Source organism: Bos indicus, chromosome 1 (genome assembly GCF_029378745.1).
Source record: "Bos indicus isolate NIAB-ARS_2022 breed Sahiwal x Tharparkar chromosome 1, NIAB-ARS_B.indTharparkar_mat_pri_1.0, whole genome shotgun sequence".
NCBI lineage: Eukaryota > Metazoa > Chordata > Mammalia > Artiodactyla > Bovidae > Bos > Bos indicus.
The window spans coordinates 96,045,605-97,199,037 of record NC_091760.1 but is presented as its reverse complement, the minus strand read 5'-3'; the positions used below and the strand labels follow the sequence as shown (position 1 = coordinate 97,199,037).

At 41.0% G+C, this 1,153,433-nt stretch overlaps 6 protein-coding genes, 3 long non-coding RNA genes, 1 other non-coding gene and 2 pseudogenes across 28 annotated transcripts; 5 read left to right on the top strand and 7 right to left on the bottom strand.

The window, feature by feature from the left end:
* Positions 1 to 135,565: 135,565 nt before the first annotated feature.
* Positions 135,566 to 135,638, top strand: TRNAE-CUC (transfer RNA glutamic acid (anticodon CUC)). Its single transcript has one exon. It is a non-coding gene; the product is annotated as a tRNA-Glu (tRNA).
* An 88,787-nt stretch (positions 135,639 to 224,425) lies between these two features.
* Positions 224,426 to 228,864, bottom strand: RPL22L1 (ribosomal protein L22 like 1). Of its 2 annotated transcripts, none has more exons than XM_019959683.2 (4): positions 228,766 to 228,864; positions 226,880 to 226,972; positions 226,594 to 226,715; positions 224,426 to 225,333 (listed from the first exon to the last, which is right to left on the bottom strand). In XM_019959683.2, the coding sequence occupies exons 1-4, from the start codon at positions 228,772 to 228,774 to the stop codon at positions 225,189 to 225,191; spliced, it is 369 nt and encodes a 122-aa protein (XP_019815242.1). In that variant the 5' UTR covers positions 228,775 to 228,864; the 3' UTR covers positions 224,426 to 225,188. The 2 variants fall into 2 exon arrangements, with proteins under 2 accessions (XP_019815242.1, XP_070648094.1); XM_070791993.1 differs by having other exon boundaries at positions 226,880 to 226,969; positions 228,766 to 228,789.
* A 10,020-nt stretch (positions 228,865 to 238,884) lies between these two features.
* EIF5A2 (eukaryotic translation initiation factor 5A2) lies at positions 238,885 to 260,111 on the bottom strand. Its single transcript, XM_019959671.2, has 5 exons — positions 259,972 to 260,111; positions 259,113 to 259,306; positions 258,467 to 258,571; positions 244,579 to 244,710; positions 238,885 to 243,694 (listed from the first exon to the last, which is right to left on the bottom strand). The coding sequence occupies exons 2-5, from the start codon at positions 259,275 to 259,277 to the stop codon at positions 243,635 to 243,637; spliced, it is 462 nt and encodes a 153-aa protein (XP_019815230.1). The 5' UTR covers positions 259,278 to 259,306; positions 259,972 to 260,111; the 3' UTR covers positions 238,885 to 243,634.
* Positions 260,112 to 266,941: 6,830 nt separating this feature from the next.
* On the bottom strand, positions 266,942 to 267,611 carry LOC109562890 (PDZ and LIM domain protein 7 pseudogene; annotated as a pseudogene).
* Positions 267,612 to 312,903: 45,292 nt separating this feature from the next.
* SLC2A2 (solute carrier family 2 member 2) lies at positions 312,904 to 345,667 on the bottom strand. The gene is made up of 11 exons (XM_019959659.2): positions 345,541 to 345,667; positions 337,344 to 337,436; positions 333,811 to 334,067; positions 330,407 to 330,531; positions 327,211 to 327,326; positions 326,168 to 326,330; positions 325,506 to 325,693; positions 321,703 to 321,807; positions 318,075 to 318,176; positions 316,816 to 317,019; positions 312,904 to 316,730 (listed from the first exon to the last, which is right to left on the bottom strand). Exons 1-11 carry the CDS (start codon positions 345,553 to 345,555, stop codon positions 316,530 to 316,532), a joined length of 1,569 nt encoding a protein of 522 aa, XP_019815218.1. The 5' UTR covers positions 345,556 to 345,667; the 3' UTR covers positions 312,904 to 316,529.
* Positions 345,668 to 370,313: 24,646 nt separating this feature from the next.
* TNIK (TRAF2 and NCK interacting kinase) lies at positions 370,314 to 777,754 on the bottom strand. 9 transcript variants are annotated; one of them, XM_070803368.1, is made up of 34 exons: positions 777,314 to 777,753; positions 691,913 to 691,978; positions 545,706 to 545,762; positions 528,596 to 528,721; positions 507,481 to 507,591; positions 505,188 to 505,278; positions 502,537 to 502,667; positions 490,753 to 490,807; positions 488,473 to 488,551; positions 479,092 to 479,267; positions 474,087 to 474,153; positions 470,426 to 470,630; positions 447,613 to 447,723; positions 446,554 to 446,640; positions 445,289 to 445,477; positions 435,193 to 435,357; positions 431,154 to 431,393; positions 428,612 to 428,718; positions 419,814 to 419,977; positions 417,625 to 417,722; positions 416,623 to 416,646; positions 410,473 to 410,657; positions 402,035 to 402,164; positions 393,748 to 393,912; positions 390,207 to 390,318; positions 389,906 to 389,992; positions 389,229 to 389,399; positions 388,381 to 388,524; positions 384,466 to 384,600; positions 379,816 to 379,916; positions 377,435 to 377,584; positions 375,506 to 375,665; positions 375,120 to 375,259; positions 370,314 to 372,972 (listed from the first exon to the last, which is right to left on the bottom strand). In XM_070803368.1, the coding sequence occupies exons 1-34, from the start codon at positions 777,368 to 777,370 to the stop codon at positions 372,889 to 372,891; spliced, it is 4,170 nt and encodes a 1,389-aa protein (XP_070659469.1). In that variant the 5' UTR covers positions 777,371 to 777,753; the 3' UTR covers positions 370,314 to 372,888. The 9 variants fall into 9 exon arrangements, with proteins under 9 accessions (XP_070659469.1, XP_070659692.1, XP_070659515.1 ...); XM_070803591.1 differs by lacking the exon at positions 393,748 to 393,912 and having other exon boundaries at positions 777,314 to 777,754; XM_070803414.1 differs by lacking the exon at positions 416,623 to 416,646 and having other exon boundaries at positions 777,314 to 777,752.
* LOC139176190 (uncharacterized) lies at positions 569,365 to 574,481 on the top strand. Its single transcript, XR_011560670.1, has 2 exons — positions 569,365 to 569,648; positions 574,151 to 574,481. It is a non-coding gene; the product is annotated as an uncharacterized lncRNA (long non-coding RNA).
* Positions 640,645 to 641,280, top strand: LOC109558183 (thymosin beta-4-like). Its single transcript, XM_070767492.1, has one exon. The coding sequence runs from the start codon at positions 640,711 to 640,713 to the stop codon at positions 640,843 to 640,845; it is 135 nt and encodes a 44-aa protein (XP_070623593.1). The 5' UTR covers positions 640,645 to 640,710; the 3' UTR covers positions 640,846 to 641,280.
* A 113-nt stretch (positions 777,755 to 777,867) lies between the features above and the next one.
* On the top strand, positions 777,868 to 889,055 carry LOC139176153 (uncharacterized). 2 transcript variants are annotated; one of them, XR_011560621.1, is made up of 4 exons: positions 777,868 to 778,565; positions 784,341 to 784,455; positions 847,115 to 847,224; positions 884,704 to 889,055. It is a non-coding gene; the product is annotated as an uncharacterized lncRNA (long non-coding RNA). The 2 variants fall into 2 exon arrangements; XR_011560624.1 differs by lacking the exons at positions 847,115 to 847,224; positions 884,704 to 889,055 and adding an exon at positions 797,077 to 800,868 and having other exon boundaries at positions 777,918 to 778,565.
* PLD1 (phospholipase D1) lies at positions 836,095 to 1,119,599 on the bottom strand. 8 transcript variants are annotated; one of them, XR_011570916.1, is made up of 28 exons: positions 1,048,224 to 1,048,416; positions 1,017,750 to 1,017,940; positions 1,017,383 to 1,017,510; positions 1,012,661 to 1,012,806; positions 1,012,336 to 1,012,444; positions 1,011,228 to 1,011,293; positions 1,006,987 to 1,007,045; positions 1,005,801 to 1,005,893; positions 996,964 to 997,116; positions 993,046 to 993,195; positions 992,259 to 992,342; positions 983,395 to 983,476; positions 974,339 to 974,449; positions 972,068 to 972,268; positions 970,846 to 971,056; positions 970,139 to 970,252; positions 963,774 to 963,902; positions 962,900 to 963,018; positions 960,883 to 960,996; positions 949,749 to 949,859; positions 944,038 to 944,126; positions 927,381 to 927,494; positions 924,195 to 924,244; positions 913,463 to 913,597; positions 903,751 to 903,904; positions 893,615 to 893,732; positions 842,083 to 842,344; positions 836,095 to 836,660 (listed from the first exon to the last, which is right to left on the bottom strand). XR_011570916.1 is itself a non-coding variant. In XM_019959584.2 (27 exons), the coding sequence occupies exons 2-27, from the start codon at positions 1,017,907 to 1,017,909 to the stop codon at positions 836,631 to 836,633; spliced, it is 3,030 nt and encodes a 1,009-aa protein (XP_019815143.2). In that variant the 5' UTR covers positions 1,017,910 to 1,017,940; positions 1,048,224 to 1,048,416; the 3' UTR covers positions 836,097 to 836,630. The 8 variants fall into 8 exon arrangements, 7 of the variants coding, with proteins under 7 accessions (XP_019815143.2, XP_019815148.2, XP_070659958.1 ...); XM_019959584.2 differs by lacking the exon at positions 842,083 to 842,344 and having other exon boundaries at positions 836,097 to 836,660; XM_019959589.2 differs by lacking the exons at positions 836,095 to 836,660; positions 842,083 to 842,344; positions 1,048,224 to 1,048,416 and adding exons at positions 885,627 to 891,296; positions 1,119,466 to 1,119,599.
* On the bottom strand, positions 974,457 to 983,308 carry LOC139187381 (small ribosomal subunit protein eS6 pseudogene; annotated as a pseudogene).
* LOC109558154 (uncharacterized) lies at positions 1,039,036 to 1,046,158 on the top strand. 2 transcript variants are annotated; one of them, XR_011560617.1, is made up of 3 exons: positions 1,039,049 to 1,039,804; positions 1,041,827 to 1,041,982; positions 1,044,835 to 1,046,158. It is a non-coding gene; the product is annotated as an uncharacterized lncRNA (long non-coding RNA). The 2 variants fall into 2 exon arrangements; XR_011560615.1 differs by having other exon boundaries at positions 1,039,036 to 1,041,982.
* Positions 1,119,600 to 1,153,433: the final 33,834 nt, after the last annotated feature.

Sequence of the window (1,153,433 nt, the reverse complement as noted above, 5' to 3'; positions counted from 1 at the left end):
CTGCCCTCTTCTCCTTTTGCCTTCAATCTTTCCCAGCATCAGTCTTTTTCAGTGAGTTGACTCTTTGCATCAGGTGGCCAAAGTATTGGAGCTTCAGCTTTGTTGTAGGATGGGGTAAAGTGTGGAATGTGGGGCTGTTGTGGGGGGATGGAGTCAGTTTTACAGTTAAGACCACCCTGTGCCATGCTTGAAAATTGCCAGGCATCATTCTCTTCACTTAGCTCACAATTACTCTGCATCATATTGCCAGCTAGTGCTTCCTGCTCCTTTCCACATTTATTCATGAATGAAATACTTATCATGGAAGATTCTAATGACCATATTTGTTAGAAAAAATATTATAATCAGAAGAAGGTATGATAGTCACAGAGAAAACCCCCCTAGATGTGCATTCCCCACCTATGGTCCTGTGATGGGACCCTCTCCCCTCCTTCCTGCCCTCCTGTGATAGAGGAATTGTACCCTCCAGAGACTCATGAGACACTGTGAGGAGTCTGGGTGAGCCTCCCCTCTCACACTACCTGGGTCTCCCCTCTAAAGGCCTATACCTGTGCAGAACTGGGGCCCCAGCCGCTGTCAGCAGCTGCAGCACCTGCCTGGAGTGGAAGGACCTGGGAGACCACCACCCACTTTGTATCCAGCTGACTCAGCCCAGCCGCCTTGCTCGCGAGGACTCATTCACTGAAGTCACTAGGTCATGTCTGCACCTAGGGATTTCCTGTGTCGGACTAACAACTTCTTTGATTTCTCTTCCTCTCTTTCTTGTGATACACTAACCAAGACAAGCCATCTGAAGCTCTGGTGTTGTTTCCCCTTCAAAGTGAGGGACTTTGTTGTCACCAATAAGGCCAGTGCCTCAGGTCCCTGGGCTCAGTATATGGCTAGGGCTGGGGCACCCAGGCTGGTGGGACTTCCCGGCAACCACACGGCACCCCCAAGGATTCGCTATGACCCCTCAGCCTCAGCGCTCAGACATGACTATTACTGTCAAGCAGGAACTGGGCTGTGGGAGGGCAGAGGTCTTTTCTGATTCTCACCGTGATTGTGTTCGCTTGTCTAAACAGAAGCAGAAAGTTGCTTCTGTGCTTCACAAGTGAGAAAAGAAAACAAAGTGCCAGGATCCCCAAGGGCAGGTGGACGGCTGGCCTTTGGGCCTGGGCTTTTGCTTTTTGGGGACCGTCACTTCACTTCCCATCAGTTCGGTCACTATGTCATGTCCGACTCTGCGACCCCATGGATTGTGGCATGCCAGGCTTCCTTGTCCTTCACCAACTCCTGGAGCTTGCTCAAACTCACGTCCATTGAGTCAGTGATGGCATCCAACCATCTTATCCTCTGTCATCCCCTTCTCCTCTCACCTTCATTCTTTCCCAGCATCAAGGTCTTTTCCAATGAGTCAGTTATTCGCATCAGGTGGCCAAAGTATGAGTTTCAGCTTCAGCATCAGTCCTTCCAATGAATATTCAGGATTGATTTCCTTTAGAATTGACATGACAGTGTGAAGACTGCATAGGGCCTGACTTGCCCAGGCCTCTTCTCTTTTGCCACAAGACGATCAGAGCTGAGGAGGGAGGCTGTTTAAACGGTCCTCTGCCAGAGCAGCTCTCTTCATATAGGGCAGGCTGAGAGAATGGAAGAGCGAATGACTGACTCAGCAGGAACCCTTGCCCAGGGCCAGGCTGGCAGAGCCCACGGCTGGCGCCCCAGTCATTGCCGTCAGCAGGTTCTGTCACACCTCTGGTGAGGAAACTGGGGCCTCATGGAGGATGTCGCTCCCTGGGAGCCTGGAGAGATTGATGCCCGGCCATCCAGGAGAGGCTGTGGTGTTGCTGGAACTCACACAGCCTGGGACAGGGACTATCCTGCGGGGTTTGAGCTGAAGCAGGTTGGTGCCCGAGCAACATGAGTGAGGTGGTTTTTTGGCCTGGACGTGGTCTGGTGTGTTTGATGGCCCCTCTGCGGAGCTTGTGGCAGTACCACCGCAAGCTCCTGCCCTCCCCGACATGCTTGCTGTTGCTACTTAGCAGACAAGTCCTGGTTACTGAGGGCTGCTCACCTCCAGCCACATGTAGGCTGAGGGGCGCCGGTTCCCAGTCTACCATCACTGCTCACAGGACTTCTGCTCACCCCATCCTTCACCTCCACTCTCCTCCCTGGCTCCCTTTCCCTCTCCCCCTTGTCTTCTCTCTTTGCTGAATTGCACTTCGTCCATCTTCAAATTCTTTTCCTCTTCTTTTAAATTGACCACTTGTCTCTTTCTAGACTTTAAGTTCTGGAAAACGTTTATTTATATGTAGGTCAAGAATAAGGCGTCCTAAAGACACACAGATGGCCAACAGACATGGGAAAAGATGCTCAACATCACTAACCTTCAGTTCAGTTCAGTTCAGTTGCTCAGTCGTGTCCGACTCTTTGCGACCCCATGAATCACAGCACGCCACGCCTCCCTGTCCATCACCAACTCCCAGAGTTCACTCAGACTCATGTCCATAAAGTCCTTGATGCCATCCAGCCATCTCATCCTCTGTCATCCCCTTCTCCTCCTGCCCCCAATCCCTCCCAGCATCAGAGACTTTTCCAATGAGTCAACTCTTCACATGAGGTGGCCAAAGTACTGGAGTTTCAGCTTCAGCATCATTCCTTCCAAAGAACACCCAGGACTGATCTCCTTTAGAATGGACTGGTTGGATTTCCTTGCAGTCCAAGGGACTCTCAAGAGTCTTCTCCAACACCACAGTTCAAAAGCATCAATTCTTCGGCGCTCAGCTTTCTTCACAGTCCAACTCACATCCATACATGACCACTGGAAAAACCATAGCCTTGACTAGCTGGACCTTTGTTGGCAAAGTAATATCTCTGCTTTTGAATATTCTAAGTTGGTCATAACTTTCCTTCCTAGGAGTAAGCGTCTTTTAATTTCATGGCTGCAATCACCATCTGCAGTGATTTTGGAGCCCCCCAAAATAAAGTCTGACACCGTTTCCACTGTTTCCCCATCTATTTCCCATGAAGTGATGGGACCAGATGCCATGATCTAACCTTCAGGGAAATGCAAATCAAAACCACAGTGAGATACAGCCTCACACCTGTCAGAATGACTATTCTCAAGAAGACCAAAAATAGCAAGTGCTGGGTAAGCTATGAAGAAAAAGGAACCTCGTTCACTTTTGGAAAGATTTTAAACTGGTGTAGCCACTCTGGAGGTGCCTCAAAAAAATTATGAATAGAATTATATCCAGCAATATGATCGAACAATTTCACCTCCGAGCATTTACCTGAAGAGAACAAAAATACTAATTCAAATAGATGTATGCAGCCGTGTGTTCATTGCAGCATTAGTTAGAATAGCCGTGATATGGAAGCAACTGAAGTGCCCATCAATAGACAAATAGACAATGATGTGAGAGAGAGAGAGATATAATGTATACATATTATGTATATTAATGAAACATTACTCAGCCATATAAAATGAAATCTTGCCATTTGTAACATGTATGGATTAGAGCATATTATGCTAAGTGAAGTAAGTTAGAGAAAGACAAAGACTATGTGTTGTCACTATATGTGAAATATAAATAAAACAGACCAAACAAAATAAAAACATACTCATAGATACAGAGAAAAAAATTGGTGGTTACCAGGTAGTGGGGTGGGAGTGAGAGGGCTGGGAGAAATAGGTGAAGGGAATTGAAAGGTACAAACCTCCAGTTATATAATAAATAAGTCACCCAGATGTAACATACAGCATAAGAAATGTGGTCAATAATAACTTTATTGTAATAACTTTATATGGGGACAGATGGTTATGAGACTTACCATGGTGATGATCATTTCATAATGTATGCAGATGTCAAATAATTAGGTAGTACACCTGAAGCCAAAATAATACTAGAAGTCAGCTATATTTCAAACAAAAAAAGAAGCACTTGGGAAAGGCACAGAAAGATATTACAGAGATCCCTAGCTCACCTTACCAGTTTTTTAAAGCCTTAATACTGAAAAATTTCAGGTAGATTCAAAAGTAGAAAGAATAGTATGATGGTCCCCATGTACCCATCACTCAGCTGCAACAATTGCCAGCTCATGGCCAGTGCTGTTGATCTCCACTCCTGCCTCCACCCAGAGATTTCTCTGAAACAAATCTTACACATCACATTATTTCAGAGGTTTCAGAGTTGACTTTTGTTGGTGACTAAAAATTATCTTTCACTTTTCAGTGGTCCAGAAACCTAGATGAAGAAAGAAAAATGAAAACTTTGGTTAAAATTATTACTATGGTTAAGATGAATTATATAAACTTGTTATATCAACTGATCACTGCCCTGTCCCCCCAGCATACATCAAAAACATTTAAAAAGAATAAGGAAGTCTATGTCCTAGGAGCAAATCTGCCATTTAGCCAGCTGTGCCACTTTGGATAAGCTAGCAGCCTCCAGTCTGTCACATGGCCTATATGTTTATTTAAGTTTTAAAATATGTAATGAAAGTGAAAGTGAAGTTGCTCAGTCGTGTCTGACGCTTTGCAGCCCCGTGGACTGTAGCCTACCAGACTTCTCCGTCTGTGGGATTTTCCAGGCAAGAGTACCAGAATGGGTTGCTATTTCCTTCTCTAGGGGATCTTCCCAACCCAGGGATTGAACCCAGGTCTCCCGCATTGTAGGGAGACGCTTTATCCTCTGAGCCACCAGGAGAGCTGTTTGGCCCTTGTGATCTACCGACAGACACTGTGTCCCTGGGTCTAGGCCACCACAGCCATCTGGGAGCCAAAACTGCTTCTGTGCACAGCTAGCAGAACAGCACTAGAAGAGATAAGCCCAAGCGCCAGGCCTGACTGCATGTGTTCTCCAGTGGCATCTCTCTTCTGTTTTGACTTATTTAAAGGTAGCTGCTTTGGTAGGTCCTCTGGAAATCAGAGGGGCATGGAAGTATTTTGCCTCAGTTAACAGAATTGAGAGAAATGAAAGGGATAAATATACCTGAGGGGAACAGAGGGAAGTATTAGCCAGAATACTGGGGATAGGAGGACATTAATCAGATATTTGCGTGGCTGCGTGCTTGCTAAGTTGCTTCAGTCGTTTCCAACTCTTTGCAACCCCATGGGCAGTAGCCTGCCAGGCTCCTCTGTCAGTGGAATTTTCCAGGCAAGAATACTGGAGTGGGTTGCCATGCCCTCCTTCTGGGGATCTTCTCTACTCAGGGATTGAACCCAGGTCTCCTGCACTGCAGGCAAATTTTTACTGTCTGAGCCACCTGGGAAGCCCAATAAGATATTTAGTAGAAGATTATTCAACAGTGCTATCAACCCACCAATGCATATTTTATTGGTACATTGACTACACTGGAACCTGTCTGATGCTTTGCCCTCACTAAATATTGAAACCATGTGCTTGCTAGGCTAAGTTTTAGGATGGCCATGGCCAAGGAGTAGATTCCCTGCATATGGTCTGATGCTTGCTGTTAACACCAGTCACATTTGAGAATCAGACAGTCAGATCTGAGAATTTGAGAATCAGAGGACCTGCACAATGCCCTAGGATCATGAGTATGCAAGCCTCTTGCTTGTGCACATACAGATGAGGCAATGGCAACTGGAAGAGGGGAAGTGTATGAGGGCCCTGGTAGCTGAAAGGGAAAGGGGCCCTGGAAACAGACCCAGGCACTCGATGGGGTGGTGAGCTGGGTTGGGAATTTGAACATCCTTTATGGCAGTTAGAGCAAGGCATCCAAAGGGCACTGCAACAGTCACTTCTCAATAGCACAACCAGCATGCACGAGGTGCCTACTGATACATCGAAAGTGGAGTGGTCAGCTGATGAGCAGGCAGAGCTTGGAGATTCAGGCAAAATGCTTTAGGGACCTCTGATAAAAGGAGGAGGATTCATGGAAACTCCAATCTTAGAAGGCCTATGTGTTCCTGGCAGATTATTGAGATGCAGACTTAGGCTCAAGGGCAGGAACAAGGCAAGGCCCCAGATTCCAAGACTGAGGCATGCCAAGGGGACAGGACAGAAGGGCAGCTGTCAGAATTGGGACCCTGGCAAGAGTGGTTTGATTTTGAACCTTAGATCCTTCTATCAGCCTGTCAAGATTCATGATGAGCTCCAGAGACTTGAAGAAGTACGCTTGAAAATGGGAACACTCCAATCCAAAGCGGGGAGAAGGGAACAGGAACCAAGTGCTTCTGATTACTTACTAAACAAATTTCCTCAAAGCCTTCTCTCCTCCTTCTGCAGACCCACCACTGCCCTTGTTCAGATTCCCATGTCTGTCTTAAGACTAAGGCAATAGCTTAACTGGCATCACCTTCCCCATCATTTCCTCCCTCGTCTCTCTTCCGCCTAAAGCACTCAATAGCTCCTTGCGCCCACCCTCAAATGGCATATGAGGCCTTACTAATGGTCTCTTCCTCCTTTGCAGCCTCATTGTGAGCACGTTTGTGCTCCAGGAATACTAAACACATCATTTCTAACTTCTGAACTTGTGTTCACATTCTTACCTTTGCTTGAACTCCCCTTTATGTCTTATTCACCTGCGTGACTCATTTTCAAGACTCAGTTTGGCTTTGCCTCCTTCAGAAAGCTTCCATCTTGCCCAAGAATGGTCTGGGCCCACAATCCCTCTATCTATCTTAAGGGTTCTCAGCCTTGTCTGAGTGTCCAAATGGAGATTTTTTTAAAAAAACTACTTTTGTCCCCACTCCAGAACTTTTAAATCCGTAGGTCTCCTCTAGGCAGGCTGGTACTTTTAGCTGAGGTCGTAATGTCTGCACCTTATTCCCCAGTGGTTCAGAAAAAGGTATGTATATGTGTCATATTTATATCATGTATCTACCTGCCTATCATCTATCTTCATTTCTCACTTATCCAGCTATCTATCCAAATGTTAATATGTATATAATGTTTATTGTACTTTTTGGCTGTTTGAAAATTTTCTAAAGTTATTCTACCTTTTGGGTGTCTGAAAATTTTCAAAATAAAAATTTGAGAAAAATTATTAGTTCTATCCATTTGGTTGGGCCATCTGTCTTCTTACAAGCTCCTGAGTGATGCTGCTGCCCAGAGCTGGTGAGGACCACAGCACACTATTTAACAGTCTCTTTGATGTTTGTTATTTGACCTCTCTAGAAGACAGCCAGATCTTTGAGTTTGTCTTTCAGACTTTGGCATCTCCCTGTCCTCCAGCCTTAGCAAATATCTGATATGTAGTGGGTATTTAGTATGTATTAGTAGAGTATAACTGAAAGGAAGTTATATCCAAGGCAGATAGTGATTATAGTATTTATTATTCATTCATTCAATAATCCTTTCATCATTTATTAAGTACCTACCGTGTCATGCATGTCTGAGCCACAATGGGTCATAAAATGATCTCAGCACTATTGACATTTTGACTAGATAATCCTTTGTTGCTTGGGGAGATGTCCTGTGTATTGTAGGATGTTTGGAAGCATCTTTGACCTTTACCCACTAGATGCCAGTAGCACCTCACCCCCTGCCAAGCAATGAGGATCAAAAATGTCTCCAGCCATTTTCAAATGCCCCCTGGGTGGGGGATGCAAAACGATCTCCAGTTGAGAAGCACTGATCTTTAAGACAGATTCATTTTGATATTTGGCAAAACTAATACAATTATGTAAAGTTTAAAAATAAAATAAAATTAGAGAAAAAAAAAAAAAGACAGATTGTCTTTAAGAAACTTGAAGTGTAATGAAGAAAAAGCATGCAATGAAAGACAAAGTGTATGAAGGATTGTGATATATCATAGAGTGCTATGGCACTCAGGAGGGGGAAAAATTAACTCTATTTGGGGAAACACTGTTTGAAAGAACTGTATCTGGATTTTAATGGTCTTACAGATGGGACGCTCTGTCAGTGTAATTTCCTTTCTTAAGCTTCTGCCACCTTACCTGTTTACGGTCTGTGGTCACCCAAGTCACTTTCTGGTCCTCATTACAATCCTGCAAGGTCAACAGAGTACCTACTAAGTCTATTTTACAGGTGAAGAAACTGAATTTTAGCTAGTTTGGATAACTTGAGAGGCAATAAAGTAATCCACAACACAGACCCTATAACCAGCCTGCCTGGGTTTGAATCTTAGTGCCACCACCTTCCATCAGTGAGCTCTGGGCTAGTCTCTTCATGGCTCAGTGTCCTCATGTGGAAAATGGAACTCATAAAAGCTCCCATCTCACAGGATTGTTGTGAGACACTGACAAGTGTCAAATGCTTAGAATGGGGCTTTAACTATTAGGAATACTATAGACGTGTTTGCTACAACTACTGTCATTATCAGGGCCATGCAGCAAGTCAATGACCAGTATGAAATAATAATTTGGATCTGCAGTCTCTTGGTTCTATGTTTTCTCCTTCTCAATGTCTTCTTGTGATTTGAAGAAGAGAATCATTGATGGCTCAACCAGCACTGCTGAAAAAGCAGACCCCTTGACCACCATCCTCCATTTAAACTTTACTGACCAATGAAAATATCAGGCAAGCCACATATGTAACAGTAGATTTCCTAGTAGCCACTTAAAAAAAAAAAAGAAACAGGTGGAATTAATTTTGATAATCTATTTTATTTAGCACAATATGGCCAAAGTACAGCTTCCCAGGTGGTACAGTGATAAAGAATCTGCCTGCCAAAGCAGGAGACCCAAGAGACGTGGGTTCAGTCCCTGAGTCGGGAAGATCACCTGGAAAAGGAAATGGCAACCCACTCCAGTATTCCTGGCTGGGGAATCCCATGGATAGAGGAACCTGGCAGGCCACAGCCTATGCGTTGCAAAGTCAGACACAACTGAGTGACTAAGCACAGTGCACGTGCCTATCACCGCACATCCAAAGTATTAGCATTTCAATATGTAATTAACAAAACTGTTAATGAGACATTTACACTTTTTTACACTAAGTCTTGAAAGTCCAGGGGGTACTCATACAGCACCTTGAGAGAGTCATTTCCTAGGCAGGTTGATAGGGAGTCTAGGGGTCCCCAAGGAGAGAGGGGTCTGGAATTCTTAAGGAGGAAGAAAGGACAAACTTTTTTTCTTTCTCCACATTCCTCAGGATTATATAACAATTATGTATCCTGCCTAAGGACAGTCTTTGGATTAAACCTTCTGTTATCTTAAAATGTAAATTATGGGAGTAGGTCTGGTGAGGTCTTTACAACCTCCAGACATTCTTTGGATTCATTGGCGAGTATATAACTTCGTTGTTAACACTAGCAAGCGGGTACTCTTTCTGCCCCCTTCTGACGCCTATGTCAGAAGCTTTCTCTATCTCCTTTATACTTTAATAAAACTTTATTACACAAAAGCTCTGAGCGATCAAGCCTCGTCTCTGGCCCCGGATTGAATTCTTCTCCTCCGGGGGCCAAGAATCCCGGTGTATTCGCGTGATTCAACAACAACCTTTCAACCTCCACCGTGGACTAGCCACATTTCAAGTGCTGCATGGCTGCATATGACTTGCGGCTACCATATGGGACAGTACAGGTATTCTAAACACAGCAAAGGGCATCATTTTCAGTGGCTAGACTGTCATATTATTGCAGACTGTGTCCTGGAGAGGACAAATCAAAGCAAATAAGTGAGACTCTTCCTGAGTTTTACTTGTAGGACACTGAATCCTCTCCTTGCTTGCTCTTCTCCCAATATATAATTGGCTCCTGCTCAGCCAATTATACATATTTGAAACTCTGCACTCAGTGATTAACCTTTCGTTCTTGATTAAACTTGAGTACAGCTTTCAATAAATCATGCCCGGACAATACCAGACGCTACCCTTCAAGCAGTTCAAGTGCATACAACCTTAGAAGCCCCAAGATCCTGGCCAGACGAAGCCCCTCTGTGATCAGGCTGCCTTGCTGTTTCCTTCCATGGTAAACCCAGGATCACTGGCCCTGACTCTTCTGGAGGTGGCCTCATGTCACCTGCTGGTACCTCTTGAGCAGAATGCCATCACCCTTCCTCTGCTGTCCCTGGATGGAATGGAACGGAGGCTGAGAATAGTTAGTGACCTGACCTGTCTAATGCCAGGCAGCAATTTGTTACCACCGATGGAACACAAGCTGTCAGACGCCTGGGTGACCTCTTTCAAAGGTTTGCCAGTGCAAGCATTGCCCAATCTCAGCACTTTTATAAGAGCAGTGTCTGGGATGATAATAACTACATTCTCACCATGCTCGGTGCTTCGCTCATGGATTTAATATTCTCAGCAGCCCTCTGTGGGTGTTACTCTTATTAGCTCCACTTTACAGATGAGGAAACTAACACAGAGAGTTAACATGGCTTTCCTGAGGTCACAGAGTTAAGAGGCAGAGTCAAATTCAGACAGAACCCAAGCTTCTTACCATACCGCAGTGCCCCTTTTGCTGGGGCTGGCTCACCAGCATCTTCTTGGAAGACAGAGGCTTCCACTCTGTCTTCAGTACCTGGAAGGCAGCATGACACTTACCAGGTGTTCAGTGAATACCCACTGACTAGCTGGCTGTCACCTGTTTGCTGATGGTGATGTCCATCCTTAGCTTGTAACCACATGGAGGCAGATGGTTGCTTCACTTGATGCTTTTTGCCCTTGATTTGAACTGACTCTGAGTTCATGCCTTGCCTCCTGGGTTGTGCTTGACTTTTGTCTGTGGCCTCTCTCTAACTCAGGCTTATGCGTGCGTGCTAAGTCTCTTTAGTTCGTGTCTGACTTTTTGTGATCCTATGGACTGTAGCCCGCCAGGTTCCTCTGTCCATGGGATTCTCCAGGCAAGAATAGTGGAGTGGATTGCCATGCTCTCCTCCAGGGGATCTTCCCAACCCAGGGATCGAAACTGCGCCTGTGTTGGCAGGCAGGTTCTGGATTTACCACTAGTGCCACTCAGGTTAAAACAGATATAATCTTGGCATGAACACCAATGAGTCCCATTTTCCCATTTGCTGAATGAGGAGACTGGGCCAGATAATCTCAAAGGAGTATCCAGCGGCCCAGCCCATCACAGGTTGGGACTGAGCATGGAGGAGCTGGGGGTGGGGATATGGTAGAGGTCGACGGGCCAGGATTTCTGCAAGCAAGAGAATGTGTCCTGAGACAGGCTTCATGGTTGGCTGCAGCGAGCAGAGCCTCCACCAGCTGCCCATCCACAGGCCTTCAAAACCCAGCGTGCACATAGCGGGCTCCCATTTTCCTCCCTCTTCCCTGCCCAGGACCTGACTCAGCACTGCCTGACTCCAGGCTTCAGCTTGTTTCTGCACCAGATGATGGCTGCGGTTTGGGCCCGAGAGAAATCACCCTGGGCCTCCCCCTCTGCTCACCCACATACACCTCTGAATAACTGAATCTGAATAACTCCTGGTTTTTCTGAATCTGAGACATTGAGACCAGCAAGAGCTTCCTTGAATGGGAGAGTGTCAGAGGGGCAGGCTTGGGAGGGCCCTGGGGACAGCAGGAGGTCAACTTGCAGTCTGGGAACCTGCAGCCTAGTGACTTCATTGCTCTCTCTGTGCAGGCTCAGGTCCCCACCCTAGAAGGTACACAGACCCTTATAGACCCGGTCTGGGACCTTCATGCTCACGTATCCTGCTCCTGGTGGGAATAGGGGGCCTGGGAGAATGGGAGATCTGGGAGACATGCCTTGAACATTGTGGGGAGAAGCTGGAGAGCAGGGCTGTGAGTGGGAATGGGACACAGGGACAGCTGAACTGGGACTCAAGTTTTCTCCTTGACTTTGATACCATTTGATGCTCAAATGGGGAAATTTCCACGGTACCACAAGGCAATGTTTGACTGATTTCTTCTCTCTCTGTCTCTCAGTCACACACATGCACACTCCACCCTACATCTCAAATATGAGGCCCTCAGAAATATTATTCAGCCTTAAAAAAGAAGGAAATTCTGCTTTCTGTGATGACATGGGTAGACCTTGAGGACATGATGCTAAGTGAGTTAAATCAGACAAAAACAATCCTGCATGGTATCATTTATATGTAAAATCTAAGAAAAATGATGAACAGAGAAAATAAAGTCAAACTTACAAAAACAGAGAGTAAAAAAGTGGTTGCCTGGAGCTGGAGGAATTAGGCAGAGATTGGTAAAAGGGTACAAACTTCCAACTATAAATGAAACTGACCAGGACCCTCCTGGGTTCAAAAGCCCCTCTGTGTCCCTTGTTTCTTGTTTGTAGGGGAAAAGGTGTTAGTCTCCTTGGCCTTTCCTGAGTTCCAAGGAGCAGGCTCAAGCAGTTAATGCAACAATATAGTCACAGGATGACTAGTGATTCCCGAAGGGGTATAGATACTAATCTGATGCATGGTCCGTGAGTTGTTCTGTAGACAATAAGACGCCCACCAGGTGGAGTATGGTGACTCCATGCTGACCTCAACAATTAAGCCTCCTGACTGGTTGGAACCAGGTGAGATTCCAGAAAAATCATCCTGTTTCCTCACCACAAACTGATTAGTAGAAGATCACACACCCTGCAGCTCTCACCCCAAATTTTGCCTGTAAAAATGCTTCCCTGAAAATCATTGGGAAGTTCAGTTCTTTTGAGCAAGAGCCATGCATTCTTCTAGGTCATGTCCAACTCTTTGTGACCCATGGACTGCAGCACGCTGGACTTCCCTGTCCTTCACGATCTCCTGGAGGTTGCTCAAACTCATGTCCGTTGAGTCAGTGATGCCATCCAACCATCTCATCCTCTGTCGTCCCCTTCCCCTCCTGCCCTCAATCTTTCCCAGCATCATTCCCCTTGCCTGACCCAGTTCTGACTGCTCGGCTTGTTTGGCTTCACTGTGGGTCCAGCACATGGACTTGGATTCATCAACATAAGATGAATAAGATCTGAGGATCTAATGTCACACATGATGACTATAGTTGATTGCACTGTGCTGTAAATCAAAATTTGTTACGAGAGTAGAATTTAGATGTTTTAACCCCCCAAAATAAATAAATATGTGATGAATGGTGATGGATATGTTACGTAACTGGATGGAGGGAATCCTTTCACAATGTATATGTACAGTGAATTACCACAGCTGAGTGCCAAAGAATTGATGCTTTTGAACTGTGGTGTTGGAGAAGACTCCTGAGAGTCCCTTGGACTGCAAGGAGATCCAACCAGTCCATTCTGAAGGAGATCAGCCCTGGGATTTCTTTGGAAGGAATGATGCTAAAGCTGAAACTCCAGTACTTTGGCCACCTCATGCGAAGAGTTGACTCATTGGAAAAGACTCTGATGCTGGGAGGGATTGGGGGCAAGAGGAGGAGGGGACGACAGAGGATGAGATGGCTGGATGGCATCAATGACTCGATGGACGTGAGTCTGAGTGAACTCCAGGAGTTGGTGATGGACGGGGAGGCCTGGCGTGCTGCAATTCATGGGGTCGCAAAGAGTTGGACACGACTAAGTGACTGAACTGAACTGAACCCTTTAAATATTTTTTTTTTCAATTATACCTCAATAAGCTGAGATAAAAAAGGCATGAGGGCAAACCTCTCAGAGGATTTAATGTCACACTTCCAAACTTGATTAAACAAAGCCACCTGGAAACTCTCTTTCTCTCAGAGGCTGTTATTCTTTAACTCCCTCAAAAGCAAGGCTTTGTGGTGCTAAATGCAGAATGACATTTATCCAACTGAGTAGCACCAGCCCTGAGGGTCAAAGGCTTTCTTGGAAAAGCCAGTGTTTACCCCAACCACTGGAGACTGGATGTGGTTTGTGGCACCTTTGGAGTTCTAGATTGTTGAGTGCTCTTCATCCCTCATCCCTTCAGGGACAGTCTGGTCAATCACGACACAGACTTCAGACGGGTCCCTCCCTCACCACCGCCTAACAGCTCAATCTTCCAAAGAGCCTCAGTGCTTTCATTCTCTGCCCACAAAGACATCAAAAACTAGGAGACTCAGATACCTCCTGGATGCAGGAGACGCAGCACGCATCACTTAGTTTGTGGAAGTGGAGAGCTGGAGATGGAGCCGCGATGAGGACCATCCACCATGGATGGGGAAGCCAGGGCTGGGCTTCTGGAGAAAGTAACCCGGAGCCGAGTCTGGAGCTGACAGTCAAGTGTGTGGATGTGGTCAGCATCGCAGGAGGGTCAGGCAGGACACACCTGCAGCCCCTGAAAGAAGACATTCATGGAAAGCCTTGTGTGTTGTGATGGAAGCTTGAACTTCATCCTGCACGCAGTCAAGCAGCAGGAGAGGGTTTTAACTAAGGCAGTAATGTGGACAACTGTTAGTAATAGCTAACATTTCTTGAATGAATGTTTTTTATATGCCAGGCATTGTCTTAAGTACTTTGCATGTGATGGAGTCACTTAACCCTTAAAACAGCCCTTAGGACACCTACCACTATTATCCCCATTTCCCAGCTGAGGAAGTTGAGGCATGGAGTGCCTCCACAGTCACAAAGCTCCTAAGTATGGAGCTGCGATTGGAACCTAGGAAGTTTGGTTCCTGAGCCCAGCCTCTTTGCCACTCTGCTATCACTTACAATTTTATGGGCTTCTCTGTTAGCTCAGCTGGTAAAGAATCCACCTGCAATACAGGAGACCTGGGTTCAAGCCCTGGGTTAGGAAGATCCCCTGGAAAAGGGAAAGGCTACCTACTCCAGTATTCTGGCCTGGAGAATTCATGGATTATATAGTCTATGGGGTCGCAAAGAGTCAGACATGACTGAGTGATTGTATAGCCATCTCTTGTCAAAATCACTTTCAGATGATTCAAAATAAAACTGTGCATATGGAGAGTAAGCAAATTAAAAATAACATTTGAAATGAAAGAGAAAACAGCAACATGAAAAGCAAGGAGAAGTTGATGGCAAGAATCCAGGAGGGATAGTCATATATCCTAAGCCTTAGCCTTCTATTTGATCTTTCTGACAAGAAAAGCACAAAATGTGTCAGGAATCAACAACCCTCTTACTACTTGCTGGGTGAGGGGGGAACATACATATTTATCTGGAGAGATTCTGCTTCGCTGTATGGAATTCTAGAAGGAAATTTGTGGTCTAATCACTGATATTTTTTGATATAAGATATCAAGTTTATTAGTTTCTAGGATGACTGTAACAGATTATTGCGCATTTATGGCTTAAAACAACAGAAATTTATTTTCTCACAGTTTTGGAGTCTAGAGTCCAAAATCAAAGTGGCCGCCGGATTGGTTCCTCCTGGAGGGCTTGAGGGAGAATCCAAGCCTCTCTCCTAGCTTCTGGTGGCCACAAGCAGTCCTTGGAGTTCTGTGGCTTGGAGACACATCACTCAGATCACTGCTTCCATCTTCACGTGGCCTTCGCCCTGTGTGCCTCTGATCCCTGGGTCTTTGCATGGTCTTCCCCTCTGTGTCTCAAAACTGCCTCTCCTTCCTTTTCTAAGGACAGCAGTCATTGGATTTAGGGCCCACCCTTAATCCAGGCTGATCTCATCTTGAGATCTTTAACTTAATTGCATTTGGGAAGAAGTTATTTTCAAGTAAGGTCATATTCATATATACACTAGGGCTTTGACTTGCACGTAGCATTTGGTGGGGGCCCACTATTCAGTTCACTACAAAAAGCATTTAACAGCAATTCTGCCAACTAATTAGAAGTCTTTTAATGGCTGTCTCTCACAGTGATAAAAGGATAGTGTTTTGATTGCAATTCAGCCCACTTGAGGTAGGTAGCTTCATTTAATGGGGCCACCAAGGGGCTTTTCTGTCCTCCTGAAAGTGTTCCTGAATAGAATGTCTTCTGAGCTCTGTGTCTCTGTTGGAGAGAACTTCACAGTAGGTGAACTCAGGTGATAAACAGGGCTCTCAGTAGGAAGCAGAGTGTTTGGCCAAGTCCTCTTCGGAGGCCAGCTGATCAATAGAGAAGTTCCTAGGTAGGCGTGCACATGAGAATCACCAGGGAAATTTTTCTAAATACATGCATCACAGTTGCACCCAAAGAAAATGAAGCAGAATCTCTGACCTCTGTTGTCTTTTCTCTCGTATGAACTTTTTAATGGGAATCGCCATTTGGGATGGAGAGGTTGGGACAAACCATTCCAAGCTCTTGCTGGTTTCTTTCTGTCTAATAACACAGAGAACGGGAGAAGGGATTTGTGTGCTAGGTGCTTACATCATTTGTTGTGTTAAAACACACAAAGCATACAATTCACCATTTTGTAGTGAATATAGTGAATTCAACAGCGTGTAGGACATGCACAGTCTGTGCAGCCATCACCACCATCTTGCTCTAGAACATTTCCATCAGCACAGAAAGGCACCCAGTACTCATTAGTGTTACTGCCTATCCTTCCTTACTCCCGTGCCTTGGCAACCACTGATCTGCTTCCAGTCTCTGGATTTACCTATCCTGGTCACCATATATAAATGGGAATCTGTCAATATGCCTGACTTCTTCATTTACCATGTTTTCATCCATGTTGTAGCATGTATCAGTACTTCCTTCCTTTCTATGGCTGAGTAATATTATATTGTAATGGATAACTGTATTGTTTTTAATCCACTTATCAGTTAATGGACATTTGGATTCTTTGCACCTACTGGCTACTGTAAATAATGTCAGTATGAAGATTTGTTTACAAGTTTTTGTTTGAACTCTTTTTTTTCTGATTCTTTTTATATACTTTTAAAAGTAGATTTATTGATGTCTTATTTTAAAGATGAAGAAACTAGGTGATGGAAATCACACTTGTTGAAGAAGTCATCAAGCTAGTAAGTTACAGAGCTGGAATACAATTGCTGGTTTCTGTCTCCAGATCAGATTCTGGGCTCTTTTTACCATATTGTGAGCTGTTTCTAAGAAGTCAGACCTGACTTGACCCCTACTGTCACCTTGGAGTTACAGTTTCTTACTTTCTATTCTCAGCTTTGGATATTACTTTCAGGCAACCAAGACATGTTATTTCTGACACGAGCTTGTTCTTTCTTGATATCCCTGCCTCAGACGAGCAGCCAGGACTTGAGTTTATCAAAGGAAGAGATTTGAGTAAAAAGCTCCTTGAATACTTTATTATACAAGATGACCCCAAGTATAGTTATTTTTTTTTAATGTGTAAACATCTTGAATTGACATTATGATAAATAGTTCCTCCCTCATCATGATAAATGAAACTTATCCTCCTAGAATCAACTCTTTATTATGCTTATTGGAGAGGATGTAGGATTTATTATCACCTTCATAATCAGTTGAAGAGTAATGACAGAAGAAGACTCTGGAGTTACCAGCATCTTGAGACTTGAGGAAAATGATGCTGAATGATAAAAGGGGAAGAGAATGTGAAGCCTCTCAAGAAAGAGCCAGTGAGATAGGGTTTTCGAGATGCCTAGTAGGTACTGAAGGAAAGGGAGAAAACAGGGTCCCTGCTGAGAGTGATGAGGGTCAGCAAGGTTGGGGGCCAAGGCCAGAGTAATCTGTGATGCTTTGGGCTTGAACAGTGAAAGCCAAAGCTTGGGTTTTGGTGTTCTGCCGAAAGGAAAATTCTCAGGTGGACTGGGAAGAAGTTGTGCTTGGATTCTGGCCAGAAAAGCAGCAACTCTCTCAAGGGTCACATAGCCATCTGGGGCTTGAGAGAGGTGGGCCTGAATAAGCCAGACTTGGCTATTACGCTTTGCCAAGCATTTTGTCCAGTTTATCCACTGCTTCAGAAGAAGTCATCCTAAACAATGCTTTAAAACAAAAACATTTGTTATTTCTCATAGTTTCTGTGAGTCAGGAACTGGAGGACAACTCAGCCAGATGCTTCTGGCTCAGGGTCTCTCATACAGTTATGGTGAGTCAATTCTAGCCAGAGCTGGAACCAGAAGCAGCTGGGGGCTGGTCCCTTCAGGTGGTCTCAGGGCTTTTCTGCAGGGTCTCTCCATAGGGAAGAGCTTGGGCTTCCCCACAGCATGGCAGTCGTGGGCTTCTTACATGGCTGTGCAGTGTCCCAAGCTGAGTATTTCATGACAGAGAACTGGTGGAAGTTGCACTGCTTTTTATGACCTAGCCTCAGAGGGTCACAAAGCATCATATTCACCATATTCTATTTTCAGTTGAGGCAATCAGAAGGCCTGCTCATGTTCAAGCAGAGGGCATCTAGACTCTATCTTTTGGTGGGCAAGTGGCAAGGTTCTAGAAGAGTATGTGGGACTGAAAAGATTATTGCAGCTATGTTTGGAAAATGCAATCTGTTACAGTAACTAACAGACCATTTTTGGTAATTTGTACATTTCATTACTCTGTCTTACTTCTTCAAGATTCTGCACGTGATAAGAATGATGGTAGGAACCCTCAATGTGACAAGAGGTCAGGAGACCCAAATGCAGACCCTGATCATGATGCTATAGAATCAGAGTGTTTATTCTTAAAAAAAAAAAAAAAAAAAGGTTATATTTTTTAGAGCAGTTTTAGATTCACAATAAAATTGGGCAGAAAATACAGAATTCTCATAGGCCCCCTTGCCCCCTCACATGTGTACATATACATACATGTATACATATGCATTCAAACTAAGTTGTTTCAGTTGTGTCCAGCTCTTTGTGACCCTATGGACTGTAGCCTGTCAGGCTTCTCTGTCATGGAATTCTCCAGGCAAGAATACTGGAGTGGGTTGCCATTTCCTCCTCCAGGGGATCTTTCTGATCCAGGGATTGAACCCATATGTCTTATGTCTCCTCTATTGGCAGGTGGGTTCTTTACCACTAGCACCATCTGGGAAGTCTCCCTTCATCAATATATCCCACCTGAGTGGCACATTAGTTATGGTCAATGAGTCTATATTAACCTATTATTATCACCCAAAGTCCATAGATGCTTACTCCTTGGGAGGAAAGTTATGACCAAGCTAGACAGCATATTCAAAAGCAGAGACATTACTTTGCCAACAAAGGTCCATCTAGTCAAGGCTATGGTTTTTCCAGTGGTCATGTATGGATGTGAGAGTTGGACTGTGAAGAAGGCTGAGCACTGAAGAATTGATGCTTTTGAACTGTGGTGTTGGAGAAGACTCTTGAGAGTCCCTTGGACTGCAAGGAGATCCAACCAGTCCATTCTGAAGGAGATCAGCCCTGGGATTTCTTTGGATGGACTGACGCTAAAGCTGAAACTCCAGTACTTTGGCCACCTCATGTGAAGAGTTGACTCATTGGAAAAGACTCTGATGCTGGGAGGGATTGGGGGCAGGAGGAGAAGGGGACGACAGAGGATGAGATGGCTGGATGGCATCACTGATTCGATGGACATGAGTCTGAGTGAACTCCGGGAGTTGGTGATGGATAGGGAGGCCTGTCGTGCTGTGATTCATGGGGTCGCAGAGAGTCGGACACGACTGAGCGACTGAACTGAACTGACTGATCACCCAAAGTCCATAATTTACATTAGAGTTCACTCTTGGTGTCATACCTTCTATGCCTTTGAGCAAATGTATAATGATATATATCCACCATTATAGAATCATACAAAATATTAATAGTTTCACTGCCCTAAATATGGTTCATTTTCTCCTCCTCATCTGAAGGCTCATTTTTCTTCCTCTTGATCATCCATGGGATAAATGCTGTAAGTGGGTCTCTGGGATCATCATCACCCTTGTTGGTTTTTGCCTCTCCTTTCCTCAGCCATCAGTGAGCCCAATATTTTCCACTGCAGTGCCACCATGCATGCCTGCCCAGGGGTGGGGAAGAGAGAGAATGCAGGGATTAGCAGCTGTTCCTTCTCAAGCCGCCATCTCTCTAAGAGCTCATGGAGGGAGGCCAGACAAGGACATGCTCTGTGCATCTCCCATTTCCCATCAGAACCATCTTAGTTACCGGTGGCTTCTCAATCACAAGGAACCTGCCAGGTATAAAGTGGGTCACGAATGTCTCATTATGGGGGACCAGAGAGCAGAGCTACAGAATTCCAGTCTGGAAGCCAGAGTTTGGCAGCCATCCTTCTCAGATTTTCCAGAACACTTCCAATTTCATGCCACATAATTATTTTTAATAAAGATGGCTCATTACATAAGTAACCAAATGTGATTTAATTTTTATGCTATTTATAGGACTTTTCATTTAAATAAATCCACTAATCAGAAAAACAAAAGCCTTTGCCAGTGCCAAGGGTCTGCATTAGGCTTTGGAAATACATTCCCCTTGTTTGTGGATCATCTTGACTAGAAAAGTATCAAAGAGGAAGTTGGCTGGGCTCTGATCAGAGAGTTAGGGAATTGGAGTCACATGCCTACCCTGGCTAAATGAGGGCCATCATGTGTGAGTGTACAGGTTGTGCACTGTGCAAGGTTATCACATATAAGGGTTCTCTGCTCGTGAAGAGGAAAAGTTAAAATTTTATATCATTTCCTGCTTGTTCTGCCTCTGTAACTCAGCTTACTCCTTGCAAAGTCTGGATCACGTAGGTCATGTAGTCTCAGAAAGTGGGAACTTACAACACTAGGAACTGGAGTTTATCTCACTCACCCTTGTCCTGCTCTTTGCAATTGCCCAACCCCTGCAAACCTGCTTAATCATGGCTGTCCATGTAAGGGTCAGGCATCCCCCTCCCCATCTTGACCACTATTCCTGCATGCTCAAAACCCCTTAGTTTAAACCATCCTATTAACAGCTAGTGTTGCCCACTATAGTCTGTCTATAAAAACCCTGTAACCCCTTTGTTTGGGGCTCAGAGCTTGGAGTGTTAACTCCTCTGGGCCCGCCGGCGTAATAAACCTGAGTTCTCCAACTCTCCGAGTGTGGTACTTGGTTTCTCGATTACTGGTTTCTGCAACATTCACACTGTAGACATCATTGATTTGTATGTGTAGTACAGCAGTTTCCCAACCAGTGGGCAGATTTCGTTCCAATATAATCAGTATACAATATCAAGACAATTTCAAAAAGAATGAAGCAACATATTTTGAGGGAGGGATACCTGTTGTAATTTAACAATGGTGTCCTATAGCCTGCCGATGGTCTAGACTGAATGTCTAGTTCCATACAAGTCATGAGCCCAGGAGAGAGAAGCCCGGATTCAGAGCAATAAAAGGAAAGTGCAGTAGTGGTGGAACCCTGGTAACCCTGATAGTTGTGTAAATTAATACATCGTTTTTCAATGGTTCTCAAACTTGGCTGTGCTTTAGAATTTTGAAGGAAGGCATAGAAAATACCAATGCCAGGGTTCTACCCCTAGAGATTCTGATTTAGCTAGTCTGGGATGCAGCCTGGGCTTTGGGATAATTACACGTTCTTCATGTAATTCTAATGAGTTGCCACGGTTGAAAGCATTGCATTATTTATTGGATGGGTGACAGATGAATAATAAATAGATGGATGAGTGGATGAATGAGGTGCATAGATGCATGAGTAAATGAAGGAACCAGGACGTGGCCATAGACTTCATGGCTTAATATGGTTGTCATGATGTGGCTTCTGCCTAAGTCTCCAGACACGGTCTGTTTGATCATGTCCCAACCACTGACATCCATGCTCCAGCCATCCTGAATTTCAATCAGTTCTAATGTGGTAACTCTTTTGCAACTCTGGGCCCTTATCTTCTTTGTTCTCCTTAATTAGAATGCATTTCCTGTTTCTGTTTGCCTGCTAAACTCCTACTCACATTTCAGGCCTCTACTTAAAGATAATTTTATCCTAGATGCCTCTTAACCCTGGGTCAGATGCCCACCCTCTGTGCTCCCTCAACCTTTTGTCCTTCTGCATCAGAGCATTTATCACCTGAAATTGCCAGCTGGGCTCAGAGGGGGAGAAATGGGAAAACCCAATGGTTCATTTCTCCTAGCCCCATGTCGTGTGGCCTCACCCTGATTCAAGCATTAGAAGACAACTGCTTACTGTGGTAAAATTTGCACATATCCTCTGGGGGCTTAATAAAGAGCGTGATGCCTTTAGATGATGCCTCTTCCTCTCCTGCTTCCCTACAGTTGTCATTTAAATCTGTCTTGTGTCAACCTATAGAGCTAGAGCAGCTTTTTGTAGGTCCATACAACACTAATCAGGATGAGAGAATCTTGACAGTAAGAGCCAGAAGGGATGTTAGGAATACTCACATCAGATTCTGCATTGTAAAGATGAGCAAGTGGTTAACAGATAATCACTTGCCCAGGGTCACATGGTGAAAAGTGAAAGTGAAGTCGCTCAGTCATGTCCAACTCTTTGCAACCCCATGGACTGTAGCCTACCAGGTTCCACTGTCCATGGGATTTTTCCAGGCAAGAGTACTGGAGTGGGTTCCATTTCCTTCTCCAAGAGATCTTCCAGACCCAGGGACTGAATCCGGGTCTCCCGCATTGTTCAGTTCAGTTCAGTTGCTCAGTCGTGTCGGACTCTTAGCGACCCCATGAACCACAGCATGCCAGGCCTCCCTGTCCATCACCAACTCCCGGAGTCCACCCAAACCTATGTCCATTGTTGGTGATGCCATCCAACCAGGCAGACGCCTTACCGTCTGAGCCACCAGGGAAGTCTCATGGTGAACTCAAACGCAATTTCCTGGCTTCTAGCCGGGCTGCCCCAACATTCAAGTAATCTTTGGAAAATATCCCCAAACTCTAAAGTTTAGCTTCTTCTCCCATATTCTTCTAACACTGAGGCAATCCTACGTGAGTGAAGTCCTGCATTAAATTCAATATGAGGATGTGGAGAGAGCAGTCGGCAAGTACTCTTTCTATGGGCATAGTTACTCTCTGTGTGTGTGAATACTAAGTCATGTCCAACTCTATGTGACCCTATGGACTGAAATCCTCCAGGTTCCTCTGTCCATGGGATTCTCCAGACAAGAATACTGGAGTGGGTTGCCATGCCCTCCTCCAGGGTATCTTCCTGACCCAGGAAATGAACCCACATCTCATTATGTTTCCTGCATTGGCAGGTGGATTCTTTACCATTAGCATCACCTAGGAAGCCCAGTTACTCTCTGGGCAGCATTTAAAGATAAGATGTGCCTGTGGAGGGTGTGAAAGGGTTTTTCTTGAGAATTCCTTTCTTAGTAGTTAATTTTTTTAGGGATTTTAAAAGTTTTTAATTTTTCTTTCTTTATTTTTGGCTGTGCTGTGTCTGTGTTGAAGCACCAGCTTTTCTCTAGCTGCAGCGAGTGGAGGCTGCTCTCTAGCTGTGGTTCACAGGCTTCTCACGGTGGTGGTTTCTCTTGTTGCAGAGCACCAGCTCTAGGCGCGGGTACTCGGTAGTTGCAGGTCCTGGGCTCTAGCACAAGCTCCATAGTGCCCTAAGGACTTAGTTGGACTTCTCTGGTTGCTTGGATCAGAGGATCGGCTTGCGATGCAAAAGACACAGGAGACCAGGGTTCAATCCCTGGGTTGGGAAGATCCCCTGGAGGAGGGCAGGGCAACCCACTCCAATATTCTTGTCTGGAGAATCCCATGGACAGGAGAGCCTGGAGGGCTGGAGTCCATAGGGTTGCACAAAGTCTGACACAACCGAAGCGACTTAGTACACACGCACACAAGGCTTATAGTTGCTCTGCGGCCTGTGGGATCTTCCTGGATCAGGGATGGAACTTGTGCCTCCTGCATTGGCAGGTGAATTCTTTACCACTGAGCAACTGGGGGAGCCCCTATAATAACTTTAAATGGAGCATGATCTATAAAAATGTTGAATCACCATGTTTTATACCTGAAACTAATATAACAGTGTAAGTCAGCCATGTCTCAAAGAAAATGTTAAGTTTCACATGATATAGGAAAATTTGGGGCCACTGGCCTCATTCTTTTGAGGTCGCTGTAGCAGGGAGGAGAGCAGTGTCTGCCCCTCCAGACAGGGCTCCAGCTCCCCCCACCTGCTTGATGTCCCACTTGGTTTATTTTTTATTTTGTTGCTGTACTTTAGGTGTTATAGCCAAAACCTCACTACCAGGACTCTTGTCAAGGAGCTTTCTTCTAGGAGCTTCAGGGTTTCAGGTGTAGACCCCCTTTAAATCATTAGCAGCAGTAGTTCCCAGAAGTAATACATGCACAGGGTACAAAATTAAAAAGGTCAAAGTGAAAAGTAAGTCTTTCCTCCCCATCTCTAAAGCCGCTAAGCTCCTCTCACAGTTTCTGTTACCAGGTTCTTGTGTATCCTTCCAGAAATATAAGTATATAAAATATATGCATATAAATAATATATGTGTACTTTTAATGTAACATTCACATTGTTCTGCAGCTTATTTTTTTTTGCTTAATACACCTTGGAGATCTTCCACATCAGAAAGGCTGTCCTCTCTTTTAATGGCTGCACGATATTTTATCAGAGGATGTGCCATAAATTGACTTAACCAGTTTACTATCAATGAACATTGAGCTTGCTTCCATGCTCTTGCTTTTTTAACACTACTGAGATGCATACGATGTGCATGTTCATTTTGAAGACATGCATGTATCTGTAGGATAAATCCTAGGATTGTTGTGTCATGGAGTATGAACAGTTACATTTCAATAGATATTATCAATCCACCCTCCACAGAAGTAGGTGTGCATGCTAAGTCACTTCAGTCATGTCTGACTCTTTGTGACCCCATGGACTGCAGCCCACCAGGCTCCTCTGTCCATGGGATTCTCCAGGTGAGAATACTGGAGTGGTTGCCATTCTTTTCTCCAGGGGATCTTCCAAACCCAGAGCTTGAAATAGCCATAGAAGTATAATTCAAACTAAAACAGGTTTATTAAAGTTCTGTTGAAAATCTAATTCATCTATTCTCCTATGACAGAGATGTACTAAGTTTTCATGGTCTTTTTTTTTTTTTTTTCTCTGTTTTTATTCATTAGCCTGCCATCCCGATCTTGGAAGTAAACTACTAGAGTGGTTTGGAGAGCTTGTTTAGACAGCTTGGCATTTATTCCTTTCCTCCTCTGTTCAGAAGGTTTCTGAGAGAATTCTTTGGTCGTCTGTAACAGGCAAGCGCTGGGCTCTGACTGCAGCAGCAAAGTGCCAATGTCACAGAACGACTTCCATAGTAAGACAACACTTGAGCACATGACGTTCTAACCTAAACAAGACATGTTCTCCTAACACCTCTGCTTGAATGCTTTACGTTGTTAAATGCTAATCAATGAAGAATTTCATTTAAGTGAAAGAAAAAAAATGAAAGCTGTCATTCTTTAGAGTAAAGATACTGACTTACCATCACTGGAGCAGCAAAGAAGTGACTTGTTTCTTAGCCTCGAGTTAATCAAGGAGCAAACGCCACCATAAATTGAAACCAACTCTTTGGAAGGTCTTATACTGTGATTGCAATGACCCTGATCTCTTCCTTATCCCTTGTCATCTACCATGCCACCTCCCCTTTTTTATCTTTCAGATTAATTTCCTTTGTTCCCCGTGTAGAGGCAGAGATGATTACGAATGACATTCCAATTGATTTTCTTTTTCAAATTATCCTCTGGGGTACTTTTCAGTGTCTCTCACAAATAGAAGAAGAAGGGTCAGTCAAGGGCAAGGGATGGACATGGGCCCAGCAGCGAGCCTGTAGCACCAGCTGTCAGTATGTGATGCGGGGCCTAAGTTCTGTGAGAGGTTTGAGAGCTCCCTTTGGGACTCTGCCTCCTCTGGCCTGAGGGTAGGTGATCAACAGAGGATTCCAGAGAGCTGATTCCAGTCTGCCCTAGGGATGTGGGAACTGAGTACCTTCAGATTCATATGCAAAAGACCTCTGTGCAAAGGGAAAAGTCTTGTAATTCTGAAGAATAAGTATTATAAGTTTACAGTTTAAAAGCTTCCTTAAGTATTTTTTAATCTTGATACAAATTACTGCCCGGGATTGTGTTTTTTAAGTATTGAAATAGTTTAGGTATTTAAATCCCAGCCCTCACAGTAAGCTGTTTTTATATTGATTTTTATCTTTGCCAAAGTGGTATTAATAGCAAGTGAGGAAAGAGAGAATGTATTGGGGACCCACCAATATGGCATTAAGTCCAGTTCACCATTACTGTGTCTGCAGTTGCAGCACAGATTGGCCCAAAGCTGCTGAAAACATGCCCAAGGATGTCTTTCTCCTGAATAAGTCTCAATGGCAGGACAGTTTGGGAAAGGTTGGCCTAAAACTAAAAGCTTCTTCCTGGGTGTGGAAATGGGAGGGGAATTTTGCTATTAGAGCAACAATTCTTAACTTTGGCTGCACCTTGGAGTCATGTTGGAGCTTTCAGATTCCTAGTGCCTAGACTATACCCTAGCCTAGGCCAACTGAGTCAGAGTCCCTGGGGGTGGGCTGGAGTGGGGGCAGTTCCGGTCAGGGGGAGGGGGGCAGACCTGGGTGAGAACTACTGTGTTAGAGAATAAAAAGACCATTTTTGAATGTGTCCATTTCCCCCTTGCTCTAAGCTCAGTGAGCAGGAGGAGAATGAAAGACGTGAACAAGAAGATGGACTGCAGTCTTTAAAGTACATTGGAGAATAAACGTCCCACCCTTAGAAGCATGGGGGCTCGGACCCCACTAGTGGCAATTGCTGAGACCTGGAAATGGGGGTTCCCATCTGGGTTGAGTGCATCTAAGTAGGGGTGAGTCTTAGCTTCCTTTGTTTAATACATATATTAAACATATATTAATACATATATTAAACAAAGGAAGGATATATAATGAATATATAATATATATTTATATATTATACATATATATATTAAACAAAGGAAGCTGAGGTAAGACTTCCTTCTGGAGTAAGATGAGGATATATGCATATAGATGTATACAGATGAGGATATGTTTATATATCTGCATATTTATTTACAAAGTATTTTGTTTACTTATTTATTATTTCTGATGATATAAATAATGTAAATATAAAGAAGTGTGAGCCACAAAGAGCTCTAGCATATTCTGAGTTTAGAACAGGCAGGGGAAGCCGAGGCCAAGTAGTGACTCCAGTGTGTTTCCCTGGGTCTCAGGATGGAGACTTCATACAAGCATAAGGCCCAATGCCTTATTCTGAACACATGAGGCCGAGTGGCATTCTGGATGGATTGGTGGACACACCCATTCCCTACCTCTTCAACACATGCATACACACATTCCTTCACTTGCAGCAGAACAAAGATACACTTGTTCCTAAAATTTCAGCATTGGGTTTGGTTGTTTTCCCCATACAGCCTCCAGTTCTGATTCTTGCATCTTTCTCCTCAGGTCTGAAGCCAACCACATACATTCTGACATATATACATGTGTACAGAAGCCACAGTAGTCTTTGGCCCCATTTAGAGACCATTTCCTGCCCCAGGACAGGATATAGGGGTGATGATTTCTATCCTGAAACTGCTGTGCTCAGCACTTCTGCTGATTCAGTTGGACTTTCGGCCCCTTCACTGTGATGTACATACTGCAGAGCAGAGGTAACGGGGCAACAAGACATGAATGCCCTCTCTAGGGGCTTCTGACGGAGCCTCATAGACTGGCCCGTGTGCCTTTCCACTCAGGTACACACAGGGCCCAGGGCGAGACAACAGTGGACGTCCATTGCCATATGTCTGAATACTTCAAAGTGTTACATCAGGATACAAGACTGATAAATGAATATATTCCACCCTCCTACTCTCACAAATATGTCTTTATGAAGACCTGGGGGGCCGGGCTCAACTTTAGAATTCTTGGATTCTCAGAGCTCCTCTGCAGAACATGATGGCATGAAACGGGCAGCCCTGGCTCCCAGTCCCTGACAACGGCCCACCCGCTGGCTTTTCCTGTCCCCTGGTTCCATCCCATCCTGCAGGAACACCTGCATGTAGGCACCTGGCTTCCCTGCCCAAGTTCTGTCCGTACTACCTTGCCAACAGCTGGACTTACAGTGGTAACATGGTCCACCCTTTGGAGAATGGAGCCACAGGAGACCCCTGCCTAGGTTTGGGGAACACATGGGCAAGGAGTTACAGGGTTTCAAGTATCTGGACTGTGACAAGGAAGGAAAGACATGGGCCCTATGTGAGCCCATTCCCTTGGGCCTGTGAGAAGGGACATGACAGGATGAGATAGCTCTTCTTCCCCATTTATTCAATCACTTATTTCTATCCGTATGGATCCCTATGTGTATATTTTGTACTGTGGTTATAACCTGATATTATATTATTAACTTCTTGCTCCAATTGTTTCAGTTTTGGCCGTTGGAACCTCTTCTAGTTGGCCCCAAGTACTTTTGACTTGCTCCATTCTTTTGCTTTTTGAGCACTCCCTTACTTTCTGGGACTATAAGATGCTCCAAACTCATCCAGTATTTTCTCTGCCTCAGACTGGAATCAGTCATTTCTCTAAGGAGCCCTGGTTCCCTTTATGGAGGAATGGACTTAGAAACCAAGATCTGGATCTAGGTGCATTCAGAGCTACTGGAACTTAATCATGAAATAAGATGTTTTAAACCTACTGTTTTGATTCTGGTACTATTTGGAGCTTATCTCCCCTTTCCTATTCTTCTATTTAACCACAAAAGAAGGAATAAGGTCATCCTGCATATGCTAGCAAGAACAGAAGATGTCACTGACTGTTCCCAGATGTGTGATGACCCCATTTTTTCCTCTCCCTCATCACGTGCAAGAAATTCTTCATATTCACCTAGCTGGGCTCATCTTGATTCTGGGGTTGGGCATCATTTTGGCTGAGAGGATGCAAGAAACAGGCCAAGCTGATGGTGGATATTGGGAGTGACAAAAGACATTCTCAGTGAAGTGGTTAACATTCATGCCTGCTTTTCTCTATGTCACACTGAGCACCTGAACACTGGTCCTATGCATTCTTTCTTTCTTAGGCGCAGTGCTTAAGAAATGAGGTCGGAACTCAAACCTATTCAGGAACCAGGCAGATAATGTAATTGAAGTGAAGAAGTGGAAGAGTGGCCAAATAAAACATTCTCTAACTGAACTTGGCTCTCAGGTGCTTTGAAGGGAAACTCGGTGCCATGTAGGGTCATACAGGCAAGACTGAGGCTTGTCTTTCTGGACAAGAAAACCTTTTGCTGATGTTATCCACTTTTGATCTTAATGCAGGTCCTCGGCAAGGATTGCCTTGCAAGATCTAGATGGGGATAGCCTTCATGTGAAAGCCAAGAGCTCTGGGTCCCAGCGTTTACTCACTGGTCAGAGCTAGTTCAGCTGACCTCACCTTATCAGTCTCGCAGTTATAGTGAGGACTGCATGGCCCATCTATTTTCCTTCTGGAAATGGGTTATTGCCTATTGTTTACACAGGCCTTGTATCAATCAGGACAGGCTCAGTTGTGCCACAGTAAAAAAGAAAACAAACAGCCCCCAAACCTCAGTGACTTAACACAAGTTGAGATCTTGCTGGGATGACCATCCATTTTGAATTGTGCCTGTTGACGCTTTCACTCTCAAAATTGTTCAGTTTGGAATCCTAGTCCTCAATCATGCTACTTGTCCAAAACAAGTCAGAAGCAGGTTTAGCCCACTGTCAATGCTTGGAAACTCAAACTGGAAGAGGCATCCTCTGACATATGCTTTCATCATCAATCACTTCAACAGCAGGAAGGGATTGTGGCAAACTGCTCATTGATGTGTAAGGCCACTGCTCACCAAATCAGTGGCTGAGGATAATCACAGGACCACATCAAATCTCAAAGGAGAGGTGAAATGCAGTGCCTGAATTTGTGAATAGCACTAATGACTACCCATTACGATCAAAGGTTTTATCCAACATTCAGAAACCATCAATGAAGGTGAAATTTGTAAGTGCTTCATCTGATTTTGCTGTAAATGTTTAATTAAATAGATCTTGTCTAGCCCAATCTAATAAATCATGTTTCCTACTCCCCAAACTCTTGCTTGGTAGCTCAGTTAGTAAAGAATCTGCCTGCAACGCAGGAGACCTGGGTTTGCTCCTGGGGTCAGGAAGATCCCCTGGAGAAGGGATTGGCAACCCATTCCAATATTCTCACCTGGAATATTCCATGGAGAGAGGAACCTGGTGAACTACAGTCCATGGGGTTGCAGGAGTCAGACACAACTTAGCGACTAAATGACCACCACCAAATACTCACCAGACATTGGGAAGAGAAGGTGCTCTGGGATGTTCCTCCTATTTGTGGCCCCCAGTTTGGTTCTGCTTTTCCCTGCCATATCTTACTTGTGATCTTACCTTTCATTCAAATCCCTCCACTATAGTCCTTACTACTTCTTAAGCCATTTTGGCCTTCACCTAATCCTTAAGAGTAGCAAGTTGTCTCATCTGTGAGCTCTCTCTCTGGCCATGACTCTGCAGGCAGAAATGTTTCTTCAAATTTATCTAAGGCCCCCCAAATTCCTGTCTTTTAACTTTCAGATTTTTCTCAGTAGAGTATGATGATTTGTATAAATCACTGTACAAAATGTGTTTTAATAAACAAAAAGTAGGTCACTAACAAAGCAATTGCTATTAGATTTTATGCAGAAAAATGTAGTATTAAGATGCCAGAAAGTATAAATCCTGCTGCTGCCCTCTGCTTAAATGTAGTTGAACCCCCACATTAATTTTTTTGTTAATTTCAAATCACAATACTTTATTTTTTCTAAGTTCTAAGTTTTATTTATTTATTTTTATTGGAGTGTAATTGCTTTAAATGTTTGTGTTAGTTTCTGCTGTACAACAACGTGAAACTCCCTCCCACCACCCACCCTCATCCCACCCCTCTAAGGTTGTCAGAGTGCTGAGCTGAGCTCCCTGCTCTATACAGCTGCTTCCCACTTGTTCAGTCACTAAGTTGTGCCCAATTCTTTGCAACCCCATGGGCTGCAGCACAACAGGCTTCCCTGTCCTTCACCATCTCTCATAGTTTACTCAACTCAAGTCCATTGAATTGGTGATGCTTCCCAAGCATCTCATTCTCTGTTGCCCCCTTCTTCTCCTGCCCTCAATCTTTCCCAGCACCAAGGTGTTTTCCAGTGAGTTGGCTCTTCACATCAGGTGGCCAAAGTATTGGAGCTTCAACGCTAGCATTGGTCTTTTCAATGAATATTCAGAGTTGATTTCCTTTACGATTGACTGGTGTGATCTCCTTGCCCTCCAACAAGGAGTCTCAAGAGTCTTCTCCAGCACCACAGTTCGAAAGCATCGATTCTTTGACACTCAGCTTTCTTTATGGTCCAAATCTCACATCTGTACCTGACTACTGGAAAAACCATAGCTTTGACTATATGGACTTTTGTTGGCAAAATAATGTCTCTCCTTTTTAATGCACTGTCTAGGTTGGTCATAGCTTCCCACTAGCTGTCTATTTTACACATGGTAGTGTATATATGTTAATCCTGCTCTCCCTGTTCATCTCACCCTCCTCTTCCCCGCCTGTGCCCACATATCTCTATATCTAGAGATATGTTTTCTCTAGATATAGAGATATGTGGATATAGATACGATAGATATATGGATATAGATAGATAGATAGGATAGAGATATGTAGATATAGAGATATATCTAGAGATATATCTGTTCTCTATATCTATGTCTCTATTCCTGCCCTGCAAACGGGCACATCTGTACCATCTTTCTAGATTTGGACCCCTTTCTAGATTTGGATTTATAAGGGGCCCTGGAGAGCACCAGGAGAACAATGTCTAAGATTAGAAAAATATCAGAAATGTGGAATGTGATTATGAAGGAGACTGGTAAATTATATGAATACTAGTACAGTGCAAACCCCATAGAATTTATCATGACCCTGTCATGCAGTATCCAAAATGGCCAATGGAGTGCGGCAATACTGAGGAAGTCACTGATATTGATACTCTGCAGGTGGTACTGATATTGATTCTCTAGGGTGGTGCCACTACTAAGATTGTTCCTTCTATTTATTATGATTGTTGTTGTTGTTTCTTTGGAAGGGTTTTTTTCTGATTTCATTCAATTGCCTCATTGTCCGAAGTATAAAAAGAAATGAATCTTTAAAGGGCATGGAAATATTCCTTAATTGCTAACTTTAGCAGCTGATGATGAATGGCTTTTGCAGAAAATTAGCATGAGCTGTTTATTAAAAACGCATCATGAGACACGCACCCTGTCTGGCAAAGAGCCGTAATCTGACCCACAGAATTTGATTTTCAAAACCTTAGGGAAGATTTTACATCATGGATAAGAGAGAAGCTTCTTTTCTAAATCATTTATGACCTCTAACAACTGTGTTAATTTATGGTTATATACTTTCATGGTTGCTAGGCACGATCACCTTAGACTCAGAAGACTGGAAATCAGTCAAAGAGTTAGGCAGTGGATGCTGTCATGAACACAGACATATATTTTTCTCAGTAGAGTTGCTCATTTCCTGCTATGATTTAAATGCCAAGTGTGTAAATAAAAGGACAACAGGATGACATAAAAAGCGGTATCCTATAGTGAAAGATTTTCCTAGAGAATAATAAGCAATCTTACATACCTTGGTCTCCTAATCTTGGAAATCTGTCACTTCATTGCTTAGAATCCTAGCAACTATGGAATTATGTAAAGTTTTAATATGTTATTGGGAACGAATAAAAATCCACAAATAAGAAAATAAGAATCTCTTCTTTGCACCTTTGTCGTCCCCCTAGGCAGTCAATGCTTTTTATCAGGCCTAGTACTTGGGAGCAAAAGGAAATGGCTCCATCTGCTTTCTCAGTCCCCTGAAGGCAATGTCATCAAGAAGTGAAATAGCGAACCCGAAATAGAAAATAGAGAGAAATCACCCAGACCTGAAAAGTCTCTACTGTTGGATAGTTATGAGTTGCCTGTGGTGTAACCTAGCTGATCAATTAAGTCAACCAAACACCCATTTTCTTCATCTGTCTTTGTCTTGAAAGTTTCTTATCCTTCAGATTGTTTACCATTTTGAAAGAAACAGGCAGAGAAGAGGAATCTTGGAACCAGACTCTATGAGAGAAACAGGATAGCCAGATAACCAAGAGAAGACTTGAAGTGAGTGTGGGAGGTAAAACATTTACTACGGTGAATAGGGAAGCTGTGAGGTCTCCACTGGAGTTGCTGTGCTCTTACATGGATCTGCTCCCTGTCCTGATCGATTGATCAGAGGTGCGAACACAAATCAAGATGGATCAGTGAGACTCTTCCTAGCTCTTTCAGACTTGGGATCAAGAACATGAATAGTCTCTCTCTAACAGTTAAATGCTATTGAACACTCTGCTAGAGAAGCAAGGATGGTCATCAGAGAAAGAGGAAAAATGAGATTGCTTGAGATGGAAAAAGAGTTCTTGGCAGCATTCAAGTCCCTGGTTCCAGTTGATTTTGAGACTCCATTGCCCTTTTCAATACTTAGGTTTCCCATAATGAAACACCAATAAAATCCATTCTCACTTCAAGGCTAGTTCAAGTTCATCCTTGAAACCAAGGGTACTAATCAAGACAGTCACCAAATCCTGTAGAAGCATTTCAGTGCTGGGTCACATGTTCCTGGTTTTCCATTTCATCTACAGGGATGTGTCCCTGGGGGCAGAATGTTGCCTAGCTTATCTTTATGCCCCTTCCAACCAAGCACAGTGTGTGGTACCAAGGAGGCACGTGGAAAGCATGAGGTGATTTCCTGCAGCGCACCCCAGTGGCCCATCTGTGCTTCTTCACACTCTGGTTCAGAGATCACCCGTGTATGTCCTGTCACCAGTGATTTGTAGTGGAGGCTGGATTAGGATGTAGGAGCAAGTGTGTGATCTGAGGGCTGGGCTTGATTTTGGCTCTGCATCAGTCAGCTTGCCATCATCACGTTCCATCCACATGTCTCACCACTCCGTCCATGCTAACAGGATGAGGCAGTTTCTTATCAATCTGCTCCGTGCCTCTCTCCAACAGATTGTTTTCTTTGACAGCACAGTGAAAATAATCTTAAGCACAGAACCACAGCCTAACATGTCCTCTCAGCATGCACCTTGGGAGGAAGACAGGAAATGTGGGGAAAACAGGAAGAGCAGAACGATACAGGAAGGGTGGGCTCTCAGAAAACTGTTGGAAAGATACACATCTTGTACCCAGGTCTTCTGTCAGCCCCCTGCCTTCTGTTGATGAGAGTTCAGCCTTTTCTCTTCTCTGCTACTCCCTCCTCTTATTTTTCATCCCAGAGCATTCAAGCCCAGTGATTTGTTTTGGGAATGCTATCATTTGTTAGCTTAGCTTTCATCTCAGCTGGATGCCTTTCCTGTTTCACTGCTTTCCTTTCAAGGAGGCAGAGCCAACACTTGACTCTGGGAGTTTTATTCAACACACCCCTGTGGTTAGATGAAGCAAAAGAAACTTTGATTAACAAGCCTACCCAGGTTCCAGGATGGCCTAGGGAGTGTTTCTGCCACCCTCTGAAGCCTGAAAGAGAGATGAAGTGAATGGAGCTTCTGTTTTGAATGCTGGCCTGGTAAATAAGCCCAAGCAGGGTGGAGGCAGAGGACAATCTGCTTGTGTGTCTGTGTGGAGCAGCCGCCACCACCACCAAAGTCGTTACAAACAGTGACACTGGAGTTGCGACTTGATTTCCCAAATTTCTGTGCTGTCCAGCACTGTTTCTGATGATGTAAAGTTGGTGTTTCCAGGCAATGAAAAATTCCTCACTGGGACTCTGGGGACTTCAGAGATGAGGAGGGAACAAAAGGAAAGTCAGGAACACAGAGATGATCCCATCTTTAAATGGAAAAAAGTACCTACAAATGAATGGGCAAAGAGTAAGACTCTTGGGAATCTTGAGAAAATCATCATTGTTATCAACCTAAAACTTTTTGAGCAGTGTTTTTTAAAAATATTTTTTACAATTTATTTTACAGATTACTTTGAGAATTATTAATCCACTTGTTCTTGCAAAACCTTGAGGGCTAGAACTATTAAGGGATTAATAATCTATAAATGCCTTAGAAAGCTGAGGTCATCAGCCCAGGCTTATCATAGATGGAAAGGGAAGACTCTAAGAGCTAAAAACGTAAAAACTAAAGTGTCATAAGCATTGGAAGAAAATATAAGAAACTAATTCAGCCTCTTGATGGGAAACAAGGGCAAGTTTTGCTTATCAATTCACAAAATCCCATCAGCCCTATAGGAAGGCTTAACAGACTTTAAAAAAAGAAGATTAAAAGACTTAAAAAATACTGTTTTGTTCTCTATCTTTCATTACAAGGGTTTACCAGGTGTCTGGGGATCCTTGTCTATCTGCACTTGACTATGAACCAGGGGAAGAACTGATTGGAAACTGAGTGTGCATATAGTTTATTGACACTGAACTTTCCTGTTGAGTGAACTGGGTGGGTCATTTATCAAGGAATTCTCAAAGTCCATCTATTAATTTCCTTTTTTGCTGTAAATGAGCACACATTTCTTGGCTTCAAACAACACAAAGATGTTAGCTTACAGTTCTGGAGGTCAGATTCCTAAATAAGTCTTGCTGGGCTAAAATGAAGATGTCAGCAGTGTTGTGTTCTTTTCTGAAGACTCTGGGGGAGAATTTGTTTTCCTGTCATTTCCAGCTTCTAGAGGCTGCTTGCATTCCTTGCTCCTGGCCTCCCTTCCATTCTCAAAGCTGGCAGTAGCTGGTTGTGACTTTCTCATACTTCATTACTCTGATCCCTTTTCCTCCCTCTTCCACATTTAAAGACCCTTGTGATTACACTGGCTCCACCCAGATCATCTAGAATAATCTCTGTTTTAAAGTCAGCTGATGAGCAACCTTAATTTCCTTTTGCTATATAAATTTTCCCATAGCCACAGATTCCAGGGATTAGGATGTAAATACCTTTCAGTTCAGTTTAGTTCAGTTCAGTCACTCGGTCGTGTCCGATTCTTTGCAACCCCATGGACCACAGCACGCCAGGTCTCCCTGTCTATCACCAACTCCTAGAGTTTACCCAAACTCACGTCCACTGAGTTGGTGATGCCATCCAACCATCTCACCCTCTGTCGTCCCCTTCTCCTCCTGCCCTCAATCTTACCCAGCATCAGGCTCTTTTCCAATGAGTCTTTGAGAAGCCTTTATCCTGCCTATTACAAGTGTCTGTGCACTCTTATGCGTGTAAACACATAGAAAAAGACTGGAAGGACATATACTTAACTGTTGCAGGAATGGGGACTCCTTCCAGGGCCCAAAAGGGGGCTCTTGTCTAACACTCAGAAATAAATAGTCTGAGGGGACACATGTGCTGACAAAGCAAGAGACTTTATTGGGAAGAGGTGCCCAGGCAGAGAACAGGAGAGTAAGGGAACCCAAGAGGATTGCTCTGCCAAGCGGCTTGCAGTCTCTGGTTTTTTACTGATGGGAAGAGTTCCCAGGTTTTCTCTGGCCAGTCATTCTGACTCAGGGTCCTTCCTGGTGGTGCACACATTGCTCAGTCAAGATGAATGCCAGTGAGAAGCATTCTGGGAGGTAATGGTGTCTCCTTTTGATCTTTCCTGAACTCTTCCGGTTGGTGGTGGCTTGTTAGTTCTGTGTTCCTTACTAGGATCTCCTGTCATAAAATAACTCACACAAATAGTTACTATGATGCCTGGCCAGGGTGGGCGGTTTCAGTCAGTGTTTTCCCTAACGTAACTATACAGCAAATTAAAATACACCCATTGTCTCTGAAGAGGGAATGGAAGTTGGGGGAGAAATTAGGGAGAACAGTCATGTTTTTCCTGCTGATTGCCACATTTATTTTGGTATAACAAAACCAGCATTCTTGCCTTGAGAACCCCAAGAACAGTATAAAAAGGCAAAAAAATAGGACACTGAAAGATGAACTCCCCAAATCGGTAGATGCCCAATATGCTACTGGAGATCAGTGGAGGACTAACTCCAGAAAGAATGAAGAGACGGAGCCAAAGCAAAAACAACACCCAGTTGTGAATGAGATTGGTGATGGAAGTAAAGTCTGATGCTGTAAAGAGCAATATTGCATAGGAACCTGAAATGTTAGGTCCATGAATCAAGGCAAATTGGAAGTGGTCAAACAGGAGATGGCAAGAGTAAGCATCAACATTTTAAGATTCAACGAACTAAAATGGACTGGAATGGGTGGATTTAACTCAGATGACCATTATATCTACTATTGCAGGCAAGAACCCCTTAGAAGAAATGGAGTAGCCATTATAGTCAACAAAAGAGTCTGAAATTCAGTACTTGGATACAATCTCAAAAATGACAGAATGATCTCTGTTCATTTCCAAGGTAAACCATTCAATATCACTGTAATCCAAGTCTATGCCCTGACCAATAATGCTGAAGAAGCTGAAGTTGAATGGTTCTATGAAGACCTATAAGACTTTCTAGAACTAACACCCAAAAAAGATGTCCTTTTCATTATAGGGGACTGGAATGCCAAAGTAGGAAGTTAAGAAATACCTGGAGTAACAGGTAAATTTGGCCTTGGAGTACAGAATGAAGCAAGGCAAAGGCTAACAGAGTTTTGCCAAGAGAATGTACTGGTCATAGCAAACACCCTTTTTCAACAACACAAGAGAAGACTCTACACATGGACATCACCAGATGGTCAGTACCAAAATCAGATTAATTATATTCTTTGCAGCCAAAGATGGAGAAACTCTATACAGTCAGCAAAAACAAGACCAGAGGCTGACTGTGGCTCAGATCATGAACTCCTTATTGACAAAATCATACTGAAATTAAAGAAAGTAGGGAAAACCACTAGACCATTCAGGTATGACCTAAATCAAATCCCTTACGATTATACAGTGAGAGTGACAAATAGATTTAAGGGATTAGATCTGATAGAGTGCCTGATGAACTATGGATGGAGATTCATGACACTGTACAGGAGGCAGGGATCAAGACCATCCCCAGGAAAAAGAAATGCAAAAAGGCAAAATGGTTGTCTGCTGCTGCTGCTGCTGCTGCTAAGTCACTTCAGTCGTGTCCAACTCGTGTGTGACCCCATAGATGGCAGCTCACCAGGCTCTCCCGTCCCTGGGATTCTCCAGGCAAGAACACTGGAGTGGGTTGCCATTTCCTTCTCCAATGCATGAAAGCGAAAACTGAAAGTGAAGTCGCTCAGTCGTGTCAGACCCTCAGTGACCCCATGGACTGCAGCCCACCAGGCTCCTCTGCCCATGGAATTTTCCAGGCAAGAGTACTGGAGTGGGGTGCCATTGCCTTCTCCAAAATGGTTGTCTGAGGAGGTCTTATAAATAGCTATGAAAAGAAGAAAAATGAAAGGCAAAGGAGAAAAGAAAAGATATACCTATTTGAACACAGAGTTCCAAAGACTAGCAAGGAGAGATAATAAAGTCTTCCTCAGTGATCAATGCAAAGAAATAGATGAAAACAATAGAATGGGAAAGACTAGCGATCTCCTCAAGAAAATTAAAGATACCAAGGGAACATTTCATGCAAAGATGGGCACAATAAAGGACAGAAATGGACCTAACAGAAGCAGAAGATATTAAGAAGAGGTGGCAAGAATACACAGAAGAACTGTACAAAAAAGATCTTCACAACCCAGATAATCATGATGGTGTGATCACTCACCTAGAGCCAGACATCCTGGAATGCAAAGTCAGTGGGCCTTAGGAAGAATCACTATGAACAAAGCTAGTGGAGGTGATGGAATTCCAGTTGAGCTATTTCAAATCCTGAAAGATGATGCTGTGAAAGTGCTGCACTCAATATGCCAGCAAATTGGGAAAACTCAGCAGTGGCCACAGGACTGGAAAAGGTCAGTTTTCATTCCAATCCCAAAGAAAGGCAATGCCAAAGAATGCTCACACTACCACACAATTGCACTCATATCCCATGCTAGTAGACTAATGCTCAAAATCCTCCAGGCCAGGCTTCAACAGTAGGTGAATCATAAACTTCCAGATGTTCAAGCTGGATTTAGGAAAGGCAGAGGAACCAGAGATCAAATTGCCAACATCCACTGGATCATCAAAAAAGCAAGAGAGTTCCAGAAAAACATCTATTTCTGCTTTATTGACTATGCCAAAGCCTTTGACTGTGTGGATCATGACAAACTGTGGAAAATTCTTCAAGAGATGGGAATACCAGACCACCTGACCTGCCTCTTGAGAAATCTGTATGCAGGTCAGGAAGCCACAGGTAGAATTGGATATGAGACAACAGACTGGTTCCAAATAAGGAAAGGAGTATGTCGAGGCTGTATATTGTCACCATGCTTATTTTACTTATATGCAGAGTACATCATGAGAAACGCTGGGCTGGAGGAAACACAAGCTGGAATCAAAATTGCCAGGAGAAATATCAATAACCAGATATGCAGATGACACCACCCTTATGGCAGAAAGCGAAGAACTAAAGAGCCTCTTGATGAAAGTGAAAGAGGAGAGTGAAAAAGTTGGCTTAAAACTCAACATTCAGAAAACGAAGATCATGGCATCTGGTCCCATCACTTCATGGCAAATAGATGGGAAAACAGTGGAAACAGTGACAGACTTTATTTTTCTGCTGCTGCTAAGTTTCTTCAGTCATGTCCAACTCTCTGTGACCCCATAGACGGCAGCCCATCAGGCTCCACCATCTCTGGAATTCTCCAGGCAAGAACACTGGAGCGGGTTGCCATTTCCTTCTCCAATGCATGAAAGTGAACAGTGAAAGTGAAGTCACTCCGTCATGTCCAACTCTTTTGGGGAGCTCCAAAATCACTGCAGATGGTGACTGCAGCCATGAAATTAAAAGACACTTGGTCCTTGGAAGGAAAGTTATGACCAACCTAGACAGCATATTAAAAAACAGAGATTACTTTTCCAACAAAGGTCCATCTAGTCAAAGCTCTGGTTTTTCTGGTAGTCATTTATGGATGTGAGAGTTGGACTATAAGGAAAGCTGAGCACTGAAGAATTCATGCTTTTGAACTGCAGTGTTGGAGAAGACTCTTGATAGTCCCTTAGACAGATTGAAGACGGGAGGAGAAGGAGATGACAGAGGATGAGATGCTTGGATGGCATCACCAACTCAATGGACATGAGTTTAAGTAAACTCCAGGAGTTGGTGATGGGCCTGGCGTGCTGCAGTCCATGGGGTTGCAAAGAGTTGGACGTGAACTGAACTGAACTTAAAGATTTATAAACATAATAATAAAATATTATTGAATTTTAATTTATTTATATTTTTCAGTTGAACATAATGTATAAGATATTATGGTAGAGTAAGAAATAAATATTTTCGTGTTCATCCTGGGCTCTTGGCCAGAGTTTCTAAAATCCTTATAATTTCCTAAGGGTTAAGAGTGATGGGCCGAGAAGGCAATGGCACCCCACTCCAGTACTCTTGCCTGGAAAATCCCATGGATGGAGGAACCTGGTACGCTGCAGTCCATGGGGTCACTGAGGGTTGGACACGACTTCACTTTCACTTTCACTTTTCACTTTCATGCATTGGAGAAGGAAATGGCAACCCACTCTAGTGTTCTTGCCTGGAGAATCCCTGCTGTCTATGGTGTCGCACAGAGTCGGACATGACTGAAGTGACTTAGCAGCAAGAGTGATGGGAGCATGTTTTGTTAAAATATTTGGTTTTTGTTCCCAGTTCTGAAATAGCTCCAGATCAATAAATGTGAAAGAAACATCTTTTGTTATTCATAAGACCCTTTTAACCATACCTGAGTTTATGTTAAGGAAGTGATTGCTGGAAAACATCTAGGATGAAGGGAGTGCTGGTAGCTAGAGGAACCAATGGTGTGACTGTTGTTGTTATTCAGTCGTGTCTGACTCTTTGTGACCCCATGGACTGCAGCATGCCAGGCTTTTCTGTCCTTCAACATCTCCCGGAGTTTGCTCAAACTCATGTCCATTGAGTCAGTGATGCCATCCAACCATCTCATCCTCTGTCATCCCCTTCTCCTCCCGCCTTCAATCTTTCCCAGCATCAGGGTCTTTATCTAAAGAGTCAGCTCTTTGCATCAGGTGGCCAAAGTATTGGAGCTTCAGCTTCACCATGAGTCCTTTCAACGAATATTCAGGATTGATTTCCTTTATGATTGACTGGTTTGATCTCCTTGCAGTCCAAGGAACTCTCAAGAGTCTTCTCCAACACCGCAGTTCAAAAGCATCAATTCTTTGGTGCTCAGCCTTCTTTATGGTCCAACTCTCACATCCAAATGTGACTACTGGAAAAACCATAGCTTTGACCATATGGACAGTGTAATTAGAGAGTTAGAATTTTCTGCCCCACTCAGTAACCTCTGGAGCAGGGAGAGGCTGGAGGCTGAGTTAATGACCAATGATTTAGTCAAGGATGCCTACTTAATAAAGCCATAAACACCCTAAATGACAAAGTCTGGAGAGCTTCTGGGTTGGTAAATAAGAACACATCCACGTGCTAGGGAGGTGGTGTGCCTGCCTCCATGGGGACAGAAGGTCCTGTGCTCAGGACTCTTCCAGACCTTTTCCTGTGCATCTCTTCATCTGGCTGTTTATTTTCATCCTTTAATACATTGGTCAGAGAAGGCAATGGCACCCCACTCCAGTACTCTTGCCTGGAAAATCCATGGACGGAGGAGCCTAGTAGACTGTAGTCCATGGGGTCGCTAAGAGTCGGACACGACTGAGTGACTTCACTTTCACTTTTCACTTTCATGCATTGGAGAAGGAAATGGCAACCCACTCCAGTGTTCTTGCCTGGAGAATCCCAGGGACGGGGGAGCCTGGCGGGCTGCCATCTATGGGGTAGCACAGAGTCGGACACGACTGAAGTGACTTAGCAGTAGCAATACATCGGTAATAGTGAGGAAACTTTCCTCTGGGTTCTGTGAGCTGTTGTAACAAATTATTGAACCTGAGAAGTGGGGGTCATGGGAACCCCCAATTTATAGCTGGTCGATCAGAAGTACAGGTGACAACCTGGGACTTGAAATGGCACCTGAAGTGGAGAAGCACTTGCGTGGGACTGAGCCCTTACCCTATAGGGTCTGGGCTAACCTCAGGTAGTTGGTGTCAGAAGTGAGTTCAGAGAGGGAATCAGATTCTACTGAGAATTGGAGAGTTGCTTAGTGTGGAAAGACCCACATACTGGATGGCAGAAGTGTCATGAGGGTAGAGGAAACAGTTTTGTTCTACTGTACAGTCTCAGTTTTAACATAAAATCTAAGTCTGTAGTAAGCAATACTACACTTAAAGGGTTCAGTATAAGAGATCAGTGCAAAACTTGGGTAAAAACAGAGGTATAAGCATTCTGTTAACAAAATCTGACCCTTTGGTTTGTTAATAGTCACTATACAGCTGTGTGGTGTATAAAGAACTGTCTTCTCTGCCTCTGGGAAGTACACTTGTGTCAGATGGAATGAAAGGTGTGTGTGGTATGAGATCAACATTGACGTTTACAGAAAACTGACATATTTCCTAGCCCATTCTTGTACCTTGATTATAGGTTGTTCGTTACCAGTCTTTGGAAACTTCTGTTTCACTAGTCTTCGGGAATTTCATACCTTTTCATTTCTGACACACCTCCTTCTTCTGTCCTTTTTGTCTTCATGGTCTTTCCTTTTTTCAGGTATTCTTGTACTCCTTGAATCATTTAGACTTTTGATTAAATAAATACTCTAAAATACATTAAAGTATTTGCATAAATATATTCTCACCGATGCATATAATTATCAGACATACTTTTATGCCTTACTTTTAAAATAAGTGACATCAGCTTAAAGTTACATTTAGAGAAATTCTAAGCTAACTTTAAAAAATTAGCTTCTTGAACACAATTCTTCTGAGGACTACCCACCTTACATCTATCAAGGTAAACACTTGGAAATTGACAATGGTGGTTTTGTTTGATCACAGGATGCTTGAATGCTCATTGGTTAGAGTGAATACATGAAACATCACAACAGATTCTGCCCTAACTCTTTAAAAAAGGAGACATATGAGGTTTTTTTTCTTTTTTTTTTTTTAATGAGAGAGAGATTGAGACTCTCTCTCAATCTCAAATTAGCAGAGCTGGCATTTGCAAGGGATCAGTGCATGGTATAAGCATAGCAGAATGGCTTCCTGGCACCTAGCAGATCAAGACGTGGGGAGCAAAGGCGCTGGCTAACTCGGTTTGTGGAGGATGGTTTCTCTGTGTGGCCCTTGGCAGCCATCCAGAGGGGACACTGAGGAAGACCTGCAGCAGGGAACAACAGACAGGGCTGACTTAGGGCTGAGAGGTTAGAGAAAAATGTCCTGCAGGGAGTTTTCACTTCTGCTAAAGTAGAGAGAACAGGAGAGAGACTCTTCCATTTCCAGAAGAGTCCAACAGCAGAAACGGAAGCCTCCAAGGCCCTGTCTGCAACGGCAGGGAGGGGTGTGTTGGCAGTCCTAATAAGTGGTAAGAGTTACAGTTATGACCACAGCAAAAACTTCAAACTCTCTTGACTTCATGGCCCAAACCACCCACTGGTGTACCCAACCTTTGGCCTATTCATTCTGTAAATACCTCTTCCAATCTGCTTGTTTGCAGGCATGGTGTGCTCTTTGACAGTCTTTGTGCTTTCTCTATATTGTTTTCTATTTTTATGTTGTCTTATCCTTCAGGGATGAGCCTGTGTTTTTATAACTTCTTATGAATATGCAACACAGACCAAGCATAAAAGCTTTTTAATGGTGAGGATTAGAACTGGAGAAAGGGGGAGACTTCGCATCACATGCATTTGGGTAAATCTCAGAGAACTGAAATATTTGAAAAAAGTGAGAGGAAAGTTTTTGTTGTTGTATTACTATTTTCTTGGAGGAGGCAACGGCAACCCACTTCAGTACTCTTGCCTGGAAAATCCCATGGGCGGAGGAGCCTGGTAGGCTGTAGTCCACGGGGTCGCTAAGAGTTGGACAGGACTGAGTGACTTCACTTTCACTTTTCACTTTCATGCTTTGGAGAAGGAAATGGCAACCCACTCCAGTGTTCTTGCCTGGAGAATCCCAGGGACGGGGGAGCCTGGTGGGCTGCCATCTATGGGGTTGCACAGAGTCGGACACGACTGAAGCAACTTAGCAGCAACAGCAGCAGCATTAGTATTTTCTAATAAAGTATGATCCAGGGTATTCGAAGCGGGGACGGCGTCGGCGAGGATCAGGATACAATAGCTTCAATTAGAGATGTAAACAGTAATAGAATGAGGATAACTCCGTAGGAAAATTCAGTGGAGAAAAGAGGCTGAGTAGCTTGGTTTACGCGGGAGACCAATAAAACTTCAAGACAAGAAGTCTGCACCACTTATGTAGGCTGCAGGCGTGCTTCGGTTCTCCCGAAGGAGAGGAGACACTGAGGCCTCCCCGGTCGGATCTTAGAAGCCCAGGCATAATTAGTAAGCATGGCGGGTTCCTCGCTCCAAATGGAGACTCAGCCAGAGTGTAAGAGAGAGAGCGACATGGGGAGACCAGTATTTTGAGAAACTGATCCCAATTCTTTATTTTCCATGGTCTACTTTTATACACTGAGATGTTATGCAAAAGTCACGTGGGGTCAGCAGTCCTGACTTTTATCAAAGTCAGGTGCTTCATACAAATGTATACAGAGGTTTTAGGGGTGTTACATCATCTTCTGGCCAGGGGGCCTGCTGACAATTTATGACCCTCTCCTTGTGACAGCGGGCAGTCAACCAGGACACTTATTTCTCCAGGGGTGATTATTCTCAAAACAGACGCCACCCAAATAAAGTTACATTCCTATAGGGTGAGGGTATAGTGGGTTTTAGTTAAGGAAAGAATTTACTTAGCCTAAGGTCTAATGTGATTTATATCAAAGGTTAATACTTATTTCTTCTATATATTCATTAATGTGTGTAAGGGCAGGGGATGTGGAGACTTAGCAACAAACATTGGCTCAACAAATGAAAAACCCTTCACCAGTACAACTTCTAATCAGCCCACTATACTTATACTAATGGTTTTCTAACTTTTCTAAGGAACCTGTTTTTAGAAGGTTTAAAGCATCTCGTGCCTCTCACAGTTGGGAGGCATGAGCAATTACATGTGGCCGGACAAGCCTATCAGGCAGGCTAGAGAACCTTCAGAGGCGTTTGTAGGTTAAAACACTCTTGTCACGCCCAGGAGTTTTTATTAACTGGAGCTCTAAGTTAACTCCTTCTCCGAAAGATGTGGTGGGGGACAGCCCCCCATAAAGTCAGAGGTGTAGGTGAGAGCACAAAGTAGTAAAGTAGGCAGGCTCTGGTTATGGGGGTAGATGCTCGAGGATTTCCAGGGGGACTCCTGAGGCTCGATCCTGCCTTTGCATATGTGGAGCCTCCTTCCTCATGACCTTTGCCATGGGCTGAGTGCCTCACTCTGGCTCCCAACAAAAGTACAAGTCTTTTTGTATCCAGTATTCTTCAGTAATTTATTTATTTTGCATATGGCTGTGCTGGGTCTTCGGTGCAGATCTTCTCCAGTTGTGGCAAGTTGGGGCTACTCTCTAGTCCCATCCCAGTGCTCGGGCTTCTCATTACAGCAGTCTCTCTTGCTGCAGAGCAGGGGGGACACATGTATACCCATGGCTGATTCATGTCAGTGTATGGCAAAAACCACCGCAATAAAGTAATTAGCCACCAATTAAAATAAATTAATTAATTTAAAAAAAACTTCTAGGTTGTAAGGGAGTTTGTTATATATCAATAGATAACTGAGATAAAATAAGTGAGAGAAAGACAGGGAGATGAACTAAGAACTTGATGCTTATTTCCCCTAGAAAGGAGTTTAATGTTACTTGGTAAAACTATACATTAATATAAATAAAACAAATGTTTTCATTAAAACGTGGGGGGAAAAAAAGAAAAGAAATGGAAGCAACAACATTTTGGAAGCTAGGCAATTAAAGGATAAGTGAGAGATAATCTTAGCATACCAGAGAAAGCAGAATCCTGAGTTTGGCAGAAGGAAAAGGTGAAGAAGAAGAAAAAAAAAAAAAAAAGCCTAGCAGACCCCTCAAAGGGCTCAGGCTTTGATGGTACCAAGACTTCTAGAAGTGGGGGTATGTGCATCATCAAAGACAAGATTGACTGAAAGTGCATTAAAGAAGCACTTGGATCCTGAGATCCTCTCCTCAAATCCAAATGATTGGCATGTACCTCTCCTTCATCTTGGATGAAGACTGGAGGTCTATTCTCTACTTACTGTCACAGACAATCTCTGGCCTGGGGGACATTGCAGTTATTACTTCTGTATAATTACCCTCCCCCTTATCCTCCCACTCCACTCCCCTCTCCCCTGCAAAAAAAGAACATTTAAAAGGATAGAACAACTATTTTATTGCACTCACAGATTCTGTGAGTCAGTTAATTCAGACAGTGCATAATAGGACCACTAGTTTCTGTGCCACCTGTCAAGGAAGGTTAGCTGGCTTTCCTGCTATCTAATCTTTTTCAAGATGTGATACACCAAAAAATGAACCAACTTATGGTTTTGAAGGATTTGCTCACATCTCGTTACCACCAAAGAATCACAGCGTCATCTTCAGTGTTGGGGGATGACGTTCTTATCAGAGGCTGCTTTGGCTTCTATTCTTTTGTTATTTACCTATTTATTGTTGCGACGGGTCTTCTTTCCTGCACGCGGGCTTTCTCTAGCCATAGTGAGCAGGGGCTGCTCCCTAGTTGCGGTGCTCTGGCTTCTCATTGCTGTGGCTTCTCTTGTTGCAGAGCACGGGCTCCAGGGTGTACAGGCTTCAGCAGATGTGGCACGCAGGCTCAGTTGTTGTGTCGCACAGGCAAGTGGGATCTTCCTGGACCAGGGACTGAACCCGGGTTTCCTGCAATGACAGGTGGATTCTTAACCACTGGGCCACCAGGGAAGCCCTTGGCTTTGATTCTAACTCTGACGATTAATCCCGTAGGAGTCCCCATTTGACTTCCAAAATCATTTTTGCAGAGTCCTCTGTTCATGTCAATTGTCTTTAGAGCTCTATGGGAGTGGTTTTCCTTCAGTGCTTTAAATTCAATATTTAAGATGTTTTGGTCACTGTGAGTTTAACATATTATTATTCAGATAAGAGTACTTTTTATAGAGTACTTTTTGTCCTTTTTGTATTTAGGTTCCAAATTAATCACTTAAGAGTTTTGTCATTCCAACTCACTTACAAAGTGTTCCTGAAACTTGGATATCCCGATTTGAGGTTTCTTGAGGTTACTTTTAGTCAGAAGTAAGTCCGCATAGCAGGCAAGTGAATTGAGAAAGATACCTTGCTTTTCTATCCAGCCATAATCTTATCAAATATAATATTATTAAGATACATATAAGTACATTAAAGAACACTATATTTAAATATGCTCTTCCTATGGAGCAAGAAGGAGAAGGCAATGGCACCCCACTCCAGTACTCTTGCCTGGAAAATCCCATGGGCGGAGGAGCCTGGTAGGCTGCAGTCCGTGGGGTTGCTAAGAGTCAGACACGACTGAGCAACTTGACTTTCACTTTTCACTTTCATGCATTGGAGAAGGAAATGGCAACCCATTCCAGTGTTCTTGCCTGGAGAATCCCAGGGACGGGGGAGCCTGGTGGGCTGCCATCTATGGGGTCGCACAGAGTCGGACACGACTGAAGTGACTTAGCAGTAGCAGTATGGAGCAAGATGTTTAAAAAAAACACCTACATATATTTTTAGCATCTTATTACTAAGCTTCATTGATTATGGTTGCTAAAATTTCCTATATCTCTCTGTAGATTTCTCTCTGGCATTTCTCTCTCCTTTACTTAATTTGCATTGAAGTTTCTCAGCTTATCCGAAGCCCAGCTCTGCACTGGAGTACTGTGATTGTTCCAAGCGGAAGCCATAGTTACTGTCTGTTACTTTTGTCATGTTGCCATTCATTAATCTGAGGAAGAACTGTGAGCAGAGTGAGAAAAACATAACATCAGTCTCTTCTCCTCTTTGGAGGGGTGCCTCTCTTTTCCTTCCACAGAGCAAAAGCAGAAAAAGTGACACTGTGTTTACACTATACTCATATAGCAGTGTAAAAACCTTTTTTCAATCAGAGAAGAAAATTTGTTTTCTGAGAAAATCTCCCTCCTCCCCTGCATTCATAAACAACTCCTCCCTAGAGTGTGAGTTGATGCTTCCAGCGACTCCCATAATTTGTAAGTCAGTTTTCCTCCTTACCAAAAAAAAAAAAAAATATCTGTCAGTTTCAAAGCATGCAATATTTTAAGCTTGATTTCTGTTTATTTTTAAACATTATTTTAAGAACATTATGAGGGTTCTTTTAGACACTTTAAATCTCACCCTCCTCTATAGTTCCTCTGCTGCTGAGTTCTGCCTGGTTGATGAGACTTCCCTCTGGCTTCTACCTCTGCCCCACTAGGCTGCTCTCAGATGCTGGTCCCCCACTCCTCCCACTGTCACGTTCTGCCACGGCTTACGGGCATCTCCTGGATCTTTCCTTCCAAGCCTGTTTCCAGCTGCAGTACCACAAGAGGCAGCTTCCTCTCTGGTCAGGGCAATAAAGTGAAAGTGAAAGTGAAAGTTGCTCATTTATGTCCGACTCTGCGACCCCATCGACTGTAGCCGGCCAGGTTCCTCTGTCTATGGAATTCTCCAGGCAATTCTACTGGAGTGGGTAGCTGTTCCCTTCTCCAGGGGATCTTCCCAACCCAGGGATCGAACCCAGGTTTCCCACATTGTGGGCAGATTCCTTACCATCTGAGCCACCAGGGTGGAAACTAGAAGAGCCAAAGTGCCACATCTCTTAGTTTTCTGAGTTGAAATTAGCTGAGAGCATCTTCTCAGGCTCTCAGCTCACCATCCCATTGTGAGAATAAACAGGCTCAGTGGATACACCTCTGAAAGGAAAAATTAGAGGAATGAAGACTTTCTACTTGATCAAATCCAGTTTGGGGGTGATGATAGGCAAGGAGGTGGTGATGAACACCATCTGTTAGGGGGTTACCAAGGGACCAGGTCTGGAAACCCAAGGGGATGAGCTTCAATTCAGTGTGGACCAATGGTTCCGAACCCAGGCTCCACTGGGAGGAGATCTGATGATACCATTGACAGTCCTGCCATTGCCACTTTCTGAGATGTCCTCAGGGACACAGCGTCCAGGAGACTCTCAGACTGAGATCTGTATCTCAACAGGCTTTACAGCTTTAGCAGGAAGAATGCAAATATTGAGACACACCACTTGCATCTCACTTGGGAGCCAAACTAGAATCAGGAAAAATGAGTTCTTATTCTCTGTGCCAGGGCCACTGCTGGTACAGTAATGCTGATTAATTGGCCGGGGTGGACTGTGAGGGAGCAAATTTTTCCAAATTGGTTGAGGTGCTCCTCTTCTGAATTCTAGAAGCTCCCTGTGCCTGACTCTGCCATAGTCCTCACCATACTCCCCTCTTCTTGTCTGCTGCTTGCTTTTCTTCCCCCACTTGCCTGTGACCTCTATGAAAGCAGGCACCAAGTATAATTCATCTTAACCCAGTGCCTATGCAGGGCCTGGTCCAAGGCAGACACTCTGTCCATGTTTATTAAATGAAAACTTTGATGGGTGAAAATGAAAGAGAGTGAGAAAAATCTTTTACTCTAGATTTCGATTAGGCAGCTATCTTTGCTCCGTCTAGAGTCATTGATTTGTCTTTGTTTTCAAGTCAGAGTCATTGCTTTTAAAAACTATCTCCCTCTTCAAGTCAAGAGAAGATTCACCTTCATTTAGAAAGCCTGATCCAGGAATCTAGCAAGCCTAACCATGGGGTTGCTATTAGTCTTCTGCAGGACTTGTTCAAGACAGGCTTCACTTATGGGTTGACCCTTCATGGAATTGGGCGGCCTGAGGAAGAAGAAAGCCAGATGAGAAGATAACTGCAAATTGTAACAGGAAACTTGGAATTAAATCTAGACAGGTGAGTGTCAGACTGCCAGTCTGCCCAAGGTTTGTGTGCCTTTCTCCCTCTCTAGACTGTCAGCCTCTGGGGGCAAGTCATCGCATTCCCAGCACCAGGAGCAGTGTAAGCTGTAACCAGAAACATCCAAAGATATTTCATGTTTGGGGTCAGACTAAGAATGGGGATAGGAAGGCCAACAGGCAAGAATGATGAGCAGATAGGGTACTTTCCCAGATGACCCCTGGCAACGAGGGCAAATGGGGGAAAATTACTTTGTTGAGTGCTAACTGTATGCCAGACATTGCAGAAGGTGAGTGCTTCCAAAATTTCTGAGACTTGATTTGTCCCAGATTAACTATGTTTCTGATGTTTCAGTGTTTTAACTCCAAAGAGCAAAATAATATAAAAATAATTTTCCAAGTGTGATTAAAAAAAAAAAAACAAATTTTGAAATAGTTATGTTTCAAAAACTCTTTTATATTTCTACATCTTGCAAATCAATTAAAATAATGCAGTATGCATTGATCTTCATTTAGAAAGCCTGATCCAGGAATCTAGCAAGCCTAACCATGGGATTGCTGTTAGTCTTCTGCAGGACTTGTTCAAGACAGGCTTCATTTATAAGAGTTGACCCCATTCATTACTATGTCTATCATTACTACGCATTACTTTGCATAGACTAAAAACACTGGATGTATCTGAAAGGGAAAACAAAATTTCAGGTTATATAAAATCGTAAATCTCTAGGCACATAAGCATGTATACACAAACAATACATTCTATTTAGTATTTCTCATAATGAAAAACCAGAATTTGTAATACTTATTCGTCTTCTTAAAACTGGTGATATATACACAAAAAATAAATTTCCAGAGGGTAAAACATTTACATATATATGTGTAGATGTTTTATTCTTTGGAAAAGCTTGCTGATCTGTGGCAAATTCCCTCATCCTTGGGAGCTGGTATAATTACATCTGCAGAATCAAAGGAGAAGATGATGCAACGGCTCCTCTGAGAAGGTTGTTGGTGCCATCTGTTTCCTCCCGCAGAGCCTTCCTTTCCAAACTCCCCTCCCAGCTCGTGCATCTGGACTGTGTCCATGAAGTCTAGGAGGTTTTCCCAATGTCACAAGCTTGGGCAGAGCCATTCTGGCCCATCCGTCAGGGTTTCTTCCCCTCTGTCCATAAGCCGTGGTGACATCACCTTGCTGCGTACAAAGCCAGGGATGACAGCGTTACACGGTTCCTCTCTGGAAGGCGGCTCTGCTTAAATTCCCCAGGGAATGATCCTCTATTTTGTCCTACTCAGTTAGTAACTAACAGGAGTCGGTGAATGAAGACCCCAGGGCCCCTGTGCCTAGGGTGGGATATCCAAGGCATGTTTATACTGCCTCCAGTGGTTCTCTCAGGGCCTAAATCCCAGTCAACCACAGTGATACCTGGCTCAATCTGTGTGTGTGTGCTCAGTCATGCCTGATTCTTTGTGGCCTCATGAACTGTAGCCCGCCAGGCTCCTCTGTCCATGGAATTTTCCAGGCAAGAATATTGGAGTGGGGTGCCATTTCCTACTCCAGGGGTATCTTCCCCACCCAGGGATGGAATCCTCGGCTCTTGCATGTCCTGCATTGGCAGGCGGATTCTTTACCACTAGTGCCACCTCGGAAGCCCAATGGGCTCAATAGGCAACCTCTATTGGCTTTCTTATCTCACCTTACCACCCCTTCATCTTCAGATAAACCACTTGCACCTGAGTCTTTGTTTCATGGTGTTTCTTGGAGGAACTCAGCCGAAGAAATCAATTTACCAAGACTCTGAGGGAAATTTTGTTCTGGAGTTATTGGATTATTTTAGGAAGTTATATAAAAAATATGGAAGAAGTACTGAGGGACAGCAGGGGGTGGGGGAGGGATCTAGACGATCATTGCAGGTTGCCTGTGAAGAAAACTGCACAGCTTTCCTCAGGTAGGGCTTGAAACGGCTTCAGAGGTGTTTCTTATTAGGCATGCATTTCCTGCTCGCTCTATGTAAAAACACTGTAACAAATACAATCTGTTAAAACTGGAATGTAGGTAAGCATTTTTGCACATAGATATTTGAAGAAGTATTTTTTATAACAGTGAAATATTGAAAACAACCTAACTGAGGATCTAGTTAAGGAAATGATCACAAAATATGGTGTATCTACTAAATGGAATATTGGGCATGCACTTAAAATGCCTATTTTAAAATGTGAAAAATGCTAATAATACAGGCGTATGAAGGTATTTTACTTTTACCCACTGATAGGAGGAAAGGCCCTGCCTCCACACATTTCTGTTTACAGTCCCCTTAGTTCCGTAAGAGTGATGACTTCTGAGAGGGGGCCAGAAGAAGGTGCTGTTGGAAGAAGGACGTGTGTGTGGTCCATAACATGGATAAAACGGGAGCAAACATTACAAATTGAGGAAATGGGAAGGCAAACAGAACGAACTGCATTTAGGGAGCTCCACTTACCACTTCATCTCCTTGGGCTGTTTTTGCACCCCTGCCGCAACAGGAGAGGTTATGTATCTGTCATTTATTGTATCCTGACCGCACGCGACACACCATCCTAGCTGCTTTAGAAATATCATTCATAATATCTCTAACAACCTTCTAGGAAAATATCACAATCTCTACTTTTTTCAAATATGGAAAGTAAGAATCAGGATGGTGTAAGCAACCAGCCTACCATCACTCAATAGAATGCAAACTCTAGTATTTCCGTTGCTGAGGAAATCAGAGCTAGGGACAAAAAAATGACCTTTCCTACCTGATGGGGAAGTGATTAACCAAACTCTAGAATAAGACCAGGGAATGTGTAACTGCAGGAATTTAGGAAGACAGTTCTCCTAATCCATGCTGGGCTGACTCCTGGGGTGGTCACTTGCCAGGTGACCTTGTTCTCATCCTTGTTCTCTCTCATAATTGAACTGACAGCAGACTTACCACTAAATATGGCACAAAGGTTTGGCCTTTGAGCCAGTTCTCAGGGTAGCAAACAATCCCCAAACAGGAAGTCCAGCTGAGAGGGGTGCATCTAGCCGTGCACTCAGCCATCTGCCTCTCTGGAGGGATGTTGCCCTGGCTCCAGAGAGGTGCAGAGTCGGCTGAGTTGGTGCCTTGCTGGTGTGGAGAGCAGATTGTGTCCGTCTCCTCCCAACTCTGTTCAATGATGTCTTGAGTGCCGCTCGAAAGCAGCAATGGTGTGGAAGTCTGCACCACGGAAATCAGTCAACATTGAAGATTTTACTGCAGATGGCTTTTCTCCTGGACATCCAATTGATTACTGGGTGACAGCCTGTAAGGGCCAGAGGCTGCCCTGTAGACACTGCCATCTGTCTGCTGTGGCAAAGACAAGATGATAACACGCAGGTGATATCAACTGTGTCTGCAAACCTACTGAGGTTTTAGGGAGCCTGTAGATATACTCCTTTTCCCTGACGCAGTTTTGAACCAGTTGGAATATACAGAACAGTCAGGCACATGGAGTCCAATGTATCAATATCATCCCTCTTGCTGATAAAGACTAGATGGTGAATGTGGTTTAAGAGCAGCAAGAACAGGCTTCCAGTCCTGAACCCTGGGTTCAGGCAGACTTAACCATGTGGCCACAAGCTCATCTGGACAGCCAATAGCCCTCCCGCCTGCCACCCACCATATGGAGCTCTCCTACTAAAAAACAGAACACAGAGATTCAGAACACTTGCTATCTAGGAGCAGCTGACTTCCTAGATGAAGGAGAGAGGAAAGGACTGAGTTCCTATTGCCTGATTCCTCTCCCAAAGCCCCTGATAAGGGCTTTGATTCCACTTTGCAGGGTAATGAGTGAGGGAGCAGATAGGAAAAGCATAATGACTCACATTGAGTGCCCACCACAAGGAAGTGAATGACCACTATCCTATGAAAACCTAATAAAAACCACATGGGAAACTGATGAGAAATGTTAACTAGATTCTTTTTTGTGCAAGGTGAGTGTCACATTGAGTTGAATTAGCTTCTCCATTAGCTTCTCACATTGAGTTGACATTAGCAGGGGGAATTAACAGATGAGGTACAGAGAATTTATAATCCATATGTTGCTTTCACAGCTGGAGTGTTAGATGATAGCTTGAAGCATAAAACCATCAAAGCAAAACCTCCACACATGGCCAGTACACAATTTATTCTACCTGTGAGAGTATGAGTTGAAATATTTTTTAACATCAGTAAAATGGAATTGGGATCAATTTTTGAATCTGCCATAATTTTAGTCTCGCAAAAGGCACACATTCAACTGTACTCAACTGTTCAGCTTCAACTGTATAGCTAGCCTTCAGTATTGATGTTTTTAAAAGTATCAGATTGTCCTGTATCTTTAGGAATATATGGTGGTGTTTCTTCTGCATGCACACGAACGCACACCTTCCAACCACAACACTGCAGATGGTGTCTACAAAAGAAAATGCATTCTACAAAAGTGCTTATGGAACTTCAGAGTCCCCTTCAAGCCTGAGACAAGTGAAAAATTCTTGTGGGACCTGTCTCATTGAAAACTTTGCCTGTCCTTCTCTGTGGGGGCTTTCCCCCATAAGCCTCTGGGGTACCTGGCCTTCATCCTGATACCGCTGACTTTTCCTCTCTTCATGGATTGTGAGCTGATGCTTCACATTGGCTGCTCAGCAGGCTACATGAGAGGTAACATTCTGCAGTGAGTCTGTACAGGGTTTCTTTTTTTTAATGTGCATTTCCTCAGTTCTTATGTAGAAAATGTGGAAATCTGCCCTTATCAATCTGCTAGTATCCTGCCTGCTAGAGCAGTCTAGACCAGGGAAGCTTTGAACTGTGTGAATGAGCTGTTTCTGGACTTTGCTCTATTTCCATCACAGTGAAACTGTCCAAGGGCTGGATATCCCTTTGGAGTGATGTAAGAAATACAACTGTTTCCATAGACCTTGATTTTAGTGCGCAGGATAATTCCTAGTTAGTAGTTCTTGATGTTTTATATACTCATATCTCAGTGAATTATTATTCAGAACACTTACTAGGTGGCAAAAAAATCAATGATAATTTGCCATTTGGGACGTGAATTTGAATCCTGTGGAATTTTTCTCATGCACATTGGGTCATGATCTCAGGCTCCTCCCACTGGTTTTGTGAGTCTCCTTCTGTCATAAAGTGATCTTTAATCTCTTTCGGATCCAATTATGTTTAGAATGTAGTTTCTAAAGCTTCGGATTTCTATTAAAACCAAAATGAGAATACACTTTATATTTTATGGTTGGAGCCTTCCTGATTTATTATATTAGGCTGTTAATATCTCTAGAAGATGTTCTTATTTTATTGAACGTAAGTCTGGACTTTATACTAAAACTCAGTACTTGCCTGTTCATTACTCAACAACTCTTTATTAAATACCCATGATGTGCCAGGTTCTGCACTGGGCACCAAGAATTAATGTGCACTCAGGAAGTAGAATGAAAAGACACATTGACAAATTGTCACAATTTAGTGAGTGTTATAATGGTGGATCAGAGAAGGCAATGGCAACCCACTCCAGTACTTTTGCCTGGAAAATCCCATGGACGGAGGAGCCTGGTAGGGTGCAGTCCATGGGGTCGCTAAGAGTCAGACACGACTGAGCGACTTCACTTTCACTTTTCACTTTCATGCATTGGAGAAGGAAATGGCAACCCACTCCAGTGTTCTTGCCTGGAGAATCCCAGGGATGGGGGAGCCTGGTGGGCTGCCGTCTACGGGGTCGCACAGAGTCGGACACAACTGAAGCGACTTAGCAGCAGCAGCATAATGGTGGATGAATAAATGGTAGAAGGATGAAAGAGATACATAAGAATGTCTGGGTGAGTCATGAAGCACTTGAATGAAACTTGAAGAATTAAGAGAGATTTTTCCAGAGGACAAACAGAGGAAGAACCTTCCAGGCAGAGTAAAAGACTTAGAGAACAAGGTGTTTGGGGGAACTAAGAGAAGTTCAGTATTGCTGAAGTGCTGAGGGCAAGGGGAGCAGGGGGTGAGGCTTAACATGAGCCAGATGCTGTTAGAACAGCTTTATATTGATTATCTTGACTAATTTTGATAACACTATGAGGGTGGTATTGTTAACCTCATTTAATAGATGAGGAAACTGAGGCTTGGGGGATTATATAACTTGCTCAGGATTTCTAACTTAGTAGATGTTAGAGCTGAGATCAGACTCATTTGCAGATGTGACATTATTTATCACTATGCAACACTGCTTCCCCCATGTTTATCTTCACAGTCAAGCTCACAGACAAACTCTTTGGGGTTTCAGTCTCAGCAGGTAGCAGCCAGTGTCCCTGTTTATAATCAAGTTATTTTTATCTACAAGATCAGCAAAGATAGCTGGAGTGTGGAATGCACCTATTATATATCATCACTCTCTGACTACGAGGGTTGCAGAGCAAACCCCGTTCCTCCAAACACAACACTCACTGTGTGGCAGAGAAATTTCCAGTTAAAATATGAGACTCAATAATTATCAGATAATCAAACTGCAACTCCACCAAAACTATGGCACACACTTAGAGTAGCTCTAGCAGAGTCTGAGCTGTCAAGGGAGTCTTGGAGAGAACTGTTAGAAAGTAGTAGGATGCATGTGTTTATTAGAAAGCAGGAGAGGGACTTCCCTGGTGGTCCAGTGGTTAAGAATCCACCTTCCAATTTAAGGGACGCAGGTTTGATCCTTGGGCTTCCCTGATCCCCCAGTGGTAAAGAATCTGCCTGCAGTGCAGGAGACTCAGTTTCAATCCCTGAGTCAGAAAGCTCCTCTGGAGAAGGAAATGGCAACCCACTCCAATACTCTTGCCTGGGAAATCCCATGGACAGAAGAGCCTGGCAGGCTACAGTCCACGGGGCTGCAGTAGAGTTCGACATGACTTAGCAGCTAAAAAAAAAAAAAAGAAAAAAAAACAGGCAACTAATATCCCACATATCTTGGGGAAACTAAGCCTGTGCACCACAACTAGAGAAACTTGCAGGATGCAACAAAGACCCAGGGCAGCCAAATAAAGAAATAAAAAGCATGTGGAAGAAGAGGTGCCTTTGACACTTCTATCACTCTGCTTGCCATGAATCTCTCATTCTCCTAGTGCTCTGGCCTGGGCATGAAGAGCCAGGCTGGCACTATGGAAATGCCAGTGAACCTGCAGTCTAAGGTCTTAAGTTTGGTCTCTTAAGTCACTGTGGGATTTTGGGCAAGCAATGTTCCCTTTTTCACTTCCTTGCCTACATAGGAAAGTGGTTAAAAGTGCAGGGCTTGCGGCCAGACTTCCAGAACTCAAATTTTCCATCACCATTCCCAACTGTGTACCCCTGGGCAAGACGCTGAATGGCTTGTGCATTGGCTTCCACACCTGGAATTCAGGGATAGTAGTAGTACCTACGCCATGGGGTTGCTGGGAAAAGACACTGAGATGGTTTGTAGGAGGCGCCTGGAGTGGTGTCTGACAGGGAGGAAGACGGGAAGCGTTAGCTCTCATTCCTATTGTTTTCTTCCAGTTCTACACCTCCTTGCTGTGTTCAAGGCTGAATGCTCCTTCCTGGAGAAAATCCTTCTATCTCTTGAAATTCTGTTTGCACGTAAGGAAAGCCAGTGTGAACTCACGGGTATTCCAGGACACTTGCAGGCACTGCAGCAACCTGCAGCCTTGACTTGACACATCCAGCCCCTGGTGTCCTTCGGTGCAGCTCCCCAAGAGCAATGAGCATCCATTTAGTTCCAGAAAAACAATGGTGGCCTTATTTCATGTTGGTTCTGTGATGTGACTTATCGTCTCTTTGCCATAAGCAAACATTGTAATCTTTGAATAATGGAAAAACAAATATTGATGCCCTTTTTATTTGTTTCTCTTAATGAGGGGAAACCTACTATTTTAGGTTGACGAATTCTACTGGAAATGAATCATATTGCCATAGAAACCATACTCAATTACCACTGAATCATGGTTGCTACCCATGTTCTTTAAATGTACAATACATGCTCCAAGCATTGTGTTTTAGCACATATTTGACTTTCAATTCTGTTTCCATAGTGTTAGACTGGAGCCCATCTGCTAATTGCTTCCCCAGTGGTCTTTTAGGAATCCTTACAATGTTTGGGATGTTGAGTCATGTGGTGGAACCACAAAAATCTCCTAGTTAGTTCTGGCTATGCTACTTCTGTCCAGGTGTCCTGGACAAGTATCAAAGGAATAAGGAAAGCAAGAAGAGAACGAAGCAGATACGGAGGTTGTATGCAGAAACCCATCTCACTCCAATCCAGAGCTGGGATTCAGTTTCCCATTATTTATGAGATTTTTACAAGAAAATAAAGATACTTTTTAGCTGGTTCTTTGTAACTCTTTTCTTGTCAATGGATTCAGTGGTCTTTCTTTTTAAAACATCTTTAAAAAACTTAGAGATTGAATTTATAGCGAGTTATAATGCCTAGGGCAGTTAAAATGATCAAACATTTCCATATTTGCATTTCACAATAGCCACAAAGACACTGTAGAGATCACACTTAATTTTCAGCAAATTGTCTTAGGCAGTGATTCTCTTGCTTATGAATTTTGGAAAATGGTAATTTCTCTTAATGTTTGCCATATTTACTATAGTTAAAAGCTTATATATTTTTTTCAGTTTAAGTTTCCAAAAGCACAATCTGTATTACGTTGATGCTACATATAACGTATGCAACACATTTATAATTAAACCTATGTGCACTCTGTATATAAAACTCTACATTTTTAATATAGTTATAAATATGATATATTTGCTCTGAATATAAGGAGGACGAGAGCTGCCTCATTGAATAATACCGTGTTCCATGTACTGAGCTAGGTATTTTATATTTATTCCTTTAGTCTTTACAAAAGTTATGAGAGGTAAATTTACCTTTTAAGGCAATATCATTTCCTTAATTTCTGGAAAATTGTTACCTGGCCCTTTTAGCAGCCATTTCTAAGGGACAGAAAGCTTGTCAGGTGCTTGAAGTTGGTACCATCCTTTGTAGCTGCTGCCACTGGCCAGGAAGTAAGTAAAGTGAAGCCAATGGAAATGTCTCTGAGTTATTGTAACAATTTACTTAATCCTGAGCAGGATTAAAGTGGAACCAATTACTTAGAGAAGGTAGGTGCAATATATCATTATCAACTCTCTTCAGTCATTTATTTCTTTATAATTAGATACATTCAAGTATATATTTGCTTAGGTTTTAAACAGATCTCCTTTTCATAACCCATTTAGTCATCTTTACATAGGGACACATAACAAAAAAAAAATGTGCTAAGTCTGATTGAAATAGCAGGTGGTAAGGGGGATAGTCAAGCATATGTAGGAGTCTAATACATATTTCTTTCCTTCAGGAAACGTAAGTGAGGTTGGGAATGTATAATTACAGAGGAAAATAGCTATTAATTCAAGACAGCACTTGATATGGTATACGAAGGCTTAAAGCAATAAATAAAGCCGGCTGGTATATAGCAGAGGGGAACGATAACAGTCAAGGTCCTGGCAGGAAGCGGATGTCAGATTTAAACTGGGAATTCGAGGAGACTTTAACTTTTTAAAAAGACTCTTTACAAAGGGCAGTGTTTGTAAAGGGGAAAACCACACAGAGTGCAGTATTGGGGGAGTAAGGGAGCCGGCCCATGCCACTCACCTCCTGGGGCAGAGAGCAGGGTGGAGAGGCTGGAACACTCACCTCCTGGGGCAGTGAGCAGGGTGGAGAGGCTGGAGCGCGATCTGGAGGGGCAAACCGCACACTAGCCCTGAAAGAGCTGCTGGGTGCTGCGGTGTTCTGGCTGCAAGGAGGAAAAGATGGACCTTCTTTGAAAGAATGGAAGTAGAATGTACAGGTGCAAGAGGAGGGATGAGGACACTGTATTCAGAGTGAACACAGGACATCAAGGTTCCAATTTGGGAAAATGCATAGTTTGGGGTGACAAAGAGCAGAGGAGTGGGACATAGATTACAAAACAGTTTGGGGCCAAATTACGAAGGCCTTGAATACCAAGTCAAGGAATCTGTGCCTTGTCCTAACAACAACAGCCAGTGAACATTTTAAAATCAGTAATGAAGCTGGCATCTTAGAACAATTAATGAACACCGATAAGAAAACTGATTTGGAAGGAACAGACACAAGTGGCAGAACCTTCAGCTTAGACATAATAGCTTGATATGAAGTAATGGAGGGCAGTGGGACTGAAAAGGGGAAGAAATAGGGGCTGTAAAGAAGGAAGTCATGGTCCTCTTAAAGGTAAGGCTGAAAACCTGCTTCCGGGATGTTCTTGCCTCCCAACTGGGAATCCTGATTGAAATGTACCGAGAGTGAGCCAGGACAAATGTCCCATGTGAGCTGACAAAATACCCCTCAGGCTGGATTCTTACCAATCTAGGTCTGGTTAGGGTATGAGAATGGCTTGACCTGGATGGAGAAGATGGGGTCTGAATCACTGCTCCGCCAGTAGCAGCACATCACCTGGACCCTCTGAACCTCCAACTCACATCCTCAAAGTGAGACTCTACTATTTATTGCCTAGGGGGATTGTGGGAATTCATTCAGTGAGATTTGTGGATTGCAGAGAACCACAAGGAGGTGAGGACTGTGTAGGGGTGAGGATGGAGTCACTGTTACGCCTCTGAGGACCTTGTTTTCCTGGGCAGGGTGAGTGGAAAGGGAGCAGGCTCTTCCCAAACATTAAATTATACTCCACTCTCTTTCTGCTGTGTGCTCAGATTTGATTGATTACTATAAGCCTCAGACTTCCAATTATCCATCCACTGCTGAACAGGGCAGTACATTTTATCTGACAAGGTGAATTCTTTAAAAATCTTGGTTTATTTTCATTCTCCCAGCCCATGACTGCAAAAGGTTTTTTTTTATTGTTGCTTCCCTGAGTTTGCCGCAGATGCTAGTTTTGGCTGACGATAATTTCCCCCAATGCCTGGTACTTTTTGGCCTTAGTATTTAGCAACATGCTGATATACAGATTAAAGCAGTGAGTCTATTTAAATAAAATGGATGTGAAATTTTCTTGCTTTCTCAGCTTTGAGGTTTGTATGCAGATGCCTCTGTGGATTCCCCAAGGAAAATACAGCTTTCGATTTTTGGCAATTTTTACAAATAATATATTTTCTTCCCTTCAGAGAATGCCCACAGAACTGATAATAGCTATAAAATAATATAATCACACTGATATGTAGACATTAAGTAGCTGTTTAGTCTCACTCACCAGCTAAGACTCCAAACCATGAAGTCCAAATTCTTGCCTTCACTAATTACGAATGACCTCATGCCATGGAACTCTATGATTGGGTTGACTAATTGAAACCATGACTTAAATACCTCTAGGGTCAGGGATTCTCTTTAGTTATCCCAATGGCTTAGAAATAATTGTGTGTGTGTGTGTGTGTGTGTGTGTAGGGGGGTGTAGTTTATAATAGAAAATCTGAGTCTTGCCTCAATTTTTCTGTATTCTTCAATGACTGAACTTTCATGGAACACATTTTTAAACATAAATGAAGTCCCTGCTAAACCCATAGCCCTGTGCTGGGTGCTCAGGGAGAAAGACCTGTAAGACATGGCTAGTCTTCTCTAAGGGTTTGTTGGGGACATTAGACCTCGGTAATACTGATGAGTGGTTGTCCTGTCTCTCCTCAGTCACTTCAGTTCAGTTCAGTCGCTCAGTTGTATCTGACTCTTTGTGACCCCATGGACTGCAGCACACCAGGCTTCTCTGTCCATCACCAACTCCTGGAGCTTGCTCAAACTCACGTCCATTGAGTCAGTGATGCCATCCAACCATCTCATCCTCAGTCACTTATTGCATAGCCATACCCTAGACCTGGCCATTCTGTGCATCCCACTCTTAACTGCTGAACGTCTTTTCAGGCCACTTTCTGTAAAACTCTAAGTCCAGCAAACATTCAGTATCACGAGGTTGAGTCCCTCCCTGTCACTATCTCTTGTCTTTCTAAGATCTGTCCTTTCCTCCCTCTACTCTGCTTACATTCCACACCCATCAACTGTTTACTTGTGGTCCCTGTCCTTATTCCCAGTCCCTTACAGTCACTTTTCCCTTCTTGCCCTATGCCTGGTAAAACCATGCTTCAATTCAACTCCTGTCCACTCTTCACGTGTACCCAGCCACTGATTGTGCTGGAGAGAACCTCCACAGCCACAGTGACAAGTCTCATTTTATATTCATGATTCCCGACCTCAGTGCGTGGAACTGGCAGTCCTTCTGTATTATCAAGATCCACTCCATCTTCTACTTCCTTAGATCCCTATTTCACATGTTCTCTTCTTTCTTTGCACCTCCAGGATCTCCTTGATTTTTTAACCTCTATTTTATTGGAGGGAAAAAAAAATAGAGACTCCCAGAAGAGAACTTCCCTGTTCTCCCAGTTCCTACTTCTCCCACTGTATCTGCTTTCCGCTTGGTTCCCTGGATGACTTAGTTGGATTCCTATGTGAAGCCAAACCCTCCACCATGTTCTTGATTGCATCCCTTCTCAGTTCAGTTCAGTTCAGTCGCTCAGTCGTGTCCGACTCTCTGCGACCCCATGAATCGCAGCACGCCAGGCCTCCCTGTCCATCACCAACTCCCAGAGTTCACACAAACTCATGTCCCATCGAGTCAGTGATGCCATCCAGCCACCTCATCCTCTGTCGTCCCCTTCTCCTCCTGCCCCCAATCCCTCCCAGCATCAGAGTCTTTTCCAATGAGTCAACTCTTCGCATAGTTCCAGCAACCATCTCTTCTCTTTCCTGATCAACAATGTTTCTTTTTCTATGGAGTCATTTCCAGTAACATACAAACATGCTGAATTATCACTCATCTTACAAAAATTAAGCAAAATCTGCCTTGATCCCACCCTCCCCTCTAAATACTGGTCTCCTTTATAGAAAATCCCCTTGGATGAGCCTTCTAGACACAATAATTCCCATTCCACTCTTTACTAAATACACTTCAGTCAGGATTTCATTCTCAAAATTGCTTCCCGAAAACTGCTCTTATCAAGATCTTCAGCAAACTCCATCTTACCACATTAAATGATTGATTCTCAGTCTTCACCTTATACATCTTTTCTTTTTTTTTGGAGGGGAGGGAGGCTTTGTTCTCCTGACATGGATGAGTGGGTGAGAGAGGAAGGTGTGAGAACCCAGCTCAGAAGAGACTTTGGGTATTCAGTGGAGTCCCAGAACTGAGTTCTTCAAAGAAATGGACAGAGATTTGAGATGGAGCACAGAGAAGGAGGCAGAGGGGAAGAGAGGGCTTAATATTTTGGTGGAAGGCTGCATCTTCAGCTGGCAGATAGGGTCAAAGAATTATTTAAGTGCAGAAATTAGAGGTTTGAGGTGACCCAACTCTCCTTGTTATCTTAGATTCTTCATCTAGTCTACTTTATATATTGTGAGGGATGCTTTTAAGGAAAGGAAATCTATGTTTTATGTGATACAAGGTGTAAAAGGAACAGCCCATATGGATAGTGAGATTACTTTCTGCTAACTAATTCAGCTATGGAAGAAGATCAGAACAGATAGCAACAAGGCTGCTTTGGGGTCCTCAAAGATGTTAAGATGGATATATATCTTTGATCACTTGCATTCACCTTATTCATCTTATTGGCAGCATTTTACCGTTGACCACTTGCTTTTTATTCCCACCGCTTGGCTTCCAGGGTATCATTCTCAGTTTTGTCCCTGGTTGCTCCTTCTCTGTCTCCTTTCCTTGTTCCTTCTTATTTTTCCCAATCCCTGAACACTCTTGCAATAACCTCCAGTCTCACAGCTTTTCAAACTCTATTTACATGCTTTTCATTCTCAGATTTGTATTTCAAGCCTGGATGTCTTCCTCTAACTCCAGACTTACATATCCATCTGCCTAATGGGTATTGAATAAATAACTACTCAACAGATGCCAGAATGAGCATGAATCTCCTTCCACCCAAAAATCTACTCCTCCCAATATTCCTCATGCTCCCAGTTATGAAGACCAGAGAACTTGGAGTCATTCCTGACTCCTTTCTTTATCTCCTGTCACATTCAATCTATCAGAAAGTCTTTTTATTCCTTCTTCAAAATATAACCAGGCTCCATGTTTCTCACACCTCCATTATTACATCTTGTCTAAGTCACCATTTGCCTCTCACCTCTTACTGCAAAAGCCCCTTAACTTTGTCTTTTCTTCTGTGCTTATTCCTCTAAAATCTATTTCCAACACAGCATATGGAGTGAGCCTTTTAAAAATATAAGTAAAATTATGTAACTTCTCTGCTCAAAAAGCCTCCCATGGATTCCCAGCTCACTGAGACTAAAAATCAAAGTCCTTCCCATCACCTACCAGGTCCTGCCTTCCTGACCTTATCTCCCACCACTTTCGCTGGCTTACTCTGCTCACACACTAGTGTCCTTCCAAAAACATGCCAAGATTTCTCCTGCCTCAGGGCCTTTGCACTGACTAGACCCTTTACCCTGAAATGTCATCCCACAGGTTCCTCATGGCTCATTCTCTCTACTCCAATATTGCCTCAGTGAGGCCTTTCTTGACCATCTGATATAAAATAGTATCCATCCCACTCTGGTATCCCTTTTTCTTCCTGTCCTGTTTTGTTTTTCTTCAAAGAACTTATCATTATTTCACTTAGTACATGTTTGTTTATTTGTTTATTGTTATCACTCTCCTCCTACTATAATGTGAGCTCAGTGAGAGCGAGACTTTATTCACAGCTGTATTTCTAGCACCTATAACAGTGCCTGTTGCAGAATAGGGCACCCTGGAAATATTTGCTGAATAAATGACTAATTAATTAAAATTTTAAAAAAAATGAACATCTGTGGCCTTTACTGATGTTTCAGGGAAGGTAGAGTGCCACACACTGAAGTCAGAGAATGCCTTGATGAGAGGATAAATCTAGACACTGAAGGATGGGTAGAATTTTGATGAGGTTAAGGAAAAGCATTCAGGTGAGAAGCAGATAAATATTAAAAGTTGAAGACAGAAAACATCAGCAACATGTATGAGCATCTACTACATATGCCAAATACTTTACTCATTATCTCATATCATTCTCATGATCACTGTAGCAGAGAGCTTTTATTACATCTATTTTATAAATGAGGAAACTTTGTTTCAGGTATTTTTCCCAGAACCTCTAACTAGTAAGTTGCAAGCCATTCTTGCAGTTGAGGTTTAGCTGTATCCAGAGCACATTCTCTTTCTCATTTTTTAAATCATCATCACTATTACCAGTGCTATTCATACTCCTGACCTCTCCTCCTATCATCCTCCTTCTCACACTATATGATGAATGAGGATCCTTGAAAGTGTTAGTTGCTCAGTCATGTCTGACTCTTGGCAACTCCATGGACTGTAGCCCGTCAGGGTCCTCTGTCCATGGAATTCTCCAGAATACTGGAATGAGTAGCCTTCTCCCAGGGGATCTTCCCAACCTAGGGATCAAACCCGGGTCTCCTGCATGAAAGGCAAATTCTTTACCATCTGAGCCACCAGGGAAGCCCTCTATGAGGATCTTTGTTGGTATTTAATTAAATGATACATGAGAAACAGTGGTACTAACAGATATTCTCAAATCCTGCTCAATAATCTAGTGAAAGTTAAACATCTCTTAAGCTTGCTTACATCGGTAGCAGTACAATTTCTGTGTTGTGGACAGTATTTCTCTGGTGGTCATCTCAGCATGAAACATCAGTCCATTTATTTCTTTGTTGAGGCTGAATGGAACATTCCATCACTGGAAAGTAAAGCTTCAAGTTTAAATTTGAAATCTTTATTCCTATCTGGCAAGTTGGTGCTATCCTTAACAATTTGGAAAGTAGTGATGTTTTTGCTGCCATCAGCTACAAAGTGTTGGATGCTCACAGTGCAATTTATCAGATTCACTTAGATTCCAGGTGACTCTGAACCAGTGGCTATGAAGAGTGAGTATTCAGCTAACTGCTATTTTATCCTCCTCCATCCCCAATGTCTCTGACATTGAAGTAATTGAATCTGAATAGAGTCAGGAATTAAAACATTTTATTCACCACTGAAATTCATGGGACCACCAGGGACAGGAGAAAGGAAAAATTTTGTTGTCTTTTCTAAAACCTATTGCCTTCAGAATAAAGTTTAAAGAAAGTATCATTGTTCAGTTTGGTTGTGGCAACAAACATCCTCCAAATTTCAGTTACAACAGCAAAGCAATGGCTTATTTCTCACTTATGTTTCATGTTAGTCATGGGTCATTGTGGGGTCAGCTGTGGTTCTGCTCCGTGGATCACCTTCATTCCAAAACTCAGCTGAAGAAGCAGGTCCTCTATGGAATAAGCCAATCTGGTGCAGAGGGGGAAAAGCAAGACAGCTACTGGAAACAAAGACTCTTAAGGTTTCTGCTCAAACATGGCATATGTGGTCTATATGTCAGGGTCCAGGCAAATCACATAACTAAGCCCAATGTCAATGGGGCAGAAATGTATACTCCTCCTATTGGAGGCAATGAAAATCCCGGGGCAATGAATGGGGATGTGAACTTCTCTTGCAGGAAGAAAGAGTGGAAAGCCAGGAACCATAATAAAATATAACACACATTCCTTATCATAGCATTCAAAATCCATAGGAGGAATTTCCTGGCAATCCAATGGTTAGGACACGGCACGTTCAGTACTGTGGGCCTGGGTTTGACCCTGACTAGGGAAACTGCAACCTGAGAAGCATGGCCAAAAAACAAAAACAAACCAAGAAAAGCCATTGAGAATTCAGTTTCATGTCCCTCCACATCCCTCATTTTGTCTGTGCTCTGGCCTTCTGTCCCCTAACCACCACACTCTCACATGTCCATGTCTGTTCCCTTAGTTGAATATTCAATTCTCTCCATTTTCTGCCAACTGGAAGTTGCTCTCAGCCTTTAAGTTCCAGCTCAGATGTCATCTACTTTATAAAGCATCTCAATTGGTGGTATGTCTCTCTGGCTCTAACTTTATAATCTTCCTTGGCAAGTTTAGATAAAAAGATCCTGGAGGGGAGAACCCAGGAATTCTATGTTGGCATTCCTCTCTTGCTTCTTTGGGGTCAGAGTCTTGACCCTAGTAGTCATTTAATAATTTCCACTGAATGACTAAAATCCTACACATTCACCATCAAGCTAATGCATAATGTGAAATTTTAAGCCTTTTCTACAGGAGGCATAGGTAAGCAAACCTCAGAGAGGAATCTTTTGGGAACTTTTCTCAGTCAGAAACAGTCACAGAGGTGATTCTGTTGGTTCCACAATCTAGATTCTATCAGTTGTGTGTGTGTGTGTGTGTGTGTATGATGACCCCTACCTTTCCATTGATAAACATTATGGGCACCATGTTTTCACAGCAACATTGCTTCCCTTGCCAATGACTGCTGCATTGAGAAGTGGTGTTTATTTTCCTTCTTTTTCGCCGCAGTATTAGCTTCTCACCTTTGGCATTCCGCTTGAGGTACTTGTCCGTGGCCTCTCAGTAGGAGGGGTGGTGGAGAAAGAATGGGCCACAGGAGAGGTGCTATGAATGCAATGGAAAAAGAAAGAGCTGACAACCAGAGAAGCTAAGTTAGATCTGTCTCCACTCCTAACTACATTTGTAGCCTTGGGTGAGTTACTTGACTTGACTGCCCCTTCAATTTTCTTATTTATTAAAAAAAAAGAAAAGGATAATTAGATAGGAACAGATGTAAGGATATTGTATTAGCACTAATGTATGAAAAGAACCCAATATCATTTTGGCATATTTTATGCTTAAAAGTCAGTGCTACAAAAATCACTCGTTCCATAATGGGTTACTGGCACAGTTGGTGCCATTAGCAAAATGGTCTTGATGTGTCGCCAGTATGGAATAAGTCCTTGGTTCCCATCCAGCTTCTTCAGTCTGATCCCATCTATTTATCCTTGGCTTTGATAAACTCAGGGGTCAAATATGAATGTGACTTGGTGAGTCTAATCATGTGTCATGTGAGCATGGTAGTGAAAAATCAAGGCTAGTAACCCCACCCTTCTAGTTCCTGGGGAGGAAGCCAGACTCCACTGGGAAGCTGGGAAGGGACTTACAGGCTCCTGACCCTCTGAGCCATTTACATGAAAGCTGCCCACTCCACTTGATGGTTAGAATATGAAACCACCATGATTAGGGAACTGGGCTCTCACTTTTGAGCATGCTCTTTTCTTCTTTCTACTTAACAAATGTGCTGGGTTTTATGAAAGAAGTCTGGGTGTTCCTTTGAATAGGTAGACATGTGTATGCAAAACTTTGTTCTTCTGTCCTGAGTATGGGCAAAAAAATACCGGTTTTAACATATTTCAGAGGAGTCTATAACTATCCATTTCCAGCAACTCCATCTTTCTTTCCTCATAGTAAGTGTATTAGTCAGGATTCTTCAAAGGGAAATATAGAGAAAGAACCAACAGGAATGTATGTGTGTGTACCCATTCCATATTCTGTTGGATCTCTTTATGTATATGTTATAATTGATAGATAGGGAGAGAGAGAGAGATTTATTTTAAGGATTGGCTCACACAATTATGGAGGCTTGGTGAGTCATTCAAATACCAATGAAATGGGCTGGCAGGCTGGAAACTCAGGGAAGAGTTGTAGTTCAAGTCCAAAGGCAGTCTTCTGCAGAATTCTTGTTTTGTTTGGGGGAGGTTAGTTTTTGTTCTGTTAAAATCTCAACTGATTGTATGAGGCCCACCCCCATTATGGAAAGTAATTCGCTTTATTCAAAGTCCCTCAATTTAAATGTCAATCTTATCCAAAAAAGTCTTCACAGAAGCATCCAAAATAACATCTGATCAAATATCTGCATACCCTATTTACAACAGCCAGAACATGGAAGCAACCTAGATGTCTTTTGACAGATGAATGGATAAAGAAGTTGTGGTACATATACACAATGGAATATTATTCAGCCATAAAAGGAACAAATTTGAGTCAGTTGAACTGAGGTGGATGAACCTAGAGCCTGTTGTAAAGTAAGTCAGAAAGGGGAAAACATATCATCTATTAATGCATATATATGGAATCTAGAAAAATGGTGCTGATGAATCTATTTGTAAGGCAGGAATGGAGACGTAGACATAGAGAATGGACTTGTAGATACAGTGGGGGAAGGGAAGGATGAGACATGTTGAGAAGGTAGCATTGAAACACATATATTCAGATCAGATCAGATCAGATCAGTCGCTCAGTTTGCGACCCCATGAATCGCAGCACACCAGGCCTCCCTGTCCATCACCAACTCCCGGAGTTCACTCAGACTCACGTCCATCGAGTCAGCGATGCCATCCAGCCATCTCATCCTCTGTCGTCCCCTTCTCCTCCTGCCCCCAATCCCTCCCAGCATCAGAGTCTTTTCCAATGAGTCAACTCTTCGCATGAGGTGGCCTCAGTATTGGAGTTTCAGCTTTAGCATCATTCCTTCCAAAGAAATCCCAGGGCTGATCTCCTTTAGAATGGACTGGTTGGATCTCCTTGCAGTCCAAGGGACTCTCAAGAGTCTTCTCCAACACCACACTTCAAAAGCATCAATTCTTCGGTGCTCAGCCTTCTTCACAGTCCAACTCTTACATCCATACATGACCACTGGAAAAACCATAGCCTTGACTAGACGAACCTTTGTTGGCAAAGTAATGTCTCTGCTTTTGAATATGCTATCTAGGTTGGTCATAACTTTCCTTCCAAGGAGTAAGCGTCTTTTAATTTCATGGCTGTAGTCACCATCTGTAGTGATTTTGGAGCCCATAAAAATAAAGTCTGACACTGTTTCCACTGTTTCCCCATCTATTTGCCATGAAGTGGTGGGACTGGACGCCATGATCTTCATTTTCTGAATGTTGAGCTTTAAGCCAACTTTTTCACTCTCCTCTTTCACTTTCATCAAGGGGCTTTTGAGTTCCTCTTCACTTTCTGCCATAAGGGTGGTGTCATCTGCATATCTGAGGTTATTGATATTTCTCCCGGCAATCTTGATTCCAGCTTGTGTTTCTTCCAGTCCAGCATTTCTCATGATGTACTCTGCATATAAGTTAAATAAGCAGGGTGACAATATACAGCCTTGACGAACTCCTTTTCCTATTTGGAACCAGTCTGTTGTTCCATGTCCAGTTCTAACTGTTGCTTCCTGACCTGCATACAAATTTCTCAACAGGCAGATCAGGTGTTCTGGTATTCCCATCTCTTTCAGAATTTTCCACAGTTTATTGTGATCCACACAGTCAAAGGCTTTGGCATAGTCAATAAAGCAGAAATAGATGTTTTTCTGGAACTGTATTGCTTTTTCCATGATCCAGCAGATGTTGGCAATTTGATCTCTGGTTCCTCTGCCTTTTTAAAAGCCAGCTTGAACATCAGGAAGTTCACAGTTCACATATTGCTGAAGCCTGGCTTGGAGAATTTTGAGCATTACTTTACTAGCCTGTGAGATGAGTGCAATTGTGTGGTAGTTTGAGCATTCTTTGGCATTGCCTTTCTTTGGGATTGGAATGAAAACTGACCTTTTCCAGTCCTGTGGCCACTGCTGAGTTTTCCAAATTTGCTGGCATATTGAGTGCAGCAGTTTCACAGCATCATCTTTCAGGATTTGGAATAGCTCAACTGGAATTCCATCACCTCCACTAGCTTTGTTCATAGTGATGGTTCCTAAGGCCCACTTGACTTCACATTCCAGGATGTCTGGCTCTAGGTCAGTGATCACACCATCGTGATTATCTGGGTCGTGAAGATCTTTTTTGTACAGTTCTTCTGTGTATTCTTGCCACCTCTTCTTAATATCTTCTGCTTCTGTTAGGTCCATACCATTTCTGTCCTTTATTGAGCTCATCTTTGCATGAAATGTTCCTTTGGTATCTCTGATTTTCTTGAAGAGATCCCTAGTCTTTCCCATCCTGTTGTTTTCCTCTATTTCTTTGCATTGATCGCTGAGAAAGGCTTTCTTATCTCTTCTTGCTATTCTTTGGAACTCTGCATTCAGATGTTTATATCTTTCCTTTTCTCCTTTGCTTTTCGCTTCTCTTCTTTTCACAGCTGTTTGTAAGTCCTCCCCAGACAGCCATTCTGCTTTTTTGCATTTCTTTTCCATGGACATGGTCTTGATCCCTGTCTCCTGTACAGTGTCACAAACCTCATTCCATAGTTCATCAGACACTCTATCAGATCTAGGCCCTTAAATCTATTTCTCACTTCCACTGTATAATCAAAAGGGATTTACCATATGTAAAATAGATAGCCAGAGGGAAGTTGCTGTATAACACAGGGAGCTCTGCCCAGTGCTCTGTGACAACCTAGAGGGGAAGGATGGGGTGGGGGTGGGAGAGAGGTTCAAGAGAGAGGGGATATTTGTATATTTATGGATGATTTATGTTTCTGTACAGCAGAAACCAACACAACGTTGGAAAGCAGTTATCCTCCAATTAAAATTAAAAAATCTCAAAAATATCTACACACCATAGCCTCACTAAATTGAGACACAAATTTAATCATCACAATAATATAAAACAGCAAACAGCCCACTGATGTGAGAAGTAGAGTCATAGGAACTAAGAACAAAAGGAACCTTTGAGAACATCTAGTCTGACCTCTTTCACCTTGCAGATAAGAAAACCAAAGCTCAGAGATTACACACCTCCTTAGCCAGAAAGCTGGGACTTGATCTCAGGTCCCTGACTCTTTCTATGATTGCCAAATTCAGTATTGGTTGTTTAATTCAACATGAAATACAATTTAATGTCTGTCCATGAAAATTAGACAGAGTCAGGTTTAGATTTGGGTTATTTGTATGGCACCTGCCAAGCAAATTGCAATTAGACTCATGTTTTCTTCCTAAGACAATGTAAAAAAAAATGTAATTTGAGACAAAAACAACAAAAGGGGGATGGAGCTTGTTAGGAGCAGAGTTTTTGTATACTATTGAACCTAAATTATTATTAGTTCAACCTAGATTGTTACTGATTTAAGATGTTAATTGTAATCTGCTTTTTCTGAGGTAGCCCAGGTCATCCATGGAGGAAGCCAATGAGTGAATTCCCTGAGCTGGAAGGACTAGTCTAAATGTGTAAGAAAAAATGTATGCTTCAGTGAAAAATTCTGCCTTGTCTAAAGCACATGCTTCTGGGCTGTCTGACTCTGATTCCATGGAGCTATTTTCATCTGAGTACTGTAGATAACTGATAGCAATGCAAACCAACTCTTTTTATAAACACGAGAATGAATTCTCTGCATGGGAGGGACAGCACTTCTCCAATCCAAGAAAAAGGTGGTTTCGCCTCCATTTGCACATTTATTTCAACATTCCTTTAGTTGGTATGAATTTGGGGTATAAATCTGTGCTTCTTTGATTCTTCTTAATCTAGTTATAACAGCTGCCTGGTTCTCTCAATTAATGAGTCAAATAAAATCTTTAACATGTGCTCATTTTATAGCTCTATGAGAATGATGATTCTGCCTTTTTTGGAAAATTATCCTTTAAGGAATGTCATGTCTTTCCCAGCACATAAAAAGAATGCTCTGCTGAATCAAAATCTACCCTCTGTACCACATCCATTCAGCTTCATTCTGCTTTAAATCCTCACATTGGAAAAAAAAAAAGTTTAATTAGGTTTTCCCAGGATTTGCTGCATTCAAATCTACGGGGGAAAATCGAAGTGGAAATAGAGACTCTGGCAGCAAAAGAAAATAGATTGGAGAAGAGATGGAAGAACACATGGATTTCTTAACCACTTAGTTGAGGATCTGAGAAACTAGGCTGAGATAGGCGAAGGCGGAAAATAGGATAAATAACGTCTCAAAGCAATTGCCTCTGAGATCCGCCCAAATCATCAGTTATCCCTCTAATGGGCTGTTTTCCTCCACCCCCACGCTCCACATAAACTTCTAAAATGGCTTATTAGCAAGTATATTGGGCTCCATTCATCTCAGGAACGTTTTAGTCTGCACAGTCTGGGCTCCCCGGCTCCTAGGGAACAGCCAGGAAAGACCTCAAGAAGTTAGTTCTTCAGGTGAGTTCTTAGGAAGATGACAGAACAGAGGGGACCTCCTTGTCTTCCTCTGCTCCCTCTATAACCTGAATCCCTCAAAGCTTTATAAGCATGTCAAGGCAAGGGGACGTGCAGGACATACTCAGCAAGCTAAACCCAGGATCCCCCACCCACCCGCTTTGCCCAGAAGGTTCAGGCTGCTTCAACACAGCCTCTGCTATTAGTTTTCCTATTGCGTTTGTCCCTGCCAGGTCACTCTGTGTTCCAGCTTCTCCATAGCGTTGCTGGATGTCTGTTGGCCATGGCTACTACTTTTCCAAATGATCCCTCCACCATCAGCTTCATTACATTTGTCTACTTGCTTGAAGGTCCTGCTGCTCATTCCTTCCAGACAGTAGAGCTTTCATTGGATCCCAGAGGATACTCAACTCCTTAACACCTCACCATCTTCTCTGATGGGGAAAGTTCCTGGGGGTTTTACCTTACCTTACCCTATCTTACTTTAGCTATTCTCTCCCCTATGGCCCCATCAGTAGTCCAGATCCTTGTCTTCTCTTTTCTGGGGTATGCAGCAGTGTCCTAAAGATTGTATTAGGTTGGGGAAACAAACCCTGAAGTTCTATTGTATTAACATGATACACCTGCAGTCCTTGTTACCAGGTTTACCCCACAGCTCTCTTTGACCAGGTGGCGCAGTGGTAAAGAATCCGCCTGTAATGCAGGAGACTCAAGTTTGATCCCTGGGTTGGAAGGATCCCCTGGGGAAGGAAATGTCAACCCACTCCAGTATGCTTGCCTGGAAAATTCCATGGACAGAGGAGCCTGACAGGCTACAGTCCATGGAGGTGCAAAGAGTCGACACAACTGAACAATTGAGCACAACTGAGCAACTGTGACCACACACACACACTCCATTGGTCATAGCAAGTCACAAGGCTAGTCTAGAGTTCATGTGGGAGAGGAAGGAGACACCACCTCTTTATGGGGGAAGTAGCAAAGAATTTTTGGCCATCTTTAATGAGCCAAGTACAGTAAAAATGAATGATAAAAAATATTTGCGCAGTGCTTGAGAACTATGTTTACAAACACCTACTCGAAAAAGTTAGACTTTGTTTTTACTCTCATTTTTCCAAATTAAAAAAAAAAAAAAAAAAATGGCATATTTAAGTGACTTGCCCAATATCACTTGTCTAAGAAGTAACAGAGGATGAGATGGCTGGATGGCATCACCGACTCAATGAACATGAGTTTGAGTGAACTCCAGGAGTTGGTGATGGACAGGGAGGCCTGGCGTGCTGCGATTCATGGGGTCGCAAAGAGTCAGACACAACTGAGTGGCTGAACTGAACTGAAGAAGTAACAAAATGGGGGCTTATATTAGGTCTCCTGGCTTTTATATTATGCTTTTCCCTCAACTTCTCACTGTCTAGTTTTAGCTCTAAGGGAACATGGAAAAAGTTCCTTTCATTTTCCATTTGCTTTAATTTTGGTGACCTCACATGCTAGAGAAATAGAAGAGCTATGAAAAACAGACTAAGGAAACAGATTAACTGAAACATGTATTAATATTTATGACCCTAAACTGTAACTTCTAGATTTTACTGAATAAGTTAAAGGTGAAGAGGCAAAGCCCCGAGAAAGCTATTAATGTGTGTCATGAACATGGTTCTCATTTATCAAATAAATGATTACAGACATTTCGAGAGTGAGTCTGGGCGAAGTTTCCCTTGAGCTGATGACTATCACAGTTACTTACAAGTGTACACGTACTTACAAGTGTACACGTACATGCTATTCTGAAATAGCATCTTAGTTCCTGAGATGAGGCCATGGCAGCCACTTTAGCTGACAGTGAGAAAAAGTAGAAGGGATGGGAAGGAGGCAGGAAGCAGCAGGAAGGTGGAACAGCTTAGAGAAGCCCAGTTCTCGTTTAGCTACCCAAGCACTCTGCCATCCTCCAGCCCCAGAACGAGCAGAGCTCTGCCAGAGGCCGCCTGGGATATCCCAGGGCAGAAGAGAGCCCAACAGAGGGGCAAGTGGGAGCTGAAATCCTCCTGCATTCCACACTCCAACTAGGAGCTGTGAACAGACTGTGCCTACTCAGGGTGGGGCAGGGAGAGTTTCCTGTTCTACTCAAAGGCACATTTCTTTCCCTGTGTCATGAACATGGAGGAGGTGCATTTGTCTAATTGTCACAAAGGCACCCTGTGCCCCACAGCCGATGAGCTGCTTATTGCAATGTAGGCTTCAATTTCATAAATTAAAAAGCCCTACTCTAGCACTGCCCTTTCAAAAACCTGTCATCCCTGACCTCAACTCTCACGTGGTTCACACAGTCAGTGGCCTCGCAGCATGGAAACCTGCCCAGACTCGCGCGGGGTTTTTCCACTGGCTGTTCCTCAGGCCGTTTGTCAGGTCATCAGCTTCTCTTCCTCCTATTCTTTGAAATGAGGGAAGTGGACCAGATAACCTTGGTGTCCCTTCCTGGTCATAACATGCTGTGGCTTATAATTCAGTGAGTGAAAATAAGTCAGGGAGTGGGTCAGACAGGAAAGTCTAGTCTGGGCTTCTCTCTGGGTAGCTTTATTTTCTATTTTCTTCTTTCTGGCCATTTTGTTGAGTCCTACCTTATACTTGTAATCAGAGGACTACAGCCTTCCCAGGTGGCACTAGTGGTAAAGAACCCACCTGCCAAGGCAGGAGACGTTAAGAGACATAGCTTTGATTCCTGGGTTGGGAAGACCCCTTGGAGGAGGGCACGGCAACCCACTCCAGCATTCTTGCCCAGAGAATCTCACGGACAGAGGAGCCTCGCAGGCTACAGCCCATCAACTTGCAAAGAGTGGAACACAACTGAAGCGACTTAGCAGGTACAGGTATCCAGAGAAAAAAAGATTACAGCTTGAGATAAGATAAAGACCAGCAAATATAAACAAACATTTGGTTTCTTCCTCTCCCTCTGTGCACTCTCTTATCCAAGCACACATGTGTACATATACACACGTTGAGCTTAGGACAGACCTTTCCTCATTTCAATACAGGTTTCCCTAATGGCTCAGATGGTAAAGCATCTGCCCACAATGCAGGTAGACCTGGGTTCGATCACTGGGTTGGGAAGATCCCTTGGAGAAGGAAATGGCAACCCAATCCAGTACCCTTGCTTGGAAAATCCCATGGGCGGGGGAGCCTGGTAGGTGTACAGTCCATGGAGTTGCAAAGAGTCAGATATGACTGAGCGACTTCACTTTTCACTCTTCCTCATTTCAAAGCATAAACAATAAGATACAGTTTCCCAGATGTAACCATTTAATGCACTCTAAATTTATTTCTCTACAGCACAGAAACAACTAAAGTACAGAGAATCCATGCCCCGGGCATCTCTGTTTACACGTCTCCATATACAATTTTTAAAGGAAGTAGTTCATATTAATAAATGAGGTTGCCTGCCTTCCCAGGTCTCTTCTCATGGAAAGTGCTATCAAAAACCTCATAAATCATTCTGTGCCACCAAGGCTCATCTTTGTAACACAAAAGGAGCCTATTTCACTCTGAAATTTTTTACTTATCTCTTATACACTTCATGCATTACCATTATTTATATTTTTCCATAAAGCAAATGATTCCCCGGTGCCCTGAGGCAGGCAGATAGTTGTTTTATGCTGCTGGGTTATAAGGAGTGGGAGAGAATAGAGTGGAGGTGGAGAGGCTGGGTGGAGAAAGCCAGACTTGGTGGCTTATGAAACGTATGAAAATGAGGGAGAGGGAAAATTGGGGGCAGGGAGAACAAAGGGGTTGATCAATATCAGCTTAACACTTATCTAGCACCGTATATACCTTTGCCCACCTGGATGTCCCACAGACACCGGGTAATCAGTGAGTCCTGAATTGAACTCATTATCCGCTGCTGCACAGACACACCGGTCTGTCCCCCACACTGTGAATGACACCCCCATCCATCCGGAAGTTGCACATATTATCTCATTCAATTTTCCCTTCCCTCCGTACAATGGAAATTATTACTCCTAATTAACAGATGAGGAAACTCAGACTCAGGGTGGCCAAGCAAGGGCTTCCAGAACAAAGCACCATGGATTGGATGACTTAATAGATAGAGTAATAAACAGAAATTAATTTTCTCACAGTTCTGGAGGCTGCAAATCCAAGATCAACGTGCCAGCAATGTTGGCTCCTCCTGGGGCCCCTCCCCTTGGCTTGCCGATGGCTGCCTTTGATCCGTGTCCTCACATCGTCTTTTCTCTGTGTACCTGAATCCCTAATGTCTCTCTCTTCTTGTAGGGACACTAGTCTTACTGGATTAAGACCCATTCATGTGACCTCATTTAACTTTAACTATTTCTTTAAAAGCTCTCTCTCCAAATACAGCCTTATTCTAAGGTGCTGGCATTCAGTTCAGTTCAGTCGCTCAGTCGTGTCTGACTCTTTGTGACCCCATGAATCGCAGCACGCCAGGCCTCCCTGTCCATCACCAGCTCTTGGAGTCTACCCAAACTTATGTCCATTGAATCAGTGATGCCATCCAGCCATCTCATCCTCTGTCATCCCCTGCCCTCAATCTTTCCCAGCATCAGGGTCTTTTTAAATGAGTCAGCTCTTCGCATCAGGTAGCCAAACTATTGGAGTTTAAGCTTTAACATCAGTCCTTCCAATGAACACCCAGGACTGATCTCCTTTAGGATGGACTGGTTGGATCTCCTTGCAGTTCAAGGGACTCTCAAGAGTCTTCTCCAACACCACAGTTCAAAAGCATCAATTCTTCAGCACTCAGCTTTTTTTATAGTCCAACTGTCACATCTATACATGACTACTGGAAAAACCATAGCCTTGACTAGATGGACCTTTTTTGACAAAGTAATGTCTCTGCTTTTGAATATGCTGTCTAGGTTGGTTTTTAACTTTCCTTTCAAGGAGTAAGCGTCTTTTAATTTCATGGCTGCAGTCAGCATCTGCAGTGATTTTGGAGCCCAGAAAATAAAGTCAGCCACTGTTTCCACTGTTTCCCCATCTATTTGCCATGAAGTGATGGGACCAGATGCCTTGATCTTTGTTTTCTGAATGTTGAGCTTTAAGCCAACTTTTTGACTCTCCTCTTTCACTTTCATCAAGAGGCTCTTTAGTTCTCCTGCTGCTGCTGCTAAATCACTACAGTCATTTCCTACTCTGTGCGACCCCATGGACTGCAGCCTACAAGGCTCCTCCATCCATGGGATTTTCCAGGCAACAGTACTGGAGTGGGGTGCCATTGCCTTCTCCCTTAGTTCTTCTTTACATTCTGCCATAACAGTGTTGTCATCTGCATATCTGAGGTTATTGATATTTCTCCTGGCAATCTTGATTCCAGCTTGTGCTTCCTCCAGTCCAGCATTTCTCATGATGTACTCTGCATAGAAGTTAAATAAGCAGGGTGACAATATACAGCCTTGACGTACTCCTTTTCCTATTTGGAACCAGTCTGGCATTAGGACTTCAATATATGAAAGTGGGGGTGGATAATTCAGGCCATGACACCAAAGGATCCACTCAGCACAAGGATCCACACTCGGGTCCTTTCACTCCAATTTCAAAGCATCTTTATTTGTTTTCATTTACTAATGATGCAGAAGAGATGGTAGGTGGTAAATTCAAGGTGTAGGGAATTCCAGAGCTCAGGGGAGTTTGGTGTGATAAACATGTCATACTCAGGACAAGGATAGTGGTAATTCATTCATTTGGCCACAAAAAATGTATTACATGCCTATCACTGAAAAGTCCAGGCAATTTTTTCTAGACATAGATAATGTGATGAGGACCTTCCCAACCTAGGGATGAAACCAGGGTCTTCTGCATTCCAGGCAGGCTCTTTACCATCTGAACTACCAGGAGGCCCATAGATAATGTAAAACTGAACAAAAACAAACCAGGTCTTGGCACAGTTACTGTCTAACTCTTACTCTAAGTATTAAGTTTATAAATCAAAGTTTAAATTTATAAATTAAAAAGGTACAATACAGTACGAATTTGCTACCTCGTGGTGAGGCTGTGGAGCAGAAGCAGAGGTCAGTGGTGTGATGGGAGTGTAGCAAGGCAAACCTGGTCCAGGAGGCGGTAGCCGACGCTGTGATGCTTCTCAGCTCCCCGCTACAGGACAGATGACTCATTCCTCAGCTGCTGGCTTTGGTGTTGCAGGATCTTTGCTGAGTCCCTCTGCAGGAATTGCATTCAGTCAAAGGAAGTCTCCTAAGCCAAGGTGTCCCCTCCCACATCCAATGACTGATCCCTGTTGGAAGGAGGGGGATGTTAGTCATAAAGATCTGGCCTCCCCTCCTTACCTCCTTATGCTCAAGATGGACAACACTGAAGGGCTACCAGCTTCAGGATGACCGTGGACTCAGCTGAGCTCTGGATAGCAAATGCACTGTACTTCAACTCCTCTCTCTGCCTGGTCTCCTTCTGTGTTTCCCCCAAAGGTGCTGATCCTGGAGGCACTCCCAGTGAACTTTTTTACTGCAGATCTTCATTTCAGATTCTGTTTTCCTAGAAAAGCAAAATTTGTTTGCAAAGACTGCTATAACAAACTACCGTGAGCTGAGTGGCTTCAACAAGAGACAGTTGCAGAGGCTAGAAGTCTGAGATAAAAGAGTCAGCAGGGTTGGTTTCTTCTGAGGGCCAAGGGCCTCTCTCCTCATCTTGCAGATGGTTCATCTTCTCCTTATGAGTTTCCATATTGTCTTCTCTCTGTATCTCCATCCAGATTTCCCCTTTTGATAAGGACACCAATCTTATTGGATTAGGGCCCAACTTAAAGTTCTTATTTTAACTTGATTACCTTTGTAAAGAAGTGAAAGTGAAGGTCACTCAGTCATGTCCGACTCTTTGCAACCCCATGGACTATACAGTCCATGGAATTCTCCAGGCCAGAATACTGGAGTGGGTAGCCTTTCCCTTCTCCAGAGGATCTTCCTGACCCAGGGATCAAACCCAGGTCTCTCACATTGCAGGTGGATTCTTTACCATCTGAGCCACCAAGAACTTATCTCTAAATAAGATCATGTTATAAGGTACTGGGGATGAGGGCTTCAACATATCAATTTGGGGGCCACAATTCAACCAAACATTACCTAACCCAAAAGACTGGGGAAGTAGCGCCTGAAGAATGGCATCGACTAGGTGAAAACTGGAGCAGTAAGGCAGGATGGTGAGAGAAGAGTTTCAGGGAGAAGGAACATTATACACAAAGACTGGACGTGGGAAGGAGTAGGACACCGCTGAGTACAATTCATCGGGAGGAATTTCAGGCAACCAGGCTGGGTCTTGAACATTAATGCACAAGCCATTCACAGACCAGACCAGCAGGAGCTGATTGCCAAGGTAATCCCCAACAGAGAGTCCAAAGGCTTGCAAACCAGTGATGTCGTTCCTTGCAGAAGGTAGATTTGTTTCTGAGTTTGGCTGGGCCAGAAGAAATTAGCCTTAGGTTGAAGCCAAAGTATTCCAAAGTGAGTTTCTAAAAAATAGTTTATTTATTTATTTATATTTAGTTCTTGGCTGCATCTTGCATCATGTGGGGTCCCAGTTCCCTAACCAGGGATCGAATCTGCACCCCTGCATTGGAAGCACAAAGTCTTAACCACTGGACCACCAGAGAAGTTCTCCAAAGTGGGTTATGAACTCTAAGAATGTGTAGAGCTAGGCAGGGGTAAGGCTTACTCATGAGGAGACAGTGGAGAGCAGTGCTTAGAGGAGGAGCTGGACAAAGCAGGACAGTTTACAACTAAGGCTGGGAACACCAAGGTCCTCTACCCACCACAGCCCTGATGGAGGGTATGAAAGGAGGAGAGGAAGAGGAGAGAAATAAAGTTTGTTCCCCCTCCTCACAGTCTTGCTTTCTCTTGGTACCCACAGAAAGATGCCCTGACTCCAAAATAAGGGCTTTTAACCATTAGGTAATATGGAATAAGGGCTTACCAGGTGGCTCAGTGGTTAAAAACAAAACAAAACAAAACCTGCCTGCTAAGCAGGAGACATGAGTTCAATCCTTGGGTCAGGAAGGTGCCCTGCAGAAGAAAATGACAACCCACTCCAGTATTCTTGCCAGGGAAATCCCATGGACAGAGGAGCCTGGTGGGCTGCAGTCCATGGGATTGCAAAAGAGTCAGATGATTTAGCGACTAAACAACAATAACAACAATACAGAGTAAACTGTCAGCAGAGGCTGAACCAAAACTACCCAAATAAGTACATGACTAAGTGAGGGACTGAGTCTTAGCTTCATTTTCTTCTGAGCCTTTAGCATCCAACACAGTCAGGCAAATGGTAGGAATGTGAGGAATACTTGAGTATTCGTCCCTTTGGTTGTCTAAGAGGACATTCCAAAGATACCAAGAGTTGCCAGATGGATCCATGAGTCTATCCCCAGCCTTTGAGACCTTCATCTGGAAAGGAGGAGTTTATTGCAATTCACTACCTTTTCAAATATTTTCAATGCTGATTTTTTTTAATATTACTTCCCAAGGTGTTTTAATAAAGAGACTGAGATTAGGCAATGCACACATTACAGAATTTATTAGTTCTTCTTCAAGAAGGAAATCAAATTCTTTCCAAAATACATGGCTTAATTATACAAGGGGGTATGCTAAATAAAAATATGTGGTCATTTTTAGAGTGTGTGTTTTGAATTTTATGTTTTTGGCCTGAATAATTAACATTTTAAGCTTTTCCTGTTTTCTGCCTTTAAACTTGAAACTTCTTGTATCTTTGATGACGTTTGCCTAGAAGAGGACCCAGGATGCAAATATTCCCATCATTAAACTGCTACACTATTTATCAAAGCTATGGTTTGCTGGGTTTTGTATTGAGTGACATTCTAACATCAAGAAATTGCCAGGCAAGTGTGTCATTCACTCCCAAAGTGGCAGCTCTGAGTAAATGAATTATAGAGAAATATATGGGGGCCGTTAGAGTGAATTTTTTTTTTCCCTTTCTTCTAAAAGGTGGCTTTAGACAACCTTAGAAAGAAAGCAGAGAGAGAAGTGAGACCTGGAATTCTCCCAGAGGAGAAAAGGTCTAGTGAGTAGGAGCTGCCGAGCCCTCAGAGAAAGTGGCAGAGATGAGTGAAGGACACAGTGAACACCTGCCCGCTAAGCCGGGCATCCCTTGTGGCTCAGGTGGTAAAGGGCCTGCTGGCTCAAATGGTTTGTCTGCAACGCAGAAGAACGAAGATTGATCCCTGGGACAGGAAGATCCCCTGGAAAAGGGAATGGCCGCCCACTTCAGTATTTGTGCCTTGAAAATCCCATGGACAGAGAAGCCTGGCGGGCTACAGTCCATGGGGTCGCAGAGACAGACACAACTGAGCAATTAATACTTTCACTTTCAACTAATGTACACATATGTGGCCATAACGTGGCACAGAATGACCAGAACTGAGGACATGGATTGAGGAAGAGACATGCTGGCTAATTTCTGACTGGATGTTAGACACTGACAATTTCACCTTGTTGGGTGCTGGTTATTTTGAGGTACCTGTAAGCATTCAGAAGATTTGTACCATTATAAAATTAAGTTACCTAGACACACTTTGATTCTCCTGGGTCTTGATTTTGATGAGTTTTAGATGGAACCAGAGCAGCATTTATTATAGAGTCCTCTCTCTGATGCGGATTATGAGGTCTTCCACTCTAGCTGATGGGATCAGAAACTGTGCGCTGCTCTGTGTGAGCCCCGGCTATGTTCTCCACAATCCTTTTGGTTGGTTCATTTACTGGCCGCACATAGTTTCATGTGCCAATCAGTATGAAGCTGGAGACACAGCGGGGCCCTGTGATGTCTGAAGTTCTCTGTGTGCGACTTTCTCCTCTCTCCCACTCTTTCCCGGGAACACCAGCTACCTTGGCTATCCCAGATTCCCCACTTCATCTCCTTCACTCAGAGGGGCCACTGGGCCCACCTGTGTTCCGTCTGCCACAGACCCAGCTTGGACATTCTCTGCAGGCAGAAACTGCCTCTCCGTAGCATTCACTCTCTTTCATCACTGATCTCCAAGTTCATTGTTCTGGTTGTTTCTTATATTCTATCTAGGTTTTTTGGTGGGTTTTTCTTTTTATTTTATTTTTCCCAGGTGGGAGGGTAAAACCTGTCCTTATTACTCCACCTTTGACTGGAGTGGCAGTTTATTCGCTTTTATAAGCCAGTCCAGAACCCCACATGGAGCCAGTGTAAATCATCCTGCCTTGATAAAACTTCTTTATTCATAGCAGGTTTCACTTTCTTGGTGTTGCCTCATTTTTCTGTTTAGTTAATGGACAAAAAGTAGTCCACAGGATCACTGCTGATTATCTTTTCTGTCTATTGTGATACCCCTCCTGAAAAGATCAGAACTAGGCAGTAGTGTTTAAGTAATAAAACAGAGATGAAAGTGCCTTCAGTTAGACAAATCTGGCTTTCATTACTGCCCCTGCCACTGTCCTTATCAGCAAAACAGCAAGGGTGAGAGATGACATGTCTTAACAAAGAGATTTTTTATTTATTCTGTGCATACTTCCACATTCTGTTTCAAGGAAGATGCATTTTCTTGTAGTTTAAAAAATAATTTGAAATAACAAAACACCCAGTGAAGAATATCTGATCCACGGGGCCCTCATAAATATTAATTGAGATAATATGCATGATCAATAAAGTGGAGCTATAGTTTGGACTATTATTGCACTCTTCCATTAGTACAAAGCAGTCATACTCTAAACAGCCAGTTTGATTTCACAGATAATAAAAGTATGTCTTCTATAAATGATCCAGTTTACTTTCTTTCCCTTCTAAAAAGCCCTGGGAGTATTCCTCAGGGCCCAGTGGGGTTTTGCCAGAACAGTTTGGAATTCCTTAAATGTGTATAAACATAGCCGTGCAGATTTCCACTGAATGACCTTTGATTAGCCAAACCTCCAAAATGCTGGTGAAGGGAGACTTTAGGCCAGTTTTAAAATGGATGAAGGCTTGGATTCGCGATAGCAGCTAGCTGAGGAGAGATGAAGGAAGGAGGATCTAAAGCCTATTTAGAAAGAAAAAGAAATCAACTTGGTTATTAATATTTACTGCATGCATTTAATTTTGCACTAGTCACTATCTCCCACTCTTTGAGCTCCTGGGTCATCCCTCAGTTTTCTTCTCAAGCTTAAATCCTGTCATAATCTTTGAACAGGTATCACAAATGTATGGCACATGTACCACTCTTCCTTCCTCTTGGACAAACATTGCTAATCTATCATGGGACTTTTTCTATCTGACCCTTAAAATGGCCTGGAAACCGTCATGAGTTGAAATAGCTATCCAGGCAGACAGACTATTCATTCAGTCATGTTTGGCATAAAATCTGAAAACTCGTTCCCATCCTATGAAGATTTCAGCATTCATTTAGGAGATTCATCCAACAACTTAGCCCTGAAATTTCTAAAGCTCCTTATTTTAATGACGTCTTCTCCAGTTCAGCCCCTACCCTCACCCTAGAAACTGTCCTGAGGTGAAATAGATGCCTTTTTTAATGACCTTCCAAGGGACAAGTCTTTCCAAGGCTCTCATGACTCCACTTTTTCTGCCCTTAGTCTTGGACCATGGCACTTCCATTCTATCCAGAAGTTCTTTTCTTGGCTTTTCTTTCCAACACTGGACTCCATGGCGAGAGTCTAAACCACTCTTTGCCAGCACCTTCAAATTCCTGGTGACTACTCATTTGCCCTGTCTTTTGCTACGCCTATCCAGCAAAATATGGCACCTGATTTGGCACTGCAGTTTTCTTTTTCCTTGTCCAAGAAGTTAACTGCTGGTGGAAAAAATCCTGCAACCACAGATTCGTGCAACAGAAAACCCATGGCTTAGAACCTCAGTCAGGCTCTCAGTGTTGCCCTTTTATTTTTTAAATTTTATTGAGGTATAATTGATTTACAATGTTGTGTTAGATGTACAGCAAAGTGAATAAATTATACATATACATCTTTTCCCATATAGCCATTACAGAGTATTGAGTAGAGTTCCCTGTGATATATTGTATGTCCTTATTAGTTATCTATTTTATATTTAGGAGTGTATATGTGCCAGTTCAGTCTCCCAATTTATCCCTCATACCTATACCCCTCAGGTAACCATAAAATTATCTCAGCGTTGCTCTTGACTTTGATCAGCTCGTTCCTCTATTGCCCTCAATGGCTTTTCCAAATTTTCTCCATTTTCTTTAAGATCTTCTCAATCTCTCCATGCCTAGAAAACATTTGTGTCTGTTCTGTTATTGAGAAAAACAAGGAAGCAGTATTTTTCTGACCCCTTCAGTTTTCTGAAATTTCCCTGCAAATATACCTATAGTAATGCCTGCTCCACCATCAATATGCAGACCAAGATAAATGGCACTGTTCCATTTACATTTATTGTCATTAAAGTATTGTGTCTGCCAGAGAACCCCCAAAGCCTTGCTGATTGAATCTGCCCACATTCTTACTACTAAATTCAGCTGGACTTGGATGGCTGTCCACAAACCGTGGTATCTGCCTAGGGCAGGTCCAACTGTCTCAGGTGTCCACGGCTACTTTAGTATCTCCTACTGAGGAGGAGGGCAGGGGTGGGCTTTGATTCTCAGCCGCTTCTGTTTGACCCTCTCCTTTCCTTTCCTCTTGGCCTTTTCCCTTATGCCCATCATTGAGGAAGTAACCCCTTCCCTGTTAATCCCAGTTACAGGCAATCTTGCCACCTATGGTTCATAGTGCTAGACCTAATCCATCAATTATCTTCCTTTCTTTGTGTCTTCACAAAGTCTCTGAAAGTCTTACCAATAGAATAGAAATGTAATTTTAGCAATAAAATGTAAAATTGTAAAAATGTAAAATTTTACAATTGTAAAATTGTAAAAATGTAAACTTTCTGCCCCATTAAGCTACTTCATCATACCCTTTCCTTTCATCAGAGCACTTTTTGCAAGTTTTTACTATCAGCCTCCATTTCTTTAAAATCTGTTTTTTCCCTAAACCTTGAAAAGTGTGACTACTTCCCACACATTTTTATCAAAGGTTAACAGTATATAATCCACAAAGCCAAGATAGCTCTGCTATTATCCACCTGAACTCCACAAAGAAATATCTGTAAGTTTTTATCTTTCTCTTAAAAAAACTTTTAAACTTAAAAAAACTCTTAAATAGCACATGCATACAATATGTACATACCACATAAATACGCAGCTTGATGAACTGATGCCATGTAATCACTTAGCAGGGTAAGAAATTAATCAGTGTGAGCATCGGAGGAGTGGGCTGTGGCTACTCCAATTTATATCCCACCCTCCAGAGACAAACACTATCTTGACTTTTATGTCAGTTACTTGTTGGCTTTTGCTTATTATTTCACCACTAGTGTGCATCCATTAATTATTTGTTTTGCCTGTTTTTGAAGTTTGTATAAATGGAATCACACAGTATATACATCTTTGGATCTGGCTTCCTTTACTCAGCATATTTGTGAGATTTATCTGTTTCCTTGCATTTAGTTATAGTTCATTCGTTTTTACTGCTCTTACAGTATTCCACAACATATGCTACAATGGATTTATCCACTCTACTGTTGATGGTCCCTTGGGTTGTTTTCAGACAGAGGTAATAGGTGGCTCAGACAGTAAAGAATCTACCTGCAATGCAGGAGACCTGGGTTCAATCCCTGGGTTGGGAGGATCCCCTGGAGAAGAAAATGGCAACTCACTCCAGTATTCTTGCCTGGAGAATCCCATGGACAGAGGAGCCTGGTAGGCTCTGCTCTATGGGGTCACAAAGAGTGGGACATGACTGAGAGACTAACACTTCACTTTCAGTATGAATAATGCTGCTATGAACACCTTTGTATATGTCTTTGGATGTGTGGGCACACAATTCTTTGGGGAATATTCCTAAGAGTGAAATTTCTGAGTAAGAAAGTGTGTGTTATCTTCCACTTCAGTAAACTATGCAAACTGTTCTCCAAAGTGTTTGTCCTAATTTACACTCCCATGAGCAATATATCAGTTCCCACAGTTTTAAATCCTCACCAAAACTTGGCATCATCAATTTTATTAATTTTCACCAAAAACTTAGATATATGCTTTTAATTTGCTTTCGCATGATTACTAATTCGGGACCTTGCACACATTTTTGGATATTTGGATAACTTTTTAAAAGAAAGTACCCTTTCAGATCTTTGCCTGTATTTCCCCTGTGTTGTTGATACAACAGTTACACGTGTTACCAGTATTTTCTCTCCTCTATGCCTTGCTTCCTTACTCTTTTAATGGTTACTTTTGAAGGACAGAGTGTTTATCTGAATGCTAGTGACCTGTAATGGGTTTTTTTCTTTAAAAGAGTTCTATATGAAGTTTCCCTGGCTGCCCAGTGGTTAAGACTTTGCCTTCCAATGCAGGGGACGTGAGTTTGATCTCTGGCCCAGGCGCTAATATCCCACATGCCTTGTGGCCAGAAAATCAAAACATAAAACAAGCAATATTGCAACAAATTCAATGAAGATTTTTAAAATGGTCCACATCAAAAATAAATAAATAAATAAAAAGGTTATATGCATTTTACAAGGTGAGAAAGACTGGTTTCAAGGGTTAAAGTTACTGTGTTTTGAACCTTGTCTATGAAATGTATAACAAAACAGTAGTCACTATGTTAATATTAATGTAAATGCTTACTAGATTCTAAATTTTTTGAGCAGAAATGGAATTATATTTGTCTATCTTCACGACCCAGATAATCACGATGGTGTGATCACTGACCTAGAGCCAGACATCCTGCAATGCAAAGTCAAGTGGGCCTTAGAAAGCATCACTACGAACAAAGCTAGTGGAGGTGATGGAATTCCAGTTGAGCTATTTCAAATCCTGAAAGATGATGCTGTGAAACTGCTGCACTCAATATGCCAGCAAATTTGGAAAACTCAGCAGTGGCCACAGGATTGGAAAAGGTCAGTTTTCATTCCAATCCCAAAGAAAAGCAATGCCAAAGAATGCTCAAACTACCGCACAATTGCACTCATCTCACATGCTAGTAAAGTAATGCTCAAAATTCTCCAAGCCAGGCTTCAGCAATATGTGAACTGTGAACTTCCTGATGTTCAAGCTGGTTTTAGAAAAGGCAGAGGAACCAGAGATCCAATTGCCAACATCCGCTGGATCATGGAAAAAGCAAGAGAGTTCCAGAAAAACATCTATTTCTGCTTTATTGACTATGCCAAAGCCTTTGACTGTGTGGATCACAATAAACTGTGGAAAATTCTGAAAGAGATGGGAATACCAGACCACCTGACCTGCCTCTTGAGAAAGCTGTATGCAGGTCAGGAAGCAACAGTTAGAACTGGACATGGAACAACAGACTGGTTCCAAATAGGAAAAGGAGTTCGTCAAGGCTGTATATTGTCACCCTGCTTATTTAACTTATATGCAGAGAACATCATGAGAAACGCTGGACTGGAAGAAACACAAGCTGGAATCAAGATTGCCGGGAGAAATATCAATAACCTCAGATATGCAGATGACACCACCCTTATGGCAGGAAGTGAAGAGGAACTCAAAAGCCTCTTGATGAAAGTGAAAGAGCAGAGTGAAAAAGTTGGCTTAAAGCTCAACATTCAGAAAACGAAGATCATGGCATCCAGTTCCATCACTTCATGGGAAATAGATGGGGAAACAGTGGAAACAGTGTCAGACTTTATTTTTGGGGGCTCCAAAATCACTGCAGTTGGTGACTACAGCCATGAAATTAAAAGACGCTTACTCCTTGGAAGGAAAGTTATGGCCAACCTAGATAGCATATTGAAAAGCAGAGGCTTTACCTTGCCAACAAAGTTTCGTCTAGTCAAGGCTATGGTTTTTCCAGTGGTCATGTATGGATGTGAGAGTTGGACTGTGAAGAAGGCTGAGAGCCAAAGAATTGATGCTTCTGAGCTGTGGTGTTGGAGAAGACTCTTGAGAGTCCCTTGGACTGCAAGGAGATCCAACCAGTCCATTCGGAAGGAGACCAGTCCTGGGATTTCTTTGGAAGGAATGATGCTGAAGCTGAAACTCCAATACTTTGGCCACCTCATGCGAAGAGTTGACTCATTGGAAAAGACTCTGATGCTGGGAGGGATTGGGGGCAGGAGGAGAAGGGGACGACAGAGGATGAGATGGCTCGATGGCATCACTGACTCAATGGACGTGAGTCTGAGTGAACTCCGGGAGTTGGTGATGGACAGGGAGGCCTGGTGTGCTGCGATTCATGGGGTCGCAAAGAGTCAGACATGACTGAGTGACTGAACTGAACTGAACTGATGCCTTTTCTACAGTTCTGACCACTAATCTTTGCTTATAACATGTTCTCAGTAAATAGCTCAATCATGCAACAAATATCTACAAACATATTGCATGCGTGCGTGCTCAGTCACTAAGTTGCATTTAACTCTGTGACTGTGTGGACTGTAGCCCACCAGGCTCCTCTGTCCATGGGATTTTCCAAGCAAGAATACTGGAGTGGGTTGCCATTTCCTTCTCCAAGGGATCTTCCTGACCCAGGGATGGAACCCACATCTCCTGTATGTCCTTCATTGGCAGGAGGATTCTTTACCACTGGGAAGCTCCACAAATATCTTGATAACTATTAATTCAAAATCTGGTGCTCTGTCATAACCTAGAGGGGTGGGATGGAGTGGAAGGCAAGAGAGAGGTTCAAGAGGGAGGGGACAAGTGTCTGCTTATGGCTGACTTATGTTATGTGTGGTAGAAACCATAATATTCTAAAGCAATTATCCTCCAACTACTAATAAATTTTTTAAACCTCATATTTTTAACTTGTCATCAAGCAAAATTATTATTTATGATGTTAACTCATTCAAGCCATAAACCACCTTTAACCAGCCAAAGGGAGCTGGGCGGAGAAAAAGGGATGGGTCAAGGAGACCACTGACTCTGACGTCTTCCTGCAAAGCTATCTGCCCATGAAGTGCAGGTTGGAAACACTCATTCCTGGGAGCTAGAGCTTCAGGCTGGGGTACCGTAGAGTCTCTACCTTCCAGTTAGAGCTATGGGTGAGAAAGACAAGTGGCAGAAACAGTCAAAGAGAGAAAACCCTCAAGAACAGGGATTCTAGAAACAATGAGAAGTTGAGAAGGCCAGGATGGAACCCAGGAAGCATATGAAAATAATGCCTCAGCAGAATGCTCTTGGAGAAACTGTATTTACACTCTTGCTCTGTGCCAGTCTGTCTGCTAAACACTTGGCACTCATTTAATCAGTTAATCCTCACGATAAACTGATGAGGTCTGCACTATCATTTCCCCAACTTTATAGATCAGGAAATGAGCATTAAGGAGGTTCCATAATTGGTCCAAAATCACAAATCTGGCAAGTGAGAGCCTGACCCCAGAGTCTGAGTTTGAAGTCAGGGAGCCTGATCTCAGACAGGTTTGTGTCAACCTGTAAACAACACACAGGACCACCCCTTGGCTGGCCTCCTGGCCACACATACTTGTTTTCATCTGTTTCAAACAGCTCCGGGGACTCTTACCAGGAAGGTAAACTCCAGTCACTCAGGATACAGAAGTGAGCATGCCCATGCCCTCCAGGGCAACGTGGGGAAGAGGAGGAAGGAGAACAGGGTTGGGGTGTATTTTAGAGGCAGCCTAGAATAAGTCATATTCACAGGGCCTTAGAAAGACCTCCTAAGAAGTCTCTGAACATTGGTGGTTTCAACTCCAAATATTTTATAAACTCATATTGAGTGCCCAGCCTTGTGCTTAGTGGCGGTTTGCTCACAATTTTCAAATTACCCCAAAGATTATTGCAGCTCGGATGAAGTATATATGCTATCACAGATGAGCATGATGTGTTGAATGTGTAAAAGAGAGAGACCTGGGGTTGGATGGGCTAATGTTTATAGGAGCCATTTAGAGAACAATGAGGATGCTCTCCTCCTAGCAGCTGGTTCTACTGCCAATCTGTACATTCTCACTGAGAGCAAGCTTGGTGATGAATCAGTGACATGCATTTATATGCCTTTTAAGAGCATGTATTTAGAACCTACTAGGTACCTAATACCATATGCAGATTGCAGGTAAATAAAAGGCATCCTTCTCCTTTCTCCAGTTGTTGATGATACAGCTGAGGAGACATGAAGATTTAGGTTTACAGAACAACATAAACATTTCAGATTCAAAATGACACTAGCCATTTCCAAATGCTGTGATACCTGCAGACAAGGCTTTTGTGGATTATGTAAAGGAACTGGGCAATGGAATATTGGTGTTCCCCTTACTCTCCTTCCAAATCTCCCTTGTGTCTACAAAGCCAGATTAGAAGATATAAATCTGATTAAAGCACTCATCATTTTAGAGTTTTCAGTTCTATGGGACCCAGGATGGGCTAGCTAAAGCCTAAGTGTTCTAGGAACCCTGAGGGATTAAGAAATCAACAAACTTTGTCCTTGAGAACAAGGAGAATATGTTAGGGTTCCCATCACCTGGGGGAATGTCTGGCACTTAACATCACTTAATAAATGTTGGTTAACAAATCAGTGCATAGTGATAGAGGGACATCAGCAGCTTAGTAAAAGCAGTGTGGTGATCAAGTAGAAGATGGGGAAAAGCTAGGTGGCAATTGTCAGGAGCTCCTGATGCCCTGCAAGACCCCTGATTAACATAGATTCAAATTAGGTTGACTGGGCTCTGCCAGAAACCTCAAGCTCCTGCCTTCTTGTTGAAACAGGTGTCATCCCAGTCTCAGATTCATCTGGAAAGCAGAAGAATGAGATGTTTGCCCGAAGCCATTTTTAGAAGATGAGAGTCATTCCTGCCTGTCACTGCTGTCTATTCAATTTGAACAAGCAAGACTCAGGAGCGAGCAAACCATTAATGTAAAAACATAAAAATCAATGTGAAATGCAAACCCCTGTGTGATGTTTTGAAAACACCATTTGGATGAGACTCAAAACTGGTTCATATAATCATTATTTTGTCGTCCGCTTTGCTTACTTATCTTACTTTCTACTTGGAGAAAGTACTGAAAAATCTACTACTCCTCAAAGATTTAGAAGGTAAATATGAAAAGGAATTTTGAATATAAAATAAGATTTGACAAGGTATCTTTCCTCCTTTAGATGCAGAAGCAAATTTGCTTTGGTATTTATAGATTTCCTAACCTGTGATTCATGTTCAAAGAGAAAGCAGCAGCCCACCAGGGATTTGCTCACATGAAAAGTGCACTTATTATATTAACTCAATTAGATCCACATTAGAATCTGTTCTCCATGTGGAAAAAACAAGAACAATAGAGTATTAAATCACTGCAATTTCAGGTCCCAAGCAGCATCCTGAGTTTCAGAATGACTCACAGGAATATAACGAACAACCCAAAGCTCTTGGATTAAGACAAAAGTAAGATCTGCATAATTTTTTCAACTTGGTAGGGTAGCAAGATTTTGGATGTGGCCATCGAAATAACAACATAGTGACTAAGATGTGTGTGACATAGAGAACAAGTGGGAAAAACGGCCCACGATTCTTGAATCAGTTGGAAAGAGGTTGTGACACATCAAGTACAAATGGGGATTTCAAATCATCAACAAATGTTCTGAATTCTTTTTCCTATTACTCATTTTCTTCAGAATTTATTGATAGCATTCGAATAACTATACATACACCGTCAATAGCAAATAATAAATCAATGTGGGGAGCAATGATAACTACTCATCCTTTGCAAAAGTAAGCCATGTATACACGTATATAGGGGCTTCCCTCATAGCTCAGTTGGTAAAGAATCCTCCTACAATGCAGAAAATGCAGGTTCAATCCCGCCACTGGGAGAATTCCCTGGGGAAGAGCATGGTAACCCACTCCAGTATACTTGCCTGGAGAATCCCATGGACAGAGGAGCCTGCTGCTAAGTCACTTCAGTCGTGTCCAACTCTGTGTGACCCCATAGACGGCAGCCCACCAGGCTCCCCCGTCCCTGGGATTGTCCAGGCAAGATTACTGGAGTGGGGTGCCATCGCCTTCATAATTCACAAGGTCACAAAGAGTTGGACATGACTGAAGCAACTGAGCACACACACACGCATTCACATAAGTACACCTACTCTCTGCTCTACTCCGGTGTCTCCTGCATTTTAGGTGAATTCTTTACTGCTGAGCCACCGGAAGACCTACACATGTATATATTTGTATGTATATTCATACACATATATGTATATATTACAATATATCGTATTAATGTTGTATACATAATATATAAACACATATATGTGTGCATTTTTCTTATCGTTCCCTCTTCTGAATATACTATAGGGATAAATTGTCCTGGAGAGTCTCAGCACTTTGAAAAGATATACATACAGTGCCTCTGTTATCATTTCATTCAAGTTTTGTTGTCCTCTTCCCATAAGAAACTTCTGGAGGAATTGGATATGCAACCCCCAAATACCAAGAAACTGCTAATCATAAATAAATGGCCACAATGAAAGCACTCTGCTGTTGAACTCTGACTCTCTTGCTATCTTAAATGAAAACAAGAGAGTTGCATTAATGTGTTGGCTTTGCATTTTCTTCACGAATTATAAAACTCTTCTCTTTTCTTGACAGCAGATCTGAAACTTCTGCATGCCTAGTATCTAAATCAGTTTTCAGATTGCAATGAGTATAGACAAGCTCTGAGGCAGTTCTGTCCAGGTTAGAGTATACAAAAATAGTATTTTAGAGGGGTAAAACCTATAGGGTAAAGGACATCTTGGGGTATAAACTAGACATAGACAGGTAGACTTCTCAGGCAATCCTTGCAAAAATGAATCCAGCCTAATTTACTTTAGAAGGTAATTTTTAAGACTCCACAGAAGCAAAGTGTCAGACTCAGTTTTCCCACTGTTTTCTTGCCTGCCAATGTAAGAAAATGGAAATTTCTATGTGTTTCTCCTCTAGCTTTCCAGAGGCTATAGACCATACAATCACAGGGACTCTAGAGTCAGACTGCTGGTCTTAGAATCCCAGCTTCATCCCTTAGTAGCTCTGGGACCTTGGAAAGTCACTTAACGTCTCTATGCCTCGGTTTCTACATCTGTACAGTGGGACACAAACATCCTGTCATCTTCATGGATGTTATGAGTTGAATTGGGTCCTTTCAAAATTCATATGATAAAGTCCTAGCCACCCCCACAAGTATGTGACTTTATTTGGAAATGGGGTCACTGCAGAAGCAATTAGTTAAGATAATGTCACACTGGAGGAGAGTCAGCCCCTAATCCAATATGACGAATGTCCTTATGGAAAGAACACCATGTGAAAAGAAAGATATACAGAGGGGGGATGCTGGAAGGAGACAGAGGGAAAGAAGACAGCCATGCGTGAACCAAGGAGCGAGACCTGGAACAGAGCCTCCCTCGCAGTCTTAGAAGGGACAAACCTTGCTGACACTTTAATTGAGGACTTCTAGCCTCCAGAACTGTGAGATAATAAATGTTTGTCATCTTAACCACTTTGGTTGTGGTATTTTGTTACAGCATGTGTACATGCTAAGTCACAACCTCTAGCAAAAGGATACAATGGGATATCCTTCAGGACTCAGTGAGTTGCTACTTACAAAACTTCCAGTGATTTCTGGCTCTAGATAAGAAGCATAGATTTGAAAGCTGTTGTTGTTACTGATGCTGTCATTGTCAGCACACTAGAATGCTGGCAAGCGGAGTAACAAGGTACTCAATTGGATCTTCCAAGTACAAACCCCACATTTAGGCCCAAAGTAGTTTCAGGATGTTTTTTGATGCTCTTTTAATCAGAGAACCTCCTTGACCTAGCCCTTCTCACAGCTTTGTGGTTCATTTAGTTTATTTAAAAAATCAATTCATGTTTACTAAAGAAAACCTTAATTTCAAGAAAGACTAAAAACATAAAAATAATCTCTTCTAATTGCTCACCTCTTAGAGGCAACTAAAAAACCTATTGAAAAGCAGAGACATCACTTTACTGACAAAGGTCCATATAGTCAAAACTCTGGTTTTTCCAGGAGTCATGTACAGATGTGAGAGTTAGACCATAAAGAAGGCTGAACACCAAAGAACTGAGGCTTTCAAACTGTGGTGCTAGAGAAGATTCTTGAGCCTCCCTTGGACAGAAAGGAGACCAAACCAGTCAGTCTTAAAGGAAATCAAACCTGAATGAATATACATTGGAAGGGCTGATGCTGAAGCTGAAGCTCCAATACTTTGGCCACCTGATGCAAAGAGCCAACTCATTGGAAAAGACCTTGCTGTTGGGAATAATTGAGAGCAGGAGAAGAAGGGAGCAACAGAAAGTGAGATGCTCAGGTGGCATCACCTACTCAATGTACATGAGTTTGCGCAAACTCCAGGAGGTAGTGAAGGGCAGGGAAGCCTGGCATGCTGCAGTCCACAGGGTTGCCAAGAATCAGACACGACTTAGTGACCAAACAACAAGGGAGGGAACTAATTTTGCCATACTTCTTTCCAGCTTTTTTTGATGCTATTTTTATACAATCAGCTTTATTCTCTACATTCATGCACCATGGTGCCCTGTTCTGGGTCAGCATTATAAGTATTTCTCATGCCATTCATAAGAATAACTTTTAATACCCACATAACAGCCCATCTTATATGCAGTTTATTTTTAGCTTCCTTGTATTGTTGTTCATTTGTCAAGTGTTTTTAACTTCCAAACTGCTTTGTTTTTGTGCCTGAGGTTAATGTCTTGAAAATCAATTTTTTGCTCACTTCTCACACTCTTCCCATTAATGCCTCTCTCCCCTTCTCATCCTGCTTCTCCTAATCTCAGCTTTATGAATTGACATTTATAAGGTCTTTCCATTAATACCACTTTTGCACTTAAAAAGAGTTTTCTCACATTCTTCATCTTGTTTGGCATCCACAGACATCCTCAGGGACAAGCAGGGGAAATAGAAACTAAAATTCAAAGAAGTGATTTGTCCAAGGTCACTTCACCCAGAAGACTCTTTATTCAGTGTTTACTTGACACTGCTCTGTATGATAGTTCTTTTGGACACCTGTTTTAAAATGGTACACAAAACACACCTAGGTTTAGAAAAACAGCTTTTCACCATTCATTCATATTAAATGGCTCATGCATCTCTCAGCAATGCACTCACTTACAGGTTCTTCCAAGAGTTTTAAAAACAGTGAAAAACAAAATAATTGGCGCAGATGAAAGTTAACAGAGGCCTTCAGTTCAGTTCAGTTCAGTTGCTCAGTCGTGTCTGATTCTTTGAGACCCCATGAATCGCAGAATGCCAGGCCTCCCTGTCCATCATCAACTCCCAGAGTTCACTCAGACTCATGTCCATCGAGTCAGTGATGCCATCCAGCCATCTCATCCTCTGTCGTCCCCTTCTCCTCCTGCCCCCAATCCCTTCCAGCATCAGATTCTTTTCCAATGAGTCAACTCTTCGCATGAGGTGGCCAAAGTACTGGAGTTTCAGCTTTAGCATCATTCCTTCCAAAGAATACCCAGGACTGATTTCCTTTAGAATGGACTGGTTGGATCTCCTTCCTTCCAAGGGACTCTCAAGAGTCTTCTCCAACACCACACTTCAAAAGCATCAATTCTTCGGCACTCAGCTTTCTTCACAGTCCAACTCTCACATCCATACATGACCACTGGAAAAACCATAGCCTTGACTAGATGGACCTTTGTTGGCAAGGTAATGTAATGTCTCTGCTTTTCAATATGCTATCTAGGTTGGTCATAACTTTCCTTCCAAGGAGTAAGCATCTTTTAATTTCATGGCTGCAGTCAACATCTGCAGTGATGGAGCCCAAAAAAATAAAGTCTGACACTGTTTCCACACTCCCCACTTTCACTTTCATCAAGAGGCTTTTGAGTTCCTCTTCACTTTCTGCCATAAGGGTGGTGTCATCTGCATATCTGAGGTTATTGATATTTCTCCCAGCAGTCTTGATTCCAGCTTGTGCTTCTTCCAGTCCAGCGTTTCTCATGATGTACCCTGCATAGAAGTTAAATAAGCAGGGTGACAATATACAGCCCTGATGTACTCCTTTTCCTATTTGGAACCAGTCAGTTGTTCCATGTCCAGTTCTAACTGTTGCTTCCTGACCTGCATATAGGTTTCTCAAGACTTAGGTCAAGTGGTCTGATATTCCCATCTCTTTCAGAATTTTCCACAGTTTATTGTGATCCACACAGTCAAAGGCTTTGGCATAGTCAATAAAGCAGAAATAGATATTTTTCTGGAACTCTCTTGCTTTTTCGATGATCCAGCAAATGTTGGCAATTTGATCTCTGGTTCCTCTGCCTTTTCTAAAACCAGCTTGAATATCTGGAAGTTCACGGTTCACATATTGCTGAAGCCTGGCTTGGAGAATTTTGAGCATTACTTTACTAGCGTGTGAGATGAGTACAAGTGTGCGGTAGTTTGAGCATTCTTTGGCATTGCTTTTCTTTGGGACTGGAATGAAAACTGACCTTTTCCAATCCTGTGGCCACTGCTGAGTTTTCCAAATTTGCTGGCATATTGAGTGCAGCACTTTCATAGCATCATCTTCAGGATTTGAAATAGCTCAACTGGAAGCGGCTTCAGTCACGTCCAGTTCTTTGGGACCCTATGGACTCTAGCCTGCCAGGCTCCTCTGTCCATGGGATTCTCCAGGCAAGAATATTGGAGTGGGTTGCCGTGCCCTCCTCAACGGGATCTCCCTGACTCAGGAATCGAACCTGAGTCTCTTAAGTCTCCTGCATTGGCAGGCGGGTTCTTTACCACTAGCCCCAATTGGGAAGCCCAACAAAGGACTCAAAAAGGGCATAAAATAGTTTACATGTGGTCTTTCAAACCTTGTCAGCAAGTGTTGTATTGGTCTCAACATATAATTCCCCAACCTGCTTTGAACTGATCGCCACCGTTTTTAAAACAAGCAAATATTAATTTATTAGTGAGTACTGAGGACTGTCTCCTGTGACCTCCAAATATTAAGTTCTTTCCCTGAAGGGAAATATTATCCCTCGTAATCACCCCTTTAGCTCTCTTTCCAGGTTTAAAGAGCAGATTTGTTCAATAATGAGGTCAGAGTTCCCCACTTTATGCAAGTCATCTGGGGACCAGGGCTTCCTGAGGAATGTGAAGATAACAGATCACCTGGGACATCTTCCTTTCCCAGATGGTCTCTCCAAGACAATACCATCCCTGAATCTTCCTTTTGTCAAATTGAAAAATGAAACATCTTACTCTTTGTATAATTGAAGATTAAACCTTTGCAGCTTCACTTTGATTTTATCAGTTTTTCAGGACAACATTTTCAAAGCCACAGAGTATTTCAATAACTGTAATAATGCTAATATTTTCTGTTAATAATAGCAAACACATGCATGGTATTTGTCATGTACACTTTGCTGAGCAGTTTTCATTAGTTTGTTTAATCTTACAACATCCTATAAGATAGATCCAATTATTGTCCCATTTTACAGATTGGCAAACCAGGGCACAGGGTTATTTGCCTTGCCCTAAATTACACATACAGTGAGAGCCTGATGGGGAATTTGGAAAGGACAGTATGGCCCCAGTTTGTGCTCTTACTCTGCATTATGAAGACCTCTCAAGGACTTCAAACACATATTTAATTTTCACATGGTATAAAATACAGCTTTGCTGGTGGCTCAGACTATAAAGAATCTGCCCTCATTGGGGGAAATCAGGTTGGGGAGATCCCCTGGAGAAAGGAATGGCACCCCAAGCCAGTAGTCTTGCCTGGAGAATTCCATGGACAGAGGAGCCTGGGGAGCTACATACAGTCCATGGGGTTGCAAAGAGTCGGACATGACTGAGTGACTAACACACACACATATAAAGTTTATTATTACCTCCACTTTACAGATGAGGAAAACAAAGTTCACTGGGGTTAAGCATCTTGTCCAGATCCCACATTGATAAGCTCAGAGAGAAACAGATTTGCCTTCCTATTTCTCTGGTATGTGCAGAGAATGACCTGAATACTGATCATAGGATCTTCCTAGAAATAAAGTGTCACAGTGAATAAATAAAGTTTAAATAAAGCTGCTCCTGCAGTCCACTCTGTGCTGCTGCATTTCTCCTTAGGAAAATAGCTTTTAGCATCAGCACACAAAGCTAAATATGTCACCATGGAGCTGAAAAGCAAGGGAAATTGATGACCACCTGCAAACAGACACCAGAGAGAAATACTCTAGGGATGGGCTATTATTTTCACATTAGGTAGAAAAACAGAGGTGGGGAGGCAACATCCCAAGAGATTCTTTGTCCTTGACCTTAGGCAGGAAGTAAAATTCACTCTAAACACTTATTAAACAGTATTCCTCAAAATGGATTATATGAGGATCTTTTTTACTTTTATCTAGTTTGTTTCACTTTTTCTATTTCATATTCAGTGCTCCTATTTCATTTATATTTTCCAATTTCATCTCTTTTTTTTAAATGTTCTTTCTCACACATTTATCAAGTGTAGAAGGAAAGCTTTTGTACACATATATGTAAGTAATATGTATAATATATATATTTTAGAAAACATCACTTCTTGCCTAAAACTTTATGATATTTTGATTCTCTGACTCTATGTGACCCCATGGACTGCAGCATACCAGGCCTCCCTATCCATCACCAACTCCCAGAGTTTACTCAAACTCGTGTCCATTGAGTTAGTAAAATCACCCAACCACCTCATCCTCTGTTGTCCCCTTCTCCTCCCGCCTTCAATCTTTCCCAGCATCAGGGTCTTTTTAAATGAATCAGTTCTTCGCATCAGGTGGCCAAAGTATTGGAGTTTCAGCTTCAACATCAGTCCTTCCAATGAATATTCAGGACTGATTTCCTTTAGGATGGACTGGTTGGATCTCCTTGCAATCCAAGATATGGAAAATAATTTCAAAAATAGTATATGTATAACAGAATCACACACACACAAAAGAATTCTACTTTTTGAAACTGAGTAATGTTTATCTTTTTGCCAGTTTTTCTAAGTGTCCTACGGGCATCTAATAACATATGAGATGTGAAATTTTAAATATATTTGTGTAGGATATAAGATTAATATAAATTAATTAAACATAAATCTATCATATCTTTTTTAAAAGTATTCTTCAAAGAGGCCCAGACTTATATGGTTTTTTCAACAAGAATATTGCCCTTGTGGAAAACCGTTTTTTGGGGGGCTTGCACCCCACTCCAGTACTCTTGCCTGGTAAATCCCATGAATGTAGGAGCCTGGTGGGCTGCAGTCCCTGGGGTTGCTAAGAGTCGGACACGACTGAGCGACTTCACTTTCACTTTCAAATCATTTTGAGCTTGGCTATTAGCGAAATGGGGAGCTTCACTGGGGAGGTAGTGAGACCACCAAAGGAAATGAGAGCCATGAATTGAGGCGCAATGAAAGCATGGAGGCGCTGGTAAAGGCAAATGGTATTTGTGAAGTTGTGGGGCTGGGGAAAGAGGTGCAGATGAAGAGAACAAGAGGGAGGGCAACTCCTGAGCTTGGTAGCGGGAAAATGAGATTCTTAAGCACAGAGGAAATTTTTTTTAAAATACAACTTTACAAAATGGGGTTACAGATCATTTTTCAATTAATATCAGGAAAGGTTTTATGTGGCAGCAACTTCTCAGTCACAGCTGGAATCACATTTTTCAGAAGTACAGTGCCTTAGGTTGTTGCATTGCACCCTAGGGGGTGTTGTTGAAGATAACATGCTAGATTTCTTTATGAGCTCACTGGCACTGCAGGTACCTGGGCATGCAGTGTGGGACCATCCGTTCTAATAGGACAAGCAGGTAATTATGAATCCAATCCTGCAATTTCCTTTCTGTAAGTTTTCCTCCCAAGGTGTCCCAGTAAGTCGTACTTCCCATTCCAAGGACCCAGGAACCATCCCTAGCCAGAAATATTGACCCTTCAACACTTCACAACTGAGTCATGTCCCATTCCTCTCACTGGTTATGTGCTCGCATTCCAGTGTTCTGTCATGGGGTCCATCTGGGGCTACTCATTGGACACAGATAGAATGAAAGATAATGCTATACAAGACTTTAAGGTGGACGTACATCCTTGGGTTCCTGTAAAGAAGCAGCAGAATAACAAGCAGAGCATCTTCCATTGTGCACAGATTACTCTCCAAATTATCTGGAACCTGATATAAAGTCTTAATTGGTTGTAGAGATCTTTGTTTCTATTTCAGCTGACCCATTGTTTCCACTCTTACGGGGTCTAGTCAGCTTCTTGACAGATGTAATTGAATGATAACCACAGAATGAGAAAGCCAGAAATCTGATTTGAGTTCCCTGAAGAATGCATCGGCCACGTAAGTTGCAAGGTTTAAGTTTTTGATTTTTAGAAACACAGTGAGTCCAGGGGCACAAGCCAGAAAGCCGAGTCTCATGGAATTATAGCACTTGAAGCAGCTGAGGTCCTTTTATGTCCACCCTTAATTTTGAACTTGACCTTCAAAGCAGCCAAGGAGATAGTTCCATCCATTTCACAAACTTTATCCTCTTCTCTGGGGAAATTCTTCTTTATGTAAAATCTAAAATGCCAACTCTCTCCCTTTCCCTCCTCATCTCATTCTTCTTATCCCTTCTCCTGTTTCTTATGTTTTCTTTTTAATTTTGTTTTTCTTAACCTGACCATATCCAACATCTTGATACTCTTCAATATTTAGATCAACCGCTCCTTAATAATTCGATATTATTCTCTATATACACTACAGAAGATTAATATGTATTCATTTCTTCATTTTTGGCCCCATCCTGGATTCTGCAAATTTCAAAAACAACTTCATGCTATTGACCCTTATTTAAACCACAACTGTTTTCTATTATTCTCTCATTTCAAAGCTTGTAGTCTGGGAAGTTGCATTAGACATTGTTTCCAGTTTCAATTAAACTTTTTTCTGATTTCTTTATGGTCACCTATTCCAAATGGTGAGGAACCTAGTTGGTTTATTCTGGCATTAACAAACTTAGGATGTCACTTTCAATTTGCTTATTTAAGTACTTATGTTTTTAAAAGATGCTAGAACCAATACTTTCTCCAAGGATAGGCATGTGTCCCTTGAAGCTTAATATAGGCCCCAATATTATTATTTTTGCAGGAAACAGCATGTGAAGTGTCACAATAAAGGTGAAATAAAATTTTTAAAGCAAGCTGCTGCTGCTGCTGCTAAGTCGCTTCAGTTGTATCAGACTCTGTGCGATCCCACAGACAGCAGCCCACCAGGCTCCCCCGTCCCTGGTATTCTCCAGGCAAGAACACTGGAGTGGGTTGCCATTTCCTTCTCCAATACATGAAAGTGAAAAGTGAAGTTGCTTAGTTATGTCCTACTGTTTGAGACCCCATGGACTGCAGCCTACCAGGCTCCTCCATCCATGGGAGTTTCTAGGCAAGAGTACTGGAGTGGGGTGTCATTGCCTTCTCCTAAAGCAAGCTAAAGAACCATAAAGCAAGGAAGAACTGTGTTGCAGATAAGTTAACACATGAATCGTGCTTTAAGGAACATGTAGGGAAAGGTATGAATGGTCTATCAGAATTTACTGTGAATGTCAGCTGTCATCGCATTATATTCTAATAGTTGACCTTCGAAAAAGAACAATTGTACAGAAAAAAAAACCAAGAGATAAGAGCATTATCCTCTCAACTGCTTATGTGTTTCATCAGTGCTAATAGCTACTAATAATATGTCATGTATTTGACAATTGCTAAGAGGGTAGATCTTAAAAGTTCTTATCACAAGAAAAAAAGTATAACTATATGAGGTGATGGATGATAACTAAACTTATGGTGGTAATCATTTTGCAATATATATCCATATCAAATCATCACATTGCACACTTAAAACTAATATATGTCACTTATATCTCAATAAAACTGAAAAAATCGCTAACATTTATTGAGAACTTCCTACATGCTATGCATTGTGCTAACTGCTTTACATTCACGAACTCAGTGATTACAATAAACTTAGGTCCTAGGCATTTTATCCCCTTTTTACGAGTAAGATAACATCTTCATCAAGGTCACACAGTTAATAAGTGGTCAGGCCTGGATTCAGCCTCAGGTACGCTTGACTCCAAAGCACATTCATTTCACCACCAGGCTTTTAACTCCTATGATTTATGGCCAGTGAAATCTTTAGGAAACAAATATCAACCTACTTCAAAGAGGCCTTTCCCAAAGAAAACAAACCTAAGCTAAGCAGCTATCCTGTGCATCCCAACAGTTCAATGGGCATCCTGCCTCTTGCCTACCTAGGTGTCAGCCTAGTGAAGCCTGCCATAAGCCCAGCATGTAGACTCACATCACACGTTCATTTCCCACCAGCCCAGCCTGCCCGTTAGTCATCAAAGGCACAGACTTCTTAACCTGTTTCATTGTCACTTGCCTGGAGTCCCACTCACAACCTGCAGTGTTCAGGCCACCTGAGATTTCTACCTGCTGGGCCCCAGGAAATTCCTCCCAACATTGATGACAGTGCCTCAGGGAAGGGGATTCATGGTTGCTGAGCTCTGTCTATGCACCAATAAACTTTCTAGACAGATTGTCTAGGTAATATAACATATTAACAGTTTAATAGCTTGGTGGGTTATAGTCCATGGGGTCGCAAAGAATCAGACTATGGCTGAGTGCGCACACACACATACAAAGCACAAAAAGAGGGCTTCCCTGGTGGCTCAGTGGTAAAGAATCCGCCTGCCAAGCAGGAGACTCGGGTTATATCACTGGGTCAGGAAGATCCCCTGGAGAAGGAAAAGGCAACCCACTCCAGTAAGCTAGCCTGGAAAATCCCATGGACAGAGGAGCATGCCGGGATACAGTCCAATGGGGTCGCAAAGAGTCAGACACAGACTTAGCAACAAAAGCCCGGAAAAGCACAGGCTTCAGAGTCAGATGTGGGTTTAGATCTAGGCTTTGCTGCTTTCTAACTGTAAGACCTTGAATAAGTTAACTAATCTGAATCTCAACTGTAAAACGAGGATGATGGGGTTGTTTGAGGAACAAATGAAATGATATTTAAAAAAAAGCCCTTAACATTTGCCCAGCCCAGAATAGGTACTCAGTAACTGCTGAAAATGCAGGATTGAAAAATCAGCTAAAACTGAGATTTAAAAGACTTTTACTACAACACCAAGAGTGAATTGTTATGTAAACTATGGACTCTCCTTGATAAGGATGTGTCAGTGCAGGCTCAGCAACTGTAACTAATGGACCACTCTGGTGGGGATGTTGATCTTGGGGGAGGCTAGGGATGTGTGGGGGTAGGGGATATATGGGGAATCTCTGTACCTTCTGCTCCATTTTGCTGTCGACTTAAAACTGCTGTAAAAAAAACAAAGTCTTAACTGCAACCAAAAAGTCTTTCAGACCCCAAATCTCCTACCTGCAAAGATCTCAATTATACCTATTTTGGTTTTTGGTCAGTCTGGTGGCTCAGACGGTAAAGAATCTGCCTGCAGTGCAGGAGACACAGGTTCAATCCCTGGGTTGGGAAGATCCCCTGGAGAAGGAAATGGCAACCCGTTCCAGTATTCTTGCGTGGAAAAATCCCATGGACAGAGGAGCCTGGGGGCTACAGTCCATGGGGTCACAAAGAGTTGGACTCGATGGAGCGACTAACACTAGAGAACATTATAAATTGTATAAATAAAGTTTAGTTTGTAGTTTGTGTCTCTATATAGGAAAACTGTATTGAACCTTCACTATTTCTTTTTTACAGATGTTAGATACTCTCCCCGACTTAAAAATATGTGTATTTTCATGTAACACATCACATATTGTTTTCTGCTGGCCGATGGAAGACAAGAGTGGTTACCCAACCTGGGGAGGGTGTGGCATACACATCAGGACTTTAAAAAAATCTCCTCCAGTGATTCTAATAATTAGCAGCCAAGATTGAGAACCGCTGGTACAGAGAGGGCTTGGTGATAGCTCTGGTACTTGCCTCCTGAAAGGCCTGAGTAAGTCACAGCATTTCTCTGAGGCTTCGTTCTTTTATCTGTAAGTTGGGATAAAAGTAACTACCTGCAGGGTTGCTGCAAATTCCGTATGTGTCAAATATCAGTTAAACAGCAATTTCAATATATAATAGCTATTTTTAGCAGTTTCATTGAAGGATTCCAAATCATTTTATTTGATGTCACCTGTTTTAAATGTACCATCTGATGAGTTTAAACAAGTATATATAGCCTTGTAACCACTCCTGAATCATGACTTAGGTAGTCCTTGCTTTCCACAGTAATATGGAACTAAAAAATGACGGTGCAAAGTAATCTTAATAAAAAAATGGGGAAGCTTTTGATTATCCCACAACCTTCAAAAATGTTTGCAAAATATTAAAAAAAAAACTATCTTGCTATCAGTTATAAATGAATAGAGAAATTAAAAAAACAGTAAAAGAAATGTTTTGTACTCTGTAATTTTAAATATCTGAGAAATTGAGAACTAAGGTATTTATTTACTCTTAAAAAGCTTATCAAGAGTAGTTTGAACAGCACTTGCCCTTTTCTTGTTGTGTAGTTTAATGTACAGAGTGAGCATCTTTTCTACACCTTGGCAGATTGTTGTACTCCTTTCTAAGTCTGGATCAGCTTCCACTGTTGAATCTTCCCCAGTTTCAATGTCACACACCTCATGAACCATCTCTCTGAGAGTGACGGGGTTAATGTTGGTTTTTCCTCATTTATGTACACAATAAGTTCACCTTCACTGAGTTTCTCCACTGTTTATCTAGAATCTCTTGAATGATGGACATGTCAGCATTCCCATGTTTGGCTATTTCTTTTATAACTTGATTTTCATTTGATTTGAATTTCATTTCCAACATTATCATTTTTCATTTATTTGCTGCACTTCATCTTTGTTGGCCAGTTCCTTCTCACCATCATCCGCCTTTGTAAATGTCACGTGGGTTATCACTGGGAGACAAGGCAGGAACACAAAGGTGTCTATGAACTGGAGAACAGATAGCCAGTGACCAACAGTCAACAGACTGAAAGAAGTGATGTGGTCCATCACTGATCAAGATGCATTCCTGCTTCTCACATCATGGTCTGTGGACTGAGGAGCTAGCTGCGAAGTTTTTAACTTAAGCACTTACAGTTCAGATACTGTAGTAACTGAAATTTGAACTCTGTTGGTGGAGTTGTTCAGTTGCTCAATGGTGTCCAACTCTTTTGTGACCCCATGGACTGTAGCCTGCCAGGCTCCTCTGTCCTTGCTATTTCCCAGTCAAGAATACTGGAGTGGGTTGCTGTTTCCTTCTCCAGAGGATTTTCCCAACCCAGGGATCAAAACTGCATCTCCTGCTTTGGCAGGTATATTCTTTACCACTGAGCCACCAGGGAAGCTAATGGAGTCTGGTGTTTTTTAACTAAATGGTAATCACTGAAAGCACACACACCGAGGACTGCCTGTATTGAACACTTCCAAGCCCCCCAGATAGCTCCCTGATACCTATCTGTAGTTCATGCCCACCCCAACCCCCAGGCCCGGCAAACACTGATCTGCTCTCTGTCACTGTAGTTTTGCCTCTTCTAGAATTTCACATAAATAAAATCAAACCATTTGAAGTTTATCATGTCTGGCTCCTTTCATTTAGCATGATGCTTTTGAAATTCACTTATGTTGCTACATGTATATGATAGCTATTTTTCTTTCTTTTCTCTTCGACTACTAAACCAATCTTTCACGTTAAGTGACTATACAATGAAACAAAATAAATAGATGAATAAACCTGCTTTGATTTCACAGCCTCCCCCATCTCCCTCCTCTTTGTAACCAACTTTTTTGAAACAGTCATTCCCTTATGTGTTCTACTTCACCCCTTCCTCAACCCACATGGGAATTCCAGCCCTGCCAAACCTATAAAACTGCCTATAAAACTAACCCTAACCCTAACCCTAAACCCTAACCCTAACCCCTCTTTAGAAGGCCACAGCTTTCTTTCTGCTGCTCTTCACTGTTGGGGGCCAGAGTGAGGCACTCCGCCGGTGGCAAAGGTCATGAGGAAGGAGGCTCGACATACGCAAAGGCGGAATCGAGCCTCAGGAGTCCCCCTGGAAATCCTCGAGCATCTACCCCCATAACCAGAGCCTGCCTGCTTTACTACTTTGTGCTCCCACCTACACCTCTGACTTTACGGGGGGCTGTCCCCCACCACCTCTTTTGGAGAAGGAGTTAACCTAGAGCTCCAGTTAATAAAAACTCCTGGGCGTGACAAGAGTGTTTTAACCTACAAACTCCTCTGAAGGTTCTCTGGCCTGCCTGACAGGCTTGTCTGGCCACATGTGATTGCTCACAGCCTCCCAACCATGAGAGGCACGAGATGCTTTAAACCTACTAAAAACAGGTTCCTTAGAAAAGTTAGAAAACTATTAGTATAAGTATAATGGGCTGATTAGAAATTGTATTGGTGAAGGGTTTTTCATTTGTTGAGCCAATGTTTGTTGCTAAGTCTCCCCATCCCCTGCCCTTACACACATTAATGAATATATAGAAGAAATAAGTATTAACCTTTGATATTAATCACATTAGACCTTAGGCTAAGTAAATTCTTTCCTTAACTAAAACCCACTACACCCTCACCCTATAGGAATGTAACTTTATTTGGGTGGTGTCTGTTTTAAGAATAATCAGCCCTGGAGAAATAAGTGTTGATTGACCGCTGTCACAAGGAGAGGGTCATAAATTGTCAGCAGGCCCCCCTGGCCAGAAGATGATGTAACACCCCTAAGACCTCTGTATACATTTGTATGTCCCCACGTGACTTTTGTATAACATCTCAGTGTATAAAAACAGACTCTGGAAAATAAAGAATTGGGATCAGTTCCTCGAAAGACTGGTCTCCCCATGTCTCTCTCTCTCTCATTCTGACTGAGTCTCCATCTGGAGCGTGGAACCCACCATGCTGACTAATTATGTCTGGGCTTCTAAGATCCGACCGGGGAGGCCTCAGTGTCTCCTCTCCTTCGGGAGAACAGAAGGATGCCTGCGGCCTACGTAAGTGGTGCAAGCTTCTTGTCTTGAAGTTTTATTGGTCTCCCGCGTAAACCAAGCTACTCAGCCTCTTTTCTCCACTGAATTTTCCTACTGAGCTATCCTCATTCTATTACTCTTTATATCTTTGATGAATATTTAAATAGTCGCCTAAGCCTTCTCCCCTTCGAATACCCTGGATCAGCTGGGGCTGGACCCCAGCACTTCACCTTCATCCTTCTTATCTTTTCAGCCACACTTAATACTGTAATGCACTCCTCCTTCAAAATCTCCTGATTCTATTCTTCCCTCTCTGACTCAGCCTTCTCAGTTGACTTCCTCCAGCATGAGCTCCTAAGGTGTAGTCCTGGGACCTCTGTTGTTCTTCACTTGCATCCCCTCCCTAGATAACCTCAACTGTCCCCATTGTTTGCTCTAGCTCCAATCTCTTTCCTAAATTTCAGACAAATATATGCTACTAATAAACATCTGAATCTGAATGTCCCATAGATACCTTCGAATCATATATTCAAAATTAAATTCATCATTTCAATGCCTCCTCCTTCTCCTGCCCTTCTCTCCAAGACATTATTCCTCCATCTGTGTTCCCAATTTAAGTGAATGGTTTCAGTATCAACCATTTATCCAAACCAGAAAGCCAGCTTCCTCCCTCTCCCATACTCCCCGCCCCCCACATCCAATAGAACACCAAGACCAGTCAACGCCAGCTCCCAGCCTGTATGCTTCTCTCCATTCCCACTCCCATACTATGTTTCAGCCACCATTACATCTCCCCACCATCACTTTGATGCCTTGTAATGTTTCGATCACTGTGTGATTTTTCTAAAACACAATCTGATCTTCTATCTTCCTGTTTAAAACTATTCAATGTGTCTCCATCCCAAGCTCCTAAGGAAAAAAGAAAACTTTCGATACCCCCTGTCCCAGCTCACCACCCAGACTTTACAAATAATCAATATAATTTGTGTCATCACTTGGGGGAGATCATCTGACCCTTTGTCCCTTGTTTCTAAACAGTAGAAACTAGGAACATAATGAAGTGACAGGTTCTTGGCCATTGGCTGGGTCTTGGCAGAGGGCTGAGTTGCAGTTTGTTCTCTGCTTAGGACGGCAGGGTGGGGCCCCCAGCCAAGGGGCAGAGGAGCTGGGGCAGGCAGTGACACACCTTCCAAGGGAAGAGAAAGACAAGGGGAAGAGGAGAGGAACTCAGAGGCTACGTGTGGAAGTGTGGGTCTCCAGTGAACAGACAGCCTTCCGTGCTCCTTTCTGTTCCCCCCGAGAATCCTGCATCCTAGTAGATCAGAATGTTCCTAGTGAGGACAGAAGCATCCCTGAAACTCAGAATTCTTCTCATCACAGTTCAGAACATCTTGTTAATCAGCCAGTTTGGGTTTGGGCAAGGACTAAGAGAGCCTATGAGTTAGATGCCTGTTCCTTCCTAGTGGCCTGGATCCAAAGAAGCATAGGACATCTGAACTTGAGCTGGGACCATGGGGTTCAGTTTACCATTGGGTGTTTGTGGTTACTGTTTTTTTTCTCAGAATTCCTTTTTATACCACACCTCACACCCCAATTCCTTTCCCCTGAGCAGAGTTATCTCTTTGTGGAAGAGGATCTATTACCAGCAGGATCTTTGAAGAAATAGCAAACCCATCTTTCTACTGTTGAGTTAACCAGGAGGCTGAATCAACACATTCTGGCCTCCTGCAAGTCAAGGGCATAAAAAAAATGTTTTTAAAGAATTTGGTTACTATTTCCAAAAAAATGTCAACAGTCATTTGTAGGAAAAATGAGACCTTTATTGCACTTCTTAAATTTGCTTTATTGTTTCATAGTGTTTTCATTTTAAATTGTCTGTGAAGGCACACCAGAGAGGTTAGTCCAGGCAGTCCTGCTGCGTGATGTCTTCTCAGAGCCTAACCCACCTCTGAGAGGCCCTTGAAGAAGTCAGAGCAAAAAATGGTGCTTCTGAGCAAAGGTGGATTCCCTCTCATTAACTCAGAGACAGGGCTGGAACCATCAGGAGGCCCCTAGAGGTCATCTGACATCCCTCCCCTCATTTAGCGTTAAGGAAAGGGAGGGGCAGTGAGATTGGGTGCCTTGCCCAAGGCAGGTGATTGTCCAAGGTCAGATGGCCTCCCTGAGATCAGGTGACTTGCTTAGCATCACACAGTTAAGCTGATATCAAAGCCAAGACTGAAAACTTGGTCTTGAAAATACTCCAGGGTAGTATTTTCCGACAGTATCACAGGTGGCTCAACAGCAGTCCATGGCCCCTTCTTTGCCTCCACTCCCAAACAGCAGACACATCCCACTTTGGAACCTGCAAACTGCTTTTGAGTAACCAGAATCTGAGATTCTATGATCCTTGGCTGACAGAGTTGGGTCCTGTGGGTTCCTTCTGTTTATGGGAGTTGTGAGGCGGTGGGGGTGCTGATGACTTCACCACAGACCACGCAGCGAGTCAGGGACAGGGCCAACTTCCCAGCTCCCCAGTCCCTGCTCTTTCTTTCTATTTCTGAGTCAGCTGAGCTAGTCAGCTTCCCACACTGTAAACACAACACAAAGCAGGGAAACAATGAGGCTGCCTATTTAGACAAGACCTGCTTCCCTGCTGAGTGTCACTACGTGTCTCTTTTTATGCTCTTGAACAGTCTGTTCCAGCAGCTGGCTGCTAGGACAACAGGCAAGAGGTTTGACTGTGAACTAGTCCCTTAAAGGGGTTTGATCCATGTCTTCATGGACAAAAATAAGCCCTCTAGAGCCTCAGGAGAGCAGAGTTGAGCTGAAGTGGAGGCTATGGCAAGGGTCCCAGTCATTAGAAACATTTAGACAGATGCGTTTTCATTAGATCATGCTGCAAAAGATAACACAATCAGGAAACAGATATTACCTGTGCCTTGGAAAGGAAACTGTCATCTTTTTAATCAGATCAAACCCTGAGCTTGCAAGGTAGCCATGAAGGAGAGAAAGCTCTAATTCTGCTTAACCCTTCCCTTTAGGCAGTGTTTCTCAAACTGTAGTGAGCTCATCTTCAAAATGCATAGATTCAGGCCTCACTCCTCATTCCTCTGGGACTGACGGGGAGCCTGGGGAAGGGCAGGATGCCTGGGCATCTGCTTTTCTAACAAGTACATGCAGGACCACATTTCAGATGCCCTTCCTCATTGTTGCTGTTGCCACTGGGTAGCCCTTCCTCATTGTTGCTGTTGCTAATTCCCATTTATTGCTTTTACTCACATCTCCCCTTCCAAACAAGGCTGTAACATTTCAACAAGGCTGTAACATTTCAACAAGGCTGTGCTAAAGGCTTTGGGAAGGAAAAAAGTAAATAAGCAGAGAGTAGCTTGCAACATTTAGTTGAATTTGCTGAAATTTGGTAAAGAATTTGCTAAAATGCAGGAGACCCGGCCTTGATCCTTGGGTCAGGAAGATCCCTTGGAAGAGGGCATGGCAACCCATTCCAGTATTCTTGCCTGGAGAATCCCATGGACAGAGGAGCCTGGCAGGCAGCAGTCCAAAGGGTCGCACAGAGTCGGACACGACTGAACTGACTAAGCAGCAGCAGCAGCATTTTGCAACTAAATAATCAGGTTTATAAAAGGTGGTTTTCTCATCTTCAGTGTGGAATCCCCTACAGGGCTATCTTCCAGCTAGACTCCAACCTGTCCATGTAAGAAGATTTTTTTTTTTTTTTACCACCCAAGTGGGCATGCCTTCATGAATATGGAGATGCCTTGACATGGAGACCCAGGAGAGGAAAGCTCGGGAGGATCCAAGGGGTCCCTGTTCTGCCCACAGTTCATCTCCTGAACTTCCCTCTTCTATGAAATTATCCACCTCTTTCCTTGGCAAGTTGATTCTGGGAAAATCTTAATGGTCAGAAGTGAAGACACAATTCCTTAAACCCTTACAATTGTACTTAAGTCAGTGCCATTCAGTGAGTCAGGGATAAATGTCACTTCCAGAAAATAAAAACAAGAGGGAATTTGGGAGGGAATAGTGGTAGTAGAAGGGATCAATTTCTCTCAACTTCTTCCAGACAGATCCTTGGTGCTGGGATTGTGGTGACTGGAGAGGCTGCTGCTGCTGCTGCTAAGTCGCTTCAGTCGTGTCCGACTCTGTGCAACCCCATAGACGGCAGCCCACCAGGCTCCCCCATCCCTGGGATTCTCCAAGCAAGAACACTGGAGTAGGTTGCCATTTCCTTCTCCAGACTGGAGAGGCAGCAGCTTGCAAAAGAGGGCAGATCTGACATTTCAGTTTAGCCATTTGTTCATTCAGCCAGCAGTTTTTGAGAACCTGTTATATGCTAGATCCCAGGCTAGGCACTGTAAACACTGTAGAGCAATTAACAAGACAGACTCATTTGCAGCAAGATAGATGGACCTAGGGATTTTCATACAAAGTGAAGTCAGAAAGAGAAAGATAAATATGACATCACTTATATGTGGAACCTAAAATATGACGCAGAGGAATTTATCTATGAAACAGAAACAAATTCACAGACATAGGGAACATACGTGCAGTTTCAAAGCAGGGGAAGAGATCAATTGAAAGTTTGGGATTAGCAGATGCAGACTATCATATGTAGAATGAATAAATAAGATCCTACTGCATAGCACAGGGAACTGTATTCAGTATCCTGTGATAAACCATAATGGAATCACTTTGCTGAACAACAGAAATTAACACAACACTGTACATCAATGATACTTCAATAAAATAAAATTTTAAAACCCAAGACAGGGTCTTGTCTGTGATAGCCCAGCAGAGAAGATGACTAAGATAACTAAACAGGGGCCTCATCTGATGATCCTCAGGCAACATTTTGACCCACACAGCATGTTAAATATCAGGGTATTTCCCATTAAAAACTTGGATTTCTAACTTCTCTTTAAAAATCAGAAAAGATGGCAAAAGTAGGCTTGTGTACCCCAATGGCAATACTTTCCAGAATTGAGAAGTGGCTATCCCATACATACATGTGCACTACATACACGGAGTTCGTGTGGAGAAGCATGCACTCCCATTTACCACACTCTCCACCACTCCTAATTGTCTCAGATGTGGCGAGTTTCACCCTGTCCTGTCCTGTACCCAATGGCTCACCTGTCCTGTACCCAATCACATCTGAATTGAAAAGTCTTGAATGGAAGCCCAGGGCAGAGGACCTAACCTGGTCTGAAGAATGAAAAATGAAAGCGTTGCTCAGGTGATGAAGGGCAAGGAAAGGAGTAGGAATGTGAGGCAAAGGAAACAATGTATGCAAAGGTCCAGAGATAAAGGTTGGAGAGTCTGAGAGTAAGGGGTCAAGAGTGTTTGAGAAAGGTGGACTGTTGCTTACAGATAGAGCTCCAAGAGAGAGGAGAGAGGTGGAGCTGGAGAAAAAGTCAGAGTGAGTCATATTAAAAATGCTAGACTGGGGACTTCCCTGGTGGTCCAGTGGCTAAGACTCTGTGCTCCCAATGCAGACAAGCCCGGGTTCAATCCCTGGTCAGGAAACTAGATCCCACATGCCACAACTAAAAAAGATCCTGCAGCTGCAAGATCAAAAATCCTGCGTGCTGCCACTAACAGCCGCCACAGACAAACAAATAATTATTCTTTAAAAAATGTCTGACTGCATCCTATGTTATATGGTACAAAACACTGGAGGGTTTCAGGCAGGATGATGGCCCCTATCCAACTGTTTTTGGGTGGTTGTTTGTACTGCTGTGTGGGAAGCAGATCAGAGGAAGCAAGACTGAGCTGGACAGGTATTTTAGGGCATTCATAAGCAGTCCCCCTGTACTAAAGCCACTGGGAAAATGTCAAAAGATTGTGTCCTATCTTCTCTTCCTCTGAAATCCAGCCTCTATCGCACAACAGAGTCCTGGGCATGGAGCAGGGGCTCAGGGAAAAGTTCCAACTCAAACCTGGGGCAGAAACAGTGACGGAAATGTTTCAGTCCTGTGGTCCTTGGGCTTTGCACAAAGAGGATGCTCTGGATTTGCACAGAAAGGTCAGCTTTTCTCCTTGACCTTGGCTTCCAGGTGGCACTAGTGGTAAAGAATCCTCCTGCCAAGGCAAGACACACAAGAGATGAGGATTCAATCCCTAGATTGGGAAGATCCCTTGAGTGGGAAATGGCACTCCTCTCCAGTGTTCTTGCTGGAAAATCCCATGGGCTACAGTCCATGTGCCTGCAAAGAGTCAGAAGCAACTTAGTAATTTAGCACACACTTGACTCTACGCGAAGGGTAAATTTTTAAAAATAAAATCGGAAGCTATTCTAAAGTCACTGACTTTCTCTGCCAGCTATTGAGCTCATCTTTGATTTGGGTGACCCCTCTGGCTTAGACATGACTTTCTTGAGAGGGAGAACATCAGAGTCACCCAATCTCCCTCAGGTGTCCATCAAGTTTAAGGAAAAAACATGAAAATCTTGCAGGTTATTGACAGGGGTAAGGTGCATATCCAATTGTGCAAATAGAGTAGAAAAAGGATACAACCAGCTAGAAAAAGGCCCCAATTCCTATATCAGGTGGTGGAAGGGGAGACTATTTGAAAAGAAAATTTTTATTTTTCAGCCTAACACAACTGGGTTGGAGGTATAGATACATTAAAAATCAATTTAGAGAGACAGAATACTGCTTATTTCAAAAATACAGTTCCACCTTCTCAACTCTCCTCCTCCATCACAAAATGTCAGATCCCGGCATGGGAGAAACCCATTAGAACTCAGCTCTGTAGTGCTCATGTGGTCTTCTTGGATTTCATCTATTAGAATATTTACTTTGGATAAAATGCAAGTTCTCTGCAGCACTTGTGGGGGTGGGATGGAGAGTTACAGCGAATGGAACAAGCAAGGTGTTTTGCAGTTGAAACCAAACCCCAAGTGGGATTTTCCACTTCAATTAATTGACTCTCCCACATCTGTATCCCCCTTTGTCTGATCTTGGTTATCTGTTCTCTATTCTGTCTGCTTTGGGGTCATCTGTTCTCTATTCTGGGATCTCAAAGCTCTTTTTGAGCAGATACTTTTCTGTTCATGTTACTGCAAAAACTTAAAAGTGCTTTGCTACCAGTCAAACTGAGACATTCACTTATCTGGAAATGAATATTAAGGGGTGGGGCCCAGAGAACAGGGCTCCCAGTTGCTTTGCCTTACATGCATCTAACTAGTGTTTCCTAAGAACTCCTACCCATCCAAAGGCTCACAGCGTCTGAAAGAACAGCCTTTGGTCATTCACACTCCAAGCAATAGGTGTTCTCCATTGCTTATGATAATAGGAAGGAAATGGATCTGCCAGGAAGCATCTGGTGGTCTACAAATCATGAAGTGCCTGGCTTACTTAGCTCTGATGTTTTTTTATTTTAGCTGAAGACCACACACAGAGCCCTAATACCTCAGTCCCCAACTTAAGTGCTTTAACCAGTAGAGTAAATCCTAGAGGCATCAGTAAAGCTCCACAGAAATCTACATCTCTAATTTTCATTCAACAAATATTTATGGAGCTTCTGTGACGTTGCCAGGAACTGCTCTGGGGACACCATTGAACAAAATGGGCAAGTCTGTGCTTATGCTGAGTTTGCATTTTAGTGTCAGCAGGTGCAGGGGTGGGGCATGGAAATAAATAGACAATAAACAGATAACTACAGAATGTGGCAAGCAGTGATGAGTCTGTAGATGAAGAATAAAGCAGCCTAAGAGGGCCAAGGTCATCAGTAAATGTCTCTTTGAGAAAGGTGATCTTGTTTTTGTCTTTAAAATAGTAGACATTTCTTTCAGTGGTTTTGGAGTTATAGAAAAATGAGCAAGAAGTACTCAGGATTCCCAAATCTTATCCCAACCCAACTCAATATCCAATTTCCTCTATTAGCACCATCTTGCATTAGAGTGGTGCATCTGCTACAATGGATGAGTCAATGTTGATATCTTATTATTGGCTAAAGTGTATATTCTACATTAGGCTTACTCTTGGACTTGCATTCTATAAACAGAGGCTAAAGGGAGCAGGTCACATGAATCTGATGGAAGAGCTTTCCAAGATTAAGGAACAGCAATGACAAAAGTCCTGAGAGGCCTTTCTATAGCTCCTGCCCTGCTGTTTTACAGCCCGTGATGTAGAGTCATTCCACCAGCCCAGCAGAAACAAGTGCTGTCTTGCCCTCTCCTTTGTTTCCCTTGCTCCTTGTCTTTCCTTTTCTTCCTCCCTGCCCCAAACCTTTTTTTCCTGAATCAGTGCCTCCAACTCCTTTGCTCTGATGCACTAAGGAGTAAGTGCACTAAGCATGATAAAGCTCAAATGCCTTCATAGCAGGACATGTTTCCCTTTTCTGGAACCTGGTGGCTCCTGAGGCTGAGCGATAGAACGAAGGCTTTGGTATTGTATCTCAAGTCTGGGAGAGAAGCTCTCTGTTAGCAAGACAGGGTTACAGCTTATCCCAGAGGACGTCCTAGGAGGCATTGTATTTGTAGGGACATCTCAGGTCAGGATCTGAAGATGCATGTCCCCACCACGCAGCCTCACATGGAGCAAAGGATGGCTGACTTATTATACTGGGGATCAGATAAAAGGCAGGACCTGGGGAATGAGGAACAGGTAATGAAAAGGCTTAAAAGGGGCAAGTGTATGTGTATGTGTGTATGTGTGGTGTGAGGGAGATGTTCGGGAGGGCTGGGCTCTGCTGATTTAGTGCTTAACCAGCAGGCAGCCCCCAAGAGTCCAGGGTGAAGTCCATATATCTGAGGATGAACCTAGGGACAGGTGGATGGCATGAAAATCTACTTTTGAACCTCCATCAAGTTCCCCTACTGCATACCAACCCTCACACCCACCCCTTGTTGAATCAATGTGTATGGGTAGGCTTATCCCTTGAGCCCAAAAACTAAACTCAGAAATTTATAATTCTGTGCATTTGCTTGACTCACTGATTATCACCTTTTTTTGGTACTCATAACACCATCTCTTCTTTCAGCAATAAGGGACATAGTACATGGATTGCACTCTTTAGACAACTGGAAAGCTGGCATCCTGTTTTACTGGAATAGAGTGTGCTAGGGAGTCTTTGTTATTTTCTTTCTCTCACAGCTTCTATCTACATTTTTCCACCTGAAAAAAACCCCATATCTTCTTTTAAATGCTCTTATAATTCCTTCAGCATTTGTTAATTTAAATGCAACACCATTGTCACTCTTTAGTACCAGTCAAAAAAATAATTTTATTCACTTGACTGAGTGGTATATTTAACTTCTATGCAGAGTACATCATGAGAAACGCTGGGCTGGAGGAAGCACAAGCTGGAATCAAGATTGCTGGGAGAAATATCAATAACCTCAGATATTCAGATGACACCACCCTTATGGCAGAAAGTGAAGAGGAACTAAAAAGCCTCTTGACGAAAGTGAAAGTGGAGAGTGAAAAAGTTGGCTTAAAGCTCAACAATCAGAAAACGAAGATCATGGCATCTGGTCCCATCACTTCATAGGAAGTAGACGGGGAAACAATGGAAACAGTGTCAGAGTTTTTTTTTTTTTTGGCTCCAAAATCACTGCAGATGGTGATTGCAGCCATGAAATTAAAAGACGCTTACTCCTTGGAAGGAAAGTTATGACCAACCTAGATAGCATATTCAAAAGCAGAGACATTACTTTGCCAACAAAGGTTCGTCTAGTCAAGGCTATGGTTTTTCCAGTGGTCATGTATGGATGTGAGACTTGGACTGTGAGGAAGCCTGAGCACCAAAGAATTGATGCTTTTGAACTGTGGTGTTGGAGAAGACTCTTGAGAGTCCCTTGGACTGCAAGGAGATCCAACCAGTCCATTCTAAAGGAGATTAGTCCTGGGTGTTCTTTGGAAGGACTGATGCTGAAGCTGAAACTGCAATACTTTGGCCACCTCATGTGAAGAGTTGACTCATTGGAAAAGATCCTGATTCTGGGAAGGATTGGGGGCAGGAGGAGAAGGGGACGACAGAGGATGAGATGGCCGGATGGCATCACCAACTCGATGGACATGAGTTTGAGTGAACTCCAGGAGTTGATGATGGACAGGGAGGCCTGGCGTGCTGCAATTCATGGGGTCACAGAGCTGGACACGACTGAGCAACTGAACTGAACTGAACTGAACTGAGTGGTATATTAATTGCTGTCAACTGAGCTTCCTTTCACATCTTTACAACTTAACTGTAGTTAGGTTGCTGCTAAATTTGCATCCTTATTTCATCTATCAACCTCATAGCCATCAGCACACACATATACACACATGTCACCATACAGCTTCCTTGTATTCATTCAAGGAGTGAGTGTGACCACGGATTATTAGTTTGAGGGACACATGTGTGGCACATTCATGAGGGTCTTCCATGTAGTGTATAAGCTGATAATGCAGAGAACTTGGGCCAACCTTGAGTAATCCTTTGTTAATCTTGGACAAGGTGCATCTCCATATTGCCAGATGACATGCAATAGCACCATTACATGTTGGATGTCAGGATATCTCACCTAATCTGGTGTATTTGGATTACACACAATTTCTCCTGTTTGTTTTCTTTCAGTGAAAGGGATGACCCTTACCTGAGAGAATCCTTATCTACATGAGCACTGATTATGACCCTTCAGTCTTGTTTTCACTAGGTTAGATTACCCCTGTTCTGGCTGTTTTATTTCTCTTCCATTTATTCATTGTGGATACCTCTTTCAAGGGCCTCCATGCAGCACTTAATCTGCAGCGATCCATAAGCAAATGGCTACCTCAAAGTCTGTGATTTAAACAATGGGACACAGGTCAGTTGGTCACATAGCCAACTAAACTATATACCAGGGCTTTCAGGAATAGGTAGATAAATGGTCAACTTACTGTGCATGTCATCAGAGGCCAAGGTGGTTTTGTAGAATTCTTCATATTTGTGTGAAAGAATGTAGCTGCCCCATAGAGGGAATAGTTGCCCTTCCCTGGGAACCATACAAGAACATCCCAGTGACTATCTTTTCCACATCACACACACTCTACTGTTGCCCCTCTTCATGCTGAACCCACACTACATCCATGCCACTTGGAATCACTTTGTATAATGGCAGGTTTCAAAGAGTTGGACATGACTGAGAGACTTTCACTTTCACTGATGGGAACTTGTTACGTATATAAACCATCTGGGGGTCTAAAAGAAGTTGAAATATTAGAATATGGGCCAAGAAAATATTTAAAAAACTGAAATGGAGGAGAAACAGGTTACTCTCCCTTTACTGCCAAGGAATTTCAATGGATTCTACCAAACTCCCCTCTCTTGGGAGTCCACTAAGCTGATTAATGCCCCATCAAGTCCAAACTAGCCAGCTGCCCAGGGGAACACCCAGATATGAAGTTCATCTGTGCCCAGAAAACATCTTCCAAGACCATTCTAGCCCCAGTGTCCAGCCTAAATGTGATCCAACCATCTCTAGTAAAATAATAAAATCAGAGAGAGGCTGGCCAACCACCAGGGTGTGCCTAGGACTAAAGGAGTTCCTGGGATGTAAAACTTTCACTACCAAAATTGGAAAACTCTGGGCAAATCAGGATAAATTGGTCAGAGACCATGAAAGTGTTGTCATTCAGCTGTGTCTGACTTTTTGTCACTCCATGGACTGTAGCCTGCCAGGGTCCTCTGTCCATGGGATTCTCCAGGCAAGAATACTGGACTGGGTTGCCATTCCCTTCTCCAGGGCATCTTCCTGACTCAGGGACTAAATCTGGGTCTCCTGCATTACAGGCAGATTCTTTACAGTCTGAGCCATTATAGGGGTCAGAGACCATAATTATGTAAATAGTTAGCTTAGGTGCCATGCTTCCATTTCCAGTGTTATTCTAGCTCCAGAGAGATGCTTTATTTGGCGACAGATATGGAGAGCCATGGTATTCATGTGTATACTATGTACACTCTGAGGCTTATTTAAATTAAAGATATGTAAAGCATCTCCTTCAAATACTTGGAACTCAATCAGTGACACTCCAAAATTAGCTTTAAGTGATAAAATTTTATGTAATTATGACAATCATCTCTAAAATAAGTGATTAAGTGCTTCAATTATAAAAGGAATGGTCTGAAAACAAATCTCTCAGGAATTATAAATATTCTCTAAGATATTTGCCCAATTAGAGGTTCTCTGAGTCTTGTTTTTGTATATCTTGCCAACAAAGGTTGCTTAGCAACAGTCAGCCATCTCCTTTCTCTCATTAGTTTCCTCTCCCACCTTTGCAGTTCAGACTAAAGGGAAGGAAAGCTGCTGCTCTGTGGTGATCTCCTCTTCTCTGTTCATAAACAGAAAAATGAGGGTTGTTGAAATGTGATGGTCTGCAATGCTTGCACCAAGGTTTGTACAGTCAGAAGGATTGTTACTAAAAGAAGTTAAGTTCTAACGATGTCTTAACTCATCAAAACCCATATAGCAGCAAAAGCGGTCCAGGGACCAGTAATTCCAGAAGGTCCATTGCTCAATTAGCCTGCTATCTTTGTGCCCCAGAATCTTGACCCAATTATTAGTTGATGGAGAAGAATGGAAACTGCATTGCTGAGGACGAGCTTTGTGCCATGCCTTAACTGGGGGCTAGTTTAATTGGGCTTTTAGAATTGGACATGGGCTGGCTCAGGTGATTTTTGTTTTTTAGCTTGAGGTTTTTGTGGGGTGGGGAGGAAGGCAGGTAGGAATTCAGATGGAGGCAGAGACCAAACAGGACCCAAGAGCCCCAGCAAGACCTGGTCTCATGAAGCCTGGACCCAAATCCTAGCTGTCCTTGTGGATCTCAGCAGAAAGGTCTCATTCATTTTTTCTCTAGTCCTCCACCTTCCCAGAGTTCCACTGCTCTCTCTTCCTGCTCTTCTCCTTGTCTGGCTTATTGAGACCCCGTGTACAGCATCTCTCTGCCCTATATTCTTATTCTAACCAGAGAACTCAGCTTATTCTAAAATCAGAGTGGTTGCCCTTATGTAACTGGCTTGCTCAGGGGGCCCCTGCTACCTCAGGGAATCTCTCTGTGTTTCTTTTATGTTCAGCTCTTCCTGAAAACTGCCTGATTATCTCTAGATAGATTATCTCTCAAGCCAAATACCTAAGAGTGAAATTTCCAGTATAAGCAACATTCTAGACCAATTTGGCCAACTGTAAATTGTAATCCTGGCCCAGTCAGCTGGTACCAGAATGAAATAGGGATTGTAGGTCAAATTGCACACCTTCATAATTCATATGTTGAAATCCTATGACCCTCAGAATGTGACCTTATTTGGAGGTAGGGTCATTGCAGTGATTTGTTAAGATAAGATGAGGTCATGCTGGAGTAGGGTGTGAACCTAATCCCGCAGGACTAGTGTCCTTATCAGAAGGGAAATCTAGACACAAACATGCAGACAAGGAGAGAGCTGCCTGAAGAGACACAGGACATAGACAGTCCTCTACAAGTGAAAGAACAAAACCTGGAATAGATCACTTTTTCGTAGTCCCCAGGAGGAACCAACCCTGCCAGCACCTTGATTTCAAACTTCTAGGGTCTAGAACTATGAAATAATAAACTTCTGTTGTTTAAGCCACCCAGTTTGTTGTGGCAGCTTTAAAAAACTAATATACATTTTATTACCTATAACTGAAGTGCCGCGGTAAAAACACCTGAAAATATGAAAGTAGCTTTGAAATTGGGTAATGGGTGGAGACTGGAAGAATCTTAGGGTACATGATAGAAAGAAACCTAGATTGGCCTGAAAAGACCACTGGTAGAAATATGGGTATTAAAGGAGACTTATAAAGAAAAGAGGAGAGCTATAGAGAAACTCCACTCCAGTATTCTTGCCTGGAAAATCCCATGGACAGAGGAGCCTGGTAGGCTCCAGTCCATGGGGTCGCTTAGAGTCGGACACGACTGAGCGACTTCACTTTCATGCATTGGAGAAGGAAATGGCAACCCACTCCAGTGTTCTTGCCTGGAGAATCCCAGGGATGGGGGAGCCTGGTGGTCTGCTGTCTATGGGGTCACACAGAGTCGGACACGACTGAAGAGACTTAGCAGCATCAGCATAGAGAAACCACTAAGCGCGGGCGGCTGCGACCGGCGCACTAAGCGTAAGCGCGGCCGAGAGGAGCTACCCGACGTCCGAGGTCAAGGACAGAAGCTGGGAGGACCCCATACCCGAAGGGCGGCAGCCAAGAGGAGTTACCCCACCTCTGAGGCCAGGGGCAGCGACCGACAGTGCCAGGCTGCAACTGAAGAGCTACTCAAGTCCGAGGTCAGGGGCGGAGGCTGGGAGGAGCTACCCCACGTCCTAGGTCAGGGGCGGCAGCCAGGAGGACCTACCCCACGACCAAGGAGTGGTGGCTGCGCGGGCGCAGGAGGGCCTAGAGGAGTTATCCCATGTTGAAGGACAGGAAGGGCGGTGGTGAGGAGATACCTCTCGTCTAAGGTAAGGAGCAACGGCTGCGCTTTGTTGGAGCAGCCGTGAAGAGATACCCCACGCCCAAGGTAAGAGAAACCCAAGTAAGACGGTAAGTGTTGCAAGAGGGCATCAGAGGGCAGACACACTGAAACCATACTCACAGAAAACTAGTCAATTTAATCACACTAGGACCACAGCCTTGTCTAACTCAATGAATCTAAGCCATGCCCGTGGGGCAACCCAAGACGGGCAGGGCATGGTGGAGAGATCTGACAGAATGTGGTCCACTGGAGAAGGGAATGCCAAACCACTTCAGTATTCTTGCCTTGAGAACCCCATGAATAGTATGAAAAGGCAAAATGATAGGATACTGAAAAAGGAACTCCCCAGGTCAGTAGGTGCCCAATATGCTACTGGAGATCAGTGGAGAAATAACTCCAGAAAGAATGAAGGGATGGAGCCAAAGCAAAAACAATACCCAGCTGTGGATGTGACTGATGATAGAAGCAAGGTCCGATGCTGTAAAGAGCAATATTGCATAGGAACCTGGAATGTCAGGTCCATGAATTGAGGCAAATTGGAAGTTGTCAAATAAGAGATAGCAAGAGTGAATGTCGACATTCTAGGAATCAGGAAATGAAATGGACTGGAATGGGTGAATTTAACTCAGATGACCATTATATCTACTACTGCGGGCAGGAATCCCTCAGAAGAAATGGAGTGGCCATCATGGTCAACAAGAGAGTCCAAAATGCAGTACTTGCATGCAATCTCAAAAACGACAGAATGATCTCTGTTCATTTCCAAGGCAAACCATTCAGTATCACAGTAATCCAAGTCTATGCCCCAACCAGTAACGCTGAAGAAGCTGAAGTTGAATGGTTCTATGAAGACCTACAAGATCTTTTAGAACTAACACCCAAAAAAGATGTCCTTTTCATTCTATGGGACTGGAATGCAAAAGTAGGAAGTCAAGAAACACCTGGAGTAACAGGCAAATTTGGCCTTAGAATACAGAATGAAGCAGGGCAAAGACTAATAGAGTTTTGCCAAGAAAATGCACTGGTCATAGCAAACACCCTCTTTCAACAACACAAGAGTGCCAGGGTCCAGCCCCGGCTGATCCAGGGTATTCGAAGGGGAGATGGCGTTGGCGACTTAATTTAAATATTCATCAAAGATATAAAGAGTAATAGAATGAGGATAGCTCAGTAAGAAAATTCAGTGGAGAAAAGAGGCTGAGTAGCTTGGTTTATGCGGGAGACCAATAAAACTTCAAGACAAGAAGCTTGCACCACTTACGTAGGCTGCAGGCGTCCTTCCGTTCTCCCGAAGGAGAGGAGACACTGAGGCCTCCCCGGTCGGATCTTAGAAGCCCAGGCATAATTAGTAAGCATGGCAGGTTCCGTGCTCCAGATGGACACTCAGCCAGAGTGTAAGAGAGAGAGCGACATGGGGAGACCAGTCTTTCGAGGAACTGATCCCAATTCTTTATTTTCCAGGGTCTGTTTTTATACACTGAGGTGTTATACAAAAGTCACGCTGGGACAGCAGTCCTGACTTTTATTAAAGTCAGGTGCTTCATACAAATGTATACAGAGGTCTTAGGGGTGTTACATCATCTTCTGGCCAGGGGGCCTGCTGACAATTTATGACCCTCTCCTTGTGACAGTGGTCAGTCAACCAGAACACTTATTTCTCCAGGGGTGATTATTCTTGAAACAGATGCCACCCAAATAAAGTTACATTCCTATAGGGTGAGGGTGTAGTGGGTTTTAATTAAGGAAAGAATTTACTTAGCCTAAGGTCTAACGTGATTAATATCAAAGGTTAATACTTATTTCTTCTATATATTCATTAATGTGTGTAAGGGCAGGGGATGTGGAGATGTAGCAACAAACATTGGCTCAACAAATGAAAAACCCTTCACCAATACAATTTCTAATCAGCCCATTGTACTTATACTAATAGTTTTCTAACTTTTCTAAAGAACCTGTTTTTAGAAGGTTTAAAGCATCTCGTGCCTCTCATGGTTGGGAGGCTGTGAGCAATCACATGTGGCTGGACAAGCCTGTCAGGCAGGCCAGAGAACCATCAGAGGAGTTTGTAGGTTAAAACACTCTTGTTACGCCCAGGAGTTTTTATTAACTGGAGCTCTAGGTTAACTCCTTCTCCAAAAGAGGTGGTCGGGGACAGCCCCCCGTAAAGTCAGAGGTGTAGGTGGGAGCACAAAGAGTAAAGCAGGCAGGCTCTGGTTATGGGGGTAGATGCTCGAGGATTTCCAGGGGGACTCCTGAGGCTCGATCCCGCCTTTGCATATGTCGAGCCTCCTTCCTCATGACCTTTACCATGGGTGGAGTGCCTCACGCTGGCCCCTAACACAAAAGAAGACACTACACATGGACATCACCAGATGGTCAACACCGAAATCAGATTGATTATATTCTTTGCAGCCAAAGATGGAGAAGCTCTATACAGTCAACAAAAACAAGACCAGGAGCTGACTGTGGCTCAGACCATGAACTCCTTATTGCCAAATTCAGACTGAAATTGAAGAAAGTAGGGAAAACCACTAGACCATTCAGGTATGACCTAAATCAAATCCCTTATGATTATACAGTGGAAGTGAGAAATAGATTTAAGGGACTAGATCTGATAGATAGAGTGCCTGATGAACTATGGAATGAGGTTCGTGATATTGTACAGGAGACAGGGATCAAGACCATCTCCATGGAAAAGAAATGAAAAAAAGCAAAATGGCTGCCTGGGGAGGCCTTACAAATAGCTGTGAAAAGAAGAGAAGTGAAAAGCAAAGGAGAAAAGGAAAGATATAAGCATCTGAATGCAGAGTTCCAAAGAATAGCAAGAAGAGATAAGAAAGCCTTCCTCAGCCATCAGTGCAAAGAAATAGAGGAAAACAACAGAATGGGAAAGACTAGAGATCTCTTCAAGAAAATTAGAGATACCAAGGGAACATTTCATGCAAAGATGGGCTCGATAAAGGACAGAAATGTTAGGGACCTAAAAGAAGCAGAAGATATTAAGAAGAGGTGGCAAGAATACACAGAAGAACTGTACAAAAAAGATCTTCACGACCCAGATAATCACGATGGTATGATCACTCACCTAGAGCCAGACATCCTGGAATGTGAAGTCAAGTGGGCCTTAGAAAGCATCACTACAAACAAAGCTAGTGGAGGTGATGGAATTCCAGTAGAGCTATTTCAAATCCTGAAAGATGATGTGAAGCAGCTGTGAAACTACTGCACTCAATATGCCAGCAAATTGGGAAAACTCAGCAGTGGCCACAGGACTGGAAAAAGTCAGTTTTCATTCCAACCCCAAAGAAAGGCAATGCCAAAGAATGCTCAAACTACCGCACAATTGCACTCATCTCACAGGCTAGTAAAGTCATGCGCAAAATTCTCCAAGCCAGGCTTCAGCAATACGTGAACCATGAACTTCCAGATGTTCAAGGTGGTTTTAGAAAAGGCAGAGGAACCAGAGATCAAATTGCCAACATCCGCTGGATCATGGAAAAAGCAAGAGAGTTCCAGAAAAACATCTATTTCTGCTTTATTGACTATGCCAAAGCCTTGGACTGTGTGGATCACAATAAACTGTGGAAAATTCTGAAAGAGATGGGAATACCAGACCACCTGATTTGCCTCTTGAGAAATTTGTATGCAGGTCAGGAAGCAACAGTTAGAACTGGACATGGAACAACAGACTGGTTCCAAATAGGAAAAGGGGTATGTCAAGGCTGTATATTGTCACACTGCTTATTTAACTTATATGCAGAGTACACAATGAGAAACGCTGGACTGGAAGAAACACAAGCTGGAATCAAGATTGCTGGGAGAAATATCAATAACCTCAGATATGCAGATGACACCACCCTTATGGCAGAAAATGAAAAGGAACTAAAAAACCTCTTGATGAAAGTGAAAGTGGAGAGTGAAAAAGTTGGCTTAAAGCTCAACATTCAGAAAATGAAGATCATGGCATCCGGTCCCATCACTTCATGGGAAATAGATGGGAAAACAGTGGAAACAGTGTCAGACTTTATTTTTGGGGGCTCCAAAATCACTGCAGATGGTGACTGCAGCCATGAAATTAAAAGACACTTACTCCTTGGAAGGAAAGTTATGACCAACCTAGATAACATATGCAAAAGCAGAGACATTACTTTGCCAACAAAGGTCCATCTAGTCAAGGCTATGGTTTTTCCAGTGGTCATGTATGGATGTGAGAGTTGGACTGTGAAGAAGGCTGAGCGCTGAAGAATTGATGCTTTTGAACTGTGGTGTTGGAGAAGACTCTTGAGAGTCCCTTGGACTGCAAGGAGATCCAACCAGTCCATTCTGAAGGAGATCAGTCCTGGGATTTCTTTGGAAGGAATGATGCTAAAGCTGAAACTCCAGTACTTGGTCACCTCATGCAAAGAGTTGAGTCATTGCAAAAGACTCTGATGCTGGAAGGGATTGGGGGCAGGAGGAGAAGGGGATGACAGAGGATGAGATGGCTGGATGGCATCACCGACTCAATGGACATGGGTTTAGGTGAACCTCGGGAGTTGGTGATGGACAGGGAGGCCTGGCGTGCTGCGATTCATGGGGTCGCAAAGAGTCGGACACGACTGAGCGACTGAACTGAACTGATGGAGTAACTTTCTATTGTCCCAGAGAATACATTATACCATCATGAACAGGATATTTCAAGAAATTTGAGTGTTCAAGGTGCTTTTTATGAAGTCTTAGCTTGGCCACTGATAACAAAATACTATGAACTAGGTGGCTTAAACAACAGACATTTATTTCTTATAGTTCTGGAGACTGGGAAGTTCAAGGCCAAGGTATGGAAAGATTTGGTTCCTGGTGAGGGAGTCTCTGTATGACTTAAAGATGACTGCCTTCTCACTGTACTCTCACACAAGAACAGTCTCTTCTTATAAAGACTCTCCTCCCATCATGGAGGTCCCACCCTCCTGACCTCATCTAAACCTAGTTGATTCCCAAGGCCCCATCTCTAAGTACCATCACACGGGGGGGGGGGCAGATCATCAACATAATTCGGGAGAGGGAAGGGAACATGCACATTTAGTCCATAACAAGGTCACAGATGGAAATGTTCTTGGAAACTGGGGGAAAGGTGATCTTTGTTACAAAGTGGCAGAGGACTTTGCTGAGTTATGTTCTATTGGATAGGAGAACTTGTAAGCAATAATCTTGGATATTTAGCTGAGGAAATTTCCAAGCAAAGTGTTGAAGATGCAGCCTGCTTTCTCCTTGTTGCTTACAGTAAAACACAAGAGGAGAGAAATAAATAGAAGAAGGAACTGCTAAGTAAAAAGAAACCAGTGTTTAGTGATCTAGAAAATTCTCAGTGTATCCAGATGGCCTGCTCTGGAAACAGAGCCAAGGGTGTGTCCGGACAGCCATTTTCTAAAGAACTTTGCCCGGATCCAACAACCATCTCAGCCATTTTTTAAAGTGGTGACTCATGGATCCAACCAACCATCTCAGAGAAGTTAGGAATAGAGAGGCAGTTATCCATGAAAGGCCTGTGGAGGTTCTTCTTGTCTGATGTCTTGGACCCCCAAGAATTGCATAAGAGGCCAAGATGTTTTCTGAGAATTATTTATGAACAGAACACGACCTACTTGGACTGAAGGGCACAGAGGTGAGATGAGATGAAGGAAGAATGGCTTCGGGGGCAGGGCCAAGGATACTGAGGCTGGCACCATTGCAACAGCCACCCTGGTCCCAGAGGGCACAGCCTAGGGCCAGGGCCACCCCCTCCTCAGCTCCTGAGCGCGGGCAAAACTAACACAAAAGATGGTAGATTAAACATGGCAGACAAATCCCTGTTGGGGGATATTTGAACAGGAAGTTTTGCTTTTTAATATAAGGCAAATACCTGGACACAGGTGCTTTATATATTTTATGTAATTTAGTCCTTATAGATGATGTGGGCATCAGTTTTATTCTCCTCATTTTACCAGCTGGAGGCCTAACCCATTTTCTTGTGATCTCATATCTGGGAAACTGAAGAATCAGGATTTAAACCCAGGTCTGATCTCGAAGTCTTCAGTTTACTAGAAGTTGACATCTGGGACTTTGCAATGACAGCAAAGAGGTTAAGTAAAATTAACTAAACTCAATCCATGGGATGAAAGCTAAATATACTTTACTATTCTGATTACTAAAGCATTAGTATGTATGTATGGGCACGTGTGTGTGTGTAAAAATTAAGACAAAAATATAAGACCAAATATCTAATAGCCCTTCCAGAATGTGTATGTGTGCATGTGTGTATCTATATGATTTCTATATCTATATTCCTATCTGTATCCACACCCAAATTCGTATCCCTATCTATCTGTGTGTGTGTACATAAAACCAGTAACAAATAGCACTGACATAGTAATAACTTCCAACCCTTCAATCCTCTTGAACTAGGAATGTCTAAAACCTTCAGTCCAGGATGACCAAGGGAAATATCTCTTTTTCATTTACTGCCAATCTGTAGATTCTTTCTGAAAGCATTCACCACTCTCACCATCTGCATTTGAAATGGCTGCTTCCTTACAGCAGAGATGTTAATGCTGTTTTCGAGAATTCGCAAATCTCTTGGCAGCAATGATTTTTAAAGTTCATTCTTCAAGTTTTCATGGGCTGCTGGAATTTAAGATTTTTCCTTCCTTCATTCACTTTGCAATATGCCAGTCGGAGTTGCTTATTATCTGAAAAGATGTTTTGTCTCTCTTTTAAACGGTGTGACATATCTCTGCCCCATCTTTTTGAGCTTTTTTTACTCTGCTATGTTCTGTGTCGCTGTACATGAGTGTAGGGAACATTTTATAAACTTGTGCCTTTTAATCTGAGAGGCAAATTCTAGGCTGATCTCCTTTTAAAATAATATCTTAATACTACCTGTTCACCCTATTGAATAGCCTCCTAAGTGCAGAAAAGTAGCATTTTGCAGTTTATGCATTTCCTGGCCATTATTATATAGATCCTATTAAGATATAAATAGACAAAATAAAATTCTAAGAATTTGATATAACATTCATTTCAAGATCCAAAACTCAAATAATCACAGAAAATTGGTCTCTGCTATTACTGTAATCTTGCTTTTGTTATTTTGTTTCATTCTGTTTTGTTAATAGAGATTAGTATAGATCTCTTTTGTTTTTGTCTGTCTTCCAGGGTTCCTGGGCTACTTGAAGTGGTTTTTTTTTTTTTTTTTTTTAAATCTGTCCAAGTATATCATGAAGTGGCAGCTACAGTTTTTGCCCAAAGGTCCACAGAGACATCAGCTGGAGACCTTCTTATTTTCCTGGTGGAGATCTGACAATTAACTGTAGAAAGCTCCATGAGCTTTCTTCCGTGTTTACTTGTATATCCCCCATGACCAGAGAAGCACTTGGCACATAGAAAGTGCTAAATAAAGAGAAGAGAAATTAAAAACAAATTACAAATTCTAAAAATACACAGGCATAGGCTACAAACTCAGGACTTCTAATGAATTCAATTTTATGTGATTTCTATCAAAAGAAGGAAAAAATGTATGATGCAATTATAAGTGTACATGCTGTTTTATCAAATATATTCTTGATAGGAGAGAACTTCTAATTTGACCAAGTGTTAATGTGAATGGATTCCTTCACTTATAACTTTACACATCTGATGTTTGGAAGAATTTCCACAAACTAGCTTCTGGCTCTGTGTATTTCAAACAATGCGTTTTCTCTGCTTCTCTGCTATCTATTTCAAGTACTGGGTAGCAGTTGGACATATATGATTTCTGACACTGTATCTTCACGTCAAGATGTCAGGTAAGCTGGGCCAAAGTCCTATAGGAGTATTTCTGGAGCTATTTCTATATCAGAAGAGCTAGAACTATCTAAACCATACATGGAAGTCATAGAAAAGCATGTTAATATATCCCACAGGAGCCAAACCAAGTGCATACTCAACTGTCCCAAGACAAATGCCTATGGCTACTTGACATTGCTGGGCACAAGGGAAGTTGATGAAGGGGGACTCGGAATGGAAAAAGAGATGATTAAAATATTTGCTTTGGCAAATTTTACAATTTAGCTGCATTGGCTTCATGGTAAATACACCTTTGGTTTATTCAGAGGTAAGCATGTCACCCACAACTTGGGGAGAAGTTAGTTTTAGTTGCTAGTGGGCATCCTGGTCTTCCCTTGAATAGAGTATGGAGGGTAAGAGAAGGCATCTCCCCTTCTGCTGAGGTTGCTAGGCTGAAACAATATGATGAGGCAGCAGTATGAAGGCAAACAGGACCACAAAGAGGGAAAAAGCTGAGAGGGAAGAGGGGCAGAGAGAATGACACTGTTTGAGCTCTTAAACTGGGCCATGTGTGAATTTAGCTACAACTCTGCACCCTCCTCATCTGCTGATCTCCTGATCTCCTGCACTCAACAGGCTTCCTTTCTAACTCAAGCCAGTTTGAATTTGGGTTTCTGTCAGTGAAGCCAGGAATCCTCACTAAAATACAAAATGATCGGCTGCCAGCATTATTTTGCTAGTAGAAATCTGAGATAATCTCATATTGCAGAGGGGAAAAACTAATTTCAGGACATATGGGTAGTTTCCTCAATGAAGGTCTGGAATATTATTTTAGGCAGAGTTCAAGTACCCTCCAGTAATCGTGACAGTGATACTTTACATGTACACAGCATTCTGAAGGCTCAAAGTGATTTTATACACATTATCTTCTCTCATCTTCACAGAAGATATGCATTTTTCATCAGTCTTTCAAATGAAGAAACCAAAGGTTCAGAGGGGTTAAATCACTTGCCTAAACCACTTGTTCAGCTGGAACAGTCATCCTGCAGGCTCCTTGAGCACACCAGAAGACCCAGAGCCTCCCAAGCCCACCAGAAATTATACTTCTGGTCAGAAGATAAACCATCCAACACCTCTGGGCCAGATCCACTCCTAGTCCATGACTGCTAGATCCTTTGTCTTTATCACCTAACCTTCCAGATTACTGATCCCAGCAACTTTAACTTATCTGACTACTTTCTCTTAATACTTTGCCTAAACTCCAAACTTTTAAACTCCTTCCCATATCCTAACTGCCGAGAGCCACAAAGTTTCTGGTCTTTGTCTTACTAACTTGATATCAAGTCTTTATTAAAATTTTTGCCACCAAGATCTTTAAACATGATTTCTACCTTTACCTTTAGACACTTTTCTGGCTACTTTATAACATGGGTTCTTGATTCTTTGACTTACCTAACTTCAATCCTAATCCTTGTCCAGTGGCTCAGCGGTAAAAAATCTGCCTGCATTGCAGGAGCCACGGGAAATGTGAGTTCGATTCCTGGGTAGGGAAGATCCTCTGGAGAAGGAAATGGCAACCTGCTCCAGTATTCTTGCCTGGAGAAAAGAGGAGCCTGGCGGGCCACAGTATATAGGGTCACAAAGAGTCAGACAGGACTGAAACGACTGAGCATGCAATACTAATTATGATTGCTCTCATCTTCCTGAAGTATTCGACTCCCTATTGTTCATTTGCAAAGGAGGAGGTGGAAAGTGGGGCAAGGGAACAGGGAGAGAGAGAATGAGACACACAGTCATCTGGCCTGTGTTCCATCTTATGAGTATGGTTGGAAAACTAGAGACTATCAAGAGCTTACAGGTTCTATTTCAAGGGCTTTGAGGTGATACTTTTCCTTAGGAATGGAATACCAAGAAATAGCACAAAATTTCAGAGATGTCATCTTACTGGCAGAAAGAGCGTTGATTCTAGGGAACAATTCATTTCTGACCATTTCCCTAAATGATGGTTCAAATAGAGTAGTCTTCCTCTTTGCAGTTAGAAAGAACCAGGAGAAGCCCAGTATGAACTGGCAGGAGGTACCCAAAGAGGCTGTTCTGCAGAGCATGTCACTGCTACCTGGTCAAGGGGTCCTGCTCAAATTAGTTCCCACCTGAGAGAAGGGTGTGGCCTCTGCAAGCACTGGCCAGGAAAGGTCTTCATGAATAAAGGATTCAGCATTGCCTTGTGTCTAAAAGGCAAGATATTGTGGATTCAGTCAGGGTATCTTCAGGAATGGAAGAAAAGCTGAGACCAATAATCCAACAGGCATTTTAAATATCATTTCAGAAGGGACTTGGGAACTATAGTTCAAGGACCGTGAGAGTAAACACTGTGAAAGTTTTTCACAGTTTTGTAACTTGTGCATATTTAATTTTTAATATTGTATGTTTCCTACAATCTCCTATATAAAGACAAGGGTTGTATAATGAAAAGAGCTACACATTTGCATGAGGGATAAAAGAAACTGGGAACCCCAAAGCCACGAATCTCAGGGGATAGAGCGGGAGGTGGTAACTTCCTCCTTGGACGAAAGAAAGAGTAAGTAGAAGGTCTTCTCTTGAGACTTGGCGCTAAGACTTAGAAATACCTAAGAGGTTCTCTGGTGGAAGTGGCAATGTTTGTTGTCTCCCCCAAACCAATACCTAGACTCCCTTCTCCATACTGAGAGAGCTAGATTTTGTTTCACATCCTCCAGATGATAGATCCTGATTGGACTAAGCTAATTATGGTGGTGACATTTCCCTTGTCACTGATCAACTGGTGGTAGGCGTGTCCTGGCTAATGAAATGTGTGTAGAATTCCCTTGGAGAGCATGCACCTGGCAAAGTTTTTCCTGTTTGGGGATTTTTTTTAAGCTCTTAAAAAGATACACACAAAAGAAAAACAGATCTTATTTTATGGGATGTTGCATCTTCACATACTGGGTTTTAAGAGAAGTGTTGATAAATTTTAAATAATTTAAATCATATATAGTATGTTCTCTGATGAAAATGTAATTAAATTAGAAATCAACAATTGTAAGATATCTGGAAAACTCACAAGTATTGAGAAGTTTAATAATATACTTCAAAATAACCTATGAGTAATAAATAAATTGGTGGTTCAGATGGTAAAAGAATCTGCCTGCAATGCAGGAGACACAGGTTCCATCCCTGGGTTGGGAAGATCTCCTGGAGAAGGAAATGGCAATGCGCTCCAGTTTTCTTGCCTGGAAAATCCCATGGACAGAGGAGGCTGGCAGTCTATAGTCCATGTCATTGCAAAGAGTTGGACAGGACTGAGCAACTAACACTAAAACACACTAACTAATAAACAAATTATAAGGGAAAGTTGGAAATATTTCAAACTAAAAAATAATAAAAGTACAACATATCAAAATTTTGGATTCAGCTAAAATTATTCTAATAATTTTTAAATCCACAGTTTTAAATGCCTATATTAGAAGAAAAAAAAAAAAAGATATAGCATGAAATAAATGCCCTAAGCTTCCACTTTAAGAAGCTAGGAAACAAAGTGTTAAGTAAGCCTGAAATAAACCTAACAGAGTCAAAAAGGAGATCATTAAAACCAGAAGTCCATGAATAAAAACAGAGAAAATTAACAAATCCAAAGGTAGCACTCTGAAAAAAAGAATTTTTTTAAAGACAGAGAGCAAAGACTTATTATGAGTTTAGGAAATGAAAAGAAGATATATCACTAAAAAGTATACAGTCATTAAATGGATAATAATAGAATACTGTAAAATTTTATGCCAATAAATTTAACAGATTACATGAAATTAACAAATTCTTTGAAAAATAAAACATACCAAAAATGACAGAAAATCTAAATAGCCCTACAGTCGTTAAAGAGCTTGAATTTGTTACCAAAAACCCTCCCCCAAGGAAAAGTCCAGGCCAAGATTTTTTCACTGCTAAATTCTATTAAAAATTTAAAGATGAACTAATGTCACTCTGTCACAAATTCTTTCAGAAAATAGGGTTGGTAAAAATACTTCTGAACTCATTCTATGAGGGCATTCATGCTGATGTTAAAAACTGGAAAATACATCAAAGAGAAGAAAGGAAGGGAGAGAGAGAGAAAAAGGAAGGAGGAGGAGGGGGAAAAGAGAAAAGAAAATTACAGCTTCATAAATATAGGTACAAAAAATGGCATATAAAATATTAGCAAATAGAATATCTCTCCATATGATAAAAAAGAAATCTCTTAAGAAAAACCAATAGCTAGTACTTAACGGTGAAATAGTGTACCTCTCCCTCTTAAGATTGGGAATAAGGCAAGCAAGTAGGTTCATACCCCTGCTGTTTCATACTGTACTGGCCACCTAGTCAGTACAATAAGATAACAAAAAAAAAGATAAAAACCATAAAGATTGGGATAGAAAGAATGAAACTGTATCTATTCACAGACAACATGAATGCTTATATAGAAAATCCAGAGTGTCTATAAAACCACAATAGAAATAATGTTAGTTTATTCATATCAAGGATACAAAGTCAGTATACAAAGGATTCAATTGTATTTTTAATAAATAGCAGCAAACAATTTTTAAATTAAAAACAATTCCATTTGCAATAGTACTTTAAAACACATAAGATATTTGAGAATAAATTTAAGAAAACGTGGGTAAGACCTATATGTAAAAACTTAATGTGAGAAAATAAAGACCCAAATAAATGGAGAAATGCCATTTTACATGAATTAGAAGGCTCAATATTTTCAAGATGTCATTAACCCCCCAAACTGCTTTATGGGTTCAATAAATCCTGAGTCATTGCTCCATCAGGAGTTTTGATAGAAATTAATAAACCGATCCTAAAATTTATATGGAAATACAAAAAACTTAGACAACCCAAAGCAAATTGGAATAAAGAGAATAAAGTTGGAAGACTTGTATTGCTTGACTTTGAAACACTATAAAGCTACAATAGTCAAAACAACTTAGTACTTGTATGAGGAAAGAGAGAACAGTGCAACAGAAATGGAACAGAAAGTCTAGAAATAGGTCCATATATACACAGTCATCTAATTTTGAACAAAGCCACCAAAACAATTCAATGGGGAAAGGAAATCTTTTCAACAAATGATTCTTGAATAACTGGCTATACATACATACATACAGAAACCTCAACCCCTCTCTCACAACTCCCGTATACCATTCACAAAAGTTAATTCAAATGGGTCATACATCTAAACATCAGAGTTAAAACTATGAAGCTTTTAGAAGGATGCAGAAAGCAAAATCATTAAAAAATTCTTTAGTTTCTGTTTATCAAAAGATACTATTCATAAAATAGACAAACCATATACTGAGAAAAAAAATGTTAGCAGAACATATACATGAAAGAAGATTGGTATCCATTATGTGAAAATAACCCATACAACTCAGTAAGAAACTGACAAATCCAATAAAAGATTTGAAAAAACACTTCACAGAAGAAAGAGATAAAAGCGACATATAAGCAAATGAAATGAAAAGTGCTGTGTTATGGAAATGCAGATTAAAACCACAGTGGGACACAACATCCACAGCTAAAATAAGAAAGACAGCAACAAACATTGGCAAAGATGTGATGCAATCCTAACACATATATTGTTCGTGTAAGTGACTCTCAAACATTGTTAATAGAAATGAAAAAATTTTACAACCACTTTGGGAGATGTTCTGGCAGTTTCTTAAAAAGTAAAACATAATTTTTAAAAAATAATCATGAAATTCCCTGGTGGTCCAGTGGTTAGGACTCTGTGCTCTCACTGCTGAGGGTCTGGGTTCAATCCCTGGTCAGGGAACGAAGATCCCACAAGCCATCAGGTGCAGCTCCTCCCTGTGCCTGCCCCAAAAGAGTAAATTTAGTAAAGTAATACACATTAATTTTTTTTTTATAATCAGCAGTTCTATTCCTGACTATGTACCTGTGGTAAGTAGTACAATGCTCCCCAAAAGGTCAAGGTCCTAATCCCCAGAACCTGTGTTACATACAAAAGAGAATTAAGGCTGCAGATGAAATTAAGGTTGCTAAACACATTGTCCTGCTGCTGCAGCAGCAGCAGCAATGTAATTACAGGATCCTTTAAGGTGGATTGTTGTTCAATTGCAAAGTTGTGCCAACTCTTTGTGACCCCATGAACCGCAGCATGCCACGCTTCCCCCTCCTTCATCAATTCCCAGAGTTTGCTCAAACTCATGTCCGTTAAGTTGGTGATTCCATCCAACCATCTCATCCTCTGTCACCCCCTTCTCCTCTTGCCCTCAATCTTTCCCAGCATCAGAGTCTTTCCCAATGAGTCGGCTCTTTAGGGAGGCAAATGACTAGAGTCAGATGTAAGGGTGATTGCAGAAGAATGGTCACAGAATTGCAACACTGCTGGCTTTCAAGATGGGAAAAGGGGCTGTGAACAAAGGTGCATGGCCTCTAGAAGCTGGAAAATGTAAGGAAACATTTTCCGTTAGACTCTAGAAGGGAACACAGCTCTGCCAGCACCTTGCTTTCAGCCCAGGGAGACCTGTGTTAGATTTCTGACCTGCAGGACTGTAAGATGATACACTGTATTGTAACTTTTGCAGTTTGAGGTGCAACAGCAAAAACCTCTAAGTTTGTGGTTATTTGTTATAGCAGCAATAGAAAGCTAATACGGTACCCAAGGGAAATGAAAGCATATGTCTCAAGAATGTTCTTAACAGTTTTATTCATAATAGCCAGAGATTGGAAATAGCCTGGATCTCTACCAACAGGATAATGGATAAACAAACTGTGGTGTATTCACATAGTAAAATATTACTCAACAATAAGAAGGAACAAATTACTCATACACACAACGTGGATGAATTTCAAAACCCTGCTGGGTGAAAGAAGCTGGGCAAATCGATGTGATTTCTTTTATATAAAGTTCTAGAACAGGCAAAACTAATCTATGGTTTTAAAGAAAAAGACCTCTGATTTGCCTTTGGGATAGAGTGACTGTGAGGATTAATCAGGAGGGGACGTAGGGATCTTTTGAGCATTGAGGCAATGTTGTACAGTAGTTGTATAGTTGTATATAGTTGTATAGTAGTCCCCTCTTAGTGTATTCTAAGCCCAAGAATGCCAGGGGATACCTGAAACCATGGACAGTACCAAACCCTATATGTACTATGTTTTTTCCTGAAACATACATACCTTTGATAAAGTTTAGCTTATAAATTATACATAATAAAAGACTAACAGTGGGCGCGGCGTTGACCCCGCCACCCGGTGACTGAGGAATGGCCCCAAGAGCCTTGGGGCAGGCCTGGAAGAAAAAAAAAAAAAAAAGAGACTAACAAGATAATAATAAAATAGAAAAATTATAACAATATACTGAAATAAAAGTTATGTGAATGTGGTCTTTCTCTCTCTCTCTCAAACTATCTTATTGTACAAATTTAATGCTTTTTCCATCCTAAGGATTCATCACACACCGTGGCTGTACCTTTTGCAGTTTGAGGTGCAACAGCAAAACTAGCATGAATTTCTTGTTCCTTCTCTATAATTTCACAGACAGAAGATTCATTCTTATCATAGATCTTAGCAACCTCAGCATGTCACTTTTTTTCTTACCTTATTAAATCAAGAACTTCCACCTTTTCATTTATAGTAAGCATGGTTCAACTTCTCTTTGGCAGATCCAAACTGCCAGCATCACTACTCTTGCACTTGCTTCACTAAGTAAAGGAAGGGTTACTCGAACAGAAGCACTGCATTACCTGACATCTGACCGCTGAGCCGGCTACTAAGTGACTAATGGGTGAGATATGCTGGACAAAGGGATGATTCATGTCCCAGGAAAGGTGAGAGGGACAGCACAAAAACCTCATCACACTCTTCAAAACAGACACACTCTAAACATTTATGAATTGTTTGTTTCTGGCATTTTCCATTCAATATGTTTAGATCATAGCTGATCTAGATTACAGAAAAGGAAACTGCAGAAAAGGAAGGACAAGTATCTGTACTTCTGAAATCTCATGGAATAAGCTATGTGGGGAAAAGTTACCATGAGTTGAATTGTATCCCCCAAAAGATATGCTGAAGTCCTGATTCACATTACATGTGAACATGACTTTATTTGGGGAAAAAAGGTTTGTGCAGATGTATTCAAGTTAAGATGAGGTCATACTGATCTCAGGTGCCTGCAGTGGCTTGAAGCAGGATTTCAGTTCCCAGCCAGAGACTGAAGTCAGGCAGCAGTGAGAGCACTGAATACTAGCCACTAGGCCACCAGGGTCACAAGAGCAGTTGCCAGTGACAAGACCCTGGCTCATTGGTTCTGTAGAAATGAATTCCCATAAAGTGATGGAAAGTAGTAAAACTAGTGAAGTGTTTATTAGGAGGAAAAACAGTACATGTGAACAGACACATGGGTGGGTTCAGAGAGAGTCATGCCCTCATGATTGTTTGAATCACTTGGATGGAGCATTTCTTCCAGGTCTGCTTTGGCCAATCATCTTGCCTTGCCTGGTTCTGAGTCAGTATTTGGTTTTTCTCAGGATCCTCCCATGTGTGCATGCACATCTGTTATCCAGGATGGATTCTAGCAAAGAGGCCTATGCGTAGGTTGACATCACTTACTGTGGGGTAATGCCCCATCCCTTTTGACCTCTGAGGAGCCTTTCTGCTCATGTGTAGTCAATAATGTCTCCTTGACCTTGGGCATGAAAAATATGTGGTCTCTTGTCTGGGCAGGGTTCAGCTCCTCTCATGCTCCTACTACTATCTTCATCTTAGACTGTCTGTCCACAGGAGACAAACTCCGCCTGCTCAGCCCATCTATCCCCCTGCCTCAACACTGGATTACAGTAGCCTTACATCCAGTGATTGGTGTTTTTACAAGGAGACCATGTGTAGACACGGGTGCAGAAAAAAGACAGGGAGAACACCACGTGATCACAGAGGCAGAGACTGGGGTAATGTAGCTATAAGCCAAGGAACGCTACAAGAAGCTAGGAGAGAGGCTTGAAAGAGATTCTCTCTCAGAGCCTCCGAAAGAAACCAATCTTGCCAATGCCTTGATGTCAGATTAGTAGCTTTCAAAACTAAGAGAGAATACATTTCTGGAGTCTAAATTATAATATATATGTGAAGCATTTAAGCGTCTAAAACTAAATTTGAATTGTTGAAACTAAATAGTGGCTATATGAGTACAACATTATACAATATATAGTTCTTTAAACTTTTCTATATATTTGAAAAGTTTTGTAAAATGTTCGAGAAATAATTGTGAAACTTGACTCATCACTGAGGGGTAAAATCAATTTACTGGGTTAGATTAGCATTTTTCTAAAGCAAAATAGATTAGAAGGGAAGAGAATGCATATAATAAGGACATGTATTTCATTTCAATTATACATAATACATATGCTTATATATAAATGCAAAGGACCATGATATAAAACTATTTTCTTACCGGAGGCCAAGCCAAAACTATTTGAGAAATACTACCTTAGTCTCATAAGCTTCCCAACATCCCATACTGTGTGCACCGATGTTTTTACACTCACATCTAATCCATGCACCATTTACACAAATTCAGAGTTCTTGTTATGAAAATGCTTGTAGATCATCTCTCTTTGATCCATTATCGCAGTTAATGAGCCACATTCTCCCAGAGTTTCTTCCAAGGGAATTCACAGGGCTCATTGTGAGCCATATTTATACCTTCAAAATCCCAGGGTAGCTTTTAGTAATTTTCTGCATCATGACACTAAATGAAGCTTAAAAGAATTAGTAAAACTCTTACCAGATGCTCTTCATCATTTTTTGGAAGGCAAAGTGATCTAGCCCCTCATTGAAGAGTTTTGCCATAAACCCTGCCACTAGAGCTTAGCTCAGTCTAGAAATCATGTGAATTCACAGAATTACACCCATCATTTGTATTTAAAGATAACATGAGTCATGCTAGAGAGAATATTTTTTAAAAGATTATTAAGTTGGAAATAGCTATTTTAATCCACTATTGTGCTATATTTAAGTGTTCAATAATGTAATGAGTGTTCAGTTGAGTTCAACCAATATTTATTAACATTCACTATGTGTTAGGCAAATGCTCTCTCTAGCTTTGAGGATATGGTGATGACTAACACTGATCTCAGCCCTCGAGGAACTCACAGTATGGGAGAATAGGCACATAAATAGCTCATTTCAAGAGGCAGGTGAGTGCCATCCACAGGGCTCTGGAGGTGGACAAGTGTTTGGCTAAGCTGGAGTATTCAAGACTTCGGTTGAGCCTTGAATGATGTGAACAAGTTATCTAAAGAGGAAAGGCTCTGGGCAGAGGTAGGATCTCTTCCTGACTGTTATAAAGAGTGACTCTGGCTGACTATGGACATTGTATTTTCCTGAATGGGGTGCATACTATCAACACCACTTTCACTATTGTTCACACGATCACCTGGCTTGAAGTAGTGTGAGCTCGCCACCATAACATTTCTCTTCCCCACCCATCCCCTTCATCTGCACTCTGTGGAAGGTAGTCTTTATGTACAATCTGCACTTAAGGGTTGACTATCTACATAAATTATTTGGGATTCTCCTGCAAAAGGATCTACTTATTCTTCACCATTTATTTATTCAATCATTTATGTGTATCAGTATGGACTCCTAGACCGTCTATGTTTCAGGTTATAATTCAATACTACTTTGTTGATTTTGTTGCTCAGATTTTTCCAACTTTGGCCACTGAGAACTTTTTCAGTGGACTCTCAGGTCTCTTTGACATACCCCCATCATTGTGAGCTTTAATTTTTAGCATTTTCTAACATTTTGGCTCCTGGCATACCGTGTCTACTTTCTGCTCCAGTCTTATAAGCAGCCTTTTCTCCAAGGAGACCTGGTTCCTTTTATGGGAGAATGGTATTGGAAACCAAGATCTGGGTGCAAGATGTGTTCACTACTATTGGGGTGTCATTGCTTCTAGTCTCTCCTAGCCGATAAACCAAGGAGATATATGTGTGAATATATTTTCTTGTGATATATACATAACTATATGTACTGGATTGGCCAAAAAATTCATTGGGGATGTTGATAGTGGGGAAGGCTATGCATGTAACAGGGACAAGGCATATATGAGAACTCTCTGTATTTTTGCTCAATTTTGCTGTGAATTTAAAATTGCTCTAAAAATAGTATTTTTGGGGTCAACACATAGAAAATATTTGAAAATTATGTATCTGATAAAGATTTGTTCCCAGAGTATTTAAAGAACTCTTACAGCTCAATAATAAAGACAAATCAATTGCAAATGCACCAAAGATTTTAATAGACCCTTTTTCCAAAGAAGAGCTACAAGTAGTCAGTAAGTATTTGAAATTATGCTCATCATGATTAGTCATTAGGTAAATGCAAATCAACACTGCACCAAGATACCACTTCACATCACACTAGGATGGCTATACTAAACCAAAGACAGCATTTGTGAGCTGTGGAGAAATTGGAACCCTCACACGTTGCTCTGGGAATGGTAAAATGGTACAGCTGTTTTGGAAAATAGTTTAGCAGCTCTTCAAACGTCAAACAGAGAATTAGCATATGACCTAGAAATTCCACACCTGGGTATATACCCAATATAATTTAAAACAGGTGTTTGAACAAAAACTTGTCCACTAAAATTCAGAAACACTATTCACAATAGCAAAAGGTGGAAACAACCCAAATGTCCGTCAACAGATGAATGGAAAAACAAAATGTTGTATATCAATACAATGGAAAATTATCTGGGAATAAAGAGAAATGAAATATTAATACATGCTAGTGTTTTCAATGGATGAACATGGAAAACACTACACTAAGTGAAAGAAGCCAGACACAAAGGCCACACATTGTATGAGTCCTTTCATATGAAATGTCCAGAATGTGCAAGTCCTTAGAAATGAAAGATTGGGGTGTAAGGAGCTGGCTAGAGGGAGCAATAGGGAATGATTGCTAAAAACTATGGAGTTTCTTGGTATGGAGATGAAAATGTTCTGAAATTAGTGTTGAAGGTTGCACAACTCTGTGAATGTACTAAATATTACTGACTTGTATACTTTAAAAGGATGACTCATGATATATGAACTATATCTCAATAAAGCTGTTGTCATTGCTTCTAGTCTCTGGAAAATAACTGACTGGGTTGACAAAATAATTCAATAGCTGGACTGTGGTGATAGTTTATTAAATTATCCCAGAGATTCCAGAGGTTTATAAGATATTTACCTTTCTTAATAGGTATAGTCAAGTTAAAATAAATGAAGCAAATGCTTGATCTGTGTTTTTAAACAAATTGGAAGTCTACACCCCAGTTCTCTTAACTACACCACAAAAATTATTGTTTGATTTGCTATTTTGGCAAAGCTCACTACATTTTCCTTAATGAAGTTGTCCTTCAGACAGATCCTATCAAGCTAAAAATTGCAGAATTAAATTCTGGTTTATCCTCTAAAATCCTATGGAAAATTTAAATGGCCAAATTTCAGAATAGCTCATTCAAAAGCTGTCTAAAAGGTATAAAGCTATAAGACATAGCCAAATTAAGTGAAAAATTTCTCCCCACTGGATATTTTATTCAAGAACATAATTTAATGACCGGCCATATCCATGAGCTGGTCACTTTATCAATTGCCTCTGAAAAACCCCAGTTGGAGTATCGATCCCCAGTCTGCATCTACTCATCCCAGAGTCTCACTTCTTGTTGCTAGGATACCACTTCTTCGTAATGTCAACCTATTAGAATATTACAAATCTATTTCTAATCAACTTTTTGCTCTGCGTGGCTTTAGGAAAAGAAGAAAGCAAGGTCCATGCACACATAAAAGAGCTTCCAAAATGAATTTAAATCTTTGGTAATAATTCTAAACTAATTTTTAATTTAAAAATAGAAAAACCTGACTTTATCATTAAAATGGCAAATTTTAGCCTTGTGTATTAGTTTGTCTGTAAGTGGGAGGGGATGTCATATCACAGAATCCTTTTCTTCCTTCTAAAATGGCTGACTTTTTCCTCTCTCCCTCAAAGATGAGACTTCCAGGGTACAAACAAAGTCCTCCTTTAGAGGAGATTCATTTTCTTCTTATGTCTTTGGACTTCCTGATTCAAAACTAAAAACTGAAACAATCTGTTTTCCTGGTTTCTAAGACTGACAGATGAGAAGGTTTAAAACATTGATATTATTCAACTTATTTTTATTCCAGTTAATTAAATTCAGTGATGTGTATTGAACAGCCTCTATGCACAACTGTTACTAACCAATGTGGAGAGTGTAGAGATGAAATGGCAACAGTCACTATCTTCAAGACAGTCATAGATTAATCAAGAAATGGACATGTGCTCAATATCCAGGGTCAGTCTCTGAGGAGCAGGGACTGAGTCACTCCAGGCCCAGTGGGTGGAGTCCCAACGCCTGCTCTGGGGTCTGTGGAAACAGAACCTGCATTGGTTAGATATTGATCTAAAGAAGCAAGTAGGTAGGCAGCATCGTCAGGTATTAGAGAAGCACCAGAGTAACAGCTGGTCACCAGACAAGAGAGAAGCCAATGTGTGAAAATAGATTCACAGGACAGGGCACAGCTGGGCACTCCTAGGTGCTGCCTGTGGCCTCTGCCCTGGACACTGACTGAGGAGGCTGGTAGAGGAGACTATGAGCCAACCCTGACTCACTGATACTGTGGGGCGGGGCAACTCTATGCGATGGGAGACTAGCTGGGGTTCAAGAAAGCTTTGCCAGCAGCATGAGAGCTAAACTGCCCCACAACCTGACTTTCACCGTGGCTCATTTTAGAATCTCTGGCCCTGCCACTCTTGACCTGTCACTGCCTAAATGGATCTTGAGTTTTCGAAGCCCCAGTAGGTACATGATTAATTGAAATTTTAGCCCTTTTGATGCCCCACCCCCTTAGTCGTGATACCCATCCCACAACTGGTATAGTCCCCTTACAACTCATCCAGTAGTCTCTGGCTTCTTTTTACACCCTTCCCTCAAGTCCAAGCCCACCCAGCTTCCGTTCCTGGTTGTGAATATTTTGTCTATCTATTGCTACATTTAAACTTAACCTTAAATTTATTTTTTAAAGATCGTTTTTTTAATGTAGACTAAAGTCTTTATTGAATTTGTTAAAGTATTGCTTCTGTTTTACTTTTTGTTTTTTTGGCCACAAGGTATGTGGGATCTTAGCTCCCAGATCAGGGATCAAACCGGCACCCTCTGTATTGGAAAGCGAAATCTTAACCACTAAACAGCCAAGAAAATCCCTCAAATATGCCTTAAATTTAGTGACTTAAATCATCAACCATTTTAGATACCTCATTCTTTTGAGCAGCATTTGGCTGGGCAAGTCTTCTGCTCCACTGGGATTACTTGATGGTATTCAACTAGCAGCTGGACTAGCTTAGAGAGACCAAGACAACTGGAAGGGTGGCTCAGGGGGTCTTCTTTTCATTGCACATAGTCTCAGGGCCTCTCCATATGATTCCCCAGCAAATCAGTCATATTTGCTACATGAGATCCAAGGACTGCAAGAAAGCACAATAGAAGCTGCTAGTCCTTTTAAAGGTTAAGCCTGGCACTGGCACAGCATCACTCCTGCCATATTCTATTGCTCAAAGCAATTACAGGGCAGGCTGGATTCAAAGATAAAGGGAACAGACTCTAACTCTCACTGGGAGAAGTGTCAGGGAATGTCCATCAAATTTGTGAAGGTTCCCATATGTCTCACTGCCAACTGTATTCAGATTATAACCACAGACATCTTAAATAAAGCACTTTAAACTGCACCTTGTTATTCCTGATTTGAGAATCATCAGTTAGAAATGGAATGCTGGGGGACTTCCCTGGTGGCCTAGTGGATAAGACTCTGCACTTCTACTGCAGAGGGCACAGGTTCAGTCCTTAGTTGGGGAACTAAGATTTTGCATGCCACACAGTGTAGCCAAAAATTAAAACCAACAAACAGAAGAAAAAAAAAACCAGAAATGGAATGCTGAGAATCCTAGCAGGAAGACCAACACGGGCACACGGCTGGGGTGTCCACAAGCTTTGCTCTTTAGCTGACCCACTTGTCCCTGGACTGCTGTGCACAGTGAGGTCTCAGGCTAAAGCATCATTCTCCCTTCCAGGCATTAAAGTCTGAGTCCCTCACACCAGGAGGCTTATAAATCACAAACATGAGATTGGATTTTGCAACAGAACTGGTGTTGAAAATCCTTTGGCAGTGAGTCCTTCTCGCCTTGTCTATTTTTTTTTTTTTTCCAGAGGAGCATCTGTCAGGGGGTTGGGGTGTCCTTCTGTGCTTATGTTTGTTTCCCTCCTGGTTAAGGCCACGCCACTGCACCCCAGGCTGGCTGTGATCCTCCTGGAGCTATTCCAGGAGTCTGTGTCCAGGCCTTGTGCCCAGGGTTGCAAGAGGGTAAAACCACCATATAGAAATTCCCCTGGAAAAGTCCCATGGACTGTGTCCAGGAGACCCTCCTACTGAATTTCACTTTCTAGAGATGATTCTGTTGGTGAGGTTCCAGCTCCCACGTGATTTGTCACTCCAGAAGGCACTCATGCCATCTGTGTAAAATTGCCCAACTGAAGCACAGAGGGATAGAGTACATTGTGGGGAGAGGATTTTAAAGGACTCTGGACATATTACTGAATAATGTATGTTACTTTTATGCACATCTTTAAAGTAGAAAAATAGTAAGCTTCATTTGCAGCGCTCACACACACAAAGCACTTCTGCAGTTTAATCTCATGGGAACCTCACTTGGTACTTTGTGAAGTGAGGCCTATTGTGCAGTTGATGAAGTTCAGACCACACATCAACTGCTTAAGGTCACCCAGGTCTTTTGTAATCAAAGTATACATCATGGGGACTTCCCTGGTAATCCAGTAGTTAAGACTCTGTGTTTCGAGCAGAGGACACAGGTTTGAGTCCCTGGCAGGGGAACTAAGATTCTACATACTGCATGATGGAGCCAAAAAAAAAATTATACATAATGACTTTTAAGTAGAAAAAAGATAATGTTCTCTTTTTACTGTTTAACAGAAGCCTGTGCATCATAATGAAGAGCAGCTCCGGCTCATTGCAACTAGAGAAAGCTGGGGCACAGCAACGAAGACCCAGTGCAGCCAAAAAAAAACCCAAAAGGTGCCCTTAGGAAACAGAAGCTAAAGGACATTTACATTCAAGAGGAAAGTGATTGATTGAAGGATAAATAACAGATTCAAAGAGCTGAGGCCCTCCAACTGCAGAACACCTCAGCTGGGACTGACAACTCACAAACCCTTATCCCTCCTCTCCCTCTGAGGCCTGATTGAGCAACTATTCCTGGGGTCCCACAGGGCTTGGCCATAGGGCTGATGGTCCAATCCACCTATGCCCACAAAGTACCCTCACAATAAACCTATTATTTAAAATGGATTTAGGGTCGATTTTTTGCTTCCCAAGAGACTAACTCAACAATTGTAGCAAAAACTCACAAGCATATTTCTTACAAATCAAACATAAGATGAGAAAAACATCAATGCTCTTAAAAGCCTGGTTTATTATTATAAGGCTCCACGCCATTGTGAAAAGAGAGACTTAAGACAACACACATTAAAGAAGTGATCATTTTTACACCTTTTACTTAGCTACTCTAGTGATGCCACTAACAAGACCACGTCACCAGAATCAAGCCTCTATTTTCAACCCAGAGCCCAAGAGAGTGTTCTATATATAGGACACATTCGATTAATGCTAACCACTGCAGGTGATAGAAAATATTGACTATATAATCTACCAGAAATTATAAGTCAAGGGTGGTACCACCCTCTCAAAGGGCAACTGAAACCTAGTTGGGACACTTTTACTTGTCATTAGCTTCTTCTGTTGGCACTAAATGGGAGAGACTCAAGAATGCTAAAATTCCTGCTCACTACAATCCCACACAATGAAGAATTAATCTGATAGAAATGTATATCCTACTACCTTTAAGAAACACTTAGACCATCACACATATGCACATGGTAATCAACCTAAAAACTACAATCTGTGGCCTGATCCATGGTCAGACAACAGAACAGCACTTTTTTTAAACCATGATTATTCCAGAAAATTCATTTACTTGCTAATTTGGCTCTAGACCAGTCCCAGTACTTTTATTTGGCCTCTGTCATGAAAGATAGCACACTCCTTTCCAGGACTAGAGACAAGAAGACAAGTTTGTCAAGATAAGAAAAGAAAACATATTTCATTTAGCAGTTTGTTAGCTCCGTTTATTACTTGTGAATGCTGAGTCTCCTGGTATGCAGGCCTCCTGCATACCACATATTTAAAGTCTAATCCATTTGCCCTGTGACCCGGGTCCTACGTAAGTTAGGGGTAGGCCCGCTCACACCCTGACCTGCTAGTTTGGGTGTAACTAAAAATAAATAAACAAATAGAGCCTGTCATATGACTCAGAAAAATATTACCTTCCTTTACTTTGCATAATTTGTCTACTATTTATATTGTGTTCTCCTAAGGGAAACTGTGGAAAGGATCTCTTTTCCAGATCACACAGGCAGATGCCCTCACATCAGACTGGGGGAACTGTAGTTTTTTTTTTTTTTTAAGGTTTATACATTTTTCAGAGGTTCCTTGGAAATCTGTGCCTCTGCTTTTTAAATGTCTGCCTCCAATCCTGACTTGAGAAAACTAGTGTCTTTGTTCACAAGTGAACAACATGTTCCCTTATGTTTGATGAAATAGCTGCTTGACAAACATGGTTCCTTTTATCCCTCATACATTAAAGTACACAGATTGAAAGTCTAATCATTGCCTTGTTTTTTAGTGGCATTAAGAAAAGTTTCTCAAGTAAATTAAAGCTTGCTAACATTTCTATCACTTCATGGGAAATAGATGGGGAAACAGTGGAAATAGTGTCAGACTTTATTTTTTGGGCTCCAAAATCACTGCAGATGGTGACTGCAGCCATGAAATTAAAAGACGCTTACTCCTTGGAAGGAAAATTATGATCAACCTAGATAGCATATTGAAAAGCAGAGACATTACTTTGCCAACAAAGGTCCATCTAGTCAAGGCTATGGTTTTTCCAGTGGTCATGTATGGATATGAGAGTTGGACTGTGAAGAAAGCTGAGTGCCAAAGAATTGATGCTTTTGAACTGTGGTGTTGAAGAAGACTCTTGAGAGTCCCTTGGACTGCAAGGAGATCCAACCAGTCCATTCTGAAGGAGATCAACCCTGAGATATCCTTGGAAGGAATGATGCTAAAGCTGAAACTCCAGTACTTTGGCCACCTCATGCGAAGAGTTGACTCATTGGAAAAGACTCTGATGCTGGGAGGGATTGGGGGCAGGAGGAGAAGGGGACGACAGAGGATGAGATGGCTGGATGGCATCACTGACTTGATGGACGTGAGTCTGAGTGAACTCCAGGTGTTGGTGATAGACAGGGAGGCCTGGTGTGCTGCGATTTACGGGGTCGCAAAGTGTCGGACACGACTGAGCGACTGAAATGAACTGAACTGAAAATTTCTATCAGATGATAGGAGGGGAAACATTTTTTTCCCTTCCTTCAAGATCTTGTCTGGTGACCAGAAATGTCAATTTCAATTCTGTTTCAAACTCAGAGCAAATTTTTCTTTATGTCAGGTTAAAGCTTCCATTTCTATTTTCTTCCTCTGATCACCTTGAAGGTAAATAAATAAAACAATGTGATTAAATTTTCTTTTTTGGCTTTGAGCCTTAATTCATAGAATACTTTTCCTACTTCTTTAAAAAGCACCTAAAATAACTTTTTCTTTTTCTCAAAAATCTTAACTGTAGCTTCTACTCAGTAATTGTCTTAAAAAAAAAAAAAGTCATGTGTTGTTATGGCAATTGCCCACTTGATTTCAAACTGGAATGTGACTATTTCCTATTGTTTTCAAGCTGGAAAAAGGTGTCATGTCTCTGGTCTGTAGCTCAAAGTCAGAGCACTAGATTAGAATTTAGGAAACAGCTCAGACATCAGCTTGATGTGGGATCCCCTGGATTCTAGCCTCCTCCTCAGAGCAAGAGACTTACTTGCGTGGGGTCACCTCCAGCTCAGAAGGTCCAAAATTCCACAGGTTAGCCTCTCCAGCCTAGAGGAAATCTACAGAAAGTTTCAGAGGCTCAGTCCAGTGTATATATCAGGGAAATAGCTGTTTTTCTCCTGTATTACTCTCCAAGAGAGAGGTAAAGTCAGAATGAGATAAATACAGAACAAGATGATTTACCACAAAATCTCTTGGAAGTAGAGATTCCCTAATAATATGAACTACTTACGTATGCCCTATATGCCAGAAACTGTTCTAAGAGTTTTACCGAGTTGGCCAAAAAGTTCTTTTGAATTTTTCCACAAGATCTTCTGACCTTACGGAAAACTACGAATGAACTTTTGGGCCAATCCTATATATGGATTAACTCATTTAGTCCTCACCACAACCCTATTAGGTGGACAATAGTATTGCATTACCAGCTCACAAAAACAGAAATTGATATAACTGATGCTAAGTGACTTATCTAAAAACATTCAGTTGTCAGTGGTGACATTGGGAGTTGAACCCAACTTGACATGTGGTTCCAGAGCCCAGGTGCCACAGTAATCACTTTCCACCTATAAACAAGTAGACTGGAGTAGGAGGAAATGTATATTTGGAGTCTGAAAGTGAAAGTGAAAGTGAAAGTGAAGTCGTGTCCGCTTCTTTGCAACCCCACAGATAGTAGCCTACCAGGTTCCGTGGTCCACGGGATTTTCCAGGCAAGAATACTGGAGTGGGCTGCCATTTCCTTCTTCAGGGGATCTTCCCAAAATTGTGTTGAAATCCTGAGTCCACCATGTCCTAGTTCTATTATCTCAGGGACTGATAGCCTCCCACAACTTCAGCTATCTATCAGCAAGATCTACCTTCAAAGGCTAGTGGTAAGGTTTTAACTAGATAATGCATGAAAAAAATATTTTGTAAACCTTAAGCAAACAGTAACAACGAGTCTATCTTTGGTAGATAATACCTAAAAGTAGCAGTTTCATTAACCAAGCTTAAAGTCATAAGCTAAAAAGATAGGCTGTAAAAATATAGACTTCAATTTCTTTTTTGAAGGAGAAGAGATGACAGCCAAGGATAGAGAAAAATCATGCATTTTATGGACACTGAATCTTCCCAAGAGCCTAAAATAACACTACTTTGCCTGAACCAAAATAAGAAATAAAATGGCTTCCAAGTCACTTCTTTCAAATCATCTCAGTGCCATTAAATGAATTTGGACAGGACCCATGGATCAGTGCAATGGGAGGAGACTCAATCAAAAGCCTGAATCAAGAGTTATGAGACTCTAAGTGACAAAACACAGAAATATCCAACACTTGGCTTGGCCTGGCTTTCTGGTGGTCAGCTCCTCTCTTGACCTTCAAACTCACCCTAGAAATATCCTGTTAGTTGGCTTGTTAGAGTCAGGAAACCTTCAGCAGGCATTCTTCCATCTTCCCTTCTTTCTTTGTTTTTCTTTCCCAGGAGTCCCAGTGATTCAATCTGTTTTTCTTTCCACTTCAAGACTGTCCATTTTGTCTCCGACTCTGTCTTTGAGCTTCTTCTTCTCTTCAGAGAAGAGAAATGCTGTGAGGACTTCCCTGGGGGTCCAGTAGCTAAGAATTCACTTCACTTGTCAATGTAGGGGACATGGGTTCAATCCCTGGTCTGGGAAGATGCCACATGCTGTGGGGCAACTAAGCCTGTGCCACAACTACTGTAGCCTGTGTGCCCTAGAGCCTGTGCTGCATAACAAGAGCAGCCACTGCAGTGAAAAGCCCATGTGCTGCAACTAGAGAGTGGCCCTCACTTGCTATAACTAGAGAAAGCCCATGAACAGCAGTGAAGACCCAATGCAGCCAAAAAAAAAAAAAAAAGAAACGCTGTGACAGAGGACATAGTCTCCCAAGCCTTCCTTTCCTTTCTCATCCTCAAAGTAAACATTTAGGCCTCTTTCATCTTGAGAATTTTAACACTAACCAGTTAGGAGAAACAGTCATGGGTAACAAACAGATCTTAAAATTAGCTCATGTTACGTTGTCACTGATTCTTCCTGCTTCCCAAATGTGTGGGAACCTGCCCAGAGAGCTCACTTCTCAAAGACAGCACATGCTAAACTGGACCATGCACCCCAGGCCAGTTCTGCAAAGATTCTGGGCCCTGCAAGCCACTTCCAAGATTTGGTTTCCAATGCCAACCCCTTATCTACTTTCCAGGTAGATGGCTCTAATTTTTTCTACATAAGAAAAGTTCCTTCTCCCTTGGCTGCCCAGCAAGTATTCCCCTAGTATCAAGTAGGTCTGCCCCACCCTACAGAGTCCTCTTCCTCCTTCCCTGAGCTCCCTTTGTCTCAGGCTCCCACCTTCTCCCTAGTTGAATCCTTTTCTATGAGTTTCAGCTGCAACAGTCACTCACAGAGGACAGTTACATCTTATTTCGTTTAGAGTGGCCCTTCTTGGTTTCACCTGGAGACTTTTCTTTTTTTTACTTTTCTAAATTATAAAAGACATACATGCTCATTTTGATAAGTTAAACAATACAGAGAAGAGGTTCTTTAAAAACCTGTATTCTTCTCACCTTCTAGCTAATCCCATTCTAATGACCTAACCAATGATATCAGTTTGCTATGGAATTATCCCTCCCACCTTTCAAAACTGGATATTTTTCACATTTATAAATATTCTTAATTGTTTTGGAATCACAGATCTCTCTGAGGGTCTGATAAAAGCTATGGACACTCTTCCCAATGCCTGCATGAATGCACACACACAGGCAATTTTGCATTTAATTTCAAGGGGTTTGTGGTAATAATTCCAATGTTTCCAATTTCTGAGCTTTCTTGCATACACATACTCTCAAGCTCTAGTCCTGGGATCCTTGAAGCTTATGCTTATTCCCCCAAGAGTTGTAAAACAAATGAAACTTTTTGATTTGTCCCTTCTACAAGGAGATCTTCTCATTCTGGAACCTCTCCCTGGAGTCCCAACTTCTGTCTGAGGAAGACCTGTAATCTACAGCTGATTTTGAGGACCAGAAAAGGAGGAGAACTAAACTGAATACTAAACTAGTCCTAAAGGCCTTGGGAAGATTGGAAACAGGTACTGATGGGGTCCAATGAGAAAACAGTCGGGAACTTGAGGTGATAGTTCCCTGAGGGGAAGACGGTACTAGAAAGAAATCTGTGTGTTTAATCTAGGTTGGTGACTAGCAGCACTATACATAGTAGAGTGTTTAGGACTTGGAGTCAGATAAGCAACACCAGTTGCTTATCTCCTATGTGACTTTAGGTAGGCTGTTTAACTTCCCCAACCTTTATTTCCCAGATAACAAATTAGACATTTTAATAACCTACCTAGACTTTCCTGGTGTCTCAGTGGTAAAGAATCCATCTGCCAATGCAGGAGACTCGGGTTTGATCCCTGGGTCAGGGAGATCCCCTGGAGGAAGAAATGGCAACCCACTCTAGTATTCTTGTCTGGAGAATTCCATGGGCAGAGGAGCCTGGTGGGCTACAATCCGTGGGGTCACAAAGAGTCAGATAAAGAGTCAGAGCAACAAAACAACAATCATCAGTCAGTTCAGTTCAGTCACTCAGTTGTGTCCGACTCTTTGTGACCTCATGGACTGCAGCAGGCCAGGCTTCTCTGTTCCTCACCAACTCCTGGAGCTTGCTCAAACTCATGTCCATCGAGCCGGTGATGCCATCCAACCATCTCATCCTGTGTCATCCCCTTCTCCTCCTGCCTTCAATCTTTCCCAGCATCAGGGTCTTTTCAAATGAGTCAGTTCTTCGCATCAGGTGGCCAAAGTATTGGAGTTTCAGCTTCAGCATCTTTCCTTCCAATGAGCACGCAGGACTGATCTCCTTTAGGATGGACTGGTTGGATCTCCTTGCAGTCCAAGGGACTCTCAAGAGTCTTCTCCAACACCACACTTCAAAAGCATCAATTCTTTGTCACTCAGCTTTCTTTATAGTCCAATTTTCACATCCATATATGACTACTGGAAAAACCATAGTTTTGACTAGACAGAACTTTGTTGGCAAAGTAATGTCTCTGCTTTTGAATATGCTATCTAGGTTGGTCATAGCTTTTCTTCCAAAGAGCAAGCATCTTTTAATTTCATGGCTGCAGTCACCATCTGCAGCGATTTTGGAGCCCCCAAAAATAAAGTCTGTAACTGTTTCCACTGTTTCCCCATCTATTTGCCATGAATTGATGGGACTGGATGCCATGATCTTAGTTTTCTGAATGTTGAGTTTGAAGCCAACCTTTTCACTCTCCTCTTTCACTTTCATCAAGATGCTCTTTAGTTCTTCTTCACTTTCTACCATGAGGGTAGTGTCATCTGAGTATCTGAGTTTATTGATATTTCTCCTGCAAACTTGATTCCAGCTTGTGCTTCATCCGCCCAGCATTTCACATGATGTACTCTATAAGCAACATGACAATATACAGCCTTGACATACTCCTTTCCCGATTTAGAACCAGTCTGTTGTTCCATGTCCAGTTCTGTTACTTCTTGACCTGACTACAGATTTCTCAGGAGGCAGGTAAGGTGGTCTGGTATTCATATCTCTTGAAAAATTTTCCACAGTTTGTTGTGATCCACACAGTCAAAGGCTTTGGCATAGTCAATAAAGCAGAAGTAGATGTTTTTCTGGGAAACAACAATAATAACCTACCTCAGTAGAAGTGTTGTGAAACTCATAGAAACAATGTGTTCAGAGGAGCCCTGTAGTACTAGGAAATACTGAGGAAGCATCAACAGTGTTTCTTATTAAAATAATGCCAGAGAAATGTGCATTTCTGAATGGGAATAGCCCAAAAAGTTCAGAATAACAAGTTATAAAATAATCAGGTCTCTCTGTCAAGTTGGGTGATCTCTCTTAGAGGAAAGAAGGGTGCTCGGTTTTCCCCAGAGCTCCAGAGGTTCCCCTCAGGAAGGAGAAAAGAAATAGAAACCTTTCAATATCTCCTTCCCAAGCAAAAGGTTCAGAGTAATGACAAGACATGGGGGAGTCCAGGAAGGATCATAAATGGTGACTTCTATTCAACTCTTTTCCTTTCTGGCAGTACTGGTGTTCCTGTGATTAATATGCCTTTGTATTGTCATCCTCCAAGAAACAGCTCTGGGAGAGGCTCTGTTTAGGAAGCACATACATGAGCTTTCAGTCTTAATACAGTTGAAACCCAAATGCTAGAATGCTAGAGAAAAACTTTGAGACTTGCCAAGAATCACTGGACACAGTGCTCCAAACAGTACCATGTAAGTAGCAGACTCTCACAGTCGTGAGATTGGCCTATGCTTGTTTCTTTCCTGAGGAAGAGATCAATTGGGATTTCAATTCCAAGACTGAAAGCCTGTGGCTGCTCAGCCAGTCCTCCCTTTGGGGAGATCGAAGTCAGTGGCCAATTTGACTCTAAGACTGGATTTAGGACACCTCAGAGATGCATAAATACTGGACAAAATATATTTGAACACATATTCTATGGTCACGTTGGCTCCAGACTGACACCACAGAAACACTTGTGTCTACTCATAGATAAAGGAGACAGGACAGAGAGGAGAGGCAACTCAACTGGATGCTGAGCTAGTTGCCTGGTCCTATGGGGCTGGGCTGAGCTGCACACCAACAACCTGACCACTCCAAAACCCATGTCTCCATTTCAAAAATGGAATCCCTCCAAAGGATAGTAAATCAGAGACATCTACAAAATGGACCAATGCTTCTCAGGTGGCTCAATGGTAAAGAATCTGCCTGCCAAGCAGGAGATGCAGGTTGAATCCCTGGGTCAGGAAGATCCCCTGGAGAAGGAAATGGCAACCCCCTCCAGTATTCTTGCCTGGGAAACCCCATCAACAGAGGAGCCTGGTGGGCTACAGTCCACGGAGTTGCAAAGAGTTACAGCTTAATGACTAAACAGCAGCAGTAGCATCAAGTGGACTAATCATCCTGCAGTCAGGATTAAAAGGACTAACAGCCTTAGACGTGTAGTGTGCTCAGCCCCCTAGACATGGAACAATCATGGGGCTCTTCCAGTGTGACCCTGGATTCCAGCTACAGTCCTTCAATAGCAACTGGGCTTACCCTTGACCCCACAGTTGGCATGCCTGTCACTTCAGACACAGTGTCTTCACCATCTCTGCTCCCTGCTGTAAAGGACTCATGCAAGCCCTGGATGTCTTTTCATGAACCCTTATAGCTCCCTCCTTCAGACACTTGTGCAGCCAAAAAGCATCTGCCTCTTTTCTCCAAATGTCATTTCTCCATCTTCTAACAACTACATCCTTTCCAGTCTCACATAGACACAGACACAGACACACACACACACACACACACACACACACACACACACACACGGAGGGGGAGAGAAAGACAAATAAATTCCAGGGAAGTGTTACATATTTCAGGGTGGTGGTAGGATTTGTTATTGTGACTACATTCCCAAATTATAAATCCTAGGAAGAGAACAAAATTAAATCAGAATGTCTCTGTAATAAGTCATCAAGTTGGAAAAACACTCTACTGTTAATCTAGTGGAAGAAAAATGGAAGCAATCCACACCACGTCCCTAGCCTTGTTTTAGGTATGGTGTCTCGGGGAAACCTAGAGCCAGGCCGCCTGGGTTCTGCTATGGATTAGTTGTATCACACTAGGCAAGTTGTTAAACCTCTCTGTACCCCAGGTTTCATTTACAAATAATACTAAGTACTAGTACTAATCCACAGAGTTATCCTGAGGGCTGAATCAAATAACATCTCTAAACCACCTAGCATAGTGCCTGAGACACAATAAGCTCTGTGCGTAACAGCTCTTATTAAGGTGAACTTGGCTTCAGAGGTTGATTTGTTTCAACAAAGATAATTAAAATCCACTTGAGAGGGAGGGAGAACAAGATGGCAGAGGAGTAGGTGGACATGGAGTTCATCTCTCTCCAAGGATACATCAGGAATACACCTTCAGACACAGACGTGCATCCAGAACACCAGCTGAGAGTGGACAGGAGCACCTGACCAGTGGCAAAGAATATATAGAACCACGCAAAACTCGGTAGGATGAAGGAACTAGGGGGGGAAATGGGAGTGTTAGTAGGACTGGACCTGCCCTCAGCGGGTGGAGGAACTGAAGCAGGGGTCTGGTCCCCACAGTGGGGCAATTGTCTGAGTCAGAGGAGAAACATTCAAGGCAGAGACTGAAACAGCTGATCTGTGACAGCCTAAATGGAATAAGAATCAAACAGTCCTTGCCACAGCCATACATACCCTGGACAGCAACGCTGGTCTCCTGGAAGGGGCAGCGGTTGGGAGCTGGCAGCTTAGGGATTGTGAAGCAATCCCAGGGTGAGGGTTGCTGTTGACTGCGGAGAGACAGATTGAAGGGATGTGAGGGAGGAGATCATGGTGGGAAATGCTGGTGGAGGAAAGCCAGGCAGCCATGGAAGCAAGGCAATACTGCTGAGTCATGCATAGAGGGTGGAGCCATCACCATAGCCTCTCTCTGCCCACATGCCAGCATGAGCAGCTGAACAATAGAGAGGCTGACCCATCAAACGCCTGACGCACTGAACTACAGAGTAGGAGCCCACCCGGGGTGCCCCTTTAAGTGCCTGACATGCTGAACAACAGAGAAGGACCCCAGGCAAGGAGCCCTCTAAGTGCCTGAACAGGCAGAGCTACAGAGAAGGACTGGCCAAAGAGGCCTTCTGATCACCAGTTATAAGAGGCTCGAAAAAAGACTCTGATAGGGCCATAACTCCTGTGGTGGAGGCAGTCCATGTCCCTGCACACTTGGCACTGGCAGGGTCCCTACAAGCCAACCAGCTGCACCACCTTCACACTCAACTCTCACTGGGCCAGAGCTTCCACAGACAAGAAGTCTTGCATCTATGCCTGCAGGGTCACTTTGGTCGTGTCCAACTCTTTGTGACCCTGTAGACTGTGGCCTGCCAGGCTTCTCTGTCAGAGAGGGGGTTCTCTAGGCAAGAATACTGGAGCGTATTGGCCAATACTGGTGGCCATACCCTTCTGTGCGGTGCTTAGTCAGTCAGTTGGTCCAACTCTTTGCGACCCCACGGACTGCAGCCCTCCAGCCTCCTATGTCCATGGGATTCTCCAGGCAAGAATACTGGAGTAGGTTGCCATGCCCTTCTCCAGAGGATCTTCCCAACCCAGGAATCGAACCCAGGTCTCCTGCATTGCAGGCAGATTCTTTACCATCTGAGCCACTACGGATACCCTTCTAGGGCACTATATTACCTGCTGCCCTAGCCACAAACCCCCCTGAGTACCTGATGCTGCCAGAACCCCTGTGACCCAAGCAGCTGCACCACCTTCACACCTGGCCCTCTCAGGGGCAAACCCAAGCCCTCCAGGGCAGCCTCAGGAGGTAAACCCCAGTGGATAACCCACATGTAGAGGTGAAAATAAAACCACAATTGAAACCCAGGGGCAGTGTAGCTAAGGAAGAAGACCCAAAACCTTCCCACCAGCTGGACAAGCTGCAGATTAAATCCACACCATCAACTAAGCAGACTCTGTGTCTATGGAATATATAAAAGGCCATCAAAAGCGCCCACAAAAGAAAAGACACTAGCTCTGATAGCTGTGGACGTTGGAGGCAAGAACACACAGGAGTAGAATCAGATTCGAATCTGAGCTGCCCCCACAGCAGGTCCAGAGTTCAGCAGAGTGTTGGAGGGCATCCTAGGGAGTTAAGGTGGACTGTGACTACCAGTGAAGGAAAGGACTCTGACAGCAGTGACTCAAGAAAAACATTTATTATTCTTATGTTTTGACTTGTTCTCTAGATTCTTTTGGAATATTTTCTGTTTTCCTTCCCGCGCCCCCCCCCCCCCCCGCCCCGTTGTAGTTGTTGGTTTTATTGGCACTTAAAAAATGCAATGAAGTTTTTAAGCTTTTTTTTTTTTTTCCTCAGTCACATTTTTTATTGTTGTCACAAACCTCTGCCTCTACATTGGGCTTTTGCAGTTCTATAGAGTTTTTCTCTCTTTTTCTTCTTTTCTCTTTTTTTAATTTAAATTTTTAAACCTATTATTATTTTTTTACACTTATTCCTTTGTTTGCTTTTCCTACTGTTCTTTTCCCCTTGTAGTTAATCTTTAATGTATATTAAAAAAATCTTCATCTACCTCTGTTTAACTTTGCATATCTATTCTTTCTTTCTTTTCCTTCTCTCCTTTCCTCTCAATATATTTGTTAGCTTTATCTTCATTGCCTTATTCCCCATTTGGCACCTTACTTTAGTTTTATTTTCTAGTTTATGCTTTAATTAGTTTTGTTCTGGTAGGTATAAGTTTTGGTTTCCTTTGTTCACAGGGTCAATCGATTGCACTTTATTTTTGTTGGACTGTTTTGATTTTGCTTATGGATTTATATGTATATGTGTATAGTCAGTCACACTTTTTATTGTTGTTATAAACCTCTGCTTCTACATTGGGCTTTTGCAGTTCTGTGGAGTTTTCCTTTTTTTCCCCCTTTTTTCTTTCTTCTTCCATTTTTTAATCTATTTTTTATAATTTTAATTTTTTAAAACCTATTATATTTTTCTACATTTATCCCTTTGTTTGCCTTTCCTACTGTTCTTTTCCCCTTGCAGTTAATCTTTAATGTATATTAATCTTCATCTAACTCTATTTAACTTTACATATCTATTCTTTGTTTCTTTTCTTTCTTTCCCTTCCTCTCAACGTATTTGTTCATTTTGTTTTCATTCCTTTATTCCTCACTTGACACTTTAGTTTTGTTTTCCAGTTTGTTCTTAACTGGTAAATATAATTTTTTATTTCCTTTGTTCGCCAGGTCAATCTACTGTATTTTATTTTTGCTGGACTTTTTCACTTTGCTCATGGGTTTATATGTATATGTGTATATTCCATTATTTTAATTATTATTTGCCTGATTTTGTAACTGCCATTTGTCTGGGATTCCTCTTTGGTTTCTTGTTTTTGGATATTTGTTTTAATCTTGCTTAATGCCATAACAAACCACTTGTGGAATCTTCATTCCTGACCAGAGATCAAGCCCTGAGCCTTTGGAGTGGGAGCATTGACTCCAAGAACTAACCCTATAAGAGAACTAACCCTAGTTAGTTAGCTCTACCAGAGAACTAACCATAGGGAGTATCAACTAGTGAGAACTCTCACCAAGGAAACCACTTGAATACAAGACCCAGTAGCAACGTGTGCAGGATGCCTCATTTAATCAACAAACAAAACAAAAATACAAACCCAATCCTCAGCAGACAGGATTACCACCTCACTCAGCCTTGCTCATTGGAGGAAAAACAAACAAACAAACAAAAAGCACAAATCTCACCCTATACAAAGCTCACAAAAACCACTGGGCCAACCTTAGGAGGGCAGAAACCAAAAGGGAGAAAGAATTCAACATTCTTCAAGGAAATAATTCAACTTTTCTTGAAGCCTAGGAAAAGGAGACCTCGAACATGATAACTTAAAAAAAAAAAAATAGTGTAAAGGCAGAGAAATACTGCACAAATGAAGGAACAAACCAGAAACACAGAAGTCCAAATAAATGAAGAGGAAATAGGCAAACTACCTGAAAAAGAATTCAGAATAATAATAGTAAAGATGATCAAAAATCTTGAAAACAAAATGGAGAAAATGCAAAAATCAATTAACAAAGACCTAGGACAATTAAAGAATAAACATACAGAGACAACACAATTACTGAAATTAAAAATACTCTATAAGGAATCAATAGCAGAATATCTGAAGCAGAAGAATGAATCAGTCAGCTAGAAGATAAAATGGTGGAAATAACTTCTGAAGAGCAGAATAAAAAAAAAAAAAAGAATGAAAAGAACTGAGGATCATCTCAGAGACCTCTGACAATATCAAACACATCAACATTCAAATTATAGGGGTCTCAGAAGAAGAAGAGAAAAAGAAAGGGTATGAGAAAATATTTGAAGAGATTATAGTTGAAAATTTCCCTAACATGGAAAAGGAAATAGTCAATCAAGTCCAAGAGGCACAAAGAGTCCCATATAGGATAAACCTAAGGAGAAACACACCAAGACACATACTAATCAAACTAAAAAAGACTAAACACAAAGAAAGAATATTAAAAGCAGCAAGGCAGAAGCAACAAGTAACACACAAGGGAAACTCCATACACTTAACAGCTGATCTTTCAGCAGAAACTCTGCAGGCCAGAAGGGAATGGCAGGATATATTTAAAGTACTAAATGGAAAAAAACTACAACCAAGATTACTGCACCCAGCAAGGATCTCATTCAAAATTTATGGAGAAATAAAAAGCTTTTCAGACAAGCAAAAGTTAAGAGAATTTAGTACCAGCAAACCAGCTTTACAACAAATGTTAAATGGACTTATATAGTCAAGAAATACAAGAGAAGAAAAAAGATCTACAAAATTAACCCCAAACAATTAGAAAATGGCAATAGGAATATATATATATCAATAATTACTTTAAATGTAAATGGATTAAATGTTCCAACCAAAAGACACAGACTGGCTGAATGGATACAAAAACAAGACCCATATATATGCTGTCTACAAGAAACCCACTTCAGACCTCAAGACACATACAGACTGAAAATGAGAGGATGGAAAAATATATTCCACGCAAATGGGAAGCAAAAGAAAGCTGGAGTAGCAATCCTCATATCAGACAAAATAAACCTTAAAATAAAGAATATTACAAGAGATAAGGGAGGATACTACATAATGATCAAGGGATCAATCCAAGAGGAAGATATAACAACTGTAAATATCTATGCACCCAACATAGGAATACCTCAATACATAAGACAAACACTAACAGATGTAAAAGGAGAAATTGAAAGTAACACAATAATAGTAGGAGATTTTAACACCCCCCTAACACCAATAGACAGATCATCAAAACAGAAAATTAATAAGGAAACACAAGTCTTAAATGATACATTAGATGAGATAGATCTCATTGATACTTCAGGACAGTCCATCAAAATGCAGAAGCATACACCTTCTCACATGCCCATGGAACATTCTCCAGGATAGACCACATCTTGGGTCACAAATCAAACCTCAGTAAATTTAAGAAAACTGAAATCATATCAAGCATCTTTTCCAACCACAATGCTATGAAACTAGATATCAATTACAAGGAAAAAAAAGTGTAAGAACTCAAACACATGGAGACTAAACAACATGTTTCTAAATAACCAACAGGTGAAGAAATCAAAAGGGAACTAAAAAAATTTCTAGAAACAAATGACAATGAAAACATGACCTATGGGATGCAGCAAAAGTAGTTCTAAGAGGGAAGTTTATAGCAATACAATCCTACCTCAAGAAATAAGAAAAACAGAGCAGACAACCTAACTTTACACCTAAAACAACTGGGAAAAGAAGAAAAAAAAAAAAAAAAATTAGTAGAAGGAAAGAAATCATAAAGACCTGAGCAGAAATAAATGAAAAAGAAATGAAAGAAACAATAGTAAAGATTAAAAAAACTAAAAGCTGGTTCTTTGAGAAAATAAACAAAATTGACAAACCTTTAACTAGACTCCTCAAGAAAAAAAGAGAGAAGAATCAAATCAACAAAATTAGAAATGAAAAAGTAGAGGTTACAACAGACAATGCAGAAATACAAAGGATTATAAGAGACTATTATGAACAATGATACGGCAATAAAATAGATAACCTGGAAGAAATGGACAGATTCTTAGAAAAGTTCAATCTTCCAAGACTGAACCAGGAAGAAATAGAAACCATGAACAACCCAACTACAAGCATTGAAATTGAAGCTGTGATCAAAAATCTCCCCCAAAACAAAAGCCCAGGACCAGATGGCGTCACAGGAGAATTCTATCAAACATTTAGAGAAGAGCTAATGCCTATCTGTCTAACTGTTTCAAAAAATTGCAGAGGAAGGAACACTTCCAAACTCGTTCTACAAGGCCACCATTACCCTGATACCAAAACCAGACAAAGACAACACACAAAAAAGAAAACTACAGGCCAATATCACTGATGAACATAGATGCAAAAATCCTCAACAAAATTTTAGCAAACAGAATTCAGCAACACATCAAAAAGCTCATACACTATGATTAAGTTGGGTTTATTCCAGGAATGCAAGGATTCTTCAATATATGCAAATCAATCAATGTGATAGACCATATTAACAAATTGAAAGGTAAAAACCATATGACAACTCAATAGATGCAGAAAAAGCCTTTGACAAAATTCAGCACCCATTTATGATTCAGATCAGATCAGATCAGATCAGTCGCTCAGTCGTGTCCGACTCTTTGCGACCCCATGAATCGCAGCATGCCAGGCCTCCCTGTCCATCACCAACTCCCAGAGTTCACTCAGACTCACATCCATCGAGTCAGTGATGCCATCCAGCCATCTCATCCTCTGTCGTCCCCTTCTCCTCTTGCCCCCAATCCCTCCCAGCATCAGAGTCTTTTCCAATGAGTCAACTCTCCGCATGAGGTGGCCAAAGTACTGGAGTTTCAGCTTTAGCATCATTCCTTCCAAAGAAATCCCAGGACTGATCTCCTTCAGAATGGACTGGTTGGATCTCCTTGCAGTCCAAGGGACTTTCAAGAGTCTTCTCCAACACCACAATTCAAAAGCATCAATTCTTCGGCGCTCAGCCTTCTTCACAGTCCAACTCTCACATCCATACATGACCCCAGGAAAAACCATAGCCTTGACTAGATGAACCTTTGTTGGCAAAGTAATGTCTCTGCTTTTGAATATGCTATCTAGGTTTGTCATAACTTTCCTTCCAAGGAGTAACTCGTCAAAAAGTGGGCATAGAAGGAACCTACCTCAACATAGTAAAGGCCATATATGATAAGCCTACAGCAAACATTATTTTCAATGGTGAAAAATGGAAAGCATTCCCCCTTAGATCAGGAACAAGACAAGGGTGTCCACTTTCACCACTATTATTCAACATAGTTCTGGAAGTCCGAGCTACAGCAATCAAAGAAGAAAAAGAAATAAAAGGAATCCAGATCGGAAAAGAAGTCTTTTTTCTTCTTATGAGTTTCTTTTCTTTCTTCGGTGAGATAGAAAGCTCTCACTGTTTGCAGATGACACGATACGGTACATAGAAAACCCTAAAGACAGTATCAGAAAATTACTAGAGCTAATCAGTGAATTTAGCAAAGTTGCAGGATATAAAATCAATACACAGAAATCACTTGCATTTCTATATACTAACAATGAAAAATCAGAAAGAGAAATTAAGGAATCAATCAATCCCATTCACCATTGCAACAAAAAGAATTAAATATCTAGGAATAAACCTACCTAAGGAGACAAAAGAACTGTACATAGAAAATTATAAGACACTGCTGGGAAAGATTGAGGGCGGGAAGAGAAGGTGATAGCAGAGGATGAGATGGTTGAATGGCATCACCTACTCAACGGACATGAGTTTGGGTAGACTTTGGGAGTTGGTGATGGACAGGAAGGCCTGGTCTGCTGCTGTTCATGGGGTTGTAAAGAGTCTGACACAACTGAGCGACTGAACTGAACTGAACTGAACTGAATGAAAGAAATCGAAGATGACATAAACAGATGGAGAGATATTCCATGTTCCTGAGTAGGAAGAGTCAATACTGTAAAAATGATTATACTACCAAATGCAGTCTACAGATTCAATGTGATCCCTGTCAAATTACCAATGACATTTTTCACAGAACTAGAACAAAAAATTTTACAGTTTATATGGAAACACAAAAGACTCTGAATAGCCAAAGCAGTCTTGAGAAAGAAAAATGGAGCTGGGGGAATCAACCATCCTGACTTCAGATTATACTACAAAGCTACAGTCATCAAGACAGTATGGTACTGGCACAAAACCAGAAACATAAACCAATGGAACAAGATAGAAAGCCCAGAAATAAACCCATGCACTTACGGGTACCTTATTTTTGACAAAGGAGGCGAGAATACACAATGGGGCAAAGACACCCTCTTCAATAAATGGTGCTAGGAAAACTGGACAGCTACATGTAAAAGAATGAAATTAGAACACTTCCTAACACCATACACAAAGATAAATTCAAAATGGATTAAAGACCCAAATGTAAGACCAGAAACTATAAAACTCTTAGAGGAAAACATAGACAGAACACTTGATGACATAAAGCAAGATCCTCTATGACCCACCTCCTCAGTTCAGTTCAGTTCAGTCGCTCAGTTGTGTTCGACTCTTTGTGACCCCATGAATCGCAGCACACCAGGCCTCCCTGTCCATCACCAACTCCCGGAGTTCACTCAAACTCACGTCCATTGAGTCAGTGATGCCATCCAGCCATCTCATCCTCTGTCGTCCCCTTCTCCTCTTGCCCCCAATCCCTCCCAGCATCAGAGTCTTTTCCAATGAGTCAACTCTTCGCATGAGGTGGCCAAAGTACTGGAGTTTCACCTTTAGCATCATTCCTTCCAAAGAACATCCAGGGCTGATCTCCTTCAGAATGGACTGGTTGGGTCTTCTTGCAGTCCAAAGGACTCTCAAGAGTCTTCTCCAACACCACAGTTCAAAAGCATCAATTTTTTGGCGCTCAGCCTTCTTCACAGTCCAACTCTCACATCCATACATGACCACTGGAAAAACCATAGCCTAGAGTAATGGAAATAAAAACAAAAGTAAACAAGTGGGACTTGATTAAATTTAAAAGCTTTTTCACAGCAAAGGAAACTATAAGCAAGGTGAACAGACAACCCTCAGAATGGGAGAAAATAATAGCAAATGAAACAACTGGCAAAGGATTAATTTCCAAAATATACAAGCAGCTCATACAACTCAATACCAGAAAAACAAACAGCCCAATCAAAAAGTGGGAAAAAGACATTTCTCCAAAGAAGACATACAGATGGCTAACAAACACATGAAAAGATGCTCAACATTGTTCATTATTAGAGAAATGCAAATCAAAACCCCAATGAGATATCACCTCACACAGGTCAGAATGGTCATCATCAAAAAGTCTACAAACAATAAATGCTGGAGAGGGTGTGTGGAGAAAAGGGAATGCTCTTTCACTGTTGGTTGGAATGTAAATTGATACAGCCACTATTGAAGATGGTATGGAGATTCTTTAAAAAACTAGGAATAAAACCACCGTATGACCCAGCAATCCCACTGCTAGGCAAATACCCTGAGGAAACCAAAATTGAAAAAGACACATGTATCCCACTGTTCACTGCAGAACTATTTACAATAGCTAGAACATGGAAGCAACCTAGTGCCCTTCAACAGATGAATGGATAAAGAAGTTGTGGTGCATATACACAGTGGAATATTACTCAACCATAAAAAGGAATGCATTTGAGTCAGTTCTAATGAGGTGGATGAACCTAGAAACTATTATACAGAGTGAAGTGAGTCAGAAAGAGAAAGATAAATATCGTATTCTAACGCATATACACGGAATCTAGAAAAAAATGGTACTAAATAATTTATTTACAGGGCAGCAATGGAGAAACAGACATAGAAAATAGATTTATGGACATGGAGAGAGAGGAGGAGAGGGTGAGATGTATGGAAAGAGTAACATGGAGACTTACATTACCATAAGTAAAATAGATAGCCAATGGGAATTTGCTGTATGGTTCGGGAAACTCAAACAGGGGCTCTGTATCAACCTAGAAGGGTGGGATGGGGAGGGAGATGGGAGGGAGTTTCAAAAGGGAGGGGATATATGTATACCTATGGCTGATTCATGTTGAGGTTTGACAGAAAACAGCAAAATTCTGTAAAGCCATTATCCTTCAATAAAAAATAAATAATTTTTTTAAAAAAAACTACTTGAATGTAGAATAAAAGAGATACAGGTATGTGAAATATATGCAGGGCTTAGCACAATGCCTGGCACAAAGAAAAAATAACAAAGAAATTAAAACAATCATGGCATGGTTCAGTCAGCTGGAAGGCAGTACTATTGTAAAAAGCTTCATCCATTTGGGCACAGCTTCTGGAAAACTGCAAAAAGTTTCAGTTGAGAGGGAGCAATAGGTGGATCACATTATGTCACCCGACCACACACACCCCCCCCCCCACACACAAAACAATTTCACCAGTGGACACCAGTGTCCTGGTTTGTGAAGGTCAGCATGTGCTCTGGACATAGAACACTATTAAAATGACAATGGCATAATGCATCTCTCTAGAACATACACATTCCCTCCACAACTCCCTCCAATGTAATCAAGTTCTTTTATCATAAAGAATTCAATAAAAAATGCCAGGGCCATCATCAAATTGTGAGTCATATAATATCAAAAGGTACTTAGAGATGACCTCATCCAGCCCTACTTATTGGATGGAGGTGAAGATGAGAAAGATGATTGGCTGCGGGAGGATGGCTGACAAAGGAGTTGCCCCAGGTCCCATGACCAGCCAGGGACAGAGCTGAACTTAGAGGCAGGCTTCCTGCTTCCAGCTCCACACTGTGCTACACTGCCTCCCATTCCCACATCCTTCACCACCCTCCTCAGAATCCTGAACCTATTATGAAATCCAGCCTCTCTTCACATTGCTTTCTTTCCCTGAGATGCCCCACCCTCGGAGACTTCTAAATCCTTGTTGGCTGCTGCCACCTAGGGAACTAAAGTGAGTCCTCCTCCTTGGGCTGTTGCCTCGGGGCAGAGGCCATGCACCTCCATCCTGTTCAATGCCTATCTCCTTATCAAATCATCCTCAGTGTTCACTCACCAAATAGTAGAACTACTGGTATCCCAGATATTCAGGTAATACCCATCTGACCCTCATTGATGAACTCATCCTTTTATTTGCTCTTTGAAATATTGTTAGGGAAATTCTCACACCCTGAGTTAAAAAAATACTGCCCCAGGGAGTATTGACAAGTTCTGAGATCCAGTTTGATATCTGACCCTTTACAAGGTGTAGATAAGAAGGGACTACTCTACTTCGTCCCCAATATTGCAGGTAGAATAGCAGACCAATGGACTCAGGTTCAGTGTGTCAAGACTATTAACTCAAGTTCATTGTTAACCATACTTCCACTTTCCTTGGGTCACTCCCTATTATTCATTGTTTTATAGACAGATGCTAGTAGCTGACAACATAATAGCCATTCATTCCTTTGTCCTTGATTACCTAAGGCCTTCACTGATCCAGAAACACCAATGATCCCCTAGATCCTAGTGAGCCCATCAACTGGTGTTAGAAATGATGAAAGAGGCTCCTGACAAACAATAACAGCCCAGGCTGACTTTCTATGCAATTAAAGCCAGACTCCAGAAATTTCCAATTCAAGAACAGAATAAATGAAAATAATTATAGTTGATTATTTTTCTAAGCAGAGAAAGTTAGAAAGTATCCTATTTTAGCATGTAAGCATTTTTTTCCAGCTGCATCATTATAACATGCCACATAAAGACGTGAAAGTTCCCCTTTTCGCTAAGTACTATTTTAGATTTTTAAAAGATCTTCTGAATAGTTGTGCAGCCTGAGTATGTCTGCATTCACTTAGTATTTTCAAGATGCACAGGAAAGCACAGTGGTTTAAATATTTGAGCTTAGAGGCAGACTTGGGTTCAAATCCAGGCTCTCTCTTTCACCTACAGGTAGTGTGACCTTGTGCAAGTTTCTTAAAATTCCTAAGCTTCAGGTACCTCATCTCTGAAACAGTGATAATAATACTAATTTCAGTGTAAAGTCATCGTGAGAATTGAAGATTTGATGCTTAGCACATTGTGATGGTTTAGTGGCTAAGTCATATCTGACTCTTGAGACGAGACCCCAAGGACTGTAGCCCATCAGGCTCCTCTGTCCACGGGATTTTTTAGGCAAGAATACTGGAGTGGGTTGCCATTTCCTTCTCCAGGGGATCCTCTGGACCCAGGAATCAAACCCAGGTCTCCTGCATTGCAGGCAGATTTTATGATCTGAGCTATGAGAAAATCTTAGCACATTGCTTGGTCGATAAAAGTTAGCTAATATCATCATTATCATCATCACTCACATTGCCATTGCCAATACAGGATCTTCAGTTACGTGGAGAACCAGGAAAATAGAGAAGTCGTCAGGGGATTCTGGTAAAGTAAACAGTGACACTGAAGCCAAGACTGAAATATATATGCTAGTTCAGAGCCCAGATCCGTATGAACATTAGAAAATACTTAGCTTCTCTGATCCTCAGTTTTCTTATCTGTAAAATGGAGATAATAACAGAAAAGTCAGAGTGGTATGAAGATTAAATGAGATAGTGGCACTGAAAGGATCAAACCCAGTAACCTGGCCCCCCGGGAGCAAACTTTCCTTCCCTTCTCTACTAGGGCCTCTCGCCCTTGGTCCTACCTCCTGCTGATGAGGCGAGGGTGGCAATCCCCAGTGAGGATGCTGGCTTCATGACTCAGATCTTTTTGTCCCATAACCCCTAATATAAAGAAGGCTCTTGTTGGTTCTCTATTTAGTATATGAGAAAATATATGAGAAGTGAGCAGGTTACAGCAGCTGGGAGACCTGGAGAAGGCAGGCCCTAGGAGATTGAGGAATACCAGCAACTTCTGGCTAGGAGCCACAGATCTGTGCAGGGGGCCAGGATAGGACAAGTGATGATGGGGGACTGGGATCTAGTGTTCCTTGTGGTCAGCATCCCCAATTTGGTGACTCATATTCTTCTAGGCAGGCTAGGGTAAAAATCTACTATTCAGTGAAAATAAAAAGCTCTCTGAAATATGGGCAGCATTTTCTCTCCAGGTGTATTTTGAAAAGATGACATGATTTGGACACAAAAAATTTTCTAACCTGAAGCAATATTTACACACTGTGTTAATGTATTGAAGTCTGTCAGCATGTCTAGTTAGTGCGTGTGCATACAGTACTCTCCTGTATGGTGCACAGCACACACACGTGTCAGTTACCTTGAAACGAACTGTTATTTGTTTGGGGTATCACACCCTAGAACTTTCCACCAGCTAGACTATCATATAAGGTCAATAGATGTTCAGGGCTTCCCTGATGGCTCAGTGGTAAAGAATCCACATGCCAAACAGGAGACATGGGTTCTATCCCTGAGTTCAGACGGTCCCCTGGAGAAAGGAATGGCAACCCACTCCAGTATTCTTGCCTGGAGAATCCCGTGGACAGAGGAGCCTGGAAGGCTACAGTCTATGAGGTCAAAAAGAGTCAGACACTACTTAACAACTAAACAACAACAACAATACACATTGTCAGATCAGATCAGATCAGATCAGTCGCTTAGTCGTGTCCAACTCTTTGCGACCCCATGAATCGCAGCACACCAGGCCTCCCTGTCCATCACCAACTCCCGGAGTTCACTCAGACTCACGTCCATCGAGTCAGTGATGCCATCCAGCCATCTCATCCTCTCTCGTCCCCTTCTCCTCCTGCCCCCAATCCCTCCCAGCATCAGAGTCTTTTCCAATGAGTCAACTCTTCGCATGAGGTGGCCAAAGGACTGGAGTTTCAGCTTCAGCATCATTCCTTCCAAAGAAATCCCAGGACTGATCTCCTTCAGAATGGACTGGTTGGATCTCCTTGCAGTCCAAGGGACTCTCAAGAGTCTTCTCCAACACCACAGTTCAAAAGCATCAATTCTTTGGCACTCAGCCTTCTTCACAGTCCAATTCTCACATCCATACATGACCACTGGAAAAACCATAGCTTTGACTAGACGGACCTTTGTTGGCAAAGTAATGTCTCTGCTTTTGAATATGCTATCTAGGTTGGTCATAACTTTCCTTCCAAGGAGTAAGCGTCTTTTAATTTCATGGCTGCAGTCACCATCTGCAGTGATTTTGGAGCCCAGAAAAATAAAGTCTGACACTGTTTCCACTGTTTTCCCATCTATTTTCCATGAAGTGATGGGACCGGATGCCATGATCTTCGTTTTCTGAATGTTGAGCTTTAAGCCAACTTTTTCACTCTCCACTTTCACTTTCATCAAGAGGCTTTTTAGTTCCTCTTCCCTTTTCTGCCAGAAGGGTGGTGTCATCTGCATATCTGAGGTTATTGATATTTCTCCTGGCAGTCTTGATTCCAGCTTGTGTTTCTTCCAGCCCAGCGTTTCTCATGATGTACTCTGCATATAAGTTAAATAAGCAGGGTGACAATATACAGCCTTGACGTACTCCTTTTCCTATTTGGAACCAGTCTGTTGTTCCATGTCCAGTTCTAACTGTTGCTTCCTGACCTGCATACAAATTTCTCAACAGGCAGATCAGGTGGTCTGGTATTCCCATCTCTTGAAGAATTTTCCACAGTTTATTGTGATCCACACAGTCAAAGGCTTTGGCATAGTCAATAAAGCAGAAATAGATGCTTTTCTGGAACTCTCCTGCTTTTTCCATGATCCAGCGGATGTTGGCAATTTGATCTCTGGTTCCTCTGCCTTTTTTAAAACCAGCTTGAACATCAGGAAGTTCACAGTTCACATATTGCTGAAGCCTGGCTTGGAGAATTTTGAGCATTACTTTACTAGCATGTGAGATGAGTGCAAGTGTGCGGTAGTTTGAGCATTCTTTGGCATTGCCTTTCTTTGGGACTGGAATGAAAACTGACCTTTTCCAGTCCTATGGCCACTGCTGAATTTTCCCAATTTGCTGGCATATTGAGTGCAGCACTTTCACAGCATCATCTTTCAGGATTTGGAATAGTTCAACTGGAATTCTATCACCTCCACTAGCTTTATTTATAGTGATGCTTTCTAAGGCCCACTTGACTTCACATTCCAGGATGTCTGGCTCTAGGTCAGTGATCACACCATCATGATTATCTGGGTCGTGAAGATCTTTTTTGTACAGTTCTGTGTATTCTTGCCACCTCTTCTTAATATCTTCTGCTTCTGTTAGGTCCATACCATTTCTGTCCTTTATGGAGCCCATCTTTGCATGAAATGTTCCTTTGGTATCTCTGATTTTCTTGAAGAGATCCCTAGTCTTTCCCATTCTGTTGTTTTTCTCTATTTCTTTACATTGATCGCTGAAGAAGGCTTTCTTATCTCTTCTTGCTAGTCTTTGGAACTCTGCATTCAGATGTTTATATCTTTCCTTTTCTCCTTTGCTTTTCGCTTCTCTTCTTTTCACAGCTATTTGTAAGTCCTCCCCAGACAGCCATTCTGCTTTTTTGCATTTCTTTTCCATGGGGATGGTCTTGATCCCTGTCTCCTGTACAATATTATGAACCTCATTCCATAGTTCATCAGGCACTCTATCTATCAAATCTAGGCCCTTAAATATACTTCTCACTTCCACTGTATAATCATAAGGGATTTGATTTAGGTCATACCTGAATGGTCTAGTGGTTTTCCCTACTTTCTTCAATTTAAGTTACTATGTAAATAACTAAGTCTTTGACAGGTCACCTACCCTTCTCTCCTCCCCCGCAAAGCAAGACCAAGAGAGCTTCTAACCACGCTGATACCACACGGAATGCCCACCCCGACCACATCACAATTATGCAGATCCTTCCCTTCCTCCTCTGTTGATGAGAGGGAAGCCATGTGTGCCCCCTAGTGGCTCAAGGGCAAAACTGTACTCCCAGGCCTTTTCTCCCCGTTAAGAACAATTTTACCTGTCAGGCTGGGACCAATCTCAAGTGTCAAATTCAAGGACATTTTTCATGGACGGAGGAGCTTGGTAGGCTGCGGTCCATGGGGTCGCTGAGGGTCGGACATGACTGGGCCACTTCACTTTCACTTTTCACTTTCATACATTGGAGAAGGAAATGGCAACTCACTCCAGTGTTCTTGCCTGGAGAATCCCAGGGACAGAGGAGCCTGGTGGGCTGCCGTCTATGGGATCACACAGAGTCGAACACGACTGAAGCGACTTAGCAGCAGCAGCAGCAGTGGAAGCTTAATTGCAGCTAGTGAAGAGCTTAAAAGTCTTTGGGTCTGTGGAACATACAGGTTCCTGTGTTTGTGTATTTCTCCGTTAGTTTCCTTTTCCTCACATAGCTAGTAATGTGAGAGGGACTTGTAGCCTCCTCTTGCAACAACCCCATCCTAAAGGCTTTGCTCCATCCTCTCTGCCAAGTTTCCTGTCCTCTGTAACCTGTAGCTATACACATCGTGTAGTGTGTGTGAGTGGTTGTCCCAGATGGTCAAAACTGGAACCCCAGGAACCCCGTGTTTAATTTGGTCTAATTGCCCAAGTTCACTCCCAGATCTTGCTTTGGAGTTCCCAGAACTTCATCTCATCGATATTTTTAAGGGCTTCAATGTACAATTCTGCCACACCAAGAAAATAGCCCTATCCAGAATATTTGTGGAATTCGCTTGCTCAAGAAACCGTCATAGAAAAGTTCACATAGGAATTACCACTTAAAGCAGAGGTCTGATAGAAAACAAACTTATGGCTATCAAAGAGGAAAGCGTGGTGGAGGGATGAATTAGGAGTTTGGAATTATCAGATACAAACTATTATACGTAAAATAGATTTATGAGTTACTACTGTATAGCACAGGAAACTATATATTCACTTTCTTATAATAAACTATAATGGGAAAGAATCCGAAAAATATACATAAAACTGAAGCATTTTGCTGTACCCTAAAAAACTAACCCAGCATTGTAAATCAACTATATATCAATAAAAATAAATAAAGTAGAGGCCTGTTTTCAGTGGGGGCCACAGCTCACTGTACATCCCACTACCCTAACGGCCACAGAGTCAGTCCTTAATCTTTGTTACTGTATCAGTCGCTCAGTCGTGTCCAGCTCTTTGCGACCCCATGAACTGCAGCATGCCAGGCTTCCCTGTCCTTCACTATCTCCCGGAGCTTGTTCAAACTCATGTCCACTGAGACGGTGATGCCATCCAACCATCTCATTCTCTGTCACCCCTGTCTCCTCCTGCCTTCAATTTTTCCCAGAATTAGGGTCTTTTCTAATGAGTCAGCTCTTCGCATCAGGTGGACAAGTCACTGGAGCTTCAGCATCAGCTTTGACTACGTGGACCTCTGTCAACAAAGAGATGTCTTTGCTTTTTAATATGCTGTCTAAACAAGAAGCTTTTTAAGGCACAGACTGAAGCTTCTTCAGAAAGTATCCTTCACAGCACCCAAAACAGCGACCAGTACATGTTATGGACTGAATTGTGTTCATCTCAAACCCTAACCTCCAATGAGACTGTATTTGGAGATAGGCTTTTAAGGAGATAATTAAGGTTCAATGAGGTCATAAGGGACCCTAACCCAGTAGCACTGGGGTCCTTATAAGATGAGGAAGAGACACCAGAGAACTCTCTCTCTCTCTCTCCTTATGGGCACATAGGAGAGGCCACCAGAGGACACAGAGTCAGGTGGCCTCTGCAAGTCAGGAAAAGAGGCCTCACTAGAATCCAGTCTTGCCAGCACCTTTATCTTTGATTTCCAGCCTCCATCCAGAATGGTGAGAAAATTAGTTTCTGTTGTTTAAGCTGCCCAGTGTGTGGAATTTTGTTACAGCAGCCTGAGGAGACTAATACAGAAAGAAAAACTTTTTAACAAAATTTCCACAACCAGACCGTAACACGATTCTAAATTCCAAGGAAAGAGGGATGACAGAATTCATTAATAATATACACTGAGAGCCATCGTATGTGGCAGCTTTGTGCCAGCTGCTTCTCAAAGAAATTCACCAGCTGTCTTCTTATCCTGGGGAAACTTGTGTGCATCCATCCAAGCACCCGGGAGGGAAGACTTGCCCCCGGCGTTTCTTCCCCCAGAACTATTTCCCAGCTGCTGGCTGTTTGTGATTTCATGGGTGTGTGAGCTTGGGATCAACTGTTCACTAGGTGAGACAAGATTAGGCAGTCTGAAGCTCTCCTGTCCCCTAGTTGTTGCTCCTAATTGTCCCACGGCCATCTGCAAGCTCCCAGGAGTAAATGCTGTGCTTCTAACACTGCTTTGAATTTTATGGCCTTCATTCCATTTTGATCAAAAAAACTTAGTGAGAAACTATGCTTCCTCTGAGAAATGAACCAAAACCAGTGTCAGGTTTTCATCACGAACCTTGACTTTCTCTTGAATAACAGACATCAGACCACCTGCAAAAACACAGCCACAATTACCAATGACTTTTCAAAAGATAAATATCCACTACAGATTTGTGAGGGAGGAAAGGCTATTGCCTCTAAACTTCAAGTAGACCATTAGAACCTTCTGATCTTGATCCTGGAAGTGAGGCATGTGGGTCAGAGCAGAGTACAGTTTGGCTTCTCATCCTATGATGTTGGGCTCTTTAGAAGCTGCTGAACTTGAATCCTGAAGGTCCTTCACCAGTCAGTAGATGCAAGGCCTTGACCCAAGTACCTTAACTTCTACATGTCTCATCTGCATTTTCTCATCTCAAAGTTGGTGGTGCTCATATCACAGCACGGATGAAATCAGGTAATACATACAAAGAGCCCTCAATCATGCAGAACAAAGAATAAGCCTTCTAGAAGCATTAGCCAGCAGCTGTCTTCTCATCAGGCAGCAAAGTTGGTAAAGAAGCCGCCTTCCAATGCAGGAGATGCAAGAGACATGGGTTGGATACTTGGGTCAGGAAGATCCCCTGGAGGAGGGCATGGCAACCCACTTCAGTATTATTGCCTGGAAAACTCCACGGACAGAGGAGCCTGGCGGGGGCTACAGTCCACAGGGTCACAGAGAGTAAGACGTGACTGAGCATTCACTGGCTGTCTTTCTATCAGGAAGAGAATAAGAGGAAGGAAAGTGATTGTAAAAAAATAAGTATAACCTTCTCTATAAAAAAAAATTGGTGCAAAATTTTTTCCTGCAGCTCCATTTGTTGTAAAAAACATGGAAAGAACACCCAGCAGGATAGTACTTTGAGATGTTAATTAACAGTTTTTCCCTTGTTTCCTTAAAAGTACCCCTCTCTCCTTCCATTCAGTGGAAGGCTCTCACTGAGCCAGGGAGGGGTGAAACTGAAGAAAAGGAGAAGAAAGGCCTAGGATTTTGGTTTGTAAATCCTAGACTAGGACAAGGAGTACGTGAATAAACAATCGATGTGGAAGACTGCAAGGTGATCCAAGAAGAAATTTGCCTGTCCCAAAGGAGCAAGATTCTCTGGATGGAAATTCAAAGAACAACCCTGAGAAGGGCTTCTGTGTTCTGCCCATCCCGGCCCCGGCCCCTAGCCAGTCCCAGGGAGGGGTAAATGGCAAAACCTCACGGGAGGGTCTGGGGCATGTGGGCGGAACTTAAGAGGGTCGCAGGTGTTACTCGGCATCACCAGACACAAGGTAGGGCCTGGTGGCAGGCATATCCAGGCCCCTGGGGCTGTGATGGCCTCAGAAGTTTCCTGTTTCTTGTGAGGATTGTGGTGTGTTTAGTCACTCAGATGTGTCCAACTCTTTGTGACCCTTTGGACTGTAGCCCGCCAGGCTCCTCTGTCCATGGGATTTTTCAGTCAAGAATACTGGAGTGGGTTGCCATTTCCTCCTCCAGTGGATCTTCCCAACCCAGGGATCAAACCTGAGTCTTCTGTGTCTCCTGCATTGCAGGCAGATTCTTTACCTGCTGAGCCATCAGGCAAGTCATCAGGGAAGAGATTCATGGAGCAGCTGAATATTTCCCAGGAGGGCTTGGAAGCCCTGAGAGAGAATCCAACTGGGAGAAGTTTTGGACCAGCAAGGACACTCTCGCATCAGTCTGGTCAACCACCTCCATTGGAGGTCAGACGGGAATCAGGGCAGCTTAGCAAGGATGATGTCACTGATGAAGACTATGGGGACTCCATGACTTCTTTGACCTGCTCCTAATCCAATGCCACCATGAGAGCTTCCTGAAATTTACCTAAAATGTTAAAGAAGTGGGGTCCTAAATTAGCAGAGCCTGGGACCACCACACACAGGGGCACATCTTGTTTATTGCAGAGAGACACCCCAGGGAGCAGGTGGAGATCAAAACTGGTCTGTGCTTTGCCATCACACCACATGTGCTGGTGTGGCACTGCACCAGCCTGGAGGGGTGCAGGCCCTCCAAAAAATAACAAACAAACAAAAAATACTATTTTGTCTTCGCACAATGATGTCATGGGACATTGGCAGCTTGACTGAGCCAATCTGATTTGCAGAGATCTCTCTGAATTGACTGAAAAGTTTTCACCACAAGCAGATGGAGGCTCCAAGTAAGAATTAATTTGTAGTACATAAAAATAAAGGTATCTGTCTTGCACATCTGAATCTGTGGTCTGATGTTAGTGATCATTATACAGAGAATTATGTAAGAAACTCGTGGCCCCCAAAATCACTTCTATTTGCATCATGGTTAATATTTTGGTGTATTTTCTTTCCACTTTTTTTCTCTATGTAGTTTTTACATCATTAATAAGCAAGATATATGCTCTTTGGTGTCATGCATTTTCTACTTGTATCACACGGGAAATCATAGATAACAGATCTCAATCTTGTTGGGATTTTTGAATGCCTGAGGTGAATACACAAATGTCAGTCCCTGAGGCCATTTTCACAGACAAAGGGAATCAGAAATTTAATATGCCACCAGGTGCTAGAATCTCTAACTCCAGGTATAACGGAGTAAAGTTGTCTGAGGACTGAGTCTTGGAGAACTCCTTACTTAGATCAGTGCTTCTCAAATGTGAATGTGGGGAATCACCAGGAGATGTTATCAAAATGCAGATTCTGATTCAGCAGAGCTTGAGTAGGGCCTGAGAGTCTACATTTCTCACAAACTCACATGTGGTTCATACACACCAGTGTTCTTTCCTGGAGAATCTCATGGACACATAGGCAGAGGAGTTTGGTGGGCTACAATCCATGGGGTCACAATGAGTCAGAAATGACTGGAGCAATTTAGCACACGCATGTGGTTCAGGCTTAGAGGTGAGGAAAATGAAGAGGGAAAATCATTTATATCAATAGCTTAAGCATTTTTGCAAGCTATTAAAAACTATTTTTAACTATTATGTTCAATATTTACATTATTTCATGGGATGAATAGGCCAGCCATATTTTTCCCTTAACCATTTCCTTAATGTTTGTCAATTTAATTGTTTTAAATTTTATTATAATCAATTCAGTTGATTGCATATGTCTTTATCCCCAACTTTTAAATGTGCAACTCAGGAATTCCTCGGCAGTCCAGTGGTTAAGACTTCACCTTGCTTACAATGCAGGGGATGTGGGTTTGATCCCTGGTTGGGGAGCTAAGATCCCACAGTCCTCACAGCCAAAAAAAAACAAGACATAAAACGGAAGTAATATTGTAACAAATTCAATAAAGACTTTAAAAATGATCCTCATTTAAAAAAAAATCTTTAACAAAAATAAATGAGCAACTAATAGAGGAAAAAATGAAGGTAAAAGTGGGCCCATCCAAGGCACACATTTCCCTTCTGGCACGGCCAGTGTGACCGTGTGTCCTCAGGCAAGTGGAGCTATGGATTTTTGCCTCCCTTTACTCTTGCTATAAAATGGGCTTTTTCTTCTCACACTCTTAGAATAAAAGGAGTTGATAAAGTGATCTGCAACTCAGTACTTCCTTCTTTGGAGCCACTGTGTCATGAAAGATTCATCACAGCTCAGAGACAATGACCCTGTGTGCCAACTGCAGCCACCGGAATCACCCTACCCTGAATCCTACCAGGTACAGGATCACTGGTGCCATACTAATGAGCAAACACTGGGATTTGGCCCAACCTTGGCTGTTTGGATTTCAGTGCCAGGGTAGGAGGTCTGAAAAACATGAAAAGAAACAGCTGAATTCCAAGACACTCCTTCAGATAAAGTTTCCTTTAAAACATTTGTACCATTCTTCATCAATATTTATAAAGTGATGACTAGATACAGCTACATTCCTCTTGGGCCATGTCTAGAACACACCCATAATACCTGATCAAAATACAATTGTTTGTTGGGAGCAAGCGGACATTTTTAGAGGCAAGCTTCTTTGAAAATGAGGAACCAAGTCAGCCCCACATAGCAAAAAATAAAATCAATATCAGTTACATGAACACAAAAAGATGAATGCAATTTTTGTAATGGCAACATGGTGTTGTAGAGATACCATACAATTTAGGGTCTGGGTTTGAGTTCCAGGTTGGCCTCTTGCTAGCCATATTGGGATCAAGTTAATTAACCATGTGGAGCTCCAGTTCCTCCCTCGGGGGCACTACACAAGTGATTATAAACGCAGAGAAAAATACTTCTCTAGAAGGAGTTGATCTCTCTGGCCTTTCAGGCAGGCAGGACCTTAGTAAGTACGTGCCAATATGTTGAAGATTGAGGCCCCTAAGCGTTTCATCCCATAGTCTTAGGCTAATCTTTGAGAGACACCAGAAAGCTTTTAAGTAAGTCCCTCAGTTGATGCCACGTGGTGCCTGGAATTTCTAAACGATTCATCTTTTGGGTTAGGATTCTCATCCTTTGCTTATACTAGAATCACCTGGGAAGAATTTTTTAAATGCCAACGTCCAGGCCCCGCCCTCAGCCAACTAAGGCCACGCTCTGGTATTGTTTACAGAGCTTCCAGATGATTCTATTGTATAGCCTGAGCTCAGAACCGCTGAGCGACAGTCTTAGACATCTATTGAAAATCCAGGGCAGGTAAAACTAGGCCATTTTCCTTCCAATGACAGTTTCAAGAAGTTTGTCACATTAGCTCATCAGTCCCTCTACTGTGCACACACACACATAGCTAGTCAGTCCCTCCACAGCGCAGTGGGAAGGGACACAAATAGGTGATTCAGGATGTCCAGATGGTGTACAACCCAGAAGAGCTTAGAAACCCTGCACCTCTGCAAAGAGACAATGTGAGAATAAACTTATTCAACCTCAACATCATCAGTTACCTTTTACTGAGTCACTACTAGGTGCCAAGTGCCATATGCTAAGCATTTCACATTTTATTTTTATAGTGCTTGTGTGGAGGCTGCAGACAGGGGTAGGAGTAGTGGATATAGAGTTGTAAGACAGTGCAACTTTTCTGGAAAACAACTCAGCAATAAGTGCCAACAGCCCTCAAAATGTTCACGTTCTTTGGCCAAAGAATTCCACTTCAAGGTGACTATCCCACGGAAAGGGTTACAAATGCGGGTGGTGCTTTTGTTCACAAAGATGTTCATTGCAGCAGAGTTTATGTTAGTAAGAAATGGAATAACTTGCTGCTGCTGTCCTAACAAATGGATAGTGATGGCATACATGTTGCTACATTATACAGTGGAGTATAATGCAACCATCAAAGATGGATAATTTTATGACAAGGAAAATTTTATATTACAAAATATTCCTTATACCAAAGTAAGATTTCAAATAGTATCTATGGGGTGATTCAAAGTTCCAAGAAGGGCAAATAGTTGTACAATTTGTTATACTACAAAGTTGGTTGCAATTGGCAACCAATTCTTTCAGAGAGCAAGCATCAAATGGTTAAAAACTCTGTTACCGAAGTTAGACTCTTTTAACAGCAAACACTCTGGTTGAGCACATCATATTGCTGGGGAGTCATCCCTGTTTTGTTTCACATGCTAAGGCTTGAGTGTGCGACCCCCTCTCCTGACAAAGCCCAGCTAATGTAACAGAGGAAACGGAAAACAAATGACAACTGATTTAGAATACAACCCAAATATTTGTTTCCCAAGTTTTCCTCACTACTAGAATCGAGTCCTCTGCAGTGTGAAAAGAAGAGGAACTGAGAAAGAAGGAAACATTTGCAGAGGAGAAAACAAAGGGAATGGAGAATGTGGGGGAAAGCAAACAATTGCATCTAGGTTTGCCTATGGAATTTCAGATCTCCCAGTCCCCACGCAAAATCTGTTTATTCCTCACACAGCCAGGTGTGCTTTGAGGACATGGCCACTTTCTGACATTTTGCATTTCTTCCTGGGATGGCCTGAGCAAAACTGATCCCTCTACATTTTTCAGGGCCATGTTTTCCTGTTGTGACTTCTTTGTCCACCTGAGTCCCAAAACCTAGGTGTCCTCAGCCTTCCTGCCTGCCCAGTTTAGGACAAGACTCCAGTCCCAGGTGTGACAGTGCCAGGCTTTTCCAATTGGAGAATGTTTTATTTTTTAAAGAAAAAAAAGGAGGGAGAGTGGTGAGGAAGTTCCTGAGTAGTTGTGCTCTCTAGTTGAGAACACTTGGCATGACCAAGGCTACTACAAATTCAAAACTGACTTTTAATGAAGTTGATTTTTTTTTCAGATTTTTATCTATTTGTTTGTGTTGTGCACAGGCTTCTCTTGTTGCAGAACATGGGCTCTAGGCTCTTGGGCTTTAGTAAATGTGGTGCACAGGCTCAGTAGTTGTGGCACACAGGCTTAGCTGCTCTGCAACACTGGAATCCTCCCAGACCAGGGATCGAACCCATGTTGCCTGCATTGGCAGGCAGATTCTTATCCACTGCACCACCCGGGAAATACTGAAGTTGCATTTTGAAGAGCATAACAGCGTCCATATACTTCTGAGAAATGAAATGTGTGAGGCATTTTGTGTATGTCACCTGCAGACCATGCTTGACACTCAAGAGATTTCAAAGACAGGCCTAGACTCAGGAATCTCTGCCTGCCTACCACCTTGGCCTCTATCTGTCCTGTCTCTCAAGGCCTGTAGATGAGATTAATCCTTATGTTCCTATCCTGCTCCTCTTAGCAAGCTCCCAGGTAACAACCCACGTCACCAAACGGAGCAGGATATTAACATCTATTGAATCTGTGCTAAGTTCCAGGCACTGTGCTGTGAAATAGTCACCCTTCCTACCTCCATTTCTGAGAGCTTCCTTGGTGGCTTAGTGGCAATCCACCTGCCAATGCAAGAGACACAGATTCAGTCCCAATGGCAACCCACTCCAGTATTCTTGCCTGGAAAATTCTGTGGACAGAGCAGCCTGTCGGGTTGCAGACCACGGGGTCGAGAAGAGTCAGACAGAGCTAAGCACGCACTCCTATAGCACCTGCATTTTACAGATGGGAAAACTAAGGGTGGAGAGATGGAACTAGTCAATGCTGAAACTGGGGTTGTGTGATTCCAGAGTCCTTTCACCTGCAATCTACATGGATTGTCTAACGTTTCACCCTCCTGGGTAAAATGACCTTTCTATTAAAGGGGCATTTAGGCACCTAGCAGAACTATTTTGCATATAATAGCCCAGATGGGGACACCTGTCTTCTGGGCTGGGTCACTTTCAGCATATCCTGGGCTGCTGATTTGGGCAACTGTATGATATTATGATACATCATATAATAATGATGTATATGATAATTGTATAATAAAGAATATAATGATGACATATAAAAATAGGCTACTTCTCTCAGTTCTAAAGATAAACTTTAATGAGAGCAGCAAAACTGAAGCCTCAAAAATATAGAAATTTTATCTTGTGTCAGGTTGCACTGGAATGTAAAATTACTCTCCGAGTATTGCAGAGCCAGGCAGATGATATTTTTAGTCTAAAAGCTAACCAGTTAAATTAAATCAGGCTTTGAAGTTCTTTCTGAATACCACCATTCTTTAAAATTTTCTTGTAATCCAGATGCTTAACTCTTTGTCCAAGACGCTTTGATTGGGGTGAATCCACCAGGGAACATATCAAAATGGAGCTTCCTATGAGATTTTCCTCTTTCTTCATCGCATTCTGGTTCCCATTAAGTCTAAGCCATCCTAGTGACTTGTCTCTTAGCACAGTGGCCCTCCTGTTTCAAGGCAGATCATATGAACATTTAAATTAGTTATAACAGTTTGTAAAAATTGCATTAAGGATCCAACTCTCTTCTCCAATATAAAAAGGCACCACCATTCCCCAGTGTTTGGAATCATCTTTGCTTTTAATAGCCAAACAAATTATCACTTTAAGAAATCCATGCGCTCCACACATATTCTGGGAGAACACATTATCCTGGTGCTTGCCTGTCACCTCTCACTCCAAACCTCTACTCCTGGTCTCGTTTCCATGTCCTCTGCCTGCCTCATCACTAGTCTTCTCAGCTTCTTTTTTTAAAAAAAATTTTTTTAATCGTAGAACTTTGTCTTTATTGAATTTGTTATAATATTGTTTCTGTTTTATGTTTTGTTTTGTTTGGTTGGTTGGTTGGTTTTTGCTGTGAAGCATATAGGATTTTAGCTCTCCAACCAGAGAGCAAACCCATACCCCTTGCATTGGAAGGCGAAGTCTTAACCATTGGCCCACCTGGGAAGTCCCTCAGCTGCTGTCCTTTTCATGATCACTTAGACCCCAGTGTAGACACACTTCCTCATTCTCCAAGGCAATGCTGTCTTATGTAATAGATTTCTCTGAGTGTTTGCAGGTAACAAAGAAGAATCACAGTGAAAGTTAAGAAACAATTCAGAATTAGATATGTAACATGAGTGTTTTTTAATTTCCTTGGAATTCTGATATGCTTTCCCAGCTTGCTGTCTTGCCACCAGTTCTAACAAGAATTGGATGATGAGGTGTGTCAGAATAAAGCCACCATTACTACTGCAAGACCAATTCTGTGTCCCCAGTCAATCCCAGGAGAGTGAAAAAGCTGACTTAAAACTCAACATGCAAAAAACTAAGATCATGGAATCTGGTCCAATCAGTTCATCACAAATAGATGGGGAAAAAGTGGAAACAGTGACAGGTTTTGTTTTCTTGGGCTCCAAAATCACTGCAGACAGTGATTACAGCCAAGAAATCAAAAGATGCTTGCTTCTTGAAAGAAAAGCTCAGACAAACCTAGAGAGCATATTAAAAAACAGAGACATCACTTTGCTAGAACAGGTCCTTATTGTGAAAGCTATTGTTTTTCCAGTAGTCATGTATGGATATGAGAATTGGGTCTTAAAGAAGGCTGAGCACTGAAGAATTGATGCTTTTGAATTGTGGTTCTAGAGAAGACATTTGAAAGTCCCTTGGACAGCAAGGAATTCAAATCAGTCTGTCCTAAAGGAAATCAACTCTGAATTTTCATTCGAAGGACCAATGCTGAAGTTGAAGTTCCAATACTTTGGCCACCTGATGCAAAGAGCCTACTCATTGGAAAAGACCCTGATGCTGGGAAAGATTGAAAGCAAAAGGAGAAGAGGGCAGCAGAGGATGAGATGTTTAGATAGCATCACCAACTCAATGGACATGAGTCTGAGCAAACTCCGGGAGATAGTGAAGGACAAGAAAGCCTGGCATGCTGCAGTTCATGCAGTCACAAAAAGTCAGACACAAATTAGTAACTGAACAACAATCCCAGAACTCATGGGGCCGAGACACACATGATATTACACTCAAAGAAACAGTTCAGGAGCAAAAAGACACTTCAATCTCTAATTGCATCTGTTTACGGATATGAAAGGCATTTCGTTTATAACCCATTGCACTTTTCTCCTCTCTTTCTTCTTTCACTCTTGTGGTTATTCCAGAGCCTCTCAGACCCCAAAATTCCTTACTCTCAATTCTCCTCTATGATTCTTCCCAATGGCTAAAATGGACTTTTATTTTTAAAATTAATTTATTTATTTTAATTGGAGGCTAATTATTTTACAACACTGTAGTGGTTTTTGCCATACATTGATATGAATCAGCCATGGGTGTACATGTGTTCCCCAACCTGAACACCCCTCCCACCTCCCTCTTTATCCTATCCCTCAGGGTCATCCCAGTGCACCAGCCCTGAGCACCCTGTCTCATGCATTGAACCTGGACTAGCGATCTATTTCACATATGGTAACACACATGCTTCAATGCCATTCTCTCAAATCATCCCACCCTCGCCTTCTCCCACAGAGTCCAAAAGTCTGTTCTTCACATCTGTGTCTCTTTTGCTGTCTCATACATAGGGTCATCATTACCATATTTCTAAATTCTTTATATATGTGTTAATATACTGTATTGGTGTTTTTCTTTCTGACTTACTTCACTTTGTATAATAGGCTCCAGTTTCATCCACCTCATTAGAACTGATTCAAATGCATTCTTTTTAATATCTGAGTAATATTCCATTGTGTATATGTACCACAGCTTTCTTATCCATTCGTGTGCCAATGGACATCTAGGTTGCTTCCATGTCCTGGCTATTATAAACAGTGCTGCAATGAACATTGGGGTATATGTGTCTCTTTCAATTCTGGTTTCCTTGGTGTGTATGCCCACCAGTGGGATTGCTGGGTCGTATGGCAGTGCTATTTCCAGTTTTTTAAGCAATCCCCACAGTGTTTTCCATAGTGGCTGTACTAGTTTGCATTCCTACCAACAGTGTAAGAGGGTTCCCTTTACTCCACACCCTCTCCAGCATAAAATGGACTTTTAATATATCTCCCTTTCTCTTAACATTTTATTGAATGTGTCAGTTTAGTGTCTCAGGCTTCCTTTGGTGCATGTGTCTGTAGGCTCTAGTATTCAGTTCAGTTCAGTTCAGTTCAGTCACTCAGTCATGTCTGACTCTTTGCGATCCCATGAATTGCAGCACACCAGGCCTCCCTGTCCATCACCAACTCCCGGAGTTCACCCAGACTCGCGTCCATCGAGTCAGTGATGCCATCCTGCCATCTCATCCTCTGTCGGCCCCTTTTCCTCCTGCCCCCAATCCCTCCCAGCATCAGAGTCTTTTCCAATGAGTTAACTCTTCACATGAGGTGGCCAAAGTACTGGAGTTTCAGCTTTAGCATCATTCCTTCCAAAGAAATCCCAGGACTGATCTCCTTCAGAATGGACTGGTTGGATGTCCTTGCAGTCCAAGGGACTCTCAAGAGTCTTCTCCAACACTACTATAGAATAAAAATCTGGGATTTGACCATCAAGCAAAAGCCTTCCCCCATTGTCCTGTCTCTATTATGGATTAATATTTTTCTCTGCTGTACTCCAATAGACAGAGCCCTAGAGAAGCTAAGAACATGGTAGTGACCTGTTAAGAAAGCAAAGTCAGAACTGTCTATCTAGCAGTGGAGAGAGCCAGTAGAGCAGTAGTTCTCAAAGTGTGGTATTTGCAATGCCTGGGAACTTGTTAGAAATGCCATCCCTCAGATTCCACTCCAAACCTACTGAGCCACACAATCTGGGTGGAACCCAGTACTCCATGTCTCAAGGAGCCTTCCAGATGATTGTGAGGCCACTAAAGTTTGAGTAGCAAACTTTTTTTTTTTTTCCCCTAGTCGGGGCTTTCCCAGGCCAAAGGAATCCATTAAACTCAATTCTAGTTCTAGTTCTGCCTCTTTTCAGTTCCATGACCTCACCAAGTCACTAAACTTCCCCAAGCCTGTGAGGAGACCACACTGAACTTGCTGCTGCAGAGTCTCAGGGCTTCTCACGTCAAAGGCTGGCCCTACCATGACTATCTCCATGGCTCCCATGCATGGGGTCTCAATGTGCCTTCTTTCTTCTCTCTTTGGGGACCTGCCATCATCTTTTCCATACCTTGGGGAGTTTTGCATCCCAAGTTTGAGGACCATTTTAATAATAGTGATGGTGCCATTTAAATCCTTTGTGGATTTCAACGTGATAGTGATAGTGACATTGAAATGACAGCTGCAGAATCTACATGGTCAGCTTGTTCTTGGCTACTAATGGAATCAAATGAGCTTGCCCAGGGCAGGTATACTTTCTGAAAATTAGTATCTGTGGAACTGACATAAAGCACTTTGACCAAATGCAGTTCTGCTTGGTAAATGGCTCAGCCATACCTAGAACAGGACCCTAGGAAGGGGTTAAAACAAGAAGTGGAAACCATGTTTCAACTTTAAATAGGCCTCTCTCATCACTTCCTAACCCCTCCTCTTCTCCAGTAAGCTCCTAATTACAATGCGTCAGAATTCCTTGTGACTCAGACAGTAAGACAGTAAGAGTTTGCCTGTAATGCAGATCGAACCCAGGTTCGATCCCTGGGTTGGGAGGTTCATTCCCTATTGACTGAAACTCCAAGACAAGAATAGCAGGACAATTAAGGGAGGAGGTGGGGCCCTGCCCAGACCACATATCTCTCGTTCCACAAATCAGGAGACCTCCCCAACCACACATGCACAAGAAAACTCATTCCAGTATTCTTTCCTGGAGAATTCCATGGATAGAGGAGACTGGCAGGCTACAGTCTTTGTGATCGCAGTGATCTCTGGTGGCCTCAGCCTGCAACACCTTGAAGAGAGGCTTGGATTTCCAGCCAGAGATTGAACTGGGTCGCTGCTGTGAAATCCTAGCCACTAGACCAGTAGTCAATGACAAGGGCCCTGGTCCCTCGGTTTTGCAGAAAAGAGTTTCCACAAAGACAGAAACTAGTGAAGCAAATTAAGTATTTATTAAGAGGAAAGAGTACAATACATGTGAAGAGACACACAGGCTGACTCAGAGGGAGAATCCCTGAGCTGTGCCCCCATGGAAGTTTAAATCACTTATATGGTGCATTTCTTCCAGTTCTCCTTTGGCCAATCATTTTAATTTGCTTGGTTCCCAGTCCATACTTGGTATATCTCAGGATCCTTCCACATGTGCACACATCTCTTAGCCAAGGTGGGTCCTACCAAAAAGGCATATGAGTAGAGAATCCCTTGACGTTGCTCCCACTTTGGCCTGCAAGGAGCTTTTCTGTGCACGTGTGGTCAGGGAGGTTTCCTGACTTCGGGAATGAGAGATATGTGGTCTGGGCATGGCCCAGCCTCCTCCCATAATTGTCCTGCTCTCCTCTTCTTGGAGTGTCAGTCAATAGGGAATGAATCTCCAGTTGCTTTACCCTGGGGGTGCCCATCTACCTCCTGCCTCAGCAAGAGTCAGACTCGACTTAGCGACTGAACCACTAACCCCAGAGTCCTCAATAGCCATTGATTTCATCAAGTCATTTAAAGCTTGCTCTAGGAGCTCTGTCTGTCACTGGGAGCACTGCCTTAACACTTTACCCATTAGTGCCCAAGCAGAAAAATTTTGTTGAAACAAGTTGTTAGGGGAAGCACACTGATTGAAACCGCCCACCCTGGCCAGGCACCATAGTAACCATTTGCATGAGTTGTTTTAGGACAGGAGGTTCTGGTAAGGAACATGGAACTAATAAGCCTCCACCAACCGAAAGAGTTCAGGAAAGGTCAAAAGGAGACACCACATGTCCGACCACCTCCCAGAATCCTTCTCTCTGGCATCCATCTTGGCTGAACAAGGCGTGCACCAGGAAGGACTCTAAGTTAGAACAATTGGCCAAAGACAACCGGGAAACGAATCCCATCACCATAAAATCCGAGACTGCGAGCCATGTGGCAGAGCTGTTCTCCTGGGTTCCCTTACCCTACTGCTCTCCACCCAGGTGCCCTTTCCCAATAAAATCTATTGCTTTGTCAGCACATGTGTCTCCTAGGACAATTCATTTCCGAGTGTTAGACAAGAGCCCAGTTTCAGGCCCTGGAAGGGGTGCCCCTTCCTGCAACAAAGGGATTGTTTCCGGTTGCTAATTCTCTAGGTTCTGGGCTTTTCAGAGGATGGCAGTTAACCCTGGTCAAAATGAGGCACATCCTCTGGACGCAGCAGTGAGCCAGAAACCACAGGGTGTGAGGAGGTGGGTGGGCGAGGGGCGGTGGGGGGGGCGGTACGGTGCAGCTTCTCACACTCCCCAGAAGAAACTTTTTGGCTACCTGAACACAGGCTTCTCAAATGTTAATGTGCATATGAATCACCAGAGGATCTTATTAAAATGTACATTTTTATTCAGCAGTGGGTGTGGGCCTGAGATTCTGCATTTCTAACAAGCTCCCTGGGGATACTGATCCGACTGTGACTGTGTAGCCCGCATTTTTGAGTAGCAAGACCCTAATGGCTCCACTGGTGAGGTCCTTGGCTAAGAGAAGAAACTGTGACAACACGAGAGACTCATAGCATTTGTGACAGTCACGGTAAGCATTTCAGCTGTGCTATCATCAACCTCCGCAGTGTAGGTTAAAATGTTATGTTACTCAGGGGTCTGCTTTTACCTTTTCCAGAAAAAAAAATTTTTTTAGTATGTGTGTGCTGTTGTTTTGCAAGTGTCGGTGTGTATCATATTTCCATTTTCCTAGCTACGTGTTTGCTTAAATGCGAAACTAATTCCAAGGTACAAGATACAGAAGTGGGAGGGACTAGCGTTACTCCCAGCCAGGGCAGTGGTTAGGTGGGTAGAGCACAGAGTTTAGAATCAAGCGATTAAGATTCTCAGCCTTGGTCAAGCTATTTTCCAAAACCCTACTTTGGCCAGTGGTTTTCAGGCTTGTTTGTGAGGTTGAGTGCTTGAAAATCACAGTGTTTCCTACAAAGAGAAAATATTTATATTTTTTACATAATGACATGATACAATTTTACTGGCAGAAAACAGGGCGCTAATAAAATAACAACTCACCCTAAGTCCTGAAAATGATCCTCAGTTTCATGATTTGTAAAATGAGGGTAATAACCCTACCTCCCTGGGGGAGACCTCTGATCCTTGAGTTGGAACCAAAGACTTGCCGTGACGTCCACTGCAACTTGCTGCCACTGATTTAGCATCAACCACAAACCAGGCACTATGTTAAGGGCCTTGCAAACTTCTCATTAAACTGGACGACAGCTCAGCTAGGTGACTATCTTTATTAACTACCGGTTACAGATGAGGGAACTAAAGCTGAGAAAGGATAAAGCAGTGGTTCCTTGACAGAGTTCACTGGTAGACTTCACTCCTCACTCATATTTCAATAGGTCAGTTGCCAGTGCATGCACCCAGCTCCTTTTCCCACTAGAAATTTGCTTTATTCATCAAGAAATTAACATATGACTTTTGACCAAGGAAGTCTCCATGGCAGTATTAATCTTTTCTAAGTCAAAGTCCACTGAAGGCCATAGTCCCTCTTCCCAGAAAGAGAAGCAAACACACCCTCTTGCATTTAACTTCAGGGGGTTCGTGAATCCCAAGCACAGCATCTCTGCCTTGTAGTATTTAGAAAGACCAAGAGGGCCTTTTCAGGCATCAAGCTGCTACTCCACACACACTAGCCTCAAATGTTTTCCTTAGTAATTTTCCTGACCATTTTATTTCTCAAATATTTATATTGATAAAAGATTAAACAAATCCTAAATATAAAAATATTGCCTGGCACCAGGATGCCTATAGTGCTTCCAACTTTTTTTAAGCATCAGTCTTCAAAGAGCCTGTCTTTCTATTATTAGTAAAATATATCAGTCCAGATTAGGGGCTGTCCAGAGAATGCTTGTCCCTCTTTCTTTTGGTATCCAAATGAAATAAGATACTTCGAGCAAAACAGCATTATTGCTTCCCCCTGGCTTCTTGACATAAGAAGAGAATCGAGCTGTTGACTCAAAATACAGAGATGAGAAATAGAGTCTGGTGGTTTCTATAACCTCCAAATTAGAAAAAAAATAAGTGGGTTTGAGGAGGAAGGGAGAAAGGGAGTGAAGAAAGACAGAGATCAGATATTCATGTTTAGAATAATTTGAAATTAATTATTGTTATGCATCTTGTAGACCCATGGTACTCAGAGTGTGTTCCCTGGATCAGGGACATTAACATCATTGGGAACATGCTAAAAAGGTAAATTCTCAGACCCCACCCAGGCCTATTGAATCAGAAACATTAGGGAGGGAACTTAACAGTTTGTTTTGAACAAGCCCTCAAGGAGATTCTGGTGGACACTAAACTTCAAGAAGCAGAGTTGTGGACAGATCTTCTCTCACAGAAGGAACCTCCCAGCTGGTCCTAAATCAAGCCCCATAATGAAAGCAGAGTGTGAAGAAGAGCACAGTAGTGAGGGAACTAGAGCCCATGGAGTGACAACTGCAAGTCAGACACTGTACATTCATGACCTCAGGTCACCCCTTCCATAAGCCCTGAGAACTTTTACTCTTGTCCCCATTTAAAGATTTCTTAAGATGTTTCACAGGATAATGTAACCTACTCAAGCTTACAGACCCATTAAGTAGTGGGCTTATAGTAGGAAATGTGAAAAAGTATAAAAAGTTATAAAGAAGAATATAGGAATTACCCACAAAACACTCAAACCACTACTAGCATCTAAGGCATCATTTGTATTTTTTCCCCTGTGTACAACCCCTCTGGATTTAGAGTTCAGGCTCCAGAGAGGGTCCTTTCTCTGAGATAGACCCAGGAAATAATGCCTTAGCCCCCAGCTTTGTCCTGATTCCACTGAAATACAGATCATTCGGTTCTGCCTCTGTCCCTACCTTTGATCATATACAGAAGGAAAAGCTTAGCTAATTAAACAAAGTCATGCTAAAAGCTGGCCTAAAACAAAGTAGGAGCAAAGACTCAACTCTAAGTTTGAGCAGAAATTGACTTTGACCCAGATGTGGAACAAGCTAGGCATGCTCTGCTCCTTGTACAGAGGACTGAGGCTTGTTCTAAGATGTGGGCATCGTGTGCAGGGCCGAGGAGAACTGCTGACTCTGGTACACTCAGTTCGAGTGCCTGTTCCTGCCAGGACACCGTGGTCCCTGCACTACCAGCCAAGCCTTGTGCACCAGAGTTGGGGAATGGAAGTCATCAAAATTCTGGAAGGCGCTTTGTAATGTTTGGATGGTTCTCTGTTTAACCCCTGTGGAGATGGGTGTGTGTCTGTTTCATGCCAGACTCAGAGAAAATAGTAAAGATAAAAGACAAGAGACTGAGGCTTATAGATGTTGTTTTCATAAAGTGTTTGTTTTCATTGCTGTTAAGACCACTTGTCCAAGTGTATCATTCTGAGTTTTATTTGAGTACTGCAAAAAAGAAAAAAAAGGACCAAAATGTTTTTGGACTATATAGCTGTGGGAGCTTAAACATAATGAGCTTCCTCTTTTGGGAAAAAAAAAAAACAGAAGAAAGAAGGGAAAAGAGATAGAAAAGCTTACCCTTTTTTTCCCAACCCTGCCACTGATTTTATGAAACCTGGAAGCAATTACTGTCCTCCTACCCTCTAAGCCCTTAGTTTTCACCAAACATAAAAAGAAAATGAAGACAACCTGCAAAGATTTTATATGACAGAGATTTGTCATATCCAGCCTGCAGATAGTTGAAATTTACAATTAACAATTTTGTCAGAAGAAAGCGTTTTATTCTCAGAGGTTCTTTACTACATACGCTAATAGGACAGTTTAGGATAAAGGCAGAAAATGGATTCTAAAAAGAAAAGCACCATTATGTAAGTTAAGGGGTAAAACAAAGCATTCCATAGAAGTTTTAATATATTTTACTTACCTACTTTTAAATAGACAATACATTCATATATAAAATTCAGATGGTACAAAAGGCTAGATAGTGAAAAGAATCTTTTCACATCCCTCTTCTCCACTCCCCAGTTTTCCTCTCCAGGGGAAATCAGAGCCCTTGGTATTCTTTGCGTTCTGGCAGAGGTATGTTATGCATAAAAAGTAATACACATATATTCTTAGACCCTATTTTCTAATGCAAAGAGGAACACACTGTTCGATTACACTGTTCCACACCTTGTTTTCATGCTTAACAATATCTCTTGAATGCTTTCATTTCAGTATATAAAAAACTTCCCCATACCTTAAAATTATGCCCCTTAACAAATTCCTGACTGCCCTCGTTTGTATCTGTTTTGTCACTTATTTTTTTGTTTTTCCTGTCTCTGTTTTCATTGTGACACTTCCTTTTTGTTCTTCTTACATAGTCTCTGGCTTAAAGGAAGACGATCCATCTTTGTGCTGCAGTTGACCCTAAGTTTTCAAGAACTCTGGTGATAGCTTGTCTGAAGAAAATTCCTGACGTTGGAAGCTTGTGCCTTCCTGGAGAGACAGATATGTAACGGGATGTAAAAGGATCAAGGAATAGGAACAATGAAAAAGCAAATCAAGATGAAAGACAAAGGCAAGGAGGAAGAACCAAACACTTGGGGTGACACATCCCAAGCACATCAATCATCGATATGGATGACTGAACCAGCGAAACCTGTTTTTCCACGTGAGGAATCTGGTAAATGTGCAGCAGGGGTTCACAGGTTAAAGTACAACAGGAGGAATTATGTGCATACTGCAGTGTGCACAGGGAGCTACAGAAATCAATACAGACTCTACAGATGGGAGTGAGTGTAAGTTCATGCATTTATAGTGTCCAATTTATTTATTTGCCTTGATATTTATATTATTTATTTGGTTGCACAAGGTCTCAGTTTGGCACGAGGCATCTCTGATTTCCACTGAGGCATATAAGATCTTTAGTTGTGGCATGTGGTATCTAGTTCCCTGACCTGGGACCGAACCAGGACCCCCTGCGTTGGGAGTGCAGAATCTTAGCCACTGGACCACCAGCAGAGTCCCTCTAGTGTCCCATTTAGAAAAAAACTAAAAATTAAAAGGATTAAAATGCATACATCCCATGGAATTGTTCAGGAACTCCTACTATTTTAGGAAAACAAAGATGAACAAAGATATCACATCATTTAAAACAGCAAAAACTGGGAATCACTTAAATATCAAACATAATAATTTTTGTAGTAAATTGTGGTACATCCACAAACTAAAATGACATCAGCTATAAAACATGTTTACAAGTATCAGAAAATGTTCTCCATAAGTTTCAAAATTAAAGAAAAATTATAACAGCAAAAAGGCTCACTCTGTACGTTTATTTTAATGTAATGATAATAGCAAGTGTTTACTGAGACTCACCACATGCCAGATGCTTTTTGCAGCATTTTGAATACATTAACACACTTAAACCTCACAATACCATAAATAAGGAGTCATGATTTTTTTTCAAATTTGCCCATGAGAAGGCTGAGGTACAGAGCAGTTAAGCAATTTGGATGAGGATGCAAGGTTGGCAAGCAGAAGGCCAGTAACTGGTCCAGGTCTTCTGGTTATACCCACTCACTTAAGCACATGCAACGATGCCTTCCGATGTCTCAAGAAACCTAGCAGACAAAACAGAAATAGGCTGCTTTTGAATGGTGACCGTAGAGGAGAGAATGCCTCTCTGCAGAGAAGGAACTGGTCCTCTGAGAAAGCCGCTAACAGAAGCTTTCAGTTGGTGCAAGGGCCCAGTTCTGACAAGGCTAACACAGGAAACTAACATCAAGGGGAAACAAATCAACCTAAGGAGACTGGAAGGGGGGAAAGTACATCAACTCAGCATCTTAAAGATAATTCCAGGACAAAATATGCCATGAAATTGTTCAGATTTTGAAAAGCAAGCATTCAAACGTTCATAAACCTGAACTCACAAAGTGGTCAACTATTTATTTTATCACATCATAATATCTTTAGTCTATAATGATTGCTTAAGAGGAATGCCCTTAACAAGTGAACTCTCGTTGTGATTTAATGTTAAAATATTCACAATGAAAGAGTAAAATGAGACTTTCTAAGATAAACAAAGTCTAAAAAACCCTAATATTCAGCTTACATTATTGAATAATTGTGTGGGAGACATTGCTCATATTTCATAATCTTTCCTTGGAAATAGGAAAGGTTTTTATTATTAATGTATTATTCTACATTGTTTTTAACAAATCGTTTCACCTACATCATTTACCATATTTGTCACCAAATGACTAGGTTTCCAGAAGTTCAAATCCACTGACAAATGATGATGACTTGCCACCAGAGAATCTGTTTTTAAAACTGAACTGCAGTGTTTCAAGACTCAAAGAGATATTCCCATAACATATTTAGTAATGCCAATGGTGTTAAGATAAGCCTATCTTCCTAAGATGGCTCCTGAGAAATCCTGACATTTTGTTTTAAAAGAGAACCAATCACATTACTTTATTATCACGTATGTAACTTCGAGTTTTAAAAAGATCTGTTGTATAAACTGAGCTATGTGTATACACACATATCTAGAGTTTATTTCAAGGCTTATGGGCACAGTTTTCCCTAAAGTACAATAAACACTCTTTTCTTCTTCATTTCATAACAGCCTGGGGCTTCAAGCACGCTAAGATAAACAACACTAATTTTCCAGTTGTATGTTAAGGCCTTAAATCCACCACATAAATATTCCAAAACCAACTCAGAGCAGTAAGCTGGATGGGAAGAACAATCAGAGGGATTACTCCAAGCCTTTGAGGGAGTGGGGGAAACGCGTTTCTTGACCTTCTGTTCTGAACGGCTCCTTTTCATCTGGTTTCAATTCTCTTGTTTGTGCACCTTGCCATATTTATTATTGAATTCCTGATTTCTTCTTCTTGTTTCATGTTCCGTGTTCCAATGATTTATGAGAAATTGCTGATCTAGATGTTATCTTTGGCATCCTGCGAGTGCACAGAGCTCCTTAAGAATGCTGAGAGGAAAAACGTGTTTTGAGTAGGGCAGTGCCCTGGCTGAATAGATGTCCATCAGTTCATGAAAAATGCCAGTCACAGATTCCTCAATAAGACACATATTTCTTTTTAAACACAGCAGTAGCAAGGGTATTTTCAAAATCACTGATATGTTTTCCTCTTTGGTGGATGAGTGTGGTTAGAAATAAAATGTGGTCCTGGAAACTTTGCTGGTGGTCCAGTGGTTAGGACTCCTCCTTTCAAATGGAGAAGCTGTTGGTTCAACCCCTGGTCAAGGAACTAGGATTCCACATGTGTGTGGTGGGCAGCCAAAATAATTTTAAAAACAATAATAATAAGATGATCCTAAAACAGTGATTTGAGGAGAAATCTAGTCAGATTATTTTTTAAGATTTTAGCCCAAAATGAAGTGGCAAGTTTTCTGTATCAGGGTTCTGACTTATTTGGTTTGACTAAGAAATAAAATATGCTAAAGACATTTCAGTTCATTTCTAAACATCTCTATTAAGGATGGGAGAAGGCAATGGCACCCCACTCCAGTACTCTTGCCTGGCAAATCCCATGGATGGAGGAGCCTGGTAGGCTACAGTCCATGGGGTCACTAAGAGTTGGACACGACTGAGCGACTTCACTTTCACTTTTCACTTTCATGCATTGGAGAAGGAAATGGCAACCCACTCCACTATTCTTGCCTTGAGAATCCTAGGGACGGGGGAGCCTGGTGGGCTGCTGTCTATGGGGTCACACAGAGTCGGACACGACTGAAGTGACTTTGCAGCAGCAGCAGCCATTAAGGATAATCTTGTTTATAAATGTGTAGGAAATGAGAGCTTTTTTTTTTTTAATGGTGACCAGCTTTCTCTAGCTTAATTAAGTGAAAATTAATTAGCAAGTCTAATATGCTTAGGGAAAATCATCTAATTAGATAAATTTTGTAGGCTAATCAAAATACTGGGGAATCTGTCTACATTTCTTCCTCTCCACTAGTGGGAGTTAAACATACCCTCCAGAAAACATTGCTCTTACCAGGCTCAGTAAGTAAAGTGGCTCAGTGGTACCAGTACCAGTGGTTCAGTGGTAAAGAATCCACCTGCCAAGCAGAAGACAGCAAGACACCTGGGTTTGACCCCCTGGAGGAGGAAACAGCAACTCACTCCAGTATTCTTGTCTGGGAAATCCCATGGGCAGAAGAGCCTGATGGGCTACAGTCCCTGGGGTCGCAAAGAGTCAGACAGGACTGAGCACAGCACATCAGGTATTTTGGCGGCTTCCCAGGTGGCTCAGTGGTAAAGAATCTACCTGCAATGCAGGAGATACGGGTTTGACCCTAAAGAATCAGGCATGACTTAGCAACTGAACAACAACTGAACTTCATCTTTCTAGACAAAGCCTCTGCTTTACCAAAGCACTATATCAAACACCCTAAAGCAGACTTGTATACAGATTCCTCACTAGGCTTAGTGTTTTGTGACTTTTTCCATAGAATTTAATAATTTCTAAGTGACTGCAGGGTGATATGGGTCAATATATCGAGTCCTAATTATTTAAAATGACATTCTTCATTCACTTCCATCTTATTTCTCACAGTAAAATCGGGAAAGCAACACAACAAATGAAGACAGGTAAAGCAATTAAGGAACATTATAATAAAGTGTACTTGCAGGATACATAATAGAAAAAGAGAAAAGAAGTCCCCTGTTCTACAATAATAATGGAGAAAGTGGACACTTTCCCCTTGTTTCTGCACTCACAGATATCAGCTGTGATAGAAAACCTAGAGCAATAAATACATTCCTAGTTTGGTAGTTAGGCAAATTCAGCATGGAAGTAAATAGTTAATGGTTATTTCAATAAATCAAATGTTCATTTCTGTAGTTCCAAACACTTAAATCCTAGAGTGCTTAAGAAACAATTTTGAAAACTGAATATTTCTCCAATAAATTTTAAAAAAATATTCATTTTGCTTACACCATTTTTAAAGTCTTTATTGAATTTATTACAATATTGCTTCTGTTTTATGCTTTTATTTTTTGGCTGTGAGGCATTTGGGATCTTCCCTCCCTGACCAGGAATCAAACCTGCACCCCCTGGATTGGAAGGTGAGGTCGTAACCGTTGGACCAGCAGGGAAGTCCCCTCCAGTGAATTTTAAGAACTTGTGTATGTACCTCAATCTTGGTCAAAGGCAAATCTTTGATTTCCAGGTTTATTCTTTATAAACTCATCAACTTAGTTTCCAAAATTCAAATTTTAACTTCGGTAGGAGCCACGGTTTATTTCAGAGTCCCTTGGACTGCAAGGAGATCCAACCAGTCCATCCTAAAGGAAATCAGTTCTGAATATTCATTGGAAGGACTGATGCTGAAGCTGAAACTCCAATACTCTGGCCACCGGATGTGAAGAACTGATTCATTAGAAAAGACCCTGATGCTGGGAAAGACTGAAGGCAGGAGGAGAAGGGGACGACAGAGGATGAGATGGTTGGATGACATCACCGACTCAATAGACATGAGTTTGAGTAATCACTGGGAGTTGGTGATGGACAAGGAGACCTGGTGTCCTGCAGTCCATGGGGTCGCAAAGAGTTGGGACATGATTGAGCGACTGAACTGAACTGAACTAAAGGTTTATTTCTGGGTGGTGTGATTAAGTATGGTTTTCATTATCTTCTTTATACTTTCCTATTTTGTATTGTTTTTATAGTATTTATCACTTTCATAATTTGGGGGAAAGGTAGTAGAAAAAAATTCTAGGTTGCTTAATATATAATGGTGTACACTTGTGAAGAAAGGAGTTTTGTTGAGATAAGCTTTCATAAGGATGGCTACTGACCTAGTCCACATCTAGGATTCAAAAACACAGCCATAGATGTAATCTTGTATCCATCTAGGTTAGGTACCTAAGTGTCTTTTCTAAGAATTTTAGTTAGTTAGTTAGTTCAGTCGCTCAGTCGTGTCTGACTCTTTGCGACCCCATGAATCGCAGCACGCCAGGCCTCCCTGTCCATCACCAACTCCCGGAGTTCACCCAGACTCACATCCATCAAGTCAGTGATGCCATCCAGCCATCTCATCCTCTGTCGTCCCCTTCTCCTCTTGCCCCCAATCCTTCCCAGCATCAGAGTCTTTTCAAATGAGTCAACTCTTCGCATGAGGTGGCCTCAGTATTGGAGTTTCAGCTTTAGCATCATTCCTTCCAAAGAAATCCCAGGGCTGATCTCCTTTAGAATGGACTGGTTGGATCTCCTTGCAGTCCAAGGGACTCTCAAGAGTCTTCTCCAACACCACACTTCAAAAGCATCAATTCTTCGGCGCTCAGCCTTCTTCACAGTCCAACTCTCATATCCATACATGACCACGGGAAAAACCATAGCCTTGACTAGACAAAGCTTTGTTGGTAAAGTAATGTCTGTGCTTTTTAATATGCTATCTCGGTTGGTCATAACTCTCCTTCCAAGGAGTAAGCGTCTTTTAATTTCATGGCTGCAGTCACCAACTGCAGTGATTTTGGAGCCCAGAAAAATAAAGTCTGACACTGTTTCCACTGTTTCCCCATCTATTTCCCATGAAGTGATGGGACCAGATGCCATGATCTTAGTTTTCTGAATGTTAAGCTTTAAGCCAACTTTTTCACTCTCCTCTTTCACTTTCATCAAGAGGCTTTTTAGTTCCTCTTCACTTTGTGCCATAAGGGTGGTGTCATCTGCATATCTGAGGTTATTGATATTTCTCCCGGCAATCTTGATTCCAGCTTGTGTTTCTTCCAGTCCAGAGTTTCTCATGATGTACTCTGCATATGAGTTAAATAAGCAGGGTGACAATATACAGCCTTGACGTACTCCTTTTCCTATTTGGAACCAGTCTGTTCCATGTCCAGTTCTAACTGTTGCTTCCTGGTCTGCATTAAGCATTTAATTAAGAAGAACCAAGTAAAATGACCTGTATTAAAGGGCTTCCCTGGTGGCTCAGCTGGTAAAGAATCTGCCTGCAATGCAGAAGACCCTAGTTTGATTCCTGAGTGGGGAAGATCTCCTGGAGAAGGAAATGGCAACCCACTCCAGTATTCTTGCCTGCAGAATTCCATGGACAGAAGAGCCTGGCAGGCTACAGTCCGTGGGGTCGCAGAGTTGGACACGACTGAGCGGCTTTCACTTTCAAAGTTAAAAACAGAGCCCCAAAACCCTCTAAACAAAGCCCCCAATGTCAGGGTTTCCCAGAGCACACACTAGCTTTAATTTCAAATTACTTAGTGGTTATGCTTTTTAAAAGAAGATCTGATAACATTTATATTGACATATAATGATATAATTATATAACATACAATACTTACATAGCTAGATAACAAAAATGCTGTAAAATTATTTCTACTCATTCTTCAATGTATCCTTAGAGAAATTCTGAGTGATGCTCAAATATTAACATGTGATTTCTGGGTAGTGGGTTATGAGATGTGTCTTTGAACCTTTCATGTTGACTAAATGCTTTTTACCAAGAAAAAAAAAAAGCCCCCAAATGAAACAAAAACAATATCATATAAACAGTATGCAAACAAAACTGTATTATCCCCAAACTTTTCTCTCTAGGATGCAGAAGAAACTGTGAATCAGAAATGATTAGAGAAATTACTAGGGAAGCCATGATTTCATCTAGTCTTGTATTCTCAAAGCCTTTCAGTATCATTTCAGGGATACAGCTCTGTGCCCCTTGCTGGATTGAATCATGTGCCAGACACAGTCCTCACTCCAATATTTTATTTCTTTATATTGTGCTTGAATTCTTCATCTTTCTGTCTCCAATTGTTCGAGTCTTATACTTCAAGAAACAATGTCTTCTTTAATTATATTGCTACTTAAGTCTCTAATTGCTGTATCACAGATCTTTGCAGATATGACTCTGTTCAGATGCCATAAATGTCCACTGTTGTTCCTGGCACAAAACATCTTTTCTTTCAGACAATGAGTGCATGGGTGGAGGGGGTGGGGGTGACTCCTGGACCTGCCAGGCAGTGCAGTAGTTTTCTTTATAATGAAGAGATAGGCTGTCACTCAACCTCACAGGCTCTCTGTCTTACCCAACACCAGTGGGCACTTATGCCCTGCCTCATTTTACACGAGACAGTAATTCCTAGCACTTCAAGATTTTTCTTACTACAGATTTCAAATGGGAAATAGAAAAGAAGTCTTACATTACACATTCTCGACAAACTGCAGCAAACATCCAATCCAATGCTGTCTTTCCTCCCTCACTCTTCAGCTTTGCTGCCAGTAAAGCTGGGGTTTTCCTTGTCACCCTTCATCCTTCAGAGAACCTCCAGCCGCACCAGCTCCCTTTTCCTTCCTCCAGTCTGTCATCTCCATCCTGTGCTGTGCTTAGTCGCGCAGTCATGTCCGACTCTTTGCGACCCCGTGGACTGCAGCCCGCCAGGCTCCTCTGTCTATAGGGATTCTCCAGGCAAGAATACTGGAATAGGTTTCCATCCCCTCCTCCAGGCAATCTTCCCGACCCAGGTATCTAACCCAGGCCTCCCGCACTGCAGGCAGATTCTTTAACCGTCTGAAACACCAGGGAAACCCAAGAATACTGGAGTGGGTAGCCTGTCCCTTCTTCAGGGGATCTTCCTGACCTAGGAATCGAACTAGGGTCTCCTGCATTGCAGGCAGATTCTTTACCAGCTGAGCTACCAGGGAAGCCCCATCTCCGTCCTGCATATTTATATATTCAGTTGTCAAGAAGTTAAGGGTCTTCTTTACAAAGTGAAGGGGGATTATGAATAATGATTTTATTCTCTCCTGTTACACCCAGACTAAATGTTCATAGCAAGTCTTCATGATAGGTTTCAGCATCCTTGGTTTGCACTGAGGGAAGTCCAGGGTACAAACTCCAGCTCTCTCTTTCCAGAGCATCATTCTAAACTACTATACAGAACTTTCCTGTTCGATCCTTGTTCAGAGAAGATTCCACATGCCACGGAACAACTCAGCCCATGTCCCATAATTTCTGAGCCTGTGAGCCCTAGAGCCTGTGCTCCAAAGCAAGAGAAGCCATAGCAATGAGAAACTCAAGCACGACAATTAGGGAGTAGCCCACACTCTGTGCAACTAGAAAAAGCCCACGTGCAGCAACAAAGACCCAGCACAACAAAAATAAATAAATCACTTAAAAAACCTACCGTACAATGTCTATTTCCTTGTACAATCATAAGATGTCTCGATAACCCTCACATAAATCAGTGTGAAATACTCAGGTATCAAAATCCAGGCAGTTACAGATACAGTATGGCTTTTATGATTTATGTTTTTGGTTGTCTCTTTGTCCTAATAATGAAGGAAAACATCTCAAGGTCAAGTCCAACTTTGAGGTTGTCTCTCAAAAGAAATGATGTTTGGACACCTACATAACCTACCCATCAGCATAAGATAAAAGAAGAAATCACTTTTGGGTACCAAGCTTTTATGCAGAGTAACACTAAGCCACACATTCTTAATCTCCAAAATTAGTGTCTCCTGAATTGCAAGTAGATTTTTTACCCATTGAGCCATTGGGGAAGCCCTTATAAAGATGCATGCAGTAATAAATAAATTGTATGTTGGGGCAGTAGAAGTGGAAATACAGTTGGTGAGGATTCTACATTTTAAAATCTGAACTTGAGGAATGCAGAAAAAGAGACTCAGAAAATTTGCACCTTTATTATCAGTCTTTATCGAGTAAAGAAACTGACTTGCCTGAGGTGTGAGCAACCATGGGAGATAGAAGGATAACAATGAATAAGCCCTTTGGTGGGGGAGGTGCGATGAGGGTAGGGGTTCGGGGGTGAAGAGCCCTCTCCCATATGCAGCTGGGTTGAAAGACGTGTATCAGTCAGAACGGGCTGGATTTTGATGCAGAAACAAATTTTTTAAATCTCAGTGGCTTAAAACTGTGCTTATTTCTTGCTTACACTTCCATATCCATCACAGATTCGAAAGGATGTTCACTGAGCCATCAGGGACCCAGGCTGATGGAGATGCCATCTCAATGTGTGCTTCCACAACCAAAAAGCACAAAAAGGGGCAATGGTAAAACATACACTGACTCACACAGCTGTCACCCAGAAGTGGTATCTGTGACTTTTCTCTCATATTTCATTGGCTCTGGCAAGCCATATGGCACAGTTAACCTCAAAGGGAGTTGGGAAGGTGCAGTCTCATGTGTGCAGAAAGAGAAGTGGAATGTTTGGGAACGGGCCTGATGAGTACCACTAGGAAACTTGATGCTATTTTAATAAGGGAGAAATAGCAGGTTGTTCTTCCTTAATTTTTTTTGCCTCCAAAGAAGGGCACAGGCTCTGTCTACATGCTGCCCTGTTGGATTAGCCTCACCATTCTTTAATGAAGAGGGATCTGTTAACACCAGAAACTCTCTGTACTTCTAACTCCATATTAACTAAAACCCATGTATCAACATCGGGTTTAGTAAACTGCATATCATTCATTCCAAGGGTGGATTTAGTCATTTCCAGGGGATGCTTTTAGTTATCTTTGAATAAAAATCTTGAGTAAAGAGTCATACCAAAAAGTGATAAGAAAGGGATCACCCTATTTAGGTACCTAACAATTGCATTTAAGATCCTTAATACTCGCAACCATATACTGCTGGTTAAAATATAATTTGACATAATCCTTTTGGAAAGAAATGTGGCAATATGTATCATTTTTACCTAGCAATTCAACAATTGGGAATCTATCCTAAAGAATCTCACATGTTTAAAACAAAACATTATGTTAATTGCTATACTGTATTAAGTTAAAATAACCAAAAATGTCTAATAATAGAGAAATGATTGAAGTAAATTATGGTAAATCTACACGAGGTACTCAATAAAAATTATGTTTATGGGAAGGATGATTACGTTCTATTAACTAAAAAGTAATTATACAAAATCATTCCTGTGGTGTGATCACAAATATGTTGAATGTACTTATACCATACAATGTATTTTTTGTATTTATTTTGACAGTCACTGTGAACAGACCACTTCATACAATGGTTCTAAAAAGACCATTTGGATATGATTCATGTCATAAATGCACAACTGAAGGACTAGTATTATTTATTAACTAGTGCCCCAAACCATCACCAACTTGCTGACAATGTGAGGGTATATAATAAAATATTAAGCTGATTTTAGAAAGTTGAAAGATAAACGCAACGTAGGTTTTTACCAAACTTAGTGCTCTCTCTGTCTCTCTCTCTCTCTGTATATATGTCTACATAATATATATATATGTCTACATAATATATATAATAGACAAAAACTTATTTTCAAAGTTATCAGAAGAAATTGATTCAGTATAAAAAGAGCTAGCCAGAAAAAAAAAATCTAGTAGATACATTATAAACATTGAGACTGTTTTGGTACATAATTCTAGGACATGTGTATAAAATAAAAAATGCCTATAGAAAGGTAATCCTCCTATATACATTATATATATAAATCCTCCTTTAATACATTAATGCATATAAGATTTTTATATGTTTTATAATAATTTAAAAGTTTGTAAATGGTTACAATAGAAAAATGTTGAAGGGAATTGAGATTATTTAAGCTGGAAATAGAAACTGAGAAGAAAATCAATAGATATTCAATGAGGTAAAGGTATATTTGTGAACATATTAATGAGCAATTCTTTTAAGGACATTAACAGTTACTCTATCAAATATCTGCTAAAAGCAGACGGATTTAAGAATAAGTAAGCATTTCCTAAATAGCAAAGTAACAACATTCTGGAATATATTGCCAAGGAAATAAGGCAGTGTCCCTCCATAAGGTTTGTTTCATTTGAAGGAAAGGGAAGATGGCCGCCACTTTCAGAGTCTGAGGTAATTTTGTTTTGGCTGGGGATGACTAAATGATTTCTCCGTTGTTTTTTCAGTTTGAACCATAGGTCCCCTATTCTCTACAATACTTTTATAACTTTTTTGAAGCAGCATAAAGCCAAGACGTTCTTTTCAAAAGCCATTAAGTTTATTTTCAGTTGTATTACCTATAAAGAACTAATTTCAGATTAAAAAAAATTTTTTTACAGTACCTTCAAAAATAATTTTTTGTATTCTTATTTTTCTTGCTTACTAAAAAAAAAAGAAGTTATTGCAGTTTCATGATTTCTTTTCTAAAAGCCTTGGAGACAACTGTATTTTAAAATTCAGTACATTTCTGATTTTCAAACAATAATATGATACAAATAACATATATTATGTAGCACTCCCAGTGAAGTAGAGATAGTAGGCATAATCAAACATATTAATATTTTTGCAGTTATACATACAAATATTTGAACTAAGTGAGGTAAAGTCTACTATAAGATAACATCCTATCTATCTAGGTTACATTCTCCAATCAAGTAAGTTAAAAAAAATCTTTGGTTTTTGGAATGCATTAAAAGCTAAGATGGGCTTCCCAGGTGCACCAGTGGTAAAGAACCCACCTGCCAATGCAGGAGACATAAGAGATGTGGATTTGGTCCCCGGGTTGGGAAGACCCTGAGGGCATGGCAATCCACTCAAGTATTCTTGCCTAGAGAATCCCATGGACAGAGGAGGCTGGTGGGCTACAGTCCGCAGGGTCGCAAAAGAGTCGGACACAACTGAACCAACTCGGCACGCACTCACAAGATAGGATACAGAATGTCTGATTGAATTTCAGATAAACAACAAATATTATAACTTTTTAGCATATGTCCCAAATATTGCATGAAACACAGTTGGGCTAGAGAAGTTTTTCAATATTTATCTAGAATTCAAATTTAACTGAGCTTCCTGGTTTTTTATTTGCAAACTCTGGCTTTTTGGATTTCAGAATTGCAAACAAGTGTTTGTGGACATGTATAGAGAAATATCCTAACTGAAATACTGTTACAGTCATTCTTCTAGGGATAGGGTTTGGTTTGGGCCCTTTTGAAGAAAGTCACAAGAAACAAAGTTGTATTAAATATGTTTTCTATGAACAAAGTATGTAAAGTGTAAGACCTGTGCAGAGGCACCCATCTTAAAACTCTAGATATTTCAAAAATTATAAATAAAATGATTACTCTAAAAATCATTTTAATTTGCAGTTCTTTTCTGTTCCATTGAAGTTCATCATCTATCAAGCATTCCTTTTATAAAATTCATAAACTCTCTTGTAACAAAGATATTTCATTCATTCGTGCTCATGTTCAGTTGAGTCCGACCCTTTGTGACTGCATAGACTGTAGCCCTTCAGGCTCCTCTGTCCATGGGATTTTCCAGGCAAGAATACTGGAGTGGGTTGCCATTTCCTACTCTAGGGGATCTTCCCACCCCAGGAATCAAACCTGCATCTGCTGCATTGGCAGGCAGAGTCTTTACCACTAAGCCACCAGCTCCATCTAATGGAGGAAACATCTAATTACAGCCCTTCATAGAGCTAGGAATATTTCCATGAGTGTTGGTAAAACTATAAAGTACGTGTAGGCCGCAAACACACAGACACACCACACACAATTTTCTGTGCTACTTTGTTTTTTGAACCAGATAAGATGGAGAACTACTTAGTCCTAGTTCTTGCATATCCACTCCTTTGCTTAGATTTGAACTAAAAAATGAAATTGGGATCTCTTAGATCCACACCCACTCCCTTTCAAACCAAACCCTCAGTGCCTCCTGCCCGAGTAACTATTACAGTCTCCTAGCTAATTTTTTTGAGGGGGCTAATTTTCCAGCCTTCATGTTCTCCCAACTAATACATGTTATTTTCAGACTAAATTTCCTAAAAATGGCATTCATCATCTCCTCCCCTTGCCCTAAAACACACATCTTCATTTCATTTTGTTTCTTACTCTATCCCACCCTGATTATTGGAACTTTTCTGTTAGGTAGTTAGAATAGGGAAAGGGAGTACAAAATAGCGGTGGCTAAAAGACAAGGAAGAGAAAAGCCCGTAAAAATAGAACAGAGGACTGTCCGAGGGGACTGTCCGAGGGGACTGTCCGAGGACCGGAGTGAGGACTTCAGGTAGAACAGAGTTCCTGACAAAGCCCAATTTGCATAGGGCAGGCCTCGGGGAAGAAAAAAAACATATAAAAAGAGGAACCAAAGGGCTCTCTCTCTCTCTCCTGCGCGCTGGGGCCCTCTTCTCTTAGCATCTTTGGATCGACGTGCCCTCACGCCTTGAAGATGGATTTTCCTGCTATCTTCTAAATAAAATAGAGCTGTAACACTGAGCTGTAACACTGATTTGTCTAAGAGCTCTAACGGTCCGTTCGAGACCTGAGAGCTATAACACGGTCTGTCCAAGACCCGAGGGCTGTGACACGCCGAGGGGGCTTTTCCGTCACTCCAAATCTTTGTTGTGACGAGACAAAAACCGAGGAGCATACACTCGCCTGACATTTTCCCTCCCTGCTCCCCATTCCCATCCATTCATGCTCTGCTGGTAGCTCCATTTCCTTCTGCTCATTCATACTTTAGTGCCTGGAAGTCAGCGAACAAACAAAGGCTGTGAAATCAGACTATTCAGCTACTTAATCACTCTGAGCCTCAATTACTTCATCAATAAAAATATAAACAGTACAGCCCTGGACTTATCTTTTTACTTAAGTCAATTTGGGGGTGGGGTTTTATGTCCTTTGCAATTTCATGAGTCTTACCTCTTGAAAAAAAAGAAAAGCAACCAGGAGTTGGCCTGGCCTCACAGGCAGACAAAGGTATTCTACTAAACATAAAAAAATTCACAAAACATTAACATTAGACAAATTCACTTTGTGACCATGAGAGAGCAAGGCAATTTAGTAATCATGTCTGAGAAAAGACAAACAACACTCTTAAAACAACAAAAAGCATCAAATGTTTCCATTTTCTGGCTAACATAAGGAACTGTTGTTTTATTATTACAGTTTTAGCCCCAGTGAAAATTTTCTACCTCCTAGGTAAGATTCATAAAGAAACTTAATCACATAATTACTCCTACTTCCTGACAACATCCAAAGTTGAGCAAACTGCTTTAAATTCTCCCCAAATTCCCTCACATAAACTTCAATCCTATAACGAGGACTTATATGGATAAGGTTTATATGCATCTGTCTTGAACCAAACAACAGCAAGGGTAAGGTCAGAGAGAAAAGACATCAGAATCCATTCCTTCAAAATTTTGAGTTTATCTCATTAGTCTTCTTGTTAAATAAGGATAAATCAAAGTTTTCTTACTGATTTTATTTTCCCAAAATTTATATTTAGCATCACACCATTTAGAAGGGAAAACTTTTCTCTCTGGAAGTACTCCAGTAGACATTTCTCAGTACTAATTTTATAAACAAACAAGCCATGTCCTCTTTGTTTAAGGTACTTGAATAAGAACTGTTATAATCAAAGGTTCATTTATTTTGAAATATCTCCCTCTTGAGGGCATTACTACTTATGCATCAGTATACTGTTAAACTCCAGCCCTCTGATACATACTGGTGGGTAGAAACAGAAATAAATTAATAGAAATACCTTGGATGACAATTTGGCAACATCTATTAATATTTCAAAACCCATGAGTATAAGACCTATAGGTAAGGACAGTCACCAAAACGGTAAGCCACCTAAATGTCCAGCACTAGGTGTCTAGTGTAATGCATAGTGAAATCCATGTAACCATTAAGGTTAGAAAATCTATATACACTGACATGGAATTATCTTGAAGACATGCTTGTACACACATACTTGTACACAAAGAAAAATACCTCCAGATGAAAGCTGGTAATGGTTGTTGCCTCTGAGAGAAGAAATGGTTCAGGGGGAAGAAGACATACTTTTTCATATATACCCTTTATATATAAACTGATTTTTAAAACCATCTGTGTGTATTTTCTGTAAATCAAAAATCCAATAAATTAAGCATTTTGTAAAATTTTGTAAAAAGAACTTATGTGCAAAAAGTGTACAAATTTTAAGTGTGAAAGACAGCAAACGTTTATAAAGTCAACATAACCAAGTGAAAAAATTCATGTCAAGTAAAAGAGCACTACTAGTGTGTATTTGGAGAAGGCAGTGGCACCCCACTCCAGTACTCTTGCCTGGAAAATCCCATGGATGGAGAAGCCTGGTAGGCTGCAGTCCATGGGGTCGCTAAGAGTCAGACACGACTGAGCAACTTCACTTTCACTTTTCACTTTCATGCACTGGAGAAGGAGATGGCAACCCACTCCAGTGTTCTTGCCTAGAGAACCCCAGGGACGGGGGAGCCTGGTGGGTTGCCATCTATGGGATCACACAGAGTCAGACACGACTGAAGCGATTAGCAGCAGTAGCAGCAGCAGTGTGTATTTAAAGAAAATACCAGTCATTTAAAATTTTTGCCTGTAAATATTTCAGTATGTATCCCTTGATATAAGATTTCAGTCTAGAGTGGAATGGGAGGATTTGAAATGGAGAATCTCAGGCATGCCCCCCCGCAACCCAGAAAAATAAAACTTAAGAAGAATGGAAAGACTAATTTCCCCAAACCTGTCTCCTGACCAATGAACATCCACCACGAATACTTCCCCATTTTCAATGAACTTGCTGCCTGGACTCTGGCTGAACCCCCTTTCTTTGCACCTTTTGCCCAAGAATACCACCTGCCTCAAACCCTCCATGGATTCACGTGTAGCCTGGTGTGTCCTAGGCTGCAATTCCCCTGCTATTTCCAAATAAACTCAATATCTAATCATTTGAGCCTGCTTCAGCTTACCTCTTCGTTTAGATTGTCTCTCTCAACACATATCATAATACCATTGATAAAATAATAAGAAACTTAAAAACATAACCATAATGCCATTATCACATCCAGTAAAATTAACAATAATTAGAATTAGAAATGTTTAATGCTTAAAAATTTTAATACCCGCTTCATGTTCATTTTTTTTTTTTTTTGCTTATCTCAAAAATGTCTGTTTACGTTTGATTGGTTTGAATCGTGATCCAAAAAGGTCCACATATTATATTTGGTTAATTTTTCTCTTAAATCTTTTTATTCTGTAAAAGTCCTATCCCCTTTGGTTAATGCTACTTCTTTGTTGTTGAAGAAACAGGTCATTTATCTTGTAGAATTTCTCACATTCTGCGTATAGCTAGTTAAATCCTCCTGGTGTTGTTTTATATGTCTTTATTCACTGAATTTTTTGTAAGCCAGTAGACAGACCTAGGAATCAATGTGTTTCTTGAGTGGGTAAATAAAAGGGCTCTATGATGCAGTACGTTTGGGAAATGCTGTATACTTTGTAAATCAACATATGGAGATTTACAGATAAAGACCTGAAAAATCCTAAAGTGAGGAAATGTTCAATTTTGCTTAACTGTGCATTTCCTTCGGGTTTTGTTGTTGTGATTGTTGTTGTACTACCTATTATATTCACATGGAACTAGAGTCCTGTTTTACACATTCTGATAAACACTGGAAGAAAAAACCTAACTGGTCTTCTCAGAATTCCATGATTTTGTATGGAGCAAGACCCACTGCAGATCTTTATACAAGTTTGCTGATAGGGGGATCCCACAGACATTTATTATGTTTTCTATTTATAGAGTATTATACTTGAAAACGCTTCCCTGGTGGCTCAGTGGTAAAGAATCTGCCTGCAATTCAGGAGATCAACTGCAATGCAGGAGATGCCAGTTCGATCCCTGGGTCAGGAAGACCCTCTGGAGAAGGGAATGGCAACCCACTCCAGTATTTTTGCCTGGGAAATCCCAAGGATGGAGGAGTCTATAGGGTTACTTAGCGACTAATGCTATGCTAAGTCGCTTCAGTCGTGTCCGACTCTGTGCGACCCCATAGACGGCAGCCCACCAGGCTCCGCCATCCCTGGGATTCTCCAGGCAAGAACGCTGGAGTGGGTTGCCATTTCCTTCTCCAATGCATGAAAGAGAAAAATGAAAGTGAAGTTGCTCAGCCGTGTGTGACTCTTAGCGACCCCATGGACTGCAGCCTACCAGGCTCCTCTGTCCATGGATTTTCCAGGCAAGAGTACTGGAGTGGGGTGCCATTGCCTTCTCCGACTTAGCGACTAAGCCACCACCAAATATTTAAAAACACGATTCCTGTTCTCAGAAGTTAAGGCTGAGTTGATGAATCAGCAGGTGTCCAGAAAGCAAATGCACATGGCCATTTAAAGGAAAGGCAGTTAAAAAAGAAAAAAGAAAAGGAAAAACAGCTGTGTAGACTGCAGTCACTGAGCGGAATGGTCTGGTGGGGTTCACTGGGAGGAGGCTCCAGTGGTGAGGCTGGCTTTGCAGCTGAGCAACAAGAATTGGCAGCAAGTCAGAGCTGAAAAATATCCCAGAAGTCATCTGGTATTGTCTTTTCATTCACAGAGGACAGAACGTCCAGGAATAGGAAAGAATTCTCACAGCCAATGAAGGACACAGCTTAGGACTAAAACCCAGATGTTCCTGCTGCTAAATCTAATAATACACTGAAAAAGTCCCTTTCAAAATTATTATTATTTTTTTTTTTTTGGTAGGTAAACTGTTTTGTATTCCCTGTGGAAGCTTTTAGGATTTTCCCTTTATACTTTGGAGTTCTGAAATTTCTTCAGGATGTGTCTAAGTATGAGCTTTTCCTTTCATTCTGCCTGGCTTTCAGTCAGCCTTTTTATTATGAAGATCCAAGCTTCCTTAGGGTGAGGGAAACCTTCATCAGTTCCTTGCATGTCTGTATCTGGGCCAGTTGTTTTGATTTGTTCAAACCAGTTGCTTTTTCTTTGATGTTTTATTCATTTTGAGTCATCCTTGGTTGATCTTTCCATATTTATGAATGAAAGATCCTATTAATGATCTGGCTTGGAATTCCTTTGAAGTTATATGGATTGGTTTATATAGAAAGGCACGCAGAGGTAAATTTGGCCTTGAAGTCTAGTGAGGGAGGAAAATAAGCAAATTAAAAATTCTGTCAGTGTCAGAATGCCTATAGTGTAGTTTAACCAAAAAGAAAAGGTGGTGGTATTAGTTTGTGTGCCAGGAAATTTCAAGTGTGCCCCTCCTCCAACTTCGTAGTTGCCTCTGGCTCTTTCTGGGTTGAGCTGGAAATGGAGGGGTTGGCAGAGAAACAGACTGAAAAGTCTGATGTAAGAGCAATGGTTTGGTGGCATGGCTCTCTGGACAAGAAGAAAATTTGACCCTTATTCTTCATCTTAAAGGATACTCTAAGCAAAGAGTGATCCACCATTCCAGTTTTACAATGGGCAAGCCATTAGCCACTGCAGTCACTCTTAGGGGAATTCAGGATAGAGAAAAACAGGAAATATTCTGTGCTTTTTTTATACTGAAACTAGATAGTGAAGATTCATATCTAAGGAATAATTGCAGTAAGCCCAGATTCTTGCATCTTCCCATACACAGAAAAGCACTAAAATCATTAACTAGAGATGTCTGTTCTTTTTGAAGAGCAGTAAGTAATCTTCTGACATTGGACTACATTTTTTTCCCCAGCAAAACGCCTCATACATTTCATGGTTCCTCCCTTACCTCTTCAGAGCAGTTCCTCAAAGCTATCTAAGAGGCTGTCTCCTGGACTATAGTCCTCAGTAAGGTCCATGAATGAAACTAAATTCACAACTTTTATCTTGTATGTTTCTATTTCAGTAGACAACACGTATCTGCATTTCTCAAAGATTTATCACTGAGAATCTTTATTTATATTTATGACATGGGCAGTGCCCCTTCTTAGAACTTTCACTTTCCTCTTGTAGCCTCTGAGTACTTGGTAGTTCATTCTACACAATTTCTTTTTGTTTGGGGTCTTATCTCTCTCCCAGGAAATCCTCTTAAGTGGACAAATATTTAACCCAGGCCTGGTCCTTCTTCATGGATCACATTTGGTCCAAAGAAACATTTGTTCATCCTTGCATCTGTGGACATCCATCTCCCATTGCTCTGCTGCTGGCAAACTGCTCTGGCCACTACTGCGAGCCTTGGTTTCTCAAGGTTGAGTCAAACACTCAGGAGTCTAGGTGTGTTTATAGTCCTGGTGTGTAGATAGTGAACTAAGGTTACAAAACTGGAACCTGAGCACTTCTTTGCAAGGTCTACAGAGACTATAAACACCTCACTTGGGAAGTGGGAAAATTTGCCACCTTCAATTTTGTTCTCAGTTTTGTGGATCTCAGCTGAAAAGCAACAGAAAAGGTCTCATTGTAAAAGTTTATTTCATGCCTATATGAAAAGTATAGGAGTGATGAAATACAGAATCTTCCAAGCTGTTTCTAGAAAGTAGTGGGCCAGCTCCCATAATTGACTTTATTACAACAGAGATAGGCACCAGACAACTGCTAAAGCTGTTTGTGGGTCTCAAGCAGTAAACAGAACAAAATATTGGTTCTCCTAAGAAGCTGAATGGAGTCAGCTGAATGTGTATCACTGTGAGAAAGAACTGCCTGTCAGAGAGAGAGAAGTTTAGAAATATTTTTATACTAAGGCCTTTACAGGGAATGATCACTGAAGTCAGATAGACCTGGAGTTTATGAGCTGTGTAACCACAGGTAGACAGTTCAGCACTCTAAGCCCTTGATTTTCTGACTGGTAAAAGGGAAATAATAGCTAATGTGAAGAATGGCTGTGGAGATGAAACGTTGGGTGTGAAAAAGACTAAAAGAGAAGTCCCTCCATGAGTGGTAACCACCATCACCATCCTTCCTCTGCCTACAATCCCTTTTTCTTTCTTCCTTGCCCCATTAATTCCCACTCTCCCTTAAAGATAGCTCAGAGTCAGCCATCTTTTCCAGTAGCTTTCCTGGACTCCTTTCCCCCTTCATTATGGTATAGATGCTTCCAAAGCATCTTGTGATATCTCTACTGTGGCACTAACCACACTTACTTGAAATTGTAAAGTCACTTCCCCCAACTGGAACTGTGGGCTCCTTGAGTATAGAGAACACTGTATTCCTGAGAGTAGTGTTATTAGTATTATTAGTATTTCCCACATTAGCAGTGTTATTGTTAGTATTTCCCACATGGGAAAAAGAAAGGTAAAATTATGTTTACTACTCAAATTGTATAGTACAGCTCTCAAGATAGGACCTGGAAGAACAGAAATCAATGACCTGGCAATTGTGACATATATGGGATCTGTGTAATTCACACCATCCCACCTCAGAGATAGGGAAAGAGCAGTCTATATCACTTTTTTCCTCCCTTGGGAGAAAACATATCCAATTAATCAAAACTGAGATGGTAGGTCCTTGATTCCTAGTCTGGGTCTTTGGATCATAGAATTCTAAGGCAGGAAAAAGCTTTAGAGAGTGCTTCATCATGGGAGGAGAGGGGACTATCTCAAGCAGCTTGTGTGTCTTAAAAACGGTACTCAACATTGTAAGTTTATATTTGGAAAAGTTAAAGAAGGACCTTACTTTGTTGAGTTTTGGAATGGAAAGCACACAAAAACTTCAGTTGGTGGGGATAGGTATGGGTCAATCATATCATGAGGGCAACCAGAACCAGGGCAGGGAAGCATCATGTATCTGTATTTGTCAAAAGGAGGTAGGCATTACTGAAGCCTGACAAACACCAACCTATTTCCAACCACTTATTTGCATACATATGAGGAAACAGGTGTGTCCAAGGAGACACACCGTGTGTGCAGGCAGAGGCAGGATTTGTGTTTCTCCACTGCATCTCAGCCTGACCATGGCTTTGTGTGGTGAAGAAGTGGCACAGCCCAAGAGCAGGAGGAACATTGAGAGAGGACAGAGAGGCAGAAGCGTGGTGTGATCCTGAGAAAGCCAGGGGTCTAAGACCCAATGTGCTCATATGCCAAATGGGGAAGACAACATTCTACCACATGGGGCTGCTTAAGGACCAAAAGAGAAGACAAGTTCTTTTATAAAACGCAACATGTTATTTAAAGGTGACCTTTCTAGCATTTGCAGGAGAAAAGGTGGGAGACCTGGGTTCAATCCCTGGGTCAGGAAGATCCCCTGCAGAAGAAAATGGCAACCCACTCCAGTATTCTTGCCTGGAGAATCCCATGGACAGAGGAGCCTGCTAGGCTACAGTCCACAGGGTCACAGAGTCAGACACGATTGAGCCACTTAACTTTAACTTTTTCTAGCATTTAAATCATCCAACTTGTAAAAGAGACACACACTTAAGCTATACCTGTAGACTCTCCAATCACTTCAGCATAACCACAAACAAGGAATTCCAGAAAAGTAGAAAAATTAATGCTAATCAAAACTTTTTTTTAGCACTTTTTAATGAGGGAAAATTGTATAAGTGGATAGCCACATGGGAAAACGAAAGGTAAAATTATATTTACTTCTCAAATTTGCAAACCAGGATAAATTCTAAATAGAATAGAGACCTAAATTTTAAAAATGAAACCATACAAGCATCAATGAATTCTCCTATATCCTAGAAATAGGGAAAACATTTTTAACCCTGACTCAAAAATTCTGAAACAATGAGAAAAAGATTAAGATTTAATTGCATCAAAATAATACTTCAACAAGACAAAACAAAAAACACCATAAAGACATATTTAAATTGAAAAGAAAAATTACAACTTGTATCATAGACAAGAGCTTAATAGCCTTAATTTAGAGGGAGCTTCTAAAAATAAAGAATAAAAAGACCAAGAATCCCTTACACATCTTAGAGACATAAACAAGTGGCCCACAGAAAAAGATGTGTAAATAGTCCTTAACTTATTAAGTGACACTCAGTCTCACTCATGGGAGAAATACAAATTAAATGATCCTGAAAACAATGTCTCATCTATCAGCAAAAATACCCAAGTGGGACAATAAAAGCTGTTGGTGATACTGTGGGCAAATGGACATTTACGTACATTGCTGGTGGTGAAGGAGGAAACAACAGGCTCTATCTTGAAAGCAGGACTCCATCTTGGGCTGGACTGTGGACTTTGAGCTATATGCCCAGTATCTATGGAAACGAGATACCAACTGGAAAACCAGGCCCCCAGAAGGAAGAGCCCCAGGGCCTGTACCTAGACTCTCCACCACCTAAAAGAATACCCTAATTATCTGTGTAACTGAATAGAATCATACATTCTATATGCTTATTGGGGTATGACCACAGGCCTATTGATAATTGTCCACTGTTAACTACCTAGGCTTAAGGCATTTGAATCACGGGTTAACTTTGATTGTATCTTTCTTTTTCCTTTGTTCAGACTAGTTTCAGGGAATTTGGGGAGGTGGGTTTGTGCACGTACACTTAGGGTATATAAGGTTTTCACAAAAACCAGTCGGGTTCCTTGGCTAAGAGGAGACTGCATTGGGCTCCTCTGTGTAATAAACTGCACTCTACTATCTGATTGTCCTTCTGAGTGAGTTTGTTTCCCAGAACGCATGACTACAACAGTGGGAAGGCTGCTGCTGCTGCTGCAGCTAAGTCGCTTCAGTTGTGTCTGACTCTGTGTGACCCCATAGACGGCAGCCCACCAGGCTCCCCCATCCCTGAGATTCTCCAGGCAAGAACACTGGGTTGGGTTGCCATTTCCTTCTCCAATGCATGAAACTGAAATGTGAAAGTGAAGTCGCTCAGTCATGTTCGACTCCTATCGACCCCATGGACTGCAGCCTACCAGGCTCTTCCATCCATGGGATTTTCAAGGCAAGAGTACTGGAGTGGGGTGCCACTGCCTTCTCCGTGGAAGGCTACTAGGAAGGTAAAAAAGTAGAACCCTCATGGAGGAAAGTCTGGCAATATATAGTGAAATTATACATTCATTTATCTTTTGACCTAGGAGTCTCACTTCTGGGAATACAGTCCAAAGATTTAATGGCAAAAATAAGAAAAGGCACATGCATGAGGTTTTTAATCACAGTGCTATTTATAGTAGTAAAGGCTTGGAAACAACTCCAATGTCCATCAGTAGGAACTGGTTGAATGAAGTGTGGACACATATGGGAATGATGACTCCATGAACTATTAAGGAAAAATAAGTAACATGGAGAAAAGTGAGTACATTAAGGTATCATTTAACAAATGGTTCATATTACATTTAAATGGATGGATAAACCATAATGGGCTTCCCTGTGGCTGCGTGGGCGCAGGAGGGCCGCGAGGAGCTACTCCACGTTCATGGTCAGGAGGGACAGCTGTGAGGAGATACCCCTCGTCCAAGGTAAGGAGCAGCGGCTGCGCTTTGCTGGAGCAGCCATGAAGAGATACCCCAAGTCCAAGGTAAGAGAAACCCAAGTAAGACGGTAGGTGTTGCAAGAGGCATCAGAGGGCAGACACACAAACCATAATCACAGAAAACTAGTCAATCTAATCACATGGACCACAGCCTTGTCTAACTCAATGAAACTGAGCCATGTCACGTGGGGCCACCCAAGATGGGTGGGTCATGGTGGAGAGGTCTGAGAGAAGGGAATGGCAAACCACTTCAGTATTCTTGCCTTGAGAACCCCATGAACAGCATGAAAAGGCAAGATGATATGACACTGAAAGAGGAACTACCCAGGTCAGTAGGTGCCCAAGATGGTACTGGAGATCAGTGGAGAAATAACTCCAGAAAGAATGAAGGCATGCAGCCAAAGCAAAAACAATACCCAGCTGTGGATGTGACTGGTGATAGAAGCAAGGTCCGATGCTGTAAAGAGCAATATTGCATAGGAACCTGGAATGTCAGGTCCATGAATCAAGGCAAATTGGAAGTGGTCAAACAAGAGATGGCAAGAGTGAATGTAGACATTCTAGGAATCAGCGAACTAAAAAGGACTGGAATGGGTGAATTTAACTCAGATGACCATTACATCTACTACTGCGGGCAGGAATCCCTCAGAAGAAATGGAATAGCCATCATGGTCAACAAAGGACTCCAAAATGCAGTACTTGGATGCAATCTCAAAAACGACAGAATGATCTCTGTTCGTTTCCAAGGCAAACCATTCAATATCACAGTAATCCAAGTCTATGCCCCAAACAGTAACGCTGAAGAAGCTGAAGTTGAACGGTTCTATGAAGACCTCCAAGACCTTTTAGAATTAACACCCAAAAAAGATGTCCTTTTCATTACAGGGGACTGGAATGCAAAAGTAGGAAGTCAACAAAAACAAGACCGGGAGCTGACTGTGGCTCAGATCATGAACTCCTTATTGCCAAATTCAGACTGAAATTGAAGAAAGTAGGGAAAACCACTAGACCATTCAGGTATGACCTAAATAAAATTCCTTATGATTATACAGTGGAAGTGAGAAATAGATTTAAGGGACTAGATCTGATAGAGTGAGTGCCTGATAAACTATGGATGGAGGTTCGTGACATTGTATGGGAGACAGGGATCAAGACTATCCCCATGGAAAAGAAATGCAAAAAAGCAAAATGGCTGTCTGGGGAGGCCTTACAAATAGCTGTGAAAAGAAGAGAAGTGAAAAGCAAAGGAGAAAAGGAAAGATATAAACATCTGAATGCAGAGTTCCAAAGACTAGCAAGAAGAGATAAGAAAGCCTTCTTCAGCGATCAATGTAAAGAAATAGAGAAAAACAACAAAATGGGAAAGATGAGATCTCTTCAAGAAAATTAGAGATACCAAGGGGACATTTCATGCAAAGATGGGCTCAATAAAGGACAGAGATGGTAGGGACCTAACAGAAGCAGAAGATATTAAGAAGAGGTGGCAAGAATACACAGAAGAACTGTACAAAAAAGATCTTCACGAACAAGATAATCCTGATGGTGTGATCACTGACCTAGAGCCAGACATCCTGGAATGTGAAGTCAAGTGGGCCTTAGAAAGCATCACTACAAACAAAGCTAGTGGAGGTGATGGAATTCCAGTTGAGCTATTTCAAATCCTGGAAGATGATGCTGTGAAAGTGCTGCATTCAATATGCCAGCAAATTTGGAAAACTCAGCAGTGGCCACAGGACTGGAAAAGGTCAGTTTTCATTCCAACCCCAAAGAAAGGCAATGCCAAAGAATGCTCAAACTACCACACACTTGCACTCATCTCACATGCTAGTAAAGTAATGCTCAAAATTCTCCAAGCCAGGCTTCAGCAATACGTGAACTGTGAACTTCCAGATGTTAAAGCTGGTGTTAGAAAAGGCAGAAGAACAAGAGATCAAATTGCCAACATCTGCTGGAACATGGAAAAAGCAAGAGAGTTCCAGAAAAATATTTATTTCTGCTTTATTGACTATGCCAAAGCCTTTGACTGCGTGGATCACAGTAAACTGTGGAAAATTCTGAAAGAGATGGGAATACCAGACCACCTGATCTGCCTCTTGAGAAACCTATATGCAGGTCAGGAAGCAACAGTTAGAACTGGACATGGAACAACAGACTGGTTCCAAATAGGAAAAGGAGTACATCAAGGCTGTATATTGTCACCCTGCTTATTTAACTTCTATGCAGAGTACATCATGAGAAATGCTGATCTGGAAGAAGCACAAGCTGGAATCAAGATTGCCGAGAGAAATATCAATAACCTCAGATATGCAGATGACACCACCCTTATGGCAGAAAGTGAAGAGGAACTAAAAAGCCTTTTGATGAAAGTGAAAGTGGAGAGTGAAAAAGTTGGCTTAAAGCTCAACATTCAGAAAACGAAGATCATGGCATCTGGTCCCATCACTTCATGGGAAATAGATGGGGAAACAATGAACAGTGTCAGACTTTATTTTTAGGAGGCTCCAAAATCACTGCAGATGGTGACTGCAGCCATGAAATTAAAAGACGCTTACTCCTTGGAAGGAAAATTATGATCAACCTAGATGACATATTCAAAAGCAGAGACATTACTTTGCCAACAAAGGTCCATCTAGTCAAGGCTATGGTTTTTCCTGTGGTCATGTATGGATGTGAGAATTGGACTGTGAGGGAAGCTGAGTGCCGAAGAATTGATGCTTTTGAACTGTAGTGTTGGAGAAGACTCTTGAGAGTCCCTTGGACTGCAAGGAGATCCAACCAGTCCATTCTAAAGATCAATCCTAGGTGTTCTTCGGAAGGACTGATGCTGAAGCTGAAAGTCCAATACTTTGGCTACCTCATGCGAAGAGTTGACTCATTGGAAAAGATTCTGATGCTGGAAGGGATTAGGGACAGGAGGAGAAGGGGTCGACAGAGGATGAGATGGCTGGATGGCATCACTGACTCGATGGATGTGAGTTTGAGTGAACTCTGGGAGTTGGTGATGGACAGGGAGGCCTGGTGGGCTGGGATTCATGGGATTGCAAAGAGTCGGACTCGACAGCGACTGAACTGAACTGATGGCATAGCAGTAAAGCATCTACCAGCAATGCAGGAGACGGAGGTTCGATCTTGGGTTGGGAAGATCCCCTGGAAAAGAAAATGGCAACCCACAGCAGTATTCTTGCCTAGGAAATCCCATGGACAGTGGGGCCTGGCGGGGAGCCTACAGTCCATAGGTCACAAGGAGCTGGACACAACTGAGAGACTAAACAACAACACCTGATCATAATAGCATTTTTAAATGGCTATCTGCAGGGGAAAGGAGTAAACAGAATAAAGGGGACTAATACAGAAGTTAGACTTCTTTAAACATACTTTGTTTTGGACTTTGAAGCCTTGTAAATACAGAAATATAAAACATAAAAAGATTTTAAGCAAACTTTTAAAATCAAAAGTAAAATGAAACAAATGAACCCATGGATCAAGTCTGTGTCCTAGCCATACAGCAATGAATCATCTCCACTGACTTTAAAACACAGGGCTTTGTTCATTCATAGTGGATATATCATGAGGACACAAATAACTGTGAAACAGCCCTAAACTGCAGAGTCGTCGTGTTATAGGCAGTAGTATTGCTATTGCTTTTTTGAGACTATTATGTGTGGACCGTAAGGTAAAGCGAATGAGTACTGGTGTTGGTGACATTGACATTTTCAGCCTGGAAAAAGGAAACTGGTTATACAATAGATGAGGTTACGAAAATCTTGTTATCCTGAATTTGTGTTAGATTTGTATTATTTAATCAGTGTTAACTCATTAAAGTATTTTTTCTTGAAAAAGAAAAGTGTATTTTCTTGCTCTGTTCACTGAAAAGGTCTAGAAATAATGACCAAAGCAGTAGCAAAGAGCACCTCTAACACAGTGGCCAGAGGACTATGTTAGATGATAGTACTGAGGCTCAGATCAGATCAGTCGCTCAGTCGTGTCCGACTCTTTGCGACCCCATGAATCGCAGCACGCCAGGCCTCCCTGTCCATCACCAACTCCCAGAGTTCACTCAGACTCACGTCCATCGAGTCAGTGATGCCATCCAGCCATCTCATCCTCTGTCGTCCCCTTCTCCTCTTGCCCCCAATCCCTCCCAGCATCAGAGTCTTTTCAAATGAGTCAACTCTTCGCATGAGGTGGCCTCAGTATTGGAGTTTCAGCTTTAGCATCATTCCTTCCAAAGAAATCCCAGGGCTGATCTCCTTTAGAATGGACTGGTTGGATCTCCTTGCAGTCCAAGGGACTCTCAAGAGTCTTCTCCAACACCACAGTTCAAAAGCATCAATTCTTCGGCACTCAGCCTTCTTCACAGTCCAACTCTCACATCCATACATGACCACTGGAAAAACCAGAGCCTTGACTAGACGGACCTTTGTTGGCAAAGTAATGTCTCTGCTTTTGAATATGCTATCTAGGTTGGTCATAACTTTCCTTCCAAGGAGTAAGCGTCTTTTAATTTCATGGCTGCAGTCACCATCTGCAGTGATTTTGGAGCCCAGAAAAATAAAGTCTGACACTGTTTCCACTGTTTCCCCATCTATTTCCCATGAAGTGATGGGACCGGATGCCATGATTGTACTGAGGCTGGGGGGTGAGGAATCATGAAAATCCAGATTGTGGGAAATTCTATAGGACAAACGATCTAGTTAGATCAACAAATAAATTGGCAGGGCAAGAGGGAGAGAGGCAGAGACAGAGAGAAAACTCTAAAGGAGATTTTAAAGAAATCAATTAATAGCAACACATGGATCATATTATAACCCTGACTTGCTCAGGTGAAAAGTTATCTGTGGAAACTTAAACACTGACTGGACACTGAATAATATAAGAAAATATTGTTAATTTATTATAGATATGATAATGGTATAATGAAAGTGTTAGTTGCTCAGTCATGTCCGACTCTGTGACCCCATGGAGTGTAGCCCGCCAAGCTCCTCAGTCCGTGGGATTCTCCAGGTAAGAATACTGGAATGGGTAGCTATTCCGTCTTCCAGGGAATCTTCCTGACCCAGCCCAGGTATTGAAGCTGGGTCTCTTGAATTGCAGGCAAATGCTTTACCATTTAAGCCACCTTGCCATAATGGAATTAACACACTCTCATCTATATTCCTGCCCACCACCCCCATTCCAACACATATACCACTTCGTTTCTAATTTCACCTCATCCTACTCTCCACCAGGGGCTTCCTTGGTGGCTCAGCTGGTAAAGAATCCTCCTGCAATACGAGAGACCTGGGTTCAATCCCTGGGTTGGGAAGATCCCCTGAACGATGGCATGGCAACCCACTCCAATATTCTTGCCTGAAGAATCCCATTGACAGAGGAGCCAGATGGGCTAAAGTCCATGGGGTTGCAAAGAGTTGGACACAACTGAGTGACTAAGCACTACTCTCCACCACACACAGCTCAGCTCAGAGGCCTCCCTGTTGCTCTCTGCCTGTATTAATACCAGAGGCACTCCTGTTTCAGAGCCTTTGTTCTGTTACTCTCTGTGCCTGGATGTTTCCCCTCAGGTATCTGGTTGGACCCTAGCTCCTTTAGGTCTTTCCTCACTTAAGCTTTTCTCAGTTAACCCTTTCCTGACCTTATTGACAAATTCAACAAGCCATCCTCCCTACATTTCTTATCTCTGATTTTTCTTCATAAAATTTACCACTACGTACCAAACATCCTGGGGCTTCCCAGGTGGCACTAGTGGTAAAGAATCTGCCTGCAATGCTGGAGACGTGGGCTGGATCCCTGGGTCAGGAAGATTCCCTGGAGGAGGAAAAGGCTATCATCTCCAGTATTCTTGCCTGGGAAGTCCCATGGACAGGGGAGCCTGGCAGGTTATAGTCCATGGGGTCACAGTAGAGTTGGACATGACTTAGGGACTAAACAACAATGAAAACAACAATCATACATGTTACTATCTTCCTCCACTGGAGTATAAGCTTCAAAAAACAAATGTCTATTTTGTACTTCAGTATGATTCAGTCCTTGGGTCAGAAGATTCCACGGGGAGGAAATGGCAACCCGCTCCAGTATTCTTGCCTGGAGAACCCCATGGACAGAGGAGCCTGATGGGCTACTGTCCATGGGGTCACAAAGAGTCGGACAGGACTGAGTGAGCACTACTATCAGCAGTTCTAGCATGCAGCTTTTCTCAAAAAAATGTTAAATGAATGTGCTTATCTCAACTAACTTGCCAACTCCTTAAAGGCATATGTATCTTACTTGGCAAAATATCCAAGCTCCAGCACACAGGATCAAAAGTTAAATTAATTGTTTCTGAAAGATTAGGAGAGAAATAAGGAAGCAGTTGGTGTTTGCAATACTTTATCCTCACCCTGCGCTCTCCATAGGCAATTTCACCCATGTCCACTGTTTTCTTTACTGCCCATGTGCAGAAGACAAGCAGGTTATCTTCACCTAGATCCTTTGAGCTCAAAACCTGTACTATATTCAAGTTCATACTTGACACATTTTGGACCTCAAATTCAGCATGGCCTAAACCTACTTCTTCCACTGTAACCAAACTCAGCAAACGCCACCATCTAAGCCCACTGTGTGTCACCCTTGACATTTCTCCCATTCCACCAATGTCCATCACTGAGTCCTCAAAATTTTATCCTCTGAAAAATCCCTAAATCATCTACTTGCCCATCTCCAACACCTCACTCTTCTCTACCATCAAGGATCTAGCCATAAGCCTCCTGTATCCTTGCACCCAATATGTGCTTAGTTGTTCAGTCGTTATCTGACTCTTTGCAATCCCATGGACTGTAGCCCAACAGGCTCTTCTGTCCCTGGGGATTCTCTAGGCAAGAATACTGGAGTGGGTTGCCATGCCCTCCTCCAAAGGATCTTCCCAACCCAGGTCACCAGCAATGCAGGTGGATTCTTTACCGTCTGGGCCACCAGGGAAGCCCAAGAATACCAGAGTGGGTAGCCTCTCCCTTCTCCAGGGGATCTTCCCAACCCAGGAATCCAACTGGGGTCACCTGCATTGCAGGCAGATTCTTTTACCAGCTGAGCTACCTGGGAAGCATCCAATATGACCTCCACTGACAACCAATCTTCATAAAGCAGCCACTGATCTTTTTCAAAATGCTTACCTCATCGGATTCTCATTATCCACTACTTAAAATTCAGCACTTTCCCATAGCTCTCGATTAAAAGGAGGCATCAACTTCTGTCCTACATGGGCTGGCTTCTACTTAACTTTCCAGATTCTTCTCATGACCAGTCATTCTATTCCAGATGAATGATATGCCAACCAGACCCCCAATGTCCTGAGAATTTTACCTATGCTGTTCCCTCTGCCTGAAACACCCTTTTCTCTTTATCCAGAGTTGACTTTGCCTGTTTTAAGTTAGCTCAAACACTTCCTCACTTCCTTCCCTTGACCACATTAAACTCTTATAAAACCCCTTTGTTATGCTGCTGCTAAGTCGCTTCGGTCGTGTCCGACTCTGTGTGATCCCATAGACGGCAGCCCACCAGGCTCCCCCGTCCCTGGGATTCTCCAGGCAAGAACACTGGAGTGGGTTGCCATTTCCTTCTCCAATGCATGAAAGTGAAAAGTGAAAGTGAAGTCGCTCAGTCGTGTCCAACCCTCAGCGATCCCATGGACTGCAGCCCTCCAGGCTCCTCCATTCATGGGATTTTCCAGGTAGGAGTACTGGAGTGGGGTGCCACTGCCTTCTCCCTTTGTTATACTTTAATGCAATTTTCCTCACCATGTGGTCAGTTTCCCTCACAATACCAGAAAGCAGGCTGTTTTTACTTCAATGCATCCACCATGCCCAACAAAGCAAGCACACAGTAGGATGTTGATGGAAAACATGAACAATTCAAATGGGGCAGAGTTAAGGGAGGAGTGGCTGTGTTAACTTTGGTGAGTACTTAAAGCTCTTAATAGAATGAAAACATTTAACACTCCCCAAACCAATTACACACACATCTATATTGTTGGAATAGTCAAAATCTGGCAACACTGTTCTACTGGCATTAGGCTTCATGGCCCACCTAAGTACCTGAGGTACTACCACCATCCTGGGGCCAGCAGAAGATACGGCTCTAGTACCTCCCTTCCATTAATTCTCATCTACAATTTGGAGATTGTTAACCATTCTGCTTAAAGAAAGTGAAGAGGAACTAAAGAGCCTCTTGATGAAAGTGAAAGGAGAGTGGAAAAGTTGGCTTAAAGCTCAACATTCAGAAAACTAAGATCATGGCATCTGGTCCCTTCACTTCATGGGAAATAGATGGGGAAACGGTGTCAGACTTTATTTTCTTGGGCTCCAAAATCACTGCGGATGATGACTGCGACCATGAAATTAAAAGACGCTTACTCCTTGGAAGGAAAGTTATGACCAACCTAGATAGCATATTGAAAAGCAGAGACATTACTTTGCCAACAAAGGTCCGTCTAGTCAAGGCTATGGTTTTTCCAGTGGTCATGTATGGATGTGAGAGTTGGACTGTGAAGAAAGCTGAGCCCCGAAGAATTGATGCTTTTGAACTGTGGTGTTGGAGAAGACTCTTGAGAGTCCCTTGGACTGCAAGGAGACCCAACCAGTCCATTCTAAAGGAGATCAGTCCCAGGTGTTCTTTGGAAGGACTGATGCTAAAGCTAAAGGTCCAATACTTTGGCCACCTCATGAGAAGAATTGACTCAGTGTTAAGACTCTGATACTGGGACTGAGGGCAGAAGGGGACGACAGAGGATAAGATGGCTGGATGGCATCACTGAGTTGATGGACATGAGTTTGGGTGAACTCCGGGATTGGTGGACAGGTAGGCCTAGCATGCTGCAATTCACGGGGACATGACTGAGCGACTGAACTGACTGCTTAAAGAGCTCTTAACAGTGGCTTTATTTGGGAGAAAGGGTCTGTCCACAGTTTCAAGCAACAGAAGAACAACATTTTCTGAATGATTAGTATGGAGGTTGAGAGATTCCAACTAGTTGAGGGAATTCTAATTATTCAAAGAACATACAAGCAGATTTAGTGGGTAAGAGTTCAGATTCAAATCCTTCAAAGGTTTTGTTTCTAGTGCCCACAAGGCACCTGGATCATGATCAACAGGCAATCTGGTTTATAGTACCATGCTCAACTCAGACCCTTTACACTAATTAGGTAAGTGTTCCCCTGAAGCAAAAGGCAGGAGTGATTCAATACTGAGCACTTACGTGTAAGAACTGTTGTAGGCAATCAGGATTCATTTACACATTGTACAAAGACAGACTGTTGATCAAATCTATAGATTTTATTATATAGTTACACCCAATTGTGTTTTTGCTATATACTTTTAACTTGAGGCATCTGTAAAACCAGTACATTAGATAAATCCTGAAATTCCACCAGTTATAAGCTATTTAAATATTGCTTATACAAAGTACTTGGGGTGGGGGGGAGGTGGACAAAGGCTTATTTACAAAATGGAAGTCAGATGCAGCAAACTTATGATTACCAGAGGATACAGGGGAGAAGGATACATTGGGAGATTGACACTGGCATGTACACACTACTATACATAAAACAGGTAAGAGTAGGAAATGGCAACCCACTCCAGTGTTCTTGCCTGGAGAATCCCAGGGACAGAGGAGACTGGCGGGCTACAGTCCGTGGGTTTGCAGATCGTTAGACACAACTGAAGCAACTTATCATATAACTAAAAAACTGTATAGCACAGGGAACTCTACTCAATACTTTGTAATGGTCTATATGACAAAAGAAACAGTGGATATCTATGTATAACTCATTCACTTTGCTATATACCTGAAACTAACACAACATTGTAAATCAACTACACTCCAATAAAAATATAAAAAAGTCTTAAAGGAAAGCCAGCACTATATAAACAGCATACACTTAAATAAAGATCAATGTTTAAAATACAAAGTAATGTTTTTTATTCACTGATAAGCTAAAGGTCCATTTCAAGATGTTTCTTTTGTATGCTTAGTAAGTTTTATTAGCAAGCAAAGCCCTGTGAAGGATGGCATCATCTAGTCCTCAGACTCAGATTCATCTTCATCTTGACTAATCTGGAAGTAACGAAGCTCGTAAGTCTCCTTGTCAGATGCAACCACACGAAGCCAATCACGAAGATTGTTTTTTTTAAGGTATTTCTTGGTAAGGTACTTCAAATACCTTTAAAATAAAAATAAATTTCATTACATATAATACTTACTACATAAAGGCCTATATAAGATGCACTGTCATATCCATCTTCTGTGTTCCTAGTTCCCTCTAATTATTTCATTTGTACTAAATATTGAGCAAGGCTGCTAGGGATATAAGGTAGCATTCTCAACTCCAATTAGTATCAATTTATGCCCTACAACAAAACCCTTATTCTCCCCCACCCTCGCAATAATCTTTATATGGAGACTAATATGAAGGATAGCAGTAATAGTAGCTTCCTCTTCAGTCTTCGACATTAGATTTTTAAATTAAACAATATGATCTCATTCTTCAAATGTTACATGCAAATATCAACATTCTCTTCACCACCAATCTCCCTAATTTCAATCCCATCTTGGATCAACAAGAGGCAATCTGTCAACAGGGCTGAATCTTACTCACAAGCTCAAGATTATCCAGTCTTAAAACCTGCATATGGCGCAGTCCTTATAAAAAAAGCTTTCAGCGTGGCCTGATTTCATTATTCCAATCACTCTCCCTTTACATTTTACAGTTCTGAACTCCTACACATTCCTCTAAAGCCTCCCTGCCCTCTGTCAATGTTGCTCCCCCGTTAGGAATCTCATTCCACTGGCAACACTAAGCTTACTCTCAGGTTCTCTGCAAACTCCTGCTATCCCAATCTCTACCTTCAATGCAGCAATTACAATATTGCATTTATAACAGTTATCTGCATGTCCATAAGAACTTCGGGGACAGATACTTCAACTCCAAATCCCTAGTGATTAATTCACAACCACAGCTAATATGTACTACCACCACAGGCTCCTAAGTCTTTGGCTTACTACTGTATTTCATTTACATGAAGCTTTCCCTGACCACTTTAAACATCAACTTTCTTTATGCACTTATGTACAGCTCTTACCAACTACTTACATTACTGCATTTCATTATCTCTCTTCTATGCTTAAATTTAAGTTCCTTGGTAGTGGCTACCTAGTGTGTTTAGTTCACTGCTAGGCTATGCAGTAACAAACAGTGCTGTCATTATGAAGTTTTAATATTTACTATCGGTCAAGAAAATTTTAATGAATGAAAACTGGCCACAGGATGAACATTAGAGAAATTTACCTTTGATTGGCTGCTTCTATTAGAAGCTAGGACACTATTCCCGTACTACACAACAGACATGTTTCTCCAAACACGTTCTAATATTATAACACCCAACACTGTTTAAACAAAACACGATGGAAAACACATACCAACCTTTTAGAGAACTGTTTCTCAGAAACGACTATGATTTTATTCTTGAAGCGTTCAATGTGAACGACATTCCCAAGATTTCCAGTTTTTCCATTCACTTTAACCTTCTCCCGCAGAAACTGTTCCTATTTTAAAACAGAAAAAATGCCACACTAGGGAAGAAAACCCTAGATATTCACTAGGGAAGGTACCCTAGGAACAGAGATTAGGTTAAAATCCAAGATTATATAATTCATTATTAGAAATTCTACTAAAATGATAAAACCAAGCTGAGTAGAGTGATACTTACAAAATTTCCCGAATCAAAAATTCCATCTTCTACTGGATGAGTAAGATCCAAATTAAACTTCCAGGTTGACTTCTTAGGCTTCTTGTCTTTCTTCTACAGAAAAGTTAATATAAGTATGGCTCTCTACAACAATTTATTCACATATAAAATCAAAACCCTGTTATCAGTGCAGAGATGTACAGTGAGGCTATATATGTATGAAACGGTGCAAAATTCTAGACCCTACGTTTTTCTAACCTGGCTATGAGTAGGGAAGTACACTCACTAACTTGGTTAAAAACCAAGTTTCATGAAATCCACTGGAAATTTCCCTTGTTCATCATGTAAGTGTTTCACAACTGCAAAATTCAAGAAATCTCAAAGTACATGGTGACCTATGGTTTCCTTCACCAGAAGATTCCCAAGAATCCTATTTTTCAAATGGAAAAAATTAAGAGAATCAACCTCCTTTCAACAAGTTACCCAGAGCTTGATCAGAACTTCTAATTAGGTCCATTCCCCCCCCCCCCTCAAATTATCAAGACTAAGTTTTGTGGGCTTTTATTATTTTCCAGACTGCACATGTTCAATTTCAAATTACCAGGTATGTCTTTACTACTGCCACCCCCTCTGCAGGTGGGGAATCAGGTAGCCTACCACTTAGCCGAAGCTCAGCTCCAAGCCAGAATGGGATATTCCTTTAATCTGTTCTGCTTTTTTGAAAAACGGATTTGTGTCAAAAATTTTTATCCAAACTTTGAAACAATCTATGGTTTTTCCAGTAGTCATGTACAGATGTGAGAGTTGGACCATAAAGCAAGCAAGCGCTTAAGAATTGATGCTTTTTAACTGTGGTGCTGGAGAAAATTCTTTAGAGTCTCTTGGACTGCAAGATCTAACCAAACAATCCTAAAGGAAATCAGTCCTGAATATTCATACTGAAGCTCCATTACTCTGGCCACCTGATGAGAAGAACTGACTCACTGGAAAAGACCCTGATGCTGGGAAAAGGCTGAAGACAGGAGAAGGGAACAACAGAGGATGAGATGGTTGGATGGCATCACCGACTCGAAGGACATTTGTCTGAGAAAGCTCCTGGAGTTAGTGATGACAGAAAAGCCTGGCGTGCTGCAGTCCATAGGGTCGTAAAGGATCGGACACGACTGAGCGACTTAACTGAAACTGGTAGAAAAGAATACTAGGAGCTGGACTTGACTGGGCAATTTATACCTCTGAGTATCAATTAGGTTTAGAAATGCAGTTTTACCCTAACATTTCAAATGCTCTTTGGATGGCTTTAGGTACTGGTTCCCTTATTTAGTAAGTAAAAACTTTGAAAAACGCCACTTCTACATTCGCCTAAGAGTTCTGGCTTTCACCATTTTAAAAACTTTTATCGTGAGATAATGAAGAAACCTCTTCCCTAACTTTTAAGTTCTCTGAAACTTCTGCAACCGCGGCTATCCCGGGAAATTGAGTGCCTCAGCTCTCTCACTTCGCCTGGCAAAGCCATTAGACCTGCCGCATTACCCACCGTCTCTTCCTAGTGGAAACAAACAGGGTATCATCGGCGTTATCAGGCGCGAGATTAAAAAAAAGTAATGGCCCAAAGGCTGTCCCACTAACCCCGTTCACCGTCCTGCCTCCTCTTCGTTCCCTGCGCTGCCACGACCAACCATCGTAAGCCAATTCGGGCCTACCTCGAACTCCACAAGACCGCATGGCAGTCGACAGCAGTTAAGAAAAAAAAAACCTCACAATCTTAACGTACTGCTTGTGTTCCTAACCGAAGTTCCCATTTTTATCCTTCCTCTGCCTAAAATTAGACGATCTCAACTCGCCAGCTACAAAACTCATCTACAACAGGCGAAAATCAGCTCACTCCCGGCAACAACACGAACACTCACCGGCGCCATCTTGAAGGCTTGCCCCGCGATGAGAGAGAAAGAGGCTGCCGGCCGCACGTATTTATACCAAAGCGTGCTGCGTCACGCGCCGAGAACGTAAGATCGCCGTCTCTCTGAGGAGAACTTGGGAGGAGCGCAGAGGCCAGTAACCCAGGAAACCGGGGGTTGGTTCGGAGGGCTGGAGGCAGTCAGTTTACTAGGGAGCGCCGGCCCGCGGGTAGGCGAAACCATTCACGATACTGCGCTGGTGACTGCAAATGCTGGTTGACCGCAGTGGTGTCTGCGCTTACTTGCTGGGAGACCGCTCCAGCTACACACACCCGAGGGATGCAGGAAACGTTTTTCACTAATAGCCTGGGTCTTTCGTCCAAATCAGGGCAAGGCAGTGTCTCGGGTTCCTTTGGGATCTCCTGTCTTATATTGCAATTGTAATCCTCTAGCAAAAAAGTTATTTCTACATATATGCTTTGACTCTAAGTCTTGTTTTCTGAATGACTGTTGAGGGAAATCAGTGTTTGGGGAGCCAAAATTAGGTTCTTGAGGTTAAACAGAAAATCTTTTAAGAGAAAAATGCGTAGTGCTCACGTGTTCACACATGTGAGTAATTTATCTTATTTTATTCTATTTATAGGTTTTAGAGTTAATCCTGGGCTTCCCTGGTAGCTCCGCTGGTGAAGAAACCGCCTGTAATGAAGGAGACCCCAGTTCGACTCCTGGGTGAATGAAGGAGACCCCAGTTCGACTCCTGGGTGGGGAAGATCCCCTGAAGAAGGGATAGCCTACCCACTGCAGTACTTTTGGGTTTCCCTGGTGGCTGAGATGGTAAAGAATCTGCCTGCAATACGGGAGACTTGGGTTCTATCCCTGGGTTGGGAAGATCTCCTGGAGGAGGGCATGGTAACCCACTCCAGTATTCTTGCCTGGAGAATTCTCGAGGACAGAGGTGCCTGACAGACTACAGTCCATGGGCTCTCAAAGAGTCGGAAACGACTGAGCGACTAAGCACAGCACACAACAGAGAGTTAATCCTAGGACTCCTGACTCCATCCTCAATGCCTCCCAGTAAACATTCGAGGAATATTTTCAGTTCAGTTCAGTCGCGTCCGACTCTGTGACCCCATGGACTGCAGCACGCCAGGCCTCCCTGTCCATTGCCAACTTCCAGAGTTTACTCACTCATGTCCATTGAGTCGGTGATGCCATCCAAAGAATATTTTGCTGAGATCTAACTACTAAAATGTACAAGACGCAAGAGGATGGATATGTGGTGGTGACATACTTGATGAAAAAAGAAAAAAAATAGTTTCTGAACTTTGAAGGGTTCTAAGTTGATGTCATTTCAGAAATGTGGCATGCCTCTCAGCGTTCTGCAGTACTTTTGTTTGTTGAGGTGAAACTGTCATGCAGCGGGGAGGGGTGGGCAAGTGTACAGGCTGGGGTGGATTTTTGTTAATTTGGAGATCGACCCTAGAAAGGGATAGCTGTGTATGTTCTTGATGAAAATGATTAGTAATAGAGCTATGTTTAATGAAGCATAAAACATGTAGATTCTAAATAGAAGTGTTGAATTCCTAGAAAAAATTCATTTCAACTTTTTTTGCTTGTTTGCTTCAGGAATCACTGTAATTTTATTTTATAAACATTAAGGAAAAAGAAGAGCAATTGGCATTTTCTCCTCCAGGGCTGCCCAGGCTGAAAAGTAGAAATGATCCTTGTACTATTGATATTTTGAAAATAAGCCATTAATTGAGGCACTTATTACTTTATTGCTTGTTTTTGGCAGTCTTGCATGCAATGACCAAAAAATCCTTAAAACTATTAAGCCATTTGTACAAAGTGGATATCAAAAACAATATGTTTTTGAAAATAACTAGCAATCCCAAGATAATTAAATAGAAACTATAACAGAAAAAAAATCTTTTAATTATGAAAAAAACTTAAGGAAAATATTAACCAGAAATGTAGGATAGTAAGATTAAATATTATAAATAACCAAATTTTAAACACAGATTCTCTCTCTCCATTATATATGTAGTATATGTACATACATTGCCTATCAAGACCCTACAAATATTTTTTATTTTGACAATAGATTCTAAAACATACGAAATAATAGGTGTCTAAAAAGAGCCAAGATAATTTAGAACAATGAAGGGAAGTTGTCTTTTCTGCTATTCAAATATAGATACTATAATATGTGATAGATATATTTCTAATATAACCTTCAATCATTGGGTCTATATTATAATAGTGCCTGAATAGAGCAGTAAAATAAAATATTGAACAATATGGCAGGTTAGATTCACAAGGACACCCTCCCATATGAAGCCACATTAAAAAACCAGATAAAATATAGTTATCAATAATTTCTAATGTATGGTTAGGTTGGTGGAAAAGCTAAAGATTTTTTGAAGGCAGAAATGACCAGTCCTCATGCTCATACCAATTTAGGGCTAGAATTAGTTCTGCTCAAATGGTATGAGACAGCTCCAGCCTAAAAAACAGTTTAAAAGTGTATTTGGCTTGATAGTGCCACGCAGAAGCAAATGCAAATAACTATCTTCAATATATTTAAAAGCTAAGATTATTTAAGATATGATAAAAGAACCAGGGACAATTGAAATCAGCCAGAAATTTTCTAAAAACAACAAAATAAAACTTCTAAAAATTAAAAACAGAAAATCTTTAATTAGGAAGAGTGGATGAGTTAAACAGAAGAATAGACAACTGCAAAGAAAATCAGTGAACGGGAAATTACTTAAAATGCAACACAGACAAGCAAAGAGAAAATGTAAAAAGGTAAGTTAAGAGACAAAGATGTCAGAGTAAGAATGTTCTAGTTATGTCAAATGGGAGATCTAGAAGGGTACCAGGTCAGTAAGGTCCCCTGAAGAAGGAAATGGCAGCACACACCAGTATTCTTGTTTGAGAAAATCCCATGGACAGAGGAGCCTGGCGGGCTACAGTCCACGGGGTTGCAAAGTCGGACATGACTTAGCAACTAAGCACACACGCATGTACAGAAGGGTACAATAGAGAAAGTGGGGGTAAGGCAAAATTTAGAGAAATAATGGCTAAATTCTTAGATTGAGGAAGCCTCAAGCAGGACAACTGAAAAGGAATGCATACCTAAACACATTGTAGTGAAACTTCAAAACACAAACACACAGTTGTTTCCAAAGCATCCAGGAAGAAAAACCAAAATGTTTATTAACAGGAGATATATTAACAACTGATTTCACATCAGCAACAATGAAAGCCAGGAGCAGAGAATTATTACCTTCAAAGTACTAAGAGAGAAAAAAAAAAAAAATGGAAAAGGGCATGACAACCCACTCCAATATTCTTGCCTGGAGAATTCCATGAACAGAGGAGCCTGGTGGGCTACAGGCCATGGGGTTGCAAAGAGTCGGACACGACTGAGCAACTGACACATACACAAGAGAAAATAACTGTCTACTTAGAACTAAATGCTTGTAGCTCAATCAGTAAAGAATCTGCCTGCAGTACAGGAGACCCAGGTTCAATCCCTGGGGTGGGAAGATCCCCTGGAGAAGGAAATGGCAATCCACTCTAGTATCCTTGCCTGGAAAATCTCATGGACAGAGGAGCCCGGTGGGATGCAGTCCATGGGGTCACAAAGAGTTGGGCATGACTGAGTGGCTAACACTAACACTAGAACTAAAAAGTTTAAAACTAACTTTCAAGAGTAAAGATGCATTTAAGATATTTTTAACAAAACTGAAAATTTGCTATTAACAACAGACCCCTAGTAAAGAAACTCTGAAAAATATACTTTGGTATAAAGAAAAATAATCCTAGAAAGAAGGGGTATCTGCCAAAAGAAATAGGGAGCAAAGAAAAGGTCTAAGATGTGCGTAAATCTAAACAAACACCTACTGCACATAAAAAAAAGTTTATTTTGTGGGTCTGCAAAGGTTCGTCTAGTCAAGGCTATGGTTTTTCCTGTGGTCATGTATGGATGTGAGAGTTGGACTGTGAAGAAGGCTGAGCACCGAAGAATTGATGCTTTTGAACTGTGGTGTTGGAGAAGACTCTTGAGAGTCCCTTGGACTGCAAGGAGATCCTACCAGTCCATTCTGAAGGAGATCAGCCCTAGGATTTCTTTGGAAGGCATGACGCTAAAGCTGAAACTCCAGTACTTTGGCCACCTCATTCGAAGAGTTGACTCATTGGAAAAGACTCTGATGCTGGGAGGGATTGGGGGCAGGAGGAGAAGGGGACGGCAGAGGATGAGATGGCTGGATGGCATCACTGACTCAATGGACGTGAGTCTGAGTGAACTCTGGGAGTTGGTGATGGACAGGGAGGCCTGGCGTGCTGCGATTCATGGGGTCACAAAGAGTCAGACACGACTGAGCGACTGATCTGATCTGATCTGTGCTAGTAATGTAGTTTCTTGATCTTGGGGGTGGTTACATAAAGTGTGTGTGGTTTGTGAAAGTTCAGGCTCAGTAGTTGTGGCCCAGGGGCGTAATTGCTCCACAGCATTTGGGATCTTCCCAGACCAGGGATCAAACCTGCATCTCCTGCATTGGCAGGTGGATTTGTTACCACTGAGCAACCAGGGAAGCCCTCAGTGTATGTTTAGAAAAACCAAAGTTATTTTTAAATTATTTTTAACAATTGCAGTTTCAGAAGTAAGGTTTTATTGCTATACAATGCCAAAAGAATTCTGAATAATTGGTCAACCTTTAAAATAAGAACAAGTATCTGTTTTTATTGCTTAATTTTATTACTTGTCATTTTTATCATAGTCATTCACCTATTTGTGTCCATTTAGATTATTTCCATTTTTTCACTACTATAAGCAATGCTTTGGGAAATTTTTAAAGAACAAAATTATTATCCTCTTATGCTGAAATAAATGGCTCAAGAAAGGAAATATAAAGAAGTAAAAAAGATAATGCATAAAAATATCTAAAATCACACCTGCTTAAAATAGCCATTTAATCCTTTGGAACATGCATGTTTATGAATGTGTATTTATATATCTATATCATTTAGATTATACAAGTAATTTTATACATTTGTAAATATTAGTTGGTACAATGCATACTTTTTTGAAATTTAAAAAACTATAAACTATTTCAAACTTAAAATTGTAAAAATATTTCAAAACACAATGTATACATATATAAATACATGAAAATCTGGTAAAGAATATATAAATATATATGTGTGTCTATATATTCTTTATCTAGACTTTTACCGACTATTAGCATTTTGCTCCATTTACTGTTTTTTATCTACAATATATCTATATATCTATAAATCTTTTTTATTGTATCTGGATTTTCAGTCATAGTTGAAAGGAAGCCAAGTTATAGAGAAATTCACCCATATTATCTTCTAGGTCTTGTAGAGTTTATTGTTTCCATTTGGACCACTGCTTCATTTGGAGTTTATTCTTATGTATGTTGTATGGAATTCATTTAATTTTTTCCAAGTTTATTTTTTTCCAATTGTCCCAGAACAATTTAGCTAAATAAATATTTGCCCAGTGGTTTGCAATACTACTTTTATCAAATACAAAATTTTTTTGTATATATTTGGGTCTATTTTGAGACTTCATATTTCACTCTTTTGGTCTGTTTATTTGCCAGTACTTCACTCTTTTCATTATAGAGTCTTTGTGTGTGTGTGTGTGTGTGTGTTAAGTTGCTTTGGTCCGTGTCTGACTCTTTCAACCCTATGGACTGTAGTTTTCTAGGCTCCTTTGTCCAGGGCATTCTCCATGACAAGAATCCTGGAGTGGGTTGCCATGACCTCCTCCAGGGGATCTTCCTGACCCAGGGATTGAACCCACACCTCTAATGTCTACTGCATTGGCAGGTGGGTTCTTTACCACTGGCACCACCTGGGAAGCCCCATAGAGACTTCATAGTAAGTTTTAATTTCTGTAGTGCTAGTCCCCCCACCCCCACCCTGGTGGGCTGCCGTCTATGGGGTCACACAGAGTCGGACACGACTGAAGCGACTTGGCAGTAGCAGCAGTCCCCACTTACAGCTCTTTTCAGTATTTTTCTAGCTATTTCTAGCTCTTTTCAGTATTTTTCTAGCTATTTCTTGTTTATATTTCCACATGAACTTTTTAGCAACTTGCTTAGCTCCATAAAAAAGCTTGTAGTTTGAGGGGGCTGCATTAAGTTTATAAATTAAATTAAGTAGAGCTAGCATCTCAATTGGAGAAGGCAATGGCAACCCACTCCAGTACTCTTACCTGGAAAATCCCATGGATGGAGGAGCCTGGTAGGCTCCAGTCCATGGGGTCACTAAGAGTCAGACATGACTGAGCGACTTCACTTTCACTTTTCACTTTCATGCATTGGAGAAGGAAATGGTAACCCACTCCAGTATTCTTGCCTGGAGAATCCCAGGGACGGGGGAGCCTGGTGGGCTGCCATCTATGGGGTCGCACAGAGTCTGAAATGACTGAAGCGACTTAGCAGCAGCAGCAGCAGCAGCCGCAGCCGCAGCAACAGCAGCCGCAGCCGCAGCAACAGCAGCAGCATCTCAATAGTGTTGAGCTATCAGCCAAGAACAAGGAATATCTTTCCACCTGTTTAAGTCAGATTTGTGTCTTTCAGTAGTGTTTTATAGTTCATATAGGTTTTGAAAATTTTTTGTATGTTTCTTCATTGTATTTTATCTTTTTGCTGGTCTTCCTTCCATTATATATCTTCTAATTGGTCATTATTTTTGTATATAAAAGCTGTTGTATGTTAATCTTATATCCTTCTACTTTGATGAATAATTCTATTGAGTTAGCTTTATCATTGATTATCTGGGATTTCCAGGTCTTCTATCAGATCATCTAAAAATAGGAGAGCTTCTTCTCTTTTACAGTTGTAATGTGTCTTAACTGTTTTCTGTTGTGCAATAGTACTGGCTGATACTTTCAAAACAATATAATAGTTGTCAAGATAGTGGGCATTCTTGTCTATTTCTTGACCTTACTGAGAATGCCTTCAGTGTTTTTTCATTAGGTAAATGGCTAGCTTTTACAATTTTACACACAAACACACACCCACATGTGATCATGCATACACGTACACACGTATAATGTTACATATACCATGTTATCATGTGTAAATGGAGATATATTTGTGGTAAATATTCATCCACCTCTTTTTTTCTTTCGAAGAGTTTTTTTTTTTTTTTTCACCAAGTTCAGGTAAAATAATTTGGTTTCAGAGATCCCAGATAATCTCTGCTGAACTTTAGTCCCAACTTCGGCAGCACTGGTCTGATCTCACAGTTAGTAAAACCTACAGTTACCTTTTTAAAAATGGCCCACTTGGGTTGTTACAGAAACCTACCTGTGCTTCATGCAAACAAGTTGTGGGGGGAAATCAAATTTATTGCACATGGAACATAGCACTAGTAACACAAATAAGGAATTTTTCTATAATTTCACGAACCTGACACAGCTCCCATTTTAGAGAGATGTTTTGAGGATGGATTTTGTTTTATCCAGAGTTTTTTTTCAGAATCTATGGAGAAAATAATATGACTTTTCTCTTTAGACTCATTAATATAGTGAATACTATTAAGAGAGATTTCCTAAGATATTAATCTATTTCCTTGGGAGTGAATTGATAGATTTCATATTGATTTATTTTGCATCTCTGATGTAAACTCCATGTGGGTGTGGGTATCATTTTCTTCACGTGTGGTTTGAGTCTATTCACTACTAGTATAGTATATTAAGATATTTGCATGAGTACTTGTATTTATGTTATCTTTATCAAGTTGGGGTATCAATGTTATACTTGTTTTGTAAAAAGAATTTGGAAGTTCTAATTTTCTATGCTCTAAAACAATCTATATAACTTTGAGACCATCTAGACTCTAAAAGTTTGGTAAAATTCTCCTGTGAAACTATTTGCCTGGTTTCATTTTTGGTTGTTGGGTTTTGTGTGTGTGTGAACAATTTGATAACTTTCTCTGTTTTAAAGTTGTTCTACTTAAGCTTTCTCTTTCTATGGAGGTTGATTCTGATAACCGTATTTTCCAAAAAAATCGTATCATGTAGGTTTTCAGATTTATCAGCATAGAATTTATTTTCATTTTCCCTCTCCATTGTTAGTCATTCTTTCTTGTTCTCATTTTTTACTTTTGTTTTCTTCCTTTATTTACCTTAAATAAATTAGCCAGTGATTTGTTAGTTTTTCAAGAAACCAGAATTTTTTTTTATTTCAATTTTTCTATTCACTGGTGGTTTAGTCACTAAGTCGTGTCCAACTCTTGCAACCCCATGGACTGTAGCCGGCCAGGCTTCTCTATCCATAGGATTTCCGAGGCAAGAATACTGGAGTGGGTTGTCACTTCTTTCTCCAAGGGATCTTCCGACCCAGGGATCAAACCCATGTCTCCTGCATTGTAAGTGGATTCTTTACCAACTGAACCACCAGGGAAGTTCTCTAGTCACCTAATTCTGTTTTTATCATTTCTCTTATGCTCTCTTGTTTTTTTTTTTCTGGTTATTTGATTTAGGAGTTTATTTACATTCCTTTCATTTTTGATATAGATGTTAAAGCTACAAATTTTCCTATATACTGCTTTAGATTCTGATAGAGTTTTCATTATTTTTCAGGAATTCTTTGTTTGTAGTACTCCTTTCACTATAGAATTATGTAATAGATTTTCAAATTTCCAGGTAGGAGGGTCTTTTTATTTTCATTTAGGATTGGTATCAGCATTATTTTTACCATTTCCTCTTTGTAGAAACTGTTTTCTTTGTGCCCTAAATGTCCTTTTCTTTTCAGAAAGTTCCATGTATTTGTTTTTTCTCTAAGATTTACCTCAATGATTGTACAAATTAAAATGCACTAGAGTGGCAACAATTTTAAGTGAAACACACACACACATCAGTGTGAACAAAAAAGGCAGACACACTATCAATATTAGGTAGATAAACCTCCGTTCTCCCAATTAGAATCTTTGTCAGGGATCTGATAGCAATTGTGGTTGCCAAGTCTTTTTGCCCTTCTAAACACTAGGACACAAGTCATTGTGATGCTGGGTAGTACCCGTGGGTGGGATCAAAAATTGTTTCAACTAGATTTAAATAACTCACAAATGGACAGTGGATTGATAAAACATTGTAGGTGAGCCGATACACACCCAGTGATTGTAACTGATCCTGCTGGATGAAAGTATTGTGGGAATGGGTATTTTAAGTTCCCAGTGGCACACACTTTAGACAGGCAGTACGAGTTCTACAAGTGGCAGTCCCATAGGACACATCCTATTTGGATAGAATATTTGTTTAAATATGAGGTTGCGGGGCGGGGCGTGAAGAAACTCAAGCTGATATGTGACATACAGTTAGTCCCTTTTCCTCTTTTCTCCCTCCCATGCCTATTTCTGGGATACAGTTATTAGTGTTTGCAAGTGGCAAAAAAGAGTGGGGCTGAGGTGTACAAGACTTTAATCTGGTGCTTCTCCCACTGCCCAGTTATGCTTGCTGGATCTGGAGGGTTATGGGTAACAGTAATGCTCATCACAGATAGGAGGTGACAATTATGCTGGTAGTCTTGGTATGGTCCACACGTCAGGAAGTGAGAGATGTTCTAGAATGGTACAGTGGGTAAAAGGAAGAAACTGCTGCACCCCCTCAGAATGAATCTGTCCAGATGATGTTGATTAGATATGATGAGGACTGGGAAGAGTTTGCTTCTGGGACTCATCACACCATTCACATCAGTATAGAAAGCAAATAGCAAGTCTGGTAGGGAAGGAACACCTCAGACCCTGATCAGGGGTTGGGACCACTGAACTCTCTTGCATTATGTATCCCTGGAAGAATACACAGGAAGAGGAGGAAGAGATGTATTTATTCTTGTATCTATAGAATTTTGAACCATGTATTTTATATATTCTAAAAACTATTAAAAACTTAAAAGATTTTTTTTTAAGTATATCTAAATCTGGAACTGAAATTTAGAAATTAACATTTTCAGGTGTAAAGCTAGGGTGCTGTACAATAAGAACCTAAAATATAGAAAAACAAACAAAATACAAGTTAGATTTTAACAGTAGTTAATTTTCTAGTATGAAAATGTCTCTAGGAATGTATATATACAAGAGTAGTATAAGCTATTAACTTTATTTTTATTTAATATAACTGATGAAGTTAACAGACAAATATATTGTAACAAAAAGTTATAATTGATTAGTTTACATTCCACATTTTAAAGGATTTCACAATTATTTTAACATAGTCAAAGGCTTACTATATGAATTTTACCCATTTTTGAAATGTAAAATACACAATTATAATAATACCCATACTACATATCTTACAATTTTAAAGTTTTAGCTAAAACATATGAGTTTCTGCAGGTAAGAGTTCTCTTATACCTATGACAAATAAAATGTATTACTAATAAAGTGCCACTGGATTAGACAATGCCATTTCAACTATTTCCTTTTTGAAGAGAAGGACAGAAACAGTACAGAGCTAGGAATCTGCATTATTCTTTATAACAAGCACAAGAGTGCTTATTTATAGTAGATATTAACCACATAAAGGATTCCTCTCAAGAAAAATCACAACCGTGACTTATGACAAGCTGTATAGTCACCACTGAATCAAGTTTATATCCAGAGTTTTAAAAAAGTGCAATCTTGAACTATGATAAACTTAAGTCTACCAATATCAAGACATAGTTTTAGGGACTTTATATAAATAAAGGAACCTCTCTTTTAATTGTAAAATAGGTTGCAACTTGTAATAAGGAGTCAGGAATAGTGGTGGATGGTAAGGTTGGGCAACAAGAATGTTTTTTTAGCAGGTGAAAGCCTGATATGCATTGCTATAAGATGCATCTTTCATGTAAGGAAAACGTGTATAGATATATACAGCACTTTTCAGGCACTTGACCTCACGTGGTAGTTATGTTGATGCTCAGATGGTCATTTAATGAAAAAATATTAAATTATATAGAACTTCAAGTCATGTTCCCATAGAACATCTGTGTTCTGTAAGCTAAATCCAAATGTTCCCTGCTAAAATCAAATAATACCATATGCCCAATTCAGAGAAAGAAAATTTAATAAAGTTAATGGATTGAATTTTCTCAATTTTAAGGTTTTTCACAATGAAATTTTCTTAAGTCTTTGTTACCTATTACTTGTCCAAATGCTGGGAGGAAAAAAGGCTTGAAAACTATGAAATATCATGCCTAGATATCAGACAAGTTTAAACTGTTGACCAATTAATATTATGCTGTTTATGGATATATGCTTATAGTTTGTACATATACTGCTTAAGAGTCATATTTTCTTATAATAAATGTTACTAGTTCATATACAGAATTCAATCTGTAAACACTTTAATGTGCCCCCAAAAGTGTTATGAATTTTAATTCTTTTCTCCCTACACATGTTTTGAAAATCACATCCAAGTTTGGCTCCAAAGCTATCTTTGGGGTCCATGCCAAAGGAATGCTTTCAGGTGTATCATTAAGGATAAGGTTCTAAGATAAGACCACCAAATTCTTTTCTAAAATGAAAAAAATATGCCAAGATTCCAGTATACATGTTAGCAATATTCCAATTTTTTTCTTGAATATTTAGCATATAGTTTAAGTGTGTTGATATTACAGATTTTTATTTGTATGTATCATTGTATTACAATGTGGGAAAATTTTACAATATTCTTTCAGGCAGTTAGCTTTAAAATAAGGAAACTTCAGCTCTTAGCACAAACAGCCCTGAGAACAATGCATTCAAATTGCAACTAGAAATAATCTAATTGAGAAACTTTAAAATACAAAACCAAATTCTGGAAAAGTTGTAAATAAAAAAAAAGTTACCAACATTTGAGGCACTACCAGACTACAGTACTTTTAAGAGTTGGAAGGACTTTGTAAAGAGAACAAACATACAAAGCTATGTGCACATATGCACACATGTTGTGCTATTAATGAAAAACTGTATCCCCAAATTTTATAGCCTAAACATTTTATTGCAGCATCTCCTATTAAAGATTTCATGCTCTGGCTGCAGGAGAGTTTTGGTAATAGTTACAAAGAATCCATACAGAATTTTGTACCATAAATGGAAATGGATTCAAGAGCTTGCTGCTGCTGCTGCTAAGTCGCTTCAGTCATGTCTGACTCTGTGCGACCCCAGAGACGGCAGCCCACCAGGCTCCCCCGTCCCTGGGATTCTCCAGGCAAGAACACTGGAGTGGGTTACCATTTCCTTCTCCAATGCATGAAAGTGAAAAGTGAATGTGAAGTTGCTCAGTTAGCAACAATTTCAAGTGACTTGACAGCCCTTGGAAGGGAGCATGAAAGAAACATCATGTCTATGATGCAAATGCTAAGTCAAAGTAGCAATAATTTGATCTGTTTCAGAGGGTATATAACTTTGTAGCAAATAAGATATAACAAAGTCTTCACAGTAGAAATAAAATATGTTGTTCTAGAAAGAAACAAATATTCCACTTGTTAGTATAATACTGTATATAAATTGGTGAAATGCCTGCAGACAAAAAGGTATATCACTGTATAATCTATCAAGATGACAGTCTACATTCTACACGTGGTAACTGTGACATTTAACATTTACTACAAAAAAGTACAACAAATACTAGGAATCAACTTTTAACATTTCTGATGTCAAAAAAGAATGAAGTCTTTTCTGTTCTATTAAAAAATGTTTCCTGCTTCCTTTTAATACAATTTATAAAGCTTTTCTAAATGAAATATATTGTTCAAGAGAAACAAGTATTGACTTACATGAAAATAAACAGTCCCATATCTTTAAAATCTATAATTATATGTCAGAAGAGAATTTACACTTTATTATAGTACTTGAAATACTTATGCATAAGTAGCTTTTGCCATTCAATATATGAAGTATAGGTGCATTATCATAATTTATATATACTTTGCAATTGAAATACTTTACCTTGCAATTGAAAATATATTTATGTCAAGTTTGATAAATTAGGAAGAACAAGGGCATGCTAATCCAGAATTAATACTAAACCAGAATACTAGTGTAGTTAACTGGGGTCATATGAATGGCCAGCAAGAAGCACAGATTGGTAACTTTCTGGAATTCCTGCAGGTAACGATGCCAACCAGTCACAAGTAAGATACATACTACACGAGTATTAAAAAAACTAGAGCAGTGATACCTAAATGGAATTCCGGAAATGAAAGAATTTAGCCTAATTACTAATTGTGCTTTAGATGGGCAAAAGCTAAAATGTTATACTAAAAAATGATTAACTACAACATCAATATTTCTTGTGCTTTAGAATTCCTCTTGCATTTCCTTAAAGCATCTTGCTTCTTCTCCAAGTGGTTTTGCTGAGGCCAATACAAGATTTAAAACGTGGGCAAATTAAGTAACTAAAACTGGGATCTTCTGTTCCTAATGCTATTTCCAATCACTGAGTAGACCGATTATAGCATCATGCAGATTTTCCTCTAGGTGATAGGGTACAAAGGCCTTTTAGAAGTCAATGTATGATGGGAGAGGTCTTAGAATCAGTCTTAGAGAATGAAAGTATTACTGAAACGGTGATTTTGTTCTAAGTTTCACTGCAATATAATGGCTGTTACTGAGTCCTCACAAACCCTGTGATATAATGCCTAGAATTCTGGAAATAGAGAGATATATGATCCAAAAGACTGAACAGAAATCTAACAGAATCACCTAAAATACTTTTTAAAGTAATTCAGTTTATAGAAATCTTTCCTAGCTATATTTCATACCAGTTAAGTGAATTAAGTCACATGACAATCAGATAAATACATATACTTAAGTTAAATAATAATCATATAAAGTAACTTTTCTTCTATGATTCACTTTCATGTTAGAAAAAACATACATAAATTTAACAAGCATTCCAAATAATTTAAGAATTTCCAGTTTTTGTTGAACAAATACTCTGATGTCAAAAAAAGTCTACTTAAAAATGTCTAGAAAGGAGTGATTACTACAAATATCAACTATTGAACATAATCGATAAAAAGTACTGCATAGTATCCTGTAAAGCATGTCACTCCTTTAAATAGAGAAAACAAAAGTTAAAAATGCAAACAGAAACTTCCTATTTTTATGCTGATTACAAAGGGCTCAAATAAAAAGCTACAGCTTTTACCAACACCCTCTGCCACTGTCCTTTGGGCCTTCTTTACAATATGACTTGCTAACAGTCACACAACAGTTTAACGCCTCTGTTAACCACAACAAAGTACTAAAATGACCATAATACAGATTATACTAAGTCTGCCAGAAATTTGGCAAAGAACAGAATGACTGAGGTAACACAGGTGGGCTGCACACGATTACTAAGATAACTGGCACTTTTGATAACATGATTTTTGTTTAAGGATCTGTACTTGCCACACCCAGGCTGAAATTTTGACAATTCCAATCCATAATCTACTTATTCTATGATATTAAGTTTGAAATTAATGCAGAGCAATTCAACTTAAATGTGGTACATCAATACCACTGGATGCTACATTGTTTAAAACCCTGGTTTATTTATCATTTAACTAAAATTCAGGAATGATTTGCTCAGACAAATCATATGTGCTGAAGCTATCTCATCTGTTTCTTGGACTCACATACTGAAAACCACAGGAATGTTATATAGTAAAGACACCTACAAAATTAAAAAAAAAGTTATATATCTTGATTATTTTTTTAAATTGCTAATTGCCTACAAAACTAACTCAGCACAATTTCAAAACAACTGAAAAAGAAATGAGGTTGCTTATGAAGGCCATAGCTTTGGTGACAACTTAGAACCAAACTTTAGATCTGTAGTTGATCCAGACCTAAACAGTTTGGTCATGCCTGATGTTCCCATTTATTTGCAGGGCTTTATGGCTACAGCATATTCTTCACTCATTGCACACATGACAGATACCTAGAAGGAAAAAAAAAGCAGGTAAAAAGTTATTCAAAAGGCAGTATCTATATAAGATATATTTAATTCATCATACACTGGATAATTGTGGATCTATTTTTCACCCTGCTTATTTAACTTTAAAACTTTATTTTTAATTGGAGGATAATTGCTTTTAAATATTGTGTTGGTTCTTGCAATACATCAACAGGAATCAGCCATAGGTATACCTATGTCCTCTCCCTGTTGACCCTCCTCCCACCCCTCTAGGTTGTCACAGAGCACTGGGTTTGAGCTCCCTGCATCATACAACAAGTTCCCACTGCTCATCTATTTTGCATGTGGTCATGTATATGTTTCCAGACACAGAGAACAGACTTGTGGATACAGTGAGGGAAGGAGAGGATGAGATGAGTACTCATGGATGTTTTATACATATTTATTTTGGAAAGAGGCATTCCAAGATCAAATCATCTTTCTCTACAGTTTTCTAGAGAAGAATTTCTTAAACTGTGGTTTTTAAAACAATTTCCAGGGAACAGGAAAATAAGTATAAATGCCACAACACTTAGATGTTATACTTCTGAAAATCATAACAAAGATAAAATAAGTCACCTTTACTCTTTAGAATTCCCATAATATCCTTTCTCATCCTTCAGAATAGTTCAGGCTGACCTTCGAAACAAATTTGGGATTGACAGTGTCCATGTAGTAAAAAATGAACTTTGATACTTTTTTGGGGAATGGGCATGGTAAAAGGTATCCTGGGAAAACTGCCTAGTTCTAGAGTTCCTTTTCAACATTTCAGCACTATTTAACAGCTGTATTTCTTATAGTATTTTATGCTAATTTAGGTCAAAGCTTTTATAAAATGGCTTAAAAAAAATCTCCCCATAGGTCTTTACCTGCACATCTTCACCTGCATTATATTTTCCTTCTATTTCTTTGCCTAGTTCACCCTCTGGCAGCTTAAGATCCTCACGAACTTCACCAGTTTCTGTTAGCAGGGAAAGGTAACCATCCTGAATGCATATCAGCTATTGAAAGAAATTATATCATTTGCACTGATTAGATTATATCCACTCCTTTGTAATTTTAACATGAATTGCCATTTACATTTATTTGTATAAGTACACAGTAATACATTAATAAATTCTTGGTACTTAAGAATGCTACACATAGAAAAGTAGAAGATAGATATAGAGAAAAAGTATAAGTTCATTCCTTCTTGCATTCTTTCCCCCCCCACAAATCTCTACATTATTCAACAATCTGGCTTTTTTAAAATAGCGTATCCAGAAGTATTTACATTTATGTACACAATACAAATATAGTTGTTTTCAAAAATAAATGAGTTATTTTTCAGCAAGTTGTTTTCACTTAAATATGTCTTAGAAATCTTTCAATTTTAGAAAATATGGACTTAGCTTAATCTCTTTAATCTGTATGGAGACAGTTACTGATTTAACCATTTTTGTATTAATGGGCATAAAAGTTATTTTCAGTTTTTCATGACTATAAACAATACGTTTTATAACTTGATTATACACAAACTGAAGTGGAAAATTTTTAGTCTCCAGCTCACTGCTAACAACACTAGGTTTTTTTAAAAAGAAAAAAATTAGCTTGTTGATGACATTAGTGCAACAAACCCAGTCATCAACCTAACCTGCAAAAAGACATAGTTTTGATATCATTGAATTTTTTTCATTACAGGTATGAGGAAACTGGCAGGCCACATTCATTTATTCTAAAAGCAGGTACACCATCAGTGTGCCTAGAATTCCAAGAGGTTTTATGAAAGGCAACCAGCCAGCACACCAGATGCTAACACTGAGATACACAAAAGGAATCAGAGACACGGTCCCTGGTCCCCTTCAGCCACTATTTCATACAAAGGCATACCCCAGAGATAGACTGTCAGAGCGCTCCTTTATGGCGCTACCGACTCAGGCAGTGGCTTTCCACAGACACTGCACGGACCACAGGTGTCAGAGCGCTCCCTTATGGCGCTACCAACTCAGGCAATGGCTTTCCACAGACACTGCACTGACCACAGGAGATTTCAGTTTTTGCACATGTCTATAATCTCAAAAACAAAAAGCCACCCTATTGAGCCACCACAAACAACTTAATGTTTTGGTCACTCAAACATTTGTGAGATAGCTGGCAGAAAAGGGCAGGGGAGCAAGGAGATTGAGACAGAAGTGTGACTTTTAGACAACCACAGGCTCATTGTTTTTATTTTAGCTCCTTTAGCAACTCCCTGAGGTAGAACTTGTCAATTTTAAGAGTTAAAGGTTCCCACTCCATTAGCGACTGAACCACATTAGCCAAATAATAATATTGGTATTTTGAAATTTATATGGTATTTTATTTTTTAAGAGCAATTCATAACATAGCATTCATAAGCCATGGGATGAACTATAAAGCATTTCAAATACAAAAATGTACAGACATATAAAACATCTACTAAAGTATTTGCTTATAAGCATTAAAATAAATTGGTATAATAAATAAAATTAAAATTTTCAAAAAACTAAGCTATAGAAAAATGAAATTAAATAATAATAATGAATTATTTGATCTTCTTAAAGAAAAGCTGTAAAAGTAATGCAATAAAATCCTTTCTCTTTTACTTAAATTTATTCTTTGTTAACATTTAACCATGTGCTTTTTTAAAAATCTCTAGTATATATGGAATATATAAAATGCTTCCATACACATTCTTATTCTTTTATTTTTACTGAACCATTTGAGAGTAAGTTTCAAACATTATGACTCTTTAGCAATAATGTGTTCTTCTCAAGGACATACTCATATAACTGCAGTTTATTTTTCAAAATCAGGAAATTCAATATTGCTAACATATTATTTAATATACAGTCTGTATTCAAAGCTGCAGTATTGTCTTTTTTTCCCTCCCAGCTCCAGGATCATGCCTGGTATCTTTTTGGCTATCATACCAGTTCAGTCTCTTAATTTGGAACAGCTCCTGATCCTTCGTCTTTCATGACACTGATGTTTTTGACAAGCACAGATTCATTGAATTATAGAATGTTTCTTAGTTTGAGTTTGTCAGTTTCTTAATGAATAAGATAGTGCATTTTTGGAAGGATTTCTGCATAAATGATGTGTCCTCAGAGTATCACATCAAGAGGTAAATAATGTCTATTTCCTATTACTGGTGATATTAACTTTGATTACCTGGCTACAGTAGTATCTGCCAGATTTTTCCACTTTCAAGGTATCATTTCCCCTTTTGTAATTTTCAATCTTGTAAAAAAAAAAGCTAACGGTGTCATTTTTGTGTTTCAAACATATTACTGTGCAACTTTTTCAATCTTTCCTCAAAGCCCTCTCTGATTCTATACAGTCAGAAGGAGATGGTGGTAAGGAGAGAGTTATAATTCTAAGTATTTCCTTCTGATCCTTCACTGTAAGCAAATCTACTCATTGGCTACACTAAAGCCTTTGACTGTGTGGATCACAACAAACTCTGGAAAATTCTTCAAGAGATGGGAATACCAGACCATCTTACCTGCCTCCTGAGGAATCCGTATGCAGGTCAAGAAGCAACAGTTAGAAGCTTACATGGAACAATGGACTGTTTCAAAATTGGGAAAGGAGTACATTAAGGCTATATATTGTCACCCTGCTTATTTAACTTATATGCAGAGTACATCATGCAAAATGCCAGGCTGGATGAAGCACAAGCTGGAATCAAGATTGTTGGGAGAAATATCAATAACCTCAGATATGCAGATGAAACCATCCTTATAGTAGAAAGTGAAGAGGAACTAAAGAGCCTCTTGATGAAGGTGAAAGAGAAGAGTGAAAAAGCTGGCTTAAAACTCAGCATTCAAAAGACGAAGATCATGGCATCTGGTCCCATCACTTCATGGCCAACAGATGGGGAAACAATGGAAACAGTGACAGACTCTACTTTCTTGGGCTCCAAAATCACTGCGGATAGTGACTGCAGCCATGAAATTAGAAGATGGCTTGCTCCTTGGAAGAAAAGCTATGACAAACCTAGACAGCATATTGAAAAGCAGAGATGTAACTTTGCCTACAAAGGTCAATATTAGTCAAAGCTATGATTTTTTCAGTAGTCATGTATGGATGTGAGAGCTGGACCATAAAGAAGGTTGAGTGCCAAAGAATTGATGCTTTTGAACTGTGGTGTTGGAGAAGGACTCTTGAGAGTCCCTTGGACTGCAAGGAGATCAAACCAGTCAATCCTAAAAGAAATCAATCCTGAATATTCACTGGAGGGACTGATGCTAAAGCTGAAGCTCTAATTCTTTGGCCACCTGATGTAAAGAGCCAATTTGTTGGAAAAGACCCTCGTGCTGGCAAAGATTGAAGGCAGGAGGAGAAGGGGATGACAGAGGATGAGATGGTTGGATGGCATCACCAACTCAATGGACATGAGCTTGAGGCAAGCTCTGGGAGATGGTGAAGGACAGGGAAGCCTGGTGTGCTTCAGTCCATGGAGTTGAAAAGAGTCAGACTCAACTGAGCGACTGAACAACAATACTCATTTGGTAACTTTGAAATGTTTTGAAGAATTTTTTTTGGTAGAAAAATCATTTTCTTAGTGGTAAGCAAGGAGACAGGAGAGGGCAGGGTCAGAAAACTTGTAATAGAAGAGTCAATCATGCAGTGGCATACCAAGCTACTGAATGACATCTGAAATTATACCATACCCCCAAAATACTAGTACCAGAATGTGGTATCTATTATTCCCTACTAAAAGAATACAATGTATGGTGTTATTTCTCTCCATAGGGCTCTTGGGAAAATGGATAATTCCAGGTCTAGAGTAGGAAGCATACAAGATGTGAAAGCATGATAATCCATATCAAAGGGATTCAGGAGCTAACTGAAATAAGGGCCCTCTGGCCAAAGATAGAACAATTTGAGAATGAATAATGATAATAACTATAATATATTGAAACATAAATGTGTTTAAATGCTTGAGTTCAAAGTGGCAAAAAAACATTTCACTGGTCATCTTCAATAAAAGCCAGAGAACCAACTAATTTTGAAAACTGGTAATTAAAGGCAAAGAATCAAGTATTTATATTGCCTTTCCTATTATATACTATTGCAAGGGTAATCAAAAAAGCTAAAGGAAAATTTCTCTTTATAGAAGTGTTCTGGCTTTTATTTTTTTTTTTTAAAGAATAACTGATTGTTATTACTTTGTCTTCCCTAATAAGTTAATGGATTGAGGCAGTTATTACATATCTAATAACATCACAAAAGAGCAAACCATAAGATTCATTTACTTGATGACTGCACAGAACATCACCTTTGGAGTAGTTCTTATTAAAGAAAAAAGATGAAAAAAATAAAAATCTAAACTAGATCTGTACATTTAATTATCCATTTTCAGAAATATGTGGGACAAAGGAACATGTTAAAGAACAAGGAAAATGCAATTAGCAAAATAAAGCCTGTGAGAAAGTCTATAGAGCAACATTCTTCATCAAAAAATTGAGAGGGGGCAGAGAGAGAGAGAGAAATAAGGAAGGGAGGAAAGAGAGACTCAAATGCATGTATGAGAGAGGAGAGCCTATATAGCAGATTTAAGAGATACCTCAACCAATTTCACTGTGTGGACTTTATTTAGGTCCTGATTTAGAAAAACTACAAAATAAAAACAATAAACTATCACATCTGAAAAAGCAAAACACAAATACAATTAAGAAAATGTAGATATTGACTGGATATTTGAAGACATTAAGGAATTACTAATTTTTGAGGTACCACAGTGTGCTTTGATCTTGCTCTTTACAGCCCTTACCTTTTAAAAATGTGTATCAAAATATTTGCAGATGAAACGATAAATAACATAATATCTGGAATTAGCTTCAAAATAATCAAGAGACAGAGGATACAGGAAATAAAAGTAGATGGTGGGGTATAAATGAAATAAGATTTGCTATGTATTGATAATTTTTTAAGGCAGATGATGGTTATATGAGGTTCATCATATTTTGAAAATGTCTACTATAAAAAGCAAAAAATAAAAATGCTATGGTATATCAGAATTCTAGAAAGAGCACTGTAACCACTAAATAGCTGGAGGCACAGGGAGCTGAGGAAACAAAGCATGAACTGAAAGGAAGTATGAAAGGAAGTATGTGGAGAAAGCCAGTGACTGGAGATTCTGTCCATGATGTGGTCATATAAGAACATGAAAAAGGAAAATTATGGGGCAACTTTTTGCCTGTAATTTATTGGTACACAACAGCAGAAAGCTGGAGAAGGAATAGCATCACCACAGGTGCCTTCTTAGCCCTAACTTCTGAACTTAATTTTATTTCTCAATATATTTCAAAATAGTCAGACTTTTAAGTAAGACCTCCTTTCTTCTCCTCCTTCCTTTTCCTTTTCCTCCAGCACTCTCAAGCTACTTCTTTAGAGCTGCTGGTCCCTGGCGGCGGGGGGAGGGGGGCATGGGGAGGAGACTGGGCAAGAAGGAACTGAATGCTTGACCACTGTTATCAAACAACACAAGTAAATAACACTATTATCAACTAGAGTGCTATCTGACTCATCAAGCCATAAAACTGGTTATGCATAGCGCCACTTCATCATCAAGTGCAAGCTGCATATATGAGACCAACCTGAGCAGGTCCTGAAAGCACAGGCAAGCTGTATGAGACTCAGAAAGTACCTTCTGCAACATCCACCACTTCCCCCTCAACTCATACCAGTGGCTTTATGGGGGGAGTTCCCTATGCGCAGCTGACTGAAAAATAAAAAAAGCCAGAGTGGTTTCTAGATGGTTATGCATGGTCTGATGAAACTACTTGGAGAGACAGTGAGGATGAAAACTTCATGCACTGGACTCAGAGGATAAAGAACTGAAGGTTTAGATTTACACGAATGATGGGCAATGGCTAAGAGTCTGTATGGAAGTTCAACCACACTGAAAGAACAAGACGGGAAAACTGCTGACAATAAGGTCTGGGAGAGTGGTACCTGGAGGGGCCTCTCTGGTACCTGGTACCTGAGGGGTCTCTCAGGGGACATGCCACTGAGGAGGCAGACAGGTGACAAGATGATTCTATCGGCAAATGTCACTTAGTTTCTTACTGTAGTCTTCTCAGTCCTTGCTTAACTGGCTTATCAATGACTGGCCATTGTGGCATAAGCTAATTGACACAGGTTTTTTCTCACCAAGGCTGATGTGACCTACAGCCACTACTGACTACAGCTGCTGCTGGTACCTCAGAGCACAGACCAACGCAGAGTCACTGATATGGCACTATTTCCTAGGGCAAAGGTCAGGGGCCTGAGGTCAGGGGTGGCAGTCAAGAGGAGCTACCCCATGCCCGAGGTCAGGGGCAGCAGCTGAGAGGAGCTACCCCACGTCCAAGGTAAGGAGCAGCGGCTATGCTTTGCTGGAGCAGCCATGAAGAGATACCCTACATCTAAGGTAAGAGAAACCCAAGTAAGACGGTAGGCACTGAGAGAGGGCATCAGAGGGCAGACAGACTGAAACCACAATCACAGACAACTAGCCAATCTGATCACATGGATCACAGCCTTGTTTAACTCAATGGAACTATGCCATGCCGTGTGGGGCCACCCAAGATGGATGGGTAATGGTGGAGAGGTCTGACAGAATGTGGTCCGCTGAAGAAGGGATGGCAAACCACTTCAGTATTCTTGCCTTGAGAACCCCATGAACACTATGAAAAGGCAAAATGATAGGATACTGAAAGAGGAACTCCTCAGGTTGGTAGGTGCCCAATATGCTAGTGGAGATCAGTGGAAAAATAACTCCAGAAAGAATGAAGGGATGGAGCCAAAGCAAAAACAATACCCAGTTGTGGATGCGACTGGTGATAGAAGCAAGGTTTGATGCTGTAAAGAGCAATATTGCATAAGAACCTGGAATGTTAGGTCCATGAATCAAGGCAAATTGGAACTGGTCAAACAGGAGATGGCAAGTGTAAACATTGACATTCTAGGAATCAGCAAACTAAGATGAACTGGAATGGGTGAATTTAACTCAGATGACCATTATATCTACTACTGTGGGCAGGAATCCCTTAGGAGAAATGGAGTAGCCACCATAGTCAACAAAAGAGTCTGAAATGCAGTACTTCGATGCAATCAAAAACAACAGAATGATCTCTGTTTGTTTCCAAGGCAAACCATTCAATATCACGGTAATCCAAGTCTATGCCCCGACCAGTAGCACTGAAGAAGCTGAAGTTGAATAGTTCTATGAAGACCTACAAGACTTTCTAGAACTAAGACCCCAAAAAGATGTCCCTTTCATTATAGGGGACTGGAATGCAAAAGTAGGAAGTCAAGAAACACCTGGAATAACAGGCAAATTTGGCCTTGGAGTACAGAATGCATCAGGGCAAAGGCTAATAGATTTCTGCCAAGAGAACGCACTGGTCATAGCAAACACCCTCTTCCAACAACACAAGACAAGACTCTACACATGGACATCACCAGATGGTCAACAGTGAAATCAGATTGATTATATTCTTTACAGCCAAAGATGGAGAAGCTCTATACAGTCAGCAAAAACAAGACAGGGAGCAAACTGTGGCTCAGATCATGAACTCCTTATTACCAAATTCAGAATGAAATTGAAGAAAGTGGAGAAAACCACTAGACCATTCAGGTATGACCTAAATCAAATCCCTTATGACTAGACTATACAGTGACAGTGACAAATAGATTTAAGGGACTAGATCTGATAGAGTGCCTGATGAACTATGGATGGAGGTTGGTGACATTGTATAGGAATCAGGAATCAAGACCACCCCAAGAAAAAGAAATGCAAAAAAGCAAAATGGCTGTCTGAGGAGGCCTTAAAAATAGCTGTGAAAAGAAGGGAAGCAAAAAGTAAAGGAGGAAAGGAAAGATATAAGCATCTGAATGCAGAGTTCCAAAGAATAGCAAAGAGAGATAAGAAAGCCTTCCTCAGCGATCAATGCAAAGAAATAGAGGAAAATAATAGAATGGGAAAGACTAGAGATCTCTTCAAGAAAATCAGAGATACCAAGGGAACATTTCATGTAAAGATGGGCTCATTAAAGGACAGAAATGGTATGGACCTAACAGAAGCAGAAGATATTAAGAAGAGGTGGCAAGAATACACAGAAGAACTGTACAAAAAGTATCTTCATGACTAAGATAATCACGATGGTGTGATCACTCACCTAGAGCCAGACATCCTGGAATGTGAAGTCAAGTGGGTCTTAGAAAGCATCACTATGAACAAAGCTAGTGGAGGTGATGGGATTCCAGTTGAGCTATTTCAAATCCTCAAAGATGATGCTGTGAAAGTGCTGCACTCAATATGCCAGCAAATGTGGAAAACTCAGCAGTGGCCACAGGACTGGAAAAGGTCAGTTTTCATTCCAACCCCAAAGAAAGGCAATGCCAAAGAATGCTCACACTACTGCACAATTGTACTCATCTCACACACTAGTGTAAAGTGATGCTTAAATTCTCAAAGCCAGGCCTCAGCAAAATGTGAACTGTGAACTTCCAGATGTTCAAGCTGGTTTTAGAAAAGGCAGAGGAACCAGAGATCAAATTGCCAACATCTGCTGGATCATGGAAAAAGCAAGAGAGTTCCAGAAAAACATCTATTTCTGCTTTATTGACTATGCCAAAGCCTTTGACTGTGTGGATCACAATAAACTGTGGAAAATTCTGAAAGAGATGGGAATACCAGACCACCTGACCTGCCTCTTGAGAAATCTGTATGCAGGTCAGGAAGCAACAGTTAGAACTGGACATGGAACAACAGACTGGTTCCAAATAGGAAAAGGAGTTCATCAAGGCTGTATATTGTCACCCTGCTTATTTAACTTCTATGCAGAGTACATCATGAGAAACACTGGGCTGGATGAAGCACAAGCTGGAATCAAGATTGCCGGGAAAATATCAATAATGTCAGATATGCAGATGACATGTCCCTTGTGGCAGAAAGTGAAGAAGAACTAAAAAGCCTCTTGATGAAAGTGAAAAAGGAGAGTGAAAAAGTTGGCTTAAAACTAACATTCAGAAAACTAAGATCAAGGCATCCAGTCCCATCAGTTCATGGCAAACAGATGGGGAAACAGTGGAAACAGTGGATGACTTTATTTTGGGGGGCTCCAAAATCACTGCAGATGGTGATTGCAGCTATGAAATTAAAAGACGCTTACTCCTTGGAAGGAAAGTTACGACCAACCTAGATAGCATATTAAAAAGCAGAGACTTACTTTGTTAACAAAGGTCCATCTAGTCAAGGCTATGGTTTTTCCAGTGGTCATGTATGGATGTGAGAGTTGGACAAGAAAGCTGAGCCCAGAAGAATTGGTGCTTTTGAACTGTGTGTTGGAGAAGACTCTTGAGAGTCCCTTGGACTGCAAGGAGATCCAACCAGTCCATCCTAAAGGAGATCAGTCCTGGGTGTGGAGGGACTGATGTTGAAGCTGAAACTCCAATAGTTTGGCCACCTGATGCGAAGAGCTGACTCATTTGAAAAGACCCTGATGCTGGGAAAGATTGAGGGAGAAAGGAGAAGGGGACAACAGAGGATGAGATGGTTGGATGGCATCACGGACTCAATGGACATGGGTTTGGGTGGACTCTGGGAGTTGGTGATGGACAGGGAGGCCTGGCATGCTGCGGTTCATGGGGTCGCAAAGAGTTGGACATGACTGAGCGACTGAACTGAACCTAGGGCAAAGAGCCAGCTGCCTGGTGATAGTATATTCCCTCCATCATGGAAGAGGCAGCAGTTTGTGCTCACTGCAATATATTCTTACTTTACATATAAATTTGCCTTTGCTGCCTGCAGTGCTTCTGCTGAAATCTCATCTGTGGATTTATAAACTGTCACATTCCTTCAGAACCTCACACAGTGTCATTTCTGGCTAAAAAATTCATTTGACAGGCGAAATAAAAAACAGCAGGACAACACTCAGAGGATTCACTGCTCCATGTACTCCCATCATTCTAAGAGAGTTTGCATTGGCCTACTCATCTTTGCCACCTGCTGGACAATGCACGCCTGGGTGCTGTTTTACAAGTTACAATATATTCCAATATATGGTACTATTTCTCCCAAAGGTAAAATACACAGGCCTAGGAACCAAAGGTAGAAGGCTCTTCTCACTATTACCCTCACTGATCCTGTAGCAAAATATCTGTTTCTTCTCCCTGCAACACTGGGATCTGCTGATTTAGAGGTTTTCTATTCCAAAGAAACACTGCTTCTACCAGGGAACACAAAGATTCCACAAACAGGTTAAAAAGTATAAAAAGACTTCAAACACAGAGAATTCATTGCATCATTATTTTCTTTGTTGTTCTATTTTAAGTTGCAGTAACAAAATTCGACTCCTTATACAAAAGGCATACACTTATTTGAAGAATATACTAGGATTTAACATTCACAGTTTTGGAAATTCACCAATAATCCAAAGATACAAAATCTATACTTTAACATGTCCTGTAGTGATTAGCTTTCCTTCTAAAAAGTGATCTTTAAATGACAAATAAAACTTTAGTGAATGATGAAAATGCATTTAACTTGTGGTGTGGTGCACAGGAACATAGAACTTTCTAAACCAATATGATTCAAGGGAGTGGCAGAGTTTGAACAAGCGTTTCTGTATTTAAGAGTCTGGGGATTCCCAAAAGTGTTTAAGTGTATTTATATTTTACACTATCAGTGAGCCCCAGACAACCATAACTAGTTTTGAGAGAAAGGATGGAAATTAGCAATTCCAGCTATATCTTGGAATGGAATTCAGAAGACAATTTTTCTTTCATTTTGAACTTATTTTAAAATACATAAAATTATAAATACCTTTATTTTCTTAAACAAAGATTTACCTTTTAATTATAACGAATACACACACACATATGTATATATTTCACTTCAGCTGACTGCCAAACTGGCATTTGAAATACTGAATTCAGCAAACACAAAGGACTACAAGTAGCCAAATAATAAGTAGAAATTGAATCAAGCCACTTGGATAGTGAAGACCACCATGCTAATGCTAAGTCGCTTCAGTCGTGTCTGACTCTGCGAGACCCCATAGACAGCAGCCCATCAGGCTGCCCCGTCCCTGGGATTCTCCAGGCAAGAACACTGGAGTGGGTTGCCATTTCCTTCTCCAATGCATGAAAGTGAAAAGTGAAAGTGAAGTCGCTCAGTTGTGTCCGACTCGTAGTGACCCCACGGACTGCAGCCCACCAGGCTCCTCCGTCCATGGGATTTGCCAGGCAAGAGTACTGGAGTGGGGTGCCATTGCCTTCCATAGCACAATGAATATAACTGGAAGGGTTCATCAAACTAATTTTTTAAATGAACAGAAATAAATATTCTATGCTGCCTTGATAATGAAGGGGTGTGATCACTGAGTGCTCACTCTGCAAGGCACTTTTCTAAGAATTAACTAATTAATCCTTACAGTGATTTCACGAGGAGTTTATTATTCTTATCCTTATTTTATAAATACAAAAAGGCAGATGAGAGATTAAATAACTCGTCAAACAACGTCATGTAATTAGTAGGTGCCAAAGAAAGGATCTGATCCTAGACTGTTAGGCTTGAGCCATTGTCTTAGCAGCTCTGCAACACAGACCATATACTGAGCGCTGGGACTACAGTGAACCAAGTGAGGCACTTGTTTTGGGTGCAGAATTTAAGGTGGTGTGCATGTGCACACAAACACACAAAACCCTCAGTGATCGGGTTAAGGTAGTATTTTTAAAAATTAGAATGCAAAAATTCTATAATGAACAAATTTTCAGACAAGATCAGAATTTCTGATTTTTCCCTTCTGACTTAGGCCCCTATGTTGCTTGGCATTGTTACTGGTCTTGTCTTTATGTAAAATTTTGTGCTTGAGGCAAGGGCTTTACTAATCTCATTTCCCTCATTCTAGTTCTGGTCCTGCCAAAATACAACTCAAACCCAAATTTTCCTTTATGTTGATCCTGAGTTCTAATCAATGATTGGCTAATTTAATCACAGTGATCGTCATCTGAACTACTATTTTTCTGAAACATTCAAAGGCAAAAGCATTATATACCGAATGAATATTGCATATTCAAAGCATTCACATGTTAAGGATGAAAACAGAAATTCATTTTTGGCAAAAGAAAATTCTATGCTTAGCTTTAGTTGGCTGTACCATCCTTACCTCATTGAATAATCATGTATGCATTTAACAAATGTTTACCGAGCACCCACAGAGTCAGATACAACTGAAGTGACTTAGTAGCAGCAGCAGCACTGTATGCAATGTCTAAGTACTCCAAGAATAAGTGATTAAGTGAAGTTTTTATATAGGAAAAAATAGTTTGGGGCATAAATCTAATTAAGAGGTAATTATGGGGTACATATTATCTTTTAACCTTCATATTATCCCTCCTTTGTAGATGGGAAGACTGAGGCTTAGAAACATTGCATAATTTGTCCAAGATCACCCAGCTTGAAAGTGGCAGGACTAGATTGAAACTCAGATCTGCCTGACTTAAAAAAAAAAACTTTCTACTATTCTACTAAGACAATTCAAATTTCTACAGACTTTTTAACAACAATAGAAAACATTTATTAAGAGGGAAAATGAAAATATAAAACTGCTTACTAGATTAAAATTGTGTAAAAATATGTTTGAAAGTGAAGTTGCTCAGTCGTGTCCGACTCTTTGCGACCCCATGGACTGTAGCCTATCAGGCTCCTCTGTCCATGGGATTTTCCAGGCAAGAGTGCTGGAGTGGATTGCCATTTCCTTCTCTCGAGTGCTGGAGTGGATTGCCATTTCCTTCTCCAAAAAAATATGTTTACATGTGGACAAAAACTAAAAGGAAATCATTGGATATTGCAGTTAATGGTAACATTCTTTAAAAATTATAAACACAATATTAGGTATGGAAAGAAATCAGTTTAAATTGGGTAAAACAAATTGAGCATCACATTTGTATTTTTCACTATGTAAAATGAATAGAAAAGAGTTCTACATATAGCATGTTTGATAAAGAAATTAAAGACTTTCAAGAAAGACTTTAGTTATGATTAATCTGAGTTTCCACATCCTATGAGGTCAGTGGTTTAGTTACTATCAATACTCCAAACAAGAAAATGCTATCATTAAACATGACTTATCTAAATGTATAATTGGAGCTAAAAGTTGCAGTTTATACCTATAATTTCACAGCATGGTCACTGAATATAAATAAAACTACAAAGTGTTTTTTTTTATTTCCTTCACCTATTCAGTGACCATACATTTTGTCCTTTGTATTTATGGCTTTCAACTTATTTCCCTATTTAAGGACACCAAATTCTGACACTCATTCCTTAATACATACAAACTTGGTTGGTGGAACATGAATTCCAAAAATTTCTTGAGAATCTTAGGTCTGGTAAGGTAAAAAAAAAAAAAATACATTACCTAGAAGGGAATTATTTAAACTTGAAATGATTTACAGCAAAGAGAATAGTAATTTTACTAAACACTGGACTCACAATATGGAGTCACTTGATCTGAAAAATAGGAAGTGTTCAAATTTTTAAAATGCAAGAATGTTAAAGGGCAAACTAACAGTCATCCTAGATAAAATACAAGTGTTAAACAGCACTATATTTCTTCAATTTCTAAGATAAGCAGTACCTAATAATGGGTTAGAAAAACCTATAAAACTACTTGTGGGTTTTATTAAATTACAACTGACAGTAGAAAGTATTTGCACCTTTAGGAAACAAGTAATATTTTAAAGGAAATTAATACTTACTTGATAATCATTTCTCTTAATATTTGGAACATCCATGTTGTGAGTAGAAGGGCAAATATCTTCATACTTTTTGCCCGTGAAAATATCAATTCCAACAAGGTGAACCTAACAGAGAAGGGAGAACAGGAAATCTGTTTAATCTTTGCCAAGATATCACTCATTACATACACAGAAGCATAATACCAATGCTGATTATGACAGATTCTTTCTCCTTTCAAGGTCATCTAATTTTACTTTCTTAAAACAAAAAAGTAGTGGTCATACAACTGAGAAGCAGTGAACAACTAAACAGTATCATGACATATCAAGACACAATATCATACAGTCTAGTAACTCAATCATAAAAGTGCTTAAGAAAAATGAGGTTAGTTTCCTTAGAATGATGTTAGAACAGGTTTTTTCATTTGTAAAATAGATCGCCTAAGTCACTAGGATTCAGGAAAGTTTCTATTCCCAGTTAATGAAACATTATTGGGCCCAGGAAGGAAATGCTACCTTTCAGTATTCAAATAGCCGATCACCCAGTAATTGTGGGAAGAATAAAAATGTGTTCTTATACACTTACAAGTTCAGAAACCTCATGTTCTGTAATGGAATACAAATGATCAAAACCCCAACGCCAAGGCAGACCAGGAAGGGCATTTACCTTGGCATGACCGTGCTTTCCAGTTTTGGAAGTTGACATCTCCACTATCTTGCATGGTCGTCCTTTGAGCACCACGAAGCCGTTTTTGCGCAGGGCGGAACACTGCATAGGGTAAGTGCTGGAAGCCCCAGCATCTCCAGTAGTGAAATCAATTTCATCCGCCATGGTGGGCTGGGGAGATTCTTCTGAGGGTACTATGCAAAAAGTTTGTTTGCTTTTTAACAACTAGCATGCAAGCAGGAAAACGCCTCATTTCGGACAAGTTACGAGCCAAGCATCATGGATCTATTATTTCTGCATTTATAGAACACCCACCCGGAATAGTGGGCACTTTCTAACTCCGGCCTTACAAACTTTTCCATCCTTTGCTGGGGAGGTGGGAGGGAAGTCGCAGCAGAGCTCGCTGGGGTTGGGGAATACCCGCCGAGGGCGCTCACCCGCTCGGGGGGCAGCAAATCCCGGCCCCCACCGTCCCACCGCCGGACGACCTTCCCGCACCGCGCCGCCCGGCCCTCCGCCGCCGCCCGGATCCTCAGTGCGGGGGACCCAGCCCAGGCCGCACATCCCTGCGAAGGATGGGGATAACAGGACCTGGCCATCAGCACCTGGCCCTCGGGCAGTGGGCGCACACTTCTCCCTCCAGCCTGCAGCGGCGTCACTTCGACCTCTCAGACACCCTCTGTCCTGCCGACATCCCCGGCCCGGCGCCTCACGGGCCTGAGCCCTGGCGGGTCCCGCGCTCGCCTCGGTCCCCCATCCATCCTTCCTCCTCTTCTCGGTCGGGGCTCGGCTCTGGCTGCCTACCCCAGCCCTTCCTCGCTCCGGTCGCAGCCCCACCACCTTTTCCCCGAGTCTTCACCTTTCAGAAGGTAAAGAGAGCCTTTTGCCTGCGCACCCGCGCCGGTCCCGCACAGCTGCGGCGGCGGCAGCTGTGGCGGCCGCGGCAGTTCCAAGAGACGGGGCGGGGCCGCCACACTTTCCACACCCCGGCCTCCCCGCCCTTTCCCGCCCCCACCTCAGCCCCACTTCCGGGATAGGTCCCGGCGCGTCATAGGCACCGCCCTCTCGCGCTACCATTGGCTATAAGCTTCCTGAGGCCCCGCCCAGTCACGTGAAGAGCGCCCTGGCAACCCCACGTGCTGCGGATTAGTGCACTTCCGGCGTGAAGAGCACTTTATGGAGTTCGGTTGCTGAGGGTAAACTCGCCGGCAAGGAAACTTGCTCTCTCAAACTTCCAGGTGCAATTAAGTTAGGGTCCCTGTCGAACTGAACGGAAACCAAGCCACGCACTTGATGGCCCGTGCCCTCCGGTGTTGTGGTAGTTGTCATGTGACGGCTGTCAGAACTCACAAGGCGTGCGAATTCAACGAGTGTATCTCGTGGCTTTGGAGGGAACTTTGGGTTCCAACTTCTGGCCCAACTTGAAGCCCTACTTGGCGTTCCAAACCATGCTTTTTACTTGAGGAAGAGCCTGAGTGCAGTATGGTGTTACCCGGCTCCCACTGTGGGCTTCACGGGAGACACCAGTCGCCCACTATGAGATTCCAGCAGCGGCTGCCACTGCTGATCCGCTCTCAAGGGAGAGAACTCCTGAGACATCCACGAACTAAAAAGCAGCGGTGAAATGACCTAACTCTCTCCTCACACTCCTCACATCAGAGGCTGTTACCGAGTTTTGGAGGCAAATGGTGTCTGACTCCTACTGCATTGTCCAGCAGAAAGATGTGCTGCCAAACTCAGCTCTTACATCCTCCTGGCATTGGGATTCCTTCAAGTTTGAGGTATGCCTGTACCTCATTAGGCCAGTTGGGTTGTCTTGGAATTAATAGGAGCCAGTAGTGACTTGAATAGGATTAGGACCGAGTTTCTTAAAAAGAGACGCATTCTCCTTTTCTCAGTGGTTTCACAGCCCACCAAATTCTACTACCTTGCAGAGATGGCCTTAAAACCCCAGTTTATGTGGCCCTGTGATTTTGTACTGCTGTCTCATGAAAAATTCCATTTCTCACTCTTCTATGTGACTCCATGGTTTACACAGATGTTTCACGTGTGTTGTCCAGTCAGATTTACAGTAAGCAAGTGAACACCCTAAACTGAGCTCAGCATGTAGCTAATATGTGAAAGAGCCAGATTAGGACCCTGGTTCAGGAGTCCACTCTGCTTTTCCTCATACCCCCTAACCTTTCCCTGTTATTGTTAGAAAGTTACAAATATTTAGAGTATATAAGCAGGTAGTGCAGTAAATGTTTTATGTGCATTATTCCTTTAATCTTGACTGTTACTCCTTTTTAAACCTTCAAATTTACTGTTAGAGTTTATACAAAGTGAAATTTAGCCTTTTAAGTTCTGTGAGTTTTGAAAAACATAGGCAGTTTTGTAACTACCACTGTAAACCTATAAACAAGGTGCAGAATATTTCTCAAAACTTTCTTTGTGCCTCTTTGTGGTCAGTCCCCTCCCCCAGCACCCAGCCCAGGCAACTATTAGCAACTATTTTGTCTGTGCTTTCAGTTGTGGAAGAAGGCAGAGAAAAGTTAAATAATTTGCCCCAAATTAGACAGCTAGCAAGTCAAAGAGCCAGGATTGAACTCTAAGGAAGCTTGTCTCCACAATCACTGTTACTACCATATACTATTGCATGCTGCCTGTATACCACCATATACTGCAGTCACACAAGCTTTGGGTTTGGAATCAAATGATCCAGCTTCATGCATTCAACAAATATAGTTGATTCTAGTCAAGTTGCTGAAACACTGGATTAGTGAATATTGAACTGTTGCTACTAGAGGAAGTACACATTACATTCCTGTGAGCATCACATTTTGGTCAGCTAACATATATAATCTTGCTTTATGTGTGCTTCTGTTTGAAGACACTGTGTTTAATTGGTTCATTAACATTTAAGTCACAGCTAACAGCACTGTAATTCATGTACAAAGGAAGCTTATCTAACACGTGTGTTCTCTGTAAGGCATATCACAGCCTACATGTGCTTAGGAACACTAGAGAGCACTACAATACTATATTTGGGGACCATTTTAAACAACCAAGTCATCAACGAAAGTCACAAAAAAGCAAAAAGAAACACAAATAGACTGTGAAAACAACAGTTGTTTACAGTTTGATATCTGAAACAAGAAGGCAGAGCACTGCCTTCTTTGACCTTAGCTAGGAAAATGTGCCTGGTGAGCTGCTGTCTATGGGGTCGCACAGAGTTGGACACGACTGAAGTGATTTAGCAGCAGCAGCAGCAGGAAAATGTGTATTGACTGACTAAAATCTTCTCCTATTTTGTAAATGTCAAAAAATGAGCAAGAAAACACAGCGAAATTTTATTTTGGGGGTCACAAGTAAACTTTAGTAATGAGGTATATTCATAAATATGGAATCCATGAAAAATGAGGGTTACTTTTTATCTTAGTACACTCAGCTCTGGAATGACTGTGTTGATCAGGACAGCCTGTTGTTCATTAGGTACTTGCTGTCCAGTGCAGGATACAATCTAGCAATTTTAACAGATATAATGCTGCTAAAGAAATAACTACAGGGTGCTGAAATAAAGGTCTTGGCCCTCTTTTTCTGGTCTAGGTATTGTTCAGTTGAAATATAACAATCGATAAATTACTGGAAATGTCCAACCTACCAAGAATGAATCATGAAAAATCTGAACAGATCATTTAGTAGGAAGAATTATAGGTCAGTAATCAAAGGCTCCCAACGAAGAAAAGTTCGGAACCAGATGGTTCCACTGGTGCATTATAACAGACATTTAAAGAAGAATTAATTCCAATTTTTTGTAAACTCTTCCAACATGTTAAGGGTGAGTGACCGTGAACTTCCAGATGTGCAAGCTGGTTTTAGAAAAGGCAGAGGAACCAGAAATCATATTGCCAACATCCGTTGGATCATCAAAAAAGCAAGAGAATTCCAGAAAAACATCTATTTCTGCTTGATTGACTATGTCAAAGCCTTTGACTGTGTGGATCACAGGAAACTGTGGAAAATTCTGAAAGAGATGGGAATACCAGACCACCTGACCTGCCTCTTGAGAAATCTGTATGCAGGTCAGGAAGCAACAGTTAGAACTAGACATGGAACAACAGACTGGTTCCAAACTGGGAAAGGAGTACGTCAAGGCTGTATATTGTCACCCTGCTTATTTAACTCATATGCAGAGTACATCATGAGAAACGCTGGACTGGAAGAAACACAAGCTGGAATCAAGATTGCCGGGAGAAATATCAATAACCTCAGATATGCAGATGACACCACCCTTAGGGCAGAAAGTGAAGAAGAACTAAAGAGCTTCTTGATGAGAGTGACAGAGGAGAGTGAAAAAGTTGGCTTAAAGCTTAACATTCACAAAACTAAGATCATCGCATCCGGTCCCATCACTTCATGGCAAATAGATGGGGAAACAGTGGAAACAGTGGCTGACTTTATTTTTTGGGGCTCCAAAATCACTGCAGATGGTGACTGCAGCCATGAAATTAAAAGACGCTTTCTCCTTGGAAGGAAAGTTATGACCTACCTAGACAGCATATTCAAAAGCAGAGACATTACTTTGTCAACAAATGTCTGTCTAGTCCAGGCAATGGTTTTTCCAGTGGTCATGTATAGATGTGAGAGTTGGACTGTGAAGAAAGCTGAGCACCGAAGAATTGATGCTTTTGAAGTGTGGTGTTGGAGAAGTCTCTTGAGAGTCCCTTGGACTGCAAGGAGATCCAACCAGTCCATCCTAAAGGAGATCAGTCTTGAGTGTTCATTGGAAGGACTGATGCTGAAGCGGAAACTCCAATACTTTGGCCACCTGATGTGAAGAGCTGACACATTTGAAAAGACCCTATGCTGGGAAAGACTGAAGGCAGGAGGAGAAGGGGACGACAGAGGATGAAATGGTTGGATGGCATCACCAACTCAATGGACATGAGTTTGGATAAACTCGGGGAGTTGGTGATGGACAGGGAGGCCTGACGTGCTGCTGTTCATAGAGCCACAAAGAGTCAGACACAACTGAGTGACTGAACTGAACTGAACTGAAAGATGAGTGATCACTTCTGGACTCACTTTATGAGGCCAGCATTACTCTATTAACCAAAACCAGACAAAGACACTACAAGAAGGGAAAATAATAAGCATAGTGCAATATGAAAGTATTAACAACCTGAATTCACGAAGGAACAAATTAGAGGTATGGGATTAATAGATTAAAAACTACTGTATATAAAATAGATAATTAACAAAGACATACTGTATAGCACAGAGAATTATATCTACTACCTGTAATAATCTATAATGGAGTATAATCTTCAAAAATACTGAATCACTATACTGTACACCTGAAGTTAATATTGTAAATCATCAATATTTTAATAAAAAGGAAGTCCATTTGCAATTTCTTTGAAAAGAATAAAATTCTAGGGAATAAATTTAACCAAGGAGGTAAAAGATCTGAAAACTCTTAAAACTTTGAAATTGAAGAAGACACAGAATATATTCCATGCTTATGGACTGAAAGAAACAATGTTGTTAAAATTTCCATACTACTCAAAGCAATCTAATATTCAATGCAGTTCCTATCAAAATTCCAATGGCATTTTTTCACATAAATAAAAAAATCCTAAAATGTGTATAGAACCACAAAATATCCCAAGTAGTCAAAGTAATCTAGTGCAGGAAGAAGAATAAAGCTGGAGGCATCACGTTTCCTGATTTCAAACTATACTACACAGCTGTAGTAATCAAATAGTACGGCATTGTGCAAAAACAGGCACATAGATGAATGAATTATAAAAGTAGTCCAGAAATAAACTCATGCCTATATGGCCAACTTGATGACAAAGGAGGCAGGAATATACAATGGGGAGAGTATAGTTCTTCAATAAATAAGGTTGAGAAAATTGGATAGCCAGATGCACAAGAATGGAACTGGTCTCCTATCTTATACCGCACATAAAAATTAACTCAAAATACATTAAAGACTTGAACATAAGAACCAAAACCATAAAAAACATAGATAAGCTTCTTGACATTGATCTTGGTAATGATTTTTTTGGATAGTTCATTAAAAGCAAAAGTAGCAAAAGAAAATATGAAAAGGATTACATCAAACTGAAAAGCTCCTGCATAGTAAAGCAAACCATCAACAATGTGAAAAGACAACGTATGGAATGGAAGAAAGTATTTGCAAGTCATACATCTGATAAGGTGTAAGTATCCAAAAATACATCAAGAATTCATGCAAAATTCAGGGATTTCTCTGGTGGTCCAGTGAATAAGAATCTGCCTTGCAATGCAGGGGATGTTAATTCAAGCCCTGGTTGGGGAACTAAGATTCCTCAAGCTGAGGGGCAACTAAGCCCTTGCACCCTAAATAGAATCTGTGTGCGACAGTGAAAGATCCTGCATGATGCAATGAGGATCCCACGTGCTGCAACTAAGACCTGATACAGCCATATAAATAAATAAATATTAAAAATAAGCAATTATTAGAGCTCTTGAATACAAAACTAGCCATTGTTGTTTTTAAAAAAGAATTCATACAATTCAGTAACAAAACAAAAAAAAAATCTGATTTTAAAATGGATGGGATATACATTTTTCCAAAGACATACAAATGGCTCACAGGTACATAAAAAGTTTCTTAACATCACTAATCATGAGGGAAATCAAAATCACGATATTATCACCTCACTCCTGTTAAAATGACCATCATCAAAAAGACTAGAGATAACAAGTGCTGGTAGGTTGTGGAGAAAAGGAAATCTTTGTGCACAGTTATGGGAACTGTAAAATGGTGCAACCGCTATGGAAAACAGCAGGGAGGTGCTTCAAAAAATTAAAAATAGAACTACCATATGATCCAGCAATCCCACTTTTGAGTATATATCGAAAAGGAATGAAAACAGGATATTGAAGAGACATCTGCACTCCCATGTTCATTGCAGTATTACTCACATAATCAAGGTATGGAAATAACTTAAGTGTTTGTCAGTGGGTGAGTGGATAAAGAAGCTGTGGTATATATTCACAATGAATACAATATTATTCAGTCATGTGAAAGAAGAAAATCCTGCCACTTTTGAAACATAGATGAACACATAGATGCTAAGTGAAATAAGCCAGGTGGAGAAAGAAAAATACTGAATTTAGATTTCATTATATGTGGAATCTTGAAAAACAAACCAGAAACAGAGAGTAGAAAATTGTGGCCAGGACCTAGGGAGAAATAGGAAGAGATTAGTAAACAGGTATAAACTCTCAGCTATAAGATGAGTAAGGTATAAGGTTGTATTGTATAGCATGGTGAATCAACGCAGTGTTGTGTAAGAGAGTAGAATGCCAATGTTCTCATCAAAAAAAGATAAATGTATGACGTATGACATGGTGGATGTGCCAATTAACTAGATGGGAGGAATCCTTTCACAGCATGTGTTTGTGTGTGTGTGTGTGTGTGTACTCAGTTTTGTCTGACTCTTTGCAACCCCGTGGACTGTAGGCCACCAGGCTCCTCTGTCCATGGAATTTTCCAGAAAAGAAAATGAGTGGATTGCCATTTCCTACTGGAGGATCTTCCCCACCCAGGGATCAACCCCTGCCTCTTGTATCTCTGCATTGGCAAGCAGACTTTTTTTTTTTTAAGCAGGGCTGAGAAGTTATTTTCATGCCCAAGCCAGCACAGACCTGGCAGACAGCAGTACCATAGGGCAAAGAGAGAGGACAGTGTCAAATGGAGCCAGGCCCAGTGCCAATAGGGCAGCCAGGGCTAGGCCAGCAGGAGGCTCAATGCAGGGGCAACAAAGGGATGGGTGAGGTAGGCAGAAGCTGGAAGCGCCAAGGGGAGGTGCCCTAGGTGGAAGAACAGAAAGAGAGGCAGAGGGGGCAGCCAGCCAGCGAGGGCCAAACTACCATTGCATGTTGAGCACATGGGCAGAGTGCCAGGGGTGCCAGTCCTGGAGGTGGGTGTGGCATGGGCTCTGTAGCTCCAGGACATAGTTTTCCCTTGGTTTCTTCAGGTGCTCCTTATCAGGTCTTGCATGAACTCGGTGCTCGTGAGGTGGGCGAGGATGCAGAAGAAATGGGACTGGCCTGTCCCAGACCTCGACTGCCAGTCTTCCGTGTCCTCCATCGGCCACTACTTGCTAAGCAGCTGTCCATTCTGCTACAGGGCACTGTCAGCGAGCGGGGTTGCCCTGAAGGCCAGGTGTATTGTTGAGGGAAGCACTGGGTGCAAAGGTGTACTGCCTGGGCAGGGGTGGGAGTGGGGAGAGGGGGTCCATGGCGAGGGGCCAGGGCCTTCTGCTGTTTCCTCTGAGGGGACTGAGCCCTGCTGAGACCAAGGCTGAGGCTCTCCCCACAGGCGTGGATCTTGTTCTGGGCTTCCATGTGTATGAGGCCCCATGCATTCTCACCATCAATACTCAGCACCCAGTCACCCACGGCCATGCTGGATGAGGCGTTCTCACCATCAATACTCAGCACACAGTCACCCACAGCCATGCTGGCCTGCACAGCTTTACCTCCAGGACTGAGTGAGCCAGGAGATGGAGAAGGGCACAGTGAAGTCCTTGCCCACCTGTGGCCAGAAGCCCCAAAGTGCTGGCCCCTCCAGCACCACTTTAAAGGAATCTATGGTGCTGCTCCTGCTGGGATTGTGAAATGATTCCCAGGTGGCACCTGTGGACAGAACTCCAAGTAATAAATTAAAAAAAAAAATAAATTGAATGTCATCAATATTGAAAATATTTGTACCTTGAAGGACAACATCAAAAAAGTGAAAATAAAATCATACAAAGAAAATATTTGTGAGTCATATATTTGATAAGGGATCTGTATACAGAAATGTAAAGGTCTCTTACAACTCAAAAATTAACAGAAAAATAATTTTTAAAAATTGGCTAAAGATTTGAATAGATGTTTCTCCAAAGAAGATATGCAAATGGTTATTAAACACAAAAAACTTATCAACATCGTCAGTTATTAAGGAAATGCATATCAAAACTACAGTGAGACACCACTTTACACCCACTAGAATGACTGAAATGAAACACAGTAACAATTGTTGCAAGGATGTAGAGAAATTGGAATCTTCATACATTGCTAGTGGGGCTGTAAAATAGCACAGCTGCTTTGGAAAAGAGTTTGGCAGTTTCTCAAAATATACAACTTAGAGACAGCATATGACCTAACAATTCTACATCTAGTTATATACTCAAAAGAATTGAAAATATTCATCCCTGCAAAAAACTTGTACATTAATGTTCATAATAGCATTATTCATCATAGTAAAAAACTAGAAAAAACTTAATTGCTCATCAGCTGATGAATGGATAAATGAAATAAGCTATTCTATATAATGGAACATTCAGCAATAAAAAGGAAGAAGTACTTATAAACAGTAAGTGTGGATTATCCTTAAAAATTATGCTACATGAAAAAAGCCAGTCGCAAAGGCTGCATGTTGAATGATTTCATTTATATGAAATGTCTAGAATAGGCAAATCCATAGAAACAGACAGTAGATTAGTGATTGCTGGGACTGGGTGGAGGAGAGAATGGGAGATTATTGCTAATGGGTACAGGGCTTCTTTGGGGGTGATGAAAATGTACTGATAATAGATAATATGGTTGTACAATTCTGAATATACTAAAAATCACTGAATTGTACATTTTAAAGGGGAAATTACATGATAAGTGAATTATACCTCAATTATGTCCAACCTAGACAGCATATTCAAAAGCAGAGACATTACTTTGCCAACAAAGGTCCATCTAGTCAAGGCTATGGTTTTTCCTGTGGTCATGTATGGATGTGAGAGTTGGACTGTGAAGAAAGCTGAGTGCCAAAGAATTGATGCTTTTGAACTGTGGTGTTGGAGAAGACTCTTGAGAGTCCCTTGGACTGCAAGGAGATCCAACCAGTCCATTCTGAAGGAGATCAGCCCTGGGATTTCTTTGGAAGGAATGATGCTAAAGCTGAGACTCCAGTACTTTGGCCACCTCATGCAAAGAGTTGACTCATTGGAAAAGACTCTGATGCTAGGAGGGATTGGGGGCAGGAGGAGAAGGGGACGACAGAGGATGAGATGGCTGGATGGCATCACTGACTCAATGGACGTGAGTCTGAGTGAACTCCAGGAGTTGGTGATGGACAGGGAGGCCTGGCGTGTTGCGATTCATGGGGTCGCAAAGAGTCGTACACGACTGAGCGACTGAACTGAACTGAACTGAAAGCTGTTACTTAAGAAAAGATAAAAAATGAGGATTAATACTCATCTACTCAGCATAAATAATTTCACCATACTACAGTGAGTATCCTTTTGCGACCCTACGCCTTTATATGCTTTAAATGAAAAACTCAATTTGTTGTCATTACTTTCCTGAATATTAATTAAAAAGAGAAAAAAATCAACATAATTCACCACATTAATAGAAAAATGTTGAAAAACGTACAATTATCTAAGTGGATGCAATAAAAAAGTGACAAAATTCAGTACCCATTGCTGAGAGAAACAGCAAACCAAGAATATAAAGGAACTACTTCAACCTGTGGGGTGGAGGTGGCCAACTAATGCCATATTCAACAGTGAAAGACTGAACGTATTCTCTATTTCTTTTCTATTGTGCCCCACAACAAATTGCAACAAATTTAGTGCCCTAAAATAAAACTCATTTAAAAAATTACACAGTATACATCAGAAGTCCATGCCAGGGTGGCTCAGTTTTTTCTCTGGATTTTAACAGGCCAAATTCAAGTTTTCAGCAGAGCTTTTTTTTTTTTTTCTGAAGGCTCTGAGGATGAATCCACTTCTAAGTTCATTCAGGTTGTTGACAGATTTCAGTTCCATGCAGTTTTAGTATTGGAGTTCTATTTCTTTGATGGTTGTCAGATGGAGATTGTGCTCAGCTTGTAGAGGTCACTTGTGTAACTTGGCTTATGGCCCCTTTCCTCCATTTTCAAAATCAGCAATGGCTAGTCAAGTCCTTCTTATGCCTTGAATCTCTTTGAAGAATTCTTCTTCATCTGTCATCTACTACACTTCTCCTTCTTTAGCATCTCTCTGACTCACTTTTCTGCCTTCTTCTTCCACTTTTAAGGGTTTATGTAATTACATTGGACCCAGCACGATAATCTTCCTAATTTAATGTTGAGCTGATTACTACCTTAATTCCATCTTTAGAGTCCCTACACAGCATACCCAGGTTGGTACAGACATACCTTGCAGATATTGTGGGTTTGATTCCAGACCACCATAATAAAGGGAATATCACAATAAAGTTAGTCACACAATTTTTTTTTGGTTTCTCAGTGTATGTAAAAGTTATATTTATACTATAATATAGTCTAATAAATGTATAGTAGCACTATGTCTTTAAAACGTATGTATCTTAATTTAAAAATGTTTTATTATTAAAAAAAAGTCCAACCATCATCTGAACCTTCAGCAAGTCATAGTTCAGTTCAGTTCAGTTCAGTCGCTTGGTCGTGTCCAACTCTTGGCAACCCCATACACTGTGCATCAAGGTCTTTTCCAGTGAGTCAGTTCTTTGCATCAGGTGGCCAAAGTATTGGAGCTTCAGCTTTAGCAACAGTCCTTCCAATGAGTATTCAGGACTGATTTCCTTTAGGACTGACTAATTTGATTTCCTTGTTGTCCAAGGGACTCTCAAGAGTCTTTCTCTAACACCACAGTTCAAAAGCATCAATTCTTCAGCACTTTCTTTATAGTCCAACTCTCACATCATACATGACTACTGGAAAAACCATAGCTTTGACTATATGGACCTAGCTTTGACTATGTGGACCTTTGTTGGTAAAGTAATTTTTATTACTGCTTTTTAGTATGCAGTCTAGGTTTGTCATAGCTTTTCTTCCAAGGAGCAAGCATCTTTTAATTTCATGGCTGCAGTCACCATCTGCAGTGATTTTGAAGCCCAAGAAATTAAGTTTGTCACTGTTTCCATTGTTCCCTATCTATTGGTCATGAAGTGATGAGACCAGATGCCATGATCTTTGTTTTTTGAATGTTGAGTTTTAAGCCAGCTTTTTCACTCTCCTCTCTAACTTTCATCAAGAGGCTCTTTAGTTCCTCTTCACTTTCTTCCAGAAGGGTGGTGTCATTTGAATATCTGATGTTACTGATATTTCTCCTGGCAATCTTGATTCCAGCTTGTGGTTTATGCAGCCCAGCATTTCACATGATGTATTCTGCATATAAGTTAAATAAGCAAAGTAACAATATACAGCCTTGATGTACTCCTTTCCCGATTTTGAACCAGTCAGTTGTTCCATGTAATGTTCTAACTGTTGCTTCCTGACCTGCATACAGATGTCTTAGGAGGCAGATAAGGTAGTCTGGTATTCCCATCTCTTTAAGAATTTTCCACAGTTTTTTGTGATCCACATAGCCAAAGGCTTTAGCATAGTCAATGAAGCAGAAGTAGATATTTTCCTGGAATTCTCTTGCTTTTTCTATGATCCAACAGATGTTGGTAATTTGATCACTGGTTCCTCTACTTTTTTTAAATCCAGCTTGAACATTGGGGAGTTCTCAGTTTACGTACTGTTGAAGCCTAGCTTGGAAGAATTTTGAGTATTCCTTTGCTAGTGTGTGAAATGAGTGCAATTTTGCGGTAGTTTGAACATTCTTTGGCATTGCCTTTCTTTGGGATTGGAATGAAAATTCACCTTTTCCAGTCCTGTGGCCACTGCTGAGTTTTCCACATTTGCTGGCATATTGAGTGCAGCACTTTCACAGCATCATCTTTTAGGATTTGAAATAGTTCAGCTGACATTCCATCACCTCAGCTAGCTTTGTTCATAGTGATGCATCCTAAGGCCCACTTGACTTCACACTCCAGGATGTCTGGCTCTAAGTGAGTGATCACACCATCATGGTTATCTGGGTCATGAAGATCTTTTTTGTATAGTTCTCTGTGTATTCTTGCCACCTCTTCTTAATATCTTCTGCTTATATTAGGTCCATACAGTTTCTGTCCTTTATTGTGCCCATCTTTGCATAAAATGTTCCCTTAGTATCTCTAATTTTCTTGAAGAGATCTCTAGTCTTTCCCATTCTATTGTTTTCTGCTATTTCTTTGCATTGATCATTTAGGAAGGCTTTCTTATCTCTCCTTGCTATGCTGGAACTCTGCATTCAGATGTATATATCTTTCCCTTTCTCTTTTGCCTTTTGCTTCTCATCTTTTCTCAATCATCATCTGAGCCTTTAGCAAGTCATAATAGTAACATCAAAGACCACTGATTACACATCACTACAACAAATATAATAATAATGAAAAAGTTTGAAATATTGCAAGAATTGCCAAACTGTGACACAGGAGGGACATGAAGTGAGCAAAAGCTGTTGGAAAAATGACACCAATAGAGTTGCTCAACACAGTGGTGCCACAAACCTTCAGTTTCTAAAAAGTGCAATATCTGCAAAGCATGATGAAGTGAGGCGGAATAAGATAAGGTATGCTTGTATTTGAATAATCAGGAGATGGGAATCATAGGGGACATTTTTAGAATTCTACCTACCAAGTCCTCTAAGAACAGGAATAAAACAAGGATTCCACTATAATCGCTTGTATTCAACATTGTATTGAAGATGCTACCCAGTGCAACAAGATAAGAAAAGTATACAGATAAGAAGTTACTTTATTTATGATGTTATGAACATCTAGTTGAAAATTCCATAGTATATAAAAGGGACTAGAATTAACAAATGAGTTTACAAGAATTGATAAATGAGGATACAAAGCCAACAGGAAAATCAGTTATATTTCTATGTTAGTGACAATTATAAATTAAATATTTTAAAAAGGAACCATTTACAATAGCATCACAAAATTGAATACTTATTAATAAAATAGATGTAAGACCTGTATATTGAAAACTGTAAAATAATAAAAATATTCTGGAGGTAAGGTAAAGAAGACTTAAATAATTGGATACGTATGTCATGTTCATGGATCAGATGACATAATATTGTTAAGTTGTTTGTACTTCCTAAATTGATCTATAAATTAAATGCAGTCCTAATAAAAATTCCAGTAGGCTTTTGTAGAGAAAGTGACAAGCTTATCCTAAATCTATATTGGAAATTCCAAGGACTTAGACTAACCAAAGTAATTTATAAAAAGAAGAACAAAGTTCGCTACCTTATTTCAAGACTTATAAAACCACAGTAAAAAATCTCAAACAACAAAAGACAGTCCATTTTTTTAAAATGGGCAAAGGACTTGAATAGACATTTCTCAAAAGACTGTACAAATGTCTGAAATACATATAAAAAGATGCTCAACCTTATTGGTCCTTAAGTAAATGCAAATCTAAACCACAATGAGATACTCTTCACTTTCACTAGAATGGCTGTAATTTGAAAAAGCAAAACAAAACAACATGTATTGTTGAGGAAATAGAGAAATTGGAATGCTTGTGCATGCTGGTGGGAATGTAAAATGCTGTAGCCACTGTGCAAAATAGTTATGTCATTTTTCAGAAAGTAAATATAGTATGATCATATGACCTGTTAATTCCACTGGTAGGCATATACCGCAAAGAACTGAAAACCGATAAACAAATACTTGTATACAAATGTTTATAGCTGTACTGTGCACAATAGCCAAAAGGTGGAAACAACCACGTCTTACTCATGGATGAATGAATAAGCAAAATGTGCTATATACATACGATGGAATATTACTCAACCATAAAAAGGAGTTGAGTATTGATACGTGCTACAACATGAATCTGGAAAATGTTATGCTATGTGAAAGAAGCAAGATACAAAGTCACATATCTATTATTCCATTTATATGAAATGTGCAGATTAAGTAAATTTGTAGAGGCAGAAAGAAGACTGATGGTTGCCAGGGCTAGAAGGAGGAGAAAAATCGGGAGAGACTGCTTATGGGTACAGAGTTTTCTTTTGGGGAGATAAAAATTATTAAATACATAGAAATATTTATAGCTGTGTGTATTATCAAGGTTGGTATACATGTATATATTTCCTTGCTCTGTCAGCTGAGAAGGCCTGCAAGTATAATGGCAATAAGCAAATCTGTTGCCCAGATCTTTGTTTATAATATCATTCTGCAATAAAAGGATCTAGGACTTCTTGGAGAAATGTCTGAGTCTACAATTAGAGCAGGAAATACACAAGATAAGCCTAGAGCATTTTGTAAGTCCAGCTTGTGAAAGTGAAAGTCGCTCAGTCATGTCAAGACTCTTTGTGACCCCATGGACTATACAGTCCATAGAGTTCTCCAGGCCAGAATACTGGAGTGGGTAGCCTTTCCCTTCTCCAGGGGATCTTCCCAACAGTGACTGAATCCAGGTCTACCGCATTACAGGTGGATTCTTTACCAGCTGAGCCACCAGGGAAGCCCCCAGAATGTAAGGAAGTGCTCAAAAAACAAAACAGAACAGAACCAAAACAAAAGAAGGGGGATGAAAAGAAAAAAAACCTTACATTGTAGAACACCTTGAACGCAAAGTAAAGTCACACTGGATGATAACCCAAAGTATAAAATAAATGTTCATGAGTACATACTGATATAGGCAAGTGATTAAATTACTAAACAAATGGGAATAATAGATAAGTTATCAGCACAAAAGAATTCAAAATAATTTATGTAGCTTTTCCAACCTTAAGGAATTGAAACATGACTCCCTGTTCCGTAAGTTTGAGCTTCATATAGTGATCTTCTTCCTAAGAGATATGGAAATGGAGAAAAAGTATCAGTGGGGAAGCCTTTCAAATGCTACATTAGCCAAATGATCAAGGTCAATAGCAACAAATGAATAGTGTTAGATTATAGCTCTAAGTATAAAAATAAATATCATGAGTCCATGGTGATATAAATAAATGATTGAATAAACAAGGAGAAAATGAATGGAGGAGAAAAGACAAGTCTCCCTTGTAGAAAAATTCCAAATAATTTATGTAGATACTCTGCCCTCAGACAGAGGGCACATAAATCCCAGCTGTGCCTGGTGACTACCTTTCAAAGAGTACAGTATAGAGAGAGGAAAAAAACCATGACTTTAGGTTGGAGAAACACATCAACACTACATCAGCAAGGTGATCAAGGCCAATATCAACAGTGGTAAACAATATTGATGATGTGTACCTTTGATATGATGTGAAAAAAATGACACTTTATCTCTGTAGTCTAAAGCCCCTATTAGTCTAAAGCCCTAAAGCCCATATTCCCAGTTTAATCATGAGAAACACAGCAGTAAATTCCAATAAAGGGACATTCTACAAAATACTTGACTAGTATGCCTTAAAACTGTAAGATCATTAAAATAAAGGGAGTCTGAGAAACTGTCACAGCCAAGAGGAAGCCAAGGAAACAGGATACATGGAATTAATATCTTGATAGGATTCTGGAACAGAAATATACATTAGTTAAAAACCTAAGGAAACTTGAGTAAACTATAGACTTTAGTTAATATCGGTTCATTAATTTTAAGAAAATACCATAAGATTTTCTTATGTAAGATGTTAATAATAAAAGAAAATGAATGAGGGAGTCTATGGAAACTCTCTTACTATATTCTCAATTTTTCTGTACATCAAAAACTTTTGTAAAAAATATGTATATGGGAAGTGGCTTATATTCCTACTAATTAAAAAAATCCTAATAATAAATGCAAACAATAAAAAAATGGGCAAATGACTTGAACAGATACTTCTCAAAAGAAAATATATGAATGCCCGGTAAGTGCATGAAGTACTTAATATGACTAATCAGCAATGAAAAGCAAAAGTAAAACCATGATGAAAAAACCACTGTAAACCCACCACAATAATGAAAATTAAAAAGACTGAAAAGACCAAATGTTAACCAGGATGTGTAACTCCTGGGATTATAAAATGGCACAATACTTTTGGAAAATTTTGACAGTTTCTTATAAAACAAAACAATTCCAATTTTAGTTACTTAACCTCCAGAATGAAAAAAAAAGTATAAAACAGCTTGAACATGAAAGCTTATTGCATTCTCACTCACAGTGGTCATGTAGGGATGTGAGAGTTGGACTATAAAGAAAGCTGAGTGCCAAAGAATTGATGGTCTTGAACTGTGGTGTTGGAGAAGACTCTTGAGAGTCCCTTGGACTGCAAGGAGATCCAACCAGTCTATCCTAAAGGAGATCAGTCCTGGGTGTTCATTGGAAGGACTGATGTTGAAGCTGAAACTCCAATACTTTGGTCACCTGATGCGAAGAGCTGACTCATTTGAAAAGACTCTGATGCTGGAAGGGATTGGGGGCAGGAGGAGAAGGGGACGACAGAGGATGAGATGGCTGGATGGCATCACTGACTTGATGGACGTGAGTCTGAGTGAACTCCAGGAGTTGGTGATGGACAGGGAGGCCTGGCATGCTGTGGTTCATGGGATTGCAAAGATTTCGACACGACTGAGCGACTGAACTGAACTGAACTGAACTCACTCGCAATAGCTAAAAACTAGAAATAATCCAAATGTCCATCAATATTTATCTTTATTGAATAAACAAGTTGTGTTTTATTTATAAAATGGAACATTAATAAGCAATAAAATGGAAAAAACTACTGATAAACCCTAGTGATATGCATGAGTTGAAAGAAGCCAGAACATTATGCTAGATGGAGAAGCCAAATATGAAATAATTCATACTGTAATGTATTTTATATGATGTTTTAGAATAGGAAAAATTAATCTATGGTGGGAAAAAATCAGAAAAATTAATTCCAAGAGAATAAAAAATTATTCTGAGAGGTATATGGATGCGGGGCATGAGAGGACTTTATTGGGTCATTTAAACGTTCTGTATCTAAACATGTGTGGATTACCTGGATGTATGCATTCATCAAAAGTCATTATATTGTAAAGATATGTGCATTTCACTATAAATTTTACCTAAATAGAAAACTCTTAAGGGATAAACTTGAAGAACAAATAGAATTTTTAATTGATAATTTTAATAAATTGAACAATTATTTTTAAAGAATCCTTGAATATTCTTTCTGTGTTTAAAAAACTATCAACAGAGACTTTAGAAAGAAATTCAAAATTAGATAATTTTCTCCAGAGATTTTTGCTGAGAAGAGGTGGAAAGAAATATTATGACAGAGTCATATCTGGAGTCAAAGGAAAGTTATTTTACTTGTTTGTATATAAAGTTTCTGTTTTGAATGAATCTTAGATTTGTAGAAGTGTTACAAAGATAGTCAAGAGGTCCTATATACCCTTTACTGAGTTCTCCCTAATGTTTATATCTTACATAACCATTTTACATTTATCCAAACTAAGAAATTGACATTAGTACAATATTATTACTAAAGTAGAAATTTTGCTGAGATTTCATCAGTTTTCCCATTGATTTTTATTCTGTTCCAAGATCCAATTCTGGATACCACCCCATTCTATTTCATTAGTCTCCTCTAGGATATAACAGCTTCTCAGTATTTCTTTGTTTTTCATGACTTAGATAGTTTTGAAGAGTACTGCTGAAGGTATTTTGTAGAAGGTATTTTGTACTATGAGTTATGTGATATTTTCTGTTCTATGTTTCCTTAGATTCTGTATTCATCTATTTGGCATCCATACTCACAGAGCCAAATGAATGGCCAAAGTTCTTTGCATTTCCTCTGTGATTCAGCCTTCATAGGTAGGCACATGAAAATCATTTTTTTTATAAACCCTCGAGCCGATCTGGGTCCATACCCACCCTCCCACAACCATCTCCTTTATTTAACTCTCATATATATACCAAGCCAGTATTTCCCCTGCCTAAAATCACCCAAGGTACTAGACGTCCTATAGGTCAGAGTGTTTTGACATTATTCAAATTAGTCAATCCTAAGCTTTTCCCCTGCTCTGCCTTGCCTTTTCCGTGGAAAACACAATGAAGATTTTGGATTGTGCTTTCTGTATTCTATTCAGTGGAAGCAAATCACTAAATCCAGCATACCCTCAAGAAGATCTATTAATGTCTACCTTTTGGTTGAAGAAATATCAAAGAATTTATGGACATATATTAAAAGTGCACCACAATTATTTGAAAAACCAAAATCTGGGTGCTTGGTATGCTGTTACTACTGCAATACCTTTGTTTACATGATTGTGGACAGAGCTAAGAGTATTTTTTTCCTTAAATCATGAGTTAATATTTGATATTTCTAATTCAATTGTAACATTATAGCATTTTTCCATACTTGATTTTATTTTATATGTGGATCTCTTTTACAGTGAAATCTTATTTCCTAATTTAATGAATATACTTGTTTATTTGCTTTATTCTAGAATTATGTTAAAAGTTTCAGAATTATAATATCTATGTAATTACTAAGAATATATTAACCAAGTAAAGTTTAAGTTTTCTTTTTTAGTTCCTTTTGTTTTTAGAATATATTTCACTAAAGATGTGCAAAGTACTTGGTCAAAATCTACTTGAATCTCAATTATTTTCTCCTTTGTTATATCAGTTTGATCTATAGTTAGATTAATCTGTTTCTGTTTAGTAATGCATGTCTTAAGAATGATAGAATATCATTTTGTAATTCCCAGTGCAATAAGCTGATTCAAGTAAGGATTGTCATTGTATGTTAAAACCTCTGGCTAAAACTTTGTCAAGGTCAAGGTATTCCCATGGCCTCAAAATAACACCCCACACATGATATATTTGCAGTTACTACTTAACCAATTGATCAAACATAACAACACCAGTGATAGGACAACCTGATATTGTGTTTCCTGAAGTGATGCAATAAAAAATACACAAAGTCACTTATGAAGTATTCTTGCCAAAATATTTAATGTGAGTCTAATCATGAGGGTAATAATAAGACAAATCCAGAATGTGGGACATTCTACAAAATAACTGGTCTGGATGCTTAAAAAATGGCAATGGCATGGAAAGAAAAAAAAAAAGCGAAGATTGTTCTAGATCAAAAGAGACCTTAGAAACATAATCAAATGCAAAACAAATCTTGTAGATTAAAAAATACAAACTTCAAAACATTTTTTATGAAATTTGAATAGCAGTAATAATATGATGATGTAAAATTATTGTTAATTTTTCAGGTAAGGTGATGGTATTGTGTGTAAGTAGAGGGTATTCTTTTTTTAGGAACTTCATGCAGAAAATTTTGAAGTGTTTCAGTGTCTGTAGTTTACTATCAAATTACTTTGCAGATATATATATACACACACATATAGAAAGCACTAAAGCCAGGCGAAGCATTAACAACTGGTAAATACAGATGATCATATAGGGTGGTGTAGGGGTGTTTATTTTGGTATTCTTTCAACTTTCTGTATGTTTGGAATTTTTTCCAAAAAAGAAAGGTGTAATTCAGGACTGTTGGGGTAATCTGAGTTACTGTCACCAGGTGGTGCTGATGCTTTTCAAATAAAGCCAAATAGCAGGTCAATTAATTGACCTGTTTATTTAGGAAAAACTTGGATGGGAGGGATTACAGACTATAAATCCAGCTTTTAAATTTTGCCAGTATTCACTCTTGCTTGCTTTATTATGTCCTACATATATTGAAGAGTCTTAGCTATAAATTTTTTTTTGTCTCACTGTCTGCCTCTCCTCTGCCCTTTTCTGTTACTTCTCACAAGGGCTGCTGTAATGATTCCCTATGCCAAAAGCTGCTTTGATCCACACTGCTGACACGGTGACCTTCCTGTAGCATTTCTCTCCCCTTCTTCAGCTCCCCATTTCCTTCCAAATAATTTCCACTCCTCAGCAAACTGTTCAAGGTTGATACCAGTCTGCTTCTCCAGTGTATCTCCCATTAAATTTGTCTTGTATTAACTCTACTCATGAGACACCTTGATTGCTGTCTTTTTTTTTTCCAAATGAATTTTACTTACTTTGTTGCCCTTTAGTGTTGCGCTTCGTATGTCTCCATATCCAAGGTGCCTTTCTGCCCAACACTAGACTAAGCCTGACCTTATTTTCATCAGAGCTAGATTAAATGTAATTTTCTTTATGTAATCTTCCCAAGCAACCCACTCAGAAATCTTCCCACAGCACTCTCTAATTTTCTTAATGACTCATCACATTTTGTATTATGTAATAGTTATGTGTGAATACTAAATTGCAAACACTTTCAAGGAAGCAGGTTGTCTTTATAGCCTCCACGTTGTGTTTAGTTCTATGTGGCATTCACTCAAGGTCAGTGGAATTGAATTTCAGAATTATTCAAAGCTAGTTTACAGAAGTGGTGAAAGTGCTGACTGCTGCTGCTGCTGCTGCTAAGTCGCTTCAGTCGTGTCCAACTCTGTGCGACCCCATAGACGGCAGCCCATCAGGCTCTCCTGTCTCTGGGATTGTCCAGGCAAGAACACTGGAGTGGGTTGCCATTTCCTTCTCCAATGCATGAAAGTGAAAAGTGAAAGTGAAGTCGCTTAGTCGTGTCCAATTCCTTGCAACCCCATGGACTGCAGCCTACCAGGCTCCTCTGTCCATGGGATTTTCCAGGCAAGAGTACTGGAGTGGGGTGCCATCGCCTTCTCTGGAAAGTGCTGACTAATCACCACCAATTGCCGGGCTTACTCTGGTTTTTCATTTCACAGATACGCAATGAAGGGCCACTATAGTGAGAAAGCAACCTGGATGAAGGATGTCCATGGCTTGTCAACCACCACTAACCAAAACATTAACAAATTTGAAGGAAGATTTCCACCCAATTTGACACTTTATGTGAAAACTCTTAAACCCTCTTATGTCATTTGATGTACATTTCACTCCTAGGTAAGAACATGATAAGAATGCTCAAAGATTTGTTTGAAGAGTATTTGGAAGGACATATTTATAAAAGATAAAAATTGGAAATAGCCTAACTAGTCAACAATATGGATGTGGTTAAACAAATTCATACAATTAATTACTGTGGAGACATTAATAATATTTAATGAACTGAGACTTCTCTAAATATTTAGAGAATAATATTTGGGGACATAGAGGTATCTGATGTATTAAGTGGAAAAAAATTACAGAATAGTGTTGACATCATAATATCTTTTAATGGAAGGAAAAAATACATATGTATAGAAAAACTAAACATGATGGCAGAGATATTTGTAGGTTTGGGGATTATTTTTAATTTTGTTACTTTCTAAGTTTTAATGATGAGCAGCTATATTAAGAAAAAATAACAAAATGTATTTTTAGAAAATAATTATATCTCAAAAATTATTCTATTCTATACATAAAATTCAGTATACACACAGTATTCACAATACATATTGTATACATCAAATTCAGTAAGACAGGAAGGAATTTCAGTCTCTAATACTAGTCATTGGGCCTCACATAGAACCAGGGGATTGGAAGGGTCAAATGATGACACAAGGGAAGACAGTATTAGAGAAAAGGTGAGGAACCCAAAGAGGGTTAAGAAGCATGGTTACCACGCTTAGGAACAGAGGGACGCAGGAGTACAAGTAGAACCGGAGAAACCAAGCGGATACCAAGACTGTAGTGTAGTAGGAAGATAACTGCGTTTAGAAATCTGGTAACAATACTTAGCATTTTTAAAATGTGTGTATATATTTATATGTTTTGTTCACCCCATGGCTTATGGGATCTTAGTTCCCCGATGGGATTGAACCCGTGCCCCCTGCAACGGAAGCATGAAATCTTAACCACTGGACCTCCAGGGGAGTCCCTAGATTCACCTAAGGAATTTTTAAAAGATGAGACTGTAACCATAACCAGTATCATCCCAGAACAATGTCCCCAGCAGATGTGGAAATAGGTAGGGAGCCAGGCAAAATTAATTTCTTTTCAAACTTCTCAAGTAATTCTTTAAAATAAATAACTTATTTGTGCTAGGTCTTCACTGCTGTGCTCAGGCTTTCTCCAGTTGCGGTGAGAAATGGGGGCTGCTCTCTAGTTGCCGTGCACGGGCTTCTTATAGCAGTGGCTTCTCTTGTCTTGGAGCATGGGCTCCAGGCACGCGGGCTTCAATAGTTGTGGCACAAGTTCTTCAGTAGGTGTGGCTCGTGCGCTCTAGGACACAGGCTCAGTAGCTGTGGCACACAGGCTTAGCTGCTCTGTGGTACGTGGAATCTTCCTGGACCAGGGATCAAACCCATGTCCCTTCACTGGCAGGTAGATTTTTACCCACTGAGCCACCAGGGACGTCCTTCTCAGGTAATTCTAATGTGCATATATGGTTCAAAGTCACTGTTTTATTATCTCAGCTAAAGCAGTTAGCCACACTAGGCAAAAGATGCTGGTGGTTACACTGAAGAGGCACTTTGATTGGAGTTGACATTGGCAACTGGTAGCGAGGCCTCACAGTAGGCAGCAGTCCCCAGTGGCTGAGCACCATCCAAGCCACGCCACCACTGTCTGCAGTACACAGTGATTTGGGCAGTAGTGCTAAGTCACTTCAGTTGTGTCCAGCTTTTTTGCTACGCCATGGATTGTAGTCCACCAGGCTCCTCTGTCCATGGGATTCTCTAGGCAAGAATACTGGAATGGGTTGCTGTGCCCTTCTCCAGGGGATTTTCCCGACCCAGTGATTGAACCTGAGTCTCTTATGTCCCCTGCATTGGCAGGCAGGTTCTTTACCACTAGCACCACCTAGGAAGCCATTGGACAGTAGCAGCTGTAGATACTTTGTAAACAGCAGGCTGCCAACCACACAAGAAGGCAGTTACCCTATTCTTATTTTAAATTACAAAAAAAAAAAAAAAAAATGCTTGATTTTATCACCAGAATGTCATTTTTGAATATACAAATGCAAATGGCCTGATGAGCTTTGTGAAAGGCTCCCAGATAAGCTAAATGGTGGCAACATGCGGAGGGTACCAATTGTCTTGACTGGTCCCAGTGGGGCAGTTCATAGGTCTGGGAAACTGTTTATGTAAAGGATGAGGAATGTGGTATGGGAGAAGCACACTTCACGATCAGGTTGCAAGAAGCATCAGTCACCTGAGAAAGTTTGTCCATCAGCTGTTGCCTGTGGAAAGAGGAGTGGATGGAGCGGAGGCGAGCAGGTTTCCATTGGGACATCACAAGCTGCCTTTTCCACAATGGGGTCTAACTGCTACTTTGTACAACCTGGAGATGGGAAGCTTCCAGTTTCTCCAGTGGATGATCAACACTCAGGACAGCTACACACAATTATGCTGAAGTATTATTCAGAGGACCAGAATAATTTGTTTTTATTACTCAAAATACTCTTTCCTTCCTAGGAAGGGAAACTGGAGATAATATGCTCAGTTGCTCAGTCATGTCCAACTCTTTGCGACCCCATGGACTGCAGCTTGCCAGGCTCCTCTGTTCATGGGGTTTCCCAAGCAAGGATACTGGAGTGGGTTGCCATGTCCTTCTCCAGGGGTGATAATAAGTGAACATTTATTAAAATGTCAGCGTGTCAAGTGCTCTACATTTTAACATTTCATTTACACTTGAAGAAGGCATGGAAATCATGCCCAAACTCACAAAACTGGTCAGTGATGAGAGCAAAATTAAAACCCTCTGGCTGATTCATGTAGATGTATGGCGAAAGCTACCACAATATTGTAAAGTAATTATCCTCCAATTAAAATAAATAAATAAAATTTAAAAAACCCATCTGGCTCCAGATTGTGCTAGCCTTCCTGGGAGATTGAGCAAGCATTTAGAAGGCTGATCAGGAGTCAGAGAAAAGGGAGAGGAACGCTTCTGGTGGAAATGTCATGAAGGCCATAAGAATATTTGCACTACACACATCTCATAAGACGGTGGATCTCTCTGGTAACCAGAATGATTTAGGTTGTCAAATACAGTGTCTCTCTCTTTTTTTTCAGAGTGCTATATAATCTTTATTTTTTTTCCCTTAACTTGCTAAAGTCTCACAGAGAAGTAAACGAATTTTAAGTTTATACTTAAGAACTCAGTGGACTTTTACAAATGTGTACACATCATATTGCCATCACCCAGATGAAGTTAAACATTATCAGCAGTGCAGTAGCTTCCTTCTTGTCCCCCTAGTCAAAGCCCCACTTCATCGTCAGCCTCCATCCCAACCACTGTTCTGAACGTATAGATTTGTTTTGCTTACTCTAGAGCATCATGTAAATGGACTATGTAGTATGGATCCTTTGGAATTTGATGTCTTTCACCCTACACTAGCCTGTGGAATTCATCCATGTTACTGTATGTAATTCTTAATACAAACCACATGGTCCAAGAAGATACTCTAGCCACAATCCCAGCCTCCTAGCAGTCAGATTACTCATATTTGATTAGACTTGCTTATTTTTAGTTATAGTGCTGTTCCAAGGACACTCCCTGTACACCCAGATTAGACCTCATATATATCTCATATCCACATCAACTAGAAATATAGGCATGATTTCTTAGGATGGGTGGTATCTATAGAGGTTTCAGATACCCACTATGTGCTTGTCCTTATTGTTATCACGCTCAATAGTAATTTTTTTTTCCGTTCAAGTTACTGCCTTTTAGCTACCATAGCTTTCTCTTTAAAAAGGAAAAAAAAAAGAGCTTTGGGTTTTCTGTGTTTTGTTAATGCATTGCTATCTCTCAGTACAAACAATTTCTTTCAAGAAGGGGGTTTTTACTAAATATTGTGTTTTTCTAATGCAAAGAATTTCTGTGGCTTGTAGGGAAGTCTGGTAATGGTGATAAATGGTTCCCAGGTTATTGTGTGTTTAACTCCAAGGTGTAGAGAGGTGGAGCTGTTTACCTTCTTTATTGTCCCTTGCTCATATCTGGACCACTGTTCCCACTACTCTCTATTCCTTCTCCCAGTATTGGACACTGAAGTCTAACCCTTCCCACAAAAAGATGGAAGGAGGGCCAGTTTTCAGTGACTCACAGGCACATCCTCCTCTGCACATCCTTCCTCATTAAAAAATATATATTTCCTGACCATTACCCATTTCATTGACAATTGAATTCTTTGTAAGAGCCAGCAGTAGTATTATTCACCTACTACCATGAAACTCCAATACTTTGGCCACCTGATGCAAAGAATTGACTCACTGGAAAAGACCCTGATGCTGGGAAAGATTGAGGGCAGGAGGAGAAAGGGACAACAGAGGGTGAGATGGTTGGATGGCATCACTGACTCAATGGACATGAGTTTGGGTAAACTCCAGGAGTTGGTGATGGACAGGGAGGCCTGGCATGCTGTGATTCATGGGGTTGCAAAGAGTCGGACATGACTGAGTGACTGAACTGAACTGAACTGAACCCTTTCCCTCCTCTCTTACCTTGTTTTCCTCTCTCTCTCCATTCTTTCTTTTTGTTGTTATGGCAGGGGGAAAAATTAAGAAGTTGTAATCTTGGCATGACATTTTTCAGAAATTTCCAAGTCTGTTGTTATTGGAGGGGAAAAATAGAAAGACCTAAAGAGAACATTTTAAAAAACTGTTTTTGTCTAGAATTTTTGTTTATAACTGCCCCCCACCCCCACCCCGAATCCAATTACACAGTTCTAGGTCAGGAGCAATCACTGTCTTACCCTTGTTTACTTTTTTTCATTTCTACAAGCAGCACTTCTTCTTCTTCTTGGTGGTACTTGTTATTATGAAGAACTTGTTATTACTTGCTTATTTGGTTGGTTGATTTTAACCAGTTCATGGGATTGGTGCATTTGTTACAATCAGTGGAGAAAGGTAAAACCATGAATGCTTTGAATACTTTAGTCAAGTTTGGGTGATGATGGTCTATTGTGCTTTTGTTTCCACTTTGAAAATATATTTCTCAAGAGTCACCCATTACCCTTACACATGCCTACATACAGTATTTGAACTAAAGGATTGACAAAGAAAACATAATTGAGTACATGGGCAGAAGTTGTATGCATTCCTTTCTAATTATTTTATACAAGTAATTTATTTGTATTTAGCAAAAAATCAAAAGCAGGAACAAAACTTTTTATTTTTCCCTTTCCTAATGTAATATATGTTTATTGTAGAAATTTAGAAAATATAGATCAATGATATAAAAAATAAAAATTCATTTCTGATTCTATTGTAGAGAAAAGCATTATTGCCATATAGGGCTATAACACATCCTTTCATAATTTTTATGTGTACTATATGTACCATTTTTTTTCTCCTTTCCTTTCTGACATGCATGCACAAAAAATGGTTTTAATTTTTTAAAATATTTAATGTATTGAGAATATACTTCCATGCTATTACCCATTAGTTTTCAGCATCATTTTTTAATAGAAGTCTAATATTCCACTGGGTGAACAGATCATAATTTATTTAACTAATTTCCTACTGTTAAATATTTATATTCTTTCACTAGTAAGCGGCATATAATAAGCATAAAAGCATAAAAGACCCTTAACTTCTAGCATGTGTGCATCTGTTTGTCTTTTATTCCCTAGGTTTCATTCCAGGATCTAGTTCTGCAGTAAGACAGCCATTTAAATTGTAGAACAACAAAATGTTACCACTGGTTCATTATATCCTTCATTCATTTATTTTACAAATACTACTGACTGCCTACTTTGTGCCAGGATCTGTGCAGTATACTCAGGATATGATGATGACGAAGGTACACGTAGTCGTTAATCTGAGGAAGTATAGTTTCATGTGAGAGAAACACAATAAATAATCATAAAGACTTTGGACAGGTGCCATTATAGAAGCACACTCATCCAAGGGGGCTTGTAAGAGACAACTATTCCAGACTTTGAGGAAGGGTAGTTAAGGGGAAATGTTCACATTGCATGAGAATTTCCTGTGCCATATATTCTCATGGTGAGTAAAGACTTCAGATGTCATTTAGCTCAAACCTCTTTTGCTGCTGCAATTTTCCGTGTCAGATGGTAATGATTGCATTACCTCTGCAGTATGATCAGTGTAGTTAGACTGCCTGAATGTGAGTCCTGGCTCTACTCATCTAGGGTCTGCACATATAATTTCAGGCATATAGTATATGATACTCAACCTACAGTGGTTCAACTTAAGATTTTTTTACTTTAACTGAAAACTGATGCAAAAGTAATAGGTGTTCAGTGGAAGCTGGACTTTGAATTTTGATCTTTTCCCAGGCTAGCAATATGTGGTATGATACTCCTTCATGATGTTGGGCAGTGGCAGTGAGTCTCAGCTCCTAGTCAATGAAGTCACAAGGGTAAACAACTGATACCCTATGTATCCTATGTTTGAACACATTTAAGGTAGGCTAGGCTAAGCTGTGATGTTCAATTGGTTAAGTGTATAAAGTATTTTCAACTTATGATGTTTCCAGCTTATGATGGGTTTATTGGAATGTTACCCCACCATAAGTGGAGGAGCCTCTATGCATATAATTCATGTACACTCAATTCATGCAATGATCATGTTAATAGGAAACTCACTGTCCACCAAAGCTTTTGATTGTTAGAAAGTTATTCTTCATTATAGGCTGAAATTGGGCTCCTTTAGCTTTTACCTGGAAGATATTTCCACCTTAAAAAAATGGAGAAATTTCAGGGAGGCAACTGTTGGTTCAGTTTAATGAAGTCGATTCCAACATTTAGAGCTTTCTAACAGAAATGGACAGCTAAGGAGGGGTGATTTTCACAAGTTACAATAACCACACAGCCTCTTGATTGCAAAGAGTTCCCTGGATAAAATCCAGAATAGCAGACTTCATAGCTTATCTGTACTACAAGTGGACTCTGAAATGCATTTTGAAAGCACGTGAACACAGGCACATTAAACTTTGATTTTCTACTATAGTGAAACTTATTGGCAAACCCAACTTGATACAGATTTGCGTAAGAACATGAGCACATTATCTTGCAGTGAATTCTGCAAAGGAATTAATATTCCCACAACACTCAGATTAAACTTGGCTCTACAAGAGAGAACTGGGGATCATTCTCCTTTGTTACTATTGAATCAGTTAGTACTTGTGATGAAATTTAGATTATGACATTGGCAATCAAAACCAGCCCTTGACCAGGGACTCCTGCAATGAAGAGATATTAGAAACAAAAGAAACCATGCTGCATTTTGTTAAGCTGGTTTCCAAGGTTTAACTGAACTAAATATGCTTTTGACTGAGAGACATTCTCACCAAGGATTTCCTAGTATGAAAGGTTTATGGCAAATTTTAGGCTAATAGAAACAAGTATGCTTTGGAACAGAGTTGATGTGTGCTTATCAGTTTTGAATTGATTTACAATTCATAAAGCCCTCAGATGGCAGAAAAGAATGACCACTCCATGAGGCACCTTGGTGAAGATAACAGGGGTAGTCGGCAGAGGTCTAAGGTAAATCAAGACTGTGAATGGAGACTGGCAGGCCCACTTCTGCTGCTGCAGTGGCCATTCAGTAACACAGAGGGGCTCACCCTCCCCTCCTGTGTAGCATTTTCATGTCCTTCAGTATATAATCTGAGTTATGTAACTGAACAGCTTATTCTTGGAAGATATGACTCAAGTTGGATTATTTCTAGGGTCAAACTACTATAATTCCTAGCAATTGCATAAAGATTTACATTTGAAAATTAGAAGTAGTACAGTATATAGAAAGGGCTTCCCCTGTGGCTCAATTGGTAAAGAATCTGCCTGCAATGCAGGAGACCTGGGTTTGATTCCTGGGTGGGGAAGATCCCCTGGAAGAGGGCATGGCAACCCACTCCAGAATTCTTGCCTGGGGAATCCCCATGGACAGAGGAGCCTGGTGGGCTACAGTCCATGGGATTGCAAAGAGTCGGACATGACTGAGTGACTAAGAACACAAATAGTATAGAAAAATCATTATAATACACTCCTTTTTTCCTTTTAAAAAAAGTAGGTCCTCAACTTTTAGGTGAGTTTACCAACTTAGAAGGGGTAATTTCTTTTGGTCATTTGAATTCAAAACTACTGCCTTATCTTGCTCTTGCTTTTATTTCTCAGTTAATTTCAGCATCATCTATTCAAGCCAACCAGGCTCAAATCTGAATCTCAAAACAGTAGTGTCTCATAACTGAATCTTAAAGGATCCTCGGTCTAATCACCTGTATGCTACTTAAAGCTTTTATTTAATTTGTGATTCCCCAAGTATTTGAGTACCTACTCAGTACAAGGCACTGTACTCTTTCTACTGAGTAGTACTCATTCTAATCATTTCTGCCCAGTATGAAGCACCTCTGGAAAGAAAGGAGACAGGCAGCCATGAAATTAAAAGACTGTTGCTCCTTGGGAAAAAAAGCTATGATAAACCTAGACAGTATATTAAAAAGCAGAGACATTACTTTGCCAAAAAAGGTCTGTCTAGTCAAAGCTATGGAGAACGCACTGGCGACCCACTCCAGTACTCTTACCTGGAAACTGCCATGGACGGAGGAGCCTGGTAGGCTGCAGTCCATGGGGTCACTAAGAGTCGGACACAACTGAGAGACTTCACTTTCACTTTTCACTTTCATGCATTGGAGAAGGAAATGGCAACCCACTCCAGTGTTCTTGCCTGGAGAATCCCAGGGACGGGGGAGCCTGGTGGGCTGCCGTCTATGGGGTCGCACAGAGTCGGACACGACTGACATGACTTAGCAGCAGTCAAAGCTATGGTATTTCCAGTTGTCATGTATGGATGTGAAAGTTGGACCATAAAGAAGGCTGAGCATCAAAGAATTAATGGTTTCAAACTGTGGTGTTGGAGAAGACTCTTGATAGTCCCTTGAACTGCAAGGAGATCAAACCAGTCAATTCTAAAGGAAATCAACCCTGAATATTCATTGGAAAGACTGCTGCTGAAGCTGAAGCTCCAATACTTTGGCCACCTGATGCAAAGAGCCGACTCACTGGAAAAGACCCTGATTCTGGGAAAGATAGAAGGCAGGAGGAAAAGGGGAAGACAGAAGATGAGATAGTTGGATGGCATCACCGACTCAATGGACATGAGTTTCAGCAAGCTCCGGGAGATGGTGAAGGACAGAGAAGCCTGGCATGCTGCAGTCCATGGGGTCTCAAAGAGTCACACATGACTAAGCAACTAAACAACATATTCATAGCAAAGCACAGCCTGCACTAGTGGAAGAGACATCTAAGAACATTTTAATACGATGGAGTGAGTGCTTTGCAGAGGTCATGTAGAGGACTGGGGAAAAGAGAGGAAGGGTGTCTAGCCCAGAGGAGGCTCCAGGAAGGGGAGTTGGGCCTGCTTTCTAGAATAAGGAACACTACAACCGCATCCTGAAGGGTGAACAGGAGTGATCCAGGTGACTGGCAAGTGTGTGTCCCAGGCAGGGAAACTGGAAGGGCTAAAGTGCAGAAAGTCCATGTGTATCTCTGTGAATCTTGGTCTTCTCATCTGAAAGTGTTTACTTTATAGGAGCACTGTAAGGTATAAATGAGAAAACGTTTATAACAAACATGCAAAGTGCTCATCAAATTATTATTGTTATTATTCTCATCATCATTATTTTTATTACAACTGCTGTAATATATCAATGTAGAGATATACATAGTAACCATATAGTAACAAGATGACCTCCCCAGGCCCCAAATTCTGGCCTGATAAATATCCTAACATATCTATAGTTGGAATGTTCCAATCTGAAACAATCTTAGAGCCTAAAGTTACTAGATACCTCAAGTTATAACAACTCCCCTTGCTTGACATTCCATGCTTACTAAGAACCATGTTGGATTGCCTTCCCTTAGATCCCGGTCACATGGCCAGGATCTAATAGATGGGGAAATAGATGGGGAAACAAAGGGAACAGTGAGAGACTTTATATTCTTGGGCTCCAAAATCATTGCAGACAGTGACTGCAGCCATGAAATTAAAAGACTCTTGCTCCTTGGAAGAAAAGCTATGACAAACCTAGACAGCATATAAAAAAAGCAGAGACATTACTTTGCCAACAAAGGTCCGTCTAGTCAAAACTATGGATTTTCCAGTAGTCATGTATGGATGTGAGAATTGGGCCATAAAGAAAGCTGAGTGCTGAAGAACTGATGCTTTTGAACTGTGGTGTTGGAAAAGACTTTTGAGAGTCCCTTGGACTGCTAGGAGATCACACTAATCAATCCTAAAGGAACTCAGTCCTGAATACTCACTGGAAGGACTGATGCTGAAGCTGAAGCTCCAATACTTTGGCCATCTGATGCAAAGAACTGACTCATTGGAAAAGACCCTAATGCTGGGCAAGATCGAAGGCAGGAGAAGGGGATGACAGAAGATGAGATAGTTGGATGGCATCACTGACTGGATGAACATGAGTTTGAGCAAGCTCTGGGATCTGCCAGGAGTTGCCTGCCCGTGGCCCAGAGGCTTGTAAGACATCCAAGATTGGTTTCCCTATATACAAAATATACTTTTAGCACCCTATATGCAAAATATATACACCAAAATACACGGAAATCAGATTGATTATATTCTTTGCAGCCAAAGATGGAGAAGCTCTATACAGTCAACAAAAACAAGACCAGGAGCTGACTGTGGCTTATAGATCATGAACTTCTTATTGCCAAATTCAGACTTAAATTGAAGAAAGTAGGGAAAACCAGTAGACCATTCAGGTATGACCTAGATCAAATCCCTTATGATTATACAGTGGAAGTGAGAAATAGATTTAAGGGACTAGATCTGATAGATAGAGTGCCTGATGAACTATGGACGGAGGTTCGTGACATTGTACAGGAGACAGGGATCAAGACCATCCCCATGGAAAAGAAATGCAAAAATGCAAAATGGCTGCCTGGGGAGGCCTTACAAATAGCTGTGAAAAGAAGAGAAGCGAAAAGCAAAGGAGAAAAGGAAAGATATAAGCATCTGAATGCAGAGCTCCGAAGAGTAGCAAGGAGACATAAGAAAGCCTTCCTCAGCGATCAATGCAAAGAAATTGAGGAAAACAACAGAATGGGAAAGACTAGAGATCTCTTCAAGAAAATTAGAAATACCAAGGGGACATTTCATGCAAAGATGGGCTCGATAAAGGACAGAAATGGTATGGACCTAACAGAAGCAGAAGAGGTGGCAAGAATACACAGAAGAACTATATAAAAAAAGATCTTCCTGTCCCAGATAACCACGATGGTGTGCTCACTGACCTAGAGCCAGACATCCTGGAATGTGAAGTCAAGTGGGCCTTAGAAAGCACCACTACAAACAAAGCTAGTGGAGGTGATGGAATTCCAGTGGAGCTATTTCAAATCCTGAAAGATGATGCTGTGAAAGTGCTGCACTCAATATGCCAGCAAATTTGGAAAACTCAGCAGTGGCCACAGGACTGGAAAAGGTCAGTTTTCATTCCAATCCCAAAGAAAGGCAATGCCAAAGAATGCTCAAACTACCGCACAATTGCACTCATCTCACAGGCTAGTAAAGTAATGCTCTAAATTCTCCAAGCCAGGCTTCAGCAATATGTGAACTGTGAACTTCCTAATGTTCAAGCTGGTTTTTAGAAAAGGCAGAGGAACCAGAGATCAAATTGCCGACATCTGCTGGATCATAGAAAAAGGAACAGAGTTCCAGAAAAACATCTATTTCTGCTTTATTGACTATGCCAAAGCCTTTGACTGTGTGGATCACAATCAACTGTGGAAAATTCTGAAAGAGATGGGAATACCAGACCACCTGACCTGCCTCTTGAGAAACCTATATGCAGGTCAGGAAGCAACAGTTAGAACTGGACATGGAACAACAGACTGGTTCCAAATAGGAAAAGGAGTACATCAAGGCTGTATATTGTCACCCTGCTTATTTAACTTCTATGCAGAGTACATCATGAGAAACGCTGGACTGGAAGAAGCACAAGCTGGAATCAAGATTGCCGGGAGAAATATCAATAACCTCAGATATGCAGATGACACCACCCTTATGGCAGAAAGTGAAGAGGAACTAAAGAGCCACTTGATGAAAGTAAAGTGGAGAGTGAAAAAGTTGGCTTAAAGCTCAACATTCAGAAAACGAAGATCATGGCATCTGTTCCCATCAATTCATGGGAAATAGATGGGGAAACAGTGGAAACAGTGTCAGACTTTATTTTTTTTTGGGGGGGGGGCTCCAAAATCAGTGCAGATGGTGACTGCAGCCATGAAATTTAAAGACGCTTACTCCTTGGAAGGAAAGTTATGACCAACCTAGATAGTATATTGAAAAGCAGAGACATTACTTTGCCAACAAAGGTCCATCTAGTCAAGACTATGGTTTTTCCAGTGGTCATGTATGGATGTGAGAGTTGAACTGTGAAGAAAGCTGAGCGCCGAAGAAGTGATGCTTTTGAACTGTGGTGTTGGAGAAGACTCTTGAGAGTCCCTTGGACTGCAAGGAGATCCAACCAGTCCATTCTGAAGGAGATCAGCCCTGGGATTTCTTTGGAAAGACTGATGCTAAAGCTGAAACTCCAGTACTTTGGCCACCTCATGCCAAGAGTTGACTCACTGGAAAAGACTCTGATGCTCAAGAGATTGGGGGCAGGAGGAGAAGGGAATGACAGAGGATGAGATGGCTGGATTGCATCACTGACTTGATGGACTGAACTCTGGGAGTTGGTGATGGACAGGGAGGCCTGGCGTGCTGCGATTCATGGGGTTGCAAAGAGTAGGACACGACTGAGCAACTGAACTGAACTGAAATGGATACAAAATATACTTATTAGACGAATAGTGGAAACAGCAGATCCTATACACTGGGAGATAAAAATTAAAGAAAGTAAGCATGGGATGGAGAAAGCAAATGGAGAAATACTTAATGGGGTAGATGAAATATTGTTCTGACTTCTCCTGGATTTTCCTTGACCATGCCCTCCTGCTGAGATAGATATGCTTTTGCAAGGCAGAACTGGAGATGAGTAAATAGGAAGGTGGTTATCCACTTTTATCATCACAGCACTCCACATCACAGTTCCAGAAAATGCTAATGAAGAAAATTCTGTGAGTTTGTGGAATCAGAACCAAAATTACTTTCAGAATTTAGAAGAATCAGAGTAGGAGGACTTCTCTGGTGGTTCATCGATTAAGACTTCACATTCCAATATTGGAGGTGTGGGTTCCATACCTGGCTGGGGAGCTAAGATATCACACATGCCTCAGGGCCAAAAAGCCAAAACATAAAACAGAAGCAATATTGTAACAAATTCAATGAAGACTTTAAAAACTGGTCTACTCAAAAAAAAAAAAAAAAAAAAATCAGGATTAGTACAGCACCAACCACTTAATCCAATGAAACAGAAAAGCACTGATGGGATGATCTTCAAGCATTAGGAAAACAACCCCAGGGCTCCCGCTGACAGGACACTTTCCCAAAGTACTATTAGTTATAATGCATTATCAGCTAATTGCAGGCAGTGGACACCCTTTCTATCTTAACTAGAGTGCAACAGCCTTTTAGTTAGTGGGGCTTGCTCAGTCTTTGAAATTGTCTTAATCATTAGTGAACTAGTTAAACAATAACGTTAGGAGATAAAAATAATCAGCAGTGTCACTTGGGAACAAGTCTAAAGTAGAATCGGTGGCCAGAGGCTCTGGGTACAGACATTCCTGATAGTGCAGATTGATGGCTGACAATTCCAGTCAGATAGAGCCTCATCCTGGCCTCAGGGTTACACAGTATCATGAGATCATTGTTGCAGGCTCATTTCTGCTACAGTGTGACAGGTGTGTGAGACAGGAAAAGTGCTACCAAGGCATTTCTAGTCCGCTCTCAATCATTCAGAAATTGATGATGCAGTTAGCAGATTTTTGAAACTCGTGTTCCTTTTCTCTTTTTTGGGTCCATTTCACTGATTGTTAATGGCTGCACCTGGGGAGGTCTGGCAATGATGCTGAAACTCAGTCAAGCCTCTTTGACTGTTCTGGAAAAAGGTTTTGAGTGTCAGCTCAGAGACTGTGAAGAGAAGTTCAAATTGTGCTTCAGAATTATCTCTGGATTTTGTTGATTGGCATATTCCTTTTCTACTGCAAGTCACCTGTAATTAACAGAATAAACAAGGCTTAATTTGTTTGGTTTTTATTCATGTTTTGATGACTGGCCAGATGTAGAAAAAGATGGGAAAAAAATCTCTCTTCAAATAATCTGAGATAATAAGAAGACATTGCCTTTTGTTTTATCCAGCTTTTACAAAACACTAAATTTACTTTTCATAAACTTTATACATTAAAATTCACTCTATTTGATATACAGTTCTACGTTTAGACAAATATATATTTTAATAAACCACCATTGCAATCATAATAATTTGTATTATTCCTTCAACCTGAAAAAATGCTTAGAAAATGTCTTTAGAATTTCTTTTACAATAGATCCACTGGTAACAAAAATTCCTTGTTTTTTCCTTCATCTGAAAATGTTTTTTCTTTCCCTTCACCCTGAAGGATATTTTCCCTAGGTATACCACATTTCTTTTGTTCCTTCTAGTTGTTGTTTTCCAAATTTGGCACTTTTCTCCATTTGCAGCTAATTGTTTTGGCTAGTGTGAAGTGGAGAAGGCAATGGCACCCCACTCCAGTACTTTTGCCTAGAAAATCCCATGGACGGAGGACCCTGGTAGGCTGCAGTCCATGGGGTTGCTAGAGTCAGACACGACTGAGCGACTTCGCTTTCACTTTTCACTTTCATGCATTGGAGAAGGAAATGGCCACCCACTCCAGTGTCCTTGCCTGGAGAATCCCAGGGATGGGAAGCCTAGTGGGCTGCCGTCTATGGGGTCACACAGAGTCGGACACGACTAAAGCGACGCAGCAGCAGCAGCAGCAGTGTGAAGTAGGCATCTAACTTTATTTTTTCTAACTTGTTATTTTCGGGCTTCCCAGGTGGCACTAGTGGTAAAGAACTCTCCTGCCAATGCAGGATATTAGAGACGTGGGTTCAATCCCTGGGTTGGGAAGATCCCCTGGATGGCATGGCAACCCACTCCAGTATTCTTGCCTGGAAAACCCCATGGACAGAAGAGCCTGGAGGGCTACAGTCCATAGGGTCACAAAGAGTTGGGCAGGACTAAATCAACTCAGCACTGCACAAGCATATATTCTGTAACATTTGTCATGTTATATATAATTTCCCTGGTAGCTCAGCTGGTAAAGAATCCGTCTGCAATGCAAGAGACCCCAGTTTGATCCCTGGGTTGGGAAGATCCCCTGGAGGAGGGCATGGCAACCCACTCCAGTATTCTTGCCTGGAGAATCATGAGGTCGCAAAGAGTCAGAGATGACTGAGCAACTAAGCACAGCACGTATACTTTCCACTTGTTTGAAATACCCATTTTATCAAGTGTTAATTACTTTTATATAGTTGTGACTGCTGAGTTTTTAATTCTGTTTTGCCATAAATCTGTGTATTTGTTGATGTTGTCATTCAGTTGCTAAGTCGTATCCAACTATTTTCGACCTCATGGACTGTAGTACACCAGGTTCCTCTATACTCCACTAACTCACAGAGTTTGCTCAGATTCATGTCCATTGACTCAGTGACCCTCTCTAACCATCTGATCCCCTGCTGCCACTTTCTCCTTTGCCTTCAATTTTTTCCAGCGTCAGAGTCTTTTCCAATGAGTCACCTCTTCACATCAAGTGGCCAAAGTATTGGAGCTTCAGCTTTAGCAACAGTCCTTCCATGAATATTCAGGGTTGATTTTCTTTAGGATTGACTGGTTTGATATCCTTACATTCCAAGAGGGAGGGAACACATGTATACCTATGGCTGATTCACATTGTTGTATGGCAGAAACCAACACAATATTGTAAAGTAATTATCCTCCAATTAAAAATAAATAAATTTAAGAGAAAAGATCACACTGCTTATAAATGCTTAAAAAAAGAGAAAAGAGTCTTCTCCAGCACCATGATTTGAAAGTATCAATTCTTTAGCTCTCAGTCTTCTTTATGATCAAACTCTCACATTGGTACATGACTACTGGAAAAGCCATAACTTTGACTATACAGATCTTTGTTGGCAAATTGATGTCTCTGCTTCTTAATATGCTGTCTAGGTTTGTCATGGCTGTTCCTCCAAGGAGCAAGTGTCTTTTAATTTCATGGCTACAGTCACTGTCCCACAGTGATTTTGGAGCCCAAGAAAAGAAAATTTGTCATCGCTTCCACTTTTTCCCCTTCTATTTGCCAGGAAGTGATGGGACTGGATGCTATGATCTTAGTCTTTTAAATGTTAAGCTTTAAGCCAGTTTTTTCACTCTCCTCTTTCACTCTCATCAAGAGGCTCTTTAGTTCCTCTTCACTTTCTGCCATTAAAGTGGTATCATCTGCATATCTGAGGTTGTTGATATTTCTTCTGGCAATCATAATTCCAGCTTGTGATTCATTCAGCCCAGAATTTCACATGATGTGCTCAGCATATATGTTAAATAAGCAGGATGACGATATACAGTCTTGTTGTACTCCTTCCCAGTTTTGAACCAGTCCGTTGTTCCATGCAAGGTTCCTGTTGCTTCTTGACCAGCATACAGGTTTCTCAGGAGACAGGTAAGGTGGTCTGGTACTCTCATCTCTTTTCCCACAGTTTGTTGTGATCGGCATAGTCAAAGGCTTTAGCATAGTCAATGAAGCAGAAGCAGATGTTTTTTGGAACTCCCTTGCTTTCTCCATGATCCAATGAATGTTGACAATTTGGTTTCTGGTTCCTCTGCCTCTTCGAAACCCAACTTATACATCTCAAAGTTCTTGGTTCACATACTGCTTGAACCTAGCCTGAAGGATTTTGAGCATAACCTTGCTAGCATGTAAAATGAGCACAATTTTACAGTAGTTTGAACATTCTTTGGCATTGCCCTTCCTTGGGACTGGAATGAAAACTGACCTTTTCCAGTCTTGTGGTCACTGCTGAGTTTTCCAAATTTGCTGACTTATTGAGTGCAGCCCTTTGACAGCATCATCTTTTAGGATTTTAAATAGCTCGGTTGGAACTCTACTACCTCCTCTAGCTTTGCCTGTAGTAATACTTCCTAAGACCCACCTGACTTCGCACTCCAGGATATCCAGCTCTTGATGAGTGACCACACCATTGTGGTTATCCAAGTCATTGAGACTTTTCTGGTACAGTTCTTCTGTGTATTCTTCTGTGCCACTTCTTCTTAATCTCTTCTGTTTCTGTTAAGTCCTTGCCCTTTCTGTCCTTTACCATGCCCATCCTTGCGTGAAATCTTGATATCTCCAATTTTCTTGAAGAGATCTCTAGTCTTCTCCATTCTATTTTTTTCCCCTCTGTTTCTTTGCATTGTTCAGTTAAGAAGGCCTTCTTATCTCATGCCACAATTTTATATTGATACATTTTTAGTATTGCTGGAATTAGCAAATGAAAATATGGGCCACTCATTTAAATTTGAACTTCAAATAAACAACAAATAATTGTTCAGCATATGTATGTTTCAAACATTTCATGAGATTCCAAAATTCAGATGTAACTGATTCACCTGTATTTTTCTCAGTTCAGCTCAGTCACTCAGTTGTGTCTGACTCTATGTGACCCCATGAACTGCAGCACACCAGGCTTCTCTGTCCATCACCAACTCCCAGAGCTTGCTCAAACTTATGTCCATCAAGTCAGTGATGCCATCCAACCATCTCATCCTCTGTCATCCTCTTCTCCTCTGGCAATAATAAATTCCAGTGTCTGCCACACATACTTCCTACAGTCCTTTTTCTTTTACAGAATGTTCTATTATTTTTTTTTTTTTAAGTGAAGAGTAGAATCCTTTAAGAAATTGATGGGTAGGTGCTTTCAGAAGTTCTTAGGTGTGAAAGACTACACCAGAGGGACTTCTCTTGTGGCCCAGTGGTCAAGAATCTGCCTTGCAATGCAGAGTATGAAGATTTGATCTTTGGTCGGAAAACTAAGATCCCACATGCTGCACAGCAACCAAGCCCGTGTGCCACAACTACTGAGCCAGTGTGCCACAACTAGAGAGTCTGTGTGTTGCAATGAAAGATCCCACCATGACATGCAACTAAGACCCAACTTGGCCAAATAAATAAATGTTCTTTTTAAAAAAAAAAAAAAAAGACTGCACCAGCAAAAGTAAACAAAAATGGGCTACATTTTCTTTTTTTTCTTTTTTCTTTTTTAAATTTATTTTATTTTTTAACTTTACAATATTGTATTGGTTCTGCCATATATCAAAATGAATCCGCCACAGGTATACATGTGTTCCCCATCCTGAACCCTCCTCCCTCCCCATACCATCCCTCTGGGTCGTCCCAGTTCACCAGCCCCAAGCATCCAGTATCGTGCATCGAACCTGGACTGGCGACTTGTTTCATATATGATATTATACATGTTTCAATACCATTCTCCCAAATCATCCCACCCTCTTCCTCTCCCACAGAGTCCAAAAGACTGTTCTATACATCAGTGTCTCTTTTGCTGTCTCGTATACAGGGTTATTGTTACCATCTTTCTAAATTCCATATATATATGCGTTAGTATACTGTATTGGTGTTTTTCTTTCTGGCTTACTTCACTTTGTATAATAGGCTCCAGTTTCATCTACCTCATTAGAACTGATTCAAATGTATTCTTTTTAATGGCTGAGTAATACTCCATTGTGTATATGTACCACTGCTTTCTTATCCATTCATCTGCTGATGGACATCTAGGTTGCTTCCATGTCCTGGCTATTATAAACAGTGCTGCGATGAACATTGGGGTACACGTGTCTCTTTCACTTCTGGTTTCCTCAGTGTGTATGCCCAGCAGTGGGATTGCTGGATCATAAGGCAGTTCTATTTCCAGTTTTTTAAGGAATCTCCACACTGTTCTCCATAGTGGCTGTGCTAGTTTGCATTCCCAGCAACAGTGTAAGAGGGTTCCCTTTTCTCCACACCCTTTCCAGCATTTATTGCTTGTAGACTTTTGGATTGCAGCCATTCTGACTGGCGTGAAATGGTACCTCATAGTGGTTTTGATTTGCATTTCTCTGATAATGAGTGATGTTGAGCATCTTTTCATGTGTTTGTTAGCCATCTGTATGTCTTCTTTGGAGAAATGTCTATTTAGTTCTTTGGCCCATTTTTTGATTGGGTCATTTATTTTTCTGGAATTGAGCTGTAGGAGTTGCTTGTATATTTTTGAGATTAGTTGTTTGTCAGTTACTTCATTTGCTATTATTTTCTCCCATTTTGAAGGCTGTCTTTTCACCTTGCTTATGGTTTCCTTTGTTGTGCAGAAGCTTTTAAGTTTAATTAGGTCCCATTTGTTTATTTTTGCTTTTATTTCCAATATTCTGGGAGGTGAGTCATAGAGGATCCTGCTGTGATGTATGTCGGAGAGTGTTTTGCCTATGTTTTCCTCTAGGAGTTTTATAGTTTCTGGTCTTACGTTTAGATCTTTAATCCATTTTGAGTTTATTTTTGTGTATGGTGTTAGAAAGTGTTCTAGTTTCATTCTTTTACAAGTGGTTGACCAGTTTTCCCAGCACCACTTGTTGAAGAGATTGTCTTTAATCCATTGTATATTCTTGCCTCCTTTGTCAAAGATAAGGTGTCCATAGGTGTGTGGATTTATCTCTGGGCTTTCTATTTTGTTCCATTGATCTATATTTCTGTCTTTGTGCCAGTACCATACTGTCTTGATGACTGTGGCTTTGTAGTAGAGCCTGAAGTCAGGTAGGTTGATTCCTCCAGTTCCATTCTTCTTTCTCAAGATAGCTTTGGCTATTCGAGGTTTTTTGTATTTCCATACAAATTTTGAAATTATTTGTTCTAGCTCTGTGAAGAATACCGTTGGTAGCTTGATAGGGATTGCATTGAATCTATAAATTGCTTTGGGTAGTATACTCATTTTCACTATATTGATTCTTCCAATCCATGAACATGGTATATTTCTCCATCTATTAGTGTCCTCTTTGATTTCTTTCACCTGTGTTTTATAGTTTTCTATATTTGGATCTTTAGTTTCTTTAGGTAGATATATTCCTAAGTATTTTATTCTTTTCATTGCAATGGTGAATGGAATTGTTTCCTTAATTTCTCTATTTTCTCATTATTAGTGTATAGGAATGCAAGGGATTTCTGTGTGTTGATTTTATATCCTGCAACTTTACCATACTCATTTATTAGTTCTAGTAATTTTCTGGTGGAGTCTTTAGGGTTTTCTATGTAGAGGATCATGTCATCTGCAAACAGTCAGAGTTTTACTTCTTCTTTTCCAATTTGGATTCCTTTTATTTCTTTTTCTGCTCTGATTGCTGTGGCCAAAACTTCCAAAACTATGTTGAATAGTAATGGTGAAAGTGGGCACCCTTGTCTTGTTCCTGACTTTAGAGGAAATGCTTTCAATTTTTCACCATTGAGGATAATGTTTGCTGTGGGTCTGTCATATATAGCTTTTATTATGTTGAGGTATGTTCTTTCTATTCCTGCTTTCTGGAGAGTTTTTTTATCATGAATGGATGTTGAATTTTGTCAAAGACTTTCTCTGTATCTATTGAGATAATCATATGGTTTTTATTTTTCAATTTGTTAATGTGGTGTATTACATGGATTGATTTGCGGATATTGAAGAATCCTTGCATCCCTGGGATAAAGCCCACTTGGTCATGGTGTATGATCTTTTTAATGTGTTGTTGGATTCTGATTGCTAGAATTTTGTTAAGGATTTTTGCATCTATGTTCATCAGTGATATTGGCCTGTAGTTTTCTTTTTTTGTGGCATCTTTGTCAGGTTTTGGTATTAGGGTGATGGTGGCCTCATAGAATGAGTTTGGAAGTTTACCTTCCTCTGCAATTTTGTGGAAGAGTTTGAGTAGGATAGGTATTAGCTCTTATCTAAATTTTTGGTAGAATTCAGCTGTGAAGCCATCTGGACCTGGGCTTTTGTTTGCTGGAAGGTTTCTGATTACAGTTTCAATTTCCATGCTTGTGATGGGTCTGTTAAGATTTCTATTTCTTCCTGGTCCAGTTTTGGAAAGTTGTACTTTTCTAAGAATTTGTTCATTTCTTCCACGTTGTCCATTTTTTGGCATATAGTTGCTGATAGTAGTCTCTTATGATCCTTTGTATTTCTGTGTTGTCTGTTGTGATTTCTCCATTTTCATTTCTAATTTTATTGATTTGATTTTTCTCCCTTTGTTTCTTGATGAGTCTGGCTAATGGTTTGTCAATTTTATTTATCCTTTCAAAGAACCAGCTTTTGGCTTTGTTGATTTTTGCTATGGTCTCTTTTGTTTCTTTTGCATTTATTTCTGCCCTAATTTTTAAGATTTCTTTCCTTCTACTAACCCTGGGGTTCTTCTTTTCTTCCTTTTCTAGTTGCTTTAGGTGTAGAGTTAGGTTATTTATTTGACTTTTTTCTTGTTTCTTGAGGTATGCCTGTATTGCTATGAACTTTCCCCTTAGCACTGCTTTTACCGTGTCCCACAGGTTTTGGGTTGTTGTGTTTTCATTTTCATTTGTTTCTATGCAAATTTTGATTTCTTTTTTGATTTCTTCTGTGATTTGTTGGGTATTCAGCAGTGTGTTGTTCAGCCTCCATATGTTGGAATTTTTAATAGTTTTTCTCCTGTAATTGAGATCTAATCTTACTGCATTGTGGTCAGAAAAGATGCTTGGAGTGCTTTCAATTTTTTTTTGAATTTACCAAGGCTAGATTTATGGCCCAGGATGTGATCTATCCTGGAGAAGGTTCCGTGTGTGCTTGAGAAAAAGGTGAAATTCATTGTTTTGGGATGAAATGTCCTATAGATATCAATTAGGTCTAACTGGTCTATTGTATCGTTTAAAGTTTGTGTTTCCTTGTTAATTTTCTGTTTAGTTGATCTATCCATAGGTGTGAGTGGGGTATTAAAGTCTCCCACTATTATTGTGTTATTGTTAATTTCTCCTTTCATACTTGTTAGCATTTGTCTTACATATTGCGGTGCTCCTATGTTGGGTGCATATATAATTGTTATATCTTCTTCTTGGGTTGATCCTTTGATCATTATGTAGTGACCTTCTTTGTCTCTTTTCACAGCCTTTGTTTTAAAGTCTATTTTATCTGATATGAGTATTGCTACTCCTGCTTTCTTTTGGTCTCTATTTGCATGGAAAATCTTTTTCCAGCCCTTCACTTTCAGTCTGTATGTGTCCCCTGTTTTGAGGTGGGTCTCTTGTAGACAACATATGTAGGGGTCTTGTTTTTGTATCCATTCAGCCAGTCTTTGTCTTTTGGTTGGGGCATTCAACCCATTTACATTTAAGGTAATTATTGATAGGTATGATCCCATTGCCATATACTTTATTGTTTTGGGTTCAAATTTATCCACCCTTTTTGTGTTTCCTGTCTAGAGAATATCCTTTAGTATTTGTTGGAGAGCTGGTTTGGTGGTGCTGAATTCTCTCAGCTTTTGCTTGTCTGAGAAGATTTTGATTTCTCCTTCATATTTGAATGAGATCCTTGCTGGGTACAATAATCTGGGCTGTAGGTTATTTTCTTTCATCACTTTAAGTATGTCTTGCCATTCCCTCCTGGCTTGAAGAGTTTCTATTGAAAGATCAGCTGTTATCCTTATGGGAATTCCCTTGTGTGTTATTTGTTGTTTTTCCCTTGCTGCTTTTAGTATTTGTTCTTTGTGTTTGATCTTTGTTAATTTGATTAACATGTGTCTTGGGGTGTTTCACCTTGGGTTTATCCTGTTTGGGACTCTCTGGGTTTCTTGGACTTGGGTGATTATTTCCTTCCCCATTTTAGGGAAGTTTTCAACTATTATCTCCTCAAGTATTTTCTCATGGTCTTTCTTTTCGTCTTCTTCTTCTGGGACTCCTATGATTCGAATGTTGTAGCGTTTAATATTGTCCTGGAGGTTTCTGAGATTGTTCTCATTTCTTTTAATTCGTTTTTCTTTTTTCCTCACTGATTCACTTATTTCTACCATTCTATCTTCTAATTCACTAATCCTATCTTCTGCCTCTGTTATTCTACTATTTGTTGCCTCCAGAGTGTTTTTAATTTCATTTATTGCATTATTCATTATATATTGACTCTTTTTTATTTCTTCTAGGTCCTTGTTAAACCTTTCTTGCATCTTCTCAATCCTTGTCTCCAGGCTATTTATTTGTGATTCCATTTTGATTTCAAGATTTTGGGTCAATTTCACTATCATTATTCGGAATTCTTTATCAGGTAGATTCCCTATCTCTTCCTCTTTTGTTTGGTTTGGTGGGCATTTATCCTGTTCCTTTACCTGCTGGGTATTCCTCTGTCTCTTCATCTTGTTTATATTGCTGAGTTTGGGGTGTCCTTTCTGTATTCTGGCAGTTTGTGGAGTTCTCTTTATTGTGGTGTTTCCTCACTGTGTGTGGGTTTGTACAGGTGGCTTGTCAAGGTTTCTTGGTTAGGAAGCTTGTGCCGGTGTTCTGGTGGGTGGAGCTGGATTTCTTCTCTCTGGAGTGCAATGAAGTGTCCAGTAATGAGTTATGAGATGTCTGTGGTTTTGTAGTAACTTTGGGCAGCCTATATATTGGAGCTCAGGGCTGTGTTCCTGTGTTGCTGGAGAATTTGCTTGGTATGTCTTGCCCTGGAACTTGTTGGCCCTTGTGTGGTACTTGGTTTCAGAGTAGGTATGGAGGCATTTGATGAGCTCCTGTCAATTAATGTTCCCTGGAGTCAGGGTTTGGACTTACGCCTCCTGCTTCCAGTTATCGGTCTTATTTTTACAGTAGTCTCAAAACTTCTCCTTCTATACAGTATCATTGATAAAACATCTAGGTTAAAGATGAAAAGTTTCTCCACCGTGAGGGTCACCCAGAGAAGTTCACAGTGTTATGTGGAGAAGAGAAGAGGGAGGAGGGAGTTAGAGGTGACCCGAATGAGATGAGGTGGAATCAATAGAGGAGAGAGCGGGCTAGCCAGTAATCACTTCCTTATGTGCACTCCACAACTGGACTGCTCAGAGATGTTCATGGAGTTATACAGAGAAGAGAAGAGGGAGGAAGGAGACAGAGGTGGCCAGGAGGATAAAAGGGGGAAATGAAAAGGAGAGAGACAGATCCAGCCAGTAATCAGTTCCCTAAGTGTTCTCCACTGTCTGGAACACACAGAAATTCACAGAGTTGGATAGAGTAGAGAGGGGTTAGAGAGGAGACACAAGCGACCTGGTGGAGAAAAAGGAGAGTCCAAAGGGGGAGAGAGCAGTCAAGCCAGTAATTTTGCTCCCAAGTGAAAAACGGGTACTGAAGATTGGGGTCTTAAAGGTACAAAATTGGTAGCAAATACCTAAAAGCAAAAATTAAAAATATAGAGTAGAGTTTGGAATTTCAAAAATACAATGTTAAAGAAAAGAAGAAGGAAAAGAAAGAGAGAAAAAGAAAAAAAAAAAAAAACAAAGTCACAAAAATTATAAAGAAAATATAGGTACAAAATTGATAACAAATACCAAAAAGCAAAAGTTAAAAAATCTAGAGTAGAGTTTGGAATTTCAAAAATACAATGTTAAAGAAAAGAAGAAGAAAAAGAAAGAGAGAGGAAAACAAACAAACAAACAAAAACAAAGTCACAAAAATTATAAAGAAAATATAGGTACAAAATTGATAACAAATACCAAAAAGCATAAATTAAAACTCTAGAGTAGAGTTTGGAATTTCAAAAATACAATGTTAAAGAAAAGCAGAAGAGAAAGAAAGAGAGGAAAAAAAGTCACAAAAATTATAAAAAAAATTATAGGTACAAAATTGATAACAAATACCAAAAAGCTAAAATTAAAAATAAAGAGTAGAGTTTGGAATTTAAAAAACACAATGTTAAAGAAAAGAAGGGGGAAAAAAAGAAAGAGAAAAAAAAAAAAAACAAGGTCACAAAAATTATAAAAAATATATATATGAAGTTTGCTTTTAAAAAAAATAGGGTCTTTTTTTTTTTGCAAAGTAATGGTAGGTTATAAAAGTGAAAATTAAAGGAGTAATAGAAGACTTAAAATTTTTTAAAAAATTAAAAAAAAAAGAAAGAATGATCGTAAAAATAGTAAAAGTGTATCTAGGACTTTCTCTGGTGGTGTTGTGAGTATTGCGGGGTCAGTTCATTTTCAGCTAGTTCCTTCAGATCAGATCAGATCAGTTGCTCAGTAGCGTCCGACTCTTTGCGACTCCATGAATCGCAGCACGCCAGGCCTTCCTGTCCATCACCAACTCCCGGAGTTCACTCAGACTCACGACCATCGAGTCAGTGATGCCATCCAGCCATCTCATCCTCTGTCGTCCCCTTCTCCTCTTGCCCCCAATCCCTCCCAGCATCAGAGTCTTTTCCAAAGAGTCAATTCTTCACATGAGGTGGCCAAAGTACTAGAGTTTCAGCTTTAGCATCATTCCTTCCAAAGAAATCCCAGGACTGGTTGGATCTCCTTGCAGTCCAAGGGACTCTCAAGAGTCTTCTCCAACACCACACTTCAAAAGCATCAATTCTTCGGCGCTCAGCCTTCTTCACAGTCCAACTCTCACATCCATACATGACCACAGGAAAAACCATAGCCTTGACTAGACGAACCTTTGTTGGCAAAGTAATGTCTTTGCTTTTGAATATGCTGTCTAGGTTGGTCATAACTTTCCTTCCAAGGAGTAAGTGTCTTTTAATTTCATGTCTGCAGTCACCATCTGTAGTCATTTTGGAGCCCAGAAAAATAAAGTCTGACACTGTTTCCACTGTTTCCCCATCTATTTCCCATGATGTGATGGGACCGGATGCCATGATCTTCGTTTTCTGAATGTTGAGCTTTAAGCCAACTTTTTCACTCTCCACTTTCACTTTCATCAAGAGGCTCTTTAGTTCCTCTTCACTTTCTGCCATAAGGGTGGTATCATCTGCATATCTGAGGTTATTGATATTTCTCCCGGAAATCTTGATTCCAGCTTGTGCTTCTTCCAGTCCAGCGTTTCTCATGATGTACTCTGCATAGAAGTTAAATAAACAGGGTGACAATATACAGCCTTGACGAACTCCTTTTCCTATTTGGAACCAGTCTGTTGTTCCATGTCCAGTTCTAACTGTTGCTTCCTGACCTGCGTACAAATTTCTCAAGAGGCAGATCAGGTGGTCTGGTATTCCCATCTCCTTCAGAATTTTAGAGAAACTCCTCAGGTCAGTAGGTGCCCAATATGCTACTGGAGATCAGTGGAGAAATAACTCCAGAAAGAATGAAGGGATGGAGCCAAAGCAAAAAGAATACCCAGCTGTGGATGTGACTGGTGATACAAGCAAGGTCCGATGCTGTAAAGAGCAATATTGCATAGGAACCTGGAATGTCAGGTCCATGAATCAAGGCTAGTTCCTTGGTGTGGCTTATATTTCTCAAGATCTGTAGGCCCCTTCCTATGTAGTCGGTACTAACCACAGGGTTTTAATCTATTGCCTGTCGCTTCCAAGGCGGTTCCCTCTGTTATAGTTTCTTCTGTTTGCTGGTCTCTTCAGTGTCTGATTTCCACCCTGATACAAAGTGGGTGGTGGTGGACACTTTTTTTTTTTTTTTAGGCTCACCTGTTCAGTCGCGCTGTGGGGAGGGAAGAATGCTGCAAACAAATAACACTGGCGTGTGCTCGCAGTGCCTCAGCCACACTGTAGCCTCCCTGCCAACACTGCTCAGGCTCTAGGTTGCTCCACCGGGAACCATCCGAGGCCAGCCCTGGGCTGCTTGCACCTCCCAGGTCCAAGCCACTCAGGTTCAGGCACTCGGGTAGACCCCAAGGGCACAGACTTGTTTGGGCCTGCATTTTGTGCCCTTCTCAGGTCCGAGCAGCTCAGGTGATGAGGTGTTTGGTGAGCGCGGTTGCTGCGACTTATCGCCTCCCTGCCGCTCGGTTTTCTGGGTGTGCAACCGGCACACCTTCTCAGGCAGATGTTGACCGTCCAGAACCCCAAGAGGTCTTAGTTAGCAAAGAAGCCTGCTTACAGTTTTATAGATAATGTCTCTCTGGGGCTGCGATTGCCCCCTTCCAGCTCTGGCTGCCTGTCACCAGAGGGGGGTAGTCTGCAGCCGGCTATCTCTGTTCAGTCCTTTGTTCCGTGCATGGGCCTGGTGGTGTCTTAGGTTAGGGCTGGCTTTTCGCGTGGTAGCTATCCCACAGTCTGGTTTGCTAGCCCAATTTAGTTCGCTCAGATAGCGCTCGGGGCATTCAGGCCAGATCCTTACTCTAAGTGATGCAGCCCGCGCCTCCCTGCCCAGCCCCCGCTTGCTAGTGGTGGGTGCAGGCGTCTGCGCTGCTTCTCCGCTGGGGGAGTTACCATTGGGCTCGTAATCTGTGGGTTTTAATTGTTTATTTATTTTTCCTCCCTGTTATGTTGCCCTCTGTGCTTCCAAATCTCGGCACAGACTCGACAGTGAGAGTGTTTCCTGGTGTTTGGAAACTTCTCTCTTTTTAAGACTCCCTTCCCGGGATGGAGCTCTGTCCCTCCCTCTTTTGTCTCTTTGTTTGTCTTTTATATTTTTTCCTACCTCCTTTCGAAGACAGTGGGTTGCTTTTCTGGGTGCCTGATGTCCTCTGCTGGCATTCAGAAGTTGTTTTGTGGAATATACTCGGTGTTTAAATGTTCTTTTGATGAATTTGTGGGGGAGAAAGTGGTCTCCCCATCCTATTCCTCCGCCATCTTAGCTCCTCCTACATTTTCATTCTTCAAAATAGAATATTAAAACATGTTAATTCCTCCAAGACAATTTGGTCCTGTTTCTACTTCCAGCCCTCCCTCATTGTGTCTTTTCTTTTTCTCTCCTGAAGGTAAAAGTTCCTTACCATTTGTTATAGACTGAATGTTTATGTCCCCTTAAATTCATATGTTGACATCCTAACCCCGAAGTGACTCTGCTTAGAGTTGGGGCCTCTGAGGCGGTGATAAAGGTTAAATGAGGTCATAAGGGTAAGCCCCTAATTTGATAGAGCTGATGCCCTTATAAGAAGAGGAAAAAACCACTAGAATCCTTTCTGCCTTGTGAAGAGAAGTGACCATCTGCCAGCCAGGACGAGAGCCCTCACTAGGAACCAAATCAGCTGGCACCTTAACCTTGGACTTCTTAGCTTCTAGAACTGTGGGAAATTACTGTTGTTGAACTTACACAGTCTATGGTATTTTGTTATGGCAGTCTGAGAAGACAGATACATCATTAGAGGACTAAATTATGTACATATTTCATACTGCATTTCAGTTAAAAAAATTTTTTTAAATTATTGTACCTTGCAAAATCCTATAATGTAAGCAAAATCTGTGCTATCTTTATTTTCATTTCACATTAAGAGCACATGGTTGAAACTTTAGAGGACTGTGTAAACTGCCCAAGATGACTCAGCTGATAATTCTATAGGCAGGGTTTAGCTTTAGGGTGCAATTGACTCATAGGAGTTGGTTCAGGAATCAATGATCTTCAGGATTCCTGCTCAGGGTAGGAGCTCATCTAGTACTTTCTCTGCACAAAATGGAGAGTCAACCTTATCAAGCAACCTCAACTTTTTAACTCTTTGTCTCAAAATATCTTCATATCATTTTTCATTTAAATTTTTCTCTCACCTGTCTCCTCCTTTCTAATATCACTGCCTATAATTTTTTTATGTTAAACTTTCCCATTCTTCGCTTATCCTCTCTCATGTGTCTTAAAATTCTTCTCTATTTCTCTTTTCCCTTAGTCTGTGAATACATTCACACATCCCCACGTTGTAATAAAGTTCTTTATTGTTGTGCAAACTGCAGACCTATTTCTCCTTTTCTTCTCACCATCTATTTCTGAAAGAAGGTTAATTCCCCCCACATTTTTTTAGCCTATTATAAACATAATATCAGAGAAGGCAATGGCAACCCACTCCAGTACTCTTGCCTGGAGAATTCCGTGGACGGAGGAGCCTGGTAGGCTACAGTCCATGGGGTCGTTAAGAGTCGGACACGACTGAGAGACTTCACTTTCATTTTTCACTTTCATGCATTGGAGAAGGAAATGGCAACCCACTCCAGTGTTCTTGCCTGGAGAATCCCAGGGACAGAGGAGCCTGTTGGGCTGCCATCTATGGGGTCACACAGAGTCGGACACGACTGACGCGACTTAGCAAGCAAGCAAGCAAGCATAATATACATGCACAGTGAAGGAAACTTGGACCACATGCTCTCACACACATACATACAAACATACACACCCGAACACCAACCCCAACCGTAGCCCTAACCTAGCTGAAATCCTATCATCTATCCATAAGCACTGAATACTGTACATTCTTCTTTTTTCCTCTCTCCCTCCTCTCTCTTCTTCCCTTTCTACCATTTTCACTCTCTCAGCCTCTCTAATCTATCTAAAATATATTTGGTATATATAATCTCATGCACCTTTGTGCTGTGTAGCATTTTATCAGTTGATTCAATAGTTTAAATTAAAATATTTATGGTTATGTAATAATTTTTATTTTTATAAAGTAATGCATGTCTATAGTTTAAAGGTCAAATAATAGTACAGGCTTATATTACATATATTTGAAAAAAAAAATACAGTAAGTTCTTGCCCCAGCCTTCTTCAACCATGAATTTTCTTATAGGTGAATATTTGAAAAATTTTTGTAGTTGCTGCTGTTTAGTTGCTAAGTTGTGTCTGACTCTTTTGTAACCCTGTGGATTGTAGCCCACCAGGCTCCTCTGTCCATGGGATTTTCCCGGCAAGCATACTGGAGTGGCTTGCCATTTCCTCCTCCAGGGGATCTTCCGGACCCAGGGATTGAACCTGCATCTCCTGTATCTCTTGCATTGGCAGCTGGATTCCTTATCACTGAGCCACCAGGGAAGCCCCTTGAAATTTTTTTAACTGTTTCTTAAAGCTTTAATTTCCACATTCAAGTTCATATGTTGTTTTGTTTGGGTCTCAACAGAAGCAGCTGGCCCACTGCAAAGGAGTGGTTAAAGAAGCTTAATGGAGAAACATTTTACAAAGGAGGGGGCCAAGTTAAGGAACAGCAAGGGATGGTCAAGTACCTGGGACTAGTAGTAGTAGAACTCACAGTAGTATGATGCCATTACCAACTCTGGGATTAAAAGAGGCAAGATTTGGGGGAATGATTACCAGAACTCAGTAATGAGTATAATTGGAGCTATACGGAAGCTGTGGCCATAAGTGGAGGAATACAGTCACTGCCCAAGGAGAGGGGGGCTGGAAGCTGAAGGAAACAATAGCCTTCCTTCTCCCTCTTCTTATCCTTCCATTTGCCACCAGGGCAGCGCATTAAGCAAACTCAACTAGAAGCCAAAGACAAGGAACCTAGATGATAGAGTCTGAAGAGACCAGCTTTCTGAGTCACAGAGCAGAGTACAACGGGTAAACATAGACTGCAGGAGAACAGGGAAAATTACCAGCGCATAGCCTCATATGGATATTTTTTTGCTTTATAGATTTTGGTGGCTATGTGTCAACAACTTACTGTGTTAATTATCATTGAGCTTTTCCTCACAATTCCTCACCTTTCTTTTCCACATATCTCATTATATTATTAGAAATTTTATTTGAAAATGAGAATTGTAACAATATTCAGTGTTTTACATAATTGTGTAAATAATTATTCACCATTGAGTTAAGTAGTGCACCAGGACACTTCTTTCCCATGTTGCTCCCTCCACACTCTCTCCCCAGGAATTCATAATTGCCTCGTATTTGCATGTGTTTAGTTTTCTATGTGTTTGGCACTGTTCTTTTTTCCAAAAGGTTCCAAAGTATTCCTCATATGGCCAAACACATCAGAGAATATTTTAGTTCTGTTTTTCCCCAGAACCTTCTTTTTCTTGCTTCAGTCTGAACTGGTTGTCTTCTAGGCTCTGGTACTTGCCGTCACCTATGACTCATGCCCTGAGACTTTTCTTCCATCCTCCCCTTTTGCTGAATTCCATGTCTTTCACACTCAGTTTTTCCTCTCTCTCTCTCTCTCTCTCTCTCTCTCTCTCTCTCTCTTTGGCACAGTACACATTCCTCTTGCTTCAGGAGAGAAGGTACAGAATAGGTAAAATTTTGAGTTTTGCATATCTGGAAATATACTTAATTCTACTTTGACACTCAACTGATAGTACATCTGGGAACAGAATTCTAGGCTGAAAATAATTTTTCCCTTAGAATTTTGTAGGTATTTCTCCACAGCCTTTCAGCTTTCACAGCTGCTGTTCAGATATGACATGCTTTTATGAATCCTGTTTCTTTGTATGTGACCTGTCTTTACTTTCTAGATGCTTTTATATGTACTTTTTACTTGCTAGTGTTCTTAAATTTCATGATGAAAATTTAAAAATAAGAAAATGAATAATTTCATAAAAAATGGTTATGGTGAGCCACAAATTACTATGGTAATTAAATGCTACTGGATACATAGAGCATAGCAATTTTTAAATGTATATATATATTTTGAAAAGTTATATTCTTTGCAGCTATTTAAACATATGACGAAAATTTTAGATGTCAACTAAAAATTTTTAAAACCACTAACTTACAGTTTTTCCTATTCTGCCCCTTGTGCCATAACTATTTGTTTTTAAAGTTTAGCTTCTTTAAAAAAAATAAAATAAAGTAAAGTTTAGCTTCTTTATGAGAATTCAGGTGATTGAGGATAGGGACCATGTTTTCTAAGCTTTGTATCTTTTACAAAACTTTAATAAAGTGTTGTGTTCATAATAGGAGCTCAATTAAATATTTACTGAATTGAAGTATTTCTATTTTCATCAAAGGGAGTCCTTCATTCCTCTTCAACTGTTCTTACCTAGTCTACCAGTTAGTTTTCCCTACTAAACTGATAATCAAAACAACTGCTTGATGGAAATAACATTTGGATTTATAATGCAACTCACATATTATCTTTAATATGAGAACAGGAAAAATACTGTGAGAAGGAAATGATTATATACAGTAAACCAATACAAATTTTCTTAAATGTGGTTATTTTCTACATAAAATAAAGTAACACAATAATTAGAAATATATTTATTGACATAAAACTGCAGTGTATACACACTCTTAACTAAAACCAGTGGATTTTCATGATGATTCTTTCTAACGTGCACCCAACTGGAAAGCAGTAAAAACACCAGCAGATGGCTCAAGAGTGGTTGGCAATAAACCCTTTCTCCTCAGATCACTAATATACAATTGTAATGAAAAATTATATTTTTTCACACTTTACTCAGCACCTTTGCTTAGGACACCATAAGCACAAGATACTGTCTAACACTGCTTTGCTATGTATACAATAATAAGCTAGCAAGAAATACTTATGTACACTAGTTTATACACTTTTGTAATTATTTTTACACCTTTTTAGGTAATCTAATATTTTAAATGTTTTTAACTTTATTTCCATATTTACTTGACTGTGCCAGATCTTCACTGTAGCACACAAGATCTTCGATCTTCGTTGCGGCACACAGAATCTTTTAGTTTCGGCATGTGGGATCTAGTTCCCCCACCAGGGATGGAACCTAGGCCCCTGCACTGGGAGCGCAGAGTCAGCCTCTGGACCACCAGAGAAGTCCTCATTTTTGCAGTTTTTGCATCTTATCAAGAAGGCTTGGCCTTGTCCTGTGATTTAATCCTGTTGTTACATTTATATATGACACATAGCATTTCAGTTTGTACTTAGCATTATCCAAAGAAATAATACTACATATAGGCCTCTTAAAAATAACTTAGGCAAAAGCAAATTTAAAAAATACAAGAAAAACTCTTATACCCTACTTAGAAATATCAAGTATGGGTTTAAGTATTTAGACAGCTTAATATTCCCCCTAATTCTTACAATTCCCTTGTCATTATGGGATTGTTGCTGAAAGTAAGAAAATATTATATTCCATTTATAAAATTTTTTTTATTCAAAAGAAAAAAATTGAAACTATCTTATATATGATAGCTCTGTGTCCTAACAGTATTGTCATGAATGCTAACTTTAGGTAACATTTATTGAGTGCCCTCTCTGTACCAGGCACTCTGCTTAGCACTTTATGTTTAATCCTCACAGCTCTCTGAGGTAGGTATATTATTGAGTGCATTTTATTTACAAAGTGCTATACACTGAGGTGATGAAAGGCAAGAAATGCAGGTGATCTTCCTGAACTCCTCAATAGACTGAGCTCCTTGAGGTGAGGCATTCTCTTACTGTGTCTCAGAGTGCATGACAGTGCTGATCCTGTAGAAGGGAGCGTGGAAGAGGAAGTGAGAGGAGATCCCTGCATTGGTGTCAGGACAGTGGACAATACTAGATGTAGCAGATGAACGGCTGGATCATGCTCCGAGCAAGTTAAGAGAAGATCACATTTGTAAGGATGTTTGACTATGAAAACGACTCCACAGAAATGATAGTGTACTATGAAAATTAACCATTCAAACTCACATCTAATTTCCCTGGGATTAAATCCAATTAATTAGCGTCAATCTTATTATATATTATGATGAATATTGCTGAGAACCTAGCAGTTTTTATTATGTTAAGCTAGTTCCTTTGTTTTAGTATGAAGCTTTAACCACTTATTTCATCTGAATGTTTCTTTTCAACTCACTAGTATCTTTGCAAGGAAAAAATTATGAAAGGGAAACAATACATGCTATTTACATTTCTCTGAGGCAGAAAACTTCAGGGTCTGAATTTTGAGTATTTGCGGTCAGTCAGAAAAATTAATCAAAACTTAAAAGGGGTCTTGTGGGTTCTTTATTTAAACTCTTACTTGTTCAGTCACTAAGTCATGTCCAACTCTTTGCAATCCCACAGACTATAGCCAACCAGGCTCCTCTGTCCATGGGGTTCTCTAGGCAAGAATACTGGAGGGGAAGCTATTTCTTTCTCTAGGGGATCTTCCTGACTCAGGGATTGAACTAGCATCTCCTGCACTGGCAGGTAGATTCTTTACCACTGAGTCATCAGGGAAATCCTAAACACTTACTGCTGCTGCTGCTGCTAAGTCACTTCAGTCGTGTCCGACTCTGTGCGACCCCATGGACGGCAGCCCACCAGGCTCCCCTGTCCCTGGGATTCTCCAGGCAAAAACACTGGAGTGGGTTGCCATTTCCACTTTATTCTAAATGAGATCAGGAATAGTGATTTGAATAAATCACATTCATCACCTATAAATATGTTAAATTTCTTTACTGGTGCAACTTTGGGCTTCTCAAAGGCCACCAGCATCCTGAAGAAGACAGGAGCTATGGGATGAGCCATTTTCCTGCTTCTGCCCGACTCCAAGTCCCTGCTTTTATTTTTTTTTTTTTAACTGAGTTCACAGTTTAGAAAAAAAGGTCTACCAAACTATTTAAGCTCACTTGGTATCCTGGAACAGCTAAGGGGACATAGTTGATCCCAAACTGGCTGAAAAGAAACAAAAATCAAAGTGAGAAGAAATAATTTCATGTTGCTTGGAATGTCAAATTACATAAAGGTAAACAACTTTGGTCAAAGAAAAAAAAGAAAAAACAAAAACAAAAAACCCTCAAGTGTTCAGTATTTTTTTTTCCCACTCTTAAAAAGAACTTTTAAAAAGAGAAAGTGCCTTTCTCTTCCATACATTAAAGCAAATGTAAAAAGGATTGATTCAGTGCTCTACTTTGTGAGGAAAAGAGCCTGGAGATATTTCAGCTCCCTGCTAAGCCTTTGGTATCCTTCAGAACTCTATTTCCATAGTTGCAAAATTGACTGAGTGAAAGTCTGTTTAATCATCTGTGTATTTCCAATTTGTCTACATAGGTAAAAGCGCTTAGTGCTTGGCACATAAGTAGTATTCAATAATGTTAGTAATCACAATAGAACAGCTTAGATAGCTCCATATACTGCCAAGGCGAAAAAGGAAACACCAAAAAGAATGATTGCTTTGTGTTTGGGAACTCAGTCTTTCCAGGAAAATTAAATAAGGATTTTGATCAAGGCTGAAATTCAATGTTTTTGAATTTTCAGGGACTCACCCTCAGGATCTTCCAACCCTACCTTTTCAACCTATTTTAAAACATAATAGTTCAGAAAATATTTTTTTAACAAACAGAACAATCTTTTGCTTCCAATTTCCAGCGTTAGACTGCTGTATCTTATTTGAAGTTTGAGGAGATAAACAAATGTTTGATTTATCACTGTTTGAGTGTATTTTATAAGACAACTCAGAAAACCAGGCTGTGGTTAATAAAAAAGCAAAACAAAAATATAGCTTAAAGGATTGAACCAGCAAGGAATTAGCACAAGTTTATGATAGTTGTTATTATTAACTGGTAACCCGTGCTAAATGACCAAGCCGTTTAGTGTTTAATTTTACAAAAACCATTTGGTCATCAAAGTAACAAAAAAAAATTTTTTTTGGTACTAAATGTATTTGCCAGTTAGTGTAACAAAATGAGCTAGATTTTTTGGTTTTCTTATAGTCTTACCACCCAACATAGATTCTCTAAGTTAAAAGAAAAAATACTTTTTTGTAATATTTGATGATACTTCTGATCAGAGCCTATAAAGTCTCTATAAAAAATAAAACAATACTTCAAGATACAGATATAAAATTCTCAAAAAAGTGTCATTAAAAAACACTGCTTTCTTCCTGTTATTGTTCATGTCAAAAAGCAGGTTATCTTTACATGGTTTCTGTAGGTCCGAGGAATTCCATTTCTACAGCAGCTTTTGGCGTTTCAGCTGAACCCCTCTTCTTTCGGAACTCTGCTGCGATTTCCTCAAAGGATTTTCCTTTGGTTTCTGGAACTTTAAAAAATGTGAACAGAATAAAGGCCAAGACCACACCAGCAAAAAGGAAAAACACATAAGGTCCACAGAAGTCCTGCAGAGAAGAAACAGAGTCCCAATTAGCAGCTGTTAAACCTTATCTTCTGTTCAGTAAGTTTGCACAGAACTAGGCTGCTTACCGCAATGTACTGGAAACACAGAGCTATAATGAAATTGCCTGTCCAGTTGCTGAACGCAGCTATTGCTAAAGCAGCAGGGCGTGGTCCTTGACTGAAAAACTCAGCCACCATGAACCAGGGGATGGGGCCTGGCCCAATTTCAAAAAAAGACACAAAGAGGAAGATGGCTGTCATGCTCACGTAATTCATCCAAGGGAATTTACTCTGAGGAGAAAAGAAAAACAAAATAAAAGTGGAACTGGGATCACTGACTACTTCTTCCTGTAGCTAAGTCCTTGTTGAGTTCAGAGGGGACATAGCACTCTTCCTGATGTGCTATGGGAATCCCTGGTGGCTCAGAGGTTAAAGCGTCTGCCTGCAATGCGGGAGACCCAGGTTCCATCCCTGAGCTGGGAAAATCCCCTGGAGAAGGAAATGGCAACCCACTCCAGTATTCTTGCCTGGAGAATCCCATGGACAGAAGAGCCTGGTAGGCTGCAGTCCACGGGGTTGTAAAGAATCGGACACGACTGAGCTACTTCACTTTCACTGATGTGCTTATGTTCAATTAAGTATAAGTTATTCCAGTTGTTCAGTTCAGTTCAGTCGCTCAGTCGTGTCCGACTCTGCGACCCCATGAATCGAAGCATGCCAGGCCTCCCTGTCCATCACCAACTCCCAGAGTTCACCCAAACTCATGTCCATTGAGTCGGTGATGCCATCCAGCCATCTCATACTCTATCGTCCCTTTCTCCTCCTGCCCCCAATCCCTCCCAGCATCAGGGTCTTTTCCAATGAGTCGTAGACAAGTTTTTTTTTTTCCTAGTCTGAATCATCCTTAAATCTTTTGAGCTATAAGAAATCCTGTGGCTTCGGATTTTCTCTGCCTCCTAGTCACTCTTCCTGTGGAAGAAGCAAAGCAAGGATCCAGTGACCTCTGCTTCTACTCATACCAAGCTCGGTAGACAGGATGCGGAACACCCTGTAAAGTGGTAGAAAGGTCTAGGTACTTGTTCAAGGTCACACAAGCAGCCAAGTGGCAGAGCCAGGATTGAAACCTGGTTATTATACACCCTGCATCTCTGGGTGACAAGCACCATTCACTTGCTGATATTCAGTCTTTAAACCCTGAAGCTAATTCTTTTTCTTTACATTTCTCTTTTGTTTTATATGCTGTTCCTCTTGCTTTATTTTGTTAAGTAAGTCTCAGATGTTTAACCTGGGGCTCAGAAATGCTGTCATTGGGTACCCAAAAATCTCAGTGCAGACACCAGACTCACCAGGAGCACAAGTCCCACCGACATGAAGATGGCACAAACAAACATCCCACTCATTCCAATTAGGAACAGAGAGCGTCGCCCTGCCTTCTCCACAAGGAACACCTAGGAAAGTTTTAAAACATGTGGCTTTATACTTAAATAGTTTTTACTGCCGAGGAGATCTTTTAAATTTATACAGCTGAGAAGAAGCCATTCTATTATCTCATTTTGCAGATGTGGAATTAAGGAGGGAAGTGACTCTTGCCCAGAAAGGTGGAACTGGTCTCAGTGACCAGAGATGATTAACAGATGCTGTCTTCCTTTTGTCACACTGATTTGAACAGGTCATTCTAGAGAAAGAACCATAGCATTATTACCCCCTGATGTTTATCACTTTGGGTGCAATAGTTAGAGACTGGACATCTTGGATGTCCAGTATTTCCTCTCCCCTTAAAATATGAAGGGTCTACATAAAAATGACATTAATTTCTCTTTTGATAATTATCCTAAGTTATAATTAAAAGCGTTTGAGCACTGCAGACTTCTGAAACAGTGCAATTATTGATGTGTCAACTGTCATCATCCAACTTCCTTACTGCAAACAAAGTCAAATTGTGACCACTCAGGGGGAAAATACAGAATTTGATCATCTCACTAAAGAGTCAGGCCTGAAAGTACTTGGTCTTGGTAATGACTATCCACTTGAAAAGATAAGACTTTAAAGCAAAAGGTTAAATTGCTTTTTTATCCTATTTTAGGAGACTTGGCATCAATTCCTTTGGGTCGGGATCTTTGCACTAATGTTTAAGATTTACAATTAGCAAGGACCAGAGTTTGCTGAATAGACTCTGGCTTGATCCTTGCCAAGGTTGGTGAGTCAAACACACACAAAAATTACCTGTCATAATTTCTCACTTGGCTGTTCTCATAAATCTATCAGTAAATCAATAGCAATCCAATACTCTTAGTGCAGTGAGCTTTGGCTCTGAAAATATCTGAGAAACATTTCTTTTCACTCACAGTGAAAAAAACCCCTTTTTCTCAGGCTTTCAGATCACTTCAGAGTGGTAAGCAAGGAACCCATATTTAATTGTTGAGAATGAAGTGGGAACAACAAAACTTTCATTGTTCATAAATTTCTCTCTATATATTTTGACTCTCTCTATATTATGACTTTTAAAGTTGATTTGATGACACCATGTCAAGCCGCCAAGGAAACTGGAGCATTTCTTCAGCAAAAAGGGCTTTCACTACATCCGTTTCTTCTATTTCTGGACAACTATTACTGATAGGATTATAAATTCTAAAACTGCATGCCTTGAAAACTGAGTCAGACTCCCTTGGGGCCAGGTGAGCACAGACACAGGGTGAGACTTGGTCAGGTCTTAGAGACCTGGATGCCTGACCTTAACTTCCATTTTCCCCACAGACAGTGTGCAGCACTCAGACCCTCGATGCCTACTTGGAGGCTTCTTTCTCCTCTAGACCCACGCTGTCTTTCCGTTGGCTTCATATTTCTTTCTGTTTTGTTTTCTCACTCAAGATTACAGGTTTCCATCTACTGGATCATTAGTGTAAAAGAAAATACAAAATATGGAACATCATTCAGCATCGAGTTTAGAAAGTCTCTCTCTCCAAATACTCATTCAGGAAAAAAAAAAAAGGATTATATTCCCTCCGAATTGTTGAAACATTACTATGTTATCAGTACATATTCCTATTTGCACATCTTTATTTGAATGGATACACGGAATTCGGTAACATTGCCTGATTTTGGCAAGAGAATCTGGATGATTGAGAGGTATCCTTTTTGTATTTTTTTGAACTTTAAAACTTTTCAAAAATAAATATAATTAAAAGTGTTAAATATTACTTGTAGTCCTGGAGGGTTCATTAGACGGCTGATTAGAGTTTTAAAATTATGTCACTCCTGCAAAAATGTTCACAGAATAAAAGGATGAGTTCTAAAAAGGTATATTCAAAATAATCAGGACACTATTTTTGGAAAAACTCCTCCCACTCCATGGAGTTGGTGGGGTTGGATGGGTGGACAACAATGGAATTTTACAGTAGTTTTTTTAGGCATTCTTACAGTTTGGATTGCCCTGATCTTGATAACTTGATTCTTCACATAGCAAATCCTGTTACACATAAAATATTTTAATCACAATCTCTATATGAGAAAAATATGTTGAAGTGAGATTTGCAAAAATATTATCTCAGGAGACAAAAGAATGCAAATAGGATTCCATCCCAGTACCAATCCTTTATTGATTTTAGAGTAGCCTTTTGGATTGAACAAGCATTAACTCTAAAGGCATAAACACTGGTGTTCCCTTATTATCTGTTCTTCCTTCTCTTTCCAAGGTCCAGTTCTGTTTAATGTGGTCTGGACAAACTTGCCTTTTGATCTAGGTAGCAAGGCTGTAATTATTGACCACTCTAGGTAATAGTTAAAAGTCCATGTGCAGAGAATGAAAAACAAGTGATCCCATAAACTGTAGCCTGCCAGGCTCTTCTATCCGTGGGATTCTCCAGGCAAGAATACTGGAGCAGGTTGCCATTTCCTTCTCCAGGGGAACTTCCCGATCCAGGAATTGAATCCAGATCTCCTGCACTGCAGGCAGATGCTTTTCTAACTGAGCTATATGAGAAGCCTCAGAGCTGCCTGGAAGCTCTGTCCAATGGCCTAACATCATAAGAATCTGCTCAATCAGTTTAATTTTGCTAGAGGCTTAGATATTTAATCAAGAGGACAATGTTTATTTAAAAAATGTTTTTTTTTCCCCTAAGATATCAGGATAAAAAATTTCAACCATGGAAGGATGGAATCAAGGTGGAAGATCCAGTACTGACAGAAATGACAAGCTGTTTGCTAATATCAGGGGCTTCCCAGGTGGTGCTTCCCAGGGTGCTTCTCTGCTTCCCTGGTGGCTCAGACAGTAAAGAATCTGCCCTGGATCCAGAAGATCCCCCAGAGAAGGGAATGGCAATTTGCTCCAGTATTCTTGCCTGGAGAATCCCATGGACAACAGTACATGGGGTCGCAAAGAGTCGGACATGACTGAATGACTAACACTTTCACACTTCCTTTCCCAGATGGTGCAGTGGTAAAGAATCTGCTGCCAATGCAGGAGACGCAAGAGGGTTCGATCCCTGAGTCGGGAAGATTCCCCTGGAGTAGGAAATGGCAACCCACTCCAGTGTTCTTGCCTGGAAAATCCCAGAGGAGCCTGGTGGGCTATAGTCTGTGGGGTTGCAAAGAGTCAGACACAGCTGAGCATGCATATACACATTTGCTAATATTAAGGGACTTAAGTACAGAAGAAAGGAGAAAAAGCCTAGGTATTTACACAAAAATACCAAGTGTCTTGTCCCCAAGTGAGTTCCTGATTCACAAGTGAGTGACAAATGACATATTTGGGAGATAGGGAGAACCATTGATCCATGAGTTCAGTTATGCCTAATCTCACTACAATGGTTGGTTATTCACATCTAGGACTCTTCCTGTGACTCACATAGTTCTATCTACATATCCAGTACATGTGGACAATAAATCACAGGTTGCTTTTATGTTACAAGGGTTTTTTTCACTCCTATTTCTGGACTGAGGAACAAGCAGAATATTTATCTAGAGTATTTCACTTACAGAGACAGCAGTGAAAACTGTGTTGACAGCACCAACTCCAATGGTTGCATAAACAGGTTGGCTGATTCCAGCTGTCTGGAAAATGCTGGTTGAGTAGTAAAATATCTGAAAGATGAGAATAGTTTAGCTTTAATCAAGAAGCCTAGTGCTAAGGCTTTAATGCAAGAATTATTTTAGGTTGTTTATTTTTTGAGTGTTTCAATGGAACCAGAGTTCCGAGAGATCTCAAAAGGTTTTATCATCCCTCTTCTTCCAGAAAAGGAGAAATCACAATCTTCCTTTAGTGTGTAAAACTTCCAATCATTTAAAATCTCCTTATATTCAGCTGAAAACTCTACATCTGCATCTAACTTTTTTCAGTTTTAAAACTTTTTCTTAAAGTTAAAATACATGCAAAAAGGTACATATACCCTTTAAGTGTACAGCTCAATTAATTTGCACAAACTAAACACACCTGTATCAGTTCAGTTCAGTCACTCAGTCGTGTCCGACTCTGCGACCCCATGAACCACAGCACACCAGGCCTCTCTGTCCATAACCAACTCCTGGAGTCCACCCAAACCCATGTCCATTGTGTCGGTGATGCCATCCAACCATCTCATCCTCTGTTGTCCCCTTCTCCTCCTGCCCCCAATCTTTCCCAGCATCAAGGTTTTTTCAAATGAGCCTGCTCTTTGCATCAGGTGGCCAAAGTATTGGAGTTTCAGCTTCAACATCAGTCCCTCCACACCCAGGATTGATCTCCTTTAGGATGGACTGGTTGGATCTCCTTGCAGTCCAAGGGACTCTCAAGAGTCTTCTCCAACACCCCTGTATAATCTAGGTAAAAAATAAATCATTTCCTGCCTTCTGGAAGCCCCCTAAATGTCACCCTTTTTCAAAGGAAAGTCTTTCAACTTCAGCCATTGTAGATAAATTTTGCCTAGTCTTGTACTTGATATAAGTGGAACTGCTTGATGTATATTTTATATCTGGCATCAACATTGCCTTTGTGAGAATCATCCACATTGTTGCATTTGCAGGCTGTTTATTATCACTGCTATTTAGCATATTATTGTAGTAATATACCACAATTTAGTTACCCATTCTACTATTTAGTCACCCATTCTACTGTTGATGGTTATTTAGGTGGTTATCATTAGAGTGATTATGAATAGTGCTTCTATGAACACTCTATTCTAGTACAAGCCTTTTGGTAAAACACGTACACATTTACACCTTGGAATAGAATTGTTGGATCACAGTGTGTGTGTGTTCTCAGCTTTGATTGATACTACCAAATAGTTTTCCAAAGAAGTTGTGTCAATTTGCACTCTTACCAGTGAAAAGGCAGAGGAACCAGAGCTCAAATCACTGAACATCCATTGGATCATCAAAAAAAGCAAGAGAGTGCCAGAAAAACATCTACTTTTGCTTTATTGACTATGCCAAAGCCTTTGACTGTGTAGATCCCAACAAACTGTGGAAAATTCTTAAAGACATGGGAATACCAGACCACCTGACCTGCCTCCTGAGAAATCTTTATGTAGGTCAAGAAGCAACAGACTGGTTTCAAATCGGGAAAGGAGTACATCAAGGCTGTATATTGCCACCCTGCTTATTTAGTTTATATGCAGAGTGCACCATGAGAAATGCTGGACTGGATGAAGCACAAACTGGAGTCAAGATTGCTGGGGGAAATATCAATAACCTCAGATATGCAGATGACACAACACTTATGGCAGAAAGTGAAGAAGAACTAAACAGCCTCTTGATGAAAGTGAAAGAGGAGAGTGAAAAAGGTGGCTTAAAGCTCAACATTCAGAAAGCTAAGATCATGGCATCTGATTCCATCACTTCATGGCAAATAGATGGGGAAACATTGGAAACAGTGACAGACTATTTCTTTGGGCTCCAAAATCACTACAGATGGTGACTGCAGCCATGAAATTAAATGACACTTGCTTCGTGGAAGGAAAGTTATGACCAACCTAGAGGGCATATTAAAAAGCAGAGACATTACTTTGCCAGCAAAGGTCTGTCTAGTCAAAACTATGGTTTTTCCAGTAGTCATGTATGGATGTGAGAGTTGGACTGTGAAGAAAGCTGAGCCCAGAAGAATTGATGCTTTTGAACTGTGATGTTGGAGAAAACTCTTGAGAATCTCTTGGACAGCAAGGAGATCCAACCAGTCCATCCTAAGGACATCAGTCCTGGGTGTTCATTGGAAGGACTGGTGCTGAAGATGAAACTCCAATACTTTGGCCACCTGAAGAACCGACTCATTTGAAAAGACTCTGATGCTAGGAAAGATTGAAGATGGGAGGATAAGGGGACAACAGAGGATGAGATGGTTGGATGGTGTCACCGACTCAATGGACATGAGTTTGAGTAAGCTCTGGGAGTTGATGATGGGCAGGGAGGCCTGGCGTGTTGCAGTCCATGGGGTTGCAAAGAGTCGGACACGACTGAGCAACTTTGAACTGAACTGAACCAGTGTGTATAAGAATTTTGGTTTCATTGCACTTAACCCAAAATTTCCACTCATGTCAGTACAAATGGAGAAATCTGATTCACAACCTTCTTAATAGCCTTTATTATTAGTTACGTCTCTATGTGCATAACAGTCATTTTCTTTGGTTGTGTCATCCTCTGTCATTCCTTTCCTACAGCCTCGTCCTGCAGACAGGGCTGATGCAGGAGGACTGTTCAGACTGTGTTCAGTGAGGAATGGATTACTCACTGCACACTATCCTACCCAAAAGCCTCTGGTTCAACATTTCCTGGATGCCTCTAAGCCAGGCACTGGGATGGAAGCTAAAGCAGGGACACTCAGAGAGATTAAGTGTTGTGCTCTTGGATATACTCACAAAGCTGAGAGAGAGCTCAGAGAGATTTGGTCTCTGAGACCCAAAGTTATAAAGAATTAAGAGATTAAAAAAATCAACATCAAGGACCTTTAAAGGAGGACAGAGGCCAGAGCAGAGCATTCAGCTTGTGGAATGAGGCTCAGGTCTCCTTTTGCTTCACCTTGGGGGAAATACTTTCTTTGCTTCCTCTAAGTCTCTGCCCATCTATCAGTCACCCCCACAGTGTCTGTGAATCTGGGGTTGACTCACTGTAAAGCCCAAATCACAGTTTTAACAGCATTGAATGGGGATACGTGGTTTTTAAAATCTGGTTTCTTAACCAATGCTTAATTTTTTTCTTCTAGCAGCTAACCATCAGTAAGACAATTTTAGTCTGCATAATACAAAGATTTCAAAACCTAAAAGCTAACTAGTTTAGTACTCAGTATGTTTTTCAGTCATGTCTTTTCTATTACCCTCACTCACCAATATCATATCAGTTCCTTCTATTGTTTATTTTGTGTGCTGTCTCCCCAAACAGTGAAAATTTCTTGGATGGCAGGAAAATTCTTTGCACTAGGCTATCTGATACACTTCATTTAAATAGATAGCAGGAACCATGAGTCCTTCTGCCTAGGCTATCTGAAATCCTAAATTTGATACTCAACTCTAGAAGCCCATAGTAATTCAGTCTTCTTGGTATATTTATTCTCTTTTGCCCTCTTTTGTATTTATTATGACTTGCCTTTTAATCTTCATCTTAATTGACATGCAGACCACTGATCACTGACATCTTTTAAAAATTGTAAGGTAATTTTAGAAAGCAGACAAGGCAAGATAAAATTAATGCTCATTCAAGATATTTGTGATGTCAGCATTTTAATGTGTCCTTAGTTACTTAAACTTAAACTCCTGTCCTCGTCTGTCTTAGTTCACTTCGGTCTTAAGAGTGAGGGAGGGTGTTCTTAAACTTACCCCATTGATTCCAGAAAATTGCTGAGCCGCATGCAGCATCAATGCCACTAGAATAGGCTGTCGGTAGCTGGCATTGGTGAAGAGCTGAATTATGGAGACTTTCTTTTCATTTGATGCTTCTTCCCTCTCTTTTCTCATCTCAGTGATGTCTTTGGTGATATCATCACTTCCTCTGAGTCTTTTCAAGCCTGTCCCCCAAAATGATCATGTTGACACAACTCAGGTCAAAACAAAAATAAATTTATTTTTGTTATGCTAATGAAAGAACTACAGTTCTGCCTAACCCATTCTATTACCTAATAGAATGGGTGTTGGAAATCCTTTCTTGTTAAATCCTGTCTTTTTATTTTTTAAGAAAGCAAAACATTTGGCTTCATCTTATTCCTCATTATCATAGAAGTACAATGTAGGAAAGGTCTGTTAGAAGTCTGAGTTCAATGCACTGCATGTGGATTTTCTATTTGGGCTTGTGTGAATGTTTATGGTTGCAAAATGACATGTACCAGTCATATTAAGTGATCGTGCATATTCTTACATATAATCACTGACTTCATTTGAAAAGCATTGGTACCAATTTCATGAGTATCCATTCATGTGCACCGTTTCTCATTAACTGATAATTCCAAAACAATAGGAAGAAAGGAAAACCACCATAGACTTACTTTTCTTTGCCTTGGCTTCCTCATCCAACTTGATGTAAAGGTATCTGGGGCTTTCTGGACAGAAGAAGAGCAGCAGACATTGGAGAATGGCTGGCACAGCAGACAGGCCAAGCAGGATGTGCCATAGCTCGTGATTGCCCAGGATAAAGTCAAGGCCAACGATCTGAAAAGGCAGGGAGGAAGCATATCAACTACATATCACTTTGGAGCTGCCTTCTGAAACAATTTGTTGGAAAAGCACATTGGCTATTTGATAGTAACTCCTGACTTTGATTCAAGTATGCACAAGTATGCTTAAGATGGAAATTATTACTAGTATGTCTCTCCTTAAATGAATTAGGGACTCTGTTTTACAAAGAGTTCAGCTAGATTTGTTTTCATTAACTCCTATGGGACATTTAGGATAGAAATCAACCAAATTTTTAAGCACACATTTGATATCTAAAACAACAGCAAAAATAATGCATAACTTTGGACGATTACCCAGAACTTAAATAGAATGGATTACATAAATAAAGCAATTACTCTGAGAGAACTAGTTTTGTGATCCCTATTGCAAAGTAGTTTATCCTCTGGATAGTCATAAGTTTGAGGTTCTGAGGACTCCCTCTGAGAACACAGGAGAGAAGGAAAGAATAAGGTAACTGAACAAGAACTGCTACTGCAATCCTTTGCATTTTAAATCTGAGCAGGAAAGATGCTCAGAAAAAAGGAAACCCAGGCAGCCAAAATTTTGAAATTTTTTCCCCTTGAAATCTAAATGGAATAATGTAATTCTGGAATAGCTCCAGTAGTTAAGACTTGGCTTACCAGGTCACCTTCAGTGCCAACTCCACCACAGCTTCCAGGGGAAAAGTGAGGCGTGGATTAGTAATATTTTAACTTTGAGCTACTAAAAAGCCTATGTCTCTGTACTGCCACCTCCAAGACCACTTGTGGAACTGTCTTTTCCTCTGTGTTGTTTTACAGTAAGAGTGGCCAGTCAGGGGGAGAGAAGCTGGGTAAAGTAGAGGATGGGTGAGGGAGGGGATGGGAGTTTTTACCTGACTAATAAGAATGCCCGTGACAATGGCCAGCTGATGAAGAGCACCGATAGCGCCCCTGAGTGTGGTTGGAGCAATTTCACCAATGTACATTGGAATCAAGCCTGAAATCAGCCCTGAGTGAAACATGAACATACACGTTAAAGTGTAATCAGGATGACATCAACAGCAGTAACTTTATTTAAGTACAGTCAGTATTCATTCTGAGTTTATTGGAAGGAAGAGCCCTTGTCACCAACCGCAGACACGATTTATGCAAAGAATGTTTGTTGATGAGACTCCAAATGAAATTGTAGTTGGAGATATAAATAGAAGGAGATGGTTAGTCATTCATCTGGCAATTATTCATAGCATTGCCTTTATTTAGTTAAAAAATTCATGTTAATATTGAGTTTGTATCATGATGCCTTAGGTTATCTTCAGAAAAGAGATTGAAGAATGCTTTAACAATATTCTTAAAAATACAGTAATATTCTTACTCTAAAATCATGGGATTAAAGGAAATTAGAACATATCTATGCCAACCTCTTTACTTGATAAAGGTGAGAAATGACTTACCCAAGACCACAGTGCAATAGAGTGTTAGCAGGAGAACTACAAGCCCTTCTTGAGTTTCTACAATGTGGAGGAGCCTCAAAGTTACACTTAAGAGTTGAGGGGAGGAGTGTGTAGAGAATTGTCAGGAGTTAAGGGACTCAGGGGCTCCTCCCTCAATTACTCCAACCAGAGCAACCTAGCTTCTTTATTCTCTCTAAATAATGGGCTTCAGAAAAGATTTTATTTGAATAAACACTTCTGATTCTTACACGTGTGCTAAGTCGATTCAGTTGTGTCTGACTCCTTGCGATCCTATGGACTGTAGCCTGCCAGGCTCCTCTGTCCATGGGATTCTCCAGGCAAGAATACTGGAGTGGGTTGCCATGTCCTCTCCAGGGCATCTTCCCAACCCAGGGATTGAACCCGCATTTCATGTCTCCTGCACTAGCAAGTGGGTTCTTTACCACTAGGGCCACTTGGGAAGCCCTCTGATGCTTAAAAGAAAACAAAATTTTGAAAAGCTCTAGGCCATTATGCCTTCTGTAGTTTTCCTAGATGCAGATGTAACCAGTCATGTTGAAAATGGTGAAGACTCTAGCCATTTGCTAAGAGCATAAAAAGGTCAGAGACTAGTCAATGAGCAAAACTGAATGCAATGTTTGACATTTTCTGAAAATAAGATTTGTCAGAGGCTTCCTCTTAGATATACTGTGGGCCTATCAAATGGAAATGTATGGTCTTTGTATAAAAGATGCTTTTGAGAATTGTTTCAATATTTTTTTAATGCTTCAAATTGTTCTTAATATCCCATGAACATTTGCATGGCTGATACAGCATCTAAATTTCTGCTTTTACATGCAGCTCTACTGTGTGGTCTGTTGATCTTAAAGAAGCAGGGGGAAAAAAATAAAAAACAAACATTGTTTGGTCCTATTCTGGGCTGTAGTATTTTTGTTAAGGCCAAACATACCTCAAGAACAGAAAATGCAGATAAGCTCAAAGGTCTTCAGTCTTCAGTCTAACTGCTCTCTCCACCTGAGCTATTTTGGCCACCTGGTCTGACGTCTTATGAACTCAAAATCAAATTGTATTTTCTATTAATTGTTATTAATTTATTTTCATTAATTTTTAGCTATTTTAATGCTCATAATAAAATCAGACATAATTTTAGAAGGTGCTTAGAGAGTACAAGTTACTTAGTTATGCTAGTAATAGGTTGCTACACATGTATATAACATTTGTTTTCAATATCACTAAAAATATTTTATAATTTTTTTTCTTATTGTATTTCAAAAAGTAGAGAGAAAATAAAGAAGAATCTTGATTTGGACCTCTTTGATGGTGTTATTAGTTTCATTTTACAGTCAAGTGAAACTGAATTTGAGTCTTCAAAACTGTAAGAAAACAAATTTGTGTTGTTTTAAGTCACTAAGTTTTAAGTAATTCATTAGAGGGAACTAATACCAAGGAGGAAACCGAGCCTTCTATTCAATGACTAAGGCCAGACCAAGACAGTGCCAGAATTGATGCATTCTGAATCCAAAACTCTTCCCATAAGTGAGTTGCCTCTTTACCTTGATCAAACTATCATTTCAGTTATTTGTATTAACATTGAAAATAACAAGAAAAGCCATTTAATTAAATAATCTTAGATTTTTATTTCGAGCCTCCCTGGTAGCTCAGCTGGTAAAGAATCTGCCTGCAATGCAGAAGACCAGACTTTTGGTTCAACCAATCATTGAAGATGAACAGAATTGTAGTCTTCCTCTTTTTCAGGTAAAAGTGTTAGAAATATTTCATATAGCATTTTGTGTGCTCACCTTCCCTCTCTCACCCGCAACGGTTATTATTAGTGGCTGTGATTTGGGACAATGGGTATTACTGGGATTGAAGAGCAAAAGATTTGACTATTTTAGAGAATGGACTATCCTCCCTTTCTTCAGGCCGCTGCTGCTAAATTGTTTCAGGAAGATTGAAGAGCTCTTTCCAAGAAATAGTGATTCAGATATTTAGATGGGAAAAGCATCTTTCCTCCATTCTGAACTCCTCTACCAGCTGCTTCTGCCTAAGCTCCTCTCCCTATGGCCACCTTCACTTTAACACTTGGACCAGCCAAGTGTGGAAGCAGATAGGGTAAGGGAATGTGGCCTGAGAGATGGGCCAGAACGTCAAGGTCTTTCCAGATAGGAGAGACAGAGACATCAGTAGCCAGGCAGGCCATAAGGGTAGAGTTAGGGGTTCTGGGCATAGCAGTCTTCCAGTGTCTACTGAACAACATAAGTAATAATAACAGCTAGCTGTAGTCAGATTCTATGCTGAACATTTTACACATATTCTCACAAGCGCCCCCATGAGGTAGATATTATTATCCTTCTCATTTAATGGATAAGAAAAACAAGAGTTAAGTAATTTGTCTTGGAGCATATGACTAGAAATGATGTCATTGCTGTGGTTAAGAACATCTCATTACAACTCCACTTACTAGTCCCAAACCTCCCTGACTCAGAACTGAAACTTTGTGCTATTACCTTTTCTTTTTGTGATGTCACCTTATGCTCAAAAAGTTCCCTACATGTAACCACATCTACCTTGAGAATAATTTTCAGATGTACACATGTTTGTGTGGGAGGGTGTGTGTGTGTGTGTGCACACAACTTACCACAGTAGAGTCCTGATATGCCTCTTCCTGAAATTATAAGAATGTGAGATGGTCCCAATTTCGAAAACCCCATCAAGAGAGCTCCAACTAATGAAAGAATGTTTGCTACCAACAGGGCTTTGATTCTGAAAATTTGAAAAGCAAGGATTATAAATTTAGCATCGAAACTTGATAAAAAGGATTTGCTTTCAGAGCATGCTGAGATTTTTACCAAAGAGTGATTATTTTAATTTTGTTGATAGAGCTAGTTGGGGAATCTTAAACCATGATTGCTACTTTGATTTGTCTATGTGTTAAAGCATTGACAATACATAATATTTATAATGAGAGAATTTGGGTTGCATGTACTTAATCTCCACATTTTGATAGAGAAGATTCAATTGTGATGATGACTAGTTTGCCTTAAGATAACACTTCTGAGACCTTTTCAAATAGTTAACAATTAGTTTTCTACATGCTGACTGCTTTGAAGAATAAATGCCTGGCGATAGCTAAATTTAATTCTATAGCTGTAACCTATGACACTGACACTTTTTTCTTTTAGTGGTACAAGATTTTAGCCGCTATAGATCATGAAAGAACTTTAAAATTTAAGTTTTCTTTAGTATAAATTATTTGGAAGTAGATTAAAACATGCTTTTACTTTAAGCCTTGTCAGAGACCTATAATTATTCTTATTTTATCATTATATGCCAGCATATTTCCAGAATCTATGAATCAATGTCAACCAATGCAAAATACTTAGTAAAGGTGATAATAGCAAAAAAAACACCATTTTCAAAATTGATCATACAAAAATTGACATTTGCAGGTATCTGATACTCTTCTTCCTGTTAAATGAGAAAGTGATGTACACAAAAACCTTCTTCAAAGTTCAGTCAATGATGATAAGGCCAATAAAAGAACCTGAGTGAATAAATGTGAAAATGTCTGTCCCACAAAGAAATGTAAGTATCTTGTTACATTCTTTTTCCATGTTTCAAACTTTAATAGGTGAGCTTTTCCTAAACAAGTATCTTAAACACCAAGCAGATTGTTTTTTTCTGGAAGAATAAAACTATATAATCTCATACTCATTTTCCCAACAAACCATGTGATGAGCTGGATAATACCCCACAATAGTCAGTAATTTGATAAAATTTGAAGAACTGACCATTTTCTTTTATGGTAGAGGGAAGTCCCTTTCAAATAAGAATAAGAATAAAACTTGTGTTTCTGTGCTACCTATTACTTTAGAAAAATTCTTATAGTCTTATTAAAAGCTCCAGTACAAAAGGAAGAAATTATCAGAATTTAATAACCAAAGAGGGAAAACTATAAAGTAGGAATTTTAATAATTAAATGAATTATAACCCAGTACACCAATGCAGGAGATGTAAGAGATGCGGGTTCAACCCCTGGGTTGGGAAAATCCCGGGGAGGAGGGCATAGCAACTCACTTCACTGTTCTTGCCTGGAGAATCCCATGGACAGAGGAGTTTGGTGGGCTACAGGCCATAGAGTCATGAAGAGTTGGACACAACTGAGCATACACATTACTAAGGTAGTTGCCTGTATCATTTAGATCTTTAAAAGTTTTTGCATTTTCTAATTTTTCCATATTTGCATATTTTTATCATCAGAAAAAAGTGATAAAAAAAGTGGATGCAAAGACCAGAAAATAAATATAAAGAAATAACTTTGATTTTCTGTTTTATTTCCTCTCTATCAATAACTTCAGATATGCAGATAACACCCTTATGGCAGAAAATAAAGGGGAACTAGAGCCTCCTGATGAAAATGAAAGAGGAGAGTGAAAAAACTGTCTTAAAACTCAGCAGTCAAAAAACTAAGATCATGGCATCGAGTCCCATCACTTCATGGCAAATGGATAGGGAAACAATGCAAACAGTGACAGACTTTATTTTCTTTGGCTTCCAAATCACTGCAGATGGTGACTACAGCCATGAAATTAAAAGATGCTTGCTCCTTGGAAGAAAAGCTATGACAAACCTAGACAGCATATTAAAAAGCAGAGACATTACTTTACCGAGAAAGGTCCATATAGTCAAAACTATGGTTTTTCCAGTAGTCATGTATGGATGTGAGAGTTGGACCATAAAGAAGGCTGAGCACCCAAGAATTGATGCTTTTGCACTATGGTGTTGGCAAAGACTCTTTGAAGTCCCTTGGGCTGCTAGGAGATCAAACCAGTCAATCCTAAAGGAAATCAGTTCTGAATATTCACTGAAAAGACTGATACTGAAGTTGAGGCGCCAATACTTTGGCCACCTGGTATGAAGAACAGACTCATTGGAAAAGACCCTGATGCTGGGAAAGATTGAAGGCAGGAGAACAAGTGGACAACAGAGGATGAGATGGTTGGATGGTATCACCAACTCGATGGACATGAATTTGAGCAAGCTCCAGGAACTGGCAATGGACAGGAAAGCCTGGTGTGCTGCAGTCCGTGAGGTTGCAAACAGTTGGACACGACTGAGCAACTGGACTGAGTTGATGGGGGTGGGGGGAACTCCAAGAGCTTTAGTATTTCACATGACTAAATGAAATTTGGATGTAAAGGAGTTCTACTGATGTTTTTAATCCAAAACAGGAAGTTTCAATCCAAAATAGAAAGTTGAGGAATGGAGATACCACTTGCTTCATTTGTGGTTGGGTTTTGACTCAGCAGTAGCAGCAGCTAGAAACTGCCTATCAAGTACATTGGGCAACTGGGAATTGGTGATATTGACTTAACCTTATGACTTGGCTGATCCAGATGTCAAATTCTAATCTGAAAAGGAAAAACTGGGTGTCTGAGAAATGGAGCAATTTGGTGAAGCCAACAATAGATTTAAAAATTCCATGCTTGACTCTTCTCTTGAGTTCCTGAGTAAACCACATGGGCTGTGATTTCTTAATACATTTTATAAGTTATAAAGTCAGAGAATCAAAGTGATTATCCAGAAATACACACCAAATTCACTTTGTCTGTAAATATCTTCACAATTAAGTAGTTTACTGCAACAGCTTTCTCTATTATTTGGTCCAGAAAGTAAAAGTGTTAGTCGCTTGGTCGTGTCTGACTCTTTGTGACCCCATGGAGTATAGCGCGCCAGGCTCCTCTGTCCATGGAATTCTCCAGGAAAGAATACTGGAGTGGGTTGCTATTTCTTTTTCAAGGGGAACTTCCTGACCCAGGGACTGAACCTGGGTCTCCTGCCTTGCATTCAGATTCTTTACCATATAAGACACCAGGGAAGCCCTTATTTGGTCCAATACCAACCTAACTCATAAGATCATGAGTTGGAAAAAACAACTCTAAAACTATCCCACAAAATGGAAGATTATTTCTTTCCAAACAAATTCTGAAACCCCAAATAGTGACTTTTCTGTGTGTATGCTTATTTATGAAATTTGCCTACCTTCCAAGCTTGTCCCCAAGCAACCCTCCAAAGAACGATGCAATCATTCCACCAACCGCAAAGCTGGACACAGACAGGGACCAGAACATGGTGATGAGGCTAGCTGATGTCATAGTCTCTTCCTCAGCCCAAGAGACTGGCGTTGGATCTCCCAGGCTTGTGGGCAATTCCTCTGTACTGTTGAGAGCGTAGTTGTTGATAGCTATTCGGTCATCCAGTGAAACACCCAGAACATGTCTATAGTGGGTTATAATTACCTAAGGAGATAAAATAAAGAAAAATAGCTGAAATATTTCAAACATTCTGTATATTTTTTGTTTGTTTTTCCTTGAAACTATTTGTTGGGTGTTCAAGCAGGATTATTTCAATTATGTGTGTTATGCACATACTAATGCATATAGATTGCTTACAGTTGACCACATCCTATAAATCAGGGGTCACAAATTCCAGTGCCAACAGGAACCTGGCAGGAACAAACAAGTAAAGGAGGCAAGAAGAAGCTTGAGAACTTGAGGGCTGAAATATAGTCTATACTGTTGAGAATATGGGCTCCAGTGGTAAAGAATCTGCTTGCTAATGTAGGAGACATGGGTTCAATCCCTGAGTCAGGAAGATCCCTGGAGAAGGGAATGGCAACCCACGCCAGTATTCTTGCCTGGGAAATCCCATGGACAGAGGAGCCTGGTGGGCTACAGTCTATGGAGTCACAAAGAGTCTGACACGACTCAGTGACTAAACAACGACTATTGGGAATAGAATACTGAGTGGGCAGGATTTATTTGTCCCATCTGAAGGAGGAAGCTGCAACTTGAGACTAGCATTGCATGGCCTTTAATTTTTAAAGAGAAACCAGACGTGTGTATTTTTATGTAAAATGCTTCAAGTTTTAAAGATTGGCAACTGTCCATATTGAAACTATCCTGCAAGCTGAAAAGGTACATTTTCATGCCACTGTTAGCCCTGCATAGCAGGATTTAAATTGGCTACTGTAAATATTTTAACAGAAACAAAAAAGTGGATATAAGAAAAAAGTTTGAGAAAGTTGAGGCCAAAAATGAAGTTAGCATACAAAATTCAAACACCAGGTGCTGTATCCTTGCTTTAGGTGAGCTATAAATTTATTAATAAGTTTCCTAGCAGCCAGTGAAAAGAGAGGAAAACAATCATGTATATTGGTGAATTCCGAAGATCAAAACCAACTCAGAAGTCCCTGAGAAGGTACTGGGGCCTAAAGGAAGTGTCTTGCGTGGGTCCTCACTGAGTGCAGTAGGTAACAGTAAACAGTGTTCAAAACTAGAGTTCACAGAGCCATATTTTATAGTGTTTCAGTAGAGGCAAACTCGAACAAAAGTATGATTGAGTAAAGGCACATCCTTCCGGCTCTTCTTCCATGTCATTCCTCTGGATGATTTGGTCACCACTTGGCAGCAATGGGCTGGGAAGACCTCTAACAATGACCTGAAATGCAGCTGTCTACGCTGCCAGACCTGGGCAAAGTCCTATGTGGTAAAGTCAGCTGATGAAGGAGAGAACTTACATCCTCTTATGATAAAAGAACTCCAATCCAGACCTTTGCCTCATGGGAAGATCACTCTATATGGATAATGTACACAGCTGAAAGGAAATAGCCCAGATGTTTTCAGCAGTTTGCCCTACGTGAATAATCATTAATAGTTCTCTTTCTGAAACTTTCTGCAACAGGTATGCAGAGTTTTCACAGTCATAAAAAGTGATTTAAAAATACCCTAAAATAATTCCAAATGTCATTCTGCTAGTAGAAAACAAATTCTTCTTACATAGTGCTGTTTAAACAGCCCTTTAAATACAGATGGAGGGGGCTATAGAGAGGGCACTAACCCTGATGCCAGAGAGGGATGACCTCTGTTGTCAGGTCTGGCTCTAGGACTTGGATTAGAGGAGGGGAACCTTAGATTAATTTTTACGTCCAACACTGAAGAGGGCGGTTTAAATAAGGATTTGAAAAGTTCTCCCACAAGAAGAGAAAAGGTTCTACCAATGCCGAATTTCAGGAATCCCGCTACATCGGCACATGTTATCAGCCGCAGAAAAAAAGATATGACCCCCTAGAGTGATTCTCTAAATCTCTCAGCCTTGGCAAGACCTGCCACATTCATGATGCCATGTGGTGCCTAACCAGAGAGCATCTTTTGGTCCAAGGAGCAACCCTTTTCAGCAGACGGACTTGGCAAGTACACATTTCACACATTCACACCCTGTAGTCTCTTACATTTTCCTAAGAGTCCACTATGTTAAGAGAAGCAGACAAAATATGATGGGTTCACAGAGAACACCCAACTGAAGCTTGTATTGTCACCTTATGCCATCCCTTTCCCCAGCTTCTACTCTCTGTCTCTTTCTTCTTTATTTACTAAACATTTTATGTTTCTATCAATCACTGTGCTTGGCACTGGTGTTAAGAAGACGAACACAATATCAATCCCACCCTAAATGACCTGATGGTCTGAGTTAGGGCAGAGGGAATGAATTCCTGATTTCCCGCACTTACAGGCTGTGGGACCTAAGACAAATGATATCTCTCTCCTGTGTATTTCCTGGAAACCAGAGTAGGGATGCATACAGTAAAAGTGAAAAATGATAGAAAGTGTCCAATATTAAAAATACCCAAAGAGTCAACATGGAGAAAACCCAAACTTTGTTGGGACTTCTTGACTTATTTAAAAGGTTTATATTATTTTACTTTGGATCATACATGGGAGACTGACGTAGAGGGAAGGACTGGAATCTTTCCAGTGTTAGGCTCCTACAGTTTCTCCTTTGCTTGTCTTTTTTTTTTTTTTTCTTGTGATGAGAACTCTTAAGATTTATCCTCTTAACAACTTTCATATATAACACACAGCAGTATTAGTTATATTTAATTACATTTGTCATGTCGAACATCACATCCCTAGTACTTACTTCTCTTACAGTTAAAAGTTTGTACCTTTTAACTACCTTTATCTGATTCCACCCCCTCCCCACCCAAGGCTCGAAAATGCTTTGATCTGGACAAAAACCTGGGCATAACCAGGTTGTTGGGCGAATCAGCAGGGGAGAGAATATGCTGGTTCCTGACACACAGTGAGTTGGTGCTCAGTACATGTTTCTGCACTGAAAAAAGCCTGTACTTCCACTGTTTCTTCTTACACCCTGGCATTTCCATCCATTTTTGGCTAGGAGCTCTGAATATATGCTGCAATAAGCTCTTAAGCCTTTTTTTGTTTTTTTAAATCCTTTTGGCACATGGTATTCTGGCTGAAGTTTTCTGTGAGCTCAGCGAACAGCAGAATCAGAGATCAAGAATTATTCATTACTCTTTCTTTTTCTATGAGGGTTATTAAATGAGGAGCAAAGGTCAAGTTATCAGCATTGGAATCACGCACGTGGTACCCAACAGAAGACCGGATTGCCACGTGTTCCCCATGTGGGCACACTTTATCTCTCTGGATGAGGAGCTGATATCTTTCTGCCACTGACAGAAATTGCCAAAAAGAGAACTTGTACGTTTCACTTGCCTGTTGAGGTGCATTGATCACACCAATGTCATATCCAAACTGGAAGGAACTCAGCACAGCAGTGAAGACAGCCAAAACCAAGGTCCCGGTGACCTGCGGGGAATGAAACACAGGGCTGGGAAACACCAGGCAATTTCAGTTGCCCACCGTCCATCAGTCTGCAGCATGGGCTTCTGACAGGTTCTATGGGCTGGTTCTTGCCACTTGACACTCATTCATCATATACCCCTATGTTCCTGGCAGGGCTCATTCATATGGGACTGTGAGTGTCTTTCATTTCTCCTATACTGCCAAAGCAGCAAAAAGTCTGGGACAGCTTTGTCCAGGGAAGGAACCAAACATCCTTCTCCACATGTGTATGTGCTAAGTCGCTTCAGTTGTGTCCGACTCTGCAACCCCATGGACGATAGCCTGTCAGGCTCCTCTGTCCATGGGATTCTCCAGGTAAGAATACTGAAGTGGGTTGCCATGCCCTTCTCCAGGGGATCTTCCCAACCTAGGTCTCCCGCATTGCAGGTGAATTCTTTACCGTCTGAGTTACCCGGGAAGCTCAAGAATACTGAAGTGGGTAGCCAATGCCTTTTCCAGGCTTCTCCTGCATTGCAGGTGGATTCTTTACTGAGCTACAAGGGAATCTGAGTTCTTTATATGAATAGGCAGAGTTTTGAGATAGGAGATAAGAGGGGTTCCTTGTGTCAGACTCGGTGTGTACTGGGAAGCATGAAAAATTTTTCAGTTAACACAAAACCCTAAGTGATGGGATCGGGGCATATATGTTTAAAGTAGCACCCACAGGACGTGATACTAAATTGTCTCCGAGAACTGCTTTACAAATGAAGTCACTTACTTTGCATCTTTTTTTTTTTTTTTCATTTACTTACTTTGCATCTTGACATGGAAGCATGATGCTGTATGTGCAGAGTTGTAAGTAACACCCGGAAACTTGAACTTGAGAACCAAACCAGAAATGCAACTGAGAGGGCTGGGCATGGAGCTCACAGAACGCAGGAGGGCAGCAAGGCAGGAGGCCCAGAAGCCGCTGGCTGGAGACCACCTCTCCCTGCAGCGCTCAGCTCTGCACTTGGCAGGCTGATGTTTTCTCCTAAAAGACTGTTGTGCACCTGCTCTCTGTCATGCATGGTTCTGCATTCTCATGTTTGTCATTCAATCTCCTCTCCTGTAAGACAAGGGGCTTCCCAGGTGGTGCTGGTGGTGGAGAGCCCGCCTGCCAACGCAGGAGACAGATGCGGGTTCGATCCCTGAGTCGGGAAGATCCCCTGGAGGAGGAAATGGCAACCCACTCCAGTATTCTTGGCTGAAGAATCCCTGGGACAGAGGAGCCTGGTGGGCTACAGACCATGGGGAAGGACAGAGTCAGACATGACTCAAGTGATTTAGTATCACTTCACACACACTGTGTGTGTGTGTGTGTGTGTGTAATAGTTTTCTCTTCTCGCTATTACAAAAAAAATCAACAAACTAGTGGCTTAAGTAACACAAATGTATTACTTTACAGTTCTTGTAGGTCAGAAGTCTGATAGTAGTCTCACCAGACTATAATTAAGGTGTTGGCAAGCTGTGTTCCTCTCTGGAGGATGTAGGGGAAAATTTGAATTGATAGAATTTTATTCCTTCTTGATGAAGGACCAGAGTCTGTGCTGGCTGTAAAGCAAGGGCCATTCCTAGCTCTGGAGGCCACAACATCCCTTGATTAGTTGTGCCCTTCCTCCATCTTCATAACAGAATCTCCCTACCTCAAAGTCCATAACAGTAAAGATGTTTGTAAAGCCCTTTATTTTGTGTGAGGTAACAGATTCACACGGGACAAAGGACACAACCAGGGACAGTTATGGGTATCTTTTGAGGGCCCTTATTCTGCCAATAGCACTCCTCACAACAGCACCATTAGTATCCCTATTTTACAGATAACTAGACTAGGTTATGGCACCCCACTCCAGTACTCTTGCCTGGAAAATCCCATGGACGGAGGAGCTTGGTAGGCTGCAATCCATGGGGTCGCTAAGAGTGGGACATGACTGAGCAACTTCACTTTCACCTTTCACTTTCACGCATTGGAGAAGGAAATGGCAACCGACTCCAGAGTTCTTGCCTGGAGAATCCCAGGGACGGGGGAGCCTGGTGGGCTATGGGGTCGCAGAGTTGGATACGCCTGAAGTGACTTAGCAGCAGCAGCAGCAGACTAGGTTAAGGTCTTACAGCCAGTAAGTTGTAGAATAATGATTTGGATCTAGAACCTATGCTTTTAATTACTTGGTTATTTTGAATTTCTCATGAATCAGAAACAGACATTCAAAAGGCAAACATATCTGAAAATCTAGGATCCTAATCTTCCTAAATTGGAAAAATATCCAAGAGTGCACATATTCATAGAATTTGCCAATTTTGATGCTGAAGCCAAATGACCAAACACCCACCAATTCCAAGCACATTTTCCCACCACTCACCACACAAATGCCCACCATCCTCACACACCCACAGAAAACCTTTGTGAGGTTTTTGGTAAAAATTGAAAAGACAAACAAAGGCTACTCAACTGCTCCTCTGTAGCTCAGCTGAAGAACCTCAGGGTCTACCCAACACCAAGCCCAGGGCCACAATATACTCTCCCAGTTTCCTCCCCACATCCCCTGTCCCTCCGGCGGCAGGGTCTCCCAGCACCCGGTGTCTTAGTGATGCCCCTCCCACCCCAGGCTCTGCTCTCTGCTGGCTCTCCGGTCCCTACCAGACAAGCATATAGTTCCTTTCTTCTTATTTTGAGTACAACCAGTGACCATGGCAGTGGTGAGCAGGAATGGAAGTCGGGAGTGAAGGTAGTGGCTGCAGCTGGTTTGGTCTGCTGTACCCAGGTGGTGCAGTGGTAACAAATCCACCTGCCAATGCAGGAGACCCAAGAGATGAGGGTTTGATCCCTGGGTCAAGAAGATTCCTTGGAGGAGGAAATGGCAACCTGCTCCAGTATTCTTTCCTCGAAAATCCCACAGACAGAGGAGCCTGGCAGGCTACAGTCTGTGCATGCTGTGTGCTAATTTGCTTCAGTCGTGTCCAACTCTTTGTGACCCTATGGACTGTAACCCGCCTGGCTCCTCCATCCATGGGGATTCTCCAGGTCAGAATACTGGAGTGGGTATTCCCTTCTCCAGGGGCTCTTCCCGACCCAGGGATTGAAACCGCACCTCTGCTCTTGCATCAGCAGGTGGGTTCTTTACACTAGCACCCTGGGAAGCCCCAGGCTACAGACCAGAGGGTTTCAAAGAGTGGATACAAATGAGTGCATGTGCTTGCATATGCACACACACACACACACACACACACACTCCATCAGCCTTCCTCTGACACTCCAAATGAGTCTCAGTCACAACAGTGTTAGCTGTTCCTACATTTCTTTGACAAAAATAAATGTTAATTTTTAAAGATAGAACTCCCGTTTCATTACCTCCCAATTAAATTGCTTTAAGTCATTGCTGTAGGAATACTGGAGTTGCCCTTAAGATCACTTTCTTCCACTTAAAGATAACAAAAAATACCACTGAGAAGGAAACAGGAGAGAGGTTTTTAAATTTATTTTTTAATTGTAAGAGAATTGCTTTAAAATGCTGTTTTGGTTTCTGTCATACAACAACTTGAATCAGCCATAATTATATATATATATATATATATATATATATATATATAAACAAAGGTCCATCTAGTCAAAGCTTTGGTTTTTCCAGTAGTCATGTATGGATGTGAGAGTCGGACTATAAAGAAAGCTGAGCACTGAAGAATTGATGCTTTTGAACTGTGGTGTTGGAGAAGACTTGAGAGTCCCTTGGACTGCACGGAGATCCAACCGGTCCATCCTAAAGGAAATCAGTCCTGAATATTCTTTGGAAGGACAGATGCTGAAGACGAAACTCCAATACTTTAGCCACCTGATTTGAAGAGCTAACTCATTTGAAAAGACCCTGATGCTGGGAATGATTGAAGGCAGGAGGAGAAGGGGACGACAGAGGATGAGATGGTTGGATGGCATCACCGACTCAATGGACATGAGTTTGAGTAAACTCCGGGAGTTGGCGATGGACAGGGAAGCCTGCCATCCTGCAGTCCATGGGGTCGCAAAGAGTCAGATCCGACTGAACTGGAACTGGAACTGGAGCTCCTCCCTCCTGAGCCTCCACCCCCTCCTCCCAGCCCACCCTTCTAGGTCATCACAGAGCACCAGGCTGGGCTCCCTGTGTTGTATAGCAACTTCCCACCTGCCGTCTGTTTTACACATGATAGTGTGTACATGTTGGTGCTACTTTCTGCACTCGTCCCACTCAGGAGAGGTTTTAAATGTTTAGAAATCGTAGGACGTTCTTAAAATCTTTGTCCTCTGGTCTTCCTGGCTTCTTTTCTTTAGTGAAGGCTCTGATCCTGCCACCCTATGGCCTGTAGTTCCTCACTTTAACTCCTCAAGAGAGAAATTTTTGGTCAGACAAGGAGCAATCTCATTTATTTTAAGTGGGTCATTTGAATTCCCAACTGAAGCAATCATTCCAAATATCGAAGTCTCTGTAACTGTTTGATTGCATTTTTCTTTTTTTGTTTTGTATCTCTTATTTTCAGGCTTGATTTCCCTCTCTGAACTCCATTCTGAACTGGCTCTTTGCATTTCATCTTTTCCTTTTCCATTGTCAAATAAAAAGAGGTAACATTTGTAGTCAACCCTCTATGTGGTTAGATTTGGTCAGAGAAAGTTCTGTTTATGAGAGGGAGAATTTCTGAAAACTACTAAATTTGAATTAGCCCATTAACCCTAATTCATTCAATCTATCATCCAAGAGACTGACCCACAAATAAGTACATAGGAGCTAGTGAAAACTTAGCTGGAGCTCACTCTGTCCAGGCTCTGTGATCTAATTGGTTTGCCTTTTCTCTCAATAACCTTGTAGGTTGAAATTCTATCATATTACATATGGTAAAACTGATATAGAAAGGGTAAGGAACTTGCCTGAAGGCCTGTAACCACCAAGTGGTAGAAGATATTCAAGTCTTTTCTCAATCTTTTCATAGGCTGCTGCTGCTGCTAAGTCACTTCAGTCGTGTCCGACTCTGTGCGACCCCATAGACGGCAGCCCACCAGGCTCCCCCGTCCCTGGGATTCTCCAGACAAGAACACTGGAGTGGGTTGCCATTTCCTTCTCCAATGCATGAAAGTGAAAAGTAAAAGCGAAGCTGCTCAGTCGTGTCCGACTCGCAGCGATTCCGGGAACTGCAGCACCAGGCTCCTCCATCCATGGGATTTTCCAGGCAAGAGTATTGGAGTGGGGTGCCATCGCCTTCTCCGTTTTCATAGACAGCAAGGTATTAAGCCTGCACTTTTTGAAAGACATTTGGAGCTTAATAATTTTAAGTTAAAGAAAGCTATGCTCTATATCCAATTTAAAATATGCTGCTGGATAAATGTAGAAGAAAAGAATGTGGGCAAGTGGGCTAAACCTTAACAAAGAACAAAATGTGGTGTTTATTTTGTGACTTAGAGGTCAGATGGAGTCCATTAGGAAAAACAAATCAACTTGGGAGTCAGAAAACCTATAAGAGTCCCATCCAGGCCCTTAACATCCCCAAGTGTCAGTTTTTTTGCCCCCAAAATGGGTATAATAGTTATGCATAGACTTATTATAAAGACTGAATAAGACACACACTATGGTCTTCCTATAAATAGTAAAAGGGCTGTAAAACAACTGATTTTTAATCACATCATTAGCATCTTGTTCATCACTCTTGCCAAAAAAACCGCCTGTCAATTTTTCAAACATATAGTTTTCACAACACTACTACAAAATATCTCCATTTTACAGGTGAGGAAGCCAGGGCTCAGAGACCAAGTGGTATTCCCAACACACATAGCTGGTAAATAACAGATACTCTTTTATTGGAACCCAGATCTCATCTTAAACTCCCACTGCTAAACAAAATGATTTTCAGATTTTCAGCAGCTCTTGATTGACTAGGCAGGGAGGAGAAGCTTGTACTGTTTCCTCTACAAAATACCACAAGCAGCAAGTCAAAGGCGATCTTGCACTCAACTTTGGAAAAGTCCAGGAGTTTCTCAAGCTATAGAATTTTCAAGTTTCAAGGGACCTTTAAGAGCAATGGATTCTAGTCTGATCTCTTCCTTTTTCAGTTGGAGAATCGAAGTCCTTTAAGTTATACAACGCATTACTGGCTATATCCAGAGTGAGAATCCAGTCTCGTGCTTAGCTCATTCCTTTCAACCCGGGTGAATTTATAAAGGTGACACATAGCGCTTTACAATAGTTCTCATTCTTTCTGGGTTCCCTTTCTAGGCAATTCTTTAATTCTCAAGAGAAGTGCTATAGCACAATTTCTAAGGCTCCTAAGGGAAGGTAATAATCATTTTAAATGAAACCTGAGTATATTCTATGTGCCAGGCACTGTGGACAAGCACCTTCTGTTTTGCAGTATCTACCAAACTTCAGTTGTTTGAATGCTACCTTCATGATTTTTTTTTTGCCAAATCTACATATCATCTGTATAGTTATTAACTCAATATTTATCTTTATACTGCTTTTAAAGTTTTATCTAATTTAGCTGTATCCTGGGCTGTAATAGGGAACCATGAAATCCTAGCTAGTATTCCTTAAATATACATTATACAAACACACAGCTATTGATAGTAAACTGTCACCTGAGTTTCTCTAATATTATCTCATTTAATTACTCCCATACAGTAAAAGAAAGAAAGAAAGAAAGTAAAGTCGCTCAGTCGTGTCCAACTTTTGTGACCCCATGGACTGTAGCCTACTAGGCTCCTCCATCTGTGGGATTTTCTGGGCAAGGGTACTGGAGTGGGTTGCCATTTCCTTCTCCAGGGGATCTTCCCAACCCAGGTATCGAACCCAGGTGTCCCGCATTGCAGGCAGACACTTTACTGTCTGAGCTACTAGGGAAGCTCCATACAGTAAAGAACTATTATAATCCCTATCTCCCATACTATATCCTTATGTTCAATTCCAATGTGTTTTTAATTTGTTGCAAGAGAGAAAAACCATTTGAGAAAACATTACACAGACTAGTCAGAAAACAGAGCAAATATCCTTAAAATCTCAATTGGTGGATAGGCCAATTAAAAAAACTTAACCCCCATATCACAGCAGGTAGGCAACATTAGCACACTCGCAATCTAGGATCATGACCACAAAGCCTGTGCTCCCAGCCTTGTCACTTACTGACATGAAGGAAGGGTTGGCAGAGTAAATTACACCAGATCAGAACTCAGAGGTCCCTCCTCGAACACCCATTGTATGATTGTGATTTGGTTGGGGGACACTTATAAGGGAACAATAGCACTATACCCTTTCTCTTTTCAAGGTTTTATTTTGAAAAGTATTTTATCTACAGAGAAATTGACAGAGTAGTGCAGTGAGCACTCCATAGCCTTCACCTGTGTTCACCAGTGCTTAGCCTTCACATTTGCTTCATTCTCACTGTGTGTGTCTGTGTGTGTTATTTTGGCAAATCATTTGAAAATAAGTATCAGATATTTATGTCACTTTACTCCTAAATACTTCAGCATGTACTCACTAAGAAAAAGACATTCTCCTACTCCTACATAATTATAATACCATTATCATATCCAAGAACGTAGTAGTTATAAAATATTATCTAATATACCCACAATTTCTACCCCTATATTGTCCCTTGGAGCTGTTTTCTTCTTCCTTCCACAATCTAAGCTCACTTGTTGCATTTGGCTGTCAGTTCTGCTTTGTCTCTTTTAATCTAGAATAGTCCTTTTTAGTCTCCTTTAATCTAGACAGTCCTTCTCATATATTGATATTTTTGAAGATTTCAGGTCAGTTTCATGATGAGTTAGATTTGGCTTAAAGTGCCCTTTTTTGCACATTCCTTCAATAATATTGTTAGGCTGTACTACTCGAGAAAACATTACACAGGCTAGTCAGAAAACAGAGCAAGTATTCTTAAACTTCCAATTACTGAAAAAAAAATATGATTTTTTAGCGGCTAAATTAACTATCAATTGGCCAAAAGAAGAAGGGCTCATCTGCAGTAGCTACACCCAACATTCCCCAAATCTTCAGTATACTCGTACAGAATCCTCAATATGCTCACTGACTTGAACAGATTTCCCTACTCATGTCCTCAAATGGACATAATACAACTGTACCTTATCTTCTGTCATTTTATGGGCCGGAGTCCTCCTCTTAATTCCAGGTCTAGAGTGGCAGATGCAGTGGCCAGCTTCTGACTGTCCTTCTCCAGCTTTCTGAGACTAGTTATACATTAGAATAGGAGGGGCCAGGTAGGAGGCATGAGGCCAAGTCTAATCTTGGGCAGAGGTGAATATTGATGAGAATCTAATCAATAAATGCTTTGCCTCTGTTACCTGTGGCGTCAATGTTTTTGTTCCACCAGGAAAGAAAATGAGAGCAGGTTTCTTCAGTGTTAAGTTACAAACCAGAGATGGTTGTGTTTTAAGGCACTTGCTAAGTGTGGCAGTAACCAGGGGCAAGTGAAAAAGAAAGCTTATAGAGGCTTTTATAGAAAATGAGATATGTTGGGCTGCCCTGCTCTGTTGCAGGGACAAGAAAGACAGGCACACAGGAGGCACATGCCCTGCAGAGAACCACTGCTGTGGCGCTTCTGCTTCAGAGCCAGACTGTGTGGCCAGGGGTCACTGTAGGCTTGAGTGGTTATCTGAATGAATTTGGACAGTCATGAACTTGGGTTTGAATCTCACCATTTTACTAGTGGTGTGACCTTAAGCATGAGACTTTTCTGTGCCTTAGTTTTTTCACCCGACGAAAGAACAGAATATACACTTTATTGATTGGGTTAAATGTGGTAATGTATGAAATAATAAGTGCTCAGCAAATGTTGGTTACTGTTGTTTTTGCTATTACTGTTATTGGTTCAGTGTATGTCAGGAAGTACCTGTCAGGGGCAGTGGTGGAGAGGTCTCAAATAAACCTGCTCACAGGGCTTGGGCTTGTGCCCTCTGTGTGTCCTCTGTGATGTCCAGTCCTTGTGGGGAGACAGGTGACATCTCATTTGGTTGAGCTTGAACTGTGTCTAGCAGAGAGTGTTACTGGTTCCACTGAGGCTCAACTGGAACCAGTGTCCAACAGAGAAAATGTAACAAACAGCCCCTAAATGAGGGGCTTTACAAAGAAACAAAGGGTGAGGATGCAAAGGAAACTCAGACTTCATTTGTCTTTTATTTCTCCGCCCTTTTTCCATTTCTGTCACTTCTACCAGATAATGCAAGTGAGTCAATAATTCATTTCAAATCACAGCCCCAGGCTCTGAGATGCATGATATAAAAAGACACTTCAGAGCTCATAATGCATAAGGAGGGATAAACGTAACCATAGACAACAATACAGTCATTTCTTGGTGGAAAGGCATGAGGGAGTATTATTAGCAAAGAGAGTTAATCTTTATGAGTTCTTGCTTGGTGCCAGGTGCTGCTCTCAGCACTTTGCACGCATTAGCCCGTTCAATCATAACAGAAGGCACCCTCTGTTGCACAGCCACGCTTTAGGGAGCAGTTTTGAAATCAGACTTTGAAGACCCCAGGTAGCTACACTCCTCTTAGCCTGGCTCCTGGCTTTCTGCTCTGGTTTCAGCTGATGAGGCCCACAACCATTGTCAGAGCATCTTTAATCAGGAGAGGACTCCTTAGCAATCATTTTCCAGTGACATGATATTCTGCCAGAAAGTCTTTGTGCTGCTGTCAAAAATAATAGTCCCCTCTGTTTACCAACCTTTGTTTTTGGAATTTTCCTTTTAAGAGATGGCCTTGCGTGCAGCGTGAGGTCAGGAAACCTTTAACTTTTACTAGGTTGGAGCCGTGCAGCGCGTGCAGGGTAGCTGTTCTCTCCACTGGAAGTGCGCCCTGCTATTCGTTAACCCGGGATGCAGGACCTTAAGCCACCCAGACCAGTTTCCTCTGGTTTAGCCCAGACCTCTCCTGTTCCGCTCTTACTCAGAAATAAGTAATCTCTGCACCTTTTAGGGATGGGCTGGAACTTTATCTCCAGTTGTAGGGTGGAGGAATTGTTAACAGTGACTGCATTGGCATTTAGCTCTCAGAGAACTGATAATGCATGTCAGCCTCTCAGGAGAGTCTGCCTTAGCACCCACCCAAGGAGCAGGCAGATTGCCTGGAGTTATCTCCATGTTTCCCTGGTTGTGAGATAAAGTCAGCCTTTTCTCACTTTGCTGGTGGGATGGGGGCCACCCACTGAGGTGCACCAGTGCCTAGAATCACCCAGAGATGCCCTGTGGGTGGTGTAAAACCAGCTCTGTGTGGTGGGCTTTGTTTATTTGTTTGTTTTTTCAGGATTCACTTTTTAAACACTTCAAGTCATATTCTGATTACTTCTTGAATAATTTAATCTTCATAGTGGCTCATAGAGCACTAGTGGCTCTAACTGGAGAGAGTTTTCCAAGGGTGGAAAAGAGCTTCTCCTCCTTTATTCTGTATTATCTTTGCCTGCCCAGTTGCTCAGTCACGTCTGACTCTTTGTGACCCCATGGACTGTAGCTTGTCAGGCTCCTCTGTCCATGGGGATTCTTCAGGCAAGAATACTGGAGTGGGTAGCCATTCCCTTCTCCAGAGGATCTTCCCCACCCAGGGATCGAACTCACTTCTGCTTCTTTTGCATTGGCAGGCGGGTTCTTTACAGGCTGAGCCACCTGGGAAACCCCATAATATCTTTACTTTGAGTGAAATGAGAGTTTATTTCTATAAATGGAAAAAAGACAACTCACTCCTTTAGCATGCTGCCTCCCTCTCTGATAGGATCAGGTATGGAGAAGTGCAAAGGCATCTCTGGGGAACCAAAAAAGTGAGTTCAAACTGGGCCAACCCAGGAGTGCGGGAAGAATATTGGGAAGTCCTAGATTCTGAAGAAGGCCAGTGTATTTTAATATTTTTGAGTCAAGTTTGTCCTTATTGTAGCCTGCCTCTTCTCACCCTCTCCACAGATCCCACTCTGATCCATCCCACCAGTATCTCTCCTGAATGTGACTGCCCAGCCTGCCTTCCCTGCCCCCAGTCTCATCCTACAGCCTCTTTTTGACAGAGAAGCCAATGGTGATTTAAAAAGTAAACCAGACAGTAATGCATGCATGCTAAGTCGCTTCAGTGGTGTCTGACTCTTTGTGGCCCCGTGGACTCCTCTGTCCATGGGATTCTCCAGGCAAGATTTCTGGAGTGAGTCGCCATGCCCTTCTCCAGGGATCTCTTCCTGATCCAGGATCAAACCCACAGCTCTTATGCCTCATGCACCAGAAAGTAATACCCCTTGCTTAAAAGTCTCCAAAGACTTCCCTGTCACCCTTAGAAGGAAACCCACGTTGGTCAGCACAGCCTGAGAGGCTGAGTTGATATAGCCTTCCCTGACACTGACCTAGCCTTTTACGCTCTCCTTCTCTGGGCTTAGCCACCCTGTCCTCAGACTTGATTAACATGTTCCAGTCTCAGCACCTCTGCACTTGATGTGGCTCTGCATACAGCACTCCACCCCAGGCTTGTCTTGGCTCCTTTACATTCCCTTGAGGGCTCACCGAGGCTCGCCAAGCAGGCTTCTTAAGGTGGGCACAACCTACCCCCAATCACTCTCAGGCCTGTTACTTTGCTTTATTTTCTTCATGGATCTATGCTTGAAATCTGATTTGCCATTATTTATTAAAAATTAAACATTTAATAAATTGAAATGTCTAGTCAAAATATCTAATTATTAAAATATCAAATATTGAAATTATTTTGTTATTTAAACTTATTACTTGTTACTATTTTATTACTTGGACTTCCCTGGTGGCTCAGATGATTAAGTGTCTGCCTACAATGCAGGAGACTCAGGTTCAATCCCTGGGTTGGGAAGATCCTCTGGAGAAGGAAATGGCAACCCACTCCAGTACTCTTGCCTGGAAAAGCCCATGGACAAAGGAGCGTGATAGGCTACAGTCTATCATGGTCCACTTTCCTCACCACATTTAAGTTCCATGAATGTGGAGGAGACCTTGCCCTTCTTGTTATCTGCAGCGGCTTGAGAGTGCCTGGTACATAGTAGGCACTCAATGTTTAACAAATGAAAGAAGTTCAAAAAGAGTTACTTTCTTGCAATAGTCTGAGGCTGGCATGGGGACATTTATTGATTTAACATTCAATAAATGCAGTATTTACTGAACATCTTTGTAGGCACTAGTCACAACAACGAACAAAACATTATCTGCTCATGTGGGGTTTACTTTCCATGAAAGAAACTAAACAGGTGCTTAGGAAGAAAAAGCAGGGGCACTCACTTTGAAAGAGTCGGACATGACTTTGCAATTAAAGACCAACAGTAATCTGGCCAAGAAGTCGAGAGAGTCACAGCCCCAGTGACCATGGATACTTCCTCTTCCCTGCACCTGGGGGCCACAGGTTTGCCTTTGGGAAGGGGTCAAGAGGTCCCCAGGCCTCTGTGCGCATTTGGGTTTATCATCTGAGAGTGTCTGAGTGTTGCTAGATGATCATGGAGCTAGCCAGGAGAATCTACTTATCCCTTTGTGTGTGTGTTAGCTGTGTCTGACTCAGGGACCCTATGGACTGTAGCCCACCAGATTCTTCTGTCCATGGGCTTCTCCAGGCATGAATACTAGAGTGGGTTGCCATTTCCTTCTCCAGGGGATCTTCCCGACTCAGGGATCGAACCCAGGCCTCCTGCATTGATTCTTTACCATCTGAGCCACCAGGCAAGCACCAGTTCCTCCTAACCCACCTAAAGATTAGTCATTGAATTGACTCAGTAATGGGCAAGTTTAAAAGAAAGAAAAGGAATAAAGGATATAGGCTAATTTACTGGCTGCCATAGATAGAACTGGCACAAGCAACCTGCCCCATGTCCTTCCCTCTTAGTCTCAGCACAGGACAATCTTCTTAAGGTCCTCAAAGTTTACATGCTATGATGATTAATGTGATGTCTCAACTTGGCAGGCCACAGTGCCCAGACATTTGATTAAACATTAATCTGGATATTTCTGTGATGGGTTTGGATGAGATTTGTATTAAAATCAGTAGACACTAAATAAAGTGGGTTGCCTTCCAGAATGTGGATGGGTCTCATCCAATCCGTTGAAAGTCTGATAGAACAAAAACCTGACATCTCCTGAGCAAGAGGGATTTCTCAGGCTTTGGACTCTAACTCCTTCCTGACTTCCCAGCTTGCCGGCCTCCCCCATCATATTCTGGACTCACCAAGCATCCACAACCACACGAGACAATTCCTCAAAATCTCTCTCTCTCTCTCCTTGGGGCACCTCTTGACCCCCTCCCAAAGGAAAACCTATGGCCCCCAGGTGCAGGGAAGAGGAAGTAACCCTGGTCATTGGGGCTGTGACTACCTTGACTTCTTGGACAGATTGTTGTTGTTTAGTCACTAAGTCATGTCCGACTCTTTGTGACCCCACAGACTGTAGCCTGCCAGGCTTCTCTGTCCATGAGATTTCCCAGGCAACAATACTGGAGTGGGTTGCCATTTCCTTCTCCAGAGGATCTTCCTGACCCAAGGATTAAATCTTATATTTCCTTATATCACTCTTATATCTCCTGCATTGGCAGGTGGGTTCTTTACTGCTGAGCCCCCAGGGAAGCCCCCTTTGGACTGATATAGTGACCTTAATAGCCGTTCAGTGACTCACACTGGGAGTCTCAGGTACCAGCTGAAAAGCTACCCAATACCTGTACAAGTCTAGACACTGCCCCCACCTTTCATTTATCTGTTTTTCTCCTTTCAAAAATATTTACTTCATTTTAATAGCAAATTAAATATAAATACATGAGACTATTGTCACTGAGAAAATTTTGTCGGCTACAGATAAAGCTGGAATGACCCTCTGCCACCACTTTCAGCCACAACAGTTGGTTAGAAATGCCTCTGTTTTCAGTTTAGTAGGTATCTTTTCAATTCACCATCCCCTGTGAACCTCCTACTTTTGTTTCTATCACTTGGCCTCCTCTCCAGATTTGTCCTGTCTGCCATGTTAGGATGAGGTCTTAGTTTAACTCCTCCTCCTCAAGAAGCTTCCTCTTAGTTTGCTTTCCTAGCGTGGCTCAGCAGCTGTAGACAAGTGATGCCCAGTTCCTCAGGTGTCCAGATAGCCCTTTCCAGCACCCCAGGCCTCTGCTGGTCTGAGAGAGAACATGAGGAGAAGAAGAGCAGCTGGGTCTCTACTTCTGGCCAGTCCAGATGACACCTGGCTGACCCCGTTAGCCTACTGGCCATCAATTACTCTGGAACTGATGGAAAGTTTCCCCTTCCTGGAATGGTTTTATGTCTTTTCTGAACTCAGTAAACCTTGTAAAATGAATTCTTGCCACCCGCTTACAAGGGTTTGGAGCACTGGACCGGGGTCAAGAGAAGTCCTTTGGGTTTTCCCTCCCCAAAGGGTTAGCTCTGTGACTATGGGCAAGTCTTGCTCAAATTCTCTAGGTTTCATCTATAGAACAAAGTGGATAATCTCTGTCTCGTCACATGAAAGATGAAGATTGGATCAGTCCCTAAGGATTGTTGTGAGGGTTAAATAAGATAGTACGGCTACAGTGCTTAGAATAAAGCCCAGAACGTCATCAGCTCTCAGTACATGTCAGCTCTTAGTATTTTTCTGCTCTCAGTTTCCATGATTCTTTGTTCCTAACATCCTCTCCAAAAGTTCATATAGAGTCCTGTGACTCCCAAGGTTGACTAGCTACGTGAGTTCTGCTCCTTCTTTTAGCCTGCAGTTTGTGTTATTTGTCCTTGAGGTCAATGAGGGCTCATGAAAAGAACAAGGGGCCACCTAATGAGTGGATTTGTGTCGTTCATGTCACGGAAGTTTGACAACCTGTGACAAATTCCTTTGACAGATGTGCATCTATGGCAATTTATCAGTGAGCACTGTCTCAAATTAGTTAATCACTGGGCCATTCAGTCTAAATTGAATGGTGCTGCTGCATGCAGAGTTTTTGTTTGCAATTCTTGAGTCATCTCAGTTTAAATTAAGTCAATTAAAATTCCCTGTTCCTAACCATTTTTCTATCAAGTGTGCCTAAATGCCCACAATACTCTGCAGGGCATCTTTCTATTTATGAGTTTGTGTCTCTTTAATGTCTGTGAGTTAATCATTTTCCAACACTGTGCTATTTTCTTCCACTGCCTTCTGTACCATTTGCTGCTAATTTTCAGGGTGCTAAGGGAGGTTGATATATAAATTGGGAGTGAAGATCATGGGGTCATCATTGAGGTTTAGCAAACAATGTTGCTCAGTGCTATTGACCAATAGGTCACCAGTAAAAGAAGCAGTGTCAGGGAGAAATGATTCTCGTGACAGCTGTTTACCAGACAGAGAAGAGTTCCAGGAATGTACTGTAACACGCAGATGGTGCAACTCAGTGGTGGGCGAGTTGTTGACCAGGTGCTTTTTTGTCTTGTAGAACTTGAAGAGACACACTCAGCTATATTTGTTAATCCCATTCTCCTCAGAAAAGGCTTCCCTGGTGGCTCAAACAGTAAAGAATTTGCCTGCAATGTGGAAGACCTGGGTTTGATCCCTGGATTGGGCAGATCCCCAGAAGGAGGGCATGGCAACCCACCCCAGTATTCTTGCCAGAATAACTCCATGGACAGAGGTGCCTGGCAGGCTACATTCCATGGGGTTGCAAAGAGCCAGACAGATTGAGCAACTAACACTAACTCTCCTCAGAAAATCCTCACTGTTTACAAACAGCCAATGTGGGCTCTGGCGTCTCTTCAGAGACTTGGAGCGTCAGTGGCAAGATAGGTAAAAATAAACCCAAATGGAATATCTCTCTCCCTTACATCTTGAAATCACCTTCCCTCTTTGAACAGGGCAACTGGGTTTGGGGAAGCACTTTGTGGTGGTTGGTGGGAAGAGGAAGTGGTTTTTAAATGAATACATCAAAAATTGAAGCTCAAGGGTCTTCCTTGGTGGTCCAGTGGTTGAGAATCTGCCTTCTGGTGCAGGGGACACTGGTTCGATCCCTGGTTGGGGAGCTAAGAGCCTACATGCCAAGGAGCAACTAAGCCTGCATGCTACAACTCGAGAGGTGCATGCACTCTGGAGCCTCGGCGCCACAATCTGCTGAGCCCATTTGCTCTAGAACCAATGCTCTGCATCAAGAGAAGCCCCAGCGTGCCATGACCAAAGAAAGTCCGAGCACCATAAGGAAGACCCAGAGCAGCCAAAAAAACAGAAAAAAAATTGTTTAATGAAGCTCAGTGCCTCCGTGTCTCCATGTCGTAGATAGCACAGCGTCCATGGTCCTAGGAGCAACCCACTGGGCCTCTAGGGATGTCCGAGACTGCTGTAGGATGGAGCCTTCTTTGTGGTGGCCAGTCTCCTCTCATAAGAGGAGTCTACCCTAAGGTTGTGCCCTGCCTGTCTTCTCACTTCCAGTCACTCCTCTTTATTCTCTCTTCCCAAAGTCTCCCCAGGTGGCCTATGCTGAGCTGAAGGCGGAAATGGCTCTGCTTTGCTACAGTAAGAACACAGGTCTCTCACCCTGACAAATGTAAGACTGCAGTCAAACATTGTGGGTGGGCTCTTTTGCCTCTGTTTTGTCATTGATGAGTGCAGGGTGAAGAGGGTCAGAAATGTGGGGAGGAAAGAATGTCGTCCTAGGAAGCTTCTTGTTCCACTGCTGATGCAGGCCTCCTGGCCACCTTGAGTCACTCAGGGACTTGAGGGTCTCTGAGGGGAAGTTGTGAGTTATAGTGAAGAACTTCTAACTGAAGTTCTAAGTTCCTTGCAATTTTGTCCTTCCAAGACATGTAAGATCAGAGTAAGATGTGTGAGATCACATGTAAGATCACAGCGAGGGATAGGTTTCTTGCCTATGGCTTCATACTAAAGGGCAAAAGGTGGTCAGGTGCTCCCACACCTAAGTGTCCTGAGTGAAAATCCTACTCTCGTTCTTTTCTGGTGGTGGTAGCACTGGCTGGGAGGCAGCTCCAGGTCTAGAATGTTCCTGATCCGTTGTCCTTATCAGTAACACCTGACCTAACTCATCCTTTGTTCTTACTCCCACATTTCTCACCAGTGAGAATTCACTCAGCATTTTAATCCATTAATTTGCTGCTGCAGAGCCAGTTCTGTCTCGGGAATAACCACCCCAGATGCCAAGGCCCTGAAAGATTGCTGTCTGAAACGTTTATTGGATAATGAAATTAAAAAATCGTCTCAAATACCAGATGTGCAAGGTAATGCTTGTTCTCATTGTCATTGTCAACTTCCACAAAGATTGTCGTGGAACGTTGGTGCGAATGTAGAAGTAAGAAATAGATCAGGGAAGAAACCCCAAGTTTGCTGCCGAAGTCATTGCTTGATTGGTAAGATCAAATTGGAGTCTAAAGACAGACTTTTTTATAAAGTATTTTTCTTTAAGGTAGTGTTATATTCATTTTTAAAAATCCATCAGAACTTGAGGAATGAAGCAGGCATATAACACAGGACTATAAACCCAAGAGCACTGGATGGAAATGTACATCAAACAATAGAAAGTCAATAAAAGCTAATCTGATTTATAAAAAAAGAAAAAAAGAAGGGGAAGATATGATTTGGAGTATTGAGAGTAGCACAACATTGTATTCTTTCCCTTTTTATATAAACCAATATACATACTAATATTTTAAAAGTAAAAGTGATGTTCTTTATAATATTGTTATTCCTCTAACATGTCTCTTGAATTTTACAGGCATTATAAGAACAACTAGGCACAAAGTTTACAAAGAACTTTTCTGTTGGTGCTCTGATCTGATCAACAACACAAATGTGAGTACGGCAGGAATAGCCAGATGATTCCATTTTAGAAACAAGAAAACAGGCTTGGAGTTGTCTGTTTGCTTAGAGTATTTGCACATTGTGTTCTGACTTCACACCCTGTTTTTCTGTGTATTTTACAAATAAAGTCAATTCTTGGCTTTCCCTTTTTCACATTATTTCCACATGTTTTTTAGTGAGAGGTCAAGAAAAACCTTCTCCCAGGGTGATCACTGACACTGAATCACAGTCTTGACTCTAATGTCTTGGAAACCTAATGCACTTGAATGAGATTCTACCCAGGCTTTCTTTATTGTATTGTATTTTATTTTCCTATTTTTTTTGGCTCTGCCACAGGCATGTGGGTTCCCTGACCAGGGATCGAACCTATCTCCTCCACTCCCGCCCCTGGCCCCCCCATAGAGGAAGCACAATGTCTTAACACTTAACAAGGAAGTCCCTGGAATTCTTTATTTTAAAGAAAATGGGTACTCTTTGCACATGTGTGCATGCTAAATTGCTTCAGTCATGTCTGACTCTTTGTGAGCCATGGACTGTAGCCCACCAGGCTCCTCTGTCCATGGGATTCTCCAGGCAAGAATACTGGAGTGGGTTGCCATTTTCTCCTTCAGGGAATCTTCCTGACTGAGGGAGGGATTGAACGCAGTCTCCTGCAGCTCCTGCTTTATAGTCATTGTTATTGGAGTGGTTTGCTTGAAAAGCACCAGACTGGTCACCAATAGAGCCAGCTGCTTATTTAGGTTCCATCACTGCCCATCTTAAGATCTTGAGCAAGTTTTTTCTAACTCTTTGCATCTCAGCAACTCCATTCACAAAATGAGGGGATTAAGCATAAAGCTCTAAATTAGAATTAGGGAAATTTTTAAAATATGATGGAAAAATTAAAATGTATAAGGAAAAATAATTAGAGCATATAAAAAATAGGCAAGACCAATGAAACAACCAAGAGACTAAGGAATTAAGAGTAAAGAAAGATTATAAGTGTAGATTAAGGCATAAAATGTAAATAAAAAGAGGGAAAGGGTTGAAAGCAAATAACACAAGGTAAACAGAGATATTTAAGCATAAAAATATTCAAAGAAGGAGAAAATCAAAGTTAAGAAGAATTTTAGGTTGCAAAGAAGCAGAGATCAAGACAGTTGCCAAATAAAAGGACAAAATAGAACAAAAAGTAGAACAAAAAATATAGAACAAAATAGAACAAAAAATATATATATAGCTAAGTAAGAGAAATTAGGAGTTGAGTATAAAAAGCCAGGGCTTCCCTGGTGGCTCAATGGTAAAGAGCTTGCCAATGCAGGAAATGCAGATTCCATCCTTGGGTAGGGGAGATCCTTTGCAGAAGAAAGTGGTTGCCTACTCCAATATTCTTGCCTGAAGAATTCCATGGACAGAGGAGGCTGGCAGTCTACAGTCCATGGGGTCTCAAAAAAGACAGGACTTAGCAACTAAACAACAATGACATAAAATGACAAGTATTAGGCAAGTAGCAATAAAAATTTTTAATCTCAACCTAATTCTGAGACAATAAAAAGGATGTAAAAATAAATGGAGGTTTAAAATTTTGAGACAGAAAGAGGGTCAGCATGAAAAAAGAAAGGAAGTTCAAAGTCATATAAATAAGAATAGCAAAGTACAGGCAAATAGGCGAAAGTAGCTTCCCAGGTGGCTCAGAAGGTAAAGAATCTGCTTGGGTCAGGAAGATCCCCTGGAGGAGGGCATGACAACCCACTCCAATATTCTTGCCTGGAGAATCCCATGGACAGAGAAGCATGGCGGGCTACAGTTCATGGGATCATCAAAGAATCGGATAAGACTAAAGCAACACAAACACACACACACAATCAACAGAATGTGCTTTTCAAAGGGTATATTTTAAAAGTAAAAGGTATTATTAAATTGACTTCAAGAAAACAAGAAGAAAATGTCCTGTGTAGGAGAGCAGGTAGGCATCCGGTGTCTTCAGCAAAGCCTCCGAGCCGAGGCCATATGCTGCAATGCTGTGTCTCCACGTAAGAGGCTCAGGCCCTGGGACAGCAAAGCTCCTGGCTGTTAGGAGGAGAATGGCCCAGTGATGAAGGGAAGCAGCAGAGGAGATGGGGAGGGTCGGTGGCCTAGGTGGCCTGCCCCATTTGGCTGGTCATAGCAGCTTCTGAGTAAGTCTTCTCCAATTCCTACTTGGGTCAAAAAATGGTACCAACATGCCTGCACAGCATGAGAAAGGGTGGTTGTTTGGACACACTTGTGGTGTCTAGACACACTGGAAATACGCTGAATCATTGAAAGGGGAAGAAAGGAAAACTCCAGAAGTGTAGCATTTCTCAAAGTATGAGAGGTTGTTGTTCACAGTTGTTCAAGACCACGGGCACCCAAATTACAGACTGCTGTTCACAGCTGGGTGGGGGTATTCTAGAAGCTTGTCTTACTAACAAGCACTTGGGTGATTCTTAGGACCAGGGGAGTTAGTGCAAGTAGGGCCCAGGACAGCTTCACGCTTCAAAGCTGGGGTTCAATGAAGAAATTTGGGGACTTGCTGCTAGAGACAGCAAATGAAAGAATGCTGGGTATAACATGCCCCAAATGTTCCATTCTCACGGATTTCCACCACCAACACAGAGAATTAAGCACGGTCCTTACTGATGGTATGATTCATTCATCAAACATTGCCCACGGAGGCCAGGCAGACAGCTGAATCAGGATTTTGAACTCCTGGGACCTATGTTAGAGCATGGAGTGTGAGGAATACGCTCACCATCTAAGTAGGCAGGTGATTGTTCTTCCTGCTCCATCAGCACTTTCTCTAGTCCTGCTGAATTCCTTGCCTGTTTCAGAGCCCACATACTCTTCATTCCTTTCTGCCTTTGTTCCAGCCGCTCCCATTCAATGGAATGTCTCTCTCCCTTTTTTTCCTGTCCCATAAATCTGGTGAAGACCACCTCTTCTTGGAAGCCTTCCATAAACATTCCAGGCAGAGGCCCTTTCTCTTCAGTCCCAGAGCAGTCCCTGCCTTCCTCTGGCAAATGCTGGGCTCTTCTTTTGGTGTTGTCTCTGTGCTTGTTGGGTGTTCTTCCCTTGCCTTCCCCACCTGCCCTTTAGCAAAAGGAGACTGCAGCTCCTTGGAGGCAGGGATCATTTCTTCATCAGCTTTCTCCCTCAGCATCCAGTGTGAGGGCTGCTATGTAATGTGTGTGTACGCTAAGTTGCTTCAGTCATGTCCAACTCTTTGCAAAACCAAGGATTGTAGCCTGCCCGCCCGGCTCTTCAGTCCATGGAATTCTCCAGGCAAGAATAATTGAGTGGGTAGCCATTCTGTTTTCCAGGGAATCTTCCCGACCCACAGATTGAACCTGTGTCTCTTATGTCTCCTGCATTGGCAGGTGGGTTCTTTACCAGCAATGCCACCTAGGAAGCCCCTCTGCTATGTCATATGTGCCATGCGTGCCAAGTCGCTTCAGTCATGTCTGACTCTTTGTGACCCTGCGGACTGTAGCCTGCCTGGCTTCTCTGTCCTAGGCAGCTGGTAAATAAATCATTGCTTGGTTTTTCTCTATATAGGTGAGTTTGTGTGTGGCTTGTCAAAAGTCAGATTGTGGCTATCTCCAACGCTTCTAAAAGAAATAAGATGGCATATACTTCCCTGGTGGCTCAGTTGGTAAAGACTCCGCCTACAGTGTGGGACACCTGGCTTTGATCCCTAGGTTGAGAAGATCCCCTGGAGGAGGGCATGGCAACCCACTCCAGTATTCTTGCCTGGAGAATCCCTATGGACAGAGGAGCCTGGTGGGCTACAGTCCATGGGGTTGCAAAGAGTCCGACATGACTGAGTGGCTAAGCACAGCAAAGCACATAAGCAGGCAAAAAATAAAAAAACTTTTTTTTTTTTTTTTTTTTTTTTGAGTTCTCTGATACTTGAAGATGATAAGGTAGCTTTGTTAAGATGAACTGAACCAATGACCATTAATATATCCACATTAAACACTGCCATAAAACACAACAAAGATACAAAAGAAGGTTCTGGGACTTCTCTGGTGGGCCAGTAGTTAAGGCTCCACGCTCTCAATGCAGTGGCAGGGTTTGATCCCGCATGCTGTAGAATGTAGCCAGAAGCAAGCCAAACAAATGAAGGTCTTTAGGGAAGAGGCAAACAGTTACGATTTCCAAATTATGGACCAAGGACTTCAGCAAGGCTGGGGGTCCAGTAGAGGGTCCAGCACCCAAGTGTATACTGAGCATTGTTTGCAGACTAAATGACTCACATGCACAAGGAGTTTTTTCAAATGATGTGGCTGATAAAATGCAGTTATATTTAGAAGCGTTAGTGGACTTTTTGTGCTTTTTAGCTTCTTAGGTGATTATGACGGGAAGTCATCATATTTAAAATGATTGGGAAACTCAGGCTTATAAGGTGACTGGGATCCAGTTAGCTGATGGAGTGGCTTCTGTCTTACAGCATGTCCACTCTGTACTGGTACTTTGGCCTGTAGAAGTGCTTTGAATTCTGCCCAAGATTAACCAATTACCTGGATAAAGCCAGCAACAGAAATCTAAATATGGACAGCAGGCGGGCCATCTGCTTTGAGCCTGATGCTGGGTGATGCTCCTCCCTCTTTCTTCCCCTTCTATATTTATCCCATCAATTTTTGAGATGGGCAGTACATTCCTATACTAAGAAAAAAAAATGATCTGGACTTTCATAAGTTCTCTAGAGTAGTTACTGGGCTTCCCTGGTGGCTCAGTGGTGAAGAATTTGCCTGCCAAGCAGAAGATGCAGGTTCGATCCTGGGGTCAGGAAGATCCCCTGGAGGAAGGCATGACAACCCACTCCAGTATTCTTGCCTGGGAAATCCCATGGACAGAGGAGCTTGGCAGGTTAGAGTCCATGGAGTCACAAAGAGTCAGACAGGACCTCGTGACTAAACCACAACAATGGACAATTCTTACCACATTCAAAAAATTTCCACTAAGCAGGGAAATTTCAAAAACAAAACTAAAGCGTTCCCTATGCTACCCCAAATCTTGTGGGGACCAACAAAAAGGCTGCCAATTACTAACTTTACCAAACTAGAACATGCAATGAAATGAATTATACATATTATCATCAGACTCTCAGATACATCTTCTTCATTATATGAGAGCATGCCACCTGCAAAAAGACTGTCTTTGGATGAGCTTTATGGAAAAGTCACTCTGTTGGCTTTTGTCTTGGACCGGTGATAACTTTGGCCTGTCAGATTGATGGGCCTCCAATTATTAATGGCTGTCCTAGTGAGGAGGAAGGATGAGATGAGGGGAAAGCATCAGATTATCCTGAAGGCTATACTATTTCTTTCTGCTCCAGTGATGCCTCCTAGCCCTAAATTCCTCAATCTTAACTGGCATCTCTTTTGCAAAATGAGTTTAGTAATACAGGATAACCTGAGATCCTGCAGCATGGGCACAGGGCTAGAACATTCTGTCAGACCATAATGCCGCTGGTCCGTGTCGTCCTGACGTCATCTGGTAGAGTAACTTTGAACTTTGGAATCTAAGATGACTATTTTTTGGCTGGAGGTGACCCTTTTAAAATTGTTGTTGTCATGGAACATGAACTTAGTTGCTTACAGAAATATAAAAGCACATATTCAAGCGGATGCTATTCAATTTTAAAGAAAACCAACACTCTAAAATATTGTCACATAAATTATTGAGAACTTATTTTAGAATCATTTATGGTGTCTTTTACAACTGCAATTTGTGATGCTTAGATCATCTGCAATGACTGATGCCTCAGGCATTACTTAGCACCTGTTTCACATTCTTCATCTTAACAGAAACCAATACTCTCTATCTTCTGTAAAGGACTCCAAGAATCTACAGCATTTTTGGAATCCAAAAATGGCTTTGGTACTGGAAAAGGTTGATTAAGACCATCACCCTTGCTATTTAACATGAATTACACATTATCCTGCATCTCAACAGATTTGTGAAAAGACATGAAAAGTAATAAGCAAAACAATTCCTTTACTGTTATATTGCTTTATATCACTTCATTATTTTCTTCTTTTATTTATTTTGAATATTTCTTTTATTAAGTGAGCAGGAAAATACATGGTTGAACAAATTGAAACTACAAGTTGTGCCCTTTACAAGACTGAGTGAAACAAAGATTCATCAGAAGGCATGTGTCAATTTCCTACAACAAAACTTCATGCAACAACATTCAATGGAGCTGAATATATACAGATGTTACAGGCTGCCCAGGGAAGCCTCATAACTACTGTCACTTGGAAGAATGATAAAACCAAAATGTCATTAGGCTGTCATTAGGCTTTCTTGACGCTGCATTTGGCAGGAGATACCTTGAATGTTGTTTATTTCTTGTTTTAGAAAAAAAAAAAAAAAAAAGAATTGTTATCATGTTTAAACATTTAAACCAAAAAACAAAATTTAGAATCCTCTTCCCACTTCTAGCAACTTTGCACTTACTGCAATGCCAGTAGCTTAAAATGGATCATTATCTGTATAAATGTAAGAATCTTGAAATACTATTTTTCTCAGGATTCTATATGGCAGCCTCTCTTCCAACCCTGCAGGGCTTCAACCCTTGACCTGTTAAGATGATTCATGGAGCCAAATAGTACAGCCAGGTGCTTTCCATCCACAGAAGCCTCCCAAGAAAGAAAATCCATTGAGTGTTTCATTTTCTACATGAAAGCAGACCTATGCTTTTATAATATAGAATTTGGACACAGCTTTTTTGTTTTGATATTGAAATTAAAATGGTCTTATAGGCTTATACCTTAATAAAAGAATTCCAAAACTCTGTTATTATTTATTTTCATTCATTTTTTCATCCAATAAATACTTACTGATTACTATTTGCCAGGCATTCTTGTAAGTACAGGAGACAGGCCAGTGAACAAACTAGATGTTGATAAGCTCTATGAAAGGCAATAAAGCAGAGACTAAATGGGGAATTGGGAATTATCTTATATAGGTCTCTGATAGGATAGGAATATTTGTGCAGAGACCCAAAGGTGGGGGCAAGCACATTGTACAGATACATGAATGGAGGGCTTTCTAGACAGAGGAGACAGCCAGGGCAAAGATCTCGAGACAGGCTCATGCTTTGAGTGTTTCCTGGATAAAGCAAGGAGGGCAGTATGGCTGAGCAAAGTGAACTAGGGAAAAAGTAGATGAAGTCAGAGAAGTGGTAGCGGTGGTTGGGGATGGAGCAAAGTGTAAGTCAGATTTATGAGGTCCTTATAGGCCACTGTAAGGACACTGATATTCTGAGTAAGATGGGAAGACCTTGAGCTCTTGAGCAGAAAAGTGGCATAACCTGTATATTAGTGGATGTTTTAAAAGTGTCATCTTGGACTTCCCTGGTGGTCCAATGGTCAAGGATCTGCCTGCCAAAGCAGGGCACACAGGTTCCATCCCTGGTCTGGGAAGATCCCACATGTCATGGAGCAAGTAAGCCTGTGTGCCACAACTACTGAGCCTGAGTGCTGGAACTACCGAAGCTGGCATACCTAGAGCCCATGCTCCACAGCGAGAGAAGTCACCTCAGTGAAGAAAGTAGCTCCCACTCGCCTCAACTAGAGAAAGCCCTTGGGCAGCAGCAAAGACCCGGCACAGCCAAAAAAAAGGAAACTAGAATATTTGCTGGTCTGGAGGAGCAAAATTGCCATTTACTGACAGAGAATACTGTAATGCTGCGGAAGATTGAAGGCCGGAGGAGAAGGGGACGACAGAGGATGAGATGGTTGGATGGCATCACTGACTCGATGGACATGAGTTTGAATAAACTCCGGGAGCTGGTGATGGACAGGGAGGCCTGGTGTGCTGCGGTCCATGGGATTGCAAAGAGTTGGACAAGACTGAACGACTGAACTGAACTGAATACTGTAATGGGAGTAGATTGGTAGGTGGAGTACAAATCAGTTTGGTTTTAAATATGTTGAATTTGAGATGTCAATTGCATATCCAATGAAGATATCAAGTAAATAGTTAGATGTATAAATCTGGTTTAGGGCTGGCAATAAAAATACGAGTATTGTCTCTATATAGTTGGTTTTTCAAGCCCCAAGACTGGAAGGGATCACTTAAGAGAGAGGATATCCAGTGCTGGGCACTCTAGGAATTCAGCAAAGGAGACCCAGAAGGAATGGCCAGAGGGGTAAAAGAACATGAGGGGTGTCCCCAAGCTGAGAAACTTCTTCAAGGAGGAAGGAGATATTACCTGTGTTAAGACTGAAGGTAAATCAAGAAGCATGAAGTCAGAGACCTGGCTACTGCATTTGACATCATGAATGTAACTGGTGCCCTCAGCAAGAGCTGCGTGTGGTGGGGATAAAAGCCTGATCTGAGGTTTCCTTGTATGTGAAGGGGAGAAGATAAGATGGCAATTAAGGAGGATAATGGGGCTGAGAGTGTTTATAACAGAAGAGATTGCAGCATGAACGTAGTGAAATTCTCCAACAGAATGGGTAAAGCTGGTGATGTAGAAGAGGGCGGTGGCGGGGGGGGGGGATTCTTGGGGTGATGACCTTTATTTGGTGATGATGGATAGATAGGTCCACCTAGAGCAAATGAAGATTGACTGCTACCAGCTTAGGAGGTGGTGAGGTAATCAGTAATCCTTGAATTTAACTGGTCGAGATCAGGAAACTGAGAAGCCAGGGTATTTAGAGGATCGTCTAAGTGGTTACTGAGATCACAAGAACTAATCAAGGGTGGTGTTGGAGATAGTGAGAAGGAATTAAGAGCAAAGATACTGAAACAATGAGGGAGAGTGGCTGAAGATAACTGGAGACTTCATAGGCTAATGGCAGGAGCTTCAAAGCATTCCAGTGTTCGGGAGGAAGAAGGGATAATAGTTTGGGTATGGACCTAACAGAAGCAGAAGATATTAAGAAGAGGTGTGCCGGGAGCCGGCATATTGCATATTGAGTGCATATTGCATATTGAGTGCAGCACTTTTCAGGATCTGGAATAGCTCAACTGGAAATTCTATCACTGCCGGTAGCCAGCGTGAGGAACTCCGCCCATGACAAAGGTCATGAGGAAGGAGGCTCGGCATACGCAAAGGCGGGATCGAGCTTCAGGAGTCCCCCTGGAAATTCTCGAGCATATACCCCCAAAACCAGAGTCTGCCTACTTTCTGCTTTGTGCTTTCACCTACACCTCTGACTTTACGGGGGGCTGTCCCCCACTACCTCTCTGAAAAAAGTTAGCTTACAGCTCCAGTTAATAATTCCTGGGTGTGACAGTGTTTAACCTACAAACTCCTTTGGAAATCCTCTAGCCTGCCTGAATAGGTTTTTCCGGCCACATGTGATTGTTCAGAGCCTCCCAACTGTGAGAGGCAGGAGATGTTCTAAACTGTCTAAACACAGATTCTTTTGAGTAGTTAAAAGATTGATTAGAAATTGTATTGGTGAAGGGATTTTCACTTGTTGGGCCAATGTTTGCTGCTAAGTTTCCATATCCCTTACCTGCTGTGTCCCTGGCAGTGTATTGGTTAATATAATTGGTGTAAATAGTAGCTTTAATGTTTGTAACCTGGGACCCTTGAGTTAATTCTTTTTGTAGCCCACCACACCTTTGCGCTGTACGATGCAACTTTATCTAATGCTTTTGGAGGGTGGCTCCTGACCAATCACCTTTAGAGAAAAATAAGTTTTCTGAAGAAAAGGTCTTAAAATGTTAACAGGCCTCCGGGCCAGAAGATGATGCAAATCACCTAAGCTTTTGCATATGATAAGTTTGCAGGAAGAAAGCCTGGTTTGCTGCAAGACTCTACCCCTTCCCCCATTATCCTCTGTGCATAACTTAAGGTATAAAAACTACTTTGAAAAATAAAGTGCGGGCCTTGTTCACCGAAACTTGGTCTCACCATGTCGTTCTTTCTCTTACCTTCTGGCTGAATTATTCAGCCTCTTTTCTCCACTGAATTTCCTCACTGAGCTATCCTTATTTCAGCCTCTCTTCTCCACTGAATTTTCCTACTGAGCTATCCTCATTCTATTACTCTTTATATCCTTAATTAACGTTTAATTAAGCAATTGTTTCCTGATCTTCGCCTACGCCGTCTCTCCTTCGAATACCCTGGTTCAGCCGGGGCTGGTCCCCGGCAAGGTGGCAAGAATACACAGAAGAACTGTACAAAAAAGATCTTCACAATCAAGATAATCATGATGGTGTGATCACTCAACTAGAGCTAGACATCCTGGAATGTGAAGTCAAGCGGGCCTTAGAAAGCATCACTACGAACAAAGCTAGTGGAGGTGATGGAATTCCAGTTGAGCTATTTCAAATCCTGAAAGATGATGCTGTGAAAGTGCTGCACTCAATATGCCAGCAAATTTGGAAAACTCAGCAGTGGCCACAGGACTGAAAAAGGTCAGTTTTCATTCCAATCCCAAAGAAAGACAATGCCAAAGAATGCTCAAACTACCGCACACTTGCACTCATCTCACATGCTAGTAAACTAATGCTCAAAATTCTCCAAGCTAGGCTTCAGCAATATGTGAACTGTAAACTTCCTGATGTTTAAGCTGGTTTTAGAAAAGGCAGAGGAACCAGAGATCAAATTGCCAACATCAGCTGGATCATGGAAAAAGCAAGAGAGTTCCAGAAAAACATCTATTTCTGCTTTATTGACTATGCCAAAGCCTTTGACTGTGTGGATCACAATCAACTGTGGAAAATTCTGAAAAAGATGGGAATACCAGACCACCTGACCTGCCTCTTGAGAAACCTTTATGCAGGTCAGGAAGCAACAGTTAGAACGGGACATGGAACAACAGACTGGTTCCAAATAGGAAAAGGAGTACATCAAGGCTGTATATTGTCACCCTGCTTATTTAACTTCTATGCAGAGTACATCATGAGGAACGCTGGTCTGGAAGAAGCACAAGCTGGAATCAAGATTGCTGGGAGAAATATCAATAACCTCAGATATGCAGATGACACCACCCTTATGGCAGAAAGTGAAGAGGAACTAAAAAGCCTCTTGATGAAAGTGAAAGTGGAGAGTGAAAAAGTTGGCTTAAAGTTCAACATTCAGGAAACTAAGATCATGGCATCTGGTCCCATCACTTCATGGGAAATAGATGGGGAAACAGTGGAAACAGTGTCAGACTTTATTTTTGGGGGGGCTCCAAAATCACTGCAGATGGTGACTGCAGCCATGAAATTAAAAGACGCTTACTCCTTGGAAGGAAAGTTATGACCAAGCTAGATAGCATATTCAAAAGCAGAGACATTACTTTGCCAACAAAGGTCTGTCTAGTCAAGGCTATGGTTTTTCCAGTAGTCATGTATGGATGTGAGAGTTGGACTGTGAAGAAAGCTAAGTGCCTAAGAATTGATGCTTTTGAACTGTGGTGTTGGAGAAGACTCTTGAGAGTCCCTTGGACTGTAAGGAGATCCAATCAGTCCATTCTAAAGGAGATCAGTCCTGGGTGTTCATTGGAAGGACTGATGCTAAAGCTGAAACTCCAGTACTTTGGCCACCTCATGCGAAGAGTTGACTCACTGGAAAAGACCCTGATGGTGGGAGGGATTTGGGGCAGGAGGAGAAGGAGACGACAGAGGATGAGATGGCTGGATGGCATCACTGACTCAATGGACGTGAGTCTGAGTGAACTCCAGGAGTTGGTGATGGACAGCGAGGCCTGGCGTGCTGCAATTCATGGGGTCGAAGAGTCGGACACGACTGAGCAACTGAACTGAACTGAATGAAGAACAAGCAGGCGTCCTACTACTATCAATATTTTATTATTCACATTTTGATAGAGATAACATAAAATAGTATATTCCAGGGTGTGGCAGTCACAGTCAAGGAAAACCTTGGCTTAGAACCTACCATATCATTTCTAACTACTGCTTGAACAACCTTAGACAACAGTAACTGAAGGCTTTGTGAATGCAGGGAAAAATACCTGAAAGTAACCAAAAGGTTCAGACTAGAAAATATGCCAAGAAGACTTTCTTTCTTTATACCACTACACAGGTGAGAATGATCCAGTTTCAGCATATTTTTAACAATTTAAAACACTTTAGAAAACTGGAGATTTAAACATAAACACTCTTAGGCATAGCAAAATGATAGTTTTCCTTTCCAATATTATAAATTTGGCATTTCTACAATTACATTAACATTGTGAAAAAAAAAAAAAGACAGCTAAATGCACAAGAACAGTTTCACAACATCCAGTTTGAAACTTCATCTAAGCTGTCACCCCTTTTTTTTCCCCCTGCTACAGATTTATTTCTTGCCGTCACCTAACATTTGAAATTCTGATTCAGGGTGATGTCTGAGGTTTTTAAATAAACCATAATACAAAATTACTATTCCTTAACACTAACCCCAGAAGGAGACATACGAGGAAGAGACAACTGGGGCGTGGATGTTCGCTACGGATGAGCAATGATCCGTTGCTGGAAATGAAAACTTACCTTTCCTCCAGCCCCAACTGTGCAGTGCAATTTGGCGTGATAAAAACCAACTATCAAAACCAAACCCTATCAAGCAAGGAATTGAGTCTATTTGAAGATATCTACACAAACCCCTAAAATCTGGGAACTTCAGGACATTTCTATTTTAAACTGTATTTTCTAGTCTTCCTCCAAATGTTTGGCATCATGGACACAGAGTCCAAGATTTTGATGTGAATTTAGAATATCTCAAAACTTATTCAGAGATTTTTGTTTTCAAAATGCTTTTATGAAGATTTTTATTTTGGTGCATTCTGGCATTTTCTGGGATGACAGCCTTAGAAGAGTAATTTTCAAAGCAGAGAGTTATGGTCTCATACTGTTTAATGTTATGTGAATTTTTGAATATCCTAAGTATCTATGGAAAAAAATCCCCCAAATCCCAATGATAGTTTGGAAATCAAAAAATACTAGAAAATGTTTAATGGACATGTGTACATGGTCAGTTCTTTTTCAGCTGTGCCATGCAGGGTAAGGGATCTTCGTTCCCTGACCAGAGATGGAACCTGTATCCCCTGCAGTGGAAGCACAGAGTCTCAACCACTAGACCACCAGGGAAGTCCCTCAATGGTCAGTTTTAAACTTGCAAATTCTCAAGAGGTTTTCTTTTTAGCTGGGGCTTCTGAAAGAAGATCAGTTTATATCCATTTTGAGACCCATACAAGGACAGAACATTTTAAGACTGTTGATACTGTGATCCTGATCAAGGCCAAAATGTAATGGTATTTATGAGAAATATGGACAGGCAAATGAAATCAAATTTTAGATTTTTGGATTTTATGTTGTAACTATGTAGTCTCAGTTAAGTCAGTTTTGGGTTTGTTTGTTATTTTTTTGATTTGTTTAGATTTAAGGTTAAGAGGAATGAACGACAAAGTGACTAATAATTCACAGAAACTGTTGAGATGGTTAGAACATAGAATCATGGGAGCATGACAGAGTCATTCAGAATTGCCATCAGCATGTTGCGGATATTCTATTTTCCTCCAGAAGTTTAAAAAATTTAGACCAATAACGGCATGTTCTTTCTTAAAATAATGTGGCACATCTTGTATCTTAAAGCAATCAGCATGAATGGAAGTGATGCCTGTTCAAGCAGACTTTCAAAGACAACACACACTGTTAACACAAAGCTCTTCAACATTTCAAGAATACAGTGACAGGAACCAGGACACATACTAGTAGGGAAAACATTTTTTTTTCTTTTAGTTTATGGAATGTGAGGTTAGGCTTCAGCTGCTTCCTTGTCTGGGCAACGGACAAAACCCAAATGGCTCCGGCCTGAATTTCTCACATCTTTCTAATCTACTGCACAGGAGGGACCAGAGACACCACTTACCAATAAGTCACAAGAGCAGACAGAAAACTGTTAGTAGGTCTTGACAGCCAGGAATTAAGAGGCTTTTAAAAAATGTGTACTTGATGCGATGTACATAAGAAGTATGTCTTAGAAAGCAATGTTAGAGTGTGAGAGAAATGGAATACCTGTTTGAGTGGCCTCGTGGGATGTCATCTGTATCTTAATCTACACTGTTGAAATAGCCCTTGGTCTTCTTGAGGCTCTGTTAGAAAGTCTTCAAGAAAAATGAGCTCTATTTAAATAGTCATTAGATTTTGGGTGGCACTTAGTGCAAGAGATCTTCCCTTACCTTGTGTGCAAGGACAACGATCTGAATGTAACTGGCATGGGGAGAACTCTCCCCATCTTAAAGGATCTTGTAGGTCATCTGCTCCCACTATGCACTGCATGGAGGAATCCTTGCTAATGTCCTGGACTAGCACCCAGCAATGACAATCACCTGACAGACCCTGGCCCACGACTGTGGTGTAAGCAGCCAAAGTGGATTTTATTGCATGGTCATCCACATTGAGTAGCAGGGAATGAAACGATCTAGTGAAACTAGAAAATGACACCCCACTCCAGTACTCTTGCCTGGAAAATCCCATGGACGGAGGAGCCTGGTAGGCTGCAGTCCATGGGGTCGTGAAGAGTGGGACATAACTGAGCGACTTCACTTTCACTTTTCACTTTCATGTGCTGGAGAAGGAAATGGCAACCCACTCTAGTGTTCTTGCCTGGAGAATCCCAGGGACAGAGGAGCCTGGTGGGCTGCTGTCTATGGGGTCGCAGAGTCGGACACAACTGAAGCGACTTAGCAGCAGCAGCAGCAGTGAAACTCTGGGGGAGGGAGGGTTCCATTTCTCTTTGTATACAAATATTGATAAAAACTTTTTTAGCTTTGAAACTAGTTTCAGTTTTTCTCACAGGGGATTTTTTATCTCTAAAACTGGCTCATTTTATTTTTAAGATGATATTAAGAGGGATGAAAAGCACAACCACTCGCTTGCTTCTGCCAACAAAAAAAAAGAATTAAGGCAAACTGAAATGTTGGTAATTGTTATGAGCCACAAGAGCAGTTATTCTGAAATATTCTGCATGACCTAGGCCTCCAGTATTTCAGGGCTAGGGCCTGTCCTTATAGAGGAAAATGTATTTTTCGAGATAAAAGCTTCAGGGAATTCTTTAGAAATCTTTTAAGGAGCACAGATTTGTGGGGGGCTGTTTTAAATTTGGTTTTGCCTTGTACTCTGTGTAAAATATTTGTACAAAAATATAAAAAGCATGGCTTGATGGTTAACGTCTGTGTTTTATTTTTCTTGGCACCAGAAAAGCTCATGGTCTATGTCATGTCAGTGTACATACTGTAAACAAGACTGCATTAATATTGTTTTCTTATGATTTTTTGTTTCAATGAATCTAGACTTTAAAAAATACATTCACAAACTACCTTATGTTTAAACACAATGATTCCCTTTTATTTCTTTACTGTACCCCAAATCCCACAATAAAAAAAATCAGTTAAAGCTGTGTGTTTCAAACTTATCACTTAGAAATCAAAACGGAACAAAACATAAAACAAAGATCAGTTTGCAACATATTTAAAGAAGCTTCTGGTTCAAAATACCACAGCAGCAATATAAAGAGCTGGTGGCAATCACATGCGGAGATGAGACCCAAATCAATGTGCCTTGTCCATGTCAGCATCCATGACAGTAGTTGCTATTCAATCCCAAACGTTATTGCTGAATTTGTGGCATGGAATTTGCGAAGATCGTATTGTTCAGCAGCAGAACCTTAGCAGTAAAAATGAGAACGGGAGGATTTCATTGCTTTTGAGTGCTAAAGGGACCACAATGAGGACATCTTGGTGATCGCCTGAAGATAATCCTCAATTCCATTCGTGTGTTACCTGCTTAAAATAAATGCAAATGACAACCACCTTTACAGGAGGGGTAGAATCAGCCACTTCAAAAACTAGAGTAGTTTCCTTTCCGTGTCCCCCACCCTTGCCCAAGCCACCAGATTTAAATGGCGGTGTTTTCCTAATGTGTATTTCGTTCTCATTAATAGTACATCAGCTGCTCACGTATTTAGGCAAAATCAGTAGGCTCATAGATTTTTTTGGTTTTGGATCTGTTTACAGTAATTGTTTTCTCCAGAAACAAGCCACATTAGTTTTGTTGCTGTTGGATTTTTTTTTTTCAATTTTTCAAGAACAATTTGGTCAACTACTGTTTTGTTTTAAAAAATGCGAAATACCCCTGAGATTGCCAGTTGAGCTCTCTATATGTCTCCTGGAGATAACACTGCTGTGATGAACAGTGAAACGAAACGAACGAAACGAGGTAGGTTAAAACAGGAAGCGCAACACAGATACTGTTTCGCAACACCTTGATACCACAGGCGGCCATGCTCGGAGCTTTGGAAAAAAAATCCCAGACAGTCACGCAAAAGTTCAAATCATCCGTGGAAGAGTTTATAAGGACACAAGTCAACCTGAACGAAATACATACATATCTCTGCACAAACGCTGTTTACCGGATGTTGGGTAATTTGGAGGAAGGTAAAATGATTAGGGTCTCAGAATTTCGGCCAAAGCCTTGCTTTCAAGTTCTATAAAATCTGAACCAATGATGCCTGCTGGGTCCCAGGCAGGCTTAGTAGTCTAGTCCCTTCTCTCACCAACCCAGAGAGAACACAGGCAGCTCAGAAACATTTATTATTATTATTTTTTCAGTCACAGTTTTCATCTTGAGACAGTGGCACCCTCAGGAAGAAGCTGGGAGTAACTAGAGCCTGGATGGCATCGATTCTCCAATTCCCAGAAAGAACAAGGTCTTAACTCCTAATGAAGCCCAAACAGAGTGACTTCCTAGCTGGGAAGTTTTGTGCATTTGAAAAAAAAATGTGTGTGTGTGTATATATATACATTTTTAGCTTGTTTCCAGAAGCTCTTTCCATCTGACCCCCTCTGTCATCCCATCTTTTGCCCTGATCTGTTGCAGTAATCATTGAGGCAACATTGTATATAGAGTCCCTCATTCACTAGAGCCAACTTAACTCAATGGCACTACTATCCCGTGAGACACACTCTGGTCTGTACAGGGCCCTATAAAATAGGGCCTGCCAGACTCACAAAAATGGTAGTTGATTTTATTAGTCTAAGGCTAGTAGTTTAGCCATTTAAAATCTATTTCCCAAAAGAGGGGAATACTAGTATTTTTCTTCTCTTTTAAAAATTCATTAGCAGTTGCTATCAAAAAGCAACCTCTTGGGTTGGTGAAGGCAAAAGAGTTCTAAAATTACCCCACTGTGTAGTTATGGCCTTCAGTGTAAAGAGATAAGGTACATTTATTGTGCTGTCTCTCACCATTTGAAGTTGGAGATCTTAACAACATATCATATACTTAAAGCTAGCAGGCAGACAGAATTAAAAACAGACACTTTCTCAGTATGCATTCTCTCCCCATTCTTACAAAGTAAGGGGGTAAAGAAAAAAAAAAAGGTAAAAAACAAAACAAAACTCAAAAATCCACCGTAACACAGCTTAATCATAAGAGCACACAATATTTGTTTCTATCCCTAACTCCGAAGGGCACATGGTCCATCTCCGTCCATAGACAACGCAGCATTCTTGGGGATCTCCTGGAAATTCCTGCCACCTTTTTCTCTCCTTCTCAACCAGGCTGCAACATTGAAAGATGGACTGTATCGGGACGGGTGGAGGGAGAGGAAAAGGGGAAAGCAGTATGTTCAACCAAGCCTTCTGATTCTGCCTCTAGACTGGCATTAAGTCCACATGAGTTATGTTCTTTTAAATTAGAAATAACGCCATGAAGATAAGTGCCAAGTGCTCTTCTGTTACCAGTTCATCATGGAATTTCTGTTGAGGGTCATGAAAAACACTTGGCTACTTCCTCCAGATCGCACGGATGCAAAAAATACCTGTTTGAAATTAAAAAGAAGTTAGTTCAACTGCATGGTTTCTTTCCCTCTTTTCTTCAACCGTCCATCCATTTTTCTCTCACATGTCCTATCCTTGCCATGTGTCAGCTCTTAAGACTCAATGGCTGGTGTTTTTAAAGCATCTTTTAATACACTGCATCCTCTGTAGGCATTCCCGCCTTTATTCCTATAAGGTTACTATTACTTATCATGGTATTGGCCTTCAGGGACCCAGAAGGGACTACATCTTGATTTGCAACAACCCTTTGGGTGCTCACTTTTTACAAGGGAGTTTCGTGCTAGGATAATATGCTGGATTTCTGGTCAAGAACACAACAGGTCCTTTGTTAATTTCTGGAAAGTCACAGGGGCTCCCCTCACCTCTCTCCTAATGACAAGAGGGCAGACTTTGGGAATGAAAGTCAAGAGAGAATTTTGGGCCTACTGACTACTATACAGCTTCATTTTTCAATTAAAAAAACAAACAAATAAACAAGTGGCTCTAGTCGGATAGGGTAAGGTGTTTAATACCTATTCACTTTGGCACTTCAAGAGTTAACACTTGGCTTCTCTGCTGATGTGATGATGAAGGCATATCCTAGGCTGAAGGAGATCATGGCATTCATAAGGAGAACCACAGTCCATTAGGTCTGGGTCTGCTAAATCATTTTATCAACTGAGAGAAGGGAGCAAGATTTGGGGTACTGCTTGCCTGAGCCGAACATCCATGAACCGCTGCCTAGGAAAATAATGTTACGTGCTTTGGCTGAGTCCTTTAAGAATCAGCCGACACCACGCTTTGGTCCAAGGCATTTACTTTGTCACTAGTATAAAGTCTCTGCTACTTCATTTCCACAACTTTGTTAGAAGAACATTGCTGTCTCTCCCAACAACGTCTTAGGAAGCTCTGTGGAAATGTGTGTCATTCAGCTAATGCTACATATGTTAGTAAAGCTACTGTGGGGTCAATGGGTCACAGGGGGAAGCACAGAGGACCTGTGGAAACACAAGGGGAGGAAAGGGCTCCTGCTCTCCAGGTTCCGTGTGCCCTGGCTCTGAACCTCAGGGCCCTGACACTGGTGTGGTCTCAGACTGTTCCTGAGGGTGTGCACAGGGCTTGCAGTAAGGGCTTCTAGAGTTTGGGGGTCCGTGCCTAGATCAGTCCTGGCCTTATGATCCCCAGAGACTAGGTGGGGGCTGGAATTTTACTTGGGGTCAGGTCTGTCTTCTGGCATATTCTGATGAGGCCCTGGAAACCATTCTTGCCATCCCCAGCTGTTGTCCACCCAGACCACACCACGTCAGATTAACTGGCTGCTCCAGGGTCATACTAAGATCAGCCTGGCTTCTAGGGAATGGGAGAGAGCCAAGAGACGCAGGTCTGTTCAACCCATCACATTCTTTTCTATAAATGTTTACGTTGGCTGAGTTGGGGGACAGCATTTCTAAACTGACCATAGTCACAAAGGATGAATTCACAAATACAGTATAGCTTAGCTACTGAGAACTCTGCGTGAGTCTACAGGGAGGGCAAGGGGGAAGAATACCCTTCTGGGCGACTGTTCATGCCAGACGAACACCGCCAGTTTCACTGGAAAACAGTCCCCCTATGACACTTCAGAAGAAACACGGCTGGAATGACACGGGACATGGCACTAGTTGAGTTTGTGACTGTGCACTCCTTAAGGAATGGGTGACACTTCTCAAAAACTTTATATTTCTACATGTCACAGGCTTTACATTTAAAGTTGAATATAATGTGATGGGTTATGCCCCAATAGTGATTCTGTGAAAAGTCTAAATGTGGAGTATAAGGTTGACCCTCTGTGAAATGATTAATGACGGGCCAACTCTTCTAAGTGTTTAGGAGAATTTGGGGTATTTGCTGAGTCATCTTAAGGCCTGCAGGCCACACGAGTTACTGAGAGTTTACAAGAAATTTTTAGATGTTTTCATGTCTTTTTTGACGTGTGAATAGTATATTTTGAGGGTTCACATGAGTCAAACCAAATAATGCCATTTCAAGATAATATTGATTGTTTAACACAGATGTGATTCAAATCAGTATAAAGGAAAATGAAGGTTTCACAGGTACCTGGTGGTCTCTTAAAATGCAAACACTAATGCAAATGTTGAAACGGATTTACCTTATCATTTCTTTCACATAGAAACTTTAACCTTTGAGCTCGCTTATGCATAAATACTCCATCCAAATGTCCTGTTTCCACTGACCGGATCTCAATAGCTTTCTCGCCCCAGCCCATTATCTGATTGGAATGAATGTAGGCTGTCAAAAGGAATTTCCAAAACTGCATTAAAAACATTAGATGGGCAATAACTCACAGCATCTGTTCACATCTTAACCACAAAAATGACAAACGACTTGAGATAAACAGACAAAGCAAGTCTTACAAGTGTTATTCACAGACTTTTTTTTTTTTTTGGTGGAATCAAATGGTTGTTTCACATTTCTTGACTTTCGTTTCATTTGGGGGGTGTAACTGCTGAAGGAGATAAGGAATGGTTAACCTACCCACAGACGTGGGCATTTCTCCCCATTGGAGCACCACATCCTTAGTTATCCGGCCGTAGGTGTTTACATACACCCCCTCATCCTCATAGCAAACAAGCATTTCCATTCCATCTGTCTTAGGCAAGATGACAATGGCATGAGGAGTGATATTGCCCTGAATCTAGAAGACAAAGAAAGGCCAGGCATTATTCTTTTTCAAAATAAGACAGTATCTTAACTATTAACTTCTAAGAATTGAAAAAAAAAAGTTCTTTCATTTCTCTTTTCCATTTGCACTCTAGAGACCGATGTTTTGCTTTGCTTAATTTAACCACTGACCTGCCAAATACCCTGGTAAATACAAACTTAGGGATGAAGTCAAGAATCCAATTTACCTGTTCCTAAAAGCAACAACTACAACATTAGAGCAGCTGCCCTGTGCCAAGCATGGGCTCTTTACATACGTAACTTCTGGGCCTTAGAACAGCTCCGCACGGTAGGTGTTTCTGTCTACAGGGGAAGTGACTGCATCTCAGAGGGGTTATGTATCTTGACCAAAGCTGTACTAGCACGTGGTGGTAAAATTGGGATTTGCGCACATTCTCATAAACATTGAAAAAATCTCGTGTTTTCTGTCTACTTTTAAAAAAGATGAGGAAAAGTGCAAACCAGTTGAATATGCTAGAAACAGGCTATATGGGGCCAAAATAGGCTATGAAAATTCCGTACAGATTGTTTATCTAGGTGACTAAATAAAAGAATAATCTAAATTAATGGCTTGTTGAGAAAAAAAATTTTAAATTACCATTCATTAAAAAGAATGATACTATTCAAATAAGCATAGACTGACTTGTATGAAGACAGACATGGGATTGCTGTGACCCCCTGGTGGAGAGTGTCATGGCCATCCAGTAAGTGCAGGGTGGACATGACTGAGGGGCTGGAGGACGATCATGGGGTGGCTTGGTCCCTCATAAAAGAGCACGGGTTGTGAGTCCGTGTGCATGACCACACAGGAGGAAAAGCTGCAATGTGGTAACAAATGATGTGCGTGTGTCATGCACTAAAATAACTTTTTTCAATTGTGCTTCTGTGGAGTAAAGTCTTTAAACTCTTTAAAATACCAAACAGCAACAGACTGAATCTCAGACTTTGTTGATGACTAGTTTCTACTGTGTGTTAGCCTTGGGACTGTATACATATGGGAGACACAATTTACACTGCTCTTCTCCTACTACATGAAACCATGGGCAGCATTTCCCTTAAAAAGTCATGTTTTAGGCAATGTGTCAGGATAGTAATATTAATACTGCAAATTGCAGGACCCTGTGCCATGTTCTCTAGATGCGTCACCTCATTTAATGACGATGATAACCCTATGTGATAGGTCCTCTTAGCCCATTTCACAGATGTGAAAGCTGAGGGCCGAAGAGGCTGCCCAACGTGTCCATTATTGCAAAGCGAACACATGCTAGAGCCAGAGCATGTGCTTGAGGGTGTCTGATTTTACCACATGACATTGCCTTCCACTTGAAGAGAGGAACGAGAGCAGAAAAAGGACCAGTGGCCTTCTTCCACATAAAATGAACCAATCTCCTTCACAAAGTAAAAATAGAAGCTCATCTATTATACTCATGCTTTAAAAAAGAAAGAATTTGTGCCCTTGAATGAAAACATCATATGTATTTTAATATAAAACCCAAGGAAACAACATGTCCAGTAAATGGCAAATAATTGCTATTACATGTTACTCAGTTTCAAGCAGCTGTAAAAATTAGTTAAATTTACATGCTTTATGTATGAAAAGTATAATCTATTTGGTGAAGGCTAAAAGTCTATCTGCTTTACTGATTAGTAAAAGTTAGCATGACTTTCACTACAAATGTACAAAAACAAATCTCTACGTGCAGATTGTCAGAGAGTCTTGACAGTCTGCTTTTGGGAACTTACATGAGATGGTATGTAGATATCATAAGAGTTTCCTGAATCAACATCAATTACATGGAAACCAGTGTGTGAACCAAAAATAACCTTTAATCTTTGACCTTCTTCTACTGTGAGATCAACAAGCAGTGGCTTGTGCTGGAGATCTGCAAAAGACTTTAAAAATCACCCTGTGAGAGTCCACATCATGCAAAGACATTATCTTAATAGATTTTTCCTTTAGCTATTTCCTGTGGAAGTTCACGTCTGACTTTTCTTAAATTGAAAAGCTAGGAAATCTTTCTTTCAATTTTAGAGCTAGTCACATTCTGGCTCTAGGAGGAAGAGTCTAGCATCCATTCGTGCCCCTTGCTCTGCCCCTTGTCTTCCAGGGAAGAGAAGTTGGTTTACAGTTGTCCATTTTGATAGTGTTATCATATATTAAACATATGGTGCCTGGGTACTGCTGTTCTTTCCTGTTTATATCTGGCCTTTTCTCCAAGAAGGTCCGGTCACCTCTCTGGCCCCTCTCCTTCCTGAGTGACAGCCAGGCCCATGCATGGCTACTAACTGTTTAGGGACAGCCTGGGGAGGGGGTCAGCTGGGGCCAGTTCTGTGCTAAATAAGCCTGTTCTGAGTTATCGTGCCCGCTCTGGTTCTGATTGTCCTGGGTGAGTGAGTGCCCATCAGATCAGCACCTTCTCTAGACTTAAGAAGGAGATCTGAGACTTGGGTTTGACCAACAGAGAGGGAAGGTTGAGGTGGTACATCTCAAGACTTGTGGTTTACATTGGTTAGCTGGGTTTACCTAGAAAGAAAACAAAGAGCCCCAGACACAGCTGTCAAAGTTCTGTGTGGGAGACGCTGAAGTCCAAGCCACAGGTAACTGTTCAGTCTCCCCTCCTTTTCCTCTGCCATTATTTCAACCCCACTCTACCTGTACTGGCCTGGAAATCTGGGAGAGATTCTGTGAAACCACAAGTGCCTTGGCCGCTTTAACAGACTCCTCCTTCCTTTTTTACTAACATCATTTTCACGTATGGGAGGTTTGAGCCAAATCTCCTTGTCCCATAGGAGGGCTCAACCTCCTGCCAGCTCTAGACTTTTCCTATTCAAGTCCTTGCCTTGCCCGTCCCTCCTTCCAGGCTGGGCATGGTTTGCTGAACAAAGCATTCTGCCATCAGTTCTGCACTTTGGCTTGTACACTGATGGCAGTAACTTCAGAACTGGAACAGGCCTTGATTGAAAAGCTTTTGCAAAGAGAGATTTTGGCAGAACAGCAGCACCACTGTAGCTTTCAGGAGTCATCCCAAGTGTTATTACTAACTTAATGCAGCCCCAAAATTCTTCTCCATAAATGTGGGGTTATGGAGGGGTGCCCATTTCCATCGATGAACCCACCTTCCTGAGCACATCACAAATGAACTCCTTGTGCTGCTAAGAGAATAAGACAGAACTAGGGTGATTTGGCCCTGAAGAGGGGCTCATAATGTTCCCAGGGCAGCTTTTGCCCTCACATGGCTTAAATGGCAAGAAATAATACATAAAGGGTCAAAGAAAGATGAGAGTTGTAAAGGTGGGGAGAAAAGTGAGAGCCAAGGAGATATAAAGAGAGAGACACAGGCAGAGAAAGAATGAACAGAAGATAAAGTAACACTGGCTATGGGTAGACTGTGTATCTCTGAAAACATCAGACTGCGGTAAGTCCTGGTCCTTCTGGCATGTGGGGGTCAGCTTTCATGAGCTGAAGTCAATGGGACCAGCATCACTTGATACTATTTCTGTTGATTCTCATGAGTGATCAAGCCGACCACAGTGAGTACATACTTAGACAAGATAAAAAATGAAAAAGCAATGAAAATTGAAGGATGCAGAGAATCTAGGCCATTTCCACATGTGACTCTATTCAGTATTCACTTCATTGAAGTCCAATAGCAATGGGGATATATGACCATCAAGTGAGTTTTAGGGACTTTAAACCAAAAAGGCTTAAGAGGATTTTAAGATTAACAGACTCAGTTCAAACTTGAAATACAGTGCTGCTGTTGGTCTGCCTTTTTCAGAAGAAATATCAGACTTAGGTGGGGGTATAATGAATCTCGTTGTCTAATATTACAATGAATGCTTTGCCCGGTAACCATTCCCTATTAAATGCCACTTAGAGGTGATGGTGCGTAGACCTGAAACGGAGGAGGAAGGTGCACCCAAATTTTAATTTGATTAATTTAATAGCATTTGATAATACCCAGTCTTTACTTTTAGAATAACAAACAAGGGTTCCTACACTTTTAAAAGAGAATTTTTCTATATAGAAAACTTGGTACAAGTCTCTGTGTAAGATAGAGCAGTGTTACCTGGTGGAAACCTACAGAAACAAGCCCTTGTTAGGTAATCACATGTCTACTTACCTTAAATGCCATGAACTTATGATACGGTTTAGGAGCCCAAGCATATATCTCCACAGCATTCTTTAAGGCAATCACCAAGAATTTGATCCTTTCATATTTAACTGCAATAGAAACATTATGAGTTAAGTTTATTAATTTATTCCAGCTTCTGTGTTGATAAATGGTTCCCGGTGCCTCAGTGGTAAAGAACCTGAGAACCCGCCTGCCAATGCAGGAGATGCAAGAGACGAGGATTTGATACGTAGGTCTGGAGGATCCGCTGAAGATGGAAATGGCAACCCCCTCCAGTATTCTTGTCTGGAGAATCCCATGGACAGAGGAGCCTGGTGGGCTACAGTCCATGGGGTCACAAAGAGTCAGACACAGCTGAGCAGGCACGCACGCACACACACACATCACTCTATGTCACCCTAATTGAGGGTAGTGCTCTGGTGTGGGATGTTCTTGAAAGTGAAAGTCGCTCAGTTGTGTCCGAGTCTCTGCTTCCCCATGGACTATACAGACCACAGAATTCTCCAGGCCAGAATACTGGAGTGGGTAGCCTTTCCCTTCTCCAGGGGGATCTTCCCAACCCAGGGATTGAACCCAGGTCTCCTGCACTGTAGCTCTCCAGTGTGGGATATTCTTACAGGTATGGATTTAACTTCCTTTAGTGAACTTGTCTGCAGAATACCTGGGGCCTTTTGTTTCCTGCTGAAAGCTCTATCTAAAGATGTAACTGGTTAGGACTGTCTCTCACCACCAAGTCTAGATGTGAATTACTTATTTTAAGAAGAATCTGTATAAAAATCCTTCATGTTTCCTTACTTGGCTTTTATGTTCACTCACATGTAAGCAGCTGAGAGCTGGTATGGCAAGATGGCAGAAGAATCAACAAATGGGTAGAGATAGAATGTCTGCCGTTTGCTTATTATTCAAACTTGGATTCCAGTTATTGGAAATTTAAAAGGGACTAGTGCCCTTAACAAGAGACCCCAGAGAGATACCGTTCCCTTCCTACTATGTGAGGCTGTAATAAAAAAGACAGCTTTCTATGACCCAGAAAGCAGGCCCTCACCAGACACTGAATCTGACAGCACTTTGATCTTGAGCTTTTCAGTCTCTGGAGCTTTGAGAAATAAACTCCTGTTGTTCATATACCACCCAGCCTGTCATATTCTGTTATAGCATCTTGAACAGCCTAAGACAATACACATGGAGTTGCTTTAATTCTTTACTGGTCGCACAGAGTGGTATGTGGGATATTAGTTTCCCAACCAGGGATGGGACCTGTGCCCCTTGCACTGGAAGGTGGATTCTTTTTTAATATATTTAATATTAATTAATTATTTAAATTAATTTAATAATTATTATTTAATTATAAATAAATTATTAATTTAATAATTTTTAATAAATTTATTTTTAATTGAAGGATAATTGCTTACAGAATTCTGTTTTCTGAAATATCAACATGAATCAGCCATAGGTATATATATGTCCCCTCCCTCTCAAACCTCCCTCCTATGTCCCTCCCCATCCCACCCCTCTAGGTGGATACAGAGCCCCTGTTTGAGTTCCTTGAATCATACAGCAAATTCCCATTGGCTATCTATCTATTTTACATATGGTAATATAAGTTTCCGCATTACTCTCTCCATACATGTCACCCTCTCCTTCTTCCCCTGCCCACTGTGTCCATAAATCTGTTCTCTATGTCTGTTTCTCCATTGCTGTGGAAGGTGAATTCTTAACCACTGGACTGCCAGGGAAGTCCCAGCAATTGTTTTACTTTATCTTTTATAAAATGTTTGAACACTCAGAGTATTCTGTATCCTAAAGAAATTAGCCCAGGATAACTGCTACGGTTTTTCCAGTGGTCATGTATGGATGTGAGAGTTGGACTGTGAAGAAAGCTGAGAGCTGAAGAATTGATGCTTCTGAAGTGTGGTGTTGGAGAAGACTCTTGAGAGTACCACGGACTGCAAGGAGATCCAACCAGTCCATTCTAAAGGAGATCAGCCCTGGGTGTTCATTGGAAGGACTGATGCTAAAGCTGAAACTCCAGTACTTTGGCCACCTGATGCAAAGAGCTGAGTCATTGGAAAAGACCCTGATGCTGGGAGGGATTGGGGGCAGGAGGAGAAGGGGACAACAGAGGATGAGATGGCTGGATGGCATCACTGACTCGAGGGACATGAGTCTGAGTGAACTCCGGGAGTTGGTGACGGACAGGGAGGCCTGGCGTGCTGCAATTCATGGGGTCACAAAGAGTTGGACATGACTGAGTGACTGAACTGAACTGACCAAATTTTTGCTCTCTGAATTCTTTTTCTATAGCATACCTCTGCATATCCTGTCTTTAATGTACTTTCAACAACTTCTTCTGTAATTCACTTCCATATTTCTCAATGACATGCTAATAATGTTATTTTTTTTCATTTGTGGATATTATCTGATATTAGCTACTGACTCTGGAGCATGGAAAGGATCTTGTCTCTTATCACCACCTCCTCTCTCTAGTTCTCTGTCTCTCAAATGTACCCATTTCTTCTTCCCTCACACCTCCAACACAGTTATAGTTACAATTTTTGGTTAAGTCAATATCTTGTGTTAAAATCATTACCATTCATAGAGGAGACATGTGGTATACCCTTATTATAATTCCTTTCTTGTTTTCCCCAATGTTTTCCACTTCCTATTTTTTATACATCTATCTCTAAGCACATGGAAACTTGCTGTTAGTGTTATAAATGCCTTTAATACAGTCAAATATGACAGGTAATTTATTAGTAACATTTTTTTTCTTGGAGGTACCTCTTCCTGAACCCTCCATTGTCCCACTCTGGACTAATTTCTCTCTCTCTCTCTCTATCTCTCTCTCCACACACACACACACAAACTGGTTTTGTTTCTCTGGAGAACCCTGGCTAATACAGATGGGTTATAAATTACTAAGTGAAAAAAAATGTTTCCTTTAGAACTTTGAAGGCCTTGCTCCGTTGTCTTCTAATCTTCCAGCATTGCTATAAGTCCCAGGCCATCTAATTCTGGGTCTATTATATATAAACTGTTTATTTACTTATTATTTATTTATGGTTGCATGGTGCAGCTTGTGGGATCTTAGTTCCCTGACCAGAGGTCAAAACTAGACCTTTGGCAGTGAGAGGGTGGGGCCCCAACCACCAGACCACCAGGGAATTATTTACCTGTAATTTGAAAGCTTTAAGAGCCTTCTCACTTCCTGGGTACTGAAATCTCATGTTGCTGTGTCTTCTTGTAAGTCTTTTTTCATTCATTTTTCAGTATTTCATTCATTTTCATATACTGGGTACTCAGTGCATCTTTTTATTTGGAGATTTTTGAGGTCTTTTCTTGTATTTTTTCTTTGGTGCCTTCTTCTCCTTCCATTTCTTAATTTCTCTTTTTCCTAAAACTCATGTAACTTAGATTTTGAACCACTTGGATTGAATCTTTTTGTTTTCTTACCCATCCTCTCCTTTTTCTTCCTTTCTTCCATTCTCCTTTTTCATTCCATTTTCTAGGACATTTCTCATCTTTATCTTCCAAACCTTTTATTATACTTTTTATTCCTGCCTATATATTTTAATTTCCAAGGTGTTTTCCTTGTTCTCTGAATGACATTTTCCAACCTTGTTTCATCTTTTTTTTTTTTTTTAAACCCTATTCTTCTTTTATGGAAATGGTATTTCTAATCTCCCTGAAGTTATTATAGTTTTTAAAAAAAATTTTTTTTTGTTCCACTCTTCATTATCCTTGTTTCCTCTGAAGTCCCTTCTTTCTAAGTTTCCTTCCTATGAGTGGATTTCCCCACTGTATGCTATTGTGGGCTTATCAACTGATGGGCTTCACTTTTAAGGTGGTTAGATAGCATGCTCTTTTCACAATATGTCAAATATTAGTACCTGAACATCTTTTCTTTCTGGCCATTTAGCTAATCCAAAGACAATCGTTCAATCTCTTGCTTGCGGATACAAGCATGCCTGGCAACATTTGGGGAGCCACGCAGGATAAGGTGTGTGTGTGAATAATAATTCATTATTCCCCATAAAGAGACTGGCTGTGTCCACCTTTCATCTGCTGCAGTCAGGGAGGGTGGCTGCCTGACTGAGCTCTGTAGGATTTGCTGTTCAGAAGCTTTCCAACAATCCTCCCATTTTTAGTCCCACCCTCACCTCCACCTCAAATACACTGGGGGCCTCAGGTCCTAGACCTTTCAGGTCCTAGGCCTTTCTGAGTTCTGTCGAGTGACTGGGTTGATTTTGATGACTTTCCTCAGAGCAGACTTAGAATTCAGCATTTACTGATCAGTTAGGTCTATTCCAAGTCATCTAACTACTCTTGTTCAATTTTTTGACATCTCTTGTTATCTGGTTTGTCTTCTCCTGGTCCCTTTGTCCTTGTGGGTTGATAGCATTTTTATTCCTTTATTGTCATTTTAATGGGACTTTGGGAGGAGTCTAGGACTTTATTCTGAATGCACTCTGAACTTCATTGATCTGACTTTTGGGGAAATAATGCAAGCATATTTAAGGTTCCAGCAGTGTCTTAAACTGGTCACAGATGCATCACCAGTATCTGATAGAAAAAAACTGAATGAAACTTAACTGAATAGTTTGGATTGAGCAAACAATTCCACATCTTGAGACTTACCAACTTTGTAATGTATACAGCCTTCCAAGTCTCCCACAGTGATCCAGCCTTGTTTCTTTTCTACTTCTGGGTCATTGTGTAGTATTCTGTTTCTTAACCATGAAAGATAGTAAACTCGTAACTTATTCTTCTTTCCTGTTAAAATAACAGAGCTTTAATTTCAAGGTCTGGAGACAGCTTTTTCTCTTAATCCTTCCCATCTCCATTTTATTTTTATTTACAATTGTGTGCATGTGTGAAGGCATAATAACCAGTGTCTCCAGCATCATCAAAGATCTGCATCTGCCAGAACTTATGATTAAAACAGCTTTAAGTGTTTTGGGCAAATAATCATTGTATAATTTGGCCACCTGATGCGAAGTGCCAGCTCATTGGAAAAGACCCTAATGCTGGGAAAGACTGAAGGCAAAAGGAGAAGGGGGCAGCAGAGGATGAGATGGTTAGACGGCATCACTGACTCAATGGACATGAATTTGAGCAAGCTCCAGGAGACAGTGGACGACAGAGGACTGGTGTGCAATAGTCCATGGGGTCACAAAGAATCAGACATGACTTAGTGACTAAAGAACAACAACAACTTTTTACCTTCTGGTAGCTTCTTTTTTTTTTTCCTTTCACATGAACTCTATTTTTGAATATTTATTTATTTATTAAATTAATTTTAATTTATTTGGCTGTGCCAGGTCTTTGGTGTGGGATCTAGTTACCCTGCCAGGGATTGAACCTGGGCCCCCTGCATTGGGAGCAGGAAGACTTAGGCACTGGACCACCAGCGAAGTTCCTGGTGGTCTCTTATTTGAGCAAGCTACTCTTATTCACTCCTCCCAATGCAAAGGGCAGTGTCTGCTCAGTAAGACCTAATTCTGTAACAGAAGAGTTGATCAGCATTCCAAAACATTCTAATCTAATTACATGAAGGAGTGTTGATGGACATTTTAGCATATTCCAGGTGTGACCGCCTTTTCCTCATCTTCTACCCAACACACCATATGTTAATGCAAAGCCTCTTACTCGCCGCCTCTCTTACTTTAAAGATGACAGCTGGTCGTAGTTTCATTTTACTAAACAGAAAAAGGCATTGCGTAAGGATATGAGAAACAAGTTCAGTGAAGGCAATCTGGGCTCAGAAAATAGCCCTGGAAGAATTTATGGTGCTGAGATCCCTGAAAGAAGTACCAAACAGAAATAAGAATGGACAAAAAGATGTGTACTTGTGCAAAAATGTACAAGTTCCCCTTGGGAAATGTTGGTAAAGTGATCCTGGAGTAAAGAATCCTTAGGATGACAAGAAAACACCTTAAATAAAAACATTGAGGTATATACAGGAGCTAAATTTAATCAACCATCCGAGATTATCTAAATACCAGATAAGAAACTGTCCTTTAGGGTGGCTTTTTCTAAGTGATCAGAAATTTACCCACTTCTTAGGTACTTACTTTTCCTTTGATTTCTTGTCAAAAAATATGTTTTGCAGATGTGATATATAACAGAGGAAGAGAATTCATTAAAGCACTGCACACTGGATTTGACAGAAGAATATATTTATTACTGAAATTAAGGGAACCACTGTGCAGTTATTATTCCTCTTTGCAGCCAAAGGCCTTGAGTATGCATTGATCACCATAGCCAGGATGGGCAGGAGGCTGGTGCCTTCTCTTCCTTGTGCCAACACAGATCAGAGGGCACTTCAAGAATCTTTGGCTTCTATTTTCATTTTCTTCTTTCCCTACCCATGTGCTTCATGATAGCAGGGAATACACTTTTAAAAATGATGCATCACATAATGAAGCTTGAACATGAATTTTCTGATATCATTTCCCCTTTTGGTAGGTGTCTGGCAGATGTATGGCTGTAAATTTGATTTGGAGGTGCAGCAATCAAGAACTCAATACCCAGAATAAAGGACTGTGTTAGTTCATTAGTCGTGTTCTACTCTTTGCAATCCCATGGACTGTAGCCCGCCAGGCTCCTCTGTCCAAGGGATTTTCCAGGCAAGAATACTGGAGTGGGTTGCCATTGCCTTCTCCAGGGGATCTTCCCAACCCAGGAATTAAACCTGGGTCTCCTGCATTGCAGGCAGATTCTTTACCATCTGTTGCTGCTGCTGCTGCTAAGTCACTTCAGTCGTGTCCGACTCTGTGCGACCCCACAGACAGTAGCCCACCAGGCTCCGCTGTCCCTGGGATTCTCCAGGCAAGAACACTGGAGTGGGTTGCCATTTCCTTCTCCAATGCATGAAAGTGAAAAGTGAAAGTGAAGTCGCTCAGTCGTGTCCGACTCTTAGAGACCCCATGGACTGCAGCCTACCAGGCTCCTCTGCCCATGAGATTTTCCAGGCAAGAGTACTGGAGTGGGTTGCCATTGCCTTCTCCTCTTTACCATCTGAGCCACTAGCAAAGCCCAAATAAAGGACTATATTGAATTAAATGATAATATAGGAAGAATTTACTTGGTTAACCTTTGCTTGGGGAGGATAAAAAGAGACGAAACTAAGCATTCAGTTGAAAGGTAAAAGACAGAGAGAACCGTGGCATCTCGTGAAGGCATCTTCTCAAAACAGAAGCACAGCTTAAGAGCTAAACCCTATTTGAGACTCAACCCAGGAGGAACCCAATGTGTCTCTCTGAGAAACAGAAGCTGGTTCTCCAGCTTGGCTGCACAGTGGAGACACATCAGTAGCCACCAAAGCCTCTGTGACCCGGGCCACATCCCAGACTCTGACCCACTAGTCTGGGGGCATCCTAGATCTCTTCAGGGGGTTCTAACGTGCAGGGGTACAGTTGGCTTCATACCGGAAGGGATGGGAGGGGGCAAGAGGGGCATTATTTATCAAATTCCTTCAAACACCATCTGTAAGGGAAAACTTTCAACAGACAGAGTCTTTCAGGTTACATTTTTAACCTGTGAGTAGTAAGGCCTTCACTATTGTCTCCATATTTTTTATTTATTTACTTGCCGCGTCGGGTTTTAGTCACATCATGCGGGATCTTTGGTTGTGGGGCACGGACTCTCTAGTTGCGGCATGTGGGCTCAGTACTTGCAGCACGTGGGCTCAGTACTTGCAGCACATGGGCTCAGTAGTTGTAGTGCGTGGGCTTAGTTGCTCCACAGCATATGGGATCTTAGTTCCCTGACCAGGGATTGAAACCTAAATTTCCTGCAATACAAGATGAATTCTTTTTTCTATTTGTTTTTCCACATTGATTAATTGTATTATTTGTATTAAAATATAGTTGATTTACAATCTTATATTGGCTTCAGGTGCACAGCATAGAGATTCAGTATTTTTACGGACTGTTCTACATTAATGCAGGATGAATTCTTTTTTTTTTTTTTGCAAGATGAATTCTTAACCATTGGAGCACCAGGGAAGTCCCTGTCTCCATCTTTTTTAAGGCTCTTTTTGTGAACCAGAAAGCTGCAGAGTGTAGCAATAATGATTCCTATATTCAAATCTCCTCGCAGACACAATCACCTATGGGCCAGCAGCACTCACTAAAGCATCCATGAACTATAAGCTAAAGCAGTTCTTACAAGAAAAGAGACCAGAGAAATTTCTGCTTACAAAATTTCTCACTCCCAGAAGCCTACATTTTTATATTCTCCTTCTGAGAACAGACAGTGGTGACTGGAGTGCAGACACCTTAAAAAGATCCTTGCTGAGTCCCAGTAGAGGTAAAGCCCCATAAGCACAGAGCTATCACGTCTCTGTCTGATTCAGATTTTGGGCAGAGGTGAGAGACTTCCCTTGGAAGGTCAGAATCTCCAGAGTTAGAAAATATGGGTGATGTCACTCGCTGCGCTGTCGTAATTCACCATGCCACTTGCTGGTGGGACGAGCAGAGCTTACTATTCCTTCAGAAGTGAGGCGATCACCTTTCCCACCCGTGCAGACCTGGTCATCTCACAACATACCTGATATTGTCACGAGGACATTCAGTCCCTCGAGCACATCCATCTGCTGAAATCGCCTCCGGTTGATCAGATTATAAACTTTGCCTTGCCCACTTCGGTCCAAAAGCATCAGGCCATTTTCGGTTCCCACCAGGAGGTTTACACCTGCAAATTTATGAAGGGTCCCAAGACTGACTCTTACAGGCTTTATTCTTCTGTGTCTGGGGTCCCTGTAAAACCTAAGAGCTGTACCTTGTAAATATAAACTAGTGAGCAAGTAGGCATACCACAGTAGACAGTGTAGAAGTAGAAGCTCTGAGATAGTAATTAAATCACTGTTGCTCTAGTAATGAAATTACTTTTCTTTTATAAAGTGGAACCAGCATTCATTACATGAAGCTGCTCTACTGCCTAGAATAGTGTTCTTGAGAGGAGCCTGAGGCATGGCTGTAAAGCCAGCACAATCTGCCTTTATTCCTTTCCTGTGACACCCACCCTTTTCTTGGCTCTCTCGGTAAATCCCCCTTGAGACTTCGCCAAGCTTCACCCCGCTCATATTCATGCAGTGGTTCCTGGTCCTCTCACCTTTCACATATGCTCACACTGTGGGCACATGGTAGGTGAGTACTGAGTGGGAGCTACATCTGTTGCTGGTTTCAGCCCATCCCTGTTGTGCGACAAGATCATTTTGGATCTCCTTCTGTTATCCTGAGTATATCAGTTCTTTCTAAATATAAAATTGCTCTTGATCTTTCTTGAGCCCAAGACAGTCCCAAGTCAGGACTCTAACACCCATGACTGAATCAACAGTCTTCTGATGGTAAGATTCCTCTTCAATCCATTAATGAATGTTACAAGCACCAACTTACCCCACAGAGCTGCACAAAGTATTTCTGAATTGAATCGCTTCTTATATTTTCTGATCTCCGGTGTGTCGCTATGAGGCCGAATGTTGGTTGGGTTTACATTTACCACTGAAATCTTTCTTGCTTCATTTAGTTTGGCCTGTTCTTGCCTAAGAAGTTCGCTAGTAAACAGAGCTTTGAGAAAAAGAATCAAAGAAATCAGTGGCATCTTGAAATATAAACCAATGGAGACATGGAGAAGGGGCTTCAAAACACTAGGATTTTTCCTTGTTTAGTGTGCTTTATAGTAAAGGCAAAGAAATGCTGAAACTATAAATATTTTACACTTTTTTTAGTAGAATCAAGTACAAGTCATTCATAAAAGCAGTATTTTATCTATTAGTAAAACAGGTTTATAGACACTACTTGAGCAGTTGGGGGAATTAATATTCATCTCATAAAATTAAATATACCATCCCCATCTCCTGTAATATAGGCAGGAAAGATTACTTTTTGAAATGCCACATTATCCATCGACAAACTGGACTAAGGTGAGTCTGATGATTAGTGAGTTGCAGAATTCTAGAAAGCAAGACTCTCCTCTAAATCAGCCGGACTTTTGCAGTGGGAAGCACACACCTAGAACTCAACACAACTCAACACGCATTTATTAAGTATCTATGGCGTGCACAGCATTGTACCCAGAAACTGCTTTTGAGAAATAGGTGGTGAGTTTGGAGATCTCGGAGGAACAGCTTTTCCCAGGGCCCCTGGATACCTCTGGGTTCCTACCAGAATCAAAACAGAAAAGATGAAAAAAAAAAAAAACCAAAAAACCCAGAACTTTGAGGAATCCGATAAAAAAATTAAAAGTCTTCCTTTTAAGATAGGGCCTAAGCAGTTAATGGCTAAACTACTGAATGAAGAATTAATTTTTTTTATCAGGCCATATCAGAACGGAAAAGCAAGCTGTTTCTAAAATATCGGGGACTTCTAGCTTACCCGCAGCTGATGATTCCTCATCCTCTTCATCTTCATCAGTGGGAGATGTCTGGTATACCCTGGGGTCCACAAAGGGGGTGAAGGAGGCTTTGGTGCTGCTCCCCAGGCCATACTAGTCAATAAGCAAGAAGATTAAGAAGAGCAGATAGGTAAATACCACAGCAACCAACAACGCTAACAATACTCTGCTTGGGCTTTAAAATTAGTAAGTGAAAGTGAAAGTCGCTCAGTTGTGTCCAACTCTTTGTGACCCCATAAACTGTATAGTCCATAAAATTCTCCAGGCCAGAATACTGGAGTGGGTAGCCTTCACCTTCTCCAGGAGATCTTCTCAACCTAGAGATTGAACCCAGGTCTCCCACACTGCAGCCAGATTCTTTACCAGCTGAGCCAGAGGGGAAGCTTACTAGAGACTCTTCAAACTATCCAACTGTATACACCCTAACCACCAACTCAAAGTGTGTGCTTCTCTCTCTAGCTTTTCCTGGTATTGGTTCCTTACTAACCACTAGATCTTGGTAGGAGTTCGTGAATTATCAGACTGCAAGAGCTGCAGCGAGCAAATGACATTATGTGCCACATGTGGTACCTTACTATCTGGTAAGATAGCTGTGGAGACAGAAAGATTATCACTCTCTCGAAGTAAAAGCAACCTCCCACTGACTAAGTAGTCTTAAGAAAAGTAGACAAATTGGCAATGAGTTAAGTAAGCACGTGGACATAGCAGCACTTCATCCTGGACACTCGAGCCACTCGACTCCCTCCTGGCCCATTTGAGGCCTTTCATGCTGGCCTGGTGATGCAGGTGGACTGGTGTTGACTCAAGAAGCCTTAAAATCTGCAATTCAGAGACAATTTCTTCCAGGGAATAAAGATTTTTTTCCTTCTCATGATGGTTTCCTTAAAACAACTCATACTTATATGCTTTTTGCTCTATCTAGGGACCTCATGAAGATATGAGGCTTGCAGGCACCTTGACAGCCTACTTAAAAAATAAACTGAGGGGCCTGGACAGCACTGTTCAACTATGAAATCAGAACCAGACTAGGAAACACTAAACTTTCAAGGCTTCATGTCATGATATTCTACATTTGACTTTTGCCAAAGGAGTTTCAATAACCATCTCTTTGTTTTGTCTCTTATTGTCAAATCCTTTTAACATCACCAACAGATTTCCCTTTCTTGTGTGATTTGGAGTCTAGGAAGATGAATACTTTGAGAATGTATATATTTTTATTTTTCATAAACAAATCACTTCAATCTTATTTCATCTGTTGCTGCTGCTGCTGCTAAGCCGCTTCGGTCGTGTCCGACTCTGTGCAACCCCATAGACGGCAACCCACCAGGCTCCCCCATCTCTGGGATTCTCCAGGCAAGAACACTGGAGTGGGTTGCTATTTCCTTCTCCAATGTGTGAAAGTGAAAAGTGAAAGTGAAGTCACTCAGTCGTGTCCGACTCTTAGCGACCCCATGGACTGCAGCCCACCAGGCTCCTCTAATTAATGTAAATATAAACCTCAAACATGAACACAAGAAACATCTTTTGGGGGGATAAATGTCTTTAAGTTTTCATTTTTTAAAAAGGTTTTATGTAAAAATAAAACCTGTATCCCAAAACCCCTAAACACATGAAGAGAAAACCACAAAAGCCCAATCTGATTCAAGATTTCCCCTTCATGTTATGAATCCAAACCATTTCATCCTTCACAAGGTAGGATTCCCCCTCCCAAACAGAGCACTTTCACAGACATCCTCTCCTTCAATCTTTAGAAGTCTGTGAAGGAGGTGTGGCAAGTACCAACATTCCCACTTAGAGCTGGGGAAGCAGCAGAATTTTAAGCAGAGTCCAACCACACAGAATCCTCCCTGGTACCCAAAGAGGTATTCAGATAGGAAAAACCTGTCCACGGTGCATGAAGCTGTAATATTAATAGAATGCTCTGTGTTCTTTTCCCTGCAACAAATAAAGTTCATCTGCTCTATAACTTTCGAATCCAAATGGTGCATTATAAAAACTCAGCGTTTGGACAACATCAAAAACAGCAGTGCATATGCTATATAAATACATGTAGAGTCTATGGAGAAGGAAATAGCAACCCATTCCAGTACTCTTGCCTGGAAAATCCCATGGACGGAGGAGCCTGGTAGGCTGCAGTCCATGGGGTCGCTAGGAGTCGGACACGACTGAGCAACTTCACTTTCAGTTTTCACTTTCATGCCTTGGAGAAGGAAATGGCAACCCACTCCTGTGTTGGTGCCTGGAGAATCCCAGGAACGGGGGAGCCTGGTGGGCTACCGTCTCTGGGGTCACAAGAGTCGGACATGACTTAAGTGACTTAGCAGCAGCAGCAGCAGAGTCTATGGTGATTCACAGGACTATTCATTCGTGAAACATGACCAAGCAGCATGACCTCATCCAACCTGCTCGGTCAAGGACATGCACAAGCACTGCCTAACAGTCTGCTTTTATTTTGGCTTTTTTCCCAGACTCCTTTCTGTGGAGGAAAGATAATATCCCATTTCTCCCTTTCTTGAGCGATTTAGAGTTTAGGAAGATGAACACTTTGAGAATGTATCTACTTTTCATAAACAAATAATTTCAACCTTATTTCATCTAAGTCAAATTTAGTTTGACTAAGTTAATGTAAATATGAACCTCAGTTATTGGCCTTGGAATCTCTACAGGCTGAAGTTTTCATCCCTAGCCTAAGAGATATGCTTAGTCTCTCAGTCATGTCTGACTCTTTGCGACCCTATGGACTGCAGCCCTCCACGTTCCTCTGTCCACGGGGTTTCCCCAGGCAAGAGTACTGGAGTGGGTTGCCACGTCCTCCTCCAGGGGATCTTCCCAACCCAAGGATCGAACCCAGGTCTTCTGCATTGCAGTAGATTCTTTACCAGCTGAGCCACCAGGGACGCTCAAGAATATTGGAGTCAATAGCCTATCCCTTCTTCAGGGGACCTTCCTGACCCAGGAATCAAACTGGGGTCTCCTCCATTGCAGGTGGATTCTTTACCAGCTGAGAGACTGAGGTCCCAGTTCTGGTCCCAGGTCTGTCACAAACCAGCTGTGTGCCTTGGGCAAGGTACTTAACCTCTCTGAGCCTCAGTATTCTCATCTGTAAAAACAGGTATTGGTTGAGCTGCTACCTGTGAACTTTTCACTGCTCTGCTTCTAACACTGCCTCCACTTGAGTATATGCATAAGTAGTTATGTGTGCTCAGTCGCTCAGTTATGTCCAAATGTTTGAGACCCCATGGTCTGTAGCCTGCCAAGCTCCTCTGTCTATGGAGATTCTCTAGGCAAGAATACTGGAGTAGGTAGCCATTCCCTTCTCCAGGGCATCTTCCCGACCCAGGAATCGAACCTGGGTCTCCTGCATTTGCAGGTGGATTCTTTGTCATTGGGCCACCTGGGAAGCCTGCAGAACCCAACCAAATAGGTTTCTGGGAGCTTGTCAAAACCTCCTTCTTGAGGAGACCGGGGTCTCAGAATCTCCAAATGAGAACAGAGCTGTTGTGGCTCCTACCCAGCACCTACTTCAGTCCCGGCGTCCATTTCCTGGGGGTGGGTGGAGACGCGCCCCAGGCCCTCGGTGGGGGTCCCCGCAGGGGAATGGCTCTGCTGTACCAGGTCCGGGAGGTTGATGTGGCCGGCAAAGCCATTGCTGTCACTGTGGCCAGATCGCTTCTTCTCTCCCGACGGCTGGGGGGCGCACAACACACAAAGAGTGACATCATCCCTCACACAGCACAGGCACAGTGGCCTGTAAACCGTCCCACTGGGGTGTGGGAAGACACTCAGGTTTCAGTTTCATGTAAGAGAAAGGTTAAGGTTGCTACTATTTAGTACACGGACTGACCCTAGGGCATTATACTCCTGCACGAGGGGCAGTCAGGGGGCACATATGATGTGGGGGTGCCCTGTGGGAAGATAATAATGCCACAGGTGAACTGCGGAGCAGGGCTGGGCGGGGACCACACATGATGTTCCTCTTCTGCAGTGTGTCTGTGTGCATACCAGATCACATCACGAGGTTACAATGACATAAATAAAAAACAATAACCTGACCTAAAACATCTCTGAAGAGAAGCAGTAGTCTGAGATAACATTAATAATCCATGCCTAGGATACTCTAGAAAATGCAGAGATGATTCCCAACTCACAGGGTTCTTGGTCAGCTGTGAGGTCAAACCAATGATTAACTAATCATAGCTGATGGGAGTTACAAAGAAAATAAGGAAGCAATCTAAAGATAATTTGAAAATAAGGCTTTACATCCACTATCACTAATGTTGAATCTCTCAGTAAGCAACTATGGTGCCTTGTGCCAGGAACTGGTTAAAAAAAAAAAAAAAAGAAATCAACTCTCAGATGTAGAAAACAAACTTATGGTTACCAGGGGAAATGATGGGGGAGGGATAATTGAGAGACTGAGAATGACATTTACACATGACTTTATATAGAATACATAACAAATAATGACCTACTGCATAGCACAGGTAACTCTACTCAATACTCTGTAATGGCCTAAATGGGAAGAGAATCTGAAGAAAAAAAGAGTGGATATATTTATATGTATAACTGATTCACTTTGCTACACAAAGCGTTGTGAAACTAACACAACATAGTAAATCAACTATACTCCAATACAACTTTTCCAAAAAATGAAGTCATCATGACCAGCCCTGCATCTGAAGTACTGTTTATAGCATCCATTCCCCCCCACACAAGTATTATTTCATTTATTAACTGTAGTTCAGAGATGTTAAATAAGCAGTCCAAGATCACACAGCCCAAGATGATGAAGGCAGCAGAGCCTGGCCATGTGTCTGCTTTGGCTGGATGCCCCTCCAGCTTTGGACTGGGCAAGCTGGGGTCCTTCTGCCTGCACCAGTCAGGCCCTTGAGGAATCTGTGCTCCAATAAAAGTCTTCCTCAAAGGTCTGGGAACGAGGGAGTGACTCTGGGTCACTAAGTTATCAGCTGGGTCAGTCCTGGCAGGGGCCCAAACTTCCCCACTAAGACCTGGGAGATCCCTCCCATTTCCGGTTAGGTCCTTGTACCACTCCCCACTGTCCCCTCCACCCACCAGCCTACCCGTCTCCTCTCTCCCCCTTCCCAGGACAGCTGAGAAAGACTGTGCTGACTCAGCATAAATGCAGTCACGAAGGGAAGGGTGGCCTGTAATTTCCCCTTTTCAATGTCCTTTAAAGGTACTTTATAATATATATACTATGTTAGTGCCAAAGGACAAATGCATGATTTGCAAATAAATAAATGCACTGTATTATGTGGCATTCCCTGGATGTCTTACTGACAGGGCTGCATAACTTAACAGGTTGGAAATCATTGCCCTGGAGGGCAAAGCCTCCTCCCAAAAATTTTAGAAAAGCAACACAGAGTTGCAAGAAAATTCTGCTCCCAGAAAGCCAGTGGCCACACTGTAGTCCTGTCCAGGACTGTACTTTCTAACTTAACATTTATGTGGCTGGCTCACCGAGGTTTCTTATAGGAGACCTAATTTGAGTAATGATTCCCTTCTTTGACTTTTCTTTTTTTCATTCATTTGACTGACATTTCTGAATATCCACTAAGTGTGGAGCATTTTGCTGAACATGAAGGACTCGATGAGGAGCACGGCAGGTACCCTCCCTGCCTTGTTTGGGCCTGGCGTGGGCAAGGGTTGGTGCTCCTTCTTTCCGGAGCCTGTCCTGGTTTTGCAATTAAAGCTCTGCACCTGCCTCTGGCTGAAGTGAAAGGAGGCCCTTTTGGGGGAAGACGAAAGACTCCCAAGTTCCTGAAGGGGTGCATGTAATTGATGTCGCCAGGAAGCTTGAGAAATAGCTGGAAAGCTTTAGTGTCCTCCGTGTCTCTTGGCACAGTGTTCCTGGCCCATGACTGATCAGGAGAGGGGCATTTGCTGGACTCATTTTGTCACAGTGCTCATCTGAACATCTCATCTGTTAAATGACATTTAAGGGGTTCAGTTCTAATTTACTTTATCGTCTCCTATTTTATGTGTCCTGGGCAGCTCCTCCGTCCTGCCAACTTCTGTTGGAATGCTGAAAAGCTTTTCACAGTTTTCCGCACAACTTCCGAGTAGCATAAATCATGCACCGTCTCTTTAGAGTTTTGTGGTCTCTCTTGGATCAGCAGCGTTCCGTCTCAAGCCAAAACTCAATGTAGACATACTAGTTATAAAAGAAAGACTGGAAGAGTCTCACAGGGGAAATGGTGCAGACACTGAGAAGCCTGAAGGAATTCAGCGATGACCCCTGAATCTTCCCACTCTGAGTCATCACCCTTTTGTGCATTCAACCAGCACCCTCTTAGAATTAAACACCTTCTGTGTGCCACGCATTCTGCTGGGAACATGAAGATAAATGACCAGCAGCTCTGTCCTTTATGATTTCATTAAAAGAGTCCTAACTAACTTTTCATGTGTTCACTAGTGCCACGGGGTGGGCACTGGAGTGTTCTGAGTATCCGTATATGCCGGGTACTGTGCTAAACACTTTAGGTCCATATCCTTACAGTACCACCAGGAGCTAGTTTCCATCATCTCCATTTTACAGATGGAAAAACTTCAGTGTAAAGAATTCAATTAACTTGCCCTGAGTGACATGGGCTGTAAGTGGTGAAATCCAGGTGTTATGGCAGAGCCTGGGTGCTCTGGCCACTGCTGTCCTGGGTGGCTCTGCTCTTGGCCACAGCTGATCGAATGGACCAGGACACCTGAGCTAACTACAACCAGACTCCCATTGGAATTTCCAGTTAATCTGAGAGATACCAGTCAGTCTCTGTTGGGCATCTGAACTGGGATGTGGTGAACACCTTGCACTGTTGGTGGGGGGTGTGGTAGGGAGAGGTCAGAGCACAAGGTTGCAGAAGAGAAACCTGGTATGTGGAGAGAGAGAACAAGGGAGAAAGTGGAGGGACAGAGATAAGGATAAAAAGAGCCAGGCGGCAAGAAGGCCGGAGACCAGCCCATGAGAAGCTGCCTGAGCTCCTCATCCCTTTGCAGTTTCTGATTCTAACTCTACTCAGGGTCCCAACTCATTCTCTGCTTTTGATTCCTTCTAGGAAATACCTCTGAATCCTTATTCCCCAATCTTTGATACCTGCTCAGCCTTTATTTTCCTTTTTTAAATTTACTTTATAAATTTGGCTGTGCCTGGTCTTAGTTGCAGCACTCGGGATTTTCGCTGTGGTGTGCAAACTCTTACTTGGGGCACATGGGATCTAGTTCCCTGCCCAGGGATCAAACCTGGACCCCCTGCACTGGGAGTGCAGAGTCTTAGCTATTGGACCCGCAGGGAAGTCCCCTGCCTTGTTTTCTTGAGCTGTTCGAAGTGGATTCTTTTTTTTTCTCTTTCCCTATTACTTATAACCCAAACAGTTTCATGGGTAAGCCAGTATCCTGGTTCAGGGCATGAACAGACCTTGGAGAGATACCAGCTGGGTAATGAGGAAGGTGCTGTGGACAGAGGCCCATGAAGAGGCTTCTAGGAGGAAGGGAAGCTGAGCCAGGCCCCAGGGGTCTTCGGGGTGAAGAGTGGGCTATGAATAAGAATAGCTCTTTCAGCAGATGCTCCCCCGTGGACAAAATGGCAGATGATACATGGTGTGGTGGTGTTCTAGAGAGTGAGTAAAGAAAGGTCCTATGGGGTCGTAGGCGAGGGAAAGGTAGACCCGCAAGGCAGCAGTGTGTGCTACAAGGGGGATTTGTGTCTCCGACAGGACCATGGACAGGGGAGCCAGTGCATTCCTATAGAACCATTTCGTCCACTCCTATGAGAAGGATGAGCTGAGTGATTCTCTTAAAAAAAAAATTATTTTTGAACTTGCTGGGTCTTCTGTGCTGTGCAGTGTTTTTTCTAGTTACGGAGAGCGGGGCCTACTCTCTAGTTGAGATATGCAGGCTTCTCATTGTAGTGGCTTCTCTTGTTGCAGAGCATGGGCTCTACAGCGTCTGGGCTCAGTAGTTTCAGCTCAAGGGCTCTAGAGCATAGACTCAGTAGTTGTGGCACACGGGCTTAGTTGCTCTGTGGCATGTGGGATCTTCCCAGACCAGGGATCGAACCTGTGCCCCCTGCATTGACAGGTGGATTCTTAACCACTAGACCACTAGGGAAGTCTGAGTTGAGTGATTCTCCTTGACGTTCATCTTATGGAACTGAACCATTAAGAGTTTCTACTTTCTTATTCTCTTGGTCACACTTTAATTTGTATTTATCTTTTTAATACACACATTTTAAATGGATTCCAACTCAGGTTGTTATTTTAAAAGCCTGTGTTTGGAAAGCGTAGAATTTAGAAATCTAGAGGACAAAAAAATTATAGGGTCCTCAATAGATCAAACTTATATACAACACTGGTGAACACAATTTTCAAGGTGACTGGCTGCGGTCGTAGTGTTGGAATGCTTTAAATATTACGGAGCCATTTGATTGGTGACTGAGCTCAAAATGTGGCTCCAAATAACCATGTCAAGGTATTGACTTTGTCCTAAAGGTTCCAGCAAATCTGAAACCACATTAGAAATTGGAGTCCTTTAATTTGGAGTCAGAGAGTAACTCATTCCAGAACATTTCCCCTTATGTTTTCCCTGGTGATGGGGTCTAGTGAGAAAAGCCCTCTACACTTCCACTGAAATTATCCATTTACCACGCAAGGAGATTTATATGCCAGCACGACACAATGTCAACTTCAGCAGCCAAGTCCATTTTTCATTCCAGGCTTCCGTGAAAGGGCTCTTTAAAGTCTACTTGAAATATTCAGCAAGGCCATAAAATGAAATTCTAGAAATCTGCTTTGCGAACTAGTCTTCCAGTTATAGCTTTACTGCTCATCATTATTTCAAAGGCCTTATTCATCCTAAAACTACGGTTCCTTTCTTTCTTACAAAAATGAGATGCCCTTTGCCTTTTTGGAGAGTAAAGCTTGTGGTTAGTGTTTTCTAATCAATCCTGGCTAAAGAACGGGAATGACAGATGATATGTGTTTATGTTTCAGAAAGGAAGAGTGGGAAGTGATAGCAAGTAAAAGTAGAGCCTGATGCTGTGGAGAAACTGAAGTAAAATAGGTAACATTTATTGGATGCTTCTAGGCAATTAGCTTGACTTCACATTCCAGGATGTCTGGCTCTAGGTCAGTGATCACACCATCGTGATTATCTGGGTCGTGAAGATCTTTTTTGTACAGTTCTTCTGTGCATTCTTGCCACCTCTTCTTAATATCTTCTGCTTCTGTTAGGTCTATACCATTTCTGTCCTTTATCGAGCCCATCTTTGCATGAAACGCTCCCTTGGTATCTCTAATTTTCTTGAAGAGATCTCTAGTTTTTCCCATTCTGTTGTTTTCTTCTATTTCTTTGCATTGATCGCTGAGGAAGGCTTTCTTATCTCTCCTTGCTATTCTTTGGAACTCTGCATTCAGATGCTTATATCTTTCCCTTTCTCCTTTGCTTTTCGCTTCTCTTCTTTTCACAGCTATTTGTAAGGCTTCCTCAGACAGCCATTTTGCTTTTTTGCATTTCTTTTCCATGGGGAGGAACGATGATGTTGTGAAAGTGCTGCACTCAATATGCCAGCAAATTTGGAAAACTCAGCAGTGGCCACAGGCCAAAGGTTAGTTTTCATTCCAATCCCAAAGAAAGGCAATGCCAAAGAATGCTCAAACTACCACACAATTGCACTCATCTCACACGCTAGTAAAGTAATGCTCAAAATTCTCCAAGCCAGGCTTCAGCAATATGTGAACCGTGAACCTCCTGATGTTCAAGCTGGTTTTAGAAAAGGCAGAGGAACCAGAGATCAAATTGCCAACATCAGCTGGATCATGGAAAAAGCAAGAGAGTTCCAGAAAAACATCTATTTCTGCTTTATTGACTATGCCAAAGCCTTTGACTGTGTGGATCACAAGAAACTGTGGAAAATTCTGAAAGAGATGGGAATACCAGACCACCTGACCTGCCTCTTGAGAAACCTTTATGCAGGTCAGGAAGCAACAGTTAGAACGGGACATGGAACAACAGACTGGTTCCAAATAGGAAAAGGAGTACGTCAAGGCTGTATATTGTCACCCTGCTTATTTAACTTATATGCAGAGTACATCATGAGAAACGCTGGTCTGGAAGAAGCACAAGCTGGAATCAAGATTGCTGGGAGAAATATCAATAACCTCAGATATGCAGATGACACCACCCTTATGGCAGAAAGTGAAGAGGAACTAAAAAGCCTCTTGATGAGAGTGACAGAGGAGAGTGACAAAGTTGGCTTAAAGCTCAACATTCAGAAAACGAAGATCATGGCATCTGGTCCCATCACTTCATGGCAAATAGATGGGGAAACAATGGAAACAGTGGCTGACTTTATTTTTTTGGGCTCCCAAATCACTGCAGATGGTGACTGCAGCCATGAAATTAAAAAACGCTTACTCCTTGGAAGGAAAGTTGTGACCAACCTAGACAGCATAATGAAAAGCAGAGATATTACTTTGCCAACAAAGGTCTGTCTAGTCAAGGCTATGGTTTTTCCTGTGGTTATGTATGGATGTGAGAGTTGGACTGTGAAGAAAACTGAGCACCGAAGAAGTGATGCTTTTGAACTGTGGTGTTGGAGAAGACTCTTGAGAGTCCCTTGGACTGCAAGGAGATCCAACCAGTCCGTTCTAAAGGAGATCAGTCCTGGGTGTTCATTGGGAGGACTGATGCTGAAGCTAAAACTCCAATACTTTGGCCACCTCATGCGAAGAGTTGACTCCTTGGAAAAGACCCTGATGCTGGGAGGGATTGGGGGGAGGAGGAGAAGGGGACACCAGAGGATGAGATGGCTGGATGGCATCACCAACTTGATGGACATGAGTTTGAGTGAACTCCCAGAGTTGGTGATGGACAGGGAGGCCTGGCGTGCTGTGATTCATAGGGTCGCAAAGAGTCGGACACGACTGAGCGACTGAACTGAGGCAATTAGCTCATTGAATCCTCCCAATCATCTTGTGAGTCATTTAGTATTATTTACGAAATTTTATAGATGACAAAACGGCTGCAGGGAGAGGTCAAGTAACTTTGCACAGCGTCACCAGCCACTAATTTCCTTCTAAGAAAAGACCTGCTGATAAACTCACACAGTGATGATGGAGTGAAAAATGAGAAAAGATGGATCCTAACATGTCCAGGCCTTTCTGGTCAGCACAGATACAATGGGGAAGCACTGCACGCTGGAGGGGCAGGTGAAAGGAAATGTGTGACCCCTGCCCCTCCAAAATAACGATCCTAGAGTTTAAAAAAGCAAAATTACTCAAAATGATAAGGTGCTTTTTTTTTTTTTTTTTTTTTAACGTACATCTGGTTATTTCTTTGTTCTTTCACCAGGACAGCTTAACAGTCTTTTAACTTCATTTAACTGGATAAGATGATATCACCATTTTTGGAACCAGAGAGCATTTTCTACATAAAATGCACAAAGATAAAACCTGGAGTGGGATGAAGGAGGCACAGCAAGGCCACTGATGCTATCTGAATAACCATTCGTTTCTGTTTTCCTGTGCTAGGAAACATCTGGGTTTCCAAATGCTATATTCGAATTTGCATAGCTTCCACTGAAGAATCTGGACTAATGTGATTAAGTCACACTGCAAAAGCTCGGAAGGATGTGGGAAAGAAGGTGGACAATTAAAATCACTCAGCCATTTAGAAACATGGGCCCTTCTCCCTCCCCCACCCTTCATTCCGTAAAATACATGCTGTAAGCATCCTCTGTGAAAGCTCTAATATAAAAACAAATTAAGAAATACACTTCTATACAGTTTTTATACCAACTTACTTCTCTTATCATCAAGGTTCCTTCTCTTGAAATACTGCTGCCGAAAGTATCTGCATGAGAGGTCTCCAGCGCGTGTGTGCCGACCATTCCCACATTGTACTGTTCAGCGCTCCCGGGGGCTCCTGTGGGTCTGAAATAGGAAGGAACAGTATTCATGACAGTGTATGTTTGAGAGTCCCTTGGACAGCAAGGAGATCAAACCAGTCAATCTTAAAGGAAATCAACCCTGAATATTCATTGGAAGGACTGATGCTGAAGCTCTAATGCTTTGGCTACCTGATGTGAAGAGCCAACTCATTGGAAAAGACCTTGATGCTGGGAAAGATTGAAGGCAGGAGGAGAAGGGGATGACAGAGGATGAGGTGGCTGGATGGCATCACTGACTCAATGGACATGAGTTTGAGCAAACTCCAGGAGATGGTGAAGGACAGGAAAGCCTAGTGTGCTGTGGTTCCTGGGGTCGCAAAGAGTCGGACATGATTTAGCAACTGAACAAACAAATGCTTGGGGAACATCTGTTTCCTGTCCACAGTAATATATTTTATTGTAGTAAAGTAGATATAACATAAAATTTAAGTGTACAGATCAGTGGCCTCAAGTACATTCCACTTTAATCTTTAATACTGCAAGGATGCTTGAACTGGGGTCCCACTTCCAGTGTCCCTTGTCTTCCTCCTAATGGTCCTCCTCTCTGCCTGTTAGCCAGCATAAGCAACTGGGCTCTGCAAGATCTCCCAGTCCTCCCTACTCCTCTCTGACCAGCGGACACCCTAAATTTTGTACATGCTGTCTCCTCTGCCTGGAAAGCTCTCTTCTACCCCACTTGGCTGGTTCCCTATCATCCATCTGATTTCGTCTTAACCGATATTTTCCCGGAGAAGACGTCTCTCACCAGCCATCCACATCTTATCCCACCAGCTCCTCTTCTTGCTCTGCATCCTTTTACTTTAATAGTCCTCATCACGATTTGCAATTCTAGATCTTTCTGACTCTTCCAGTTTTCTTTTTTCTCATTAGAAAAGATGCTTGTGAGGGCAGAATTCTTGACTTTTTGCTCATCCCTAAATACCCAGTATCCAGGACAGAACTTAGCACAGCATAGGAGTATAAAAATAATCATTTGATAAATAGGATTTACACTGTTTTATAGAGAATAAATATCTATGAAGAGCATTCTGGTGTACCAGGCATCCATTAACGAGGCTGTTTAACTCAAGAACATCCAGTACTTTAAAAAATCTCTGTAATTACCTTACACTGTGGTATATTTATTTCAGTTTTTTTTCTTGCTCTTCTATTTAAGATACAGTGGAAGAAGGGAATTGGATCTTGACATATGCTCTGAGAGCAGACACTGATGCTTGCTGTGGTCCCTGGCACAGACCAAAGCACTGTGGGAAACCGAGGACCAGACAGGTGATGTGGGCACCTGCAGGACTTCAGTTTTCAATGCTGGACCTATTGTGACCCTACTGTGCAGCTAACTCTCTTTTATACTGAGGCTGAATTCTGAATTAAATACATCTAGATATGGGTTAGAATTAATGTGTTTGGGAAGAAATTTCAAAGAAGTATTTTTAATATTTCACTCCCAGGAAGGAGCTATTAATAGTGTTACAGAGATACGGAAAAAGAAATTGATGTAATGAATTCCTGGTGTATTGCTAGATTGGTATATCAGAATAATTCGCATAACTATGATTTCTTTACTCATTTATTTGAAAATCTGTTTTATCTTGTATTTTTTCTTAGCACCTTTAAATTCTTTTTTGGGACAAGATGATATGACAAGTAAGTCAGTAAATTAAGCATTTATCAAGAGCCAAAGCTTCCTAGGAAGGGAGGCACTTTCCTTTGTCACTCAGGCACTCTCTGCCACTGTCAGAGGCTAGACTGGCCTGGTGGCCACCACCAGCTTGACACCATACAATCAAGTTCTCTATCACCATTACAGAGTCCCACCTGAGTTCAAATATTAAGGATATTTTGCCTCCACTTATCTTCTTTATTCTGATGATGTTCTGATTCTGAAAAGTGAAAGTGAACTCACTCAGTTGTGTCCGACTCTTTGCAACCCCATGGACTGTAGTCTACCAGGCTCCTCCATCCATGGGATTTTCCAGGCAAGAATACTACAGGGGGTTGCGATTTCCTTCTCCAGGAGGTGTTCCCAACCCAGGGATTGAACCCCGGTCTCCTGCATTGTAGGCAGATGCTTTATCATCTGAGCCACCAGGGAAGTCCAAACATTTTAATCAGAAATATCTCAATATGGATGAATTTTCATGAAAAAAGTACTTCCTAGGGCTCTTTCCAGTAAGACAATTCCTTACTTAATTTTTTACATATCTCAGTTAAACTCTTCCCCAATTTTTGCATTTTCATCATAATTTTAGTAAAATTGCCTTCACTGGTTCCAACTGTTTTCTATGCAGATATTATGGCAAAGATATGATACACCAATCAGCTTCTTTGTCTGTATAATCTTTCCAAAGCTTCTGTGGTCACTACTTCTAACAGGTCCAATTTTTCCTGGAACAATTTAAAGATGAAAATTTTATTAAGATTTATCTGTCAATTTTCTTTTTTTTTTTTTCAATTTTCAATCAATAGCAAATTTTACAGTGTAGAGTGTTAACCACTGTCGGTTTTACACTTCATGGAGTATTTTTCTGTGACTATTTCTTCCTGGGTCAATTTTATGAGCCAGAACTGCTTCATTTAATGATAAACTTTAATGTTGATCAGTTTGGGCTGTTTTGAATTTTATTCTACACTAGTTCTACTAGTAATATTCCTTATAGACTAACTAAAGGATGCCAATAATTCTTACTTAGTCAGTCTTCTAAAATGGTGATCAATTCCTCTTAGAACGGCTGTTCTATTATGCAGGATTTGTCTGCTGTATTGCAAATTTCTGTATATATCTGCTCATTCAGTGTGTCATGTATTAATGGTCCACACCATTAATTTTTCTGTTAACATGTAGTCTGATATAAGATCATTGCTTTTGATGATGAAAATTCACATAAATTTCTGTATGCTCCAAAGCACCTCTCTCTACATTTATTTTTAAAAGGCAAAGTGCAGCCTGTAGTTCATGTTTCAGGGACTGAAAACATTTTTAAATCGTAGAAGACTTCTCGCTGTTTCTGTCACTGTTGGTCACTTCCTTCTGTCCTTCTTACCCCCACCCCCGGCTGTCCTTTAAATTCTGTCCCTGTACGTTTCTATTATTGCTCCAAGCTCCCAACTCTGCCACGTCAATCTTTATCAACTCCTTAGAAATTCATTCATTCATTTAATGAATGATCTCTTTGACATTCATTTATTTATTTATTTTTTTTTGATTTTTTTTTTGACATTCATTTAATGTCTGATCTCTTCATAAGTTCCTCTTAAGATGCTACTGATCCCCAGTACTCTGCTTCACTCTATATAAACTGCTACAATGTTAATGATAGGGAAAATGGAAAACTGTGCAGGAGAGGGGTGGGAGGCTAGAGGAATAACATGGACACCTACTATTTTCTTATTTTTTCTATAAATCAAAAATTGTTCTAAAAATACTTTACTATTAATAAAATAATTTTAAAAAGCAATGGTTTAAAAACACTGAGGCTCAAACAACTGTAACAGCTTAGAGTTAAAAAAAGATCCTCTGTTCTAACAATTATTTTTCTGATAGAGTCTGAGTAGGAACAAGCAGTTGTCTGAATTTCTATAAAGACTGTAAAAAATAAAACACATCAACTAATTAGAAGGAAAACTATAGAAAATTTACTGTAATTAGGCCACATGTCTAGAACAATAATTTCCTCTAATTGGATTTGTCAAAGTGTTCCTGCAGGTATTGATTTAATTCAATTTCAATATACATTAATCGAACACCTGCTACATGAAAGGCCCTCAGTTTGGCACTGGGTAGTAGATATAAAAGCTGAAGAAGACACAATCCTGAAACTAAAGAGATTAGCATCTGGAAGAGCATAAAAACATGATGCAGATATTCCAAAGCAAGGCAGGATGTGAGAATGTGGCCATTCCACTGGGGAAGGGCAAGGCATTTGGAAACGAGGAGGTCGGTTTGGCTGCAGCATATGCTGTGTCATGGCCCCAGGAGTGGAAAGAACTCTTTGTTGTAAGGCGTTAGGCAGACAGCACAACCACAGTCACGCTTCTCCAACAGTCCAGAGCCTCAGCACTGGACAGGAAGGCACAGAGGGTGGCAGGTGGGCGGGCGGCGGGGCACAACAATAGCCCGGGGGGTGAACAGGGCCAGATCCACGGCTTTCTAGTGAGGATGGGAAAGAGGGGACATGAGACATGGCTTTCATTGTCCAGACTGCATTTTATGAGACTGTACAAAACTCAAGGGCTATGACAGACACAGATGGTCCTAATGATGAAGACTGCACTCCACATGTACATCTAAAGCATGAAATGGTACCTGAGTGAAAGTGAAAGTGAAAATCGCTCAGTCGTGTCCAACTCTTTGTGACCCTATGGACTATACAGTTCATGGAATTCTCCAGGCCAGAATACTGGAGTGGGTAGCATTTCCCTTCTTCAGGGGATCTTCCCAACCCAGGGACCGAACCCAGGTCTCCTGCATTGCAGGTGGCTTCTCTACCAGCTGAGCCATAAGGGAAGCCCACAAGGGAAGATGCTGATATACATGGCTGTCTCTTCGCTTGCTTGGGCTGATGCCGATCAGCTAACATGGTATCATTCCTTCCTTCTTAGCTTATAATGCTTTTATTATTTTCCTGATTATAAAAATAGTGAGTGCTCACCATAAAACTGGCTTCCCTGGTGGCTCAGTGGTAAAGAATTTGCCTGCTAATGAAGGAGACTTGGGTTAGATCCCTGGATCGGGAAGATCTCCTGGAAAAGGAATGGCAACCTACTTGCCTGGGAAATCCCATGGACAGAGGAGCCTGGTGGGCTATAGTCCATGGGGTTGCAAAAGAGTTGGACATGACTAAGTGACTAAATAGCAACAACATCATAAAATTGGGCATATATATGAGAACCCCTTACAGTAGTATGATCCAGTGTATGTGTGCATACTAAGTTGCTTCAGTCATGTCCAACTCTTTTGTGATCCCCATGGACCGTAGCCTATCAGGTTCCTCTGTCCACAGGGTTATTGTGGCAAGAATACTGGAGTAGGTTGCCTTGCCCTCCTCCAGGGGATCTTCCTGACCCAGGGATCGAACCCATGTCTCTTATGTCTCCTGCACTGGCAGGCAGGTTCTTCACCACAGTACCACCTGGGAAGCCCAGCTTAGTCTGGAGGTACCTGCTATTACAATTTCCCCTCACTCATTATTTTCCTAGGCTTGAGGCACTGGGAAATAGTGCAGTTGGTTAGTTACGGAACTCAGTCTTTGTTATGTGCAGTCTTATAGGTTACATCACATACTACTAATATGAAGTCAATATTGTACATAGAAGTCACTGTTTTGCACATCAGTATCTACAGCTGCTTGTTGGAATGGTGGGGCTCCATTTCTGAAAAGCTCTTTAGTGTACACTTCATGGTAGTGAACTGTGTTGCAATAGATTTTAATTTTTTGCTCCCAAAACACACAGTATGAAATGTGAAGGTTTATCTTAAGAGTAGAAAATAAAAGTGATAAGAATGTGAGAAGCAGTCTACCTCAGAAATGTCTTACTCCTGAAGAAACAATGGATTTTTTAATAGTAAGAAGTTTTTTAAACATACAACTTATTCATTCTACAGGAGAACACAGTGTATATATTTTATATTCACAAAAATGTCTATATTTAGCAAATAAAATACACATACACACATCTGTATCCTGTTTTTTCTCTAAGTGTGTTTCACATGTAGTTAACTATTTTAAGTGTTCTTTAATGGACAATCGTGTCAATTTGCCTAAAATTTACCAATTCTTCAAAAGCCCCATTAAGTTTTACCTCCACTACAAGCATTCAATGATAGCCTATTTATTACTTCTGAGGAATACAATAATAAGTTCTCTAAATGCCTTTACCAGTATCTAGTCTGTTTTTCCAAATCACCTTGGTGAAACGATTTCTCTCAAACATGGCACCAACAACATCACTCCCCAGCTCAGGACACCTTCCATGGTTCCCTGCTGGCTACATGACCAAGTGCACACTTCTTGGTCTGGCTTCACTAGTCCAGACCTTTCCCCTTTACACCAGCTGTATTTCCACCAAACTTAACCTTCTGTGCCTTTACTTCAATTCTCCCGCTCGGCCCCTGCACCTTACGTGCCCCCCACCCCCTGCCCCGCCCCACCCCTGCCCAAGCATCCTGCCTGGGATCCTAGTATCACTGCGTTTTCCTTTCCTCCTTGATGATAGTTATTTGTGTACACGTCTTTCCTCTGGATTAGGCTATAAATGCTTTAAAGCCAGGATACACAAGTTCAGTTCAGCGCAGCAATGTGTATCCTGCGCTCCATGAAGTGGCAGGTATACATAGAAGACACCATGCAACACGGATGTCAGCACGGGCTCTACCTCATGGACTAGGCTCTGATAGGTAATCTCTAAAGTGACAAGAGTATGCAGATAGCAGAGGAGGCATAGCGCAGCAGGGTACATCTAGGCAATTTTAGAAAGGTGGGTGTTTCTACCCACAAAGAGATGGGTTTGCCTCTAGAGATATGAGGATAAACACCATTAACAGCCTTACAAAGTATGACAGGAGGCTTAAAAACCCAATGAGATTTAACATCTCTACCAAGGTGGTCCTTGGTTATTCTTCCAACTATTTATACTACTCTGAAATTTTCCATGTATAATTATGTCTCTCGCCTACTCTTCGTGACCACGTGGACTGTAGGAGCCCACCAGGCTCCTTTGTCCATGGGATTCTCCAGGCAAGAATACTTGAGAGGGTAGCCATTCTCTTCTCCAGGGGATCTTCCCAACCCAGGGACTGAACCTGGGTCTCCTGCATTGCAGGTGGATTCTTAACTGTCTGAGCTACCAGGAAAGCCCCAACTAGAACGTGAACTTTTGGAAAGCAGAATTCATGTACACACTTCTTGAATGTCTCAAAGCCCTCTCAATACTTTGAATATCTCAAAGTATGGGGTCTAACATAGTGGACATTTTATCAACCTTAAATCCACCCTCAGAGTTGTGTGCGCAGTGCTGAAAGGCAATTCAAACATCTGGTAGAAGAATGAATCAACGCTGAGTCAAGACAAAAACTGAAAGGACCAGCATATTTTGCAGGAACGTTCTGGATTAGTGATTTTGCCTCTAGAACAATTTTATTTGCTGTTAAAAAAGCAATTTAAAGTAATCTGTTTCCAAATGTCATATTTTAGAATACTTATGTCTGTCAATAATGGGGTAATCAGCAGTAAAATAACAAGCATGGATTTTTCAGCTACGATAATTGGATTTGTCTTTCAGAACTGCTTGTACATCAGGATTGTTAATCAATGGATGACATTTCCAGCAGACCAGTTGGCCCTGTCTCTCCAGTCTCTGCTGAACAGGACAGTCATCTGTGGCCTGAAATGGCATCTTCTCTACAGGGAATAAATGTGGTGTGATGACCAATGTAGAAGCTGAGCCAAAGAAATGGAAACGAAGAGGAATGAAGGTGGAAAAGTTAGCACCACTCTTTATCAAAGTTATAGCAAACCCGAGCTAGGCGTCTTGTGTTTATTTGAGGGAGGAAACAAGAGACGTATGTGAGTGTGCTTGTATAAATGATTGTTTGAACTGGGCAAGTAAAGGGGAAGGGGAAGGGTTCTTTTGTAAAAGGATCCATTCCAGTGAGAAAAAGGGAGTCCCTCTTCACTAAAAAAAGAGAAGAAGGAAAGACTGCAAATACTAAGGGAAAGCTAGGTAGCTATAGGTATCTAAAAAAGAAGAGTGTATGTGGTGAAGTCAGACAGCAAAAAGGATCACATAAAAGAGACAATGGAGAAGATGAAGTAGAAAATCCTAATAGGAATGTATTTAAGTCAAACTCTCGGAGGTTTCACTGTAGGCTTTTGCTGGGATGCTAACCCATGCTGTCTCCTGCATTCCACCCACCTTCATGGTGGTGGTGATGGTGAAATATATGACTCATGTTATCAATGTTAACCTTGAAATGTTATTGCCTATAACTCCGCTCTTCAGTTTTAGGGTCTGACTATCAATATCATTTGCCCTGAGATGACAAGCACCAACAGAGCATCAGACAAGGGACAGTCAGCCTCATAACAGCCTAATAAAGTATATGCAATCCTTGAAACACTACATATTCTAAGTTACTATATCTAGGGAGAAGGGGTGAATGTACAACGATGCTCTAAAAAGTATGTTAATCCCCAAAGTCAACTGATCCTGCCAGAGACCCATATTTCACATTTGTCTTCTTGTTTTGGAAACCTAACTCCTCCTGGCCTACAATGAAAAAGCAGGTCTCTTACATCAGTCTGGGTATGTCGCTGACAGCCACCGTCCCATCCTGGGTCTCACTCTCTCCATCTTCCTCCTCTTCATCACTGCTTTCTGACTCCTCACTGGAGGAGGAGTAATCTGTTACCTTCTTCAGTGGGCGGTTTGTTTCTTCAATCCGAAGTTCTCTTAATTCTTTGGCCAATGCCGTCAGATCCTACAAAAGAAAAGTTTGTCCAGCAGATATGACATAAATATGAGCAAAACACTATCTCTTAGCAAGCTTAAGCAACAAGAAAAAAAAAAGAAAAAAAGCTCTCTATAGAACCATTACAAACATAGTTACTGCATGAAACCAAGAAAACGATGTTTGTAGTGTGGAGAGACTAGAAAAGAAAGATGAAATAAATTTAAACTTTGTTTACAACCAATTGCTTGACTAGACTGAGACTGCTGGGTTCTGAATCTGCACATGTATATATGTGTCTGTGTGCTGTGTGTGCACACATATATACAGACTCTGGGTTCATTTTGGGAAGGTGAAGTTGGTCACCCACCCTCAGAGTTAATGGGAAAATACACAAGATGAGAAACAATTTCCCAGTATTTCAGGATCGCTGCCCGAGCCACAGTCATGGCCTCTTCCTCATTATGATTGCTACTGTACCAAAATCTAGCATCAGTCACAGAACAGAGCAATTCCCAAGGTTCCAGCTACTAAATGACTCATTTGGTGTGTCATCATTCCCTGGAGAGCCGAGGCACCATGTCAAAAAATGGCCCACCCCAAAGCCCAGTGCCACTGAAAGTGATAGCCACAGAGCTGAGTTCATCAAGAGGAACAACAAAATAAAACAACAAACAAACAAAAACAAACAGAAAAAGAATTCTTTTCTAGAATGATAGGTGTTTCCGTTTCTTTTGTTTTAAATTGCAGTCAACTGGCAGAAATCCTGGCAAAGAATACAGAAATGAATGTGCAAATGCCAAAAGGAAGAGGTAAAATTTCAGGTTTCCATGAGTATGATGAAACCTTTAGCCTTATGGATGTGATGAGGTGGTATTTAGTCACCAGGCACATGGCAGGCAGTGTGCTGAAGACCTGACTACCTCTTAATTTACATGCTTTCAGAGCAATGCAGAGGGAAGCAGTTCTGCAAAAGCATGGCCGCTCTATTTACATGGGTTAAACTGCCCTTGGCACACAGCATGCACATCAAGAGAAAGCAATTTGACATCAGTCTTACCATTTCTCCCTATATTAGTGACCCATGTGGGAATCAGAGCATTCAGTGAGAGACAGGGCATTGGGGAGAAAGAAACTCATTTGAAAATACTAAATCCCACAGTTTTCTTAAGGCCATATTCTCTCTTTATTTTAATCCAAAAATGTATCTGTCCAATTTGTCTGATGTAAGGTCAGAGTAATACAGATGATGTAAATAACATCTGATCATCTATCCTAGTAGGTTAGAAGAAAAACTGTGATAAATATGTGTAAGTAAATTATACATATAATTTTATTTTGAGAAGACAACAGATCATCCTGTTTCTTTACTGTTGCCTGTATGTCAGGCATTGATATATTGGTTAAGACTAAGGGCAGAAGATGGTTCATGTTTTTCATGGTCAAAATTTAGGAAGCTAAGTGAAGAATTTATTTCTAATTTCATAAAAATCAAAGGGACAGCAATGACAACTTCAACATTTGCTCTGTAGTCATTTGAATGGAAGCCCTTGGAAAAGGGAAGCTTCTGAAAATTCAAATTGTGCATTTTCCACACCAACATGCTCCCTGGGCTTTTACACACATGCATAGAGCCACGGCCTCACTCAGTGGAAAGATTTATCCCATCCATGAAAATGGAAACAAAATTGTATTAAAAAGACTCAAAAGATGTTTGAATATAGTGTACACCATTAATGAGGAGAAAAATTATGGCATAGAATTTTATGTAAATTTATTATTGGTTTCTTTGGCAATGAGCCAAAATTCAAAACGCTAATATTCAGATTTCAGCTTTTTACCTCTTATTTCCTCTTAACAATTGCCAATGTTTACCAAATTGAGGAGAAATGAAGGGTATTATACCCTTGAGCACACTGAGAAAATACAGTTTAGATATTTGTTAAGGCAATTAATGAAAAAGGACATTGTAATCCTCTAAACCAATAAAATAATAAAAAATTGGATACATTTATTTTGTTCTCTGTTAGGACCCTGTTATGTCTCATCAAAGACTATATCTAGTATTTAAAATGTACTTATTAAAACTTTTTATTGTAACTTAAAGAGAGAATATGGTTTAAAAGAGTTTATTTCTAATGTCAATAATTCTGAATAAAATATAATAATACTAACTTTTATTTATTTAAATTAATAATTCATTTTCCCCATGGGTTGGTTTTCCTTATTGCTGACGTTTCCAAACAAGACAATTAAGATTTTAAAAAATCAAAACTATTTAGAAACATTTAGCTGGTCCAAAGCTCACTGATTTAAAGAAACTCTCAACTGTTAAAATGACCTAAATTTCTCCAAACACTGTATTTAGGAACACTTTAAAGCTCTGACATGCTTTATAATTTCACTTTTAATTAGAGGTGTTTTTTTTTGGTTTCTGTGTTATTAAAATGTTATTTTTCCTGAAGCATTGCAAATAATTGCAATTTCCTTTTAAGTTTAATTGGTAATAGCATGGTGGGTGAGACATATATAAAAATCCCACGGTAACAATAATGGGTAACTCGAAACTAACACTCCAGCCAAAAAAAAATTTAATCTTCCATTGCCCATAGTCTATACGTTTAGTTGAAGATTTGTTCCTTATTCATCTATCCTGGAGAAACTTACAATAGTAAAGTTATAGGAAACAAACATGATCTAAAATTGACACCATTGGGTTCAGATCCATTTTCGTACGTTTTATTTTCTGACAATACCCATTTTCTCCATGTAATGAGTTTTTGTGGTAATTTTTTGCTTGACTGTCACAAGCCTGGAGCTAAAAAGTATTAAAAAAAGAGAAAAAGGGTGCTATTTACTATGAAAATATTTGAGAATATATAACTGAAAAAGAAGGGCAAAAGGGTAAGTTTTCTGACTACAGAGTACAGATAGTTAAGGGGTTGTTACCGAAACATTTCTTTTATGCAACACTTTTTAGAATCAGTTTGGTATAATTTTTCTTTCAAAAAAGTTTACTTAATCTGACAATTATGCATACCCTGCTTTAAAAGGTGCTCTTTTAGGTATCTTTTTTAAAACAATATAGTTTATGAAAATCAGTTCAATTTTTTAAACAATTAAAATACTAGTTAAAAGTTTTAAAGTTGGTCTTTCCTTTAAAATGTACTTATTTTTATTTTTGGCTGTGCTGACTCCTCGTTAGAGCATGCAGGCTCTTTGTTGCCCTGAGGCATGTGGGATCTTAGTTCCCAGGGATAAAACCCACATCCCTTGCACTGGAAGGCAGATTGTCAACGACTGGACCACCAGGGAAGTCTTGGTCTTTTCTTTACATTTTAAAATAATTATTTCATTTTTAGGAAGTGTGAAGATATGACTTGGGGAGGTCACTTGTCGTCAGTATCTTCAACTGGGGAAAAAAAGGTTTGGACACCTGTTATTGTTCCAGTTCTGTCCAATCTATATGTGTGCTCTGCCAATTGTCAGATTTCTACATACTAACGAAAAAAATGCTGGTAAAGCCAGTGTTTGCTTTTGTATCTAATCTTCATGACATCTGTTTAATTGTGCTAAAGTGAAAAGAGTATTTATTTTGGAAGGTGTATTCAATAATCAGACTACTCTGCACAATCTCATACTGCATTAGGAAGGAATGCCAAGTGAATGGACTCTCTCCCAGACTGACTTTTATAAGAACTCAAACCATTAAATTAGCAATAAGAAGCAATTATGTCCTTGGCATTTTCAGAGTGCTCATTTCAATCTTGGGTTATCTACATGGCACATCAGTCACTGGAGACTGGAGAAGCCATATCAAAACCTAGGAATGAAGACAGGGGAGAGAGTTAAGTTTTTTCCATTGCGGCACCATTGACATTTGGGGTGGTAATTCTCTATCGCAGGTTATTTTCCTGTGCGTTGTAGGACGCTTAGCAGCATCTTTCTGCTCCACACACAACATGCCAATAGCATTGCTTCCCATGTCCTTGTGACTTGAGACAATCAAAACTGACTCTCGTGCATACTCAGTTGTGTCCAACTCTTTGCAACCCCAGGTACTGTAGCCCGCCAGGCTCCTCTGTCTATGGGATTTTTCAGACAAGAATACTGGAGTGGGTTGCCATTTCCTCCTCCAGGGAATGTTCCTGATTCAGGGATTTAACCCATGTCTCCTGCACTGGCAGGCAGATTCTTTACTGCTGAGACACCAGGGAAGGTCCCCCAAACTGACTCTAGACTTTGCAAAGGTCTCCTAAGAGGAGGGCAGCTGGGGGATAGTCATTCCTCGCTGAGGACCACCAGGTGATGTAGAACCAAGGAATCCCATATTTTCAGTGCTTGGGATCAGCGATACTCAAGGATAGAGTTATAAGAATCACCTTGAGGGCTTTTCCCAATCATCTATCGCTCTAAGATTTTGGTGCACGGCTTACATCCTCTCAATTACTTATCCCTCTTGTTTCCTACCTCTCATCTCTGCCTATGTGCTAGAGTATCTCTGCATCAATGTGCTAGAGTATCCTGAAATAAATAAAGCAATTTTTAAAAGCCCCAAATAGCCTGGGTTAACCAGACGAAATCCATGAGAGTCCTTTCCCTCACGACAGCCACCTCCAAGCCAATTTCTGGACTCCTAAGAGGAAACCTTGAGTTGTGCGCACACACAACTATTTTATTGGTAGCCTGAGCACCAGAACTGTGTGGGAGAAGGTTGATAAAAGCTGTGATGATCCCTGTCCTTCTCACTCTCACGAAGAGGAGGGACAAGGCTGCAGCACAGAGCAATTCAAAACAATTCCCTTTTATCTTTCTATAAATGCACCCACACGCTGTGGACACGTGGAGTCTTATTCTTTTGTGAACAGTAATTCTTCACTATGAAAACTTTCTAAGTCACTCTGAATGGTAAGGTGGTCATAATTCTGAAAAAGTGAGGCTTTTTGGTAAAGACCAGACACATAGAAACATGCTTTTCCCACCAAAATAGTCCCATGCCTCAGGCCTTGCCTTTATATAGCATTTCACATTTCAGAAAATGCTCTTGAACACACACGATCTTGCGGGAACCTAAACAATCTTGTGAGTGAGGCAAGGCAGGTGCTTTTATCCCCACTGTACAGATGAGGAAACTGTAACCCAGAGAGTTTGAGATTGGCCCCACCAGTTATTTACTGCGGGAGCCAGAATTTGAACGCAGCTCGTTGACCCCAAAGCCAGTGCTTTTTCCATGTCATTTCACAAAAATGGTGCTCAGCAGAGTTCAGCCTGAAAGCCATAATGCTAGTCTTCAGATTTCATGCAATTGGACTCTTTGCAGAAGGCCTGTCTCTTTCAAAACAACTCCACTATGCTGTATTCATGCACGTCTGAAAAAGAGCAGTGAGGCAGTCATCCTTCTTAGCAAGCTACCTAAGATCGGCAAAACCATATATTTTTCTAACGGAAAAATGTCTCCACCGATAAGGAAATAAAGTTACTTAACTGGTCAGGATTCATTAACTAAAGTTGATGTTGCTGCTGATGCTGTAGTTAATGTCCCACAAAATTAATCTAACAATACCCAGTGACTCCTTGTTCACAAATCACACTCTATAAATTTGGACGGCCCTAGAAAAAGATGTCTCTTTTTTCTGTTAGTAAAATCACCATCCCCTAGCCAGGCTGGCGAGTATAGGTGAAGAGCTCAGGATTTGCTACCAGAAGATATTAGAATGAGAAACTGCCAATATCAAAGCGCTAACGCATATCTTCAGCCAGACTGGAACACTTGAAAAGTGACATTTTGGCTTAGGAGGAAGGTCTCTGGAGGTTTAAATGGTGTCAGAGGCATGCAGGCTGGCTTTTGTGGGAGGGATTCTCCTCCCAGCAGATCACTCTGAAGGAATGAAGTTTGAACTGCGATCTGATTGGCCACCTTTCTTAATATCAACCTCAGGAAGTCAGTTTATATTCACATCTTGTAAAAGCATGACCAAGAAAAGATAATACTAACCTCATCTATAGCTTTCTTATAGCTCTGAGATAAGAGGAACCCAATCCAGAAGAATCCACGGGAGGGGAAAAGACCAGAAGAAAGGCAGCAGGTTAAACACAAAATGGGAATGGTTAGTACACAACTAATAAAGGGAAAGGAGAACCTCTACCCAGAACAGTGTCAATTCCATTCATTGCTACCCTCACTGTACTTCCTTATTTTTAAAGATAAAAACAACAACATATCTTCCCATTCATTTCATAGAAAAGACTCTTGAAAAATTCAGATAAAACAAGTGGATAGTAAGTCATCCCAAATAAATTTCCAACTTTGAAATTTTAGCCTCCAAGCTCTTTTTTATTTCTTTTAGGCTATCTGGGGTCTGATGTGTTACAGCAATGAAGCTAGATTTCAGGTTGTCAGGTCCTCTATGAGATCATGCTTATCAAGTTTTGGTCCAGACAGTACAGTCCCAGAGCAGCAGAAATGTTGCAATATTAATTCATATGGAAAATAATGTGGAGGAAAGGCCAGAATATTTAAGAGAAATCCACAGAAAGTGCCCAAATATTAACTGCTAGTTTCAACATCTCTTTGCCAAAGCTGCTGAGTAGAAATCATGGAATAATAGGAGTTATTTCTCTTCCTGTTATGCTTTCTAACATAGTGCTGCTGCTGCTAAGTTGCTTCAGTCGTGTCCGACTCTGTGTGATCCCATAGGTGGCAGCCCACCAGGCTCCTCTGTCCCTGGGATTCTCCAGGCAAGAATACTGGAGTGGGTTGCCATTTCCTTCTCCAAACATAGTGCTAATGATCAGCAAAATATCCAAACGTAGAAAAGCAATCCTGAATCAGTTCAGTTCTTTCCTAATCAGGTATGACTTCCTTCCAGATGCTTCTAGCACCTGTTCTTAATAAACTCAACATTCAGAGTCATGAGCGCATCCCCAACTACTTTACCCCGTGGGTTCTCTGGTGAATGAAAAGAGCTCAAAACTCTTTTGAGAAAAAAGCACTCACAGCTGGGCGACTTGGTCGGGTAATTTCCCTGGATTCTTCTGGTTTCACCTTGGAGGGCTCATGGGGGAGCACAGGTGATCCTTCCGACTTACTGTTGGCTAGAGGAAAGAACAGAGGGCCAAGAAAGATAATGACCATCAGAAGGTGCTGGAGTTCTGTGGTGAGTCATCCTTGAGATGACTCATCGGACACCTCACTCACTCAGACAAATCCTCAAGCACATCTGTGAAAAAACAGTAAATGTTCAGGCAAACAAAATCAGCCATACACATTTAGGCTTGTCACCTGGAAGTCACTAGGAACAATAGGAAAAACTAAAAAAAAAGGAAAAACTAGCAAGTGCCACCATTTACTGAGCATCAGTGTCGTGCCATGGTTAGTGCTAAACACCTTTTAATGTCAATTGTCTCACTGAATCCTTGCTGTAACCCAATGGCGTGACACTAGTTTCCTATTTCACAGTTGAACACAGAGAAGTAACACAACTAGCCCAAGGTCACACTGAAATTATGGGCAGAGCTGGGATTCTGTCTGATTTTTCAAAGTCCTATTCTCAATTATCATGTTAAACCAGCGTCTGAGTTATTCTATGTTTGAGTTTTTCTTTTACCACTTACCCATCAGGATAAGTGATTTTGATGAAATGCTGTGGAAAAAAAGAAACTTGTTTTACTTGGGGGAATGATTTTTAAATGGGCCAGGGGGAGGGGAGGATGAGTTAGTTGTCTGGGTCCTTTAAGGAAGAAAGAATGAGGTGAGGCAGGGAAGGACAGTTTGGTGATAAAGGGGATGTGCCCTGGAATAGAGCAAGGGTTGGGGGAGGGCTGCTACAGAGTGAAGAGCATCTCTCTGATTTATGAGCTTACAGGTTAGAGAAGAAGCAATCTCAGGTGGGAGATACTCTTTGGTTTGGTTTCAAAGTGGTTTTTCCTGGTTAGGGACACAGCAGGGTAAGACACACTAGCTTTTAACCCAGAAAAACTAGAGGTCAAAGGGAAGAAGTTAAGAATTGAACCTGAACCAGATCAGAGAATTCAAATGATATGCTTAAGTTTGGATTTTCTTTAGCATTTGCTCTAATGAAACATATTATTTTACATGAACAGAAAAAAAGGTAAGAGAATGGCACTTTTCTAAAGTTAGTAAGTCTATATCTGGATCAAAGCAACAGAAGCCTACACAGTTCTGGGTTGTCATGGATGTCAGAAGATTTTAAGAAGAGGCAGCTGCAGGCCAGTCCCACCCCAGTTCAGAGACACAGCACAGTATGTCTGACATTCACCTTTTCTTTCTTTTTTTTTTTTAATTTTATTTTTAAACTTTACATAATTGTATTAGTTTTGCCAAATAGACATACAGTGAGTTTACTTAAAAAAAATTAGGAGGTAAAGAATGATTGTGTCTAATGAAGAGGCTAAGAAAGAATAAAGAACTGGTGCTTTTCATCAGGCAGAGTATTAAGTGTTTTCAAATTGCACTTAAAAAAATCCCAGCCTTCATTACTTGGAAGCAAAATTATCTTCTGAAGAAGGTTTATGCAGAAAGGGTACATTTTGATTAGCTAGAAACAATAGGTTGTCATGTATAATTAGCTGGACACATTAATGTTTTTCACAAGCTTCCTCATTACTGAAATCTAAACAATGAAGGATGACTTGAATTAAATGGTCAGAGAGGTTAATTTTTACCTCACTAATAGGAATAACCAGAAGGGTCAAGTATATTTTTTAAAGTCAAAGATTTTATATCTTCTCTCCAGTGCATATTTATTCTACATTAGCCTTTATTAACGTTTAGTTTGAGAAATACCTTGTATTCTGAACACTGTTGACATAAGGGAAGAGGATACTTGTGGGTCATGGAACTCGAACTAAGCAATCAAACAGAAATGGAAACTGAGCTGTCTGATGACTACATTTTCAAATGAGACCATCTCATCTCAGTATTCTGCCGTCTCCCTGGAGAATTCTGGTATCTGCATTTAGAAAGGATTGGGTCCACACTGATGTCACACATGTGACTGGGGATGGTGGCCCACTGCCCTAAGGAGACTGAAGCCGAGTGGAGTTAAGGGGCTTCTCGGCATCACACAGTGGTGGCCACACCAGGACCAGGAGTCACAGAAGTCAGGAAGTAATCTGATGCCTTGTCCAGAGAAGCCGTCCTGGAAAGGCAGGGGAAAGCTTTACCTCGAACCCGGGTCCGCTCGCTGGATCCTGCTTGTGACCCAGGCTGAGAGCCTCCTTGGGAGCTGGGCTGGGAGCTGGGGGTGCTGGAGCTGGAAGAACTGCCACTGCTCGTCCTCTGCAAGGGGCTCTCCAAGACGGGCTCGGTTCTCCGCAGGTCGGGGTTGCTGTAGGGAAGCGATGCACGGGGCTTACGTTCTCAACAACTGGCCGCTGGTAGACACAAGTGTAGTTCAGTCCCACCCCCCGTACAAAGGGATGAGGACAGTGCCTATGTGACCTTGCATTAAAGGGGTCAATGTTAATGACAGTCATGCTGTCTTCTGTGGAGCTCCTGGCCAGATTCCACATCCGGACAGGATGAATTCTTGACCCAACTCTTGGGTAATCTCACATCAAACATATTAGCTCTGAAATGGTGAATCTTCAATGGAGGCTGGCTCTGAAACCTCTTTTCCTATGCTCATTGTAAAACAGTAGAGAATATTAAAAGATAAAAACAAGGGAGCAATGCATGCCATCTCTGAATCAAGAGATATTCAACTGTCTTTTACTGGATGACATATTATCTTCTAGTCTTAGGGGAAAAAAAATTATTTATTTTTGCCTGCACTGGGTCTTTGTTGCTGCGTGCGGGCTTTCTCTAGCTGCAGAGCACGGGCTCCAGGGAGAGTGGGCTTCAGTGAGTTGTAGCTCAAAGGTTTAGTTGCCCCGTGGCAAGTGGGATCTTCCCAGACCAGGGCTCAAACTTGTGTCCCCTGTATTGGCAGGCAGATTCTTAACCACTGGACAACCAGGGAAGCCCGCTTCTAGTCTTTTTTCTTTTGTATGTATGGAAGCACACTGTGTATTCAACTTTGCATATTGCTTTTTCCCCCCTTTGACTGCCTTTGAGCAACTTCTAACACTTCTAAAAACAATAATGGCTGCATGCTGCTGCTACTGCTAAGTCACTTCAGTCGTCTCTGACTCTGTGTGACCCCATAGATGGCAGCCCACCAGGCTCCCCCATGCCTGGGATTCTCCAGGCAAGAACACTGGAGTGGGTTGCCATTTCCTTCAGTGAATGAAAGTGAAAAGTGAAAGTGAAGTCGCTCAGTCATGTCTGACTCTTCAAGACCCCATGGACTGTAGCCCGACGGGCTCCTCTGTCCATGGGATTTTCCAGGCAAGAGTACTGCAGTGGAATGCCATTGCCTTCTCCGAATGGCTGCATAGTAGTCCATTATATAGGTGAATTAGTTCAATCATTCTTTTGTTATTAGGTGCTTTCAACATATTGCTGGGACACATAATACTGAAATAAACATCTAGAGGCAAACAAATATTCACTCACATCTCTCGGGGAATTGGAATTCTTGGGTGGAGGGGCATGAACTGGGGTATGCATGTGCACATATATATGTATGTGAACATATAAACACACAGCAGGTTTTCACCACAGTGTATGCGACTATCCATCTCATTGAATTCTTACCAGTCTTTATTATGAACAGCTAACTAACTTGCAAAAAATTATATTTTGCTGTTTTAATGCAGTTTTTAAAAATTACTGTTGAGGTAGAATAATTTTTATTCACATTTGTTATTCAGAATTCCTCTTCTGTGAATTACCTAAGTTCTCAGCTCACATAGCTAGTGGTATCTTTGCATTTTTAAATTTCTTGCAGGAAATCTTTATATACCTTGGCTATTACCAAAGGGAAGAATATTTGAAAATAATTATTAAGTGCTAAACCCAAAAACAGTGTTTATCTATTGGCAGGCTAAAAGCCCCCACTGGTTATAAACGCTACTCTATTATTCACTCTCACATCTTTACTACTCCCAAAATAGTGCATTTATTCATTCACTCAGCTGGTCTATACCGGGCACTGGGTCAGACCTTTGAGATACAGTAATGAACAAGATCCAGCTCGTGTCTTCTGCCAGTGTCGCCAGACACACACAGCGGTCTTTGTTCATGCTGTGCCTGCAGTGAGCGCAGGGCAATATGGGAACATGAAGCAGACTCCAAGGCCACTTTTGGTGACCACAGGGGGTGCAGAGGCGAGGAGGCCACTGAGCAGTGGTGGTGGGAGGAGACTGAGAGGATTTTAGGATTTTGTTATAAAAATAAGCAGTATTTTCCAAGTTTCTTCTAAGCTCTTCCTTTCAAATTTATAAGCCATGCTGCTGCTGCTGCTGCTAAGTTGCTTCAGTCGTGTCCGACTCTGTGCGACCCCAGAGACAGCAGCCCACCAGGCTCCCCCGTCCCTGGGATTCTCCAGGCAAGAACACTGGAGTGGGCTGCCATTGCCTTCTCCGTTATAAGCCATAGACCTCTCCATTTTTTCCTCTGGACTTCTGTACTGCTGGGCCTAAGTGGTAATTTAGTGAGATCTGAAATTCAAAGATCCTATCCACTGCCATCCACCTGCCAAGGGAGAAACATAGGCTCCTCCACGATTTCATTGTCTTCAGTTCCCCAAACAGAATTTCACTAACAGAGTCGTCATGGTGCTATTATTTTCATGCAGTGAGCTATCACATTAAAATGTAATACTATGCTTTCATTTTTCTCTGCCCATTTTAAGAATATCAAGTGGGAACCAGGCACTCTGTGCTGTGTTGGGTGTCAGATGCTTCACATGTAAATGTGAAAATAATATGGCCCCCTCCCTTGAGACACTTGCAGTTTGGCCCGTGAAAATCTGGCCACAAAATAGCATTGTTATGGCAGCAACTAAACCAAATAATTTCTTTCTGAAAACAAAAATATTTGGCTGAATTACAAAAATCCTTAAACATTGGGTTAGTGGAAGAGATGGCTGGTGATTCTGGAAAATGTAAACATATCATCATGATTTATTAATTTTGATAATATAAATGTAGATTTTATAACAATATTCACCTTTCAATTTTTTTACAGTAAAGGGGTGGCTAAGTCAACCCAGCAGTAAAAATTGACTGCAGGAAAAAGTGTCGGTAAACTTCAGGAAAACTTTCAAAATTCTTGGTATTTTTATGGCACTCCTTTGGGTAGTAATTAGCATTTAATTGATTGAGATAGATTTGGATCCATAAGAGAAAAAACTTCCCTCCTATTTGGAGAATATCTAATTATTATCTAGATAATAATTAGATATTATTAGATTATCCATAATAATATTTAGATATCTAAATATCTATAGTATATCTAATATAATATTCTAAGTAGAATAGCACGATAAATGAATGCTAATTCTGCAACATCTCACATTTCCAATATTTCATTTTTTCCAAAAAATAATCCTATTTAAATTCCTAAATAATAACTTCTTCCCTACTGTTCTCTTTTCATTAAACAGTAGTGGTCAGGAATTATTTATGTATAATTAATAAATTCTAAAAAAATTTTTTTAATTACACATTAAGGGTAAGGTTTCTTGGTGGCTGTTCTCATTTTGTAGAGATGTAATGTTCTCTGTATGACAAAAAAACCAACTATTGAGAGAATGGAGTTCTGTGAGCTCCGAGGACTTTGCCTGGTTGTTGCCGTGTGGTAGCAGGATCCAGCTCTTTGCTCGAATGCAGTACTTCTTTGATCATTTCGCCAAAACCTTTCCTTAAACACCTGCCTTTGTGAGACCATGAGGGATGGAGGAGAGTCGAGGTCACAGGACAGACAGTCAAGTTACAACATAATCCTAGCAATGAGACATGCAGTGGAGCCCACAGCCAGCAAGGCAAAACTCTACACGCTGTGCGAGCATCTGTAAACGGTAGCAGCATCTGGGGAATGCAGTGTAATGCAGCCTGGAGTGGTTGGTGCTGGTGTTGGGAAAGAGAAAGGACTTGATTAAACTTCAGAGGGGTGAGCAGCGAGGCTAGGGGAACAGTCTGAGCAAAGACACAGACCTGGGTTTTCCTGGGGCTCCTTGGTATAAAGATGACACCATCCTGGCTGAGTACCAAGTCTGTGTAGGAAACCCTGCGATAGGAAGCTTCTATAGCAATTCTCTTAAAGCCAGGCAGAAAACACGGGCCTCCCAGGGCCGGCTTATGAATGACTGGTCAGGACAGAGGCAGGCTGACCAGGGAGGAGGTTGTGGCCACGTTAGATGATAAAACCTGGGCCAGGGCTGTCCTGGGATGACAGAGGTGCCAGGGCATCAGCAGAACCAGCTGGAATGAGCCTGCGTCTCTGACTGGGGCTCAGGCCTCTTTTGGTGTGAAGCTAATTGGATCCCATGAGCATTAAACCCCTGATCTGGGCTTCATTAGCACAAGTCTATTCCCCCCATCCCCCCACTGGAGCTAACCAGTGTGGGTACTGATCTTAATAGGTTGCTATCTTTGCTGCTGGAGTCTGAAAGAAGTGTTTAGTTTCTATGTAATCACACATAGAAATAGGGAAAATTTTAAAATGCCTTTTCTACCTCATTTATTTTTTTTGGTAAAATATGAGTGTTTTGAGAAAATGTCACACTGCCATGTTCCTCTCTTCCTTACTATGGTGTCACCTGATCCGGCCTTGGGGCCAAGGTGCCTGAGATAAATGCTCTTAGAGGGGATCAATTTCAGAACAATTCCCTGAAATAATAGATTTCCTGTGTTTTTATGTATTAACCAATCCTATTCAGATCCAAATATGTAAAAACTTGAAAACATTCATATAGATTTCTTTAAATGCTAACTTTTGGTTCAGACATTTGACATACTGCAGACAATGCTGTTTGGTTTATAAAACACACAGTAAAAAGAAAATTATTCCATTTACTTGAATCACATTAAAAAGTCTAAACAGAAAATTAAGATTACAAAGTGATTTCTTGGCCCAAATATTTGGGCCAAGTCTATAATTAACTGGCTGCCTGCCCACATTCTTTTTCCTTTGTTCTCTGATGACACAGCCAATGAGAACAAACCAGCCATAAGCAGGTAGGTTTGGGATAGGCCAGAGAATCATTTTTTTTGAAATTAAGCATTCAGTCATTCAGTTTTGACTGGGTATTATTGGATTAATTAAAAATTTTTCATACTCTGAATGTATTCGCTTAATCAAATTTTAATTTGTTTTAAAAGAACACATGAATCAAAGTTAAATGTTAAAATGCATGGGAGGTTTTAAAACAGAAATTTAAAAAATGAACAAATCAAATCATAGTTTAAACTCACCAGTTCACTTTGACAGTATAAGGCATTTGGGAATCCATACGGTATTGCAAAGGACAAAAATATTTAAAAGCAACCTTTTTGTGGCTTTATGGATGGGCAGTTATCTGACAAATGGTACCAAAAAATCTATAAGGACTTTATTAGAACCAATAGAAAATAGGACAATCTCTGTCTTATCACAGTAATCCCCCCACCCCTCACCACTGGTGAATCACATCATTAGCAAAGATGATGGAAACAAAAGCTTCAAAAGTGCTGTATTTGCAACAGCCGGGACATGGAAGCAACCTAAGTGTCCATCAACAGATGAACAGGTAAAGAAGATATGGTACATATATACAAGGGAATATGACTCAGCTATAAACAGGAACAAAATTGGATCATCTGTACTGATGTGGATGGACCTAGAGTCTGTTATACAAAGTGAACTAAGTCAAAAAGAGAAAAAAAATATTGTATATTAACATGTATGTATGCAATCTAGAGAAATGGTGCAGGTGAAACTATTTCAGGGTAGGAATAGAGATGCAGATGTAGAGGATGGACATGTCATGTGGACATGGGGGAGGGAAGAAGGAAGGGTAGGCTGAAATAAGGAGTAGCACTAAAATATAGACACTACCATGTGTAAAACACATAGCCAGCGAGAAGCTGCTCCGTGGTCTGTGATGACGGACAGGGGAGGGAGGGAGGTGACATATGTACACATATAGCCGATTCATACTGTTGCACAGCAGAAACTAACACAACATTGTAAAGCAATTCTCCTCCAATTGTGCACTGGGCTTTTCCCTCTTGAGAGGCTGTCCTGCAATCCCCAAACAGTCAAGAAGCTGGGGATGAAAAACCCCAAGAAGGTACAGCTGACCCATCACTGCAGTGCAGCTGCGTAAGCCAGCTCAGGTGAGACCAGCAGGACAATGTTGAAGTCAAGCCATAGAATGGTGAGAAATCATAAATAGTTACTGTTTCAAGCCACCACATCTTGGCATGTTTTATTATACAACAGAGGTGAACTAAAGCCATCTCTAGCACAATAAATACACCAAATCCCGAAACGTTTCAAAATGCAATTCAATCTAGAGCTGCAGAGTCTGTGTCACATCTTTAAGTGCTGGTCACTTAGAGATATGTAATAGAAAGAAGCAGGATTGTTCTACATGGCAGAGATAGGGATTCTCCATCCCCCCTCTCCCGCAATGCTTTTGATTTTCATTGCAGGTAAATAATTATTACCGCTAAGTTCATTTCCTCCCTACCTTCTCTGTAAGCAGAAAAATGTTAGCTGTATTCACAAGATCTCCTTTCTTTGGACAAAATACAATGTTTAAGAAGTTCCAAGGGAAAAGCACATGTTTTGCAAGCCACTGACCATTTATTGGGCTTCCCTGGTGGCTCAGCAGGTAAAGAATGCACCTGCAATGCAGGGGACTTGGGTTTGATCCCTCGGTCGGGAAGATCCCCTGTTGGAGGGCATGGCAACCCATTCCAGTATTCTTGCCTGGAGAATCCCATGGACAGAGGAGACTGGCAGGCTCTAGTTCATGGGGTCGCAAAGAGCTGGACACAACTGAAGCAACTGAGCATGCATGCATGACAATTTATCAGTTATTTTGGAGCCTTAATGTCATTGAATTAGTATTTCAGAGGGAACAAAGGACTGCTTTTTATTTGACTACAGAAAGACAATTCTCTTTCTTTTGGGTTGATAGAGGGAAAAAGACTTAAAGTTGAAATGATGCTTGATGTACAGAAACTAAAATTCTAAACGACTTATCTCATGAACACAGCCTAGAAGGCAGGGTTCAAAGGAGCAAGAAGCCCTGATAACTGGAGGCTTATTATCGCTTGGAGAGGAGGACTGGTAAAGTTCAGGCTGGCAATCCAGCCTCACATTCCTTTCGCTCCCTGGTCACAGTCCACACCAGGTGTGCTCAGTCCTGCTCACAACACCAGCTCAGCGTGAACCTGACAAGCTGCTGGACAAAAATGGCTCATTCAGAGCTTCTGCAACTGGCAACTCCACTCAGAATGCGCTAGCTTCTTTGCCCTCCAGAGATGAATGATCTTAGTACGGTTCTGTCTTATTTACAGACTGACCCCTTCCTAAGGCTTTTCATAGCATTCCATATTTTAGGATCTGTACAAATAGTCATAACCTTCATTTCCAGTCTCTCTTTCTCTTTGACTAGCAAGAGACTGTCCTCTTATGAACACAATGAAGAATAAAACAGTACCCCTAAGTTCCTTTTTATAGTCTCAACAGAGGCCATTTGCTATTTCAGCTGATCCTAAAAAGGAGTGTACTCATGAAACATGTGAGGGGAGTTTGATGAACGACAGCACCAAACAGCATCTGTTACCCCATAAAATCTGCTCTGATACTGTAAGGATATTGTTTATTTTCCAGCTTCTCTTCAGATCTCTACACCCACCAGTAGGTGGATGCAACTTCCTGATTGTAGGAATATACACGGTTGGTAAAAAATTCCAGAAGAGCAAAGAGCAACAGTGGGAGCATCACTGTATTTCAGTGATACTCCATAATGCCAGAGATGACTTCCTCATGAGAACTAGTCCTTCTGCAATTTGCCAAACTAGGACAGCTCTGCAGCTGGTCACTGTAGCATTTCTTTGCCAATCATTTTCTTTCTTTCTTTCTTTTTGGCTGTGTTGGGTCCTCATTGCTTTGCCAGGGCTCTTTCTAGTTGCGGTGAGCACGGGCTTCCCACTGTGGTAGCTTCTCTTGTTGTGGAGCGTGGGGTCCAGGCCTGCAGGCTTCCGCAGTTGTGGCTCACAGTCTCTAGAACACAGGCTCCGTAGTTGTGGTGCATGGGCTTAGGTGCCCCAAGGCATGTGGAATCTTTCCAGACCAGGTATGGCATTGAACCTGGGTCCCCTGCATTGGCAGGCTGATTCTTAACCACTGTACCACCAGGGATGTTCTCTTTGCTAGTTACTTTCTACTGTCTCAACAGTCCTCAGGGCACATTTCTTTCTTTTTTAAAAATTTATTATTATTTTTTTTTAATATAAATTTATTTAAGTGGCGGCTAATTACTTTACAATATTGTGGTGGTTTTGCCATACATGGATCCGCCACGGGTGTACATGTGTAAATTGGAGTACAGTTGCTTTACAATGTTGTGTTAATTTCTACTGTATAGCAAAGTGAATCAGTCACACATACACACATATATACTGTCTTCCTTGGATTTCCTTTCTGTTTAGGTTACTACAGAGCCACAGGGCATGTTTCTTGACCTGATGCTAAAAATCATCTCAGATCAGGCCACTTTGTTTGGCTGGCTTCATCAAAGCGTCTTTGAGGTTAATGGTCAGGGGTACCACACCCAGACTTTATTTGTAGTTTTACCCCCACATTTGAAAACCTGCCAAATAAGGTAAGCCAGATTGGCTTCTGCATTGATTCTGTGATTCATTTGCTCGTTCACGTATGAGCCCACACTACACACTGGTGTCTGTGAAAGGCTACTGAAGAAATAAAGGACTTGCCTCTGGCCCACCAAAATTTACAGTCCGGGTGGCCAGTCAACATGCCTCAGAAGGGAAAAAAGAACAAAGATAGTTTTTTAGGAAAGCAGTAATGGCAATGGGAGGCGGGGCTCTTCCCTTCACCTTATCCATCTCCCTTCCCTTACCTTGCTCTGATGGGTTGAGATCCTAGTCTGGGTCCCAGAGCACTACCATTTCCAGGAGAATTCTTCCTTGCTAATGCTGGGGATATAGAAGTTGTTCTTTGAGGCACCTGAAAGGAAACCAGAATTCAGCTATATTTTCCATAAAATAACTTCCATGTGGTACTGCCTGAAATGCAGCCTACTCCTTTCCTAAGAGCCGCCAGGAGACATGGAATGATCAGAAACAGGAAAGAAACATCTCAAAGAAATACTTAACTCCCTAAACAAAATCAAAGGAAAGGCAATGAGGCACATTTTAGCAACCATTAATGAGTACTGCCTTCAATGTTAAAAACAAATTTAGAAACAGAGCAAGTGAATTACTTTGATGTACTGGGTTAAAATAATTGCCCTCCTTTGCTGGCACAAGAGTGGTGGACACCAGAAATTTCTCTGGGGTATCACGAACTCAGTTGGCCATTGGAAACTGCATCTGATGACGGTCATCCAGATAAATGGAGTTCCATTTTTAACTCACAGCACAACTGATAAACAGATAAGGAAACTATGAAATCTGGCGAGAAACTAGGGTATCAGATAGAACTTGGGACATAAGCTCAGTGAGCTCAGAGAAATGACTGCAATAGGTCCTAAATGTTTCCACTTACTAACCAACTTGCAATTGCTAATTCAAAACAAACTCCTAACACTGTGCTTTGGGAGGTCAATTTGCAAATGTAATAAAAAAATAGGATTAATAATGAAACTGCTGGAAGGTCTTCAAAAAACTATGTGAGTACCAGTTAGACTGTGAAGTACAGTAGGAAATTGTATCATTAGGTTATTGGTCAAGGGATTAGGTAAATTCAAGTATGCCACATTTTCTATTGAAACTGAATACTGTTAAGTGCACCAAAGGAGTTCAACTTGAGGGGAGAGCAGAGGAGAAATTTTATGAAAAGTGACCAAGAAATGAAAATGTTGACAGCTAGGTGGGCTAAACATTCTTCGGGTGCTTTGATGTTTCTTTTCTGGAGGTCCTTTTAAAGTGGATTTATATTGGGTTGGCCAAAAAGTTCATTTGGTTCTAAAAGTAAAAGTAAGACAAACTTTTTTTCATTTTCACCAAGAACATCATTGAATAATATATCTACTAACAGAACGATCTTTCTGACCAATCTGATATTTTGTACTAGATATTTTAAAATTATGCTTTGTTTTGATATTATTGCTTAATATATTAAAGAATATTTACAATGAATACAAGTTTTCTTGGTTATTATAAAACATTTTAAGATAAAGACCTAGAAAGACGAGCCAGTGAAGTGATGCAGAATGACCGAATCAGTGCTCCCACCTGCTCAGTTAAATATTACTGCTATTTTTCCTTTTGTATTTGGTCACCTGCAATAGTTGTCGAGAGGGTCTAATGAATCATTAAAACCTAAAACCTTTGTATTGATCTAAAGTTTTTCTTCCAGAGTTATGTGTGCCTGCATGTTTGAAGAGAATGGACCAATGACCTCAAATGTCTCCCCAGCTCTCCTGTCTGCTCCTCTTCCCATCCTGTTTTTCAGATTGAACTTTGCTCCATAAATAACCTTGCCTGATGCCATCCCCAAGACGAGAACAACAAAAAAGCCACCTATCAGCCAATTTCATTTGCAAAATCATGGAAAGTTTTTTGAGAGGAAGATGAGGAAAAATATTTGAAAACATCTGGATAAAAAGTACTATTTTTTTTTCTGGAATCAATAAGGGTATGGATCTATGGAAACTGCGAGGCATTCCATTTATCCCAGCTCCTCAGCTAAGTTCAGGAGAAAGGGAATCCTGAACCAGGAAGAATCTGATGCAACATTTCTCCAGTGTTTTGAAATACTTCAGGTTGTCTGTAGTGAGATGCACAGCCATGTGTTAGGACATTTGGAATGTATAACAGCTTGGTATAGGCAAAAACAAAAACAAATGGAACCAAGCCAGTGGAACAATTGGTCATTTCACCCTACAATTTAATCCTCGGTACAACCTGGCCTAGAGGGAGCTTTCCTTAGTGGAACCAACTAACATATTCTAAGAGCATTACTATTTTCTGAACACCTGTGATGTGGTTTCACTTTGTGCTATCCAAAATAGAAATAAACAAGTTCTTTACTTTTTAATCTGGAAATTTTAAATTTGTCTAGGTATAGATTAAGTCATCAACGAGAATATCCATTATTATTCTATTTCTCAAGATGGATAGTATTAATGAATAGTTTGGAAGGCTTGGGGTTGGGAGTTCTAATTCTGGATACAGGATATATGCTTTCAAGTCCTTCAGCCTACCAGAGCCTCCATTTCTCTGGGGAAAATGGAGATCAGAGATGATGAATGACAAGCCAAGTCTTAGCCTGGGAATGAGGAGGGACGAACACAAATTAGAAGGGACGGTGCTGTGTTATCATGTTCTTTGGTGCTATGAATGGTCTGCAACAGGGGTAATAATAATGGTAACAGTAATAGTAATAATAAACGTTGATGACAATGATAGAGATGACGATAAGAACTCCAGTAATGTTACCTTTGGTGGAATGTCTTCTTCCTGTCGTAACCAAGAGCTTCGGTCAAACTTCTCAATGCGAGTGGGGAGAGGTGGGTTTTCAGAGGTGGGATCTGAGTTCTGGCGTGGCATCTCGACGCGGTGAGAGCTCACATTCAGAGCCTCCTGAAACCCAGACAGGCCCTTCGTGGGCTGCTCATGCACTGACTGGGAGGCGGTCAGGGCAGGTCCCTGGGATTTCACTGCTACCAGATGCGGGATCTAAGCATCAAACCAACATCACAGCAGCATTATTACAAGTACTAGTAGTAGTTGCTCACTTGTGTCCGACTCTTTGTGACCCCAGGGACTGTAGCCCGCCAGGATCCTCTGTCCACGGGATTCTCTAGGCAGTGATTTCTGGAGTGGCCATCCCCTTCTCCAGGGGATCTTCCTGACCCAGGGATCAAACCTGGGTCTCCTGCATTGCAGGCAGATTCTTTACTGTCTGAGTCACCAGGGAAATGCAGATCAACTAGGATCTCATGGGAAGGGAGGATAAAATTTTAGGGAGAAAGAATCAAGAGCACATGGAGCCCATAGAAGCTCTTTGCAGCATGCTTTTCAAAGCTCTCCTAAATTTCCTATTTTAGAGCTGGAGGGCTGGACCAGACTTGCTGGCAAAGAGTTAAATGATGGACTTGGGACTGATAAGAAGTCAGTGAAATAAGTGTCATGATAATAATGATTTCAGTGAACATTTATTGGCCAGCAATACATTTACAAGCACTTCTGATCATACAAACTTCCTCCTTTCAACCTCCTAACTTGGACTTCAGAGAGTGCTCTGTGAAACAAGAATCGCTCTCAAGATCTTTCTTCTTATAAACTCATTAAATACCATGAGCTGGACACAATTATTCTTCTCATTTTACCCATGAGAATTTAAGGTATAGAGAAGGTAAATGACAACCTAGATTTCACAGCTAACATGTGCCAGAGACTGGACTGTAACCTACACATACGCCTAATTCTAGTTCCCATGTTGTAACTCCACAGCCTAACTGCTATGTGATCCTGCTTTCTGGTGAACTGGCTCTTACCACCTAGGGTATTATATATCTCACAACACTAGGATGTTTGTTTTAGAGTTGGAAGTCTCACAATTTGGCATGTATTGATATCGTTCATGCAGGGAAGAAATGCAGACTTTAGGTAGAAATGTTGCTTTTTAAGACAAATCATGACCACCTACAGTTCGGAGAACCCTTCACCCCTCACACTTCCTTGTTCGTGCTCACGTGAGCCTATCTTTTCCTCCAATGTGCAGGGAAGCCCCCAGGAGACAAGAGCCACATCAGACTTCCTCTCTCTGAGTCTAGCACCATGCCTGGCATATTGAAGGTGGTCAATCAATCCTGGCTGGGAAAACATCTAGAGCATTTTCTAAATTAAACTGTTAATTCAATAAACATCAATCTAGTATTTGCTTTGTACCAGGCACCTATCAAACTCTCTTTGGTCTGAAATCTCAGTGCCCAGACTGCTAGAGGACACCTCCACAGCCCTCCTCCACCAGCCTGGCCCTGTTCCTCCTGCGCTTGAGGTCTCATCTCTGGAGCAGCCTTGCCCCAGACTCTTCAGAGCCTCTTGATTCGGGAGCCTGGAATGTTGCTAACTATAGTTCCAAGGAAATCCTCAAAGTCCACTTCAGTTGAGTGTATGCTTCAACGAGAACAGAACTGTAACCAATCAAATTTATATTAAGGTTGTGTAGGTGTGTGCTCAGTTGTGTTCAACTCTTTGCGACCCCTAGGACTATAGCCTGTCAGGCTCCTCTGTCAGGCAATTTCCTGGCAAGAATACTGGAGTGGGTTGCCTTTTCCTTCTCCAGGGGATCTTCCTGACCCAGGGATCGAACCTGCATCTCCTGCATCAAAGGCGGATTCTTTACCTCTGAGCTACCAGGGAAGTCCATATTAAGGCTAAATATCATTAAATATATTAAGCATTAACACAAAAACAAAGCCTGTCTTGCAAATAGGTACCTCAGTGTTCATAAAAGCATGATTTGCAATAGCGAAGACATGGAAAGAAGCAAAATGTCCACTGATAAATGAATAAAGAAAATGTGGTATGTATGTATACGTATACATACACACGCAAACGCGCACACACACATACACAGTGGAATACAACTCAGCTATAAAAAAGAATGAAATACTGCCATTTGCAGGAGCACGGATGGACTCAGAGGTCATCACACTAAGTAAAGTAAATCAAGCAGAGAAAGATAAATACCATATGGTAACACTTCTATGTGGAACTTAAAATATGCCATAAATGAACTTATCTACAAAGCAGACTCACAGACATAAGAACAGACCTGTCATTGCCAAGAGGAGGGGGTGGGGAAGGGATGGACTGGGAGTTTGGGATTAGCAGATACAAACTATTGTATATAGAATGCAAAAATAACAAGGTCCTACCGTATAACACAGGGAACTACACTCAATACCCTGTGATAAATCAGAGTGGAAAAGACTGGAAAAGAATGTGTATATATATGTGTAACTGAATCATATTGCTGTATAGCAGAAACTAACACAACATTGTAAATCGACTATACTTGAATAAAATAAACTTAAAGAATATGCAGTACAAAACACAAACCTACTTTGAAAGAGTCCCTTAAACAAAAACAAAAACTGAAGCTCCTGAAGAACGCTTAATTCAATTAGCTGTCTGTCACAGGATATCAACAGTTTCATTTCCTAGTCACTTTCACGTAGTTTCTTAAGTTTTCTCTCTACTCTCTCCTTTTATAAGGAAAAACTTTCCTAAAAAGTCAAAGTGGGGTTTTTTAAAGAGAAACTTTGTGTGTTTTGAACTCATGGATGCTTAGGCCTGAACTCATTATATACAAATAAAAACAAAAAAGGCAAGATAAGCTAATTTGGCTAGTACTGAAGAATTTTGGACCTCATATACTAAAGGCAAACTTAAAATCAAGAATTCTTGATTGCATCTGCTCTGAAACTCCAGTTCAATAGCATTACATATATCAAAGGTGCCCTCAGAACACCTGTGGGAGTGTTGACACAGGTGGGCACCTGGAAGAAACTTGACACGTTTAGGTGAGAACTGCTGTGTAACCCCTCTTTTTTATGAAATTTCATCCTACATCTCAATTCCTACTTCATTTTTGGTATACACAATTTAAAAAATTCCTCTAAAACTTCCAGAAGCTTCCCACTTATCTAAAAGTGAATAAATCTTTTCTTTTCCAAATAGCTTAAAACAGTGGTTCTGAAACGTCAAAGTGTATCAGAATCACCTGGAGGCTGTTAAATTACAGACTTCCAGCCCCACCCCTAGAGTTGCTGATCAGTAGTCTGGGTTGGGCCTGAGAATCTGCATTTCTACCAAGTTTCTGGGTGATGTTGATCCTGCTGCCCTAGGGACCACATTTTTAAAACCACTGGCTTAGAAAACACAATTTTACTTCATCTAGTCCATTTAACTTTTCCAGTTTCAGGCTCATGTCAAAATTCCAAGGAACAAAAGATAATGTAACAGTTTATAGACACATCAAGCTTCCTTGGTGGCTCAGGTGGTAAAGAATCTGCCTACAATGCCAAAAACCTGGGTTTGATCCCTGGAGAAGGGAATGGCTACCCACTCCTATATTTTTACTGGAGAATTTCATGGACAGAGGAGCCTGGTGGGCTACAGTCCATGGGGTCACAAAGAGGTCTACATAAATTTTAGCTTTGGTAATTTCAACTCACAGGATGCCTGTTCTGGACTAGCAGGAGCTTCTATGGGTCTCTTGAGAGGCCAATTTACCAAGAAGTGACTTTGCAGTTAGCTTAAAGCTAAGAATGGGGCTTTTTTCCTTCTCTCTTCTCCCTCTGTCTTACACATTCAGTGGGGTCTCCTATCTTACTAGAGATTTGATAGGAAAAGCCATGATTTGGCTGGTCTGATACCCAAATCCATGTTACTATTCCCTGTTACTTTTATTAGACTTTATTGTACACCTTGTTGAAAAACCCAGTGGAATGAAGGGACGCTGTACCTGGGGATCGACTGATCTGAGCATGGGGGGTGTCCGAGCAGGCTGAACCCCACTGATGCTGAAGGACTCCGACCGTGGGGGCAGGTTGGGGTCTGATATCCTGTTGGCAACCTTGTGAGGCATGGCAGGTGAACTCTGCCGGTTGAGCCTTGACCGTTCTTCTACCTAGAAAACAAACAAACAAAAAAGAAGTGCTTCAATGGATAGAAGCTGATTTATTTCCTAGTCAGGATTTTGTGTAGTCACCTGCACAGCCATTTTGCATCCCTCCAATCAAATCATTTTAGAAAGTCGAAGCTCTATCTGCTCTGCATCAAAAATCTGCAGAAAGCTCTTTTCTGTCAGAGTAAATAACAGCATGGAAAACACATAGAATACTTAAGGCCTCACCCTTCCATTGCCCATTATCTCGTGCTACTGTATTGGCTGAGAATTTGGGACCTGCTTTTTAAGAGTTTCTCATGCATCAGCTGGAGCACTGTCCTGTTGATTGGTCACAAATCCAGGGCTCAGTCAGGGAGAGAGGCAACTATGTCAGGTATTACAATTGTTTGGGGAAAACAGAAAATTGCTTTGAGCTGACAAATCAGACAGGACGGGGAAGAACACAGAAGGGCTGATAAGAGGATGTGCCGAGCACACTCGCCCTCCATCGCTTCCTGAGCCCTACTCATGGGCAAGTGGGAGTCTTGCTCAATGAGCATGGCTTGTCTTAAACTGACTTCCTGTATCTTTTTGTTCTCTCTTGAGGGCCTTTTCTTTGCAGGTGTCTCCCTTCCTGTTCCCTAAACTGCACTGCCCCGCTGCATTTTTGCCATTCCAGCCTGGACTCCACTCTCTCTCTCTTCCCTCTCTCCTGCCTGTATTTCCACACATGGCGCTTGTTCTTGCTTCTCCTCTCCTCTCCAGCCCTCTGGACACTTCATTCCCTTGTCACTCCCTTTTTTTGCAGAGTCTCTCTCAGCCCAGAGGAGATAACTGAACAGAAGTGCTTCACAGGGAAGGCTCAAAGGACCCGAGAAGGCTATCTTTATAAGCAAAAGTCACCCTTAGACAATCTGTGGCAGAGGACAAATTATAAATAAAAATGTAGATAAACAAAATGTACACTGCAAGACGTGACTTAAAATCTTCAACAGCTTTAAAAGGTCTTAGCACTTTTCTCCAGATCCACCTTGTCCTGTCCTTTATTTCTTCAGGGTCAATTTGACAGTTGTAATTTCCAAACCCACTGGGGCAATAATTCCACCCTGATGCCCATTAACTCTCTTCTGCTGACTCACTATCTTTGTGTTGTAATAGCCTGTTACGGAACCCACATGTGGGTCCTCAAGACATATTTGTATGTAACAGCTAAGATCCTTTATTCATTTTACTTCCTGATTTGAAATAAAAAGTCAAAAGGGCTCTTCTTTCCCATCCTATTCTGAATATTCCTAGAGGCAGACTCAGTCTCATACACGAAGTCTATTTTTAAAACTCTCAAATTAACTATAAACATGTTAACATGTTAAGATGTGCTACAGTAGAGGAAACCACCCTTCTGCCTCTACACAAGAGTCATCTGAACACCTCTTCCCTGGCCATGGCTGTGCATGTATGTGCAACTGACATCCAGTTGACTTTGGTTTTGAAATTCCATGTCTCAGAAGCTTACCACACACCAAATAAGATAATCAGCAAAAAACCAGGGATATAAACCAGAACATGTATACTTTGTGGAAGTATGTGTGTGTAAAAAGTATTACATCAGCAATAATTGTTTAGCTATTGTGTTGAGCAAAAGGAAAGAACAAAGCCAGCTTTGAGATGAGAACACAAACAGAAAGTCCTGCAAAGACAGCCCTAGATAAACTGAGACCAAGGCATGCAACGTATTGTTTTTTCCAAATACTAGACTCTTTGAGAAGATGACTATTTCTACTGCTAAGTCGCTTCAGTCGTGTCCGACTCTGTGCGACCCCATAGATGGCAGCCCACTAGGCTCCTCCATCCCTGGGATTCTCCAGGCAAGAACACTGGAGTGGGTTGCCATTTCTTTCTCCAATGCATGAAAGTGAAAAGTGAAAGTAAAGTCGTTCAGTCGTGTCCAACTCTTAGCGACCCCAAAGACTGCAGCCCACCAGGCTCCTCCATCCATGGGATTTTCCAGGCAAGATTAGTGGAGTGGGGTGCCATTGCCTTCTCCATGACTATTTCTAGACCACCGGAATTAGTCAAGTATTAGTCATTTTCTTATTTCTAGGGAAGATCATTAAATAGAAAAATCACATGTATGGGTACCCCTCAATATTCAAACCATTGCAGTCTGAGGTCAGAAATCCAAGAGGTTCAATTCATCTTCAGATATATAATTGTTTATCCAAACTGTAGCCACTTCTTACCAGATATTTACAAACCAAATATTGTAAGGAAGTTAAGATACCTGCCATTCTTATTTTTTTAGCCATAAAATATCTTTAGATTGTTTTAAACCCACATTTAGAAACAGTACATTAAAAACAACAGCTGAAAAGTCTGTCCCCAAAGATCTCCATTGAACAAGGAAACCATTTTTGAGATGAAGAATTCTTTTGGCAACTGCCAGCAACAAACCTCCAGGAAAGGAAGCACCTTTGTCTCTAATAGGACCGTGGGCCACATACGCCCTAAAACCGTTGTTAGAAATGAGTGGGGCACAAAGGGGGATGCTGATTTTCCCAGGCAGTTAATGGGTCTGATTAGTCATGTGTGGATACCTTTTTGTTCAGTTGCTAAGTCATGCCTGACTCTTAGCGACACCATGGACTGCAGCACACCAGGCCTCCCTGTCCTTCACTATCTCCCTAAGCTTGCTCAAACTCATGTCCACTGAGTTGATGATACCATCCAACCATCTTATCCTCTGTCACCCCCTTCTCCTTCTGCCCTCAATCCTTCCCAGCATCAAGGTCTTTTCCAGTGAGTTGGCTCTTCGCATCAGGTGGCCAAAGTATTGGAGCTTCAGCTTCAGCAACAGACCTACCAATGAATATTCAGGGTTGATTTCCTTTAGGATCGACTGGTTTGATCTCTTTGCTGTCCAAAGGACTCCTAAGAGTCTTCTCCAGCACCACAATTTGTGTGTGGATATCACTAATGTATTTCTAGTAACATTGCCTATGCCTTCTCTCAGTTCGTTTACATACTAAATCCTACCATCAGTATGTTTCAGTCTTTACCATCGTAAAATATATGGTATGAATAATCTATTGTTACACTCTGCAGATTATTTCAGGATGAACCCAATGTGATGAGATTTCCTGGGTTGGAATTTGTCCCAAGAATCTGAAAATCTGTATAAGTGTAACAGTGAGGCATCAGGCTACTCTGTCTCAAGAAAATCTTGTCCTAAAGTCTTCAGGAAGATAACGCTATCTGTTGCTTTTGCACCAAAGGAACAGCGTGAATACTGGAGTAAAGATACCAAATCAAACATCCTAGTAACTGTTTCAGATGGACAAAGGTCTGTCCTCCTGATTCATCACATCTTATGTTTACTAATTGAACACTGAGTGAGACACAAGAGGTGTTTTCCTCCAGATTAAGAATATATGTGATTAAAAACTGGGTTTCAATGGAGATATATTCTTCCTTTTATGATATGATTTAAAAAAAAATGAGTCTTCACTTCAACCTCCTGCTACCAAGAAGATGTAAAATATCTTAAGTACCACCAAAAAAGTGTTCTAGTAGCACTGTATAAAGAATGTCAAGATGCCATTCCATAACAACAGAAGACATCTGTTAGAAAGGAGTTCATACTTGATGGGATTATCAACAAATATAGAGAACTACATTAGGAGAGAAAGATCAATTTTACCATAGAATCAGGCTTTTTTCTTATTAAAAGAATCATTTTACCATCAAAACTAAAATAACTTTGAATAGGTTTGAATCACTTCTGCAGAAATGCTATATTATTTATTACAGCATTACAGGGAAAAATAAAAAATAACTGTGGTCTCAGAAATAAGATTCCACTCCAGGCAGGACTGTGTTGCCCAGTGGGTAACAGAAGACCTGAAAATAAATGTGTTGATTACAAGATTTAAAAAAATTTTCAAAATAAGTAACCATGTTGAAACATGTATACAAGTATAAACATTACATCAATGTCAATTGTTAAATTGTTTTGTGCATTTGAAAACAATTTACAACTTCTAATGTCTCACAGAGCAATAAGAAATGTTATCTGCTGAGAGATTTCAAAACAAAATCATAGAAGTAGTTTTTAAAATGTTGACAACAAAATATATTTACTGTCATATGGGTGTATTTTAATAACACTTTATTAAATATATGACTGTAGGGTCTGTGGGAGTCTATGTAGGTCTTCGAAGTCCTGCTTAAGAGCTAGTATATGGTGAATTGAACACAACTGTATGGGAAATTTTCCCCTCTAAGTGGACAAAACATTTGATTTCTGTCTTTACTGGCAGTGCTGGAGGAAGAGAAAGAAGTTAAGATAAAGAAGTTCAATGACCTTTAAGTCCTCATTAGGTATTCTGATCCTGCACTCACTGGGCACATGAAGAGGTGAGTCATGCTGTCTTTTGGCAAAACCACATGGGAAGATGGTTACTGAGCAAGACTGGGGCTATCCCTTCTCTGGGGCACCTTGGAGGACAGAGGAAACACTCATTCCTTGTTGAGTTTGCTCAAATTCATGTCCATTGAGTTGGGGATGCCATCTAACTATTTCATCCTGTCACGTCCTTCTCCTCCTGCCCTCATTCCTAGGGAATGCTTGAAATGTAGTCTTGTCAAAGATAAGGCCCTGGGGTACTTTACCAAGATCTACTCCTAACCAAGGATTGCACAAGAAAAGTATAGATCCTCGTGTGAATGGACAACTTCAAAGTACAGAGGCCAATCTTTAGCAGGCTGAGATGAGAAATTAACAAGTGTGTATCCATCACGGGAGAGAGGTAAGTGGAGGAGATGGGAGATGCATGTGAACTGCTCATGTGAAATCCCAACCAGAAACAACAGAGGCAAAACACTTATTCCTTGTGGTCAACAACAGCCTTTGGAGCAAAACAGAAATACGTTGACTACTTCATTTGCAGTTGTAGAGTGCCTACAGTTTCAATGGCACATTCACACACGATTGCCCAGGATCCTCCCAACTTTGAGAGAGAAAGTACAGATGGGTAGGCTATACCCCAGGAAGGCTAGGACACTTCAGGGTCACACAGCCTGGAAGTGGAAGAATGAGAACTCAAACGAGCTCTTTCCTATTTCCTGCCAGGTCTGTTTCATGCTAAATCTTAAGAGAGATAAACAGAAACTAAGGAAAGATGGGAACAGAGCTGTAAACTCTCTAAATATTTATATGAGAGCTCATATAAAATAACTCAAATAAAAAGAAAAAAAAAGTATCAGTGTAGAGCAGAGAAAACAAGTGGAGAAGGAGTTCTTATATACAGGAATTTCATAGCCCAGTGAACTGATGGGATATAAAGAGACATCTTGGCCCATCATTTGCTAAATAAAACCATGACCAGATGACTGGCATGTATTACAGAGAAAGAACATGATGAAGTGTTAAAAAAAAAAGGAAAATGCCATCTCATGCAATACTCATAGATAGAGCATTCTGTTGCTGCTGTGTGTTGGTGAAAATTAAAAAAAAATATATTGTCAGGCCCCAATAATCACAAGCCATTATAAGAAATAGGAATCTGTACCATTATAAAGAAAAGGGCTTTAAAAGAAAAGGAGTATCCATCTTTCAGAAAGAGCCAGTGTGGGAGGTGGGGGGGGGGGGATCTTTAAATTTTGCTGATGTTTAATATAGTATATCATATTGATGTTTTTACAGAACAAATTTGACTTACATTCCATTCAAAAATGGCAGAGAATTTGAAAGGAGTGAGAATGTCCACTACCTCTCCTTTTGAAGGAGACATTGGTGTTCCTTTCTGGCTGAGATCTGAAAATCAAAGCTAATGTGACATTTAGGACAACCAGAATACTCAGGAAAAGGATAGAGAGAAGAGTTCAACAAGATTTGCCAACAATTGAGTGTTTCCATTTGTTCTCGCTACATCTGACAAATTAATAAAAAAGGAAATGAGAAACATGATGACGACTTATGTTTTACAAAATGAAGGAACAAAACCATGAAGGATGAACCATTGTAACAACATTACACTGCTAATGAAAAAAATGCAGATTTACTGTAAGGAAGAGAAATAAGTGGATGGAAAAGTAACCAAAGAAGGAAAACTCAGGATGATGAGAAGGTGTGTTGGTGATTTCGCTGCTAAGTCCTGTCTGACTTTTGTGACTCCACTGACAGCCTACCAGGCTCCTCTGTCCATGGGATTCTCCAGGCAGGAATACTGGAGTGGGTTGCTATTTTCTTCTCCAGGGGATCTTCCAGACCCAGGGACTGAACCTGGGTCTCCTGCATTGCAGGCAGATTCTTTACCAACTGAGCCACCAGGGAAGCCCAGAAGGTATAGAGGTGAGTTACAAATCAAATACAGGAGCAGATTACAAAAGAGGCAGCTGTAAGTGGAAGACAGCTGGCTGGTGTCTTCAAAGGCACATGGTACAAAAAAGCTCAGAGCCTCTATCACAGGAGACCATGCCATTGCTGCCACCTCATCCTTGGTGAGGATATTTTCAAGTTTATAGCCTGGCATTTGGAAAAGAAAATGGTCCCTCTTTTTATACCTCCAAAAGACAGTTAAACCTGGGTTCTTTTTATCGATTGATAACTAAAACACTGCTGAGCTAGAAATTCTGTCCATATCTAAAGTCTTGAAATGTATTTTACTGTTTGGCTACTTTGAACTTCACCTACCTCCCTACTATAAGAAAGCAAAGAAATCTGTAAATAAAGTTCTAGAAGAAAAGTTCATACATTGCTGATAGAAGCACTGAAAGATCTAGACAATAAGGATCCTTACAGTCATTTTTATCCCCATCTTAGGAAGTGGGTGTTAAAAAAATGATGAATCAAACTCAGGCAGATAATCATTTGTTTTTACTTGTATACCAGTTGCTACAATCCCCAATTTAGCCCTGTCATTCATTCTATCATTTAAATGTTTCATCTTTCTTCTAAAACAGGAACACCCACTCAAAGACTTGGGAACTGCTTCATGAAGAGATAGGTGGTTAGTTGGAAGCTGCATTATGTTAACCAGACCCAGGAAGATAGGATTAAATACAAAATCCAAAAAGAAGGTGACCCTAGTGGTAAAGGATCTGCCTGTCAATGCAGGAGACAGAAAAGATGCTGGTTCGATCCCTGGGTTGGGAAGATCCTCTGGAGTAGGAAATGGCAACCCACTCCAGTATTCTTGCCTGGGGAATCCCATGGACAGAGGAGCCTGGTGGGCTACAGTTCATGGGATTGCAAAGAGTTGGACACGAGTAAGCACACAGGCACACACACACATGTCCAAAAGTGCATGAAGCCCAGAAGAAGAATACCAGCTATCAGGAAGCCAGAGACCTTGGAAGATGTCACCCACCAGAGGTGGGCCAGACTTAGGATGGCCTGGGAACCTCACATCAAGAGTAACTGATGACACAACCATGCTGTTTGCACACCCATTATCTAACTTTTCTTTACACTAGGAGCCTGGCCGAGAAGCACAGGGGAATTACGAAGTCTAGAAAATTTCCCTCGTGATATCTGCAGAGATGCGCCCCCAGGAATGCCATGGCTCCTGAAACCTTGGCGCCCTTGAATTAGTTCTGAATAGAGAGGACAGGCCAGCCAATTTAACGATGAGGACAGATGGTAACTAGAAAACAATGAAGTTAAAATGTTTAAGTGAAAATAAGAATGTGCTGAGTAGTGGTGAAAGGAAGGAAGTGGAAACTGTTTGACGTTTCTTCCCCTTTCCTGGTACATTTGTGTATGAGGGAGCTGTCCAGGGGAAAGGAGATTGTGGTATACTTTACAAGGCATCCCAGTCCTCTCCAGGTGGTGTCTGGAGGGATCTGTAGGTGTCTCTTTCCTAAACTTATGCTTGGGGCTGGGAGCACTGCAGGACAGGTGGTCATGCATCCCAGAGAGGCCATTTAACGATGCAGCACTTCTTGGAGGAGACGAGCTACTTGTATGGACGCATGAGTTCATGCCCCAAGGTCCACATGGGTCTCTAAGGCCCTTCTTACTTGCAGAAATAGACAACTGGGGGCTCATCACTTTGGAGATGTTTGGAAAGGATACACAAATGACTTGGGGTCCTGACTCTCGAGGTGGGCTACATCCTTGGGAGTGAGATCGCTTTCTTGATCTCACTGTGGTCCTTGAAGCTCCCTGAGGCTTCAGGTGATCTTCAAGACCAAGTCTAATAGGATAAGCTGTTTCATCCTTCCTCCGTGAGTGATGCTCAAACGAGAGTCCTGATCTGGAACCATTAATTTCTGTAGGTGCTAACTTAGTAGAGGCTAGTTTTTCAGCCGTCTGAACATCTGCCATGATCAGGAGCTGTGAATCTGCTTTAGCTGAGGGTTTCAGCTTGGCATGGTTTAGCAGTGGAAGAAAGCGGCACATCTTTGCTAGCCAGGAAGCATGTCAGCTGCTGTTTAACAGCAGTGATTCTGCTTAACTGGAAGAACAGATGCGTTGTTAAAGGGTTGGTGCTATATCTGCGGGTAGGATCACAAAACTGAATTACTGACCTGGGGCAGTTTTTACTGACATAGGTAAATACAAATCACATTTAAGGGAAAGTGATCAAAAATGTTCTTTATATTGAACAGAATGATTTTCTCTACAGATTTAGTTTTTAAGTCTTAAAAAAAAAATGTTACCAGTTTTATAAAAAATAATACACTCATGAAGGATTTAAACAAAAAGCTTAAATAAAAGACTCTAGTTTCTACTCCTCATACACAACCATTTTTTATATTACAACAACATAATTTCAAGTGTATTCTATACATATGTAAGGAGAAGGCAATGGCAACCCACTCCAGTACTCTTGCCTGGAAAATCCCAGGGACAGGGGAGCCTAGTGGGCTGCAGTCTATGGGGTCGCACAGAGTCGGACAAGACTGAAGCGACTTAGCAGCAGCATACATATGTAAGATAGAACAGAAAATAAAAAAATTATAAAAATAGGGTCTTATGTAAGAAATCCAGTTCTAGTAATATTGTAGTCTAGATAACTTGAAATAAGCTCTAGCTATAAATATCTGAAGATACTAGGACAAAATGTAAAGTAATACAAATCACTCTTTTGAATGACTAGTTTTGCTTACAGGAAAATAAAGGAAATCATTAGGTGCTAACCCTAACCCTTCTTTAGTCTAGTAGTTGAGCAAATGAAGGATCATTCCCATGAAAGTATTTGTAAAATATTTAAATGACCTCCGACCCTGTAAGTGAAGCACAACCACAAGTCTGGGACCAACTGTGTCTTCACTGGTACCACAGAAGATTAGAGGATATTCGTGACAATACCAACCGTCAGTTTCAGGGTCTAGGTACAGATAGGAAATTATCCTACCTAGAATTCCTGAAGTCTTAAATCACATTCTTCCACTCCTCCAGCCACAAACTCAACTGGATTCCAGTACAGAAAAAGATTCTTTGCTTCCTGCTGTTACTTACAAAAAAGAACCACAAATGGATTGTGGTATAGAAATAAGGTTACGCTGCTGCTGCTGCTGCTGCTGCTGCTAAGTCGTTTCAGTCGTGTCTGACTCTGTGCGACCCCAGAGACGGCAGCCCACCAGGCTCCCCCGTCCCTGGGATTCTCCAGGCAAGAACACTGCAGTGGGTTGCCATTTCCTTCTCCAATGTGTGAAAGTGAAAAGTGAAAGTGAAGTTGCTGAGTCTTGTCCGACTCTTAGCAACTCCATGGACTGCGACCCACCAGGCTCCTCCATCCATGGGATTTTCCAGGCAAGAGTGCTAGAGTGGGGTGCCATTGCCTTCTCCGAAATAAGGTTATAGTTCTTCCCAAAACAAAGCATGTGTGTCTCATACAAGTTATTTCCCAGCTTTGTAGTTTAACTCTCTGTTTCTACGGGAGAAACTCATTATGGCCCCTATACTCAAGGCAAGGTAGGTATAGGCTGTACTTGTTCGCTTACTTACCTCCTTGGCCCATGCTGGTTTCTCACTAGGACTCATCCCTTCTTTGTAATGATACAGTGGCTTCTTCTCCACAGGCCTCTGCTCCTGCCGCTGATGCTGAAGAGAAACCAAGTAGTCTCTCTCTTGCTTCAGTTGTCTCTGTAGCCTTTCTGCTTGTCTCTGTTCTTCCAACTGCTTGCGCTTATATTCCTGTCCAGATCAGGAAAGGAGAATAAAGAAAAGGCTAAATTACCATAGGGAAACCATTGGCCCGTACCAGGGAAGCATGCAATGGAAGCAAAAGAGATGATAAATAACAAAGGACCTTAATACCAACAAAATCACAAGAAGACACAGGGATGAGCCATAGAGATAAGGTACAGCCTCGGGTTAGCATCTACACAGAATGTGGCATTTAACGAAAACACTACTGTTTTAATGGCAACCCCTACAGAACACCACCCTTCACAAAGTGACTTGTCCTCGATGAACTGCAACCAAGAAAATGGCAACAATGAGGATATTTGGACGGTCAGCGCACAACCCCTGTAAGGAACTATCCACTTCCTGGTTTAATCATTAAACTATTCAAACATGTACAAAACAGAATAAGAACCTAAAGATACTGCCTACATCATCTTTTGTTTGACAAAACTTGGACCAACAGAAACCGTTAGCAAAAACGTGTACAGGCTAAAAAAAAAAAAAAATCACAGTGCCACTGAATAAAAAGTTAAGTTAAAAAAAAAAAAAGAAGGATACACCAAGCAGCTCATTTGGAGAGCAGTGCAATAAGGCTAAAAAAACACCAAAACACTTCAAGTGGAAGCTGCCTGAGCAGGGAACACAAAATGTTCCCATCATGAGGGTAAAACTAATAGTCTGCAAATGAAATACGACTCCAGAGCTGAGTGGTTTCCTATGGATGAGGGATACTCTGCTGTGATTGTATTCCAGCATGTTGCAAATGACTGCGAACGTTACTCTGCAATAAACACAGTGGGTCTCAGAAACAGCCTGAACTTGTACTAAGACTGGATTCACAAGTTTTGCAAATGGCTGGCGTTAATAAAGAATGTGCAACAAGTATATTCAAAGCGGTGACTCGGCACCCTGGGTCAGGAAACTCATTAAGTTTTAGAAGATTTTCCAGGTCTATGAGGCTGGGTGGATCCCCATTTCCTGACTGGCACGTTAGAGGAGACCACACACACACACACACACACACACACACACACACACGAGATGGACACAGAGCAGACCAGTGGGCTTGGCATTCCCATTACCAGAAGTAGAGCTTGTTCATGCAGTAGCTGCTGCTGTAAGATCTCTAGCTGCCTCTGCTCCTCCTCCAGCTGTCGCCTGATGTACTCCTGGAGAGGCAGGCAGCAGAGAATGCAGAGGAACACGAGAGGGAAAGGGAGAGAGAAAGAACCAGTAATTTCAAAGGTGAGAAGAAACTGCCAAGTGAAGTGTGGAAGCAGGGAAAAAAATACCCAAACACCTCTTCACTAAATAGGAAAGATACCCAGCACCACAGCAAAAGCACTTCAGTGCAGTCAAAGGCACAACAGCAGCGGATGGAGACAGCTCAATGCTTTGCTGTGACTATCTGGTTTTGAGAACCCAGCTTTTGTTGTTGTTAAAGTATTATCCATATATTTTCTGTTTTTTGGTCATGTGGCATCTTAGTTCCCAGACCAGGGCTCGAACCTGTGCCCCCTGCAGCAGAAGCATGGAGTCTTAACCAGTGGCAAGTCCTGAGAACCCAGCTTATTTTAAAACTTTTCATTATAGGCTCCCTCTTTACAGGCTACCTGAGATTAACAAGGCTATACAGTTCAGAGGCTCCCCATTGTAAGCAGTGGGGATAAAATAACGACTGAATGCTGTCATGAACTGTCTTTGTAAAGGAACCATCCTGCAGTTTCACTGCACTGTCAGAACATGATTCTAACAAAGAGAGAAAGGGGCTGCATCGATGGCCCAGAGTCATGGAGACCAGAGCAGCGTGAGTAGAAAAGCTCTTCTGAAGCGATGAAAGAGGAGGACTTGGCTCATTTATCATGCCCCAGTGCTACTTTCAGAGCCGGTGCCCTGGGCTGGGAGAAGCATGACATCAAGGTGTCAGGGGACTTCGGCCTGGGGAGGAAGCCAGGTTGAATGAGCAGGCTTTGCCAAGGTTGTGCATTTGACTTCTTGAACAGGCGAGAATAGTTGCTGGAGCAAGAGTAAAAACCGGCTTAAGCCGAGCAGACCTAGGAGAAGGTGACCCACAGCCCAGAGGCGGCTGGTGCTGGTGTTCACGTGGGGCCATCTGTAGGGCTCCCAGGTCCCCGCTGTACCTGCTCGTGCTCTGCGCGCCGCCTCTCCTCCTCCCGGCGCATCTGCTCCTCATAGTGTCTGCGCTGCTCCCTCTCTTGCTGTTTCCGCAGCTCCTTCTCTCGCCTTTGTTGCTGTGGGGAAAAGCAGACAGCCATGAAGGAAATCAGCAGGGAGAGCTGCAGAGCTGTGGATATGACTGACTGTTCATGAGATGCCTGCACGCCTGAGGGTCTCTCACCTGTCCTATTTGGGGACACATTGGTCAGGATGGGGTGACAGCAATTCAGTATTTATCACAGAGATGAGCTCTCCAGGTTTACCCATCTCCCAAGATGTTCCCGTTCAGAGCATCCTCCCAGTTGCCTGATGGGGGTTTTCAAATCAGGGGTGGGTAACTCGGATGGATAGCTTCCCTGGTGGCTCAGTGGTAAAGAATCTGCCCGTCAATGCAGGAGACGTGGGTTCAATCCCTGGGTGGGGAAGATCTCCTGGAGAAGGAAATGGCAAGCCAATCCAGTATTCTTGCCTGGGAAATCCAATGGACAGAGGAGGTAGGCGGGCTGCTGTCCATGGGGTCACAAAGAGTCACATATGACTTAGTGGCTAACCAACACCACCACTGATGTATAATAAATTAGTCATTTTATATATCAAGCTGTGAGATTCTATAGACTTTAAAGCACATTCATAATGCAAATGCTGTTCAATGTTTTTGACACCTTGTAGGGCAGGAGTTGTGGCTGCGTGGGCGCAAGAGGGCCTAAAGGAGATATCCCACGTTGAAGGTCAGGAAGGGCGGCAGTGAGGAGATATCCCTTGTCCAAGGTAAGGAGCAGCGGCTGTGCTTTGCTGGAGCAGCCGTGAAGAGATACCCCACGCCCAAGGTAAGGGAAACCCAAGTAAGACAGTAGGTGTTGCAAGAGGGCATCAGAGGGCAGACACACTGAAACCATAAAACTAGTCAATCTAATCACACTAGGACCACAGTCTTGTCTAACTCAATGACACTAAGCCATGCCCGTGGGGCCACCCAGGACGGGCGGGTCATGGTGGAGAGGTCTAACAGAATGTGGTCCACTGGAGAAGGGAATGGCAAACCACTTCAGTATTCTTACCTTGAGAACCCCATGAACAGCATGAAAAGGCAAAATGATAGGATACTGAAAGAGGAACTCCCCAGGTCAGTAGGTGCCCAATATGCTACTGGAGATCAGTGGAGAAATAACTCCAGAAAGAATGAAGGGATGGAGTCAAAGCAAAAACAATACCCAGTTGTGGATGTGACTGGTGATAGAAGCAAGGTCCGATGCTGTAAAGAGCAATATTGCATAGGAACCTGGAATGTCAGGTCCATGAATCAAGGCAAATTGGAAGTGGTCAAACAAGAGATGGCAAGAGTGAATGTAGACATTCTAGGTATCAGCGAACTAAAAAGGACTGGAATGGGTGAATTTAACTCAGATGACCATTACATCTACTACTGCGGGCAGGAATCCCTCAGAAGAAATGGAATAGCCATCACGGTCAACAAAGGACTCCGAAATGCAGTACTTGGATGCAATCTCAAAAACGACAGAATGATCTCTGTTCGTTTCCAAGGCAAACCATTCAATATCACAGTAATCCAAGTCTATGCCCCAAACAGTAACGCTGAAGAAGCTGAAGCTGAACGGTTCTATGAAGACCTCCAAGAACTTTTAGAATTAACACCCAAAAAAGATGTCCTTTTCATTACAGGGGACTGGAATGCAAAAGTAGGAAGTCAAGAAACACCTGGAATAACAAGCAAATTTGGCTTTGGAATACGGAATGAAGCAGGGCAAAGACTAATAGAGTTTTGCCAAGAAAATGCACTGGTCATAGCCAACACCCTCTTTCAACAACACAAGAGAAGACTCTACACATGGACATCACCAGATGGTCAACACCGAAATCAGACTGATTATATTCTTTGCAGCCAAAGATGGAGAAGCTCTATACAGTCAACAAAAACAAGACCGGGGGCTGACTGTGGCTCAGATCATGAACTCCTTATTGCCAAATTCAGACTGAAATTGAAGAAAGTAGGGAAAACCACTAGACCATTCAGGTATGACCTAAATCAAATCCCTTATGATTATACAGTGGAAGTGAGAAATAGATTTAAGGGCCTAGATCTGATAGATAGAGTACCTGATGAACTATGGAATAAGGTTCGTGACATTGTACAGGAGACAGGGATCAAGACCATCCCCATGGAAAAGAAATGCAAAAATGCAAAATGGCTGTCTGGGGAGGCCTTACAAATAGCTGTGAAAAGAAGAGAAGCGAAAAGGAAAGATATAAGCATCTGAATGCAGAGTTCCAAAGAATAGCAAGAGATAAGAAAGCCTTCCTCAGTGATCAATACAAAGAAACAGAGGAAAACAACAGAATGGGAAAGACTAGAGATATCTTCAAGAAAATTAGAGATACCAAGGGAACATTTCATGCAAAGATGGGCTCGATAAAGAACAGAAATGGTACGGACCTAACAGAAGCAGAAGATATTAAGAAGAGGTGGCAAGAATACACAGAAAAACTGTACAAAAAAGATCTTCACGACCCAGATAATCATGATGGTGTCATCACTGACCTAGAGCCAGACATCCTAGAATGTGAAGTCAAGTGGGCCTTAGAAAGCATCACTATGAGCAAAGCTAGTGGAGGTGATGGAATTCCAGTTGAGCTATTTCAAATCCTGGAAGATGATGCTGTGAAAGTGCTGCACTCAATATGCCAGCAAATGTGGAAAACTCAGCAGTGGCCACAGGACTGGAAAAGGTCAGTTTTCATTCCAATCCCAAAGAAAGGCAATGCCAAAGAATGCTCAAACTACTGCACAGTTGTACTCATCTCACACGCTAGTAAAGTAATGCTCAAAATTCTCCAAGCCAGGCTTCAGCAATGCGTGAACCGGGAACTGATGTTCAAGCTGGTTTTAGAAAAGGCAGAGGAACGAGAGATCAAATTGCCAACATCCGCTGGATCATGGAAAAAGCAAGAGAGTTCCAGAAAAACATCTATTTCTGCTTTATTGACTATGCCAAAGCCTTTGACTGTGTGGATCACAAGAAACTGTGGAAAACTCTGAAAGAGATGGGAATACCAGACCACCTGATCTGCCTGTTGAGAAATTTGTATGCAGGTCAGGAAGCAGCAGTTAGAACTGGACATGGAACAACAGGCTGGTTCCAAATAGGAACAGGAGTACATCAAGGCTGTATATTGTCCACCCTGCTTATTTAACTTATATGCAGAGTACATCATGAGAAATGCTGGACTGGAAGAAGCACGAGCTGGAATCAAGATTGCTGGGAGAAATATCAATAACCTCAGATATGCAGATGACACCACCCTTATGGCAGAAAGTGAAGAGGAACTAAAAAGCCTCTTGATGAAAGTGAAAGTGGAGAGTGAAAAAGGTGGCTTAAAGCTCAACATTCAGAAAACGAAGATCATCGCATCCAGTCCAGCATGGATGCGATGATCTTCATGGGAAATAGATGGGGAAACAGTGGAAACAGTGTCAGACTTTATTTTGGGGGGCTCCAAAATCACTGCAGATGGTGACTGCAGCCATGAAATTAAAAGACGCTTACTCCTTGGAAGGAAAGTTATGACCAACCGAGATAGCATATTGAAAAGCACAGACATTACTTTACCAACAAAGCTTTGTCTAGTCAAGGCTATGGTTTTTCCCGTGGTCACGTATGGATGTGAGAGTTGGACTGTGAAGAAGGCTGAGCACCGAAGAATTGATGCTTTTGAACTGTGGTGTTGGAGAAGACTCTTGAGAGTCCCTTGGACTGCAAGGAGATCCAACCAGTCCATTCTGAAGGAGATCAGCCCTGGGATTTCTTTGGAAGGAATGATGGTAAAGCTGAAACTCCAGTACTTTGGCCACCTCATGTGAAGAGTTGACTCATTGGAAAAGACTCTGATGCTGGGAGGGATTAGGGGCAGGAGGAGAAGGGGATGACAGAGGATGAGATGGCTGGATGGCATCACTGACTTGATGGATGTGAGTCTGAGTGAACTCCGGGAGTTGGTGATGGACAAGGAGGCCTGGCATGCTGCGATTCATGGGGTCGCAAAGAGTCAGACTTGACTGAGCAACCGAACTGAACTGAACTGAGGGCATAAAGGGCTTCGCTGGTGGCTCTGATGGTAAAGAAACTGCCTGTAATGAAGGAGATCTGCGTTAGTTCTTGAGTTGGGAAGATTCCCTGGTGAAGGGAATGGCAACCCACTCCACCATTCTTGCCTGGAAAATTCCATGGATAGAGGAGCTTGGCGGGTTACAGTCCATGCGGTTGTAAAAGTTGGGCATGACTGACTTAGTGACTAAACCACCAGGGCATGTACAGATGAAGAAAGTAAAAACCAGAGAAGTGAAATGACATGTTCAAGGCTATATAGTAATGATGGCTGAGCATGCAACAGAATCCACTGACTCCCACCTAGTCCATTCCCCTTTCTAACACACTATGCTGTCTCTTTTTTCTGGAGTGTTCACAAGTCAGTGTCAATTTCAACCTGTCACTCAAGTAAGACTGTGAGCTCAGGAACCATCACCATCTCATACAATCACCATGCCTCTGAAAGTGACACCGTGGCCAGCACCTTTCATGCTTTATCTTATTTAATTTTCAGAAAAATTTTCTGAGATAGATACTATAGTACTATTATCCCCTATTAGATGAGAAAACGGAGGCATGGAGAGATTAAGTAGTTGTTCAAGGTCTTACTCATATGCAAGGTCATACTGAGTAAATGGTAAAGCTTGATTTGAAAGCCTGACAACATGACTCCAGTCTGAACTCCATCAGTACAGAAGATGAAGAGGCAACAGGAGTGACAGATCATAATTAATCCAGCTCTTCATTATACTCTCAGTAAAGGAGAACATCTCAGGAGTAGGGACAGGAGCCAAGGGTTCTCAGCCAGGGATGGTACCATTCCCCAATTCCTGGAGCATGTGGCATGTGCGGGGGCATGTAGAAGATTTTCCAGTTGTTCCAGTAACTGGGAGGTCATGACTGGCATTTAGCCAGGGATGCTAAACACCCCACAATGTGTGGGACACAAATACATTACAAAGTATTTTCCCTGACCACACGCCTTTTGAGAAATACTGAAGCCGCTTTGGGTAGGAGCCCGGTACCAACATTAGGGTTTCTTCTTCCTCAAATATGGGGTTTGGAGGGGCTGACCAGAGGGTCTCTTCCCCTACAACAGTCTCAACAGCACTTGGCTGAAGAAACATGAGTATCCAAGAGAAGATGGACTGTGACTGTGTCACATTGATGAGCTGGCTCTAAAAAACCTGGAAAACAGCTCTCTAGTACAAAAACTTTGTTCCAGCCCCAGCTAAACCAATGACAGATATTCAAAGATTCCCAAAGAAGCCCCTTCTTGGCACCTGCAATCTCTTAGACCTGCTCTCTTCCAATAACCTCCAAGGATCATTTGAGACTCAATGTCTGTCATTTCCAGAACAAGAGTTCCTTGTCCATCTTAGATAGTAGGTGATGGGGAGCTTCTGGAAGACTACAGGTACATGCCATCAAATGTCTTGACCAGATCTGCATTTTCAAAAGGGCTTCTGCTGCTGCTGCTGCTGCTGCTGCTAAGTCGCTTCAGTTGTGTCCGACTCTGTGTGACCCCAGAGACGGCAGCCCACCAGGCTCCCCCGTCCCTGGGATTCTCCTGGCAAGAACACTGGAGTGGGTTGCCATTTCCTTCTCCAATGCATGAAAGGAAAAGTGAAAGGGAAGTTGCTCAGTCGTGTCCAACTCTTAGCGACACCATGGACTGCAGCCTACCAGGCACCTCCGTCCATGGGATTTTCCAGGTGAGAGTACTGGAGTGGGGTGCCATTGCCTTCTCCAAAAGGGCTTCTACCTGCCCCGAAATGGGCAGGACCAGAAGCTGAGACTGCAACGTGTGGCCAAGTGATGGGTCCAGGGCACCCACGAGCTAAGCAAAGGCAGCCAGAGACTCCAGGTTTGTTATTATTTTTTTTCCCTTTTTTTCCCCCCATGTTTGTTATCGCTGCTGAGACACAGGCAAAAGGAGGAAAAACTAAAAAACTGTCTGGATTTCCAGTCAGTGCAAGGACTGTAGCGGAGGTCAATTTAGAAGAAGAAATTAGAATTAGGCAAAAATAAAATGGGCAAAATTTGGTGACTGTGGGGCGTGTGAGGCTGAGTGGTGAGTGAATTTCTGGCCCAGGAGCGTGGCAGATGGTGTGATACAGAAGTTTAGGGAAGGGATGAGGCATGTGCTGGGGAAGAGAAATGAGTCAAGTTCCAGACAAGTGATTATTTGTTTTACAGAAAAATAATACAGGAGGATGGGAGTAGAAAACATTGTCATACGAACTGACTGAATAATTCGGATTAAAGACCCAAAACAGAGATATTTCCAACACTCAACCAAAGTGAATCAATGCCAGCACAGAGAATAAAATAATTATGTGTACAGATCTGGCTCCTGGCAGGAAACAGCCCTAATTTAGCTAACATTTCAAGCTTTTTTTACTCCTACCATCAGTCTCTTTCTTGAGGAAAAAAATATAATCAAGGCTTTTGACGATTTAGCTGATTTTTCTGTGAAGGATGTGTGCATTTCCAACCCCCTTTTTAGGAATCGATAATGTTTGATAATGACACGCCACTCAGGTCCCTATGCAAGGTATACACAGTATCGATTGCAACTCAGGAGGGTCTGAGCTCCCTGAATACTCTGTCCTTTCTAAGAAAGACACTCGAAAGTGACTAATAATTAATAATGATCTCATCTGGCTCAGTCACCGCTAAGGCACGGAGGCCTCTGCCAGGGCTTCGGCTCCCGCGGTGAGACTGGAAAAACAAATCACTTCTCCAACCTTCTGAAGGCACTGTGCCAATTCCAGCTGCCATGGCTCAATGTTAACGCCTTTCCAGGAAAAATGTTTGCGCTCTCTCCTCCCGGCGGTGGGACGGTTTGAGGGGACACAACACAGGTCCAAGAAAGACCAAGTCCCTGGCCTCCAGCAGACAGCTTTACAAAGATCTGAGGACTTTTGCTGGAAGCAGCAATTGAGGGCAAGGCCTGTGTTTGATCCTCACTGGACTGCCCAGCCCCTCACCAGGGGCCTGGCACCTGGCCAGTACAGAGATTTTGTTGAACTAAACCAAGCATGAAACTCAGGGCAAAAGAAGACAGTACAGTACCATTTGGTGGCCAGTGGTAAAGAATCTGCCTGTGTGACTTAGCACGCACACACACCAATGCAGGAGATGCAGGTTCGATCCCTGGGTCGGAAAAATCCTCTGGAGAAGGAAATGGCAATCCACTCCAGTATTCCTGCCTGGGAAATCCCATGGACAGAGGACCCTGGTGGGCTACAGCCCATGGGGTTGCAAAGAGTCAGACAAGACTGAGCAACTAAATGACAACAATAATAGTACCATCTTAATCTAGGGGGGGGGTGATTTCTATTCTTATCAGTACTTATAGTTTAGAGCACACTGCGCCTTACCTTATGGTTATCTGAGATGTCTCAACTACTCCTCAGTACAGATTGTGGACAGGGTCTCTGATGTACTCCGTTTTTTACCTCCTACTATATCCCATAAAGGATCCGATACCATTGCTGTCTGTTGTTTTACATACTATAGAGGGAGCACCAAGAGAAAAGAACAAGGGCTCCCAGAACCTCAGGCCACTCCTTCACCCTTTGATGCCCTCCTGGGCCAGAATATTTATTTATGCTGAGTATAGGCAAGGCTTGGAATGCTTTTCTAAAAAGAGCCACCCATGATGGGCACTGGCATGGGATTTATTTTCCATCCTAGAGAAAGGAAGAAAAATAAAATAAGAGAATAAGACTCAGGGAGTCAAATTGAAGCTCAGAGAAATATACTGTTCCATGTCACACAGCTGGAAAATGGTGGCACCTCCAAGCAAGCCCAAGGCAGTCTCACTCCACATCCTTTCCACTCTACACCCTACTATTTCCTGATCCCTAGTACTTGAAAGAATACTTTATCCATTGGAGATGTATCCAATCCAGATAGGCTATCTCACTGCTTTTTTCTACTTACTGAATGTTCAGGTCGAATCTGAGTTTGAGTCTTAAGACATTCTGGTAGATTTGGGGAAAACACGATGCCTTTGTGTACAGGTTTTGAGGCCTTCTATCTTTTACACATATCAAGTTTCCCATTATACAGACTCAGAGGTAACACCCACATTTGAGAATTAATATCCCATAGCTGCAAAGAGACAGATCATTGCAGGGAAGAGAGTAGTTATGAGAGGCCACAGGACTTGGGGGAAAGAATGCTGGATCAGAAATAGAAAGACTAGATTCCAGTCCTGTTCTGCCACTGATATTAATGCAAACACTGCAGACCACCCAGTCACAGTAAATATTTGTTTAATGAATGAGGGAATGCTGTATGACCTTGAGTGAATCACCTTAACTCACACCTTCAATGAGGGGGCAGATTAGGTGATCATACATGTCTGTTCATTCAAAGAGTCTAAGCAAGAATGTGCTACATTGGAAAGTAAAAATTGACTAATTCAGAATGAGAAGTGAGGCAAAGCAGAATTCCGCCTGCTCTTGGAGACCTCCACTCTTTTCATCTTGGGTGACCCCCTGGAAGTGGTGAGAGGGGACCCTACTGACTGTGGAAGACCAGAGGCAGCCTCCAGAGGACAGCACAGCAGCCGGTGCAGGATCAAGTCAGGCTCCTTGGGAAGTGCCTCAAACCATCCCCTTGACACAGGGGCTCTCGGTTCAAAAACACTCAAAATGAAAGGCTCCAGCGTGGTCTTTTGAGTTGACCACAGGGCATACATGCCCCCTCGCTTAAATAGGACTGTTCTGTGTAAACTTGGCAGGAGCAGTATTTGTGATGAGAGGGATCAAGCTTCTGGGCATTCCACTTGCCCACTTTAACATTTGTGAACATTGCCATTTGGGAAAGACCACTGCATACCATCCACTGCAGGGGAAAAGGCCTGATTCCTTGCAACTGACTCTGGCATTCCAAACCTTTTTTTATAGGATGGTTGTGAGAGTGATGCTGAAGTAGTCTGCCAACTCCGAATTCACTATACAACCAAGTAATCGGAATCACAACAAAGAATAGTAATTAATTATTCACGATAAGAACAAATGGTTTTGTAGAGCCTCCTATGATGCCAGGCACTAAGCCCTTCACTCACAGTCACTCATTTAGTTCTCACCACAACCTTTTAGGCACACACTACCATCATTATCCCCACTTGACAGGTAAGGAAACTGAGGCACACACAGGCCAATGTCTTGCTCAAGCTCACTCAGCTGGTGGTGCAAAGCCAGGTCTACATTCTGCATCTGGCTTTTTGAGATGCTGCCTCTACGGATCTGAAAGACATCTATGGTGAAGATACCTACATATACAAAGTGAAGGATGTTGGTTGTATGAATGGTTTCTCAAGTGGCCATTTTCCATCTTTTCCTCACAGAAACAGCAATCAGAGAACCACTGAGAAAACTAGTCCAACTAGATATACCTGATTCTTTTCTTTTTATATTTATTGAGTGAATGAGTGAGTGAAGTTGCTCAGTCGTGTCCAGCTCTTTGTAACCCATGGACTGTAGCCTACCAGGCTCCTCTGTCTATGGGATTTTTCAGGCAAGAGTACTGGAGTGGATTGCCATTTCCTTCTCCAGAGGATCTTCCTGACCTAGGGATCGAACCCGGGTCTCCTGCATTGTAGGCAGATGCTTTACCATCTGAGCCACCAGGGAAATCTTATATCTACTATACACTATTAAAGATAAACCATCCAACCTACTAATTAATAATTTTCCTGGAAGATTAACAGCCTACATGAAACTCTTCCTCTTACTCCCCAGCCAGCTTGTGATCAGTAGGCAGCCTCACGGCTAAACATCGTATGAGCATATATGTGCCAAACTGGTCTTTAAGCATGTAGAACGGAGAACCAAAGTTCTAAGCACACTGAGCTTAGGGAAGGCTTCATAAAGAATTCCGGTACTGCCTCTTCGGATGCTGGGCAGTGTGATTATTTCAGGAGCTCTTATTACCTTTGAGCTGCAGTTTCTTTAGGGAGACTCTGTACTTGGGTTTTCCTGGGTTTCGTATAAAGGAACAAGATGGCCCTGTGGACATCCTGGGTACCTATGACTCCTATAGGTTAGTGTAAAAGTCAAGTGCAGATGCAACTCTCAAATTTCTGCTGCAACCATCATTCTGAAGACTTAACATAAGACTCTCATATTGAAGCTATGAAAAGAAGCCCATTATACACCAGTTTATTAATACAATGTCTATAGAGAAGGTCACTGCTGCTTATCTGGGATGCTGGTGAATGTGCTAAATTATATCATATAGAGAAAGTGTGCAGGAACTGGTGATATTTGGGCAAGATGGCAACTACCATTGCCTTCAACATTTCTGGGGCTGATGTGGAAGGCATTGAGTTTTGTTTGGTATAATCTGTTTTAATGCAGGGATAGCACCAGGATTTGAATCAATAACAGGATACATTTTCTAACAGTAGGAGTTGTTCAAAAATAGAAGAGGCCACCTCAAGCCTCTAAAAATAAAAGCAGAGATGATACACTAAATAGATTAAATGACTGTGATGAATACTGTCAAAGGGACTCATGCTTTGAGAGAAGAAATGGCTTAGACCACTTTTGAGGGAGGTTCTTCATGTTCCCCAACCTCTCTGCGTCTTTGAAACTGCTCATTGACTGAAGAAAACAAGAGTGAAATGAAAACAATTGGATTTAAATGTCATATAATACTTTCTGTGAAACTATTTTGTCATAGTTGTATGATTGGGAACAACTAATGATTGTGAAACACAAGAGATGCAAACTAGATTTAAGAGAGATTCCATGAAGACTCTGGACAATGCAAGGCTGCTGTAATGTCCATTCCTCACTATGGCTTAAAAGCAATGCCTACCATCCCTCTAAGCTGCCCTAGCTATACCAAGGGCCAGAAACTGCTTAACGCTGTTTCTCCCAACCCCCACCCCCCGGTATGAAATGCTGTGGGCTTCCCTGGTGGCTCAGCAGAAAAGAATCCGCCTGCCACGCAGAAGACACAGGAGACACAAGTTTGATCCCAGGCTTGGGAAGATCCCCTGGAGAAGGGTATGGCAACCCACTCCAGTATTCTTAGAGAATCCCATGGACAGAGGAGCTTGACAGGCTATAGTCTATAGAGTCACAAAGAGGTGGACACGACTTAAGTGACTGACCACACATGAAGTGCTATGACTATAAAGTATTACAATATCCTTCCCATTCCTTGAAAATGTAGGAAGAAGTCTGAGCAAAAGGATTTCAAATATTCAGTTCAGTTCAGTTCAGTTGCTCAGTCATGTCCAACTCTTTGCGACCCCATGAACTGCAGCACGCCAGGCCTCCCTGTCCATCACCAACTGCCAGAGTCCACCCAAACCCACGTCCATCGAGTTGGTGATGCCATCTAGCCATCTCACCCTCTGTCATCCTTTTCTCCTCCTGCCCTCAATCTTTCCCAGCATCAGGGTCTTTTCCAATGAGTCAGCTCTTTGCATCAGGTAGCCAAAGTATTGGAGTTTCAGCTTCAACATCAGTCCTTCCAATGAACACCCAGGACCGATCTCCTTTGGGATGGACTGGTTGGATCTCCTTGCAGTCCAAGGGACTCTCAAAAGTCTTCTCCAACACCACAGTTCAAAAGCATCAATTCTTCGGCACTCAGCTTTCTTTATAGCCCAACTCTCAACTCTCACATCCATACATGAACACTGGAAAAACCATAGCCTTGACTAGATGGACCTCTGTTGGCAAAGTAATGTCTCTGCTTTTTAATGATTTAATATGGTCATAATATTAGCAGCCCAATTTCCTCACCTGGTCAGGCAACGCCTGCCATCACAGGACCTAGGTGACAAAGCAGAGAAAACCGGACTGTTGCAAGCATGGCAAGTAAGTCAGAATAGGGAACCATTTTGGGATCCATTGGAAAGTAGGGTTTCCTGCACTCATTCCTACGGCGTCCTGAAGCACGTGCCTGAATGACATGCATGTGTGATGCAGAAGCCCATCGGAGGCCATGGGCAGGCCCTGCCCCAGGCAGTAAGCATCCACTTTGCCAGCCTGACTCCCAGCTGTTTCATAATTTCTGTTCAGTTTGTGAAATAACAGGGCAAAAGCCCAGCTAGAAAGCGTTCAGTTTTCATGCCGATGCTAACAGCGTCCAGGAAGAAAGGGCTGCTTTGCCCCCCAGCCGCGGCTGTGGCTCGCAGCCCTCATTAGGGTACCTACAGCTCATGATTAAGTGAATTAAAGGCTGCTTCTCAGCAGTGCCAGCGAGTTAACACTCCAGGTCCCGAAATGGGAGACTTGTTCTTGCTCACGGTGCTTTATTCTGGTGGAGGGCCTGGGATTGTGGCCCGTGGGTAGGAATGCAGCAATCCCTGTCTCCTGCCTGCTCAGGCCACAGTTGGCTGTGGCCCTCACCTGGAAGAGAGATGACTCACAGCAGCCACACAAGGCAGACAGATGATAGGAAAGAAAACCATTCCCCTATATGGGCAACTCTTTTTCTCGATTATTCATTCAGGTACTTACTTGGTGCCAGGGACTGTTCTAAGAGCTTTGTATGTAGTACCTCATTTAACCCTCAAAACTGTTACTGTCCCATTTTACAAATGTGCAAGGCTTCCCCGGGGACTCAGTGGTAAAGAATATGCCTGTAATGCAGGAGATGCAAGAAATCTGGGTTTGATCCTTGGGTGGGGAAGATCCTCTGGAAGAGGAAAGAGCAACTCACTTCAGTATTCTTGCCTAGAGAACCTCATGGACAGAGGGGCCTGGTGGGCTACAGTCCATGGGGTTGCAGAGTCGGACACGACTGAGTGACTACAGTCATGTATTTTACGAACTACATAAAGTGGAAACTGACGCATAAAGAAGTCATGTCTTTCCAAATATATCACAAAAGTATTAAGTGGCTGCTGCTGCTGCGTCGCTTCAGTCGTGTCCGACTCTGTTGGACCCCATAGACGGCAGCCCAACAGGCTCCCCCGTCCCTGGGATTCTCCAGGCAACAATACTGGAGTGGGTTGCCATTTCCTTCTCCAATGCATGAAAGTAAAAAGTGAAAGTGAAGTCGCTCAGTCGTGTCTGACTCTTAGCGACCCCATGGACTGCAGCCCACCAGGCTCCTCTGTCCACGGATTTTTCCAGGCAAGAATACTGGAGTGGGGTGCCATTGCCTGCAGAGCCAGGATTCAAACCCAGGATACCCTCTCTCTCACTTTTCTTTCTTCTTTTTTTTTTGATGTGGGCCATTTTTAAAGTCTTTATTGAATTTATTACAATATTGCTTCTGTTTTATGTTTTGACTTTTTAGTCCTGAGGCATGTGGGATCTTACCTCCCTGACCAGGTATTGAACCTGCACCACCTGCATTGGAAGGTGAAGTCTCAACTACTGGACGACCAGTGAAGCCCCCCGGGGTAATCTCTTACAATATCCCTTACTGTCCTTTTTCTTTCTTTCTAGCAATAGGGTCCCTCCCAAAGTGCTGTGAAGCTTACTATTCAAGCATCACCAGATCTCTACCTCTTCAGGTGTTTTGTTTAGATACTGGTAGGAGGTGAGAGCTGGTGCAGTCACGGCTGGCAACAATGGGATCATAATTACACAGTGTCGGAAGTGACAGCAAGAAATACTGATGAGAATCCATCACAAAGCAGAGTTTCCCCAGCAGAAGGTTCTCTGAGGGTTGACTAGGAAGGAGACCTTCCAAGGTGACAGCTGAGCCTGCAAGATGAGGTGCATCCAGAAGGATGAAGAGTGGGCTGTGTGCTGGCACTGGACAGCCAGGATGGCCAGCTATGTTAACAGTAGAGGCAGACCCTGGCCAGACAGCAACAAGAGGGGTGCTCTCAGAGAAGTCCTCAAAAGGAGATGGAAAAGTAAATGGGGAAGGTACATTAGAGAATGAAGGACAATAGACAATGGAAATGCTATTCAGAAAATCCTTATGCTATGCTATGCTAAGTCACTTAAGTCGTGTCCGACTCTGTGTGACCCCAGAGATGGCAGCACACCAGGCTCCCCCGTCCCTGGGATTCTCCAGGCAAGAACACTGGAGTGGGCTGCCATTTCCTTCTCCAATGCATGAAAGTGAAAAGTGAAAGTGAAGTGCTCAGTCGTGTCCGACTCTTCGTGACCCCATGGACTGCAGCCCACCAGGCTCCTCCATCCATGGGATTTTCCAGACAAGTGTACTGGAGTGGGGTGCCATTGCCTTCTCTGCAGAAAATCCTTAAAACCAACCAAAAAAAATAACAACTCAAATCACCAGTTGCAAAATGACAATAAAATATTCACCCAACAATGTCAACCTGTTCTTCTGTCAGACATCGTGCCAACCCTTCTGTACCTATGATTCCAGCTACCTCTCAACATCCTGCCAAGTAAATAGCATATCAATTGTGTATATAAGGAAGCTGAGGGTCAGAGAGGGCAAGTAATTTGCCCAAGGTCACACAGCTAGAATGAAATCTTGGTCTCCACAGCTTCAAAGCCAGCGTACTTTGCCCCTACACTAATCTGCTAGCCAGTCAGCTGAAAACTGGATAATTTTTTTTTCCTCTTAATGAACATAACCAAATCATCCCTAGTATTCTAACAAATATTCTTTCCAATGTATGAATAAAAGTTTACCTGTTGGTACATTTGTTTTAATAAACTCAAGAAGGTTTTAGTGCTGCACATAAAAGAGTACACTTTTGGAAATTATATCTCAGACTTCAGCCAAAGACACACACTCCAGTAATACTAACAGCTAATATTTATTGAATAAGTGATAAGTGTTGCTGCTATTCTAGACTCATTTAGTCTTTACAATAGGCCTGAGAGGTAAATGCCATTGTTATTTCTAGTTTTACAGGCAAGGAAACAGAAAGGCACAGGAAAGTTCAAGAACTTACATCTAATATGGAAGCTAATGTCAGCCAAAAGACTACCCTCAACAGAAGTTCCCCAAATGCTCTGCTCAAAGAAGCTCCCCTTGGCAGGATTGTCGCTCACTGACTCTTAAAGAGACCTGTAACTTCCCCCTGGTTCCCCTCCCCTCTTTTTGGTCTGAAAGCATCTGGGACAAACTACTTAGGTCCCAAAGAGTGACCTTTCCTGCCAGTGGCTTTCCTGGGCTGGGGCTCCAGCTGCCGCAGCTTTTGTAAGGCTGGCCTAGTCACCTGAGTGAAAGTGAATACTGAGAGATGATGTGAGCAAATCTGACCACAATGGACCAGCAGGTAATTAGGATAGGTTCTCCGAATGGAAGCATGAGATGGTGCCTGTTAGCCGTGTTTAACCTGGATTCGACGAGTCCGTCGAGTGTGAGATCTGTGTAGCTTTTGCATGTGTGCTCAGTCACTTCCATCGTGTCCGACTCTTTGCGACTCCATGGACTGTAGTCCACCAGGCTCCTCTGTCCATGAGATTCTCCAGGCAAGAATATTGGAGTGGGTAGCCATGCCCTCCTCCAGGGAATCTTCCTGACTCTTGCTGGTTGATAAAGCCAAGTCTTTCACAACCATTTTCCTGGTGAATCCTCACAACAGGTTTGGTGGTGGGAACACACTTTGTTAGAAGCCTCCCTGTAGAGCTCAGTAAGCTCTGCGGGGACCAGAGAGTTGCCCGGGCAAGTAGGTGGCCCAAATTGACCTTCTGCCTTGTCGAGCAGGTTGCTTCCCTTCCTCCAAAGCAGAGAGGAAGCGACTGTGTTTTCAAGAGAGTACTATACCAAAACTATATTTTGGATGTCCTATTTGTTACTGAAATGAAGAGATGCTGTTGGCTCACTCCTTTGGTCAGCGTTCTACAGAGCTGGCCCTAAAACTCTATTCTCCACTTGAATATTTGGTTTTCTCTGCAACAACATAAAACCTACATCTTCATTAGTCTTCTGTGCTCAATACTCCTGCTCTACTTTAGTTCTCAGAGAATTTAGTTCCCAGACTCTCATCCTCTCAATGTCTACTTCCATGACCATAAACCAGTAATTCCCATTTTTCTCCCCATTCTTGATCCTTCTTCTATGGCTCTACCTATATAATCCAATTGCATCTTTGATACCGCCACTGGCTGCCCCATACGTATCTGTTTTTACATTTTTTATTTACTTATTTATTTGCTTTTGGCTCTGCAGGATCTTTGTTGCTGCATGGGCTTTTCTCCAGTTACAGTGAGTCGGGGCTAGGCTATTCTGTAGTTGTGATGTGCAGGCTTCTCATTGTGGTGGCTCCTGTTGGGGAGCACAGGCTCTAGGGCGCATAGGCTTCAGTAGTTGTGGTGTGTGAGCTCAGTTGTTGCTGTTCTCAGGCTCTACAGCACAGGCTCAATAGTTGTGGTGCACAGGCTTAGCTGTTGTGCAGCAAGTGGGATCCTCCTGGACCAGGGAGCAAAGCTGTGTTTCCCGCATGGGTAGGTGGATTCTTTACCACTGAGCCACGAGGAAGGCCCGGATGCATCTTTAACTTACTGGTGTAACTTACTACATTCCAAACCAATCTCATCCTTTGCACCCAAACCTGGGCCTCCATCTGAATGCTCCAGCCTGACACTGGGGAACCTTCTGTGACCACCACCCTCCTTCATGGAAGACATCTGATCAACCACCACGTCCTGCACGATCTATACGCTTCATCTCTCTCAAATACGCCCATCTCCATCTCCACCTTCCATCCTCCTCCACCTCTCCATCTCTTTCCTCCATCTCCACCCAACCACCATCCACCTGAAAGCACCGCCCTCTCTGGCCTGGGCTAACCAGTCTCTCCTATCCACTGCTGCTTCCTCCCAATCACTTTCATTGTAGCAATTGAAGTTTCACTTTAAAAATGCAGATCCGGTCACATCCCCTTGGTTGAAATATGTCAACGACTTCCTGCGATTCTTAGAGCAAAATATGACATCATTAACCAGGCTGATGAAGCCCAGCAACACTATGCCTTGGCTTCACTCCCTAGCATCCCCGCATGCCCCTCACTGCCTTTGGCTGGATACTGACCGACAGGCCTCCACACCAGTCTAGGCGCCCACTCCCATGGCCTGCTCCTGTACCACACTATTCTTTTCTACCATAGCAATCTGGCAATGGTCATGAATGGTTAGTTGGATGATTATTTGCCCAATGCCAGTCTCCCTCACAGATCTCATCTGTACAAGGGCAAGCCATTCCCAATGTCCAGCATGGTTGTCTGCACAGTGGAGCTAAGCATTCACTAAATTTGTCAAGTGACTGCCTGTAGGAATAGGCAGTCACTTGAATTTAAAAAGTTTTAATTTAACTGCATGCTTAAACAAAGAAACATTTGAGCCTATAGTCTCTAAAAGCCCCATATTGTGTGCTTAGTCACTCAGTTATGTCCAACTCTTTGCGACCCCATGGACTATAGCCTGCCAGGCTCTTCTGTCCATAGCGATTCTCCAGGCAAGAATATTGGAGTGGGTTGCCACGCCCTCCTCCAAGGGATCTTCCCAACCCAGGAATCGAACCCAGGTCTCCCACATTGCGAGTGGTTTCTTCACTGTCTGAGCCACCAGGTAAGCCCTAAAAGCCCCAGGCACTCATAATAAAAAGTTAGAGGCCTATAGGGAATTTTAGACTCCAGGCTCTCATTTCGTATGTCAGTGCCCAACTATTACTGGACAATGAGATATTTGTTGTATTTAAATTTTTTTTCTGGTGATGGAACCAAAGTGATATTAATATCTTCCAGCTAGTTTTTATAACTGGTTGATGTCACTATGGCCTTGAGGCACCAAATGAGATCTAGGTGGCTTAAAGATTAAAACTTACCACCATGGAGCAGGTTGGTGCTCCTGGGGTCAGTGTCATTCATTTCTGTGACTGAAAGATACTCTCCCCAGAATGAGGGTATAGAGGGCTCTCAGCAAGTTGAAAAATATATATAGTAATTACGAATATCATTTCAAAACTCTTGAGAAGAATCAAGCATCACAAATCATCTTCCCAAGGTTAGTCTGAAAAGATGACCAGAGTAGGCACCCCAATACCTCAAGGTCCTGATTCCTGGACTCTGACTCTATGGAAAGTTGTTCATTGTCTAAGCCAAGAGTCAGAAATTTTTATTGAACTGAGTAAAGATAGAGGAAGCCCTCTATGTGCTTTTTCTCATTATTGATGGGCTCATTCAGCTTAGCTAGGTTTAATCAGATTCCTGGAACTTAGTTATAAATTGCACTTTATTATTGGTCAAAGAGGAGTTGTGTGCCTACCATTTAACTGGCCTGAAGCCACGTCCTTTTCATGAAGCTGATAAATGACCACAATTCAGTGTACAGTCAAAGTCCTTCTAAGAATACACAGATCCTGATTTAGAACCTAGCCAGAACCACATGCTTACCTATAAATAGCAAAGGACAGGCAGGGATTCCTTAGAAACCTCTGGTCAGAGGTGACATTTGAAATCACTGTGGAAGTTGAAGAGCACGACCTACACAGCCTCATGTCACCAAAGGGTTGTCTGTGTGCCCGCTCAGTGGTTCAGTTGTTTTAGACTCTTTGAGACCCCCTGGACTGTAGCCCACCAGGCTCCTCTGGCCATGGAATTTACCAGGCAAAAATACTGAAGTGGGTGGCCATTTCCTACTGGTGGTCAGGGAATCTTCCTGACCCAGGGATCAAAACTGTGTTTCCTGCATTGGCAGGCAGGTTCTTTACCACTGTGCCACCTGGGAAGCCCAAATGGGCCTTTATTTGGAAAAGGGCATGTACATTGCAGGATGCCAGCACAAGGCCACCTGACTCACAATGAAGTGAAAATCACAAGCCTAACTACGGACTTTGGCTGCTTCTCTGTGACCATGTGGTGTGAGTTCCTACTCAGAACCAGAACCAGCAGTCATCACCGGGGCAGGGCAGCAGGCATGGACGGGATCCAGCAGGACAGGAGGCAGGAGAGAAGTCCTGACGGTAGGGACAGTCATTACTCAGGGGTCCACAACTTACAGCCATCTGAATATTTATTTACCATTTCTTTGTTTCTCTATTGAGGAATAGGGGTAAGAGAAAGGATCAAAAGATAAAGGTGGTATAATCTCTTGATGCCTTGTGGTTACAAGCATTTCTGCTTCTGGTGAGAAGCTGGAGTGCATGAGCGTGGCTGCCCAGAGCAAAGAATTGCCGTGCACGCCTTCTGTGCCTGCAGGGACATAGAGGGTGTGCCCCCCTGGATGCTGTGCTCCACTGAGTCTGAATTTTCTCTTGCATCCATTAGAGGCTCCAGAAAATGCAGCAAAAAACAGACACGAGGAGGCCTTGGCAGGAGCTCTGACTGGGAGACTGAGAGACAGAATCCAGTTCAAAGATGAGCACCTACTGGGCACGGCTTCTTTGACCTTGCTCAGAGATCCTTAAATTCTCAGCGTAAAAGACCACAGAAGCTGGGGCCAGGAGAAGACTATGGAAAAGCACACTGACCCTGGCTTACCAAGGGAGAGGCAGGACAGACACAGTGACAGTGGCTGGGCTCTGGAGTCCAATCCACTGGGTTTGAAACCTGGTTTTGTCTCAAGCTGTGTGACTGTTAGCAAGTTGTCAACCTCTCTGAGACTCAGCTGCTTTATCTTTAGACGGGGGAATTATTGTGAAGATTAAATGAAACAACTCACATGAAGGACTGGACAGAGTCTCTGTCCTATGGTTAAGTGCTTTAAAATTGTTAAGAATTGTCATTCTAGCAGCTTGATGAAAAGAAAAAAAAACATACAATGTTAAATATGTCATAATAAGAAAATCTAAAACAAAATAATATGATGCATTCTCTGAAAAGACTTTGCACCACCTGAGGATCTAGGTTCAAAGACCAAGAGTTCTTGTGTAAAAATTTTTTAAAAAGAAGAAAATCTATATGTGTGTGCATACACATGTACATGTCTGCCTTCTCGACTATGTTAAATGTTTTATGGGATGACAGTGGGGATTTTCTAAGTTGAATGGTAAATGCCTTTGTGCTCAGCTGTGTCTGATTCTTTGCAGCTCTATGGACTTAGACTGTCAGGCTCCTCTATCTTTGGAATTTTCCAGGCAAGAATACTGGAGCGGGTTGCCATTACCTCCAGGGGATCTTCCCAACCCAGGGATCAAACCCATGTCTCTTGCATCTCCTGCATTGGCAAGTAGGTTCTATACCACCTTGGGAAGCCCAAATGCCTTTAGCCTGAGACTAAGTGTGGCAAGTCATTAGGTAAGGAACTCATCAGCCAGACAGGGAAAATGCAAATGGTCAAGATTTTGAGTGTGATGCTCCAATGAGGTGAAGGCCTTGGGAAATGCTCTTGGAAGGAATAAAACACAAGCCAGGAAAGAAGCAGGAAAGGCAGGACTAGGGAGGACTGCCTGGCTCAGAAGAAAGGTTTGATTAGAAGTCAGGAGGAATAAGTCTTGGATCCAAACAGTAGAGGCCCTTGGCCCTCGGGAGACTCAAGAGACTGAAGGAAATGGTGCACTGCTGGGCTGGACGCCCCTGTAAAAGGCTGTACCCTGCCTGGGTTGGCGGAAGGAGGTGATATTGAGGGATGCCTGCGAGGACCTGTCTGAGAATTTCAGTGTGTGCCCAAGAGAGTAACCGGAGGTGATGCAGGCACCTTCACTTCTCCACTTTGGACTTCACTTCTGAGAGCTGGCTAATTAACACCCACACTTCCCTTCGCCCTGCCCTAGCTGTCTCCTTTGAAGGCATCCACCTCTAGCATGATAGCACCTCTATCTACAGCAGTGTAGTTCTGAGAACAGAGAACAGTAGGTGACCTTCAAACCTCTCATGGGTTGAGTGTGCGTCATGCCGACAACATCCTAGACTTACTTAGATTGGAAAGAGCTTCATTTGCCTGCTGCTGTGTGCAGATGCTTACCAGGTTCAGTTGTGCAGATCACAGTTCAAGGCTCTGATTACATAGCTATACCTACTGCCTCAGGGCCTGCGTGGCTAATGGAAAGCGGGGAGACCTGGGTGTGAATCCTGACTTTGTACTTCCTGGCTCTGTGACATGGGACCAATGACTTCTCCTTTGAACCTCAGTTTTTCCTTCATTAAATGGAGATACGTGCTCCTTGCACAAGAGATCAAGATACATATAAAGAGAGGATAGCAGGTGATGAGATCCTGGGTTAAGCAAAGCATTTCCCCCAGTGTTTGGCACAAAGAAGTCATTCAATCATTATAACTGTTGGGTGTTGCTGGTCTGCATATTAACACTCCAGGGACATAGTGAGGTTGATGGGATTTATTGCAAATGGGAATGGAGGCCCTCACTGATTAAAGCCAGGAAGGCCAGACCTGGATGTACCATTTAAAAAGCAATCTGCTCCCGGAGTCTGCGATTCACCACCCTCTGACTGCAGTGGCCACTTGACGGAGCAAGTGAATTGCAGTAAACTGTTAATGAGGAGTAAGATGGTGTTTGGGAGAATCGTAAAATCACTCCCCCATTACCGTGCACGGTGAACCTTTCATCTGCCATCCAACATCCCCAACAGCTATGGTTGCTCAGCTTCCTAATTGTCTAGAGACTTTGATTTACCTGGCACAGGAAGGAGGCTTTAATAAACATCTGTAAGACCACACGTGAGAGTCTGGCCCAGGATAAGCCGTGCAGAAAAGCCTGGCTGGTGATACAGGTTCCCTCACAGATGAAGCACACCTGCTGGCGAAGGCAAGTCATGCCTACTAGCTATAGGACAGGCTTCTCTAGAAAGAGAGAGCCATAGGGTGGGCAAGGCTTGCTTTGCGTTGAACACCTATATCAAGGTGTGTGTGGAAGGACTTGTGAAATGCCTTCTCCAGCATTCAGAACAGTAACAGAACAGTAGCAGCAGGCAGGCCCTGCTTTTCCATACTTGACATTTCACTTCTCTGCCAGGTCTCTGCCTGGTTCACTGTGTTCTAATTGACGCCTATATTCTACCTCTTGATCACTGACTCATTCACTCATATATTAGCTCCTTCATTCCACAAATATTTAGGAGGCATCTAGTATGTAATGGGTACTGTTTTAGACACTGATATCTAGATACATGGGGCTTTCCTGGTGGCTCAGATGGTAAGGAATCCACCTGCAATGCAGGAGACCTGGATTTGATCCTTGGGTTGGGAAGATCCACTGGAGAAGGGAATAGCAACCCACTCCAGTATTCTGGCCTGGAGAATCCCATGGACAGAGGAGCCCGGCGGGCTACAGTCCATGAGGTCGCAAAGAATCAGATACAACTGAGTGACTAAGCACATTCACATCTAGATACATAATACTGAGATACATAGTGATAAAAGGGGGAAAAAAAAGAGAGATACAAAAGGGATAAAACATCCTGTCCACAAAGAGTTTACTTTCTAGTGGGAGAGACAGACATATGACACATAAAGTACACAGGTGTGAAGGTGATTAATGATACATAAGAAAAAACTCAACAGGGAAGGGCGACAGGACATGATAGAGGGAGGGGCTGAGATTTTAAGTGAGGGAGTCAAGGAAGTCTCACTAAGAAGGTGATACCTGCGTAGACTGGAAGGGGCTGAACCCTTCACCTGTCTTTCTGATGTGACCACACCAAGGCCACACCACCCCCACTGGTAAAGTGCCCTTGGCCACCTCCTCCTTCGTAGTTCAGGTGTGAGTGCTCCAAGCAGGCTGCAGCCTCAGGAGGGTGACCGAGGGCCATGGTGGACACCCAGGAAGGGACTCCAGGTACCAGGGCACGTCCTCACCTCCTCCAGCCGCCGCCGCTGCTCCTTCTGCTCCTCGATGCGCTTCTGGCGCTCGGCCAGCAGCTGCCGCTTATGCTCCTCGTTCTCCCGCTGCTGCTGCTCCAGCTGCTGCCGCCGCAGGGCCTCAGACCGCTCCTTGTTGGCCAGCTGGAGCCTCAGGAAGTCCCGCCGCAGCGTTGACTCCCCAGGCAGGTTGAGAATGGAGCTGTGGGCAGGAGAGAGAGACCGATCAGGGCCCACTCTGGGTGGGGTCATCGCTACCCCGGGGTCCCCGTGGAGAAGGAGAGCCAAGCACGGGCTCTCTGAGCCTCCATCATTTCCACTGCTCACCTTGGCAAAGAAAGAGTCCAGGGAACTAACTCAAGTTCAGCCTCCCCTTCAGTGTGATTACTGCAGGCACAGGCTGTCTCCATCGACATAGAGCTGTCCCATTCCTCAATTCATCACTTCTCTCCAGGATGGTCCACAGAGCTCCTTCCTCACCCTCTATTTCTAAAAGCTTTTTTGAGTACTGTAAGCCCTGAGCCCCAGACTGGTTTATTTTCACTTTTAAGAAAGAACTAACCAAGAACTAGGCCAACAAATAAAAATGAATAATCAGAAGCAGCGAGGAAATCTGCTCTATATAGATGGACACATCCTCAACCACTTCACCTCCTAGAACGCAAGCTACAGACCCCTTGGTTCTGCATAGCAGCCCAGCCAGGAGGGGAATGTTCCTACTTGTTCAAACAGACCTAGTCTTTTTAATATTTCTGGCAGCTTCCTCTTGAGATAAATCCATTAAATAATCACTGAATGTCTACTATGTGGCAGGCACTGTAATAGGCTCTAGTGGATACAGCAGTAACTAAACATACTCTCTCTAGTTATTTTCTTGTGGGGAAGGGAGACAAATAATCAGACAAATTCTACAAACAACATCATTCCAGATGTTAATAGGCTCTACAGAAGACAAAAAAGTGTAAGTTTTAAGAGGGACAGGGGCAGGGAGCTGGGGAGAGGATGAGGGCTCTCTTTTAGATCAGGGAAGACCTCTCCTAGAAGGTGATGGTTGAGCTAAGCCCTAAATGTTGAACACGAAGAGGAAGGGGAAGACTCTTTCGGGCAGAAGGAAAAGCAAGTTTAGAGGCCTGTCATGGCAACAAGGGTGGCCTTTGTGGGGGACTGAACCCCAAGCTGTCTTCCCAGAGCACAGTGAATGAAAGCAAGAGGGGTACAAGAGGAGGGCAGAGACGGGGAGATAGGGTAAAGCAGGAGGCTGTGGATACCACGTGTGGAACATTTATCAGCAGGAAAAGTAACAGGATCAGATTCACTTGGCTGCTCAGTAGATGCTATTCTGCAGGGTGTGTGAGGGCAGGCAAGGCCACCCATTGGGCTGCTACTGCAGTGACTCTAAGGTGGAGACTAATCAGGTGGGAGTGGTGGGGTCAGAGGCTGCAAGAAGCCTTTGGGGACAGAGTTAGTAAAACCTGTTGATGGATCCAATGTGTGGAGTGAGGGATGACTTGCAGTTTTTTTCTTGGCATCTGGGCTGTGGTGGTGAGCAAACTGGGATGGGGAGTGACAGGGGAAGAGCGAGTTTTGTGGTTGACAAGGGGATCATTCTGTCTTTGAGAGCGGGCAGCATGCTCTGGGAGATACCATCATGTGTGCGTGCATGCTAAGTCACTTTAGTCGTGTCCCACTCTTTGCAATCCCATGAACTGTAGCCCGCCAGGCTCCTCTGCCCGAGAGATTCTCCAAGCAAGAATACTAGAGTGGGCTGCTGTGCCCTCCTCCAGGGAATCTTCCTGACCCAGGGATCGAACCTGCGTCTCTTATGTCTCCTGCATTGGCAGGCAGGTTCTTTACCACCAGTGCCACCTGGGAAGCCCAAGATACTGCCATAAAGTGACATAAAAAGGCTTGGTTCATAGATAGTGCTTGGACACCGACTAATAAGTCTCCTTTAAAACTACAGCCTTTGTGTAGGACTCTAAACCAACCCAAAATGATGGCCATATGCTCTGTGCAAAGACAGAAGGGCTTAGGGAACCCAGCCTCTTGTGCACATGAGGACGATCTATTAATATTACCTGATGTTGAATCAATGTCAGATGATCTGAGCTGTATTACTGACTCAATCATTAACTCCATGTGTGACCTGGTTGCCAGCATTGGGTTGTTACCTCATTTCCATAATGAAATAAACACTGTCCCTTTTTACTTCTCAGGATTTCATGAAAAGTAATTAGATGTGCCCATAAAACAGGACTTTAAAGATAATCTTCAATGTCATATATAGACATGTTTAATTATAGAAGTGTTAAGGGACAGCTAGGTCACCCACTAAGTGACTCCTAACATGCGATATAGCAAGTATTAGTTAAGACAAGGGTCTCAGCTCCATGGAGAGTGATCAGAAGGGCTGATGTGTCTGTCTGAGCAAGTTTTGGAAAAACAGTGTACAACTTCTCCGAGAGCAGGGCATTTGGTCCTTTGCTTTGTAAGAATGTTCATTTTCCGTACCACTACTTGGCAGTCATCATCTTTATGCAGCTAAACTGGGCGGGGCCAACATGTTAAGTATCCAGATGGAAGGAAAGAATTCTCCTTCAGTCTTTGACCCTGAAGATTCCCATAGCAGGTGAGAAGAGTAAAACTGATGGCCTTGTAAGTTCAGTCCTGTCCTCTTCCAGTAGTTTTAGCAATAATCCAGCTTGGTTAGGTCCAAGTTGGCTCAGAAAAGGATGCACTAGCTCACTCCAGCAGCAGGGGCTGAGTTGGACCCTTTGCTGGTTTGGAAGATCTGCCTCAGTCATACAGATTCTGCTCCTTGTTGAGTACTGGGCTCCAACCTTGGATGGCTAGAGGGTGGAGACCTCTGTATACCCCAGGGACCCTTCTGCTTTGTCCATTTCCCCAACAGATCTCACTTCACATGAACAGTGCATCTGCCCTGGTGTGCATGGCCATGCTCTTTGATTCACCAAATGGCCATCAGCTGAATTCTCTTACAAAAAGAAAAATCCTGGTGGTGTGAGCACACTGGCATCAATTATTTATAAACACAGACTAGGAAAAAGAATCAAAGTCAAGTGAAATTTAAAACGTAGGGATGATGGTGATAAAGTAGCACTGGATTCTGGGAGCTAACATATGAGAGCAGGAATGGGCGTGGGAGTTCTGTTTAGGGTTCACCTTGAGAATGTAATTTGACTTCCTGGAAGCTGTTTCCTCTTGGATTACGCTGTGGTGAAAATACCATGGCATGTGACAAGGACAGTGGCCGCCTAAATGTCTCAAAGGTATGAAGTAATAGACTGAATATCTCAAGTCTAAAAAATACCACTTAGGTCTCCAGAAAGCTGCAGTTTGCAGTACTGTTAAGACTATTACCCAGATAATTGCCTCCTCCCCATTCTACAATGTTATATATACGAGGAAATAAGGAAATAAATCTTGGAAGACAAGATAAAGAACATGCTGATTTCCATGTCCTCGTACAGCCTGCCTAAGGAAAATTTCCCAAATTAATGAGTACGTACATGGGTAATAAATTAGATAAGACCACCCTGCTGGATTCTTAAAAATGAACCTATAAATCAAAAGGATGCGAATCTCACACAAGCACAATTCACAGTGTGAAATGAGAGGATGGGTCTTGTTTGCCTACCTGGGCTCTCCGGAGTCATTCTCCTCTTCTTCTTCCTCACTCCCGCTGTACTCATACTCCGTCTCATCTAAAGAGAGACCCACGGAAGGTGAGTGGACAAAAGGCACTGCAGCTCAGTAAAGCCCACCCTTCATTTTCCGTACAAGTAAACCAAGGCCCAAAGGGCTGTCCTAAATGTTGACCTGGGGCAGGCTCCAGGGCTCCTGACCTGTGATCCAACAGTACCCACCAGCTGGACTCAAGCACATGGAATTAACATCTGCGACTGCCCCAGCTGACTCTAGGCTCTCTCCTTAATGCCCAGCCTTCACATGCAAGTGAAGACAAGGAGCTGAAACCGAACTTCTCAGTTCCTGTCAGCTTCCATTATAGAAGCACCTAACCCAATCCGAGCCACTGTTAACTTACTGACAGTAGTAGTCATTTTTTTTTTAAGTAGGAATTTTATTATAACTTACCTGCACTCACCAATTGCCTTTCGATATCTCAAGAATAGAAAGAAACTTTTGACAGCATGTGTGACTAGAAATATATGGTTAAATGTGTTTTTATTGACCCACTGGGGACATTCATTTAATTCACAAACATGTTAAGCGAGTTAACATGCAATAATGAATAAGACTGAGTCTCTGCTTTGGAGGAGATTACAATCTGACGGTCAAGATGGACAAATATATAATCAGAGTCACCATGATTATGAAGAAAAAGAACTAATTTTTATTGCGTATCACTCATGCTGGTCACTATGCTAGATTGCTTATGTTCTCTCATCTACTTCCTATAACAATCCTTTAACATGATACCCATTTTGCAAGCAAAGGTACTGAGATTATAAGTGGCTAAGTTATATGACTAATAAATCTGAGATTTGGATTTAGAATTCAACCCAGAATTTTCCCAACTTTATAATCAGCATTCTTTTCACCATGTTATATACTAAATAGAAATACATAAAAAGAGCAATGAAGTATCAGAGGAAAAAGCAGCTCTGTCCATGGGTCAAAATGGGAAAGGAACAGCGAGGTCTTTGGGGAGGAAATAAGCTGGACCTTGGAAGGTCAGTAGCCCCTTTACGGGCAGATGGAAGCTGAAAGTGGCTGCAAAAGGAGCATTCTAAGCAACATAACTACCTGAGTTAGGCTGACAGTACTATAGTGCATGAATGATCAGGAAACACTGGTTTCTGAATGTTTGGTGTGAGAAAGCAGATGGAGTGAGAAAGGCCAGCAGGTCTGATGTGACTTGCTGATCTTTAACATGCTGAGGCTTTTCTGTGGGCAGTGGGGAGCCTTTTGGAGGAGCTTTTCATTTTAAGCAAGGGAGGTGGTCACAGGGCTATCATCCATTGATAGCTGTGGGTTAGTAATTACAACTTTGAAGACATCTGTGTCCCTGAAAAGCAACTGAAACTGCAATTTGCTTATGTTACCACCGAGGCAGCAGTCACATGATAAGAACTATGGAATTTGATCACAAACATACTTTGCTTTCCATCCTACTCCATAAGGGATGATGAAAGGAAGTCACAGCATGATGACTTCAAGTGTATTTTTTAAAATCAAATAAAAATTAGCTTTACATGTTTAGATATGTATGAAGCTTTCAGGCCACTTTTTAAAAAATATTATTCCACCAAAATGTAAAGACCCTTCATAAAGTGTTTCAAAGTTCCACATTGAAAGTTTAATATTCCAAATTTTCCTGAAACAAAGCAACAGAGAATTCAAACTAAACTGCAGAGATTTTATCTATTAAAGTAAATTAAAGCAAGAAACAGAGGCACACAATTAATCTAATTATTTGTCCTCAATAGGGTGAAAGTTTTGTTTGTCAGATTCCTCATCTGTAATACTTCATCAGAATCCAGCATGGTTGCTTTTGCACTGCTGTCTTAAATTAGCATGTCTCAACATGTCTTAAGGAAAAAATAGTATTAGGTTGTGCATGCATGCTAAGTCACTTCAGTCATGTCCCACTCTGCAACCCTATGAACTATATATAGCCTGCCAGGCTCCTCTGTCCATGGGATTCTCCAGGCAAGAATATTGGAGTGTGTTGCTGCACCCTCCTCCAGGGGATCTTCCCAACCCAGGGATAGAACCTGCATCTCTTGCAGCTCCTGCATTGCAGGAGGATTCTTTACCCCTAAGCCACCAGGGAAGCCCAAGTATCAGGTTAAGAAATCTTAAACAATGCATATTAAAATTTTTGATTCTCCCCAAAACTGGTCTTAAAGCTACTAAGAGAATGAAAAAATACTAGAAGGAGCAAATTAAGTGATTTATTAAATCAAGCAACTGGAAGGAAGTCTCATTTGGGCAATAACCTTTCTTAGGGAGCAGACAGAAAAAGGTATCTCTTAAGCCTAAATAGAATTAAGTTCCTTAACTTACCATGCAATTCTTGAATATGCCTACTACCAAGAATCTTACTCTTCTATTCCACAGAGAAAGAACACATTAAAAATAGTCTGCTTTCACAGGATGCTAAGTTCTGAGTTCCAGTCCAGAGTTTGTGCTCCCAAAATGAGCAAACAACCCAAGGAACATGCTTTATCCACTCTTAGAGTTCAGAGGCAAAGAAGTCACAAGATCTCAGAAAGTAACCCTAAATACTACTGTAAAGTTATGTCAATAAATAATTTTCTAAATAAGTGTTCGTTGTTCAGTCGCATGACTGTGTCCAACTCTGCGATCCCACAGACTGCAGCATGCCAGGCTTCCCTGTAACTTTACTATCTCACGGAGTTTGCTCCAACTCATGTCCATTGAGTCAATGATGCTATTCAACCATCCTATTCTCTGCCGCCCCCTTCTCCTCCTGCCCTCAATCTTTCCCAGCATTAGGGTCTTTTCCAATGAATCAGCTCTTCGCATAGCTTATATTTATTGAGTACATCTATGTGCCAGAAGTTGTAGTAAGCATTTTACATGTATTATCTCATTTAATCTTTGCAAAAATGCCAGACAAGAGTAATTATTATTATACCCCCATTCTTATTTTAAAGATGAGAAAACAGGGGTGGAGTTCACATAACTAAGCGGTGGAAGTAGAATTTGAACTCAGAATTTGAGTGTGAAAACAACAGTCTAAGTACTTAACCTAATCTACATATGTATAGGAGAATAAATTTTCTTTTTAGAAAAGCTGGCCTTTAATGGGCTACATGTCTGACACACTGCTCTGAACTATTCCCTTTAAAATTCTGACTTCATGGAGTGGCCCAAGACCACTATTAATAAGTAGCAGTTGAAAAATCAGTCCTGGCACTTTTTAACCTCGACTCATCTATTTCTGTCTATGCCTAGTTTGTGCATCTTGCACTGCCCTCCTAGCTCCTCGGGTTCTCATTGGCACGTCATCCCTCTCCACCCACTAAGAGCTGGAGATAGGGCTCCTTTTTGGCCTAGCCTCAAAACCTCCTGCTCTGAGTCTAACCTGATCACACGTTCTCCTGAGTCCCGGAGGCTGGCTGCAGAGAAGGAACTGTTTCCTTGAAACGTTCACTGAGGGTTTCTCCTCCTCCCTTAGCCTTTGCTGATCTTCCCTCTGCCCAGTCCTGACTCTTACACTGCTCACTGCCCACCCCTAGGACCCTGCTCATACTTTGCCATGTGACAGATATTAGCTAAGGAGACAAAGAAGAGAAATTCAAATACAGTTGTGAACTTTCAAAGATGCGAACGTGCATGCCAGCTCCAGTATGCCGACTGCTGTACTATACTACTGTACTTTTCAAGGTACTGTACTGTCAGATTAAAAATGTTTTCTTTCTTTCTTGTGTTTGCTTTTTTAATGTACATATTATTTGTGTGGAAAGCTACTATGAACCTATTACAGTACAGTACTACATACCGGATTGTGGTAGTTGGGTACCCAGGCTAACACTGTTGGACTTATAAACAAATCAGACTGAGGAAGAGGCTCTCAGAATAGAACTCGTTTGTAAGTAGGGGACTTACTACAAAAGGAGGGCACCCTCTGTTCTTTGCTGCCCACCACTGGATCATGAAGAGCAGAGGAGAAAGGTGGAGAGGACCGAAGTGGAGACAAGCACATCACCATGGACCCCCACCATCGGCCTCTTGCCTTCCCCTCTACTCCACCCACCCACGCTCAGCGCTCGCTTCATCAGACCGGAACTTCCACCTCACTGCCAGCCCCACCAGCTGCCCCTTCCTGCTACCACCAGGGAGCTCTCACCCATCTGTTCTCTGCATTCTCCCCCTTTCCTTCCCATCCTCAACCTTCCCTACTGCCCTACACAACTAAGTCATAAAACCCCCCAGACCAGGTGAGTTCACCTTGGTCAGGATGCTAGTTAAGGAATTCTGAGTCTCTATTCAAACAACTTGCAGGCAGTCCCAGGACCCCAAGTTGGACTCATGCCTTTTCCAGTGATGCAGTGAAGACAGGGTGGGACCACAGGTAGAGCCATAAGAAAAAAGAGTTTTTGAATCTATAAAACAAAGGGGAAAATGCAATGTTCTATACAGTAGCCTGGCAACCTCTTTAAAATTCCTGTGACTATAATAAAAGTTCTTCTGACTTCCAAATACCTAAATTAAAAATGAGCCTCAGAGCACAAAAACTTAAATGGTGAAGAGTGCCAGTACTGAAAAAATGTCAGATGTGTGTGTGTGTGTGTGTGTGTGTGTGTGTTTAAGGTTGCCTGTCTTCTGTAGATTTTGCCTTTGAAACATGAATATTCATTTGAATTAAGAAAATGACTTGTCATATTAAACCCCTTCATAGAATCACTCAACACGACTTGTTGTTCACTGCCTGGAAAAGGTAATATTTCTTGCAGTTCTATTCTTTCATGAAAGATTCCATTTCAGCAGCCTGCCCCTGGTGATGCCCACAGGCTGTGATCTCTGAGGCAGTCCTCACACTGAAGAACAATGCAGGCTATCTGAAATCCCCTCGGTCCCTCCAAACACATCAAGAGCCCATGACACTTGGTCTTTTGTTTCCCTCGCTGCAATAAAAATGTGCACCTCACCTTTCTCTCCTCGCTTCTTCTTTGTTCTGTCGATATGGTCCTTGAGCTGAATGCGGACCTGTCGCTCATTAGGCTGGTCTCGTATAAATGGATGCTTCATCAGTTGTTCCGTTGCTGGTCGCTGGCTGTGGTTCTTTACCAAGCAGCTCTCAATAAACGACTGGAATTTTTTTGACCTGACAAACAGAAGAGATGAACCCATGGATAAAAGGACAATCCAAAGCAAAGGAAACTTACATTTTCTGAAATACTAGAACAACAACAAAAATAGGTTCAATCAGCTACATAGGGATCAGCCAGTCACGGAGTACATCTAGCTCTTTATAAAGCACAATGGGGTTCAAAGGAATCCTTGCCACCAACACACAACTCAGGCAGTGTATGGCAGTTACACCATGAAGGTATTTTTGCACAGTTTATATGTCAAATCACACCGAAGACCAACAGGCACCAGTGAAGAGAAAGACCCCGATAAAAAATTCCTGGAAGGTCTGTTGGAATGAGCGAACCAGAGCTGGGCCTTAAAGAGTTAGGAAAAAAATAATTATTGGGAAAGGACAGTTCAAGGAGGTAGGAATCAGTGAAAAACTAAAGCTGAGATTGAGCATACTATATGTCAGGGGACACTGAGGTGAGCTAAGTAAGGCAGGAAATGCAAGCTGGAAAAAGTAACACTAGGGTTGAATAGGTAAAGGGGACAATTTGTAGAAATGAACAAGATTCTTACATAGTAAAATGAAATTTAGGCAGATTTTTTTTAACTGGCAATTTCAGAATCACTTTTGGACTTTGCTTTTCAGTGAGCAAGAATAGGATGTATGTGAATGTCTGCTATCGATCCATGGACTTGGAAACTTAACTTCAAGGGACTAAGTTCACACCCAGAAGCAAATTTATCTGCTTCTAGAGAGGCACCATCTCCTCAGAGATAAACCCTGTGCCAGGGACGCACAGGGGCAGGGGAGAGCTGGTGAGAGATACCAGCGATTAGGGCACAAGTCCACAGCGTGGTAGAAATTAATGATGACTTGAGCTATGATTCATGAGCTGGGCGTGCCTGTTCTGGCTGAAAGTTCCAAGAAACCGTCCAGCATCATAAATAATTAAGCTCATGATTCTACTGCATGCCTTTCTGAGGTGCTCCACTGTCAGCGAGGCACATCACTCTCAGAGACCTTGGGGGAGCCCTGCACACCCTCCTCACTGTTGGCACCTTGATCAGGAATGGATCCATTCTATGCTCTCTGTCGCCCTCCTGTGGATCACTGGGGAGTTACAGAAGCAAATCACCGAAGTAAAGCTTTCCCAAGCTTCCCAGCAGGTCCTATGTATAACCTTCTAGCCTGAAAGGTGTCCTCACCATACAGAACACAATGGTGAGCGTGTTCTTCAAAGTTCAGGTGTCAGAGGGCACTGTGCTATTCTTTACTTCTGCCCAAGTCAAAGCAGTTTTTCACCTTACTCCATGTTTAAAATACTGAATTACTGGTATTTTTTCCCTCCTTAACATTCTAGGTGATGTTTAAGCTTTTAAATTATTGAACAGAGAAGTAAAAGTCACCTGAGGGTCAGCTCAGGATGAATCAGGATTGGCAAAACTAAGGACTAGACACAATAACCACAGGATGGACATTCTAAGTATCTCTTTCTAAGTCCTTCAGCCTGTACCCCTGCCTCCTGGACCCTGGAAATTCTCCCCAGAGCTGGGATGTGCCTGAGCCATTTTTGTATCATGAACATGCTATATATCGGACAAACAAGAGGATGCATAAACGGTTATCAGGTGAGAATTCCACCCAAGAGCTGTAATGTGGCTGCCTTCAAATCTGTGCTTGTGAGAGACACACAGGAAGGTTTAGAGAGAAGGTATTATTTCATACACTTTCTTTCTATCCATCAGATTAATTTGTGGAAGCACTAATGTGATAGCACCTAAGGAGGGACTTTGCAAAAACAAACAAACAAACAACAACAAACAACCCATACTGAAATAATGGACTGTGTTGAGCAATAAACTGAAGAGAATAAGGTTAACCTTCATAAAGAAATGGACACACTCCAGGCTGTACACTTCTAGGTGAGAAAATCAGTATTAGAAAGATGAAAACAAAATCAAATGAAGACAGAAAGCTATTAAATATTCACGAGAACGCAAATGGAAGTTCTCTTTTTTCTATTAGAAAATGTGGAAGAAAGAGTTTGTTCTTTATAAAGTGCTCGACTGTTCATTAGGGGATGATAAATAAAAGAAATCACACCCAATTTAAAAAGAAAGCCAGACTTAATAGACTATACATTCCCTTCCCTGATCCTGACACCTCACAAAAGCCAGAGACATCTCCAGAATGAGAGCGTGTTCAGGGAGTTTAATGGAAATAGCTATAGCAGTCTTTTTTCCAGTATGTTTCCTGGTGGGAAGGAATCTCACGATATACTCAAGAGAATATCTTTGGGCCCAGAGGATGAGCCAAGATGTGCGAAATTACAAAGCTGGCAGTTAACCCCATGTCCTCTGCAAATGGTTCTGCTTGAATAGAAAATAATGCTTACTTACAACAAATCTTCAAAGATGTACTGTCTCTATGTAAGTTAGTGTGACCAAAGAATCAATATGTTTAATCACACATTTAATTAAAAGTAAAAAAACTTCACCTACATTGAGTATCACCTGACTCTTTGCTGAGAGGCCTAGTGGGTTTAAAGTACATTTCCATACCTTTATTGTTTTAGTCTTAGTTGCCTATAATTCAGTTCTGTCACTTTAAAAAAAAAGCCCAAGATTAGCAATACTAATTTCCCAAGGCCTGGCATGGAGAGATAAATGATAGTGACTGGTACTTTTCGTCTGAGACACTAGTTCTCTAATACCAGTGTCACTGAGCACTTTATCGTCTCAGATTTTACTGTTTATATGTTAAATTGTGTTGTTGTTGTTGTTTAGCTGCTAAGTCATGTCAAACTCTTTGGTGAACCCAGGGACTGTAGCTCGCCAGGCTTCTCTGTCCTTGGAGGTGTTAAAAATGCCTGAACGATCGTTACATTAACCACTTTAACTTCTTGGGCTAAAAGTTTCTGGTAATCTTCAGACTCCCTAAAGGCAATTTGACCTTTAAAATTTGTACTTGCCTAGAACTATCCTTTTTCTCTACTTCAGATTCTATCATTTACTAACTGTGTGATTTGGGGCATATTGTTTAACTTTTCTGTATCTCAGTTTCCCTGGCTGCAAATGGGGATATACTGTTAGCACTTATTTCAAAAGACTGCTGTGATAAATAAATGAGTTACTTCATGTAAAATACTTAGAACTGTGCCTGTGACATCACAAATGCTATGATTATTATTATTATTATTAATACTTTGACTATTGATGACAATGTCCCACCCTCTCTGACAATCGCCAGGCTTAAAGAACAGTAGGATTGCCTTGAGGGCTAAGAGCAGAATTGTGATGGTGTTTTTCCCAACTTGTGTTGAACTGAATAGTATAGAATTCTTTAACAGAATTACTTTATGTGTATTAGTATTGGATGCATTAGCAGCAAGAGTGAGCAGGACTCACTCACCTCCAAGGAGACTGCAAAAAATGCTGATTTTAAAAGACTCTAGTAATTTTTGTTTTGATTTTAATAAAGTCCAAAGTCACACTACTAATAATAAATTTAGTCTATCTGAAGTACTTTCTGATATTTTCTATTATCATTATTTCATTTACAGCTCCCTGCACCCCTAAAAAAACATTGTTATTTCTAAAACAAAAGTGCCAGAAAACTCAGCAGGAATCGGAACTGTAGTTTCATAAAATAAGAGAAATGGTTGAAAGCTCTGGAGTAAAAGCAGCAGGCTGGGGTTCCAGGCTGCTGTGAGCCTGGGACTCAGGATAAGACAACCTCATCAGGCCTTCAGTCTCCATCTGGAGCCTGAGTGGTTTAAACCAGGAATCTTATCCCTCTTCCCAGAGATAAGCAGTTACGACTTCTCCAGTGAGCTCAGTCGAACACTGCTTTGCCTGTGTGGAATCTTCACATTTAAAGGGCATGTGAAAAGGACAAGACCGACCACCTTTTACAGGAACAAAGTCATCCCCATCCTTCTTCAGTGGCCCCTGCAAGGAAGCTATAGCATGGAGTGCAAGCACGAGGGATGAGCGGCCAGGGTGAGCACAGCAGGACGAGAGAGGGGACGAAATCCTTTGCAGGAGACGCTTATCCATGTAGGATGAATCTCACTACACACGAGCAAGAGCAGAGAGAGGAGGGAAACATGGGAGTCCCACCGCACTGGTCACTTGCTGACAGGGAGACAGATGTCTGAGCCGCCTTAACACTGACTGGAGCACGGACCACCTGACTTCCTTAGCGCCAGGCCTCTCCTCACTGCGCTGATGGGGCAGGAAGGCCAGGTTCCTGCTCCCAGGGAAGCTCTCCTTTCCTCCTACAATGAAAGGGGCAAAGAGCAATGATACTGCCTTTCTTCCCTGATATTAAGGCTCAAGGGAAAGGTGCTCACTCTGAGGGACTAGTACAGCTCCTTCTCTACCACTTTAACCTTGAACTCTGAGAAGTCAAACGGCGCAGTAGAAAAAACACGGGTCACAAACTTGAGAAACGAACACTGCGCAGCCTAGGGCAAGGCCCATAACCCACCTAAAGCCTCAGACTCTCACCCATAATATGAAGACTCAGAGCATCTGCCCGGCAGGGTTGTGGCTAAGAAAATGAAGGTTATTACAGGATTATATGAAATCATGTGCGTGAAACTTTTGAAAACTGTAAAGCACTATAGAATTTAAAGAATCCTGATTTCAGTAAAAACAAATTTTTATATATATCTTAAATATATATATATTTTAAATACACACACATAAATACGTTGCTGAGACTACAACATACGTGTGCCTTGTATGTCGTAGATTCAGTCAATTCCTTGGAAATGATCCTCAGCTGAATGCTTATAATGAAGAGTTCATGGCTGTCTCTGCCACAGTGGTGCCCCTTTGGTCATATGTTGGAATCAGATCAGATCAGATCAGATCAGTCGCTCAGTCGTGTCCAACTCTCTGCGACCCCATGAATCACAGCACGCCAGGCCTCCCTGTCCATCACCAACTCCCGGAATTCACTCAGACTCACGTCCATCGAGTCAGTGATGCCATCCAGCCATCTCATCCTCTGGCGTCCCCTTCTCCTCCTGCCCCCAATCCCTCCCAGCATCAGGGTCTTTTCCAATGAATCAACTCTTCGCATGAGGTGGCCAAAGTACTGGAGTTTCAGCTTTAGCATCATTCCTTCCAAAGAAATCCCAGGGCTGATCTCCTTCAGAATGGACTGGCTGGATCTCCTTGCAGTCCAAGGGACTCTCAAGAGTCTTCTCCAACACCACACTTCAAAAGCATCAATTCTTTGGCGCTCAGCCTTCTTCACAGTCCAACTCTCACATCCATACATGACCACAGGAAAAACCATAGCCTTGACTAGATGGACCTTTGTTGGCAAAGTAATGTCTCTGCTTTTGAATATGCTATCTAGGTTGGTCATAACTTTCCTTCCAAGGAGTAAGCCTCTTTTTATTTCATGGCTGCAGTCACCATCTGTAGTGATATTGGAGCCCAGAAAAATAAAGTCTGACACTGTTTCCACTGTTTCCCCATCTATTTCCCATGAAGTGGTGGGACCGGATGCCATGATCTTCGTTTTCTAAATGTTGAGCTTTAAGCCACCTTTTTCACTCTCCTCTTTCACTTTCATCAAGAGGCTTTTGAGTTCCTCTTCACTTTCTGCCATAAGGGTGGTGTCATCTGCATATCTGAGGTTATTGATATTTCTCCTGGCAATCTTGATTCCAGCTTGTGTTTCTTCCAGTCCAGCGTTTCTCATGATGTACTCCACATAGAAGTTAAATAAGCAGGGTGACAATATACACCCTTGACGAACTCCTTTTCCTATTTGGAACCAGTCTGCTGTTCCATGTCCAGTTCTAACTGTTGCTTCCTGAAATGCATACACATTTCTCAAGAGGCACATCAGGTGTTCTGGTATTCCCATCTCTTTCAGAATTTTCCACAGTTTATTGTGATCCACACAGTCAAAGGCTTTGGCATAGTCAATAAAGCAGAAATAGATGTTTTTTCTGGAACTCTCTTGCTTTTACTATGATCCAGTGGATGTTGGCAATTTGATCTCTGGTTCCTCCGCCTTTTCTAAAACCAGCTTGAACATCAGGAAGTTCACGGTTCACGTATTGCTAAAGCCTGGCTTGGAGAATTTTGAGCATTACTTTACTAGCGTGTGAAATGAGTGCAATTGTGCAGTAGCTTGAGCATTCTTTGGCATTGCCTTTCTTTGGAATTGCAATGAAAACCGACCTTTTCCAGTCCTGTGGCCACTGCTGAGTTTTCCACATTTGCTGGCATATTGAGTGCAGCACTTTCACAGCATCATCTTTCAGGATTTGGAATAGCTCAACTGGAATTCCATCACTTCCACTATCTTTGTTCATAGTGATGCTTTCAAAGGCCCACTTGACTTCACATTCCAGGATATCTGGCTCTAGGTCAGTGATCACACCATCGTGATTATCTGGGTCGTGAAGATCTTTTTTGTACAGTTCTTCTGTGTATTCTTGCCATCTCTTCTTAATATCTTCTGCTTCTGTTAGGTCCATACCATTTCTGTCCTTTATCGAGCTTATCTTTGCATGAAATGTTCCTTTGGTATCTCTGATTTTCTTGAAGAGATCCCTAGTATTTCCCATTCTGTTGTTTTCCTGTATTTCTTTGCATTGTTCGCTGAAGAAGGCTTTCTTATCTCTTCTTACTATTCTTTGGAACTCTGCATTCAGATGTTTATATCTTTCCTTTATGTTGGAATATACACCGGGAATAGTGCACTTCACCTGATAACTCATTAAAGTAGAGAATAGGTAGATATAAAAGAACATTTTGAAGTTTTGTTTCTTTTGGTGGGGGATAAGGTAAAAAAGGAAAAGGAAAATAGAAATATTTTATTTCCTCCCAAACCCTAACCTATTTTAAATCACTCTGAACCTGGTTGTTCAATACAAGTACTCTGAAGTGCCTAAATATTTTCATTTAAAAACTGGAATTCTAGTGTAGACAAATTCAAGCCCCACCAAGTGTCCTGTGGCTGGGGGCTGCACGGCCATCTTTATAACGGCTGGGTTCTGACTGAGAAGGTGTATTTTTACAGGGCTTTTGTTTCCTCCACTGGCTCTCAAACAGCCACGTCATTTTCCTGTCCACCAGCTGGCACGTGGCACTCCTTCTCCTAGCTGGCTCTCATTCTGAGCCACGCAAGGCCGTGCAAAGAGGCTGGTGGGACGAGGGCAGCCTGGACTGACCCAGTTCCCTGCAGCATTATAAAATCAGCTCTCATCGCCAAAGTTTTGAAGCAGAGAAGTCAGCCTGTATTTCCCCTCAAGTCTGTACTTCTCAGGCAAGGTCAGTGCAGGGTGGCTCCTGTTGGAACAAGGTCAACGAACCAGGAAACTGTAGCACAGGGACTGGTCAGTCACTTTTCTGGGGGCCAGATGGGTCACACAGAAGGGCACTGCAGACCAGGGGTAAGAAGAAGACAGGACCAGCGTGGTGACCAAGGGATTCCAGCTTCTGGGCTGGAAGAGGCAGTGACGGGGGCAGAAGCATAAGGGCTCACCCTAAAAGGGAGCAGGAATGCCTGGGCAGGGCAGTGCGGCTGCACCTCTGTGGGAAAAAAGGGCCAGACATCTCCACGGACTGCTCAGTTGCCAGTTTTTTTTTAAAGCTGGCAATGAACACAAATATTTCTGAACTGCGATGTGTGGCCACGCCACTCTGGGCAAACGGCACAGGTAGGGGTGGTCAGTTTGTCCTCTGTGGTGGAGTCAGCAGCCCTGTCCAATATCAGTGAAGACAGAGGAGGCAGGGAGGGGACGGGGTGGGTGCAGCCCACTGGACACAGCAGCCCCTCCCAACCTCCCTGGGAGGCGTGGCATGAAGGACAAACAGAAAGCTCGTGGAGAGCTTCACAGTGTCCCTGATGTTTCCAAGGATCTTCCAGAACGGAGCCAGCCCCTTTCTGGGAGCTGTTCTGGGGAGAAGGGAGGAAGCAGAGCCTCTGGGCACCTGTGGATCATGTGCCGTGTGGTGCCCAATGGAAAGCTGTTGCTGGGGAGAGAGTGATGTCTCACACCACGGCGACCCTCCAGAGAGAGGAGGAGGGATGCTCTGCCTCCTTGTTACCAATAGCAACTCTCACTCTCTCCCCATGCAGCCCTTGGCAACTAACTCTGAGGCTGTCATCTATTGGGGCTATTTCTTTTCCCTCTCTCTGTGCAGTATGCCTTTCTCTTGTTCTGCCAGGGTCACTGTGTCATTCCTGGAAATGGTATAAATTAAGATTGCTCTTGTATCCTGGAGGGGGAACCTGTGGGTGGGTGTGTGAGAAACACGAGGACCTGATCATGAAGTGATATGAGAAAAGGCAGAAGGCTCTTGTCCCTTCATGCTCAAAACTGCCTAGAAGGTATCTAGAAAAGGATAGGAGGTCTTAAGTGGTTCAGGAATTGGCCCCATGGCAAAGGGAATCAGAATTGAGAACGTATCAAGGAAGATACACAGTATACACAGAGGGAAGGGAATAAGCAATGAATTTTTGCTCCAGAATAAGACACAAAGGCTCTGGTGTAAGTGCACAAAAAAAGCCAAAAGTTCAAATCCTGTTCTAATCTGTAGAACTCTGTTTACAAACTCCAGTCAATCAGACACTACCACTATAATTTTTACCATACCCTTCATTATCCATGCACGTATTCACTTAGTATTTTTAAGTCACTTTTTATGTTAATCAGTTTATTAAATGGAAAGGTTAGATCACTGCCACAAAGAAGCCAGTATCACCTGTCATAAAGAGCAAGCAATAGCAAACACAAAAATTACAGATGTTCATGCACAGAGCAGGAAATCATCTCACACAGTACCAAGTGTGTATATACATTTAGGGAATTAATGACTTAAGGAACAGAAGAAAAGTCAGCCAATCTAATGGGCTGACTCTAGACTATCACCTGTTCTGATGAGATGTTCTGCACTGCTGGGAAAGATATTACTCTGAGTGATAAATCAAAGTGTTTCCATGTTACTTCTTGAGTTCCATGACCCACTTTAGCTAATATCTCCTCATAATGAATAAGGACTTACTGTGCAAATAGTAGGTCCTTAATATGTACTTTAAGATGAATAACACCACACAGAAAATCATTCAACAAGTCTTAGTACATATTCATCTAATCCTGTTAGCAGGACCTAAAGATCTGAGCTCATTCCAAACAGAAATGCAGAAACTCTTGACATTAGATCTGCAAAACACCAAAGACCAAACTCACCACTTCTTAGACTTCAGCCGAGGCGCTGGGTTCCGGGGGATGAGGAAGAGAGCTCTCATGGGGTGCATGTCACACAGAGCTGCAAGAGACCAAAACAAGGGCCAGCTCAGGTTAGGGGGCCAAGTCCGTGCCAAGCCCATCCTTTCTGTGCTGATAATGCTGCCAAATGGCATCCTGAGTCCAGGTCTGACCAGTGAGCAGAGTCAGGAGATCATAAAGCTTCCCTTTGGTGAGCGTTAAATGAGGCTGATTACAGGAGTCTCAAAAAATCTAACACCTTTCAACTAGAGACCCTTAACATGTCTACTTGCACTTCATTTTTAAGGAAAACAAGTCAAAGGCTCAACAACCTTTGCTTTGCTAAAAATAACCATCTAAGACTCCAAGTAAACAACATCCAGATAACAACTACAATGGAGACAGTAACTTATTTTTAATTAGTAAAATCCCAAATAATCCATGGTACATCTCTTATACACTGAAGGCTTCCCCAAATGCAGTGTTATCTATTAATATTAATACATGGGTTTTTGGAGTATAAAGCACTACACCAAAACACCTTTCTCTCTGTATTGATAAATACCTTGAATGGCTTTCAGGCTTTTCATGATGGGTTTTGTTTGTTTGGTTTGTTTTGTTCAATGGCCCCAGGAAGACCAGAGGATTAAGGCAAAGGAAGTCTGGTAGAAGACTCATAAAAATATCTCACATTGTAAAGATGACATTATCATTTATAGTAAAAACACTCACACATTCTATTCAATGAGAATATTTCACTAGTTTACTCTTCAAACATCTGGGAATATCATTTCCTGTGTGCCTAGAATAAGAACACATTCTCCCCCAAAGCTAAAGGATTCTGCTGGGAGAAAGTTTATTTTTAGCTCCTTCCAACTACTCATTAGGGGCTTCTCAGGTGGCTCAGTGGTAAAGAATCCACCTGCTAAGGAAAGAGATGCAGGAAACACGAGTTCAATCTCTGGGTTGGGAAGATCCCTGGATGAGGAAATGGCAACCCACTCCACTATACTTGCCTGGGGAATCCCATGGACAGAGGAGCCTGGCAGGCTACAGTCTGGGGACTCCCAAAGAGTCGGACATGATGGAGCACACAGGCAGTAACTGCTCATTAAGCATGATGATACAGTTTCAAGACTGCCAATATTATCTTTCTGATTCATAAATGCCTACCAGCATTGTGGATAAGAGACATTTGGTCAACAAACACTCTAGTCATGCTACAGGTGAATTCTACTAATTCTGGAGTGAGAAATAAGAATACCACGATAACTCAAGGGTAAAAAGTCATATGAGCACAATGACTCGTCATACTAACATAGGGCCTGTTTTGGTCCAGGTCTTCTGAAGAGGAAGACACTAAGGTGATGGTAAACATGAGAAAATATCACTGGAGGAAACTCCTGCCTGAAAGGAAATAGCAAAGGAGCCAAGGAAGGCTGGGAGAGTTGTCAGATTGCTATGAAGTCTGATGGCAGTGAAGGTGGGAGGGAGAAACAGCAGGTGGAAGGGTGCTAGGCTGTCCTGCAGTTGAAGGCAATCAAGGAGGGAAACTAAGGAGTGAAAGCTGCCTTCCAAGGAGCGCCCTGTCTTCCAGGAAAGGCTCTGCCTTATATCCGTGCCACTCTTGGTCACTGGAGGGGAGTGGCCCTTGGGAGGAGCGATCGTGGCAGCTGTCCCTGGTCAGTTGCACTTCCTGAATGGAGTCTCAGAGGTGACGACCACGCAGCTGGGGAGGGTCTCGGTGGGGCCAATGCTCCAGATTCCCAGGAACTGCGGAGGTTCTTTGGGTAGCCAGAGCCCTGCTCACTCTGTCTCAAATAAGCAGGGAAATCTAACAACCTAACCATTAGTATTTTAATAGGAATGAGAGCAACTGAGTATAAGTGTTCCCATAACCCATGCCCTGAAAATCAGCTCTGCATTTCTGATATGTTGGTGTTTACACTCTCTGTGGTTTAGTCCCAGTTTGACTACAGGTGAAGAGTAGCTGAAGACTAGACTATACACTGAGTATGTAAGACAGACAAGACTTCTCAGAGTCTGCTCTGCTCTCCTTTCTGGTCTCCCCTCATAAATACAAATCCTCACACCACTCTGAAATGAATGGATTCCTGGTTGATTTAGACGACTCTGCTTTCTCGGTACGCCAGCGTGAGTCCACGCAGGGCTCGGTGTAGCAGAAGTAAAGCTACTGGCGAGGAAGCATCCGCACCTGCAGAGCAGGCCAGCAACAGATTTCACCCAGAGGAAGGTACTTACGGGGAGCACCTTCTGCCATCTCGATAGCGGTGATTCCCAGAGACCACAGGTCACTCTGCAAAACAAGGAAGGCACGGAAGCATGGGTAAATGCGGTCAACAAAGGCTCCCTGGGCTAAACCAGGCAGCTGCTTCAGAACTGCCTGTGGGAGAGCTGTCCAGCCATCTCTTTTCAAACCTACTTCAGGCAAAAACAGCCTTGTTTGCTCCTCGTTGATAATACCTTTCGTGGTGCCTGACACATGGTGAGTTTTCCATACATGTATGAAAAACAAATAGAAGGTTTCAAACATTAATTCATCACTAAGATTTCCCTACTGATTGAACCACAAGAAACTGCTGCTGTTTGACTGTTTTTAATACCTTCACTGAAATAAAACTGTCAAGTAATTAATTGCACATACTCCCAAGTGTACCGATTGAAAGGGTTTGGTGTTCACGTACACCTGTGAAGCCATCAGCATGGGCAAGGCAGCAAACACATTCATCTCCCCAAAAGGTCTCACTTGCCCCTTTGCAGTCTCCATTTCCTGCCCTTCTGTCCCCGACCCCAGTTCCCGTTCCAAGGCACCCACTGATCTGCTTTGTGTTACTGTGGATTAGTCTGTATCTTCTAAAGTTTTGTATAGAATGAAACCTCCTGGTTTCTTTCGCTTAACATATTGTACTTAAGATCCATCCATGTTGCCTTCCGTATTAGTACTTCAGTCCTTCTTACTGCCGAGTAGTGCTCCACCGCACCAACGCAGATGCTACCATTCGTTTATTCATTCACTTGTTGATGGACATTTGGGTTGTTTCCAGTCAAGGCCATTAAAAATAAAGCTGCTACAAATACTCATGTGCAAGCCTTTGTATGGATGTATGCTCTTATCTCTTTTAAATAAAGACCTAAGAGTGGAAAGACCATGTAGTAGATGCTAGATCATACAGTATTTATAGTCATTTGTTTTTAACCTACAAAAAAGCCCAGCAATTCATATCATTTAACCAAACAACATGAGGGTGGGGAAGCTTTTGTTTAGTTTTGTCTACTGCTGTATCTCAGTGCTTAGAATAGAGCACTGAGTAGTGGGTGCTCGATATATTTGTTAAATGAATGAACAATATTACCATATATTTTTATCTGGTAAATAGACACATATGCAAAACAGAAATCCTATACCCTTATTGTCTTTCTTATTCTCAGATTAACTTTCATGCTCTTATCAGAATTTTCTAGGCTAATGCCTCCACCTCGACCTATGCAATCTTGAACAATATGCTTCTCCCCCACTCTGTGCACATCGCTCAACTGTTTCTAAATAGTGCATAGAAGGGAAGCAAATCGAGAGAAGGGAAAACCAAGTCAGGAAGTGCCAAAAACACTGCTAAGACAACACACGTAACACTTGGTTCAATGGTTCACAATCCTGATGAAGACTCTCATGCTCCCTTTCTTTTTAAATATATGTTGCATTTTGTATATCATTCTAAATTCTCACCTGTAACCTCACAAGATTTCAGAGATCAAAGTTAAGTTCCCTTGCCCACCAAGCAAATGTCAAGGTCACACGTCAAGGAGATGTAACTGGAAGAGAACTATGAACTTCTCCCTGAGCCATTCCCTAGAACTAAACTTCTCAATATCCTGTGGGTGACACCTAGGCCTGTTCAGTATTTGAACTGAGGCCCGTACAACCTGAACAGGACTTTCAAGGGGATCTAGACTCTTGCCTAAAATGTGATCTACCTTAGAGCAGGTGGCTGGGGCACATCCTAACCCCACACTAGGACCAAGCAGGGATTCTTTAATTCACGAGCCCATCAACCTGTCCATATAAATGTTACAAGTTCTCAGTCTATTTGGAGATAATAATGCACCTGCACAAAACCACTGCCCAGATTCCAAGAACATCTCTGCATAGAACATCACTTCATCATCCTTTCTTTGTTCCATTTCAAGGTATATTCAAATGTGTCGCTGAACACACACACACACACACACACACACACACACACAAACAAGAGTGGCACAGCCTGGCGCTTTGCTAAATCTTCCCGCAGGCTGCTGGTCTTGCTCACTGAGGTTCTTTCTGGAGCTAATGGGGAAAGCCCAGCCCATCCCTCACAGGCTGGCTCAAGAGCAGCAACTGTAAAGATGAACACACAGCTCTCTTGTACCAGAACATGATGGTTCACTGACACAGACAATCATTGGGGAACATGACGAAAACCCTGACTCACTTACTGCACGGGAGGCATTCAACAGAAAACAGTCTGGAAATGGGGGAGGGATTGGGCTGTTCTGTTAAGACTCCAGGCCTCGGCAGGTCTCCTACCACCTATCCAGCATCTTGGGAAACCGAGTGTTTGTGCATTGTGAACCGAGATGCAAACACGAAGGCAGTGGCTGGGCTCTCTGTCCCCACCTGCCATAGCAAAGTCAAATTAAATGGCTTTCAAGTCTAGGAAGCTTGAACTGGTTTGAAAGCCAACATAGCTGAAAGAAAGTGATGGAACCGGGATGAGAAAAGCTCCAGGCTAGTCTTCAGACAGGGGAAGAAGATGGCTCAGAAAACTCACACAAACTCCTACCTTAGAGTTTTTGCTTCAGATATTCCCTCTGCCTGCAGCACTGACCCTAATCATGTGTGGACTGACTCTCTCCCCTCCACGAAAGGCTTTGCTCAGATGCTTTGTTCTTAGTGAGGACACCCAACCTCTCTCCCAGCGTGGCCAGACCCCTCCCCCTTTCCCACTTTTGTTCCCCAGAGAACTGATCACCTTCTGACAACTGTGTAATTGACTCATCACTAATTTATTATGTTTTTTTGTTCACTGTTTGTGTCCTCTGCCCACAACACACACACTTGATCATGAAGTCCACAAGGGCAGGGAATCTTTGCTTTGTTGACTGGTACATAGTATTAGAACAGTGCCCGGCACATAGTAGGTACTTCATAAATACTTGTCGAGTGAATAGACACATGAGAGAAAGGAGCAAAACCTAAGTGTCTTAAGGCTAGACCCTCAGTAGAAGGATGGTTTTGTTTGTTTGTTTTTGTTCACACAACATGTGGGACCTTAGTTCCTTGACCAGGGACTGAACCTGTGCCCTCTGCAGTGGGAATGCAGAGTCTTAACCACTGGATCACCAGGAAAGTCCCTTAGACCTTTTGTAGGTCATTTAGTCCAACTTTTCATTTCACAGAGGAGAAAAAATGACTTAAGATCACAGAGCAACTAAGCACCAGGTTTTAATCAGAGCTGGGTCTCCTGCCTCCCAGGCTAGTTCTTTTTTTAAACTATCATCACAATGTAAGAACTTAATAACTCACTTTAAGAACCTTATTAGGGACCCATAAAATAATCGCTTCAGATTCCTCCTTTGTCTACAGGTACCTTAAAGTGCTGGTGACTCAGATGAAGGTGTTGAGATTCAGTGAGGCGCATCCTAAACCAGTGCTCAACTTCCTAGAGGCAGTGTGAATAAGTCAGACAGACCCAGATTCAAGTTCAGGTTCCTAATTTAACTGCATCCAGAAGACCGCACAGAGCTCAGCTTTCCACTACACAACAGACAATTGTGACGTGTATGTACGCAGGCATGCTGCCTAACACAAAACCCGGTACACAGCGGGCTCAAGAATAATTCATCATGTCCTTGTCTTCCACTGTGAGGTAAGACTGCCTTTGCCTGCCCAGTGTAGCCTTCTATGGCTTCCCTCGAATTGGCTGTGGCCAGTACTGTCTGTTGGCTAACCCAACAGGCGTTTCGATCTGCACTGCCCTTGCTGCCTCCATTTCAGCGCATAGGAAAGCTAAACTCGGTATCCAGATTTCCCTCAGCTAAGGATGGCAGTCAAGGAAGTGACCTAGTTCTGGCTGCTGAGACCCAGGCAAACATCTTCTGGGAAAGCTTTTGCTTTTCCTGAAATAAATGACAAATACAGCTGGTGTCTTGACAACTCTTTCCCACTTCTTAGTGCCTTGAATACAAACATGCCATCTGGAGTTACAGCATCCATCTTGCAACCATGAGGCAGTAAGTCGACAAATTAAGGCTGACAGGGCAGGAAGGTAGGAGCCCATGTTTTGAAGACATCAATCAACACTCACCTGCCTTCCTCCAGACTTCTGGTGACACAAGAAATGTAAGTATGCCTAAAAACATTTCTTAGTGATCGTATGTATGGAGCAATCACGTGAGGAAGCATATTTCGATAGTAAGGAAAAAGAGAGGTCCCAGTTGTTGGGAGATCCTCCCTTTATGCCACCAGGAGCAGGAAGGGTTAGTGAAAGAGTGATGTTTCCTTCATTCAGTACACAGTATCTCAGATTCTCTCTCTGGCTGCTTTCCCCAACCCCGCCAAACAACCCCTTCAAACGCAAGATCACAACATCCCAACTCCGGTGCATCCTTTGTCACGTGACCAGGCCAGAGATTATTTCTTCTTTAAGCCTTCATTTGATATCATTATTAGGATCTTTTTTTTTTTTCCCCTTTCTGGGATTCTCTTGTATTCCAAAAGGAACATTTATATTCCTGGCCATATATACCCAGAGCTGCTTGTAAGCTATGCTTAACTGCCCATGCTAGAAAGCAATAAACGTCCTTGACGGGCCTTATTTAAGCCTTTGGATATATTAGCAAGTCCCAGAGACACTTCAGAACTTAAATACGGGAGAAAATGTTCCAATTACAACTGGCAAGACAGATCACAGGAGACGAGAGAGGGAAGAGGGAGAAACAAGATGAGGAGAGAGTTGGGAGAGATAAGTTTCCTCCGTGGCCGTGGAGTGACTCATTCTGGCAGGGGTTGGGTAATTCATTATTCTAGAGGTGCTGCGCAGCCTGGCCGGCAGCATGATTAATAGCCCAGTACTGTGCGCATCACCAACAGAACAGAGACAAATTCTAGTGCCTCCGAGAAGGCAGTGGCAAGCACGCAACTTCTGGCTGGTGGGGGGCTAGCTGGCACAGAGGAACTTGAACATCACAAGAGGCCATTCCTCTTGGGGCTGGGTTGCTCAACAAGTGAAGAGGACTTTCAGAAGGCTGAACCAGCCATACAAGGAGAGAGAGGTGGGGGGGTGGGGGCAGGCAGGAGAAGAGCCCCAGTGTGCCCTGAAAGGTAGAAAGAACACGTGTAGCGAGCAGACCTGGGGTGACCCCCCTCGACCCTCTGAACTGATGTCCTCACTTGTAGCACGAACAGAACACCTATCTTGCACGGTTAACACGAGAATTCAGTAAGATATGCAGGATACTTCCCTGCTGGTCCACTGGTTAAGTATTTGCCTTGCAATGCAGGGCATGTGTTGGTCCCTGGTTGGGGAATGAAGATCCCACATGCCTCAGAGCAAAGTCCACGTGCCGCAACAACTGAGCCCATGTGCCACAACTAGAGATCTGAGCAATACAACGAAAGATCCCATGTGCCATAGCTAAGACCCAATACAGCCAAGTGAATAAAAAAATATTAAAAATAGTAACAATTAAAAAACAAGGCATATATGCAAAGTTCCTAACACAAGGCAGTGTACACAGTGGGTATTTAACAAATACTGGCACAGACAAAGCCTGAGGTCCAATTATCACTGACTGGCAGTTCAACGAGCAAACCAGTGAGTGACAAGGAGCCCTGGTACTCAGAGATGTTTCTGGGATGTTACAGGAGTAAACAGGAAGCTTAGAGGAAGCAAACAGGAAAAGGTGTGTCCTTCCTCCTCCAGCCTTGCGAGCTACCCCGATGGCCAAGCAGAAATGGGGTTGGCTGAGTCCTGACCCCATCACCCCTGAGCAGAAGCTAGCAGGGTGGTCTAGAGCTCACAAACAAGAGCTTCATAACAGGTGCAATTGGTGTAGTAGAGTCTACCAAGTTTTGCCAAGACCAAGAAATCAGTCTTTTTTTTTTAAACGAAGACCAGAAATCAGTCTTTCAACATGCAACTTATTTTCCTTTTGGAAATGCTACACCTGGAAAAAGCAAAATGAATTTATTTTATGTGGTCCCTAAGGGCAGCACCTTAATCTAGAGGTGTAAGTAGAGAAGCAGATTGTGGCTCAATGCAAGCCGAAAATTAGAGGTGTGTAGTACAAATAGGTGGCTCAAATTCTACGATATTCCTGGGATTTGTTTTAGGTCAAAATGTCTCCAAATGGCAGTACCTTCAGATGAAACATAAACATGAATATTAACTACCATACATTGACTACTTATCAAATGGTAGTGAATTAATTCCTTAATATACGTCAGTTCACTTTATTCTAATAGAGCCTTGTCATATACTCCCACAGAGGCTCAGAAAGGTTAAATAACTTCCCTGAGGTTATACAGTGCAAGGAAGTGATGTCTACATTTTAAACCAATCCTATCCAACCTCAAAGGCCTGACATGCCCTACATCATATACACTACATTATATATAAACAGAACCAAGGTGGTGAGATCAGGGTGACTGAGGTCATTCAAGCAGAGGTTGTTCAGTTGCTCAGTCATGTCTGATTCTTCACGTCCCCATGGACTTTAGCACACCAGGCTTCCCTGGCCTTCACTATCTCCTGGAGTTTGCTCAAACTCATGCCCATTGAATGGGTGATGCCATACAACTGTTTCATCCTCTGTTGCTCCCCTCTTCTCTTGCCTTCCATCTTTCCCAGCATCAGGGTCTTTTTCAGTGAGCCAGTTCTTTGCATCAGGTGGCCAAAGTATTGGAGCTTTAGCTTCAGCATCAAGGCTTCCAATGAATATTCAGGATTGATTTCCTTTAGGATTGGCTGGTTTGTTCTCCATGCTGTTCAAGGGACTCTCAAGAGTCTTCTCCAGCACCACAAATTGAAAGCATCAATTCTTTGGTGCTCAGCCTTTTTTAGAGGTAGTTATTCATAATCTCATCTCCCCCAGAATTCCTTGTTCATATACATTTGTAATGTGACCATAGGGAAAATATTGGATGAACAGGTTATCTTCTTCACCTGGGGATCAACTGAGAGCCTGGATGGGGTGGTAGTATGTCCGACTAAAAAGTCCTACGCAAGTGGGTGTGAACATGCAGCACGAGGAATATGCTGGATAGAAGTTTGTCTCTGCCAGGAACAGTAACGGTGGTGTCTGTATCATCCTTTCTTCCTGCCACATGGGGATGGGAGCTTTGTTGAAATTTCAGTAGACAGAGGTCAGGCCTCATGTGAGAGGCAAACCTCATTCTGCAATGTGAAGATCATCCTCTCACAAAGCACATCACATACACCTTGGTGATGCTCCCTGGCTAGGCAAGTGCTCACTTTCTCTCCAGCTGAGCCTCTTACCTTCAGGGGTCCTTTTCATTCTGTCTGAATAAAGCCAATTATCTGTAACACAAGAGAATGAGTACTTGCTCTACAGCCAGAGCACAATATTCACCCAAACCCTGCAGGAGACATCTACGTCTTTAAATGGTCCACAGCACCTGCGTGCAAAGTCTCAGAGTTTAGGCAGATAACAAACGACATGAGCACAGATCAGGCCAGTGGATGGTGGTGGGGTTGAGGGGATACACCATTTCACCATACTTCTCTTACTTGACTAAGTTGCTGTAAAAGCATCACCAGTTTACGGTTTAAAAAACTAGAACAGTTACAGAAAGATATATAAAAAGTTTAACACAAAAATTCTGCTCTGTTTATAATGAATAACCAACAAGGACCTACTGTGTAGCACAGGGAGCTCTGCTCAATGTTAAGTGGCATGCTGGACAGGAGGGGAGTCTTGGGAGAGAACGGATACATGTGTATGTATGGCTGAGTCCCTTTGCCGCCCACCTGAAACTATCACAGCACTGTCAATCAGTTATACTTCAATATAAAAAGTTTAAAAAAAGAAGTTTAATTTCTCCATCCACATCCATCCATCCATCAGGTAGGGGCGAACCAGACTCTACTATGCGTACTGTAAGCTGCTTTGTGTACCTCACACTGTATCTTGGAATCTGCCCAACTTCAACATATACACTATCTCATTGTTCAGATGGCTGTGTAGTATTCCTGTGGGCAGCTGTGCCAGTCTTTATTCAACTACAAATGGGCTCCTGCCCACAGAGAACGTCCGTCAGTGAGTAGTTCTGTCAAAGCAATAAATACATAGGACTATAAAACACTCGGCAAATCCCATCTAACTGAAATGAAATTCAAGTTAAAAAAATAACAATTTAAACAGCCTAGGAATTTTGAACAGCTTTATTAATTCCAAGTCTTTTGAATGCTTATTATTAAATGAGCAAGCTTTCATTATTGCCCCACGTACTTATCAGGAAAATGAAACCTTGCCTTTTGCTTGAAGTGTTTTGACAGATTTTCTGAAAACAAGAAAGGAAGGGCTCTAGGGGAAAGGGTGAGATTCTGGCTCCTCCTTAGGGTAGGGGCTACTTTCAGGCAGTGGCATACTGTGCCCAGCAGGTATCAGATAAAACCAGACTGCAAGAAAAAGCATGGGCTCTTCAGCCTATTTTCTTATATAGAAGCTCCTATTTTACTGAATTGCTATAGTTTAAAAAAAACACAGCAGTTTCTAAAGACATTAGGCAAATAAAATAATACTCAGGGGCTTTCCTGGTGGCTCAATGGTAAAGAATCTGCCTGACAATGCAGGAAACACAGGTTCAATCCCTGCCCTGGGAAGATCCCACATGTTGCAGAACAGATAAGCCTGTGCACCTCTATGTGTCCTGTATTGAGTCTGTGCCCTAGAGCCCAGGAGCTGCAGCTACTGAAGTGGAGTGCCCTGGAGCCCATGCTTTGCAGCAAGAGAAGCCTCCTCAAGGAGAAGCCTGGCACCACGACTAAAGACTAGCCCCTGCCTGTTGCAACTAGAGAAAAGCCCGCACAGCAACAGAGACACAGTACAGCCAGAAGGAAATGAAAAAAATCTTTAAAAAAAGAAATAAATAATAAAACCAAACTATATTCCTTTGCATTTTGTCTTTATTGGAAAGAAAGGGCTTTTGTGAAAGAAAACCTGACAAAGCCCAGTGGCCTTCAACTTAACTTTTATTCTAAACATACCCACAGCAGGTGAGAGACTCGAGTGCTAAGGTCAGTCTCTGAGGCTAGGATATACCCTGGGTCAAATGGACAACCAAACACAGCAACAAACCACTGAACTTTGATAAAGTCGCAAATGGACTTTCTAGGAAAAAACTGCATATACAGGTAGAGCTTGGCTAATTCCTTTTGCATAGTGAGTATTCAATAAATACACACTGAGTGAATGAATAAATGGTTTTGAAAGTCGATGTATTGTTGAGCTGTCTCCTGGTGACTGGCCACATTCCTAAGAACACTAAACAGAAAAAAAGAATAAGATCTGATGCTGAGAAAGAAGTAGCAAGATTATTTAAAGTATAGCTTCTTCTCTGATCCACAGAAAAACTGCAAGGTGGTTGGAACGAATCTTCAGAGAACCCCCAAATCTTCTTTTCTGCTTGGTCTTCCTAATCCACCCTTTGGTTGTGCTCCTTCTTTAACTCATGACAAGTGGCCAGCGAAGCTCATATTCTTGCCATGACTTTCTCCTCTTACACAACCTACGTTTATGACAATCCAAACAAAGTAAGTTGCACTGAAGGTGTAAAATGGCTGATATGGTTGAATTTGTTCTCTCATCATGATCCTTTATTTTTTAATAAAAAACACAGAAATTAATCTTTGATTTCCTAGTGTCTCAGGACCTTCCAGCACCTCTGAAACCTCCCAGTGCAGCACGATGCTCCCTGTTATTCATACATCAGGTTGTGTCCACACCCACGGTTATGCATCAGGCTTTGTCCACACCTACGGTTATGCATCAGGCTTTGTCCACACCTACGGTTATACATCAGGCTTTATCCACACCTACGGTTATACATCAGGCTTTGTCCACACCTACGGTTATGCATCAGGCTTTGTCCACACCTACGGTTATGCATCAGGCTTTGTCCACACCTACGGTTATACATCAGGCTTTATCCACACCTACGGTTATACATCAGGCTTTGTCCACACTTACGGTTATACATCAGGCTTTGTCCACACCTACGATTATGCATCAGGCTTTGTCCACACCTACGGTTATACATCAGGCTTTGTTCACACTAGGATTATGCATTAGGCTCAAAAATTTTTCACCAACCCCAAGCTATATTCCTTAATCTGACTATAAACCATAATCTGAAGAAAGAGATTCAAGATATCAGTTTAATTCCAAGCTTCGGCTTGATCAGAGGAGTCCTCTTCTAGTCACTCTACTGAAAACAGCTAAGTCACAGGGATCTATTTTATGCCATAGAACATAAGTCCCATATATATTATAGACAGACAAAATACTTACAGGCTAAAATGAGATTAAATGTTTGAAACACTCTGATTCTCTATGGTATGTTATAAAGCAATTTAAAATATCTGTGGCCAAGATATAGACCAGTTAGCACTTGTTAAGTATAACTATAGTTTGAAGAATTGCTTATAGCCAATCGTGGTACACATATCTGGTCTGGGACATATATTTTGTAGTGGCTCCTCTGAAGGGATTTGCAAATTAAATTATTTAAATGTGCTTATCATTAACAGTTTAAATAAATGACATTTATTTTGGCAAAAGATTAATTTTTAACTTGGCAGCTGTGTTCAGACAGATTGTTGTCAGGTTATTACAGTGACTAACTGTGAAAGAAGGAGGAAATTTACAGAAGATTATTTTGTTTTTAGACCTTCAAACTTGCATTTCTCCAAAGAGGCAAATAATTTTGTCAGTGCCCTGAGACACTGGGTCCCAAAGACATTGCAATGTTTGCATCTTTGTGACCTGATTTCAATAATAACACCATATGTGGAGAACTAAAAATGTTCTTTAATAGAGGAATTCTTCAAATATATTCTTCAGAGGCTGTTTTGTGGTAAATTGGACATTTATATTTTATATATTGGATACTTATACTCCTATATATATTTATGTAGGAGTGCATCATAGAGAAACATGGTAATATTTAGGAAAATCTCTGAACAGAGAGCTTGGAGATATGGGGGCCAAGTCTGTGAGAAGACACCAACTGGGTGTGCATTGTGGAGTTCCCACATCCGTAAGATGAGGGTATTTCAAAGTAATCATTAAAGTCCTTTGGTGAAAAGTCCATGCACCTGTGGAAAAGAGGAGGCTTCTTGGAGGAGAAAACTTACACCTTTCCACTTAAACACTGCTTTGAGTTACTAGCAATTTTCCAGTTGATGATACAAAACGTCAAGCCACAAATCAAATTTCTATCAAACATGGCAATAGGCTATAGAAACACTGTAAAGTAGCTACCAACCTATCTGATTCTCTCTCATTTTGAAAAGAAACTCTAATAATTAAACTTTGAACTATGTAGAAATGACTAAATATAATTGTTTTTAACCAGAAAAAGATGACCTAAGAAAACAAACTCATGTCTTGATTTCTTTTAACATAAAAAGCTCTCAGAATACATATGCTTTGCCAAAAATCTAAACTACAACCAAAATAGAAATCTATTTTCTAGTAAGAAGCAAGAGAAGGTTAAAAGAACATAGAAAATGGTTTAAATATATATATATACATATTTTTTGTACAAATAGGCAATGAGATATGATGGTTGAGTTTGTTAAAAAGATTCTCATTTGAATGTCATAATTTTAAACTCAAGAAATGTCTTTTAGTTTTCCCTTTGGATTATACAAATCACAAGACCAAAGCCATGAGCAAATTCTCTACAAGTCTCAGAGGGAGATGTTTAGGCATGCCTGGAAACTTATGAAGAGTAAGAAGACACACCTTGAAATCATACGTGGCATCTGGGTTTTCATCGCAGGCAATAACTTCTGGCGCCATCCAGTAGGGTGTTCCGATGAAGGTATTCCTCCTGCCCACTGTTCGATCAAGCTGGGCACTGACTCCAAAGTCCACTAGTTAAGGGAAGACAAATGAATAGTTTGTGATCGAAGGTCTTATATGGGGATAAAATGAATATTTTTTTTATTGTGGTAAAATATACAACATAAAATTACCACTTTAACCACTTCATAGTGGACAGTGTTGTGGTATTAAGTACATTCAGTTTCCGGTGCAACCATAACCACCATCCAACTCCAGAACTTTTTCATCTTCCTCAATTGAACCATTAAACACTAACTCCTCTTTCTCCCTCCTGCCCCAGGTGCCTTGAAAGCACCATTCTACTTTATGTTTCTATGAATCTGTCTACTATAGACAGATACCTCATATAAGTGGAATCATGCGGTATTAGTCTTTTAGAGACTAGCTTATTTTACTTAATGTAATGTCCTCAAAGGTTAATGCATGTTGCAGCATGCATTAGAATGTCCTCCCTTTTTAAGACTGAGTATTATTCCACTGTCTGTAGGTGCCACATTTTGTTTACCCGTTCATCTGTTGAGGGCACTCAGGATGCTTCTTCCTTTTCACTACTGTGACTGCAGTTAAATTAAATACGTATATTCAATTATTTTAGATTGGAGTATAGTTGATTTACAATGTTCTGCTAGTTTCAGATGTAGAGCAAAGTGATTCAGTTATACATATACACAGGTCTACTCTTTTTCAGGTTCTTTTCCCTATAGGTTATTACAGAGTACTGAGTAGAGTTCCCTGTGCTATGCAGTAGGTCCTTGTTGATTATCTATTTTATATATAGCAGTGTGCACATGCTAATCCCAACCTCCTAATTTATCCCTCCCCCACCTTTTCCTTTTGATAACCATGTTTATTTTCTATGTCTGTGAGTCTATTTGTTTTGTAAATAAGTTTACTTGCATCATTTTTTTTCAGATTCCACACATAAGTGATATCATATGATATCTGTCTGACTTACTTAATTTAGTATAGTAATCTGTGTGTGTGTGTGTGTGTGTGTGTGTTAGTTGCTCTATTGTGTCTGACTTTTTGTGACTCCAAGGACTGTGGCCTGCCAGGCTCCTCTGTCTATGGAATTCTCCAGGCAAAAATACTGGAATGGGTAGCCATGCTCTTCTCCAGGGGATCTTCCCGACTCAGGTCTCCTGCATTGCAGGCAGATTCTTTACCATCTGAGCCACCAGGGAAGCCCATGATAATCTCTAGTGAATGTGTATGTTTAAATTGCATATATTAATATAAATGGATAAAGTACATCAATGAGAAAAGCACAAGGAGTTATATCTGGTTATATCAGGGCTCCATGGAGGACCAAAAATAGGTGTTAAATAAAAGGCAAGCTTGGACCATAAAGGAGAGTGTTTAGAGGATGCAAATACAGTGGTAATCAGCTAAGTTTCCACAGTCAGACTGCCTAAATTTGCATCTCATTTCTGACACTTATTCGTATGTGACCTAGTAGACAAACCTCTTGGAGCTTCATTTTCTTAATCCATAAAATGAGGATGCTGAGAGTCACGTGGAGCTGCTGTAATGTTTAAGTGAAATCATCTGCCTTCAAGCATTTTGTACATGATCTGGAACATAATAGTCCCTCACAAGTAACTGTTAATAGTGATGAGTGAACATTCTGAGGATAGCTTATGTAGTCAGTACATATGTAACGGTTTTCCCTACCTAATGTATGCTTTTGTTTTAAAAGAGAATATTCATGAGATGAAAGCTTGGCCCCAAATGCTAACTAAGAAAAAAAATGGAAATTATATATTTTAACAAAAAGGCAAGAGCGAATGTTTGGGATATAAACATAGGAGATAGTTAAGTCTCTTTGAAAAGAAACAATCATGGACAGTGATTCTTTTCTAGAAGACAAATTGCATCTCTTCTAGGATATCTGTCAATGTATGCTCTTACTTATATACATCAAGCAGTCAAATGCATGTGGGCATTCTCTACCTCATCTGGAAAATCCCAGATTTATTGTGGGAAGGGCTCTAATGGAAAGGACCAGAGAAAAGGATTCCCTCACTGATAACTCTGGCAGACGGAAGTGGGATAATCAATATGTGTGTAAAGTAGAATATCAAGCATCCATTTTGTACAGGTGCCCTAGGTAATAATGAAATCGATGTAAACAGCACTTAAAATATAGGGGAATATAGCAGGAAATTCATTATTCTAAATGTGTGTGGATATTTTCAATTTAAAAATAAGTCACCATTGTTCTGTTACAGCAGCAACAACATAAACAAACTATAAGATATGGGAAACCATTTCAAGGTCAGCCACTTCTAATCTAAAGGCTCTTTGCTTAAAAAGTAAGCTCAATTATTTCCACACATTGATTAAGCACATGGTTCTCCAGTTCACTCCTAAAAGTGCTTTTAAAAAATGTTTTTTAAATAGGAAAAGAAACATGTTCCTTTCCATTCCAGGTACAATGACCTCCAAATACACAGTGATACATTTACATTCATTATTCAAAAAGAAAAACAGCTGAAACAATCCTACCAATTCCTGTAATTCCTAGGCTCCCTGGATTCTATTCTTACCTAGTTTCACTTCTGCATTTTCAGTCAGCAAGACATTCTGCCCTTTAATATCTCGATGAATCACTTTATGCTGGTGCAGGTGACTCAGCCCCTGGAGAGACAGAGTTGGGAAAGGTTAATAGGAATATAGATTCAGATGCAAAAAAATGTATTTTGGATGTTAATGATCCAAAAAATTCAAACTTACCCAGAGATCCTTTCATTATTGTATTCATATCTTTCATGTGGTCATAATTCAAATGTAGCACAATATTCATTTATTCTAAACTGCAAGCAACGGATCAGTATAAACTGAAATATACATGCAGTCCTTACAATGCATGGTGCTGTGCTAAATGAAACACCTGCATATCAACTTCGATCTCGGGTAACAAGGAACCACACAAGCCGTGATATGACTGGTTCCAACATGCACATGTCTCAGCTAACAGCACTCTGAAAAGTCAGGACCACCTGCATTCGCCAGCTGGTACCCGGAACATCTACCGAGTCTGTACAGAAAACTGATTTAACACAAGTCCCCACTTTTGGGGGCAATTTTTGAATTTAAAAGTTTAAAAGTTATCTTCTATTATATAATTTTAATTAAGCACAGTATTACTCAGACCAAGCAAGAAATTTCCCATTAGCTTTAAGCAATGTCTCACATTAAAAAAAAAGGAAAATAGCAATTTTTACTTCCTCTGTTAATGTTCACCACTGTCATTTTTAGTGCTTTATGATATTTGTGACTTTGTGCTCATTATGTGAAATAATTATTCAGGGACATCTCAACCTCATTGTGTTCCATTTTTCCATGAATTATCCTGACTTTGGCTTTTATGTGGTATGTGTTCTAAAAACAGACTTGTTCTAAGATACACTGTAACCTAAAGGAATCTGAAATTGGCATACTGAAGCAAATCATATTATATCAATGCATGCTAACTCAAGCACTGGATACCCAAGTGTTGTCATTTTTTATTTATTTTCTGTACTTTTCCCCATGCACTGTAGCACTGCTCTGGTTGTAAATCAGGTGACCAGAAGAAGTGGGTCTGGTCTGCTCATGGACTCTCCATTCTGTTTCCTTGGCCATTTGCCTATCCTTATGACAATACCACCCTGTCTTAACGACTTAGCAACTTTATAAGAAGTCCTGAAAACTGGCAGCATAAATTTTTCACCTTTGTTTCTCAAAATTGCCTCGATTATTCTTGGCCTTTTGTTATTTCCATATAATGTTTTAAAAATCAGCTTGTACCTCCACAAGTGTATCTAGAAGGATTTGAATAGGCAGTTTATGATACCAAGGATCAGACTGGGGAGAAATAACATCATTACAATATCAAGCATTCTAATTTATGAAATAGTTTTATGTTTTGTTCCCTTATATTAAGAAGGCAGGACAAATAAATAAATGTCAAGCAGATATAGTATAGGAATGTTCAGTGGACATATAGTAGCCTCCTTATTAATAGCAAGAGATAATTCAACTGATCCAAACAAACTAAAATATGGCCAGTTATCTTCTTCCTAAAGTGAACTCAGCAAATCTGACACTGCTGTGCAGACTGTCTGACTCTGGAATTTGTGGGCAAAACTGGGCAGATGGGCACATTTTTGCCCAACTGTTTCGACTGATTTTAGAGGTTGTCTCAAAGAAACTTTTTAAGGCAAAATCAGTTAAACTAGGTTTTATGTACTAAAACGGCTAACGTCATACAAGCCTTAAATTAGTTATAAACCTTCACAAGTTGAAAACTCAAACAAGTGACCAAAATATCTTTAAACAATCCATCTCCTAAGTGGAAAACTATCTTTGTGATCTAAAATCAGAATTCCAACCGGAAACTCCAAAGAAAATGAATCCCAGGTTAAGGGCAATCACCCAACTAACCCTTCAAATGAGAGTGCACGTGCCTATCCAGTTTTTTTGTTGTGTGCGTGCTCAGCTGTATCTGACTCTTTGTGACCCTATGGACTGTAGCCTGCCAGGCTCCTCTGTCCATGGGATTCTCCCAGCAAGAGTACTGGAGTGGGTTGCCATTTTCTCCTCCAGGGGATCTTCCTGACCCAGGGATCGAACCTGTGTCTCCTGCATTGTCAGGCAGATTCTTTACCTTTTGAGCCACCTGTGAAGTCTATTTAGAATGGCTCTCCCTTCATAACAACAGACCACAACACACACCACTGCCACCATCACTGTTAGAATAAAGCTCTAAGGAGGTTTCCGACATGAATTATGGAATGAATTAGTGGAAGGTCAGTGTAAAGTTCAATACCTCCCAAGGTATCCCATGTTGTCACTTACTCGTAAGATCTCCCTGCAGATGTACGCAATCCATTCCTCCTTCAACGTGTTACCTTTTGTGTTCTTGATCAGGTCAGTGACAGAGCCCGCACCGCAAAACTCCATCACCAACTGGCAAAGGAAGCAAATAGGCCATTATTATAATTGCACTCCAAGACTTCCACTGTGTTAAGAAAGCATAAGGTGTCCAGTTGGTTGCTTTGGAATGCCATTTCTGCAAAGAAAAAGTGATCATAAAATGACATATGAAACAAATTTTTATCTTTAATTTTTCCCCAAATGATAGATTTTTTTTTGATGTGGACCATTTTTAGAGCTTTTATTGAATTTTGTTACAAACATTGCTTCTTTTTTTAATGCTTTATTTGTTTGGCCTTGAGACATGTGGGATCTTAGCTTCCTGACCAGGGATCGAACCCTTATCCCCTGCATTGGAAGGTAAAGTCTTAACCACTGGACCACCAGGGAAGTCCTGGAAAGATTATTTTTAATTTTCTAAACTGAAAATTACAACTGGAAATTGAGGAAAATCTCCATATTCTAAGTATGTGTTTTAAATGAGGGCAGCTAGGTTGGTTCAGATGGAATTGAGACTATCCTTGTGGTTTCATTTAGCGGTCAAGCTCATCTTTCCTACAGATGTAGGCTCATCCCCCTCTCTGAAAGAGCTGTGGTTGTCTAGGCAATCCCAAGCCAGAACAATAGAAGTGCACACTGTTTATGTTATTGGTTTGTAAGTGGCACTGTAAGCTGTCAGAGTGAGGACTATCTGCTTTTAATTAACTTCAGCAAATGTTCCCAAGAGGCTGGACATATCAGATAAATTCACTAAACAATAAGCCCTAATTTAGCACCTTTCATCCAGAAAGCTCCAAGTTCTCTATAAATATAAACTCATTATAGTACTCAGCAACTTTATAAAATAGGCAGAAAATAAACATCTCCCTTACTTAATGGAGAAGTAGAGACTAGAAGAAAAAAAGCAATCCATTTGCTTTTACATTCATTTTCTACGTTTAGAAAAACACATCCATTTCCATACATCCTCTCTCTTCTTCAAAAGTCTTCAGCAAAAGTCAGCTTATTAGGTACTTTTAAACATAATTATAAGAAAATAGTTTAGGATGACTAGCAATCAGTGTCTGGCTTGACGCTAGAAACAGAACTAAAATAGAGACATAATGAAATCACATTGATGATTTTGGCTTTGTCCAAATGTGCATTCCTAACACCAGCACCACGTCACCAGGTCCTAAAAGATAACCCATCAGGATGCAAAAATCTTTGGGCAGAAACAACGTTCTCTTTTTTCTAAATGCCCAGGTGAAACTCAAAAAATTATTTAAAAAACTCATAAAATTAGTTTTCTGAATGAGTTTCCAGTGTCATTCTGATTTGTCTTCTTATGATTTTATAAAGCATAACAAAACTCTCAGGGGCTCTTGTAAAGAAATTTGAAAAGTGCCACAAAAGAGCATGCTTCACCCGCCCCAAAAAGCTGTAAAATCATCATATATGAGAGCCAGGAAGCTACGAAAGACTGTAAGATCATGCTAGAAAGGATCAAAGAGTCAACTTTAAGAGGTCTCACTGGCCAAAATGGGATAATCTGAGAATCAGAAGCAACTGACAAAGAATTAATCTCAAAAATATAAAAGCAGCTCATGCAGCTCAATTCCAGAAAAATAAACGACCCCATCAAAAAATGGGCCAAAGAACTAAACAGACATTTCTCCAAAGAAGACATACAGATGGCTAACAAACACATGAAAAGATGCTCAACATCACTCATTATCAGAGAAATGCAAATCAAAACCACTATGAGGTACCATCTCACACCAGTCAGAATGGTTGCTATCAAAAAGTCTACAAACAATAAATGCTGGAGAGGGTGCGGAGAAAAGGGAACTCTCTTACACTGTTGGTGGGAATGCAAACTAGTACAGCCACTATGGAGAACAGTGTGGAGATTCCTTAAAAAACTGGAAATAGAACTGATATATGACCCAGCAATCCCACTGCTGGGCATACACACCGAGGAAACCAGAATTGAAAGAGACATGTGTACCCCAATGTTCATCGCAGCACTGTTTATAATAGCCAGGACATGGAAGCAACCTAGATGTCCACCAGCAGATGAATGGATAAGAAAGCTGTGGTACATATACATAATGGAGTATTACTCAGCCATTAAAAAGAATACATTTGAATCAGTTCTAATGAGGTGGGTGAACCTCAAGCCTATTATACAGAGTGAAATAAATCAGAAAGAAAATCACCAATACAGTATACTAACACATATATATGGAATTTAGAAAGATGGTAACGATAACCCTGTATGCGAGACAGCAAAAGAGACACAGATATAAAGAACAGTCTTTCAGGCTCAGTGGGAGACGGCAAGGGTGGGATGATTTGAGAGAAGAGCATTGAAACATGTATATTATCATATGTGAAACAGATCGTCAGTCCAGGTTCGATGCATGAGACAGGGTGCTCAGGGCTGGTGCACTGGGATGACCCTGGGGGATGGGATAAAGAGGGAGGTGGGAAGGGGGTTCAGGATGGGGAACACATGTACACCCATGGCAAAAACCACTACAATATTGTAAAGTAATTAGCTTCCAATTAAAATAAATAAATAAAAATTAAAAAAAAGAATAATAACTCCAATGTCTTGAAACACACGGAATATGCTTAAGTAAATGCATTAAAAAAAATCCCTTCAAAAAGAATATAACTGGCACTGTTTGAAGAAACTAAAGAACCAATTTCTTATACTGAAACTGGTAAATAAAGGGGAAAAAATCAAGAATTTACACTGCCTTTCTTTTACAAGTTTTACCGCCGTGATTACATAATAAAAGAGCTAAAACTTTTCTTCACAAAAACAATATTTCATCTGATAAATGAAAATGACATAATGGAATTAGAATGTCACTATTTCACAACCTCTGATAAATTAGTGGATTTAAGCACCAATCATCAATGGCTGCTAACATAAAAAGAAAATAACCATGAACATGGTATATTTCTCCATCTATTATGTCCTCTTTGATTTCTTTCACCAGAGTTTTATAGTTTCCTATATATAGGTCTTTAGTTTCTTTAGGTAGATATATTCCTAAGTATTTTATTATTTTCGTTGCAATGGTGAATGGAATTGTTGCCTTAATTTCTCTTTCTATTTTCTCATTATTAGTGTATAGGAATGCAAGGGATTTCTGTATGTTGATTTTATATCCTGCAACTTTACTATATTCATTAATTAGGTCTAGTAATTTTCTGGTGGAGTCTTTAGGGTTTTCTATGTAGAGGATCATGTCATCTGCAAACAGTGAAAGTTTTACTTCTTCTTTTCCAAATTGGATTCCTTTTATTCCTTTTTCTGCTCTGATTGCTGTGGCCAAAACTTCCAAAACTATGTGGAATAGTAGTGGTGAAAGTGGGCACCCTTGTCTTGTTCCTGACTTTAGGGGAAATGCTTTCAGTTCTTCACCATTTAAGATAATGTTTGCTGTGGGTTTGTCATATATAGCTTTTATTATGTTGAGGTATGTTCCTTCTATTCCTGCTTTCTGGAGAGTTTTTATCATGAATGGATGTTGAATTTTGTCAAAGGCTTTCTCTGCATCTACTGAGATAATCATATGGCTTTTATTTTTCAATTTGTTAATGTGGTGTATTACGTTGATTGATTTGCGGATATTGAAGAATCCTTGCATCCCTGGGATAAAGCCCACTTGGTCATGGTGTATGATCTTTTTAATGTGTTGTTGGATTCTGATCGCTAGAATTTTGCTAAGGATTTTTGCATCTATGTTCATCAGTGATATTGGCCTGTAGTTTTCTTTTTTTGTGGCATCTTTGTCAGGTTTTGGTATTAGGGTGATGGTGGCCTCATAGAATGAGTTTGGAAGTTTACCTTCCTCTGCAATTTTCTGGAAGAGTTTGAGTAGGATAGGTGTTAGCTCTTCTCTAAATTTTTGGTAGAATTCAGCTGTGAAGCTGTCTGGACCTGGGCTTTTGTTTGCTGGAAGATTTCTGATTACAGTTTCAATTTCTGTGCTTGTGATGGGTCTGTTAAGATTTTCTGTTTCTTCCTGGTTCAGTTTTGGAAAGTTGTACTTTTCTAAGAATTTGTCCATTTCTTCCACGTTGTCCATTTTATTGGCATATAATTCCTGACTTCAGGCTCTACTACAAAGCCACAGTCATCAAGACAGTATGGTACTGGCACAAAGACAGAAATATAGATCAATGGAACAAAATAGAAAGCCCAGAGATAAATCCACGCACCTATGGACACCTTATCTTTGACAAAGGAGGCAAGAATATACAATGGATTAAAGACAATCTCTTTAACAAGTGGTGCTGGGAAAACTGGTCAACCACTTGTAAAAGAATGAAACTAGAACACTTCTAACACCATACACAAAAATAAACTCAAAATGGATTAAAGATCTAAACGTAAGACCAGAAACTATAAAACTCCTGGAGGAGAACATAGGCAAAACACTCTCCAACATAAATCACAGCATGATCCTCTATGACCCACCTCCCAGAATATTGGAAATAAAAGCAAAAATAAACAAATGGGACCTAATTAAACTTAAAAGCTTCTGCACAATAAAGGAAACTATAAGCAAGGTGAAAAGACAGCCTTCAGAATGGGAGAAAATAATAGCAAATGAAGCAACTGACAAACAACTAATCTCAAAAATATACAAGCAACTCCTACAGCTCAATTACAGAAAAATAAATGACCCAATCAAAAAATGGGCCAAAGAACTAAATAGACATTTCTCCAAAGAAGACATACAGATGGCTAACAAACACATGAAAAGATGCTCAACATCACTCATTATCAGAGAAATGCAAATCAAAACCACTATGAGGTACCATCTCACACCAGTCAGAATGGCTGCGATCCAAAAGTCTACAAATAATAAATGCTGGAGAGGGTGCGGAGAAAAGGGAACCCTCTTACACTGTTGGTGGGAATGCAAACTAGTACAGCCACTATGGAGAACAGTGTGGAGATTCCTTAAAAAACTGGAAATAGAACTGACATACGACCCAGTCATCCCACTGCTGGGCATACACACCGAGGAAACCAGAATTGAAAGAGACACGTGTACCCCAATGTTCATCCCAGCACTGTTTATAATAGCCAGGACATGGAAGCGACCTAGATGTCCATCAGCAGATGAATGGATAAGAAAGCTGTGGTACATATACACAATGGAGTATTAGCCATTAAAAAGAATACATTTGAATCAGTTCTAATGAGATGGACGAAACTGGAGCCTATTACACAGAGTGACGTAAGCCAGAAAGAAAAATACCAATACAGTATACTAACACACATATATGGAATTTAGAAAGATGGTAACGATAACCCTGTAAGCGAGACAGCAAAAGAGACACAGATGTATAGAACAGTCTTTTGGACTCTGTGGGAGAGGGAGAGGGTGGGATGATTTGGGAGAATGGCACTGAAACATGTATAATATCATATATGAAATGAATCGCCAGTTCTGGTTCGATGCAGGATACAGGATACTTGGGGCTGGTGCACTGGGACGACCCAGAGGGATGGTACGGGGAGGGAGGAGAGAGGAGGGTTCAGGATTGGGAACACATGTACACCTGTGGCGGATTCATGTTGATGTATGGCAAAACCAATACAATATTGTAAAGTAATTAAGCTCCAATTAAAATAAATAAAAAAAGAAGAAAGAAAAAAAGAAAATAACCAGCTAAGATTTATCTCTTGATTAGAGTAACACAACATCACCTAAGGAGTAATCGTGCCCAAAACAAAGCAAAACAAAAAACCTCAAACTAAATTTGATCAAGCATCTAGTTTCAGTTACCAATTTACAGGAAATTAAGAAGACTGAGGAGCAAACATGTTACATGATGGGGATACAATCCATAAAACCTAGGATAAAAAACTCCAAAGGGTAAATGGCCCATTTGCTTCAACAAATATATATAACGAAAGAAGAAGAGATGGAAGGGAAATCTGTAGGTTTCATAACATTTAAAAAGGTCTACTAACAAACTGCAGTGAATGCAACTTTGGACACTAATTTTTTTTTTAAAAAAGCTGTTTAAATTTTTGAGAACAATCTACAGTCTAGATATTTGCTGACATCAAGGAAATGTGGTTGACATTTTTTAAGGGTGATGATAGTATTTTGGTTATGTGAAAAAATAATTCTATTTTAGAGAAGCATACTGAAGTATCAATACTAAGGATAAAATGATATGATGATAGTCTCTTCTACAAATGAGGCTGGGTCAACTGGATATCCACATGTAAAAGAATACTGTTGAATCCTTACCTCATATCACATGTAAAAAATTATCTCAGAATGAATCAACGATGTAAATGTAAGAACTAGAACTGTAAAACTCTTAGGAGAGAACAAGGGGTAAATTTCCACCACCATGGACTTGGCAATGGTTTCTTAACTTTGACACTAAAAGCACAAACAACAACAACAACAAAAATAAGTAAAGGAGAGAAATTGGATTTCATCAACATTAAAAATTTTGTGCATCGAAAGACATTATCAAGAGGGTGAAATGACAACTCATAGAATGGACAACACATGTGCAAATCACATATCTAATAAGGGTCTAGTATCCAGAATATATAAAGCACACTTACAACTCAACAAGAAAAATATAAACAACACAATTGAAAAAGGGGCGAAACACCTGAATAGGCATTTCTCCAAAGAAGATATACAAATGACTAACAATCACATGAAAAGATGCTCAACGTCAAAACCACAATGAGATACCACTTCACACCCTTTAGGATGACTATAATTTAAATTAAAAAAAAAAAAAGTAAAACAGAAAATAATGTGTTGGCAAAAATGTGAAGAAATTAGAACTCTCCTACATGGTTGGACAGAATGTAAACTGTGGCAAACAGTTAGATGATTCCTCAGTAAGTTAGAAATATCATCAGTCAGTTCAGTTCAGTTGCTCAGTCGTGTCCGACTCTTTGTGACCCTGTGAATTGCAGCATACCAGGGCTCCCTGTCCATCACCAACTCCCAGAGTTCACTCAAACTCACATCCATCGAGTTGGTGATGCCATCCAGCCATCTCATCCTCTGTTGTCCCCTATTCCTCCTGCCCCCAATCCCTCCCAGCATCAGAAATATCATATATATATATAAAAGAAATAGCATATGACCTAGCAATTTCACTTCAAGGTATATACCTACCCCTCAAAATTGAAAACATGTGTTTAAACACTTGCATATGAATGCTCAAAGCAGCACTGTTCACAATATACAAAATGTGGAAATAACCAAACTATCCATCATCACAGATGAATAAATAAAATGTAGTATATCCATACAGTAGAGTATTATTCAGATATGAAACGGAATGAAGCACTGATGCATGATATAATGTGGATGAATCTTGAAAACATCATGATACTAATAACTGAAAGAAGCCAGAAGAAGAAAGCTATATGTTGTATAATCCACTTACATGAAATATCCAGAATTGGCAAACCCGCAGAGAACGAAAGCAGATTAGTGGTTTTTCAGGGGGAGGGAAGAATGGGAGTTGCAGCTTAAGGGGTAGAGAGTTTCTTTCTGGAGTGATAAGAAAGTTTTGGAACTAGACAGGGGTGATGGTTGCACAACATTGGGTACTTAAACCCACTGTTATATACCTTAAAATTATTAAAATGCCAAATTTCAGGCTATGTGTATTTTATCAGACTTTTTCTTTTTTTAAAAAAAGATGATGAAATTTGTTTTAAAATAACAGAAGGGAGGAAGTAGATGGGTGTATAGGTGGGGCAGGATTGACAACTGGTTGACAATTGTTGGGGCTAGTTTGGGGCACATTATACTATTCTGTCCATTTTTGTGTATTTGGAGGATTCTGAATAAATACAAAGTTAAAGAAAATCCTGTTTATGTAAATTGTGTTTCAAAAGCAGCAGGATGGACCAAAGAAACATCCTTGCGTAGAGAGAGAACATTTTCTTCTAGAGAGCAAAACATGTTTGTGTTCCTTTTCCAAATCCCATTTTGAAAAGCAAGTGACCATACCTCCTACAAGTATATCCACTGCTCCTGCATCCGCTGGAGAAAATGCCCCAGCGCTGAGCTCTATTAGGCCACATAATTATAGTTCCCAAGGAAAGCAGTGGAAGCCCTCTGACTCCAGTCTTTCAAAATTAGATTGGACAGAATACTTTCAAATATTCAGTAGGAAACAATCCCGTGCTAGCCAGGCACTAATGTCAGTGATTTCTATAATTTGCTTCTCCATTCAGCTCCAGCTGAAGGCTGCTAAGTTCTTTTCAACTCACTATGGAACAAAATGATTGTTAAATTATGTAACGGGATTTTTTCCTTTTTAAAAAAAAAAAGGAAAGAGAAAAAAAGAAACCAGCATTTGCTAGCAGTCGGTTCCTGCAGCCTCACAGCAACACTGATAATTACTGCCACTGCACAGTGGGGACCCTCCCTCACCACAAGTAACCTCATCACATTAATAAACAGAAACAGGGCTCAACATGCCAAGCCCAGCAGCGATAAGTCAATAACTTCACATCTTGCAAAGCAAGAAATAATGCATCATTAATATTTTCCCTGAAAGAAAGTCCTCAAAGAGTTGACACTGGGGCAACAATACTTGCTAACATTTACTTAGAAGCTACCATGTGCCAGGCACAGGGCTGAGTGGTTTGCACTTGCTGTTTCATTCATTCTGCTTCCCCTCAATTCCCTTTCCTTTCTTTATTTGGAAATGAAGCTTAGTTTTGGTCCCCAGCCTTATTCATGGTATATATACTCATTAAGTAACTAGAGCAGGTTGAAAGCATCATACTTTCTCAATTACTAGCTAAATGACCTTGGGCATGTTCCCTAACTTCACTGGGTTCAGCACTCCGCCACCATCGCTATTAAAACAAAAGCATCAGCCTTACATAGTTGATGTGAACACTGTCTTACAGAATATAAAGCTCTGGTAGCCAGAATTCTCAAATTCTATTATTTATCCATTCTTTGGTCCGTTTGCCTTTATTAAAAAAAAAAAAAAAAAAAGAAAATTCCAACTTGGAAGACAGCATTAGTAGCTTCCCAAGATCCACTTCACTCAGATGGTTAGGAAATGGCTAAAAGGGCACCTACGAAGGGCATTGGGCACATGTGCTTCTAAAACTTCTGTTAATGACAGAAGGCCAAGGATGCAGCTCTTTTTCTTCAAGCTTGTATCACACAGCAAGAAGACACATAGGTGCATTCCAGGACACTGGAGCTTTTTATTTGGCAGGCTGGAAGACGGTGGGAGAGGTTTAAAAAGAATCTTACATTTGAAATTCTCACTCACTAGCACCTACATAACTGGGTCAGAAAATGAAAATACACATGCATGTCACTTGGGAACAAAGGAGGAAGGTGAAGTTGAAGGTGAACACAGAAGTGCGCTCAGGCACGATGGGGGCTGGGCCGGGGCCGTACCTGGAAGCGTGTCAAGGAGAAGATATTTAAAAAGCAGCACAGTGTGTATAGTGCAACCCAGTTATTAGGGAAAAGGTTGCTTGGGTTGTTGAACGTGGGAAGCTATTTCTATCTAAACTGATAAAAATTTTAAAACAAAGAGTTCTAGCATATTTCACAATTTGCACGGTTGTTTATCACTTTTTTTGGGTGGGGGGTCTGATGAGCAGAAGGTTTTCTCTTAGAGTTTGTGGGGTAAGGAGATTGTTTTCTTTTAATGCCCTCCTGTTCATTCCTCCTGCTTCACGACAGTACAGAAGTCAAGGATCTCTGGCCTCAGCTGATCCCAGACGGAGTTTCCGAAGCACTATCTCAGCCCTCCCTGAGGTCACCCCCCTAACTGGGAGGGGCATGGGTTTGGAATCAGCAGATGTGGTCACTTCTAACTTGCCCTTTCCAACCCTAGTCACCTCTGAAAGAATTTTAAAAGGTCTGTTCTCAGAATCAGCCTAAGAGGCTTAGGATGACTTCTGGGGTCCCCAAGGTATTATACTCACTTGCTAGTCAATTGGTTTTATGTTCCTGTAACAAGAAAAAAAGTTTTAAGGTATTTTAAAACTGCAGGACTAGCCCAGACTGTCTTGACAGCAATATATTAACCCAAATGTCACCAGTCAGTCACCTAGAGATTCCTTCCCTTTTATAGTAAAAGGGGAGATGAGAGATAGGACAGGAAGAGGAAGGAGCAGGGGGATGAAGGTCGACCTAAAATGAAGGAAGTCTGCACCAAGGGCTTCCCTGGTGGCTCAGTGGCAAAGAATCCACCTATCAACGCAGGAGATGCAAGAGACCTGGGTTCGATCCCTGGATCGGGAAGATCCCCCGGAGAAACAAATGGCGACCCATTTCAGTATTCCTGCCTGGGAAATCCCATGGACAGAGGAGCCTGGCAGGCTACAGTCCATAGGGTCACAAAAGAGTCGGACACGACTCAGTAACTAAACAACAACTGCACCAAGCGATTGCACAAACAATCTAAGAAAAGGGGAGGAAAGATCAACATCTAAGAATTCACAAGTCTGCAAAGGATCAGCCTACTGACCTTGAACATCCAGAAGCATCAGCAAGGCACAGGATATTCTTATCATGTGGAGGTGGGAACAGCCACAGATCCCATCTGCATGATTTACGAAGGTGTAAACAAAACCCAGACTCAGTACTTTGTTACAGAATGCAGCTTCATTTGCCAAAGGTAGTTTAAGTCGCACAATAAAAAACATTGTGTGTACAGAGGTACACCAATTGCTGGGTGTACATTTATCATTTCAGTCAACTGATGCTGTTGATGTAAAGCAACAGCAAAACTGTCGGCAATTTCAAATTGGGAAACCAACTGAGAAACCTAAACAGGTTTTTGCATTTATTTTTAAACCAGCATGTATTTGGGGAAACAAAAACTCCTTTGGCTTCTGAATTATATTTTTAGACTTGAAAAGAGAATGCTTATAACTACAAATTCTAAGTGTTCCAAAGACAAAAAGATGAGCCCCAGTGATGTGAAATCTCAGATTTTGTCAATAAAGTTTCTGGATATGTATTTTGAGAATAACAACCAGAGTTTGAATGTACTAAGCCGGCTGGTATTCTTAGAGACAATAAACCTGCCCAATTGACAGCTAGAAATGCTCTGTGGTCGCCCATGTCTAAGGAGAGAGCCGTCTCAGAGTTAGCATGGTAGCATTCAAGTAAAGAGAAGTTAGCTGCCTCCTGGATTTGGTACCTGGCGCTCAAATTTCTTAGAAAGCATGCAAGATCTTCTGAAGGGTATTTCCTATTAGGGGTAAATCATAACATGTCCATTTGAGCCGTGGATCAAATCAGAGACTAACCTCAAAGGCTACATGAAATTTACAAGTCTGCCTCTTAGAAAGAATTTACAGGTAGTGACAGGGGAACAAGTTTTCAGAAAAGTTAACAACAGAAAAAGAAAAAAACAACACTGGCTTTAGAAGACTTAGGACTAACGACTAAGAAACTTGGTAGTTGAGGATTCTGAGAAGTGTAACGCAAATAGGAATATTGCCTTTGACTCAAAATCAATCTAGAATAGGAACCAGAGGGTTATGTAGACCATTAACAGAGTAACTTTCTGCTAAGTTGATTCAGTCGTGTGTGTCCAACTCTTTGGGGCCCTGTGGACCATAACCTGCCAGGCTCCTCTGTCCATGAGATTCTCTGTCCATGAGATTCTCCAGATTGCTATGCCCTCCTCCAAGGGATCTTCCTGACCCAGGGATGGAACCCTAGTCTCTTATGTCTCCTGCACTGGCAGGTGGGTTCTTTACCACTAGCGCCACCAGGGAAGCCCGAAAGGAAGCTTAGCAAAGGATGGTTGCTGAGCAGAGAGAGTAACTTTGGGCATACATCAAGTCTACCTTTTGCTAAGGTAAAAAGCCGTTTAAGCACAGTTCAAATGAAATTCATTAGAATAAAAAAAGAAATCATTTTTACACTCTTGTCACTTAATCACCCATTAATTCATAAAAATGGCTCCATTAAAGCTGAACTCAAGCTCAGTTGCACAGTATTAAATCAGGTGTAACTTTAGCTCTGTGTTTGTACCTAAGTAACTTACATTCTGTGTCTATAGCTCATGCAGTGGGGCAGCTCCAAGACTGGGAAACAGTGTACAATCACTCCTCCCACTATTTATTCAGTCTTAAAATTTTCCACTCACAAATAATAAGACTCAGTTACTTCTCCAGACAAGTAACCTAGGTTGAAAATATGAAGGAAGGGAATTCTTTAGTAATAAAACTGCATGCGTCCTCAGTTACTCAGTCGTATCTGACTCTGCGACGCCATGGACTGTACCTGCCAGGCTCATCTGTCCATGGAATTCTCCAGGCAACAATACTGGAGTGGGTTGCCATTTCCTTCTCCAGGGGATCTTCTCAACCCAGGGACTGAAGCTGTGTCTCCTGTATTGGCAGGAGGATTCTTTACCACTTGAGCCACCATCTTACTTGACCAGCCTACATTTTGGAAACTAATCAGAAATTTATTTCCTTTTATAAGATATTCTAGCCCTGTGATTGTTGTGGTGGTATCAAAAGAGATGGCAAAATATGTGTGATTTTGCTTTCTAACTTGAGGAAATTCGTCCATTTAATAGACAGGCCTTGTCACTCCCCGGAGAAGGCAATGGCACCCCACTCCAGTACTCTTGCCTGGAAAATCCCATGGACGCAGGAGCCTCCTAGGCTGCAGTCCATGGGGTCGCTGAAGGTCGGACACGACTGAGAGACTTCACTTTCACTTTTCACTTTCTCGCATTGGAGAAGGAAATGGCAACCCACTCCAGTGTTCTTGCCTGGAAAATCCCAGGGACGGGGGAGCCTGGTGGGCTGCTGTCTCTGGGGTCGCACAGAGTCGGACACGACTGAAGCGACTTAGCAGCAGCAACAGTCACTCCCAGTGTCTGAAGGGCATGCAGCAAAGTAGAAGGCCTCTCTTTGCTGAGACAGAGCAGAATGAGATGGCCGTGTTGTGTGTCAGGGTGCCTTGTTTCGGAGAGATCGGAATCTTTATTGAAAGAGCTCTCTTTTTTGATTTCCGGATCAAGCCCTGAGCAGCTGATAAGGGAGAATTACTTGGCCATTATCAGAAGTAGTTGTATTTCCACAAAGAGCTGGAACTAAACAAGAGTTTATCTCTGTGACAAGACTGATAGAATTCACACAGATTATAATTCAATCAGACACCTAAAACAGCACCTATATTGGCTGGTGGCATATGTGCAAACCTCTGGCCTCTAGCCATAGCACAAGAAATACCTGGGGAATAGTTCCTGTGGTCTGAAAACTGGGAATAAATGTTAGAGTGCTACTCTTGGTTGCTACAGGCTCTGTCTCTATTTAATTCATAATAATATTTTTAAAGAAATGTAATCCTAAAAGAATGCCATTAACCCAAAGAGTCAACTCTCTGTGACCTTTGCAATTATTTGCTAAAACACTCCCAAAGGGTTTAATGTACTTTTCAAAGTGTATTTCTAAGACTTAAGAAATACCATCTTCATAGCAGCAGCTAACAGGTCTCGCTATCCTCCCGGAAAGCTGGGGAAACTGAGAATTTTCATGGGAAATTTTCATGAATGAAATTGAATAGTGAACTCAAAAATAAATTTTTTTAGGGACTTCCTTGGCTGCCCAGTGGTTAAGACCCCATACTCCCACTGCAGGGGTCTAAGATCCTGCATGCTGTGGGGTGTAGGCCCCTGCCAAAATACACGTTTAAACACAAAGCTTCAGTCCTACTTGGAACACCAACCTTTGACCTATTTTTTGCAACTTCTGAAACTATTTTTCACAAATAAAAGGAGAAGAATGCAGGGTTTGATTCTAGCATCAGGCAGCTTGAGGTTAGCTAACACACTAGTTTCATCACCCAGTAGCTGTGAATCCTCAAGCAAACTTCTTAAGTTCTCTGAGCCTAATTTCCTCATCTATAATAAAGTGGGGATAATGAGAATATTTAATTTGTAGAGTAGTTATGAAGATATAGTGAAATAATATGACAACGCAAACAAATACATTACTCTGCACATGTGAAGCAGGTGATAAATATTACTTGCCATTGTTGTTAACACAGAATGCCTGTGGTTTGATGAGTCAGAGGACTTGGACCCAGTACACACTATTATATTCCGTAACCAAGTTTGCATCAATATTGTGATCTGATACTAATTTCCCAACTATTATGTTTCTGTTCTGCCTTTAACTTTTTACAAAGAAAGAAAGTGAAGTTGCTCAGTCATGTCCGACTCTTTGCGACCCCATGGACTGTAGCCTACCAGGCTCCTCTGTCCATGGGATTTTCCAGGCAAGCGTACTGGAGTGGGGTGTCATTTCCTTCTCCAGGGGATCTTCCCAACCCAGGGATCGAACCTGCGTCTCCCACATTGCAGGCAGACACTTTACCATCTGAGCCACCAGGGAATTTCTTATCAAATAGAACAACTAGAAAAAGAAATGATGCTCTTGTACCTATGAGGAATTTCATAGCTTTGTATTGTTATCCTCAGTGACACAGAAGCAAATGGACTAGCTAATGGGGACAGTCAGAACAGTCCTCTGCGTGGGCACAAAAGGCCATCTGACAAAAGGGAGGTCCTCTGCTTCCAAGCAGGACGTGGGGCCTGAAACTACTGTGTTTTGCCACCAGCATCTGATTGCAGGTGGGAAAAATGGAATGTGAAGGCAGAGGTCCTCCCCACGTGGCCCGTGATCACTACTTACAAACGCCCGTGAACTTCAGGAAGGGGACTGGCTTGCTCAGTTTCCTCCCTGGTCCTTCCTGCTTCTCCTCTGGCCCCCATCTGGCCTACTCTCAACTCAGCAACCAGAGGGACTCCTTCACTCTATGAGTCAGATTCTCTCCCCCACCCCCTTCAAAACCCTCGAGTGGCTTCCACCTCACTCAGAGGAAAAGCCGACATCCTGCCAATGCCCTATAAGCCCTTGCCTGATCTGGCCCCATCTCCCACATCTTTTTGTCACGTTGGCCTTGTCGATAATCCTGAAAACACCAGGCCTGGAATGCTCAAAGTTATCTACAAGGGGGTTCCCCTGGCCACTGCAGCCCCTACCTGCATCCTCATAAGCCCTTCCCTGCTCTTCTAGGGATATGCACTTTCAGCTTTTCGAATAGTTTTCTGACATAATATGATTGTGGTCTGTAGCAAGAATGTACACCACGTGTAACTTGGGGCTTCCATCAGTTTTGTTCACTGATGTTTCTTATCGTCTAGAAGAGTGCCTCACGCCTAGCAAGTGCTTGATATGTATTTGTTGGGTGAATGAATGAGTGGGTGAATAGATGAACACATACACATGCAAGCTCCTGATTCCCAGCCACCACAGCCATCTCCACGACAAGAGCAATGGGCCAGGGTGAGAAATGGCAAGCAGTGACTCATTTCTAGAGCATCAAACCTCCTGTTTGTACCCTGCAGATGCAAACAGGCTTGCTGCATGCTCCCACTGCTGATCTGAAAACGGACTGCAAATTTTGCTCATTTAAAACAACAACAACTTCCAATGCCTTTCATAGAACTTCCAGCCAAGCTACATGGTCATATTTCAGGATGTCTGCATTCTTATTCTGCGTCCATCCATTAATGAGCTCAGAGGCTCTGAGAAAGAAATTAGCTTCACTGGGATCCAGTAAAATAAACGACAACTAATTTTTTTTCCAGCTTAAAAAATCTCAGTTTTAAGAAAAATAGTTTGACCTGTTTGACCACTCCTGTTTGTGCACCCAACACAGGAGCACCGCAGTATGTAAGACAAATGCTAACAAGTATGAAAGGAGAAATTAACAATAACACAATAATAGTGGGAAACTTTAATACCCCACTCACACCTATGGATAGATCAACTAAACAGAAAATTAACAAGGAAACACAAACTTTAAACGATACAATAGACCAGTTAGACCTAATTGATATCTATAGGACATTTCATCCCAAAACAATGAATTTCACCTTTTTCTCAAGCGCACATGGAACCTTCTCCAGGATAGATCACATCCTGGGCCATAAAGCTAGCCTTGGTAAATTCAAAAAAATAGAAATCATTCCAAGCATCTTTTCTGACCATAATGCAGTAAGATTAGATCTCAATTACAGGAGAAAAACTATTAAAAATTCCAACATATGGAGGATGAACAACACGCTGCTGAATAACCAACAAATCACAGAAGAAATCAAAAAAGAAATCAAAATTTGCATAGAAACGAATGAAAATGAAAACACAACAACCCAAAACCTGTGGGACACAGTAAAAGCAGTCCTAAGGGGAAAGTTCATAGCAATACAGGCACACCTCAAGAAACAAGAAAAAAGTCAAATAAATAACCTAACTCTACACCTAAAGCAACTAGAAAAGGAAGAAATGAAGAACCCCAGGGTTAGTAGAAGGAAAGAAATCTTAAAAATTAGAGCAGAAATAAATGCAAAAGAAACAAAAGAGACCATAGCAAAAATCAACAAAGCCAAAAGCTGGTTCTTTGAAAGGATAAATAAAATTGACAAACCATTAGCCAGACTTGTCAAGAAACAAAGGGAGAAAAATCAAATCAATAAATTAGAAACGAAAATGGAGAGATCACAACAGACAACACAGAAATACAAAGGATCATAAGAGACTATTATCAACAATTATATGCCAATAAAATGGACAACGAGGAAGAAATGGACAAATTCTTAGAAAAGTACAACTTTCCAAAACTCGACCAGGAAGAAATAGAAAACCTTAACAGACCCATCACAAGCACGGAAATTGAAACTGTAATCAAAAATCTTCCAGCAAACAAAAGCCCAGGTCCAGACGGCTTCACAGCTGAATTCTACCAAAAATTTAGAGAAGAGCTAACACCTATCCTACTCAAACTCTTCCACAAAATTGCAGAGGAAGGTAAACTTCCAAACTCATTCTATGAGGCCACCATCACCCTAATACCAAAACCTGACAAAGATCCCACAAAAAAAGAAAACTACAGGCCAATATCACTGATGAACATAGATGCAAAAATCCTAAACAAAATTCTAGCAATCAGAATCCAACAACACATTAAAAAGATCATACACCATGACCAAGTGGGCTTTATCCCAGGGATGCAAGGATTCTTCAATATCCGCAAATCAATCAATGTAATACACCACATTAACAAATTGAAAAATAAAAACCATATGATTATCTCAATAGATGCAGAGAAAGCCTTTGACAAAATTCAACACCGGTTTATGATAAAAACTCTCCAGAAAGCAGGAATAGAAGGAACATACCTCAACATAATAAAAGCTATATATGACAAACCCACAGCGAACATTATCCTCAATGGTGAAAAATTGAAAGCGTTTCCTCTAAAGTCAGGAACAAGACAAGGGTGCCCACTTTCACCATTACTATTCAACATAGTTTTGGAAGTTTTGGCCACAGCAATCAGAGCAGAAAAAGAAATAAAAGGAATCCAAATTGGAAAAGAAGAAGTAAAACTCTCACTATTTGCAGATGACATGATCCTCTACATAGAAAACCCTAAAGACTCCACCAGAAAATTACTAGAACTAATCAATGATTATAGTAAAGTTGCAGGATATAAAATCAACACACAGAAATCCCTTGCATTCCTATACACTAATAATGAGAAAACAGAAAGAGAAATTAAGGAAACAATTCCATTCACCATTGCAACGAAAATAATAAAATACTTAGGAATATATCTACCTAAAGAAACTAAAGACCTATATATAGAAAACTATAAAACACTGGTGAAAGAGATCAAAGAGGACACTAATAGATGGAGAAATATACCATGTTCATGGATTGGAAGAATCAATATAGTGAAAATGAGTATACTACCTAAAGCAATTTATAGATTCAATGCAATCCCTATCAAGCTACCAACAGTATTCTTCACAGAGCTAGAACAAATAATTTCACAATTTGTATGGAAATACAAAAAACCTCGAATAGCCAAAGCGATCTTGAGAAAGAAAAATGGAACTGGAGGAATCAACCTACCTGACTTCAAGCTCTACTACAAAGCCACAGTTATCAAGACAGTATGGTACTGGCACAAAGACAGAAATATAGATCAATGGAACAAAATAGAAAGCCCAGAGATAAATCCACGCACATATGGACACCTTATCTTTGACAAAGGAGGCAAGAATATACAATGAATTAAAGACAATCTCTTTAACAAGTGGTGCTGGGAAATCTGGTCAACCACTTGTAAAAGAATGAAACTAGAACACTTTCTAACACCATATACAAAAATAAACTCAAAATGGATTAAAGATCTCAACGTAAGACCAGAAACTATAAAACTCCTAGAGGAGAACATAGGCAAAACACTCTCTGACATACATCACAGCAGGATCCTCTATGAAAAAAAAAAAAAATCTCAGTTTTAAGAAAAATAGTTTGACCTGTTTGACCACTCCTCTCCTTCCCCAACCAATGATTTATAATATATATGCCCAAATTTTAATATTAATAGCTCAGCCTAATAAGAAAACTACCTGGTCTGGCCCATCTCACAAAAGGGGTGATGTTAACAGCTAGGTGTGACTCATCTGGAAATAGTGGTGCTACCTCAGGGGATAAACTGGAGGTGATTCCAAAGCTATAGCTTTGACCAAACTAAAAAATGCTTATGTAGACAGTATCAAAACAGCTATCGTTCTCCTCTTGTCATCTGCTGCAGCTTATGGCACGGCAGGAGTCCTTGCTAAAATGCTAGATTTTTGGCAGTATAGAAGTCCTATGGGAACACAGGACTATATTGTGTTCTATATATAAGTCCTATATATAAGTTCTATACTATAAGTCCTATATTCACACTCATGCCATCTCATCACATCCTCCTCAACCTATAGGCCACAGGGAAGCTGAACTTTCAAAAGTACCTGTAGCAATTATCAGTTTGAATCAATAAAAATAATAGCAACCAAGTGTGTACCAATAATATCGCTTTCATTCATAAAACAACTATTTTGTCAGCATCACATGCCCAGCCCCTTCCTGGTGTTTAAGACACTGAGATGCAAAAGACACATTCCTTGTTCTCAGAACTTGTCTTTGTAAGGAGCAAAGATAACCCAATGAGAAGCAATTAAAAATGATACGGTGGCTCAGTGGTGGGGAATCCACCTGACAATGCAGGAGACAAGGCTTCAATCCCTGACCGAGAAGATCTCACGTGCCTTAGAGTAATTAAGCCCGAATGGCACCCCACTCCAGTACTCTTGCCTGGAAAATCCTATGGACGGAGGAGCCTGGTAGGCTGCAGTCCATGGGGTCGCTGAGGGTCGGACACGACTGAGAGACTTGACTTTCACTTTTCACTTTCATGCATTGGAGAAGGAAATGGCAACCCACTCCAGGGTTCTTGCCTGGAGAATTCCAGGGACTGCGGAGCCTGGTGGGCTGCCGTCTATGGGGTCGCACAGAGTCGGACACGACTGAAGTGACTTAGCAGCAGTGGCAGCAGCAGCCACCAACTATTGAGCCTGTGTTCCAGAGCCTGAGAGCCTCAGCTACTGAGCCCGAGTGCTCTGAAGCCCGTGCTCTGCAACAAGAAAAGCCACCACAACAGGAAGTCCTCACACAGCAAGAGAGTAGCCCCTGCTCACTGCAACTAGAGAAAAGCCTGCACAGCAATGAAGAACCAGCACAGCTAAAAATAGATAAATATTTTTTTTTAAAAAAGACATTGAAAAAAAGTTTCAGAAATTAAATTACTGAAATTACTACCCAGAAACAAACATCTTCAATGTTATTGGTGCTCACTATTCTAGACATCCCCATCATGTTAATATATGTGTACATACTGGTCCTTTCTCTTTTTTTGAAAAAAATGAAAATGTGCTATATCTAATCATAGCCTCTAAAAAGGCTCTAAAATATCCTTACTATAATTGTTCATGTTCATCCATTTGTAAACACAGATCTACATCATTTTAACTGGTTGAGTATTGTCCCCTAACAGATTTATTTAAGTGATTACCTACTGGTTAGCATCTATAATGCATATATTTTTATGTAGTTAAATTTAGGATATATTCCTGTATGTGAAAATATTGAGTCAAAAGTAAGGCATTTCCTTTGGGAGATTAAATAGAGATAAAGATATCTGTGTGTGTGTGTGTGTGTGTGTTTTCCAACTATCCTTAAGTAAAGTTGTACCAACACTCATTTCTATAAGCAGAGGATGTGACTGTCCATCCTGAGTATATCATTAAAAAAAAAAAACCTTTGCCAGTCTACTGGATAAGAAGTGGTATCTAATTCTTGTTTTCTTTTGTATTTATATTGTTAGTAAGATTACACTTTAAAAACATCTTTCTTGGTAGTTGATATTTCTTATTTTTTTAATTGCTGCCTTATCTTAACTTAGTCTTTCCATTAATCATTTTACATATTTTCTTATTGATTTATAAAAACTCTTCATCTCTAAAGGCTACTAAATTCCTTGTCATCAAGTGTTTAAGCAAAAATACAGGTTTTTTCACCCCTCAAAATGAAGATAATAATGTCTACCTCAAAGAGCTGGAATAAATGATAGAATTAAAAAAAAAAATTAACGTGGTGGGCATTCCCTGGCAGTCCAGCGGTTAGGACTCGGTGCTTTCAATGCCAAGGCTCAGGTCAGTCCCTGGCTGGGGAACTGAGATCCTGCAAGCCATGTGGCATAGCAAATAAATAAATGTAAATATATATATGTGTGTGTGTGTGTATACATATATATATTACAATATAGCATGGTACCTAAAGTATAGTAAAAATTCAATAAAGGTAGTCATTTTGTGTGGGAAAAAAGAACTTAACAACTAGCTTTAGGGATGGTCCACATTAAATGATAGAAGACAGACAGGTATTCAAGGAAATGAGAGAAAACGTTGCAAATACAATGTTATGGAAATTATGGAATAAAGGATTTCAAGGAACAAGTACCTAATCAAACTCAGTAATTAGGATAGAGAAATGAAACACTTAGTCTTGGTTGTTTTTTAAGTAAGAAAAGCAAATGTGGACAGTCCTACATACCCAAAGTTGGTCATCCATGCCTGGTGGGTTCTTTTTGATAAAAGCACCATAGTATGTAGCTATATTCCGGTGATGAGAGTATTTCTTCAACATGTTAATTTCTTGTTTGATTTCTTCCTCTTCATCCTGTGTTAGAACCATAAATATTCTGTCATGAAAATCCATGTCTTTAGTAGGATTCTATTTTTCATAACCATCTATATCAACTATGCAAAAATTTGAGTTTTTTCTTCTGTGGTAACAAACAAGCATTATTATCATACTACTTGACTTTGTCTCTTGACTAAAAAGAAAACATTTACAAGACAGCACATTGGCAGTTGAAAGGGGTCTTCTGTTTGTACAGCAAACCAAAATAGTATGCAACCTGATAGTAAAAAAAAAATTCCTCATCTTTTCACCTGGAAGAGATCAAGGTAGACTTGCTATTGAGATAAAACTCATTCTAGGCCTCTGGGAAATTTGTCCATCAAGTACCTATCACTGATCATACTTGGTTCAAGGAAGACTAAGAAAGGTGAAAAGAAAAAAAAATACAGGCTCTTCAATTTAAATTTTGTTAGGTTCATTTTCTTTGAAGTCTCCTTTTATTGAAGTCCCTAGTAGAAGATTATGAAAGTCAGATGGGAAAGGAAGCAAGGGTAAGTTCTCTCGATCTGAGGGTGTTCACAAAGCAGGAGTACCCATCTCACCCTCAGGAAAGTACACATGAAAAGAAAGGGGACATGTGGTAGTGCCACGGATGTGAAAAGAAAGAATCCCCCGACAGAGTAAGTTTCGGAATTCAGATTTCATTCATTTTGAGTTTCAATTCGGAGTGCACTAACCTGAGCCTTTTTTTAGAAGACCTGGCATCACTAATGAAGGGTGTGCATGTTCTCCCGTAATTTTATTTTGATGTGTACACATCAATTGGACTTTTAAATAGCATTTTATTTTTGAGGTTGGTGGAAAAATTTCTGAGCCCAGGAAGACTGTTTTAGAGGCAACAGTAAGAATCTGGGAGCGTAAGATTTTACATCACCATTTCCTGAAAGAACACTCAAAGTGTGTCCCTGTCTGTATTCTTGCCTCCTCCAGCTACTCAGTCTCAACAATGCTGGGCCCTTCTGTAGTCTCCCATGAGTGTCTTCTTTCCCCTTCCTCTTCACATAATTTCTACTCATTATTCCTGATTGAGTTTAACGGATACTCCTGAGGGATGTCTTCTCCAGTTCTCTCGGGTAATGTCAAGTCTCCCCGCTATATCTTGTCCACCCCTAAAGCCACACATTTGTTGGTACTGGAATAGAGGTAAGGGTCATCCTGAGTCATAATTGCCCTTGTTCTTGACTCTCTTCTCCATGGACTCTAAGTTCTCCTGCCTTCAAATGTCAGTTCCAGAGCCCCTTCCCCAATAAAGCTCTCTGGTCTGCCTGACATGCTTCTAGTCCCATAAATCATCACGGATCTCTTCCCTCGCAGCACCTACCAGAACTGCAATCCACACTTATCTATTTAAACATTTGACTGAAGCCTCTCTTCCCTATCAATCCATAAAAACTATAAACAAAGAGATCCTCCCTGCTTTAGCTGTTTATAATATCCTAGCATCGAGCAAAATCCTGTGGATAAATATGAATAAAGAAGTGAATACCTATAAAACGTCCAACCACTTACAGTAGCCTTCCTTATAGCTTGAAAGGAATTGGTAAAAATAAGAGGAGTGGTGAAATGCTGGCACTTTCTGACCACACAAAAATCAGTTTTCCTAAAAAGTGGTGGAGATTTGCAAACCTAGGAGAATCAGTATGTTACATATCACGTGGCCTATCCACGTCAAAGAGTAGGTAATCTCAAAATAGAACGTGTGCTTGGGATGCTGAGCTAAGAAGCAGCACGTGGCCTTAACCCTGGAAAGGAGTAGAGGAGTGAAGGGCTGGGAAGGAGGCTGGGGGAGGGGACGGCACACTGCTGACCCAGGAAATCTTCCCTGTGGCCATCAGAAACTGCCTAGTCTTCACCACAGGTATAAGGAGAGAATGACCTTCACCGTCCTTCAACTTGCTGCAGAGTCCTGCAGCAGACCTCAAAATGTCTGAGGATCATGCATATTAGCTATTTTAAATCCACCATGTGGGGCCAAATAATCATGGATGAATGTAGGATCGGAGCAGATGTACTTTGGGGAAGCCTAGATACAAGGGGAGAAAACAAACCTGAGGGTTTTTGGGGTGACTTGGCATCTGCTTTCAACTAAAGGGACAAGTAAATAAGACAGTAAAACATCAATCACTTTCCAGCAGCAGTGGGACAGGCTCAGCCTGGGTCATTCTCACCGAGAAGCGGGGCTGGTTCTATGAGTATTTGCTCTCCTAGGTTCTCCACAGGACGGCAGCTGACATGGGAGAAGCAGAGAAGGAAAAGTGCCCCCAAAGCTGACCATATCATTAAGAAAACAAGAACTCATGAAACAGGTAAACAGCAGTGTAATTCAGTATATGATTAAATCCAAAGTAAACAGTACTGGGAGACCAGAATGAAATCAGCACATCCTCCATTGCTTTGCAAAGGTAAACTGAGGCAACAAGATAATGAAGAAGGCCTATGCATTGAGTCAAGAAAATGAGAAGGCGGGGCAGGTGGGGTACATGTCCAGTTTGGGCCCCACTTCCTTCTGGCTGTATGATCCCAGGAAAGTAACCTACCTTTTAGAGTCTAATTTTTCTCATTTATATGGAGATATAGATGGCAACCCACTCCAGTATTCTCGCCTGGAGAATCCCTGGGATGGGGGAGTCTGGTGAGCTGCCGTCTATGGGGTCGCACAGAGTCGGACACGACTGAAGCGACTTAGCAGCAGCAGTAGCAGCAGCATAGATTTTATAATAGTATTATATGTCCTAATCTTTTGTGAAAATTAAATGAAGATGTGAAAGTTATAAAATATAATACAAAATAAATGTTATTATTAATCTTCTCAACCAAAAAATAAATAACAAGAATAAGAGGTCAGGAATATAAGTAACTTGAATTTTAGGTTTAAATTGCACTGTTACAAACACAGTTACAGAACCACCGTGGGTCATGGTGATGTAGCTCTAATATAGAACCCTGAGCGTGATCTTATATTAACTCCTAAGTGAGTAGGCAATTTATCAGGCCTTCAGGGCTACTGTTTATCCAGATTTCTAGATTAGGGCATTGATGGCCATAAGTTATGCAGTGAAACTGAAAGGGAGGCACTTCTTATGACCATAAGAACTCATTTAACCCCTTCACAAACAGTCTGACCTCTTACAACATGGCCTATTGAAGAAGATGGGTTATGAAGTTTTCAAAAGGACAGACAGAAACCATTGAGGCTAGAATTAGATTACGAAGCTATAAAAAGCTTTTCTTCTATTTTGTAAATGGATTATTCTTATGTCTTAAGAATTAAGCAAAGGGATCAAGCTCATTGGGAAACTAATGACCACTGGGTCATAATTTAAAAAACAAAAGAATGATACCAAAATTGTAAGAAATTTTAAAAGGGAGCAATTTTAATCAGCCAAGTCTGATAGTCTAGGAAGAACCATAATTTCAATCAGAAGACTTCAAAAATCTTGTCCAAGCTGATTCACTATGTAAACTCAGATATGGCTATTTAAACTCTCTGAATGTCAGTTATATTCATCTATAAATGGGAAAAAGAATACCTATCTAAGTCACCTCTCAGGTCTTAGAAATGATTAAGTGCTTATTTAAGCAGAGCACTATTATCAACATAAAGAAAACTATTATTTTTTCTTGAAATGACAGGAATCTATTGCTTAATATTTCCGGCAGACTGAAAAGAAAAATGGCCTTGATATTTGGCATTCATTGGAAGGACTTTTGCTGAAGCTGAAGCTCTAATGCTTTGGCCACCTCATGTGAAGAGCTGCCTCACTGGAAAAGACCTTGATGCTGGGAAAGACTGAAGGAGAAGAGGGCGACAGAGGATGAGATGGTTGGATGGCATCACCAATTCAATGGATATGACTTTGAGCAAACTCTGGGAGATAGTGAAGGACAGGGAAGCGCCTGGCGTGCTACAGTCTGACTCGCTAAGAGTCGGACAAGACTTAGCAACTGAATAACAACAATACATAAAGAGGTGGAGTCCATCCCCTCTGCTTATCTCTGGGCTTGGCCCCGTGACTTGCTTTGGCCAATGGGATATTACCTAATGTGATATAACAGAGACTTGAAAAGTTTCTGTGTATTGGGGTAGACTTCTAATTGCTTGCATAGAACACTTGCATATGAAAAACCAGAACCGGCATATCAGGATAAAACAGGTGAAGAAACAGTGCTTTTCAAATGCAAGGAAAAGGATGATTCTAGACAATGCTTGCTAACCACTGACTACCTCTGATGGCTATATGATGATCACAACCGTAGTCATAAAATACAGCCAAAGCCAACCCGATGTAATGCTCTGTACCATAAGTTGTATGTGTATTATTGAATATCCAAAACAGATCTATGAAATACCTGTTTTTAATGATCCCATTGAGCAAATAAGAAATATGAGTTTCAGAGAGTGTCTTCCTATTTTAGAGCTTCCCAGCAGGTGGTAAAAGAATCCACCTGCCAATGAAGGAGACACAGGTTCCATCCCTGGGTCAGGAAGATCCCCTGCAGGAGGAAATGGCAACCGACTCCAGTATTCTTGCCTGGGAAATCCCATGAACACAGGAGCCTGGTGGGCAGTCCATGGGCCACAAAGAGTCAGACACGACTGAACATGCACACACAGCACATTCCTATATTAAAAGTTAGAGCTAAGATCTAAAGCCAAGATTTGTCTGATTTCAAAGTCAGTGTTTGTAATTCTAAAATGAAAACTCCTAGATAGAAGGGTGATTACCCACAATGATAAAACCAAAGCTGCTGCTAAATCATGAAAGAAGAGTTTAGGAGCACCTTAAGTCAGGGTTGAAGAGAAACTACCTTTGGTCCTCCAATTAAAAGAGCTTTTTAGCACCCATTAATATTTGCTTATGAATGATTTCAGGGGATAAAGGAGGGATTTTAAGTTGCACATTTATTACACAGGGGAACATACTTTAAGAATCTACAATACAGCAGGATTTAAAACCAGAATTAATGAGACATTTAATATTAGTGTGCTCAACAACACAGCTCTCAATCCATGGAAGAGGAATAAACCTGTGTAATTCTTACGACAATTCAAGAGACTGGTCAGTTTTAACTTTACAAAAAAGGATGGGTGGCAGATTCATGTTGATGTATGGCAAAACCAATACAATATTGTAAAGTAATTAGCCTCCAATTAAAATAAATAAATTTATATTAAAAAAAAAAAAAAGGATGGGGTTAGCATGTGTGCTAAGTTGCTTCAGTCGTGTTTGACTCTGTGACCCCAGGGACTGTAGCCTGCCAGGCTCGTCTGCCTATGGGATTCTTCAGGCAGGAATACTGGAGTGGGTTGCCATGCCCTTCTCCGGGGGGTCTTTCCCACCCAGGGATCAAACCCGTGTCTCTTACATCTCCTGCACTGGCAGGCAATTCTTTACCACCCAGCTGGGAAGCCCAGGATGATGTGTACAGACTCATAAATGCTACTGCATCCCATATGCTTAGATACTGGCTAAAACCACCTCTGCTGCCCCTAGCCTGTGCTGCTCTCCACAGTGGCCGCTGGCATTACGCAGGCATTTGTGTTAACATGTCCATCATTTTCATCTTTGTTGTTGACCGAATGTGACAAAATTTGAAGACAATTCATTGTTAAAGAATTAGAGACTAATAGAATTTGTAGGGATTACTGACATCTTCTAACATGTGATTTTTTGAAAAAAAAAAAATTTTTTTTTTTTAATAATTTGTAGCACTGAAATCCCTTTCTCTAGTAGAAAATCTATTCAGGATGCCAATATATAGCCTCAATAAAAACTATGCTTTTAAAAACAGTAAACACTTATTTTTATAACTTTAAGTAATGACTAGTTATAAAGTTAATCAGTGACAACAAAGCGATTATTTTAGTGAAAGCAAATTTAGAATTTTTGAAACAAACTGCAAGTCACATATCAGTTTCAATATTTTAGTCATTTTCAGTTTTGTTTTGGTTCCAAAGGATAGAGAAAATCTACATTTCCTAAGAAATGTAATTGCATAAATAGCATGACTTGCCATTTCAGCGGAAAATTGATACTGAATGGCATTCTGCACATGAATGAAGTAACCTGGAGTACAAATTGAGAGGCTGCCATTTTCTTTTATTTTAAAATTTATTTTATTGATGTATAGGTGATTTTAACTTCCCTGGTGGCTCAGATGGTAAAGAATCTATCTGCAATTCAGGAGACCCAGGTTTGATCCTTGGGTCGGAAAGATCCTCTGGAAAAGAGAATGGCTACCCACTCCAGTATTCTGCCTGGAGAATTCCATGGACAGAGGAGCCTGGCGGGGTATAGTCCATGGGGTTGCAAAAGTTGGATATGACTGAGCAACTAACATTTTCACTTTCATAGTTGATTTACAAGGTTGTGTTAATTTCTGATGTAAAGTGATTCAGTTACACATTTATGCACATTTTTTTTCACATTCCATTCCATTATGGCTTATCACTGGATGTTGGTTATAGTTCCCGTGCTATTCAGCAGGGCCCTGTTGTTTATGCATTCTATATATAATGGTTTGCATCTGCTAACCCCAAACTCCCAATTTGTCCTTCCCTCATGCCCCCCTGAGAGGCTGCCATTTTCTGGTGTGTTCAAAGTTGGTATATAATGTACAGTTTGAAAGGTTTAAAAAACAGTTTATTAAATATCAATACTAAAGTATATTAAACATTGAGACTTAAGCATGTATGGATCCTCTAAAATTATCTCAAGGTGGGGTTTGAGGTCTTAGGAAACAGACCCAGGGTGGTTCAATAACTCAGCTAATTCCACATCTCTTCATTGCCGCATTGCTAGAATTTGAGACCTTGCTATGGCATTCTCCAGGCAGCAACTGGATTTGTTGTATATGTTAACCCTAAACTAAATTAATTCATTCAACACATATTTATCTGTCTGCTCTATCCCAGGCACAATGCTAAATAACATTAGTGGTAATAATAATAGTATAATACAGTCATCCCTCAGTATCCACAAGGAACTGGCTCTAGGACCCCCATGGATACCAAAACCCACGGACGCTCCAGTCTCTTTTGTGAAGTGGCACACTGCAGCCAGCCTGCCGTATCTGTGGGTCTCAACATCAGATTCAACTAACACTGAATATAGAGAGCTGACTGTAATACAACAATGGACATAACACTTTCAAGCTCTTCCACGATAAAACTTACAGTAGTCTCATGGGGATCACGAACGGAAATCAAATAATGATACAGATACATGCAAAATTATTAACATGAGAGGTTCGAGTAGCTTATCTAATTAGGAGCATCAGGGGAGACAGCCAAGAAATTCAAGTGTGAGCTGAATCCTAAAGGCCATGTGGGAGCTATCCAGTTAGGGGAAAAGAACAAGTATAATATGATGTGACTGAGGAGGCATTGGTTTCCCAGCAGAAACAGCGCTGCCAAGGCCTGTTACCTGGATGGGGTAGGGCATATGGTTTCCTATAGGAATCACTGGTGCTATGGAGAGAAAAATGAAAATATATGCAAGAGGTGCCATAACAGTAACAACTGTGTGCTATGTACTAATCTCAAATGCTTTATAAATACCCACATTTACTTCTCACACTAACTTTACGAGAGAAGTGATATTATCCATATCTACACAAGTAAAGGGTTTCCCAGGTGGCTCAGTGGTAAAGAATTCGCCTCCAATAAAGGAGACACAAGAGATGTGGGTTGATCTCTGGGTTGGGAAGGTCCCCTGGAGTAGGAAATGGCAACTCACTCCAGTATTCTTGTCTGGAAAATTCCATAGAATTTTAGGAGTATGGTAGGCACCAGTCCTTAGGGTCACAGAGGGTCAAATACGACTGAACACACACACACAGCACAGCAACATACACGGGGAATAAATGGAGGGTAAGCAACATGCCCAGGATAAGAGAGCCACGAAGTGTCAAAACCAGGACAAACTGAGATGAGTGACAGTTTGCACTGCTCTTTTCGTTGTTGTTGTCCAGTTGCTAAGTTGTGTCTGACTCACTGCAACCTCATGGACTGCAGCTCTCCAGGCTTCCCTGTTCTTCACTATCTCTCAGTTTGCTCAAACTCATGTCCATTGAGTTGGTGATGCTATCCAACCATCTCATCCTAGGCTAACCTGCCCTCTCTCTACTAGGAAGTGGTGTCCCCTAGAGAAGCAAATATGACAAGGGTGGCCTGCATCCTTCTCATACCCTTGCCAGCACTGATATATGACTCCCAAGAGAACTGCGAATTTATAAAATAGGTTCTAACCCTAGGAATATTTCATTTATTTGGCTAAACTCTATCATCAATAAGACAGCTTTTCCAACAACATGGATGAACCTAGGGATTATCATACTAAGGGAAGTAAGTCGAAAGAGAAAGACAAATACCATATGATATAACTTAGAACTTATATAACTTATATAACTATGACACAAATGACCCATCTATGAAACAGACCCACAGACATAGACCAGACCTGTGGTTGCCAAAGCAGGGAGGATCTGGGGTGGACAGTTGGGAGGTTGGGATTAGCAGAGGCAAACTATTATATTTAGGATGGATAAACAACAAGATCCTACTGAATAGCACAGGGAACTATATTTAGTATTTTGTGATAAATCATAATGTAAAGGAATATGTAAAATACATATATATATATAAAGCTATGACAAGCCTAGACAGCATATTAAAAAGCAGAGACATCATTTTGCCAACAAAGGTCTGTATAGTCAAAACTGTGGTTTTTCCAGTAGTTATGTACAGATGTGAGAGTTGAAGCATAAAGAAGTCTGGAGCACCTCAGAATTGATGCTTTCAAACTGTGGTGCTAGAGAAGACTCTTGAGAGTCCCTTGGACAGCAAGGAGATCAAACCAGTCAATCCTTAAGGAAATCAACTCTGAATATTCACTGATGGACTGATGCTGAAGCTGAAGCTCCAATACTTTGGCCACCTGATGTGAAAAGCTGACTCACTGGAAAAGACCCTGGTGCTGGGAAAGATTGAAGGTAGGAAGAGAAGTGGGTGACAGACGATGAGATGGTTGTATGGCATCACTGACTCAATGGATATGAGTTTGAGCAAGCTCCAGGAGATGGTGAAGGACAGGGAAGCCTGGTGCTGCAGTCCATGAGGTTGCAAAGAGTCAGACACAACTTAGCAACTAAACAACAACAATAGCCATTTTATTGGGGAACAACTGCACTGGCAACCAAGATAAGTAAGTTTCCTTCTTAAATTCTCCCTTAATACTCTCTGTATACTCCCTCAAAGTTGATCAGAACTCTACATAACTGTTCAACTGTTTGTTAAATATCTTTCACTCATGCTGGAATTTATGATTCCAGAAGATAGCACCCTTGTCTGTCTTATTCACTACCATCACCCCAGAGGACAGCACATTCATTTATTCTTAGTGAATGAATAAATGAATTACTGTGATTTCAGTCTTTAGCTTCTGGAATCTAGCCTCACTTTCTCTTTTGGATTCTGCTCTATAGTAAGTCATTTTGACAGCTCCCCATTGTTCAGGGTAAGACTAATAACTTTGAGGTGGTGCAGACTGGGCTGATTCAAGCTATTTACACATACTGACAATGAACTAACCCACCTGTGCCACATGTGGCATGGGGTTCATAGCACAGGCTACCATCCCAGTACAGAAGTTCAATGCACATTATAACATCCTCTTTTCATTCCTGTTGAATGTCCCACTCAGGCATTCACTGTCTCTTACCAGGACCTATATTTATTGAGGAAATGTTATGTACCAGGCACTAGATAGTATATAAATTTAATCTCAAAACAAGTTTGCAATGGTTGTATTTGCATCTAACAGATAAGAAAAAATGAGATTCAGAAAAGTTAAAAAGTTTGTTCAAAGAGAGTAAGGAGAGGAGGGGGCTGTGAACTCAGCTCTACCTGAATCTGAAGGCCAGGCCCCTGCAACGCCCATCCCCATCTGTCATTCTAATAACAGGGCTGTGGAGAAGGTGGGTACACCCTGACTGGCTGGATTTGAATTCTAACTCTGGCATTTACTGTCTGTGAAGCTCGGGAAAGTTATGTACAATTTTTATGCTTTCAATTAATTCCTCATTTGTAAAATGGATATATTAGCTTGCTCCTCTAATGGGAATTGTTTCAAGGACTAAATGAGTTAGTATATGTTATATTAAGTACTAAGAACAATGCTTGGCATAAAATAAGCAATCAATGATAGTAATCTTTATTCTTGACTATGGCTGCTGTTGTTATTACTGTTACCAACATTATGTTCTATGCTACCAGTCACTCCACTGAACTGTCCCCCTTTGGGAGAGAAGAACCAAAAGTGCCTGGAGCAGTATGTCCTCTAATTCTTCCAAATAACCCAAGAAGAAAAGATTTTTTCCTTGGTCCAATTTCAGCAAACATTCAATGAGTCCATTAACTGTGGGCAAAGAACTCTACCAGAAGCTACCAGGAGAAGGCCACTTCCTTACTCTTTATAAAGAGAGATGGAGACTGGCTAAAAGCTTCACCCACAGGAATTCAGTTAAGTAAGACAAAAATAGAAACTCAGCCAAGCAGGGCTTATATTGCATCCTTCTAGGAGGCAAATCCCATCATGTTACTTTGCTATTTAACTTCTGGTTAAACACACTGGCTCTAGCAGTGGTGTGAAGAAGGGGCCAGGACTGACAGCCTCCCTCCCCTTGTATAAAACAACCCCCCATATATCTCTTCTATATAATGGGTTTTTGCCTAAGCCTACTTGATCTAGGGGTTTTATTGGAAAAATTGAAAAATGAAAACCTTGTAATGTCTTTGCCATAGCACCCAATGCCTTCATGACCTGGCCCTAACCTGTACAGATTCACCTTGTATCACTCTCTCCTCAGAACTATTTTTATCCTAAAACTAACCTATGTAATGCTTCCCTGGTGGTTCAGATGGTAAAGAATCCGCCTGCAATGCAGGAGACCCAGGTTCCATCCCTGGGTCAAGAAGATGCCCTGGAGAAGGAAATGGCAACCCACTCTAGTATTCTTGCCTGGGGAATCTCATGGAAAGAGGATCCTGGTGGGCTATAGTCCATGGAGTCGAAAAGAGTCAGACACGACTGAGTGACTAACACACGCACACACACACAAGCGTGTGAACACGTAACAGTTTCCGGAACATGCTGCATACTCTCGCAGCCTCCATGCCTTGCACAGGCTGTTTTCTTGTGGCCAGAAACATTTTTGTCCGATTGTCTTCCTGGGCTTAGTTATTACCCCTCATTGTCACATTAAATTTTATACATAACTGTATAACTTTATGACTTTATTATAAAATGGATTAGCTTTACTTACAAATATTTAGGGTAATGTTGTATTATTGCAAGCTCCCTTCAGGCAAAGAATCACTTTTTCTCTTTTTTTTTTTTGCTGACAAAGCAAGAGATTTTATTGGGAAAGGGCACCCGGGTGGAGAGCAGTAGGGTAAGGGAACCCAGGAGAATTGCTCTGCCACGTGGCTTGCAGTCTCGGGTTTTATGGTGATGGGATTAGTTTCTGGATGGTCTTTGGCCAATCATTCTTTTTTTTTTTTTTTTTTGAGGTATTTTTTATTTTATTTTATTTTTTAACTTTACAATATTGTATTGGTTTTGCCATATATCATCTTTGAATTTCTAGTGTCTGTCATAAAATAGGTGTTTAGTAAATGTTTATTGAACAAATTAATTTTAAAAATCACATTAAATGAAATATTAAATATCCTTCTATATTAACTGAAGACCTAAGGCAATGTGATAAACAGGGTGGACTTAAAAGAGTTAAAATACTCGGGTTGAAATATTCACTCCATCATTTACATGTTACATTGAACAAGATACTTAATATGCCTAGTTTTCTCATCTCTACAATGAAGCTAATAATGAAGTCTGGTGGTTATTGAGGGCATTCAGTGAATCGATATACAGAAAATATTTTAAAGAGTTCTGACTCCATCAATGATAATGACTCCATCAGTGTTAGCTACCATTATTATTATTTCAGGCTGAAATATAAAAAAAATGTAGTCCTTATTTAAGGACTAAATCAGTTTAAAATAACGTTGACTATAATGATATAATCTCATAATAATATAATTATCTTGTTTTTCCCTGCTGAACATCCATCCTACCCTTTGACCTTAACAGATATCAGATTTTTCTTTGAGGAAGTCTCCTTTCCACTGTTAGTTGTTATCAGTCATGTCCAGCTCTGCGACTCCATGGACTGTAGCCCACCAGGCTCCTCTGTCCACAGAATTCTCCAGGCAAGAATACTGGAGTGGGTTGTCATTTCCTTCTCTGAGGGATCTTTTTGACCCAGGAATAGAACCTGAGTTTCCGGCACTGCAGGCACATTTTTTACCATCAGAGCCACCAGGGACCAGATGTGGCTCAAGAGAAACAGAATTGGCAGTAGGATGGTGAGGTGACACAAGCTGGGCCACTTAAATTGAGACTTGCACTCTTGCTGAGACTAAGGGCAATGAAGTAATTAGAACATGAGCCTGCAGCTGCTGGTGGAAAGAAAGCAGAGTCCAGAGATGGAGAGACACACAATTCCCAACTAATCATGTGATTTCCTAGACCCTGCTGAGCTTTTCTTTTTTTTAATATACACAAAACAATAAATTCTGTTTTCAGCTTCATCCATTCTGAGTGGGGCTTTGGTACTAAAACCCAACGTGTCCTGAGTAATGATCATAACCAGTCATTGTTAAGATGAAAGCCTACAATACTAAGTTATTATGTTATCAAGTCCTACATGGGCTTCAAGGTATCATTGTAAAGGGACCAGGTAAACTAGAAATTTTGGGTAAAACCAGAAATTTTGATCCAAATGAAGATGGAGATTATTTGCAGGGTTATCAAAGAATCATAGTCTCTTCATACTTGGCCAGAAACAGTAAATACAAGACCCTAGAAAAGTGCTATTCTGGTGTGCATGAAGATCCTGAAGAGTTTGTAGAAAAGGCAGAGCCTGCCACGCTCCAGACCATCAGGGATCAGCAGACATCACCATGGAAAATTTCCAATGCTTACCTTCTTTACTCCTCTGATTATTTGACATTTCTGTCTGACAAGGAATTCTCTGATTTTACCAGTTTAGTCATGAATTGTAAAAGATGATCTTTTCAGATAACATCCAGAATTTTAAAGGAAGTGTGCTGTTCTATAAGCGGTTCCTTGTTTGGCCTAATATTGCTAAACACAGAAGTAAAGGAACCTCAGTAACAATTAATGTACATCAAAGACGTCATCTGGTTATTTTAGTTAAGTTTGCACAAGTAATGAAGAGTGGTTTATCCATTGAAATTGCAAAGGTTATACAACAACTGAAATTTACACAAACTAAATTTGTGAATTGACTAAAAGAGAATCATCTACCCGGACTGAACTAATTCTGTGCTTCTCAGGATTGTAACATCCAACACGATAAATATAATTAACACTGCTGTCTATTATATATGACTGTTGTAAATCCTGAGTTCTCATCACAAGAAAAAATTTTATTTCATGTCTCTTAAGTTTGTATCTATATGAGATGATGAATGTTTATTAAACTTATTGTAGAATCTTTTCTTGATATTTGTAAGCCTAATCATTAGGCTGTACACCTTAAACAGTACTGTATGTCAATTATATCTCAACAAACTTGGAAGAAAAAAAAGCAATAAATAAAAAAATTCTGTGCTTTTCAAAAAAAAAAAAAAGAGAGAGAGAAAAGGCACGTTCTGAGGCTCCACCTAGAAATTCTGCAGCAAGCCCAGTATTTCTGCATTTCTGATGAGCACCCCAAGTGTGCTGAAAGTCCACAGATATCAGCTGTCCCCTATGAGGAACACTGCCCTAGAGGATACAGTTTTGTTTAGATAATTAAAGTACACAAATCCAGCTGGGAACAAATCCCCAGAAAACACTGAAATGCAAAAATTCTCATAATTATTTCAGAAACCAAAAGAACTTCAAAGACTGAGTTTAAGCCCTAATTCTGAAGCAAATATAGGGAAATTTGGAAGTGTCTCAGCTTTAAAACTAAAGAACATAAATATTACACTCAGTTTTTTCTGTTACTTTTTTCTTTAAAAAAAGGACATGGTATAGAATAAAAATAATTTAAAAATTGATTTCAAGGTTATAGTTTTATCAGTTTCATTACAATAATCTATAGTAACTTTCTAGTAGGTCTTTGGAAACAATTAACAAAGGCGACCTTTGAGAATTCATCTCGGGGCAGCTATAATGAGCACAATTATAATAATTGGTAAGGAGCTTTTACAACATTCCATAATACACAAAAGACAACATGGCAAAATGAAACAGATTGTTTTCTGAGGATACCACATGAATGTCACAAAGGAAATCTTATGTTGACTGTGATGTGTACAGGGGTGATACAACAGTCATTTGATGCTGGATCACACAGCGTGGGAAATAAGAAAGCCATTTCCCGATGTGTATCCATGTTTGCCTTTGTTAAGGGTCAGTGGTTACATAATGGTCAATGATGTGGCTAAAACAGGGAACTATCCAGCCCTTTCAATAGAGGTTTCTTCAAGAGAATCAAGCCCATGTACTGTAAAGCATCCATTGTACGCGATGGATTGACTCTCCTGTGCATTGAAATGGTGCCAGCTCTTCACCATCCTGGGGAGAATTGAGGAAATTGTCTCTAAATCATCTTCTGTAGGGTTCAGTTGCCTTGTGAAACCCAGTTTAGAGAGGCTAACTAACATAGCTTAAACTGAAAATACATACTCTGGGATAAACTGCTGGGTACCTTTTTTTCTTCCAAGCAAGGTGGTCTAGGAATAGTAAATAATTCTTTGAGCAATTTAAAATCTCACAAACAGAAGCAGAAAAGTGATATTCAGAGCTCTCAAGTCATACTTTGTGCATCAGTATACAGCTCTGTGCATAACTGTGCACCGAGATTAATGATATCAGTGGAACTCAACTCAGTTCTGCAGACCCACACAACAGAACTTTACAGCATGAATGTCTTGGACTCCATCCACATCTATTAATTGTTCAACTGCCAAGCGTGCTGCACTATGTGGAGATCCTGTTCAATCCAAGGAAAATACAGTAGGACAACTTCAGCAGAATTGCAAAATAAATTCTTACTTGTTTTTTGCTGGGAGCTTTGTGAAAGATTTACACATTTCTAATGGGTTTCTGTGTAGAGACTCATAGTATCTGCTCTTGATTTTGTGTCAGACCCTGCTAACGAAAAACACATTCTCCCTTCACTCCTGACTAATAATAGAACCCAAATAAACTGGGCACATTGGTAGGATGAAAGACTACATTTCCCAGCTTCCCTTGCAGCAAGGTAGCCAAAGCAAGCAGAAGTAAATAGAAATGTTGTGTGTAAGTAGAAAGAATTTCACTGAAGGGGCTGTATTCTGTATCCTCTTCTCCCACCAACTCTCTCCCCACCCTACCCACCTGTTTTTTGCCTGCCAAAGAATGTGATCAATGGAAATCCATTGTGTCATGGAACTTACCTTAAGTGTGGAAGCTATGTGCCAGAATGGTGGAACAGAAAGATAAAAACACCCTCCTACTCTGCCACATTGCTGCTACACATTTCTGGGCTGTCGACTCTAAACTCATTTAACGTGTGAGGGTATAACACTTTCATCATGCTTAAGTCTCTGTTAATTTTAACTTTTTTTTGCAAGTGGCAGAAACTAAACCTTATTAATATAATCTATATGCATTTTTCTTATTCAGTAAAGGCCAGGTGAATTAATAAACTCATTGGGATAAATACTTGAGAAGGTTTGCAAGCTCGAAAATTTGAATAACGCATATAAGCATATAAAAGGAAGGAGTACTTTAAGTGGTTCTAAACATATGGAAACAAAATTTTTCACTTGTTGAAATGCATATAATTTTAAAACTGCATATAACATAAAGAGGGATTCAGATTAAAAAATAACTAAGGAAAGGAAGTCAGTACAATGTATAGTATAAATGAAAATTACTGTAATTAGTATCACGGTTAATAGCATAGCATATAATGTATACTTATCAAAGGTGACAACCGGGACCAAAGAGGATATGGCTCGAAGTCTGACTTATGGACCAACTGTGTGTATTTCTTATTTGTATAGTAGTTCTTGGTATCTTTGTGTGACTTATTCATTCCACATCTCTTTACACTAAGTAATCCACTTCTGGGACAAATGGAAGACTGTGGTCTTTTAGCTTTTATGTACAGCTGACAGACAACTTTAGAAAAATTCCCAGGACAACAGAAAATCATTGACATGCTTTTGATGTCCAGTGAGACTTTCAAGTCTGATATTTGCTCTGTACTCTAGAAAAGGCATTAAAATATTTTAAATAGGCCTAGCAAAAGGGATTGAAAGCATAAGATTGTATTTAAAATAAAGTCTACTTCTTAGATTGCTTTTGATTATCTAGGCAGAAATTTTATTTCAGTGTTGCTCAATAATAACAAGTATTTGTGCGTATGGTGAATATTTGGTCCATAATATTTTGGAGAAGAAAATATTCATGTTATACATCCTACCAGGATTTTAGAGCCATCCAAACTCATGCCTGTTCCAGCGTTAGGTGGACTTTGGGGAAAACTGTTAAGACCCACCTCTTCAGCGTAATCTCAGTATTATTCTCTTAATACCTTCAAATCCTTGTTTTGTCTTCATATGCAAATGTCCTCGGTTGTGTTTATGTAAATTATTGGCCCACGCTGTTCTTCACTCTTACTTACTTAAGGCAGTGTGTAGGTATCTAATTAGAATGATTTACCCATGGTCATCTCAGTTAATTGCTGAATACTCTTTATGTTAAGCAAATGTGGAAAAGATCTTAGATGTCTAAAAAAGATTCTATTTCCAAAAAATGATTTTTCTCTATCACTAACTTCTTATGACAAATATATAAAACAACTTCGAGATGGCAAGATAAAGATACATTACCCCTGTGACATCCATAACCTTGATGGCTGCCAGCTGGCCCGTTTTGACATGACGACCCTGTAAAAAAATTTTTAAACAATTCAGTTCTGATAAGCAATATTAGCATTAGGCTTCAACTGTAATGAACAATTATGTGGATCAGTGTTATAGAGTGCCAATGGGGAAAGAGAGACAGACAAATAGACATATAGAGAAATCTTAAATGCTTTGTAGATCAACCTCTATTTAATGTTTATTTTGTAACACATGTCCATCACTTTGTCTTTTGAGTTTGTTTTAGCAGCTTTTGTCAAGTTTAATAAAAGAGAAAATGTCAAATAATGAGGTTCTACCTCCTCTCCAAGGTGTTAGGGGCTTGAGTTGGAGGAGGGGTGTATGTGGAATATCTGGGTGGAGCAGACGCAAGCAGCTAGTTTCCTTGATTATTAAAATCTCTTGTATTGTGACAGTCTCAAATGGATATGACTCTGCTGGAGTTCACTTGAGACTGCTAATTTATCTTCATCTTAAAAGGGGACCTAAAGGAAAATAGAAACCAATCAATCTGAATTTGTGATCAAAGAGACACTACTGAGCCCAAGGAACTGCTTCCCCAGAGTGGGTATCTCTGGCCTTTTTAACTACAGGAAGCATCAAGCACTTGGAATGGGAAGAGAACAGGGTGTGGAGAGGAGGATATCCTCAAAGAGAAGCTTTATCTGTATAAGAAACATAAAGTCTATATCTGACTCTCAGACAAGAGCAAAGATGGTCAGTCTCATTATTTCTAAATGCATTCTTTATGTGGCTTTTAAAATACATTTTACCTGCCACCGCTATCAGGCAGTATAATATACCTTCCAAGGCAAATCCCTTTCACCTGAGGCAAATCCCTTTCACCTTCTAGGTCTCAATTTCCTCATCTGAAAAATGGAAATAATGACAGTACCTAACTCATAGCATTGCAAGGAGGATTAAATGAGACAGTAGTTAAGTGCTTGACGGTGCCTGGCACAGAAGAGCTGTGAGAAGATGCTGGCTGTAGATGTTTATGGCCCTGTCTTGTGATTCCTTTTAAGAGCTGTCCTCCCTTTTAAGTTATACGTTTCATGGAGGAAAGCGTGTGCCTCATCACTGTAGTCCTAGTGTCTGGAGTAGTGGGTGCCCAGCCGATAGATAGGGTGGCATGTTTCTGGATGAGCAGCAGTAGTTAGTGAGGGCACCTCCACCGGAGGCTGGAGGCTCAGGCTTGGTGCTGCCTGTCACTTTCCTTCTCATACATCCCAGCTCTGTGTATGCATCTGCCTGATTCTAACAGTGCTTCCTTCACCTTTCAACCGCCATTCTGTTTCCTGTCTTTCCTCCTCATTCAGGAAAAAAGCACAAATAAGACTTTAAATCAGTAATCCAATATGGTCGCTGATGTACTTCAATTTTCAATAAACTGAGGGAGGGAGTTGAAGAGTTACCACTCTAAGAGTCCTGGACCAGAATTCCAGAGGCCTGGTTCTGCCCATGACCAGCTGGTTCATCAGAAGCATGTTATAATCATCCATCTGGGCCCTGGTTTCTCCATCTGTAAATTGCACTCTGTGGTTGGAGATGGGGGGGAAAGGTATCATTCTTAACACCCCAAGGAAATTTAGGAAAATTAGTTGGAAATTTAGTTTTCACAGTGACTGAGTGGAGGAGAATGGTACTGTGCTATTCAGAGGCCAGGGGCCAGCAATACTGACTTTCTGCAGAGCTGGAAGGCAATCTCATACAAAGGAGAAGTAGCAACAGCGCCCTCTGTTGATAAACACTGAATGACCTCCAGGGTTTTCCTGGTCCCAGTAAGTCTGTGATGCTGTAATGGTGACCTTAACAAAGATCAGCTGCTTCTCTGCGGGAATAGAAAGTCTTTAAAGTAAGGGTCATTAAACAATGACTATTTCTCTAATACAGCACTAAAGAAGGGTAGCAGCACTGCAGACAGAGGGTCTGGCTTACCACACAGCTGAAATTTCACCCTGAAATTCTTTTAATGGTGCCATGCAGCCAGGGAAGGGGAATGTTTGGGTATGTCTTGTGGGGACCTCTAAGAAGTGACCCCTGCCTGGCTCACCACTGGTGGGCTCCCACCTGCTCTTACTTTGTAGTCCTTAACAAAAACTCACAGCAGTGGCCACAGGACTGGAAAAGGTCAGTTTTCATTCCAATCCCAAAGAAAGGCAATGCCAAAGAATGCTCAAACTACCACACAATTGCACTCATCTCACACACTAGCAAAGTAATGCTCAAAATTCTCCAAGCCAGGCTTCAACAGTACATGAACCGTGAAATTCCAGATGTTCAAGCTGGATTTAGAAAAGGCAGAGGAACCAGAGATCAAATTGCCAACATCCACTGGATCATAGAAAAAGCAAGAGAGTTCCAGAAAAATATCTATTTCTGCTTTACTGACTATGCCAAAGACTGTGTGGATCACAACAAACTGTGGAAAATTCTTCAAGAGATGGGAATACCAGATCACCTGACCTGTCTCCTGAGAAATCTGTATGCAGGTCAGGAAGCAACAGTTAGAACTGGACATGGAACAACAGACTGGTTTCAAATACGGAAAGGAGTATTTCAAGGCTGTATATTGTCACCCTGCTTATTTAACTTATATGCAGAGTATATTATGAGAAATGCCAGGCTGAATGAAGCTCAAGCTGGAATTAAGATAGCTGGGAGAAATGTCAATAATCTCAGATATGCAGATGTCACCACCCTTATGGCAGAAAGCAAAGAAAAACTATAGAGTCTCTTAATGAAAGTGAAGAGGAGAGTGAAAAAGTTGGCTTAAAGCTCAACATTCAGAAAACTAAGATCATGACATCTGGTCCCATCACTTTATGGCAAATAGATGGGGAAACAGTGGAAACAGTGAGAGACTTTATTTTTGGGGGCTCCAAAATCACTGCAGATGGTGGCTGCAGCCATGAAATTAAAAGATGCTTGCTCTTTGGAAGAAAAGCTATGACCAACCTAGATATTACTTTACTAACAAAGGTCCGTCTAGTGAAAGCTATGGTTTTTCCAGTAGTCACATATAGATGTGAGAGTTGGGCTATAAAAAAAGCTGAGCACTGAAGAATTGATGCTTTTGAACTGTGGTGTTGGAGAAGACTCTTTAGAGTCCCTTGGACTGCAGGGAGATCCAACCAGTCCATCCTAAAGGAAATCAGTCCTGAATATTCATTGGAAGGACTGATGCTGTAACTGAAGCTCCAGTACTTTGGCCACCTGATGCAAAGAACCTACTCATTTGAAAAGACATTGATGCTGGGAAAGATTGAAGGCGGGAGGAGAAGGGAACAACAGAGGATGAGATAGTTGGATGGCATCACCGACACGATGGACATGAGTTTGAGCAGGTTCCAGGAATTGGTGATGGACAGGGAAGCCTGGCGTGCTACAGTCCACAGGGTCACAAAGACATGACTGAGCGAACTGACTGACTGACAATCTAACACTAGAAAAGAAAACTTACTTCTCCTCCATTTAAAATCTCCGTTCCAAGTTAAAATAACTGTTCTGGATGAGTCTGACAGACGACTAAATAATACACCTTGGGGATGGCAGTTTGGGTTTAAATGAGATCCTAGAGGTGGAAAAATTAGCAGTCTCAGTTCAGTGCCAGCATGAGTCCATGCTCTGGAACAGGAAGGCGGCTGAGCTGTCAACCTTTGATGAGGGGGCCACCAAGAAGGCTGCCCAGCACGACTTGCCTTTTACATCACTGGGGAATGCCAAACTAAATTAGGATCCAGATGAAGGCAGGCTTTGAGGGGATGGCTAGGAATCAGCTGACCTATAAGATCACTAGACACCCGAGGCACATCAGTGTTAAGACAGCGTTCAAAGAGGCGACTTCATAAAGTCACAAATAAATTGAATAGGAAAAGCCCTCGAGGGGCCTAATCTAATCCTTCTTTTAGAGATCAGGCCAAAATCTCACAACTAATGAAGACCTAAACCCAGGATGGTTTTTCATCTGTTCCACTTCCGCTTTCCAGCTTCTGAATGGGAAATTTTATCACTAAAATTTAAACATAATTTTTTAAACCAACCTTTTCATATTTTATTTAATTTGAATTAAACATGAGCCATTTGTCCCTGTTTCATGTAGGATTCAATTTTTTTTTTCTTTTTGAGAGCAGGGAAACAGGGAGGATGTTGTTATTATAAAAATATGTGAAGTGAAAATTCAATACTACTAATTTTAACTTATTCCCAATTACAAGAGAAATTAAAAATATAGACTCTATTTAATTTGGATCTAAAGTACATATTCAGCCAAGGAGTAAAAATTAAATTCTGGGGGAAAAGAAACTTTAAAGGAGACAAAGAGAAAAATTTTTATCCATGAAAATTAGGGGGAAATATCCCATTAAATTGCAATTGCTGAGTCATTTCTTAATGAAAGATGAAGAGTTTTTTTTTCTACTGACATAACCAACAATAACAAAAATAACAGACTAAATCTGGAAAAACAAAATTGGTATTCCATTAGGACCCAAAGCCTCAATCATGTCCTGAAACATAAAAAGCCCTCCGAAAGACAGGAGGGAAAAAAAAAACATCAAATCAAATCAGGGAGAGCAGAGGCCGTGGGGTCACTCAGCTGGCATAAACCTGCGTCCCCCTGAACAGAGTTTCTCTGCCGAGTTTATGATTAACCTCTCTATCCAAAACTTTATTCCCTTTCTAGTTCCACACCTGTTCCCCTTGACATTTACAAGTATCATAGAAAAGGGGGGACTGGAACTGAGCAGGACCCTGTGGGGCCCTCCTGGGTGTAACGTCCCTTCGTGTCTCCCTTATCTGGTTTGTGGAAAAAGACTTTAGTCTCCTTAGGCCTTCCCTGAGTTTCAAAGAGAGTCAAGAAGTTAATGATTCAGACAAGAGTCACTTGGCACCCAGTTCCCTCCCAAAGGGGTACAGATAACAATCGGATGTGTATCTTTGAATTATTCTGCAGAAACTAAGATACCCACCCAGGTAGAGGATTGTGACTACATGCTGACCACAAGCATGCAGACCCCAGCCTGGGAGGAACCAGAAGGTTGAGTTCCAGAAACACCACCCTGTTACCTCACCATAAGCCCATCAGAAGAAGGTCCATGAGCTGATCAAGGATACTTATGACCCTCTCCCCTAATACTGTCTTTCAGAACACTTGCTTGAATGCCATTAGGGAGTTTGGTTTTTTTTAGCATGAACCACCCATTCAACTTGCTTGGTCCCTGCAAGAAATAAAATTTCTTTGGGGAGAAATTTGCTCCAGACTCTCAGCATTTAGGCTTCTTTGGCCTCACTGTGCATCAGGCACGTGAACTTGGACTGGACAATAGGTGGGAGCACTCCATGCAGGTGCTTAGACAGACTTACAAACCCATTCTGCTTCCCCTTCTTTTTATCCTTCTACCTCCCACTTGATGAGTACAGTACCTTCAAGGATTATAGTACCTTCAGCTCTCTAGATCCACAGGTTCCGCATTCACATATACATTCAACCCAACTCAAACAGAAAATACTTGGGAAAAAAATTCTGGGACATTCCAAGAAGCAAAACCTGAGTTTATCTGCATGCCAGTTACTATTTACTTTGTATTTATCACTATTTACATAGCATTCACATTATGTTAGGCATTATAAGTAATCTAGAGATTATTTACACTACACCGGAGAATGCGCATAGGTAATATGCAAATACTGTGCTATCTCATGTAAAGGACTTGAGCATCCACAGATTGTGGGACCCAAGCAGGATCCTGGAATCAACACGCAGCCCAATCCCCATCCCATCATAGATATGGAGGGACTACGTTGCCCCTTTACCTACTCCCTAAAATAAATACAAGAGGAAAACAATGGTTGTGTCCAAAATAGCCATGCAAGCCTGGTCTCTTCTATTGCTGTTATTTTCTAAGGAACAGTAAGATGGCTTAAAACTGCTGGCTCAAGGCAAGCCTGGAAGAGACTCCTTTCATTTCTAGGTCACTGAAATACATTTGTTTCTACACAGCACAGGAGAAAATCAGGGCTGAGAAAAATGCAGAAATTCTGCCCACCATCTCCATTCCTCCTTGTCCAAGGACTCACACAGGTAGAGTGCTTTTAGTTCTTTGTGCTTAGCTTAGATTTGATCTTGCCTTTATTGAGGAAGACTTCAAGTTCTTAATTTCAAGCAAGTGTCCTTACCTTTGTGTTTTCACAACATCCTACTCTAACCTACCAATTGTAATCCAATACTGTAATTTTCAAAATGTGCACCATAAGAACCATGAAAATAAATCTAATGAAATAGAAAAAAAACAAAACAAAGCAAAATGCAGTGTAGAGCATGTAGTAATGGTAGCTGTTGTTTCACAGATTAAATGTTACGGTTACACTGATCACCTGTCTATCACTGATACTGTAAAACACAACCCAGATTCTCCTTTCAAGACTGAAGTAGCTGACAGCTCTCAGTCAAGGCCCTCTTGGAACTGCCAGAAGCCCAAGGTCATGCTCCCTCCTGGAGACAGCCAACTCCAGTGGCTGGCTGATACAGAAGTATAAAGGCTCAGGCCTTTAGTTTTAAAGTTGGACAATTCTGTAGAGCCTACTTGGCTCCTGATCTTTCCTTGAGATGGCTGAGGTTTGTCTTGAGACGCGCATGCATGCTAGGTTGCTTTGGTTGTGTCCAGCTCTTTGTAACCTTATGAACCTGCCCGCCAGGCTCCTCTGTCCATGGGATTCTCCAGGCAAGAATCCTGGAGTGGGTTGCCATTCCCTCCTCCAGGGCATTGCAGTTAAACTCCTTCCTCTGCACAATACTGTGCATGCTGCTCAGTCACTCAGTCAACTGACCGAGTCACTCAGTCACTCAGTGTCCAACTCTTTGTGACTCCATGGACTATAGCCTTCCAGGCTCCTCTGTCCATGGGATTTTCCCAGCAAGAATACCAGAGTGGGTTGCCATTTCTTCCTTCAAGGGATCTTTCCGATCCAAGGATCGAACCCATGTCTCCTAAGTCTCCAGCACTGCAGGTAGAGTCTTTTAACATTTTGCACAATGCCAGTTTTTTTCCCCCCTACAGGTGTAGATCCTAAGAACACTCTCCAGTAAAATTCCTACATACATATACCTCCATCTCAGGATCTGTTCCCTGGGAAACTCTATCTAAGACAATTGGTACCAGGAATGGCCTGAGGAGACAAGCTCTCAGAGTAGCTGTCAATAAGACTCCCATCACTGGTGGCAGGTGGCTCACTGATAGTCCCTGGCACATCGCAGCAGCGTCACTGTCAACACTGTCACTAGTGGGGAATTGGAGAAGGTTACAGGTGCCGAACACAACAGAGAGCCCAATATTTCAGACTTCTGAGAGGTCCTTAGGAAACAGTAGTTTAAAAAAGTAGAATCAGATGGCTTTTGCAGAGAGTCACTGATGTACTAGAGAAAGACAGTGAAGACAGTGAAAACCATAGGTGACTGATCATCAACTGAAGGCAACGTGTGAAAATCATAAGGTAGGTCAGATGAAGTTCTGAGGTCTGTGCAATATTTTTAATCAAGATGGGAATATCCCTTCTGAAAATGCAGAGGGCTCAGGGATGAGGGGTTTCAAGCATCCAAGTGCATCAACTTGAATGTATCTATTCCAAGTTTCAGAGCTCATTTCTTCTTAATTAGGCTTGAACTGATGATTCAACTTTTGTTTTACTCTAATAATTCCTGATGGAGCAGGCAATGGCACCCCACTCCAGTAGTCTTGCCTGGAAAATCCCATGGATGGAGGAGCCTGGTAGGCTGCAGTCCATGGGGTTGCGAAGAGTCGGACACGACTGAGCGACTTCGCTTTCACTTTTCACTTTCATGCACTGGAGAAGGAAATGGCAACCCACTCCAGTGTTCTTGCCTGGAGAATCCCAGGGACAGGGGAGCCTGGTAGCTGCCATCTATGGGGTCACACAGAGTCGGACACGACTGAAGTGACTTAGCATAGCATAGCAATAATTCCTGAATCTGGTCCCCAGCTGTTGATCCTGACAGCACTTCCCAAAACACTTCCTACAAGCAATATCTGTCCTCAGAATTTGTTTCCTCGGGAACTCAACCAAAGTATCTATCTCTCTCTCTATCTACTTACCTACCTACCTACTTACCTATCTGTATTCTCAATATTAATGCAACATAATAATTTTTACTCAATCTGGGATGAAAGATTTTAGAAAAACTCTGACCTAAAGAGTGAATAGAATAAACTAGGGACTTTATTCAAGCATTGGGAGTTATATTCCAGATAACAAGAACAGCATGTTCAAAGGTCCTGTGGTGTAGCGATTTGACCATTCAAGTAACTGATGGCAGGCCAGTATGACTGGAGTAGACAGTATATGTCTAATGAGTACATACAGGGTCTCACAGGCCACTTCAAGAAGTTCTACCTTCAACCTAAGACTGATGGGCAGTCACTTTAGGGTTTGAAGCAAGGTTGTAGGGTCATCAAGTTTGCCTTTTGAAAAAAAAAAAATCTCTGGAGGCAGGGCAGGGAACAGGGGAAACTAGAAAAGATGATGGAACAGTAACAGCATTGCTTAGCATTTCATTTGCAAGATAATGGCAACTGGAACTAGGATGGAAGTAATGGAGAAGATGAGAGGTAGAGAGAGTCCAGAGATATTCAGGAGGTCAAATCAACAAGATTTGAGAACGGATGGGATATATATTCACCCCCATGTTTTCCAGAGTGTTTGACATAGCAGGGATTCAGTAAACATTTGCAAAATGACAGACTGAATGAAGTAGTGACATCTGAGGGTTGTATTCAGGTTCTTGGGCAATACTATCCACATGACCGTATCAGTTTCTTCCATTCCCCACTCCCAAGCCCTACGTCAACACACACACACACATTTTAATCCAGTCACAAAGTGTATAGGAGCAGATGAGGCAGGGTTGTGAGCAGGAATTACAACCATTTCACCCATAAATAAATTAGAAGATGATTTTAGTGGATGAAGTTCCTTTAAACTCTGTAGAGAGGCCAATTTACTCCCCCTCTGCTGAGACCACAGAGAAACTAGAAATTGGTTTTAGCTTTCCCTCTGAGAGTGAAGATGAACACCGATTTTCCACTCACAATTAAGATTAAAGCACAGTTAAGATACCTATCTGAACATCTTCAGGAATGCAACCCTTCTTTGATACATGTCTTGAGGCAAAAAGGTAGATAAGACAAGTTTATGAAAAGACTTTGTAAATCCTTATGATCAAGCAACAAGAATGTTCACAGAATATGCTTGGCACGATGTCTGCTCCGATGGTTTCCCCAGGTTATTGGGGCCTCTATTTATCCTTGGTCTGCACATGCCATTCATCTGAGACTTAAAAATTCCTCCTGACCACATAAGCAGAGCCCTCATTGCTCCCAGACTGTGACAAAGATGAAGCAAGGTAGCGACACAGGACAGTTCCCAAGCAACAGTTCTCTATCTCAACACCACTCACTGTGAATTCCTTTGCTTGGCACCTCCAAGAAGCAGAAAATGGATTGTTTTCAAGATTGTTCAGGGCTGGGCCAACTGAGAATTGAGGCTTGCTCACAGAAACAGGGCAGGGAAGAAAAGCCCGTGTCTCATTTTTCTTTTTAGAAACTAGCATTCCTGTCTTCATGGCTGCCAGTTTGGCTTAGTTTATAAAAATCAAAATGGATGATTAAAGGGAAAAAAAACCAAATAGCTACAATTTTTAGCAGACAATAGTTAATATATGCAGGTTCCATGGCAGGAAGCCTGATGCCTGTACCCAGGAAAGGCGTGCACAGCTGAAGCGACAGCAGTGAGGAGCAGACAGGCTGTGGGGTGATGAGAGCTCAAAAAAGGAGCAGAACCAGTCTCTTGGCCATGGCCTTAAGCCAAGAACACATTGCCCAATAACCTCCTCGCTCAACCCCTCAAATGAGCACAAAACAGAAGATCTTACTGGCTCTCATCTGATTTATGCCACCGAATTACCACAGTCTTTTGTGGCTTCTGTACATTAATTTCTGGGAGGACTAAGCCCCCTAGACGTGAAGGATCAAAGGCAGGGGATAGAACATCTGCATGCAGCCAGCTCCCCAGCCCCCCAATATTCTACTGCTCCCCATTCACCATGACAGCCTTCCTTGTCCTCCAAGTCAGGGTGGTACATGGGGATACGTGTGGCATTTAAAAGCTCTGGTTCCTGGACACCAGTACAGAATGAAGTTTATACCCAACCTCAGTAAAGGCCTGCCAGGTGGCTCAGTGGTAAAGAACCTGCCTGCCAATGGAGGAGATGCAAGAGAAGCCGGTTTGATCCCTAATTCAGGGAGAGCCCCTAGAGTAGGAAACGGCAACCCATTCCGACATTCTTGTCTGGAAAATTCTCTGGACATAGGAGCCTGGCAGGCTACAGTCTATGGAGTCACAAAGAGTCATGCACGACTGAGTGCACACGCACTAGCATTCAGTAAAAGGAGAAAACAACCTTCTGACAAAATCTTCCAGAAGCTAAAAGCATTCAACTTAAGCAGTCTTCTGACAATTTCTGTCGTGAAAATGTTCATTAACTAAACGTTCTCAATTTTTTAAAAGTCAAAGCAAAAACCCTATCTTGGCTCTCAATGGTTATTTTTGGTTTTTATTGGGGTGGCCAAGTGAGATTTCTGTACTCTATGAAATCTGAGAGTCAGGCACAGGTGTTGTAAAATACATGTGCATAGTATGGTAGAAAGGCCAGGAATCCCCTTAAGATACAAAGATGGGCTGTTCTTGATACAGTCTGTAAAAAGTTAAATGTAATCATATATATCGCTCTTAGTAACTTACACCAAATAATCCATGTGAACTGTATAGAAGCCAATTTCTCTTTCCTCTTTAGTCTGTAATGCCATGGGCCCTTCAGTCCTCCAGGCACATGGCTACTACATGCTAGGAAACTCCCCAGGACTCTGCCTTATAGCCATTTAATTCTCTGACATTGTCAAGGACAGAATTTTGCAAAGAGTAGGTGCTAAATCATGCTGGGAAACAGGAAGTTTCCAGGCCTAGTAGACCTTATACGCTGCCCCCAATCATGGTGAAAAGCGAGACTCCAGTGACCCATCATGGCTGAATCTGCGGGGCGCTTGATAGAACTGGGGGAAATGCCTACTCAGGAGGGGCAGAAACCTTTTTTCTTAAGAAAAGAGATTGTAACTATGGCTCATGGCGTGGAAACTGTAAACACTCACTGGAAAAGACCCTGATGCTGAGAAAGATTAAGGTCAAGAGGAGAAAGGGGGCAACAGAGGGTGAGATGGTTGGATGGCATTAGACTCAATGGACATGAGTTTGAGCAAACTCAGGGAGATAGTCAAGGACAAGGAAGCCTGGTGGGCCGCAGTCCATGGGGTCACAAAGAGTCAGACAGGACTGAGCGACTTAACAACAATAACAATAGGACCTGGAGGAAGAAGCCACACAGCCCGATGTGAATGTTTTGCTCAAGAAGGTTTTGTGTGTGTTCTTTCAACACTCACACTGGGTCACAGAGTAACCTGGACACCGGAGAAGACCTTAGCATTGTGTGTTTCAGATTCTCAGTTTACCTGAGGAAGAAAGTCAGGCAGAGGAAGATACGACCAGAGAAAATCAAGGCCCTGATGCTGCCCAGCTTCAGTTCCTCCATCTCTGCCTCCCCTTTTCCTGAAAGAATACTAACCCCCAGGCAGGCAGGCAGGCACGCTCTTGGTGAAGGGCAGCCTATTTTTTTAGATTTCCAATCAATAGCTCCTTCTCTAGGGACTATTTCACAGGCAACTCTTGTCTTCCCCTGAGGACCTCGGGCAGACCCTGTGCTGGCTTCATCCCACCTCCCAGCTGCAGATTAAGAAGATATATTATGTTGGCCCTCCAGGCCTTGCAAAGGTTTGTCAATTACAGCCTGAAACCTGCCCGGTGGTCAGATTTACGACCACGTGGTCAGGAGTGGGCGGGGCTGGCTTTGTATCATGAGGCACCACAGGCGCGGGGGCAGAGATTAATCATAAAAAGACGGCGCTGCATTTCATTTCACCTAATTTATGGCTTTCATAGGAAGCCAGTCCACCCACAGCACCGTCTGGGTCACTTAATAACAGAATGTCTTCGGCAGCAGCAAGAGCGGGTTTCGAAGCTCAGAAGTGTGCGGAAACAGAAAGGACCGCACCCCAAGTAGAGAGAAAAACAATGCCAAGGACCACAGTGTTCCCAGCCATCATTCATGGGGCGGCAGGAACACAAATAGGGACCCATTTGACTTTTTATCAGGACTGCTGATGAATAAACCCTCTCCCACAGTGTCCTCAAACCTCCAGAAGTTTTAATTAAAACAAAAAAAGTGTCAGCAAGAGAAGCACTGGAATGTAATTAGGGCCCACCAAATCTAAAATAATATGGGAGAAAAAAAAAAGACTAGTAATGAAAGGGAAGCTTTCATGTTCTTACTGAATCCCTGCTCTGCTGGTGACACAAAAATCAATTTCAATAGGCTTTAGTTGTATCTGAGCAGGAACACAGGCGACAGATGAAATTTACTGGGCAATTTACTGGAGTCATAAAGATTTCCATGAAAGAGAGGCTGCAGTGAGTGCTCTCAACCAAATGCCTCCTCTGTAAGAACCCTGCAAGTATGTGTGTGTGCCTGTGCATATATGGATATAGATGGGGGTGGGGATTTTGAATAGTTACATATCCTTCAACCTAAAATTGAAAAAGACACCCCCCCCTTTACCTCACAGCCTTTAAGGGGCAATTTTAGCTCCACCCCAGGTGATACCTGGCTTCCCAGGTGAATCAGTGGTAAAGAATTCACCTGCCAGTGGAGGAGACTCAGGAGAGGTGGGTTCAATCTCTGGGTGGGGAAGATCCCCGGAGGAGGAAATGGCAATCCACTCCAGTATTCCTGCCTGGAGGATCCCATGAACAGAGGACCCTGGCAGGCTACAGTCCATAGCGTCTCAAGGAGTCAGATGTGACTGAGCACTGGTGATGTTGAGGGATACCTGGAGACATTTTTTGCTTGTCATCACAGCTCACTGCTGCCACTGATATCTAGTGGGTAGAGGCCAGTTCAGTTCAGTTCAGTCACTCAGTCGTGTCCGACTCTTTTAGACCCCGTGAATCGCAGCACGCCAGGCCTCCCTGTCCATCACCAACTCCCGGAGTTCACTCAGACTCACGTTCATCGAGTCAGTGATGCCATCCTGCCATCTCATCCTCTGTCGGCCCCTTCTCCTCCTGCCCCCAATCCCTCCCAGTATCAAAGTCTTTTCCAATGAGTCAACTCTTCTAATGAGGTGGCCAAAGTACTGGAGTTTCAGCTTCTGCATCATTCCTTCCAAAGAAATCCCAGGGCTGATCTCCTTCAGAATGGACTGGTTGGATCTCCTTGCTGTCCAAGGCACCCTCAAGAGTCTTCTCCAACACCACAGTTCAAACGCATCAACTCTTCGGCACTCAGCTTTCTTCACAGTCCAACTCTCACATCCATACATGACCACAGGAAAAACCATAGCCTTGACTAGACAGACCTTTGTTGGTAAAGTAATGTCTCTGCTTTTGAATATGCGATCTAGGTTGGTCATAACTTTCCTTCCAAGGAGTAAGCGTCTTTCAATTTCATGGCTGCAATCACCATCTGCAGTGATTTTGGAGCCCCAAAAAATAAAGTCTGACACTGTTTCCCCATCTATTTCCCATGAAGTGATGGGACCGGATGCCATGATTTTCGTTTTCTGAATGTTGAGCTTTAAGCCACCTTTTTCACTCTCCACTTTCACCTTCATCAAGAGGCTTTTGAGTTCCTCTTCACTTTCTGCCATAAGGGTGGTGTCATCTGCATATCTGAGGTTATTGATATTTCTCCCGGCAATCTTGATTCTAGCTTGTGTTTCTTCCAGCCCAGCGTTTCTCATGATGTACTCTGCATAGAAGTTAAATAAACAGGGTGACAATATACAGCCCTGACGTACTCCTTTTCCTATTTGGAACCAGCCTGTTGTTCCATGTCCAGTTCTAACTGTTGCTTCCTGACCTGCATACAGATTTCTCAGGAGACAGGTCAGGTGATCTGGTATTCCCATCTCTTGAAGAATTTTCCACAGTTTATTGTGATCCACATAGTCAAAGGCTTTAGCATAGTCAATAAAGCAGAAATAGATGTTTTTCTGGAACTCTCTTGCTTTTTCGATGATCCAGTGGATGTTGGCAATTTGATCTCTAGTTCCTCTGCCTTTTCTAAAACCAGCTTGAACATCTGGAAGTTCCCGGTTCACGTGTTGCTGAAGCCTGGCTTGGAGAATTTTGAACATTACTTTACTAGCGTGTGAGATGACTGCAATTGTGTGGTAGTTTGAGCATTCTTTAGCATTGCCTTTCTTTGGGATTGGAATGAAAACTGATCTTTTCCAGTCCTGTGACCACTGCTGAGTTTTCCAAATTTGCTGGCATATTGAGTGCAGCACTTTCACAGCATCATCTTTCAGGATTTGAAATAGCTCAACTGGAATTCCATCACCTCCACTAGCTTTGTTCGTAGTGATGCTTTCTAAGGCCCACCTGACTTCACTTTCCAGAGATGGTACCAAATCTTCTACAACTTCCAGGACACTGCCCCCACCCCAACAAATGAGTATTGGACTTCAAATGTTAATCTGGCCAAGGCTGACAAGCCCCAATTTAAAATAATTTCATATTTAATAGGTGTTCAATGAATGCTGAATTCTTGTCAATGTCATAATCCCCCAGAGGCGAAGTTTACAAAGATCCAAAGATAAATAAACTCCTAAAAAGAAAAAAAGATAAGGTCATGCCTTCTGGGATCTCCAGTGCAGGTGGAGAGCAGATGGAGGTGTCCTTGTTCTTTCTTTGCTTAGCAGTATTTACAAATGAGGGGCTTGTTCTCAAATTCCAACATGCATGGCCTTTTATAGGCACTTCCCTGGCGGTCCAGTGGTTAGTACTCCGCACTCTCACTGCCCAGGGCATGGGTTTGATCCTTGCTTCCCACATGCTGCATGGCACAGCCAAAAATTAAAAAAAAAAGTAAAATAAAATGATGGAGCATTTGTATGAACAAGGTTCTCCTCTTATCAACATCTATGCCCTTTTAGAACACAGGTAATACCAAAAGCCTGTGAGATCACTCTCCATCTGGCTTTTGTGTGTTGTTAGGAGGCCAATTCCAAAATCTTCACTCTCTCCCAGTGAAGCAGCATATTCTATATTTTAAAAAATTGATAAAGTAGTATTGGGGCTAAAGAGAATGTGGTTTATATTTGGACACAGAAATATAATTTTTGCTAATTATAATTTTGGAAAGAATATCCTATTTTAATTTGTCAGCCACTCTTCTCAATTCTTCACAGTGTGTGTGTTCTTCTCCCCTTCTCAAATGTTTATAGTTTTTAACTGCTGGCAGCTCAATTCAGGAATACCGTATTTTGTTTGATTAAAACATAAATCATGGTGAAACTTCCTTTATATTTTATAAAGGTCAACTATGCAACAAGAAAGATGTTTGCCTTTACCCAACTTAAGTTCTTCAAATCTTGCCATTGTTGTAAGTGATTTGTTTCTAAGAAAGAAGGCAAGGAGGATCCATCTTTTCTTTAAAAAAAAAAAAAAAAAGAATAAGATGAGCAACATTATTCTACATTAATGACACCATTCACCCATTTTAGGCAACTGATTAAAGAGCTCAAGTTTCTTGAAAATGGCCAAAGAAAGACATCCCAAATACAGATCTGGCACAGTTTATACAATGATTATGTCACAGTCATGGTTCCACCTGCAACAGCAGAGGACCCAGATCTCTGCAAAGGCTGAAAACCTCTCTCCTGCCAAGGGAGGTCGTCTGTGTCAGCAGACTGCATGAGCAACTATGCTTTCCAAGCAAAGGCTGCAAATCGTTCTTTGGGTGGGAGGGCGAGAGGACAAAAAGGACGTTTGAAAACCGAAAGCCGTTTTATAAATACAGGAGGGCTCGTACATATTTATAATCTTTCAAAGTGGTGGTGACCATGGACTATGGCAATTTGTCAGCAAACACATCCATCCCTGGGAAGTGAGCTGCTGGAAGTAATGGCTCAAGAGCCTCTCCGAAGCTTCCACCCTCCCTCCAGAACATTAACGCTGGGCAAAAGATGACACCCTGGGAAAGAAAGAGGGGTCTTTTAAGTAAATTTGACGTGCCCCAGGATCTGGGCGGGTAGCTGACTAGTTTATAAGTGCATTTATTCGCAGCTAAATTTAGCTGCAATCCAACTTTGACCTGTCAGGTAGCTTCCTCTCAAGGAGGGTGATGTTTCCCCGACCCCAGTGGAATTGTCTCCCACCACACTTCCATGCCTCCAGCCTAGACTGATTGGTCAGGGACTGTGAGAAGAGCAAGTAGAGCATCTTGCTGGATTTTCAGCCAATCTTCTCTTCTCAAGCAGGCATTTCACCTAGTCCGAGAGAGTCACCAAACTGAGCAGGAGCTTTGGAGGACCTAAGAGATGAAGATGGAAAGTAGGAGAAAAGGCTTTGGAGGAGGCTGAGGAGCCCTTGTATGACTTCCTAGTTATAGAATTACTTTTGGTCAATAGTTGCCTTACCTGTGAATCGCATATAAAATTATTTGCTCACTGAAGGGACTTAGCACACACACACATAAACATATGGTATAGGCTCTGGATAAATGATGATGTCTGTGTTGGTCACTCAGTCGTGTCTGACTCTTTGCGACCCTACAGACTGTAGCTCGCCAGGCTCCTCTGTCCGTGGAATTCTCCAGGCAAGAATTCTGGAGTGGGTTGCCATTTCCTTCTCCAGAGGATCTTCCCAATCCAGGGACTGAACCCAGGTCTCCTGCATTGTAAGTGGATTCCTTAGTATCTGAGCCACCAGGGAAGCCGTATGATGGTATTTCAGTGTTTTCAGTGTCACCAAAGATTGTGTTTTGACCTCATCTCCTGCTGTGTGTCTCCCCCAGCCCATGCACATCGCCCTCTCCTCAGCCCTGCCCTTCTGTTCTACTTGCTCATTTCCTTCAGATTTTGACTCAAAAGTCACCTTTCCTCAGGAGTCCTTCCCTAACCATCCAATCTAATGATTCCATTCCACTGTAGCTCTTATTATCTTCCATCCCGGCTTTACTGTCATCAAACAAATGATAAATGTATCTTGTACACTGCGCAGCTCTGACTCTTGAAAGGAGGTGTCTTGAGGGCAGACGCTTCTCTTTGTCATGCTCCTTCTCTCTTCAATGACAGATCAGTGCCTGCACTCAATCAATATGGGCTTTAAGAATAAATCTCCAAACTCAGTGGAAACACTTGTCCAGGCAGGTGCCTCTGTTCTCCTTATAAAAAACCACAGCATTTCTTATTCAAGGGCATAACAACTGATAGAACAAGTACTGTCATCAAATGAGGAAACTGAGGCGCAGGGGAGCAAGCTTTTAGCAGGTTGTATTTTCCATTCAGACTGGCCTTGCATATAAGTAAACCAAGCAAGAATGTATTACTCCTTTTTTATTCTGTGTAAAATCCTTCCTAAGGCTAAATAAAGGGCATAGAAGGGAAGTGAAAGTCACTCAGTCGTGTCTGACTCTGCGACCCTATGGACTCTACAGTCCATGGAAATTCTCCAGGCCAGAATGCTGGAGTAGGTAGCCTTTCCCTTTTCCAGGGGATCTTCCCAGCCCAGGGATCGAACCCAGGTCTCCCACATTGCAGGCTGATTCCAGCTGAACCACAAGGGAAGCTCAAATATACTGGAGTGAGTAGCCTATCCCTTCTCCAGTGGATCTTCCCAACCCAGGAATCAAACCGGGGTCTCCTGCATTGCAGGTGGATTCTTTACCGACTGAGCTATCAGGGAAGCCCATAAGGGCATAGAATAGAGCTATAAAATAAAATGCCTGACAATCGGTATATTTTGTCTACGAAGATTTATTTATGTAAATACATAAAATAGTTTTTTATTTAAATACTAGCAACATGTATTGAAAAGCTGTATGAGTATGGAAATGTTATACCGTATAGAAGTAGAGGTGACTGCATCTTCAAATTATGTTCCTGCTAGCAACAGCCAATAAATCAATCATGCACCTCACTGGTGCTTTGTGAACCAGTGAGGACACTGGATAACCTTTCCTTGCCCACAAATGTGCAAAGACAGCACTAGGATATTCGCCTGAACCATTCAGACCTCAATCAGCTAAGGTCACCTGCACAAAATAAAAATGACGAACTGCCTTTCCTTCCTCCTTTTCCTCATTTCCAGTTGTAGAACAGGTATAGGCATATGGCCAAAGACTCGAATATCAAGTCTAAGTTAAACCTGGTCACCAGGACCTGATTTCTGTCACCTTGGGCCTTACGTACTTGCATACTATCCAAAAGATCAGTATCTACCTGCATTTCTTTGGCATTAAGCTCAGGAATGTTGCATCTGCAACATTAATGATTTATTTCAACCATGGCTTCGGTCTTCAGAAAGGATGGTAAGAAAATCAAAATGGTGCTCATTTAAACAAATAACTGAACTGATAGTTTTTATTATTAAAGTGTGACTCTTGATATCCCACGATCTCCTAACCGGAAAACCTGTCTTAGATTCAGTAAACCATTAAAAGCTAGTATTTAATGCCAATAATAATACAATATATTAATTTATTAATCATTGATAGACATTCACCAATTCATAGGTGAAACTTTTGAAAAATACATCAAGAACTGTACATACTATGCTTAAAAGTCTTGAATTAAATCACACTTTTTAATAAAAACATATTATACTTCTGTTTTTATATGTTTTAATATTTGCTTTTTCTTTTTGAGAAAAATACCTTTTAGATAATAAATTCAAATCGACGAGAAATCTTTGGAAGACGGTAAATGCAGTGAAATGGAAGGGGTAACAATATACACATTCTATTCAGAATTTGATCAGTTTCTCATTTTTCAATAAGGCTTGAGGCAAATCTCTTTAACTTTTCATGAATTTCATAAAGAAATAAATAGAAATACTTGCTATGTCTGTTTTCGTATATAGGACAAAAATGCAAATAATAGGAGCAAGCAGATAGGGTGAGATCTTATGACTCACCTGATTGAGTCAACATTTCATTGTGTTGCTCATAATAACTTCCAGTAGAACTGTCTAACCTTGACAATTTCTGTTCAGGGGTTCACAACATATCACAAATACAATCAGCACAAGATTCCATTATTAAGTAAAATGACAGTCCATAAAAAACTTTCTAAAAAGGCATCACTTCTATAAATAGAAATGGATTTCAGTACACACTGGAATGTGGTCAAGTTTCTACAAAGAAAGGTCTTATAAAGGAAATCTAATTTCAGATAAAATGGACACAATAATTATAATAAGTTAAAAAAAAAACAAAACCTTCTTACCCTAGTCACAAGCCACATTGTTACACAATTCCAAGAAACACTAATACCATTCTTTTCTAGATGAATGGAAATTTCCTGGAATTGAACAACATAGCAGCCCTGTAATTTAAATTTAAATTCACAGACAACTTACTGAGCACCTGTTTTATATATAAAAAGTGGTGTGTCTATCTCTGAGTGGTCTGAGTCATAATAATCATAATTATAAAATTCTTGCATTAATTTAAGTTCATTTTAATAGATTTTACTTCTAAAAGAATATTTATAAAAATATAATTTTGTTTCCTATTTGTTTCATTTTCAGAGGCTTCTTCAAGTCATGACATCTTATTTTGGTGGAAGACATCATTAAAAAGAAAATACATAATATATGTTGTCCTTACAAGACACAATAATTACCTTAAAGAAAAATAGCAAGGGAGAAATCTACTTTATTTCATTGAAAGAGAACTATTTTTATTAGATCCGGAATATTCTTTTCTAATTTAGTTTGCAAGGTCCTCCCAGGACAACTCTACTGCAGAAAAAAACTGAAGAGGACTGAGATTTAAAGAGGCTGTCTTTTAAAGGCCATGATACAATTTTAATTTTATGCTTAGTGCTATACTATTCTCATCTAAAGTTCTTTTTTTTTTAACTCAAATAATCAACATTATAATACATTCTCAAATATTTTCACTTATCCAGAAAAAAGCAAAACAATTGACAGCTGGAAACTTCCTGCATTTCAATTTATATCTGCCAGAAAAGAATCACTCTCCAGTCTGGTCACATATTATTTCTGCCACAATTTTAGGGGAAGATACTATTGAGAAAATATCATGCTTTTCAATTTGAAATTTAATCTACCAGTCTATGTGTTACAAAGGTCAAAAGGAAATGAACTTTATGATTGTATTTTATTAAACTGACACACATATTTGATATATTTCACTCAGTTAAAAAACTAATTCAGTGGCAGTAAGATAACAACAACTTTACTGGTTCTCTATAGATCAAAGGAAATTGTCTAGACTTCAACAAGAGACCTGAAATTACTATGAGCTTATGAAAAAGGAGCAAGGAACCTACTTAGAAACTGTTCTCTAAGTTTCCTAACTATTTGCACTTAACTTACACCATTAATTATTTATGACGGAGAAGGCAATGGCACCCCATTCCAGTACTCTTGCCTGGAAAATCCCATGGATGGAGGAGCCTGGTAGGCTGCAGTCCATGGGGTCGCTAAGAGTCAGATCCGACTGAGCGACTTCACTTTCACGCATTGGAGAAGGAAATGGCAACCCACTCCAGTGTTCTTGCCTGGAGAATCCCAGGGACGGGGGAGCCTGGTGGGCTGCCATCTATGGGGTTGCACAGGGTCGGACACAACTGAAGTGACTTAACATTAAATATTTATGAACAATATTTGTACTGGGTTACCAATATTCTCAGATACTTCTAAGAAATACAGTATTAAAGCAAGTGATTTGGAAAAGAAAGTTAGAATAAAAGGAAACAGGAATTCAGATCTGTTGAAACGTCTACCTCCATTGTGTATAAAGGAACCAGCTGTGTAGGGACTTGGGTCTGATAAAGCAAAGACCTTAGATCTTTAGTCTTTAACACTGCACTTAGGTTCAGATGTAATTAATACTAACTCCACAACCTAAATCAAAATTAGAGAAGTTAGAGGCACTTGTGAGAGCAATCTGAATGATGTCAGGAAAGGAGTCAACATATTCATGGTATCATAGGCTAAGGAAGAGGCTGAGAAAATATATATAGTAACAGACACTAACTATAAAAAAGTCAACAGAGCTGTGGATCATGTTTTCTATGAAAAATACGTGAAACAACAGATTTAATGAATAATTTGAAGTTTTTAATATTCTTATAGATATGTGAAGGTAATAAAAGACAGTTATCTATGAAGGTTGGGACATCTTTTTAAGATACTTTTATAAAAATAGATCCTCAGGATTTTGGTATGATGAAGGTGCTATAGTACCCATAATGTAAGAGGGGACGACCAGATTAGATGTTAAAAATCTGTATAGTGATTTTTTTTTTTTACAATTTATGCATTTCTTTCCCATAGATCACCTCATTTGTTTTTAATAATTTTCCCCTGAGCACCTACTAACACAAATATGAATAAAGTACTATTTCTTGCCCTCATGGAACTTATAGTCACAGCTTTCCTATTATATGTTTTTAATACTATAAATATTTTTAATTTCAGTAAATGAATATCAAGTCCTGTTGGAAATGGTAAGAGAAAAAGAAGTGGAGGTAGGGAGCAGATAAAGAACAGAAGTAGGTGTCAGTATAGGGCAGTCTTGAAAACATGAAGGAAGCAAAGGCAAGGCAAACTAGAGAGTGGGACCTCAGGTAGAGGACAAGGTGAGTGAATGAGAGAGAGAAGAAGAGAGGAAGGGAGGAGGAAGGGAGAGAGTGCAGACAGACAGAATGTTGCAGAAGAGGTTAATGAATCCAGATCAGCCTCTTCTGCCACATTCAGGATGTCTGGGACAGCGCTAATCCCAAGCCCTGAGGAAGGGAGTTGAGAAATGCATACTAGGTTACTGTGAGCTGGGCTTACCTATTAGATGGACATCACCCAAACTCTTCCCAAGTCAAATAAAAAGGCACCTGTCTGAGACAACAGTGGCAACTAAGATGACCCCACAACTGTGACTAATAAATTAGATACCATTGAATACTTAGATTGAAGAATCAGTGAAAGAAAGTGTGTCTTCATATTCACACTTCAAAACAAAACTGATTCTAATTACATTGATACAAACAGGGAGCTGGAAATAATAAACAGTATGTGGTTATCATAGCTGTTAAGTGAAAAGCATTATTAATAACTAATACCTATGTATTGCTTACTATGCCAGGCACTGTTTAAAGCCTTTCATATCATAACCAACTATGAGGTGGATATTAGTATTATCCTCATTTTATAGACAAGGACACTAAGATACAAAGCGGCTATACAACTTATCCAAATATCTATTATTTAAGATATGTAGGTTCTCACTGGAGTTCATCTCGTTTTCTGCATTTTCTTTATTGCTTAATTTAATAAACAAATATTTTGCAGGGCTTTCAGGAGTTTACTTGCAACCTTAGTCTTCCTAGCACTAGTTACTCTCTCAAGATTTGGGGGTTTTCAGCTATGATTTTCCAAAATGGAGTTTTCAGAAACTCTCAGCTTGTGAAACTGATATTATGATAGACAGATGACCAAATATTCCACAGAATCAGAGCCAGAGCAGCCAACTCAGACTGAGCTGGACAGGAATGGTAGCAGGGTTAAGACTTTAATTCAGTCCTAAATGATCAAAGGGACTATCAGGAGAAACACAAGGAAGGACACTTAAGGCACTGAAAACAGTTCAGTGTGGGTCAACGTATTACGAAGAGTCAGAATCTGCGTATGGCCATGCATGGAAGACAGCAGGAAATAAGGCTGGAGAAACAGACAAGGTCCCAGTCAAGAAGAACTTCCCACGTCATGCTAAAGAGTATAACATTAAAGGGTTTAAGCTGGGAGTCACAGGATCAGAGTGGATTCCAAAAAGGACACCCTATTGCTGTCTTCCACACACAACCCCCCATCCTCAACTCTCCACACACCGTCGTCAGCTCCAGGACTGTAGTTCATTCATTCTCTACAACAATTTGGAGACTATTAAATCAGTCAGGATCTGAAACAACGTCTGCAGCAGAGAGAACAGGATGGATCTAAGGAATAAATAAGTAGAATCAACAGGACTTTTATATGGGAACAAGCTGACATCTCTGGTGTGTGAATCTGGGTAGTTCAGGGAACTATTCTTTGAAAAAGAAGATTCATGGGAAAACACAAAGAGAGGAGAAAGTGACTTCAGTCTGAAACATACAAGGTTTCAGGTGTCTGATAAATACCCAGACTCTCATGTCCACCAGGAAGCCAGCTGAGTAGCCTAAGCTTCAGGGGGATGAGCTGGTTTTATTGAACGGAAGAACTCACAAAGGACACTAAGAAAAAACAACCAGATGGCAGGAAAAGAGAATACCGCAATGTCAAAGAAGTCAAGGAAGAAGAAAATTTCAGAAAGGAGGGTACGGAGGGTTTCGGAAAGGAGGGTACAGTCTGAACCAGATGCTACAGGAGACCAAGTAAAATAAGGGCTGAAAAGGGCTCATTCAGTCTGACAATGATGAGGCCCCTGTGGATAGAAGCAGGAATTGTGAGTCAGAGACCGAAGCCAGATTAAACATAGGGAAGGAAAAAAGTAGGAGGTGACCAAGCAGAGACACAGAAAGTAGAAAAAAGGTGGTTCAGTCTGGAAAGAGATGGAAACTGATCCTGAGGTCCCACTGATGAAGTCTGTGCTGAGAGGAAAGCAGTAACACAGGGAGAGAGGAGCAAGGCCCAGAAACAGGAGGCGGGAGCCCACACCCTGGAGGAGGACGAGTCTTGAACAGAAGGGGAAGGTCTTGCTCCAAGACAGGATGGAAGAAGGTAAGATGGTGTGATGAGCTGGTGGAGGGGGAGAGAGAAGCACTGCATTGGCTTCTCTCCCACCCACTGGCTCCCGTTTTTCCTAGAGGCAGGCAAGGAGGGCACCTACAGAGTACTGCAGCCAGGGGTGGTGGGAGGAAAGAGAGGTGAAGTTTTGGAGGAATTCTTCCAGGAACAGGAGAAACTGAGCCATTACACACCACAGATGATTAAATAGTCTCAAATGTCACTGGGATTGGGGTTTGCGCTTTTCCCTGAGTTGTGCCAAGTAGCCAAAAAGGAGAAAAAGAAAGCAAATGGCTGGACTGACCTTAGGAAAGGTGTCTGCAAGGTGGATACTGGGCAAGAACAAAGGGCTAAGGAGATGGCACACCTTGGCTTAAAATGATTAAAATTAGGAATCCTGGGGCCCAAGACTGGATAGACAAGTTATTAAAGTTTTAAGGGGATTGAGAGACTGACAGAAGGGACCAGAGGGTTAATTCACAAAGAGCAGGTGTGCAGGGTGTGAGGGAGGAAAAAGAGGAGGGTCAAAGACTGTGTGCTACAATTGTGTGTGTGTGTTAGTCGCTCAGCCACATCCGACTCTTTGTGACCCCACGGACCATAGCCCACCAGGCTCCTCTGTCCATGGGATTCTCCAGGCAAGGATACTGGAGTGGGTAGCCATTCCCTCCTCCAGGGGATCTTCCTGACCAAACCTGGGTCTCCAGGAAGGTGGATTATTTATTGTCTGAGCCATAATGAGATTGGGATGCTGCAAATTTAAGACTTTAAAAGCAGAACAGACTTGGGTCATGATAAGTCCAGGCTATAAGTCACAAGAGTGGGGTGTCATTACAGGTAATAGTAATACAATTATAGTATTAATATTACCCCCATTTCACTAATGAGCCAAAGATTAAGGGGACTTATTCAAAGTTACAGCTAATTAATGGCAAGGCCACAGTTTTAATCCAGACCTTTCTGCCAAATCCTGTAATCTTTTTATACAAAATCATTTCACTTGGTATTCTTTTCTTCCAGCCTTTGAATAAGAAATAATAAGATGGTGATTTTGCTTTCAATCTAGAACTAGGTTATAAATAAAAGAAAGCTATAAATCTGACTTAAAACGCAAGTGAAAGTGATAGTATTATTTTCAATATTCCGGTTATTATCTCTAGTGTAGAAGCTTATGAAATTCTGTTAAAATGTATCTTTTTACACAGTGTTTTCTTATTATAAAAGCCTTAAGTGTAAACAGCTATCTAACATAGCAACAGAAATAGAACCATTTTAGCTTGTAAAACATAAATCCAGCCTTAAGTGGCAGGTCGGCCATTATTTCACTACACCATACCTCACTTGCTATCAAAGACCAGGCTGCTTTAGGATGATTTAGGAAGATAAGGAGATATAACATCACATATTTTTCAACCCAGGTTGCATTTAGGTATATACCCAAAAGTGAGCATCCTATCTGTTCAAATGTATTGTAAATGAGGCTGTCATTTTCTTTAAGAAGAATCACTCCCAGAAAATACAAAGAGGTTGAGTATGCTGCAGATGGCAAATTAAAGCCCTTATTGCAGTTAGTTACTATTGACCCCATCCTGGGCAACCCTGAAGATATGATACATCAAGGGGCATATTCAAATGGATCAATGGTACAAAACATAATTCAACCTGGGAGTACATGCTATAACCAGCATGCTTGTCCTGGGCAGGCCTGGACAAACAGCAGAGACCAGGACACAGATGTAAGGACTTACTAAAGGAGGGATGATTTCTTGATACCTTTAAGAGATGATGAGTCTAAGAGTGTCAAGACTGCTTTGGTCTGTTCCAGCATGAGGTTGGTTACTCCTGTTATTGGAGGCCTGAGATGAAGTCTGAACATGTTTGGGTCATGATTTTGGTGACACGGGTCGAAAGCTGAGCCCAGAAGTGAGAAGCAGGAAATGCCATAGTAGTTATCAACTTTCCTGCCCCTGTTTTGGGGTGATTTCCTCTGGCCTAGGCAGGTTAACAACCTGGGGCTGTGGTGGAAGGAGGGAGCATTGCCAAGGTGCTCCTTATTATAAGATTTTTCATCTAACTCAGACCCACAGAATATAGGTACTTAGTTGGGGCCTAAATTATCAAGAACTTGCAATTCCTACTAGACTATTTGATATTTAATATAAATAATGTGTCCAATTTTATGTAACAAAACTATAGGGACTAGCACTCAAAATAAATTTTGTCTCTGGGCATTAACACTATTGATATTTAAATCATTTTGAAACTGCTTTCACCTTATTCCTCTAAATATTAAAAAATAATTATGACCTATCTATATTTGTTAGTGGCTTCCCTGGTGGCTCAGATGGTAAAGAAACCATCTGCAATGCAGGAGACCTGGGTTTGATCCCTGGGTTGGGAAGATCCCCTGAAGGAGGGCGTGACAACCCACTCCAGGACTCTTGCCTGGAGAATCCCCATGGACAGAGGAGCCTGATGGGCAATAGTTCTTGGGGTCACAAAGAGTCAGACGTGACTGAGCAACTAAGCACAGCACACATATTTGTTAGAGAGCATATTCGATTTTTTGAAAGAGTTTAATATCTTTCCAAACAGGTAAAGGAGGAGGAGGATCAAGCTAAAATGATGTGACCACAAAGCTGAGACTTATAGAATATATATGCTATATTGGGGCCTAAATTATCCAACAACTTGAATTTCCTATTAGACTACTGATTTTTAATATTTGGGCACCTCATCTCCAAAAGAAGGCAGCCCCCAGGCCTGAATGAGAGAGGCCTTTGGGGGAGAATGGACACATGTAGATGTACAGCTGAGTTTGCTTTGCTGTCCACCTGAAACAGTCACAACATTGTTAGTCAGCAATCCTCCAATATAAAATAAAATGTAAAAAAACAAAGTAGCCCCCAAATACATAGGTGTGAGTGTGCTAAGCCGTTTCAGCTGTATCTGAGTCTTTGCGACTTTGTGGACTGTAGCCAGCCAGGCTCCTCTGTCCATGGGATTTTCCAGGCAAGAATATTGGACAGGGTTGCCATTCCTTTCTGCAGGGGATCTTCCCAACCAGGGATCAAACCCACGTTTCCTGTCACTCCAGCACTGCAGGCAGATTCTTTACTGCTGAGCCATTGAGGAAGCCCTAAAATACATAGGGCAGTTGCATTATTTTTTAAAGAAAAAGGTATAGTCTTCTACTTTGAAGGAAGGATATTGATTTACACAAATTCTGGGGTGTGCATGTGTTCTCTTTACTTAATTGATCACCTAAAAAACCTTTTGTGTTTCTATCATAAATATGTCTTCACTGTATGTAGTTTACGGAGATAGAATGTCTTTATCTTTTCTACGCTCACTAACCGGCTCCAGGCTAGTGCTGGGCATACAGCAGGTACTGAATAAATGACTGACCAAGGCTCAAAATTTAACTCTACATAAATACTCTGAACAAAAGAACTGGAAAACAAAAGGGATATTTTGCAGAAAATTAACATGTTCATATATATGAGCAGGTGATATTAAACATAGAGGGTAGGAGAAGAGAAGATGGAAACAAAATCATAGCAAGAACCAGATTCTCGTATAAAATATTATACCTGAAAGTGTCATAACTTTCCATTTATCTTCTGATAATTCAAGACAGACTGCATATTATATAAAATATAATGGTGGGAGCATTGCTTTTCCTACTCAAAGCCAGCGTATGGCCTGCCAGTATGCATTCAATCAGAGCAATATTGCCCATCACTGCACAGAATTGGTTCTTTGACATTCACAATGTAACTTTAATGTCAGAAAGCAGTTTGGTTAGTTTATGTCTATAGGAGGGAGACAAAAAATCCAGGTTTTGTAAGAAAACAAAAAAGGGATAAGGGCAGTGGGCTAGGGGAACACTAGGCCCAAGTGATACCATCCAATTCCCTTAGAATGTGAAAATCAGCAGGGATACTAGCTAAGAGAGAAAATGGGCATTTAAAGACATGGAGTGAGTGGGTGGTGAAACATATCATATTTTAGAAAGCATAGTTTTACTAGGGTAGAAGTAAGCCACTCTCCTTTGATTTTGTGTATTCAGAAAGCTGGTTTAGCCGCTATGCTGTGTCCGACTCTTGTGACCCCATGGACCACAGCCTGCCAGGCTCCATATTTGGACTTTGGGAAGCCCCAAATAACGGAAGTATCACTAAATATTAAGCCAGAACTTCAGAGCAGCCCCCCAACCCCCGGCTCTGGCAGCCTCTAGAAGTCTGGGAAGGCCTGTCACTTCAGTTCCCTTCCTCTCGGGCTCCATTTTTCCACCCTTAGATTTGGTTTGTCTGGTAAATCAAGCTAAAAGCAAAATCTGCCATGAAGCTTCAGCTTGCTCTTGTTACCCCAACCCTGCACTGGAGCTTGGAACCATATGGGTGTTTTAACCCTCCTTCTTGTAGATCTGATTTGAAGAAAGTAAGAAACCAAAGGGCAGTTATTTTTAAAATTCTCTCCAATGTCACAACTAGGAAGAATTGTCATCTGGCAGGGCCACCAAGACCTTAAGAGAGAGTGGACTGCAAGAACAAGCCAGTCAATCCCAAAGGAAATCAATTCTGAATATTCATTGGAGGGACTGATGCTGAAGCTCCAGCCACCTGATGTGAAGAGCCAACTCATTAGAAAAGACCCTGATGCTGGGAGTCGCAGAGTTGGACACAATGAGTGACTGAACAACAATAAAACCTTCTTCACCATCCTCCTCACAAGGAAATCTGATCAATGAATCCAGCCACTTTCTCCCTTACAGAACAAAATCCACAAAATTAAATAAAAAGCTAGTTACTGAAAATTGGAAAATAGTCGAAAATGTCTTTATTCTGCTAATAAATACTTCCAGAGCAAAAGAGGTAACTAACTGGCCTTCCGTTGTTTAAATAAACTCTTTTTAAAAACACACAACTGGCAAAATTATGAGATGCTTCATAATTTTCAGGATCCTGATGGGGCTTAGATAACCAGCTATCTCAAACTCTCTTTATATTTCATTTAAAAAAATCTGCTCTTAAATCCTCAATTCACACCAAAATACAAATGACTAATAACTACATTAAGCATCCTCTTTCCTAAGGATACATTCATCTTAGAAAGAAATAATAGGAACTTCTGCTGCTGCTGCTAAGTCACTCCAGTCGTGTCCGACTCTGTGTGACCCCATAGACGGCAGCCCACCAGGGTCCCCCGTCCCTGGGATTCTCCAGGCAAGAACACTGGAGTGGGTTGCCATTTCCTTCTCCAATGCATGAAAGTGAAAAGTGAAAGTGAAGTCGCTCGGTCGTGTCTGACTCCTAGCAACCCCATGGACTGCAGTCTACCAGGCTCCTCCATCCATGGGATTTTCCAGGCAAGAGCACTGGAGTGGGGTGCCATTGCCTTCTCCCTAGGAACTTCTAGCACTTGTAAAACAACACAATAGACATTCTGCAGCTCATTTACACTGATCTTCTTAATGTAGGCTATTCATGATTAAGGCATTTTATAGAATAAAATCCCCAAGTAGTCTTTAAAAGATGAAGTGACTTTCTTAAAGTCTATTCTCCAATTCTTCTGACCCCAAAGACCACCCACACTCTTCCCATATCACGCTGCCTCAAGATGCTGTTGTTGTCATTCGGTCCCTGAGTGGAGTCACTCTTTGCATCCCCATGAACTGCAGTACACCAGGCTTCCCTGTCCTTCAATATCAATTACAGAATTTGTAAATTCTGTAAGTATTTTACTTTCTGTAAGTACTACTTTCTGTAAGTAAAGTAGTCAAGCATTACCGAGACTACTGAGAACTCAGTTCTTAGAATTTTAATATTTTGGCTTCCCTGGTGGCTCAGACGGTAAAGCGTCTGCCTGCAGTGCAGGAGACCCAGGTTTGATCCCTGGGTTGGGAAGATACCCTGGAGAAGGAAATGGCAACCCACTCCAGTACCCTTGGCCTGGAAAATTCCGTGGACTGAGGAGCCTGGTAGGCTACAGTCCACGGGGTCGCAAAGAGTCGGACACGACTGAGTGACTTCACTTTCTTTCTTTCACTTTCTTCTTATAAACCCAGACTCCCCGCAACTATAAATTCAGTTTCTGGATACACAGCACGAAAATAAGTTAGATATAAACATTGCCGAGAAGTTTCATGCTGTGTTGATATTAATAAACCCACAAGCCTCTCTTTTTCATGGAAAACAATGATATGATTATGAATCAAATTTCTATTACTGGAGGAAAACTCTCAACTGCTTACTAATAGAGAGACACATTATCCATCCATCTCTTTTTAACTAGGATTTAAGGGCTAAATGAAAATCTTAGTTTTATAACATTAATCCATCATTTTGTGATAAAGTTTGTGGACAGATAACACAACAATAGAGACCCGTTGTTTTAATTCTATTTCATACTCAGAATGTGATATGCAAAATATAAGCAGAGAAATGCTATTTGCAGAAAATATGATTTTTTCAATGTTTTCAAATAAGCAAGATAAGTATTTCCTCATTGGAGTATGGTAATAGCTTTGGCAATTGTGTTCTAAGCAGCAAAATGAAAAGGGATTTAGTATGTAGATGAATCACATGGCTTTTCCAAAGACCATTTTAACTATCTGAAGACGAGTTTGAGTGTGAAGTGCCCATCCCACCTCAGCTCCATCCCCCAATTTTGGTTCCTTGTCGCTGCTGTGCAGTCGCTCACTGGTGTCCGACAGTAACCCCATGGACTGCAGCACGCCAGACTCCCCTGAAGTTACAAATTTTGGTTGTGAGTACATCTTATTCTGCGGGGCTGGCGCTGATTTTTGAAGTTGCAATGTGTTTCACTTGATGCCAAATCAATTTATAAAATAAAAGAGTGAAGTTCTTGAATGAAACATCTGGCCAACAATACCTGTGATACTGGTGGAGATGCTATTAATCACTCCTTTGGTTTATGGAGAATGTCAGGTTCAAATAAACCTCAAAGATCCCTCAACTTCTATCCCCTGACTCTCCATGGAGCAACAGTAGATTTTTCTAAAGCAATCTGGGTGACAAATGCTGTTTGGTCATAAGCAATGCTCCCTGGCTTAGGCAGGGCCAAGGCAGGTTCAGAATCAAACAACAAATCATTTTGAAAGTTCCTTGATTTGTAAACTCCGATCCAAGCTTTAGCTATTTCTTTATTCATGACCTAGACATCAACAGCTCATCAATAGATTTTAAAACATCTTGCAGTGGCAAATTTTCAAAGAAAAGGTGTTCACACGTGACCCAAGTACTTATCCACTCTGCTATCTCTTCAAAAGCAGCAGAGAGGAAGCATGAAGCTGTCCGATAAGTCAGCCAATGAGATGAATTCAAGCTGAGGCATCTGAATACAAGCAAAGGAATGATTTTTATCACAGGCCCAAAGGAACAAAGCTGGTTCTGGTGTGTATCTTTGGGTGTTGTGGCTCACATGTTTCAGAAATGTCCTTCTGTTGAAAGGACACTGAAAAGTCAGACCACACAAGAGTTTGCCCTATACGTTAAGCTCTTAGTCTGTCACATCTCCTTGGGTTCACATTTAGAGTAGGTACAAAGTTATCTAGTTTCCCAGATAGAACAAGAAGGAAGTCTGCACTACAGGACTACAGAAAGAAGTAGACAGCAAAGTATTCTAGCAGCCTGTAGGACAGATACTTGCTTCATCACCATGCAGAGAAACAAGAAGGAAAACATACACCCCACAAAAAAAAAAAAATAAAGGAAAAGTGTCCACAGCCTCACCTTGGACCACCTAGCCTTGCCTGTTTGAAGCATGGCTGTGGTTTTAGGATGTTTCTGAGTCTTGTTTTCTTCTTCATTTATTGTCTCCTACTTCTCTATGCAGGAGAACTGAAAACAAAGTATTAGAAATTCTCACACTGCCAGAAATTCAGCATATGGCTCTATAATTCCCAAGGCCCAAGGCCTAGAGAAATACTAGCTGAGAATTAAAATAAAGAGAAAGAAAAAATCTATAAGGAGGTTAATTAGCTAATGTGGTACAGGTGAGGGAGGCAGAGCATTTTGCAGGGAAATAGCTAGGGGCGTCCCCATGGGAAGGCTCTAACTTCTTAACCAAGTGAGATGTTTGGGGAGCTCCTTTCTGCAATACTTCACAGACACTCAAAAACAAAAGCCACAGACATGGAGGACAAAGGGCTCATAGGGAGCTAGTTCTTGAAATCTCAGGAAATACTGTATTTCCCCCCAGCCAATTTCCTCTTAGCTTCAAGGTCAGATGAGACGGTGAACAGGTGAAGCATGATCTGATTTACTTCCTACTGATAACAAAGAGAAGCCATTTGTTCCCATTAGTGGGGAGGGATGGATTGTGAACCATCCCCATTGTGATGCCAGGACCTTGATGTGACACCAGAAGGGCATTTGGAAGAAGCCTAGGTGGGCTGAGGAGATGGAAGAGATGCGGGTTTGATCCCTGGGTCAGGAAGATCCCCTGGAGAAAATGGCAACTCACTCCAGTATTCTTGTCTGGAGAATCCCATGGACAGAGGAGCCTGGAAGGCTACAGTCCACAGGGTTAGAGTCGGGCACAATTGAGCGTGCATGCTTGTATACACACTAGCTGGGATGAAGATTGGAGTTTGAGGTCAAGAATCAGAGTAAACCAAATGCTCACACAGGACGGCACAGTACTGTGTGGTCCTCCTTCATGCACAGAGAGTCCTCTGCCCTTTACCAAGGAATGGGTGTGTGACTGTGCATGTTTCCAGTTGGTGTCAAAAATCAGGAAGAAAATAATTCTACCAATGAGAGACACTTCCATTCCCCAGATTTGAACATCTTTTCCATCTGTCTTTAAACCTGAACAGTACCCACCAGGAACTATTCATTCTAGCTCTACAGTGGGGCAGACATGATGAGTGGCTGCATCGAAATGGCTGGGAGGAGAATGAAACCAGGATGGAGGCAGCTCTAGACCCATCTTCAAGGAAGATGCTGCTTGCCACTGTGTGGGAAGGTCTCAAGGTGTTTGAAGAATCAGGGAACTGTGTGTGGGGAGGATCAGGGTACCTGTTGCCCTAGGATCACCTTCCACATGCTCAATGAAAAAAAACCAAACTAAGCCATCACATATACCTGTCCACCTTATGGCAACAAGCTAATTTACTGAGCACTGCAGCTGTGCAAATCCTAGCTCTACCCCTATCAGTTATGTGACCCTTAATCTCCTCTTCTAAGAATAATAACATCTCCCATTTCAGGCACTGGGAGATAGTCCATGTAGAATACAAAGATACTCAAGATATGATGACTACTGTTGTTACTATAATCCTGATTTAGTTGTCTGTATGTTCATCATAGCACCCTTGTGATCTGGCTTCTCAGAATGGAAAACAACACTTTGATGACAATAAAAGCAAGCTGGGCATGGGCATCTCAGATACTTGAGAATCCATGCAGCTTGTAAAGTGCAGCTTGGGTTCCAACAGGCACCCGAATAAGCCTGGGAGGCCATTTGCCCAGAGTACCTTCGCTGGGGACATTAACACCCCATTCATCTTTGCCATAAACTAAGCTGCACTGCGGATGGTGACTGCAGCCATGAAACTAAAAGACACTTCCTTGGAAGGAAAGCCGTGACCAGCCTAACCTGTGCTTATACTTAGTTGCTCAGTTGTGTCTGACTCTGTGACCCCATGGACTGTAACCCACTAGGCTCCTCTGTCCATGGGATTCTCCAGGCAAGAATACTGGAGTGGGTTACTGTGCCCTCCTCCAGGGGAACTTCCCAACCCAAGGATCAAAACCAGGCCTCTTACACTGCAGGCAGACTCTACTGTCTGAGCCACCAGGGAAGCCCAAAAGTACTGGAGTGGGTAGCCTATCCCTTCTCCAGGGGATCTTCCCTATTCTTTACCAGCTGAGCTATCAGGGAAGCCCCAAATCTAGACAGGTGTTAAAAAATAGAGACATCATTTTGCCAATAAAGGTCTGTATAGTCAAAGCTACCTGTGGCAGATTCATTTTGATATATGGCAAAACAAATACAATATCGTAAAGTTAAATAAAATAAAATTTTAAAAAATTCTTATAAAAAAAAAAGAGAGAGAGAGATGGACAATAAAGAAGGCTAAGCACCAAAGAATTGATGCTTTAGAAGTGTGGTGCTGGAGAAGACTGTTGAGAGTCCCTCAGCAAGAAGATCAAACCAGTCACTCCTAGAGGAAATCAACCCCAAATAGTTATTGAAAGGACTGATGCTGAAGCTCTAATACTTTGGCCACCTGATGCGAAGAGCCAACTCACTGGAAAAGACCCTGATACTGGGAAAGATGGAAGGCAGGAGAAGAGGGCAACAGAGGATGCGATGGTAAGGTGACATCATCAACTCAATGGTCATGAGTTTGAGCAAACTCCAGGAGATGGTGAAGGACCTGATGACTAAACAACAAAGCTGCCCTTGATGTGCTGCTCTGAAGAGCAGGCGTCCCCACTCTTTCATCACAGCCCAGACTCTTTGATGACACTACCTTGGCCCGGGGGGTGGGATCCCACATATGCTGACAGCAGCACGGCCTCCCCAAACACCTCTGCAATACCACCTGCTGGCTGGGGGTCTGGTTTTATTGCTGATGAATCTCATTCCTAAGGTACAAGTCAGAGCCTTTTTCGGTTTTTACAATCGGAGATTGTCCCTTACCAGTGCAGACAGAGGCATCACCCTTGCTTATAGACTGGTGCTTTTCTCCCCCCTTGTCTTCATTTTTCCACCACAGAGATGATTGACGCCCCTAGATCTCATGAAGAATAACAGCAGCAAAATGAAAAGCATATGTGTCGTCTCAGGGAAGACACGTGGGCAGTAAAATATAGCTGTACCAAGGCTTTGTGGCCATAACTCTCAGTATCTCTGTGCAACTGGAAATGATAAAAAAGAAACCTTATGATTAATATTTTATCTAGAACTCCCACCACTATGGAGGAACAGAACAAAAGAACTGCACATTCCAAAAAGCCCTGGGCATTGATGAATATGGAACCCTTCAAGAGCTACAGTATTCCACTCATGGATTCCCAGCTGACCCAAATTGACTTTCAGAGAGAAAATGCAAGTAATAAAGCCCTAGGAGATGGGAGGATGACTCATTTCTTTCTCCTTCTAGCTGTTCTCTAATTTCTCTCACCTATTTCCAGTGCTCCCTGTCAGTCAAAGAAAGGACAGCCAAGGTGGCATCCAGGCTCAAAACAACTGCTTGCAGCCTGGCACAAGCTGCCCGGGGAGCCGGGAAAGAAAAGCACAGCTCGGGCGGCTCTTGCTGAGGGTCAGCCAAGTTCCAACTGACAACAGATGCAAGGGAATTTCTTTCACAGAAGCCCCAGTTAGGATTCTCTCTATTTCTTCCAGGGACGCCATGCCTTGTCCTGCCCCTTTTCTGCCCTTTCAACCTGGTTCCCAGGATTTTCCTTTCTGTTCACCTGGCGCTCTCAGAAACTATGTGAGTGGTGTCTATCTTCCCCTTGAAGTAAAAGCACAGACAATTTCTTTGATGGTGTTTCTCATTATAAATGCAGCAACAAGAATTATCCTTGTCTATTCCTTGTACTGCTCAGGTCACTTTCTATCTCTCGCTCTCGCTCTCTCTCTCTCTCTCTCTCTCTCTCTCTCTCACACACACACACACACTCACTCTAAGTTTGATTTCTCCCTACAAATGTCCATGAGTCTGTGGGCCTTGTAATGACCTGTGTTTGTGATTTTCATGTCCACAGCTTATGCTTGCAAATGACTGCATTTTATGTGTCTGTGTGTACCTGGCACACTGTGTGCTTTGTACATTTTTAGGGAATGAATTTTAGATGAGACCTTACATTCAGGCACAGTGCTGACTCTTTTAAGTAGGACTCAAGCATGTTAGTCTAGGCAGGACTCAGCCATGTTGGTCTTTTGGGGGCCACCATTAGGGACTTACCTCATGGATGATGGAAGAAGCCTTTGATTTTAAGATAAAAGAACAATTGGTAGTTATCAACTGGCAGCTGAAACCTACCTCTAAAAAGTATGCCTGGTGGCCAAGAAGCTGACTCTCACAGGAATCCAGCCATGACCACCAAAGATGTAATAAGTCTCTAACACTAAGTCCTTGATTAAAGAGACTGAAAGAATTCTTGTGCCTGACAGCTTGCTTCTCTCACATGCTAGGAAAACCCAAGTACTCAAAAATGGAAAAGAATAACCCAGTGGATTACTGTATAGGAAGAGCAGAAAGGGGACTTCCCTGGTGGTCCAGTGGCTAAGACTCTGTGCTCCCAATGCAGGGGACCCCGGGTTCGATCCCTGGTCAGGGAACTAGATCCCACAAGCTGCAACTAAGAGTTTGCATGCCAAAACTAAAATCCCACCCCTGCATGCCACAACTGAAGATCGTGTGTCCTGCAACTACGACCTGGTGCAGCCAACAAACAAAAAGTAGACGGGAAACAAACCACCTGCCTAACCACATGGCCAAAGACCAAGAATCTGCAGAAACGGAGGCCAAGCCTGAAAAGTGGTGGCCACAACTGAAAAGCACTCACTTCTAGCGCTTTTTAGCCAGGCACTCTTTATCATATGGTAGAATCACTGTTCTGAACTCTGTTGTTGCCTATTCATTGCCCTCACCCTTTACCTCACGCTCTTTGAGAGATCTGGTCAAGATCAAGTGCACTCCTGATGAGCCTTGCACATTTCTTATCCTCTTTAACTACAGCCCCAGAAGTGTTCATCTGTGGGGCAGGGTTGATTGTCTTGAACCACGGAAGAACACGAAAACCTAGGGAAATGTCATGCCCTCCCACCCTCTCCTCCTCCCTAAAACACATAAACATTTTACTGGGAACAATAATTTCCAGGAGGGGAAGGATGTGCTGATTTGTCAGGGATGGGGTAAAGAGGGTAACTAGAGTACAGAGGCTCCCAGAATTAATAGCATTTTTGTCCTATGAGTTCTGTGGAGCTAAATTGACATGCACTTCAGAAAACAAGAGAGTTGCACTCGGCTCACAATGGCGGCTGCACCATCTGGTTCCCAATGAGTTGTTTTTAGCTAAATGTTCCGCTAGGTTCATTAAAATCTAAGACACTTCAGTGTTTAGTTTAAACAAATAGGCTCACACAGCGTTCAAAAAACTCAATAGAACTTTCCTTTCCTTTAATGGCTAAAATGTTTTACAAAATCCCTTTGGGTCAAATGAGGTGTTTCTCCAAAACCAACTGCTTTAAGGATAACTGGGGTTACTACTGAAATATTGCAGAATCTTATTTTTAAATCTTTTCCTAGATTAAGGGTTTACTTCCCTTTCGGTGTTTAATAAAATCTAGGACCAGTAATACTTGACTATTTTAAAGCTTATGAGTTACATTTTATAGAGATTTGGTCTGCTTTCCTTTCTTCCTCCATGAAGGGCCTACTGTGTACAAGCAGGAGAGGAGAGGAGAGAAGGGGATGGTTGCATTAGAAACCTCTTACCAGATAGATGATGGCCCATAAATCAGCACAAGGCTGTGTGAGAAGCCATAAATCAAGCCAGCTCGACTCTTATCTAACCAGTATATTTTCATAAATGATGTCAAGACACAGCACTGAAAATTACATTGCCTAGTTTAAAATTTCTTGATAGCTCTTTATATTCTATTCATATGTATTTTACAGATTCCAGGCAAAATCCTTAGTGTAACATACGAAGCTTTCCCCATAGGGCCTTTGTTTGGTCTGCAAATCTCAGCCCTGGTACCACGTTCCCTCCCTCCTCTTCTTCCCAGGCTCCTCTCTGGCCCTTTAGGATGACAGCATTTCAACCATCCTTCCAGGCACCGCCACCTCTGCTCGTGCTCATTGCCTTGCCAGGATTGCTCTCCCTTTTGTTGCTTGTAAACAATCATATACATTTCATATTTTATAATCCAGCCCAAGCATTGTTTTCTGTGTACAAGTCTTCCTGACATTTCTTCCCAGGCAGAATCCATTGTTTCCTCCCTTCTCTGTATAGAATTTTGATCAGGTTATCTGCACATTTACATATGAATGTTTGTCTCCGCTGCTAAATGTCAGTCTACTTTCAAACTGGGGCCCCAGCACCAATAATAATTCCTGATTCTGCTGCTAAGTTGCTTCAGTCGTGTCCTACTCTGTGTGACCCCATAGACGGCAGCCCACCAGCCCCCCCCCCACTCCCCCCGCCACCACCCGTCCCTGGGATTCTCCAGGCAAGAACACTGGAGTGGGTTGCCATTTCCTTCTCCAATGCATGAAAGTGAAAAGTGAAAGTGAAGTCACCCAGTCGTGTCCGACTTTTAGCGACCCCATGGACTGCAGCCCACCAGGCTCCTCCCTCCATGGGATTTTCCAGGCAAGAGTACTGGAGTGGGTTGCCATTGCCTTCTCTGAATTCCTGATTAGTAGTCAAGAAATGTTTGATGAGTAAGTGAATATCATTTTTGTGAAAATCAAGGCAAATGGCCATGTTATAAAACCAAGGATGAAGAAGTCTATTTTAATTTCCTGTCTTCCTTGTAGATAGTATGACTTCCTTGTATAAAGTATGACTCATCTATTCAACAATGGGGTACCTACCCTATGGGTCACTCACTATTCTAAGTGTTGGGGCTACAGCAGTAGGTGAGACAGACAATGTCTTCATTCTAATGAAGTTAAAGAAGTAAGTACACAAATGAAGATCATTCCAGATCAACATATGCGGTATTCAGAAAATAAAGTAGGAGTTGTAACACAGAGGCAAGATGGTTTGCCGAGGGGGGGACACACAACTTTAGACTGGTTTGGGTATAAAAAGTCCAAGACATAACATTTGAGCTGATTCCTGGATAACACAGTATGAATGACTGAGATAAAACATGGTTACTTCTGCTTATAACCTTTTTGATCCTAACCCAGCAGTGGGGTCAGGGGTGGACCATTCGGCAATCACCAGGAGCATGGCCTCACTCTGCTCACCACAGACCTTCAAAGGGGTTTGTCACCACTCTGCTGATTAACCATCCTTGAGCAAGAGTAGAGTGACCCAGAGATTTCCCTTTCCTTAGTTCTGCTTGTAAAAACTGTCTACTCTGTTTGATTTCACTGACCTTTTAAGAAAACAACCAGATCCAGCTTCTGCTTGTCTTCCTCCTGTCCCCCTCTCATCACACCCCACCCCACCTCCTCTCAGAGATGAGCCTGAATGCCATTCTTCATCACATGCACCTGGACACTGACAGGAAAAACAAAAGCTGGCATTCTACATCTTAATTTAACTGCCTGCTCTCCAGAGCCTGTAAGTAAAACAAAAAATTCTAACACAACTACCAAAAATACTCTGGAAGATGAAAGATCAATGTCTGGAGACAACTTATCTCAAGCTCCAGGCAGAATCAACAAATGAGAAAGGAAGCCCCCCATTCCTGACCTTGAAGTCATTCCACCTGGCATTCCAAATGGAGTAGGGTATGCCAAGCCCTGTGGTTGAAGCATCATGGGAAGCAGTTCTACTGATACATCTACGGAGAATTGCAAAGGAACTCAAGTTCTAGGACTGCTGCTAAGAAATCCGTTGTCTACCAACATCAAATTATTCTCTCTTACTTTCTGGATTAGGAAACCCCAATTTTGTTCTAGTATCCATTCCTCAAGGAAACATCACTACTCCAAGTAAAAGTATCAATCCTGACCTATTTGATAATCCCAATCCTCTTGCAACTGACTGGCTTAGGAGTGGGTGTGACCTCTTCTATCCAACAAGGTAGGAGGCAAAATCTGCTGGAGGTTTTCTGGGTAAAGTTTCTTGGCTGATGAAGCCCCTCTAAGGTTATGGATGTCACTGCACCTGCATTTGACACAAGGAATTTCAACAGCCATGCTGAGTCATGGTGAGCCTCCAGGGAAGCTAGCCTATAGACCAGCGGAAAGCCTTCCAATTCATTGCCTCTGTCACCTTGAAAAGTCACATGCTACTCTCAGACTTAAAAACGAGTGAGTTGTGTGATGTAAATCTTAAGGTCCATTCTAGCTCAAAAAAGTGTAGGATTCTCAGGGAGGCGCATGCAGCACTGTTTTAGAAAGTAGAGCCTTTTTGCCTGTGATGCTCCCTGCAAAAACTCTGTCGGGTGACCAGAGTCATTGAGGGTTTTGCTCACAGAGGATGCACTGAGATTTGTACTCCTGAAAGCTTTCAAAATGTAATTTTTGGAATGAATCAAAAATTACAGGGGGTTAAGGAATGGCATGAATTAGAACAAATATAAAGTACTGACTATGTCAGACGGCAACTCTGTTAATAGAATGAAACAATTTTGAGAAGAAAATAAAAAGTGAGACTTTCAAATTTCAGTGATCTACTTTTAGAAACAAATAATTTCAGTGCTATTTTTTTTTTTTAAAACTTCGACTTATTCATTTATCTGTTCAATAAATATGTGTGCAGTGCATAGTGTTTGGCAGGCAATGCCTATATGCAGTGATGTATTAAAGCACAATCCTTTCCCTCGGGGAATAAACGTGCAGTGAAGGCCACAGAGAACTAAAAAGATATGACAACATTTCCTTTTTTTTTTTTTTTTTAACATTTCTGACAAGAGCCCGAAGGATTATAAGAGGCCAGATAAGGGCCTGGAGCAAGTGGTACAGGGAGGGCTTCCTGATAGAAGCAACCCTGAATCTGAGATTTGGAGCAGAAGGACCTGATGTGAAGAGTGAGAGGAGGCCCGGTGCATTGTGGGAACATGGTGTCTGTGTGAGGCAGATGTTGGGTGTGAGGCAGGGAGCTGTGAAGCTGGAGGCGAAAGCTAGGGCCAGATTACATAAGACGTGCTAAGGAGTGCGGGAGCTCTTATTAGCACCCAGAGGACTGGGAAACAAAAGAAAGTTCTATAGTAGTGCTCTTCCTCTCCTATATCTAGGCCTCTCATCCCCACTTCCCTCATACTTTCCAGTCCCTATGCAAGTCTCACCTAAGGAGGCTCTCACATTGGAAGGAGATCCCACAAATTAGCCTACACGGTAGAATAAACAAATGAAGCTTAAAGTACAATTGCATACACAAAGGAATGAGCTACAGTCCTGCACTTCAGAGATTAAGGAGATCTCGGGAAGATCCCCTGGAGAAGGAAATGGCTGCTCACTCCAGTATTCTTGCCTGGAAAATTCCATGGACAGAGGAGCCTGGCAGGCTAAAGTCCATGGGGTTGCAAAGAGTCTGACATGATAGAGTGACTAACATCTTCACTTTATCCTTCAGAGGTTAATTCAGGTCAACTCAATTCACAGGTGAGGAAATGGAGGGCCGGAAATGCTGTGAAATGGTCCCCAGGCTCACCCATAGCATTCAGACCACTGAGCCATGAGAGAGCAGAAATACTTTTGGGTGGTGATAGTGAGGTTCCTTTCAGAGGCTGTGGACTGAAGCCCTGGGGGCTGCCATCTACTGAGAACAGTTGCTCTTAGCTTCCTAAGCTTCCTTGGCCACAAGCTCCATGAGGACAGGAATCACGTCAGTGCCTAATTTAACGGCAGGGCACACAAAATATGTGCCTGTTAAACATTTACTAGAGGAAGGGAGGCCCCTGCTGTTGTTCCTCATGTAACATGAGAATGTGCAAGTGAACCCTGCTTCTCCCCAAACGTGGGCACCAAGAAGCAGAATATGGTGCGTGAAGTGTATTTTGGAAAGAGAAAGCTGGCAAATGACGGAATTCAAGAAAATTGGACAGCTGCTTGGCATCTGAAGAATTAAATACTGTTAATATTTCAAATAATAAAAGAAAATCTGGAGAAATTGTAGCTTAGGACCAAACTGGATAAGATTTCTAAGCAGAGAATATTCAGATGTGTGGATGCTCATTTTCAAAACTGACAATGACTTTTTTTTTTTTTCCAGAAAAGCCAGACTAGAAGAGCAGCTTCCTTAGCTGAACTTAATGCTTTTGTTTTTAATGACACAACAGGTATTTCAGGGAACTGTGTGGTCTCAGGCCTGCTTTCTTCTCAGTAAAAACACAGACTTCAATCTGTCTGGTAGAAAAAAACGATTGGAAAAGTGCCAGTCTTCAAGTGTTTAATTTCTCTGCATTTTCAATTCGAGCAGATGCTCCCAACCAGTACATATGCAAGAATGGCTAAAGGTTGCAGGAAAATGGTAATTAAAATCATCCTCATAAGGTGATTCATTTGTGAATATGCTACCACTGACTCAACAACCCCACATTAATTTAATCAAGGTTAACCGGAACACAGGAGAAAGGCGGGACTTTTAAAAAAGAGATTGGACAGTGGTTGAGTCCTAAAAAAGATTGGCCCAAATCACTAGGCATCATGAAGAAGCACTTTTCCTTTGTAAAGTCTGGAAAAGGGAAGAACTATCAGACAAGGATCTACAGTTGCCTGTTTAGTAATCCTGCCGCTCTTGGGATTCTCCAGAAACAGCCAGCCTGTCCTGGCAGCTTGAATTTAATGTACTTCCTGGTTAAGCATACCTCCAAATGTACTCTAGAATCAAGAGGGGTAGGTGTAAATGGGACAGGATCTCAGAGAGCTGTTAGAGTTGAGAAAGAAAAAGAAATGGAAGAAGGCAAGACAGGGGAAGGAGAGCAGGAAGGAGAAAGAAATAATGGAGAGAGGGTAAGAGAATGGAAAAAAGGAAGGGTTGGAAGGAAGGAGGCAAAGAAGGGGTTCCTATTCTACAGATCTGCTCATTGTTAGATGGATCATTTACAAAGGATCATGGACATGAATTTTACACAGTGAATATAAAAATAATGTAAGCTGCAGAAGTTTCTAGGAATTGTCATTTCACCACCCTTTCCAGGGCACAACTGCTCAGAAGACAAAGAATTCATAGATATTTTGAAATTCTATAAAATCTTACATTAGGGTCTAATACTTAGAAACATTAAGGAATAACAGCAACCCAGCATCAACCCCTCTTGCTTCCTTCTACCTTCTCCCAAAGTAAGGGGGAATGAGTTTTGCTGAGGCCACGCTAGATTTGTGTCACCTAAGCACAAAAATAGGACTGGGCTTTTCTTTATTTGAAATGCCTGCTTGGGAGTTCTCAGCCCTCATTATTCTGTCCTCCGGCTGATTTAGAATGCAGCCCTGCTCTACACACTTTCAGAGTTGCCAAGAGTCTAATCCAAGTGAGTTGTGAAATCTGGATGCTTACATGGGAAAATCTGGGTCTAAGCTGGAAAAGGGTACATTTTACACAAAGGGAACTAAACAGAAATTTGGAAAAAACAACCTGAAAAACACCAGAGAATGCCTTGAAAACACTTCCTTCCCCTGGCCTTTGAGAAACCAGAAGCCATCGTCTTCCAAGTTGAAAAATCAGTCCAGCTTAAGTGAAACTGCCTTCCTTCTGTTCTCCAGAGCAGATGATTATCATATTTGACTATTCTCACTCAGAGTCTGTTCAGAACAGCCTGGCCAGTGCAAAATCCAAAAACATTTCACTCTCAGATAGCCGTTTAAAATGCCTCTCATAATGACAAGACTAGACATGGTAAATGGCATTTTCAGCTTCACTAGACTTTTTTCTAGTGGTAAGAAGTTGGCACAGATAAATCCATGCTGTATTTCCTGGCATGCCCTTTATTTTTTTATTTTTAAGGGTTAGTAGGGAAAAATATTATTCAGGGTGTATGTAAAAGGAGAGTTTGGGATCAAACCATCTTGGTGTTACAGTGGTATTCATTCTTGTGGCAGGGATGAGTCACCATGTGAAAGCTGGTAAATACAGAATTAACATCCTGCTGAGAGGAGCCAAAAGGTTCTCAGAAAGTCAGGCAAGGCTGCTGGTGCAGGGCACTCTCTTCACCTGGCTTGGTTCAATACAGTACCAGAGGATTTCTGGCTCAGCACAGTCTGAGAGAAAATGAGAGGCCAACCTCTTCCAAAGAGAAATAAGATCCAGTAAAGGGAGTACACTTAATTTAGAAAAGAAGTGTGACAAGGTAGACAGGAGCCTGAAATCAGAATCAGATAATCCCAGCTCTAATTTGTTTCTCCTCCACTGGCTTCATGTTTACAGCCTGAATGTTCCAGTCATGGGAAGAAATGGTCATGACTTCAAAAAACATTCCTTTCAAGGCAAGTCTCTGGACTACAATAAGCTAGTGTGAAAGTGAAAGACTATATCTTCATCTTTCTGATTCCAGAGACTAAATACATGACAATCAAACTATCTCATCATATGGAGGAATTACATATAGTGCCATTATGAAAAAAGTAATGACAATTATCTAGTGACTATAACCCTTGGATAGGGCATGAAAAATAAAGGCAATTTTTCATAGAACTGAAATGTATAAGAGAACAGAGCAGGGTTTTCCAATCTCTCTATGTGCCAGTTTTCTGACCTGTGAAATTCATTCATTTAGCAAATTTACTGAGCTCTACTGAATGGTCCCTAAGGGCTGAGAATTCCACAGTATACAAGATAGACACAGGACTTGTTGGTCCCATGCAGGAGGCAGTCCCTGGTCTGGGAACTAAGATTCCACATGCTGTGGGGCAACTAAATCTGCACCTCAACTACTAAGCCCTAAAGCCCGTGCTCCACATCTAGAGAAGCCCAAGCACCACAACACAGACACAGCACAGCCAAAAAAAAAGAAAGACACAGACCTCACAGTCATTCCCTGCCAATTCCAAACTTTGACAAAGGCCCTGAGCCCTCAGCTCCCTTTCCCTCTTCCTCAGAAGAAACCTAACACAACTCTCCCTCTGCAAGGCATTCCAGTCAGAACTGCAATTGGAAGAGTCCTCTAAGAAGTCTGTCTCAAACTAGAGCCTGACTGGGAGTTGATGTGCTCCTCATTCAATATGGTGGCTCAGATAGTAAAGAATCTGCCTGTAAAGCAGGAGACCCAGGTTCAATCCTGGGTCAGGAAGAGGAGAACGGAGAGGCTACCCACTCCAGTATTCTTGCCTGGAGAATTCCATGGACAGAGGAGCCTGGCGAGCTGAAGTCCATGGGATCACAAAGAGTTGGACATGACTGAGCAACTAACATTTTCATTTTCATTCAAAATACAACCCTTATTCTAAGAATAATAGGATTACCAGTGACAATGAGTCGCTCCTTGACTAAACTTTAGTCCAGTTCTTCTGTATTGTTTTTCCAATTAGGTCTCAACTTTTGGACTTTCATGTCCATCCTTACCTTGCCCAGTTTTAGCAAGAATTCTGTCAAGTGGTTTAGCTGGAATTCCCCACCCTTGATCTGTGATCACCCTCCTCAACCCCCACCACCCCCCAGGTAATATCTGATGACCCTGCACTGACTTAAGCAAGAATTCTATTAGGTCAGTTAACAAGAATCATCCTTCCCTCTGAGTAGTTTTTTCCATCCAAAGCCCCCTCCCTACTGCACTCCCTGACTATAAATCCACACTTGTTCTTGTGGTATTTGGAGGTGAGCCCAGTTCTATACTGAGGTCTGTTTTCCTCTGCTGCAGTAGTCCTGAATATAATCTGTTTTTATTGCTTTCACTATTGTCCAGTTCTGGCTTTCCCTGACACCAGTTATCCAAGTGTTAGCTGCTCATTCATGTCTGACTCTTTGTGACCCCATGGACTGTAGCCCACCAGTCTCCTCTGTCCATGGAATTCTACAGGCAAGAATACTGGAGTGGGCTGCCAATCCCTTCTCCAGGGGGTCTTCCCGACCCAGGAATCAAACACAGGTCTCTTGCCTTGCAGGCAGGTTCTTTACCATTTGAGCCACCAGGGAAGCCAGTTGTCCAAACTTGAACATAAATTACTTCAATCAACTCTGAGATCTAACCTTAGGCAGAGACCAGTTGTGGGAAGGAACTAGAGTTTTCTTTTGGGTGAGGAGGAAGGTGGAAGTCTAATAGCAGTGAGAAGACCTGGGTGGTGTGCCACAAAAGGAGGCATTGGACAGGCTGAAGATCAAGAGCTCCATGGAACTGGAGAGAGGATTGGAGGAGAACAGGAAAGGGGATATATTACTGTCCCCTACTGTCACTGTGACAGTGACGAGAGCTGGCAGCTCTCAGGAGTGCTTCACTGCAAACACAAAGGCAGGCCCATGTCTCAGTAATTTCCGTTTTCCAGAAGCATATTTACCCCATGTGTAGAAAACCTATGTTGCTTTCTACAGAGTAATTCAACTCCTTTGATAGAGCTCACTCAAGTTACCCAAGTTTTCCTATTGACATCTCAATACAAAAATTTTCAGGATTATTCAGTGCTCATTTGAAAAGCTTCAAAAAATTGTAATTAAAAACACAAAATGGCTGCATTTGCCTTCTTGAAAAAACTCAAACTATAATTTTTCTTACAATGAAAGTAATACTGTCTATAATTTATCTACAGAGTATCTAGTGTAAAGCAGACATGCATATTAAACACTCTCTATTTCATTTCATCTGACTAAATGAATAAATACATTATACCATCCAGACACATAGTTGAAACATTTCCCCGAGTATTCTTTAAACACAATGTGCAAGATTGCAATGGCATCATGACTGATAAAAATGACAAAGACGCTGTTAATCAAGTGAATAAAAAGCAACAGTATGAATTATTTATGCCAATAATATTTGCAACCATACAAATTATATATTGATGTTATATTGGAGTGTTTAGTATTTCAGCTAACATACATCACACAATGCTCCCTCTCTCTCCTCAATATTTAATTTCCTTGGATAGCTCTAATGTAGTGGTACCACTTAAAACAGAACCATGGGTACAATAGCAATTTGGGGGGGAGGGTTGTCTCAAAATGTGATTTCTCTCTTCTTAGGAAATACTCCACAAACCACAGCCATGGCTGGCGTTCTTTTATAACTTCCTACATGAAGACCACTGAAATGAATTATGCTGGGGACAATGAAGTTCCACTTTCCTTCATCTTCACCGAGAAGTTAGTATTCAAGACAATCACTGCTGAAATGGTTTTTCTCTCTCCTGTATTAAAATCAGATGGAAAAAATTTAAGGGAGAGGCAGCTAAAGCAACTATTCTAAAATAGGGGTCACAGAGATTTCCATTTGCTTTGTATGTTGCAAAGAACTTCAAAAATAATGAACATCTAGAAGGATTTTCACTTCTCCTTCATCTACAAGATCAGTCATCTACACTGCTTCCTATACTTCAATAGAAAATACACTTACAATCACACACACATATTCACACATGCCCATACTCACATTCTCCCTCATTTTAAACAGTTCAGTTCCTACCTGGAAACTGAGAAGTGTGTGTGTGTGTGTGTGTTCCTTTTTTAAGTTAACCCTACCTTTCCAAGTCCAGAAGGAACAACTCAGGTACCCCACAGTTGGGCTGGACACCCACCAAACTGTGAACTCCTCAAGGGTTGGGAGCAAGTGACTCATGGCAGCACTCCCACAGCATCCACTGTTATTGAAAATACTATCCAATTATTAAATTGGAGTGAATTCTCAATGAACTCCCTAGGAAAGAACTTACAGGTATATACATCTTTCTCCTTGAGATCTACTTCCTTGCCCACATAGAGATGAAATATATATGGAATGCTCTAGAGAGTGCCTGCCAACACGGACAGGAAAGGGGCCAAAGAGACGATGCTTGGTAACTTCTCCAAAAACACTTGACTGCTGTGGTGATATAGTGAGACATCCTACCTACATATCACCACAGCAGTCAAAGGATGCCCCAAATAAAACCCATCTCTCCTCTCCAAACTCATCCTTGAATTCTCTCTATGCTTTTTCATGTGCTGGTTTCATTTCCTGAAATACCCTCCCCCAACTCTGGCCCTTCTTACAGCTGCCCACCACCCAAACTCCTGACAAGGTTTTGTGGTTACACCAGGGAGACCTGGATCCTGCCTCTTGGGTTTGAACCCAGAAGCAGAGTTGGGTTTGAATCCTATCTCTACCGTCGCCTCGTTGGATGATCCTGGGGATATTTCTTCATGCTCCGTGGCTCAGTTTCTTCATCTATATGAGAGAGACCATAACAGTTCCTGCTTCATAGGGCCGTCAGGAAGGTTAATTGAGTTAATAGGTATAAAATGATTTCACTAGAGAATGGCACATTCATAGGCGGATTTTGAGTGATGGTCACTGTTTCTGTTATTTCATCCCGCAGCTAGACCATGTAAATGTTCTCAGTATAGCATTCATTCTTTCCCCTTTCTGCCTCCTCTACTAAGATAAATTCAGAGACTACTGCTCACTCTTCCTGCAGCCTCTGAGCATGGCTCCTAATACACAGTCAAGATATATGACATTGGGTGGGAGAGGGGGGTTGTTGTGTTCTGTCTTCCCCTAAGGCCTGCCTTATCCTCCCTGGGTCTGGTTTCAACATCTGTCTTCAAGTCCTGTAATGCCTCTGCTTCTAAATGTGCCCCTTTCCCACTGTGCTGCCAACTCTAGTAGCTTGGGCATTTATATATCACTTGCACATTCACATTATTCTTATTTGCTTCCTTCTCCATCCTCTTACCCTGTCATCTGAGTAATCTTTGTAAAAGATGATTAATTTAAAAAAGAAAATGGTTATTGGCTACATTCAGATCATCAACATCAAGTTTAAGCTCCCCCACGAGGCTCTACGACTTCCTTACAATAAGACCCTGACTTAGCTTTTCAATGTCATTTCCCAGGACTTGCCCTACATATACATCCCTAACTCACACTGCATTTCCTGTTTCCAAGCCTGAGCTCAAACTGGGCCTTCATTCTGGAAATACTCATGACCATCTGTGAAAACTTTATTTTTCAAGATCAAAATAAAATAACATTTCAAAAAAAAAAAAAAAAGAGGAATTCCCTAGAGGCCCTGTGGTTAGGACTCAGTACTCTCAATGCTGTGGCCTGGGTTCAGTGTCTGGTGGGGGAACTAAGATCCCACAAGTTGCAAGGCACAGCTGAAAATACCCAATTAATCTCTACTTCCCATATAGGTTCAAAGCACTCCTTACAAAAGGGCTATTTTTATTAAAGTATTTGAAACTGTTTTGACTTTAGTTATTCATATATATTAGGTTCTTCAAAAACAGAGATCATGTCTTAATCATGTCTGTTGACTAAGGACTGTGCCTAGAGCAGTGTTCTATAACCTATTGTATATAATTTTTAAATTGAATTAAAAAGGAAAAATAATTTAATTGATGCCTAGGATGCTAATACTCACATCTGCTTATGAGCAAACTTAAAATTTTAATTAATTAAGTTCCGATTAAGTTTCAGTCTCAGAATTAGCCCTGAGTGTTAGACACTTGCCTGAATCCCACTATTCAATTATAAGACTCAAAAGTCTTCTTTGTACGCTCTGAAGCATCTTGTACATAATACGCACTCAAAATATGTTGAATTTAATTGTTGAATTGTTTATCTCTGCAAAGTCCAGGAAAATGGGTCAAAAGAAGGAACCTACAAGATTATAAGTGCTACCTGGTGACTGTAAGGGTACAGCATGATGACTTCAAGTGGAAAGAAAAGACAAACTAGCTCCCTTTGCTGGTCCTTGGTTGCCAGAGAAACACATGCATGGCTTACAGAACTGACTTTTTCTTCCCCCATGCCAGTCTCCTGGAGCCATGACTTGTGTTGGGATTTCAAAGTCCTGCTGTTGGGGGTCTGTAGGCAAGATGTGAGCATCCAAGACTTCACTGACACAGAACGTAATTGGAGTGTGTCGACCTCTGAGGAAGTCCGGGACCCAGAAGCTAGTCCTTTAGCAAATGAGAAAGGGATTTGATTTCCGCATCTCAATCGTGGGCTAGAGTTCTTCAACTGTGAGTTGCTAAGCGGCCTCTCCTAAGATGGCTCACCCTACACAGGGAGATGGCTGGGGAGCAAGGAAGAAACAATCCTTGAAGAGGCTGCTCTCAGGTTAAAGAGGGAGAAGCCAGACAATTGAATTGCTTTTACTTTGAGTTTACCTAATTTGTTTAAATTTTGCGTTGATTGAGGCATCCTCCCAGTCTTCAGTAAAGTGTCCTATAGTCATTCTAGCCATCTCAAAGCATGAAGCATAGAGTAATAAAAGAAGTATCCAGTGGTATGATGGTCAAAGTTAAACAACCAGCTCTCCAGGGGAAACAACCCTAGTGCTTATTAGTATCTGTGATGTAAATGCTACCACCATGGCCAATTTCAGACTACCAATATGCTGTCAATAAACTGAAGGTTGAGATGAGATACACACCATCAGCTACAGGGAGTACCACCTGGCTAGAACACCCTTTACCTCTCCCCCACAACATTACCAAAGTCACTGAAGGACCTATACCAGCCAAAGATTCTCCTTTTGCACAAACTTTGCTGGTGTGAGGTTCTATTTTCATTATGGAGGGCAATATACCTTTACTATGCATACCTATATCCCAAAGGGAGAGGAAGTTGAAGTGAAAGCCACCTCTGAATTAATAGCAAAGCCTTCAGAGCCTTCCACTTTTGTATCTACAGCCTGAATACACAAAACTTGGTGAGTCAGAGACTGGTTAGGTGTTCCAAACTCAGAAGCATAGCTGGCTACAAAACCTGGTGTCCTTGCTGTTAAGCCTAGCCAATCAAATATGAACAAAAGCAATATGCAATCTTTCCAGGTTCAGCTATAATATCCTCCTTATATGGTCTCTTTCTCCCTGACCCAAGTACTTCCTCTTCTATAGGCTTGAAGCAGACAAACACTGCAAGACATACTTTTTTTTTGATGGCAGAATCAAAAAATGGAAGGAATCTGGGTACCTGAATCACTTCTTGAAAAATAGCTGTTCTTTTTACAAGGAGCACCTGTTTTAGACCTTTCATAAGCACATAGGAAGCTGTAATCATATATGAGCTATCTAAGGGTTTGTTTGTTTAGCAGCTAGTGTTAACCAGTATCTGTGGCAATACCCGCCATGATCCTGTGTCCCTACTGGGGATCATGAATATGCTGGAAAAAAAATTTCCAGGCAAAGCTAAAGAATAATTTAAGAGTAGGTATTAGATACACATGAACCTATTTCAAAAACAAGAATAGATGTAGAGAATGGACACATGAACACAGCAAATAAAGGGGAGGATGGGACAGACTGAAGATTAGGACTGACATATATACACTACCATGTGTGAAACAGATAGCTAATGGGAACCTGCTAAATAGCACAGGGAGCTCAGCGCCGTGTTCTATGGTGATCTTGAGGTGTGGGATGGCTGGGTGGGAGGGAGGTCCAAGATGGAGGGGATGTATTTACACATATAGCTGATCCACTTCATTGTATAGCAAAAACTAACACAAAGCAATTATATCCAAAATAAAAAGTAGATATTAAAAATGAAAGTCCAAGCTCTTGTTTCACAAATTGCACTCTGTTCATTTTGACTTGCTGCAATTTAAGCCCTCACTGAGAGATTTTTGTTGTTGATATTTTGTTTAAAGCTTAACTTTCAGACTCACTACTCTACATGAGGGTAGGAAGAAAACTTAGAAAAGATTCTGAGAAAGTCAAGTGAATCAAAACAAAGTTTCATGCCTTGCTGATAATACTGCACCTTCCCTACAATTTGTTTGCATTTAAACACATGCACATATGCTAAGATAAGAAGTGATAGTTAGAAATTAACAAAACAACAACATATTTTAAACTATGCCTATATCACTTCCACAAGCTGGAAATGTCTATTAAAGACTTTCAAAAAGTTGTATTCTGCATGCTGCCAAACCTTATCAAAAACCAGTTTATATTTGTTTACATAATTGTAAGAAAGCAGTGATAACACATAAGAGTGTACTCACCCAATTTAAATGTGTCTCATTTTGCACTAAAGCTATTATATATTTAGAGTATATTAAATATAGTTTATTATATTTGCATATGAATTGGTCTGACAGCTTAACCTAATACAGAATTATAATATAATAAATACTACAATATACTTAATATATTATACTGTATTATATTCAAATATATTATACTTGTTTTGTATGAAATTTATTTCCAAAGACTCCCTTACTGGTGGCACAAGCCCCTCAGTGCCCAGAAGGGCCAGGACTGTGAACCATACCTAAGCTACCCACTGCATCTCACACAGTGCCATTCTATGGTGGGCAAAACAGTGTGGGGTGAATTACTAAACACACGGGAAAAGTCATTTCCCAGGGTAGGGACTCATTTGGATTTTCATTAGTAGTTTAGTTCAGTCGCTCAGTCGTGCCCGACTCTTTGTGACCCCATGAACCGCAGCACACCAGGCCTCCCTGTCCATCACCAACTCCAAGAGTCCACCCAACCCATGTCCATTGTGTCGGTGATGCCATCCAATCATCTCATCCTCTGTCATCCCCTTCTCCTCCTGCCCTCAATCTTTCCCAGCATCAGGGTCTTTTCAAATGAGTCAGCTCTTCCCATCAGGTGGCCAAAGTACTGGAGTTTCAGCTTCAACATCAGTCCCTCCAATGAACACCCAGGACTAATCTCCTTTAGAATGGACTAGTTGGATCTCCTTGCTGTCCAAGGGACTCTCAAGAGTCTTTTCCAACACCGCACTTCAAAAGCATCAATTTTTCTGCGCTCAGCTTTCTTCACAGTCCAACTCTCACAACCATACATGATTACTGGAAAAACCATAGCCTCGACTAGACGGACCTTTGTTGGCAAAGTAACGTCTTTGCTTTTTAATATGCTGTCTAGGTTGGTCATAACTTTCCTTCCAAGGAGCAAGCGTCTTCTAATTTCACGGCTGCAATCACCATCTGCAGTGATTTTGGAGCCCAGAAAAATAAAGTCAGCCACTGTTTCCACTGTTTCCCCATCTACTTGGCATGAAGTGATGGGACTGGATGCCATGATCTTAGTTTTCTGAATGTTGAGCTTAAAGCCAGTTTTTTCACTCTCTTCTTTCACTTTCATCAAGACGCTCTTTAGTTCTTCTTCACTTTCTGCCATAAGGGTGGTGTCATCTGCGTATCTGAGGTTATTGATATTTCTCCTGGCAATCTTGATTCCAGCTTGTGCTTCTTCCAGCCCAGCGTTTCTCATGATGTACTCTGCATATAAGTTAAATAAACAGGGTGACATTATACAGCCTTGACGTACTCCTTTTCCTATTTGGAACCAGTCTGTTGTTCCATGTCCAGTTCTAATTGTTGCTACCTGACCTGCATACAGGTTTCTCAGGAGGCAGGTCAGGTGGTCTGGTATTCCCATCTCTTTCAGAATTGTCCACAGTTTCTTGTGATCCACACAGTCAAAGGCTTTGGCATAGTCAATAAAGCAGAAATAGATGTTTTTCTGAAACTCTCTTGCTTTTTCCATGATCCAGGGGATGTTGGCCTTTTGATCTCTTGTTCCTCTGCCTTTTCATAAAACCAGCTTGAACATCTGGAAGTTCACGGTTCACGTACTGCTGAAGACTGGCTTGGAGAATTTTGAGCATTACTTTACTAGCGTGTGAGATGAGTGCAATTGTGCAGTAGTTTGAGCATTCTTTGGCATTACCTTTCTTTGGGATTGGAATGAAAACTGATCTTTTCCAGTCCTGTGGCACTGCTGAGTTTTCCAAATTTGCTGGCATATTGAGTGCAGCACTTTCACAGCATCATCTTTCATTAGTAGTAACCCCTTTTTAAAAGTCCGTTGAGTCCCTCTTCCCTTTTAAGTCCACACAAGTGGTCCCGAATGCACACAACTGGGACCTACTAAGGCCAGGGCTGTCACAAGGAAGCCATCTCCAAGAGAGTCTCCAGCATCTATTAATATACACGGAGGCAAAATTTGAGTGCTAGATCACAGGACAAGGAGAGCTTGCAGTCAATAGAATTATGCATATTCCTACTTGATAGCCACTGCCTCTCTTTTAAACCATTCCCCATGGTTAAAACCATGTAGTTTAACCATGTAGTTCTCATTACATTTTGGTTTAATATACATAGTAGCGTACTCAGTGCTCAAAGAGATTCTCTCATTTCAGAGAGAAGTGTTCTGTCCAGAGGGATGGACTGCAAAGACCATCCCAGTCTGGACATGGGTCATCATGTAGATGTTTTCTCATAACAGCAAATATATTCCAGGTTTCTGAAGACCAGTTTTGATAAGCTTCCTGGAAAATCCACAAGCATTTAGAAGGGGATGATATGCAGTGCTCTCATGGACACTTTATCCAAATAAGGGATGTGGATGTAGAGAAGTGACCAGCCCTCATTCACACAGGGAGTAATGAGTTCAAGTGGAATTAGACGGAGCCTCGAATTCCATGTGACAGGCCACTACCAGGACTATATCTGGGAAGCCTTATGGGAACCTTGGGTCTCACAATTTCTGAGTTTATAAAAAGGCTTAGAAAATTACCTTCAGCTAAAGAAAAAGAAGTCTATAGCTTTTAAATAACTTTTTACCCTAGGAGTTAAAAACTTACCACTTGGATATGTTACTTAAAAATAAAAACTTGCTATTTAATGCGATTTAATGTAATAAAAAAATGTGACTAGAGTCTAAAAAATTGGCATAGGAATGACAGAGACTTTCTGACAACTGACAATGAACCACAGAAACTATCTGTGCTATTTTGTTTTCTCAGGAGGAAAATTAGAGTAAGAAAATCTGTGAATTAACAGCTTAATTTACTTTAAACTTTCATGAAGAAGGCTGGAACATCAATAAGACATAAATCTTACTAAGGAGCTGAGCTCAGACACCCCAAACCCTCAATTTCTCTCTGTCTTCTTGCAGAACATAGACATGTACATTCATAATGGCCAGAGAGAAAATGGGAGAGAGGAATGAGTTAGCAGTCTCCATAACCAGCAATGCCTCGCTCTGGTTCAAGGTGAAAGAAGTAGCCCAGAGCCCTAGATCTCAGAGGGAGACTGGCCAGCAAACATGCAGGGAGAGTCTCAGCAAAGGGAAAAGCACAGAAGACACATGTACATCCTCATTCCAATTCCCTATAATTCTCCAGAGTTAGAGAGAATCTGGGATGTTTGGAAATTTTAGAACCAAAACGCAAGACACAATCAACTGTGGGCTCCTCTAATGTATCAAAAGACAATTTATTGTCAAAGTTATGGATAAATCCATTCTCTCTCTTAGGCTGCTTGTAGGGATAGGAGTCAAGGAAGGAGTAGAATCACCTAAGAAGCAACTGACAGCTTTTGGCTGACTAAGAATAAGGAGCTACTCCCTCCAGTCTCCTGAGTTTCTGCCAAGCATCACACAAGATAAGAGGAGGGATTAAGAAGAAAGAAGTAGAAGAGGTAATGTTACAATGCAGGATAGAAATATGGTCCTAAAATCCTGAGTTTAGATTAATTCTCACACAGATGAAAGCCAAGTTGGTAGGCCATATACGGATATGGATATCCATATACGGATAACAAACAGACAATAGAATAAAATATTGTCTAAAGCAATTCAAACTTCAGGTGTAGAAAACAGTATTGTGACTTCTGGTTGACCACACAAGTTGGTTGTCTCTCTCTCAATCAATATGACTACAATGAGAGTTAAAAGATTAAAAATGGCATACATTCACATCATTTTTTAAAATGTAAAGGGCCCTGTGAAAGTAAGAGATTCAAGCAAAGCTACAAGTCAGAAAGAAGACAGAAGAGTGACAATGAAACATGGCAGAGGAGTCCAAAATGAGGAAATCCATGGAAATGACCCAACTAATCTTATACAGAATATCTTTTCCTTTATTTGTGTATTCTTCAATTTTTCTCATTGGTATCTTATAGTTTTCAGTGTACAAGTCTTTCACCTTCTTGATTGAATTTATTCCAAGGTATTTTATTCCTTTTGATAAATTATAAATTGGGTTGTTTTCTTAATTTCTCATTCTGATAGTTCATTATTAGTGTGTAGAAACATGACAGATTTCCATATACTGATTTTGTGTCCTATGACATTACCGAATTCATTTATTAGTTTTAACAGTTTTTAGTGAGGTCTTTAGGGCTTTCTATGTATAAAATCAATGTCATCCACAAATAGTGGCAGTTTCCTTTCCTTCCAACTTGAAAGTCTTTTATTTACTTTTCTGGCTAAACCTTCTAATACTATGTTGAAAACTTAGTGACAAGGTAGGGTATCTTTGTTTTGTTCCTGATCTTAGAGGGCTAGCTTTTAGCTTTTTACCATTGAGTATGATGTTAACTATGGGCTTGTCATATGGTCTTTAGGATGTTAAGATATGCTCCCTCTATATCCACTTTATTGAGTTTTTTTAATCACAGATAAATGTTGAATTTTGTTGAAAGTTTTTTCTGTATCTATTGAGATAATCATATGATTTCTATCCTTCATTTTGTTAATGTGATGTAGTACATTAATTAATTTGCAGATGTTGAACCATCCTTGCATCTCTGGAATAAATCCCTGTTGACCATGGTGTATGATATTGCTAAATTTAGTTTGCTAATATTTTGTTGAGGATTTCTGCATCTCTGTTCATTGGGAATACTGCCTTGTAATTTTCTTTTCTTGTGCTGTCCTTGTCTGGTTTTGGTTTCAGGGTAATGCCTTGGAAAATGAGTTTGAAAGTTTTCCCTCTTCTGTAATTTTTGGGAAGAGTTTGAGAAGGACTGGTATTAATTCATCTTTAAATGTTTCATAGCATTCACGAGTGAAGCCATCTTGTCCTGAACTTTTGTTGTGAGTATACTAGCATTAAATTAAAAAAATAATTTTAAAGTAGTATTGTTGTATACATACAAAGTAAAGACAACAATATAAATAATTTTCTGTGATCTGGTCTGGGAAATGAATGGTCATTTGTAACAAGCATTGACAAACTAAATCTGGTTCTTCGCCTGTTTTTATAAATAAAGTTTTATCGGAACACAGTCACACACTCATTTATTTACATATTATCTAGAGCTGCTTTCCACTACAATAGCAGAGGTAAGTAGTTGCAACAAAGACTACAGAGCTCACAAAACCTAAACTATTTATTATCTGGCCCTTTACAGAAATATTTCACTGATCCCTGATTTGTAGCACTGATTTTCTGGGGAAATGTTACCTACAGTCAATCTGAATTTTAGAAAAGAGTCATTTCTAAGTTGAGGGCTGCCTCTCTTATGAACATAGCCCATTTAATAAAAACAGACATGCCCCAAAATTTGATGTCCAATGTTTTCTTCTTTGGGCCATGTTAAAGATCCCTGACTCCATTATACATCAATGGAAGAGTCTGTCATCACATTATAATTCTCTTGACCTTTCAGAGGACAATAAAAACCTGGCTCTTGCATTTTTATTGCTACATGCTGGACATTACCTGTCAAAAATAGAGCAACCTTTAAATGCTCACATAAAAATGAATTTCTGTCTGTATCTCAATGTAGATACTAGAATGAAGCCTATCAAGACAACTAACAGAAGCAGTTCAGTTAGCATTCGAAGTCAAATACACAGCAACTGGGCATTAAAACACATACTATAGATTTTTTTTAAAGATACACTAGTCTGAATGCCATGTCCTTGGAACTTTCTCATCACAGTCCTTTAAACTACCATATTGCTTGGAGGTAAAATCCAAGTTATCAGAAGAGAAAAGTAGGAAAGAAACTAATGGTTTGCTAATGAAAAACATTTTTTTAAAACCACAGTATTCCTTCTAAAAGACAAATGTTGACTTTACCTAAATTGTGTACTTAGAATGAACATCAATCATACCTCTTCATTGCTAACAAGTTCATTCTTACTGCATAGAACTCATTTGACCTTCAAAAGAACTTAACCTTTGAGACAAAAATTTTTATTCCATATCAGAGATTCTCAATATATGTCCAATGATGGAATGTGTAGAGTTCATCTCCCTAAGAATTGTATCAAAATTTCACAGTAGGAGGAACTTTTCAAAACCACACTTCCCCAAGTTAGTGAGAAATATTATTGGACTAATTAGAATCTGCAGCATTTCTTAGGAATGTCAATGAGAAAGACAGACTTATATAATTCTTCTTCACAGAAGAAAAAAGACTCATAAAAAAAAGCACAGTCTCATCATTATTAGTATTTGTATGAAAAGTTCATATGTAGACACTTACGAGCAAAACTGTGTATAACTAGCAAGAATAAAGTGCAAGCCAATTTTGAAAGTGGCATGTTAACTTATTATCTCTGGCTTTAAACAAAGAAAGAAACTCATTTGAAGGTATCTACTAAGACATATTTTTAATAGGAGATTCTTTTTTTTTTTTAATATAATTTTATTTTTAAACTTTACATAATTGTATTAGTTTTGCAAAATATCAAAATGAATCCGCCACAGGTATACATGTGTTCCCCATCCTGAACCCTCCTCCCTCCTCCCTCCCCGTACCCTCCCTCTGGGTCGTCCCAGTGCACTAGCCCCAAGCATCCAGTATCGTGCATCGAACCTGGACTGGCATCTCGTTTCTTACATGATATTTTACATGTTTCAATGCCATTCTCCCAAATCTTCCCACCCTCTCCCTCTCCCACAGAGTCCATAAGACTGTTCTATACATCAGTGTCTCTTTTGCTGTCTCGTACACTGGGTTATTGTTACCATCTTTCTAAATTCCATATATATGCGTTAGTATACTGTATTTATGTTTTTCCTTCTGGCTTACTTCACTCTGTATAATAGGCTCCAGTTTCATCCACCTCATTAGAACTGATTCAAATGTATTCTTTTTAATGGCTGAGTAATACTCCATTGTGTATATGTACCACAGCTTTCTTATCCATTCATCTGCTGATGGACATCTAGGTTGCTTCCATGTCCTGGCTATTATAAACAGTGCTGCAATGAACATTGGGGTACACGTGTCTCTTTCCCTTCTGGTTTCCTCAGTGTGTATGCCCAGCAGTGGAATTGCTGGATCATAAGGCAGTTCTATTTCCAGTTTTTTAAGGTCCAGACGGCTTCACAGCTGAATTCTACCAAAAATTTAGAGAAGAGCTAACACCTATCCTGCTCAAACTCTTCCAGAAAATTGCAGAGGAAGGTAAACTTCCAAACTCATTCTATGAGGCCACCATCACCCTAATACCAAAACCTGACAAAGATCCCACAAAAAAAGAAAACTACAGGCCAATATCACTGATGAACACAGATGCAAAAATTCTTAACAAAATTCTAGCAATCAGAATCCAACAACACATTAAAAAGATCATACACCATGACCAAGTGGGCTTTATCCCAGGGATGCAAGGATTCTTCAATATCCGCAAATCAATCAATGTTATACACCACATTAACAAACTGAAAAACAAAAACCATATGATTATCTCAAAAGATGCAGAGAAAGCCTTTGACAAAATTCAACATCCATTTATGATAAGAACTCTCCAGAAAGCAGGAATAGAAGGAACATACCTCAACATAATAAAAGCTATATATGACAAACCCACAGCAAACATTATCCTCAATGGTGAAAAATTGAAAGCATTTCCTCTAAAGTCAGGAACAAGACAAGGGTGCCCACTTTCACCGTTACTATACAACATAGTTTTGGAAGTTTTGGCCACAGCAATCAGAGCAGAAAAAGAAATAAAAGGAATCCAAATTGGAAAAGAAGAAGTAACATCTCACTGTTTGCAGATGACATGATCCTTTACATAGAAAACCCTAAAGACTCCACCAGAAAATTACTAGACCTAATTAATGAATATAGTAAAGTTGCAGGATATAAAATCAACACACAGAAATCCCTTGCATTCCTATACACTAATAATGAGAAAACTGAAAGAGAAATTAAGGAAACAATTCCATTCACCATTGCAATGGAAAGAATAAAATACTTAGGAATATATCTACCTAAAGAAACCAAAGACCTATATATAGAAAACTATAAAACACTGGTGAAAGAGATCAAAGAGGACACTAATAGATGGAGAAATATACCATGTTCATGGATTGGAAGAATCAATATAGTGAAAATGAGTATACTACCTAAAGCAATTTATAGATTCAATGCAATCCCTATCAAGCTACCAACGGTATTCTTCACAGAGCTAGAACAAATAATTTCACAATTTGTATGGAAATACAAAAAACCTCGAACAGCCAAAGCTATCTTGAGAAAGAAGAATGGAACTGGAGGAATCAACCTGCCTGACTTCAGGCTCTATTACAAAGCCACAGTTATCAAGACAGTATGGTACTGGCACAAAGACAGAAATATTGATCAATGGAACAAAATAGAAAGCCCAGAGATAAATCCACACACCTATGGACACCTTATTTTTGACAAAGGAGGCAAGAATATACAATGGATTAAAGACAACCTCTTTAACAAGTGGTGCTGGGAAATCTGGTCAACCACTTGTAAAAGAATGAAACTAGACCACTTTCTAACACCATACACAAAAATAAACTCAAAATGGATTAAAGATCTAAACGTAAGACCAGAAACTATAAAACTCCTAGAGGAGAACATAGGCAAAACACTCTCTGACATACATCACAGCAGGATCCTCTATGACCCACCTCCCAGAATATTGGAAATAAAATCAAAAATAAACAAATGGGACCTAATTAACCTTAAAAGCTTCTGCACATCAAAGGAAACTATTAGCAAGGTGAAAAGACAGCCTTCAGAATGGGAGAAAATAATAGCAAATGAAGCAACTGACAAACAACTAATCTCAAAAATATACAAGCAACTCCTACAGCTCAACTCCAGAAAAATAAACAACCCAATCAAAAAATGGGCCAAAGAACTAAATAGACATTTCTCCAAAGAATACATACAGATGGCTAACAAACACATGAAAAGATGCTCAACATCACTCATTATCAGAGAAATGCAAATCAAAACCACTATGAGGTACCATTTCACACCAGTCAGAATGGCTGTGATCCAAAAGTCTACAAATAATAAATGCTGGAGAGGGTGTGGAGAAAAGGGAACCCTCTTACACTGTTGGTGGGAATGCAAACTAGTACAGCCACTATGGAGAACAGTGTGGAGATTCCTTAATAGGAGATTCTTATATACAGTATCTGTACCTTGCTTTTCTTTACTCACTTTATCATATCTTTCCATATTCATAAATATAAATCTCTATTTCTTAACATTTTTAAGTAACATCCCTCTGCCCAGTTTCAGCATATGTTAAATTATTTCTACAGGCAAATCTAGGTCAAAGGGCCTGCACATTTTTAGGATCTTTGGTAACAGATCTCCTAACTGACTTCCCAAGAATTATATCAATTTGACCTCCCACTACCAGTATACAGCTGTGCCAGACAACCACCCCTTTGGCAACTCTAGCTCCTGGCATTCATTTCCAGAATTGCTACCTTAATGACTCCCAGAATTGTCCATAATTTGGTCAGGGTTGTCTAAGCTGCTTTATCCAAGGCACTTAATGTTTTTCACATCAGCAACAATAATGGTGGTGGTGATGATGGTGGTAACAGTCATTAACATTTACAACAACAGCTCTGTTCTAAGTATTTCATATGTATTTAATTTAATTCATACAACTCTATAATGACATATTATTGTTATTATCCTCTCTATTTTATAGATGAGGAAACTAAGGTACAAAGAGATGATGTAAATTGTCTAAGCTCACAAAGCTCATAAGAGACTGGATTCAAACCCATGCAATCTGGTGCTAGAGTCCTTGAGAATCAATCTTTTCTTTCCAAGTATTAATATATACCTGCTTGTAGCTCTGCTTATACAGGAAAAGATTCACGAAACTAGAGACATTACCATCCATTCCTGCCCTTGGGAAAACGGTTACAGTTTCTACCATTTCATGGATATGAGTGTACTGAAACACAACTGGCCAAGAACTTTCCCATCTGGAATCTGTTCCCTTTTAAATTGGAATCTATGCCCTACCTGTTCCCTCCTGGATACAGGACACTCATGAATAGACAGGTAATAACTTTCCACACATCTTGTACCGGTGGGTCACATCCCTCAGCCTTGTATGTCCTGGATTGTCTTAGCCCTGCCCAATATCCAGATAATCACAGGAAGTGTCAGCTGAGCCTCAACAGCTCTCAGAGGTGCTGTGGTTCTAGCTGATCACTGTGGATGAGATGTTTTGAACGGTGTAATACTCTCCTGGGTTTTAAGATGCAGTTGAGCATCATGTGCAAGATCCCAACTTTCAGGGTTACCACTTAGAAGCTGTGTGCCTTTGTGGTCTTGGATCAGATGCTTCATCTCTGAAAGTCAACTTTTTGTAAGTAAGGATAAAAATAATTACAGCTCATAGACCTTATATGGAAAAAGAAAAAAAAATATATATATATAATGTTTATCACTAGGCCTGACACACAGTAAATTCTTTATTTTTTTGTTTGCTTGTCTGTTTGTTCTTACTCGCTAAGTCATGTCCGACTTTTTTGCAACCCCATGGACTGTAGCCCATCAGGCTCTTCTGTCCATGGGATGTCCCAGGGAAGAAAACGGGAGTGCGTTGCCAATTCCTTCTCCACAGGTTCTTCCTGACCCAGGGATTGAGCCTGGGTCTCCTGCTCTGTCCCAGAGACCCGGGTCTCCAGGTCTCTCTCAGTGGCAAATTCTTAACCACTGAGCCACCTGGGAAGCCCAAATTCTTGATAAATAGCAATTACTGTTATTTCCAGACATTTCAAATATTAACTCCCTTTTGTATTTCCTTTTAATCCCAGCTTGAGAATTATCATAATGTTATATAGTCCAAACTGTTTCTAAATTAAAATTGCTTCCAAATGAATAATGCTTCAGACATACATTAAAAGGTGAAATAAAGGCATTCTTCACTTTAAAAGAAATCAATAGAAATGTATAATATTATTTAAAATTTTCTTTACGTCAGATCTATATCTATGTTGTTACTATAAATTAGGGCTAATGGTTTAATAGCTATTACCCCCAAAATATTAAGTATCAATATTAATATACTATGTATTAATATTGATGCAGTCAACTAATAACTATAATAATTAATATTAATGGGATCACATACAATAATTACTGTAATAACAGTAGAGAGATAGACATTTCTTCTTACTATAATGCTGACCACGGCTCTACAGAAATACCCTGGCAACATCTAAAACAGTCAGTAAAACAGACGGTGCTGGGAACCTACTGAATAAACAGTCTCAGCCACACTTTCAGGAAGTATCCCTATGGAGAAGCAAGAGATTAATAATATCCTTATAGAATGCATTAAACACAAATAGTTCCTATCTCTTACCGGAAAATATGATATCTGTTTAAATTGAGAAGGATGATATCTAGTCCCCTAATTTTGCTTGAATGGGATCTGTTTTCTATTTCCCTTGTACCTTAAAAAAATAAAAGCACCCTGAAGGTGAAACACTAGAACAGAGGGGAAGAAAGGTGAAAGGCAGCCTCTCATGCCCTTTCTCATGAAAAATCCAAAGCTGGTAAGGAAAAGGAAAGGCACTGCATGGTCAACAAGCTGTGACCATGGAAGACCACAATCAGAAGTTTCCTCAGAGCAGCAAAGTGTAGAAGAATTCTGCTTTCAAGCCAGATAGATATAGGTTCAAATTCTAATATGATCGTTACCCTCTGTGAAATAATGAATACATTCTTTTAACCTTTCCTAGTCTCAGTTTCTTAATCTGTAAATGGGGACTGTATCATAATCTACCTCATAGGGCTGTTGTGAAGATTAAATTAGTTAATACACCTAAAATGCTTTTAACATAGCGCCAAGTCTAAATGAGGAAACACTTCATTTCAAATTTCTAGTTATCTCAACAGTTAACACTTTCATTAATATTTCTAATTATCTCAACAGTTCGCACTAAAACAGTAAAAGGTATACATTACTTTGCTCTCTTACACACACATATACACATCCATAAACATCTCAGACAGCCCTCTGGATCTTCCACACCTGAACGTCAGTGAGGGTAATGTTTACTGCCATTGTACAGTACAATTTAAAAACTGTGATTATATAAACTGGCATTCCAACTTTCACTCAGAGCATGGATTTGAGATGCGATCTAGACAAGGAGTGTTTGGGCTATGAGAAATCATCCAGACCTAAGTGTCTTCAATTCCAGTACATATTACAATCTTTGGCTATCATCAAAATAACATTTTATTCACAGAATCAGGCCAAGATCTCCATCCCAGTGAATCACAAAGAGAAGGAAGAAGAACCAGCAGTAGTATTTATAGGTCACTGACTTGAGGCAGCGACAAAAGTATTTTTTTAACCACCATCTCTGCCAAAGGAACTGTCTGTGGATTCTCCTAATGGTATCTTGAAGCTTTTAAAATAACAAATGAAACTGAAAAGAAAAGTAGAGACATCAAAACAGTTATACTGAACTAGTCTCTGACACTCATGACAAATGATGTAAAAATCTCAGGAAAAAAGACAAAACCTCATGAAAGATAGGGAAGAGAAGAGACAGCACGGAGAGGTGAGTAGAATCCTCTTTACTCACAAACCTGGACAATTGCTGTTCTTAATGATTCCAAATGAATGGTGAAGGCGGGCCCCTTAGATGCTGGGACTCAGCTTATGTCACCCAAACAATGACCCTGGCACACACAGGTTCCCTTCCACACTGCCTGCTTATGGAGACTGGGACTCAGTGCATGTCACCCATACAATAACCCTGGCACACACTGGTTGCCTTTCACACTACCTGCTTATGGAGACTCTCATGGATAAGAAAATTGAGGCTTTTATAGAAGAATAATTTTATCTAAATTAGTAAACTGGATGTTTTTCAGGGTCTTATGGAGGAGGGGGGAGAAGTGAAATTTTATACTTACTTAAAAAAAAATCTCATGTAATGTTAGCAAATGACCAAATTCTCCTTGAATTTCATATGTATCAGGAAAAGGAGCTAAGAAAACACGCTTTTGAAATGTTTCCTGGATTCTTTCCTCTCTTTCCACAAAAATAGAACTACCATTTTTTCTTTTTTGATGGGAGATGAGGATTATATATGAGATTTGGCAACCTCAATGCACACATGAGAAAGCCAATTGTATAACTGCAGGAAGTAGATCCCCCAAAATTATTCACTTAGGAGAATTTTAAACTTTCATGCTAAAGATTCAAAATAATAACCACCACCATCACTGAATACTCTCAGGTTGCTGAGGAGTTCAGTCTTGCAGACTACAATTAAGGTCTCTAGAAAAGAGAGCCTTTTGGCAGTGAGACAAAGCTGGCTCATTCAGGAGAAATCATAGCTCCTGCCCTCTGGAAATCAAGGAGAAGAGGAAGCAGAATTCTGTGAAGCCTGGAAGAAACTTTATAGATAGAAGGCTATGGGGGCGGCAGCTGAAGAACAGGAATTCCCACCACCCAAATAAGGTTCTGGAAGCCTTGGTAAACTGCCAGGCATGGCAACACCAGCAGCTGGTTCCCAGAAGTGCCTTAAGTTACAGGGACTAGAAGAAGCCAGGCAGATATGCAACTGCATGGGGATGCAAGGAGACCCATCTGCCCAGAACTAATGTGGGTACTGCCTCTCCACCATCTTCAGGTCTCCCACAGTCCCCAAAGGTTCCTCCATGCATGCGTGCTCAGTCGCGTCCGACTGTTTGCGACCCCATGGACTGTAGCCCACCAGGCTCCTCGGTCCATGGGATTTATCAGGCATGAATACTGGAGTAGGTTGCCATTTCCTTCTCCAGGGGATCTTTCTGACCCAGAGATCAAACCTGGGTCTTCCGCATTGCAGGCGAATTCTTTACCACTGAGCCATCTCCCAAGTAAACATAATTTGAGTTACTTACAGGATAGAGTTGTGATACAACCTCATTCACCTGTCAGACCAACACTTTCTGGGTTTCACTGATATTTGCTCATTATTCTGTCAGAAGTAGCAGCACGTGGGAACTTGTTTGTGAATGCAAAGTCTTGGCCCCACAGCGGACTGATGATTGAGGTTTTCTGGGAGGGACCTGGCAATTTCTGTACTAACAAGTTCTCCAAGAGATTCTGATGCCCACTAAGAACCCATGAGCATGCTGCTGCTGCTACTGCTGCTAAGTCACTTCAGTCGTGTCTGACTCTGTGGGACCCCATAGACAGCAGCCCACCAGGCTCCCCCATCCCTGGGATTCTCCAGGCAAGAACACTGGAGTGGGTTGCCATTTCCTTCTCCAATGCATGAAAGTGAAAATTCAAAGTGAAGTCGCTCAGTCATGTCTGACTCTTGGCGACCCCATGGACTGCAGCCTACCAGTCTCCTCTGTACATGGGATTTTCCAGGCAAGAGTACTGGAGTGGGGTGCCATTGCCTTCTCTGATGAGCATGTGCTAGAGCAACACAAAAATTAGCTTTCAAAACAAAATCTGGATGGATGTTGGGCAACAGATAGGTGCATGAACAGAAGAAACCCTCTCTGTCCACAATTGGTTTCTACTCTCAAATTATTTTGCCTAATTGTTCCCCTTTGTCAAAAATGTCCCCTCCCATGCAGCATTCTATAATGAGCAATCTATTGCCAATAGCCAGTCTTAAATAAATTTCCCTGCTTTTGTAGTTCTCTCAAAACTGCACGTTATTTAACAGGCCTGTCTTGTGCACACGTTTTACAACCTATGCTATGCTAAGTTGCTTCAGTCATGTCCGACTCTGTGTGACCCCATAGACAACCTATAGAGTAATACAAATCTTCCACAAGCTCTAGCTAATATGAACTAACACAATAATAAGTAACTTGGGAAGCTAACACTCAAATTAGTACGGTCTGGTTTCCTGTCGATTACCAAAGGGTTAGGAGGTGGAAGGGGGGAGAATTCAGATAAAACACGCATTGACTAAAAGGCAGAAAGGAAGCACAAAATTTATTCTGAACAGATGCCAAGACTTTGCCACATGCTTACAGTAAGAAAAATGGAGAGTAGGGAAGATTATTTTTAAAACCTTCTTTCTTTGAGAACTAAGTTAATAATAGCCCTGCTTTAAGATATTAGGTAAATACTTTTTCAATGAAAGACATTAGGCAAACACAGAATATTAGCATAAAATATGCCTTAAATTATTTAACTGATAGAGACTATTTATCTTCCATGGACAGGAATTACCTGTCTTCAGTGATAAAGTTCAAGCAGATAAATTTTTGATAAAACTGTTTTCTTTATAAGCTGTTAATAATGTATCATTTATACCCAAGCCTGGGACAAACACATTAGCCATTGAAATTCCTCAGCAACACTCAGGCTGCTGAATTTGTTAGTAGTAGGAATATATATTTGCCTGCCTGATTTGAACTGCATTTACTCAAAGAAAAAAAGGTGATGAAAAAGCAATAGCGTAGAGATCATATGATAGAGTAGAAAGTAAAAAATGATTATTATTAAGAAACACCCATTTCAACTTCCAATCTATTTGTCAAATGTTAACAAAATTAGTCCTTATTTCCATTTGGCAGATAAGAAGATGTAGCTCAGCAGTTCTCAACCTTGGCTGCACATTAGACTATCCTGAGAGCTTTCAAAAAAAAAAAGAAAAATCTGCCATTCCCACCACAAAACTGTACCACTGGGTCTGGGGATGAGGCCCGGGCACTGGTAGGTTGACAAACACATTCTAGGAGAATTATTTATAAAAATCAATTTGAGACAATTTGGCTATTTCAGGACTTAGTCATTATTAAGTGGACTGGTCCACTCCATTCCCAAAGAATCAGGGATAAAACAGTCTTGGTCTTGCTTAGCTTTCCTGGGAGATGTCAAATATACACAATGAAGAAGAAAAAAATACCAAATTCAGTATTTCCTGGTTACCTTTTGGTGGGAAGAGAGGGAAATATGCTTATGATGAGTCACTGAAATAGCATATCTGGATTAACTGAGATAAAAAAGAGAGACAGAGAGCCCCATTAGGTGTTATTCTAAAAAATGCTCTTCCTTCTCCTTAATCATCATCATTATCACCTGTCACTATAACTGATACCCAATGAGGCCCTATTATAGTACTTAGAACACAAACTGAGAGTAACTGACAAGTGCCTTTACTCATTACCTGGAAATTAAAGGGAGGAGGGAGACCTATTCAGACATTTCTAAAAGAAGCCTAGATCTTCCAGAAAGAATGACATAGTCTACATCATTCTTTCATAATCTACCCCCGCTGAGCCTCTGAGCAAGATCCTCATAGTGAAAGTATGCATTGTACATTGAGACAAAATTTTAAAGGCAGATACATCACCTTGGAGAGCAAATAGATCTTTTAATATGTGTTCTGACTCAAGTAACATTACTGGTACCAAATACAAGCTACAGACATGCAAAGTACTTCCATTTGCACAATCTCATTTATGACACAATGTTGTTGTTTGTAGGGCTCTGTGTACCATTTTCTAGTACAGGGAGATCTCTTGTAATGATCAATTCCTGTAGAAGCTTTATGACACTAGAGTCATACTCTATATCTCATATCTGTTTTTATAGCTTATTGTTGGTAAGATGGCTTCTAGGATGCCAAGTCTTTGATTAGAAAAGCTGTTCCTCTTCATAATAGAAAAACATATCTGATTTATGAAAAATCACTCTGTGCTATTGTTTTGCAGTCATATGTTGAGGCAGATGTAGGAGCTTTATCTATGATCCTCAAGCTTCCTCTATGGTCCATGATAATCCTGGGTATTATATGCTGTTGCAAAGCTTTTTCTTTTCCTAGCAAAAACTAGCCCAAAATTCTCATTTTAATTGTTGAGAAAGTTTCCAATTCTAATACCATAGTATATAATGTCAAATCCTATTTTTATCACTGATCTTTTCCAAATTCAATATAGCCAAACTTTAAATACATTGTATGTAAAAAACTGAATTAGTATATCTAATCAATTCATCTTACGGCTTTTCCTTTGGTTTGAATGCAAACTCTAGGATAAAAACATCTAAGAAGGTCACTCCAGTTATACAGAACCTAAATCTAACAGGATTCTGTGCCTACTGGCTTTAACTGTTGGCTTGGTGACAACTATCTCTTCTAAAAATTTCCACTTAAGTTGAAATGATATATTTTGGAACCTTTCTAGAAATGTTACTATATTTCACAGTGATAGGACTTTAAAAGATTACAAGTGTTCATTCCAATCAAATCTAGTGTAACTGTAGGTCAAATAAGGTCTTGAATGTTGTTGGGTATTTTATCCAAAGTCAGTATTCACAGTACTGATTTTAAAAAAAAAAATTAAGATTACTAAAATCAGTAAACTTTCTGCTTTATAGTTCTTCCTCTCTTTAAGCTTATGAATCACCTTCAAATGATAACTTGTTCCAAGGTAGATTAAAAAATTTAAGTTACAGCATGTACGTTTTCATTAGTAGTGCCTTTTCAGAGATAGTTCAAGAAGTATTAAGAGAAACCTCTCAAAGAGCTCATTACCTCAAGAATAGATTGAGGGGAAGTGAAAATAAAATGTGCTTTTGTTTAGGACTGCCCTAAATCCAGAGTGAGGATACCTGAATGGTAGCCCTGGTTCTAGGATGACTAATTGTATGGCCCTCTCCCTCTGAAGTGGATATTAAAACATCTCTTGGTCTTGAGAGCACCTGTATTAATACAGTATGAGAATGGCTTTCCCCAACATTTCTTCACACTTTTAAAAGGCTAGACTTCTAAGTAAAACTGAAATTTGGTTTTAGCCAAGTCTTTCAAAACTCTTCATCTTTCCAATTAAAAATGTACTATCTCCTATAAATGTCACTACCAGTCTGATATCCTGCCATGACAGTCCAGACATGAGACAGGAGAAAATGTGACAGGCTTGTGGAGATGCTATTCCCAACTTCTCACTACCCTGACTTTGCCAGGAGCCAGCTCAGTCCTGGAACACTTTGAAAAACATGTCCTTACCACTGACGTTCAAAATTAAAATGTGAGAGAAGGCTTTAGTTTAGACTGAGCCCAGACATATGACTTCACACCTAGCTCTTACATGACCATTCATTTGGATGTCATTTATTCCTCTGAATAGCAGAAAAGAACAAAGTATTTTTGCACATGCTATGAAATTTAAGTAGACTAATATTTTAAGAGAGAAGTAGAAGAGTATGGTAAAAAAAAGCTTCTAGTATCTTGGGCTTTGGGAAAGGCATGTACCTCTCCCATTACTATTGGATCACATAACTTGTTGCAACTCTCAAGAGCTCAGAAATATCTATGATTGAATGATGATAGCAAAGCAGATGTCAACACTGAAATCCAAAAATTTCAAATGGAAGGAAATGTGATAGTGTGGGAAGAAGTTTAAATCCCAGCTAATCATCATCAAGTTATGACCAACCTAGACAGCAAAGCAGAGACATTACTTTGTCAACAAAGGTCTGTCTAGTCAAGGCTACGGTTTTTCCATTGGTCATGTATGGATGTGAGAGTTGGACTATAAAGAAAGCTGAGCGCCGAAGAATTGATGCTTTTGAACTGTGGTGTTGGAGAAGACTCTTGAGAGTCCCTTGGACTGCAAGGAGATCCAACCAGTCCATTCTAAAGGAGATCAGACCTGGGTGTTCACTGGAAGGACTGATGTTGAAGCTGAAACTCCAATACTTTGGCCACCTGATGGGAAGAGCTGACTCATTTGAAAAGACCCTGATGCTGGGAAAGAATGAGGGCAGGAGGAGAAGGGGACGACAGAGGATGAGATGGCTGGATGGCATCACCGACTCGATGAACATGGGTTTGGGTGAACTCTGAGAGTTGGTGATGGACAGGGAGGGCCTGGTGTGCTGCAGTTCATGGGGTTACAAAGAGTCGGAAACGACTAAGTGACTGAACTGAATTGACTGATAAAAGGACTGGTACATAATCGATACATGATAAGTACAGTGGGTATTATGCAGCAAAATTTGATTCATTTACTAAAAAACTCAAATATCCTGGACATAAAATCCCATTTATCCACTACTACTAATATTATTAAAGGTCTCTATAGCAAAGCTATGGTTTTTTTCAGTAGTCATATATGGGTGTGAGAATTGGACCGTTAATAATGCTTAGTGCTAAAGAACTGACACTTTCAAATCATGGTACTGGAGAAGACTCTTAAGAGTCCCTTGGACAGCAAGATCAAACTAGTCAATCCTAAAGGAAATCAACTCTGAATATTTGTTGGAAGGACTGTTGCTGAAGCTAAAGCTACAATACTTTGGCCATCTGCTGCAGTCAACTCATTGGAAAAGACCCTGAAACTGGGAAAGATTAAAGGCAGGAGGAGAAGGGGGTGACAGAAGATGAGATGATTGGATGGCATCACCAATTCAGTGGACATCATTTGAGCAAACTCTGGGAGATAGTGGAGAACAGAGAAGCCTGGCATGCTGCAGTCCATGGAGTCGTAAAGAGCTGGACACAGCTCAGCGACTGAACAACAACAACAAATAATATTTATGAGCTACCTTTCAGCCTGCCATGGTAATTTTTGGCTTATATTTGCCATAAGCTTATCTTTAAAAGAGTAAAGTCTGTATTTCACAGAAGATAATGCATTACATATTTTTCTTCATCTGATACTTTCTAATCCTCATCATTTTAACTGTGGAAGGAACAGCAGCATAAGTCTGAAACTTACACATGAATAGGGAACGGGGAAACATGGTGACAAAATATAGTGGACTCTATGGGAAGAGTTATTTCAGTGAAAGCAGTCAGACAAGTAGAAAGAAGGAATGGTAAATCAAACATGATGACTCCATGATAAGCCCACAGAACCCAAAATGTCCTGCTCCCTAACTACGTTCATCTATCCATACAACAAACACCTCAATTAATTTAATTCCATTTTAATTTACCCATTGGCTTTTTTATCTATGCTCTTTACACTATATTTTTTTAATGTTGTTCTAGAGAATATAATCCATAACAATTCACCATCTATTTAGAGTTAATACTGGTGGCTCAGATGGTAAAGACTCTGCCTGCCATGTAGGAAACCTGGGTTCAGTTGCTGGGTGGGAAGATTCCGTGGAGAATGCCATGGACAGAGGAGCCTGATGGGCTGGACAGTCCATGGGACACAAAGAGTTGGGCACTACTGAGCAACTAACACACACACTGTACCACTTCACAGAAAGTGTAAAAACTCTGCAACCATATATTCCCTTTTAAGCAATCCCCCGCCCCGACCACTGTACTGTACTTTATGTTATGGTTGTTGAATGTGTTGCATCTATATACATTAAAAGCCCTAAAAGATAATGATATAATTTTTGCTGTAAATAGTCATGTATTTCACTCACATTGAGAAGAAAGGTAGTCTTTTTTTATTTACACAGATATCTATCATTTCTGATGTTTTACATTACTTCCTGTAAAATCCAAGTTTCCCTCTCATGGTTATTTCCCTACAGCTTAAAAAACTTTATTTAGAATTTCTTATAACACACGTCTGCTGACAACGAAGTCTCTTGTGTTTCTGTTTACTTCAAAATATCTTTGCCTCTATTCGCAAAGGATATTTTCACTGGACAAAGATTTCTGGTTTGCCAGGGCTATTTTCTCCCTCTAGAACTTTAACGGTATACCGTCCTACTCTCTTCCAGCCGTTACAGCTTCGTATAGGAAGTCCAGCCACTTGCGTCAGTTATCCTGTCGGTAGTGTGCCGTTTTCCTCTGACTGCCCTCAAGATTTTCTTTTTATCTTCAGTTTTCAGCAGTTGGACTATAATGTGCTTTGGTGTATCCTTTTTTGTATTTATCTTGCTTGGATTTCACAGAGCTTTCTGAATCTATAAATTTATGTTTTTCAAAAAATTTGACAACTATTTGGCCATTCTCACGTCAACATTTTTTGGGGGCCCATCTCTCCTTTCCTTCTGGGACATAAAACATATGTTAGACTTTAATATTGTCCCTTAGGGTTCTGTTCAGTTTTTTCAATCCCTTTTTTCTTTTTTTCATCAGGGATAGGTTCTATTGATTTATCTTTACATCTACTGAATCTCTCCCCACTTACTTCCATTCTGCTATTAATTAAGTCCATATGGAGGATTTTTTCGTGTTTCAGATACTGTACTTTCCCATCTGCGCTTTTTCATGTTTTCTACTTTCTTGCTGACATTCCCCATACTTCCATTCATTTGTTACAAGAATATGTTTCTTTATTTCAATTTAAATAGGTTTAAAATCACTGTCTGATAATTTCAGCATCAAGATCATCTAGGGGTTGGCTTCTGACCACTTTCTCTTGAGAATGGGTCATAGTTTCCTGCTTCTTTGAAGACCAAGTAATTTTGGATTTTATACCGAACACTGTGAATCCTACTTTATGAAGACTCTTCCTTTTGTTATATTCCTATGAATAGTATTGATGTTTATTTTAATGGCAATTAACTTTATCAAACTGAAAACTTTGTCTTGCCTGCTGTAGGTTAAATGTCTCTGAAGTTCTTTTACTTTCACTGTGCTGCTCTGAGTCTGTCCAATATATGTCAACCAGAGACTTGGGCAAAGTTTACTCACACAACCTGGGGCTTTCCTTACCTGACTCTCTTCTTTCTGGTTCCCAACTCTCCTACTTTCAGGTAGCTATGACCACTCCACCTCTGTCCTTTTGTAACCCAGGGAAGAAAGATAACATTTTTCATAATAGAGCTTCAGCTGTTCTGGGCCAGGCAGCAACTGCAGACTGCTTCAGAGTCAAAGCTACAAAAACAGATAGCTTACGCCATTAGAGTCCCTGCTTTCAGATTCCCCACTGCTCTACAAAATCTGCCTACGCTTTTTTTCACTCTCAAAAACCATCAAGCGTTTTGCCGGTGGCACAGTGGTAAAGAATCTGCCTGCCAGTACAGGAGACACAGATTCAATCCCTGATTCAGGAAGACCCCATATGCTGTGGAGCAACTCACCCTATGCGCCACAATCTTGGGGCCTGTGCTCGAGAGTCCAGGAGCCACAGTTACTGAAGCCCACACATCCTAGAGCTTGTGTTGCACAACGAGCAAAGCCACTCCAATAAGCAGCCCATGAACAGCAACGAGAGAGGAGACCCCCTCGCTGCAACGAGAGAACAGCCCTGCAGCAACGAAGACCCACCACAACCAAAAATAAATAAATAAATAAAATGCTAAAAGTAAGTTATTTAAAAAAAAAACCCTTCAAGTAGCTACTTTTAAAGGTTTTCCCTGAGTCATAGTTGTTATCTGTGGAAGATGATTGTGTTCAAATCTCACTCCATCATCCAAGGAGTGGAAACCACAAATATCTCAATTTTTAAAAAACCTCAATGTAAAAGAATATGTATGTGATCAAACCTTAAATGGTGAACCATAGGCTGCCAAGCCTTTCTTTACCCACTTTAATCTCATTTTACCCAACCCTACAAGAGTCTCAGCATGCTGGGTCTACTTATGATGGCCAGTGAGCATCTTCTATTGTGCATTTCAGCTCACCATCAAGCTTTCATTCTTTCATTCAACTCACCATCAAGCTTTATAAGTCTGCTTCCTAAGAGCAGGCTGCGCTTTGCACATAAAGCAGATGACTTCAGGTGGCTGAGACACAACATTAAATAGCACTGAATCACAACTCTGATTCTGTCAAGGAATAAACCTCAGTTTGGTGCTAATATGTCTTTAACGCCTTTCTAATAGTGGCTAATTTCTCCCTTTTCAAACACAGAGAAAAAAGGTCTCATATGAAGAACCTTCTCCAGGCAAGAGCACCTAGCTAGAAATGAGTAACATTATTTTGTTTACACTTAATGTATTTTTAGAGTTACTTTCTATTTGTAGTGATACTGTTTTCCATTTGTGATAATCATATGAAGTTTAATTTTAAAATCAAATTCACAAAAAGTGAATTAATTATAAAATAATAAATGACAGTATGGACATAAATAAGAACAGGAAAAAGATTTATAGTCGAGTAGATAATTTCAGTTGCTATAACAGATATTCACTACCACCACCCTACCACTTCCCAAATCTCTGTAGCTCAACACAACAGAACTTAATCCACACTCATGAAAATTCCCAGCTGACTGTTCTGATCTATGGTAGCTGTCCACATGTTCATTCAGAGACTAGAAACGACAGAATCTCTACCAAGTGCGACACATGGATTCTAAGATCACTTTGAGCATGCCTGGCCAGCAGTCAGGGAAGAGAGAGAAAAAGCATTTTATAGAGTATGGCAAATTTTTAATGGCTAGGCTTACAGAAAATATACATCGTTCTGCCCACATTCCACTGGCTAGAATTCAGTCTGTTTGATGTTGCTTAGTCACTAAGTCATGTCCAACTTTTTTGTGACCCCAAGGACTGCAGTGCACCGGCTTCCCTATCCTTCACTATCTCCCAGAGTTTGCTCAAATGTCTGCTGAGTCAGTGATGCTATCCACCATCTCATCCTGTTTCCCTTTTCTCCTCCTGCCCTCAATCTTTCCCAGCATCAGGGTCTTTTCCAATGAGTTGGGTCTTTGTATCAAGTGGCCAAAGTATTGGAACTTCAACTTCAGCATCGGTCCTTCTAATGAATACTCAGAGTTGATTTCCTTTAAGATTGACTGGCTTGATCTCCTTGCAGTTCAAAGGAGTTTGAAGAGTCTTCTCCAGCACCACAATTTAAAAACATCATCTCTTCTGTGCTCAGCTTTTTTTATGGTCCAACTCTCACATCCGTAGATGACTACTGGAAAAACCATAGTTTTGACCATACAGATGTACTCCAGGCAAGAATACTAGAGTGGGTTGCCACACCCCGCTCCAGGGAATCTTCCTGACCCAGGGATCGAATCCATTTATCTTACATCTCCTGCACTGGCAGGTGGGTTCTTTAGCACTAAGGCCACCTGGGAAGCCAGGAAAATGGGTCTAATTCTATGACCAGGAGAAAGAGGGTTTGGGGTTGTGGTGAGCAGAAAGTTCAGGAAACTCCACGGAAGTTTGGGAAACTCTAACAGGGTATGTTCCTTCAAAGCAGAGGACAGAAGGGAGTCACTCTGTCTCAGAAACCTCCCTTTTCTAAGGATGACTCCTGGTATGAATGTCTCTGCTTCCTACTCACCTTCCAGTCCCCCAGTGTTAGGCTTCCCCCCAAGAAATACAGAGACAGACAGGTGGTCCTCAGAAGTGTTTACCCCATTCAGCAGACTTCTCTCCACACAGGAACTTGGGACGCTCACTTCTGCTTCAAATTGCTCAAGGTTCCTGTCCCCCCATTTCTCTCCTAGCAGTTGGGTAATCACAATTTACTAACCCTGCCTCTCACCATCTCCACAAAGTCTTTCCTTTCCAATAGTCCAATTAGCTAACCTGAAAAAGTAACCAGTGTTCATGTCAATTGAAAGCGCTTCCTCCTCACCCTCCAGGGAAATTAAGAACATTTTACACGGCCGCTTCCTGGAGTCCATGACGTTGTTTCCAGTGTGACCGAGGGGATGCTACAACTGCGGCTCCCGCCTGCACTGCCCTGGCCCATGGAGGGAGGGATCTCCATCGTGCAAGGTGGCACTTTCCTGATGGGGTAGCTGTCATTCCAACAACCCCACTCCTAGGGTATCTGGCCTGTTCTGATTTGGCCACTCCCTCAGGTAAGAAAGGGCTTCCTGGTGGCTCAGATGGTAAAGAATCCGCCTGCAATGCAGGAGGTTTCATCACTGCAAGGTTCAATCCCTGGATCAGGAAGATTCCCTGGAGAAGTGAATGGCAATTGACTGGAGTACACTTGCCTATCTTGTCTCGGAAGTCCCATAGACAGAGGAGCCTGGTGGACTAGTCCATGGGGTCACAAAGAGATGGACATAACTGAGTGTTCACTTTTTTTTTTTCATGTAAGAAAGGGTGCCTGCTCTTTAAAAGCAGGACACACCTCCTTTATGATTTTTATTTGACCTCTGCAGATCACAAGAGGACCTCATTCAGGGTGTGAGTCCTCTGTTTAGTCTCAGTAAATGTAACCGAATCAATTTCAAATTACTGATTCATCACCATTGAAAAATTAGCAGTCATTTAGATTGTGTCCTACATCTTCCTTAAAAACAATATTTTTAAACAATCAAGAACAATAAGTGTCCAAACTTTGCTCATTCTCAAAATGCTATAATTAAAGAGTCAATGCCTCACACTTGTCAGAGCACAATGGAAGGCCCCCATGGATGCTGGTCTTCACTTGGACACGACCGATGTTTGACCCTCACTATTTTAAATGCATGAACTGTTGGCAGAGTGCGTCAGCAAATATTAATCTCTATAAATATGCTTCAGAAGAGAAGCAGCCATTGTAATAAATTGGTCTTTCAAAAGTGTATCAATAAAATATCATGTCAATGGAGAAGTCTTCTAATACTGCATCCTAAACCCATCCTCCACACACTCACGCAAACCCTTTTAAGAAAATATGTAGAATACCTAGATTCAGAGATAATTTGAAGATTCCCTGCAAGGTTTTGTTTATTTGTTACATCGATTTTAAGAACAACTCCATCTAAGTCGTCTTCTCAGCTGCCTTGTCTATTCCACAGAGCAAGGGGTGCTGGAGCCAGAGATTTGAATCCTGGAGTCACCACTTTTGAGCTATGAGATTTGGAGTAAGTCACTTCACATATTTAGGATTTGTCTTAAAATTCTCTACCTCACAAACAAAAGGGAAGTGGGGGTGGTGACAGTAGGTGAAACAGGATGGCCAAAATACAGACGGTTTATTGAAGATCGCTGATATAAGTAATTCATTCTATCTTTAATGTTTGTTTGAATTTTTATAACTAATTTTCAAAGGACACTTTTATAATTATCTAGAGCATTTTGATGCTTTTGAACTCTGGTGTTGGAGAAGACTCTTGAGAGTCCCTTGGACTGCAAGGAGATCAAACCGGTCAAAGCTAAATTAAGAGTCACTCTCAGAGTCTGCTCTGAGATTCCAGCCCCTTTCCAAAAGGGGAGCAACTGGAGGCGGGAGGAGGAGAGGACCAGGGAAGGGATGTATCGCATTTCGCACCAACACAGCTATGTTTTTCTACCACTGACTCTTCAACATCTGGAGATGCCATCCCCATAGAGAGAGGAGGCAAGCAAGGTGATGTGTTGGCTCAGTAAATACTTTTCTTTTTCATCCTCACCTCTACTTTCACATGTAAGCAATGCACTGAGGAAAAAAAAAAGATGATTTCCTGCTTGGGCTCCACTGGCACCAACATAAACTGCTGGTTTCCTCCAAGTTATATTAACATAACTCTACTGACTCACATGATCCTTGTCAGGGCTGCCTATGATAAGGTCAAAACTGTGTGTATCGGGGGAAGGCTATTTGAAGCACTTTCCCCTCCAATCATCAATTTTTACTTGAATACCAAGGAAATCTGGACATCTCTTTTATTACTGACAGATCATATAAAATTCAGAGACTGTTTTCCATCACATCTTTGAGAAAAAAGGAACTCTGAATATAATTTTATTACTTCTTTCATATGTCTTCATCAGCTAATTTAAACTGAATCTGTTCTTTCAAATCATTTTTAAGTATAAAAAAATGAAGTCAGTTTGAATTTTATGTTAAAAATTTAATAACGACCACTAAAGGTTAAAAATACATTTAAAACCAGCTAATATCAGCATCAGAGGAAGAGAATATAATGACAGTTCTAATTATTGCATTCTCTTATTTTGCACTTCTGAAGAGTAGCAATTAAGTCTTTACTTAAGACTTGTGTGGAAAGACTTAGTTTCTGCACCTGCCAAACAGATACTGTGTTATTTATCTCCTCCACCTACAGAGAGGTCTAGCTCCTTACACTTTAGAAGGGGGGTCAGCCTGCTGAATGCAAACTATTTCAAGAGTAGCAGTGTCTCTGATGATTTAGGATGGCGTTCATCCAGCTCTTAGTTTCCATTCTATACAAACAAGTACAAAATTAGCCTCCTAGCCTGTACCAAAAATCAATACAGACTAGTGTGTCTGTTGATTTCCACCCAAGCAGTACATACGGACCAAGTGTCGTTTTTGAGGTCTAGAACACGGGCATTCACTGTCTGGGTCTTGGGCAAGCCCCTTCCTCTGAATCTCTCATTCTCTGCCTCTTTCTTAGGACATTTATTGTGAAAACACTTTGTAAACTTTAAAGGATTCACTCATGCAACTTTAACGGGTCAACAGTGTGTCAGTGGTACAGCATTCTCTGTTGGCAGTTACACAGTAGAGCCATGCTGTCTGGTATTACAGAGAATGCTATATAGTTTTGCTCTATTAGGAGCAGACATCAACAAACATATTTTGATGGCTGTAAGAGAGAGATTTTTCTCAGGAAGAGATGGGGGGAAATACCTCACATTATTTCTGAAAGAGAGACGTTGTTTCCTTACAGTACTTAGAAATACATTGCTTTAAAGATGATGCTGGGAGAAGAATGGTAAGAAGAAATCTGTACTTTCAGTGAAAATGATGGTGGTGAAAGAAAAGCTGCCGCAGGCTGGTAAAAACCACACTGCACACTGACAAAGCACTCAAATATCCATGCTTTTCTGAAAGAAATGACTGCTGTTCTTTCTAATAACGGCAGAAAATATTATATTTAATTAAAAAGAAATAGCTAAGTGCACATCCTTCTTACTAGTCTCTAAACCACAAATGTTCATCTAAGTCTCTGCACCATGCACAATGCTAGGCAGAAACAGTACAAAGATGAATAGGATACGTGTTTTTGTCAATCGGTACATTGACGTTTTTAATGCCTGAAAGCTCTGTTTTCTTGGAGCTTCCTCAGTTCTTACAGTAACCAAGAGCACTTAGTTAATAAGTTCTGCTGCTGCTGCTGCTGCTAAGTCACTTCAGTCGTGTCCGACTGTGTGTGACACCATAGACAGCAGCCACCAGGCTCCCCCGTCCCTGGGATTCTCCAGGCAAGAACACTGGAGCGGGTTGCTATTTCCCTCTCCATAATAAGTTCTAGATGTCAGCAACTATCGAAATAATAATTGATTCAGGCAAGAATTCTCAATGGATGTCAAAACCACTGGGTCAAAGTTTGGAAGGAAACACGGGAGTCGCATGATTCTGAAAGTCTTATCCCACAGGTTACTTATTAACTATAAAAAGGAAAAAGAGAAATCTTGGCACTGGGGAAATCTAGGGGCTACTGATTTAACCAAGAGATAAAACTCAGCACCAACAACAATGGGACAGGCATTATGTGACTCTTTATATGATGCAACAGGAAGGACAAAAGACTATCTATGTGGTACTCTCGCAAAATTAAATTGACTCTAATTATAAGGAGGTATAATGTCACGAACCTCATTCCATAGTTCATCAGGCACTCTGTCTATCAGATCTAGGCCCTTAAATCTATTTCTCACTTCCACTGTATAATCATAAGGGATTTGATTTAGGTCATACCTGAATGGTCTAGTGGTTTTCCCTACTTTCTTCAATTTAAGTCTGAATTTGGCAATGAGGAGTTCATGGTCTGAGCCACAGTCAGCTCCTGGTCTTGTTTTTGCTGATTGTATAGAGCTTCTCCATCTTTGGCTGCAAAGAATATAATCAATCTGATTTTGGTGTTGACCATCTGGTGATGTCCATGTGTAGAGTCTTCTCTTGTGTTGTTGGAAGAGGGTGTTTGTTATGACCAGTGCATTTTCTTGGCAAAACTCTATAGTCTTTGCCCTGCTTCATTCCGTATTCCAAGGCCAAATTTGCCTGTCACTCCAGGTGTTCCTTGACTTCCTACTTTTGCATTCCAGTCCCCTATAATGAAAAGGACATCTTTTTTGGGTGTTAGTTCTAAAAGGTCTTGTAGGTCTTCACAGAACTGTTCAACTTCAGCTTCTTCAGCATTACTGGTTGGGGCATAGACTTGGATTACTGTGATATTGAATGGTTTGCCTTGGAAACGAACGGAGATCATTCTGCCGTTTTTGAGATTGCATCCAAGTACTACATTTCGGACTCTTTTGTTGACCATGATGGCCACTCCACTTCTTCTGAGGGATTCCTGCCCGCGACATTGTACGGGAGACAGGGATCAAGACCATCCCTATGGAAAAGAAATGCAAAAAAGCAAAATGGCTGTCTGGGGAGGCCTTACAAATAGCTGTGAAAAGAAGAGAAGCGAAAAGTAAAGGAGAAAAGGAAAGATATAAGCACCTGAATGCAGAGTTCCAAAGAATAGCATGAAGAGATTAAGAAAACCTTCCTCAGTGATCAATGCAAAGAAATAGAGGAAAACAACAGAATGGGAAAGACTAGGGATCTCTTCAAGAAAATCAGAGATACCAAAGGAACATTTCATGCAAAGATGGGCTCAATACAGGACAGAAATGGTATGGACCTAACAGAAGCAGAAGATATTAAGAAGAGGTGGCAAGAATACACGGAAGAACTGTATAAAAAAGATCTTCATGACCCAGATAATCACGATGGTGTGATTACTCACCTAGAGCCAGACATCCTGGAATGTGTAGTCAAGTGGGCCTTAGAAAGCATCAGTACGAACAAAGCTAGTGGAGGTGATGGAATTCCAGTTGAGCTATTCCAAATCCTGAAAGATGATGCTGTGAAAGTGTTGCACTCAATATGCCAGCAAATTTGGAAAACTCAGCAGTGGCCAGGACTGGAAAAGGTCAGTTTTCATTCCAATCCCAAAGAAAGGCAATGCCAAAGAATGCTCAAACTACCGCACAATTGCACTCATCTCACACGCTAGTAATGCTCAAAATTCTCCAAGCCAGGCTTCAGCAATATGTGAACCATGAACTTCCTGATGTTCAAGCTGGTTTTAGAAAAGGCAGAGGAACCAGAGATCAAATTGCCAACATCCACTGGATCATAGAAAAAGCAAGAGAGTTCCAGAAAAGCATCTATTTCTGCTTTATTGAGTATGCCAAAGCCTGTGACTGTGTGGATCACAATAAACTGTGGAAAATTCTGAAAGAGATGGGAATACCAGACCACCTGATCTGCCTCTTGAGAAATTTGTATGCAGGTCAGGAAGCAACAATTAGAACGGGACATGGAACAACAGACTGGTTCCAAATAGGAAAAGGAGTTCGTCAAGGCTGTATAATGTCACCCTGTTTATTTAACTTCTGTGCAGAGTATATCATGAGAAACGCTGGACTGGAAGAAACACAAGCTGGAATTAAGATTGCCGAGAGAAATATCAATAACCTCAGATATGCAGATGACACCACCCTTATGGCAGAAAGTGAAGAGGAACTAAAAAGCCTCTTGATGAAAGTGAAAAAGAGAGTGAAAAAGTTGGCTTAAAGCTCAACATTCAGAAAACGAAGATCATGGCATCCGGTCCCACCACTTCATGGGAAATAGATGGGGAAACAGTGAAAACAGTGTCAGACTTTATTTTTCTGGGCTCCAAAATCACTGCAGATGGTGACTGCAGCCATGAAATTAAAAGACGCTTATTCCTTGGAAGGAAAGTTACGACCAACCTAGATAGCATATTGAAAAGCAGAGACATTACTTTGCCAACAAAGGTCTGTCTAGTCAAGGCTATGGTTTTTCCTTGGTCATGTATGGATGTGAGAGTTGGACTGTGAAGAAGGCTGAGCGCCAGAGAATTGATGCTTTTGAACTGTGGTGTTGGAGAAGACTCTTGAGAGTCCCTTGGACTGCAAGGAGATCCAGCCAGTCCATTCTAAAGGAGATCAGCCCTGGGATTTCTTTGGAAGGAATGATGCTGAAGCTGAAACTCCAGTACTTTGGCTACCACATGAGAAGAGTTGACTCATTGGAAAAGACTCTGATGCTGGGAGGGATTGGGGGCAGGCGGAGAAGGGGACGACAGAGGATGAGATGGCTGGATGGCATCACTGACTCGATGGACGTGAGTCTCAGTGAACTCCGGGAGCTGGTGATGGACAGGGAGGCCTGGCGTGCTGCGATTCATGGGGTCGCAAAGAGTCGTATACAACTGAGCGACTGATCTGATCTGATCTGATCTCCTGTCTGTCTAATGTGTTGAACTATGCCAAGATTAGCTCCAAAGCTAGCACGTGCAAGTAAATCCTCTAGACATGGATCCTGGCTCCACCTGAGTCTGGCAATGAGAATGTCATTGCTAGCCTTTGGTCTCATCCCAGGAGGGAGCTAACCAAGACCTGCAGGATAATGCAGAGGGTAGACTGGATTGTGCAGAGCCACCTGGAAGAGTCAATCAATATGGATTAATGTCTCAGTTGAGGCAGTCCCAGGAGGAAGCCGGACCCAGTTGGATCTTGAAGGAGGGGAATCCGGAGGAGAATCAAGGTAAGAGAAATTATGCAAAAGGATGGACAGAAAGAATACAGGGAAGTGAGACAACCCAGTCTGATGAGCACAAGGAGTGGGAAAAAAATTCTTGCTCCATATGAAAGCTCTACTGGGAAAGAATGGCAGTGGGGCTAAGGATGGGGCCATGGGCAAACTTAAGTAAGAAAGGGACTTGGGAACATCATTAGCAAACACTAGGTAACAGCGGTCTTAACTTAAGAGAGCTAAATGTGACCTTGCTTTGACGTGGCAATTATACAGTACAGATGATTTTTTGTTTTCCTTCATTCTGTTCAACCAGACCACTAAGAAAAAGGCCTCACTGAGCAGAAATTTGTAAATTCATCTGGAAATGTTTGAATAGCTTTGCATCACAGGTCTGATAGTATGGGTAGAAAGCAACATTAAAATAGGAAGACAGGTTACAGATGCTAGTTGTGCCCCTCAGTTCAGTTCAGTTCATTCGCTCAGTCGTGTCCAACTCTTTGCAACCCCATGGACTGCAGCACGCCAGGCTTCCCTGTCCTTCACCAACTCCTGGAGTTTACTCAAACTCATGTCCATTGAGTCAGTGATGCCATCCAACCATCTCATCCTCTGTCGTCCCCTTCTCCTCCTGCCTTCCATCTTTCCCAGCATCAGAGTCTTTTCAAATGAGTCAGTTCTTCGCATCACGTGGCCAAAGTATTGGAGTTTCAGCTTCAACATCAGTCTTTCCAATGAATATTCAGGATTGATTTCCTTTAGGATGGACTGGTTGTATCTCCTTGCTGTCCAAGGGACTCCCAAAGAGTCTTCTCCAACATCACAGTTCAAAAGCATCAATTCTTTGGCATTCAGCTTTCTTAATAGTCCAACTCTCACATTCATATATGACTACTGCAAAAACCATAGCCTTGACTAGACAGACCACTGTTGCCCCTCAGGCCATCCTAAATGACTTGTCAGATTTAAAGCAGAAAAAATAATCTAATGAAACTGTTAAAATCTTTCCATTTCAGTGATCAATGGGAGACTGTTGGACGTTGGACTCAATTTAAACCAAAAAAAAAAAAATTATTTTTGGATGCCAAGTGTCTCACTCAAGTGGATTTTCATGAAACAGTGAAATGACAGGGCCTAAATGTAAATACCACCAAAGCCCAGGAAGCTGGAAAGAAAAACAACCAGTAGGGAAAATCTGCTGCTGGTGGTCAGACCCAGCAGCACTGATGCCCAGCAATTCCATGCTCAGCTTCGGTTGAAATAACAAACTCTTTAACGAGGGAGGGCTCGTGTTCTCCGCTGTCATGGTGATGGGGAAATCTCAGCCAGCAGCAAGGGGAACTGACCGGGCAGACTTAGCAGACACCAGCCCTGGGAATAAAGTCCAAACGTGCTTCATGTTGTAGGGAGGTACATTTGTATCTTCAGAAGAAAGACTGGCAGTGGGATTCACAGCCACAGTCAGAGGTCAGCTAGAAAAAGAGCAGCTTGTGTAAAAAGCATCTGCCCTAATACCAATCTTCCTTTGCATAAGCCTCCAAACCCTGTTTCCTATTTCATTCTTTTGGCCTTTGAATTATTCAGACACAGAAATCTAAGCCTAATGTTGGGACAAGGGTATAATAGGTACGGACTTTGCTATTCTGTGCTATCTCTATGGGGAGAACCTAGAAAACTGGAAGAGCATGGCAGGCCACAGTGATTAATCCAAACTCTGCTTCCAGGCTCATCTACATCAACGAGGAGGGAAGGTTTCTTCTTAAATACTCCCTGGCTGGAGATCACACACACATTCCATGCTCACTTACTCCCCAGGGTCAAGAAGAGGCTTATGATATATGACTAAAATATATTCTCTCCACTCAATTGACTTATAAATCTAATTAACATGTTTAAAACAATTAAAAAGTTAGAAACCATGGAATGTTTTTTGTTTGTTGCTGTTATTATTGTTGAGCTTTTTTTCTTTTTACTACCAGCAGTTCCAACTCCGGACCACAAAGCAATCTGTGAAACTCAACCTTCTTTCTAAGTCTTCATATAAAGTTATTCTTTCTGGAAAAAGAAGTGAATGATAGTTTACTGAATGAGTACAGTCACCTCCAATTGAGTATAAATGGCTATTATGTCAATGGTGTAGAGCCGTTCTCAAAGTGGTCTGGGGACCTCTGAGGGTCTCAGATCCTACGGGGCAGGGGAGAGGGGAGGTACACGAAGTCAAACCATCCAAGGTATAACTTTTTTTACTCACTTCCTTCATGATTGTACAATGGAGTTTTTCAGAGGCGACGTCCCTCTGGATGACACCATCACTCTGCTGTTAATGAAACAGGTGCCTGTAGAGTCTTGTACTTTAAAAACCTCTCATAGTTTTAATAAGCATCGATAGTTATAACTCATCATATAAACAATAAACATCGATAGTTATAACTCATATAAACAAAAGATTCTGGGGGACTTCTCAAGTGGTCCACTGGGTAAAATCCTCCTTGCAATGCAGTGGACATGGATTTGATCCCTGGTCGGGGAACTAAGATCCCACATAGGTGGGGCAGCTAAGCCCACTTACCACAACTACAGAGTTCGGGAGCCCATGACCACAGCGAAGAGCTGGAATGCTGCAACAAAGATCCAGTACAGCCAAAAAAAAAAAATTTATTTTTAAAGAGGTTTTTGGAGTCCTCAATAACTTTTAAGTGTATAAAAGGATCCTAAAATATTACAAGCAGCAGAAGTCTTACTAAGAGAACGCTTCCATTCAGAATCTAAATAATAACTTTGTAACAGTGTCACACAAGCAGCTGGGTGTTTAAAAATAAAAAAGGTAAACATCCTTTAACTTGTTCCTTTAAGTGGTAGAATTCCAAGGATCTCCAGCTCTTCCTAATAGTTTGGCTTTTTCCTTGCCTGGGACTGTTTGCTTTTTCTCCTCTTGGAGAGAAGGCATTCAGCTAATTCACCGTCCACTGTTCCTCCTTTCTGTTTTTACAAATAAATCCTTTTCCTGAAATGCCATCCACATGGTCATGCACTGAGGTTCTTAATCACATATCTCCTTGTCTATTACTTAACTTCTCCCCATTGTAATGATCACCTTTACTCCTTGACTCTTTTTTAATGATTATTTCACAATCTGGTTTTTTTTTTAATGTGATCTATCACAAAAGATACACTTAACTGTCTCTCCTAGAATGTCTTTCTTTTAGCTCCCTGCCTGGCAAACTAAAAGGTTCCCTTGCACAGCCCTACCCTCTATCTGGTCAGCTTCTTCCCGCTCCACAGACGGCGGGCCAGGGTTTGATGGAATACAGCCTTGCTGAACTACAGCTTTTGTTTACATACCGGGTTTCAACTACCATGACTGTGAGAGTTCTTTTTCTTCCCATTATAAATAGCATAGGAAACATGTTTGAGGACTAAATCAATGAATGAATATAGGACTGTAAATTTAGAAATAAAAAATCTGAGAAAGAAAAGGGGAAACAAGTGAGCAAAATAACAAACTACACAATTACTAATTATGGTGCATTAAATCTGGTTCTGACCTTCCTGAAGGCTAAGAGAGAAGGCTAAGAAAGAAAAGGGGTTTGACTTCATCTGTTCCCTTGCCCCATCTAGTAGAATAGGTGTTTAATAAATACTCCTCGTAAACTGATGCCTCTTCTCAAGGGATAAAGTCTGAGCTCTCTGTTCAACGATATACTGAGCATCACTCAAGATGTGGCTCAAGGCAGGTGGGACTTCTTCCAAAGGAAACCTCTTCTAAAGACAGAATCGAGCTTCAGACTTTCCATATTACAACTTGCAGGATGAATTTAATGATAAAAATAAAGTTACTTCACCAAGGGAAATGTAATATACCTAAAGGAATTCAGTTTATTAGAGGAAATGCATCGAGCTTAGAAAAGTGAGATAAATTGCCAGGATGGAAAGTAAGAAATTTCATTTAATTACTTTCGTTTTTTGTATGACAATTTTTCTTAATTCATTTTACTGTTCTGTACTATTATTAAGCCATCTCAGGTTATTAATATATCTATTATTTAAATAAGGCTTGCCTTTCCAAGCATTATAGTACAAAGTCTACTAGTCCCTCATCTTATATGTTGATAAGCTGAGGGGAGAAAGCTGAGGCTGCTCTTCAAAATGACTGCCACATGCAAAAAGCACAAATATTTACCTTTCTATTTTCTTCCAGGAAGATATCAAACACATATAAAACATGGGTTCTACCCAATACCACCCAACCACCATCATGATGTTTCCCCAGAGGCGTATATCTTTTCAACTCAAAAAAGTGACCCCCAAATCTCAATATCCACTCACATGAAAATTTTGGAAGGGGGGTTAGTGGTGAAAATGTAATACAAAGATACCTTGCAAACTTTATTCACAAATAAAAAAGCAGGTTCTGACAGCAAAGCAGAGAAAACTTTTTTCAACTCAGGCACTTTCTCACTCAAATCTTTGTAATATGAGAGAAGGAGAACTCAGATCATAGTACATGATGAGATCCTTTTCTGCTAATTAATATTCTGTGCAAGGTGTCTATGTTAAATTATCATCATTCACTGCCTTGAAAATGAGCTGTATTCCTTCTGCAAACTTCCCAGAAAATTCTAGGGAAACAGAAGAAATCAATTCCCTAAGTAAGCACCTACTATGTACTAAGAAGGGCTTCCCGTTGGCTCAATGGGAAAGAATCTGCCTGCCAATGCAAGTTTGACCCCTACGTCAGGAAGAGCCCCTGGAGAAGGGAATGGCAACCCACTCCAGTATTCTGGCCTGGAGAATCCCATGGAGAGAGGAGCCTGGTGGGCTACAGTCCACAGGGTTGCAAAGAATCAGATATGACTGATCAACTAGGCACACACACACATGTGCTAGGCACACCACACATATTTTCGTCTCAGTTCTCCTAACCATCTGGGAAGTATGTCTCACCATCCGTGGTCCACAGATGAAGAGAACAATGCTCATCATAGTTAGATAACAAGCTCTAAGTCATACAGAGAAGAAAAGGGAAACCAGCATTTGATTCCAGGTCTATTTGAATACAAGACTTGTGTTGCTTCCTCTATACTAGGCTGCCTTCTAGAAGCAATCTCTTAATATCAAGAATCTTCCAAGTGCCAACTAAAAGTTGTCACTTGCCATCTGGTTCTACAAGAATGAAGTCATCGGCCACTGCAGTGGCTGACCTTCACCACACCCTGAAAGGAGTTCAGGATGGAGATCAGGAATGTGGTACTCCATGCTCTGGGAAAAACTGGTAGGATAGGCCTTCAGATAGATATTTTCAGGAGAAGATGCTATGAGCCCAATTTCTTGCACCTCCTCATACCTAGAAAAAGCATTAAAATCATTAATGGAGACATCTGCTCCTCATGACTAGAGAAACCTTCTGCCAAAATATGTGCCTGATTGCACATATACCCCTTCACCAAAATCACATATATGCTGACTCCCACCTACCTCTTTAAAGCAGTTCTTCATTGTTATCTGGGAGGCTGTCTCCCAGGATATAGTCCTCATTTTGCCCCGAATAAAACTTAACTCAAAACTCTCACATCGTGCTTTTTTTCAGTCGACACAACCAAACATGAGACTACTGACACCAGCTGACCTAGAAATAGTGATTGCAAAGGTTCTCCAAGCATTTCCCCGCTGGCTTTCCCTGCGATTTTAATATGTTCTGTTAAATAGAACAATGCAACAATAATACCTTTTCTTTACAAGGGAATTTAGAGAGCAAAACCTATCATTTATATTTTGCTCTTTCTTATCATCTTTGCTGTAATTTAGGTAAGCAAAAGCATAGCCACTTAGATTTATTTTTATAGCTGGGTTGAAAGAGGCAGGAAAAATTTTAGCAACTGAAGATACATGAGAGACCAGGAAGTGCCAAAGCCCGCAAGAGTACATGTGACTTCCCCCAGAGGATGGCAAGGGAAGGTGCCCACACATTGTTGACGGGACTCTACATGAATTGAGCCCTTCCCTCAGGAAGCTGCCTGCCCACCCGCCACCCACTGGGCCGTGGGGAAAGGAAGAGGGAGCAGAGGCGCTCTGTCACAGTGACCTGCATGCCCTCAGCTGTCCCCAAAGGCTGCTCCAGATCAAAAGGCATGTCTGATTTTTAAAACGTATGCACCACAGGAAATGTGCTACACTTAAAATATGTTTTTAAAAAAGACTGGAAGGAAATACATCAAAAGGTTAATAGATTATACCTGGATAGTGGGGTTACCAATTGTGCATTCCTTCTGTATTTTTCTTCTTTATCCAAAATTATCAGAAAATGTTATTTTTCTAGTAAGAAAGATCTATGTAACTGTATGTAGACAGCATTTTAATATTTCCATTTTCAAATTAAAAAAAAAAAGATTAGAAGGCGGTAGCTTGACTATACAGAACAGCTGCTCTGTGGCAGGACCCCCAAAAACAAAGGTCATTCAGAAGATTTAACTACTACAGGCACAAAACACCTAAGACATATGTGCCCAAATTGCCCCGTTCTTGGCAGGTATCCAATGGGTCAGACAATCTCAACTGAATGCTTTCAATCTTTTGTGCCAGGACTCGTCTTTTAACAGGGGTCTCCTTCCTGTTTTATTGTCAATTTTCAAATTTCTAAATTATATCCAATAAACTTACTAGTCTTTTTCATCTACAGACTTGAAATTTAATAAACTGCCCCAATTTTTTTTTTCAGCAGGAACGGCACAATTCCCAGTTCATTCGTTCTACAGCATCACCTGTGTGTCTCTGACAACATTAACTACTTTGGCTTTCACAAGATGCATATTCCTGAATTCTGGTTTATGGCCAAAACCCAGCAGCTCCCATGTGAGCACTTGCGTGAGTATCCATGGCAATTACAAATGCTTAAAGATGAGGGTACCGACCACAGAGTGCCATTAAATGTACTTCTGACCCTCAAGATCTGTGTGTGCTTCACTTCTCCATGTGGATCCTGCATGTGCACAGAATAAGAAATTACATTTCATGGAAACTGCTTTGCAATAACAAAGACAGGGTTCTGAAAATGAAGGAAGTAAAAATACAAATGTTTAGAAACTACTCAAGAGATTTTTACCAGCAGGTAGTTTATAAATTCAAAACAAGAATATTGCCTTCAAGGATTCCAGCTTGTCCAATTTTGACAAATTTACCTTTGCCATTATTTGTTGTACTGTTTACCACATTTTAGTTCAGGGGGAAAAAAAAAACTAGAATTACATTATAGCTAAAAATCAGAGAACAGCAGAGCTGCAAGGGAATTTAAAGATCTTCAACCTGCTCATTCTAAAGATTAGGAAAATTGTGAATTAGAAATGTGGAGAGAGGTGATCCAGTGGATAAGAATTTGTCTTGCAGGGAAAGTGGGTTCAGCTCCTAATTGGGAAACTAAGATCCCACACCCAGTGGAGCAACTCACCCCACATGCCGCAACCAAGACTCAACAGAGTCAAATAAAGAAATGTATTTTTTAAACGTGGAGAGATGGTGGTAGTGATTTTAGTCGCTAAGTCGTGTCTAACTCTATGGGACCTCATGGACTATAGCCTGCCAGGTTCCTCTGTTCATGGGGTTTCCCAGGCAAGACTACTGAAGTGGCTTGCCATTTTCTCCTCCAGGGGATTATCCTGACCCAAGGATCGAGCCTGGGTCTCCAATCCTCCAGCTTGGCAGGCAAATATTTTACCACTGAGTCACCTGGGAAGCCCATGTGGAGAGATACTCCATTGTATATATGTGGGAACTCTGTCAATGTTATGTTGGCAGCTGGATGGGAGAGGAGTTTGGGGAAGAGTGGACACATACATATGTATGGCTGAGTCGTTCTGCTGTGCACCTGAAATTATCACAACATTGTAAATCAACTATGCTGCTGCTGCTAAGTAGCTTCAGTCGTATCCGACTCTGCGCAACCCCATAGACAGCAGCCCACCAGGCTCCCCCGTCCCTGGGATTCTCCAGGCAAGAATACTGGAGTGGGTTGCCATTTCCTTCTCCAATGCATGGGAGTGAAAAGTGAAAGTGAAGTCACTCAGTCGTGTCTGACTCTTCGGGACCCCATGAACTATATGTAGCCCACCAGGCTCCCCCGTCCCTGGGATTCTCCAGGCAAGAGTACTGGAGTGGGTTGCCATTTAATCAGCTATACTCCGATGTAAAATAAAAAGTTAAAAGAAAATGTGTCAAGATTAGGTGACTTGACAAAGGACATGTAGGCTGAATGGCAGAGAAGGTCCCAGGCACAGCTTACTGCTGTTTTCTTTACCTATCAATCCTAGAAAGTAAAATAAGAGAGTAAAAATACTTCCAATAGTGTAAAGTTCACTAATAATAAAAGGTTAATGTATTATGAAATAAATAATAAATACGCGGCCATGTTCCTCAAAGCAGGGTTCTGGCTTCAGGGAGAAGTGGGAGAAAAAAGATCCCAACACTTCAACAATGAGGAAAAATACATGTACACAAGGAGCAGATCCCTCACCCTAAGAGCCACACTCTCCAGGGTTAGGGATTGCTGTGTTCCCTGCTGCTGGAGTCAGATGACAACCTCATCCCTCAATGCAGCCTGTAGGCTCCAGGCATCAGAGATTTCCAGATCAGGAGAATCTCAACTCCAGCCTTATCTCTCTGTGTGAAGAGCTAAAGCAATTGACCTGGCCTGTCCCATCTGGCTATAACCCTGTGATTTTTGGCTGGCACATCTGAGAAGTGGTCTTAACAGCCACTGAGCATGTGAAAAGAGCTGACCTAATTATTCGTCAATAACAAAACTAGAAGATCCATGCTGAGCTAAAGGCTGACCTGGAGGTTCCTCAAGCTGGCACAGCTATCTGGTTCCTGCCCCTCTGGAATTTGCATGGGGACTTACTGTAGAGTTTCACGGTTATGGTCTTAGACATATAAAAAGGGAAATCGTTGCTAAAAGTCAGGGGATTCCTTGCCTAAGTCAGCTCTGGGAACTTCATTCATTCACTGATTTCTTTATTTGATCACTCTCAAGAGATGGAGAAGGAAATGGCAGCCCACTGGAAAATCCCATGGATGCAGGAGTCTGGTAGGCTGCAGTCCATAGGGTCGCTAAGAGTCGGACACGACTGAAGCGACTTCACTTTCACTTTTCACTTTCATGCATTGGAGAAGGAAATGGCAGCCCACTCCAGTGTTCTTGCCTGGAGAATCCCAGGGACGGGGGACCCTGGTGGGCTGCCGTCTACGGGGTTGCACAGAGTCGGACACGACTGAAGCGACTTAGCAGCAGCAAGAGATGGTCCCTACATGCCCACTGGGAGTTGGGTTACCTGTCTTTCCAAGACTCATAATCTACTTGGGAAAATGCACAGACAAAACTTCATATAGTAAAGTGAAATGGAGATATGAGAGACTGAAAGAGGTCATAGAAGCTTTACAGAGTTTGGTGGTGTGATAGATCAAGAGTGAGTATTCAGGAGGCGGAAGGAGCTGAAGGGCCTACAGGCCAAGAAGGTGGGGCAGCACCTCAGATGAACGAACTTCTGATTAGTATAGCTTTCAATGGTCACTACACATCTTCATCCTTTCATTATTTTTCCTTCCCAAGTAAAAAGCATCATGAATTCCTGAGGACTATGAAAAAATAACAACTAAAAAATAACAAATAAAAATCAAATAACAAATGTAAAGTGTTCTGAACATATAAAATGGAACACAAATTCTAACAACCATTAACAACAACCAAAAAAAAAAGTGTAATTGCTGCTTTATCTTAAAGTGAGCCATTCAACCAGAGTGATAAACACAAAATGCCTGGGGAACCACGGTTGGAGATATAAGGACTAAGATTCTACTTCAGAGGGAGAAGGGAAAGGGTTATTACTTCAACATTTAGTGATTTTGGCTTTTTGAAACCCCCTCAGTAGCCACAGTGACCAAAAACACAGCTTTATGTCTAAAGACAGAGCCTTGTGGGCAAGTAAGTAATTCGGTTCAGCCTCTGCTTCCCTGGTGGCTCAGATGGTAAAGAATCTGTCTGCAATGCAGGAGACCTGGGTTTGATCCCTGAATTGGGAAGGTCCCCTGGAGAAGGGAATGGCAACTCACTCCAATATTCTTACCTGGAGAATCCCATGGACAGAGGAGCCTAGCAGGCTATAGTCCATGGGGTCACAGAGTCTGACAGGACTGAGCAACTAACACTTTCACCTTCCTTAACTGATAATGATATTGTTAATTGTAAATCCACATTTTTTCACTCTTAAAAGAGAGGCAGAACAGAGAAAATATCCTGAACTCCCCCTGGTCTTTCAACATTGAGGAGAATAAAGACAAGAATCTATTCATTCATTCAATCATTCATCACCATTCATTTATACAAACATGAAAACACTGGGCCCTAGTTCCTATGAACTTCCCTCTGGGACAGGACAGTCACTTCCTAGGGCTGCTATAACAACTTACCTCAAACTGGGTGGTCTAAAACAACAGAAATTTATTCTCTCACAGTTCTGGAGGATGGAGTACAAAACCCATGTGTCATCAGAGCTGGTTCCTTCTGGAGGCTCTGAGGGAGAATCTGATTCTTGTCTCTCCTCCACATTTGGGTGGGTGCTGCATTCTGTGACTTGTAAACTCACCACTCCAATCTCTCCCTCCCTCCTGTCTTCACATAGCATTCTCTTCTCTATCTGTGTCTTCTCTCCTCTTATTGGACAGCAGCTATATTGTATTATGGGCTTCCCTGGTGACTCAGATGTAAAGAATCCACCTGCAGTGCTGGAGACATGGGTTTGATCCCTGGGTTGGGAAGATCCCCTGGAGGAGGGCATGGCAACCCACTCCAGTATTTGTGCCTGGAGCATTCCCATGGAAAGAGGAGCCTGATGGGCTACAGTCCATGGGGCTGCAAAGAGTCAGACATGACTGAGCAACTAAGCACATACTGGATTATAGCCCACCCTTATCAGGTATGACTGCAACTTAATTTGATTACATCTGCAGACCCTATGTTCTTCTAAAGTTGTATTCATAGATACTGGGGGGTTAGAACTTTCACACATCTTTTGGGGAGACACAATTCAACCACAACAGAGAGCATGTACCCCCACTGTAGGGTCACAGTTGGATTATCTTACCACCTTTTCCGCCAAGCAAGAGGCTATCACTAATGTTAAGGAGGTTACAGCCTAGAGAGACAGAGATTTACAGATCTCTCTATCTCCCTTGCTCGTATTGGCAGTTATGGTTTTAGCTCTGTGGGTTTCACTGTGCCCTTTCTGCCCATCCCTGGCTGAAGACTGTAAGCTCCCAGAGCACAGGCACCATATCTGTTTTCTGCTTCCCATTACATTCCCATCTCCTTGTAGATTGCCACTAAGCATTTAATAAATAATTTTTGAATGAATGGATGGATGGATGCATGAGTGAATGAATTGATTAAATACAAGCAGGAATGACAAAGGCCTATGCATGTAATAGTGATACACACAACAGATCCACAGTGAGGAACAGAGAGGAAGAAATAATTGACTCTGATTAGTAGGATGGTAGAAGATTTCAAGAAAGATTGAACTCAGTCTTGCGGGATTAGTAGGAGCTCATAAATAGGTAAGGAATAAAAGGTATTCTCTGCTGACCAAACAGTATGAGCAAACAGGTATAAAGCAGTTAATCTACAGTTTTGGGGGGGAACAGTTAATAGACCAATTAAGCTGGAGCAAAGGGTACCTAAAAAATGTGAAAATACTTGGGATGAAAAGCAGCTCATAGAGGACTTTGAGCACAGACTGGTCTGAGTGCAGTTGCCACTGATCTTTGTTGAGAAGGAAGATGATGCAATCCTACCTGTGCTTCAGAAGGAAAAAAATAAAACATTTTTTTAGTTTTAAAAATATAAAATTGGGCACTCGCGGCGGCCACAGCGCAGATTCGACTTCACTCGCTTGCAGTTCGCTCCGCGCCCTCTGCAACCATGTCTGACAAACCCGATATGGCTAAGATTGAGAAGTTCGATAAGTCGAAATTGAAGAAAACGGAAACGCAAGAGAAAAATCCACTGCCTTCGAAAGAAACGATTGAACAGGAGAAGCAAGCAGGCGAGTTGTAATGAAGCGTGAGCCGCCAGTATGCACTGTACATTCCACAAGCATTGCCTTCTTATTTTACTTCTTTTAGCTGTTTAACTTTGTAAGATGCAAAGAGGTTGGATCGAGTTTAAATGACTGTGCTACCCCTTTTCACATCAAAGAATGGAGAACTACTGACAACGTAGGCCGCGCCTGCCTCTCCCATCTGCCTGTGTGGCTGGCAGGGAAGGAAAAGAACTTGCATGTTGGTGAAGGAGGAAGCTGGGTGGGACGACAGTGAAATCTAGAGTAAAAAGCTGGTCCAAGGTGTTCTGCGGGCTGTAAAATGCAGTTTAATCAGAGTGCCATTTTTTTTTGTTGTTCAAATGATTTTAATTATTGGAATGCACAATTTTTTTAATATGCAAATAAAAAGTTTTAAAACCTGAAAAAAAAATATAAAATTAAAAATAAAAGGAAAAAATATATAGAAACGATTCATGTTCATGTTCCTTCTTTATCCTCTTAAGTGATAGTTCTTATATTACTACAAGGAGTATTTTATATTTAACTGTGCATCTACTATGTATTTATTTGCCTAAAGAAACAAGAATTATACACAAGTGATTACATTTTATAGTTATTATCACGTCATATATGCCATTTTATTATATACATTATATAATTAATTATATAGCATAATTAAAAGATTATATCTGAGAAGTACTTAATAGGATGATGTCATACTTCTTAAGCGGAGAAGGCAATGGCAGCCCACTCCAGTACTTTTGCCTGGAAAATCCCATGGATGGAGGAGCCTGGTAGGCTGTAGTCCATGGGGTCGCTAGAGTCGGACACAACTGAGCGACTTCACTTTCACTTTTCACTTTCATGCATTGGAGAAGGAAATGGCAACCCACTCCAGTGTTCTTGCCTGGAGAATCCCAGGGACGCGGAAGCCTGGTGGGCTGCCGTCTATGGGGTCACACAGAGTCGGACACGACTGACGAGACTTAGCAGCAGCAGCAGCAGCATACTTCTTAAGGGCTTCCCAGGTGACACTAGTGGGTAAAGAACCCACCTACCAATGCAGGAGATGTAAGAGATGCAGGTTCAATCCCTAGGTCAGGAAGATGCCCTGGAGCAGGGCATGGCAACCCACTCCAGCATTCTTGCCTAGAAAATCCCACGGACAGACGGAGCCTGGCAAGCTGCAGCCCACAAGGTCACAAAGAGTCAGACAGGACTGAACTGACTTAGCATGCACGCATGGATGCACAGTTCCTAAACCTTTTCTCAGGACAATAACCTGGAAATGAAAGCCAGGGGAAGATGGACTATCTATCAAAGAAATAATTCATTTCACCTGTAGCAAAGCATTCCAACTTCTGAATCAAGGCTAATTTCTTTTTCTTTTTCCTGCATTTGGGCTTGGCAAGCCCACAGGCCAATAACGCTCACATCTGAGGACGTAGCAGGGTTACCATCTGTTGTTATCTCCATGAAGCACCAAGGACCCCACTGACATCTGGAGAGTAGCCAAGCCCCATTAGAGTGGGGCCTGAAGGAGATACCCCAGTTATCCAAGGAGATCTGTTCAGTGGCAGAAACTCTGCCAAATGAAGAGATATCTGTTTATGTTCTTGATGCCTCCAGAGGTCTTTGAAAACAATACAAACATTCTTAGAAAGAAGTATTCAACCATTCACTCACCTTATAAAGGAATTCATGATATGGAACTGTTAATCGAGATAAATAGCTACCCACAGGGAATCTGCCCCAGCCAGCAAGTTCTGGTTAGGTAAATGGGACACTGGGTGCATGGGGAGGGCCTTGTGAGCAGAGTGGAAGTGGCATGAAGAAGAAAGAAAATTTATTTCAGCCTCACAAACCCTACCAGGTAGGCCCCAGAATTACTCATTGATAGTCATCTCTTGTTATTTAGGCTGTAAGACACCAGCACAGTCAGGACTGTGTTATGTCTCATGCTGGTATTTAAGTCCTAGCACTGTGCAAGCATATAGGTGTCCAATTAACATAAGCTGCCAGGCAGGAGGGTCTCAACCTTAAGCACACCCACTACATATATTAAAGTTACATATATGAGTGAGTTTACCTCTCCTACTGAACAGTAACCTTCCAAAGAAAAGAAAGGGTGCTTGTTTATTCCTAGTACAGTGCCTGACACTTGGAAAGTATATAATTCCTGAGCTTAAGGGCACTTAAATACCTTGCACAAAGTTAAATAGCTAATTAACAAGAGGCTTAGGTTTGAGCTACATCTGTCTTAATCTATTAATGAAACCTATGCTTTTTCCTACTACTTGGTTTGGCCTAAACCTAGTCTTATGAAAGGACTAAGATACCTTTGGAAACAGGTTAGCCACTGTACTCCAATCTTGTAAGACAATCTGTGTAATTACTTACTATGAGTATCTCAATCATTTAATGTCCAGTCAAAACACAAGGATAATTTAAACATATGCAAAACACATACATCCTAAATACTAAGTCCAAGATGTCATTTTCCAAAATATAGATTTTTAGGTACTAATGTTCCTAAATTTCTGTTTAGAAAGGATCAGTTTAGGTGGGCATAGAAAGTTTTAGAGAAATCCAAAGCAAAAATTTTAAAAAATCAATTCCCATTTTATGTATAGTTTAGTTCCTATTAGGAAATATTGTAAATTTCCTGTACTAACCCATTCTCTTAAAACTCCTAACCATGTTCTTAAATTAAGACAGACCGAGAATAACCTTTCAAAGATAATTATTTTTAAACTGCATTTTCTCACATGGCCTATGGACTGTATCCTTTTGCCAAAAGATTAAAAAAAAAAACAACTGAAAAACCAACTTCTAAAATGCACTAGGCTTCTTTTATAAATCCTCAAATTAAGACATCTTATTTCAAGCATTTATGCAATATATTTCATTCCAGTAGACTGCAAAAATTAACACTCTACCTACAAATATATCAATAATGAGTATAAAAGAATATTTATACTAGACTCATTATGTTAAAAAAATACAGGTAAAAATAAAAGGAAATAAATTCTATCTTGAGGAATACTTTATCCTTATTTACTTTAGAATTTTATAGAATTATAGAATGGACAACATTCTGTAATTTTTTAGAAAATGTTATCACTTTTCTGTGGGCAGAAATTCCCCACAGTTGATCTCTAACCATAGTCTAGAAAAAAATTAGCATAAAGACATGTTAATATGACAGATAATGTTCTTCCCATTACTGACAAATTTACAAGTTTAACTATTATAGTTTATAAAAGACACCTTTACCATCCTTTCTTGGAATTGTTGATAAAAAGTTTTGGGAAGATTTTAGGAAAGAGTTCTAGGGCAAGATATTCAGCGAACTTGGTTGGTTGGTTGGCTAGTTGGTCGGCTGACTAAGTAATTAGTTGCTTGGATAAACAAATTCTAAGTGTCCATCTTGGATTCCTGAACCAATAAAATGGATTTCTGAATATTTGATTAAAGAATCAAGTTTCTTAAAACCTCTTCAAAGCTTCAGTTTCTCAAGAAAGTCAATGAAAAGCATTGGGACCTTTTTAAGGTACCAGAAGTTAACAAGGAAAATGCCCTAAAAAAACATCATCAAGAAATTCTCCAGAAGGTTATAATCACCTTGTTGTATATTTGATCCCTGGGTAGGGAGGATCCCATGAAGGAGGAAATGGCAGCCCACTCCAGTATTCTTGCCTGGGAATCCCATGGACAAAGGAGCCTGTCAGGCTACAGTCCATAGGGTGGCAAAGAGTCAGACATGACTTAGCACACACACACATGATCATGATGTGCTAACTACTCTAATATATATTCCAGTGATGTCTTCCAGAAGCATCAACTTAAGAAGGCAGGATGTCTTAAGTGTCTGCTTACCAGGGAAGTAGGTTTCTACTGAAATTTCAAACATTTATTCTTACAGGAATTTGGAGAGATCCTGAGACGCTTAATAAAATGACTCTGAAAGCATCAGAAAGGACAGTCATGAAGTATACTCAGTATTTGATGGCCAGTGCCTGCAAAAGAACCTCATTCCCAGAAGAAGTTGACCTCCTTGGTATATTTCTTCTCTTATTACTGATCAGGGCTTCCCAGGTGGCACAAGTGGTACAGAACCTGTCTGCCAATGCAGGAGACATAAGAGACATTGGTTCAATCCCTGGATGGGGTAGATCCCCTGGAGAAGGGCATGTCAACCCACTCCAGTATCTTTGCCTACAGAATCCCATGGACAGAGGAGCCTGGCAGATTATGGTCCATAGAGTCACAAAGAGTTGGACATGACTGAAACGATTTAGCACATATACACACATTAATGATCAAGTCAAAGGAAAGGGGGCCTTCTATGAGCCCCTTGGCTTCTTCCACATTGGCCTATTATACCTGAGTAGCTTACCTGTTCTATAATTAGCAGGCAGTGCTAAACAGAACAAAGATGTTCTGATTTTAACTCACTAGTTAAATATCCATGATGACATTCTAATGTGTCTTATCTTTTGTCTATAGAGTCAGTAATAGAATCATATAAACTGCTATTAAGGATTTTGAAAGTGAAAGTCGCTCAGTTGTGTCCGACTCTTTGCAACCCCACGGACTATATAGTCCATGGAATTCTCTAGACCAGAATACTGGAGTGGGCAGCCTTTCCCTTCTCCAGGGGATCCTCCCAACCCAGGGATGGAACTCAGGAGATATTGGTTCAATCCCTGGATGGGGTAGATCCCCTGAAGAAGGGCAGGTCATTGCATTGCAGGTGGATTCTTTACCAGCTGAGCCACCAGGGAAGCCCAAGAATACTGGAGTTTAGCCTATCCTTTCTCCAGCGGATCTTCCCAACCCAAGAATGAAATCGGGGTCTCCTGCATTGCAGACCTTCCTGGTTCTTTACCAACTGAGCTATCAGGGAAGCCCAAGGGACTTTAAAGATCCACAAATAAAGAGTTAAATCCAGAAGATGATAAAAATTCAGTAAAATTATATATTAAGGGAAACAAAGAAACGGATTTACCTGTATCACCATCAACTTCCTCAGGTTGAAAATGTAATGAGAAAAGAGATATGATTAAGTTTTATGACACTTACAGGGAAAAAGTATTTCTGATTTCAGTACTATCTGAAAGGATATAGTCACTATTTCTTTGTGGTTCAAAGGTAAGAGTTTCCTATCATCAAGATTTCCTTCTCAAATGTGTGATTCATGAAAAATGAAGCAAAAATACTTAATGCATATCTATTTTTTTGATTTGAACAACAACAACAAGAAACTTGTTAGTAGTCTTCCAATGAAATAATATTAATCCCAAGTGAGTGGACACCACGCAGAGTAATTTTACCTGGTCCTCACATTTTTTAAAGGCCTTGTCACCTTTGTAAATAACTTTCCAAAAGATAGGGCAAGCAAATGGCATTTTAAAGAGGTTGTGTTAGAGAGAAGAAACATATTTGGTTATTAATTTTCTCATTATTGTTGGTTTGCCTAAACAGGACTGGCTGCATGTCTTTGTCCAACATGGAGGACCAAATGACATGTCAGACTCTACAGGCAGCTTCACCAGGAAGCAAGTATCAGACACAAGATCAGAGGCTGTGACACTTGTAACTAGGATCATTCCAATTAAAATTAGGAAAGAAAACAAAATAATAAAAACAATTTTTAAAACTGTACCATAGTGAAATAGGAGAGAAGAGAACAACCATTTCTTTAACAACAGCTGTGCAGACTAATTAAAAAAAAAAAAAATCATTCATATACTTTCAAAACCACTCATTCCCAACTGCTGCCTTCATACTGGCAAATCCAAGAAATTCAAGACATGTAAACAAGAATAGATTTGCCCTTAAATCCCAAGGTCAAAGGCAGCATCTGTTGCTTCAGGGTAAAAGAAAGGCTTTCTTTTTGCTGGCTAGTTCATTGTGTGTTTTTTTATTTTAACAGAAGAAAAAAAGTAAATGCATATTTTCTAAATGTTTCCACATTACCTTTAGGTGGTACAAAGTAGAAAAACCTGTATAAAAGAGAATAAACATCCAGTATTTTGATATTTGAGTTACATGGATGAAAGCCTGGCCCTGCTGTGATTTTTAAAGCTGACAGAAAATATTATTTTCATACCAAGACCCCCTCTTGCCATTTGGCTATTTAATTATTCAAGGAATTTCTCTGCTTATAAAGATTAATAACATCAACTCAAGCCATTTCTGAAAAGCACTTTCACCTCCTGTAGGAGACAGATGGACCACAGGAAAACATCCTATCACATTACATACGGGCAGACAAAAAGATTTCAGATTACCAGATTAACACAACCAGCAGGGAAAGAAAGGGAGAAGTAGCAAGATAGGAAATAACCGACAAATGGAACCAAATATTCTTCAGAGCCATCATTTTGAAAATAAACATAATTTGGAACCCACTGTAATTCAATTTTACCTGTTTCAAGCTTCCAAACCTGGCTAATTACCATAAATGTCAGTTCCAATTTAACCAAAGACTTTGAAAATCTAGTGGAACCTTATTAAAACACATTGGTATCAGGGGACCAAGACACCACCTGCTTTCAAGGTCTTTTGTGTGTTAGTGAGAAATGTGTTATGAAACCAAGTGTATGCCCTGGACCCACAGTAGAGTAGATTGTGGGATTTTACTGTACTTTCATGTTATTTTAATTACCAGCATCCCCCGAGAAGACATGCTTGCTCCCACAAAATCTAAACACTTCCTATCTATCAATTCTCTCATATATGAACGGACTTCCCAAAAGTATTTCCAGAAGGATGTATATAAAAAGATTGCAATGTCATTAAAATCACAGACGAACTGTATTTGCAGATTCACAGAAGCAGGTGGCATTCACTTTTTCATGAATATGTTTCTAAAAATCAAACACTTACTTTTAATTCCACAACTCATACAAGGATCATTCTCATTTTCAAGTAAATAATTCAGAAAAAAGTCAAGTACTGCCCCTTCATCAGTCGTGCTCTCAATTCTCACCAATAACCCATTATCATTTACTAAATACCTTCCAGAACTGTTTACAAGCATATATAAAATACATTTTTGCATAATGTGCTTAAAAAAAAACTGGGATCGTACTGTATTTTCTACAATTCCCTTTCACCATCCCAAGTGGCTCAGAAAATATACCAAACACAATCTGAAAACTCAGTCCTTCTACCACAGACCTATGTGGACACAGAGGCAAGCATGCATGCATACTTAAAAAGAAGTGGTACCAAAAAAAGCTCCTTTGTCTCTTATTTCAGCGGTTAGCTACATAGGAAAGCTATAAAGCAAAAATGCCATTTTTTTCCCAACAAAGTTTTTACTTTGGTACTAGTTATTTTACTTTAGTGCAGGACATACCCAACTGTGGCCAGCAGGCAAGATCAGATCCAGTCTGTTTTTTTGTACAAGACCACCTGTTTTTGGTACTAGCCAGTGAGTTTAAAATGACTTCACATTGTTAAACATTTGGGAAATTTTTCCTTAACGGATAATATTTTGTGACATGTGAAAGCTATATGAAATTCACATTTATGTCTGTAGATGCAGTCTGACGGGAATACAGCCATGCTCATTCCTCTGCCTATTATCTAAGGCTGCTCTCATGTTACAAGGGCAGTAACTGAGTAGGTGTGACAAAAACCCAATTCCCAAAAAGCCTAAAATACTTACTTTTGGCTCTTTACAAAAAGAAGCTTGCCAACCTCTGTTTTCGTACATGAGATTTATTTCCCCAATATCTTACTCATGAAAGTTTTTTTATATGCCATGTGAACACTCTTTCAGCGGGTAAAGATAGTCAGAAGTCACATGGGAGGCAGGAGTACAAAATGGGTCTCTTAACCCAACAAATAGGTAATTTGCATACAGATCAAGTTCCAGCTTCAGTCAGCTCTAAAGTCTAATTCATTCGTCTTTCTGTTGAGCACTCCTGTTCCAGGTCAGCGCTGGCCACCGATGATTCCAAAGTCAATTAGATGGACATCAACTCTGCCCTCAGGGACTTCCAGTCCAATATATTCATTACACTTGTAAGAAATTACAAAAGCATAGATTGGAGGACTGAACGTGGTCTGAGGGGTGGGATGGCATTTGAAAAGATATGAAATAATTTCAGTATCATCAGGTTGAAAACTCTGAAAACACTGTGTAGTTGCTACCTGCCCCCAAAATCAAGTAGCAATGAGAAAACCTGCCACTACCCCACTATCTCTGTGTTCTCACACTCTGTTCTTTATAAGCTTTTATTTAAAGCAAAAGGAGCATTGAACCTCTAATGAGATCTCTATCCAGTTTATGACTCATATCAAAGTCTGAGTGCACCACCAACAGATTGCGAGGGCAAATTTTCTTTTTAGTGTGTGTTAGTCACTCAGTCCTGTCCAAATCTTTGTGACCATGGACTGTAGTCCACCAGGTTCTTCAGTCCATTTGCATTCTCCAGGCAATACTGGAGTGGGTTGCCACTCCCTTCTCTAGGGCATCTTTCCAACCAAGGGATCAAACCCAGGTCTCCTACACTGCAGGCAGACTCTTTACCATCTGAGCTACCAGCAAAGCCCTTTTTTAAATGTATCTAATCTAATCTGGAAAAGGTCAGTTTTCATTCCAATCCCAAAGAAAGGCAATGCCAAAGAATGCTCAAACTACTGCACAATTGCACTCATCTCACACACTAGTAAAGTAATGCTCAAAATTCTCCAAGCCAGGCTTCAGCAATATGTGAACCGTGAACTTGCTGATGTTCAAGCTGGTTTTAGAAAAGACAGAGGAACCAGAGATCAAATTGCCAACATCCGCTGGATCATCGAAAAAGCAAGAGAGCTTCAGAAAAACATCTATTTCTACTTTATTGACTATGCCAAAGCCTTTGACTGTGTGGATCACAATAAACTGGAAAATTCTGAAAGAGATGGGAATACCAGACCACCTGACCTGCCTCTTGAGAAACCTGTATGCAGGTCAGGAAGCAACAGTTAGAACTGGACATGGAACAACAGACTGGTTCCAAATAGGAACAGGAGTACATCAAGGCTGTATATTGTCACTCTGCTTATTTAACTTCTATGCAGAGTACATCATGAGAAACGCTGGGCTGGAAGAAACACAAGCTGGAATCAAGATTGCTGGGAGAAATATCAATGACCTCAGATATGCAGATGACACCACCCTTATGGCAGAAAGTGAAGAGGAACTAAAAAGCCTCTTGATGAAGGTGAAAGTGGAGAGTGAAAAAGGTGGCTTAAAGCTCAACATTCAGAAAACGAAGATCATGGCATCTGGTCCCATCACTTCACGGGAAATAGATGGGGAAACAGTGGTAACAGTCGCAGACTTTATTTTTCTGGGCTCCCAAATCACTGCAGATGGTGATTGCAACCATGAAATTAAAAGACGCTTACTCTTTAGAAGGTAAGTTATGACCAACCTAGATAGCATATTAAAAAGCAAAGACATTACTTTGCCAACAAAGGTCCGTCTAGTCAAGGCTATGGTTTTTCCAGTGGTCATATATGGATGTGAGAGTTGGACTGTGAAGAAAGCTGAGCACCGAAGAATTGATGCTTTTGAACTGTGGTATTGGAGAAGACTCTTGGGAGTCCCTTGGACTGCAAGGAGATTCAACTAGTCCATTCTAAAGGAGATCAGTCCTGGGTGTTCTTTGGAAGGACTGATGTTAAAGCTGAAACTTCAATACTTTGGCCACCTCATGTGAAGAGTTGACTCATTGGAAAAGACTCTGATGCTGGGAGGGATTGGGGGCAAGAGGAGAAGGGGACAAGAGAGGATGAGATGGCTGGATGGCATCACCGACTCAATGGACATGAGTTTGAGTGAACTCCGGGAGTTGGTGATGGACAGGGAGGCCTGGCATGCTGCGATTCATGGGGTCGCAAAGAGTTGGACACGACTGAGCGACTGAAGGGAACTGAACTGAACTGAATCTAATTTGATTTCAGTGTAACCAAAACCAGGACCCCTCCATGGAAAACAGAAATTAGACTACCATCCATCTTGCAACCATCCAATGCCATTTAAAAACTAAAAGCAAAACACCACCCTGCCTAATTCCACAACATGATGCCAGTGGCCACTGGCAGTAACAGCTGGTCACTCCCAGGCAGAACTCCACCCAAATAACAAAGGCTCGTGTCCAAATAAAATAAATCAACACTATAGTTTTCATACACTTGAAATTCCCAATCACATAAAGTGAAAGGAAAGGAGAGGAATGGAAAAAAGATAATTTCAGCAATAGTCTACAATCCCTATGTTGGGAGGACTTTGGGTGATGCTCTAGTGACTTCGAGGTGGTACACCTTTAAGGCTTGAATTCTTGGAGTAACTGAGCTGTGGGGACATTCGAATTGGGTCGGAGTCTCTCACTCTTCCAGGCTTCCTCAGTGTTCTGTGTTCCAGCTGACTTCACAGAGAAGTAAGCAAGTGTAAAAAGTCTCTAGAGAGAAGCAGCAACTGGAATCTAGGACAGAAAGAACAAACGATTGTATATGGCTGCTGCCAGGTCTCTGCTTTCAGGCTGAGAGTCCCGTTCAGAGATTTGTATCTGACACTTATCTACACTGGTTCTCACATTAAAACCAAAGCTGGTGGGAGTCAGGTGTTCTATTCATCTAATTGATGGTAATGAGATGGTCACCTTCACCTACACAAAGACTCAGTACCTCCACCCACACAAAGACTCAGTTTGAGAGTTAGTTTCTGTGATTCACCAAAGATAATAATCATACAAGAGAACTGGAGTTAGCCAAGCTTTCAGAAACACCAGGCATCTGACCCACAACTATCCAGATAGCACCGAGCTCCAAAATGGAAAGTTTAACTCCATCTTCAAGGCAAGACTAGTTGGTTAAAGGGAAGAACTCAGATTGGCTGATACTGTTTCTAGTAATAGGACAGCCTTTCTCTGCAAACAAGGCAGAGGCCAGGAAGATGAACACCAAGAGAGGAGAAATGAGAGGCTGTCCAAAACTAGAGTGGCAATGACGAGGAAACAAGGGCTTACTAAACAAAGAATCCAAAGGCAAAATGCCTCTGCTGACATGGGGCTAGGTCTGGAGATTAATAAGAAGCCCTGGACATCTTCGTGGCCTCCAAGTATTTCTTTGCCATAAGTTACAAGAGTTGTGTTTAATAAAAGATATTTAACAAATAATACTTCTGGATGCCCAGGTAGACTACTTACATTTCATATAAATTAATTCCTTAGTATAAGTATGTCTCATAACTAAGTATGCATTGCAGGATATACTCACACTAGAAAAAATTAGTCATTTACCTAAAATTCAAAAGGTCACACATTCAAGCAGTCAACTTATTCGAATATTTCATACTTACTGGTTATGGAACATACTTAGACCAAAACATTAGTTTTTTTCTTTCTGAAATTTAAATTTAACTGAGTATCCTGTATTTTATTTGGCAACTTCAGTTGTAGCAAACAAAAATAGCCAAGGTCAGTGACATTTTAAGGGTTTAGGGGAGCAGATGACAGTTCTCTAACATGCCAGAAGGCCAATTTGGAAGGAGCTTATTTTGAGTTTTGATTCATTCATTAGTTGATGCTAGCAGAAGGGCCAGGAGGTCAGGAGTTTTTATTTTAAATCTGCTTCCACTGCTTGTATAAAAAAGAAGAAAATTTTGCTGATATCAGGAACCTGTGCCTGAAAGCAATTCCCAAAGTCCTGCAGGGTAGGGTCCACTGTGTTCCCGAGCTTCCTCTTCCCCATCCTGCAGACATCACAGTGACTGAGGTCCATAATCACGTCCTAGGTTCCCCTGGGTTTACCTTGTTAATACTGTTCACCTAGGATGGCAAGAGAGGAGGAAAATTGGAAATGTTTCCAATAAACAAGATCACCCATTTCAGGGCCCTAAAAGTCATCAGGACCAGAGTTTCAGATCAACAAAGAGGAGAGCAGCCAAAAGGAATCAGTAAAATCAAGAGGAAAACTACAGAGGCATTTTGAATCAATCTTTGCTTTTAAAATGCTTTTAAAACTTGTTAGCCTGTTTCTTCTGCTTGATTATGTCATGTATGTGAAAAAGTAATGGGTAATCTTAGGCACTTAAATTGTCTCAAGCTAAAGCTACCTTATTGATTCTCCCTACAGAGTATTGTAGGCAGACATACAAAAGAAGTATGTGTTAATTGCTCAGTGATGTCCAACTCTTTGCGACACCATGGACTGCAGCCGGCCAGGCTACTCTCTCCATGAGATTCTCCAGGTAAGAATACTGGAGAGGGTTGTCATTCCCTTCTTCAGGGGATCTTCCTGACCCAGGGATTGAATCCAGGTCTCCTGCATTGCAGGCAGATTCTTTACCATCTGAGCTACCAGCAGGCATCTAATCTAAGAGTAACAGTTTCCCTAACAAACATCCTAAAAGGCTTATGTCCATCTCTTTCTCCCACAGGAAAAAAAAAATTCTCATTTAGACTCCTTAATTACTATTAATACTTAGATCTAGATATTAATAAAATGTAATCAGGTATTAATAAAATCTATCCCAGTGATTCTCAAACACTAATGTGCATATTGAGCACTTGGGGGGCTGTCAGAACATGGAATGCTGCCCTCTGTGCCCAGAATGGTAACCCCATGGGTCTTGGGTAGGGCCTGAGAATGTGCATTTCTGAAAAGTTCCCAGGTGATCCTGATGCTTCTGGTTCAAACTGTCCTTTGAGAAACCAAAATCTGTGCCATTGCAGGTAATGGCATCGTTTAATGCCTCAGTTCATACTGAGTACTTAGGAGTTGTCATACCATAGAGGCACACCATCTCTGCCCTTGAATGTGCCCCTCCTAGGATTCCTATCTCGCCTGCCTGTATTTTTAGACTGTCTAGAAAGCCTCAACTCACAAACACATACTTAGAATCATCCACTCCTACAGGATGTCTGCTCTGGCCTATAAACATCCCCACTGCCAAAAAGCAAGAAGCCTTGTAAAAATGATGGATTTTTAGAGAATCTTTGGTAAAGAAAGGAAAGAAGCTGTGCTGTCCCTGGGATGGGATTCCTACTCTAAGACAGAAATGATTTCTGGGGTGTTTGGGATTGGGAGGGGGAGGTCCTTGTGCAATTATATCTCAGTGGGATTTGGTTGAACTGGTTGGGTTCTTTCTCATGCTACATCATACTAGTATGGAGGGTGGAGAGGTCAATAATCTGGATAATGTATTAGAATATACAGAAGACCTGGGTGGAAAAACACTGGAACCTGCAGCAAACTGCACTGAGGAGAGGACTATGGATTATGGCTGCAGACCCAGCGTTATGTGTGTTGGCATAGGTAACACAAATATTCTATTGACTCCTGGCACATAAGCTACCTTTTCTGGCCCCTTGCATCTAGGAGTCACGTTGTACTTAATGGAATGCGGAGAGAATGGCCGGGCAGTTCCAAGCCTGGTCCCTAAAATGACCCACAAAAATGGATACTCTCTTCAACTCTCTCTGCAGGAATCTCTGAGGAAGCCCTAGGGGACAGTGTGATTGGATCAAAGTCACCAGCGTGCACTGCTTGAAAAAGAGCCACCCATCAAAATACTGACCCTGGACTTTAAGAGCAAGAAATAGACTTTAGACCATTAAGCCACTGAGATTTGGGGGTTATTTGCTACTGCAGCATAGCCGAGCCTTCCTTAACTGATACAACTAAATAAAATAAAGTGCAATGATTGTCCCCTTGTCATCTGAGCCACACCAGACTAATCGCCCACTCTGTTCTTCTGTACTACATAGAACCCATACTGACTTTACTCCAAAGCAGTGGCTCTCAAACTTGGCTCACTAAGACAATCACTTGTTCAGGAATTTTCCTGGCAATCCAGTTGTTAAGATTCTGTGCTTCCACTGCAGGGGATACCGTTGATTCCTGACTGGAGGAATTAAAATCCCACATGCAGAAAATCACTTGTCTGAAAAACGAATACTGAGAATACTGAGCCCTCTACAGACTCACTGAATCAGAATCTCTAAGACTGAGGCCAGACCGCATTGCAGACTTGCCTTCCTGGGGCTACAGTAAAGTCCTTCATTTGGCTCCTATTTAGAGACTGCGTAATGTTTCTCCAGGTGCCTAGTTTAGGCCATTTTGATAGGGTTACTAATCTTTACCAAATTATTTTGAAGTGAAGACTTTAAATTATGTATTGGCAAGAATCAGATATTCAAGTGTAATGGGTTTAATTAATTTAAAAGCTTCTCTTTTAAGATGATGCAATAATTGGCATAAAGCCTGAAATGCCTGAAATACCTACCAGTGAAAAAGATTTAAATGCTCAATTGAAATGATTTGCATTTTATGGGTTGTGAAGGGAGTATTTAAATATGTAAATGATATTGGCTTCCCACCCTCTCCAGCTTGGGTGTAGCTTGTTTGCCTTTCCCCACCCTCTTTAAAGGAGTTCCTTTGCCCCTAGAGAATGGAGGGAATCACAGGATGGACTTTGGCCGTCCCAGGAAGTCACTGAGGAAGCCCAGCCTGAGGATCCTGTCTCAGTCAGAGCAGAAGAGTCCCATTGGAGTTGTCAGAGACTGGTTGTTGTTTTTTAGTCGCTGAGTCAGGGCCAGGCTCCTCTGTCCATAGGAATTTCCCAGGCAAGAATACTGGAGTGGGTTGCCATTTCCTTCTCCAGCGGATCTTCCTGACTCAGGTATCGAACTCGGGTCTCCTGCATTGGCAGGCAGATTCTTTACCACTGATCCAGACTGCTACTTCCCTGTTAATTCTCAACACACCACCACTCTACCTCAGGGCCTTTGCGTTTGCCATTTCTGCTACAGTCTTCCTCCAGATAGCTGAAAGACTTGCTCCTTCACCTACCTCATATATGCTCAAATGTTACACTACTCTTGAGGCCTTCAATGAAGCAAGACCCCATTACTACACACACACATTCCTTATACCCTATTTAAGTTTTCTTTATAGCAACTTCAGCATCTGACTTATTAAATATTACTTGTTTATTTGTATAGCATGTTTATCTCACATGAGATCCGTGTATCCCTGGGGTTTAGAATCTGGCACACAGGAGGGTACTAGATAAATATTTTGAATGAGTACATGACCAATCCTATTTTCTCAAAGATTACTGAATTTAAATAACCTAAGTATTCGGGGGCCTTAAATAAAAGATGGACTGGGCCCTGATATCTTGGTTATACAAATAAGACGAGGGTTTTCTTAGGACTGGACAGTTTTCATTTCTTACTGCTTGGTGTTTTGCTTCATTCTGGGCAAATCTGTCACCGAATTAAAGATGCAGTAAAAGAGTTGCCCTGAAAATATTCAATTTCTCATGTCTACAAAAACTATACTTTAACTAATAGTTTCTGTTTTTTGCTTGCGAATTTATAGACTAAAATACCATGTATTATAGGAAGCCTGAAGCTTTGCAGAGAGGCTGTGCTCTAAAAACATGTAACTCAGGGCTTCCTTCCCCTCAAAGAGATGTTATAAAATGGCATGGTGGCCAGTTCACACTGGTGGGGTGGCTACTGAAGCACCCCTCCCCAGCCTCTTCGAGGATCCTGTGCCATGGGAAAGCACGTCTTAGGCAGGAAGAGAAGGTTCATAGGGTCACCCTCCTATTATCTCAGTGCAGGACTAGCTGTAAGCAAAATGCAGAGGAAGTCTAGTTTTGCCTTCAGTGTTTAACCAGGATCTTTCTAATGTCTCATGAGGCCACAGTCTCAACCCTGCAGGGAACCTAGTCCCCACTCTGCAAGAGCACTCATCCAGAGACTTCATCCTCAATCAGTCTTTCATACGAAGAAAGAGCAACCCTTCAAGACCACTTTGAGGTTTGTTCAAAATAAAAGGGTTAGAAGAAAAACACACACTGTAATTATTTACCCATGAGAATTATTGACACTTTAGCTCCCAAATATTATTTGCCTGTAAAACAAGTATACAACATGAACTCAAAACACTAATATTTCATTTCATTTCTGCTTATACTGATCATTTTTAATGCTAAACTCAAGTTGCTGAAGTGAGATTAAGTCCTTGGACTATGAAGACAGCAGGGTTTGAGTCTTGGTTGTCATTAACTGGCTTTGTGACCTTAAACAAGCACCTTAACATTTTTGAGACTCATCAGTGAAACAGCAAGAAAACGGAACTAAACCTCCAGATCCTTGTGAGGCTTAAATAACACCTAGTTCACCCTACTCCAGTACTCTTGCCTGGAAAATCCCATGGACGGAGGAGCCTAGAAGGCTGCAGTCCATGGGATCGCAGAGGGTCAGACACGACTGAGCGACTTCACTTTCACTTTTCACTTTCATGCATTGGAGAAGGAAATGGCAACCCACTCCAGTGTTCTTGCCTGGAGAATCCCAGGGACGGGGGAGCCTAGTGGGCTGCCGTCTATGGGGTCGCACAGAGTCGGACACGACTGAAGCAACTTAGCAGCAGCAGCAGTTCAAACTAAGGCTCAATTCAAATCAGTGTTTTGTGTTACTGTCATTTTCAAAAATGATTTAATATTACAGCAAGTATTTTTTCTTTGGTTTACGAGGTATTGAGATGCTTATTTCTTATTAAGAAATATCAAATACAAAATTTTTTAAAATAAAGAGGATGTAGTTGAAAACATCAGGGTTTCTGGACAAAAAAAATATGTCCAATTTTCAGATCTTTTACTAACGAGTTGTGTGTCCTTGGGCCATTGACATTGAAGTATGTGTTTCAGTTCCCTCATAGATAAAATGAAGGTAAAACGTCCAACTTTCAAGGTTGTCATGAGAAACAAACAAAAAGGTATAAAACTTTAGCACACAGTGGGCTCCACTGGTATTCTGAAGAAGTAGATGGCAAAATAAAGAAAATAAGAGAATTAATCCAGTTTTACTTTGGCCAGTCATTAGCTAACAATCAGCCACTGTGAATGAAAAAAAGCCTAGCATAGGCAGTGAAATGTGAAGTGAAACCTAATTCATTTCTACAATATGACCTACTTCAGGCTATTTTTGATTCACAGGAACGACCAAAGTTACAAGGAGCTGATTCTGCAAAGACTGTTCATTAAAAGCATTTCTTTTCTTTTCTTTATGGCTTTCAGCTTTGAAGGATAAGAAAACACATTTTCAGTTACAAGCATCCTTTGAAAGACCCCTGGCACTAATCTCACAGTGTTACTTTCAAAATCTATGCAGTGTCAAAGGTTGCTACAGACTGGGGAGAGATGGAGAGACTGGAAAGAAAGTGGTTTTTAATTCCCCTCAAGTATGCAGCTTCCATTAGGCAGCTCTGAATGCACTAAACAGATGATTCAGGTCTTAGTATTTGAAGGTTTGCAAAAATTAAACACTGAATGATCTTCTTTTCTAAGAAGTACCAGTAGGTACACCTAGGTGTATGGTCTGTGGAGAAGGCCTAGCTGTGACAGGACAGTTTTCCACTGGGGACACAAATATTCTTCTTAGATACTGATCCCTAATCACTTAAGAGCTATTTAATCTTAGACAGCAGAACAGCTGAAGGAAAAATATTTTCAGCTGCTTTGTAGTATCTCTGTAAAGTGCCATTGTCTTTTCTTTCGGAGACCACAGTATTCTTAAACCAATTTAATCTACCCGCTAACAAAGATGGATGAAGAAAAGCTTATTTTCCCATAGGGCTAAACAAGGATTAATGATAACCAACCAAATTGTTTCTTAATTTTCTTTTCTTTTCCCTCTCCAGCTAGCCTTCTTCAGATACAGTGTATAGATTTTCCCTTAGTTAAGAAATGCTAACAGAGAAGGCAGGAGTATTCTAAAAACAGAGTTGATTTTTGGTGTTTTTGGTTTTGTTTCTGACATCCCAAGGATTCTGCCTTATAAACTGGAGGAGGGATGGGGATGTTTTATAATGGCGGGGGGGGGGGGGGGAGTATTTTTAACCTGCAGATGGAGAATGTGGGGGACAAAAGCTTCTTGGGAGAATCTGATAAATGATATTGCCAGTGTATTCTCCAAATCAAACCCAAATGAGAACCACTGCTATGTACTTCAGACCTTCCGTCGCAATTATGATGACAACAGATCAGTTCATTAGGACACTCTCTTCCCATCCACACGGACACCTGAGTTACAACACCCACAGGGCTCCTACCCAAGAAGAATAAATGGTGTGTAGGTGGGATAGGTCTGCTTGGCCTCATTTCAAAACATAGGGACAAAAGGCATTAGACGATCATCCCCTAAAATAACAGAAAAACTCAAGTTATGGAGGTGCCAGTTGTGACAAAATTTTTGAATTGAATAATATAAGCCTTTGAAACTGACATGAAAACAAGATGCCGTGATATTCTGAAGCTGCAGTACATGTTCTAATGCCTGACTGGGGGCAAAGCTCTAGGGATCGTTAACTAGTTCCCAAACCTTGGGGTGAACCAGCTCCTCTCCTTTTTTGAGTGAAGAAAGGGGCTGCCCAGATTTCGGGCCTTTCCCCAGCCCCTACCTCAAGAGATTCCATTCAGGAACAGCGTGGCAAAGAAAACCTACTCAATACCAACTGCTGTCATTATCTAATGTCTTCTCTGATGACTTGACTTGCTAAAATGACAGGGTTTATTATTTTTAGCTTTCAGCTTTGGGGGGTTGATCAGTCAAAATAAAGTATGAAAATAGCACCTACTTGGTAAATGCAATTTCAGATGACTGCATCTTAAACTCATATCCATTATAGACTCATATAAAACTGATTTTTATTTGACTAAGGAAGTTTGAGAAGAAATAATAAATACTTTTAAGAGGCAGAATGAATAACTTTTGCCTTAAATACAAGTCTATTTTGGAATCAAATCCAAAAGTAAGTTAATGATCAACAACAGATTCTTTTAAAGTACTTCAGGATAGATAGCAAAGTTAAAGAGGGTTTCTGAATGTTCTAACATTCCATCTAGTACCTGTGAAATGCTTGAGAGCTCAGTTAAATGTAGCATTATAAATAGGTGGTGGCCACACATGCCTTTAATGAAGAACATAATTTTTTTTTCTTTAAAAACCTCCTTTCAAATAAACCTACGGACTTCCCTGGTGGTCCAGTGGTTAAAACTTTGCCTTCCAATGGTGGGGGTGAGGAGCGGGGGGCGGGGTTGATGGTGACGGTGGTGTGTGTGTACAGGTTTCATCCCTAGTTGGGGAGGTAGTAAGATCTCACAGGCTCACGGCCAAAAATAAAAAATAAAAAGAACAGAAACAACACTGTAACAAAGTCAATAGACTTTGAAAACGGTCCACATCAAAAAAAAAAAAATCTTAAAAAAAAAAAACTTAAAAATTATGCAGCTCATGATAACATTAAAGCCACAGAAAACCCTTTTTATCATTTAAAAATAATTATTTTCATTTTATAAAGTTTATAGAGGAAAATATGTAAGATATAGTGGAACCCTATCCTTTCTTTGAAAAAGAAAAGCTGTTCTAATATTAAAAGTCTGTTTTTTAAAAAGTAATGATTGTTTTTTTAATACTGTGGAATATTCAGGAAAACACTGAAAATTATAGAAAAGAAAAACAGCTATAAAAATAGGCATATATATATAAAACTATATATAAACCTGTGTGTATATGTAGTTTCATATCCTATTTTCTTTGGAATTAATATGGCATTTCCCCATGTCATTTCCTCATTAATACTGTTTTGAAGGGCTACTTATATCATATGGTTAAGCTCAAATTAGTTCAATCATTCTCTTACTGTAAATCATTTGTTTACTATTTTTAGTGATCAGAATTAGCTTTACACACAATATAATTGTGCACATTTCTGATCATTTCTTCAGAGATGGATGCACATTTTTACACACAAACTGCTTTCCAAAAAATTAACTTACTCTTTTTTTTTTTTTTTTAAATTTCCATTTTATAGACTTACTTTTGAAGAGCAAGCATCACCCAACCTCAGCTCCAAGCACGGCCACACATGACAACCTTCCCCAGGGGCCGGAACCCTGCCAGTTTCACTTCTATGGCTCTTCCTGGAAAGCGAGTCAGGATGGAATATCTGCTGTGAGTCAGGGCTGCTGGAGCCAAAGAAAAGGTGTGAGATGCACAAATGCCTCCGGGTAATCCTTCTGCCAGCCAAACCACCTCCTGATTCAGCTGTAACCAAAAGCCAGGTGCATTTACTCAAACAGGAATCACTGAAATTGGAGCAGGGGGCAGGATGGCTGAGACGAAGAAAGATTTTTATCAAGAGTTTCAAGTGTCAGATTTGGCACAAGATTCCCAGTAAAAGAAAAACAGAGATACTCGGACACTGTCCATGATGAAGTGCGGCAATGCTTAGAGCTGAGGCTGGGTGATTCTTGCTCTTCAAAACTGGAAAAACCTCAGCTGGGGATTTTGTTTCCCTAGAAATTATTTGCAAATTTGAGGGCATTTTGTTGGACAGAATGACTGAAAAGCAATAATGAATGGGAGGAGGTAACGACAAGTAATCTGTGATATGCAGGTGAGTTCCATTTAAAAAAAGAATCATTCAATACTGACATTCTTGGAGAAATCTTGTTTGACAAGAAGAGGGTAGGGAGGAGAATGGAGTCTCTTTTGAATGTAATTTTATTTTGCTTTTCATTTATTTTTAGTTTTATATTGAAGTATAGTTGATTTATAATATTGCATTAGTTTCAGATGTATGGTGAAGTGATTCAGTTATACATATACATGTATCCGCTCTTTTTCAGATTATTTTCCCATATAGGTTATTCCAGAATACGAGTAGAGTTCCCTGTGCTTTTTCATTTTAAATTCAAATTTAATCATTTGGAAATTTAACATAAAATCTGGCTTCTCTCAAAAAAAAAAAAAAATCATAAGACCTGACGACAATTCCCATGGCAATGACTGGGAAATGAGTAGCCAAGCCCCCTTTGACCTGGGAGGACTGATGTGTTTGACTCATTAGAATGACCTGCCTGGAAAGTCTCATCCTCCTGTAAGGTCTCTCAGAGGTTTTCTCAACTCGTTAGACTGGGGAAATTCTAGAAAAGCCCCATTTTAGTGCCCATGCACCCCATGCTCAATTACAGGAGAGATACAGCACCCCTCCTGCCAAAGATAGCTTTCATTGCCACCTCCTTTCCTTCCCTGACTGAGCTGGGCAATCCAGAAGTACTCCAAATGGAGCCTGAGAGCAAGGCTCCCAGTGCCACGATTTGTTTCTTCCCCTACACCATCACCACCATTACATCACCACCACTCCCTGGACCACTCAAGCACCAGGGCCTCCTCCACAAAGAATCCTCCCTGCAAGCTAAAGAGGATCTTCCCAAGCTCCAAGAGAAACTCCAAACCCAAAAGCCTCAGGCTAGCAAGGGCCAAAAAAAAAAAGACATACAAAACACTACAAACTTCACCAAGGAAGTAGATCCTGTTAGATTCACAATCTCTGGTCCAGATTCAGGTCTCTCTCCTGGGTTTGGCCTTCTCACCTAGGCCCTCTAAGTCCTCATTTCCCTTTCTGTAAAATGGGGATAACAAGACATCCTTCACAAGCTTGCCGGGGGCGTAATGAGATCTTGAGCGTGAAAATGTCCTTCGTGGGTCCTGGTGTGCAGTACGGGGCTTGGTGGATGTTAGGCGAAGGTGAAGTAAGTTAATAATATGCTTTTACTTCCTCTGCACCCAGGGTAACATGTCCTTGTCTGGACAGCTACACGTGAGAAAATAAAATATCAGATGCTTTATCTGCCCCTGGGTACAGGGTATATTAGCTCCTTCCAGTAACTTCTAGTGTCAAATGGGTCCATTTCTTTTATCATTGTTTATTCATTGATATGCTGAACAAAATGACAACTTCAAGTAAAAGATTGGTGCCAAAAACAAGCATAGAAAATGCATCATTAGCACTGAGTCTAATAAATCCTGTATCAGAGATCAGAAATGGCGTTCAAGGCAGGAAAGGTGACTGACTACTTCCTTGTGAAAGAGACCCAAGAGGTCAGGGCAGAAAAGGAGAGGTGTAAGTTCCGCCTAAAGGCACACTAGAAGTTCACCTGGAAGACAATAACAAGAGATGCATTTCAGACAGAAGGCCCTCTGTGCAAACAAAGACAATGAGACAGTGTCAAGTGCTTTTGAAAAAATACAAGTAGTTTAAATAACTAATGCACCAGCGCTAGTGAGAGAGAAAGGCAGGCGTTGAACCAGAGGACCCAGCATCCTCCCATAGCAGGGCCTGGATACTGGAAATGAGAAGGTTTTAAGAACTGGAAAGATGGTGTCAGGGTTGTCTTTTAGAAAGATCACCCACGCAGCCTGCAATCTGTCTGCTGTTTTGGTGTGTCTGTCTGTCTCTCCACACACACTCCTCCACTGTGACTGTAGCAACAGAGGGCCCCTCCCTGAGCAGATGGAGTGAGCAGAATAGAATCCTAGAAGGGGTACATGGAGAGATGAAGGGGAATGATGAAAATTGGAGGGTGCACGGAACATAGATCGTTTCCATCAGGACCCCTGGGCAACGGAGATTTTTCAGGCCAAAGGGCTGATGCAAGGCCACATTAGGGCATCTGGAAACGCCCTTGCTCTGCAAGGGTCTCAAAAATATGACATTCAGTGTGAAAGAGCCTTCTAAAAATAGTCTAGCATCCGGCATTCCTTCTTTCTTTTACATATTAACTACCCTGACACTGTGCCAAAAAAGAAAGGGTGGCCAGGGTAGGGTCGGGGACAGACCCATGAAGGCCTGAAGAGGTGCTGCTGTTTACTCCCCAAGTCTAACAGCACCACAGTGTTACCGGACCTCAAACATGAAAACCATTTCCTTAGGGAGAAGCAAAGTATAAAGGGAACATGACTTGTATTAAGTTCAAAACCTGAGTCCTGAATAGTTGATCTATTCGCTTGAATAACTGGTAGCAGTTTTTTTACCACAAACCGTCACCACCCCGATGATGACAGAATCCATTATTGGACTAGAGTTAACATCAGATCACTATCATTTGAGGTGACTTTCTTTTTTTTTAATTATTTATTTATTTTGCTGTGCCAGGTCTTAGTTGCAGCATGTGGCATCTTAGGTCGTTGCTGTGGCATGCAGTATCTAATTCCCTGATCAGGGATTGAACCCAGGCCCCCTGCATTGGGAGCACAGAATCTTAGCCTCTGGACCAGCAGGGAAGTCCCTGAGGTGACTTTCCAAATCTAATTTTCAGAGAGAGAGAGAAGACTGATCATGTGTCCCTTCAAAAAATGTTCTCCTTTAAGCTAGTCACTAGCAACTGTCTATTAGCTTGGGTTATACTGGGCAATCTCCATGATACAAAAGGGCCTGGCTGAGCACACACACCGTCAGGTCAGGGTCATGTTTTACTGGTATTTCTATCCCCAGGGGCAAGCACAGTGCCTGGTCAACACTGGCATGAAATAAAATTTTGTTTAAAAATCTAGACTAACAAGAAAATGCTTAGATCATTTACTGCTTTAGTAAGGCAATAATTTTCAGGTTTTTAAAATTGGCATGTGACTTATATAGAATAAAATTCATTCTTTTAAAGTATACAGTTTGATGAGTTTTGACAAATGTATACAGCTAGGTAGCAACCCTGACCATCAGCCCCCAAAGTTCCTCAGGCTCCCTTGTAGGATCCCATAATTCTACTCCAGGGAATCTGTTCTCCATCCTCATAGTTTTCCCTTTTCTAGAATGTCACAGAAATGACATTGCAGAGTATACAGCTATGGAGGCTGATTTCTCTTATTTATATTAAAGATTTTGAGATTCGTCTGTTGCAGTATTAGCTGTTCATTTTCATTGCTGAGTAGTATTCTGTTGTTTAGATGTACCATGTATTGTTTTCCCATTCTCCAAAGGATAGATAATTGGATCATTTCCAGCTTTTGACTATTATGACTAAAGCAGCTATGAACAGTCACATATGCATTCTTCTATTAGCTTAGGTTGTATCTCTCCTGGGTAAATACCTACAAGTGGACTCGCCTGGTCACAGTATAAGTGTATGAATAAGTTTATAAGAAACTGCCAAAGTGTTTTTGAAAGTGGCTGTATGATGTTATATTTTTATCAGCAATTCCACTTGCTTCATATCCTTGCCAACATTTGATATTGTCAGTCTTAAAAATTTTGGTCATGCTCACGGTACAGAGTGTGTCTCACTGATTTGAACTTGAATTTGCCTGATGACTGATGTCGAGCATCTTTACATGTGCAAACAGGCTGCATATGCTTTCTGTGGTGAACCAAGTATCTTTCAGTGAATTTAAAACTATGTTATTCATTTAGATTTCTCTAATAATTCTGATTAATATTCAAAACTGATGAGACAGTTTTTCGTTTTCCTCTTTCATGAAATATTTCTAAGATAAATTAAACACTTTGACCTCTCAGATTTCTTAACCATTTTCTTGTGGAAACTAAGGCATGTTACCCACACCATTCAACTATGTGTTGTTTTTTTTTTAATTAGACCTGTCTTTCATCTTCACAGTTTTTCTATCTTCTTCCTCTCTCTCAGGGGAACTGTCTCTATGTTCCCCTCAAGTCACCCACCACACCAGCCATTTTAATCTGCTGTTTAATCAGCTACAAGCTTCTGTAATTATTTTAAAAATGAGCATATGGCTCTATAGGCCTAAAAGACTCTCCAAGAATCAAGCCCATAGGCTTCTCCACGGGACCTGATGACACGCATTTGAGGATTTATTTTCATGTCAGGGCTCTGTGTTAGACACGGACAGAGTCAGTTAATAATTGTCCCCAAGATCAGTGAAAAGAATCTCTATCAGCATTTCCAGATATTCCAAGAATATCTGAAGGGACTTATCAACCAACCCTGATGCATCTCTGAAGGAGTCAGTTTTTCCAGTTCTATATCCATAAACTATTCCAAACAAAAGCATACCTCAGCAATGTTGCGGGTCTGGTTCCAGACCACCACAATAAAGTGAATATCAAAATAAAGCAAGTCACGTGAATTTTTTGGTTTCTCAGGGCACATGAAAGTTATATTTACACTATACTTTAGTCGGTTAAGTATGCAATAGCTTGATGTCTAAAAAAGTACGTACCTAACTAAAAGATACTTCACTGCAAGAACCTACGATACAGTACAGGGATCTCTAGTCAGTGCTCTGTGGTGACCTAAATGGGAACGAAATCCAAACAAGAGTATATATATGTATTCATATGTTGATTCACTTTGTCATACAGCAGAAACTGACACAGCAGCGGTGTGCTGCTGCTGCTGCTAAGTTGCTTCAGTCGCATCCGACTCTGTGCAACCCCAAAGACGGCAGCCCACCAGGCTCCTCGGCCCATGGGATTTTCTAGGCAAAAGTACTGGAGTGGGGTGCCATTGCCTTCTCCACAGCAGTGGTGTAAAGCAACTATATTACAAAAGAGAAAAGAAAAGAAAGCTGATAGAAAAAATGGTCAGATTGGGGTGAAAGGGAGAACTGGATGAAGGTCGTCAAAAGGCACACACTTCCAGTCAAAATATAAATAAGTAATAGGGATGTGGTGTACAACATAATAAATATAATTAATACTGCTGTATGCTATATATGAAAGCTGTTAAGAGAGTAAATCCTAAGGGTTTTCATCACAAGAAAAAAATTTTTCTATTTCTTTAATTTTGTATCTATATGAAATGAGGGGAGTTCACTAAACTTATTGTGATAATCATTACATGATGTATGTAAACCAAATTACTATGCTATCCACCTTAAACTTACACAGTGCTATATGTCAATCATATCTCAATGAAACTGGGAATGGGGTGGGGGTAAGAAAAAATTTCATTGCTAAAAAACACTAACCATAGTCTGAGCCTTCAGTGAGTCATCATCTTTTTGCAATAGTAACATCAAAGATCACTGATCACAGATTACCACAATATAACAATAATGAAGAAGCTTGACATACTGAGATAATTTTCAAAATATGACCCAGAGACACGAAGTGAGCAAATGCTATCGGGAAAATGGTGCCAATAGACTTGCTTGATGCAGGGTTGTCACAAACTTTCAATTTGTAAAATATGCTGTTATCTGCAAGGTGCAATAAAAAAAAGGAGGTGTGCCTCAACATATTATCATGTTTAAGGCCAGCACATTGGGGCAGGAATACAGAGCCTACTCCAGTGCAGTGTATTATAAATAAGTTCCAAGTGATTCCCTTTTGTTCATTTTAATGACCTTATGCTCACTGAACCCTCATAGGTATTTGAAGTCCAGGCTCTCTCTGCCTGGAAGAGCCTGTGGTTCCAATACAGCTCCAGTCCTTTCAGCAATCATGGCCTCACTGCTCTCAGACAGTTTCCTCATCTATAAAATGGGAATAATAAAGTATATACTGCCCACCTCAGAGCACTCTGTGCCAGCTAAACAAGAAAGAGAATATGACAGCATTACTTTTATAATATGAAAACTCAGTAAATATCTTGTTGCAAACACATACTAAAGAAGATAGAACTGCATCTGCCATTGGGGTCTGAATTAGTAGCCTGTGGTTCACCAGTAAGCCTACTTTAATAAGACAAGATGAATACAATTCGAATTTTAATTTACTCACATCTTTTTCAAGCTAGTGAACAGAGTGCAGCCTGCTCACACAGCACACAGCTCAAGTCATCCAGAGTGCCCGATGTTCTGGTCTTAATTATGCTTACTTGTGAACTCTACTCCTTTCTCCCCAAAGGCTACCAGCTCCCTAAGAACAGTCCTGGAATGCATATATAGAACCTACATGTAACTGGTGTACCAAAGCTACTTGGTCAGCAAACTAATTTTCAGAATGTGCTGGACTGTTCCAAAGCAGTCACCTTCTTCCAAAGATATCATGGAAGAAATAATGAGGCAGTAAAATGGAAACAATCCCTTCTTTGGTCCAAAAGTCCCTCCCCTGTCCCTTTCGTCACAATGGCATAAAGATCCTTGGTCTTTTAAAACACAAACACACACACACACACCCTACAAATTGAGAAATAAGCCTGGTTTCCTACTCTTCTAAGGCAGAACAAAAGTTGAAGAAGGATAGATGGATGGATAAAAGATGGATGAAGAAAGCTATTTAAGAGGCAGATGGAAGTACTTGAGGCATCTCAATAGTCCAGTGTATCAAAATTGTCACATTATTGAGACAACAGACTCACTTACCTGGTAATTCAGGCTATGCCAAGGTGATTTCAGGAGCCTAAATCTGCCGCAACCCCACACTCCACGCAAACGTTCCCCACCCACTAACTGGGTGCCTGCAGTTTCACAATGTGGTAGACAAGCCTCTCTGTGAAATGTTACTCAATATAGCTTAGAAGAGTGACATCTGGGGTGATATTAAGACCAATATTTCTATTCTAAAAAATAGGCATTGATTTTAATATTGACTAGATAACAGTCAACATTACAAAGATTATAAAACCACAAGTTCATGGCTATTAATATAGTTGTAAATTGAGTAAAATTGTCAGCATAAAGAAAATTAGTAATACTATATTACTATTAGTAATACTGTAGATGAATCTGTCAAACCTCATTAAAGTGTATACTGAAGAACAGTGTATTTCATCATATGTAAATTCTCCTTCAATTCTTAAAAAAATTAATAAAACAGTACAAGTGGATGTGCAGATGAGGTAGGTATCCTAAGGTATTATGTGGAAACAAAAGCCTGGAAAACAAGGTGATCATTCCACAGACATTCAACGAGTTCATCCATGTATGGACCAGGCACTGGTGATAGCTATAACCCAAAGAAAGTCTTTATCCTTAAGGTGCTTCCAGTCTAATAGAGGAGAGACCTAACACCAAAAATATCCCAGATATTCATTCTGGTTCATCAAGTACTGTTGAATCCACTGTCTCATTTGACCCTAATGGAGGAATTCCTGAAGTCAACAGAGCTGTTTCTAGAGATTTATAAAATAGACAGTGCCCGGCAAGCCCTGGTACCCCATCTCTAAGAAGGGTTCCTCCACATCAGTATATTTTAAAGATTTCTTGCATTTTCTTTATATTCCTTATAGGTTATGAAACAGCCAAAAAATGTCTCACTTCGAAGTAGGGGTTTTGTGGTGATAATGGTGGTGGTGATGGTAGTGGTGGTGTCTTTGTGTTTTCATTTTCCTTTTTTTATAAAGCAGTAGTTTTATGGAGGGAACATATTATGGCCATTCAGTACTGAAAACCGTGTAAATCACATCTAAGAAAGGAATTATTTACGGCCGCATTTCAGGGACTTCTCTGGTGGCTCAGATGGTAAAGCGTCTGCCTGCAATGTGGGAGACTTGGGTTCGATCCCTGGGTTGGGAAGAACCCCTGGAGAAGGAAACAGCAACCCACTCCAGTACTCTTGCCTGGAAAATTCCATGGACGGAGGAGCCTTGTAGGCTACAGTCCACGGGATTGCAAAGAGTCAAAAACGACTGAGTGACTTCACTCGCTCACTCACTCATTTTAGGGATGTATTAGATGATCAGACTTCCTTGTATTTTGCCCAGCTCAGAATTATAAAAGCCAAAGGCTAAGTTTTGTGAACACTGCCTTAAAATATAATCACACCAAAATTCTATTATTTAATTCACTGTGTTTTTTAAAATCATCTCTTTTGACATCAACATTAAGAAATTCTCATTTTTCTTAACTGATTCCTACTTGAAACTATCCCCATTTGATTAAACAAATTTGCTAAGATGGTTTAGGATTCTTGGCCTTGCTAAAATTATGGACACTATTTTAGTAAAAATATTTAATTCTGTATAATTTACAACATAGTTGTCATACAGATCCAACCAATATAGAAGCTACTGAGATTAATAACTCATTTGTACACATATCATGTACTTAGGTCTCAACTCCAACACCATCAACACTTTTCCTAAATTGGTGTTCCCTATCCCTTTATTAGAGATAATGAATTTGTCTCATGGACAGGAGCAGATAATGATTTCCATGGTCTCAACTGATATGAATCAACCCCCTCGGGGTTGGGAATATGTCTTAATTGCATCCTTGTTCTTGAACTAAACTACTGCTTCCATTTGATTTCTTTCCTTTTTAACTTACCCAAATGATTTTCATTCTTACCTCACTCATCAACTTGTCAATTGGAGAGCAGGAGCTATTTCCTTTCTTTGTTTGGGATTCTGGCTGCAACCCAGGCACCATTTTCCAAGTAATTAATGAGCCCTGCAATGTCCTGGCTTGTGACCACCAGCCTCTTCCTTTGTTACATTTCTTGCTGGGAGAAGGACTGAATGTAAGAGCAGGCAGTAGACTGCCACTTAATGAAGAGCAAGCTGCTATTTTTAGGTGAAAATATCCTAAGTTCTTTTACTTTAGCCACAAGGCAAAAGTGTGTGTTTATAGCTGTATCGGAGGCTCAGGAAGAAATCTGAGAAGCAGAGGTATTTACAAGTTCAGAGATTTCTAACAGGCAGGAGCTGTCACAGGACACACAGTCTGGTTGGGGGGACTCAACCTTTGTTCCCAACTGCCAGCCCAGAGTTGCTTTCTGTGTATCAGCAAAGAGAATGAGAAGTAGTTTTCAGTGAAGGATAAAAAGAGCTCAAAAATGAAAGTGGATTTTGTTTCCTTCTTTATTCCTTAGAGGCAAGGGGATAAAATTTTGAGGTTTACTTCCCCATGATTATTCATGTATTCAAAAAGTATACTTTTAACATCTTCTAGGTATCTAGCATTGATCTGGGTGCTAGGACAGAGTACTCATTAAATAGAGTCCTATCCTCATGGAAGAGTTTGGTGGAAAGAGACTGAAATGAGTAAGTGAATGAATGAATAAATGACAGATTCATGATGAGTTAGGAAACTATGTTAGGAAAACTATGTTAGGAAACTATGTTAGGAAAAAATTAAACAGTAAGGAGAACAAGAAATAGGAAGTCCAGAGGGTGAGGTATTACTTCCTAAGAGGCAGTCCTAATAACGGAAGGCCCCCTAATAAAATGACATTGGAGCAGACACCCGGAGGAAGTGAAGGATCAAGCAACAGGGACATCCCAAGGAGAAGATTCCAGGCAGATGAAACAGCAGATACAAAGGCACTGCAGTCAGTTCATGCTTAATGCAGCTGATCAGTCATTTCTCTAAAAGCTTAATAATCTATGCAGAATTGAATCACTGCCTGTAGATAAATAACCACTTTTTTAACACCCAAAACATTGATTTTACCATTTTGGAAGAAAAATCATTGAATACATGTTATGTAATCATCTGCCTTGTTAGAGATATGGTCCATAATTAAATCCTGTCTGATGATTTCCATGTGTAAGTATCATACTTCATTCACAGACATATTAAGTACATAATCTAAGTATCACATTCTACTTATTTTATTTATTGAACCTAGTTTTTACCGGGTAGTGTGCTAGTTGCTGGAAATAGTATGATGGACAAAGAAGATAAGTCCCTGCCCTTACAAAGCTTATAGTCAGATAAAGGAGAAAGGCATTATTCAACTAGATATACCTTAATCTGAGAGTAGCGCCCTGAAGGTATGTGGGTGGAGCATGGGCTAGGAGAGCTCAAAACAGGGACTGGGATCTTCTGGAGGCTGAGAAAAGGTTTTTGTAAGGAAGTGATATGAAGGAGTTAATAAAAGGAGAAGCATTCCAGGAAGCTGGAACAGCATGTGCGAAAGCCCTGAGATGGGTGGGAACAAACTGGGTTTGCTGTATTAAAAGAAAGCAATGTGTCTGAATCCCAGAGAGTGAGGGAGAACAGCAAGAAAACTGAGTTAAGGCTGTAGTCACATCTGAATTGTGTCTTGATCAAACGGGAAACCATCTGAAGGGTTTCAGGCGGAGAAAGACAGTCAAGTAAACATTTTCCTATGACTCACTGTCTGCACGGTAGGAATGCAGGGCTGCAGGGGTAACTTCAGGGGACAGTCCACTGCAGATACTCGAATGAGAGATGGTCATTGCTTGGATGAGGACAGTAGTGGTGGAGACAGAAAACAGAGGGAAGAGAGTAGAAGAGAGAAGTAGAGTGAGCTGAGCTTGTTAATGGAATCAGATTCAGAAGATTAAGGTGTCATGGGTGATGCCTACTTGGTTTTTGGAGTTATAATGATGTTCTTCATTCATTTGTTCATTTGCTGGAGAAAAAAAATAATTACAAGATATCCTAGCTCAGGCACCAAACACACAGAGCACAGAACATCTTGGCAGTCAGGCTGGTTCTAAGCAGTATCTCAATCTCTGATACTCAGTTCTTCAGTGGCCTCAAAGCTGGCCTCTGGCTGAGAAGGAACCATCACAAAATAATCTGAAGAGAAGCCTATAGGCTACATTAGGCTCCGGACAAATGAGCTCCTGATCCAGATGATTTCTGTTTCAACTCCATTATGGTGGCACTTAGCCAGTCACACCTACAGAGAAATTAGCAAACTGGGTGACTCATTAGGATTTTCTTTCCAGAGAGCAAAGCACCTAAATAAAGACCCTTGCACTTAGCACACAATACAGAGAAGACATCTGAGCAGCAGCAGCAGCAATTTGGGAGAACTTCAAATGTGGCATTTAGGTTTGAGAGAGGAAGTTCCAAATCAGAGAACCGATTTCACAAACAAAAAGCTTTTATAATGGCCTGTCCTGGAGAAGACAGTAATGAGAGGACAAAGAGAAAAGCCATCCTCCTCTAAATACCTAGGGAAGTGACTTCTTAAAAAAGAGCAGGTGAAAAGAAGAATTTTAATGTCATCAAGAGTGACTGTTCTTCCTCTTTGCCAAAAATAGCTATGAGAGGCTAAGTCACTCACGAGGCCATAAAAAAGGAGGTGCTTATAAATGAGCTTGAAGCCAAACAGTGCTTTACAGTTTTTTTTATGCTCATCCAAGAATTTAATGGACTTTATTCACCTTAAGATTACCTGTTTATGGTCACAACAGGTTAGGATAATACCTGTAAGTTTGTTTTTGACATATATCCATCATAAACCCAATTCTTTCTTTTTTTTTTTAAGCCTTTTAAAACCTTAAATGTCTTATGGCTGGGATTCCAAACCAGACAACATGTACCCCTGGGGCACATGTCATCCTATGGAAACTGAGTGTAGTCATCAGTCAGTCATTAATAAATAAACTGTAATCTGCCTTCACTGATCAAGCTTGCTTTAATTGCTTTTACAAAAATGTGCATGTTCTTCAGGCGTTACATAGCTTTAATAAAACATTTGCCCAAGTTGTTTTTCAGAAATTTGGAGTCAACTGTGTCCAGTTTGAACTTGCGCTGGATGGTTAAGACTGGTTAGGACCATTAATCCTCCAACTGGGCATGTGCCAGTGTCCACTAGGTGATTTTTTGAAGTCAGAGGGCCAAAAACTCCACCTTCAGATTTTGCTAAGGCTGCCATATTCTGTATACACGTCCCAAGAAGAAGTGTGTAGCTGAGTTATGCCTTCGCAGAACAACACTTACCTCACTTTTTTCTCATCTCCAATCACCTTTCCTCACACTCCCCATACCTCAGCTTTTTCCTATAAATAAACAGGGTCCCCACCTTCTGGGAGGTGGACCTGAGACTTATCTCCTCACTTGGCTGCCTTGAGAATAAACCCTTTCTTTGCTGCAAACCTCAGCATCTCAGCATTTGGTTTGCTGCACAGATGTCAAGCGAATCTGGTTTGGTTAACACTCTGTTGGTGTGACCAGTAAGTGTGGGAAGCTACAAACCCCTTTTAAAATCTACCTTTCCATAAGAATTATGTTCAAACAATTTTAAGTTGAAGCAACAATGACCATTCTAGTGTATATAAAGCAAAATGCACCGGAATTTTCGAGATAAAACACAAAATTCGAAATCCATTTCATGTTTGTGGTTTCCCCACCACCATCTTGGAGGAGCCCCAAGACCTCTCGAGATCAGGGTATGCACAGTTACAGGCTGACACCTTCCTCAGGCACTGCGGGTACAGCGCCTGGGACCACAATGCTTTTTGAAACTGACAAAAATGTCCTACGAATTTTAAAATCAGAAGAAAACAATGAACTCTTAGAGCAAACTAAATGTTTTAATATATAATGTTAATACATTTGTCTTTATAACAAGGAAGTTGTAAAATCTAACTTAAAAATGCTTTTTATGGAGTCAAAGAGACCACAAAGGCAAAAGTAAGTGCCAAAGGCCCGTGGAAATCACACTGTGAAACTGGGTAGTTGGTTCTGTCATGCTGATAATCCTCAGAACACAATGGACAATGGTATTTCTTAAAGTGTGGTGGTCACATAACACTATGGTATGGTGGGACAATGGCTAACATTTGTAATTTGAAAAGTATGTATTATATATGAAAGTGTAATTGAAAATAATGGGTTTTCCATTTATGGCAGCAATGAAGTTTCCTTTTTGGAAAATTAGACATTTGGATACTGGCCTGATTGCATAATTCCATTTTCAATCATACATCATAATTGTTTTTCAGAATTAGTAGGTCACAGTGTTGAGAGCAAGAGATATTTGTTGGCTGGAACAAAGTACCTCCTTTCACTGGCTCATGAAATGATCCTACTTAAGTTTTGCATTGTACACAAAGAGGCAGATAATTGATAAAGATTCCCCACAAGAATAAGACATTCATGTAAAAATGAGATCAGCCAGTCCAGTCCATCCAGCTGGGATCATTTTACAAGGGTCAGACAGTCTTGGAGCATAAACTAATCACTCCGGGTCTGGAGGACGCCAGCTCCTAATTCCCAAGAGGCAGCATCACACAATCAGATTGTTTACCCTGGCTCAATACAAATTTGACACATTTTCCCAAAAATGCCTGTCTGTGGCCCTGTCAAAGCAGGATGATGGAAAGTTAGAACGATTTTCTGGCCTGATATATCTAACATTCCAATAATCCATTCCATTTCAATCTTGTTTTGGAGGCAGGGAAGGATATTTTCCCCACCGTACTTGAATTCATTCTTGCATGCTTTAGTTCACCAGATTTCAGGATCATTGTTGAATCTGAAGCAGCCAGTGGCATGTAAAGACCTTTGAAAAGTAGCATTCTAGGACTTCTTTTCCTCTTGTGTGTCCCTGGTCACTCAGTGGTAAAGAATCCACCTGCCAATGCAGGAGACACAGGTTAGATCCCTAGGTTGGAAGGATCCCCTGGAGGAGGAAATGGCAACCCACTCCAGTATTCTTGCCTGGGAAATTCCACGGACAGAGGGGCCTGAGGTAGAGAGGGAGATCATTATTCCACATGTGAGACTAAGGTCATCTCTTCTGTCACTGAGCCATCTGTACTCCAGTGCCCAATGATCCAGAGGAAGCAACTAATAATGTCAAATTCTCCAAAATGGCGAAGCCTTGACCTAAACGTGTTTAGTACTCAGTGGAGGTGGTGGTTTAGTCACTAAGTCGTGTCCGCCCCATGGACTGTAGCCCGCCAGGTATGTCTGTCCATGGGATTTTCCAGGCAAGAATACTGGAGTGGGTTGCCATTTCCTTCTCCAGGGCATCTTCACGACTCAGGGATCGAACCCTGGTCTCCTGCACTGCAGGCAGATTCTTTACCATCTGAGCCGCCAGGGAAGCCCTTAGTACTCAGTAAGCGTCTCTAACTCAGGGTACTTTGGATGTGAGAGTTGTTGAGTGAAAGTCACTGAGTCGTGTCCGACTCTTTGCGACCCCATGGGTATAGTCCATGGAATTCTCTAGGCCAGAATACTGGAGCGGGTAGTTTTTCCCTTCTCCAGGGGATCTTCCCAACCCAGGGATTGAACCTAGGTCTCCCGCGTTGCAGGCGGATTCTTTACCAGCTGAGCCTCAGGGAAGCCCAAGAATACTGGAGTGGGCAGCCTATCCCTTCTCCAGTGGATATTCCTGACCCAGCAATCGAACTGAGGTCTCCTGCACTACAGGTGGATTCTTTACCAACTGAGCTATCAGGGAACCCCGTGAGACTTGGTACCACTATGTAAATAGGGAACTATTTTACTGTATAGTTAAATGAAACAAGTACATGCAGTACAAATTCTCTGGAGGAAATGCTTTAATACTGAAGAACAACTTGTGATTAGCATATCAATAGGAATAAATAAACAGCAGTTTTAAGATACCTAAGGGCATTTAAGGACAGAAGTTTTTCGACAAACTTCTTAAACTTCGTTTATGCTCTGAAACTAGTTGGAAAATTCTTCCTTCTGAGATACTTTAAAAGGTCAAGTACAGCCCACATCACCTCTCTGGAAATTAATAAGGTTTTAATGTACCAGAAATGCAGAAGTGGTGTCAAGGTTACTTGACAGACCCAGGCCAAAGAACTTTCTAGAACAGCAACATATTTTGGCTGGGTTTTTACCATGAAGTTACCTGTCCTCTTAAATGGGCTATTTAAAGAACATTTATTTCAACATATTAGCAGAATTACTAGGTCACTTATAAGCAGCAAGGTAATTAACATTTTTTAAATGATCAAAGAGGAGAAATAAATTATGTAAACAATTCTGAAGGAAAAATGGCTTGCTAATGTTACCCCTCTACTTTAAAAGGGACCCTAAAAACTAGGGACAGTAGATCTTAGTTAAACCAGAAACTTTTAAGTTAAAGGTTACATCACTGAATGCCTGAGTTCAGCCCACCATGTTTTCATTCTTCTAATTAATTATATTTGCTTAAGTCTTTGGCATCTAAACGTTGTGGGTGGTTTCAGCTTTTAGAGCAAGTCAAGTTTTATAAGGTCAGACTCTTCATCTGAACAGCAGGGATCATAAGTAATAAGTATCTACATTTCATGAGCTTGTGAAAGAGCCTTTCCTATAATGGGTACTCTACGTATACCCTATACATCCATGTTTGTATACAAGTACTGCTTCTATTGTTAGCAGAACAAAGTCAGTCCTTGAACTTTAAAGAGACACATGAACCACAAAAAAGTCAAGAACTTTCACTTAAAACCGCAATGAGATACCACCTCACACCTGTCAGAATGGCTATCATCAAAAAGACAACAAATAACAAGTGTTGGTGAGGTCATGCACTGTTGGTGGGACTATACGTTGTTGAAGCCACTATGGAAAACAGAATAGAGGCTCCTCAAGAAATTAAAAATAGAAGTGCCATATGATTTAGTAATTTCACTTCTGGGTATTTACCCTAAGAAAACAAAATCATAATTCAAAAAGATGTATGCATTCCAATGTTCACTGAGGCATTATTTACAATAGCCAAGATATGGAAGCAATCTAAATGTCCATTGATAGAAAAATGGATAAAGATATGGTATACACACACACACACATATATAAGTCAGTATCACTCAGCAATAAAAAAGAATGAAATATTGCCATTTTCAACAACATGCATGGACTTAGAGGATATTATATTACGTGAAAAAAGTCAGAGAAAGACAAATGCCACAGGCTCTCGCTTATATGTTTAATCTTAAAAACAAAACAAAACAAAGACAGACTCATAGATACAGAGAATAAATGGGTGGCTGCCAGGAAGAGGGAGGGGGAGGACAGGTGAAGGGGATGAAGAGATTCAAACCTACAGTTATATGTAATAAGTCACAGGGATACAGCATTAGGAATACCGTCAGTAATACTGTAATAACTCTGAATAAGACAACTGGTTATTAGATTTATGATGGTGATCATTTCATAATATATGCAAATGTCAAACCATTATATACAGGGTACCTGAAACTAAAAGTAACATTGTACATCAACTATATTTCAATTAAAAAAACTGCCACCTAAAGTGCATATTAAATCTGAGAAACTCTTAACATAAGAGAGGACTCAGAGTAAAAAAATATAAGGAGATTGTTCTTGGAGTTCGGAATGCATCTTAACTTCTAAGATTTAAGTCCAGAAAGGTAGAAACCTTCTTCCTCAACGTGACCTTTGACGGCACACAGGTTACTGCGGTGTGTCTGCTGGTAAGCCAGTTCTCAGGCTTTGAGCATTTCATCAGGTGCACCAGTCCTTCGTCTGACCAAAGCTGGTATCTGTTATTTCTTACAACTTTTATTCCGGAGAACTTTTGTAAATATCCCCCACCCTCCAAAGTATATGTTACCATGCGTGTGTGCATGCTAAGTCGCTTCAGTCGTATCCGACTCTTTTCAACCCTATTGACGGCAGCTTGCCAGGTTCCTCTGTGCATGGGACTTCTCAGACAAGACTACTGGAGTGGGTTGCCATGTCCTCCTCCAAGGGATCTTCCCGACCCAGAATCAATCCCACATCTCTTATGTCTCCTGCATCGGTAGGCAGGTTCTTAACCAATAGAGCTATCTATAAAGTGCCATTATTCTCGTGGCTCAGATGGTAAAGAATCTGCCTCTAATGCAGGAGACCCAGGTTTCATCCCTGGGTCGGGAAGATCCCCTGGAGAAGAAAATGGCAACCCACTCCAGTATTCTTGCCTGGAGAATTCCATGGGCAGAAGAGCCTGGCGGGCTACAGTCCAGGGGATTGCAAAGGGTCGGACACAACTGAGCAACTACGCTTTCACTTTCATTCTAATATAATCAGCTTTCCTGACCACATTTATATTGTAGGGTGACACTGTACCACCAGAAAGAGAACTGACCTCAACTGCTACCTCTTCTCAGGGAGAAATCCAATTCAAATAGAATACAGAACTCTGTCAACATAAACACCAGATAAATATACAAACCCTTGTACATCTACTCAGTTTTTCAAACTAACATTCAACACTAGGTACTTAATCGCTTCTGTTTTAATACAAAACACAAACTTGGAAGAGTTTTCGCCCCCATATTTACTGTGGAATAGACACTAGACACAGAGGAGTCAGTTAAATCTCACCTGCTCACAAACCTTAGCTGGTCAGCTCCCTGTGCTGTGCTCCTCGGGGAAACGTGAAAAGAAAACCTCTGGGCTTTACCCAAGACCGCAGAGAGGATGGTTCAGTAGCAGAGCTCTGTAGGCCTGCAAGTTCTGTGCACCACACCCTTCTGGAGAGGTAAGATCCTGAGTAAGACGTTTGAAACCTCTAGATGTTCATGGTCTCAGTCAGCAAATCTTTCATAACCCCACATAATCTCTGGATTCAAGTGTTAGAATAACAACATGAGGACCACAGACTTGGAAATGCAGAGATGTTCCCTGGAAACAAACGTACAGAATAAGGAATCCCTTCGACACTGATAATGTAGATGGCAGAATGCTAGTGGGGATGGAAGTAGGGAGTAGAGTGGGACAGGAAATACAATCAGTACCTGTTTTGTTTTTATGTGGGATTCCCAGGCGGTGCTAGTGGTAAACAACCCACCTGCCAATGCAGGAGACATAAAAGATGTGGATTCAATCCCTGGGTCAGGAAGATTCCCTAGAGGAGGGCAAGGCAACCCACTCCAGTATTCTTGCCTGGTGAATCCCATGGACAGAGGAGCCTGGTGGGCTACAATCCATAGGGTTGCCAAGAGTTGGACATGACCGAAGCGACGACTTTCCATGCACGCTTACTTTTATGTATTCATAAATACGTGGATCTGAAGGAGAACTAACACCATGATGTATAGTATTAACGCCAGACTTCAAAAACTACAATTGATCATGGTGTTACTCGTCAGCTGAATCAGGTATTCATAAATCTCTTTCATTTCTAGACTGGAAAACAATGTTCAAACAAAGAGTTTTTTGTTTGGACACTGTTATTTTGTTTTGGGCTTTGTTGGCAGGCTGATTGCCCACCCCCCCCCCCAATTTTGTGTTTTTCCCTATCCCCTACCAACACTCCAACACTGGTTTCTCAGCCACACCTTACATATTTACTCAGATGATTAACTATAGCCATTAGTCTTGTTCAAGCAAGTCTTGTCCTGAGCAATGGATAAGCTGGAGACGGGAGGAAGAGGGCAGCCTTGGCTCCTTGTTAGTCATCCTTACCTCTCACCCCATGCCCATCCTGCTGTAGACCATCAGGGCTGGGTGCCAAGCACCAACTCCTTTCAGCACTCAGAGGCGGGCATATCCATATGGGGACAGGAGTGCTTTTGGTGCTTAGCTTCCGTGATCAGTTTCTTTAGGGAAGGTTTTGAAAGTTCTGAAGGATCTCTCAACATGGATAAGTGGATACAAAACAGTAGAACAAAATGTACTGAACACTGGGGTAACAAAACATTCCTCTTCTGCTGAAATCACTAGGTGAATTAGCTGGGGGAAATCAGAGTCTGTTTAATTTGAAAATCCTTTTAAGAGACAATCAACTCTGCCTCCATCCAAAAAAAGAAAAAGCCCATTGTCCTTTGTTTTCACTAACTTTCACTCTTTTGACACAAAAGGAGAAAGCAGGAGAAGAACGCAGGTCAGACTTCTCATTGAAGCACCTGATGCTTTAGAGGCAGTGGTGGTGTACTTGGGTCATGGGTGCTACATACTTATAATCTGTACAGGAAAAAAGTAAATAGTGTGGTCCTTAGTGGAAACAGAAATGGAAAGCCTACACAGGGATTCTCAACCTGCACTCATGATTCAACAAATAGTTTGTATCTTGACACTGTTGCCAGATCATTCTCAACTAAATTACCCAGGAATTCTTTCCTTTTTTCCTGTTTGTCTCTCCCGTTCTCAACCCCAAATACACAAACCTAGGCTCCCCTAAGAGGGGAAAACATAAAAGCAAAGAGTAAGCAATTTACCACCATGCCACATCAGGTTACAGCTAACCGGTCTTCCCTTTGCTCAGAAGAGAAAAAAGTACAGATATGCACCTGGCAAATATCTGTATGGTCTCCAGTGCAGTAAGATTCATCCATTTCCTCACAAAAGTACACAACTGCAGCTGAGAGAATAAACCAATTCAACAAACATTTATCAAGCTCCAGTCTGACTGCAGAGTCTTTTGGGGAAAAAAAAAAAAAAATCATGCACCTGGCTATTGGAGATGATTTTTGAAGAAGTCTAGAAATATGCAATTCCTGCCTCCTCCCATCAAAAACAAGGGATGAGAAAAGAAGCAACCAACTTCATATGATCAGTACAGCAACATTTTACACTGTAAAATGTAACAAACTGAAGCCATGCCAGTTTCTTTTTGTAGATGGAAAAGAATTAACTTCTTATTTTCTTGGGAAATAACAATTTGGTTCCTTGTATAAAAAATGTATTACTCAACCACCAATCACCCTTCAGTATTTTCGATATAGAGATTAGATGAAGTATATACTGAAACAAGTTAAGGCATCATTACTTTATAGTACACATTCAAATTGATCAGGGATCTATCCTAAACGAATTTTAAACATGCAATGCGAGAGCAGGGTAAAACCAATCCCTGACAAACGTTTAGGGGGATTTCCACATCTCATCCTCACCCCAGATTTCCTCTTAGGAAACTTGCTTGTGGAGCTAAGAGGAAAATTAGGGTATGAGACCCCAAGTCAAGCTCTATTACCTGCCTGCTTGGTGACCTCAGAAAAGTCATTTATATTGAGACCTCAACTTCTTCAAACTTTAAAACAGGAATAATCATACCCCGTTCTGTCTCACTTGTGGGGAGACTATGAAAATCAAATGAAATATAATCAAGATAAGGTTTTATGAAAACTGTTATAACCATGGATATTGATGTTTAAGCCCACAGTCCAAGAGACAAGGTGGCAAAAGAAGACCCATCTCTGTCTCCAGAATGTGCACCAGGGCCTTTGCAAGTTTAACTGGCCTGTAGCGTCTTGGGTTTAGGAACAGGGTCAGTTTTAGACGCTTGTCCGTGAAACCACCTTCAGAAAGAAGGGGAAACTCTTTTTTCATTATCCTATTTTTTTTTCTATTATACTAGTAGGTGGACACTGTTTTTATTTAATGTATCAGTATTTACTGGGTGTTGGCTATTATGAAATGTTGTATTGAGCATCAGTCTCCTTGTTTTACAGGCTTACACAGCTGAGATTAAGCAAAAATGACACACATTCTACTGAGATTGTTGTGGCTGTTGTTCAGTCACTAAGTCGTGTCTGCCTCTTTGCGAGCCCATGGACTGCAGCAAGCCCAGCCACCTGTCCCTTACCGTCTGCCGGAGTTCACACAAGTTCATGTCCATTGAATCGGTGATGCCAGCCAATCATCTCCACTGAGATAGGGCATTCCAAAATCAGCAAAACATGGAAGTAGTATACTTTCTTTTTAATCAGTATTTTTAGCCATCTACTCTGTATTGGCACTAGAGAAATAGTTAGGTAATAATGTTCCAGAACTCAAGGAGCTCAGAGTTTATAGAGTGGAAACAGCCAGACAGAATCTAACACAACAGCAAGGGCAAGGTGAGGAAGAGAGGTCAGCAAGGGTCCCAGGGAGCAGAGAAGGGTTAAGCATGCCGGGCAGGTAGCAGAGCAAACAGCCTGCAGGTACTGTGACAGGACTGAACTCACAGGAGCCAGGATCTGCCAAAGATGAGGCTGGAGGGGGACGCAGAGGTCACGTGACAAGGAATCCAGGCCTGCGGACCTCAGCGTGGGGCTGCTCTATGGATGGATGCAGGAAGAGTAGCTGAGAAGGGATATTACATGGGCGACACCCCAACTATCCTCCTTCTAGAACATTCCGTCGTTATATGAACTACTGGATTTCCTATGGAAAACAAACATTTTCCTACTAAAAAAAGAAAACAGTTGATGCAGTAAAGGTAAAGGGAAATATCACTGTAAAACTGTAAGACAAAAAATCACAGCCCAAAACAACTGAATAGAGAAAACCTGAACAATACTCTGAAAAGATTCGTATAAAATGCTGCAATGGAACTGACCTCTTCCTCTACTTCTACCTCCACCTGAGAAGGATCATTTTATTTAGACATAAACAGAGTAGAAACGTCAAGCATGTCAGCCAGTTTCAGCTTCTTAGAACAAGATGCTGCTCTGCAGGTACTGGGTGGTCAGTCACCTGGAGGACAAAGCAGGCCGGTGAGTCATCATGAGAAACAGGTTTGCAGGACCCTTTGGGGCTTGATAGAGAGTTGGTGTTACAAGAAGCTCACAGGAAACCATCCCTTCTACAATCAAGTTTACTGGGAATATTTTAGAAAAGAAAGGCAAGGCAGGGCTGGTGCGGGGGAGAGGGAGTGGGGAGGAGGGAGTTACTGTTTACTGAGTACAGAGTTTCAGTTTGGGATGATGAGAAGAAAGTTCTGGATTTGGACTGTGGGGATGGTTACACAACACGTGAATGTACTTCATGCTACCAAACAATATTTTATAGCATTGGTATTTTACCACAATAAGAGGATGGGGGAAGGAAAGAGGCAAAGAGAGACAAACAGACAAAATTTAAAAGTAGTAAGATTTCCAGTAAATTCAGCTGAGAAACTCCTACTACCTTCTTCAATGGGACACACAGAACAAAACTGAATTTCTCAAGAAATACTCTACAGAAAGACGTCATCTGGAACATGCTAGTGGTCTGCCAAAGACGGTAGTCCCAACAGGCTATATTATGTAATCATGGGCCAGTTTTCTAACACAATAGAGCGTCTTCTCCCTAAAGGAGACTGAACTCTTCACATACTTTAGTTCGTAACTCTTCAGTCTAGAAAGATGACTTCATTATTATCATCATTATGGTAGCTATTTTGTATTTGTTAAGAGTCTAGTAAGCCAGCTGCTGTTTTCTCTTCTTTTGTTGCAGATGGGAACAAAACAGACAGCACGTCTGTGCACTGGAAAGCAAGGAACAGGACCAAAACCAGAATCCCTGCCCAAGGCCACAGCATTCGGCAGAGGAGGCTGTGCTCCGCCCGGCGTGGAGGTCTGGGCAGTGCCTCATCCCTCTACTCCAGAATCTCACCACGGATCAGGGCTCCTACTTAGTGGAGAGCACATATTTGCTTGCCAGACAGCAGCTATTTATTTTTGCACGTGCAAAAGCATCCAAGTGGACTTAATACAATTACATTTGAGGTTAAACCACAGAGATAAGAAATTCAAACTAGGGCCCCAATTAATCACTCTTTTTAAGAGTTTCAAATGTTTTCCATGTCTAAACAGTTAAAACTGTACATGGCCCTAAATTCTGTGCCTATAATCCTGATGGAGTTTCATTCCACAGGTCACAAATCATCCCCCAGTAATGGTAATTACTTAGTAACTATTGATTGTTTAATTACTTGAGACTGCCTTATACTCACCAAGTCATTAAGGGTGTTAGGAGATCTAAAAACTATAAGTCGCCAGGGTGCTGTGCATCAAGTTATTTGGCAAGTCACTGATATGAGATGGACGGGAAGTATTTTAAACTAAAGCAATCTAAACACTTCAAAGGAAAGGTAGGTATACATGTGCCAAATTGCTAATGATATTTATTATAAAGGATGACACTGAATAAATAAGGTAAACAAAACCCCAGGATACAGATAATAGTAGAAGAGATGTCTCCTCAAAGGCAGAGACACCTAAAAGAGCCTTTAAGTCCCCTGCAGACAATACCTTAATCCAGTGGATCTCAATTCTGGTTTTGCAATAGAAGCATCTGGGAAGTTCTGGAAGCCAGCTTTATCTAGTCCTACACCAGACCCACTAAAACCAAATCTCCAGAGAAAGGTCCAGATATGTTTAGTGTTTCAAAACTATCCAGATGATTTCCATAAACAATGAGGGCTGAGCAACACCAGTAGCTACAAGAAATCCAACCAAGTCCCCTGTGGCAGGTTTTGGGAGCAACTCTGGAGGTCTGGCCACCCAGCAGAAAAGCAACCTTCCTTATGCATATGGCACATGGGCTCACAAAGGTCTACCCAAATGCTACCATGGCAACCATCTAATTCATTACACCCAATGGATCATAGCATGAAGTGGCACAGGCTTGAGCCAAATTAGATGCAATGAACACAGGGATCTATGAAAAGCTCAACAAGCCAACCCATTTCAAGGGTAGATAATTCTACTTATAGGGTAGGAGTAAAACTGTTAGCTGTAATTCTGCCCAACTACAATGAAAGTACCCTCTGAGATGAAGCAATAATAACTAAATAATCCCAAAGGCTTAGCCATGGTCAAATGAACCTATGACTAGGAACAATGCTTCATATGTGCTACAGCATCTTGGAGACATCTTTTAAAATATCTATTTGATGTTAAAAATCAGTTTCTACACTCCTAGAAAAATAGTGCTGGGGTATTTTTGGTAGCTACCTTTTTTTAAGAAAATTTAAAGAAACCAACTAGTACCCTTGGGCTATATCATTAATTTATTTTAATAGATAATCTGTCACTATAAACAGTACAAAAATTATTTTTAAAGGCAATCAACATATTAGATCTCGCCTAAGAGCCTGGTTTATAAGAGAACAGGAAAGACAGATCTGCTCTAAACTCCTTTTCATTACACTTCTTTCCACTTATGAAAATGCTAAATTACATCCCACGATGTACAGATGCCAAGGCCTCCAAGCTTCTTCCAAATGCCCTTCCCATAGTCCATTCAGGTCCCCAGTCTGATTCACGATGCTCCACATTTTATACTCCCACTGTCTCTGTCCAGTTTTAAGAGTTTTTGCTATATTGTCTTATCCTTATAGAAGTTGTCCTTGAGCGGGGCAGGGAGGGAGACAATTTTACCCCCCAGGAGACTCCTGGCAATGTCTGGAAACATTTCTGATTGTCAAGACTTTGGGGGTGCTCCTGGCATCTCATAGGTAGAGGCCAAGGATGCGGCTAAACACCCTATGATGCACAGGACAACACCCCGACAACAAAGAGTTATTTGGTCCAAATGTCAACAGTGCCAAGGTTGAGAAACCCTGCCTTTAAGGGATAATGTGGTTTAATAAGTGTGCTTTGGTTTCCTCCCCTATAAAATCATGAAGAGTAACTAAGACACAACATTCAAAAACGTTAGCACACAATAATTAGTTAACCTGATCGCACACTTCTGAGACTAGGAACCCCCTTGACTGACTCTGCATTCTCCCCATACAAAGCACAGGGCCTTTGCACTGGCACTCAACAAATGTGAAATAATGTATTCTTTATATTGGAATTCTTGTTTAAAAAAGCAAATGCCATTATTATCTAAGAAATTTGACATTCTCCTATAATCACTCCTTACCAAACAAGAAGTGAACAGCGTGATTCATGATTCATTAGAAGAGACTATGATAAACTATGCTGAATCCTAAGTATGTCACAGAATCACCTCCATATTAAGATTGTTAGTAAGCTTACTATTAAAATGCTTTGTCTTATTTCAACAGATGGTTTATTAAGAGATCCCAATATACAAATGTAAGGAATTCTCATGCAGTGGGCTCAGATTCTTCTACTATACCAGGTCAGTTTTGACCCTTTCAATTCTCAGGTTTTGAGTTGAATTATTCAGAAACAACCTTACCTGTAATCATAAGCATGTCAAATAAAAACAGCAAAAGTCAAATCTCAGAATGAGTATGTCAAACCTGGCTAGCATCAAATCCCAAATCAAAATCTTTGTGTTTTTTTAACTTTTCTCAGTTTATGCATGTTAGAGTCAGCATAAAAACTCTTAAATGATTACAAAAAACATTGGGATTAACATTCACTCAAGTAGCCCTGCATGCATGCAAAGTCACTCAGTCATGTTCAACTCTCCTACCCTATGGACTGTAGCCCGCCAGGCTCTTCTGTCCATGGGATTCTCCAGGCAAGGATACTGGAGTGGGTTGCCATTTCCTTCTCCTGGGGATCTTTCTGACCCAGGGATTGAGCCCAACTCTCTTATGTCTCCTGCACTGGCAGGCGAGTTCTTTACCATTAGTGCCACCTGGCAGCCCTACTACAGGGTAACTGACAATCATTTTTGCAGAGTTTCTGGAAGTGTGGCCCCAGGGCTCTGAACATCAGCAAGAATCTATAAACTTATTAGAAGTGCAGATTCCTGGATCCCAGCCAGACCTACTGAACAAGACTTAAGAGGTTAGGCCTGGAAATCTACATTTTTAATCACTTCTCAAACACTTGTTTCACATAGTAAAGTTTAGGAACCTCTACCAGGGACTGAACCTCAGAAAACTGATTTGCTTCATTTGTAAAGTTCCAGAATGGGGCTTGCTTCCACAGACTATCAAAAATTAATTTAACATAAAATCAACACCCAGATCCTACCATAAGAAACAAGTAGAGAATTCTGTTGATTATTTTTGTCCATATATGCATATCTGAAGTAAGCAGATATTTTATGGAAAATGCTGAAAAAATACTAGGAACAAACACAGATAGAATTATTGTTAAGGAAAACAGAGCTCAACTCTGGGCCCCACACAGGTCACCATTTGGTATATCCCAGATGCTGGATACAATTCCTAGACAGACTAGGCCCCTATCCTTATTTTTCCTTTATGGTGCATTTCAACTGTTTAATATATACATAAACAAAGACGTAAGATAATTTCAGAGAATGTCAATGCCACAAAGGCAAAGAAATAAGTTGATGTGATAGAGAAAGTCAGTGCGGGAGGAAGGCAGTAGCAGTGGCTGCCTGAAAAGTAGATTCCTTGAGGAGGTAACATGTGCGCTGGGTTCTGAAAGACAAACACCGGGTCATGAGGAAGCTGCGGAGAGAGTGTTCTAGATAGAACTGTTTCGATAAAGACCCTGAAGTAAGAGCAAGGTTCTCATGAAATTATTATCGAAATTAAATCAGAAATCAGATTATATATACAAGATGCTTTATGACATAGAAAATACTATTTTATAGTATCAAATATTATTTTCATTAATATGTTAGAATTGTTTCAGGACAAAAGTCAAGATAATGAAAGACCTCAAGTCTAAGTCATAGGAAGAATTAAGCAATTGAGGCTCTAATGCCTGGAGACCAGGAGACACAAATATGTGTTTGGGGGAAGAAGAGAGAAGTTTTTTGAAGGACTACGTTCTTATGGAAGAGGATTTAATTTTTTTTTTTTTTAAACAGTTACATGGAATGAGCTTGCACTGGTAAACATTTCAGGAAGGCAGAATCTTGGCTCAATATGACAATGAACATTCAAAGAAAACTGCAAGTAAATAGGATGACTGGAAGGCAATGAGTTCCACATGCGTGGAGGTGATCAAGGATGAACAGACTGCTAGCAGAGGAATGACTGGGCTAGATAACCTATGCTGCTGCTGCTAAGTCACTTCAGTCATGTCCGACTCTGTGCGACCCCATAGACGGCAGCCCACCAGGCTCCCCCGTCCCTGGGATTCTCCAGGCAAGAATACTGGAGTGGGTTGCCATTTCCTTCTCCAATGCATGAAAGTGAAAAGTGAAAGTGAAGTCGCTCAGTCATGTCCAACTCTTAGTGACCCCATGGACTGCAGCCCACCAGGCTCCTCCGTCCACGGGATTCTCCAGGCAAGAGTACTGGAGTGGGTGCCATTGCCTTCTCTGAGATAACCTATAAGGTAGGTCACATATCTATAAAGTTTGCAACCCTTTGAAAACACACACACACAAACACACAGTTTCAGTGTTCTCTCTCCACAAGCACTGTAACCACTATAACGAACATTGCCTCTTGATCTCATACTTTACAACCTAGAGGAGGTTTTAAGAGAAACCTCAGAGATACAGAGGAATCTACCATATTCCTGATTTACACTGTCACTCAGTAATAAGGTCTTCACCTCTGCAATCATCAATATACATTTCCAAAGGACAAATTAAGAAACAGGATAGATGAACATTCATTTCTGAAAATTGTGGCTAAGATTTAGTGGTGTTTTAGCAATGAACATTAAATAATTATTTGCATCTATTAAAACAATTACTCTATTTTAACAAAAATGTGATGAAATTGGATTTCATCAAGTCCCAATAAACGGCATGCTAATTAACAGCCAAAGTCTCTAGCAAGCAGGTATGTGGCGTTTTCTTGGTTTATTTTTTAATGGGAGCCATAGGCCCAAGAAGGAAATGGCAACCCACCTCAGTATTCTTGCCTGGAAAATCCCCATGGACAGAGGACCCTGGTAGTCTACAGTCCATGGGGTCGCAAAGAGTTGGACACGACTGAGCAACTTCACTTTTTCAGTATTATAGGCCCAAGAAGATGATTTCCTCATTAAAAAAAAAACAAACCCTGACAGAGACTCTCTATTCTTCATTATTTATGTATTCTGTCTAGTAAGTAAAGCAAAAACCAGATACTGAACTGCCACCTGACCACACAGGACCAAAATGCAAAAGATAAATCTAACTTTCCAAGGACAGAGAGACCACGTTAGACTTGGGAGTACAACTAGAAGCTACTTCAAAAAGCTAAATGTAACTAAATGACCTTTATATAAAATATATTTCCACATCTGGATGTATGTGGCTTAAATGAAGATATACTCCAAGCAACATTCTCTTAATATCTACATATACTTTTGTGTATTCAATTAAGTATGCTTCTTAAAAAACTACTTGTAGGGCTTTCCTGGTGGCTCAGTGGTACAGAATAAGCCTGCCAGTGCAGGAGACATGATCCCTGGTCCAGGAAGATCCCACATGCCGTGGAGCAGCTAAGCCTATGCACCACAACCATTGAGCCTGTGCTCCAGAGCCCGGGAGCCACGACTACTGAGCCCAGAGGCCACAACGACTGAAGCCCAAGCACTTGAGAGCCCGTCTTCTGCAGCAAGAAAAGCCACTGCAATGAGAAGCCTGAACACCGCAACTAGAGAGTGGCCCCCTTTGTTGCAACTAGAGAAAAGCCCAAGGAGCAATGAAGATCCAACACAGCCAAAAACTAAATAATTAATTTTTTAAAAAGATTCTACATCTTAAAAAAAAACTATTTGTAAGTAAAATTATGTTATGACTCTTTTAGGACAACTTATTAAAAGAAACTTTTAAGAATCTTTCCAGAAAAGAAAGGCTACATCCACATCATTGTTCATAAAATTATACCTCATTTTATGAAATCTAGGAACAACAAAAGCTAGAATTACAAAAATTAAAAGATTTAATATTTAATGTAAAGAAAGTATTTATCATAGAATTTTTGATATAGAAATCTGTTCCTAGGGCTATAAAATTTATATTCATGTGTACAGTATTTTAAAAATATACCTATTCCATAAAGGTTAAATATAACCTATAATGTGAACAATCACTTCCTAACTTATTTCTCTTAAGGTTCACGTATAGTTGAAATCCGGTTTGGCAGTTTTATTAAGCTTTAATCCTTCAGAGCTCAGAGTAACGGCAGGATTGGATTAGTGACTCAGGAAACCCAGGTGTCTCTGTCCTGGAGGGGGTGCCACCTAATGTCATCTGGGTTGCCTAGAAACCCAATCCTTAACCGGGTATGGAGGTTTAATTCTTCAGATAAATCATTCCAAGTCCCCAAAGCATTTATAGCAACACTCTCACTTGACTATTGCACAGAAAAGCTTCGGTGCCAGAAAACACAAAGGGATGGAACAAGAAACCAAGTCTCCTGTCTGCAAATCCAATGTGGTCGCCATGGCCAGCTTTGCAGTCTCCCCTCAGCGTGAGAGGGGCCACACTTCTGAATCAACCACTAAGAGAAGGGCACCCTTTGGAACAACAGTGTTTGCAACTTAGTTAGTGTATTTCTTTCCTCTCTAAAGAGCTGAGACCTCTTGCCACTTGTTTTTTTTCCTCAGGTACCCACAAAATTAGGGCTAATTTTGGATTTTCCAAACATTCTCATCCTTAACTGAGAATCCTTATCTTGTTATCATCCTCTCTTGCAGGAGTGTACAGTCCACCTCTTATTAGTGGACGAAGCTGTGAGTCACCTTCCAAACGTGCATTCCACAGGTGGGAAGCACAGCACAAGGGAATGGCACTGTAAAAGCAACAGCATTATACAGAGTTGTTTCTCCATATTGACAGCAAATCAGAAGTAATTTTCTGCCTAAATCAGGGCTTAATTCATTAGCTCACATTAATTCACAAGTTCAATCCAATTTCTCAAAATGCAATAACACAATCTTCCAACCTAATTATCTTCACTGAAAGTATTTAAAAGCATTTGCTGAGACACCTTTCTTTCTTGTGTCAGACAGGATCAACATCAAGTGAACAGCTGGGATAGACTACATTCTTTCTAATTGCAGGGGGTTGACCTTTTAGGAAATAATCAAATTTTGCAAGAGAGAAATTTTCCTGAGAGAAATTTTCAAAGGGTACCACTTGGTAAAAAAAAAAAGTTAAAATGTTTATAATTTACATACACTTAAATATAAACACACATATTCTTTTGACATTCTACAGTACTGAAAATATTACAATCTGGTGGACTTCAATAATTTAATCAACTAAGAGACGTTTAAGATTCAAAGAAGGAAATTTTTAACAGAACAAGACAGAGAATTTACAGTTGAAATGTCATCTCATATCACTACCACTTAGGAAAAGTGATAGATACTTCTCTTGAAATAATCATGAGGAAACAGTTGGTCTGTTTTGAAGGCATTTATTTCAATAGCTCATTCACTAAAACCCCCCAAGCTTTAGTCCAAAAAGGTAATTTCGATTTTCTTTTGATAATCAGGAGAATCAAGCCACTTTTCTAAACAATCACTTTTTTAGGTCATTTACTGGGAGAAAATATCTTTTAAAAGCATGTTTAAGGTGAATCTGAAAGCAAAATCAGTATAAGAACAAGAACATTTTATTCCTCAACTCAACCTCAAGTTTAGCTTTTAATTATTTCCTATTTTGTAAGAGTCACTGCTGCCATTAGTCCTGCCTTTGTGAGGCAGCCAGTGTTCTCCAAACACTGTTCACTAAACTCATTTAACTCATGCCCTAGGCCAGTAGCAAATCTCCTTTTCCAGCTGCTATACTTTAACAGTTTAAATTTCTAAAGTAAATAGCATCATTTGCGCCTTTAAAAACCAGTTCTGGCAGCAATTAACGAAACTAAACACTTCAGAGAGGTTCAAATATGTACCGTTAGAATTCACACGTCAGATATAAGCTCTGTAACATATAATGAATGGAAATGCCCAAAGTTTAGGAATCCAGTTTAGGCAATGGGACTACAGATTCATTTAAAAAGATGGAGAGTCAATTAACAAGTATATTATTTCATTTTAAATCTGTTATGAGACATGTATGAGAAAAGACAGTACTGCTATTCAGCATTCATGAACCGAAACCACACACGAGCCATGTTCAAGCTCAATGAACTTACCTTATATACTTGTCCATATGTTCCGTTGCCAACAAGTTCCACCAATTCAAAGATTCCTGCGGGGTCCTGAAAGAAAAGAAATAAGCAATAAAAATTCAAAACAATACTCTAGCTGTTGTCTTAATCAAAAGCAAATGCACATTTAAAATTAGCAAATAAATAATAGCTTTGGGGAGGCTCTCTTATGTTAATATTAAAGAGTATTAAAATTTAATTCAGCTGCAGCTATGAAATGAGACAAAATCCATTTGTTTCTATTTTACACTTCTATGAGATGTGTTTAAATCAGACAAAAGGAGACAAGACTTTCATGGAAACAATTAAAAAAAAAAAAGAATTAACCCATTTCGTACTGTCAAATGGAAACACACTTGTAGGTACATTGGCATAAAATGAAAGACACATCAATTTAAGGGGTTTCTAATTTTTAAGATCTTTCTGTTTGACATTTCTGATCTGCTGGCTGCAGAGAACGCTGGCAGTTGAGAGAGGAGCGCTACTATACCATGGGGCAATCTTCCGGCGCTGGTCAACGGTTTTCAAGAGAAAATGGAATCCACCTAACTTCCTCTCAGAAGGTATTCCTCTGAATTCATCTCCCTTCCCGACAATGCTGCCTCTGCAAAACACACTTTTGCAGACAGCCTCCAGTTCTTGCAGGACTGGGAGGGTCCTGGCAGGACCCAGAAGGCAAAGGAAACTGGAGAATGACGCACATTCTTATCCATGAACAGGTGTCTGCTAATCCTGAGAGTCACCTAAATGTTCCCGTGCTCAGTAAATATCCAATAATTGTGTCTATTATTCCTGAACTACCAACCCCAAAAGTCAAAAAGAAAAATCAAAGCTTATAAAACTCAATTCACAGGCAAAAAGTGACTTTGATCTCTTCTGATTCCTACTTGGAGGGAAATGATTTCTTTAAAGGCCTAGATCAGGAATCACAAACGCACATGTCCACAGAGGGCAAGCAAGTAACAGAGAAGAGTGCGGTGGGCCACGGAGGCCTTTGGCAAACTGAGGAAGTCACATCTCCTTTGTAGGTGGAGGGGGGTGCCTAGGTGGAACCAACAGCTGTTGCTTCAACCTATGAGCACAGTCTTACCAGGTCTAAAATGAAATTAAATTGAACATTTTGCATAATGTGAGATCTCCTCATTTTTAAATGTTAGGCATTAACTCACCTAAAAAACACACACACATTAAACAAAACAACAATGACAAACACTGAGGGACAAATGAAAAAGCCTTCAGCCTCTGACCTGGAAAGCATTTCCCATCTCCAGTCAACAGGTTTTCGGAACACTGCCAAATGGCAAGGCAGTGACTGAGTGGCAGAGGGGAAATCAGACAGACCTTTAGGTTTTTAGACAGACCTTTTTGGATTTTAGGTTCAGACAGACCTGGGCTGAACACCAGCTCTGTCTGGTGTGGCTGCCTGAATCCAGGACCCTCTGGAAGAATGATTCAGTCTCTGTGCAGATAAAACGGGGATGACATCTACCCAGGAGAGTCCTGGGAAAGAGCAGGTGAGGGCTTAGCACCCACCTGCCCGGAGTCACCAATCTAACAGGAATCGTTTTTAAGCTGAGGAATCCCACACCTCTATAACATTTAAAGGGAGAAGTGCTCATATTCATGGAGAAGAAGATAAATGAGTTGAATGTGACAAATTAGAGCTCATTAAAGTGACAGCTTTTATTAAGTCAGGCCCAAGAAAAGCGCTTTACGATGTGCCTTCAAAGATCCCTCATAGAGGGACTTTACTCGTGGTTCAGTGGCTAAGACTCTACGCTCCCAATGCAGTGGCCCCGGGTTCGATCCTTGGTCAAGGAACTGGGTCCCATGTGCTGCAACTAAGAGCTCACCTGCCCCGACTAAAAGATCTCCCATGTCACAACTAAGACCCAGCACAGCCAAATAAATAATTAAAAAAAAAAATAAGTAAGTAAGATCTCAAGAGCCTCAACTAAAGACCCTACATGCCACAGCGAAGATTGAAGATCCCATGTGCCACAACTAAGACCCGGTCAGCTATATAAATAGAAATATTCTTTTAAAGCATGCATTAAAAAAAATCCCACATAGAAAACAAGTTGAGAAAAATAGTAAGACAAAGAACAGTTGAAGCACTTAGTCACTCACAAAACTGGAATTAGCATTATCCATTGTTATAAAGCCAGGAAGGCAAGAAACCCCACTCCAGACTGATGGAGAAGTCCAGAAATTCCATCTCTGCCTCACTTGGTCAGGGAGGTGTGGACAAAGTCCCAGACAGAACCATAAGACAGGACAAAGTGGTGAAAGGGCCTAGAGCTCTGAGCATGGTGATCCCAGAGCTAAAAGTCACTGTCAAGGCCACCCGGGAGGCGCCTCAAGATGGGAAAGAAAAATTGTGCTTGTTAAACTACTAGACCATTAGAGCAGTAGGTTTTATTACAAACGGAGTTAGAAAGAAGTGAGGAAAATTGGGGTGGGGGAGGTGGGGGGGAGAGAAGCCCACAAACGGTGGCAGCTGTTGTTTGTTTCTAAGCTGCGCTTCCTAGTAGTTTGTTTGCTCAGTGGTGTTTCTGCAACAAATTTCAAGAGAGGTTCTACATTTGCTTCAAATACCTCGACTGTGTTTTCAACGTTCATTTTTCTTGACGTAAAAAAAAAAGAAAAAAAATGAACGAAAGAAAGGAGATGTAGGATGAAAGGGAAAGTGAAAGCCACTCAGTCGTGTCTGACTCTTTGCAACCCCATACAGTGCATGGAATTCCCAGGCCAGAATACTGGAGTGGGTAGCCTTTCCCTTCTCCAGGAGATCTTCCCAACCCAGGGATTGAACCCAGGTCTCCCGCATTGCAGGTGGATTCTTTACCAGCTGAGCCACAAGGGAAGCCCAAGAATACTGGAGTGGGTAGCCTATCCTCAGTAAGTGTTGAATGAGTGAGTGAATGAATGAATGCATTCATTTATTGAGCCCCTACTATGTGCTAAACACACTTACATGTATTATCTGTAACCCTGGCAAGAATTCTACAAGGTAGACATGATCTTCTTGACCCAGGAATTGAACCAAGGTCTCCTGCATTGCAGGTGGATTCTTTACCAACTGAGATATCAAGGGAAGCCCCAAGATGTAGGACGGCGACTGCTGCTGAGGCTGCTGCTAAGTCGCTTCAGTCGTGTCTGACTCTGTGCGACCCCATAGACGGCAGCCCACCAGGCTCCCCCGTCCCTGGGATTCTCCAGGCAAGAACACTGGAGTGGGTTGCCATTTCCTTCTCCAATGCATGAAAGTGAAAAGTGAAAGTGAAGTCGTTCAGTCGTGTCCGACCCTCAGCGACCCCATGGATTGCAGCCTTCCAGGCTCCACCATCCATGGGACTACTAACTGCCTTAAGGAGCCTGGGAAGCAGGGGAGGGTTGTGGAAGGGGAGGCAAAAGCAAAAACAGGGTGCAGAGTAGGGACACCCTTCTACACCAAGGGGTCACCCTACCTCACAAACCTCTCATTGGGACTGGGGTTTAAAGGGGAGATCTCAGGAGGAGTGAAGCAGCCGACTTCTAGGTTCCTTCCCCTCCTCAAATAGTTCACTCACAGGCATGTGGCCCTGCCAATCAGATTCAAGAAGACTCAATGCCAGGACTCTCATTCCAGCAGCTCAGAGAGAGGCTGGACACACTCAGGGGGCTTAGAAGCAAAGGTCAGAGGGACTACAGAGTTTGATGGCAACTCATCTTGGGTAGGCAACTAAACTGGAAACAATCATCAAGTTAGCGTGGTTCCCCAGGAAACAGACTCTGAGAATGCCTGAGATTTACACAGAGGGAGTTAGTCAGGGTGTGCCTCAGAATCAACACCAGTGGGGAGCGAGTGAAGAGGGTCTGCACTGAGCAGATGAAGGAACTAGAGCAACGGGGAGGAAATACAGAGTCCATCTGCTCCCACAGGTGGTCTGAAGCCGGATGACTCTTCAGGATCAATCTCTGCCTCACCTCCAATGACCAGTCATTACATACAGGCTGACCCCAGCCCAGTCCCAGAGGTGATGATCTTGGGTGAAGGGATATTCTTTCAGCCGAGAACAATTCCCAGTATCGCTAGCCGCCTACACTCCCAGCAGGTGGACAGTGAGTGCCTCAGTAGTGGAGAGAGCACTGTAAGCATTGTGGCTAGAAATGAGGCTTTCCCTGTGCCTCACACGGTAAAGAATCTGCCTACAATGCAGGAGACCTGGCTGGGTTCAACCTCTGGGTCGGGAAAATCCCCTGGAGAAGGAACTGGCAACCCACTTCAGTATTCTTGCCTGGAGAATTCCATGGACAGAGGAGCCTGGTGGGTTACAGTCCATAAGGTCACAAAGAGTCGGACACGTAAGCGACTAACGCTTTCACTTTCACTTGCGATTGAAAGCAAAGTCTCCAGGCATCTACCTACTCCAGTATGCTCACAGTAATAAGACAGAATAGCACAGAGTCATGATGGTGTTTGGAAAGAAATCGGCTCTCTGAGACCCTAGAGAGCACAGGCAGAGCTACTGTTCAGGAACACCTGAACTGAGAGCTGACACTAAGATTCCCCCACCCTTCTCCCTGAATCCAAGAGCCTGGGTAGCTGGATGTCTGTGCATATTCCCTTACACAAATGCATATAAATGTTAGAGACTTTGCCTGGCAATCATGGTATAGCTTGAGCACTGTAAGTGTTCAGCTGTGTTCTCCATTCTTGCAGGACTCTAAAGTCATTTCTCCCATGGCTCAACAGCAACCTGGATCTCTTGTTTGCAACGGTCTCTTCTCAGCCTGTCCTGGTTGTTCCCTATGAGGCACGGACACTGCTGAGCGTCACCACTCTTGTTGGAATCCATGCTCTCCATCCTCTTCCATCACACTACTCAGTCTCTCAAAGAGATTTTTATTTCTTCTGCCTATCCCTTAAAGGTTGGCCAACCCCAGGGTTCCATACTCATGTTTTGCAGTAAGTGCTCATGATTTCATGTCCCAAAGTCCACTATATCCACCTATTCCAATCCATTCATACAACGGGGCTCACCCTCTTTTGCTGGGATTATTTACTTTCAATCAATTCTCTCTTCCTTTCAATATTTCACACCCATCTTCCTAAAATAGACATTTCTAAACACAACATACCACAGTTTAAAGTCCTATACAACGTAATTCAAATTGGAAGTAAAGAATCTGTCATTCTGAGGCCCAGCCTTCAGTCGCAGCCTCGTGTTCCATCCTTCTGCCTGCCAAGGTTATTCCTTCTACCATTCTCTTTGAGGCAAGCCCATCCTTGAAGGTCCAGCATTACACCTCCTCTGTGAACCTGTCTCTAATTAGTGCCCCACCTCTCTGCACCCACAGCACGCTGTGCACGACTCCATGATAACCCCTCTCATACAGTGTGGTCTCCTCTTCCATTTCTCCCCCTTGATGCATTACAAATGGCCTGAGAGCAGGCTCTGGAGCGTATTTATCTCAGTGTTTCCCAGCACTTAGCATGGTGTCCAACACACAGCTGGTAGACAAAACTCTTTTCCCAATAAGACTGATGTCCCACTCCCCATGCTCCACAACATGAGGAAAGGAAGTTGCAAAAAATGGGATCGTGTATATGTATCGCTGAGTTGCTCTGCTGTGCATTGGTAATCAGCTATACTCCAATACAAAATAAAAAGCTAAAAAAAAAAGGGGGGGATCAGAATGCAGAGCCAAAGGTCTAACAAATTTACCTTGTTTCTTTTTCCATCTAGACAAAGCTGTCCCAGACACTGTCCCTTCCGCAACACCCTGACCCAGTTCCCAATTGCACAAAACTGTCACATATATGGCTTCCCAGATGGCACAGTGGTAAAAAATCCGCCTGCCAATGCAAGAGACACAAGACATGCAGGTTCGATCCCTGGATTAGGAAGATCCCCTGGAGAAGGAAATGGCGACCCACTCCAGTATTCTTGCCTGGAAAATCCCATGGACAGAGAAGTCCATGGGATCACAGAGTCAGATACAACTGAGAGACTGAGCATGCACACATCACATGCATAAGCTCCTATGGTATTCCCAGCTCTAAGGAAAATTATAAGGCCCAATGGTGTAAGCTGTGCCTCAGGTGAGTGGAGAAAACAGCTTGTCAGGAAGTGACCATATACAATGCAACAAGCAGAAGACTGTGCCTAATGATCATGTTACAAAGACAGGAAAGGTAAGAGGCAAGAATCAGCTTAATTCTTCTCTCGTATTTGCTTAGCAGCTCATAAAGCCGGGATGGGCAGCATGAAAGAAGGTTACGTATACCAAGGAGAAAAGAGCACATGTTGACATTTACCGAAGTCAGGAATCTAGGAATCTCTGTTGGCTACACATGCCTTTATTCATATTGTAACCTTTGCTGCAAGGCTGAAAAGAAAATTTAATTCTAAGGTAGAGTAGTTTGCATTATTTCATAATGAAATAGAACAACATATCAAAAGACAAGCTGTTCCATGAAAGAAAATGTAACTTTTCAGCAAGTACTAATGAAGGCAAATTTGGTTAGTCATAATAATAAAAATCACAATAATCACTAACATTTTATGAGCACTTATGTGCCAGGTACTATTCTAAGCATTTTCCATGAATAGGTTATTTCATTATCACAACTCTATCAAGTGAGTGCTGTTGCTGTCTTTGGTTTCAAAGGAGGAAACTGAGGCACGGAAAGAGAAAGCATTAAGTCAAGGTTGTACCATTGATGGGTGACTGGTCAGACTCCCTGGGCTCTTCACCAGTCAGTACCCCAGCTACTTCATGGAATCTGAGTTCCCAGCCCTTGATTTAAAACTTGCTAGACGGCAAGTTTCAAAACTGCCCTCTGTCTCAGTTTCTCCATCTGTAAAATGGAAACAATAGTATCTCCCAGACAGGGTTGTACTATGAAGACTGTGAAGGTGTCCAGACTAATTTAGGGCCTAAATAAGATGTTAATAAATATTAACCTCTTTTCCTTCCTTTCTTTTCCTCTTTAAAAAGAGTTCATTTAATATACAAGGAATATGCCACAGGAAAATTCAGTCTATGTATCAAATATTTTCAACTATTAAGCCAGTAAAAGAAAACCAATTGTTTGTTAACCAGACTACCAGGTGCATAACAAACCAGGTCAGATATTTATGGACAAAAAAGGGTCTCTTTAGAAATTAGCGAGACACTTGGGAAGACATATTCAATTTTGAGGTTTCCTGGGATGCTGGAATAAAATTCTCTCAGCTATCAGCTGATGAAATTCAGGTGGCATTGACAGGCTCGAGTCTGACTTCTCAGCAGGGTGGAGTGATTTAAGATCTAGGAGTTAATACTCCCAGTCACTGAGTTATACATTAATTCTCCCAGGTCCCCTGAATGACATTGGATTTATTGGAACACTAAATAACATATATGGACTAAATCCCAAAGACTGGAAAAGGCAAACCTAAATATATAACTAGGAATGGCTACTTCCTTAGCATCATAAAAGATCATGCATATTCTTCCCAGTCTTTCCCCCTCCTCTGAAAATGAAATCAACAGAGAAATTGGGAGCATGCAATAGATTCTAGATAACCCTTCTCCCAAACTTCTCTCACAGCCATTCTGTGACTGGTCTCTCACTTGAGGTCACCAGTTCTGTGGCAGGGTGAAATAAACCCCCACAGAATACGGACGACTGATAGGGCTCCTAGAATAACTGTCTACCCCCAGATTCCCTACTGACATCTGTCAAAAGACTGTGCTTACTCTAAACTAAAAGACCAAAATGTTATTTCTCTTAGAACCATATTTAGCAGCTGTTTTGTTCGGTTCCAGCCCTAACTGACAAGCATATGCTTACAAAAGCAAAACAGAACAAAGAAAACAGGAACAGTGGGAGAACTCTCCATATTTATCTTGAGCTTTCAGGCTTCTCAACACCATCATTATTCCAAAGTAAGCAGAGCACTGGGAATCACTGTGCTGATGCACCCAGCACCCCCAATCCTAGTCTGTGATGCGCAGGCAGCCGGACAAGGTCCCTCCCATCATTTTTCACTGACTGTCTCTTCTAATGTGAGGGTCTGAGAAGCCAAAGGTCTTGCCTTCCACGATGAGGTCCATTCAGTTCCTGGGTACAAGCCTCCAGTGCAATACGAGCATGCTTAGTTGTGTCCAACTCTTTGTGACCCCCGTGGGTTATAGCCCACCAGGATCCTCTGTCCATGGAATTTTCCAGGCAAGAATACTGGAATGGGTTGCCATTTCCTACTCCAGAGGATCTTCCCAAACCCAGCGATCTAACCCACATCTCTGGCGTCTCTTGCATTGACAGACCGGTTCTTTACCACTAGGGGCACCAGGGAAGCCACACCCTCCACACCCACCTAATGTCAGAAGTGGAAGCAGGTGGTACGCTGGCCCTGCCTCTTGATGCTTCCAGTCTGATGAAGGAGTAGACATGAGCACATTAACTACACACACACAGTCATTAAATTAAGATGACAAGTGACATGCAGGAAAAAGACAAGGAGCTCCCAGAGTATATTCCTGGAAGACCTACAATATAGCTCAGATCTCTTCACTAACATCCTGCCCAAGACATGCCTCTCAAATGCAATAGATAATTCAGGTTAAAAAATTATATATATATATATATATACAAAATAACATAAAACACTGGTTGCTGAATTTTCTCACTTGATCATCTATATAAACTATGCAGAGCTACCAGAGGGTTGGTGTAAAAAAGTTAGGTTTCAAGTCAAGATTCTGCTCCGCTAGAGTTATGTGACCGCTCATATTCTGGTTTACCCATCTGTAAAATGGGATAATCCCGCTTGGCCTGTGGTCTTTGCAAGGCTGTGTCCCATTCAAGCTGGGCACCTCCTGAGCCGCACGTGTCCCTGGTTGTCCTGTGGGAAGGGTGGTGCTGGGGCAGGCCGAGTCGATGATGCCAGCTGCCCTACAGCTGCGCTTGGCTAGATGGTATTGGTGTTTGGACACGGCCCCAGGCAGACCTCAAGGGACACTGTCCTCGATGGTGGTAGCTGCTAGCCCTTGGGAAGGTGGACCAGAGCCTCTCCACTTCCTGTTCCGGTCCCAGGTCCACCTGCTGCTCAGCAGCCAGAGGCAGTTCACCGGCTTCCCCCATGCCTGCCACTGCTGCCCCGCTCCAAGCAGGACTCAGCAGCTCCAGCCTGTCCCCAAGAAAGCAGCCTTGAGAATGAAATCTGAACCCCAGCTCCTCAGATTAATAGGAGTGAGACCTAAGCTATAACAGCCATTATCGCTGTCCCTGGGATAGACAATGGCCTAAATGCTTTATATACATTTTCCTATTTAATCTTCATAGCGACTGTAGCAAGTAGATATTACTAACCCCAGTTTTCCAGTGATGAAACAAAGGCTTTAAGAATTAGGTAAGTTGCTCAAGGTTAAATAGTTTGTGGTAGAGACAGCAGCCAAGACCAGACTGTAAAGGGAGGATAAAAAATAGCCCCCATGAGGACTGTTCTGAGGATGAGAAAAGCATTTAGCACAATGCACAGTGCATGCATGCGAGGTAAGTTGCGTCAGTCATGTCCGACTCTTTGTGACCCGTGGACTGTAGCCCGCCAGGCTCCTCCATCCATGGGATTCTTCAGGCAAGAGTACTGGAGTGGGTTGCCATGTCCTCCTCCAGGGGATCTTCCTGACCCAGGGATCGAACCCACATCTCTTATGTCTCCTACATCAGCAGACGGGTTCTTTACCAGTAGTGCCATCTGGGACACACGGTACCAATGCCCACAACACATGGCAGTTCTTAATAAAAAGAAGCTACTACTGTCATTGCCGTTGGCACTGGTACCATTAAAAGCTGCCCAAGATGACAGCATTGTCAGCAGCAGAGGCAGGGGATGATTGAGCTACAAAGAATACTGACTACTTGAAGTGAACAAAGTAATTGACAGTGAGAGGCAATAAACCATAGTAGTTAAGACCATAAACTGTAACCAGAAAGCCTGATTCTGATCCCACCTTCACCTTTTCCTAGCTCTGTGACCTTAAACATATCATTTAATTTCTCTGTGCCTCAGATTCCTCAACTGTACAATAGTGATGACAGCAGTAGGATTATTACAAAATATACAGAAAACATTTCAAGCAGTGACTGGCATATTCCAAGCATTCAGAAGTGTTTTTAATAATCATTTTCCTAGAATGCAAAATCTAAGAAGGAAAGAATCATACTGGTTTTGTTCACTGCAGTGTCCCTACCACCTAGATAAGTGACTGGGACATTATAGACAATATATTAACAGTTGCTAGATGAATTAGGTCCCCACATCACCAATTCTACCACCAAAAGCCATAGTATGATAAGATCTCTGACATTTGGAGTAGGGGTTTCTGAGACTGTACCAATAAAATCCCTCTCCTCATTTTTTCCAGAACAAAGTGATTCCAAGGCAGCTCCTATATACTCATAAAATCATAGGTTTTTCCAACAGAAAGAACTGAAGTGGCATGTCCCAGGTCTCAGCTAGTTAGTAGCAGATTTAGGTCAAGAGTCCAAGTCCTTTGACTTCTAGGCATTCTCTGCACAATAAAATCCTTTGATAAACCAAAGTAATCACTCACTGTCTTTCAAAAAGTGGGCCTGGAAGGCAAGCGAGCAGGAACTTTGAGGAAGGTAAGGAGGATGTAGCCACTAGCTTTCAGTTGTACATTTCAGGTACTTGAGTTGAGAAGTGAATTTATTTCATACCCAGAAACAATGCAGCAAGATTTATCACACGTTGCCAAGTTGATATCACTGAGACAATCAAGTCAGTAGTTCACAAGTATATATTAACATAGATTGAAAGGGATTTGAAAGGGATTTTTCAAAATATTTTTTTCTCAGTTCACAGACTATATTCACACTCACATTTAGCTTAGTTCCAAATTACAGCTGACCCTTGAACAACACAGGGGTTGGGGGGCTGAAAATCTGTGTATGACTTTACATTTGGCCCTCTGTTTCCACAGTTCAGCATCAGTGGATTCATGGATGGTGTAGAACTGTAGTAGGTATTTATTGAAAAAAAACGTGTTTATAAGCGGACCTCTGCAGTTAAAACCCGTGTTGTCCAAGGGTCAAGTGTGTTTCCTTATGGGAGAAAAAAAAAGATTTCTGCATAATTGTTAATTGCTGTTTTCTGGCTTACATTGGGAAAATGGGCCTAGATTATTAGAAAATTAAAATTTTAAAATGAGCAACCCGAGAAGGACTTACAACATTAACTTGGCTATTTAGTTTGATCTGAGGACACAGGTATTTAAATCCTTTGTCAACTGTTAGAATTCACCAGCCAGCCCGTCTCAACCTTCCTGAGCTGGAGTCCCCAAGCCGTGGCCACAAACCTGCCTGTGCACGTGTGGACTAAACAGAACCCACCACTCTCTTCAGGGACAATTTCCAATACAACTGCAGTCAGGGAAAGGCACACTAACTCCACGAAGTAGACTGAGAGAATTCTCCAGAATACTAGGTCATGACACAGGTTTTGGACAAGAAGCCATCGATGTCCACCTTCCAGAACTTCCCTCAAATCTCCCACAGTCACTCCAGCTCAAACATGTCAAGTCATTCTATAGATCAATACGCACATAAAGCCCTCCCACCCGTCCCCCTTCCTTCCTGATGTCAGGTTGTTGCAGAGATTATACAGCAGTTCGGGGATATGTATCAGTTCAGAGATACACAAACATGGGATGTCTCTAGGCCTGTCAGGACAAGGTAACTTTCCAGTATTTCCAGCAACACGAGGTCGAAATGATGGGAACCAGACTAGCAAAGATTTTGGCATTTTGCCTTTTCAAAGATGCTCAGATGAAGAAAAAGGATAGCAATTGCAGCTGATGGACTTTAAAGACAAGAACTGATTGCCTAAATAATTAAGTAAGAAAGATTAGGAAACCATCTAAGGTTCCATTTTGGAAAAAAAAAAAAAAAAGAGCCTTAACCCTGTCCCCCAAAGGTTAACCACCTGCTTACAATAGACCAAGGACACACATGTGCTTGCAAGCATTTCCAGCCTTTCTCCCCACACCTACAGCAATCCTGCAGTGGACAACAGGCTCTCTCTGTGGGATGAGGAGGTTAATGTTAGCTGGCTCGATCCCCTACGACTCTCACTTGCAGAGGGCAGCAGCACAGCCAAGAGCCATGGAGAAACTGTCAAGAGCCCCTGAGTATCAACCTGGGCAGCAGTCTGTCATCTGGCAGCAGGCAGAGCCCCTCCCCGTTCATCACTTGATCCATCACCACGAATGGCACCGATGGCTGATTAATGCCAATGCTTACACACACTGTTTCTGACAAGGGATCTATTTTTTTACTTCAAGGTTTGTGTCCCTATGGCCAGGCTAGCACTCAGGATATACTACTTCGTTTGTTTGTTTTACATGGCAGATACTTTTTGGAATGGGGACTTTAGACCATCTTTTCAAGGATCTAAAGAGTCTTTGTTTTTGTTTTTTAACAAATCTAAGAAGCTCAAGCTAAACTTCTTCGTGTCCCTCCAGGCTTCCAAAAGTGCTGAATTTCCATTGTCAAAGAAGTTCAGGCATACTGAGTTTAAAAGATTAGCAACTGAGCTCTTCTTTATTGCAGGGCCTCTCAGAGCCTTTAATGTATTACTATATACTGAGAATCTCCAAGAGAGGGTGAAGCTTTCCGCACTGGCAAACCTGTCTGGCTGTAGAACACCTTTTAAGGGACACTGTTGTCTCTCTAAGCACTGGTGTTCGGTGGAGCACAGGTTAGAAAGTGATAGCATACAGAGCAATCTTTCCCTTCTCATCCATGCTTAACCAAAGTTTGCATCTTAAGTTACTACAGCAGAGACTGTTCAAAGCCATGCAATATCTGTTCTCCCATTGGTCTTTAGTAACAACAACAACAACAACAAAATCCCAATTTTATCTGGAAGACAATGTACCCAGATCAAAAACTACATGTCCTAGATTCTTTGAAGCTAGGGGTGAATATGTAGCTAAGTTCTGGTCAATGATGTGCAAGCAGAATTACTGTGTGGGACTTTCAGAAGGGTTGCTCAAATGGAGTTGACCTATTTGATAGAAACACTCTGTTGTCCTCCACCCTCCTCCATCTGGCTCCCTGGAATGTAGATGTGATTGCTGGAGCCCTGAAACCATTTCCGACCCCAGGTGAATTTCAGAATGAAAGCCTCAGGCTAGGTTGGCAGAACAATAACATGATTCTAAGCCTCTGATGGCCACCATATACCACTGGACTGTCTATATCTGGACATCTTTAAATTGAGTGAGAAATAAACTTCTATCTTCCTTAACCCTCTAATATTTAGGATTTTCTGTTCAATACAGCTGAATTCTAATTCATTTACTTTGAAGTTTACTGTTCAGGTATTTTTATTTACTTATGTTTAACTAACAGTCCTTCTTTAAAGTCCTCTTTTCCAACAGCCTTTGCTTTGGTAGAGGTCACAGGCATTACAGTTGTTCAACAGATAGTCGTGTTCTCCTTCTGCTGGTATGTTATAAGATAGCACTTGTTCACCCCTCTTTATGTTGAGTGTGGCCACATGATTTGCTCCGGCCAATGCAATGTGAGTGGAAGTGATGTGCCACTTTCAGATGGAATATTTGATCGTTAGTGTCAAAATATATGGTGACTATGGAATCCTATGTGGACATGAAGCCTCCGTTAGTCTGTATCCTTGGGTAGCTGATGAACAGAGGCCTCTCCTGATGGGCTCTGGACACGGGACATGGTAAGAAATAAACTTGAGCTGTATGAAGTCTCTAAGATTATTAGTTATCACAGCACATCTTAGCTTGTCCTGACTGATAGAAATGACCCAAAGATGATGATGATGATGATAATCTCACTGTATAATGCTTTATGATTTCCGAAACAATATCCGAGAAGAGTCACTTTTTACTAGGTATCTCCCATGCCTCAGACATTGTGCAGGGCATTTTGCAAAAATTATTTTATTTGGTTTCTGCATTGATCCTGTAAAGTAGATTGTTCATAAGAAAGAAAATTAAGGCTAAAAGTGTAACCTATATACAATTAGTGTCCAGTGCCAAAACGTGCGTTGTTTTGTACTGTCTCCAACCCACCCCACTGTCTCCAACCCCGGAACATCTGCAGGCAGCCCTCGGAACACTAAAAACCTTACAAAGTTGACTGGCAACACAGGAACTCCAGGCACCCTTTGTTACCAAGGAGGAGGTGGGGGAACCAAATTTTAAAAAATGGCATTTGCTCTCTCATGTGGCTGACCACATCCTGTATGGACCAAACCATGGCATGCTGCGGCTTACAGTCCTGGTACCACGCTGAGGACAGCAGAACTGCAGGGCCTCTGACTGCTCATTCAAATGCCTTTACACTCAAAACTTGCTTTCTGAGCCACTGTTAAGGCCACCTAGCAGCTGAGAATAACTAATTGGGCAACATTCTCTGACTGCTGGCATGAGCAGTTATAATCCTGGCATCACCGTGGCAACCTGACTGGAATGCTGGTTATTCACACAAAGAAAAACTGGTCTCCATTCAAACCAGGATTGAATTTTGCCTCTATTTCACTTTTTCCCATTATAACTTGCTACCAAAGGAACAATGCTTCTTTTAAGAAGAATGTTTATGGTCTGTGGAAAAACAGCATTTTCATAGTCTGGAAAAATTCAGAAAGAGGGGGAAAAGTAATATATCTTTTATTGCCAGCAGAAAAGAGATTTTATTAACACAGGCTCTCTACAAACAACATTGTGGAGTAAGTGGCCACACAATTCTATGGAAATGTCAGTGCATAGCATGGGCAATGGGTTACTAACAACTAGATCACATTAAATTGATCAGGTCCCATCTCCTGGGCACCTACAATGTGCTACCATAAACCCCTCCTCCATGTCCCAGTGGCTCTCCTGCCTATTCTACTCCATCATCCAACACCAAGTTATATCTGTCAACCCCTCTCCATGCATCAGCTACAGCCAACTGCTCACCAGGCCCAGAAGATGCTCTTAAATCCTGTGTCTTTTTTCTTGCTGTCAGGAAAGCCCTTTGTTTCCATCTCTGTCTAAGTCTTATCAATCCTTTGAGGTCCAACTTAAATTATGTATCCCACCTAAGGTCCTTCCATTATATGGCACTGGAATAACTTCCACATTAAAGCTGCCTTGATTGTATCTGTCTTACTACACTATAAGTCAGCTCTTCAGGAACCAGGTCTGTGTCTTCATTATCTCTGAATCTCCCAAGATGTTTAACAGTGATGCCTGACGCATCAGCAGTGTGACATGGGAGGATGAGTATCAGTTTGTGTACCAACAGATCAGGGTTTTAGTGGGGCTTTGCCACATCCACTTGCATCATCTTCGAAAAATTACTTAACTTCTTTGAGCCACAGATTCTTCACCTATCAACCAGATGCTACTCAAAGTGTGGTCCAAGACCAGCAGAGTCCACAGCACCTAGTAGGGTTAAAAATGCAGAATCTTGGGCTCTGCTTAGAACTACTGAATCAGACCTAACATTTTAGTGAGATCCCAGGTATAAGTGAAGATTGATATTCCAAAAGTACTGATAAAATCCACCTTGCAGAATTATGGTGAGAATGAGGGAAAGTTTATGGAAAATACCCAGTAAGGAACATGATAACAGATCCTCACTAAATGAGGAAACTATTACTAATGATAAGAGTATACCAATGCTTAATAATTTACTAATGTACGAAAATTCCCTAATATAAAATGGAATGAAAATTGAGTTGTGTGGTGCTATGGAGACTCCATATATGATGGCATAAGCTTCCTTCAAGGAGCAAGTCTAATTAGTAAGAACAGAAAATGAAGACAAATGAAAGGACTGTGATTTAGAAGATCATAGTTTTCAATCTGATTCATCATTTACAGTTTTCTCTGACACTGAGCAAATCCACTGAAATTCTCTTCACACTTGGTTTGTTCTCCTATAAAGTTGAAATAAGAATATCCTTTTACTGCCTGCCTCTCAGGGTTGTACTAAAGTTGAAATGAAACAAAAGCATTGAAGAATTTGCCAGAGCGAAGCTGGGTTGTTTTCAATTAGTACTAAAATAAAACATGTCCATCACAAATTCTCTACTCCTGAATCCACGCTCAAGGGTAGCCACCCCTGAAGGACAAAATGGCACATTAGGGCCACTGCAAAATAATGTTCAGCCTGTTCCATTTTACAGGATTTGAGGGTGGAGTTTTAATGGAAGGAGTGAGGAAAGAGGTAAATGGTTTTGGGGTGGGGTTGGTTTTCCCTGCTCAGGCAGTGAGCATGGTAAAGTAAGGGCTGAGGGTGCCCACAGCTTGGAAATGCCGAGGAAGGCATGGTTACGGAGTGCCATTGTAAGCCCCAGGAGAAGGAGCTCACAGCAGACCATCTCAGCTTCAGATGCTAGGAAAGAACAGTTACAGGAATCCTGGGGATTCTGGTTTGCCAGGCGGGGGACCTAAAACTGGAGGGCCCGTGGGGTCTGAGAAACAGGGAGGCAGCGTTTCTCGGAATCCATCTCTCAAGAACCTGACTCACAAAACGAGATGAGATGGAGATGAGCAGCCATGTTCTAATCGGTGGGTGGGAGATGGACACAGACACAGTCAAGGAAAGCTGAAAAGAAGAGGTGAGCATCGGGCTGGACTTGGAAATACACACAGGATTTGCGTAAGCAGGAGGAGACTGGCAGAGGTGAGAAATTTCTTTCCCAATGCTATCATTTTAAAAGAATATATGTTAATCGCATGTATCACTTCTGTGAGAAATAACCCAATCCTGAAAACATCACTAATAGGGCTGCACCTTCATTCAGCAAGCTTTAGATTATTTCTAGAAATCTTAGGTCCATCAGCATTTCATGAAGCAAACAGATTTCAGGCACTGAGCCCATGTGGCCAGGGCAAAGTGGCAGACACACATGGGATAACAAATATAAAATCATTACTTTTTTAACAAAACATCATGTCTGAAGTCTTTTTTATCCCAGGCAACAAAGGAACAAATATATAAATTACACTGCTGTAGTAATTTATTTACATTCATCTCTCCCACTCATCCAGGCTCCCTCTTCCCAAAAAAGCAGGGGCTGGGCTCTCTTCATATTAACATTCTGGGCAACTTACACAGTATCCATGTCACAGAGGGCACTTAAATTGGTTAGGTAAGTAAAAAATTTTACCAATATGACAATAAGATAGCACATAAAAGCTGTTATTTACTTTTTCTTGAAAGGGCTTCCCCGATAGCTCAGTTGGTAAAGAATCCGCCTGCAATGCAGGAGACCCCAGTTTGATTCTTGGGTTAGGAAGATCCACTGGAGAAGTGATAGGCTACCCACTTCAGTATTCTTGGGCTTCCCTGATGGCTCAGCTGGTAAAGAATCCACCTACAATGCGGGAGACCTGGGTTTGATCTCTGGGTTGGGAAGATGCAGGAGACTTGGGTTTGATCTCTGGTTGGGAAGATCCCCTAGAGAAAGGAAAGGCTACCCACTCCAGTATTCTGGCCTGGAGAATTCTATAGATTGTATAGTTCATGGGGTCACAAAGAGTCAGACATGACTGAGCAACTTTCACTTTTTTTAAAACTCAGCATTAAAAAAACTAAGATCATGGCATCCAGTCCATTCACTTCATGGCAAATAGAACAGGAAAAAATGGAAACAGTGACAGATTTTATTTTCTTAGACTCCAAAATCACTGCGGATGGTGACTGCAGCCATGAAATTAAAAGAAATCTATGACAAACCCGGAGAAGGCAATGGCACCCCACTCCAGTACTCCTGCCTGGAAAATCCCATGGACGGAGGAGCCTGGTGGGCTGCAGTCCATGGGGTCGCTGAAGGTCGGACACAACTGAGCGACTTCACTTTCACTTTTCACTTTCATGCATTGGAGAAGGAAATGGCAACCCACTCCAGTGTTCTTGCCTGGAGAATCCCAGGGACGGGGGACCCTGGTGGGCTGCCATCTGTGGGGTAACACAGAGTTGGACACGACTGAAGTGACTTAGCAGCAGCAGCATGACAAACCTAGACAGTATATTAAATAGCAGAGACATCACTTTGTTGACAAAGGTCTGTATAGTCAAAGCTGTGGATTTTCCAGTAGTCATGTATGGATGTGAGAGTTGGACCATAAAGAAGGCTTCGCGCAGAAGAATTGAGGCTTTTGAATTGTGGTGGTGAAGACTTTTGAGAGTCCCTTGGACAGCGAGGAGATCAAACCAGTCACTCCTAAAGGAAATCAACCCTGAACACTTATTGGAAGGACTGATGCTGAAGCTGAAGCTCCAGTACTGGGGTCACCTGATGCAAAGAGGTGGAAAAGACCGTCATGCTAGGGAAGATCAAGGGCAGAAGAAGGAGGGGATGGAAAGGATGAGATGGTTAGATAGCATCACTGACTCAACAGACATGAATTTGAGCAAACTCTGGAAGATAACGGAGGACAGAGGAGCCTGGTATGCTGCAATCTATGGGACTGCAAAGAGTTGGGCACAAATTGGCGACTGAATAGCAAAAAATTTACTTTTTCATTGATGGAATCAAGAGTAAATAAGGCAAGCTTTATATATCTTAAGATAAGGATATATATTCCTCAAGAGTACACAGCTGGGTACCAGAGAATTTGTGAATCCACGCTTATATACCCTGTATCTTTCTGGAAAGCCACTTTTCCTTGAGGACCTAAGAATTTAATATATTAAATTAAGCATGGATAAGTTCATGTCTATGTTAAAAGTAAAGCTTCTAGTAAATTCCAGGTTTCCTGAAAAGGTAGTCCCATCAGTATCTACCAGTACCCTACCAGTATCTCTAGGGACTCAAATTTACTCTTTTTCACCTAGAGAGATGTTTTGGTAAAAATAGTCAGAGGTATATCATTCACCTATACCACCCATACCCCTAAATTTCTAATAGAGAAAATGCCTTTTATTTCACCTCTATTCATTCAGAACCTGCAATTACTTAAGTTAGAGCAGAACAGTAGTTTAATTTTCTATTGCTCATACAGAATAGGTTTGAAGAAAGTAATATATCTTTAAAATAATAAAAGGAATACTTAGTTTTAAAAAAGACATTGCAGTCAAGTGCCATTCACATCTGATCATGGACTAATTACAACCAGACATCTCCACCACAGCTGGCAATCCATGACCTGTGTTAAGACTGCCACTCTAGTACTTCTCAGGTGTCATCTAAACTTAAAAGGGATTAAGACTCTACAGATTATTGTCTTACTTTCCACCAATATAAAAATGCCCCCTGCTTCTCCCCCTGTTCTTTGGATCAGTGAGGTTTCCTGCAAGGCAAATAGAATGATTTTAATTCTCAAATAAAGAGATGGTCACGCTGGTGCTTATTAAATGGGCTAAACATTTTTGTTCTATACACTTTTCAGTATGTTTCACAATTAAAAGGCTTACATAATTTAATTAAGAAGGCAGATTCAGTTCCGAAGAATGAGGAAATAGATACAAGCAACCATCAACAATTAAATTATCAGTTCTCTGTCCTAACAGTGCTTCAGAGATCGGTAAACTAGGGCTAACTAAAACCCAGTAGGTAAGCATCTCTTGTTACAATGCAGAAATTCTCACCCCGACTACTGAATTCCACTCAGTAGTTAACCATACCATACAGCACAATGCTAAGTATTTAATATTTACAGATAAAGTACCTACTTCATTAACATACTGTTTGCCAGTATCTAAAATGAGCCTATGGTCACATCCTCATGACCTGATATCAGCTCTCACATCTCCCACACTTGTTCCAAATCTCTCCAGGGATAGTTCTTTCAAGCCTCCCTGACATGCACCCTTCTCAGCCACTGTATTCAAATGCTTTTTGAGACAAGAATCTTGGGGAAATATGTGGCTGGAGATGTTTCTAGAAAGAAATAGAATTTGGCGCAGTTGATTACTATGTCAGGCAATGAATTTAAAATAACACCTGAAAAATCTACACATCATTAAACTTTCCGTCTTGAGTAGAACCATTTCATTCATCTCATACCAAAGCCACTGTGGGCTTCTCAGGTGCTGCTGCTGCTGCTGCTGCTGCTGCTGCTGCTAAGTTGCTTCAGTCGTGTCCGACTCTGTGCAACCCCATAGACAGCAGCCCACCAGGCTCCCCCATCCCTGGGATTCTCCAGGCAAGAACACTGGAGTGGGTTGCCATTTCCTTCTCCAATGCATGAAAGTGAAAAGTGAAAGAAGTCGCTCAGTCGTGTCCAACTCCTAGCAACCCCATGGACTGCAGCCTACCAGGCTCTTCCATCCATGGGATTGTCCAGGCAAGAGTACTGGAGTGGGGTGCCATTGCCTTCTCCGCAGGTGGTGCTAGTGGTAAAGAACTCATCTGCCAGTGCAGGAGACATAAGAGACATGGGTTCAATCCCTGGGTTGGGAAGATCCCCTGGAGAAGGAAATGGCAACCCACTTCAGCACTCCTGCCTGGAGAATCCCATGGATGGAGGAGCCTGGCAGGCTACAGCCCACAGGGTCGCAAAGAGGTGGACACAACTGAAGCAACTTAGCACACATGCAAAGCCACTGCAGTACTAAAAGATGCTAGCCACTAAGACTAAGGCATGTGAAGTTCACTCTAGACCTGGCAAGAAGACACTAGTTCTTACACTAGTTGCATCTTCTAGGTGTAAGTGAAATAATGTTAAGTTCACAGCGGGAGAAATGAACAATTAAAGTGGCTTAATAGTTCAGAACTTGAACTCCAGGAGAAGAAAAGCAATGGCTGTAATATCATTATTCATCAGGAGTCATGGCAGAAGAGCAGGGGATGGGACAGACCTTTCCAAAGTAGAGAAAGGGTTCCTACCTGTGAACTACATGGGTATTCAGTATGTTTACTTACTAGAACCCTCTCCAGGAATAAAACAACATAAATAAACAGCCTACAAGCATTCTGGTGATTTCTATATCCCCCAAAGTACTCAATGGAAATATGAGCCAGGGTGGAGCTGGCAAGCCTGAGATGGCAAGAGATGGCAAGCTTTCATCTCTTAGTATCATCTTGTCCCTCCTGACCACAAGGACAGGTTTTCATTTTCTCCTTGTACAGTTACCGCTTGGCTTGCTGGCGAAAGCCAGCAGACCTCACTTTACCACACAACCCCTGCTGAAAAGCCTGTTTAGAGCCTCATCTTTATAATGCGGGACTTGCCACTGACACACATGACTAACTAGAGACACTATCCTCTTGAAAAGTTGGGGCTCTAAGACATAATATGAAGCACACTCAAGAATGTAATTTACATACATTTAGAATTAGGTATAAGAAGGTGGAAAGAGTACTTCCGTTGTAGAAAGTGTTTCAGTTTCAATTTCAGGCCCAGCTACTTGCTAGCCATGCGAATTTCAGCAAGCTATTTTGTTGAGTTTCCTAAATTTCTAGGGAAAAAAGTGTGTCTACCACTTCTTCCCCTACCGCTTCTGCACACACACACACACACACACACACACCACCCCCCTTGCTCTAACCACCTTCAATTAGTCTGTTCACAAGTATCTTCCTCACCAGCTGGTTTCCACCCTCAAATCAGCTTAAGCATCATGTCCGCCAAGTCCTCCCTGAACCCACACCCTTTCCCCAGCAGAGCTTAGTTGCTCCTCCTCTCTGTTCTCACAGTATTTGTTCTAGAAAATGACTGCAGCACCTGCCATGTACTGTAATTATGTACTCAAGTGTCTGACTCCCCTTTCTAAACTGTGAGTGAGCAACTTGAAATAGTTCTGAGTCATACTAGTATCTCTAATTTTCAACAGTGTCAAACTCACAAGCAGCTCCTCAGTAAGTGTTGAATGAGTGAATGAATGAATGAATGTGTTCATTTATTAACCACTTAACTATGTGCTAAAGGCACTTACATGTTTTATCTGTAACCCTGGAAGAACTCTACAAGGTAGACGTGAGTATTTCAATTTTACAGGTGAGAACACTGAGACCATAACAGAAAAAACAAGCAATTAAAGTCAGGTCTGGACTTACCTACAACCTGCCCACAAGAAATCTAGCAGACACCTAACACTCTTTAGGGCCTCAAAAAGTGGCATTTTCCTTTCTTCTGCTTAAACAACAGTATGAGTGTGACTGCTGTCCTGGAAGTAAGTATCAGAATCTAAGTTCACTTATGTTGGTCAACACTTAACTTGGGAAATGTGAAACAAAAAGCACCTTTCAACAAATTCTGCATCAGGACTCATGAACATGTTTTTCAATCGCACATTAATCATTCCCCAATATTTTCCAAGTGCCTGCTCTACACCAGCTCTGTACTGTACACTGGGGAGCCACAGATGAAAAGCCACAGTCCCAGTCTTCCAGGAGCGGACACCGGGAGGTGCCAGCATTCGTGGAGCACCAGTGATGGGAATGTCTGAGTGCCTCCGAGCACATATTCTTAATCAGCAGATGTAGAACACCCATTAAGTCTGCTATTAGGAGATCTATGAACCATTTAATGGAACACTAAGCAGCCTGCTCTGTGCCACGTATATGGCCACAGAAGATTCTTTTCAGAGGATAATGTTCACGCTACAATTGAAGAGCAGCCCACATGTGGACTCCTACCTCCCAGGATCCTGAAATGAGTCCTCAGAGAGATGCTCAGGGTTTCTAGTGAAATGGCAATATGACTGCCACTCAGCAAAGCAGTGAGTATCAAGACATCAAAGTATCCATCACTGAGACTCTATCACACATGTCCCGCCAGCCCCTCCCTGGAGGAACCCTTCATTTGCGCCAACTCATTATGTCCATCTTGAGACTGGCAACCTGGTATGCCTCTGCTCACAACCCCAAAAGGTACCATTTGCTTAGCATCCTACATGAAGGGCACCCACAAAGCGTACCTCAACAAGACAGGAATACATCGTGAACGGTGGGCAACAGAAGAGGTCCTCATTACCAAGGGAATTAAGGTTTCCACACACCTTCAGTGGCCAAGCCACTGAAAATGCAAATCCAACTTTCAGGTAACATTCGAGAAGTTCACTGTCCCTTTCTGCCATTGGCTGACCAAGCAAAGTCTGATGATCAGATGCCTCTTCCTGCCTCAGAGTGCAACAATCAGCCATATATAAGAGGCCCTGGAACTGGTGGTCCAGTGGCTAAGACTCCTCTCTCCCAATGCAGGGGGCCCAGTGTCAATCCCTGGTTGAAGAACTAGATCCCACATGCCACAACTAAAGATCCCAAATACCCTCAATGAAGGTTGAAGAGCCCAGGTGCTGCTGCAACTAAGACCTGGCACAGCCAAATAAATAAATATTTTTACATAAAACATGCCCTAAGTAACTAGTGTTGGCACTTGAATTAAAATGCCACCCAACTGAATATACTCTTGTCGGATCCCTACTTGCTGTTAACTCTATGTTAATAATTGCCACAGCATCTCTGAAAGCAATACAAGTAAGATTGAAAGTGGATAATAATAATGGCGCAAGAGTGCAGCCTCATCATATGCTTTTTGTCACAGTAACCACGTCTGATGTCCCTGCTAGGCCTTCAGTTCTCACCATCATTTCCTTGTGGACTAAGCAATTATGGTTTACACACCACTCCGAAGAGCCCTTATTTCACAGGGTCTCTCAAAGAGTCACTCAATTAATAGAATGAAAGGTCTTAGTCAGGTTTACAGAAGCTGCCAGCACACGGCCACACTGCACTTGGCCTTTGCTTCCAAGGAGACACTTGATACTGGCTGATGCTGGTGACCCCATATCTTTCAGGTGAACGTCCAAAACTATCAACCTGCTTCCCTGACTAGCTGAGTGGTGGTGGTTTAGGAGCTAAGTCGTATCCGACTCTTGCAATCCCATGTACTGTAGGCTGCCAGGCTCCTCTGTCCCTGGGATTCTCTAGGCAAGAATACTGGAGTGGGTTGCCATTTCCTTCTCCAGGGGATCTTCCCAACCCAGGGATCAAACCCAGGTCCCCTGCATTGTAGGCAGATTTTTTACCCACTGAACTAGGCTGCCAGGCTCCTCTGTCCATGGGATTCTCTAGGCAATAGTACTGGAGTGGGTTGCCATTTCCTTCTCCAGCGGATCTTCCCGACCCAGGGATGGAACCCATATCTCCTGCATTGTAGACAGACGCTTTACCGTCTGAGCCACCAGGGAAGTCATAAGGAAGATACATGTTAATCTAATACCCACCCTTCATGAGATGAATATGCTAGCTTGTGGCTTCTGAGGGGGTTCAGAATATGCTACCCCAAAATATACCACTTTGATATAAGGATTCTTTTGAGCATGAAGCCAACTGAAGAAGTACGCATGAGCACATAGGTGTATGCACACACACACACACACACACACACACACGCTACCCTCTCTGTTCTCCCAGAAAGGGCAGAGTGATTCTTACTAACCCCCAGAGACAATTCTAGATTTTTATGACCCAGACCTGGCACCATAAGAATCTACATAACAAATCTAACAGGTCCTTTGTCTTCCACTTGTTTGCCCAGTATAATTACCTTCTCACAGTTTACAGCTCTTGGAAGCCTAATACCTGTTTTCTTTGTCTTTTCTCTTCTTTACAGATGCATTACTTTCTTGTTAATAAGCTGTATAAACCCAAGTTCTAACCACTCCTTTGAGTTACTCATCCCTGAGTTCTTCCTTGTGTATGGATGAGTACATGTTAAAAATAATAAACTCCATTTTTGTCTTGTTAATCTGTCTTTTGCCAATCTAATTTGTAGGGCCTCCACCAACAGACCTAAGATGGGTAGAGGAAACACTATATTCTTCCCTGGTAGCTCAGATGGTAAAGAATCTGCCTGCAATGTGGGAGAGCTGGGTTCAATCTGCAGGTCAGGAAGATCCCCTGGAGAAGGAAATGGCTACCCACTCCAGTACTCTTGCCTGGGAAATCTAACAGACAGAGGAGCCTGGCGGGCTACAGTCCATAGGTTTACAAAGAGTCAGACACAACTGAGCAACTAACACACAAACACACACACACACACACACACACACGATTATATTCTATTAAACAATTCTTAACCTGTGCCCATTAAAGCCTGTGAACCTCCAGATATTAGATTCCATGTTTTATGCACATGCAGTTTTTAAGGAAGAAAATAAAAATATTTGATCATTTGCAAGGGCTCTAATATCCAGGATCTCAGTTGACCCTTCTACATGAGCTGGGCTGGTGGTACACTCACCTCTATGTCATATGAGAAGAACAAACTCTGAGCTATTACTAGCCTGAGTCACCTAAGAATAGGTCACGACCCCCCCCCCCACCCTTCCCATCCACCTCCCACCCTGCTCCTTTTCCACAGCTTTCTACAGGATGTAGCCACCATCTCTAAGACTCATCTCACTCAGATCACCTTGGCTGGGATGACTCACTCTCATCTAGACTCCAAGTCCTAAGGACAGAAACAAATAATCCTTATCTGTCGCGTATTATCTATGTAAGTATCTGTACGTCTGTGTGTATTAGGGGTGGGGTGTTTGTATGTAACAGTAACCATGATTAGCCAATTTAAGGAAAGCACCCTCCATTTCATAAATATCTACTTCTGTTTTCTGTCATAAGACACTTGTAGGACAATTTTTTAATGTCTATATATAAAGCCATAAGATGTGGAGGGATGAGACTTTGACAAACTTTAGCAGATACCAAGAAAAATCTGCTAGATGACTGAGAGAAAAGAACTTCAAGGTCTGGAAGTTCTGAACACTTTATAATTCGCTAAAGATTAACTGACTAAAATTCTAACAAAGTAAGAGTTCAAAATATTCCTTCAAGTCTTCACAAAATCAACTAATTCATTACAAAAAATGGTAAACAACTAACCAGGGTAGTTGTGTTTGGTCTTACCAAAAAAAACTAAAGATCAATTAGGTTTGCCTCCTGCCCCCAATACGGACTATGGTGGGAGAGGAAATAGAGACTTAAGAGCAGATGCACCTGCAGACTACCTCCCTCCATAACAGCTTCCAGATGCCTCTTTATTAAAGTTTTTTTTCCTTTTAATTTTATATTGCAGTATAGTCGATTTACAATGTTGTGTTAGTTTCAGGTATACAGAAAAGGGATTTAGTTACACAAATATATACACATACATGTATATTATTCTTTTTCAGATTCCTTCCCCATGTAGGTTTTTACAGAATATAGAGCTCCCTGTGCTATACAGTAGGTCCATGTTGGTAGGAGCTTACTATATAGTAGTTTGTATATGTTAATCCCAAACTTCTAAATTATCCCTCCCCCATACCTGTCCCCTTTGGTAACCATAATTTCTTTTCTAAGTCTGTGAGTCTGTTTCTGTTTTGTAATTTTTTACATTCCACAGATAAGTGAGATCACATGATATTTGTCTTTCTCTGTCTGACCCACTTCTCTTAGTATAATCTCCAGATTCAGTCATGGTACTCTAAATGGCATTCTTTCTTTCTTTTTTAATGGCTAAGTAATACTCCAGTGTGTGTGTGTGTGTGTGTGTGCACGCACGTGTGTGTGTGTGTGTGTGTGTGTGTGTATACTCACATACATACAGACACTGTGTGTGTGTTTGTGTGTGTGTGTGTGTGTACTCACATACATACAGAAACTGTATCCACTTCTCAATTAGCAGTATCTTGGCCATACAAAAAATTTTTATTGCTAAACTCGAAACAATATTTTAAACAAAATATGATGTGAGACAAATATTAAGTTACACTTCAAACTCAACTGGTGAAACATCAGAATGATGTATAGAAGATTTTGGAAAACACCAAACTCAGTCAATAAAAGGATTGCTGCTGGCTGCATATCTATGCACAAAACAATTCTTAGTGATCGGAAAGCTGAGTTTTAAGCATTTTATTTGTTTATTTATTTAAATTTATCTTTTAATTGGAGGAAAATTGCTTTACAATGTTGTGCTGGTTTCCGCCATACAACAACACAAATCAGCCACAATTATACATAGCAAAGAAGCTTGCTGCTACTGCTACTGCTAAGTCACTTCAATCGTGTCCGACTCTGTGCGACCCCATAGACAGCAGCCCACCAGGCTCCCCCGTCCCTCAGATTCTCCAGGCAAGAACACTGGAGTGGGTTGCCATTTCCCTCTCCAATGCATGAAAGTGAAAAGTGAAGGTGAAGTCGCTCAGCCGTGCCGACTCCCAGCGACCCCATGGACTGCAACCCACCAGGCTCCTCCGTCCATGGTATTCTCCAGGCAAGAGTACTGGAGTGGGGTGCCATTGCCTTCTCCACAAAGAAGCTTACTTATAGGTATTTCTATTGTGTTTTAGCTACACTCGAGGAAACTGGTTGGGGCTCTGGAGTTAACATGTAGCATATTATTGTTCTTCCTCATTTTTTTTAAGAAAGGGAAATGTGTCCCAGGTAGTTTTTCAACAGAATGTCTGGTTTTCAGGAAATATTAATGCTAATATCCATCACATAAGGCAGAAAATAATTAAGGAGCAGAAAAAAGTACCCACGAACCCATGGAAGTTCAGAGGAAGGAGAAATTCCTCCAGTAGGCAAGAAACAAGCAATATTTTTGTTTAGGGGCCTGAATTTGAGCCCAGATCCTGAATTTGAAAACCAGCATCTGGACAAATGCAAATGGCAGGAGTCCTCCAGCAAGACTAAAAATTGGGCAGCAAGGTTTAAGGGAGGAGTGGATGAAGGACACCAGAAGGGACCTGGTGGAGAGCTGGGCATTTAATGCAAGTTCTAGTCACAATATCAGAACTGACGGCTGTGAGCAAAGGGAGGACAGGGCTGGAATAAGCAGACCGGAGGAAAGGTAGTGACAGAAATGCCCACAAAAGGTTCACGGGGTTCCACCTAAGGGAAAGGCATATTGACATATTCACATGCAGCATTTTCAGTATATGAAAACAATATATTCTTGATCTGCCCAAAGACAGTCAACAGTGATTCTAACTCCTTGTTAAAATAGTTATTATACACAAGGATCTTTTAAATGCCTTCTTTAGTCCCCTAAGAGAGGAAACTTTCAATCATTTTACTGGGCACAAGAATAGCCATCCTAGTCTGTCACAAAGAAAGAGGTTCCTTCTTGCCTTCTTGCCAATTCCTGCCTTCTTGTCCAATAAAAACAGTGTCCGCCCACCTTCTACACAGTGTGGCATGCCTATATAAGCCAAAGTTCCAGGAACCATTGTAAAAGGGCCACCTTATCAGTATATCTAACGGCAGACAGAGCTTTCCACCACCTCCCTCACCCCTCTCCCAGCTCACTGCCTGTTCTCGGGTTGCACAAGTACAAACACATGGAGAATGTGAAGAATGCATCCAAGTTTGGCAGCCTGGCCGCATTCTGCCTGGAGAAGTACCCCCAAATGGTGCGAACTGAAGCAAAACAGCCACAGAAGCAAAATGCAACCTCGAGGTCAGTGCGGACGCAGCTGCCCTTGTCTCTTAAGACATTCCTGGCTGGAATCCCACTGAGCAAATGTGGGGGAAGAGCTGACAAGACGACGGTCTGAGGATCAGGAAAGACCCAGCTGCAGCCAGAGAGAACAATCACCAAAAAACATAAGCTAAGCATCCAAACAGCAATTTCCTTCCAGGAGTGCCCCGCCGAGGGCAGACCTGTAAATTATCCCTGGGGATTTCTTATCAATCATGCCAGGACCTTATCCCTGATTTTTAAACCCCACCTGTTTAACCATATGATGTTCCCCTAGGGGGACAACTGTAGGTCCACAAACACAGCTTCCATTATTTGATCTGAAATCTAAATGGAATAATGTCACCTTCACAGAGCATTTCCTCATTCAGCCAATTCCGAAATCTTTTTTCTAAGATATTCTGTCAAGAGTGATCGCTACACTCACAAAAGGACAAGTGTTCAAGGAAAATAATCAGTCATTCCTTTCATAATTTTAATGTGTCAACTAATGTGTCAAATGTAATGTTCATTTCTCAGGTATTTTATTTTATTCCAAGTCTACACAGGACACTGACAGAAGAAAATCATTCATTCATTCTTTGACAAATATATATTAAGTATTTAAAACTGTCTTTCATTAATTCTAAAATATACTTTTTTCACATTTTATCATCTCTGGAATTGAAATACAGCTGGAAATTAAGATACTGGTTTACTTCTTTTAGTACATAAAACAGTATCTGACAATCAATTATACAAACCACACAGCAACTGTTTAATACTTCTCAACTGAATAAAACCATCTTTCACCTTGAATTTGTTCTTCCCTCTTCAAGGCATCCCTGGACACTGCCATCAGAACCATCACTCTGCTCGTGTGACCCTTCCCCTGACTTAAATGAGTCAGTGATTCCCTTTACCTATGGATAAGGAATGAGTAAGAGGCCCCCATGACATGCCCAGAGCTACTTTCTCAGCATCATCTCCTCTCGTGTGCGTGCTCAGTTGCTCAGTCATGTCAGACTCCTTGTGGCCCCATGGATTACAGCCCACCAGGCTCCTCTGTCCATGGGATTTTCCAGGCCATACTGGAGTGGGTTGCCATTTCCTACACCAAGGGATCTTCCCAACTCAGGGATGGAAGCCAAGTTTCCTAAATTGGCAGGCAGATTCTTTGCCCCTAGCACCACCTGGGAAGTCCATCTCCTCTTGCCTCCTGCCAAATTATGAACATTCTCCTCAATGCACCAAATGTGTCTCAATTCCACGTAACTTTCAGCAATCAGCTCAAGTATTAACTACCTAAAATCTCTCCTCCTGAAACCTCCCCATCCCCAGAGATGAAATAAATGTCCATCTTCCCATGTCCCACAATCTCCTTGCTTTATTATAGCCTCATCACACCATACTTAGTGTTTAGTTCTTTCTCTATATCTTCCAAGACCGTGATTTCTGTGAAGGCAAAGGCTGCACCGTGCATGCTTCTGATACAAAGCCCTTGAAATGCTGCCCAGTATGGAGTTGAGATCAAAACAAAACTAGTGAAAGGATAGATGAACAAACCTCATGACATTCTTTCTCTTTCAGTTCACAAAGTGACTCACAAGTTCACAAAGTTCATGACTTTCTAGGTCATCAGGAATCAGATAGGATTTCACAGCTTCTTGGTTACTCTTAAAGTCCCAGGTCCCTCTCATTCGAAAAGTAAAAATTCTAGACTGATGATCTCTAAGTTATTTTCCAATCTATAACTCTGCTATTTACTCTCCAGTGAAAGCTGCCTGCTATTCTAATATCTGGCCCTACTTTCCAGTATGAAATACCCTTTGGAAAATGGATTCTGAGACTGGCAAAAAAGAGCCTTGTGCTCAAAACTTTTAAGACTGTTGGGGACAGAGGGCATATCTAAAAGTCCAAGAGAAATGTGTCATTTGAGAATAAAATATTCAGCATAATTTTATATCTAGAAAACAAATATTCTCCTTTTTCAATACAACTAAAGAATGTAAGATTTGACAAAGCAATCTTGGCAGATGGAAAAAGAAAAAAGATAGTGATTCTCAACTGTAGAAAGAGCATGATAATTCCAGAAAGTGGAGCAGGGGTTTTAGAAGCTCAAGGAACACTGATCTAGTGAAAGTTAACAGAGCATAGTTGTTAAGAGCACAGACTCTCGAAATTTCAAATTCACCTCCTACTAATACTAACCAGTTCTGTGATTCTTAACACTTTACTTAATCCACCTCCCCCCCCAGACTAGTTTTGACATCAGTAAAATAGGGATCAGCGTATATATCTCATAGGGTCATTTTAGGAATTAAATTAAAGATTGCATATAAAGCTCCTCTAACAGTGCCTGGCATTTAACAGATCTCTAATAAATGGTCTCAATCATTACAACTAGCATTACTAATATCTCCTTCTGCAATCACAGAGATCCCATTACATGCTCTATTACATTGCACAGGACACTGGAGATGCACAAAGCCACTCAAGAAATTAGAAAAAGGTGGTGGTGATGATGACAATGATGATGATGGCAGTTGGATGAAGAAATAAGTAAACATGGAATGATATTTCCTTTTTTTTTTTAACATACATTGAAAAGAGATCTTTTATATGGTCTACCAACTTTTCTGCATCACAGATTTTTTTTTTTTAATTTAGGAAATATAGATGCCAGGAGTGCATACAACATCTGAGTATAGTTTAGATACAGATTATAATAAACTGAACACAATTAACATCCACATAACCACTATCAAACTAAGGAAACAGACCACTACTCTCTGAAATCACCTGGATGCTCCTCCTTAAGGTACCCTCCTCCCACTTCCCACAGTCACTACTGCCTTGAATTTTATCTTTCTTATCATTTCTTGCCTTTAAAAAAAAAATAGTTTTCTTCAAATGTAATTCACAAACCATACAATCACCCATTCAAGTGTATAATTCAGTGTGCTTAGTCGCACAGTCGTGTCTGACTCTGTGTGACGCCATGGACTGTAGCCCACCAGGCTCCTCTGTCCATGCGCATTCTCCAGGCAAGAATTCTAGAGTGGGTTGCCATGCCTTCCTCCAGGGAATCTTCCCAAACCAGGGAACGCACCCAGGTCTCCCACATTGCAGGCAGATTCTTTACCTACTGAGCCACGAGGGAAGCCCAAGAATACTGGAGTGGGTAGCCTATCCCTTCTCCAGGGGAACTTCCTAACCCAGGAATCAAACTGGAGTCCCCTGCATTGCAGGTGGATTCCTTACCAGGTGAGCTATCATGGAAGCGGTTTTGAGTAATGCCACAGATGTGTGCAGCCATCACTAGAGAAACCCCATGACCTCTGGCTGTCCCCCCTCTCCCTTCACCTTTCTGCCCTCAGCCCTAAGCAAGCACTCATCTGCTTTCTGTCTCTGTAGACATTCCTGTCCTAGATGTCTTACATGAAAAAAATCATCTAATATGCAACCTCTTGTGACTGGTTTCTTTCACTTAGCATAATGTTTCCAAGGTCCATCCACGGAGTAGCCTGCATCAGTATTTCACTCCTTTTATGGCCAAATAACATTCCATTTTATGAAGATGCCAAATCTTGTTTATCCATTTGTCAGCTCATGAACATCTGAGTTGTTTCCACCTATTGGCTATTAAGGATAATGTCACAGTGATTTGTGTGGACATGTGTTTTCTTTTCTGTTGGTACTATACCCAGGAGTGGAATTGCTTAGTCACAGGGTAACTCCATTTAGCCTTTTGGGGAACTGGGTGGGTTCACTACCTTTTCTACTGATTCCCACAAGACAGAAAGATAAAAGTACATTGACTTTATACAGCCCCTGACTTTATAAAAGTATAATATATAAAGTATAATGACTTATGGTGTTAAATCAACCTATTCAGCCAAAGGTAGATACTCAATGCCAGTGGCAAGCCTTCATCAACCTTATACATAGTAACATATCAATTATTCATATACGTGTAGATGGCATCTTCTAAAAATTAAAGTTTTCTAACTGTTAAAGATAGACAGTATCAAGAAGACAACTGAATTTAATAGAATCAAGACATCCCCACTTTCTAGTCATTCTTGGATCAGTTTTTGGACTCTCAAAACATCGTTTTAAAAGCATTCTTCTTTTAGACCAGTCCACAGTTTTTATCATTTTAACAATATGACCATTAAATGTGGAATATAAAAACGGACCAATATTAAAGACCTATAGAAATATCAACCCATTAGGTATAGTCTGTTTTTACAGACTTACTTTCCAGCAAGTATGTTTATAAAAATTAAGATAAATCTACATCCCTCCAGGAGTCTATATTGCCAGGAATGTGCTGACATTGTACAATATCAGAAAGTATATCTGATATGTATATGATGATCACAAAGTGGGCAAGGGGATGGCAGGAGAGAGATTAAAGTGCAGAAGCTTCATCTCAGGGCCCCTGAGACATGGCATCTGGAAAATCTATTCACACCCTCAACAATCAGTATGGATCTGATGTGCCAGTCTCTAAAGGCTTCAGTACAAGAGTGCTAAGGGCATCTGTCTTGGATTTTCATACTGAATGCCTGCCTTGTTTTGCATGGTCCGCCGCACACCGCTTCTGTGAGTCATGGCCAGATTGATGGACACAGAGAGGTGACAGACCAGAGAGTACATTCCTTACCCCTACATTGCCTCTGTTGAGGGGGTTAAAAAGCTGACCAATACAGAAATGCCTCTGAATTTTAATGTGATATTTCTGAGTGTCTCCGACTCATGTTGTATCACTGCTCAGAACAATGTGGGATCGGCCGCACACGCTGAGGTTTCTAAATACCCTATGACGACTGGCAGGAAAATACGCTGACTGCTCAGCTACTTATGTGAACTCTATACTCCCCTAACCTTCAAGTGCAATTAGTTAAGAACAGGAGAAATAAAATGAAATTCCTCCACATGGTAACAATTGAAGTTGCAAAATGACAACTTATGAAAAATTATATTTACATTTGTAAACAGGGATATCACTATAATACATTTATACTTATAGAAAATACATATACAAAGACTTGTATAATTTCCTAAAATCCAAATTTATTGATGATCCATACACACTAGACACTAGTATGTGGAGTTTATCAACTGAAACTATTTCTTTGACACAACATAAGCACAATATTTTCCTTTTCTGCTTTGTTTGATGGCCTATATTCACAATAGCTACAGAACAAAAATACAGTAAAGCAAAGAGCTATCTAATATCCCTTTAGGAATCTTAACATCTTTTTTTTCTTAGCCTCACTGTTGAGGAATTCTTAGACCTCGGATATGAAGTGAGATGTAATAAATAGGAAACGCTGGAAAAAGAAAATACAGTGGTGAGATGCTGAGGTTTAATTTATGTTGGTCAAAACAGAGTTTTCCCATGTACTGATTCTTTTCACACCAGTCACAGGAAACAGCACAGAACTTTTGGAGATACCAAAATAACTGATGTTTTACTATTAGCGCTTTCAAATCATTTCTCCTTAGACTGTCACCTTTTGCCAGCTCAAAACAGACTTCACAACTGCAAGTTTCCACTGTGTAGTTCCAACATGGCATTATTTTCGCCAAAGAGGTGTGAAACAGGTCAGTGTGCAGAGCTAACAGCATCAAGTTGTTATTGGGGGAAAGAAAGCATATTGCAGAATTGCTAAGATAGCAAAAGAGTATGCCAACTGCTAGCCGACTTGAGGACCCATATCTTCTATCTCCACTGTGGCCTGTAACAGAGGAACATCCTGAAATAGAGACAAAGGAATCCGAACTCCTCCTTGTAGGGCCCACACAGCCTTTCACTATCTGTCCCCAGCCCAACGTCCTGGTCCATCCCCCACCATCCTTCTTTCTATGTGTCCAAGTCACGTTGCTTAAGCTTTTTCCCATGGTGCATTGCGGTAAATGGGTGAAAACTGCTCAGGACCTACGGGCTTGGCCCTGGGACTGACAGGATCACTGTCTGTGCAGACCTGTTGCCACGTGTGGCACAGAAGTTTGGGAAGTTCTGCTGAGATGCCACCTATGGGGATGCTCATGGTTCCCCTGACTTATCAAGTCCCCATCACAATTCCACGGTTTGGAACATGCCCCTCCCTCCCCTTGGAACAGCTTTCCCTCACTGCAAAAATAAATGTTCCTCATTCTTCAAGATTCAGTTCAGACATCCCTTTTGCACTCCAGGCCCTTCCCGGTTTTCTGGCCCATGCATACCTGTTAAGTTGCTTCAGTCACGTTCCACTCTTTGTGACCCTATGGACTTTAGCCCACTAGGCTCCTCTGTCATGGGATTTTGTAGGCAAGAATAATGGAATGGGTTGCCATGCCCTCCTCCAGGGGATCTTCTCAACCTAGGACTCAAACTCATGTCTCCTGCATTGCAGGTGGGTTCTTTACCACTAGCACCACTTTTAGCCTACAAATTGGAGATCTTTTTGTGTTCTCACAGTGATTCTTACCCACAATAAGCCTCTTCCTGTCTGTCCTTGCAATGCCAATCAGCCCCTGAGGGCTTACTTACTTTGGTATCCCTGCACATTCCCTGACAAACAGTAGGTGCTCCACTGATCTTCAAAGTAACTGAGAACTCATCCAGAGCATGCAAAGAATAGAGAAAATTCAGACCCAGTCTCTAGCAAATAGGGATTTACCCTGAAGAATATGTATTCGGTTTCACCTGTGACAAAGCTTCCCATTCATAGACTCCTAAAGAAATCCCCATTTATGCATTTCTGAAGAAATTTTTTTTCCAGAAATCCAACATGCAGTTTAGGATATCTTGAGCAGATGTAAACAAAGTCAAGCAGCAGGTAAATTCCCCAGGCCCCTGAGCCTCCCTCCCTCTTAGAAGCTGGTTTAGTTAAAGGCCAATCAATCACGACTGCTGGTCTCAAACCCCAAAGCTGAGCAACATCCAGCATCCAGAAATACGTCCTAAAGAAATAATCAGCAATGTACCAGCAATTATATTCAAGGTTATTAAATGCAGCATTATTTATAAGAGCACAAATTGGAAACAGCCTAAATGTTCAACAACAGGGTACTGATTAAATAAATCATGAACATCTCAATGCTAGAATACTAGGCAGCCATTAAAAAAATCATGTTGATAAGAATTTTTCATAACATAATAAAGATCATTACCAAAAAAAAAAACCACAGAATAAACAACATTATATATAGTTTGATCTAAACTTAATTGAAAAAAACGTGTACTTGAGTATTAGCATAAATAAGAATAATGGAAGGAAATACACCAAAATGTTTAGTGGTATCTATATCTAAGTGATGGAATCATGGGTGATAATAAAATTTATTTTACTCTCCATCCTTTTGTTGAATGTTTTCTAAGTTTTCTACACAAAGCAAACTTCACTTTTGTGTGGAGGGGAGAAGGAAGGAACAGCAACAACAAAATCAAAGCATAAGGAAGCGAAGAGTGAGAACTGGTAGGGTGTCCTACCCTGGGCTGCAGATAACTACCCAGGAGGTTTCTAGGAAGCAGGTTCACTGTCAGGGTCCCAGAACACATAGGTGATAAAGCTCTCCCAGGAACATGCACACAGGGTCCCCTAGATCTGACTTAGCTTCCAGTAAGCTTATCAGAATCAGAAATGATCTAGGGGCTGACTGGTTTTCTTGAATTGTGGAAACCACACTCTGGACCCACAATTCTCTTGTCATCCTATGATTAAACCAAAAACCTAAAACTTTAAGTTTTCTGAGTTTGATTTATAGGGATTTTCAGAAATCATGCAGATTCATTCCCTGACATATTCATTTTCCTAAGAAATGCTAGATTCAGACCCCTGCCAAAAAGACCGTCCCTGCCCAACAACACTCTTCCACTATCTTGCTCTATACTGTTTTTGTTGTTGTTGTTGTTCAGTCACTAAGTCGTGTCCGATTCTTTGCAACTATTTATTCTGTTCTACGGAGAAGGCAATGGCACCCCACTCCAGTACTCTTGCCTGGAAAATCCCATGGACGGAGGAGCCTGGTAGGCTGCAGTCCATGGGGTCGCTAAAGTCAGACACGACTGAGTGACTTCACTTTCACTTTTCACTTTCATGCATTGGAGAAGGAAATGGCGACCCACTCCAGTGTTCTTGCCTGGAGAATCCCAGGGACGGGGGAGCCTGGTGCTGCAGTCCCTGGGGTCGCTTCGCTGCGAGTTGGACACGACTGAGCGGCTTCGCTTTCACTTTTCACTTTCTTTTTTTTTTTTTCACTTTCATCATTGGAGAAGGAAATGGCAACCGGCTCCAGTGTTCTTGCCTGGAGAATCCCAGGGACGGGGGAGCCTGGTGGGCTGCCGTCTATGGGGTCGCAGAGAGTCAGACATGACTGAAGCAACTTAGCAGCAGCATTCTGTTCTATAAATAAACTGCCATTTTATTCTTAACCTTTCTGAAAAAATTTATTTTTTATAAACACTAAAAATGAAGGAGATTGATCAAGAGAATTAGGAGAGCCAGGAGTGGATGGTGTCACAAAAGGAAAAGCAAGAGAGTCTTCTGAGCATCACAGGCCTCAAAGAAGCCATGATGGGACAGATCCCCAAAGTGCCCCCTGGATCTGGCTTCTAGTGAGCACTGATGTTCTTTGCCAGAGTGATTTTGTAGTACCAAAGTCAGAATCACATAGGGTAAAAATGGTAAACTATTCTTTAAGGGCTTAACTGGGACTGACAGGAGAATCATTAAAGGGCCAAGTGAAGAATCCAATCTCTGTTTAAAGTTATAGTGAAGAACATAAAATTCAGGACAGAAAGGAATGATAGTAGGGCAGGTCTAGACCTAGAAGAACAAAAGGGGGGGGTTAAGAACCAAAGCCTGGATAAGGATCTCTGTCAGCCAAAACAGGCATTCCATCGTGGGGAGCTCAGTCCAGTGATTCTTATCCAGGAAGCTCATCAGAATCTCCTGAGAAGATATTACAACCCCGGGACACCTGGACCCCACAAGACCTGTTAAACCACCACCTTTAGAGAGGGCAGGCTGAGTATTTTAAGTTCTCAGCAGTGCAGAGACCAGTAAGAAGCACATGATCAGATGAATATAAATGTGGGAGCTTCCAGAGAAATAAAAGAGCATAAAAGAGCAAAGAAGCAATTTAACATCAACTCCATCGAGCAGTTGGAAGAATCAAGTAATGCACTTAAATGCAGTCCAGTGCCTTACACAAAATATCAATAAAAGCTCAATAAATTAGCTGGTATACTGTCATTGTGGCTACTGTTGCTGTTATTTACTTCTGGAGCCCAAACAAGTGATGTCTGTTTCTTTGGGACTAGTGAAATCTAAATCAGCAATTACTGCTCAGTTAAAAGGAAAATTCACAAGCTTTGTCGGGTGCCAAAGCCCCCAGACAAGAGATGTTAATGACCATATATTTCTATAGGTTTCCATTCATACTTTTGAATAGTTGGTGGTTGAGCATTATTGGGGTAATGACTAAAAATAACTGATACCATTTTTACTATAAATATGGCAGTAAAAAGACTTTTTAAAGAAAAGATCAGAAAATAACTCTCTCTTTAGAAAGCCCATGTAAGGCCGTCTTAAGGTAAGACATTCTGAGACTATGTGTTCCATTATTACTGACCCCACCTCATTTGAAAAGAACTTATGGAGGTTGGCAAAGACATCACAGACCAAAATTTAGAGAGGCAATCAGTCAAAAGAGAACTAAAGGGAAGGGGAAAATTTATTTGGTGCCCAATGGAAGTGAATGGACATGCAAACAAGTACCTTTTCTTGATCCCAGCACTGAGTTTCAAACTTGGTTGTGAATCACCTGGCAGTGAATGCCAAGAGTGGAACAGGATCAGCAAAATAATGAATGGCTTCCAAAACTAAGAGGAAACACTAGTATTACTGTTACTGAAGCACACACAATTTTTTCCTCCATAAACTGACATTAACACAATGAACAATGTCTACAATACTATCCTTACAGCAATACTTAACCACCTGATTAAAAGTATCCTTTCAGGCTCAAAAAACAATCAATTCCTAGTAGGAGAGACAAAGTACTAGAATCAAAGGATGTGCTCAGTGAGCTTCCTTTGATGACTCAGCAGGTGAGGAATCCCACTGCATTGTAGGGTTCGATCCCTAGGTCTGGAAAATCTCCTGGAGGACAGCATGGCTACGCACTCCAGTATTCTTGCCTAGAGAATCCCATGGACTGAGGAGCCTGGCGGGCTACAGTCCATAGGGTCGCAGAGTCAGACATGACTGAAGCACACAAATAATCACACATCTACAAAGAAAGCACAGCCTCCAACCTAGACCTCTTTACCATGCAAAACTATCCAGAAATCATAACAGCGCTAACAAAGAAATACTGAAATTCACAACGTCTAAAATTTTCCATCCTTCTTCTGAAAGCTCCTGAAAGATGTACTCCTTGAAAATAAGGAAGTAAACTAAGAAAGAGCAGACATGGAATCTAGGAAAGGAGATCAAAGAGAGAGGAGCAAAGGAGGAAGATAAAAGGCAAGTCCAGGATGGCAGGGAAACAGGCCGTCCAGGCTGGAGGTGATTCAAGGCTCCAAAAGAAACGACTCCAAGCAGATGAAGGAGCTGAATGCCTGCTGTAGCTAAATACACCTCGAACGGGCAGTTCTTCCAAGAGCAAGAATGTAGAGAACACTAGGGATGAGCACAGAAGAAACTAAGAAAACAAATAGACAAGAGTTTTTTTTTTTAATCAATTTATTTATTTTAATTGGAGGCTAATTACTTTACAATATTGTAGTGGTTTTCGCCATGGGTTGACAAGAATCAGCCATGGGTTGACAAGAATCAGCCATGGGTAGACAAGAGTTTTGCATCAGAAAGAGAGGTAAATTATCTATTCACATTTGCTCAAATAAAGAAACAATGGAGGGACTTCCTGGCTCCAGAGGTTAAGACTTCGCCTTCCAGTAAAGGGGGTGAGGAGTCTATCCCTGGTAGTGAGCTAAGATCCGGAATGCCTTAAGGCCAGAAAAGCAACACATAAAACAGAAGCAATTTTGTAACAAATTCAACCAAGACTTTAAAAATGGTTCACAAAAGAAAGAAAGAAAGAAAAAGAAACAAGGAAGCACAGTAAGAAACTAATAAAAATAGCCACTTATAGGAGGTGCATGAAGGCAATGGATTAGGACTAGAATAGGAATAAGACCTTTTAAAGTATACCTTTAATGTGGTTTTAATTTTTGAACCATGGCAATGTATTACCTACTGAAAAATAAATTAAAAGAAAGTATATTCTAAAAATTAAAAAAAAAAAAAGGTGTTGCTAGAACAACAGCTTTACTCAGTCTTGTTTTTCACAGCGACAACTGTGGACCAATACCTGACACCTGACATCCATACCTCACACATCTACAGACTCAGGTAAGAGATGCCAGGACACGGCTACATCTGTGAAAATGAAATCCGCGTAGATGAGAGAGGTGGGAGAAGCATTTCCAATTAATTAAAACACGAAGTACAGCCACTTGTTTTCTGTAAAGTGGCACTGGCTGGGTACCACCTTAAAAGGTCACTTGGAGGACCTACGTCAAGAAACAGAAATCAGGTAACAAGTTGTTTTTGATGGAGACACTATTAGAATCTCGAGCAGGGCAATTCTTTGTTAAGCTGGACAGCCCTGACACTATTAGAATCTCGAGCAGGGCAATTCTTTGTTAAGCTGGACAGCCCTGCTCGTTGCATGGAGGTTAGCATTCCTGGCCACTGCCCACCAAATGCCATTTTGATACCCCATTCATTTTGACAACCAAAACATCCCTTCTCCCCTCAAGGCCACAGTTCCAAAAGCCTCTGAAAACCACTGTAAGGAGTAAACAAAAAGAATAAAAATTAAAACGTGCCAACTTTGCTTCCTATCACTGCAACTAATTTTCATCAGTTCATTAATTTAATGAATCTTCATAACACATTCGTTAAGAAATCATGAGCAATCTGATCTCACACATGTTTGGCTGTTACTAAAGATAGTTTGTGTCTTCAGTTTTTTTCTTTTTTTTTTTAATGAGCTAAAGAAAATCTGAGGAATCTCGAATTCCTGCCAGTCTTCAGTCAAACCTACTTCACAACTTCAGGGTGCACAGTTTATTTATTTATTTCTTTTTTAAAACAGAGTTCACATGTATTCTCTCATTGATTATATACAAATTCTCTAGTCCCCTAAGTTTCGCAAGGAAAATACTAGTTTTTCCATTTTCACAGATAGGGGAGTCCAAGACTCGGAGCAGTTAAGTGATTTTTCCAAGCACACCACTGACAGAATTTGGGGAGAAACCAGGACATTTTGGTTGCCAGGCTGGCAGTTTCTCCTCTCAACTACAATCGTTATTGTTACTCTAGAAGTATTTCTTCTATGCCGAGCCTATAACATATTAGCTCAATTCAAATCTTTAACACAATTAGAAATTTGAAACCCAGCATCTCCTTTTTAAATCGTTAAGTCATATATAATGGTCCTTGGGATCAAACCTTGAGTCTCCTGCATCAGTGGGCAGATTCTTTACACCTGAGCCACCAGGGAAGCCCATAATGGTCCCAGAATGGTACAATTTAATTAATCAATAAAGCTGATTTTATAAACCCACACAGGTTGGTAGAGGTAGGCAGAGTCATTATTCCATTTTACAAACGAGGAAAGAGAGACAGAAGGGGGTAAGCAATGTCTTAAAGGTTACACATTGGTAAGTGTGGGGATTTGAATGCAGGCAGTATAACTCTGCAGGAAAAACTTAAAATCAATCAAATTAAAAAATAAATTGTAAAAAATAAATAAATTGTGAAAAAAGAGATAAGTCACATGGAAAATGGGTGGGTGGAATGCTTTAGACAAAGAGATGTTCTCTTTAGCTTTGTAAATAACATGTAAATTAGCATCCTTCATAGAACTTTTCTGCTGATTTCTAAAAGTGATCTCGCAGTACACAATCTCATAACCCAGTCCTTTGTCAAATTAACCAGTTTTTTTAAGCACTCAAGTAAGAGGTATTTACTAAGTTATCAATTTTCTACCCCTTGTTTTTGTGGAAACAAAGTAACCCTAAAATAATCAAATAAGACCCTTGACCATTTTGTTTAGATGGCATTAAAGTCTTAGAATTTTTCTACTCTTAGTTTACCAGTGTATATCCTGAAAAGACTAAGTAAGTAAATCTATAACGTTCTCCCAAATACCAATTTGGTAAAAGATGATAACACTAATTTAGAGTCATCACTGAGTATAAGAGCAGTCTAGAGAAAACAGATTCATTTAATTCAAACAACTTCAAAATAGAAATAGAGAAGCAGCCTCTGTCCTACTCCATGTAGCAGATAATGTTGGCCATGACTTATAAACAATGCAGAAGGCTGATAGATTTCTCCTCCACAGTTTATACAGAGCATCCCCAAACTATTATTTTTTTAAACCAAATTTAATCTCCAGAAGTAAGAGTATGATATCCTACTAGGAAACACTACTTAAAATAAAAATTCACAGTCAAATAGAACTAGTTTAGTAGAACACCATAAGAGTCATGCTCATGCTTTAAAAACAGGCCAGGTTGAGGGTAAATAAGAATTTAAGGAAAACCCTGAGCCATAGCCAAAGAAATCACGTGTCTAACTCTTCAGATGAACCACACTTCTACAAAGCTAAGAATGGAAAGGGCTAGAGAAAATATAGCCATTAGTAAAACTATGTGTGGCCTGAACTTTATGATAAGTTATGTTTGATGCTACAATATAGATTGACAAGTATATTGGGGTCTATAATGCCAGGACCTCAAGCACACAACTGAGTTAATAATTAGGTATTCAATGATGGATGACCAAAGACCAGCTAGAAGAAAAAAAAAAGCATCCCTTTGCTTGTAGTTCAGTAGTGGTCCCCATTGCTAGCACACAGCCCTTAAGGGCAGAACCTTAAAGCTATTCCATTATACTGCCTCCCTAGATGACAGAAGTCAGAAGCCAGGGCGAATGCCTGGCAGGGATCTGAAACCAGATCTCAGAGAGTCAGGGGGTGAGAAGAACCCAGAGCTCTGAGACATACAGCAGACATTCCACACAGAGCATCATACTCCAAAGACTCTCTAGAAAACATCCCACCAGGACTTCCCTGGTGGTCCAGTGGTTATGAATCTGCCTTGTAATGCAGGGGACCTGGATTCGATTCCTGGTCAGGGAACTAAGATCTCACATGCCATACAGCAACTAAGCCCATGTGCCTAGACTAGAGTCCATGCACCACAACAAAGACCCCACATGACGCAGCTAAGACCCATCTCAGCCAAAGAAATAAATACATTTTTTTTAATTCCCACCAATTAACTGCTCAGAGTAAGTGACTACACCCCCATTTTACAGACAGAAAACAGAGGCATCCAGAAGTGCGATATTCCTCAGTTCACTGAGTCTATAATTCACATGTTGGATAGCATAGTGACTGCTGACAAGGATCGTAACAGATCCCATGAGACTTTATCCAGAGCAAAGCTGGGCAGAGGGGCAGAATGGGAGTGAAGGCAGTCTCTCAGTCACTCACAGTAGAGGGGACAGAAGTAAAAGAGGACAAGGATGGGTCCCTCCAGGAGGGGACAGGGGAAAGGTCAGGAGGCGTGAGACCTGGGAACTAGGGGAAGGGGTCTCCTCTGGTGTTCAGTGGGTGAAAGAGGGTAAGGAAAAGTAGCTGATGAGCTGAAGAAAGGGGGAGAAAGAAGTCAAAGAGAACTAGGGTGCTCTCTACAGTGGACAGTGGAGGAAAGGGGGTAAGGTGGGCACAGGGGGTGATGGTAACCTTGGCAGGAATGTCATAAAAAGAAAGCAAGCATCCCTCAGATGACCCTGAGCACCGCCAAGGCTCTATTAACTTTCCACAGTTATCTATTCCAAATTTAGAAACTCTTTTAGTTGTAAAATGGAAATTGCCTTGTTGCTTTGGTGCATTTTCTCTAGTTTTTAATGGAGTGCAGTTAGGGGGACAATTGGCCACCAATCATATAAAACAGTAATTTTTACTGGGTTCATAGCATCTTCAACCATCTGGGAGATAGAGATTCCCCCAGCCCCTGTTCTCAGTTGTCAGGAGGGAGAAGGTAGGCAGGGAGCAGCAGCTGCCCTCTGCGAATCAGCACTCATTAAATGCCGTTTAGCAGAAGAGCAGAGATTTTATTTCCATTTTCCAAGGAAACAGAAACATCGAAAGGTTTCATGTTTATAACTTTAATTTAACAAGCACTGTGTGGTTCCTGCTGTGGCCCCAGCTTCCTTAAGTGTGCACACTGAAACTCCAGCCTCTCCCTCCCAGTATGCGATGCACAGGAGCATCTCAGAGCTGTGAGCCGCACCCACCTATCTCATCAGGCCCATGTGAGCATAAGCAGGATCACCTAACCGTCCAGAAAGGAGCAGCTCAGGTGCCTCATGGCTGCTTCCTGTCTCCAAGCCCTTCAGTAACCTCCATTCCAAGTCAGCTTTCACAACCCGCAGTGAGAGACACACTTACTCTTAAGTCCTCATTCCCATAAAACAATGTTCAGAAAAGGTTAAAGATGAGGAGGAAAATCCTAACAGTATGATCAGAATCACAGTAAGATACAGTTTCCATTAAAGTCATTTTGGTGGCAGCTTCTTCTTAAAAAAGAAAAAAAAAGGACAAAGTAAACACAACATCTTTCACATTATGTTTATGTTCTGTCCCTGATATAAATTCTATTTCTTCATTAAATAGGAGAGAGAGAGAAAAGTCTATGTAGATAACTAAAAGGCTACATTAGGGGTTTTTCCCCAACTCAATTTGAGAAATTCTGCAAAATTCTATCATGTATTTAAGGAAGCCCTGATTTTCCCACCTTATTTAATAAGGAAAGCTTTAGATTCAAGGAAGGAAGAGGACCACAGGGGCTCATTTAGCCAAGAAGTGAGGCTTTGCCAAGGCTAGGGATCCAGGAAAGCCTCTATAGTAGTGGGGATTGGGGAAAGGGGTGTCAGACTCATTCTGTCTCGAAGTGTCCCGAGAGAGATTTTCTGCTCTTGGGATGGAAGACACCAGAAAGCAGGCAGATCTGGATCAAACCCGGGCTCTGGCATCAAAAGCTGCCTCAGTTGTGTTCATATTCCTGATCCCTGATTCCTTCGATGGTCAGATGAGAACAGCAGTAACACTACCTACCTCAGCGGGTTGTTGTGACAATTCAATGAAGTGACATGTTAAGGATTCAAGTATCCACCAGACACAGAACACTTATCAGGCCTCTTCCACCCCTCTTCCCTCCCCTCTGGCTGAGTCCCAGACCACCCAGCAAAACATCTCTAAATTTCACTTTCCTCAACTGCAAACTGACACAGGCTAACGTATGTGAAAGCTTTAAATCAATACACAGATATTAGGAAATACTGTTATTAGCACCAATCAATACATCTCCCACACAATTGAATTTCACAGAACAAGAGTAAGGAGCATCTTTTGGGCCGTTTTTCTCTACCTCACTGTTTACTGCTACATGTTGATATACTTTTAGATTAGTGTCCCCCAAGGGGGACTGAACTGTTCTCTGTAGCTATCTCTATTTGCATTTTGTGCTTTTAATTAATGCTTTTATTTCTGTGCTCATACTCTGGAGTAAAATTGGAGAAAACCTGAATTTGAAATACTAAAGACAAATATTAGCAGTAAGCAACTTGATACTCACTTATCCCTGCACCAACATCAAAAAGAAGTCAGGTATTTGGAAATTAAAAACAAACAAACAAAACAAGAGTCAAAAACAAAAGCAATTCCCCTGGAGTGAAACTTGCCTTAGAATCCTCAACACCTAGCGAAGTGCTCTGCACTTTATCTGCAGAAAAACAAGACTTCAATCTACTGTCACCTATGAGTGAAAAAAAAAAAGTGAAACGTGAAATCTGAAAGGCACTAACATTATTGTGAAAGTGAAAGTCACTCAGTTGTGTCCGACTAAAGAGTCGGACCCCATGTGGATTATACAGCCCATGGAATTCTCCAGGCCAGAATACTGGAGTGGGTAGCCTTTCCTTTCTCCACGGGATCTTTCCAACCCGGGTCTCCCACATTGCAGGTGGATTTTTACTTATACGTATTTTCACTGACTGACTCATTCATAGAAAGGCCACATGTAAACTTTAGATATATGGTCTTCAAGCTGTTGAAAATATAAAGAGAGCAAACAAAAGTCTCCACAACTCTCATTACCCATACAGTTGAGAAGATGATGAACTGGATGGACAGACCAAAGCTTAGGACAGGACCTTATCTTCTGGTCCCCTCGATACCATACACACCCCATGGGGTTTCAGAGGAACCGAATCACTTTGAATTGTCTTTTCATTCATGCCAAATGTTAAAATAAATCAAAACCAAAACTTCTGGAGTTTTCTATCTCCCTCTCTCCATTTTTCAGTACAAGCAGCATTTTTAATAATTTTTACTCTCTCCTTTCTGCCAATTTCTAGGTTCTTCCTAGCTGTTTCAATGTTTCTTCTGGCCAGTGCAACTCTAGCTTTGCATGAATATTTTGACAGAAGAGTGGAAATTTATATTCACCACAACTTTGCACAAACAAGTAAGGTGAAGTTAAGTAAAAAGAAAACAGAATCCAGATAAGGAGCAGCAATTTATACAGGGTTCTTTGGTCCTCTAGGAAATTCAAAAGAACCCTGATAACATCAATCTAAAGAGGTTCTCACATCTGAATATAGAAACAGAAATACTTAATTCTAGACCATCAAAAGCATCTTTTCTTCTCTGACAGTAAAAAATAAAATGTGTCCCTGTTCAGGTTATCTAATGCTGGATAACTAACCCCTCAAAACTTACTGGCTTAAAAGAACATCTTTTTATGGTTCTAGGAGCTTTTACTTCCTAGCCAAAGCTGGAATCATCTGAAGACTCTTCACTCACATGTCTGGCACCTTGCCGAGATGGTTGATTGGCATCTCTTTTCCACACCACCTCTCCAAACAAGTATCCTGAGCTTCCTTCCAACATGGCGGCCTCAGGTCTTACATGCAGTGAGTGTTCCAACACACAGGAAGTAGTGGCTGCAACCTCTGGAAGCCTTTGCCCAGAAAACTGACACAGAATCACTTCTGCCATATTGTACATGACAAAGCACTCATTAAACCCACTCAAATTCAAAGGGAAGGAGGTACAGACCCCACTTCTCAACAGAACTGAAACTAGCATTAACATACTACCCTCAGATAGTCTTGCGTAGTCTCCATCACAAACAAAGGGCTGACGGCAGCATGAGGTCCTGTGGGTCAGACTTCTGCACACGTAAATGCTTTCACCCTTGGGTCATCTATAATATCAGCACTGGGAAATAAAAAGAGGCATTGGGCAACTATGTAAATTAGCTATTTACAGTGTTTTCATTTCATTGCCAATCTCCAAGGCTGGGCAAGCTGTTAGAAAGAGAAGTAAAAGAGTTGGCTCTAATCACTGACACTCATCACATTTACATATTTATTGCAAGTGTTTTCATGTATTCTGGATAAAAAAATACTATTAGTATTTTTCATGGAGGTGCAATAGGTTTAATTTCAAATTTTGATTGTTGTAAGAGTTCACTGCTCTTCTTCTGCTGGTCTTTCAAGTGGAAATGAAAGCATAATTAGTACTGGACAAACAGATTTTCAGAACATTAGCAATGCAAACTTGGGTTTGAATTCCTGTTGTGAATAGTCACTGAAGTGAGTGGGAATACTTGGGGTTATTTTAAATTAGACCCAGAAATCGATACTACCGGTACTAGAGAATACATCTGTATATAAAACTGCTCATTAAAGTCAAGCAAGAAAGAAGTAACTCCTAGAAAGGCCAACTGAGCAATTACACCAAAGTTTATCCCCACCAGTGACTCGTTAATGAATATCTCTGGCATTCTAAGCCCTAGAAGAACACACAGAGGACATGGTGAGAGTTTTTAGTTTTCGATGACTAGTAAGCCCTGTGGGAACTGCTTCTCTGAATCCTTTGTCTTCCCCTCTCCTGATAACTGCAACCAAGTCGGCAGCTTTCTGTGCTTGGCTTGTGTGGTTACATAGTAGTCTACTGCAAATTTGCTGAGTGACTTCTTCCGAAATCTTATACCTCCTTGAGGACTCTTGAGTTTGCCCTTGCCCCGCAGGTTCAAATAAGGCAAGACAGCCCAAATAACTGTTTTTACAGTCCTAAAAGGACTGCAGTTCTACCCTGTAGAGGAGACCGCAAGACTGGCAGAGAGACAACATCAAGTTTCTTCTTGCCTCACCAAATTAAAGTAGCCAGAGTCCAACATGGAACAGCAGCTGATGAGCCCTGAGATGGGTACAGAGGAAAGAGTGTGCAGCATCAATGTGGAAACTGGGTTAAGAAAATCCCAGGGAAAAAAAAAATAGACAGCTAATTAGTTTTCCAATTAATATGCACAAACTGGAATGAATATTCAAAGATGTTCCTTTTTCCTGTGTGCCAGAATTGGAATCTTTTTCTGAGCACCAGAGAGTCACAGCCAACAGAAGAATTTGGTGATAGAAAATAATATTTAAAAATTAATCACAGAAGAGCTATTAATTGAGCTCTTATAACATGCCAGGTAGATTGTATGACTATCCTCATTTTATAGATTAGGAAAATCAGGCACAAATATATTTCATAACCTGCCCAAGAGCACTTAGCAAGCAAGCGAGTGGGGATGGTCAACAATCAATTTCATACTCTTAACCACCACAAGGATGGAAGCAAAACCAGGAGTGTCCTGACTAAATAATCAAACTCAATGTCACTGATTACTGGGCTAGTTATATGACTTTAGTTTTTAACCTCTATGAGCTTCAGTTTCTCATCAGCAAAACAGAAAGAACAGAAAGAACATTTAATTCCTTCACTTGCTATGAATGCTCAGAACACACACTTTCGAAAAGCAAATGATAGCTATTTTTATTATGCAGGCCAGAGGGAAAATGGTCAGACTCATGCAAAAGAATCACAAGAATGAGAAGGAATCCTAGAAACATCAGGAACCGGAACACCCCTGGTCAAGCCCAGCAGGGAAACTGTACTTTAGACAGGGCTCCCTCTCTACATGCAGCCTTGATCCTGTTTTAAACATGGACTGACCATAACTCTGAGAGAGACTGCACAGCCTGTGTTCATAACTCATGGAATCAGAGTATGTTTTCCTTTTCCCTTTCCCTAGAGATACATAAATATATAATAACATCATACAAAAATATGCTTTGTTTATATCTGATCTTTTCAACTCTAGTAATCCTTATATCTGATTTTAAAAGAAGTCCTCTTCAGACACAGCTCTCATTAAATCACTAGCTGGCTTTGGGGCCATGTGAGGTCCTTAGTGTTAGGGGAGTGAAATCCAAGTCCTAGAGTCTGGCCACCGATATCTCAGTGGATGCAGGCTTCTATTCTAATCTTCTCTGTCCTTATGCTTCATCTGGAACTCTTCTTTTAGGAAGGACAGGACCCCTCAGCCCACTTGTCCCTGGCTATATATACTTTCATCCTTTGGGGAAACAACGGAAACAGTGACACACTTTATTTTCTTGGGCTCCAAAAGTCACTGCAGATGGTGACTGCAGTCATGAAATTAAAAGATGCTTGCTCCTTGGAAGAAAAGCTATGACAAACCCAGACAGCATATTAAAAAGCAGAGACATTACTTTACTGACAAAGGTCTGTATAGTCAAAGCTATGTTTTTTCCAGTAGTCATGTATGGATTTGAGAGTTGGACCGTAAAGAAGGCTGAGTGCCAAATAATTGATGCTTTTTAACTGTGGTGTTGGAGAAGACTCTTAAGAGTCCCTTGGATTGCAAGGAGATCAAGCCAGTCCATCCTAAAGGAAATCAATCCTGAATACTCACTGGAAGGACTGATGCTGAAGCTGAAGCTTCAATACTTTGGCCACCTGATGCGAAGAGCTGACTCATTAGTAAAGACTCTGATGCTGGGAAAGATTGATGGCAGGAGGAGAAGGGGACGACAGAGGATGAGATGGTTGGATGGCATCACCAACTCAATGGACATGAGTTTGAGCAAGCTCTAGGAGTTGATTAAGGACAGGGAGGCCTGGAGTGCTGCAGTCCATGGGGTCACAGAGTAGGACCCAACTGAGTAACTGAACAACAACATCAACAACTTTTATATCTGCACTTGCTCATTCTCCTGAACACTTTGGCTCCTGTCATTTTTTCCCACTCTAGTCCCTTCAGTCTTTTAAATCTCTGTTAAAGGGCCTCCTCTTCCAACAATCCTCCTGATATGATCTGAATGTGTGTGCCTTCCTAAAATTCATATGTTGACATTCTCACCCCCAAGGTGATGGTGTTAGGAAGTGGGCCTTTGTGCAGTAACTAAGTCAAGAGAATCATCCTAATGAATGGGATTAGTGGCTCTCATATAAAGAAAGCCCAGAAAGCCTCCTCGTCCCTTTGCCATGTGAAAATGCTAGAAGTCTGTGACTCTGAAGAGGACAACCACTTAGTCATGCTGGATCTCAGAGCAATGAACTTCTGTTGTTTATAAGCTACCCACCATATGGTATTTTATTACAGCGGCCTAAACAAACTAAGACACCTCCTACAATCAGTTCAGCTCCCAGTAATCCATTCTCTTCCTACTCTATGTTCCTCCGTGGACAGCCTTCCCCTCTCCACTGCACATACATGTGGTTCAGTATTTGTTGTGTAACTTCCCTTACAGAAAATTCTTCTCTCCCCAGTTGATACCATATGCAACTGGCACATCCAAAGTCAAATCCCAGCTCTGCAATTTTCTAGCTCTATGACCTTGAGAAAGCTACTTAACTCCTCTAAATAGTATTTGCCTCCCCTGTAAAGTGGGATGATAATACTGGTTACCTTCTATGGTTTGGGGGAGGATTCATGCAGGTACATATAAGTGCTTAATAATGTCAGCTATCATTATCAATATCCATTTCTCACACATTTTTCTATCCCACAAAGCACCAACCATCTAGTCTACTTCTCTACCTGCCTACCTATCCATCCATCCATCCATCTTTGCATCTATCCATCTGCATCCATGTTAGACCCTCAATGAATGTTGGCCAATGGCTTCATTTAGATGCACCAATCCTTAAATTTCAATTTCTCTAAGACACACGAAGCTGTTTCTTGTGTATTAATCCAGCCTTGAAACTCAACAAGATTCTCCAGGTAGTATCTCGGACAGAGCATGCTGATTTCCAGAAGACGGAAATAGGAGTGAAAAGTGATTATTTCCTTACTTCAAATATGCTGGTTTGAAGAACAGTTGAATAATTCATTAAGTCCTTTAAGGTGCACTGATCAGACTCAGCTCTTTAAGAAGCATTTTTACCTTGAAGTAACTATTTGTCACTCCCCTTTCAAAGGAGAGGTAGATAATAGACTGCCTCTGTTTATCGAAACTATAATAAAGGTCTAAATGGTAATAATACCTTAGACTTGCAGACTGCACCACAGTTTATAAAGCACATCCAATCCATCACCCCCTTCCCTCTTTTAAGCAGCCCCATCAGACACTCAGTGGACTTATCTCAGCGTGATAAATAGGAATGCTAGGATACTGGGGAAAGTTTAAGATGTTTCCCTCATGCCAGTTTGTTGGTTCAAATCTTCCAATTCTTAGCTCAATGCTCCTTTCATGGCACCACAGGATTTAAAACTATTTGCACATCTTTACAAAGAGATGTCCAGCTGGAAAGAGCAGAACCCACTGCTAATTTGTATCTTGACTAAAGTACTTGTACCATCACCTTGGAAATAGGAATGAAAAGCAAAATAGTCAAACTGTATTTAATGCAGTTCTACACATGGAACAAAGTGGGAGAACTCGGTTAACACTGGCCATTTTCAGGGTCTTCCATACTTGTTTTTCTTGCCCTAAAGTAGGTTCAGACAGCTCCAGCCTGCAGGAATTTCCTGTTACCACACCTAGCAGGGACTGTATTTAAATACTCTTTCTAGACCCAGGTTTCTACCAGGCTCCCCTCACTCACTGCCCACCACCTGCCCAACCAGTTTCCTGGCTCTCCTCAGACAAACAGAGGATGCTTCACGTGAATCCTATTCAGGGACCACACCCACTGTATGGCCTGCTGCCTAACCTCAATCACACCTCTGCATAAACATCACCTGAGTGAGGCCTTCAGCCCATGTCATCTCATCAATGTCCCCAAACACACTCTGTTAACACTTTCCATAATGTTTCATCATGGTGTGTGTGCGTTAGTCGCTCAGTTGTGTCCAGCTCTTTGCAACCTCATCGACTGTAGTCCACCAGGCTCCTTTGTCCATGGAATTCTCCAGGCAAGAATACTAGAGTGGGTTGCCATTCCCTTCTCTAGGGGATCTTCCCAACCTGGGGATCAAACCTGGGTCTCCTGCATTGCAGGCAGATTCTTTACCATCTGAGCCACCTGGGAAGCCCTTTATCATGGTACTTAACACTAACTGATATTTGATAAATTTTTTTCTCTGTGTTTATCAATGGTCTCCCACCCTAGAACATAAACTCCCATGAGGGCAGATCTTTGTATATAGCTCAGCAGCACTTGGAGATGGCAATGGCACCCCACTCCAGTACTCTTGCCTGGAAAATCCTATGGATCGAGGAGCCTGGTGGGCTGCAGTCCATGGGGTCGCTAAGACACGACTGAGCGACTTCACTTTCACTTTTTACTTTCATGCATTGGAGAAGGAAATGGCAACCCACTCCAGTGTTCTTGCCTGGAGAATCCCAGGGACAGGTGGGAGCCTGGTGGGCTGCCGTCTATGGGGTCACGCAGAGTTGGACACGACTGAAGTGATTTAGCAGCAGTAGCAGCAGCAGCACTTACAATAGTGCCTGACAATCAGAAGCTCACAATAAAAACGTGTTGAATTAGGGAACGCAACCTATAAACTTCCCTGTTTAAAACCTCTACTTCTTCAAATTTGAAACGATTCTTACACATGAAACTAAGAGAACAAGATTTAACCTCACAACTAAGATAAATATAAAGAAAAACAAGTGCAAAGCATGGGACACAGGACAATGATGCAGAATCCCTGGGATCAGCACGACCACGATTTCAACTGCTACAAACAGGTTACTCACTGGAGCCAAAGCCATTCAGTTGATAAGAAAAGATTAATGACCAACACACCTCTACCATCCCAACCAACTAATCCCTCATTGCCTAAGGCACTTCCATCACATGCCTCAAGCCATCCTTTTGGAAAGAGGTCCAAGTCATTTTTTTAATTTTTGCATATTTGACAGTAAATTGGCATTCATCAAGTGAGAGCAGAATAATGTTGACATCACATGCTCCAATCTGATACAATAAGAACAACTCAACACTGGCCATGAAGTATTCTTGCTAAAAATATTTAACCTGAAAACAACTATGAGACAATCATCACATGTCCAGAATACAGGACATCCCACAAGACTACTGGTCAGGACACCCAAAATTAATGTCAAGAAGATCAAAAGAGACAGAAAGACTCTCCCACATTTAAAAAAGAAAAAAAAAAAAAAAAAACTAGGTTGGGGATCCTGGTTTGGGAAAATTCAGCTATAAAACTGAGAAACTAGAAAGCTGAATATGGACTGCATAGATTACAAAAGCTTTATCAGCTACAACTATTTATTTAAAGCCAAGATCCAATTTATCATTTGTCACCCCTACAAGTAATTACTATGCAGATATTTTCCACATATATCATGTCCTTCTCCAGTTACACAGAGTTGGTGACAATAAGATCTATATCCTGAGTTCAACAGAGCTTAGACTCCATAGGCCATCTTTAATGCTAATCAGAGGAGACAGAGCTTACAAATCCTTATTTACAAGATGATTATGGAACACGTGTTTTCAAAGCCTGCCTGCCTTTCGTACTTCTATTATTCTTTTTGTGTATTTCTCTCTCTGTCTCTCTGATCATTGACATTTAGCATACTTTTTGTTAAATAGTACTTCAATCATTAAATCGTAAATTCCTGGAGTAGAAATGATCCCTGGTTAATCTTGGCATTCCTTGAGACTAACAGAAGGCCTCACATTGAGTATATAGCTAACGAGCAGTTGTTGAATTTTTTTAACTAATATTCTTTAGTTTAGACTGTAATGACTGTTTATTTGCTTGAATTTTTAAATGACCCCGAATCTCTCTGTGCTACAAAAGGTACTGAGGAACTAATACATCTTTCATATTTTGCAACTTTCATTCAATTGCCAAGCCTCTTACACATTTTGTGAAATGTTTAACAATAAACTACTCTTCACATCTCAAAAAATGTTTTATGAAGAAATTGGAAAATCAAGACATTCTTTCCATGTATAAAAAATTCAATAAGTGGCTCAGTAAGTCAGTATCACACCTTATTTCAAATTGAGATGATATTGGGAATATTTAGTGCCATCTTCTGAATACTCGCTAACAAGGCTTGTTTCACCAAATCATCCTCACATCATGATTTATACACCTTTTCCATTCACATCGACTGCATCTTCACTCACCCTCTTCAATGAGAAATTTTCCAGTTGCTTATTTCTTTAGTGCTTATTGAATTGATTTCGGTATTATGAAAAGTGTTATAACATCCAAAAATCATTTAACTTTCTGCTTTTCATCTCACACCTTACTTTTTTAATTTCCATTTGTGATTCTTGACATTTGTAAATGTCCTGGATCATCAGACTCTGAAACATTCACATTCTACTTTACCGAAATCAGACTGCTCACTGAACTTCAACAATTATTTGAATTTATTTTATACTTAATAACATTCTTTTGTGTCAGCCTCCAAGGCCAACCTCCAAAGTTTGCCCCACCACCTTTGCTGGGGCCTCTTACACCCCTTTCCTATAATCAAAATGCTTTGTAAGACAAGTTTTCTTCAAGGCCACACCACATATCCCAAAGAATTACAATGACCTAGTTCTATAATGTCATTCCAGATAGATTTCAGCCAGTGGCAAACAATATATGAAGCAACTTTCCTTCAGCAACTGAACCTCATTTCCAAGAACCTCCCCTCTTTGAGAAGCTAACCCAGTGGAAATCAAGCCCTGGGAGGAAAAAGAGACCATGTATTTGGTCTGGGTCCAGTCAGCTACACAATCTTGAGAAGTGAGTCTACGAGCTTTAGCCTTCTCATCTTTATAATAAAGCAGTTAGGAGACTAGGCCACCCTCACTTGCTTTCCAATTCTAAGATTCCATGATTCCACTGAGTGTTCCTATGTGGGACAGAAAAGGGAAAATGATGGTCAAACCTCAAAAATACTGCATAAATCTTTGGGTAGCTCTTCTGTATTCTGTTACCTCAATGTATTTGGGTACTTTGGCAATTTCCAAAATGGCCTATACAAAACCTTAGAGGTTAAAACATGGCCCAAACCATATGACCCAGCAATTCCACCCTTAAGTGTATAACCAAGACAAAGGAAAACATATATCCACCCAAAACTTGCACACAAATGATCACAGCATATTGCATTTATGTGCCCTCTCTTTCGATTACATTTGGTTAATTTGTGCTTTACAAGGCAATGAGATTAATGTTTGTTTTTAATATGCATGTACTATTGTCCATGAAGGCCACAATTTAAGTAACCTGCCAAATATCAAAACATGGTTATACAAACAAACAATTTTTCTCAGATAGATGTTTGTAATGTTATAAATAGTAACATTAACTCACAGAAATATAAATACCAACTTTTTAGCACCTCTTTGGCTAAGTATAGATAAGTATGCATAACTTGACTATCTACAAATTCTAATTCTAAGGAATTATATTTAACACTCATGATATGTTTATTACCCATATCTATAGAGTATTTACCCTTAATTCTATGCAGGAAAACATCTCATTGGTAACTTTTTCCATATTTTTTTTAAAAAGTTTTAATGCGAACAAGATAGGTTCTGCTTATCAAAACAGGAAGAAAGGACAGCACATGAATGTAAAAATGCCTATTTTTTAAACATCAAAATTATCTTGGAATAGATACAAACCTATTTTAAACAGGAATGAGTTTATTCAGTTCTATGTGGCCTCAAATCTTTCCCAACTTTGACTGGTGCTCCATCCCCTCTAGACCCTCCAGATCGTCCTCCCCTCCTTGGTATCTATCTGTTAACCTCCTCTCACCACACCCAAGTACTACCAACCCTTCACTGATTTCCTTCTAAGTCCATAGACTCTCTACGTTCAGCATAGATACCAGTGACTGAGGAGGGGAAAGGTTATGGTAAATGGAGTTGGGTAGGACAATGAAGAGCAGGATCCATGTGTTGAATAGTAGTTGACCTGGACAAACAATTATTCAAGAATGATGAGGACAGAGGTGGCCACAATGGAAAACAGTATGGAGGTTCCTCAAAAAATTAAAGATAGAACTCCCATGTGATCCAGCAATTCCATTTCTGAGTATAATATTCAAAGAAAACAAGGACATGAATTTGAAAAGATATCTGCACCCCCTTGGTCATCATGGCATCATTTGCAGTAACCAAGACATGGAAACAATCTAAGTGTCCATCAATGGATGAACAGATAAGGAAGTGACGGTATACATATACAGTGGGATATTACTCAACCATAAAAAAAGAAATCTTGCCATTTGTGATGAAATGAATGGACCTTGAGGGCATTATGCTAAGTGAAATAAGTCAGAGAAAGATAAATGCTATATGATCTCCCTTGTATGTATTATCTTAAAAAAAAACAAAAAAAACAAGTCCACAGATGCACAGAATAGATTGGGGATTACCAGAAGCAAGGGGTGAAGGGATGGATAAAGGTGGTCAAAAGATACAAACTTCAATTTATAAAATAAATAAGTCATAAGGATGTAAAGTACAGCATGGCAGCTACTGGTAATGATATTCTATTGCATAATTGAAAGTTATGAGAGTAAATCTTAAAAGTTCCCATCACAAGAAAAAAAAACTGTAATAATACATGGTGACATATGTTAACCAGACTTACTGTGGTGATCGTTTTGCACTATACACAAATACTGAATCATCATGTTGTACACCTGAAACTAATATAATGCTATGTCAACTATAACTCAAAGATAAAGAATGATGAAGATAATACACAAACCAAAAAACAAATGGAAAACTGATTAATTCAAGATCTTTAAAGATGAATGGGAGTGACCAATAGTCTCGGTAGATAGCAGACAAAGGGATACAGAGTGATTAAAGTGTAAACTCCTAAAATTCAGGAGTTACATTAAATGATCTCAAAGATGCCATTCATTGCTAACATCCTTTTGTTGACTGACTGGTTACTCTTAACTGGGCCATTAAGATATCTCAAGCATCCTACTGTTTGATCTTCAGTAGACCTGCAGCAGACTGCCCAGATAGATCTATTTTCATACTTTCCCTGCCCTCCTAAAATCCCCAGACATCTCCTCTGGATCCAAATACATAAGCTGGCTTCCGTCTTTACTACAAAAAAATCAAGGTCACAGAAAATAGATTGCTCATGCACCTTCCTTTCGATCTCAGCTCTTAAATTTCTTCACCTATCTTCTCTTCCTTTCTTCCTAATTTGAGAAAAGTTCTTCCTGACTTCTAAGACTAAATTCTCTGCCTTTGATCCCCTTTTCTTAGTCAGGTATATTAGAGTAGAGTGCCTCCACAATCTAAGAACTTGTACAAGTTTATTAACCCTGTGAAAGCTTTTTAATCTCTCCAATACTCAGCTTTCACAGCTATAAAACAGAAATATAATGCCCACTGTGTAAGCATTTGTAAGATCTAAATGCAGTAACACATTAACTGAGTGTTTTTGTAGCTGTTATCATTACCCTAAGGCCTGTCTCCCTCAATTACCATGCACACTTTCTCTCATATTAATTAAAAATTCACTTAGAGCCAACTTTCAGAGGTGTTCTAGCCACCAGAAATATAGTAATGTACCAAACCTAGGGACAAATCATTGCCTCCATGGAGTTTTCAGTCAAGTAGGCAGAAAGAGACAGACAGACAATTAAAAAAACAAAGAAGTAAATTATATAGAGTTAGAAGATGCTAAAGGCTTCCCAGATAGTGCAGTGGTAAAGAATCTGCCAATGCAAGAAACACAGGGGGTGCAGGTTCGATCCTTGGGTCAGGAAGATCCCTTGGAGTAGGAAACGCAACCCACTCCAGTATTCTTGACTGGAAAACTCTATGGTCAGAGGAGCCTGGCAGGTTACAGTCCATGGTGTGGCAAAGAGTTGGATATGACTGAGCGACTAAGTACACACACACGTATGGAAGATGGTAAGCCCCACAGAGTTGTAATTTATGAAAGCAGGTCCTGGGAGCCCTCACTTAAAAGATGGCATGTGCACAAGCAAAGACCTCACAGAGGCAAGATGCCAACCAGACACCTGGCGAAGAGCATTCCGGGAAGGGTTGAGGTATAGCTAAGAGGCCAGCCTATCTGATACCAGTGAGTGAGGGGGAGGCAGCAGATGAAGGCAGAAGAATGATGGAGATGGAGAGAGGGGTACAGATCAACTGCCAGGGCCCTGTAAGCCATTGTAAAGAAGTCAGCATTTACTGTGATCGAGTAAAAGAGAAGAAACCCCTGGTGAAATGTGCATAGCTTCATGATCCAACGTAACTGCTCTTAGGATCACTACAGCATGCGTGCAGACACTGTTGAAGACAGACTCAAAGTCAAGAAAGGAGCTGGGAGATGGGTTAGGAGACTATCTCAATAATTCAGGAGAAAAGCAATAATGGCTAGGGGTCGACAGGTTGAGATTCTGGATATTTTTGAGATTCTGAGATTTTTGAAGGGAATATAGTATCAGAAGGATTTTCTAACAGATTCAATGTGTGGTGCAGAAAAAGGGAAGAGTCAATGATGACTCCCAAGGGAAAGGACAGAGTAGCCATTTACTGAAATGGGCAGGACAGCAGGGTCATGCTTTTATCTCTCTTGCACGGGTGCTTCCTGGCCCCCATCAACCACCCAGAGGTCTTTCTCATTTTAAGAAGAGCAAGCACAGTTAGCTGTCTGCTGTCCTATCTGTTGGAATGCTTGACCCTACACTTCCTACACAATTGCACTATAATCACTGCCCTCCCTTAAGGACTCTCCCCCACTACAAAAGGCACCTCCTCTGCCCTTCCTCACAACACTCCTGCAGGGTCACCCGGACATTCCAGTCATCTGATCCAGCAGCTGGAATTCTCCTGCAGCTGCAGCATCTGGCAGTGTCTAACCCCTTCCTCCCTCAGATGCTCCCTCAGTTCGAAGACCTAATTTACTGTGGTGGCTGCAATCTTCTTTCCACATTCTCCTTTCTCTTTGTCTCCTCCTAGTATTGGGTTGACCAAAAAGTTCATTCAGGTTTTTCCATAAGATGTTTTGGGAAAACCCAAATGAACTTTTCGGCCGATGCAATACTTCTTTCAGATATCACAGCCTCTGGCTTTTCTCTGTCCCTCTGAAGCCACACTACCAGGATCTTATACCTACAGCCATTCGGACAGTTCCCTTCATTCCCAATTCTGAGCCTGGGACACTGGTGATTAAACAAGCAAATCAGACAATCCATCCATCAACTGTCTTATCCGTACACTTCGTTTTCGCCTGTTACCCAAGCTCCAGCTCTGTATCCATAGCCAGGAACTGGCACACTCCTGTAAGAAGTCACACTGCCCTGTCAGATTCCCCAGGCCCAAACCAAACACTCCACCTTTTCCTAACTCCCTTGTTCATTCTGAGCATCTGACAATCCTAAGGCTAGGATTTCTACAAGAGCCTCCCTTCTCCCCCTCTTCATTGATTTTACAATGTCAGCAGCTTAATTTTCTTAAACCCTGATTCCATCATGTGGCTCATCAGATGAACACTATATATGGGCTCCATATTGCTTCAGAAGTTGAGAGGGAGAGAGAAAGAAAAGAAAAAGCAGGAGAGTGAGGAGGGAGAGGACAAGAGTATATGATCTAGGCCTGATTATGGGTTATTTGGTTATTCCTTTTCTTTAAAAAAAGCTTCCTACTAGATATTCCTCCTGCCCCCTAGAAATTCTGATGTATTCCAAAGTATAATACGACCTTTTAACTCAGTATTAAAGACTTTAAAAAATCCAGTCTCTACCGACCTATCCAATTTTATTCCAATTATTATTACTATTACTAGTAGTGGTATTACAAATGTCCAGCAAAAAAAAAAAAAAAAAACAGTCTCTCCTTTCAGATGGTCTCTCCATCCTTCAAGTGAGCCTTACCCAGGCTGGCAATTTCCACCATGCCTTCTGGCAAATCCCAGGGCAGGTTCATCAACTCTTTTAGGGAAAGTATGAACAGAAATACAATAGCAATAATAGATCTGTGACACTGAGACATTAGTCTAATGGGTCTGTAACTCTGGGTCATTAGCTCCTTTTCTTTGTCTGCATTATGTTCTAATGACTCAAAAGAAAATATAGAAAACATTTAACACGTAAAAATTTTAGAATGTACCTTCACGGTGTCCTCAAAATGTAGAAATGCAAGAGGAGATGGCCTCCTTAAGACTAGAGCAAACAGTCAAAGGGAAGAAAAAACAAAGATGAGGACAGAAATGAAATAAGAACACAAAGAAGTCTAAAATGCAAATGGAGACGTGGGGGCAGTACAGACAGAACTGACATTGTGCAAAGTAACAGCCACCCTGGGAGAGACAAACATGAAATACTACACATGCAGTTTTATAAGGCAGATGCAAAGATGAAGATAGGAAAGGAGACGTAAAGGGATCATAGGAGACAAAGATCTAAACAAAGCAAATAGATACTTATTCCACAGGAAGAAATTCAATAGTGAATAATAAAAATGATAAAGGTAAATATTTATACATGGGCCAAAACCAGTTGCCAGAAACAAAAGTGCACTGATTTCCAAGCAAAATAACTAAAAACAGACCCCACCTGTGCCCAAAAAAGTGATTTTATTAAAGTTTTTCAAAACTCATACAACTAATTAGGCAGAAGGTCAGGTTAACTACAAAGCTATCACCAGCCTCAAACCTCTATTTCACAATATTAAACACACAATGAACTATTTCCAAAGTTTAGTGAAGAAAGGGTTGTAATAAAATAATTGTATTCCCAAATTATTGTTTTGTGAAAAAAAGGGAAAAGAAAAAACTGTAAGCTATGCATGAACTCATAAAATATCATACATACACAATGTTCCTTAGGGCTTCCCTTGTAGCTCAGTCGGTAAAGAATCTGCCTGCAGTGCAGGAGACGGGGGTTCAATCCCTGGGTTGGGAAGATCCCCTGGAGAAGGAAATGGCAACCCATTCCAGTATCCTTGCCTGGAAAATCTCATGGACAGAGGACCCTGGTGGGCTGCAATCCATGGGGTCACAAAGAGTCGGCCACAACTGAGCGACTAACACTTACTTATAATGTTCCTTAAAAAAGTGTATATTCCAGCTAATTAAAGATAAACCATAAAAGGGAACACAAGAATATAACAGAAAAACAACCAATTTAATATAACCAATCTAAAGCAAATCACAAAAAGCATCCTTGAAAAACAATACATTGTTTTAATATATGGTACTCAAATTTAAATTTAATATTATATCCTTATTTAAAAATAGAGGGATATAATATTAAACTGGGTTCAAAGAAGATCTCAATCTATAATATCAGACTGAATTAAACATTAGGAAGTATAGAAACATGGGATCAGGGTAGGGAAAATACGATGTCACTCTATCATTTAAATTGTACATTCAAAAACAGTCTACATAGAAAAACAAAGCAGACACAAAGGAAGGTGGAATTAAAAACATAACAACAGATCAAACATATCAATCAATAAAACCAAATGGTTTAACTCTTTTGAAAACAAAATAACAACAAAAAATTAAAAGAAAAAACTCTTAGATTAGGTTCAAAAACAAAATTTTACTATATGTTGCTTTTAGGACATACAGTGAAATGAATCAAGAAAATGTCTAGAAATAAAAAGGAAGATCAAATACATCAAGCAAAAACATAAAGAAGAAGGCAAGAAACTAAAAATAATTCCTTAATAAAGTCATTACCTGAGAGTGTTTTTATATTAATAATAGTCATAATCTAATACGAAGTTATAACTGTTAAAACTTTTATACAACAAATAACACCATATGGACATTTCTAACACACACAAATGACAGAAACAAGTTTATCAGGAGACTCAGGAGCTATTCTTATCTGATAATTCTTTCAGATGACATTTAGAATTATTTTGTCAAGTCCTAAAACAAATTCAGTATCTTTTCATCCTAATTAAGTCTGCTATCTGGGAAAATGGGGTACTCCACATTTACTCAAGTCTTCAGTATGCTTCTTGATATGATTTACATTGTCCTTCATACAAATCCTACAGAGTTCTTGGTAAATTTATCCCCATTTTTCCATTTTTTTGTCATTATTTAAAGGTATTATTTTTTTAATGTGTTTTATAATTGTTTATTTTGTCTGGTTTGGGTATACCTATTTTGTAACCAACTACATTGAATTACTATTGCTCTAATAATGTTTTTCAGTTGATTCTAAGTTTTAAGGCCCCATCCCCTGTTGGCTCAAATGGTAAAGAATCCACCTGCGACTCAGGAGACCCGTGTTTGATCCTTAGGGAAGGAAGATCCCCTGGAGAAAGAAATGGCAACTCACTCCAGTATTCTCGCCTGGAGAATTTCACGGACAAAGGAGTCTGGCGGGCTACAGTCCATGGGGTCACAAAGAGTCAGACACGACGGAGCAACTAACACTTTGTATGAAATGACAATATTGTCCCTATCAACTAATATTTATAATTCATGTTTCTCCTCTGTCTTGCTGGCTAAAATTTCCAAAACAATATCTATCATTATCGGTTCTTATCTTAACCCTAACGTCCTTCTATCATCCCTGACTTTAAAAGAAATATATATCAATTATATATATGTAGTGTTTGCATACATATAGTGTTTGCAACTGCAAATAAAAGAACACACAACTACAAGTGACTTAAACAATAAGGAAACTGTTGGCTAGTATTATCTGAAGTCTGGAGTCAGGCCAGTTCCAGGGTTGATTAATTCAGCTGCCCAACAATGCAGGGACCCAAGTCCATTTTTCTGTGACTCTCCAAACTCTCCCCTCATGGTTGCCAAATGGCTGCAGCAAATCTAAGCATCACAGTCTTACAAATGATTTCCAAGTCCAGGATAGGCAAAGTCTTATTTTTTTAAAAACCCATTTTTCATTGAAGTACTCTTTACAATACCCAAGACATGGAAGCAACCTAAATGTCCATTGACAGAGGACTGGATAAAGAAGATGTGGTACATATATGCACTGGAATACCACTAGGCCATCAAAAAGCATGAAATAATGCCATCTGTAGCAACATGGATGGACCAGAGACAGTCATACTGACCAAAGAAAGTCAGACTGAGAAGGAGAAATATTGTATGATATTCTTTACCTGTGGTTTACGTGTGGAATCTAAAAAGAAATGATGCAAATGAACTTATAAAACAGAAACAGACTCACAATTGTATATATAGTGATTTGGGTATACCTATTTTGTAACCAACCACATTGAATTATTATTGTTCTCTTACTTAAAGAACAAACTTACAGTTGCCAAGGGAAAGGATGGGAGGAAGGGATCGTTAGGGAGTTTGGGATTGACATGTATATACATGGTACACATCTTGGTCCACTTCCCCACCTTTCTCACCCCTAGGCAACTAGTCATCTACCCCAGTGCCCCTACCAAACATACCTACTTATAGTTGCCAGGGGAAAGGACGGGGGAAAGGATAGTTAGGAAGTTTGGGACTGACATGTAAACATTGCTATATTTTAAATGGATAACCAACAGGGATCTACCGTACAGCATACAGAACTCTGCTCAAAGTTATGTGACAGCCTGAATGGGAGGGGAGTCTAGGGGAGAATCTCCCATGGATACATGTATATGTATGTCTGAGTCCCTTCACTGTTCACTTGAAACTATCAAAACATTGTTTGTTAGTCGGCTGCTTTTCTGTTTCTAGTGCTTACTCTGGGCTTCCCGAGGGCAGATCCTATACCTTGTAAACCTGCCTACATACACCGAGTTGCCCCAGATCCATAATGGGCTTTCCAGTTGTTTCAAAAAATGATGCTGGTATTGAATGTGTTAAACATTTTATGCATGCATTTGTAACACGGCAAGCACTGTGCAAAGTACTTTATATGAAATGTATTTTTATTTTGTTAATTTATTTTATTCAAGTATAGTTGCTTTACAATGTTAACTTCTGCTGTACTATAATACATTTTTAAAATTCTTACAATATCCCGAGGTGTACTATTATTATCTGTATTTAACAGGTGTGAGAAAAGCCTAGAGAATTTACATAACTTGCCCTAAGTTGCAAAGCTTTTAAGCTGTAGGGCCGGGACTCAAATCCGGAGTCTGATTCCTGATGCAACCTCTAAGCCATTCTGCTTCCTGTGACTCAAACCAAATGAGATAAGCCCAAATTATGTCATGGTCACCTCACACGTAGATTACTCTCCGTGGAATTGCCAAAAATGTTCTGGCTGAATTCACTGCCAAGGTGTCATCTGGAGAATCCTAACCAGATGCCAGAGGCCATCATTATTCATTGACATTCCCTGATTTTAGAAGGACTGAGAACAAGTTGGATATTTAAATATTCTAGCACAAATCTGCATCGAAATAGGCAGTACACACTGCCTACCCGGCTTGGCCATCCCTTCCAGATCTCAGTCCTCTCACAGAGCCCTCCCTGCATCCACCCGTTGGGGATCACTTGGCCAGGTTCTCAAGAATCTCTGCTGCTGCTGCTGCTAAGTCGCTTTAGTCGTGTCCGACTCTGTGCGACCCCATAGACGGCAGCCAACCAGGCTACCCGGTCCCTGGGATTCTCCAGGCAAGAACACTGGAGTGGGTTGCCATTTCCTTCTCCAAAAGAATCTCAACACACCTCAAAAAGAATGAAACTGAGCGTGGCTGTGTCCATGCCAGTTCCCCTTTCCTTTTATTACAGCCCCAAAGCCTTTAAAAGCCTAGAATCTATTAATGCTAGTTTATAGCAGGAATTCCTACTCATTATTACCTGAGAAAGGAAGAGTCAATTTCATACACTTGATTTCAAAGATTTTATACAATGAAGCCAGAGTCTATTACAGTCATATTGGCTAATTACTGTGAAGTGCAACAGTCTGAAGAAAAAACAATCCAAGCTTAACAGGCCATACCCAATAGAGAACCTGGAGACGTGGGAATAGTTTTTGTCACTTAACTGTAATTTGCAGACCTGATGAATAAAGCTTCTCTTCTAGCTTGCTCTGTTCCCTGAATGCCATTCAACTGCCATGGGCCTTATCTCACAACATCTGTAAGAAAGGGACCACAAGAGCCAGAAAACACTCACTAAAGCTAATCAATATTTAGAAACTGAAAATTAAAAAAAAAAAAAAAAAACAGACAGATGTCAGCATAGACAAAGCAAAAGAGCTTTTTTCCTGTGCCCCCAAGACCTAGTTCTAGGCTAATACCTCTCAGTTTCTGGGATGCTCTGGGATTTAACAGCCACACGAGATACTCAGGCTACCTGGCTAATAAAGAATAGCTCAGTCCTTCCTGTGTCCCAGAGCAGATCAGCCCTGGGCAGAACTCTCTCCTACAGCAGTCAGAGAGGCCAAAGTGAGTCTACTGCCAAGACTGATGCAATTCCCATCATTCCCAGCTCTTCTTATGTCACGGAAACCCCCGTATCATCTGCTGACTACACCAAGAGGCAACCCTGGCACTTCACCTGATGCCCCTGGATTAGAGGGAGAATCTTTCTCTTTCATACACTTCTGCAAAGTAAACTTAGAAGGTTTTCAGATGACTTCATTCTGCAGATACCCGAGTGCCCACAATGTGCCACAGAAGACAGGTGCTGAGGAAATCCAGGCGATGGATAATGCTGATCAGGAGCGAGCTTTCCGGTACCACGATGTAACACAACGTCCTCCACCCCGCCTTCCTGCTAGTCTCTGGTGAAGCTGCCCCACAGGCAGTGCCTTTTAAATCCATGGAACAAACCCGTGAATATAACTGCTGTACCTTCACTGTGACTTGTCACCAATAAAAATTCACTCGTGTGTCATTTATCTGGCCTGTGCTTATAAAGAGGTTCATAGTCTGTTGTGTTAATGAACCACTTTAAAGTCTGAGGGGAGAGAGAAAAGCAATAATTAAAGGCCATTTCACCATCTCAGAACTTCTTTTCTGCTTCTTTCCACTGAACTTTCTAAGACCCTGTGCTAAGTCGCTTCAGTGTCCAACTCTTTGCAATGCCATGGACTGTAGCCTGCCAGGCTCCTGTCTGTGGGATTCTCCAGGCAAGAATACTGGAGTGAGTTTCTGTGCGCACCTCCAAGGGATCTTCCTGGCCCAGGAATCAAACTCGTGTCTCTTATGTCTCTTTCATGGGCAGGCAAGTTTTTTACCACTAGCACCACCTGGGAAGCCCTTCCAAGACCCTGAAAGTGAAAGCGTTAGTTGCTTTAGTTGCGTTGGACTCTGTGAGCCCCTGGACTGTAGCCCGCCAGGTTCTTCTGTCCATGGGATTCTTCAGGCTCCATTCTCCAGGGTTATCTTCCCAACCCAGGAATCAAACCCAGGTCTCCTTTATAGTAGGCAGATTCTTCACTGTCTGAGTTACCAGGGAAGCCCTTCTAAGATCTTCAGTTCAGTTCAGTTCAGTAGCTCAGTCGTGTCCGACTCTTTGTGACCCCATGAATCGCAGCACACCAGGCCTCCCTGTCCATCACAAACTCCTGGAGTTCACTCAGACTCACGTCCATCGAGTTGGTGATGCCATCCACCCATCTCATCCTCTGTCGTCCGCCTTTCTCCTCCTGCCCCTAAGCCCTCCCAGCATCAGAATCTTTTCCAATGAGTCAACTCTTCGCATGAGGTGGCCAAAGTACTAGAGTTTCAGCTTTAGCATCAGTCCCTCCAAAGAACACCCATGACTGATCTCCTTTAGAATGGACTGGTTGGATCTCCCTGCAGTCCAAGGGACTCTCAAGAGTCTTCTCCAACACCACAGTTCAAAAGCATCAATTCTTCGGCACTCAGCCTTCTTCACAGTCCAACTCTCACATCCATACATGACCACTGGAAAAACCATAGCCTTGACTAGACGGACCTTTGTTGGCAAAGTAATGTCTCTGCTTTTCAATACGCTATCTAGGTTGGTCATAAGATCTTATGTGGGTTCAAATAAGGCCAACATTAGTCCCACAGGTTCCTGAGACATGGGTTTTTCAACTTCTTTGGAGTCACTGCACTTTATTAAGGTTTCACTTGCCGGTATCACAATCTTTCCTCTAACAGACTAAAAAACACTAAATATAAAACAAGACCCCTGTCCATTCAGTGCACAGTGAAGCCGCGGGATCCATACAGGTTAACTCGAAGAACATACCCATCACTGAATTATGTGATAGGCGTTATAAGGCATCCAGAATGTAAGCCAACTAATCAACTGTCTTCAAAATCAGACCAACCTGAGCTTGAAATAAGGCTCCATCATTTTCAACCAGTTTTGTAATCTATGCCTCAGTTTCCACATCTGTAAAATTAGAATAATTATATAGTTTATAACACAAAAAGCAACCGCATTAATAAGACTAGACTTTCATAATAATCAGCCCAGTGTCTCACATGTGGCAAGTGGTCTCAAAGGGGAGTAGATATTAAAACTGATGTTATTATTATTACATGAATTATGTTGCAGATTGCTGTCAGGTGCATCCATGTATTTGTGTGACTTGGAACTTGGTACCCTGACTACATCACCTCCGGGTGCTGCAAAGCTGAGGACCAAATCTCTGCCCTGACCAAAGCATGAGTCACCAGCCTGCGCCACTTGCCTGCTAGCCCCTCGCTCAGCACCGGGCACAAGCGGCTGCCAAAAGCTAAACCTTCGCTCAGTTTCCACTGGTGTCATGAATATCCACCGTGTATTCCAGCTGCTCACAAGTCATACTCTCCCCAACCGCACTGGCGCACATCAGACTGTAGAGGCCTGCAGGCTGCCTCCTACAGCTTTCCTGTGCATAATATGATGTGTCCGTGGCTCCTCCTCTGTCTCTGTTTGATATCAAGGCTGTGCCAGCCTGAGGCATGACCAGTGAGAATCGGCTCTGAGCGCCCACCCAGTTCTGCTATTTCTGGGAAGTTCTCGAGCCTCGTCCTTTCCCCACATTTCCCAGAAGCTGCTCTCATAGCTGTGGTGGCTCCTGTCATTTTCAGCAACTCATTCCTCAGTGACAGTTGACCCTTTCAGTCCCCCACTGTCACCCCTAGAGCTCAGCTCCTCTGTTCTCAGGATCCCTTTCCTCAACTGATCAGCAGAGCTCCTTTCAGCATCTCGTCTTCCTCAAATCTCTACACAGACACCTATGTCATTGAACTCTACAAAGAGTAGCAGAGCACATGTTCAACTCATCTGAGTTAAATGTGAAAGATGAATAGCTGTCAATCACAGAGTTGGTGGAGCGAAGATGGGGGTTGGGATTCCCAAGCCGAAGAACCCACAGCCTGCACTATGCAGTCTTTTGGCTAGAGAGTAGCTCTTGTGTTCACCACTGTGTCCAGGGCCATAGCATTGCTCCTGTCACCTAGTAGGTGTTTCATAGATGAACAAGAGGCCTAAATTGGCTAGCAACTAGCAACTGCGGTTTGTTATAGTTTCTCAGCGTGCAGAACACCTGCATCTGCATTACGGGAGGGCATAGGAGTACAGATCAGTGGGACCCTGGTTTAACTAGTGAACTAGAACCCACAAATGAAAATCCCTCTAATCAATCTTATGCAGTCCTATGGACTGAGCTGGAGCAGCAAAGTTCACACTTCTAGTGCTAGTACCTTTAAAGAAATACATTCTACGCACACACTCATACACAATACAGTACGTACACAGTAATATTTTTCTACAACATTCTAATACATTTTTCCCCCAAAGCTGACTGCAACCCATTTAACTCCACCACGCATTACAATGTGAAAAACACTGGGTGAGTGTCTAGAGAGGGAGTGGGGTGGTGACTGCTGATATTGTAAAAAGTGGAAAATGTTTAAATAAATCATAGAAGCCCTTGCTAAATTAAAGAGCTTGGTTTTGTGTTGTAAATCATGAGAATTCATCTATCTCATTAACAATTAGATATGAAGAAAAACAAAACCTAGGTCCTGTTGTTGTAGAGATTAAAGTCTCCTTTGGGGGAGGAGTAGGGAGACAAATTATCTGTCAACAGTAGGGACTGGAGAAGGTAGACAGAGGGGACAGCACAGGGTGAGCCCCAGCCTAAAATATTTTGAAAGAAGTTCAGTAACGAATGGTTTCAGACAAGGAATGTAGTCGTCCCCCCTTCTCCACAGTTTCCATTTCTGTGATTTCAGTTACCCATAGTCTGAAAATATTACATGGAACATTCCAGAAATAAACAATTCATAAGTTTTAAATCCAGCACCCTTCTGAGTAGCATGATGAAATCTCGCCATCCTGCTTCATCTTGCCGAGACCTGAATCATTCCCTGCCCACTGTTATCCTGCCCCTTAGTCACTTAGTCGCCACCTCTTTATCAAATCAACTGTCACATTATCGCTGTTTTGTGTTCAAGTAACCCTTCTCTTTAAGAAGGCCCCACAAGGCAAGACTAGTCATGCTGGTCATGCACATGTGCTAAAGAGAAGCCATAAAGTGCTTCCTTTAAGTGAGAAAGTGCAAGTCCTCAACTTAATAAGGAAAAAAAAACTGTATGCAGAGGTTACTACAATCTACAGTAAGAACAAATCTTCTATCTCTGAAATTGTGAAGAAGGAAAAAGAAACTCAGGCTGGTTTTGCTGTTGCACCTCAGACTGCAAAAGTTACGGCCACAGTGCGCGATGAATCCTGCATTATGATGGAAAAGGCAATACATTTGTACAATAAGATGTTTTGAGAGAGAGACCACATTCACATAACCTTTATTATAGTATATTGTTATCATTTTTCTTTTATGATTTATTGTAGTTAATCCTTATTTGCCTAATTTATAAATTAAACTTTGTCATAGGTAGGTATGTATAGGAAAAAGGGTAGTACTACGATTGTTTCAAGTATTAACGGGGGGTCTTGGAATGCATCCCCCAGTGGATAAGGGGAATTACAGTAGTTACCTTAGTCCTGGCTCCAAAGTCTTCCTTTCTTTGAAAGGAGAGACTTATCTTGAAGGAAATTACTATAACAATTATAAAGGTCCAGAAGCCCTTCAGAATAAGGAATGACCTGAAGATAAGTAGAAAATAGAAGATAAGACCAGACCCACCCCTCAAGGTGTTGAAGAGAAGGCATTCCTAGAAATGCCAGAGAACCCTTACTGGGGAATTTGCCCTCATGGTGTATGGAGCTGGTCCAACTCTGAAGTAATATCTTGGGCATATTACACTTTAACAGCTTTATTGTGGTATAATTCACTCATGTTACCACCATCCAATTTTAGAATGTATCTCTTCAAAAAGATCCAGCACACCCATCTGCAGTTACTCTCTGCTTTCTTCTCCAGCGCTAACCAACCAGTAATCTACTTTCTGTCTCTCTCCAGATTCACCTTTTCTGGGCATTTCATATAAATGGAACTATACAGTATGCAGGCCTTTGTGTCTGGCTTCTTTCACATCCATGTCGTGGCATGAAGCAGTACTTCATTCCTTCTTACTACCCCAAAGTATTCCATCATCTTCCACCATGTTTTGTCTAACCTATTCATCAGCCGCTAGACATTTGGGTTATTCCTACTTTGGGCTATTATGAATAATGCTGCTATGTACAAGTTTTTGCCTGGACAGATGTTTTCCTTTCTCTTGGGTGGCTATTCAGAAGTGCAATTGCTAGGTCATATAATAAATTTATGTTTAACTTTTTCACAAACAGCCAAACTGTTTTCCACATGGCTTAACATTTTACATTCCCACCAGCAATGTACAAGTATTCCAGTTTTTCTACATTCTTAAGTATAGTCTAAAATCCAGACTCACATTTATTACGGCATGAAACATGGCCTGAATAAGGTTGGAACTAGCATTTCTGTGAACTGGGGAGTTCCTGCAGCCTTATAATTCATTGCATTCCAAAATTCATGAGAATTTAGAAAAGAAATGATCAAAGATGTTCATTTGAAACATGCCTGAAATCATTTAGTATCAAAATTCAATACCAAAAAAACCCTAATCACAGAACATTTGACCAAAATATTTGTCAAAGGAGAGTTATCAAAGAACCATGACAAATAAGAATGTGTTCTGGGAGGACAAAATCCCAACTGTGAACCCAACAAGCCAGCAGAAACTTGCAGAAGGCAGCAACCACAGCCAGGAACACAAAAGAAGGTCAGGGAACTATTTCTTTAAATCTGATGCAATGTCCTATATCAGGTGATGAGCTGCAAAGAGGAGACCCTGCTTCCAGAAAAGGAAAGAAAGAGACCTGGCCTCAAGGGGACACAGAACAGTCACAGGAAAGGGCCTGCTGCTTTGAAAACACCAGGTACCTTTTACAAATAGACTCACAAATTCAAAGAGGGGGTGGGCACCCAGAGGACTGGCAAGAGCTCTGGTTCAGAGACCACAGAGGGACACAAGCTCCCAGACCCTTTCCACAAACACATTTCCAATCTAGAAGATAACTCCCCTGTCTGGGGTGTGGATCTGTGTCTCTCTAGTATTTTACTGTCATATAAATTTCACTGAATGTCTACAATCACCTCTCTGCACCTACAGTTTTCCTCCTTTGGCGTCCGTGCTAATTCACTTCAGTCATGACTCTCTGTGAGCCTATGGACTGTAGCCCTCCAGACTCCTCTGTCCATGGGATTCTCCAGGCAAGAATACGGGAGTGGATTGCCAAGCCCTCCTCCAGGGATCTTTCCGACCCAGGGATCAAACCCACGTCTCTTATGTTTCCTGCATTGGGAGGCCGGTTCTTTACCCTTTTTGTTCCTAGAGATGAAAGCCTAGTAGGACCCATGCTAATTACCGACTAGCACCCTTTCTGGTGCAATCAGCTAAGTGGAGGTTTAGGTACCCAGCTGGGCAGGTTCCAGGAGATTTCCCCTGCTACTTTTCAGTCACTTAAGGAAAACAAAGGAGTAACCAAGACTGGGTTACCATGATTTTAAAGCAACCCTATCCCTCCTCCCTTTACCCCTGCCAAAATGTGTAGACTTCTGTATTTCACACTTTTACATCTGTTCTTCTCCAAAAATAAAAGCTGTTTATATTCAAGAAATGATGACCACAATACCAGCACGAGTTACATCTTTAAAATACTCACAGAGAGAACATACATACATATTGTTCAAACCAAAGAGTGCATGCAGTGTCTCTTCCCAGAACAGCATCTGGATATAAAACCGCAGAAGGGCTCAGCAGTGCTTTTATTTATTTGTTCGCATGGAAAGAAAATTGTATTCTCTCTCACTGGTGCTAGAGCTACCAGTTGAAAGAAGAAAGAAGAGGGAGTGGCCTTTTTGGAACAGCAAACACTTGACTTTGACCTTAGGACACTGAAGACTACCCAGTCTCTGGCCTCAAAGAGAGTCTTAGGAGTTCCAATAGAAAACCACCGTACTCCCAAACTCAAAGGGCTCTTTCAATCATGCAAATGGCTGCAAAGAAGCCATTTCAAATTCACAGTTACTTCAGAGCCTGAGATACCACCAGTGATAAAAACAGCGCTGTCCCAAACTTGATCCCAAACAGAACCTCTTGAATAATGCAATTAATTCACTCCCCCATCCAAAGAGCAATTAACATTTCTGATCTAAATACTACACAATTCCCCGATATTTTAATAATATTCAAACCCCTTCTGAGACAGTTGAGTATGCCCCCTTAACTGTCAATATTGCAAAAAACTCAGTCACCTTCATCCAGATATTTTTAATATCCAGTCTACCAATTATTATCTAATCATCTCTTTTTCCTTTAAAATAAGTCTTCCAAGAGGGGTCTTTGAAGTCAATTTTTCAAAAGCATCTTCCCCAGCAGTGAGTATGAAATAAAATTTTGATACATGCTCACTATCGAGTTGTGTACAAAGCTGCCTTAACTACCATAATCGTCATCAACCTTCTCCCAAATAAAAAGACATGTAATATAAACTGTATTATCTAAGAACTGTAGATTAAATAACACCATAGGGCATCTTTGTGGCTAGGTAAGAGTGTTACAAGGAATGTCTATGGGATTTCTCAATAAGGAAACTCTCTAACCTGTCTAGATTCCAAACATCCATTCCACTTTCCAAGTCTCAAAATATAAACAACCCAAACATTTCAGACTGCAAACAAAAGAAAGGCTGAAAGAAACTGTGAATACAAATCTTTTTTTTTTTTTTTTCCCAGCTTCTAGGCAAATGTCAAAACCTTCTGGGGCTATAAACTGAATCATACAGATCTATAGGGAAAAACAGGGCATGAACACCAAAAGGATGCATCCTGTTGACCGTGGGTGGTGGAACGGACTTCTTCTGCCCCACGAACATACTTGCTAACAACAACAAGTGACAATTCAAAAAACACTCCAAGATTATCAGTTGAAATGGCATCAGTTGATACTTTATACCATTTTAAGTATCCCTTTTCTAACAAACAGTTCATACAAATATAATACAGTATTAGTGTGAAGGGTTTTTTATTCAATTAGTGTTAAGTTTTAAAGTTCATATTCCTAGAAGTATGTGCTTTCCACAATTCGAAGTTATAAGCCTTAAAAAAAGTTGCAGTTACCTTACGTAAATCATTATTTCCTACTCTGCAACATTTTCAGGCAAACTCAAATTTCTGTGGATATATTCTGTGTTCTTCCAAAGCGACTTGCTTTTAGTAAGTCATTTTTATGATTTAACGTATACTCCCATTCATTAGGGGATAAGATTAATGAGGACAGCATTCTCGTGTGTCTTCATCACCATATCCTCCACACAGTAAACAGTGGATGCTCAATAAATATCAATATTAAATGAATGAATGAGCCAACATGAAAAAAGAAGGAAACTGTCTTCAAAATATTTAGGCCAGTGGTAACTGCATCAGAATTACCTGAAAGGCTTCTTACCCACCCACCACCCCCACCCCTGCCCCAGAGCTTCCAATTCCCACCTCCAGAGTAGGTCAGAGAGGCAGGACCTGAGATGATCCTGAAGCTGCTGAAACGAGGATTTCACTTTGAGAACCACTGTTAAGGCAATTAACCTATCAACCAGCTCTTAGAAAATCACAATGCACAGGGCAGCATTTACTGAGAATCTACCAGCTGCAGAATCCTCTAGCATCTACTGGATAAGCCACACTGGTCCTTGCTCCAAACACTCAAAATTGCCAACACAGGACACACATGCAAGGGGACAATACACAGACATGTGCCCAAAACAGCAAGAAGTCATTACTGCGGTGAGATTCAAGATGTTTCATTTCTCCAGTGCGTTTCTTTATGATGTATCCTACCGTGCAATTTAATGTATTTTTTTTTCAGATGGAAATTACTAAACCACAATGCATAGCCATTCTCCCTCACACTACCCCACTTCATTGCACTTACTAATGAGAATTTCATCTGAGACCAGGGCATGAAATGTAGTGAAGGAGCCCATTTTAAAGCTTATTTATATCATGAATATTTTAGGGTCTGTAAGGACCAGAGCAATGATCAACACAGTCCTTAATGGTCAGATATCAAGCAGAAGCATTGATAAAGTACTGATATAATCTGACTTTGCTATGAGGTTGAACAAACAGATGCACAAAAGCAATCCAACGGAACCCCAATCTAACTCACCAATTACCGTATAGGTTTTTAAAGCCTAGCAAGCATTAACTTTAAATGCATACTTTTCTCATGACCCTGTTCTGGATTTAAGTACATTTATATCCAGATTATAATCAGAGAGGGTATTTAATTAGATAATGTTTGCAAGTACTTTGAAGATATAAAGTGCTCTATAAATGCTAAATATTATTATTTAAATACAGTTAGCAATTACTGCTTACAACCTATTCCACCCACCACACTGCTATAATTTGATTACAGGCTGCTTAAAAAAAAAAAAAAAAAAACCTAGAAGTAGAAATGATGAAACCATGTGCATGTGAAGCTCAGGTTTTTATCTTAGGTATAAATAATTTACAGGCATTTTAAATGGAGGATTAGGTTATAAAATCTAGTAAAGAGAGACAGTTGGCCTCCATAAGACTGAGAACCACAAGGTTATGTCTGTTTCTTATAGACCAGGTGGAGAGTACACGGTGGGTGAGACACAGGACTCGACACTTTTGGCTGCCAGTTCCATCTTCCATTTTCTCCACCGTAATCTTAAAATATCTTTAGCCATGTAAAAAAAAGTTTAAGTCCAGATTTTGATTTTAATAATTATCTGGCAGATAAAAGCTTGAGAATGGTTCCTGTTCTAACATGTCTTCCTAGCTTGCCATCTTCTGTAATAATTGCAAACTCTGTGGTCTTCCCTGCTTTCAAAAATGGAGACCTTTGAGTCTGATTCCGTATGCCTTCCAGACAAGTGGCAGATACTTCTCCAAAGAAAATGGCAAATTAAATGGAAACATACCTTACACACAATGTAAAAGAAAATCACTGCTAACCCCCAAGGGGCTTGTACTTTATGCTTTTTAGACAAGAAAAGGCACATTTATTCTAAGCTAACCTTGGTTACTTAAAAAACAGACAATCACAAGGAAGAAATATTTTGGAAATAGCACTACAAAACCAACTATGCTCATCAAAGAGACCGTGTGCCTAAAATGAAAGGCTTCTAGATAATCTGTGAACCCAGGGAGATAATACATCAGATAAATGTGATGTCATGACAAGGTCCACGAGTCAAATTCTGGCCAAGTGAGTTAATATGGGCTCTGGCTTTGGGAAGATCAGTCGTAAGCTTGGCCATTTAGAGGCTTTATGACCTTTGAAAAATTAATTGATTTTTTCCAAGCCTCATCTGTTCATTTGTACACTTACCTCACAGGAAATTGGGGGATAATTTGACAACATCAGGAGCCTTAAAGATCATTTATAACTTTCACCGTAAGTTTCACTTCTAAGAAGTTATTCTAAGGAAACAGAGATGTCTAGAAATACTTATATATTAATATAAGGACTACTGCTGCTGCTGCTAAGTCGCTTCAGTCGTGTTCGACTCTATGCGACCCCATAGACGGCAGCCCACCAGGCTCCGCCGTCCCTGAGATTCTCCAGGCAAGAGTACTGGAGTGGGGTGCCATTGCCTTCTCCAATATAAGGACAAATAACTCTAATGCATAATGTATTAAAATAATGTGTACAAGGACATATATTTGGATGTTTGATTATCCAAGTACTACTTACAAAAGCTGAAAAGTTTAAAATAACCGTAAGTTTCATCAATAGGAATTGATTAAATATTTTATGATGTATCCTCACAGTAAAATGCTAAGTAGTCCTTAAAACACATGATTAGAAGTTTGAACACTCACTGAATATTTGAAGAAATTAAAAATTACATTCTAAATTTTTAGGCATGATAACAGTATTGCAGTTATGCATTTTAAGAGTATTTATCTTTTGGAAATGCATACTGAAATATTTACAAATGAAAGGGTATGATGCTTCAAACTAAGATGGGGGAGGAAGTGGAAAGGATGAAGATTAAATAAGATTGGATATATGTGGATGACCGTAAGTGGGGGCTCATTGTACTATCTGCCTAATTTTTAAATAACAATCTTACTTAGACTTAATTCAGACTCCATAAATTCACCCTTTTGAAGTATACAAGTGGTTTTTACTGTATGTGCAGAGTTGAGCAACCATCACCACTATCTAATATTTAATATTAGGACATTAACAGTCACTTTCCACTCTCCCTCTCCTCCAGCTTCAGCAACCACTAATCTACTTTCTGTATCTATGGATTTGTCTGTACTGAACATCTCATATAAATGGAATCATATACCATGTAGCCTTTTGTGTCTGGTTTCTTTTGCTTAGTCTAATGTTCATCCATGTTACAACCTGAATCAACACTTCCTTTCATTACCAAATAATGCCATCTTATGGATATAATGCATTTCATATATATATTCATCAATTAATGGATGTTTAGGTTGTTTTAATTCTTTGACTATTATGAATAACACTACTAAAAACAAGTTTTTGTGTGTTTATATGTTTTCATTTCTCTTTGGTATATACCTAGGAGTAGAATTGCAGGGCCACATGCTAACACTCTATTTAACATTTTGAGGAACTGCCAATCCGTTTTCCAAAGGAGTTGCACCATTTTACATTCCCACAAGCAATGTATGAGCATTCCATACATAAGTTTTTACATAAACTTTTACATAAGTTTTAAATTCAACATAATTTTTTAAACTATGGTATAGGAAAAAATTAATAGTGTGCAAAAAGGCTGATTATTTTTTAAAAGTTGCAGGTAATATATACAATATGATCTTAATTTTTAAAAACTACCTATTTAGCTATGCATAGGGAAAAACTGGGGCTTTCTGGGTGGCGCTAAGTGGTAAAGAATTCACCTGCCAATGCAGGAAACACAGGTTCGATCCCTGGGTTGGGAAGATTCCCTGGAGGAGGAAATGGCAACCCACTCCAGTATTCTTGCCTGGAAAATCCCATGCACAGAGCCTGGTGGGCTACGGTCCATGGAGTTGTAAAGAGTCAAACATAACTGAGCACACACACGGAAAAACTAAGCTATGTACTAAAACATACATGTGATTACCACTGGGAATCATGAATGATTTTTGCTTTTTTTCCATTTTCCAAGTTTTCTGCAATGATCACATGCTTTTAAAATGAGAACAGTGAAAACCTTTTCTTTTAATATTTATGTAAATCTTTTGGCCAAGCCACAAGGCATGCAGGATCTTAGTTCCCAGACCAGGGATCGAACCCTGGCCCCCTGAGTGGCAGCATGGAGTCTTAACCACTGGATCTCCAAGGAAGCCCCTTTTTTTAAGAAATGCTTTTTTAACTAAACAAACTTTTAACAATTTAGCAGTCTTTGCTCCATTAACAGCCTACATTATCCAGAGGTTGGAGAACCAGAGGTCATCCAAGTGGGATTCCTAAGAAAACCAAAAGTACACACTGCTTTCATGAAGCTTGCTGTCTAATAGTAAATAAAATCCAAGATAGAAAGCAGTGATCTAAAAAAAAAAAAAAAAAAACAGGTATAAGCTCAGTTCAAAGAGGATTTACAAGTCAGAGGGATAATTTCTATCTGAAAGAATCAGGGAAAATTTTGTGGAAAAGGTGGCATTGGAATGTTGGATGTTGGGGTAGCAGGTACAGAAAAAGAGAATAAAGTAGGCAATTGCTTAGAGAAATAGCAATAACCTCAGATATGCAGATTACACCACCCTAATGGCAGAAAGTAAAGAGGAACTAGAGAGCCTCTTGATGAGGGTGAAAGAGGAGAATCAAAAAGCTGACTTAAAATCCAGCATTCAAAAAACTAAGATCATGGCATCCGGTCCCATCACTTCATGGCAAATAGACGGGGGGAAAGCGGGGACAGTGAGAGACTATTTTCTTGGGCTCCAAAATCACTGCAGATGGTGACTACAGCCATGAAATTAAAAGATACTTGCTCTTTGGATGAAAAGCTATGACCAACCTAGACAGCATATTAAAAAGCAGAGACATTACTTTGCCAACAAAGGTCCATCTAGTCAAAGATATGATTTTTCCAGTAGTCATGTATGGTTGTGAGAGTTGGACTATAAAGAATGCTGAGCACTAAAGAATTGATGCTTTTGAACTGTGGTGTTGGTGAACACTCTTGAGAGTCCCTGGGACAGCAAGGAGATCAAACCAGTCCATCCTAAAGGAAATCAGTCCTGAATATTCATTGGAAGGACTGATGCTGAAGCTGAAGCTCTAATACTTTGGCCACCTGATGCGAAGAACTGACTCATTGGAAAAGACCCTGATTCTGGGAAAGACTGAAAGCAGAAGGTGATGACAGAGGATGAGATGGTTGGATGACATCACTGACCTGATGGACATGAGTTTGAGCAAGCTCCAGGAAAGGGAAGCCTGGCGTACTGCAGTCCATGGGGTCACAAAGAGTCAGACACGACTGAGCAACTGAACTGAAAATCACTGCAGACAGTGACTGCAGCCATGAAATTAAAAGATGCTTGCTTCTTGGAAGGAAAGCTATGACCTAGACAGAGTATTAATAAGCAGAGACATCACTTTGCTGACAAAGGTCTGTAGAGTCACAGTTATGGTTTTTCCAGTAGTCATGTACAGATGTGAGAGTTGAACCATAAAGATGGCTGAGTGCCAAACAATTGATGCTTTTGAATTGTAGTGCTGGAGAAGACTTTTGAGAGTTCCCTGGACAGCAAGATCAGACCAGTCAATCCTAAAGGAAATCAACCCTGAATATTCACTGAAAGAACTGATGCTGAAGCTGAAGTTTCATACTTTGGTCACCTGATGCAAAGAGCCAACTCACTGGAAAAGACGCCAATGCTAGGAAAGATTGAGGGCAGGAAGAAAAGGGGGCAACAGAGGATGAGATGGTTGGATAGCATCATCAACTCAAGGGATATGAGTTTGACCATGCTCCTGGAGATAGTGAAGGGACAAGGAAGCCTAATGTGCTGCATCCCATAGGGTTGCAAAGAGTCAAACATGACTTAGTGACAAAACAACAAACAACAAGCCCCTAAAGAGCATCCATGGGGAGAAGGAAGCTATGCCCTGTAGCAGGTGAAAAGGAATGGTTGTTAAACTGAAGGGCATGGTAAAGTGCCCAGTTGAATTTTAACTGGTCTTGATGTAAAGAGTTTAGTCTTTGGTCTGTAGACTGTGAGGAGTCAGGGAAGGCCATGAATAAAAAATACTCAGTCTGAAACTGTGCTTTTAGGAAGACTAACATGGCTACAGTGTACAAAGGAGACTAGCCAGGAGAGGGCTGGTGGTAAAGACAAGAGTGCTGCCTAGGAGAGAGGAACTGCAGCGGGAGTACTGGAGACAAGAGGACCCATGCAATAGATATTAAGGACAGATTTTTAAGGTTGGGGTAAAATAAAACATGTTTTGAGAATTTCCAGGCACCCCCTTGAGACAAGTGGAGACAGCCTGGGTATGCAAAAAAAAAAAAAAAAAAAAGTGGTTAGAGAATCATCTTTCTCTATAGGGAAATAAGCTTCCAACCAGAAGGGAAGAAATTATAAGCGGAATTCATCCAACATTTTCTATTTAAGTCTTCCCTCTCTCTCCACTAGGAACCTTATATTTATATGTGCAGAATAACATCTCATTCAAAAATATCACCCAGATTTTCTTGGAATTCTCAGCACACTGTTAGTTCAGGCCCTGTTCGCACAGAGCTACTTCCCCCACAGAAATGGAAAAACCTATCTGACGTGAAAGCATCTTTCAGACACAGGACATCCCATATTCTATGAGACACAGAGACTCAGCATGATTCTGTCAAGCTGGACATAGACGCCATGATTCGATCACAGTAGCTCAAAACTGGGTGAGTCTTAGAAACATTATCACTGAAAGAAGGAATGGTGTAGAACAAGAAGGGCAAAGAAAATTAACTGCAGGCCAGAAAGAAGAAAGGGCCAATGGGCAAGACTCAAAATTATGAGGTATCAAAGAGCCCTACAGATAAGGGGGGAAATATGATCTACCCATGAAGGAAGAGTGTTGGGTATTCTTTCAACAACAAAATGTTTCATAACCTCCTAACCCGCTAATTAGGCAAACAGCAAGCCATGACTTACATTAGGTTTTGTACAAAGATTACTCTAGCTAATAATGGACACTGAAAATGGTTATACATATTTCTCTGATGTTCTGATAACTACCAATACACCCTACTTTATTATGAGGCAATGTCATGGCAAAGAAAACACCTGTTTAATACCACAGTACATGTATCTAATTTAAAAACTGTTATGCTACTACCATTTTAAGATACTGTTACCTTACCAATTCATGCAACTTTACTAAATTCTCATTTAAGACCAAACGTAAATAAATACTCTGGGATAATGAATTACCAATGGTCAAGATTTCTCTGACCAAAAGGATTTAGATACTGGACTAGTGCTGTATCATTTCAGGCACAGTCTCCCTCCCCCACCCCACCCCCACACAAACTTTGAAAAGGCACAAGCACAATAAATATGTTTTTATTTGAAAAATGTTTAATCCATAAAGAGGAGAAAAAAATTTTTTTAAAGAAAAGCTTTTAATGAAAGATGCTGATACTTGCTACTGGTTTAGAAATATACCAATCTCCAAAAGCTTCTGGGCTGAAGTCACCTGGAGCAAAGGTCAACCCAGGCCATCAGGGGATCGGATTATAGGCCATGAGAGGTCAATATAAGGCCATACTAGTACATTAAAAGGAAAAAGAACTCTCAAAATTCCCTTATCTTTTTCTCAGGATCCCTATTACATACAATCATTGGGATCAAATGCTGGTGGAATCAAGTTTCCCATAAAATTCTATGTAATCATGGAATAGCATATTTGCGTAATGCTTTACAGTTTTCAAAGCACTGCCATAAATACTTTATTGATGAAACCGGTGTATGAGGAAGGCAAGCAGTTGTGATCATTCTCATTTTTAGTTAATTATGGATAAAGGACTCATCTAACATCACAGAATTCAGTAAGACATGGGCATAGAACCCAGCGCTCAGTCCACTTCACTCACTCACTCATTCATGCATTTATTCAACTAATTGGGACTATGGATTTTGAAACAAACAAAACCTAGCCTCTGGCCCCACAGAGTGTACAGTTTAGTGACCAGGTAGAAAGAAAACCCTATATGGTTTATAACACAAGTGCAAAAAGTATAGCAGGAAGAATGCATGCAAGTCTTCCAGATGAGGACAATTCTTAAATCTAGGTTTCGATGGAGAAAGAAATAGCTAGGCCTAGAAGGGAATGAGGGGTAAAGGGAGAAAGACAAGCAGAGGTCATCCAATTCTGTTCAAAGAGAAAAGTGAGTGCGAGTCCTGGCAGAAACTTAAGAGTATGAAGTCAGCAAAGACCAATCTTGGCCTTGACTGCCTTACTCTGTGGGCCAAGCTAAGGACGGCCAACGTGCTCAGATTCAGATATATGCTAATCTCCAAAAAGCTTTCTGGGCTGACCTCACCTCCTATGTAATAAAGCATACTGGTTCACATTTCATTTCTTTTAATACTGTCATATCTTGAAGGAAGAATGACTCAAGCCTTGCATTTGAATGATTGTTTTTTGTTGCCTATGTATGTATACACACATTTCATACACCCACATGGATCATTTATATCTGTAATACTATACAGAATATAAGTATCCACATACATTATACAAAACATACATAAAACCCTATAAACCTTGCACACAGAGACATTTGAATAATGTGTATTTCTAGACTGACCCCAAGAGATACGTTTAGATGGAAAAGGGTTACGGAGACAACCATCTGTCCTAGATGATTCAGTCATTTGCCTGCTGAGGAGAAACTGAAGGGAGGTTGGGCAAGATGAATTCCAAAGATACCTTAGGGCTCCATGGTTTAATGTTTTATGAACTTTTCTGCATGAAGCAGTTTCTCTAATTTTGATAAATAAAATCCCATGACCCTGGTGAAATAATCTCTCTCTGCCTCTCAGCAGAAAGTGTAGCCACAAACAGTGTGACCTATAGAAAAGAGCATTGAATGAGAAGTCAGGGAACCTAAATCCTCCCCAAACCATCCTTCTCCACCCCCACTCACTACACCTCCAAACAGGAAGGGGGCTGTATGACCTTGGGCAATGGACTTCACCTCTCAAGGCTTCAGCTTCCAGAGCATTAAATGAAAGGTGTGGTTAGGTGTTCCACAGTTCTCTTCCACCTCTAAATCTGTGAAGCCATTCCCTTCCCTCAAGACTTAGCTTATCTTTACAGCTCTAAAAATCAGGACTAATAAAACTGGATTCAGATCACCTCTTTTCTAACCATCCTCTCTTTTCTGACTTCTTAAACCATCCAAATCTTGCATAATTTAAGTCATCAAGGCTGTCGCTTGGTGCTCTGGTCTAAATTTGCATTGTTGCTATTTGGGGAAAATTTAGACTGGGTCCAATCTGGGATCACTGACTGAGAACAATAAAGGCTTCTCCAGACAGGATCTGCTTTTAATGCATTGAGCGCAGAGTTTACAAAAAGGGCACTGATTGTGTACATTAAAGAGCCACCAAAACAGCAAGAGACTGGTGAGGCTGCAGCAAATTCTCCTAGATGCCACTGACCTTGGCTGCATTTCAGGGGTCAGGCATTCCCCAGGAAGTTCTCAGCAGGCAGGCCTTCCTGAGGATTTAGAAACAAATGAGACCTCTCATCTATACATGAACCCATCTCTCCTTATCTAGGAAGACAGAAAAAGATGGTCTGGCCTCTGATTTGAGATTACCTCTGTAGCCTCTGGACTCAACTCTGGATCTGCCCAGCTCACCTACCACCAGACCTCCAGAATGCAATTGTCCCCACATCTACATTTAAATCCTCCAGCCAGCAGTTCCCCATCTTCTGAACGAGCTGGAAGCTGGAGCCCTCTCTCTTTCCACACCTCCTGCAGGCAGAAACACAGTGTCAAAGCACTGAAGCCCAAGCCAGGAAGAGAAATTTCAGTGAATTGTGCGAAATATCTTTTCTTAATAGTGATCTAAGGAACACAGGTCTCCCATGTGTGAATCACACTCCATGTCGGCCGTGAGCAAGGTGAGCCCTTGTGGTTGCTCCTAAGCCTGCGAGCTCTGTGCCTGGCATCTGAGAAAACCTTCCCTAGGAAAAAGCCCACAAGAAACACCTCTAGATCAAGTCCAACTTAAAATCACATCACAGCGCTATCCGTTAGAGAAGCCGATGCTGAGATTCCGGCTCAGGGAAATCTCAAGTCTTGCCCATTGTTCATACTCCCCCTCCCCATCCCCTCCCCTGCTTTGCCACTCTCCTTTACCCAGAAGTCTGGGCCATCCATCCACCTGATTAACCCGCTGGCAGCAACTCCCAGCGCAGAAAGTAGGGCAAATGAACACACAGTCTATAAAGCAGGAAGCCACACACTTGGCCAAAGCACCCACCCTGTTACCCAACCCCCACCCCTACCCCAGCTGCCCAGGGGGCCACGGGTTCTCACTGTGGCATTTCAGTGCCAGGGAAATAGACAGCTTACTGTAATAACGCATGAATGAGCTTTTGCTACCCAACTATCAAAAAAAAAAAAGCCATTTCCAATGGCATCTCTGTTTCTTCTCAGCCCCTTGACTGCCTCGAAGAAACCTCACCTCTGAGATGGAAGGATTAAGGAGAAGAGGAGAGGGAGTTAAAAAGAGGGGGGTAAGCAGAGACGGAGAATTAACGAGACTAAATAAAAAGTACCACTTTGACCATAAAGATAGTTCTTAAAAATAACCGTGGAGAAGGAGGCAATGTCAAGCAAAGTACGGAAGATTCAAGTACATAATCCCAAGATTTAGCATCCATCTAACAATGTACTCCTCAGGAGGGCGTGTGAACTTCCAAGCTTCACCCCTTCTGTGTCTGTGTTCAGAGCCACCATCAGTTCCGTCTCACCGACCCTCCTTGCCTCAAGTATATACAATCGCTTTTTTTGGTGGGGGGCGGGGGGGGAGGTCAAGAGAGGAAAAAGCCCTTTTAAGATGGGTAGACAATCCTTCTCAGACCCCCGGTGCCGCTGCCACCCCCACCCCTCACCCCTTTCCCGGCAGGCAGCATCTAATTAATATGGCAAGAAAGCTCAGCCCCCTTCCCCGAAGGAGTGTGCTGGGATTGGGGGGTGGGGGTGGGGAGGCATCGAGGCGGCACTGGGATTCCTGGTATTCCGATCCCAAAACAACAGCAAAATGGATTCTCTATCAGTGATGTCTTAGTCAATACAATGAAACGGCGTCTGAGGCAATTCACGTGAGGGTAAATTAAACCAGGGGGGCTCGGGGCGGAGGGGGGAGGGGAGGGGCGGTGCTTTACAAAGGACTGACCACAGACACAAACACACACACACACACACACACACACACACACACTCCCCCAGGAGTTCCGGTCTGATTGGGGAAAAGCAGAGCACAAACACATCCCTTTCACCTGCTTAAGTTCATCCATAAAACTGAAATGTCACAGCCACAAAGTCAGAAAGCACAGGCAGGGCTGAGTTAAAACCATAAATAAAGGTGAGTGGCAGACCGGCATTTCAGAGAGCGCTGAGAGGGAGTCCGGGCGCGAATAGCTGAAAAGGGGGAAGGGGAGGCAGTTGCCATCTACAAGACTGGCACAGCAAGAGCTGCCCCCGTAGAGCGGCAGGTTCGGCTTCGTGGAGCCAGCCAGGCTCACAATGTCCTCTTGCAGGCTGATGGAAAACGTGAGGCGCCAGTGCCTTTATTCACGCTGTTGTTATTCTTTTTACAGAAAAGGACAGTGGGGTCTAGAGCCTTGGCACCGGGGCTTATGCACACACACACACTCACACACTCGAGCCTTTCATTTAATGCTCTTACACCGGTCTAAGATGAAACTGGCATAAGCTCTAAGGGTTTTCGGGGGGAGGTCTGGCTCCCACCAAAGGAGGACACGTACCGCACAACCTCTGCGGTGGGGGCTAAGCCTAGAACACCTCGGCAGCCCTTGAATCAACACGAGAATCCAGGTTCCCTCGCGTGGCATTCGCCTGTCTCTGCCCACCAGCCCCAGCCCCAGTCCACGCACCGAGCCCACTCACTCTGACCCAAAACACTGGAAAGAAATCAGAAAGCATGTTCCGCTCACCCTCAAAGCAGAGAGATCTATTTCATCCAAGCTGCGAGCCGGGGAGTCGCTCGCCATGTCGACTTCTTCGCGGGAGAGATGGACCAAAACCACCCCGAAGCTATTCCCTTGGAAATTCCACCTTGGTCTATTTCACTCGCGTCCTCATGCGGCTGTCGCGCCAGAGGCCCGGGGCCCAGCCTCCTCCGCCCACCCCGGCTCCCACAGCGCCAGATCGAGATCCTCCGAGCGTCGGTCCTCCGGGTCCGGGAGCCCAACCTGAGCGGATCTCCAAGCCCTGGAGCCGCGGTGCGTGTGGGCTGCGCGCCCTGATCGGCTAAGGGCGCTGGGGCTGCGTGGGTGTATTTAAATGGGACATGCTTCTTTGCTTGTGCGTGGATGGCGGCTGCATTGGCTGTTATAATGAGACACATCAACTCCTCCACTCAGCTGGGGGGTGGGGGTGGAGAACCACACAGAACTGTCTATCACCGCTTCCTGGGAGGAGTAAAGCGAGGTGGGGGGGGTGGGGGGAGGAAAGGCAGAGGAGGCGTGGTCTCCGACTGGGGAGAGGCCGCGCTTCCTGACCGGGTCCCTCTGCACCAACGTGGATGGGGGAGGGGCGCACACCCTTTTAGCCTAGGCTTTTGCGGGGTAACCGCGCTGCATCTGAAGACCTTTCCTGAACCCTGCCGTGCTTCTCGTAGGGACAAGGGGGCTTTATTGTGTGTCCAATTCGTGCGCTGCAGCAAAATGGCCCTTCAGTCTCATTTTGAGGGATTTTCGGCAGGGTTCAAATGCTCCAGTGGTGAAAGAAAAAAAAAAAAAAAAAATCCAGAAGGGAGGAAAAAAAGAGCGACGCCCTCCCTCCCCCATTAATTATTTGTGGGGCTGGAGTAGCGCGGGCTGGTGCAACCGGTGCATATAAGGACTTGTGTGCAAAGAAGGGGATCCGCCTCCAGCCGCGGAACGAATGAGGGAGAAGCGCACTCCTGTGGGCGCCCAGCGCCCCCCCATCCCCCGGGCCTCGGAAATCTACAACTGCCGCGGGGTCGGGTCCGCCAGCAGCCCCGGGAATCCCAGATGGCAGTTCTGGACGGGTCACTTCCCGCCTCGAGGTTGGGAAGGTTTGCCAGAAGCGGGAAAGTCGGGCGATCTGAGCTCCTTCTTGGCCTCGCCACACCCCGGACCTGTCCATGCCGCAATTCCCCCACGGAAACGACCGAATTGAAACGAGAATTGTTCTCCGGGTGCAGTGGTTTGAATGCTTCAGGTAACTCGGAAGGCAACGTGGGTTAAGGCAGCTCACGCAGCCGCCGGTCCCGGCATTTTCCTTTGCGGCTGCGTTTCTGCTGCTCGTCTACCCAGATTAATAGAGAAAGTTTGGCTGGCGGATAAGATGTAACCCAGAAGATGTACGGCGTGAGAGCGATTTCAGTGCACCGGCTTTCTAATTGAAAGGCTGAACGTTTACAGTGTAAACCTGATATTCTGTAATCCGGTGTATGGAGTCACTTCCCCCAGCCGCGTCTTCGGCCTTGGCCACGCGAAATACCTAGGAAAAAAGGCTAAAATTGAGCTTTTCCCCCAAATACAGTTGTAAATTTGAAGGCATTATCTCCATCTCTGTTAAGATCAGAATTTTCTCCTTGCCAAGTGTCCTGAGGAATTTTTAATTGTGCAGTATGGATATCAGCTTCAGAATGATGCTTTTGAATGAATGAATAGAAGCCAATGCAGTTAGTTCCTCAGGACTTTGGAGCAGCATTCCATATGCACTCTGCTGTTCTTATTAATAATATTGTCTTTATTTATATGCATTGTGCATCAAGAAACTTGAAAACTGTTCCAACATTTCAGTCACCACAACAGTTTAGGAACTTTTGCCATTAAAACGTCAGATGTGTAAATGCGTCATAATTCCAAACATATGATTTGATCTCTCATTTTCTAGTAAAATCGTCCAGCTCAAGGTAGTAACCTACAGTAAGCCACTAAGTAATGTCGAAATGACATTTAAAAAAAAAAAACTATCGTTTCTCATCGTCCTGTTTTTTCCCTTCTCTGTGCCTTTTTTACCCTAAATCTAGATGACAAGTTAATGTATTTTCTCAGTGTTGAAAGAAAATCATTAAGATCAGGTATTGAGATCTATGAACTGAGCTATTTTTAAAACTCCAAGCACATGAAAAATGAGAAAAACATTTTTTTTCAAGAACCTTCATTTTATACCCCCAATTTTATTTGAAACATCACAAATCGTTCATTTCTTTTAGCGTTAATCAGCTGTTCAGGCCATAATGGTGTCATGATACAGGTATTAAATTCTACCATTGGTTTTAGAATCAGTTTAGAAAACCATATATACAGTACAGTGATGTGTACCAAGAGGAGGAGGGCTTCCTAGGAGCCTGAGAGGCTGATGAAAGTCAGGTGGAGGCAGGGATGCTGGCTGCAGGAAGTACCATAAAAGGAGAGGTTACAACAGCCAGGGCCCTTCCAGCTGCTAAGGGAAGGAGGAAACTCCAGGCTGAAGGTGAAGTAATTCTGGTAACTGGGCTGAGAAGGAAAGTAGAGGTCAGATCAGGTAGAGCCTTGCATACCCCAAAAAGGAACTTGACTTAATTTTTTTTTATGTCAAGTGTATATCATATTTCATCAATTTCAGTACAAACATCTAATTTTTTTGTCATATATGTATGCCTCCTGCACAGTTATTTAACATTTTCTTTAAATCAACACTTTTCATTTTTTCTTATATTTAACTTAAAAGGAAATATATGTCACTACTGTGGATGGAAAACTAGCAGCACCTGCTTAACAAAAAGAAGGAAATCATTAAAATGAATACAGTGGAAAATAAAACAGTATTCTTAAATTCTACCTAACTATCTATCCTGAGGCTTTAATTTATTAAAAGAAAAGTTAGCAAAATGCCAGGAAAGACATTCAAAATTTGACCAAAGTGAGATTTTCTTCTTGGTGTAATGTGAAGGGTTGAAAGAATTGTTATTATTAAAGTGCAGTTTGAAAGCCTGTACAACATTATGATATGCTGTTTATGTCTGTCTAAATATGTAAATGGAGATCCCCAGTAACGCTAAGGCCTAGCGCCGCCAAATAAGTAAATATTAAAAAAAGAAGAAGAGGAGGAAGAAAAGAGAATGGATTCAAATCCATTTACTTCATACTTTGGGACTTCCCAGGTGGCGCGAGTGGTAAAGAACCCACCCGCCAATACAGGAGACATAAGAGACTCTGGTGAGATCCCTGGGTTGGGAAAATCCCCTGGAGATGGAAATGGCAACCCTTTCCAGTTTTTTTGCCTGGAGAATTCCAGGGACAGAGGAGCCTGGTGGACCACAGTCCATGGTGTCGCCAAGAGGCAGACTCGACTGGAACGACTTAGCACAGCATAGCAAATATGTAGATAACCATAAAAAGCATGAACACAGGCAGGAAGGATATAGAGGTATGAACTTTGGAGTGAGAAGGGAAGAAGAGAGATGGAATGGGAAAGCACAGTGGAGGCTCCAACAATGGTACCTAATTAAATTTTTCAAAGATCTTAAGCACGGATTGTTTGGACTTAAGTCTGTGTTGTCACTAGTGGGCGCTTGGGCCAAGGAAACACGATCACCCCAAGGGGCTGCCCACCAATTTCCAGGAGAAATAAGACCACACACACACACAGTCTGAAAGTAAACTACCTACAACCCCTGCCCTGCACCATGTCCTGCCCTGTCCCCCTTCCCACCACAGTAAGCAAAGCAAACACTCAGAATTAGCAACGCAGATAGGCAAGTGAGATTTCCAAACACTAAGATGAGCAGCCTGCATGCCTGCTCAGTCACTCAGTTGTGTATGACTCTTTATGACCCCATGGAGTGCACCCTGCCAGGCTCCTCTGTCCATGTCCCAGCGAAAATACTGGAGTGGGTTGCCATTTCCTCCTCCAGGGGATCTTCCTGACTCAGGGATTGAAACCACATCTCCTGCGGCTCCTACATTGGCAGGCGGATTCTTTACCACTGAGCCACCTGGGAAGCCCCAAGAAGAGCAGACCAATCACCAATTATTTGTGAAAATCTATTAGTATGAAAGAGAAGCACTATTTCAATCAATAAGCAAATTGAAAATTCCAAGATATTTGTATAGGAGCAAAAACAAGTTTTGTAACATACAGATTGTTTTCACTCTCAGAAGGATAATGCAGGACCTCACATACATTGAAAACAGCCAAGTTATTGTGAAAACAAATCGGTTAGAGGACTTATTAAGAACATATTTATTGAAATTGTTTAAGTGAGTTGAACAGTAATCAGTGATACTATGCTGCGGATACTCATAATAGTCATATATTAACATATTTAATCTTTATAACCTTACAAAATAGGCAACATTATTAGCATATTTTTTTTACAGATGATGGACGTGAGTCTAAGTGAACTCCGGGAGTTGGTGATGGACAGGGAGGCCTGGCATGCTGCGATTCATGGGGTCGCAAAGAGTCGGACACGACTGAGCGACTGATCTGATCTGATCTGATCTGAAGCTGAAAAATAGAAAGATTAATTAATTTACTCCGGGGAGCACAGTCATAAATGGCTAAAACAGAATTTGAACTCAGGCTCTTACTCACCATGCTATATACTGACTCAGGCTGAACTGAAGGACGGTTTAGTAAGCTGGAAGACTGGGTCGTCTTCTCCCGGACTACAGAGAAAATACATGAATACAGAGGACTTCCAAAACTGGGTAACAAAAGGCATTTTAGCTTTTACCTTGTTTTTGGGTCACTTGCTCTAAAGCAGGGTTTCTCAGCCTCAGCACTATTGACATTGTGGTTCTGAGAACTCATGCTGTGGAGGGCTGTCCTATGCAGTGTTGGATGCTTAGAAGCATCCTCACTCCCTACCCACCAGATGCCAGAAACACTTTCCCATCTGGGAAAGCTAAAAATGTCTCCAGACATTACCAAATGTCCCATAGAAAGCAAAAATCACCCCCAGTTGAGAACTACTGCTCTAGGGCAAGTCAGCCACCATGACCTGTGGACGTTCATGCAACCTGCCAGCCGTGTCAGCTGCCTTGAAGTGGAACCTCCACGCTAGTCAAGCTTTTAGATGATTACAATCCCTGCTTGCCCTAACTGCAGCTTCATGAGAGATCCTGAGTTAGATCCATCAAACCAAGCTCCCGATACCTGACCCACAGAAACCCTGTTAAATAAGAAATGTTATTGTTGTTGTAAGCCACTTGATTTGTTATGCAGCAGTAGATAACCAATACACTGTCTCAGACGGAGTTCTGTGTGGCTATATTAGCTGGAGCTATAGCAGCCATCTTCCTTCCCGAACTTGAGGAAAAAAACCAAAAGATGAAAAACACTTCGATCCTTAACCACATTGTTAAGTCACTAAATTAATCCAGGAACAACCTATCTCTGAACTTCTTCCCATGAGACATGAAGTTTTTCTCTTTGTTTAATCTGCCTTTAGTTACATTTTCTGTTATTTGCAGTCAAACACTTCCTATTAACAGAAAATAAGAATTAAAACTTTTAATTCTTTATTATTGCTGATTCATAAAGTAATAGGAAATAATGATAATCTAAAGCTAGAATAATTTATCATGAGGATAAAAGTAAAGGAGAGAGAAAAAAGCATGTTAAGATTTTGGTCTTATTTGGAAATGTATATAGATACTTCGGAGAAGGCAATGGCACCCCACTCCAGTACTCTTGCCTGGAAAATCCCATGGACGGAGGAGCCTGGTAGGCTGCAGTCCATGGGGTCGCTGAGGGTTGGACACGACTGATTGACTTCACTTTCACGTTTCACTTTCATGCATTGGAGAAGGAAATGGCAACCCACTCCAGTGTTCTTGCCTGGAGAATCCCAGGGACAGCGGAGCCTGGTGGGCTGCCGTCTATGGGGTTGCACAGAGTCGGACATGACTGAAGCGACTTAGCAGCAACAGCAGCATATAGATACTTACTCTAAACACAGGAAAAATGTAAGTCAGTTATACAAAATAAATATAGAGGTCACCATGTAGGCAATTATAAATTAGATGTGTAAGTCATAAACTACCTGAATCAAAAGAATGGAACAGGGATAATTTGATGAATTCAATAAAATAAATAAAAGAAAAAATATATAAATCAGACTGAGGAGTGATGAGGCCCTCTCAGCCTCTATTCTGCTTCTGTATACTGCAGTAGGTACACTAATGCCTCAACCCCTGCCGAAGATGTTCATGTTCCAGTCCCCAGCACCTGTGAGTATGTTACCTTACATGGCAAGTAGGTCTTTGCATATGTGATTGAAATAAGGAATTTGAGATAGGGAGATACCTGGATTAAGCAAAGTGGGCCCCAATGTAGTTCCAAAGGTTTGCTTTTTTTTTAACTTATTGGCTGCACTAGGTCTTCATTGCTTTGTATGGGCTTTCTCTAGTTACAGAAAGCAGAGGCTACTCTCTAATTGCAGTGCACAGGTTCTAGGGAGCACAAGCTCAGTAGTTGTGGTGCTTGGGCTTATTTGCTCCAAAGCATGTGAGATCTTCCCAGACCAGGGATCAAACCCATGCTCCTGCACTGGCAGGTAGATTCTTAATCACTGGACTGCCAGGGAAGTCCCCAAAGGTCTCTAAAGGTGAGAGAGGAAAGCAGAAGAGGAATCAAAGCTAGAGGAAGAGATGAAATGGAAGAAAGGCACAGATATGTGCAACATTGCTGGCTTTGAAAATGAAGGAAGGTGCCATAAGCCAAGGAACATGGGCAACCTCTAGAAGCTGGAAGGGCAGAGACATGGATTCTACTCTAGAGCCTCCAGAAAGGAAAGCCACCCTGCAAACACCTTAATTCTAGCCAGTAAAACAGACTTCCAGACTGTAAAATAATAAATTTGTGTCGTTTAAAGTCACTAAGCTTGTGAGAATTTGTCACAGCAGTGATTTAAACAAACATACACACACACGCAAAACTAAACTTCCTGTATCTATATTTCCTTTGGAATGATTCTCTCTTTCCCTCTGGTTACAGATTGTTGGAGCCGTAACTTGGGTTTTCTGCCCGTCAGTATCCAAAGGGTGATAGGTGTCTGAAATCAGAACAGAGAAACCTGGAAGTTAAGAAGAACAGCAACAGACTGAAAATGGTTAGTGACCATCACTTCCAATTGCGATGCCATTACTACAGTCCTTTCCTCTGTGTTGTGTCTCAGAAGTCGCCTTTTTCCTGTCTGTTTCCAAGCATGATCCCTATGCTAGTTATCTGTTGCTAAGTAACCAACCACTTCAAAGCTCAATGAGTAAAACAACAGTTATTTCTTTTGCTCACAAATCCGTCATTTGAGCAAGGTTTGCTGGGAAAGGTTCATTTGCTCCACAGACTATCAGGTAAAACTGAAGGACCCATTTCCAAAATGGCTCACTCATGTACTTAGCAGATTTGGTCCCGGACTATGTGCTGAGGGCTCCTCTCCAGGCTTGTCTCTCTATGGGCTGTTAGGGCTTCTTTATGGCATGGTGGGTGAGTTTCAAGAGCAAGCATCCCATGAGCAGCAGACAGAAGCTGTATCACCATTTATGACTTAGTATCAGCAGTCATGTGATGTCCATTCCACCACTGTTACAAATCTTCCCAACTTCAAGAGGAAGACACATATATCCCACCTTTTGATGAGAGGAGTGTCTAAGTCACACTGTAGAAGAGCCCAGAGGACAGAAGAAATTTTTGCAGTAGTTTTGGAAACTAAAACCTAGCACATCTTTCCAACCATATTATCAATTCTTTGACCTCAATATCTTTGCCTTTTGCTCATAGTTGGCTTCTGCTATTGCTTTCAACCAAAGAATAATGTCTCAGACATAAGCACAAACACATCACAATAAGAATAAGTAATTTAAATTCCCATATTAGAATCAAAGGGTATAAAAAGCAAAGCAAAACAACCCAAATAAACTAAGAATACACAGTTCTGCCACAGGAAATTGATAAAATCTGTCCAGAGTACAAGGTGCAAGGTTTGATCATTTCCAAAAAGCAGGAGTTATGGATTGGAGAAGGAAATGGCAACCCACTCCAGTATTCTTGCCTGGAGAATCCCAGGGACTGGGGAGCCTGATGGGCTGCCATCTCTGGGGTCGCACAGAGTCGGACACAACTGAAGCGACTTAGCAGTAGCAGCATGGATACCAGTCTTAGACCACATTACTAAGAGATTCTAATGTTCATGTTACAAATTTTTCTAAACAGATTCACAGTTCTTAGATTTGTCTTCACTAGAATCACTTTTGTCTTTCTCTGCAATTAAACTTATTCCTAGGGACCCAGTCAGAAATGTATCATCATCTTAAGCAGCTCTGCCTGTAAAATTCCAGTTTTCCACTGTCTACTTACACACCCGATCCTTCTAGCTTCCTGGTGTGTGTGTGTATGTGTGTGTGCTAAGTCCCTTCAGGCACGCCCAACTCTTTGTCACACTATGGACTGAGCCTGAAATTCAATATTTTGAATTCCATACAGTATGATCTGAAGTGAAGAGCATGGTCCCTGGAGTTGGACTGCCTGAGATCAAATCTCAAAATAGAAAAAGAAAAACAATATGGTTGTTTTAAAAATCTCATTTCTTATTTCAGATAGATATATTGGTACAGATAGACTTTTTTAACCTAATTACCTTGGCATAATACTGCCAAGTGACTACATTTCTTTTGTATTAAATGGGTTCAGAGCAATTTTCCTAATTAACTAGCACTTTTTAATCCAAGAGACAAACACAACACTTTATCTAAAATACCAGTATTACACTTTCCCCAAATATGGAAAACTATTTTTACTAAAAATTTGGCAAGCCCTTTCAAAACAGCATTTTCTGTTTTCATTCTCTGAGAAATTTCTAACAACAAACATGTATAGAAAATTTTAATATGCAGCTGTAAGCTTTCACTATTTACTATAAAATTTGTTTATAATTTTTTGAAAGTTGCTTGATCTTCTTAAATCCCAAAGCAGTTTTAAATTTAATTATGTTCTAGTCAAACAATGGAGTTTCCAGCCTGTTTTTTCTTCAGTGTTTTTAAGACCTACCCTACTGTCTTTCAACAGCATTCTATACATGTCTGGTCAGTGACCAAACGTACTTTAATAGAAATGATAAAGAGACATCTCTTCTGACCACCAGGGCTTGGCTGGGCCATGTCAAAAGCCGGTGGTATGTTATTTCCTGCTGGTTATCTCAATTAGTTTTCACTTTTTCTATAGCGCTTTTCTCCTGTTTAATTTCAGATTCTAAGCCTGCCTTACCCTAGCATACACAAAATAATTTTCAACTTTTTAGTTTGTGTCCATATATTTGAATGACATAGCCTTACAGGTTAGCCTAGAGCTGGGAGAAGGAAGGAGTTGCCCAACTGATCTTTACATGAAGTCATAAGGTGCATAAACGTTTTTATCAGACTTTAAAGCTGGAAGGAACCTTTGAGATAAGGAGTCCAGCCCTCTCACTTTACAGATAAGGAAACCAAGGTCCAGAGACACTATGTGACTTGCTCAATGTCACAGAGTTACTGCAGGAAAAGGCTTCTTGTTTTGTTTTTTAAAAAAGAAAAAAAACAAGGCTGTTTTTGCTGTTATTGTTTTCCCTGAGATTCCCAGTCCTCTGTTTCCCTTCTACCATACTCTAGCAGTACTACTACTGTAAGAAGTACTACTACTTCTATTGCAACATTGTGTTGTGGGTGGTATCTACAGTGCAATATGCATATCTAAAAGAGACTGTAAGGTACACAGTTGATCCCATTTCCCTTCATGTGTGAGCCACCTGAAATCTCCAAGCTAAATGAGTGGGTGTGCCGTGTTTGGTATTGCCTCTGGTGGGGGAAGAAGTACCAAAAACAGAGCCCAGCAGTTGGTCTCAGAGGTTTTCTTTAGTCCAGAAAACTGAGACAAAACAAGGAATAGGGAGTTGTTTTGGTCAATTGGCCAAAGAAGGCAGAGGCCAAACCCCTCAAGAGATTTAACATACTTTCTTTGTGCAATTACATAGATGACTTGTGAGGTCTACACTGAAAAATATGTGTTCTCTCTCTTATAACACTTAAGATGCTATATTGTGTTTCATTGCTTTTCTTATCCACAATTCAGCTGTTGAGCACAAGCAGCTTTTCTTGTTCAGCTCTATTTCTCTCGTACCTGGCATAATGCCTGCAATGAAGTGATGCTTATAAGATTAATCAATAAATCAGTGTAAAGAAGTAGCTAATAAAAGTGGACAGAACTGGCCACTTTGAAGACAGAAAAATCTGGACAAGTCTTTTCAATCCTTTAGGTGTCAACATTTTTATATTTAATAGATTTTGCATGATTGATTGAGTCTGAGAGCAAACCAAGAGTCCCATGGCTATGACTGTGTCAAAAGCTAATAATAAGAATCAGTTGTAGATCTTCGTTTCTCATGCATTCACTAAGAGTGTAAATTCATTTACTTATTATCAGCTTCCCAGGAGGTGCTAGTGGTAAAGATCCTGCTTGCCAATGCAGGAAACATAAGAGATGCAGGTTTGATCCCTGAGTTAGGAAGATCCCCTGAAGTTGGGCATGGCAACCCACTCCAGTATTCTTGCTTGGAGAATCCCCATGGACAGAGGAGCCTGGTGGGCTACAGTCCATAGGGTCGCAAAGAGACACAACTGAAGCAGTGTAGCATGCACACACACACATATTAATATATGTATTCACTAAAAACATGTATTGGATACAAGGATCATCAAAATGGTCTCTGCTTTTATCATTTAGGCATTGTTTCTGAATGTGCTGTCTATGGGTGGACTTCCCTGGTGACCCAGTGGTTGAGACTCCACACTGCCAGTACACAGGGTGCTGGTTCACTCCCTGGTCAGGGAACTAGAATTCCACATGTTACGGGGCTGAAAGAATAAATAAAAGCATTGTTTATGGGTACTGGTGTCAAAAAAAGAAATAGGGCTTAGTTAATATATAGATTCCGAGAATATGAAGGAGCAGGACGCAAGAATCTTTACTTTTAAACAAGCACCCTCCAAGATCATTTTTTCCCATTCCCAAATATTTATCTAACATCTTTGGTGGGCAAGGCTTTTAGTTAGTCGGACCAAAGGAATAATGAACATTGATTATAGCTTTTAGTAAGTATCTTAGTCTGTTTGGGCTGCTATAAAAAAAAAAAAATCAGAGATTAGATGGCTTATAAACAACAGAAATTTATTTCTTACAGTTTCAGGGGCTGGGAAGTCCAAAATCCATATGCTGGCAGATTCAGGATCTGCTTCCTCATGGACAGCCATCTTCTCGTTTGTGTCCTCAAACTGCACAAATGGCAAGCTAGCTCTCTGGGGTCTCTTCTGTAAAAGGCACTAAGTTCAATCATGAGAGAGCTGCCCTTATGACCTATCACTTTCCAAAGATCCCATTACTCTGGAGATTAGGATTTCAACATGGAAATTTGGGGAGGTTGGACAGGGGACACAATATTCAGTCTATGTACAATATTCAGTCTATGTAAACATGAGACAAAATCCAGTGTCATAAATGAGCATAATGAAACTTGGGTTAACTGCACTGCTGTCAGGAAAGCTGAAAAGAGTGGAAGGAATTCAGGACAGAGTTTAATTTATGAAGAAAAAAAAAATTAGTATCCTGTAACTGGTTGGACAGAAAGTCTAGACATTTATTGATGTTGTTGATGATCTCTCAGTGAAAAAGGCCCAGAAAAGCTGCTTAAAATTCTTTGTCTTCTGGTATATACGTCACCAGCTTCTACAATCAACAGCATATCACCATAGTTATTTTTATATTTCTCCCTATCCACTATGCTTTTTGGGCTTCCATTGTGGCTCAGCTGATAAACAATCTCCTTGCAATTAGGGTGACCTGGGTTTGATCCCTGGGTTGGGAAGATCCCCTGGAGTAGGGAAAGGCTACCTACTCCAGTATTCTGGCCTGGAGAATTCCATGGTCCAGTCCATGGGGTCGCAAAGAATTGGACACGACTGAGTGACTTTCACCATGCTTTTTCTTCTATTTTGTTTTGCTTTGTTTGTTGGTTGTTTGTTGTTGTTTTTTTTGTTTTTTTTTTTGCCACATCAAGGAGCATGTAGGATCTTTAGTTCCCTGATTCTCTGACCAGGGGTGAAAGCCATGCTCCCTGCGTTGGAACCGCAGAGTCTTAACCAATGGACCACTAGGGACTTCCCCTGTTTTTATTTGCTGAAATATTTAAAAACAAATCTTTGACATCATTTCATTTCACCTCTAAATATTTCAATTATGCTTCTCACAAAAAAATGGAAGGATTTGAATGTGGCGTGTGCTTAGTAATGTGCTTCTGAAGCATAAAGTATAAAAGAGGCAAAAGTACCTTTACAGTAGAGAAATTTAGCAAACAGCAAACACTGTTTTGGTCAAGTAATCAAGGTTAACATGATCAGTGATAAGTCATATTGATAGAAGGCACCCCTGACAAGATATAATGAGAAAGGCATTAGTAAAATTTTAATAAAATGTGTTGTTTAATTAATAGTAATGTGCTGATATTAGTTCTTTAGTTGTAACAAAGTTATCAGAATAATATAAGATATTCACAATAGGGAAAACTTGGTATGGGATATATAAGGACTATGTACTATCTTTACAACTTTGGGAAACCTAAAACTATTCTAAATTTTTAAGTTTATTATTAAAAAGGGACAAGTATAACAAACTGAATAACCTAGAAGAAATGGATAAATTTTTAGAAACATACAAGTTTAAATCATAAAGAAGAAAATCTGAACAGACCAATATGAATAAGAAGATTGAGTCCGTAATCAAAAACCTCCCAACAAAGAAAAGTCCAGGACCCAATGGTTTTACTGGCGAATTCTACCAAACCTTTAAGGACTATCATAAAAACAGGCACAGAGACTTATGAAACAGAATCAAGAATGGGAAAAGGATAGTTTTTTTCTATAAATTGGTGCTGGAAAAACTGTGTATAACATGCAAAATACAAAATTGGACTTTATACTATACTACTCACAAAAAGTAACTCAAACTGGATTAAAGACTTAAACATAGGCCTAAAATCACAAAACTTCTAGAAAAAAATATAGAGAAAATACTCCTTGACATTGATCTTGGTAATGATGTTTTAGATATAACATCATAAGCACAAGCAACAAGAGCAAAAATAAAATAGAACTACATCAGACTAAAAAGCTTCTGCATAGCAAAAGAAATGATCAGCAAATAAAAGGCAACCCATAGAGTGGGAGAAAATATTTGCAAACTATCTGTCTGAAAAGTTGAACATCCTAAATATATAAGAAACTCATGCAACTCAATAGCCAAAAAGAAAAAAATGTGATTAAAGGAAATGAAATTTCTGCACGTTTGTGTTCATTGAAGCATTATTTACAATAACCCAGATATGGGAACAACATAAGTGTCCATCTTCAGATGAATGGATTAAAAAAAAAAAGAAAAAAAAATGGAGTATGATTCAGCCATGAGAAAGAAGGAAAGCCTGTCATTTGTGACAACATGAGTGGGCCTTGGGGGCATTATGCTACGTGAATATGTCAGATAGAGAAAGACAGGCAAGCACTGTATGATCTCATGTATTAGTAGAACCTAAAAAAGCCAAACTTGGGGCTTTGCTGACAGTCCAGTGGTTAAGACTCTGCACTTTCACTGCAGAGGATACAGATTCAATTCCTAGTTAAGGAACTAAGATCCTACATGGTGCAGCCAAAAATGTTTTTTTTAATTCAAAAAGCCGAATTTGCAGAAACAGAGTAGAATGATGGTTGCCAAAGGTTGCAGGATGAGGACATGGAGAGATGCTGGCCAAATGGTATAAACTTGCAGTCATAAAATGAATAAGTTCTGGGGATCTAATGTACAAAATGGTGACCATAATAATATTGTGTTAGATACTTGAAAGTTGTTAATAGAGTAAATCTTAAATATTCATGCCACAGATACACAAAAAAGCAATTATAAGAAATGATGGAGGGTTTTTTCAAATATATATTCATTTTAATTAAAAAATTAAATTATAGAAAAATTGCAAGAACAAACAATGAACGCTATAATACCCTTTGCTTGCTGCTAAGTCACTTCAGTCGTGTCCGACTCTGTGCAACCCCAGAGACAGCAGCCCACCAGGCTCCCCCATGCCTGGGATTCTCCAGGCAAAAACACTGGAGTGGGTTGCCATTGCCTTCTCTGACCCTTTGCTTAGATAAATCAATTTAACATTTTGCCACGTTTGCTTTATCTATTTTTGCTAAACCATTTGAGAGCAAGTTGCACATATCAAAACTTTTATCCCTAAATATTTAAGTGTATATCTCTTCTAAATTTTGTTTATTTTATTGGAGTGTAGTTGCTTTACACTGCTACGTCAGTTTCTGCTGTACAGCAAAGTGAATCAGTCACCTGTATACATATATCCCCTCTTTTTTGGATTTCCTTCCCATTTAGGTCACCACAGAGCATTGAGTAGAGTTCCCTGTGCTATACAGTCAGTTCTCATTAGTTTTCTATTTTATATATAATAGTGTCTCTATAGATTTTTAAATGTTTCATTATTGATCCATTCAAATGCATAATTAGGTTTTAATCTACCACAAATACATCTTCTCAAATGTCTTTGAATTGATCTACCTCTACCTCCATAAAATCTTTTTTTAAAAAGCTTATTTAGAATTTCTGAACACTTTCAGATATGATTTTAGGTTTTTCACACTTTTAAAATATTATTATAACTTTCATTGGGGACTGAACCTTAATATCTGGGATTTCATGAGCAGCCCTATCTCTAGTCATTCACTTGGTGACTTGGTGAAACCATGTCGGACTCCACTGTGATGGCTGTAACAGCAGAATGGCCTCCAGGGGTCTGTTGAAACATTTAAAGCCTAATAATTCAAAATCAATGGAGAAATCCACCATGTGCTGAGCTAAATTGTGGGTAGAAATAACATCCATAATTGAACTATATATGTTCCATTTCTAATTTTTTTAAAAAAACCAAATGGTGAAAAAAAAAAAAAAAAACTACTACACAAAGAAAATTCCCCTTATTTGTTTTACACTTCAAAAACAATATCACTTTCATTACTGAGTCATGGAAACTTCCTGAGTCTTGCTTTTTTAAATAAAAAGACCGGTTGCTGATTTGTTTTCTTTTGCACCCTGCCATCTACATCTATAGCAAAATTGACAACTCAGAAATAGTCTTTGGTGAAACTGCAAAGTGGGTGAGGTTCTCCTGTGGCTTTCTTCTCCCTCCTCTCCTGATCTCCCAACTCCTGGAGCTCCCAGCTTATCTTATCCCAGCCCTTCTGAGCCCATGGACCTGTAGGATATTTTATTCCCCAAGCCTACTTTTCCTCAAAGTATCCACTTTTCCTTCCTTTTCTGACAGTCCCAACCCCCATCTTTTACTGCTCCCAACCTCAGCCGGCTGCCGCAGTCAGCCCTTTCCTTTATTTCTAGTTTGCTTCTTATCACATTCACCAGCTTCTGGTCCCAGTGTTTTCCTGCCTTCCAGCCTCCCCCACACACTCACCTTGCTATCTATGGAGGCAGGTCACCGACTTCTGCCGTTCACAATGTGTTCTGTGTAAACGGGGTCCCCTGGAGTCATGCCCAGTGGACACATTGTGTATAAATGCCGGAGGTATGGAAAGTCACTGTCCTAGATACAGCCTTACAAAGGGAAAGTCCATAACTGAACTCAAATCCCCAAGTTTCATCTTTGTCTTCATTTCTGGCTCCTCCTTGGCAGCACCCTCTTTTCCTTGTAAAGCACCCACAATGGACTTAGGAAGACCTAGGTTTGGCAGGTGACACTGCCACTTCCTAACTGTACAACCCTTGGAAAGTTACTTAGTCTTTTAAGTATTCATTGTTGTTGTTGTTTTTTCTAATTTATCTTATTGAAATAATGTGTTAATTACTGCTGTACAGCAAAGTAATCCATTTTACATATCTTTTTCATACTCTTCCATTATGGTTTATCACAGGATATTGAATAGAGTTCTCTGTGCTCTACAGTAGGACCTTGCTGTTTGTCTATTCTCTATCTAATAGTTTGTGTCTGCTAATCCCAAACTCCCAACCCATCCCTCCCCTGTGCCCCTCCCTCTTAGCAATCACAAGTCTGTTCTCTATGTCTGTGAATCAGTTTCTATTTCATAGATATAGGTTTGTTTGTGTCATAATTTCCGTTCAGTACAGTCGCTCAGTCATGTCTGACTCTTTGCAGCTTCATGGACTGCAGCACGCCAGGCTTCCCTGTCCATCACTAACTCTCTGAGCTTGCTCAAACTCAGGTCCATCGAGTCAGTGATGCTATCCAACCATCTCATCCTCTGTCATCCCCTTCTCCTCCTGCTTTCAATCTTTCCCAGCATCATTTTTTTCCAGTGAGTCAGTTCTTCGCATCAGGTGGCCAAAGTATTGGAGCTTCAGCTTCAGCATCAGTCCTTCCAGTGAATATTCAGGACTGATTTCCTTCAGGATAAACTGGTTTGATCTTGCAGTCCAAGAGTCTTCTCTAACATCATAGTTCAAAATATCAATTCTTCAGCACTCAGCCTTCTTTATGGTCCAACTCTCACATCCATACATGACTACTGGAAAAACCATCTCTTTGACTAGATGAACCTTTGTCAGCAAAGTAATGTCTCTGCTTTTTAATATGCTGTCTAGGTTAGTCATAGCTTTTCTTCCAAGGAGCAAGCGTCTTTTCATTTCATGGCTGCAGTCACCGTCTGCAATCATTTTGGAGCCCCCCAAAATAAAGTCTGTCACTGTTTCCATTGTTCCCCATCTATTTACCATTAAGTGATAGGACCAGATGCCATGATCTTAGATTTTTGAATGTTGAGTTTTAAGCCAGCTTTTTCACTCTCCTCTTTCACTTTCATCAAGAGATTCTTTAGTTCCTCTTTGCTTTCTGCCATAAGGGTGATTCCACATATAAGTGATATCATATGGTATTTGTCTTTCTTTTTCTGACTTACCTAAGTATTCATTAGTATTCATTTTTGATTAGAGAAATGAGATAAAAATAACACTTTCCTCTGCTTTATCATGTGAACTAAATGAGATAATGTCTATCTGAGCACTGAACCAGGAGCATGCTCAATGGAAATTCCTTGTTGATATAAGTCTTAAGGGTAATGCCGAAGTTCCACCTGTAAAGTCCACAGAATCCCTCTGCAAACTGTTTAGAAAGTATCTTTATGCTCGCCTTAGTTCTCCAGACTAATTCTACTTTTTCTCCATACTTCTGTGAACACATTTTATGGTATTGATAATTGAAATTCAAGTTAAAGCAATCCTTGATGCTTTAAATGATCAACTTATTAACACAGACAGTCTAGCTCAAAGATTCTGTCTCCACTCTCAACTGAGCTTTTGTATCTCTTATCCTGTGCTCTATTAATCCTGTATTCTTTATCCATAATAATAATAATAATAATGACTATTTACTAAATGTGTTTCATGTCAGATACCTTATTACATTGCCCAACTGAATCTCCACAAGAGGTTGACGTTATTATTCCCTCAGCTGAGGAAACTGAGTTTTTAAATACACCACCCAAGATTTCAAAATTTGTAAAATTGAAGCCAGGGATGCCTTTTCTAAAACCTATTCCTACCCCTTGCCCCCAGCAACCACTGGCCTACTTGTCTCCATCTGTAGAATCTTTGTGCATGATACTGTGGATTTGCCTATTCTGGACATTTCATATGAAGAAAATCATCCAATCTGTCACCTTTTGTTACTGGCCTTTTTCACTTAGTATCATATTTTTAAGGTCTAACCTTGTTGGAGCATATACCAGTACTTCATATTTCTTGTATGGCTGAATTTTGCAGGCAAGAATTCTGGAGTGGCATCTTCCGTTCTGCAGGGCATCTTCTCAATCCAAGGATCAAACCTGGGTCTCCCACATTGCAGGAGGATTCTTTACTGTCTGAGCCACCAGCGAAGCCCATAGATATACTATCATTTGTTTATCCAATTATCAGATGATGGACATTTGACTTGTTTCCATTTTGCCTATTAGGAGTAATTCTACTGTGAACATTCATATAAAAAGCTTTCATGTGAAGCTATGTTTTCAGTCCTCTTAGAAGTGGAATTGCTGGGTGACCATCTGTAAGTATAAGTTTATGAAACCACCAACCTCTTTTCTAAAGTGCTATATTATTTTGCATAATATATGAGGGTTCCTACTCCCTCACATTCTTGTCAACACTTGTTATTGTCCATCTTTTTCATTATAACCATGTTATACATTCCAAATTTAATATAACATTTAAAATATTAATTTGCTTTTCTGCACTAGCTGGGGCTTCCCAGATGGCTCAGAGGTAAAGAATTTGCCTGCATTGCAGGAGATGGGGGCTCAATCCCTGGGTCGGGAAGATCCCCTGGAGAAGGGAATGGCAACCCACTATAGTATCTTGCCTGGAGAATCTCACAGACAGAGGAGTCTGGCGGGCTACAGTCCCTGGGGTCATGAAGAGTCAGACACGACTGAAGCAACTTAGCGCTTCAGTGTGTGTGTGTGTGTGTGTGTGTGTGTGTGTGTGTGTGTGTGTTTGGCTGGGTTTGTTTTGAAATGAAGACATTTGGTTACAAAAGTAATAGGTATAGACACCAGTGCTCTCTGAACCACATGCTATCAGCCCACTTGACTTCAGGGAAACTGCATTGGCCAGTCCATGTATGTATTTCCTGTGTGTGCCTTGAGTACACAAGCTTTGCAGGGTCTGTGTTGAGCCTTGGGGCTTTTTCCACGGCCACAGAAGGTTGCTGAGTCAGATCCTAGAGCCGAGTTGCCAGGGAAGGAGAGAGTAAGAAGGCGGAACTTTCAGTCATAGAGCTGGAAGTTGACGGACAGTCTCCAGCCTCCTGTGCCCTGTGCAATTCCAGGGCATTCTACTCCATCCTTAGAAACACCCGGCAGTAGTGAGCCACAGTTGCTCACAGCAGAAACCCACTTCTAATAAGCACTTAATTGGCGTTTCTTCTTTCCCAACTCCCACACTTCTGCTTCCTGGGATCACTTTGCAAATAAGCTTCCTGCTCACAAGTCCTCATCCCAGTCTCTGGTTTCATAGAAACTCAAATTAAGCAAAATTATGTAAATGAAAATGTCAAAAAGTCAGCATTAACTGGCTGGAAAGTTAGAAAGTCAGAAACTCTTTGCTTTGAAAAATCCCTTGTGTTTTTCCACTCTGGACTTAATGTTTTTTTTTTTTTTCACACACAAAAATTATACTTATAAGTTATTGTTTGAAGTTCAAAAGATAGTCTGCTTTATTTTTAAAAAATGTTATTGGATTGTAGTTGCTTTACAATATTGTGTTAGTTTCTACAGCAAAGTGAATAAGCTATGCATACATACATATCCTCTCTTTTTTGGACATCCTTCCCATAGAGCATTAAGCAGAGTTCCCTGTGCTATGCAGTGGGTTCTCATTAGTTATCTATTTTATACATACTATCAATAGTATATATATGTCAATCCTTATCTTCCAATTCATTCCAGCCCCACCGCCATACCCCATTGGTATCCATATGTTCGTTCTCTACATCTGTGTCTTTATTTCTGTTTTGTAAATAAGATCATCCATACCAATTTTTTTCAGATTCCACATATATTGTGTCAATATACAGGATTTGTTTTTCTCTTTCTGACTTACTTCACTCTGTATGATTGTCTCCTAGGTCCATCCACGAAAGACAATCTGCTTTAACTATTAGGGTTTTCCCACCAAGATAACATCAGTGCGGCCAAAAAGCAAAGATGACTGGAATTTTAACTAACCTGCCTAATCTTACTGTGTCTAAATGTCTGTGGTATCAGATTTGTTCAAAACAGTCCCCAAAATAGGATCATTACTTCATGATAATAATAGGATTATTATTCATGATCCAGTTGCACATAGTACATGGGTGAGCCGGCACGTTGTTCACGTGGAGGACTTTTGGGGGCTGGGAAGTGGGGCAGTGCCAGTCCTTATGTCATAGCTTCCTTCAGAGCTTGTTACAGCCTAGTCACTGCCTGCCCTTGCTTTGACCTGGGGTATTCCAGTTTGACTTGCTGGCCATGAGCATTTCACAACTCCGTTGCCTGTGTTATCTTAAGTCTGCACTCTTCCCCCTTAATCCAGACTTGGCAGCTCTGTTCCGCCATATCTCCACACGTGCTTGTTGTCCCTTGATACTCCATTCTATCCAAACTGCCATCTCTGCTAAGCTGAGAAATGGCGAGACTGTCAGAGACAGGATAGAACAGTCGAGTGGACTTAGAGGCCCTGGACACCAGGTCCAGCTCTCCCCTTCCTAACTCTGAGACACTGGACAACACAGAATCTCTATGTGAACATTATTTCCTTGTTTTTATTAAGGTAATTTTAGAGTGATTTTAGGCTTATATGAAAATTGAGGAGAAAGTATAGAGATTTCCTGGATACCATCTACTCCTACATATAACTTCTCCCATTAGCAATATCCCCCATCAGAGTGGGCTTCCCTGGTGGCTCAGATGGTAAAGAATCTGCCTGCAATGCAAGAGACTGGGTTTGTTCTCTGGATTGGAAAGATCCCCTGGAGAAGGGAATTTATTACAATTGATAAATGTCCATTGACACATCACACATCATAATCACTCAAAGTCCATAGTTAACATTATAGTTCATTCCTGGTGTTGTCCATTCTATGTATTTGGACAAGTATATAATAACATCCGTCATTATGATATCATGCAGAGTAGTTTCACTGCTCTAGTATTTCCTCATCCTAAATGTGGCAGTAACATGATTGATTCTGAATCCTCTTAGGCTTAGAGAAAATAAAAACTGCTTAACAAACAATAAGGCAAGAAAGTTCAGTGTATTGTGTTGAGAGTGAAAAATTAGAATTGGACATAATCTAAAAATCTTAACACAGGAGCCCAGTTAAATAAATTATGATGTAATCAACCAGATATATGCAATAATTAAAAATTAAGTTGTACAATAGTTAAAGGTGTGGGAAAATTAAGTGAAAACAATTACAATGTGTTCAAGTTACCAGGGGCTGGGAAGGGAGGAATGGGGAGTCACTGTTTAATGGGTACAGGGTTTCTGTTTGAGATGATGAAAAGTTCTGGAAATGGACAGTCGTGACGGCTACACGGCATTGTGAATGTACTTAATGCCACTGAACTGTGTACTTTGAAGTGATTAAAATGGTAAATTTTGTGTCATGAATATTTTACCACAATAAAAAAAAAATAATAAAGTAGCTAGAATGTTGCAGGAAGTTCTTCAAAATGCAAAAACAATTCTCCTGTGAAGCCATGGTGGTTTCTTACAGTTTGCTACTGTTATGATTATGAGGAGCATATAATTGGATGTTTATTAAATTATTAACTAAAACTTTAAACACAAATAAAAGTGTTTGGTTTAAAAATATATATGTACAGGATGGCCCTCTTATTTAAATCTACCTTTATCTATGTCTATATGTCTATATCTATATGTCTATATATATCTATATATCTATGTCTATCTACATATATAAACACAACATTCATATATACTTTTCTCAGTTTTCTGGGATGAATATATATTACTCCTACACCGAACTACCAGGCTTCCCTGGTAGTTCAGCTGGTAAAGAGTCAGCCTGCAATGAGGGAGACCTGGGTTCAATCCCTGGTTTGGGAATATTCCCTGGAGAAGGGAATGGCTACCCACTCGAGTATTCTGGCCTGGAGAATTCCATGGCCAGTCCATGGGGTCACAAAGAGTCGGACTCGACTGACCGACTTTCACTTTCACACCAAACTTTATTTTTATAAAAAAGGTATGAAGTAGTACATCAGTATAAACCATAAGGAACTTCTATGATTAATAAAAGAGGCTTTGGCCTATCATAGTGTAGAATATACAATAATTTCTAACAATTTTAAGACAGTGTTTGACGTTAATCTGCAGACAGAGAAAACTGTATATCCAAAGTTTGAAAAGTGACCAGGTAGCTCATTTGAAGCATTTAAGTAAGGACATTGTGTCTGGAGCATTAAGTCTGTGGGTGGGTGGTGCTGAGAGCAAAGGGCTGTGATGAGTCTGGAGAGGTTAGCAGGTAATAAAGGGACAGCTGTCCAAGTTAGAGTTTGGACTTTATTCTAAGGATAACAACAAACCATTGATGGGTTAGATTTGCATAGTGGAAGGATTAGGGTGATTGCCTCCTGTCAAATGGACTAGAGAAATATAAGACTGGAGGCAGAAAGGTTGGTTAGGAGGCTGTTGCAGTCACACGGGCATGTGGGCAGTGAGTATTAAGTATGTGGGACTGAGACACATCTAGAAAGTAGAGCTCTTGTAGAGCTTGGTATCAGTTGGAGACCCAGAGTGAGATTGAGGACTATCTAGGATGTCTCCTGATTTTAGCCTTGGGCAATCAAAACGGGCTAGTGTCACTCATGGAGATAGAAAGCAAATAGGAGCTTGTGTGAGGCCCAGGTAAATACAGGGACCCGGACTTAGCGAAACATCAATCTGGATGATTTTTCTGCAGCAAATCACAGGATCTTTGGTGCAAGTGAGAGAAGGGTAACAGTTTAAATCTTCCAAAGCTATAGATTTGCAAAGAATTGTGAATAAAAGACACGGCGTGGGGCAAAGAAAATGAAGAGTCAAATAAAAATTAACCATAGAGGGACTTCCCTTGGTTGTTCAGTGACTTGGGACTCCAAGCTCCCAAGGCCAGAGGCCCAGGTTCGATCCCTAGTCAAGGAACTAGATCCCACATGCCACAACTAAGAATTTGCATGCTGCAACTAAGATCCAGTGCAGCCTAATAAATAAAAGAAAAGAATTAAACGTAGAATGATGTACCAGTTGTCAAAGCTATATATTTAAAAAAGTGAGGGAGGAAATGATGGAGAGAGAAAATAAAAGTATCTAGAGATTGAAAGTACTAACGTGTACAGCCAGCCAATCCATGTGCTCCATGGTTTTGTTTTTTTTTTTTAAGTGAGTTTATTTTTTTTTTTTCTAATTTTATTTTATTTTTAAACTTTACATAATTATATTAGTTTTGCCAAATATCAAAATGAATCCGCCACAGGTATACATGTGTTCCCCATCCCGAACCCTCCTCCCTCCTCCCTCCCCATACCATCCCACTGGGCCGTCCCAGTGCACCAGCCCCAAGCATCCAGCATTGTGCATCGAACCTGGACTGGCAACTCGTTTCCTACATGATATTTTACATGTTTCATTGCCATTCTCCCAAATCTTCCCACCCTCTCCCTCTCCCACAGAGTCCATAAGACTGTTCTATACATCAGTGTCTCTTTTGCTGTCTCGTACACCGGGTTATTGTTACCATCTTTCTAAATTCCATATATATGCGTTAGTATACTGTATTTATGTTTTTCCTTCTGGCTTACTTCACTCTGTATAATAGGCTCCAGTTTCATCCACCTCATTAGAACTGATTCAAATGTATTCTTTTTAATGGCTGAGTAATACTCCATTGTGTATATGTACCACAGCTTTCTTATCCATTCATCTGCTGATGGACATCTAGGTTGCTTCCATGTCTTGGCTATTATAAACAGTGCTGCGATGAACATTGGGGTACATGTGTCTCTTTCCCTTCTGGTTTCCTCAGTGTGTATGCCCAGCAGTGGGGTTGCTGGATCATAAGGCAGTTCTATTTCCAGTTTTTTAAGGAATCTCCACACTGTTCTCCATAGTGGCTGTACTAGTTTGCATTCCCACCAACAGTGTAACAGGATTGGTTACACTGGAAACGAAAATGGAGAGATCACAACAGACAACACAGAAATACAAAGGATCATAAAAGACTACTATCAACAATTATATGCCAATAAAATGGACAACGTGGAAGAAATGGACAAATTCTTAGAAAAGTACAACTTTCCAAAACTGGACCAGGAAGAAATAGAAAATCTTAACAGACCCATCACAAGCATGGTTTGTTTTTTAAAGGGACTTTGTTTTCATTTTTGTTATTTTTTTAAAATCACCAAGAGTCTGATTCAACCATGCCGTAATTTGATCATGAAACCTTGACCAGAACCCTGAAGGTAAGAGAAGCCATTTGAAATCAAATATCTTGTCCAAACCTAAACAAAAACAACTATATAATCATTGATTTCTCAGATATAGGACCAAAATTAATCAGTAAGTATATCTTCCTTTCCCAGACTCAAAGACCAGTACTGCTTTGTACAAGTAGCCTGTGGACTGGGTATTAGATAATATTGGAGATTTCTAAATATTCATGAATGTGTAATGGTAAATTATGCAGGTCAAGATTCTTAAATTTAGGAAATGCCTGCTAAAGTATATGGAGGTAAACTGCCAGCATGCAACTTATTTTCAATGTTTTTTAAAAAATTGCATAATAAAGCAAATACAGCAAAATGGTAACTGTTTGATCTAAGTGATTCTAAATGGGGAGGGAGGCAGGGGGAAATGATTTTGCTTCCTAGGAAATATCTGGCAGTGTTTGGAGACATTTCTGGCTGTCAAAGTTAGGGGTGGTGTTGCTATGGCATGTAGTAAGTAGAAGCCAAGAATTCTGCTAAACATCTACAGTGCACAGGACAGTCCCTGACAACAGACAATTATCTGGATGCAAATGTCCTAGTCCTGAGGCTTCGAAACCCTTTTCTGGGTAGTAGATATATGGATGATCATGGGGCTGCTGCTGCTAAGTTGCTTCAGTCGTGTCCGACTCTGTGCAACCCCATACACAGCGGCCCATCAGGCTCCGCCGTCCCTGGGATTCTCCAGGCAAGAATACTGGAGTGGGTTGCCATTTCCTTCTCCAATGCATGGAAGAGAAAAGTGAAAGTGAAGTCGCTCAGTCGTCTTCCGTCCTCCGTCCATGGATTTTCCAGGCAAGAGTACTGGAGTGGGGTGCCATTGCCTTCTCTGCATGGTGCTAGTACTAGTCTTTCAAATGTCACAATATTTTAAACTTTTATTTAAAGCAGTTTGAAATGAAAATTAAAATATAAGATAAAAGGAAAATCAATCTTTTCTAAGTAGCCAGCAATAAATTGTTTTTGATGATGGCGGAGCCTTGTTTTGAGTGTGGTGATGCACTTGGAAACCATAACTTTTAGGTAGATGGCTGGAAATCATTCTTTACCTTTCTTCAGTGAGTCAAAATAGATTGATATTGCTGATATTTAAAAAAAAAAACCCACACTCACCAGTTCCAAGGTAGTGCTGGCATTAGACACCAACAGCCAGGTAAGAGATGTATTGTTTTCTTTTCTTGGCTGATCTGGGTCTTCGTTGCTGTACAGGCTTTCCTCTAGTTGCAGGGAGCGGCAGCCTCTCTGTCATTGCAGTGCACGGGCTTACTGCAGTGACTTCTCTTGTTGCAGAGCACGGGCTCTAGGTTGCTCAGACTTCAGTAGCTGTGGCACAGGGGCTTAGTTGCTCTGCCATGTGTGGAGTTTCCTGGACCAGGGATCTGATCCAGGAAACCTGCATCTCCTGCATTGACAGGCAGACTCTTTATCACGGAGCCACCTGGGAAGCCCCCACTTTTTTTTTCTTCCTTATGCACATATGAATACACACACCAATAGGCTTCCAAGAAGTGGGTTCAACCAACACCTCCCTCCTCACTGCCACCACCCCCCTCAACTTCTGGGAGAGGGCTCCTGGCTTGGTCTTTATTTGGTATTTGAGTTTTTGTGCAAAATGTTTTAAGAGAGAAAGGAAGCAAAGAAGAGAAGAACAGACATTTCTATATCACTTAATATGACCCAGGCATCATGCTGGACACTTTTGGTATATACATAATCCTATCTGGCTTGGAGTCAGCTGATACTCATGTAAGTTTTAATTGTGCCACACAATGACTAATTAGATTCATTCATTTAATCATTTATTTCTCCATTCAACAAACCTTTATTAGATACCAGCTGTGTTCCAGATACTAACTAGGTCCTAGGAATATAAAATTGAAGTATATTCCTTGATCTCAGAAAGCAGTGTGGGAACGAGGCCAGAGTTGGAGTTTGAGACAGGACCGGAGGGTGGTCCAGGCAGGTGGGACAGTGTGAGGCATGGCCTAGAAGTTAAAAGAGATGGGGTGGGATGCCTTAGTTGGCATTGTTGTTCAGTTGCTAAATCATGTCCGATTCTTTGAGACCCCATGAACCGCAGCATGCCAGGCTTCCCTGTCCTTCACCATCTCCCAGAGTTTGTTCAAATTCATGTCCATTAAGTTGGTGATACTATCTATCATATTATATTCTCTGCTGCCCTCTTCTTTTTTTGCCCTCAATCTCTTCCAGCATCAAAGTTTTTTCCAGTGAGTCAGCTCTTCACATCAGGTGGCCAAAGTATTAGAGCTTCAGCTTCAGCATCAGTCCTTCCAATGAATATTCAGGGTTGATTTCCTTTAGATTTGACTGGTTTGATCTGCTTGCAGTCCAAGGGAGTCTCAAGAGTCTTCTCCAGCATCACAATTTGAAAGCATCACTTCTTTGGCACTCAGCCTTCTTTACGGTCCAAATCTCACATCTGTACATGACTACTGGAAAAATCATAGCTTTGACTAGACAGACCTTTGTCAGCAAAGTGATGTCTCTGCTTTTAAATACACTGTCTACGTGTGTCATAACTATTCTTCCAAGGAGCAAGTGTCTTTTAATTTCGTGGCTGTATTCACTGTCTGCAATGATTTTGGAGCAACGTTATGTATATAAATTTAAATCACTATATAATAGGCATAACTATTATATTTAACTCATTTATGTTTGTCAATTATGCCTCAATTAAAGCTGAAAAAAGCAACTCATTTAGAGACAAAAATTTTGTCATTTTCCAGGTAACAAAACTGAAGTCCACCAGGCAGAGATGGTACCAGGCAAAGTGTCCCAGGCCTGACTCCTGCACACTCACCGCTGCACCACCCTGCCCCTCCCTGCCATACCAGTTCAGAGGAAGTGTTTCCCAGAGTCATAAAATCCCTCCTCTCCGTCATCATCAAAACTTCCTCTTGGCCATCAAGTGAAGTAGATGACAAAGCTGACTGTCCCAGTTTGGAGTCTTAGAGAATGACTCACTAAGAAGTTAAATATATACTCTCATTGAGCAAAGGCAGCTGGTAAAGCTGGGGTCAGATGGTCAGGCTCGTGAACTGACTGTTCTGCCCACTGGCCCATACCTGAGGTCCAGGAACAGCCTCAGAAATGGCTCTGCCTGGGGGAAGAGGCCATGGGGCTGACTCAGTCAGCAGTGTAAACCCAGAGAAGAATGCAGGCGCTTCATTCTTGGGAACTTCTGTTATGGAAAGTAAAATCATTTGGACAATTGGCATCTTTTACATCTTCCTATTATGGCTACAGGGAACTTTGCTTTTTTCACATTTGTGTATCACTTTAGAGTTTAGATTTGCTTTTGCTTTCACCTTCTCGTGTAGTGCTCATGGCAGTATTTTCTGTCCTATTTTACAAATGAGACATTTAATAATTTATACAGGATGACACACCCAGCAGGTCTTTAGTTTCCAAATCTTCTGCTGAACTCCATCAAATATTTATGTGAAATAAGTGTGATGTGTGTCAATTGTTTTCTCCAAACAATGGTGATTATATGTATACTATATGTGTGTATGTGTGTGGGCTTAGTGACTAAACAACAGTAAAGAAAGCATATACCATAATATGCATCATGGGATTCATTTGCGGGGAGAAAAAGAGAATGCCTGTGTGCTGGATACAAAAAGGCTGGGGAGATGCTAGCAGGCCTGACATTTCTAGGTGGGGCAGTTAGCAGAATTTGCTCCTTTCCTCTTTGAGGGTTGTTTTTTTTTTTTTTGGTTTTATTTTTCAGATTTTTATAATAATAAAATATTACTTTGGTAATCAGAAAGGAATTAATGTTATAAACAAAGGTTTAAAATCATCCAAGAAAGGCCAGACAGGTACATTTCAAGAATATAGAGACAGGAAATTCTCTGGTGGCCCAGTGGTTAAGACTCCATGCTCCCAGTGCAGGGGGCACTGGTTTGATTCCTGGCCAGGGAACTAAGATCCCCAAAGGTTGCAAAGTGTGGCCAAATAAGTAAAGAGATGTTATTTTAATAAAATAAAAATAAAAAGAGTATAGAGACAATTAATATTAAAACTCATTTTTCTAAAGGGGAGGGAATAAGAGAACTGTATCTATAGAGGCAGATATGACCATATCTATAGAAGTTGAAAGGCTCCCATGGTGGCTCAGACAGTAAAGAATCCACCTACAATGCCGGAGACCTGGGTTCTGTCCCTGGGATGGGAAGATCCCCTGGAGAAGGAAATGGCAACCCACTCCAATATTCTTGCCTGGGAAATCCCTATGAATAGAGGAGCCTGGAGGGCTACAGTTCATGGGGTTGAAAAGAGTCGGACATAACTGAATGATTAAACACAGCATAGAAGTAGATAATTGACCAGATCTGTGCTACAGGACAGCAAGAGCAGATGGCTAAATGGATACCTCAGAGCCAGTGCATGGTCCACAAAGCAAACATTTAGGGTGAATGAAGGAGTGGGAGCCTCCTTTTACTGGAGAAAGTCAGCTCCCTTTATACTTCCCATTGCTACTAACAGCTAAAGGGTTCAGTTCAGTTCACTTCAGTCGCTCAGTCGAGTCCAACTCTTTGAGACCTCATGAATCGCAGCATGCCAGGCCTCCCTGTCCATCACCATCTCCCAGAGTTCACTCAAACTCACGTCCATCAAGTCAGTGACGCCATCCAGCCATCTCATCCTCTGTCGTCCCCTTCTCCTCCTGCCCCCAATCCCTCCCAGCATCAGAGTCTTTTCCAGTGAGGCAACTCTTCCCATGAGGTGGCCAAAGTACTGGAGTTTCAGCTTTAGCATCATTCCTTCCAAAGAACACCGAGGGCTGATCTCCTTTAGAATGGACCGGTTGGATCTCCTTGCAGTCTAAGGGACTCTCAAGAGTCTTCTCCAACACCACAGTCCAAAAACATCAGTTCTTCGGCACTCAGCTTTCTTCGCAGTCCAACTCTCACATCCATACATGACCACTGGAAAAACCATAGCCTTGACTAGACGGACCTTTGTTGGCAAAGTAATGTCTCTGCTTTTCAATATGCTATCTAGGTTGGTCATAACTTTCCTTCCAAGGAGTAAGCATCTTTTAATTTCATGGCTGCAGTCACCATCTGCAGTGATTTGGGAGCCCCCCAAAATAAAGTCTGACACTGTTTCCACTGTTTCCCCATCTATTTCCCATGAAGTGGTGGGACCGGATGCCATGATCTTCGTTTTCTGAATGTTGAGCTTTAAGCCACCTTTTTCACTCTCCACTTTCACTTTCATCAAGAGGCTTTTTAGTTCCTCTTCACTTTCTGCCATAAGGGTGGTGTCATCTGTATATCTGAGGTTATTGATATTTCTCTTGGCAATCTTGATTCCAGCTTGTGTTTCTTCCAGTCCAGCGTTTCTCATGATGTACTCTGCATGGAAGTTAAATAAGCAGGGTGGCAATATACAGCCTTGACGTACTCCTTTTTGTATTTGGAATCAGTCTGTTGTTCCATGTCCAGTTCTAATTGTTGCTTCCTGACCTGCATATAGGTTTCTCAAGAGGCAGGTCAAGTGGTCTGGTATTCCCATCTCTTTCAGAATTTTCCACAGTTTATTGTGATCCACACAGTCAAAGGCCTTGGCATAGTCAATAAAGCAGAAATAGATGTTTTTCTGGAACTCTCCTGCTTTTTCCATGATCCAGCGGATCTTGGCAATTTGATCTCTGGTTCCTCTGCCTTTTCTGAAACCAGCTTGAACATCTGGAAGTTCATGGTTCACATATTGCTGAAGCCTGGCTTGGAGAATTTTGAGCATTATTTTACTAGCACGTGAGATGAGTGCAATTGTGCGGTAGCTTGAGCATTCTTTGGCTTTGCCTGGTTAGGAAATATTAAATTATGCACCTGTGTGTTCACTTCCCTGGAGGCATGGAATATTCCTCTGGAACTGATGTTTTCTGAAGGAGGCTGATTCTTTACAGTGAAATCTCTCATGGCTACTCCATTTCTTGTTTGTAGCTTGACACTGTTAGCTGTTACTCAAATCTGGCAAAAAGCAGGAAAAGGGGATTAAAAATAAATAAATGGATAGTTGGATGGACCACCTTCATTTACAGAGCATCTCCTATTTTCTTGCCAGATGCTGATTTATGTGCTCTATAATTTCTGAATTTTGACTTTGTAACATTATCTCTAATCTCAACAGGAAAGAATTACTGTTCCATTTTGTCTGTCTGTCTGTATGCTCAGTCATGTCCGACTCTTTGTGACCCCCTTAACTGTAGCCCGCCAGGCCCCTCTGTCCAATTCTCCAGGCAAGAATACAGGGGCAGGTTTCCGTTTCCTTCCCCAGGGGATCTTCCCTACACAGGAATCAAACCCACCTCTCTTGCATCTTCTGCATTGGCAAGTGGATTCTTTACCACTATGCCACCTGGGATTCCCATAATTCCATTGTAGAGGTGGTAAAACATGCTGAGACAGGTTGAGTTACTGCAGAGAGCAGGACTAGAATCTAGGCCTACCTGACTTTAAGGCCCTTGCCCCTTTCCAAGGCCATTCCCTCCTCTGCACCCTAGCAGGGGTGGCCCAGGCTTTCTCAGTGTACCTAGCAGACATCTGTTAAAAAAAAAAAAACACACACACAGATTAGGAATCTGCTTCTGGGTGCATGCAGGCATGGACAACTATCTAAATGATCTCCAAATGGCCCATGGGTGACTTTCTCCATCCTCATGATTTTTTTCCCACACAACAGGCATTCTTTGCCATAGTCATTTCATTTTGTTTTCCTTTTTAATGTGTTGACCCTACTCAACTTACGGAGACAGAAATTCTCCCGCTTGAATAAGAAAAGATGGAACTCAGAATGAAGTCTGTTTCAGAGACAGGTTTATGTAGAAGGTAAATGATAAGGCAGATTTTCTGAAAAGTGAACCCAAAATGGCAGTGCCCTGCCTGCTGAACTTCATTTCCTTTTCTCATTTCCTTTTTGTTTCATGTCTCATTTCACAAGTGCTCCTCTGTCCTCTGTAAGCCGACTAATGTTGGTGGCATAGAGAACCTCATAGGACTTCCTCAGAACTCTTTTACAGGGGACCAACCGAATGTGGTTTTGTCTAGCTCTCTGCTAGGCTCTTGTTAAGTAAACAACCCAACTTTGATAGCAGAGAGTTTGTGGTTCAGGGCGGGGGTTGAGGCTGAAGGGAGCAGAGCAGGCCTGAGAGAAATTTGAAGTAGGAGGTTTCTCTTCAAAATGAAAATGAAGCCCTGCTTCAAAACAAGTTGTTCTCTGATCCACCAGTTGAGACCCATCCTCAAGCGCTCTGCACAGACCACTTGCTACCCTCTGCTCTTTGTACTTGCCCTGCCCTCTACCCTTGACCTTGGGCTATAGACCTATAGAGAATGATGTCATAATAATTCATTTTCTTATTTCCTACAGGAAGGTCATTGAGAAGAGGGCTCACTAAACCACACAAGAGAAATTATTGGTTCTCTGTTCAGGAAGAGCTGCCCTATTACTAGTGACTGGTATGCTTTATCTTATGAAGCATGTAGCTGGTTTACTTTCTTTGTATTTGCTACAAGGAAACTTACAGCCAAATTTGAGATTCATTTCTAGTTGAGTGAGCTGGACTTCATGTCATAGCTTGGAGCACTAATTCTACCTCTTTTTCATCTGGCTCCTCTTATGACTTCTTTTCGAATCCACTAGATCTCTTCATGCAAATGATGTTTTAAAAAAGTGTTTGCATTGCTTTGGTCTTTGGAAGCTACTTTAATTTATTCTGAAACAAGTAGAAACAACTCTGTATATTTGTTGCACCACAATTTTAGGTATCTGCCCAACTTACAATAACACCCTTCATTTTCTTGAAGAATTTCATGGACTATCACAGGAATGGTGATATCATAGGAATTGGTATCCAGAAAATCAATTTGAACAATGTGTTCTTGCCTGCCTGGTCACCTTGAGTGGAGTTGAGGTAGCTACCTGATCCCAGCTGAGTTATACAGATTCTTTCCTCTAGAAATTTGAAATTGGGATTTGACAAATGCCATGAACCACTGGGCTAGGTAGTCAAACACGTAATGTATCTACACATTGAGTCTCAATGCTGATTGTTTCATAGACTCACTAGGAGCATCTCTAAGAAATACTGATTTCATCTCTGCTTATCAAGGAAGGTGAAGATACACTTACTGTAATATCAATGATGTCTGCTCACAGACTTTTGGGATATATAGCCAAATAGATCTATTGATTGGATTTATTTACTGTCATTTCTCTAAAGAGTTTGTGATTGGAGAATATGATACCATACCCTTAAATATCCCACCTCTCATTGAAAATTGTTCTATAGGGAGCATGAGAAACTGAAATACATTCTATTCACTTGCATTCCAACCACCTTTGTGTGGACAGAATTTTGAATGAATTGAAGGAACTTAAGCTACATTAGACTTTATTTTCTTATTGCTGGACTAGGTTTCACTCCCCCAGATAGATTTATTTATTTCACATTCATTTGTTGAACACATCCTGTGTTTGAGGCCCTCTGCTGGGTGCTACGGGAGAAGGTGGGTACCTAGATGGACCTGATCCTAAGGAGGCAGGTGACAAGGAATGTGGCAGAGGATCAAGGGTCGTGTTCTCAGAACATAGCAATAGGAGGCCCTGGAAGCTTTCCCCAAGCAGCATTAGTGAGTTCTGCTTGCCTTGTGTTATGTACAGTGTCTATTATTCTTTTCATTTGTGGAAATAATCAAGAGTTGGCTAAAGTGGCAGTCGTATTATGCCCATGAAGAGGCTCAATGCAACCAGCCTTCAAGAACGGTCTCATTTGAATCTAGATAAAACTTATCAGATATTCTGCGTATTTCAACTCCTATTTGGATTCCACGCTCAGCACCAATTTTCTCAGCTGGCCTTTCTTGCCCTTTCTTTTTATTGTTTATCTACCTTTGAAAATAACAAAGAAATGGAGTGGGAAATGGAAAATTACTCTGTTGGAAAAGCTCACCTTTGTAAATGTGAGTTTCCAATGCATTTAGAAATATTCTATAGAATTTCTGAGAACTCCCAGATACCTCCACCAGCAAACATAACTGATAAGCTCTCATGTTGGAGAGAAAAAAATAACAGTATTATTTAACATTTATTGAGTGCTTATATGCTAGACAATTCTACTAAGAGCTTAGATTTCATACTCAGAACAACTTTTCAGTAATTCTTTCTTTCTGGATTACAGAAGAGCAAACTAAAGGAATGTGCCCAAGGTCATATAGGTCATTAGTGGCAGAAAATGGATCAGAACCCAGGCCAGTCTGCTAGGATTGGAGGACTTTGTTTTTGATCATTGCTGTATCTATAGCCCTTCAAGCAGTGCTGGGCACTTGAGGGATTCAATAAAATTGTGCTAAATGAATGAATGAATGAATATCTTACCCACAGAAGCAAATCTCTGGCGAGTAATTAGAAAGAAACACACAGCTACTGGATGAGGCCCCACATCATGGATTCTGGCACAACGGTGTCCTCTTTCAGAATTTGAAAGTGGTGGAACAGAAATAGTATCCCGTGACCCAGAACAACTATCTGTGTGCTAATCTTGGCTCTCCTGTTGTGTGACCTCAGGTCCATCAGCCTCATGCCCTTCTGAGCTTCAGGTGTCTTTTTTGAAAAACAAGACCCCTAAGAATGTGTGTGTGCTTAGTCATTCAGTTGTGTCCAACTCTTTGCAACCCCATGGACTGTAGCCTGCTAGGCTCCTCTGTCCATGGGGATTCTCCAGGCAAGAATATTAGAGTGGATTGCCATGCCCTCCTCCAGGGGATCTTCCCAACCCAGGAATTGAACCCAGGTCTCCCGCATTGCAGACAGAGTCTTTACTGTCTGAGCCACCAGGGAAGCCCTCTAAGTTATCTTCCAAATCCAACAGACTGTCACTCACAAAAATTCTACACAAGAGAAATTTATCTTCTGGATGAACCACTCCAAGGACAAACCTCAAATGGTATCATGAGGTGTGGGAAGAGAAACAGTCTCATTTTCCATTCCTTATTTGGTACCACCTGCCATGTCTCCTGAGATTCCCTGATGGAGTGCTATACTGTTTTAAAAAAAACATTTTTTTTCTTTTTTACATTTTTCAACTTTTAATTTTGAAATAACTTTTGACTTGCAAAAAAAAAAAAAAAAGAGAGAGAGAGAGAAAAATAGCATCAAGAATTTCTGAGTACCCATCACCTGGTTTATCCAAATTTTGTCATTTTTTTGCCACAGAGAAAGGATGAAAATCAGAAAGTTAATATTAGCAAACTACTGATCCACAGTCCTTAAGTTCATCAATTGTCCTTAAGTTCATCAGTTGTCCCACTAATGTTCCTTTTCTGGTTCAGAACCCAGTGCACGTCCACGGGCTGCTGCTAGTTGTCTTATTCTGTTTCCCTTAATATGGAACAGCTTTGCAATGTCTTTGTCTTCCATGATCTTGATGCATTTGAAGAGTACCACCCAGTATTTTTAAGACTGTCCCTCAGTTTGGGTTTGATCTTGACTGACTTCCAGCTATGCACCTTGAGCAAGAATACCATAGAGGCGATTTTAGTTCCTTCTGAGTGTGTCTCACCAGGAGCTACATGATGTCAATTTGTTGTGTCATTGTCTGTGAGCTAACTTTGATTACTCTGTTATTTCACTTTCTAGACATTTTATCTGAAAAAAGAAATGGAATAAAAATAGGATCTGCTTCACAGGGTTGTGATGAGAAATAACTGGGGTTGGGGTGGGGAATGGCCTATAAAGCACTTAACATGATTCCTAAGACATAGTAGGACTTTTAGTAGTAGTAACAGCAATATAGTAGTCACAGTACATCTTCATCCTTTTTCTTTTAAAAGCATATCAAACCATTAGGAAATTGTTTAGGTAGAAGTGGGAATTGCTGATGGAGCTGGGTTTGGGGTATTTGCAGACACACATTCCGCCTTTGCATTTGCTGCTGCAGCTGTGCACCCTGAAGTCAGGAGGATTCCAGTGGGCCAGAAAGATCACAGCCCTCAGTGTTTCTCTGGATGGGCAGCAAGTGTTGTTGAATGTTTGGCTATTGTACACTCAGTGGCAGGGGACATGTCTATTCAGCCTTGGATCTGGCCTACAAGATGTCAGGTAACCTTTTCAAGGCCATGGGAGATTTTAATAAAATCTGAAGTGAAGTTAGTAGATATTACGCTTTTGCCTGGGTAAAACATACAATTAATGTATAAATCTGGGTTTTACAAGTGACATCTGCATAGTGCTTATTTCACTAACCGCACAGTGATTGACATATAGGCTATTCTGCAATATTTTTCTATTAGTCTGTGAATAGGCAGTCCAATGAATTATTTATTGGGCTAACACATCCTGATGCTTTTTTTTTTTTCCTCTTTTAAAAATAACATTTTCTTTGGGAAGTCCTGGCCTTGCTTAGTCAATTAACCACACCCACACCCACACCCACCCCACCTGGTCCAGATCTCCTCTCTGGAGATATAAACCTTCAAAATCCAAAGCAACATTTGAATGTGCAGAGGAAGGGATAAAACCTGATCGAGACCATAATCCCCTATCCTTGTAATCTCCCTGAAGTCAGATGTAGAATCTTATTGTCAAATCAATGGTGGGGTGTGGAGGGGTGTTGTACAAGCATTCAGTTACTGTGCTTTTCCAGAAATGGGCTAAAACCCATTTTTATAGGTTTTAGAGAGGGGGGAAAGGGGAAATGGGTTTCTGGAAAAGGAAAAAGAGAAAAGGGGAAAGAGAGAAGGCAGACCTCTCTTGCTGCTAGGTTTCAGCCTCATTTCCCTGAAGATAACCAACAGTGCTAGAGATGGGGATGGCGGGGCATTGACAGCAAGAGCTGTTGACTCTGAAGGTGTTGCTCTGTCATCTCTTTTTCCTTTTCCCTTGGCTCTCTCTATTGCTGTTTCCCCACTAACCCTCTCCTGCCCAGATGCTATGGTAGCAGTTCAAGGCATGATGGTAGCCAGCACAGGAATGGTTAAGGAAGATGTGATGACCAGTAGGGTCAGTTTGAGAGAACACTTTGAAGTTAGAGTAGACAGGACTTGATACCAGATTGGTTGAGGGGTATGAATCAAAGAAAGAGGTCAATGATAACTCCACATTTTTTTTTTTTTCCACTGTACTGAGCAGCTTGTGGGATATTAGTTCCCTGACCAGGGATTGAATCTGGGCCCTGGCAATGAGACCACTGGGGAATTCCCAATAACTCCAGTTTTTTGGCCTGAGCAACTGGATGGGTACTGGTGCCATGTACAGAGGTAGGGAACCCAGAGAGAGGAGGCGGAGGACCTCAGTAGTCACTTTGGATTTGAGATGTCTATTATTCAGCTAAGGAGACGTTTAGATATCCTATTTTGAATTTAGAGGAGAGCATAGTGAAAAGGACTTGAGATTTTATGTGATGTATTTGGAATTGACATTGGTATTCTAAGACTTTGACAACTATATTTAAACTCTCTGAGTCTCAGTTTCTATATTTTTCAATTATAGATTACACTACCCACATTTCCGTTACTTATTGTTTTGTAACAAATCACCCCGAAATATAGTGGCTTAATATAACAATTATTACTTTTTTATCATTCTACAGGGTGGGGCTCAGCTGAGTTGTTCTTCCTCTGGTTTTGCTTGAATAACATATACAGCTGCATTCAGCAGGGAGCTTGGCTGGGGCTGGAAGAATCTAAGATGACCTCTCATCCTCCAGAGCCTCATTTCAGATGGCCTGTCATCACTGAGTAATTTAGCCTGAGCTTTTTACATGGCAACTAGATCTCAAGAGGGCAATCCAATGTTTAAGCTCTTATCCAGCCTCTGCTTATACCATGCTTGCCAATGTCTCATTAGCCAAAGCAAGTCACATGGCCAAGCTCAGAATCAGTACAAAAAGGAATACATAAGACTGTGAATACTGAGAGATGTGGCTAACTGGGGACTATGGTGTAAGAGTCTACCACAGCTGACTTGACTGTGTTTTTGTGAAGATTAAACTGTCTGCAGTGTGGTAGATACTCAATAAATATTAGTTATTATTATTATGACATAATAACCTTCAAAACCAATCCCTGTGACCATAAGGATTATGCTCATTTTACTTATAAATGTACAAGGGAAGAAAATCAACCTGTTTTCTACTTCTCCAGTAGAAGTAGATCTGTAGGGTTTTTTTTTTCCCCTTTGTGCTCAGTTGTGCTGCTTAATAGATGTTTTGTGATTACTTAAATCCAGCAAAGATATAGTCTAACAGTCTGATTTTGGAAAAGTAAAATTCTTCTATATTCTCACTTTAAAGTCAAAATTAAAAATATGAACATTAATGATCCTCCCCAATATAAGAATTGTTTGTTGATTTTGTGGTTGTAACCTATGTTCATTAGAAATCTTTGTTTCTAGCTATAATTCTCCTCTTATTTCTTTCTATTTGATACTTTTTCCCTCTGTATCAGTTACATCAAGGTTACTATAAATATTCCAATAGTAAATTAAGAAAATCCCTCATACTTTACCAATATCTCTTCTCAACAAGCAAGCAAATAATCAAACTAACAAACAAAAACCCTCAAAGCAATGCATTGTTTAACAGAGACATGGGGATGAATAGGTGCTGTTTATATATTGTTTTTCCCATTCTGGGCACTAGAATCTTGACTCTAATAATCATGTAAAGAATCCACCAGCCCGGATATCTCTTTATAGCAATGCCCAAAGCATTCTGAAACTTCGGGCATTTTAAAGATAGTAAAATGATTTTTGAGAATGATTATACTCAGACTATGAATACATATGTATGTATATATGTATACATACACATATGACATGTTGTGTACAACAGCGAAAAATACTATGTATGTAGGAGAGTTTTGTTACCATTTTGTAGGTGAAAATACTTAGCCCGTGGCATTTTTCATTTCTTTTCTTCTTGCATTTTATGATCTCTGTGGATCCTGTGTAGATTCTGGCCCTAAATATCAGGCTTACTTGTACTGACAGGCTACTTCTTAGGAGCCCTTAATACCTAGGCAAAACATTTCTGATCTGTCTGCCGATACAATTTGCAAAGTATCATCTCCTTGCTGACCACGTGAGTCTCTGTTTCCCCAGCACTGGAGCTCTACCTGACCTTCCACATCCTGTGTGTGTTTCTGCTTATGTGGCCTTGGGAAAGATCATTTATTGTCTTTCCTTTGACAAGAAAAATGACTTCCTGTTTGAGATCCAGACACTAAACGCTCCATCCCTGGGCAGCGGCTTGATTGTTATAACATGTCCTGTGTACCCCTCTAAACACTTCTCATCAAAGCAGCATGGGGCGCTTCTATGAAATCACAGTGTTGTCTGGGTTACAACAGTAGGACACAAAACAAATTAGACATGGATCAATTTAAAGTCCCAGAATTGATTTTTTCCCTTCCTTACTGAATTTTTGGAGCCATTTTCATAAAAGCCCATGATTTACTTTATTCCTGTGAACCAAATAACTTCCTTTCTTCACTCTATTTATAGAAGTGCATTAGGAAATTATTTTCAAATTGAAACGTCATTGGCTGTGTGAAGACATATGGTTTACTTTGTTTCATAATTACACAATCTTAGTACCAATTTATGCATTTTTCCTAAAGTGGAAAGACTTTGGTCAATTTTTCACCTTGTTATCATTCAAAAATACATGAGACAAGGCAATCTCAATTGTGCCATAGTAACAACTAACTCTGAATTTCAGTGATTTACTAAGGTTTACTTCTCACTCTTGCTACCTCCCAGTGTGAGTCGGTTGGGGACCCCCGGTCATGGGGTCTCTCAAGGACCCAGACCGACAGATGCTCCACTGTAACTGATGCTTTCATGGTCATACAGGCAGGGAATAGGGAATATGTGGCAAATTTTGCACTAGCTCTTGAAACTCCTTGCCAGAAGTGACATGTTACTTCACTCACATTTCACTGACCAAAGCAAGTCACATGGGTAAAGCAAGCCTATTTTCAAAGGGGGAAAAATGAAAATCTATCCTGTTCCCAGTGGGAGAAGGACTGGGATGTGTATAAGCAGCCACAGGGAAAGCCACAGCACTTAAGAACAAATCAGCCTCACCAGAAATCAAAGCAATCTGAAATCTTTGAAGAAACAGAAAAAGAAGGAAACAGTGCTGACAGAGAGGCAGTAACATGGTCTCTCTCATGCTGATTACACGCTGTTTCTGAAAGAATCTCAGATAGTTTAAAATATCTATCGAGAGCCTTGGAAACTATCTATAACCTTTGGCACCTTGCGGCTCAGCAGGTAAAGAATCCGCCTGCCATGCGGGAAGCCTGGATTCGATCCCTGGGTTGGGAAGATCCCCTGGAGAAGGGAAAGGCTATCCACTCCAATATTCTGGCCTGGAGAATTCCATGGACTGTGTAGTCCATGGGGTCGCAAAGAGTCGGACACAACTGAGCAACTTTCGCATTCACTTTGGAGCTAAATTATACTTTCAGAGTCTAACTTTACAAGAGTAAAATATGGAAACATCTCATAGTCTAACAACAGGGAATGGTCAGTAAGTCTACTACTATAGCACACAAAACAGACTTTTCGAACGGCCAAAAACTGTTTTTGAAGAATTTTGTAAAATGCTCAAGATTTAACATTAAGTGAAGACTCTCAGGGTACATTATTTTTTTTAATCTTGACTCTTCAAAAATGTTAATAGTAGTTATCTCTGGTGGGTAGGCTTAAGGTTTTGTTTTCCATTTTTATACCATGAACATTTTCTAAAACAAATATGCAATTTTGAGAAAGGATAATCTTGCTGGACTTAAAAAATATACACAACACTTATGTTTCATGACTTTATTGAAGTGTAGTTTATACACTTGAACTGTATATTTGTATAAGTTTTAGCAAATTTATGCAGTCACATAACCATCACCACAATCAAAATTTAGAATACTCTCAAATCCCTCGAAAGTTTCTTCATGTTCCCTTATAGGCCATCCTTTCTCCCCACGACCCCAGGTCCTCAATCTATTTTCTACTGCTATATAGTTTTGCTAGAGATTTCATATGAATGGAAGTTGTTGTTTAGTTGCTAAGTCATGTCAAACTCTTTTGCAACCCCAAGGACTGTAGCCTGTCAGCCTCCTCATCCAAGGGATTTCCCAGGCGAGAGTACTGGAGAGAGTTGCTATTTCCTTCTCCAGAAGATTTTCCAGAACCAGGGGTCGAACCCACATCTCCTGCATCGGCAGGTGGATTCTTTACCACTGAGCCACCTGGGAGCTCTCTTTTTTTTAAATTAATTAATTTTTAAATTGAAGGATAATTGGTTTACAAAATGTTGTTGTTTTCTGTCAAACCAACATGAATCAGCCATAGGTGTACATATGTGCCCTCCCTCTTAACCTCCCTCTCATCCATCATCAACTTAGCAACTAAGCAACTCCCTCCCATTCCATTCATCAACTTAGCAACTAAACAACGGCAACAAAACTATAACTTAGGGAGTTTTCAAGTCACACAGTGAATTTGTTGTGAAAGAAAGACTTTGAGTTCCCAGTCAATAGGTTACTATTTGGGGTTATAATTCTTATATGTTTTATGTTGTGCTATAACTCTTAATGTTTTAATCAAAATGTGGATAGATGAATGCATGTGTGCTCGGTCATGCCTGACTCTTTGCAACCCCATGGACTGTAGCCTGCCAGGCTTCTCTGTCCATGGAATATTCCAGGCCAAAAAAAAAAAAAAAAAAAATAGTTGAGTGGGTTGCCATTTCCTACTCCCAACCCAGGAATCAAACTCGTGTCTTCTGTATCTCCTGCAATGGCAAGAAAATTCTTTACCACCATGCCACCTGGGGAGAAACCATGTTCAATCCTTTTGTGTATTGTCTGTGACTGCTTTTGTGCTGAAAGTGCAGAGTGGAGTGCAAAGAGACCATATGACCTGCAAAGCTGATATTGTTTACTGTACGGCTCTTTAAGAAAGTGTTTGCTAATCCTTGCTTGAAGTGTTTCTTGTATGTATGAACTCACTTAATCCTCCTAACAAACCTGGGAGGCAGATTATGTTAGTGTCCCCATTTTACAGTTGAGGAAACTGAGGCATACAAAGGTTAAGTAAAGAGATCAAGGTCCAAGAGTGAGTAGGCAGAAGAGCTCAGGTTCAAACCTAGGGAATCCAGATTCAAAGCCGATAATCTTAATGCCTTTTCTTTATTGGCTTATTTTATTCCTGCTGGGCTGTATTCCATTTAGTCAACAAATATTTGTTGAGCAACTATGAAGTGCTAGATACCACACGAGACTTTGGGGAGAGCATAGAAGAAGTTCTCACTGGGCACACATTCCAGGGAGGGAGAAAGACAATGATCGAGTAACAAAGAAAACGGCAAAATTGTTTCAGAAAGTGAGAATACTGTGAAAAAAGTAGGCCAGAATGACAAGGATAGGGAAGTGGGGGGAGGGGGGTGGGAAGAGAGAAGTGGCCAGAAATTGGCTGCTTATGTTGTAGCTATTTTGCTTTAATCTTCCCCAAGGCAAGACTCTCACTTATTCCCAGTGTCTCCAGCCCCTGGCACAGAGTAGGTGCTCAAAACCAGGTGTGTGATCCCTACTCTACCTGCCTTCTCACTGGCCTTTACGTGGCCCTTCATCTGGCTTCATCTCCAAAGGCTCACGTGGCTCCATCTTCCACACAGAATTATGAGCCTTCAATGGTCATGATCTCTGAGTCCTGAGACCCATAGACTTAAAGTCTTGCACAGAGGGGACCCTCAAGAATAATTTTTAAATAACATTTACAATCAACCATTGGCTTGGGGGGGGTCTCTCCAAAATAGATGTGTGCTTTGAAATTTTAGTTAACATTACACACTGGCCACAGTCTTCTCCCCCTTATCAGAGGTCATGGGGAGGGAACCACAGTTATTTGTTTCAACAGCCCAGGCACCAGTCCTCTGTGTGTCTCAGTGAGTGGCCGGTGGGTTCCCACAATGCTGCTCCCTTTATCTGGCCCTGAGCCCTGGTGAACTCAGCCTACTCGTGGGGGTTTGGGTTCCCATCTCAGGATACAGAAGGTGGGGAGGAGGGGATGACCCAAGTCCCCGTAGGTGATACACACATAAGGGGATACCCCAGCAGCTGATGAAAGGTCCATTACAGACTGAGACCATTAACTCATAGGAAACACAGCTTTCCAGGAATGATTTAAGTCAGCCTGCGTGCCAAAGTAGCCCTTTGCAAGCATAAGCAAACCCAGAGCCCCCATGATGTAGGATGGAAGGAATGCTCGAATGCCCGACATGGGCATTTCCAAGCCTGGCGTCTGGCCTGACCTTGCATGACTTTTGCAATTGTCCCGGGCAGGCTGACTTCACGGCACCTGTCTTCTGTAACAACTGGCAAAGCCGGCCCCACCTGGCCCTTCTCGGCTGAAAGCCGGCTCTGGCTAACACTGCCCGCTGTGGCCCTGCGGATGCCCACATTTGCCTTGATCTCCTTTGCCACCTCCTCTTGATGACCCCTTGGTTACCCTTCTTTACTCCTCTGACTATTGATTTCACATGTCTGAAAATGTCCTGTGACCGGAAAGTGTTTTGTTCTGGGTATGAAACTTTTTCCAGGAAAGGCTGGGAACGAATCCTAAGGACTTAAAAAAAAAAGAACGCTGTTTGTATGTGTATTAGTTTGCTAGGGCCACCAGAACAAATTGCCACAATTTGGGTGACTTAAAGCAACAGAAATGTAGTCTCCCACAGTTCTGGAGGCTAGAAGTCTGAAATCAAGGTTTTGGTAGGGCTTATTCCCTTTGAAGGCTCTAGGGGAGAAACTTCCCTTATCTCTTCCAGCTTCTGGTGGTTGCCAGCAATCCCTGGCCTTCTTTGGCTTTCAGGTATTGCTGTTACTGCTGCTGTTTGGTTGCTAAGTGGTGTCCAACTCTTTTGAGACCCCGTGGACTGTCCATGGGATTTTCCCCTCTGTCCATAGGAATTTTCCAGGTGAGAATACTGGAGTGGGTTACCGTGTCCTTCTCCAGAGGATCTTCCCGACCAGGGATCAAACCCATGTCTACTGTATCTCCTGCGTTGGCAGGCAGATTCTTTACTACAGAGCCACCTGGGAAACCTAGCTTCCAGGGACATCAGTCCCATTTTTCTCTCTGTTGTCACTTGGCCTTCTCTCTGTGTGTCTCAGAGTCTAAATATCCCTCTCCTCTCCCTTATAAAGACATCAGTCACTGGATTTAGGGCTCATTCTAATCCACTATGACCTTGTCTTAACTTGATTATGTCTGCAAAAGACCCCATTTTCAGATAAGGTCATGTACTGGCAGTTAAGACTTGCACCGATCTTTTGGGAGGCACATAAGAATACCCCCTGCAGTAGCTATTTGCTGTATTTAGTAATGGGAGTTCATGTTTAGTCCATGTCATGCTGCCATCTGACATATGGACTGCACTTCAAAAGCCTACCTCCAGATGAGGAAGGGAATGGCTTTGGTGAGATGGCAGGAACCCAGAAAGCAAGAATAGTCTCATGACACTTTCCTGCCAGCTGCAGATACATCGAATTGGTTTGCTCCATATGTCTCTTCTGCACATTTTGGAGAGCACTCCACCTTGCCAGAATGTGGGGCTTTTTCTTTTTCCCACCTTTTGTTTACTGAGCATCCACCATGGAGCTGAACCTGTATGGGTAATTTCTTCCCTGAAAACTTTGAGGTAGAGCCTCTTATCACCGCCTGACATGTGATACATCTGAGGCTTAGGAAAGCTAAGCAAGTAACCTGCCCACAAAAACACAACTGGCACAGGTGAGTACCGTGTTTGGCTCCAATATTCATTCATATATTCATTCAACTAACAAACACCCTCTTCCAACAACACAAGAGAAGACTCTACACATGGACGTCACCAGATGGTCAACACCGAAATCAGATTGATTATATTCTTTGCAGCCAAAGATGGAGAAGCTCTATACAGTCAACAAAAACAAGACCAGGAGCTGACTGTGGCTCAGATCATGAACTCCTTATTGCCAAATTCAGAGTTAAATTGAAGAAAGTAGGGAAACCACTAGACCATACAGATGTGACCTAAATCAAGTCCCTTATTATTATACAGTGGAAGTGAGAAATAGATTTAAGAGCCTAGATCTGATAGATAGAGTGCCTGATGAACTATGGAATGAGGTTCGTGACATTGTACAGGAGACAGGGATCAAGACCATCCCCATGGAAAAGAAATGCAAAAAAGCAAAATGGCTGTCTGGGAGGCCTTACAAATAGCTGTGAAAAGAAAAGAAGCAAAAAGCAAAGGAGAAAAGGAAAGATATAAACATCTGAATGCAGAGTTCCAAAGAATAGCAAGAAGAGATATGAAAGCCTTCTTCAGCGATCAATGCAAAGAAATAGAGGAAAACAACAGAATGGGAAAGACTAGAGATCTCTTCAAGAAAGTTAGAGATACCAAGGGAACATTTCATGCAAAGATGGGCTCGATAAAGGACAGAAATGGTATGGACCTAACAGAAGCAGAAGATATTAAGAAGAGATGGCAAGAATACACAGAAGAACTGTACAAAAAAGATCTTCACGACCAAGATAATCATGATGGTGTGATCACTCACCTAGAGCCAGACATCCTGGAATGTGAAGTCAAGTGGGCCTTAGAAAGCATCACTATGAACAAAGCTAGTGGAGGTGATGGAATTCCAGTTGAGCTCTTTCAAATCCTGAAAGATGATGCTGTAAAAGTGTTGCACTCAATATGCCAGCAAATTTGGAAAACTCAGCAGTGGCCACAGGACTGGAAAAGGTCAGTTTTCATTCCAATCCCAAAGAAAGGCAATGCCAAAGAATGCTCAAACTACCACACAATTGCACTCATCTCACACACTAGTAAAGTAATGCTCAAAATTCTCCAAGCCAGGCTTCAGCAATATGTGAACCGTGAACTTCCTGATGTTCAAGCTGGTTTTAGAAAAGGCAGAGGAACCAGAGATCAAATTGCCAACATCCGCTGGATCATGGAAAAAGCAAGAGAGTTCCAGAAAAGCATCTGTTTCTGCTTTATTGACTATGCCAAAGCCTTTGACTGTGTGGATCACAATAAACTGTGGAAAATTCTGAAAGAGATGGGAATACCAGACCACCTAATCTGCCTTTTGAGAAATCTATATGCAGGTCAGGAAGCAACAATTAGAACTGGACATGGAACAACAGATTGGTTCCAAATACGAAAAGGAATATGTCAAGGCTGTATATTGTCACCCTGCTTATTTAACTTCTATGCAGAGTACATCATGAGAAACGCTGGACTGGAAGAAGCACAAGCTGGAATCAAGATTGCCGAGAGAAATATCAATAACCTGAGATATGCAGATGACACCACCCTTATGGCAGAAAGTGAAGAGGAACTACAAAGCCTCTTGATGAAAGTGAAAGTGGAGAGTGAAAAAGGTGGCTTAAAGCTCAACATTCAGAAAATGAAGATCATGGCATCCGGTCCCACCACTTCATGGGAAATAGATGGGGAAACAGTGGAAACAGTGTCAGACTTTATTTTGGGGGGCTCCCAAATCACTGCAGATGGTGACTGCAGCCATGAAATTAAAAGATGCTTACTCCTTGGAAGGAAAGTTATGACCAACCTAGATAGCATATTCAAAAGCAGAGACATTACTTTGCCAACAAAGGTCCGTCTAGTCAAGGCTATGGTTTTTTCTGTGGTCATGTATGGATGCGAGACTTGGACTGTGAAGAAAGCTGAGCGCTGAAGAATTGATGCTTTTGAACTGTGGTGTTGGAAAAGACTCTTGAGAGTCCCTTGGACTGCAAGGAGATCCAACCAGTCCATTCTGAAGGAGATCAGCCCTGGGATTTCTTTGGAGGGAATGATGCTGAAGCTGAAACTCCAGTACTTTGGCCACCTCATGCAAAGAGTTGACTCATTGGAAAAGACTCTGATGCTGGGAGGGATTGGGGGCAGGAGGAGAAGGGGACGACAGAGGATGAGATGGCTGGGTGGCATCACTGAGTCGATGGACGTGAGTCTGGATGAACTCCGGGAGTTGGTGATGGACAGGGAGGCCTGGCATGCTGCGATTCATGGGGTCACAAAGAGTCAGACACAATGAGCGACTGAACTGAACTGAATAATCAGTAAGCACTACTTAAGTGTTAGACCCTAGTGATAAAGCAGGGAGGCAGATGGCCACAGTCCTGGGTTCATGTTGTCAAGGCAGAACTCTGGAGGATACATAGGAATTAATGACAGAAAAGTGGGGAGAAGACCATCCCACATTTCCTCTTAAGAGAGCTAAACTCTCGGAAATGCTGCCATTTTTAGCCTGAGAGATGGGACCTGTTTTGTCATGTTGAAAAAAAGTGAAAGTGAGAGTTGCTCAGTCGTGTCCAACTCTTTGTGACCCCATGAACTGTAGCCCACCAGGGTCCTCTGTCTATGGAATTCTCTAGGCAAGAATACTGGAGTGGGTTGTCATTCCCTCTTACAGGGGATCTTCCCAACCCAGAGATCAAACCCAGATCTTCCTCATTGCAGGCAGATTCTTTACCATCTGAGCCACCAGGGAATGGGCATTTTGTCATATTGGTACACCTTAAAGATCAAAGCAAGGAGTTTATCCATAGAGGGTAAAGACTTGTCATTTAAGATGGCTTAGAATTTCAGCCTATTCACATGCCAGGGATCCGGCTTCTACTTCTCCATGGCTAGCCTTTCTTTGGTTGAATTCCCAGCACAGCACAGCAGAGAGAGCAAACCCCCGAGTTAGTTCAAGGGTTGTGCAAGGGGGTATGTTGAGTTTACTTAAAGTTTAAAAGAGAGAGTGGTTGGGCTTTGAAAATAACCCAATTGCTCTACCACCAGGTTTGGTATTTATTCCCCACAAATATAAGAGATTGTTAATTGCATTCACTTTACAACCAAAATACTTCCAAAGAAGAGGAAGTAGTAGCTAAAAATTAGCCTGGGCTGGCAAACATGTTGTAAGTTGTTGAGAATGTTGTAATCTTTACTCATGTGGTGGTCTCAGTAAACTTGGACTGGCTCCTTATTTGCCTTTTGGATTGAGTCCAGTTGCCACCTGGGGAGCACTGAGCAGGGAGAAATAATGGAGAGACCCAAAGAGAGCCCTTACTGCTCTATGTGCTTTTCTCATAGCTGTAATACACAGCCCACTCCCAAATGACAAACATCAAGGGCTAAAATGAGCTCCCCCTAACCTCCCCTAACCTCTCACATTGGTTGAGGTTTCTTCTGATGGTGTCATTTCCTATCACAAAAACTTTTGAGAGCTGCCCAGGCAGTGGAAAATACAGTCCAAACATCCTCAGCCTGACCTTCAAAGCCCTTTGTGGTCTGGCTTCTACATTCTTATCCAGCTCAGTCTTTTTCTATGTGTTCCTAGCTCCCCACCCACCGTTCCCCCTAGCCTGCCTGTGAGTGATGACAGGCTGTCATTCCATGCTGTCCTGATGATGCCATTTCCTTCTCCAGGGGATCTTCCCAATCCAGGGATCAAACCTGCATCTCCTGCGTTTCCTGCATTGCAGGCGGATTCTTTACCACTGAGCCACTGAGAAAGCCCAAAGATCCTTAGTACAGTCCAACTTCCAACCCTGCTCTGCCTCTTCCTTCTGCCTGTGTGATAGATTATAAACATGGCCGCAATTCTTTTCCCCACAGTACCCACCTCCCTTTGGAATGTGACGTTCTATTTTCTTTTATCAAGAAGTGGTGTTTTTCTCTTCCTCTGGAATCTGGGCTGGCCTTGTGACTTACTTGGGCTGCAAGAGGCAACAGAAGTGATGCAATTTTTGTAGGATCTGAGCCTAAGCCTTAAGAGGCCATGCATGCCTTTGTTCACTCTATTGGAACCCCAGCGCCACCATGGGAATAAGCCCAGGCTAGTCTACTTAGATACTAAGACACATGTGGCTCTCAGTCACCCTGTCTCTCAACCTGACAGCCTTCCAACCACTAACGAACCTACCAGAGGACTGCAGATGCTTGAGTGAGTGATGGCTGCTGACACTGAAGTCAACCAAGCTGGGCCCAGACCAGCAGAGCTGTTTGTCTACTCTGTAGACAGGCAAACAAAAATGAATGGTGGTTCTTTTCAGCCACTGAATTTGGGAGTGTGTTAAGAGATAACTAACACATCCTGGAACTCATTTTTCATTCATCCAACAAGCAGACACTAAAAGGTTGCCATGTGACTTGATCTGTGCTGAGCATTGTGGGTTTAGAGTCAACACAGACTATCTCCAAGCAGTTCATTTTTTTTTTTTTTTTTTTGGCCATGCAGGGTCTTAGTTGCAATGTGTGGCATCTTTGCTGTGGCATACAGGATCTAGTTCCCTACCCAGTGATCCATCGAACCTGGGCCCCCTGCGCTGGGAGCAGGGAGTCTTCACCACTGCACCACCAGGGATGTCCCCCATTTTCTTCTGTTTGTGCCTTTGAAGTTCAGTTCATTCAGGACAGTCAAATCCCATTTCCCAGAGATCTTCCCAGATCTTCCTTCCCAGGCAGAAGAAATCTCTCCCCCTTCCAACCTTGATGGGCTTCATCTCTATCATAGCCTGGCTTTGTATTCTCTCTCACCTGGACTGCTGCAAGAGCTGCCTAGTTGGTCTCTCTTTGTCTAGCCTACTCTATCCTCCATGGCCTTACAGTATGAGCTTTCTGAATGCAAATCATATTTTGCCTCTTTGAGTAAATATCTTTGTTGGCCCATGCCAAAGTCCCAAGTCCATCTCCTTCCTCTGACTGCTGCCCTCCAGCCTAATCGTTCACCTTCCCACACTTTTTACAGTGGAACTGTGAATGGTTCACTTTTTTCTGTTCTCTCTTCCAGGAATATTCTCTCCACCCTAGTCTGCCTGATATGATGCTACTTGCCTTCTTAGGCAGGGCTTCCCTGGTGGCTCAGTCAGTAAAGAATCTGCTTGCAATGCAGGAGAATGGGTTCGATTCTTAGGTTGGGAAGATCCCCTGGAGAAGGAAATGGCTGCCCACTCCAGTATTCTTGCCTGGGAAATCCCATGGATAGAGGAGCCTGGTGGGCCACAGTCCATGGGGTCACAAGAGTCAGACACCATGGATTCCCGAGAGTCGGAGACAACTTAGTGACTACGCTACCACCACCACCACCTGCTTAGATTCAGTTGTCATCTCTTCCAGAAAGTCTTTATTGAACTTTCCCCCTGCCCCACCCCCCAAAGACCGAATCGATCACTCCACAGCTCTGTGCTTGTAATATTACTATTGTGCACCATTGTAATTTCCTTTGTTTACATATCTCGAGTCAAATATTTGTTCACTCAAGAACTAGGCATTAATTTTGTTAATTTATCTAGCTAGCCCTCAGGCAAAATTTTTCCCCCTTAGGAGATACTCAGTAAATGTTTTTTGAATGAATGAACAAATAAATGAACCAAGGAATGAATAAAGACAGTCATTAAAGTTACTTATTCCAACTGCAAAGGATAATTATTTATATTTATATGTTATATGCATAGTGTCCTGTACAAATACAGTTTCTTTAATTCCTAAGCAAAAGTTTTGTGTAGGAGATAGAGGAAGAGAGTCAAAGTGTCTTGGAGAAGAGAAGAAATACCAGTTGTAATGGGAGATTGATGGTCTTAAAGCTGGACATCAACTACTGTTCCATTTTGTATAACCTTTGTGAATCTCGAATCATGAAGTCCAGTTTCTGTATTTTTTAAAAAAGAAATTCCAGGGACCTCCTTGGTGGTCCAGTGGTTAAGAATCCACCTTCCAATGCAGGAGGAATGGGTTCAATCTTTGGTCAGGGAACTAAGATACCACATGCCTTGCGATCAAAAAAAAATAAAATAAAATAAACAGAAGCAATATTGTAATAAATTCAATAAAGACTTTAAAAATAGTCCACATCAAAAAAAAAATTTTTTTTAAGGAATTCCAGTCTCTTGTAAAATATTTCTGAAAAGCAGTAAAGAGGACCTACTTTATCTCAGCAACATTTCCTGTTTATTCTTGTCACCCCTCCCTAAATCCTTTACATTATACGCCCTTCCTGGAATCTGCCATCCCCAGGACCACACCCACCCAAGGAAACTACCCTCAGCCTAAGAAGATGCTGCTCCCTCTTTCTCAATTTTCTTCACCGCCCAGCCCAATCCCCAGCTCTTTAGACAAACTTAACCTCTTTTAGTCTTCCCTTATTGGCCTTTCTCCCCCCGTTTTAAAATCAAACTCTAGGAACATGTGCGGCACAGAAACCTTTCTTAATAAGGAGGAGGTAGAGACAAATACATCCCACTTGGAAATGATCAGTTCAGTCACTCAGTCGTGTCCAACTCTTTTTGACCCCATGAACTGCAGCACACTAGGCCTCCCTGTCCATCACCAACTCCCGGAGTCCACCCAAACTCATGTCCATTGAGTCGGTAACGCCATCCAACCATCTCACCCCCGCCCCGTCGTCCCCTTCTTCTCCTGCCCTCAACCTTTCCCAGCATCAGGGTCTTTTCAAATGAGTTAGCTCTTCCCATCCGGTGACCAAAGTATTAGAGTTTCAGCTTCAACATCAGTCCTTCCAATGAACACCCAGGACTGATCTCCTTTAAGATGGACTGGTTGGATCTCCTTGCAGTCCAAGGGACTCACAAGAGTCTTCTCCAACACCACAGTTCAAAAGCATCAATTTTTCAGGGCTCAGCTTTCTTTATAGTTCAACTCTCACATCCATACATGACTACTGGAAAAATCATAACTTTGAATAAACAGACTTTGTTGACAAAGTAATGTCTCTGCTTTTTAATATGCTGATTAGGCTGGTCATAACTTTCTTGCCAAAGAGTAAGCGTCTTTTAATTTCATGGCTGCAGTCACCATCTGCAGTGATTTTGGAGCCCCCCAACCCTGCCCAAAACTAAGTCTGCCACTGTTTCCTCATCTATTTGCCTTGATGTGATGGGACGGGATGCTGTGATCTTAGTTTTCTGAATGCTGAACTTTAAGCCAACTTTTTCACTCTCCTTTTCACTTTCATCAAGAGGCTTTTGAGTTCCTCTTCACTTTCTGTCATAAGGGTGGTGTCATCTGCATATCTGAGGTTATTGATATTTCTCCCGGCAATCTTGATCCCAGCTTGTGCTTCTACCAGCCCAGCATTTCTCATGATGTACTCTGAATATAAGTTAAATAAGCAGGGTGACAATATACAGCCTTGACATACTCCTTTCCCTACTTGGAACCAGTCTGTTGTTCCATGTCCAGTTCTAACTGTTGCTTCCTGACCTGCATACAGGTTTCTCAAGAGGTAGGTCAGGTGGTCTGGTATTCCCATCTCTTGAAAAATTTTCCACAGTTGGTTGTGATCCACACAGTCAAAGGCTTTGGCATAGTCAATAGAGCAGAAATAGATGTTTTTCAGGAACTCTCTTGCGTTTTCAATGATCCAATGGATGTTGGCAATTTGATCTCTGGTTCCTCTGCCTTTTCTAAATCCAGCTTGAACATCTGGAAGTTCACGGTTCACATATTGCTGAAGCCTGGCTTGGAGAATTTTGAGAATTACTTTACTAGCATGTGAGATGAGTGCAACTGTGTGGTAGTTTGAGCATTCTTTGGCATTGCCTTTCTTTGGGATTGGAATGAAAACTGACCTTTTCCAGTCCTGTGGCCACTGCTGAGTTTTCCAAATTTGCTGGCATATTGAGTGCTGAACTTTTACAGCATCGTCTTGTAGGATTTGAAATAGCTCAACTGGAATTCCATCACCTCCACTAGCTTTGTTTGTAGTGATGCTTTCTAAGGCCCACTTGACTTCACATTCCAGGATGTCTGGCTCTAGGTGAGTGATCACACCATCATGATTATCTTGGTCGTGAAGATCTTTTTTGTACAGTTCTTCTGTGTATTCTTGCCATCTCTTCTTAATATCTTCTGCTTCTGTTAGGTCCATACCATTTCTGTCCTTTATCGAGCCTATCTTTGCATGAAATGTTCTCTTGGTATCTCTAATTTTCTTGAAGAGATCTCTAGTCTTTCCCATTCTACTGTTTTCCTCTATTTCTTTGCATTGATTGCTGAGGAAGGCTTTCTTATCTCTCCTTGCTATTCTTTGGAACTCTGCATTCAAATGGTTATATTTTTCCTTTTCACCTTTGCTTTTGGCTTCTCTTCTTTTCACAGCTATTTGTAAGGCCTCCCCAGACAGCCATTTTGCTTTTTTGCATTTCTTTTCCATGGGGATGGTCTTGATCCCTGTCTCCTGTACAATGTCACGAACCTCATTCCATAGTTCATCAGGCACTCTGTCAGATATAGTCCCTTAAATCTATTTCTCACTTCCACCGTATAATCATAAGTGATTTGATTTAGGTCCTACCTGAATGGTCTAGTGGTTTTCCCCACTTTCTTCAATTTAAGTCTGAATTTGGCAATAAGGAGTTCATGATCTGAGCCACATGATCATGTGGCTCCCAGTCTTGTTTTTGCTGACTGTATAGAGCTTCTCCATCTTTGGCTGCAAAGAATATAATCAATCTGATTTTGATGTTGGCCATCTGGTGATGCCCATGTGTAGAGTCTTCTCTTGTGTTGTTGGAAAAGGGTGTTTGCTATGACCAGTGTGTTCTCTTGGCAAAACTCTATTAGCCTTTGCCCTGCTTCATTCTGTACTCCAAGGCCAAATTTGCCTGTTACTCCAGGTGTTTCTTGACTTTCTACTTTGCATTCCAGTCCCCTATAATGAAAAGAACATCTTTTTTGGATGTTAGTTCTAAAAGGTCTTGTAGGTCTTCATAGAACTGTTCAACTTCAGCTTCTTCAGCATTACTGGTCAGGGCATAGACATGGATTACCATGATATTGAATGGTTTGCCTTGGAAATGAACAGAGATCATTCTTTGCCTTGGAAATGAACAGAGATCATTCTGTCATTTTTGAGACTGCACCCAAGTACTGCATTTCGGACTCTTTTGTTGACTATGATGGCTACTCCATTTCTTCCAAGGGACTCCTGCCCACAGTAGTAGATAATGATCATCTGAGTTAAATTCACCCATTCCAGCTCATTTCAGGTCACTGATTCCTGAAATATCGAAGTTCACTCTTGCCATCTTCTGTTTGACCACTTCCAATTTGCCTTGATTCATGGACCTAACATTCCAGGTAATTTGTCCGTAATGGGAGCAAGGTAGGTGAGGCTAGGATCACTTACACTTTAACACAGCTCTGCAGACTTAATTATTCTGTCCGCACTTGGTATGACCAGATTTGTCTTTCTGATCTAAGAGGTTGTTTTCAGTGGGCCATAGCAAAATAAGAAAAATAAATTATTAAGCACATAGAAACAATTTTTTAAATGAATTTTTACAACCATCTTTTAGTCTAGTATCTGGAGTTGGTTTTTCTTCAATTACACCATTGTTATAGAAAAATTTTTTTAATTGTTCTTGTTTGACAACATATAAAGTTGGAAATCCTATGTAACTTCACTATTTGAAAAATTGTTTTACCAGTTCCTAACATCCTAAAGTATGGGAACCATTGATCTATGTTAGTTAAGAGTGAAAAAATAAAGGTCTCTGGTTGAGGGAAGAGGAGAAAGAGAAGGAGAGCACAGATGTCCTAAACTATCATAAAACATTTCCAAAAGCTGTTCTTACTCTTTGCCCCATTCCCAATCTGGAGTTCAGGACCCTGTGGACTTTCAAAGGTGCTCTAGGGATGATACCTTGAGCTACTGGCAAAAGTTTCAAAAAGTCAAAACTACCATTTGCCCACAGTGAGTCTGTATAGGCTAGACTGCAAATTTCTCTGCTTGTGCCTAAAAGGTAAGATGTTAATGCAGTAATAAGCATAATCTCATGCTGATCAGAAACAATGATTAACGTCTATGGTTTCATTGAGAAAAAAAAAATTTACTGATCAAAATATTTTATTTGAAACAGTTTGGCAGTTTCATAAAAAGTTAAATAGAAAGTTACCATGTGACCAAGAAACTGTACTCCTAGGATGTATATAACCAAGAGAATTGTAAAATATACAGTCATAGAGAAACTTGCATATGAATGCTTATAATAACTCCAGGGTGGAGACAACCCAAATGTCCATCAACTGATGAATGGATAAACAGAAACTGGTATACCCATGAGATGGCATATTACTTGGCAATAAAAACAAAGTTCTAATAAGAGGCTGCAGCATAAATGAACCTTGAAAACGTTATGTTAAGTCAAAGAAGCCAGACGGAAAGACTATAGAGTGTGTGAATCCATTGATATGCAGTGTCCAGAATAGGCAAATCTATAGCAACAGAAAGTAAGTGAGTGGTTGCCAGAGACTGTGGGGAGAGAAGAATGGGGAATGACTGCTAATGGGTTTCACTTTGGTATGATAAACATGTTATGGCATTAGATGGTGAAGACTGTAACTTTGTGGATACACTAAAAAAACTACTGAATTGGATATTTAAAAAAAAATAGAAAAAAAAAAAACTTGAAAGTTTATATTGAGGGGATTTCTCTGGTAGTCCAGTGGTTAAAACTCTGCTCTTGCAATGCAGGAGGTTCCATCCTGGTCAGGGAACTAAGATCCTATGTGCTGCACAGTGCAGCAAAAAAAAAAAGTTACTTTTGTTTCATGGGTAGTATTTAGAAGAAGCCTCCCAGATGGTGCTAGTGGTAAAGAACTTGCCTGCCAATGCAGGAGACATGAGATGTGGGTTCAATCCCTGGGTTGGGAAGATTCCCTGGAGGAGGAAATGGCAATCCACTCCAGTATTCTTGCCTGCAGAATCCCAAGGACAGAGGCGCCTAGCAGGCTCAGCCCACAGGGTTGCACAGTCAGACACCACTATGAAAAACTTTGTTTTGTAAGCCACAAATCAACTTCTATACATACGTGCGTTCAAGCTAAGTTGTTTTCAGTTGTGTCCTACTGGAGTGGGTTGCTGTGCCCTCCTTCAGGGGATCTTCCTGACCCAGGGATCGAACCTGCGTCTCATGTCTCCTGCATTGGTGGGTGTGTTCTTTACCACTGGCGCCACCTGGGAAGCCTGACTTAGCATGCACGCATGCACTATTCAGAACATATGAGAGGAAAGGAATAAACATAAATCCTTGGAGAGATGTTGGGAAATACTGCTATAGAATAGGTGAATCTCTTCTAGGAGTCAGCTGTCCTGTATCCTGAATTCATTTATATCCAAACAAACAAGGTGACACTCACACTACTCCTTACAGTTCAGAGGTTCACTCCCCCTTCCCATGTAACACCCTTTGTACCCTTTCTGTGCCAAATCACATAGAGCTTCAGGAAGGAAGGAGAAAGTGGTCCAATCCCCCGTGTCTCTTTCTGTCTCCCCTTTGCCTGAAAGACACACTGCTTGTCTCCAGAGCGTCACAGAAAATCTTGGGCGTATGAGTGCCTGTGGCTGCCTGCGGCTGCTGTGCGCTGTCCCCAGGGCTCCGACTGGAGAGGGGACCCAGCTCTTCTCCTCCATCCATACCCATTTACTCCTACAGGACTGTCTGAGCCCAGCTCATCAGACACAGTCACACTCAAGTTCAAACTATGGTTTAGCTGCAGCTCTCTCTGAACTTCTACAGTATTTCCTTCTCAAGTGATCTGCCCACATCAAGCGATTTGAGGGTAAGGTGAAATAAGGTGAAATACAAGTAAGGAGTGAATTTTCTTTCAATCTCTGCTCTTTGGGACCCTGGTGTCTTCTTTATTCCTTAACAAAGTGGTATTTTGCCATCTTGTTAAGGAGTAAGTGCCTCCTGCAGTCCAGATTGTTGGAGTTTTCCAGGCAAACGTATGGTGTCAGAGAGTGCAGAGGTGGAAGGAGCTTCATAGAGCGCCTAGTACAGTGTCTCAGCAGTTGCATGGGTCACTTCCTAGAAGTGACATCTATCAAACTTCAACTTGCATGCCTCTTGGAAGGAGGCATTCTCCTCTTTTACATTGTTATATAACCTTTTGTGGGTCCATGTCTTTCTTCTCCATTAAAGCCTACCATTTGTATAATACTCTATCACTGATGAAATTATGCTCATGTCTCTTGCTTTGTTTGATTTTTACACCAATGGTGTAGGAAGGGCATTATTATCTCCACTTTACCTTGAAAAAGTGAGTTTCAAAGATTTTAAGTGAGATGCCTGTAGTTACAACAGAGTCAGGTTTCAAACTTTGAATTTCCTATTTCAAGTCCAGTATTGTTTCCACATTAGACCACAGCCTTCTAGGTATAGTTTTTAGAGGATGGAGATCTTGTTTTTGTGCAGTGCCTTAATACTTACTGTTTTAGTAAATTAAGTTGTTTTTCAGAGATAGTTTTCTGTAATAGATACAACGTAGCATTCTCTTGTGTGTGACTGTGTGCGCTCAGTCATATCTGACTCTTTGTGGTCCCATGGGACTATACCCCTCGGCCCCTCTGTCCATGGTTAGGATACTGGAGTGAGTTGCCATTTCCTCCTCCAGGGGATCTTCCTGACCCAGGGATCGAATCCAGGTCTCTTGTGTCTCCTGCGTTGGCAGCAGATTCTTTCCCACTAGCACCACCTGAGAAGCCAGAGTGTAGCAAAGTGGAATGATATAGAGAGCTAGATTTAAACTCCACCTTGACTACCTACAAGGTATTGGATCTTGAACAAGTAACTTAACCTTGCAAACCTTAATTTTCTCATTTATAACATGATTTGTTATAGATATTTATATTTGTATTTGTTTTCTATTTGCTAGTCTCCTAAGATGGTCCCTCATTGAGTCACATGGCTTACTATTGACACCTTTGTATAAACCCCTCTCTTTGAATCTGGATTGATCCTGTAACTCACTTTTGACCAATAGAATTCATGGAAGAGACACAGCATGACTTCTGAGGCTAGACCATGAGAAACTTTGCAGCTTCCACTTCGTTCCCTTGGAACTTCCCCTGGATGGGAAGAATGTTGCCATACAGGGTATCCAACTACTTGGAAGTTGCCATGCTTGGAGGAAGCCCAAACTGGCCTGTGGAGAAGACCCAGAGAGAGAAGAGAGGCCTAGCCAGACCCCAAATGTTCCAGCTATTCCAGCTAAGGAGGCAGACACCAGGGAAGAAGCCATCAGGATGCCCACCACAATGGACTCATCAGGTGTCTCCAGCTCCAGTCACTTCCTACAGTGACTGCATAAAATCTTGAAAGACAGTTGCCCAGCTGAGCTCTGTTATCCCACAGAAATGTGAAGGATAATAAGGAATTATTATTTTAAGCCACTGACTTGTGGGGTGGTTTGTTAAACAGCAATAAATAGGATGCATGAGAGTGATAACAATACTTATTGCATAGAAATGGTGTGAGGATTATGAGTGGCAGTCAGTAAATTGCAAATTCTTATTTTCATCCTTTTGTTTAATTCTAGGCCTCTCTGAGGTCCTTATTCAAGATACCTAACTCATACATATGTTCCACAGGTGTACATTTTTTAAGCTCTGAGAACGGAGAGTAATTTGCCGCATGAAAAGCAAATGCACATCAGCTAAAAGCCCTAAGGAGTTCTAGACTCCCTGCTCTTTGCTCTATATCTTCTCTGTTTTTTATATCTGGTTTTGTTGGGCTGGTTTCTGCTTCCTCCAGTTCCAGCCTGCGAACAGGATCTTATCTGCCTACTTGTGGGTATTTCTTTGATCCACCAATACAAGTCACTTAAGATTAATCGCATACACAGCTGTGTTGCATAAACTCTTTCACTCAGTCTTGCTCTTTTCAAAGTGGAAAAAACATTTTTTTAAAAAACACATTGGTGTTACCAAAGATATTTATTTATTTTTTTAATTAAAAAATTTATTTTAATTTCTTCATTGCTGAGTGAGGGCTTTCTCTAGGCAAGTGGAGGTTACTCTCTGTTGCATTGCTATGGCTTCTCATTACAGTGGCTTCTCGTTATGGAGCGTGGACTCTAGCATCCTCAGGCTCAGTACTTGTGGTACACAGGCTTAGTTGCCTGCAGCATGTGAACCTTCTCAGACCGGGGATGGAACCTCTGTCCCCTGCATTGGCAGGCAGATTCTTACCCACTGTACCACCAGGGAAGTCCCAAAGGTATGTATTAATCAAAGTACCAGAAGGTCTTGTTTGGCAATATTTTAACCTTAATGCAATCTAAGCAGGTGTGTACACATGCTTTTGAACTCGCACACATATATAATTATAAATTTGCCTAGGTTTGGTCTTCCGTACTTATCCAATGTGATTGAAGAGTGAGAGGGCCAAGACTCACAAATTGATGGTGGTAAGGTTGGACCTAGATGAACAATGGAGTATGTATTTTTTTTTTTTTTTTTTTTGAGTCTCAAACCTTCCCTCGAAGAAATTAGGACTGGAATTTTCATCCTCATTTCACAGATGAGGAAACTGAGGTTCAGAGAAGATAAATAATTTCTCTTAGGCCTCCCAGATCACAGTCTAAGACTGTTTCTGTGACAATAAAGTAACTTTTGTTAGGCCAACAAGGAACTTCCAACTCAGTAAGAGAGACACCTAAAAATTCATGAATGTCAAGATGGAGTCAAAGTTTTCCTTCGTTATTAAACAGGGATTTTATTGTGTTTTTATACTATGGGTATACAATTCCTTGTCTACAATCTCTGGGGTTGTACATGCTTTGACATTTAGAGTTATTTCAAACACACACAGACAGACATGCAGGGAATATCTTATAATTAAATGTATTAATTTTTACAGCACAATGTGTCAATATTCATATTAAATGAAACAAAGATTATAAATAACTTTATTCCCATTCATGTCAGTCAGATTTTACCAAATGAGATTGCTAAAGATTGGTAAACAAAGCAAAACTTGTTTTTCAGAGCCTTTTGGATTTTGGGTTTGTGGAAACTGGACTGTGGATTTGTGTATGGACTACAAGGATGGGCACTTGCTAGTACTTTCTGCTGCCGTGAGTGTCTCTTGCAGGCCTGGCGGGATGTTCTCGAGCAGGAAGGCTGACTGGAACAAACAGTTTGCACCTGCTTGTCTGGCTTCCGTAGCTGGCACACTCTCAAAGGAAGGGCCTTGGCTGAGTTTGAAGTATAGTTTCAGGCTTTTCGGAGACAAGCCAGTGAACTCAGCTAATAAACTCTTTTATCCAAAATCCCTGAGGGCAAGAGGAGAAAGGAAAAAGAAATTAAAATGGAATAGCAGCCGGCTTTCAACTCTATGAAAACTGATCACGTGATAAAGCCAGAGGCATCTCATCAAGAAAGTCCAAATTTGATGAAGCAGTTTTATTCTGGAAGCCTGAGACAAGTCAGACCTGCAAGGAACCCATTATAAAGTCATCAAGATAGATTGATAGAAGTGGGATCCATACATTAATATTAACGGCAGTAATAATTATGATACCACTCCCCATGCCGGTCCCTGCCTATGAAACCAGGCTGGGCCCTTTCCTGCACCAAGAGGAGACCAAGAACATTTCCCAAGAACACAAGCTCTCTGTGTTTTCACAATCAGCCTTCTTTCCAGCGTACTTCCAATGGAGTGGTGTCAGTTTTGTTGTCTGGCCATCCCTGGTGAATTCATCTTTTGACCTTCACTTTGTGTCAAGGTGATACCTTTCACTGGGGGTGGGTCAGTGGCATGGAGGGTGAGTGAGCGGCCGGGGGGGTGAGCCCAGTGCCCTCTGCAGGCCCCCATGGCCCGCACTCTGATGACATCTCTTGAAAGAGCAAGCGTTGCTATCTTGGCGTTTTATGTATCAGGATGTCCAAGCAACTACTCAGCCAGCAGCAAAAAGGAACACGTTCATCTCTGATAAAGGAGAGAGGAAATATATTTTGAAAAAAGTGTTTTTGTGGTCCTTTTGTCTTGATTTTTTTTATTCTGCTTGCATTTATTTCCTTCATACTTCATCCATAGTGATCTTTGAAATCTAATCAATTATTTGGTATCTCCCTTGTTATGAAGAAAAAATATTGAGGGTCGCTAATCTCTACAGTGTTAGCTTCTTTTGAAGAGTGGTTTCCTTATCTCTTGCTGTACCTGAGTCAATTCAGTTTTTGAAAAGACTGTGTTTTGAACACTTCCTGTGTGTGCAGAGCTCCGATGCCACAGATAACTCGGTTTGAAACCCAGACCCACGGCTTATGAACTATGAGAATCTGGATGCATTGCTTAACCACTGAGATGCAATTTCCTCAGTGGAAAAATGGTAATAATGTATGAGAAGTTTGTTGTGAGATCCAGATGAGGTAATGAGAGAGCTGGTTACATAACCAGAAGCTCAAGGAAGATTTTTTTTTTTAGCTAGATACTAAAGGGGAACATAAATGTGAATAAAACACACATTCCTCTTTAATAAAGAGAAAATATGGAAAGGCTTTTTAAATGGCTAGATGGCACAGAGGTGAAGGCGATGGCACCCACGCCAGTGCTCTTGCCTGGAGAATCCCAGGGACGGGGGAGCCTGGTGGGCTGCAGTCCACGGGGTCGCAAAGAGCCAGACACAAATGAAGTGACTTAGCAGCAGCAGCAGCAGACAGCACAGAAAGGATAGAAATTAATTTAAACTGTGAAATGGAGGGGGTGAATTTAACCTAGGGCTGGACAGATACATAGACTATCAACAAGCTGGGAAATCAGAGTTGGGAAATTGAGGAAGTCAAAAGTGCTTATAGGCAGAAAGAACAGTGACACAGAGGCAGGCAGGAGATGGGAAGGAGAAATTATACCATAAAATCTAGATTGTTCCAATATCATACAGATTGAAAATGTTCTCTGCCAATAGACTCACAATTTTTCTTTTACTTGGTTAAGAAAATGTTCTGACTTGGGCTTCTAATGTCTATTGCAGCCTTGCCAAATGTATAAGAGGGGTGAGATTAGGTGGGAGAGGAGAGTGGGAACTTAATCGGTTGTGCTTGGAAAAGGCCTTGAATGCCATGCAAGAAAACGAGACATCCTTAAAAATCTAGCGAGCAGTCCTAATAGGCTTGAGGGGCATGGGTTTGGGAAACACATCATTGTGCGGGGAGAATTGGAGGGCAAAGAGGCAAGGGCAGGGCAGGGAGAGGGGGTTAATCGGGGACTAATAGAAGCTAAGGCAGAATAAATAAAAATCATACAAATGGCCAAATACAAAAATAAAAATCATAGTTTCACAGCTAGGAGAGCCACCTCAAGAAGCAGGTTTGTGGCTGGAAGACCTGTCTGAAGCCAGGGTGGCTCAACCCGTGTACCAGCCCTGCCACAAGGGCTGGTTCTGTCTGTTCTGAGGGCTCAGCCACTCGCCTCCAGTGACAGGGCTTGACTGTTCAACATGCAGCAATCCAAAAACTGAGTCACCTTGCTTAGCTCCTACTGCTCGTGTTATTCTCATCACACAACGCCTCCCTATGGGAGAGGATCGCACAAGGCCAGAGCATCTGAAACAGGTGATGCAATCCAGCAAAATGTGCGCAAGTGTAGCTGGCTCCAGAGCCACCTGGCAAACCACTTTGTGTGTTTAGAGAGGATTTGTAGCTCTTGTAGATGTTGGCTGTCTTTCTTTATGTCTATATGTCTGTCTTCTTGCTAGTTTTTTCTTCTTCTTTTCTTAGAAGAGATGAGACCAGCCCAACTGTTTATTGGTGATTTGAAAGAAAATATAGGAGACTTAAGTAACTGGAGTATGGTTTGGAACGGCTGCAATAAAATGGGAACTCTGAAATACATTAAATGACCTTCTGAACAGCTTTAGGTACTAGAATCTCCTTATTGCACTAACCCTCTCCAATCACAAGCAAAAGGAATTTCTGCTGAGCTGACCAATACTAGCAAGATGTTTCCAGACCCATACATTTGGAAACTCCCATGACTTTTTCTCCAGTAAGTTTGAATTTTCCTCTAGGGAAATAATTTTGCTTCTCCCCTCTCTGAAGTTCAACCCTGAGTGTGCAACAGAAATTGCCTGCAGCTACCCTGCTATGTCTAGAAGCACGCTCCTAGAAAGAAATGAACTGCATTCAGAAGATCACCTATCCTCTCAAATGACACATTAGGGATGTGAGGTCAACTGAGAGGAGTTGCTCCAAGCGTTTGTTCCTCCCTGACCACAGGGCCAACCCTTGGGCTGCTTGACTGAGGGAGGTAATAGAGCCAGGTTCTCAGGGGAAAACTGTAGATTTCTTGAACTTGGTGTAGTCATGGTCATTTGTCCACTATGGCCTTGGCCGGGCCCATCTCAGGATTTGTGTTATAGGCCAATTCTTGAAAGCAATTGAATTTGGGAAGGATTTTGTATAAGATGCTGATTCAGTTTGCAAACAGAGTGGTTCTAACTTTGACATAGACTTGCCTGCCTGAGAATTCAGCTTCCCTTAATTTCTACCTCTCTTACAATTAATTATTATGCCTGGCATTCAGCTCCTGCCATACCTCTGGAGAAAGAAATAAGGGTCTCTTTATATGCTGTCCAGGTCTCATGCTTTGCTTTAAATTGACCACCCCGTTTCACAGTCTTTAGAGTCATTTCCCCTCCTACCCTTGAAATGTCAGAGACATTTTCCAAGCTAGTGTGTACCCTTCCCCATTTATGTCATCCCTACTTTCTAAAGGTGAAAGCTTCAGCATTTGCTTTGTTATGGCATTTCCAGAACTATCAATACCTACCACTAGTGATGAGGTCATTGTCATCTGGCTAGTGAGTGAACCAACTTCAGAATTCTATCATTAGAGACTGATTCTGAAAACCAACTCAATTATGTCAAGGGAATTGTGCTGTTCAACTCTTCTCTGTACTTACTGATTTTTGCCAACTTGTTCTATTAGTTCCCAAAGGAGGCATATTGAAGTTTCCAAATATAATTGAGCATTTGTTTCTTTTTTCAGTCCATTCAGTTTTTGTTTCAGGTATTTTGGAGTTCTTTTATTAGGTGTGTACAAGTTAAGGGTTGTCGTGATATCTTAATGAATTAATCTCTTTCTAACTATATAATGTTCCTTTTCATCTTCAGTAAGATATCCTGTTCTGAAGTCTACTTTGTTTGATATTAATATTATCACTCTAGTTTTCCTTTTATTTTTGTTCGCAAAGCTATGTTTTGTTACCCTCTTCCTTCAGTCTAGCTGTGTTGTTTTAGTTAAAGGATGCTTCTTATAGATAATATAGAGTCGTTCTTATTTTTCTTTCCAAGCTGGCAATCTCTGTCTTTTAATTGGAATGCTTAGACTATATCTGATATAATGATATTGTTGTTGTCATTGTTGTTCCATCTCTAAGTGTTATCCAATTCTTTGTGACCCCATGGACTGCAGCACGCCAGGCCTCCCTGTCCATCACCAACTCCCGGAGTTTACTCAAACTCATGTCCATTGAGTCGGTGATGCCATCCAACCATCTCATCCTCTGTTGTCCCCTTCTCCTCCTGCCTTCAATCTTCCCCAGCATCAGGGTCTTTTCCAATCCCTCAGCTCTTCGCATCAGGTGGCCAAAGCATCGTAGTTTCAGCTTCAACATCAGTCTTTGCAATGAACACTCAGGACTGATCTTCTTTAGGATAGATTGGTTTGATCTCCTTGCAGTCCAAGAGACTCTCAAAAGCCTTCTCCAACACCATAGTTCAAAAGCATCAATTCTTCAGCACTCAGGTTTCTTTATAGTCCAACTCTTACATCCATACATGACTACTGGAAATACCATAGCCTTGACTAGACAGACATTTGTTGACAAAGTAATGTCTCTGCTTTTTAATATGCTGATTAGGTTGGTCATAACTTTCCTTCCAAGGAGCAAGCGCCTTTTAATTTCATGGCTGCAGTCACCATCTGCAGTGGTTTTGGAGCCCCCCAAAATAAAGTCAGCTACTGTTTCCACTGTTTCTCCAACTATTTGCTCGGAAGTGATGGGAGCGGATGCCATGATCTTAATTTTCTGAATGTTGACCTTTAAGCCAACTTTTTCACTCTCCTCTTTCACTTTCATCAAGAAGCTCTTTAGTTCTTCTTTGCTTTCTGCCATAAAGGTGGTGTCATCTGCATATCTCAGGTTATTGATATTTCTCCCGGAAATCTTAATTCCAGCTTGTGCTTCTTCCAGCCCAGCATTTCTCTCAATGTACTCTGAGTATAAGTTAAATAATCAGGGTGACAATATACAGCCTTGACATACTCCTTTGCCCACTTGGAACCAGTCTGTTGTTCCATGTCCAGTTCTGACTGTTGCTTCTTGACCTGCATACAGATTTCTCAAGAGGCAGGTCAAGTGGTCTGGTATTCCCATCTCTTGAAAAAATTTCCACAGTTGGTTGTGATCCACACAGTCAAAGGCTTTGGCATAGTCAATAAAGCAGAAATAGATGTTTTTCAGGAACTCTCTTGCTTTTTCAATGATCCAGTGGATGTTGACAATTTGATCTCTGGTTCCTCTGGCTTTTCTAAATCTAGCTTGAACATCTGGAAGTTCACAGTTCGCGTACTGTTAAAGCCTGGCTTGGAGAATTTTTAGCATTACTTTACTAGCGTGTGAGATGAGTGCAACTGTGTGGTAGTTTGAGCATTCTTTGGCATTGCCTTTCTTTGGGATTGGAATGAAAACTGACCTTTCCATTCCTGTGGCCACTACTGAGCTTTCCAAATTTGCTGGCATATTGAGTGCAGCACTTTCACAGCATCATCTTTCAGGATTTGAAATAGTTCAACTGGAATTCATCACCTCCACTAGCTTTGTTCATAGTGATGCTTCCTAAGGCGCACTTGACTTCACATTCCAGGATGTCTGGCTCTAGGTGAGTGATCACACCATCACTATCATCTGGGTCATGAAGATCTTTTTTGTACAGTTCTTCTGTGTGTTCATACCACCTGTAATTGATATAGTTAAATTTAAAATCACCATATTGCACTTTATTTTCTATTTTTCCCATATGTTCTTTGTTTCCTTTCTTCTTCTACTTGTTTAGTTTACTTGTTTTATGTTCCCATTTTAGCTTCACAATTGGTTTATTATCAGTACTTCTTTAGTTTTTTATTGTAATTTTTATTCTTTGTTTATTTTTATCAATTGCTTAGGATTTATTTGGAAAAGACCCTGATGCTGGGAAAGATTGAGGGCAGGAGGATAAGGAAATGACAGAGGATGAGATGGTTGGATGGCATCACTGACTCAATGGACATGGGTTTGGGTGGACTCCGGAAGCTGGTGATGGACAGGGAGGCCTGGCGTGCTGCAGTCCATGGGGTCGCAAAGAGTCGGACATGACTGAGGAACTGAACTGAACTAGGATTTATATTATACATCTTTAGTTTACTATAATCTATCTTCAATTTTATGTATAGTATAAAATTTTTCATCCACTTTTTGATGTCATTCATTTTAACTTTACATATGGTAGAAACTTTACAATTAAAAAATGAAAACTTGAAATGTTGTTTATATGACCCACTTAGTTCCCATTTCCAATGTGCTCTATTCCTTTGTTATGCCAAATTTCCACCTTCCTACCACTCTCCTTGAAGAACTTCCATTAACATTTCTTGTAGTGGAGGTCTGCTGGCTTTTGTTTCTCTGAAAAATCTTGCATTTGCCATTGTTTTTGAAAGACATTTTCAGTGAATATTAAATTCTAGGTTGACTATTGTGTTTTCTTTCTGTGTTTTAAAGGTGTCCCTCCATTGTCTTTTGGCTCATAGTTTCTGACAAGAAATGTGTTCTTATATCCTGCTGTTTTTACTTGGCTGCTCTTTTTCATTATGTTATTTTCTTTCTGTTTATTTTATTTGAAGTTTGTTTAGATTCTCACATCTATAAAATCACCATTTTTATTAAATATTAGAGATTTTCAAGCATGATTTCCTTAAATATGTTTTCATGCTCTCCTTTCCTCGTAGAACTAGAGTTACCATATGCTAGGCTGCTTGACATTTTTTCAAAATCTCTGTTTTTTTTCAAAAAATCTTTTTCTCTGTGGTTTATTTTGGATAATTTGTCCTTAGTTCTTCATGTTCACCAATATTTTATTTTATAATACCTAAACTGCATCTAATTCTACCCAGTGTATTTTTATTTAAAATATTGCATTTTTCATCTCTAGATGCTCCAACTTGGTCTTTTTAAATTTCTTTTACTCCTGTTATCATTGTATTCATATTTTTCTTTACATTCTTGAGCACATGGAGCATATTTCCAACAACTCCTTTATTGTCTTTTTCTTCTAATTCCATCCTTTCTGTCATTTCTGCTTTTGAGAATTTTGCTTATGTTTAATTTTCTCTCTGATACTTGGTGCTAGCTCTTTAGCAAAATAGAACTACTGGTAAAAGCCAAGATTCCAAAGGCTTGTAATTACCAATAAGTTTGCACTGGAAGGAGATGGGCCAGGTATCAAGTTTTGGGTGATGTCATGATCGTATCTATGGCTGCTAAGTCGCTTCAGTCATGTCCGACTCTGTGCGACCCCATAAACGGCAGCCCACCAGACTCCCCCATCCCTGGGATCTTCCAGGCAAGAATACTGGAGTGGGTTGCCATTTCCTTCTCCAATGCATGAAAGTGAAAAGTGAAAGTGAAGTCACTCAGTCGTGTCCAACTCCTAGCGACCCCATGGACTGCAGCCTACCAGGCTCCTCTGTCCATGGGATTTGCCAGGCAAGAGTACTGGAGTGTGTTGCCATTGCCTTCTCCGATATCTATGGCACCTGATTGCAAATGTTATGTACTGTGAACTCCAGGAGACACCATTCCCAGTACTGATACAACTTAGCCAAGCTTCCTTGTAAGGCCACTAATGGTATGTCTAAAATCTAGACTCTTCATAAATGGGTTTCCCTACATGTGCTCATTTAGGCTTATATATATCCAGTGCAGTGGTGTACTTGACAGGGTTCTCTTTATTTTAGTGTAACTGAAAACATAACTCAAATTAACTCAGATTAGCTTAGGCATAAATGAGGATTTGTTGTTTCTATAACTATGCTGGAGAAATGACAGGGGAGCTGCTAGGACTTGGGTGTGTTTAAACCTGGGCTTTTTTTCTCCATCTAATCCCTTCTGCTTCAGTCTTTACATTGGCTTCATTCTGTCTGATACTCTTTCTCCTATTACAGCATTGCAGATGGGGACCTGAAGCACAGTCAGGCTCCCATCTCTGTTTTATCACTACCAAGGGGCTGAAGTTCACCTTCTGTGATGCCAGGTCAAAAATACCCCAGAGAGAGGCTCAACTGACCTGATTAGAGTCCAGTGTCTACCCCCTGACAAAACAACTATGGCCAAAGAGATAGACCACCCAGACTGAGCCTTTTGGGGTCATGGGCTCACCTTTTTGCCTATCAGTGCGGTCACAAGTAAGCACTATGAGAAAAGAACAGCTTTCTTTGAACCTTATTATTAGATTGAGAGAGAGGAATAAAGAAGAGGCTGATGCTCAGGTACACACTTTGAAAAGTGGCTGTGACAATATTCATTTAAAAAATGAGATAGCCAAGTCTTAGAGAAGTCAAAGGACTCCTTTAAGGTTACAGAGGTAGTAAGTGGCAAAGCTGTGATTTATGAGAGGCAATTATAGGAATTAAGAGGTCAGACCCTAGAATCAGATAGATCTGAGCCCAGATCCTAGCTCTGCTACTTACCAGTGTTGTTTAGGATAAATTACTTTACTTCTCTGCCTCTTATTTCTAAACTTAATATGGGAATAATTATAGTACTGTCTTCATTAGGGTAATCATGAGAAATAAATGAGATAATCCATGCAAAAAGTGCTTAGCATAGTACTAAGCATAATGTAATCACTGCTTAAATATTTGCCATTATTATTGTCTAGAGTTTGAACCTAAGTATGTCTGTTTCAAAGCAGCACCTGTGTGGTTTGTGAGACGCAGGGGAATCACCACAATTGCTTTGCTCTGTTCCAAGCCCCATAACTTTGGAATTTTTATAAATGATCTACAAACAAATGAAGTAATGAAGCCAGTCTTTATCACCACTGAGCAGGGATACCACTACCAGTCACTAAATGGGCTTGATCGATGGACTGGAAATCCAAACCAAGCTTCAGAAATGAAGGATTCCAGCCAGGAGACAGTCTGTCCATTTACCCAAAGAACTAAGATAGCCTCACAACTCCGAGTGCTAACATCATCCGAACTCCCAAAAAGGACTCAGGCAACTGTGGCCTGCCTGTCACTCACTCACTCACTCATCAAATATTTTTTGAGCATTTGCTATGTGTAGACCCTGAGCTCTGGTGTTTGCTATTTATACCCTATAGCTGATTCATGTTGATGTATGGCAGAAACCAATACAATATTATAAAACAATTATCCTTCAATTAAAAATGAATAAATTAAACCCAAAAAGAGTCTCTCCGATTTGAAAAGCCAAAAAGACATTGCGTTCTTAGATGGAGGAGCAGTCGGGGGAGGAAACCTAAACATATATAATATCTGACAAGATTCTCCTTGAAACAAAGTTTGAGAATATTTGAAAAATATTCTCAAATATTTGAATATTTGAAAAAGTTTTCCAACAGTAATTATAAATGGAAATTAAGGGTAGTATCCATCGTTGCTAACTCATGGTGTATAAAAATATCAGTAATATTCTCTTCAAAGCACAAAATGTACCTTTTTACACTGAACAAACACTCTCATAAGCAAATTACAAAGAGAATATTTCTGGCAAAACAGATGGTACTACAAGTACCCGTGTGAAAGATCCCTCAGCTTGATAACCTGTGAAGAACGCCCATTATTCTTAATCACAGTTGATTGATAGGCATTCATTAATTATAATAATATTTTATAGATCCATGGATCCTTTCATCCCTAATTTTCAGAGTGCTTTACAACTAGTAATTAATTTCCCCAACATTTTAAGGACAAATTTAAAGTCAACTTCCAACAAAACTTGCACCAATGCTCAGAATATCTTATTCCGAAGTTTTAGACCTAAACTGTAGTTTTGTTGCCTGAAGCCTTGGAATGAGTAGCAACCAGTTCTCAAATTGTACCCAGAGGGAAACCCAACAGAAGAAAATACTTTGCATGCTGTGCAAGGAAGAAATCAGGGTGTGGGAAAGCTACAACTGATGGTGGCATTTGCAACTGGTTTGAGTCTTAGGTAAAACGGGAATGTGGAGTTATAGGAAAAAGGTCCCTGAGTCGCACTAAAATGCCTGCTATCAGCTTTCACTGGAGGAGAGAGGTACACCGTTGGGTGATCCAGCTTCAGCCAAGGGCAGGTTAAGGGGTTGTATGGTGGGGTGGGGAGAGCCCTGGCACAAAGTTCAGACTGGGCTGTCAGGACCGGCTCCACCGCTGCGAGGCTGTGTGACCCGGAGTGAGTCACTTCACCTCTCTGAGCCTTTATTTCTTCATACAGGAAATTAGTTTGGATTAGTTTGGAGCCATATGTCACACATGAGCAGCCTGCATGACGACGTTGGCTAGCAGCCCTGTTTTCTTTGGCGCACACAGTGTTTTTGTAAATGCCTATATTTCCGGTTTGCCCCAGCCCCCACCATTGCTTGTGACCTTCTACCCAGTGTTCCTCACTCATTTTTGTCACTTTCCAGACCTCTGTAGGCATTTGAGGTGGCAATCCCTAGGTAACATGATCTCTTATTCTGCTTCCAGCCCAGATCACCAGAGAATCTGGATCGTTGGAGGTTGATAAGACTCAACAGTCAGACAGGAGAAGAATTCAGAACTCTGAACCTTGGAGTGTTTTCCAGACTCTTCCATTGGTGAACTGGTGGTATAACCTCCTAGCCCTCTTCCTGTAGATTCCTGACAGTCACACTGTCCATGTCAGTCACAGAATTAGCCTCTTCTATCTCTTTGTACACAGCAAATGATCGCACATAGCTTAGGTCCCTGATTTACTTTCTAATTCTGTCTCCTTGACTCTTCTCTTTTTTTGACCATGCAATATATGGGATCTTAGTTCCCCAACTAGGGATCGAACCCAAGCTCCCTGCATTGGAAGCATGGAGTCTTACCCACTGGGCCACCCTTTCCTCGACTCTTAGAGGTCAGCAAGAGGAAATCAGGCTTTCCAAGTGGCTCAGTGGTAGAGAATCTGCCTGCAATGCAGGAGATGTGGGTTCAACCCCTGGGTCAGGAAGATCCCCTGGAGAAGGAAATGGCAACCCCCTCTAGTATTCTTGCCTGGAGAATCCCCCTGGACAGAGGAGGCTGGCAGCTATAGTCCATAGCGTTGCAAAAGAGTTGGACGGGACTAAGCAATTAAAACAAGAACAAAGGAAAAATCACCCACAGGGCAAAGGAGCTCTTGTCAACAGGAAGTTGTGAATCAATGATGGAGGAAAGAGAGATGGGAAAGAAAAGGTAGGTAAATGCAGTGGGAGAATTTCTCCCCACCCAAAACCCTCCACCCAGATTTAAGTTAGAGAGGGGTCTTAAAGGTAGGCTTTGAATACTCTAAACGGTTTCTAGAGCTACCTTCTGTAGATCTCTAAACTTCCAGCTCTTACTGCATGCTTTCCTAGTTGAGTAGCTTTCATTGAGCTCTCTGGGGGGCTCTCTTTCTGCAGAGGAATCTGTTCATGCTGACCCGAGGGCACACAGCTGCCGTGGGCCTCCGGAACACAGGCTCTTTGTACAATGCAACCCTGTATTGTAGAAACTTCCCCACACACGTTTGCACACAGGAGTTCTGTCATTAACGCAGTACTGGTCATGGGGTGGAATGCATGAAGGGTGGGGAAAATGGCTTCTTTCTCAAAAGCTTTCTTTTTATAAGCTTGGCCCCCCCTGACAACTTGGAATTTTCTTTTGTAGCTGAAAAAACATATTTCTCTTAAACACGACCCAGGCAGTTGCGTGTCCTCAAAGATCTGTTGGCCAAACAGATAACTGAGGCAATTGTTAAAAAGGACCCAACTGCAGATTAAAACCGAGCTGATTCCATGAGTCCCATAGGAATGTGGCTTAGCCTTCAACGTTCCTTTCTGAAATGGTTAATCTTCTTCCTGATCATGAAAGTAAAGTCTACTCACTGTGGAGAACAAAGGGAGCAAATAATCACCCATAACGTCACTACCTAAAGGTTTCATTTTAGCACATTTTCTGGAGAATTTTCCTGTGCATGCTAATATCTTTTTTAAGAATTGAGGCATAATTGACATTTAACATTGTATTTCAGGTGTATAGAATGATGATTCAATATTTGTACATATTGTAAAATGATCACCATAATAAGTCTAGTTAATATGGGTCACCCTATTTAGTTATAAAAAATTTTTTCTTATGATGAAGACTTTTAAGATCCACTCTCTTAGCAACTTTTAAATATGCAATATAGTATTATTACTAGAGCTTCCCTAGTGACTCAGATGATAAGGAATCTGCCTGTAATACAGAAGACTCAGGTTCGATCCCTGGGTCAGGAAGATCCCCTGCAGTAGGAAATGGCAACCCACTCCAGTATTCTTGCTTTGAGAATCCCATGGACAGAGGAGCCTAGCGGGTAATATTATCCATGGGATAATAAAGAGTCGGACACGACTGAGTGACTAACACACATAGAATTATTAACTGTGGTTACCAGGCTAGGTTACAGCCCTGTGACTTAATTATTTTATAATTGGAAGTTTGTACCTTTTGACTTTCTTTGCCCATTTTGCCCGCTCCCCATCTCTGGCAACCACCAATCTGTTTTCTCTATCTATGAGCTTGGTTTTTCATTGTCAGTAGGCTTTTGTTTTAATTTTGCTTTTAGATTCTATATATAAGTGAGATCATAACAGTATTTGTCTTTCTCTGACTTTTTTACACTATGCTAAATTCCTTCAAGGATCATCCATGTCATTGCAAATGGCAAGGTTTAATTCTGTCTTTCTTGCTTAATAGTATTCCTTGTATTCACCTCTTTTTATCCATTCATCATCAAGAAGCATCCATATCTTGACTATTGAAAATATGCTGCAATGCACATAGAGCGCATACATCTTTTCAAATTAGTGTTTACATTTTCTTTGGATAAATACTGAGAAGTGGAATTGCTGGGTCATATAGTAGTTCTATTTTTAATTTTTTAGTAGCTCCACATGGTTCTGCATAGTGGCTGCACCAATCTACATTCCCACCAAGAGTGCACAGGGTTCCCTTTTTCTCTGCATCCTCACCAAAACTTGGTATCTCTTGTCTTTTGATAATAGCCATTCTGACAGGTTGAGGTGATATCTCACTGTGGTTTTGACTTGCATTTTTCTAGTGATTAGTGATGTTCAGCATCTTTTCATGTACCTGTTGACCATCTATATGTCTTCTTAGGAAAAATGTCTGTTCAGAACCTTTGCCCGTTTAAAAACCAGTTGGTTTTTTTGTTTTTGCAATTTATGAGCTCTATATATATTTTGAATATTAACTCCTTATCAGATATATGATTTGCAGATATTTCTTCCTATTTTCCTTTTCATTTTGTTGATGGTTTTCTTTGATGTGCCGAAGCTTTTAGGAATATCTTTTTAAATGCAGTTGAGATGATGCTAGTCTCATCTCTTAAAATCACATTTCCTTTTCAAGATATTATGAAATCTCTCATAGGGAGGATAGAAGGCTTATGTCATTTAATTTTTTTGTAATATGATTTTCAGTGGTTTAGCAGAGATGGGAACATTTGGTCGGGACCACAGAGTTTAGCCATTAAGGAAAGGGATTCAATACTTCCTAAAAAATGCCTTGGGTTATAGTTTTATTGGACTTAAGCTGTGGAATAAGATTTTAAAATTCTTAGCCACTCACATGTTAGATATGACTTCTAGCTGTCTGTTCAGATTCACCATTAATAAAAATACTCTACTTTTTATTCCTATTATTATTTCCTAACAAACCTCTGAGATTTGACTTAGAACACTAGATTTTATTTCTTTAATTAAATTAATTTAGTTCTAATTAATTAATTTTAGCTGTGCCAAATCTCAGTCGTGGCATGCAGGATCTTTAACTGAGGCATGTGAACTCTTAGATGCGGCATGTGGGATCTAGTTCCCTGACTAGGGACTGAAAATTGTCCCCCTGCTTTGGGAGCGAGGAATCTTAGCCACTGGACCACCAGGGAAGTCCTGGAACCACTAGATTTTTAAAGCAGACTTGGGAGCAGTGCCAATGTATTCCCACAAACCAAGAATTTTGCCCTGGGACTATAAACAAGTGGTCTTTGTTGGGGGGAGCACACATTAGGGAAAGAGGAGTTATTAAGTGCTTTGGTGTTAAAAATAAAATGAAAAGTTTATGCTAAATGACCATGTGTTCAGGCTCAAGCTTGAAACAGACTGTGTAGCACCATCTAGAAAACATGAGCTTCAGCAAGAGAGCAAGTACCCCATACACACATTTCCCTTGTTATATCCATCTGCGCGATGAAGAGACAGCAAGATGAAGAGAAGTTGAGGAATTCTGCAAGACCGAGGAGTAACGGGAGCAGTACCAGGAGTAATGGGTCTTGCTCTGCTCCAGCCTTTCCCATCCCAGATTCAGGGCATGGAGACCCCTAATGCTGCCACACAAGGCAGTTCTCAAGGATGCAGTGTGTTCAGGGCTCTTTGCCTCTGGCTAAAATGTGCATTGGAGCCACACTAATGGTTGCCTTTCCATAGAGTAGTTACAAAAATGAGCATGCTTGACCCTTTTAACAGGTTAGGGTGGAAACAAGAGGCAGGAATGGAAATGAAAGGAGCCAGGAGCACAATTATGTGAACTTTCCCAAACATCCCAGGTAAATGGCATCTTTCAAAATTCTAGCACTTAATCTAGTCAGGCCATGGAAAACAAGCGATTTGTCTGAAACTGGGTGTTTACAAAATGGACCTAGCACTTAGAGAACATTAATACCTAAGAGCTTTGCTGAAATTGGTGCAGAACTCACTCTGCACAGTAAAGAGGGGGCTGAGAGAAGGTAGGGGACCACTTGTCAGCCCTCTGATGGCCCCTCATTCCTCAGAGTGGGGGCCACTGTGCCTCCTGCCCTGTGGCTTCAGTTGCAAATCTGAGGCAGAAAGCCTGCCTGCCAGAGCCTTGAGGATTTCCTGCCACCTGACTCACTCCTTTGGTGTCAACCATGGCTGGAGAGGGATGAAGCCAAGGTCCCACCTGCCTCACATGTTGGGCTTTTGCAAAGCCCCAGCAGCCCCTGCTCACTCGCACCATATTGCTAAGACCAGAGGATCCTGCTGTGTATCTGAACCCCTGTAGGTACCAATCTAGGGATCCTCCTGCAAACTTTTTTTCCCCAAGGACCTATTTATTTAGAAAATTGAAAATATGCACTACTCTTTGCTTATCACCAAAACAAAATCTCTTCATGGTAAGAGTTTTGGAAAATAAAAATATGTACCAGGAGAGAAAAATCAAAACACAAAACCCCACCCAGTTACTAGAGATAGCTACCGTTAATACTTAATATCTATCCTTTTAACACATATTTGTGTGTGAGTACACGTTATAGTATATTGAAAAGCAGAGATATTACTTTGCCAACAAAGGTCCGTCTAGTCAAGGCTATGGTTTTTTCCAATGGTCATGTATGGATGTGAGAGTTGGACTGTGAAGAAAGCTGAGTGCCGAAGAATTGATGCTTTTGAACTGTGGTGTTGGAGAAGACTCTTGAGAGTCCCTTGGGCTGCAAGGACATCCAACCAGTCCATCCTAAAGGAGATCAGTCTTGGGTGTTCATTGGAAGGACTGATGCTGAGGCTGAAACTCCAATACTTTGGCCACCTCATGCGAAGAGTTGACTCATTGGAAAAGACTCTGATGCTGGGAGGGATTGGGGGCAGGAGGAGAAGGGGATGATCGAGGATGAGATGGCTGGATGGCATCACCGACTCAATGGACATGAGTTTGAGTGAACTCCGGGAGATGGTGATGGACAGGGAAGCCTGGTGTGCTGCAGGCCATGGGGTCACAGAGTCAGACATGACTTAGCGACTGAACAACAGCAACCCACCATGCAGCATGCAGGGTCTTGGTTCCATCCAGTGATCGAACCTGTATCCTCTGCATTGGAAGTGCAGAGTCTGAACCACTGAACCACCAGGAAGATCCTTACAAGAACACTTTCTGACACTGCTGAAGATTGCCTCACAGTTAGAGACACCAACTCCAATGTGGTCAGCCTGCCTAGGAAATCATCTTGAGATACAGGAGGGACTGTTAAGCATCCTGCTAAAAACAAGTGTCTAGGAACTCAAAACATTCACAGGAAGGACTCTCAGCAATATACACAAAAGGATTCTAGGGCCTTATTATAAGAAACTTCATGCCGCAGAAAACAAAGCAGGAACAGTGGAGGGTCACACAGAGACTTAGCACTTGAAGCCACCACGTGCGACAGAAAAGTGCCAGGGCTGAGATGTCAGCCAGAAAGAGCTGCTCATGGTTGGGGAGACATCCTGCTCAGTGAGGTGGAAGCAGAAGCGTCCACTCACTTTCCTTCAAGTGGAGCCATGCCAGCCAGGCTTGACTCTGTGACCTGGTGTCCTTTCCAAATTCTTCCTTCTGCCCAAGTGGAGGCTGGAGAGAACAGGCCCTCTGCCCTCTGCCCTCTTGAAGTGAGGTTTAGAAAGATGATGAAGTCTTTTCCAAGAACAAACAAGTGTTGAGTCAGCGTGAGGAAGCAAGTCAAGCAACCACACAGAACTAGAATCCCAGAGCCGGAAAAAGGGGAGATTGCTTGTCTAACAATTGGGTTTTCAGACTCTCCTAGATGAACATCAGACACTTCTGCTTCTCCACAGTTACAGCCCCTCCTACTGAACAGTAAGGCCAGGGACCCAGAGTTATCGTTTCTGCCCTGGTTTCGTTCAGAGCTTAGAACATTGTTGCTGGTGCTCCATGGCTGAGGGCCCAAAAAATTGTGCTTAGTCACATTTTCCAGCCCATATGGAGGAAGGTCTTCAATGAGTCAAGGCCATGTCAAGATGGAGCGGAATATTACATGGTCTACATAATTAACTTTGTCTGAGCAGAAATCTCTTTCCTAACTTTGGACTGAAGCCAGGCCAGCAGCTTCGACTGGGGACTTCCAAGGTTCCAGCAATTGTTTCCTTGAAAATCATTGCTGCTTTACTCTCCCTTTGCTTACTCAGAGAACCTATTGGGGCTTGGGTGTCCATTATGCTATTCAAGGCGAAGGTTTGTAACAAAATTGTCATTTCATTCTCCTGTATTGTTACTTAAGCCACAGATATTATGGGAACAATCCGTTTCTACCCACACCATCACCCTGAAAACTTTGGGCTACAATCTAATCTTTCTAACTGGCCCAGTTTTAGAGGAGATAAAATGGACACTATTTTGTTAGAAACACAGCAATATCATTTACTTCTGATAGGCTTATTTAGAATAGGGGATGAAAAATCTTTCAGTTTTATTTATGTGGATCCAACATTCATTCATTCACTCATTCATTCATTCAACAACCACGTATTAAGCTCTGTCACTGTGGGTGTAGGAAATGCAAAGATGGAAAAAAGCACAACTCTGTCATCTTACCCCCTGGAAGGGAAATATAAAGTATAAGGTATGACAGATATAAAACATATAAAATATGCCTCCTTCACAAGGAGGCATAAAGTATAATTTAATCAGCACCATAAGAGAAGTAAATATAAATTCTATGAATTCAAAAGGAAGGAAGGGAGATCATATAATGTATAGAAATATCGAATTACTATACTACGCATCTGGAACTAACATATGCTGTAGGTCAATTGTATTTCAATGAAATAACTTAAAAGTGCAAAAGGACAAAATTTTAACTTAATTCTATAGGGAATTAAATAAAGTACTTCAATTTTTTTTTTTTTTTTTTAAGAATAGGAAGTATTTAGAAGGATGAAGAAAGACTTTATGGAGGAGATGACATGTGGGCTGAAACTTAACAGCTACATGGGGATAAATGGAGGCAATTCCAGGCAGAGGGAACAACAGCATAAGCAAAGGCACAGAAGTGAGAAAGTATAAATTTGTAACAAACAAGGAGTCATTCTTGCACCATTTGGGTACAGGATACATAAAGGGGAGGATAAGTAGGACATAAGACTAAAAATAAAGGTCTGGTGCATATTTTGGAGGATCTTGAGTATCAGGCTAAGGAATTTGGATTTTATTCCAATAGCCACACGACATCATCAGAGTGGAGAGACAGGGCAATACCAGAGGGCGACAGTGAGGGATGAGAGGTGAGTTACTGGGAGGCACTACCGCAGGGCAGACAAGAGTTCACTGGACCTGAGTCAGGACAAAGCACACAAGCCTGGAGGCAGAGGCAGCATCCACAGAGCTCAGCAGCTGTTTGGATGAGGGCTTAGAGCCAAGGGTCTGTGCCAGTCATTCTCTAGGTCAGTACTTCTTCAGCTTTAGCACATCAGAACCACCCAGAGGGCTTGTTAAAATACAGATTGTGGGCCCCACCCTTGGAGTTTCTGATTCAAATCTGGAACAGAGTCCCAGAAACTGCATTCCTAGCAAATTCCCAGGAGATGCTGCTGTTGTTGGTCCGAGGAACACACTTTGAGAACTAATGCTCCAGGTCCTCCAGGCTCACTTTTGTGACTCTGGGGAAGCAACTGCAAAAGGACAAGGGAGGCAGGAGAGGGAGTAGTTAGAGTCATTACTAGTGAATTGGAGGAGACTTTGCTTGTCCTTTTAACTTACAGCCTTCCTGATGTCTGGAGCAAAAAATTAGAAATGTTTAACGTGTGCAAAGACATTTGTATTAACCTATGAGCTGGAGCACAGAAGCGCACTGATTTAGGGCTCAGGCATTCTGTTTTTCTTTGAAAAAGCATGTGTGCTTAGTCATTCAGTCGTGTCTGACTCTTCACAACCCCATGGACTGTAGCCCACTAGGCTCCTCTGGCCATGGGATTTTTCCAGGCAAGAATACTGGAGTGGGTTGCCATTTCCTTCTCCAGGAGATCTTCCCAACTCAGAGATCGAACTCAGGTCTCCTGCGTTGCAAGCAGACTCTTTTCTGTCTGAGCCACCAGGGAATCCCTAAGAATACTGCACTGGGTAACCAAATGCACAGGCACTGATCTTACGGGAAGGCAACATTGTGATGTAATGTTAGAATCAGCAGCCTTGAGTTCAAATCCTGACTCTGCTCCTCTGTCAATGACTTAATCTCTTAAAGTCCCAGTTCTTCTGTATTAAAATTGGATTAACAATGTGCAGTGCACTGTGCTGTGAGGAATAAATGCAGAAACCTACAGAAAGCACTGGGCACCATGCTTGGCACACTCGAGGCTTCCTGAATTCTGGCTTCCCCTCTACCTCAACCCTTCAGGGGTGAGTGAAGGGGGTAAAGCCTGTGGTGAAAGCCCTATAAGTGCCTCAGTCAAACAGCCCCTAGGAGACACCTAGGGTCCCATAGTTATCCTGACATGTCTTGGATTGGTGCTAGTGGTGAAGAGCCCTACTGCCAATGCAGGAGACATAAGAGACATGGGTTCAATCCCTGTGCTGGGAAGAATTCCTGGAGAAGGAAATGGCAACCTGCTCCAGTATTCTTACCTAGAGAATCCCATGGACAAAGGAGCTTGGCAGGCCATAGTCCATGGGGTTGCAAAGAGAGAGGCATGACTGAAGCGACTTAGCACACGTGCGCACATAGATATCTTTACAACTGCCAGCAGATGGGAAAATTCCTCTGCTAGGAGAGCACTGGGAAATGGAGTCTGAAATGGGAGATGGACACAGAGGGAGGGGTTTCTGAAACAAAGCCGTTTTGTCTTCTTTGGAATTTCACTCAGGCCAGGTGGCCTTGACCAGAGGAGTGTCCTAGAGGGCTTTTTGAGGCTTTGATCCCAGTGGTGAGGCTGTGAGAACTTTAGAAGATTTTTCAGAGTGCCCGCAGTAGAAAAATGAGCTGGTAAGCATTTTTCTCCCTCTTTTACCAGATAAATCTGATGTCATAACATCCCCAGACAGGAAAGCAGAATGCAGACTTGGCAGTGAATCACAGAGGGAAGAGTGTCTGAGACTGAGCCTGTGTCATGGGAACCCAGTGACAAGAAGGCCCTGAGGCCCCCCACCCCTATCCGGGGAGAAAGGGTTTGGAAAACAGGCAGGCCCATCATGTCAGCCAGATGCATTGGGGACAGAGGGGAGAGGGAGCTGGAGGGGAGTAGAGAGTCACATGGTTCTCCTGCTCTGGGCGGATCAACCCAAGTACACCAGGTCATAGGTTAGTTGGAAGGTTAGAGCCGCACTCATCCATTGAGTGGGGATGTCCAGAGAGAGAGAAATGGGTTGCATTACATGACTTCCAAGATCCCCACTCAACTTGCCATTTGATGATTCTGTGATAGGAGCTGCCAAGCCCAACATAACTGAAGCTGCCCCCTGAGGGAGACTCCATTGATTAGTCAGGAAGAGAAGAACATTCAGGTCCACCAAGCTCCTAACTGTGACTTGGCACTCCTCATTGTTTAAAAGTTTATGTACTTTCCCCTAACTTGATCCAGTGCAGATACAAAGGAATGTTATGCAATTAAAATAAATGCCTTCACAGAAGACTATGATGACAAGGAAAGCAAAAAATGAAAGAAAAAAAAAGTGTAAGTGAAAGTCTTTCAGTCATGTCTGACTCTGTGAAACCCCATGGACTATAGCCCGCCTGGTTCCTCTGTCCATGGAATTCTCCAGGCAAGAATACTAGAAGGGGTTGCCATTTCCTTCTTCAGGGATCTTCCCAACTCAGGGATCAAACCCAGGTCTCCTGCATTGTAAGCAGATTCTTTACCCTCCGACCTACCAGGCAAGCCCAAGCAAAGGAAAGGCAGGTCACAAAAACATATAACACTATTATTATTTTAAAAATAGAATGCAAAAAGACTGCAAAGATAGCTCAGGGTTAACTCTGGTGGTCAAATTATAGGTAATTTCTTCTTTTGTTTTATCTGAGTTTTTGAAATCATTTACAAATAAGTATGTATTACCTTTGAAGTAAGAAAGGACAAAATAATTTAATTCAAAAATGTTCATTCTAGAAAATGCTTTCAGTAAATATGAGTATAAACTACATATGATTTTGTTATCTTCATCTAAGTATTTTCCACATTGTTAAAAACTTTCTAATTATTATTAACAGCTGAATGGTATTTCATCATATAATTATACCATACTTTTTTTTTGTCTCAGTCCACAATTATTGGCTATTTATATCGTTTACAACTATTTATTATTACAAATAATGCTGCAACCTATCTTTTTAGCTCATTTAATTTTCCCATAGATTTTATCTTTTCCCTAATTGCCTTTGCAAGATTGAATTTCCCTATACTCCCACACTCGGGTAAACATATTTCTTTATTTTTCTCACAATTTAGAGATAAACCCAGTGTACTTTAATAGGGGTCCTCTCTCACACTAAGACTTTCTTGTAAGAGTGTTAGGCATTTGAATTGTCATGACAATTGTCAGTCACAGATTTGAGCCTTAAAGGTCATTCAGTCCTATGCCCTTGTACAGGGAGGAAGCTGAAGCCCAGAGACTTAGAATGGCCAGCCCAAGGCACATGGTGAATTAGTGACTGAGCTGGAAAAGCAAATTCATGAGTATTTTTCATGAACTTCGGAGGATCATCAAACAATGAGAAGATAGATAGAGAAGACAGAATGAAAAAGACTTAGTGGTAGGAAGGGGAAGGAGAGTAGGATCTACAGGAGAGAGGGAAGGAGGTTGGATTAGGTGGGATAAAGAAAACTGAGACCAAGGACAAAAATGTAAAAAGAAAAAGTACATGAGAAAAGTTAACATATCTTTACGGCAGGGTTTCTCAGCTTCAGGACTATTGGCATGTGGGCCAGATGATTCTTTGTTGTGGGGACCTGTCTTATGCATTGTGGGAGGTTTAGAGCACCCCTGGCCTCTACTCATGAAATCCAGGAGCCACCAGAGCCCCCAGTTGTGACAAACAAAAATGTCTCCAGACAATGACAAATGTCTTCTGGGGGCGAAGTCACCCTGAGGTGAGAATCACTGCTCTCTGGTATTGTTCTCCATGACACACCCCTGGAGAAATACATCCCCCATTTCTGACTGCTGGAAAGGAATCTAAAACGTCTGAAAGAGGAAACTGGAAGCAAAACATGCCGCTGCAGTTTATAGAATGTCCCCAAACAGAAGGTTGTGCTGAAATGCAGGCAGAGAAAAATGGTTCAATAAAGCCCATTTTTCTGACTTTGAAAATGAGACAGGAAATACACAATTTGCTTCCGGCATGAGGATGAGTCAGAGAGAAATGAACAAGAGAAACATGGACTTAGCTTCTGACCTTTAGAAAGAAGAAAAACAATTTTATCACTAACTCTCCCCCCATTCAATCCTGGATCTTTGTGAGAATAAGGAAGGAAATTTCCATTAGGAAATCTTCTCACAAGGCTAATGAAACACCAGGAATTGGAAGTAACAGGTAGAAATGTGTTTGTTTTTCCATGAAGGACAAAGCAGAGGGTAGTATGAGTTAGATTCACTGATTTTAAAAAAAGAAAAAAAATCAGCCACTGTTCACTGAGCACTGTAGTGCCTGTTGTTGTTGTTAAGTCACTAAGTTGTATCTGACTCTTTTTCGACCCCATGGACTAGCCCAGCAGGCTCCTCTCTCCATGGGATTCTCCAGGCAAAAATACTGGAGTTTGCTGCCATTTCTTCCCGTCCCAGTCTCCTGCATTGCAGGTAAATTCTTTACCACTGAGCCACCAGGGAAGCCTTCATAAAGGGCCTTATATACACACTATCTCTCCAGAACCTCCCTTTAACCCTTGAGTCAGATCTTATTATTACCCTCATTCAACATACGAGGAGCTGAGTGTCAGAAGTTAGGTAACTTGCCTAAGGTCAGTCAGCCATGTGATGAGGCCAAAATTCAAAATAGGCCTGTACAATTAGCAAGGCAAGGCCGTCACCTCTTAGCATACCTTCCCTGGCCTCTGCTATCGACAGCCTACTTCTATAAGATTGCTATGCTGTCCCGTTTTAGGGTGTTTTCTAAGAAACTCCACAGTACACCACATCATGGTCATGAGCAAGAGTATGGGGCACTCCATGTAGCCTGAGTCCAACCTGGAGGCTTCTCCCAGGAGTTCACTTCCATCCTAAATATACAGAAAGATCAACAGAATATAGTACACTAGGTGCTGTCAGACTCCAGTCTCAGGCTTGCACCCATCCTAGTCCATTCCTCTGGCTGCCTTTCACAGAACACAGAGGCTGTCTCCCCCCACTTCAGTAATCCAGAGCCACAGCTGCCCTGGCACAGCTGGTCTACCATCTTCCTGGCAATGACACAGGGGCTGCTCTCTTCTACAAATGTGATTAGATAGAGCATTGCTGTCAGACTTTTTTTAAAGATTATTTTTTTAGACATAAAAAAGAATGAAATAATGCCATTTGCAGAAGCGTGGATGGCCTACAGATTATCATACTTAGAGAGAGACAAATATGATATGATATCACTTACATGTGGAATCTTAAAAAAAGGATACAAACGAACTTATCTACAAAACAGAGATAGACTCAGAGACAGAAAATAAACCATGTTTACCAAAGAGGAAAAGTGGGAGTGAGGGATAAATTAGGAGTTTGGGATTAATAGATACACACTCAGTTCAGTTCAGTTCAGTTGCTCAGTCGTGTCCGCCTCTTTCGACCCCATGGACTGCAGCATGTCAGGCCTCCCTGTCCATCACCAACTCCCGAAGATTAGTCAAACTCATGTCCATCCAGTCAGTGATGCCATCCAACCATCTGATCCTCTGTCATCCCCTTCTTCTCTCACCTTTGATCTTTCTCAGCATTAGGGTCTTTTCAAATGAACTCTTCGCATAAGGTGGCCAAAGTACTTGAGTTTCAGCTTCAGCATCAGTCCTTCCAATGAACACCCAGGACTGATCTCCTTTAGGATGGTCTGGTTGGATCTCCTTGCAGTCCAAGGGACTCTCAAGAGTCTTCTCCAACACCACAGTTCAAAAGCATCAATTCTTTGGCCCTCAGCTTTCTTCACAGTCCAACTCTCACATCCATGCATGACCACTGGAAAAACCATAGCCTTGACCAGATGAACCTTTGTTGGCAAAGTAACATCTCTGCTTTTTAATATGCTGTCTAGGTTGGTCATAACTTTCCTTCCAAGTAGTAAGCGTCTCTTAATTTCATGGCTGCAGTCACCATCTGCAGTAATTTTGGAGCCCCCAAAAATAAAGTCTGTCACTGTTTCCACTGTTTCCCCATCTATTTCCCAGGAAGTGATGGGACCAGATGCCATGATCTTCGTTTTCTAAATGCTGAGCTTTAAGACAACTTTTTCACTCTCCTTTTCTCCTTTTAGTTCTTCTTTGCCTTCTGCCATAAGGGTGATGTCATCTGCATATCTGAGGTTATTGATATCTTTCCTGGCAATCTTGATTCTAGCTTGTGCTTCATCCAGTCTAGCATTTCTCATGTTGTACTCTGCATAAAAGTTAAATAAGCAGGGTGACAATATACAGCCTTGATGTACACCTTTCCTGATTTGGAACCAGTCTGTTGTTCCATGTCCAGTTCTAACTGTTGCTTCCTGACCTGCATATAGATTTCTCAAGAGGTGGTCTGGTATTCCCATCTCTTGAAAAATTTTCCAGTTTGTTGTGATCCACACAGTCAAAGGCTTTGGCATAGTCAATAAAGCAGAAATAGATGTGTGTTGTTTTTTTTTTTAACTCTTTTGCTTTTTTGATGATCCAGCGGATGTTGGGCAATTTGATCTCTAGTTCCTCTGCCTTTTCTAAATCCAGCTTGAACATCTGGAAGTTCATGGTTCACATACTGTTGAAGCCTGGCTTGGAGAATTTTGAGCATTACTTTACTAGCGTGTGAGATGAGTGCAATTGTGCAGTAGTTTGAGCATTCTTTGGCATTGCCTTTCTTTGGAATGAAAGAAAGATTGGAATGAAAACTGACCTTTTCTATTCCTGTGGCCACTGCTGAGCTTTCCAAATTTGCTGGCATAGTGAGTGCAGCACTTTCACAGCATCATCTTTTAAGATCTGAAATAGCTCAACTGGAATCCCATCACCTCCACTAGCTGTTTGTGGTGATGCTTCCTAAGGCCCACTTAACTTCACATTCCAGCATGTCTGGCTCTAGGTGAGTGATCACACCATCATGATTATCTGGCTCATGAAGATCTTTTTTGTACATTTCTTCTGTGTATTCTTGGCCTCTTCTTAATATCTTCTGCTTCTATTAGGTCCATACCATTTCTGTCCTTTATTGAGCCCATCTTTGCATGAAATGTTCCCTTCGTATCTCTAATTTTCTTGAAGAGATCTCTAGTCTTTCCCATTCTATTGTTTCCCTCTATTTCTTTGCATTGATCACTGAGGAAGGCTTTCTTATCTCTCCTTGCTATTCTTTGGAACTCTGCATTCAAATGGGTATGTCTTTCCTTTTCTCCTTTGCTTTTGGCTTCCCTTCTTTTCACAACTATTTGTAAGGCCTCCTCGGACAGCCATTTTGCTTTTTTGCATTTCTTTTCCATGGGGATGGTCTTGATCCCTATCTCTTGTCCAATGTCATGAACCTCCGTCCATAGTTCATCAGGCACTCTACCTATCAGATATAGTCCCTTAAATCTATTTCTCACTTCCACTGTATAATCGTAAGTGATTTGATTTAGGTCATACCTGAATGGTCTAGTCGTTTTCCCAACTTATTTAATTTAAGTCTGAATTTGACAATAAGGAGTTCATGATCTCAGCCACAGTCTTGTTTTTACTGACTGTATACAGCTTCTCCATCTTTATCTGCAAAGAATATAATCAATCTGTATCTGGTGATATGCACTACTATATATAAAATAGATAAAAAAGGATCTACTATAGAGTGTGGGAAACTATGTTCAATATCTTATAATAACCTATGATGGAAAAGAATCTGAAAAAGTATGTAACTGAAGCACTTTGTTATATACTTAAACTAAAATACAACATTGTATATCAACTATACTTCAGTTTTTAAAAAAGACTGTATTTTTAGAGAAGTTTTAGGTTCACAGCAAACCTGAGCAGAGAGTACAAAGATTTTCTGCAGATTCCCTGCCCCCCCACATTACTAACATCCCACCAGAGAGGTATACTTATTATAATTGATGAACCTACATCTTAGGATTTATTCTTGGCATTGACTTTTTTTTTTAAAGAGCTTTTTTGGAATTGTGTTAGTATTTTTTTAAAGAGATTGCATTTTAAGGTATTGCATTTTAAAAGCAATTTTGTTTCCACCAAGGGGGGGCTTCAGGAGGCAAGAGCTGTTTTTCAAACCTTTCCCCTCATGCAAAAATATTCTGGGACTGCTTTGGATGAGCAGTACAGATGTCACAGGTCTCCTGTTGCTCCCAGGATGATAAATAGCTATGAAGAGAATAAGAATAACAACAAGAAAGTATAATATGCTTACTCTGAGCTAAGAGTAAGCATATTATACTCTGAGTAAGAGTATATTAAGCATATTATACTCTGTATAGTAAGTATAGTAAGCATATTAAGCTTACTCTGAGTAAGAGTAAGCTCGTTGTATAAGAGTGCACTGTTTAATGAGCCATTCACTTTCACATTTTTATACATGAGGAAATTGAGGTCCAGAGAAGTTACTTGTCCGAGGTCACACAATTAAGAAGGGCAAAACCTTAAAAAACAGAGTGGAAATATTTCAATATGATTTTTTTTTTAATTTTGCTTTCAACAGCTTGCATATAGGCCGTTCTAAGAGTGCAGGCTTGCTTACTTCCACAGATGTTTATTGAAACCCTACCATGAGCTGTTCAGAGAAGGATGGCCAGATCACAGTTCCTGGGCTGTGATTTCAGCACTGGATAGAGGCATGCCACGTCTCAAGAAAGTCTTTACAATGGGAAAATATCTCTTTTCCATTAAATGCTTCCACCTCAAACTCCTCCCTTTTCCCTTCAGAAGAGGAGACCGGCCCAACACATGCTGTCTGTTCAGCTTCGTTTACTCAATCTTTGGCTTCCCTCCCGTGCCCATGAATTATTTCCCCAGGTGACGTGTGTGCGTGCTAAGTTGCTTCAGTTATGTCCGACTCTTTGCAACCCTATGGACTCTAGCCTGCCAGGCTCCTCTGTCCATGGGATTCTCCAGGGAAGAATACTGGAGTGGGTTACCATGCCCTCCTTCAGGGGATCTTCCTGACCCAGGGATCAGACCCATGTCTCTTATGTCTCTTGCATTGGCAGCCAGGTTCTTTACCACTAGTACCACCTGAGAAGTCCCAGGTGAACAGTGCTGTCCTAAAGGTCAGGTCCCATGGGCACAGAGGGTCCTTACCTTGCCCATCTTCTCTGTGGCATTTGACACTCTTACCAACTTTCTCTTCCTTGAAACTCCCTTTTCTTGCAATTCTAGTGACTCTCCCAAAACCATGTTTTCCTGTTCCACTCCTCTGATGTTCCTTCTTGATCTCATTATAGGTAATTTCAAAACTTGGAACTTTAAAGATGCTTTGTGCATAACTAACTCACACTTTCTCTGATGCTGGGAGGGATTGGGGGCAAGAGGAAAAGGGGACAACAGAGGATGAGATGGCTGGATGGCATCACTGACTCGATGGATGTGAGTCTGAGTGAACTCCGGGAGTTGGTGATGGACAGGGAGGCCTGGCGTGCTGCAATTCATGGGGTCGCAAAGAGTTAGACATGACTGAGCGACTGAACTGAACTGAACTCACACTGGGTTGTTGTTTTTTTTTGTTTGTTTTTAGTTAAAAAAATTTGGGGGTTGCCACACCATGCTGTGTATCATTAATAGCTTAGTTCCCTGATCAGATCCCCTGCCTGGAAATGAAGAATCTTAACCACTTGACCACTAGAGAAGCCCCTCACAATGGTTTGGGTGAACTAAACACTCAGCATCATGCCAAGGGGTGGGGGTGGGCAAACTTCATAAGGAAGGTCCACAGCAGACCCTGAGTTTGCTCACCGATTGCAGGAGAAGCCAGGCTCCAGCTCCAGCCCAGCAATGAGCTTGGCTGTGTCTTTCCCGGGCACTCACCATCAACATTCAAAGCAGGAGCAGCTCATTGTTTGCTAGGAACTATGTTTAGGGAAAACAAAGCCTGCTGGGTGTGGAAAGACTACAGGTTTGGACAGAGGGCCAGGCTTAAAGGCCTAGAACTGCGAACAGCACTTACTCTGTTGAGTGATTTTAAATGTGCATTTTCTAATGATAGGGCCCCAGCTTCTGCTGGCCTTAAAGGGTTTACAGATTTTCCCTCCTGGTGATAGATTATGCAGAAATCTTCTACATCCCAGAAGACATAAAACTCCTTGTTGAGTGATTTTAAATGTGCATTTTCTAATGATAGGGCCCCAGCTTCTGCTGGCCTTAAAGGGTTTACAGATTTTCCCTCCCGGTGACAGATTATGCAGAAATCTTCTACATCCCAGAAGACATAAAACTCCTTCCAGTCACCTCAGATTTAGGTCCATAGATTTCCAGTTATGAACGAGAGCCATTCTGGGTAACGCAGCAGATGTAAATTGTGTGCCTGAATTGATTTTGCATTAACTTCTCATAGGCTATTTCCCTGCTCCTTAAATACCACTTTTTAAAGCTTTTATGGTATTGTGTTTTAAAAACTGATTTGTTTCCACCGAAGAGTAGGCTCCAATAAGCAAGAGCTGTTTTTCAAACCCTTCCCCCTGTGGGAAAGCATTTTCACCAGTGAAGAATTCTCAATAATGAGCTGTCTGTGTGCACAACTCCTGCGCACGTGTTCTCGTGCTGCTTCTGTATTCTTTCCTTTGCAAGACACGTCATGGGGCCCAAGCCTCGGCTTTCATGCTCCCTTGAAAGACCAGCCCTGGCACCCTTGGAACTGAGTTAAGCAAGAGCTGCAGGAGTTCAGGGCTCATATAATGGCCCTGAGTGTTCTTGCTGCACAGCAGTGCCCACATGCCTTGCACTCCAGGCTCTTGGATCTCCTATTCGAACCAAATGTTTCCAAACACCATCAGTTCAGTTCAGTCACTCAGTTGTGTCCGACTCTTCGCAACCCCATGAACTGCAGCATGCCAGGCTTCTCTGTCCATCACCAACTCCCAAACACCATCAGATGAAGAGCAAAAAAGGTAATTTTAAAACCTTTCTTTTTCTTTTAAAGAGCGAAGAGGAGACAAGGAGCTGGACTCAGACTGAAGTCTTGAACATGAGATAGATTCTCACCTTACAGCTTTTGAAGCATGAATTTTCTTATGTATAAAGCTATATTTACTGTTGTTTAGTCGCTAAGTCATGTCTGACTTAGCACCCCATGGACTGTAGCCCGCCAGGCTCCTCTGTCCATGGGATTTCCCAGGCAAGAATACTAGAGTGGGTGGCCGTTCCCTTTACCAGGGGATCTTCCTGACCCAGGGATTGAACTTGCACCTCCTGCATTGCAGGCAGAATCCTTATCTCTGAGCCTCCCAGCAATCCCATAAAGCTACATGGCCCACAGCAAAGTAAGAGCCCATTAGCTGTTCCTTCTACCAACACATGGGGCCAGCAGATAGGGCCCTTCTGTGGCATTTCTTCCTTGATGTGGCTATGTTTGCTAGGCCTGTGATTATTTTTGAGATATTTTACAAATGATTTAGTGAACTGACTCTCATTCCCAATTAAATGAAACTCTAAAACACTTGAGAGTATTGAAAATGCAGCAGAAGTATACAATTATGTTGGAAACTAAAGTTTCCACGAAGATGGAGAGAAATGGAAGATGAATGTGGTTTAATCAGAGGGCTAATTCCCCAGGACGAAGAGGGGACCATGCAACATGGAAAGTGCAATTGACAATTTGTGAGATATTAGGAGGCTGACACTGAACTTGGATGTCTATTATCCTAAGATTAGTTCAGGAGAAGCCTCTGGACTGAAGGACAGTGGACTAAAAACTCCCTTTAGGGATGTAGCCTCGTAGGAAAAGGTCATTTTGTAGAAAACAGCTGGACTTAGCAGTGGCATGCTCATTTTTAGGTTCTAGCACCACCTAGAGGGGAGAATGAAATAATTTCTATCCACTGCTAAGTCAAAAGAATCTTTATCAGCCATTTTTCAGTTTTCAAAATGTTTTCATTTTAATATCTCATTTGATGTTCAGGTAACTATATTTGAGTTAGAAATTTCTATCTTCACTGTGTGGATAAAGAAATTCGTCTCCCAGGAGCTTATGGTGCAAAGAGTTTGACCAATTTTTATGTAACTGAAAATGTTCTCCATGAATTGATTATTTTGTAAACAACTTTATTCGGGTATAATTTACGTACTGTGAAATTAACTGATTTAAATATATGATTTGTTAATATTTAGTGAATTTACTAAGTTTTGCAGCCATTACCATAACTCAATTTCAGAATATTTTTATCACTGTGTAATCACGTCTACCTCTTTTACACTTAATCCTCCTCCCCTCAACCCCTCAGCCTCAAACAGTCATTAGTTTGCTTCCTGTCTACATAGATTCGCCTTTTCTGGGCATTCTACGTGAATGGAATCATACAACATGTGCTCTTTTGTGGCTGACTTCTTTCAGTTAGTATAATGTTTATGAGGTTTATCCATAGTGTAGCATTTATCAGTATTTCTTCTTATTGCTGGGCAGTATCCTATTGTATTGATATACCACATTTTATTTGTCTGTTCACCAGCTGATGAACACTAGGGTTGTTTCCAATTTTTTGCTATTGAGATCAGTCCTGGGTGTTCATTGGAAGGACTGATGTTGAAGCTGAAACTCCAATACTTTGGCCACCTGATGTGAAGAGCTGACTCACTGGAAAAGACCCTGATGCTGGGAAAGATTGAGGGCAGGGGGAGAAGGGGACGACAGAGGATGAGATAGTTGGATGGCATCACCGACTCAATGGACATGGGTTTGGGTGGACTCCGGGAGTTGGTGGTGGACAGGGAGGCCTGGCATGCTGCGGTTCATGGGGTTGCAAAGAGTTGGACATGACTGAGCGACTGAACTAAATTGACTATGAATACTCACGTGAAAGTCATTTTTTAAGCAAGAAACTTTCATTACTAAAGAGGAAAGTAAATAAAATATGTAGAAGAAGAATTATATACATATTGTGTATTGGGGAAAAATTAAGTTAAACAATCTGGAGATGCCTAAGGGGAAGGTACCTGGGTTGTGGGTTCAGTATGTCTGTCCAAGAACCAAGGGAGTTCTTGGAAGCACGTTCTTGCAGAAACATAGAAGAAATACAGGGGAATAATTCAAGATTTGCTTCGATGGATTAGAAGGATTCCAAGATAGTTCTTACATAATTTCTTCTTGGGAATTCCCTGGTAGTCCAGTGGTTAAGAATCCACTTTGTGAAACTGGGGGTGCAGGTTTGATCCCTGATCCAGGAACTAAGATCCCACATGTCAAGGAGCAACTAAGCCCACAGAGCAACTGGAGAGTCCATGTGCCACAATGACACAAAGAAGACCCCACATGCTGTAACCAAGACCCAATGCAGCCAAATAAATAAATACTTTGTAAAAAAGAATTTCTTCTTGTTGGGTCAATACAATATGTAGCAGACGCAGACTTGGTAACACATCTGAAGTTGGGATTCCCATTATAATCCCTCCTCATGTGAAGATAGTAGTCAAGGAGACCTTTTAAAAGCTGGTGGTTCAGACGGTAAAGCGTCTGCCCGCAATGTGGGAGACCCAGGTTCGATCCCTGGGTTGGGAAGATCCCCTGGAGAAGGAAACGCAACCCGCTACAGTACTCTTGCCTAGAAAATTCCATGGATGGAGGAGCCTGGTGGGCTACACTCCATGGGGTCACAAAGAGTCGGACACAACTCAGTGACTTCACTTTCTTTCTTTCACATGGGGTCAGATGAATCTGAGTTCAAATCCAGGCTCTGTCAACATATGTAAGGATTTGGCTGGTCAGTCTTCTCATCAGTACCCTGAGAGGCAATGGCACCCACCTTACTGGGTTATTGGAAAGACTAATATGGTGTGTGCACAGCACTTAGCATAGGGCCTGGTACACAGGGAGTTCTGATGTTATTTTTATAGGATTGGATTGTACCCTAGACACCCAGAAACAGTGACATTGACCTCTGTTTATTTTTGAGACCCTCTTTCATTTTTTCATTGGATGTTTCTGGCCAGAGATCCTGGCAAATAGAGGTATAAATTTCCTTTTGAAGTGATATAGTTTGTGGAAATGGAACCTTATAAAAAATATACTGCTTATCACCCAGAATGCCATGGGCTGGTAGGAAGATTTACTGCAAATCTAAAGGGAGCAGTTAGGACTTCAGGGGATAAACACCGGAACAATTAGCATGATAAGTTAGCAACTCATTTTGCATATAAAAACGTTGCCTAGGACTCTATAGAGTTTTCCCTATTTATGGAAGACAGTCAGAGGTCCTTGGGTTTAATCAAAATTTAATACCCTGTGAGGGGAAATATGAAGAATACAAATTCTCAGTAATAGGCAATATGTCAAAAGCAGTAATTGCCAGCTTTAAATAGACCTTCCTGTTGTTCCTCTCCTTGTCGGCCTGTGCACCTGATTTGTAGTCAGGAAAACATGGCCAGAACCATATTAAGTCTCTGGAAAAACAAAGGAAAGAAATATGTATCCTGTTGCAGGAAAAATACATCCAACACTCAACAGAACCTTATTCTTTAAAATGACAGAACAACATATTCAAAAGTATTTAAATCAGGGAAATTTCCCCCAAGAAAAGTTGAAGGCTTTTATTTTATTCACGGCCAGCCAGATGAGTCTTCCATGAGTGGTACCCACCTTCACATTCACCCAGCTGATACATTTAAGAGGTGGAAGTGACTGTGAGTTCCAGAAAGCTTACTGTGGAGGAAAGCCATCATCTGAGGAGGAAAGTCAATGGATGGTTCATCACCATCGCTGGAAAAATGAGCTTTGTCAGTCAAAGAAAGAAGTTCAGATTAGTTCAGAGTGCTATTGGGGCACTGAAGGGAAAACCAGATCAAGTTGGCTTGGTTAGAGATACCGTAAAGATAGGAACTAGCACCCTATTAGATGTTCTGGTACACTGACTAATTGGCTCAGATTTGTGAAGCCTTGCCTTGTGACTCTGCAGGTCCTCCCACTAGAAGCATGGGTTTTGTTTTTGAGCATGTAGCTTGCTGTGGCCAATGGAATGTGGGCAGAGTGACCATGTGCCAGTTCCAGCTTGGGCCTTAGTAGTCATTTGCGTTTTGTGATGCCTTCCTCTTGTGCTTCTGCCTTCTCATTGTCCTGAGAGGAAAATGGCTAGCTCAGTGGAGGAGGAGGAGGACAGATCCATGGAGCAGATGTGGAAACATGCTCAACCTAGATCAGCCCACACCCAGCCAACTCACAGATGCACCAGCCAGAGTAAGTTATAGCTGTTTAAAGCTCCTGGATTTTGAAGCCATCAAGCAGCATTATTGTGATGATGGGCTACTGATGCAGATGACTGTTTTACAGGGTTAGTTTAAAGGGAGGCTGAGAGAACATTCATCTACAGACCATCAGATTTTCATCTTTGAAACAACTTTTGTAAGGATAACAAAAAGTTACATTTTCTGCAGAAACCTGAGCATGTCTTATATCTAAAATTGATGGCTCTGCATTTGAGAGTGAACAAAACAATTTCTGTGTAGATTTATATGGGATGGGGATTAGGGAAGAAGTGCACTCAGATTTTTATTTAGATAAGTAATTTTACTTAATGTCGTCTAGTCTGAAGAAGCTTCTCATCTTTTTATACCCTCCCTCCTCAGACCTTTGTCAGTTTTCTGTTTTTCCATTTGAAGTCATCTCTTTACAAATCTAATTGGGTTTTGTGCAGCATAAATTCTTATTTATTAGCCTTATAGAATAACCCTGGGTACCCCTAAGAGCTGTCAGAGCCTTTGGTTTAATGTGAGATGGGAGAGGGCGTCGGAGCCACATGGGCAGCCCACGGAACCCCTAGTTTAGCTGAACAGACACTGGAACTGAGATAAAGCATGAGGCCAGATCTAGGTTGGAACTTTAAGCATTCCTAATTGCCTGTGAGGTCAGCATTATGCTGTCTGATGTATCTTAATTCCATCTTAGATAAATGCTGGGTTTAGGGCTCAGAGTCCAGGCTGGAGTTCTAGCAGCCAGGGTTGGGTATGAGATTGGGATTGGCTGTTGGACAGCACAGGAATTAGCAAGGACCAATCCTAAGCACCAGTGGGAAAGGACTGGAAAGTAAGACACTAAAACCATTAACAAGCAATACCGTCAGGGGACTTCCTTGGTGGTTCACTGGCTAAGATTCCTCACTCCCAGTTCAGGGGGCCCAGGTTCAATTCTTGGTCAGGAAACTAGAGCCCACATGCTGCAAGTAAGAGTTTGCATGCCTCAACTAAGACCGAGCACAGCCAAATAAATAAAGATATTCTTAAAAAGAGGCAATATAGTCAGGACGAGGCAGGAATGGAAAGCAGGGAGGACCAGGGCCTGGAGAGATACTCTGGGTACCTCTGCATGGCTGGAGTGGTTCTGGTAAGTCCTACTGGCTTTGCTCAACTAGGGCTTCAAACTAGTTTGAAGCCAGGCTCAGTAAGAATCAGAACGGGGAAGATGTTTGGTCTCAGCCTGCCAACCATGAGTAGCAGCGAGAGCCTCGTGCCGTTCATACTGGCCCGCTTACCCGAATTCTTATTCTACTTGAACAGGATGAGTTATGAAGAACGAAAAGACAAAAAGAATTACCCAGTATGTTGCAGCTTGTTTGGCTGCTTTTAACTTGCTAGAAAAAGGTCTTTCTTCCACTCCCAACTAGGAATTTTTATATTTCAAAATGCCTGAACTCTTTGCATATAGCTCTGTCTACTTCCCATCTCTGCATACCCCCACCACTTTATGTTCCTGGGGGGGTTGGAGGGAATAACAGCTTTCTGGCTCAATAAACGGAATTAAGCTCATGGAGTTGAAGATAGAAGTTAAAAGGAGGTGGGCCATGATCCTCAGTGAAAGAGCTGTATCTTCTCTTGAGAAGAAAGACATGGGTGCACAGCTCATGTGATGGTGACCCACCGTGTGTTAGGGTGTCTGACCACCCTGGCTTGCTTTGGACTGAGGGATTGCCTGGGACCCAGGACTTCCAGTACTAATATGAGGCAGTCACTGGATTTATGCATTAGAAGGTGGTAGAACTTTCAAAGGCTCAGCCTATGGATGCAAAGGAACTGAATACCTAGTAATGAGGCTGTATTGTTGCTATATTGCTGGGCAACAAAGTATTAATTTTCTATTGCTACATAACAAATTATCTCAAATTTAATGGCTTAAAACAACACGCATTTATTATCTCACAATTTCTGTGTGTTAGTAGTCTCACTATAGCTCAGCTGGTCCTCTGCTCAGGTCATACAAGGCTGTAATCAAGGTGTCATCTGGGCTGTATTTTCATTTATTTTTAAAAAGTCTTTATTGAATTGCTACACTATTGCTTTTGCTTCTTTTCTTTTTTTAATGTTTTGTTTTTCGGGGCTCAAGATATGTAGGATCTTAGCTTCTCAACCCAGGATCAAAACCAAATCTCCCCAGCATTGAAAGGCAAAGTCAGCCATTGGACTGTCAAGGAAGTCCCAGCGCTGTATTTTCAAATGGAGGTTTGAATTGAGAAAAATCTGCTTCAGAATTCATTCAGGTTGTTGGCAGAATTCATTGCCTTGCATCTACAGGACTCATGATGACTTGCTTCTTTAAAATGAACAGAGAAGAGTCTCTGGCCTCAAGGAGGGCTCAGTCCCTCTCTTAAGGACTTTCACTTGATTAAGTCAGTGTTACCCAGGATCAGTTCAGTTCAGTTCAGTCGCTCAGTTGTGTCTGACTCTTTGCAGCCCATGGACGGCAGCATGCCATGCTTCCCTGCCCATCACCAACTCCCGGAGTCCACCCAAACTCATGTCCATTGAGTCGGTGATGCCATCCAACCATCTCATCCTCTGCTGTCCCCTTCTCCTCCCACCTTCAATCTTTCCCAGCATCGGGATCTTTTCAAATGAGTCAGTTCTTTGCATCAGGTCGCCAAAGTATTAGAGTTTCAGCTTCAGCATCAGTCCTTCCAATGAACACTCAGGACTGATTTCCTTTAGGATGGACTTTCCTTTAGGTTGGATCTCCTTGCAGTCCAAGGGACTCTCAAGAGTCTTCTCCAACACCACAGTTCAAAAGCATCAATTCTTCAGCACTCAGCTTTCTTCACAGTCCAACTCTCACATCCATACATGACCACTGGAAAAACCATAGCCTTGACTAGACGGACCTTTGTTGGCAAAGTCATGTCTCTGCTTTTTAATATGCTGTCTAGGTTGGTCATAACTTTTATTCCAAGGAGCAAGCGTCTTTTAATCTCATGGCTGCCATCACCATCTGCAGTGATTTTGGAGCCCCCCAAAATAGTCTGTCACTGTTTCCACTGTTTCCCCGTCTACTTGCCAGGAAATGATGGGGCCAGATGCCATGATCTTCATTTTTTGAATGTTGAGCTTTAAGCCAACTTTTTCACTCTCCTTTCACTTTCATCAAGAGGCTCTTTAGTTCTTTGCTTTCTGCCATAAGGGTGGTGTCATTTGCATATCTGAGGTTATTTATATTTTTCCCAGCAACCTTGATTCTAGCTTGTGCTTCATCCAACCCAGCATTTCTCATGATGTACTCTACAAGAAGTTAAATAAGCAGGGTGACAATATACAGCCTTGATGTACTGCTTTCCTGATTTGGAACCAGTCTGTTGTTCCATGTCCAGTTCTAACTGTTGCTTCCTGACCTGCATACAGGTTTCTCAAGAGGCAGGTCAGGTGGTCTGGTATTCCCATCTCTTGAAAAATTTTCCACAGTTTATTGTGATCCACACAGTCAAAGGCTTTGGCATAGTCAATAAAGCAGAAGTAGATGTTTCTGGAACTCTCTTGCTTTTTTGATGATCCAACAGATGTTGGCAATTTGGTATCTGTTTCCTCTGCCTTTTCTAAATCCAGCTTGAACATCTGGAAGTTCACGGTTCACATACTGTTGAAGCCTGGCTTGGAGAATTTTGAGCATTACTTTACTAGCGTGTGAGATGAGTGCAATTGTGCGGTAGTTTGAGCATTCTTTGCCATTGCCTTCCTTTGGGATTGGAATGAAAACTGAACTTTTCCATTCCCGTGGCCACTGCTGAGCTTTGCAAATTTGCGGACATATTAAGTGCAGCACTTCCACAGCATCATCTTTTAAGATCTGAAATAGCTCAACTGGAATCCCATCACCTTCACTAGCTTTGTAGTGATGCTTCCTAAAGCCCACTTGACTTCGCATTCCAGGATGTCTGGCTCTAGGTGAGGGATCACACGATCGTGATTATTTGGGTCATGAAGATCTTTTTTGTACATTCTTCTGTGTATTCTTGCCACCTCTTAATATCTTCTGCTTCTGTTAGGTCCATACCATTTCTGTCCTTTATTGTGCCCATCTTTCATGAAATGTTCCCTTGGTATCTCTAATTTTCTTGAAGTGATCTCTAGTCTTTCCCATTCTATTGTTTTCCTCTATTTCTTTGTACTGATCACCTAGGAAGGCTTTCTTATCTCTCCCTGCTATTCTTTGGAACTCTGCATTCAAATGGGTGTATCTTTCCTTTTCTCCTTTGCCTTTCACTTCTCTTCTTTTCACAACTATTTTTAAGGCCTCCTCAGACAACCATTTGCCTTTTTGCATTTTTTCTGGGGTGGGGGGGTGGGGATGGTCTTGATTCCTGCCTCCTGTACAATGTCATGAACCTCCACCCATAGTTCTTCAGGCACTCTGTCTATCAGATCTAATCCCTGTAATCTATTTCTCACTTTCACTGTATAATTATAAGGGATTTGATTCAGGTCGTACCTGAATGGTCTAGTGGTTTTCCCTACTTTCTTCAATTTAAGTCTGAATTTGGCAATAAGGAGTTCATGATCTGAGCCACAGTCAGCTCCCGATCTTGTTTTTGCTGACTGTATAGAGCTTCTCCATCTTTGGCTGCAAAGAATATAATCAGTCTGATTTCACTATTGACAATCTGGTGATGTCCTTGTGCAGAGTCTTCTCTTGTGTTGTTGGAAGAGGGTGTTTGCTATGACCAGTGTGTTTTCTTGGCAAAACTCTATTAGACTTTGCCCTGCTTCATTTTGTACTTCAAGGCCAAATTTGCCTGTAACTCCAGGTATTTCTTGACTTCCTACTTTTGCATTACAGTCCCCTATAATGAAAACCACATCTTTTTTGGGTGTTAGTTCTAGAAGATCTTGTAGGTCTTCATAGAACCATTCAACTTTAGTTTCTGCAGCATTACTGGTCAGGGCATAGACTTGGATTACCGTGATATTGAATGGTTTGCCTTGGAAACGAATAGAGATCATTCTGTCATTTTTGAGATTGCATCCAAGTATTGCATTTCGGACTCTTGTTGACTATGATGGCTACTCCATTTCTTCTAAGGGATTCCTGCCCACACTAGTAGATATAATGGTCATCTGAGTTAAATTCACCCATCCCAGTCCATTTTAGTTTGCTGATTCCTAAAATATCGATGTTCACTCTTGCCATCTCCTGTTTGACCACTTCCAATTTGCCTTGATTCATGGACCTAACATTCCAGGTTCCTATGCAATACTGCTCTTTACAACATCAGACTTTGCTTCTATCACCAGTCACCTCCACAACTGGGTGTTGTTTTTGCTTTGGCTCCATCCCTTCATTCTTTTTGGAGTTATTTCTCCACTGATCTCCAGTAGCATATTGGGCACCTACTGACCTGGGGAGTTCATTTTCAGTGTTGTAACTTTTTGCCTTTTCATACTGTTCATGAGGTTCTCAAGGCAAGACTACTGAAGTGGTTTGTGATTTCCTTCTCCAGTGGACCACGTTTTGTAAGAACTCTCCACCATGACCCGTCTGTCTTGGTGGCCCTACACGGCATGGCTCATAGCTTCATTGAGTTAGACAAGGCTGCGGTCCATGTGGTCACCTTTGCCATAGTCTACTCACTAGAAGCAAGTCCCAGGTCCACTCCACACACAAGGGGAGGGGATTAAAGTTTAGATCAGAACTCTGACAGAAAGAGTTATTTCTTATTAAATATCAGGATGAAAAAATAATTTCTCCAACATGAAACAATTCTAGTAAGAGCTCAAGGGTGTAACTATATCACCACATCACATCTGTATCACATAGTCTTCATGGGCATGAAAAGTTTCTGTCTATGGGAAAATACAGGTGACTTTGCTGAGATTAATAGACATGGTTCAGGGTTTACTGCCTTGAAGCCTGATACTGAAATATTTTTTTAAGTTCAGATTAATGGAAATTATTTTCAAAATGTTTACTTTCTTCTTCAAAGCACATATTTCAGAGTGAAGTTTAAAGTAGAATAACATCTCGAGATAAAATAGATTATGCTAATTAATTGTTATATCCTCCTAGGAGCTAAATATTTGCTTTTATATAGACCTAATTAACTTTCTCTTCCAGTCTCTGAATACTCAGATGCCCTTCACAGCGTGTATGCTTCATTCTATGTTTGGTCACTTTTAAAGTAGGATTGCCAAGTAAAACACAGAATGATCAATTAAATTTGAATTTCAGATAAACAAAGGTATAATTTTTTAGTGTAAGTATATCCATACTTGAGAACAAGTATGCATGAGAAATATATATTTTAAAAAAGTATTCATTATAAAATTTAACAAAAGAGGTACCTAACAGAGGCACTAAAGACTATAAAACACTGCTGAAAGAAATTAAAGGTCATCTAAATAAATGGGATTTAGACATCCCTTGTTTATGGTTCAGAAGACATAATATTGTTAATATGGCAATACTCTCAAATTGATCAATTCAATCTATATCATAATACCAGCTGGTTCTTCACAAGAAGTTGACAAGCTGATACTAAAATCTGTATGGAAGCACAAGGCATCCCGAATAGCCAATATGATCTTGGAAAAGCACAACAAATTGGAGGACATACACTTGGTAATTTCAAAACCTACTACAAAGCAAGAGTAATCAAGACTGTGATACTGTGATACTTTTATGACACCAAGGACTGTAGCCCACCAGTCTCCTCTGTCCATGGAATTTCCCAGGCAAGAATATTCGAGTGAGTGGGTTGCCATTTCCTTCTCGAGGGGAACTTCCCAACTTATGGATCAACTCACATCTTCTGCATTGGCAGTCAGATTCCGGCACTAAGTATAGGCATGTATGTTTACAAAATAAAACTGAAAGTCTAAATAAACACATGTATCTATGGCAATTAATTTTTAGCATAGATGTGAAAACCGTTCAAATGGGAAAGAATAGTGTTTTCAATAAATGCTGCTGAAACAACAGGATAGTCACATATAAAAGAATGAAGGTGAACTCTTACTTCACACTATATTAAAAAATTAACCCTAAATTGATCAAAGACCTAAATATAAAAGTCAAAATCATAAAACTCTTGGAAGAAAACACAGGGTTAGTTTTTGTGACCTTGGATTTAGCAACAGATTCTCAGATACATCACCAAAAGCGTAAGCAACAAAAACAAAAAGATAAATTGGGCTTCTTCAAAATTAAAAGTTCTGGGCTATAAAAGATACTAGGAACAAAGTGAAAAGACAGAGCACATAATAGGAGAAAATATCTGAAAATCGTATATCTAACAAGGAACTTCTGTACAGATTATGTAAAGAGTTCTTAAACTTAATATCAAAAAGACAAACCAATAAAAAAGGGGCAAAGGATCTGAGTAGACATTTCTCCAAAGAAGATAAGCAAATGGCCAAAGAGCACGTGAAAATACTCCTTACATCATTAGCCATCAGGACAAGGCAAATGAAAACCCCAAGGAGATGCTACTCCACACCAACCAGGATGACTATAATAAAAATATCAGATAGAAACAAGTGTTAGTGAGGATATTGAACCATCATACATGGTGACAGAAATGAAAAACAGCCTGGTAGTTCCCCCCAAAGTAAAAGAGTTACTTTATGATCCAGCAATTTCACTTCCACATATGGATCTAAGAGAAATGAAAACATATGTCCACACCGAAACTTGTGGGCAAGTGTTTATAGCAGCCTTATTCATAAAAATAACAGATGTCAAAAACCCAAATGTATGTCAGTCGATGAATGGCTGAACAGAATGGCTGAACAAAATTTGTTATTTCCACCTAGGGAATACTGGTGGTGAGGGTTTAGTCACTAAGTTATGTCCAACTCTTGTGACACCATGGACTGTATCCCACCAGGCTCCTCTTTCCATGGGATTTTCCAGGCAAGAATACTTGTGTGGTTGCCATTTCCTTCTCCAGGGGATCTTCCCTGACCCAGGGATCAAACCCATGTCTCCTGAATTGCAGGCAGAGCACTTACCATCTGAGTCACAGAGAAGCCCTGTTTAGACCTTCAGTTCAGTTTCAGTTCAGTTCAGTCGCTCAGTCGTGTCCGACTCTTTGTGACACCATGAATCGCAGCACGCCAGGCCACCCTGTCCATCACCAACTCCCGGAGTTCACTCAGACTCATGTCCATCGAGTCAGCGATGCCATCCACCCATCTCATCCTCTGTCGTCCCCTTCTCCTCCTGCCCCTAAGCCCTCCCAGCATCAGAATCTTTTCCAATGAGTCAACTCTTGGCATGAGGTGGCCAAAGTACTGGAATTTCAGCTTTAGCATCATTCCTTCCAAAGAAATCTCAGGGCTGATCTCCTTCAGAATGGACTGGTTGGATCTCCTTGCAGTCCAAGGGACTCTCAAAAGTCTTCTCCAACACCACAGTTCAAAAGCATCAATTCTTCAACACTCAGCTTTCTTCACAGTCCAACTCTCACATCCATACATGACCACTGGAAAAACCATAGCCTTGACTAGATGGACCTTTGTTGGCAAAGTAATGTCTCTGCTTTTGAATATGCTCTCTAGGTTGGTCATAACTTTTCTTCCAAGGAGTAAGCGTCTTTACCCATGTCATTTAATCTCTCAGTTCTCTGCTCCAGGAAATGCAAACAAATGACAGCTGCTCTGATCTGATGAGCACCTATTCTGAGAGCATACCTGGAAATATTTAAAGTTCTTTGGAGAAGGGAGGACCTTTTTTGGTCTTATATGGTCCTTCTGTAGGTTTACCTGGTCAATATCTGTTATGTGTCCCTGGTGTAATCTGATGAAGGAAGACCCTGAAGTGGTGAATGAAATAGTAGCATAGTCAATGGAGAAGATATGCACATATTCACCCCATATCATCTCAGGACCAAACTTTTTCCTTGCCCAGACTCCTTGCTATACAGTAGAAGAGACACATTTACCATAGAAAATTCAGGGTACTCGGGTATAGTACATGCTGTCTGGAAATGCCAGGTCCAAAGCAGCAACCCTGAATCTATTTCTGGCCCTAGGTACATGCTTTATATTATTTATGGCCTTTTACAATTTTTAGGCACTTTCATTGATTGACTTGTGTATTCTTTACTACAAGTCTTACCTTCAACAGTGAAATCAGAAGCTTTGCTTATGATGGATGTTCAATTAGTTACTATCTATCTTTGATTCCTCCTAATTTCTATTCTTAACTATAAATCTCCAGAGAGATCAAGCAAGGCACACACACAAGTCTATTAGTCTTGCTTGAAGTATACCGGTTTTGGTGACATCAGGGAAGGGGATAAATTGGTGGTGCCTTGACTTGCATCTCTTAGGTCAGACACAGGGATCCTGAGCACCCACTCAGGATTTCTGCAATTGCAGGAAGGTAATGTACATCTTCTAGGTAGCAGAGTTATCACAAATAATCTCCACCAGAGGCAGGTTTCCCATAGGAGGCTGTTAATGGTCCATCATATGCTTATCTTAGCATAAGAATGAAGGGCGGAGAATTAAATCGAAGTAGTTTGCTTTTGGGCTCAGGTATGGTTCAATAATTTATTTCACTGGTCTATGTGATGGGAGAAACTCTCAAGGCCTTTGCTTTCCCCTCAGACTCTCAATACTCATCTGTATCTCACTTAGGATGGTAATGGCTACATTTGTACTGAACAGCATTTTTGCGTCAATAAATAAAAAATGGCAGTGGTAAGTTTCTCTCTTTCTTTTTATTTTTCCTAATGAAACATGAACATTTGGTTCCCCAATGTATTACTATTATCCATGATCTTTAATCTTTTATTTGATATGCATCCATGTCTTCATGTGTGAAAAATTCAAGGGTCACAGACTAGCAGAAGCAGAAAGAATACTTAACATGTAAATGTTTCATGCAGTATAATGTCAGAGTTGTTAATAATGATCATTTTCTATTTGCAATAAAACATCCTTTCAGAGACCACTGCATTTGTTGTAGCTTTCTCTGACCTATGAAAGCATCAAAGAGAATGCTTCTGCCATCTATACCTCTTTGACTTCTAAAAACGGCCAGGTATCTTACTAATACACACGTTATTTTGCAAATACATTTTAAAAAATGAAATCAGGTAAGACAGGGCTCACTACTTACAACAATAGAAAGAAGAGTCGAGGTTGGCTTAAGTTAACAACAACAAAAATACCACGGCTGATTTGAAATTTGGGATCCTGGATGCAAGGGGCTCCTTTTTCAGGGGTAAACCTAGTGTCATTTTCCTTTTTATGAGTGGCATTTGACAACCATTTGACAATTCTTATAATAGAACTCAGTGTGGATATACATACAAGAAGCTTCGGGATTCTTGCATGTGTGGGAAGGTAATGTACATCTTCTAGGTGGCAGAATTATCACACAGATAATCAACTCAGGAAAAGAACAGAGAAAAACCAAATATCTATCTGGGAAACAAGAAGTCTGGGGAAAAATAGAAATACATGGCATTAGGAAGTGTTCTAATCTCATTTTTTCACATGTATCTGTCCAGTTTTCCTAGCACCACTTATGGAAGAGGCTGTCTTTGCCCCATTGTATATTCTTACCTCCTTTGTCAAAAATAAGGTACTCATTGGTGCGTGGGGTTATCTCTGGGCTCTCTATCTTGTTCCATAAACTCAAAATGGATTAAAGACCTAAATGTAAAACCAGAAACTATAAAACTTTTAGAGGAAAACATAGGCAGAACACTCGATGACATAAATCAAAGCAAGAGCCTCTTTGACCCACCTCCTAGAGTAATGGAAATAACAAAAATAAACAAGTGGGACCTAATTAAACTTAAAAGCTTTTGTACAGCAAAGGAAACTACAGACAACTCTCAGAATGGGAGAAAATAACAGCAAAGGAAACAACTGACAAAGAATTACTTTCCAAAATAAACAAGCAGCTCACACAACTCAATACCAGAAAAATAAACTACCCAATCAAAAAGTGGGGAAAAGACTTAAACAGTCATTTCTCCAAAGAAGACATACAGATGGCTAACAGACACATGAAAAGATGCTCAACATTGCTCATTATTAGAGAAATGCAAATCGAAACTACAAGAGACCACCTCATACCAGTCAGAATGGCCATCATCAAAAAGTCTACAGTCTACAAACAAATGCTGGAAAGGGTGTGGAGAAAAGGGAACCCTCTTGCATTGCTGGTGGGAACGTAAATTGATACAGCCACTATGGAAGATGGTATGGAGATTACTTAAGAAACTAGGAATAAAACCACTATATGACCCAGCAATCCCACTTCTAGGTATATACCCTGAGGAAATAAAAATTGAAAAAGACACATGTACCCCAATGTTCACTGCAGCACTTTTTACAATAGCTAGAATATGGAAGCAACCTAGATGCCCTTCAACAGATGAATGGATAAAGAAGTTGTGGTACATATACCCAGCCATAAAAAGGAACACATTTGAGTCAGGTCTAATGAGGTGGACAATCCTAGAGCCTATTATACAGAGTGAAGTAAGTGAGAAAGAAAAATATAAATATCATATACTGACGCATATATATGGAATCTAGAAAGATGGTACTGATGAATTTATTTTCAGGGCAGCAAGGGAGAAACAGACAGAGAACAGACCCATGGTCATGGGAGGAGGGGAAGAGGGAGAGGGTGAGATGTATGGAGAGAGTAACATGGAAAGTTACATTACCATATGTAAAATAGATAGCCAGTGGGAATTTGCTGTATGACTCAGGGAACTCAAACAGGGCCTCTGTGACAATCTGGAAGGGTGGGATGAGGAGGAAAGTTCGGGAGGGAGGGGACATGTGTGTACCTATGGCTGATTCATGCTGATGTTTGACAGAAAACAACAAAATTCTGTAATGCAATTATCCTTCAATTAAAAATAAATAAATAAAAAAGAAGTATAATAGTTGATGTTTGTGGTGTCGAGCCTCCAATATAACCCCAATGACTCCACCTCCCAGTACTCATGCTGTATATATATATGGTCCCTGACTTAACAATGGTTTGACTTAAAACTTTTGAAGGGATAAGTATGCAATAGAAACTATACTTCAAATGTAAAATTTCATCTTTTCTCAGGCTCAGAACATGCAGTGCAATACTCTATGGTAATGGATAGTGGTGGCAAGGCCATAGCTTCAGTTAGCCGTGTAATCACAAAGGTAAACAACAGACACTATTACAACCATTGTGTACCTGTACAACCATACAGAAGTTTTCCACTTTTGGTATAATAGTCAATAAGTTACATGAGGTATTCAACAGTTTATTTTGAAATAGGCTTTATGTTAGTTGATTTTGCCCAACTATAGACTAATGTAAGTGTTCTGAGTACATTTAAAGTAGGCTAGGCTAATGTGTTTGGAGGTTAGGTATACTAAATACATTTTCGATTTAACAATATTTTCAATTTAAAAGCGGGTTTATTGGGGCATAACCACATCGTAAGTCAAGGAAGATCTCTAGTCTTCTCCTACTCTGAATAGCACCAACTGGTGTAATCAATAGGATAGTGTTGTAATGGTGGTTTGTGACTTCCAAGACTAGGTCATAAAAGGCATGTGTTTTCTGCTTGGTTTTCTCTTGGATCACTTCTTCTGAGGGAAGCTAGCTGCCATATTGTGAGGCTACTCAAGCAGCCCTATGGTATGAGGATTTTCACTGCAGCATATATGTGGTGGTGGGTAGCTGGAGGTAACCTGGGGTCAGTTTGTGGGAAAGTGATGGATGAAATGTGATGATTGCATAACAGTAAGCTCCATGATTAAATGCAAGAGGTCAGACCTGCATACATCAACATCAGTCAGTTCAGTTCAGTCGCTCAGTCGTGTCTGACTCTTTGCGACCCCATGAACCGCAGCATGCCAGGCCTCCCTGTCTATTACCAACTCCTGGAGTTCACTCAAACTCACGTCCATCAAGTCGGTGATGCCATCCAGCCATCTCATCCTCTGTCGTCCCCTTCTCCTCCTGCCCCCAAGCCCTCGCAGCATCAGAGTCTTTTCCAATGAGTCAAATCTTTGCATGAGGTGGCCAAAGTACTGGAGTTTCAGCTTTAGCATCATTCCTTCCAAAGAACACCCAGGGCTGATCTCCTTTAGAATGGACTGGTTGGATCTCCTTGCAGTCCAAGGGACTCTCAAGAGTCTTCTCCAACACCACAGTTCAAAAGCATCAATTCTTCAACACTCAGCTTTCTTCATAGTCCAACTCTCACATCCATATATGACCACTGGAAAAACCATAGCCTTAGCTAGACAGACCTTTGTTGGCAAAGTAATGTCTCTGCTTTCCATGCCTAGGTATTAAAATTAGTGCTTCCCCAGAAATAATATTATTTATGTAAATAAAAATTCCTCAAACAAGAATACACATTTTACAAGAATACATTCAAGTAAAAAGATACACAAAAATACATTAAAATGATTAATACTGATCACTGCAAGGAGGAGAAAATGAATGGAATGTGTAGATTAAAATAAGTAACAAATGAGTTAAACAAGAGAGGGAGTCTTAATGGGCCCTGGACTGAGGAATGCGATTTACTCAATCTTCTGTACTAGAAGTTGAGATTTAAAATTAAAGGAAAAAAAAACTGGAAAAAAAATCCAGAGTTTCAAGAGAAAGAGCATATGAAAGTGTGTAGAGAGGAGTAGCACACAATGACATCTCACACCAATTTCAAACAAAAAGGCATCTATGATCCAGGGCTGGGCTGTTCTGGGCATAACAGCAGGTAATTAGCAGGGTGAGGGAAAGATAATTTAACCAGCCAATCAGGAACTTCCTGACTTTAAATTTTTCCATTTGCAGTCACATGAATGGACTTGGAAGGTATTATGGTAAGTGAAATAAATCAGACAACAACGACAAATACTGTATTATCACTTAATGTGGAATCTAAAATATACAACAAACTAGTGAATAAAGCAAAAAAGAAGTAGACTCACAGATACAGAGAACAAACTAAGGGTTACCAGTGGGGAGGGGACGAAGGGGCAATAGGGATGGGGGATTTAAAAAAGGGGGGCTTATTATGGGATTATATGAAATCATGTATATGGAAATTTTGAAACTTGTAAAGCACTATAGAATTTAATTTATTGAATTTCATTCAATAAAAACATAAATTTTAAAAATCTTAGTATGATGGGAAGGAAATCCAAAAAAGAGGACATATATGTGTACATAGAGCTGATTCACTTTGTTATAGAACCGAAACTAACACAATGCTATAAAGCAGCTGTACTTCCATAAAAACTTAAAGAGAAAGTCTTAGTGGGATAAGTGAAATGTGGGGGAAAAATCTCTGATTTTGTCTTTCACCTGAGTGTCCCCTTCTCTTTATCTAGGGAATGCACTGTAATGCAAAAGTTCTTATGAATGAAGATTTGTAATGAAAAAGAGGCTCAGAAAATGTCTTTATGTTAAAAGACTTTTTAAAAGTACTGTTCCTGTTTTTGTTTCTCGTAAATCAGCAAATGTTTACCCACTGAGCTATCTGGTGCAATTCTAAACCCACCTTTTGACCTACTTACTGTCTAGAAAGTGAATAGCCAAATATCATTGGAAAAACTATTGAATTTTCTTTAATCTTTCAAATGTGATTTTGATGATGTTTATAGTTCCCATTATGACAGCTCAAACTGTATTTTTAAAAGTTATTGAGACTTTGTAAATATAAAGAGGAATTTAGAAATCTACTTCTTACCCCTCCATTCTAACATAAAACAACTCAATTCTTTATGTTCTCATCCTCTTTACAGATTGGCCTGATGAATCTCACATACCACGAGCAAAGAAAGCTTTCAAATCACTTTCCACATAACCTGAGCAATGTGCTACTCATTGTGACAAGCCCTATATGAAGTATGAAGAAAGAAGACCCTTGTCTTCAAAGAAATTACAAGCTTCTAGAATAAGAATTACTATATTATGAAAACAAATCCACAGGCCCATTCTAGGGGGCACTGTTGATGCCTCACCACACAGGCTGTCCCCCGACCTCTGAGGTCACCTGTGCTGCAGAGGGCAGGTCTCCACGCTGCGGCTTTGCCTCTGATGGGTTTCTCTCTGCCTCTCTACTCGCTCTCTCGGACCCATGTGGAGAAGTAGAGATAGCTATTGCTCAGACATCTAATGTGTCTGGAGCTTAGAAGGGAGAGCAGGCCTGCAGGTGAGCAGAGAGATGGCAGGGAAGCCATTGGATCACCTGAGCACTGAGTGGAATGGGAAGAACAAGCCAGACCCTGAAGAAGTGAAATGGAGAGAGAGGAGCCCAGGATGAGTCTACAAATGTGAGCAGTCCCCTGGAAGCCAAAGAGAGCTTGCAAGACGCCTAGTAGAGATAAGGCTGAGGGTGTCCTTGTTGAAAAGGCCAGCGGGGTACAAAAATAGGCAAAACTAATCTCTGTTTAAAACCTGGGGAAAGTGGTCGCCTTTCAGGGAATAGGTAGTAATTGAAAGAGGAGGGGGCAAAAGGGGGGCTTCTGTTTCTTTCTCTTTCTGGGTGCTGCTGAGACTCGTGCATGAAGCTTGTGAGAAGGACTGGGAATGGCAGGGGACGCTGGGGCTCTGACACCTGCTCCAGGGTGCACACTTCTGTCTCCAGCTCAGACCTACATCGTACTGGCTCTAAAAACCTCATGTGCAGAAGAAGGAATCTTCTTTTCAAAGAGAGGAACACGGCTGATTTCACACTTTTAATTGCTTAATTAATGAATATTTACATTTTAAAAGTCAGTTAAGGGAATCGGCATCGAAAGCACTGACTGTGAGGCAGAGAATGGATACATGTGTCATTTCCAGGGCTTCACAGAAGGAAAATCCAGGGAGACTGAGTTTCTTGAGTTCACAATTCTCATTCTGAATACAAACCGTTAGGTCTATCCATCCTCATTGAACACTTTAGTTAAAAAACATTATCAACAGTGCTTCATATTGAGTGCTCAGCTGGGAGGAGATTGCATGAGTTGACAATAACTCTTTCAGAACCAAAACTCATATGACTTTTCATTCCTGAAAGAACTTGACCTTGTTACCATTATTCTATTATAGAATGCTGGCTCTGGGATAGGGAAGAGTTGAAGACCTTGTTCATGGAAGAGAATAAAACTCACTCAAATCTGTTTGGTTGAGGTATTCTAACTGGACATTCTCTGCTCTCTGGAGGAAGGATCAGTAAACATTTCTTAAGGATAGCAAGTAGTTTGGATTTGCAGATCATTTGGTCATGCGGCATGTAAACATGGCTGCATGGCATGGACATGGCTGCAATCAAGTAAAACTTTATTTACAAAAACAGGAGGCCCAGTCTTAGTTTGCCAAGGCCCATCATAAGGGTGAAGCTAGGTGCCTGAGTTCTGTCCAGAATACCTGAATGTTCTGAATGGGTGAATGTTCATCAATACGTATTTGGTTTTTGTGTCAGAGACATGTGCTCCAACTACAATACTCTAGTATGAATTTTTAGAATGACTGAGGAAGAGTATCAGTAGTTTTGACCCAGACCATTTTATGTGATGAAGCCAAGTGGAATATACCTTAGGAGAACATGATGTTATATTTCCCAGTGTTGAGCAGAAGTAGGACAACATTCACTTAAGTGCGTGTATCTAGAATGAAGTTAACAATTGAGTTGCTGGAGATAAAAAAGAATATTTAAGCCTACATTTTGGTTGGATGGCCATCCCAGTCTCTGACTTTAAAACGTAAAAGTTTAAAATGATTAGTGTGACAAATTTTCATTTTTTTAGATTAACTTTCTGTTTTTAAGTTAAAATTTAAAACTGATATAAAGGAAAAACTAAGATAACCTATAATAAATTCAGTCACAGCATTTTTGGTTCCTTTAATGAATCCTTCTAATCTGAAGTCAAACCTAGTAATATGTCACATGTGAATTAAATGCCATTAGGCATTTATGATGGTATCTGCCTCCCCTAAACATAAGGCAAATCCATTGATTCTTCACCTGCAACTTTTTGATAGATGGTGAATTCCTTTTCCAGTGAATTTCTAGATTCAAGAATTTCTTAAGGCCTATGCCTGGTAATTTGGCCACCTGATGCAAAGAACTGACTCATTTGAAAAGACCCTGATGCTGGGAAAAGGCTGAAGGCAGGAGAAGGGAACAACGGAGGATGAGATGGTTGGATGGCATCACCGACTCAATGGACATGAATTTGGGTAAACTCAGGGGGTTCGTGATGGACAGGGAGGCCTGGCATGCTGCAGTCCATGGGGTCACAAAGAGTCGGACACAACTCAGCGACTGAACTGAACTGATGCCTGGTAAAACTCATCTTAAACCTCCAAATTGTCAGTATTAATTGACCTCAGAGGATCTTCTAAGGGAATAAAATTGTATTCCTAAGCACACTGAAAATCCCATAACATTTGCTTATTTCATAAAGAGAGAATACAGAGGGATGAGAAGACATGAAGAGTCCTCTTTAGCCCCTCTCCAGAGGGTGACAGGCATCTGGGAATGCTCACGTGCCACATCAGATCAGAAATGTTAAAAAGAACCATTACCTCTGTTAAAAAATAGTAATATTTTGTCATTCACTTGAAAGTGTGAGTTAAACTGAAAATTTATTATAGAGGCCTCATGGTTTTTTTCTTTTTTCCCCAGAAAGCTCTTTCTTGTCCTCTAAAATGGTTTCCATAATAAGGAAGGGCTCTGGATGGGACCAGTGGAATAAGGAATAAGGAATGAGGAGAGGCAGAAAGAAGTGCAGGGTCTTCATAACCTGTTCTGCCTGTTATCTTACATCTGCTAAAAAAGATTTCCTGGCTTGCTGTTTTCATCTGGAAGACTGTTAATTCACAATATATTACATTTTCCCATTAATACATAAGAGATTAACTGCTTACATTTTTGATTACCTAGAGATAAAGTTTTTTTCCAAAGATGCTATTAAAATAAAATCATTGTTTTGTTTTACAATATGTCACTCAATTATCTAATGACCAGCTCTCCAAGCCCTTCTGTGATGCTTTACAGCTGAAAAAGAAGACAGTCCCATTGGAGGGTGAGTCACCGAGTGGACACTTGCTCCAGAGCACACGCCTGCGCCGGACCTGCTGTGCTGAGTGTCCTCCAATGACTAAGCTTGGCCAGCATGAATAGCTCTAATAGGCCATGACCACTTTCTACCTTTCACTTCTTATAATCACAGATTTTTTTTCCCTTCTTGAAAGCAAAAATTATCACACAGATTATCAGGATCTCAGGTACAGTACTTAAAGGCTGTAATTACCTTTTGTAATTTCAAAAGATTATAGTCAATTTAAAATGTTGTACAGATTCATAATAGTTTTTCAAGATGCTAAATCCCTTGCATTTTAAAGTTTATATCAGACACTGCAATGTTAAAGTATTTGAACTTCTAGTAGGTAGTAATGGTGTCAGAGAATGATGGGTAATTAGGTCATGCATCTTGTGTCCACAGCCCATGCAATTTTTACAGAAAGGTGCGCTATGTAAACTGCCACTGCAAAGCAAGGAACTATGGCCCTGAATTTCCCATAAAATCTACCCAAATAAATCTTGTAGCCCTTCTCTTTGCAGATAAACATCTTGCCTTTGAGAAGATTGAGTAGAAAAGAACCTTGCTAACAGTTTCTTTAGCAATAGCAGGAAGATTTCTTGTCTGAGACTCCATAAGGTTTTCGTTTCATTAGCTCTCTCCTCCATCTCCTTTATTCATCCAACAAACGTGTACTGAGCACCTCCTATGAACCAGGCTCTGTTTCAAGCTCTGGAGATAACAATATGAATAAAACACAGGAAAGTCCCTGCCCCATGGAGCTTCCATTCTAGTTGAGGGAGATGGACAAGCGCATAAGTCCATAAGATCACAGGGTTCAAAATAGCTTAGAGACATCCTCTCTGAAATCTATTTAATGCATCTCCTCATTGTGGGGCAGTGATGAGTGAAAGGAGAGGCCAGCAGTGGACTGCAACAATGTCATTAGTCCTAATGGGTGAACTTCAGTGAGTCCATCAAATAACAAGGGTTGTTAGTCCATAACTAACAAGGGTCCATCAGCTAACAGTTTCCTCAGCTATAAAATGGGGAGAGGTTGTGTTATGTGCTTTTTTTTTTTTTTTTTTTAAGAGAAAGGGCCCTTTCAAGAGCCAGTCTTTTGACTCTTCTACAATTAAAAGAACGTTTAAAAAGAAAATATAAGAAATCCTTAGGTATTCCACATACACTCAACACTTTAAATGCCAATCTAAACTTCATAAATAGCAAACGTCTTACTTGTGATGGCTATAGAATGAAGCCATTTTTTCATCTCCGGCCACCATAAAAGCATATTAATTTCCATTGTTGGTTACACAGTCTCACCTCATTTGTAAAACTCTCTTGTGGGTATGTAACACTGTCTCTTTCCTGCTAACTGACTATGCTGTTTCACTGGCTTTATGTTCCTATTTAATCTTTTCCACTGGACCATCAGCTCTATGAAACAGGCATGGGTCCTCACTTCTTTGGACAAGATTCTGTCCGGGTAACCCATAAAGGTGTAATTATTGCACCCAGTGTAAGTGTGAAAGTGAAAGTGTTAGTCGCTCCGTCGTGTCCTACTCTTTGCGACCCTGTGGACTATAGTCTGCCAGGCTCCTCTGTCCATGGGATTCTCCAGGCAAGAACACTGGAGTGGGCTGCCATCCCCTTCTCTAGTGGATCTTCCTGACCCAGGCATGGAACCCAGCTCTCACGCATTGCAGGCAGATTCTTTACTGTCTGAGTCACCAGGGAAGCACCATCTATACCATACTTTATGGCCTGTTGGGAACCCACATTAGTTCTTCAAGTTGTAAGAGTGGTTCTGCTTAATAAAACTAGAGCTATGGGGTATCAAAGGGTATGTTAACACCCAAAAAAGAGAAATGGATTTCCTGAACAATTCACAAATGAGGATAGTGTGAATTAATAAATAATCCTAACCTCTTTGGAACTCTAGTGGAATGTTAATGCTTATTTAGTAATACAAGAGATGGTACATGTATTTTACAATCAATTTTTCTTCTAGAAGGTAGCATAGCTAGAGAGCTGAATGTCAAATAAGGCTGGGCTCATACTCATTCACTTGGCATGAGTTATGAAGCCCCTGATTCTCTTGAAAGACAAGTTGTATTTGCTGGTTTTATTTTGAAATGTAGAAACTCCAATTTCAATCAATCCAGCAGCTAAGGATGGCAGGAAATTTTACAGGACTGTAAGAAATGTTCTTTCCTTATCTGAATCTGATTCCCACCAACATGTTGGTGATTTCTGAAGGCTGTATGCTCTGTCTTCGAGTTTTATGGGTTGCTGTGTAATCCAATATCCTACACATGTTTTCAAATCTGATCCGGTGAGCCCTGATTATCATAAGAATACATCTTGTCAGTGGCTTTGGAGGTAAAGTGAAATCTCTGCTGTAATAACCAAATTTAATTCCTTCCTGTTGCTCTGTCATGTCAAGATACATACTGTCAATATTATCAAAAGTACCTAACATGGGCTGCTGTATAGATTAAGGTCTGTCCTCCCTTTCAGTCACTGGAAAGGAAGAAGGACCACATCCTTGGTTGGGAGCACACCGCGACTCCAGGACCAGATGGGCAGAGCATCCCATGGAACCTTCAAGAATCTCAGAGCAGCATCACAACATCTTCTAGCAATAAAAACTCTGTAAAACAGAGCCTGTATGGATTACAAGATGAAGGCACGTCCAGCAAACAACAGCTGCATGTGTGAGGGTCAGAGGAGACTAAGGAGGTTCAGACAACTTTTGGCAATGTAGATCAGTTACAGATAAATTCTTGTTAGCAAAGAAAATGCACTTTGATATACACCACGGAATTGAAATATGTGTTGATGCTGTTGGGTATATGCTACCTAAGAACGCAGTCCCCTTTTCACAAGGAGAGGCACGAGGAATTATAAGGCCATGCCGATGTTCATCGCTCTTACATCAGTGTGACTGTAGCCCTTCCAAGTCAACCCGAAGTGTTGCAGTCCAAGGGGTGGATGTGTGCTGTGGGTCTGGCTTTGTCTGTTAGGTCTCCAGAAAGTCAGAATGTGACGTGTACTCTTCAGAGTGGAAGTCTCTGAGCTGCAAACAAGTATAATGCTTAAGTCCAAACCTCCATGGGCACCATGGCTTCCTTGGTTCCAACAGAAGGCAGTAGGTTTTCTTCAGACAAGAAATAAAAGGGGAATTGCACCAAGAACCCACGGATCTTTTTCAGTTCTTCCTCAGCTCTAATGGGATCCTCCTTTGCTAATATGGGCTTGCTTATAAAGTCTCTCAGCTGAATTAAATTGTGTACTTCATCATTGGGAAGGCACCGGAACACCTGATTAAAATGCAAATAGGAAACTGAGTGATAAGTTTAAAAAAGAGCATATCCCCTTTCTGGAAAATACTCATTCTGACAGACAAAACCTATGTTTTATGAAACATATATTAGTTTTATGTTACATCACAGACCTGATTGAAGGGTTGTTTCTTTTATTTGCTACAGAGAGTGCTAGATTTGCTTCCATTAAAAAAAAAAATCATAGAGGACTTCCCTGGTGGTTCAGTGGTTGAGACTCCGTGTTTCCATGCAGGGGGCATGGGTTCAATTCCTAGCTGAAGAAGTTCTATATACTATGCAGTATGAAGAAAAAAAAAAAAAAGATAGATCCTATATCTGATCTATGGGGGAGGGGTGCTTCCCAGGTGGCTCAGTGGTAAAGAATTGGTCTGCCAATGGTGGAGACCTGGGTTCAATCCCTGGGTGGAGAAGATCCCCTGGAGGACAGCATGGCAACCCACTCTCAGTATTCTTGCCTGGAGAATGCTATGAACAGAGAATCCTGGTGGGCTACAGTCCATGGGGTCACAAGAGTCAGACATGACTGAGTGACTGAGCACACACGCATGCATATCTAATCTGCATTATCCTGTGACTGACCACAGATTCATGAGTGATAGCCCACTTTAAGGTTAATTTTTTTGGATAATAATCATCCCTGAATTTCACTGGAGGTTCACATCTAAAAGAAAAATTGTATATTTTCTCTAACTTTTTATTTTGAAAAATGTTCATGTCAGTACCTGTACTTAAAGTTATCAGTTATACATGTATTTTGCTAATTGAAAATAAGTTTCACATAACACTTCACACCTGAATACCTCAGCATGCATTTCTTAAGAATGAGGACATGTGCCTACATATCCACAATACCATTCTCACGCCTCAGGAAATCAATTTCATGTCATTTAATACATGGTCCATATTCAGATCTGATTATTCCCCAAATGTCTTCTAGAGCTGTTATTTCTCCCAATCCAGGATCCAAACTAGGCCGTGCCCTGCATTTTAAAAATACTCCACACACACGACCTATTTAATCATGGCCTTGCATCCTCAGTATGAAATAGGTCTATGTAGATAGTTGTTGTTTCATTAGAAACATGAATTTTTGTGTTTATAGATGAATTTTCCATGCTGAAGGGAGTCTGGAAGTCAGAAGAAGAATGCCCTCTTATCCTGTTTATGATGGACACTCATATGATAGAGTCAATGGATCTCAGCTTGAACATTTTCTGTGATAGAAAGCTAGCTACTTCATGACATAACCTGGTCCAGGGGTGGGGGACTCTTAACTCTTGCACACCCTGTGTCATCACTAATGGATGGAACGTACTAGAAGAGCCATTTGGCTTCCCTAACAGATGAAGTTGGTTTTAAAACACCTTTCCAAAATTACAACTGTCCAAATGAGGAAGTTTCTCATTATTAATAAGCTTCATCATTAGAATGGATATAATCTACTATGTGCTAAATACATTTAACTGTCCAAATGAGGAAGTTTCTCATTATTAATAAGCTTCGTCATTAGAATGGATATAATCTACTTGTACTAAATACATTTAACAGATTATTTTTTATCCTCATGACCACCTCATGAATATTCCCTCCAATTTATAAGAGAGGAAAGAAAGGAAGGCTCAGAACATGAAATTACTATACACATACTCATACGACCAGCAACTGTGTGAGCTGGGCTGAACCCAGGTCTGACTCATTTTTTGATCCCATCTGCTTTTTCTTTTGGAGAAGGCAATGGCACCCCACTCCAGTACTCTTGTCTGGAAAATCCCGTGGATGGAGGAGCCTGGTGGGCTGCAGTCCTTGGGGTCGCTAAGAGTCAGACACGACTGAGTGACTTCACTTTCACTTTTTCACTTTCATGCACTGGAGAAGGAAATGGCAACCCACTCCAGTGTTCTTGCCTGGAGAATCCCAGGGGCAGGAGAGCCTGGTGGGCTGACATCTATGGGGTCACACAGAGTTGGACACAACTGAAGTGACTTAGCAGCAGCAGCTTTTTCTTTTTATCTCTAGACATGTACAAAGTCTGGGTAACCACTTGCTAAGGATGCTCATGATGGGATTCTGGAATCTGAGACCAGAATGCCACTCAAGTCTCTTCTAAACCATAATCCATGGCTCTTTTTGACTCTGTTTTCTTAATGTCTACAAAGAATTATTTGATTATAATTTGGAGGTATGTTGTGTTTTTACACTCGTTAAGAATACTCTGTACCAATAATATGCAGAAATAATGATATACTTTTGTGATGTAATTCAATTTAAAAAGGAGAAGGATACGAAAATCTCACCTTATCATAAATTGTAGCATTTCGAGCTGCTGTTGAAACCCACACCTCCTTGAAGAATTTATCACTCACTGGATCCTGAATGTCTTCACTCGGGTCAGAAAGATAGCCGAGAACAACCCTGAAATATAAATGTCCTCCTGAATGAGTAACTGAGACAAAAGCAGTTTGTTTGCAGGCACTGTTTCAAATGGTACAGTAATTCAGGCACTCAACCATACAAGCCTATTTAAAAAAAAAAAAAAGGAAATCAAAAGAAGCCATTAAGACTAAGTGTGTGTCTACGAGGGAAAAAGACAGCATGTACCCCGATGTTCACTGCAGCACTATTTACAATAGCTAGGACATGGAAGCAACCTAGATGTCCATCAATAGATGAAGGGATAAAGAAGCAACGGTACATATATACAATGGAATATTATTCAGCCATAAAAAGGAATGCGTTTGAGTCAGTTCTAATGTGGTAGATGAACCTAGAGCTTATTATATAGATTGGAGTAAGTCAGAAAGAGAGAAACAAATACTGTATACTGACACATGTATATGGAATCTAAAAGATGGTACTAATGATCTTATTTGCAGGGCAGTAATGGAGATGACAACCCACTCCAGTACTCTTGCCTGGAAAATCCCATGGGCAGAGGAGCCTGGTGGGCTGCAGTCCATGGGGTCGCTAAGAGTCGGACACGACTGAGCAACTTCACTTTCCCTTTTCACTATGGAGATGAAGACACAGAGAACAGATTGTGGACACAGTAGGGGAGGGAGAGCGTGGGATGAGTTGAGAGAGTAGGGTGGGACGAATTAAGGAAATATACACATTACCGTATGTAAAATAGATAGCCAGTGGGAATTTGCTGTATGACTCAAGGAACTCAAACCAGTGTTCTGTGACAATTTAGAGGTGTGGGAAGGGGTGAGAGGTGGGAGGGAGGTTCAAGAGGGAGACTACATATGTATACCTATGGCTGATTCATGTTGATATATGGCAGAAACCAACACAATATTGTAAAGCAATTATATTCCAATTAAAAATAAATAAATATACAAAAAAAAGACTGTGTATCTTTATGAAAAAAAAAATTCTAAGTTGCAAAATAAAACAAAAAACCCCAAGTTGTTACAATGCTTGAAAGCTTTAACTGTTAGACAAGAAAGACCTTCATTTCATTCTAAGAGAGTCCTTGTAATTTGGACTAGGAGGGTGAGGACCTTGGAAGATAGGAGTGGTAGTCAAAGAATGTGCCAGCCAATATGCTGAGCCCTTTCCAAAAATGATCTTAGTAAATCCTCAACAGCCTATGAGGAAGTAACTATTAAAAAAAATTAAAAAATAATGAAAAGGGAACAACTATTATTATTTTCCTTTTACAGAAAAGGGAACTAGGCACAGAAAGTTTAAGTAACTCTTTCAAGGTCATACAGCTTAATAAGCTGTCGATCTGGGACTCCAACCTGGATCACCTAACTCCTAAACCTGTGCTCTTAACCAAGACCCAACCTTCTTACCCTCCTTTTTTCCTTCTAACCTTCCCTCTTCCCTCCCTTGGGCCAAGAACTATGCTGAACTCTGGGGTATAGAAATGAACACAAAAGACATGGAGCCTCTCTGGGTGGAGTTAAATTTGGTGGGTAAGATCAACACCGAATAAAGAATCACCCTCAGAAGGAATTGGTTGAAATGTGGTAAATAGCAGGTGTGCTTTAAGAGGATGAGACGGGAGTAGTCAGGGAGTCTTTTCCTTCCCCACCCACCATCTTTCAGGATTCAGTACAAGGTTGCCTCTAAACAACTTCTTATGGCTCCTCCTTCTCCCATTTCCTATTTCTCTTGGTCAATCTTTCTTCCTATGTCCCCCACACTGTCTTCACACATGCTTTGTTTTTGTCAGAACACCTGCAATATTCATGCACTTTTTGCTTTTAACAGGCCCATCTCTCAGTTCTGGTGCATAAATTATTTGAGAGAACATGATTTAGTTAGTCTCATATCCCCAGAGTACCTGGCATAAAAGAAGACATGCAGTAGATTGTCTGAGTTGATCAAATATAAACAGAGGACTAGAAATAATAAGAAATTCTCAAGCAAAGCAAGACAAATTTCAGAGGTCATATTTGAAAATGGTAAGAGCTCTTGTACTTACATAAAGCCTGAGAGTTAAAAAGCACGTCTATTTCACTCCTGTGAGGTTGATAGTGCATGATTCCCATTTTGCAAATGGGAAACAAAAGGTTGGAGACATCTTATTAGCAGAGCTAGAATCTAAGCTGAGTCCAAAGCCCTTTGCTCACATGCCTGGCAGGTTCACGGAATAAATACAAAGGCTTGTGCTATTCTGGAAACAGAAGTGGAGAAACAGGTCTCAGAAGGGTTTTGGCTTTTACACTGCATGAAATTGGGACGCACTGCAGGCACTGGAGCAAGGAGTGGCAGAATCTGACTGACATATTAAAAAAACAGCTGCTGTGTTGAGAATAGACCGTGCAGGGTGAGGGCTGAAACACGGAGACCAGTTGGGAGTCACTGCAGTGATCTCGGTGGGAGATGATGGTGGCTTGAGCAGTGGAGAGGAAGGTGGGGAGATCAGGTTTCGCTGATGCAGTGGACATAGAGTGTGACAAAAACAGGCATCAGGATGACTAAAAGGGCCTTGGCTTGAGCAACTAGATGAAGGTAGTTGCCATTAGCTGAGATGGGGAATTCTGTGGGTAGAGTCAGTTAGTGAGGGAAGACCAGGAATTCAACTTTGAACCTGTTGGGACATCTATTAAATATTCAAGTGGTGATACTAAGTAGGCAGTTGGATAAATGAATCTGGAGTTTGGGAGAGAAGGTTTGGCTGGAGATATAATTTTGAGAATTGTCCACATATGTATACTCATAAAGCCATGTGATTGAGTAGAGACAGAGAAGAGGACCTCAACAGTAGGGGAGAGAAGGAGTAGTCAGTGAGGCTGCAGAAAAGCCAGAGGGTGAGTAGCCTGGATCAAAACAGTGTTAAATTCTGATGAGAACCAACCGTTGGATTTAACAGGGTGGAGATCACAATGCTGTTACCCTCTTACTATTTAAATATGTAGATTTACATCATCATTTTTAATGACTGCAGAATTTCCAGTTATGTGAAAATTTATTAACTAGCTCTTTTATTATGACCTTTTGGGTTATTTCCAGTTTTCCATTATTATAAACAAAGCTATAATGAACATAATTTATTCATCACATATAATTACTTTGTGAATTTCTATGATTATTTCACTCAGAGAAATTTAAAAATTAAAATTCCTGGGTCAAACATTATGCAAAATTTATCTCAGGAAAGACTGTTCCAACACATATAATATTTACCATGCGTGTTCTCCCCAGTCAACTCCAATATTACCAATACCTAAAAAAGCTCAGTCAGATTATGGGGATAAAAGGGCATCTCACTTTAGTTTTAGTCTGCCCTTTTTCTGTCATATAAAAATTCTCTAAAAGGGAATTCCCTGGTGGTCCAGTGGTTAAGACTTGGTGCTTTCACTACGAGGGTCTGGGTTCAATCCCAGGTCAGGGAACTAAGATACCAGAAGCCAAGTGGTGCAGCCAAAAAAATAAATAAATAAAATTTAAAAGTTATCTAAAACAAATGAATCTGGCACCTGGGCTCACTATGATTCTTAGAGCTTTATGACCTCGAAATTCTACTTCTACTTCAAATTATGTCTTCCAGGTGGTGCAGTGGTAAAGAATCCACCTGCCAATGCAAGAGAGGCAGGAGACACGGGTTCTGGCTCTGGGTCGGGAGATCGTCTGGAAGAGGAAATGGCAACCCACGCCAGTATTCTTGCCTGGAAAATTCCATGGACAGAGGAGCCTTGTGGGCTACAGTCCATGGGGTTGCAGAGAGTTGGACATAACTGAGCACGAACACACACATGCAGACTATACAGGGATAACTTTCAAAAAAGATCCTAAAGGATGATGTTTGCACAGATGCTGCTGCTTCTTAAGACCCAAAGCAAAATTTAACTGTGTCAAATTTGAAGGACAGTGCAAGTTACAACAATAAGCCAATTATAATAATGTCTTTGATTTGGGTCGGGTCTAACCAGCTGAAAACAGCAAAAAAGAATACTTCTGTGACTTCGCTTTTAAATGAGAACAAGAGGAGGAAATGTGTCTGTCAAGTTATCAGTTTAGAACTTGTGAGTAGAAAAAGTATTTATATAAGCCTATAACAGATAATATTCAGTAATAAATTATTTTGCCTGTCAGTTTAATTATTAAACATTTATATTAAAAAGTACAGTAAATATAATATGAAGTACCCTGGGTATTTGGGGATTAAGGTTTCAGAGAAAATGAATTTGATTTTGTGCTGATGTGAAAAATGGCAATTATTGAATGTTTATTGTTTACATTATCAGTGGGACAGTAGGAAAGGCGCAGAAAATTGTCTGTTCTTTCCACTGCTCATGTCTACCACTGTCATTGATTCTGACCTCTACCTGTGTGGCTACTGGTTTCTGTTGAGTGATGGCTACATCTGTAAAGTCTGGATAATTTTCTAGGACTTAATGAACTGTTTGGCATGTAGTTGTAATATTCAGTGCAGTACTGTGATGGTTGATTCTATTTAGAACTGATGCCACATCGAAATGTGTCTATTTCCATTCAAAAATAAACCAGATGGGAAATGGATTGAAGTTGCATTTTTTTAAGGGGGAAAATGGCTCGACTCTAGGTCACAACGTTTATCTTTGAGAATATTTCCCAGTGAAAAGAGCTAAAATCAACATAAGGTTTTCATGGTGCTTTTTAATGGATTATTTGTGTCTGCTATTGTGGAAGAGTGAAAATGCTTGTTCAAGAACAACTGCCGCTTTAAGACAGTTTAAAAGTAGCCAAGAAAAATAAAGCACCTAGGGACAAACTTATCACGAAATGTATAGAGTCAGCAAAAAGCCAAAAGGACAACAACAAAAATCTTTCAGTTCAGTTCAGTTCAGTAGCTCAGTTGTGTCCAACTCTTTGTGACCCCATGGACTGCAGCACGCCAGGCCTCCCTGTCCATCACCATCTCCCAGAGTTTACTCAAACTCATGTCCATTGAGTCGGTGATGCCATCCAACCATCTCATCCTCCGTTGTCCCCATCTCTTCCTGCCTTCAATGTTTCCCAGCATCAGGGTCTTTTCAAATGAGTCAGTTCTTTGCATCAGGTGGCCAAAGCACTAGAGTTTCAGCTTCAACATCAGTCCTTCCAATTAACACTCAGGACTGATTTCCTTTAGGATGGACTGGTTGGGTCTCCTTGCTGTCCAAGGGACTCTCAAAAGTCTTCTCCAACACCACAGTTCAAAAGCATCAGTTCTTCAGCGCTCAGCTTGCTTTATAGTCCAATTCTCACATCCATACATGACTACTGGAAAACCATAGCCTTGACCAGATGGACCTTTGTTGGCAAAGTAATGTCTCTGCTTTTGAATATGCTGTCTAGGTTGGTCATAACTTTCCTTCCAAGGAGCAAGCATCATTTAATTTCATGGCTTCAGTCACCATCTGCAGTGACTTTCAGTTCAGTTCAGTCGCTCAGTCATGTCCGACTCTTTGCAACCCCATGAGTCACAGCACGCTAGGCCTCCATGTCCATCACCAACTCCCGGAGTTCACCCAGACTCATGTCCATCGAGTCAGTGATGCCATCCAGCCATCTAATCCTCTGTCGTCCCCTTCTCCTCCTGCCCCCAATCCCTCCCAGCATCAGAGTCTTTTCCAATGAGTCAACTCTTTTCATGAGGTGGCCAAAGTACTGCAGTTTCAGCTTTAGCACCATTCCTTCCAAAGAAATCCCAGGGCTGATCTCCTTCAGAATGGACTGGTTGGATCTCCTTGCAGTCCAAGGGACTCGAAGTGACTTTGGAGCCCCCCAAAATAAAGTCTGTCATTGTTTCCTCTGTTTTCCCATCTATTTCCCAGGAAGTGATGGGACCAGATGCCATGATCTTAGTTTTCTGAATGTTGAGTTTTAAGCCAACTTTTTCACTCTCCTCTTTCACTTTCATCAAGAGGCTCTTTAGTTCTTCTTGCTTTCTGCCATAAGGGTGGTGTCATCTGCATATCTGAGGTTATTGATATTTCTCCTGGCAATCTTGATTCTAGCTTGTACTTCATCCAGTCTAGCATTTCTCATGATGTACTCTGCATATAAGTTAAATAAGCAGGGTGACAATATACAGCCTTGACGTACTCTTTTTCCTATTTGGAACCAGTCTGTTGCTCCATGTCCAGTTCTAACTGTTGCTTCTTGACCTGCATACAGGTTTCTCAAGAGGCAGGTCAGGTGGTCTGGTATTCCCATCACTTTCAGAATTTTCCACAGTTTGTTGTGATCCACACAGTCAAAGGCTTTGGCATAGTCAATAAAGCAGAAGTACTCCTGCTTCCAATAATGAAAATCCTAAAGCATTACTGAAGAATAAAAATGCTGAAGAAACTGAAGTACATACCTTGTTCTTCACTAGGATGGCTCAATATTATAAAGACATCAGCTCTTTTTATATTAATCTATACTCCAGTATTCTTGCCTAGAAAATCCCATGGACAAAGGAGCTTGGTGACCTACAGTCCATGGGGTTGCAAAAGAGTCAGACACAACTTAGACACTAAACAACAGCAACAATAAACATACTGTAGTCATGATCAAAAAACTAATGAGGGAACTTGAATAAACAGTGTTAAAGTTCATGTGGAAGAATGAATAAGAGTAGCCAAGGTTATTTTGGAAAAAATATACTAATTTGGGGAAGTGGTATGGTAGGAAGGAAGTAGTATTAAAGTGCACAGCTATGATAATTAAAATGATACCACACTGGCATGCAAGTCAGCAGAACTTCAATAGGAAGCAGTAGAGAGTACAAATAGGTTAGGATGTATGGCAATTATGTTTACAGCATAAACAGGCACTGGTGGGCTGCCGTCTATGGGGTCGCACAGAGTCGGACACGACTGAGGCGACTTGGCAGCAGCAGCAGGCCATGAGGGGCGGAGAAGGCAATGGCAACCCACTCCAGTGTTCTTGCCTGGAGAATCCCAGGGACAGGGGAGCCTGGTGGGCTGCCGTCTATGGGGTCGCACAGAGTCGGACACGACTGAAGTGACTTAGCAAACAGGTACTGCAGGCTAGACAGGCAGACAGTACTGCAGTCATGCACTTCTGGATCAGCTCTCCAGCAAAAAGAGTCCCTACTTCCTTTCTAACATTAAAATAATTTGCAGATGCTGAATGTAAAATATAATATCAGGGACTTCTATGGTGGTCCAGTGGCTAAGACTCCACACTCCCACGGCAGGGGACCTAGGTTCAATCCCTGGCGAGGGAACTGAATCCCACATGCCATAAGTAAGAGTTCACAGGCCACAGCTGAAGACCCGTGTGCAACTGAGACCCAGTGCAGCCAAAGAATAATAAATGAGTAAATAAATATTAAAAATAAGTAAATAAATATCAAAAAATAAAAACTAATATTAAACAAGCACTAGAAGATAAAATATAAGGAAATAGGAAATATTTTGTCTTGGGTTGGGGAAGCTATGCTAAGCATATTAATTAAAACGGGGAGAAAAAAGAAAAAACTGATAGATTTGATTAATAAGAATTGAAGTTTCCCCTGAATGCTATAAACATGATTGAAAAGCAATTGGCAAGTCAGATTTGCAACAAATGGGAGAAAGAAATTAGCCTCTTGTATACTTAAGTTACTTATGTCATTAAAAGAAAGTGAAACATCCCAGCAAAATGGACAAAGGACATGAATAGTCTAGACAGTTTACAAAAGAACAAGTACAAATGGGTAATGGATACATTTCTAAACTCTCAAATTGCACATTAAAAAAAAAAAACGGAAATTCATTTTGAAACCCAACAAATCAGCAAAGATTAAATAAAATAACAATTCAGAAAAGATGGGAGGAAAAAGCCCTCTAAAACATTGTTAGAGATACAATATGATGTCAGAGGGCAAAGGAAACTACACACTTCCTTTGGCTAGAAATTCCAAGGTTAGGATTTAGTTAAGGAAACAATTAAGAAGGTGAGCAAGATGCTATGTACAACCACACCCACTTGTGTAAATCAGTGATAAATCTGTGTGTTACTGAGGTTCTCCTTAAAGAAATTATGGCATACTCATATGATGTGATACAATGCAGACATTAAATGTAATACTATGTAGCTATTAAATGTTATAGAACACAATGACATGGAAAAGTGTATGCAACATTGTTTAAATAATAAAGAACTTTGTGGAACTACAAGAACCCAATTATGTTTTAAAAAAGAAATACAACACAGTTATATTTATGTATAGAAAAAAGTGGAATGAGATACACACCATGTTAAAATTATTAGCCCTGGATGGTGGGATTACAGATAAAACTTAATTTTCTTATTGCTTTTCTGTGTTTGCCAAATTTTCTCTAATGAAAATATGTTGAAATCAGAGCTCTCTGCCTCTATAATTATTATACATTTAGAAATTTATAAAAAAGCCCACACCTTTAAAGAGAATACTTAAGTTCTCATGGAACTGAAAAGGTATGACATTTATCTCTAGTTTACAGGAGGAAATATTTGTTTCCCTATATAACCTGCAGTAGGCAATCAATGGGTTGATTAACAGGGTGCTGATTTTAAACTCTCCCCTCTAAACAAAACAAATTGACATTAGAAGCTAGTTGAAATATCAATAATCAGAAAAAAATCTTACTGGCAAAACAATTAGTAACAAACGTGAATAAAAAGAGAGGTCTGACATATTCTGAGGGATGAATTTGCTGAGTTCCTGAGGCAGAGGGAGCAGAGTGAACTGAAGCTTGGTTCTCAAAAGCCGGAGTCTGGAGTGGGTAGGAGGGAAGGGCCTCCAGCGTTTGCAGGAGGTAAGGGCTGGTGGTGTGCTTGTCTGCCAGTGAGTCATTTTCCAGAAGCGACTGTTAACATGGGAAAGGTGACAGCAACAGCCCTGCAACCGTGTGTGTGCCACCTTTCACCAGAAAGCTTAAAGTACCACCTTTAACTGGGGGCACTTGTCTCGATCTCACTGCAGAGACCACACTGAAATCCCAGCCTGGCCAATACAGTTCTCTGTGTGTGCTTCCGTCACTCAGTCCTGCCCAACTCTGTGTGACCCTGTGGACTGTAGCCCACCAGACTCTTCTGTCCATGGGATTCTCCAGGGCAAGAATACTGGAGTGGGTTGCCATTTCCTTCTCCAGGGGATCTTCCTGACCCAGGGATGAAACCGGGGTCTCCTGCATTGCAGGCAGATTCTAGAGTCATACAATTGTGGACTTCCTGAAAAAGCTTACGGCAGGGAGGGTGGCTGGGGTGTTCCATAGACGGTGGGAGCTCAGTGTGTCTGTAGTGACGGGGGAGGAGGGAGAGGAGATAAGAAGCCATTCGGAAAAAAATAAAGAAGCCATTGTGGAGGGAACAGGGAAGTGACAGGATCTGAGTTAGGTTCTCGAAGGATCACTCTGTCCACCGACACTGGAATACAGGGGCTGGGATGGGTCCGGTTAGAGCCATGCCTAGGAAAGTTCTGAGTGACATTTAATTGAATGAAGGACTCATTTAGGGCCACACAATCCTTGGTTCTCAGCCCAGTGCTCTCTCCGCTGGACCACAGATTTGTTTAAAACTCATCTTCCTGTAGAAGATCAGGAATCTTCTATGTCTGGAGTCATCTCAAATCTGAGAACTGAAGTTTCTGCATTTAAATTTAACACCAGTAACCTCTAGCATCCTCCTTTAGTGATTTTAAAAATCATAGCCTTGTATCACCAGAACCATTTCAATTTCTAAAAGTGGACTTACTATAAAAAACTTAAATTAGACACTAGGTGGCTTGACTTGGTCCTAAATCTATTAATAGATTTAAAATGCTAGTTTTTTTTTTTTTTACACACAAAAATAATAAAAGCTATTAAAATAGGAAATGTTTGTGCCCCACACAAAGCCATTTTGCACCACATCCTGTGTTCTGGGGACACTGTTTTGAAAAAAGAAGAACCTGGAGATGGCAGGTGTACTGAGAGTTAAGAGGCTGGGCTGGGTCGCAGTGCCTACCGCAGAGGGACACCCAGCTTCAGAGACCCACCGAAAGCATTGAAGCCGAAGTCCTTGGGCAAATCGACCAGCTTGGTACTCTTTTCCATCCATTACCGAAGGGACTGTCTCCGTGTCCTGCACAATGACAGCCATTTCACTGTCTCGCTTTCCCAGCATGCTTCGGTCATTTATGTTGGCAGAGCCTATAAGGAGAAACAGTGCAACTGAACCATTTTCTTGTCGAGGGAGACGCTCATTTATCCTCCAGACTTGATTCTTCCTTGCTAAATAAGCCCTCATTTTGTTTGGTTATCAAGAGGTGTGGTGCTCTAGGGAAGCAGTGACCTCCCTAACCCAGGGGTGAATCTCCATCAGTCTAAGTCAGCCATGGTCATGACATTATTTCTGCCAGTGACTGCTTAGAAATGGGCACTTGTCATGATTCTAGCCATTGAAACATGAAGGCAAATCTGCCAGGGGCTTCTGAGAAAGTTTTCTACTTCTTATTAACAGACACAAGAACAGGATGTCTCTTCCAGTCTTTGGATACTCTGGCTTGAAGGGTTGTATGAAAACAGGATTCTAGGAGCTGTAGCAGCTCTTTTGTAACCAAGAGGACAAACAGATAAGTTAAAGACAGCAGAGAAGAAAGAAGAAAGACTCTGGGTCTTTAAGTCACTGAACTAGCCAACTCTAGAACTTCTTACCTTATCTTTCCTATTGTTTCACATACCTCTAGCTGAATTTTCTATCTTGTGGCTCAAGGGATTCTGACTGATACAATCATTAAGCACACAAAGAAACAAGAATGCTTATCAGTTCAGTTCAGTTAGCTTTTATGCTTAATAATTAAATTCTGCAGACTTTAACTCATGGTCATATAATTATAGATGTCAAAACCCAAGAAGACCTTCACAGCAATATAATCCACTCTCAAATACAGACTATCATTAGTGGCTATGGGTTTCCATTCTCTTGCCTCACTTGAGAGGGACACCAATGGCTTCTGTATCAACTTCTCTCCATTCTATTTTTAAATCCAAATGAGCTGAGAATGTCAACTTTCACATGTATTTGAATATTAGTTCAATGTGTATCTTCTGTGTTCCTGTCATGTATTGTTACTTTTTCTGCATTAACCATCAAGGATCCATTTTGAATCCTTGAGGTATTCTACAAACTACAGAAGGGCCTGGCTGATTCTCTTTTTCCTTCTTGCCCCTCTTGCTCTAGCTCCACACTCCACTGCTTCTGCAGACTCAGAGCAGAAGGGTCAGGTTGAACAGGAGCTCGGGGTTACCCTGTGATGGGGGCCATCAGGGTGGAAGGTGTTAGCAGCCCTGCCCCAAGCCCAAATGGCAGGATGCTAGACATGAGAGGAAGCCGGCTCCTCCTAAAGAGACTTCACTGCCGTTTGCCACAATATTGCATGCGTGCATGCATGCTAAGCCACTTCAGTTGTGACTTTGTGACTCCATGGACTGTAGCTCGCCAGGCTCCTCAAGACCCACTCCAGTACTCTTGCCTGGAAACTCCCATGGATGGAGGAGCCTAGTAGGCAGCAGTCCATGGGGTCGTGAACAGTCAGACACGACTGAGCAACTTCACTTTCACTTTTCACTTTCAAGCACTGGAGGAGGAACTGGCAACCCACTCCAGTGTTCTTGCCTGGAGAATCCCAGGGACGGGGAAGCCTGGTGGGCTGCCATCCATGGGGTCGAACAGAGTCGGACACGACTGCAGTGACTTAGCAGCAGCAGCAGAACTGGCAGAAGGGTTCTTTACCACTGGTGCATCTGGGAAGCCCTTGCCACAATATTGTCACATAATTAACATACAAATCTATGGTAACTGCGGATATGAATAGTGCCCCACAGGGACTCTGGGTGACAGAGAAAGGATGGAACACCTCACAGAAATTTGGGAGCACTACCTGGGTGCTGTAAGGTGAGCCCCACCTTTGAAAAATGTTGTTTTGTTAGTGACAAATCAACTTTTACACATACACTTACATTTTAATCACACTATAAAATTTGCCTCCTCTATTGCAGACAAATAACACTATAAAATTTGTCTTTGGGCTTGACATTTGGCCCAGCATTAATTTGGACAAAGTTATTTAATCTTTCTCAGCTTTAATTTAATCTTTTATAAGTGAAGATCATAATATAGACCTTGTCGGGTTGTTGTGAGCATTAAATAAGACCCACGTGAAAGCACTTACTGATCTATAAACTGCTCCACAAATTCTAAGTATTATTGGCATTATTATCAGATACTGTTACCCGGATAATATCTGCACTAGAGAACCTGCCTCAGGAGGGGGAGATTTGCTAGCACATAGCATTTGTAGCAAAGAAGCCTCCTCTCTGCGTGAACTGCCCCTTACCCAGGTGTGTAAACGGTCAGGGGTGAGGAGTAAGGTCCCCCAAATGCTGCTTTGGGGCTTACAAGGTGGCTCAGTGGTAAAGTATCCTCCTGCCAAGCAGGAGACACTGGTTAGATCCCTGGGTTGTGAAGATCCCCTGGAGTCGGAAATGGCAACACACTCCACTATTTTTGTCTGGAAAATTCCATGGAAGAAGAGTCTGGCGGGCTATACAGTCCTGCTGCTGCTGCTGCTAAGTCGCTTCAGTCATGTCCGATTCTGTGCGACCCCATGGACGGCAGCCCACCAGGCTCCGCCGTCCCTGGGATTCTCCAGGCAAGAACACTGGAGTGGGTTGCCATTTCCTTCTCCAATGCATGAAAGTGAAAAGTGAAAGTGAAGTCGCTCAGTCGTGCCCGACTCTTAGCAACCCTGTGGACTGCAGCCTACCAGGCTCCTTGGTCCATGGGATTTTCCAGGCAAGAGTACTGGAGTGGGGGTGCCATTGCCTTCTCCAGCTATACAGTCCATGAGGTCTCAAAGACGCAGACACCATAGAGTAGTGCTGGGACGTCACTACCACATGTTCCCAGCAGAGGCCGCTGTTGGGCCGGGGCTGCTGAATTGGGAAGACATTGCTCTTCACTGTCTGGCAGCCTGAGTATATGAGCCCTCCTACACACATAGGCATATACACACACACACACACACATTTTCACACCGGTCCCCCTAGACTCCCTCCCAGCACTGTGGGCCCCACACTCGCCAGCAGAGGAATGCATTCCTGGCATTCTGAACTAGAATTCTTAGAGGGTGTGTTTTCTTGTACTTCCAGGGTCCATCAGGAGTTTCCCAGGGCACTTACTCTCACCCACACTGGATAAGTGAGTTGTGCTTGTCTTGGGCTCCTGCTCAGTCGTGTTTGACTCTTTGCGACCCTTTGGGCTGTAGCCCACCAGGCTCCTCTGACCATGGAATATCCTAGGCAAGAATACTGGAATCCTCCAGGGGATCTTCCAGACTGAGGGATTGAACCTGCGTCTCCTATGTTTCCTGCACTGTAGGCAGATTCTTTACCCACTGAGCCATCAGGGAAGCCAGGATAAGTGAGTTGGCTACTACTTATTAGGAATGTGGAGAAGGGGAAGAGAAAACTTCAGATGAATTTAATAAATGAGATACTAAAAATGAGATATTGATGGATGTAAATATATCTCCCTTTTTGTTGTTAAACATTCCCATATTGTGAAAATCAAATTCAGAATAGCAGGCTATAGTATTAACCCATTTCTACAGAAAATATGAGGAAGAAGAGTGGGCAAGGATTCTAGGAAGATACACACTGAAGGGTTAAGGGTGGTGAGTGCTTTCTGGCAAAGGGAAGGAGACACTAGGGGAATTTTGACCTTTTACTCTATGTGAGTCCTTAGAATTTGAATTGTTTTCAACAAATGTACTCTGTATTTTTATGGTGACTGCAATCCCTTGGTTTATTAGGACACTGTCTCAATAATTTAAAACCACTTAAATTTTGGAAAATGACCTTTTCTAAGCCTATTAGGAACTTTTTAAATACTGTGAAATATAGCAAAATAGAAAAGAGTATATGAAAACTTATAAGTACAATTTAGGTAATGACTTTAGAAAATCATTGAATTTATTATCCAAGCTGAAAAACAGAACATTACCACATTCCAGAAGTCCTCAGCTACCTTCCCATGGAAGTCCTTCCCATCCCAGGAGAGAAACTTTATATAGAATTTTGTGTTCATCATGTTAGGATGATGTTTTCCTAAACAAACAAGTTTACTTTAGGCTTATTTTTAATTTGTGTAAATAGAACTATATAGTAGATAATCTTTGGAGACTGGCTTCTTTCATTCAACATCATATCTTTGGGATTTATCTTATACATATCGTAATGCATTATTTTCCTTAAATGAGCACCCACACATCTACTTATTCTTTCTACTGTTAACGGGTGTTTGGGAGATTCCAGAGTTTTGCTGTGATACACAGTTAAGTTCTACATCGATGTGTATATGTTTCCTGATGTGCACATGTGGGAGTTTCACGGGGCTCTGTGCACAAGAATGGGTCCCTGGTGTTGCTTAGTATTGCCAGCACTTGGACTGTCCAGTTTTTGATTTTTGCCAATTGGTATTTTGAAAACCTGCTCTTTTCCTCATTACCATATTAATGAGGATGAATATCTTTCATATATTATGGGACTCAGGTATGTCCTTTTGGGGGTGCTCCTATACAATTCCTCTGCCCATCTTTCTTTGGATATTGTCTTTCCTTGTTGATTGAGTTCTTTATTTTTTGAATGGGCTTCCCTGGTGGCTCAGAAGGTAAAGAATCTGCCTGCAATGCAGGAGACCTGGGTTCAATCCCTGGGTTAGGAAGATCTCCTGGAGGAGGGCAAGGCAACCCACTCCAGTATTCTTGCCTGGAGAATCCCCAGGGACAGAGGAGCCTGGTGGGCTACAGTCCATGGAGTCACAAAGAGTATTAAGTGTGTTGCAAATACTCTTTTTTCAGTTCATGGTTTATCATTTTATTTTACTTATATAGCATATTTTGATGAATAAAGTTCTGAATTTTAATGCAGTTAGATTTATCTATCATTTCCTTTGTGATTTTGCTTTTTTTAAATGTCTTGTTTAAAAAATTGTTAATTCTCCTGTGATAGACAGAATAATGACCCCTAGAGATGACTATGTCATAATACCCAAAGTTGGTATGTTATATTACATGGTAAAGGGGAATTAAGGCTGCAGATGGAATTAATAGATGGTGCTAATCAGCTGACCATAAAAATAAGGACATTATCCTAGATTATCTAGGTGTTCAGTATAATCACAAGAGTCTTTAAAAGTAAAGGGAATTCAGAGAGAGATGTGGTTACAGAAGAATGGGTTGACACTTTGAGGACTTTCAGAGAGATGTAACATTGCTGCTTTCAAAGACAGAAGAAAGGGACCATGAACCGCGGAATGAGGGTGGCCACTCAAAGCTGGAAAAGGCAAGGAAATGGATTCTCCTTTGTGCTAAATTGCTTCAGTGTTGTCCTACTCTTTGTGACCCCATGGACTGTAGCCCACCAGGCTCCTCTGTCCATGAGATTCTCCAGGCAAGAATACTAGAGTGGGTTGTGACTCAGGGATCGAACCTGCATCTTCTTACATCTCTTGCATTGGCAGGCAGGTTCTTTACACTAGCTCCATCTGGGAGGCTTCTAGAAGGAACACAGCCCTGCTGACATCTTGATTTTAACCCAGAGAGATCTATGTTGGACTTCTAACCTACATAACTTTTAGATAATAATTTTGTGCTGTTTCAAGTCACTAAGTTTGTGGTCATTTGCTACAGCAGTAATACACAACTAATATACCAACTCTACCCTACTTAGGCCTATGTGTTTTAATTAACTCACTTATTTATTTTTGGCTGCACCATGCGGCATATGGGATCCTAGCTCTCCCACTAGGGATCAAACCCATACTCCCTGTGTTGGAAGTGCAGGGTCTTAACCCCTGGACCTCCAGGGAAGTCCTTAGCGGGCTACTCAGTACTTTCTAACTGCTTTGTTCCCTGTGCCTCCAGTTCAGGAGTTCTCAGCTTGGCTGCACAGGAGCATCATCTAGGAAGCTTTCAAACGATAATGGTGCCAAAACAAAAACAGAAAGCAAAAAAGCCTTGATACCTGGGCCCTAAACCAGACCAATTAATCACAGTTTCTGGAAGCAGGAACCAGGCATTATTAGTATTTTCTCCTAATATCACTCCATTCTTTTATCAATTAACCCAACTTTCTTTTTGAGGGGGAGAGGATCTATTTGAAAGTAAACTGCAGACATGAATAAACTTTCCCCTAAATGACAGTTCCATTTATCTGAACTCAAACCCATCTGTGTTCAAAATTGTTCTGTGGTGACAGTGAAAACATCTAATTAACTGAGTGGAGATAGGAAGACTCCTATCAGAGTGATGGAAATATTCTGTATCTTGTTCTGGGTGGTGATTACATAAATGTAAACATATGTGAATATTCATTAAGCTGTACACTGAAGTTTTGTGCCATTTACTATATATAATACATTAATTAAAAAAGAATAGTCCACGAAAAACAACAACAACAAAAAGCCACTAGGCAATCCTAAGGCAGTCAGGGTTGTGACTCATGGGACTCGCTCTTTACCGGGGTAGCCTTTCAACTACAGACACTTACTGAAGCCTGCCTTTAAGCACCAAGATCCATTCCCTCCATGGGGTTTCCCACATATCACCCTTGCTGACTGCCTCTCAGCACCAGTTCATCAGTATCCATCCCAGTGGTTCCGGGGTTTGGTGAAAAGAATACCTGCCTCCCCTGTAGTCCATGAGGTGGGCGGGGCAGTGGCGCTGTGTGAGCATGTGCTGTTTCCCTACTGTGATGTGCAGTGGAATGCACGTGTGAGCTAAACCACTTCGGTCATGTCCAACTCTTTGTGACCCAATGCATAGCAGCCCGCCAGGCTCCTCTGTCCGTGGGATTCTCCAGGTAATAATACTGGAGTGGGTTGCCATGCCCTCCTCCAGGGAATCTTTCGACCCAGGGATCAAACCAACATCTCTTATGTCTCCTGCATTGGCAGGCAGGTTCTTTACCACTCGTGCTCCCTGGGAAGCCCATGCAGTGAATTAGTGAAACCAAAAGAAAGAAAAAAAATCAATTCATTTAGTTAACAGGATAGACTTAACTTCTACTTAAGGATAGCCTTGTTTTATTTAGGAAAGAAAATAACTGTTAGTTCGGTTACATGCCAATAAGATGAATTAGAAAACTGGACTTGGTCACAGATTTTAGAACCAACAGGGCCACCGGGGGTAAAACATAATTAAAGCTATACAAGAAAGAGATCTCAGTGTGAGAAACCAAGTATTTCCTTGTGAAGAAAAAAGAAGGATAAACCATTTAGTCATTTTTCTTACGATAGATTATTCAGTAATTCTGGATTAAGTCTGCCATGTTAGAAAATTTAATCACAGGTTACTTTAACTTCTTTAAAGCTCTTAATGACTTAACACCTGTAAAATATCCTCAACCTAATTTCTCAAGTTCCTCTTTGAGAATTTTAAACATTGTTCTCTGTGTTATGAACTTAAACAGGCCAAATGTCTGAGAGCAGCAACAACAAGCCTGTTTCTTCCAGAGTTCCCACAGAGGTGAAAAGAACAAAAGTATACGTGGATTTTTCCATGGATTTTCCTGGGGAAAATCTGTCCTGCCCTGGGGAAGAAGGAAAAGAAATCCAGCCCTTAAAGACTAGCAAGTGAGACTTCTCATACTCTCAAAGTCACATCTTCAGTTTCAAGAAAGTAGATAATAACTGTATGCAAAAAGAATCAATTATTGCTAGTCTAAATAAATTGTAGCCTTTGAGAGTTTAAAGACCTTTCTATAAAGTAAGTCAAAAACTATACAGATTTATTTAACTCAGATACTAAAAACTACTTTGCATTTATACTTGATGTAAAAGTAAAGCAGGTTGAAAGTCGAAAAGACTTTTAAAAGGAAAATATTTACATCTGTCAATTTTTACTTCAAGAATTCTGAAATCTCCCTAAAGAGATCAACTGACTTTCATCTGGCTTTGTTTGTTTGTTTTTCCATTTCAACAAGCATCAGTATTTTCCCTTTCCTTATTGTCACTGTCAATTTGAAGATAAAAATATTCTGAGATTAGCTTCTAAAGAGGCAAAGACAAGAATAGCTTGGGGAAATAAGAGAAAACCTGTTTATTAGGGGAGATAGGGGAAGAAATGAATCCTTAAAGGGCTCCGATCCCTATTGGGCAAGAGATTAAAGACACGGATATTTCTCTTAAAGGCCCAGTAAGTATTAACAGAGAGAGAGAGAGAGAGAGAGAGAGAGAGAGTGTGTGTGTGTGTGTGTGTGTGTATCACCACACTGTGATCTACATATTTTCTGGCTTCAGAACTGCTTTTCTTTCTTTTCAAATCATGTTCCAGAGAAGACAGTCTCATTACTCCTAGGTATGAGATTTTTCTTTCTTTTCTCAGTGGAGGATAGAAATGGAAAAGGCATATTTACTGTCAAATTTTTTCCAGAACACTCCATGACACTTAGTTTCTTAAAGAATAGATATCTTATAGCTGAGACACTACATTTCATTGAAAACAGATGAGTGGAATGCCCAACAGTGGGACACAGCATATCTCTTAAGGAACATCCCCTCACCCTTGTCAATTCATTTATCTGGCTGGTTATTAATACTCATTTTCTCATCTTGACCTTTCAATGTTCATGTAACATGATATTAGAAGGCAAACCAACCCCACGATGGGAAAATGAAGCTTCCCAGGTGTACAAAAGAATGGAGCTGCAAACCCACCCTTCTCAGCAGGCTGTTCTAATCTGGGTAGAAGTACAACCAGTAACACCCCTGAATCTGTCCATGGGGTGAGGGCTGCGGGAGAAGACTGCAGACCTCAGTCTAGGGCTACATTGTATTATTACTACACAAGCTGGTCTACCCTGTACCCTGATTCAGTTCAGTTCAGTTCAGTCACTCAGTCGTGTCCGACTCTTTGCAACCCCATGAATCGCAGCACACCAGATTAGTAACATCCAAAATACTGACTCCAGGGGAAAAACGGTAAGCATAGACATTGTTGTTGCTGTTGGATAGTTGCTCAGTTGCATCTAACTCTTTTGTGACCCCATGGACTGTGGCCTGGCAGGCTCCTCTGTCCATGGGATTTCCCAGGCAAGAATACTGGAGTGGGTTGCCATTTCCTTCTCCAAGCGATCTTCCCAATCCAGGGATCAAACCCACATCTCCTGCATTGGCAGGCCAGTTCTTTACCACTGAGCCACCAGGGAAGCTCCAAGCATAGATGTAGTGATAGTTTAACATCCTTCCGATCCTGACTCTTGCAAAAACCTTGGATCTGAGGTATTGGTTAGGTGGATGTGGTGGGAGCACATACAAAGTACTACCAGGCTACCAGATACTCATTTATGACACACTTCCCTTCCCAAACCTCTCCCTTCTAGCCCTGAAATCTAGGCACTTTTGTTCAAAATTTTTAAAAAGGGAATAATAAAGAATTAATGAGCGCAGACTGATTACTGCACTGCTGGGTTAGACTGCTGTCTCTGGACACTGTAATTTGCACAATGGCCATTTAATTGTTCTGTGCCTCTGTTACTTCACAGATAAAAACAGGGATTAGAAAAGACATAAGCGAAAAAGATTGCTTCAGAAATGTTTTAGATACTGATACTCTCAACTGCAAAGGAAGCTTCAAAGGAATAAAAAGAATGATTTTTGCATGAGGTAAGTCAACTGACAAGGAACACAATTAGAGACCAAGTACTTACCAATAATAACAGTGTTGTCATCAGCAATTAGCAACTTGCTGTGGACATAGATAAGCTCAGTGACTAGGTTTCCTTCAAGCTCTGCATGTGTTCTAAGACCACAGAAGGATATATAATTTATCCACTGATTGCCAACTGTAAATTAAACAAGAAATCACTAAAATTAATACGACCAAGCTCAATAAAGGCATCTTAGATTTTACTGTCTTTCAAAACAAATATACCACTTCAACAGGTTAAGAATAGATTGTGTAACATATATATGTATGTGTGTGTACATAATTTTAGAATGCATGTAGGATCTATTTTTACTTTCTGAAGAGTTTTATATTGCTAATATAAATGGAGATATAATTTCAAAATATCTTACTAAAGTGATTTCTATGAATCCCCAATGCTAGGTCCCCAAATAAATTCAAATATGAACATTTTATTTTAAGGATTTATTGAGTAACTACTGAAGAGTGATAACTCAAGTATAGCCACAGTGGGACAACCGCAGATTTGCATCTGTCTGGGTTGACACCTGCTGCTGTTTATTCTGTTGTTTTAAAAAATGTACTTATTTGCCTACATCAGGTCTTAGTTGCAATACTTGGGATCTTCACTGCATCTTGTGGGATTTTTTTCATTGCAGTGCGTGGGCTTCTCTCTATTTGTGTCTCATGAGATTATTAGTTGCAGCACATGGGCTTAGCCGATCTGCAGCATGTGGGATCTTAGTTTCCCAACCAGGGATCAAACCTGCATCTCCTGCATTGGATGACAGATTCTTTTTTTTTTTTTTTAATACAATGTTATTTTATTTATTCTTTTTGCCATTTAAAAAATTTTTAATCGGAGGCTAACTACTTTACAATATTGTGGTGGGTTTTGCCATACATTCACATGAATCAGCCATGGGTGTACATGTGTTCCCCATCCTGAATTCCCCTCCCACCTCCCTCCCCACTCCATCCCTCAGGATCATCCCAGTGCACCAGCCCAGAGCACCCTGTCTCATTAACCTGGACTGGCGATCTATTTCACATATGATAATATATATGTTTCAATGCTATTCTCTCAAATCGTCCCACCCTCGCCTTCTCCCACAGAGTCCAAAAGTCTGTTCTTTACATCTGTGTCTCTTTTGCTGTCTTGATTGGCCACCTCATGCGAAGAGTTGACTCACTGGAAAAGACTCTGATGCTGGGAGGGATTGGGGGCAAGAGGAGAAGGGGACGACAGAGGATGAGATGGCTGGATGGCATCACTGACTTGATGGACATGAGTCTGAGTGAACTCCGGGAGTTGGTGATGGACAGGGAGGCCTGGCATGCTGCGATTCATGGGGTCACAAAGAGTCGGACATGACTGAACGACTGATCTGATCTGATCTGATATAGGGTCATGGTTACCATCTTTCTAAATTCTGTATATATGCATTAATATACTGTATTGGTGTTTTTCTTTCTGGCTTACTTCACTCTGTATAATAGGCTCCAGTTTCATCCAATTCATTAGAACTGATTCAAATGCATTCTTTTTAATAGCTGAGTAATACTCCATTGTGTATATGTACCACAGCTGTCTTATCCATTCATCTGCCAATTGACATCTAGGTTGCTTCCATGTCCTGGCTATCATAAACAGTGCTTCGATGAACACTGGGGTACACGTGTCTCTTTCAATTCTGATTTCCTTGATGTGTATGCCCAGCAGTGGGATTGCTGGGTTGTATGTCAGTTCTATTTCCAGTTTTTTAAGGAGTCTCCACACTGTTCTCTATAGTGGCTGTACTAGTTTGCATTCCCACCAACAGTGTAAGAGGGTTTAGATGGCAGATTCTTAACCACTGGACCACGAGGGAAGTCCCAACACCTTGCTGCTGTTTAAATCAGATGCAAGACGTAAGCTCAAACTATCTGGTGTTTATACATACTTAGTAGCAAACTCAGGGCAAAGCAGCAGTTAAAATTTTACAGACTTTGGCTAAGTAAAAATGTTGGCAGTTAAATAATATCCCTCCTTCTAAATCATTGAAAAATAGGGAAACAAAAAATCCTAAGTACGTTTGACCTTGGAGAATTTATTTCAGAGCAAGAAGTACCAGGTTTGTACTTTAAAATGTAGCCCTCTCATCGTGTGAAGGTCATTTATGTGATAAGAACTGTATTCCATATCAAACCAACCCATAATCATTACTCTGGCGTGAGTGTTAGTCACGAGATTTTATGGTCCCGTCTCACACAGCAGTTGTCCTAGATAAGCTAAGTGTGATACTAAGAATAAATGGAGTGGAACCAAAGCATCACAGATTCTTATAGAAGGAGAATATAAATTTTTATAAGAGAATCTGAAGCATGCTGATAGAATCAATGGTAGTTCATGTTTCATTTACTGAAGTTTCCAGGTATTACTGATGTTTTCTATTTTGCTGTTGATGTTACTCAGTGAACCTATTACATTTAGGTATCTTGGAAAGAAATTTTTTCACAGGTAATATATAGAGGTTCCTCCATTTATAGATAACCCTTCCCATATCTGATATTAACACATACTATAAAGTCTATATAATTAAAACAGTGGAGAACTGGTACATAGACAGCCAAACCAGTGTCTGAAATTGAAAGTCCAGAAATAGACCCAAGTAAGTATGGAAATTTTGCATATGATAAAGGTTGTAGCTCTAGGAAAAGGGCTTTTGAAGAAAAGGTGCTAGTATAATTGCATCGCTATTCCAAAGAGATAAAAATTATATACATTCCTCCCAGCAATCATAAAAACTCTAAATAAATCAGAGATGAAAATGTAAGCATATGAAACCATACAGGTGTTAGAAGAAAACCGAGTGAATTCCTGGTAACCTGAGTGTAGGGGAGGCTTATAACTATCTGCTGCTAAGTCGCTTCAGTCGTGTCCGCCTCTGTGCGACCCCATAGACAGCAGCCCACCGGGCTCCCCCGTCCCTGGGATTCTCCAGGCAAGAACATTGGAATGGGTTGCCATTCCCTTCTCCAATGCATAAAAGTGAAAAGTGAAAGTGAAGCCACTCAGTCGTGTCCGACTCCTAGTGACCCCATGGACCACAGCCTACTAGGCTCCTCCGTCCATGGGATTTTCCAGGCAAGAGTACTGGAGTGGGGTGCCATTGCCTTCTCCATTATAACTATCTAGAGGCAATAAAAGAAAAGATCAATAATGTTGGCTAAAAAACCCAAAACAAAACAAACTCATTTGCATGACACAAAACATAATAAGAAAAAAAAAAAAGGCAAAGGACTTCCCTGGTGATCGCGTGGTTAAGCATCTACCTTCCAATTCAGGGGACACGGGTTCAGTCCCTGTACCAGGAAGATTCCACACGCTGCAGAACAAGGAAACCAGGGTGCCACGACTACCGAGCCTGCGCTCTAGAGCCGCGCCTGCTGAGACTGCACGCTGCAAACACTGAAGCCCTAGAGCCTGTGCTGCGACAAGAGAAGTCCCCACTCGCTGCAGCTAAAGAAAGGACTTGCAAGGCACTGAGGACCTAGCACAGCCACAATAAATAATTTAAAAAATAACTGAAGGGAGAAAAAGACCAAAGTCTTCCTAGAAAAATAGGTAAAAGACATGGACAATTCAAACACACAAAAAGATACATTTGAAAAGACAGTCATCTTCACTCATAATTAACAGAAATGCAAACTAAAACTATATTGAGAAAGCATTTTTTAACCTATGAGACTGACCAAAAAAAAGAAAGAAAGATAACCTATTCTGTTGTTGAGACTGGGTTGAAGTAAGCTCTCTCTTACATTGACGCTGAGAGTGCAAATTGGTATAAACTTGGAGGGGAATTTGTCAATATCTAACAAATTATCTATAGCCCAGCATTTCCATTCTAGAAACTTACCGTAAATATACAGTTCCAACAAATAAGAATGTATGTACACAAAGCTACTAATTATATTATTGCAATTGAAAAGTACTGAATATAACCTAAATGCTCACACAGAGAATGACTGGATTAACTATGGCAAATTTGTACACGGGGGACTATGCAGAGGCAGAAAGGAATGAAACTCTATGAACTGATTCAGAGTGATTTCCAGGATGGAGCATAAATTTTAAAAGAGCAAATACACAAGAGAATATGTGGTATGTTATTCTTATGAAACAGATTTGGAGAAATGAGAAAATATACATGTTTCTGCTCATTTGTACAAAAAGAAACACAGCCCAAATAACTTAGAAACTGAAATAATTTGTTACCAATAGAGGATAAGTAGATTAGGGTGAGAAAGATGGTGGGAAGAAGCCGAAAGGAGGTACAGCGGAGTGGCGCCTGTCTAAGCATGTCTGTCTTTTGTATAGTTCTGACTATTGGAAATCTGTTGCATACACTCAAAAAAGAAAAAAAAAATCAGGAAAGATATAGAAAAAAAGAACCCAAATGAAATACAAACTAAAGCAAGTAAACCTAACTGCTTTTCAAATTAAAACCATAATCCAAAGATACTTGGAACACTAGCTTTTGATGATATATACTCTTAGGCTAAAGACAAAAAGAACTATAAACAAATATTGGATTCTAGTGAGATATATTTTTCATAGTAGTTGGGCTAGCAATTTCTGTGTATTCTAAGATTGAGGAAATATATATATATTATAGACAATAGAAGTAGGTTTCTTACTGTGAGATAAAGAAGTTATAAAAATAGAGAGATGGCAAGAAGGAATCCTGTGGCATGGGACTGAAATGATAAGTATCAGTATGGAGATTAGACGATAGATAGATGGACAGATAGATAATGTGCATGCAAAAAGCCTACAGCAGTAATATCCTAGAAGCAATGATCATACCTCCTACCCAGAATTTGGTTTCTGATACCACTTTCCACTGTGCATGCATGGGTACTCAGTTGTGTCCTACTCTTTACAACCTCATGGACTGTAGCTTGCCAGGCTCCTCTGTCCATGGAAATTTCCAGGCAACAATAATACTACAGCAGATTGCCATTTCCTTCTCCAGGAGATCTTTCTGACTTAGGGATTGAACCCTTGTCTGTTGCATCTCCTGCTTTGGCAGGTGGGTTCTTTACCAGCTGAGCAACCGGGGAGCAAACCTATGTAAGTTCCTTGAAGAAACAGTTGATTGCCGGGCTAGTTACGGGAATGTATAAGATGGGTCTGAAACCCTTGTGCCAATGAAAAAAGGCTGATGGGCATACATCAAAAGCCTCACAGGCCACACTCCATACCTACTCCCCATTCACCCTTGCTATGAAATAATTCCTATAGAGTGGCAGAAATCTTTATTTCTTTATGAAAAATGTCTTTAAAAAGAAAGCTCAGGGTGAGTACCAGTCACAGGGACCAAAATGAAGATAAGGGTTCCAAGCTAGAAAGTAGATATGTTGTGTCCTGTCAAAAGAGGTGAACAGATCCACCACCCACTCTTGTGAGCAGAAAAAGTAAACTGAGAAATTACTTCGGCCAGTACAGTCATCCCTCAGTATCCACAGGGTACTGGTTCCAGGATCCCCAAGGATGAAAAAATCTGCCCTACTCTAGTCCTTTATGTTAATATAAAGTCGTATACCATTTTCACGTGATGTACACACATCCTCTTGTACACCTTAAATCATCTCTAGATTATTTACAATACTTATTACAATGTAAGTGTTATGCGAATAGTTGCCTGCCTGTGGCAAATTCAAGTTTTGCCTTTTGGAACTTTCTAGGTTTTTTTCCCTCAAATATTTTCAATCTGCGGTTGGTTGAATGTGGGCTGGGGAACCTGCAAAGTACAGTTGAGTGTACGTTATTCTGTGAAGGAAACTGACTCAACAGAGTAACAAACTTGGTGATGTTAACTTGTGGTGTGAGAATATACTGAAACAGTGTCTTCTTAATAAAACATGAGAAAGCCAGGAGCATGACAGGTATTAATAAAGAGCAATAGGCAGAAAATAATCACGGGGGCTTCCAAAGTACATGTCATGGAGTATTTGAGAATCTGGAGTTTTATATAGGCCTCCAAGACATATCTATTGTGAATGTTGGTGCAGATATAGCTTGAAAGATGAGAAATCTGATACAATAGACTCTTAAGTTTATCAGGACATTTTGTGAAAGGACTTGGAGTTGTTACAGGCATTTGCTGCTTAAACAAGTACTTCTTACATGTACATTTCTAATCCTAATTGAATACCTCTAGACCTTGTGTTAAATTATACTAAATGGGCTGCTAAAATGCCATAATTCACAACAATTATAAAAATGATAAAGAAATGCTTTAAGTTAAACACTAAATCCCTGAAGATTAGCATATCAGAAAATTATACACTAATCACAGCTGGTTTTCTTTTCAGGAATTCTAACATATTCACAGCAGCAGTTTTGTTATTTCTAAAGAACTGAAACAGGAGAAAACTACAGTTCTCTATCCAATTAGAGATTAGCTAGTTCATGTATTTAAAACCCACTATACTTTTATGAAAACAAAGCCAACAATACAACACTGTGCCTCAAAAAGGGGCATTATGTAATTAATCTATTCTTCCATGTTTAGTGTATGAGCATTTCCCCCACAGAGATGCCTGATTTTGACTTGTTCCCAGGGTACTTGGAACTCGTTTTGTAAGAGGGCTTAACATTAAAATTACTTCCTATGCTAAAATCCAATTTTTCCCCTGAATAGGCAAAGGAAGAAAAAGGGTCCAGAGTCCAAGGAAATGCTTCATAATAAGCTCAGGATATTTTTATGATTGAGAAACTAAATAATAGTCTTGTTCTGACCTTTTATTCTCCTATAACCTCACCTTTGCATTTTTACTAGCCACTGTCATTACTAAATGACTGTCCTGATTTTATTTCTTTTTAAAAGATGTATCCATTTTTATCTACTCTCAAATTTCATGCTTTTTTTTTTTTGCCACACCATATGGCATGTGGGATCTTCGTTCCCTGATCAGGGATCAACCCTCACCCCTGTAGTGGAAGCACAGAGTCTTAACCACCGGAGAAGTCCCCTGATTTTGTTTTTATCAATAGATCTTTTAGAACCTTACTCATTCACTATCAACTTCATTTTAAACCATTACCCTAGAGATAGGGTAATACTCTGGTAAATCTGTGTGCGTGAGTGCTCAGTTGCTTCAGTCGTGTATGACTTTGTGACCCTATGAACTGTAGCCCTCCAGGCTCCTCTCTCTGTCCATTGGGTTTTCACAGTGCTGCAGTGGGTTGCCATGCCCTTCTCCAAGGGACCTCCCTGACCCAGGGATCAAATCCACATCTCCTCCGTCTTCTGCATTGCAGGCAGATTCTTTACCACTGAGCCACCAGGGAAGCCCCTGGTAAATTTATGTCCTGGATAAAATTAGATACAACTTTTGAAAGTATTTATTATTGGTGATGTACATGTCTTATGTCCAAAGTTCTTTCTCAAGATTTTTAGATTGAGGAGACCATTTGTGAAAAATCACTGAATACTAAACAGAAATAGATAAGTTTAAAATTATATAGTCCTAAAGGCTTAATTCATTATTTTTACGGCTTCCAGATCATTTAAAAATCCACCGGCCATAAAATTTGCCTCTTTAAAGTATGCAATTCAGTGTCTTTTAAAAAAAACGTATATTCACAAAGCTGTACCATTATCACCACTATCCAATTTTAAGGCATTTTAATTACTCTGAAAATAAAAGCCATACATTATATTTGCCAGTATTTGGCCACAAGATTCAGGATTTTCTGGCATTTCTGGCATTGGGAATCTGTTCCAACAAAGGAGTGGTAGTTTTCTTTTAGTTGTTTTATTTTCCTTCCTTTGTTTTTGTGTGAACATGTTTTCAATTCTCTTGGGTATATTCTATGGAGCAGAATTGCTAAGTTATATGGTAACTCTTGCAGAAGGAAATGGCAATCCACTCCAGTATTCTTGCCTGGAAAATTTCAGTAGCCTGGCGGCCTACAGTCTATGGGGTCGCAAAGAGCGGCTGAGCGACTGAGCACCTGAGCGCATGTTAGCTCTATGTTTAACTTTTAGGGAACTACCAAACTGCTTTCCAAGGAGTCCACACCATTTTGAATTCCCAACAGCAATGTATGAGGATTCTAAAATCTTCATATTCTCATCATTATCTTTTTTATGTCTTAAATCATAGCCATCTTAGTGGATATAAAGTTGTATCTTATGATTTTTACTTGAATTTCTCTAATGATTAATGATGTTGAGTATCTTTTCATATGTTTATTGGCCATTTGTATATCTTCTTTGAAGAAATGTCTATTTAGATTCTTGGCCCAGTTTTAATTGGATTAGCTCTTTATTGTTGACTTGTAAATGTTCTTTGTGTATTCAGGATATGAATCCCTTATCAGATATATGATTTGCAAACATTTTTTCAGTCTTTTTTATCCCAGTTCCTTGATAGTGTCCATTGGAACATAAAAGCTTTTATGTCTGATGAAATCCAACTTAATCTATTTTTATTGTAAAGCCAAGAAACCTATGTTAATACAATGTCAGAATGATTTTTGTCTATGTTTTTTTCTAAGAGTTTTTACATTTTAGGTCCTGATCCATTTTGACTTATTTTTTTTGTATATGGTGTAAGGCCCAACTTCATCCCTTTGTATGTGAATATCCAGTTGTTCAAACACCATTTCAGGACATGCAATTGTCCTGAAACCCTTTTTGAAATTCAAGTGACCATAGTCATAAGAGTTTATTTCTGTATTCTCAGTTCTATTCCTATGACCTATATGTCTATCTTTACATCAGTATCACACTGGTTTTATTACTGTAGTTTTACAGTAAGTTCTAAAATTGAGAGTGTGAATCCTCCAATTTGTTCTTTTTCAAGAAAAGCTGATTCATTGGATAAGACTCTGATGCTGGGAAAGATTGGGGGCAGGAGAAGAAGGGGGTGACAGAGGATGACATGGTTGGATGGTATTACTGACTTGATGGACACGAGTTTGAGCAAGCTCCAGGAGATGGTGAAAGACAGGGAAGCCTGGTGTGCTACAATCCATGGGGTCACAAACAGTCAGCACGACTTTGACTGAACAATAACAGAGGTTGTCTGGGCTATTCTAAATGCCACATTCATTTTTTTGCACTTTTTTTTTCTTCTCCTCAGACTGGGTAATCTCACTTGACTTATCTTTAAGTTTGTTGATTTATCTGCCTACTCCAGTATGCTACTGAATTCTCTAATGTACATTTTATTTCAACTTATACTTGATTATTATTAAAAAAAAATTTAGTTTTTATGGTCTCTATTTGGAGAGTGATTGTTTTTTACTTCTCTTTAGTTCCTTAGATTTATTTCCTTCAGTTTTTTGCACATAGTTAAACTAGCTATTTTAAAGTCTTTCAAACTGTCTGTCAGGTCAAATTATGACTATCTTCTGAGAATTGTGGGAAGATGGGAGCTTTCAACCTATTCGGCTCCTTCCAGTAGTTGCCATGGTACGGGTTTCCTTTCACAGTGATGGGGAGTTGGTTCTCAAGGCTGCCATGGAACTGAGGAGAAGGGGATGGGCACACGGCAAATTAAAAAGCTTGCTGCTTTTACCAAGATTCTGCTGTCCTTCTTGAATAAACAAATTGTTACATGCCCTTGGTTCCCAAGTTCTGTAGAAGTTGATTTTTGACAATTTTTGCGAGCATTTTTGTTGCTTTTATTTAGGAGTGGATTTGGGGGTGTCTTTCACTTTTCACTTTCATGCATTGGAGAAGGAAATGGCAACCCACTCCAGTGTTCTTGCCTGGAGAATCCCAGGGACGGGGGAGCCTGGTGGGCTGCCATCTATGGGGTTGCACAGAGTCGGACACGACTGAAGCGACTTAGCAGCAGCAGCAGCAGCAGCTACTATGCTACGGGGCTTCCCTGGTGGCTCAGATGTAAAGAATCTGCCTGCAATACAGGCTACCTGGGTTCAATCCCTGGGTCAGGAAGACTCTCTGGAGAAGGAAATAGGTACCCATTCCAGAATTCTTGTCTGGAGAATCCCATGAACAGAGGAGCCTGGTGGGCTACAGTCCATAGGGTTGCAAAGAAGCGACTTAGCACGCACGCACGCAGGAGGCCACATACATACTTGTTGATCAAGTCCTCATCCTTAAAGCAGGGATGACCCCTTCCTGTTTACTTTCTAGGACTGTGGTGAGGGATCACAGGAGAAGATACATATGAAGTCATTTTTAAAATTTATATTTAATTTTTAATTGTAGTATAATTACAATATTGTCTTGGTTTTTGCTATGCATCAGTGTGAATCAGCCATAGGTATACATGTGGGGTCTTTTGAGGTGCCTTACAAATCCCACTTCTTATAAAAACAATTACTATAAGTAAATACAAATAAATTATAAAAACTGTAAAAATAGGGACTTCCTTGGCCATCCAGTGGTTAAGACTCAGCTTTCCACCACAGGGGGTTTGCATTCTACCCCTGGTTAGGGAGCTAAGAACCCAAAGGCTGCAGGGAATGGCCCCAAAAATAAAAAGTGTAAAAAGTTTTTAAAAATTTATAAAAATACTCTCATTTTTACCACCTATGCATCTCATGCTGTGATGGCTTAGTTTGAACAACTGTTTAGACAATTTAGTGAAAATAAGTAATTTATTTCTGCTAAGCATTTTGTGGGCTATCTTTTGTGAAGAGTTCTATAACCACACTATAAAAACACCAATAATTACTAATATGTCCCAAGAAACAACCATGCAGGAAAAGAAAAGCAGTTACTCACTCTCTGCTTTTAATTGTCCAAGGATGGAATTTTCTCCTCTGCACATGGTTCTGAAAACACATAAAGGAAAGAAACAATTAAAGAGATTTCAAAGGAATCAATCCCAATTGCAATGAGAAACGCTAGGCTGGAAGAAGCACAAGCTGGAATCAAGATTGCCGGGAGAAATATCAATAACCTCAGATATGCAGATGACACCACCCTTATGGCAGAAAGTGAAGAGGAACTAAAAAGCCTCTTGATGAAAGTGAAAGAGGAGAGTGAAAAAGTTGGCTTAAAGTTCAACATTCAGAAAACTAAGATCGTGGCATCTGGTCCCATCACTTCATGGGAAATAGATGGGGAAACAGTGGAAACAGTGGCAGACTTTATTTTTGGGGGCTCCAAAATCACTGCAGATGGTGATTGCAGCCATGAAATTAAAAGACATTTACTCCTTGGAAGGAAAGTTATGACCAACCTAGATAGCATATTCAAAAGCAGAGATATTACTTTGCCAACAAAGGTCCATCTAGTCAAGGGTATGAGCGACTGAACTGAACTGAACTGAATCCAAGTAAAAACAGAGCAAGTGCTTTTATGAGAAGATGCTATATAGGCTTTTTAAAAGTAAAGAAAAAAATATGAGTGTCACTTCTGTTACTGATGTTACTGATGTTTTGAGGTGGATAAATGGAAAAGTTACAAAATTGATATTAGATTTCAGAAAGTGAAAGTGTTAGTCACTCAGTGGTGTTCGACTCTTTGCGAACCATGGACTGTAGCCCACCAGGCTCCTCTGGAATTTTCCAGGCAACAATACTGGAGTGGGTAGACATTCCCTTCCCCAGGGGGGTCTTCCCACCCCAGGAATCGAACCTGAGTCTCCTGCATTGGCAGGCAGATTCTTTACATCTGAGCCACCAAGGAAGCCCAGAAAGAGATGTTATTTTAAAAAGATGGATTATGAATGAGTTTTCCCTCTTTGAAAAGGTAGCATTAGTTCCTTTGGAATTAAAGAAACTACTGTACCTGAGCCCTCTCCATAAAGCTAGAAAACCCCTTAAAAGTGAAAAGTATAGTCTCAAATAGCTGGCTCTACTAATGGTTTTGTTTCTCAAGACTCTGATAATAGACGATGAATTACACTGACAAAACAAAAAATTCTATGCTCCATCTGCTTTCTCTATGAAAGTAATTAAAACTACACTTACGCCTAGGAAATGCTGATATTATTAAAGATGATGCCAGCAAATAGAGATGTTTTTGCATAATAAAAGGATATAGTTTCGGTTGCTGAACAAAAGCCAAACATGTTATTTCATTCAGCTGGTTCAAACCCAAGAAAACAGTCATAGAAAGTAATTACAATTCCAAAAATAATATTAGCATGGCAAATGAAGTGGATAAAACCAAATTAAACATTATGTCAGTGCCTTAAATACTTCAAAAGCTTTGTTTGTCATGTTATAAATCAGATAATATGAGAAGTGGGCAAATCTTCAAGTGTATAGACCAAAGCACAGGGAAAGTTTTCTCATACTGTCACCGGGCAAAATTATCCCAGAAGAAACAAAACATCTTTACTTGAAACCCTGGCAGACAGAAAGACACATGCTTGAAAAGTCAGAAAGAAACAAGAGGATTAAAACAAAGATTTCCACCATAATGGTACACTCAAACCACTGGAAGGCCTTAGATCATGAAAGGGGTGCCTCTAGGGAGGAGGACACAAGCCAGAGCACATCTAAGCCCCCACCTCCAATCTGGCCAGGGCCCTGAATCCTCATCTGCTTCACACACTGGGGGTTTGGGACAAGACCTTATTTGTCCCTTCCCCACAAAAGAATTTGATTAGAAAGGTGGGAAACTACAAATGGTTCTGAAAAACGGGATATTAAAAGAAAATATCCAAGTGCTAGTCCTTGCTCTGACATACGATCCTGATCAGGGCACTTTTGTGTCTCATGTCACAGGGTTTGTAACTGGGAGCTGGATTTATGCCAGGGCTGTTGCATTTACTTGTTACTAGGTCACTCTTCTCAGCTAAGTGACCCAGAAAGAATGCCAGGCGGGAGTGGGGGTGGGGGTTGGGGGGCTGGTTTCCATCCCTTTCTGCACCACCTCTCTGTACTGCCCACCAGCTAGGACCTCTCAGTCCTTTCATCATCATCTCCTGGCCAAACCTGAAGCCTCGTGGGCCTTTTTGAGTGAATATGGACACTCTGCTTTTCAGAATATTGAGAACAGGACTTAGCATTCCCCCTAAAATTCTAACAATGAGACGGTAGGGAAAACAGAATTAAAATTCCAGGAGACAGGAAAGAACCTTCATGCTTCACTTACAGGCAGAGACTCTTATTACCAACCTTGTTGAAGGACTGCTGCCTAGAATACTCATAAACCATCATGTGCAAATCATGTCACTGTAAGCATTTATTTATTTATTTTTTATCTACTTACTACAAGGAATATGGAAAGCTCAATAACTATTTATGGCTTGAGGATAATTTTAAAATTATCTTTAAAATTAATTATGTATAAAGAACTTTATATAAAGTTCTTATCTCCATTTATAATATATATTAATACGTACTAAATCCCTGGTGGCTCAGTGGTAAAGAATCCACCTGCCAGTGCAGGACATATGGGTTTGATCCCTGGGTTGGGAAGATCACCCGGAGCAGGAAATGGCAACCTACTCCAGTATTCTTGCCTGGGAAATCCCATGGACAGAGGAGCCTGGCAGGCTACAGTTCAGGGGGTTGCAAAAGAGTCAAATACAACTTAGCGACTAAAACAACAAATAGCAACAACAAATAACTAAAATATTAGTAATTTTATATTTGTATATATATTGTGTGTATATATCTCATAAATGGAGATAAGCACTCTCTACTCTCTTTCTCTCTCTGTATATATATACACACACACACATATGTGATAGGCAATTAGTATAAGAGAGAGACTAATATTTAAGTTCTTTTATACTTACCAAGTGTCCTAGGCCTACCATGTAAGATTTTAGGCTCTATTTGAGTTTTATCAACTAGTGAACAGACCAAGATTCAAATGCAAAACAAAGAAATGTGTCCATCTGTTCAACGCTCCACTGAATAGATGTGGAAAAACATTTCCATGCCTCCAGCCAGTTTACAAGCATGACTGACTGAAAGCTGAAAACAGAGGATTTCAGAACTTTGGCACCTGTAGTTGAAGTGCATTATTGCCTGTAGAGCATTTCCTCCGCCGGTTGAAATGTCTCCTTCAAAACCTGGCAGAAGTGGTATCACAACATACACCCGGTATCTCTGGCTTCCCCTGCAAAAATCAGACATAGAGAGTTTCATCACAAGGGAAAAAAGACACAGTAACAGTTAAAATTGACAGCCAAGCAGTTCACGGTTTTGGAGACTGAGCGAATGGCTTCCCACAATACCCTCTATCACGTTCCAGGCTTTGGCGGAGAAGGGCATGTTGCTAGACTGAAAGCCAGAAGTGGCGGTCAGGCTAACCATTCGTAACAACCTGAAAAATAAGCTGCACTTGGCAGTAAAGTGGGAACTGTATCCACTATCTCTCTACAGCACAATCCTTCCTAGGACAAAATTCCTTGTAAGAAGGCCTTGCGTGGACCCCATGGAAGTTAGAGAGGTGACAACAAAGATATTTGAAAAGATATTATCCTAACCATTTCTTGTGGACAGTAGGCATTCAGTTAGCAATCACTGAGTAAATGAGTTCCCACAGCCTAAATCTCAGGGGAAAGACAAGGTATTGGACCCAGGATATTTTCTAGTGCAGAAATCATCGTTCAGAAGCTCTGCTTCACCCCTGAAAACTCTGCTTCAAATGCAAAATATTACCGTGGGTCCATCAAGAATTTTAAGTAACTGACGTTGAGTTTTAAATCTCCTGCATATACAAAATATTTCTTAGCTCACTCTCCCAACTGATTAACAACAGCCTTTGAAAGAAAAGCCTTTGAGCTGCTTTTGCTAACTCAAGGATGTAACAAATGTTTAGAAGAAGAAAGTGTGGGTCCTTACTTTGATCTGCGTTCAGAAAGTCAGAAATTTGGAGAATTATGTTCAAATAGATACTGCCTCTTTGGAGGCGAGACTGTTAATGTCCTTATCTCTGGAAGACACACAGGAAGAAGGGCAAGTCTGGAGGTGGCCATGGTATCTACTATGGTCAGAATCTCACCCATTTATCTGAGAGGTCTACATTCTCACAAAGATGCTGCTGCGGGTTAATTTTCAAATTGGAATCTACCGAAACTTTTCATAATACATAATTCCTAAAGTGCATTTTCTTTTAAACCGCTACATTTTTCTTTTTTTTTTTTTTTAAAAAGTGCTACATATTTCTTTTGGGTGAATATTATTACTACTCTCAGAGGGGTCAGACTTCATTACTGAGGTCAGCTTACCAAATGAAGACTAGGGAAAGTGTGGCTTGAGACAGAAGCCACAGCCAACAGGACAGAGTCTAGAGGCCTTTGAGCTTAACTGCAGAGCCAAAAATGAGGAAATCTGAACTAGGGTACTGTAATGGCATGAATTAATCACTAGATGGCAAACACAGTTTGAGTTGGAAAATTTTTTTTTAAAAATATGAAGTGTTAAAAGTTCTCTGTCAGATAAGGGTAAGAAGCTCACATTCCTAGATATTAAGCTAGAAAATGGGAAGAACAGAAAGAATACCTAAGCTACTGTCCCACCAAGTGAAGTCGCTCAGTTGTGTCCGACTCTGCGACCCCATGGACTGTAGCCCACCACGCTCCTCCATCCATGGGATTTTCCAGGCAAGAGTACTGGAGTGGGTTGCCATTTCCTTCTCCAGAGGATCTTCCCGACCCAGGGATTGAACCAGGGTCTCCTGCACTATAGGCAGATGCTTTACAGTCTGAGCCACGGTATTTAAAAGTCCAAATGAATTTTATACTTGAAAATTGACACCATCTGGCCTCAACAAGCTGGTCTGAGTGCAATGGTGTTTATCATTAATCACAGCCAGTTACAGACGTCTTTGGAGAAGGAAAGGGCAACCCACTCTAGTATTCTTGCCTGGGAAATTTCATGGACAGAGAAACCTGGTGGGACTGAGCACACATGCACATGGTCTCAACTGTTTTTACAGAATCACCTTTAGTCTGATTCTCCCAGACCCACACTCCAGTGACGGGACATCACTGCCCTCTGTTCAGAGGTACACCCGCACTAAAGCAGGTTAGCCAACCTAACTTGTCTGTCCCCAAGCCTGGACGTCCTTCTCCTCACAGGAACCCTCTTCCTCTTGCAGGACTGAGGACTGGCTCTTCGCACCAGGCCATCCTGGATATGCCAGTCAGAACTGACTTGCTTCTGCCTCCACATTCCTGCTGCACGTGGCGGGCATGCCTACTCAGCACCTTCTTTGCTTTACACAACAGTGACAGGTACGTCTGCTGGCTAGGATATGTGATAAGCCCCTTTGAAACACAGGACATATGTCCACTTCGCTTTCTATTTTGGGCAGTGCCCAACAGAGAACCTTTGCACAAGCATGCACCTGGTACTATTTGCTTTGAGAGGATGGGGTCTGGTTGGAAGAATGTTTGCTTCTGGAATACCTCTGATAGACAAGAGGTTCAACAGGATATTTTTCTTTAAACTAGATTACATCTTAGTTGAATTTTTTTATTGTGGTAAAACATAAGTATTAGTCAATCAGTCGTGTCTGACTCTTTGGGACCCCATGGACTCTAGCCCACCAGACTCCTCTGTCCATGGAATTTTCCAGGTCAGAATACTGGAGTGGGTTGTCATTTCCTTCTCCAGGGGATCTTCCCAACCCAGGGATTGAACCCACGTCTCCTGCACTGCAGGCGGATTCTTTACTGTCTGAGCCACCACGGAAGCCAGTGGTAAAATATATGTAACATAAAATTTACCATGTTAACCAATTTGAAGCATACCATTCAGTGTTATCAGTTACTTTCACATCTTGTGCAACCATCATGATCTCTACTTGCAAAAGTTTTTCATGAGCCCAAATAGAAACTCTGATAATTTTGCAATAACTTCCCATTTCCCCTCCCTGCAACCTCTGGCAATGTCTAATCTACTTTCTGTCTCTAGAAATGTGCCTGGTCTAGATATTTCAGCTAAGTGGAATCAAACAGTATTTGACCTTCTGTGGCTGATTTTATTTCACTTAGCATATCTGTCAAGATTCATCCATGATGTAGCATGAGTCAGAATTTCCTTCCTTCTTATGGCTGAGTAATATTCTGTTATATGTAGAACCACATTTGGTTTATCTTGTCATCTGTAGGCGGGCACTTGTGATATTTCCAGCTTTTGGCTATCCTGAATAATGCTACAGTGGATTTGTTATTGTTGTTCAGTCGCTAAGTTGTGTCGGACTCTTTGCAACCTTGTGAACTGCAGCATGTCAGGCTTCCCTGTCCTTCACTATCTCCCAGAGTTTGCTCTAACTCCTGTCCATTGTGTCGATGTTGCCATACAACCACCTCATCCTCTGTCACCCGCTTCTCCTGCCCTCCATCTTTCTCAGCATCTGGGTCTTTTCAATGAGTCAGCTTTTCACATCAAGTGGCCAAAGTATTGAAGCTTCAACTTAAGCATCAGTCCTTCCAGGGAACATTCAGGATTGATTTTTAGGATTAACTAGTTTGATCTCCTTGCTGTCCAAGGGGCTCTTGAGAGTCTTCTCCAGCATTGCAATTTGAAAGCATCAATTCTTCAGTGCTCAGCAGGGAATGTGGGCATATAATATTTGAGTCCCTGTTTTCATTTATTTTATATACCCAGGAATGGTGTTACTGAGTCACATAGTTATTCTATGTTTAGCTTTTTGAGGAATCACCAAATAAATTACATTTTTGAATGGATAACATATGCTCACAGAACAAGTCTTCAGAAGTGGAAGATTATACAATGAAAAAACTTCTTTTTCACTCCTTTGTCTCTAGCCTTCATTTCCCCTCCCTAAGGGCAATTCATATTACTTTTTATGTTCTTTCAGAAATAGTCTATGAACTTATAAACATATATATGCATTCCTTCCTTCTACACAAATGTTAGAATCACTGTAAACATGTTTCTGAATTTTTAAAAAACTAATTTATCAATATATCCTGGAAATTCTTCGATATTTGCACTTAGAGAGATGCCCATTTTTAAAAACAAAATGACAGTATTCCAAATCCATGCCATGATATTTAAACCAGTTCTCTTTTGGTGGGCACTGAATCATTATGGACTTCCCTGGTGGCTCAGACGGTACAGCGTCTGTCTACAATGCGGGAAACCCGGGTTCGATCCCTGGGTTGGGAAGATCCCTTGGAGAAGGAAATGGCAATCCACTCCAGTACTATTGCCTGGAAAATCCCATGGACAGAGGAGCCTGGTAGGCTACAGTCCATGGGGTTGCAAAGAGTCAGATGCGACTGAGTGACTTCTTTTTTTTTTTTTTTTTTTTTGCATGCTGTATGGTTCTATTTATGTGAAATCCAAGAAAGACAATGCTAATCTGGCATCAGAAGTTGGCTGCAGAGGACAATGGCAAGGCAGATACAAGAGAACTTTCAGGAGTAACACAAAGGATCTATATTTTGCTGCAGTTACACAAGTATACATACAGTTATCAAACCAAAATGAAATGTCTGAGAACAAAGTTGAAGGACTAAAGCTACAGTAATCGAGATGCTGTGGTATTAGTAAAATAATAGACAAATAGATCAATAGGCAACAGAATAGGCAGCCCAGAAACAGACACCCATAAACTTAATCAATGTTTGACAAATAAGCAAAAGCAACACAATGGAGCACAGTCACTTAAACAAATGCTGATTTTAAAATCAGATTATTTTCTTATTATCAAATTTTAAATGTTCTTTGTATATTTTGGATAATAGTCCTTTATCAGGTGCATCTTTTGTGAATGTTTTCTCCAGTCTGTGGCTTGTTTTCTAATTTTCTTGACATTGTCTTTTGCAGAGCATAATTTTTCATTTTAATGAAGTCCAACTTATCAATTATCTCTTTCATGGATGATGTCTGGTGTTTTATCTGAAAAGGCATCACCAGTTACAAAATAAATGAATCATGGGGATGAAATGCATAGTATGGGGAATATACTCCAGAATATTGTACAGTGACAGATGGTAACTAGATTTATTATGGTGATCATTTTGTAATGTATAAAATACGGAATCACTATGTTGTGCATCTAGAACTAACACAAGTGTTGTAGGTTAATTATACTTAAAAATAAATATGAAAATAAAAACTTAAAAAGACATCACTATACCCAAAGTTATCTAGGTTTTCTCCTATGTCATCTTTTAGGAGTTTTATAGTTTTGTGTTTTACATTTAGGTCTGTGATTCAAGTTAATTTTTGTTAAGGGTATAAGGTTTGTGTCCAGAATCATATTTTTGCATGTGGATGTCCAGTTGTTCTAGCGACTGAGTGACTTCATGTTCACGAATCATTTCAAATTTTTTGCTACTCCAAAATTCCAAATACCTATTTTGCTATGTGTGCTGACACACATAAGTTGCTTTTCACATTGGTTAGAAAAATCTCAGAAGTAATATTTTTGGTCTTGAATACCAAGTATTTGTTATTCTGTGTGTAAAAGATAGTTCCCTTGTATCTTTGTGTTTTTTTTTAAAAGCAAAGATGACTTCAAAATGTAGACATTTGGAAATGTCCTATAAAAACCTTCTATCTTTGGACAAAATATTCTTGAAGAGTCAGTTTGTAGAAATCAGACTACTCACATTTTCTTGTTCTTGGGACTCTGTTAGTTCTTTGCTCTTTTTCTTTTTTCAATGTAGCAGTTTTTTAATTTCCTTAACAATGAAATTTTTAAGTTGTGTTCAGGAAATTAGCAGAAATGACTTAGATTTTCACTGCCATAAAAAACAAAGGGCTCTGGAATTTTAAACTATACAACTGTTGCTAAGTTTAAGTCAATGAAGAGAAAATTTTATGTGCTAGCATGTCCAGTCTCCCTTCTTGATCCAGTCCCTAGAAAACAATGGTTCCTGGCTGCTAAGAATTCTAACCTCTTCTGAAACATCCTTACAACGTTGAGGTGGTGAAATGACAGCAGTTGGTGTACGGCAAGAACCTGAGCCCCTACTGTGCAGAATTATTTATGACTTTAAAAGCAAAAGAAGAGCTAGTGGGCACCAGGTCATCATGCAGGTGATCGCTTTATCCACTTTAGTTCAGAACAATTTTATAAAATTGCATTCTCAGGCTTTTTGTTAAAATACATTTTTCTTTCAGAATTCACTAACTCTCACAGCAGTGTTACGTACGATAGCTAGAAATTGGAAATAAATGTCCAATAATGGGGAGATGATTAACTAAATTATGTTATAGCCACTCACGGATATAACTTCATACAGCCACAAAACAACCACTGTGATCGCTTCCTAGCAAAGTACTTCTGGTAGGCTACAGTGCTAAAACGGCCCTAATGCAAAGCTGCAATCACAAGACAATCACAGATGTGGCAGACTGATACTATTAACTATTAAATTTTTCTCCTTAAATGTGTTTACTTCCCTCCTCAGCAACTGGAGATATGAAGGAGGCCTTGCTCTAGGATGATGCTCTTACAGAGGAGTAAGGGCACAAAGATATCAGCTTCTTAGATTTAAGGAGCTGGGTAGAGATCCTTTGAGCTGAAGCAGGAGTTTAAAGAAATAAGAGTGATAAAGAAAATGTGGTACATATATACAATAGAATATTACTCAGCCACTAAAAGGAACGAAATTGGGTCCTTTGTAGAGACATGGATGGTGGACGGACCTACAGACTGTCATATAGAGTGAAGTAAGTCAGAAAGAGAAAAACAAATACTGTATATTAATGCATATATGTGGAATCTGAAAAAAATGGTGTAGTCATTTTTACAAAGCAGAAAATAGAGGCACAGACCTAGAGAACAAATGCATGGACACCAGGGGGTAAAGGCAACAGGATGAATTGGGAGATTGAGACTGACATATACACAGTATTGATACTATGCAGGCAGGCTGAGTCCCTTCAGGCATGCCTGACTCTTTGTGACCCCATGGACTGTAGCCCTCCAGGCTCCTCTGTCCATGGGATTCTCCAGGCAAGAATATTGGAGTGGGTTGCCACACCCTCCTCCAGGGGATCTCCCCGAGCCAGGGATCAAACCCACATGTCTCATATCTCCTGCATTGACAGGCGGGTTCTTTACCACTGGTGCTGGTACGATGTAGAGAATAGATAACTAGAACTTACTGTATAGCACGGGGAACTCTACTCAATGCTATGTGGTGACCTAAACGGGAAGGAAATCCCTAAAAGGGGGATATATGTATATGTAGAGTTGGTTCACTGTGTTGTACAGTAGAAACTAACACAGCATTGTAAAGCAACTATACTCCAAAAAAATGAAAGTAAAATAAAGAAATGAGTGAGACTCAGGGCAGGGACTCTGTCCTTTGTCCTCAAGTAGAATTCCAGGGAGAACAGGACAGGCCCTATTCACTCTCAAACAGGATATGGAGCCTTGAGGATCTGAGCCTTGCTTCCAGGGAACACTCAGAAGTGATTATCAGCCTACAGGATGTGGAAGCAATAGAAGAGAAAGGACAGAAAGGCAGGTTTGAAAGGAGAAGGCTGAGGCCCCCAGGCTACATAAACAGATGCCAGAACAGGTTTGAGCCAGATCCATACTAAGCGCTAGGAGCCCTTTCCAAAAGACCCAGGGCCCTGAGAGTCTATACCAAGAATGTGGGAGAGGAGGAAAGACCAGGGAGCATCCTGATGGACTGAATATGAAGCAGAGATAACCACAAATCATTGAATTTGGTCACATTTATCAGGAAGTAACTAAACTAATTTTCCTTCTATTGTATAGAAGTAAAACTTGAGACAGAACTCCAAGTGAGTTTTGGGAAAAGGAAATAAATTACAATTCAAAAAGTATGTCTATATATGAATATGGACCAAAAAGAAAATAGGAAAATAAAAAGCAAATTGTCCAGGTGGTGAGAATGTGGGATCTCTAATATTTTTAATTTTTGTGATTGCTGAAATGCTCTCTGTCCCTTTAAAAACAGAGCCCTAATTCAAGCAGTGGCTTTCCTCAGGCTTCCCTCCCTGCTCTTCTCTCAGGTAGAATCCCCTCCTCCTTCCCCTCCCCCTCAGCATGGTGCAGTCAGAAGAGGGGTCTTCTGCTCAGAGTAGGGTCTCAGGATCTATAAGACGGCCTTAGAGGAGCTCATTGTGCTTCTCCTGTGATGAGACATTTTACTTTTTGAGAATTTGAGATTTATAGATCATATTTCATTGCCATAAAGATCAAGAGCTGGTATAAATCCTCTCGTTGTAGATTTTGCAGCAGTGAATGTCGCCAGAAATAATAACTGTGGTTGGGGCTTCGTGTTTCTTTATGGGGAGAATTGTACTCTACAGTGGTATCAGTTATGGGAGAGTTGGTCTCTGTAGCTTCTCTGTGGTTTGGGACATGGCCCATTTTATTTTGTGTTTGGCAAATCTTTTCAAATGCAGTAAACCTTTCTGGACTTCAAGTTCTTTCATCTGCAAATGAAGGAGTTGGTGAAAATTATTGCTAGTCCACTAGAAATGCTGGTTCTATTTAGCACGACTTTGCATATTATATGTGAGACTTTATAGATAGGACACTGCATACTGTGTTGTGCAACACACATAATTTTTTTCATTGGTTGTTTTTTGAAAATGGCAAGCTTTTAAAAAATAATTTATTTATTTTTATGTATTATTTATGGCTGTGCTGGGTCTTCATTGCTGCTTGTGGGTGGGCTTTCTCTAATTGCAGAGAGTAGGGGTTACTCTGTAGTTGCTATGTGTGGGCTTCTGTCGTGGAGCACAGGCTCTAGGTACGTGGGCTCAGTAGCTGTGGTGCATGGACTTAGTTGCTCCACAATATGTGGGGTTTTCCCAGACCAGGGATCGAAACTGTGTCCCCTGCATTGGCAGACAGGTTTTTTTTTTGTTTTTTTTTTTAACAATCAAGCCACCAAGGAAGCCCCCAAAATGGCAAACTTTTAAATGTAAGAATGTTCAGGGTTAGTCCAGCATGTGTAACTTAGACTTCAGTCTAGGCTTGATAACCTTCGGCAGGCATGTCCCTCAGTGCAAACAAGATGTCTCAAATAAGACTCGGAAAAATCTCTTATGAAACTACACTACAGCCCAGTCATTTTCATTCTCATTTCAAAAAAAGAATCTTTCCTTTCTTTCCTCTCTCTGCCAAGGCATGTGCTCAGACTCAAAATGATTGCTGGCCTCTGCCTGGTATTAATCTTTCTGCTGAGAAACCATTTATCTAATTTTTGGAATCAAATAAGAGCAACTAAATGATCTAAATCCAAACTTCTCCTGCCACATTCTGTCATCTCTGCCTTAATGTAACCTCTTCTCCAGGAATTTTAAACAATTTGGAGGTTATCCCACAAGGTAAAATGTGAAACCAGCCATGGGCATACTTAAATTTCATATTTTTCTACTTTTTTTATTGTAACTGCAGCTTAAATTTCTTTAAGACAGTGATTCTGAAACATACCCAACGTGTTCTTTCAGCTTGGTACGCAAATTATAGGATATGGTAATTATAGGATGTAGATTTTTCTTTAAACCTAAGAAATATTTATCTATCAAGCAATTACTTTGAAAAAACGAAAGAAAATGTTCATCTGATTAAAAAAAAAATTAAGGTAAAGTATCTCTCCTAGATTTCTGGGAGAAATGAGAACACCTCCTCTTCCCCTGGAATGAGCAAAGTTTTGTAGTCAAGCTACAATGGTACAAGGTAAAGAGCACAAGTTGAAGTCCTGAAGACATGATCTGAGCCCCGGTTACACTCATCAACAGCTGTATGATGTAGGCAAGTTACCATAATCACTCTTGGCCTCAGCTGCCTCATCTACAGAATGGAAATCATTTGCAGCCATTTCATGTGAGAACTGATGAAAGAATTAAATAAAGGAATGCATAAAAAGCATGTTGGATTGGAATGACTCAAAAGTGATTTGATAACATTATTAATCAATCAACAACCAGTGATTTCAATTAGAAAGCTTGTACACCTTCAAATGCCTAAAGTTAAAGCAAAACTGAACTCACATTATGTTTTGGAATACATTTTATTTTATATTTGGGAGGAAGGTGTAATCCAGTCAATAATAAGGAATCCAAAAATTGATTCCTATGAGGAATCAGCTATAGATTTCTGGCAGGCCACCTCTAGACAGAATTTCAATCATGTGCCTCTACTTGTCACAAAATGAAGAAGCACCAGTCATAGGGAACCAAAGTAAGTTGTCCTTCAGCAATAGTCATCTAGTAATTTTAAATGGGTCTCATTCAACATCCCTTTAAGAAAAAGCTTGTTTCTAACATGAATATTAATTTCTAAATAATTGATAGAAATTAATAGTATTAATTTCTAGATAGTTGAACCAGTCACCCTAAAGGAAATCAACCCTGAGTATTCACTGGAAGGATGCTGAAGTTGAAGCTCCAGTACTTTGGCCCCCTAAAGTAGAGAGCTGACTCATTGGAAAAGACCCCAAGGCTGGGAAAGATTGAAGGAGGATAAGGGACAACAGAGGACGAGATGACTGGATGGCATCACCGACTCAATGGACATGAGTTTGAGCAAACTCTGGGAGATAGTGAAGGACAGGGAAGCCTGGGGTGCTGGGACTGCAAAGAGCTGGACACAACTTTAGCGACTGAACAACGACAACAATAAACAGTTGATTTGAGAATTGTGATTCTTTATCCCTGCTCGACTTTAGTGTGAGCTAGCACATTTCCAGATGATGAATATCATGGAAATAACATAGTAATTTCTTACATGAGCTGGTCCTTGACAGTTTTCAAATTGCTTTCACATCTATTCATATGGGTTAGGTAAAGCAGATATTATTATTCTCCTTGTTGGTGAAAAAAATGGAGTGCCCAGAAAGGCAGAAGTGATAGATTCGAAAGGTCATATGCCTATAGACAACAGAGCTGGGAAGAACCCAGATCTCCAGACATCCGGTTCCCAATTACTTTCAGATTCTCCAGAGGAGGTTCCTCATACCATCACTCATGGCCAAACTGTAAGCATCATCTGGCACTATTCTACAGTTGTAGGAAGCATGAAGAGTTTGAGAAATTTTCAAAACTCTATTTTCCAATGCAGTTTAATATCAAAATACAGACGCATTTAAATCAACTTCCTATTTCACTGCATGTGTCAACTTCGTAGTGATAACGGTGCAAAATGAAGTTTCACTTACAAATTTTTTACTAAGGCAGCAAAATCATGCATGTGAAAGTTCCATAAGCAAAAATGGTTTCATCCTCAGAAACCATCCATGTGTGGCATACGTGGTTTTACATTTTCTAGTTGGATCAATCGGTTATACTCTGTCTTTTGGCTTATTCAGACATAGTACAAAGTGCCAATGTTAGGCTGTGGATTATGATTTCTTCTCCCTGATCTCTAGTCCTATTTGAGCTGTCAAAGACAGAATTCTAGCTGGCTGAGAGCTGGTCGCACCTTCAGGACAGTTTTGGTTTTTAGAGCAGACCTTTTGTTTTCTGCAGAGATTCCCACAGCTATTTTTGGTTCAGCACTGGTGAACAATATTCTGAGGCTCTAGGTTATGAATCAGAACATGGAGGCTTGGCCTGGTTCTGTAAAGAATTATGGATGCTGAGAAGGAACCAGGAAAAAGTAAGGAGGTCAGAGAACTCATTATAGGAACTGGTGTGGGGCTGCCAGTGCTGGTAGAATAGTTAGCAATTTAAAGACTCCGATCTCTCTAAGGTGGGAGGGCTCTGGAAGAGAGCCTGTGTTCCTTGGTCAGGCTGGCCGAATACTGATTGCTGTTTCCCTCCATCTGCTTTGTGATGAATTCAATTCTTTTCCCAACAGCCAAAATTATACTTGTTGCTAGGCATGTGACCCTGGCAGGGCAGTTCTGAGACTGAGAAGAGTGGAAGGAAGAGAGAGGGGTAAGCTTGGGGATGGCCCATGATGGCTCTCAGTGAGAAGGAAGCTGTCTACAGCCTCTTTTTACCAGTTTCCTAAGAATACAAGCTCACAGGTTTGAAATTATTCCATAAATAAATATTTTATAATTTGGAATTAACACAGGAAATGAACAATAATGTGGAGACACAGAGAAGGGGGGAAATGTGAAATATGATTCCGGGATACGTGTGTGTGCCCATTGGAAGTCTGAATGAGTGATACACATGCCACTTTGCAGTGACTGTCGAAGCAAGTGGGACTATTGTGAGATCCATGTGAAATGACACACAGCGAATTTGAAATCTGATGATTTCGTTTCCCAGTTTCTACAGAATGAGCTTGAAATGGCCCATTTTTAATGTGCTCTGTGAACTCCCAGGCATGAGATAAAATCTGCAACAGATGCTACCTTGCCAGGCTCTCTAACCATGGATCCGAGGGTCACTGGGAAATGTTCCATCAGAATATATCTTAAAGTTCTTTCCAGCTCTAAAAAGTGCTATAATTTTAGAAGAAGTGCAAATTTCAGAAGACAAATTAATATGCTAAGGAAAAATATCCTTTCAGGTTCCGAACAGTTAAAAACAAATCTTACAGATACTTATTAAACCATATACTATAGGGAACTATTAACTGGGATGAACGAAGCTGAGATTCATCCTACTCTGATTAGCTGATCACAGCTCCAAAATTCATGATTCACTGCTCAGCCCAATGAGCACATTTGTCAACTAAATGTATTTTTGTGACTTATTTCAATTTCATGAAAAAATTATTTTTCTTTTTTGTTCAATGTGTTTTAGAGACCAAGAGGACACTCCTGCATCAATAAAATGCAAGAGTTGACAGAAATATAATGCAGTTTTGTAAACGTAAAATTGTTTCCTAAAACTGGGAGACTGAAAAGGATGCAAGGAATCTCTCTGTGTGTGTATGTTTAACTGTAAACAGACTGTTTTTAAGTTATCTCAGAAACAGTCTTATGGTGACTTTCTTAATAAAAGCATTTGAGAAGGCAAAGAATAAAGATCATCTGTAAAAATACAGACCGTCATTAATATTTATAGCCATATATCCTGTTCTAGGGGCTTCCCAGGTGGCGCTGGTGGTAAAGAGCCTGCTTGGCAATGCAGGAGACTTTAGAGACACAGGTCCGATCCTTGAGACGTGAAGATCCCCTGGAGGAGGGCACGGCAACTCACCCCAGTATTCTTGCCTGGAGAATCCCATGGACAGAGGAGCCTGGAAGGCTACATAGGGTTGCAAAGAGTTGAACACGACTGAACCAACTTAGCACGCATGTATGCATGCTGTTCTAGATGAGTACTACATCATCTTGGCTGTGCCCTGGAATTACTTGTAAACATTTATAAAATAAAAGTGCCTGGGTTCCCCTTCAGGACATTCTGATCCAGTAAGGCTGGAGTGGAGCCAAGCCCTCTGTGTTTTTGTGAAATGGTGATTATGATGCGTAGAACGGATCCTGCAGCATGGGTGAGTCTTGCGCCGCACTGCTCAGAGGCCCTCACTGTGGGCTCAAGACAGCCATTACCTCAGCTGCTGAGACTGCTGGCTGCTGCCCCTCACCACTCATGCAGGGTGGTCCTTCTCAGGAACTGACCGCCAGAGGCCAAAGGAGCCTGCCTCACTCAAGGTCATACCCATTTCCCGGAGTCGGCCTACATCCAATGACCGGTCAACAGGAGGACAAGGTTATAAAGGCCCAAACTGCTTGCCTCAATGTGGAGCAACCCTGAAGTGGCCTGGAATCCTGTCAATGAATGGGAGATACAGGTGGCGCAGTGGTAAATAATCTGCCTGTCAGTGCTGGAGAAGCAAGAGATGCCTTTTGGATTCCTGGATTGGGAAGATCACCTGGAGTAGGAAATGGCAACCCACTCCAGTATTCTTGCCTGGTAAATCCCATGGACAGAGGAGCCTAGTGGGCTAGAGTCCACGGAATTGTAGAGTTGGACATGAGTGGGCACGGAGCCAAGCTGCCAAGCTGCTATGGGATGCCCTTGGTCCGAAGTCCAAACACTTGGCCTCAAAGCTGTTTTTGTCTTCTGCTGTTAGTGTCCCAGACAAAGCACATCACCTCTTTCATCTGTTTTTTTTTTTTTTCCATCTGTCTTAACTTTAAAAATGGGGCAAAGAAAAAGATACATATTGCAATCCCCAGACCAATCACTAAAAAAATGAAAAAGTATTAAATGCTAATAAAGGCATCAAACAGAAAAAAATAAAAATGTACAGCAACAATAATAACAACAACAAAACTATATGATCTACTTTCAAGAGTAGTTGTGAAAATTCAATGAGTCTGTAGATAGAAATTGTGAATTATATAAAGTGCTGTGAGCTTCCCTGGTGGCTCAGTGGTAAAGAATCTGCCTGCCAATGTAGGAGACACAGACTCAATCCCTGATCCAGAAGGATCCCATATACCCTGGAGCAATGAAGCCCGTGCACCGGTACTATTAAGCCTGTGCTGTAGAGCCTGGGACCCACAGCTAATGAGACTTTGTGCTACAACAAGACAAGCCATCACAATGAGAAGCCCATGCACTGCAACTAGAGCAGCCCCCACTCGCCGCAACTAGAGAAAAGTCCATACAGCAACAAAGACCCAGCACAGCCATAAATAAATAAATGAATATTTTAAAAATGCTGGTAGTTGCCATTGTAATTATTCTTAGGTCTAAAAAGCCCCACATATTTTTATGTGAAAAAAGATATTAAAGTACTATATGGCATTGGAAGTCAAAAAATGGTTTAAGCTCCAAATGTATGTGTACTTAACATTCTCCACTGTATACGTTCAATGAATTGAAACAATAAAATGTAGTGATTTTCTTGGGCTTCTCTGGTGGCTTACTTGGTAAAGAATCTGCCTGCAATGCAGAAGACCGGGGTTCCATCCCTGGGTCAGGAAGATTCCCTGGAAAAGGGAATAGCAATCCACTCCAGGTTTCCTGCCTGGGAGATCCCATGGACAGAGGAACCTGGTGGGCTGCCGTGCATGGGGTTGCAAACAGTCGGACACGACTGAGTGATGAAACCACAACCAGTGATTTTCTGTATTTTGCTGTTCCTATACAGAGCTGAAATCAGTCATAAAACGAGCTAGTCGCACGTGTCAAGACAATTCAGCTGGGAAAGAATAGACTTGTCAAAAATGCTGCTTGAACAACTGAGTATTCCACATACAAAAAAACAAAGTTAGACCTCTATCTCACAGCATACACAAAAAGTAACTCAAAATTAATCAAGTCCTAACTATAAGAGCTGAAACTATAACATTCTTAGAAGGGAACGGGATAAATCTTCATGATTTTGGACCAGACAATGTTTCTCCAGCTATGAAGCCGAAGTACAAGCAATAAAGGGAAATGAAGATAATGAACTTCATCAGAATTTAAAACTTTTGTGTTTCAAAGGACAGTATCAAGAAAGTAAAAAAGAAAACACACTGAATGGAAGAAAATATTTGCAAATCATAAATCTGCTTTGTATGCAGAATATATAAAGAACTCTTACAACTGAATAATAAAAAGACAACCTAATTTAAAAGTGGACAATGATAATACATGAATGGCCAATAAATAAGAAAATAGTATTATCAGTCACCAGGAAAATTCAAATCAAAACTACATGAGATACCATTTTACATCTACTAGGATGACTGTAGTCAAAAAGAGAGATAATTGTAACTATTAGTAATGATACAGAAAAATTGGAAACCTCATATACTAGGGGAATGTAAAATAGTGTTGCCACTTTTGAAAACATTCTGACAGTTCCTTAAAATGTTAAACATAGAGTTACCATATGATCCAGTAATTTTACCCCTAAAGTAAAGAAAACATGTCTGCACATAAAAACCAGTACAGAATATTTATGGTAGTTTTATTTATAATAGCCAAGAAGTAGAGACAAACCAAGTATCTACCAACTGATGAATGGATAAGTCCTTTTATATGACACATATACAGATAATGGGATATTACCTGACAATAAAAATAAATGAAATACTGATACATTTTATAACATAGATGAGCCTTGAGAACATTTAGCTAAGTGAAAGAAGCAAGTCACAAAAGGCCACATATTGTATAATTCCATTTACATGTGGCATTTCTAGATGCCACAAAGACCAGGCAAATCTACAGAGAAAGAAAGTAGATCAGTGGTTGCCAGGGGCTAAGAAAAGGAAGAATAGGCAGTAACTGCTAATAGGTATGGAGTTTCATTCTGGAGTGATGAAAATACTGTAAAATTGATTCAGAGGTGGTTGCACACAACCCTGTGAGTATACTAAAAATGACTGAATCGTCCACTTTGGGTGCATTGTATGGTATGTGAATTATATCTTAATAAAAGTGTTATTAAAGACAACAATCACGTGAGCTGAAAAAGACAGAGGGTAACAAGAATTTAATATAACCCATGGGAAAATGTTTTGACTATTTTGCTTTGATTTTTAAGTGAACACAACTCACTGTCTGCCTTTAAATAAATCAAATCACAAGTCTAATGCGTGGGAAAGAGACTGGCCAGGAAAAAATGGCTGCTCTGGTAGCATTCAGAGTCCCTCAAAAATGGACTCAAAAATTCTCAGCGACTGATGCAGATTTAAGGACTCAATAACCTACTGCTAGCTGAACAAAAGTCATGTCTGCTAGGAAAAGACAGTATTTTTAAAATGGGCTTTCGAAAGTCATTTTAGCAGTAAATGCAAGAACATCTGCAGTAACAACTTCTACCAAAATGCTAAAAAGCTTACCTGTGAGCTTTAAGTATCCTCTGAGCAATGGCATCGCCAATCTTGTTGAACACAACTCTGTCATCAGAGCAGCTTATGAAAAACTGGTTCTATGCAAAATAAATGAGATAATTATATAATAAATTTCTATCTTAGAAGTATGCATGTAAGGAAAATGTGGTATATAATAAAAAAATTACACTGATATTAAAAAAATATATATTTCCCTGAGCAGATATGTTCTGATCCTGATCTCACTATGGGTCTCATGCAGTTCTAAACAATATCACTTATATGATCTTCCACACAACTTTTTGTTACCACTTCCAATTCTTCTAAAATATTGGGCTTCTCTGGGTCCCAGATAGTTTGAATCCAATCATAAGGCAAACCATTCCACATCACAGTAATCCAAGTCTATGCCCCAAGCAGTGATGCTCAAGAAGCTGAAGTCGAATAGTTCTATGAAGACCTACAAGACCTTCTAGAACTAACACCAAAAAAAGATGTACTTTTCATCATAGGGGGTTGGAATGCAAAAGTAGGAAGTCAAGAGATATCTGGAGTAACAGTTAAGTTTGGCCTTGGAGTACAAAATAAAGCAGGGCAAAGGCCAACAGAGTTTTGCCAAGAGAACGCACTGGTCATAGCAAACACCCTCTTCCAACAACACAAGAGAAGACTCTACACATGGACATCGCCAGATGGTCAATACTGAAATCAGATTGATTATATTCTTTGTAGCCAAAGATGAAGAAGCTCTATACAGTAAGCAAAAACAAGACCTGGAGCTGACTGTGGCTCAGAGCATGAGCTTCTTATTGCAAAATTCAGGCTTAAATTGAAGAAAGTAGGAAAATCACTAGACCACTCAGGTATGATCTAAATCAAATCCCAAATCCCTTATGATTAGACAGTGGAGGTGGTGAATAGATTCAAGGGATTAGATCTGGTAGACAGAGTACCTGAAGAACTATAGATGAAGGTTCACAACACTATGCAGGAGGTGGTGACCAAAGCCATCCTCAAGAGAAAGAAATGCAAAAAGGCAAAAATGGTTGTCTGAGGAGGCCTTACAAATAGCTGAGAAAAAAAGAGAAGTGAAAGGCAAAGGAAAAAGGGAAAGATATATCCAACTGAATGCAGAGTTCCAGAGAACAGCAAGGAGAGATAAGAAAGCCTTCTTAAGGGGACAATGCAAAGAAATACAGGAAAATAACAGAATGGAAAAACTAGAGATCTCTTCAAGAAAATTGGAGATAACAAGGGAACATTTCAGGCAAAGATGGGCACAATAAATGACAGAAACAGCAAGGACCTAACAGAAGCAGAGAAGATTATAAAGAGGTGGGAAGAATACACAGAAGAACTAATAAAAAAGGTCTTAATGACCCAGATAACCATGATGGTGTGGTCACACCTACAGCCAGACATCCTTGAGTACGAAGTCAAGTGGGCATTAGGAAACATTACTATGAACAAAACTGGTAGAGGTGATGGAATTCTAGCTGAGCTATTTCAAATCCTAAACGATGATGCTGTGAAAGTGTTCAAGAAGCCAGCAAATTTGGAAAACTCAGCAGTGGCCACAGGACTGGGAAAGGTCAGTTCTCATTCCAATCCCAAAGAAAGGCAATGCCAAAGAATGTTCAAACTACCATAAAATTGGGCTTACATGCTAGCAAGGTAATGCTCAACTCCCTCAAGCTAGGCTTCAATAGTACATGAGCCAAGAACTCCCAGATGTACACACTGGATTTCTAAAAGGCAGAGAAACCACAGACCAAATTGCCAATATCCATTGGATTATAGATAAGGCAAGGGAATTCCAGAAAAATACCTACTTGGGCTTCATTGACTATGCTAAAGCCTTTGACTATGTGGATCACAACAAAGTGAAAAGTTCTGAAAGAGATGGGTATACCAGACCACCTTATCTATCTCCTGAGAAACCTGTATACAGGTCAAAAAGCAACAGTTAGAACTGGACATGGAACAATGGACTGGTTCAAAATTGGGAAAGGAGTAGGTCAAGGCTGTATATTGTCACCCTGCTTATTTAACTTGTATGCAGTATACATCATTCAAAATGCCAGGCTGGAAGATTCACAAGCTGGAATCAAGATCTTGGGAGAAACATCAACAACCTCAGATATGCAAATTTGTTGCTGTTTTTGTCTTTCAGTCACTAAGTCTTGTCCAACTCTTTGCAACCACATGGGGACTGCAGCATGTCAAGTTTCCCTTTCCTTCACCATCTCCTGGTGTTTGCTCAAACTCATTTCCATTGAATCATTGATGCCATCCAACCATCTTGTCCTCTGTTGCACCATTCTCTAGATGATACCACTCTAATGTCAGAAAGCAAAGAAGAACTAAGAGCCCAAGAGAAGAGTGAAAAAGCTCGCTTGAAACTCAACATTCAGAAAACTAAGATCATGACATTCAGTCCCATCACTTCATGGCAAATAGATGGGGAAAAAGTGGAAACACTGACAGATTTTATTTTCTTGGGCTCCAAAATCACTGCAGATGGTGACTGAAGCCATGAAATTAAAAGACATTTGTTCCTTGGAAGAAAAGCTGTGAGAAACTTAGAGAGAATATTAAAAAGCAGAGATATCACCTTGCCAAAAAAGGTCTGTCTAGTCAAAGCTATGGTTTTTCCAGTAGTCACATACAAATGTGAGAGTTGGACCATAAAGAAGGCTGAGCACCGAAGAATTGATGATTTCTAACTGGGTGCTGGACAAGACTCTTGAGAGTCCCTTGAACTGCAAGGTGATCAAACTAGTCAATCCTAAAGGAAATCAACCCTGAATATTCATTGGGAGGTCTGATGCTGAAGGTGAAGCTCCAATGCTTTGGCTACCTGATGCAAAGAGCCGACTTATTGGAAAAGACCCTAATTCTGGGAAAGATTGATGGCAGGAGGAGAAGGGGATGACAGAGGATGAGATGGTTGGATGGCATCGCTGACACAATGGACATGAGTTTGAGCAAACTCCAGGTGATAGTGAAGGACAGGGAAGCCTGGTGCACTGCAGTCCATGGGGTCACAAAGAGTTGAACACAACTTAGTGACTGAACAACAGCAACATATCATCTTAGTCAAGTAGAAAGCTAAACAATTGTGTAATTATGCAAATTCCTTGTAGATTAAGTTTTTAGAATGGTAGGAACATTCTGAACTTAGTAGGGAAATCAGGTTTTCCAGACATACTGTGTAGATGCTTATGATCAAAAATCCTATATTGGCAAACATTCTATCTCATGCTAAGTTTACTTTCTGAACAGGGTAGATGGAAGAACCCTGGTTTAATTTTCTCCACTATTTCCTATTATCTTCTTTGGCCTTATCACATTTGTTTAGTTCTCTTACTATTCCTGAACTTCTATTTTAAGTAGTTATAAATCTCTCTTGCAAGTATGTTGTACTATATAAATCAATCAATAAGATGGAAAGAGAAATATTTTTTTTTTTGCTTTAAGTACTTCTGCTTATAAATTCATGCATCATTATTTAAAACTGTTACTAAAAAAAACCAGGTACAAGATTATTATTATAATGGTATGAAAGATTTAGCTGCTGCATAAAGGATTGTTGAAAATTAGGTACAAATATTATGAATATTACATATTCGATTTACTATACAGATTGTTTTAACACACCTGTAATTTATAAGTATAGTCATCACAGAGTAACCTCTGCTAATCATCTTAAGATAAAGTAATATATAGGCAGTAACTCAAAATAGGATTATCATCCTTTGGCCACATTATAATTTTTACTATTGCACAAGCTTTTAAATTTCAGTGCATAAATCTGTTAACAGCTTCCAAAAGACAAACTTAGAAGAAGTCTTTGCTCAAAAACTCATTTGAGAATATGTTTCCACTTTAGGGCAGCAAATAATCAAAATCTCAGGGGCTACCAAACCATGTTTGTTCTTTGAATTCCTATCACAGAGAAGCTTAGCATTCCTCAGCAGCTGTAACACACACTCACGTCCTTCAACTTCTCCTTTTTTGGATACAGGAGGGTGCATGCCAACCGCCTACTCTGGCTACAGGCATTTCAACCAAGTTTAAGTCCATAGCCATGTGCATGGCACATGGCATTACTGACCTTGTTTACTGCCATGGTAACATTACAAAGAAAAGCGGATTTAATCTATGAAAAAGAGACAAAGCAAAAAAAGCATGCAGGGCAATGGATGAACCAGCTATTAACATCTTGCATTCGTATTGAACAATTGTTAAAATTGTAATACTAACAGTTTTATTAAACTCTAGACTTTATTTAGATTTTACTAATTTTCCCACTAATGTCCATTTTCTGTTGTATGATCCCATCCAGGATACCACGCTAAATGTAGCCTGCTAATATTTTTAATCAGCCTTCTCTTTCTCTAGGCCTATGAAATAAATTAAGCTCCAATTCTTTCTCACTTGCCTTTAATGAACTATTACTTCATGGAAGGGAAGGGCTAGGATTCAAGGAGAAGGAAAGTGGGGCTAGAATGTTTTTCCCCAGCAACCCCATCTATTTATTGAATTTGTTACAATATTGCTTCTGATTTATGTTTTGGTTCTCTGGCCATGCGGGCATGTGAGATCTTAACTCCCCAACCAGGGATGGAACCCACAACTCCTGCATTGCAAAGCACAGTCTTAACCACTAGACTGCCAGGGAAGTCCCTCACCACACATGTTTTAAAATTCAATGGGAAAGAAAAGACTAAAATAAAGAGGATAGATGTGCTCTGAGCTATTTTTCCATGGTCACGACTTTTTATTTTTAAAGGCTATTCCAAGTGTTCACAGCTGGCTTCAGATCTACTTTGAAGTACGATTAAGGTTCCCAAACTAGTACCTGCAGATTTTCTCCTAGTCTCTACACACAAACTCTGGGATCTGAAAAAGCTTTATAACGAATAGTAGTTGACACGGAATTGAAGAAGGTGGTACCTGCCCTCAATATTCTTACTTCTCCCTTTTCCATGTTCCTTTTCCTGCCTCTCCCCGCTCCAACATCCCTGAACCATGGCATCCAGTGGTCTCTATGTTAACCGGTTAACAGCTTACCCCTGCATGTGCTCTCCTGAGGCAGCACGCACCTCATCTTTACACCCTCCAACTCAAGCCAGATCAAAACTTACATCTCCATGGTGGGATATTTCTGGCTAATAACATTATAAATTGATACATTCTGATAATAAGGACTTGGGGAATTTCTATTAGAGTCCCAAGTTAATGAAAATGCAGAGTGAATGTCAGGTATGCCAGGGAAGTCAAATTTCAGGTGACCTCTTCACATCTTAACATGCGCTCATTAATGGAACAAGTCCTGAGTGGGGACCCTGCACTCTTTGTGTGATATTACAGGAAGGCAGATTGTCATACCAATTTAAGGAACAAGACTTACTTCTAGGGATTTCCCTGGTGGTCCAGAAGCTAGGAGTCCACCTTGCAATGCAGGGGATGCAAGTCCCATCCCCGGTCGGGCAACTAAGGTCCCACATACCATGGAGCAAGTGAGCCTGTGGGCTGCAATTTATGAGCCCAGACATTCTGGAGCCTGTGTGCCACAACTACAGAGCTTGCGTGTCACAACTAGAGAGTCCATGTGCCACAAAAAAAAGACACCACATCATACAACCAAGGTCCCACATGCCACAACTAAGACCCAATTCAGCCAATAAAGAAATAAACATTTCAAAAAGACTTACTTCTATATAGATATAGTGCTTGCTGTTCTCTATCACATAGACGTAAGCAGCATGGATGGATTCTTCATGGTACTTGATACCAGCAGACCAATCAGCAGCAGAGCGGAGTAACTATAAGGCAGCAATCAGAAATGAGCAAATGTAAGACAATGGAGATGATACCAGAGGAATTAATACAATGAAGTCCACCTTTTTTCTTCCAAACAGCTAATTGATCACAGTGGCTTGTGTGACATGTGAGCACTGAGGGAGAGAAGGTGGATAGGGAACTGGTCCTTAGATATAATCCACAATAAAGAAGCCCAGCTGGAAATCCAGTCCTCAATATATGCTCTTCCACCCAGGATTATTTTCAGTCATGACTGGAAATCAGGAGATTGTGGTTTCTAAAAAGAGCATTTCAGAAGCACCTCTTTCGGTGGCTGTGAGTAGGGTGGCCGTTTGTACTCTTCATTCCATGATGGCCCCACAATTATACCAGAATTCTGGTGTATTAATAACACTTTTACTCTCAAAAGTGTCCTGGTTTGAATCATATGATATGGTCACCCTAGCTCTGACTTGATAATGTAATTACTCTTCTCCCTCAAATATATATTGTTCAGAACCGCTGTTGTTCATTTGCTAAATCATGTCTGACTCTTTGCGACCCCATGGACTGCAGCACACCAGGCTTCCCTGTCCTTCACTGTCTTCTGGACTTTGCTCAAACTCATGTCCATTGAGTCGGTGATGCCATCCAACTATCTCATTCTCTGTCACCCCTTTCTCCTCCTGTCCTCAGTCTTTCCCAGCATGAGGTTGTTTTCTAATCTTTTCCAATGAGTCAGCTCTTCACCTCAGGTGGCCAAAGTATTTTAGCTTCAGCTTCAGCATCAGTCAGTCCTTCCAGTGAATATTCCTAAAGGGTTGATTTCTTTTAGTATTGACTGGTTTGATCTCCTTGCTGCTCAAGGGAGTCTCAAGAGTATTCTCCAGCACCATAGTTCAACATCGATTCTTAGGCACTCAGCCTTCTTTATGGTTCAACTCTCACATTTGTACATGAGTACTGGAAAAACCATAGCTTTGACTATACAGATCTTTGTTGGCAAATTTCAGAATAATACATTCTAGAATACAAACAGATTCATTTAGACACTTAACCTTGATTCTGATTTTAATTAACTGTCTGATCCTTGATGTGTCACTTCAACTATCAAGTTTCTCATTCATACCGCCTCCCTCTCTTCAGACACTCACCTGCTCCCACTTGGATTACAATAAGAGCTTCCAGCTCAGACACCTAGTATATGGTAAATACATGAATGCACAGTGAGACTGCCCGCGTTCAAAGCTTAGCTCAACCACCTAGTGGCTTTCATCTTGGTCAAGTTCCTTAACCTCTTTGTGCCTCAGATTTGTTCTATAAAACTGAGTATCCACTTTGCAAGGTTATAAGAGGATTCCAAGAATTACTGTGCAGTTTGCAGAAAGAGGCTGAGCACCTAGTAAGTGGTACATAAGTGTTTGTTGTTATTAATGAGAACCTTAGGGGATGCATTTGAGCTGTAGCAGATCATTCCATAGATGCTTCTGACTATAGCTATGCTATAGTCTGGCCACATGGAAGGCTTTTTCAACACTAAGAATCCATTGGTTGTAATTTTTTTCAGCATTCTAACCACTGTTTCAGTATACTGTTGGGCATATAGTAGGTGCTCAATAAATACTTATTACTTGACTTTCCTTAAGCAATAGAATGTTATCATAGAAGAATCACTATAAAAAATATATTCACTAATCCTGATTTGAAATGAGTACTGAAACTGTTCCTCTTGAGGTCAACTGAAATTGAAAATAAAAGAATAGCCTATACTTATTAGAAATTTATAAAATGATCCAATACAAAATCAGTTTTATGTCTGTTACAAATAAAAGGTCTGGTAAAATTCTTGCTTTAATCAATAACTTTAAAAATTGCACATACTGATATAAGACTACTGAAATCCAAACCTAATACTAAAACTGATTGTGCCATGCTCAGAATGTATTTCTTTATTCATTATGAAGTACTTATTATAATATAGCTCCCCAAAAAGCATTTTATTTAATGCTATCTGATGAGTATGTATAATGAAATTAGAAAATTTAACTATTAGCAAGAATAGTCAAATATCTCAGAAGGAAACTTAGAAGGAAAACTTAGATAAATATAATGCACACTGGAAAGTATCTTGATTCACATAATCTTCACCATTACTGTTCATCAGCATAAATAACAAAGGTTAAAAAAATAGAGGTTTCAATTCTTTCTTCACTCAAATTTATGTTGAATTTTGCTGCTAAGGTGCATGGCTCTGAAAATGCAGGTCATCTTGAGCAGATTCTTTGGCCACACATCCTGATACAATTCTATATTACTTTGTCAACAATGTGTAAAACTGCAGAGTGTACTGGAAAGGTAGGAACACTTGAGGCCTGCACTATCACTCTGTACTTACTAGCTCTTTGCCTTGAACAAGTAATTTTAATATCATGGAGGCTTGATTTCCTCCTTTGAACACTTGAGATTGCTCTGTCTGTCCCTGTTTTTCTCTCTCTCATACACACACACTTGTCTACCCACACATTCCCACACAGAGCTGCTGTAAAGAAAAAAAAAACGGCATGACAAACACAAAGCATTGTTATACAGCACACAGTAGATATTTGATATATGGTAGATCTACCTTTCTAAAGGCTTCCTTGGTGGCTTAGATGGTAAAGAATCTGCCTGCAATATGGGAGACCGGGTTCAATCCCTGGGCTGGGAAGATCCCCTGGAGAAAGGAATGGCAATCCATTGCAGTATTCTTGCCTGGGAAATCCCATGGAGAGAAGAACCTGGCAGGCTACAGTCCATGGGCTCGCAAAGACTCAGACACGACTGAGTGACTAACACACACACACACACACACACACACACACACACACACACACACACCACCCTGAAATGTTATGAGCAAAGTTTATATACTACCCTTGGTGGTAACGTCCTAGTCTTGCCCTCATATCCAAACACCTTACACTTTCTTTACTTTCTCAGTTTCAAAATTTGCTCCTTCTAAGATTTAATAAACTTATTCACATAAGATATAAATCAGGAGTGTCGAGCAAGAGTCAACTCAAAGGTCAAGTCTAACTGATTCCAAGTGGTTTCCTGGACAGCTATGTTGAAAAGTGGATTCTTGGAACTAGACACATGGGGGAAGAAATCTGGGTTAATGGCGAATGGCGGCCAGGAGGGAAAGCATGAAGGTCATGTATCTGCCATCTTTCCTGTGAAGGATAATGGTAAATGTTTTCCTTTCTAGAAGCAGTTAAATGTTTATAATAAGTACATTTGTAAGCCAAAAGAAGACCATTTTGTCATTAGCCTGTGGGAGAGCATAAATAAAGTAGAGGGAAGCCCCACCCCTGATGCCTATAAAACCATACAAGGTAGATGGTTATCTACACCCTGAGGAGGTTTAACATTATGTATCTTATTGTCTGAATCCAAATCTGTATCATTTTCTCAAAATGAAAACTCATTTAACTTAAAAAAGTTATCATTTTTGGTTAAACTTGAACATATCCTTCAAATAATACAGGAAAAAATTACTTGAGACTATTACTCATTTATTATGATTTTGATTAGCTAAAATCTATCTAAGATAATTAAAAATATGAATTTCTCTTTTACCACTAAACCAGAGGCCCTAAGGTTATGTACAAATCAACTCAACTGCTTTAAATGATTGATAAGCTAGAAAATTTGTAAAAAAACTAGCAAGAAAGCCAAAGACATTTTGATTGACTTACTTTTGTTTTAAATTTAAGATTTACTCACTTTTCTTAACTGACCTGACCAACTTGTCTTAACATGTCTGTTTCAAACCAATGTAACTGAGACAAACCTCAAACTCCCCCTCATATACACAGAAATGTGGCTGATCTTACTGCCCCAAGTATATTGAGATTCATATCTAACCCATGCTTTTCAAATCTCAAGTTTGAATACACAATTTTAAGGTACACGTATGCCCTTTTTGAAGGACATATTTCTAATTCTGTGCTTTAGCCTCAAGACTGTAACTAGAACCAGTCATTTTCCTTCGTACTGTGTCCTATTTTTTGACTTAAAGGATAGCCTTCTCTTTATCCATCAGCTCTAATCCCCTTACATGTAGTGGGCTCAAGCTGAATATGTGGACTAAAATGCAGAAATCTCTTCTTGAAGGAAAACTTTCAAAACGTTCTTTGTGTTTGTCCCTAGTTCCTGTTCTCTTACTGTAATGCTTTTATTCCCTATCAATCCAGTATATATCTTAATTCCTTTTTATTTCTCTGAACTCCCAAGTCAATCACAGAACAAAAGTACTTTTTTTTTTTTCTTTCATACAGAAGTTGGCCTCCATGTTGCAGCTCAGAAGTGGCATGGGTCAGGGAGAGAAAAGAAGTGGTCAGATTATTGAGCCTCATTCTTCCAGTCTGTGTTGAGAAGCATTGCAGGCAAGAAACTGCAGAAATGGACTTTGTTCAAGAATCTGCCTCAGACTACCAAATTCTTCCTTTTTTTTTTTTTGGCCATGCTGCACAGCTTGTGGGATCTTAGTTCTCTGACCAGGAATCAAAACTGGGCCCTCTGCAGTGAAAGTATGGAGTCCTAGCCACTGGATCACAGGGAATTTCAACCTCCTCCTTCTAAGAACCATTCACCTATAGTCAAGTGTCATCAACACACACATCACAGTATGTCATTATTCCAATAGGATGATCCTTTGGCCTGAGCAATAGTGAAAAGTTAAACTTGAGGGTGAAGGGATGGAAGAGAATATACTTTTTGAAGAACAAGACTTAAGGGGAGAGAAGTCCTAGGAAAAAACATATAGTTGAGAGTTCTTGGAAGCCGGAATGAAGCAAAAGGAGAACTGGGGCTGGATTTGGGTCTGTAGCCACAAAGGATGATCTCAAAAGGCGAGCATGCCATGCAGCTTTGCCTTGCTGGGGCCCTTGGTGGTTGCAACCATCCTGGGGCTTACTGGAGACAGTCTCTCTGCTGAGCAGCTATGGCCTCAGGCTCTGGAGTCAGACTGCTAAAAATCCAGTTTCATCCCCTCCATTACTCATTGTCTTATTTTAACCTCTCAAAGCCTTAAGTTTCCTCATATGTAAAAATAAGGGGTCAAAGAGAACACCACTTAAAGACTGGTAAGTACAAAATGAGATAATCCACAAATCAGTGCAATGCTGGGCACAGGGTGAACACCCCCAGCTCATGCGGCTTCAGCCAGCCAAGACCCACAGAGACGTGCGCAGAAGCCTTACATATGAGGACCTGGTCTGTAAATGGAAAACAGCTTCCAGGTTAAGAAACCTCCTTAGAAATGCCAAGTGGCTATTTTTCCCTCTTTTCTAGTATCTACTTTGTTCTATCAGTGTACAAAACATTTTGCTGTTCTTTGAAACTTTGATTCCTACACTGACATCCTTTGGAGTGTCATTTGGACATTTTCCCCAAGTGGAAGAGCAAATTCTTCCAATCATATAATTGGAATGCCAATTACATTTGCCTATATATATTTTTTCTTTTCTTTTAATAGACAGAGAGATTGAAGACAAGGCTCCAGTGGATTATTTCCCTCACTTTCATAGGACTTCTTGGCAATGACTAAGAAATGACTCTTCTACTGTAAGCTGCCCAATTTAATAAAAGGTATTATTTCATGTATCGATTCCACGTTGATGCTAATTTGGCATCAAGCGCTTTCTTTTATCTTAATAGACAGGTCACATATCTTCTGTCTTGATCATTTATCGTAAATGGAAATGACAGCATTCAGGAACCTAGTTTGTTCTTTTTAGGGAGAAAACAAGTTCTTTTATAAACTCTGTGCATAGGCAGTTTCAGAATCATCTTTCCTCCCACCCGCCGCCCCATGCCTTTTTCCTGCTATGTCTGGTCCAAGTGCTCTTGGCAAGCTTTGGGAACACACAACACTGAGAGGAAACAACTGAGATTATTTAAGTGTCAGTGGAAGTGGCTGAAGTCAGATCTCAGGACTGGGTGACTTTTTTTAGAAGCAGAAATTCATGCTGGTGGGGGCAGGTCTCCATTCTGCCTGCTGGAGCTCTAGTCTCCTTGGTTGGCTGTGTCAGTCGTCTGCAATAGCTGTGCATATAGCTGGAATTGCCAGTAGTATGTGCCTCAGGGTGATTGGGCTCAACATTTTTGTGTTAAAAAATCAAATAACTGGGTTCTCTTCTGCAGATGAAAGAGCAGCATGAATTTCTGTACCTTATTGTCTCCAATGTTCTTTTTCTCCATTTCAACATATATGGTACAAACAGTATAAAGATTTTTGTATCCAGAACTAACCTGTGACCCATCCAGAGAAACGTCAACTTCTTCACTGCAAACTTTTGAAAACACTAGGGAATGCCTGAAGGTTGTAGCTAATATTGACATAATTCAGACACGTGTATTCTTCTAGGTGATTTGCATGGATTAATTTCTTTAACTATCACCACAACCCTATGAGACAGGTACTATTCTGATCTCTGTTTTAAAGATGAAGGAAATGCATTAAGAGAGGTGAAATAATTGTCCCAAGGTTATACAGCTCATATGTAGTGAAACAGAAACTTGAATACAGTCTGACTCTAGAATCTGCCCCTTCCCCTTGCTATATTACATCACTCCTTTTCAGTTAAGTAAGCTTGTGGTCTCTAAATTACATTATGAACAACAAACTATGTTAAAAAAAAAAAAAAAACAACCAACAACTGTGTTAAAATCAATGTTAAAAAGAATAAACTTAAGGAAGAATTTAATTAAATTTCTCAAATAGTCATTTGTCTATTGCCACATGGTAGCTGAGAGAGAGAAAGGTTTGAAAATATGACAACAAATTCTTTAAAAATTAAGTAGCCTCCTACACAGCCAGGTCCTAATTCCCTGCTATCTTCTGGATTCTCTGGAAAACCAAGGATTGGACTAGGCTATTGTTTTCAACCTCTAAGCACTACACGTTCATAACTTGACAACAATGTCTAGAACAAGATGAATAATGTTTACAGCCAGTAAGTAATGTGAAGTGAAACAGCGCTGTGGTCAGAACTTTACAGAAAAGGAGAAATGGAGCAGTATAATTTCCTTTCTTTTCCTCAGCGTCTGGTCCTCTCAGATTTTCCTGTCTTCAAAAAGACACACTTGTCTGGCCATACCCACTGTTTTCACAACTGGAGTTATTTTGGCAGTTCTGAAAACATCTGGTTGCCAGTAGATGTTTTGTGAGGTCTAACGCTTTTAAACAATGGAGGAATCTTCTTTAAGAAAGAGAATATCAATTTATAAATACAAAATTAGTGTATTCTAGGATTTATTATAGCAATCTCTTTACTTGTCTCCTTGTTTTCATTCTCTTTCTAGTATTGTTTTCACATGTATAAATTTTAGGTCTCAAAGTGTGTTTGTTTGGAAAAATTGAAATAGACATGTCACAGAATGAGAGATCCTACATCAGTTAAGCTTGAAATGCACATAGCATATTTAGTCTTAGTGATTCCATGATGTACACACCAACATCACAAAGGCATTGAGAAGTCCTATATTTTAAAAATCTGCAAAAACTTTTCTGTCCATGAAACCTTTTTTTTGTGTGGAATAGCTACTAGCATTTCACAGGCAAAAACCCAATTTGGGAAACTCTGATCTAGGTTCAGTTCAGTTCAGTCACTCAGTTGTGTCTGACTCTTTGCAACCCCATGGACTGCAGCACGCCAGACTTCCCTGTCCGTCACCAACTCCTGGAGGTTACTCAAATTCATGTCCATAGAGTCGGTGATGCCATCCAACCATCCATCCTCTGCCTTCATAAAACATTCGTATATCATGTTTCCTCTCAGATGACCAAAAAAAAGTCCACAGTTCACTAATACCTCCAGGATCAGGTTGAAATGAACAAGACCAGCACTTCAGGGCACCCCTAATCTGGCCATATGCCGTCTGAACCTTATCTACTACCTCTTCAAGAGAAAATGGTTTGCTGTAGTGGTTCTACCTTCTTATTCCTTAGAGGGGGTACCCAGCTCTGTCCCTCTCATTCACCAGCCGCTCATGGCACACTGATCTGCACTCTCAAGACTTGCATTTGTACTAAACCACAACTCGCCTTGTTAACTCAGTTCTTTCACATTAGAGCTTTCTCTCTCCCAGCTAACTCTTTTCCAAAAGGAGGCGGAGAACTCCTTTTGTCTGCTTCCTCGGTATCCAGGTGTGCACTGAAGATCTGGCTGTGCAAAAAGATGTCACTTGAAAGGCATAGACTGATTGAGTAAACGAATTAATGAGTCAGTGAGTTTTGGTAAACTCCAGGCAGCCTGGGCATTCAGGGATGAACATATGAGTCATATAAGAAGAGGTCACTGATCTAGCTCCATTTCTACCACAACATCCCATGATACAGAGAAGGTGAACCAGGGCAGGTGCTTCGTAGGATGGACATGCAGAGCATCTATCTGTCTCATCAGGGCAGCAGGATGAGAATATGTAAAACAGGGCTGTACCAAACCTTGGAAGAAAAGTTATGACCAACCTAGATAGCATATTCAAAAGCAGAGACATTACTTTGCCAACAAAGGTCTGTCTAGTCAAGGCTATGGTTTTTCCAGTGGTCATGTATGGATGTGAGAGTTGGACTGTGAAGGAGGCTGAGCACCAAAGAATTGATGCTTTTGAACTGTGGTGTTGGAGAAGACTCTTGAGAGTCCCTTGGACTGCAAGGAGATCCAACCAGTCCATTCTGAAGGAGATCAGCCCTGGGATTTCTTTGGAAGGAATGATGCTAAAGCTGAAACTCCAGTACTTTGGCCATCTCATGCGAAGAGTTGACTCATTGGAAAAGACTCTGATGCTGGGAGGGATTGGGGGCAGGAGCAGAAGGGGATGACAGAGGATGAGATGGCTGGATGGCATCACAGACTCGATGGACGTGAGTCTGAGTGAACTCTGGGAGTTGGTGATGGACAGGGAGGCCTGGTGTGCTGCGATTCATGAGGTCTCAAAGAGTCGGACACGACTGAGCGACTGAACTGAACTGAACTGAACCAAAGGCATCAGAAGACATATGTATATGCAAACACTAGGATAAAACATCTTCTGCTAATCATAAACATACACAATGCCCAGCAATATCTTTTCAACAGCTACTTAATTAGTATCTGCTAACTTTGGTAAGTTGATCAGTGAGTCAATTTTAATGCCATCTCAAATATTAAATTAAACTCTCTTGTTTTCTTAATATCAAGGCTCCTATTTTATCTTATAGGTAACTTTTTTCCCTCTAAGTAGAATAAAATTAAACACGTTCATAAAATATTCATTAATTTACATATGAGTGCATATCTATCTGTGCTTCTAAGTTCAAATTAGTTTTCTCCTTTAGCCTGGGATGACTATTTGCTATAGATAATTCTCTTAAGTGATTTATCTTTTTGATCTATTATTTGATCTATGGTTTGAAATGTCTCTTTATTTCTTATATACACATACCTCTACTTGCACACAGTACAAAGTAACTAATTCAGGCATTTCATTTATTTCGTTTAGGTGTTAGAATCCATGTCCAAATTATAAAAATCCATAATAGTAATGTTAGCAGCAGACTACTGGATCTTTACTTAAATAATAGTTTTTAAAAATTTGGTATGTGTATTTATTGTGAAATGATTAGCACAAGTTAGTTAACATCCATAACTTCACATATTTACAAAATTGTTTTCTTGCGATAAGAGCTTTTAAGCTGTATTTCCTGGAAAGTGAAAAGTCAAAGTGTTAGTCCCTCAGTTGTGTCTGACTCATTGTAACTCCATGGACTGTAGCCCACCAGGCTCTCTGTCCATGGAATTCTTCAGGGAAGAATATTGGAGTGGGCTGCCATTCCCTTCTCCAGGGGATCTTCTCAACCCAGGAATCGAACCTGGTCCTGCATTGTGGTCTTCCCTGGTGGCTCAGCAGTAAAGAATCTGCCTGCAATGCAGAAGACCCAGGTTTGATCCCTGAATTGTGAAGATCCCTTGGAGGAGGGCATGGCAACCCACTCCAGTGTTCCTGCCTAGAGGATCCCATGGACAGAGGGCCTGGCAGGCTACAGTCCATGGGGTTGCAAAGAGTCAGACACAACTGAACTGATTAAGCAGCAGCAGCAGCTCCTGCATTGCAGGTGGATTCTTTATCATCTGAGCCACTAGGGAAACCCTGTACTCCCTTAGCAACTTTCAAACAATACAGTGTTGTTAACTATAGTCACTATATTGTACAGTACGTCCTGAGGACTTTAAAATAAGAGTAAAACTGAAAGTCTGTACTTTTGACCATTGTCACCCACTTCTCAACCCCTCCCACCCCACCCTTTGCCTCTGGCAAACACCAATCTGTTCTGTACTTAAACAACACTTTTGATGCAAATAGTGATGACTTTGAACAAAAGGCAATGCCAAGGTGGCCAACCCTAGATCTGTCCCTGCATGATCTCAAGATACTTGAGCTGGAGTTGGTCCAGGGAGCAGACTGGGAAACAATGGACAGGACTAGGATTTCAAGCTCCAGCTCTACTGATAACCTTCAATGACCCTGAGCAAATCTCAAAGTTTCACTGGGTCTTAATTTTCTTATTTGTAATTTGAGAACATTGGACTGCATGTGGTCAAATTTTGTGCCTCTAATAAGCAAACTTCTCATCCTTTTAAAAGTGCCTCTAAAAGGTATTTGGTTAATTAAGGAACTAAAATTAGATTGAACTATAGCTTCCAAGATGCTAAGTTTAACCAAATTCCTGGTACTTCACTAGTATCAGTGTTTAGATAGAGTCAATTCAGAAGGACTTACAAGACAAGCCACTCCTTGACTGGGTTTTTCTAAAGACATGTATTTATTACATTTATATAAGAGTTTAAAAAAGAGGATAAATTGAATACATTTAAAATTGAAAATATAATACTACATTTTAAAAGGTCTATTCAGATTTGTTTTGGAGTTGTTTGCTTTAAAAAACTTGAAGCCAATAGGCATTTAGTCCATATGAATGATTGTACCCAGTAGTATTTCATGAAAAACAAAAACCAAGCTTACCTGTACGTTAGCATGGACAGACCCAGGCACTTGGTATTTCAACTCGTGGGCTGTTGTTTGAGATTTTGGAAGCAGAAAAGGATAAGAAAGGCACCGATATTTTGGTTTCATAATCTAAAATAAAGAGAAACAGGTAAAAAAGATTCAAATGAAAAAATAATTCCTGTCTTCCCTATTTTGTGATTCTAAAAGATATATGGGTTCATTTGAAAAAGAAAAGTAAATATTAACAGTGGGTGTTTCTAGCTGAAGAGATACCAGATTATTTATTTATGTTTTCTATTTCCCAGAGGCAGAAAACTCCTTTGTTCCTTCTTTTACCTTTTGGAGTGAGCATTGAAAGTGAAAGTTGCTTAGTCCTATCGGCCTCATTGCGACCCCATGGACTATACAGTCCATGGAATACTCCACGCTAGAATACTAGAGTGGGTAGCTGTTCCCTTCTCCAGGGGATCTTCCTGATCCAGGAATCAAACCAGGGTCTCCTGCACTGCAGGCAGATTCTTTACCAATTGAGCTATTGCTTCACATTTTTAAAGGAAAGTTAAATATAATCTAGAGTTGTAGACTCATTTGAAAAGACCCTGATGCTGAGAAAGATCGAGGGCAGGAGGAGAAGGGGACGACAAGAGGATGAGATGGTTGGATCGCATCACCGACTCAGTGGACATGTGGGGACGACAGAGGATGAGATGGTTGGATCGCATCACCGACTCAGTGGACATGTGTTTGGGTGAACTCCGGGAGTTGGTGATGGACAGGGAGGCCTGGCATGCTGCGGTTCATGGGGTCGCAAAGGGTCGGACATGACTAAGTGACTGAACTGAACTGAACTGAGAGCTGTAGAAGTACACAATTGCAAAAATGGGATTATTTTATAAACTGATTTTTTACTATGCTGTCGCTATCTCATAACAGCAAATCATATAGGTCATTTTTAAAATAACTTCATAGTAAAATGTCATGGAACAATCATAATTTAATAAATTTCTATTAATGAAGAGTTCAGTTATTTCTCATTTTATATGAATTACTAAATACAATGTCAAAATACATTACTTACTGAATAACTTCTTTAGCTTAAACACCTGAAATTGATTTTCTGAGTCAAAAGTTACATACTTTAAAAATTTTTTTGCAATTATACCAGTTTATCCTCCCAGGAGTAGGGTATAAGAGCATCAAAGATCCTGAATCCAATTGTGGGTTTCTGCAGTGTATTTAACTTTGCCAGTCCAATAGGTTAAAAATAATATCTCTTTATTTATTCCTCCATTCACCTCTAAATTCTTGTTAAAAATATTTCCACTATTTCTAAGATCTCCCACTAACTGTTTATAATGTGAATTAAGTGAAAAATAAGGTGGCACTCTAAGTTAACAAAACTAAATTTTTTCCCAACTTATATCCAAACTATAGGGAAGAAATGCCTCATCACCATTTAAAATAAATAAAAGGGAATCTTAATAACACCAAGACAACAGGCACTTAACTTACGAGTATTAGGTCAAATTCTTATAAGTAATGAAGTCATCTTATGAAAGAAGACAAAATCTGGAGGAAAGAAGTAGGTCCATCTTCTCACATTGCTCACTTTGCTCAGAACTGCCTCTCAGAAGCCTGTGCCAACATGGATCCAGGGCAGTGCCAGGACTGCAAGGACTTGAAAGCTGCAGCTCTCACCTGAACAAGGGTCCCATCCCCGCTACAGTAGCTCAGCAGCCCTCCACGTGACTATCAACCCAGGCAAGATGCTTAAACTGGGAGTCCCAGGTTAATGGTTAAACCATAGTCTGTGATGCTAGCACCATTCCTCTGCCCTCTGAATTCTATGTGGAGGAAAAGTTCAGGAACTGTTTTTTTTTCTCTTTTACCCAGAGTCCCAGGTGCTCTGACAACCGGCCACTCAACAGTGGGTAGAGTGGCACAGCTGTGGCCACATCAGCCCCTTCTCGCCTCCTCTTCCTGGCCTGTCCCTCTACACATGGACTGAATCATGCTAAAACCACCCACGTACCTTCGTGAAGTTCCAGCGCTGGATGAAGTGACGGGCCGCATCGCGAGCTGCCTTCCCGTGGACTGCAGAGGCTATGTCATGCCATGGCATCCGGGGGGTGGAGTGCCTGTCAATGAAATCTGCCCAGGTGCACCAGGCAAGGATCCACACTAAATTCTGCGCCCACAAGGCACACAAGCCATCTGACCCTAGCTCTGACCCCAACTATGATACATTAAAAAAAAAAAAAAAAAACACGTGGTGATGTCCACCGTATGTATATTTCTTGACTTGGATAGAATAATACCTTTATAACCAAGGGAAGCATAGATCTCACATTGAGGAACATAGTCCCTATGCACCTTTCCCAATATGAAGTTTCCATTCCACTACTAGATAATCACTGAGAAAGGCAGCTGTGAGCTGGTACAAATTATCTAAAGATATAAACGTGATATTACATTTTCTCTTCTATTCTGTTGAAATAATGTCAAGCTATGTATGGACTGCCATTTCTAGTTCCTGTTCAGTGTGCAAGCACTTAGATGATCTGAAATGTGTTATTTTAATGTTGGAAGATGAAGATGATAAGCAGAAAAAGGGAGATCATCAAAGGAAGGGAAACATCTCCTGGAGAATTACAGATTACGATGCCTAAAATATGCCTATATGCAACCTGGAGATTTCAAACAAGTAAGCTATATTTCATTTTCTTTTCTTACTATACTCACAAGGAAAAACCCTTAAGTATGTGACTAAATCGTGGTCTCCAATATTTCACCAAATGTTCAAAACAAAACAAAACAAGATATTAAATCATGCACATGCATACTTGTTGAGATACCAACAAGGAAAAGACAAAATATGCATAGCTACCCACGACCATGGTACTCACCAGCAAAAGGTTTATCGAGTTGAACCCAGTCTTTGAAGACGAAATTGCAGTAGTCCTTTCCATGCCAGAATCGGGTTTCCCCATGTAGCTCTCCCACACGTGTCTGTACACTTCGGAGGGAGGCTGTGTCTGTAAATGCAGCAAGACTCACTCAAAGGCTGTGGTTCAGGCGGGCCCCAGGGAGGGAGGCTCACCTCTCATTTATTAACACCTAAACACTTCCTAACTTTTCTTCTTAAGCCTCATAACAAGGGCAGCGTGGGTTCGTTTCATCTGAGGCTGTGGGCTGGCTGTGGGCTGGGTAATTGGGGCTATAACCAGGTTCATCATTTGACAATGAAATTTAATATTTTTATACATGTTTCAATGCCATTCTCCCAAATCATTCCCCCCCACTCCCTCTCCCACAGAGTCCAAAAGACTGTTCTATATATCTGTGTCTCTTCTGCTGCCTCTCATACAGGGTAATCTCCAGTCCAGGTTCAATGCATGATACAGGATGCTCAGGGTTGGTGCACTGGGATGACCCAGAGGGATGGTACAGAGAGGGAGGTGGGAGGGGCGTTCAGGATGGGGAACACGTGTACACCCATGGTGGATTCATGTTGATGTATGGCAAAACCAACACAATATTGTAAAGTAATTAGCCTCCAATTAAAATAAATAAATTTATATTTTAAAAAGAAATTTAATATTTTTATTCTCGTCATCTAGCAGATCACTGGCAGAATGGATCACAGGTTTAACTTGCTGGGTGAGAGGGGTAAAGCCAGGTCTGCTGGAGGAACATGAAATGCCAAGGCCATAAAGAAGTCATGTTCTTCTTTTTGCTCAACCAATATGGTGCACATCTAATGTGTAATTCTTGTCTTTTGCATTTCAAAATGCAAAAGTGGTGTTCTAGCCCTGGAACTGACTAGCTAAGTGATACTGAGCTTTATCCTTTGGGGTCAGAGATCCTTTATGTACAAAAGGAAGAATTTGGCCCAGCTATCATCTAAGATCTTTTGGGCTCTAATATCCTATATTTCTACAATTATAAATGGAATCCATAAAATATAACAATAGAAGCTTATGATCACATAGGCGCAAAAGCAGCATCTACTGCAGTACTTCACAAAAGCTTTGTCAGGAACATTTTCAGTTCAGTAAATACATTGACTTAAATAGTTTGTACATTTATGGGATATGCCAATCACAAAGACAGACAAGCAGGGAACTAGCAGAACTACAAATCACAAAATGCAGCGCTTGGCACAAAAGAGACGCTTAACCATCAGACACTGGATGCAAAACGTTTGTTGAATGAATAAATGGTACCACATACAGAAGCCATAGTAAATAGCAGACTGGTCCCCCTACCACCATACTGTCCCAGATGTGTCCTTCCAAAAATGCAGATTCTTATTTAAAAGCCTTCTAGGATGACCTGCCTACAGAGGGTCAAATCCTCAGGGTTTAGTGTGCAGAGACAGTTCTTAAACTGCTGCCAATCTCTCTTTCTTGTCCTCATTTTCCCCACACAACCCAGGCCCCAGGCACACCACCGTTCTCACTGATTGTGACAGGCCTTGTCTGTCATGCAGCTAGCACATGATTCCTTCAGCCTGGAATGTTCTTCCCACCCTCTTGGTCTGACCTCCTCATCATCCTTCAAGAGCCACATTAGCTGTCACCTGTCCTAGAGACACTCCCCATATCCCAGCAGGGAGAGGCTGTGGAACCATTCATAGTTGCACAACCCAGGGCCCCTGACTCTGTGACTCATCTGCCCCTCCCTGTCCGCCACTCACTCAGCTATAAACTCAGGGGTGAGGAGTGCATCCCCTCAGTGCCTGGTGTAGCTCCTGGCATTCAGTAGGCAATCAATAATAATTGCAGAGTGAAAATTTTGAGTGAAGTTGCTCAGTTGTGTCCGACTCTTTGCGACCTGGTGGACTGTAGCCCACCAGGCTCCTCCGTCCATGGGATTTCCTGGGCAAGAATACTGGAGTGGGCTGCCATTTCCTTCTCCAGGGGATCTTCCTGACCCAGGGATCAAACCAGGTCTCCTGCATTGCAGGCAGACGCTTTAACCTCTGAGCCACCAGGGAAGGAATACTCTGTTAGTATTTTATCTCAAACTGAATAATTAATCTCCAAAGAAAAATGTCTTGAAGTGCTAACAATGAACAAAACTATATAATATTAAAAATTAGAATTCTATTTATTTCTCCCAGTGATTTATTTTCCTTTTCTCTGAAACTGAAAGGCCAAGGTACTGATAGGGCTATTTGCTCACCTGTAGGCTCTTTATAGCAAGCATGGCACTTTATTAAAAAAAAAACACTTAAAAAAGGGAATAAAGAGAAGATAAATGGAAGGTCAATTCCAAAGTAAAATTAAAAAGTATATATAAAATTTGTTTTCATCAGTTAAGAAACTTTGGGCTAAATGTTTATATATATACACATGTACTTGTTTAAAAATTAACTTTCATCTAATAATCTGTTTTGACAAGAAAAACAAAGTAAATTCATAATCTCAGAAAATGATCTTGGTGCTAATTGAATTCAGTCTGCTCATAATTCAAATTTGGTTTTGGTCATGGCCTACACCAGTGCAAATTAATCAGGGTCCTCCTCAGAACCAATGAAATATTAAGGTTAAGCAGAACCAGATCTTGCCAGTAGGATATTTCCCCCTGCTGAATCACTAAGGCACTAAGTTAGTAAAATATTTAATCCCAACACTTCTCTACTATTTAATAGACAATAAACTCTTTAAGAGAAAAAAATAAGTGTTACACAATGTTACCCACTCCATTGCATCCCTGAGAATGGAGATGAGAAATGACTTAACTTCCTATTCATTCTCCCTTATGATTAAATATCTGAGTGAAACACTTGCATCAGCTAAATGACAAGCATTATCTTCCCCATTAGCCATCTATTAAATCATGCTTAACAGGAGATCATCAGCAAACAATTACTGAATATAAAAAGAATAAAATTCAACCCTTTTAAAATGACTGTATCAAGGAAACAATGTGTTTGACATTCTCCCTCTTGCAACATAATTTTGAGAGGGAAAAAAAATCTTGAGGATGGCCGACTGATTGGATTAAAGTATATACTATAGAAATCTATCATAGTTACTAATCACATTTAAGATGAGCTGATTTTACTCCACTTTTTCCTACTTAGAACATCCAATGATCTTGTATGCACACTCTACTGATTTCTACACATCACCAGTAAGGTTCACTCGGAACCCCATTCAGTGCGGCCTTTTGCATTCAAGTGAAACATTGCAGAGAAGCTAACCCAGTTCATACTTTCAGGAAAGGAAGCTATAAACTCAAGCAAACATTCAGTTTCAAACTTATGATATGATGAAGAGTCACTCTATGCTTAATTTGGGTTTCTAGTCCCAGAATTAAGACAAGAAAGTTTAAGTCATTAAACTTTAAATGTAGAGCTGTGCTCTTTAAACTTCCTTCTCCATTAATAGTTGAACCTTACTTTTTTTCCCCAAAAACAAATTCACGTGGCAGTCCAATATATAAAACAATGTAAGTGGGATTCTTCTGGTTGAAGCAGGTACCAATAAAGGTAGAAGGGGCCCGGGTCTTCAGTAGTATCCTCAAAGCTCCCTAAGAAACACCAGGATTTAAGGAACAGACTCGGTAAAGCACTGCTCCAGAATTCAACTATCCTTTGGCTTTGGTTTTTAAGTAAGTGAACTTTTTTTCATATTAAAAAGCTAAATTGGTAACTTAACATAGTTAATGGCAAGAGTCCTCTCGGTCCCCCACATCCCAGTGCATCAGCCCGTGCCGTCACCTCTACTTCAGGCTGGATTCAGTACCTGCCTGGTCACGATCTGCCACCCTTGTCTGCTCTGAAGAATAAGCTTGTAAAAAATGTTCGTCGGATCTTGTCTGGCTTTTGCTCAGGACCAGCTGATGACTTCCTTTTTCTACTCAAAGTATAAGGCAAAATTCTATAACCTACTACTCAACCCTGTCCAACTTTGCTCCTATCATTATCCCCAGCCCTCCCAACTTCAGCCATGCCTGGAAGTCACCTATCCCATCCTTTCTCACGGTCTACACTGGCTGGTCTCCCTCCCCAATCCTACTTCTTCTCTCCTTTTGGATTTTGGCGAAAACTCATTTCAGTGGAAAAGCATTCTCTGACTCCCTCCTCATATAAAATAGTCACTCCTTCCCTCTGCCCTTTCTCTCTTCCCCTGCTCTATTATTCTGCGTGATAATTCATACCATCTGACACAGTGTTTGATGGTCTATTTCTATTTACAATTCCCATCCTCACTTTCCAACTAGATAACTGAGTTTCATTTGTGTTGTTCATCCCATCTCTAGTACCCAGAACAATGACTGACTTACTACAGGAGTTCAGTAAGTACTTATTTAATGAACAAATGAGTCATACACATTTAGTTTTGTACTGCACTTACAATTTTTAATGACTGTGCAATTCCATCAAGGGAATGGATTGCTCATTATGTTCTAGAACCATCCTCCATCTTCTCTTGGATATTTACAGTGTTTACTTTTCTTTCCCCCTCTCTCTCTCTCAAACAAACAAACAAAAAACACTGCACTGGATGTGTATCCAGTTTATTTAAGAGAGGATTTCCATCAACACCTAAAAACAACCATATTGCTGTCCCCAGCTCATGACTATGGGAATCACCCCCTCAGTCTATTACCAGCCTGAATTACTTAATATATTCTGCACTCAGCTTGCATCTTCCTTTCCACTTGCCTCCAATCCTGTTGTCAGCAATACTAACATTCAGTCCCCTCATTGCCCCATCTTAACTTCAGTCCTAACACAGCAAAGCCATATGCTGGAATTACAAAGCAATATCTGGACTATTTGTAACCCTTATCTTTAAAGTCTGCCCCTGCATTCACCCCTGACCTGGCTCTCTGGACTTCCCAGTGCCCTGTCTCAGGGCTCTGCCACTCTACAGAGCACAGGAGTTACCGTGAGCTCTCCCTGAATCCACAAAAGCATCGAGGGCTAGCTGTATGCTAAATAGACAAAATGTCTCCCCATATATACCCTTCTCCATATTTTAATGGTATCTCCATATTTTAATGGTATCATGAATGCAAATGAATTTAACAGTTATATTGGTGCTTTAGTTCACTATAAATAGTCAATCACTTTAAAAATTGCTGGGTCCCCAGGCTAAAGAATGCTGGAACCACTGCCCAAGGTCCAGCTTAGTGTTCAGGGTCATTAGCCCCTAACCGGAGAAGGCAATGGCACCCCACTCCAGTACTCTTGCCTAGAAAATCCCATGGACGGAGGAGCCTGGTGGGCTGTAGTACATGGGGTCGCTAAGAGTTGGATACGACTGAGCAACTTCACTTTCACTTTTCATTTTCATGCATTGGAGAAGGAAATGGCAACCCACTTCAGTGTTCTTGCCTGGAGAATCCCAGGGATGGGGGAGCCTGGTGGGCTGCCGTCTTTGGGGTTGTACAGAGTTGGACTGTACGACTGAAGTGACTTAGCAGCAGCAGCAGCAGCAGCAGCTCCTAATAGCCACAAGTGACTCACATCCAGCCCTGCTTTCTGGGCTCCATCTCAGTCATCTCCTAAACAGTACATAGAACTGTGGCCTTGAGGATTTAGCCAAAAGGTCCTGCTTCGGTCATCTGCATTTCTGCTAAATCACAAATCTGATTCATGACTTCTAGGAGGCTGAGAAAATGGAATTTCACTGGGCACGTCATTTATCATCTCTAAACCTTCATTTGTAAAAAGAAGATAACTCTATTATAACCAAGCTCCACAAGTGTTCCAGGCAGTGAGGGGCAGAGTCTGCACATGATAAAAGCTAGCTTACATTTTACTGTGGTTGCTATTTACTATGATGATTGTGTGTATGCATACTAAGTTGCTTCAGTGGTGTCCAGTTCTTTGCGACCCCATGGACTGTAGCCTGCCAGACCTCTCTGTCCATGGGATTCTCCAGGCAAGAATACTTGAGTGGGTTCCCAGACTCTCCTCTAGGGGATCTTCCCAACCCAAGGATCAAACCCGAATCTCCTATGTCTTCTGCATTGGCAGGCGGGTTCTTTACCACTAGAGCCACCTGGGATGCCCATTATTTGTCCTATATCTGATCTGTTGCCAAATCCCTCTTCATTCCCACCACATTTTAGGCCCTGATTAATTTATTCAAGTACCTCGTTCTTACAAAAGCTTATCAGATCATCATTTCTAATAATACGTGCAGGGTAAAAACTGTGAGAACAGAGAGGCAATCCAGAAATACAGTCACTCTGCTCATGCAGCAAAAGCTGAAGCCTATGGAGATCTGGCACTTCAAACATCACTTACCAATGTTAGGTCTAGTAAGCCCCTGCTCAGACTCACTGGAAGAGCGAAAGAGTTTCAAGTGGGGCTTTAAACCATGAATTAAATTCTGACGACTCCTACAGTGATTACAATAACCTGGAGAAAGTTGAGAGTTCTTTTTTTACAAAGATATATATATATATAAATATATACACACATATATGAAGTTTTCTAAACTGGAAAGCAGGTTCAATCATTTTTAAAAGTAGGCAAGGCTGTAAAATCAGTCACAAATTGTGTGCTACAGAAACTAGAGTTTTAAAGACAAATCTGAAAAGAATAGTAAATGTACAAGATGTAGAAAATCTGATGTTTGAGGACAAAAGCTTGATGTATTTCTGGACAAGAAGAGATATGCAATCTCTGCTATGACAAAATTATAAAGTACACCCAAGACTTTTCCTTCATAATTTGGCATTAGTTTAGAAATGCTTAGCCATTCTGTGACCATTAGAAGCATGAATTGTGCATGTTATGAGTACTGATGTGAATAAAACAATAAATCTCCTCTATAATGAGTCAAACAGAGCCCCAAAATGGTATGAGACTGAAGAGGATGATATAATGACTTTTAAGCATTGCTTGCTTTACTCCATTATAGGTATAATGGTTCTGCTAACAGGCGTCCCATGTCTGGCTATGAAGGAATAGAGTCATCGGGATAAACTCCAGGGCAGACAATGACTTACTGGAGGCGCTGTCAATGCTGCTGATGCTGTCTGTGTCGTGCAGATGGTGTCTGTGCAGCTGCCTGTAGAGACTGAATTTGGAGAACTTGCTGGGCTTTTTTCCTTTCGGTTTTGAATTTGCATCATCAGGAGAGTTCAGGATGGGCAGATCTTTATCAGATTCATTTTTATCTCTGAGGCATAAGGATTCCATAGACTCTGTTGTTTCAGCCTGAGAAAATTATTAAAAAAAAAAAGAGAAATGAAAAGAAACTGCATAATATATGTTGCAATGTGGTCTTTTAATTCCAGTTTAAAGTTTACACGTGTTGCTGGCTCCCTAAAAGACACACAATGATGTGCGTGAGGTCACCTGCAGGGCAGTGGGGGGATTCTTGTGAGCTGTTTAAAGACTTTCAAAGGGACACCAGGAAGTCCATTACAGTTCCTCTTTCACTGCATCAAATTCTTGCAATTTTATGCCAATTAACCTTTCAGTATCAGATATAATTACATGAGTTATATTCACTGTTGAGCTACTGAACTTCCTCCGATAAACATTAAGTAAGCGATGATTTTTCTGTCAATTATTTTCCCCATTACCTTTCCACTAAATCTCTATTTTCCCAGAAAAGTCACCAACATATACAGCAGAAAAATAAGATGGAGGCCATCAAATTTTTAATAAGTGTATTGATATTTTGGCAACCATCTGAGTTGAAATAATAAGTACACGAATATAGGTGTACAGAGATTTTGGCAGTTCTTGATTTGAAAGGTACGTTGAGGAGTTATTAACGTTCTGCTTTCAAACAGAATTTTCTAAATGTCTCCAGACTGACTTATCCTATTTTCATATGTCTGTAAGAAGGAAAAATTTCAAAAATCTTGGCAGCGACTTGTAATAAGGCTGCTTATTTGAAGTCCAATTGTGCTGCACATTTTTATGAACTTTTTTCCCCGAATAGGAATTAAATCTTTAATTTAAATGGAAACCCAAGGAACTGACTATGAGATAGCAAATGTTTTATCGAATCTATTTAGTTTTCTTACAAGAGCAGAAACTGAGACTAACAGACTCCGTAGGTGGTATCTGAAACCAGGTCTATGTTGGACTCAACTTAACTATCCAGGAACATGCCTCCTTTCATTCAACCCATCAGCCAACCAATCATGCTTTTAATACACACTTATACAAACTGTGTCCCTTTTATGCAGTTCCATAAAGATGAAATCTACTAACTGTGAGGGAACCCAGGGATGGTCCCCCGACGATGCGCTTCACGCTGCCCACATCCGTGAGTCTGTGTTCGTTGTCATCCCACCTCCCATAAGCCAGGTCAATCCCACCCACAAAGGCCACCGACTGGTCGATGATGACGAGTTTCTCATGATGAGCCCACAGGTATACGCTGGACGACACGTGATCCGGGTGCCTCATCACCTTGAGAGGAAAAAACCCACACATGTAGTATGCTTTCTAAAATGCCTTTCATACTATAATAAAACAGGTCTGTTTACACCCTCGAAGAGCATTTCCTACAATCCAAATACTAAAATGTGCTATCTATACATCGAAGAGAATCCCCAAACTTCTAATTTTATCCTCAGTATTTAGCAAAGGAAGATCCCTGGTTACTTTTTGAGACTCCCCTGCCCATTCTGGACCCCCCACACTTGTGGGGAGCTACCATTCAGCTTGAAATTTGGCCACATATTTCAATAAAAGTCAGCTCAGTGGGATAGCAGATTCCCTCCCCCCCACCAAAGGATTACATTGTATGTGGTATTACTTAAAAAACACTAAAACTTTTGAACCAGCATCTATCTCTGACAAAACTTTTACTAAGTGTATTGATATTTTAGCAGTCATTGAGTTGAAGTAGTAAGTATATGATATAGGGATATAGATGTTTTGGCAGCTCTTGATTTTAAAGGTACTTTGAGAAGTTATTAACCTCCTGCTTTCAAGTAGAATTCTCTCTAAATGATCCCAGACTGACCTATTTTTGTATGTCTTTAAGTAGAAACATACCAAAAACTTTGAAGACAATTTTACTGTTTAACAACATTTTTTTATTGTGGTGAAATACACATAATATGAAATTTACGGTTTTAATATTTTTTATGTGTACAGTGCAGTGGTATTAAGCATATTCATATTATACAACCATCTCCAGAACTTTTCATTCTGCAAAACTGAAACTCTATACTCATTAGACGATAAAGCCTCATTCCCTCTTCCCCTAAAACTCTGGCAACTACCATCTACTTTCTGTCTCTGTGAATTTGACTACTCTAGGTACCTCATGTAAAAGGAATCTATCTTTTTATGACTGGCTTATTTCACTTAGAATAATGTCTTCAAGGTTCATCCACATGATTTAAGATATGTCAGAATTTCCTCACTTTTTAAGACTGAATAATATTCTATTACATGTATATGCTAATTCATTAGTGAGAGTGTGATAGTAAAGTGTCCAACTATTATAGAACTGTTTATTTCATCCTTTGATTTTGTCCATGTTTGCATAATATATTTTGATAGTCATTATTAGGTAATGCTTATATTTATAAAATGTAAATGCTTATATTTTGTTGCTGCACTGAAACTTTTATTAATATATAATATCCTTCTTTCTCTACTGTAAAATTTTTTGATTTAAAGTCTATTTTGACCCATATGAGTATAGTCATTTCTGCCTTTTTTTGGTTATTATTTACATGGACTATCTTCTTTTAATCAAGAAAAATGTCCAATCATTATATACTTTAAGCCTACTGGAGATTTATTACTGTCTTGAAATATCTCAATAACTGGGCAATATTTACTGATAGGCTTCAGGTCCTTGGCAAAATATCAAATGGCTTTTTTCAAATTGTTTATCATGTTTATTCACATTAGTAGTACTTTCTACTAAGAGCTTTTAAGGAAAGCACTTTAAATCCTAAAGGAGCTCTTTTTGTGTCTATCAGTATTCAAGGGACACCCCAGGGAGCTCACATCTAAGAGGTTTCAGGATAACCTTAATGAAGAGTATGGATACTTGATAAGGCTCTTGAATATTAAAACAACTCTAGGAATAATGTTCTTGGCTAAATGATCAGGGTAAAAGAAGCAGAAATGAGAACTCTGATGATCCCATCAAAATCAGAAATATAAGAAAGTATGTGTGCTCAGTCATGTCTGACTCTTTGCAGCCCCACGGACTATAGCCCACCAGGCTCCTCTGTCCATGGAATTTTCCAGGCAAGAATAATGGAGTGGGTTGACATTTCCTACTCTAGGAGATCTTCCTGACCCAGGGATTGAACCCATGTCTCTTGCATCTCCTGCATTGGCAGGTGGATTCTTTACCACTAACGCCACCTGGGAAGCCCATAAAGTTCATAGTACTATTTACTCAAAATACATGAGGGAATCCCAAAGATGGCCACTGCTCAAAGCAAAACATATCTGAAAACTGTAGAATAATAAGGAAGAAACATTTTTTACGCAAGATGACCCAAATACCTTTATGTTGGGGTGTAGACGCATCAGAGTCCTCTTGCTGTATTCACTATTGATCCCAAGGGCAAGTTCCACCTCTTTGTAGAGCATAATGAAGATTCTTACCCCCTGTTGCTGTCACAAGAAAAAAACACAGGGAAAAATAAGAATTTCTGGAAGTATGATATGATTTTCTTTTTCTTCTTCCTTTCTGGGCATTGTATTTTCTAAAAATTTCTTCTATAAACAAGTATAATACAATATTTAATGAAAACTGCCACAGAAGGAGCTGAAATGTATGTGTAGATTAAGACACAAATATAAAAAATAAAAAGCTACCTCCTTTCCATTCTATGCATACTGAGTCAATATTTGACTAATTACAACCAGAATGTTGAAACTGCAACTTTAAATACTAAAAATGTCTGATAGTGTTACACCTTTGAACACCTCCAAACATTTGACATTAGAGGAAAGTTTTGATCTGATTCATTGTTACAGAATTAGGGTCTTCTTTTTGTTTTTATCATACCACAATGAGTTGAAATAACAGTGTGTTTTAAAACTCTGATGATAAAATCTGCTAAACATGCCTTAAATGTTTTGGGGGATATTTTCATAGATTTTTTCTTTACTAAAAATTATGTCAGTGGAAAAACATTTCTCAGTCTTCACAAATGAATGTGTTGGTTCACACTCTTCACCCATAATTAAATCATTAAGGCCTATTTCACCACTGAAATGACTTCTTCAGAAGTCAGCTTCTCTAACAATCAAAAACCCCTGAGTTTTAGCAGCAGCCCACAAATTAACATTGATCTGTCCCTAGACCTTGGACCTAAAGAAAAATAGACAAAGCCATTGTGAAGGTCATACTGAATCAAAAGTTACTCACAAACTTTAATATGCTATACAAATAATAGTTATCATTAATATTAACCATCAGAAAGAATGTCCAACAGCTGGTAGTATAGAAAAGTACCATTGTTTTTCTCTCTTAGTTCTGGGTAGTGACAAGGTCTTAGCTTATGGTTAATTTTGCTTGACACGTGAATGTTCTCCCCTCTCCTTGTCCTCTTATATGATTCCCCCATTAACATACAGCTCCTCCAGGAAACTCTATATTGTTTATCCTCATTTCTTAGATCATTTTTTTACTTTTTAGGTTTGCATCCTCAGTATTGCTGTGTAGTTTGCAACACAGAATTTGCATTTTATATACCCAGCAGCTCTGAAACCATTCTGGATTTCTGAAACCATATACAGGATACTGTAGCTACACATAGACATTTAATATCCTACAGATTTAAAGGCAAGAAGTTTTCCATAATCTTTTCTAGACTATTAGAGATGCCGGTGTATCTAATAAACTATAGTGATAAGTAATAATTTTGTTATAGTTTAAATATCAGTTCAGTTCAGTTCAGTTCATTTCAGTTGCTCAGTCGTGTCTGACTCTTTGCGACCCCATGAACCGCAGCATGCCAGGCCTCCCTGTCCATCACCAACTCCCGGAGTTCATCTAAACTCATGTGCATCAAGTCAGTGATGCCATCCAGCCATCTGATCCTCTGTCGTCCCCTTCTCCTCCTGCCCCCAATCCCTCCCAGCATCAGGGTCTTTTCCAGTGAGTCAACTCTTCGCATGAGGTGGCCAAAGTACTGGAGTTTCAGTCTCAGCATCAGTCCTTTCAATGAACACCCAGCACTGGTCTCCTTTAGGATGGACTGGTTGGATCTCCTTGTAGTCCAAGGGACTAGCAAGAGTCTTCTCCAGCACCACAGTTCAAAAGCATCAATTCTTAATCCATGGTAATTAGGCATTGTTAATAATGGACATTCGAGTCACAAATTTAAGAAGACTTACTGGATTGAACACATCAAATTTGTAACAACTGGACATTTTTGCAATGTTACAAAAATGTGAAAAAAACATAAGAGTTAACATTTTTAGTCTGCAAGATATAAAACCTTGGAGTAAACAAAACATGTTTACAATTCCCTAGTGTTGCTCTGCCAATACTAAGGAGCATATTTTAGCCCCTAAAATCCTTTAGAATAACACATCACTTCAAGATACTAACTTTGTCTTACTTGGTGTTAGTAATATCTGAAAAGTGTCATATTTCTGAAGGGATACACCTGATTTACATTCTGGACTGCATTAAGGAAATCTGAGTACTAGCAGAAGACCCATTCTTGCTCTGAAAAAAACAGGATTAAAATACATATGTCATTTTATTTCTCTGGTTAACAACTGGCTTTTGGAACTTGCTTATCATTTATTACATTATGAAACTATTATTGTAATCAAGTATGAAAGTACAGACTTGAGTAAAGAAATAAGGAAGTGAAAGGATTATTTCATTCAAGGCAGGAAGTGAACAGATTAATTTCCAATGATCTGGTCAGTGAATGCTCTAAATGAAAACTAGAACATTATTTTATTTTTCTCTTCTACTCTTCAGATTTACTTTTCTATTTAAATATTTTAGGATTCAGCAATGAATAACAGTTTAAAAAATAGCCTCCCACTGACCGATGAAATATAAAGTTTAAAACCCCCAATTTCAATCTAAATTAAAGAACATTACAGCCGACATCTCTCATCATGGTTCATTTGTTTTAAAATGGATGAAATTTTACTTCTTAGGCTTATGAGATTATTACTCATGAAGGACAGTAGTTGCAAATTAGGAACTGGAGTGAATCTTATAATTTTCCATTTATCTGCATAACGAATGGATTTTTTAAATAATAGAGATGCTGGCACTAATGGATTATAGTATTGATATTATCTTCCATCTACTAATACCTGACATTTTCTTCTTTATTGTGTCTTTTCTCATTGAAATAAATTAACCTATAGGAAATAGGATACAGACTTTTTTGTTTGTTTTTTGATGTCTGATCTTACATATTTGTTACTCTTAGAACATCTCATTTTTGACTGGACTCAGAATTAGAAGTAGAAGCTCTCAGAGAGGACAGCCTCCGTCTCTTGGCAATCTGTTCCTGCCGTTTTTCTTTGGCCTCCTTCATTCTCTTGGCCAAAAGGTTAGCATATTCTGCAGCCTCGTCTTTATTTTTCTTAGTACGCTGTTTCTTCAGAGCAATACGCCGGCGTTTGTGTTGCAGAACTCGTGGAGTCATGAGACGCTGAATCTTGGGTGCTTTAGTCCTAGGTTTCTTACCGTCTTTGTTTAGGGAGTTTCGCACAACATATTGGCGGACATCATCTTCTTTAGAGAGATTGAAAAGTTTGCGGATTCTGCTAGCTCTTTCGGGACCCAGGCGACGAGGCACTGTAGTATCAGTGAGTCCAGGAATATCCTTCTCCCCTTTTTGCACGATGACCAAATTGAGAACACTCAGATTGGCATCCACAATGCAACCCCGTATAGATTTGCGCTCTCTCCATTCCTCCTTGGTCTGTAACAGGAATGCCCCTTACTCAGTAGCAGGCGAACTCGGCCATGGGTCAAGACACCCTGCTTCATGGGGAAACCCTGCTTATCTTTCCCGCCACTGATTCGGACCACATGACCCTTCCATTCTTCACCCAGAGCGTCAGCAGCAACTTCTGTGGCCATACGCCTCTCGTAGAAGGTTATGAAGTTTTCGTTCATCGTCCACTTCAATGAGCTTCTGGCAGCCAGTGGCCGGGAAAGAGATGTTCAGCTTCATTCTGAAGCGGCCGACAGCCTCCAAAGCGCCACGAAAAAGAGGATACAGGCTTTTAAGTCATCTTAGCTTAAATAGAAATGACTAATAAGGAAGTAATTAAATATAAAAAGTTCATTTTTATGTAGTTTGGTTTACAGTTGTTTACTTACACCACACCTACAATAAACAGTTGATTAGTGACAATATTCTTGTGATAATAAGGAAATAAATTCCTCTTCTTTTGGTCAAGGCATTACAAATTATCATAAACGCTCAACTATAAAGGGCAAAGCAAAATATATCCCCTGGGAATGAAGGCATTTGTTGGGTCCTAATAGTGCAGACTGGAGAAGGCAATGGCAGCCCACTCCAGTACTCTTGCCTGGAAAATCCCATGGAAGGAGGAGCCTGGTAGGCTGCAGTCCATGGGGTTGCTAAGAGTCAGACAGGACTGAGCGACTTTACTTTCACTTTTTACTTTCATGCGTTGGAGAGGGAGGTGGCAAGCCACTCCAGTGTTCTTGCCTGGAGAATCCCAGGGACGGGGAAGCTTGGTGGGCTGCCGTCTATGGGGTCGCACAGAGTTGGACACGACTGAAGCGACTAAGCAGCAGCAGCAGCAATAGTGCAGACTAATACAAAATATGGGAATATTTGCACACAGTGGAAGCCAAATCAGAAACAAAAGGACTGATGTTAATTCTGTAATTAAAAAAAAAACACTTTTGAAGAATCTGATGTTTTACCAAAGCCTTTTAGTGACTCTAGGGGAAATTACCCTTTGCTCAGAAGAAAAGTGTTAATAGGGTAAGTGGGAAAACAGATGGCCCTGGACTTGACTGTGTTTCTTACATTTCTATATTATGTTTCTCATCTTTGCTGAAGTCAGCTAACCCAAGGATTCCACACAGTAAACTTTATGACACCTGACTTGAGAAAGATAAAATTCTATCCTCTTTTCTAATTCATTTTTAATCAAGTAGAACAGATAACATACTATAAACAGTATGAACTTTTAGGTGCTTTACACATACAAATGCATATGAAGAAAATGAAAAATAAAAAATGTTTATAGTTGAAATCAAGCGACTTTGTTTCTGAGCCAGCTTTTTCTCTGATTGTTCAAAGCACAGTGGTCAAAATATTTTCTAAATATAGTAAAGTTGGTTCACTGCCTAAAGACAGCTTAGCTAACACATCGCCCAGAATAATCACTAATTTTATCACCTGTCAAGGACTTCCCTGGGGAGCAGCACGGCAGGGATGGATGGTTTGTAATATTTTAAGAAAATGAAAAGTAAAGGATAAAAAGGAATCATATCCTCACCACTGAAATGCAAGCAGCACTGGTAGGTAACAGCACAAGTGCTCATAAGCCTTTTTTTTTCTTTCCAAGACAATTTTGTTTAAAGCACAGTCCTTAAAGTTAAAGATCCCTTCCCTCCTTCCCTATTTCACCCTTCTAGCCCACTATTTTGATAAGATTCTCTTTGATTTTTCTGTTCAGTGATGTGATTATTCATCTCATTTGATGAACCTGGACATCCTTCCCTGCGTTTGGTCCCTGATTTCAACTTTAGAATGTGCTCTGTGGTCCAGGACAGAAAGAAACTAACTTGATGACAAAATCCCCGCTGAGAACTAAGGTTCTATAGTTCTCCAGATTGCTGCACTTGAAGAATCTTCTGGTACAGTTCTCATCAGAAATATCACGTATTTCTATGGTTAAAATATACAAACTGGATACATGGATGCAGTTACCATAAGCATGATGCAATTTATCTTACCTCTTAGTACAATAAATTCAGAACTGTACAAACCCTGGGATGCTGCTTTGAGTTGTGAACAGTCTGTCTCTCAACATCGGTTTAGATTATTTTAAATGATGACAGGGCATAACAGAAGACCAAAGAAACAGGAAAATATCAACTTGGTTACTACCAGAGAAACAAAATACTGTATTTTTCCCCTCAGAAACAACCATTAAAAGAGATGTTTGCCTATTGTTGGCTATAAGGTAGAGATGCTAAATTTCTCCCCAAAGAGCTGCACAATCAGATAGAAGGAAAAAAAGAATTCATTTCATTCAACCTTATGGACCTCTGGATCCATTAATGCAAGAATAAATGCTATTTCAACCCAGTACTCTGTGAAGCTAGTGGCTTTCAGAAACTAAATTATGTATGTAAAGCAGTGTTTATGAGCATATGAAATGTCAATTTGGAATGATCTGAGTGTTAAAAATTTAATAATATGGTGTAGCTGGATTAGGGAAGAGAAATTCTATTAAATGTACCACTGAGAAATTAATATTTAATAGTATTACTCTTTCCTTAGGAGATTTAAAAAATCATTACATGTAATTTAAAAATTACAAGTTTCAAAAAAGCAGATAAAATTGAAACAAAGCACCATTATCAGTCAGTAATATTTATTTGGCCATGGTATTCACCTGATACCTCACAGGGTTCATGGGCCATAAAAGCAAAGAGAAATCATGACAGTGGTAGAGAAGGGACCTGGACAGGTACGCTGAGCAGAGTAAACAAACACCCACCAGCCAACATGGAGTGGAGGACCAGACTTGCAGGATCTTCCTCCTGAACCTCACTCTGGAAAAAATTACTAGCTTTCTGGAGTATACTTAGGTGTCCTGCAGGTGCCTCATAGTCACATGATCTAAAATGTAGCTCTCTGACACCGGGTTCTTCTCACTTCCTTCCTCTACCACATCCACCCTACCAACACACCATTTTGATCAGATCACCCTTTGTCCATCACACCCCCCAACAATAGTTCCCCACTGTTTTTCCATGAAGTTCAAACCACTGGCTTGGTTCCCAAGCCTCCCCATCCAAGCTGCTTTTTCAGCTTGATGCCCCATCCTACATACGCTAACACTCGTATGTCATCAACCTTGTCACCTCACTGTGATTGACAAGGACTTAGAATTCCTGCCTCCAGAATGTTTCCTCATCACCGTTCCTATACCTAGAAATCTCTTCTGTTAAAATGTTCGGCCCATCTTAAATGCTCTAAACCCCTCATGCTGTGAGGGGCTTCCACACCAGACCTACCCAGTGCTCTCCCTCCTGCTTTGAATCTTGGCACTGTCTCTGTACCCAGCTGACTTCTATATAGATCTTTAAGCTCCTTCAGGTCAAGAATCGTGTCTTTCATTTTTGTACATGCCCATATGATTAGCCAGTGCCCTAACGTAGGAGGCATTCAACAGAAACATGTCAGTTGAAACCTAAAAGAGTAAAGCATTTGATAAGCATGTGAAGAAAAGATTTACTGGTATGATTGATGACTGGAAGGGCAAAGCTGGGAAAATGTATTAGACTGGAATTTCTGGAGTTTATTTCTGGAGGAGAAATGGGAAAGGTGCTGTTTCACAGAGAGAACCATGGAGAAAATTATAGCCCATTCAATATGTAGAAAGATGTTTGGTAAGGCTAGGACTGAGCCCAAGATGCGAGTCCTTCAGCAAGCCCTCCCAGGGGCAGGGATGGGGTCCTAGTCACACATATGACATCCTTAGTTATTAGCATAGGACCAGATGCAGAGGATACACTCAGTATCTGTATGCTGGATTATTTAATGAATATGCAAAGAATACATGTGAGACTAGAATTTCCAATTTTGTGAATGGAAGTCTATTGAGATAACAGACAGACTAGCCTAGAAAATGATGCTTTGGCAGAACATGTGTCGGAAATAAAGAAAATCAACTTCTTTTGCCTTTAACATCAGCAGTGAGGAGTGCTTACACCTACCCCTGGATATCCTAAACTAAATGCATGGGGAAAAGACATTGAAAGAAGAGGGAAAGGTGAGTGGGGAAAGGGGTACGGGAATGTAGAGGATGGGAAAAAAGAAATGAGTGGTGGCTGTGAGAAATAGAAAGTGGTGACTTCAATTACTTAGGATCTGCAAATTCTGCTTGAATGTTTAATTATAGAATTTAAAAAATTAAGACAGTTTGAAATAATAGTAAAAAGGCTTTGCTGCTGGTCAAGTCTGACTCTTTGTGACCCCATGGACTGTAGCCCGCCAGGCTCCTCTGTCCAAGAGATTATCCAGGCAAGAATACTGGAGTAGGTTGCCATTTCCTTCTCCAGGGGATCTTCCTGACCCAGGGATTGAACCCATGTCTCCTGTATAGGTAGGCGAATTCTTTAACCACTGAGCCATCAGGGAAGCCCAATAAAAAGGCTGCTGCTGCTGCTAAGTCGCTTCAGTCATATCTGACTCTGTGAGACCCCATAGACGGCAGCCCACTAGGCTCCTCCGTCCCTGGGATTCTCCAGGCAAGAACGCTGGAGTGGGTTGCCATTTCCTCCTCCAATGCATGAAAGTGAAAAGTGAAAGTGAAGTCGCTCAGTCGTGCCCGACTCTTAGCGATGCCATGGACTAGAGCCTACCAGGCTCCTCTGTCCATGGGATTTTCCAGGCAAGAGTACTGGAGTGAGGTGCCATTGCCTTCTCCAAAAAGGCTAGCACTCCCTAATTTGGACATGATTAATAACAAATTTAGATCTATCCTAATTCAACTTAATTTAACTTGAGGGTCAACCACATAAAGAGATTAATTGCTATTGTTTTCTGTTGTTTTAGTCACTAACTCGTGTCCAAGTCTTTCATGACCCCATGGACTGTAGCCTACAAGGTTCCTCTGTCCATAGAATTTCCCAGGCAAAAAATATGGGAGCAGGCTGCCATTTCCTTCTCCAGGGGATCTTTCCAACCCAGAGATTGAACCCAAGTCTCATGCATTGTAGGCAGATTCTTTATTGCTGAGCCACTGGGGAAGCCCAAAAATTCATTAGAAATATGAATGCAAAGTAGTCATTGGTGAGCCTACACTGCTTCAGTTATTTACTTTTTAAAACAAAAAGAGCACATTCAATGCTCTCCCAGAATTTATAGCGTCAATTTACCATAAACTGTTTCCAAACTGGAACCAGTGGGTTTTTATGACATTCCTTTGATATTCTTCAACATCAGCTTGACCCCATCTGACTGAAATTATTCTCAGATGACTTTGTCTTTTCCTCAAATGACAAATAATGAAAAAAATAAAATGCTATGCTTCATTTTATCATTTATTATTCAACGATGAAATGTCATTACAATTTTTGCTTATAAAATTAACTGCCCATAACTGATTATGAAACAAAAAGAATAGAGCTGCTAGTATAATTCATGCTGTGAATTAGGTGAAAATAGCTATGTTTCAACAGTAATGGGAAAAAAAAATAACAAAATAAACTTGAAAATAGTAAGTATTCTATTTTTTGTCAAATTCTAAATAAAAATGTTATAAGTGTATATGAAGGGCTTTAAAAAAAGGCATTTCAGAGGCAATAAACATTAAAAAAAATTATATCAGCATGTTAGTAAAGTACATACTGCTTTTCGCTTAAGAATGCAGTCCAACCTCCAACGATTTCCTTCAACCACCGGACGTTTCAGGAAGATTTCTGGACTCAACCTGAAATCACAAAACCAAGATTTCAAGAAACTACAACAAAATATTAAGTTCTAATTGTGTCATAGGAAGCAACGGCAATTTTAGCCCAAATGCCATTATCATCCTCCACCATGGCAAGTCACCCAAAGTTCTCTATGAGTCCACGTACAACTTCATACTGGAACAACAACCTTTATCCAAAAAAACAGGCAGTCTCGATTTCTCTGTTACTCACATATGATACATACACACACTTGCAGATACTATTGACTGTCTGCCCAACAACCATTGTCCACCCTTTCCTTCCTTGGTATCAGGGCCTACCTCCCTTGACTGAATGTGAATATTCTGAATAATTGCTTCCTCAGGCTTGTGTTCAGCTCCAGTTTATAAAATAACACAATCCTGCACAATGAGATATATGAGGAAGTGCACAGACAATGAGATGTATGAGGAGGTAAATAGAAAAGTTCTTCCTCTGATGAGAGGTGAGATACAGGGGCACACACACAAAACCCCAGGGAAAGTGGCTCTGGGATGGATGCTGTATGGGGGCGTGATGCTTAGACAGTTGCAGCCACGCTGAAATTCTAAGGGCAAAGCCACAACCCTAACATCACTGGAGAACTCCACCAACTCTAGTACTGCCTAATTTTAATGATTTTTTTTTTTTTGATGTGGACCATTATTAAAGTCTTTATTGAATTTGTTACCATATCGCTTCTGTTTTATGTTTTGGATTTTGGCCATGAGGCATGTGGGATCTCAGCTTCCTGACCAGACATAGAACCCACACCCCCTGCATTTTGGAAGGCAAAGTCCTAACCACTGGACCACCAGGGAAGTCCCTAGTACTGTCTAACTTTAGAATTCTCATTCAATGAGAGAAATAAATCCTAATTGTTTAAGTTACTTTCAGTTGAGTATTCTAGCAATCCAGGCCAAAAGTGTTCTAATTGATAAACACGAACACTGACTTCCTATACCAAGGAGCAGTGTCCATGGGAAGCTGGGCTTTCTGAGCAGGGAAGAAGGCAGGCTTGCTGATAGGTAAGCTCTTCCCACTGTGAGAATGGACCCCTGGGTTCTTCATAGTAGTGCCATGGGCAGCACAGTACAGGAGAGTCACTTTTTCCCTCGGGGTTAGGTTCAAAGTCATTGCCTGACTTAAACTGGTAAGTAGTGTAACTCCTCTGTAATGGGAAAAACAAACAAAAAAGCAATAAACTTTCATCTGCTGAAATGCTAGACCTGGAGGAGCAGGGAAAACTGTGTAAGGATCAAAGTCTTACAGAACACTAGGGTGAAATAGCGCCTTGCCAGGGGCTCTTCGAAGCATGGGAAAACCACGGGGCTTTAAGGAGCTAAGGAGATTAAAAGAAATAATTTTACACTCTACTAAATTCAGTTAAGGAAAATAAAAATCCAGAGAAAAAGTATCTAAAAGAAACTTGTACTGGATAAGATAAATAAGAAAACAGACAATAGAGGGGTGTATACAGTATAAATATTTACATATTTAGTTCAAAATAGGAAACAACTTGAACCAAAAATACAGCAACTGACAGGAAAAGATCTAAGATGAATTAAAAACGAATCTGTTTTAAATAGAAAAGTGTGTCATTGGGCACTGCTAGTTCACTGAAAGTAGGACATACCCAACAACATATATGTACTTGCAATTTTCAATGTACACATTAATTATGGGCTCAGAGGGCTTCAGTGTGGGGGCCATTTTCAGGTCTATACTCTGCAATTAAGTCTTTATCATCTTTTTTTAAAATCTCCAATCACTGTGTACCCTGTATGCAGAGGATTCTACTAGATACTTTGGCGGATCTTAGGCAGGCTCTCAAGGAAACCTCGATTTTGAGCATAATGTATGAAAAGATAAAAGCAGTCATGCTATGAAAAATGATAGTCATGCTATAAACAAAGCATAAACGATGGCAAGTACAGGACAGCTAGGACTCACAAGCATCATTATGTCAGGATCTTAACTAAGTAATTATTAGCTAAGCAAAATTCAAAAGAACTGTGGAATACTACATTTTATTGGGTTTCAGACAACAGTGAATGTAAGATGCATATTACTGTGTGTACCAGTAAGAAAGAAAAAATGATGACAGCTGTAAGATGGTAATGAGTGTGAGATGCATTCCAAATTCAGAGATGTTAAAAAGTACTTCTAAGCAAAGGCTCTTCTTAGAAGATTTTATAGTTTTAAATGCTCATATGAGAAAGAAAATGTTTAAAATAAATCATCAGAACTTTCATCTTAAGAAAATAGAAAAAAGAATAAATTAAAGAAAAAGTAAGAAGAATGGGAATAATAGATAAGAATAGACCTTAATGCAACATAAAACAGAAAAACAATAAACTCAATAAAACGAAAATCTAATTCTTTGAAAGATTAATAAAACCAACAAACTGGCTAGATTAAAAAAGAAAAGGGGAGTTGATTATTTTTGTGGGAAGAAACAGTACCAATCCTACCAAGATTCACTCAGGAAACAAAGGCAGGGAAAACATGTACTTACTCATATAATGAGACTAGCATTATCCTAATATGAAAACCAATCAAAGAAAGTCTAAGAAAAGAAAATATTAAGTACAATATCCCTAACGATCACAGAGGTAAAAATCTCTACCAAAACTTCACAACTTATAAAAAGGATCATTCTTATTCCTAAGAATGCAAGGTTGGTTTAAAATCAATCAATATAATTCAGCACATTAACAGAAAACAGAAAGATTATATCAGTATATGCAGAAAAAAGTCTTGACAAAATTCAATACCCATTTAGAATAAAAACTCTCAATACATTTTAAGTAGAAAGGAATTTCCTCAAAGAAAAGGCACCTATTTAAAAATCTACCTAAAGCATATAATAATAGACTGAAAGCTTTTCATCTAACACTGAGAACAAGAAAGATGTCCATTCTCACTACTTCTATTCAACATTTTGCTGATGATGCTAGCCAAGGCAATAAGGAAAAAGAAAGAAAGGAAGAGAAAAAGAAGTACAAGGCATACAGATTATAAAGGAAAAAGGAAAACTTTCATTATTCACACATCACATGTCCATCTATGGGGAAAAAATCCTAAGGCATCTCTACAAAACAGTTACTCGCACTAGTAAGTGAACCAAGCAGTAGGTAAGATCAGTATTAAAAAATCAACCGTCTTTCCATATGCTGGCAGCAAATAAATGGAACATGAACTTTTAAAAATACCATTTACAAAAACATAGAAAACATGAATTACTTGGTGATAAGTACAAGTATGTGAAAAGTACAAAACGTGATGAAAAAATTTAAGATCATAAAAAAAAAATGGAGAGATATACAGTATTCATGAATTGGAAGACTCAGTATTGAGAAAGAAGGACATATTTGTTCTTGACATATCTTCTAGTGAGTACTGGTTTCACTGTTCTTTTCCCTCTGATTTCTCAGTTGGGAAGAGAACTGGAAATGGGCATTGGCACAGGCAGAGAGAGCCTCAGAAGTCCTCTGGTTCAGGCTTGAGGAAAGGAAGAGTGGGATCTTCTGGCACTGCTAGCAGTGGCAGGGAAGGGCCCACAGGCATCAAAAACTCCGAGGAAGTGGAATTTTCCCTTCCAATGGAAGAAATGTGGTTCCAAGAGGAGGATACAAATATTCATTGCTTGGCTCTGGATACAAAGTGTCATTGCAGAAACTGTAACAGAGCAGGGCACATTTCTATCAATAGCCAGAGGACTGAAAAGGGAAGCAAGAGGCAACCCACAAGTGGTGGGCAGATCACGGGGAGAGAGAGGAGCTCAGAAAAGCAACGCTATATAAAGTTGTTTATGAACTTCTAGCTCACTCCCAAGCTGCCCACACATAAATTTGATCCTAAATATTATATAGAAGAATTTGAGAACTGAAATAAGAAACAAATCACTGCTCAAATTTGCCATTAGGTGGAGAACATGGGGGACAGATCTGGACAGCACTGCAAAGACTTTAAAAAGAAAGATGTCACTAAAGACACACAGATAGAAGACTAGTTGGAACATTCTGCATGGACCTAATGGACCACTTTCCTGCTAAAACAGAAATACCAGTATTTTCTGTAAGATTTAAACAAGACCCAGACTCATAATATTCAAAGCTTCCAGAATACATTAAAAAGTACTTGGCATACCAAAAAAAAAAAAAATCAGAAAAATCTCAACTTGCAGGAAAGCCATTCAACAAATGCCAATTCCAAAATGATATGCTGATATTATTTAATATAATTCTTTGCTAGATATTAAAAAAAAAATATTTCAACAAGTGTGAACACTCTTAAAATGAATAGATAGTCAAAAAGTCTCAGCAAAGAAATAAAGATATAAATAAAAGCCAAAGAGAAATTTTCAAGCTGAAAAATACTACAGTAATCAAACTGTCAGTGAATAGGGTCACTAGAACAGAGGTGACAAAGGAAAGAATCCATGAATTTAAAGAGAGATAAAGAGAAATTATCCAATTTGAGTATCAAAAGATTTTTCAAAAAATTAACAAAGCCTGAAAGACCCATAGGACAATACAAAAAGATACTGATTTGTGTCATCAGAGACTCAGAAAAAGAGGAGAAATAGGAAATGCATGAAAAAATTTGAAGAAATGATGGCTGAAAATTTCTCAAATTTGATGAGTGACATAAACCTACAGATTCAAGAAACTCAGTGAACTCCAAACAGGATAAACTCAAACACCATAATCAAATTGCTGAAACCTAATGACAGGAAGAAAATATTAAAAGCACTCAGAAGAAAAACAATGCATTATTTAAGAGGGGAACAATAAATCAAAATGACCATGAATTTTTCATCAGAAAATACTGAGGCCAGAATGAACTGGAGTAAATTATAACTAGAATGTATAAAGATCTTCTGTAATTCAGTAATAGGAAGACAATCAAATTAAAAAAAGAAGAAAAATAAGATTTGAACGTGCCTCCAAAAAAAGCTAAACAAATGTCCAAAAGTCACAGGAAAATATGCTTACCATGAAAAGACATGCTAATACAAATTAAAATCATGAGAGACTACTGAATACCCTTTGGAATGGCTAACATTAAAAAAGAATGATGGTGGGAAAAATTGAGGGCAGGAGGAGAAGGGGGCAACAGAAGATGAGATGGTTGGAGGGCATCATCAACTCAGTGGACTCGAGTTTGAGCAAACTCTGAGAGCCAGTGAAGGACGGGGAAGCCTGGTATGCTGCAGTCCATGGTGCTGCAAAAAGCCAGACACGACTTAGTGACTGAACAACAACAACAAAAAGACTAACAACAGCAAGTGCTTGCAATGATGAGCAGGGATGAAATTCTCAAACATTGTTAGTACATGCACTTCAGAAAGCAGATTGACAGTTTCTTAGAGAAAGTCGCTCTGTATTGATATAATACAATAACTAGAATTTACTTTTTAAGATAAGGGTTATCAAATTATGCACCATGAATCAAATTTGGTCCATTGCCTCTTTTAGTATGGTCCATGAGCTGTTATATTTTTAAAGGTTTATTAAACACACACACACTTGCACAAACAAGAATATGCATCAGAGACTATATGTGACCTGAAACAACTGAAATATTTACTTTCTGGCTCTTTACAGAATGTTTGCCAACCCTGTTGAAAGTCAGAAGATTTTGAACTTTTGGGGTCATAATCCACATGAATACATTATGTATTCATTCTGGTATTTTCATCCATCCATCTATCTACCTACCTACCTATCAGTCAGTCTTCTTTTGACTACTGAAATAAAAGTTGCACAAAATAATAACCCTAACTTGCACTTAGGGCTTCCCTTGTGGCTCAGAAGGTAAAGAATCCACCTGGATTGTGGGAGACCTGGGTTCTATCCCTGGGTTGGGAAGATTCCTTGGAGAAGGGAAAGGCTACCCACTCCAGTATTCTGGCCTGGAGAATGCCATGGACTGTATAATCCATGGGTTCACAAAGAGTCGGACACGACTGAGCGACTCTCACTTTTATTTTTCCACTTAAGCTGCAACTCTCCTTTCTCTTCTTTGCTACCTTTTCTTATTGCATTATTAAATAAAATTCTAATATAACTTACCACTTCTCTGCCTAAAATATTCACCTATCTTTATCTGGACAGCTCCATCAGCCAGGACTCAGGCCAGACTCCTCTCCTGTGAAGCTTCCACAGCTCCTGCAGGCTCAGTCACTGCCCCTTCCTCTGTGCTTCCCCCCACCCCACCCTCACCCTGTGCCTTCTGCTATGCTGATCTTCACCACTGAAGTGAAGAAGTAAAGTCATTCAGTCGTGTTGGACTCTTTGCGACCCCATGGACTGGGGCCTACCAGGCTCCACCTGGGGATTTTCCCCACCCAGGGATCAAACCTGGGTCTCCCGCCTTGTAGGCAGATGCTTTACCTACAACGCTGGAAACCCGGGTTCAATTCCTAGGTGAGGAAGATCCCCTGGAGAAGGAAATGGCAACCCACTCCAGTACTCTTGCCTGGAAAATCCCATAGATGGAGGAGCGTGGTAGGCTATAGTCTATGGGGTCGCAAAGAGTTGGACACGACTGAGTGACTTCACCACTGAGCTGGCCCCGATCTGTTGTCCTGCACATAATTTCCTAACTGTGTATTGTCCAGGGTAGGGGGTGCTTTTCATTCATCATTCTGGACCTGTGCCTGTCACATAGTGGCTGCTCATTAAGTATCTCGGAAATGAATGAGTGAATAAATTAATAAATGAAAGAACGGGTGGTTAAATGAATTAATGAACAAAAGAGCTAAGCACTTCTAGGTCCCAGGTTGTTTCTCATTTTATTAAATCTGCTTTTTAGTTCAGTTCAGTGGCTCAGTCGTGTCTAACTCTTTGTGACCCCATGGACTGCAGCATGTCAGGCTTCCCTCTCCATCACCAACTCCCGGAGACTGCTCAAATCTGCCTTTGCTTGCATATTAATTGTTTCAAAAAGAGAGTAACACAGTTTTCACTCATGTATATGATGTCTCTTGATTTAGATTAGAAGCTTCTAAAGGGCATGTGCATCTTCTCACTATGCTTTTCATTCTCTCAGATCCAGATATATCAGGGTGTGATAAAGTTTCTGAATGCTCACTTTTGCAATATAATTGTATAACAAGAATTTTCTTCACTTGTTTTGAGGAAAGTTTCTGCAAAGGTTTTGTTTCAAAGACAGAGTTGTAATAAGATGTTATCCTAGCACAGTCACGAAAAAGAAATAACCTGCTGATTTATTTTTTTTGCTGACAGAAGAAACATTCAACATTCCATCTCTTTAGATGTTTAAATGAGAGCCTATATTTCAGTGTTCAGAACCTTCAAAACACATATTATTTGTTTGTGTAAAACATGATAATACGGGCTCAGTGGAAACGCTATTTACAGTCTCTTTCATGTCCTAGTCAAACTTTCAGAAATACATTTTAAAGGAACATACCTACTACATTAAGCTTGAACTTAATCTCTTAAGTGTGTAGAAAGTATTCAATCAAAGAAATAGTTCACAAGGAAGAAACTTTATTTCTGGTAGCCGACTTGAAGAGATAAAATTTGGCAAGAATAAAAGGACCAAGATTAAGCTCCTCCATAAACATGAGAATAAACAGAAGCACAGACATGCTGATTATCACAAGCCTTATCTGCTGACTTTAGATCAATGGTTCTCAACCAAGAGGGAGTGTGACCCGCAGGGGACATTTGATGCCTGAAGATATTTTGGTTATCTCAACTGGGACCTTGCTACTGGCATCAAGTGGACAAAAGCCAGAGACCCCATAACACAAAGAACAAGCCCCCGCAATAAAGAATTATCTGGCTCCACATGTCAGTAGTGCCAAGGTTGGGAAAGCATGCCCTAGACTTAAACATTTCCTCATCATTGAGGCAAAACAGTAGAAAAAGATGAGTTCACATTCCTAATTACTCTTCTTTTCCCCCCAAACCTAGAATTAGGAGGAAATGAATTATGATGCTATTTTCATAGTTCAATAAAGATAGCATTTGGAAAGAAATAGGATAGGGAAAAATGGGGGTGGGAGGAGCATTTCAAGCAACTAAGTTCTTAGAAGGAAAACATATTTTAGACATTTTCATTTTCATTGTAGGAAATGTTAGCATCAGCAATGGGTTTTAACCATCCAGGCAGATGGGTTATTGGAACTAAAGTCATACTACAAGGCCTACACCTACTCCAGGAGTAAAATTTCCCAAGAGCTAAGTGAATTTTAGATACAAGAGACTTGCAATGGCTTTAATTAGCATTTTAACTCTCATGGATGATTTTAAAGGGGATTAGAAAGTTGAAATCTGATGCATCTCTAGAAAAGCTAACCAGGCTTAGTCATTACAAAGGATATTTTAATACTAATAGGTAAATGGAAATAGTCCAGTTTCAAAGGGACAATTCAGAGGAAGTGTACTAAGACAGACATACCAACATCATGGAAGATATCGAAGGAAGACTATTTTCCATTATCTCTACACCTATATTTGCATTGCAAAATAATCTTTACTACAATAAATATTGGTTATTTGCTTCCAAAGGGAAAACCAAAAACAAAATTGCTCAAACTAAATATTTTAACAATCTATATGGATGTGAGGTTTTTTTGAAAAGACCTTTCAGTGGAGGCTACTACAATTAATTAGTTGGGACTTTTACCAAAACATCTGTGACTACTGCTGTCTTTCTTAATGTATGATTCTAGAACAGTACAACACTGTTGTATATTCCTAAACACAGAGATCTCCAAACTCCCCAGGGACATATACTAACCACCAGTCTGTGATAAATATTTCTTCTTTTGCCTCTTCCATTGCATTTGCCACATCTTCAAAATATCCTTTGGCATTAACATACCTGAAAGACAAGTTTTCAGTTTCATTTTTTTAACAAAAAAGATAAAAAAAGAAGTCTATCATATGGCAAAACAGGAGACGGAAGCCACTGCCTAGAATCTCTACAAAACCACCAGCTTACTTTGTATAACTGGAAACAAAAACTGAAAATACCATGTTCTGTTTGCTATGCAGGAAGTACAGTAAGTAGACAGAAGTAGGCAATCTGATTCTTTTCTGCTGAGAGAATAACAAATTGAATGCTCTCATCATTGTATGAGGTCAGATGCACTCTCCCACCCTACTGAACACACACACTATTGTTCTTCTGAGACTGAAAGCAGACCAGTTTCTAACCCATGGGTAGAATAACATGCTAAGCAAAATTTTATTTAAAAGAAATACCTACCAAGTAAATTTCTCTTTCTTAAATTATGGCTAATGACTTAAATAAGCTTTTCATTTGCATCATTAAGAAAATGAAGTTAACTTTTAAAATCAGACTTCACAATCTAAAGCTAGCTATCTAAAGTTCATTTTTAAAAAAATCATAAAAACAAAAAATGGAAAAATATTCTATGCTCAGGTAGTCCTACAAAGGCTCTTGTGAAGTATAATACATAATATTTTTTCACAGCTTCAAAAATTGATTCCAGGTGAACCTAGACCACTGTAATATTAAATGCTATGACTATCTTCATAATCTTAGAGCAAAAAGATCTTACCATTTGGCTAAAGTGTTCCCTTGGATAGCAGCATATGATCCAAATCGATGATCTCTGAGAAAGTCGGGGCCATACTTCTGGATGAATTCTTCTATAGCCCCTCCCCACCACCGAGCATGTCTATAGCTGTTGCATTTTAAAATCAGAGTCCTTCAAAGAAAAGCAAAATGTGGAAAAGAATGGTCACTTTATGCTCTATCTCTTTAAACAATTTAAGAATTAAAATGTCCCATTTGTTTTGGTAGTGCAGCAAAGAAAATTTTAGACAAAGAGCATCCTACTGATATGAAAAAAACAGACTTTTAAATGGTTTTGTCAGTATTTAAAAATATATTCAGTGTAGCAAAATAAACTTTCAGGTTACTTATTTCCTCATTCACTTATGCAAACATGTGTAAAGGCCTAGAGCTAACTGGGCCAAGCTGTGAGGAGGAGATGGAAGAGGCATCAAGTGAGGTCCTACATCCAAGTCTTAGAAAATTGTTGGTTCCTGTAAAGGACATTTCCCTTTGGCCTACCTGGTGTCCATTCCCTCAGCCTCTGGAAATAGCCTGATCATCCCGTGCCTACTCTGGGTCTACCAAAGCCAACAAAATGGCATACTTCAGCTCCTGATTCCAAAGACTGGTTCAAGGATGATATTCATAAGCCAACTCCACCCAAAAAGTGAGAATATAATCAAGGACTTGCTCAGAAATGCAGCAGGAGACTCTTCCCCTTCCACCAAACTTGGTTTGAGTGTAAGAGGCAGCCATCTTGCTACCACCAGGAGACCAGCCTGAGGATGGAGTAGATCCCAGGCGACAGAATTGAGAAACTCCAGGAAAATGCACCTCAGTGACATAGCTGGAGCCCTGGAATCAGCCATGGTTAACATATTTGATTAATTACTTCTGATGTAACCCAGACTGCACTGGATTTTTCTGTTGCAAATGACTAAATGATTCTAAATGGTTACAGATTTGTCAGTGCTGAAAAAAAAATTCAGAGTGGGAGATTACAAAAAGTTATTACATAACAAATGCCAAAAGAGGTGACTACCACTAAGAGGTGGAAGTGAGTTATCCAAATTTGAAGTTCAGAGAAAACAAGGTGTGGGAACTCCCTGGCAATCCAGTGGGTAGGACTCCATGCTCTCACTGCCAGAACTCCAGGTTCTATCCCAGGTCAGTGAAATAGGAATCTGTATGTCTCTGCTGCTGCTGCTACTGCTAAGTCGCTTCAGTCGTGTCCGACTCTGTGCAACCCCACAGACGACAGCCCACCAGGCTTCCTCGTCCCTGGGATTTTTCAGGCAAGAACACTGGAATGGGTTGCCATTTCCTTCTCCAAAGCATGAAAGTGAAAAGTGAAAGTGAAGTCACTCAGTCGTGTCCGACTCTAGCGACCCCATGGACTGCAGCCTACCAGACTCCTCCATCCATGGGATTTTCTCTAGCCACTGCCAAAAGGAAAACAACAACAACAATAACAACAACAAAAACCCAGAGAAAACAAGGTATTGAAGTCAGCAGTCTCCCTGGCATTTAGGCAGAAACTTGCCCCAATAAAGGACCGGTGCTGTGAGTGAGCAGGGAGAGTTTGCTTTGGGGAGAAATGCAATGATCCTAAAATAATTATTTATAAAGATCAGGGATGTCCAAACTGGTCCCCTCGATATGTGAGAGACTGATGCTTGGCTTTTGTCTGGGGTGTAGGGAGAGGCGAGGTGAGACGTGGTGGTGCTGGGAGGAGTGAGGCATTCTCCACTGGCCGCGGCAGGCAGACACGGGGTTCTGCAGAGAGGTCACCAGGGCACAGAAAATGCCTGGGCTTGACCCAGCATGCAAGCACTGCTCCAACTGAGCTGAAATGCCTCTGAAAACCAGTTATGAGAAAAAGAAGAGATAAAGGACAAACAGAAGTCTTATCACAGGATGTGAATCAGAGGTAAGGGGGAAAAAAAAGAACCATTCCAAACATGGAGGTAGAAAGAAGAAAGGTGAAATTAAAAAATGTGTGAGGAGAGGTGTGAAGAGAACCGTCCCTAAAGAACAGAAAGACTGCTTTAGGGAGGGATTGCCAATGAAGGCAGAGAGATAAAAGGCCTCAGATTGTAAACGGAGGAATTTGGGCTTCTTTGATACAAGGAGGGGGACCACTTACACCAGGGAGGGAGCAGATGAAACCTGGGTCTGTATGGATTCATTTGGCAAGGGTGCACAAGTGAGTGATGACAGGAAATGGAGATAAGATGGCCAGTAAAGCAGCTGTCACAGCGACCAGTGAAAATTGTGGTCTGATTTCTATGGTCCTCCAGAAAACAGGAAAGTAGTACCAGGAGGGAGGTGGCTTTTTTTTTGGCTGCTCTGTGTAGCTTGTGGGACTCTAGTTCCCTGATCAGGGATTGGACTCAGGCCCTTGGCAGTGAAAGCACAGAGTCCTAACCACTGAACTTCCAGAGAATTTCCAGGAGGAAGATTTAATGGCAGCATCATTATATTCCCAATAACATCCTGAACCTCCTATTGTCTGAGATTGGTAAGTTCAGCATTTTTCACACACACACACAAACACACACGCAAACATATTAGTACGAGTAGCGTATTTATATTAAATACATATATATATTTGATGTCAGTCAGTGTGTATAGAGAGAAATGTTGTTGTCATTGTTCAGCTCACTCTGTCAAGTCTGATTCTCTGAGACCCCATGGACTGTAGCATGCCAGGCTTCCCTGTCCTTCACGATCTCCCAGAGCTTGCTCAAACTCATGTCCATTGAATTGGTGATGCCATCCAACCATCTCATCCTCTGTTGTCCCCTTCTCCTCCTGCCTTCAATCTTTCCCAGCATCAGGGTCTTTTCCAAAGAGTCAGCTCTTCGTATCAGGTAGCCAAAGTATTAGAGCTTCAGTTTCAGCTCAGTCCTTTCAATGAATGCTCAGGGTTGGTTTCCTTTAGGACTGACTGGTTTGATCTCCTTGCAGTCCATGGGAGTCTCAAGAGTCTTCTCCAACACCACAGTTCAAAAACATCAGTTCTTCGGTGCTGAGCCTTCTTGATGGTCAATTCTCACATCCATACATGACTACTGGAAAAACCATAGCTTTGACTATATGGACCTTTGTATATGTGTATGTATTCATATGGGCTTCCCAGGTGGCTCAGTGGTAAAGAATCTGCCTGCCAAGGAGGAGATGTGGGTTCAATCCCTTGGTCAGGAAGATCCCCTAGAGCAGGAAATGGCAACCCACTCCAGTATTCTTGCCTGGAGAATTCCATAGACAGAGGAGCCTGATGGGCTATAGTCCATGGTGTCACAAAAGAGTTGGATACAACATAGCAACTAAACAACAAAAATGTATTCATATACATGACCCTGAACTTTATAGAGACAAATATATATATCAGAAAGAAAAAGACACACATATATTGTATAACTACAGCCTTTCAAAAGAAAAGCCTTTCACAAACTCACTAATAAAATCTATAATAAATGTACAGTTGAGTATCCTTCAAGGTATCTTTTAAAAAATCTGTATGTAAACAGAATTTTTATAATCAGATCACTGTGTACATGTTTTATTAATTAAAGGGTATCCATTTATAAAGTAAAATTCTACTTTTTAAAAACAAGAACTATTACTCCTTATCTGTTTGGTAAATTGGTATTAATGGGTAGTCAATTTTGTTAAAGCAGGCATATATTTTGTTAAAACAGGCACACAGCAATACATGGTACCATTTATTCTGACTCTTGCATATAGGATACTCTGCATCCTAAAGATATAAAAAAGTAGTTTAATTACTTTTAATTGAGGATGAGTTCTAAATAATAATTTTCTAACACCTAAATTATTTTACCTTCTTCTTCACTTAAGGTTGGGAGAAAAACTGTTTTTAGAGAAATCTTTAAAAAATCTTTCCAAATTCTACCTTGAAAGATTATCAATTCGGAGTCCATACTTCGTCTCTGTCTCCTTCCTCCCCACCTTAACTCTGAATTCTTTATCCACCAGCAGGACGAAGGCAATAGCACCACTGTCTGGTTTCATATACAGTAAAAAGGAATCTTTTACTATCAACCACCTGTAAGAAGAAAACACATATTTTTGAAGTTGTACTGAATTATTGAAACGAAGGGAACAAGTTATTACGACAAGTTTGAAGTAAGCATTCTAGCAGACAGTAAACATAATTTTGTCTTTTACACAGGGGTCTATTTTTTAAAACATGAAAACACTATGAAACAGAAAAACAAACAAAAATCTTCCTATTATGTTTCCCTGAGAAGTACTGGCACCAAGCAATTCAAGACAATTCAATAATGTCCCTGATGTGGGTGGGCAGTGCTCACAGGATGGACAGCAGGAACCAAAGCTGTTGGAAAATGGGGTGGGTTAATGTTTGCCAAAATAAACCATCACAGAAGAGGCAACTGAGTCTCTGAGTAAGTAAAAATTCCCCTTAAAAAAATTTAATAAACATCCAATACTCTGCATATTGTTCATTTCAAATTATTGGTGGCTTAAGGACCATTAATCGGAGAAGGCAATGGCACCCCACTCCAGTACTCTTGCCTGGAAAATCCCATGGACAGAGGAGCCTGGTAGGCTGCAGTCCATGGGGTCGCTAAGAGTCAGACACGACTGAGTGACTTCACTTTCACTTTTCACTTTCATGCATTGGAGGAGGAAATGGCAACCTACTCCAGTGTTCTTGCCTGGAGAATCCCAGGGACTGGGGAGCCTGCTGGGCTGCCATCTATGGGGTCTCACAGAGTCGGACACGACTGAAGCGATTTAGCAGCAGCAGCAGCAGCAAGGACCATTAATAAATAATGCTCAGTGGAACATGATCTCTCAAAAGTATATCTGCAATCAATTCAAATATATATTTAAGAGCTTCATGATGGAAAAGTACAGTGATAAACTGGGAGTTAGAGCAGAGGTAGAAATGGCACGAAGATAAATCAGACATGTTTTCAAAGGAACTTGTTAGGCTGGTGGGGCACAATAACAATGCTAGGCTGAATGGGATAGGTGTTAAAGGAGGAAAGCAAAAAGAGATGTGTGTAAGGAAGGGGTCCTCAGTTCTAAGAGAAAGGGCTAGTGGCATTTCTCAAAAAAGTGTTGTCTGAGCAAAACCAGGAAGGAGCCCAACAAGCAGAGCCCGAAGAGGTAGTCCAGGTATATATACATCCACATGGAGGGAAGAGTTCGCAAAGGCACCAAGGCTGGGAATGCTGCCTGTATTGGGGGACGGCCTGGGGAGGCCAGGGTTTCCGGAAGTGTAGCAGATGAGGTGTGGGGAGTGGGGTAGGAGCCTGGCAAAGGCCACATTGAGGAGAGTCTGAAGGCCATGTAGGTAATGTCATCGTCACCTGCAATTGGGTAGTGGTGAAATGAATTGGTCAATAATTAAAGAAATGAACAATGGGAATATTATACCACGTATTAGGCAACATAAAGCACGTTATGAAATAGGTAAGGCCAGAATACCTGAACATAAATGAACAAATATTGTAAACGTAATACGTGACATCAGAAGTTAAAGGAAACCTATAACAAATTATTACTGAAATTGCTAACCACATTACATTTTAGTGGCTCTCTAGTTTGGGATTTAATGTAGACAATCTACATTGATTTCCACATGGTTTCATTTCACTTGTTTTTTTAATATACAGGCTGTCTCCTTTCCAATTAAAGGGGGGTGGGATGGATTTAGGATAACACAGTAAAGGTCATACATGTGTTACAATTAACAAAAGGGAAAACATCAAGGTCAGAGAAAGCAAATATCTAACCACAACACTAATATAATTATGGTGATGGCACACCAATGTGGGTTTGAGCTTCCTGGTTTTTCTTATCAAATGAATAAATTAAGGAAATAAAGAAGTCACCCAACAAAAAGATAAATTCCAAAGAAAGTTTCTCACTTGGAACCTTACATAAAGCAACTGAACAATATTAATGGATAACACTCTCAATAGTTTTCAGAAAATGCAGAAATTCATGTTTTATAAGAATTCTCTTAACACTGCTGAATGTCACTGCCAAGGCCATGATATCAAATAGAAACTCAGTCATTCTGATGGGGCTGAGTTATGAGTTACGTATAACTACTTGTTGATGAAAAGTCGGTCAAGGCTTAAAGATCATATATCTGTTAAAGGTCCTTCTTTAGCTATGATCCCTTGTCCCAGCCTGACTTTCTATGTAAGCTAGAGAGCAGACGGCAGGGCACAGGCCCAGAGCAGCAGTGTTGCTGACCAGGAAGGAGCCACAGGCTTTGAAAACCACAGCTGGTGGGTTTGTCAAACTGACAAAGAAAAGTCAAACGTACCGGACTTGGGGACTTGCCTAGAAGTCAAGGTCCCCTGAATGGCATCAGAGCCAGCTCTAGCCAGAGCTCCACACCAGACACAACAGTGAGGGATGAAGAAATACAGAAGTGTTTAATAGTGACTGCTGGATTTTGAAATCTGAAGGCAAAAGAGAATGGTTTCTGTTTTGACGATGATGAGTTGTTCTCTGTAACAGTTATTAGATATAAGGTGAATTGATGCCAGGCCTTAGTTTAAAGCTTTTCTTAACTATACCATTCATTAACCTTTTCTTGTTTCTCCTCTTTGTCTCTTTTGTCAAAAGATTTTTTTCTCTAACAGGAGGATATGCATCAAGAAAGGAATTTGCCAAGCAGCCTTCTGGGAGTCAGCACCTGCTGCTGCTGCTAAGTCGCTTCAGTCGTGTCCGACTCTGTGCGACCCCATAGACGGCAGCCCACCAGGCTCTGCCATCCCTGGGATTCTCCAGGCAAGAACACTGGAGTGGGTTGCCATTTCCTTCTCCAGTGCATGAAGTGAAAAGTGAAAGGGAAGTCGCTCAGTCGTGTCTGACTCTTAGCGACCCCATGGACTGCAGCCTACCAGGCTCCTCCATCTGTGGGATTTTCCAGGCAAGAGTACTGGAGTGGGGTGCCATTGCCTTCTCGACAGCACCTGCTGCTCAGGGATTAAGTGTCTGCTTGAAGTCAGCCTCCCTGGCTCCAGTTTTGGTTCTGTCACTTGCCCTTTTCTGTGAACTGGGGTAATTGAGCCTGAGGTCTAAATCCATAAAACGAGGATAGGAGTAATGTCCAGCTCATAAGTATTTTTGAGGATTCACTGAGATGACTTAAGGATGTTGCTTAGCACAATGCCTGGAGCCAATAAATGTGAGCTTTTATGAATTCTCTTGTTCTATACCAGGTGAGATTATGGTCTGTTCTAACAAGATGTGACCTGTTCTACTACAAACTGTGTCATTAAAATGCAGATAGAGCCACCTAAGTCACACATCACCTTCTCAGCCTCATCTCATACTCTTCCTTCTCACCACGTTGGTCTCACTGGTCCTGAGACTTGCTACCTTGTTCTCTGGGCTTCTACATTTGCTCTTCCTCACTTAGAAATTATTTCTTCCAGATCCTCCCATGAGCAGTCCCTGCCTGTCAATCAATCTTTCGCTTAAATATTTCTCCACTGGAAGGTTTTCCTGGGCTCCCAGCCCACTCGCCTCTGCATCCTGTTTCGCTTCTTCCTAGCACTTATCACTGTCTGGAACTGTTTATTCGTCTGCTTGTTTCTTGTCTTTCCTTTACTAGAAAGTGAGATCCTTGAGAACAGGGAATGTGTATCATGTCCACTGGTATCTCCCCAGGGCCCAGACAAGTTCTTCAGGCAAAGCAACACTCTTGCCTGAATAACAGCTGCACAAATAGATCCTGGAGCATAAATAAAATCATTTAGACATGGTCACTGTCTAAAAATTGTAATTCTTGGTATAGTTCATAGTTTAGTAAATGCTAAATTTATTTCTTATAAATTATCTCTTAAGATATTATTTGAGATAAGAAACTTATCATTGAGCCCATCAATATGATGTGCTGTTTAAGCAGATGTTTTAAATTGAGGGAAGAAATGCTTGCTGTGTTTGCCAGCAGAACAGAAGAAATGTTTTTTTTTTTTTTTTTCCTTTTCTTCATACTGTGCCTGAGACTTGGTTGAAAGTTTGATGGCCTTGTTTGCCTTATGTCAGTTTGTCAATACAGAATATACAAAATGATCAGAATCTTTTTTTTTTTAATGGATACAAAAATTTAAAAAAGAGATATGATCAAGTGTTGCCCTTAAAAGTAACTCTCATTTAGACACCAATAGTCTTCTAGTGTGGAGAAGGCAATGGCACCCCACTCCAGTACTCTTGCCTGGAAAATCCCATGGACGGAGGAGCCTGGTAGGCTGCAGTCCATGGGGTCGCTAAGAGTCAGACACGACTGAGCAACTTCACTTTCACTTTTCACTTTCATGCATTGGAGAAGGAAATGGCAACCCACTCCAGTGTTCTAGTCTGGAGAATCCCAGGGATGGCAGAGCCTGGTGGGCTGCCGTCTGTGGGGTCGCACAGAGTCAGACACGACTGAACCGACTTAGCAGCAGCAGCAGTCTTCTAGTGTGGGAAATTTTCCAAACAAAATTTGTCAGCTACATCTTATCATTTTTGTTTGGTACTGACATTTTATACCCCATGAATGTAACTCAGAAAATACTTATTAATATGGAACCAAGGCTTCAATTTTCATGGAAAGATTTATACAAATTAAAATGAAGAGACATTTTATTCTAGGGAAGATCATATCTTTTTAGATTGTCCTGGTTGAAGTCTGATATGTATGTTCAGTCACTTCAGTTGTGTCCCACTCTTTGCAACACCATGGACTGTAGCCCACCAGGCTCCTCTGTCCATGTGATTCTCCAGGCAAAAATACTGGAGTGGGTTGTCATGCCCTCCTCCAGGGGACCTTCCTGACCCAGGGATTGAACTCACATCTCGTGTGTCTTCTGCATTGTAGGCAGATTCTTTACCCACTGAGCCACCAGGAAGACTGAAATCTGATATTATCAGACTTTAAAAAGTGGGGGAGGTATATTTCCTTTATATAACAAAGCCTCCCCCTTCTACCTTTTTGGGCTGCTCTTTCTCACAGAGGTTACAACTCAAGGTCAGTTCCTTGACTTCTGTAGCTAAAGCCTCTGTCTGAAGTCCTCATGTCCCTGACTGTCCCATCACCTTCTTTTTCTTTCAAAGCTCTGATAAACACTTGTGCTAACATCATTCACCCTGCTTGTCAGCTTCTCCACTGTCTGTGATCTCCTCCAATAGTGCTCTGTGAGGGCAGGGGCATGGCCTTGTTCACCACTGTTCTCACAGTGGCTAGAACACAGCCTGGCAAACATTAGGTGCTCAATAAATGACAAAATGGACCAGATCCAGGCTTCCATTTCTTGAGTAGATGTCTTAGGTTGGGTTGCTCTAGAAGTCAACTCTGAGACACGGATAGACGTGAAAGCGGTTTGTAAAGTTACTTATTAGGGAGCTTAGTAGGAAGCAGAGGAAGGGAAGGACAGGAAGCAAGAGCAGGAAGGGAGCCATCGAGGATGTGTTTTCATGCACTGGATTGTGGGCAGCTGTGCTGCAAATCTTCCAGGGAACCTCGGGAGACAGTGCAGAGTTTGCTGGTGAATCACCCTACCTGAGGGGTGAGGGGGCTGGACTCCCGCCAGCTCTTGGCTGAAGGTTGTTCCTAGGGCCTGCGAATGCCTCCAGCCTACTCTGCTCAGGCAATCCAGAGCAAGTCTTCAGTCAAAGACTTACCAGTGCTTGCAGCCCAAAATCCATACCTAATACTTAGTAGCAACCTTAGGCAAAGCTGACGACCGGGGAGTAGGCAAGAGGAATTAGTGCCAGGGCCCCAGTGGTTTGGAGGTCCTGCCTCCCCGAGAGGCATGGTATGGCGTAGGAAGCAAGAGTAGGAAGTGAAAGTGTTGGTCGCTTAGTCGTGTCCGACTCTCTGTGACCCCATGGGCTGGAGCCTGCCAGGCTCCTCTGTCTGTGGAATTCTCCAGGCAAGAATATTGGAGTGGGCTGCCATTTCCTTTTCCAGGGGGTCTTCCTGACCCAGGGATAGAACTCAGGTCTCCTGCACTGCAGGCAGATTCTTTCCCAGGGAAGTTCATAAGGTCAGGAGCAGGCTGGCTTAGGCTCTGGTCCTCTCCTGGCTTGGCACTCAGTGTTCCCCAGGGTTCTGTACCACTGCAGGTAGGAGAGGATGGGAAGCTACTTCAAGTGGGAATCTCTGCATTTCCTGTGATGTTACTTATACCCCAAGTTTCTGGGGACATTTAAATAAATTACAGAAGTTTATTTGAAAACAAATATTGTCTAGTCTACTAGTCCCGTTTATTGTAGTTAAAAAAATCTTTTGTTTTTTTGTAATATAGAAATTCTCAACTTCCTCTAGCTTAATCTCTTGATCTTTCCCTTGTAATTTCTTCTATTCTTTAAAAACCCAGAAAATAATAAACCAATCTAATGGTATTTTTGGTTGGCAATGTATCTGAAATACACGTTTAAAGATCCTAGTTTTAAGCTTATATATCTTCAACTCACACATAACTTAATTTCCTCTTTACACATGAGTTCATATTTTTTTCAAGGTTAGAAAAATTACAAACATCTCTTAATAGTTTTAAAAATTCCAGTAAATTATTATTGGAACAAATAGCTGTTGTCTATTATGTTAAAAATGTTGTCATAGATGCTTTGAGGAACAAATAAGAATGAGATAAGAATACTCCTCTATAAGGAGTCTTTAGTTGGACAGGACATAGGACAAGAATTAAAGTTTTCTGTCTATATCACACTTACCATAATATACATCCTCACAAATATAACTCTAAAATTACCCCTGAACACTACCATTTTTTTTGTTTATTTTTTTATGTATGGTTTAGTGGGTCTTAGTGTATTTTAGTTTACTATATTTGTAAATTTGTATGCTATCATCATTAATATATAATTCCAGAATATTTTCATCACTCCAAAAGAATTCCACATCCAAATGCAAACTAGTACAGCCACTATGGAGAACAGTGTGGAGATTCCTTAAAAAACTGGAAATAAAACTGCCATACGATCCAGCAATCCCACTGCTGGGCATACATACTGAGGAAACCAGAATTGAAAGAGACACGTGTACCCCAATGTTCATCGCAGCACTGTTTACAATAGCCAGGACATGGAAGCAACCTAGATGTCCATCAGCAGATGAATGGATAAGAAAGCTGGGGTACATACACACAATGGAGTATTACTCAGCCATTAAAAAGAATACATTTGAATCAGTTCTAATGAGGTGGATGAAACTGGAGCCTATTGTACAGAGCAAAGTAAGTCAGAAAGAAAAACACCAATACAGTATACTAACGCATATATATGGAATTTAGAAAGATGGTAACAATGACCCTATATGTAAGACAGCAAAAGAGACACAGACATAAAGAACAGACTTTTGGACTCTGTAGGAGAAGGTGAGGGTGGGATGATTTGAGAGAATAGCATTGAAACATGTATATTTTACCATATATGAAATAGATCACCAGTCCAAGTTTGATGCATGAAACAGGGCGCTCAAAGCCAGTGCACTGGGACAACCCGGAGGGGTGGGAGGGGGAGGGAGGTGGGAGGGGGTTCAGGATGGGGGACACGTGTACACCCGTGGCTGATTCACATTAATGTATGGCAAGAACCACTACAATATTGTAAAGTAATTAGCCTCTGATTAAAACAAATAAATTAATTTAAAAAAAAAGAATTCTACACCCAGTAGTAGTAACTCCCCATTCCCCTTGTGCCACAGCCCTTGGAAACCATGAATGTACTTTGTTTCTACAGATTTACTTATTCTAAACCTTTCATGCAAATGGAATCATATAATATGTAACCTTCTGTAGCTGTTTCTTTTTCACTTAGTGTAATGTTTCCAAGGTTAATTCGTATTACAACATTTATCAGTCTTTCATTTCTTTTTTTCATTAAAATTAAAAAATATTCAAATATAATTTAAAACCCATATAATTCACCCCTTGAAAATGTACAATTTAGTGGTTTTAATGTATTCACAAATTTTGCAACCATCATGGTCATCTAATTCCAGATATTTTCCAGAAGAGAAATCCCACACCCTTTAGTATTCTTCATTCTTTTTGTGGCCAAATAATATTCCATCTTAGGGCTGTAGCATATTTTGGTTAACCACTCATCAGGGGATGGACATTTGGGCTTTTTACACTTTTTGGCTACTCTGAATAATGCTGCTATGAACATTCATGAATAAGTTTTAATGGAGATATATTTGTTCAGTTCTGTTTGGAAATATCTGGGGTATGTGGTAACTGTATGTTTAACATTTTGAGGAACTGCCACCCTGTTTTCCAAACTGGCTGTATCATTTTACATGATGCACCAGCAATATGAAGGTTCTAATTTTTCTACAGCCTTGACAACACTTGCTATTGTCCAGTTTGCTTATCACAGCCATCCTGGTGGCTATGGAGTCGTAGATTACTGTGGTTTTGATTTATCTTCCCCTAATGACTATTGATGTTAAGCATAATGACTGGTGCTAATTGGCCACTGTCTATGTTCCCTGGCTGACCAATTTTTGAATCCTATGGCCCATTGGGTTTTTATCTATGTAATTGGCATACTCTGCCTACAAATGCAATTTTGAGTAGAGTATTTAAATAGAGCTGAAACCTGGAACTTAAAAATAATTTAACATTTGCTCTGCCATGACTTTCAAAGATTTATAATTGAAAACTAGAATATAAAAACTCCCCCAATACTCAGTTTATTAAGACAAACACACAAACTCTCAAGTCTCACCTTTTTGCCCACCGATAGCAGGCTCTTCCCTGGCCACAGCAATTCAGGCCTGGTATTCTGTGTCCTCCGGATCTTTTCATTATCATACCTTCTCTGAAAGAGACATCGAGTTAACCCAACATCTTTAAACTTCCAGCTCACACTTAGCTGATATAGCCTCATAACTGGGAACTAAATAAACTGTTCTGTTCTTCCATGCCCTACCGCTCTACATTTTCTGCTTGCACTGTCAAATAGATCACTGCTATGTTTACTAGGCTCAGAACTCCAAGCCAGTCTTTAAAAGCACCTGGTGGATGTAGGCCTGTTGGCGCAGGGGACAGCATACTGCACACACAGCAGGACCTAAGCATCCCGGCTTCTGGCTCTAAATGCTGAGCATTCTCCCAGCCACCATGACAGCCTGAAAAAGACCCCGCATGTTGCCAAATGCCGGCACGGGGGAGGTTCATCTGCTATGGAGATCATTGAGAATGCTCATCCACAGATTCCAGGGTATTTCTGCATCCCTTCACCTACAGTTCTAGGACCAACTCATGTCAAAGAAGTAAAGCAAAGCTATTACTTCAGAAGGAGAAATATCCTAACTCTGAAAGATGTGAAAAGAAAAAACAATAATAATGGCCAACCAACCAAACAAAAAAAATATTAAAAGAACTACCAACAATGTTCTTGACTAGAAAAGTTAAACTCTTTGTAAGCTCTCATATCATGAAGGATGTACTCAGTCGCTCAGTTGTGGCCAGCTCTTTGCTACCCCATGGACTGTAGCCCATCAGAAGATAATCATTAAGTAAATTTCAATCTTGTTACATAACATACATTTTACACAGCATTACTTTTAGTCAATAAAATAAATGGTAAATAGCTAACTTTTATATGTGATAAAGAAGGGATCTCGTATATTTGATTTTTAATGCATTCTCGCACACATCATATTTGTTATCTCTGTAAACACCCACTACTGTGGGGTAAGAGGAGAAGGAGTGTGGAGCAGTTGGCACCTTTGTTTAATGTAGCAAGATATTCTGTTTTGTATAAATAGGTCCCTCAGTTGCTTTGACTCTGCTGGGAAGAAAACAGTGAAGCCAGGGGAGCTCCATCACCCTGGTACACCAATAAATCAAAAGCTACAATGCTCATCAACTTTTCGTACTCCTCCTTAGAGATCAATACTGAAACTTACATGCCCTTTGGTCCCAAATCATGGATGAAAGACAGCTGGCTTATATCAAGAAATTCTGTCTGAAAAGAGGCCCAAAATCCATATGTTAGAAAGCAAAAAAAGAAGAGGAAAAATTCAAGCATTCAAAAAATATTATGTACCTCCATGTATAAGCACATCTGGGGTACTCTACAGATTATACAGATCACAATGGCATTGCCCTGAAAAAGTATTTTTTAGAAGGATATACACAATTAAAACACAATCAAGATAGTGACGTGTGTTCTAAGATGTAGAGACAAAATGCTCAAGAAGGTCATGGTGAGACCTGCCAACAATAGCAGACCATGTCAATAACAGGCTTAATAGAAAATCAAAGACAAAAAGATACACTCCTGGCATTAGGAGGCAGAGGAGAGACCAGACACAGAACACACTCCACATCAATCAAGTTCTGTGGGAAGAACCGTAACAGTTACATGTGAAAGTATTTATTAATAGAGATACAGGGAGAGGATGACTGCTTCCTAACTAATGGGACATCACAGAGGAAATGGCGTTTGATCTGGGCTTATAAATGGGATTAATAAAATGAACTATAACAATTTTCCTTTGAAGTTTTGTTTATGTGATTGTGACTGCCTAATATTAACCTTGTAAGAAAAAATTACACATCTCTCAAAGCTGTCAGTACTGTGAGGTCCAATTGATTTTCTTTCTTAGGGTGATTGGAAGAAGTTTTTAAAATTCAAAAGGATTTAAATATCTTTAAAAACTTCAGATCAAACATATTCTCACATAGCACTTTTTATAAGGATTTTGAAAGTCAAGGTCTTTATATTTTATTTCTTATATCAAACATGGTGATTCGATACCATACATTTAAAAATTCTGATTTGTGGAAATGTATTCTAATTGGAAAATATAGAAATACATAGGTTATTAGAAATGATATTACAGACTTTAAGCCATAGAATTCGAAATGTCTTGAAATCCTAAGCCAGAATTTCTCATTTTATCTCTAGGGAGCAGAGAGAAAAATACTAATCCTAGTTTATACTGGAAGAAACTTCTCCAGAGGTGTAACTAATTTATGCAAAGTCAGAGACTAGCTGAACAGAAGAATAGGAAATGAAAAGCAAAAATCAGGGAAACCATTCATCTAATACTTGGATATTTTCTTATGCACATATAGCTATTATCAAATCATTGACAACAGGAATATTATTTGAAATAATTCAGAAACAGCAACTTCAGAATATCATACAAAAGTTGCTAAATGTAGAGAATTTCATCTAAATAAAAAAACACACATTAGCAATGTGGAAAATTTAAAGCTGTGTATTAAGAAAAAAAATTCAAATTTATCCTAATGTTTTACTAAAGAGAAATTTGAATAAAGAACTAGTGCTATTATATAGGGAAAAAATCCTTGGCAATAAATATCCTAATATAGATTTATGGGATTGAAAACAAATGTGACCAGGTCAATTTAGAAACAAACCTAAATAATACAATTTGAAATTTAACAAACATTGTATTGTCCAGATGTCTCAATGCCTCTTCAGTGATAAAAATTCCATTCTCAACTTGAGCAAGCAAATCTCAGGAATAAGAATTTAATGATTAATTTAGTCTGACAATATTCCATTGGGCTATTGATCTCTAAATAATGTACTAATCAATATCCTTTGTCTTTCCAAAGGAACTTGTTAAATTTAAATTCTAGGAAAATAGGGGACCAAAGGGTTCCCATGCCAAAGGACAAGCAACAAACCCAGGAGATAATAATATCTCAAAATTTCTGGGGCTTGTAAAAATATAAATTAATTATATATGATTATATTAAAATGATTTTAATACTTCTATATGCTTTTTGCAGACAGAAATTTGAATATGTCTCACAATTATCAAAAGAGACACACGGATGCCAATCTAATTTCACAAGTATCAGGCAGAGCCCTGCAAGCTAGTCTCCAAGTCAGATTATCATTAGTGTGAGAGGAAAATAATGTTCAGACAGATCCTATGCTTGAAGCCTTTTGGAGAATACTGCTACTGGGGAGAATAATCTAAGTAGCCCTTAAAAATGAGGGAGTTCCCTGGCAGTCCAGTGTTTAGGACTTGGTGCTTTCACTGTTGGGGCCCTGGATTCAATTCCTCGTAGGGGAACTAAGGTCCTGCAAGCCATGAGGCATGGCCAAAAAACAAAATTGAATAAATATATGTTACTTCTCATTTTTTTTTATCAGTTGTAACTAGGTTTCCCTTTCCAAAGGAAATGTTTAGAAGACACTCTGGACTATCTAAATACAACATGGCTCAGCTTTTAAAAGATTTTTATGATTGGAAAGGAAGTTAATATGAACATTTGAATACAAGTAAACATTTAAATTGCCTGGAGAATCCCAGGGATGGGGGAGCCTGGTGGGCTGCCGTCTATGGGGTCGCACAGAGTTGGACACAACTGAAGCGACTTAGCAGCAGTAGCAGCAAACATTTAAAAATCAACATTAGACTCCCATTTTTAGTAATAATAGAAGTAACATTCTTATTCATTATGTTTTTTCAAAGAAGCACATTCCTGAGTTCTAGAAGGGAAGAAATATTTCCCATCAGCCTTCTCTTGAGAGTCTCTGGTTGAACCCAAATTGCTGGCTTCCCTGGGAAAACTCTTCTTCAGGATTGTGAAACCACAGAAGCTCCTCTAAGACCATCAAATGTCACAGTGTACGCTGCTGCAGAAGGTTTTCCAGTCCCAGGTCATTTGTGTGTAAAGGGGACCAGCTGGGTGCATGCCCTGCCCGTCTCCAAATAACAGAGGCAGGCATCTATAGGGCAGCAAGAAAACTCCGGAGAGTCAAGGCACTCTTGCTTCCTTTCCTAAATACAGAGGGCTTCACTCTTTCTGTTCACCTGTTCATGCCATTCTCTAAACCAGAGGCCGGATCATACCTGCACCTACTCTGAAATTCTGCATATATACCATATACACATGGTCACGCTCCACAGTAGTACAGTTTTACATACACAGGTGCAAACTCTAACAATCCAGTGCCCTCTCAATGATCTGAACCTTTGGATAACTGAAGCTAACCCTTTAAATACCTAACCCCACCTTCAAGGGCCTCTGAAGGCAGAGCTCATTGTTTTCTGATGCCTTCTGTAAAGCCCACTTCCTCCTGCTTGCCAGTTAAGTGCCTCCCAAACATAACCTCTGCAGTTGTTTCTAAGCCCCACCACCTCTCCTCTCTTTTCTCAGAATTCTCGAGTTTTTCCTCTCCTTAGCGTTTCCCATGCTTCTCACTTTCACATGAAAAGACAGGCCTGTTACAGGCATCACAGGCCAGTCAGATGGTAATTACAGTACAATCTTTGGGTATTCAACTCTGTTCAACTGTCTTCATCACTTACTGCTGCTGCTGCTGCTAAGTCACTTCAGTCGTGTCTGACTCTATGCAACCCCAGAGACGGCAGCCCATCAGGCTCCACCGTCCCTGGGATTCTCCAGGCAAGAACACTGGAGTGGGTTGCCATTTCCTTCTCCAATGCATTAAAGTGAAAAGTGAAAGTGAAGTCATTCAGTCGTTCCCGACTCTTAGCGACCCCATGGACTGCAGCCTACCAGGCTCCTCTGTCCATGGATTTTCCAGGCAAGAGTACTGGAGTGGGGTGCCATTGCCTTCTCTGACTTACTACTCAATGTTTTTTTTCTTCAGTGTTAGAAATGCATTTTGACATTTTCTCCTCTGAAAGCCTGAGGAGTGAAGAAGGTTGATTTCTAGATAATCTAGTAGCATTTCTAGATAATCTTTAGTAGTATTTCAAGTTCATTTAAATTTATTGTTATATTAACTATCATAGTTGATATTTTAAAAATAGCATCACCCTAAACTGGATCCTGGCTGTCAAATCAATTTTGTTTTCCTATTTTTTTAATTTTACTTTTTTGTTGAAGTATAGTTGATTTACAATGTCATGCCAATCTCTGCTGTACAGCAAAGTGATTCAGTAGTATACATATAGACATTCTTTTTTAAAATATTCTTTTCCATTATGCTTTATCACAGGAAACTGACGATAGGTCCCCATGCTATACAATAAAATCAATTTTGTATTCATTTTATTTAGTTTAGTTTAACTTAAAGAATAATGCAGAAGTGGATACAAGCACTTGTGTTAATAAAATGATCTAAAATGTAGCCGACACTTTACAATTTTATAAAATTACTTCAGAAATTAAATCACTGAAAAGTACTTACTGTTGCATGATAGTTTCTATACATGGGCATTTTTAGTAACTTTGTCAAGTAATCTTCCAGCTGTTTCTGTAATACATATATTTCAGATTAAAGATACCATCATACTTAAAGGAAAATGTAAGCAGTTAATGACAATGGCATGATCCTCCCATCTTCAGTAAGTCATTCAATTATTCCTTAATGTTATCACTGGACAAGGAACATTGAACACGTCTCTTTCAAAGCATAAAAGTTCCAGATTACCAAAAAAAACTGACATTTAAAAAAATAATTTTTATTTATTTTATTTTTGGCTGTGCTGGGTCTTTGTTGCTGCCTGGGGTTTTCTCTAGCTGTGGCAAGCGAGGGCTCATCACAGTGGCTTCTCTTGTTGCGGAGCACAGACTCGAGGGCACATGGGCTTCAGCAGTTGCAGGCCCCAAGCTCTAGAGCACAGGCTCAGTAGTTGTGGCACACAGGCTTAGTTGCTCTGAGGCATGTGAGATCTTCCCAGATCAGGGATTGAACCCATGTTTCCTGCGTTAGCAGGAATATTCCTTATGACCGAGCCACCAGGGAAGCCCCCAACACTGACACTTAATTGTTAATTAAATTTAGAAACAAATTACTCTTCTGCCCTAGGCAGCACCATATCACTGAAACCGAGTGGGCAGAAGTGTCCCCTGTCCCGAGGTGTCTGTACTCTGTCCTACTCTTCCCAGACCCTCACTGCTCCATCTATGGTCTTGGAATGAGATTTTACATATATTTAGGATAAGCCACTATAGATTCTGAAGCAAATATATGGAAATAGATGATTTTAAAAGAGTAGATCTCAAAGCCCTCAACTATGAGCTCAATCTTGACTCACAATGAAACCCAAAAGTTTCCTGTAGGGAGTGCAGCTCCCTCAGAACCCTCTTCCTTCTTGGGGGAATGCAAGCTCCCCAGGGCCAGAGTGGCTTGGGGAAGAAGCCTTCCCTAATTAGTTCCCGAGAGGTAAACCAGCCTAGGTGATGGATCAGTGGGTAAGAGAAGTTGCATCAAGGCCCACCTCAGCCGTCAGTCAATGCCATCTTTCTACAGTGCGGCAGTTTGCTCAGAACAACAGAAGAGCGAAGGGACTTACCCTTCTACTGAAGAACTGTTCTTCTTGTTGGATCATGTTTTCAGATGTGCGGGGCAAAGCTGGCATCTCTCGAGGCTCTTCTTTGACATTTTGTCTTCTAAACGTGTGTCTAAAATGCACACACACACACGCAATGTAAATATTTATTATTCTTTGAACCATGACTCTCATAGTATTTTTCATGAGATGGTTTATTTTTAGAAGAGTCTATTTAATAAAAAGAAATATCTAGCAACAATGGACTAGTTAACCAATAATATGAACCGAAATATTCTTTCTATCCAACCCATATACTGGGATAACGTTATAGTCAATTCTGGGTTACCTTCTGGTGGGAATGGGGATTCGGATAAAGGCTTTGTACTTGAGCAGTTCTCTGTGAAATTCTTGAAAGTGCTTGAACTTCCTCTTCACTTGCCATTTAAATTCCCCATGTGTTAATTCAATAGTGTAAAGATTGATGCTTGGTACCTATAGCGGTAAATAAAAATGGTTGATATTTTAGATAACAACAATATCTCTCTGTGTACAATAGTTAATTAAAAAGTAATGTGGAAGTATCTTTAAATCCAGCTTACTTATTTTGTGTAAGGAAGCAAAATGTTTTTTAAAAATGACTGATTACAGAAGTAATATTCTCTTAACTATTCATCTTATGATATATGCAAGACAAACTCTGACTTATATCAAAGGCAAACCTCCACAAATCTTATTGTTCTAAATACAAAGACACACAGACATACTTCTGAAACAAGAAGCCAGGTAAAAGAGACAATGAATGAAAACCCTAATTAGCCATCACGAGATTGTCCAAGCAGTGAACAGACAATGCAGGGGGTGAGAGTGAAGCTGAAGGAAATGAGTTCCATTGTGGAGCACAATCTTAGTGCAGTTTTGCTCTTCACAAATGACACCAATGCCCTCTCCTTCTGAAATGCCTTGAGAGGTCCATCCTGGTCTACAATAGCTCTCTGTCCTTTAGCTACACCAGTGACTAGGAAGGTACAGGATGATTAGAAGGAAAAGGACAAATGATCTTCCTACACACAAAATATTTCCCCAACTACTTAACTAGGATGAATTTCCACTTAATATTTTAAAAATATTTCTTCTTAAAATGCAAATATATCTTGGTGACTAGTGATTCAATCGGAAGCACTAACAGACCTGAGGGATTAAAGTTTTGATAAAGCAAAAAGTGTCAGCAGATGGAGAGAGATTTATAAAGCACAGAAGATCTTGACAGTTCCCATGGTGTGTGGGGAGTAGGGGAGGGTGATGGACACTGGACCACCTAGAGGACACTGGCCCCTCCTGGGAGATCCAGGCCCCATACGTGTTGACAGGTGCTGGGGCAAAAAACAGTAAATGTCTCCTCCTTTGCTAGTTTATCCAGGCTTTGGTATCAGTAACCCGATGGGCGACCAGGCCTGGTGCTATTCATCACCAATGTTTGGTATATTCTGCAAACTTCTAAAGCATGACCACTCTGTATAACTGTAGTATTAAAAAATGAGCCTGAGGGGACTTCCCTGGTGCTCCAGTGGTTAAGACTTTGTGCTTCTAATGCATGGGGAGCAAATTTGACTCCTGGCTAGGGAACTAAGATCCCACTGCCCTACTGTGTGGCCAAAAAATAAATTAATTAAAAAAAAAATGAGCCCAGAATCAATGTAACTTGTGCTTTTAGGTCTAGAATCCAAACATATCACTGCAAACATTCAATTCTATTTCCTGCTTTGCCTCCAGTTGGGATCCGTGACGATGACTATAGCCAGAAGTTAAAAGGACCTAGTTCTGGGGTCTAATATTATATGCTGCCTTTCACCTTGACCAACATTATAGGCATCATGCCGCATCGTGTTTCACAAAGAAGGATGCAGGAGAACTCAGAGTGACCAGAAACTCTGCATTTGAGTGAAAAATGCTCAATTTAAGATGAGTCAAATAAATGAGAACAATTATACAATTTATGCAAGCTGCCACATATTCTAGGATTATATTTCCCAATCTAACAAAACTGAATACTTAAAAACATTACAAATGTCAAGTTCTATCCCTCACACATAAAGCGAGAATTCTGGACAATTCTTAGCAATTCTAAGACAGTGTGGGGCAATGGCAACAGCCTGTCCCATCCTTTTTGAAGCATCTAAAGGTCTGAAATTGCCTGGTGCAGCCGTACTAGCTATGAAGCCTTAACCAAGCATCACTTCGGTCAGATAATATCTCAGCAGAATTACTGGAATGCTTTCGAATTGGAACAGTGTGAGAAGTTGTAATAAAGGGACTGCCCATGAAGGTGTGATAAGAGGAGGGAAATCTGGACAGTAACCTAGGACTCAGGAGGGCACACTTCATTCTGAAGGGACAAAGGGTAGGACCAGGTGCTGGAGCAGGAAGGAGAGGGCCACTTAAAAAGGCTACCTTGGGTAGGGGGGAGGTGCCTTGGTCAAGGGATGCATCCAACCCAGAGTGAACTGGGTCTGGGCTATCCATAGCCGGAGCCCTGCCAGAGGACAAGGGCAGGGGAGTCTCGAGAGGCGGAGCAAAGGGAAGGAGGAGGAACAGGAGGGACACGTGGGAGACCTCCTGCTGGGGAGGGTGGGTAGTAGTGTCTGTCCTTAGGGGGCTGTCATGAGAGTGAACAGAGAAGCGCCTACCATGAGCTGGCACACAGAACAGATTCAGTCATAGAAAGGTGTTATTTTTATTTACCTGGAATGACATTCAAACTACACGGAGTCAGTTCATATTTCCTAGTAAACTAAACACTAAGTAGGACAAGGAGGATCCTTAGCTTTTCCTACACAGACCAAGATTTAAAACAAAATATGAAATCAATTAACTCTTGAGAGTCTCTTGGACTTCAAGGAGATCAAACCAGTCAATCCCAAAGGAAGTCAGTTCTGCATATTCATTGGAAGGACTGGTGCTGAAGCTGAAACTCCAAAACTTTGGCCACCTGATGTGAAGAACTGACTCACTGGAAAAGACCCTGATGGGGGAAAGATTGAAGGCAGGAGGAGAGGGGATGACAGCAGATAAAATGGGTAGATGGCATCACCAATGCGATGGACATGAATTTGAGCAATTTCCGGGAGCTGGTGAAGGACAGGGAAGCCTGGCATGCTGCAGTCCATGGGGTCACAAAGAGTTGGACACGACTGAGTGACTGAACTGAAGTGTGAAATTAATATAATATTGGAAATCAATTATACTTAAAAATTAGGATCCAAAATAAAAATTTTAATATATATAAAAAAAGAATAGAACTAAACTTATTTTACTAACAGAAAAGTATGAGCAAAGAGAAGTCCTGGTTTGGTGGCTTGAATATTTATCTTCATGAATAATGTTAGGATATACGTAGTAATAATAATACACAGTATTATATAGTATATACTTGTATAATACAATATATTATATTCTGGTATTATACAATACCATATATTATTATTATTATTAAATAGCCACTCCTTTCTCCAAGGGATCTTCCCAACCCAGGGATTGAACACATTTCCTGCATTGCAGGCCAATTCTTTACCATCTGAGTCACCAGGGAAGTCCACATTATACAATACCATTTATTATTATTATTATTAAATCCTCATAACAAACCTATAAAATATGTACTATTATACCCATTATTCAGAGGAGGAAACTCAAACACAGAGATGTTAAGTAACTGGCTGGGGGTCACAATACAAAGACAGGAATTAAACCACATGGTTTGGCTCTGTAATCTGTGCATTTAACCTCCACAAGTTATCACCTCTCAATCTAAATGCTGGTAGGTGATATAAGGCAAATCATCTTAGAGACATTTCTTGGTAGGCTGTGTTCAGTGGTGTATCAAAGATAAGGACCCAGCTCATAGGAAGATGCTGAAGGAAAGCTGGACACCGAGGTGGCTGTAAACTAGAGGTTAGGATACGCACAGGTAGGTCAGGACAGAAAGTGAAAGTGAAGTCACTCAGTTGTATCTGACTCTTTGTGACCCCACGGACTGTTGCCTGCCAGGTGCTTCTATCCATGGGATTGTCCAGGCAAGAATACTGGAGTGAGTTGCCATTTCCTTCTCCAAAGGATCTTCCCGACCCAGGGCTTGAACCTGGGTCTCCCGCATTGCAAGGAGACTCTTTACCGTCTGAGCTACCAGGAAAAGCTCAGGTCAGAGCAACAGGCAAAACCACCAAAACGCAGGCAGCACAGGCCACCCTCCAGAGTCTGCCCCAGGCAGAAAGGTTATTCCCCACTTCCCCAGAGGCAGAAGTCAATGACAGCTTTATTCTGCCAGTCAGAGCTTAGCCGGAAGGGACAAAGGCCACCAGCCTGCAGCAATGTTCTCTACGCTCAGACCTAACAAGTGTGCAACCCAGTCAGGAATACAGCAAACACAACTACCCTAACAGCATCTCCTAGCCCAGTCCTCTTCAAGAGGTTCAGGTTTCCTTGTTGAAAACATTCTACTCCCAATGCCTTTCCAAAGCTTAAAGAGAAAGCACATGAATGAAGCTTAAGGGGTGGTGTAAGGAACAAGCCAGAGTGGCAGAGTACGTGCAAAGAAATCTCTCAGCACCACTTCTGGGCAAAGGCACTGACCGTGCAGCCTCCCAGATGTTTTCCTTTTGAGAGTCAGGTAGCATTATTATTTTCTTACTGAACAAGTATTAAGAAAGCTAAACTTTTCCTTGGTTTATAACTGGCATTCTAGGTGGAATAGCAATGCCCCCCGAGTCCACACTGAACAGAAAACTGGGGAGACAGGAAGAGTAGGAAAGGCACTTTGCAGTGTATTATAGTTGTAAACTGTCTTAATTACCTTAAAAAAATTTTTTTTCCAGAATGGGGGAAGAGGCATACAAGAATAAAGGCTAAATGAGAAGGATGCAAAAATCTGAGGTGAAGAGGACTCAGAAGTCATAAACATAAAGACAAACTGAAAGTTAAAGACATAGTCATAGCCAGAAGGAAGGCAAATGAAAGTCAGTGTGTTAAGTCATAAATATTGATGAATACAAGTTGAGTCCATATACGCTCTGACCCGTTTTGTAGATGTAAAGCGCTCCACTTCCAGAACTTGAACTTTTATTGGGCAGCCGGAGAGATACGTCTGTATATTAGGCTCCTTAAATCCTTGAGTCTTATAAACAGCAGAGAAAGGGATATACACTAAAAAATAAAAAAGTAAATAAAATTGTCATAAGAATACAATGATACTAGCATCACTTGCCTGTTACCGGCATCTTTTTTAAGAATCATAATGTGCTACAACAAGAAAACAGTAGTGAAACTCAGCTCAGTGCTGTGACATGAGCAAGGATGATCAATCACTTGCTCGTTATTTCAAATCTGTGTTCTGCCAAGAAACCATGATAAACTTTCTACTCACTCAGATCATCAGTCTTTACCTTCCTGTGTCCTGGGATCGCTGGGAGACACATCGCAGTCCACCTCCTCTCCCTCAAAGTGGAGCTCTCGCGTATCCAGATTTTCTATCAAATTACTCATGTCAGCAGCGATTTTCTGCAGTGCAGAGGTATTTACTCTTGGCTCATTTTTCAGTGACATGTTGGCTTGAGACAGAGTAAAAGCAAAGGGGCTGGGAAAGAAGAAAAGAGTTACCAGACTTACTATTGTGGTCAAATTTTAAAAGAGAATGAAATAATGCTGTTTGCAGCGACATGGATGGACCTAGAGATTGTCATACTGAGTGAAGTAAGTCAGACAGAAAAAGGCAAATATCATATGATATTCCTTATATGTGGAATCTAAAAAAAATGGCACAAATGAACATATTTACAAAACAGAAATACAGCCACAGATACAGAAAAACTTATTGTTACCAAGGGAGAAAGGGGACAGGGAGGGATAAATTGGGAGATTGGGATTGACATATACACACTACGATACATAAAATAGATAATTAATAACGACCTACGGTATAGCACAGGGAACTCTACTCAATACTCTGTAATGACCTATATGGGGACTGAATCTGAAAGTAAGAGTGGATATATGTATATGTATAACTGATTCACTTTGCTATACAGCAAAAACTAACACATCATTGTAAATCAACTATACTCCAATAGAAATTTATTTAAAACAAACAAACAAAAAAACCCTAAGCCCTATTCTAGTATTTGAATCCAGGCTTACATATAGCATATGGAAACAAGTCCACTAGCTCTATGTAAGCCCCAATTACCTCAAACAACCTTTAAATTTATTTTCCAGTTTAACATTTAAAGTATTCCTAGCTTGTAATTTAAATTGGAGTGAGATACTATATTGTATACCAAGTAAGTAAGCAAGCAAGAAAAAGAAACACCACATTGAATAAGTGCCAGTATTATCTTTCATCCAATTTTATTAAATGTGGTTAGTAAGGAGAGACTCAAGATAGATGGATTTGGAAATCGTTTTCTCAGTGAAAAGGAATTGATTCTTGACTCTAACAAAAACATAAAAGAATATCATCAAAATAACTAACTTTAAATATTTTCTACAGAAAATTTAGGGTATTTTACAATAATTTCAATATACAGATTTTAAAAGTATTTTTATGTAGTATAACCTTTCTATCAATACATTTCCCCTATAGGTGATAGAGGGCTTCTAGGGTGGCTCAGACAGTAAAGAATTTGCCTGCAATGCAGGAGACCCAGGTTTGATCCCTGGGTCAGGAAGATCCCCTGGAGAAAAGAATGGCAATCCACTCCACTATTCTTGCCTGGAGAATTTCATGGACAGAGGAGCCTCGAGGTCTACAGTCCATGGAGTCACAAAGAGTCATCCCAAGCAGAGTGTCTTCTATTTTTTTAAGATATGAGGTTTGGCCCTGACTTTACGTGAGTTGGAGAAGGCAATGGCACCCCACTCCAATACTCTTGCCTGGAAAATCCCATGGACGGAGGAGCTTGGTAGGCTGCAGTCCATGGAGTTGCTAGGAGTCGGACACGACTGAGCAACTTCACTTTCACTTTTCACTTTCATGCATTGGAGAAGGAAATGGCAACCCACTCCAGTGTTCTTGCCTGGAGAATCCCAGGGACGGGGGAGCCTGGTGGGCTGCTGTCTCTGGGGTCGCACAGAGTTGGACTGTACGACTGAAGCGACTTAGCAGCAGCAGCAGCAGTTACGTGAGTTACAGTGATATACGTGTCCTGGAAGGTAACCAATTAGTGTACCTTTTCTGAAAGATACCAGAAATGCAAGAATTACACTTCTCTCTTTTTAAGAAAACTGGTTCTATTTCATTCTGACATTTAATAACACAGGTCATTGCACATCAGTACCCAGGGAAGAAGAGTTCATAGAGATTTTATTTTTCATTTAAAATACTGAGATTTCAGCTGTGAGTGCTGTTGTTGGAGTTGGGTGAAAAATCCATATTGGTTGTAATAAATCTCTCCAGACCACACTCAAAAATAGGAGGGCTTCCATACCAGTAACTCCTCCACATATGTGCATTTATTACTGCAAATCACAAACATTTACTGAGTATCCACCACTTACTCATCGTGACATGGAGTGAATATGTAAAGATGAATAAGACTGGTCACCACCTACTCACTGTGAGATGGAGTGAGTGAATATGTAAAGATGAACAAGGCTGGTTCCTGGGAGGAAGGAGTTTCTAAAGCAGATGAGAGAAATAAGTTACATGGCCTCAAATCCATCCCTGGCCTCCCCCACAGTCTTGGCCTTCCTGAGAATGGCATGTGCTAAGTGGAAGACACTTAGGTGGATTCTCTCCTTCAGGAGCTATTAAGAAGTGTGGGGTGGGGAGCAGAGGAAGGCTTTGTGAAAAATGCTAAGATAGAGTCTTGGGCAGACTAGGGGAGCCCTTACTGTTACTCAGCAAGTCTCTAAAGCCTATACTGATATGTTTGGTAGAAAGAGAAATTGTATAAAAATACAAAGAAAGGAGTAGAGGAGGGAGGTTCTGATTTGACCAGATAAACAGACTCAATATGTCTAAGTCTGCTCCTCCATGTTGGCTGTAAGAAGCCTGGAGCCCACTAGTGGCCCACTGCTAACAAAATTCAGGACTATCTTTGTCTCTATCACTTCCCTTCAACTTTCCCACTTCTAATTCATGTTATAATAATAGTTGATGTATACTGATTACTTACCATCACCTGGCTTGGTGATAATCTTTTATATACCTTATCATATTTATCATCAATAATAAGTCTATGAAGGTTTGTTATTTCCACTTTGAAGAGGACAAGGGTTTGTCATTCTTTCTTTATTGACAAGGAAATATGGAGAAGCATGGAGAGATTGCATAATTTGATGATTACTTAGGACAATCTGTCCAAGGTCATATAACCAGTAAGAGATGGAGAAGGAATTTGAAACCAGGTCTCTCTGACCCAAAAGCTGATGTTCTTAACCATAGTCTTTATCTTTTGTATATTTTTTTGTAGATGCGTAAGTGCCCCTAAAATAGATGGAAGTTTTAGAAAATCAGTGCCCTTGAGCAAGTCCCTTTAGAAGCTGACTCAAATGTAAAGAAAAATAAATGAATTCCTCTTGCATCCTTCAGCCATTTAAATTCAGGACCTTGGTTTCCTTCTCTATAAATTAAAGAGGTTGAGCCATTTCATCTCCAGGATTCCTTTAACAATAAAACCTTAAGTGTAAATAAAAGATGCTATAAATTGTTCAGTCTCCCTTATAATGTAATCCATTTAACCCTTCTCCCATCCCAAGAAATTAACTGAAGTAGTTTTTCATATGAATATGAGAAGTCAGTGCCTCTGGTCATAATTAAAACATTTAATTCCTTCCCTCTCAATTCAACAGGCACCTATTAAATGCCAACAATGAGCCAGGGTTTGCTTTATTTAAAATACAAGGTAATGAAAAACTTAAGAGGAAATGAAACAAGGAAAAACAAGTAAGAAATTACATCATATCATTGCTACTTGTGAATCTGTCAAGACTTTAGGTATTTTCCATTGATTAAACAGTCTAATGGGTAACTTAGTTAACTTTCTCAGCACAGCAAAGGAAAATAAGGGTTGCTTCAAATGACTTTCCTTTTGGACAGTGTTAATATTAAAAGAATAAATGTTAATGTTAAAATGTTAATGTGTTAATGCTGTTAAAAATGCATGTTGAATTTAAGATACACAGAGAATAATTTACACATTGCAAGCTAATTGGGATAAATAGTACAGAGTTACTGGATCAGTCTAACAAAACATATCATGTTTCAGGTAAGGAAGAAAAACGGATATAAATCTGTGAAAAGCTTAAGAGTGAGAAAAGAAACAGAAAGGAGTCCTCTTACCTTTTATCCTCAAGTATTTACTATGCCCGCAGCACCATTTTAGCACAGTTATGTTATTTAGTACCCACAATGATCCTACCTGGTACTTATGACTAGCCTGAATAATTTGCATTCAAAATTTTGATTATTTAGTTAAATAATCTATCTAACCTTATTTCAGTCGTGTCAGTGTTGAATTTATAAAACAGATTTTTTCTGGCTCTGAAATCTTATGGACTTAGTTATAGAAGTTTGTAATTATTAATTTTATTTTATGGGCTTGAATGTCTATAAATTAGTCACTTATATAAGCTGAACTTCTGTAACAATAGATACTTTCTGCTTGAATCACCACCCCTCTAAGGGATCCCATTAGCTCCACTGTCCTTACAATTTTGGAAACAACATAGCCTGATACTCTCCTCGACTTCGTCTTAGTCTTTATTTTTATGGTTTGTAATATTTTACAAGGTTCCATGGAAATGCAGCTGACCCAAAGGCTTTGTAGGTTTGTTCAGGCTTTTTTGAAGATCTCACCATTTAATACTGGAAAAAGAACCAAACTATCTGTCCATCACTGCCTTCACTTGAGTGCATGGCTGCTTTGTGTTGAGTTTTTGTCCAACAATTGTACTGCTGGTTTTATTCTTTAATATCAAGCTGCAAGGCCACTGACACTCCTATGCTGTCAAATCATAATTTATTATCCCATATTTTCTTTCATCTGAAATAATCTATAATGGTGGGTGAGCAGTTGTTATAGCCTATTTTAACCAGCAACAGGATAAAGCCTTCAATGTGTACACTTGAGATAATGTAATTTATTTTGTTACCTCCTTATAAACATACTGCAAGATCATTATCTCTTTTGGTACCAAGTAGAGATGGAGCCCTTAGAGTGATAACAGCAGCTGTGTTTTATTTCTATTTGCGTCTGTATCCGGGAAGTAAATGGTTTTGCTTTTTTTTTTTTTTTCTGGTTTTAAATACTAGAATTAAACATCTTTGCAGGGAACATTTAATTATAATTACCTACACTTATCTAATGGTGAAATCAGAGAAATTTAGAGTTTTCTGATCTTTAATTTTCAACATGATCAGGAAGCAGAACATCAAAGAGAACAGATATTTTCCTTACCAGATTCGTGCATAAATATTGCCTTAGCTAAACTACAAGAATAATAATATTAACTACAACTATTAATGTTAAAATAAATATTAACATTAGCTAATATTAGCTGAATATGTACTACATGCCAGGCACTATACAAAAAGATGAATTGTATGCCCTCGGTGACTCCTCACAACAACCTTAGGAACCGAGTCCCATTGTCACTCCCATTTTTAAGATGAGAAATGGGCAGCTTGTCCAGGGGCACCTGGCTGGAAGTGATAGAGTTGGACTTGAACTTGCTTGGTCTGACTCCAAAGTCTAGCTCCTTAACCAGCCAGAAGTGGAACTGGGGAATGGCAGGATGGATGGACACTTGTACTCCTTACTTTGCACACTCTTAGAATAAAACAATGAAAAAAGGCATAGTAATAATAAAAATAAATCTCAACTTCTGTTTTGTGAAGATGATGGTGATTTACTTCCTGCTTCTCTTTCTAATTTAGAAAGTTGTCCCCATTTTTTTTTTCAATATGTGATGTTTGCTTACCAAGGAAAATAAATGCAGTGGATTTCTAAATCAAAAATCACAACAGATGAATATGAAGTGAATTATAATTAGATCATTTAAAACCAAATGGAGTCATGGGAATTTCTTGTTTTCCCATTTTTCATTTTGATAAAATTAATTGATAGGTCCCCATTGATTGGGAAGGTCCATAATCTGGAGAAGGAAATGGCAACCCACTCCAGTGTTCTTGCCTGGAGAATCCCAGGGACGAGGGAGCCTGGTGGGCTGCCGTCTATGGGGTCGCACAGAGTTGGACATGACTGAAGTGACTTAGCAGCAGCATAACCTCCCCAAACATATTATACAGCAAAGATTTGTACAAAATGATTTGATGCTCCCTGAAATGCAAAAATCATAAATGTGTTTTCAAGTACTAAACTCAATCTCTGGTGACACAGTAAGCCTTGGATAAAATTTTTTTGAGTTTAGCTGACTTTGAATAAACTAAATGGTATTATCATATTTTACATTCCAATTTATATATTTTGAGAAAATAACATCGGAAAAAAACCCCAACTCAATGTTTACTTAGATCTTTGAATTTTTTTGAGAACATCGGTTACACAAATATCACTGGAGGGTTTTTTGAACCTTGAACAGATAATTAAATGTCAGTGGTGTAGGGAATAGGTCAGATGACCTAAATTCATTCTTCCCTTATTATCAGTGTAATCTGGGCAACTAACAGCCTCCATGGGTTCTCCTCTGTAAAATGCAAACAGGACAGACTTGCTATTACTTACATGGTCCCCAGAGATGGAAGTTTATTTCCCAAACGCTATCCTCCTTTTGAGCTTCATATCTACTCTGGTCTTGAAGCCTCCAGAGCCCAGAAGTTTCCCATTTATTCATCCTTCTTTCTTGGTTTCATACCAAGAGTTTTCATTTTGATGAAATTAATTGGCAGATCCATACTACATAATCCCCCCCGCCAAACATTTTACACAGCAAGGATTTGTACAAAATGATTTGATGCTCCCTGCAATGCAAAAATCATAAATGTGTTTTCAAGTACTAAACTCAAACTCCAGTGACATCATAGTAAGCCTTGGATAAATATCTGGCCTAACACTGACTGCTTTTCTCCCTTGAGGTATCAAGATTGGAGACAATGATGCCAAAACATCTCACTCCCTGTGTCCACAGAACAGAAATTGGAAACCACGTTCTCTTTTCTTTTTCCCTAGCTAAAAACAAAAATGAATCTACACTTACAAAAGCAAGTTTTAGCAGGAAAATAATTTCTCAGTTCCCATAATTTTTCCCTAAATCCTTTGACCTCTTTGATGGCCTCTGTTCTCTGCCTCAGGCTTTCTCAGTCATTTCTTTTGACACGTTCTAGGATTAAATATTACCCTCTTTGCAGTGATATCAGCTTTTTTCTAGTTCATTTCTGTTATATCTTTGAGTTCAAATTGATATTTCATTTCCAGAGCCAAATACAAGTGTTAAGAGAAACCAATGTCTATTTCAAATATGAGTGAATAGGAAAATATTATCAGTCATGTATTGAGCACCTATTCTGAGCCAAGGGCTTCCCTGGTGGCTCAGTGGTAAAGAACCAATCTGTGAATGCCAAAGACACAGGTTTCAGCCCTAGGTTGGGAAGATCCCCTGGGGAAGGAAAAGACAACCCACACTAGTAATTTTGCCTGGGAAATCCCATGCACAGAAGATTCTGGTGGGCTACAGTCCATGGGGTCACAAAAGAGTGGGATACGACTTAGTGCCTAAATAACAACAACTCTAAGCCACGCACTAAAGGCACATTACATGAATCACTTATCCTCAAAAAAATCTCATTTAGAATCAAAGACATGGAACCATAGCAGCTTACTGAGGGTGCACAGATGTGAATGGTGGGGGTGGCCCCTGGCCTCTGCCTCTAGCTCACTAGAGATGCCCATCACCACCACTCTTACCTCTTCTCCTAATGCCACCAGTCATCTTGACTTCCTCCTGGCTAAGGGCAGGGCTTCCACACAGCCTCCATGGTGCAACCCCGCAGGACTTATCACAGCTCCAGCATTCTGGCTCCACCCACCACTGGCTAGACTGACAGAAGGCCTGCTTCATTCTGAGGCTTCTGAGGAGGCACAGTACCAGGGGCTGGAACCTGGCTTCCTCGGAATTTGTGCATGTGTGCTGGGGGAGGCAGGGAGAGGGGGCAAAGGGGCAATGGGGGACCAAGCCACAGAGTCTGTGAGAATGGAAGATGTACTCCACTCCCCTCTCCTCGCCTGACTGTGCTGAGCACACTGCTTCTGAACAGCCAACGTGGAAACTCTCCTATGCGACCAAACCACTGGCCAACTTTCGTGAAGCTGTGGCCAGCCAAGGAATGTACCACCTTCGACACTTGGCTGCCTCTCTTCTCTTTCCCTCTCTCGCTTGCTGCTCTCGGATTCTATTATCCAGGAAACTTGGCTTCAGATAGTGTTAGAACCAGTATGAACCACTGAACCATCTCCTCTCTTGCAGAAATTCATTTTACGCTGAAGTTAAAAGTAACAGTAAAAAGTAAACTCGAATGGTGCTTACCATGTGCCAGGCAGTGATACAGGCGTTTTGCATGCACTAATTCAATCTACCCTCACAACAGCCCTATGGAGACGGTTCTATTCTAATATCCTTTTATATAGACAAGGAAACTGAGGACACAGACAGCTTAAGTGACTTGCTCAGGGTCACACAGCAATCTGATGGGAGTCAGCTGCCTGGTTTGCTCTGACTTTGCCTTACTAACCTGGACTTTAGTACTCAGTTTCCTCATGTAAAAACTGAAATTAACAAGCAACTCTCTATATCTAGGACTTTACAGCAAGTACATTATTATAAGGAAAAGTCCTCTTTGAGCACCACTAAATGTCAAAGAAAAGAACACATTCTAAGGAACCCCAACCAGGAAATTAAAACCTAGCCCAAATGCAAAGGGTATTCAGGTGATGATTCTGAGCCAATATCTAAATAAGATTTGTTCCTGCCTCTATAAGTCACAATGTACATATCAACGTTTGTATTGAAGAGAAAACGTAAGAGGGGCCCTCCTGACTCCAAAGATTGTTAATAAGCTTACTAGATATGATGAGTGAGAGACTTGGTACAGCCAATAAACTGACTTAAATCCAGTAAGGATCCCAAAGGAAACATTCTTGTTTATAAAAAGAAAGGTAACTAACATTGCTATAAACTGTGGTCAGACTTCTAAAAATAATATCCTTCAACGTTAAATGAATACTCAAGTTTTTATGGTCAAGAATAGAATATGCAAGCATTGTGATGGGTCTTCAGGAGAGGAAGCTAACTGCACATAAATTTATAGAAACATACTCCATTCTGGCTGATAAATTATGTTAAATGATATTAACATAAACATTTTTCTTACAAAGGGAGATTAAGAACACCAATGATTCGGTGAGTGAGCAACAGATGAACAAGATAAACATTTTTCCACGGTAGAGTTAATCTCTATTAAAATCACTTTAAGACAAAATTTCTTTCACTGGCTCAGAACAGTAAACATTTTTTTTTTTAATGAGCACAATGTTGTTTTTGATGATACATACTGACCAAAAAACTATAGATATTAACTCAAGAGTTTTCATATAATCATTCATTCTATTTTTGTTGCTTCTTTTTCTTAAAACTGTTCTGTGTATCTTATGATGGCAGTGCTGTTTAACTGAAGAAACTATGTTCTCACATATAGACTTGATCATTAAAATTCTGTCCAGCTGTCTAAAAGGCTACGATTCCTTTTTTTCACTTCCCTCCAAAGAATTGGCAAACAACCTCCATTAGTGTGAGTCAGCACGGAAAGCATTTTCACTGATAACCCATGAATTTCACCCATGAAAAGAATGAAGTTGGCGAACACACATGTATAAACTCCTCTAGACATTCTACAGCGCTAACGAGCTCTCAAACTTTTGTCTTGACCAGTGGTAAACACAGCAAAATCTCAATTTTTTAATCTTCTATATACTTACAAAAATATTTGTTGAGACAGCAGAGTACCATGGAAAGTATGTGATTTTTGAGTCAAATAGCTTGAATTCTAATTCTCCTTAGGCTGAAAAACAAGGTATTTATGTCTCTTTGAAGTTTCCATTGCCTAGTGTGTAAAGTGGAGATAATACTACTAAAGTAAGGAATTACAAGAATTAAATGATGTGAGTAGCTCAGAGCTCAGGCCATAGTAAATGCTGAAACAATGTTAGTTCCTTCTATGCCCTTAGGTATTCTAAGAGCTACAAGTCTTCTGTCCAAACTCCATATATCAATTCTTGAACTCAGTTCCCTCATTAGTAAAGGAATTAGCAGCTAGAGTTGTATTCTGGGAATGGTCTATTTGTTTGCCACTAAGAACAACATAGAAAGTACTACAATTGTCTGAAAACAAAATGGATTAAGCTAATGCAGGTGCCCATTTCCCACTACAAACATGGAACTGCTGAATAAATTGAAGATCAATTTTTAAAAATACTTAGTCAAGGATAAAAACAGAGGCAGCAGCACCAAAAACAATAATGAGAAAAAGCTTCCAGTTTCCAAAGGTGAAGAAATAAAGTCAGATGGGTATCCTGGAACTGAGGCTGAAAAGGCCCAAAGGGTTTTGATCATAGATAAAAGGTCTCATAACTTTTCTGTCTCCATGTGACTGTAAGGAGACATGATCCTAGGACTATGGGAGGCAGGGACCTAGAAGTGAGACTCCTACAAAAATGCAGAGCCTCAAAGAGCTGCACAATCTGTTTAAATGAGACCAGAAGAAGCATACCCAGCAGTTCTGAAAAGGAACCGCATGAAACTGTGGAAACTACAAAATAAGAAATTTCATATAAAAGTCATTCAGGATCACAACTTCTAGCTTCTAGTAATACAGGTGTAGCTCTATTAGGTCAGCCATCCCACAGAAGATGACTCTAAATTCTGGACAAAACGTAAAACATAAGTGACTCAAAAACAACTGAAAGCAAGCAGAAACTGGAAAGGGATCAACACAGGGAAGAAACCGAAGGCACTATTTTTGTCCCAGGACACACCTAATTCACGCCAAGTGGGATGACTAAAACTCAGACAGAAGATCCATAATTGTACTGGCTTAAGAACCAGGAAACAGTTTTCATGGCAATTACAACAGTTTAAAAGTAAATTGGGAAACTGTGGAAAGGAGAGAGCCACACAAAGGGAGCACCCAGTTCTGCTTAGGCCAACCCTTGACCCATGTATTCAAGAGTACACTCCAAAGAACTCAGATAGTACTAAAATGACTTCAGTAGAGATTTCTGCTACTCCTCACCACAGGAAATATGGAGCGTGAAGTATGACTCCAACCAAGTTAACTGCCTCCTAAAACAAACAAACTCTTTGCAAAGAACATAACTAAATCCAGAGTCTATAATATAATCAATTACAATATCATCTAAACTTATTTGACAAAGAAGAAACAGGAAAATGTGATCCATTCTGAGGAGAAAAGTATATCAATGGAGGCCCATCCTGAGATGTAGAAATTAACTGACAATGATTTTAAGGCAAATATCATAACATGTACTAGGATGTCAAGGAAAATGTGTTTTTGATGAATGAACAAGTAGAAAATTTCAGCAAAAAAAAAAAGCCCAGTGGATGGGCTTAACATCAAAATGGCAATGACAGAATCAGTGAACTTGAAGACTGAGTCATCAAAATTATTCAAAGTGAAGAACAGACAAAGTGGTAGAAAGATTTCTAAAAAATGAACAGAGCCTCAGTGACCTACATGATGATACCAAAAGACCTAACAATTATGTAATTTGAGTCCCAGGAGGTCAGGCCAGAGAGAAAATGAGACACATACACAAAGGTTTGAAATAATGACTAAAAAAATTTATCAAATTTTGGAAAAGACAGAATGGATAGTTGGGTTATATTTTAAATAAGATATCAATACTATACAGCAAAGGAAATAAATGTATCAGCACAAAGTTTGGTGAAAAAAAAGTCAGCTTACAGTTTGTATTTAGAATTAAAAAACAAAACAATCCTGTATGTTGTCTATTAACATAAATGTATGTAGAAGTATGATGTAAAAAGCAATCAAGTAAATAACTATATGACAACTTTAGAAGCATGGTTGCCTTTATGGAGAAAGGGTGGGTATCCTCTATGCGAATAATCAGAGGTATAAAGAGGACTTAATATATCAGTGACATTTTCTTTCAATCTGGATGTTATAGGTATATAGGGTTTTTCCCCTAAACATTCCTATTTTTAAATACTTCATTTAAAGCAAACAATTGGAAAAAAACAACTGCCAAATGTGACACTTTACTAATATCCTTAATTCAATTATAGTTAATGACTTTTGCATTCCTTACAAAAAAAAAATTCACTCTTCTTTATAAATTCAGCCAATAGGTGTGATCCACTAACAGGGCAATATGCAAGATACTTTAAACTGCTTCACCCTCTGGAAAGCATATTTGTAGACTTCAACCTGATTTCCCTTAGAGTCAACAGTTATCATCTACGGTTCTTGGTCATGCTTGGGGATTAATTAAAAAAAACAGTAAAAATATGAAGTTAAATAGGCCCATATGGAACTGAAAGTAAACTTGACCTCTTTTGAGACAACTAAACTAACTGTCAAAACAGGGCCTTGATGCTCCATGGCTCTTGTCTATAAAGTTGGGGTGTCCACTATTAATGGTAATGATGTTCGGGTAAGGGAAAAAGTCATCAAAACTGAAGTTCTGTTTGAGTTTTTCTTTCTGGAGGAGCTATTAAAATTGCTTTGATTAAACTTTTAAAACAAGAAAGCTTTGATAAACTCATTTGAAAATTTCCCCTCCTTAGCTAAGCACTGGGTATCTAAATTAGGAAGTTCCTTCCTTTATTTTAGGAATCCAAGCTTTAAAATACAGTGAAACTCGTTTCACAAATTCTTCAAAAATATATAAGCACAGGTAATAATAATTATTAAAATTATGACCAACAGCCTTCTCCTTCTTTTAACACATTCTTCTAGACCTGATGTCATTTGAACTCCAGAAGCCTAGACAGGAGGCATTACTCTCATCTCCACAACCGAGGTGAGTGAGCTGAGACTCTGCCTGGTCTCTCAGTTACAGTGTGCATGGGCCAGGGCTTAAATATGAGTCTCAGTGAAATGACAGAGAACAGCTATTTCAGACTGAAAAGAGATACAGAGGAGCCTTCCTACTAGGGAAACACCCGAGTCCCTGGCCCAGTTACCACCTGGATTCTAGCTGAGAGGCAGCTTGGTAGAGTCAAATGAACACCTAAATTTGAATGTCCATGCCACCACTTATAAGCTGTGTGAACCTATGTGAGTAACTTATCTTCTTTGTGCTTTAATTTCCCATCTATAAAGTGGGGGGAGTAGTAATGCCTACCGCATTGGATTGTTGTGAGGATTAAGTCAGTCAACATGTTGCTCAGCTGGTAAAGAATCTGCCTGCAATGCGGGAGACCTGGGTTTGATCTTCCCTGGGTCGGGAAGATCCCCCCAAAAAGGGAACAGCTACCCACTCCAGTATGCTGACCTGGAGAATTCCATGGACTGTATAGTCCATGGGGTTGCAAAGAGTCAGACACGACTGAGTGACTTTCACTTTCACTTTTTTCATAAAATACTAAAAATAATATCTGGACCAAATTTGTGCTAGATACATGCAAGCTGCTGTTATTAAAAACTGGCCTTCTTACTTTTTTTACATAAAACAAGGTGAATAATGAAGTCAAGAACTGAGGATACAATCTTTGGACTGATGAAACCAGTGGATACAAACCCTGGTCAGTGACTTCTAGCACACATGAGAATCTAGTAGTTCTAGTAATTACCATTCTAGTAATGGTAATCATTTGGCTTCACATCCTTTGATGCACTGAGAAGAAGACAGAAGCTCAAGATCCCACAGAGAAGGCAGAAGAAAGACTAGAACTGAGGCCTCTTTCATGCCCCACATGCTAACACAAGTCTGTTTCTGGGCCAGATTCATTCCATATAATGCATCTGTGAACCATGTCCAAATGGGTAAGGAGTATGACCAGACAGGCAGGATAAGTTGCTATTGTCTCAGCTGCAGGCAGACTCTGTTCAGTACATGTGGACTGACTGCCTGCTTCACAGGGAAAGAACTAGTTTGGTCTTTGCTCAAGAAATAGCTGCTCTTATGAATGTCACTAAGGAACAGAGCTATTCAAATGACACCTAATTCTGCGACACCCCTGAGAAGCACATGGATTGCATTAATGCTAACAAGAAATGGCAGACAAAGATAGGCTGCCAAACCTCAGCGAATTGGAGAGAGTCAGTATGTGTCAGCCAGACTGGCAAGCCATCTTGCTTTCCAGGCGTGCCTCTTTGTGGGTTTCTCAAGCGACTCAGGATGATATAATTCACTCAACATGTATTTATGGAGCAACCACAATATGCTGAGCACCATGATGTGTGCTGGGGAAACAAAATGACCTCCCATAATTGACTTCACTGTGAAAAGCACACTCTCATTACTCTCCACCTCACCTGTGTATTTACCTCCTTCACTGTTAAACCCCCCGAATAATGCCCTTCCTTCCATATCTGCTATCTCCCATCTGTGCTTCTTTCCAACCCTCCTCTCATCACTCGATTAATCAAGTCCCTTATCAACCTCTCTTGCTTACTGTTTTATCCTATTGCTGTTTAAAATATTCACAAGCACCTCAATTACATATATGTTCCACTCAATTTCTCTCGCTGTGACTTGAGTCAAGTTTTTGAAGGATTTCTGTTACCCCGCTCAGCTAGGCTAAACCACACATGTTTCATGCTCTCTGACCTCTCAGCCTTCCAACAGGCTGCTCCCTCTGGAGTCTGCCTTACTGCAATTTCCTTCTTCGTCTAATTAACTCTTGTCACTCATTCTTTGTCCCAGGAGCCACCTCCCTCAGGAAACCTCCCTGTCCTTGCAGGCTGGTTCAGATGACTCTCCTCAGTGCTCCTACCACATCTAGATGAGTCCACTGAGAACATTTTCCACTTTGCCTTTGTCTCTATTCTTATCTCACTTCGCCCTTCTGTTGCTTGACGCCCTCCTGAAGAGTCTCTTCTCTTGGCTTTCACATTCCCACACTCTTCTAGTTTTCTTTCTGTCTTCAGCCACTGAGATGAAATCTTCTTGGAGGCTGTTCTTCATCTGCTCAACTCTTACATGTTGGTAGTATTCAGGGTCCCACGATCTTCCTTTCAGAGTCTCCTCACCTCTCAGGGGTGGTTTCATTCATGGCAATACTTGGTGACAATACATACTCCTGTTTCCTTTCTTTGGTGTTTTTATGGCTCCCAGGTGATACCACCGTTGAACACATTCCTTCCCACTTGCCCTCTGTCTCTTCTGGAAGACTGGGAGCTCCCTGAACAAGAAGCCATCTCTGTATTCCCAGACACTGGTGTCTACTGGCCTTGTGGTAAATCCTTCCAGCCTTATTCTTTTTCCTAAGCTTCAGATATATATACCCAACCACCTGTGAATGTCCCACTTGGATGAACTTGATATTCTCCAAATAGAATCGTCATCTTCCAAATCCCAAAACATTTCCTCGTTCTGGGCTTCCTTCCTGAATGAACTGGGAACATCATCTACGCAGCTGCATAAACCACATCCTGGAATTCATCTGCAGCCATACTCTTTCCCTAACACTCTCTATCCAAACAATAAGTCCTGTTAGATTCTAAATATATCTTCAGTCTAACCACTATATTTTGTCTCCATAATCATGACAGGTTTCAGGAAATGAAAAAAAGTACAGTGTAGTTGGGCATAGGGTTAAGTGCAGCTGATGCCAAGGCATTTAGATTTTATCTCAAAGTCTCCATCCGCCACCTCTCACTTCCCACTCTCGATGCTGGAGTCCTGGAGCTAAAAAGTATTCAATGACAATAATTTTGAGCTGTTCAAAATGGGATTTTGTAGGATAAGTAACATTATTTTCAATTGGTTATCTTTTTTACTCCCCAACTAACCAATGTGGTTTCCCAAATAAAAAAGATACTGGGCTAAACAGAATACTGGCGCTGCTCTCTTTATAAAGTTACTGTAGACAATAGCGATTTCCACATAAGTCTCAGGGACGTAAAGTAGTGCCTTTGTGGAACCATCAGAGCTCAGTTCTGCCACCTTTGAGAAACGACGCAATATTTAAGGTAAACAAGTTAAACTGGATGCGTATGAGGGTGAGGGTTAGGGGAAAGAAGGATAGTAGAGATGAGAAACAGGCTGGATCTAATGACTCACAGGCACAGCTGACACATGATCAATTCATCATTAAAATAGCACTAATATAAAGTTAATAAAAAGCCATAGAGTAATCAGGAAGTGCCTTAAGTTAGTAGTTTCCAAGAGTTCCTTGTTATGCCACCTATATCTGCCCCAAACTATAAGCATTAACCAAATTTGTTAAAGGTATGGTAATATGGAGGCGGGGTGGACACACCCAGTGGAAAGAGAAAAGAAAAATGTACTAGTAAAAATTTACAAAAACAACACTGTGAATATACTGAAAACTTCTGAATTGTACACTTTAAATAAGTGAAAATTATGGCTTGTAAATTATATCCCTAAGAAGCTGTTTTTAATAAAATCTGCCAAGACAGGAATAATAAGTAGAGTTGTAAAAATCAATCAACACATAGCAATACTCAAAGAAAGAACAAGTAATTTTCCTTGATCCTACAGAATAACCAGCAACAAAAGTCATTTTTATATTTCTTGTAACAAAAATAGGCAAACTACTACTTATAACCAAAAAAAAAAAAAGGTGAAAAGATATTGTCAAAACACTTAAAGAAAGCAATCTGTCAATTCCTACTTTGAATATTGCTTTAATTTCACTGTTTTCACTACCAGAAGACTCTGCTCAGTGAGATTATTATGTTTTCACAAACAGAATAATCACATCCAGAAGTTTCTGCCAAACTAGTATCCATGAAATTATAATATGTATCACAAAGAGAACTATTACAAGCTCAGAAAAGGCATGCAAGTTTCAATGACTAGGGAAACAATTCGATAAAGACAAGACAAATTCTCAGTCAGTGATCATTTCCTTTTCAAGATGGGGTTTGAAAGAAAGGCACGAAAGATAAATGAAAAGTGGCAACACTCAGCTCCTTGTACGCACACTTGCTGGGTGCTTTTTGGGAAAGAGGCAGGGTGTAATGTTTTTAGTTGCTCTCAGAAAGACAAGTTCGTTCATGCAAAGACAGAAGGTAGATACCACTCATGGCTGAGTCTCTGCTGAACACCTGAACTGTCACAGCATTGTTAATCAGCGACGCTTCAATACAAAGTAAAAAGTTTAAGAATTAATAAAATACAATAAAAGGCAGATACCAAAGTGGAAGGTAGGTGTATGCTCAGAATATGATCCACTGGAATAGAAATTAACTAGGCCTATCCTCTGATCTCACTCAGTTTTAGCTGATCAAGCAGAACAGTCCAGATGATATAAAACAAAACAAAAACCTACCCTTCAATTTTTATCCTCAGAGATAACTTGCTCAAACCCAAGGAACCAAACATAACTCACTTTGGGTTTTAAGTTAAAACATGTTGAATCCACTGTGACTCAGCACACAGGTGTCACTTAAAGGTGCCTGAGACAGCCAATGAATCAGGCACAGAATTAGGCAGGAAGAGCACTGGCCTCAGATTCAAAGTTTTAGATACAATCTCAACTCTGGGAACTCTCCAAAAACTGAATTCAATATCTGTTGAAAGGAAAGAGTTGCTTTTGAATTTTTACACACCTACATACCAGGCATATAGTAGATGCTCAATAAATGTCTTCTGAATTATCACTATAGAGAGCTAACATTGAGCAAGCACTAAGGACTTCATATGCATGATATCATTTAATCATTACAATAATCCTATAAAGTAGACTTTCATATTACTTGCATATCACAAATTCAGAAATTGAAGTTTAGAGAGGTTAGTAATGTGCCCATGTGACTCAGCTGCTGAGTGTCAGAAAGTGGACTGCAGGGCCAAAGCTGTTAACGTGCATTTATGCACTACTGCCTCTCTGAACTCGGCTGGGCATTGGCCAAAGTAATCATAGTCATTAACGAACATATGAGGCTCCTCCGATTTAATGTTTGTTTTATGGCTTGCTTTTTGCCACCACCTGTCTTCCTAGGAGCATTAACCTTGGGATCCTCGTTAACTCAAAACCCTGAATGGTCCGCTGAATGTAACCATCACCCTGAAACTTGCTGGAAATGCAGAATCTTAGCCATATCCCAGAAACAGAATCCATGTTTTAACAAGACACTCAATGATTCAGAGGGACCTCAGTTTGACAGGCACTGATTTAGACTAGCTCCAAAATGATATTAAGGCATGTTATGACAGGAGGAAAGTAGGCCTGAGAAGGAAAATACAATAGAAATGTTATAGTCAGTGAGAACAAAACCAGCTTGCTACAGCTGTGTCAGGACCTTTATTCACCTAGATAATGGCACACAGATATTTATAAAGGACCTAGCAAAATTGACTTAGCAGCAGCAGCAGCAAAATGCCTAGAGAATTGATGAGACAACAGCTGAATCTATAGGGAGTATATCTATAGTCTCCCACCCTCTTAAAATCGCCAAGCCTGTGCTTTTAGAAGAACATATCATGTGGCAAATAAAAATACACAAAGACTTTGGCAAATACTGAATCTCTCATCAGGCTAAGGGCAGAGCTGTGCTATGGACTGATAAAACTCAAGACCTGGATGATAGATATTACCACTCGATCACAATCCAAGAGTCAGTTCTTAACAAGGTAACTTTATCCTTTTGAATATTAACACATTTTTTAAGCACAACACTAACATCAACTTAAATTTGAGCTTAAAAATCTTGATTTAAATTTGAGCTATTTCAATATGGCTTCTGGCTTTCTTTTCAAAACACACACCTACATTTCTAGACAGAAAGTGGCCTATATTTTTGGCCAAGAAGTATAAGACAGCACCTCTTCTCTCATGAGAGAGATGAGTTGTGTTGTGCTGACTCAGAATCTAAAGAAGCATCTGAAGGAGCTAATTTTTACTCACTATTTCTTACTCACTTAAACAGAGTTATAAAACCCCAGTAGCTCCACATAACTAAAAGTCACGCACATGACTAAAAGTTATCTTAGTAGGAAGTGAGATATACAGGTCACTTTTGTCTTTATTCCCACTTTTAAAAGAAAAAAACTACAGTCCTTTCCTAGCCGTAACTCTATGCTTCCCGCACTAAATGTGCCCCACACAGGTGGAAATCCATTCTCTTCTTCAGTTCTATGCTCTCAGTCATTTGAAATCTACTAGGCAGTTTCTTTTCTTTCAAACTTTCAACTATATATTCTTGACAATTTCTACTTCCTCCTGTCTTCATCTAGGGAGAACTAGAACTATCAGAATGGATTTCTTGCTAAGTAACCATCCAGATATCTCCTGGAAGGCTTCCTTTCACCAGTGTATCTGAAAAAAGAACTGCTTTTAATACTCAACTCTTAATTCTGTTACCGTAAAGAATTGTCCTCTGAATTCAGAGATTCTATACCAACTCCATCAAATAAGTCAGGGTTTTACAATAAAGACAAAGAGAGGATTTGGGCATGCTCAAAGTCAGAGGGCAAGCTGGAAGCAGAGCAAAGTTTAGAGCAGTGCAGTCAGTCCTAAGGATTCTGATTCAGAGTTGAGTCCAGAGACTATAGAAACAGGAAGACATGTACTAACACCAAGAAGCATTGAAGGTGTAACCCACAGGCCTGAGTCAGTCAACGATGGGGTGTTTAGAGGCCTGAGGGGTCCCATGAGAGAATCAAATATACAAGAGTTTCCTACAAGAGACCCAAATTCCCAGTCTCAATGAGGCCAGCAATGGACCATACTGAAAACCAGCTACAACTGTGCTAACCCAACCTCATTGCCAATGGCACTGTTCATAAATCCACCCACTTTGGAGCATAATTTAGTACTATGTTTGTAGAGTCACAAAGTATTTATGGTCTTTGATCTGGTAACCACATGTTAAAAATACAGAGAAAGGGACATACAGAAAGTGGTTCACTGCTAAGGACAAACGCAGACATCTGCGTTTACGTTTAAACACTCACAGGTACAGACAGTGGTTGCCCAGGTTAGCAGCCGTTTTGTGCAAAAGCCCTGGGGATCTGGGATGAACCAACTTCACTTCAGGGCTCCTGAGGAGGAAGTAACAAGAATGGTGGGAACACATGCCACAGTCAGCAGAGTTGGTCTGAATCGGTTCTCCCTTCTACAGACAGCAGTGAAAGGGAAAGCGTTAGTGGCTCAGTCATGTCCGACTCTTTGTGACCCCACAGACTGTAGCCTCGGAGAAGGCCATCGCACCCCACTCCAGTACTCTTGCCTGGAAAATCCCATGGACAGAGGAGCCTGGTAGGCTGCAGTCCACGGTGTCGCTAAGAGTCAGGCACGACTGAGCGACTTCACTTTCACTTTTCACTTTCATGCATTGGAGAAGGAAATGGCAACCCACTCTAGTGTTCTTGCCTAGAGAATCCTAGGGACAGGGAAGCCTAGTGGGCTGCCGTCTATGGGGTCGTACAGAGTCAGACACGACTGAAGCGACTTGGTAGCAGCAGCAGCAGCAGATGGTAGCCTGCCAGGCTCCTCTGTCCATGGGATTCTCCAGGTAAGAATACTGGAGTGGGTTGCCATGCCCTCCTCCAGGGGATCTTCCCAACCCAGGGACTGAAACCACATCTCTTATGTCTCCTGCATTGGCAGGTGGGTTCATTACCACTAGTGCTGCCTGGGAAGCTCAGTACCCAGAGAAGCAGCCAACAATTCCAGCTTGCTGATCGGTCTACACTTGGACCTGACTGAGGCCACAGAACAACAAAGGCAAACCACGGATACTCAGAGAATGGGGACCAGGTTGAAGAAATCTGAAAACACGACATTATAAGGAAGGGTTGAAACAAGCTGGAGTTTTTAAACTGAACAGAAATGAGAATGCGGGTATCAGCATACATTTCCTCTGTGGTTTCAGCGGACAGAACTGGAACACAAGGGTGGATATTCTAGAGAAGCTCCTGTCACATCCACATAAAGGAGAACTTTCTAACACTTTGAGCTCTCTAGGAGTGAAAGAGTCCTGGTGAACGGAGAGCTTCCTAAAATAGGAAGTGCTCCATCAGTGCCTGGATGGCACCATGTCAGCTGGCTCCAGAAAAGCCTCCTTCTTGGTCTCAGAGGCTGCAAACCCAGGCCAGACTTCTGGGGACCACCCTGAGCGGAAGTGGCCCCCTCAGGCTCCACCAGCTTGGGCTCCACTGTTTAGGAAAAAGCTAGCACAAAACCATGGAGCTGGCAAAAAGCAAAGGGAGAAGAAGATGGATTCACTCGGGTTCCAGCATTGTAGCAACTCACATGGGAAATAAAGATGCAGTTTAGATGAAAACTGACAGACTTGAGCTCAGGCGGCAAGAGGCTGTGCCAGGGCCTGACCTGCTAAATGTTCTGGTTCAAACCTAATGAGTCCATTTAAGGTGCAGGACAGTTTTACAAATGATAGCAAAGCCTTGGTGAGATCCACATTCTTTCCTTCAGATGTAGGCCTTCTCGCCCCAGTTACATACCTTAAGTTAAGCCTCTATCCATGCTTTAGGGAATAATTTTTATCCATAGTCTATGAAAACCTGCTAAGATCCCAGAGTAAAACAGATGCGTAACTTTGGACTGTAACTTATCAACATTTATGAACCCTGGTTTAAGCTTATTGTGAACTTTGTGATTCAACTACATCATCAATGTTGCAATCATTTCATCTAAATGTCTCTGATGAAAGGTGGTGGGTGTTAACCTTTTGCAGCAAACAAGTGCCTTGTTTACATCAGGTGATCAGTGGATACTTCTACCAGGTGAAGTAACCGACCTGCTGAAGGGCCTCAGTCTTACTCCCCAGATGATGCTACTTTGGGTCCAAGAGAAGCCATAGGCTATGGCTCAGTCCTCTGTTAGTCAAGGTTTACCTAAACTTCTTTTGTCAAAAACATTTCTTATAATTGAAAACTCTGTAAAACCAGGTATAGTTAGGAATTCACATAAGATCAAAATTCTCTCTTCCACAGTGTTGAGCAACTACCATGAGTCAGGTGGTAGAATGGAGTTTAGGAGCACAAAGGTTAACAGCTCTCACCAGAAGCTCACAGTCCAGGGGAGGAGACAGGCTTTTAAGAGCTAATTCTCAGAGTGTGAGAAGTGCACTAGGAGCTCAGAGGAGGAGTTGCTCAGCCTGAGGTATGGGGAAGGTTACTGCTGGAAAGGCACACTGGCAAGGAATCTCGAAGGCTGGGTAGGAGTTCACTGAGCATGCGTGTATGCATGCTCCGTCATTTTAGTTGTGTCCAACTCTTTGCGACCTTATGGACTGTAGTCTGCCGTGCTCCTCTGTCCATGGGATTCTTCAGGCAAGAATACCGGGGTGAGTTGCCATGCCCTCCCTCCAGGGGATCTTCCTGACCCAGGGATCGAACCCAGATCTTCTGCACCAAGGTGGATTATTTACCACTGAGCCACCAGGGAAGCCCTCACTGAGCATAGAAGAGAAAACATTCCAAGAAAAATGAACAGTGATAGTATGTTGGACTACCTAACCTAAAGAACAATAACATTATCCTTGCGTGTGTGAGCAGCAGAGTGAGGCAGGGTGAGGACCATGACAATTGTTTTCAGATATCTGGGGCACAATCTGATTAGGTGTTTGCTTCTCCGTGTAGAAGGTATTATAAGAATTGGAAAGCAGGGTGCCTATGAGATTGTACATTTCAGTTTAATATATACAAGAACATTCTTTAAAGAAGGACTATTAACAAAGAAACTGGCTGTCTGGAGTAGACAAGTTTACTTCATAATTATCTAGTTTTGGAGTCACTTTGGGTTCTAATTGTAGCTTAGCTCATGGTAAGCACTTAATAACCAGTGGCTATCCATAATGTGAGATGGAGAACTCATCTTCACACTGTGAGTATCCACACAAAACCAAGCTATCATATCTGGCTATGTCTAACACTTGGGGTGTAAGTCTAGGTAGACTAGAGACCATCAAGCTCCCTCCCAGGTCCTAGCCTGGGACTCTTATTTGAATGTCTCTGCCCATTTCTGATCTGGCAATATTCCCTCAGCTCATCAGGAAAAACACTAAAGAAATGTCCATTCATAACCTGCTATCTATAAATGTTAGCTCTTGTTACTATGGTTATTATTTCCTCAATATAGTCCTTCTAGTAATCTTATCCCTGGCTTTTATTCCTGTGAGAGTGGGTGTATGTGTTTAATGGTATGCAAATATTCTTGCAAGCCAACTCAAATCCTTAGTAGGAATAGATGATGTCAGAAAGAGTGAAATAAAATAACTTCTATAGTTTATTATAAATGACACTATAACAACAATAGGTAACATTCACTTAACACTCATTGTGCATCAGGCATTCTGGGAGGCCTTATATATAAATTATTTCATTTAGTACTCAGAAGAACTCTGAAAGGTAAGTACTAGTATTATAATCCTCACTTTATAGATAAGGAAATTGAGTCTTACAGAAGTCCAGTTTTCACTCAAGATTCCAACCAACAAGCAGTGGTCGAAACTGACAATTTTGTAACACAGCCTACAACGATCACATATTAATAGATATGTACTCCCACATATTAAAAAATTTTGAATACTAAATATTTTTATTTAAATATTAAATATAGGGACTCCAGAAAACAAGAATAAGCCATTTAATCTAGTAAATAGGTGACAACAGTGAGTTCGTTTGGTTTCACCGATCTTACATTTCAGGACACTGCTGAGAAGACAGGGGCCATAGAGTAACCAGGTCATGTTCACTGAAGTGGTCTTTGATCATCATATTAAAATTTCCAGCTTTCTCACCTGTATGATTCTATTCAAATGAAATGTTCAGAATGGAAAAATCTAGAAAGGCAGAAAGCAGAATAGTGGTTGCCTAGCGCTGGGGGAGGAAGAGAGCGGGGGAGAGAGAATGGGTTCAAGGTTTCTTTTGGGGGTGCCAAAAATGTCCTAAAATTAGGTTATGATGATGGTCATTCAGGGCTTCCCTGGTAGTTCAGCTGGTAAAGAATCTGCTTGCAAAGCAGGAGACCCAGGTTCAATTCCTGGGTTAAGAAGATCCCCTGGAGGAGGGCATGGCAACCCACTCCAGTATTCTTGCCTGGAGAATCCCCATGGACAGAGGAGCCTGGTGGGCTACAGTCCATGGTGTCACAAGCAGTCGGACATGACTGAGCAACTAAGCACAGCACACATGGTTATACAGCTCTGTAAATACACTAAAGGAAACAGAATTGTATGATTTGAAGGGGTTAACCCTGTGATGTGTAAATCACACAGTACACAATTTCAATAAAGCTGCTAAAACATAATCCCCAGGGTTCAGTGTCCAGTGATCTTCAGTCACTCCCTGTGGCCGCTGTCTTCCAGAATAGACATGGGAACCAGATGTGCATTAAGTAAGCCTTTATCTGAGAACAAAATGTTCGAACAACAACGATGAGAATAAAGACCACACCTGTGAAGCTGGTCATTTTTCCTTGGAAGCCACACTGAGCCTTCAGCTTCTTTCTCCAGTGTTATGAGGTTAGTGCTGAATGGTATTAGCTTTTGATTTTTACCAACCCAGGGAAAATGGAAACATAGTTTCATTCCTTATTACTAAAATGTTTGTAAGACAGAAATATTAAAAATAGCAGCAACAGGGGAATCAAATGACCTCTAAAAGCCCCAAAAGATTCCAATCCAGTTGACTAGAACCTTGGGATCTCAATCATTCTGGGCTTCCGGGACCTCATCTGGAATAGGACGAGGAGGAAGAATGAAGTCAACTACTCCAAGGTTCTTTTCCACCTTCAACATTCCAGTCAAATCATATCTTCTAAGGACTGTCTCAGTGTGTTAATCGTCCCATTGGGCATGCATGTGTGTCCCCCGTCATTTACAACTCTTTTGCAACACCATGGTCTATAGCCCGCCAGGCTCCTCCATCCATGGGATTTTCCAAACAAAAATACTGGAGTGGGTTGCCATTTCCTTCTCCAGGGGATCTTCCCGACCCAGGGACTGAACCTGTGTCTCCTGTGTCTATTGCATTGCAGGTGGATTCTTTACCACTGAGCCACCTAGGAAGCCCCATGTCCCATTCTAAACACCAGCAACAGCCCTTAAACAAAGGAATTGTTATCAAGACATCTGGACACACTGGAAATCATGAGTGTCTTTCTTGGACTGATGTCTCAAGTATTTAAGTGCACTTCTTCCCACAGCCCTTATTTAATAAACTATCTATCTTATAATTGTATTAGCTATAACATCTAAGATTTTAAACCTGGTACATAAAAATCAAAAGGCAGTTTCCTAAAATAATGAATGCATGCATGCTAAGTAGCTTCAGTCATGTCCAACTCTGTGACTCTATGGATTGTAGCCTTCCAGAGTCCTCTGTCCTTAGGATTCTCCAGGCAAGAATACTGGAGTGGGTTGCCATGCCCTCCTCAAAATAAAGGCAGCTGTATAAATGCAGAAAAATAATTGCTCCTCAGAATAAAAATATCCTCTCCTTTATAGAAATTTATCTGGCCTCAACTCTAACCTAATTCCTCATCTATTTTAATTTTTATTATAAAACATAAATTCCTCTTAAAGGAAACCTTAAATTTACAAACTATTTGAGGAAATTAAAATCATTCTTAGAGCTACCATCTTAAATAGATTATGGGTGATGTTAAGTTACTATTAAATTTTTGTATATCTTGTCTTCATTTTTCTTTCCATGAATAATTTATATATTTTTCAAATATAAAGGGACTGAACTGAACTGAAACATAAATATTAACATGCAGAAGAATATAAGAAGAAAATTAAAACTGCCAGAAATTCCTACCTTTAAAATAATCCCTAAATCTCTATTAACTTGAGGTGACCATCCCTTCTGCTCTCTCCCTAAGAATAACACATACAGAGATATATATATATTTTTTTTTTTTTCACACTCAGTTTTCTTTTTTTTTTTTTTTTTTGCCATTCTCCCAAGTCTTCCCACCCTCTCCCTCTCCCACAGAGTCCATAAGACTGTTCTATACATCAGTGTCTCTTTTGCTGTCTTGTATACAGGGTTATCGTTACCATCTTTCTAAATTCCATATATATGCGTTAGTATACTGTATTGGTGTTTTTCCTTCTGGCTTACTTCACTCTGTATAATAGGCTCCAGTTTCATCCACCTCATTAGAACTGATTCAAATGTATTCTTTTTAATGGCTGAGTAATACTCCATTGTGTATATGTACCACAGCTTTCTTATCCATTCATCTGCTGATGGACATCTAGGTTGCTTCCATGTCCTGGCTATTATAAACAGTGCTGCGATGAATATTGGGGTACACGTGTCTCTTTCCCTTCTGGTTTCCTCAGTGTGTATGCCCAGCAGTGGGATTGCTGGATCATAAGGCAGAGATATATTTTAAACATGGCCAAGTATGAGAGACACAAATAGTTTGAGATCCAGTGTTTTAACTTAAATATCTGTCACCACCATTTCCTCCCCTGATAATTTTTCCTAAATAGTAATAGCAACCTAATGATCCATTATGCAATTTTCTTCTAGTGTGCATTTCAATTGTTACCAACTTTTCATGATAATAAATAACACCTCAATGAATATTTTTGTAGTTAAAGCTTTTGCACTCCTATCTGGAAAATTCTAATTATTGCCCTAATCCTTTTGTGATTTCCTCTATTGGGTTTTGGCTTCCTAAGTGGCTCAGTTGTAAAGAACCCATCTGCCATCGCAGGAGATGCAGGTTCGATCCCTGGGTTGGGAAGATCCTCTGGAGAAGGAAATGGCAAACCACTCCAGTGTTCTTGCCTGGGGAATCCCATGGACAGAGGAGCCTGGCTGACTACAGTCCATGGGGTTACAAAAAAGAGTCAGACACAACTTAATGACTAAACAACAACTGTTGATGTTAAGAAGAGAAAGTACTTCCCAATCCAATGGTTAGAATTATTGTTTGATTTCTTTTTTTAAATTTAACTCCTTAACCTATGGACTGTATTTTTAAAGATTCCAAACTTATTTGTCACATGTTTAAGCTTTGGCCAAATCTAGAGTAAGCTATTTGCACAACATTTTAAAATGCACATTTATGTTTTTTAAGGAAATACATGTTTCATATTCTTGGCTTTCCACTTAGCTTCAGAAAGCCTTCAGGAATGACAAAACAACCAGAACTTTGATTGTCAGCAGGAAATCATACTGGTCAGGAACGAAGAGGACACCACTCATTCAGGCCAAATAAAAGCTAAACAAGTAAAAGGCCAATGTTTGAGTCTTAGTGGTTTTATTATTTTAGCCTTAAAAAGTCTCAAAAGTTCCAAGATTAGCTTATGCAGTTAAAAGACAGTTTTTAAAACTGTGGGCTTATTCTCCACAGGGACTGGTCACCATTGCTCTCGTTTACTGACCACTGACCAAGCTCTGCATTCTGCTTCGCCACTGGTTCTCTCCACTCATCACCAGCAGAACATGTGAGAAAGCAGAGCACAAGCTCAACCCCCAGCCAATGGAAAAAGAACACAAAGGACATGCCTTACTGGTTGATGGTGGGTCAACAGGAGCATCTTTGAGTAGGAAGGGCAGCACAGATAATAGTATTTCATGGCTGCTTCTTAGTAATAATAAGGATTGGATTATATTTCCCAAAGACATCAACTTCTCACTCCATTTCTTCCCCACCACATTGCCTCTCTGAGGCACAACAATATTACTGCCAACTAGTTGTTAAGACTTGGGACAAATTATGTAACTTCCCTGGGACAGTTTCATCAACTGTAAAGTGGGGATAATAAAGACAATTGATGTCTTAGGGTTGTTGTGAAGATTAAATAAGAGGCTGACACAAGGGATGGCCCTTAGGAAATGCTTTTTGAGTGTTAGCTGTTACTATCACCTTCCCTCTACTACTCCTGCCATGATTACTAATATCATCACCTCCAGAAATGCCAGAAGGTCAAACTTAATTTGGGTTCTTTAGAAGGAAAGAGGGAATAGGGGATGTCTATGGTCAGATCAGCCCTGGGAATAGAATCTGTCCTCAGCCTTTGCAATCCCTCTGGGAAGTTAGTACATACTGTCATTACTAAAAGAGTGAATTCTGAGGTGGGTGCTCTCACAGCATCTCTTGCCTTCTGTCTGAGTTGCTGATAATGTAAGCACAAGACCCATTCACGTGGGCACCTTCAATGTAGCAGGGCTGGAAACAAGAATTCAGTGAGTTAGGCGTGAAAAAGGCAAAGGTGGCCATGTACGAATTTGACAAGACCAGAAACTAAGTCAACAGCTGACAGCTCCCCAGACGTGCACACTGAAGATCAAGCTTATGGGCAGGAATAGAGACTGTTCATCTGGGACATGAACAGACCCGGCTGATAGGTGAACATTTATCAAGGTTCAGAAGTCAGAAAACCAACTCCTAATATCACCATTCCTCCTGATTATTCATTTCTTTCCTCTGAGTTCTTATGTTCTAGTGACATCCACCGTTCCCAATATTTGGGGTATGGGCCAATTTGTGTTGAAATAATCTGTCCTAGGATTTGTCTCCAACTCTGAATCTAAGCTTTGTTTTAAAAGGAAATAAGGATCACATGCTTCTGGAACATAAACTATGTTCATAACCATCTGAGATTTATGAGGCATCTGGAGTACTTCTGACTGTTAACAAGAAAGCATGTTGGATAAAATTTAATCGGCTCAGAGTTTAACCTGATATGGAATGGGAAAAATGCCCGTCTCTACTTGATTTTAGTCAAAAGGCAGAGATGTAACAAAACTAAACCAGTCTTGCAAGATGAGAACGAGAATTCCAATGTGTGTGCTAAGCCTGGAATCAGGAATAAGATTTGCTTTGATCCCAAGTTACAGGTTTTGTGCGCTCCCTTGTACAGTCTTTTTTTCCCGTCATGTTTGGAGGAAGCTTACTGTAATGGATACTCTTTAGGAAAACCCTAAGATGTGGTTTTTACAGAGTTTCCTCTCTTATTCTATCCTTTGTCACGTTGGTTTTTTTCTGTTTCTAATCAGTAGTATTTTGTTTTGTTATTATCTGTAGAATAAAAAGCTGTGAAGCACTTGGGAATATAGAAATTGAGACATAAATGTGTCTGCTGTGAGCTTTTTAGGATTTATCCATGCCAATTAAGCACAAACGAGTAATCAACAAGTAGCATGTCTTAACACTGTCCTTTAAAATCAGGGAGCAGGTATAATCAGATTGACAAAAGTCTTCTTTAAAATGTTAAGTTAATAGTATTTAACAATAATAGCATTATACAGTACTAACACATTAATATTAAGCAAATTATACCAATCTCTGCTCTTTTTTTTTGGATTTACTGTTGAAGAAAACATCTGCAGACACAAGGGCAATAATCAGATCAGATCAGTCGCTCAGTCGTGTCCGACTCTTTGCGACCCCATGAATCGCAGCACGCCAGGCCTCCCTGTCCATCACCAACTCCCGGAGTTCACTCAGACTCATGTCATACAACTGTGTCTCAGAGGGGATAAAGTCCAGTCTGTTTTGCAATCCTGAGATGGCATGCAGACATAACTTTATAACTTCAGCCTCAGCGGAGATAGGACTGGGAACTTTAAAGTTTATCAAATCACCTGAGAGATTTTTCTAAGTATAATATTTACTTCTGTCTTCCTTCTCCCTCAGTTTTATATTTTTAGACAGAAGAGAACATGAGCGAACAGACCCTTTCTGAAACACTGTATTTCCCAGCAGGGAAAAGAGGAGATTAAAATGGTAATAATAGAAGTATATTGACATATTTTAAAACACTAGTGCTTACCTTGAACTAAACCATACCTAAAGTAACATAAAAGCCAGTATACTTCATAAGAATACTAATACTTCATAAGTATTTCATATATAAAACTGAAAATATCATCAAATCGAACTACTCTTGTGAAACTGTTTAATACCAGATTGCTTTGGTGACAAGTGAACAAAGGTAAAATTGCTCTCGAGATGTCTAAGTTAATGAAAGTTAATGAAATTAAGGAAGATATTCTCTTGATATTTCACTTTATTGACTTAATTTCACTTTAATACTATTAGTGATAATTTCATGCCTTCCAAGGCACACTCCGTTTTGACTGTCATATTTACTCCTAGAGTAATCTTCAATCCTGAGGAATCACTTAAGAAGAAAAACAGTGATGACTAAGAAAGGGATTCAGTTCAGCTTGATCCACCTGTGCACTCTGTCCATGTCAACTGTTACACAGGTATTTTCTGAGGCATTCTAGAAAAATGCCAGGCTTTTCAAAAAGAAAATTAAAATGATATTCTGGTTCCTTTAACCATAAGTAGTAGGCCCTAGAGAAAAATACATCAGACAAGCTTGCATGCTGGCTGGGACACAGCACACTGTTGCCTTGTGCTCCAAAAAGTAAAATAAACCATGTATAAAATCATAGCTATTCCTAGAAGACATAATGAGAAGATACAATGAAAGGAATTCTGAAAAAGGAACTGAAAATGCATACAAACAAGCACAGATTTCTAGACTGCACATCTAACACAAACCAGTCATTACTGCGTGGCTTCCTCCTGCATTTAATATTGTTCAACAATGCAGATAGTATAAGGAAGACTATAAACCTCAGACCTCCATAGGATCAATGAATATTATTTTCTAAAAAAACGCAGCAACAGCACAAATGCCATGCCGACTGTCATGTCATTGCCCCGTGAGAACAGAAAGAAAGTCTGACACATAAAGCAGAAAGTTCAAAATGTTATTTACTAACCTGGTGCCCCCGTGAAAGTAGTCGCTTCATATTGCTTTAAAGAAAGAATCCTTACTATGAAACCAATCTCCAGAACAGCTGACAGCTGAGAGGGGAAAAGAAACTGACCACCCGGAGAGTCCACAAACACAGGAAAGCAAGCCCCGTTTTTGGCTGACTCCCCAAAGGCAACTTAAGTCATAGCCAAGCCCACAAAGCACTTTAGCCTATAAGCTTTAGTAATGAACTTGAAACCACTCCCATATGTTAAATAGACACTGGGCTGCTGTGAGAAATAAAATCCATGTACAGAATGAGCTAAGACTTCAGGCTTCATTTTTGTACTTGCTGCCCAAGAAAACTGTAACACACCAACTTAAACAAAGAGCATTCTCACTCCTTTCTCTCCCTACAGATGCTGTCTTAAAGTGACTCATTCATTTTAAACAAGAGGAATACAGTCTGCCCTCCACTAGGGCCATGAAATGAGTTTTATATTGTTGCCCAAGTTGGTGGTGGTGGTGATGGAACATATAGCACTATAACTTCATGTTGCCTAAGAGGGACCATATTAAGTTATTGTTTCTGAGAATCAAAGTTACATACTATTACTATTCCTACATTTTTGAAATATATTGTTGTTGTTGTTTAGTCACCAAGTCAAGTCCGACTCTTTTTTGCAACCCCATGGATTGTAGCCCGCCGGGCTCCTCTGTCCATGGGATTCTCCAGGCAAGAATACTGAAGTGGGTTGTGATTTCATACTCCAGAGGATCTTCCTGACCCAGGGACTGAAACTGCACCTCCTGCATTGGCAGGCAGATTCTTTACTACTGCCACCAGGGAAGTCTCTTAAAATACATTAAATAAGCAAAAAACCTCATTAATCACTGAAGTCTAAAAGTTAAAGTTCAGGGGGAAAGCTTATCAAAGAACTATCTAACTTCTGAGTCTGACATGGTGTCTATAAATCTGAAAATTACTTGTAATTCAATTCTACCACCTACAGTTAGGTTATTTTATAAAACTAAAAAGTTTTTTTGGTAGTTTTGTAATTGTTTAAACTAGAGCTTAATATGACTCTCTATGGTTTTAAAATAAGAAATTTATTTTTCATTCTAAAAAAGATAATTGATAGTTTCCTTAAGCCATTTATTTTAAAAAATAATGTTCCCACATACTGCTTCTTAAGAAAGAATTAAAAATCCATGCTCTGCTTTTTAACATAAAGTGCTTGTGGTATACACAATTTTTCCCAAGTTTTCAACACCAAGAGCAGTTTTAATTCTTGTTTCCATGATTTCTACCTTATTTTTAGCAGACCTGTTTAACATAATGGTCAAGATTACCAAATTCAGTGTTTCTTCTGAGCCATAAAGATGGGACCAAATAGTCCAAGGAAAATTTGCAATACTAACCACGTACTTTAATAACACTTGATTCTTTTGTTGCCAAGTAGATTTACATGTATTTACGGTAAAATCCAAGTTACTCAAAACCCGTGAAACGTAAGTCATTAGCATATTAGCTCAACAAAATCAGGCATGAAAAGCCCTGTAACTGCCTCGGATCTAATACTCGCCCTCCGCCCTCCCCCATCCACTCCCAGGGTCAGAGCTCAACAGTTTCTCCAAGAGTCAGTTCAGAACGAGGGGGAGCAAGGCAGCCACTTCAATGAGAAAACCAGCCTCAAGACTTTGGCCCCTGCGTTATAAAGGAGCCAGTGCCCCACCTGGTGGCAAAACCAAGAAAAGGCTGAAATAATTAAACCTCAGGGGAAATAACTTGCCGTTGGAAGAAAAAGAAGGGGAAGAAAAGGATGAGTTATAAGAGCACATTAACGTCACATACAATATGTGGTAGGAATCACGAAAAGTTTCTTTCCCACAGACCAGAATATTTATAGAGGGTATGAAAATATTCATGCAAAAGAAAAAGTATAATTACATTCAAAACCTGTGGATCTGGTTTGCAAGCATATATAATGATTTGCATTCCCCGAGAAATATTCTCATAAATAACATTGATCTCTCCTTTACCCAAAGGGCTGCAAGAAAAATTCCTGTGAGACCAGCATAATCTCTGAAATGTAAAAACCCTGGATACATCCCAACTCAGCGAGCTAACTGCTGGTGGGACTGTGTCTCCATCATTCTGTTAAGATGCTATATCCCCAGGATTCTTCCTATCTTTCTTTCAAACAGTATTTCCTTTTGTCTAATATAAATTATTTCTGTTAAAATCGATGTTCTGATATCCTCAGCGGAGATGAAGAACAGTTAAACACTGGGTTTTGAATTACATGACAGTCTTTAATAAAACTCCAGCAAAAATAAAAGTATAATAGGATGTGACTTTTAAATAAGCCCAGGCCATGCTACTGGAACTAAGACTAATATTACAAAACTTACTGAAACTAAAACTAATAGCTAATATTTAAGCTCTCACAATACGCTAGGCATGGTTCTAAAGTGCTTCAAGAGATTAATTCATTTAAATCACCCCAATCTATTATTTTGCCAGTTTCACAGATGAGAAAGCTGAGGCCTCTAAAGAGTAAGTACCTTGCCAAGATCAAAGAGCGAGTGGTGGAACTGGGATTAGAACTCAGGTCATCTGGCTCTAAAGTCAGTGCTGCTAATCACGTAAGATGATAATGCTGTCCTCCTCGGTGCGTACCACTGTGAAACTGCCAGGCTCTGGTCAAATGAAAGGGAGCAGGAGACGGTTGGACAAGGACTTTGTGTGGGCAGTCCTTGTGATAATGCTGGCTGGGAAAGGCATCCCAGCCAAGCAGCCACAGAACTGAGACCTGGAGGCCATAAGGCAGCTGAGGGATCCCCAAGCAGAGGGCACTCACTCAGCCTGCCAAGACAAAGGGGGAAGTGGGAAGCAGGCCACCAAAGGGACCACAGGCAGCCTGGTGAGGCTGGGAGACCAACAGAAGAAAACTCTGTGAGAGAGGCAGGAGTCCTCTGATGTCACATCATGGAGATAAAGAGGCATCACCAAGAGATTGTAAACCATAATGTGACCAGAGGTGTGTGTTGGAAAGAGAAGTAAGGAGGAACTAGACCCTGCAAGGTAAGCGGAAATTTAGAAGACATTCCAGGTAAAGGAAATGACACATCAGTGCTTTAAAATGTACAAGTCTACACTTCCACAGATATCATCAAGGAGACTGGGGCAGTAATCCGGGCAGCAGCAGTGCTCACTTACTTGCTCAAGCTGGGTTCGGGGCCTGAGCCCTGTGGAGGTTGTTAATGCCACCAACAGAACTGGGCACACAGAAGGAAGAGTAGGCTGGCAGAAGAAGGAGGGGTGGGATGGACAAGACAAGGAGGTGGTTTTTGGAGGCTATCAATAAAGGGTGGATATTATGTTCTTACTTTTTTGGTATACTGATAACTGTATATCAGTCTAATTGGTTTCTTTCGTAACCCTATGCAGTCTGATATTTTCTCTTAAGAATCTTTGCTGCAAGAACTTTTGCCTTGCAACTAATTGGCTGCAGGACAGCTTTACTATAAAAGACAAAATAATGAAAATAAATTAAAATAGGGACATTAAAAAGGATATAATGAAACATGAAAAACTAATAACAAAAACTTAAAACTACTTCAAACATTGTGAAAGCAATGATACTTCCTTTCTCAAAGTCAATCATTAATGATTCAGGGTCTAATGTTGGACATACAGCTCCATGGTATTAAAAAAAAAAAAATCTGCTGTAAGACTCTTCAGATTTCCCTGTAAGTAGAATGAACAGACAAGAGATGCTGCGCTCTCTCTCTCTCTCTCTCTATATATATATATATAACATATACAAACATATATATAAAGCAGTGCATATCTGGACTACATTAAATATTACATGACAGTCCTCATTTCACCAAATCACCTAAGCCAGATTCTGTGCCAAATACCAAAATTCTGTCTACATCATGTTCTGTACTATCAAATAACAAAAAATGTCACCATTTTCATAAAACTTACCAAGAATCATGTAACCATTTATTCTGGGGATATTGGAGGAGTTTGAGTCTCCCTTTGCCTTCAACTTCTAATACTGAGTGATAAATCTGGTAAAGGTGACATTACAAGAGGAGATGTATCTAAATGAGCTAAAGAATCGATATGTAATATTCTCAAACAGTGTCATGTATTACTAGCCTCCACTTTTATATTTGCCATCGGTTGGTAAACTTTTGGTTCTGACGAGAGAGAGATGGCTGTGCCCATGAAAGGATTAGCAAACTGTTATCATTTTCTGAGCGCCGAAGAATTGATGCTTTTGAACTGTGGTGTTGGAGAAGACTCTTGAGAGTCCCTTGGACTGCAAGGAGATCCAACCATCCATTCTGAAGGAGATGAGCCCTGGGATTTCTTTGGAAGGAATGATGCTAAAGCTGAAACTCCAGTACTTTGGCCACCTCAAGTGAAGAGTTGATTCATTGGAAAAGACCCTGATGCTGGGAGGGATTGGGGGCAAGAGGAGAAGGGGACAACAGAGGATGACATGGCTGGATGGCATCACTGACTCAATGGACGTGAGTCTGAGTGAACTCCGGGAGTTGGTGATGGACAGGAAGGCCTGGTGTGCTGCGATTCATGGGGTCTCAAAGAGTCGGACACGACTGCGCGACTGATCTGATCTGATTGTTTTCTAGCACAGTATTCAGCCTGGCTTTACACTCTCTTATTTCACACTTCAGTAAGTTTTCTTATCACTGTATTTTCTATCAAGTTGCTATAACACAGTTGAAACCAATTGTCAACCACTTTCTGTTTTATGGCAAAACTGCCTTACGGCCAATTAATTGTGCAGTAAAACTGCTTTATGGCAAACATGTTTACTGCAGAAAGGCCTAGAACCTCTAATTTTATTCACTTAAAAGTATGCATTTAATTTAATGCATTAAACATTATTTTGTAAAGGGATTCATTAGCTTCACTAGAATGCCAAAGGGGTCCTTGCAAACTCTCAAAAAAGCAAAGAACAGGAGGAGCCAAGATGGGGGAGGAGTAGGACGGGGAGAACACTTTCTCCCCCACAAATTCATTAAAAGAGCATTTAAACGTCGAGTAAATTCCACAAAACAACTTCTGAATGCCGGCAGAGGACATCAGGCACCCAGAAAAGCAACCCAACTCTTCGAAAGGAGAGAAGCAGCGCAGACGCCTGCATCCGCCATTAGCAAACCGGGGCTGGGCAGGGAGGCGCGGCGTGGGCTGCATCACTGAGAGTAAGAATCTGGCCTGAATACCCTGAGCGCTATCTGAGCGAAATAATTTGGGCTAGCAAACCAGACTGTGGGATACCTACCACGCGAAAAGCCAGCCCTAACCTAAGACCGCCAGGCCCGTGCACGGAACAAAGGACTGAACAGAGATAGCCGGCTGCAGACCTTCCCCCTCCGGTGACAGGCAGCCAGAGCCGGAAGGGGGCAATCGCAGCCCCAGAGAGACATTATCTATAAAATTGTAAGCAGGCTTCTTTGCTAACTAAAACTTCTTGGGGGTCTGGACGGTCAACATCTGCCTGAGAAGGTGCGCCGGTTTTACATCCAGATAACCGAGTGGCGGGGAGGCGATAAGTCGCAGCATTGGCGCTCGCCTGGGAAGAGCAAATTGGCGCTCGGACCTGGGAAGAGCACAAAACGCAGGCCCAACTGAGTCTGCGCCTCTGAGGACTACCCGAGTGCCTGAACCTGAGCGGCTTGGACCTGGGAGGTGCATGCAGCCCAGGGCCAGCCTCGGATTGTTCCCGGCGGAACAACCTAGAGTCCGAGCAGTGTGGACAGGGAGGCTACACGCGCCGTGAGCAGGGGCAGACCCAGGGTGGCTGAGGCATTGCGAGCCCACGCCAGTGTTATATGTTTGCAGCATCCCTCCCTCCCTCCCCACAGCGCAACTGAACAAGTAAGCCTAAAAAAAAAAAAAAAAAAAAAAGCGTCCTCCACCGTGCCCTTTGAGTCAGGGCGGAAACCGGATACTGAAGAGACTAGCAAACAGAAGAAGATATAACAGAGGGAAACGCCTTGGAAGCTACAGGCAATAGATCAAAACCCTGTGGTTACTACGGACTACATAGGAAGGGGCCTATAGATCTTGAGAAATATAAATCTGACCAAGGAACTAGCCAAAAATGAACTGAACCCACAACACCCAAAAAAAAAAAAAAAAAAACAAAAAAGTCCTAGATATAGTTTTATTATTTTTACGATCATTCTTTCTTTTTTTTTTTTTAATTAAAAAAAAAAATTTTTAAGTCCTCTATTGTTCCTTTAATTTTCACTTTTATAACCTATTACTTTGCAAAAAAAAAAAAAAAAAAGACCCTATTTTTTTTCTTCTTCAGCAAACTTCATATATATATATTTTATAATTTTTTGACCTTGTTTTTTTTGTTTGTTTGTTTTTGTTTTTTTCTTCTTTTCTTTAACATTGTATTTTTGAAATTCCAAACTCTACTCTAGATTTTTAATTTTCACTTTTTGGTATATGTTATCAATTTTGTACCTATAGTTTTTTTTTTTTATATATAATTTCTGTGACTTTTTTTTTTTCTTCTTCTCTGTTTCTTTCTCTTCTTCTTTTATATAACATTGTATATCTGAAATTCCAAACTTTACTCTAGATTTTTAATTTATGCTTTTTGGTATTTGATATCAATTTTGTACCTGTATTTTCTTTATAATTTTTGTGACATTGTTCATATTTGTTTGTTTGTTTTCTCTCTTTATTTTTCTTCTTCTTTTTTTTTTTTTTAACATTATATTTTTGAAATTCCAAACTCTTCTCTAGATTTTTAATTTTTGCTTTCTGGTATTAGTTATCAATTTTGTACCTGTACTTTCTTTACAATTTTCGCGACCTTGTTTGTTTTTGTTTGTTCGTTTTTTCTCTCTTTCTTTTCCTTCTTCTTTTCTTTAACATCGTATTTTTGAAATTCCAAACTCTACTCTAGATTTTTAATTTTCGCTTTCTGGTATTAGTTATCAATTTTGTACCTGTACTTTATAATTTTCGCGACCTTGTTTGTTTTCGTTTGTTCGTTCTTTCTCTCTTTCTTTTCCTTCTTCTTTTCTTTAACATCGTATTTTTGAAATTCCAAACTCTACTCTAGATTTTTAATTTTTGCTTTTATGTATTTGTTACCAATTTTGTACCTTTAAGGACCCAATCTTCAGGACCCATTTTTCACTAGGGAGTGAGATTACTGGCTTGACTGCTCTCTCTCCCTTTGGACCCTCCTTTTTCTCCACCAGGTCGCCTGTGTCTCCTCCCTAACCCCTCTCTACTCTACTCAACTCTGTGAATTTCTGTGTGTTCCAGACGGTGGAGAACACTTAGGGAACTGATTACTGGCTGGATCTGTCTCCCTCCTTTTCATTCCCCCCTTTTATCCTTCTGGCCACCTCTGTTACTTTCCTCCTTCTTCTCTTCTCTGTATAACCCCGTGAACATCTCTGAGTGGTCCAGTTGTGGAGTGCACATAAGGAAGTGACTACTGGCTAGCCCATTCTCTCCACTATTGATTCACCTCATCTCATTTGGGTCACCTCTAACTCCCTCCTCCCTCTTCTCTTCTCCATGTAACCCTGTGAACCTCTCTGAGTGACCCCCACTGTAGAGAAACTTATCATCTTTAATGTAGATGTTTTATCAATGGTGCTGTATAGAAGGAGAAGTTTTGAAACTACTGTAAAAATAAGACTGATAATCGGAAGCAGGAGACTTAAGTCCAAACCCTGACTCCAGGGAACTCCTGAATCCAAGGAACATTCATTCACAGGAGCTCATCAAATGCCTCCATACCGACACTGAAACCAAGCACCACACAAGGGCCAATAAGTTCCAGGGCAAGACATACCAAGCAAATTCTCCAGCAACAAAGGAACACAGCCCTGAGCTTCAAGATACAGGCTGCCCAAAGTCACCCCAAAACTATAGACATCTCATAACTCATTACTGGACATTTCATTGCACTCCAGAGAGAAGAAATACAGCTCCACCCACCAGAACACCGACACAAGCTTCCCTAACCAGGAAACCTTGACAAGCCACCTGTACAAACCCACACACAGTGAGGAAACACCACAATAAAGAGAACTCCACAAACTGCCAGAATACAGAAAGGACACCCCAAACTCAGCAATTTAAACAAGATGAAGAGACAGAAGAATACTCAGCAGATAAAGGAACAGGATAAATGCCCACCAAACCAAACAAAAGAGGAAGAGATAGGGAATCTACCTGATAAAGAATTCCGAATAATGATAGTGAAATTGATCCAAAATCTTGAAACTAAAATGGAATCACAGATAAATAGCCTGGAGACAAGGATTGAGAAGATGCAAGAAAGGTTTAACAAGGACCTAGAAGAAATAAAAAAGAGTCAATATATAATGAATAATGCAATAAGTGAAATTAAAAACACTCTGGAGGCAACAAATAGTAGAATAACAGAGGCAGAAGACAGGATTAGTGAATTAGAAGATAGAATGGTAGAAATAAATGAATCAGAGAGGATAAAAGAAAAACGAATTAAAAGAAATGAGGACAATCTCAGAGACCTCCAGGACAATATTAAACGCTACAACATTCGAATCATAGGGGTTCCAGAAGAAGAAGACAAAAAGAAAGACCATGAGAAAATACTTGAGGAGATAATAGTGGAAAACTTCCCTAAAATGGGGAAGGAAATAATCACCCAAGTCCAAGAAACCCAGAGAGTACCAAACAGGATAAACCCAAGGAGAAACACCCCAAGACACATATTAATCAAATTAACAAAGATCAAACACAAAGAACAAATATTAAAAGCAGCAAGGGAAAAACAACAAATAACACACAAGGGAATTCCCATAAGGATAACAGCTGATCTTTCAATAGAAACTCTTCAAGCCAGGAGGGAATGGCAAGACATACTTAAAATGATGAAAGAAAATAACCTACAGCCCAGATTATTGTACCCAGCAAGGATCTCATTCAAGTATGAAGGAGAAATCAAAAGCTTTTCAGACAAGCAAAAGCTGAGAGAATTCTGCACCACCAAACCAGCTCTCCAACAAATACTAAAGGATATTCTCTAGACAGGAAACACAAAAACGGTGTATAAACTCGAACCCAAAACAATAAAGTAAATGGCAACGGGAACATACTTATCAGTAATTACCTTAAACGTAAATGGGTTGAATGCCCCAACCAAAAGACAAAGACTGGCTGAATGGATACAAAAACAAGACCCCTACATATGTTGTCTACAAGAGACCCACCTCAAAACAGGGGACACATACAGACTGAAAGTGAAGGGCTGGAAAAAGATTTTCCATGCAAATAGGGACCAAAAGAAAGCAGGAGTAGCAATACTCATATCAGATAAAATAGACTTTAAAACAAAGGCTGTGAAAAGAGACAAAGAAGGTCACTACATAATGATCAAAGGATCAATCCAAGAAGAAGATATAACAATTATAAATATATATGCACCCAACACGGGAGCACCACAGTACGTAAGACAAATGCTAACAAGTATGAAAGGAGAAATTAACAATAACACAATAATAGTGGGAGACTTTAATACCCCACTTACACCTATGGATAGATCAACTAAACAGAAAATTAACAAGGAAACACAAACTTTAAACGATACAATAGACCAGTTAGACCTAATTGATATCTATAGGTCATTTCATCCCAAAACAATGAATTTCACCTTTTTCTCAAGCGCACATGGAACCTTCTCCAGGATAGATCACATCCTGGGCCATAAAGCTAGCCTTGGTAAATTCAAAAAAATAGAAATCATTCCAAGCATTTTTTCTGACCACAATGCAGTAAGATTAGATCTCAATTACAGGAGAAAAACTATTAAAAATTCCAACATATGGAGGCTGAACAACACGCTGCTGAATAACCAACAAATCACAGAAGAAATCAAAAAAGAAATCAAAATTTGCATAGAAACGAATGAAAATGAAAACACAACAACCCAAAACCTGTGGGACACGGTAAAAGCAGTCCTAAGGGGAAAGTTCATAGCAATACAGGCACACCTCAAGAAACAAGAAAAAAGTCAAATAAATAACCTAACTCTACACCTAAAGCAACTAGAAAAGGAAGAAATGAAGAACCCCAGGGTTAGTAGAAGGAAAGAAATCTTAAAAATTAGAGCAGAAATAAATGCAAAAGAAACAAAAGAGACCATAGCAAAAATCAACAAAACCAAAAGCTGGTTCTTTGAAAGGATAAATAAAATTGACAAACCATTAGCCAGACTCATCAAGAAACAAAGGGAGAAAAATCAAATCAACAAAATTAGAAACGAAAATGGAGAGATCACAACAGACAACACAGAAATACAAAGGATCATAAGAGAGTACTATCAACAATTATATGCCAATAAAATGGACAACGTGGAAGAAATGGACAAATTCTTAGAAAAGTACAACTTTCCAAAACTGGACCAGGAAGAAATAGAAAATCTTAACAGACCCATCACAAGCATGGAAATTGAAACTGTAATCAAAAATCTTCCAGCAAACAAAAGCCCCGGTCCAGACGGCTTCACAGCTGAATTCTACCAAAAATTTAGAGAAGAGCTAACACCTATCCTGCTCAAACTCTTCCAGAAAATTGCAGAGGAAGGTAAACTTCCAAACTCATTCTATGAGGCCACCATCACCCTAATACCAAAACCTGACAAAGATCCCACAAAAAAAGAAAACTACAGGCCAATATCACTGATGAACATAGATGCAAAAATCCTTAACAAAATTCTAGCAATCAGAATCCAACAACACATTAAAAAGATCATACACCATGATCAAGTGGGCTTTATCCCAGGGATGCAAGGATTCTTCAATATCCGCAAATCAATCAATGTAATACACCACATTAACAAATTGAAAAATAAAAACCATATGATTATCTCAATAGATGCAGAGAAAGCCTTTGACAAAATTCAACATCCATTTATGATAAAAACTCTCCAGAAAGCAGGAATAGAAGGAACATACCTCAACATAATAAAAGCTATATATGACAAACCCACTGCAAACATTATCCTCAATGGTGAAAAATTGAAAGCATTTCCTCTAAAGTCAGGAACAAGACAAGGGTGCCCACTTTCACCATTACTATTCAACATAGTTTTGGAAGTTTTGGCCACAGCAATCAGAGCAGAAAAAGAAATAAAAGGAATCCAAATTGGAAAAGAAGAAGTAAAACTCTCACTATTTGCAGATGACATGATCCTCTACATAGAAAACCCTAAAGAGTCCACCAGAAAATTACTAGAAATAATCAATGACTACAGTAAAGTTGCAGGATATAAAATCAACACACAGAAATCCCTTGCATTCCTATACACTAATAATGAGAAAACAGAAAGAGAAATTAAGGAAACAATTCCATTCACCATTGCAACAGAAAGAATAAAATACTTAGGAATATATCTACCTAAAGAAACTAAAGACCTATATATAGAAAACTATAAAACACTGGTGAAAGAAATCAAAGAGGACACTAATAGATGGAGAAATATACCATGTTCATGGATTGGAAGAATCAATATAGTGAAAATGAGTATACTACCCAAAGCAATTTATAGATTCAACGCAATCCCTATCAAGCTACCAACAGTATTCTTCACAGAGCTAGAACAAATAATTTCACAATTTGTATGGAAATACAAAAAACCTCGAATAGCCAAAGCGATCTTGAGAAAGAAGAATGGAACTGGAGGAATCAACCTACCTGACTTCAGGCTCTACTACAAAGCCACAGTTATCAAGACAGTATGGTACTGGCACAAAGACAGAAATATTGATCAATGGAATAAAATAGAAAGCCCAGAGATAAATCCACGCACATATGGACACCTTATCTTCGACAAAGGAGGCAAGAATATACAATGGATTAAAGACAATCTCTTTAACAAGTGGTGCTGGGAAATCTGGTCAACCACTTGTAAAAGAATGAAACTGGACCACTTTCTAACACCATACACAAAAATAAACTCAAAATGGATTAAAGATCTAAACGTAAGACCAGAAACTATAAAACTCCTAGAGGAGAACATAGGCAAAACACTCTCCGACATACATCACAGCAGGATCCTCTATGACCCACCTCCCAGAATATTGGAAATAAAAACAAAAATAAACAAATGGGACCTAATTAACCTTAAAAGCTTCTGCACATCAAAGGAAACTATTAGCAAGGTGAAAAGACAGCCTTCAGAATGGGAGAAAATAATAGCAAATGAAGCAACCGACAAACAACTAATCTCAAAAATATACAAGCAACTCCTACAGCTCAACTCCAGAAAAATAAACGACCCAATCAAAAAATGGGCCAAAGAACTAAATAGACATTTCTCCAAAAAAGACATACAGATGGCTAACAAACACATGAAAAGATGCTCAACATCACTCATTATCAGAGAAATGCAAATCAAAACCACTATGAGGTACCATTTCACACCAGTCAGAATGGCTGCGATCCAAAAGTCTACAAATAATAAATGCTGGAGAGGGTGTGGAGAAAAGGGAACCCTCTTACACTGTTGGTGGGAATGCAAACTAGTACAGCCACTATGGAGAACAGTGTGGAGATTCCTTAAAAAACTGGAAATAGAACTGCCTTATGATCCAGCAACCCCACTGCTGGGCATACACACTGAGGAAACCAGAAGGGAAAGAGACACGTGTACCCCAATGTTCATCGCAGCACTGTTTATAATAGCCAAGACATGGAAGCAACCTAGATGTCCATCAGCAGATGAATGGATAAGAAAGCAGTGGTACATATACACAATGGAGTATTACTCAGCCATTAAAAAGAATACATTTGAATCAGTTCTAATGAGGTGGATGAAACTGGAGCCTATTATACAGAGTGAAGTAAGCCAGAAGGAAAAACATAAATACAGTATTCTAACGCATATATATGGAATTTAGAAAGATGGTAACAATAACCCTGTGTACGAGACAGCAAAAGAGACACTGATGTATAGAACAGTCTTATGGACTCTGTGGGAGAGGGAGAGGGTGGGAAGATTTGGGAGAATGACATTGTAACATGTAAAATATCATGTAAGAAACGAGTTGCCAGTCCAGGTTCGATGCACGATACTGGATGCTTGGGGCTAGTGCACTGGGACGACCCAGAGGGATGGTATGGGGAGGGAGGAGGGAGGAGGGTTCAGGATGGGGAACACATGTATACCTGTGGTGGATTCGTTTTGATGTTTGGCAGAACTGATACGATTATGTGGAGTTTAAAAATAAAATAAAATTAAAAAAAAAAAAAAATAAAAAAAAAAAAAATAAAAAAGCAAAGAACATCTGATGCAAAGGATGGGGGGCGGGTAACACAAGAAGACACTTAAGGAATTCAGAAAAGGGGAGACAGAGTATGAGATGACCAGGATTCAAATCCAGGATATTGATTTGTGTTCTTTCCTCCACCAACTCTACACTCTAAAATAATAAAAACAGAATCCCTTCATTTGTGTCAACAAAGTACTTTCATAGGTTACAGCTCACTGCTGCTGCTGCTGCTAAGTCACTTCAGTCGTGTCCGACTCTGTGTGACCCCATTGACGGCAGCCCACCAGGCTCCCCCGTCCCTGGGAATCTCCAGGCAAGAACACTGGAGTGGGTTGCCATTTCCTTCTCCAATGCATGAAAGTAAAAAGTGAAAGTGAAGTTGCTCAGTCATGTCCGACTCTTAGCGACCCCATGGACTGAAGCCTACCAGGCTCCTCCGCCCATGGGATTTTCCAGGCAAGAGTACTGGAGTGGGGTGCCATCGCCTTCTCCATACAGCTCACTAGCTCATCACAAAGACCCAGTAGGAAGTAGGAAAAGGCAGGTGATACCAACCTGCCTGAAACCTCAGAGAAGCCGCTGCCCAAGAAGACACCACTCCTTGGGCCAGTCCCAGGCATGGAAACTGGGATCTGCTCCCCCACCCTACAGAGCTGAAGCTGTAGTCCTGAGCGCAGAAGAAGCGATGGCAAGCCCTCATATCACATTAGCTAGAACCTGATCAGGAGAGGATGAAAGAGTGCACAAGTATATCCTGCTTCTCTTCAGGCTTTCATTTGCAGGCAGGCCTAACAATTTACTTGGATGCTTTGCTCTTAACTCTTATTTAATTTTGATTTGTGATGGGGGTGAATTACAGGACTTACAGTATTTCAACTGTTTGATTTTCCTCTGGCTGTAACCAGAACAGAAGCCTATACTTAAGCAATTAGTCTGAAAATAGATAGACAGGCTGAAACAATGTGCTCTCTGTTCTCTCCTGGCTGTGCCCACCAACGGCATTCATTATTTAATCTGGGACACGTGTTGTCAGGGCTGTGTTAACAACAATGTGTCTTATTGTCTTCATGTCCATTCCCTATTCTGCCACATCTGTCATGGCTCATATCTGTTTTGCATCTTTTTTTGTTTTATTTTGATTCTCTTATTTTTACAGGATCATTTTCTTAATTACTACAGATTGCTCTGAAATCTGTTCTAATGCTCCAAAAGGTTACATTTATTAACTTGCTGATAACAAAAAAACTTAATGGACACACATTCTTTTAGATGCAAATCTATATAAAATTATATTATTAAAGCAAATTTTATCTCATAGTTGGTTAGATAACCTATCCTTTTTAAAAAAACAATCTGATCAGTTCACAGGTCACTCTGGCCTCTTCTCATATAAGGTGTTTCCTTTCACATGATAATGAGAAGGTGGCTATACATGGCTGACCAAATATGCTTGTAGGGGAGGAAAATTTTTCCCTTCTAAGTTCTTTGGCTGGTCTAATAATTAAATTGATACAGACAGATTAACAAGAGAAAAATTAATTTTGTATATATGAGAGCTGGTAAAAATGTGGGATGCAAAGAAGTAACCAAAGAAGGTAGCTTTTATACCTTTTAGACAAAAGAAACAATACATTTGTGAAGAAATGACAAAATACAGGGGTTTGGGCTTGGCCCAGCAAATCAGTGTAGTAACAAAGTTTGTTTATACAACCCTCTTGGCCCTGAATTCCCTGTCTCTGGCAATAAGGATGCCTTCAAACCTCCTGGTACAGGGAAGATCCCTTCCACCTGGGAGATTTAGTTCCTGGTCTCAGGGAGACAAAGGAGGATCAGAGTATTCTTGTATCAGCTGTTGCTTAAATAACTTTAATTCAAAATAATCAATATGCCTAAGTAGCATATTTTAGGGTGACATATACTTCTCTTTCATGTTGTTCAGAAAAAACCCTGAGTATTTCTTTTTTTTTGAACAAATATATGAATATTTTTATTTGTTCCTTAGTCTACCTCTTTATACTCTTCTAAAAGAGAAGAAGTGCTTAACATGCTCTTTTACCACTTTCATCCACTATTGAGGAGTGAAAAAAATGAGTATTTCTTAATATGCATATTAAAATGTAAATTATTATGTTTATTGGTTGGCCTTTAATTTCTAAGTTTCTCTAGTCTTTTAAAAAATTTTATTTTAAATTGGATGATAGTTACAATATTGTGTGGGTTTCTGCCATACATAAACATGAATCAGCCATAGATACACCAATGTTCCCTCCCCCTGGAACCTCCCTCCCACCTCCCACCCTTTCCCAATGATGCAGGGAACCCAAATCCAATGCTAAGTTTTTGTATGTAGTTTTTCTACTCTTTTAAATAAGAAATCATAGTGAAAACTGTCCCTTGCCTTTGAGTCCTAGCCACTTGAGTGAGAATTCTTGTGGATAAAAAAAAAAAAGAGAGAGAGTTTAAAGTTATCTTACAGGCTCTGGTTACAGAAGGGCAGTGTCCTCCTGTGGCTCCTCTCCTTGGATACATGGACACAGGGACTTCGCAAGCCAACCCACTGTCTGGGCATCAGAGAGTAACCACCTAGGGCACTTGTACTGTGGGGGGAGAAGGGAGTGAACCTGGCGAAGGCAAGCCTGTGATGCGTTACCTTCTTTCCTAACCATGCAGAAGTGCTTCCTTCCTTGCTTGTCCAACCCAAGTAAGGACGGGCAGTTCCTGTCGCCTGAATCATTTGCTTTCATTCCTACCTTGTTTTCTTTGTGCTGCTCTCAAACTGCTTCCTCACAAGACCTCTCCCTCCTGCCAAACCGATTTATTACATTCTTTACCTCCCCTAGTCCTTAGGGTTTATGTCACTGCCCCACCTTTGATGCCCATGCACCTCATGGCCAATAAAGGATTAAAATCCTCCCCAGCATTTCAAGAGGCAGCCCAAATCCACATGCTCCACGAAGCCTCCTCAGACGACTCTAGTTAAAAAAAAAAAAAAAAAAGCTTTTATTTCTTAGACCTAGAACATCATCAGCAAATGTATTAGACAACTAATTAAGCATGATAACATCTGTTCTGTTGTCTTGATTGGTTATTTAAATATTCGATGGCATTTAGGGCTTTCCTCATAGCTCAGTTGGTAAAGAATCTGCCTGGGTCGGGAAGATCCACTGAGAAGTGATAGGCTACCCACTCCAGTATTCTTGGGTTTCCCTGGTGGCTCAGCTGGTAAAGAATCTGCCTGTAATGTGGGAGACCTGAGTTCTATCCTTGGGTTGGGAAGATCCCCTGGAGAAGGGAAAAGCTACCCACTCCAATATTCTGGCCTGGAGAATTCCATGGACTGTGAAGTCCACGGGGTCACAAAGAATTGGACATGACTGAGCGACTTTCACTTGGCATTTGACTTTTCATGTACTTATATCTATTCCCTCCAACTAAGTTACCAATAACTGGATTGTAAGTTATATTTCTGAAATCAACCACTGTAAAAAGTATACAGCAGGCAAAGTCCACCTTACTTAGCATAAGTATCTGTTGATTAATCATAAGAGATTTCAATCATGTATATATTTTGCTTATTTTTGGCTGCACTGGGTCTTTGTTGCTTTGCGAGGGCTGTCTCCAGGTGCGGTATGTAGGCTTCCCATTGCAGCAGCTTCTCTAGTTGCAGAGCACAGGCTCCAGGGGCTCAGTTTTCAGTAGTTTCAGCTCATGGGCTCAGTAGTTTCGGCTCGCAGGCTCAGTAGTTGTGGGACATGTCACTCCACAGCATGTGGAATCTTCCTGGACCAGGGGTCAACCCGTGTCCCCTGCATTGGCAAGTGGATTACTATCCACTGCACCACCAGGAAAGTCCTAGATCATTTACATTATTGAATAGCAATCATAATCTCATCAGCCAACACTATTGCCACAATGTCTTATTACACTCAATATCTTATTTGGCATTCACATTTGCTGTATGAGGTAAATACCATTATTTTCCCCATTTCTCAGATGAAGAAAATGAGGCCAGCAAGGTTAACTTGCCCACAGTCATTCTTTCAACATAAATTTATAGAGCACTTACTATGTGACAAGCATTGTTAACAGTATTAACCCTTCAAAGCAGAAAGTCCTTGACCTCAGGGAGTTTTTATGTATTCTACTAGGAAATAGACAATTAACAAATAAAACACATATCAAAGCAGATAATGCTAAGTGCTAAGAAGAAAACCAAAGCAGAGTAAACAAGTGGAGAGCATGGGGTGAGGGGACACTCTCCTTACATAGGGTGGCCAAAAAAGGCCTCTCTGGGGAGATGACACTTAAGCAGAGACCAGAATGAAATAAAGTAACAAGATTTATAATTATCTAGGGAAAAGGTTACAGGCAGGAGAAACAGAAATCACAAAGGCCCTGAGGCCAAAAGCTTAGAATGTGCAAGAACAACAAAAAAGCCAATGAAGTCAAGAGTATTGTGAAAGAAAGAGCAACAGAATGAAGTCAGAGCGTGAACAGAGAAGTCTGATCATCTAAGGCTTTTTAAACCATTGCAGAAGTTTTCTTCCCCCTAAATATAAGAGAAAGGTTCTAGAAGGTTTTAATCATGGGAGTGAAATGCTCCTCTGATTAAACATTTTTAAAGGTGACTCAAGTTATGTAACGGAGAAGGCAATGGCACCCCACTCCAGTACTCTTGCCTGGAAAATCGCATGGACAGAGGAGCCTGGTAGGCTGCAGTCCATGGGGTCCCTAAGAGTTGGACATGACTGAGTGACTTCACTTTCACTTTTTACTTTCATGCATTGGAGAAGGCAATGGCACCCCACTCCAGTACTCTTGCCTGGAAAATCCCAGGGATGGGGGAGCCTGGTGGGCTGCAGTCCAGGGGGTCGCTAAGAGTCGGACATGACTGAGCGACTTCCCTTTCACTTTTCACTTTCATGCATTGAAGAAGGAAATGGCAACCCACTCCAGTGTTCTTGCCTGGAGAATTCCAGGGACGGGGGAGCCTGGTGGGCTGCCGTCTATGGGGTCGCAGAGAGTCAGACACGACTGAAGCGACTTAGCAGCAGCAGCAGCAGCAGCAAGTTATATAAAGAATAGAGTGAGACAAAGCAGATTACTTAGAATACTGGAGTAAACCAGGTGGAAATGATGGTGGCTTGGAATAGAGTGATGGCTAAGAAGTAAATAGAGCTCTATGATAGAGCCAAGAGGGTTTTCTAATGTAGGGTTGTTACCGAGTCCAAGCTCACTCTGCTCCCCACACTACAGGCCAATAAATCTGAGAGGAGGTGTTGGGACAAGGAAGGGACTTTATTCAGGAGGTGGCTGACTGAGAAGGTGACAGGCTACTGCCTCAAAATAGCCATCTCACTGGGGCCTGGATGCCAGGTTCTTTAATGGATCAGAGATGGGGGAGGTGAGGAAACAAAGTAAAAAGACTATTCAATCCTTGCAAATGTCTCCTAGAATAGCAAGCTTCAGGCAGGGAGATATATTAGTTTCATTTCCTTACAGTCATTTCTTGGGTGGTGTAAAATGGAACATCTCCTATCTGCAATTCTGGCCTACTCAAATGTGAATTTCTAGGCCACCCTGGTAAGCAGGAGTCAAGGGGTGCCAGATGCTGAGCCATTTGCCAGACAAAGAATTTAAGAACGTCGTAGTCCTTCACAGGTGGGCAGGGGCAGGGTATCTTCCTGAGGCAGGCCATTAGGTATGCCTATAATCAGATCAGATCAGATCAGTCACTCAGTCGTGTCCGACTCTCTGCGACCCCATGAATCGCAACACACCGGGCCTCCCTGTCCATCACCAACTCCCGGAGTTCACTCAGACTCACGTCCATCGAGTCAGTGATGCCATCCAGCCATCTCATCCTCTGTCGTCCCCTTCTCCTCTTGCCCCCAATCCCTCCCAGCATCAGAGTCTTTTCCAATGAGTCAACTCTTCGCATGAGGTGGCCAAAGTTTCAGCTTTAGCATCATTCCTTCCAAAGAAATCCCAGGGCTGATCTCCTTCAGAATGGACTGGTTGGATCTCCTTGCAGTCCAAGGGACTCTCTTCTCCAACACCACAGTTCAAAAGCATCAATTCTTCAGTGCTCAGCCTTCTTCACAGTCCAACTCTCACATCCATACATGACCACTGGAAAAACCATAGCCTTGACTAGATGGACCTTTGTTGGCAAAGTAATGTCTCTGCCTTTGAATATGCTATCTAGGTTGGTCATAACTTTCCTTCCAAGGAGTAAGCGTCTTTTAATTTCATGGCTGCAGTCACCATCTGTAGTGATTTTGGAGCCCAGAAAAATAAAGTCTGACACTGTTTCCACTGTTTCCCCATCTATTTCCCAATGTGAAATGTGCTGTGTTCAGGCATGTCTGACTCTGCAACCCCATGGACTGTAGCCCCATGAATACTAGTGCCACCTGGGAAGCCCAGGTGGGAAGCCTTGAGATACCCAAGTGGTCCAGTGGTAAACAATCCACCTGCCAATGCAGGAGACATAAAAGACGCAGGTTTGATCCCTGGGTCAGGAAGATACCCTGGATGGTATGGCAACCCACTCCAGTATTCTTGCCTACAGAACCCCATGAGCAGAGGAGCCTGGTGGGCTACAGTACACAGGGTTGCAAAGAGTCAGACATGACTGAAGCCACTTAGCACAGGCACACGCATAATAACAAAAGCAGCAAGATAAGGGTTAAAGTCACAGAGCAGATCCAGTGCGAATTCAAAATTAACCTTTCCTGGTTACAGGTGATGCACAGTGTAGGAGAAAGAGAGGTGCCAAGGAAGACTGTAAGATTGATATATGAGCAACAATGATAAAAGTCAGTTACTGACTTGGGGAACATGGTGGATGGTAGGGAGTCAGAAGGTGCAAGACATTTCAAAGGCAAATCATGAGTTCCATTTGGAATGGTTAAGTTTGAGATACCTTTTAGATATTCAAATGAAGATGGGTAGGAAGTTGAATATATAAGTCTGGGGTTTGTATATTTAAGTCCTGGATAAAGGATTGAGATATGAAATTGGGAGTCTTATGGCTTTAGACATTGTGATAGTTTTATATAACATATTCACACCATGAGATTGACTGATAATGGATAAAGGACAGAACTCTGAAGACTGAGGCTCAGGGACCTCTAACATCTAAATGTCAGGAAGAAAAAGATCCAGCAAAGGAGACCAAAAAATAGCTGCCAATGAGATGGCAGGAAGACCAGGAGAACATGGGGAGACAAAGCCAGGTGAACAAAATGCTTCAAGGATAGAGTGATCAATTATGTCAAAGGCAGTTGAAAGACGAAGGATGGGGAAGACTGAACTGACCATCGGATACAGCAGCACGGAGGCCACTGGTGACCTAGACAAGAGTGGCTTCAGGGGAATTTGGGCACAAAACTTAGAAGGAGTAGGTTCAAATGAAACTGTGACTACAAGACATTGCTGAGAGAAATTAAAGATCTAATAAATGGACATACCATGTTCATGGATTAAAAGACTAAATATTAAGATCCAAGTTCTCCACAAACTCATCTATAAGTTCAATAAACACAATCATGTTCATTTCACTGGGCTTTTTGTAGAAATTGACAAGCTAATTCTAAAATGTGTACAGAAATGCAAATGACCTTGAATAGCCAAATCGATTATAAAAAATGAGACCAAAGTTGGAGGACTTACACTGCTTGACTTTAAGACTTTGACTAGTAAATCTACAGTAATCAGTCTGACACTGGCATGGGATCAATAAGAAAAATCAGTGAGACAGAACAGAGAACTTAGAAACAGACTCACACTTATATGATCATTTGAATTTTCACAAGTTGACAGAAAAATCCAACAGCAAAAGACAAGAATTTATAACAAATGATGTTAAGACAACTACATATCTATATGGCAAAATAAATAAATCTTGACCCCAACCTCACACCACATATAAAAATTAATTTAAAATGTATCATAGACCTAAATATAAAAGCTAAAACTATAAAACTTTTAGATATTAAAGCAATTAACTTAAAAAAATAGACAATCAAAATTAAAATTTTCTGCTCATCAAAAGACACCATTAAGAAAATGAATATGTGCAAGATTGGGGCAGGGAACTTCCCTGGCAGTCTAGTGGCTAAGATTCTGTGCCTTCATTGCATGCAGCACAAGTTTGATCCCAGGCCCGGGGACTAAGATCCCATGTGCCACACAGTACAGCCAAAGAGAGAAAAAAAAGAAAGAAAATGAATAGGTAAATCAAAGTCTGGGAGAAAACATATGTAAATCATATATCTGACAAAGAATCATATCTAGGATATGTCATGAACACTTATAATTCAATAAAAAGAGAACAAAAGATTTGATAACTTCGCAGAAGAAGATAAACTAATGATCAATAAGGACATGAAAAGTACTGAATGTTAATATTCATCAGACACATTTATATAATAAAAAGTACAATGAGATGTCACTACATACTCACCAGAATGGATATACATGAAAAAAACTGACAAAACCAAATACTGACCAGGAAACAGAACAATCAACAGAATACTGTTGGTCAGAGTGTAAAACAATACTACCATTTTTTTCTTATAAAACTAAATACACCTACCCTATGACCCAATAATTTCACTCCTAAGTATTTAGCCAAAAAGAAACCCTACATCCACAAAAAAGAACTTTGTGTTTGTTTGTGGCAAGTTTATTCATAACAGCCCCAAGCTAAAAACAGCCTGTGTGCTAAGTCGCTTCAGTCGTGTCTGACTCTGCAGCCCTATGAACTGTAGCCCATCAGGTTCCTCTGTCCATGGGATTCTCCAGGCAAGAACACTGGAGTGGGTTGCCATGTCACCACTGAGATCTTCCTGACCCAGGGATCAAATCCACATCTCAAGTCTCCTTCACTGGCAGGTGGGCTCTACCATTAGCACCAGCTAGGAAGCCCCAAAACAGCCTAGGGATCCATTAATAGGAAAATGAATAAACAAACTATTGTAGAAACAATAGAATAATACTGAGCAATAGAAAGGTATGAATAACACATATTTTACAGCTAAATCTCAAATATGTCATGCTGAGTGAAAGAACATACACAAAAGAGTACATGTGCAATTCAAGCTATTGTATGCGATGTTGTTGTTCTTCAGTGGCTCAGTCGTGTCTGACCCACTTGGATTGCAGCACACCAAGCTTCCCTGTCCTTCACCATTTCCTGGAACTTGCACGAACTCATGTCCATTGAGTCAGTGATGCCATCCAACCATCTCATCTTCTGTCGTCCCCTTCTCCTCCTGTCTTCTATCTTTCCCAGCATCAGGGTCTTTTCCAATGAGTTGGCTCTTTGTACCAAGTGACCCAAGTATCGGAGCTTCAGCTGCAGCATCATCCTTCCAATGAAATAGTCAGCACTGATTTCCTTTAGGATTGACTGGCTTGATCTCCTTGCAGTCCAAGGGACTCTCAAGAGTCTTCTGCCAGCACCACATTTCAAAAGCACCAATTCTTCGGCACTCAGCCTTCTTTATAGACCAACTCTCACATCCAGACATATATACGATGGGGGAAAATAAAAACAGAGGTTGGCTCTGGCAGAAGATGGGAGGATGGGCTGGGGATTGATTGAGAAGGAGCATGAGGGAACTTTCTGTGGTGATAGTCATGCTCTATATCTTAATAAAGATTTGGATTGCAAAGGTGGTGTACTCATATGTCAGAACCCTGGGTGAGTCACTTAATCTCCAAAGAGAGAACTATGAATAAATACTGAACTCTAACTAATAATATGCACACTGAAGTGTTTAATAGAGCATGTACTGATGCCTGCAACTTGTTTAAAGTGCATCCTAAACCTAAGTTTAATTGATGAAATAGTCACGGAATGAAAAGATGACAAGATATGTATTAAAGCAAATAAAGCAAAACATCAATTGTAGTCTAGGTGGTGGTTATATGGGAGTTCACTTAAAATTCTTTCAGCTTTTTTATATGTTTGAAAATATTCATAATAACAGATGGAGTGGGGGTGGAAAGTCTGAGGTAAGTTGTTGGAGGCAGAGAAAACAGACAACTTATTCAAAGGGTTTTGCTTTAAAGAGGAACAGAGAGGTGGGGCAAAGCTTCCTGGAGACAAAGGATTAAGGAGGGTATTTTTAAAGAAGGGAGATATTAAAAAATGTTTGAATAAGAATGATCCAGTAAAAAGAGGATCTTTGATGAAGTTAGTGGGAGGATACTGTAGAAGAAAGTGCCAAACAGGCAAGAGCAAAGGATCTGGTGGGTGGGGAATGAGATAGACTTCAGCCAGGAACACACACAACACCTCTGTAGCAAAGAGTGGGGGTTTGGAGAATAGAATTATAAGACAATGGCAACTCACTCCAGTACTCTTGCCTGGAAAATCCCATGGACGGAGGAGTCTGGTAGGCTGCAGTCCATGGGGCCGCTAAGAGTCGGGCACAACTGAAGCGACTTAGCAGCAGCAGCAGCAGTAGGATTTGGCGGGAAATAAGAGGCTTTTCTTCTGACTACTTCTAGTTTCCTATTGAAATCAGCAGGAAGATCACTGGCTGAGAGACAGGAGGGGATGCAGGAGGTTTGAGCAGAGAGACAAAGGTGTGGAATAATCACCTAGTAAAGTGAGAGAATGAATTTACTAGGGAACATGGTAGAATTGCCAGAGAGTGCTGTGTCCGTGCAGGAGGTAAGTTAATTAATTCAGTATCATCAGAGCTGTGTGTGTGTGTGTCTAGGTGGGGTACAAGGTTATGCCTGGACAACCCTGATTTTAACCAGGGTTGGGTTTTTCAGGAGAGTGAGAAAGAGGAAGGAGAAAGGCGACACAACAGTAAACCATGGGATGTGACATGAGTAGAGGGGGAATATACAGGTCATTGATGGAGAGCAAGAGTGGCAAAGTCAGAGGATCATGGGTGAAATTGTTCATCTGGGATATCAGAAGTGAGCAGAGAAGTTGGTAGATGGTGGAGCTTGGGTTTAAACTCAGATGTCTGATTCCTAAGTCCATGCTCCTAACTGTAACTCCCCACCCCTCCTTGCCTAGCATTTTCAGCACTCTTGTCCTCTATAAATCTCTGCCTTTGGACAATCTGTGTACCAATTTGATCTTTCTAAGACTCAATGGCACTATGTGCCCTCATGTCCTCAAAAGTAATTTTTAAAGAAAATGTTTTTATTTTCATGAAATTGGGAAATACAAGACAAAGAGTTGGTGTGATTTTTCATCCTTGGTGGCTCAGACAGTAAAGAATCTGCCTGCAATGCAGAAGACAAGGGCTTGATCCCTGGGTCAGGAAGATCCCCTGAAGAAGGGAATGGCTATCCACTCCAGTATTCTTGCCTGGACAGAGGAAAGTATTCCATGGACAGAGGAGCTTGGTGGGTACAGTCCATGGGATAGCAAAGAGTCAGACATGACTGAGGGACTAATACACTTCATTTCAACAAACTGGCTACAAGAGAAAAAAATTATTCTCTTGTCTCTCAGCACATCCCTTTATGCCTTATTATTTCCCACTACTAAAACAACCATTTTGCTACTTGGAACAAAACACATACCACTGTTAGGAGAAACACAATGATTGAAACCACCCACCCTGGCCAGGTACCACAGTAACCACACACATGAGTTATTTTATGACAGGAGGTCCTGGTAAGGAAAATGAAACTAATAAGCTACCAACAACCAGAAGAGTTGAGGAAAGGTCAAAAGGAAATGCCATCTGTCCTTCCACCTCCCAGAATCCTTCTCCTTGACATCCATCTTGGATGAGCAATGCATGTGCCACCAGGAAGGACCCTGAAACTAATCCCATCACATAAAACCTGAGACTGGAAGCCATGGGGCAGAGCAGTTCTCCTGGGTTCCCCTACCCTATTGCTCTCCCCATGGGCACCCCTTCCCAATAAAGTCACTTGCTTTGTCAGCTTGTGTGTCTCCTTGGACAATTCATTTTTGAGTGTTAGACAAGAGCCCACTCTTGGAACCTGGAACAGTTCCCCTTTCCAACAAATAGCAACTCTGGTGGGGACTTTCTTTGCTGCAGCTGACATCCTGACCACTTGGGGTACTCAGGGACCACTCGCCTGCCAGTGGACAAGACCCAGTGGCCGCAACTGAGGCTCTTTTGTCCCTGGTCTCCTCCTGACATGGACAAATGGCCAGAGTGCCCCGATAGGGTAAGGATCAAGAGATTTATTGACCCCTGTCCCCTTCCCTGTCTTTTCTCTTCTTAACCCTTCCTACCCTACCCTTTTTTCTAGTCCCCTAGTCCTGGATGCAGGAGTCTGGTCAAAGGGCCTCAGCCTAGGCTGAGGGTCAAAGCCTGATGGACTCCAGTTGGCAGAGAACTCGAATTCCAGTTCTGTTCTGGTATGGTTTCTGGTTTGGATTCTGGTTCTGTCTGGTCTGCTCTGGTTTCTGGTAGGGCTGAGTACCAGTCCTCCCTTCCCTGGGAGCCCAGGGGAAAGCCCTGTAACTCCTGAGTGTCTGCAGGTGGTAGGAGACGTCTATAAGCCTACCTCTTTGGCCTCCTTCCTCTGCCACCTTTCCCCTCTTGTTTCATCCTGGCCTTCTTTACCATTTTTTCTTGTCCCTTGGTCCTGGATGCAGAAGCCTGGTAGAAGGGACTCGGCCTGAGCTGAGGGTTGGATTCTGATTGCCTCCAGTTGGCAGAGAACTCAAATTCTGGTTCTGGTCTGATTTCCAGTAGGGTTGAGTTCCAGTCCTCCCTTCCCTGGAAGCCCAGGGTAAAGTCCTGTAGTATCTGGATGTCTGCAGGTGGCAGGAGACATCTGTAAGGCCACCCCTTTAGCCCCTCCTCCCCCGCCTCCTTCCCCCTCTTCTTTCAACCTAGCCTCCTTTCCTCCCTTTGAAATCTTTGAAGACCTGAGATATTTCCATTTACTCTGTTAGTACTTGGATCTGAAGTTCTGTCTCTGGAGGAGGTTTTCTGAGAGATTGCAATCTTGTGTTTAAGGGAGTGTTTGATTAGGATGCCTGGGCTTGTGTACAGTGTTCTGTGTTATGATTTGTGATGGCCATTTTGCTTTGTGTGTCCACCATTTTGTCTAGATTTGCTGCCATGTTATTTAGACCTCAGAGAAAGTTGGTTTAGGTAAAAGTGTTAAAAATTAGTTCCAAAGCTAGTTCTTTTTGCACAGTTGAATTTTCAGAATTTTGACCCTGAGATGGAACAAGTTCTAGTAGTTTGATTTTCTCTCCCTGTGCCTTGAGACCAGGCTCTCAGGAACACTTATCTAGATCATCTCTAATTCCTGAGACTGAAGGAAAAAAGGAAGAAGGGTTTAAAAATTTTATTTATTCAAAATGCTATTTATAAATTAGTGAATTTTCTATTGTGATATCTGATTCATGACTAAGTTTAGAAAATGAAACTAGATCTCTCATGTCTGTCTGTATATATATATGTCTCAGAATATATCTATGGATAATATTACTGTGGTTAATTTGTAAATGAGCTCTATTTAATTGGCTTAAAGAATAGTAAGCACTTACAAATCAAACAATTCTAAATACAAGAAAAAATTAACTTAAATGAATTTCAGGTTCATATGAACTGGGAAAAATTCTGTATTAAAGTAATACCTGGTATTCTGTTACAAATTTATCAATAAGAAAAGTAAGTCAATGTGGGGAAAAAAAAACTTTTAAGGGAAATGTTTTCAGTACAAGGTGTGAGAAATGAAAAAGTACTGAAAAGAATGAGTTATGGATGACCAGGATTTTCTAAGATTGGGTTGCATTTAGTTGGGTAAATGGATTTTGTTAGGAATGCCATAGCCATAGAACCAACTAGGTCCAAGATGGCAGAGTCAATTTCACTAGACCTTGAGCCTCAATATACGCTCACTGTGATGTATGAGCAAGCTAAGTGATACACCCACCAGTGCTGGCTATATTGGATGGTAAATATTACTAATATAGATATTCTAGAGATTATATGGAGTTGCTAAAAATCTGATATATCCTAGTAAAATGTTATCAGTCATGATTCTTTGAAGCGCTGTCTCCAATCTGTACACAGGGACCCTTGTAGGGCCCCTGCACTGGACTGGGCTATAGAGAGGGTGACTGACCTCAAAATTAGCTTAAAATGACTCTGAGAGGAGGAACTACACTCACACCAAGACAAGAAAAAGAAGATATCAGAGATAGACAGCTAGCCCAAGATTCTTGATGTGACTTGTATGATCATTTATAATGTTTTCTTAACTTCTTGACCTTTGCATGTGAATCAAATGCTTTTCTGTCATAGAAATGATCCTATGCTAGTTTTAGAAATCAGTCCAATCATTGGGTTTACGGCTGTGTCTAGTACTTCTGGGTCACCTTGGTGAATTTCTGACTCCAAGGCTCTAATTGGTTTTCCCTGAAAAAATTTACTTTAAAGGAAAAATTATAGTCATGTTCAGGTCACAATTGTTATTACTGGGTGGAATCCCCTCATCTGGTCAATTAATAATGCCTGCTCTGACCCTGGCCATAAATACGAGTTTTCTCCTATTACTCAATAGTAATAGAGTAACAGAAGCTCAAAATAAGCTCAATCAGAGAAATAAGCAAAGTTTCAGCCAAGGAATAATATCTCCCACAATTATGGGATGGATTTATGTAGACACCACCATGCTACAGTAATTTAAGTTTCAAATCTCCTCTACATTGGCAACAATTAAATCATACTTAAACTAATCAGTCTAGTAATACCACAAAACTGGGCTGTGTGCCTTATGGACAATGCCAATATATAATTTCCCTGAAAGATAAAGATTGATATAAAATAGACTAAGTCAGATGACCTGGAATATACTGGGCTGCATCTAATGAAAGTGAAAGTGAAGTCGCTCAGTCACTTTGCAACCCCATGGACTGTAGCCTGCACCAGGCTTCTCCATCCATGGGATTTTCCAGGCAAGAGTACTGGAGTGGGTTGCCATTTCCTTCTCCGGGGGATCTTCCTGACCCAGGGATCAAACCCAGGTTTCAGGGATCGAACCCAGGTTTTCCACCTTGCAGGCAGACACTTTACCCTCTGAGCCATTAAAGCTTCTAGCTTAAGTCTTACTTATGACTTTACTAAATACTGCTAGCTGTGTAATTTGTATTTCACCTGTTTTACAAAATTGCTGTTTCCTACATTTCCAAATGTGTAACTGAGCCTCTGATAAAATAATATATAGATAAATATGAGATCAATGATTGTAATAATGTAACTCTAGATGTGGGAAGGGAGGCCTGGCATGCTGTAGTCCATGGGTCACAAAGAGTCGGACACCACTAGGTGACTGAACAACAACAATAAGATATGGGAAGAAGCAACAGGAGGGAATATTTTCCTGGACCAAGAGGCTAATAAGACAGAGAATTTGATTCTGGTTTATGGCCTAGTCCATTAACAGTACATTGAGTGGCCTATGGTGAAGTCTGCCAGAAGTGGGAATGAGCCTTCTCAGTACAGTGGGACAACATGGTCATGAAATGCACCTCCCCCCAACACACAAATCATGGTTAAATTTATAACCATGAAAGGGCTCTGCCAACTGGAAACTGATGTTTGCCATCTACCTCTACAAGGATTAAATCATGGCCACTGCAGCTGCTGACTTTCAACATCCCTGAAAGGAGTTCAGGATGGAGATCAGGAATGAGGTACTCGGTGTTCTGGGAAAAATTTGCAGAACAGGTCTTCAGAGAGTTAGATGATTTTCAGGAGAAGATTTTATGAGTACCAATTCTTGCATCTTCTCATACCTAGAGAAACACTAACATTATTAATGGTGATATCTGTTTTGGCTATTAAGGAAAATATTACAATTGAAAGTCAAAATAGAGTAGCTACGGTTCAGACATCCAAGGAAATAACAAGGTGACACTATGGGTGTGATTTCAGACTAGTCTTTGTATTGCTAAGAACTTGAGTTTCCTGAGTCAAGTCAGACTTGGATGCCACCGAACATTATCAAAACAATGTCTGTTGGCAACTAGTCACTGCAACCTTACTTTTTATAAAACTAGGTAACTGGCTACCTGGCTAAAAGTCACTAAAACTGAGCAGGACTCTGTGAGGCTTTGGGGTCTTTCTGTGTCCCACGTTTCTTGTTTGTAGGATATAGGCTTCATTCAGCCTCCTTGATCTTCCATGAGTTCCAAAGGGCGGCTTCAAACAGCTGCTGATCAGAGAAGGGAGGGGATACAGAAACAGGGGAGGAGCAACCAAGTGGTGGTATAGCCTTGGGGCAGGATCCTCTTCTGCAGAACTGGGGCCCCACCCAGGTAGAGGATGATTACTTTGGGCTGACTGCAAGATTCCTGGAGTACCACCCTGGTTGCCTCACCACCAACCAATCAGAAGAAAGTCATACATCCTGCAGCCCTCACCCCAAATTTTGCCTTCCTTTTCTGGGCCCAGTGATGACCATCGTGTTTGGCCTCCTGTTTGACCCCTGTCTGCTTCATCTCTGACAGGGTCCAGCAGTTTCAGGCTAAATTGAGGTTACTACAAGGGTGGGAGCCAGTTAAAGGTACGGAAGACCGTGACTTAGATCAAAGACTTCTGCTCTGCTAGGCAGGACTACACCCACACCCAGCAGGAAGTAGTTACAGAAGGAAGAGACCTCTGCCCCAATTCACAGGAAGTATCTTGAGTATGAAGTCTTTCGGGGGGGGGGAGTTGTTAGGGGAAGCACACTGACTGAAACCATCCACCCTGGCCAGGCACCATCGTGACCACCTGCATGAGTTGTTTTACAACAGGAGGTCCTGGTAAGGAATACAGAACTAATAAGCCGCCACCCACTCGAAGAGTTCAGGAAAGGTCAAAGGGAGATGCCACATGTCCTTCCATCTCCCAGAATCCTTCTCCTTGTCCTCCATCTTGGCAGAGCAATGCCATGTGCCACCAGGAAGGACCCTGAGTCAGAATAATTAAACAAAGAAAACCCAGAAACTAATCCTATCGCCATAAAACCTGAGGCTGTGGGCCATGCAGCAGAACAGTTCTCCTGGGTTCCCTTACCCTATTGTTGTCTGCCCAGGTGCCCCTTCCTAATAAAGCCTGTTGCTTTGTCAGCTCGTGTGTCTCCTTGGACAATTCATTTCTCAGTGTCAGACAAGAGCCCACTCTCGGGCCCTGGAAGGGTTCCCTCTTCCTGCAACACCACAGGGCTTCCCTGGTGGCTCAGTGGTAAAGAATCTGCCTGCTAATGCAGGAGACATGGGTTAGATCTCTGATCCAGGAAGACTCCACATGCAGCTGAACAAGTAAGCCTGGGTACCGCAATTATTGAGCCTGTGTTCTAGAGCCCAGGAGCTGCAACTACTGAAGGCCATGCACCCTAGAACCTGTGCTCCACAAGAGAAGCCACCACAATGACAGGCCTGTAAACTTCAACTACAGAGTAGCCCCCACTCACCACAACTAGGAAAAAGCCCATGCAGCACTGAAGACCCAGCACTGTCAAAAATACAGGTAAATAAATAAATAAGACTTTTTTAAAAAAAAAAGCATATACCACATTTGCAGGATCTGAAGAAAATTAGACTCATAGTATTAATAATTATTTCAAGATAATTTCTTTTTAAAACATTTAAGCATTGTTACCTATCAAAAATAGAAAGAAAGAAAACCATTTTAAGGTACCACACTCTCACTGGCATTTAAGTACTACAGGAAAAAGTCCAGCTTCCCCAGCCTGGGCTTCCAATCCCTTCCTTCTCCCCTGTACACACATCATGTCCCAGGCAAGTGAACTCCTGTTCCTTCTGCAAGACCCCTCCTGCCTCACCCACGAGCCTTTGCCCTCGCTGCTCCCTAAACCAGGCCATCCCTTCCACCTGCCCTGTCTCTGGGCACACACACCTGTTATCCTTCAGGCTCCAGCCGAAGCACAGACTCTAAGTCAAACACAGACCACATTCCTCTGGAACTGCCACAGTTCTGCATCTACAGCTCTTAAGATGTTGTATCTGGTATCTTAGCTATTTGAGAACTATAGAATCTGCCCCCTTAGAGAGGATCATTCTCATCTGGACGTCCCCATGATTTGCCCTGGACTTGGACTCAGAATGCCTCACATAGTGCCTGGCATAAAAGCTAATCAGTAAACAGCTTTCCAGGTGGCACTAGTGGTAAAGAATCTACCTGCCAATGCAAAAGATGCAAGAGATGCCAGTTCAATCCCTGTGTTAGGAAGCTCCCCTGGAGTACGAAATGGCAACCCACTCCAGTATTCTTGTCTGGAAAATTCTAGCTTCCCTGGAGGCTCAGTGGTAAAAGAACCCACCAGCCAATGCTGGGGACATAACAGACATGGTTCGATCCCTGGGTCGGGAAGATCCCCCGGAGGAGGGCATGGCAACCCACTCCAGTATTCTTGTCTGGAGAAGCCCATGGACAGAGAAGCCTGGCAGGCTACACAGTCCATGGGGCCACAGAGTCGGACATGACTGAGCACACATAAACAGCTACTGCCAGTTCAAAGATATATTTTAGAGATGCTCCTAAGGGAAAGTTAAACACAATGGTAGGAACGCCTAGTTGAAGCTCAGCATTCTGTGTCTAATACTAAGGTAACTAGCATAGACATCTAGACTTTATCCTTACGAGATATTGCCAAATTGTCTTTCAAAAAACTTACCCCAATTTAAATGCCCAGCGTGATACTGGAAGAGAAACTTTATTCTGTTCTCGTGAACTTATTGTGATTCCATGGAAGAAATTCCTGGTAGAATATTTTACCCACCAATAATTAATATATCCCAAACTAGATTGGAAGTAATAATTTTTCAGGATAAATATAATAGTATTCTGTCTTCATCAGTCCCCAGTGAATTTGATTTCTAGCACATGTTGCAGGGTTTATTCACTCCTAGCTGACTTTATGAAAGTGAATTTTCAAAGCTACAAAACTGAAGAAAATACTCAGGAAGCTAAAACCAAGCAGCAGTCACTCCTAAATCCATCTGAAAATAGCTGGTCAGATGGATCCTCCAACCCAAACTCCTGTCTACTGAATCAGGGTTGACGACCAAATCAGGTTACCTAAGTAGTTGCTTGGGTCTCCAATTCTCAAGGAACTAGAACAGGATAAAAAAAAATTAGGAACACTAAAAATACATTTTAACATAAATTGAATATTATTTGAGAATTCAAAAGGCATTTCAGAATCTCCTATGCCTCAAACAGCAACATTATAATCATAAATTTGCACTGGATGTTACCATAAAAATTGTAATTTGAGCATCCATGTTGTTTGAGCTTCTGTGTTACTTGATTACATACTCAAAATGCAAATGAAAAATTCAATTATACGTATTATATAAAAACGTATATAACACAATAGCTCAACCTGACAAAGTTTCAACTAGAATAGGTGATGTGGGATTTTCCTTACCAGTTCTCATCTTTCATGCAAATGTTTGAGCCAAGCAAATATTTCTAATAATACCCGCATTGCCTTGTAGTTATATCTCATGCTAATTAATTAGCTCCCTTCATTAACACGTTATCATTGCTTCAAATCTTCCAGCCTCTGTCTACCCATTTTTTTGTTACGCTGTTCCTATACTTACTCAGTTCACTCATGAAGTTATGCAGAAAACAAGCATTTATTGGATACACATCTCCACAGAGTGCTGGGTACCAGGCACACAACAGAGAATAAGAAAACACTCTTTTGGCCCTGGGTAACCTTACAGTTGAATTCTCTTTCCAATCACTGTCCATTCTATTTGTCTACTACCTGAGATCTGAGATCCCCAAGGCTGTGTGCCTCTGCAGAAGTCCCATTAATAAACAGGAACCTCTCTGGGGTTTTACTGCCTCTGTACAATAAATTAGGCTGTCTAGTGAATTTCCTTCCTTAGCATATGGTCATCAGTGTTAAACACAAACCTACTTTCTGGATTAATCTCTACTGTGTATTTTTTCCCTTCTTTCTTATGATCAAATTACTTTCCCTTGGCAATTCCTTCAGTTTCTTCACTAAGTAAATACCTGGGTGCCCCCAAGTGGCTGAAGCTTCTCTTATACTGCAAGAGCTGGCTATACAAAATACAGTGCCCAAGAAAAACTTTACAACCATAATACTAATCCAAGAAAAAATCTTATGGATTTACTCACCAGGAAAAGAATCTAAAGTATATTTGCATGTGTAACAACTCACTTAGATATCAACGGGCTGAGAAAATAAAATTGAGGACATTTTTCTCCTTTTTAACATTCCTGGTGAATTGTTTGTGTTTATCCCATGGATGGAGGAACCTGGTGGGCTGCAGTCCATGGGGTCTCTAAGAGTCAGGCACGACTGAGCGACTTCACTTTCACTTTTCACTTTCAAGCATTGGAGAAGGAAATGGCAACCCACTCCAGTGTTTTTGCCTGGAGAATCCCAGGGACGGGGGAGCCTGATGGGCTGCCGTCTATGGGGTCGCACAGAGTCGGACACGACTGAAGCGACTTAGCAGCAGCAGCATGGTATTTAATTCTCATGGTGTGCTGTGTATTGGGGGTGGAGGAGCAGGTAAACAAGGTAGGCTGATACAAGTTAAGGGCTGATGCCTCCTTTGAAGCAGTAAGTCCACAGTACCTGCGTTCTCATTTGGGAAAAAGAAATCTCTCTCTCTCTTTTTTTTTTAATAGTCTAATAAAATTCAGATAATAGGAGAGCTAACTTGGTTTTTTGAAAAAGAAGAAAAGTGTTCTTTTTTTATTAAAAAAAGTATGATTATCATCTGCCTACAGGACAAAATGAACCTTTGTGTCTGTGAGTGCATCTGCATTTTCTCTTTGTAAGAACTGAACAGAGGATATGTTGACCTGTAAACTGATGAGACAGGTGATAGATGGAGAGAAATGGCATGATCAGTTTACCACCTGCTGAGGAAACCGGGCCAAGTTCACAGGCTACCAACACCAGCGAGGTGGTGATGATCAGTTTTTCCTTAATGTATGGATTCCTTGATCACCCATATAATGGAATTCATTCATCTAGTATGTCAATAAGCCAAACAGCTTGCCTCAGGGTTTTCTAACAGCCTGCCTCTCATTAGCTTCCCAAATAAAAACCAAAGCCACAGACAAAAATAATACAGCAACAAGTGAAACTTAGCGACTGAACAACTACAAAAACTGGAGAGCACATGGCGTGATCTAACACGAGAAGCCCTACAGAGAGAGGCAGGGAGACAGTGACAGAGACAGAGACAGACAGGGTGGGAAGGAGGAAGGGGAGAAGGCAGAGAGGCAGAGAGGCTGTGTGTATATATATTGGGGAAGCTGTAAACAAAACCGAGAAACCGCGTGACAGTCACACTGAGAAGAGTCTTGCTGTGAGTCTGAAGGCTTGTGTCCCCCTCCAATTCACATGCTAAAATCCAAACTCCCAAAAGGTGATGGTATTAGGATGTGAGGTCCTAGGGTGGTGCTCCAAATATGTGGGTGGAATCTTAATGAATGGAATGAATAATTTATAAAGGAGATTCAGAGACCCCTAGCCCCCTTCAACCATGGAAGGACACAGTGAGAAGGCTGGGTTAGGAACCAGGAAGAGGGCTCTCACCAGAAAGCGACCATGCTGGTGTTAGGGGAAGCACACTGACTGAAGCTGCCCACCCTGGCCAGGCTCTCTAGTAACCATGCGCATGAGTTGCTTTACAACAGGAGGTCCTGGTAAGGAATACGGAACTAATAAGCCACTACCAACCGGAAGAATTCAGGAAAGGTCAAAAGGAGACACCGCGTGTCCGTCCACCTCTCAGAATCCCTCTCACTAGCATCCATCTTGGCTGAGCAATGCATGTGCCACCAGGAAGGACTCTGAGTCATAATGATTGGCCAAAAACAATCCGGAAACTAATCCCATTACCATAAAACCCGAGACTGCGAGCCACGTGGCACGTGGCAGAGCAGTTCTCTTGGGTTTCCTTACCCTGCTGCTCTCCACCCAGGTGCCTTCTTCCAATAAAGTCTCTTGCTTTGTCAGCATATGTCTCCTCGGACAATTCTTTTCTGAGTGTTAGACAAGAGCCCATTCTTGGGGCCCTGGAGGGGGGCCCCCCTTCCTACAATACTGGCACCTTGATCTTGGACTCTAGCTTCCAGATGGTAAGCAATAAATGTCTGTTGTTTATAGGCTACCCAGTCAGTGGTCTCTTGTTACAACAGCATGAAGGACTGAGACAGATCTTGAATGCTATACTAAGGAATTTTAGATCCAGTCTTTGGAGATGGGGAGCATAGAAGGCCTTAGGCCAACCAGTGTCTTAGGAAGAGCATTCTGTGAAGCTGGAGGCAGAGAATTATCATATTCCAGTATTTTATGCACTAAGGGCCTACCTGGGCAGTGCCCACAGTGAGAATGGAAAGGAGGCATCAAGGAAGAAGTTAGTAATGAACTGAGCTGGGAGGCAGGGATGCAGGAAGTTAAAGACGACCACAATTCTTACTTAAACAAGGAGGTGTGGGCAACACCATTTCCAGAGGTCTGCAAAGGCAAAATAGAGGGTGGAGGGAAAGTGGAGTGTCATGGCACCAACTTCAAGAGGACAGGGGTGTAGGTCAGCAGGCTGAACAGGAACCCACAATGGACCAGCTGAACACTGTAGCGAGGTCACTGGGATAGGCAGTTCAGCGTCATGGTGATCAGAAGAGATAGAAAACAGAGCAAAGTGGTGGAGCAGGAGAGGGCCCTATTTGAGAGTGACAGTCAGGAGGGCCTCTCTGATAGGTGCTATGCAGATACAGCCCTAGAGGAAGTGAGGATGCAAACCCCACTGTAGAGGAAAACCTCTGGTTCTCACTAACTGCAGCAACATTCACTGCGCTTCTCAGAATACACGCCTACTTCTTAGAAGAGTTTAGCAACTTGACCTCTGGCTACTGTGAAACCAGCCCCTAAGAAAATCTGCTCTCCTGTGGAATGTTCAAAATATGTTCTCAAAGCCTTCTTTACAGATACGGTCACTTCCCTCCCTCCCATAACGTGGATGCCCACACACGTGTATGTTAGCACAGATGGCTTCATGCCTTCTGAGCTCACAGTCAAGATGGCACCACAAAGGCCAGAGAATGACCTCATAAACCTCTCCACCCTCCCGGCATCAAGGTGTCCAAGAAAGCCTCCTTTTACCTGGGACTGCCAGTGCCCAGCACTGAGCTTGGCACAAAGTAAAGGTTCCATAAATACTGGCTAAGTAAATGAATGAAAGCCCCAATTCCGTGCTACCTCTGAGGGAATTACATACATAAATTGGTAGAAAATCCCATAATGAAGACCTCATGTGTATTCTCCTCACAAAATTAAGACCAAATGTTTGCCATCTCTGCCTTGATCAAATGTCACCAATTTCTGCTTTCATATGAATTTAAATCAGACAACAGAACTGAGTTTTTCAAATTCTTCATTTGTCTTAAAATATTCACATCTATATTTACTATTTAATACAAAAGAATACAGAGTTCTTAAATTAGTGATGATCAATGCCCAACTTGGTGAATATACTAAGATTCACTGAATTGTACTATGTAAAAGGGTGGACTTCATGGTCTGTGAATTGTATCTTGACAAAGCTATTACTTAAATAAGAGAATAGCAGATTATTTCAACAAAAGATTAAAAAACTGGACATCTTAGGGTAATATACAACCATGATACATACAATTAACACTGCTGTATGTAATACATAAAAGTGGTTAATAGATTAATTCTAAGAGTTTCCATCACAAATTTTTTCCCTATTTCTGTAATTGTTTACTTGTATGAGATGATGAATGTTCACTAAACTTATTGTGGCAATCATTTCATGATATACATGAGTCAAATCATTATGCTGTATACCTTAAACTTATTTAGTACTGTTATGTTAGTTATATGTCAACAAAATTGAAAAGAAAAACCTGAACAGCTCACCATTAGTTTCAAAAGCAAATCTTAAGTTCTCTTAACTTTGATGAGTTCATAATGACTCCAATGAGCCTAAAGACTCTTTACTTGCCTAATAAAACATCAAAAATAAAGTTTTAACTATCTATGAGAAACAGAGAAGGAAAACAAAGCAGAAAAATAATTAAAATGCCAAGTTCTCATTTTAGCTGCCAAAGCATCAGCGCATCAGTCTACCTTCTGCCAGAATACAAGAAATAAACTCTGATTTGTTTTTACCCTCTCTCTCTCTCTAGGTGACAACTGAGGAATAGCATATGATGGCTTTGTGATGTGTCAGCTTGGCTTAGTGGCACTACATTCCCCTGAATTCCCTTTCTTACATGTCTCCAGTTGGGTTAGCTATGAGGGATAATGACTCCTGAGAGCTGGGGAAAAGGTAGGCAGCAGCTATGCTGCCCTGTACGTACACCTTTCCCAGGTAATCAATCAAAGGAATTAACATATCTAATCAGCTGATTTTAATCAGTCAAAAGTATACTAGGTGAACTGACGGAATCAGTTCAAAGCCCTTCAAAAGAGGAGTTAGGCCCTCCCTGAATTCAGAGTTTCTGAGCTCCTGCTCCAGCCCACCAATAGTAACTCTCTTCTTGACTGCTTGCCCTATGAATTTCAAGCATTCTTAGCCCCACAACTGAGTAAACCAATTCAAAATAGATTAACCTCTAATCCATATAACCTACCAGTTCTGCCTTTAGGGTGAATGCTGGCTGATTCCTGGTGATGTAGTTATTACCGTTGAGAAGACACAGAGAAGACCTCTCGGTGGGAGTCATCCAGAAAGAACTAAAGAATCCTGCACAAGCTCCCTCTCAATCTCTTGCAATAATGACCAGGAGAACATAAGATTGTGGGTTAATTAATTCTTCAAAAAGTGAGATTTATAATTATTTAGAGGTATGGAGTGAATTAAACACAATGCTGGCAGCTATTTTTAGGGCTATGCTCCTAAGCTCTGGCCAATGAGAGGTGAGCAGGAATATTGGAAATCTGAGACAGCTCTTTTGAAAGGGAGATGGCTCTTTTGAAAGGGAAGAAGGGAGTCCTTCTTCCCTCTTCATTGTCTGCCTATAATGTAAATAGAGTCATCCCTAGTATCTTTGGGGACTGAGTCCAGAACCACTCCCTATCCGTGAGTATCTGCCAAAGCTAAATTGCCTTATATAAAATGGCACGGTGGACTTCCCTGGTGGTACAGTGATAAGAATCCACCTGCCAACTGTGGGGACACAGTTTTGATCCCTGGTCCAGGAAGATCCCACATGCCACGGACCAACTAAGCTCATACTCCACAACTACTGTAACCCCACGCTGCAACTCCTGAAGCCCCTGAGCCTACAGCCTGTGCTCTACAACAAGAGTACCCACCGCAATGAGAAGCCCATGCACCACTACAAATAGCAAGCCCCACTCAGCACAACTAGAGAAAGCCACGTGCAGTAATGAAGACCCAGAGCAACCAAAAATTAAAATAAAATGGCATAGTATTTGGATATAAGCTATGCACATCCTCTAGTTTATTTAAATCATCCCTAGATTACTTATAATAACCTAATTTGATGTAAATGCTATGCAAATAGTTGCCAGTGCGTAATAAGTTCACGTTTTGCTTTTGGAAATCCACATTTTGGAAAATGTTTTTCTTTTCCCGAAATATTTTCAATCCAGGTTGGATGCAAAACCAGATGATAACAGAGGGCTGCCTGCTATGGTTGGAGCTCCAGCAGCCCTCCTGGACATGGGCCACATCCTGGAGATGGCAGATTGGAGAGCTAAAGAGAGCCTAATGATTCCTGCTATCATGCCAGCTCTCAACTGCCTACTCGCAGGCTGCTTTTACATGGGAAATAAAGCCACTGTCTGGGAGTCTCCAATACTTGTAGCTAAAGACACCAACTAGCAGATATAAGGGTTGTTTGTTCTATTCTTCCGACTCCTTTAGCAGTCAACCAATACATCTAAGTTACCATGCTTTAAGGAATAGGTATATTTACTTTCACTGCTATGTGCATGGGGACACATTAAGTATTTAAGAAGATTAAAGTAGATAAGCCATCACAGAAAAAGCCCACCTTTCTCTATGCTTCTATGCTTTGTTAAAAGAAAACAAGAAAAGTTTACAGTCTGCGATAAATGCCTTCACAAAGCCACTAACTTGAATTCCCATGGAATAGAATTTCATATGGCAGACCGGTGGTCATATCCAAATCCACTTATTCGACAGATTTGGGCAGTATCTCTTTAGATAGCCTCTGTCTTTTCATGTCAGAGTCATCTAATTTCTTCCAAACCAATAACCCTTGAATACATCTAGGGTATATTTTTTTGCTGAATACAAACCACACAGTCATTTCAAAGCCTATAATTCACTTCAGTAGCACTGAGCTTTCTGGATGTTCATGAGCATAACCACCCAGAGTGGCAGACACTCTGGGCGGTGGCTTTGCTAGCCTGGGCTCTTAATGTGTCCCTACATCATGAGGAAAAACTGTCTGACAGACCAGGCAGCTGACAACTGTAAGGAAAAAAAAAAAAAAATCAAGCCCGTGACCAAGGGGAAAATGAAATGATTAATATGGAAAACACAGCAAGAAACATCAAACAGGGAAAAGTTGACATTTCCTTTAGCTTCAAAACCTTTAGCTTAAAGTAAATTTGTTTTCTTCTCACCCTGACTATCAAAGGCTGGATCAAAGTAGTAACATGGTAGAAAAGTGTCAGATGTTTTCCCACCCCTGGATCATTTATGATACTGCAGTGTTGACTCCTTTTTTTATTAGAGGGAGGAAAGGAGGCGAGGTTAACATCATCATAACTCCGAAGACAGAAACTCACAGGAAACTGTAAGCCTAAAACACAATAGGCCAAATTATTCCCAGCAGAAGCCACAGTCCTGCGTCAGCTCCTCTGTTCATGCCATTTCCTTCCCTTCAGAATTCCCTGGATATTCCTCTCTGAGTGGTTCTTGGGCTCCTAATCCCCACACCATCCCTTCAACACCGTTGTTCTTGAGGTTCCGAGCCCTCACCAGGCCACCTGTCAACTTTTCACTCTGCATCCTCTTGGGGCGGGCGGGGTGTCTCAGTCATCCATGGCTTCACTAGTTTTATTCCTCCCAAGGCCACCATTGCTTCACTCTTTCTTCTGAATGCCCAGTACCCACTAAGCTGTCCCTCAAGCATTTATTTTTATGAAATTCAGAACTGAGCATGATTAAACTTCTCTGCCTCAAACCTCATTCCATTCTCCTCCCCTTCCCACAGCCCAGCCACACATGGAATATGGATCATCGAAAAAGCAAGAGAGTTCCAGAAAAACATCTATTTCTGCTTTACTGACTATGCCAAAGCCTTTGACTGTGTGGATTACAATAAACTGTGGAAAATACTGAAAGAGATGGGAATACCAGACCACCTGACCTGCCTGCTGAGAAACCTATATGCAGGTCAGGAAACAACAGTTAGAACTGGACATGGAACAACAAATGGTTCCAAATAGGAAAAGGAGTATGTCAAGGCTGTATATTTTTACCCTGCTTATTTAACTTATATGCAGAGTACCTCATGAGAAATGCTGGCTGGAAGAAGCACAAGCTGGAATCAAGATTGCTGGGAGAAATATCAATAAACTCAGATATGCAGATGACACCACCCTTATGCAGAAAGTGAAGAAGAACTAAAGAGACTCTTGATGAAAGTAAAAGAGGAGAGTGAAAAAGTTGGCTTAAAGGTCAGCATTTAGAAAACTAAGATCATGGCATCCTGTCCCATCACTCCATGGCAAATAGATGGGGAAACAGTGGAAACAGTGTCAGACTTTATTTTTCTGGGCTCCAAAATCACTGCAGATGGTGACTGCAGCCATGAAATTAAAAGATGCTTACTCCTTGGAAGAAAAGTTATGACCAACTTAGCATATTAAAAAGCAGAGACATTACTTTGCAAACAAATGTCTATCTAGTCAAGGCTATGGTTTTTCCAGTGGTCATGTATGGATGTGAGACTTGGACTATGAAGAAAGCTGAGCACTGAAGAATTGATGCTTTTGAACTGTGGTGTTGGAGAAGATTCTTGAGAGTCCCTTGGACTGCAAGGAGATCCAACCAGTCCGTCCTAAAGGAGATCAGTCCTGGGTGTTCATTGGAAGGACTGATGTTGAAACTGAAACTCCAATACTTTTGGCCACCTGATGCGAAGAGCTGACTCATTTGAAAAGACCCTGATGCTGGGAAAGATTGAGGGCAGGAGGAGAAGGGGACGACAGAGGATGAGATGGTTGGATGGCATCACCGACTTGATGGACATGGGTTTGGGTGGACTCCGGGAGTTGGTGATGGACAGGGAGGCCTGGTGTGCTGCGGTTCATGGGGTCACAAAGAGTCGGACACGACTGAGTGACAGAACTGAACTGAACCATACTCCATGGCTCAGTTACTGGCCCCACCACATTTCCAGGGCTCACTTCCACCCTTTAATGTACTCCATACATGTGTGCTAAGTTGCTTCAGTCATGTCTGACTCTTTGCAACCCTATGGACTGTAGCCTGCCAGGCTCCTCTGTCCATGGGACCCTCCAGGCAAGAATACTGGAGTGGGTAGCCATGCCCTCCTCCAGGGGATCTTCCTGACCCAGGGATTGAACTTGAATCTTTTATGTCTCCTGCACTGGCAGGCGAGTTCTTCACCACTGGCGCCACCGGGGAGGCCCTTATCTACTCCACCTCACTTTTGTACTAAGAGCAGGGGAGGCTATACAACCCCCATATGAAATCCATATGCTCTGGGAGATCAGATGGGTCAGAAGGGCTCCTGGTGGTCAGGAACTCAACTGCACCAGCTGCTCTGCAAGGGGAGAAGGGCACCTTAGACAGAGACACTTCCATGACTTCCAGGGGCCACACCAGGAGAGGGAAGGGGGCATTTTCTTGCCAGCTCCAGCCTGGCCGAGGCTGCAACAGTGAGCGGTTACAAGAAGAAATGGATCAGGCTGTCTTCCTCCTGCCTCTGTGAGTCACAGAAAAACAAACCCAGTGACTTCATGTTCCTGGAGATAAATTTCTGTGGGGCACATGCCAGGTTCCAACATCCTTTGAAGGCCCCCTCTCCCCGATCTGCAAACTTAGGAAAGCAGTCTAGCAGGTGGCTTCTTTGGCCCGGATCCCATTCTCAGCTCTGGCAGGGGTGGGGCCTCACCTTCAAATCCCTTTGACCCATGGTCATCAACAGGAAGGCCAAAGAGCAAGGACAAGGAAGATACATCAGAGCCTCCAAGAATACCTGGAGGAGACTTACTAAAAGTCCTACATATCCATGTTTGGACAAAAACCAGTGAAATTTGCATTGTCTGTAGTAACTGAACTTCCTTTGAAGCCACATGCGTCTGGGACCCGAAGACATTTCCTAAGTTTGTGTCCTACTTTTCACGTCTAACATAGTTCAGTTCTGTTCAGTCACTCAGTCATGTCTGACTCTTTGCAAGCCCATGGACTGCAGCACGCCAAGCCTCCCTATCCATCAGCACCTCCTGGAGTTTACTCAAACTCATGTCCATTGAGTTGGTGATGCCATCCAACCATCTCATCCTCTGTCATCCCCTTCTCCTCCTGCCTGCAATCTTCCCAGCATCAGGGTCTTTACAAATAGTCAGTTTTTCACATCAGGTGGTCAAAGTATTGGAGTTTTAGCTTCAGCATCAGTCCTTCCAATGAATATTCAGGACTGATTTCCTTTAGAATGGACTGGTTGGATCTCCCTGTAGTCCAAGGGACTCTCAAGAATCTTCTCCAACACCACAGTTCAAAAGCATGAATTCTTTAGTGCTCAGCCTTCTTCACAGTCCAACTCTCACGTCCATATATGACTACTGGAAAAACCATAGCCTTGACTAGATGGGCCTTTGTTGGCAAAGTAATGTCTCTGCTTTTTAATATGCTATCTAGGTTGGTTATTACTTTTCTTCCAAGGAGTAAGCATCTTTTAATTTCATGGCTGCAGTCACCATCTGCAGTGATTTTGGAGCCCAGAAAAATAAAGTCAGCCACTGTTTCCACTGTTTCCCCATCTATTTCCCATGAAGTGATGGGACTGGATGCCATGATCTTAATTTTCTGAATGCTGACCTTTAAGCCAACTTTTTCATTCTCCTCTTTCACTTTCATCAAGAGGCTCTTTAGTTCTTCCTCGCTTTCTGCCATAAGGGTGGTGTCATCTGCATACCTGAGGTTACTGATATTTCTCTCCGGAGTCTCGATTCCAGCTTGTGTTTCATCCAGCCCAGCATTTCTCATGATGTACTCTGAATATAAGTTAAATAAGCAGGGTGACGATACACAGTCTTGACGTACCCCTTCCCCTATTTGGAACCAGTCTGTTATTCCATTTCCAGTTCTAACTATTGCTTCCTGACCTGCATACAGATTTCTCAAGAGGCAGGTCAGGTGATCAGGCACTTCCATCTCTTTCAGAATCTTCCACAGTTTATTGTGATCCACACAGTCAAAGGCTTTGGCATAGTCAATAAAGCAGAAATAGATGTTTTTCTGGAACTCTCTTGCTTTTTTGATGATCCAGCAGATGTTGGCAATTTGATCTCTGGTTCCTCTGCCTTTTCTAAAACCAGCTTGAAAATCAGGAAATTCACGGTTCACATACTGTTGAAGCCTGGCTTGGAGAATTTTGAGCATTACTTTGCTAGTGTAAGATGAGTGTAATTGTGCAGTAGTTTGAGGATTCCTTGGCATTGCCTTTCTTTGGGATTGGAATGAAAACTGACCTTTTCCCCCCCAGTACTGTGGCCACTGCTGAGTTTTCCAAATTTGCTGGCATATTGAGTGAAGCACTTTCACAGCATCATCTTTAGGATTTGAAATAGCTGCACTGGAATTCCATCACCTCCACTAGTTTTGTTCATAGTGATGCTTCCTAAGGCCTACTTGACTTTGCATTCCAGGATGTCTGGCTCTAGGTGGGTGATCACACCATCGTGATTATCTTGGTCATGAAGATCTTTCTTGTACAGTTCTTCTGTGTATTCTTGTCACCTCTTCTTAATATCTTCTGCTTCTGTTAGGTCCATACCATTTCTGTCCTTTATTGAGCCCATCTTTGCATGAAATGTTCTCTTGGTATCTCTAATTTTCTTGAAGAGATCCCTAGTCTTTCCCATTCTGTTGTTTTCCTCTATTTCTTCGCATTGATCATTGAGGAAGGCTTTCTTATCTCTCCTTGCTATTCTTTGGAACTCTTCATTCAAATGGGTATATCTTTCCTTTTCTCCTTTGTTTTTCACTTTTTTTCACAGCTTTGTAAGGCCTCCTCAGAGAGCCATTTTGCTTTTTTGCATTTCTTTTTCTTGGGGATGGTCTTGATCCCTGTCTCCTGTACAGTGTCACAAACCTCCATCCATAGTTCTTCAGGCACTCTGTCTATCAGATCTAATCACTTGAATCTATTTGTCACTTCCACTGTATAACAATAAGGGATTTGATTTAGGTCATACCTGAATGATCTAGTGGTTTCCCTACTTTTTTCAATTTAAGTCTGAGTTTGGCAATAAGGAGTTCATGATCTGAGCCACAGTCAGCTCCCGGTCTTGTTTTGCTGACTGTATAGAGCTTCTCCATCTTTGGCTGCAAAGAATATCATCACTCTGATTTCAGTGTTGACCATCTGGTAATGTCCATGTGTAGAGTCTTCTCTTGTGTTGTTGGAAGAGGGTGTTTGCTATGACCAGTGCGTTCTCTTGGCAAAACTCTGTTAGCCTTTGCCCTGCTTCATTCTGTACTCCAAGGCCAAATTTGCCTGTTACTCCAGGTGTTTCTTGACTTCCTACTTTTGCATTCCAGTCCCTTATGATGAAAAGGACATCTTTTGGGGGTGTTAGTTCTAGAAGGTCTTGTAGGTCTTCATAGAACCGTTCAACTTCAGCTTCTTCAACATAGCATAGACATAGACTTGGGGCATAGACTTGGATTACTGTGATACTGAATGGTTTGCCTTGGAAATGAACAGAGATCATTCTGTCGTTTTTGAGACTGCATCCAAGTACTGCATTTCAGACTCTTTTGTTGACTAAGATGGCTTCTCCATTTCTTCAAAGGGATTCTTACCCACAGTAGTAGATATAATGGTCATCTGAGTTAAATTCACCCATTCCAGTCCGTTTTAGTTCACTGATTCCTAAAATGTCAACAGTCACTCTTGCCATCCTCCAGTTGACCACTTCCAATTTGCCTTGATTCATGGACCTAACATTCCAGGTTCCTATGCAATTTGCTATTACAGCATTGGACTTTGCTTCTATCACCAATTACTTCCACAACTGGGTGTTGTTTTTGCTTTGGCTCCATCTCGTCCTTCTTCCTGGAGTTATTTCTCTGCTGATCTCCAGTAGCATATTGGGCACCTACTGACCTGGGGAATTCATCTTTCAGTGTCCTATTTTTTTGCCTTTTCATACTGTTCATGGGGTTCTCAAGGCAAGAATACTGAAGTGGTTTGCCATTCCCTTCTCCAGTGGACTACATTTTGTCAGAACTCTCCACCATGACCCTTGGGTCATCTTGGGTGGCCCTACATAGCATGGCTCATAGTTTCATTGAGTTAGACAAGGCTGTGGTCCATGTAATCAGATTGGTTAGTTTTCTGTGATTGTGGTTTTCAGTCTGCCCTTTGATGGAGAAGGATAAGAGGCTTATGGAAGCTTCCTGATGGGAGAGACTGACTGAGGGGGAAACTGGGTCTTTTTCTGATGGGCGGGTCCATGCTCAGTAAATCTTTAATACAATTTTCTGTTGATGGGTAGAGCTGTGTTCCCTCCCTGCTATTTACCTGGGGCCAAACTATGGTGGAGGTAATGAAGATGATGGTTACCTCCTTCAAAAGATCCCACGCATTCACTGCTACACTCAGTGCCCCCAACCCTGCAGCAGGCTACCACCAACCCACACCTCCGCTGGAGACTCTTGGACACTCCTGGGCAAATCTGAGTTAAGTCTCTTGTGGGGACTGCTCCTTTCTCCTGGGTCCTGGTGCACACAGGGTTCTGTCTGCGCCCTCCAAGAGTCTATTTCCCGGTCCTGTGTATGTTCTGGCAGCTCTATGGTGGGGTTAATGGTGACCTCTTCCAAGAGGGCTTATGCCATACCCAAGTCTCCTGCAGCCAGAGCCCCTGCCCCTGTGGCAGTCCACTGCTGATCTGTACCTCCAAAGGAGAGACTCAAACACAGTTCTGTCTCAGACTCTGTGGAGTCTCTGGGTCCTGGTGCACACAAGGTTTGTTTGAGCCCTCTGAGCGTCTCTGGTGGGAATGGGGTTTGACTCTAAATGCAAATTTGCCCCTCCTATCATCTTGCTGGGGCTTCTCCTTTGCCCTCAGATGTGGGGTATCTCCTCATGGCCGCTCTAGCAAAGTGCAGCCACCACTCCTGACCTTAGATGTGGACTCCTAACATAGCTCAGGTACATTCCCCCCTAACTCTGGACTACTTTCCTTCAAAATGTTCCTACAGATTGCTACCAGATTTTCTAAAACTATAACTCCAGGAGTGTTCTAAGCTGGTTGATCCTAGATCCTGAGAACTGACTGGTAAATTTTCAGAAATTTTATGCATCAGTTGTTAAACATTAACAATGATTAACACTTAAATTATATAAACTTACAATGAAATAAATTATATTATCCCTAAAGGTAATAAACACTTGAAATTCATCCCTTCTCTACTGCTTTAGTACATGGGAGTAATATCTATGCTCTTGGGTTACTTAGGTTTGTTTTTTTTTTTTTAATTTTATTTTATTTTTAAACTTTACATAATTGTATTAGTTTTGCCAAATATAAAAATGAATCCACCACAGGTATACATGTGTTCCCCATCCTGAACCCTCCTCCCTCCTCCCTCCCCATACCATCCCTCTGGGTCATCCCAGTGCACTAGCCCCAAGCATCCAGGATCGTGCATCAAACCTGGACTGGCATCTCGTTTCATACATGATATTTTACATGTTTCAATGCCATTCTCCCAAATCTTCCCACCCTCTCCCTCTCCCACAGAGTCCATAAGACTGTTCTATACATCAGTGTCTCTTTTGCTGTCTCGTACACAGGGTTATTGTGACCATCTTTCTAAATTCCATATATATGCGTTAGTATACTGTATTGGTGTTTTTCCTTCTGGCTTACTTCACTCTGTATAATAGGCTCCAGTTTCATCCACCTCATTAGACCTGATTCAAATGTATTCTTTTTAATGGCTGAGTAATACTCCATTGTGTATATGTACCATAGCTTTGTTTTACTATCTGTGGAAATGCTATATAATGTTGTCTACTGTATATCCTTTCCTAATTCCCTGTAACTTGAAATTGGTCATGATGGGTCTGTTTTCATATGGAAATTGACAAATCAAAGCTTGTTTTTTTTTGTTGTTATTGTTCAGTTGATTGTCTAAGCTTAAGAAAGTGAGAGGGAAAATGTTCATGTGTGGTGCCTGTTGTAGTTATATTGTGAATGAAACAAAAAGTTGAGGAAATATTCTTCTATACTATTCAACTCATAAAGAAGATGTTTAATGAGCAAGGGGAGTTCTGGGCTCTGCCTTCATTGTTTCACTTGCATCTTACTGCATGCTGTCATAGGAAAGCACCAGTTATCTTCTCTCCTCAGCTGTAACCACAGATTGGCCGTGCATACAAGAGTTCAGTGAAAACTGCCAACCTGTCAGAATCAATTAGCTCTGTGGACTTTACAATAAAGAATATTGTCTATTTTATCATTATTTGTAAATTGTGTACTATACATCCTTTTATATCAGTAAAAGTTATTACTGATACACTTATTTTTCTGGACAGCTGATTAAACATTTGTTAAACATTTACAAGCACTCCACTGTAGGACTTCCCTGGTAATCCAGTGGTTAAGACACCAACACTCCCAGAGCAGGGGGCAGGGGTTTGATCCCTGGTTGAGGAAATAAGATCCTCTGCTGCACGGCGTGACCAAAAAAAAAAGAAAGAAAACAAAAAACAAGGACACCATTGTATAAATCTGATCAGCTGGTTCCTTTGTTAAAATTCCCTCAATAGCTCCCTGTGTCAGCCACCTTTTATGCACGACTTCAGATCCTCTCAAACTCACCTTGTGTCCCTGCCATTGCAATGGCAGCCAGTTCCATGAAGAATCCAGCCAGCTCTCCACATGTGAAACCTGCCAGGGCCTCTCCAAGCTCCTCTGATGTTGTTTCATGAGGTGCCCAGGGGAACCTGTGTGGCAGTCAGACATGCCCAGTCTGAAAAAGTCAGGCTGCCTTTAATCAATGGGAGCCGAGAAAATTGAATAAAATCTTGTCCCTTCTTTTTCTCCAGCTGAACTATGCTGAGACACATTTCATAAGCCTTCCCCTAAGAAGACCCCTTGTGAACAAACAACTAGCTGTTTAGAACAATAGCCAACTCAATAAACTCCTCATTGTACTGGTTTTGCTTCCTTCCCTGTGTAACTCTGGTCCTGCACTCCTGCTCCCCAGATGGCATTCCCAAGTAAACTACCCAGCCCAAGACTCTCCCGTTGGATAGGGTCCAAGCTTCTTATCTCAACAGCAATGGCCCTCTGCACCTGGACCTCTTCCTCCCTCTCCTGCTTCATTCCCTAGCATATCACACTGGTCACAAAGAATGCACATACTTTCTTCCATCTTAATGCTCTGTTCATGCCGTTCCCTCTGCCTAGACTTCTCCCCAAAGGATGTGCAGGGAGGTACTACAACTATAAACTTACAAATTAAAAAAACAGAGGCCTGGCATAAGGTTTTCAAGAGCTAATTTAAGACAGAGCTGAAAACGCTCCTTGTTTTTATGGGCTTCTACTTCTGGTTCCTAAAATGCCCGTGAATATCTCTACTCTAGTTCTGAAGGTCTCCTGAGTTAAATGTTTCCTTTTTCAGCCTCCCAAGATACATGGATTTCCATTTCTCTGTAAACTATTATGTTTTATTGCCTGAACCATTTTGTCTCTCTCTAAAGAAGTGGGGAGTAATAGACTTTTACTCAATGATTCAACCCAATCCCTCAAACATTTCTAGCTACTTTATACAAGCACTTATGAGGAGTGTAGGAAGGAAAACAAAACTGAATAAGACATGCTCTTTACTCAAAACAAGTTTGTAACCAGTGGGAAAGTTAGGGATGTGCACAAATATACCAATACAGAGTGTGATGATTATAATGGAAGAATGAGGCCAGAGGGTTTAGAATATTTGCTATACTCATTCAAAAAAAAAAATATATATATATATATATACACGTATAACATATACCAAAAATGTGTTCACATGCATAGTACATAAAATGGAGGAAGAGCAAGTCGACATACTAAGAAAACTATAAGCAAAATGAAGAAAAGTTCAAAAAAGAAGCCTATTTACAAATGCAAATATCTGAGAGCTAATAATTAACCCTGATCAACCAATCCACAAATATATGAGTGTGTGCACGTGTGTGTGCTCAGTAACTTCAGTTCAACTCTTTTCAACCCCATGGACTGTAGCCCGCCAGGCTCCTCTGTCCACGGGATTCTCCTGGCAAGAATACTGGAGTGGGTTTCCATGTCCTCCTCCAGAAAATCTTCCTGACCCAGGGACTGAACCCAAGTCTCCTGCATTGCAGATGGATTCTTTACTCCTAAACCACTGGGGAAGCCCAAATATATCAGTACCTGTTACATATAAGCCATTTACTTTCTGTACAAATACATTCTGTAATATTTAAGACAACCAACAACCCTCAAAACATTGATTAGAATCGTACAAAAAGAGCCCTCTAAGGGTACCTGATTCAGTCCCCTCCTCAAGAAACTAAGGTCCCACTAGGTTCATCTTTTTTTTAATCCAAACTACTTCCCCTGAGAGATCTAGCCACCCTCATTCCTCCCCAACAACTCAGACTTGAATCCTCTATCTCTCTTGACCTTTCCGTGTCTGATTCTTAGGAACCAATCAATGACCAAATCTGTGGTTTCTGCACAAATCCTCCCCACTTCATGCTTTTCTTGCTTAGAATTCCTAACCAGCCTAATCCCCAGTCATTCCTAACCAGCTCCCCTGAAATCACTCTTTCTCTTCCCAAGCCATCCATCACAATGCTGGAGTTGCCCTTATTAAGTGTGACTCTGATCGTGCCGTTTCCTGGCTGCCAAAATACAAAATACAAAAACATGTTTAGTTTAAATTTCCAGCTCTCTCATTCTCAATTCCATCTGTTTCTGGTTGTTCCTTTCCCCATATCAACCCTCCAGCCCACCTAGGCTAGCCGATATCCCTGCTCCCCCACACTCTGCACTCTCCCTCCCATCAGGAGACTTGGGTAGCATCAGCCCCCCAGACGTCCTACCTGTCTAGGCTTTATCCACTTGATAAGAACCTGCTTAACCTCTTTCTTCCATGAGGGCTTCTCAGATCTCCAGCTGGTTGTTAATCTTTTGACCCACTTCTCCACACTCTGTTTCCTACTGCACGTTACTTGTACTTATTTCACAGCATTTAATCTTTGAATTGTGGTTCCTGATGTGTCAGCTAAACCATTAGACCAGTGGTTCTCAAATCACAGTCTCTAAACCAGCAGCATCAGCAGCATCTGGGAACTTGTTAGAAACGCAAAAATTCTCAGCTCAGCCAACCTACTGGCTCAGAAACTCTAGGGTGAAGCCCGGCACTCTGAGCCCTCAGAGCCCTCCAAGGGAATCCTAGGCACAGTGGAGTGTGAGAACAGCTGCCCTAGACCATAAATCCCCTGAGGGCAGTGGTGAGGATCAAGACGAATTCATCCTAGCTCCAGAGGCCCGGTCTGAAACAGATAAGAGGACTGGCGGAATTTCGGGAAATAAATTGCCCAGGCTCATATTGAGCTAGTTGCTGAGACAAAACCAGAACTTAGGTTATCCTGCATAACAGACCAGAGTTCTTTGCAGCACATCCACAGTTTCTGATAGGGAATTTAGACCATTTGAATTCATGCATAGAGGTCTACAGTGAGGAGGAAATGCATTACCTAATTATGACAGATTGTAAAATAAACACATCAGGCCATTTTCAATCTGTCATTTTCAAAATGATGAATTAGTTGAGCTGGCCAAGAAGGTTTACTTAGAGATGCCCTGTTTACATGAAAGGTGAAACTCTATAGGAACAGAAGGATAAGCAGTCGCTGAAGAAATGTTGTTCAAACTTTGCACTGGGGTCTCTATTAATAAGTAAATTATGCTCACAGAATGGTTTTTAGAGGCAAACTCAGTCTTTTAAAAACCATATTATACTGTATTGTGGTTATCTTCTACTTTTTGAATTATTAAAAGATTATTGAATTATTCAAGATTACTTTTTAAATAAACAGATTTTGACCAAAACATATGCAAATATGAAAAAAAAAAAAAAAAAAAACTCACATCGACTGACATGAATACATTTTAAAATTTCTCATGTATTTGGGGCCTCCTATTTAAAGTTGGCTAAATTCTTGATATTTCACTCCTTTTCTCTCAATCTTTGGAATTTTTAGAGACTTGTTACTTTTTAAGTCCTGTTCTTCCTTATGAGTTTTGTGATGGCTGTCATGTGAGAGTAGTAAAATCTGTTTTCTATTTTTTCATGACTTATTTGTAAAATGATAGACCCTTAAAATGTGAAACCAAAAGAAACTTTAAAGGGGAGGGGAAAGCACTCAGGCCACTGAATCCAGGTAACACCTACACTTGTGTAGTAGGATTGTCCTACTGTTGTATAGGGCTTCCCTGGTGGCTCAGAGGGTAAAGAATCTGTCTGCAGTGCAGAGGACCCGGGTATAGTCACATGAATGAGAAATACTGCCTGCCATATCAGTAAGCAAAATATGTTGTGACCATCAAGCCAACAACCACGGCAGCCACTTCCAAATGTGCACCCTGAGGGGATTCAGGATGGAGAAAAGTAGGATACTGGCCCTAGATAGCTAAGTTCAGTTCAGTTCAGTCAATCAGTCGTGTCCAACTCTTTGTGACCCCATGAATCGCAGCACGCCAGGCCTCCCTGTCCATCACCAACTCCCGGAGTTCACCCAAACTCATGTGCATCGAGTCGATGATGCCATCCAGCCATCTCATCCTCTGTCATCCCCTTCTCCTCCTGCCCCCAATCCCTCCCAGCATCAGGGTCTTTTCCAATGAGTCAACTCTTTGCATGAAGTGGCCAAAGTATTGGAGTTTCAGCTTCAGCTCAGTCCTTCCAATGAACACCCAGGGCTGATCTCCTTTAGGATGGACTGGTTTGATCTCCTTGCAGTCCAAGGGACTCTCAAGAGTCTTCTCCAAAACCACAGTTCAAAAACATCAATTCTTCAGTGCTCAGCTTTCTTCACAGTCCAACTCTCACATCCATACATGACCACTGGAAAAACCATAGCCTTGACTAGATGGACCTTTGTCTGCAAAGTAACATCTCTGCTTTTGAATATGCTATCTAGGTTGGTCATAACTTTTCTTCCAAGGAGTAAGCGTCTTTTAATTTCATGGCTGCAGTCACCATCTGCAGTGATTTTGGAGCCCAGAAAAATAAAGTCTGACACTGTTTCCACTGTTTCTTCATCTATTTGCCATGAAGTGATGGGACCAGATGCCATGATCTTAGTTTTCTGAATGTTGAGCTTTAAGCCACCTTTTTCACTCTCGTCTTTCACGTTCATCAAGAGGCTTTTTAGTTCCTCTTCACTTTCTGCCATAGGGTGGTGTCATCTGCATATCTGTGGTTATTGATATTTCTCCTGGCAATCTTGATTCCAGCTTGTGCTTCTTCCAGCCCAGCATTTCTCATGATGTACTCTGCATATAAGTTAAATAAGCAGGGTGACAATATACAGCCTTGACGTACTCCTTTTCCTATTTGGAACCAGTCTGTTGTTCCATGTCCAGTTCTAACTGTTGCTTCCTGACCTGCATATAGGTTTCTCAAGAGGCAGGTCAGGTGTCAAGGGAACAATTTTAATGATCCCAGACTTTTGCATCTTCCCATACACAGAAAAGCACTAAATTCATTAACTTGAGATGTCTGGTTTTCTTTAATTAACAGCAACTTCTGGATGTTCCGACTACCTGGTTTTTGTTGCAAGAAGTCCTACGTATCCTGGCTCCTCCCTTACTTCTTCACAGCAGCCCCTCGGAGCTATCTTTTTCCTGCATTTTTTTTTTCAATTGATAATCAGCAACAGTAGTAAAGTAAGTTGGATAAGATCAAAGTGGACTGATTACAATGCTGAGGGGTACAATGCAGAACTAAATGATGAGGGTATTTTCAATTAATCATGGTCACTTAAACTTATCCTTTATGAATATAATTCTAGGCCCATTTTTGCAGCATTAAGCAATGATCTACACTTCGAAGAAAATCAAGCCTCTACTTGGGGCAACAGAGTTCTCCAGGCCTGTCCTCTGAGAAGAGGTTTGAGGGTGGCTGGTTAGCCCAGAGACCCATTCAGGACCTATTACACTGCCAGCTGAGGCAGTCACTCTCCTGTGCCCCAGAGCTGTGCACTCTCTCTTGCTCTGCACCAGCTCTGGGGGAGCTGGTGAGGAAGACTCCAAGGCCAAATAAACACAGGCCTTATCTGAAGCCAGGCCTCACCTCCCTGCCCCAGACCCAACTTGGTTTTTGAGTCATGACAAAGAAGAAAAATTACGTTCATCATTTCTAGTAATTCCTTCTCAATGAACATATGGTCCTTTTAAGTTATGGAAGATTTCATAGCCTTCCTGAGCCACCGGCACTAGGAAATCAGGGTGTAAAAAATTTTACTGTATAGAAATCATCAGATTAAGGGTCTATGACTCAGTAAGTAAACAAATAAATTGAGAAAAAAATCCTGGATGGAATTAGGGGACGGTGTCAACACAAGCACTGGTTTCACGAGAAAGAATGAGAATAAAATGCTTGCCTGGGTTGTGTTAAAATAATTCTAATCACAGTCCATTAAGCGAGGTACTTATACTTTATGCTTAACTTGTGCTTAATTACCATGTAATATAATAATGACTTCTCAGCATGTTCTAAATTGATACTGCAGCCTTTACTTGACTGTAGTAGGAAATTCTCCATACCTGTCTAGCCAGCTCTAAAGACCCAACTCTAGGTATATTACCTAATCTTCCTGACCCACAGGCCTGCATTTATTTTGCCATTTACAGAGTCAGTAAAGCTGGTGATAGAGACAGAGTAAAGGGACAGAATAGGTGATTAAATAGCTAATCCCACTGCTGCTGCTGCTAAGTGCTTCAGTTGTGTCCGACTCTGTGCGACCCCATAGACGGAAGCCCACCAGGCTCCCCTGTCCCTGGGATTCTCCAGGCAAGAACACTAGGAGATTGCAAGTAGAGAAAAAAGTACGAGAGACCCTAGTGAGTTAATGATCACTCAAGAAAGCTGGTTTGCCTAACCACAGAACCAGTCAGGCTTACTTAGCAATAAAACAATGCAACAGAAGCATGAGACATGCCCCAGAACAATAAAACAATGGTGGAAAAAGACTTATATCCTGCCCAGTGAGGTCAGTAAGCTAACAATTCCTAGGACACATTCCTCTGCACACACTAAAAACAAAAATATAAGGAAAAGGTGATATGATACTAAAACCTGAAATGATTTACTATACTCTAGTATACGTTATTGCCTTTTCGCTCATTTTCACTGCATCATGACAGTCTTGGCTTGACCATGTAGGGACAAAAAAAATCCCCTGCCTATGTGGAGGAGAAGTTAATGATGGAAGCTTGATATCTGCTCAAGAATGAGGAAGAAGGTGGTCTTCTCCTCCTCTCCACTTTCCTTTGATTATAAAATCATAGCCCACTAAGATCTAGGCATGACACTTTCTTGTCCACCCACTTATAAGTCTCACAAGTACCCTATTCTAATAAATCACTTCTTGTCTCTCACTTTGCCTCTTGCTGAATTCTTTCTGTGCTGAGACATGAAGAATCAGAGCACCTGGGAGCCCCCATTAACTGAGACACATTTCTGCAGTTTCACTGGGATGGGTCTCACACTTCTTAAAGGAGTACTGAGTCCTCAGTGGGGTATCAGAACACTAGGGCTGCATGTGGAACTGACTGCCCACTGAGCCACCAACACTTGACTTAGAAGCATCTTTCTGGACCAAATGGTCAGGTCATCTGGTCTCTGAGTGTAACTGTCTACCCACAATTTCATTTAAAAATTGTCTGCCCACAACTTCTTTGTCTCCTGAGAAACCTGTATGCAGGTCAAGAAACAACAGTTAGAAATGGACATGAACAACAAACTGGTTCAAAATTGGGAAAGGAGTACATCAAAGCTATATATATTGTCACCCTGCTTATTTAACTTATATGTCACCCTGCTTATTTAACTTATTTAACTTATATGCTTATTTAACTTATTTAACATCATGCAAAATGCCAGGGTAGATGAAGTACAAGCTGGAATCAAGATTGCTGGGAGAAGTATCAATAACCTCGGATACGCAGATGACACCACCCTTAGGGCAGAAAGTGAAGAGGAATCAAAGAGCCTCTTGATGAATGTGAAAGCAGAGAGAAAAAGTTGACTTAAAACACAACATTCAAAAAATGAAGATCATAGCATCAGGTCCCATCACTTTATGGCAAATAGTTGGGGAAACAATGGGGAACAGTGACATACTTTATTTTCTTGGGCTCCAAAATCACTGCAGATGGTGATTGCAGCCATAAAACTAAAAGACGCTTGCTCCTTGGAAGAAAAGCTAAGACCAACTTAGACAGCATATTAAAAAGTAGAGACATTACCTTGCCGACAAAGGTCCATATAGTCAAAGCTATGGTTTTCCCAGTAGTCTTGTATGGATGTGAGAGTTGGACAATAAAGAAGACTGAGCACCGAAGAATTGATGCTTTTGAACTGAGGTGTTAAAGGAGACTCCTGAGAATCCCCTGGACTGCAAGGAGATCCAACCAGTCCATCTTAAAGGAAATCAATCCTGAATATTCACTGGGAGGATTGATGCTGAAGTTGAAATTCCAATACTTTGGCCACCTGATGCAAAGAGCCAACTCATTGGAAAAGACCCTGATGCTGGGAAAGATTGAAGGCAGGAGGAGAAGGGGACAACAGAGGTTGAGATGGCTGGATGGCATCACTGAGTCAAAGGACATAAGTTTAAGCAGACTCAGGGAGATGGTGAATGACAGGGAAGCCTGGCGTGCTGTAGTACATGGGGTCGCAAAGAGAGTCAGACAGGACTGAACAACTAAACAACAACAACCCACAACTTCAATTAAAAAGAAAAAAAAAATAGAATTGGCCTGTGACTAAAACCACTCCCTAAAGTATATCTGTGTGTGTGAACTGGCACAGAAATAAGAACACCAAAAAGCACTGGATTGTAGAACAAAAGTTATTAATGAAATACAAGAGAAAATCAAAAATATTGAGAAGTAAGGGAATGAAATAGTTTTAGGATTATTTCCTCTATTTCAAGCCAGTCCAATAAACATGTTGGGATCTGCTATATGTTAGACTTTTAGGTGCTTTAAAAAGAGGTGAAATTTATATATAAATGATATTTATATTTACATACTAAGATCATGGCATCCAGTCCCATCACTTCATGGCCAACAGATGGGGAAACAATGGAAACAGCGACACACTTTATTTTCTTGCACTACAAAATCACTACAGATGATGACCGCAGTCATGAAATTAAAAGACGCTTGTTCCTTGGAAGAAAAGCTATGACAAGCCTAGACAGCATATTAAAAAGTAGAGACATTACTTTGCCAACAAAGGTCTGTATAGTCAAAGCTATGTTTTTTCCAGTAGTCATGTTTGGATGTGAGAGTTGGACTATAAAGCAGGTTAAATGCTGAAGAATTGATGCTTTTGAACTATGGTGTTGGAGAAGACTCTTTGAGAGTCCAGTGGACTGCAAGGAGATCAAATCAGGCAATTCTAAATTAGGAAATGGACCCTGAATATTCATTGAAAGGATTGATGCTGAAGCTGAGGCTCCAATACTTTGGCCACCTTATGCAAAGAGCCAACACACTGGAAAAGACCCTGATGCCGAAAAAGATTGAAGGCTGGAGGAGAAAGGGACAACAGAGGATGAGATGGCTGGATGGCATCACCGATTCAAAGGATGCGACTTTTGGCAAATTCCAGGAGATAGTAAAGTACAGGGAAGCTGTTGTGCTTCAATCCATGTGGTTGCAAAAAGTCAGACTTGACTGAGCTACTGAAAAACAAAAACAAGAGTTTAATCATGTGGTTTAGTAGAGAAAAAACCTACACATAGGAGACTGGTTGTGGGAAACAGAAAGCAGGGAGGACTGCCATGGGGATTTCTGTAACAAATTCACCGTTGAATGAGAACAATGCATTGACTAGCATTTAATTGGAGAAGGCAATGGCACCCCACTCCAGTACTCTTGCCTGGAAAATCCCATGGACGGAGGAGCCTGGTAGGCTGCAGTCCATGGCGTCGCTAGGAGTCAGACACGACTGAGCGACTTCACTTTCACTTTTCACTTTCATGCATTGAAGAAGGAAATGGCAACCCACTCCAGTGTTCTTGCCTGGAGAATCCCAGGGACAGGGGAGCCTGGTGGGCTGCCGTCTCTGGGGTCACACAGAGTCGGACACGACTGAATCGACTTAGCAGCAGTAGCAGGAGCAGCATTTAATTAAGAAAACTCTGAAGAAAATAAAAAAAGACAAAAATTGTCCCTAAATTCCTATACTTCCTAAGGAGTTTTAGGAAGAGAGCTGACTATAAATGTCCATATAAATGATGGACATTTATTTCAGCAATAATTGAAAGTAGTGAATGCAAACTCAGTATACAATGGGGGAAAGAAATGCCTTTGACCTCTACCATCCCCCCAAACACATAAATATTTACATCTTAATTTCACTCCTGCAAAAAATAATGAAAAAAAAAAACCATGATAAAATCCTAACTGGTAATTTGCCTTTTATTGCTCCAAATAATAAATGCATAAATAGGGTATTTAAAGGAAAAAGAGGAAAGATAAATATATATATATAATGTTATATATAATAACATTATATATATATAAAACTATATATATGAACAATAGTTTTCTAACATTTTAAAACAGTAGAATGTTTTTGTTTGAATAAAATCTTTAAAAAGCCAAATATAAGTAAATAACATGGTATGGGGTTATAATCCACAGTTTCAAACAAATACCATGAGTCCACACTGAGATAAATAAATAATTGAATAAATAAATAGGTGGGGATGAAAAGACACATCTTCCATACAGAAGAATTTAAAATCATTTATGCAGCTACTTGTCCCTCCCCTAAGAGGTGGAACATAACTCCCTATCTCAATAGTATGGGCTGTGCAGAGTGACTTCCTTCCAAAGAGTACAGTATTGGGTAGGAATGGGGGAGCAACTCCATAGTGAAGAAACCTTGCAAACACTGCCTTGCAAGGTGATTAAAGTGAACACCAGTAGCAGTAAGTCATGATGACGGTGTGTATTCTTGATGCAATGTAATGAGACCACTTTTGTGGTCTTCCTCTCCAATGTGATCATGAGAAAAACATCATAAACATTCTAATTGAGGGACAGTCGACAAGAAACCTTTGGACTTCCCTGGAGGCTCAGCAGTGAAGAATCTGCCTGCAAGGCAGGAGACCCAGATTCAACCCCTAGGTTGGGAAGATCCCCTGGAAAACGAAACGGTGACCCACTCCAGTATTCTTGCTGGGGAGATCCCATGGACAGAGGAGCCTGGCAGGCTACAGAGGAGGCTACAATCCATGGGGTCACAAAAGCGTTACACACGAGTTAGCGACTAAACAACCACTGCAAGACACCTATGGGATACCTAACCAGTAACCCTTTAAACATCAAGGTTATCAAAACATGGAAAATCTGAGTAAATATCATAGCCCAGAGGAACCTAAGGAGACATGACAACTAAATGTAACATGGTATCCTGGATGGGATCCCGGAATAGAAAAAGGACATTAGAGAAAACTGGGGAAATCTGAATAAAGTATGGACTTTAATAACAATACATTAGTATTGATTCATTAATTATTGCAAAAGTGCCACCCCAATATAAGATTTAATAAGAAAGGAAACCATAGTTTACCCATGTATACCATCCTCAAAATGGCTAGCCACTCCAGTATTCTTGGGCTTCCCTAATTAACCATCTGGCTCAGATGGTTAAGAATCTTCCTGCAAAACAGGAGACCTGGGTTCAATCCTTGGGTCAGAAAGATCTCCTGAAGAAGGGAATGGAAACCCACTCCAGTATTCTTGCCTGGAGAATTCCATGGACAGAAGAGCCTGGTGAGATACAGTCATAGGCTCACAAAGAGTCAAACACTGAGCAACCAACACTTTCACTTTTTCACTTCACCATCCTCGAAACTTTTCTATGAATCTGAAACACAAAGTTTACTTTTTAAAAAATAAGTATACAAAATCATGCTTTTTTCAAATGAGATACTTTTATGGAAAGCGAAGTGTAGAGAAGTTCAGAGCTTTGCTCTCTTCATCTTTTACCCTAGCTGCTGCTCCAATCCTAGAGCAGACTGAAATCACTATCATGAAAAACTGGGATGTATTATCATAACAAAATACCAGCCCACTTAGGCAGCCTAGCAGCACTGTGCTGCACGACTCAGTCCAGCCTTTAACTGACTGTATTAGACCACAAGCTCTGTGCGGGCGGAACCACATCTTCGCTGCACAAGCACATGCGGAGCACTCTGTTGGCATCAAAAGACCACTGACGAACTTACAGCACCGGTGTGAGCAGCAAACACAAGGTGATGGCTTTCACCACCAGGCCTACTGGCCTTCCTTGGCCACAGATCTGTAAAACTTACTTCCTCATTAGTCAAGTCTGTTCCCTGTGACGTCAGATAGGACAAACCTCTCCAATATGCCCTTCTGGACTCCTGAGTCTTACAGAGTGATGTATAGCCCTCTTACCCCATCACCCCACCCAACACCACCCCAATAGAACTCAAAGAGGGAGGAAAACAGGAATTTCCCCAAATCTATCAGGTTTATTTTACACTACTTTCATGTTTAATTGATCCATTTTATCACAGATTAATCACCCACAGGACAAACAGCTACAGCTCAATCAACCCTTACACGCTCTCTGCATATGAAAGGAAACATTCATATACAGGGCTACAGATTTTATTTCCCATTGGTTGGGAGTGGCCCTTGTTCCAAATGGCAGTAATATCTCAGCAATGCATCACTGTCCTAAAGGTAACATCTGTGGAATCAGGAAAGAGTGATAACAAGAACCGATAAATCACCCGGGAACTCAGGGTTCACACTAACATCACGTCATTTTACAATTAGTGAGCATCTACTACATGCCAGGCAAATGCCAGCTCTCATGGAGCTTATGTTCGTATGTAGAAAACTCAGTATTTAAGACGTGAAGAAAAACTCTTAGTGATCAGTGCCGGGGTGAAAACCACCCACAGGAATAGCTAGGACAATGAGGCTATGAGCAAGGTAATGCAGACTGGGCAGGGAGGCAGGTTTGATGGTCAGGGAAAGACTTTTCAGAGAGGTGATATTTGAACCTTTCGTCATTGACCCAAATGTCAAAAAGATGCACGCCACGCAAAGACTGGGGAGAAGGCTGTTTCTGGCAGAGGGAATGGCACAATGCAAAGCCCTGAAGTGGAACCAGGTTGGTATGCTCCAGAAATAGAATCCCCCCCGCCGACCATCCCCAGAGATGGGCAACTGTAGTTCAGAAAGATGAAAACTGAGGCTGACGTGGGAACAAACCTAGCACAGTTGACTTCCCTGCTAGTCTCCAAGTACCATGCAGAGCTGTATCCTTAGGTGAGAATCTAGGCCCCAACAGATCTGAGCTCAGGGAGTCAGGCCCTTATCTGAGAAACAGGTTCATGGGGCCAAGAGGCAGACTCTGAAAGTTGTCTCACAGGAAGAGAATTTGAGGCCAAACATAAAAGTCGAGACTCTCGGGCAATGTGGCCCGGGTCCAGTAGCCCAAATGACTTGACACTACGCCGGGCACATGGAGGCCCCAGGGCTGGGCAGCAAGTGCCCACAGGGGCCAAGCAGACACATGGGAGGATCATCAGAATCCCAAAGGAACTCACACTACACTGCACCGAGTTGCCCCTCCCCGCAAGAAACCCAATTTAGTAGGTACATGACAGAACCTGGGCCTCTGAATTTAATCAAGCTCCCAGGTGATTTTGTTTAGCCAGACCTTAGAATGACTGACTGGGAGTGAGGAGAGGGCAAGCTTGCCCTGAAGGAGAAAGCTGAGTCTGAAGAATCCTATTTCTACAGACAAATAGAATCAAGGATTAAAGTGAATGCAGTTAAGGGAAAACGGACTTGGTTTAACTATATGTCCACTCATAATTTATAAAATTCATAGAAAAGAAAAAGGGAAGTAAAATTTTATAGTCTAATAAAGATTAACTTAAAAATGTATAGCAAATATCATTTAAGGAGAAGTTGAAAGTTTTCTCCTAGGAATAGGAAAAAAGATTGTCTGCTATTACTGATCACGCATGCATTCGTGCTATGTCATTTCAGTTGAGTTCAACTCTTTGCAACCCCATAGACTGTAGCCTGCCAGGCTCCTGTGTCCATGGGATTCTCAAGACAAGAATACTGGAGTGGGTTGCCATGCCCTCCTCCAGGGACCTTCCCGACTGTATTCAACACCATGATAGATGTCATATTTAATGTAATTAAACAACAACAAAAAAAAGAAAGAAAGAAATCTTATACAAGTTGGGAAGAAAAAATATAAAGTGGATGCAGCTGAGATAAAAAAAAAGTATGAAACCACAATTATACTAGCTAATAGGAGAAGATAGTTAAGAACATTGCATAACTTGGGGTACTCCTTTACCTCCAACCACATCTCCAAATTCGAGACACTACTTTTGTTTTCAATATAATGCATTTAATGTAAGTTTAAAACCCAAACTTAGGCAATCTGTTGTTTCATAATGGCATGTTTAACAACTGGCTCATGAAATTCCTGAAAGTTTAAAACCAGCTCTCAGCATGTCAGTTCCAGTGCATCACTGGCAAAAGCTTCTGAAAAAAAAACGAAAACCAGTCCATTGCTTTTCCTCCTCTTCCCCTCTTCAGGCCTTCGTCTTCTCTTCCCTCCAGCAGACGTACAGCAATGCTTTCACATCTGCTCCGAGGAGCCCCACGGTTCCAGCTGCTAAGGGGCAGCTGCCTTTGCCAGGATGTGGGCAGGGAGGGAGACGGGGGGACACAGCTGGTTCACTGGCCCCATCTAGGAATCCTCAGGAATGGCTGTGCTTAGGGTGTTCTACATACTGGGATTTCACAGAAGAGTTCATTCAGAAAAGCGGTTCTTAGGGGCAGGGTGGGGGACAGTAACAACAGTTTTTTCCTTCAAGTGTGAAAACGGCTGGTGTAGGTTACTGACACACAGTCTACACTTATATCCATGATTCATGCAGATATGTGTTACTCACATCCCTAGAAAGCTGGCGAAGCCTGTGACGCCCTCCTGCCATTTAACGTGAAGGCAAGGAACGTGATGGGAGGCATGTTATTCCAGCACAGCACGGACTAGTTCACTCTTCCCTTGAGAGTGCACCCTACTGTTAATTCTAAATATACTTTAAAAATATACCTCCATACATACACTCGTTGGAAAAGAGAGGCAAATCATGCTTCTCCTACTATAAATAAATGCCACCCTGTGTGTGCGTGCAGACAGGTGTCTGATTCTTTGTGATCCCATGGACTGTAGCCCAGCAGGCTCCTCTATCCATGGGATTTTCCAGCAAGAATACTGGAGTGGGTTGCTATTTCCTTCTCCAGGGGATCTTCCCCACTCAGGGATTCAGAGATGTCTCTTGCATCTCCTGCTTTTGGCAGGCAGATTCTTCACCACTGTGCCATTGGTCTCCTGCATTGCAGGCGGATTCTTAACCTGCTGAGCCACCAGGGAAGCCACTTCACCACCTGCAAAGCCCAAATGCCATCCTATGTTTGTAAATTAAGAAAAAATCAAAATTTCTACCTAATGTCAAAACCTATACCGAAAAAGTATGATTATCAAAGGCATATAGCTCATTATCCCTAGTTGTAAGTAGCTCTGTTGCCTGAAGCTTTCCTATTGCTTCTCATCACTGGGGTCTCATGGAATGCCATACTTATTCAAGAATTCCTCTCAGGAAAAATTAATTTCTCCCTCATCCATATTCCCATAAGGCCCCACCTCCATGTCTCCTCCCACAGTGATTTGCTTGGCTATTTAGGGGTGTCACTCCTGCTAGCTCTGGGATGGAGTGGGGAGAGCTTTTTGAAAGAGGGGAACTAACATTTATTGTGTCATTTCTATGTTCCAGTTGTTATTTAGTTGCTAAGCTGGGTCCAACCCTTTTACAATCCCATGGACTATAGACCACCAGGCTCTTCTGTCCCTGGGATGCTCCAGGTAAGAATACTGGAGTGAGTTGCCATTTCCTTCTCCAGGGGATCTTCCCAACCCAGGGACTGAACCTGTATCTCTGCACTGGCAGGCAGATTCTTTACCACCGAGGCACCAGGAAATCCCAGGCTCTAGGCTAAATGCTTTACAGGCATTGTTTCCTCCAGTCCCCACAATAATCCTATGAGATAGGTATTATTTTTATCCCCATTCTACAGATAGGGAAACCGAGGTATAGGGGACTTTTCAGTTACTTGTCTCAGGCCACATGGTGCTCGAATCCTCAAGATCTGAATCCTAGCTCTCAGGCTCCTAGGGCAAGGACTCTGGCCATTACTCCTGGTGAGGAACTTGTGGGGCTCAACTGTGCCTGACTGTTATTTACCTTACTTGCTTTACAAGACCTGCTTTGATTCATCACTGCCCCATCACCCTACATTTCCAGACAAGACAGTGGCAGATTGGGGCTGGGACTGGGGTTAGGGTAAAAAATCTTTGCTCCATGTTCCTAGCTTTGAAATATTTAGCATCTACAAAATTCTATCAGGTGATTCTTTTTTTCCTTAAGATAATATGATTTTGGAACCCACACCTCAATCCTCTGCTACCTCCCCAATCTCCTTATTTCAAAGGACTCTTTCATCAGAATTCAGGTAGAAAATACTGCAGGAAAAGACCAATGAAATGAGTAAACTGGCTGCAAATTCAAAATGCCACAGACTGTCCACTGTGCTTCTACAAGTTTATTTCTGAAAGTAGTTAAATGGCACAGCAGAACAAATAAATAAGTAAAACATTCATTATAATAATCTTTTCTGGAAATATTTACATATTTTGAATAAAATGAATCACACCGATTCAGCTCACATCTAATTGTACACTACAATGAGCAGTGGAGATGCAAAAGTGAAAAAAACACAGTCAGTGGCCTCTCATGGGGAAGACAAGCGATAAAATAATTGAAAACCCAGTGATTCTAATATCATGCTATATGTAATATCCATTCATAAAAAAGAGTGTACACAAAAATAGACTAGGTTAGTATGAAGACCCCAAGCTGGGGTTAAGAGTTACCTGGTATCTCTTTGTCCATATGCTTTGTTGATTAGCAATGGTTTTAAGAAACAATAAGATCACTTCAAGATAAAGACTTGAATGTAAGACGTGAAACCATAAAACTCCTAGAAGAAAACATAGGCAGTATGCACTTTGACAGTGGTCTTAGCGATACCTTTCTGGATTTGTCTCCTCAGGCAAGGGAAGCAAAAGTAAAAATGAACAAGTGGGACTAAATCAAACTAAAAAGTTTCTGAACAGCAAAGGAAATTATCAACAAAATGAAAAGACAACCTACCAAATGGGAGAAGATATTTACAAACCATATATTCAATAAAGGGTTGACATCTCAAATATAAAAAGAACTCATATAACTCAACAACAAAAAAACAAACAACCCAATTTAAAAATGGGCAGAGGAGATGAATAAACATTTTTCCAAGAAGACATACAGACGGCTAATGGGCACACGAAGAAATGTTCAACATCACTAATTATTATGGAAATCCAAATCAAAACCACAATGAGGTATCACCACATGCCTGTTAGAAGGCTATGATCAAAAAGGCAAGAAATAACAAGCTGCCAAGGAAGTGGAGAAAGGGGAAGCTTCATACACTGTTGATGGGACTGTAAATTGCGGCAGCCATTTTGGGGAACAGTGTGGAGATCCCTCAAAAAATTAATTCTAGAACTACTGTATGATCCAGCTATCCTATTTCTGCATAGTTAGCCAAATAATAAAAAATACTAATTAAAAAAGATATATGCACCTCTATGTTCATTACAGCATTCTTTATAATGGATATGGAGACAACCTAAGTGCCCATGAATGAATGAATGGATAAAGAAGATGCAGTATCCTCAAATTAGAAATTAATTATTAGATGCATGAACATGAGGCCTAGCATTCTAATCTGTAAATGTGAGTATCAATAATGTTGTTTGGCTTGCAAATGAGGTCATGTGTGGGAAGACAATGTAAAGGTGCATGGCATTCCTATACATGAATATTAACTGGTGGACAGTTTAACCTCTCATGCTACAATGTTACTGATCCAAATGGAGAAGTCCTGTGGAGGCCCAGGAAAACTGAAACTCCATGAGAATGTCTGGTGACTTTAACTTTAGTGACCACTAATAAGTTGGAAAACACATTTTTAAATATGCCTTTTAAATGTTGCTAAAGAGTGGATTTAAACAACTTTGTAAAATAAATGACTGTTCAAAAAAAAAAAGATGTGATAATTACAATGGAATATTGCTCAACCAAGAAAAAGATGAAATCCTGCCTTTTGAACGTATAACTGGACCTTGAGGAAATTATGTTAAGTGAAAACAAATACTATATGATTTCACTCATTTGTGAAATATAAAACACAAACTAAAAAGCAAAAAAAAAAAAAAAATTAAACAAACCAAACACATAGATACAGAGAACAAAGTATGAGTTGCTAGAGTGAAAGGGCTGGGGGGCGGGAGGGATGGTGGGGAGGGTGAAATGGATGAAGGGGATCAAATATATGGAGATGTAACTAAAAATTTTGGTGGCTGTAGCGTATACAGGGGCTTCCCAGGTGGCACTAGCAGTAAAGAACCTGAGACGTAAAAAATGTGGGTTGGATCCCTGGGTTGGGAAGATCCCCTGAAGGAGTGCATGACAACCCACTCCAGTACTATTGCCTGGAGAATCCCATGGACAGAGGAACCTGGCAGGCTATAGGCCATAGGGTCACAAAGAGTCAGACATGACTGAAGGGATTTAGCACAGCAGAGCACAGCACAGTGTATCCAGAAGTAGAAATGGAATGCTGTACACATGAAACTTACATAATGTTATAAATCAATGCTAACTCAATAGAAAAATAATAAATAAATAATCACTTTAAGATAAACCAAAGAAAAGATCATTTTCATCTACACTTGACATTTCAAAGGGATTGTTACGCAGAATCACACGGAACCTCAAGCTTGTGTAAAGAACTGACCAAACTTTCAGCACCCTGTCTTCCCCTGTGCTGGTTCCTCTCTGCACTGGCTTCTCCCTCCCACTCCACCACCTTCCTTTTCCCATATTTATTCCTTATTCTCCTTCATCCAAATTCACTTTCTGTCTGCAAGAGCCTACTTTGGAAAAAAAAAATCACTGTTGAATACTGAACTTTGATTTTCCTGTCCTTAATATAAAGTTTGTCAATTTATGCCCTTAGAAGTCTCTCCCTCTCTCAACAAAAGAGCCGACCAGACAGAGTTATTTTTATTTCCCTGTTGCTCTTGGCTGATTTTCTTTTGTGCGTCAGAGGCTTTCAAAAGGTTCCCAACTCCAGATCCAAAAAGTGCAAAAAAATGATTGAGTACAGAATAAAATATTCCTCTCATCCAGAGGGGAGCCTGAGGTCACAGGCTGGGGAAGGAATTGGGGTTCTGGGGCCCTAAGCAGCAAGACTTTCCATGGCTTATGGTCAGCCACAAGCTTCTGTTCTGTCCACCTGGGATAAAACCCAGGCCTTCATTTGGCAGATTAGCTCTGGGATGGTCATAATGATTATTAAAATACAGAAGTGTTTCCTCTCTGATAGGCAAATACTGCCTCCCCATACACATATCCTGGCCTCCACAGACCCTTTCAGGATCCCTGTCCAAAACTCCTCATAACCAAGAGGCAAGGAGACCAGCAGAGAGTCTCTAGGACCCTGTCTCAGTGCTCACAGAGCCTGACAAAACCACACTCCACTTTAATTTCCGCTAGTGAAAAGTGTGTGCATGTGTGTGTGTGTGTGTGTGTGCAAGCGCGTGTGTGAAAGTTGCTCAGTCATGTCCCACTCTTTGCGACCCCATGGACTGTAGCCCACCAGGCTCCTCTGTCCATGGGATTTCCCAGGCAAGAATACTGGAGAGGGTTGCCATTTCCTTCTCCAGCTGAAAAATAGAGGAGTTGAATTGGTTGTCTGAGCTGCACTTCGATTGCAATTATGTCAAGTTATTTATCCCTAAGGATAAGGACAAGACAGCAATATAACAATACAAAAAAAATTGTCAGGAGGGTGCAATTTCTGGCTATATTTTTCTGATGAGACAGCAGTGCCAAAACCCTGGGTTCAAGATGCCCGCAATGGAATCCCAGCTCTGCCATAGGCTAGCTTGCTGTACCTCCAATGACTCATCTATAAAAGGGGCTGGTAGGACTATTACATACCTACTTCACGGGGTTGTTTTGAGAATAAAATGTGCTCATGTGTGTAAAATGCTTAGAATAGTGTCTGGTGCACAGAAAGTACCTTTAAGTGTTGATTGAATACACAAATCATTTTGTATTCTGTCACAGAATGTTTGTTCAATAAATTAAAAAGTTAAGCAAGTTTCTCAACACAAAGGAAAAAAAATCAGCTATGACACTATGAAACACCTACTATACACTTTCATTAAAAAACCCAGCATTAAAACATCTGGGATACAGATTTTACACTGGCCTGTGAATTTAGGGAAACACATTGGAAGGCATTTCCACTACAGCATGAGACAGGATTTGTACCATCCCTTTTCTAATCAGAAATGTCACAGGCTTATGAGAAATTTAGGGTATGAGTTTCTCATTTTAACCCTGCAAAAACATTTATCCACACCCTGAAGGGAGAATACATTTTATTTTGTGGTGCTATGACTTAAAGAATTTAAAACATAAAACCAGGTCCTGACAGCTACAGCTCTCTTATGCACACAGTGACTCAAACTAAGAGTTTAAAGGGTCATGTCTTATGTACTGGGTCCTCTGGGTCCATCAATGTTTAGTAAACATCTAGAGTGGAAAGGAAACTGCTACACCTAGGAGCTAGCTCAATCAAAACTCCTTTTAGTTAAACGGGTGCACAACCTGAGCTCAAGCATAATTTGGAAACATGCTACAGAGCTGCTAAGGAGACAAAGGAATTTCATCTTTCTGTTAGAGATTAAGGAGAGGAAACTACCAACAACTCTAGGGAATTCCCTGGCCATCCAATGGTTAGGACTCCGCACTCTCACTGCTCAGGAGATGGGTTCAATCCCTTCTCTGGGAACTAATACTCCGCAAGCCACCGGCACAAAAAACAAACAAACAGAAAAACTCCCTGGTGGGCTGCAGTCCATGGGGTCGCGAAGAGTTGGACACAACTGAGAGACTTCACTTTCACTTTTCACTTTCATGCATTGGAGAAGGAAATGGCAACCCACTCCAGTGTTCTTGCCTGGAGAATCCCAGGGACGGGGGAGCCTGGTGGGCTGCTGTCTATGGGGTTGCAGAGTTGGACATGACTGAAGCGACTTAGCAGCAGCAGCAGCAGCAGCAAGCTTATCCTCTGGGTTTCCCAGGTGGTAAAAAACCCACCTGCCAATGCAAGAGACTTAAGAGATGAGGTTCAATCCCTGGGTCAGGAAGATCCCCTGGAGGAGGGCCGGGCAACCCACTCAAGTATTCTTGCCTGGAGAATCCCATGGACAGAGGAGCCTGACGCGCTATAGCCCATAGGGTTGCAAAGAGTTGGACACGACTGAAGCAACTTAGCACAGGAGTTTATCCTCACAGAGTAAAGTATTAGGCCTTTCTTGATGGGGATAAAATTTACTAAACACAGTCTGGTTATACTTTTTCAACTTTCTTCTTTAAAAGTGAATTTCTCTAAAAATATGAGAAGGAGCTCAAACTTCGCTTAGTGAGAAAACTAAAGCTTGTATTGTAGTCATTATCATTGAAATGTTATTAAAACTCTAAAAAAATAAAAGACTTTTGTGGAGGGATAGTTGTGATGGGAGCACAATAATATGAAAGTACTTAATGCCACTGAATTACATACTAAAAAATGGTTTAAATGAAAAATTTTATGTTATGTGTATCAAACACAATAAAAATAAAATAACATGGAAAACCCTATAAGAGTTAAAGGTAAATGAATTTTATAACAAATCATTTTTAATTAAGAAATGCACATTTAGTAATCAGACAGCTTCCAAGGAGCAGGGTCCCCCACTGCCTGGTTGTAAGGGAATCAACAAGCCTAAATACAGCACTTCTAGCCGTGGTTCCCAAATACTCTAACATCAGGTACAAACATGTTAAAGACACACCTTTCTCAAAGCCCTAACTACTCACACTTTTCATATGGATTGTGAGTTATACTAGATCCTGAGAAGACAAGCAGGGAGCTCAGACAATTAGTGAAAAGATCCTAAAACAACATTTAAAGGCTGTGTCCAAATTCAAGCTAAAAGACTGTGCCCTATTCACATGTACGTTATCATAAAACATTTAATACTGAAAGAAAATCTTATTCAAAGAGGCAGTGTGTAATTGTGGAGTCTGTTAATAGTTCAAGCTATAGATTAATTTTCATTCTTTACACTTTCATTGCGCCACCTTTAGTTAGCCATTTAACAGAGCTTAGAGGTCTGGGGATACCTGGCCTCCCCGAAGCCCTGAGAAAGCACTCAAAGGGCGGTCTAAACTGTAACCGGTAGGCCTGGCAAGTAAAGTAAGGGAACTCCTCATTTCGGGGAAAAACTTAGGGATAATGAAACGCAGAAACGTTTGTGGTCCTTAAGAATCTACTTGCCTTTAGTACTTTACAAAGACAGTAAAGATAAAATACAGGCGTGGTGATAGTTCTGGACTGACTCTACAAGTTCTGAAGGGCCTCACACAATTCTATCCTAAGCTTGAAGCTCCACTTTCTTGGATCTGAGACCTAAGTCCCACATACCTGAAGCTGGAGCCCCTTTATACACACCCAGGTCCTTGGGCCCTTATCCCTGCCCCGCCCCGGCGTCATCACTTCGTGGGCGCCACAGCTGGTAGCTTTGTGGCCACACGCCCAGGACGGTGCATCTGGCGGGCTGGGCTCTCAGCCTCGGAACACAGCACTTCCTGGTTGGTTTGGGATACTGGTCCCACCGCCAGCGCCATCTCGGTCATCCCACAGCACACGAGAACCCCAGGGGCGCGAGATGACCTAGAGTCACCAGACACACTTGTACTGGGGCCTCCGCGGCGAGCTAGATGGATACACCTGCAGAAGACGCCCTCAACTTCGGCCTGGAGCCAGCGCGGCTCTGCAGTCCAGAGCCACCTGCCCCGGCAAAAGTGCGCGCCCAAGTTGACTGCGTCGACTCTGCAGGAGTCTGGGCCGAAGGCATGCACTGGAGGCCCCCGAATGCTGCCAGAGAGGCCGGTCCCGCGAGCCCTCAGGGAGCTGGTGCCCGCCGCCGACGCCGCTGCCAAGGCTGCCTCCAAGTTGGGCGGGGAACGGCCCGCTGCCGCGGGCCGTCGGGAGGAGGGACGGAAAGCGAGCGCGGCGGAAACCCGCTCCGCTGGAGCTGTGCGCGCCCCCGGCGGCGGCCGTGCGGCTCCTACCTGTGGCGTGAGGGCGGCCTCAGGAACCTGCGCGGTGGCGGCGGATTCTCGGGGCTCCGGCGCAGCTGGCACCACTGGAGGCAGGGGAGCAGGGAAGAGGCAGGGCCAGAGTGGGGACCGCGCCGTCGCCCGGAACTCCGCGCCGGGATTCGCGCTGGCCTAACAGGGGTGGGGCGAGGCGGTGCCCGGCAAGGCAAGTCTCCGCGCAGGCTGGACGCCCCCGCTGGGTACGAGGTCTCCGGCCTCTAAACCTCTTTCCTGGTCCGTGTTTCTGACTCTTTTCTCCCAAATTTTCATAATGCAACCGCATCAATCTAGGGCATGTTCACTAGCATTACTACTACTACTACTACTATTATTATTATTCTTATATCGGGCACTCTTGAGCCGCCAAGTGTGCAGGCACGGTTGTAGGAGCTTTGCCTACATAATCTTAATCTCGTGTACTGCAGTTGGTAGCCACAAATGGTCTATTTTACAACTAGGGAACAGGAACCAAAAAGTGAAACAACTTGTCAGAGGTGACACAAGAACTGGGATCTTTGTTGACGTCATTTATAAGCCTTCTTCCAACTCCCTGGCTTCATGTGTTATCAAGCAAGGAAAATAAGACTCTGAAGTAACCAGAGTCTTAAGGTCACCCAATCAAGAACGCAGAAGAGGGAATTTGTATCTTTATGTCTTTGGAGTTCAAACTTCAGAAATCTTTGTATAGAATAATAAATCAAGAGTAAAGCATGGAAAATTCCATTCCACCCATTTTTGTTCAGTTGCTCAGTCATGTCTGACCCTTTGCGACCCCCTGGACTGCAGCATGCCAGGCTTCCCTGTCCTTCACCATCTCCCATGAAACTGTCCAAAACTGTGTTTTGATATCCACTTAGAATAAAGTCTTAAGGAAAAAAAAAAAAAAGAACCAGTTGTCATGTGACTTGACTAGCAGTCATTTGGGAATATAGCTTTGAGTATAGGCCACCCTAAGGCAATGACACCCCACTCCAGTGCTCTTGCCTGGAAAATCCTATGGATGGAAGAGCCTGGTAGGCTGCAGTCCATGGGGTCGCTAAGAGTCAGACACCACTGAGCGACTTCACTTTCACTTTTCACTTTCATGCATTGGAGAAGGAAATGGCAACCCACTCCAGTATTCTTGCCTGGAGAATCCCAGGGACGGGGGAGCCTGGTGGGCTGCCGTCTCAGGGGTCGCACAGAGTCGGACACGACTGAAGCGACTTAGCAGCAGCAGCGGCAGCATCCTCATTACACAATTGCTGCCTTCTGCCAAAGCCAAGGGAAACTATCGTCTTCATGGACCCCAGACTGTTAATAACGATGGCCTCTTTAAAGTATGTAGTGGATATTGCAAGGCTGAGACTGAGTTACATAATGTCTTACTGCACACATGGAACCACATGAAGTGAAAAATGTAATATTCCGGTCCAAAATAGGGGAGGAGAAGTGAAATTATTGTCTGGAACTCTGTTTTTCCTGTAACCTATAGTTGCTTAGCTCTCCCTGGACTACGTTCTTGCCTCTTGAGCACATCTTTTCCTAGTGATAGAAGAGTCACTCAGCCTTCATTCTTTCCTTGTTGACAGAAATGATTGATGTCTTTTGAATCGTATGACACTGACAGATTTTTACAGTTAAACACATGGCCCTCTGAGCATACAGAATATTGCCTAAGAGGAGTTTGGCAAGTGTAAGACAAGCATGTTATTGAACAAATGAATACATTTTCCTCCCCTTTTCTCAAGTTTTATTAGTCACAGATGATTTGATAAGTATTATACACACAAGTAATGCACTCTTACAAGCTTGTCCTTAGAAGTTATTGCAAACACTTTTAATTGAGAAGCGGCAGGCTATAAAATTTACAAGTGTCATCATTAAAACATTTGGCAATAGGTTTTTCTATTAACTATAATTAGAAATAAAATTAAGTGCCCTCACTGTAATTGAATTTCTGCTTCCCTGAGCTAGAGGAATAAAATAGAAAAAGACCATATGTTGTTTAGAGATAAGCTTTGGACTGTCAAAGATAAGTTTTATATACAGTATGATTCTGCATGTGATTATTCTATTGTCCTGAGAGATTTAGTGATTGTTGGTTGCTATTTTTCCAAATTTTGCATATCTTCAGAGATGTCAAGAAAAAAATGACTAAGGAATCCTCATATATATCCATCTGTATACATATTTGACATTTTAATCAGACACGTGGTATTCTAAATACTCTTCAAAGTTTATCTTTTCTTCTCAGTATAAAAGCAGTATATGCCCATTTTATAATTTTTACATTTATATTTTACAAAAATATAAAGTTTTGGAGACTGCAGAATTTTTTAAATTAAAATTACCTGTCATCTCCCCTTTGCACACACACCCATTATCAACATTTTGTTATATTTTCTTTTTGTTTATTTTCCATAAAGATTTGTTACAAAATTAACACTATACTGTACAATTTAGAATCTTATTTTTCTCACTGAATATTTATAAATTGAGTATTTTTTTACCATCCCTAAGTTTTTTTAAAAAGTATTTAGTGGTGAAGAATATTCTAATTATTTACTTATCTATGCATCTATTGATGGCTTTTGTTTTTTCCTATGTGATACTATTGCTGTTCTTGCTATTTGCATTAATACTCTTAATAGAAATATTTTATATGTGTATATATAATTTATAGAATAAATAAAATTTACATTCTAGTGTGCTTCCCTAGATTTTCTCTTGTGGTATATTTTATATGTACACTGCAATTCAGGTCATCTAGGTCATTTTGGGATGCCCAGTGTCTATCATCTTTTCTGATGATTCCATTTTATTATGATTATAGTGTATAGTTTCAGCAAGAGGGCAATACGAGGCAGTGATCTCCAAGGCAAAAGGCAGATCCTTCCTCTCTCTTCTCACCACACTTCATTTACCCTGCAGGCCAGGTGGACTGAATCCCAAGGAATGCGGGAGTAGAGAGTGTCTGGAGCTGGGCTCACTGGGCACAAGCAGGAGCAGCCTCAGCAGCAGCTTCGCCCTAACCAGGGTGACCGGGTCAGAGACAGCTTCCCACTTCCTGATTTGTTTGTTTTTAACCATCTGGCACTTCCTCTGTATCTGTTGGTTCCAGGCTTGTCTCCCACCCTTAGCTAGAGTCTTTGAGTCCCTGGTGCCCTTTTCTTTGAGAAAACAAGTTTGTATCCATTGCTTACCTTTCTATAGATAATCCTCACTAACATAACCTGTGTGACTTCTACATCATTCCCTCCACCTAATGGTCCCCTAACTAGCACTTCACTTATTTGCTATGAATGCTAATTAACTAACCATAGTACATACACATGGTACTTTGGAAACAGTATGAAACAGAATATTTTATCCTCAGTCACCTGCTTACATAAATCACTTTAGCCATCATAACAGTGACAGAATGAAAGATGAGAACAGTGTGACTATCAAGGCTTAAAATTTAAAAAAAAAAAAAAAGCACTCGACAGTGGTTGGTACCAGAAAATCTCAAGAGAGAATGAGGGACAGAGTAGACGTTGTCACGGTATACAGAAGCTGTGTCTCTAGAGCTTCATTTTAGCTTCCTGTGGACCATTCATACGTTTCATAATTTCTTCCAACAACGGTCAGTTTGTGGGCTACCACATGACTCTAAAAAGGGGCCACATTGATGCCTACAACCCCAGCTGAAACAGAGCTAATCTTCTCAGTTACTCTTTGCCAGTCCCTTTGAAGTGTTTTCATATCCAAAGGCCCAAAAAAATCCAACTCCCCCAGCAGTCATTAAGGAAGTTTAAAAACTTGTTTACAATATTTTTACATCTTCAGTGTTTATGTGTTTTTTAATTGTATTCATTTTCATGAATTTGTACATTTATACATAGTATCATGATTTTTAAATGAGAAAACATGCATGATGATTTAAAAGAGTGAATATTTGCTTAGCACAATTGTATGTCAATGGTTGCTGCAATTGTATTAAAGTAACTATAAAAAACAACAATAATCAGTTCCCCCAAAAATCTGTAAATTGCACAGTAAAAAAAGTTGTGTCAAGGAGGTATTGCTCTAGGAATACATAATAAAGAAAAACTAACATTTTCAAAGCTAATGTGTTTTATACAAACATCTATGTATTTTTAACTTTTAAACTTAATATCAAGTATAAGCTTTCATTTAATCATACATTATAAAACCCATTATGTTGCAGGTACTGTTTTAGTAGAGGGTTTTTATAATGTTAAGTTAAAAAGAGGGTACTATATGAATAAACAAGTGAAATCTCTGTTTTCCTATAGGAGAACAAAGTGAAATATGTACGAGATGAAAGGTACTATGAAGAAATATAAACCCAGATAAAGGAAAAGATAAAGACTTCCAGGATGAGGTTGAGGGAGGCTGACAGAGAAGGCTTCTCTGATCGGGTAACATCAGAGCAGAAAAAAAAGAGCAAAGCTTCCAGACAGGTGTATGGAAGAAGAGCATCCAGGCAGAGGGTCTAGGTTGTATGAAGGCCATGAGGTAGAAACATATTTGGTATTTTCAGTGAAGAGTGAGGAAACAAAGGTGAATTGAATGGTGTGAGCAGGGGAAAAAAGTGATAGAAAATGTAGTCAGAGGGGTGACTGGGAGCAAGTTCTAAGAGGAAGCAGTTTGAATTAATGTTTTGTTTTGCCTTTTATTTACTGAAGTACAGTTCACTGACAATGTGGTGTTAGTCTCAGGTATACAACAAAGTGATTCTTTTTCAGATTCTTTTCCCTTATAGGTTATTACAAGACACTGAGTATAGTTCCTGTGCTATACAGTAGGTCTTTGTTGGTTATCTAGTTTATACATAGTAAGGTGTATGTGTTGGATTTAAACTTAATTGATTATGGAAAGCTTAAGGCTGAAGAGTGACCTAATCGAACTTCAGTTTTAGAAGGACTGCACTGTCTGCTATCTGGAGACTAGCCTGCATGGGGATGCGGGAAGAAGCATGAAGATCAAGCAACAGTCCAAGGAAAGAGAGAATGGAGTGAGAGTCATGGAGGTGTTGGAAGGGGTCAGATTCTGCACCTTAGTATAGATAGGAAAGGAACCAGTATTCAGGAAAATCAACTGTTCAGGAGGTGCCTTCTTCATCAAGGACATTCGTTATTTCTTGACCATATAGACTTTCTTGGGAAATGAATTAGTGACAGCATCAGTGGAGCCCAATTAGTAGCATTACTGCTGCATTTTTTCATGTTCATTTTTTAAAAATTTTATTAGAATATAGTTGATTTACAATATTATGTTAATATCAGGTGTACTGCAAAGTGATTCAGATATATACATTCATATATTCATTCTTTTTCAGATTCTTTGTCCATATAAGTTATTACAGAATATTGAGTAGAGTTCCCTGAAGATTTTTTAATCTTCACCTCAGCAAATTCTCTATTTGTTTATGAAATATAAATTTGAGTTATTGTACTTTTGCCCTGTAGAACTCAGTTCTACCATCTCTAGACCAACATCATACATACATACATACATACATCATACATACATACATACATACATCATCCCTACACCATACATATTCTCATTTCAAAATTAAAAACAAATTTTTCCCCATCAAGTTTGACTCAGTTCAGTTCAGTTCAGTCGCTCAATCGTGTCCGACTCTTTGCGACCCCATGAATCACAGCACGCCAAGCCTCCCTGTCCATTACCAACTCCTGGAGTTCACCCAGACTCATGTCCATCAAGTCAGAGATGCAAAAATACAACCAATTCAGCTTTTTACATCATAACTTCTGTGCTGGTTAAAATCAGATATTATACCTATAGTTTCAAAAGCATGTAGCTTCAGACTCTATTACACATTAGTATTCTTTGCGTTTTCCAAGTAAAATGTTTCTACAAATGTTTGTTAGGTTTTACACTTTCTTAGTTCAGTTTACATTTAGAAAGCTATGTTTGTTATACCGGCAAATGTTTTTATTTAGAATAAAAGAATAGAAATAGAAGGACATATTATGAAAGTTTTCTTTAATGATAGTAGAATGGCATAACTCCCTAGGAAGGGAGCCATTTGGGTTCCTGCTTGTGTGCCTTCTAATCTTGTAGAACATTCAGAAAATTATGAAAGTGTTTTCTTGGCAAGAAGTTGCTAACAGCTAAGGGGTTTGGAAAGCATTACTATTTGCCTGCATCACTTTTCAGTTTCAGTAGAAATGTAGTCATATAGACACTCACACTAAATCCTTGCTGATGTAGGTTTTCACACTTGTATAACTCATCACACTGAAGGTGCATTTTGAAATTCATGCCTTAGTCTAGTCTGTAAGCCAGTCAAGACTCCCCACCCTCACACCCAGATATAGCAGAAGCATCTCTCAGAAACTTTCAGCTTCAGTTGAGCTCTGTTTCATGGAGGCAGAACCCTCTGCAAGAACAAAGTGAAACAAAAGAAAAAATAGGTATTTTATACACACACACATATGCATATATCATTTCTTTAGTGGGACAATCTATTTGACTTACATACTCACTTTGAATTATAGACCCTCTGCCCAAAGATGTGCACTTTCTCCACTATCCTTTCAACAGCAAAAAATCAGGAAACAAATTTCAGAATTATCCATCCTTAACATTAAAATACAATGAAATAAAACCCCTGCATATCATCAAAAATACTTTGTTATTCTTTACTCATCTTATTTTCACACTGCACATGTCCACAAGCCCTGAAACCCTTAGGACCAGGTGAATTTAGGATATTCAGAATTTTATGAATTTTCAAAAATTCATATAGCACATATTATATAATACCCCCAGAGAGGCTTGGGGCAGCACCCCATAATTAAATACCCTCATATTTCCACAGCAAAAGGCATGAATAGGCACACTGCATCGAAAAGTTAAAAACTGTAAACAGCATTGAATCAATTCAGGTCAGATTTTCCCACCACATGAGTTAGGAACAAAACTTGGTTTTGAGAACTTTTTGGATTTTAGAATTTTGTATAGGGCATCAAAGACTTGGATTAAAACAGAACAGAGCAGACCCTGGAGACAAGGAAGAATACTTTAGAACTCTTTCCCTGCCCCTTCCCATATCATTCAATATCTTAAAGAACAATATATATTTTTTCCAACTAATCAGCTGTGTTGCATTTTTATATTTTTAACAATTGTTTTTATCAAGTCGATTCAAGACCCATTTGAAAGTTATTTGAAGGAAGATTTTTTTAATTGAATTATAAATGTCTATTTCCAAGCTTTTTAAGATGAGCAGAGGTAAGAATTTTTATGGTTGATCCACATTTTCTAAAGTCAATCAGTTAAGAAGGAAGTACTTCCAAAGGTCGGCTGTCATGCCCTTCACCATGGCCCAAGTTGCCTTGAAAGAAACTTTTCAAGATTAAAGTGACACTTTTATCTTGAAGAAGCAGTATTAATTTAAAATTCTGATCTACTATCACAGAATTGATAAACACTTGTTATCATAGAAAAGACAGAGGGTGGAACACTAATGCTTTTAGAAAACAAAATGTGTCATTCCTTTAAACTTGACAGATCTGAAATGTTCTCAGCCATGATAAAACCAATAAAACACCAACCTTCTTTGTGATACAAAATGTTTACATCATTACTCATCATCCCTACCAAGAACAATGAATAGTTTCTATAGTTTTAAGGTCTGATTTTTATACCATTATCTATATCAGTAACATCTTGTAGCAATTTGTACACTTTTAGCTTCACTTTCTTTGCTGCATGAACTTCTGGCCTCTGAAAGATGCAATGAATAAATTTAAAGCTATCTCTGCATTTTTAGCCCAGAATCCAAATTTTATTCAAGTCAAAGCAACTCTTCCATCAGTGGTTACATTGTCACAATTTTTCCATAAGACGTTGTTTTTTTTATGGAATTCATGTATGCTTAGAATATATTTTGTCCTTCAGTACATCTTTCCTTTATTCAGTAGCCTTCAGCTTCCTCAAAGCAACACATCCTTTTTATTGTTGTAACAATATTGTATATTATTACAATGTATCTAATAATCAGATTTATTGTAACATCCTTTTTATTATCTTGCAATGGAATTGATTCATAATTTTACAAAATACAAATATGTACTGACAATAAAGGAGAAATAAGAGAAAATACATGATAAAAAGAAGAATAGCTTTCCATCTGTAAAATTCTCAAACAAACCACACTGGAAGGGCGTAAGAGGGATAGATGCTTTTATTCCCTATAATCAATACAGGTTTTTTAAAGACAAATTTTGATCTAAGTATTCTCAAATTTCAACATGCATGTAAGTCACCTGTGGCTTGTGTTAAACTGTAGATTCTGATTTCACATGTCTGGAGTGGACAGTTCTAGCAAGACTGATTCTCTTGCTGCTGGCCTACTTAAAGCTGGACACCTAGTAGAGAGAGTTAACACGTTGTTTTATATTGGTATTTGAATACAACAGTTAAATTGTCAGCTGATAAAGGTGTTGCCATGAGTGACTTCATTTTTTCAAACAGCTTCAAATCAATTCAGGACAGATTTTGTTATCAAGTGAGTTCTGAACTATCTATTTGTGATTGTTGAATGAACAAGAGTTGTTTATGAACAACTTTTACCTAAGTTCCAAGTTAACAATTTCCTCTCAATTTGCACACTAGTCACATTCACCAAAAACGCAGTCTATGTGAAAAGTATGCAAGGAGTATTTTGAATTTATGTGTAAAACAGAGTTAGGTCCTAGACTCAGATTTTTCATTTACATGAATGTCCAGTAAGACTTTCAGAGGTTGTGTGGGATCGAGGACAATCATTCATTGTACGAGACAGTTCTGCAAATAGCAGACCTCTAGCATCCCTGGCCTCTGCTCACTAAATGTCATTCAGTAGCCCCCAGTCACTGTGTTGATCAAAATGCACCCCATTTCCAAAATGTTCCAATAGGACAGTATGACCTCTGCTGATTGCCAGTGCTTAAGTGAAACGCAAGAACTATTTCTAGTATTTAATTAAAACAGAAGCCAGCATACACCCAGACATTGTAGAAACATTCATTCTTTCCTCCAGCTGCATAGCAAAGCTCCCATGCTCAGAAACTTGTTCTAACAGTTGTTTTTAAGTTTTTGCACAATGTGATTCATGCATTTTTCATGATTATTTACTGGTGTGTGGATGCCATACTGTTTCCTTCAGATTATTTTAAGTATTTTTACTGGAAGAAAAGCTTGAGGAAGGATATCTGTGTCAACCAAAATATTTTATTAAACTTAATTTCCTTCTTATTTTAAAAAATAAGAATAGTAAAAAAATTTAATATTTCTCCTCCACTCTTTAGAGAATTGTAGGAGCAGTTATTTCCTCTGAGGTGTTCAGTTTAATGTTTGAGCTTAGAAATTCTGATTTGCAGGAACTAACCAGAAAGAAATCCTAATCAGAGTGTATCTTACATTATTCTGTTGGTTGGTCACTACAAAATAATTTCTACAGACTTGAACACTATGAAAATAGATTGATTAATATATAACATATACAAACCAAGGAATCTTTTCTCATAACTTTGTTTATGAATTCAGAACTTAAAAAAAATTCTATTAGGCTCTATAGCACTTTAGAAAGGTTGACTTTTATAATGAATATGGAAACACAGTTGAAGTTTGATAGTTGTAAATGAGAAATGTATTACTTTTTTTTGCTTTTTTCCCTCTTTGGGTTTTGCTTTCATATAATTTATCTAACTATATACCAGTTACAAGCATATGAATAGCAAGCAATGTAATTTTATAGTTTTACACAAATTACATGTATGTCACTAAAATTTTGTGTACAAATATTGAAGACAGAATGAATGAGTTAAAATCCATTCAAGGAAAGAGGGGAAAAGGAAGGCTGAATCTTGGATTCTCTAAATTGAGAAATTGTACACTTGTGGGAAATATATGAGCAAAAAAGGAGGGGATGTAACTAAAAAGAGAGTAGACTTTTAAAGTGACAGTTGTTTTAGGAATAAAGTGTAAATTACCTGGCTAGACAGAGGCTGTGTAATGTCTTCCTGTCACAGATGGTGAAACTGGCCCATGAGCAAGACAGAGTGGCGACATCACTGCAGTTCTCCTTCTGATAAAAGGACATCAGCGTTCTGTGTCACTTCTGGACCACAGTTCTGTCATCTATGACAAGAAAACAAATGCTTGATTTGCCTTCCTCACGATTTCTTTGCAATTAAAAAAAAAAAAATCTGCTACTCAGGATTTAATTTTGACCCACAAGAAAGAACTGGCTGGCAATTTAAGAATGAGGAAAATCTTGGCAGAAGATGTCTAGTGTCTATTAATTTCAGTTTTTCAAATTATGATAAAATGCATATTACATCAAATGTATCATCTTAACTATTTTAATGTGCACTTCAGTGATACTAAATACAATCATGTCATTGTGCAGCCTCACCACCATACATCCAAATAACTGTTTTCATCTTGCAAAACTGAAAATCTAGACCTATTAAACAATAGCTCTCCTTTCTTTCCTTTCCTCAGCTCCTGACAATCATCATTCCATTTTCCAATTTTGTGATTTTTTGATTGCTCTAAGTATTTGATATAAGTGGAATAACAGCATTTTGTCTTTTAGTGTCTGGCTTATTTCAGATAGCATAATGTTCTTTAAGTTCATCCATATTGTAACATATTGCAGAATTACCTTCCTATTTAATAAATAACTAATGAGAAACAATTGTATAACATAGGGAAATCTATTCAATGCTTTGTGGTGACAGAAGATTGAGGAAGAAAATCCAAAGAAGAAGGGATAAATCAAAATATGTGACTGATTCACCTTGCTGCACAGCAGAAACTAATACAACATTGTACAGCAATATCCTCCAATAAGAAAAGAATTTCCTTCTTTTTTCAGACTGAATGATATTCCACTGTAGGTTTCCCTCTTGGCTCAGTGGTAAAGAATTTGCCTGCCAGTGCAGGAGACATGGGAGACATGGGTTCAATCCCTGGGTTGGGAAGAACCCCTGAAGAAGGAAATGGCAACCCACTGCAGTATTCTTGATGGGAAATCCTATGGACAGAGGAGCAGGATGGGCTTAAGTCCATGGGGTTGCAAAGAGTCAGACGTGACTTATTTGACTAAACAGCAATGATATTCCACTGTATGTATATACCACATTTTGCTTATCCATTCACCAGTCAATTTACACTTGGATTGCTCCACCTTTTAGCTGTTGTGAATAATGCTGCTATGAACATGGGTATACAAATATCTCTTTGAGACCCTTTTTCCAATTCTCTTGTGTACATACCCAGAAATGGAATTTCTGGATCATATGCTTTGCTGTGCTGTTCTTAGTCGCTCAGTCATGTCTGACTATGTGTTCCCATGGACTACAGCCCTCCAGGCACCTCTGTCCACAGGGATTCTCCAGGCAGGAATACAGGAGTGGGTTGCCATGCCCTCCTCCAGGAGCTCTTCCCAACCCAGGGATCAAATCCAGATCTCCTGCATTGTAGGCAGATTCTTTACCATCTGAGCCACAAGGTAAGCCCTCTTTATCATATGATAATTCTATTCTTAATTTTTTGAGGCAATTATAATGTTTTCCACAGTGGTTATACTACTTTACATTCCCATCAACAGTACACAGTGTTCCAGTTTCTCTACATCCTTGCTAATACTTGTTATTTTCTGTTTTTTTGAAAGAATCCATCCTAATGGGTTGGTATCTCATTGTAGTTTTGATTTGCATTTCCCTAACTGTATCTAGAAAATAATTCTAGTTTGCTAGCAGTTAATGTTAAGAAAAAATTACCTCAAGAGACCGTATATAAATGGACTGAATAGTATAATTGGCTACATGAATGTCTGGGACAGGTTACTATGTGCTGTTTATTCAGTTCTCTAAAGACATCTTTGTGACGACCTGAAATAAGGTGGATAAAGTACTTTCTGGTCTGGGAAGGAGGCAGCATAATAAAGTGGAAAGAATCTGACTTACCTTGGTTCAAATCCTATCTTTGGAGTGATTCTTTTGGCCACTTAGTTAAGAGGGTGTAATAACACCTCCACTGCAGATGGTGACTGCAGCCATGAAATTAAAAGATGCTTACTCCTTGGAAGAAAAGTTATGACCAACCTAATTAGCATATTCAAAAGCAGAGACATTACTTTGCCAACAAAGGTTCGTCTAGTCAAGGCTATGGTTTTTCCAGTGGTCATGTATGGATGTGAGAGTTGGACTGTGAAGAAGACTGAGCACCGAAGAATTGATGCTTTTGAACTGTGGTGTTGGAGAAGACTCTTGAGAGTCCCTTGGACTGCAAGGAGATCCAACCAGTCCATTCTGAAGGAGATCAGCCCTGGGATTTCTTTGGAAGGAATGATGCTAAAGCTGAAACTCCAGTACTTTGGCCACCTCATGTGAAGAGTTGATTCATTGGAAAAGACCCTGATGCTGGGAGGGATTGGGGGCAGAAGGAGAAGGGGATGATGGAGGATGGGATGGCTGGATGGCATCACTGACTCAGTTGACGTGAGTCTGAGTGAACTCCAGGTGTTGGTGATGGACAGGGAGGCATGGTGTGCTGCGATTCATGGGGTCGCAAAGAGTCGGACACGACTGAGCAACTGAACTGAATGGTTAGTGATGCTGAGCATCTTTTCATGTACTTATTGGCTGCTTGAATATCTTCTTTGCAGAAATGTTTAATGAAGTTCTTTATTCATATTTGAATGGGTTGTTTGTTTTTTTTGTTGTTGAGTTTTAAACGTCCTCTATATAGCCTGGATGTTAACCCCTCGTAAAATTCATGATTTGCAAATAATTTCTCCCATTCCAAGGGTTACCTTTTTACTCTGCGGATAGTGTCTTTTGAAGCACAACTCTTTTTTAATTTTTAGAAAGTCCAGTTTGCCCATTTTTGCTTTTGTTATCTGCACCTTCAGTGTCATATTCAAGAAATCATCACCAAATACAATGTTATGAAGCTTTTATCCTATTTATTCTCCCAAGAGTTTCATTGTTTTAAGTCTTTATGATGCTGAATTCATTTTTGCATTTTTTATTAGGTAAGGGTCCTATTTCGTTTGTTAGCATGTCAATATCCAGTTATCCCAGCTAGATTTGTTGAAGAGATCATCCTTTCCCCAAAAAACCCCAAAGATGGTCTTGCCATCTTTTTCAAAACTCATTTGACCATTTATGTGAGGCTTCATTTCTGGGCTCTCTGTTCTATTCTGTTGGTCTCTATGTCTGTCTGTGTGCCAATACCACACGATTTATTTATTGTAGCTTTTTACAGTCAGTTCTGAATCCAGAAAGTGTAAGTTCTTCAGTTTTGTTTTTTTCAAGGTTGTTTTGGCTATTTAGGGCCCCTTGAGATTCCATGTGAATTTTAGGATTCCTTGTTGTATTTCCAGAAAAAATCATTATTGGGATTTTGATAGGGATTGCATTACATCACTTTGGGTAGTTATGACATTTTAATAATATTAAGTCTTCCAATCCATGAATATGGCATGTCTTTCCATTTATTTATACCTTCTTTAATTTTTCCCAGCAAAGTTTTGTAGTTTTCACTGTATGCTTTTACCTCTCTGGTTAAGCTAATTACCTAGTATTTTATTATTTTGATGTTACTATATGTGAAATTGTTTTTTTAATTTTCTTTTCACATTGTTCATGTATAGAAACAGCTTATTTTTGTGTGTTGACTTAGTATCCTATAACTTTGCTAAATAAATGTTCATTGGTTCTAACAGCTTTTTTTGAGGAGTATTCAGGGTTTTCTACATATGAGATCATATCACATGCAAACAGAGATAATTTTACTTCTTCTTTTCCAACTTGTATGCCTTTTATATCTTTTTCTTACTTAACTGTTTTGGCTAAAATTTCTGGTACTATGTTAAACAGAATGGTGAAAGTGGGCATCCTTGCCTTGTTCCTGATCTTAGAGGAAAAGCTTTCAGGCTTTCACCATTGTGTATGATGCTTGTTGTTTCATGTATGAAACATGGCTTTTCATACATGGTTGACAGGAACAACATGGGTTTGGACTGTATGTGTTTAGACATACAGTTGTTGTTTGAACTCTTATTTCTGTAGAGTCAATAGTAATCTCTGATTTAGTAATTTGGGTCTTCCTCTTTTTATCCTTAATTCTGCTAGTTTTGTCAATTTTGTTGATCTTTTTAAAGAACCAGCAATTAGTTTAATTGATTTTATCTATTGTTCTTTTATTCACTATTTCACTTACCTTTGCTCTAACCTTTATTATTTTTTTCCTACTGCTGGCTTTGGGTTTATTTTGTTATTTACTAGTTCCTTAAGTTAGGTTGTTGATTTGAGATCAGAAAATATCTGTGTTTTTTCTTAGCATTTACAGTAGCCAAAAATGAGAGCTCTGTGCCTACTCGACAAAAGCCCTAAACATTAAAAAGCAGCTTTCAAAAAACATTTAGAGAAATTTTCACGTGATTGAATAGCAAGAGACTCTTCAAGGAAGGTTCCTGGACTTTTCTAACCCTCTAAAGCATAGATAGAAAAGTTAAAAAGAGGGAACTAAAATCAAAAGAAGAATTTTATTTAAAAGGCTCAAGCTCTGATTAAGAGGAGACTCATGACAAATACTAAGTTCCACTTCGAAAGACTATTTTATAAAGCAATGGTTGGAATGGGAAATAGGAGGAAAAGAGACGAAATCATTAGAGATGCAAAAAGAAAGCAGAAGTATTGAATTTCTACTTTAGCTTTGTCTTTATCAGAGGGTGTAACATAAAGCTAAAAAACTGAAAGCAATCACAAGGGTTAAGGCTAAGATAAGTGAAGAATCAGATGGGAAGAGAACTCTTAGTTCCTCTGTTTCGGTTTCTAAACACAGATGTTTGACATACCATGACCCTAAAAATACTGTAGGTGGAATTGTGGAATCTGTGCTTTGTAGCAATTGCAGAGTCATGGAGAAGATAAAGATCACCAGAAGACTGGAGCGAAAAAAACTGATATCCAAGTTTTCAGCAAGGAAGAGAATACAACTCAAGAAAGAAAGTGTGCCTTGGCACATTGATTCTACTTGATATTATAGATCTGGTTTCCATCTCTTAACCATTTTAGAATATCTGCAACTGGCTCATAAAAAATATTTCTATTAATTTAACAAATATTTATTATGGGCTGCCTTTTTTCCCCCACCTTGTAACATTTGCATGTAATCCATACTCATAAACAGGAGGGCCACAAATATTTTTAAACTAAGGATGAAATCATATCAAAGCATTGTTGGCAAAAAGAAGGATAAGCTTTGATGATCTGAAGATGCTTCCCCAAACACCACAGTGGCTTCCTTCCAGCAGGCTGCTCTGCATGGGCTTTGCTGGTGGCTCAGATGGTAAAGAATCTGCCCTCACTGCAGGAGACCTGAGTTCAATTCTTGGGTCAGGAAGATCCCTTGGAGAAGGGAATGACTACCCACTCCTCTATTCTTGCCTGGAGAATTCGATGGACAGAGGAGGCTGGCAGGCTACAGTCTATGAGGTCTCAAAGAGTTGGACACGATTGAGTGACTAACACAAACATACACACACACACACACACACACACACACACACACACAGGAGTGTAAGACACATGCTGTTGCTCTGTGAGTATTTTAGGATGAGAAGTGTGTTAGAGGACAGCAGAGCAAAGTAAGAAGGCTCCCGAGATAGGTTGGTGTTGGAGCTAATGAGGCAAAAGGGACAAAACATAGCTCATCAGAGGATGAGTGGCTGGAGCATCTGTAGCTGGGGAACTGGCTGAGGGTACAGGAAGGATAGACTGGTTTGGAATTAACTGATTTGAAGTGTTACTAGCTCTCTGGTGTAGTTATTTCCATGCAGGTGCAAACCGTTGTTTCTGGTGGTATTTGAGGCCTGTGGGTGCTAGCACATTGTGGCAGACTTTATCAAATGTTTCAGTTGTGTTTCAAGAACAAAATTGGTAAAGGTGTGAACTGTCTAGTTAACGTCCTTACAGTTGTTTTTTTGTGACTTGTAATAGGAGAATTAGTAGGTGGGAATTGGACAGGAGAGGTAGATATGAAAGAGGAAAGGACTCAGGATGAGAGGCTAAGCTGTATAAATGATAAAGACCTAGGAGAGGGGACTTCCCTGGAGGCCAAGTGATTAAGACGCTGACCTTCCACTGCAGGGGGCACCGGTTTGATCCCTGGTTGGGGAACTAAGATCCCACAGGCTGTACAGCACGGCCAATAAATAAATAAATAAAGCTAAGAGCCAGGAGACAATAGGGAAGAGAGAAGACGAAAATTTGTGTGAGGGAAAGAGTAGAGAGAAAGTGTTAGAGCATGAAGCCAAGAGAATCTGGCTTCTCCTTTTCGTGGAGCCATGAAAGGGCTTGAACTGTACGTTGCTGGAGGGTATGAACTGGAGCCCCCTTTATAGTCTTTGTGGTAAATTGTTGTTTAGTTGATCAGTTATATCTGACTCTTTGTGACCCCATGTACTGCAGCATGCCAGGCTTCCCTGTCCTTCACCATCTCCTGGAGCTTGCTCAGACTCATGTCTATTGAGTTAGAGATGCCATCCAAACATCTTCTACTCTGTTGTCCCCTTCTTTTCCTGCCTTCAATCTTTCCCAGCATCAGGATCTTTTCCAATGAGTCAGCTTTCACATCAGGTGGCCAAAGTATTGGAGCTTCAGCTTCAGCATCAGTCCTTCCAATGAATATTCAGGATTGATTTCCTTTAGGATGGACTGGTTGGATCTCCTTGCAGTCCAAGGGACTCTCAAGAGTCTTCTCCAACACCACAATTCAAAAGCATCAATTCTTCAGTGCTCAGCCTTCTGTATAGTCCAACTCTCACATCCATACATGACTTCTGGAAAAAGCATAGATTTGACTATACAGATCTTTGTCAGCAGAGTAACATCTCTGCTTTTTAATAGGGTGTTTAAGTTTGTCATGAGCAAGCGTCTTTTAATTTCATGGCTGCAGTCACCATCCACAGTGATTTTGGAGCCCAATAAAATGAAAATCTTTCCCTATATCCTTTGTTTCCCCATCTATATGCTATGAAGTGATGGGACCAGAGGCCACGATCTTAGTTTTTTGAATGTTGAGTTTTAAGCCAGCTTTTTCACTCTTCCTCTTTCACCTTCTTTAGTTCCTCTTTGCTTTCTGCCATAAGGGTGGTGTCATCTGCATATCTAAGGTTATTGATATTTCTCTGGGAAATCTTGATTCCAGCTTGTGCTTCATCCAACTTGGCATTTCACATGAGGTACTCGGCATATAAGTTAAATATGACAATATTTAACAGGGTGACAGTATACAAGCTTGACGTACTCCTTTCCCAATTTGGAACCAGTCCATTGTTCCATGTCCAGTTCTAACTGTTGCGTCTTGATCTGCATACAGGTTTCTCAGGAGGCAGGTGAGGTGGTCTTGTGTTCCCCTCTCTTTAAGAATTTTCCAGTTTGTTGTGAACAACACAGTCAAAGGCTTTAGTGTAGTCAATGAAGCAGAAGTAGATGTTTTTCTGTAATTCCCTTGCTTTTCCTATGATCCAATGGATGTTGGCAATTTGATCTCTGGTTCCTCTGCCTTTTCTAAATCCAGCTTGAACATCTGGAAGTTCTCAGTTCACATACTGTTGAAGTCTTGGAGGATTCTAAGCATGGGAAATGAGTGCAATTGTGTGGTAGCTTGAACATTCTTTGGCATTGTCCTCCTTTGGGACTGGAATGAAAATGGACCTTTTCCAGTCCTATGGCCACTACTGAGTTTTCCAATTTTGTTGGCATATTGAGTGCAGCACTTTAATAGCATCTTTTAGGATTTGAAATGGCTCGTCTAGAATTCCATCACCTCCACTAGCTTTGTTCATAATGATGTTTCCAAAGGGCCATTTGACTTCACACTCCAGGATGTCTGGGTCTAAGTGAGTAATCATATATAAATATCAGAAACTGTGATATATAAATATCAGAAGTTTCTAAAATTACTGTTTGTAGCTCTTGGACTGTGATTCCTTAACCATGACTGTGTGAACTGAGCCACACAGCACACTAAGATTTATTAGGTTTTTTCAAAATTTTGATGAAGAGTTTACTAAAGTGGGAATTTCATAGATAGTGAAGGGGAAGACGTAAGTTAGACTTGTATATATATATATATATATATTTTTTTTTTACTCCATGCAGAAATTAATAAGACTCTTCAGTGACTTCAGGTCAACTTACCTCTAAAGAGATGATTTCCCAGTAGTTAAGAAGGGGGTTTGCTTATAATTTTGGGGGTACATAAAGGAAGACAAACAGGGAAATGAGCTACACAATCAGTTTGCAAAAGAAAATTAAGGACAACAAATAAATAAATGAAAAAGCATTTAACCTCATTGGGAGTTGTAAAACATAAAAGTAAAGCATAGTAAGTTGTTGAAACTTGTATGTATACCTGAGGAGAAAAGGCTGAATGGAATAGAACAGCTTTGGGTGGATTAGTGCTCTAACTTAACACTGTTTTAAGAGATGTTTAGCTGCCAAGTAGTGGAAAGGCAGAGGGCATCAGGCCTCAGAGCAGTGGGGGAGGTTGGTCTTTGAGGCAGAGCCATGGAAGTGTGGATGAGAAGAGTTTCAGTAGGTTTCTAGCTGTAAGAGTCATGGCAGGACCTCAGCTTGGCAAAGACCAGGCAGCTGCACTGGCAGAGCCATAGGCTGACAAATACCCAGAGGTATTTAGTTATTAGTGTATAGTACAGCCGTATATGTGTGTGTGCATGTGTGTGTGTGTTTGTGTGCTCAGTCATGTCCAACTCTTTGCAACACTATGGACTGTAGCCCACCAGGATCCTCTGTCCATGGGATTTTCCAGGCAAGAATACTGGAGTGGGTTGCCATTTCCTACTCCAGGGAATCTTTCTGAACCAGGATTTGAATCCATGTCTCCTGTGTCTTCTGCATTGGCAGGGAGAGGCTTTACTACTGCACCACCCTAGTGAGATATATATATATATATATATATATATATATAAAATGTACGTATGTATATATACGTGTTGAGGGGGGTTTGTTGGAGGGCAGATGGCAATGATTTTACCTGGGGCTCAAATTCATTCAACACAGATAGGACTTTGAACGGATAAAGTTGAGTTAGCTGTTCCTCCGCTACTATTTGAACTATTGAAGAGAGGGCTATGGCGAGTGTGAAAAAGCCTTGGCTGGGACTTTCCTGATGATCCAATGGCTAATATTCCACATTCCCATTGAAGGGGATGCAGATTTGTTTCCCGGTCAGGGACCTAAGAACCTGCATGCCGAGTATTGTGGGGGAAGAAAATTAAAAAACAGAAAAAATCTTGGCCACAGAATGGTATAACTTGCAAGACAATTGACTGGCCACCATTGATTGGTGGCTTCCACTGGGCACCAGCAAAAACACCTGGGCACTGACTTGGCATCCAGGTGGCTGGACCAGGCGGGCTGTGTTCTCTTACATTCAGGTTGCTCCAGACTACATGTCCAGGTCTACATCTCAGTCTGCCTTGACTTCCTCTGGCTTGTTTCAAGAATATTCACTCTACAAGTATGCATACAGACATTTCTGTTTTAGAGTCAATCTTGCAACTTTTGACCTTAAGGATCAAAATTCTCTCACTCCTTTGTTTCAGATTTAGTTGTACCCATATACTCTCAAAGTGCCAGATGTCTATCATCCAGTTACTTGATCTGGAGGATAGGAAGGCAGAAAGTGAATGTCAGAGGCAACTGAATAAGGTGTGTGCACAGGAGAGGAGGGGGAAAGAGGAGTAGAGAGGGAGGGAGGAAGCTGGAAGGAAATTAACCGAAGTGTTCACAGTGGTAGGTTGTGAGATTTTGTATGGCTTTGTTTTCTTCTCTATTCATTTAATTAAAAAACCTGTTTATGAAGAGCCTCATTACTTTCATTTGTATAAACAGAAAACTATTTATTAATATTATTTTTCTCAGATGATGAGGCTCAGATGAGCCAGCAAGAGTTTTCCTAGGAATTAGTTACCAAAAACAAGTCTGATATAATATTTGGATAGAGCTACTAGTAAATTATGAGAATATCTATACATGTTATTTTATCATGTGGAACCAAAATTAATTGAATAATCATTTGCCAAAAAGTGTTTATAATAATATGTGATTATCACCTTGGAACAAGGCCTTCAGTAGATTGCCATGAGATTCCAGGTACCTTCATCAAATAAAGTAAATGGCAATAAACAAATTTGTTTTCATTAAGTTGGCAGATGGAAACTGAGAGAAAATATCAGAATCAAGATTGATGTCAATTTCAGTAGAATAGGTAAGTGGGTTAACACTACCAAGGAGTTAAAGAAAGATAAGTGTCCAGTTCGACAAATCAAGGCTGTATATATGGCATGGGAGATGACTGAAGAGCTAGTACAGTAACACACCTGAGAACTTCAGTGACTGCAAGCTCAGTAAGAACTAAGAACCCTCTCTGAGTACCTCAAAGCTACCATGATATTGTATGTGCATGCTAAGTCTCTTCAGTCATGTCTAACTCTTTGCAATCGCATGGACTATAGCCCACCAGGCTCCTCTCTCCGTGGGATTCTACAGGCAAGAACGCCTGAGTGGGTAGCCATGTCCTCCTCCAGGAGATCTTCCTGACCCAGGGATCCAACCTACGTCTCCTGCATTGACAGCCAGGTTCGTTACCTTTAGCGCCACCTGGGAAGCACACCGTGATGTTAGGCAGCATTAATAAAAATGTCACACATGGAACAGGTGGACTATATTTCTTCATTCTGTCGTTAGATGACAACCTTTATTACTTGTGCATTTGTGCCCAATTCCACTGAGTTGGGGAGCGGTTGGAGGAAGAAGAGATGCTCCTCCTCCCAGAGAATTTGGGAGACATTGTTCAGTGCCTGTGGAACAAAGCTAGGGCTGCTGGTGTTCTTTGAAGTTCACACACTTCTTTGGACCCAATATTTAGATCGACCAAAGAGTAGATTGTCTGATGCAATTTCCCTAAGGTGAAATTTCCTCCTCTCTGAGAGTATTTGTGAAAAAGTATTGCATAAGAACTTTCAAAAATTTCTAGCACTTAGCTTATTTCTGAAGTCCAGGACACAGCTGAATTTAAGATTGATGGATAGATGAAGTGTTCTCCTTTCATTACTAAAACCATAAACTTGGATTTGGTCCTAGACAGAGAAGGTGGGTTTTGCAATGACATCTCCTGTAAGAGGAGCTTGCTGGCTGGCTTGATTGATGTTGACTGTCTGCTGGCCAATTGTCTTTAAGCTGGTACCTAGATATGCTCTCATTTAGTCATCTTGTTATAAAATTTCAGTGTATTTAGAGATAATTAATTATAATCAACAATAGATCATAAACTTCTTATAGACAGGAAACATGTATCTTTTAGAATTATTTCCAGCCCTTTTCTTTCAGCCTTTAAAAATGTCTTTCTTTCTTCTTTTCCTTCCCCCCTCCCTCCATCCCTTTCCTCCTTTCTGTAGTGTCAAACAGTTCTAAGCACCAGTCTTGACTGACAGCGATACCCCTAACCTTTATACAATGGAGGGCCCCCAGGCCAGCCTAAACTGTTGCAAATTCAGACAAGTCTAAGGACATTCCAGGGCCAGCTGTATTTGTATGAGACTGAGGACTCCCCTGGGGAAGCAGACTCATAAGGAAGGAGAGTCAAGGTCCAAAGATAATGGGCTAGATCATACTGCAACCAACTGCCAAGGATGTGGGGCAGCTGGAGCATCCCCTCAGCTGCTGAATGAAGGCACAGGGCACAGGGCTGCCTAGAGGCATCTGGAGGAAATGAATGTAGGAACATGTGCTGCGAGAGTAACACACTCCCAGAGGGAGACAGGAGACATTATCCTGCAGAACTGGAGCAGAGTCCCACAATTCTACAGGCAGGAGTAAAGTCACAGGAAATTAGTGTGGCCCAGGGATTTGATGTTTAGAAGTATTTTGGAAATAAATCTGAAGAGGGAACTTGTGCACTTTAAAGGGTATGTTTCCTTGTCATTCATTGTGAGGAGATGCCCATCAAAGTAACTCACCTGTGCTATAGGAGTGTCCTCTGTTTACAAATACCACATTTACTGCATCAGGGAGAACATGCCAATGGCTTATTCCAAAGTTACTCTGATGTGGGTATTCAAAAAGAAGCCTTCTGTTCACTAAAACACTCCCCCAAGATGCTGCAAACCCCTCTCTAAGGAAATAGAGCACAAGGTTTGTGTAACTGAAATAATTACATTTTTAAGAACATAATTAAATCTATGTTGTAAATACTTCTTTTACTTGACAAAAGTGTACATGCTCTTTGAAATGTCTTTCTTATAATAACTGTCTTCTCTAACCAAATTAACATGAAAAAAGTAAGCAGAGTGGGGGGAAATTCTTATTTCTATTGTTATAAACACGTAAAACAAATTCTTCACGGTGTATATGAGCTTAGCTGGTATTAAGCAAACATCTCTAGACTTCAATGATGCTAGAATTTAATAAGCTTTTTAGTAGCACCTTGTAATAAGGCGGTCTTCCCACATTTTCTGATTTGTGAATATCACAGCTGTACATCAACTTACACACCCCTAGGCTACAGTAAGGCCCAGCTCTGACCCTGCTGTGGGCATTGAAAGCCTATAGTTTATCATTAGCCTAAAAATGCATATAGTTAGATTCTATAATGTTTTCTAGATTTTTTTTTTCTTTTTCCTGTGTCAAGAAAGGAGGGGAAAATATAAATTGCATGTGACCTGAAATGGACATCTTCTGGGAATCAGGACTTGTGTTAACTCTACATAGTCTTCCCTCTGGAACACAGAACTTCTGCCCATTTCAATATTTTCAAAATGTATTATTAGGAAACATAGAATAATAAAACATGAAATGAGGCAAAAGGGTAGGAATTTAGCTTTTGTTTTGCTTTAGATAGGTTTTGTCTCAATCTTGGAATGAACTTAAACATTAGAGGTGGTTAAACTAGGCTGGAAACAATTTTTAAGGGGGAGCAAGACTTGTATTCACCTCTTTGGAATTATGTAGATTAAAGCTACTTGGAGGATTAAAAGGGATGGAAGAGATTAGTAAGTGACATTAGAAGAGTTCATATAGCAGAATTTTAAAAAAGGCTTTAGTCAATTTAGCATTAAGAAAAATGAAGGGAAAGCATCTTGTAATTTGTGTGTGTGTAAACAGTAAGCCTATTTTCATAGCTCTTACTGTTCTTACCCCCAAGACACATACCCACAGATTTATCTATACATGGTCCATATAGACATGGGTCTGACTAGAGATGCCAGAAGCTTCCTTGGCATCTACTAGCGTTGGGCTTCCTGGTGGTGGTCGTGTCTGACTTTTGTGACCCCATGGACTGCAGCCCACCAGGCTCCTCTGTCCACGGGATTTCCCAGGAAAGAATCCTGGAGTAGGTTGTCATTTCCTTCTCCACGGGCTATTTCTGATCCAGGGATTGGCTTGTTTCTTGTGTCTCCTGCATTGGCAGGTGGATCCTTTTACCACTGAGGCCCCTGGGAAGCCCATTATATAGTATACTGCATCTATAATTATGTAGTGTAAAAGTGTGTCAGTTGCTCCATCGTGTCTGACTCTTTGTCCAGAGAGGCCCATGTACTGTAGCCCACCGGCTCCTCTGTCCATGAGATTTCCCAGGTAAGAATACTGGAGTGAGTTGCCATTTCCTTCTCCAGGGGATCTTCCCGACCAAAGGGTCAGACCAGGGTCTCCTGCATTCCAAGAAGATTCTTTATCAAATGAGCCACTGATCTTCCTAACTTTCACTAAACATTGATTTCCAAAATAGATTCTTTCAGAAATTCTTCCCTCTCTCCCCTTCAGAGAAAATAGACAATTATCTTAACACATAAACATCTCTTACCCCAAGTTTATAAGAACATGGATCAGGAGTTTGACCTATCATTTGAAAAATTGCCCCTCTTTAACATGGAGGCTGATGAAAGAAGTGTAAAAATAGTAGTGGAAACTGTTTTACATGATGACTGAAGCTGTAAGGATGGGGGAAAGGAGAGTCTCTGTGAAAAGAGAATTGGGAGAAAAAGTAGAGTTTGCTTTGATTCTAAATACCCTAATTGAAACATATAAAAAACAAAGCACAGTTTTATACAAAGCATAATTTTATCTTCAAAGAATGTAAAGGAAATAGAATTGTCAGGAAAGAAGGGCTATGTTTGTGCTAGGAAGAGAGCTGTAAAGTATATTTTTTAAGGAAGTCAAACTTCAGCCAAGGCCTTGGTTTTTTCAGCTTGCGGCTCAAACTGTAAAACTTAGAAGAAACCCTGTCTCTAGGACTAGATCAAAGGGTTTGTATTATGGATCCCAGCACTAGCTCTGCATGAACTGTTTCTCGCCCTTTACCCTAAGCTCTATGATGTGATTGATTCTCTCACTCTGGGCTTCAGGCTGCTACTTTCCTTTGTGCTAAAAACTTACGACTATTATTAACATCGTTATCTGATTATTCAGTTCAGTTCAGTTCAGTCACTCAGTCCTGTCCGACTCTTTGCGACCCCATGAATTGCAGCACGCCAGGCCGCTCTGTCCATCACCAACTCCCGGAGTTCACCCAAACTCACGTCCATCGAGTCGGTGATGCCATCCAGCCATCTTATCCTCTGTCGTCCCCTTCTCCTCCTGCCCCCAATCCCTCCCAGCATCAGGGTCTTTTCCAATGAGTCAACTCTTCGCATGAAGTGGCCAAAGTATTGGAGTTTCAGCTTCAGCATCAGTCCTTCCAATGAACACCCAGGACTGATCTCCTCTAGGATGGACTGGTTGGATCTCCTCGCAGTCCAAGGGACTCTCAAGAGTCTTCTCCAACACCGCAGTTCAAAAGCATCAATTCTTCGGCGCTCAGCTTTCTTCACAGTCCAACTCTCACATCCATACATGACCACTGGAAAAACCATAGCCTTGACTAGACAGACCTTTGTTGGCAAAGTAATGTCTCTGGTTTTGAATATGCTATCTAAGTTGGTCATAACTTTGCTTCCAAGGAGTAAGCATCTTTTAATTTCATGGCTGCAATAACCATCTACAGTGATTTTGGAGCCCAGAAAAATAAAGTCAGCCACTGTTTCCCCATCTATTTCCCATGAAGTGATGGGACCAGATGCCATGATCTTAGTTTTCTGAATGTTGAGCTTTAAGCCAGCTTTTTCACTCTCCACTTTCACTTTCATCAAGAGGCTTTCTAGTTCCTCTTCACTTTCTGCCATAAGGGTGGTGCCATCTGCATATCTGAGGTTGTTGATATTTCTCCCGGCAATCTTGATCCAGCTTGTGTTTCTTCTAGCCCAGCATTTCTCATGATGTACTCTGCATATAAGTTAAATAAGCAGGGTGACAATATACAGCCTTGACATACTCCTCTTCCTATTTGGAGCCAGTCTGTTGGTTCCATGTCCAGTTCTAACTGTTGCTTCCTGACCTGCGTATAGGTTTCTCAAGAGGCAGGTCAAATGGTATTCCCATCTCTTTCAAAATTTCCCACAGTTTATTGTGATCCACACAGTCAAAGGCTTTGGCATAGTCAATAAAGCAGAAATAGATGTTTTTCTGGAACTCTCTTGCCTTTTTGATGATCCAGTGGATGTTGGCAATTTGATCTCTGGTTCCTCTGATTGTTAGTTATTGGTAATTCCAAACATCCCTGTGCTCAGACGTCCTACTGTGATCCCGTGGACTGTAGCCTGCCAGGCTCCTCTATCCATGGGATTTTCCAGGCAAGAATCCTGGTGTGGGGTGCCATTTCCTCCTCCAGGGAATCTTCCCAACCCAGGGCTCGAACCCAAGATCTCCTGCATTTTCTGCATTGGCAGGAGGATTCTATACCACTAGCACCACCTGGGAATTGAGTGTATACCAAATGGATTTGAGCTGAAAGAACCGAGTAATGATGTTGAAGAGTCACATTTAACAGCTGAGTTTTATACCCTTTAAAACTTACAGGTGAGTTAAAAATTTGCCCTCTTCCTAATTTATAAATTTCTTGAAGCATGATCTGTCTCTCCCTATGGTATATTCATTCAACTTTGAACAACTCAGCTAATCTGAGTAGTGATTCATCTGTCACTAGAGGGGGTTAAAGCATTTCTGACCTCTGTAGTCACAGAGAAAGCTTCTAGAAAGTTGTCCTTTCTCCCACTTGGTATGTGTGGGAGTATTAAACCCCAAATAGAACAGTCCTAAACTCTTTTTTTTTTTCATATTTTGTTTTTCTATAAACAAACTTTATCTGTGGCCTTGTAGCAGACCGTCAGTTCCAGGAAACACACAGCTAACAATGTCATTCCCCTTGTATTGCACATAATATAAAAACAGAGTTTAAGTAAATATTTGAATTAGGACAATTTGAAACATTTAACTTTGGAGAAGCCTTTCCCTGGCGTGTATTGATCACTTTTTTCCAGAATGGCTGTTTCAGTAGATTCAGTAGGCGATAGCTACACCCTTTAAATGAAGTTCGTTCAACTTAACATATCATACAGTAACAGAGTATAATCTTAGACTCAGCATTTGCAGAATGGAACTCAAATTTGGAGGTTCAACTCCTGCTGTGGATCAAAGAAAAGCTGGTTTATAAATAGCAGTAGAGCAACAGCTAGTGCTAAAGGCAGGTGTAGCAGAAACATCATTGGTCACAACTGGCTCATTAAATTTAAGGTTGATGTTGCAATTGGATGGCTCTTTTCCTTGGTACTTTAACCATGAAAGTATTCCATGAAATGACAGGCATGGACCTGCTCATCTCTAGGGTTCTTTTAGACTCTTTCTCTCTGTGATCCTCCAGATGGGTTATTACTATGTACTTTTCATTCTCTGCCCCACATTTTTCTTAGTGAATTTATCCATTAGATAAAGGAGGCTTGCTTAGGCCTGGCTTTTTACCTTTTAAGTCAATTAGCTTTGTGTGGATTGTGAGGAAGAAATAGAAGTGTTTTTGTACTGGGACAATGCTGTGGGGAAGTTCCAAGAAATGTCCTCTCTCCTCTTTAAAAAAATAAATACTAAGGCAAGATATCTGCATTGTTGAAAAAGGAACATGTGGGCCTTTGTGTACAAAAACGATAGCATCATCTGCTAATAGTAGGTAATATTTATACTATGCTACCCAATTCCTTATGTCATAAAGATACACTTAGTTTATTATTATAATAGTTATCCTAGCTCTGAAAAGATCACAATATCATCTGTATGGAAATACAATAGGATCATAAGTTTACATAGCCAAATTCTCCAAAGCGAAAGTTTTATACGTCTTTGTTATTTCATTTTTCTACAGATTGGGGGGAGGGGAGGAATACTTGTTATTTATGGAAAGCGGTCAGATAAAGAAATAAAGTCTTTGAATATGCAGAGATCTATAGAAAACATTAAATTAGATAGATCACCATGAACATGATGATCTTTAAAAGTTGGCATCACCAGTGGATTAAAAAGGTATGTACAAAACACAGCTATGTTTAACATGGATAACCAACAAGGAGCTGCTGCAAAGCACATGGACCTCTGCTCAATGTTATGTGGCAGCCTGAATGGGAGGGTGTGTGGGAGAGAATGGATATATGCATACGTACGGCTGAGTTCTTTCTCTGTTCACCTGAACCTACCACCACATTGTTTGTTAATTGGCTGTACCCCAATACAAAATAAAAAAGTTCTTTTTCTTTTTTTTAAAAAAAGTATGTATGAGAGCTTTCTCTCAGAGGCAGAAGTTCTTGCTGGACTCAGGCAGTTAGTCTGTGACCTCGTGTCTTCCTCTATTTAACACAGAGTCATGTGGCAGTATGTCACATGCTGGTACAGCCAGGCCAAAAGAATCCCAGGATGAGTGACTTCAGGGTGCCTCTCGCATATATCTACATACAATGTGGAAGTGTCACAGCTGGGTGAGCTAACCCAGAAGATTGTCCTTGTGTTTCTGTGTAGATTTTCATGGACAGATTTAAGGTACCAAGAAATTAAATCTTTTTAAGTGTAGGTCTCAGGAGCTAACCCTCACAGAAAAATGGTCTGTGTCATCTAGACTGTGATAAGCAGTGACTTCATAAATTCATTCATTCATTCACCCTAAACATTAATTATTGCTCTTGGCTCTGGGATGTAGCAGTGAACAAAACAAAGTTCTGGCCTTTGTGAAGCTTTCATTCTAGTTGAGACACATAGTAAACAAGTAAGCCCAAGAGCTAGGAAAAATAAAATCAGGCAGTAGTAAGTAAACTTACAAAAGGGATGGAGAAACAGATTGATGAGGGATACTCTGTGATGAGAGGCCCTTGGAGCGGAGACCTCCATGAAGCAAAGGAGTGAATCAGTTGTTTTTACTATGCTTAGCTCACATCACTTTCCTATATTTTAAAATATGTAGAAAATTGAGGCTCTTGATATTTTACCTGCTGCTTGGAAAACAGGGTAGGGACTTTGTTTACTGACCAATCAGAAATTGGCTTAGAGGACTTTCCTGGTGGTACAGTGGATAAGAATCTGCGTGCCAATGCAGGTGATACAAATTCTGTCCCTTGTTCGGGAAGATTCCACACACTGCGTGAGGGGCAAGGAAGCCCTCCTGCCACAACTACTGAGCCTGTGCTCTGGAAGCCCGGAGCCGCAACAGCGGAGTCTGTGTGCTGCAACTGCTGAAGCCCGTGCACCTAGAGCCCATGCTCTGCAACAGGAGAAGTCACCGCAATGAGAAGCCCGCACACCGCAACCAGAGAGTAGCCCCCACTCTCTGGAACAGCAATGAAGACCCAGCGCAACCCAAGATTTTACAAAGTAATACTCTTTCAAAAAAGAAAAGAAACTAACCTAAAGAGGTTCATTCTATCTAGTCACTCTTGGATGGGGATTTGCTTTCAAGTTCTCTGCCACGTCCAAATCCTTAATAGATTCTCATGTCTGCATTTATCTACACCTGGAACTCCATACCTGGAATGTCTGTTACCAGTTCCCTCCCAGCTTTTCATCCCCTTTCAAGAATCTGGGAAAGAAGAGTGATTAGGTTATATGTTCCCTCAATCCTTGCCCTCCTTAGTCTCTGCTGTGTTTGTTGACAAGTTTTCATTATTTTATGACACAGTCACCAGAGCCGGGCTGAGATCACCAGTTTGTTACTTGGAGTTTTTAAATGTCCAGCTGGTGGATGTTTTCTCCCAGTTACTGGCTATTTGTGTGCCACAAGGGTCAAAGTGGGGCCTCTTTGGAGAACTCTAGGTCAAATCTGTCCAACAAGAATCCAATTGGGCAATACACAGCATGCAGTGTTTATTACATGCCCACTGCTTGTAAGATGGATAGAGGGGGACCTAGCTGGAAGTTCCCAGTCCTCAAGGAGATAACATTCTTAGTGATACAGACTTCTCAGGGACAGGGATTTTGGTCACATACATACTTTTGCTCCTTTGGGATTTATTTTAAGCTATGGAATCTTAGCTATGGAAGGAGTCTTAGAAATTATCTAGCTTAACCTCCACCACATGTTACCAAGACGGACAACAAGATTAAGAGGTTTTGAATTACTCAAGGTCACACAGCCCTGGTCTCTGTCTGTTCTGCCAGACTGCTTCTCATCATATTCATTTGTTTAAGCCCACACCTCCTCGAGCAGATGTTCAGGAACATTCCATACGGCAACCATCCCAGGCCATCTCCACATCAAGGGCCAGAATCCACACATGAAGCACTGCAAGATGGAAAACTAGCCACAGCAATGCTCTAGACAGGAATTCTGGGATTTTAACATCAATACACAGAAACGGACATTTGATTTTAGTTCCTTCTTTGTTCTAAGTGTTTAATAAAAAAAAAAGAAATAGCAAGGACTCTCTTTGTTCAGTTCTTTTTTTTTTTTTGTAACTGGGAGTAGAATCAGAAGTTCTAATAATGTCTCCTCTGTACATATGCAGCATCATCTCCATTCTTATTATGTCCTTGGCTTCAGACCAGCCCTATATACTTGGGTATCTCATAGTTCAATTTTCAGATGTACATATGTGCTTTTAAAAGTTGGAGTGCACCTGTATACTGATCTACTAGGGAAAAATGAAAATTACACACTTCAGAGTCAAGTATTCCTAAGTTCAAAACCAGGATTCAACATTAAGTAGCTGGGTAAGCTTCATTATTTAACACTAGAACCTCAGTTTTGCCATCTGCAAAGTGGGAATAATGAAGATACCCTTAGAGGGCTTTAGTGAACACATCCTCCCTGTTCTTCCCTCCCTTTCCCCTTTCACATACGTAGGTATAGTTGGATCAAAAAGTATGTTGAGTTTCTCACTGAAAAATTTGGTCCTTTCCTCTTTCAAAAATCCCAAGAGAAGGACCTGCTAAGCTGCTAAGTCACTTCAGTCGTGTCCGACTCTGTGCGACCCCATAGATGGCAGCCCACCAGGCTCCCCCCACCCCTGGGATTCTCCAGGCAAGAACACTGGAGTGTGGTGCCATTGCCTTCTCCAATGTATGAAAGTGAAAAGTGAAAGTGAAGTCGCTCAGTAATGTCCGACCCTCAGCGACCCCATGGACTGCAGCCTTCCAGGCTCCTCCATCCATGGGATTTTCCAGGCAAGAGTACTGGAGTGGGGTGCCATTGCCTTCTCCGAGAGAAGGACCTAAATGAATATAAATCTCCCATTTAAAAGGACTTAAAGGTTTGTCCCTAATAGCAACTTTAAAAACAAACATCATCTGAAAACATTTCAGGATACTTAGAGCAGTTCCTTTCTCACTCTTTTTTTTTTTTTTTTTTTTTTTTCCCTTTCCCTCAATTTATTTCCCTTTTGTCCCTACAAACAACTTTTGTCAAATGTACACGGACAGCCCATGGCTCCCATCGCTCCTCTGTCCCGGAATCAACTCTGCAGACCCAGGCTCTGGATCTGTGAGTGACGCAAGAAGCTGTTTTTGGCCTCAGGAATGTTTTCCTCTATGTTCTGACTCCTCTCTTGTTGTCCTTCTCTCCTCTCCATCTTTTCTCCACCTCTCTTCCCCAGACACCTCCACCACTTTCTCTCTTCCTGTTTTCTTAGTTTCTTCCCCTCTCCTTGGTGGCCAAATCACCCATCAATCACCGCCACTGTCATAATCAGTTCTGTCTGTGACTCCTCTACGTCCAGGATAAAACAAGATAGGAGCAGCGGCTCTGAAAAGACAGACATCTCCACAGTAGCCTGTGGGAGGCTGCCTGGCGCGTCAAGTCTGCCAATAAGAGCATTTCCTTCCAGCTGCAGGGCTGGGGAAAGCCAACCAACAGTGAGCTGCACAAGTTTGCCGGTGACACACTTAAGTTGTTTTTCTTTGTGAAAACAGGGGAAAATTCTGATAAATTCCAGATGATTTCAAAACACATTTGAGGGTCAGATATACAAGAGGCAGATAAAATCGGAATTAGGTAAGTACAAGTTGAGGCACAAATCTCTTTTTAGGTCCAAACATCTTGCAGATTGAAAGTCTTTAAATTTGACAATTCCCAGTTAGGGATGATAAAAATTGAACTTTGCTCTCCCTAAACCCCAAGCCATTATGAGAAGGGAGGGTTCACTCAAAGTTGAAGCTGAATAGCTAGTAAAAAGCTGAGGGAAGTGCGCATTATGAATGAGCACTGGAACGTTTTTTAATCCAATTAAGGACCTGTAATATTTGGAAAGACCAAAAAATATATTAAAGATGCCCATTAAAGTGTCTACATGAATGCTGTGTCTTCATGGTATAACCAAATACATGTGTCCATCATTCCTATGCTAGGAAGACAGGTTCATCTTGGTACCGAAGAGGTCAAAGCAGTTTCTGTCTTACACTCCTTACCCTGTGATCTACATTTATCAATATTCTCAGAGATTATTGAACAGCATTCCTGTATGTCTGGGCAAAAGTTAGGCCTTTCATTTTTTGCAAGTTACTAAAGCTATAATCTTTGTTTTCCCCTTTTTGTTCTCCTACCTTTTAATTTGAAATTTTCGAACCTACAGAAAAGCTAGAAGAAAGCATGAAAAACACTAACATACCCAATTCACCAATAGAACCTTCTCTTACATAACCATAATGTCATTCATACTCCCAAGACACTTAACACTGAGGCACTAGTGTTATCTAATAGAAATTCCATATTTAAATTTCCCCAATTGTACCAGTAATCTTTCATGATACAGACAATTTTGAAGTGCCAAGGGTACTGCTTTGTAAAATGTCCCAGTAATCTGAGTTTGATTGTTTCCTTATGATTAGATTCAAACTACACATTTTTCCTAAAAACGATACACAGGTGATCATGTATAGGTATCTGCTGTGCTTTAATCAGTTGCTGCACTGAGGTTAGAAGAGTATTAATTTTCTAATTTTTTCATTCTTCTGTATATATCAGATGGAATCCTCAGTATGGAACTCAGGTCTTTTTTAAAAATTTTATTGAAATATGGCTGATTTACAATGTTATGTTAATTTCTGCTATATAATAGCAAAGTGATTCAGTTATATATATAAATTTTTTCCATTATAGTTTATCAGAGGATATTGAATATAGTTCCCTGAGCTATACAGTAGGGCCTTGTTATTTACACATACTTTATATAATAGTTTACATCTGCTAATTGCAAGCTCCCAAATCTTTCCCTCCTGCATCCCCTCCTTAACAACTACAAGTCTGTTCTTTACGTCTTTGTGTCTGTTTCATAGATATATTTACTTGTACTGTATTTGAGATTCCACATATAAGTGACATCATATGGTATTTGTCTTTCTCTTTCCCATTTTCTTCAGTTAGTATGATAATCTCTAGGTCCACGCATGTTGCTGCAAATGGCATTACTTCATTCTTCTCTATGGCTGAGTAATATCCCATTGTATATGTATACCACATCTTTACCCATTCATCTGTCATTATTTGTCTCCATGCCTCGGCTACTGTAAAAAGTGCTGCTATGCACATAGTGGTGCATGTGTCTTTTCAAATTGTAGTTTATTCTGAGTATAAGCCTAGGAATGGGATTACTGGATCATATGACAACTCTATTTTTAGTGCTTTGAGGAACCTCCATACTGTTTTCCATAGTAGCTGCACTAATTTACATTCCCACCAACAGCGAAAGAAGGTGGAAACCTGGTCTTTCTGATGCTAAATGCCATGCTATTTCTGCTGCAGGAGCTACCTCTCAGATGTGTAAAAAAATGAAGCTGGTCACCAGAAGCTGCAAATGTCTGTCTAGTCAAGGCTATGGTTTTTCCTGTGGTCATGTATGGATGTGAGAGTTGGACTATAAAGAAAACTGAGTGCCGAAAAATTGATGCTTTTGAACTGTGGTGTTGGAGAAGACTCTGGAGAGTCCCTTGGACTGCAAGGAGATCCAACCAGTCCATTCTGAAGGAGATCAGCCCTGGGATTTCTTTGGAAGGACTGATGCTAAAGCTGAAACTCCAGTACTTTGGCCACCTGATGCAAAGAGCTGACTCATTTGAGAAGACCCTGATGCTGGGAAATATTGAGGGCAGGAGGAGAAGGGGACGACAGAGGATGAGATGGTTGGATGGCATCACTGACTCAATGGACATGAGTTTGGGTGAACTCCGGGAGTTGCTGATGGACAGGGAGGCCTGGCACGCTGCAGTTCATGGGGTTGCAAAGAGTCAGACACTACTGAGCAACTGAACTGAACTGAACCTGAAGCTGCTGGGGAAATAAAACATTTTCTCTCCATCTCTTGTTTAGAGCTCCATTTTCTTTCATCTTGGGAAAATGGACCCCTTCTGCGGCTTTGAAACCTACTTTTAAAAAACGCATGACTTGAGCACACACAAAGCTATTACTTCTCATATGTGAAGGAATGTACTTAGAGAAGTGGAGGATGTCCAAATCATCCTCTCTCTCTCAGCATCACTGACATTATCTCATCTCTT

Excerpts from the sequence above, each read along its gene's own strand:
- LOC109558183 (XM_070767492.1), top strand. The coding sequence starts at position 640,711 with ATGTCTGACAAACCCGATATGGCTAAGATTGAGAAGTTCGATAAGTCG.
- PLD1 (XM_019959589.2), bottom strand. The coding sequence starts at position 1,017,909 with ATGTCACTGAAAAATGAGCCAAGAGTAAATACCTCTGCACTGCAGAAA. Across the intron at positions 1,007,046-1,011,227 it reads ATAGAAACTATCATGCAACA|ACAGAATTTCTTGATATAAG; the intron begins GTAAGTACTTTT and ends GCCTCTTTTCAG. Across the intron at positions 960,997-962,899 it reads AGCGCTGGAACTTCACGAAG|ATTATGAAACCAAAATATCG; the intron begins GTACGTGGGTGG and ends TCTTTATTTTAG.
- EIF5A2 (XM_019959671.2), bottom strand. The coding sequence starts at position 259,277 with ATGGCGGATGAAATTGATTTCACTACTGGAGATGCTGGGGCTTCCAGC. Across the intron at positions 244,711-258,466 it reads TTAAGAGAAATGATTATCAA|CTGATATGCATTCAGGATGG; the intron begins GTAAGTATTAAT and ends TTCTTTCAATAG. Across the intron at positions 243,695-244,578 it reads ATGCAGGTGAAGATGTGCAG|GTATCTGTCATGTGTGCAAT; the intron begins GTAAAGACCTAT and ends TTTTCCTTCTAG.
- TNIK (XM_070803368.1), bottom strand. The coding sequence starts at position 777,370 with ATGGCGAGCGACTCCCCGGCTCGCAGCTTGGATGAAATAGATCTCTCT. Across the intron at positions 507,592-528,595 it reads GCATGGATGACCAACTTTGG|TTGGTGATGGAGTTTTGCGG; the intron begins GTATGTAGGACT and ends TTCCTTTGCCAG. Across the intron at positions 470,631-474,086 it reads AATGACTCCGGAGAGCCCAG|CTCCATTCTCAACCTGCCTG; the intron begins GTAGGCAAACAA and ends TCCTGCCCACAG.
- SLC2A2 (XM_019959659.2), bottom strand. Across the intron at positions 317,020-318,074 it reads CGGTGGGACTTGTGCTCCTG|AGTAAATTCCCTTGGATGAA; the intron begins GTGAGTCTGGTG and ends TTTTCTCCTCAG. Across the intron at positions 316,731-316,815 it reads TGTGTTTCCAGTACATTGCG|GACTTCTGTGGACCTTATGT; the intron begins GTAAGCAGCCTA and ends TCTTCTCTGCAG.
- RPL22L1 (XM_019959683.2), bottom strand. Across the intron at positions 226,716-226,879 it reads TTTTTGATTCGGGAAATTTT|GAACAGTTTCTGCGGGAGAA; the intron begins GTAAGTATCACT and ends GTTTTAAAATAG. Across the intron at positions 225,334-226,593 it reads GAGAAACAGTTCTCTAAAAG|GTATTTGAAGTACCTTACCA; the intron begins GTTGGTATGTGT and ends TTTATTTTAAAG.